We start from the raw sequence: 1,153,433 nt of genomic DNA on the forward strand, positions 1-1,153,433 counted from the left end.
TCTTTGTGATTTTCGTATCACAGGTCAATGTATCTGTGTCTGTGCAGCACCTCAGCGTATCATTATCCAAATTCCAAATTACCCCCAAAACGGAAGTATCCCCTGAATGTTTGTCAGCATTTGTACCAGCCACATTGCTTTCAAAACCGCTCAAGTTAAAACATCCATTTGACACGATTAATTTGGAATGTTCAATAAACGTAAACTGTTCATCAATACTAAAAACACTAGATAAACAATTATCCACATAAAATGACGATTTCAATTTTTGAACAACTTCACTATATTGACGTGGACAGTTTTTTAATAGATGCATTATAGATGCGTTCAACAAGTAAGGGCTCGAAGGAACTCCAAACACAACTCTGCAATGCCTATAAATTAATTGCTCTTCATTGCATGGGAAAAAAATCTGAGAAAATCTCTATGTTTAGATGCGACGGATAACATTAAAAAAGCCTTTTCAATATCGGCACTAATACCAATCGAATACATTCTAAAACGATCTATAATATCAGGTATTAATTCAATAAGATTTATTCCTTTACACAAACATTCGTTCAAAGAGAGTATCCCTTTCTCAGATGCAGAAGTGTCAAAAACAGGGCGAATTTTCGTGGTTTCACTTCCTAATTTGATTACAGGCCTATGCGGCAAATAATGACATTCATTATTCAATTCGTTTTCTGGTACGCGTTCAATAATATTCAACCTTTCCCATTCCTTGAACACATTTTGATAATCATCGAAAAATTTACTACATCTGAGTTTATAGATCATCTTTTAATATCTTTTCCAGGATAATTCTTTATTATCGGTTAAATGTGTCGTATCACATTTCCACGGAAGTTCTACTTCATATCTTCCATCTGGAAGAATTTTCATTTTGTTCTCAAATTCAGATAAATTAAAACTTTCATTCATTTTAACAGTTTCGTTTGGAGCGCATATTCCTAATTTTTCAAGTTCCCATAACTCATTCAGAGGAATTCTCCTGACATGCATTGAAAATGTTTTCAAAATATTATCCTTTTCACCCGAATTTCGTTTTCCAAATACCGTCCACCCAAGTTTCGTTTCGACAGCCGTTACCCCGGACTGTAATTCAATAGAATTTCCCGTCAATAATTTTCCTATAACATCTGCTCCGATTAAAAGGTTAATTTCAATTTCCTTTCGCCATGGATCAGAAAATTCGATTTCTTTTTCTTTTAATTAATTCAAAATCTCTTTATCTTTAACCTTAGGAATAAAACCGCAAATCTTTTTTTCCGATAATGCCTCAAAACTACATGCGAATGTTCCTTTTAAATTGCTGACCTCGACCGAAAGCACTTCACGTTGTTTAGGTTTCGTTTCGTCCTCTCCAAACAGTGCATGTACAACAACCCCAAACAGTCTCCTCCCGAAGTGGAGATGCTTTAAGCTGACTCATCGTATTTTCACTAACGTAGCTACTTTGGCTTCCGCTATCAATTATGCAGCGAATAATTTTCTCGCGACCTTGACACCGAATTCGAACGCAAAGAGTTTGCAAAAATACAGTTTCGCTTCTGCGACAGTTAGAAAGAGAACTCTCTTTTGAAACATTTATCTGATCATTATTTTTTAGCTTTTGATTACACATTACATCAAAATGATTACAACTTTTGCAAATAGAACAACTTAACTTACCTTTCAAAGGACAAAATTTACTAACGTGATTCGCTCTTTTCAGACAAGAAAAACAAGCACCTTTTTTCAACAACAATTGTTGTTTTTCAGCTAAAGTCATTTTTTTTTGCAGAGTAACATTGTTCACTAAAATGTTTCTTTTCACAAAAATTACAGTTCGGAACACTCTTACCTGAATTCTCAAGACTTACTAGAGCTGATGCTGTTACGGGATCATTTTGCTTTACCTGTTCGTGGTTAAAATCTTCCGATGGTTCTGTTGGGAAGCGAAACGAGTTCTTGCGAGGAGGACCATCTCTTCCCCCTTAACTTCCTGTTTTAAGAAATTCATTAAATATTTCAAAGATCTATTCCCTTTAGTTTCAATGGGGTCGTGATTTCTGCTTCTTTCCCATGCCATCAATACTTCTTCTGGTAAGCAACTTTCCACTAAGGGGGTCAAAAAATCCCCATATTTTTCTTGAGTTTGATGTACGTGTGAGTAACACGTGCATAAGAAAATATCCCTAACATTAACTAGGAAAGCCGAAATATTAGTTAAGATAGACATGTTACAATTAATAATCAAATTTAATAAGGAAAAGTAACAGTTGCCGGGTACATTATAACGGCTTAAGAAATTCAGAGCACAGTACAGATGCGAGTACACAAGTTCACATATCTCGGCGAAACAGAGACGCACACATTTGTTGAAGTAGTTCCACTTGACTGCCGGGGAAAATTCTTCTCTCCCCGTCAGCCTGTAGGTTTGCCAAACGGGTTTACTGTTTCGCCAATTGGCGCTTTTCTGTACAGTTTTTAAGTCCGTATCGCCTGTTTGGCGCTGCCGCTGCATACTCCCTCCGCAATGTCAACGAAATGTGACATACCGATGCGGGGGTCGGATTAATCGTCCAGAACGGGTGATACAAATGTCCGAAGTTTTTTTCACACTCTTGGAAGCAACTTGAGAAGAGTCCATGGTTACAAAAGCGGGTTTCAGTCTATCTATGGAGATCGTTTGCTTAGTCCCTTTTATTTCGAGATCAAACGTTTTATCTCGTCTTTCTAGCACCTTAAATGGTCCATCATAAGGAGTTTGAAGTGGTTTTCTAACTCCGTCGTGTCGAACAAACACATATGTGGACTTGTGAAGGCGTGGATGAATGAAACATGTTCGCTGGCCGTGGCTAGAAGTCGTGGTCGGGCGGACACTGGCAAAGTGAGATTTTAAATCCTCCACAAACTGTTTGGGGGACGCATCCGGAGGTGTCGGATTGAAAAATTCTCCTGGGAGACGGATAGTCTTTCCATACACCAGTTCAGAAGTGGTTGCTCCTATGTCCTCTTTGAGAGCGGCGCGGAAACCCATCAGCAGCGTTGGAAGGGCAGCCACCCAGTCACTGGTATCGTGCGCTTTTAAGGCAGCTTTCAAAGGACGGTGGAATTCCTCGATCAGTCCATTCGCCTGTGGGTGGTACGGAGACGTCCTGATCCTCTTGATTCCCAATAATTGGGAAAGGACTCGAAATAAGCCGCTTTCAAACTGTCGCCCTTGGTCGGTAGTAATAACAGTCGGACAACCAAATCGAGTAATCCAGTGGTCATAGAAAGCCTGTGCTACTGTGCGTGCTGTTATGTCTGGTATGGGTACTGCTTCGGGCCATCTAGTAAATCTATCTATCATAGTTAGACAGCAATAATTATTTTGAGAAGGAGGTAGGGGACCAACAAGGTCAAGGTGGACGTGATCAAACCTCTGTGATTGGTCTGGAAACTTCATTAACGGGGTTCTAGTATGCCTGCTTACTTTTGCTTTCTGGCACGGAATGCACTGCCGTGCCCATTTCGCGCAATCTTTGCGGATGGAAGACCAAACAAACCGTGAACATACTAACTTTGTTGATGCGCGAATGCCGGGGTGAGACAAATTGTGCAAGGTGGCAAAAACTTTCTCACGGAATGCCGGAGGAATGTAAGGACGGGCGTTACCTGTTGACACATCGCAATATATCGGTAAGCTACAATTCGGTAAGGTAACTTTTTTGAGATGTAGAACTTTTGACTCTTTAAGCAATGTTTGTAATTCTGGGTCGATTTCTTGCATTTTAGCGATTTCCTCATAGTCGATAGGGTTAGGCATGCTTATTGCTTCTATACGCGAAAGTACGTCGGCAGCGATATTCTCCGAACCTTTTATATGGCGAATTTCAGTGGTGAATTGTGAGATAAAGTCTAACTGCCTAGCCTGACGAGGTGAACACTTATCCAAACGCTGTCGGAATGCATACGTGAGCGGTTTGTGATTGGTGATTAAAGAAAAGTTCCGTGCTTCCAACATATGCTTAAAATGCCTAATAGCCGCATAAGCTGCCAATAGCTCTCGATCATACGCACTATAGTTCCTTTCCGCCTGCGAAAGCTTTCGTGAGAAAAATGCGAGAGGCTGTAAATTTCTATCAACTATTTGTGATAGCGTTCCACCGATCGCGAAGTCTGACGCATCAACCTGTAAAACCAACTGGGCATCTTTCTTCGGGTGTGCCAAAAGAACAGCATTAGCGATTAGCTGTTTGCACTTTTGAAATTCACTCCGCGCTTCTTGAGACAAATTCAGGATTGTCTTATCATTTTTCTTAGCCCCTTTTAAATACGAAGTTAAATGTATTTGATTCTGGGCTACGTTGGGTAAAAATCGACGGTAAAAATTTAAAAATCCTAAAAATCTCTGCAAATCTTTTACCGTTTTAGGAAGTGGGTAGGTAAGTATCGGCTCCACTTTGTTCGTCAGTAAACAAAATATGTGTAAATCTCTAACAAACAGACTGGATCGCAGTTAAAGTAATAAACAGAGGAGCGTTCTTCCACACAACATTTATTCACGAACACCAAAGACGAACTGATACATATACATAATTGACATCACAGTTTCTTTTTACAAACAAACATTACCGCCATCTATTGGCGATCTATGGATACACAATCCTAAACTTAACACTCCCCCCATGCATCCGTAACGGATGCATCAATTTTATTGAACTTCAAGATTATAAAGTCTTTCAATTGATCTTCTAACAACACCCTTATCCAACTGAATCTCACAAGATCTAATTCTATCATCTCTTCCGTGAAATAATTCCTTAATCCTACCTATCTTCCAGTTACAGCGTTTCACATTATCTTCTCGTACAAGTACAACATCATTAATTTTAAACACGGGAGAATTCTTTGGAGTTTTTGAAAACATGACTGATCTTAATTCTAACAAATATTCTTTATAAAACCTTTTCCAAAAATGCTCTAATATTAATTGCCTATGCTTCCATCTTTTAATCAACTGAGATCTTGTAGATTCTAGTTTAGATTCAGGTGAAGGTAAAACAGTCAATCTAGATCCAGTTATAAAATGAGATGGTGAAAGAGGATCAGGTTCATTTGGTTCATTGTATACATACGTTATAGGTCTAGAATTAATAACAGCTTCAACTTCAACTAAAACAGTATACAGTTCTTCATAATATAAAGAAGCTTTACCTAAGATACGTTTTAAACAAGTTTTTACAGATCTTACCAAACGTTCCCACAATCCGCCCCACCAAGGAGCACCTTCTACAATAAATTTCCATTCAAACCCATTTTTACCAAGGAAATTTAGAACCTTTATATCTTTACATAATTTATACAAATATTTTAATTCACGATCAGCAGTCTTAAAGGTTTTAGCATTATCAGAATATATAACTCTACAAATACCCCTACGTGCAAAAAATCTACGTAAGGCTTGAATGAAACACTCTGCACTTAAATTTGATAACAATTCTAAATGGACTCCTCGAGTCACTGCACAGGTAAACAATGAAATATACACTTTTGTACCATCCTTTAAATACAAAGAGCTAGCGAAATCTATGCCACTTACCTCAAATGGTTGAGCTTTCTCCACTCGGTCAGCTGGAAGAGGAGTGATATCTCGTTTCCAGCTTTAGCATTATATTTTTTACAAAATCTACAATCATGTAACACAGATTTTACAAAACGTCTAGCTTTTAAAATCCAAAATTTCCCTCTTACTTGCACTAAAGTTTCATTTACACCACTATGAAGTACCTTTTCATGACAATTCAAAATAATTAAACGAGAAAAATAATTATTTGGTAATATTATAGGCTGAATTTCATCGACATCTAATGATGATTTCACTAATCTACTTCCAACTCTTAAACAACCCTTTTCATCCATTACTGGATTTAACCCAAACAATTTGGAATTATGAGACAATGGTTTTTTAAATATGTTAAGATATGAATTTTAAAAAAAATGTTTTAAATTGTTATGCAAGAAGCAAGTTTCTTAGGGAAGTGAACATGTCTTCCCGATCTGGTGACAGTTTGTGTCTTAGAGAGTTCGTTTGCAGATTTATTCTGCTGAACTGTCTTTAAGTCTTTATTTGTTTTTAGTTCAGGCAAATTAGAGTCCGAAAGCAAATAGGCTGGTTTCACACGGTCTATAGACACAGTTGATGTTAACGGTCTGAAATCTACTGTGTCTATAGACCGTGTGAAACCAGCCTATTTGCTTTCGGACTCTAATTTGCCTGAACTAAAAACAAATAAAGACTTAAAGACAGTTCAGCAGAATAAATCTGCAAACGAACTCTCTAAGACACAAACTGTCACCAGATCGGGAAGACATGTTCACTTCCCTAAGAAACTTGCTTCTTACATAACAATTTAAAACATTTTTTTAAAATTCATATCTTAACATATTTCTTGTTATTTCATGTTTATTATATGTGTCAATACCTTGTTATATATTGAATTGCATTTTGATCTTTTCTAATTTTATATTCTAATTTTGTAATCATGTAAAAAATACCCGACAGCACGAATACTCTGAGATAATTTCATAACCTATGTCGTTCCTTTGAATAGCCATTAAAGGAACTGGGGGGAAACTCTGTGGTGATGGCGATAAGGAGCGCGCCTTGCGCCCTCCGATAAGTGTGGCAACCCTAGAGGAGAAGTTTCTTACGAGTAGCGAGCAGAGCGAAACAGGCAGGCTGTCGGGGAGTATGCGCGAAGTTCCTAAATAAAGCTTAATTTTTATTGTGCACTATGTCTTGTTAATATTATATTAATGCAGTAAGAACATAATCTGTGATATGGAATTCGAGGATTGGTGGTAAAAACATAACCGGAAAATCTCCATACTTGCAATTCTGGTGGGATAATTTCATCCCAATCAACACCTTTCAGCCATAAATCCTGAAACAGAACTTTTGCTTGAATAACATATGGAGCAAGAAACCCAACAGCATCGAAGATATTTGAAGCAGCTTTTAAAACACAACGTTTTCTTTGGTCATTTGACTGGATGAAATCAATAACGTCTTTAGCATTAAAACAGAAGATATCCTTAATTGTATCCCATTGAAGTCCAAGAATCTTTGAGGGGGAATCACAGTCAGGCAATTTAAAGCTAACGAAGTTGTCACTTGATTTATACTGGTTTTTTACAGTATCCGAATTAGACTTCCATTCGGTCAAAGTCATTGATGCCTTTTTCATTATATCATTGGCTTCATGATATATCTGTATAGTTTCCTCCTCCGTATCTGATCCACAAATAAAATCGTCAACATGCATGAAGTTTTCTAACATTTCTACAGTTCTGGGATGGAGGTCTTCAAATTTCTTTCTAAGATGCTTAATGCAAGCGCTCAGCAAAAATGGACTTGATTTTGCTCCAAAAATTACACGACACATCCGATAAACTTGAATTCTCAGATTGCTCAAACTTGAATTCTCATCAATCCACAAAAATCGCATTGAATCCCGATCTTCAGGTGCAGAAATTTGCAAAAACGCTTTCTCAATATCTGACGTAAATGCAATTCGATGAAGTCGAAAATTTATTAAAACTTTCAAACGTTCAGGAAGAAGATTTGGTCCTTGTAGTAAATTATCATTTAGAGATTCATGATTTTTTTCCTTTGAAGAAGCATCATAAACAATGCGAAGTTTCATAGAATTATGATCTTCACGGATGACAACACGGTGAGGTATGTAGTAAGTTCGTCTCCCAGATGGAGTACCAAGATCGACCTTTTCTATGATTTCTTCCTTAAGCTGATAGTCAATCACTTCTTTATAATGCGCATAAAAGTTCAAGTTTGATTTAAATTGTTCGATCAGATTTAAAAATCGTCTTTCAGCATTCTTAAAATTGTCTCTTAAAGTCACATTTTGATCTTTCCATGGAAGTCTAACTTCGTATCTATTACCCTTTTGTGTAATCGAGTTGTTAAATATTTGCATGGCCATTTCATTTTGTTCTTCGTCAGAAATATTTTTAATTCCTATAGATTCAATATCCCAAAACGATTCGACGCTTTTTAGAAGTTTCTCTTCTACACTTACGTTTAAACACGCATCATGGATTTGAAAGTCTGATGAAGGAAATTTGCCTTGTATACACCACCCAAACAAGGTTTTCATAGCTACGGCATTTCTGTTTATCCTTTTTATTTCTTCGCTTGCTATTTTCCACATAATGTCAGCGCCGATTAAAACGGAAATATGATTCATTCCATCGGCGGCGCCGCAGTCTGTCAAAGTGACGCCGAATGCTTGGAGTTTGGATTTGATTTCTACATCTGGTACTCGTATATCGGCATTTGTTATGACTGGTACTTCAATGACTTCGAGATTTATGTATTTTTCAGGGTCATTGATATTTCGGAGCGTAAGTTCAACTTTCTTTCGACGCCAATATTTCCCGTTCTTTTCACCGAAGGTATGCAGATTTAAAACAGTTTCTCCTTTCACTGGTAACTGTAATTTTCTTGATAAATCTTCTCGAATTGCAGAGATTTGGCTACCGCCGTCAAGAAGACATCTCACAATACAATTCTTATTTCTGCCCTCAGCCACAGCATACACCGTTTGAAGCATAATATTAGATCCAGTTTTGGCAGAAGAATTTTGAACAATTTCCGCCGATGTTTCGGTTTCCTTATTTTTTGCACTGGAGACAGCTGATGTGGGATTTACACACACACTTTCATGATGTTTACCGCGGCACTTTTTGCAGGAAAACTGTGTGTTCTTACAGTTGATAGCTAAATGTTTACATCCAAAACACAGAAAACATTTTCTTGTACGTTTCAAAATATTGCGTTTCTCTTCAGAGTTCACCTCAGTACATTTATATTTCGTATGATCTTCTTTGTCACAAAATATACATTTGTATCCAATTGTTGATAAAGCTGAAGCAGTCGGAACTTTCGGTTTATAATTCGGATAAACTTTCGTGCGTTGTTCATTTTGACGAAAGTATGGTTTCTGATTCGTTTTAGCAGAGTTCATTAAACTTGCAGCTTCTCGACAGTTAACTTCCTTTTTTAAGAATTCTATAAGTTCCTTTATATCAAATCCTGCTTCCATATTTCGACTACGATTAAATTCCAAATTTAATTCCTCTGGAAATTTCTGCAAAATGATAGGACAGAGAATATTTCCATAACTTCCAGAAGTAACGTTTAACGATCCTAAACTTCGAATGTTGACTTCGCATTCATCGTACAGCTTACGCAGTGCTTTAACATTTGAAATGTTTCCCACTGGTTCAAGGGATAATAATTTATTCATATGCGAAGTGATAACAACATCTTGTCTTCCAAAACGTTCTTTCAATATTTCTACTGCGGAATCATAATTCAGGTCACTTAAAGCGAAACCGGAAATGGCAGCTAAAGCATTACCTCCAAGTAAGGATTTTAGGTACGCAAATTTTTCAGTTTTTCTCAATCCACTATGATTATGAATTGTATTTTCGAACTGGTTCCAGAAGTCTAACCATTTACACGAATCTCCGTAATAAGTTCCGATTTGCAGACGTGGTAACTTCACTGTTTTTGTTTCAACTGGAAGTGCAACATTAGCCGTTTCGTTCTGATGAACTGTTCTAGAAGATTCCGAATTCTTCTTCAAAAATCGTTGCATTCTTCCTCTCCATATAACAGTTTTATCCTGGTGTTCTTGACTTAAGGTAACTTCATTTTCAATCTCCTCCGAAGTTACTTTCGTTTCTATTTCTGAATCTAAACTTTTCAGTTCATTGATTTTCTCAATTAACTGTTCATATAAATCCTCGATTATCTCATTTTTCTCATTTAGCGGAATATTATTTGCTAAATTCGATTCGACTTTGGTTATCAGTTTCGTAGTTAATTGTCTAACAACCGATCGTTTCTTTTTCAAATTTTCAAGAACGCCCTCCATTTTCGAAATATTCAGTCTGTCGATTTTCTGGTTCGTAATAATCCCGGTTTGCAGGCACCATAAACAAAATATGTGTAAATCTCTAATAAACAGACTGGATCGCAGTTAAAGTAATAAACAGAGGAGCGTTCTTCCACACAACATTTATTCACGAACACCAAAGACGAACTGATACATATACATAATTGACATCACAGTTTCTTTTTACAAATAAACATTACCGCCATCTATTGGCGATCTATGGATACACAATCCTAAATTTAACAGTCAGAGGCTTGGTACCATCTTTATTGATTATATGGCCTAAAGAAGATATTTCCGGAACGCCGAAAACACATTTCGAAGCGTTAATTGTCAATCCATATGAAGTTAATCTTTCAAAAACAGTACGTAGGTGAGATTTATGCTCATCTTCCGTATCACTAAATATCAAAATATCATCTAAGTAGACGTAGGCGAATTTTAGATCTCCAAGAATTTCGTTCATAAACCTTTGAAAGGTTTGAGCTGCTCCGCACAGTCCGAAATTTAAAAACGGAAATTCGAAAAGACCAAATGGGGTGCAAACTGCAGTTTTCGGTATATGATCTGGATGGACTGGTATATGATGATATGCACGAACGATATCAATTTTTGAAAAATTGTCTTTCCGCTAAGCGTATTATTAAAGTCTTGTAAATGCGGGATAGGGTATCTGTCGGCTTCGGTGCACGCGTTTAGTTTTCGGTAGTCTCCTACTGGCCGTACGTCGCCCGAACTTTTAGAAACTACATGAAGCGGTGATGACCATGCTGATTTTGATGGTCTACAAATACCTTGATCTATCATAAATTGAAATTCTTTTTTTACTGCTTCGTATAACTTAGGGCTTAACCTACGCGGTTTACTGTGCAGAGGAGGACCGTTTATTTCGATGTAATGAACCGTACTATGCTTTACTCTACCCGAATCGGATTTTAACTTCAGTACTTCGGAAAGTCTTTCAAGATTCTGTGATATGGTGAATCACCAGATATTAACTTTACCGAAAAATAATTTTTAGAATCGGAAAGAGAACCAATACGAGTTAATTTCGTAGTATTATCGATAAGCCTACCTCGTTTTAAATCGATTAAAAGATCAAAATGCCTTAAAAAGTCGGCTCCTATTATAGGCACGGGTACATCGGCGATTAAAAACTTCCAAGAAAAGTTTCGTCTAAGTCCTAAATTCACAGTTAACAATTTTGTTCCATACGTAGAAATTCTGGAATTATTCGCGGCAAATAATTGAAGCGAATCAGGATGCATTTTCTTAAACTTAGAAGTCGGTGTCACACGTGAAACATCCGAGCCCGAATCAATCAAAAAGTTTAAATTTAATCTGTTATCGTAAACATGTAAACGACATGAATGCGCGACTGCCGATGAATTTCGATCGACAGCCGCTACTACTAGTTTTCCTGGGCCGTAGTGTTCTGAGAAAAGGAACAAGGTGCTCGACATTTTCGTGCATTATTACCGAATCGCGAATGAAAATAACAATAATTGTTCACACGCTCTCGGGAATGCCCACGCGAAAAACTACGTGCTTTGTTATGTTGATCCCGGGGGAAATTATTCCTCGTTTTTCCGCGGGAGAGTCGCTCGACTTGTTTAGTTAGGGCAGAGATTTCACTCCTTAAGGCCTTAAGCTACTCGAGGGGGGCACCAGAATCGTTAGGGTTTCTGGGGGAACTCGCCGAAACTGCCTGGACCGCGAACACGCTGTTGTTCGTTGGCGTGCGCACTTCAGCTATCTTATCAGCCATTTTTGCTAAATTGTCTAAGGATTCCGAACTTATTGATAAAATGGCATGCACCTCGGAAGGTAACCTTTGCAGCCATAATGATTTTAAAAATTCGTCAGTTATACAGTTTCCACCTAATTCTCTCATTTTTCTCAATAAGTGAGATGGTTTGTCGTCCCCTAAATGCAATTCAGAAATAAGTCTGCGTATTTGCTCGCTTTCCGAATCTGAGAATTCTACCATTAACCTAGCTTTAAGGGCATCATATTTAGTCGTCGCTGGGGGATTAAATACAATATCTGATATTGCGGAAAGAGTTTCAGGGTCTATCGAAGAAACCACGTGGTTGTACGAGGGCCATCCAGGAAGTAGATTACGTTTCCGTCTGTGTCCGCTAGGGGCGGGGCTAGCGCGGCCATCTTGGGGTCAGAGCGTTGCGCAGCTCAGTCTGCATCTAGCCGTGCTAGTGAGAGGTTCGTGCTGTGCTCCGTTCAGATACTGTGACGGTTTGAAATGTCTGCGTTAATTGAAAATCCTGCGAGGTGCGCTCAGTAATAAGGTTTCTGACTGCAAAAAACTGTAAACCGATAGAAATCTATCGGCAGCTTCGTGAAGTGTATGGGGACAACATTATCACTGAAGGTGGAGTGCGTCAGTGGGTCATAAGATTTCAAAATGGCCGAACCAATGTTCACGACGAAGATCGAAGTGGGAGACCCAGCATAGTGACCGCCGAACTTCTCGAAAAAGTCGATGCTAAAGTCCGTGAAAATCGAAATTTCACAATAACGGAACTTTCTTTGAGTTTTCCACAAATTTCGCGAAGTTTGTTGCACGAAATCATCAGCGAAAAGCTTGGTTACCACAAGTTTTGTGCAAGATGGATTCCAAAAATCTTGACAGAGGACCACAAAAATCAGCGAATGGCTGCAGCGTTGAACTTTTTGGACGCTTACCATAAGGATGGTGACTCTTTACTCGATCGCATCGTTACTGGTGACGAAACATGGGTGAAACATGTGAACTGTGAAACGAAATTGCAATCAATGCAGTGGGGGCACACAAGTTCTCCCCAAAAACCCAAGAAATGCATGCAAACAATGTCGGCAAGGAAGATGATGGCGACTGTTTTTTGGGACAGAAAAGGTGTAATTTTGGTGGACTTCCTGGAAAGAGGCACTACAATAAACTCTCAAAGGTATTGCCAAACTCTCCAAAAACTCAGAAGAGCAATTCAAAACAAGCGCAGAGGAATGTTGAGCTCTAAGATCTTGTTGATTCACGACAACGCCCGGCCCCACACGGCAAATGTCACTCGTAAAGTTCTTGAATCTTTTAAGTGGGAGTTGTTTCCTCATCCGCCGTACAGTCCCGACCTGGCACCGAGCGACTTCCACCTATTCCCAGCAATGAAGAAGTGGCTGGCTATGCAGCGTTTTGATGACGACGCACAGCTGCAAGAAGAGGTAACGAAGTGGTTGAAGGCGCAGGCGGCCGAATTTTTCGACGAAGGAATTTCCAAGCTCGTACATCGCTACGATAAATGCCTTAATTTGTATGGTGACTATGTAGAAAAGTAGTATTTGAGTGTGGCTTTCATCTGTATATAATAAAATTTGTTTCCTATACTTTGTTTATTTTTTTATTCCAAAACGTAATCTACTTTCTGGATAGCCCTCGTATTTTGTACTATCGCTACTAATCTTCGCTAAAGCAAAGTTACTTTCAACTTGAATAAACCAAAGTTTAACATTCTTTTTCCATAAAGGGGGAATTTTAACTGCCACGTGTGAGATTTGTGGCTCCTGAACCGCCATATTCGATTCCTCGTTGGTTTGGCCTTCCGATCCTGGCATGGTTGCCAATTATAAATATATCGTAAATCGTAAACTTAATGTTTTGCACTATACCTTATCAAAACAGTATCAATTTAGAATAAAATAATGAAGACCTTCAATATCTCAATAAAAGTGTGAGCACAAATATTACCCAAAGATCAATTTTAAACAATCAATAATTAAATTAAAACTATAATTTTAGAGCAAAACATATCACAAAACATAATTAAGACCAATCACAGATAATTAAAAAAATTTGACCACATACCTGTAAATCCTCCTTAAGTGTGATAAACCACGTGTAATCCGTACGATAAAATGAGGAGGAAATAAATAGGGTGGAGCCTTTATCAGTCATAAGGAAGAGCATTGGCATCAAAATAAGGCATATTTTTAGTTTTTTAACAAAGATTGAGACAGATAGTTATTAGGGATCGAAACAGAAGGAGCGAGGGACAGGGTCATCAATGATGTACGTGTGAGTAACACGTGCATACGAAAATATCCCTAACATTAACTAGGAAAGCCGAAATCTTAGTTAAGATAGACATGTTACAATTAATAATCAAATTTAATAAGGAAAAGTAACAGTTGCCGGGTACATTATAACGGCTTAAGAAATTCAGAGCACAGTACAGATGCGAGTACGCAAGTTCACATATCTCGGCGAAACAGAGACGCACACATTTGTTGAAGTAGTTCCACTTGACTGCCGGGGAAAATTCTTCTCTCCCCGTCAGCCTGTAGGTTTGCCAAACGGGTTTACTGTTTCGCCAATTGGCGCTTTTCTGTACAGTTTTTAAGTCCGTATCGCCTGTTTGGCGCTGCCGCTGCAAGTTCTCCCCAAACTTTCCAACGCTCGCAATTTTCCTTCTAGTTCATCATACAGGGAGGGTAGATCCGTTTTTGCTCTTCCGGTTACAGCGTTCTTCATCTCTAGGCTTAACAAGTCTCTCACATAGATTTGCACAAGTAAATCTTCGCGTCCAAAGCGCTCTCTTAGTTGTTCGACGGCTTTAGGATAATTAGCTGCCGTTGCCGGGAAGCTAAGGACTAGGCGTTCTGCTTTCGATTTGGGTTCCATGGCCTGCAATAGATACTGCATTTTATCTTCATCGGCGATACTTTTGTCATCGTGGATTTTCTGGAACTGACTCTAAAAAGTCAGGTAATCTTTAGCTTCACCACTGAATTTTTTAAGCTCAATTTTAGGCAATTTAAATTTCCTAGATTCGGAATTATTTGAAAGAGAGGAGGCTTGTATTTCCGCATCTATTTGAGCACACTGTTTTAGAAACTTATCTCGATAATTCTCCGTTTCTTGAAAATCATCACTAAATAATTTTTCTCCATCTTCAGTCTGCAAAATCTGCTGCGATATAGCACTCTGGCATACGTCAAGTCTCTGGAATTTATCACAAAGTTGACACTTCAAAATCGAAAGTATTTTTAAATCTCTTACTTCTTTAGTTAATTCACTTTCGGTTTTCCTTGAGGTTTGCGAAAACGCAATTCTAAGTCCTTTTCTTTGGGACTTTAAAGCGATCAAATCCATCTTCAAAGTATATTCAAAATCGAAATTCAATATCAAAAGTTCAATCGGAAAATTCTAATTCAAAGCACCCGGTCCCGCCGAGGGTACCACTATGTTACGAAGAACACAGAAAATATATAAATCAAATATGCGTATTTCCAAACCCTACCCCACTTTTCGAATTTTTCACGTCACGGAAATATCGACTAGTTTCACCTGGCAAGACGCCTACCCTACTTTTGACTACTACGGTGCGCTTTCGAAAGAATTGTGCTGCTGAATAGTGAGTTTAGGTGATAATTGTGAGATTTTCGCAATTTAAATTATTATAAGTGGGAATTTACGCAAAATCTTTAGTGAATGGTTATTGTTTATCGCCGTAGTGTATTTGAGGAAAGAGGAGAATAATTCACTGCTGATGTGTACATTAACACTATGAAAAATCTGGAAGGTGATACTCGGCAATAAATGAGCTGCATTTCATCGCAAAATTCAGCGACGCCAGTAAAACGAACGAAAGTGTTCGAAAAACTTATCCAAATCTGAAGCCACTATACAAAAATTGTATGTGTGCCAATACAGCAATTTAAATTAAAAAAAAAAAAAAAAAAATTGCAGAAAACTTCAGATCAAGGAATAAGACTTGCAGTGCCTCTATGTGCTTAAAAACTACGAAGCATTCTGCAGACTTTCGTGCCAAAATCAAGGTTGGCAAATAGATTAATACATTTTATTGTTTCTTTTAGTGTATATATTTCAAAATTATTAAAATAACTTGAACAGTTGTTTAATTGCTTAAAACAGCAATAAAGTTCATTTATAAAGATATACAAGGAACTTCATAATTCATTGCTTTGGTGAACAACTGAAATTTACCAAATTACCTAACTTTATAACATTAAATATCTTCGTAATGCTCTGTTTTATAAAAGCTTAATTACTTCTAAAAGCTAACTACTAACTAAAAGCTTAGCTACTTACTATTCATTTAAAATATTTTCTGATTTATTTACTAAATGCGTAATCAATCATCAGGATTATTAAATGTATTAAGAATTTCATACCTGCTTGTGCAGTGTGAATGCATGTTTGTGTAATGAACTTTGATTTTCATGAACGAAAAAGAAATACAATCTCCGAATAAATACTTTTTTTGTTTTCCAGTTCCTGTGTTTAGCTGTAAAAGTAAATTCACTTCAAGTATGTGTCTGTGTAATTTTGACGATGTAAATGCTGAAATATATGTATAGTAAAAACTCAACAAAAAAAATATCCAGAAAGCTCTTGAAATTTTGGATAGCTGAGCATATAAAAAATGAAATATTGTAATAAGTGAATGGAAGAATAAACTAAATATAGTCTAAAATAGTCTAAAATCATAAAAACAGTTCATCTTATTTGTATCAACTTTATTAACATGATTATCAAAAGCCAATATTTAATATTATGCACGATTTTGAAAAAATGTATGCTGCTGATCTTTGGAATATGATAACAGGTGATTTTTACAATGGTTGTTATGTGGATTAAGATAGGAAGTTGAGACTTTAAATATGAACAATAGTAATCTGAAAATTTGAAGTAGTAATTTTATATCCAACAATCTCTGCCAAATAACTTCCATGTTTTAAGTAATTAAAAAATATAAGGCACATTCTATAATTTAAATTTTATTTACTTTCATCTATTTTTTAATGTTTGCCATTATAAATTTCATACTATGTACTTTTTTAAGATTTCATAGTTATTTTATGTAAGAAAGGGATTTATGTGCAACACATATACAATGAAAATCATTTAACACAAAACTGAGGGGGCTGAAATATTTTTTCGTGTTGAAAAATATTGAAAAGAAAAGAAAATATATATATATATATATATATTCAACAAAATTAAGCTTATTAGAGTACATTTTATTTACATAGATATGTATATATGCATGTATTTAAAAAAACCAATGAAACAAAAACTTCCACAAGAACTTAAACGAATTCAATACAAAATTTTCAAGTTTTTGAAAAACAAAACATTTTTTGAGTTTTGGGAAAATAATCTGATATTTTTCTTTGCATTGTCTTTTTTAGCATTTTCGCCTAGCACAGGTTTCTCCCCTATATCGGGCTCAAGAGGAAAATTTTGTAAAGCCTCTTTTCACGTCATTTCCCTTTTGGTGTAAAAAAAATCCTTCCGAGGATTTGGCGATTTTCGTCGATTCAAGATGGCGGAAAAAATTGCGCCAAGTGCCGGTTATCTGAGTTCTTCCCAACTACTGCAACGAATTCTTCCGATAGTACAGTAAGACAGTTCATTAATACAGAAACTTTTTCAAACATTTCATTAAGTGTCAGCTCAATTTCAATATCCTACTTCTCCATTTCTTTGGGTGGCGAAGAATCTGATACTTTTGAGAATTGTGTGTAATGAAAATAATTTTCATTCATCCTTGGAGTCGCTGAATTCTATGCAGTACAACATATGAGCCAAACTCACTAATTTTTACTGACACTGCCATGTAGTCATCACTGAATTCCAAAGCTAACTAATGAGAGATGAGATGTTTGTGTGACGTTTGTAGACGTGGAAGGCGAAAGTACCGTAGATAAACAAAACTGGCTCGTGTCACAGGCTATTCTGAGGGTATTTCAAAGCCAAATTAGCCTCTTTTCTACGAAACATGCGAAACCTCTTTCATTTCACACCCCGTTTAAATCTTGCCAGCGATACTAGTGTTTTCTGTATTTTGTTCATTTACAGAAAGGATATCTTTTCGTGTTAAGCGATTTTTGTTTCGTGTTAAGAGAAACAAAATGCATGAAAATATATAGTAGTTTGTCGGGACCGTTGCATTATTTTGTGTTCACTGATATTTCGTGTTAAACGTATTCCACTCTATACAGATGTGTTTGGACTATGTATATACAAATAATGTTTTAAAAGGAAAATTTTTTTGCATTATGCTGCTAAAAACTGATCACTAAATATATAAAGAAAGAAATTTAGAACCAATTTTTCAGAAAGAATAAAAATTGAAATTAAAATTAACTTGATAAAATCCTGTTTAGACTAGTAATATCTTTTTAAATTGGAAGATATTTTTAACTTTTGATTTTACTTCCCCCCCATTTTCCTTTGCTACTGCTGTTTGATAAGAGGTTCTAGTAAAGATTTGTGTTAAAATTATTTTGAACTTTCAAAGATTTTCCACTGCAGGATTTTAATTTTTTCTACATTTTAAGGCCATGTTTTCTTCTTTTTTTTTTTTTTTTTTTTTTTTTTTTTTTTTTTTTTGTGAACTATTAAAATAAAAAAATATATTGAAATGGTTCATCAGCTGATTCTGGATACAGAGAAGAAAGGATTTTGTTTTAGAAGGGGAAATGTAATTAAATTCAACATACCTCCTCTTGATGATATTATGTTAAAGTTGGTTGGATTCCTCACCTTTCTTGTTCTTTTTATACTACTTTTTTGGTTTTTCTTGTGATGGTTTATTTTAACATGTTGACTGCCGTGGTGGTCACCGGTGACCTGCACTCGACTTGGCTATACAGCGCCGTGGGTGCCACTGGCAACGCGACCAATAGTAAAATACATAACTAGAATAAATATTGATACTGATAAATTTTTAAATAGTACCATTGTTACTATAATGGTTTGAAGAATAATAAATCATAAAAATTTAAATTATAAATCACAAAAATGGTCTACAGATGTTTGGAGGTCGCTGGTGACCCCCAGCATGAAGCACAATTATATAACATTATTTTCTGTAGATAATATTTCGACATAATATATATCGCAAAAATAAAAATTTCAAGTTGCCATCATGGGCAAATCACGTAAAATGCGCGCGGCAGTCAACGTGTTAATTTTTATATTTTAAAGTATTTTTGTTCTACATTTATAAGATTTTATGAAGATTATTTGAACTTCAATTTTTAAGTCTGTGAAAAGTTGGTTCCAAATTTCTTTATATACTATATATAAGAACTCCTACACTCCTAGAAAAAACTAATTTATAAATTTATTTATCCCACATTTTCATTTTGAAACATTTTAGTACATGCTTTTCCTCAATATTTTAAAAGTTGATTTTTTGTTGAACTGAAATATGTAATATGGAAAAATTCTATTAAAAAACATAACTCAGAATCAAAATAGGAGATAAACAGAGATAATAATAATGTGGGGTATTTGATTCTCTTCCCCTAATAGTCATTTGAAACATTTTAGCGTGTTTTTCCATTCAGCTGAAACAGTAAAAATATAGAAAAATTCCCATAGAAACATAATTCGGCTGAAAAAACAAAACAGGCAAAAAATCGGGTTGGCATCAGGAAACTGATTGGTCTAAAACAGAGCTTCTTAAACGTTTTTTCAGTCGTGAGCCTTTTTTATCATAGATTTTTTCACGACCCCAAAATATTTATGAAAATTTTGTGGGACTCTATGAGCATTGCGAAAATCTGACACACGTGCGAGTGAAACTGTCAATTTTTTCACTTGTATTGTAAGATAGTATTGCAGTTTTAGGTCATATCTTTAATTTCTCATTTTAAGACATAGAACAATGTGAAAATTTTAATTAATTAACAGACGAAATGACAGCGTCACATGCAAAGCAAATAAAGTGAACATTTATATTACAAACAGAATGCGTTGAAACATTTTTGTTTTTCTCTTTGTCTGTATGGTCTTATCTTTATCTTTTTTCAGATACATTGTGTAAAAATATTGGGTAATTGTAAAATTATTATATTAAGTTTAAGAAATACCAAAACTACTGAAATTTTTTGCGACCCCCTGCTGTAGATGGGGGTTGCGATCTACAGTTTAAGAAAGTCTGGTCTAAAATAACGTTACAATATTTGATTTTGTTGGAACATTGGATAACAGAGGCCACATCCAGTGCAGTTATGGCAGGTGTGCAAATTTTGGAATTTACAGAAATATCAAGTAGCAAAATTTTTGGAATTTAGGAGTGGAAAAGTTTTTAGAATTTAAGACCCACAGAGATTGCATAGCACAACAAAATGTATCTGCTGATGCTAGGACTCCAGTGCATGGTTATATTCTTATAAAGAGTGTATGCCTGAATGCAAAGATGCATTTTGAGTCATCATTGCTAGGTCAGCAGCCTACACAGCATTGTGTGATACATCCTTCATGTAAATAAGAAATAAAATTGACAGCACTTTAGTTAAATAACCTAACTTATTCCTTGTAAGTATTATGCAAGAGTATTGTAATTGTTGAATAAGAATACAACACTTGCTTTCTGTTCATCTGAAATGGGATAGATATTCTAGCAGTTATTCCAGCAGAAATTTGCAAGAACGGATCATTCTTTATTTAGTTAGATAATCAAAATACACAAGCTATGAACATAACATATTAAACCGTAATTCACTTTTCACATTAGACAGCCAATGTTTATCAATTTTCAGATAAGTCGTACTTTCCCGTAAATTTGAAAATACTCTATTGTATGCTGTTCTGTTCAAGACAAGCCTGAAATCATTTTTTTTTTTTTTTCAAAATGCAATTGATAACTTGTTTTTTTTTACAAAATTTTAACCTGGGAGTTATGAACAAATTTGTGGGGGGTCACCAAATTCAAAGAAATTTATTTGACAATAAAAGATATACGGAATTTGAAGAGAATTTTGGATGTTTTTTAACATTTGCCAGGAATTTTAAATTAAACATTTCCATATTTTAATTCTGATTTTATTGCTTTTCACTTGATTTATGTGTTATGTTTGATGATTTCCAAACAGCTCGAATCAAATTTCAAAGCAACTGCATACGCGCAGCTAAAATTTAGTTTTTTCGGCTATCTTAGTAATGTTTTGCATGCAATTTGTAATTGTAATACGCATCATTTATAAACTATGTTTCTTATTTCTAATCAAATTTGTTGTCAAGTAAGCGCATAACATTTCCTAAGCATTAGAAAATTCAGTAGTGTCTCAAAGGGTAATAAAAACAATTTTGTTCACGATGGTTGAATGGCCCAAAATCTCTTGTAAGAGAAATGGGATGGATGCACCAACATCAAATAAACTTAGAGAAAAACTATTAATGAAAATGCAAACAAAAATGTAACCATTGGCTCTCTTTCTACTTCTAAAAAAAAAAAAAAAAAAAAAAAAAAATTTAGTAAATATCAAAAAGAGTTTATTTTATACTGTTTTACATGTTGCATTATCAATGGAAAAAGAATATCCATTGTGTGTTAAATGCAGTGAAAACTTGGCACATGGAAAGCATGAAACCTGCGAAATTAAAAATACATTTAGAAACGGTACTTTTCCCGTTTTGCCGCCGCAAACAGTAAAGTTGCCAACAACGGTACTACTGATGCCAAACGGAACATCTCCGCTGCCAACATTTTATGCCTCATTTTCGAAAAGTCGCAGCCATTTCTTATCAGATTGTTTCTTTCAATACTGGCATACAACTACATAGAATTTTTACAAGATAATTAAAATTTATGCCCCAAGACCATTCGTGGTAATTAAGACAATTACACTGGTGTGCAAAAATTAAGGACGAAGTTGAAAAATTAGCATATCAGCTGAACGAAGAGGCAGAGCGGACAGAAAGACCAGTCAGGAGATTAAGTAAGGTGATGTACGGTAGCACATGCGCAGATATGCAGGTAGTCGTAATGGGGGAGTGTCTGAGTAGTATAAAGCATGTTGTCGGTGTAAGATCAGTATTTCTGGCAAAGAGATTGCACGCCGTACAGCAGTTAAAATCACACCGAGTTGCTGCCTCAGAGAGAAATGGCAAATAATCAATCTGTTAGACGACATCTGGATGCTTTTACCCGAGGTCGAATCATTGGGAAGTTGGAGGAAGGCCGCAGTGTGACAAGTGTGGCTGCAGAGTTCGGAATTGCTCATCACAGCATCGTTTCACGACTTTGGAGACAATTTCAAACTACAGGAACAGCTATCCGGGGGGTTTAGTAGTGGTCGTCCACGAGGAACCACACTCGCAGATGACTAGTATATTGCCTTACAGGCCAGAAAAAACAGGCGGCAGACAGCGGGATAAATCGCTAGACACATGACACAGGCAATTGGACGACCGATATCACGTTTTACCGTGGCCAGAAGACTGCACGGTGGTGGTCTGTTTGCACGACGCCCTGTACTGTGTGTACCTCTAACGCCTGCCCATCGGAGAAGGCGTTCTCTGTGGTGCCGGGAACACCGGAATTGGAGAGACAATGAATGGGGACGAGTACTCTTTACAGATGAGAGCAGATTCAGTCTGAGTAGCGATTCTCATCGCATACTCATCTGGAGAGAGCGGGGAAGCCGCAATCATCCCTCGAACATCGTTGAAAGGGACAGGTATGGAGGTAGGGGTGTTCTCGTTTGGGGAGGCATCATGCTTGGTAGTCGTACAGACCTTCACATCTTCGACGCAGGTTCAGTCAACGGTACCCGTTATTGTAACGAGATTCTTCTTCCATATGTGCGTCTTTTTTAGAGGCGCTATGAGTCCGCAGTTCCTTTTCATGGACGACAATGCACCATGTCATCGCACAGTAGCTGCCGAACAGCTCTTAGAGAGTGAGGATATTGAACATATGGATTGGCCGGCACGATCTCAATCCCATCGAGCATGTATGGGATTTTCTAGGCAAACGCTTGGCAGCTCGTACCTTACCACCAGTAACGATTCCGGAGCTTCGATTGGCACTGCAAGATGAATGGGCAGCGATGCGTCAACAACTCATTGACATCCTCATTCTCAGCATGGGCAGACGCTGTGAAACTTGCCAAGCAATCAGGGGAGATCATATCCCCTATTAAAGCCCGGATGTTTCGGCCTTCAGTCGCATTGCGCTCCATGCTACTTTTTCAATAAAGCTTTTTATCCCTCTGATTTCTCTTTTAGTAAGTGTTGCTTACATTACTCATGTCCTTACGTATTGGGGATATTACGGTATTAAATGTGTTGATTTGGAAAGCTTTTGTACAAAGTCTCGTCCTTAATTTTTGCACACCGGTGTAGACTGCAATCACACCACTCACCCAAAGGCAAAAATCAAGGGTTAAATTCATCAATTCTAATGAGGATGCAGTAGCGAAGTAAAGCACTGCGGTTTTTACATAATTTCTGAGTAAGCTATTTGTACGAATTGAAATAATTCTTGCATTTAAACTTGTATTCCAAATTAAGATTTAACTTGAAAATAATGTAGATAATTACTGAGAGAATTAGATTTTTGTAGCGTAGTTTACGTGCGATGAGATCACGTGCTGTTACGTGATACGAACCGGCAAATCAGGATGTTGAACCATGAAAACATAGTAAATTCTTGATGTCTTTTTACAAATTTATTATCTTTGTTTATTGGTTTTTTACAAAATTTTAAAAGATATTAAAATGTTTGTGCCTTTAAAATAAAAAATTCATAGAACTAACAGTTGTTAACATTTTTTATGTGTATATTGTATGTTGTCGTCAACAAAGTCTGCTTGGCAATATTTGCACCAGTGAAACAGAAAAGTACCTTAGAAACTAAACATAAAGTTTAAATAAATAAATCTGAAGAATTTTTTTAAGGAATGAGCTGAGAGCATGAAGAATTAAAATGTGTTTTTGAAAAAATATACAACAGTTCCTGAGAAGGATTTACAGGCATCCTTAAAAGTTTCGTACTTAATTGCAAAAAATTTTAAACCTCATACAATTGGAGAATCACTCATTCTTCCTTCAGCAATTAAAATGACATCATTTATGCATGCAGAAAAATATAGTAACGATTTAAAAACAACAGCATTAAAAAAGATACTGTTTCTCACCAAATTTTTGTCATATCAAACACTATAGAATACAAAATTCAGTCTTTACTATAAACTTGAAACTACCGACATTACTAAAATGTTTCAATTTATCGTTTATGTGAGATATGTTTTTGAAAACAATGCAGTAGAATATTTTTTATGTTGTAATATTTGGGAAGGAAAAGCAACTGGAAAGAAAATATTTGAAATTATTAACAGACATTTTGAAACAATGTTACCTAGACACACTGTGTCGCAGTTTGTACTAATGTAAGCTTTTAAAACTAAGACAATACTTTGGCAAGGAGAATTGAAAAAAAAAAAAAAAAAAAAAAAAAACAGAAACATGCTTTTTACAATTTACTGAAGAAAATAATACAGATTTCTTGTTTAAAACGACATATGATAAAATTGACAGAAAGTTTTTTGAAAAATTTCCAAATAAGGAATTAGGTTGGATCTGTGACCCATTTTGCCTTTGGTGATTTCAATTCCAATGTATCTCTAAATGAAAAAGAACAATTAATTGATATTTTAAGTGACAGAATACTGTGTGTTAAGTCTCTAACTTGCCAAAAATTTTAGTTGATTGGAAACTAATATGCCGATTTAAAAGGAATGAAAGTAAATTATTACGTTTCTTACGTAAAATTGTACAATAAACCTTTAGCTTCTATTTAAAACTTCTAAAATGCTTATGTTACATTTTTATGTTATATAAGCATTGAAAGTGGATTTCTCACTGAAATAGAAATAATTTTGCTATTGAATTAACATGGATAACTTTTTTATTGAGATATTTTTTCTCTGTGACATTAGTTGCATCTACTACAAAATAAAGATTAAAGAACTGTTTTTAAAACATTTTGAATTCGTTGTCATATTGATCTATGAAGCACTAGATTAGTGAGTTTTTATTACATTATTGACAAATATAGTTTTTAAACAATCAAAAAATTTAAAGCGGAGATAATTATTTGTCAAATATGAATGTGTTTTCAAAGAGGGAATAAATAATAAGTGATAAGAAGAAAATTCAGAACATTCACATCTCTAACAAAGTAATTTGCTTTGATATAATCTTTATAATACAATTTATTTTAAAATGATAAGGCAAAATCCAATGTGAAAGGTTATGCAAAGATTACGATAGTACCTAGAGTATTCAGCATTTCGTATAATCCTATAACCAGATAATAATAATAATAAAATTAATTTTATCTGAATGAAGTTTTCTTATTACAGAAACAGTAAAATTATGCAATTACATAAACGAATACACTTTCGGACAATACACTTAATATTGTTTACAAGCGCAAGCCAAAGTTCTGTTTATGTTACATCTCGCCCTTCAGCACATGCTCAAGAATTACCATCCAGGCGAAACTAGTCGATTTGACCATGACGTCAAAAATTCGAAAAGTGGGGTAGGGTTTGGAAATACGCTCCCGGGAGGTCTCATTCTAATCCAATTACACCTCTTTTCTATGAGTTGTTGTCGTACGGGCGTAGCCAGTACCTCCTACGTAGGAGGTACTGGTACTACTCACACGTGCCTAGCAAATCGATGAGATGTCTGAAGCTCACATTCAAGTTGTTGTCGCTCTCTGCCGAAAAGCAAACCCATCCATGTCTGAAGATGAGAAAGTGGCCATCTGGGATAAAAGTATTACTGAAAACTTGTACCAGGTCCTGTCGTCCCAGGACTATGACAGCTTCGAAACTATACCTTCGTGAAACGCTGCCGTCACATAGAAAGTCTTCGACGAACACGTATCGCCCGATCACGATTCCAGAGGCTGCCTAATGTCTCCGCGGTGTCGGCCGATGAGGACGCCGGTGAACTAAGGTCTATAGTGCGTGTCATCGTCAGGGAAGAGATTCAGAAGATCCTGCCGCAAGTTCAGGGCTACACGGAAATAGAACCTATAGAACCGAATGACATAGCATCTGTGGACCGGAAAGAGGTTATAGGGGCGCTGGCAACACTCACAGGAGCAGGGAGAAGTAAAAACACTACCCAACGTTCACTTCCAGTTAGGGCGAAGACAAGACGGGAAGCCAGCCAAAGAACTGCTCCACAACGTAGAACAGATCTGTGGAGGACTGACAATAATGTGCCTCTCATTTTTCATTGGGGACGCTCTGGACATGTTCTGAGGTACTGTAGGGAGAGATGCCAGATATTTGAAAATGCAAGAGCCACAAAAGACGTCCAACCCTCGACGGGACAGAGATACTGAATCTACATACAGATTCGACGACAAATATGCACAACCTACTTCTTCCCGAATGAGGAGCAGTTCACTTTATCCGTGATGCTTTCTCAACCGCCGACAATTGCAGTCACCGATGCGCCGCTTCCCACGGCGAATCAATAAGGAAAACAATCTGAAGCGACCTGTGCAGGAGGTGAGGCCGCAGTTGAAGAAAATCCTCCGACGTATACCGCAACCAAGTTGAAAAGGAATAACACTTTTATCACCGTGAACGGACAGTGTGTGAAAGCCCTTGTTGATTCGGGTGCCGATTATTCTGTCATATCCGAAGATTTACGTCGCCAGCTAAATGCTCCTATGTTTGCTGAGAATGGACCTGTATTGAGAACTGCCTGTGGTAAACCTGTAGCCGCCTCGGGACGCGGTGCATTAAACATTGTTGATTTGAATGGGAATAAGAAGCCGTTTGAATTCCTTGTGTTTCCTGAATGTAGTCATCTAAATTCTTAATACTGCTTTATATATTCTGTAAAGTTTCGTTTTTCTGCTCTTGACTATGCGTTGCAAAGTAATTATTTTAAACATTCGTATAAGTTTTCGGCTTTTAATCATATAGCCAGAGATTAGCTCCTGATTGCATAAGCTACTAAAAACAAAAATAAAATAAATAAATAAAAAGGAAAACGACACGTTCTTGACAGTTTATTTCTTGGTAGAAAACAGCACCAACACTCTAATTGCTTGTATCCGTGTCAAGCATGATTGGTTTATCTGTTTCTTTAACCGTTACCTTTCACTTCCTTGTACTATGTAAAAAAAATATTGTAATCGCCAAAATCTGAGGATATCATATTTAAACGTAAACATCCATTTTGACCGTTTCGGAATCAATTTGCACGAATAATTTGCGTGACATCTGTACATTAACGTGCGGACAGATTAAACTATTTTTTTTTCCTAAATGGATTTAAAATCGATTCAAAAGCTTTTTTCTTTTTCGTAACATCTGTACGTACACACATTTCCATATACACGTACGTTTCAAAAGCGATCAGCCGTAGAACATTGAAAATTTATGTCCCGGATTGCTGTAACTTTCATTTCCACCTTCCTTTTCATCCAGGAATCTGACTGTTGGCATGGGTTTTATATGAAATTAATAAAATGAAGAGGAGTTACTTTCCTAAAAACTTATGCCTTGGGTTCTTCGTTGAAGCAGACAGCCCATCCACTAAATGAACTTTCTTAACGTCACCTTCCTAGCGTCAGCTATTTTATTTGTATCCAATGTAAGAATTTTAAGCACACATTTGAAAACCATAATGATGAAAATAATAGCAACTGATAAGTATAATGTTTCATTTCCTGGACATCTCAATTTAGGCACCAATACATAGTTATATATCTATATTATTATATCTATGTATCTGTCTCTCTATATATGAAACTATAGAATCTTGGTACTTAAAGCCTTAAAAAGCATGTAACCTTTTAATTTTCACAATTTCTTTTCGTGGGAGATAATCCCCAAACTGCATATATATATCATGTTTTAGTGCGTAGATGAAGGAATGCGGTACTTTAATTTCTAGCCTCTGAAAACACTTTATTGCGTAGTTGAAAATATGAATGCATAAATCAAAAATTTCCAGATATGGCCGTAATTTTATTACAGGATAATTCACATTAGATCATCTTTTTGTAGACAAGATATTTTTCAATCATAGTTGAATGCAACAATTTCCATGTACACGGGTTTTAGCGTCTTCCCAGAAGCAACGCTGAAGCGATAGAGGACGCCGCAATTCAAAAGAAAGTGAGGGAGCAAAATGTTTCAGTTCGAGTTAGAAATGTTTTGGTTTGCAATTATTTTGATTGAACAAGAGGTATGTGCATTAAGCATTACTTAACATGGAAAGACCTCGAATTTGGGAGAATTGATGAATGTAGGGGAAGAGCATAAAATCTAGAATCGTCAATTTATCCCCAATTATTTTTAGAGTAGCTATCGTATTTTGTTATGTCTTACACACTCACATACCCATATATATATATATATATAGAGAGAGAGAGAGATATGTAAGTGCGAAATCATTCACATAATATATATTCAATTCAACTTAAAAAAATTCTGTAAATTTATTTCAGCGATTGTAACACTAATCATAACTATTGCTGTATCATCCATAATAACACTCCTGTCATTAATGCCATTCAAAAAATTATCATACAAAACATTAACTGCTATGACTTTGAAAATTTATATACCTCACTTCCTCTAGAAGAAATCTATACTAGTCTACTAGATCTACCTAAACTATTTCCTGATATGCTCACAATTATAAATCTTAACAAATGGAAAACCTACCTAAAATGCACACTTTTTCATAACTACATCAAATTTCAAAATCAACTTTTTAAACAATTCAGAGGTCTGCCAATGGGCTCACATTTCAGTACCTCGCTCTGTAATATCTTTTTATTTATCAAAGAATTTAACTTTGATAAATAAAAAGATATTACATTTTGATAAAACAAAAAATCTACAACCACAAGTGTTAAATTACTACAAGCACACCTACATCTATATTGATGACCTTATTACGATTAATAATTTTAATAAAATTGAATACTCAGAGATTTATCCAAATTGTCTTACACTTAATAAAACTAATAATTCACAAAATAGCATAGACTATCTAGATCTTCAAATCATTAATTACAAAAAAATTTTACTTTTTGACAAAACAAGAAACTTCAATTTCAATACCAAAAAATTAATAAATTGGAATTCCAACATATCTAAAAAAGTAATTAACAATACAATAATAAATAAAATACAACGAATTAAAAATATCTGCACAGATACGATAGATCTACAATGCAAAATTATGCTCCTTATTAAAATTCTCAAAAATAATCCAATACCCAATCAATTTATTAACCATTGCCTTAAAAGAAGCATGCGTTAAATACTCACTCTAAATCATTTAACTGATAAGGATATGATAATTTGTTCCTAAACCTGAGAAGGCGGTATAAGTTGGATGACTATCAGTTGAAGGATTTGTACATAGTGTAATTACTAAGCTGTATATAATGTAAAAAGCTAATTGTCTTCAGACTTATGCTGTTACTAAAAAAATGAGCCTATTTCATAATCTTTAGTCTGTCAAATAGCTCTTTGACAGTGAAAATTCCTTTTTTCCTTTCTTAAATTCTTCTCGTTACGACACAACAATTAGCCAGAAATTAATTGATTTCCATTCACTAGTACTTTCAAAAAAATTTTAACAGACGGTTTCACTCAAATAAGAGCTCCACAGCATACATCCCTCAAGAATTCTTAGTCCCTCACACACCATAAATTACTTCACACAAGTCTTACCGACTGATATAATTCAAAGCTCCCACTGCCGCTAAAGAATTTTCTGAACACAACCCTTGTGAGTCAGACGTGAAGAGAACACTTTGCCCACTCCCAACTAGAAAGAACGTAAGTTAATTAATGCTTTTTCTGGCAAAAATACATAAAAGCTCAAAATATATGTATTAAAAATTACAAAGTAAAACTTAAACACTTATTTCCTAGAAAAAATTCCAGAAAGGGTTAAGCAGGATTTAATTCGTAATAATAAATGAAAGCGTTATCTTTGTTGTTGCGAAGCTAAGTTTCTTTAGATTGGCAAAAAATCCACTATTCTGCTGTTTCAAACGTAAACAAGCAATGGCCGCCATGAAAAAAATTATTAGGCTTAGCGGCACTTAAACAACTTTACAATTTATCGATAATTCTAAAATTATTGCATACAGATTTACTAAAGGTATAAAAACCTTAACCGGAAGATAAGAACGATATATTTCAATCATTTTTAAAGCAAAAAATGTACAATTTACAAACATATAAGAGTAAAGAAACTGAGACCACTGAGCCGGGTAACAGAGTGGATATATATATAAATATATTTAAATATGTTTGGTGCGGCCGATTGCAACCAAAATACGAGGTGCACATCTACATGTTATAGCAGTCCTATATACAAAATTTCAACATTCTGAGGCTACTCGTTTTTGAGTTATGTGAGATACGTACGTACATACGTTCGTACAGACGCCACGAAAAATTATCTTCAGAATTAATTTTAAAGCAGTTTTATAATTTTTTTTGAGGAAACGAGTCTTTTATTCTGTCCTTATGTACAGATATCACGCAAAAACATCGTTAAATTGCATTCGATAGTGGTCAAAATGGATATTTTCGTTGAAATATGCTGCCTGAAACTTATTGCGATTAGAATACTTCCTTTTTACTTCATACAAGGAAGTAAAAAGAGATATTAATAAATATATATCAAACTCAATTAACACTGAGGAGCTAGAAATTTCAGAGCTAATTTTTGAAAAACTAATTGTGCGATTTTTACAAAACTTGCGTAATTTGAGTCGTAGAATTTAAGTATGAAAAAAAATTGGCACGTCATTTTAGAAAAAGTCCCACTTTATGTCAAAATACCTATATTAGAACAATACTATATATGAATTTAATACATATCCTAAATCGCGCTTTCGAGGCATGGTGTGGTGGTGTATTTAATTATGGTAAAGTACACTAGGGCTATCTGCGTATGGGGAGGGATGCCTTCGTAGAGGACTTTCTAAGGAAAACTGGCTCGTATACACGTTACACATGCGGAAAACCATGAAAACACCCATACAACCAGCCCGTTCGCGGGATTTGAACCTCGGACCGAACTACCAGTGTTCAGACTTTACCGCTCGGCTGCTGGTGGGCACTTTTGAGGCATGAAAAAACGCAAGTTGAATTTTGTCAACCGGCCCAACAGAATGGGAGATATAGAACTGTCCCCCCACCTTTTTTTTTTTTTTTTTTTTTGTGTGTGTGTGCAGTGTACATAGCATTTTGTGAATAAACTAATCAATGTGCCACATACTGAAGTAAACAAAATTACATACAAATATTAATTGATTAAACAATGCTTGAATCTTCATACAAAAATCCACAAATGTCCACTCTGCCTAAATGAAGACACTAAGACAATTCAGATCAAATGAAATTTAATATGAGCAATTTAAAAAGATTATGATCAATAAAATAGTACAAGAGTTCAGATAAAATAAAATTTAAGAAAAATTATTCTGAAAATCATTAAGGATAGGGGAAAAGAATTTGGCCAATTTAAATTTCATATGTTGCTAGGAAATCTTTTCCTTAGTAAAGGCTAAAAATTAAAAACTGAGAGATTTGGTGATGGAACTGGATAAAAAACTGTTGACCCAATGATCAGCTACATGTAATAAGGACAAGACTCTAAGGAAGTCATAATTAATGAAGATAAAATTTAATGTTACAAGAACAAAAATGATATAAATATAGCCATTTTAAATATGAATCTGCATCTCATTTAGGACTATAGGTGGTAATAATTGCTATTATAAGGTCTGGGCTGGAATGGATGAGAAGCTGGATAAGCATTTGGATTAAGTCAATCCATATCAGGGATGGCTTTCTGCTGGGAAAATAATATTTGACTTGCTGATAGCATAAATCAGTTAGAATAACCAGAAATGGCAATTACTAATAAAAGTATTTAAAAATGTTTTATTAATCAGTATTCATTAATTTAGTAAATAAATTTTAGTACATAAAAATAATATATACACTAATTATCATATAGTATTAGAAACAAAAATAATGAATTATTGGTTTATTCAAATAATTTTATTAAAGGACAAAAAGAGTAAGTATATTCAGTTTTGTAACCCTGAGGCTAACCAAGCTTTTTGCAATAATGAGTGTTTTTGGAATTCTACTGTATTTAAAATGAGCTATTAAAAATGGTAAAGCCAAATGATAGGGAAAAAATGCAATTATTTCATCATAAATTAAATCCATATGAAGACTTGTGCACTTATTTAATAATGAAAAGATTAGGAACTTTTCCGTTTCGCCGGCGCAAATCTCGCCAAGCACACTTTATTGGCGACAACATACTGTATACACATAAAAAATGTTAGTTCTTAAGAGTTTTTTATTTTGAAGGCATAAACATTTTAATATCGTTTAAGATTTTGTAAAAAGGCCAATAAATAAAGACAATAAATTTGTAAAAAGATATTAATTTAAGAATTTACTGTGTTTTTATGGTTCAACATCCTGATTCGCCGGTTCATATCATGTGACCCCACCCCCAAGTGATCTCATCTCACGTAAACTACGCTACAAAAATCTAATTCTCTCAGTAATTAGCTACATTAATTTCAAGTTAAATCTTAATTTTGAATACAAGTTTAAATGAAAGAATTATTTCAATTCGTACAAATAGCTTACTCAGAAATTATGTAACACTGCAGTGCTTTACTTCGCTAGTGCATTTTCATTAGAACTGATGAATTTAAGCCTTGATTTGCCATTTCTATATTTTTGCCTTCGGGTGAGCGGTGTGATGGCATCCTATTTGACTTGATTACCGCGAATGGCCTTAGGGCATAAAATTGAACTACCTGGTAAAAATTCTATGTAATTGTATGCCAGTATAGAAAAAAACAATGAATCTGATAAGAAATGGCTGTGACTTGTTTTGCAAATGAGGCGTAAAAGGTTGCCAGTGAGGATATTATGTTTGGCATCAATTGTTGGCGAATTTATTGCCTGTGCCGGCAAAACGAAAAAGTAGACAAGATTAATTATGCATTTATATCACTCGATTGCTTAAGCTGCAACAAATATTTTCCTCAGGCAGAAGTCTGCACATTAAACACATTTTAACCCTCTGACTGGCCAGGGCTTTCAGTAAGAAAGCACAAATTTCCTAACACTACTATGAGAACACATTATGTTTTTGATTTTAATGTAAAAACTCTCCTGGTATTTCATACCTGAATTTGTGTACTTTTGATATATTACCTTAACTTCTTTGACATATTTTACTATACACATATATATACACGTTCTTACAAATGTAACAAAAATATTCTTGCCACTTAGAGGATTAAAAAAAAAAAAAAAAAAAAAAAAAAAAAAAGAGATACAGTCACCTCATCATTATTGAGCAAAACTTAATCAAAATTTCATCATAAGGCTATTATAAATTTTGGAGAAGACTGGATTAGAATTGAAATCATTAACACAATTCGACAAATTTTGCTGAATGTTAAAAGTTTCACGAAAACTGAATTTAAGATTTTTTTAAAAAATTTTTCAGTGAAATTAAAAGAAACTAATAATAATTATTTGTGAAAAATTTATTTATGTTGCTTTTCCTGATGAAAGATAAGTTCTTTAAACTGAAACTAATCCTTAGTTTGGCTGATGTGATTAAGTCCTTGCCCACCAAAAAGCTATTCATTAAAGAGAACAATATTGCTGTTAATACTAAATAAGAGAATTGTTACTTTAATAGAGAATGGTATTTAACACGTTCAGGACCAGCGTCACGTATATGCGACGCAACGATTCTACTACCTGCCCAGCATGGCGAATATGTGACGCAACGATTCTGCTCCTACCAGCCTAGCCTCACGTATACGTAACATTAAAACGGAAAGATTTATTTGAATTTTTAAAAGCCAGCAGTAGTAACTGTTTTCACCTGGGTTGATTTATATGGCATTTGACCTTCATGTAGTGGCATTAGTTTCTGTTTTGTGCTTCTGGTTTTGATAGATTTATTGAAATAAACAAAGTGCGCCTGTGAATTAAAGGAGCACAGGCATTTTTGTTTATTTAATTAGGATTTTTTTTTTCCTATTTATTTTGAAACTTAACATAAGCTTTCTTGGTTAATTAAAAAGTAACATTTACAACATTATTACAGAAGGGGAAAGACTCAGCTTTCTCGATGTGTAATGTGTCTTACTTGCTCACATTTCTCAGGAAAGAGACAGCATATTTTTTTTTCCTTACTTGGTTTAATAGGTCATTATATATAATGTATTTACTTTACATGTAATGCAATTATACATAATGTATATATAGACGTGATCAGTAACGGATATCCCACCAGTGAGGGTCTTTCCTTGATCACTTTCCGGTCTGTTAGAGTCCGGTAGCTGGCCAGGAGAGGGCGCAGCGTTTTTCACTTTTAGCTTGTTATATTTTTCTTACCGCATTGCGGATTTTTGAGATAGATGTAGTGGCAACCAAAAAAAAAAACATGAGGAATGTTCTAATGTAAGCATACAATTCTTGTACATAGCTGTAAATAAAGCTTCTGTGTGATAAAAATGAAAAGGAATTCCAAGCGTTCCTGTGGATATTTATTAAGAAAGGTAAGCAAAATTTCACTTATCGATGTTGTTAAAATATAAATAATAAGAATAAGAAAAAAGATCATAAGTTGCAACATGGTGCCGAAAACCAGGATAACAGTGATCTTTAGATATATTGTGATTTAAGTATTTATTATTGTTCGATTAGTGATTGAATATTGATTATTAAGATGGATAAGTTAAAAGCACTTAAAAAGAAGCGAGGAATGTTAAGAGCATCAGTAACAAGACTGATAGCTAAAATGGAAAAGGAAATAGAATCGGATAATATTAAATTTGATTTATTAGAAGATGATTTATCCATCTTAAATGAAAATGGAAACGATATACTAATATTGAACTCTGAAATCGAATCTATCCTAACAGATGAAAAAGAGTACGAAACTGAAATACAGGATAGCTTGGAATATAAAAATAAAATTACCTTGTGTAAATCGAAGATCAGTAGAATATTTAGAAATAGAAAATGTGTTAAATTAAATGAGTTGCCATCTAATTCTGCTACTATAGATACGATAGAGAACACAAATACAAATGGCGTTGTACTTCCGAAACTAACCATAAATAAATTTAAAGGCGAAATATGTGAATTTCAAAGTTTTTGGGCTCAATACGAATCTGCTATACATAATAACTCTGCTTTAAAGGATGTAGACAAATTTAATTACCTCACATCTTTACTAACGGACACAGCTTTAATGTCAATAAAGGGATTACCGTTAGTTGCTGAAAATTATGCTAAGGCAATAAATATTCTGAAAGAAAGGTTTGGGAAAGGCTTATTAGATCTATCAAGTCATGTTTGAAGAAAATACTCATGAAGGCTTCACTTAAATTTGAAGAGCTGGAAACAGTTTTAATTGAAATTGAGGCGATATTGAATTCGCGTCCACTGACGTATGTTTATCGTGAAGTTGGAGAACCAGAACCGCTGACGCTAGCTCATTTTCTAGTTGGACGAAGACTGACATCCTTACCATCTGGCAAAATTCTTGAACCTGATTCAACTAAAGAAAATTTAACAAGGCGATATAAATACAGGCTAAGGTTATTAGAAGAGTTTTGGAAAAGAGAATACTTACTTGAAATTAGAAATGTAAAACAAATTCAGAGAAGCAATGCCGTAACAGATCTTTTGAAAGCTCTGTAGTTCTAGTACATGAAGAAAAATTACCAAGATTATTATGTAAGATGGGAGTTGTACAGGAGTGTCATCCAGGACGAGATGGGAAAATAAGAGCTTGCACTGTCCGTTTAGCTAATGGAACTCATCTTCATCGTCCTGTGCAGTTATTGTACCCATTAGAAATGACTTGAACTCTTTGAACTGAATACAATGAACTTAAATTGCGAACACTGCATCTATGAACATTTAAACTTGTAGAACATTAAAAACATTTAGTGTTTAAGATAACTTCAGAATCCAATCCTTTGATGAACCAAGAGTTCATCGAGGGGGAGGATGTTACAGTTTATGTAGCTGGCCACGAGAGGGCGCAGCATTTTTCACTTTTAGCTTGTTATATTTTTCTTACCGCATTGCGGATTTTTGAGATAGATGTAGTGGCAACCAAAAAAACATGAGGAATGTTCTAATGTAAACATACAATTCTTGTACATAGCTGTAAATAAAGCTTCTGTGTGATAAAAATGAAAAGGAATTCCAAGCATTCCTGTGGATATTTATTAAGAAAGGTAAGCAAAATTTCACTTATTGATGTTGTTAAAATATAAATAATAAGAATAAGAAAAAAGATCACAAGTTGCAACACGGTCATTGTGGACACTGTTTTAGATTTAAATAAACAGGAAGTTTTCTAATATAAACCTGATGTCACTCAGGGTTTGAGGATGAAATATTTCTGAGTGTCTTTTGAAGAAGTTTAGGGACATGGTGTTGGGGTTATATTCAGTTTCATTTTGTTAGCCATAGCTAAGAGGCCTTACTTAAGAATTAAAAAAAAATTGTCCAAAATCACCGGACACTCGATCTTTTAGTCTAACTGGAAGACAGTTTCCGAAAATTTACGTTGACAGAAAGGGTAATAAAGGTAGGAGAAGATGCATTGTGTGCGCTAAAACCAAGGAAAAGCGAAAGCAAACAACGTATTTTGAGTGCAAATTATTTCACACACTGCAGAATTTTTCAATTGGAATTTAATTACCTACAGATAATTCTTGTTTAATTGTTTTTTTTTAAATTTCGTATTTGTAATTTTTTTCACGTTTATAGTATTTATTTCTGTGTGTATAATTATGATTTTAGTATTTTGCCTGTTTAATTTATTTCTATTAATACACATTAAAAACAAGTACATTAAATACGCAACTTCAAAAATTGAAGCCATAATATCAAAATGCTTATTTTATATGATTTTTTTTCTTAAAAATTAGGCTGAACTGCTGAAAATGCGTGGGCCGGTGGCGACGATCTATTTCAGCAGGTCCAGTTTCGTGACTGTGCTTCGTTCTCCCTGGGCTGCTCCTTAAGGGGTTAAAATTATGAAGAGTCGGAAAAATTTCATAATAGCAGAAGAGAAAAACAGCATGGAAACAAGATTATAGTGATTGTTTATAAAGAAAGTTTTACAGCAAAATTGCTAAAGGAAACGTTTTTAAAGGCCTTTAGCAATAATAGATGCAGAAAAAATTCCGTCAATAGCAAGAGCTTTCAAAGTAAATTCATGCAGAACAAATCTTTAATAAGGTACATAAAATAACTGTCAAAAGATGATTTTGTATTTATGAAAACAATAAAATTTGGCAGGGAAAGTAAAACAAAAGGAGGGATCAGGGAATCCTCATAAATTCTATTGTTAAAACTAAACTTATCATGCATTATTACCTCAAGGAAAGGAAGAGATGACAACAAAATTTCAGAGAAGGATTGATGGATTAAATTTCAAGTGAAATCTGAATAACAGAATTAAATATAGGTTTTAGCAAGAAATAATTCTCATTCAAAACATTTTTATTGTTCAATATATTTAACAAAAATTTTCTTTTTTGAAGTATTCATGCGCTTTGTTTCACACAATCCAACAATATTCTTCAACTGCAATAAATCATGTTTACTTACAATAACTGTGCAACTCTTCTCTTCATATTTCTTTCGAGGATTACAGTCTATGATGGCATTGCACAATTCTCGAAAAAACACTGGATAAGTGGGCAATTGATAAAATATAATGTGTTGAATCCCTTTTATATGATATCTGGAATAAAAATGAGCCCTCTCTGTATACAACATGAAATGCCTATATCCTTTGAAAAAGACATCTCTTGCTTGGGCAATCTTTCCTTTCTTTGAATATTCACAAATCATCACACTGCTTAATTCAGATTCACGAAAATAATTTCTTAGGCGTACAAAATCAAAGTATGATGGAATGTAGATCATAGTTTGGGCCATTGCAGGATCTTTAAAATCTGATAACACTTTTGTAATAAAAAAGTTGAATCGATCTTCAATTTCACTTTCAGGGGAATCTGTATCAAACCATCTGAAGCACTACAAAATAGATAATAACAAAATCACTCATCTGAAGACAAAAAATAATAATACTTTTAAAATTAAGTTACTTAAGAACTTTTAAAATTCTTGATTTATAAAAAGATATGATGGAAAACATTTAAAAATGCAGAATTCATAGTTTTCAAAATCAATGCTGAGAGGCACAGCTTAGCGCAGACACTCAAGAAGTGTTAAATTTAAAATAACATTTATTACCTTGATTACAATAAGCTTGATATTGTAACCTGCAGATCAAACTTGATCATTACATAAATAAATAAATAAATAAATAAATATATGTAAGAAAAATAAAGGATTACAGGGTTCATAGCCACATTTTAGTTAAAAAAATAAGCACTTATAAGCACTTTTCAAGCACATTTTAAGGAAAAAAATAAGCACCTGTCTAATTACATTATACACAACTACATAACCTTAAAAGAAAAATTAGACTTGCAATTTAAAATATGAGCAAGGCAATATTTATTAAGAGAATGAGCATTACCTCAACCATGGAAAACAACTAACTTTTTTTTTTTTTTAAATTTTAAATGACAGTTCAATTTACAGAATTAGTTTACAATGAGAGAAAAAAAAAAAAACTATGCAGAACTAAACTATATTACAAGACTTAATGATGAAATTTCAGTTCAAAATATAGAAAATAAATAATAATAAGCCATATTAATTGTATTCGCTTGGCACCTAATAATAAATACAATTTTTTTTTCCACTTATATTAATATTTAAATAATTTAACTTAAATCAAAATTCTGAACATTTTCTAAATTTTCCTTCCATAACAGTTTTCCTTTAACATATATTCCAAGCAAAGTAATTTAAGTAAAAAAGAGGAACATTTCTGAAATCAGGAGACGGGAAATTGCTTCATGCAGTCATCCTTTAACAGTAAAAGCTTAACTAACCCGCATACTCGGAAATTGCCGAATATTCCGTATAGTCGAGCGTAAAGGCCCGTTTCCACTGCTGCGTATGCGTTTCTCCAATCAGTGAGCGAATTCACTTTGATCGACATCTGCAATCCGGTCGGTGTGCGGTGACGGATGACATACGGATGGAGTTCAACAATGTTCAACTTCTATCCATATGTCTGCGGATGCGTTGGGGTCACGTGGTAAAAAAGGAGCAATCAGGTGTAGTCACTAAAAATTAATGGCGGCAGAAGTAGCGATGAACGCTCGCTAATAGGGAAAGAATGTTTTGCTAAAAAATACTTATTTCTGAATTAACATTATAGCGAGAAATATGCGTGCTGAAAAAGACAGCATTCAGCTGAATTTAGTTAAAAAAAATAAGAAAAATAAGATAGCTGCAACTACAGTACTTGTTCGCAGATAAAATCAGGCATTCAAGAAATTCAGTTCAAGAAAATCAGCGGCAAAAATTATAATTCCAAGTCCATGAAATAGCAAAATTTGTCCTGACAGTTATTTCCTGGTTCTGCATATTCATTTACCTTTAATGAAAATGAATGTCTGACTATATCAAACTGCTATAGCAAATTAGATATGATTAAAAGATTTGTTATTTTTTTCTTTTGAAATAGGTAAAAACTAAAAAGTTAATTATAAATTAAATTTGATAGCCTTTTAAATATTCCACTGCATTAAAGAGTATGTTAAATTTGTATTTCCCTTTATAAATATATCTTTTTGGCTAACATATATTTGTAAGCACATGAAATATATTTTTAACAGCCTGTTTAACTTCAATCGAAACGCCACTTTAAAAGATAATGTTTTTTGTAAAAAATGTACTAGAAGCTGAAGAACAAACTCTGGTGATTTTTTCAGACGATATCACACTAAAATAAGACCAAAAAAATTAGTTTTAAGAATTTATTTACTTGATGATGTATATAAGCCAAAATATGCATCCAACTCCTGTGTGCTGCTAGCTTAGTGGTAAAGCTGACAGTAATAATGTTTACCTTTGGGGGGTCGTGAGTTCGAATCCCATACGCTTTTTGCACCCTGTCTGCAACTTTCTCAGCTTTTTGTTCCAATTTGATCTATATTCGTGTTTTATAATTTATTTCTATTATTATATGTGTTAAATATATTGTTTTATTTATGCTCTTATTTATTTAAATTTCCCCCCAGCAAAAAAGTTTGAAAATTATATAATACTAATTTAAAGCACACCCTGTATATATATATTTGAATTCAACAAACATTCTCTATTCGCAAAAAGCAAATTTAAAGTTAATTAAATATAGATGAAATAAATGATTAATTATTGCTGCGAACTAATCTACAATATCATTTAAATTCTGAGAGCATATGTAAATTAAGTGCAAGTATCAAAATCCATGAATAAATATATAATTCCAAAAATTTATTAATCCTAAAAAATTTATAAAAATGCATAAGTAAATAATGGGATAGATTATTAATCCTAAAAAATTTATAAAAATCCATAAATGAATAATAGGATAGATTTAATCCTAAATAAAAATGCATAAATGAATAATAGGATAAATAAATTTTTGGAATTATATATTTATTTATGGATTTTGATACTTGCACTTGATTTACATATGCTCTCAGAATTTAAATGATATTGTATATTAGTTCGCAGCAATAATTAATCCTTTATTTGTTTGCATTAAATTTCATTTAAATTTAATTAACTTTTAATTTGCTTTTTACGAATAGAAAATGTTTGTTAAATTCAAATTTCATTCCTTGCAGCAATGGTGCAAGAGAATTATTTAAATTTAATTTATTTTGAAACCCTGCAGATATATATATATATTTTCGTTTCACTTTTATGTGAATGTATATACATGTGCTCAGACTTTGGGATGTTTGCGACTCTAAACTTTCATTCCAATTAACATGAGACAGTATTAATGCCCTAAACATTTTTTTAACAAAAAATTACTATAATAATTGCTTTTAAATTCAGTCCTCTCCAGCAGAAGCGCAGGAATTAATTAATTAAATATTTCCATTTTCTTTACCTAATGTGTGTATATATAAAGAGAAAAATCTTATTTTTATAACTTCTATAAAAAGAGATATGAATTAAAAATGTTTAAATTAAAAATAATATTTTATGGATTATACATAAAATATAACTGCCCATAGTGCATTTTAAAACAAACGAGATTTCTAATAAATTATCCAGCTATGACCCTGAAGTCAGCGGTATACAAGCAGAGCAAATTTTGCGTAAATAATGTGAACCTTTCTTTACAGTTGCTCTGTACTTTTAAAGTACCAACTATTTTTTAATCCCTTTAACTTTTTTATTTTATTTATTTATTTGTTTACTTTTTCACTAACAGTACATTTTAGTTTTAATAATATATATATTATTTCATAATATTTAAGGCTTCTACAAACACAATTTTTTTTTTTTTTAAATTTACTTAAGCTTCTATGGAATTAGTGATGTTCATAATATGCATTATAACCTTACTTATGTAAAAATTGCTAGAGTACTTTACTTTCGCAGTTCATAAGCAGAAATAAAAATTTTCAATAACATGGAAATTTAGTAAACAAAACTTTTCTGCGTTTTACGTCAGGATCCATATCAAATCCAAAACAAACAATACTCGCTTAAGCGGGAAAAATTCAGATGTTCAGCGTCGTAACTCGCGAACTGCTTGTTTGGCGCCAAAATATTACAGTGACACCTAGCGGCGGAAAATGAAAATATTTTACGGATACGCAGCAGTGGAAACGTTTGTACGGATGCCGTAGGCGTGTCTTCAATTGACGCAACGCGTTCGTACGCAGTAGTGGAAACGAGCCTTAACTGGAAAAAGAGGAGGCGGGGGAGATTGTAGCCTTCTTTAGATTTCTCGGCTAAATAAATGATTTTGACATTTCGATATGTGCATCATATAAAAATAGACCAACAGAACTGAGAAATATTCTGCTTAGAAAGAACAGTAAAACTCTTTTAAGTGTGCATAAATAAATCTCAGACTGAACATCAAAATTAATTATCTCTGCAAAATAAATACCACAAACGTTATTGCACAATACGTGCGGCGTAATTCTTCCATACATGATATTACGCAATCGGAATCAACAGCTGCCGGTATTCGGAGAATAAAATAGGAAAAGAAAAATAAAGGAAAAGAAAGAAACTTACTAATCCGGGGTGTTTTTGATTCTAATTTTTGAACAGACCCTTAAATTTCCAAAATAGAATCATTCTTCGCTTGGGTTGGGTAGACCGCAAAACTTTTAGTCCTATTCAATCCAGATTGGACAGTGACAAAAAAAAAAAAAAAAAAAAAAAAGTCCGCTGCTTCAATATTACAGATTTTGCGGAGAAAGGGAAGAACCTCCCAACCTCCGTACTGTATAATGTATTGGCAAAAAAGAAAAGAAATTATTCTGACTATTCGATTACTTTCCTTTTATTTAAGCCATTCCGAATATTATTCCTTAGAAAGCTAATCTGTGTAAAAATAAACCCATTTTTGGAAGTTTATCTACATTTCAGCAGCTACTGCAACTATATTATTATAAATATTCATACATATGCTCATAATATAAGCATAACGATCATAATAAACACGAATATGAACTGACCACGCAGAACGAGAATGCAAATTATTAAAATCTTGATATAAATTCAAACGTGTGTAGTATTTGGGTGGGAGGAAAAAGAATACTGAATGTACCGGAATTTTCTACGGTTTTCTCAATTCTTTGACCAATAGAACGACATGCACCTGTCTGTACTCTCGCACGCACCATAGGTTACGTTACTGCAGAGATAGGGGAAAAAGCTATTTCCGGGAGTATGATTCACCATCTGACATTTCATATAAGGAAGAAAAGCTGTTTATTTAATTTCGGGGGGGGGGGATGCGCGTTCATTAAAAAAATCACTAAAAGCAAAAAATAAGCGCTAAAAACAAAAATATAAGGACTTTAAAGAAAAAGTAAGCACCTATAAGGGCCTTTATATTTTATTTTCAAATATAAGGACTTATAAGCACTTGTAAGGACTGCTACGAACCCTGGAATATGTAAAAGATTGAATTAGCATCGTAAATTTCTCTTCTCAATTCTAAAAATAGCAACCTCTCTACACTGCGTCATTTCTATATTAATTCATGTCATACGACTCTTACATAATTCTGGTGATATAAATGGAACTGAAACTCAAGCAGCCAATAGTAATTTTACAGCAATATTAACTATTCAATCAAAATGCATTGAGAACCAAAATTAACTCAATTTGAATTAAGATATCACCCTGAACATAACGCACTTGCTTTCAAAGCTTAAGCCTACATGGACTGCTGTCTGTTTGCTCCTTCTATCTTACTGCAAATTTATCTAAAATAAAAACCTTTTGGAATCAGTGTAATTAATGTGCCAACTTGTGGCCGCACATGTTTTCTGAAATAAAAAATGAAGATTTAATCTTTTTTACTTTGTCATAAATAAGAAGATTCTAAATAATATGATAAAAAACCTTGTGTATAGGATATGCAAGGCAGAGAAATATGTGAGTAAATATGGCAATTATGCATACCTGTACAGATTAAGAGAACATGGTACTAGAATAACAGATGTAAAAAATATATCTATATGCAATCTCATAAAAGCAATCTAAACATTATATAATTAAAATGTTAAGGTGAAGCAAATTTAGATTAGATTTCTTTTATCGAACAGCATATGCAAAACAATTTTTTGTAAAAAAATAAATGAGCCAATTTTTTCAAACAGACTATATTGTAGAGTTGAACATATTTCATTTAATCCTTATACAGTCAAAAGTTGTTAATCCGGACTCGTCGGGACTTCAGCGATTCCGGATTATCGATTTTTCCAGATTATAGATCATCAGTTTAAATCTCGTAAGATGGCATGCAGAAATTCTAAAATTAAAAATATGAAACCGTAATTTATGAAATAAAGAACAATTATGATCTAAAGGGTATCAAAATTTACAAAAAAAAAAAAAAAAAAAAAAGCTTAATATTTATTTGTTTACTTTATTAAACATTTTTTTCAATGTAAGTTGTTTAAGTTGCTTCGTTTTATGTGATAATACATTCTCTTTAATTCTATAAACAGACATAATTTCTTGTTCAGTTACAAAGTTCCACTGTTCAAGTCCCGTAATTGCTGTGCCGAGAATACCGACTAACTTGCCAATCGAAATTTTTTCGTTTTCACTAACCTCCCTGTCACCTTCTTCATGTCTTTATCCATTTTTTTGCAGCAATTCCACTTTTTATTTGATGGATATCTTTTATAAAATTGCTCTTACAGTCTGCAAAAAATAATAAGCCGGATCCAATTCGAAGATTAAGGAACAATGCAATCATCAACATTAACTGAAATAGATAATTAGATAATTTTAGCTTATACCGTCCGTTATACATTAAACGTGCACGCGAAAACATATTCTGCGCTTGCGCACACGCATATGCGCAGTCGTAAAGGTCTTACGTGCACGCATAAACGCCTATGCGCATGTGTCAACGCGGCGCATGCGCAGAAAGTTTTTAGCTTTGAGGTCCGGATTATGGGTGTCCGAATTAACGACTTTTGACTGTACATATATATGAATTCACGAAAAGATGCCAGAATTACGGCAAAAACCCATTTGCACATATAATAGCTAACAATTGCCTGTTAGTTACCTTTAATCTTAGATCTTATAATATCACCATCTTACAGCACTGTCCTTGTTTTCAAAACAAGCACAGTACAAAGTCTTTAATCTGGACGTCCATAATCCGTAATGATTTTTAATCCGGACCTCCAAGCTACAAACTTTATCCGCATGCGTAAATGTATAATGCGTTTATGCATGTGCATAATATTAAACGTTTATCACATATGTGCATAAATATTAAGCATTTAATGTATAACAGAAGTTTAATGTACAACAGACGTTTAATGTATAACAGATGGTATAAGAAAAGCTAAAATTATCTAAGGCACTTCAGTTAAAGAGCCAGATTGCGCTGTTCCTTAATCTATTTGGATACGGTTTATTATTTTTTGCAGACTGTGAGAGCAATTTTATAAAAAGTAAGCTTGAACTTTCGATTATGTCAAAAAGAGTTTCAAATTCTGGAGCTGCCAAGGGATCTACAAAGCAAAAGCATGTTTCGATGTTCATCAAACAAAAAGTGGAATTGCTGCAAAAAATGGATAAAGGCATATCCGTCTCAAAATTATGCGAGGAGTATAACATTGGAAAGTCAACTGCATATGACAATAAGCAAAAAGAAAGAGGAACTTTTTGAATATTTTGTGGATTCCGACACCCCACTTGCAATGACTAACAGAAAAAGGGTTCGTTATGCTAAAAGTGACGATTATGACAAAGTGATGAATGTTTAATAAAATAAACAAATAAATATTAAGTTTTTTTTTTGTAAATTTTGATACCCTTTAGATCATAATTGCTCTTTATTTCATAAATTATGGTTTCATATTTTTAATTGTATAATTTCTGCATGCCATCTTACCAGATTTAAATTGATGATCTATAATCTGGAAAAACCCCTAATCCGGAATCATCAAAGTCCTGACGAGTCAGGGTTACAAACTTTGCCCTGTACTGCCAACAAAATTGTGTTATTCTGAACCTTTATTGTAATAACTAACCTAAGAAATATTAGAAAGTTTAGAAAATTTATACCATCATGCTGTCTTATAACAAAATATCCCAATTTGCAAACAATGATTCTTTCTTAGAAAAGGTTTTAATTTGTGAATCTGCAATTGTTTTTATGCATCAAGAGATAATTCAATCAGTTTCTATGGTTTAAAACAGATTGTTAACAATTCTATAAATCTTAGTCAAATAGCAAACTCATTATTTTTAGCAGATCAAATCAATTGAGAAAGAAAATTTATCAGTCATAGCTGTGAAGTCAAAGACTTCACAGCTTATTTGGTGTGCTAAGTCTGGCTTAAGAAAAAAATAGTAAACAGTTTCATTATCGATAATGTTAAAAGATTTTGAGAAAATTGTTTGCTAAAAACCTAGTTAAAATAAATTAAACTACTTCAACAGAAAGAATTTTTTGGCAATACATAAGTATTGCCACAAGATTGCTGCACTAAAAAAAATATCACATTTCCATTTTATTTATAATGTATTCATATATTTATGAACATAAAATACATACCATTTTCATAGGGACCAAAATATTTCCAATTACAGGACTTTTGACTTCAGATACTGAGCTTAAATATCCACGATAATTAAAGCACAAATTTTGAAAAATTAAAGCTTCAAACCACATATGTTCAACTGAACTTAAGAGTATTGTCTGACGATAAAATTTAGCCATTCCACTTAAGGCATACAATCGTACACGGAAAAAATTGCACCCATGAGATTCTTTTGGCAAAATATTCACATGCTTTAATATGTGGATTAGGTGAAGTGGATTCTGAAGGAGAAGTACATCAGCTCTATCTATGATTAATATTTCAATGGATGACAAAAAATCATAATCTCTTTCTTTGTCACCTTCAGCCCCTACAATCTGACGTAATCCAAGTGGTGAGGCTATAATTAAATCTGAAGAATAAAATTCTGAATATAATGTTATACTTTTATTTTTTATTCTCAGACCAATTTTAAAATCCTCATCAATATTCCCCTCAAATGTCTGTTCAAAATCTGGTGGTTTTTGTTTAATTCTCTGAGTTGGTGGTGGTGGTCCATATTCATTTTCAAAGCGTTTTTTATTCATCACAACACATTCTGGAAGCAAACGAGACAATAAAGACACTATGCAATAGCAATCATGTCGAAATGGAACTAATATAAGCACAGATGTCCGAGTGAATCCTTGATCTCTATACTCTTCCTCTGAATTTTTTGATAACTTAGAGTTGTGATGAATTATTTTTGCTCGTGATTTCAGAATATGATTTAAGGCATGTAATGAATACAACATCCTTAAATTTTTACTTTTTTCATGGGTTTGTTTCATATACATGATGTCTGTATAACCTGATATCAAATTAAGAAGTCCTAATTCATAATTACTGAAGCACTTTATAAAAGTTCTCAGAGTTTCAACTAAATTTTTTTTCCAATGAAAGTCAAACAATTCATACTTTTTTGCACATGGTTCTTTGATCTCTAAATTTTGTATCAATGGTTTTGAAAAAATAAATTTCCCAATTTCAGGAAATTCATATTTCTTGTATTCATGCTCACATTTTTGACTTGCAAGTTCTTCAGGTAATTCCTGCTCAAAGTGCTTTGTATATGGATCTGATTTGGAGGGTTCCTCTTCATCCTATAAAGTATACCTAGTTATATACAGTCTTACATACACAGTTTACCATAGAAGCACACAAAACAAAATATTAAAAACACAAAAACAAAATATTAAAAAAGCATAGATAAAATTTTCATGGTGACCAGTTCCTGTAAGTAACCACTACTGTAAGTAATCATTATATCTTATAGCAAATAAAATGCAGATACTGAACATCATTAAAAAAAATTGATCATAACCACAGACCAAAATCACCTGTTATAATTATCTTTCCAGACCCAGGGAAGTTTCACTCTATACTCACAAATATATACAGTGAAACCTTTTATAACCATTTAACTTTATTTAGATAGTTGCCTTACAGAATATGACTATAATGATCTGTTATTTAACTACATTTTCAGAAATAAAAATCACTTTTACTGGTGGTCACTGTGAGAAGTTTCATTATTTACATTAAAATAATTTCGTATCTCACACAATATTAAATAGTATGTATGACTTTTATTATATGTGGTTGTCAGTTTACCATAGCAGTGAATGAACAGGTTTATCCCATAGATATTTGTGCAATACTGTGTAATTTGGTAGACCTCTAAGAAATTAAACTAACTCGTTAGATTGGCAAATATCAATAAATGCCTTTGTTTTAAATTGAAAACGAGTTGTTTTCATGACTGCCACTGAACATCACTATTCTATAACCATAGACAAATATGTGTTACAGCAAATATGTTGACAATAGACTGCATTGATAATCAGTGATGGATTATGAAACATCTAATAGAGCAGGGCTTCTTAAACTTTTTTCAATTGTGTGTGGTTTTATTTATTTTATCATTAAGATTTTTTCGTGCCCCAAATATTAAGTATAAAATGAAAATATAAAAATAAATATCCTCCAAATAATTTATTTCTTTGGTAAACAATATACATATAAAATGATGTAGCTTTAGGGTTTAATTCAAGCAAACAAAAATTAAAGAAAATTCTAATGAGATAGTGCTTGTTTTCTGCTGCACAACAAACTAAATGCTGATGCAATATTTGACACTACTGGACATAAAGCATCTTCAGTATGTTTCAACGTTTAACGACATTTGGTTTTAATTAGCATTTAAAGCTGAAAAAGCAGTTTCATAAAAATATGTGGTGCTGAACAAGAGAACATTTAATGCCATTTCAGAAATAGTGAGAAGTCTAGTTCTAACTCCAATTCAGAATTCATCAAGGACTTTCGTGAAAACTCCTGTTTTAAGTCTGAATTGCTAGATAGATTTAGAAGTTCATTTTGCACTTTTATATAACAGGTAATTAATTTCATTAATATCAGTTCATGCAATGTCTTTAAAAGTCTAATCTCATTAATGTCAATTAATGCAGTTTCTATAAAGTCTTTTGAATGCAGATTCTTTAAATTCAACAATCGAATTGAATTTTCGCGACACCAAAATTTCGATTTGCGACCCGTCGCAACCCACAGTTTAAAATACTCTATTTTATGATAGAATAGCATAAAATATAGTTTATTGAAAGTTTTAAATTTCCTAGAATCTCTTTATTAAACTATTCAGAGCTATGAAGAAAAATACTAATTTTTTGTGTACTAAAATCTGCTTTGTTAGGCTCATCACAGTTTCTACTATCACAAATAAATATTTCTTATTTTCTATTTTTCTTTCAACAATATATCGTAAAATTACTGTATTGTTTATAAAAATAATTTACATGGTCTTAGATGTTACACAAGCAAAAAAACTAGATGCTACTTAGAGTATGAGAATAGTTCTTAGTTTATGCAAGAGGATGGGAATAGGTTATAGGCAAAAAGCACATAAAATTTTTTTTAAAGGTCTTGAATATGCGCAGTTTTTTTAAATTAATGCAGAAACTTAGTTACTATCCATAGATACCACTATATTAGAACATATATTGCTGCTGATTATATATTGTTTCTTAAAGGCAAAATGTCATTTAGAGAACTTAATAATTGTAATCTAGAAGATTTCATATCAACAGTAAATGCCAGTATAATAACCACACACACTTTTCATGAAAATCACTATTATTGAATGTTATTACCTTTCTCAAAAGAAAATTAGCACTTTAGGGACATTCAAATTAAAACAAATGCATGAATTTAGATTAAAAAGCCTATTGCATGCGATATTTTAAAAATATTCTATTGTCAGGAGCAAAATTTTGCATTTCAAAACTTTTTGTGTTTAGAATATTAACTGCATGATTCTGATTTTAAAAATTTGTGAATTAAATACTTTTTAAGCAATCAACAGTTTTTATATTTTTAGTTTCATATTCTTCTTTGCTTCAGCAAAGAATTTAATTCCTGATTAGAGCAATTATCTAAAATTATGATATCATATGCATCGAAGAAACCATTACAGATTACAATCTGCAAATTGGGTTGTAAGATAATGGCAATTAACAAGTGAACAAAGTTCTTATCATAATACTCATGAGCAAATCAGTGTTAAATGCTGTCAGTCTAGCAAAGATGCAACAAATCATGCTAAGTAAATAGTGAATACTTTGCTGAGAAGAGAAGTGACATTTTCCTAATGTTAGTTATTGATAGTTTGTTTCTGGAATGTAAGTTTTGGGCTAGTTTCCATCTGCAAGCAATTATGCAGAAATCAAGTATAATTGTGTGTATCATAGCAAAATCAAGTTAAATTTGATATCCCACCTGTATATGCCAGCAGTTTTGAACCATCTACTTATGGTAATAATTCAATCATTTTACATTTGAACGAATATGTTCACCTTTTCAACTCTTATGTTTATTATGAATGCATCCGCATATAGAGAAATCACATTTAAAAGAATCACTCTCAGCAGGAATATGCAAAGTGTATTTCTGGAGGTTGGCAAGCAGTAAAGAGCAGGGAATGAAATTTTCTAGTACATAATACAATGCTTAAATATTTATTTATTATCCAGGTTATTTTGACATTTTAAATATGTACATAGCAAAAATATTACTTAAAAAAATCTTTGGATGGATATTTTGATGATATTTCTTTTACACCATATATACTGATTTTATATTATGTATCAGTTTATATGATATCATATCATTGATAAATAATATAAAATGATGTTGATATGATCACACATATGTGGGGGAAAAACATCTTAAATCACTGTTCATATACATGAATATTGCATTCTGAAACTGTCAGGCAATATTGTGATAAATGCTAAAATAAATAAATAAAATTTTGAGCAGTAAAAGTTTTTGCTGCTAAAGATATTCAAAATAGCATCAAAATACCTTTAAAATACTGTTTATTTCCAATCTATTAGTCATAATACTTTACTAGACCTCTTGCACCACATGTGTTTTGTTACATCTTTCGATTTACTAATAACCATAATTAACATAGCATTTTCTGCATATATTATCATTGTTATGTTATCCATTCTGTTGTTTTTAAGCAATTTTATTCTTAAAATACTTTATAATATATAAATTAAAATATAATAAAATGAATAAAAAATTACAATGCCTTTCTAATTAAAATGTAATAAATGACAATGAAGATTTTTTCCCTTCATATAATAAGAATATTGTCTAACACAAAAATTACATCACAAAAAATGGCTGTAATGACTATTTTTGTAAAATAGTTCAAAAATTGCATATTAAAAACCCATACATTTTATTATTTAATATTATTCTATACAATAATGTGTTATTAAAAGCCAATATGATAAACACACATGCATGCAGAAACTTCAACAAGAATGAGACAGGTACAGTATTGCCAAATTTGATAACATAATACAGTCAAAAGTCGTTAATTCGGACACCCATAATCCAGAATGATCTATAATCCAGACCTCAAAGCTACAAACTTTCTGCGCATTGCGGTCGAATATGCTGCGACGCGGCATATTCGTAGCCGTAATACCTTTACGGCTGCGAATATGCGTGTGCGCGTGCGCAAAATACGTTTACAAATGCGCGTCTAATGTATAATGGATGGTATAAGCTAAGCTAAAATTATCTAATTCAGTTAATGTTGCAGATTGCGTTGTTCCTTAATCTTCGAATTGGATTCGGCTTATTATTTTTTGCAGACTGTTAGAGCAATTTTATAAAAGTAAGCTTGAACTTTTGATTATGTCAAATAGAATTTCTGATATATACTATTTACTAATATGTAAAGGATCTAGAAAGCGAAAGTATGTTTCGAAGTCCATTAAACAAAAAGTGGAATTGCTGCAAAAAATGGATAAAGGCATATCCTTTGTTTATCTAAACTTTGTTTATCTTTAACGCCACAGCGCGCAATGAATTGGAAGTTGATCTGTCAGCACTATCCTTATCTTCAGGGCAGATGTTTTTATTTTATTTGGCTTATAATTCCTTACTAAATGTAGTATTTCATCTCGAAGTACTCCGTCTTTGATATGATTTAAATCAAATTCCTCATCACTATAATTCGCTTACGATAGTGAAGAAAGTGACACAGAGTTTATTGAAAACAAAAAAATTTCGATTGACAAATTAGTCGGTATTCTCGGTGCAGTAATTATAGAACTTGTTTAGCGGAACTTTGTAACTGAAGAAGAAATTATGTCTGTTTATAGAATTAAAGAGAAAGTATTATCACATAAAACGAAGCAACTTAAACGACTTACATTGAAAGAAATGTTTAATAAAGTAAACAAATAAATATTAAGCTTTTTTTGTAAATTTTTATACCCTTTAGATCATAATTGTTCTTTATTTCATAAATTACGGTTTCATATTTTTAATTTTATAATTTCTGCATACTGTCTTACCAGATTTAAACTGATGATCTATAATCCGGAATCGCCAAAGTCCTGACGAGTCTGGATTAATGACTTTTGACTGTACTGTATTAAGCAACTACCTTCAAAGTACTGTCCATATACTGTCATTTATATCTGCCAACACATAACTGTTCAAAATATTCAAAATAATTCTGGAATTCTTTGTTGGCAGCCTGTTTCACAACATCCACTGAAATAATTATTTCATAGTAATTCTTACAGAAACCTTGCCACTATAACACTGTCTTTACTTCAGGCAGAACTGCTCAGAGTTTTTGGTAATGATAACACATGTTTTTTAACACAAGAGGAAATGCTCATTACTTATTTTTTCCAAAAGGGGCTACAACCAACAAGGAGCAAGATAGGCAAGTGTTGTAGGATGAATGCAGTTTGAATAAAATGCCTAGAATCCTGGACTGCTAAGGTCTGAATCCCATTTCATGACAGTCACTTACTTTTAGTTCAAAGATAAATGAGTAGCACAGCAGTGCTTCTGAAATCTTCATACTGTACCCTTTATTATTGCCAAAGATGAAAGTATTATTAAAGGAAACCTTTTTTTATGAAGATGCAATTAAAGTAGCTTTCAATGATAATGGAAAGAAATATACAAATTTGACTGAGCGCATAATTAAGGCAGCTTCATCCTTTGATGTTGTGTGTGTTTAAATCATCACCAAATATGGCATTACAAATTATGGCAGTTTGGGAAGTTTTATAAGCACTTGTGTACCGGCCAAGGATGTCAATTATAGATGACTCACTTCTTTTAGGAATTTCACAGTAATGGCTGGCTACCATTCCCAAAATCTCCACCAATGGTTAATGGGATGATACGCAAGTACCATTTTGCATTCTACTATTTATTTAAAAATATACCCCACCAAAGACTTGCCATAATTTTATGGTTGTTCCAGTTTGAATTATTGGCTTGGCTTCTTGTTTTTCAATAATTGTTATGATTTAAAAAGTGTCTTTTTTATGAAAAAGATTATTATCAAATTTTTGCTATTTCAAGTGATGAAACTTTATAGGTTCGTACCTACCAAAAATTTTAAAGATGATGTTACACTAATAAAGTAGTAAAAAATAAGTTCAAAGGTAAGAAATATTTCAATCTCCCCAAGAATACAAGCTGATTGTAATAAAAAAAATGCAAAATAAAATATCTATTGATGCAAAATAAAATTTTGGGTACTACAGTCAAAAATCGTTAATCCGGACTCGTCAGGACTTCGGCGATTCCGGATTATCGATTTTTCCGGATTATAGATCATCAGTTTAAATCTGGTAAGATGGCATGCAGAAATTATAAAATTAAAAATATGAAACCGTAATTTATGAAATAAAGAACAATTATGATCTAAAGGGTATCAAAATTTACAAAAAGAAAAAGCTTAATATTTATTTGTTTACTTTATTAAACATTTCCTTCAATGTAAGTTGCTTCGTTTCATGTGATAATACTTTCTCTTTAATTCTATTAAACAGACATAATTTCTTGTTTAGTTACAAAGCTCCGCTGTTCAAGTCCTATAATTGCTGTGTTGAGAATACCGACTAATTTGTCAATCGAAATGTTTTCGTTTTCAATAACCTCTGGGTCACTTTCTTCACTATCGAAAGCGAATTATAATGACGAGGAACTTGATTTAAATCATATCAAAGACGCGAGATGAAATACTACACTTAGTACGGAATTATAAACCAAATAAAATAAAAACATCTGCTCTGAAGATAAGGATAGTGCTGACAGATCAACTTCCAATCCGCAGCGTGAAATTGATAAACAGATTTCGGATTTCAAAACATACTTTCGCTTTGTAGATACAAATTACATATTAGTAAATATATATTGGAAATTCTATTTGACATAATCTTTCTAATCTATCATAATCTAATAATGACGTTTCTGCCCCCCCCCATCTGCCGCAGAGCAGCGTGAAATTGATAAACAGATTTCGGGTTTCAAAACATACTTTCGCTTTGTAGTAAATATATATCGGAAATTCTATTTGACATAATCGAAAGTTCAGGCTTACTTTTATAAAATTGCTCTAACAGTCTGCAAAAAATAATAAGCCGGATCCAATTCGAAGATTAAGGAACGACGCAATCTGCAACATTAACTGAATTAGATAACTTTAGCTTAGCGTATAACTCCGTTACACATTAAACGCGCATGCGCACAAACATATTCGCAGCTGTAAGGGTCTTATGCGCTCTCGTAAACGCCTGTGCGCATGCGTGAATGCGACGCATGCGCAGAAAGTTTGTAGCTTTGAGGTCCGGATTATAGATCATTCCGGATTATGGGTGTTCGAATTAACGACTTTTGACTGTATTCGGTTTCTGTGGCCGTAAAAAATCGCCAAACTATTGTTGATGCCACTGCTGCCAAAAATAATTGCGGCAAGAAAGGAAGTATAATAGTAAATAACTATCTAAGGTTGATGTTTTAATTTTTTATTATTATAATTTATATGAAAAAGGCTAAACATGACTGAATGGAAGCATAATAGTAAATAACTATTTCAGATCAGTATTATAATTTATATAAAAATTGCTAAACATAATTGAATGGATGCCTGCATCGCTATTTCGCTACCGACTTATCGCTAAAGCATAATTTCATCTCGTTGGTTGGTCAAACGTAATTTTTTATAATGAATGATGCCTTTTCTTTGAAAATATTCTCGGTAAAGTGCAGAATCGTTCACTTATTTGTTTGCCGCTTTTTACAAGGGTAAAATCAATTGGATTTTTGTCAATTTTCTTTTACTTGTTAAGTGAAAATAGGTCGATATGTACACTGCTCAAAAAAAAAAAAAAAAAAAAAAGGGACAGTGCTATATCTCCCGTTCTACTGGGCCGATTGACAAAGTTCAAATTGCGTTTTTCATGTCTCAAAAGCGCGACTTAGGATATATATTAGATTTATATATAGCACTATTCTAACATAGGTATTTTGACAGATAATCGGACTTTTTCTGATATAACATACCAATTTTTTTACATATTTCGATTCTACAACTCAAATTACGCCTAAATATGAAATTTCGTAAAATTTGGAGCGAAATTTACGGAGAAATTCACAAATTTATGTTGGCACTTTTTTTTTCAGTTTGCGCCAAGAATAGTTCACTTGGCGAACTTCTTAATATATGGCAACCTAGTTTCCTTTCCCGTGAGAGGAAAAAAAGTTACCATCGTTCCTTTTTTCCAAATAATATTCTTTATATTGTATTTTTAATTATAACTTATTATTTTAAGTAATTTTTTCTTTTTCGAATTTCATTTTAATTGTTTAAGTTGCATGTTTTTTTTTCGAATAACTGTTTTAAAAATTTCTATTTACCTATTCGAACTGCATAAAGGTGCAGCGTTTATTTTATTTTTTTTTTTCAAATAGTTTTCTTTATATATATATTTTGTCATAATTATTATTTTACATAATTTTTTAATTTTTAGACTTTTATTTTAATTGTTTGTGTTTCATTGTCATTTCAGATAATTTTTTTAAAATTTTCTATTTATTCCTTTGAACTGAGCATTTTAAATATATTTATTAATATAAATTTCCAGAATTTGATTTTATTTATTTGAATTGCATTTCTTTCGGAAGAATACTTTGTAACCCAGAGTACGATGTGTTTGAAAACTGCATATATTAAAAGAGAAAATACAGTGAAGCACAGTTAACACACCTTTCAATGTTCCGTTCAGAAATGTTATATATAAATAAGAGAGATGTATAACCAACATTTTAACTTAGGATGACTTGCATACACTGCTTTAAACAGTTTTATCATTCTGCCCATTGCTTTACACAATTTTATCCTACATTTGGTTTCTTAAAATGTTATTCATATTTTAGTCAATATTTTATTTTTGAAATCGCAAGAATCAAATATCATAAGATTAAATGTTTTAAATTAAAAAAAAAAAAATACTAATACTAAATTTTACGCAGAAATTTATTTTTTCTTCTCTTTTTCTTCAGGCATTCTACTTTATTCTTGCTCTTTTTCTTTAGGCATTCTGCAAGTATATTAAAAAGCATCCAACTTTTCGAAATAATCTTAATATTTCTGACAATCATTTTAAATAAAGTTATCGCCTTCCATTTCATAAAGGTCCACAAACGGCCGAGCGGTAAAGACGCTGAACACTGGTAGTTTGGTCCGAGGTTTGAATCCCGCGAACAGGCTGGCTGCATGGGTGTTTTCGTGGTTTTCCCCATGTGTAACGTGTATACCAGCCAGTTTTGCTTTGAAAGTCCTCCACGAAGGCATCCCTCCCTTTAGGCAGATAGCCCTCGTGCTCGTGTGCTTTGCCATAATTAAATAATCCAATCCAATCCAATCCTTAATTAAATATAATTGATTTGTAACTTCTACTAGAACTGACGGAAAGAATTGAAGTGCAAATAAATAATATCATGTGCAATCTTGATTAATATAAAATTAAAAATATTTGCATTCAGACAGAAAGATTTTGAAATATCTGCAGTTACTTTATAAGAAGGATTTATTAATAACCGTAATAATTACTTATTATATTACTGATGATTAGGATTCAGTTCTTGACAATTACATTCTAAATTAGAATTTTAAGGATATAATGAAAATACGCTACGCATAAAAATACATTTTAGTATAAAAAATGAGTTTATTTTTTATGTTTAAAAAACTTCTTCCACTTCAAAAGCAACAGTTTGTTTAGAAATAAATTATGCAGTTAATGTCATAAAATTCAAATAAACATCTAACGAAATTCTCAGTTTTAGACAATTCGATTTAAGCGAAGTAAAGTAGCAGACGATAAAACGCCGAAGGTAAAAATTTACTCTTATTTAAAAAAAAAAAAAAAAAAAAAAAAGATAGAGAGAAATTAAAAAAAAAATAGTTAAAAATTTGAATAATATCATCTATAATTAAAAAAAAAAAAAAGCTTTTCATATAGTATTAATAAATATTTATTACGCATCACTGAGGGAAAAAATGTTATATAATTAATTCTCCGTAAAATTTTACTTGAAATTTAAGGTTAAAAATAGCTGTGGCAATTCACCGTAACAAAAATCCATAGACCACATTTGGCGTTATTATCGCTCAGAAAAAAGATGCCAAATTTCAAAACGCGAAAATATGTAAATTCGTGTATATCTTAGAAAATTTTGAATAAAAAAGTCTAATTTTTTGCAGATATGCTTAAAAATACACCTACTTTAAGATGATGGTAAAAATTTTATAGGTTATAATTCAAATATTTTTTCGAAAAATGTATAAAAATTATTTAAAAATAGAAATTAAAAAAATAAAACACAAAAATGGGTAAATTTTATTTGGAATGAACCTAAATTTCGAAATGTGAGAGAAAAAATCAAAAAAGTTTAATAAAAAAAAAAGAGATATTAATAAATATTTGTCAAATTCAATTAACATTGAGGAGCTAAAATTTTGAAAGCTAATATTTTAAAAACTACTCGTACGATTTTTACAAAACTTGGTATTCTGGCATAATTTGAGTCGTAGAATCGAAATATGTAAAAAAATTGGTATGTTATTTCAGAAAAAGTCCGGTTTTGTGTCAAAATACCTATGTTAGAATAGTGCTATATATAAATCTAATATATATCCTAAGTCGCGCTTTGGAGACATGAAAAACGCAGTTTGAATTTTGTCAATCGGCCCAATAGAACGGGAGAAATAACACTGTCCCATTTTTTTTTTTTTGAGCAGTGTACATAGATAAAGTCAAGGGTGTGCGCAGTGCAATTTTTGTGCAATTCTAGGATTTTTTTTTTTAAAGTGAAAATAGGTCGATGTGAACATGGATACCGAGTATGTGCAATTCTTAAAAAGGCATCAAAGAATGGGTGATTCTGCACTTTACCCAAAATTCTATTGCTGACTTTTTGTCATGGGCAATTCCCAAATTGTTAAATCCATAGGATATCAAAAAAGGATTTAAAAATTAAACTAGTATTTCAATGGCGTCTTAAGAAATATAGAACTATATAAACTTACACAATTTGAAATCAGTGCATACGCTAGATGTGGCACGCTGTTAAATGGGCGCTTTTGCTAGATTTGGCGATTTTGCGCATACATTTTCGCTGCAATTTTTATGGTCCTCAAAACGGAAAAGTACCAAAATTTGAAAATTAAAATTTTCATACTTACATCAGAACATTTTCCGACAAGATCATCCACATTACAGTCTTCGGCTACAGTCTCAAAAGAATCATTTAAAATTTCAGAAATTTCAGCTGAACTCTTATATGGTTTTGGCTTTTGGCATTTCTCACTTGAATCTACACTAATTTCTTTGGTGACAGAAGCAACAGAATTACTTGAAACTTCAATTAAACGCTTTTTTGGTTTTGGCTCTTGATATTCTTCATCTGAAATATACAAATTCACTTGTCATTTAAAAATGCAACAGAGTATGGCTAATAAAGCTGAAGAGAGAAATGCAAGACCATTAACAAGAAATAGTTTTAAAATTCAGCTGAATTCACTTGAAACTTACGAGCTACTGAAACTGAAAATTATCATAAGCTTTAGGGGAATTATTTAAGCTCAAAGGATTCATAGGAACTGAGTGAATAAAAGAAACAAATTTTTTTAATCAATTGCTTTGAAGCATAACATCACATTATCACCTACTTTCAGATTGCTAATCCTGGATCTATATGTTATAAAAATATACAAAGAATATTTTTCACCACGCAAAAACAACTCGATAAAAAATATCAATTTCTTTGTTGAATTCATCTGGATAACAAATATATTTTCAGTTACATAATTTTTTCAAGTAAAATTTTGGAAGTTAAATGTAAGTGAAATTGCAAAACTGAAGAAGTCTACAATTAATATTGTTGTGAAATATCCAGCCGCAATAAGATAGCTTCCCCGCAAAGCAGGTTTAGGGCTGCAAGGGAACGCAGGGTTGCCACATTTGGCGAGAAATCGTCCATTTGGTGACATGCCATAGACAGATGGAGAACCTTCTGGAACGAATTCTTACTGGTTTAGCACAGAATGTTCTCGAACACAAGCCTAAAGCTATATATACCCTGCTGGTACGTGGAGTACGAGTTGATAGTTAGTGTCTCGTCTAGCGAGTACCTTGTCAAGTCAGTCAACGAATGCCGAGTTGGTCATCGAATGCATCAAGAAAGTCTCTTAGTGTATCACGAGTTAGTGCATCATCGAGCTTCATCTTAGAATGTATTGAGTTCCGAAAGCGATCGAACTGAGCCGGGAGCTGTACTCTAGCGTAACGTTGAGTGCATCGCAAGTTGTAGCATGGGGTCTCAAGAGTACGTAGAGCTCCGAGATTGACTGAGCAGAATCAAGAGCTGTATTCTAGTGCTTTGCCGTGAAGCTGTCTGCACCGTTTATAGTAGTTCTTCGACGACTGTAAACATGATTTTGGAGGTGTTTTGAATAATAGCGGCTAATAAATTGAGTTTTGATACTTCATCAAGTGTCGTCGTTATTCACTTCAAATTTATGAACCATAAGAAAAACATAACAACTGGTGTCAGAAGTGGAATTTGAGGGTGAATGTTAGTGATAAGTGCGATGGAAGAACAATTAAGACAGCTTATGACAGCCTTCACTTCATTCCAAGAAAAGATGGAATGTGCCATCAACTCACTTAAAGATGAGATAAAAGCTGGATATGAACAGATGATGGCTGAGATAAAAGCTGGATATGAACAGATGACAGCTGATATGAAAAACGGACTGGAAGAGATGAAGGACGGACAACAAGAGATGAAACCCGGACGAGAAAAAGTGCAAGAGCAATCCCAACAGGTAAAACTGGAGCCATGTGGACAAGATATTAGTGGCATTTGAAGAATCAGAAAATCAAGAAATGAAATATGAAACATCTAACGAGATTAAAGAGAGAGATCGAAAAGATGAAGAAATGAAAGATGGGAAAGAAGTTCCTGATTCTCATGGGCCTGAAGTAGAAATGGAAGAATATGAAAATGTGACTGTTATGTTGGTAGAATTTGATAGTGAAGTTATGAAGTCACAGGCAGGAAGTGTTGAACCATCTGAAAGTGCATGTGATGCAGAGACAGGAGAAGCTGATATGCAGCTTAAGCAGGGTTCAAGAAAATATTGCAAGAAAATCCACCCACTCCACAAACTGTGTGTCTCCTAAATACAGATTGTGCAAATACAAACTTGATTTTAAGGCAGGATACTTGTATTTGGAAAGAATCGGATTCCTTTCATGACCCTGGTGCAAACCTCGGAACTGGTTCTCAGGGAACGGGGGAAAAATGAGCATGTAGCCGCTGCTGAATATATGATGAACTGTATACATGATGCGAATAAACTATAGAGTGGTGAACAAACTGTTTGAGATCTTCCTGTGGATTAAAATTCTGAAAGGACTGAATCTTCAGACTCTGATATGAAAAACATCTGAGAACTGCAGTGAAAAAGTGTTTGACTCGGGTATAACTTAATGAAAAACCTGAGACTGAAATTCATTCTGAACTTTAATTTATAAAAATTTAAAATTGTTATGCAGTTAATTTGTGTATATGACTTGTAAATAGTGTAAATATTTGTTTCTTTAGTTATGTTATGTGTTTGTTTTATTACCTTTTATTTGCATCGAATTATGCTTCTGCATTAATCTTCGAATTATAATACTTGGCGATTTTTTGGTGACCAACCCTGCTACAGCAACCTGCTAGTTTTTTTTGGACGCCATTATTTTGTTTTTACGAAGTAAAGGCATGTTTTTTTTTAACTCAACATATTTTTCAAACAATCTGCTAGTCGAATTACGCTTATGCTAGAACTTTTATGGAACAAAAGTGCTTAATCATGACGAAGATTAGGTGCAAAATTGGGAGAAAGTGCAGAATTGCCCACTGCTTGCCGTGTTTTTAAGAACTGCACATACACGGTATCCATGTACACATCGACCTATTTTAACTTAAAAAAAATCCCATAATTGCACAAAAATGGCATTGCGCACAATCTTGACTTTATCCATGTACATTACTAAGTCCTAGCTATCAACCTTTATTGCCTTACCAAAATGTCACCAAACTACCTGTTACCATATTCCAAAGATTAGCCTACTTCTCATCAAGGATTGTACTGCCCGGGACGTGCAGTACTTGGGAGGGGGCAGTGTTACGAAATGTTCAGCCGTGGTAAGATAGCTTCCCCGCAAAGCAGGTTTAGGGTTGCCAGAAAATGGTAAGGGAAGGCAGGGTTGCCACATTTAAAATTGGTGATATGCCATAGACAGAGGGAGAACTTGTAACAATGTCCCTACTTCAATTGAACTGACAACATAATCATATTTTGGGCTAAAGTGCAGAATCACCCACTTATTTTTTTCACGTTCGTTTGGCGCTTTTTACAAAAGTAAGAAGAATTGGATTTTTGTCAATTTTCTTTGACCTTTTTAAGTGAAAATAGGTCGATGCGTACATGGATAAAGTCAAGAGTGTGCACAATGCCATTTTTGTGCAATTCTGGGATTTTTTTAAAGTGAAAATAGGTTGACATGTACATGGATACCGAGTATGTGCAATTCTTAAAAACATGCCAAGCAGTGGGTGATTCTGCACTTTCCTCATACAGTCAAAAGTCTTTAATCCGGACCTCAAAGTTACAAACTTTCTACGCATGTGCATAATACGTTTATGCATGCGCGTTTAATGTATAACGGATGGTATAAGCTAAGTTAAAATTATCTAATTATCTATTTCAGTTAATGTTGCAGATTGCATTGTTCCTTAATCTTCGAATTGGATCCAGCTTATTTTTTGCAGACTGTTAGAGTAATTTTATAAAAGTAAGCATGAACTTTTGATTATGTCAAAAAGAATTTCCGATTCTGGAGCTGCCAAAGGATCTACAAAGAGAAAGCATGTTTCGATGTCCATCAAACAAAAAGTGGAATTGCTGCAAAAAATGGATAAAGGCATATCCTTTGTTTCTCTAATCATTCCGAAATCTGTTTATCAATTTCACATTGCTCTGCGGGGAAGGGGGGAACGTCGCGGCACGCAGTGAACTGGAAGTTAATCTGTCAACACTATCCTCATCTTCAGGGCAGATGTTTTTATTTTATTCGGCTTATAATGTAGTATTTCATCACGATGTACTCCGTCTTTGATATGATTTAAATCAAATTCCTCGTCATTATTTTTATGTCGAGAATTTCAATTATTAATATGTGTTTTAAGTTATTATTATTCTAATATTTTTATTCGTATTCATGTGTATTTTAATCTGGAAAAGAGTATTCTTATGCTCTTAAGGTGTTGTTTAACTTGTTGTTCTTGAGTAGGAATTGTAACTAAGGCGGGAAACGATTGCGGGAGCCATCTGGTTTATGGCTTTTTCACTAACAATGTTGCCCTTTTAGCTAATGTGTGTGAAACGGAAGTTGTTTTCCTGTCGCTTTGTTTAAAGTTTGCAATTTTCTTATTCAAGACAGTGGGAGGTGTACTAAGTTAGATAATTGGATGCTCGTAAAAGCTAGTTTCGCTTGTTAGTTGGGGGGTCTACTTCTTTTTCTCACGTTATGTGTGCAGATGTTTTTCGGATTTCATTGTCAGATTTTCTGGTGTTTGATTCGTCATGGGTATGTCATTTTCTCAATTTAGATAACATAAAATTCCGGGATTGGTAAGATTTAATTTTATGATTTTTTTGAAAGCCTATGAATTCACAGAGACGGAGAAACCGAGATTTCCTGGGTGCTTGCACCAGGCTAGAGATCATTTCTGTTTCCTGATTCTTTCATGCTAAGAGTAAGAAGAGGAGTGGGGGCTTGACCCCTTGCGGGTCTTGCTCTCGCGGGCGCCGGCTATTGCGTCAGATTTGGAGACATTTGAGTTGCGAAGATGTAAGGCAGTAAAAGAAAAAGTTCGGTGCGGCTTTACTTCCTGCGGGGGGCTTGCGACTCGGTCTGGCTTTCCCGCTGATGAGAATTTGTTCGCACGGAGAAAGTGCTCTACGCACAATTTCATTTTACCGTTTCATAGTGTATTTTGTGATCTTTTAATTGTCATGTTAGAGGCTTTCCAGTTAGAATTGTTCGTCATAGATAGGAGAGATTGGTTACAACTAAGAAGTTTGTGCCAAAACTGCTCTACCCAAAATTTAGTTTTGCTGCTTCATCGTGTATTTTGGAGAACTTGAATAGTCATGTTTGAGACCTTCCAGTTGAAGAAATTTGTCATGAGATACAGATTTGTTCCAGAAGGAGGTATCATGCTTCCCTTGTTCCTGAGATCAATGGACGCTTCTGAAAGTGTTTTGACAGAAAAAAGATTGGACACTAAAGATCTTTTCTTTCGGAAATTGTCTCTCACTTAATGGACATATTTAAGGCAGTTCCTGAATCAATGGATGCTTCTGAAAGTGTTTTGAAAAAAAAAAGAAAAAAATTGTTTTAGCTCATTTCCAAGTGGATTGGACACTAAAGATTCTTCAATCCAGAAAAACTGTCTTCCATTTGTGAGTGATTTTTAAATTTGTCTACCTATCTATCTTTTCAAATTACTTAAACGGAAATTATTTATTTTATATATGTAAACTACTAAATGATTAGAATATTTTGAATAATGACTAATTAATTTAAAGTCTGTAAAGGAAGGTTTAAAGATTTGTTTAACCGGCTTAATTAGTGAGCTATTGAACGTCAAAAATAATAAACTTACAAATTAATATGAGTATGTTAATTTTGGAATGAGATATGTGTTATTTTCCATCTTAAGGTATATTAATTTTTGTAAGCTGTAAATGCGTGTGACATTATGTGTTACTTTTCAGAGTAAAAATATGTTGTAGGATACTGATCAGTTATCCATTATTTAATTATAATATATTCAAGAATTTAATAAATGTGTGTTTAAAATTTAATTGCATTTGTGTATTTATGTAGCGTATAATTCACTGTGGTCTGTCATGTCCCTCCATTTGTTTGAGCCAGGAGGCTTTTAAGAAACATGGAGTTTAATTGAATTTGGAGTTATTGATATTTCCTTTTACATAAGTTACTCACAACGCAAACCTTAAACATTAAATTGTACTACCACTATACGATTGATTGATAGATATGATATACGAGTGTTTATAAGAATGTCGAAATGATATATGAATATTATGAATTAGATTTTGAATGTGAATTATTTGATATTTGATGTTTTTTTTTGTTGTTAATTTATCCGGCACCACAGTCAGTCAGTTAAGTTATAAAGTTTAAGGTATTAAAACAACAACCAAAAAAAATTTTTTTTTACTACGTAACATTATAAATATCACGAATACAAATCAAATAGTTTTCTGGTTGCAATTTTCTAAATTCGACTATGCATATGTATACTTTACGCATGCGCGCGTTGAAAGAAATGTTTAATAAAGTAAACAAATAAATATTAAGCTTTTTTTTTTGTAAATTTTGATACCCTTTAGATCATAATTGCTCTTTATTTCATAAATTACGGTTCAAAATATGAAACCATGAATTTCTGCATGCCATCTTACCAGATTTAAATTGATGATCTATAATTCGGAATCGCCGAAGTCCCAACGAGTCCGGATTAAAGACTTTTGACTATATTTTGTTTGATCAGCAGTACTTGAAGAATTGTGCTTTGATCTGAAGAAACCAAAAAGGATGAATTTTTAGACTGACCCTGGCTATTAATGGGATCACTAATTTATAGGTTCGCTGATTAAGGACAAATGTATTAACATACTGTAGAGAAGAAACTTCATTAAATATATTTATTAACTGGAGAACAAGCATAAAACAAATGATAACGATTTTCTTTTTTGAAAACAAATTCTTATGTTTATTTTTCATTCTGAACTCTTCGTACTACTGCCACTTAAGCAAAAATAGTCGCAACGTGAAGAGTTGGATAGATGGCTTTTCAGTATTGCAAAAGATGTCGCCACATAGTATTAAATAGTCTTCATGATTACTGTGCCTTTAATTTTTTCCGCTCATTATTTACTTCATCATGATTTTATATACAAGTCACAAATATTGGCTCTGCGTAATTTAAACCATGTTAATCAAATTTCTGTTTTGTCTGCATACAAAGAAAATAAAAGCGAAAACAATCACTTGTCAAATCAATAAACAGAACAGTATTTAGAAAAAAGGAATATTGATAACAGTTTACCTTTATTGTCTGAAAACAGGGCTTAATCCTAGTATACGGTGCACATGAGAGTTGGCGAAATTTGGGTTTAAGAGACTAATAAGCGCGCCAATTGTGGTAACCAAGCCGATTTTGAATGCTCTGGAGGAGAGTGCATTTGGGAGCATTTTCGCGCACTCATTAAATATATTAAATTGAGAAGTTTTGATTGGTGCAGTTGGAAGAGAAGAATTATTTCAAACCATTGTTTGAAGTTCCGTTAATCCTCTGTCTTCGGCTGAACTGAATGAGAAAGGATAACATATGTTCAGGTAAAATTTATTTATCTCTTATTTTTTGTATTTTTTAAAATAACAGTAGTGGTTCCGCCGAGTTTGTGATTGGTTAATATTTTTTAATTAATCGATTTTTGGTCAGATACTGAATATGATTTTAGTTTGATATCGTCTTTTATTCTACAGTTCTCTTTGCTAACGTATTTTGTTCTACAGTTGGATAACGTTACTTTTCGATTATGATGTGCAGTGCTATGAATTGCGAATATTTAAACACGAAATTTTTTTGGAAGTTAGAACTGGAAGGAAAGCTTGCTGTAATTCAATGGGCAGTAGATGCCGGATTGCTGCCGAATTTTAAAAATCGCGCCATGGCCGCACCGTATACTAGGATTTGGAAGGAACGTGGAGTGCTATTAAGCGTGGGATGAAGGGGACGAAAAAGGTAAGCGAAGAGTTTGACTTTTATTTGGTAGAATATATGTGGCGGCGCCTCAAAAATAATAAATCGTCATCCGAAATAATTAAAGACTTTATATTTGCAATAAAAGCAATATTGACGCAATAAAAGCAATATATCCGCCACCCGAGTTTGAGGGCCATGGCATTTGAGTTATGATATAGACCCTAAAACATATGAGACACTGAGCCATGATATTTAATTTATTATATTTGATATGTGAATGTTTTGTATTTGTTGCGATGCATGTTGAAAATTATATTTTTATTGTTATAAAGGTCTGTTAAAAATTATTTTCAATTTCTAAATGCTTGCTTTTTTTCTTGTGTCTCACCGTATGCTTAGGATTTATTATCGGTTGATCTTTACAATATGGTAACTGGTAGTTTGGCGACATTTTGGAGGCGATAAAGGTTACTACCTGGGACTTTGGTAATAATGTGAGCAGTACTCAGTTCCGATTTACGCATTATTTTGCGTGAGGGAAATGAGAGATCATGGGATATGTCATGTGATATTAATGGACGAATTACGGTTCTTTAATCGGAAAAGGGGGGGAAATCAGGGAAAAAATCTGGAAATTTTGTATTTAGCTTTATTCTGTGTTGTGTGAAACAGTGTTGGTTAATTTTTGGATCCCATGGCCCTAACTAAAGTGAATTCGAAATAGATATTTAGGCATTGTGATAAAGAGAAGTTTGCTTTTTATTTAGCGGAGGAAGTATGGAGGAAAAATTCGCAGAAAAAATCTTTCAATAATTTTATTGAATGAATTAGAAAAGTGTATCCGCCACGTAATCAAGATTCTGAAGAAGATTAGGTAAGTTAGTATTTTGAATTATTTGAGGATATTATTTTTATGCATTGTTCTAAATGTAAGGTGGAAAGGAATTTGGTATTATTGGGAAAATTGTTATTAGCAATGATTTAGTTTAAAGTAATTAGGATTGTAAGGTAATTTTAATTAATTTAATGTATGTGCTCATTTATATTTTAAGTAGTGTTTTTGAATTTAATTATATTTTAATGAAATGATAGTTATTTTGTGAATTTTATGTTTGTAGGAATTTGGTATACGTTTTAGTTGAAGTAAACGTGCATGGAAATAATTTAAATACCTGACACTAAGTATTTGTAATGGTTGCGGTATGAATTCGTTGGTGACGTTTATAATATAATAGATGATTTAGAGGTAAAAGTTTTTGGATATTTTATTTATTTTATATGTGGAAATGTTCATATTTGGAAAGGGTAAATACTTTTTCGCGATCCGGTAATTTCATATATGTTCTTTTTACCGGGTTTAAAGATTGAGAAAATTGTCATGTATTTTCATGAAATTTTTCTAATTTATGAGAAAAAAGCAGTGTACATGGATATAGTGAAGAGTGCGCGCAATGCCATTTTTGTGCAATTCTGGGATGTTTTTTTAAGTAAAAATAAGTCGACGTGTACATGGTTTAGTGATATTTTAATTAAATGATAGTTATTTTGTGAATTTTATGTTTGTAGGAATTTGGTATACGTTTAAGTTGAAGTAAACGTGCATGGAAATAATTTAAATATTTGACACTAAGTATTTGTAATGCTTGTGGTATGAATTCGTTGGTGACGTGTATAATGTAATAGATGATTTAGAGGTAAAAGTTTTTGGATATTTTATTTATTTTATATGTGGAAATGTTCATATTTGTAAAGGGTAAATACTTTTTCGCGATCAGGTAATTTCATATATGTTCTTTTTACCGGGTTTAAAGATTGAGAAAATTGTCACGTATTTTCCTGGAATTTTTCTAATTTATGAGAAAAAAGCAGTGTACATGGATATAGTGAAGAGTGTGCGCAATGCCATTTTTGTGCAATTCTGGGATGTTTTTTTAAGTAAAAATAAGTCGGCGTGTACATGGTTTATGTGTATGTGTTATTTTGAAAAACGCGTAAGGAGTATGGTATTGTGCACTTTTTCCGAATTTTGCAGTGAATATTTGTCATGATTAAGCAGTTTTGTTTGATAAAATTTCTAGCATAAGTGTAATTCGGCTAGTAGATTGTTGGAAGAAGTGTTCAGTAGATAAAAAGAAAAGAAACATGTCTTTACTTCGTGAAGACAAAATGGCGGCGGCGAAAAAAAAAATAGAGGTTGCTGTAGGAGAGTTGGTTGCCAAATTTTCGCCAAAAAATCGCCAAGTTACCATAATGTAAAGATCTACCTTATTATCTTATGATTATCATTTTGTTTACTTTTTTTGCCAACTCAAACTTGTGGTGACGCTTTACTTTGAGATTGCCAAAAATTTGGCAACAAACGTAAACGCATCATTTTGGTGTTGGCGACAATTTTAAAAATCGCGCCAAGGCCGCACCGTATACTAGGATTTTACCGTACTCTGCGTAATTAAAACCATGTTAATCAAATTTCTGTTTTGTCTGCATACAAAGAAAATAAAAGCGAAAACAATCACTTGTCAAATCAATAAACAGAACAGTATTTAGAAAAAAGGAATATTGATAACAGTTTACCTTTATCGTCTGAATACATTATGAATACTGGACCGGTATTTCTCTTCAAAATTTATAAACACGTACAAACATTCTACAAACTTAAAACATGTTCTAATGCACCTTATTGTTAGGTCTTTTAGCTTAGTTGACGCGTGTATTTAACACTTGTTACTTTTCAGTTCGAAAGATATCCACAGATCATATTAACATCTTATAATTATAAAATTAAATATATTTAAAAATTTGTCAGTTTTTTATTTAAATCTTTATAAATTCCATATTAATAAGTTAACTGTTGGATCAGGGACTAAACAGTAAGTTCAATGCGGTCTGTCTGTCCAAGTAGTAAATACTTCAGTTTTCATTATTTGGCCACAGTTTGTGTTGCATGTTGTTTGTTTACAATTAAGATTCCAATGAAGTAGAAGACTGTATAAGTTTATATAATTGGATATTGGTATAAAGAATAAAACAATGCATAATGCAATTGAGGTTTGGAAGCAATGTATCCATTGTAATATTCTTGTCAGTTTTCAAGACTTTGGCATCCATCAACAAATTTGCGGTGGTGCCACTAACTCAAATAGCACTTCACATCTGCCACACGGATATATTTGGAAAGGAGTATTTTATGCAACCACACATGAACTAGATGGTTATTATGCACTTGATAATTTTCTAATTGCAAAATTTAAAAATGTATAAAGCAATAAACGCAGGATAGAACTAGAAAGTGTGGAGACTTGTGTATGAAATACTAAATTATATAATTTTTGTGCGGCATACCTTAAGTAAATTCAGGGATGTACTATCTGTTTTATAGAATTTTTCTTTATTCATGTAATTGGGAAATTTTTTTCACAGCTGTCTTCGTGATTATTAGGGCTGATTTGCTGTCTAGTGGATAAAACTGCAGAGTCTTAGTGGTTCAAGCTAATCTTTGGAATATGGTAACAGGTAGTTTGGCGACATTTTGGTAAGGCGATAAAGGTTACTAGCTAGGACTTTAGCAGTGTACATGGATAAAGTCAAGCGTGTGCGCAATGCCATTTTTGTGCAATTCTGGGATTTTTTTTAAGTGAAAATAGGTCGACGTCTACATGGATACCGTGTATGTGCAATTCTTGAAAACGGGGCAAGCAGTGGGCGATTCAGCACTTTCTCCCAGTTTCGCACCTAATCTTCGTCATGATTAAGCACTTTTGTTCCATAAAAGTTCTAGCATAAGCGTAATTCGGCTAGTAGATTGTTGGAAAAAAATGTTTAAAAAAAAGAAAACATGCCTTACCATAATCCGAAGATTAACCCAGAATTGCACAAAAATGGCATTGCGCACACACTTGACTTTATCCATGTACACTGCTAAAGTCCTAGCTAGTAACCTTTATCGCCTTACCAAAATGTCGCTAAACTACCTGTTACTATATTCCAAAGATTAGCTGATGTATGTTATAAATATACAAACTTAATGTCTTCATCTTTTAGAAGATTATCCAGATTACTAATGAATGTTTGCTTGTATTTGTTTTATAATTTATCACATCCTTTTTATAATATGAACTGTAAGAACAGTAAGTTGTCATGCCAGAGTATATTTAATTTTATTAATGCTTGAATTGTTCAAATTAGGTGTAAGCTTGCTGATGTATACATTAATCTTTGGATTATGGTAACTTGGCAATTTTTTGGCGACCAACCCTGCTACAGTAACCTGCTAGATTTTGTTTGGACGTCATTTTGTTTCCACGAAGTAAAGCCATTTTTTTTTTTGTACTTGACATTTTTTTCCAACGGCTGATCTTTGGAATATGGTAACTGGTAGTCATGGCAGAGTATATTTAACTTTATTAATGCTTGAATTGTTCAAATTAGGTGTAAGCTTGCTGATTTATACATTAATCTCTGGATTATGGTAACTTGGCAATTTTTTGGCGACCAACCCTGCTACAGCAACCTGCTAGATTTTGTTTGGACGTCATTTTGTTTCCACGAAGTAAAGCCATTTTTTTTTTGTACTCGACATTTTTTTCCAACTATCTGCTAGCCGAATTACGCTTATGCTAGAACGGCTGATCTTTGGAATATGGTAACTGGTAGTTTGGCGACATTTTGGAGGCGATAAAGGTTACTACCTAGGACTTTGGTAATAATGTGAGAAGTACTCAGTTCCGATTACGCATTAATTTGTGTGAGGGAAATGAGAGATCATGAGATATGTCATGTGACATTAATGGACGAAATACAGTTCTTTAATCGGAAAAGGAGGGGGGGAATTTGGAAAACTGTAGTACTATATTATTTTGTATTAAGCTTCATTGTGTGTTGTGTGAAATAGTGGAAGTGTGCGTGGCACGTAATGAAGATTCTGAAGATTAGTTAAGTTAGTATTTTTAATCATTTGAGGATATTATTTTTATGCATTGTTCTAAATGTAAGGAGTAAATAAATTAATATGATATTATTGGAAAATTGTTATTAGCAATGATTTAGTTTAAAGTAATTAGGATTGTAATCTAATTTTTATTAATTTAATGTATGTGCTTATTTATATTTTAAGTAGTGTTTTTAATTTAATTATATTTTAATTTAATGATCATGATTTTGTGAGTTATATGTTTGTAGTATTTTGGAATACGTTTGAGTAGAATACGTTGAGTATTTTAAAGCATTTTCGTGAAATTTTTCTAATTTATGAGAGAAAAGCAGTGTACATGGATATAGTGAGGAGTGTGCGCAATGCCATTTTTGTGCAGTTCTGGGATGTTTTTTTGGTACTTAAGTATTATCGCAACCAGGTTGGCGCGATTTGTAAGTTTGAGTAAAAAAGTATGAATAGAAAGAAAATGTACATTTATTAATTACAGATAATTTTTAATACAGTTTTTTATATTATTTTGTTTTTAAAAAAAATAGCAATTAAACCCTTACGGTTTCGAATTTGAATAAGTTGCAGAATTATTTTTTTGGCGGAAATCTTTTGGCTATTGCTTTTAGCACTGATTGAAACCGCCGTCACAAATGAAATTCGGCTACCTTCAAACCAATTTCCGGTTCTCACACCCAAATGTTGATTGCACTCTTCGACGTTACATTTCCAGAAGATTTGCTTTCCAAAATAGTGTTTCATTTTATGAGAATTTTTACCAAGTACATTCGTTCGGTATATTTCCATAACCAGTAAGAAAAATAATTTCTTTACGAAAAACTACGTAGAACACGTAGGGTTGTCGTAAGTAGGGTCGCCAAATTTGGCCTGGTTGCGTTAATACGTAAGTACCGTTTTTTTTAAGTAAAAATAAGTCGACGTGTACATGGTTTTGTGATATTTTAATTAAATGATAGTTATTTTGTGAATTTTATGTTTGTAGGAATTTGGTATACGTTTCAGTTGAAGTAAATGTGCATGGAAGTAATTTAAATATTTGACACTAAGTATTTGTAAACATTTGTAATGTTTGCGGTATGAATTCGTTGGTGACGTTTATAAGATAATAGATAATTTAGAGGTAAAAGTTTTCGGATATTTTATTTATTTTATACGTGGAAATGTTCATCTTTGGAAAGGGTATATACTTTTTGCGATCAGGTAATTTCATATATGTTCTTTTTACCGGATTTAAAGATTCAGAAAATTTTCATGCATTTTCGTGAAATTTTTCTAATTTATGAGAAAAAAGCAGTGTACATGGATATAGTGAAAAGTGTGCGCAATGCTACTTTTGTGCAATTCTGGCATGTTTTTTTAAGTAAAAATAAGTCGACATGTACATGGTTTAGTGATATTTTAATTAAATGATAGTTATTTTGTGAATTTTATGTTTGTAGGAATTTGGTATACGTTTCAGTTGAAGTAAACATGTATGGAAATAATTTAAATATTTGACACTAAGTATGTGTAACCATTTGTAATGTTTGCGGTATGAATTCGTTGGTGACGTTTATAATATAATAGATAATTTAGAGGTAAAAGTTTTTGGATATTTTATTTATTTTATACGTGGAAATGTTCATCCTTGGAAAGGGTATATACTTTTTCACGATCAGGTAATTTCATATATGTGCTTTTTACCGAGTTTAAAGATTCACAGAATTTTTTTGCATTTTCATGCAAATTTTTGTAATTTATGAGAAAATAGCAGTGTAGATGGATAAAGTTAAGAGTGTGTGCAATGCCATTTTTGTGCAATTCTGGGATGTTTTTTTAAGTAAAAATAAGTCGACGTGTAAATGGTTTATGTGTATGCGGTATTCTGAAAAACGCGCAAGGCGTTTGCGATTGTGCACTTTTTCCCAATTTTGCAGTTAATATTTGTCATGATTAAGCAGTTTTGTTGCATAAAATTTCTAGCATAAGTGTAATTCGGCTAGTAGATTGTTGGAAAAAGTGTTCAGTAAATAAAAAGAAAAGAAACATGTCTTTACTTCGTGAAGACAAAATGGCAGCGAAAAAAAAATAGAGGGTTGCTGTAGCAGAGTTGGTTGCCAAATTTTCACCAGAAAATCGCCAAGTTACCATAATCCAAAGCTCAATCGCTAGAACTTTTATGGAATAAAAGTGCTTAATCACAACAAAGATTAGGTGCAAAATTGGGAGAAAGTGCAGAATCGCAAACTGCTTGCTGCGGTTTTAAGAATTGCACATACACGGTATCCATGTACACGTCGACCTATTTTCACTTAAAAAAAATCCCAGAATTACACAAAAATGGCATTGCGTACACACTTGACTTTATCCATGTACACTGCTAAACTCCTAGCTAGTAACCTTTATCGCCTTACCAAAATATCACCAAACTACCTGTTACCATATTCCAAAGATTAGCCAATTTATATTTTTAAGTACTGACTATTTTTCTTAAATATAAAAGCAGAAGTTACTTTTATATATGTGTTTCAAAATCTTTAGGCTGCTATGCTAAATTTTTAAACAAAATTATGATTGGTTAATATGTATAGTCCTGTGTAAAGTTTATAGAAAATTCAAAATTTAACTTACCGTGTGCTGGCTCCTGTCACCTATGAAGTGACTATCTCCATAATATTCAGTGTTTCTTATATTTTAGCAGATCTTGGAAACAGCTAACAAATGCCTTGTTTTAAGGCAGTAAGCTCCCTCGTTGTTGAATAGTCTCAATATTCTTATGTTGTTATTCTTTAGATTTTTTGCTCTGAAACAGATCAGAGTACTTTATGTATGAGTGTAGGAGGGAGGATGATGGGAAAACACAATCATTCTATTTATGGAGAAAATAATGACACTGAAGATTATGTGTGGTCTTATATTGTCATGCAGGAGAGTTCATCCTGCAGGTCCTGACAACTAATACAAATTTTCATGTTTCTGCATGCTGCTACATAGTGGATATCATTATTTACATAATAAAGAATTGAGTCTTAGAATGTTGAATTGCCCTCACATAGCTGTTGGAAAGGTGTAATAAATATTTGAGTTATGCAGTTATTTTTGGAACATTAAGGATAAGGGCTGTATTTATAAATGCAACCCTTTTCCCAAAATTATTTACATTACGACCAACTTGTATGTTAAGTCAGTCCACCTTCTAAAACATTCGTAATAAAGATTAATATTTTCAAAATTTGAAAAAACAATAATTTTTTTTGCTGTTATTAGACATCCTCTTTTAAGAGCAAGCAATAGAAATGCAACAATTAATTTAAAGTAAATCAGTTAACTGTAATAATCTGAATATATATTCATGATTCATGATTTCTATTTCATCTTATCGTCTTACTAAGAAGTGGATTTATATGATTGTCATTTACATGTACTGAAAGTAAAGCTCTGATTTTAAGCTAATTAATCATGGCTCCTTTTTAAATTTCCTTTTGTAGGTGAGTTTAAGTAATTAAATTTCTAATTTAAAATGTTTTCTATTATACATAATTTCAAATATGAAAGTATAACAATTCCATTTGTAACAATATTTAAGAGGGGTATGCTATAAATATACAAACTTAAACTGTCTTCATCTTTTAGAAAGGCTCAAGTTATAAAGAAAGACTATATCTGATGATGAATGTGAAATAGTTGCCGAGTTTGCAAAAGCTAATCTACTTCCCTGTGTATCAGCTTTTTTGACACCAAATCGGCACCAGGAAGGCAGAATTTCAAGATGGCCGCTACACAAAACCAAAATAAAAAGTCAAAGAATTGCACAAACTCTGTGTCCGTGTACACATCGATCTATTTTCACTTAAAATAATACCAGAATTGCACAAACTAGGCATTGCGCACTGCCTTAAATTTGTCCATGTACACATCAATCTATTTTCATTTATAAAAAACCAGGAAGCTAAAACAAAGTTAAAACTATCAAGGTAACCAGAAATGAGGTTTCATCGCCAAAATTTTAAAAAACTTTATCGTTAATCGAAGGGGCACCCAATTCTACACTAGAGCCGATTCTGCTACTGACAAGTGCATTTTAAAATGATACAACAAACAACTCCAAATGAGCGCCTTTGATGCATTAATTTCAATCAGTTGCTGTGTGAGTTATGTTTGAAGTACCAATGCAATGCGCTTTTATACTTTTGGTCAGTGTCCAGACTCCCATCCTAACCACTTCATCGCCAGGTTTAGCGACTATTTTTATGTTGGGGTTCACTCTATCAATGTCATATCAGAAACAGCAAGAACTTTTTTTTGTTACCTTGTGGAAATTGAATAATGTCTTACCTCTTCTTGTTCTCCTCCCATCACTTTTTGGAAGGATGTCCAAGGAGTTCAGATTATTATACTTTTAAAAATGACCGTTCAGATCTTTAATGCTTCTATGATTTTTCTTTTGTGTTAAGTTGTAATTTTAGGAATGGCCATCCAGATATGGAAATTTGAAAGAAAGTGATTTATTGTAACAAGTTTTAGTGGTGATTTCAATGGGCTTCTATGATTTTAAGGCATTTTTCATACATAGGGTTATCGATACAATTTTTGTTTGAGAATTTGTGTATATCCATTTTGTGCACTGTAATTGGTACTGTTAACTTTGGAGTTGTTGCACCTATACACTATATATTATTTTCTATTATTTTACCGTGGATGGAAATAATAATTCCAGGTATAATTGTTTTCTTTACCGTTCCCAGTTTATACTCAACACTGGGATATATCTTTGACAAACAGCCTTGTATATACTTGATAAAGCTGAGTGCATATAAGCAGTCAGCTTTATCACTTTTGAAATATTATTAGTGTGTTTCAGTATTAGATTATTAACTACCTGACTTATTAACTCAATAGTTTGGAATTTTTTTAGTGATTTGTTGTTAAAACAGACATTGCATAAGTGTTTGCCAATATTTGAAATTTGTATGACAGATTGGGTGGTTAAAATTGTCAGTGTTAACAATTAAGCATTATTTAATTTATTTATGGAAATTTTAACATAAAGTTTCATTATCTCGACTAAAATTATAAGAACTGCTGTTCTAAATCAGATAATTTCAACAAAATAAGACAATGATATGGAAAAAGATTTTGGACATATAGTTTTGCTGAATATTTTTATTAAATTTTGATGCCTCATTCTTTTTCACTAACAAATAAGTATTTAATTTTATTAAAGTTTAAGCATTATTATTAAGTTAAACTCTTCTTCATTTAATTTATATTTTCTTTCAGAAAATGAAAATATATTACTCCCAAGCTTCAGAAACACCTTGCTGCTAATGCATCCTTCGACAATGAAGATTATGAATTTCATCAAAGGAGATTCTGTACTGTTGTGTACCAAAAATGGTCAGATTATTTTGAAATGTTGGCCCTGTGTAGAAGTTCAAGCATCTTCTGTGTTCATTCCAGCTGCCTTTCTTTTCCATTGTTCTGTAAAGAGTCATTTTGCAATTATACCATATACAGATTATATAAATGTAGCAGTAAATGTTACTTGTAGTCTTCATAATCCTCAAGCATATTTGAAATCTCAAAAAGTGAAAGATTTCATTAAAAAGGAGCTGGGTAAGACCATTAAATTTATTATTATTATTTATTTGAATTTTAAAATCCAAACTTATATGAGTTGTTATCATAATAAAACTATGCAGTCAACTCTTTTTCTACTAATGCATCTATGTAAAAGAAAATATTAACTTAAACATGTATGTTCTGAGATTTAACAGGGTTCGTACGGTCCTTAAGGGTCCTTAAAAGTCCTTAATTTTGGCCAAAATCAGCAGAAGGTCCTTAATTTTAATCATCCGCAATTTCTGTCTCTTCTTACAATTGCCATTTTGAGTGTGAATTAGCATTTTGGAGGAATATTTTCGGCAGTTCTCTGGCATATATGGTTATCTTTTGAATGGGTTATAATTTGTTTCTATTTCTAATATAATTGATGGGATACTCAAGTTTCTAAGCAAGAAGTGAGATATAAGCGTTTCGAAATTAATTTTTTCTAATAAAGAGTTCTTAAACAACTTTTCGCTTTTGGAGATGTGAATTCTTTTATTAAACAATTCTAAATTTGGCGTCTTATCAACATTTTGGTGATTTTAAGATCAGTTTCTATAGAAAACTTTTAATTCCGAGATCTGCGAATTTTTGGACGATTTTTTTTTAAAACATCCTAACATTGATAAATTTCATTAAAAATAATGGTAATACAGTCAAAAGTCTTTAATCCGGACTCGTCCGCGCTTCGGTTATTCCGGATTATCGATTTTTCTGGATTATAGATCATCAGTTTAAATCTGGTAAGATGTCATGCAGAAATTATAAAATTAAAAATATGAAACCGTAATTTATGAAATAAAGAGCAATTATGATCTAAAGGGTATCAAAATTTACAAAAAAAAAAAGCTTAATATTTATTTGTTTGTTTTATTAAACATTTCTTTCAATGCGTGCAAGCGTAAAGCATACATAACGCATAGTCGAAATTAGAAAATTGCAACCAGAAAACTATTTGATTTGTATTCGTGGTATTTATAATGACAAGAATTTGATTTAAATCTTATCAAAGACGGAGTACATCGAGATGAAATACTACATTATAAGCCGAGTAAAATAAAAACATCTGCCCTGAAGATAAGGATAGTTCTGACAGATCAACTTCCAGTTCATTGCGCGCCTTGACCCCCCCTTCCCGCACAGAGCAGCGTGAAATTGATAAACAGATTTCGGAATGGTTAGAGAAACAAAGAGCCTTTATCCATTTTTTGCAGTAATTCCACTTTTTTTTGATGGACATCGAAACATGCTTTCCCTTTGTAGATCCAGCATCAGAAATTCTATTTGACATAATCGAAAGTTCCAACTTACTTTTATAAAATTGCTCTAACAGTCTGCAAAAAATAATAAGCCGGTTCCAGTTCAAAGATTAAGGAACAACGCAATCTGCAACATTAACTGAAATAGATAATTAGATAATTTTAGCTTAGCCTATACCGTCCGTTATACATTAAACGCGCATGTGTAAAGGTATTAGGCATTCGCAGAAAGTTTGTAGCTTTGAGGTCCGGATTAACGACTTTTGACTGTATATTGAAATTATATTTAAAAAATAACATTAAAATAAAACATTTTTAATTTTCGCTGTCATATTATAAAATTTTATTTTGGCAACTTATTATACAATATTTTGACTCTGAAAAATAAAGAAGGTATAATGCTATAAAGCACAATTTACGAAATGGCACTTAGCAAAAGCAAAATTAGCTATGTAATTAGTTAAAAATATCTTCTTTTTAATTTTTTGACAGTAAAAGTTTTTCCCATGTAATTGTCTTGGAATATTCAAAATTTTCAGAATATGTATCAGTTTTCTGTATAAAATAAATGTCTAATCTTTGGAATATGGTAACAGGTAGTTTGGCGACATTTTGGTAAGGCGATAAAAGTTACTAGCTAGGACTTTAGTAGTGTACATGGATAAAGTCAAGAGTGTGCGCAATGCCATTTTTGAGCAATTCTAGGATTTTTTTTAAGTGAAAATAGGTCGACGTGTACATGGATGATACCGTGTATGTGCAATTCTTAAAAACGCGGCAAGTAGTTTGCGATTCTGCACTTTCTCCCAATTTCGCACCTAATCTTCGTCATGATTAAGCATTTTTGTTCCATAAAAGTTCTAGTATAAGCGTAATTCGGTTAGCAGATTGTTGGAAAAAATGTTAAAAAAAAAAAAAAAAAAGCCTTTACTTCGTGAAAACAAAATGGCGTCCAAAACAAAACTAGCAGGTTGCTGTAGCAGGGTTTGTTGCCAAATTTTTGCCAAAAAATCGCCAAGTTACCATTATCCAAAGATTAACAAAATAAATTTTACACTTTTTCCCTCCTTTTTTTTTCCAAAATATTTCTGGCTTTTTGCTGTTACTGAATTGGTAGGGATAATTTTTCTTTAGTATTTTAGCCATTGCAGCTTGGAAAGTTTAGAAGGATTTGAAGGCAAGATTTATAGACCCACGATACTAGAAGTTTCGAGAAATATGTGACGAAATTAAAAATGTCTTCATGGTATCAACATGTAATGGATGTATTTTACTGAAAGTTTGCGATGTATTTCTTATTTTTTGGACAACGTCTGGAAGAACAATGAAAACATAATATTTGAATGTTTTACTACTGATACTAGAATCATTTCCTTAACATGTTTATCTTCCCTTTATTTTCTCTCCTTTTTACTAGACACAAGCATAGAAAGTATCAAAAATGCTTCTAATCTTGTCACTTGGGCAGGCGTTATAGAAAGGAATTTTTTTATTAATAAAGAAATTGAAAACTTACAATTTAAGATTCATCTAATATGTTTTAATGCATCATACACAGAGCTGGCACTAGGCATTTTCCCACCTGATGCAATCTCTGTGGAGCCTAAATTCTGCTTCCAATGCCTGCTCTAAATTCTAAAAGTTTTGCCATTTCCAGATTTTGTTGTTTGTTGTGTCACTAAATTCTAAAAATTCTGCCACGGTGGCTCTGTAACCGGCCTTTACCATATATATTTCTTCTGAATATTTATATTACTAAAGAAATAAAATTAGCCATTTTTTATGCATTCTAAATGCATTTCATGTTTTTTTAGAATAACAGAAATCTTTAATTAAATCCAAAAATTCTAAAATGAAAAGGAAACGTGTTGAAGAAAGAAAATAATAGATAAAATTATTCTTCAAAGAAAATGTGCAGTTATTATTATGTAAATTACTCAATTGTTTATGATTTCAGCCTTTACTATAATTTCCCATTTCTATTTCCTCATATGATAGAGTTACAGAGCCAGATTAAATTAAAATTAAATTGTATGATCTTTGACCAATAGTCCACACTTTTAGTTTGAATTTGACTGTTCTTGTTTAATTACGTCACCGTGAGCTGTAAATGATTTTGTTAACATCAGAACATGCTTTTGTATTCTAAGTTCTTTTCATATAAGAGGCTTATTTAAACTTTTGTTTGATATTTTAGTTATTTTCAGACATAGCGATAGTTTGCTTCACATCAGCTGGGTTTTCGACTATTTAATTTTTGCCAGATCAAGTAAACCCTCATAGGTACATTGTGGAGAGGTTGACAAGTTAGGAGATAAAGCAGTTAGGTTGATGCAGAAACTAGCAAGAGCATTGGTTTGCATTTTGAGACAAATCTCTAACTGTTAGAAAAGATGCTTAAAGAGAAGGAAATCGATATAAACTAGCCAAAATGTTTGGGAAGGCTTCAAATTAAAATAACACATAAATATTTTGTTGAGTGTTGTTACAAAACATAAAGGTTTTGTAGCTTTTAATGTGTAATTATCCTAATATCATTTAAGAATCAATGTTATGAATTACATATGAAATTTGATTAGATTTTGATTTTAATAGGGCTTTTTTAACAAATAGTGTTAAAAAAAATTTAATTGTGGCCATGTAAATCCATAATGACTAAGGTTATTTAATTACCTAATTTAATTATTTATAACTAACTGCTTACCCTTAAAAATTATCTCTATGTATTAAAGCGAGTTATTGCCTTTCATTAATACTCACTGTGGTCACAAGATAAAACACAAAAACGTAAAAATTCAAGTAAAACTTATTCTTTGCATCTAGTGAGACTTAAAATAATACAAAACTACTTATCACCTCTGGTTCTTTAATGGCTTATTGGAACCTTAAAGTATATTAACTGGGTTACAACCCCTGAAATGCTACACAAAGTTATGACACTCACTGCATCAAACAGAGCCCGACTAACTTTCAACACTTGCGAACCTACATCAGGCCTTTCAGGTTTGTTCTAATGAGCAGGTCTCTCTCTAGACAAGCAGCAGCAGTAACAGCATTCAGTCTTTTGTTCTGAATCATACTGATTATGATCTTATTTCTCATTTTAACCTATGCTGTTTGACATAAAATCTACCTGCTATTTACTCAACCTCTAGACTGACCAAGTACGTGGCAAAATGAGAAATTTAAAAAAATCAACATAAAGCTAACTGTGAGTAAAACGTAAATGTCACTGATCTTCTTTCAAATATGTCCATCTGTTGTAAGTGTAAAATATTTAATGCTACTTGATAAATTGCATAAAGTTTATTTTATTCTCAAACTGATTAATAATTATGTTAATTCATGTTTAGTAATATTGCAGACTACTTAGAGATGTATTTTATTTTTAGGATGGTATCACAAAAGTGAAATTCAGGCATAGATAATATTTTTAATTGAATTTATTCAGTTCCCATTTTCTCATAGGTCCTTAATTTTTTCATTAATGGTCCTTAAAAGTCCTTAAAAGTACTTAATTTTCGTGTGCAGAAATGTGTACGAACCCCGATTTAATTGTATTACACAATATGTAGAAAAGTGTTTTAAAGGTATTTGCAATTTGGGTGTACATACTAAGTTTTGCATAACATGATTTAACATTGTAGTAAATTTATAGTGGATTTTTTTCTGTTCTTTGATGTTTTGTGTAGGTCGATGACTATGCAGTTGTTATATAAATGTCATGATTTTAAAATGCTTAGATGAAAACATTAGAAGTTTTCACAGCTTTTGATATTTAGCATGACTGAGAAGACCGTAGTGGCTGACAGGAGGGCTGAGTGGAAAAGCATGATGTCACATTTAGCACAACTGAGCTTGAAGAATCACTATCTTTATTTTTTATGCATAGCAAATCATTCTTTTTCAGACAAGATATTTCTTAACTATAGTTGAATACAATAAGTTCCATTTTGAAGTACTATGCCCTCTTAGGCAAATAAGCAGCAGCATGGAACAGCAGCATCTTGCCAGCAGGGAAGTGTAAGCTGTTGAGAATTGAGTATTTTAATTGATATTATGTGCAGTTTCAGTGGCATCATTGTTTTGTTGTTTTATTATGTTTTATGCATCTGGCATCACTATTATTTTCATCATTCTAAAAGTTGTCATGTAAACAATAAGATGTACATAAGTTCTCTTTACTTTTTTTTTGTTAATAAAGTCCAAAAATTCAATTAGCCATCACTTTGTTTGTTAATTTTATAACAGGTTATGGGTTTTAGCAGCGTTTAACTGCACAAAATAAAGTAACGATGGCTATGTTGACGTATTTGAATCACGGATTTTTTTTACTTTCGTTTTTCATTTCAACACTTCCACCTGAACAGTGTGTAGGTAGATGCTACAATGTACTGATAGCCTTTTTTTTTTTTTTTGGCTGCATATTTCCTGGTTAATGGTGACATAATATAGAAGCTGAAAATTTTGTTCAGTGTACCAAATTTGAAGGTTTATCCAACTGGACTGATTGGAAATTTGAAATAAACTCTTTGTGCTCAATGATTGTGCAGGCATCTTCGATAATTCCCTTGTCAAGCCAAAAGCTCCAGCAGAAAGCGTGAATGAAAAAACAATACGCAAGTACAACAAAGCCGCAAAAGCATATACAAAGACGAATGTGAAAGCTGCTGTGATCATTCGCACAAATGTATTACTGATTGTTTTAAATTTGATCAGTATGCATGGTAATTCTTCACTAGCAATATGGAATGAGTTATTAAGTAATTTTGAGAAGGTGTCAAGTGTGAAATTGGACATTCTTCTGCAACAGTTTTTCACTTTTTGGATCGAGAAAGACGAAAGTGTAATGCAATCACTTGCACGTTTATGTATTCTTGTGGGTAGATCTTCAACGTAAGCAAGAGTTGAGTGGTGAAGGAAAGTTGCTGCAGAATTTGCTAGCACCACGAATCTTATTTATTCTTCCTGATTGCGAATATCTCGAGTTCAAATCAGTGAAACTTAATGCCAAAAACGGAAAAGTCACCTGAAAAACTGATCGAACAGATCAACATGCGGCTGCAAAGAAGAAATCAAGAGCTTAGAAGCGAAAGTATGATAACATTTTTGGCAAATGCTATTTATAGCACAAAACACAGTGGAAAGAAATGGAAGAAGGGTGGTAAAAAACCTCGGATGGTCAGCCAATCCCAACCCTTGACAACAAATAATGCCGAAACGATGAACAGACTTAGTAAGACCAGTGATGGTGTGAAAGGTTTCAATAGCATCTGTTTCCAATGTAATAAACCCGGGCACATTGGTAAATTTTGCCCAGTTTTCCCTGACATGCCAACCACGACAAATGGCAAAACAGAGACCTTCTTTGCAAATACTCAATGTAGTGCGTTTGCTTGTCAAGAAGATGATTGTGACCAAAATGTGTGGCTTAAAGACGAGGGAGCTACAGCACACATTACAAATTCAGCCGAGTATTTCAAGACGTCACTTTTACAAACTTTTTACTTCAGTCACTTTTACAAACAAGCAGAAATCACAATCGATAACCAACAGACAATATCAACGTATGGCTGTGGGGACATTGACATGTGCACGACGGTTGGAAACATACAAAAATCTATTGATCTCACTATTGTACTGTACTCACCAGAAATTGACAGAAATCTGTTATCAGCCTCAAAGGCAATGAAGCGATGAATCTCGAACTTTGGTGATTCAGACGATATGATTTGTTGTTTCTTTCGCAAGAAGACCCCAGATAATATACTTTTAGAAGCCCCATGTTCATCAGATAGAGTCTTTGAACTATGTGCAAAACCAGTCAACCCACAAGGGGGTTCTCCTGCTGCAGCGTAATTGGTTGACAAAAATGACAACTCCTTTTCCCAAGACAGCAATGAAGACGACGACAAAATTGCCATTATCACTTTGGCATCGATGACTTGGGCATCAAGGAATATAGTATGTGAAACAGTACCTGCGCCAAAATGGTATAGATTTTATCGACAATGGACTATTTTGTGAGCCATGTTCATATGATAAACAAAGTCGATGAACATTTAAACCAAAACGGTTCAAAACACAAAACTCTGGTGAGATAATACATGCAGACTTACTCAAATCGCCAGTCTTATCAAGAGGTGGAAAGAAGTATATTTAGTGATTAAGGACGATTACTCTAAGTTTCAACATGTAGAATTTCTGAGACATAAAGACGAGGCTGTGGATAAAATCAAGCAGTTTCTTGTTCGAACCAACAAAGAGGGTATAAATGTAAAAGAACAGGTCACAGACAGTGGTCGTGAATTTGACAGTGATAAATTGGTGAAAATGACTGATGATGCAGGAATCAAGCTGTGAATCACAATGCCATATAACACCAGAACAAAATGGATTGGTTGAAAGAGAGAATCGTACAATAATGAATGCAGTTCGCATTATGATCAAGGATTCAGGCCTACCACAGTCCCTATGGGCATAAGCAACATCTACAGCTGTCTACGTTCTCAATCGAACTGGACCAAGTAAGACTACGGGAAAATCTCCATTTGAGGAATGGTTTGGACGCAAGCCTGCAATCAGCAGAATTTGAGTTTTTGGATCAGCTGCATTTGTACATTTACCAAATGTCAGCAGAGGTAAATTAGATGACAAGGCTATAAAGGGCTATTTGGTTGGTTATTGTGATTACGATGGGTATCACATTTTCATACCATAAAGAATGATACGATAAAAAGTGCAAAGTAGTGTTCAATAAACAGCAAATCGATCCTACTTCCCAACCTTCAAAATTAGCATCTAACACCGGTCTATCAAGCGGTATGAAGTTTATTTTGGAAGATGCATGCAATGATGCAGACACACAGGGGGCTGGTGATCTGTGCACTGATGAAGATGAATCAACCCAGATGACTGAGCGTACATTGCGAAACTGTTCAACTATCCATCAGCCTCTCAGATTTAATGACTACGACATGTATAACAGCATTCTGAAGTTGGAAGAGCCTAAAACATATGATGAAGCAATAAAGTCTCCTGAATACGCCGACTGGAAACATGGAACATGGCAACTTGTTGAGCCACCTAACGGACATAAAATTCTCGACAATCGCTGGATTTACAGAGTGAAGACAAATCCAGATGGCTCAATCGAGAGATTCAAGGCCAGTGTAGTAGCAAAAGGGTACACCCAGATGGTGAATATGGACTACAAAGGCACATTAAGCCCGGTGTGTTGCTATGACACTACTGCAACGGCAGCCAAAAAGAATCTCAGCTTATATCAAATTGACATGGAGACGGCATTCCTTTACGGTGACTTAACTGAGGAGATCTACATGCATAAACCTGAAGGCTATAATGACGGAAGTAAGCGTGTATGCAAGATGCTTCAACCTTTATACGGCTTGAAACAAGCTGGACGATGTTGGAATGCCAAGTTTACTGATGTGCTGAAGAAACATGGCATGATACAAAGTAAATCTGACAACTGCCTGTTCATACGAAATGACTATGGACATAAGATGCTGATGGCGCTTTATGTTGATGATGGCATTGTCGCCATCATCAACATAAAGCACCATCAGCAAAGTGTCTTCAAATTCTTTACCTAATTTTTATCAAATTGAGTATTTTTTTTTTCGATTCAAATATACGAAACTACATTATAAGTAAATCATAAAATTTTTAAATGATTAACTTTCACCTTAAAATGATTTAAGCAAAATATTACCATCAATAAATCATAAAACAATGCAATTACTTACAAATGCAAAATTACTTTAAAACATAACTTACTCAATTAAAAACTTTGATTTTGTAACTTAATACCATTTCAACATCTTTGATGAGTTTTGATAATATTCCGTTCTTTGAATAAGAACACTGAAAAATGCTAGAGTGCAAAACATTATTTTGTTCATATTTTCACATTTCACTGATAAGTGTTCTAGCACTCTAGATGTTTCAAAGCACTCTAGATGTTTAATTTTCTTTTATGCGATGATTGGAAATGCATAAACATTGTGAATATTCGAAGCAAGCAAGATTCATTAAGCATATTTCACTATGTTGTGACACTGACCTTGATTCGAAGCACTTTTTCTTCTCTTTTAGATTTTGAATTTACAGATACTCGATGACTTTCAAAGCATATTTGAGAATGCCGGAAACAAATTTGATGATTCACTGGAAATTTGAGGCAGCAGAGTTCGAAGACCATTCGAGAAACTTTCACCAGGTTTATCCTGTCTTGACTTTTAAAATTGTAATGATTTTAAAATGCATAGATGAAAACATTAGATTTTTTAACAGCTTTCGATATACATCATGACTGAGAAGACTGTAGCTGAGTGGAAAATCATGATGACACATTTAGCACAACTGAGCTTGAAGAATCAGAATCTTTATTTTTTATGAATATCAAATCATTCTTTTCCAGATAAGATATTTCTTAATTATGGTTTGTAACCGTTCCTGTGTGCTCTGTTAATAAATCCTTTTAAAGCTAGCCGGCATTAGTGTCTATTGAGGAACGGCTACATCACATTGGCCCCACGTTGGGCGCCAATGTGATGTAGCCATTCCTCAATAGACACTAATGCCGGCTAGCTTTAAAAGGATTTATTAACAGAGCACACAGGAACAGTTACAAACAAAAGAAATATACATAAAAAATGAAACATATACCAAATGGAACATCAAACATTGAGAATAACATAACATAGTAAGCTATCATCATGGCGGCTGGAGGTCGACTGACTTTTTTTCATATCGCCACGAGATGGCGTTTTAAATAAAATAGTTCGGTTACAGTTCATGAGTTCATGGCGTGAATAAAATAGTTCAATTACACTTAAATAGGTCTGTTACAAGTTGAATATAAGTTCCACTTTGAAGTACGATATCATCTTAGGCAAATAAGCAGCAGCATGGAACAGCAGCATGGAACAGCAGCATCTTGCCAGCAGGAAAGTGTGAGTGAAAGAGAATGCTGCAACACAGAGGAAGAAGGGAGACAGTCAATAGTTACAGTTTGAGTTAGAGAAAGTTTTGGTTTCAAGTGATTTGATTGGACAAGAGGTATTTGCATTGAAACATTATGTAACGTAGAAAGATCTCAAATCCAGGAGAACAGATGAATTTAGGGGCTGAGCACCAAATCTACGAGGGCCATCCAGGAAGTAGATTACGTTTCCGTCTGTGTCCGCTAGGGGCGGGGCTAGCGCGGCCATCTTGGGGTCAGAGCGTTGCGCAGCTCAGTCTGCATCTAGCCGTGCTAGTGAGAGGTTCGTGCTGTGCTCCGTTCAGATACTGTGACGGTTTGAAATGTCTGCGTTAATTGAAAATCCCGCGAGCTGCGAGGTGCGCTCAGTAATAAGGTTTCTGACTGCAAAAAACTGTAAACCGATAGAAATCTATCGGCAGCTTCGTGAAGTGTATGGGGACAACATTATCACTGAAGGTGGAGTGCGTCAGTGGGTCATAAGATTTCAAAATGGCCGAACCAATGTTCACGACGAAGATCGAAGTGGGAGACCCAGCATAGTGACCGCCGAACTTCTCGAAAAAGTCGATGCTAAAGTCCGTGAAAATCGAAATTTCACAATAACGGAACTTTCTTTGAGTTTTCCACAAATTTCGCGAAGTTTGTTGCACGAAATCATCAGCGAAAAGCTTGGTTACCACAAGTTTTGTGCAAGATGGAAGGCAAGAAGAGGTAACGAAGTGGTTGAAGGCGCAGGCGGCCGAATTTTTCGACGAAGGAATTTCCAAGCTCGTACATCGCTACGATAAATGCCTTAATTTGTATGGTGACTATGTAGAAAAGTAGTATTTGAGTGTGGCTCATCTGTATATAATAAAATTTGTTTCCTATACTTTGTTTATTTTTTTATTCCAAAACGTAATCTACTTTCTGGATAGCCCTCGTAGAATGTTAATTTTGAAGTCGCCAATTATTTTTTTTAAAACAGCTATCATATTTTGTTTCATCTTACATATATAAAATTGCATAATAATAATTTACTTATTTTTCAAACTAACTGATTGACCTATTCAGCTTAACTACACTTGACTTTCACTGGTGCCATAAAAATAAAGCATCTAGGTAGCCAACTAAAATTATAAATTGAAAACTCTGAACTCAGTGTTGGAGGAACTGTTTGATTGATCTAAACCCAAATGAAACCTAAACATATCCTTAAAATCAGTTAATTCAATCAAAAGTCAAATTCACACCTATTTGACATTAAAGAGAAATAAATTGTCGTCGCTAGTGCTTGGGTAATTAGAATGCTATCTCTTAAAAAAAAAAAAAAAAAAATACTTCAAAACACATAAACTAAATAATCAATCAATTTTGTAAATCTCTAGAGCTATATTACAAATTACTTTCCATGAATTCAAACTCTCAAAAACCAGCAAAGAAATATTCATACATATCAGTCAATCAGTTCCCCATAAATAATAAAATGAGTTTAAATAATTTCTTGGCACCTTCAAATAACCAAATAATTCACAGTAATCATTCTTCGATAATGACAAATATAAAAGAAGTGGTGAGTATATGTATAACATAAATTGTGTTATGTAATTTTTAACTTATAAAAATAGTTAATGATACCCTAGTTAGTCTCCAGTGTTTTTTAAAAGCCATAGACTCAACCAAATAGAGTGACTGGACAGACCATCAAGTAAAATAACTCAAATAACACATACAGTATTAAGTCAGTAACACATTTAATTATTTTCTAGATTAAATAAACATTTGATTAATTTATCAGCTCCCTGCAGTATTTTTCTTAAGATGCATTTAAATACATAACTTTCAAATCGCTAAATAAAACACTTTCATCATTCATATTAATCTTATCGGAATATTACTTTTGCATTCCATAGTTCACAAATTTTCTAATCATTCATTTACATACGCATTAAAATAACTGGTTGTTACTTAAAATTTCTTAATTATTTTGTTTACTTATGTACATTAAAACATCTGAGCATTACTTATTTGACTGTGGTTTGAAATTTTCTACTAATGTTGTTAACTCTGGGGCAGGGCATGAAACTCTTCCCAAATTTGGTAGATGCAGTATGTAAAAGATGTATCATTCACACATTAAAAGCATAAAAAATATAATTACCTTAATGTCACTGAACCTTAAAATATTATCTAAGCACTCTTTAAAGGAGAGAAAATCATGCTTATTCGTACTCATCATGCTTCATGATATTTTACAGAGATTTATATGCCATTATTTTCACTTGAATTTTGCATTTGTGTAAAAGTGGATATTTTGTCATATATTATATTAACATAAAAATTATATGATTAAATTTATTTATAATAATGGCTCATAATTTTATATCTATGTTAATTTTTTTATAGCTTACATATATATTACAGAGGGAATGAATTTGAATTTTCGTTTCTTGGGCTATCCATTTTCCATTACTATTGATGCAATAGAAAGTTCTGCCATAAGCTCTGAAAATATGAAAGCTCCTGAAAGAAAGAAATCTAAAAAGACTTTAGATGATATTTGTATGAGGTTAAAATATCTGAATTTGAATGAAAGCAATAGTTCCAGTGTAGAAGATTCTATCAATGAAAGTCACAGTACTAGCTTTTCAGCACTTTCCAGGAAGTCTTTTCAGTGCTCAACGCCAAAATCTTCAAAGCCTGGAGTATTAAACAAATCATCTGTTGCTGAACATTTTCGATCAGTTTCAAATGTGGATAAATGTTCTGTTCTTGTGTCACAGTATTTTTCAATTAATAAGCATACAAATTTTCATGTTGATTTAAAAAAATGTAATGAATATGAAACTTTCTCAAGTAGCACTAAATTTGAAAATTTGCATGGTTTAGAAAAGCAAATTTCTGAGATCAAGGTCTGCATCAACTCAATTATACATGCAAGTAAGTTTTAATATATTATGTTTTTTCATGTGTTTATTATTAGATAGGAAGTTATTTATGTGTTATTGTTGTGGCTATTTTAAATAATACTTACATGGAGGAAATGAAAGTTTCTGAAACTTCTTTCTAGCACTAGGCTCGTTAAAATCTGTATCAGAATTAATTTACAAAAGCTTTGAATTTTATTTGCTGCAGTGGATAAAAAATGAAAAAAAAAATCATAAAATATAAAGTAAGTGAGATACAAAAAAAAAAAAAAAAAAAAAAAAAAAAAAAAAAAAAAAAATGCATATAAATTTATTTGATTATTGATTGCTTAAAAATGTTTTTTTTTTTTAACACATTATGAGCAGGAGCAGGTATTTGTACTCGTTTTGCAGATTGCCACTTATAAGCAGGATGGGTACTAGTACCTGTTTCTCGGATTACCATTTAAAAGTGAGGCAGGTATTAGTACCCATTTAAAATCAGCACTTTTAAGTGACACAAGGGAAAAAAATAGTGTTTCATATAATGTATGGATTGGTATATTTTTATTAGAACAGATTTTTAACTTAGTCAACTTATTTGTAATCAACTTGTATAAATATCTCTTATGTGGTGAGACATCTACATATCCTTCAACACATTAGTTGATAACACTGCATTTCTGAAGTTTTCATATTACATCGTATGTTACTATTATTCATATTACCGCTAAGCAACATAGTTGCATATGATAGATAGACCATACAAAATGCGTTAATTATAAAATCAGTGGAGATGAATAAATAGAGCATAAAAGCTTAAATGAAATTTTTTGAAAGTTATTTAATTAAAAAATACATTCAGTAAGCACCCTTTTAACCAGCTACCTTGAAACTGGACTTTTGATTGAGTAATGAAATGATTGGTTGAATCAAATGATGTGAAAACATCACTTGAGCAGGGAAGGGAGGAAATTATAAAAGCGGTAGCTCACACAAATTTATTACATCTCTGTGTTTTTAAATTGAATAATCATAGCATACATTTTTAAAAATGTATGTTTAAAGAAAGAAATACTGCATTCAAAGAGAAATCAATAGTTCTTTCTTGGGGTAGGTTGTAGCATAGCCTTTTTTAAAAGTGAAATTGCCAATTCCTTTACTGCTTTTGCTTTGACATCATTTACATTTTCTTCTTTTCGTTTTTGGATTTGTCATCTTTTTCATTGGCTTTGCCAATAAATACTTGAATATTTCATCATTGTTTAAGAATTAATTGTTTTTAAACTAGTCATCAGAAGTTGTAACACCTGGAGTGGTATCCATCTAATTATGTGTTGTCAACTGCCATAATTTAAGGTACTTGTTCGGAGCATTAAATTATCACCAATTTTGTGTAGTGGCAATTTTTGCGCCAAATATTGCTGCTACCCAAAGCCAAAGAATTGGACAAACTCGGTATCCATGTACATATCGACCTATTTTTCACTTGAAAAACAATCGGAGAATAGCACAAACTAAGCATTGCCCACTCCCTTGACTTTGTCCATGTACACATCAATCTATATTCACTTAAAAAGTCAAAGCAGCCAACAAAAAATATATAATCTCAATAAACTACTTTTTAAATCAAACAATGAATTAACATAAAAAAGGAAATTCGTCTTCGCACTACACAAAGGAAATATCCACTTACCTTATTTAGTTCCATGTCTTCAGTCAAACAAAATTCCTTAACAACATCCAAAAATTTCCTAATTATCTGAACTACAATCTGTATATTGGCATACATAAATTCACAAAAAATAATAAATAGTAAAAAATATCCTTCGACGTTTGACCACACGCATTTCCTTCTCTAACCCAAAAGGCTCCTTAAGAAGAGTCGTATAAATTAGATTCAATGCTCGAAAAAATGTTTTTTTCTTTCTCTACGTCTGCCCCTGTACCATTGCGATGGGGGCAATTGTGTTAATGCAATTGAATTTGTATGGGGTGAAATAAAGCAATCTGTAGGGAGCTGCAGCATGCTGGAGACATGGCAATGGATAAGTTATTAAAAATTACAGAAGAAGCTCTTGAAAGTGTAACGACAGAAAACTGGAAGAAGTACTGCACCCATGTAGAAAACGTACAGAATGACTACTGGAAAAAAGAGGGTTTAATGGAAGATTTATGTGAATCTTTAATTATTTCTTTTGATGAAGAGGATGACACCTTGGATATGCATAGTGACTATGACACAGAATAATAAGAAGTATAGAGGTAAGAAATTTTTCTTTTTACCTCCCCTCCTCCCCAGTGCATCTAATACCCAGTTAAAATCAAAGCGATATAATATTTATTTTATTATAGTCATTATAATTATTTAAGTAACTATAACAATTATTTATCACTGTATAATCATTATAATGAATTAATAAGGATTTTTTATTTTAGTTTGTAAAAATACGCATAGATTTTAGAGAAAAAGGGTAAAATAATTATCAATTGTAATATAATTATAATAATGAAAAGCATACAGTAAAATATAATAACTGAATAATTATAATTACAATTATAATAAAATTTAGTTATTACATTTTATTATAAAATAAAACTAATTTGGATAACACTTGTATTTTTACGAATATATAAATAAATAAATGCACATTAATGCGATGTAATAATAAATGATGATCAGCATATCAGCTAAGGTTACCTAAAAGTACTCTTATGTTTGTGCCCTTTGAATGCTGTTAAAATAAACTGAGGGAAAATAATAAAGGAAAAAAAAATCTCTATGAAATGATTCTACCCTGATTTCATCCACCCTATTTTAAGACTAAATCGGTCCAAATGGCACATGCATGTTTGTGCTCATGTTCGCAGTTAAGGTGGTCAAACTATACTTTTCTATTTGCTGGGTACAAGCTCTAAATTGCCAAATATAGCACTTTTTGTTTCCTTAGTAAATATTTCTCAAGTTTATGAAAAAATAAATTTTAAATGGAATGACCTATTCATTTCTTAAAAATGAGTTGTGTTTTGCTTTTGTCTACATTGCTGGTTGTTTGCGTCATCGTCAAAATGCAAATCTCATGTTGGCAAAATGGTTGCCTGACTTATAAAAATTGGCCATGTGCTACCCTTTTGCATTTTGGCATCTCCACTATTTTTTTTCTTTACTGTCAAACTTATCTTTTAGTTAGGAGAAATGTCATGCAGCCATACTATTGTTAGAAATTTCAGCAAACTTGATCATCTGTAATGTGAAATTTCCCATATAAGAGTTTCTCTTCCCACTAATCCTTCAGACAAAAACAAAAGTGCACAGATACCACAGATCATATGCAAGGTTGCAAATGGATGGGGAAAATGTGCTAGCTTCAGATAGGATTACCAAAGTTAAAATATTTCTTACAGAATTAGACAAAAACAAAAGGGTACAGATACCACAGATCATATGTAAGGTTACAAATGGATGGAGAAAATGTGCTAGCTTCAGATAGGGTTACCAGAGTTAAAATATCAACATTGGTATTTGCTGTTTTACTTTACAGTGATTTCAGTGGATAATATTCCATCCCTGTTACCTGCTTGGCAATATTTTCGCCCACATCATGACATGTTTGAATACTACAGGATTATTATTATTATTCTTATTATTATTTTTTCATTTCAGTTTATGTACAGTTTTTGAATTTGGCTAAATTTTTGAAGAAAAATGCTCTTTTGACTGATGGACTGGCTAATATTCAGAAATATGATATTTTACGTGAATAATTTCAGTATGCAAGAAATTTACAGCTGATTGATTTGTTCTGTACTCAGTAGTGTACTCAGTAGTGAGTCTCATTCAACGTATTTCTTGTGAGTTGGCATAAGAGCTATCATGTGAATGAAATTTTATGCTCTACACTGCAATTGTAACTGTTCCTTTCTAAGCTTATCATTTATTGTGTAAACACCAACATGAGATTTTTCCAAGAAGTCTTTTGAAGCATTTGTGCCATGCTTTGACTCGATTTTGTGTTTTTGGAATAGAGTATCAAAATTTACTTGTTGAATACAGACCAGAACTCTCAAGAAAATAGAGGAGGCCTTCAAATAATCCTTCCATTTTTTGTATTCCACACAATTTTACCATATACATAATTATCCTGAAACCACTGTACTTGTTGAGAATCATATTATTATTTCACTGCAAATTGTAATGCTTAACTCTTAGGATTTGGCAACTAGTTTTTAAGGTATATATTCAAAAGGAAAATGTTTGTAAGCCAAATTTAAGTAATTCAAAACGTATCTTAATTTTACTCCTGTATGTAAACTTCTGTAAATAAATATATTTAAGTTATTGGATTATATTAACTTTGTATGTCGATAGTCAACATTATGTGGCATCTGCAAGAAAAGTGTTTATCTATTATGAATTAAGTAATTAGAACTTTCTGCGATATTGAAATTTCATTGTTGATACATTTGAGCATATGTAACTGAAATTAAAAATGAATGAAATGAAGAAGAATGATAATGTAGATAATGTTATGGATAATTTGAAGAAAGAAAGAACAAATTTATGTTGCCAATTTACGACTGCTTGTAACCAGTTCGATGAGTTGACAGCTGATACCAAGATTGAAAGTGAGCATATTTCAGTCATATTTAATAAAATTTTGGATAAGTCATAGCATTTATTTAAGATTGATTCTGAACTTCATGATCATATAGAATATAATGATGACAATCAAATTGAGTCATATAGGAGTCATTTCATATAGGGTTCAAAATTATATTTGAAAAGTATGTACAATTGCCTGACAATGAAATCTCTTGTTCTAGTTCAGTTTCTGGCTTGAATTTAAAGCTTTTTAAGCTAAATTTAAAAGAATATGATTAAGCTCCTAGAACATGGGTTGCATTTTGGGGACAACATGGGTTGAATTTCTCTTGCATCCATGTTAATGATAACATATGAAAAGATAAATCATCATCCGCCATCATGGGGTAACATGCAAAAGAAAAACCAAAAAAATATCAATTTCTTTAGATTTGATGTGATGCAGTCATTGATCACTTGACCATGTCTTCAAATGGTCAGCTGAAATGGCTGTCTTATTAGGTACATCTTGGCATCCTATTTTCTCAATATCATATCTATGATCCAGTTTGATAGCTGTAACTTTGTAAGGTCCATGAAGTTTAGGTCTTAATTTCAATCCTGTCCACTACCGATTTCTCAGCATGTCTACTAAATCACCTATCTTATATAGTCTGGGTTTCTTGCTTGTTGAATTATTTACTAATCTCTTCTTGTAACTTCAAAATATTTATTTATTTATTTATTTATTTATTTTTTTTTTTTGCATTCTACCTCATTTCATCACATTCTTGCATTAATTGATTTAAATATTCTTCATTCAGTTTATCACTAATCCTGAAATTTTCTTTTTTCTTCATTTTCATACTTACAAACAGTTCAAACGGAGAATACTTTGTGCTTCTTTTGGTTGTACTGTTGATTATTCTTGACACATCTGGAACATACTTAAAACATTTCTTAGAATCTTCATGTGACAACTTTGACGAAACAGGAATTAAAATCCTATGGATCTGCTCAGTTTGTCCATTTCCTCTAGGTATACCAGTAGTAGTAATTTTGATTTGCTCTTCCTTCTTTGGTGCAATAAGTTTCAAATGACACTATTATAAATGGCACTATTAATACCTCTGTCAGAAATGATTCTGTTATGATTTCCAAGTACAGTGTTGTAGCCTCAATTTTGCTATGACTTCCTGCATAAATGAAGATTTCACTGGATAAAAACCTGGTGAACTTTATGAAAATGTTGACCACAGTGAAAATGTTTTGGTATCTCTTATTCATTAAAGAGGTCCAACAAAATCAACATAATGTGCCTTATGGAAGGTTTTCATTCACTGTAGGGTTTAGAATCCCCTCTGCTTTTCCTTGGCTCTTGTTGTATAGTGTGTACTATACACAATTTGCAGTTACCCAGGTCATGAAGGGGTTTGGCTATCTTAGCATAAAGTGGAATAGATTTATGAAAATATCCTGTTAGTCCTAAAAAGCTTTGTAGATTTTTTGGCTGAGTAAAATTTTGAAAAGCAATAGTTTTGAAAAGTGATGGTCAGTTCTGTTTCCAATGACATGTCCCCAAATTTTATTTTTTGTTTTAAAAATTGACATTTTCTGAAAGTTATTTGTAATCTGTACTCTGAAGCAAATTTTTTTCTAATTTCTATAAAAAATTGATATTCATTCTTAGTTGATAAGATTATATCATCCGTATAGATAATTATATCATCCATATCATTTAGCAATTCTGTAAACATTGAATAAGTATACCTTTGGAAAACATTCAGACTGATACACAGTCCAAAAGGAGCTTTAAGAAATTCATAAATACCATTATGTGTTATGAATGCAGTGTATTTTCTGCATTTTTCATTGATGTCTATGTGGAAAAAGCCATTTTTTTAAATCTAGTGCGCTGAAGACCTTTGCCTGTTCTAAGCGATCAAGGATTTCTGGAATTAAAGACGGGGAATTTGTCTTTAGTGTTTATTCTTGTTTAAGTTTTTATAATCAATTTGTAATAGATATGAGTTATCTTTCTTTTACTCAAAACTATAGGTGCTGGATAATTTGAACTACTAGGCTTTATTACATCATCATTCAACCACTCTTGAATTTGCTCATCAGTAATATTTTTGCTCCGTGAATGATTGTATCTTTGATTTTGACAAACCAGAGTTTCATGGTGTAAATTTATTTGCATCTTGAAATTGGATTGTGTGTTTTACAGGCTGATATGAATTCATAATTTATATAATTTAATTTATATAATATTTCTCTTTGTTCAACATTCAAGATGTGAGTTAAATCAGTCTCATTAACAGAAATTGCATCACTATGTGGGTAAGGCGATTCAATTCTAAGTGACTTCCGCTTTCATGAATAAAAGAACTATCATTGTTTGCATTGAGAGACGATATCCGATTCCAACAACCTATAAATACTACTCACTGATACAGTGATGTTTTTAGGTTACGCATTACCCAACAAGTTACTATGTGGTTATGCTCTTATCAAATTCACATTAATTTTATTCTGTTGACAGCTTATTTGAAGATGATTCTTAGTGATGGATATGTTTAATCGATTTACATCCAAACATAACACAATTTGATTGCATAATGACTTAACGACATAAACTTTTTGTATGAATTGAAAAACCATCGATTCAAATTTGAGAAGTAAAAAAGCCTATGGGAGAAATTTCCTTCAATTCAATGGCCATTAATATTGCATTTCTAGGATTTAATTTGGGGATCCAGTTTCTTTATGTAACTCTACTCTGCATATTGTGACATCTGAAGCAGTGCCAACCAAACTGTTAATTAAATGATAATTTCTACAGTTTTCATAATTCTACCATTATCCATAATTTTCTGAATCAAAGATATTTCCTTCTCAAGAATTTCATTTTGAATAGAAGTACAGCCTGTTGATTTATGTCCCAACTTCTTACATTTTATTCCTTTTGTTTTGTTTTTATACTCAGTTGATTTGTGACCCAGTGAAGTTAAAACACTTCACTTTATTTACATTAGATTGATTTTGATTTGATGATGGGGGCTTTCTTTTATCTTAAGTTTGTGCTTTTGCTTTTAGTTTCTAAACTTATCTGCTCACATTTTCTTATAAAGTTTTAGCTTCTGCTTAAATTCAGATATATTTCACAACCGTAAAATATGTTTTTTTTTGTATTACAGGATCTGGTATGCCATCGATAACATATTTAAGTAATAAAACATCTTCAATGCTATCTTGCGAATACATTTCCTTCATCTTAAAAATATAATACTCTAAAGATTCATTAGGCATTAATTTACATTTAGACAACATTTTGTGCAATTCAGCTGAATTAAAAGCTCGACCAAATTGAGATTTCAAATGATTTTTTTAGCTTACAGTTTTGGGTTCACTTTGAACAAGTAATTTTGCTTTACCTTTCAGTGACTTTTTAGTGAAAACTAGCTTATGCAAATCACTAAATTTTGAAGAATATATAACATCTTCAAACTCATCAATCCATTTATCAAAATTTTTATATGCGTTTCCAGAAAAAGGAATAACAATATTTTCAGTATTGGAAAAATTGATGGGAGGTTTAAAATATTCTTGAATTGAAAGATGCACACTTTTATTTACTTGAGACTCATCAAAACCAGGATTGACTGTTTGATTATCATCAAGCATTTCTTTGGAAATTCTATTGGGCTTAATAGTTTCATTTTCATTATTACTATTTTCTTCATGCAAAACATTTTGACAATAATACAGATAAATAGCATAGCAAAGCGACAATTCATGTTACTATTTCTGTTTTTGAACTCTAAATTTATGCATAGTACCTAAAAAACTTTAATTAACTCATATAAAGTAAAATTATTCTGTACAGTATCTACTTTCTTGTTAAATTCTTCATAATTTGGTTAAAATATAAAGCCAGAAAACTCACTTAATCTTTTCCTTTTATTTCTGTCACCCTTAAAATTAAAAGTAAGTTTATACAAAGTTCTGATTTCAGAAGTTTTACCATTCTTAAAAACTGCTTCCAATTCTGGAATTTCAGCTAACTTCATATTAAAAAGAAGGTTTCACTACTCACCCAAAAGATAGATTGTCATGAAGTTGTAATCCACAGTTCGCTAGAACTCACAATCAAAACACTTACAGTCAAACAGTCACAGTTCGCATGCTGCTATTGGCTTGAGTGCTATCGATTTCAATTTTCAGGATCAGTTCAGGAAATTCCTTGATTCACTCTCTATAGTCGGGGGCCAGTTTTCTTGTGGAGTGTAAACAGAGAGCACAATAGAAAATTTAAAATGTGCTACTTTATTAACTTTTTATTAACTAAACTATTGTGATTAAATAAATAAAAGTGGCTAGCTAGGATTTGGTACAAAGTTGCTGGACAACCCCACAAGACTATGATAGTCCGTACACGTTCACAGTCACATAACCCATTTCACTGGATATCCCTTGCATGTATCGTACTCTATCGTCTCTTGCACAAAGTTCAAATATGCTCAAATGCTGGCTGAACACTATTATCTGGAAGGCCATCTACTTCCAAAACTTTTGTAAGGCTCATCTGTCTCATGTCTTCTGTTCTGACCGTCTTGCTCTCATCCACACCCACTGCTCATCTGATAATGTGCTGGTAGCAACCTTGAGTGATGTCACTTCCAGATCTCCCAGCTGTGTGTAAATTCTTACATGTATTAGAAATTATTCATCACCAATAGTTCCAATTTCTAATGGAATATCAATATTTTTCAAACTAATTGGTAGTGAATGCAAAACTTGTTTATGAGCTCTTTTTCTTTATAACTTGGTGTAGAGCTTGGCAGCTAGTCATTGCAGGATGATTTTGCCTTTCTCTTGAATAATTTGTGCTGCTGTTTTGTAAGCTTGGTGAGTGTTTCATTCAATATTATCTATTACTACAGCAAAATCCTTTTCTTTCTGTCTTTATTATTATTTTTTTTTAAATTTTTTTTTTTAGTATCAGGTCCATGACTGTTCCCTTTGGATCTAAAGGTGGTGTTGTCCAGTTGCAGGTACAGTGTTTGTGTATCCTCCACAATTCAAAGTTATGTGCTTCTCATAATATCAGTACTGCTATTTTTTGTCTTTCTACATCAAATAATCATCAATTAAAAGGACCCCTTTTTGAAGATACAGCTTTGCACATTTGAGCCACTTTTCAAAAGTACGAGTAATATGTGTAACCCGTAATGCACCCACCTAATATGTTTTAAGGTATGAAACAGGAGAGATAGTAAGAGACTAGATGAATGAGACACAATTTAATGTTTTAATTTTATCTATAGTATTTCAGCAATAATGCTTCACCAATAAGCATTACTTTTTGCATTCTTTCTTTGGGTTCTGTGCACAGAATTTGGGAGACAAAGTTACTCCCTCTCCCCCTGCACTCAGTTAGTGACTGGAAGCACTAACAATACATCTCTAGAAGATTCCAGGCAAACGAACCTATTGGGCACTTGAGTTGTCGGGTGAGCAGATTACCTGATGCATTACTGAGAAGGATGTCCAGCTCAAGATGAAGTTTAAGCTTGTGTTAAGAAAAGTTGGAACTTTGTGTTTTTTTGGCTGATATTATCTGCTATCACTGCTGTTGTCCTGCACATTTTCATTTATCCTTTTTGTGCCTGTAGTTACCAAGCAGATAAAACAGCTGACACTGGTAATTTGGCTTGTGTTCAAATCATGGAGAATAAACTTGCTGCATGGGTGTAATCTCAGAATTTGTTAGTAAAGGCTGTGTAGTCTAAAAGTTGTCAATAAAGCTCTTTAAACAAATGATTAATAAGATATATTTTAATAATGTTTAATTTTTTTCTGTTAATAAGCAGGAGAGGAAGTGGGAGTTTTTATGGTTTTTAAATACATAGTTCTTATTGCTTTTAAATTTAGATATATAGAAACTAATTCCTGCTGATTTTAAACTTGAATGAAAGACGGTGATTTATGTCATGTTTTGTAATTTCAGTCTTGTGCTACCACTTTATTTTATTTATAATTATATCCTTTTTAACTGAGATAAGGTTTCACTGATTTCTTATAAATCTACTTTTCACAGTTACAAAAGGGAGGAGTTTATATTTTAGAATACATAAAATTCATGTTTCTAAGAAAAGAAAAACTTGTATCAGCTATTAGGTCAATATTATATATTCTTTTAAAATTATTTGCTATCATTATTTGCAATTAATCATTTGTGTATATTGCATATTATATTTATTTCTATGCCACAGTTACATTATAAATTGAAACAACATAATATTTTAAATTTTAGATCCTGAAGAGCATGTAAGAGGTTTATTGCTACTAGGCCCAAGTGGTACTGGGAAAAGCTCTGTTGCAGAAGCTATTCAAATGGAATATAAGATACCTATTTTTGTCATAAAACATAGGTATTTAAGCAATTACTTTTGAATTAATTTCAATACATAAATAGCAGAATATGATAACATGTGTTCAGTGAAAGAAATTAACTATATTTTGAATCTATTTTAAAATATCATGCAAATATAAACATTTTGTGCATTATTATTATGTGTATATTTCGAAGTAATACATCTTAAAAAGATTGGACTGAAATCCAAGCTAGGGCTAGGTTTGAAATCCTAATATGGGCTGGCTGCTTAGGATTCTTCATAATTTAACTATAATCGAAATATGAATCAGTTTCCCATAAAAGTCCTCCACAAAAGCATTTCTCCTCTAGGAGCCATTGAATTTGAAACTTTAAACCTCAATTAGGAAATATAATTGTTCAAGAAAGAACATAAAGAACATATATTATGAGATAATTTATTTGAAATAATATGGGGCAGCAAAACTTTATGAAATAGTAAGAATATCAAAAACAAATCCAGATTTTAGCCATTAACCAAGGAGCTCAACTTGCAGCAATGAGCATAAATGAACACAGATCATAATACATATTTATGACTTACAGATATCGTGCACATTTAGGACTTAAGAATTGCTTAATCTTGCAACTGCCAAAGGGTTAAAGTGGGTAATGTGTTCTTTACTAACTCCTGCACATATATTGTAATGGGGATTTGTATATTCAATAAGTTGGTTAATTAGAGATTTGTTGAGTAAGTTTTACTTCTCTGCAAATATGGTCTTGTTATCTCTGACAGCAATCTCATGCAGCAAAAGTTCCAAATGGGATTCAGAGCAAGAGATTTGATTGGCCAGTTTATTCACTAAATGACTTTGATTTAAAACAAATTTTCAAGCAAGTTTGCTGAATGTAGATATTAATTATCACCCATGAATAGACAAATTGAATCCATATGCATCACTAAAGGATCTTACATAGCATTACAGGACTTCATCTTGACTTCCTTGGTTGAATATGTGCAGAGGAGTCTCTCTCTCCTCGATTTTATACCTCTCTGTTTGATCAAATTTGTATTCTTATAATATTCAAATTTGTTAATGCTTCCCAACAGCATAGTGTACCACTGTAACATTGCAAACATATTACACTGTGATATTTGCAATGTCACATCCAAGTCATAATGCCACAGTGACATTGCAGGTGTGTCCTTATGTCTGCTTGTTGTGATACCATACGATGGATTCCCAGACGAAAGCCCACTGGACGAAAGTGCACGCGACAAAAGCCTACTATGATAATTGCCCACGCGACAAATACCCACATCGATGAAAGCACACATTGATGAAAGCCCACACTGATAAAAGCTCACGTTGATAAAAGCTCACATAGATATAAGCCCATACTGATAAAAGCGCACATAATCAAAAGAGATTTATGCTTTTTTAATTCTTTTTATATATTTATAATTTTAATTATAATAAATGGAGTATTCGGATCTAAATTTTAATGTCTCAAATATGTCTGTTTGTATATTTTATCACTACTTTATTTGTTTAGTTTATTAGGTTGAAAGCAAACTTTCTACTCTCACTACTCAGCAAATTCTTACATGCTGAAGAAGATTTTATGATGCTACCTTACTTTAATTAATGCCTTACTTTGCCACCTATGTCATTCTTTCGCCCGCAGGGGCGGTGCTTACACATCTCTTTATTTATAAATAAACGTTATTGGCCGAGGCCGAAGAAATATTGGTTTATACTCTATGTAGTAGACACCAAAAGTTAGAACGGATGACTTGACTTGACTTCTGATTAAGTGATTAGCTATAACGTTTCGATGATAAATCTGAAATTGCATTTTATTATTTATTTACTTATTTAACTTTGGTATTTGTTTGTGAAAATGAAAAATATTATGGAGTTTCTCACATGCTATTTTTAAGGTAATATGGCTGAGATTAAGTATAATTATGTTTCATTATTAAAACTATTAACTTTTTAATTAAAAGCACTTGAATTTTATTTTATTTTATTTATTTATTTATTTATTTTTTTTTTTTTTTTAGTTTTTCCTTTAGTTCCTTTTTAGTTTTTCCTTTAGTTCCTTTTTAGTTTTTCCTTTAGTTCCTTTTTAGTTTAGGAATATTAAAACAGTTAAGCACAATGAAAACTTGGCTAAGAGATATTTTATTCTTTACTTTAGACTGAGCTTATTATCAAAGTTTAAACATATTTCTCATTGAAAGCTGCTTTGAATGTAACAATTATTTGATTCACAGTTTTAAAGGATTTTGGTTGTAGATATGGTGATCTTAGAAATGTGATATTCGCTGGCAATTTTCGTTTATGTTCACAAAAAATGCAGGTCTCTTTCAAAAGGTGACCTCTTAGAAATGTCCCCAATAGATATAATTTACTATAATTATTTTCTAATGGATAATGGAATTAATTTAATCTAATGTTGATTAGAAAACTGCTATTTACAATAGGAAGACTTAAACCACTATAACTGTAATTAAAAGCACTGTAATTTTTCTTTCACAATCAGCTTTTATATAAGATTTGCTGCTTTCTGTGTATTTTCCATGTTATATAACTGATATCCATACATCTTGAACAAATATACAGCAAATGCAAGATAAATTATTAAAAAATTACAATTTGAAACATTAATACTAATTTTCTATTACTATACATAATTCCATTAATGAATGATGAATTTATATAATATGTATACGTAGAATCTAAAAATGATGAACTTTGGACCTGATGACTATAAATATATATTTATGTAGCTACAAAATTTTATTAGATGTTATTATTTTTCTCTGCCATCTTCACAATCTCTAATAAAATGCTACATATTTATTACTATAGTTTGAGGTGATTGTACTTAAATTTGTAGATATGTTGACTTCTAAGAGTTGTTCCATCCCCCCCCCCAAAAAATAAATAAATAAAATGAAAATTTAAAACACTATTCCAAATTGTTGTAGTTGAAAGATTAAAAGGTTACATTTGGAATTCATTTTCTGACAGGGTGTCAGCTGACAGTTTTAATTTATTCAGAAATCTAAAAAAAAAATATCTCTAGAAAATTGCCAAATTAAAATTGTTACATTCAAAACAGCTTTCAATGAGAAATATGTTTAAACTTTGAAAGTTTGATAATAAGCTCAGTCTAAAGTAAAGAATAAAATATCCCTTATTAAAGTTTTCATTGTGCTTTTATATTCTTTAATAGTAATTTTAATTCTCTTTTAATATTCCTAAACTATTTTAATATTCCTAAACTAAAAAGGAACTAAAGGAAAAACTAAAAAGAAATAAAATAAAATTCAAGTGTTTTTAATTTTAAAATTAATAGTTTTAATAATGAAACATAATTATACTTAATCTCAGCCATATTACCTTAAAAATAGCATGTGAGAAACTCCACAATGATATTTTTCATTTTCACATACACATACTAAAGTTAAATAAGGAAATAAATAATAAAATGCAATTTCAGATTTATCATCGAAACGTTATAGCTAATCACTTAATCAGAGAGCAGAAAGTTTGCTTTCAACCTAATAAATTAAACAAACAAAGTTGTGATAAAATAACAAACAGACATTTTTGAGACATTAGAATTCAGATCTGAATACTCCATTTATTATAATTAAAATTATAAATATATAAAAATAATTAAAAAAGCATAAATCTCTTTTGATTATGTGCGCTTTTATCAGTATGGGCTTATATCTATGTGAGCTTTTATCAACGTGAGCTTTTATCAGTGTGGGCTTTCATCAATGTGTGCTTTCATCGATGTGGGTATTTGTCGCGTGGGCAATTATCTCAGTGGGGTCTTTTTTGTGGGCTTTTGTCACGTGCACTTTCGTTCAGTGGGCTTTTGTCTGGTCACCCATACGATGATATTTATTCAGTGTTGTATTGTGACATCATGTTGTGACATTAATGTGAAGTCTCGCTGCAACATTAATGTGAAGTCATGCTGGAACGTTAATGTGAAGTCACACTGCAGTATTGTTGTAATGGTCTACTATGACATTTTGTAGTCACACTGCAATATTGATTTAATGTCATGCTGCGACTTATATGTAACAATGATGTATAAAGTATAACATACCTGCAAATGCAGATTGTATTACACATCATCCAAAACTGATCATCTGTCATTTTCTTAGCATATTCCATTGCATGTATTTTTTAATATTCCCTCTTCAGGTGCAATATAATTTTGCTCTCATACTTTAGGACTCTATTTTAGAACTTAATATTTAAAGACACTTATATTTTTCAATTAAAATTTATGAATTATATTAAAAGTTTGAGTTATTATTAGCTTAATGAAAAGGTAATTTCATTTTTTGATTTAACACCAATGTTTAGTTTCCCAAAAATTGAAATAATTTTTTAAAAATAATTTTTTATTTGGTTGGAATATTTTTTTTAACAAATGTTTTAACAATTTGGCTTTTAATATCTTTTTTTTTTTTCTTTTCTATTTTTCCCTCTTGTAAAAGCTTTTTTTCCCCCCAGAAAATATGCAGCATTAGTAGATTTTAGATTTGAAAATTAGATTAAAAGAATCTATTCTTATACTATATATGGAATATTTACCTATTTGAACATTTTTCCTGTATTAACAAAGCATGAAACATTTCTGAATAAACACATTTTGCAAATCAACGTAATTCAATTTGTAATCAACATCTTTCACTAAATTTTATTTTAATTTTCAGTTTAGTAATTTGTTGTTTAGTGTGCAGTAGTGAACAAATATTTCTGGGTAAAAAAAAAAATTGTTTGAAAACGTGGCTCTAGAAGATACGTCACAAATTTATATTTAGTTATTAAAATATGCATTTTCTTTCACAATTATTTCTTCACTGACAAATTAGTTTAATCGAATTTTTAAACTATAAATTAAAAATAACTCTTACATAGTAGAGCTTCAACATATTTAAATAATTATATTAAATAAAAATTCCATGTAATTAATTTCTTTAGCTAATTAGTTTAAATCCTATAATTTAAATATTTGTGCATTTATTTAAGGCATTTTACTAACCTCAACAGTAAAATTTAAATTTAATACAGTTTTATCCAGTTTATTATGTAAAAACAAAATAAATTTTTACAAATTAATAATCCCAGTTCATAAAACAATTATTATTGCCAAAGATCGGTTACAGGAAATCTGCATTACTTATTCCCGAGAATATAAACTGTACCGTAACCTTCATAGCAAAGCTTAAATAAAGTTATTAGCTCCTAAGGTGAACTGAATGAAACTCAGCTGTTTATTTGAAAAATTTCATAACTTTTAATCAACACATATGACAAGGTAAGTGCACTGTTTATTGTATTCTGAAGTGAATGATATCAGTAATGATAAATATGTAATAGTTAAAGCAAAATTAAAAAAAAATATTATTGAGAATTATTAACATCAGAAAAATATCAGTGGGGTTTTTTTACTATTCCTAAGTTTCTGCATAATGGAATCTGAACTGTTTTTAAACTTGTGCATTTGGAATTATTTTAATATGATTTTTATTGAGCAAAGGTGAAGATTCAGAAATATATTTTGGGATAAAAATGGGTACATGAGATATGCTTTTTCATACAGTTTTTCACGCTTAACATAAATATGAAAACAAGTTCGAGTTAACCAAAAAAATCTGATAACTAATGTTCTAGTTTTTTAGATTATTAATTATTTCTATGTTATCCAAAATTAATCTTGTTTTTTAATAGATTCCAATTTTTGCTTTGATTCGGATAATATGAAAAGATGTTTTATAATGCATACTTTTAAAAAGCTGTTAATTTAATCTAGATGAATCTGTACAGCACAGAGTCATATCATTTCTTGCTGATTCATGCACTTGCTAGTAATGGGGTACAAATACTGCAGAAATAAGGATTTGAAAGGTAATAAAAATGTTTAGTAGAAACAGTGCTGAAATTTATGACAAGTATTAAAATCTGATGGCATGGCTCTGATGCTGGACAAGTGGACCTTCATTTCTTTATTAAAATCATAAATAGTGTCATACTCTATTGATTTGCTTTTTACTGTAAATTGCCAAAAAATTATTAATATTTATTTTAGTATTAATTTTATTTTATTACTTGATACAAATTGAACAAACCTTTTTTTAGTGTAATTGAATTGAGGAGAAATAATTGTATGATTTGTTTAGAAAAGAAAATAATCTTTTATTTACTAGTAAATATAAAAACAGTAATTTTTTACAGTAAATATAAAAACAAGAACATTTCTTTCATTTCAGAATCAACACAATTAAAACTCAATTTCATTTATCTAGTATAGTTCAAATAGAAATGAGTGTTTATGAAAATAAAAAGTAATCCCACTGCTTAATTTTATATGAAAAAGACATATTTTATATTGTTTCACGTCCAACAATTATTTCATGTTTCAGCTACATCAATTTGAAATTTCTGTTAAAATAAGAAAAGACTAATGAAAATGTAAAATTTCTTTGATTAACAGTAGTTACGAAGTCTGTAAATTATTTTCTGATGGCACAAAGACTGTATTTTAAAGCTGTCTTGCCATTTTCATAATCGTCTTTTGCTTTAGAATGGCCAGCATCTCTCCACTTCTAAATTGGGCATTAATAACTTCATCATATTTTAACAAACTAGTTTTTCTCTTGATTAACACTGAAAGCAATTCCTTCAACGCTTCTATGTTTGGATTTTCGTTTTCAGTTTCCTTATTAATTTTGTTACACTGGTTCAGACCGAAGCTCTAATTTTTCTATTTCTCTCTAAGGTTTCTTCCAAACTCATTTTAATTTCCAAAAATAAACTTTATGCAGATAAATCAAATTACTCACCTCCCTTACGGCCAGATGTCACCACAAATCTTGTGAAATAAACTTACTTATATTCCATATTCACATCGGTGGATCTTGATGTCGTATTGTGTTAAATAAAACCACTTCATTTCTTCTAACTACTTTATGAATCAAATATATTTACAAGTATATTACAGACTGGTTTGAGTTACATAATAACTGTTTAATAAAACACCTCTGTATATGACCATACTCAACCACTCTCTCAGAAAAAACTCTTAATTAGCTAAATATACAGGTGGCACAGCGCCCTCTATCTCTTTTTTCTACAGCTTTAAATGCATTAATGATATTTTATTTGTTCAGTCCTATGTATTGCTTTACCTTCAGATGCTTTTTATTAATTATAGATTTTCTGTTGCTAACTTTTTATGTAATTTATTATTATTATTATTATTTTAGCAGTGAAGGGGGATTTAAAAGTAAATTGAGAAAGATATTTAGTCAAGCTGCAAAAGAGTAAGTTTTTTAATAATTATGATGGCATGTTCAGAATGGTAATTTTTATGTGTGTTTTTATTATGCTATTTGCTTTTTCAGATGTCCATGTCTGTTATTTATAGATGATATTGATTCTTTGCTTTTTGACCAATCTGTGTTATCCCAAAATGAAGATGTTGCTTATAATGAGCTTTGTGCTATGCTCAGTAATTTTCTGGTAATATTTATTATTTGATTTACTTTTATAATGTGCTATGTATGAACATTTGCTAATACATTGACGGTATTTGAAGGTTTTAGCAATTGCACATAACCTTCAAATTAATTAACTTTGAAGCATGGGTAAATGAATGTTTCTGCCCTTGTTACATACATCTGAAGGAGTTTTTTTTTTTTTTTTAAATTTAATGTACATGTAGGATATGTACATTTTAACATGATTTAAGAACACATAAATTCATATATGTACATTCAGTTTAAAAGGAGGGGAGCCAGTTTTTTTATCTTATATCTAGTTGACCGATTGATGAAATTCAACTTGCATTTTTCATGTCACAAATATGAGGCTTAGGATATATATTACATTTTTGTCCAGCTTTGTTCTGATGGATGTATTTCGATATAAAGCCAGACTTTTTCTGTCATGGCATGCAAATTTTTCTCCATTTTCCAATTCTGTGCCTCAAATTATGGTGAACTGCCAAGTTTTATAATAATCACAGCAGCACTGTTTTTAAAATTAGCACTCAAACTTTTAACCCTGCAGTGTTAATTTAATTTGTCATATATTTAATTGTATTCCTTTTTAAATTTAACTTATTTGATTTCATCTTTTGCAGTTCAAAATTTAGGTTTAATCTAAATAATATTCATACAGTTTTCCAATTTATTTTGAATTAACTTTTAAAAATTTTTGGAAAACATTTGAATTATTACCTGTAGAATTGTTACTGTCATTTTAAAATAAATGTACTTTTAGACTTACTTGCAAAATTTAGAGATCTTTATTCAAAGTTACTGATATATAAGAATTTATATCAGTAACTTTGAATAAAGATCTTTTTTTTTATATATAAAAATTTATATATCAGCATGTTTTGAAATGTGGTATACCTGTTACAAATGATATTATTCATGGCTTTCGAGAACAAGGCCTTACAGCTCAGTGACGTAGAGCGTGTGATGTCAATACAGAGAGTGCACCTTTCTTTGGGTTTGAGGGCAGCATTGGCTCAAAAGTTATTGTTAGTCGCCATTGCTACGAGAGAGTTGATTGAACTGCAATTATTGACTTAAAATCTTGGTATATACTGTGCTTTTTTCGTGGTCGGGCACTTTAAATTTGATTTTTTTTTTCAATTTGTGGGTTGTTCCAGAAACAATATGATGTTTTACATGTGTGCAGTGCTGCGATGTAACTGAAATTACAATACGTATTTTCGCTTTTCCTGTTGATGCAGATGTGAAAGTGGATACGTGTAATAAAACTTCATTCCGACTAAAAACAGCAAGGTGAGGTTTCATTACTATGATTTTATTTATATTTAAAGAGAACTAGATTAAATATTTGGTACATTTAATATGTCTGTTTTTAAAGCCAAAATGATTTCCACTGAAAAACTAGTGTAAAATATTAACCCCTTCGAGCTGGGTAGCGAAAACGTGCGCTTATCGCAGAAGCCGGCAGTATCTTACGCGAGCGTCTCTCCAGGGCCGGGAGCATTTTTGCTACTAAGCCTAAATCCATGAAATTTCCAAAGTATCAACGCATTGTTTAATAATCAGGGTTGCCACGCTACCTGGAAAACCGGGAGAACCGGGAAAAGTCGGAATTCGAAAATTGACCAAAAAATTCAGGGAAAAGTCAGGGAATTTAAGTATTTTTGTCAAAATCTGGAAAAGTCGGGGAAGTTCATACAATGATCCCGCCAAAAAAAGCGATTTTTGCGCCGACGTCGGAAGAGATAACTTTTTTGGCGAATTGCGTATCACGTGAGTGTCATTCGGGCAGCTGGCATAGAGCCAATTTTCGAAGCTCCAATTTGATTGTCTTTTAGAAAGGCAAAGCAAGTTTCCCGCAACTTTTGGTTTCCAGTATTCTCGAGAATCGCATGTGCAGTGCATGAACTAAAGAAAGTACCTGTTCTCGTATAAAACAAAATGGGTTTAATCTTAGTATACTGTACCATGGAGGTGAGAATCAAAGAATATGTATTGTAAAGAAGGAAAACCTCTCTGCAAGAGACGTGGCTCCGTTCCATCATAGAGGGAAACAACTGTGCATGCGTGATATATCTGCTGCCAAAGCTCGAAACCGGTGTTGAAGTTCGAAGGTCACGTTATCAAGAGTTCATTAAATGAATATCCTTTAAAATTTCTTTAACCACTTGCGCTAAAAAGACGTGCCACGCACGTCGAGATGTTTTTGTCTCAAACTGCGAGCGACGTGAACACCACGTTGATAAGCATTTATCGCAAAAATGAAAATAACATGGTGCACACGTCGCCTAACAGCGAGATCACACGTCGCCTAACAACTGGCCGCCAGGTTCCGTCGCCAAATCCCTTGGCATATTTTCCCTCCGCATTCTAGCGGCGTAATAGCATTTAACTTGTATGGAGCCTTTTCTTCTTTACATAGACCAAAGAATTAGAGATTCTTTGCATAGACGTTCTTTGGTTAGAATAATCTCCATGTATGGTACAATGGGATTTGGCGACATGATGATGCGCAGTAAACGGGTCATTTTGGTCTTGGCGACAATTTTCAAAATCGTGCCAAAGCTTTACCGTATACTAGAATTTTACCGCAAAATCTTTTTAAACTTTTTTTTTTTCTTTTTAATAAATACCTTGCCATTTTGCAGTAAAATAAAAAAATAGTAATCTGTCATCTAGGCTAACCATGTAATATAACTATATTCGCTAAAATATCGTTGATTATTCTAACTCAATTTTTAAGTAATTATCTATATTTTTATGTTATTCGTATAATTTAATGATGCTTCTTCCCTCTAAATTTATTTATTATTAGTAAATAATGTTTCCAAATTTCAGGAAATTTTCTCTGGCATAATCTTGAAATTAATTCTAGCAGTATGATGACATACCATCACGAAATTTAATGCACATATTTTTTCCTTATGTATGCTGCGAAATAAATATAAAATACCTCAATTTTATTAAAATAAATTTCTTTCTTTCGTTTAGCTGCAGAATGTCTGCAAAAATAGCCTTATTTTATTCCAGATTGGGAAGATTCTAATCTCAATCTTCAATGGAGAAAACAACAACTATTATAATTATATTTGTGTTTTCAAGTGTTAAGGTGCTTTTTAAGAACATACCTCACACAAATTAAATTTACCTAAAATCTAACCTAACTATTTAGCATTGTGTTGTGATTTATAAGGACCAGATTAGCCTCGTGTTGAACTGGTGTTGATCATGAGTAATAATTAAATAAAACATACATTTGTTATCCAATTTATATATCTTAAATTTTATTAAGTTTCTTTAAGTGCAAAAGTAAACAAAATTATCAAACAAAGTATACCAAGAATAATTAAGAATAAATGTCCTCTGGGATTTATTGAATAATTAAGTGAATTTGCTATACAATACAAGTAATACCATAATTAATTTACCTCTTAGCGTAGCCAAAGTACATTACGTGGATAGACTGGAATTTTCTTGAAACACACCTGGAAAACCTGGAAAAGTCAGGGAATTTCATTCTCCTGTTTGAGTGGCAACCCTGAATAATGCTCTATAGAGTATTTAAACGGCTTATGCTTTATAGATCTGTTATATATATACTTTAATTACCTTATTTCTTGTTTAAATGCATATTTTACACATTTTATTTTAATTACTCACCATTTTATGACTTTTAACATTATACATCTGAAAACTAAATATAGTACTTAAAATTCTCTTTTCGTATGAAAAATTTGAAAACAGGGATCTACACACAGTCCTACATTACATTCCTTGGACTAGTAATAACTCATTTGCCGTTTTGGAGGATTTTTCCGGGAATGTGAACAAACGAAGCATCGTCGTCTCATTTTCTTATCAGTCTCTTCTGAACAAAGTTTTGGAAAATGTCTTTCAGTTAATCTTTCAGAATCAATATCAGAATTTCAGAATCAATATCTGAAATATTTTGCATCATTTCTGCTATTTCATGCTCTGTTAAACATTTTTGACGCTTCGACATTGCAACGGTAAAAACAGAAAGAATTCACGTCTAACAAGATCTAATTATTTTCTAAAAACTGAACTGCAAACCGAAATACTCAACGCTTTAGTGAATATAAAACTTCTACTTACAATAAACAACTACCACGTGCGAATAAAGTGCGATTTAAAGAGACGTAATAAATCACGCCATTCGGAAACATTTAGTTCCCCGTTTGTTTATATAATCAAAAATACGTGTATGTGAGTCATGCTTCTCTCATTTCGAGTAGAAGGTCTAATGTACATGTACCTGAAACCATATGGACATACAGTGCCATCTTGTGGCAGAAATTATAGTTTGAAGAACGTTCCAGGACACTGACACAAATATGTGACAGTCGGTAGTAAACAGGAAAATGCTCTGTCACGCCTGAGTGTCGGCCGGGAGGTGAGTGTGTTCGTTGCTGGCACATAGACGTGACAGTCGGCACAAAGGTGTTAAAAGTAAACAATAAATTAATTAAGTCCATATTACTACAGGATTATCTAATGTATAGTAAATTTTGTTTCATTTATTGCTGAAACGCTGTGCATTATGATTATAAATTGAGCATATAGCATTGAATGATTTGCAATATCTAATTTATTTCAGTTTCATTTTTAATGTACTTGTCATTATAGTTTTAAAGATTTAAAAGTAATAATGTTTTTTATTTAAAAATTCAAATTTGTGTTTTTCACATTACCCTTTTTTAAAACTTTTTTTCTCATATTTTCAAAATCATTAAGAAAATTGTAATTAATGTTATATTTTTAAAAACATATATAAACAAAACTTGAAAACAATATTGTTACACCAGTTGCTTATAGCTTAGAATTTTTTTCCCTAAAATTTTGCCGTTACATTTTTAAAATTAAACTTCATACATAAGCAAAATGCTAAATTTTTGAAAAGCTATAGAGTATATGATGTTTTAAATGGATACAGTAGAATAAACAATTAAAAAAGATTATATATATTGGGAGAATGAAGTGCTTTTGCAAGAGACGTCCGGTATCCTATACTATCATTGCACTTTCCTGATATGATATAGGCACTACCACATGTGATTCGGTAACAAGATGTGGGAACCTCGGCTAACTACCTTGCATATTTTAAAATTTAAAACATAATTCTGCAGTGTGTTTCTTTCAAAATGTTGTCTGTTAAATTTTCAGAGAATTATTATTTCTTCCCCTTTACAATTCCTTAAGGATACACATAATTGATCCAAAGAATCAAAACTCATGCATAGTTACAGGCACAACTTCCGATGTAGAGAGCTATGAAATTAACTATTATGATCATAAACTCTAATGTGGACATATCAAGCTTTTGCTAAAGAGTAATACAGTCAAAAGTTGTTAATCCGAACTCGTCAGGACTTCGGTGATTCAGGATTATTGGTTTTTCCGGATTGTAGATCATCAATTTAAATCTGGTAAGATGGCATGCAGAAATTATAAAATTAAAAATATGAAACCATAATTTATGAAATAAAGAGCAATTATGATCTAAAGGGTATCAAAATTTACAAAAAAAGCTTATTATTTATTAGTTTACTTTATTAAACATTTCTTTCAACGCACGCATGCGTAAAGCATACATTACGCATAGTCGAAATTAGAAAATTGCAACCAGAAAACTATTTGATGTGTATTCCTGATATTTATTATGATGAGGAATTTGATTTAAATCATATCAAAGATGGAGTACATCGAGATGGAATACTACATTTAGTAAGGAATTATATGCCGAAGAAAATAAAAACATCTGCCCTGAATGTAAGGATAGTGCTGACAGATCAACTTCCAGTTAATTGTGCGCCGCGACGCCCCCCCCAGAGCAGCGTGAAATCGATAAACAAATTTCGGAATGGTTAGAGAATCAAAGGATATGCCTTTATCCATTTTTCGCAGCAATTTTTTTTTTTTTTTTTAATGGACATTGAAACATGCTTTTGCCTTGTAGATCCTTTAGCAGCTCAAGAGTCGGAAATTCTTTTTGACATAATCGAAAGTTCAAGCTTACTTTTATAAAATTACTCTAACAGTTTGCAAAAAATTATAAGCCGGATTCAATTAGAAGATTAAGGCACAACGCAATCTGCAACATTAACTGAAATAGATAATTAGATAATTTTAGCTTAGCTTATACCGTCCATTATACATTAAACGCGCATGTGTAAACGTATTATGACGCATGCGCAGAAAGTTTGTAACTTTGAGGTCCAGATTATAGATCATTCTGGATTATGGATGTCCGAATTAAAGACTTTTGACTGTATAGAATAGAACTCATATCGCAATTAAAGAAGTGTTTAATAAAGACAGTTGGCAAATTAAAGTAAAATGATTTTCTATGACAGTTTAAAAATAGATCTTTGGTTTTTATTCTGTAAAAATCTATATCACTGCAAGTTTAATAATTATTCTAATAATTACAATAACATCATTTGACAGTTTAAAACAATGTTGACATTAAAAAATAAATTTTAATGTATTTATATCGGTAAATAACTGATGAAATATTCCTTTTTAATATTTAGTTTGTTATAAAAGATCTTCTACACTAAAATTTGTTTAAAAGATAAGTGTAATAATCGAAAATGCTAGTTCGTTTTATCGATATACTGAAGAAAATTATATATTTAAAAAAGTCTAAGAAAAAGTTGGTTCTTGTAAAATGCTCTTTTTATTCATAATTTTCACGTTTACATATGGATGAAAAATAGTATGCAATGTTTTGTTTGCAGTTCGAAAGCGTAACTTTTTCGCATTATGAAGTGTTGGAAAGTTTATCCAAACTATGGAAAATAAAATGAGACTAATGTAAATAATTATTAGTCATCCAGGTGAAAATTTTTGTCAAGCATTAAGAAAAATAAGCTCAGATATCCGAAGTCTTAAAGCATGATATACAATAAATGTTATGATTGTATCATTTATTTAATAATCTCCTATTTACTTTACATCGGAATAACATAAAATTAGCTTTCACTGATAAATTAGCATGCTGTGGGTTCACTCGCTTCGAATGCAGGAGAGAGATTTCTTCACATTCCTCATCGTGACGTCACGAGAGAGCTGGATGACCTTGTTTCTCGAAGGTCACGTATTAATGCCAAATGCAGTTTTAATGCTTTGTTACAATCCTGAATGATCTACAGTTATAGATCTCTACAGTTACTTTTTTATTCTTGAATTTTTACCTAAACTTTAACTGAGGATTATTTATATGGAATTTATTTATTCCCATTCTCATTAATGATGCATATTAAGTTATTATTAATAATAAATCTAAAATTATTTTTAATTCATACAAAATATTAATAAACAAGTTTAAAGGTTCCCCCCCTTTTTTTTAAAGGGTAAATTTTTAACCTTGCCGCTTTATTGTCTGCAGTTTTATTGAACTTCATTTTTTTGGAATGAAATTGATTTGTAGATTTGAAAATGGTATCAGATATGTATTTAATACTTCTGAATGCTTCAAATGATAAAGCAAAAATGCCATTTTGCGTATCATTATATTTAATCTCATTTTCATTAACCCTTTGCGGCACAGTGTGTCTGGTCTGAACGCACCTAAAAATTTCCTTCTATACGCACAGAAAAATTGAATGAAAAAGGATTTATAGGTTACTCTGAACTTTCTTTATTTATAGCAGATGGCAGCTCAACACAAACCAGTCCATGTATTTTAACCATGTTTAGTTTTTTAAGACCCCCATTTTTCAAAGAAACTTTCAGATTTTTTAGGGTATAAAAGGAATTGTTTGAAAAGAAATTTCTATGTTATTTTTTTGGCTGTATGCTAATCTCCTTATTGTATATTAGTTTTAAATATTTAGCTTGAAATGTTGCGTAAAATCAAATGGCAAACCCTAGGTGTGCCCAGACCGGGCTCACCGATAATCTAGGACAACTGAGAGTCTGTATTCTTTGTTTCCCCACATCTCATCGGTCAGTTCATTGACAACAATGCTCATTTCAGCACTCTTTTCGAAGCTCTATTCAATCAGTGTGCCACTTTGGGCACACCCACAGAATTAAAACGATAAGTGCTATCTTCACAAAAAAAATTTTACTTGTGTACTCCTCTAGGGCCAACTAGATTGCCTAACTTTTTTTTAATCAAAACTCCAACTTTAAAAGGTAGCATGCCGGAAAGGGGTAATGATGCATATAATTCTAACCAGAACATATTTTCTACCGAGATCTTGAATAGCAGCAATAATTAATTGAACATAAGACTTTCCTGTTACTTTTTATGTGTAGCATATGCATCAAATAAAAATTATTCTGAAGCTGTTTTATGTCCTATGATATTTTGAAGCCTTTTAACTGAATGTATTTTTAAACAAACTAGTGTTTATATTTGAAAGAGTTGCTGATGGTTTGTCACCATTGCCGCCCCTTTTTTACTTCCTTGCACGAAGTAAAAAGGAAGTATTGTAAACGCGAAAAGTTTCAGGCAGCATATTTCAACGAAAATATCCATTTTGACCACTACGCGAATGCAATTTAACGATGTTTTTGCGTGATATCTGTACGTAAGGACAGAATAAAAGACTTGGTTCCTCCAAAAAATTTATAAAACTGCTTTAAAATTAATTTTGCCGAGAATTTTTCGTGGCATCTGTACGTACGTACATACATTAAAAAAAAAAAAAAAATCAAACTTAAAATGCATTTCCCATGTAGCATATTTTCATTATGCACTTAAAATTCTAATTTAGAATGTCTTTGTCAAGACCTAACAATTTATAGTATAATGAATGATTACTACTGTTAGATTTATTTTCAAATTACAGTACAAAGTCCAAAATCCGGAGTCATTGGAACTTCAGTGATTCCGGAATTGGGATTTTTTCGGATAATAGATCATCACTTTAAATCTAGTAAGATGGCATGTAGAAATTATAAAATTAAAAATATGAAATCGTAATTTATGAAATAATAAAGTACTTATGATCTAAAGGGTATCAAAATTTACAAAAACAAATAACATACTACTTAACGATTTATTTGTTTCTTTTATTAAACATTTCTTTCAATGTAAGTTGTTTTAAGTTGCTTCATTTTTTGTACTATTACTTTCTCTTTACTGTACTATTACTTTGTACTATTATTTCTCTTTAATTCTGTAGACAGACATAATTTCTTGTTGAGTTACAAAGTTCCAATGTTCAAGTCCTATAATTGCTGTGTCGAGAATACCGACTAATTTGTCAATCGAAATTTTTTCGTTTTCAATAACCTCTGTGTCACTTTCTTCACTATCAGAAGCGAATTATAATGACGAGGAATTTGATTTAAATCATATCAGAGTACATCGAGATGAAATACTACATTTAGTAAGGAATTATAAGCCAAATAAAATAAAAACATGTGCCCTGAAGATAAGGATAGTGCTGACAGATCCAACTTCCAATTCAATGCTGCAGAGCAGCGTGATATTGATAAACAGATTTCGAAATGGTTAGAGAAACGAAGGATATGCCTTTGTCCATTTTTTGCAGCAATACCACATTTTGTTTGATGGACATCAAAACATACTTTCGCTTTGTAGATCCTTTGGGAGCTCCAGCATCGGAAATTCTATTTGACATAATCGAAAGTTCAAGCTTACTTTTATAAAATTGCTCCAACAGTCTGCAAAAAAATAATAAGCCAGATCCAATTCGAAGATTAAGGAACAGCGCAATCTGCAACATTAACTGAAATAGATAATTAGATAATTTTAGCTTATACCGTCTGTTATACATTAAACGCGCATGCGTAAACGTATTATGTGCATGCGCACACGCATTAGCGCAGCCGTAAAGGTCTTATGCGCATGCGTCAAAGCGTCAAAGAGACGCATGTGCAGAAAGCTTGTAGCTTTGAGGTCTGGATTATGGGTGTCCAAATTAACGACTTTTGACTGTAGTATCAATCTTGGTAAAGAAGCCAACTTTTATGAAGCAACTGTGATTAGTTTTTTTCCCCACTTAGTATTCTTGGAATCTAAGCTAAAGACATTATGATTATCTCCCTGCATTATTCATCCTGTGAGAAGATTAAATAGGTGTTTATAATAAGGGACAATAAGTTTATCTTTCAAGCTTAGGTTTCAAAACAGTTCTGCAGTTTTAAATGTTTGACTGAGAAGTTGACTTTTAATTGTCTGAGAATTAAGTGTACAGTTACTTAATCTTAAGTTATTTAGTTGGAAATGGTTGTTCCAAATGCATTGTATTGCGGCTAATGCATCTTCTCACTCTGCTAAATGGTCAATAGCTACACTGCAGTAAAGCTCCATCCCGAAAGTATGTAGTCAACCCACATGTTCTCCAGATTTGTCTCCTTACGTTTATTTTTGCTACTCAAAAACTCTTATCTCAAAGGAAAGTTTTTTTTTTCCTTCCATGGAAGGGGTAACTAATTTGTTAACTGCTGGTACCACAAATTCTGATAGGCATACAACCAAGCCCAACCCAACTGAGAACCTCCATATGTAGGCGAGAGGTCCATGAGGCAAATTTCACCTCTAACAAGAGCATAAAAAAATTAACTCTGCTGCCACCTGCCCCACACTATAGGTGACAGTATAAGAATTATCTAACCCATGGCTGAACTGCTCAACTGGGGTCTCCACTCCCAGCGACCAGAGACCACCATAAAAAAATTGAAACCTTAAGTTATAGCAAAGATCAGCTCTATTAGTCTGAAGATTTGACTGCTTGTCAAAGTGACTCTGCCAGTACTATGCGGGCAGCCCCGTATTGAAGGGATTAGACAAAATACAGTGGTTACAATGGACTGGCCGTTACACCGCTACTGACACCTAAATGGAATTACATGGAATTCAGGTCAAATGGCAGGCTGTGCCGTCTACCAATACCACCAGATTGTGGACTTACTGCTAGTCCGTTCTTTGGTCCAACTGTATTGAATGATCTTCGCTTAGTGTTCTGGAACTGCCAGGCTCGTGTTTTTCCCTTGATGCCAAGGCTGTTAAGGTACAGATACAAGCCAGTATGATAAATGTTTGGCGGTGGATGGAAGATTTAAAAGGAATGACATGCTACCCAAAAAGCAATAACAAAAACATTCTACAAGCCTTCTGTTTATTACCTGTCATATTTGTATTAAGGCAGAAAGTTGCATCAGTGTAAAAAGGTGTCTATTATTTTGATACACTTTGATTATTTATTTTTCTTACTGTGAATGTACACTAAAACTTGAAATTTAGATTAAAATTAGTTTATGGATGGGTTATTTGAACTAGAAATTTGATGTAATGTAAGTCAAAGTTAATATACAAACATACTACTTAACTAATACTATTTCAATGTACTTAATAGCAAAACTTCACATATTCTTTGTCATAATCTTCTTCACTCTGCATTGGTGAAAGTTTTCTGTGTGAAAAATTCATCTATAGGCCAAGCTATAAACATTAACATTCTTTACTGAAGATGAGCATTATTCAAAAGTTACAGAATTGGATATAACTATATTGATATCTGCCAGAAATACATTTTATCCAAATATACAGTTATTGTGGAAAAATCAATACAATATTATAGTTTCCGCCTATAAAAAAAATTTGGATATGAAGGAAAAGTTGAGAAAGGCTGAGTATAAAGATATTAATGAAGCATTGCTCATTAATGACTTCACTATTCAAAGAAATTAATCTGCCAATATTTGGATAAATGCATCAGATAAATATTAGATAAAGGCCAATAAGTTTGCCAAATGCTGTGGAAAGACCGCTTGTTTGTAGTCAAATTGCTTGGATAGGTTCAAGAAGCTGAGTAACATTTCTTGATGAGAAACTGTCAGAGAATTGCAAAGCATTTCAAAATTAGATATCAAGAAAAGGTGAAAAGAGTTAGACATCATGTCTCTCATCAGTACAAAGAAATAAAAAATATTTCTAATGCTGCTGAAACAGGTTGCTGTACAAGATGATGCTAATCAAATATTAAATTTTAAATACCAAAGATGCTTCAGCAGAAAATTGTCAAAAGTATGAATCATTGTTCTTGTGTGTGTGGCTAATATAAATGCACTAAGTGTCATAAGTAAATCAAAAATCTCAAAAGCCAAAACGTGTAAAAAAAGGGTGAAATTGCTTGTGTCTTTTTAAGCTAAGCGTAAGGTATGGATGTCATTTGAACTACACTCATGTCCATAAATTAAGGATAATTCGGAGTCACGCGGAAATTGAACTCTAAAATAAATATATCACCTATAAAATCACTGCACACACCTTCAAGAATCATATGCAAATTTCAGGAAGTAACTAGATGACACCAATGGTACATCACAATGACGAGAGTGTAAGAGAGTGATACATAAGGAATACAGGCAAAGAAGTAAAATTGTTCGCAGGTGCTTTATAAGCATTTCAGTGCAATAACCGAATAGTTATGACACAAAGGACGCACTTGGATGAATTTGTACGTGGTAGAATTATCGACCATCTGGAATGTGGGCGTACCCAACTGGAAGTGTCAGACGAACTTGGAATTGCCCAGAGTGTCATTTCCAGGCTTTGGCAACGATTCCAAGATGATGGCAATGTCAGTAGACGTTACAGCAGAAGTCGACCCAGAGTTACAACGCCCAATGAGGACCGCTATTTGGCAGTTACTGCCAAAAGAAACAGGCGGAGCACAGCCTCAGACCTGTCTCGTCAGCTCTCTTCAGCTACTGGTAGGATAATTTCAAGGCAGACCATGTGCAGATGCTTAGGGCAGATTGGTTTATATGCTCGTAGACCTGTCAGATGCGTTCCACTTACTGCAACTCACTGTCGCCTGCGGTTAGCCTGGAGTAGAGAGCATGCATTTTGGACACCGCAACAGTGGGCTTGTGTCATGTTTTCCGACGAGTCCAGGTTTAGCTTGCAGTCTGATTCTCGCCAGACTTTCATATGGAGAGCTCCAGGTACCCGTTACCACCAAGAAAACATCATTGAACGACACCGTTGCGGTGGTGCATGAGTGCTTGTTTGGGCTGGAATTATTCTGGGTTCCAGAACTGACCTGCATCTTCAAATTGGAACCGTGACAAGCCAAATCTATCAGGACGTCATTCTGGAACAACATGTACGTTTGTTTCAGGGCGCCATGGGCGCACAATTTGTGTTTATAGATGACATTGCCCGTCCTTCCCGTGCAAACATCGTAAGCAAATGCCTTCAATCAGAGGATATCACCCGTATGGACTGGCCAGCATTCTCACCGGACTTGAATCCAGTAGAACACATGTGGGACATGCTTGGCCGACGAGTTGCAGCCTGTCAACCTCCTCCTACATGTCTACCGGAACTTCGGAGAGCATTGCTTTTGGAGTGGTGTAATATCCTCCAAAATGAGATCGATAATTTGATACTCAGCATGCCTAGGCGTTATACAGACTGTATTGCATCGTCTGGGAGACATACAATGTATTAACAATCATACCAACCATGTAATATTGGTTTTTTGTACATAGGTTTTTTTGTAATTTGCTCCAGGGAGAAAAAATCGCTAATTTTTTAATAATATCAAACATATAGCATCTTTTTTTTTTGCTCTTTACCTTTTGTTTAATAAATAAGCTTTACAAATAAGTCAAATTTGTTTTGCTTCTAACTTTTCCTTTGCCTGATTTTGCATTATCCTTAATTTATGGACATGAGTGTATATGAAATGTACAAAAGTGGGATAAAAAACTGTTGGCTAAAAAGCAAAAGATTCTGCTGGTGATTTACAATTGCACTCCACACACAGATGTCAAAATTATAAAATGAATTGTTTAGTTGCCTTTACATGTGATTTCAATCTTACAGGTAACAATCCTACAGCCACACCAAGGTATGATAAGGACCTTGAGTTTCTGGAGAGCATGTATTGTTTTAAGTGTGTGGAAGAAGTATGATAATCAAGTATATTATAATGTTATATTTTGTAGGATTCTGCTATGTCTCTAAACTTGTGTTAATGTCCTGCAGAATTGACTAAACTGGAAGTGAGTTGTTGCTTTAGTCTGCAGCAATGACAAGTCTTAAGAAATGCTAAAATAACCTTTTTATTTAAATCTTAAAGGAACAAAAGGCACTACTTGTGCAACAAACAAACCTCTGCAATCTGCAGGTACTTAAATTAACATAAGCTTTAATTAAAATGTAGGTAATATAGTTTAAGACTACGCACACAGTAGACTACTTAAGCTGTCTTAAGATGGTGATATGTATTTTAAGCATCGGCTGCTAAAGGTGTAAAATGCTAAAGCCAAAATATCTTTGGGAGAGCTGGTGGCAAGACAAAGCTTTAAATATTCAAACCCTTGCCTTAAATAACCAAACAATTAATTTGTATTTTGGTGAGGACTGCAGAAAGAATAAAGACTGCTCTCAAATCATAATAACTGGTTAATTAACATAAAATCTTACATCTTTATGCAGAAAACAATCTTAATTACTCTGCCTGGTAAAAAGTCCCTGCATCATTCCATTTTCATCATAATAACTGGTTAATTAACATAAATCTCTCAAATCTTAATAACTGGTTAATTAACATAAAATCCTACATCTTTATGCAGAAAACAATCTTAATTACTCTGCCTGGTAAAAAGTCCCTGCATCATTCCATTTTCATATTCTTGAGTGTCTGGATTACATAGTAGTAATTATGTAATCCAGACATTCCAGACTTGAATTATGTGCCTGTCTAAGCACATATGCAGAAAAAGATAATGTTAACAAAGAGAATTTAAGTACAGTAAGACCCCGCTTAACGCGGGGGATCCGTTCCATCAAAGTAGAGCGTAATGCGAAACAGCGCTAAACGAGGCTATCTTAACATGTAAATAATGGAGTTAGGGGAAGATGGATAGAAAATTGGTTAGGTATTAAATTTAATAATGTTTTTTTTTAATAAAAATAAAACCAAACATTTATTTCTTACAAAAATAAAAGCAATATAAACAAATATATTTATAAAAAAAAATAAAATTCTAAGCCAGTCAGATCATTCAGTCTATTCTGTGTTTCCAATTTTCTGCATTTTTTTTTCAAGAAGGCATTATGATAGATTGGCTTAATGGTGTATTGCGTTCTATTTCGTTGTCAATCCATACAGACAATCGTTTTTCCATTTCCTCTATAATGTTACTTCTAGAACGGGTAATTTTAGTTGCAGAGCTTGACGTAGTTGCAGTTGCCGATGACAGTATTTTTTCTTTATTCTTAAGAATTGTCCTTATTGTTGAAGTTACCAAATTCAATGCAGCACTAATTTGAGATTGACGTTCACCAGAATCTAATCTTCTAATCACTTGCATTTTAGTTTCCAGTGAAATGCTTTTTCTGGTTGCTTTTTTTTCTTGTTTTTTATTATCACCCATGATAAAAACTAAAGATCATAATATTTGTCACTGTATTAATCGTTATAGTATTATGTAAATTTATACTTACAATAATGTCAACAAATGTTTCAAATGATAAAAATGCTTCCATACAGCACCTCACCGCACCAAACAAGAAACAAAACTACAAAGTTTCGGATATGTTATTTGGAAACCTACTGCTGCGCACAATTTCGAGGAATCCCCGTAGTTCATGCTGCGAGCAATTTCGGGGAATCCCGAAGTTGAAATAAAAGAGCGCTAAACCGAAACAGCGCTAAACGAAACAGCATTAAGCGGGGTCTTACTGTACTATAAAAGAGACCAAACAGCAGAAGGGGGCTGATGCCATCTCTCTGAACTTGTTACAGTTTGGAAGGATGAAGTTGTGTCATATATATATGTTTCTTTACCATGCTAATATATTTTGGCGTTTAATTAGTATTTATTGAAGAAAGATGTTACTTCGAGAATCTATGACACCTGCTCATAAGTTCTTGTAGTCATCTGTTTGATCTACTGTCTGTCAGGATTCAAATTATATCTGGCAAAATTGTTTATGAAACTAATGATATGGAAGAGGACAAAACAAGGAAACTGACTAATTTGCAACAAAATCAAAAATCTAAAAGTGTTTTTAGTATTCTGGTCTTGCAAATGGTGTTGAGGAGAAAGATAATGAGTATGGGAATTTGCCACTAAGTGGTTAGAAAAAAGTCATTTAAGTTTTTTTCAGAATAATACTTTTCTAAGCATGTGATGATGAAGATGATTTTACATGCAGAGATCCAAGTGATGAAGATATTGTGGCAGAAATTAAAAGAAAAAATATTGAGATCAAAAAGTAAGTTATGTTGTTGATGAAAAATTGAAGAAGCACAACACATGGGAAATGAACTTTCTACCATAGCAGATGCCAGTGCTATAATGGATGTCATTCATAATTTTTTATTTACAAAGTGTGGAACTGAAAGCAGCCAATGGAGTCTATTAAACTTTTGTTTGGGCAAAAATGTGTATAAAATTTTCTTGCTTTCTGCATCATATTAGCAGAAAATTAGATTATTTTTATACTCAGATATTAAATAAAAGTTAGTTAACTCTCTTAGTGGGATGGCTTTTTGTATCTGTTCATGAAGGCCTGTATTTAAACTGCTTCTGTAAGCTAAATTTTTACAGTTACTTATTTTAGTCTAGTTTTCATAACTTTCATTCATTGAGATAATATTTACTTCATATGGAAAGTAAAAATGCAAAATATTTTAAATTATAATCTAATACTAGTAGCTTCGCTGCCAGCCTTCGTCTGGCTTTTAAATGTACCGGAAAAATGGCTGAAGGGAACACCAAATGTGAAATTTAAAAACTGCATAGAATTTTACTCTGCAGAAAAACTTCATAAAAAAAAGTTATTACGTATAACAAAATTACAATGAAATAAGCAATATCCCTTAATACAAATATTAATTATCCTAATAAATAAATTAACCAACTTCCCTTTGCAAAATCTTAAGAACTCAAATATTATAAAGGAGGTTAAGAACTTTGTTTCCTTAAAAAAATCACTCAAAACTTTTCAATATCTTAAAAACAGCGAAATGAATAATAAATAACATAAAAGAATACAAAAAACAAAAAATTCTGAAAAGCAAAGTATAATTAATAATATTTTATCTTATATTTTCAAGAGAAAAAAAATTAGGTGCTACTTTGGTAGACGGTTGCACAGATTTTTGGCGATTTACATTGGCGCGGTTTTTATAGGCATCAGCCATCTTGAAAAATGCTGTTTTTACGTATTTTAGGCATATAGTAAAGTATTAGAAACTTTAAAATAATAAATATCGTTAAAAATAATGGATTAATTTTGGTTGAAAACGTTGTTTTTTAAGATGGCTGGCAAATGTAAGTAAATACATTTACTAAAAGTATAAAATACTAAAGTAAGGTTAAATTATTACTTTCATATAATAGAATAAAAATACCGCTATAAAAACATTGCACCAACATTTAATTGGATTAAAATGTTACTTAAATTGAATATCGAATTAAAAATATCATACCAACGTTTAAATGAATTAAAATATTACTTAAATACTTTAAAATAAGTTTTATAGGAAATTATTTAACATTAAAACATATGTGGCAATAAATATCTCAGGAATTTTTGAAAACATTGTATTAATTTTTTAATAAAAGTTAAAGTATACAATTATAAAGTAAAAGAAAATTATGTACTTACATTTTTTTATTCCATTTGAAATCTGAGGAATTCGAAGAGATGAATAATAAAATTTTAAAATGCGGCGGTAATGCACAAATATTCAGTGACCAATCATTACATCACGCATAGAATTAAAATTATTTAAATAATCATTTATAATAAAATCATTTTTAAAACAAATGCAGGATTAAATTGATTTTTAACATTTAGAAACCATAGATAATATTTAAAACACGGAATTTATGCATAATAAAACGCATTATTTTAGAAATAAAAAGACAACAAAGTATCGGTTACCATAAATAATTTATCCAGCAATGGGTTTACCATAAGTCCTATTACTCGCCAAAAGAAAAATCCCCAAAATCCGTGCAACCGTCTACCAAAGTAGCACCAAAACTTACAATGAAATAAGCTATATCCCTTAACACAAATATTAATAAATATTAATTATCCTAATAAAAAATTAACCAACTTTCCGTTGAAGAAAAAAATCATGCAAAACTTTTCAATATCTTACAAACAGTGAAATAAGCAAAAATTAACATGAAAGAAACTCAAAAAACAAAAAATTCGACTCACAATTTTACTCTGCAGAACAACTTTATAAAAAACATCAATAAAAATGTATTATATATATAAAAAAATGACAATGAAATATGCCAATCTCTTAAAAATAGTGACATAAGAAATGCGATGAAAAATTGTTGCCAAACCCATATTTCTAAAAGAATGAAACTATTCAAAATGATGAGATTTCATCAAAAATCTATCAACAACAATAAGAAAGGAAAATTGTTGCCAAAATCACATTTTTAAAGATGTGAGATGTGAGAAGTGTACTCGGAAGCTTCATTTAAATTTTTTTTTAAAAATACAAAATATTATCATTTTCCCAAAATTTTTTTTGTAAAAGCAGTCGCAAGGATAAAAGTTTAACGTGTCCAAAAATCAAAGAAAAATAAACTGTACATTTTTAGAATAAAACTTTTTTAGAATAAATCCCGTTGAAAAGGTGTTAAGCTCACTTTGTTAAATAAATTCGTATTTAATTGATTTATTGAAACGCGAATTTATTTTAAGTTCGTAAAATAGCTAAGTGCCTACATTTCATGACGATGTAAAAATGGAGTGCGTAGAGTAAAATCTCGCTTTCCTATAGCCCATTATGTCTCAAAATAATGTGATTTCGTCACAAAACATAAAATAAAAAAATTCTAATTCAAATTTCGAAAAAATCGCTTCGAGGTGCTCTTGCTCTTATCCAGATGCACCTATGTACCAAATTTTGTAGCTGTGGGTCTATTAACTTACGCGCAGTGCGAACGAAAGACACACACACAGACAGAGTCTTTGTTTTATTATATGTAGAGATTAGCAGGTGACAAAAAAATCTCATGGCCATGTAACGGCAGTCATGCTTCTCAGGGAATTAATTAATATTTTTAAAATTCAGTTTTATTATTTATGTGTTTTTATGGATAAAATAATTCTTTGTAATAATAAATGTGTGTGTGAGCTATATAAATTCAGACTTTCAACCATGACTTTCAACCCTGACTTTTATGTTATATAATTTATCATGTAGTGAAACTAGAAAATAATGAAAAACAAATTTAGTGATTGCACATAATAATAATTTTGATTGGACTTTAATGTAATTTAAGTTAGATTTATTATTAACTTCCTTTTGTAGTTTTGATGATGTTTAAGTTTTTTAGTGGGAAGGGAGAGTCATGCATTATGCAGCTTTTGCATTTTTCTCCTCTCTTTATTGAAGTAAAATGTAGCAAAACCTACTTTCAATCTCTTGGAAATCAGTGCTGTTCTGCAATTTCATTAGTATTTCACCAAACAATGTATAGTGAAAACCAGTCTGACATTGAGGCAGGTATGTCAGAATGTTTAATGAAAGTATTCATTTTACAGTGCAAGGAGTGATTTGAAACTGATGCTTATAAAGAACAAGTTACTTATTATTTGAATAATTTTGGAAAGTTGTACATCTGTTTTTAGAAATAATTTATTATTCACATTTTTATTTTATATTTAGTTATAATTTTGTGTCATTTTTTAAATTTTAGTAATGTTTATTATGTGATGTAGAACTCTGTCAGAAATGTTTTGGTGATAGCCACTGCGTGTAAGTGTTCTGCTTTATGTAGCGCTTTAAAGAAGCATGGAGTGATAGAAAAAGAAGTTTTATTTAATGTTCCTACACCTACTGACCGTGAAAAGGTTTGTTTTAGTGAATTTTGTCATTAGATATTAAATAAGTTTTGTTATTTATTACTAAATAAAGGTACTTAATCACTATTCATTTTTTAAAGATACTTATTGATATAATTGGAAGATCTAAACATGACTTGAGCCCAGAAGAGATTTTAAAATTATCGCATTTGACTCGTGGTTTCACTGGTCAAGATCTGAAACGATTATATAGTGAAGGTAATGATTTTTTAGCTTAATTGTGTTTCTGAATGTTGTAAATAACGTTAAACCCATGATCAGTGTTGGTGGGTTTTGTTAGTGATTACACAATGAACACTGCATTTTATCTTTTATATTATTTAAGGATGCATAATGTACTATTTATAAAGTATGCATAAATTTCTATAGTTACATTCACACTTTCTTAAACTATATCTATGCCTCTCTACTTTATCCCAGCTGAAACCTACTTTATCCCAGCTGAACACCCTACTTTATCCCAGCTGAAACTTGAAACATTTTTCATTCATTTTATAAGAGTGGCATATCGCCATCCACTGGAATCTGCATTTCTGCAGCAAGTGATTCTTGCAAAAGCTGGATTTCTATTTTACAGTTAATCATTGATTTTCTGTATTAATTTGTAATAGTGTTTCATGCTAAACCTCAAATTTTTCTGTTTTGCTGAACTGACTCTTTAAGACTAATTTTAATTTCCAATGATAAATGTTATGTAAATATGAAAATTATGTCACTCATTTTGTTTGAATTGAATCTAAAGTAAAGTTAATCTAAGGTTTCTTACTCACCTTATGATTATTGATGTTTTAACAACTCCTAAATTTTTGTAAACATTCTTAGACTAACGTGCAAAAAAAAAAGTAAATACTTCAAACCTACAATCAGTATCAATGGTTAATCTTGAATTACACAGTGAGACATTTATTTTATCTTTTATACTGTTTTATGAAGTATAATATTATCCTTCAGAAAACAGTATAAAGTATATTTACAAAGTATGTACAATATCTATATTATCCACATTCACTCTTTATTAAGCTTTTTGTGCAGCTCTCAAACCACATTGTACTTTATCAGAACCAAAGGTGAAGCATTTTTAACTGCATTTCATGAAAGTGACATAAGGTCCTCTTTGCAAATGTCAAACATATTGTACATTTTCTGCTTTCAAATTGTTATGAATTTCCAGTAAAATGCATTATTTAATTCTTTCAGTTCAAGAATTTGCATGGGAGAGAAGAAATATCACAAGTTCGATTGTGCCTTCTTTAAACTTTATGGATTTTAAGGAAAGTTTAAAACATATAAAGCCTATTTCTGTTGCAGAATTTAATTTTGAAATACCAGATGTAAGTTTCTATTTTCCCTCATCTTCTGATATTTTGCTTTGTGTTTTGCTTTTTTAGTTACTATGATTAGATTTTAGAGCTTTTTGACATTTTCTTTTTAAGGCTGTTTTAATGTCTTTTTTTATTTAGTTATTTTTAATTATAAGGGATTTAAATGATTTTCATAGGAAATCCCCATAGTAATTTCTATTTGAAACCTTTTAATAAATTATCATTAACCCTCTGACTGCTCTATTTGTGGACCGAAATCACTTCAAAAATTGTGTAATTTTTTTTTTTTCTTTTTTCTTTTTTTTTTTTTTTTTTTTTCAAATTTTAAATCTATATATATTGGAGAATTGAAAAATGCATTTTTTCTTTCTAGAAAATATTTTTTATATAGATTTTTATCATGAGAAACTAAGTTGCCAGAAATACCAATTTTTAAATGTTATCACCCCAAAAAAAATTTTTTAAGTAAATTTCAGTCGAATTACAGTTAATTTCTATTTATTGCATAATATAAAAGGTAGAATTATAAAATTTAAGAAAATACAAAGCACTGAGGAAAAAATACATTAAAAATGCAGTTTAGTATGATAGAGTTCAAAATGGGGTTCAAGACAAAGTTCAACTTCACAGTTTTTGCACGAGATTCAATAAATCTAATTAATAATCAATTTAATTATTAATCTAATCAAAAATCTAATTAATAATTCAATAATTTAATTAAATAATTAAGATAATCGCTGAATGTTTTCGAGTGGCCATTTCTGTAAGAAAAAAGCGGCAAAATGTTGTGTTTGAGCGGTAATACCACGTGCCTTCAAACGTCCCAATTTAGCGGACAACTAATGATATTTGTTGTCCAAAACATAAACTAAACGTCTAATACTGTATGTAATGTATTTCAGTGGTCAAATGGGGAAAAAACAGGATGCGCTCATCAATAAAGGAAGAAAAACACATGCCCGCGGAAATCGCGGGATGAGCAGATTTTGCTACATTTGAGTTGCCCATGGAAATCACGGGATAAGCAGCCAGAGGGTTAATGACATTGTTTATATTGTGAACTATTTCACATCTCAAGCATCACTCACAATATAGTCATGAATGCATGTGGTTTGTCAAATGTCTATATGCCCTGCCAAATGTCACTAATTGGCAGTGAAACATTTAGAAATTTTATTAATTTTCTGTGATCAACTATTACAGTATTTTATTTTAAAACTGTGTTTTAAAGGAGAAGGAAAAATATAGTTGCGGAACAAAATATATATAATCATGAACAATTTGCTCATGTTTTTATATTTAACTGGCCATTTTATATTTAACTGCTCATGATTTTATATTTAACTGCCAGTTATATAATCATTTGGCATCAGCACTCTTTGTGTTTTGATGCAAAAAATTCATAGCATTCTGGTTCCATTTCCTCAAAGGGGGTGGGATTGCTTTTCAGATATTCACAGTATAAATTCAAATTTCATAGCTCAGCTATATGGCTCTATTTCAAAGTAGATTGGTTACTTACTTAAAATTCTGCTAGTAAAAAAAACTTTTGTTTGAATCATTAGGTTCTCTTGATTTTCTATGATTTAACTAGCTTTGGATTGATTTGAACTAGCTTTGGACCATGTTCTCTGATGTTGGCTTCCGTCCCTTTATTTGATGAATTTTGGTAGTAGATTCAACTGCTTCCAGATCCAATTTAAAATAAGTGATAGTATATAAAACAATATATAAAGAAGCACCACCACTTTACTTTTAGTTTGCAATTTTGTACTTTTTTTAGGGGGGGGATGAAGGCAGAGCCAACTAGAGAGCCAGTCACAACAGGCAAAAGAATTCAGGTATGGAATCATTTTTAGAATTTACAAGAGCATTGAGCAGCAACGTTTTTAGAATTTAGGAGAGGTATTGTGTGGCAGAGTTTAGAGGGAAGAACATTTTCAGAACATAGGCTGGCACTAGCAGCAAAGTTTATAACCTGCAAAGATTACACTGGGCAACAAAATGCCTAGCATTGCCCCTGGAGGGAGAACTTTTTTTTTTTCTGAGCAGAAAATAATTTTCTAGGAAATTTCTGGAGTTTTGAAAGAATTGATTTTGAAACTTATCCTTAAGGTGATACAGTACAAAGTCCAAGATCCAGTCTCGCCGAGACTTCAGCGATTCTAGATTTGGGATTTTTCTGCATATTAGATCCTCAGTTTAAATCTATTAAGATTACATTCACTAATTGTAAAATTAAAAATATAAAATAGTGATTTATGAAATAATGAAGCATTTATGATTTTAAGCAAATCAAATTTTATCAAAAAAAAAAAAAAAAAAAAAAAAAAGAAGGCTCAGTATTTATTTGTTTGCTTTATTAAACATTTCTTTCAGTGCAAGTTGCTTTGTTTCTTGTTCTAATACTTTCTCTTTAATTCTGTAGATAGAAATAATTTCTGGTTCAGTTACAAAGTTCCATTATGCAAGTCCTGTAACTTATTTCAAGAATTTCTACTAATTTATCAGTCAAAAATTTTTCATTCTCAACAACCTCTCTTTTCATTTTCTTTCCTATTGGAAGCATTATTTTCTGGATTTAGAACCATACTGCAGATGTTGCCCTTCATTAGTTGACTGATGGTTGGGACTTTATCATCTGAATGAAAATCTTCTGTTTTATGATCTTCATTTATTACCACTTCTTTGCACTTCTTTCACAATTTCCATTAATTGGAAAAGTTCACTTTTGCTTTGTGATATCAGAGAATGTTCAAATTTGTGGCCATCATCATAATGCTTAGGTAGCATTCACTATAAACGCTTCTGGCAATGTATTATAAGAATGGTGATTAAAGACAGGCTGTTCCACTAAATTTTGTCTTGCTTCTATTGCACGCTGACGAAGTTTATGATAGTTTTGTTAATTATTATACTTACACCTATTTTCCACACATGTTTAAGACTTGTCTGAGTTCAGAATAAGTAAATTACCACATATGCGTGAGGCTTATCCAGGGCCAGTGCTAGACATTTTGCAGCTCAGTGCAATCTCTGCGGGTCCAAAATTCTGCCGTTGAATGCCTCCCTATATTCTAAAAATTTCGCCACCACTAATTTTTGTATTCCAGTGCCTTCCCTAAATTCTAAAGATTTTGAAGTCCCTTATTTTTTTTTTTTTTTTTTTTTTTTTTGCTTGGTGCTTTTCTAAATTCTGAACATTTTATGTTGCTCAAATTCTGCTGTCCGATGCAACCGCATCAGCTCTGGCACCAGTCCTGGGTATATCTGAATAACAAACCAGTTATTCTCAATTCCAATTGCAAAAATGTATTAATTAATGTAAAAATTTATGTTTTTATAAAAAATATTATGTCTAATTTTTTACCCATTTCCCTGCTCCCTATACTAAGGGAAATGTTATACTCATCTCTACTCTTAAATAATAAAGAATCTGAGTGTTTGCATACATGTTTGTATGCTCCTTGCTTTGTGGAAAAATGACAACATGCAGAGTCACTTTAACACATGTGCTTCTCCACTCGAACATGTGCATCTTGAAGCTTGAATTTTTATTTTTTGTTTCTTTCTTATTTTGTGCAAATGCCTTGCAGAGGCTCCTTAAGAATAGACTGCATTATGAGATGCTTAGAATGGGTTTAGCTTGTTACACTTTTTAATGACTTTAGCATCTCATTTCAGAGTTCATACAGTCCTTAAAAGTCCTTAGGTTTTTTTTTTTTTTTCTTCCCCCAATCGATTTTTGGTCCTTAAAAGGCCTTAATTTTAGCCAAAAGCTGCAGAGGTCCTTAATTTTTATCTTCTAAAATTTTTTGCTGTTTTTACGATTGCCATTTTTGAGCATGAATTAGCATTTTGGAGGAATATTTTTGGCGATTCACTGACAAATATATATTTTTGTTATTGTTTGAATTTGTTCCTATTTCTAATATAAACGGTGTGATACTCGAGTTTCTGGGCAAGAAGTGAAACATTAGCATTTTGAAATTATTTACTTTTTCTTCTCTTAAATAAGTTTTCTGCTCAAAACTGCTTTAAATTTGGTGAGTTATCAACATTTTGGCTATTTTAAGATAAATTTCTATACAAATTTTTTTTATTTGTAGATTTGTGAATTTTTCGATGATTTTTTTAAAACATAACATTGATAAATTTCATTAAAATAATGGTAATGTATTAAAATTATGCTTAAGAAAACATTAAAATAAAATACTTTTATTTTTCACTGTCATATTTTAAAGTGACATTACTTTCCATTTTGGCGACTTATTATTACAATATTTTGAATCTGAAAAATAGGTAAAGTAATAAATGCTATAAAGTACAATTTATGAAACAATTCTTAGCAAGAGGCAAGAGCAAAATAGCTGTATAATTATTTTTAAATAACTTCTTTTTTTATTTTTTCATCGTAAATTTTTCCCCATGGAATTTTCTCAGAATATTCAGAATTCCTAGGAAATGCATCAGTTTTCTCTATTAAATTCATTTCACATTTTTTTCTCTGAATTTTTTAAAAAATACTTGTGGCTTTTTGCTGTTACAGAATTGGTAGGGGTAATTTTTCTTTCCGATTTTAAACATTGCACCGTGGGAAGTTTAGAAGGATTTGAAGGCAAGATTTATAGAAGATTCTGGAAGATCCCAGAAAAGTGTGACAAAATGAAAAATGTCTTCATGATACTAACACATAATAGATGTGTTGTACAAGAAATTTGTGACGAATTTCTCACTTTTTGGAGAATTTATGGAAAAACAATGAAAATGTAATATTTTAATGTTTTATTTCTGATCCTAGGAGTCTTTTGCTTAACATGTTTATTTTCCATTTATTTTTATTCTTTTCACTAGGTTGAAGCATAGGAAATATATAAAATTCTAATCTTGTTACATGGACAGACATCTATAGAAAGGAATTTTCGTATTAACCCTTTGACTTGCGGTGGTCGCGCCTTGAAACCACCAATTTTCGAATTTTTTTCTCCTCCTCTTTCCGAAATTTTTGAGTGAAAATCAATTGATTATTGAGCTTTTACCTCTAAATAAAACAAAATGACTACAGATTCATACATGTTTTAGGTCTTAGTACTTCAAATCGGATGTCTTTTAAAATTCGTTTTCAATGAGACAAAATAACTTCCTTTTATTAATATAAACAACTTTAAATTTCAAAAGTTATTCATCGTACATCATGATTTCTATCATAAACAATAAAAAATAGCAATAATTAAACTGCATGTATAAAAAAAAACCCCTCTATATGTATGGCATTTGCTTTGTGGTTTCAGGGCGCAAGCACTGTGCCATTAGAGCATTGTGTCTAATGCTCACAATGCTCTAGAGGCTCGGTGGTCGCACCTTGAAACCACTGCTCTTCACAATGGCATTTGCTTGCTTCTCAAATACGAATGTTTATTTTAACCCTGATATAGATAAGGGGTTTTTAAATCACAGAGTTATTTTATTACTAAACAATACATGCACCTGCCCAGTAAAAAGGTCTTTCTTTTCCAGAGACTTTTCTCTGACCTCAACACACTTGCTCCTCAAGCTAGTATTGTGATTTTATAAATGATTTCCTGTGGCTTAAGTTTAATGTAAATATACTTTGCTATAATTTAAAATAAAAATCGCATAAAGTTTTATTAAAATTAAAAATATTTTGGATGAAATAAATAAAATAAGTAGGAATGGGAAACGAACAATCCATACCAAAGCCCCTCCCATTAACATAAAAAACTACAAATTTCATGTGCTAGATCAAAGAAACTAAATAACGCTGGACATATACAAGTGAAATTTAGATCCAGGCAGTGTGCATTTTGTAGCACAAGGAAGAACGTCATAGAAAAAACATGTGCGAAATGTGCGATTGGGTCTATGCATGCACCAAAAAGACAAAACATGCTTTGAACAGCGTCACAAAAAATTTTGTTTTTTGAAGTTAAAAAAAAAACACTTAGTCTTTTTCTTATTCTCATTTTCCTGAGTTTTTTTATCCATTTAGCCAAACGTCATTATTATGCAGGTATTTATATTTTCACTGCTATAGAAAAATTACATAAATGTTTATTTTTTAATTTTTTCTGATGATTTACTTTGTAAAATAATATAAAAAAATTATATATAATACAATTCTTACCTACATTTTTTTAAAATTCGTAAATTTTGCCATTTATTTGAAACGCGCACTGAGAAAGGTAAGTTTTTTTTCCCTATTACCTCAGTAGTAAGTTTCAAAGTCCTAGATGCACGGAGGTTTACAGTGCGACCACCACCCACAGAACAATGGGCAAAAGTAGATTTTTTTAATTCATATATTATTTGTCTCTAGGATCATAATATTCAATTTCTAGAGTTTTTAGTAAAAAAAAAATTATAAAAATAATATTTCGTGCATCAAAGGGTTAATAAAGAAATTGAAAACTGACAATTTACAAGATTCATCTTATGTGTCTCAATGCATCATACACAAGGCTAGCACTAGGCATTTTCCCACTTGATATGATCTTTGTGGGTCTTAAATTCTGCTGCCTAGTGCCTTCCTAAGTTCTGCTTCTAGTGCCTGTCCTAAATTTTAAAAGTTTGCCATTTCTAGATTTTGTTGCTTGTGTGCATCACTAAATTCTAAACATTCTGCCTCACCGTCTTGGTAACCAACCCTGATCATCATTTCATATTTATTCTCAATGTTCATATTGCTAAAGAAATAAAATTAGCAGCTTCTTCTATACGTTATTAATATGTATACTTTATAGAATAACAGAAATATTTTATTCAATCCAAAAATTCTAAAATGAAGAGGAAATTTATTGAGGAAGGAAACTGAATACATAAAGAGAAAGAAAATTCTTCAAAGACATGTTACAGTTATTATTATGTAAATTAACTAGTTCTTCATAATTTCAGCCTTTATCATAACGTCTTCTTTCTGTTTCCTGACCAGAATGCAAAATTGATTGGATAGTATTTAAACTGAGGTTTTTGTATTGTAAGACAGAGTGTATTTCTGGCCTCTGCTTTATGCTGCATTAGTTCCTGTAATTCCTAATTATTTAGCTTTGCCTTATCGTTGCCGACATTTGAGTTTATTACTATGATAGAGTTACTGAGCCAGCTTATAAAATGAGTAGTCTGTGACGTCTAGTTCACATTTTAAATTTGAATTTGCCTTTTCCTGTTAAGTTACTTCACTACGAGCTGTGGTTGATTTTGTTAGCATAAGAACGTGCATTTATATTTTCTGTTCTGTTTAAATAAATATGATTTATTCTCAGCAATCACATAAAATAAAGATGTTTATTTAAACCTTTATTATACTTTGCATATTATTTTATCATACTTTGGATATTATTATACTCATTTTATCTAAATTTTCTAATTTCAGACATGGCAATAATTTGCTTCATGTCAAGTGCAATTATGTTCCAAGTTCTGTTTAAATAAAGAGGTTTATTTAAACCTTTATCCTACTTTGTAGTTAATTTCAAACATGGCAATAACTTACTTCATGTATGTCAGGGGTTTTGGACTATAACTTTTACCAGATCAAGTAAAAACCCTCATAGGTTTATTGTTGAGACATTGACAAGCTAGAATATAAAACAAAAATTAGTGGGAACATTGGTTTGCGTAATTAGAACAAATTTATTATTGTTATAAAGGATGCTTAAAGGGAAGCAAATTGATATGAATTAGTTAAAAAATACTTATGAATATTTTGTAGTGTGTTTTGTCTACAAAGCATTTATGTTTTGCAGCTTTTAATGTATAATTATCCTAATATAGTTTAAGAATCAATGTCATAAATCATGTGTGTTTTAAACTGTAAAATGTTATTAGTTTGTGATTTTAATAGTGCTTTTTAACAAATATTTTTTAAGAAAGTAAATAAAGTTTAATGGTGATCATATAAATCTATAATGACTAAGAGTATCTAACTACCTACCTTAATTATTTGTAATTGCTCACCCTTAAAAGTTATCTTTGCATGTTAAGTTAGTGCCTTTCATTAATTCTTACTGTGGTCACAAGATACAGTACAAAAATGTAAAAAGTAATGTAAAACATATTCCTTACAGCTAGCGAGACTTCAAAGAATAATAGGAAACAACTTATCACCTCTGATGCTTCAGTGGCTTATTGGAACCTTAAAGTATATTAATTGGGTTACAACTCTAGGATCTCTATACGAAGCTAAGACAGTAACTTTGCCAGAGAGGTAAAGCATAAGTAACTTTCAAAACTTATCAACCATGCCAGCATCAGGCATTCAGGTCTTCTGATCAGCAGGTCTCTCTCTAGGCGTGCAGCAGTAATGGCAACAGCCTATCTTCTGTTACAGATCATGCTGATTATGATTTTACTTCTAATTTAACCTATGCCGTTTGGCATAAAATCTGCCTGCTGAATAAGTGCATGATAAAATTAAACATAAAAGAAAAAAAATCAACATAAAGCTGATGGTTTGTAAAATGTAAATAAAATGTCACTAATCTTCTTTAAAATATGTTCAACTATTATAAGTGTAAAACATTTAATGTTATTTGATAACTTTTACAAAATTGACATTATTGTCAAACATTTTTGTGATAAATTTATTAAATTATGTTTAATATAATGCATCCTAATTATGGAACTGTTTTATTCTTCGGGTGGTATTACAAAAGTGAAGTTCAGGCATAGATAATATCTATAACTGAATTATTCAGGTTCATTAGCTGATAGGTCCTTAATTTTATTCATTAATGGTCCTTAAAAGTGCTTAATTTTCATGTGCAAAAATGTGTATGAATTCTGCATTGGCTAAAATATCCAGTGATTAAATCAACACATGGAAACTGCAAATTGTTTGGTCCTGCAGCTTGTCTATAGCAAATTATATCTTATGGTCATATTAAAAAAACTGTAATATCTATAACTTTCATATGCATAAAGAGTAGTCTATGCATGTCATACATATATCTTGTGATGGTATTATGAGAATGCAGAAGTATGCAGAAGTCATACATATATCTTGTGATGGTATTATGAGAATATACACAAATTTTACCTGACTAAAATCAGGAATGATGTGGCACACAAAGAGTAACAAATTACTGATGCTTAATTTTCTTAAAAATAAGAGCAGTTTAATGCTTTCTGTATATTAGTAAAAGCTATTAAAATATATTTCATGATACCATTTTCATGGTTATCATTGGTAATAAAATTATTAATCGTACAACCTCCTGAATAGTGTAGCTCAGTGATGGCAAACCTATGGCACACATGCCACAGTTGGTATGCAGAGCCTCATCAGCTGGCATGTGACTAAAATATTACTCCCTTAATCAATAATCACAATAAGATGATACTACGCATAATGCAACTGGCATAAGGCCTAAGCCTAGATATAAAATTTTCATATATCGCCGAGAAATGATGTATGTATTTATTTGACACAATTTATGATGTTTCAATTGCTTGGACCAATCATATAACTTGTTACATGGCAAAGAGTACGCGAAAGTTGAAGCAGCTAATGTTTGTTAAATGAATTCAAATTTATTACAGACTGCCATTGAATTTTAATACTTTCATTGTTAAATAGATTTTCTATACTCCAGGTCTTGAACCCTCACAAATAACTCCAAGAAAAAAGACAAAATTAAACATTCATAGTGGAAGATCATTTAAGAGCCTTGGATAGAATCATTTGGAGTTATTGAACACAGTAGGAAACAATCATGCATTCTGTGCGGAGAAAGTGTTGTGTGTCGCACATCTAGTGTCAGACGGCACTTTAACACAAACCACAAGATTGCTGCCAAATTTGATGAAGCTCAAAGGAAGGTATTTATTGAAGGGAAACTGAGGAATTATAATTACTAGAAAGTTTATTTTTGAAATTATCTTTCTGAAACAAAGCATCTAACAATGGCCAGCTTTCAGATTTAACTGTGCCCGGCAAAACATGGTAAATCGCTCTCCAATGAGGAATTAATCAAAGAGGTTTTGGGCATGCTTTCCCCCCCAAAAAAAATGTTTTGGGTAGGCACCTCCAAAAAGGTTCACCAACATTGGAATAGCTTCTTCATTGTTTGATATTTTGAAAATGATTTAAATTAAGGTATTGTTAAATTTCCAGGTCAAGTGGACTGACATTGGTGGTATGCATGATGTTAAAAATGCTGTTACTGAAATGATAGACTGGCCTCTCCGCTTTGCAGAACAGTTTAAGCAATTCAAAATTGTTCCATGCAGAGGTATACTGATGTATGGTCCACCTGGCTGTTCCAAAACTATGATTGCAAAAGCATTAGCATCAGAGGGACACCTTAATTTCATTCCAATTAAGGTAAGAATTTTGTTTCTTTAAAAGATATGAATGAGTTCAGATTTTAAACATGAACAAACTATTATTATTTGTATATTAGTTGAATGTTTGAGATGTTTCTCCATGATTTTCTTTCAAATGCAAATGGAATAAAGCAGAAGTTTTATAATATAAATATGTCAAATGATTATTTTAAGACTGCTTCTTTTATTTAGAACCTCAATGGATATATATATATATATATGTATTTAAAATATTTTTTCTCTTTGAAAAACAGATTGAGGAAATACATTGTGTTTTTTCATTCAGAAATCTGTCAGTATTTTCTCAAAACTGGAATTTCAAAGGTTTAATCATGAGACAATAAATGAATTTCTATTTTTCTTTTGTTAAAATGAAGTCTGTTCAGACTGGAGTCTTCTGCTGCAGAAAACAACTCTCATATTTACAACTCAGTTACTTAATTGTAAAAAACATCTTCTTCAAATTCTTTAATAAATCTAGTGTTCTTTTATATCATTCGTAGTAAATTTTTTCAGAAAGGAAAGAAACATCTATTCACATTTTCTCTATTAAGTCAAGATTTTTGAAAAACTTTCCATATAATAATGAATCATGAAAGATTTGACATTGCCCTGGAATCTTGCCATGTTACTTCAAATCTCTCAACCTTATATGTAATATTTAGATGGGCAAGAAATCTAGCCTGTCTAGCCTTCATTCATCCTTCATAAAATCTATGAATAATATGACAGCTGTGATCATGAAGGAAAACTAAAATTGAACCTCAGTCAATGCATGTAAGAGAACAAAGCATTGTTTTGGAGGCAGACAGTCATCTAACATGGATGTGGACAGCAAAACTTTTGTACTTAATCTTTCGCATAATCATGTAAATAATGTAGAATTTATTGCTTTCGGTTTCATGAAATGATGTATCTTTCCTTTTTTTTTAGAATACTATTTTCAAACCATTTGGCCATTTCCTGGATACAACAACCTCTTTATGAAATGTGCTGTTATGAAATTCCTTCTTAATCTTAATCTTAATTCTGGGGGTGAACTTCATTGCCAGTACCACATAAACATGTAGGTTCTGATTCTGTAATGATGTAAGAAAATCCCAAAGAGAAGCATTCTAAAATATGCTTTCTTGGATTATGCTGCTATATCTGCTAATGAGGAGTACTAAAGAGGGAGATTAAGTAGACATTTTTACAAATGTTTTTAATATTATCACCTTCATAAAGTAGTAACTTTATTTCTAGACTCATCTTTTGTCTTCAATAAACCTGGTTTGTTCATTTGATCACTTAAACATCTTGACCAATATGAGAAAACACATTTTATATTGGGAAGATGTATAGAAATTCAAGCTCTAACATTAGAGGGGCAAAACGAAATTTCAAAACAAATTCTAGGTAAGCTTACAACTCTGCTTTCAACAACATGTGTAAGTAATGCCAACAAGTAATTACAGTCATTAATGACAAGTAAGTAATTACAGTAATGACATAAATTCAAAGAGTAATAAAAAATGAATTGCTTGGAATTAAAAAACCTCCACTATGCTGAGGTATTGCACTGTTGCCATGTGTAGTGCTATGATTATTGTAACTAATCTTTAATCAGAAGTCTTTATTTATATTTATTATTTATCATTGTATTGTCATTTCTAAATATTTAATTGAGAAATTTTCTATTAGTATGTCACTTTGAAAGGATTTGTGATCCTTAGTTCCATTAACTATTTAATGTAAATTTTAAAAGATTTACATCTGAGTTATCTTACCACATATATCTAATACACATATCACATATATGTAAAATGTTTTTCATTATTGGCAGAGTAGGTGAAGAATAGTTATTAGATATGCATTATAATGATTATGCTGATATAAATAATGCTAGCATTATATACCATGGTATTAATAATTTTTGTTGATAAATCTCAGAAATGAAGAATTATACTGTGTGATGAAATGGGCATCTTATCACATGCAGAATATTCTATTGGTACGGAAGTAGTGGGAAAAAAATTTTTTTCCCGCAGTAACAAACAAACAAAAGCAAACACACACACATAAATAAAAATAAAAAAAACAAATAAATGAATTGCAACAACACATTCTTCTTGTTGCAAATGAGGAGAAGAGGTAAAAGTTGCTTTTCAACTTAGATCAGCTTAAAAACTTCAGAATGATGAACTGCAATTTTAAATGTTGGAATGATATTGAAGTGCTGCTTAAAAGTTTCTCAAAATAAGATTTTTAGGCTAAATAATATTACATGCAATAGGAAAAATAGGAGAAAGGAAGGGAAGGCGAAGAGTAATTAAAGATTCAAGCATGAAACCAGAATTGCTGAAACAATGTTTTTTGCAACAATTTATGTAATGACTACTGTATATTCAAATTAACTGTATTCAACAAGCATAACTGAATTGAATGTCATACATTATGATGCTATAAAAGTAATGAATCCTAAAATTTTAAGTGTCAAATATTTAGAAGTATAGTTTTGGAATAACATTCTGACGTGATATTTTTTTTCATTGTATTTTTGAAAAGAAGTAAGCTTTAAAATCTTAAATTTTCAATCATATATAAAGTTTTCCATATTTGTAATTCTTTAGTCAGTCATTCAAGCCTTCGAGTAAACCTTGTAATGAAGTTTTTAAAAAAATCTTACCATTTTGATTGAACACCCAACTTTATTACTCAGACATAAAGAAAAAAAAAAAAACCCTTAAAAACATTTTAAGCGCATGCATGTTCAAGCGCAGGTATTTTATGCACGAGGTTTCTTTACATTTCTTACTGGGTATTATGTTGGTAACATAGCAACACGAAGATGTTACAGTTTTGAACTCCTTCCCTCATGGGCAACTTTTTGAAAAAAAAGTTTTTCCTATGAAACTTTTAAGACAATATTTTCAGTTTAAGTACATTAAAATTGTTTACAAAATAAACGTGCCCAAGCAAACCTGTAGCCAGTACAATTAAATATCAGACCAAATGAACACAAGTGCTTTTCAAATAAGCATTTTAAATAAACATACAAAATTTAATATTCTGATATTAAAAAAAAATTAAACAATGAAATTGTTAACTTTCTTGAATATGTGTTTTTAGTTGTGAGATGTCTGGATAAAATTACTTAAAGTGTCAACATTTTGATGGTGTTTACCCTTTCTATGCACACCTTGTAAGATCAAAGCCCATCATAATAGTCTAAGATTATTCACAGTGTTTTTATCCAATCAAACTAAAAGATTATCAGTCTGAATGATGAACTTGAGGTCTATCTAGGCAGAATTTTAACTTTTATAGTGCAAAGACAATGGCAACACACTCCCTTTGGATTGTACTGTACTGCTGTTCCATAGGTGAAAACCTTTTGCTAAGAAATATTATTGGATGTTCTTCACCTCTACCATTTATTTGTGATAATACAATACCAATATTTGAAGCTTCTCACTGAACGATAAATGGCTGAGAAAAGTTCGGACTGTACAAGACTGGATTTTCTGTTAACCATTTCTTAAGTTCATCAGAATTGTTTTGGCACTCATCAGTCCAGTTAATAGTTTACAACATTTTCCTTTCAGCAAATCTGCCAGTGGTCCAGAAATCACAGAAAATTCAGAAATGCACCTTCGATAATATCCCGAAAGTCCTAAAAATGACTGAACCTGTGTTTTTGTTGGTAGGTGTAGGGAAGTCCTTTATGGCTTGGAGTTTTATTTGTCCTCATCTTCTTTGATCTTATCCTACTACATTACCTAGATATTTCCTGGTCGTATGAGTAAATTGATATTTCAAATGCTTAATATGCAGTTTAGCAATTTTTCATCTTCTCCAAAATAATTTCTAGGTGCTTCAAATGATCTTTCCAGGTTTGCTAGAATACTGGGGCATCCTCAATATAGGGTACAGGAAATTCTTCACAGTTTCTTAATAATCCTGCTATCAAACGGCTAAACTCGTGTGGTGTATTTTTTAGCTCGAAAGGTAACCTTAAGCATTTAAATGTTCCAAAACGTGTCACAAAAGCAGTGTAACGCTGGGCTCTTTTTATTAGTGGGATCTGCAGTAACCTGAAGTAAGATCTAGAACAGTTATATATCTGGAAGATGACACTTTTCCACTAAATGTTCAATATTTGACAAGGGAAAATATTGTGTCTTAGTTGCCTTGTTCAAGCGACTGTAATCAATGCATGGTCTTGCCTCTTTTCCAGGAACTTTAACCAGTATGAGTGAAGAGGTAAAATCTGAATCACATGGTTCTATTACTTTGAGTTTTATCATCTTTCCTACTTCAGTTTTTTAAATCTCGGTTTGGTAGACATCCGGTAAGCTTGTACACATATCGGTCTTTCTGCTTCTAGTTCTATATAGTGTTCAGTAAGGTCAGTACATCCTGGTTCATTAGAGATAATACAGGAATACTTGTATATCAACTGCTTTAAATCTTTTCATTGGTCTTCAGATGATAGTGAATTTAACTGGATGCCTTGCAAATTTCAGACACTACAGTATCTGAGCTATAATATAGAATCAATATTTCATCTTCATAGTTGTTCATCCTGTCTTCTAAACACAGCAAGTTTATATTTTCTTCTCATTGAAAGTACAGTTTCAACATATTAATGTGGTACACCTGAGTTTTATTTTTCTCAGGGAACTTAACTACATAATTAGTCTGTGATAGTTGTTGAATTATTTTTCCAGGACTTACCTCTTAAATGATAATTTGTTTGGCTTCGAAGGAACCACAACTAGAACTAAGTCTCCTTCTTGAAATTTACAGTCTAGGTCTTGTGATCATAACAGAGTTTTTGCCTTTCTTTGACTTCTTTTGTATGCTGGACAGCAAGTTCTTGACATCTCCTCTTTCAATTCATTAGTTCACACATATAGTCTGCTACACTATTTTCTTCCTTTTCTTTACCATATTAATTTTGATAAAATAGCATAATTGGTGTTCTTAAGTTTCTGCTGTGAAATAATTCTGCTGGTGAGAAACTTATAAACATGCACTGTTGTGAATAGTTTTTCAAAGAGCAAGTAAAGACTGGGATAAAATTTTATCCCAGTCTAGACATAGGAATATTTTATCCCAGTCTAGACCAGATTCTAGACATAGGAATAAAAGAATTCCTTTTAAAGTTCTATGCATTCTCTGCAGGATTGCCCTGCCAAACTTCAAACAACTTTAATTCTAAATTTTTCTAGGAAATTCGATGTTGGCGCACTCATAAAAGATGTGACTTGGTTGGTCTGCATCTCTTTTGAAAATTCCATTCAAGTAAAAATTTGAAGGAAAACCTCAACAATTGTGGTTGAACAAAGATTTGTGACAGGAACTGCATCTAGATATTTTGAAGATATGCAGATTGCAGTTATAAGATATTAAGTCCTGAATGTGTCATGGGCAAAGGCATACGAGTATCAACATTTATTTTTGAAAATATTTCCGTGATAACAGAGACAATTTTCAAACGAGCTTTCTTTTTATCTTGCGGCTTTCCAATTCTTTGACATTTGTCAAAAGTTTTAACAAAATTCTGGACATTTTTGCAACAATTTGACCAATAAAAAGTTTTGACTCATGCTTCTTTTGCCTTTATTGCACCAAGGTGGGCTGCTGTTTCTTCGTGACAAATAGTCGTCAACTGTTTCCGACATATCCTAGGAACAACTGTCAATAGTTTTTGTGTTCCATCATGATCTTCCTTTTTGAAAAAGAGCATTTGACCTTTTAACATATACCTTGTACCTTTGCAAGATTTAATTTTAGCTTAATTATAAATTGGCTTCAATTCAATACTCTCCTTCTGTTCTTGTATTAATATTTCTTTAGAGGCCTTTATTAGGTCTAATTCAGATCGTTCATATTTCACAGGAGGCAAACTTTTTATTTTCAGTCAATGTGCCTTTGTTGCCAAGTTCAATTTCAGAATTTAACTCGTCTGTTGAGACTAGATTTTCCATTTCTTTTAGACATCGCTGTTGAGCACGAGCTTGTATGGCGTTTATCATATGAATCTGAACTTCTTCATTGCATTTTGCTTCTTTAAACAATGCAGCTGTTTTGTTACCTAAAAATACCTTGCTTGATCTAATGAATCTCCTAATACTAAAATTGCACCAGTATTGGTCATTTTACAGCCATTCACTTTGCCTAGTCTGGTATATGAAGCCATAATATCCTTAAAACTATTTTTTTTGGAAAATTAATTTGAGGGTACAGTTTCATATGTTGCTACAGTTTCAAATTCTTCTTGAGTTTATCACACTGAGGTAGAAGATGTGAATAGGATCCGCATTCATAGCAATGAGACTGTATCTGTTTCTCAAATTCCCTTTCAGGAATTTTATTAGGACATTGTCTTAATTATATAGGTTTAGTTTTAAAAGCTTTCGAAATTTCTTCTGGATTATATCTATTATGATAACTACCTTATATGCTGTTTCCATTTTGATGACTTCCTTGAAGTTTTAAACCTTTTTTTCTAGAATTTTCCTTCTTAAAGCTTTGTTTAATACTCTGATACTGGTCTAATTTTTCTACTAGCTCATGTAGAATTTTAATTTCATTCACTGGTCTAGAAAATGATCCTTTACTTCCATCAGAACCCTATATTTAATTTGCATGGTAACTAATAAATCTTTCAAATTCTTAAATATCTTAATTTCTAAATCTGCAATCCACTCAAAATATCTGTAAAGTTCATGAGCATAATTTCTCCAAGACTTTTCAGGAATCTTTTGATGTCGATAAAAGCACTGTCTCATCTTTTCATTATTAAGTTTATATCTTTTTAAGATTGTATTTTTCTGGTATTCATACTTAATTGCATCTTTAGATGGTTCTCTGGCTAACATATAGGAGATTTCGGCATGTAAAATATCCAAAAAATAAGCCACCCAATCTTTCTTAGGCCATTTCAGCTTTACTCTAAAAATTTATCGAACATAAATCCATTTCATCCTTTTTTTCCATCAAACCTTGTAGTAATTTGTGACAACTGGATTTTATTGCCCAATTCTACTATATTTGTTGTTTATTTTCTAGCTCGTATTTCTTGATTTTTCAATTAATGCTATTTTATTTCTAATTCATATGCTCTTTCTTCCCAAACCGTGTGTTCTTCTTGATCAGCAGTTACTTGAATTAGAATTTATTTAACTTCATCTTCATTGGAAAATTGACTTTCAGTGATTATTTTTTTAATTTTCGGGACCTAACTAGTGAGCGGCACTTCCTCACCTAATTCTTTGGCTGCCTCTATTAAATCTTGTTTCCTACCCTTGGCAAGAAATGACATTTTTTGGAACAGAAAACTTTTGGATAGCATATCAAAATTAATTTTAAAAGGCTTTTAGCCAATATTCAGCAATTCAAATCCACTTGCTCAATCTAGTTATTTTTTTTTTTTAAATTAAAAAAATTCAAATATGACACAAAGTATTCTTTTAAAAAAAAACATTCAATACAATAAAAAAAGTATTGCATTCTATTCAATAAAAATCTGCTCTTAATAAAAAAATTACTAAAGCAAATAAAAGAAATTCAAGCCTTTAATTTGATTCACACAACAAAATCCTTGATTTGGGACTCTAATACAAGATCTCAAATTTCAAACGGAAATCTTCTAATATTACATAATAAATATGCCACTCTAATACAAGATCTCAAATTTATTCACACAACAAAATATTTTTGTGATTTGGGATTCTTATACAAGAGCTCAAATTTCAAATGGAAGGACTTCTAATATTGCATAATAAGTCTGCCACTCTAATATAAAAGCTCAAGTTTCATAATAGAAATATTCTAATAGTAGCATAATAAATTTGCCATCCTAATACAAGAGCTCAAATTTTAAAATAGAAATGTTCTAATGTCATTGTGATATATTTGTCATTCTAATACAAGATCTCAAATTTTTAAATAGAAATATTCTAATATTAACATAATGAATTTGCCATTCTAATAAAAGATCTTTCATTTTAAAAGAACATCCTAAACAGGCTAATTATTTTGATGCCTTTAATCCAAAAGCTCAAATTTAGAATACTATTGTACTATTAGTTGAATTCAATAATAAGGGGAAACATTTTTATATAAAATGGCATTAAATTCATAAAAACCTGATACTCACGCATCCTGTATCCCTTTTAAGTAAATACTGGTTTCACTTTTTGATTCCAGTGACTACCACCAAATATGTATTTTTTTATATGTCTGTAATGAAGTTTTTTAAAAAATCTCGCCATTTTGGTCGTCCAATAAACATTGTTAGTCAAACTTACAGAAAAAATAAATAAATAAATAAATAAATAAGCACATGCATTTTCAAGTGTGGATATTTTATGTGGGAGATTTTTTACTGGGTGTTATGTTGGTCACACAACAGTGCAAAGATATTACAACCTAAAAGCTTATAAAAATATCCTATGTATGTAGTATATTCAAAAAGGATCAAGTTTCATTGAAAAATGTACAGCTTTGAGTAAAAATTTTTAACATAAATTGTACATCTTAAGAAAATAACTTAAAAAAAAAAAAAAAATAAAAGGAGGATAGAAGAATTTTATGTTTAATCTTATGTCTCAAATTATACAGTATATAGTTCATTATCTTTAAAATAAATACAATAAAATTATTGTTAAACAGCTTAAATATAAGACAACCAGAATTTAAATTATGAATTTTGTAGTAGACTTGTGAAAACTCTTGATAAAATACATTATTTCAAATTCCCTAAATAGTGTCCTAAAATTTTGGGGCAGTTATATTCTAAAATATATTTATTCTCACTCTTAATACTGTATTAATTAATTGGAAGAAATTCTATTTTTGTAGAAAGACATGCCACTTATTTGTGATGATTTAGTAAAAGAAGTTAATTTTCTTTTTAGTTTTCTTATGTATTTGTTTATTATTTTTTAATCTTTTTAACTGTAGGGTCCACAGATTTTCAACAAATATGTTGGAGAATCTGAAAAGTGTGTCTCAGAATTATTTAAGAAAGCTCGATCTGCTGCACCTTGTGTTATATTTTTTGATGAAATTGATTCAATTTCATCTGTTAGAGGCAGGTAAACACGAATTCCTTTTCGTTTCTACTCTTCTTATTTTTATTAATATTTCTGACTTAATTCTATAGTGTTTATTAACTTTTATCTGCATTTTTAGTAATGCATTAAATATTGTGTATGGTAAATTCCGTAATTTTGTTATAACCAATAAAATAAATTAAATTATTTTAATATATTTGCATATTTTTGTAGTACTTCAGGCAGTTCCAATGTGGCTGACAGAGTATTAATTCAGTTGCTGATTGAAATTGATGGCATTGATGTACTTCAAGGCGTTAGCATAATTGCTGCTACTAACAGGCCAGATATTATTGATCCTGTAAGTTTCTATAGTAAAATGATTTGTTATTAGCAAAATGTTTTTCATTTCGTTTTTGATTAAATATTTTATGTCCTTTTCCATTTGTATCATAATTTTTTAGTTTATCACATTAAAAATAAAATAATTTTTATTTACTTCATGAGATATTTTCTCCCTTCTTTCCATATGCCATCATGGTGTAATCAGAAGCATACTTGACACATATTCAAGAGGTCCTAGGTTCAAGTCTCAGTGAGGGCATTGCATATTTTTCATGTCTCTTGCTTAAAATAACCTAATGATTCCACAGTGGCACCCAAACTAAAAGGTGGTTCTACGATAATTCATTACCAGCAGGATTTGGCAATTGGTTCCCCTGATCCATATTCATCATTTAAAATAGGTAATATATAAGGTATTTTCCTCCCTTCAACATGAATTTGTGGTGTAACTGGAAGCATACTCAAAATGAATTCAAGTAGTCCTGGATACAAGTCCCAGTGCGAACATTGCACATTTTTTATGTCTCCTGCTTAAAACAACCTAATGACTATATAACTTATTTTGGGAAAATAAATTTAATAACTGAACTATATTAATCCTTTTGATAACAATTCTGTGCGAAAACTGTAATATAAATTTAAATGATTTAAATGTTTATACTGGTTCAAAATCCACACACTTTGGAACTAAATATTATGAGGATTAGTGAATTTTGTGGATTATATAGTCAAAAGTCTTTAATCCGGACTCATCGGAACTTCGGCGATTCTGGGTTATCGGTTTTTCCGGATTATAGATAATCAGTTTAAACCTGGTAAGGTGGCATGCAGATATTATAAAATTAAAAATATGAAACCGTAATTTATGAAATAAAGAGCAATTATGATCTAAAGAGTATCAAAATTTATATAAAAAAAAAGCTTAATATTTATTTGTTGACTTTATTAAATATTTCTTTCAACGCGTGCATGCGTAAAGCATACATTACGCATAGTCAAAATTAGAAAATTGCAACCAGAAAACTATTTGATGTGTATTCGTGATATTTATAATGATGAGGAATTTGATTTAAATCATATCAAAGACGGAGTACATCGAGATGAAATACTACATTTAGTAAGTATTTGTTTTTGTAAAAAATGAGACATTCCATTAATGAAAATTATTCTAATTGTGTGCATATTTTTAGCGTTATTTTGAATACAAAACATATTTTCCGAAAAAATATTAAATCATTACATATTCATTTTATATCATGGTGTTGCATGGTAACATTCTGCATCTTGTGTACAAATTCATTTTTAGTTGAATCTCAAATAATGCAGGTTTTTGTTGGTAGGTTCGCTGGGATAGATGATGACTATCAAAAGAGGTAACGCATAGCGGACTGTCCTAACTTGGGATTATAGGGACAGGCATGGTAGCAGGTGAATCTACTCGTTTGGTGGCAAATATAAACTGCAATGAATTGTTTAGCCCAATAAAATTATTCTTCTGTTTATAAATTCAAATTAAAGCAAGTAGTTAAACCTCGTACAGACTAGTTTTTAACTGCATCTGTAAACTAAAATTTTGTTTGTTAAAAAAAAAAAAAATATTATTACTTATTACTGCACAGCACTAAACATCATTCATTACTAATATAAGAGTGTAACAGATCAAAAAGTGTTTTTTTTCTTTTGAAGTTTCAAAGTATAGTTATTTCTATGCTAAGAACTATCGATGAATTTAATAGAATGCTTTTATAACTTGATATTTCTGATTAGTGCCTCAGAGACGGGTAAGTTATTAGTGACTGATTGCCGTACAGAAGGGCTCAAGTTCGAATGCCAGATAAGGCATGGATGTACATCATGACCATCTGTTCATAGGATAAATGTCTTCGTAAAAGATTTTCTGATTTAACCTGTAATGTAAATAATATTTGTGTTCAAAGATATTAGAAAAGTATCTAAAATAATGTTTACAAAATATATTATGTAGCAATTAGAATTTAATCGTAAACACACTTTTAATATGAAACTCAAAACGGCTGAAAACGCGTGCCAATAATTTGTAAGAAAGTACTCTGATCACTAGGCACTGTGAAACAACAACAAAAATTTGAAAATATTATTACTTAATACTTACAGCCAACATATACAAGACAAATCCCAGTGTAAGCATAACAATTAAATTTTCATATGCAGAATAGATAATCCATAGAGTAAGATTTCAATTCTTATAATATGACTTGCGTGTGGTACAAGGTTACTTTACTTTAATATTTTCAGATATGAACTTCCATAAAAAGTAAGTACTGAAGATATCTCAGAAACAACATCCTCAGGAGATCTTCATATATCCCGGGACATTACGACTTGAATAAGACATCCTTAAGATTTTGATTTACGAAGTCCTCAGGATATCTGAAAATCAACATCCTGAGGAGATCTTCATATATCCCGGGACATTGAGACTTGAATAGGATATCCTCAGGATGTTGACTTAAGAAGTCCTCAGAATATCTGAGAATCAACATCCTCAGGATATCCTAACTGCTTCCCGGGACATTGCGACTTAAATAGGATATCCTGAGGATGTCTTGTGTTATGGGGGTACTACATTCTTATTTTTTAATACTATATATTCTTATGTCTAGAGAAGTCTGATGAACACAATAAGTTTAATTTATTGTCTGTTTTCATCTGATTATTTTTCAACTTTCTATTATTAATGATTTTTCAACTTTTGGACTAGGTTTAGCTAGCTTGATCATTTGACACATTTGACGAGATATTTAAATTTGCATATCCAGCTGAGCTATTTTCTGATTTTTTCAGCTGAAAATAAATGATCTATTCTGTAATAAATCCTGTAATTAACAGAATTATGTCAATATAGAAATTAAAATTTTTACATGTTACATTATAGTTTACATTGTTATTGCACATAAAATGTCATACAGTCAAAAGTCGTTAATTCGGACACCCATAATCCGGAATGATCTATAATCTGGACCTCAAAGCTAAAAACTTTCTGCGCATGCGCCGCGTTGACACATGTGCATAGGCGTTTACGTGTGCGCGTAAGACCTTTACGACTGCGCATATGCGTGTGCGCAAGTGCAGAATACGTTTTCGCTTGCGTGTTTGATGTATAACGGATGGTATAAGCTAAAATTATCTAATTATCTATTTCAGTTAATGTTGATGATTGCGTTGCTCCTTAAATCTTCGAACTGGATCTGGCTTATTACTTTTTTCAGACTGTAAGAGCAATTTTATAAAAGTAAACTTGAACTTTCGATTATGTCAAAAAGAATTTCCGATGCTGGAGCTCCCGAAGGATCTACAAAACGAAAGTATGTTTCGATGTCCATCAAACAAAAAGAGCAATTGCTGCAAAAAATGGATAAAGATATGAAGAAGGTGACAGAGAGGTTAGTGAAAACGAAAAAATTTCGATTGACAAGTTAGTCGGTATTCTCAGCACTGCAATTACGGGACTTGAACAGTGGAACTTTGTAACTGAACAAGAAATTATGTCAGTTTATAGAATCAAAGAGAAAGTATTATCACATAAAACGAAACAACTTACATTGAAAGAAATGTTTAATAAAGTAAACAAATAAATATTAAGCTTTTTTTTTTGTAAATTTTGATACCCTTTAGATCATAATTGCTCTTTATTTCATAAATTACGGTTTCATATTTTTAATTGTAGAATTTCTGCATGCCATTTTACGAGATTTAAACTGATGATCTATAATCCGGAAAAATCGATAATCCGGAATAGCCGAAGTCCCGACGAGTCCGGATTAACGACTTTTGACTGTAATTTACATAATTTTATAATTAAACATGAAATTTTATATCAGTTATTTACATAATAATTTTTTGTTAATTATATAAATATAATTATTAATTTTTATGATATTTATAAAGTAATATTTTGTTTTCCTTTTCCGTTAACTTAAAATGATACTTAAAATGATTATGTATCCATTTATCAACAATGTCTATAGCATTTTTGCTATGTATAAGGTAACAAATTTATGTTCTTTTATGTAAATGATTAATTATACAAATATGAATCTGCTTCATTAATTCTATTTATTTATTTATTGAATTTACAATTTATATTTTTGTTTTGTTTTTATTGGCATTTTTAATCACTGGTGCTTTCTCTGTGTGATTAAACTTTCTGCTTATTATTACTATTATTATTTCAACTTAGTAAAAAAAAATTCAACCTGAAAAATAAGAGCATTCAAAACTTTGCAAATTATTATGCTTGTTGTGAGATGGATAGATGTATGCAGGTCAATTGGACACAAATCACGTCATCTGCTTTGACTGTTCAGGAAAATTTGAATTTTAGGTTGTTGAATTAGGTTATTTTAGAAATTTGAATTTGAATTTGGAAAATTAAATTTCAGATAGATTTCCATTGTTTTCCTTAGGTAGAAGTAACATTCAAGCCTAAAATTTCTTTGTTAGTTGGATATTATCTGGGGCATTAAGTGTTTTGGTATGCTTCATCATTCTGACACATGTTCAGCAAACATGCATAAATAGTTGAAATCAAAGCTTGTCATAGGAAATTTATCAAGAATTTATAATTGTTGCATGGGAAGTTGTTGCCATTGAATTGAAATTTACTAGTGTCTGTACTTAGTTATGATGGTATTTTTTCTCCAGTATATAAAAAATTCTTTGTGTAATATATATTAAATTTTGTTATATATTTTTATATAGAGTTTGCTGAGGCGTTTTGATCAACTTTATGTTCCTCTTCCTGATGATGCCACTAGGAAGGAAATTATTGATGCAAAACTCAAGAAAATGCCACTTTCATCAGATGTTGATATATCGTACTTGGTCAAAGCAACTGAAAACTACTCTGGAGCTGAAGTAAACATTTATTTTATTAGCTCTTATTTTGGTGTAGTTTTTCAGATCATTAATTAAGAACTTCCTGGCAATAGGAATTTCATGACGTATGTTGTTTTTCCATTCTATAGTTAAATTTTTTCATGCTGTAATTTTCATACATAGTACAGTACGCGGCCCATATTATAATTACTTCATAAGAACATATTTGAGATTATTAGGAGAGTGTGTTTAATTCCTGTTGATTTATATATTACAAACCATGGTATCAGCTTCATACATTTCAAGGAAAATAATGAGAAACAAGTAATTCATTAATTAGTCCCAAAAATATTTTAATTCTAAAATTAAACTACTTACATGGTTTTTAAACTAAAAATATTTTCAAAATTTATGTTCTGGATGCAATTATATATGTAATAAAAACAAAGTCCGAAGTAACTGAAGAGCGGAAATTTTGATTGCGTAGTGTTGATCCATAATGACTAGGAAAATTGAAGGCGAATGCAGATTAAATTTTCAGTTTTATTTTTGGTAGCATGTTGCGGCTACACACAAGTCGGCACATTAACCACTTACCAGTTTTGCCCAAACGCCGCTTGGGTGCAGCGAAAGGGGACTTTTCCGCTCGGGCAGCATGTTTTTTTACGCCGATCCACTGATTTGCCCGGCTTTTTCTCATTTTTTTAGTTTCCATTGCTTCTAATAGATGGCTCTAGTTGTCCAGTAAAGACTGGCTTTCAAAATAAGTGTAAACCGGTTTCATCTGGTTTTACTGCTTTACGCGGGAAAAAGTGCAAATTTAGTTTACTGTATCACGCGTTGCGAATACTTTCTTTCCTCATTTTGTGTTACAATGAGTGATAGTGAGCGGCTTATTACAGAATATAATTCTGATATTGGATCAGACAGTGAATCGGAAATTTCGCTAAATGATTCAGGCAGTTGTGAAAGTTCGTTATCGGACTTCTCTAGTGACGAAGAAACGGAAAGTTCGGATAACCTAACTCAGGTTCGGAACTTTTGCGAAATTGATATCAATAATCCTCCTCCACCACCACCAAGATTTCCTTTCACAGCGAATCCTGCTATCCATTTGAATATTGATGTAAATGACGGAACTTTACAGTTTCTTGATATTTTCTTCGGTGATAACCTACTTGAAGTGATAGTTTCGGAAACCAACAAATATGCAGATCGAAGTATTCGAAACTGTAATCTTCGAAGAAATAGTAGAGCAAAAAAGTGGGAACCAACATCAAAAAACGAAATTCAAGTGTTTTTTGCATTGAATATTTTACAAGGGATTGTAAAAAAACCTGCTATTGAACTATATTGGAGTAAGCGACATTCAACTTCAACGCCATTTTTCTCAAAAATTATGTCTTACCGTCGTTTTCACCTAATTCATCGATATTTACATTTTTCCGATGATGCGAAATTTGATGCTAAAACACATGAGTGTCCGAAATTACAAAAACTGTGGTTTGTAATAAAAGACTTGAATGCACGTTATCAAGAAATCATGACACCTGAAAGAGATGTAACAATAGATGAGAGCTTGATGCTCTTCAAAGGACGACTGCACTGGAAGCAATATATACCACTAAAGAGATCACGATTCGGTATAAAAAGTTTTATGTTATGCGAGTCAAAGTCTGGTTATGTATATCAGCTTATTATATACACTGGAAAAGACACACTTTTCGATAATAATTACCAATATTTGTGCAAGTCATCTCAAGTTGTGATGACACTTATGCAGCCACTATTGAATAAAGGATATTGCCTAACGACAGATAATTATTACACATCTCCAGAACTGGCAGATATCCTTCTTAGCAAACAAACAGATATGTATGGAACACTCAAACTCAACAGGAAAGACGTTCCAAAGGAACTGCAATCAAAAAAACTAAAAAAAGGTGAAGTCCGTGCTTTCCAAAGAGGAAAAGTGTGTATCATCAAATGGATGGATAAGAAGGTTGTAAGTCTTTTATCTACAATACATAATCCCAAAATGATCGAAGTGCCATCTCACAATGATGAGGTCAGAAAAAAACCACAAGTAGTAATGGAATATAACAATACAATGGGAGGTGTAGACTGACTAGATCAACATCTTACCAATTATCCCATCATAAAGAAGAGAGGAAAAAAATACTACAAAAAAATATTCTTCCACCTTTTTGATATATCACTGTGGAATGCTTTTGTTTTGTACCAGAAGCACGGTGGAAAATACTCCCATTTGAATTTTAGACTAGATTTAGTTGATCGCTTGATTGAAAGGCATGGAACAGTAAATGAAAGAATAGGACGACCAGGACTTTTGCCCAATCCTTTACAATTGACGGAAAGACACTTTTTAGAAGTGATTCCTGCCACCGAAAAGAAATGGAGACCGACGAGGCAATGCTTTGTGTGTTGCTCAAAACGGAACGAGAGCGGAAAACGGATCAGAAGAGAAACAAGATATTTTTGTCCTGATTGTGATGTTGGACTTTGTTTATCTCCATGCTTTAAAATTTACCATACAAAAGCTGATTTTTGAAATAAAATGTAAGTATTAAAATATTGCATGCTCTTTCTCTCGCTTCCATTCCTGTAAAATGTTCTTTACAGTTCAGTTAGTTGTTCTTAAAAAACCCACTTTAAGTAAAAATGCCATTTTTTCGCTTAATTAAAAATTTAAAATAAATTAATAAATGCAATACTTGTAACAATTTTGACTGTGGATTTGAGTTTATACAATCGATTTTAATACAAAATTGTTTATAAAAAATGTGCTTATTTTTGGACATAATATGGCAGAAAAACGAAACTGTTAAGTGGTTAAATGTGCCTGTTCCAAACGCACATTTAATTTACATTTTCGATAATTTTGTAGCAAGAAAGAAGCAGCAGACAGACTGCAGTCCAACTATAAGGCTTTGGATCTTGTATCATTTCTAAAGCGTGGAAAGCAAGTGCATATTGTTCAGGATGAAATCTCACGTCAAACTGAGTTAGTTTTGGTTTTCAAAGTATTTTGATTGGAAAGTTAATATTGCTGTAAAATTATTATTGGCTGCTTGAGTTTTAGTTCAATTTACATCACCGGAATTACATAAGAGTCATATAACATAGATTTTTCTCAAAATGACGCAGTGCAGAATGGGGTTACTATTTTTAAAATAGAAAAGGGAAATTTAGGTTGCTAATTTAATCTTTTACGTATTCTTTTTCTTACATATCCCCCCCTTCAAGAAGAAAAAGGTGTAGCGACAGAGAAAGCCTTTTTAAAGAGAAAGCGTTAAAGCACTAGCAAATGAAAAAAAAAAAAAATAAATCATAAAATTTTGATCCTGTAAAGTATAATTTATAAATATCAATTTTTTAATGTATGAAATTCTTAATTTTTAGGGTCCTATTGAATTTTTCAGCATTTCAGTCCAAAAGTCTTTTTGTTTGACAGTTCACATAATCATAATTCTTCAGGGAAGGTTCTTGTTATCACAGAATATCACATATATATGTCTTGCAAACAACTGCACTGTATCTGTTTCATATTGTTCTGCAACAGCTTTTTAGTGTATTCTCAATTTCATATAACTGTGAACAGCTTTTTTGATCAGCACTATCTAGTTCAAGAATTTTTTCTTAGAATTTGTAGATCTTTTCTGGATTAAATTGATGATGGCATATCATCATTTCTTTCGAATCATTTTTGCTGTTAATTTCTGCTTTTAACCTCTCGAAGCCGGCTGGTACAGCAGTTGTACCAGGAGAACTTTTTCTCAGACGCCGGCATTGGTACAACTGTCGTACCGTCCGTGCCCTCCCCATTTTAGAGAATCGCCTATCTGTAGATCTTTGGGTGGTCCATTGTCGCTGCTCAGAGTAGCCGCTGGCTACGCATTATTTCCCTCTTCTTATCAGTTTGGCTACATTTTGGCAAAAACCGCAGGTTTCGTCTTGCGCCAATATACTTGAAAATTAAATAGAGGCCATCTCTTTCTCAATCTGTCTCATAATTTTAATGCTAATTTTTTTAGTACTGATTTTTGCTATGATTAAAACGTCAGCGATTTTGCACGCTCTTTAAGCTTACCATATTTAATGTTTTTTAATCATAACAAATAAGAATAGATTAATATTTTAGATTTAATGCCCTAGAAAATAGGTGAAACCGCTATTATCGTTTACTTCCTTGTCATACTTATGAATAATAAGATTTTATTTTGACATTTTTTTGTGGAGTGCATAAAACCCATAAGAACTGTTAACTCTTTCAAAGTGCTTCTATTATGCAGGCAATTTTGTCTGATTTATCAGGAAATAAATAAGAGACAATTGTATGCATAATAGTTTTTGTGATTTTCATTCATTCAGTGATTGCTTTCAATGATTTTCATTGATTGTAAATTAAATAAAATCAATTTATCTTTAGACCCTCTTTTAGGATGAGATCTGCCAAAAAGTATTTAAATATCAGTAAAGCTCACGTTACTTCTAAATTGAATGAAAACATCAGTTACGTTTTATAAAATTTCGGCCAGTTTTATTTGCTGAAATTCTTATACTCCTCAAGAGATAAAGGGAATTTAGACAAGTTGATAAAAAAATATCTTTAAAAAAGGTTGTTATTTTGTCTGTAATAAGGTGTATGTCAACTTACTATTAAATGTATGAAAATTAGGATTGGATTATGGAAAAGCACGCGAACGCTATCTGCTTAAGGGGATGGATGCTTTCGTGTAAACCTTTTTAAGAGAAAATTGCTCGCATTTACGTTTCTGGTGGAAAACTCCACATGTAATCAACCCGTTCTTCGGTATTGATTGGATTAATTTTGTTCGCTTACTGAATTACATCAAAGCACACAACAATTACCTGTATAAGGGGAGTTATGCCTTCGCGGAGGACTTTCTAAGAGAAGCTGGCTTGCATTTACGTAACACAAAAACCGTGAATCCAACTATTTATCCGGGATTCAAACCCAAGCGAGCTACAAGTGTTCAGCCACCTTTACCGCTCTACTGAAGAGTGCGTAAAAATATTGATAAAGGAAAAGTATTGAAATAACCGGTTTAATTTACTAACCTACATTTCTCAATCGACAGTACATAAATTACGCATATGAGGGGGATTATTTGTGAATAAATAAACTGTATTGCACTTTTCTCCACTATTTCATATTATGATGGAATTATTGCATTTCAAAGTTATTTCTCATGAATTAATTTTGCTCTTCATGATTTTTGTTATTTTCAAAGAGAAAATTCCACACTTTAAATAAAAAAAATACACGAGAAGATACTTTATGCAAAATTTGGCGTAAACGGTTTTCTTAATTTTGCTTTGAAAATATTCCAGGGTAATCGTTTTCATTACTGAAAGAAATATGAAAAACAGATTTACTACATTGCGTCAACACCCAATATTTCCTTATTCTTTTGAAAACATGAAAGATTACTCTTTCTAAAATAAATTAGAAAATATATTATGTGCAAATAGAATATTCGTTGAAAATGAAATAGACTTCAACTTTTGGATACAACGATGGTTTTAGACGAAATTTCTACCTATGAAAAGAAATTGACGTATAATTAATTCTTCATGAACATTTAAAACTGTTCTCAAAATTCTTTTGATGATTGCACGTATAAGTCACGGATTTTTTTCTCTGCTAACATAAACAAAAGCCAATTTTACAAAGAAAAATTCTCGTTAAAGATATACCTTCTTTGCCTGATTATCCAATGTAATATTTGTTAAAGTTACATGATTAAACGCAATCAATGTATCTCGGATTTTGATTTTTATATTATAATAACAAAATTATCGAAAGAAGCAGGTTTAAATCTCTGTTATTGTTATGTAAAGCTTTATTATTGCTGTAAGTTCATCTCAAAATCTAATTGTATTGAATCTCATTCTAATCATCTAATGGTAATAAATATTATTATTATTATTTCATTAAATTAGTCATTACCATTATTTTATTAATGAAAATATGTTATTAAAAATTGCATTCCAGCCTGCAGACTTACAAATCTAGTCCATATTTACTATATTTTGTTAAATTTTGTTCTCACTTTCTAATTTCTAATACGAAAATACGCGAATATAAATGAAGAGTGAAAACAAAGTTAAAAAATTCACAAATTATTTACGAGATTGATTAGAAATAGTGAGTGAAATATTGCACTATTTATTTAGAACTTCATTTAAATGAAAGCAAAATAATCATTGAAAAAATTGCAAATCTAGCAACCCCTCTACTATGGGACGTAAGCGTCCGACAAACATGTAAATTTTACTTCATCCATGGAGGGGACTAACGACTTTTCTCATTAGGAAAATGTCAAAGAGGGGGCAAAACTGCTTCGGATCGCGCCGGTCTGAAGGCTATATTGTGAGAATTTCGGCCCGGTTTTAGAAAGTTAATACTTTCATTGTCAGGTTTTATGTTCATTATCTCGAAATTGTTGTGAAGACACAACTTATTCTAAAAATGAATCTTTGTAACTTCTGTTACTGATATCTGAAACATAAGCTACAATTTTACAGTTCCTGTGAGGTTTTTTTTTTTTACATAAAAGCCACATTTTCAAAAAAAATTTTTAAGTAATTTTAAGTAACTGTAATTTGTGTGGCCTCTAGTGGAGATATCAACTTACTTGTTCTTTGAAATGCTTGCATTTTCACAAAATTCAATTCTATTCATTATTTAGTGAACATTATTCTGTAATAACACTCGGAAGTTTTTATAATACCCTACAATTAGAGGTTAAATGTTTTGTAGGAATAGACAGTAATATTTTTCAGAGAGACATCAGAGGTGTGTGTGTTTCACAGTTATCTCACTATTGAAGTTCTTTTTCTGTTACATTTAAAAAGTAAATCAATAAAAGTACTATTTTTCATCTGTGAGTTTTTAATGCCATGGTAAATTAGAAGTAAACTTGTGACTCCTTTCAAACACTGAGGTTTTCTGCTTTTGTGAATAATAAGTGTTTCATTTTTAATCTGTGTATAGATACACGCAATATGAATACAGAACTGGATTGAGTTTTGTAACTCAATCCAGTTTTGTCTGTATTCATACGGCATGTATTTATTTAGCAGTCTAATTTAATCTGCTAAAATTAATTTTATCTGCTTATCCACTACATGATGATCCCTATCTTTCATCATGCAGTTTTTGGTGAAACATTTTCGATTTCTCTTTCTCCAGCTTGTGAGATATAATCTCAGTTAATATAAAGTTCTTTTCTAGCCTTTAGCGAATTAGTGAAGGAAGCTGTAGAAATAGAAGTAATTTTTAGCTTTATAGCTTGAAACCATTATAGAAAACAAATTTTAATGTCTGTTGACTTTCTTTTTGGTACTTCGTTGAGACATTCACATTACATACATTTTATTATTAATTCTTCATTGAGGCATATTTTTATTAGTTCTTCATTACTTATAAATTCTTATTTAGGTAAATTACACAATCCTGTTTGGGAAATTCCTGTTCAAGTGTAGTTTTTCTCTTTTTGCGATTACGAAGAACGCTAAAATCTTTTTAAAAATTATCCTATATGTTCAGATTAAAATTGCGTGGCATTTTGAAGTATTGCAATTTAATCACCAAAAAATTTAAAAAAGAAAAAGTGCTTCTTCCAATGATTTATTCAAATTTCAAAATTTACTTTTCTACCCAGCAGAAAGATTACCCTTTGTCTGTTTAGTTGATCTACCTTTTCATGATTACAGACATGACCAATGCTTTCCTTGCTTTTTCTTCAGTTTGTATTTATCACTTTCTTTCCATTCAAAGATCGTTAATGTACAGTAATGATGAGAAGCATTTCATGAACTATATAAATAACTCTGTGTGAATTAAATGTGTCTATCTCAAAATGAAGATTTTGAATGTGGAAACCTGAAAAGATGGGAATACAGAAGTTGTATTTCTATCAGCTAGTATTCAAGAAGGAAACCTCACTCATTTACAGTGTCTCTAGAGGATTGTTTTTTGTTAACCTTAGGATAAATTCTACCTGCCTTAACCCATTCAGGACCAGCGTCGCGTATACGCGATACAACGATTCCATTCCTACCAGCCCAGCGTCCCGTATACGCGATGCAACGATTCTGCTCCTACTTGCCCAGCATACGCGACATTAAAACGGAATGATTTATTTGAATTTTTAAAAGCCAGTAAAATGAGCTAAGTGGTAATTGTTTTCACATAGGTTGATTCATACGACATTTGACCTTCATGTACTGGCATTAGTTTCTATTTTGAGAGATTTATTGAAATAAACAAACTGAAAATCACGGCTCTTTAGAAGTACGCCTGTGAATTAATGGGGCACAGGCGTTTTTGTTTATTTCGTTAGGATTTTTTTTTTGTTTTGTTTTTCTATTTATTTTGAAATTCAACATAAGCTTTCTTGGTTAATTAAAAAGTAACATTACAGCATTATTACAGAAGGGGAAAGACAATCAGCTTTCTCGATGCGTAATGTGTCTTGCTCACATTTCTCAGGAAAGAGCCAGCGTTTTTGTTTTTCTGACTCGGCATGAATGGTCATTATATATAATGACACAGGCATTATATTTGGGATATAATGTATTTACTTTACATATAATGTATAGATTGACATGATCAGTAATGGATATCCCGTCAGTGAGGGTCTTTCCTTGATCACTTTCCGGTCATTGTGGACTCTGTTTTCGATTTAGAGAATAGGAAGTTTTCTAACATAAACCTGATGTCACACAGGGTTTGAGGATGAAATATTTGTGATTGTCTTTTGAAGAAGTTTCAGGACATGTGTTGGGGTTATACTCAGTTTCATTCTGTTAGCCATGCCTAAGAGACCTTACTTAAAAACTTAAAAATTTGTTCAAAATCACCGGACACTCCATCTTTCCGTCTAACTGGAAGACAGTTTCTGAAAATTTACGTTGACGAAAAAGGTAATAAAAGTAGGAGAAGATGAGTTATGTGCGCTAAAATGAAGGAAAACCGAAAGCAAACTACGTATTTTGAGTGCGAAATATGCAATATAGGGACTGTGTGTTGATCCTTGTTTTGAATTATTTCACTCGTGGCAGAATTTTTAAATTGGAATTTAATTACCTACAAGCAATTCTTGTTTAGTTTTCTTTTTTTAAATTTCTTCTCTGTAATTGTTTTCATGTTTATACTACTTATTTCTGTGTGCATAGTAATGATTTTAGTATTTTGCCTGTTTAGTTTAGTTCTATTAATGTGATATTCTTTATATTAATACACATTAAAATTTATTAATGTGATATTTTTTATATTAATACACATTAAAAACAAGTACATTAAATACGCAACTTCAAAAATTGAAGTCATAATATCAAAATGCTGATTTTATACGGTTTTTTTTTTTTATTTTATTTATTTATTTATTTTTTTTTTTGTAAAATTAGCCTTAACTGCTGAAAATGCGCGGGCCGGTGGCGGCGATCCATTTCAGTGGGTCCGGTCCCGTGACTGCGCTTCGTTCTCCCGATGCTGGTCCTTAAGGGGTTAAATCAAGTGCTGACAAAGACTATTGAAAACATTTTCTCACAGGTACAGGGACTGGGGATAGGAAATTTTCAAACTCATTGTATTGAAATATTATGTACCTGGATGATAAAGCCACGCTCCACAATACAGTTGAATGAATGAACTTTGGAAAATTTCAATAGGTACAAATAACATATTCTGGCATTAAAGAATTAGTCTTTAGCCAGTTTGAGTTTTAGTGTCAGAAACGAATTTAATAAATGGAGGTTTTTCTGTTAATTAGTATGTACAGTAAGTACCCACTGATTGTTAAAATCACTTCTGTTCCAAACAGGTTTGAGTCTATTAAGCGGCTGAGTTAAATAAATGGTGATTTGCAAACCATGATAACAGTTTTGAACTTTTATAGTAAAGTAATAACTAATCCATTAATTAAAATCCTAAAATAATTATTAAAAATTAATACTAAAATTAAATTATTTATACAGTTTTCAAATTTATTTTTTTATTTTTTATAAAAGCATTTTAATAATTACATTCTTGATCAAAGTTTATTTCTTACAAACAACTATGTTATCTATTTATTTTACATTGTTCAACAGCAGTTTTTCTACTATATTCTCAATTTCATAAAACTACTAATAACGTTTTTGATCAGCACTTTCAGTTTTTAATTCAGTTCAGGTGTTATTTACATTGTCTCGATAGTGTTGTGAATTGACGCATATTCTGAAAATGAACTCTCATAACTTCCCCCACTGATGTCTGAAACATTAGCTATAGTTTGCAATTCAAGTGAGGGTTCTCCTGCATAAAAGCCACATTTGTAAAACAGTTTTAACTGATTTTAAAGGATTAACCCCTCTCCTTGACCATAATATGCATGGCCTTTAGCAGAATGAACTTATTTATCTTCTTTGAAGTGCACAAAATTTTCACAAAATTGAATATTGTTCATCATTTACTGAATATTGTTTCTAGAATGAAAGTTAGAACTTTTTATAACACCCTAAAATTAATCTTTCATAGTCAGAAGTTGTATTTGCAGGAAGATATAAAGGGTTTTCAAATGAAAAGGTATGAAACGTTGTAACAGCTAAACCAGTTGAAATTTTAATGTGCTGCTTTGGCATAACATAGTGAGATATCTAAGGGTGTGAATGCAATATCTAACATGGTTGTGCACATGTGTGAGTGCCCGCACATGATGCCGGAGGGAAGTAGGCAGTTATGTGCTCTGTCTAACTGATGTGACAGTGTATGTGATGGTATCTTTGCATTCACAATGCAAAATTTGACAATTGAGGAACAGTGGGATGTTATCAGATTTCTGACCATGGAAGGGGTTAAACCGGTCGATATTCATTGCTAGATGATCACCGTATATGGAGCAGACTGTGTGTCCAACAAGTCAGTGAGAAGAGTGGAGTGCCAGTTCCCCTCCTCATACAGCCACCATCCACAACTGCCTGCTTCACTCCAGCGTCATATGCCAGCACTTGTGCATTCGCACAACCATGTTGGATACTATGTCTTTAGATGTCTCACTACATTATGGCAAAGAGGCATATTCAAATTTCAACCGGTTTGGTTGTTATGACGTTTCATACCTTTTCATTTAAAACCCCTTATATTTATGTTTTTACAAAAGAGTTGGGGAATGTGTGTTCTTCACAGTTATCTAAATAGTAATGCTGTTTTTTCATTTTTATTTCACTGTCGCATTTCAAAAGAAAAGAAATAAAAATACAGGGTATCCACAAAGTCCCTAAAAAACTGTAACTGTTTTTTGTTTGGTAATGGAACAACCCAAACCCAAAAGTTTAAACCTTTGGTATTAGTCACTGTTTCATAAGCAAGGATCAAAGCTTTTGTGAGAAGTGTCATACATAAGTTATGCAACCTAGGTATGTGACAACATGATTTCTGGTCTACAGTTCTCCAACTGTAGGCAAATTTAATTAATCAATTTGTCAAGGTAAAATGTTATTGTTTATTCACTGAACAAAACTGGTCTTAAAATCTGGTGGTGTGGTCATGCAGCATACCGTATCAAACATTTACTTTCAGGCTGTCTTGCTTCAGCTTCCCGACATGAGGTTTTGGGAATACCCAAATCCCCATGCTAAGTGTATATTGAACCAAAACAAATTGTTGGGAAAAAACTTTGATGTATGTGTAAAAATACCTCAGAAATTTACATCACTACTACTTACAGGATGCTTACAATAATAGGCTTAATTTGTTGTGTGGCTTTGAGGACATCCTGTACTATTTGTCATCAATGAGATCTTGTTGATATGCCAAGTTAGATGTAAATTCTGGGCTCCTTTCAAACATCGAGGTTTTCTGCTTTTGTCCATAACCACTGTTGTCTTCTCAATTCTTAGGTCCATATTACTTGTTAGTAACATATTAAGTTATTCCTTCAATTTCTTTAATCAACTGCTGTTTTACTTTTAAATATTTTCTGGCAGTGTTCTGCAATGCAGTCCCGTTTCATCTGTATTATAAATTTTGTGTGGTTTATGCTCACTTAGAAGTCCATGTAAAAAGGTTTAGTCAACAACTCTATCAACTTTGAGGGCAAACAGGTAGTACAGGTACCTCTTAATCAGATGCAAAGAAATCTGATTCTTTGCTCCTGATGAAGAGGCACCTGTACCTGTTTGGCCTTGAAACTGATATAGTTCTTGGCTAAATGTTCTCTCTATCCAATCAATCTTCCACTTCATGGTCACAAGCATAACCAATGCCTTCCTTGCTTTTTTTTTTTTTTTTTTTTTACTTTTAAATACTGTTAACATATGATGATTCTTAGAAGCATTTCCTGAAATTTTTTTTTTTCTCTATTCCTATATTTATATTCCTATATTTATAGCTCTTTTCCTATAATTCTTTTTAGTTCTCGACATCTTTATAGAAAAAGTTTTATGAAACCACCTAATAGAGTACAATTTTTTCATTTAATGTAATTTAACCCCCCCCCCCCGGCAAAAAAAAAAAAAAAAAAAAAAAGGCCTAATTTTATTTTTATGGCTTCAGTTATCACATGTTGTGTAAAATAAAAGTTTACACATAAATGAAAGTCTTATCTTATTTCTTCTCCTCCCCAGTACCCGGAAAACATGAGATAACAAGAAGAATGTGTAGAATTATTCTGATGTTATTACAAGCCTTAATAAATAAAAATTATACAAATATGATAAAAATATCCAGTTAGATTAATGATCAAGTATATGTCCAAGCCAAAATAATTAAGAAATACTCACATTTAAATAAAATTTTAAATTTCAAAATGGGTGTCGAACAATAAAAAAAATTAGCTTGCAAGTTACCATTAGTTCTAAATTGAGGCTTCACTAAATGATTTCATTTACTAGTAAAAATGCTTATAAAATCAAATAGTGAAACAATTATTTAAAAATTTTACATACATTAAATATTGTAGAAGTTTATAAATCTGTAAGCAGTCCTAAAATTGGAGATGCAGAGTACATTCATTCTTTGCTTTTGCATAAATCAAGCTGTGGGTCTGGGAAATATGAGCAATTGAAATTCAGTTTATTAATAAAAATATTCACTTATCATCATTTGTAGTGTCAACACTTATTTACAATGTTAAATAAATGTTATTTTTCGTCTTATACAAGCTTTATGTGCAAGTTATATTTTTTATATGAATTTTATTATTTGGTTCATTAGGATTAGGAACTTTGTACATGTTTACAGGGTGTCTTATAAACTTGTGAGAGAGGTGGGATGCATCCAGGCAACTCAATTACATAGCAGTGCAAAGTAAAAAATGCATTTCTGATGTGGCAGATGGCATTGATTTAGGCATTCTGTCAGGGTAACTTCATTTCACACATAGATGCAAAAATATTAGGATGTGTGATTATTCAAATGCAGAGTTAGTCGATATACATCCAGTAAATGGCCACTTAAATGTTATATTTGGCTAAAATTTTGTTAACTGTGGCCTGTTTGATTTATCCTGCCCTATTTGTCTTTTGAAGACATATGAAAATAATGGGGTATGACATTCATTCCCATTGACAGTGTCAAGAAACTGGTCCCATGCATTGCAGTAGCTGCTGGGAAATATGAGACATACTCAGAATTATCCAGAATATTTGGAATTCTGGGCACTTGAGATGTAAGATCTGCATTGCAGCTCATAGAAGGTAACCTCTACTAACCACCTTCTTTGACCTCTGTTACTTTTGTGAATGGAAAAAATTCATATAATGTGGAATCCTTCCATTTCTGGTATTTTCTGTGTATACTATTGATTGTGCATCATTTACGACCATACGCTGCTGTGTGATGCTGAGTCATCTGTGTGCAGTCTAACAAGTTTGTTATTCTAGATGTATAGAATGTGTACTTGTATATATGTGTGGATTATAGTTTATAAAAAAATTATTACTTTCTATAAGGAATTTTCTTGAAATTTTGAAAGAAATTTTATTTAAATTTTCTTTTCTATGTGTTTGTGTGCTCACATACATAATTTGTTTAAATATTGTTATATTTTGTGGTGCTTTCCTGTTACTAATCCTAACTTTTATTCATATGCCTAGATTCCAGTCTTTAAATTACTTCTTATATTTAATTTTCAGCTTTAAAAGAATTATTGAAATCATGCATAAATGTTAAGGAATGCAAATTTTAGCATATTACACATATTTTTTATTTTGAGAGATCTTTGTAAGTGGCTATGATTTGCAATAGTAATAATGTTTTCTGTGGAATTTAACAGTCTTTCCATTTAATCTCATATTAGATTTTTTTTTAGATATTCACCATTTAATGAATTTCCAAGTTTTAGGGGCTCAAATGAGGCATTTTTTTTTTTTTTTTCCGCTTCCTTACAGATTGTGGAATTATGTCACGAAGCTGGTATGTCTCTACTTAAGGAGGATATAACTTCTTCAACTTCACAAGTTACTATGAAGCATTTTCATGAAGCTCTGAACTGTGTTTTACCAAAGACAACTAAAGAAATGATTGAATTTTATGAAAATTATAAAAATAAAGCTTATGTATAATATAGATTATAGCAATAAATATTTTTATAATATGCAGAAACTTTTTTTGTGTATTTTTTAAATTTTGATTTCTTTCAACAGAATAATATTTATTTCAGAGCATCAAGCATAAAAAATTTGCTACCTTTTCATAGGGATTTGATCTCTGGGTTATCCAAATGCTAGCAGAATATGCTATATGAGTTGCAGCAAGTGAGCATGCAATGCAGAAGGTGAAATTCTTTATAATGTGTTGCTGAAAGTTCTGGATTTTTACTGTATGACTATTGCTTATTTCTGAGTGATGGCCTTTTGGAAATCCAAGAATCCTGGAGACTTCCCAGTTAAAAATGTTTGTGGTTAGATAAAATCCAGTCCATAAATCTTCTATTTATACGTTTACTTCATTTAACTGTGAAGTTTTATATACTACATTATTATATTTGTTTAGATAAATGCTACTCTCTCTCTGTATATATATATATATATATAACGGGTGGCCATAATTAAACTGACAGTGCTCACAGTGTTCTGTAGCACGATCTATTTGCGAGAATGACGCCACATTTCGAAGGAAGATTAAACAAGACAGGGGACGAAGGATTCCGCGAAAAAAAATAGTTCCAAAAGTCACCGCTAGGGGAATATTTGGCGCTGTGTAATAGAAAATAGAGTGTTAACAAATGCAAATCAATAGGGAAATTACCTTTTATTTTGCATTCAAATGAGGTTCAATGTGGCACCTGTTGTTGTCGACCACATATTGCATTCTGTGCACAATAGCAGAAAGTAACGTGTCTGCAGGAATCTCCCATACAGTCCGTGATATGTTATCCTTCAACGTAGCCAAGTCCTGGACCACTCTTTGATAGACCTTGGACCTAAGGTAACCCCATAGCCAGAAGTCGCATGGGTTAAGATCAGGCGACCGAGGTGGCCATGCAGTTGGAGAGTAGCAGCTAATGACTCTTTCTGTTGTGAATTTCTGTCGTAGCATCTGTTGCACCCGTACAGCAACGTGTGGAGGGGCTCCATCTTGCATGAAAATGATTTCCCCCAGGCATTATCTTTGCTGAAGTGCAGGAATGACAAAGCTGTTCGACATGTGGCAATGTTTCTCTCCGGTAACAGAACAGGTTTCCGATTCTGTCGGGGTAATGTTCTCATAGAAGAATGGACCTATGGCAAATTCCGCTGTGAAACCACACCAAACAGTTACCTTTGGTGAATGTAAGGGAATTGTTGTGACTGCATGTGATGATTTGTCATCCCAAATTCGGCAGTTCTGGGTATTCACAGTTCCATTCAGGTAAAAGTGGGCCTCGTCTCCCCATAAGATCATCCATCACGGCCAAGCATCATCCACCTCCGTTCTGGCAAGAAAGGTGAGAGCAAAAGTCAATCGCTTATCATAATCGGGGTACAGTAACTCCTGTACACGGCTGATCTTGTACGATAGAAGTTGATAATCTTTTATAAGATTTTCCATACCGTACTGTAAGGCATATCCATATTCCATAAGGCATATCCATAATAAAAGCTAATTTTATTCTGTATTAATTTGCACTTGTTAACACTCTATTTTCTACTACACAGCGTCAAATATTCCCCTAGCAGTGACTTTTGGAACTAATTTTTTTTTTCCGCGGAATCCTTCATCCCCCGTCTTGTTTAATCTTCCTACAAAATGTAGCGTCATTCTCGCAAATAGATCGTGCTGCAGAACACTGTGAGCACTGTCAGTTTAATTATGGCCACCCGGTATATGTATGTTACTGTAAAAGCCCGAATTCTGGTAAATCCTAGGTTTTACCAAAGTGGCTTGGTAAAAGTCCAAAGTATGCTTTAATATGATTCCATTTCATCCTTTTACCAAGCCTTTGTGGGAAAGCCTTGGGGTTACCAGCGCCTTCTGGTAAAATTCTGAAACAAGGGATTTAAATTTTTCTTAAATAAGCCTGTGTGCACAAATTCTGTCATGATACTTTTGTCTTCCTTCTACACCTTATTTGGGCCATTTGCAGTCTAGCTTCGAGCAAATTCAAACAAGTGTAAGTGGCTATGATTTAAAATAGAAGCAGTGTGTGTTTCCATTTTAACAAATTTTGCATTTTTTAATGGGAATGAGTGATGTTATGCGGAAAAAGCTTTATTACATTTTGTCCAGATCTGTAAAAAAAAAGCACGGTAACAGCTTTTATTTATCGAGAGATACAGTACTTTAACAAATGAAGAGAAAAAAAGCAAAATGTGTGCAGGAAAAATAAACAGTTTATTACATAAGGTTGGTAGAAACGCTATAATATCCTAAATATTGGAGGAGAGGACTACTATCAAGTTATTGCACCACTATCTGCAAAAAAAGTAGATATTGTGTATTACAATAGATAAAGTCTTCAGCATGTATGAGTGTAGCGTCATACACTACACTCATATTGCAGTTGGCCATAGTGGTATCCATATGAGTAAGGAACTGAATTGCAAGTACAAGAATTTAACAGTAGATTCTATCTTCTATTGTCACATATGTGAGACTTTGTAAACCATGTGTGAAAAAAAAAAAAGAAAAAACTGTGAAAAAGTGTATTGTGATCAAACCAATTGTGCATGGTGAAATGAATTCTTGATGCGAAGTCGACCTAATCAGTCCAATCCTGATCGTGGTATGAAATTCATTTAGTGGATTAAGATCATCCTATAAAATTTGTCCTACTTGGAAGTTTACGTAGTAAAAGAGCTGATGAAGTAGCATCATTTTCTGGATATTTTCACAACTATTGGAGCCCAGAACATTTTTCATTCGGACAATGGGAAGGAATTTTGCAACCAAATCATAAACAGTTTATGTGAAATGTGGAGTGATATAAAAATAATTCATGGAAAGCGAAGACACTGTCAGCCGCAAGGTTCTGTCGAACAGGCGAACCAAGATGTTGAGAACATGCTGCCAACATGGATGGAAACAAATAAGGCAGAAAATTCCTCGGAGGTACTGTAAATTTACGAGGGCCATCCAGGAAGTAGATTACGTTTCCGTCTGTGTCCGCTAGGGGCGGGGCTAGCGCGGCCATCTTGGGGTCAGAGCGTTGCGCAGCTCAGTCTGCATCTAGCCGTGCTAGTGAGAGGTTCGTGCTGTGCTCCGTTCAGATACTGTGACGGTTTGAAATGTCTGCGTTAATTGAAAATCCCGCGAGCTGCGAGGTGCGCTCAGTAATAAGGTTTCTGACTGCAAAAAACTGTAAACCGATAGAAATCTATCGGCAGCTTCGTGAAGTGTATGGGGACAACATTATCACTGAAGGTGGAGTGCGTCAGTGGGTCATAAGATTTCAAAATGGCCGAACCAATGTTCACGACGAAGATCGAAGTGGGAGACCCAGCATAGTGACCGCCGAACTTCTCGAAAAAGTCGATGCTAAAGTCCGTGAAAATCGAAATTTCACAATAACGGAACTTTCTTTGAGTTTTCCACAAATTTCGCGAAGTTTGTTGCACGAAATCATCAGCGAAAAGCTTGGTTACCACAAGTTTTGTGCAAGATGGATTCCAAAAATCTTGACAGAGGACCACAAAAATCAGCGAATGGCTGCAGCGTTGAACTTTTTGGACGCTTACCATAAGGATGGTGACTCTTTACTCGATCGCATCGTTACTGGTGACGAAACATGGGTGAAACATGTGAACTGTGAAACGAAATTGCAATCAATGCAGTGGGGGCACACAAGTTCTCCCCAAAAACCCAAGAAATGCATGCAAACAATGTCGGCAAGGAAGATGATGGCGACTGTTTTTTGGGACAGAAAAGGTGTTTGGTGGACTTCCTGGAAAGAGGCACTACAATAAACTCTCAAAGGTATTGCCAAACTCTCCAAAAACTCAGAAGAGCAATTCAAAACAAGCGCAGAGGAATGTTGAGCTCTAAGATCTTGTTGATTCACGACAACGCCCGGCCCCACACGGCAAATGTCACTCGTAAAGTTCTTGAATCTTTTAAGTGGGAGTTGTTTCCTCATCCGCCGTACAGTCCCGACCTGGCACCGAGCGACTTCCACCTATTCCCAGCAATGAAGAAGTGGCTGGCTATGCAGCGTTTTGATGACGACGCACAGCTGCAAGAAGAGGTAACGAAGTGGTGGCCGAATTTTTCGACGAAGGAATTTCCAAGCTCGTACATCGCTACGATAAATGCCTTAATTTGTATGGTGACTATGTAGAAAAGTAGTATTTGAGTGTGGCTTTCATCTGTATATAATAAAATTTGTTTCCTATACTTTGTTTATTTTTTTATTCCAAAACGTAATCTACTTTCTGGATAGCCCTCGTAAAATCCTTCAGCCAGATAGAAGTTCTAATTTCGATTCTTTATTTGGTGTATGTACCGAAGAAAATATTGAGACTCATATAAAAGAGAAATAAGAGGCTGATGATATAGTCTTAAATGTGAAAGTTGAAATTAAACCATAAATTAGCCAGATTTGCTCAGGAAAATAAATCGGAGCAGTCTGGTTGTACAAATGCTGAAAACCATGTTAAATCACTAAGACATATCTTTTAAGAGTGGGCAAAGTGGGGTGAGTCATTCCACAATTAAACTAGTACCCGTAAATGTCTTTATTGATAACATGGGACTTGGGCGAACATGCCCACTAATAGTAAACATCGTTTAACTATTCTTTTGGAGCATTAGCTGAGGCTTTTGATGGTAGGGATTAGTAGCTGTGAGACTGCCTAACCAAAATTTGTTAAAACGAAATGTTTGAGACAGCTGCCTATTTCCTGTAGAATGATGTTTGTATATCTATATTACAGTCAAAAGTCGTTAATCCGGACACCCATAATCCGGAATGATCTATAATCCGGACCTCAAAGCTAAAAACTTTCTGCGCATGCGCCGCGTTGACACATGCGCATAGGCGTTTACGTGTGCGCGTAAGATCTTTACGACTGCGCATATGCGTGTGCGCAAGTGCAGAATACGTTTTCGCTTGCGCGTTTGATGTATAACGGACGGTATAAGCTAAAATTATCTAATTATCTATTTTAGTTAATGTTGATGATTGCGTTGCTCCTTAAATCTTCGAACTGGATCCGGCTTATTACTTTTTTCAGACTGTAAGAGCAATTTTATAAAAGTAAACTTGAACTTTCGATTATGTCAAAAAGAATTTCCGATGCTGGAGCTCCCAAAGGATCTACAAAACGAAAGTATGTTTCGATGTCCATCAAACAAAAAGAGGAATTGCTGCAAAAAATGGATAAAGATATGAAGAAGGTGACAGAGAGGTTAGTGAAAACGAAAAAATTTCGATTGACAAGTTAGTCGGTATTCTCGGCACTGCAATTACGGGACTTGAACAGTGGAACTTTGTAACTGAACAAGAAATTATGTCAGTTTATAGAATTAAAGAGAAAGTATTATCACATAAAACGAAACAACTTACATTGAAAGAAATGTTTAATAAAGTAAACAAATAAATATTAAGCTTTTTTTTTTGTAAATTTTGATACCCTTTAGATCATAATTGTTCTTTATTTCATAAATTACGGTTTCATATTTTTAATTTTAGAATTTCTGCATGCCATTTTACGAGATTTAAACTGATGATCTATAATCCGGAAAAATCGATAATCCGGAATAGCCGATGTCCCGACGAGTCCGGATTAACGACTTTTGACTGTATTAACACTTACTTGTTGTTAAATTATGAGTAGTTGTTGACAGGCAACTGCAGAAAATCTGTGTTGTAATGACTTAAGTTTGTTATTCAGTGTTATAATTTGTTTTATTCGTATTTATTGCTGTCATATTTATATTTTAATTGTAAGCATCATTGATTTATCTGTGAAAAACTGCTGAATGGAACTATCAGTGTTCTACCGCTCGGCCGCTGGTGAGCCTTATATATCGTTTGAGTTTTATGTTATATGCAACGAGTGTGCGGTAATAATTTTATAACTAATTATGTGATATATATTCTTATGTATTCTAATATACGTATTGAGAATAGCAGCTGAATGTTTCTATAGAGGAAATAAACATGAAATAAAATTCAAAGAGTGATTATATTTATTCTGTGATCTATTTATGAGTGTATTTATCGACGGGGTTGAATTTGATTGAAATTACACCAACTGACATTGTTTTTGTTTTTCGTGAAATTTTGGCCAATAATCGATAAATACGGCCCTTTACTGAACTAAATGTGTGAACTCTTAAAACTACCGTTTCACGGCCACCATTTTGAGTTTATTGATGCAAAAAAAGAAGTTTCGCTGGTAGTATTTAAAGTATTTCAAGAAAATGAGTTTAAAACGTACTGTTTTGGGGATCACAAAAAGGTTGGTGGAGGGGATTTATGTAATAAATATTGATCAATATATCAAAATCTTTTGTTTCATGGAATCGTTTTCGATATTTTTTTATTACTTTAACGTGTGATAATTCATTTCATAGGTAACGGTGACTCTTGAAAAAATTTTTTTACATGGAACGTAAGGAAAATGAAGTTTTTAAGAGCAAAAACTATACTTATTTAATGAAGCAAATTTGTTCTAAGAATATAATAGATACATTGCGGAATATGGAAATTTTGAAAAATTTAACCTGATTTTTTTACTGTTATACATTCAACTATATAATTCAATATGTTATACATCCAAATATATAATTCAATAAACTGCTTCATAATGTTTCCAATAGATGGCGACATCTATCTAGTAGCACATTGAATCGAATTATGCTCTGGAGTAATATCAGTAGCTGTTGATTCACCAGTCACGTCCAAATCTTGTCATCAATTTTTAAATTATTTCCTGAAAAGCTATCGAGTTTTAGTTTGGATACTCCTTGTTTGTGGAGAAGCTGTGTTTTCAAAATTCGATTCAGATTTTTTAAACTTAATGTTAAAATGATTTTTTGCACGTCTTCGTTTAACGAATAAACTAAAAAATCTCAGAAATTTTCCCTTCATACCATCGAATAGAGCTGAAAAAATTCTTAACAGAAATTGTTATGAAATTCTTAACACAGTTTCCGATTTCTTGGCATTTCGAAAATTGCTCGCTTTTTTTGACAATTTGACGTCCATTGTTTTAAAATTTCAACATTTAAAATATTTTATTTCTCCTTTTAGTTCAATAATTCTTTTATGAGTTGTAAATAACAAATGTGTAATTTTTTTTTGTATTTTCTTTAATTTATGAATGTAAAGACCTAAATCTTTTCATTCAGCTCTCAGGAATTAGCACGTATACTTGTCATAAGTGTATTTGCATGATTTTATCGTGTTATATATTTGCATAATCTTTATACCGCTAACATATGTGAGAAAAAATCTGAAATATCTTCTAAATTTGCGATTGTTTAGTTAAATAGCTTCATTAAAATCGCGTACAACTTATTTTGTATGTATCGTACAATAGATTAACATTTCCATTTGAAGCTATATGTTTTAGGTAATCAAATATTAAGGCAAAATAAATGCAAAAGTGTTATTCGCTTACAATTCAAATAATAGTTGAAATAATTTTTATTTATCTACTTTAAAAACGAAACACGAGGCATAGGAGTATTAATTAATCGATGAGATAATCGTACAAATATATCAAATAATATAGACAAAATTCTTTCTGTAGCTGTTAAGACTGGCTAAATTCGTTTGATCTGTCATCTAAAAGCATAAGCAAATAGGAGTTGAGAAAATGAGCAGCTTCACATAAGCTTCAGAGAGATAAAATATGTGCTGTTTCATTAATTAAAAATTACTCACTGACATTCAGGTGAAATAATGCAACTTTAACAGCGACAGAAAATGCACTGATAGCAAGTTTTAGCACCAATAACAAGTTTTATTGAACCGATAGCAGAAGTAGTAAGTAATAATGTTCTAATACTAATTCAGAAGTCAAACAACAAAAATCAGCGTTATATTTACAAAATTTTCACAGGACTAGTTTCGATGGTTTTACCGAACCACGATCCTCAGCTGCAAAACCGCAAATGAACAAGATAGGAAATAATGATTAGATAAGATAAGAAAGCCTGGACAAGAATAAGCAAGTGGCGCCATCTGTGTGTGAAACCAGAACTAAAACATAATTTCTTTAAAGGCCGAAGGCAAAGTTGGATTGGAATTAGGATCGTTAACTAGAACAGAAATATTTTTATGAATGTGAAATGCCTCTAGAAAATCCAGTTCTCCAATGGAAGATGTTTTTTGAATAATTTTGGCAGCAGAAAAATTGAAAGTGTGATTTTCGAACCAACAATGTTGAGCAACAGAAGACTTCTGTGTTTCCTTTTTTCTAACATAAGCCTCATGTTCCTTGACGCCAAATGTTAAGGCTCTCTTAGTTTGGCCAATGTAAATTAAACCACATTGGCTAGGAATCCTATAAATACCCAGGAATTCATATCCGGAATGGGGTCCTTGAGTATGGAACTCGGAATTTTATTGATGGGAGAATAAATATTGTGTCTTAATTAATAATGTTCTATTAACTAAAATTTGCTCATCGTTTCCATGGAGCCATGAACGCATCTGTAAAGCATCAGCTGTTGAGTTAAATGAGTATTTTTGGTTTGCCATCGAATTCTTAGTCATAATGAGTCGATGAATGTTTTCTGGGATGTACGTAATTATCAGCGAATATATTAGAACTTTCAGTCTAGTTCTATAATATTAGAACTTTCAGTTCTTTCAGTTCTACACTCATGTCCATAACTTAAGGATAATTCGGAGTCAAGCGAAATCGAACTCTAAAATAAATATATCACCTGTAAAATCACTACACACATCTTCAAGAATCATATGCAAATTTCAGGAAGTAACCAGATGACAACGATGATACGTCACAATGATGAGAGTGTAAGAGAGTGATATATAAGGAATACAGGCAAAGAAGTAAAATTGTGATATTAGAACTCTTCTTTTATTATACCGGATCAGAGTGCATGCCGCTGTAACAGTAGGTCGGCATTGCAATAGACTCTGGTTGCTTTCTCCGCTGCTTCATTTTCTGCCATCCGCTCCACCATGGATCGAATGATTGATTTTATTGCCTCTGAGATTACCAACTTAGAATGCATCAAAGAAGCTGATGGATCTCTCTCATCTAAGGACGCACGAGACCTTAAATTCCTTCGACGCCTCAAACTTTTCATTGACAGAGAACTGAACGCTGATCGTTCTTCTACTTCTCTTCCCAAACCATACATCCCTGCTCCTAAGGTTAATGACAGTGATTCTTCAATAACTGGAATCAACAAAACTAATGTCAGACGAGCCAGCAGCCCTGCGCGCTCAGATGAAGAGCAGTCGAAAAAACATAAAGCACTGAATGAAGACAGCTCCGACACGGACTCAGGTCCTAAAGGAGATTTTACTAGAAGACTAAGAAAACCCTCTCGAAAGTCTACTCTGACGGATTCCTCTGTTTTGTCAGAAGTTTCGACAGCTGAGCCGACCACGGAAATAACTTATGATAATATGGATACAGCCCCAGACGTGGATAATATGGATAAAGCCCACGCTAATGTGGCGCCATCTAGTGAGATCCCCGAAAAGCCGGCTGCGAGTACGTCTCAGACGGAAAGCATGGTGCGGCCTATCGGTGCTGCAGATGAGGTCACGTGCCCGGCTGGGCTAATAGGTGATGCTCATGATCATGAAACTGGTACCAATTCTGCCGAAAATAATGAGCAGGATGTGGATAAATTCATACATCCAAATAAAGTGAGCAATAAAGCTCCCCCGATTATTATACAGGATGGTAAATACTCCTGGTCAAAATATAAGGAAATGTTTAAAGATGCAGGAATTAAGCTAAAATCAGGTATAATGAAAGCTCAAGACCACTATGAGCTAAAAGTTGACAGTATAGAAACTCATAAGAGTTTAACTGCATTACTTAATGCCAAAGGAGTGAAATATCACTCATCTATTTTACCCGAAAACAAGAAGGTTAAAGTTGTTATACGCAGCTTACCGATCGACACGCCAACCTCAGAGATATCTGATGAACTGATAGATAGAGGTTTCCGAATTGAACGAGTCTCGCAATTAGTAAGACGCAGAAATGGAGAAATATTTAATCTGCCCCTGTTTCTAGTTATTTTGAAGAGGAATGAAAAAGCGAGAGGGATACATAATATAACTAAATTATGTTTGCTGAATGTTAAAGTAGAAGCTTACAAAGGAAGGAAAGGGCCGGTACAATGCTTTCGGTGTCAAGCATTTCATCATGCCCAGGCAGGATGTATGCATGACCCGAAATGCATGAAATGCGCTGGCGATCATTATTCAAAAGACTGCCCCAAGCCAAGAGAAGATAAACCTAAGTGTATAAATTGCCAATTAGATCATACAAGCAACTACAGGAGTTGCCCGAATTTTCCCAAAATAAATACTCAAAATCCGCCTTTGAAGAATTTCAGTGATAGAGTAATTATCAATAAATCTTATGCCGCCGCTGTTGGCGGGCAAACAATGAATACTCTAGATGAAGCTAGAAGTATTTTTGAAGGGCTTAAGAACCTTGTTGAGGCTATTAAGGCTTCCGGCATTCTACAAGTAAATTTAGCTCCTAGCGCCAATGCTAGTAGTTTCAACGCGGTCAATAATGAACCCAATCATGGATAGGAAAGATAATAATTTTAGGCCAATCAAGATGTTAGTGTGGAATGCTAACAACATAAGAGGAAAGAAAGATGAGTTGGAGGACTTTATGTATGAGAACGACATTGATATTTGCCTGATCTCCGAGACGCACATCACCCCAGGAGACAGAGTTAGCATCAAAAATTATAGAACCTACCGATGTGATAGGTTACATCACAGAGGAGGAGCACTCATCTACGTTCATTGTAAATATTCATCTTGTTTAATTTCGACTGAAAGAGACAAGGGCTATGAAATTGTGATTGCCTCTATTAGCTTGCCTAAGATTGGAGATACCTTATTTGCGGCAATCTACAACCCCCCTACTAATAGGCTAACTGAGGAAATGTTACAAAATATTATTCCGGATTCTTCAATAATGATTGTTGGTGGCGACCTCAATAGTAAGCATAAAGATTGGGGCTGCCGTAGCACCAATCACAATGGTAAAGTACTGAGAGAGTATATCAGTAACCACCCAGTTGGTATATTTGCGCCTGACGTACCGACGTTCAGGCCCAGCAACATCAGGTACACTCCTGATATTCTAGATATCATCTTGACTAATACAGGAATTAATATGGTGCTGGAGGTTCGAGACGACTTAAGCTCTGATCATACTCCTGTGATTGCTACACTAGGGGTCACCAGTAGTAATTATACGAATGTTAAGACCCATACCGACTGGAGTATGTACCACAATGTTGTGAAAGTGAGGCTCCCTAAATTAGGTGCTATGAAAAGCCCTTCTGATATTGACAAGGAGATTGATAAGTTTACTACATGTCTTAATGACTCTTACTATGAGGCCACCAAGGTTACTCAAAGGTCTTGTAAAATCGCTAAGATTCCAAGGTACGTCAAATCTCTCATAGCCGAAAGAAACAGGCTGCTAAGGAGGTATAATATCACCTGGGACCCAATTATTAAAACGGAGTTAAATAGGATCAGTAAGCATATTAAGCTTGAAATGCATAAATTAAAGTGTGAGGCTTGGAATGTTAAAATGGAGGAGTTAAACTTAGACAGTGATGCCTTCTGGCAGTTTACAAAAATGTTAAAGAGGACGCATCAGTGTGATAGGCCAATTATTGACAACGGCGTCACTGCTTATTCAGATACTGACAAATGTCAGATTTTTGCTTCACATCTTGAAAAGCAGTTTTCTCCCAATCAGACACCTCGTAATATTCACTTTGAGACCCAAGTCAGAATGAAAGTAGAAGAATGGCTAGGTGCTCCCACGGCTCTAAATGCCGATGGTTTAACTAATCCAAGAGAAGTTACGGATATTATCTCCAAATTGAACCCCAAGAAAGCCCCAGGTATTGATGGAGTTACAAATTTAATGATCAGGAACCTCCCGCGCGGTGGAATCACAAGACTTTCCAGCATTTTTAATATATGCATTACGTTATGCTACTTCCCGGACTGCTGGAAGTACGCAAAAGTTTTCCTACTACCGAAGCCTGCAAAAGACATCACTAAGGCGGAAAATCACAGGCCCATAAGCTTGCTCTCTAATATAGGCAAGATCTTTGAACGAATAATTTTAAGGAAATTCCAGCCTTATTTACAGGTACTTCCGGAAGATCAGTACGGATTTAGGAGCGAACTTTGCACATCTAAACAACTGATTAGGCTTGTGGAATTTATCGGCTCTGCTCTGCATCATAAGAGTTGTACTGCAGTGCTCATGCTGGACGTGGCCAAAGCATTTGACCGTGTCTGGCATGAGGGCTTAATATATAAATTGATAATGATGAATTTGCCTAGAGAACTGATCTTACTCACCAGATCTTATATTGCAAATCGTTACTTTACAGTTAGCTGCAAGCAAAGTCATTCTGGATACAAAACTATCGCTGCAGGCGTCCCCCAGGGGTCCTGTCTTGGCCCAGTACTCTATCTTTTCTATGCGGCTGATTTCCCGCGGGATAAACTCAACAGAAATACATTGCTGGCCTGCTATGCGGATGACACCGCTGTAGCGGTCAGATCTATTCAGCCTAACAGGGCAATTTCTGTTATGCAGGATATAATTATGGACATTGAGGAGTGGTGCTCCAGGTGGAAGATTTCCATCAATGCGACTAAATCACAGCTACTTCTTGTTAGAAGGAAGAAAATACTGGTCTCAGTTCAGCCACTTTACCTATTCGGCCAACGTGTCCCGATGGTAAACAAGGCCAAGTATTTAGGTGTTTACTTGAATCGAAGACTCACGTGGAGTACGCATGTCAATTACATTGCAAACAAGACCAGAGGAATTGCTCAACAATTACAAGTACTGCTAGGGCGCAGCTCGCAGTTAGATCTGAGAAGGAAAAGACAGATTTATATTTCCATTTTAAGACCAATTATGTGTTATGCGTCCCCTGTCTGGGCGATTGCTACGAGCTCAGATATCAACAAATTGCAGGTGACTCAAAACACAATCTTACGCACCATGACAGGAGCGCATTTTTACATCCGTAACAAACTCCTGCACGATGATTTACAAGTTGAATATATTGACAAATATCTGCAAAAACTTAACAGCAAGTTCTTTGACAAAGGCTTGAATTGCAGTAAAGGAAACTTTAATGCTGTACTGAACTATGTCTGCATTCCTGAGGACTACAATATCAGGCCTTTTACGGCTCGCAGAATGAGGGATCACAATTTTGTCACTTAGCCCACTCGTTTTCAAATATGTAAATAACACATTTTTATGCGTACATTACTTCACTTTCATTTGTTTATTACATGTTCAACACTGTATCCTATGCACATTTCATGTATTTTCATTTCTTTTGCATCTTCATAGCTCCATACACGTGATTATTACTCTTGTCTCAGGGGTAAGAGTTAAGTTACTTTGATGATTGGACTTTGTCACTATGGCCGATGGGCCCTCTTTTCCTTACCCGCTCCGATTTCCTGGCTGGGAACTAGCTGATAGTTGACATTCTGATTGTCCTTAGGGGATTAGATCAATATAGCTTATTAAAGCCCAACTGGGCTAATATAAGCATAAGCAATTAGCATTTAAGCATTTAAGTAAAATTGTTCGCAGTCGCTTTATAAGCATTTCAATGCAATAACCGAATAGTTATGACACAAAGGACGCATTTGGATAATTTTTTACGTGGTAGAATTATCGGCCGCCTGGAATGTGGGCGTACCCAACTGGAAGTATCAGATGAACTTGGAATTACCCAGAGTTTCATCTCCAGGCTTTGGCAACGATTCCAAGATGATGGTAATGTGAATAGACGTTACAAAGTTAGGTCGCCCCAAAGTTACAACGCCGAATGAGGACCGGTATTTGGCAGTTACTGCCAAAAGAAACAGGCGGAGCACAGCCTCAGACCTGTCTCGTCAGCTCTCTTCAGCCACTGATACGACAATTTCAAGGCAGACCGTGTACAGACGCTTAGGGCAGATTGGTCTATATGCTCGTAGACCTGTCAGATGCGTTCCACTTACTGCAAATCACTGTCGCCTGCCGTTAGCCTGGAAAAGCGAGCATGCATTGTGGACACAGCAATAGTGGACTTGTGTGATGTTTTCCGACGAGTCCAGGTTTAGCTTGCCGTCTGATTCTCGCCGGACTTTCATATGGAGAGCTCCAGGTACCCGTTACCACCAAGAAAACATCATTGTACGACACCGTTACGGTGGTGCAGGAGTGCTCGTTTGGGGTGGAATTATTTTGGGTTCCAGAACTGACCTGCATGTTCAAATTGGAACAATGGCAAGCCAAATCTATCGGGACGTCATTCTGGAACAACATGTACGTTTGTTTCGCGGTGCCATGGGCGCACAGTTTGTGTTTATGTATGACAACGCCCGTCCTCACTGTGCAAACATCGTAAGCGAATGCCTTCAATCGGAGGATATCACCCGTATGGACTGGCCAGCATTCTCACCGGACTTGAATCCAGTAGAGCACGTGTGGGTCATGCATGGCCGACGAGTTGCAGCCCGTCAACCTCCTCCTACATGTATACCGGAACTTCGGAGAGCATTGCTTTTTGAGTGGTGTAATATCCCCCAAGATCAGATCGATAATTTGATAGTCAGCATGCCTAGGCGTTGTACGGACTGTATTGCATCGTCTGGGAGACATACAATGTATTAACAATCATAACAACCATGTAATATTGGTTTTTTGTAAGTAGGTTTTTTTTTTGTAATTTGCTCCAGGGAGAAAAAATCGCTAATTTTTTAATAATATCAAACATATAGCATCTTTTTTTTTGCTTTTTACCTTTTGTTTAATAAATAAGCTTTACAAATAAGTCCAATTTGTTTTGCTTCTAACTCTTCTTTTGCCTGATTTTGCATTATCCTTAATTTATGGACATGAGTGTAAAAGCATAGTTTGAGAAATGTTATTTAAGACTAACTACGTAATCAATTAACATTTTATGAAAGTAAAAGTGTCTGCAAATTCGAAACTATTAAAATTTATAAACCTGCTTCTCTATAAACATACATCTATTCAAATAAGGAAAGTGAAGGTAAATAAATTATGATAAGATATTGATGTATATATGCTAAATTTTACAACAGTTCTAAGAATGTTGTTGATACGAGAAGCGCTACAGCAAATTGTAACCTTGGTTGATCATTTAAATCCCAATCCTTCATCTCGACGCACAGTTTTGGTCATTTCATGAAAACTGGAATTTTATTAATCTTTCAATGACAGTTTTTGACGCCCTCAACATTCATGAAACATCGTCTTTTATTACCAGTTTAAGTTTGAGAAACAGAAAGAAGTTGGTGACAGCTTAAGTCCGAGGAGCAGGAAGATAGTTAATCTTGGAAGTCCTGTTCTTGGCTACGTAACGACACAATCCCTTAGGTACTAGTAAGTAGACAATCTTCATTATTTTCTAAAAATTTTAAACTTTACATTAATAAAGAAAAAATAAAAAATATTTCTTTTGCAGATCAACATCATACACAGCTTTCATATCACAGTTTCTTAAATTCTTAAATCACGTCATATTCTATAGTCCTACTAGAATTCTATACATTCTACAAATAATAAAAAAAATCTAATTTTTCACAATGAAAGAAAATAAACACTACAAATTTGGAACACTAAAAAGTGCTTCACTCACACGCACACACACATATTATCAATGAACTCATATAATCAAGTGGAATTGCAATAACAAATACTACGTATTAAAATAAAAAAAAGTATAAGTTATTTATAGGGTGAAAAGTTAACAGTTTTGCTACTATTGAGTAGATCATCGGATTATCGATATTTTTCGGAAACCAAACAATTAAAAATACAATTAAAAAAGATGTCTAAAGTATAACTTGCAATTAAAGCAACAAAGCAAATTTAAAATACACAAACGACACATTAAACATTGCATATAAAATACGTTACATTACAGCTCGGTATAACATACAGCCCCGCTTTGTCCATGTGCACAACGATCTGTATTCGCGTGAAAAACTTCAAAGAATTGCAAAAACTTGGTGTCGATGCAGACATCCATCTATTTTCAATAAAAAAAAAAAATTAGAGAATTGCACAAACTCGGCATCACGCACAACCTCGGCATTGCGCACTGCATTGGCTTTGCCCATGTACATATCGATTTATTTTCACTACAAGAAATTTTTTTCACTTACCTTTTTCAGAAAAAATGTAAAGTCTTTTTGAGGTGTTATATATATATATATATATATTCATTATATATATATGTATTTTATATATATATATATTCAATACACACACACATATATACACTGTGTGTGTGTTGAATTTATCTGAGGGGGAAACCCTTTTGGACCCCCCTCTTCTTTAAATAAACTTACTAACGGTTTATACGCCGTTTCCGTAATATATGCAGAAAAATGGCAAAAACTCACAGGAGGGGGGGGGGAAAGGACTCGATCAAAAAAGAACCACCACATCAGAATATTCAAATTGCAACAGAATTAACTGCTCAAATTAACAAGTAAAGATTGTACTGTGTTGCCGTTGCTCGCTTTGAAATCTTTGAGTTTGTTAATCAAAAATTATACAAATTTACAAAATATGAATAAGATAATAAAAAAAATTCAAAATTCCAAGTTTGGGCTACCAGATGACCATATTAGGTTGGAAACGTACGTTATTCAAAATTTGATGGCTCTAGGTACCGTTGTTTTATCACAATGCCAGAAACATTTATGCAGATTTTTCAATATTTAATTTCTTTAAATATAACACAGGGCGATAGCATTTAGTGGCAACAGAATAACAACACAGTTTCAAACAAGGAGGTTAGAACTCATGGAGATGCCCTTCACGCCGTCCAAGTGAAGCCAAAAAAGGGGGAAAGCATGCTCTTAGTAGTCGTGGCTTAGAAAGATTGACGTGCTCTAACCACACCCAATTTTGTTCCTGGTAGTCGTAAAGGATCGCTGATTCTTCACGTCCTCTTTCCTTTACTTTTTCGCCATTTCATTTGATTTCTACATTATGTAATTGCAATAATTTCTACATTATGTAATTGCATCCTGTAATTAATGAATGCTAGCATTAAAAGTATTGTGAACACAGAACAGTAACTATGTACTCAAACTATTATTTGATTATAATTTATTCTAAGTATATATAATTCTCCAATTTTTCATGTTATAAATATTACTTATGTTGCGAAAAAACTTAATTTGAATAAACAATGATGGAAATATGTAAACTTTACGTTGTTACTTTAAAACTCACACAACAAATGTGACTAAAAATCAAATCCAGTTATTATATATTTACTTGAGCACAAAATAAAATGTAGTTAAACACATAAAAGGTAAGACCTGTAATGTAATTATGATGATACATTAAAGTAAACTGTTTTCTTTTCCATGGAGAGCTAGTCACTCCCCCTCCCCTTGTTTACTTATCGTTTTGCTATCACATATAAGTTAATTACGAATATCACTTTTATTATTATTATGAAAAGGTATATCTGAGAACTATATATGTTTCTTCGTGTACTTTACACAAAGAAAATACTCAAACTCTTTATTGAAGGCCATTGAAACACACGTTTCGATTATTCTACTTGTTTATGCACGTTCTAAAACATTCTTTTACATGGACACGAAGTCGGAAATGTAGACATTATTTCGCTGTAACAATTCAGTGCCTTTTAGGCCTTTCACATCTATGCATACAAAATCAGAAAACACACTGAGAACTTGAAACCAGCTGGTTTTTTTACCTCACTTCGCTTAGTAAGGTAATCGTTTTCTCGCCTTCACGTGGCGTGGCTTATTTCCTTCCCCCTGGCTTCACTTTCTTCGTACTGCAATAGCAGAGACGCCATCTCCATGTATTCTAATCTCCTTGGTTTCAAAATATCGGGTTAGCCATGTTGGCGCGTTTATTGACCATTCAAAAAAAAAAAATCTCCAAGCAGTTGGCTAAACCGCAGTTCAGCCATTTATCATTGTGAAACATTGTAGCTTAACAAGTAGAATTTTTATTTGAATTAATTGACAGTGATAATGTGAACTGTATTGTGTATACTTTAAAATATAGGCATATACTGAATCTTTTCATATTCTGAATTAATTTGATTTCATAGCATTCTTAGTAATTTATATATATACTTTAAAATATGTCCGAAGCTCAATCATATGACTTATTAAAAAAGAAACCTAAATCACTGAAAACAGCGATTATGAAGGCAGTTAATGATTTAGAAGCGGAATTATCAAACATAAATTGAAATACTGGAAAGATAGATGAACTAATAGAAATTCTTTCTATTAAATTTGAACCTCTAGCTTTAGTTGATCAGCAACTTGAACCACTTTTGAAGCCTGAGGAGTTTGATACAGAATTCGAAATTACCCAAGAATACAGAGAATTTAGTTTCCTGTTTGGCAGTTTCGTGCGGAAAAGAAAATCGAAGAATTTGAGAAATCTCAAATCGTGACAACCTTTGAGCCTCCAAGAACTCTTCGATTAGAACAAATTTCGAATTCTGATAACCTTCATATTATTAAAGTCCCCAAATACCATATTGCCCGATTCTATGGAGATGACTGCTCAAAATGGCTTACCTTTTGGAATAATTTTGAAACAGCTTTGCATAATAATAAGTCCCTAAGCAATATAGATAAATTTAATTATTTAAAGGTTCATTTGGGGGAAGGTTCTGCTTTGAAAACTGTGGAGGGTTTTCGTATTTCGGCAGAAGCCTATGACAAAGCTGTACAATTATTAACCCATTAGCCGCTGGTGTTGCGTTAACGCATCGGTCAAAATAAATGCGTATATAAATATAACTACCTAAGATATTTTATACCAGCAGATGATTTTGTGTAGGGAATATTATGAAGATTATTTCTGTAAAAATTATTTGCCTTCAATAATCATTTTGTTTATAATAATTAATCTGGTTGTTTAAAAATGTCTAGAACGAGGTATCTTACACTAGAAGAAGCCCTTCAAAAATTTTTTGATGAAGAAACAAATGATGATAATGTTAATAATGACCAGAATGAAATTGATATTCTTGTTGTTTCCCCAGAAATTGCAGAGGCTACTGACGAAGAAGAAAGGAATGGCAATGTTTTAAATAATGATAATGATATTTTACCAAATGATACTGCTGGGGAAGTTGAAATTCACGTAAAAAGTAAGTTTCAGTCTTCTAAAAGCAGTTATAGTCATACTAAAAAGTTTAAAAAGCAGAAGACTGAAATCTTGAAGTGGATAAAAAAGGAACTGTTAGTTATGTCTCAGGAAGAACATGAAGAAAGAGATAGAAGAGAAATTATAAAAGACAAAACGCAAGGTAAAACCAGTGCACATATTTTCGATTTTCTTTTTGGTTTAGACATTTACTCTCTTCTCGTTGAACAGACAAATATATACGCTCAGGAAAAAAAAAAAAAAAAAAAAAAAAAAAAAAAAAAAAAAAAATGCGCAGAATTTATTGCATCTGAAGCCTATATGAGAAAATTTATTGGAATATTATTGTTTACAGGATATCATTCTTTACCTCAAGAAAAATGTATTGGTCTTTTGATAAGGACATTTCTGTTCCTGTTGTATGAGAATTGATATCGCGTTTGCAGTACAGGAATATGAAGTAGAATTTGCATTTGAGAATAGTCATATTGACAATACTGATAAATTATATGAGGTGAGACCGTATCTAAACTTACTAAATATCACCACTTTTTACTACAGGAAATATAAAGTCTGTTTTAGATTTCAGACGCGAGAATGCATTATTTCTTTTGTAAACTCCGATTGAGAGTGTAGAATTAGCCAGTAATACGATATCAGCAACAGGAAAACCTAGTAAATTCAGCATTCAAAAACCATTGCGTGGAGATGGTAGACATTTTATCGTAAAGTCCGTTGATAACAAAAGACTTTGTTGTAAAGATTACCATAGCCAGACTGTTTATAGATGCAAAGTATGTAATGTAGCTTTACATCATGATTGTAATCAAGCTTTTCATGCTTGAATCTTTCAAATGAAATAATGTGCATTTGCAAAAGAAGTACAATATATATTTTAATATTAAATTAATTACAAGTAAAGTTATTTGTAGATTTATAAAACGTTATATAGCTAAAAAGTAATCCTGCGCTACACTCAAAAGAAACGTCACACGAGTACAATCCTACTCACTCAACATCCGTAGTCTTATTCCGCTGACGTTGTGCGAACGCAACACTCGCTTTTTCCACAGGTAAGAGACTTTTTTTTTTATTTTCAATGTAAATTTATATTATAAAAGCTTAATTTAATATTTGTTATTATTTTCATGAGGAAAGAAACATTCCTTGTAGTTTTGGCGGTTAATGGGTTAAAGGATAGATTTGCTAACACCGAAATATTGATTCAATCACTCTGTGCAATTAAGAAGTTTTTAATCATTAAATGTGTCTCCCAAACATTATGTCAGTATTTTATGTCCTATACTATTGAAACTTATTATGGCTGATTTAACGTATAATAATACGTATAATAACGTATAATAATACGTATAACGTATAATAATTATAGGAAAACTTGTCTTGAACATTTAACGTTTACTTTCGTTTCGTACTCTTGCTTTGACAGCGCATGAACAGATGCATTCTAAAAACAAGTCGTCATTCGAATTAAGCAATCGAAAGCAAGACTCCAGACATAATTTTTCGCGAAATAAAAATTTGAACATAAAACAAAATTTAAAGGATGTTGCAACAGCGAATGAATTATTGACGGCTTCGACGGCAGTCGGGAGTAATACAGAGAAAAAGAAAACAACTTATGTATTTTGTGATTCCATGACTCATACTTCTGACTGTTGCAATGTGATGATGAATGTTACTTTGTAAGAAGGAAAAATATCTTATTGCGTAAAGGAGCCTGCTTTAACTGTTTACAAAAAGCAAAGCATTTATAGCGGAACAGTCCCATTAAGAAAACTAAATGTCAATTCTGTTCTGGATTACACCACAATCTTTTGCTTTGAGCAACAGAAAAAGGAAAGAATAAATAATATGGATTCAGAGTCTACCGATCTAACTAATCAAAGCAAGGGAGAGGTTTTTTGCAAACGTTAACTGTTTACATTGAAAATGAAAATTTAAGGCAACTGAAGAGGACAGCTGGCAATGAGAAGGCGGTCTTACGTCTGACAGAAGACAATCCAAGTACGAGTACTCAAGCGATAGCCCAACAAGTTGGTTTATGCCAATCCATTGTCTAGAGGATACCCGCAGCAAACCAAATGAGCGCATACCATCTTCATCGCATTCAGGTATTAGAGCTTGAGGATTATCCACTCCGGAGGACGTTTGCTACATATTTCCTGCAATCATATAGCAAACATCTAGAAACAGCGCACTTTCTTCGTCCGTACTGTTCACGGATGAAGCATATTTCACACGTAAGGGACCTTCAATCAGCATAACGCAATCAGCATAATGGGGTTTTGGAGAACCCCCATTTTACGCAACCACGTGCAGTGCAGCTCAAGAGCGTTTCTCGGACAGTGTTTGGGCCGATATTCTTGGAGACTATCTCACTGGACCGTATCTTTTTCTCAGCGCTTTGGACGGTAGAGCATACCTGATCTTCTTGCAACAAGGCCTGCCCGAACTTCTTAACGCAGCACATGTTGCGCCGCTCCATGTGGCACCAACATGACGGGCTTCTCCCCATTACACGATTGATGTCCGGCGACATCTTGATATAACCTTTGAACAGCGGTGGATAAGTCGGGGTGGCCGGTTCATTGGCCTGCTAGATCACCTGACCTATCACGCATGGACTTCTTCTTCTGGGGTCACATGAAGAGTTTGGTGTACGAGACGCCCGTTCCTTCAATTGAAGACCTTGTACCTCGAATATCTGTAGCTGCCGGGAGGATTGACATGCCAGGAATTTTCCAGAGAGCAAGGAATTCCATGCAGCGTTGCTGTCAGTCCTACTAGACGACTTCTAGTCATAATTTCGAACACCTGTTGTACTATAACCTTTCAATAAAATGTTTTCTGTCCCATTAATGAGTTGCTGTTTCTGTTCTTTTTCTCTGCTTCTTTGCACCATAGCTCACAACTACTGCATTTGCGACCCTGCATTCCTATGTGATTCCAAGTCTTCTCTTTAACCCTAACCCCCCGAAAGTTTGTCGGTGTGGTAGCGAATCACCCTGTATGGAAAGTTTACAAAATGCTTTCAGAATATCTTAAACAGATCACCTGATTACTATCAAAACAACACTGTTGTGTACTGTTTTGATGCAGGCTGCTTCAATGTCGATTGTCGATGGTGTTGATTAAGCGATTGCAAAATATTTGGGTGCTCTTCACACATTACCTCTGACTAAGACGTTACGTAGCTCCTGTTTCAAAGGGTAAATATTTACAACTTATATTATGGCGTTATATGTGTATCCAACTTGCATTCTTACGTTATATATATTTGTTCTGACATAAATTATTTTACAATGATAATCATACGCTGTTAGTACTCAAAGAGTTCTACCTTCTGTGAATTTTGGGAAAAAATGTCTGTATTCTCGTTAATATTGAAAATATTTTTCAGTAAATATTATGAAAATTATCCAGTTTTAAACTGTTTTTAAAAATATCAGAAACTGTAATACTATGCATTGCTTCAAAATGTCTATCAATATAACTTTGTCACTTTTATCATTATCACCACTGTAATATCACTGTGAGATACTGTATGATGATTTTATTATTGCAAATCTTCATTATGCATCGCATATTATTTTATATAAGAGCTTCACTTTGATTCACGCATTTGTATTTTATATCAGTGTTATGCATTGTGTATCTTATGATAATTATGCATCATGTCATACTCTTCTCAAATTTTCTAATTTAAAATAAATAACCTTTAAGCTCGATTGTTTTTTGGCACTATATCCTGTCAGGAGATTTGTAGATATTGTTCCATTAACTCAATGTAAAGCTAAAAGGCGCATCATAAGGGTTACAGTACAGTCAATGATGCCAGAAGTGCTAAAGACAACGGGATTTGTTGAATTCACAACAAATATGAGTCCTGCTCGTCCGTAATTGGAATACAAAACGAACTGCTATCATGTGAATGAAACGTAATACAAAATGTAAAGGAAACTTTACAAAAATTGAATAAGATGACATAATATTCACAATAATTGTCAAGTTTAAAAAATTTTTCTGGTTTTATATAGTAAAACTATTTGCATTTTCTGATGTGAGTCTTAAAACGAAGATTTCATTGAACTCAAAGACTGTGTTTCCGAAATTGGATTGGAGATCAGATGTATTTTTACATTTATCATCCAAAAGTAGATATATCAAGGTTATTATACTGTAAACGGAGTTACTGTGTTTGATAAATATTCGAGTTAAAAACACGTTAGTTGAACACATTTTTTTGGCTTATCATGGGAAAAATTGCAACATTAAGACTGTACATTTGTTCCTCTTAATGATAATTTAAGCTTTGAATGATTTTAGCAGATATCTCCTTAAGAAAGTTTGTTTTTTAAAACTAAAACAATACAATGACGATGCACGAGGTACAAGAGTAAATAGTTATTTATTTGTAAACACAATTTATCGCTATAAAATAATAACTACGAAATAAAAGCTCTGAAGGTATACCTATACGTAATCATTATTGATATAATAATAATCAATGCATATTATAGCAATGATCTATACCAGAGGTCGGCAACCTGTTTGTCCTTAAGAGCGCAATACTAAATTTGAAAATAACCGAGGGCGCATATTTTACAGATAATCAACAGGTATAAATAGGCATTAAAAAAAAACAGATTTTTTATAACTTTATTTTGTTGGTGTCATACATAATGATACATATAATTCAGTGTGAAACTTGGGTGTCCATATTTTCAGCTAATTTCTTATAATTGGGGATATATTTAGAGTTCCCGGTCCTTAAACAATTATCTAAATGTGAGTCATTAAGCTTTGTTTGGTATTTTGATTTCAAATATTTCATATTTGAGAACAAAGACTCGCAATTGTATGTTGTTGCAAAATATGAATAAATTTTTAGCGCACATTTCCTTAAAATAGGATACTTATTTTCATCGACTAAGTTCCAAAACATTTTTTCATTACCATGCGCTTTTAAAATAATATCACTTTGCAAGTTTATTATTTCTAATTCTAGGTCTTCGATATTATAAAGCTCGAAATACACTGAAACTATTTCAAGGACATCATCTTCAGTAACATTGAATGGATTTATGAAAAATCTTAGAACGGTTTCTAATGCTGCAAAATCTTCAAATCTAGAAGAAAACTCTTCTATTAGCTTATCTATAATTTCTAAATATGATGTAGCAGTAAAATTTTTATTATTCAAATTTAAACTCTCAACAGTATATTTTATATTTGGGAAATGTGAGAATGATTTTTTCAATAGATTGGATTTCAACAACACTAACTTGCATTTGAATGCATTTACTGCACTAATCATGTCAGCGATATGCTGATTTTTCCCTCGTATTTTTAAATTTAATTCATTCAACTTTGCCGTTATATCTGTCAGAAATCCGAGGTCGATTAGCCAATCCTTATTTTCTAATTGCTCGTAAAATTCGCCTCTTGATGCAATAAATTCCTTTATTTTGTGGCAAAAGCATGATAAACCGCTCAAGTATTTTACCTCTGCTCAGCACCTCACTTCAGTATGTAAAAGAAGATCTGTGAACTGATCTGTGAATCTTCTAAAAGTAATTTAAACAATCTGTGTTGCATAGCTCCCGATCTTATGGAATTAATAATTTTTGTTACTATGGTAAATACGTGTTGAAAACGATTGTTTTTGCGCATAACATTTCCTGATGTATGAGGAAATGATAAGAAATAAATTTCGGGAATAAGGAATCCTGTCTACATAAGGCAATAAATCCTTTTTTCTTACCAGTAATCGCTGGTGCCCCGTCTGTTGTAATTGACGATAACTTTTGTACAGGTAATTTTACATCTGTTATATACTTTTTAAAAGTAGAAAAGATATCTTCTCCTCTGGTGCTTCCTCTGGCAGAACTTTAAGGAATTTTTCTTTTGTTGTAAAATCAGAAAATACCATCTTCACGCAAATTGCTGATTGTGATATATTTGTCACGTCTGCCGATTCATCCATCTGTAGCGAAAAGAAAATACAATTTTCCATATCACTTGCTAATTCTGCCTCCAAATTCTCCGCAATTACTTCATTTCTTCTAGTAACAGTTCGTGCTGATAATTGCAACGTGTTTATAGCTGAAACGATTTCCTTTTTATTTTGAAATTCTTCAAAAAGTGAATCAGTAGCTTCTAACATGGCTTCTTTCACTAATTCTCCATCTGTAAATGGTTTTTTATTCTTAGCTAGCAAATGCGATATTTTATATGACGCGATAGCTGCTGATTTATGTTGTTGCAGTGGTTTAGTAAAAAAACTTTGCTGGTTAGTTATTGAAGATTTTAAAGAAATTTTTTTTTTCTTCTAATTTCAGAGTTCATTGGATAGTCACTATCAAAATTGGTATGAACGGTCTTAAAATGTCGTTCAATATTACTTTTCTTGGGAAACGCAACACTATTATTACACAACAAACAAATACACTTCCCTTTGTAATCAACGAAACAATATAGATGTTCCCATTCATCGTTAAAATAATATGTTCTTTTTCTTTTACATTTATCCATGAAGGGTTTTGAAATTAAAGAATTATTTCGGATTACTTGGTAGTTTTAAATGCACGGTGTACGCGTGGTCTATTCGAAATACGATCACACACTAACAAAAAATACGTGCGTGTTATTAGATACGCTCAAGGTTAGCAAACTGCTAATCTACGCACAATCCTAAACTCAACTGACTACTGTCTAACCACGCTAGCGAGAGCAGTTTGGCTGAGGACCAAGATGGGTCAGTTTATTTGTAGGGGTGTGTGGGCGAAAAGTGCGGGTATTTTTCCCTCTCGAAGGTCGAAGGGGTGTGTGGGAAATCGAAGGTCAGAAGACATTTAGTGTCTACCGGGCTACTGCACTCACCCCTTCATAACTGATAGATGTGCCCACTTCCGCCCCAAACCGTATGTTTACATAGATCTGGAATACGTGGTCAGACAGTACTTGCTGTATATCGCCGTTTGACAAGAGTAAGTAAATCGCTCTGGCTATCATACATTTACATTAGTCCAGCGAGGGCGCATTAAAAATCGATCGGGGGCGCCATGGGGGCGTTGCCTACCCCTGGTCTATACTTTGGAAAGACAAATTAAAGGCTGCGAACGCATCAAATTATCTAGAAGTACTATGAAACAAGGCGCCAGATCAAACTTTTATAACGAAAGAAAGTAACCGATTCGGCCCAAAGGATTCCTCTCGCCCACTCCAAAGTCTTATCATTTTACAAAATTGACGGCACGCAACAAAGGCTTAAACAATCAGTATTTGCTATGTGAAAAGATCTTTGAAAGCTGTCTACTACCCTGTTTCAATCCTCATCATAAAATTTAGTAAAATTTTCATTTATTCTTAATTTGATAAATTAAAATAACTGATTCTGAAATTTGCTCTGTGGGCCCAGGTAGGCCTGTGAAAGCTTGAGTAATATTCATAGATTGAAATGTATATTTTAAATCTATATGAATCTATTTACTAATTAAAGATTTACTGTAATAAATCTAAACCTCTTTTCTTTTTCTTTTATAGTAAAACTATTTGCATTTTCTGATGTGAGTCTTAAAACGAGAATTTCATTGAATTCAAAGAATGCGTTTCCGAAATTGGATTGGAGATCAGAACGGAAAACAAGCACCTCAGAAATGAAAGAAGTATAAAACAGATAAAATGAAACTTTACAAAATAATAAAAGAAATCTTTATTCATTAAGTGAATTACTGCAGCAGGTTTTTTGACTCAAATTGGCGTCATTTCTTCAGCATGATTTGAGTGAATTGATAGAATGAAGTTGGAATGAGGAAGGGGTTGTCGGTTTATTGATTAATGCAGATTAAAGGAAGATTAATAATACATTTATAGCAGTGAACTCTCACCTTTTACTAATGGTTATGGCTAATATTTATGACTGTAATGATGATTATGACTCTAATTTTACTAACTGTTGAAGATGGGGTCGAAATTCGTTCACTGGTATATTCATAAGCTCATTTATTAATAATAAGTTTCAGAAAGGTGGCCATAAAATGCTATCTTTATGTAACATTTAGAATGGAACACAAATTGCTGAAATGCTATGTTCGAAATTTATTATCGTTTTTTTTTCCTCCTTATTTCTATGGAAAATATGCGTATTTCAAGGGTGAATAGTTAAGAAGATTGGTTAACTGATTACAATAACCCCACTAGGCCTGTCTGCTTTAGAAGAGATGTTTTTGTGAAGGACTTTTAAGTAGAAATATCTCAGATTCAAGTTTCATACGTAACCGTTACAAAGCGAGCGCGCGAATATAGGCAGCCACGTTCGCCAGAAATCGAACCCGAGAATGAACTACTATTATTAAGAGATTTCATCCACTTGGCCACTGACGTGTTAGAATCTTAGGACGGAATAACATTGCAATTAGCTAATTAAAATGGGAAAATATAAATTTTCTTTAGAAAGCCTTCAGAGCCAACACCCTGAAGAAGATGGGTCTTGAATGTTTAGTAGTTACTGATGCCAAGGATTGCTGTTGCAAGGATCGTGAAACTTCTTCTCAGGTAATGAAGTATTTGTAAGCGTTATGCAGGCAAAACCACCAAAACCTGTATGCTGACAAGTTTATAATTTTTTAGTGTTCAGTCCCCTTTAATTATTATATAAACATTTATTATTATAATGATTATAGCAATTAATGTGACTTTTATTTAGTTGAATGTAAAAGCGAAAGAGGTGGAGAAGGGTAATGGTCAGAGATATTCAGCCAGTTAGCTGAAAAATATTATTGCCAGCGCACGCTCAAATTACAATTATCTCATTTTAATTTAATTCAGATGCATTCAAAGATTTATTATTTTGACACCTGACATAGAAAGAAAGACTGATAAAGGTATCGGCAGTAACGAAAGGGCAAAATGGTTTCCCATTCATTTATTGAAGAAATCACATAAATGGAAAAGAATTTAATGAACTATAAGTGGTAATGATAGGATAAACGGGGTTAATTCCCATTAAGAAAACGTAAACACAAATATCTCCTTTTAATCGGAAAAATATCGAGAACGTATGAAATATTAAGTGAAGCTAATCGCAAGAGGATATGATTTATAACCACATTCTAACTCTTTACCCACCGATCGCCTATTACTCGGCTTTTTATCGCCAACGCCTACCGGCCGATTGTCTATTAATCGGTCATTTTTTAGCCAACGCCTACCGACCAATAGCCTATTACTCGCTTGTTTTCTTGGGGCTACCTAAAAATAGCCTATCAATCGGTAGCCATGGCGATAAACAATTGCCATTTGCTATATCATCTACATTTTATTAGTAGTATTGAGGTACATTGCTCACTTGCGTTAAGTGCGTTGCTTCGTTAACTCCCACATTTCCACCGTTTTTTAAAAAATTACCGTTCACGATGAGCGAAAAAAATGGTACTGGAGAGTTTTATTTAGACTGTCCTGACAGTTATTCAGGAAGTGATAGTGGTGACGAAAGTGATGGCAGCGAGAATCTGCGACTGAGCGGCTGGTCGGAAGTGCGTATGCTGTTGAACCGCTAGCAGTCGGTAAAGTTCTAGTATGCTAAGGAAATCTTGATGCTAATCCCCATATGAATAGAAGTTCCGAAGTCTCTATAAAATTTTTTATGTGATCGCCAAACACCGTGAATTGCGTGATTTTGTTAACAATCGAACATTATTCGTGCATTTTAGTTTGTTTTTTAATTGTAATACAGAAGTAGTTCTTTCAGATGATAGATAGTAATAGCCATTCAGGTAACTGATTTGTTAAATTTGACGGTTTTCATAGTTTAGATTTCTAGGTATCTAGGTATTATCCCTTCAACTGTGAAAATTGACTACCTTCGAACCATGAAAGTTAATGGAGATCCTGCCAAAGTTGCGCCATTCGTTTCTTCGGAATTCTGAATGAACGCACGTTTCTTTACTTCATGAACAGTAAGCATTCGAGCCGCTTCGTTTCTACGCTTCGTAAAAAGGATTTCGTCTGTTTCTATTATTTTATTTGGACTTCTGAGTTTACCGGGACCTCTATTTAGAAAGCTATGAGTATAAACTTCCCGCATGTTCCAATCTATTAGTGTTTTGTTAGCTTTATTCAGGTAACCACATAGTTACTATAGCTACACAATTTTTGGTCAAGGTCTCATATCTTTGGAAATAATTCGTTGCTTATTATTCTGTAGAGGGTAGGTCTTCCATATTTTAATTTTTTTACCTAAGCACAAGAACGAAAACACAACAGTAACAGTTAATTTATATCCTTGTTTGTAAAATCAAAACGTGGGTTGTCAAGAATCATTCAGAACTTATGAATGTGTTATTCGTCGTGCTTATCCACAACTGGCTCTAAATCATGTTGCTTCGCGACAGTTTCAAGGCTGCCGAGATAATACGTAATACGATTGACGGGATAATAAGTACCAATTTAATACATTATATCTATCAATCTGTCTACATAAATATAGATATAATTTTTCTAAAATTGAAACTGACTGATGGGTGAATCATAATTATGTTTTGTTTTCAATATTTTATTTTTCAGAATATGAGACTTCTTCTTGAGAAAACATGTAACTTCCCTTCTGTGACATTTGTCAAATTTTGGTGGCACTATTGCTTTAAATATCAAAACCTATGCTCTAAATTAAAATTTACTAGCTATTTATAAGAATATAAGATGTTACCAGGTATTCATTTGCGATTAAAATACGATTAAATTCTTTTTTTTTGAAGTATTACAGGCCTTGTACAGAAGTTGATCTATAATTACAACCATCCATGTGCTGTTTGGATTATATTTATGTCTGAAAGGCCTAATGAAAATTTATTTAATCAGCAATATTATATGCAATTCATAATTAAGGTGGAACATGCTCAGAAAAGAACTGCTGTATATCACAAACACTAATTTTGGACTCATGAAGAAAAGCCGATAAACCATAGTGGAGGAAACAGATATATACAGTAAGTAGGCGCGTGCATTTCGCTTCAAATGGAAATCTGAAAACGTAAAATATCATATGATACAGCTCTCGCAGAAAACAGGCCATGTACACGCAGAACGTGTTTATGAAAGCAAAACTTAGAACATAATTCTCAATACTGTTAGGTACGACTCCTGAATATAAATGAATTTGCCTCTGCTCGAAGTACATGATTTTCAGGGAGACAATGCATTTTTAACATATTCAGTGTGGCCAGAATTTTCATGCCCTTATTCACACAAGGTTTTCAGTGTAATAACTGTGTTTATTATTGCATAGTCCAGGAGCCATTTTATGTTAGTCTCTAAAAACTGATTTTGGTTAATTAAAAAATTGGGTTAATCTTCAATTAATGGTATGATGTTCATAAATTTTGACGAATTATTTGTTTTGCAAAAGTTATAAAGGCGACAACTAGAAAGAAAAAGTTAGTCTCAGTATTCAGTGTATTCAAACCAATAGCAGTACTATTATTAATGATATTTCAATAACAGTTAATAAATATCATTAGTTGTGAACTGTGGCGTCTATGAATAGCATTAAGGTACAGCTCAACACAGAACTGTCATTGCATGCCAGTATGACACGATTCCTTCTAAAACCACTGCACCCTGTTCTGAACATTCAATACAGCACATCATGAATCTTTGATGAACAAAATCAAAACAGCACACTTCCGAATATAGATTGAAATGTAAATGGGGAATGTTTTGTCTCAGATAAGCGTCGAGAGCTACATGCATTAGGAAACGCTATTAGCGAGAATATTTTACTTTGCTGATTTGTCTTTTGACATTACATAGAATGCCAAGGAAATGTGTGAAATATGAATGCTCAAAATTGGTTCTTAATGCTTAGCCATAAGTATGACAGCACTGTATCAGCGTCCGCTACACGTTGAAATCTTAGATGGGATCTATAAAAGTTGCAGAATAGTGTCAGAAAGTCATAAAGTTATTAAAGTTATCTTGTACCAGCAAAATTTCAGCGTCGTGAAATGAAATGGAATTAAAAGCCATTCAATGATTTTTGAGCCTTATATTAATTCAGAAGCAGTCTTTAAAGATTTGACAAGATACGCCGAATCAAAAGTAAAAAAATAGCTGGAGACGAAAATTTTCTTAAATAGAGCATTAAGATAAACAAACTAGTTATACGTCAATGAAAAATTTGATTCAAGAACTATTTTACTTTTAAAACCTCGAGTGTCGAAACTTTTGGTTGGAGAAAAATGTAAAAATTCTATATTTATTTATCCAACTTTGACATAAAAATGGTAAGAAGATGGAAATAAAAACTTCCAGAACTGGTTTTAATTAGTGGACGATTTTCCAAAAAGGAGTATTCACGATGATAACCCGTTGGATTTCAATATAACGGAAAAATATGAAGGGGATTTAGGATAAGTTTTTATAAAGAATATAAATTAATTTTTAATCTTGCCTATAATGCAAATATATTATGTAAAGTATTTTATCATTACTTTCATTTATTGTTCAGAGGCGATCGAATACGTGTTTTATATCGTGATAAGGTCTTGAGCCGATAATGCTCAATTGAGATATCAGGAGTTAGGAATTATACTAGAAATTTTTATATTGATTCGACTTTTATGGTATGACCTAAGTGATATTAGCCCTCTTGTAGCTAATAATTTCACCAGATACGTTCAAGCGTTCGGGACGTTTCCCTGAGTATTATTCGATTCATTTCCTTTAATAACTTCTTCAAAATTGAAGTACGAAAATAAACTCGAAAACAGATTTTCCTAATTGAAATTTTTAATCTTAGTTATAAAGTTAAAAAAAAAACATGAATTTCAAAATTTTTTTCGAGGGGTGTAAAAACGTGAGCTTGCATGGCTTGAAATTGCGATCTTATGCCTCCATACCGAGTAAAGTTTCAAATGAGGTCCTCCTACAAATTTAGACAGTTACAGAATTTATTTTTTAGGTACGCCATGGCAACAAAATTGTTCATAATAAATTATGAGAAAGTCAATATAAATCTAAATGCATGATAGCCGTCTGAAAACACATTGCTCGAAAACTGCGTGTCCTTTGAGATAACACCATTAAAATTTAAAAAACACTGCATTGAAAGCATAATGTCTTCTGAAAGAAAATTTTTAAAAAAGTTAGTTCTTTTGTAATAATTTCTTAAATACCTTTCTGATTTTATTTAGACATGTTAAGCATTATAATTCTTATAAGGTCGTAGCCATTATCTCTCCTTTTCCAATTTTATTTTTTCTCCAAAAAAGAAACAGATTGACATACGAAATCTCTGGTTTAATGCAGTATACGAAGAATAATTAAGTAAAATATTTTGTGAAACTGAACCTTTCGAGAATTTTCTAAGAAGAGTAAATAAAAAAGTTTATTCATAGAAAAAAGTAGTTAATCTGTAATTTATTATTCAAACAAAACTTAATACTAATTTAATTTTCTGTTATTATTTGTTTATTTTCATACTTAATTTTTTTTTGCGTAAAAAAAAAAAAAAAAAAAAAAAAAAAAAACGGAAAATCTGAAACGGGGGGGGGGAATGCAAGAAAATTCGAGAAATATAAGTGCTCTTCACGAAATTAAATTTTAGGTGTCGTTTGGAAGCTTTAACTTCCATTTTCTTTTAACTTCCATTTTCTTCCATTTGTTGTAAAACTCAAAGCGTTACTACCAAATTATATCAAAAAAAGAGTAATTTTTACGTGCACTTCCCTGAAAAGTTGTTTTATTAATACTAATCAATTTAAAATTCGTAGTTTTATCTAAATTCATTACTTAACACATTTTTGGCTTAGCAACAATATTTTGCTACTGAATAGGTAGAAAATATATTTTTCGCTTCAAAACGTTTGTTTCCCTTATGTTACAGATTTTAAAAAATTTATCTAAATAAATTTATTTACATTTTATTTTTTTATTTCATATTTTGCCATCAAATGTTTATTTATTATTTTTCATATGGCGGATTATTTCTGTTTTACATGTTTTTTTTGGACTTGATTCAAATTGGAAATTATTATTGTTATTATTAGATTTTCAAGTTTTTTACTTGTTTATGAATTTGATGCTATAATTTAATAAAAATTTTCCCTCGGCCTGTATTTTTTAAAAATCTACATTTGTTTTTATTTTTTCAAACGTTGGATTGCTTATGTTTGCAAGTTTTGTTTTTTGGACTAATTCTACTCAAAATAATATATTTATGATTTTTAAATTTGTTTCTTTTTGATGCTCTAAATTTAGAAGTTTTTACGCTACTTATTCGACACATAGTGGTTAGACTAATAAAGAAATTGCTTACTTTGACTGTTTTCTGAGAATATATTTAGTTTTAAACTTTAACTGTATGGAAAAACAGGGTAATTTATTCCCTTCTTTCTTTTCACCAATTACCTGATGACGATGCAGCGAAAGATGTTATTTTTTTTTCCATTTTCGGTTTTGGAATGTTTAGCCCCATTTCTTTCAGTTTGACACTGTGCTTCTAGCTTTTGGTATTTTCCTATGGTTTGTTTCATATTGAATATACGATGAATTTTAAACGTATTTTTTATTCATTTAAATTTTTTGCATTATGTTTATATGTATATATACATAGGGAGAGAAAGAGAGAGCAAACAATACCTCGCATTCTCCGGTTGATCAATTTCGCCTATAATCCTGAACTATTTGAAGACGGACTAATCGAAGAACTAAGTACATACAAAAAATGATCATGGTCTCAAAAAAATTCTCCCTTTTTTCAGTAAATAAAACGCGACTGATAAATGCAAATGTCTCTAAGCAAAATAATTTTTCAAAATGCATGCCTTTTGTACTTCAATTTTTATTCCCTAAAAATTGAAATATCGATTGTCTGAATATTTTTCCTCTTTGGTCTTTTTCTCTTCACCCGTTTCTTTTTCTGTGGAAACGAATTTCATTGTTTATCGTTCGGCAAACTATAAATATGCGTTTAACGTTGAGATTGACTTCTGTAATATAATCTGACAAGAAATTCATCTTTTTCTAATAGATTTTGCTAATTCTCCTGTAGGCACTTCAACATAGTCGTCGTTACATAGTTACCATTCAGTGTCATCTATACTAATAAGTTATCTAGTTAATTATCTAGCTATAGAAAATTTATTCTAAGTATAATAATCTATTCTATATTAATAAGTTACCTAGTTATAATTTATCTAGTTCAGAAGTGCCTGATTTGATGCAGTCAGTTACATTCATGGAATCTAACTCCTTGAAATAAAATTACCACTTAATTTTGTCTTAGTGAGCAAAATGAGTTTCAAAAACCTATAAAATCATATGCACAATATGATTTGTTTCTTTACCGCCCTTATATTACTTACCATTAATTCAAGCTATGCTTCGCTCATATTTTTGATAAGGTTTCCCATCTTTTAGCTCTTTTCAAATTCCATTAAAAATAGAAGCCTTTTTCTCCTCCAACAGTAGTTGTCAGAGCTTAAAATGGAATTGTTCGAGCATAGGTATATATATACATAAACAGGGTGAACCACCGCTGCGTGCACTGACTTCTAGGAGGGTTAAGTTACTAAAAGGCAAATCGAGATCAGACAGTAATGCAAAGCGGGAAGAAAAATCAAACGTAATAGTGGGAGTTGCTAAGGTCCGGTAAATTGTCCGCGCAGGAAAGCCGTCATTCGATAATTGTCCCCAGAATTTTTTTTCCCCTCAATGGCAGGCTTTAGCCGTTTATAAGCGTTGGACACTAATAAGACTGGGAGCGATGGTCTCATTATTTTGGAGGCACCTAATAGGTAGGCCACTGTAGCCTTTTATGAAGAAACAGACAAATTACATCCATGCCTTCTCCAGGGTTCGAACCCGGGGCCTTTAGTACGGTAGTCAAGGTCACTAATCACTTTCCCGTATGAGCGGCTTGTCCCCATATGTAGTAGGGTGGAAAAGTTTGAAAAAAAGAAAAGTAAGCAAATGGATCAATGAAATCAAAAAGTGGTGCTTCATCATGCAGAAGACACTCCTCTTCATAGCACAAGAGCAATCGCTACTCGCTTCGATCTTCAAACCACCATATGAAGGATCCTGAACTCTAAATTCATCCCTACCATAACCAACGCGTACTGCTGTCGCCTGATGATTATTCATAGAAGTTTGCTTTTGCTTAATGCTGTCTGCATGAATGTGAAAAATCATCCTTTTAGGCTTCCGTTTTACTCACAGACATTACATACTTCAGCTTCATCAGAGAAGGTATCTAAAATGCACATAACACGCACGTACAGGTGATGAAAAACCTTCATGCTACATCAAATATGTTGCACAACAGTGGTTTGCTGTCAGTGTTTGGTCTGAAATTTTGAGGTATCACTGATATTATTTGCGCATATTTCTAGCCTCTTCATTTAGATAGACGGTGTTATAAAATTTGATGGAGGAAATTTTCTGAAATTGTTGAATAAACTACAGATCCAGCTGTCGATGCGCCATGATACGTGATTCCATGCATGACATCGCCCAGCCTGTTTCAGCCTGACATTCGAGAATTCTTAAATGAAATATTTGTCATCAGTGAATCGAGCACAGTGGCCTCATTCATTGGTCTACACAATTGCTGAATCTAGACTTCCTAGATTTTATTTATCTGTGGTCACAGGAAAGTGTGGTGTACGATACACCGTTGACAATGAAGATTTTGTCGTATGCAGCTACATCTTCAAGATTTCATGCGGGGCCTATGTCAGGTTTGTGTGTCAGCTGCTTCCTAGAACTTCGAAAGCTTTCTGTGATCTCTCTCAATATCGAAATTTTTACATTTTTGATACATTATTCGTTGCTGTTTTATTTCTGGTGTTCTCTGGACGCTTGCCCATGATAATGCGTTTCGGACCCTGCATTACTATCTGATCCCGATTCGTTTTTGAGTAACCCGCTGCTCTCAGATATTTGTACACGTACTATTAAATCACACTGCGTAATAAGAAACACCAGGATAGATTATATATCATATCACATTTTGTTAAAACCACATAAAAATAATCCGCATAAAAAAATCGGCATAAAAACCGTACTATGTAAAGGAAAAAACCCGATTATTTTGGCACTAAAAATAGTTCTGCATACTAATTTTTTAATTAATTCTTTTATGAAATACAATGCAGTTTGTTTTGAATTCCTCTCGGTCTATAATTAAACCGTATTGATAGAAGTTTTGTAATCCAGAATATTGCTGTATGTTTAAAAATCATACTAATGGTTTATAATGTTACTGTAATGTTGGGTTATAATGTTACAATTAAAGATTTTGTATTTAGATGTAGATTTAAAGTTTCCTATGATTATTTTAACAAATATCTAGATTTTTTTACATAGACGTAGAGATAAAACTGAATTTCAAAGTTTATTCATATTCTTAGAAATACTGGTCACATTCACAGTTGGTGCTTTACAAGAGGTTGTCTTTATGAGTTATTTCAGCGTATTTTAAAAATAAGAAATGCACATCACATATAAATTATAGTGATGCTATTCTAAAATGTGTAATGTGTTTATGTACTTTTAACAGATTTTATTTAAATGCAAAATTTAATTGAAATTAGCAGACTTTATGATTCCAGTAACTATTTATACTGAAATAAAGTTTTGTCTGCAAGCAAAACTATAAACAAAATAATTAAATATCAGGAACAGCACGTAATTGATATGTATGTTCAAATTTAATTTTTGTAGATAAAACCTTGTCTATAACATTTGCATTTTAGCATGTAGATAATTGAAATAGACATTTACATGGAGATAAAATGTAACTTACATGTGCAAGAATATGCAAAACCATGAAACGTAGCAAAATTCGGAGATATTTCTTTACCCTCTTTTATTACTCTCAGATTTACTTGCGAGAGTGATAAAAATATTATTTAAAACAGCTTTTATAGCAAATCTTCTGATTCAGAGGATTATACATCAATGTATGACATTTAAAACTTCCAAAATGATAAAAGAGGGTTCATCAAGTAAATATTCGAAAATTTAATGCCCGTAATGATGAATGCGAAAAAATAGATAAATGAAAAGTGGTCAAAATGGAACATCAATATGAGTCAGCATTTTTAATGGTCAGCAAGGTTATGTACGTAAACTGCTACTGTTGCACATTTCGGATGTATTGTGGCTATGAATCACCAAAATTTTTGTGTATGTTATGAAGTTCATAGTCATTATGAAGTTATCGTTAATACTTTGATGTATAAAAATAACATGAATGCTATTCTTGAAGTAAGGCGAGTTATTTCAACTATTTTGTGATTAGAAGTATTACGCAAATTACAGACTAGTCCTGATTTCGGAGCACATAGGCATGTGAAAAATAACACAGAGTGCTTGATATGTTGCGTTCTTTCCTGAGTTACAATTTACAAACAAATTACGCATGAGCATGTCAAGAGCTGTGCCACATGCTAGAATTTTAAGCATATAAAGTTTGCTCCTTACATTCTGAATGAGATTCTATTTATACAATTGTTAGGACTTTACCCTACACGTCAGGTTAATAAATCACGTTTTCTATCAGTATTTGTAGATGACTTTCCATGAGAGTCTTAATTAATGACGCTTTGAAAATTAGGTCAGGCATCGCCAAAGCCATTCGCTAATACTATTTAAAAAAAAGGTATATATTAAAATGTGGGGGTTCCATTAAGTCGGATAACAGACTACTTTTTTATAATAATACATAATAAAATCTTTAAGAAGTTGTGCAGCGACCTAAAATAAAACATTTGAAAATGATACGTCAATCGAATATTGCTAGGAATATATTGCATATGATTCGTTGCTATGTAGAAACACAATTGCAAAGCTGGGCTAGACATACTGAAGGGCTGACATATATGCTCTGCGGTCAGCAAAACGTGAGACTACACATGATACGTTCTTTTTAGGTAGGAAAGTCATGTCTTCTCTTATGTGCAGGAAAGGGAAGCAGAATTTAAGCAAAATGGTGTTCAAATGTTAATTGATGAGACACTGAAAACTTGGACAAAATCCAGGAAAAGCGAAAGTTTATTATAATAAAAGTTGCAGAGATGCCGATTTGACAGTCGAAGGAAAAGATTTTAAAAGTGAAATATGTTGTTTCGTATGCAGATAAGTAATAAATATGTAAATTTAGCCATAAGTTTGAAGAGATGTATGAGCTGATGAATATAAAGGAAAATATGTTGGTATACGGTGCAAGATGGGGTAGACGGTTTTAAAAAATATGGACTAGTCGAAGAAATTTTAAGATAGATGTAATAAGTATCTTTGTAAGGGAATGGAAATTCAGGCTCAAGTATGCTCGAGACTCCAGGCTCTGAGAAAGGCCTGTTAAGAAATACGAGGAAGGGTGGTTGTGCTGTTATTGTAAATATGGAATGTGAGCAGAAAATTCATGACGTTTCATGACAAAAAAGGATCAACTGTACTCAGTGACAAAACTATGACAGAAAGTAGTTTTGGTCGATCAGATTCGATATTGGTGTATTCAGTGGGTAGCTCGCGGCAGTGATAAGATGACATGAAGTCAGCAGTGATAAAGCTTGGTTTATGTTATAAAGGCAAAGCCTCAAGGAAGGACTATCTGCCTGAGGTCCTTGGGGATCTAATCTAAGGGGACTCAAGGACTATCTGCTAAGGGAAGCAAGGCATTCGTGAAGAAAGTTCTAAGAGAAACTGGCTCGTATACGCGTTACGTACAAGAAAAGCGCGAAAACGCACATTCAGCCAGCCCGTTCGCGGTATTCGAATCTCAGACCGAACTACAAGTGTTCAGCGACTTTACCGCTCGGCCGCCGATGGATCCGGCAGTGATAAGACTTGGAAAAAAAGAAACTAGGAATGAGGGTAAATGGGAGACGTGTAAGGCCTGAAAGTGTCGCAGGGAAAAACGGAAAATAGTGGCAGGAGGATAATTTACAGTTAAAATTGCGAGTGAATATGAAAATAGGCCGATAAAGAGATCTATGCTAAGGACTTTGGAGGATCAAATACAGTTCAAAACGGTGCTGGAGGAGAAAGTGAATGAAATGACTCATGAAGAGAGCAGACATGCTAAAAATTAAGTCGAATTTTTCTTGATATTTATTGCGAAGTGGAATTTCAAAATGAAGGTATGAGTAACACATCTGCTTTAAACAATCGTGGATACTCGTAAATATTCAGTAAAGATTCAGTGTAAATTTTTAATGTCACAGACCTGTAATTCTGCAAACATAATACTGAAAGTTTAATGTTTCTAGGAGATGTACTAAGCGCTGTGATGAAACATTAGTCGATCTTATACATACTATTGATTTCTGTAATGGGAGTTTGAAACGTTAGAGTATGCAAGAGGAAAATTAAGTTCTTGTACTTAAGGGGACTCATACACCTTAAAACCCATAAGATGTTCGAATAGGTGACTGTTGCAAGAATTAGGATAACATATTTATTTTAAAAGCAATTACTACCAACTTTTTACAGATGACTACATAATATAGCTGCTTTCTGAAATAGTAATCAGAAAGTTTGTGTTGCCACAAATATTTTTATAATTTAATCCGCTTTGTGACAACATTTTTCGTCATGTTTCCAACTTGCGCGCACAGTTTAAAACATTCTGTTTCATAATTTAATTCCATATTTAATATATAGCTTTTATAACGTCTGGAAACTACTGTGAACCTAAAATTATAAAAAATTCATGTTAAAATTTTATTTTATTTCGAGTTGAGATTATAAAATGTATTTCATGAAAAACATTTGTAATGTTTTCGTCCATAAAATTTTTCAATAGTAAAATATTCATCAGATTGTTGGTTCAGTTAGAAATTAGTGCCCATATAAAGAATTCCGTCCAATTTCAAGTATGTACCATTAGCCATTTTTAAAATATCATGCGCGCAAGGTGGAAATATGGCGAAATATTTTGTCACAAAGAGGATTAAATTACAAAAATATTTGTGGCAACACAAACTTCTGGTTACTAGTTTCCAAAGCAGCTATATCATGAAGTCAGGTGTAAGAAGTTGGAAGTAATTGCTTTTAAAATAAATAAAATATCCCAATTCTTGCAATAGTCACATATTCGAAGATCATGAGGGGTTTAAGGTGTATGAATCCCCTTAAGACATCGCCGTTTTTCCGGTACATGGGTAGCTTGCAGTGCTGGGGTATACTCGAGTTTAATCGCTCAATACTTTTCGCAGAGATAATGAATGAAACCGTTTCAAAAATGATATCTACACCCAGTCCGCAATGAATCGACTGCGATAAGTGACCTCTGACAATAAACTTTAAGAACTTCACTTCTATAATAGCACACTGCTTCAGGTACATCAAATGCAAGATGCTGGAAGGCAAGAGTGAGGCGGTACACAAAACTGCAACACGAGGTGATTTTTTTCCCTCGAGTTCCATCTTTACGGCTGTAGACAAGGAAAATGGAAATTGTTAAAGGTAACGATGTAAATGGATGTAATTAGGGGGTTTCGAATGTACTACAGTTCTCTTGTCAAAGCTATGCTACTTAGCCCAATAAGTAGACAAAATCATGATTTAATATGAAATATATTTTCTTCTGTTTGCTTACAAGCGATCCTAAATGGTATAGAAATTTAGAGAAACGTTACGTGTTTATGTTTTTCATTAATATTCCACATTATAAAATACATATTTAGAAAATTTAAGCTTTCTGTATCATATTTGTTTATACATGTAGATTATAACTGTTCTAGAGCAGAAATGGCCAACAAGCCGATCGCGAAGTACTTATTAGTCGATCAAAGACGACAAAAGATATTATCAACTCTCGAACGCAGCTTTAATTATCCACAAATTAGTGACTTGAGAAAAATATTTAATTAGAAATTTTAATACTCAAATAAGAGCTCAACAAAGCGTTTTAAAAAGACCTAAGTTGAAATCACGTGCGGTGCTTACTGTATCATTCAAAGTAAAGCCAAATGTTAGTATATATATATATATATATATATGTAATATCTTGGCAGTCGGGCACATGAATGAAGCTTGGAAGAAATGGTGACACAGAAGAAGTTAACTTTATAATCTCCATCTCTTTGTTCAATTGAAAGGCATTTTATCACGCTTTACTAAATAAAATTAAGTTTAAATTCACTTCGTCATAATTCGAACAAAGAAAGGGAGAAGGGTATCAGCACAGATCTTAGTAGCAATGGGTGAAGGTGATCTCTCTGACGCAAAATGGCGCGAGTTCTCTTTTTATAAAATTAAAAATTTTATCATCACACACGCACACACATACGTATATATATATATACGATTTTAGAACGGAAGTTTAAAAAATAAATTTTCTTGAAAATGTAAAATTCTCTTTTTAAAGTAGTTAATAACAAGATCGAAATTATTATTACAAATAAAGATTTACAACTGTATCGAAATACTGTCATGCGGCAAATCCAGTGAAAATACAAGAGGATATTTACATAACGTCATTAACAGATGTTCTCGTTTCCCCCTTGAATTTCATAAAACGACATAGCCTTAGTTTTATTCGTATGATTTTTAAACATTATTATCATCTACAGAAGTGTTGCTGGGTATGATTTATTTGAAAGAAAGAATTAGACATGCATATATATTCGTCTGTGTTTAACGCTTCTTCTCTAATTTGAAGCTACCATTTTTTATAGTTTCAATAACAAGAGATGCAATGATAGGCCTCTTAAATTGGTTTACAATTCTATACAAAAATGCTGACGAATTATTAATTGTTTTGAGCTATCACTGCATAATTCACCAACAAGTACTAGTTAGCAAATGATTAAATACAAAAAATAATAGACATATTAAACAAGAACAAGAATCTGCAATTTTAAATGATGAACCTTGTTTCGATGGTTATTACAGACTGTGCATCATCAAAATTAAGTGACTTAAATAAAATATAGAATTGGAAAGAAAAAATATAAGACAAAATTTTAAACGAAAAGTAGCATTAATGCGTACAAAACTAAATCTATTTTGATAATTGATGGCAAAACATGTAATAGCAAAACCATTTTCAAGTATGTTTAGTCACCTTCAAAACCGTCAAAATTGTAATTATAATATTGAAAAATAAGTTGAGAAACTGAAAAGTGGATTGAAGAATATGAGACCATATTTTGAGATTTTGAAAAAAAAAAAGTTTTTTTAAGATTTTTTTTCAAAAGGATTTAAACACAAAAACGAATTAGAAATTGAAATTATAAATCTACAAACCAATCTGTCCATATAAGTCACAGAAGGTTTTGGGGAATAGTAGTAGGTAGATCCTGATGTATTTTGAGAAAAAGGTCGATCCTATGTACACAGAAATTGGCCACTTTTTTTCTATAGCACAAATTAAAAATAGATATTATATTTTTCTTTTGTTAAAACTCTTGGCTGACTGTTATTATTAAGGATTATTTGCTCATCTGCAATCAGTTTATTTAATATCAGTTTATATAATATATTTAATATTAATATTCATATAAAATCTGTTCTTACAAAGACAAAAAAATATCGCTCAGCTTCAGGCTAACGCAATAGTTATTACAATATATTATTACTTCGTAATCAGAAATTAGTGTTTAGACATTTATTTGTTTGTTTTATTATGATAAGAAACGTAACATTTAGTTGCACTTAACATAATGTCTTCATTTATTATTACAATGGGTATTTTAAATGCTTTCATTCCAGTGGGTAATCTCATATTTTTGCATAAGTGAAGATTGGAAGTGTTATCTGTACTTGTGTCTGGTGAATAAAAAATAAGCAGTTTGTCTATTAGATTAATGGTTTTAATCATGATCATTTAATTTATAGTTGTCAGCCAAGAATTTCAGTGGTCAGGATTTTCAAAGTGTCTTCTGAAGTTCTAGATTTAAAAATTCAGAATTTATTTTAATATTTTAAGTCACCATATTGAAAGTACCACTTTCAATTTAAAATACTGAACATTATCATTGATCACCCTTTGTTTCTTTTCTGGTTTCATACCTGTGTGTTGTATGAGTCTTTTATAATTAGTCTCTACTTACTTTCCTTCTCTTAATTCACTTGTACGTTATCACATATTTTATGATATTCTGAAAATACATTATCCCTGTTGACTTCACGTTTATTCAACTGACTTGATAACTTCATATAAATTCAGAAAATATTTAGAAACACTATTAACATTCACATTAATACTCAACTAAAGGTATTACTCAACAACGTTAATTAGAAATTATACCAAGAAATCACATTATTTTTATTAAGACGATAAAAGGATTACAAAAATAATACAATTATTATAGATTAACATTGCAGTTTAATGTTTTTCAACTTAATTTCTATAAACATGTATAGGTGATTTATTTAATTTCATAATCGACAACACATGAATATATCTACGTTAATAAGGAATTCTGGATTACTTCAAAATACGATTTCATTTTTCAGATAACAAATAAAAATTCTATAACTAGTAGTTTATATTTGGAAACAGCAGCTTAAGATCAGGATGCTTCTTAACGTTTCGCCGAATTGAATTCGCTATTATTCACGCAGACATCCTGTAAAAAACATTTAAAAGAAATATTTACACATTATAATTTACTAATTACTTGTTATATATTTTATGAAAACTCATATTTAAAGTGAAAAGATTAACTTTTCTGGAAAGTAAATAATGGGTCATGCAAAAAAAAAAAAAAAAAAAAAAAAAAAAAAAAAAAAAATACAAATAACCTCGACATCTTTTTCCATAAAAGATGATTAAAATGATGTGATAGATCTCTTTCTACCAATAAGCTCTGCCTTTTGGCTATACAACTTTGAACGAAGGAAAGAAGTTCGAAATCCAGGCTTTCGGTGAATGCTTTCCTGGTTTACATTCTTTAAACATTTACTTTCCAAGTTTGTATATTCGTTAGTGCAAAACTAAGATGAAATCCGACGATTGCACCAGGGTTGCACTGCAGGTACCATCTAGTGTAGTAGCTGTAGTGCATCTCCCCCAATTTTTTAAAATTATGTCTATGATCGTTGTTGCTAATCTAATATTTTTAATAACTTAGAAATTATGTCAGTTATATAAGTAGAGCTTATGTGTCTAAAAGTTGTGTTTTGTCTGGTTTCTTGTAAATAACATCGTAAACCGTAGTTCCTGCAATTATTTTCGCATCCTTATTTTAGGACCATATTTCTGTGATAAAATAATACCCATGTATTTTTTGCTTAGAAAATACAAAGGCAAACCTATCGTGTGAATAAAGATTATTTTACAAAAGGGGCGAATGGATATGGTTGTGATTCGCATAAGATTAAAAGCAATCTTAAAGCCATTTAATATATCATCTGATGAAACTTTAACAGATGGAATTCAAAAGTTTCAAAGAGTTAAAGGGAAATTCATCAGACGAGGGAAATTACGAATTTATAATTATTTGGAACAAAGAAGCTAGTAATCCGCTTTGAATTGTTTTTGTTCCATTTTTATAGGTATTATTAGTAAATTGCTAATTCGATCTTTTAAAGGAAACTTCACTAGAGTAAAGGGATAATACGCTTTTATTTGCTGATAAGTTTCTCTAAGCTTTTTCTAATATGTTAAATTTCAAAACATTAAATCTGCCTGAAAAGACCTTTTTTCTATTATTGAATATTACTAATAGGAAACAACACTAGTTTCGAACAAATTCTTCTATTTTTCTCACTTCCATTTTCTCTCAGCAAAACATGACATGCGAGAGAAAAGTATGAGAGAAAATATCGTATGCATCAATATTTTGGAGGAAAATCAAATGCTTTTCTGATATATTATAGCTTTATGTATTTATATCTGTTGAAGTTAATGTTTCAAGAAACTTTTAAAGCGGGAAATATCAGTCAAATCTAATCTTTTCATTTATTTGAACAACGTTATACTATCAAACCGTGATCTAATGGTTTCCTTGTCGTTTTTACAGAAAACATCTATGTGACACTGAAAATTAAGAGTCATGACAAATTTATTTATTCTAGAAGCTCACGATATTTGATTTATTTTTCATTTTATAATAATGCATTATGTATTAGTAGCAAATAAAGTACATATCACGGAGTAATCACGGCTACTATTTTGTAAACATGATTCTTAACGTGCTTTTTAATTAAAGAGGTATATAACTTCTTATAGTATTAAGTTCTTTTACTGCAGAATTTCTTAATATGATTTCTTAAAATATTATGAAGGAATTATTCATGGGTATTTTATCGTCTAGTATGCTGAATAATGTTTTCAAAAAGCGTATTTAGTACAGATGGGCAAAGTAAGGCATTTTTGAACTAAAATTAAATTTACATATTTGAAATGTACTCAGATAATGATTTCAAAATGTATTTTAATCAAAAGCATTTATTCACACTTTCTTTTGAGTCAGGTTTTAGAATGCATATTCCCGATATAGCAGCATAAGTAATCATACAAGAAATCAAAGCGAAGGCATCATATGATGTCTTCGCTCACATACAGTGCATCCGCAAAGTCATGATGATATTTGATCCGTCACAGGAAGGCAACAAAACAAGATAGAAATGTGAAATCTTCGCCAAACAAAAGGAAAACTCTCCAAGTTTCCGTAGTATGATGTGGAAGCATGTGCACACACAGGTAATAACGCAACACCGGGTACTGCGAAGCAGCAGATCAGCCAATCCACGCACACGCCAGTCGAGATGGGGACCGCACAGAGGAAAGTTCAGGGTGTTCTCTTGCTTGTGTGGTGATGGCGATAAGGAGCGCGCCTTGCGCCCTCCGATAAGTGTGGCAACCCTAGAGGAGAAGTTTCTTACGAGTAGCGAGCAGAGCGAAACAGGCAGGCTGTCGGGGAGTATGCGCGATGTTCCTAAATAAAGCTTAATTTTTATTGTGCACTATGTCTTGTTAATATTTATATTAATGCAGTAAGAACATAATCTGTGATATGGAATTCGAGGATTGGTGGTAAAAACATAACCGGAAATCTCCATAATGGTAACCCGGACTGTGTTAAATCGTATGAACAGTTCTCAAGCACTTTCGGTTTTGACTACAAGCCATCACTCAAGATCTCCAAACCAGAAGTAATGGATTACATCGGTTTTCGTCCTCCGGATCACAGATGAGTAGTAGTTATAGATCATTTTATAATTCTGTTTACTACTTATCATTTAATTTCATTTTCTTTAGTAAAATTTTTGCTTTTATTTTGGCTTAAAAACCTTGCACAATGTCTGATGTTCATGCCGTCCAAATTCCGGTTTATAACCGATCAGACCCATCTTTATGGTTTATTATGTGTGAAAGTACCTTTGCTCTTGCCACCCCCAAACCTATCACAGAATCCATTACTAAATATAATTATGTAGTTGCTCATCTTCCTCCAGATATTGCTTCAATAGTACGGGATTTACTTATGAAACCAGACCCTATTGATCCATATGCAAAGCTTAAAACTGAGTTAATAAATCGTTCAGGAGAATCTTCTCAGCAAGAAATTCGCCAATTATTATCTGGAGAAGAATTAGGTTCTCGAAAACCTTCCGATTTGCTTAGAAATATGAAACGTCGAGCAGAATCTTTAAATGTTCCTGATAACTTAATGTTAGAATTATTCCTTCAACGTTTGCCTTCGACTGTTCAGTCTATTTTGGCAGCGGTGTCCAATTTAACTGTAGATAAAGCTGCAGAAATTGCCGACAGAATTTTAGAAGTAAATCCAACCCCAGGGACTTGTGCCGTTTCTCGCACAGTCGATCAGTCTCTTGAGGATAAATTATTTAAACAAATAGAAAAATTAAACAAACGTATTGATCGCATTTCTCTTTCTCGTGGTCGCTCGCCAAATCGCGGAGATCGCAATAAGGAAAGAAGCAATTCCAAAAGGAGAGATTATTCTGTTTGCTGGTATCATAGACGTTTTGGGAAAAAGTGTAGAGATGACAAATGTACAAAACCTTGTTCATGGCAGGGAAACGAAACCAGCAAAGAATAGAGGCGACTTATTCTTTGCCTCAAGTTTCACGTCGCCTGTTCGTTCGTGACCGTAGAACAAACCTTTCATTCTTGGTCGATACCGGCTCTGACGTGTCCTTACTTCCAGCAAATAATTCTCAAAAACGGAATTCGTCCCAACAAACACTTTTCGCTGCTAATTCTTCTACTATTCATGTTTATGGTCAAAAACACTTTCTTTGGATTTCAAATTAAGACGACAGTTTACATGGACTTTTCTTATAGCAAATGTTAGTACACCCATTCTTGGAGCAGATTTTCTCCATTTCTTTGAATTGGTGCCTGATCTCAGAAACAAATGTCTCAAAGATTTAAAAACGCATTTTAAAACCGTCGGTTGCGTGAAAAATGCAAGCATTTATTCAGTAAAAACTGTATTTAGTGATACACCATATCACAAAATTTTAAAAGAATTTCCTTCAGTTACTAGATTACCAGATCCTAACCAACCTGTTAAACACAACACCGTTCATTATATCATAACCAAAGGTACACCTGTGGTTGCAAAACCTCGTCGGTTAGCTCCAGATCGCTTAAAAATAACAAAACAAGAATTTCAAACTATGATGCAATTGGGGCATTTGAGACCTTCGAGCAGCAATTATGCATCCCCACTTCACATGGTTCCAAAAAAGGGAAGTCTGGAATGGAGACCTGTAGGAGATTATCGAGCATTGAACGCTCAAACAATAAAAGACAAATACCCTATTCCATGTTTAGCCGATTTTACTGCTGCATTGCACGGTACTAAAATTTTTAGTCATGTCGACCTGATTAAGGCATACCATCAAATACCAATTAACCCAGCCGACATCCACAAAACCGCCATATGCACACCATTCGGTTTATTCGAAAGTATCCGTATGCAATTCGGCTTATGCAATGCATCTGCGACTTTTCAACGTTTTATAGATGAAGTCACGCGGGATTTAGAAGGCGTTTACGCTTTCGTCGATGACTTGCTCATAGCCTCTAAAGATTCTGAGGAACATTGCAGGCATTTGAAAGCTTTATTTTCCAAACTTCAGGAATATGGACTTTGCATAAATGTTTCAAAATGCACCTTTGGTCAAACGTCTATTGATTTCTTAGGTTTTCACCTTAGTGAAAACGGAATTGAACCTCTTCCTGACAAAGTCAAATGTATTTTAGAATTTCCTCAACCTACCACTCTCACTCAGCTTCGCCGATTTTTAGGCATGTTTAACTTTTACAGATGTTTCATACCTAAAGCAGCACATATTCTTTCTCCTTTAATAAAATTGTTAGAAGGCTATATTAATAAAAAGAAACCTCGTTCTCGTGTTCAGGATTCATCCCCACAATTAAATTGGAACGAGAATGCTGAACAAGCCTTTATTGCTGCCAAAAATGCCATTGCTCAGGCTACCCTTTTGAGACACCCTATTCCCGGAGCCCAGCTAAGCATCTGGGTAGATGCCTCAGACGTCGCAATAGGCGGCACACTTATGCAGTTGTCTCAACAAACATGGGAACCTATAGCATTTTTCTCTATGAAACTCAGTAAAAGTCAACAGAAATGGTCCGCGTACGATAGGGAATTATTTTCTATTTATTCTGCAATTAAGAAATTCCGACACATGTTAGAGGGCAGAAATTTTATAATTTATACGGATCAAAAACCGTTAATATACGCTTTTAAACAGAACCCTCATAAATGTTCACCTCGACAATTGCGCCATTTAGATTTTATTTCTCAGTACTCTACTGATATTAGGCATGTGCAAGGTTCAAAAAACGTCGTTGCTGACGCTCTTTCAAGAATCGAAATTGATTCCATAACAAAATCTCCATTTTTGGATTTTAAAAAATTTTCGGAAGCTCAACGGCATGATCCGGAGGTACAAGACCTTCTCAAAAACAACACATCATCTTTGAAACTGGAATTTAAACCGTGCCAATATTCTGATGGTAATATTCTGTGTGACATATCAACAGACATTCCTCGTCCATTTGTTCCGAATTCCTTTCGTAGACTCATCTTTAATCATCTGCATAATCTGTCACATCCAGGAATTGCAGCTACTACGAAGCTTATTTGTTCTCGTTATGTATGGCCCGATATGAAACGTCATATCAAAAATTGGGTGAAATCCTGTGAATCTTGCCAAAAATCGAAAATTACTAGGCATACTAAAGCACCACTGGGCACATTCTCTCTTCCTGATGCACGTTTTTCAGAAATCCATATGGATATCGTTGGACCGTTACCTCCATCAGAAGGCAACGTGTACCTTTTGACTCTAATAGATAGATTCTCCAGATGGCCTGAAGCCATTCCCATCCCGGATATGAAAACGGAAACCATTTGCAGAGCCATCTTCAACTGTTGGATATCTCGTTTTGGCTGCCCATCGATCATAACAACAGACCAAGGTTCTCAAATGAGATCCGCACTTTTTGCAGAATTCACGCGCATTTTGGGTACGAACAGAATCACAACAACAGCCTATCATCCAATGTCCAACGGCATTGTTGAACGATTTCATCGACATTTAAAATCTTCTCTCAAGGCTCACGAGACCAATAACTGGACTGAAACACTACCAGTTGTTATGCTTGGTATTCGGACAGCCGTAAAGGAGGATCTACAGTCATCTTGTGCTGAACTGGTGTATGGCACAACTCTCAAGCTGCCTAGTGATATGATAACGTCATCTAAGATATCTCCGTATGACACACAATTTATCACGAATCTTCGGCATAGAATGCAACAATTGAATCCAATAGCAACATCTGCACATTGCCAAGAAAAATGTTACGTAAGTGCTACCTTAAAGTCGTGTACGCATGTATACTTACGTGTCGATCGAGTAAAGCCACCTCTGTGCCAACCATATACAGGTCCGCATAAAGTCCTTTCTAGAACGGACAAAACTTTCACAATTGATATTAACGGTCTGAAATCTACTGTGTCTATAGACCGTGTGAAACCAGCCTATTTGCTTTCGGACTCTAATTTGCCTGAACTGAAAACAAATAAAGACTTAAAGACAGTTCAGCAGAATAAATCTGCAAACGAACTCTCTAAGACACAAACTGTCACCAGATCGGGAAGACATGTTCACTTCCCTAAGAAACTTGCTTCTTACATAACAATTTAAAACATTTTTTTAAATTCATATCTTAACATATTTCTTGTTATTTCATGTTTATTATATGTGTCAATACCTTGTTATATATTGAATTTCATTTTGATCTTTTCTAATTTTATATTTTAATTTTGTAATCATAAAAAAAAGTACCCGACAGCACGGATACTCTGAAATAATTTCATAACCTATGTCGTTCCTTTGAATAGCCATTAAAGGAACTGGGGGAAACTCTGTGGTGATGGCGATAAGGAGCGCGCCTTGCGCCCTCCGATAAGTGTGGCAACCCTAGAGGAGAAGTTTCTTACGAGTAGCGAGCAGAGCGAAACAGGCAGGCTGTCGGGGAGTATGCGCGATGTTCCTAAATAAAGCTTAATTTTTATTGTGCACTATGTCTTGTTAATATTTATATTAATGCAGTAAGAACATAATCTGTGATATGGAATTCGAGGATTGGTGGTAAAAACATAATCGGAAATTTCCATACTTGACAAATTCGAATCGGTGACCAAAGTGCAACGTGAATATCGTCGCGTGTATAGCGAACCGCCACCACATAGGAATAACATTAATCGGTGGGATAAGTAGTTGAAGGATACCGGCATTTTGTTGGACAAACCCCGTTTTGGCAGGCCATGATTGGCATGGAATGAAGTACCAATATTTGGATAGATCGTGGATCCAAGTCCGTTTGGGTTTGATACCGAGCAGGATTACAACCGTTATTTTGGCCAGAGATGCAGCTCTGTATAGTTAATTCTCCACCCTTTTTACCCCAAATTATTTATAAATTCAATCATGTCTTTCTACCGTTATATAGTATATGTACAATAAATAAAATTCTGCTACTTGCTTTTATTTCTGGTAAAGCAATTTTAATGGCCAACAGCGTAGCTTATTTTTCGCACCGTTTCTCTCAAGCCGCCAGATAATTCAGACTTTTGACAGATGCTGTTTGAGTAACTATTACCTTACGTGATGTAGAACAATTGTTCTTAAACGTATACAGAGTGCTCAATAAAAGGGGAATTACTTTTAAGCATATATAACACTTACATACTTTAATTAATTTTAAAGTGCTCTAGAAAAGAATGAATGCATTTTTTGCAAGATTGTTTTAATGCTGGAAACATGAAAACAGTTCTGAAACGTTTGATGTAGATTGTTATTCATGAAAAATATTTTCCTGCACCTCATCGTAACTTTTGCCCCTTATCCTTTGGTTTTCTAGCCAATAAATTGATTTTTGAAGCTTCCTTTATTCCTGAAGAAAAGAAAATGTTGCACTGAGCAAAAAGAAGATATGGCTAGTAGCATCATTAATCAACCATTACCGTGTTTGTTCTTTCAAAAGAACTGCAGGATGGACAGAAGTTTTTCAGAAATCTGGTGAATGGACTTTTGTTGATCTTCATTAAAATGCTGTCGTACTTTCACAATATTTTTCTCATTTATGCACAGACTTCATCTGACATGTTGCCATTTTCGAATTCAGGACATTCGTACACTTGCGATTTACTCAAACCATTGCCTTTAAAATTTGCCGAAGCATAACAGTGGTATCAGTTGAAGGTTTTCTTAAAAACGCTACATGTCAAAGACATTTCTTTGCGGTCGCATAACAAGAACTGACAGAGCGTTGCAAGCAGAAACGTACAAGAATCAGCACAAATGATAGAGTTCCCCTCAGATCAATGCCACTTTACAAATACGCGTAGGAAATTGTAAGCAAACAAGGACAATTTTAAGATACGAAACGTAATCATGAAATGCTTGATTGCGGTATGGTCAATACGATTAATTTGAGTATCCCTACGTAATGTTTCGAATCTTAATAGTAAGTACACTTTTCGATTAACGAATCATTAACTTGCATGGTGCTTATATGAGTTTTTTATAATTAAAGGAAAAAAAGATTTCTGAAAAGTTTCAGAGACGATCATAATACCCTCCTGGCTTGTTACACCGATGATACGGCTGTTGCTATTAAATCTAAATCGCGCTCGTCAAAATATAGGAAAAGATCCCCGTCATGGGTTGTAAATGTAAGGCTCTTCGGTACCCTGGTTCCCAGAGTGGACAGCGGCAGTTATCTCGGGTTACCTTTAATAGGTCATTCACCTGGTCCACTCGCATAGTCAAAGTGTGTGTAAAGGCATAGGGAATAATGTTCAAACTTTTCTCACTGCTTAAATATGATCAGCTGTCTATTAATTTGAAAGAAAGAATCTATATCACATCTATTACGCCTATTATTAAGTATGTGTGTCTAGCCTGGAGTACTGTCAGCGAAAAAGGCTACAAAGAACTTCAGTTGTTGCAAAAATAGAGCCCTTAGAATTATCACAGGTGCCCCGTATTTTATACGAAATAGAAGCTTGCACTCCGATTTAAAAATAGATTCAATCAAAGATTTCACCACACGGTGAATGGAAGATTTTATGAGCGAACTTTAAGAAATAACGCAGTAAATTTCGCAAAAACACGACATTCTAGAGGAAGATAGATTTTTTAGGCACTACGGTGCTTATTTGCTGCGTATTACACTGAACAATCAGGAGGAATAATGAGAAAGAATTCCATAGTGCTTTTACTACTTAGTTTGATATTGCGTCTTTACAAATGTATGAATTCTGGGAGAACACCAGCATCGACACCGATCAATCTCCAGACCCTTACCCAGTCTTCATATTTTTGAAGCAAGGAGCTTCAATCTTTTTCTCCTCGTTAGGTACTTATCTCCTTTGGAGAATATTCTTTACGGTTGTATAACAAGTGAGGCCCTAATGGGAGTCTTTCAATAACTGGCAAGAGTAGGGATAACTATCACCTGCTGCAGGCCAGTATAACCGACCAAGCATCAAAGTATCATTTAGCCTATGACGAATCTTCCATAAGGAATAAACTTCTCTGAAAATGCAAAATGAACGTTACAAAAATTTATCTAATTGCAGCCACTTAAACTTCAATGACTTCGATGTCCGATTCATTTTGCGCACTTATAAAAGTCTTAAACAACTGAGTTACGATGTTTGTGCGAGTTTAAACATTTTAACGATATGGGTAGATAAGACTTATTTTTCCAAATTATCAACATTTTTTGTGTGTTGCAAGAGCAATCTCAAACGCCCTTTATAAAATAAAAGTAGGTTTCGGGTAATATATGACATATTAATTCTTCGTAAGCTATCTTAAAATATAAACGGGAATCGGATCAATCCACATAGGGCAGGACAAAATGAAAGAGACTGATAAATGGAAATGAGCCAGAATGCGTACAAATGAAGCCGATAATGAGGTTGTTATGACTTATCTCACTTGTTTAACACTAATATCAGAATACGTCCTCAAGCTTCGTCTTGGCAAGGAACACATAGCTGCATATGTTGTCAACGTTCGGGACTTTGTACGTGATGGTACTGCTTTGGACACCGCCATCTCAATTTTTAAGAATCTGGGGGGGGGAGATCGAAGCACCTCCCACCCCTCTTTCCTTATCTCCAAATCCCTCGAGAGGATTTGTGCATCGCCATGCATTTTATTTACAAACATCCAAGCCTTTTAGGGATTTCAACCCGAAGTCAACTAAATGCCACTCAGCATCATTAATTTCGCTAAATTTATGTACAGTATCGATTATATCTGGAGCCGTTAATTTCAGAAAAGGAAATTTCACAGTTTTAGGCATAACCAACAAAAGGAAAGGTGCAGCAAGTTTTAGATATACTTTTAATTTGCTCACTACTTTGTTTATCATAAAATAAAACCTGGTATTCACAAATGTGATCAGAAAAAAATAAATTTATCATGACGTAAAATAGTTACCGTATTTTTCGCCGTATAAGACGCACCCAATTTTAAAGGAGGCAAATCTAGAAAAAAATGATTATGAACCAAATTCTGTAGTAAAATATTTTATATCAACTGTATAAAGTTAACAGCAGTTTAAGAAAAATTTTATGTCAACCATGTAACATACTAAGAGCTATCTTTACTCTCATAAACAGTCAGCAAACAGTGAAAGTAACAAAAATAAGGCTGTCATGTTTTTATTCTAACCCCAAGAATTCCTCTTCTTCGTTGCTATCAGAAATGAGGAAGGACAGATCCACGCAGTCATTGTCATCACTTTCTTCCTCACTGGTGTCAAATAAGACGTCGTCTTCTGTTCCATCCAAGGCATTACTAATGCCACACTTCTTGAATGATTTTACAACAATGTCTTTCTTTACGGAGTCCCATGACCTTTTAACCCATTCACACACTTGTGTGATAGTATTCCTTTGGCATTATTTGTGCAATTTTGGTTTTGGTGCGCATAGAAAGGCCAGATCTCTTCATAAATCTATAGCACCACGATGGTGATCCGGTGAAATCCTGAATGCCTTTCTCCACAGCAATGCGTTTGGCCTCATAGATTATCATTTTTGTTGAGACAGAAAGTCCATTTTGCCGGTGACGTGTGATCCACTCCTTTACTTCTACCTCTAACTCTGGCCACTTTGCAGTTGGTCCACGCAAGGTGTGCTTGCTTTTATCCAACTTTTGGAGCTGATCCTCCTGTTTCCTCCACTCTCTTATCATTTTCTCAGTTGGAGGTGGGCCAAAGTGTTTCTCCGCTGCTCTGTTTCCATGCTCCTTAGCAAATTTTATTACTTTCAGCTTGAAAGCAACTTTATATGCCAGTCTCTTCTGCTTCGACATCTTGATGGGGTGGTATGAAATATGATATATTTCATTCAGATATACCATACTACATATATCACAGCTCACAGCTATCCGCGCCTCCGCTTGCTCCCGCACTGCGATTGGCTGAGGGGAGACGCGTGCCTTCACCCGCTCCCGCGCTGGCTTACGAGACTAAAAAGTGCACAAAGCCAGCGCGGGAGCGAGCGAAGGCACGCGCCTCTTCGCTCAGCCAATCGCGGCGCGAGGCAGAGACCGTCTAAATACAGTGCGAGGCAGAGCGGGGCTTCCTGGTCTCAGACGGCGCCAAGAGGTGGAAGGGAACGGAGTGGCCGAGTATTCCTGCGGTAAGGTATGTATGCAGAGGTGGAGGGGCAGCGGAGGGCCATGGTGGGCTTTTGTATTTGCCGTATAAGACGCAGGCACTTTCCCCCCCTGATTTTGGGGAGAAAAAGTGCGTCTTATACGGCGAAAAATACGGTACACAATTTTTAATTGGTTTGCAATATTTACTGTTTTATTAATCAGCAAGTAAACAAACATCAAACAGAAAGCAATTATATCTTTCTTACCGCTTCCTTTTCCTTTAGCTCTTTACAACGATAACCCGGTATACAATAGCATGTGCCACTTTGGGGTGAATTTGAACCATTACTCACTGTGCAAAGATGACCTAAGAAAAGAAAGAAAACTTAAGCGTTGCTTTTAGAAATGTATTTTTGTTACTGTATAAGATATAAATATTTTTAAAGGATTCCGGCATTATCAATATCATTAAGGAAAAATCCTCACCTTCCTGAAATAGTAATATACATTCATTTCGTGGCCAATTGCATTATTCTGCTGTTAATAGAAATATCGGTATAATCAGAAATTTCGCGAAGGTATTATGCCAGTAATGGGACAATTAATAAATTGTAGCTTTTATTACTTGAAAACAAAACTTTATATGTCATTATTACTAACATTTACTAACATTTGTTTCTCACCAGCAATAGGACTCCCTAGCAATTAAGCTGTAAAGTTGCTCAACACTGGCAGTTCGGTCGGAGGTTCGAATCCCATGAACGGGATGGCTGCATGGTCGTTTTCGGGATTTTCCTCACGTGTAACGTGTATGGGAGTTAGTTTCCCTTAGAAATTCCTTCGGCATCTCTTCCCTTAGACAAACCAAAATAGAAGAAATTAAAGATGGGATAAAACTTTAAATTTTGCTGAGCCGAATCCAAAAATACTCTTGAATCACCGGAATCTTGAAATTCTCGAATTTTTCGTGCAAGAATTAGAAGAAAATTCCAGTTTTGCGATTAATAGAGAAAGGATTAAAGACTACATATTTAGAAATACATATTTAGACTACATATTTAGAAATACAAATTTAATTAGATGACAGAAATTAAATGTAGCGAAGGAAGCACATATATAAAATTCTGAATATTTATTTCTGCTTTGTGAATATAATTTGTGAAAAAAATATTTTAATAACGACTTGCATATTTTTTATTTTTGCTGAATCCATTTAAATTCAAAGCAAACAGAGGCCAAGAAATTATTTCAAATGTCATTTGCTGAATAATAAATATAAAATGTTATATTCCCTCTAGAAATGCATCTTTCTTGCTGTATTGTATTTCTTGCTGTATTGCACTGAGGGCAGCCTTCAGATGATATTAGTGAAATTGATAACGTGAGTTTAGTTGACCAAATATAATAATAAGATGTTTTAAATATTAAACCTGTAATCTATTCAGTTATTTTAAGCTAATGAATCTCAGATATGAAATGTTTGTTTGCTGATTCAGATTATCATCTTACCAGGTTTTGTCAAATCTGAACATTCCTTCTTCCCATCCTTTTCCAGGCAGCATTGTCCTTTGGGGCAGTTGTTATTGACTCGACAGGACTTACTCGATACCATCTGAAATCAAAAGTTAATATAAACATATGTAATTGACTATCTAAAATGTTTCGAGATGCTATTTAGGAAGTGTGATGAAATTTTACTATAAAACGAACCAAACTTTGTTAACGTTGCAGCTAAACGTCTGCGCTGTTAGAAGCGAACCTTCTATTATCTGTATCTATTACTATCACACCTGCATCTCTAAAAGATTAAAAAAAATAGTTTTTAGGATGATTTACATTGTTATACTACAATTTACTATTTTCTCCGAGAACACAAAAAGCTGCATTTTGTGTTCACAAAGTCATTAACGTTTTGGATTATGCATACTTAATTTAATATTTAAAGCTTAATAGAGGTTCCTATAGTTGAATATATAAAATGTTTAAAGCTTCGTATACTAGCCCTAAGATTAACTAATTGAAATAAATTAGCACTGTATTAAAATCTTTAATTCAATATAACTGTCATGTTTAAAGCTTCGTATACTAGCCCTAAGATTAACTAATTGAAATAAATTAGCACTGTATTAAAATCTTTAATTCAATATAACTGTCATTTAGCGAAGTATCGTACTGAATTTGTTCATTTAGCGCACTTCCTATCATAAGAATATGGATAATTTACTCAGTGTTGATTTCATATTAAATTTGCGTTGCAAAAAGTTTTGCGTTGCAGCAATGATGCATTTTGAGTTGATAGACGACAATCGAAGTTCAAAATCCAACAAGAATATTGTAATATTGGGTAATGAGCTTACAATGTTGTTACCGTTGTAGTCGTTACAAATCTATTGAAAGAAAGTAAAAAAATTCCTCAAGTGTGTTTTTATTTAGTTTCTACGGTTCATATTTTATGAGAAATGATCAGTGATATCTATTAATATACAATAATTGTAATACAATACAAGGAAACAAAGTAATAATAATGCAATATATTGAATTAATACTAGTTCTTAAGGAATTAATACAAAAAAATAACATATTTTGGAGTTTTATTGGCTTGTAAGTGAGTGTTACGAATCTAAATTTCATCTGCATTTACACGTATGTGGAACATGACGTCCTTATTTGAAATATAATCGCAAGCCAGGCTACTTGTAAGAGTCATCAAAACCCGAGGCTTATCACGGTGATATTCCCTGCTTCCTTGCTTCAATGTGTCAGGAGACTTGCAGTGTAGCATACCTTCAACGTTTCCATGATGTATTTGATTATAAAGTTCCAGAGGTATGGATGGTGTTACAAAGGTCTTACGATTAGTAAAGTATATCACTGTGTGTTTGTTCTTTGGATCATTTTGGAAAAACGTGATATGGTTGAGGAATTTTCGAAAGTACAGGAAAAGATACTCATGAATTTACGAGAAATGGGAAGTTCTAGTTCTCGATTGGCAGCCCATACCTCTTCAACATTTCCATATTGTTACTCATATGGCATCCATTATCAAGGCCAAAGTGGCAGCTACGCGTTTCGAACCAGCTATCTCTGATTGAATGGCACTTCAGTGTATCATTTTTACACAGATAAGTTAAAATTAATAAATTGTTATCGTTTATGGGTTATTTCTATATTTTACGTTAAAAGGAAACTTATTTCATTTATAAAATTATCTCCAGTTACATTTCTTAGACCACCGATTCTCAACCGGTGGTACGCATACCACTGTTGGTACACAAGAGAAAAATAGGTGGTATGCAAAGAAACAAAGTATTTTTAACTATTAAGTTCAAAAATCTCGTGAAGAGAAAAAAAAAAAAAAAAAAAAAAAAACAGTTGATAGAAATTTCCTGTGATAGAACTCGAGCTGAAGATTAAAAAATAACACACTGGTTAACTTTTGATTGAACGGAGAAAAGGATTTAAAAGTATCTCAAAAAAAGCTGTTAAATTTTTATTGCCTTTTTGCACAATGCATTTGCGTGAACAAGGATTTTCTTCTATGTTATATCTGAAGAATAAATATGGAACAAAACTAAAAGTGTGTCCTAATTTACGGTTAAAGCTAAGTAAAATAAGGCCAGACATAATAAAATTGATCTATCGTAAACAGAGGGAAATTTCACACCAAATGTTAGAATTTAAATATTAGAACTTACATTTTGATAATTAAAATTGTAACCAATTTTTAATCTAAGATTTTTATGTGTGCATATTTTACGCAAATAGCCAATACGTTGTGTAAATGACAAAATATTTCTATTGAGAATTTGAAAAATAGTCATTGTAAAATGTAGTGGTGGTACTAAAGTTTTTCAATTTTTGTTTAGATGGTACGCGTTAGTCAAAAGGTTGAAAACCGCTGTCTTAGACCATTTACTTTTCTTTTCAATAAAAATTTTTCTAAATATCAAGCTTGTACACACAAGATAGTGTTATACTAGAAGAGTTTCTTTTCTGGTGAAATAAGTCGAAAATATCAGGTTTATTTTACAACGAAGGCGTATTATAATGCAGTTAATTCGGTATTATATAATATTTTCTAGCAGTAATAACGAAATGAATTATGTCGGTTTTAAGTTCTCGGTTAAGTTTATATCTCAAATCTGAAGCTCAGCAATTAACATGGCAGTTGCAAGTTCACAGACTATAGGTGATATGATTTTTCTTCATCTGCTATCATAAATGTCTAATTTGCCTGTTCGTGTTGTGAAGGAAGGTTTCGGAAGTAGAGAACTAAACGAAAAGTTAAAAAAGTAGCTGATAAAATATTTAAAAAAAGTAATTTAAACGTTGCAAATGATGACCCAAATATCAGTCTTTTAAAACGTAATGTTTGAAAATGCGTATTAGAAAATGCAGAACTACAACTTAGTATGAAAGTAATCTTTTGGAGCCGAGCTTACTATATTGTCTATACATGGGAAATAGTTTATTATGTCATCTTGAGAAAAAGATGGAATAATCACATGTTTTCACATTAATAAAAATATTAATAATATTTATAACTGAAACCGTCAGTTTTCTTCTTTAAAATCTAACTCTGCGCGTTTAATTCAATTTGCTATTGACAAGAAATAAAAATAAGTTAATCCCAAGGGTTGTGTGCATGTTATTATCAAATTTATAGTTTGTCCTTCTTTGATAGCATAAACTTATATAAAACCCTTACAGACATTAAGAGAATTACTGCTGTACCTGAAGTAACGACATAATCTTGAACAGATATAGGGATAACAGGTTTTTTTTTAATGCTGGGGACGTGAAAAATGTGTGATGCCCTCGCCGAGATTTAACTCCGATCCTCCTGAAGACGTGTCGAGCGTGGTTATTTGATGCATGGTATAACACCATGAAAGCATGCTAAAAGGCGGGAGAAAATGCCACATAAAAATTTTAAACAACCTTTTTATTAAAGCAGAACTTGATCATAAATGCACATTTCATGCTTAACAAAACAACCAACACTTGTGACGATTAAATTAAAGTCGGATTCTAATTTAAAATTAAGCTTTTTAGTCAAAATCTACACAGTTGATTTAAATTCTAAATTAGCTCAAAACTTCTCACCGGCTTAACAATTAAATATTGGCGGCAAAAACGCAAAGCCGAAGAATTACAATCTGATCAGAAATGCCAAAACCGAGTAGCATAGCTTCGAGATACAGGAACACGCTCTATCTTAAAATCCGAAGCCCTCAACTTATACTCTCTAACTTATTTGCATTTCTGATAAGGAAACGGAAAAGAGAAGTTACAGTAGAGGTCTAAACCATAACTGGTTAATTAAAACAATAATAACCTTATAAAATAACTTCAACGTTACAGTTTTAACACAGATTCAAGTAAGAAATATGTTAAAGTAATCATTCACGCAATGTTATTTGCTGTAAGGTATTGAATTTTGCTGTAAGACTTTGAATAAATATCGTACGAAAAGTGAAAATACAATAACATTTCATTTGATACTTCGTGAAGCCTTTCCTGCTTAGCCCAAAACCATTTATGATAACTGGATTTTAACTTTCTTTTTGAACTCCCGTTCAATTTTGTAGTTGTGTGCACATCAAATAAAATAAGCTAGAGTTTGGTACTACTTTATTAAGCCACTTAACAGCACTACGACAGACAATCATTCTTATAGAACTGAAGAATTTGTGAGTAAGCATTCAAACCTTTGCATCCTTACTCGATTTCGAATTTAGACAAATTGTCATATTATTTACATTAGTTGATTCACTCTGTAGTTATTGCCTACAACTATAGGGTCAAGAGCGATTAATTTTAGAGGTCCTGCATATCCTTTTTGTAATTTTTAATAATTATATTTCTCTTATTAAAATAGAGTAAAACTAGCTTTAAAGGTCCTTGAAAGAAAGCTTCGGCTGGAGCTAAGATTGATAAAATAGTTCTTTGTGGTTAAAACTCTATAGACATGCCTAGAATACACAATTTTAACTTAATAAGTTGCGAAGGAAATATAATAGCACTACATAGCAGTTACGAAAGCTACATGCAAAATTCAAACAGACAATCGTAAGGGTAGTCTGTTATGTTCCTTTAATTCATCAAAAAATGCAACACAAGCATCGCCTCTAAAGTGTATTAGACTTTAATCAGGAAACGTGATACTCCGCCAGTTTCGAACTCCGGCCCTTCTTATTACTCGCAGGATGTGTTACGAGTTAGACTTTGAAGACATGCAGTGAGATAAGAGAAAATATCTGAAAGGTATCACTGTCTACTCGTTCGAGAAACCGGTGATGCACATGCAACCCTGTTTTTACCTTTAAAGCTGTAAAAGAATAATTATAGACATTTCCATTTCGTTTAAACAAGTTCCCATCAAAAACATTCTAACAATTCTTTCTGCTTTTTTCATTTACAGCTAGCTGCAAATAATCATAGCAATTTTTTATTAAAGGACGAAACTCGGATGAATTATAAATGATTTTGGTAGATTTAGAGAAATGAAATACTAGATTCTGTATTTAAATATCATAGAAATCTCATTCATCTCAAATATAAAAAGCGTGGAAAAAGCTAGTTTGCTGTATTTGTATAGCTACGTACTCAGAAATTTAAACGTCCCTTACCTGCAACAGAACAAATACAATCGTGAAAGACAGCAACAAATGGGATTTCATCATTCTGTTTCTTCTCGTTCTGCTGTGCTTAGAAAGTTTTCAAAAGCAATGCTTTTTTGCGCGCTATATAGGAGAATTTCTGAATAAAATTTTGCATAAATCTTATGTCAATGAATGACGCTTACAAACTAGTTCAAAGAGAAAACTGCAAACCAATGTCTTCAATATTCATATATTCATCAAAAAGCAAATTTTAGGTCTTATCTCAATATCACGAATAAGGATAAAGGCAATTTAAAGTAAATAAATGACTAAAGATAAATATAGCACAGTCAGAGAGAAAATGGCATTTTTCACCTTCTCAATGTTACCGTCATATACTTTCACTTGCGAGATCTTCATTCTCGTGATTCACTTTGCATTATTTTACCAGTAAGTTGTATTAGATGAATTGCGACTGCACTTTCCCTCATGAAATATATCCACTTTCTTCTCTTTTCTCAAATATCTTTGTTCTCTCAAAACTTTATGACATGTACAGATTACGTATTTTAACTGTAAGAAGAATTTTTGTATGTTAGAACTTGCCAGATGTAAGATTTTAAAGAAATGGAAATGCAGTTTTAAGAAAATTAATTATCTGATAGAAATATTCTTGGAAAAAGAAATTATGTTTTGTAAAATAATTATACCTTTTCCCTGAGCTAACGAAATGAAATAAGAAAATAGTTACATATTTAAAAAATTGTAGAATCATCAGATATTTGTATTGCATGTAGCATGAAAAATCCTCGATACTCTTACTGGGATTCAGTTTTTGGATGCTCTTGCTGACATCCGTAACGTGCTACCAGATGCATCACAAACAGCAGGGGTAAAGGAAGGAGAAATTTCGTTATACTTTTTCCCACTTAAAGGGCTAATGGAGAGAAGGGTTTCCAGATCCTAGTGGTATCGTCCATCTCGTTGTAGTTCGAGGAACGTTTAGGCGTAAGAAAGGAAGAAAAAAACATTTACAGAGTTACTGAACATTGTTAGACCCCAAACACTAAAAAACAAAACCCAAAGGAGAAAAACAGGTAAGTGAGTTATTCAACTTACCTGTTTTTCTCCTAACGTACTAAACATTTTCAACTAATTTAGGCCTGGAAATTCTGAATAAAAGTATTAATGATATAGAATTGCAGTTAAAGTAAAGAAGCGATGTATATTTGTTATTTAGATTGTGTATGAGGTAGCACTAGGACCCCTGGCAAAGTTTGGATTTTTATATCTTCGAAAATACTTTAGCTTTTTTGGAGAATTACACAAATGTTTTATATGTTGAATACCGTAGCTGTCAAATTTACTATCCTAACAGTGCGCTGTTGCATTCATGTAAAACTAGCTCATTGAACCAAAATGAAATTCGTAACAGAAAAAGAAAATAGAAAGTGTACATAAAATATCTTTCCAAATGTCTGCAAGAGCGATGCTGTATGAAAATATGCTGTTTATACTTTTTCCCACTTAAAGGGCTAATGGAGAGAAGGGTTTCCAGATCCTAGTGGTATCGTCCATCTCGTTGTAGTTCGAGGAACGTTTAGGCGTAAGAAAGGAAGAAAAAAACATTTACAGAGTTACTGAACATTGTTAGACCCCAAACACTAAAAAACAAAACCCAAAGGAGAAAAACAGGTAAGTGAGTTATTCAACTTACCTGTTTTTCTCCTAACGTACTAAACATTTTCAATTAATTTAGGACTGGAAATTCTGAATAAAAGTATTAATGATATAGAATTGCAGTTAAAGTAAAGAAGCGATGTATATTTGTTATTTAGATTGTGTATGAGGTAGCACTAGGACCCCTGGCAAAGTTTGGATTTTTATATCTTCGAAAATACTTTAGCTTTTTTGGAGAATTCCACAAATGTTTTATATGTTGAATACCGTAGCTGTCAAATTTACTATCCTAACAGTGCGCTGTTGCATTCATGTAAAACTAGCTCATTGAACCAAAATGAAATTCGTAACAGAAAAAGAAAATAGAAAGTGTACATAAAATATCTTTCCAAATGTCTGCAAGAGCGATGCTGTATGAAAATATGCTGTAAATCTTACTTTTCACGAGGGCAAATAATTCTAAGATGGCTCTTTCTTGTTTTAGCGAAGACCTGTAGAAGAAACGTTTATTTTACTGGTACGTAATAATTGCTTAAACGATACATGTAAATTGATGTTTCTAATTTTAAAAAAATGAATTTCATCCAGGGAAAAATAATCGGACGTATCACGGAATTAACAGATACATTTAACAGATTTCCAAATACAGAAAGAAGTATTACCACTAATAATTTCACTGCTTTGCTAACATAGAGTAGCCCAAGAGAAAGCGAACCCAAAGTAAATGAAGAACACTTTTGGTAATGAACTCCAAGGAGATATTATAAACACATAGAAGAAAAAGGCTTATGTAGTTAGATAGGTTCGTGTCTCTATACCTAGTGCTGTAAATGTTGATCTTCATAATCCAAATGCAGTTTATAAATGACGTTCAGTGTGACTTTCCGGAACCGTCCCATAGGATATTTATAATGGCGTCGCGTACATTGTATTTAATAGGCAAAAGTTAGTGATAAAACTTGCCTCCAGTCTGCGTTTGCACGACAGTTGACAGGTGAAAGCGGGTCCGGAGACCCGGGCGGTTTACATAGACTAATAGGGTATTGTCAGGAATTCGTAACTTTTTAGTGCAACACCCCCAGCGCCCCACAAGGAATGCATGGAGAGTTTATTAAGATGCTACATATACATAGACACATTGCTACTCAGATACTAAATAACTAAAATATAGATACTAAGTAAATAGAATTTCTTCATTTCACAGATAATTACGAATGCTGAAACAGATATTAAATACTAATGCAGACATTATACATATACAGAGATCCTAAATATACTATTTCATACTGCACAGATATTAAAAATGAATGCTTACAGAGCTTCGAAATACGTTACACAAATCCATAAATATTACATACACTAATACATACTACACAAATGCTAGATACTAATATAGATACTCAGATACTATATATTATACTGATAGATACTATATACATTATTATTTACTACACAGATATTAAATACGGATGCACACACAGATTCTAAATACTAATGCAAGACATTAATCAGATGTACAGATATATGGATACTAGCGCAGATATAAAGATACGAAAGAACGCAAATATACAGATACTAAATACACTATTACACAAATATTAAGTACGAAATACACTAATGCAAATGTATACACAAATACAGAGATACTAAATACACTAATCCATACTACGCAGATACTAAATACTGATACAGATATACAGCTATTTAAATATACTGATAAAAAATACTACATACACTATTCTTTACTACACGATATTAAATGCGAATGCAGACACAGATTCTAAATACTAATGCAAGACATTACAGATATTTTGATACTAGATACGAAAGAACGCAGATATACAGATACTAAATATATTATTACACAGATATTAAATACGAATACACTAATGCAAGTCTTTACACAAATCCACAGATACTAAATACACTACGCCATACTACACTGACACAGATACACAGATAATAAATTATATTAATAAACAACTACTATATACACTATTATTTACTTCCCAGATATTAAATGCGAATCCAGACACAAATTCCAAATATTTATACAAGATATTACGCTAATATACAGATTTTAACGCAGATATATAGATAAGATGAATGACGAAAGAACGCAGATATACAGATACTAATTACAATATTACACAGATATTAAATACGAATACACAAATATTGAACTGCGCTATATAAACAGATATTAAATATACTACTTAGATATTTAATACGAATGCAGACACAGATACTAAATACCAATATAAGACAGTACGCAAATACATAAGGTCTAAGTCCATTACCACATACCACACAGATAAAAAGTATTGAGTATGCTTTACATTATGCAGGCGTTATACAGATATACAGATACTGCGTAATAAACAGATATATAGATATACAGATACTGTGTAATAAACAGATATATATATATACAGATACTGCATGACAGTATACAAATACATAATCAATAAACTGGTGCATACTAATCTGCATGACATAGATCCTGCCCCTAATGCCACTATTTTTTCCATTATACTTCTTAATTTCTTAAGGAACGCCGGCTGCTTGATGAAGCATCGCTTAAATGGGTCATCAGTGTCTGGCAACCGTATGTGCCATGCCTCTGTGCGTGGACACCTTGTTATGTAATAGTCTGGGGATCCAGCCTCTTCCCGCAAACAGAGGTTAGAGGAAACAAACCCCCTTTTCCAGAAATATTCCGGAAAAGAACCTTGGCCTGTGACAAAACGGGTTATGCATGGTGTTGATATTAGGCGGTCGGTGGAAGCTTTGCTGTAAAAAAATCGGCTTTTCTACCCTGGGGAATTCCGTCCTATCCATCCTGCCCATGTTGCTATAGTGTAGTGGTCAGAATTCTTCTCTTGAGATAGGATTATTTTGAGCAGGATGAGCACAATATGGCATCTATATTGCATGCGGCCTCCTTCGATAGCTCATCCACTTCTTCATTTCCCTTTTATCCAGCGTGGGCCTATATACAAGAAATGTAAGTTGGCTTGGGGCTCTTGTTTTCAAGAGCATGGATTGTATATCTTGTATGAGTGGAGCAGGATGAAAAGGATTTCGGATTACATGAATTATTTGAGAGGCTATTTGAAAAAAATTTCCTTCTACGTTTGCTCGTAAGTTTTAATTTAAAATATCAAAAATTCAACCCGATTGTGAAGTGCTTATTAAGGCCAGCATTTTGAATTGTTCATGTGTTTATTCACAGAGGTATTTGACAATCACCTAAATAATTTTATCTATTTTAAAATTCTGAAAATATTCTAGGAATCAGTTTTATTTTTATTATTTTACTGTATAGTCAATGGTTTAATTATTATTAGAAAGAAAGTTCACATTTTTAAATGCAATAAAAGTTTTTCTATGTATGTCAAAATGATCGCTATCGCGATTCTAGGTTAAAAAAATTATATATTTCTAATGTTAATAATTCTGAACATATACATGAATATTAATTGAAAGAAAGCTCACCAGTAGACGTTAACATTTATTTAACGGCAGTTATTCATTCAGTATCTACAAGTCATTAACTTACTTTGACAATTCATATCATTGTGCATGCATGTAATAAAGCACGTCAATGTAAAAAATTGTAAATATAAAATTTAGCAGTTAAATGAATTAAAAGTAAGCAAATGTTTTACAGAAAAAGAGTTTAACCTACTTAACATCGTTCAGTTATTCTATCAAAATAGGAAAAACTCTGCTTTAGCGGACACTCCCCACCTATATAAAATTTCTGAATTTCCGCATCCTCCAAAATAGAGAGGTATCTTCTATTCTTTAGCAAAAACTCCATGATAACTTAAGATTCTCGGTCCCAAGAGTGCTTATTAGATGGTAGGTTCGGCTGTAAAAAATTGATGCGAGTAGCTGATGATGTTTCGAACGTGAAATGAATCGTGAAATGTCTTTCTGCATGAATATTTTCTATATCTGATGCTTTCACGATCTTGCTTCTTCAAAGTATTAAGATAATGAGGATAGTAAAAAGGAAATTGTTTAAATCAGGTTTGTTTGAAAAGGAAAGAAAAGGAACACAAAATTATATAAAATTATAGTTAAAAATTTAAATATTGCAATGTTGTCATTATTCATGATTATTTAAGATAGCATTATTTAAAAGTATATTTAGACTTATTCTGTAAAACGGTATAACTATTAATTTCAAGAAAAAGAAAATTACTTTATTTTGCTACCGCTCAGTTAGGAAGAATCAAAATGCTATGCATGTAAAAATGTTTTTATTTTTTTGATAACCTTTTAAGCTCTTAAAAATATTCAGATTGTTTCTCTCTATCTTTTTTTTGTGTGTGTTTCCTATTAGAAAATTACACTTGTAAAGAATTAATTACATAACTCATTCTCCCTATAAATGTGTAAGTTGCTATCACATTTTAACTCGCAATTGAAATTATGCTTAGGTCAGAATTGAATTTTGTTTCCTTGGTCTGAAAAGCATAACGCTGGTATCACATAGGTGAACAAGAAAGCAACAGGCAAATATTTTTCTTTGAAATGCATTTTACAAAACTAGTTTCAATGGAAGGTTTCCTCCACCATTTTCGATGCATGTGTATAAAGGAGAGAGTGTGTTCCAAGATGTGATTCTCAAGGTTAATGAATTGAAAGGTAGGAAAGATCCTGGAAGTTAGTTATGTGACAACCATGTAATTACATTCTTAAAAAATATTTTTCAGCGTTTTGCTTGCGACGGGTTGTAGGAATTTGTTTTTCGAGATAATGAGATTTTAAAAGTCTAAAAGCAAAAAGTCTTAGGAATAACAGGTGACGAAAACTAGCATACTATGCATGTTTTTCAGCCTTCTCATATAGAACGGTTGGTTGCCCTGGATGCATGTTTTTAAGCCTTTTCATATAGAACTCTGCAATTGCCTATTAACAACATATTTCTTTGGAAGCAGTTACCTGCTCGATATGATTTCAAGGCGTGAATTGTCAGTTTTTGAATAGTATATGACAGTCTGTTGATATATATTCAGATTCAAAGACATATCGAGTATCGGAGATCAGGTAATACTCGATTTTTCTATGTCTGTGGTTTCAAGAACTTATAGTAATTACAATGTAGTTCTCAAAGGAAGTAGCTCTGAGTTTAATACGAAAAATATTTGTAAAAAAAAAAAGAAGAAAAATAAAACCAGCTATCGCAAAATAATTATTTATGTTTATTACGAAATAAGTATATTTTCTACAATATTTCCCTTTCATTTTCAAACTTTTGAGATAGAGAAAATTATTTCCGTTAATAAAAAGATGCATTATATATTCCAAATGTTTTTCAGAGACATGCATATTGCCTACGATTTAAATTAGTACAATAATTTATATTGTTTAAACAGCATTTGAAATAGGTATAAAAATGAATTTTCTTCCGAATGAAAAGCTGTCTTTCGCCCTGCTATACAGAATTTTATATTTTTAATTAAAATAAAATATTTTATATTATTTTTATTTTTTTTTAAATTATTAAAACATATGACCTTCAGAAAAAAAGTACTTTTAAGATGCTAAATAAAACAAATATTTTTGAGATGGTAATTCAAAAAGTATTTTTAAGATGCTTCTCTGTTTTGGAGGGTTCAGAAATACAGAAATTTTATTTAGATGAGGAGCGTCTTCTAAAGCAGAGTTTTTCCTACTTTGATAAAATAACTGATAAGGTTATTATAAAATTTGCTCTGCCTTCATTATAAATAATAGTGTTTCTTCCTTGTATTTTTGCAATTAATTAAAAATTTTAACAAATTTGAGAAGATTTTGAAATGTTTATTAAAGCCGCAATTTTGGTTTGTTTTTCATATATCTAAAATTCAACGAAATTATTTTTAAAACCTGAAAATACTCTATAAAGCAGTTTTGTTGTTTAACAATTTTTTCTGTTAGCTCAATCATTTAATTATTATTAAAAAGAATTTTCTCATTTTTATATTCATATGTAGGTTAAAATGACCGCTATTGCGATTCTCGGTATAAAAGTATGTGGCTCTAATGTTAGTCAATCTGAATGCATGCTGAGTATCAGTTGAAAAAAAAAAACTCTCCAGTAAACGCTAAAATGTTTTTCAGAAAAATCTTTCATTCTGTATATCTGCAAGTCATTATCTGACTTTCATAATTCATATTGTACATATGCAATGAAACATGTAAATATAAAAAATGACAAACATAAAATTCAGTATTTAAATGAATTAAAATAAGCAAAATTATTACAGGAAAAACAGCAGAAAATACTTGTCTTGTTCACAGCTATTCAAAATATTAGAAAATCCGTTAACGTGCATTCCACTACTTGAACAGTCACTTCTCATTAACAGAAAATTTCTGACTTTCTGGGATCCTAGGTAATGGAGAGGAAGGTTCTCTCCTGACATCTTTCATAAGCTCCCGAATCGGAGCTCTTATTGCCCCTGGGAAGTGTTGCTCTGGATAGGAGAAGACGGGGAATATATACCCTGTTTATCTGTGGCTGCAGGCCATATTAGGTCATCCGTCACCGGTCATCAGCTGACAATTTCCTTGTTAATAGAAAAATCATTGTTAAATTAAATGGTAATATTTCGAACGTCATACGTTATATACTTTCTTACATGAAATATTTTCTACATCTGAGTCCTCCACAATAGTGTCTTACACAATCATTACAGTAAACAAATATTTTTAAATCCAGATAAATTTGAGGAAAAAAGATTACATGCCTTTATAATAATGCATTTGATTTATCGTAATCAGTTTAAAATGTTAAATTTTACAGTATTTTCCTTATTAATGGTTATTTAACATTTAATTTATTTAGAAATGTTAACTTTTCTACCTATTAATTAAGTTTATTTTGCTATAGCTCAGTTTGGAAGAACCAAAATGCTAAACATGAAAATAACGAAAAATGTTTAATTTTTTCGGTATCCTTCATGCTCTTAAAAATATTCAGATTACTTTTTTTTGTCCCATCAGGAAGTTTTATTTGCAAGCAATTATCACGCATCTCATTCCCTTTATTGTTCGCTGTTTAGTCTAAGTTGGTATTACATTTTATCTATCAAGTAAAATATGCTTTATTCAAATTCTTATGAGGGCAGAACTGAATTTTTCTGCAACAAGCTTTAAGACTGGCATCCCATCGCCGAAAGAAACAAAGAATATTTATTACCTTTGAAATGCATTTTACCAAAACTAGTTTTAATGGAAGGTTCCCATCCATTATTTTTGACTTGTGCGTGTGAGGGAGGGACTGCGTTCAATTCTCTTTTTCCGAAGTTAAATTAATTCCTTAAAGTCATGTTTAGGCTTATTTTAGTAAAATTTTGTACTGTTAATTTCTAGAAAAAAAATAAACCACTTTATTTTTCTAGCACTCAATATGGAACAGCCGAAATGCTCAATACAAAAATATGAAAAGATATTTTTATTTTTTCAATATTCTCCCAGATTTAAAAAATATGCAGATTGCTTTATTTATTTATTTATTTTGTTCTAACAATAAATATCACTTGTAGGGCATTATCGCTCCTTCCCACACTGTGTAGGCTTGTGATGAAGTTGTTATTACATTTTATCCAGCAATCGTAGTATGTCTTGTGACAGTCGCAGTATTCTTGTGAGGGTAGAATCGAAATTTTGCTCTGAAAAGCTTAACCCTGGTTATACATCGGGAAACAAGAAAGCAACAGGGAGTATAATATATATATATATATATATATATATATATATATATAAATGTAGTAAGCTCGCCTAAAAGTTATCAAGAGCTGCTGCTCCAAAAAGTTCAACACGTTTTAAAAAATTAATACATATGAAAATCAAACCATTAAACATGTAAAATATTAAAAAAACAGAATCAGATAAAAAAGGTAAGTGGAAAATGGTAAATTAGCCCAACTCGACTTCCAAACTGGCTTTTCAAGGGAAATTTCATTTATTTGAACGTCGAATCAAGCTAACCCCATTACGCGTTTCGCCGAAACAGACAATTGAAACTTTTTCGCTACAAAAAATTTTTTAAAATTTAGACAAAGTGTCTTGGAAATTTTAATAGTCTTAATTCTCTGTTCCAATTTCCCGACGCGTCCGCACAGAATGACACATTAAGGTGTTAAAATATGTTAAACAATACCTAAACATCTTAAATCTAGACTAAAATCAAAATTAAAATCAAAAATAAAATCAAAATAAAAACGAAAATAAATAGCGGTCAGCTATTAGTCCTAAATATACAAAAACATACGGGCTGGGCCTGCAAGCTTAAAGATTAACAATTTAATTTTTATATTTTAGAAATCTGTAATGAAAAACTGCAATGAAAATAAAAGAAAAGAAAAGAAAATTAAAATGAGAACAAACTAAGTGGGTCTTGCTAAGACCAAGAAAAAGTTGTAACAAAAGAAACAAAAAACTGACCTGTGGCGATGCAAAGCTCTCCCTCTTAAAACTAGTTGAAAAGTGGTTGCAATTCCTTTCTGTGTACTTCATCCGAATGACGTATGTAGAGGGGAGCGAAGTTCATGTGGCATTTAGCCAATACGAAGAGATTTTCGTTATCTGCAACTCGTCTCCTATTATCGAAGGGGGCCGGAAACCTCGGAAAAACGTGAAAAAATCTCAAAAATGGCGCCTGGCATGTAGTTGGATGGAAAAAATTTTTTCTCGAAGTGAAAATGGCTATTTCAGCTAAAATTACAAAAACTTGGCCATTAAAGCAAGAGTAAAAGGAAAAAACAGTCATTTGTTAAAAAAGTCGTAATTCTTCAAGCTAGCGGGCGATCAAGGCTAAGATATATATTCGGTCTTTGAAAGGTATTATGTCATGAGATAAGTTGAAAGAAAATCTTTTATCTGATTTGGTTTTAAAATATATAGTGCACAGCTTCATAATTTGTTACAAGAACTTTTAAAACCTGGTGAATCCCTTTCTGAGTATTTAATTGCAATGTGAGAAATATTCATTCGTGGTTCTATTGACTATTCCTCCACTCTTGATTATGTAATTAACGAATACCTAATCGAAGTAGCAACAAAATTATTTTGTACGGGTGCAAAAGTACTTCTGAAATTAAAGAGAAATTCAAAATTTATGAGAAAGTTTGCGCTTCAGAATACGCCTAAGGGTTATTCAAGTACTAACACACAAAATAAAGTACGTTGTTATAGCTAGTAACAGTAAAGAAACAAAATGTTACAATTGTGGAAGTGTAGATTATAAATTGAACTCATGTAACAATAAGAGTAAATAATTGAAATGCTCTTGTAATTAAATCTAGCTTATTTGGACACAAGGCCATGGATTCCTCCAGAAGGTCTCCTAAAATTAACCATGATGCCAAAACTGTAACTCCTAGGTAATCAAGTAACGTTAATCCGAGAATATGTACGTAAGAAGATAGGCTCCCTTGAAATTAAGCCTGTAAGTCTACAGTTAACGGGATTTGGCAGTGGGAAAATTAAACCTGTAGGAAGATTTGAAGGGGAATTCGAAATTGATGGTTAGTCATTTACATTAAATAGTATTTGTGTTATCGCAAAAAGCGAAATGGTTTTGCAAATTACAATAGTTACACTCAAATCTTCGAAAAATAGACATTTTGGTAACATCTTGACAGGCATACTATACAGCAAGTTCTGAAATCTTATTCACAATAAAACTGTTTTACTGAGGCAGAAGGTGGCAACCTAGCTCTGTTAAGCGTCATATTGCGATTAACTTTATCGATCGAAAAGAGTCATTTATATACACTCATGTCCATAAATTAAGGATAATTCGGAGTCACGCGGAAATCGAACTTTAAAATAAATATATCACCTGTAAAATCACTACACACATCTTCAATAATCATATGCAAATTTCAGGAAGTAACCAGATGACACCGATGGTACGTCACAATGACGAGAGTGTAAGAGAGTGATATATAAGGAATACAGGCAAAGAAGTAAAATTGTTCGCAGGCGCTTTATAAGCATCTCAGTGCAATAACCGAATAGTTATGACGCAAAGGACGCATTTGGATGATTTTTTACGTGGTAGAATTATCGGCCGTCTGGAATGTGGGCGTACCCAACTGGAAGTATCAGACGAACTTGGAATTGCCCAGAGTGTCATCTCCAGGCTTTGGCAACGATTCCAAGATGATGGCAATGTCAGTAGACATTACAGCAGAGGTCGCCCCAGAGTTTCAACGCCGAATGAGGGCCGGTATTTCGCAGTTACTGCCAAAAGAAACACACAGAGCATGGCCTCAGACCTGTCTCGTCAACTCTCTTCAGCCACTGGTACGACAATTTTAAGGCAGACCGTGTACAGACGCTTAGGGCAGATTGGTCTATATGCTCGTAGACCTGTCAGATGCGTTCCACTTACTGCAAATCACTGTCGCCTGCCGTTAGCCTGGAGAAGCGAGCATGCATTGTGGACACCGCAACAGTGGACTTGTGTGATGTTTTTCGACGAGTCCAGGTTTAGCTTGCCGTCTGATTCTCGCCGGACATTCACATGGAGAGCTCCAGGTACCTGTTACAACCAAGAAAACATCATTGAACGACACAGTTACGGTGGTGCAGGAGTGCTCGTTTGGGGTGGAATTATTTTGGGTTCCAGAACTGACCTGCATGTTTAAATTGGAACAGTGACAAGCCAAATTTATCGGGACGTCATTCTGGAACAACATGTACGTTTGTTTCGGGGCGCCATGGGCGCACAATTTGTGTTTATGGATGACAACGCCCGTCCTCACCGTGCAAACATCGTAAGCGAATGCCTTCAGTCGGAGGATATCACCCGTATGGACCGGCCAGCATTCTCACCGGACTTGAATCCAGTAGAGCACGTGTGGGATATGCTTGGCCGACGAGTTGCAGCCCGTCAACCTCCTCCTACATGTCTACCGGAACTTCGGAGAGCATTGCTTTTTGAGTGGTGTAATAGCCCCCAAGATCAGATCGATAATTTGATACTCAGCCTGCCTAGGCGTTGTACGGACTGTATTGCATCGTCTGGGAGATATACAATGTATTAATCATACCAACCATGTAATATTGGTTTCTTGTAAATAGGTATTTTTTTTGTAATTTGCTCCAGGGAGAAAAAATCGCTAATTTTTTTAATAATATCAAACATATAGCATCCTTTTTGCTCTTTACCTTTTGTTTAATAAATAAGCTTTACAAATAAGTCCAATTTGTTTTGCTTCTAACTGTTCCTTTGCCTGATTTTGCATTATCCTTAATTTATGGACATGAGTGTATTTGAAAAAAGGATGCCTTAGGAAGCTGAAACAAATACTGAAAAGAACAGTAGAAGAAATAAACCTAAGTTTTAAATTTAGCAATTAACTACACTTTCAAATGACATACTATTCATAACTAGATGTCTAACACAATATTTTTAAATCAAAATAATTTTGTTTTTACATAAAACAGCTTTGTTTAACGATGGTCATATTAAAGATCAGTTCATGATTTCTTCGTTATTTTTGTTTATCTTTATGATGAGTAAGAATGAAATTCACCTTCACGCTCAGCAGTTATCAAAACTCATATTTGAGATGAAATTGCTATTTCCTAGTGGCGCATCTCATTCTCTTCTTAAACATCATTTCAGCTTTCGACATCAAAATTCAGAAATGTTAAATATAATAGAGTAGACGATTAGATTGCATTTTTTGCAAAAAATGCAACTTGTTCGTTCTGCTGAAGAAACATTTTTTCAGGTTCAGAGTGTCAGCTTTAGGTTTCCCTTTTGTAGAATTTTCCTTTCTTTCTGAAATTTCTTTTCATCTCAAATTTCTCTTCACTGATAAAACGTATCTTTTTCTTGTTAGTTTTATAACCTTTCATCCTCACAATTTGGTATCGTAATCTTCGCATAAGACAAATATAATAGACTCCATTACGACAACTTCTTCTCTCAGAAATGTTCTTTATTATTTGAGGCAAGTCATAACACCCAGTATTTAAGACAGAGAATGATAAATAGACTTTCTTTTTATTTCAGTGCGGCTTTATAGCTGTTAAACAATTATTAATTGTTTAACAGCTATAAATTGAAGGGCGTGTAGAATAATTTTTAATTCGATTTCAATTTATTAAAATATAATATTTATTATCACTTCATTTGAATAAACAATTGCGAGGATACAAACGCGTGCAGTCAGCCTTGATCATGGCTGAGTTCTTTACTAAAATATTTTCTAAAAATATAACTCTTTAAATTTACTCACACAAATATTAGATTAAAAGATAGTTTTGACAAATTTTTATTTATTCATTACTGCTGCATATTAGATATTTTTATGCGTTCAAACTGATTCCTATGTCAGGAAGTAATTAGCTTTCCACTTGAAAAACAACATCAAATTAAAGAACTACACTTTTTTTTAAGGATTCTTGTGCAATGTTTTTACAAAGGAAATATTGTTTTCGCAACCGTTGGTTGTAGTCATATAGGACTGTTTTAAATGAAAAAAATATTCAACATTTGGAAATGTCAAACTTAATAAAACTTCATTTTCGACAAAAAAAAAAAAAAAAAAAAAAAAAAAAAAAAAACGAAATCTAACTACATATATAATAAGAGTTTATGTATGTAGTTAGTGTAACAATGAATATCTAACAATATTTAATATAATTTATTATTGTTCTAAAAATAATAGTTAAGAGGCCGTACAAGGAAGTCATGTGGTATCTACGTCAGATTTTTTCTCCCAAAATTCATTTTTTAAGTAGATATTAAAAAACCGTATAGTGACAGATATTAAGTAATTGATTGCCTCTTGAATACAGTTTTTATGGATTTTTTCATAAAATATCCTCACTCCAGCTGATACTTCAAATTTGGCTTGTTATCCAAACGGTTTATTTCGTTAAACCGTTTTATGATTTTAAGCTCATCTTGAGAAGAAAAATAGGTTCTGATAAATTTTTTCATTAAAGAAATGCCCGTTGGATTCGATTATTCAACCATGAAGAATATTAGTACATGAAATTGATTTGATCAAAGAAAATCATTATATAAGCTGAGAGTAATTTATTCTGATGAAATATAAAATTGTGGAATGGCGTGTGTGTGTGTGAGACTTATCTCAGTTGTCTGACAGTAACATCAGAACAAGCCCACGAAATTCATCGTGGCAAGGAATGCAAGTTTGTCCCTGTCGTTGGCAAGGGCCTTCAGCACCATGCAGGTGATAGTACGACTTCGATAGTACAGTTCCGCCCAGAATTTGTTGGAGAGCATCCCGGCGGATGGGTCCGAGGGTCCCTTTTTCACTATAACCAACCTCTCGAGAGGACTTTCGGCTCGCCGCATATTTGGAGTGCCCCAATGGCGCACTAAACATCCATGCCTTCTCCGGAATTCGAACTTGGGCCCTTCGGTACGGCAGTCAGCGTCAATAACCACTGTTCCGGTTGGGCCTGTCTGGGGCAATTAGACAGTTCGCAAATGATGTTCTAATATGTGAAGTTGTAGTTAAGGTCCAACTGATAACTTCTGGGATGAACTGAGATACCGTATTCTATTAAGTTTCAAGCATGCTCGATCAGGAAGAAGTTGGGAAACTGAGTGAGTCTAAAATAATGCCTATATTACTAAATCAGTCCTGGAAGAAGGATCCTTTGTTATTTGACAAAAATGATCTGGAGATTCTGTAATAAGAATCATAGTACGAATTTTGGTTATTGTCAGAAACTACTCTCAAGAGTCTTTGTATATTCCTTTAAGCATGCATGTCTCCAGGCATTTATGCACTGGAAGACGTAATTTAGTGTGAATAGTGATTCATCACTGAAAATATTACGAATTCACTATTCCAACTGATAAGATCAGACACCTTAGAAATTGGTGCAAGCGATGTCTTTTGGTACGTAGTTCTTTCTAAAAAAGACAGTAACGTTCAGAAGGATATTTCTGTTATCTCTTAGTGCAATTATATAACCACGGCTAATGGAAAAAGGTGTGATCGATGCTATTTAAGTATAGTATATCGTAAAAATGACCATTCTAGCGGTCTATTGTTTTCCTCGGCTGTCTAATATGTTTGCGCCGATGAATCGTGCTTCTTAGGATTAACATTAGAGGAATACTTTATTATTCAGAATCAGCGCTATAGCAATGAAATAGCTGGGTCAGTCCTTGTATTTCATTTACGTATGCAGTGGCCATGAACTTAGCCCAGCAACCTGTGTTAGCTAATAGAAGTTGTCTCTTTATAGTCTTTAATGGAGTATTTTCTTAACCGCAGGGTAATCTTAAAACTGCCATTTTGGGGCAAAAATTTTCGTTTTATGTATGTCTTTCTTTGCTCAGTTTCTTACGTTGCTGTTGACTATTATTTGAGCAATGACTAGGGTTCATAAATTTTAAGCACTCTTGTGTTCAGAACCTAATTGCAAAATGCTTGTAGATCAGTTTTAATTGTAAACGCGTATTACTCAGTCTCTCTCAAAGTAACTTTTGGTATTCGATTACTAAGATTTAAATAGTTGGTTTCAGCTTAGCTGCGTGAATTATTTTGGTTGATATGGGTTGATAGTTTGATAGTCAAGTGTTTTAAATTCTCGTGTTCCAAAAAGTGCACCAAGAGGCTTACACAAGTAAGTTATACCTCTAACAAAATAAAGAAATGTGCAGCAGCCCTGCGAAGGCGTAAAATTGTTAAAAAACAATAAATAAATTAAAATAATAAAGAAAGAAAATAAGTAAAAGAAAAAACAACAACATAGAAAGTAATAAAATTCAAGGCTGTATTATTAATATTATTAGGGAAATGCCTCGTTTTGATTCCAATTTAGTTTTAACTATCCTTCAACAACATTCATTAGAACACATAGACTTACTCCCGTTTTATTGTTATTATCTTTTAAGTATTGGCAAAATACTTTTTTTGCTTTTTCTTTGCGTTCAGCTTAAATTGTCCGTTGCATAGATGTTTTTTTTAGCCCAGAGGAGCGTCAGCGCAGAAAAGCTATAAAAGTCTCTAAACGGCAATTTGCGTCGAATCACTGCAAACGGCCGCATCAGTTTTCAGATGGTTGCTACCAAATATTACCGCCTTGTATTATATTTAAAGAACTTAAATAATGAAGAATCTGCATAAATGTGTGTATGTTTCTCACATTGTGAAAAAATAAAGATATCTAGAGCTATCAAATTTTTAATAACGTACTGTACCCGAATATGGGCACCTGGAAACCCGAATCTTGAATTTCGAATTTGCTTTATTACCTATGTCATATTTTTTAATATTTAACGAATTTAAACTCAACATTTTCAAAGCGAGCAGTAGCACACTGTACGGAATACACACTGTACACTGTACGGAGCAGCACATTGTACGGAATAAAATATTTTTACATCCAGCACGCGAGACTATATATTGGAAATTCTAAGGCTGTGCTGTTTTTAAATATTTTTTGCCCAAAGGTGCGTTAGCCCAAATACTCTGGAAACGTGTATGTGTGTGTAAATGGAGAAAACGCTCTGAGGTCTTAGAGCTCTAAATCTAAAACAATTAAACCCTCGGATTAAATACATAAAAAGTCATTTACGTTCTGGTGAGGACTACGACTTAAAAATGAAGTTAAAATTCAAATCATAAAACGAGTTAATTAATATAAATTCTATAATGTTTACCACATTTTAACGCCTTGCTAACATAAAATAGTCAGAATAAGAAAGTAAGATATCTTGCAAAAGTATTGACTGTGGCATGACTGGTAAGTGTTTCCTTACTATAAACTTCTTAACTAACATAGTCACATGACTGGGAATTTCATTATCCAGTATTCCAATTCTCTTACGTGTTTCTTCTGTTTGCGCCTAGTATGTAGCACAGACTGTGTTAACGCAAATGCTTAGTGCACTGCGAGCTTGAATTTAAATTTGATTGCTCGTGATTGTTTTCGATTTATAGTCGGTGTTTCTCATGTTGAGACATCACCTCCAAAGAAATGGAAAGTACTCCGTCTGCAATGCAACAAGCCCTATGCTTTTCTGGATTACGTCATTTCATACATTTCTCCTACACAGATTACCTTTATGCACCATCAAAGTTATAAAGTCAAATGTTAGAAGTTTCATATATCGGGTATGACTTTTGTTTAACATTTTGCATGCCGAGTTGTAGACATAGGGTTCTTAAATGATTTGTTTGAATTCCTGATTTTAGTGCTTTGAATGTTTATTTGTATTTTTTGGCGAATATGAAGTGAGAGACATAATGTAAAAGAAAAGGAAAAACTGCAACTGCATATTCGAATAGGGATTCAGATGTTTGTGTGCTAAACTCTAAAACGAATAATTTCACCTAAATATCGTGAAACCTGTATCATTATTGTAAATTTCTTCTTTATTGGGTGTTTTGATGGAAATAAAATGTAAAACTTTATTTCACGCTATCGTAAAAAAGGGATATTCTTGGCTTCGGTTATCGCATTTACATGAGACTAATGCATGGCAAGCCAAGTTTCGTTCTTTCCATCGTTATGTGTTCAAGATTCATTAGTTAATACCATAAAAGTATGAAAAGTAAAAATTAAAGCTATTCATGCGCATATTTTTGAACACTGGTTTTATTTTTACTAAAAAAATGTACAAAAAAACTTAATTACTTTTATTACTTTATTCTTTCATGACTAAGGCTTATGTAAAATTAATATTCTTATTTTTGACTTTACCCCATAATGATTCTGAAATTTGAATGAATCTCAGCATCAGCACTTTTTTACCGTCTTTCTTGCAATCGGCCTTGAAAGTAGATGAAGCTTACTTTTTAAATGTTTACAAACATGACAGGATACTTTTCTCTTTTTATTTGTGCACATAAAGCAATTTTTTATTTAAATGAAAGAACACACACTATAAGTGGTTTTTCAATGCTATCTGAAACTGAAGTACGCATTTTACAATGCTATGTATTATATTCGCTACGCATTGCAATAGAGTAAACCTTAAACAATTGAAGCAAACATTGTTAGTTAACGTGAGAAATGTCCCAGTTTGGGAACCGTATTCAAAATACGTGTAATATTGGCAAAATAGTTTTTAAAAAATGTCCTGAATGTGAAATGGTACTGAATTCTGTTTCTAAAGAAGAGATACAGGTTCAAAGCTCGGAATGAATTCGTCATATGAGCGTTTTCGTAGTTTTCTGTCTATGCAACGTGAATACAAGCTAGTTATGGCCCCCACAAATGCATCCTTTTTCTTCGCAAGATAGTCTTCGTGTCTTTTATTATAATAAAAATAATCAGAAGCCTATCTACTAGTTACTTCATTTCAGGTTTTTATCAATTAGAAGTTATTTAAAGATTTTTAAAATTCAAAAGTTCCTTAATTCTTCAGTCAGAAAAATCTCACATCCTAAAACGTAATAAAAATTGTTTCATAACTCTTTGAAATAAATGCATATACCTACATCTTGAAATCTGAGCAAGGCACTAAGGCAGAATATTAGAATCAAATGAATTCATATGAAAAGCAGCAGGGACATGTTGTAGTTATAATCAACAAATCAGCAGTTGCTCATAGTATTTTGGAAAACTTTGGATAAATATTTATCCTGGCTTCGATAAGTTAGCTTGAAAAACTCCCAACAATGGCTTAAGCGACTGTAAGAAAACTAAATTCTTACGTACTTTTTACATGATTTTCTTATTGAACATTCTATCATTTCTAATATTTGGAAAATATTCAGAACGTTAAATATTCTTTGGATGAATATAAGGATACATTAGGTTTATGTGCATTGACTTATTCACTTAACACAATCGTCGAACGGCAGACTAATTCCTCGAACGAATGTTACCAAAGATGTAGAAAGATCGATATCCACCAACATTGCGAGAAGAATGAATGCTGGTAAAAAAAACGTTGTCTATGATAATAAGTACTAAACGTCCCTTTATGTCCCTTTAAAAGTGTCCTCAAAACACATTTCACAAAAGAACGATTCAAAAACTCTTCAGTAAGCGGACTGCAGTCAGCTACAATTTGTTTCACTGAGGAATCAAGACATGATTAAAGATTAAGAGGAAGCACTTAATGATTTATTACATAAAAGGAGAAATGACTTCGCATAGGACTTGCTGAAAGAACCTGTCTCGAATTTACGGAGAAAAAGGAAAACTTGATGCACCCAGACTTTGCTAGGATTTACAAAATAAAGAAAAGAAAAGTAAAAGAAAATATACATTTTGTCTATTATTTTAATGAAAATTATAATTCCATAGTTGAAGTTTGTGATCCACTTTATTACATTAGTTTATTGTTTTATTTAAAAAAAGAACTGGATCATAATTTATGAACTTTTCGGAGTTTTGGAAGCATACTTTAGAAATAATATATAATTTAGACATTTCAATGGAACAATAATTCATATATATGTTGATAATAATGACAGAACGAGCGCCAGGTAATTGTTTATCCTAATTACTATTCAATGCAACTTTAAAGAGGTTATCATTAATTAATAGTGAAATAATAGCACTTTCCGATTTAAAAACCGCCGTTACAATTCAGTAGATTTTTAGATTAAATTAGACACGTTTAAAATGGAATCAACCAAAATCCAATCTCAAAGTAGGACAACTAGTTTTGCTAAAGGATAAAAAGACTTCCATGAAGTGACATTAGCCATATTGAGGAGATATTTTCGAATGGACTAGTACGAGTCACGGACTCCAAAACATCAGATGGAATCTTTCGTCGAGCCGTCTTACAATATCAGTCCATTCGCATTTTCAAATGATGTTTGGACAGCCGTCCAACGGGAACAGGATGTATCGCAGAGAGTGTACGCCATATTAAACTTATTACATAGCATTTGCAATATTTTCGGTATACATTCCTCCATTTCTTATTACATTGCACTGTTACTTGTTGACTGTTATGCAGAAATGTAAACGAAGACTGTAAGATAATCGTACATTCATTTCTGTAATTTTAAAATAATATTTTATGGTAATTTAGGAAAAACATATAGCTGGATAATTTAGAAAATTGCATGCGTGGAAAACATTTTTCATTCAGTCGCCAGATATAGTGCCGTGCATGTAAAGCATACGTTTAGGCAATCAACTTAATTAGAGAGTTCAGGGTATTAAATCTCCTCACTTTCCATCAGAAATTCAGTTTACTATCGCAGAGGCAGAATATTTTTAGAAATGCTATGGATAAAAAGAGTTAGATACGTGTGTATATAAAGGACACAGAGTAGGTCTTTTTCTTAAATTACCTAACAGACTTTGAAACTCAAAGATCAATTACACACAATTTTAGGAACACATAACTTTGTAAGAGGAAGGCAATATCCTCAACTATTAATTTTCTTACTCTCATGAAAATTAGGTCATTTTGAAACTCAGTCAGAAATACGTTTTAAAAAAGTTTTTAGGAGGCCAGGATTATAAATTAAAAGCATTATAAATTGATAAAATATTTATTGTTATAAGCATCCTAAGTTTGCAAGCTCACACAGTTATAAACTTCTGTTTATATAATATAATACTGTACTCCATCCTATAGTGTATATTGTCTTCTTTTCTCTAATTTGTGTCATTTCCATTTAAAGCTATATCTAGTAGTATAGTATAAAATATGATTGAAATAACATTGCTCTCTAGACCTTATAAGCTTACATTTAACCTCATTTTTCTTTCTGTAAGAATATTTCATACTTTGTAAATTATTTCTATTATTTAAAAAAAAAAAAAAAACTTTTGACATGAAATAGAAAATATAAAATTATTTATTATTATTATCATTAAAATTATTTATTATTAATAAAATTATTATTTTTATTGTTTAAGAACAATTACGTAAAATGAAAGTATTAGTGAATCAAAACTGTGTCAGCATATGCATAACGATTAAATTTATTGAACTAATTAACTCCGAAGAGCCCAAACATATGCTAAATTTGAAAAGCTGTATGAAATCTCGCAAAACACTTAAGAAGTGCAGAAACACTTTCTTTAGCTCATGTCAAATTCAGCAGTTTACTGCAGATGTTAGCTAGCCCAAGATTTATACTCGACAGTTAAAAAATAGGAAAAAGTTGGAAAAAGCCATAAAACATATCTGCCCCAAAATACTTTTAATAATCTCCTAGAACTTGTTGTCATTGATTTATGTTACAGTTACGACCCAAAAACATTTTCGATAAATTATGTGACTTCGTCATTATAATTATTTTATGATGAGAATGTCACTATAATAGCAGAATAAATGGCATTAATCCGCTGAATAAGGCAAAGACAGAATAAATGATATGAGAAATAAAAACTATAGTTAAGTTAGTAGAACAAAATTGTATGTTCCTCCATTTAAAATAATGGCAGAAAAATCCTCAGAAACAAGTAATTATTGAGAATATGAATCCAGCACCATTTCATGAATCAGTTTCTTTCGGTTCAGGAAAATGGTATTATAGTCTGTAAATATTATATACTGTATATTCTTTCAACTAAATTCTATCGATAAAACGTTCACGCGTTTAATAAATCTTTAAAAGGGAGATTGTTTTATGATACAATTATAGCATAGTAATACATCAAAGATAGCTGAATCTTCATATGCAAATTTCTTAACCGAGCAGTCTGTAGTGAAATAGGTTCATTACATGAGAAACAGCAAATGAGCACAGATTAAATAAAGCATCAAATGACGAAAATTTGTGAAATTTTACAAAACTTTATCTGTTTATAGAACACATTTCAGATTTAGTCATATTTTGAGCTTGATGAAGCATGAAGATTATACTACGCGTAAATATGTATTTTAGGTGCACTTTAATTAAGAACACATCCTGCTCCAAGAACACCTTCCATTGTAAAGTAAAAATCAGACACGTTAAGCATATAGGAAAATTATACGAGTTTGTGTCGATGAAGATGGTAGCATTTTCCACTCTTCTTTCGCATGAAATTTTGTGCCACTTTATTAAATTTTATCATGTTTAATTGTAATTTTAATTTAAAATTTCTTATTTTTTAATTTTTAATTAGAAGAACATTTTTATAACTGTTTACATACTGTGTTTAATACAGTTTTTTATAGCTGTGGCTATAAAGCTATAAAAAGCTTTTTACAGCTATAAAAACTGTATACATTACAGTTTTTTATAGCTGTGGTTTTAAAGACAAATAATAATAATGTTAATCGCTTAGTATTCAAACAATCAAACAGCAATGTTTGATTTTTATGGAAAATATCAAAGAACGGGCTAGAAGTTTGGGTGACTGATTTTAAGTTGTATATACGTTTTTTGCAATTTTGAGATGTTATCTAAATAGACTTTCATCTAATGAATGCAGAAACTTTGAAAAACAGGAATGCTGAAGAAAAATTCCCTTTTCCGTGAGAAAGAAACCATCAAGTGGGAAACATTCATTTGTGCTTACAGCGATGAGACTTGACAATGAATAAATTCCCCAGAGCGCGTGGCTGAAGAAGAGAATGAGAGAGTACATTGACAACAAAGGACATGTAGCGACTGACGCTCAAAGCCAAGAGCTGGTATTGAACCTCTGTCAAACCGAACCCAATGCGACTAGCTTCATTCACCGAGAACTGCATATTTATGTGCTGCTAGAAGAATAAAGGAACCTCTCAGTTTCCTTCTATACAAAGCTGAATGCTATTGATTAGAGCAGTGTTAATCATTTGCGGTTCCAGTATTAATCTTAAGGAGTTGTTAATGAAGCCGTCTAAAGCTTGCTGCATGAGGGTTGCTTCAGCTCGGCGTCAATCATTTTGAAAGAATTGATCCTTTCATCGATAACAGTGTGGGGATTTATTTAATTTACTTAACAGTTATTTTATATGGAAGTAGATTTCCTATTTCTCTTGCTTTCAGCTCACACTCTGTTGAAGAAATGCGAATGGACTAGTGTCCGTGTGCTCAAAGGAGGTAGACAGAAATTAGTATTTAAGAGTAGGTTTTTTGAAGGTGAAATCACAAGCGCGTTCTGCCTGCCTGCTTGAAGGCCACATGTTATCTGATTATTGATTAGTATTACTCAAAGCTTACTGTAATTTTTGATTGTTATTAATAAAAGATTATTGTGAAAACAAATGCCATTATATGCCTACATTTTGAAAAAGAAAATCACATATTCTTTGCAGTTCGATTTTCAATTAATAAACGGCAAAAAAGTAAAAGAAATGTGCTTGGAAATGCAGCATTATAAGAATAACAGATGGTGTAAAAGCACCGTTTTCTCAGCAGGCGAGGGTAAGTAAAAGAGAGAAACATTTAAGAAAATCTGTAAAAGCTTATGAAATAAAATAATTAATGAAAAATATTCAGAAATTTAGATAAAATGTAAAATATTCAAAGGAATCAAAGTTGGTATTTTTGAAACACAAACTAAACAACTATAAAGGAAGAATAAAAGAGATTACCATAGAAACGTCATTTCAATCTACAGTCATGTTACGTTAATCAGGAAGTTCCCCCAAAAGAACGTTAATTAGAAAACATGTACCAAAGAACTCACTCACACATTGCATTATTAATGCTTAAAATAATCAAATCCATATTTTGTAAATTATTAGCTTATCTTGTCAATAAATATACAACAAGAAGTAACCAGATTCTAATATTATTTATATTTTGAGAATCACTAAATATAAAAGCACAGATCTTCATATTGAGTGCTAAATTAACACTTATATTTCTATTTTAAACACATATATGAAAAAAAATTCTAAAACTTCATTAAACTCATAAAAATAATCCTCAGTTTCAGTTGAAGATGAGTAGTTATATAAAATGATTCGTTATATTCGAAACACACAATTTCAGAATCTTAAATTGCTCTGTGATCAAGAACCACATTTCTACGGCTTGCTATTCTATGTAATATTAAAAAATTATAATTTCTTCTTTATTTGTGAGATTCAATCTGAAAGCACCATGCGATAATAATGGGAACCGATGATTTGAAACAAGAGTTCATTTTATGCGACTTGCGAATATAGTTTAACTATGCATTTGTTTCAAATCCAGTGCTTATAGTTTTAGAGGGATGCAGATCATATACGCGATTGCTACTGATATTATGAATATGGAGTTTTGTCTGTTTGTGTTTTGGGACAAGTCAAAGAAATTCTTTGGCCAGGCATCGTGCCTAGGGTAAAGTATTTTCCTGGTTAGGTAGTAAATTTTCCGTGTTTGTACAATCTTTTTTGTTTTGTTTTTAATAATGTTTACTATTATGATTAATCCAGCACTCATTTAATGTATTTTATGATTTTTAATGTATTTGTTGAAATTCTTCATCTTTATATCTGTACCTGTGGTTACGCTGTCCTTATTATCTTTGTATGCCTAACATGTACCATAATAGTGAAAGGTTTTCCCCTTTGTCTCAAAGTTCCCACCATGCATTTTCATTTCATATTCTGGTCTTCCCTTCAGTACTCTTCAATTAACATTGTCAGTTCCCGAAGGACTAGGCTTAAATGTAATTAGTCCCCGAAGGACCCAGTACTAACCTTTTTAAGGCGAGATACAGCAGGCTGAAAAGCACATAACCTATTAGGCCAGCTCTTCTGTCGAAGGCCAAAAAGAAAGGAAAAAAACTTCCTTTTTTTCTTATTTAGTGATGCTTCAGTACTCTGGTGTTTCCGGTTTTCTAGCTTAAGTTAACAGTAATTAATTTTGAAGATTAATCAACATACTGAAATTACCAGAAATAAATGTCAGTTTAACATTTAATATTTAAATCTGAATTACAAAGTTACAACCAACAGGAATTTCTTGCAGGTACCAAACTTTAGAGTTCAGGTAGAAAATATAAAAATTTTAACATTTTCCTTTGCGTTATTACTACGAGGGCTATTTTTTTTCAACCTCCGATGGGCTATAAAGAAAAGACGGGTGAATATCCAAAAAGGATTTTATTACCAAAAGTAATGTACAATACAGGTTATTTCTCTACATAATCACCTTGATGATTGAGGCATTTGTCATATTTGTGAACAAGCTTTGCAATACCCTCTTCATAAAATGTCCCCGTCTATGATTGGAAGTGAGTTGTGACGGTTTCTTTCAGCTCCCCGTCATTTTGGAAGCGCTTCCCACCAATCCACTGCTTCAGTTCAGGGAACAGATGAAAGTCACTCGGCGCTAGGTCGGGACTCTATGGCGGATGTTCGAAAATGTCCCATTGAAATTGCTGAAGGAGCCGTTGGGTTACGCGAGCGCTGTGAGGACGGGCATTGTCGTGGATCAGAAAAATTCCAGAAGTCAGCATGCCTCTTCATTTGTTTTGAATAGTTCTCCGTAATTCCCGAAGCAACACACCTTTTTGATCTCAAAAAACAGTTGCCATAACGGCCTTACGGTTGTTAAAGGTTCGCTTGAATTTTGTGGGTCTCTTCGGAGAATTTGTGTGCATCCATAGTTGTGATTGTCGTTTCGTTTTGGGCGTGTTATATTGAACCCATGTCTCATCACCTGTCACAATGGATTTCAAAAAGTCTTCTCCGTCAGTATTGTAACGGTCAAGAAACTCAAACGCTGCAACCACTCGGCGAGTTTTGTGGTCGTCAGTCAACATCTGTAGGACCCAGCGAGCGCAAACTTTTCTGTAGCGCAACTGTTCCGTAACGATAGAGTACAGGGAAGATCTTGAAATTTCCGGAAATTTCATCAATAATTCACTTATGGTGAACGTTCGATTTTGCTTAACCGCTTGGTCAACTCGGTGAACAATGTCGTCTATAGCGACAGGCTTCCGTCCTCAACCCCCTTCATCATGCACATCAGTTCGGCTATCTTTAAACTTTCGACACCATTCACGAACAACGCCATCACTCATAAAGCTGTTTCCATACACTCGACTCATTCTTCGATGAATTTCTGCCTGCAAGAAACGAGTAACAGCTCGCAATTCACACTTGGCGGGAGAGTCAATAGCGACAGCCATGTTTACGTGACTGCAACTCAACAGAAAATGGCGTGTTGAATACGCCAATGACAGAGCGTGTTGACGGAGAGATGCGCAGTCGCCTACTACGCACAGCAATCACCTGCCACATACCTGGCCATCATACAGTGCGATCGGAGGTTGAAAAAAAAAAAAAAACAACCTACGTATAATTGTCTATGTACATTTTGATGATATTTGGTAAATGAAATTATTTTTTATTTCTAAGACTATTTTTAAATCTCGTTAAAAATTCTGTGATCCGTTAGCTGCTTTTGGGATCGTGGATTCGCCCTCATGCGGTTAGAATTTTAGACCACTGACTTGGGGTATTTCATTAATAGTTCGTTTTAGGAAAGCCCCCCAAAATAAATGATTTTTAGTAGCAAAAAGGGAAATGAAAATAAAAGTAATAAGAGGGAAAAAATCTGAAAGTTAATTTTTGAATTTGCACACAGATATGTACTATGTGTATTTTATAAATACATGCTATCAGTACATTTCATAAATGTGGAAAAGTATCCGTTAACTGATGTACGAAAAGCAATTTGTATCTAGAAAAAATTTTATATACAGCTGCTGTTTCATAGCTCTTAGCTTTTGAGGAAATCTGTGTAAATAATGAAAGTGGAAAATATAATTAAGAGGAGGGAAGAGAGATTTAAAACGTACTGCCCACCTATTTAGATTAGGAAAACTTCGAGTGGTAAAACATGTCGATAGCGAAGTTCAGACAAATTATTAGCTCAATTATGCTTTTCTAACAACTCGCAAAGAAAATAAGTCTACTAGGAATGTACGTCGATAACCTTGAAGGCTATTCAAATGCTGATTCATGTTTGTGTTGTTATACGCTTATATAAAATCATACCTTTAATTTTTTTTTCCGCATTCATTATTACTGATGCTTTCTGATATCTGCTTATTCATGGCGTATAATGAAACATGATTTGTTTATAGGGTTTCCGATCTTTTTAGAAATGTCATTCTTTGATTCAAGATCAGATACCTTTTTAGAAACCCTTTATAATAAAACCTTGCATAATACATTTATTATTTCCTTGTACGAAGTAAAGGAAGTATTGTAATCACGGAAAATTCTTCAAAGAAAAAATATCATTAAAATATCCATTTTAACCACAATCTAATGCAATTTAAAGATGTTTATGCGTGATATCTGTAGGTAAGAACAGAATAAAGGACTCTCTTTATCCAAACGAATCATAAAACTGATTTAAAATGGATTCAGAAGATACTTTTTCATGGCGTCTGTACATACGTATGCATGTATGTATGTATCTTGTTTAACTCAAAAACGAATAGCCTCAGAACGTTGAAATTTTGTATGTATACTCCCACTTTGTTACTCGGTTCAGTGAGATCAGTCTTTTTATTCTTATATGGTGGAAAATTGTGCATTTTTTGCTTTACAAATGATTGAATTAGGTTGTTCTTATCTTCCGGTTAAGGTTTTTATGCCTTTACTTAATAATCTGCATGCAATAGTTGTAGAATTATAAACAATTTAAAAGTTGTTTAAGTGATGCTAAGTCTAATTTGTTTACCATAGCAACCATATTTATGTACATTTAGAACTGAGCAGAATAGTGAATTAAGTCTTTCTGCACCTTCAGTGTCTTTTTGCCAAGTGAGACAAAAACGAAACTTGGTTTTGTTCACCGAAAAATCTGCTTTCTTGCCTGCTATCCGAATTGCTTATTTTGCGTAGAAACTGGACAGTAAATTCTAAATTTTTTAAATTGTTTTAACTGTATTTGGTGTTTTATGTTTTTCTATATCTTTCAGTTTTTAATGAAGATATTTTGAATTTTTATGTATTTTTGTCTTGTCGCGAAGACCGAACTGAATTAATAGAATGAAAAATATAAATGAAATGCAGGAAAAAATGCGCATAATTTAATATTCCGTACAAAGAAGTCATTTGATGTATACATCTGATTTTTTTTTTCATCAGCCTTGCAGACGAATCTGACGAAGCAAAAATAACATAATCAAGAAATTTCGCTTTTTATTGAGTTTCAATGATTTCATATATTCTCCTGCTGGCAAGTTATACGTTTTAATATCTGTTTATTTTAGGTAAACTATTAAAACTGCGTTGAAAATCAGCGTGGGAAATGTAGACAAAATGTTTAGTTAATTCTTTTGTACATATTAACTGCTTAGCTTGTTGAAGCTCATGCTAAAGCTTTTAACTTTCGCTTTTAACATTTTTATCACTAAATAAAATACATAAATTTCTCATCTGGTGAGCATCAGCTTTAATAAGAATTTAAAAGTAAATATAATTCTTAACGTTGCTTACTTTCGATTTGTTAAAGCCCGAAGTAATGGTAAACTTTTGTATTCTTCAGGGTTTAGCCACATTAGCGGGCTGATCATTGGGTGAAGTGGCCAGACTTTGGGCTTTAACCCATAACATTATATATTGATTCCAAGACTAGTATGTGGAGTTTGGGCTTTCAACTAAAAAGGTTAGGTAGAAGTTTGCATAGCTGTCAATGCAAGTTAAATTATGCATATATTAAGTTATGATAATAAAAGTTCTTATGTTGCCTTTTACTTTGCAAACGTTTGTCAACTTACATTTAGGAAATTTATCTTTCATTATTTAATTTTTTTCAATTTATATGGCACGCATAGTTTATAATTTTTTTTTCAATTATATAACTTATTTTACAGATAGTATAATTATTTTACTATGCTGTTCGTTAATCTTCTGCAACCATTTATTTTATGAAACTCAGAAATCGTATTAAATTAGTAGTTAGAAAAATTACACCAAGAAAACTGTGAAATTCTTTATTAAGACATTGAAATACATTTAAAAATAACTAGATTTCCAAATTATTGCATAATTATTTGTATTTATTTTTTACCGACATTTACAACTGATTTATTTACTTCCATAACCAGAAATACATGCAAGTATCTGTAAGTGCAAAAAAATTCTTGATTATTTCAAAATAAGATTTCAGTTTCCCACGTAACGAATAATTCTATAAATAATGCTTCATCACTGGAAACAGCAGCTTATTGGCAGGATACTTCTTAACTTCTGAAATCGTTAGAATTCACACAGAACATCTAGGGAAAAAAGCAATATGAAGAAATATTTAAGTCTCAATTCATTTGAAAATTGTTTGTAACACTAATTATGAAAGTCCTTATTTAAGAAACGAATCCTCACTTTACTGAGTAGTCCTTGTCGTAACAGTGGGAAAAATACCATTTGCATAGAATTTTATGTGAAAAATTCTCACATGATGATCGCCTCCGCCTTACGTTCTGTTTTCTGACTATTACTTTTTACTATTACTTATTATAGGTTACGCAAAAACGTTTGAAGAGAGTCTTTCTGTCAAGATTTCAACGGTTTGCATTATTTAAAATAAGTTATTTTCTATATCGATATTTTCAGCAGGGATAGCTAGAAAAGACATCTAAATAATTTTAATGTGCCAAGGTTGTATTCAGGATAAGTTATCTAACTTTAATTGCTTTATAAATTAATCAAGACTTACGTAATGGTACGTAATATATAAAGTACGTCTTCTCTACTGCATAGAAAAAAAAAAACTATGAAATTAGTTGCTGCATTTGCAGTTCTGTTGAATCTGAGGCTCCATGGTAATTTTGAAACATCTTTTTTTCTAAATTCCATACTTCACGTTTCCTTAGTTTAAAAAATATGCATACCAATATGTAATTCATATAAGACAAAATGATGCAGAAACGGAACTGAGTTATTGTTTTCCATATGCCTCCAGGATTTTACTTAAATTATTTATCCTTGATCTTTGTTGGTTATCTAATGTGTTTTTCACATTTATCGGGCCGTATTGCTTATACATGTAGAATTCATGCGGGCGGCAGTGGGGCTTCTTGATTTAGAAAGATATTTTAAAGAACATAATGCACACCAAATACACATACGGCACGCAGGAAAATACAAAATGTAAGATACTAATAGAAAACTGCTGATGTCTTACATTTAGCTTTTGAATTTTATTCTTGTTGTCAACTCTAAGAAGGCATTCCCAATAACGCTAATCAAACTATATATTTCTCTGATTTATTGTTAAGCCGATTATTTAATTTTTGGTCAATTCCTACATTCGGCCATCCTGATGATTCTTTCTCTCCGGATGTTTTGGCTTAAACTGGATAGCAAACTCACGCAACAGGACCAGGTAACTCATCGCCGTCTTCTTCCATAATAAGCGCTTTCCTGTCATCAGTATCCATACTGTTTTCATCCTGATGAGTATTCGAACAACATTATCGTCGTTCTTCTTTCATATACTATTAATCTCCTCGTCATTATCGTTCATACAATCTCCATCTCATCGTCATTAACATCACATAATTTTCCTCTCATCGTCGTTATCATTCACATAATCTTCATCTCATCGTCATTATCATTCGTATAATCTCCATATCGTCGTCATTATCATTCATATAATTCCCATCTCATCATCATTATCGTTATCATCTATACTTTAACTCGAATGGGATATATTTAGTACCTAAGAAATTTCAAGTGCTTAAATTTCAGAACCATTTTAAGTTATTGTATTTCAGAACAATCTACGTTTTTATGCTTCATAGCACCTTTACAGTACTTCAGAATCATTTACATCCATATGCTTTGCAGTTTCAACGTTATCTTTACACGTCTTTAGAATTTTCTATATTAACCAAATCCACTAAAACTATGTAATTTGCTTCCTAATGTTATGATCACCATCTTCGAATATTGCATGGTATAGTGTTTTTATAGAATATACACATAACTAATTTTTCACAATCAGAATGCCTTCTGTTTTAGCAGACTCTACAAATTACATGAAACGTCAAAAATGAAGAAAGTCTGATTAAGGGGACGTTACCATAACCGATAAACATCTCGGACATAGTACATCAGACTTCAGACAAATATTCTGTTACAATTATCGCTTACTCTCATTCAGTATAATTTTAAAAATTTCAAAAACTTTATTTGTATTGGTAGACCAGATTCATTATGATAAATATGTTCTGAATTATAGTCTGATAAATCTCTATTTCCCTGTTTTGGGGCCGTAAAAATTAAACTAAATTTCTCAGTTTTATGAATAACCAGTAAAAGGAATGGTGCAACAACTTTTAAACTGCCGAGTTCTTTATCATAAACTAATACGTTACTATCACAAATATGGCAAACAAATAAGCGTATTAATAAGGAAAATAGTTATAAAATTCATGAAGCTAACTGCCATATTCATTCTTATATTAATCATTAAGAAAAACAAATATCATACACAGAGCAATTACGTGACTTCTTACCTTATCTTTTTCTTTTAACTCTTTACACCAAAAACCAGGCTTACAAAAACATTTACCTGTTTGATAATGACTTGAACCAGTAGTAACTGTGCAAAGGCGACCTAAAAACGAGAATTTATAATACAAAAGAGTCCTTTCTTTTATTAATTTTTGACATGCATAAAATATAAATATTTCTCCCTGAATATGATGTGAGAAGCCTCACTAAAGAGAAACTTAGAACTCTCAAAAATAATAGAAACGAATTCATTTTATTAATTCCATTACCTTACTGTTACTAAACTCAGCAAGCAAATATTTCATTTGCATTATCGTAAATTAAACTAAAGTTTGTTTAGTTCCCGATTATATAAGATTTCATTTGTTTCCAATTGAAATTTCGAAACGGAAATTCTGTGAGGTTATTAAATCAGTTAGAACATTTAAGATTTGTGCTAGTTATCATTTGAAAAAGTGCACACTAATATACTATTATAACCACTGACATTTCAATCAGAACTTCAAGAAAGGAAACAAAAGCGGGACAACCTTTATTTTCCCGAATCTAATTCTCGAATCTTTCTTAAAGGAACATGTTTAGAAAAACAGTTTTTAAAAATATACCTATATCTATTCAGAAGAAACAAATGAAATTTTAACTTCATCAGTTCAAATTCTCAATATAATTTCACGAAAGCGTTTGGAGTAACTGTTCACACTTTTAACATTTCCCCCCAATCACTTTTAAATTCAAGCAAATGTAGCAGTCGGAGTGTTATTTAAAGTGTTAACTGATAATCGGAAAATGGAATTTAAAATTCTCTATAGAAAATTAAGAGCGTAGTTTTATAAGACATTACAGCTGGTAACACTGCCGATCATGACCTACTGAACTGTAACAAATACTTTATTTTTTATGAATGTTTTCACAGCAGCCAAGAAAAATTTTTCGAAAATCATTAATGAAAATATTTATATTTAAAATTATATTTCATTATGTTTAAGAATAGAGAGAAGAAGAATGAGCGAATTTTTTAATTCTGGAATTTATGTGTTGGTGAGATTGGTAGGATTTGAAGACTTAAATGTCCCATTCTTGAAATAATTAATAAAGGAAAATTAAAATTTGAGTTATATATATTTGCTTACGCTTAATTTTAATCTCACAATAATTAATTAATCTCACAATTTAATTAATCTCACAACAGAATCAATCATCGATTGAAATCAAGTGCAAAGTGTTAGTTTTAAGTTTTGGCTGTGGAACTATAAATTCAAGGAAAGAACATGAAAACTATAGAAGTTAAACCATTTTTTTAAAAACAAATCATTATTGTAAATTGAAATAAAGATTAAACTATGTTTAAGTTTTGTAAAATTCTTAAATTTATTCAAATGAAATGGAAAGTACTGCTTTTCAATGAACTCTCCTTCAGATATAAAAACTGTTTAAAATACCTTCTATACAAATGTGTTTAATAATACAATATCGAATATTTATTACCCATTTTCAATGTATTAATTGAAATTCGACTTCAGGAAGCTGAGTTTTTACCTTAAGACAACTCATATACAAGATAAGGGAGGCAATGTTTTCAGTCCCAAAAATTCAAGAGTGTATTTGTAGGAAATAATATCAATTGGGGCTCCACAATATGTGTTTAATATTTCAATAATGATTTCTGTCTGTAGGTATGTATGTGTGTGACGATGTTTCGTACACGATAATTCATCAGTGAAGTTTCCAAAACCTTCCGTTTTCCGTATTTACGTCTTCTGCATTTATATAAAGAGCTGATTAGATTTTGGTTGAAATTAGGCAAACGTACTAAGTGGTTCTTTACTTGTAGTCCGTAAAATATAATCGAAAACTTTTCAGTTTCAATATTTAAGGCATATTAGATTTTGGCTAAAACTGATATACCGGAGAAGATATTTTTCGTGAAGCTCTGAACAGATTTTCATGAAAAATTGTATTCTGATATAATCCCGAACTTCTCAGGTTGTGTATTTAAAACTCGTATATGCATATAAGATGCATACACAATTACGACTGAGAACATAGCATGTTAGATTTTGACTATATGACAAACCGAAAATGGTACATAACTTCGAATGCTTTAGAAATTTTGCACCCTTAGGCTAAAAAACAAGTGCGCATGTATATAAGTGTATTTATAGTATATACATATATATATATATATATACTAAATATACAAATGTAACACTATATATAGAGATATGTGTCGGAAAGAAAAGCGTTTAAAATTCACCACATATTTCTATTCAGAATAAATGACATAAGCAAACTGCGAGAAATGGGGGGGGGGAATATGCGAAAACCAAAAATAAAATATGAAATTTACATCTTTCGCTTCGTCATCAACGGGCTGGCGCAATGAAACAAGTGAATAAAGCAACTTGTTTGTGAACCAGCAAACATAAATTAGTTTAAAATTTAAAAATAGTCTTACAAAAACATAAAAAACGTAATCTGGGTCTTTACGAATCCAAACGGTACAAGCCGAAGTGACCAGTGCAAAAATTGCAAAATTCTAGCACCCAAAATAGCAAATTAAAAAAGATTGCGAAATTATAGAAAAAATTATAAAATTATTTTGAACAGATCGAGTCAAGAAACAAAATTTTCAAAAACAATAATCCAGTACTTGAAAATAAAACCAGATGCAAATTTCTAAATCCAGTATTTGAAAAACAAAACTGCAAGCTGGGTTAAAAATAGCATAAAAGATACAGAAAATAATGCTTAAATATGTAATGAAAGTTTTCGCAGTTTTAATGGACTGATCCCCAAAACATGCAAAGTTGAAGTAATCCAACGCATGAAAAAATAAATGAAAATTTGATCTGAAAATGAAAACAAGAAGAGTGAATTCTTAAAACAGTTTGTTGCTCTCTAACACAGAGCAACAAAAGTTTTGAAACGAAAAAATATATTCGCCTGTATAGTAGCAAAGTTCAAATGTGCTAAGTATTTCATTTTGAAAAGTCTACGATTTTTAAATTGATAAAACTTAATAAGAATAATTTTTAAAAGCAGAGATTGCACATAAAAAAATTTAGTCGAAAAATATGTGGTACACAATTTTTTTTCGATTCCTAATCCAGGCAATGTGATGTTTTTTTCCTTTTCAAGGTATTCATTTTTCTAAATTATCTAAATTATCATCTATTGCAGTCATAGCTGTGTCGATGGATCTAGGATTCCTTTTGATGTATTTTCTGTTGCAAAAACCAGAACATGCAACGGATTTTTGTTTTCTCTGATGTAAGTTGTAGCGCGCTGCGCAGATTCGTTTGTTAATCTTCCGTCTGTTCAGGCATTATTCTGGAAACTCCACAGATCTTAACTTTTGGATAACTTTTCTAGTACTTTATTAAAAATAAAATATTATCACTTGAAAAGTATTATTATTTGTGATGATTTAATTACTTCAGAAATTCCTTGCTCAGATCTCTAAGGCAATTCCATCTCTGCTCCCAATTTTTAAACTTTTGAATGCTCTGGTTTCAAATAGCACATTATGAGATCATGGGCTCGTGAATTACTTGCGAAACTATTTCTCGATAACTAAAAAATGCATTTTAAAGAATGTTGCATGTTGTAAATCCTTTTTTTACTTTACTCTCACCAGAGCTAAGGGCATTAAAATTTGAATTATTATCTTTTGCAATATGAACGAGTCTTAAGGTGATACTCAGTTCATCCGTCTTAGATATACCTTGAATAAATAGATCTTGAATATCTTATGCCTAATAATAAAGAACAAAAGGGATATGCATTCATTTGGCTCACTAAAATTTGTTCTAAAGTATGACCAGCATTTAAAAAGCGTTCATGATCTTTTTATTAATTCATAATTTCTCTGTCTACCATAAATAAGCTTACCAATATATCAAATGAGTTATGAGTGTTATAAATTTAAAACAGAGTGAATAATTTAAATATAACACAAAAAATTAATTTGAAACAAAGACTTCTTGCTACATAACACAAAATAAGTTCTTTTGATAGCCTTTTGTAATTTCCAGGAATCAAAAGCTTTCTTAAGTTACTGAGGAATAGAAGGCAAACACAATTTACCAAGCTTTGATCTCAAGAATTAAATGCTAACACAAACTCTCTTTGGCAGCAAGAAAACTAATTCTATTTTTATTTACTGATAAATAATTAGAAAATCTATTTCAACTTATTGTTATTAATATAAACTGCTGATAATTATAAGGTAGAAGTCATAAAAATAGTTTATTTATCAGTCTTATTAATTAACTTTTATCCCAGGTACAACAGTGCTGCGCCTTCTCACTTCCGTATACAAAGGAATTATTGTAATCGTGTAAATATCGGTATCATTTTTCAACGGAAATATCCATTTTAACCGCTCTTGAATGAATTCGAACGGTGTTTTGCCTGACGTCTATACGCCCGGGCAGAATAAAGGATTGTAACCTTTTCCGAAACGGATTGTAAAATGGATTCAGAAGTTACTTTTTCCTGATGTCTGTACGTACATGCGTACGTATGTATCTCGCATAAGTCAAAAACGAGTAGCCGCAGAATGCTGAAATTTTGTATATGGGACTGCTATAACATGTAGTTGTGCACCTGTTTTTTCGTCGCAATCGGCCCAACCTATATAAATATATATGTATATATCCACACGGAAGAGCCAAAATATTATAACCACCTACTAAATAACGCGTTGCGCGACCTTTGGCCTGCAAGATAGCTGCAACTCGCCTTGGTATGGTTACCACAAGTTCTTGGTAAGATGACTGGAGATAGGTTATACCAAATGTCTAAGAAGCGGACACGCGAAGTCGAGATATTCCGACACGGTGGTGTTTGAGCTCTGAGCTGTCGCTCTACGACATCTCAAATGTGAGTTATCGGGTTAATATCCGGCGAGGTAGGTGGCCAGAACACTAATTGGAATTACTTCATCCTCATGCATTTCGAACCATTCGAACACAATTCGAATCGTTTGACTTCGGGCGTTGTTTTTATGGAAGATTCCATTTCCATTTGGGAAGACAAACACCATGTAGGCATGCAACTGATCCGCAATTATGTTCAGATAGTCCGCAGCTTTCATGGTCTGTTCTACTACAAATAAGGGTCCCAGAGCTGCCCACGAGAACGTCCCCCAAAAGCATAATACCGCTACCACCAACTTGTGTAGTACTTGCTGTACAGGAGGGAGCAACAGTTCGCCTGAAAGGCAGGGAACCCTGACACGACCACCGACGAGATGCATGCGAAATCGTGATTCATCTGACTACGAAACTGTCTTCTATTTATCCATGGTCAGTCTCGATGTTTCCGGCTGCACTATGGGAGTAGTTGACAATGACGCTTAGTCAACAGAGGCACACAAGTAGGACGTCTGCTGCGGAGTGCTGTATCCAAAAGTGTCCGCCGATCTTTGTGTTTCTAAACATTTGTATTTGGACATGAATTGTACTGGACTGCCAGCTGAGCCATTGTCTGGAGCCGATTTTGCTGTACTGAGTTGAGCAACTTTGCATAAACATTGTCAGCGAAGCCACTTTGAATAAATACTGACAACGGCAGATCGTGAACAAACTATCTGTTGTGCAATTTCGGAGATACTCGTTCCGAGTCTTCCGGCCTGCCATGTAGAGATGCAACTGATTCAAGTTCTCTTAGATCAGCAGCCTATACCTTCACTCGTAAGTGCAAGAATGATTCTTTACCTTGTCCAATAGCAACTAAATATTATTGCCTTTCAATCATATGCCCTCCACGTCATTTAGACAAGTCCATTGAAAAATGTGGGGATGTTCATTATGTTTTGGTTCCTTAGTGTATATACAGACATATATATATATATATATATATATTGCCATTCTGTTACCCGCGTCGGTGAGCTCAGTTTTCGTTTCCTTATATGATGGTTAAAAAAAACTAAACGCAGTGGCGCAACAGCCCTAATGGACCATGCCCAAAAATCTGCTTTCTTGACCGTGGGCCTCGGGGTGCGTAAGCATATGCCCTGAACAAGTGGTCAGCTTGTCGCAGGACCCAAAGTATTTAGTCACCAAGCGGACTTGGCACTCATTTTATCCACCCAAGTGATGGAAATCAAGGGATGAAAGGCTGAGTGAACCTTGCCCAGTTCTGGAATCGAACTCCGGACCTGTGGCTGTGCTGCGCAATGCGCTAGCCACTGCGCCCCCGGACCTTTTATATGATGGTAAGTGAAGCATTTTTTGCTTTAAAAGTGATTGAATTATGTTATTCTTATGCTCCGGTTAAGGTTTTTTATGCGAGGCAGTTTTTATGCGCCTAACGAGGCGGCCATTTGTTTATATTCAAAACTCGTATAGAATACCGAATTAAGTCAGTTTGTGCACCAATTTCAATGCCTCTTTTCCGGGTCCGACACGTGCCAAAAGCTGAAACTCGTTATCTCAGCCCAGAAATCTACGGCCATGGTCATACCGCGTCCAGGTACAAACCCCACGAGACGACCTTGTATTAAGCTAATGGGCAGAAACTTGAAAATGACCAAAACGTTGAAATACCTTGGAGTCACGTGGGACCAAGGCTTGGCCTGGCTACCACATCTACAAGAAGTCAAAGTCAGAACAGCCAACATTGCAAAGAAAGCCAGGCAGTTTCGGGGACAAAACTGGGGGCAGAACCCTTACATTCAAAAACTGCTCTACTTGACGGTTGCAGAAAGGATTGTACTCTATGCCTCAGCTATTTGGGCACTACCAATGGGCAGCCGTAAAATAAAAGCCCTGTCAACAATACAAAGACCTTTTGCTCTCAACATTAGCAAGGCATATAGAACAACCGCGACAAATGCAGCACTTGTGCTTACCGGGCTCACACCCCTTCACATCAGGGCGAAGTTAGAAGCAATATATGAGCGGGTAATAAGATTAAAGGAGAATGCTGCACTCGGCACCACAGTCTTCAGCACGCTGCAGTACGAAACACCAGGCAGCACACAGCACGTGCACCCAGCACATAAAAACTCGGGCATACACGTCAAAATAGCAAAGAGATCTAAGCCGCGAATAGAGGATGTACCAGTCACCTCGCAATTCTACACAGATGGCTCCAAACATGATAACGGAGTGGGTTGTGCTTATGCTTATTATGAGCATGGTACACTTCACAGTCAATGGAAAGGTCATCTTGCAGCTCACAATAGTATCTTCCAGGCGGAGGCCATAGCAATTGAAGCGGCAATACAGTACGCACATGACATACAACTTGCACGAACAGAAATCTGCACAGACAGCATGTCAGTGCTGCAGGCATTAAAGAATCATCATCACACATCTCCCATAATCCTGCAAATCCAACAGACATTGCATAGCAACCAGCAATCTAACATCAAGCTAAAATGGGTAAGAGGCCACTCTGGGATCGCAGGCAATGAGATGGCAGATCAACTGGCCAATGAGGTAGCAATCAACAATAATGCACAGGCTGTTTCAGCACTAATCCCGCCGTCATTTTTAAAAAGACAACTAAGAGACATAGGGAATAAACAATGGCAACACGAATGGGAGAATGGAGATACCGGCAGAAGGACTTTCGAATTCTACCCTGTAATAGATAAAGAACGCTTACAGGCCATACCCCCTTTAGTAAACTATATCACGGGGCATGGCCCTTTTTCCACCTTCTTTTATAAGCGTGCTATCTCCATGACAGAAGCGTGTGTGTGTGTGGAAATTGGCTCCCCCGACCACTACGTGTTCAACTGTAGCCTCACGACGAGCCATCACCTACCATATCCCACTACGGATATAGTACATTACAAGAGGTTCATCATCAAACACGCACCTGCGATAAGAAATATATGTAAAATTATACAGCAGCTGAGCGCCCTAGGGCAGGATGTCTGCCAACCAACATAGGAATAATAGCATACACAGCGCAATAATTCTATGTCTCTATTGTAACTTAGCAGGTGTTATGTCTAAAATTGTAAATATGTAAGTGTATAAGTAACTGTGTAATGTAAGTAATGTAAGTAATAGTGTAATGTAAGTAATTTAATCAATGAGTGTAATACGTCGTACTATGTGTACTTTTAACATAACGTAATCGGTAATGTAGTCATTAGCGCGTGTAACGCGTGCCCCATGTGTATTATTTTAAGTAACGCATATATGATTATAAGGCAAAGTTTGTGTGCCTATCTTGTTATATAGCATAATGTCAGTTAAGAAGTAATAGCAATAATGTAAACTATAAGTAATCCAGTTATAAAGTAACTTAGCAAGTTCGCAATACAATTAACGCAATACAGTCAGGTTATAACTCTAATAAGTGTAGATTAATGTCATGCATTATGTATGTGTAGTCTAATGTCATGTGAAGTGTAAAGTATGTATGTACTAATTCATGCAAGTATTATGTATAAGTTTAATGTCATGTCATATATCATGTATGTAATGTTATGTTTCATGTATGCATTATGGCCTATGAACACCCAGGTCAACCATTAACATAAGAATCTGTACAGAACCAATGTCAAAACTGGAATAGCCCCTGTATGGCCATGTAAAGATTTTCATGAAGGCTCAGTAACTCTCGGTGCGCCCTTGTGGGACCCCAGGGAGTTCTTGTATCTATATAGGGGAGGGCGTGGGACATATGCCTGTTTACCTCCGTTAAACACCAGGCGTCGCCGTCCTCCGTCACCTGTCACCTGCCGGGTGGGACCCAAAATGAATTTTCTTGGGAATCTCGTTAGCACATTACTTACTTAAAATTAATAAATATATAGATAGATATGCTAATAAGTTGAATCTTATGTTATGTATAACAATACATTTGAATAAAATTGTATATAAAAGCGTTTTATATATTATTCAAAAGGTTTCAAGATGAGGTGCATTTAATTATGGCAAAGCACTCTAGGGCTATCTGCCTAAGGGGAGGGATGCCTTCGTGGAGGACTTTCTAAGGGAAACTGGCTCGTATACACGTTACACATGTGGAAAACCGCAAAAACACCCATGCAGCCAGCCCGTTCGCGGGATTCGAACCTCGGACCGAACTACCAGTGTTCAACGACTTTACCGCTCGGCCGCTGGTGGGCTTCAAGACGAGGAATTTGCAGAAATATAAATGTTAACAAACCATCTGATTCTTTAAGGCAAAAGTTTAGAAACATATTTTATAATAACTTTGGTTATAGAGCAAATTTTCGCAAGCGATTGTTTTTAAAATACCTGCAAGAAATCGAATGTTAATATAAAATTTAAAATAATATTCAATATTTTTAATAACATGAAGACAATACTCCTTAAATTTTATCTTAAAATTTGGTTGATTTCTTTTAAAATCTCAAAATACTTTCCTTTTTTATTATGAATGTTACATTATATTATGCTCAATTTCACTATTATACCTTATTTCATTACTATATATTATATTTGTAATTATATTTTATATCTTAATTTTGAATGCTTTTAGTTTCTGATTTGAATTTATATCATTAAGAAATTTATTATTTTAGTATATTTTTATTATTCTAGAAGCCGTGTTTAAAAGCAAAAGCTTTTTTCTTTCAAAATTTAAGACAGAGGTATATAATACTCGTATGTAAACAAAATAGATATAATATGGGAACATAAAGAAAAATACGTATTGATGACGAATCGGCTCGAAGGCGAAATGGCATAGCGGCGACATCGAAACGGCGGCGGTGAATAGTCCCATTTCCCTGCATAGAAATCTCGATGCAAAATACCCCGCGACTGTTTGCTGTTGACGATTTGACTTATGCAGCTATTGAAAACTAACAAACTTTATTCGCTAACTGCTGTCATAATAAAATGGAAATAATCAAAATGACAAGGATATGTTCATTTTATACTACATATTTATTCTACGTTTAAGTCAAAATTGCAACGAATAAATTTCCGCACTATATATTTGTTCATGAATTCCGATTATATATCTTACCAGGCTCTATTAAATTTCGACATTGCATTTTCCCATTCAGTTTCAGGCAACATTCTTGTTCATCAAGACAGTTGCCATTTTTCCTGCAAGATTTACTCCACACCACCTGAAATAAAAATAAGAATCACACATTTTTAATTAATCATTTATCTAAACATTTTAAGAATTTGTATCGGTTTAAAAATTCCACTGATAAAATTTTACTACAAAAAGAAATCCAACTTTTGTCCTTTCCGATCTTAGAAGCAAATATTCTATTCATGGAACCTACTTATATTCCACTGAATCTTTGAAAGGACTTTTAAAAGGATTGGAGAGTTCCTGGGAATATTTCTGCTGTTATATTTATTAAATGATTAGATTCCGATTGCGTTATACTATAGTCTAACTGTTTAATTAACTCGGCTATTACAAAATAATGCATTTCTGTGTTCAGGAAAACTCAGAAATCGGAAATTTAAGGTTTATATCCTTTAATGCATGTAATTTAAGATTCAGAGCTGAGTTTAATTTGAATGTAGAATATTAAAGTTTAATATTTAAGTGAGAGCGAGATGAGTGTTGCATTCCTCACATCTGTGATCTGATATTTAGCTTTAATTCATGCATTTGGCCTTCAATTGATGATAATATAATGGCAACATTTTACTACTTTAAGATACAATGGTAGAGTAGATGACCTGGATTGCATTATTAGTAATCGATGTCTCACAAGTCTGTTGCATTAAAGGATGAAGTACATAAGTGCATATAGTATACGTTTTAGACTGCAGTATATAAATGATTATTCTTATATTGTTTACTTATAGTTCTGATTACTAATTGCACAGTCCAAGTGTTCTACACACGTGCCTTTGTTTTACCACTAAGCCTTGCAATAGCTTTACACAGAAACTTAGTTCAGCATGACTCTGTCTGTATTCTTAAGGGTAGACTCCTGGTGTCCTGAAATGAAAGTTAAATTTTGATTGATAAGCACCAACACTTTGGGTCATAATCAAATGACACTTTCTTCTTATAAATGGAACCCACTTACACGAAGTTGTCTTTTCAGAAATCAATTGGCGAGCTAAAAATGTTCAGAAATTACGTACATGGCGCTAAATTAAGGCTATATGAAAGGCACTTTAGTAGTGATCGAAAAAGGTCTAATTCTCTAATTCGTTAAAATTCCCTACTTCCCTCTGTGCGGTGATGAGGAGACATGTTATGATGGCAAGGGAGAGAAGAGATGCTTCAGCCTGAAGTGCCTGTTTTAAAGTAACGGACTATATTAATGACATAGTGGCAATATTTTATTCTTCAAGCGAAAGCAATTTTTTCGTGAGCATTTCGTAGCTCTTCAAAATTGGTTTTCAAGACGACTACATAATATTCACGATTCACATCGAAAATGCAGAAGTATTTGGTTGTTTCCACCGCATATATGTGCCATAACATTTCAAGTGTTTATTTACCGCTTTTTAACACAAAATTCAGTTATGCATATGTTTTTTTCCTTATTCGTTAGGAGAAAATGCCCTAAGTGCATAGATCAAGCACTAGATGATCAAATAAATACCTAAGGCGGTAGCTCTTTTTAACTTAAGTTTCAGCTCCGTCGATGACAAAGCATGAAACAGAATTGACATATATAGCATAGGGAAAGACAAATTAAAAGCAGTCTTTAAACATTTCAATCAGTCTTTGGGATATACTTGTGCAGCCTTTCTTATAACATTTTCAAGCAGAAATATAGACAATCACAGCAGAAATCCTAACAAATAATCAAACAACGCTTTTTTAATTTTTTAAATGTCAGTTCATTTCTTGCTACGTTTAATGAGATTAGAATCAAGAACACGCTATATTCATAAAATCTGATGTACGTGTGAGTAACACGTGCATACGAAAATATCCCTAACATTAACTAGGAAAGCCGAAATCTTAGTTAAGATAGACATGTTACAATTAATAATCAAATTTAATAAAGAAAAGTAACAGTTGCCGGGTACATTATAACGGCTTAAGAAATTCAGAGCACAGTACAGATGCGAGTACACAAGTTCACATATCTCGGCGAAACAGAGACGCACACATTTGTTGAAGTAGTTCCACTTGACTGCCGGGGAAAATTCTTCTCTCTCCGTCAGCCTGTAGGTTTGCCAAACGGGTTTACTGTTTCGCCAATTGGCGCTTTTCTGTAAAGTTTTTAAGTCCGTATCGCCTGTTTGGCGCTGCCGCTGCATACTCCCTCAGCAGTGTCAACGAAATGTGACATACCGATGCGGGGGTCGGATTAATCGTCCAGAACGGGTGATACAAATGTCCGAAGTTTTTTTCACACTCTTGGAAGCAACTTGAGAAGAGTCCATGGTTACAAAAGCGGGTTTCAGTCTATCTATGGAGATCGTTTGCTTAGTCCCTTTTATTTCGAGATCAAACGTTTTATCTCGTCTTTCTAGCACCTTAAATGGTCCATCATAAGGAGTTTGAAGTGGTTTTCTAACTCCGTCGTGCCGAACAAACACATATGTGGACTTGTGAAGGCGTGGATGAATGAAACATGTTCGCTGGCCGTGGCTAGAAGTCGTGGTCGGGCGGACACTGGCAAAGTGAGATTTTAAATCCTCCACAAACTGTTTGGGGGACGCATCCGGAGGTGTCGGATTGAAAAATTTTCCTGGGAGACGGATAGTCTTTCCATACACCAGTTCAGAAGTGGTTGCTCCTATGTCCTCTTTGAGAGCGGCGCGGAAACCTATCAGCAGCGTTGGAAGGGCAGCCACCCAGTCACTGGTATCGTGCGCTTTTAAGGCAGCTTTCAAAGGACGGTGGAATTCCTCGATCAGTCCATTCGCCTGTGGGTGGTACGGAGACGTCCTGATCCTCTTGATTCCCAATAATTGGGAAAGGACTCGAAATAAGCCGCTTTCAAACTGTCGCCCTTGGTCGGTAGTAATAACAGTCGGACAACCAAATCGAGTAATTCAGTGGTCATAGAAAGCCTGTGCTACTGTGCGTGCTGTTATGTCTGGTATGGGTACTGCTTCGGGCCATCTAGTAAATCTATCTATCATAGTTAGACAGCAATAATTATTTTGAGAAGGAGGTAGGGGACCAACAAGGTCAAGGTGGACGTGATCAAACCTCTGTGATTGGTCTGGAAACTTCATTAACGGGGTTCTAGTATGCCTGCTTACTTTTGCTTTCTGGCACGGAATGCACTGCCGTGCCCATTTCGCGCAATCTTTGCGGATGGAAGACCAAACAAACCGTGAACATACTAACTTTGTTGATGCGCGAATGCCGGGGTGAGACAAATTGTGCAAGGTGGCAAAAACTTTCTCACGGAATGCCGGAGGAATGTAAGGACGGGCGTTACCTGTTGACACATCGCAATATATCGGTAAGCTACAATTCGGTAAGGTAACTTTTTTGAGATGTAGAACTTTTGACTCTTTAAGCAATGTTTGTAATTCTGGGTCGATTTCTTGCATTTTAGCGATTTCCTCATAGTCGATAGGGTTAGGCATGCTTATTGCTTCTATACGCGAAAGTACGTCGGCAGCGATATTCTCCGAACCTTTTATATGGCGAATTTCAGTGGTGAATTGTGAGATAAAGTCTAACTGCCTAGCCTGACGAGGTGAACACTTATCCAAACGCTGTCGGAATGCATACGTGAGCGGTTTGTGATTGGTGATTAAAGAAAAGTTCCGTGCTTCCAACATATGCTTAAAATGCCTAATAGCCGCATAAGCTGCCAATAGCTCTCGATCATACGCACTATAGTTCCTTTCCGCCTGCGAAAGCTTTCGTGAGAAAAATGCGAGAGGCTGTAAATTTCTATCAACTATTTGTGATAGCGTTCCACCGATCGCGAAGTCTGACGCATCAACCTGTAAAACCAACTGGGCATCTTTCTTCGGGTGTGCCAAAAGAACAGCATTAGCGATTAGCTGTTTGCACTTTTGAAATTCACTCCGCGCTTCCTCAGAGAAATTCAGGATTGTCTTATCATTTTTCTTAGCCCCTTTTAAATACGAAGTTAAATATATTTGATTCTGGGCTACGTTGGGTAAAAATCGACGGTAAAAATTTAAAAATCCTAAAAAATCTCTGCAAATCTTTTACCGTTTTAGGAAGTGGGTAGTTAAGTATCGGTTCCACTTTGTTCGTCAGAGGCTTGGTACCATCTTTATTGATTATATGGCCTAAAGAAGATATTTCCGGAACGCCGAAAACACATTTCGAAGCGTTAATTGTCAATCCATATGAAGTTAATCTTTCAAAAACAGTACGTAGGTGAGATTTATGCTCATCTTCCGTATCACTAAATATCAAAATATCATCTAAGTAGACGTAGGCGAATTTTAGATCTCCAAGAATTTCGTTCATAAACCTTTGAAAGGTTTGAGCTGCTCCGCACAGTCCGAAATTTAAAAACGGAAATTCGAAAAGACCAAATGGGGTACAAACTGCAGTTTTCGGTATATGATCCGGATGGACTGGTATAGTATGATATGCAACGAACGATATCAATTTTTGAAAAAATTGTCTTTCCGCTAAGCGTATTATTAAAGTCTTGTAAATGCGGGATAGGGTATCTGTCGGCTTCGGTGCACGCGTTTAGTTTTCGGTAGTCTCCTACTGGCCGTATGTCGCCCGAACTTTTAGAAACTACATGAAGAGGTGATGACCATGCTGATTTTGATGGTCTACAAATACCTTGATCTATCATAAATTGAAATTCTTTTTTTACTGCTTCGTATAACTTAGGGCTTAACCTACGCGGTTTACTGTGCACAGGAGGACCGTTTGTTTCGATGTAATGAACCGTACTATGCTTTACTCTACCCGAATCGGATTTTAACTTGAGTACTTCCGGAAAGTGTTTCAAGATTCTGTGATATGGTGAATCACCAGATATTAACTTTACCGAAAAATAATTTTTAGAATCGGAAAGAGAACCAATACGAGTTAATTTCGTAGTATTATCGATAAGCCTACCTCGTTTTAAATCGATTAAAAGATCAAAATGCCTTAAAAAGTCGGCTCCTATTATAGGCACTGGTACATCGGCGATTAAAAACTTCCAAGAAAAGTTTCGTCTAAGTCCTAAATTCACAGTTAACAATTTTGTTCCATACGTAGAAATTCTGGAATTATTCGCGGCAAATAATTGAAGCGAATCAGGATGCATTTTCTTAAACTTAGAAGTCGGTGTCACACATGAAACATCCGAGCCCGAACCAATCAAAAAGTTTAAATTTAATCTGTTATCGTAAACATGTAAACGACATGAATGCGCGACTGCCGATGAATTTCGATCGACAGCCGCTACTACTAGTTTTCCTGGGCCGTATTGTTCTGAGAAAAGGAACAAGGTGCTCGACATTTTCGTACATTATTACCGAATCGCGAATGAAAATAACAATAATTGTTCACACGCTCTCGGGAATGCCCACGCGAAAAACTACGTGCTTTGTTATGTTGATCCCGGGGGAAATTATTCCTCGTTTTTCCGCGGGAGAGTCGCTCGACTTGTTTACTTAGGGCAGAGATTTCACTCCTTAAGGCCTTAAGCTCCTCGAGAGGGGCACCAGAATCGTTAGGGTTTCTGGGGGAACTCGCCGAAGCTGCCTGGACCGCGAACACGCTGTTGTTCGTTGGCGTGCGCACTTCAGCTATCTTATCAGCCATTTTTGCTAAATTGTCTAAGGATTCCGAACTTATTGATAAAATGGCATGCACCTCGGAAGGTAACCTTTGCAGCCATAATGATTTTAAAAATTCGTCAGTTATACAGTTTCCACCTAATTCTCTCATTTTTCTCAATAAGTGAGATGGTTTGTCGTCCCCTAAACGCAATTCAGAAATAAGTCTGCGTATTTGCTCATTTCCGAATCTGAGAATTCTACTATTAACCTAGCTTTAAGGGCATCATATTTAGCCGTCGCTGGGGGATTAAATAAAATATCTGATACTGCGGAAAGAGTTTCAGGGTCTATCGAAGAAACCACGTGGTTGTATTTTGTACTATCGCTACTAATCTTCGCTAAAGCAAAGTTACTTTCAACTTGAATAAACCAAAGTTTAACATTCTTTTTCCATAAAGGGGGAATTTTAACTGCCACGTGTGAGATTTGTGGCTCCTGAACCGCCATATTCGATTCCTCGTTGGTTTGGCCTTCCGATCCTGGCATGGTTACCAATTATAAATATATCGTAAATCGTAAACTTAATGTTTTGCACTATACCTTATCAAAACAGTATCAATTTAGAATAAAATAATGAAGACATTCAATATCTCAATAAAAGTGTGAGCACAAATATTACCCAAAGATCGATTTTAAACAATCAATAATTAAATTAAAACTATAATTTTAGAGCAAAACATATCACAAAAACATAATTAAGACCAATCACAGATAATTAAAAAAATTTGGCCACATACCTGTAAATCCTCCTTAAGTGTGATAAACCACGTGTAATCCGTACGATAAAATGAGGAGGAAATAAATAGGGTGGAGCCTTTATCAGTCATAAGGAAGAGCATTGGCATCAAAATAAGGCATATTTTTAGTTTTTTAACAAAGATTGAGACAGATAGTCATTAGGGATCGAAATAGAAGGAGCGAGGGACAGGGTCACCAATGATGTACGTGTGAGTAACACGTGCATACGAAAATATCTTTAACATTAACTAGGAAAGCCGAAATCTTAGTTAAGATAGACATGTTACAATTAATAATCAAATTTAATAAAGAAAAGTAACAGTTGCCGGGTACATTATAACGGCTTAAGAAATTCAGAGCACAGTACAGATGCGAGTACACAAGTTCACATATCTCGGCGAAACAGAGACGCACACATTTGTTGAAGTAGTTCCACTTGACTGCCGGGGAAAATTCTTCTCTCTCCGTCAGCCTGTAGGTTTGCCAAACGGGTTTACTGTTTCGCCAATTGGCGCTTTTCTGTACAGTTTTTAAGTCCGTATCGCCTGTTTGGCTGCCGCTGCAAATCTATCTGTTTATTTCAAACTGGGACATCAATAATTTTACTCGAATCTGTTAAGCCTTTAACTGAAAAATTAATAATTCCATTTGATACAAAGTAGCATTTTATTGAATAATACTTTTATTAGCTGTTCGTACTTTTAAAATTTTTTCTGAGTTGTAAATATTTTTACAAAGCACATTCTTTATTTAGGGTTGAAAGGGAAAGGAAGTAATATTTCAGCGATAAGATGGGCATTTTTATAAATTAAAATAATGCTAAATGCTAATTTGGAATTCAAGCTTCGATTTAACTATCTGAAAATTTAACATATCTAATTTTATTTAAATACTCGTACAAATAAGGAAAGCAAACCAAATTTGCTTTACCATAAAGAGACCTTATTAGGTAAAATATTCTACCTGTAAAACAATAAGCAAAATCATGAGATCCAATAAACCACGGAGTGTCTTCATTCTGCTTCCGTCTAGTTCTCAGATTGGCTTAAAAGACTATTGAAAATATTCCACTTTGAGTGTTCTATATGAGCAGATGTATATGGAAAAACGGGATCTCTCCACTAATGTCTCTCACAAGATTGCTGAAATTAAATATAAATAACGTTTTATTATAAACCGTGAATAAGCAGATATTTGGAAATTGTGGTCAAATAATGATGATTAATTGAAATATTTAAATAAAAATAGAATCTCGGTTATTACCTAATAATTTTTGCTACGTCAAAACATTATTGCATGGTTTCAAACAAGGTCCTAATACAAGTATTTGAACATTATTTGCCATATTAAATATAAAAACCCAAAACTGATACGACATCATACTCAATTCTACGTTTTTAAATGATTGTAGGAAGACAGGAACACTTATGGATGGAAAACTACCAAAAGGAGCTATAAATAAAGCTGTTACCTTTGCTTTCTGGTAGCGACAAGGTAAGGTTTCTTTCAGAAATGGATTTACAAAAAGATTTTTAAAGAGCTTTCAAGTATACCTGCAAAACAAATTTTAAATCTTAATATCGCTAGCTGATATTTATATAGAGTATATTTGTACATAATTAAAATAAGTAAATTATGTATATACACTGTCCTCCAAAAGTTAAGGAACAGCATGTTTTTCAAAGCTCACCATTACAAAAATGTCAGTAACGTTTAAATTCACAGTTCATATGCATGACAGTAACTACGTTTAAGAAAATCTATGCAAAAACAATAGCTATAATTTTTATTTTATAGAAATGAATACTTATATAGGAGTTGGAAAAAAATGCAAAAACTGTAATTTTTGTACATGAGTGATGATATTCAGTTGTTATTACAGTTTCGTGACCAATATCCAGGAGAGTCTAGGAGAAGTCCTTTGTCCGATTCGTTGATTGAGCGATCGAGTGGATTGAAATGGGGATGTCACAATGCTACTAGCCGTCTCAATGTGTCTCGTAGTGTGGTCCACCGACTATGGAATCAGTTTGAATCTGAGGATTCTGTCTCTAGAAGACATATTCAGGCAAACCTAGAGTTACAACACCTACGGGAGGGTTACAGCCGAAAACATCGCGGCAAAAACAACGCGGACGAAAATGTCGCGGAGAAAACAACGCAAGGCGAAAACGTCGTGCTACAAAACATCGTGGGAGAAAACATCGCAAACAGGAAGCATCGTACTTCTAAAACATCGTAATACAAAATATCCTCGTCGAAAATAAAGCGATTCAAAAACTTCTCAGTTTAAAAACATCGTCGTCGAAAATATCGTGGTAAAAAATAAAGTATCTATCGCATGACGATAACATAGCAGACACGCTTTTCAGGCTTTAATACCTGTAAATCGATATTTCCATAATGATTTGTGAGCTCAAGATAGAAAGAAGAATAATTTTACTTTCATATTTTTATCAACTAATAAATTTTTGTTGATAAAGTAAGAAGGAAACTTTAAAAAAATTTAATGCAACTTATAGCACTTAATGGAATTTTAAACCGGCATAGTTAACTAACAAAGGCCAGTAACAAATCGTTTTTTATAAAGTTTTTACTGCTAACTTTTCATGAAAAGTACAATCTAAAAAAGATTAGAAAAAAGAAGGCAAGTAACTACATGACCTTATCTATAAAAAAATTGCTTCTGTAAAAAATAAAAAAACTTTATAAGAAAAAATTTATTAGTTAATAATAAATATGAAACCAAAAATTATCCTTCTTTCCATCTTGCGCTCACAAATCATTATGGACATATCCATTTACAATTATTAAAGCCTGAAAAAAGCCACTTGTCTGCGATGTTATCGTCATGCGATGATTTGTAGATATTTTATATATTTTATATTTTACCACGATATTTTCGACGACGATGTTTTAAACTGCGAAGTTATTGAACCGCTTTATTTTCGACGACGATATTTTGTACCACGATGTTTTAGAAGTGCGATGTTTTCTCTTTTCGATGTTTTCTCCCACGATGATTTGTAGCACGACATTTTCGCTTTGCGTTGTTTTCTCCGCGACGTTTCCGTCCGCGATGTTTTTGCCGCGATGTTATCGGCGGACACCTGCGGGAGACCGTTATTTAGATCTTTCGGCCCGAACTAGGAATAACATTACTATGTCTCAGCTCATGGCAGGTCATTTAGTGGCAACAGGAACAAGAATCTCAGCTACTACAATGCGAAGACGCCTGTAAAATACAGTTCTGTATGCAAGATTGTAAGGATCTTAAGTTTTACTAACGTTTTTTTATTTTAAATCTTTACTATCACTTCTTATTTTCTACTTCCGGCCAGAATTAAAAGCTTTAACTTATTTATGCAAATTTGTCTTGCGAACGCTAAGCACTTAAGTTGTGGCTTTTTGCCAAGCAAAAGAGAGGAAGGAGTGATTAGGAACGGGCCGCTTGCCATTGCAGTTTTACTCGGTTGCTGGTTGCTTTCAAGGCCAGAGGTTTAATCCTCTTGATAATTTTAAACGTATCGTAGTGTTAACAGTTCTCTGTACTACATACAGCCAATCTTCAAGTAGACACTTGTTTATTAATCCAAAGTTAGTTTAGTTAGAATTTAGTTAATATTTTTATATTCTTACGTTCAGACCACAAGTGGTTGGTCTCTGTATTCCGAAGTCCGGAAATCATTGTAAAGAGGGAAAAATAAAGGGTTTCGTATACCCTTCCTGTGTATCTTGTCTACTTCCCACATTTATTGAACATAGCTTTAGTAAGCTCCCTGTTCCGAGTCAGGTCATTTAATGTAATTCAGAATGAAGAAGGGAGAAGTACGACGAATGCAAAGAGAGCCAGGAGAAATAACGGCAACTATAACCCGGCTCCCAAACGGAAGATCTACCCATCGGACAGGAGTCTACGCAGCAAATGTCGACGAATTGCGGAAGGAACACCAGCTGCGGAGGCAAAGAAACAAGGAAAATTTGAACAGCCAGCAACGAGATCCAAGCAGGAACGAGAGAGAAGTGTCCCGGTTCCGCCAAGACCAGCTGCCATCAAACGGCCAAAAGGCCACAGGCAGAGGCGAAAAAGAAGGTCTTCAAGGGTGACCGAACTGGAAGGAAAAGAAAGCTCTTAAAGGAAGGAACTGAAGGGCGAACCCGCACAAGAAGGAAGATAAACCAAACGCTAAACTCCGCTACCTTCCAGGACTGGGCAGAAAAAAGAATGTCCGAATATCACAAAGGTAAGTAAAACTTTATGTTACTTTGCAACCTTAAGTTAATCTTTCATTCTTACTGCAAGTGGCAGAATTCAAGACACCTGTACATAAACACATTCGTGTTTGGTGTTTTCTTTTACAACACATGTCGGAGAGCACGGGGAGAGATAATTAAATAAAGTCATGAATGAAATAAGAATGTTAAGAGAAATATAAATATTCATGTTACTTGCCATTTAATTGTGTAACATTTCATTAAACTAGTTTTCCTTCCAGATCTCTGGAAGGAAACAGATTTCAACTAAAAGCTCCTGTTTAGATGCAGTACAGATGGAAAGTAATTGTCCATGGAATTGATAATGTAAAAACGAATTTTTTTTAAAATTTCTAGTTTCTAGTGAGAAATGTTTGTAAAAGATTGCCCTCGCGTTAGATTCTAGAGCTAAAAGTTTTCAACAAGGTCGTTTTAGACCTCAGTTTCAAACTAATTAACTCTGGCGGGAAGTATCTAAGAATCTTAAGTTTTACTAACGTTTATTTTATTTTAAATCTTTACTATCACTTCTTATTTTCTACTTCCGGCCAGAATTAAAAGCTTTAACTTATTTATGCAAATTTGTCTTGCGAACGCCAAGTACTTAAGTTGTGGCTTTTTGCCAAGCAAGAGAGAGGAAGGAGTGATTAGGAGCGGGCCGCTTGCCATTGCAGTTTTACTCGGTTGCTGGTTGCCTTCAAGGCCAGAGGTTTAATCCTCTTGATAATTTTAAACATATCGTAGTGTTAACAGTTCTCTGTACTACAAACGGCCAATCTTCAAGTAGACACTTGTTTATTAATCCAAAGTTAGTTTAGTTAGAATTTAGTTAATATTTTTATATTCTTACGTTCAGACCACAAGTGGTTGGTCTCTGTATTCCGAAGTCCGGAAATCATTGTAAAGAGAGAAAAATAAAGGGTTTCGTATACCCTTCCTGTGTATCTTGTCTACTTCCCACATTTATTGAACATAGCTTTAGTAAGCTCCCTGTTCCGAGTCAGGTCATTTAATGTTCGCCAAGCAAGTAAGGAGGAACACTGAACCTGATAGTGGCGCCCGACGAAGAAGAATAAACATGGCCGAGTTTCAAGAAGAACCTGTGCTGCCTGCAGAAGCGGCTCAGAATCCAGAAATGCCAGCCGCCGCCCTGGAAGGATTTGGTTACATCGTCCAGACCATGCGCGCATCGATGAAACCAGAAGCAACATTTAATGGAAACTCACCGGTAACCAGTTTTTTGGAAAAATTGGAGGACCACTTCATGATGTATCCCGTGCATGAGTTCCAGAAAGTCACCTTAGCTACCAGCGCTTTGAGAGGCCAAGCGCTTAAATGGTTCAAATGTATAGGCAGAAGTCTCTTGGGTCAAGCAGGAAGTCCCACCTATACTTACGAAAATTTCAAGACTGCCCTAGTAAAAGCCTTCCCTGTCTAAAGGGATCGTGCGAAATTAGAAACGGAACTTTTCAGCATATACCAGAAACGAATTGAAAGTCTCTCAAGCTTTATTTTAAGAAACATTCACGTCTTCAAACTCTTGTATGGAAACCGTCCCGATCCTGAGATAATTCAAGTGATTTTGCCGAGGTTACTTCCCCAAGTACAAGAACAAGGAAAATTTGAACAGCCAGCAACGAGATCCAAGCAGGAACGAGAGAGAAGTGTCCCGGTTCCGCCAAGACCAGCTGCCATCAAACGGCCAAAAGGCCACAGGCAGAGGCGAAAAAGAAGGTCTTCAAGGGTGACCGAACTGGAAGGTAAAGAAAGCTCTTAGAGGAAGGAACTGAAGGGCGAACCCGCACAAGAAGGAAGATAAACCAAACGCTAAACTCCGCTACCTTCCAGGACTGGGCAGAAAAAAGAATGTCCGAATATCACAAAGGTAAGTAAAACTTTATGTTACTTTGCAACCTTAAGTTAATCTTTCATTCTTACTGCAAGTGGCAGAATTCAAGACACCTGTACATAAACACATTCGTGTTTGGTGTTTTCTTTTACAACACATGTCGGAGAGCACGGGGAGAGATAATTAAATAAAGTCATGAATGAAATAAGAATGTTAAGAGAAATATAAATATTCATGTTACTTGCCATTTAATTGTGTAACATTTCATTAAACTAGTTTTCCTTCCAGATCTCTGGAAGGAACCAGATTTCAACTAAAAGCTCTGAATTAAGGAATCCAACTACACAGGAAAAGTTATTTGAGCTAGCAATCCAGTTTAAAAGTAGAAGAACGGCGGACATTGAAAGAAGACGCCAGTATGAACAATGAAACCAATTTGGTGCGCCAAGACCACAGCAAAGTCAAGAACACGGCTACGGAAGCAAAGCGAATCAGTGGGCAAGGAAACCCGAGTATCCAAAAACAACCGGCGAACGCCGACAGTTCAATAGTAATCCAGGAAAAAAGTCTGAAGGCCAGTGGAAAAAGAAGGAAAGCACGGAAAGGAAAAAACAAGATTTAAACTAAAACGGATTTCTGCTGACGGGAGGGTGCGGAAATCCGAAGGCCAAGAAAACCCCTCTTCCTTCAAGTTAAATACAGTGATGGTGAAAAATTTGACTCTTCCAAAGATTGAAGTGTTGGTGAATAACATCCCAGCCACCGCAATCCTGGATACAGTCGCGCAGTGTTCCTGTGTGGCAGAAGATTTTTTTAGGAAGTATTTTCGGAAATACCGCATATATAATTCGGATAATACGACAGTGTTAGCTGCGCAGGGAGAAAGGTGCAAGTGCATAGGTAAATTACCGCTATACGTTCGTATCACGGACGAACAAGTAAAGATCATGTTTTTTATAGAAAAGAATCTGCAAGCATATATCACCTTAGGGATAGATTTTCTTTCAGAGGCAGAAGCAACACTGGATTTTAACGAAGCGTCCCTTAAGCTGACGATGAAACCAGTTCGAAAAGGGAAAACAGAACCACCAATGTTATACCTTGACCACCTGCCTAAGGAAGAGCAACAAAAAATCCGACAAGTGGTAAGTGAATTTTTTTCGTTATTTAGTGATATTCCAGGATTTACTCAAGTTACTAACCATAGTATCGACACCGGAGATTCACTGCCAGTTCGCCACAAACCATACCGGTATGATAAGAATAAAGAAAAAAATATAGAGTGGCACATTAGAGATATGTTACGTAAAAAGATCATAACGCCCATCTCATGTAGTTATGCTAGCCCGGTTGTTTTATGTAAGAAAAACAATGACTATCCAGTAACACATCCAAAAAGGTGGCGTTTTGCGATTGACTATCGTAAATTAAACTCCATGACTAAATATCCGGTATATCCGTTACCTATTATTGAAGAAATTCTAAGGAACATAACTTCTACCAAATACATGACGACTTTAGACTTAACGACTGGTTATTTTCAAATAGGGGTTAGACCGGAAGATGTGCCTAAGACTGCTTTTATAACCAAGTCTGGCACTTATGCATTCCTGCGTATGCCGTTTGGCCTTTCAGGGGCACCGGCAACATTTCAGCGATGTATGGACATTGTGCTAAGGCCTGTTCTTGGAAAGTCCACATTTATCTATTTAGACGATATCATTATTACTAGTGATAATCTGGACCAACATGTACAGGATTTAAGACAGGTGTCTTCATTATTAAATGAGGCCGGTCTAAAAGTTAATGTCGAAAAGTGCAAATTTGCAGCCCCTGAATTAAAATACTTAGGTTACAAAACATCTCAGAAAGGAATCGAGACAGACGAATCAAAAATAATCGCTGTGCAAAAGTATCCGCCACCAAATACGACGAAGAAGCTCTCTTCTTTTCTAGGACATTGTTCATATTATAAGTCCTTTATAAAAGATTTTGCATCTATTGCTGAACCATTGTTAAAATTAAAAAGGAAAAAGGCAAGATTCTCGTGGACGGCCGAAGCCAATAGTGCTTTCGAAAAATTAAAGCAAGCATTAACGCAAGCCCCTGTTTTGAAATTTCTTGAAAATGATGAGAATTTAGAAATTTCAGCGGATGCTTCGGATTATGCGGTAGCAGCGGTACTTTCGCAAAATCAGCAGCGCGTGGCATTTTTTAGTCGAACTTTAAATCAAACACAAAGAAATTATTCCGCGACCGAGAGAGAGGCACTTGCAGTTCTGTTAGCAGTGAAAAAGTTCCGATTCTATTTTGGAACGGCGCCAATAACAGTGTATTCTGATCATGAGGCGGTAACTAGATTGTACTCAGGGAAAACCTTATCCCCAACGTTAATAAGATGGGCACTCATGTTACAAGAGTATAATCTGGTAATCAAGCACACCCCCGGAAAAGAAAATATCGTAGCAAATGCCCTATCCAGAATAAAAATAGATGAAGAAGGTAATACTGTAAAGGTGGCAATGCTCACAGCATGTACAATAAATTCCCGAGAAACTGTAATAACCGAACTGAGTAAGGATCCTGAATTTAGAAACATTTATGAGTACTTAAAGGATCCTGAAAATTTTAGCCACCAAGATATTGTGGCGATAAGAAATAGGGCGGCCCATTACGAACTAATAGATGGTCTATTATTTTATACAAAATCTACAAATTCCAACAACGAATTTCGACCTGTTATCCCAGCTAGTCTTAGATTAAATATCCTGAAGGAGTTACACGACTGCCCTTTAGCTTCTCATGCTGGTATTCGAAAAACTATCCAACGCGTACGCGAAGCAGTCTATTTTCCTGAACTGCAAAAGTTAACGAGGGCGTATGTCCAGTCCTGCCCAACATGTGAAGCAGTTAATTATATTAATTTCCCCCGGCCGGGTTTCTAAATAGCATTAAATCCGAATTTCCAAATGAAATAATTGGCATCGATTTATTGGGCCCTTTCCCAAAAAGTCAGTTAAATAAAAGTCGGTATCTCCTTGTTATGGTTGATCATTTTAGTAAGTGGACCGAAATTTTTCCCTTAAAACGAGCCTCCGCGAAATTAGTTACTGATTCTATTTTAAATAAATATATTTTAAAATACGGGGCGCCCCTAAAAGTTATATCGGATAATGGTCCTCAATTTGTAAGTAATATATTTGAAGACATGTGCCAAAAACTGGGCATACGTCATTTAAAAATGGTCCCGTATCGGCCGCAATCAAATATAGCGGAACGGGTCAATAGAAATATAGTGAAAATTATCCGTAGTTATGTTAAAAATTTTCATAAAAGCTGGGATAATTATGTCAATGAATTAGCTTTCGCCCTTAGGACCGCAAAACATGATACAACGGGAAAAACTCCTGCTGAGTTATTTTTAGGCAGAAATATTATAACGCCGTTAGATAAATTATTTTATGTTCAACAAAGAGCCCCAGAATTTAAAATGGGTGATATAGAAAAATTAATTAAAGAAGCAAAAAAGAACACTGATATAGCACAGAGAAAACTGAAACTGTATTACGATATGAAACGACGGGGAATAACTTATAAAGTAGGAGATGAAGTATTAAAAATTAAGCATTCACTTTCTTCAGCACCAGAAGATAAAACCGCCAAATTGTTTCCACGATTTGAAGGACCATATATCATAGAAAAAATAACTCAGGCTGTAGTGGTGTTAAAAGCCAGGAATGGTGAAACATGCTCCGCAAACATTGACCAGATAAAACCGTTCTATGACCGTAATAAAATGCAAATATTTAAAGATCTTTTGCAGGATCCGGCACGGCAGGCACAGCAGGCACTGCAGGCACAAGCTCCAGAGGTGGAACAACGACAATCACAAGCGCAAGCCATTAGGAGGCAGGAGCAATTGAAAAGAAAGTTTCCCCGTGGGAAAATTGAAGGTTACAAGAAAAAGAAGCCGTTCCACCGACCAGAAAAGAGAGCGCACGACCACCCCCATAATGAAGAAGGGAGAAGTACGACGAATGCAAAGAGAGCCAGGAGAAATAACGGCAACTATAACCCGGCTCCCAAACGGAAGATCTACCCATCGGACAGGAGTCTACGCAGCAAATGTCGACAAATTGCGGAAGGAACACCAGCTGCGGAGGCAAAGAAACAAGGAAAATTTGAACAGCCAGCAACGAGATCCAAGCAAGAACGAGAGAGAAGTGTCCCGGTTCCGCCAAGACCAGCTGCCATCAAACGGCCAAAAGGCCACAGGCAGAGGCGAAAAAGAAGGTCTTCAAGGGTGACCGAACTGGAAGGAAAAGAAAGCTCTTAGAGGAAGGAACTGAAGGGCGAACCCGCACAAGAAGGAAGATAAACCAAACGCTAAACTCCGCTACCTTCCAGGACTGGGCAGAAAAAAGAATGTCCGAATATCACAAAGATAAGTAAAACTTTATGTTACTTTGCAACCTTAAGTTAATCTCTCATTCTTACTGCAAGTGGCAGAATTCAAGACACCTGTACATAAACACATTCGTGTTTGGTGTTTTCTTTTACAACACATGTCGGAGAGCACGGGGAGAGATAATTAAATAAAGTCATGAATGAAATAAGAATGTTAAGAGAAATATAAATATTCATGTTACTTGCCATTTAATTGTGTAACATTTCATTAAACTAGTTTTCCTTCCAGATCTCTGGAAGGAACCAGATTTCAACTAAAAGCTCCTGTTTAGATGCAGTACAGATGAAAAGTAATTGTCCATGGAATTGATAATGTAAAAACGAATTTTTTTTAAAATTTCTAGTTTCTAGTGAGAAATGTTTGTAAAAGATTGCCCTCGCGTTAGATTCTAGAGCTAAAAGTTTTCAACAAGGTCGTTTTAGACCTCAGTTTCAAACTAATTAACTCTGGCGGGAAGTATGTAAGGATCTTAAGTTTTACTAACGTTTATTTTATTTTAAATCTTTACTATCACTTCTTATTTTCTACTTCCGGCCAGAATTAAAAGCTTTAACTTTTTTTTGCAAATTTGTCTTGCGAACGCCAAGTACTTAAGTTGTGGCTTTTTGCCAAGCAAGAGAGAGGAAGGAGTGATTAGGAGCGGGCCGCTTGCCATTGCAGTTTTACTCGGTTGCTGGTTGCCTTCAAGGCCAGAAGTTTAATCCTCTTGATAATTTTAAACATATCGTAGTGTTAACAGTTCTCTGTACTACAAACGGCCAATCTTCAAGTAGACACTTGTTTATTAATCCAAAGTTAGTTTAGTTAGAATTTAGTTAATATTTTTATATTCTTACGTTCAGACCACAAGTGGTTGGTCACTGTATTCCGAAGTCCGGAAATCATTGTAAAGAGAGAAAAATAAAGGGTTTCGTATACCCTTCCTGTGTATCTTGTCTACTTCCCACATTTATTGAACATAGCTTTAGTAAGCTCCCTGTTCTGAGTCAGGTCATTTAATGTTCCCCAAGCAAGTAAGGAGGAACACTGAACCTGATAAGATGACCAGTTGTTTGTGTCCGCTTGAACCGAGGACACAGAGGTGCCCGTATATGTTGGGCTAGAAAACACGTCTCCTGGGCCAGTCAACAATATGAGACTGTCCTTTTCAGAGGCGAGTCCACTTTGGAGATTGATTCAGGTCGTCAGCTGATCTGGAAGGAGCAACGCACCAGATACAACCAATTCCACATTGTAGAAAGGTACAGTTACAGAGGTGGTGGAATGGTAGTTTGTGCTGGAATCACTCTCGGTAGTCACATTGACCTGTATGTGATGGAGCGGATGGAATGGCCTGCTCAATCCCCAAACTTCAATCCGATACAGCATCTTTGGAGCTACCTTGGGAGACAGTTTGATGCTTTAAATCCTTTTCCAAGGAGCTTGAAAAAGGATCGTTCAAGCTCCTTGGTCCAAGTATCTGGCCGCTGCTTCCCATTTCACTGACCGATAACTTAATTGATAGCATGGAACGTCGCTGCCACCAATGTATTGCAGCTAGGGATGAAGTCGTATTAGAACACATTTTTGTAATGTTACCACCCCATCGTTCCTAAACAACTGCGATATACTGTTTCTCCAAGACTGGATTTCTCTGTCAAGCGTGTACATTTTTCTTGTAATTCATGTTTACGTTGAACTTTAGAAACATTCTACGTCGAATTTATTAAAGAACTGTTAGTGAACATGTCCTCTGAATTTTTTGTTTCGATGTTGCTTCATTCTCAAATTAGACACAAAAAAACATGCTGTTCCTTAACATTTGGAGGCCAGTGTATTGTTGTGTGTTGGCCGAAATCGCTATGCAAACCCTGGGTTGTGACACAGGGTTGGTATGAACTTCTATAAATCAAGTTTTAACAAGAATATGAATTTTAATAAGATGAAAACCTTAACAGTTGCATATTTTTACAGTATGGGACTTGGATATATTTAGTCCAGTAATTTCAGGATTTTGTTACAGGAAAATTCTCTATCGCATTATAGGCGAGGAATGATCGTTTTTAGGAGGCAAACATGCCTACAGCTCTAAACAGGAAAGTTTTTCTCTCTTCTCAGGAAACCACCATATATATCTCCCTGTGTTTACTTGCGCTGAACTCCCAGGGGGTAAGATTATTTCACTCATACATAACAAAGTGTCCATCTCCTGACCCTGATGAAAAGACTTCTTTTACCTCTGTCCACTGGAGTGTCCCTCGAGGCTGCAACCGGAATCGTGAACAAAAGCTCAGGATTTCACAGATCACCACAGATATGAAACTATTGCACTCTGAAATCACTTACTCTCGACAAAGAACTTTTATGCCACTTTATCACAACTCCTTCCCTCATAGAAGAATTTTTCTACACTATGGAAGGGAAAATTCGAAGTACTTTTCACAACTTTCAGAACAAAAGTGGTAACCATTTAAGTGATAATAGAGAAGCCAGTTACTTTAACCTGCTTTTATTTCTAGATAACATCACCTTGAGACGGATAAACATAAAAGCAAACATACAAAAAAATTTTAAACTTCTCCTATTGTCCGCCTTACAAAAGTATATTTCTCAACTTTTACAAAATACCAATACTTAAGATAAAACATTTAATTCTAATCATTTTGATACAGAAACACAGGATGCAAACAATTTTGAATTAAAAAGTGGTTCCATAACACTACAAAACTTATTTTCAACAACATCATTAATTTTCAGTACACAAGGAAACATGCTCTCTTTTTTTTCCAGTGACATTGTATGACACTAGTGACATTCAATCACTAGACTAAGGCACGATTTGATCCCATCATTTTGTTTTAAAAAATCAGCGGATTATGAATCGTCTGGATCTTGAATTTTTGTCCATCTAAATAATGATTGAGTTTCTTTAATCCATAAATAATGGCCACTAGCTCTCTTTCAATGGTGCTATAATTTCCCTCCGCTTTTAAAAACCTTTTGCTAAGATACAGTATAGGGTGTTTCTCCCCATCTTGAATTTGAGATAACACAATACCTGCACCATATATGCTGGTATCTGTCTGCACAATAAATTATTCAGAATAATCTGGTGCAAATAAAACCGGATTTTTTACCAATTTGGCCTTAAGTTCGTTGAAAGCCACGTCACACTCTTTTGTTCAAATCACTTTTTTATTCTTTCCCTTTAAAGCGTCTATCAGAGGTACCGCAATACGTGCGTAGTCTTTTATGTACCTTGCGTAGTAGCATACAATACCAAGGTAGCTACGTATCTGTGTTTTAGTAGTAGGTGTCGGAAAATCTCGGATTGCTTTAATTTTGGTCTCACTAGGCGACCTTTTCCCAGACCCTACTTCATGACCCAGAAATTTCACATTGTCTTGGGTAAATTTACATTTCGAGGGCTTAACAGTCAATTTAGCCTCCTGAAAGCGACCTAAAACCACATCCAAATCCTTCATATGCCTGACCCAAGTCGGCGAATAGACTGCAATGTCGTCAATATACGGTAGAACAAAATTGTCCAAACCTCCTAAAACTTGAGCGATCAATTACAAAAATAGAAAGGCGTATTTAAAAGCCCAAACATCGTTTTCTTCGGGATGAAAGAACCAAAAGGCGTCACAAGTGCGGCATACCTCTGTGCACGTTCTGTGAGTGGTATCTGGAAGTATCCTTTGATTAGATACATGACTGTGATAAATGGAGCTGCGCTGAACATTTTTACAACATCTTAAATATTGGAAAGAGGGGAAAATTCTGTCATAGTTTTTGAATTTAATTTTCTGTAGTCTATACAAGGACGAGGATCTTTTCCTGGGACCTCTACTAAGATCAAAGGAGATGCATAATCAAGCTGTCGGACTTCTATGACTCCTAACTCAAGCAACCGCCTAATTTCCTCCTTTAAGATGTCGGTTTGTCTCGCCGATATTGGGTAAGGCCTGACTCTAACCGGAGTCTCATCCAACAATTCAATGTCCATTTCGACCAAAGACGTACAACCGGGGTCGGACGAAAACACCGCTCCATACTTCCCTATAACTTCCTGGAATTTTCCTATTTCCTCTGTCGAAGCACTTTCTTCTAGCTTACTATCTCCAACTGTTTTCCAAAAGCCTACCCGAGTTGGATCAGCCAAGGGTTGGTGTTGGTGTATTTAACTATGGCAAAGCACACTAGGAACAGCCAAGGGATAAAGAATATTCACTTCTCCCTCGATATCTTCCATGACCTCCTCCATCACCAGATTCACAAACTCGGAACGCTGATGATAAGGTTTCATCAAATTGACATGATAAATAGCGTCACTGTTACGCTTACCCGGAATCTCTACCGTATAATTGGTTTCAGAAATCACACTAGTTACTTTACCTGGCCCTATCCAGTTTACAACCATTTTGTGTGATTTACACGTGGCTAAAACAAGCACGAGATCTCTGACCTTAAACCTTCTCGTAACAGCGTTGCGATCATACCAGAGTTTCCTTTTACTCTGACACTCTTTCATCCTCTCTACAGTCAGCTCTTGACACTTCTTTAATTTGTTTACCAAGTCCTGAACACACTCGACCACAGTGGGGTCTGAACTTTCTTCCTCTAGACAGTTTTCATACACGATCGTATGGGGAGTTCTCAAATTTTTTCTATCTACTAACTCGCAGGGGCTAAAACCTGTCCTCTCATGGCTAACAGTACTGAGGGCGAACAAAGCACATGGCAAACATTCTTCCCAGTCCTTTCCGCTTTCCAAGCACAAAGCCTTCAATACCCTTTTCAAGGTGGAATGCAACCTTTCAACAGAATTGCTTTGAGGGTGACACACAGAAGAATGATACAACTTAATTTCGAATTTGCTAAAAAACTCAGATGTAAGTTCACTGGTAAACGATCTACCCAAATCACATTGAATTTCCTTAGGGTAACCTGATCTAGAAAAGATTTCTGTCAAGGCTTAAATCAAACTTTTGGAGCTTAAATTCTGTACAGGAACGGCATCTGGATATTTGGAAGCAACACAAATAGACGTAATTAAGTTTTATTTTCATGTGAACTAGGGATCAGACGTCCTACTGCATCAGTGTTTAATCTGCTATACACTTCTGATATAACGGGCACAATCTTCATTGGGGCTTTCTTTTTATCCCTATTGTGACCTACATGCTGACAAATATCGCACCTGCTCACAAATTCTTCAATTTCCTGGTAACAACTTGGTCAGAAATAGTGTGTCAAAACTCTATCCTTTGATTTTGTTACCCCTAAATGACCAGAGATTTCCTCGTGGCATAACTTCAAGATCCCTTTCCTAAAAGCCAGAGGCACACACAGCTGAAGCTTATCTTCCCCTTTTTTAGAACCTGCCACTCTGAATAGTCTCTCCTTTACAATTTATAGACTCTTTTTCATTTTCATTTCCCCTTTCTTCCAGAGGGCCAATAAACTAGAGCATGTTTTTTGTGCTTCCAAGAATTCTGCTGGCGAAACATCCTCAAGGATGTTTATTGTGTCTGAATATTGAGAGTGCCCACAGTTCTCACAGTTCTTGCCATATTTTATTTCCCAATTCTTCAATTTTGTCCTTTAAGGAAGATTTTGGCCATGAGATCTTGATAATTTTCTTTGCTGGGATAGTAATTGAAACTTTAGCAAGAGAAATCTGCTGTTTCATTTCTTGCTTCTGAACTGATGACTGGAGTTTCAATGGCCTCCTCCGTATTACTTGTTAACTTCCCTTCTTCTCAAAGCTCATTATTCACAACACTTTCACTTTCTATCTCTTCCTCCTCTTCCGATCTGGAATGTAAGTCTTCCTGTCTACGAGTTTCCACAGCATTCAAAAGAACCTGCTGTTTCCTAATTTCCTCTATCAACTGTACAGTTTTATTTCCTAAGAAATAGTACTCTTTATCTAATTCTACAGGAGTAACATCTGCCTTTGTGGTGAGAACCCCGCTCTCTGTTCTAACCCCTCCTCGTATCTCTCATCAAAGCCTCATACCTGTCGCATTTGTCTGATAAAATAGAAGCTGTTTTAAATTCTTCCCAATTGTATAAGTAATGCTCTCTTATTTCTAGAGGAACTCGCCGCTTAATTTGCTCGGTGAGCATAAGTTCCTTAAGACTTTCAAAATCCTGAACTTGATCTATACCAAAGCAATTCTCTAAATACACTCTCAATTCATACACTAAATCCACACATAACATCCCGTTCTTTCTAGAATGTTCTTCAAATTTTGTTTTTAGAGCCAAAGAACTGAGCTTGAATCTATGCATGAGTAATTTCTTAACATGCTGATGATCATCCCCTTTATCTGCTGGTTCTTTTACTATTAGCTGAGCTACATCATGCGGTAATAAAGGAATTAATTGCGATAAACCCAGTTGATCTCATTAATGTTCTACTTTTGAGCCTGTTTCTCAAATGGCATAAAGAATAATGAAATATCTATACTACTCGGTTCAAAACGCGGTACTAGATCTTTCAAATTAACCCTTTTCTCTCTAGGTTAATCAAATGTCGAAACCGTGGAAGCTAAACTATTAGTCTCAACAAAATTCATCAGTTTTAACTTCTCTAAGTCAAAAACTCGCTCCCGTTCTCGTTCTGCTCTCTCTTGTTCACGTTCTGCTCTCTGTTGTTTCCGCTCCCGCTCTGCTCTCTCTTGTTCACGTTCCCGCTCTGCTTTCTCGTGTTCATATTCCGCTCTACTCTCTCTTTTTCGGTTATTTCTTCTGCTTTTTTCTGCTGAGCCATAGCCCAAATTCTCCCAGCGTATTCTTTCGCCGCTTTTTCTTCATAGACCTTGGCATTAAGAATAGTCTGCCTAATTTCTCCAACTTTATTTGCCTGAGACACATTTGTATCAAACTCCTCCGCTAACTCCAATAGCAGAGCTTTAGTAAATTTCCTCATAAACTCTCCCATTATGGAAAACTAAAGCAAAATAACCTACCCCAATATGCAAAAACAACAACAGGTCTATTTCTCCAAAACTGAGGAATATCCTAATAATTCTAAACACTAATTGCCTTATAACACTTAATTATCTCTAACTAATTCACCTATGCATACATACAAAACATAAATCACAAAAGCTAAATAAGATGCAAATTTTCCTGCAATATCTCAACTATACAAATATTGTCTTCTAACACCGAAATGATTTGAAAACTAAATTTTCCGTTACAATACTTCATACAATTTAAACAGTTACTAGAGCGATAGAATAACCAGTTAAATTTCAATAGCAAAGGTAACCACAAGAATAACTTTCAATAGTCACAAGAAAATTTTGATCCAGAATAACAGAGCTATATCCAAAATCAATTTAGTCTCGAGTAACTGGCATAACGTCTCCAAAATCACAAAAATTGTACTCCCCAATTTGAAGACGCCTTAGATGACTCTCCTAGCACTAACCTGGATCCACTAACTCTTCCGAGAAATTTCACTATTTTGCGGCACTAGATCACGCTTCCTCTGGCGTTCCTTTCTGACACACAGTCACTTTCTGAAGAGGGTGACCACGCGAACTGTCCTTGCACGCAAAATTAGATCGCTCTTGTGCAGAGAAGAAAGTCTTGACTTCTCACATAAAGTCCTTTAGATTACTGTCTTTTCTGGAACTTCCATTCAGCGATCCGGAACACTCACACGACCAGATGCACGGAAATCAACGCATGATGTTAACTGAAGTTTACAGGCGAAAAGTCTGTTCCTAAATTTACTCTCAGGAACAATCCTAACCGCTTTAACCATCAATTTTAATATTACTGCTATGGTGTAGTAGCCGAAACCGCTGCGTAAACCCTGGGATCGGAGCGAACTTCTAACTCAAGTTTTAACAAGAACATGAATTTTAATAAGATGAAAACCTTAACAGTTGCATATCTTTACAGTATGGGACTTGGATATATTTAGTCCAGTAATTTCAATTTTAATAATTGTATTAATTGTTACAGGAAAGATACTCTATCGCATTATACACGAGGAATGATCGTTTTTAGCAGGCCAACATGCCCATAGCTCTAAACAGGAAAGTTTTTCTCTCTTCTCAGGAAACCACCATATATATCTCCTTGTGTTTACTTGCGCTGAACTCCCAGGGGGTAAGATTATTTCACTCATACATAACAAAATGTCCGTCTCCTGACCCTGATGAAAAGACTTCTTTTACCTCTTTGTCCACTGGAGTGACCCTCGAGGCTGCAACCGAAATGTTAGCAAAGGTACAGGATTTCACCACAGGTATGAAACTATTGCATTCTGAAATCCCTCATCCTCGACAAAGAACTTTTATGTCACCTTATCGCAGTATATATACAGGGTGATTATAATTAAAGTTTAAGTTTCAAAACGCTATAAAAAAAGAACCACTCATGGAAATGACGTCAAATTTGAAAGGAATGTTATTGAAGAAGGCGGAAAGCGTATGGCAGAAGAAAAAATTTAGTTTCAAAAGTTAGCAACAGATGGCACTGCAAGCGGAAGAAGACATAAATTAAAATTTTAGTTAAATTTCAGTGTTATAAAGCCGCCAGGTACCAGGCTGTTCCTCATTTCGCGTCTCAGACGTTCGCCATGGGTGTTTCACTGAAGGATCGCGTCTGCTGGTAAAGCTGTATTACAAGAATGATGATTGTGCAAGAGTAGCTCTGCAAAAATTCAGGACACTGAAGGGTATAAAAGAAGGCGTTGGTCCAATGAGTGTCGTAGGTATAAAGAAAATGATGCAAAAATTCGAAACGACAGGTTCGTTTGATGTGCAATCTGGTAGAGGGAGAAAACGAGTGCATTCGACGGTAGTTGAAGAAGTGGCCACAGCATTACAAGAGGGGTCGGCCGGTGGTGTGCAACCGTGCAGTGCACGAGAAATTGCCTGAACATTGGACAGGCCTACGAGCGCGGTGCTGAAAATTGTACGAAACATCCTGCAATGCTATCCGTACAAAATTGGCCATGTGCAGGAGTTGCTTCCGTCTGACTTGACAGCTAGGGAGACGTTTGCGTTAGAATTCCTGGCTCGCATGGAAGTGGATAATGAATGGCCGTGGAAAATTGTGTGGACAGATGAAGCCCATTTCCATCTGATAGGATACGTGAATACCCAGAATTGTCGAATATGGGCAACAGAAAATCCACTGGCAACGCACCCCGTACCACTTCATCCTGAAAAGGTCACGGTATGGTGTGGCTTTACGGCATCATTCATCCTACAACCATATTTTCTCGAGCAGACGGGTGCTTCCGGTCCTGTTATCGCAACCGTCACTGGTCAGAGGTATGCATCGATTTTGCGCAACCACGTGATTCCAGCTCTGCAACAGCGTAGACGTGTGGATGAAATCATTTTATGCAAGATGGCGCTCCTCCGCACATTGCACATCCCGTGAAGCAGCTGCTGAGGCGCCATTTCGGAAATGCTCGAATTATCAGCCGTCATTTCCCTACAGCCTGGCCGTCCCGATCGCCTGATCTTACTCCGTGTGATTTCTGGCTGAGGGGATATCTGAAGGATGTTGTGTTCCGTGCTCCAACTGCAAATTTAGCGGAATTAAAGGCACGCATTTCGCAACACATTCTGAACATCACCCCGGAGACACTGCGATCCGTTGTGGAACATGCTGTTTGTCGCTTTCAACTTGTTGCACACAACGGTGGACACCATATTGAACATGTTTTGCGCCAGTCTCGCGACACTTCCGAACTGCTTTGATGAATGGTTCTTATGCGGTATGTCGCCGCAAAACTCTTGAAACCGATTTGTTCCTTTCGATGTGATATGTACAGTCATGCAAATAAAATTATTCAACAATTCTAATTTGTCAATGCGTTTTAATGTGTAACTTCCACCTTAGCCGTTGTTTTACGAATCATTTCTCGTTTCTCGTCGTGATTTTCCCGCTTACAGCGCCATCTGTTGCTAACTTTTGAAACTAAATTTTTTCTTCTGCCATACGCTTTCCGCCTTCTTCAATAACATTCCTTTCAAATTTCACATCATTTTCATCAGTGGTTCTTTTTTTATAGCGTTTTGAAACTTAAACTTTAATTATAATCACCCTGTATATATATATATATATATAGTTACAAATGCAGATAATCTGATATTGTTATTTGCGGATGTGAAGTAAAGATTTTAGAAAATTAGGAAAAGATATTTTAGAGAAGGACAGAACTGGATAATTTGGTTCTGATATCAGTTGGATTTGAACAAAATATCTAAAGTAATGACTTTCTCAAAAGAAAATAATGGAACAAGTGAATAATAAACGACAGCACAGAACACTATAACGGTAAGCGAACAATTATAGATAGAAGCAAATGAGAACAATTTGCTGTTGAAGAAATTTATCGTTTGGTTACCTCAATTCCCTCGTAACTGCAATAGAAACTAAACTACTGAACTATTATAGATAGATGCAAATGAAGATGCCCAAACGTCTTCTTTTGAAAATATGTGTCGATCAGGCACATTCATTACCCAGCTAGCTACAATAGAACTACGTTACATTAGAATAGCTATATCAGAACGATACCTAAAATAGAAACGAACTAGAGTAGTAAGTAGAGGTACTCAGGAGCTCAAAGGATGCCGCCGTTACATAATAGAACAATGGGTGACGCAACGGGGGCGTGGCCTCCGCCATCTTGGATTTCTCTGGAAGGGATGACACCGGCGGAGTCTAGCGCTGTACCGCTCGGCTAAGCCCTTCATGTTATCAAACCTGATATTTTTCCGTTTGGAGCGAAAATCCCCATGACGTCAAAAGGCTGGAGGAAAAGGCAAACGTCATCTCTTTTACGTTGCAACATGCCGAACCCGATTCACGCTTTCTACATCTGCCCTGGCGAACGTATACAATCTTAACAACCAATCAGCATTTCGCTAATAATATCTATCTTATTTCAGCCAATGTTTTCATTTTTCATTTTATTCTTACTATTTTTTTAAGTTATTAGTTAATTTATTAATTTTTTATTTCATTTTTTTCCCTTTCCCAAACATAAATTTTATTTTTAAATTTCGCAAATTGACGTTTACTTCCACAAAAGTGAATTTAAATTTTCTTTTTACTTTTTATCTTGCAAAGTTTATTTTTTTATATTTAATTTTTTTTTTGGTTTTACAAAAGTAATATTTATTTTTACGAATTGAATTTTCCTTTTCACTTTTTTATTTTGCAAAAGTTTTTTTTTCCAAAATTTTTTTCCTTTTGTATTTTTACTTTACTTTATTTAAATTTTTTGTTTAACTTTCTTTTTGGTTTTACAAAAATAACATTTTTATTTACGAATTGAATTTTTCCTTTTCACTTTTTTTATTTTGCAAAAGTTTTTTTTTTTTTTTTTTTTTCAAAAATTTATTCCTTTTCGTATTTTTACTTTACTTTATTTTAATTTTTTGTTTAAACTTTTCTTTGGTTTTAGAAAAGTAATATTTATTTTTACAAATTTAATTTTCCTTTCAGCTTTTTATTTAAAAAAAATGTGTTACTACATTTTTAACTTAATTTTTTTACAAAAGTAATATTTAGTTTCATAATTTTAATTTTTTTGAGTTTTTTGTTTATACAAAAGCAGTTTTTTGTTTTTTCCCTTATGCATTTTACTTCCTAAAATAAATTTCATTTTTCCCCCTTTCCTTTAAAAATGTTTTTTGTTACATTTTTATTTTACCCTTAACTTTTTCCTCTTGTTTTAAATACAATACGATGTTACATTTCCATTTCTCCAAAAGTAAACTTACCTACATTTCTCTGTCTTTGAAATTTTAAGCTGGAATTTACACGCATATAACTTCACTAGATAATATTTTCTGTAACATTAAGCCAATATACACAATGCTCTTTCTATATAGTTTAACTGGAATACTACATTTCTTTCGTTTTTACTACTAAGTTGGAGATACTCAGAACTATTCCTTCTAATGCATTGTACTAACTATTAACTGTATTAACGTTTTGGCCAACTATACAAAACTTTGTTGATTCCCTTTTACACGTCTTACTTTTATTCAAAGGATTCACCAAACTATGTCTGACAAATGTAATTTTTACACTTTCCATTTACACATTTACCCATATATTTAACTTATAAAACATATTCATGCTGTATTTCTGATTCCTTTTTCACATAATAAATACAGACTTACACATGTTTCTTTATTGTAAGACCTACTGACTTTAAGCAAATCTTATAAGGAGCAATAAATTTTCATGGTATGAAGCCCACTCAAACCAATGCATGGAGCATTTCTACCCAGTTAAGTTTAGATACGTACCTATAGTACTTCATTTCTTCTTATTTTACTCTACAGACATTTATACATATATATTCAGAATACTCCCTTTTATTCAGTAAAATTCATTGATACTACTGTAAGGATCTTAAGTTTTACTAACGTTTATTTTATTTTAAATCTTTACTATCACTTCTTATTTTCTACTTCCGGCCAGAATTATAAGCGTGAAGGTATTTATGCAAAGTTTGTCTGGCGAACGCCAAGTATTTAAGTTGTGGCTTTTTGCCAAGCAAGAGAGAGGAAGCAGTGAGTGGAAGCAGGCCGCTTACCTTAGAAGTTACGCAGTTGCTTGTTGCCTTATAGGCCAGAGGTTTTAATCCTTTTGATAAAATTTAAACGTATTGTAGTGTTCACAGTTCTCTGTACTACATACGCTTCCTGTTAATATAAGGCCAATCTTCCACGTTTATTAGTTTAAAGTTAAATGAGAGTTTAGTTCTATTTTTATATTTTACGTTAGACCCCAAGTAGCGGGTCAGTGTATTCCGAAGTACGGAAGTTATTGTATATAGAGAAAAATAAAGGGTTTTGTATACCCTTCGTATGTATCCTGTCTACTTACCACAATTAGTGAACATAGCTTTAGTAAGCTCTCTGTTCCGAGTCAGGTCCTTGTATGTTCCCGAAGTAGGTAAGAAGGAACATTGACCCTGATAGTGGCGCCTAACGAAGAAGAATAACCATGGCCGAGTTTCAAGAAGAACCTGTGCTACCTGCAGAAACGGCTCAGAATCCAGAAATGCCAGCTGCCGCTCTGGAAGGATTTGGTTACATCGTCCAGACCATGCGCGCTTCGATGAAACCAGAAGCAACATTTAATGGAAACTCACCGGTAACCAGTTTTTTGGAAAAATTGGATGACCACTTCATGCTCTACCCATTGCACGAGTTTCAAAAAGTTATCTTAGCTACCAGCGCTTTGAGGGGCCAAGCACTTAACTGGTTCAAGTGTATAGGCAGAAGTCTCTTGGGTCAAGCAGGAAGTCCCACCTATACTTACGAGAATTTCAAGACTGCCCTACGAAAAGGCTTCCCTGTTCTAAGGGATCGTGCGAAATTAGAAATGGAACTTTTCAGTATATATCAGCAAAGAATCGATAATCTCTGAAGCTTTATTTTAAAAAAAAATTCACGTGTTCAAGCTCTTGTATGGAAACCGTCCGGATCCTGAAATAATTCAAGTGATTTTGCCGAGGTTACTGCCCCAAGTGCAAGACTTTATTGAATTAGGAAATCCGACTACACTGGAAAAGTTATTTGAGCTAGCAATCCAGTTTGAATGTAGAAGAACGGCGGACGTCGAAAGAAGACGCCAATATCAACAGCGAAACCAATTTGGTACGCCAAGACTACAGCAAACTCAAGCACACGGCTACGGAGGCAAAGCGAATCAGTGGGCAAGGAAACCCGAGCACTCAAAAACAGCCGGCGAACGTCAACAGTTCAATAGCAATCCAGGAAAAAAGTCTCAAGGCCAATGGAAAAAGAAGGAAAGCACAGAAACGAAAAAGGATTTAAACTAAAACGGATTTCTGCTGACGGGAGGGTGCGGAAATCCGAAGGTCACGAAAACCCCTCTTCCTACAAGTTAAATACAGTAATGGTGAAAAATCTGACTCTTCCGATGATTGAAGTCTTGGTGAATAATATCCCAGCCACTGCACTCCTGGATACAGGCGCGCAGTGTTCCTGTGTGGCAGAAGATTTTTTTAGGAAGTATTTTCGGAAATACCGCATATATAATTCGGATAATACGACAGTGTTAGCGGCGCAAGGAGAACTATGTAAGCGTATAGGTAAAGTACCGCTATATATCCGTATCAAGGACGAACAAGTAAAGGTGATGTTTTTTATAGTAAAGAATCTGCAAGCACATGTAATTTTAGGAATAGATTTTCTTTCAGAAGCACAAGCAACGCTAGAATTTAATGAAGCGTCCCTTAAGCTGACAATGAAACCAGTTCGTGCAGAAAAGGCTGAACCGCCGATGTTGAAACTTGACCAACTCCCTAATGACGAGCAAGGAAAAATCCGACAAGTGGTAAGTGAATTTGCTTCGTTATTTAGTGATATTCCAGGATTTACTCAAGTTACTAAGCATAGTATTGACACCGGAGATGCAATGCCAGTTCGTCAAAAACCATACCGGTATGATAAGAATAAGGAAAAAATTATAGAATGGCATATTACCGATATGCTACGTAAAAAGATCATAACGCCCATCTCAAGTAGTTATGCTAGCCCGGTGGTTTTATGTAAGAAAAATAATGACTATCATTTGGAACATCCAAAAAGGTGGAGATTCGCTATTGATTACCGTAAATTAAACTCCATAACTAAATATCCGGTATATCCGTTACCGATCATTGAAGAAATTTTAAGGAACATAAAATCAACCAAATTTATGACGACTTTAGACTTAACGACTGGTTATTTTCAAATAGGGGTTAGGCCTGAGGACGTGCCTAAGACTGCTTTCATAACCAAGTCTGGCACTTACGCATTTTTGCGTATGCCGTTTGGCCTTTCAGGGGCCCCGGCAACATTTCAGCGATGCATGGACATTGTCTTAAGACCTGTTCTTGGAAAGTCCACATTTATCTATTTAGACGATATCATTATTACTAGTGATAATCTCGACCAACATGTACAGGATTTAAGACAGGTGTTTTCTTTATTAAATGAAGTCGGTCTAAAAGTTAATGTCGAAACGTGCAAATTTGCAGCCCCTGAATTAAAATATTTAGGTTACAAAATATCTCAAAAAGGGATCGAGACAGATGAATCAAAAATAATCGCTGTACAAAAGTATCCGACTCCAAACACGGCAAAGAAGCTCTCTTCTTTTCTACGACTTTGTTCATATTATAGGTCCTTTATAAAAGATTTTGCAGCTATCGCCGAGCCATTGTTAAAATTAAAAAGGAAAAAGGCAAGATTCTCGTGGACGGCCGAAGCCAATAGTGCTTTCGAAAAATTAAAACAAGCATTAACGCAAGCCCCTGTGTTGAAATTTCATGAAAAGGATGAGAATTTAGAAATTTCAGCGGATGCTTCGGATTATGCGGTAGGAGCGGTACTTTCGCAAAATCAGCAGCCCATGGCATTTTTTAGCCGAACTTTAAATCAAACACAAAGAAACTATTCCGCGACCGAGAGAGAGGCACTTGCAGTTCTGTTAGCAGTGCAAAAGTTGCGAGTCTATTTTGGACAGGCGCCAATAACAGTGTACTCTGATCATGCGGCGGTAACTAGATTGTACTCAGGGAAAAATTTATCCCCAAGGTTAATAAGATGGGCACTCAAGCTGCAAGAATATAATCTGGTAATCAAGCATACCCCCGGAAAGGAAAATATCGTAGCAGATGCCCTATCCAGAATTAAAATAGATGAAGAAGGTAATACCGTAAAGGTGGCAATGCTCACAGCATGTACAATAAATTCCCGAGAAACTAATAACCGAACTGGGTAAGGATCCTGAGTTTGGAAGCATTTATGAGTATTTGAAGGATCCTGAAAATTTTAGCCACCAAGATATTGTGGCGATAAGAAATAGGGCGGCCCATTACGAGCTAATAGATGGTCTATTATTTTATACAAAAACTACGAATTCCAACAACGAATTTCGACCTGTTATCCCAGATAGTCTTAGATTAAATATCCTGCAGGAGCTCCATGACAGCCCTTTAGCTTCATGCTGGTATTCGAAAAACTATCCAACGCGTACGCGAGGCAGTCTACTTTCCTGAACTGCAAAAGTTAACAAGGGCGTATGTCCAGTCCTGCCCAACATGTCAAGCAGTTAATTATATTAATTTCCGCCCGGCCGGGTTTCTAAATAGTATTAAATCCGAATTTCCAAATGAAATAATTGGCATCGATTTATTGGGCCCTTTCCCAAAAAATCAGTTAAATAAAAGTCGCTATCTCCTTGTTATGGTTGATCATTTTAGTAAATGGACCGAAATTGTTCCCTTAAAACGAGCCTCCGCGAAATTAGTTACTGATTCTATTTTAAATAAATATATTTTAAAATACGGGGCGCCCCTAAAAGTTATATCGTAATGGTCCTCAATTTGTAAGTAATATATTTGAAGACATGTGCCAAAAACTGGGCATACGTCATTTAATAATGGTCCTTTTTCGGCCGCAATCAAATATAGCGGAACGGGTCAATAGAAATATAGTGAAAATTATCCGTAGTTATGTTAAAAATTTTCATAAAAGCTGGGATAACTATGTCAATGAATTTGCTTTCGCCCTTAGGACCGCCAAACATGATACTACGGACAAAACTCCTGCTGAGTTATTTTTAGGTAGAAAGATTATAACGCCGTTAGATAAATTATTTTATGTTCAACAAAGAGCCCCAGAATTTAAAATGGGTGATATAGAAAAACTAATAAAGAAGCAAAAAGAATATGGAAGTAGCACAAAGAAGCTCTATTATGATTTGAAACGACGGGGAGTAACTTATAAAGTAGGGGATGAAGTTTTAAAAATTAAGCATTCACTTTCTTCAGCACCAGAAGATAAAACTGCCAAATTTTTCCACGATTTGAAGGACCATATGTTATAGAAAAAATAACTCACGCTGTAGTAGTGTTGAAAGCCAGAAATGGTGAAACCTGCTCCGCAAACATTGATCAAATTAAACCCTACTTTGATCGTAATAAAATGCAAATATTTTCAGATCTTTTCCAGGATCCGGCACGGCAGACACCACAGGCACAAGCTCCAGAGGTAGAAAAACGACAAGTACAAGGGCAAGCCATTAAGAGGCAGGAGCAAGTGAAAAGAAAATTGCCCCGCGGAAAAATTGAAGGTAGCAAGAAAAAGAAGGCGTTCCACCGTCCAGAAAAGAGAGTTCACGAACACCCCCAGAATGAAGAATGGAGAAGTACGACGTATGTGAAGAGAACCAGGAGAGATGACGGCAACTATAACCCGGCTCTAAAACGGAAGATCTACTCATCCGACAGGACTCTCCGCAGCAAAAGTGGCCGAACTGCGGAAGGGCCATCAGCGGCGCAGGAAAAAGTACAAGGAAAATTGGAACGGCCAGCAACGAGGTCCAAGCAAGAACACGAAAGAAGTTTCCCGGGTCCGCCAAGACCAGCTGCCATCAAACGGCCAAGACCACAAGCAGAGGAGAAAAAGAAGGTATTCAAGGGTGGCCGAACTGGTGAAAAAAGGAAGCTTCCAGAGGAAGGCACTGAAGGGCGAGTCCGTACAAGAAGGAGGATAAATCAAACAACTGTCTGCAATACCTTTAAGGACTGGGCCCAGAAAAGGATGTCCGAATATCACAAAGATAAGTAAAATTTTATGTTACTTTGCAAACCTAAGTTAATCTTACATTCTTACTGCAAGTGGCAGATTTCAAGAAGTTTTACCTCATGCGAGGTCTACCTTTATCGCCAAAAGGGCGAAAAATGAGTTGTTACCGATTTTGGTATTATGTTTTTCAATTACTCGCGCGTAAAACTAAAGTTGATGTATAATAGCGTTGTGTAAAGACTTAAATATTGTAAAAAGTTATTGTATAAATTTTATTTAAATCATTCTAGCAAGAAAGAAGTTTAGTCTGAAAGACTTTTTGAAATGTATTATTTCAATGTAGAAAGAATTGGCACTTGCTTTGAAAAGAATAGAAGTTAACAATGTACTACTAATGTATGTTCTCAAATGTGTAAAATTAACGGCATGTTGATATGTTCTTATATACATGTGAACTGTTATTTTAAATGTTAAGAAATACCGTGATATGGTAAAAGGGAAAGTAATGTTAAAAATTTGTTATTCGTGTGACTGTAGAAAGACTAAATCATGGTGAATATGTGTTAAAGGTTGAATGATGTAGTTAGGCTCTCTGACGCTACACTTCAGAGTTAGCCACTTTTAGAATAGTACCTCAGGGTTTAGAGTTGAAATTAGGGTGTGTTAAGAGGTCTTGGTATGTTGAATTTTAACACGTTAGTGTTTTGATTGTAGGAGGAAGTGTGGAACACGTAGACAGAAACACATTCGTGTTTGGTGTTCTTTTACAACACATGTCAGAGAGCACGGGGAGAGATAATTAAAATAGTCTTGAATGAAATAAGAATGTTAAGTGAAATATAATTATACATATTACTTGCCATTTCATTGTTTAACATTTCATTAAACTAGTTTTCCTTCCAGATCTCTGGAAGGAACCAGATTTGAATAAGAGCTCCTGTTTGGATGCAGTACAGATGAAAAAAAAAATGTGTATCCTGGGAGCTGCTGTTGTAAAAAACATATTTCTTTCTTTTAAATTTCTAGTTTCTAGCGAAGTATGTTTGTAAAAGATTGGCCTCGCGTTAGATTCTAGAGCTAAAAGTTTTCAACAAGGTCGTTTTAGACCTCAGTTTCAAACTAATTAACTCTGGCGGGAAGTATGTAAGGATCTTAAGTTTTACTAACGTTTATTTTATTTTAAATCTTTACTATCACTTCTTATTTTCTACTTCCGGCCAGAATTATAAGCGTGAAGGTATTTATGCAAAGTTTGTCTGGCGAACGCCAAGTATTTAAGTTGTGGCTTTTTGCCAAGCGAGAGAGAGGAAGCAGTGAGTTGAAGCAGGCCGCTTACCTTAGAAGTTACGGAGTTGCTTGTTGCCTTCCAGGCCAGAGGTTTTAATCCTCTTGATAAAATTTAAACGTATTGTAGTGTTCACAGTTCTCTGTACTACATACGCTTCCTGTTAATATAAGGCCAATCTTCCACGTTTATTAGTTTAAAGTTAAATTAGAGTTTAGTTCTATTTTTATATTTTACGTTAGACCCCAAGTAGCGGGTCAGTGTATTCCGAAGTACGGAAGTTATTGTATATAGAGAAAAATAAAGAGTTTTGTATACCCTTCGTGTGTATCCTGTCTACTTACCACAATTAGTGAAAATAGCTTTAGTAAGCTCTCTGTTCCGAGTCAGGTCCTTGTATGTTCCCGAAGAAGGTAAGAAGGAACATTGACCCTGACTACTAACACAAATTTTGCTAACTCTTTGAAATATTTTACAAAAATATCTCGTATTTTCTTGCACACATCCTACTTAAATCACCAAACATACACTGAACCTTGATTTTTCCTTCATGTGAAAACGTCACTCGGATTCTTAATGATTCCACCATTTACCGCAGACCTTTATAAACACTACTTTATTTGAACTTATCACAGCCTAACTCTCATAAGAAGGTACAGAAGATTGAATTATATTTTAACTAACGAGAAGAATATCCACATTGTAACGTATTATTTTAAACTTGAATTATAGTCACATTTTGTGAAGGAGAATTTAAAGTCTATAATACACATGGAACTAATATTCAGCCATGGAAAATGAAACTTTATCGCCTTTCTCCCAATTTGGAATATAAAAATGTGTTAACTTGGAATATTTTTAACGTATTCATTGTAACTTAACTGAAAAATACTCATATTTCACATTGTCAATAATTTATTTAGCATTGAACTCTTACAGCCCTTTGAGAACGAAATTTAATTTATCATACCTGATAAATGACTCCTACATAGTTATGATACATTACACGAAATATTGAGTAGAGTTCCAAATAAAGATCTAACATAGTAATTAACATAAAAGACCTAACACAAATAATTTTAAGATAGAAATTTGAAACTGACATTGCTTAATAATGAACTTTTACAGCTTTTTTGACATTTAACTTCTCATAGATAATAAATAAAATTCCACACAAATAATTATACAAAATAGGTAATAATGACAGAAAGTCCATATAATGATCTACTATAGTCACCAACTTTAAAAATTTTAACGCATTTTGAATATGTCATAAGAAGGACCACACTTTTTTGAAAAGCATTATTTTAATTAAACATTGGAACCACGCAGTCCAGAGCACATGTATAACATTTTTATTTATCATGAGCATGACAAATAATAAGTAAATAAAATTTTCACAAAGTACGAAACACATTTCGCTTTTAACTGAACTGTACTCTTAAGAAAAATGCGGTATGGAATGCTTAGAACACTCAGTGCCACAGTTCCTCACTTCCCCACGCATTGACCAAAATATACATGTACTTTAAAATTAGTTAAACAAATTCAAATGTTAGTATTCAAAGAGGTATACTTCACAAATTAAACAAAAGAGAGGTACACAATGAACTTGAGTGATAAATACAGAAAATCACGTAAGGACCGAGAAAAAGATGTATTCGTGGAGAACTTTTTAAGATAAACTTGCTCTATTTTTGCACATGGGTTACATTTTGCATTTCAGATTAAGGAAACATTCAAGATAATTCCTGTATAACTAGGGATTTTCACATGTTAGTAATGTAATTTATTAGAACAGTGACAGACATATAGGACAACTATGCCATTTCCACGGAAAACAAATTTCCCAAGCCAGACTTTAACAGTGAAATATAAAATGGAATGAGAAAATGTTCTATTTTCCAACAAAATTAGTATTTGAGTATGCAAAAACATGAACAAGAACCGAATATTTTTTCTGAAAATGTTCCGAATGGGATAAGTCAGGACTAGTTTCATGAACAGAGTATGAAAAATAATGAAGAATTTTTAATTTTATTTTGTCTGTAGTACATTTACTTATACTAAATCTTCCACTTGGTTGACTGTACTTTACATTTAGACGCAAGTTGATAAATCAGACTGATTTTGTGTTTTAAAGCTTCAGATTCAGAAATAATACAACTGAAAAGCAAAAAGATTAAAACGACAAGAGAATATACTGTAAACAAGCGAATGTGATAAATGACTTTTTCAGGCTGATTTTCATGAATTCATAGATCGATAGCAAAATTTTAATGCATTGTATATGAACTACTTTTTCAAATGTATTAAGATCACTGTTTTCCAACTTTACATAGACTTTAAGTACACATTTAATATAAATTTATCATTTTTCCTGAGATTTATCTACGCATTTACTTAATTTTTGCATTTTGTTTCCAATTATTATACCAAAAGGATATAAGAGAACATTTGTTCCTTGAAAACGTCCATATTTTTACCCAACTGTTATTTCTTTCATATCTTTGAAGTAATCTACTAAATACATAGTTATCTTGTATTGCCCAGACAACCGTTGGTCTTGCCAATGTCTGAGTCACAAAGCTAGAGAATTTAAGTGATATTTTATCATCGCGGAGAACTTCTTACTGCGTTTTTAATGAAAATTGACCGAATTTAGTAGTTCATTAGTGATCTAGGAGCCTTTAACTATTTCTATTAAAAAAACACACTCAGAAATTATCATCAATGCCAGATAATTAAATGTTTGTTATTTTTCCCACATCCGAATGCTCATTACATATTATTTAACAAAACTGCAAACAAGTTAAATGCATAATTCCTGAAATACGGAACATTTCATTTCGGAAAGTTTGCATGAGTATTATCATTTTGAATCGCTTAATATTTCTTTTCCTGCATCCCAAGTAAATTTTGAACATAAAATTTTCAGTTTTGACGAAAGTTAATTGCGGATGGCTGTGATGTTATCGTGTTTTCATAAACAGTTTTTTTGTGGAGTACCTTTTCGATAACTTTTTGAACACTTTGAAGGTTACCACTTTTACATTACTGCCACTGCAAATCATTGAGTTTTCAAATATTTTCTTATTTATGGTTTACAACGCTTCGTAAAGACTTGGGAAAAAAGTTTAACTAAATAGTTATATTATTTGATTTAATAATTGTGTTACGCATTTAGAAGATTTAACAACACTACTACGCGGAACCAGATTTTAAGAAAAGAAATGGAATTTTTATCTTAGTATACTATAGGGATAGATTAATTTTCTCTGACTTAGATGTATTCGAATGTAAATAATGGAGGCTTTTAACTCAGCTCATACAGACTTTGAATATTTTCTGGAAGTCACCACGATCACTAATTTGCATTGTCTTAGATTTTTCTCGTAAAGACTATTTCTTAAAAGAATTTTATATACCTATTTCATTAGAAACATGTCTAAAAATATCTCACTTCTTAAGAAACATCAATGCTTTGATTTAAATTACTAGGAAAACAAGAACCATTGTTTTGTAAACATGGTTTCTCTCTGACTCAAAAAGTTTCTGCTTTGTCATATTCGAAATAAACAATTAACCGTACACTGCTCAAAAAAAAAAAAAAAAAAAAAAAAAAATGGGACAGTGCTATATCTCCCGTTCTACTGGGGCGATTCACGAAATTCAAATTGCGTTCTTCATGTTTCGAAAGCGCGACTTAGGATATATATTAGATTTATATATAGCACTATTCTAACATAGGTATTTTGGCACAAAATCGGACTTTTTCTGAAATAACATACCAATCTTTTTACATATTTCGATTCTACGACTCAAATTATGCCAGAATACCAAGTTTTGTAAAAATCGTACGAGTAGTTTTTGAAATATTAGCTCTCAACATTTTAGCTCCCCAATGTTAATTGAATTTGGCAAATATTTATTTATATCTCTTTTTTTATTAAACGTTTTTGATTTTTTCTCTCACATTTCGAATTTTAGGTTCATTCCAAATAAAATTTACCCATTTTTTGTGTTTTATTTTTTAAATTTCTATTTTTAAATAATTTTTATAAATTTTTCGAAAAAAATTTTGAATTATAACCTATAACATTTTTACCATGATCTTAAAGTAGGTATATTTTTAAGCATATCTGCAAAAAATTAGACTTTTTTATTCGAAATTTTCTAAGATATACACGAATTTACATATTTTCGCGTTTTGAAATTTGGCATCTTTTTTTTGAGCGATAATAACGCCAAATGTGGTCTGTGGATTTTTGTTACACTGTATTGCCACAGCTATTTTTAACCTTAAATTTCAAGTAGAATTTTACGGAGAATTAATTATATGACATTTTTTCCCTCAATGATGCGTAATAAATATTTATTAATACTATATGAAAAGCTATTTTTTTAAATAAATTTTTTAATATTTTTTTTTAATTTCTCTCTATCTCTTTTTTTTTTTTTTTTTTTTTTTTTTTTTTTTTTTTTTTAATAAGAGTAAATTTTTGTAAGAGTAAATTTTTACCTTCGGCGTTTTATCGTCTGCTACTTTACTTCGTTTAAATCGAATTGTCTAAAACTGAGAATTTTCGTTTGATGTTTATTTGAATTTTATGACATTAACTGCACAATTTATTTCTAAACAAAATGATGCTTTTGAAGTGGCTGAAAGAGCGGCTGGTACTATCATCCATATTTTTAAAGCACAGTATATTTTTATAGAAACATAAGATTTAGAATAATCATTTTTATAAAAGTCAAATTATGATATAAATATACAACCCTCTAGAGACTGAATTAATGGAAATTCAATGGTTATGTAGAAATGATCTGCAGCTACTTAATCGCTGGATAAGTCAGCATATTCCGTGGACAAGTAAGAATAATTATATAAACGACACCCAACATTCTGAATTCAATTAACAACGAGGATACGATGTTTATTAAATGAATTCAAGAAGTTTTAAAACATAAAAAATCAACTCATTTTTTATCCTAAAATGTATTTTTGTGCGTAGCGTATTTTCATTATTCTAATTTAAAATTCTAATTATTCTTAAAATTCTAATTTAGAATGTAATATTCAAGAACTGATTCCTAATCATCAGTAATATAATAAGTAATTATTACGGTTATTAATAAATCCTTCTTATAAAGTAATTGCAAATATTTCAAAAAACTTTGTCTGAATGCATATATTTTTCTGTGCAAATATTTTTAATTTTATATTAATCAAGATTGCACACGATATTATTTATTTGCACTTCAATTCTTAACGTCAGTTCTAGTAGAAGTTACAAATCAATTATATTTAATTAAGGATTGGATTGGATTGGATTGGATTATTTAATTATGGCAAAGCACACTAGGGCTATCTGCCTAAAGGGAGGGATGCCTTCGTGGAGGACTTTCTAAGGGAAACTGGCTCGTATACACGTTACACATCGGGAAAACCACGAAAACACCCGTGCAACCAGCCTGTTCTCGGGATTCGAACCTCGGACCGAACTACCTGTGATCAGCGTCTTTACCGCTCAGCCGTTTGTGGGCCTTTATGAAATGGAAGGCGATAACTTTATTTAAAATGATTGTCAGAAATACCAAAATGTTTCGAAAAGTTGGATACTTTTTAATATACTTTCAGAATGCTTAAAGAAAAAGAGAAGAAAAATAAATTTTTTCGTAAAATTTAGTATTTGTATTTTTTTAATTTAAAACTTTTCAATGTTATGATATTTGATTCTTGCGATTTCAAAAATGAAATATTTGACTAAAATATGAATAACATTTTAAGAAACCAAATGTAGGATAAAATTGTGTAAAGCAATGGGCACAATGATAAAACTGTTTAAAGCAGTGTATGCAAGTCATCCTAAGTTAAAATGTCGGTTATACATCTCTCTTATTTATATATATCTTTTCTGAACGGAACATTGAAAGGCGTGTAAAACTGTGCTTTACTGTATTTTCTCTTTTAATATAGTATGCAGTTTTCAAACTTATCGTAGTCTGGGTTACAAAGTATTCTTCCGAAAGAAACGCAGTTCAAATAAATAAAATCAAATTCTGGAAAATTGATATTAATAAATATATTTAAAATTCTCAGTTCGAAGGAATAAATAGAAAATTTTAAAACAATTATCTAAAGAAACAATGCAAAACAAACAATTAAAATAAAAGTATAAAAATTTAAAAATTACCTAAAATAATAACTATGACGAAAAATATATATAAAGAAAACTATTTGAAAAAAAATAAACGCTGCACCTTTTTTTACGCAGTTCGAATAGGTAAATAGAAATTTTTAAAACAGTTATTCGAAAAAAAAAAAAAAAAAAAAAAAAAAAAAAAAAAAAAAAAAAAACGTGCAACTTAAACAATTAAAATGAAATTCGAAAAAGAAAAAAATACTTAAAATAATAAGTTATAATTAAAAATATAATATAAAGAATATTATTTGGAAAAAAGGAACGATGGTGACTTTTTTTCCTCTCACGGGAAAGGAAACTAGGTTGCCATATATTAAGAATTTCGCCAAGTGAAGTATTCTTGGCGCAAACTAACAAAAAATTGCCAACATAAATTTGTGAATTTCTCCGTAAATTTCGCTCCAAATTTTACAAAATTTCATATTTAGGCGTAATTTGAGTCGTAGAATCGAAATATGTAAAAAAATTGGTATGTTATTTCAGAAAAAGTCCGATTTTGTGTCAAAATACCTATGTTAGAATAGTGCTATATATAAATCTAATATATATTCTAAGTCGCGCTTTCGAGACATGAAGAACGCAATTTGAATTTTGTCAATCGGCCCAGTAGATCGGGAGATATAGGACTGTCCCATTTTTTTTTTTTTTTTTTTTTTTTTTTTTTTTTTTTGAGCAGTGTACATACCTAATATATTGCATTAATGAGTTATATTTTAACTTACTGCATTACATTTCAAGTGAATGTGTTTATTGCATCTTTTAATAAAATCGTAAATGCTGAAATGAGTGTTTCATTACCAAATTTGTACTTTCTAACTTCATTCTACTCAAACGAAAACATTCATAACTTATTGCGAAGAAAAATGTTTACGTGTTATACTTTTTGATTAATTTTCATACCACAGTATCATCTTTGAAAATTTGTTTCCTAGTCCACTGCTAATATATTATTAATTTTCGCTATTTCAATACATTTCGTACGTGACAAAAAACCTCAATTTGAAATTTTTTTTTTATTTAACAACTTGTATTTCATTGCTGAACCGGAGCCATGCTTTCATTTTTATTACATATCATTTATTTAAAAAAAGGGATTTTTTCCCTTCTGTTAGCACAATTTTGACCAGCATTTTACTATTACAGAGACTTCTTTAGTAAAATCTCAAGGGTTAAATTGAACGTTTCATTACTTTTTTTGAAGATTCTGGATATATCCTACTTAAAAGTTCATAACCGATTAGCAAAATAATTTATAAATGTACTTCGTTGTGGTCTTGGTTAATTTTTAAATCGTTGTTCATTTATAACACTTGATTTCTAGAGAAGTATCGAAATGATTATTTACTTTCCGCTTTTTCCAAAGAATTTCGTAGACACATATGTTCAGTATAGAAAATGTTCCTAACTTAAAAGTATTATTACCCAAATAGAAAACATGCAAAATCTTCCTAAAAATTTATATATTTGTTTTTTACAAACATGTACACGAATACCCACATTTACTTACTTAATATGTATTTTCCTATATCAGAACTAAAATTTCGAACGACAATTTTTAAATAATGTCATGTTCCATAAAATTTATGTCTTTGTGAGATCATTGTCTTTTCGCAAACTTTTTGAGAGTGTGCTCTAGGTTGTCGTTTAGACATTTCGAAACTGTTTTCTCTTTGCTATTGGAAACTATTTTATCTTTGCTGCTTTATCTCTTTGAACATATGCCAATGAATTCCCGATACTCTTTTGGTTTATCTTCAGCTTATGAAATATTTAATTACTTAAAAATATATTTGTACATTGTTTATGTTGACACTTGTGAAAGATTTTCTGGATGTTTGTTTTTGAGAATGTATTTATTCACTTGAATGAAGTTCATGTTTTCTTAAAATTTTTATTATTCAGAGTATTAGTCAATTATGACAGAATGCTGGATTTATTCAACATTCATATGAACTTCAGTATTCCAAATCTCTCATGTAAATGTAATTTTTCCTATCAGTAATAGGAAGACGAATGGAATAAATGCAGGTTATACAGACATAAGGTAAAAATCTGGAAGTAAAAGAAATTCTTCAGATCTAGGCAATTCAGTTGAATGTGCTAATATTCATCCTATTCGAAGCTTATTTTTGGAATTATATAGCATATAAAGTGTAAATTTGATAAAAACAGATATAATGAAGATCAAGTACTCTGCAAAATCTGGATGGTAATTATACAAAATAAGTTATAAGGCAGTTTTTCATAAAAAGCGGTTCCTGCGGAGGAAACACTCCAGCAGTCTCCTAAAACTTTACGTGAGCACCTGATCTTTGTTCTTACAAAAGCTAAGTAGAATTGTAAATTCTACGTAAGAGCGAAGATCAAATGCCCACTTAGAGTTTCAGGAAATTGTTGGCATGTCTCCCTCGTTGGAACCGCTTTTTAGGAAAACCTGCTTTATGACACATTTTGTGTAATTACCATCCAGATTTTGCAGAGTACTTGATCTTGAACAGAATCTTGATAACAGAAGATACTTATCTTGATAACATACTTGATCTTGATAACAGAAGGGAAAAATCCCTTTTTTAAAATAAATGATATGTAATAAAACTGAAAGCATGGCTCCGGTTCAGCAATAAAATACAAGTTGTTAAATAAAAAAAAATTCTAAACTGAGTTTTCTTGTCACGTACGAAATGTATTGAAATAGCGAAAATTAGTAATATATTAGCAGTGGACTAGGAAACAAATTTTCAAAGATGATACTGTGGTATGAAAATTAATTAAAAAGTATAACACGTAAACATTTTTCTTCGCAATAAGTTATGAATGTTTTCGTTTCAGTAGAATGAAGTTAGAAAATACAAATTTGGTAATGAAACACACATTTCAGCATTTACGATTTTATTAAAAGATGCAATAAACACATTCACTTGAAATGCAATGCAGTAAGTTAAAATATAAGTCATCAATGCAATATATTAGGTATGTACGGTTAATTGTTTATTTCGAATATGACAAAGCAGAAACTTTTTGAGTCAGAGAGAAACCATGTTTACAAAACAATGGTTCTTGTTTTCCTAGTAATTTAAATCAAAGCGTTGATGTTTCTTAAGAAGATGAGATATTTTTTAGACATGTTTCTAATGAAATTAGTATATAAAATTCTTTTAAGAAATAGTCTTTACGAGAAAAATCTAAGACAATGCAATTCAGTTGTCGTGGTGACTTCAAGAAAATATTCAAAGTCTGTATGAGCTGAGTTAAAAGTCTCCATTATCTACATTCGAATACATCTAAGTCAGAGAAAATTAATCTATCCCTAAATTATACTAAGATAAAAATTCCACTTCTTTTCTTAATTTCTGGTTCAGTGTGGTAGTGTTGTTAAATCTTCTAAATGTGTAACACAATTATTAAATCAATAATATAACTATTTACTAAAACTTTGTTCCCAAGTCTTTACGAAGCGTTGTAAACGATAAACAGGAAAATATTTGAAAACTAAATGATTTGCAGTGGCAGTAATGTAAAAGTGGTAACCTTCAAATTGTTCAAAAATTTATCGAAAAGGTACTCCACAAAAAAACTGTTTATGAAAACACGATAACATCACAGCCATCCGCAATTAACTTTCGTCAAAACTGAAAATTTTATGTTCAAAATTTACTTGGGATGCAGGAAAAGAAATATTAAACGATTCAAAATGAAAATACTCATGCAAACTTTCCAAAATGAAATGTTCCGTATTTCAGGAAATATTCATTTAACTTGCTTGCAGTTTTGTTAAATAATATGTAATGAGCATTCGGATGCGGGAAAAATAACAAACATTTAATTATCTGGCATTGATGATAATTTCTGAGTGTGTTTTTTTTAATAGAAATAGATAAAGTCTCCTAGATCACTAATGAACTACTAAATTCGGTCAATTTTTATCAAAAACGCAGTAAGAAGTTCTCCGCGATGATAAAATATCACTTAAATTCTCTAGCTTTGTGACTCAGACATTGGCAAGACTAACGGTTGTCTGGGCAATACAAGATGACTATGTATTTAGTAGGTTACTTCAAAGATATGAAAGAAATAACAGTTGGGTAAAAATATGGACGTTTTCAAGAAACAAATGTTTTCTTATATCCTTTTGGTATAATAATTGGAAACAAAATGCAAAAATTAAGTAAATGCGTAGATAAATCTCAGGAAAAATGATAAATTTATATTAAATGTGTACTTAAAGTCTATGTAAAGTTGGAAAACAGTGATATTAATACATTTGAAAAAGTAGTTCATATACAGTGCATTAAAATTTTGCTATCGATCTGTGAATTCATGAAAATCAGCAAGAAAAAGTTATTTATCACGTTCGCTTGTTTACAGTATATTCTCTTGTCGTTTTAATCTTTTTGCTTTTCAGTTGTATTATTTCTGAATTTGAAGCCTTAAAACACAAAATCAGTCTGATTTATCAACTTGCGTCTAAATGTAAAGTACAGTCAACCAAGTGGAAGATTTTATTATAAGTAAATGTACTACAGACAAAATAAAATTAAAAATTCTTCATTATTTTTCATACTCTGTTCATGAAACTAGTCCTGACTTATCCCATTCAGAACATTTTCAGAAAAAATATTCGTTTCTTGTTCATGTTTTTGCATACTCAAATACTCATTTTGTTGGAAAATAGAACATTTTCTTATTCCATTTTATATTTCACTGTTAAAGTCTGTCTTGGGAAATTTGTTTTCCGTGGAAATGGCATAGTTGTCCTATATGTCTGTCACTGTTCTAATAAATTACATTACTAACATGTGAAAATCCCTAGTTATACAGGAATTATCTTGAATGTTTCCTTAATCTGAAATGCAAAATGTAACCCATGTGCAAAAATAGAGCAAGTTTATCTTAAAACGTTCTCCACGAATACATCTTTTTCTCGGTCCTTACATGATTTCCTGTATTTATCACTCAAGTTCATTGTGTACCTCTCTTTTGTTTAATTTGTGAAGTATTCCTCTTTGAATACTAACATTTGAATTTGTTTAACTGATTTTAAAGTACATGCATATTTTGGTCAATGCGTGGGGAAATGAGGAACTGTGGCACTGAGTGTTCTAAGCATTCCATACCGCATTTTTCTTAAGAGTACAGTTCAGTTAAAAGCGAAATGTGTTTCGTACTTTGTGAAAATTTTATTTACTTATTATTTGTCATGCTCATGATAAATAAAAATGTTATACATGTGCGCTGGACTGCGTGGTTCCAATGTTTAATTAAAATAATGCTTTTCAAGAAAGTGTGGTCCTTCTTATGACATATTCAAAATGCGTTAAAATTTTTAAAGTTGGTGACTATAGTAGATCATTATATGGACTTTCTGTCATTATTACCTATTTTGTATAATTATTTGTGTGGAATTTTATTTATTATCTATGAGAAGTTAAATGTCAAAAAAGCTGTAAAAGTTCATTAGTAAGCAATGTCAATTTGAAATTTCTATCTTAAAATTATTTGTGTTAGGTCTTTATGTTAATTACTATGTTAGATCCTTATTTATAATTCTACTCAATATTTCGTGTAATGTATCATAACTATGTAGGAGTCATTTATCAGGTATGATAAATTAAATTTCATTCTCAAAAGGCTGTAAGAGTTCAGTGCTAAATAAATTATTGACAATGTGAAGTATGGGTATTTTTCAGTTACGTTACAATGAATACATTAAAAATATTCCAAGTTAACACATGTTTATATTCCAAATTAGGAGAAAGGCGGTAGAGTTTCATTTTCCATGGCGGAATATTAATTCCATGTGTATTATAGACTTTAAATTCTCCTTCACAAAATGTGACTATAATTCAAGTTTAAAATAATACGTTACAATGTGGATATTCTTCTCGTTAGTTAAAATATAATTCAATCTTCTGTACCTTCTTAAGGGAGTTAGGCTGTGATAAGTTTAAATAAAGTAGTCTTTATAAAGGTCTGCGGTAAATGGTGGAATCATTAAGAATCCGAGTGATGTTTTCCCATGAAGGAAAAATCAAGGTTCAGTGTATGTTTGGTGATTTAAGTAGGATGTGTGCACGAAAATACAAGATATTTTTGTAAAATATTTCAAAGAGTTAGCAAAATTTGTGTTAGTAGTATCAATGAATTTTACTGAATAAAAAGGAGTGTTCTGAATATATATGTATAAATGTCTGTAGAGTAAAATAAAAAGAAATGAAGTACTATTGGCACGTATCTAAACTTAACAATGTAGAAATGCTTCATGCATTGGTTTGAGTGGGCTTCATACCATGAAAATTTATTGCTCCTTATAAGATTTGTTTAAAGTCAGTAGGTCTTACAATAAAGAAACATGTGTAAGTCTGTATTTATTATGTGAAAAAGGAATCAGAAATACAGCATGAATATGTTTTATAAGTTAAATATAAGGGTAAATGTGTAAATGGAAAGTGTAAAAATTACATTTGTCAGACATAGTTTGGTGAATCCTTTGAATAAAAGTACGACGTGTAAAAGGGAATCAACAAAGTTTTGTATAGTTGGCCAAAACGTTAATACAGTCATTAATAGTTAGTACAATGCATTAGAAGGAAAAGCTCTGAGTATCTCCAACTTAGTAGTAAAAACGTAAGAAATGTAGTATTCCAGTTAAACTATATAGAAAGGGCATTGTGTATATTGGCTTAATGTTACAGAAAATATTATCTAGTGAAGTTATATGCATGTAAATTCCAGCTTAAAATTTCAAAGACAGAGAAATGTAGGTAAGTTTACTTTTGTAGAAATGGAAATGTAACATCGTATTGTATTTAAAACAAGGGGAAAAAGTTAAGGGTAAAATAAAAATGTAACAACAAAAAAAAAAAAAAAAAAAAAAAATTAAAGGGAAGGGGGAAAAATGAAATTTATTTTAGGAAGTAAAATGCATAAGGGAAAAAACAAAAAACTGCTTTTGTGTAAACAAAAAACTCAAAAAAATTAAAATTATGAAACTAAATATTACTTTTGTAAAAAAATTAAGTTAAAAATGTAGTAACATATTTTTTTAAAATAAAAAGCGGAAAGGAAATTTAAATTTGTAAAAATAAATATTACTTTCGTAAAACCAAAAAAAAGTTTAAACAAAAAATTAAAATAAAGTAAAGTAAAAATACGAAAAGGAATAAATTTTGGAAAAAAAAAAAAAAACCTTTGCAAAATAAAAAAAGTGAAAAGGAAAAATTCAATTCGTAAATAAAAATATTACTTTTGTAAAACCAAAAAGAAAGTTAAACAAAAATTTAAATATAAGTCACGATATAAGTATTTCTCCCACTTCCCTAGCGTGCCTTCGTGGTGTAATGGTAGCACGCTGGCCAGAGGTCCGTGGTTCGATTCCCGGCGAAGGCGGTTGCTAATTTTTCATCTCTCTGGCTTCCAAAAAATCTTAATGACTCTACAACGAAAGGCTAGAAATCATCCATTGCTTCGCCAGGAATTGAACTTTAGACCTCTCGATGATAACCAGCTTATATAAAGAGGGAGTAAATACTTTCAGCATTTATTTAGAACGCAGTGATTTATCTCATACTGTCGAAATGTTATCGCCCTGTATAAAGTAAGAGTTACACATATAACAGAGTAATACTAAAAAAAATTTTTTGTGCGATTATTTGTGAAGTTAAAGAAAAAATTCACAACTTAAGGCAAACTGCCTCTAAATGCGTCCTCCCTAGCATGTAAAAACTTACAAAAGTTATCTTCTTTCAGTCTTTCTAAATTTAGAGAGAACATGATTGGATGATTCGATGTACCATGTCTTGGTACTATAATTTAACTTTGAGGAGTTTATCAGTGTATCCGTACATTATATATTAATATTTTTATAAATTAATAAGTAAATGAAAATGAACAGGAACAGGAATAAAACAAATAAATGCATGGGGTATAGTGTACTTGGGTTGTATATCTTTCTAAAAGCCCTGAGCTATATAATTCTAACCAACTTAAAAATATCCAGATTCCTTTTTATTTTGCAAACATGATATGTATAATACGAAAAGCTCTCTTCCTGTTGTTTTCTGTTTCAAAATACCTGTCATAAATACTACTTCTGTTAAGTAGAATGGAACTGTTTCTAACCTAAAAACTAAATGTGCAAAGCAGAATAAACGTGTTTTGGACTATTATTGAGATTTTTCTGAAGTTTATTACAAATATGGTATCCACTCTAAGACGCTTTTGGCGCAAGTAAAACATGTATACCAATATCAAAATCAATATTGAGTAATAGCTGATTTATCGCCAGATTTCTGTTGAAATACAACCTTTATCGGCGCTTGATTATGATGATGTCGTAGCGTGGTTAAGATCCTTGAAAACGAGAGATTTTCAGCGTAATAAAAAGGAGGTAACTGTTTTTGTTACCACGAAAAAACATTCTGCAGCTATGTTGCAATGTTGAGCCATAGATCGTAGTTCGTCTATCTAAAAGAAGTCTTCAGCTGCATTTGAGCCTTTACTTTTATAAATATCTTTTCCTGACCTCTCGATCACAATCACAATTCGAAAGGCAATCACAATTCGAAACGTAAAATTTGGACAGGACGGAAGGACATGAAGCTTGAAGCAGGAGTCTCAGAAGAGAAGTCGCGAATTGTACAGTCGTCATTTTCGTAGAGAGAACAAGTAGAAAACTCTAAATAGAAATATGAACAATTAAATCTCATTTCATTGAGTATTTGCAGCACAAAATCTGGTAGTAACACGTAACAGATGAGTAAAATAAAATAAATATAAGTCCCAATAAGTTTGAAGTTTACAATGGGAGAAAACGTAATTTTTGAAGTCAGTAAAATTGAGAATTCTCATAGAAAAAACATCCAGACACTGCAATTTTGAATAGAAGAATAAAGTAAAACATAAATGAAAATCAAAATATATTTACAAGGTCCTAGAAAAGTTTTCACTGAGTTTGTTTGGTATCGAACTCGCAGCCTCATTACTAGTCAGTGACGAATGTTGAGCCGACAGTCGGTTATGACTAAATGTCCTTGCATGAAAGTGAGGAATTGCAGGCCACATGACACAGCGCGCAAATGACAAGGTGGCTCGAAGTAAGTCTCGTAATTGGGTACAGGTTGATCTTCCTGCAGTCTTATCAGTGAAAATAATAAACTGAATATGAGAGCCAATAATTATGTTTTGCTGGAGGAGCTTAGCGGTTCATTTTTGCTGGTTATGTGATGGGATTTTTCGTAATTAGCTTGAAGTTGAATTTAAACAGAGAAATGCAGAAACAGAAATAATAGAGTGGAAATAAATATAATGCAAAATGATTTTTAAATATACACACTATTTAAATTTATAACTGCATTCGAAACTCTAAAATGTTCATTCGCACTTCAGAGATGTGACTGAAATTATGTGATGCCGCCATCTAAGAATGGAGGTGTGAATGAATTAACTGCATACGAAAATATAAGTTGAAAATACGCAAGAGAAAATCTTTTAATTGTTGATTCTGCTTAAAGTGTCCTCAATTATTAACAAAAAATCTCGAGTGGCTCTGCAAATGTTTAAACAAATTCAACTAAGATTGCTTCCAATGCCTAAACTCTCAGTCTTGCTGTAGGTACGGACAGTCTTGTTGTCCAGTGAAATCGAAAGCTGTGGATTTAATTCATTTTTTTTTGTAACAGTAAGATTAAGAAAATCTTGCGTAGACACTAACGTCTTGAAATTATTCAACTTTTGCATTATAGATTTCGCGTAGTTTGATTTTTGCATTTATCCCTTCAATGAAAGACGTTTCTTTAGAATTTTTATTTGGCAAGTATGGATGCCAAATACAATTTGTCTCTATTCTGTCTCAGAAATTATTGTATTTAAGTAAAGCTGACAAGCTAGAATAAATAAGTACTTAAAAAGCAGGTGATAACAATTGCCAATAAACACTTTAAGAGCATGTTATTGCTCATGTTATTCTCTGGAGTAATAATTAAAAGCTACTACTTGTTTATTTGTTCTTATATGTTAATGTTTAGGAAATATGTTCAGCTTTAAAAAATGCTTGGCAAGCGAAAAAGAGTTTTTAAAGTCACGAAAATTTATATCACTATTAACAAGCTACTTGGGGCATTGGTATAGCAAATATTTCAAATTTAGTATACAACGTCGCTAACAAGACACGTTTTATTTATTCGCGGCACCTTTATCTGAAGCTTGTTCAGAGGATAGTTTATTTTTATCTAAGTAAAAATCTGCTGAAGCGATCACTTTAGAAGCAGTATTTAAGGTAGCACTTTTTAAAGAAACATGAAGTTATTTTAATTTCTGAAAGGATATTTTTACCTCTCTTCTTTAAGAATTAACATCACTTAATTATTTCACTATAAGATTAATTTTTTAAAAAATGTTGTGAGATATTTTGACCTAGCTTTAATATTCAATAAATCACTGCCACTTCATTTTATGCATATATGTATTTTTCAGTTAGAGCTATGAGAAATGTCAGAACTTTCTAATTAAAAAAAATGGTTCTTGTAATTTTTTCTGCTAGAAAGTCAACAGAGTGTTGTCATGAAATGTATACAGTTAATGCATATCATGTTGATACAGTACAAAATTGAGCAAACACATCACATTTCACTTTTTGAATGTTTTGTGCAGTAAATTACACCGTGTCTCAAAAGACTGTCACTTTCATGAGATAATGGCCAAAAAATTTCAAATATGTCATGAGTTAAATGTATCTAAAATAAAAATGAAAAAAAAAATCGCAAAAAGTTAAATCATGAAGTTAAAGCAATTGTTAAACCACTGTATTACTTTAAAATATAAACGGAAACAACAATTGCAGAAAAACATAAGCCCCAAATCAGTCCCAGAAACATCGCGAACCTAGCAAATTATTCCAAGATTCGACACTATCAAGCAAATGTCAAACACCTAATGTCGAGCATTATATAGTAACAACAAGCCGAATAAACAAATAAATAACACTGAGTAACAAGTAGTAACAAGCATCAGCAACTCGTTAAGGTAATTCATGATTCAAGAAGGCCCCATTCACTTGGATAAACAGCAAAATAAAATAAAAAAATAATAATAATAATGACCACATAATAAACAAAATTTAAAAAAAAAATAAAAATCTGAAAGGTTTTAGATTTTAAATTACGTCCAAAGGGACGTTTTTTTAATATTTTGTCAGTTTCCATTGCTCGCTTTGAAATCCTTCAGTTTGTTAATCAAAAATTCGTTAAAGGTTTACAAAATATGAAATCGATAATAAAACAAATTCCAAATTTCAAACTTGGGCTTCCACATGCCCATATTCGCAGTAGGATTACGTCATTCAAATTTCGATGGCTCTATGTACGTTGTTTTATCACAATGCGAGAACTATGCATACATTTAATAATAAAATTTATTCTTACATACATTTATGAAAATTTTTCATTATTTAATTTCTTCAAATATAATGCAGAACTATAACATTTGGGGGCAACAGTTTGAAAAGTGAAACAGACATTTATAGTGAACCAGCGCAAAATCGCAAAACGAAAGCAATAGTCCTTCAGCCTGTAATGTATTTTGCAGTAATTTATAAAACAGACAATCTTCTTAGTAGAACATAAATTTTATTTCTAGTTCTCGGTGATAGACAAATTTTATACAATTCTTAAGTGGCAAAATTTTAATACTACTCCTAGCTGTTAAAATCTTCATAAATACAAAATCTTTTTAAAACAATATCTCTAGTTGCTGAATAACGGTTTGATACAAATATGGCGTTGCCACTTCAACAATAATTATATTTATTTATTAAATAACAAGATATTACAACCTCTCCCCCCCTCCAGATAAACTTTAATTTATATTTTTATAAATTAAAGTTTACAGTTTTTAAAACAATAATATCAGCACAACACAGAATTAAAATACAAGCATTTAAAGGAGAATTAAACAAGAAATAACATAATAACATACACTGAAGAAGAGAGGAAACAACAAAATATTTTTTTTTAATCTATATACAGAAACAAATTATTTAATCAGGCCAGGGAGTACGACTTAATGCGTCTACATTTTTATGGTTTTTACCACTTCGATGAACGATCGTGTAATTGTAGGGTTGTAGTACCAGTGCCCATCTCATAAGTCGTGGATTTAGACACATTATTTTTGAGCCAAACTAAGGGATTATGATCGGTCATGATGAGGAATTTAGTATGCCCGTCTAAATAACATTGAAGTTTCTTTACAGCAAATATTATAGCGGCGCATTCCTTTTATGTGGTACAGTACTTTTTTTCAGTTTCTGTAAACTTCTTACTGAGGTATAATACTGGATGTTCATTGTCTCGTTTATCTTTTTGAGCTAAAATGACACCCAGAGTTTGACGCATCACTTTGCAAAATAAACTCCTTATTGAAATCAGGTGCATGTAGTATAGGCCTTTGAGACAGTTTCTCCTTTAGCTCTTCAAATGCTTTTGTGCACTCTTCTGTCCAATTTATTTTCCCTTTCTTTAAGTTTCCTTTCAAAGTTTCTGTTAAAGGTGCTGCGATAGATGAGAACATGGGAATGTAATGATTATAATATCCCGCTAATCCTAAAAATGCTCTGACTTGACGTTTTGTGGATGGCACTGGAAAATCAAGAATAGCTTTTACTTTCACTTCACTTGGCATTCTTATACCACGACCTACAATTTGTCCTAGATATTTTACTCTATCTTGAGCAAATTTACATTTTATTGGTTTAATAGTTAAACCAGCGTCCTTTATTTTGGACAAAACGGCTTTCAGGTGACTTAGATGTTCTTCCCAGGTGTTTGAAAAGATTGCCACGTCATCTAAATATGGAACAGCAAAATTTTCACAATCGTGAAGGATTTCGGCCATCATTTTACTAAATGAAAATGGTGCATTTTTAAGTCCGAAAGGCATCCGTAGAGGTCTAAATGTGCCAAAACTTGTAACAAAAGTGGCTAATCTTTGAGCATTAGGTGTTAAAGGTATTTGCCAGTATCCCTTTGTTAAATCCAAAAGAGTTATATATTTTGCGCCTGCTACCGTTTCTACTCGTTGTTCGATGTTAGACAAGGGGAAGAATTGTGTTTTAGTCAATTTATTCAATTTTCTATAGTCGATACAAGGTCTTGGATCCCTCCCTGCTACTTCTACTAAAATCATAGGAAAAGTGTAATCTGAATCTCCTATTTCAATTATTTTATGCTGAAGCATTTTATCGATTTCTGTTTTTAATATATCCGTTTGTCTAGGAGACATTCTGTATGGTTTACAGTGGATTGGGGTGTTTTCTGTCAATTGAATATCATGCGTTATTAAATGAGTTTTTCCAGATTTATTAGAAAAGATTTTTGAAAACTTCAGCAGCATATCATGCAATTCTTGAATCTGTTGTTCATTTAGCTTATCACTTAAGGAGCTGTTTTCTTTGATGTCCTCAAAATCGAACAATGTTGGTTCAATGTTGGTTGTTGGGCAATTTTCCTCCATATCATCAATTTCAGATTGATCTTCTGTAATCATAAGGTTAACCGATTCTGATCGTCTATGATAGGGTTTAGCATGTTAACATGGTAGACTTGGTTAAAGTCATTTTTTTCTTCGAAACTCACAACATAATTAGTTTCGGATAATTTCTTCTCAACCTTCCCAGGACCTTTCCATTCAACTGCTAGTCTGTTTGGTTTATTCGTTGATACAACTAATACTAAATCCCCTTCAGAGAATTCTCTTTTTATAGCTTTACGATCGTACCACACCTTTCTATTGGTTTGCATTTCCAGCATTTTATCTGTAGCCAGCTCTTTGCATCTTTTTAACCGATTTATCAATTGAAAAACGTATTCAACAACATTATTTCCTTCGTCTTCAGGATTCATCCATTGTTCATATAATAATGTTACAGGTGTTCTAAGATTTCGACCATATACTAATTCTGCAGGTGTAAATCCCGTACTCTCGTGCGTTATTGTTCTTAAAGCAAATAGAGCTGCGGGAACTTGCTTCTCCCACTCAGGGGCTGCTTCGATACATAAAACTTTTAAAATTCGTTTGATTGTTCGGTGAAATCTTTCAACAGGGTTGCTCTGCGGATGGTGTACTGAGCTTCTAGTTACTTTTATTCCAAATTTTTCTACAAATTCTATGGCTAGATTGCTCATAAAGGAGGTACCTTGATCAGTTTGTATTTCTTTCGGGAAACCCTTTCTACTAAATATTTGTAACATGGCTTCAATTACTGACGTTGTGCCAATATTAGGAACAGGTACAGCATCAGGATATTTTGAAGCTAAACAAATAGCTGTAATTAAATATCTATTGCCATTCGGTGTTATTGGTAAAGGACCGCATGCGTCAAAGTTAATTTTCGAAAATACTTCTGCAATAATTGGTACTAAAGTCAAAGGTGCTTTGGCTTTATCATTAGATTTTCCCACTCTTTGACATGGATCGCAAGTTTTAACATACTCTTCTATTTCTTTATAGCAATTAGGCCAGTAAAAGTATCTTGTTAATCTATCCTTAGTTTTGACGACGCCTAAATGTCCAGATGTGCTATCATGACATAATGACTTTATTTGATCCCTATATTTTTCAGGAATAACAATTAATTCCCTTTCATTTCCATTTTTATCTATTTTCCTTTTCACCAACAATCCATTTTCTTTTACTTTGAAATCATTTGTCTTGCTGGAATTTTCATTTTTAGCTTCGTTAAGCAATGACGCTAGATCTCTGTTTTGATGCTGAGATTCAATTAATTCCTTTGAATTAACATTAATCACTTTCTTAAGTTCCTTGTCTTCCTCATCAGCTTGAGGTAAAATATCTTCGACAGTTTCAATAAACTTCAGTTCTTCTAGTTTCTCCATTTCAATTTCTCTGCTTCGATCATCTTCATGAGATCTTTTTACTTGAGATCGTGTCAAAACTGCATTTATTTTTTCTAAATTTAAGAATGATTTACTTTTGAACAATTGGGCAGTTTTGTTACCCAATACATATCTGCCAGGATCATTTGTAACAACAGCTGCCTTTGTCTTTATATGACCAAGTTCGCAATTAATTTCAACTTCCGCTAACGGTAGACACACTAAATGGTCATTTAAAAGATATTGTACCCAGACATGTTCTCCAGTCATTTTTGCGTTATCTATGTATTTCCGAGAAATAACATCAACAGGGGCTCCTGTGTCTCGAAGAATAGGCATTTCACGCCCATTAACTAAACCGTTAATTGTATATGTCTCTAACAAATCATCATTCGAAGATACGCAATTTATCTTTTCATTTGGTTTTAAGCGAGGACACTGAGGCTTAAAATGATGGTTGTCCATTGATCCATAAAATGTTCTTTGAAATCAGGAGAGGTACGCTTTTTTATTTGATCAACCAGCATGAGATCTTTTAGCTGTTCAAAAGTTTTAATGTTTAATCCGTTAAGCCATCCTTCTAAATAATTCTTTAATTCATAGTAGAAATCATACCAAGTACTTTCAGTAGATTTTTGGTGTTTATTAAATAGTTGTCGAAATTTTTCCGCACTTAATTTAAATCTTTGTAACAGTAAAGTTTTTACATATTCATACTTTTTCGCGTCCTCTTCTGGTTCTCTAGCAATAAGCTGAACAATGTCGGGAGGCAGCAATGAAATAAGTTGAGTCACTTGATTTTCAGAAGGTATATTCATTATTTTAGCTGGACGCTCAAATAACACCAGAAATAAACTTATTTCATCTTCTTTAGGGCTGAAACGTGGCATGACATCGTGAATTCTGATTTTTAAAGGCTGCTCAGGTAACTGCGTAGTTTCTACCGGCTGTGCTGTGGCAGCCATTGCTTCCAGCTGAAGTTTCTGTAGCTCAAAGGCTCTAATTCGCTCTTCTCTTTCACGCTCTTCTTTTCTTTCTCTTTCTTCTCTTTCGCGTTCCTTTTCTCTTTCTTCTCTTTCTCGTTCCTTTTCTTTCGCGTTCCTTTTCTCTTTCTTCTCTTTCGCGTTCCCTTTCTCTTTCTTCTCTTTCGCGTTCCCTTTCTCTTTCTTCTCTTTCGAGTTCTTTTTCTCTTCCTTCTCTTTCGCATTCTTCCTTTCTTTCCCTTTCTTCTCTAATTGCAGCCAGTAGTTCTCGAGTAAACTCCTCATCATAACCGGGACTTTCAGTAATCAGTTTATGCAACTGAGCAATCTTAAATTCAGGTTTCACGGTTAAACCTAACTCTTCTGCTAGTACTTTTAAATCCTGTTTTTTACTCCTAGCTAAGAATGACATGTTGACACAAGTTACCTTTATTAGGCTTCCTTTTGAAATACAATCTAAAAGCTCGTATTAAAAATATATAATTTTTGGACAGACTTAATTTCTCAAATACGAAATTCACACCAACCAATTGGAGAGATTTATTTAAACAACTTTGCCAGGTTGGCACAAAATACTATAATTCTACGTCGGGTTGACTTTTTAACTCAATATTCACAAGCCTCGTGAGCTATAACTATATAAACACCTTTGCCAGTTAGGCAATCACCCACGTCAGTTTGACGATTTTACTATCTATCTCCACGCCTCGTTGGCGATAACAAAACAATTTTTGCCACTTTGGCAATTCAACTTTTAGAATATACAATCTGTAATACGTCGGGATGACGTTACTATCTACCACACGCCTGGATGGCGAGAACTAAGAAAAAACGTTTTTCCAAATCTGCAGTATAATCAAATCACACTACGTCAGTTTAACGTTGCTAGTTATTTTCCACGCGCCTGCTTGGCAACAAATTCAAAATTCAGCTAGCAGTTCTTTTTTTTTTTTCCTTTTTTTTTCTTATAAACGCCGGGATGGCTTACACATATCAATTACCAACATAAAAATTCAATACAACAAAAGTAAAGCATAAATAATAATTTTAAAATACTTCTTTACCACAAATATCAATTATAAATTTAAGCTGAATATTTTTAGTGTCAGTTATTTTAAACAAAATCTTACACTATAAATTATAATTCTGAAACAATTTATTAAAATTCAATAAAAGCTTTTTTAAGAAACCAAAAGATATTCTTATCTTCAGAGATCAGCAGTATCCTGTTTTGGCAGATTTTTTGCTCGGACGCAAGTTATAGAAGCACAGAAGATAACCTTTGAATGATCTGCTTCAAATTTGGCTTTAAAACGGCAGACTTCTTACATCCATTTCTCCTTGAAATAAGCAAACTCGGCAATTGGTATTAGCAAACTTGTTCTAAAAAATTCAGCAAATTTCTGGGATTCGGAGACCAGCACCATCAAAATTGATAATTGCACTCCTAATTTCCAGGATCTCGGTGGAACCTCCAATTTATTAAGACTGTAATGTATTTTGCAGTAATTTACAAAACAGACAATCTTCTTAGTAGAATATGAATTTCATTTCTAGTTCTCGGTGATAGACAAATTTTATACAATTCTTAAGTGGCAAAATTTTAATACTACTCCTAGCTGTTAAAATCTTCAGAAATACAAAATCTTTTTAAAACAATATCTCTCGTTGCTGAGTAACGGTTTGATACAAATATGGCGTTGCCACTTCAACAATAATTATATTTATTTATTAAATAACAAGATATTACAAGCCTCTTTGGAATAATAAACACAGCAACATATAATAAACAGAACAAGTAACACATAATAACCTTAACAGCTTATAATAACACAAAAGAACACACTATATAACAAATAATAAACACAGCAATACAATAAAGAAACTACATAAACACAACAACAAATAACACATAATAAACTCAACAACAAATAAAACGTAATTAACACACCAAAAAAACACACTGCAACACAATAAATAAATAAAAAACACTGCAAAAATAAATAAAAAAATCTGATGTGTACACCACATGACTTTCTTGTACGGAATAATAAATTATACGCATTTTTTCCTGCATTTCATTTAAACTTATTAGATTTAATTAAACCTACTTCGCCGACAGCGCATAAACCACAATGGAATAAATGCATTCTTTAAAATTCACTTTGTTTACCATAGCCACACTCTGGCGCTAGGTTTACTTAACAGTATTTTATTTCGTTCATATTATAACTCAGAATGTACAAAATTTATATCATTTAAAGAATTATCTAATCGTTGCCACATGTTCTATTCAAATACTATAACAAAGCTAGATCGATGTATAAAAGAAATTAAGCAAACAAAACAAAAAAGAAACAGTTTTTTACAGACGATTGAGTATTTCTCATTCAATTAATTCAGTTTTCACTTCGCGACAAGGCAAAAATACATAAAAACTCAAAATATCGCCATTAAAAATTACGAAGTAAATCTTAAACGCTTATTTCCTGGAAAAAATTCCAGAAAGGATTAAGCATGATTTAAATAATAAATGAAGGCTTTGTTGTTGCGAAGCTAAGTTTCTCTAGATTGGCAACAAATCCGCTATCCTGCTGTTTCAAATGTAAAAAGAGCAATGGCCGCCATCAAAAACATTATTAGGCTTAGCGGCACTTAAACAATTTTAAAATTGTTGATAATTCTAAAAATATTGCATACAGATTTACTAAAGGCATAAAAACCTTAAACGGAAGATAAGAACAACAGAATTCAATTATTTATAAAGCAAAAAATATACAATTTACAAACATATAAGAGCAAAGAAACTGAGATCACTGAGCAGGGTAACAGAGTGGATATATATATAACTATATTTATATACGTTTGGTGCGGCCGATTGCAACCAAAATACGAGGTGCACATCTACATGTTATAGCAACGTTCCTATATACAAAACAACCTATATACAAAAGTATATAGTATAAAAGTATATAAAGTATAAAAAATTTATACTTTATAAGTATATAAAGTAGTACAAAAGTATATAAAGTATAAAAAATTTTGTATATACAACCTATATACAAAATTTCAAAGTTCTGAGACTACTCGTTTTGGAGTTATGAGAGATACGTACATACTTTCGTACAGACGCCACGAGAAATTCTCTTCAGAATTCATTTTAAAGCAGTTTTATATTTTTTTTTTTGGAGGAAAAGAGTGTTTTATTCTGCTCTACATACAGATATCACGGAAATACATCGTATACCTTTATTTTCGATGTTCAAACTTCCCTCCGCCAGCTAAAATGCACATGTGAACCCTTGGTAGAACTTCATGCGCTTTGATGCATAGCAAATGATACGTTTGCACACGCATCTGTAATACGGGTTGCATACACCTGCTGTTTGAGGTATCCCCACAGGAAAAAGTCCATTGAAGTCAGGTCGGGTGAACGTGGAGGCCACTTTTTGAAACCACCATACCCGATTACTCTTTCTCCGAATTCCTCCATCAGGCACTGCTTCACTTCTGCGCAGGCGCGCCGTCATGTTGGAACCATTTATTTCGGAGTTGTAGCAACGGCAGGTTCTCAACAAAATCGGGTATTACGTCTTGCAGAAGTTATAAATATCGCGCGGTCATCAATGTACCCTGGTAAAATATTGGGCCAATTAGCCTGTTGTATAAATTCCACACCAAACATTAATCGAAAAACGCATTTGATGTCGAACATCGGCCGCACTAAATCTGCCAAGAATGTTGGATGGACCTCTATCTCGTTCATGACGTCCAATTATGCCTGATTAGGTGTTGGCAGGTATGGATGAATACCTAATGCATTTAGGATTTTTCAAACGCGACATTTTTTGGGGCCACAATTTTCAATTACAACCTGTAGGATGGTTCTGTATGAAGGATGCGGCCCTGCAGGGAAAACGATACAACCGCTCTGCCGATTGTGCCCTGCGCCCGCATTCACCGTAAAGCAGAACAATCTCGCAGTAATAATTTTTTAAAATCGCTCCATGACCACGAATTTCAACATACAACCCCGAGGAGATATTTCTTTTATAGCACTCTCGGGTGAACAGGTGTGACGTTTCATGCACTATTTGCGTAATGCACAAATTCGCACACCAAACTGAAGTTGCGTTGAGTTGATGCGTTTTGCGACACGATTGTGCACGATCTGCATATTATCTATTATGTTTGAAAGACAATCAGTACAAGGATGCACCCCTTGGAGTTTGAACCACAATCCTCTTAACTGTGAATTACAAGCGATACCACTGTGCAAAGATGCGGACTCGTTTTTCGTCCGAAATATAATCTTTTCTCCTTTCGTTCAAGTTTTGTGACGTCACAGTTTCGGAAATGGCGAAGAAACGAATGTGCGTTTTCAGCGATCTGTTTTTAGCATTCATATCCAAAAGTCTATTCGTACTTAATTGACGATTTCTATGACTTTGTAACTAACTTTGCTTTTCTATCTCGTACCGTTTGCGAGACAGGGACGCTAATTCCGCCGTTTTTCACCAGATGGCGCTGCAAGCTATCTAATCTAGTAGGTACCTAAACACCACGCATAGCCACTTTACTATACCTAAACACCGCTTTTAGGATTATTAGCTGCAGCCGTTCGCCAGTTAAACGGATGGCACCGGACTTTAGTGAGTACCCTGCATAAATTTATAACTATATAAATTTGATCAATGCTTACGCTTACAGACTGTTAAGTGGGTTTGAGATCATTGGCCTGCATAAAATGTGAAAAACTCAACACACCCTTTTAAATTGTAGAGCGTTATCTTTGACTAAGTTCGTTTTTAAACAAATTCTTGAAATTGCATACTTCTTTTGTAACAATATTATATGTTTATATTGCCAAGCCAAAATAGTTACCTACTTATTTTTTCGAATAGAAAAAATAGCAAATTTAAAATCCTCGCAGTTTTAATTGTAGGACCTGGAAGTTAATTAATTTATCTGTTTTCGATACCTCAAATTTCTGTTCTCTTTTGAAACGAATATTTTGTGCTCAAAAGTAGAAAATTATGTTCGCAAATTCCTTTTACGACGTGTTCCTCGCAAACAAAATTTTTTCCAATTTCGGTTTCAAAGTTAAGATTTTCATAATTAGTTATAAGCCCATTTTTTAAAATTGTTTTCTAGTATTTATATGTGTCATTATGCTCTATGTGTGGGAGTAACTGAATTCAGATATCTGCAGTTAATCCAAATTCTACATTTATGTATTTTCTTACTCTGTACAAATACCTTCACTTGTTTCTCGTTTTTAGATCTCCAGCAATATGTAATTATGACTGCAAGCAATATGTTACTCCTTTCAAGTATCCTAACTGCATTGAATGCTGCTTAGATTTGAGTTTCCAAGCTCCGTTTCCCAAACCTAGCTTCAAGTAGATACTTTTTCTAATGGGATGTTTTAATTGTAACCTTACTTCTTAGGGCTATTCCCCTACAAGGGGTTTTCTATGTGAAAACTGAGAGGAAGCTTAGCAGATAACTTTCATCTGCTCTGAACTAATCTTTGACAATTAAAAATATGACGAATTTAAATATTTCAATGGATAAAATATGACTATATTTGTTCCAGTACAGTTTTCTGATTTGGGGTTTTAGAATTTTGATTTTCTGAGATAGAAATATTTCTACTGGAAGAATTGGAATTAGGCGCAATTAAATTATTTTAATCAACAAATGTATATGTTGCTAAAATATAAATAATTTGAATTCTAGTTATTTTAAATAATTTAAAAACGCCATTTCAGAAATATATTACGAGTCCAAGCATTTAATTTATGCTATTCGTGATATTAGTAGCTATAAAACAGCTTTATATACCTCAATTTATTTAATCTGTGAACATTGGCCATGAAAGTTTTCGCCAAAAGTTTTAACTCTAATTTGATAATGGTCGAAAGCAAAGTGAATTAGAAGGAATATCGTGTTTATTTAATGGGTAACTCTCCAATGCAATACTTAACGCTGGCGAATGAAAGTTAAAACTTTGTAGGTCGTTAGCGAGTAACTTTATTAGCTGGCAAATGCGAAATTTTGTCAGTTTTATGAATCCTTGCAAAATTTCATCGTCTCTATTTGCGGGTTTCGGAGTTGTTTATTTCTGGAAATACTTTCCTTCTAACTTTTAGTGCAGGGAAATCCTTAAAAACAAGCGGTTTGTTAAAAATAAAGTGTTCAAAATACGGAATTCGAAAAATTTTTCAGGAAAAGTTATTTTAGGAAGTGAGCTTACTTGAATGGATTACATTGAAGTTAAATTATATATTTAGCTTCAGGTTTCCCCTTTCAAAAATCATCAGGCTTCAAAATGTATTAAATTCGCATTTCATCGCATTTATTACATTTTTAAAGTCTTAGTAGATTGAATGAATTGAAAGAGTAGCTTACAATCAGCAGATTTCAGTTCATTAGCGGGATCTATCAAATTGTAATAACAAATAAGTCAATGATAGTTAAATATATAAGGAATAATATTAGCATGTCTTGATTATTATCACTAAAACGCTTTAAAAAATTTCAACAAATTTTATTAATTATTTAATGCTAATCTTTTAAAATTCTCAAGAAGTATATCAAATGTGTACTAATTCGTAGTCTTAAAAGGAAATATTTTATAAGAGATTCGAAAAGAACATGAAAGTTCTCACATCTAGATAGATAGATAGAGAAATATAGTGATACGTATAGATATATACGTAGATAGATTCAAAGATATAACTATGTATCATTTGGCAATTTATTAATTATTTCATATGGAAGTGGACAGCGGATACAAGATGCAATCATTGACTAAAACTCAACTTACCAATACATCAGCAAACTAGTCTCTCTAATTACACTGCCAGGTCAATTTTCTGTGAGTCGCATGCCCAGGAGTGCTTCCCGATCATTTTACGGAAAGTTTAGATAGTTTGTACCTGAACATAATTTGTAATCTGCCTTATTAGATTTCTTCGCATTCTTCTCCTCGAAAATAGTATTTTTCGAAATTGTAATAGTTTCTAAATTAATTGTTTCATAGTAACTTTCCAAAAGTAATTTTAAGGCACGTGTTATAATGAAAAATAAAGTAATTGATTCTGTTGATAAATCCCATAATCTACTGCATTTTTTACAAACATGAACTTATTGAACTTAGGATTTTTGAAGGCGTCAAACGTTTTGACTTGAAACATTTCTGCACAATAACTGATAATTCGTCAAGCGCTGCATTCAGCAGGTAATATAAAAGACTTGATATTGAGAATCTCGGTTGGCAACCATACGAGCATAGAGCGGTCTTTGACACTTCAACTATAAATAAATTGCTATTCAGTTCTAAATGAATCCTATTGTTCTTCAACTGAAAAACTGAACAGCTGTTTCATTACCATTCATCTTCATTCATCAGTCATATTCTGACTTGGATACCGTGTCCGATGATTGTTACAAAGGCAGTTTTATTTACAGTTTCCGTTCTCCTATGAAGCCTATCAACAACAAATCAGAGTTAATCTTATATCTTGTAACGTTGTTTGTGACAAATTTACGGATTAAATAATGTGTGCGCTATAAATTAAATTACATTTAACTTCGCAGCCTCAAAAGAAAATTTATTTAATATAATGGCAGTGTTTTCATGTTTAAGTGTATTTAGGATACGGAGCACCTTAAACGTGTATATGCAATGCAAGTGAAAATTTTCGCCTTTTAATTTCATTAAAGAAACAGAAAATGCGGGGAGAAAACTCATTCTAGCACTTACTATTGCTATTATAACACTGATTTTCTTGTGACACCCTATCAGGTTCAGTGTTCCGCCTTACTTGCTTTGGGAACATTCAAGAACCTGACTCGGAACAGGGAGCTTACTAAAGCTATGTTCAATAAATGTGGGAAGTAGACAAGATACACAGGAAGGGTATATGAAACCCTTTATTTTTCACTCTTTACAATGGTTTCCGGACTTCGGAATACAGAGACCAACCACTTGTGGTCTGAACGTAAGAATATAAAAATATTAACTAAACTCTAACTTAACGTTGGAATAATAAACAAGGGCGTATATTAACAGGAAGCCGTATGTAGTACAGAGAACTGTTAACACTACAATACGTTTAAAATTATTAAGAGGATTAAACCTCTGGACTTGAAGGCAACCAGCAACCGAATAAAAACTGCTAAGGCAAGCGGCCTGCTTCTACTAACTCCTTCCTCTCGCTTGCTTGGCAAAAAGCCACAACTTAAGTACTTGGCGTTCGCCAGACAAATTTGCACAAATAAGTTAAAGCTTTTAATTCTGGCCGGAAGTAGAAAATAAGAAGTGATAGTAAAGATTTAAAATAAAATAAACGTTAGTAAAACTTAAGATCCTTACAACCTAATTTCCGACTTTGTCTATTACAATTAACGGACTAGAGCAAAAAATGTCCAATGGGTTTAATATTTGACCTGGTCTATTACACCTAACGAACTAGAACAACAATTGTCAAATGGTTTAATATATTATAACTTATTTGCATATATTACATAGCCTGTCATAGCATTTCTAAATATATGTCATGACTCTGTTTTTACAGATGGCAAGGTAGACGTTGATTGCTAATCATTATCTACAAGAGAAAATACAGAACTTCTTCTGATTCAGGATCTGCTGGAGATCCATTTTTCGTAATTGTTCTGTTTGCCTACTACAAAGCAGAAGATTTAAGTATTAATGTACACGATTTGAATTTAGCATGTTACATGCAAAAACGATACATTTCTAATAGTGCTTTGCTTCGGTTTTATTGCAAATAAAAATAAACTAATTCGTAACCTTAAAAGAAAACTTTTCGTATGAGATTCGAGAAGATATGATAAATAAAGATAAATAAAATCAGAAGAAATATTTTGAAGCATGGAACAGAAAATTAGCTGTATTGGTTCAACCAGAAAGCTCTGAAGTTTTTCATGATAAATACAAATGAAGCAGTTCACAAATAAAAAAAATAAAAAAGATATAGGATCACATAAGCACCATTTTGTTATATGACGTTTTTCAACTCTCCAGCAGCTGGAAAATTCTTTTTCCAAACAGGTCATCAGATTTAGTCATAAAACGTTATTGAGATATTGCTTGACAATCTCCAAAGAAATGAATTCCAGACCATTCAAAGAATTTTGAAGTGATCCACAGAGAGAGAGATTAAAATCCAAGAGGGCAAGTTCTAGTAAATATGAGGGGTGACACAATCCCAGCCATATTCTTTAAGACTTTTTCTGACAACATCGAAATGTGGTGTCAAACATTTTTATAATGGCAGAAAGAATCTCGACAATTTGGCAGTTCTGGGAGTTTTGCTGCAATTTCTGCTTTTAAAACTGCCATTGGAAACAGTATTTTTCCGAATTTATCGTATAATTGGTGACAAGAGTTCATAGAACACAAGTCCTCCGCAGCCTGGCCTTACAAAAGCTCGTTCTCGATGTTGCTGCCATTTGGAAACAGTATTTTTTGGAATATATAGTCTAATTTGGTGACAACAATTCATAGCATACAATTCCATCCAAAAACTCGCTCTCGATGTTACTAAAGGAGGTTCTTTTAGCTTACCCCGGGGGTACTAAAGGAGGTTATTTTTCTTGCAACTTTACTGCACAATATCCATTTCTCATCTCCAGTAATGATCGTTTTCTAAAAAGGAACTTTACCTTTCTTTTTTCGTTTTTCAGGAAATAATTGCATGCCGAAAGACGAGTAAGCACATTCTGCTCTTTTAAAATATGTGGTACCGTACTTCAAAGTAGCTTATGTATCAAGTCTTCTTCAAATGGTCATATACATATTTTTAAAATTATTTAGTCTACCCGATATTTCATGAGATGTATAGATTTGACTTTCAGCTGAAGGTTCTTTTAATAGGTCCTTGTTTACATAGGATAGTTGTCCCGAGCGGGCGTCATTTTAAAGGCCAAAACTTTAATGTTTTAACTTCTCAACTATCTTTGAACTACGTTACGGGAAACAGCACATTGTTCATGTAGAGGACAAATTTTACAAGCTGTTTGGATAGACATTTTTTTTACTTTATTAAAAAAAATAAAGGAGTATAATTTAACTTCTGGAAAAATTAAGATCTCGGTTCTTCATTCTTAGCAGTGCATTGAAAAACAAATTACCCTACAATTCATACCAAAGTAACAAAACGTGAGGAGAAAATACCTTATTTAAACATTTACTTCAATCAAGCTCATTTCTTATCAGCAATAACAAAATAAGAACATGCAGTTCGATTTGAAAAACTGCAGAACTTCCCAGATGACCAAACAGAACGAAAACGGAGAATAAAATTAAATAAATGACCTAATTTCAAGCATTTTATGTTCATGTGAGTAAAGATCCTTTCCTGATTTCAATATAATGGATATTGAATCTTGTAGGAAGAACAAAACTAAAATTTTCAGAATGACCAAAATACTTTTATTTAAATTTTAAAACATAACCCCCAAAAAAAATAAATAAATATTGCAGCTTTTAACTATCAAAATTTTAAACTCTTAACTACTGCAGTTAAAACTCTTACAACTATTAAAATATTCAAAATCCTAAACTCTCTAAAACAAAATATATAAAAATCTTTCGAATCCTCTTCTTGTTGCCACACCGTAAAATGCAAGTTCTTGTCCTATTATTTATATTTCACGTTCTCTTTAAGTCACGATCTTCACAAGTCATGATCTTTACAAGTCACGATCTTTACAAGTCCCCCCACAAGAAGCACATTCGTCACCGTAGAGACAATGTTGCTCAGAGTTCATTGAGAGAGGAAGAGTTAACAGCTAATTTTGACAAAGCATCAGCATTCTCATGTGAACTTCCTTTGCGGTATGTCACAGTCATGTTATACCGTTGTAACGCTAAGGCCCAACGAGACAGTTTAGCACCATGAGGGGCGCTTTGGGTCAAGTAGGTGAGGGGATTGTGATCAGACACAATCTGCACTTTGGCACCGAAAATCCATGTGTCAAATTTTTTCAAGGCTTCGATGACACAAAATTCTTCTCGTTCGATGGTTGACCATCGTTGTTGACAGGGCGTTAATTTCTTGCTGAAAAATGCTATGGGCATTTCTTTGCCATGTTCGTCGTTTTGAGCTAAACACGCTCCAATTGCGAAAGCAGATGCATCCGTATAGAGTTGAAAGGGCTTGCTGATGTCCGAAGTATGCAGAGATGGCATTTTAATCAACTCTTCTTTAAGTTTGTTGAAAGCTGCTTCTTTTTCAGAGTCCCATGGAATATTATTTGGAACACTCTTCTTTGTAAGGTTTGTTAGAGGTAAAACAATCTCAGAAAAATTTGGGATATAATCCCTATAGTAGCTTGCTAGCCCTAAAAGACTTCTGACTTCTTTTTTAGTGGTAGGCTTAGACAGATTTCTGATGACTTCAACCTTCTCAGGATCTGGAGAGTGAGTGCCAGAACCTATTACATGTCCTAGAAACTTCACGTGACTCTTTCCGAAATCACACTTTTCTAGATTTGCGGTTAGACCTGCGTTTCTCAGTGTCTGAAACACTTGGTCGATGTGATAGAGGTGGCCATCCCAAGTTTCAGAAAATATTGCCACATCATCAATATATGAACGGCAGTAGTTCTTATGGTTTGCAAGCACCTTATCCATCGATTTTTGGAAGGTACTTCCAGCATTTTTCAAACCAAAAGGGAGAACTTTCCATTGGTAATGGCCGGAATGAGTGATAAATGCTGTGTAGGGTTTAGCTTCTTCTTTCATAGGAATTTGCCAATATCCCTTGGTTAAATCGAGAACTGTTATGAATTTAGCTTTCCCTATTTCGAATAGTAAATCTTTAGCAATCTTCATCGGATAGGTGTCCGGAATTGTGAAGCTATTTAAAAGCCTGAAGTCTATGCACAGTCTAACGCCGCCATTCGTTTTTGCAAAACATACTATAGGATGTGCCCAGTTACTGTCACTGGGTTCTATAAGATCCCATTCTAACAGTTCTTTAACTTGACGATTGACTTCCTCTTGAAGTGAAACAGGAACACGGTAGGGCCTCAATCTTTTCGGATTACATCCTTCTGTAACCTTGATGTCATGACCATCAACATTGGCTTGACCAGGTTTGCTACTGAAAACATCTACATAAGATTTTAGTACTTTAAATAGTCCTTCCCGTTGGTAATATTTTAAGTCGCCTTTCAAATTTTGTAAATGGGTCCAGATATCATCAGCAGATTTATTCATAAGATCTGCTGGTGCATAGTGGATATCTCCAAACTCTTCATCTTGGTCAAAAATGATACCAACGTGATCTACACGAGCAACATATGGCCTTAACTTATTTATATGGAGTTCTCTAATACTTCCGTTTTCCATTTCGATTTTGGCAGAGTGTGGCCTGGTAAGTTTGATCACGGTAGCTGGTCCTTGCCACATGTTGAGCAATTTATGTCATGATGATGGCATTAACACGAGGACTTTGTCCCCAACATTGAAAGTCTTTTCTTGAGAACGTAAATTGTATCTTGAAGTGTACTCTTCTTGAGATATTTTGGAATTTGCTGATGCAATGTCATGAGCTTTTCTTAATTTTTCTAAAAGATCCTGTAGATAATTTTCAATTGAACGGGAAGCTGTAACTGGAATGCTACGTTCACCTGTCCATATCTCTTTCAGCAAAGATAATGGTCCTGGTGGTATTCTTCCATATACCATCTGGAAGGGAGACAAACCAGTGGTGCTATGTGGCACTTCTCTGTAGGTAAACAGGAGATAGGGAAAATTCAAATCCCAGTTTCTGCCATGTTCTTGGATATTTTTGTTCATCATCTCTTTTAAGGTTCTATTCCAACGCTCGACGGCACCCATACTCTCGGGGTGTCCTGGAGTGGAGAATCGTGGAGACACACCAAGTAAGTTCTCAAAGGCTCGGGTGAGTTTGGCTGTGAAATTAGTTCCCTGGTCGGAACAAATCACTTTTGGAAATCCAGTTTGAGTAAAAAACCTCATCAAAACGTTGCATGTTGTTTTCGCACTTATGTCTTTGACGGGGTTGGCTTCTGCCCATCTGGTGCATAGGTCAACTGCACATATCACAAACCGATGACCCTTCCTGGATGGAGGTTCTAATAGCCCGATACAATCCACGCTCCATACTTCAAAGGGTGTTTCCGGTCTAACAATAGGTTGAATTGGAATTCGATCTTTGTACGTAACTGTTCTCCTCAATTGGCATTCTTTACAACTTTCACAGAATTTTTTAACATCTTGCTTAATAGTAGGCCAAAAGAATGAGTACTTGATTCGTTGAATTGTCTTTTTCTCACCGAGGTGGCCGGCAAGAGGGATTTCGTGTGCCATTCTTAGGACTTCCCTTCTTTTTTCTAAAGGTAACACAACTTGCTTAATGTTTTCACCACAGATATATTCGGAATGAAGTAATATGCCATCATCGAAAGTATATGAATTTTGATTTTTATTTGCCCATTCAAAGCATTTTTTCAGAGTTTCGTCTTGTTCTTGATGTGTCTTGAATTCTAGTCTTACTCTATTCGTTGTTTTCCCAGACTCTATGTTTTCTTGGGAAAGCTGATTAACAACAGCCAAATTTGTAGTATTTTCTTCAACTGGTAACGGTTTATCATCTGTCTCTTTGTACTCTAAGGGGGATGCATCCCAATAACAATCACAGTTAAACAGTTCGATATTCCCACAGAGTGTTTCATAAGCTGAAGAACTCAATAGCAAATCGGTAACTAGCTTTTTTGAAACAGCACACGTAATGGACACTCTACCGTGAAAATCATCGTCAATTTTCATCTGGAAAATCTTTAGTGGAGTAATTTCGTTTTCACCAAAAGCAGAAGATATCTCTATTTTACTTTCTCCTTCAAAAGGTATGTTGTCAACCAATTTCTCACGGACTACTGAGATTTGTGCTCCCGTGTCTACGATTCCATTTAAAATAATATCTCCACATTTAACTTTGACAAGTTTTAATTCATCTATGTTTCTAGACACGTCCACTGATTTTGAGACAGGAATAGAGATCTTGGCAGTTAGCACTTCTGGTTTTTCTTTTTCTGTAAGGGGTGCTTGTGTTTGTATTAAGTTGTTTTGTGCTGTTGCAGAAGCACTTTTTGGTATCCGATTTTTGGTACATAACTTAGATGTATGACCTTCTTTTCCACAATTATAGCAAATTAGTTTGAAACTAGGCTTTTGTGGTTCGTCACTCTTACGGGATGGGTACACTCTTGGCGTGTTTTCAGCGGACAGCGATTTATTTCTGAAAGCTCTTTCTGGAAGTGGAGAATGAGGTTGCCATTTTTTATTAGTTCTGTCTGCTGATGGATTACCACCAGTCCGTTTTGAGATATTACGAACACTGTCATATTCGTCAAGTTTATCAGCTAATTTGGTTGGAGAAACGAACTTCGCCCAGTCGTCAAGAAGATGGTCTCTTACTTCATAGGGCACTCTTTTCTTAATTTGGTCAGTAATAATCAAGTCTTTTAACGCGGCAAAATTTGTGATTTCAAGACCATTGATCCATTCTTCAAAATAACTTGTAATTTCGTAGCAAAAATCTCTCCATGATTTTTCAGCGCTCTTTTGGTGCATCACAAATTTTTTTCTAAAGCTTTCAGGATTTAATTTAAATCTCTTCAATAAAATGGCCTTAACGTACTCATAATCTTCAAAATTTTCTTCAGATTCCCTACCAATTAATTGAACGATTTCAGATGGCATTAAAGTCAATAAACATGAAACCCAATCTTTAGGATCAATCTTTGTCCTTTTAGCTTGTCTTTCAAATAAGGATAAATAAATCACAATATCATCGTGTCTTAAATTGAATTTGGGAATAAGCTTAATTAAATCAAAATTATGATGTCCATTTTCATTTGTTGGTGGAGTTTGTGTTAGTCGAACACGAGATTCAATTTCGAGTTTCCTCCAATTCAAACTCCATTTGCTCTCTTTTCTGCTGTGCTTCTAATTCTTCTTTCCTTCGTTGTTCCTCAATCTCTTCTTTCCTTCGTTGTTCCTCAATCTCTTCTTTCCTTCGCCTTTCCTCAAGCTCTTCTTTCTCCTTTCTTCGCTGTTCCTCAATTTCTTCTTTCCTTCGCCTTTCTTCAAGCTCTTCTTTCTCCTTTCTTCGCTGTTCCTCAATCTCTTTTTTCCTTCGCCTTTCCTCAAGCTCTTCTTTCTCCTTTCTTCGCTGTTCCTCAATCTCTTCTTTTTCCTTTCTTCGCTGTTCCTCAATCTCTTCTTTCTCCTTTCTTCGCTGTTCCTCTTCTTTTCTTTTCCTCTCTTCAATAATCGTTAAAAACGCTTCTTTAGCAAATGCTTCATCATATGTATCACTTTGAATTATTTCATTTTTTATCGGCACGATTTTCATACTTGGATCTACCTGAATTTCTAATTCAGCAGCTAAAGCCAGCAAATCCTCTTTTTTCCCACGTTCCATAAAAGCCATGTTTCGATTTTATTTAGCCAATAGACTCTTAGTTTTATAAAAAAACAATTTTTTTTCTCTTTTCTTTTTGTATTTAAATATAATTCACAATGAATTTAATTTTATTCGGCACGAAAATCAATCAGTGGAATCAATACTTAATGTGTTGTTGACCTACTCTGGCGAGTCAAACGAAATTACATTTGAACACTGGCGTATTCATTACTTTGACAAGTAAATAAACTAAGATTCCATGACAGAAATAATAATTACCTTTTCATAATCTTAATTAATTATTTTACGTTTACAAGGTAAATTGAGCTCTCACCTGAGTTATTTTGGTTCGTAATTATATGCGGGAAAACCCCGATCCTGTCGACTGCGCCAGTAAAGATCTTTTCCTTATTTCAATATAATGGATATTGAATCTTGTAGGAAGAACAAAACTAAAATTTTCAGAATGACCAAAATACTTTTATTTAAATTTTAAAACATAACCAAAAAAATAAATAAATACTGCAGTTAAAACTCTTACAACTATTAAAATATTCAAAATCCTAAACTCTCTAAAACAAAATATATAAAAATCTTTCGAATCCTCTTCTTGTTGCCACACCGTAAAATGCAAGTTCTTGTCCTATTATTTATATTTCACGTTCTCTTTAAGTCACGATCTTCACAAGTCATGATCTTTACAAGTCACGATCTTTACAATGTGAAAATGCAATTAAATTTAAGAGACTTTACATCGACTACTTTAGATTTTAGTATTTTTATCTGTTCTAAACTTTTCTTAATTTGTTTGGGTAGGGCAGAATAACACATTTAACACAAAATACTCCATTTTTATTAATTTCAATATTTTTGATTTAAGTTACTGTGACACACACAGTTTTACTAATTTTCATAGCAATATTTTAATAATTAATTTAACTCAGCATAGTTTTAATAATTTTGAAATACGTTTTCAGTTTCAAGATTAATTCATGCTCAGCTAAGGCAAGAAATGTGAAATTTATAATAAATATTAAGTTATTTTCAAGAGAGTATTAAAACAAACGCTGTTCTAAAAGATTGAAACGTGATGAAGATTTAAAACAATAGCATACTTGACCCATAGCTCAAATCAGCAGTTTACTTTGCAGAGTGCAATTGAGATTGCCAAGGGTAGCGTGAAATTCTTTACCAAGTCTCAAGACGCGTAATTTCTTTTTGCTTAGTGAATTTATTATCCTGGACATTTTCTGTTTTAACTCTAGGTTAAAACGGTGATCAGTCACGTTGTCGTTGGACGCTTTCTAATCGCCAGTAGAGATGAAAATTTATGTTTCAAGTTTTTAAAATGAAGGAAACTTTCCCATTAAACTCAGACGCTTTTAATTTCTGAAGATAAATTTTGTATACATAATTATGAAGGTAGAAATGTATTTAATGGAAACAGTTTCAAGATGTAATAAGTTTTAATAAAATTACAAGTTGCTGTCATTATGGTTACCTTCATGCAGCCGTTAATGCAAATAATTGTTGAACATATCTTGATCGGACGGAATACTGATGAATTTTAATAAGAGATTAAATTATTTACCTTTTCCCATTGTTTAATTAGTAAATATTGAAATATGATATTATTTTCATATAATTTTGCTGAAACATTCATTAACTCAAAACGAATTACTAAATATTCTTGAAATTCATAAATACATAAGTCTTGAGGAATTATGCACGCCTGATAAATGAAACTATTTTAAATTTTAGGAACAATAAACCAAGGTGATGTAGAAATATGTCAAATTTTAAGAAAGCTCTAGCTGACAAAGAGATCTGGATTTCAATTGATGCAGAAAATCGATATTTAACATTATTCAGCTTAAAAACATTCTGTATCTCATCATAATGTTTACATTATGAACAGAACTGTTAATAGTCTATTATAAAAAAATAATAAAGAAGCTACTTCTGCCAAATAAATTTCCGTATAAGATACAAAGCATGAAAAACTACAGTCTGGGACAAACACATTTTATATTTTAAATATAGAATATGATATGCAGCCTTTTATCATGAATACCTGTCATCACGAACACATCGGTTCATGAACAAATTATCTGGTAGAAAAGAACCCACATCGGAGACTTAATTTATGAACACTCATGTAGGCAACAAATGATCTTCATGTGTTTTGAGGTATTCTTTGTTGCTAACTTTCCAATTAGGGACTTCTAGAATCGTCATTTTAATTCTTTTTTGTTCAACTATTTATTATTGACAAAACCTGGCCAAAAGTGATTTACAGGCCGATGAATTCGACCTGTAAGGCACTTGTTGCCACTTGAAGAAAATTATGACCAGACTGCTTTGCAGGCAGAGGTGTTGAGGGCTTTGAAAATAAGAAGTTATTATATATCATATTGTGTTTCTAGGGAAAACCACGTGCTTGAAAATGCGAGCTCTACAAGAAAGAACTAAACAGCTTCAGAATCAACTAGAAAACTGAATGTGGAAGAAATATTTTCAGAGAAAGAGAAACAAGGAACTGTGAAATGTGAGCAAAACTGAATAAGGTGAAAAGAGTGATGCCATCCTTATAAAGCAACAGCGAGCTACAGTGTATAATATTTTTATAACATGCCATTATTTACTTTAGAAGTTCACTTAGAAACATTTTAGACCTTAAGTAACAATAAATCACATCGTCAAACTTTTGAGTGAAAGTGAGGCACAGTGAGTGAGGAACAGTCAAGTGTCACTAAAGAACAAAGAAATAGTAACAGAAAGTTCGTTAAGGAAGACATTTACCGGCTATTTAGAAGAAAGAGTTCTCGTGTTAGCTAAACAATATTAGCTTAAAAACAACCTTTTTTTCCTACCTCATCAATTTCCTTTTATGCCGTCCACACTGTTTCATACCGGTATGTAATATTAAACTAAACTTCCGCCTATATTTTTCTTAATTTTTGTCTTAAATTTAGTATATTCCAATGGTTTCATGTTAAAACTTTGTACATAAGACATTGAAATAGCAAATTTTAAATAAGCGTCTATCTGTAGACCAAGAACTGGCTCATTCAATTTGTATTAATTCCTTTGATTAAAACTGCTTCCATTTAATAATATTTCGGATTACGACCGTCGTTTTCGAGAGAATTAAACTCACGAACCAAAGTTTTTTTGCACGTGCTTCCGTTTCCTATATTATGGGAAGAAAATGTTCTTCTCATTAATATGAGAAACAATCATGCAGTGTTTCTTGAAATTTGAAGGCAATTTGATGCAAGATACTTGCAAAGCTGTCACGAATTTTGTATATATGTAAGCAATTTGAATGAAATTATATGTGATATTGCAGTATGTTTGTACATGATATGCTTGAAAGACACGAAGTTCTGTCGCGAAATAAGAATATAGGGCATATGTACTTAACATTGAGTGAAAGGCTGTCTCGCCAAATACGGCAAGAAATCCCCATAAGTCACGAAACATGGCAACTACTACATGGCAGCATTTTGGTCCGGTCCATGCATGATTTTAACTGATTCCTCTATGCAAGTATCCGGCCCTCATACGCCTTCCAATAATTTTGAGAAATAGAAGGTACTAGAGATTTCTCGGCGGCCAGGGTAAAACAACCGCAGAAAGCATCAGCTTCTCGTTTTAGAGTCAACTACAGAGCATTAAAATATCTCTGTGTGAGCTTCTCTCTATAAATGCACGGTGCATTGCATTGTGTTTAACATTCTTAGTAGTTTGAAGTGTAACCACTGGTTGTACTTCATGATACTGAGAAGAGTTGTACGAGTATTTTGTGGAACGTTCCTGCACTCTAAAGTGTGCCCTTTGGTAAAGTCAATTTTATCAAGCTCTCATCGGTCTATGTGCATGGAATGTATTACGAACCCGTACGCCTGCAACAATTTTTGATGTCAGAAGTGGCATTGAATGCTAGCGACAAGAGCTATGTGAGAAACTAAAAAACTATGGACACCTTTTCTGTATTTAAAGACGAGATGGAAGCGGATGAAGAATCCATTAAGGAATATATAAAAATGTTCAAGGAAAAATGAAAGATGCTGAAAAATATCTGTTAAAGAAAAGGTAAAACTATTCAAGGAAAGATTGAAGAATGTCAGAGGAAATGGAAAGAGAAATTAATGCCATAATAGAAAACAAGTTAGAGGCTATAGAAGGGACAATATACACTGTTGAAAACAAAGTTAGAGAAACTGAAGAAAGAGTTTCTGCTGCTGAACAAGAGATTGAAGAAACAATTTCTTTTGTAGAACAACAATTCGAAGAAAAGGTTTCCGTTATCTAACAACAAAGTGAGGAAAGGTTTCTGTTGTCTAACAACAAAGTGAGGAAAGAGTTTCTATTTTCGAACAACAAATCCACTACAGAGTTTCTGCTTAAGTCGCCAAGGAGGCTGACAACTTTAAGAAACCCATAAAGAGAAAATTCATAAATCCATAGCAACAAGAAATCCATAGCAGAAAACAATTGTGGCGCTTTCAGATTCCTAGCCGTATCTTCTCATCTCTCTCTAAAGCTATCTAAATATGATGGGAGGACCTTCTGGAAAGCGTGTAAGACTCAAGTTTATATAGCGACGGACGAAAATTCCCAAGCTAAGGCCTACCACCTCGCCTCGTTTCTGAGAACATACTCAGCGAATATCCTCCAAACTCCACCCTAAAACCAGAGGCTATATTTCGAAGCCCTATTCGACGCGTAAAAACTGTGCTTTGGCGAAAAGTATTTAAAAACCAGCAGACTTCAGTTAACGTCTGGCCAACAGAAGCCTACGCAAGCACTCCAGGACCTCGCGACGCATATTTAACAGCTGTCTCATTTCGCTTTTCGGACTGCCCATTAAAAACAAGGGAAATCCTGTCCCTGCAATACTTCATCAAGGGCATTCGAGATCCTGTGATACAGAAAGCCCTGAGAATGGTGGCTGTCAAGGATTTAAAAAGCGCTTTAGTGCACAGCATGAAATTAAAGGCAGTTAGCAAGCAAACCGTAGAGGTCGCAACCCTATCGCAGCTGCTAATGTCCAGAAGCCTGTGGTTCAACTGACTGCTCGTGTAGACCATTTAGCGGTCAACAGTGGCAAATGAATGCCTTGAGGTGAAATAAATGTGACAAAAAAACAATCCTAAGGTGCTGGAACTGCGGAGGAGAAGATCACATGCGAAGGAACTGCAGAACACTCCAAGGCACAGAAAATAAGACCTTTCCCCAGCAAGGACACAGGAAACGAATTAGTGGTTATCTCTAGAAGCGGAGTTTGCCAGATATTGAGAAACAAGATTGTAAATCATTTCAGATTCTGTAACGAGTGTCGGCAATAGTGGACATTTCATCGTGGAACGTATCAACGGACATCCTTGCAATATGGCCATCAATACGAGAGCCAATGTTGTCATCTTCCGAAGAGATTTGGCTTAATAATTGAAAGATAAACTAATCTGAAAACCGCCCTGCGTTACACTCCATATTGTGTCCTATAATAAAACTGACATCGACGAAACGTTAAACTTTAACATCACATGTCATAATATCGCCTACCATACACACGGCATGTGATAGATATTACGGATACTTATATATACGGATTAGAGTTTGTAAGAAATTACAGTTTTTCCTTTTACTTTTAAAATGATCAACTGCAGTCTGCCTCTGAGAATAAAACCCTGTTAAGAATTAAGGAGTTAAATCGGGCCACCCAAATACTACTTCAAGACGAGGTAGCAGTACTGGCAAGAACAGTTACTACCCGGATCCATTTCTAAAAACAGAAATTTCAGGGATGGTACAATAGAATATCCCAAGAACTGTAACAGCCTGCGAGGAATACTAGTAGCCACGGCACTAGTATCGAGGGCCGTCATTCCGGTGAGAGTTGGTGTTTCGGCTGCCTTTGGGAATTTAGCTCCTTCGTCAATTGCTAGTTGTTTGAGTACGCGAGTAGCCAGGTATGAAACTGAAGTAGTGCCTTACGTAACTGTGCACAATCTGTAAGTTTTAATCGGCTTCAATGGATCATCTCTCCAAAATATTTTTTGGAAATCACGATCTTCATCATGAATTTGAACTTGTCGATACATTTTCAATAAGTCGCTAGTAATGGCTATGGGACAGCATCTAAACCTCAAAAGAATAGTAAATAAGTCGTCTTGTACCTTGGGACCATTCATTAGCGTGTCATTAAGTGATATCCCTGATGTAGTTTTGGCACTAGCATTGAAAACGACGCGTAGTTTTGTGGTAAGACTGGATTCTTTTAGCACGTGATGATGAGGTATATAATAATGAAAATTTACTTTATCTACATTATCATCGGATAATTCTTCCATGTGTCCAAGTGATAAATATTCGGACATGAAGTCTTTATACTGTTGATATACTTCAGGAGTTTTTATTAGTTTTTGTTCTAGACTAAGAACGTTGCGAAAGGCTGATGGTCTGGAATTACCTAACTCATTTCTTTTAGGCTTGAATGGCAGTTTTACTGAGTAACGACGATTTTCACTACGCACGTGATTTTCCACAAAATGATTTTCACACAATCTTTCCTTTTTAGTTAAAGGTTTTGATGTGGGAATTTGTTCCAAATCCCAAAATGATTTATCCAGTTCGCCGTTAGGAAAATCGCAAACATTTCGTGTCATTTTTCGCATCCAAAGGTAAACTTTTTGTGTCTAAAACTGGGCTCAGAGTATTTCTTTCCCCCTTTCACAACCTGTGAAAGCCTATTTAGAAGTTCTGTTCAAATCAGATTGAACAGCGTAGCTGTCACACTGAAGGAATTTGAATAACTACCACCTAAGGGGCAACATAAAACACAAAGACTGGTGTAGTCCTTAGAGCAGATATTTTTCCCTTTGCACTCAACCCCACTTCACTTCCTGCACCCAACCCCAAATCTATTGCAATCTATTACAATGTAAATGTAATTCTTAATTGTCCAGAAAAAGCTTTATATAAATAAGGGCATTAGCTAGTATTTGAAATGTTCTTGAATTTTGTTTTATTATTTTGATGGCCTGTAACAAAAGAGAAGATTTGAATCGTTAAGAATTGAAAAGATAGCATTCAAATCCCTTTGTTCGTTAATAGAAAGGGAGAAAGCTGTTGTGGATCTCATAAGATATGTTCATGGAAGTAGGACTTCCTACCTCCATGGATATGTTGAGGGGGTAGCTATTCGAAGAAAGTGTCCCCATCCTTTACTTTCCTGAAACAGCCCCGCTGTGATCCTAATACGACACCGCTGAGAAGATAAGTAACCCATCAATCACCCCTTTTGATTTTCGACTCATTCTGTGGGGGTTTGAAAAAGGTCGCTGCGTCGTATGTGTCTCGGGGGTTACGGTTCAGCCCAAATTTCAGCCCGACGAGAGTCTGCCGACGCTAACGGATGACGATGCCTTTCCTGTGAACGAATATCTCTCGGGGCAAACGGTGAACTGGTTAACTAATTCCTCCGTGTTTACGTTTAGCGTATTGACTGAAACCTGCTTACGGTTTGGGAATTCAAAATGTGTAGTTCCAGAAATTACCCATCCTAACTTAGAACAACATGCAAATGGAAAATTTTTTCCCCTTTTAATTACCTCGCCATTGATTAAATAAAGGAATACATTAACTCAAAGTAAAATATCAATTTCTCCCGATTCATGAAATGTAGGATCTGCTAAAGTTAAATCTTTGAAACTTTCATATAAATTCAAAGGTAATGTTACACTTGGAATGTTTCCTGTAATTTTGTCTATTATGTAAGCGGAAATTGAAATTTTGTAATTAGTATTAAAATGAGGTGTAAACAACAACTCAACTTCTCCGGTAGTAGTTGTATTGAAAGTACCTAAGTATGACACTAATATCTTCGAATCCTTTATGCTTAATCCTAAATTGATAGCTGTTTTCCGACGAATGAATGATTTTTCACTACCTGAATCTAGTAAACATCTACAATTTATGAATTCATTTTTTGAGTTTTGAACCTTAATTAAACAGTACACAAAAGTACATGACTACGTTTACCATTAGCATGAGCTCCAAAATGTTTATTTTCATAGTTGTTTGCACAAACAGTTGGAGAAACCTCACTTGAGTTGTTTTCTGGTTTAATTTGCGATTTCGGAACAAACATTTGTGCTTCCGGTGAAGGGAATCTAGATGCATTTTCTGGTTTGAAATTATTTTCTAAATGCAAAATGCTATGATGATGCTTAAAACATTGTTTGCAGGTATTTGCACTCTTACACATTTTAACTTTATGGACATTAGACAAGCAATTAAAACAAAGTTTATTAGTCTTAACAAACTCTATTCGTTTTTGCACTGGTAAATTTAAAAAATTAGAACACTTGTGTAAAAAATGATCTTCTTTACAAAATAAGCAAGTAGAATTAGTAATCAAAGAAGTAACCCTATTATACACATGTTTAATCTGATTTATGCGTTTTACTAATTAAAGGCTTACTGTTCTGTAATGTTCTAGCGTAATTCTTCAAAAATTCTATCAAGTCATTCAACTTACAATTTCGTCTTTTTTTAATTGACGCTCCCACCGCAACTTTGTCGAAACATCACGTTTTTGAAAAAAAATATACATCAACAAAGTATCACTAAAATTATCTATCTTCTGATCTAATATTTCCAATGAGAGAGCTATTTCGCTTACATTATCTACTAAATTTTATATCGAGGATAGAAATTCTGTTTGTATTTGTGAAACGTTAAGAATTATTTTAATAAAAGCAAATATCTGTTCTCTTTTATTAGAAAATCTCTCTTCTAGTAAATTCCAAGCAATACTGAAATTTTGATCAGCTATGGGAATTGACTGAATAATGCGATAAGCATCATTTTTCAAAGAACTCTTTAAATATTGTAATTTTTGAGCTCCAGAAAGATTTGGATTGTTGCGAACACTAGCGTTAAATAAATCTTTAAATGTTATCCATTCAGTTAAATTTCCGCTAAATGTGGGTAAAGATAATTTCGGTAACTTTAAACTTTCGGAGATTGATTCAGGTACGACAGGTTTATCGCCATTTGCATTTATGACTTTGTAAATCTTTAACTTACGAATAATTTTTAAGTGAACCTCCTCAATTTTCTCTAAAATCGATTGTTCTTCCTCAACGAAAGTGTCTATTGTATCATCATCACAATTTGAATAAATTTCTCTAAATAGAGATTTAAAATCTTCCTTAAAGATTTTACATTTTTCTAAGATTAATTCAGCTACAGCATTATCTAAGTTATCATAATCTATTCTCTCGATAAATTTCGTTAACTGTGTTTTCAAAATTCTCTTTCGCTTTTTTTCTATATCTGACATTTTGAAAATATTCTAAATTCTCGATTTTACTAAAAAATAGTAGCAATAACGAAATCTCAAATTCAATTAAAATGCGTTAACTATTTCACTCACCTCGTACACTGTATGCATTGCGTAACTCTTGAGAATTCTAAACCGAAATTGCATTATCAACTCCATTAAGGACACGTAGAATTCTTATTCACAAGCTCGGGTTTTTCTCGAAGCTCCGGCGTAGGACGACCAAATAATGTAACGAAGCGGTATCTTAACTTTAAATTAATAAACCTAAGAATACATAATTGCGAGTGGACTGTAAATTAACCTTTATTCGTCAGTTTGAACTTTCGAACACAACACAGCACAAAGTAAAAACGACAGAGTTACAATTAGCGGTTTTAAGAATGCAAAAACAAAATGCGAGCTGCGCATACAATCTGCGCATTGCGAAATAATATCTCACAGACAGGCAGAGAGCTGTGGTGGCCGAAACAGTTGGCAATGTCGAAGATAAAGCGAAAATCATTAGGAAAGGCAGTGTGGTTGCAGCATGGAATCCAATTACCTGTGTTAAACAAACCAACAGTCGCCAATCTCTGTGTCTTCGGAAAGCCTAGCAAGAGAGTTATAGCAGAATGCAAAACTAAGTAATGAAAAGAGGAGTGCTGGGGAACGTTACATTAAAGAATTTCATGATGTTTTATTCACCGACGTAAGTCGAATCAGTTTCGCCCAGAATAGAATTGATACGGAAAGCCATCATTGTATTGGTGAATCAAGCAATATGTCAGACGTATACCGATTGCTACACAGGAGGAGGTAATAAACCTTCTAAAGCACATTCAAAGAAAGCGATATTATGGAGCTTTCAGCATGTCCTTGGGCTGTCCATCGTCCTTGTACAAAAGAAAGATGGTGTAACTAGATTTTACATTGACTTTCATCAGCTGAACGAAGTTTTGAAGAAAGACAGCTACCTTCTTTGTAGAATTGACGATATTTAAACACTGTTTATGGAAACAGATGGTTTTCTGCAAGCTATGGCCCACTCATGGTTTGAAGGGTGGATACTGGCACACAGAGATACACCGTGATGCCCAAGAAAATACGGTATTTACTACAAGGCAACGTTTTTGGCAACTCAAGACGATGTCGCTTGGATTATGTAATGTGTTGGCAATGTTCGAACGCCTTATGGAGGTCGTACTGAGAGGCCATTCCTAAGAAGCCTGTCTGATACGCCTGGATGTAATGAACATCGCCAGGAAAACTTCTGAAGAATATTTAGAAAATATTATAAAGATGCTTCAGAAAGTAAATGAAACTAATCAAGTTAATTAATGCCAAATGTAAACTGTTCTGACTGGAAGTGATTTACGTCAGATATATTATCTGTGCCGAACGTTTGTACACGGATCCAGAAAATGTGTCGGCAGTTAATGACTGGAAACGCCCCGAAAAGGTCAATCAGCTGCGACGTTTTCTGGCGTTTTGCGTCTAATATAAGAGATTTGTGGAGTACGTTTCGTCCATAAGACTTCTTCAGAAAATGACAGAGAGCAAACAAATATTCTTATGGGCAAAAGAATTTGAGGATGCATTTAACAAACTGAAGAAGGCCCTAACACCTATGACAATCCAGACAGCTCGATATACCATATATTGTTGTGTAGATAATTGTCTGATCGAGTTATAAAAACTAGGTGAATTATTTTCTGATTTAAGAAAATCTTAATTTTATTTGATTCTGAATTATTTATTTTAATGCTTTAATTTTGGGGAAAAACAGATGCTTCTGGGAATATTATTTAGTTTCAAAGAATATTATTTATTTTCATTTTATTTGCAATTTTTGTCCAAGCTTTGATTCATTGTGAAAAGAAGCAGGGAAAGGTGGCAATTTTGCTAAGTCATGATTTGCGCGTTTTGTCCTTTAGAATGTTCTCGAAGAAATTTCTTTGTGCAATTGACCTTTAGGACAGGAAGTACATGACAGGAGGGTCAGAGTTTGCCACTTAATTTTCGATGTAAGTCATTCTGGTTTTGGTGATCGGGGGTCCGGTTGTTGGCTAAGTGAAGAGGGGCGCGCATGCGCGATCCCCCTTATTTCTTCTTTCAGGGGTTGAAAGGCAAATTTTGTCCAAATTAAGGGGGCGATAAATGAAGCCATTGTGGAAACCCGTTTTTGTGAAGGAGACTAAGAAAATTCAAGTTTGAATCACTTTTGGACGTTACTTTTGGGACTGACGTTTGGCTAAGACTTGGACTTCGAACTTGTTCTTGGGTTGAGCGATAGAAAGGAGGAGATTTAATTTCGTCGTGAGATTGTGCTTCCGGCAGAGAACGGCAGTTATGCTATCCGGCCGCCGACTTGCTCTATATCCTCGTCGGAAAAACCAAGAACGATGTCTTTCGGTCTTGTATTAGGGAAAAATTACCTCGCTTCATAGTCTACGATTTCCTGGGGAAGCTGTGAGTCCATGCGGGCAGCCGTGCGGGGCAGCAGTTCTCTTGCCTTCCAGAGCGAAAATTCTTTGTCGTTAGAAAAACCAGTTACCCGGCCGTGTGTTTCGCCAATAGTGCCAGGACAGGACGATGTCCTCTGAAACTTCGATTTGTAACCGAGGGGCAGTGCCTTTCGTCGAAAGCCTGGAATTAGGATACGAGTTCTCCACTTCAAGATATCTACCTAAGGTAAGTCCTTTTCTGTATTTCATGTATTTTCTATGAACTTTAAGTAAAGTTCCAGAAACTTCCTTGGAATTTTAAAACCAACATTGAATCTTTAAATTAATTCTAAAGGACTAAAATTGCCTCTCTTTTTCCCCTTCTTAATTTACCGAGACAAACTGGAAAGACTTAATAAGGTAGAGAAAATGTAAAAAATATAATTTGGTTGTGTAATCATCCTTAGAATAGATGTTGAATTTCAGATAATGTGTTTCTTTTAACATCTTTAGAAATTACTGCAGTAGTTCAAGTTAAATTAAATGAGTCATATAGTAGATTTGCAAATCACTGATTTAAATGTAAAAAAAAAAATATGTAAAAAAAATGATAAATTGAAGAATTCACTTGTGTCTAAAATAAGAAAATTTAACTGTAACTAAAATAAGAAACCTGTAACTAAAATAAGAAAATTGAGTCTCTGATTAGGATAAGATTTAATTTTAATTAATGAGGAATTTGAATAAACTTGTATTTTAATCTGGAAACCTATTACTTATGTTTTCTTTATATCTTTTATGTGTTTTCTTATATATATATTGATTTTACATCTTGTTTATACGATACTCTCACGGCACGGTCCCGGATGCATTTACACAACGCAATGCACAAAAATTTCACTTATACGATCACTAAAAGTGTGGTAATTAGCTAACTCTTAAGAGTTTAGTTCTCAGTTGATATTTAGTTAGTTACGGTTTCACCTGTCTGTTTCTGCATTAGTTTCCTCCCTAAGAGGAAGTAGTAAAACAACATTGGTGCCGTGACTCTCGCGGCACGATCCAGAAACAGAACAATATTCTCGACATGGATGCGAGCAATGAAGTGTCGGTGCTGTTTCGACCCAAGAAATAAACTGTCAAGAACATGTCCTGGTCTATTGGAGCGTGTGCCTGTCTAAACCAGAGAGGAATAATTGTGTCAACAGGAAAGAGTTTCTTTCCATAGTTACAGTAGTAGAACCATTTCCATCATTATCTCTACTGCAGAAAATCCCCCTTCCGCATGTATCATGGCATCGTTGACCTGGCTTTTAAATTTCAAGAATCTTGAAGGTCAAATAGCCAGGTGGATACAGAGACTTCAGGTATATGACATGATCACTTGGGATCTTCACTTCACTTCGGAGGATGGATCTGATGGTCCATCATCCGAAGGGATCATCAGATGGAAATGCGGAAGTCCTGTCTAGAAGAAACCCTGTCTAGCTGGGTAGAAAGCTGCCGATAATATTTCAGGGTCAAAGGAAAATGAGAGCTGATAAATCCAGTTGTACGTAAAATTACGAATACAACATCGTCTGACCCAGATACATGGGGTTATGAAGAAGTCAGGGACACGTTGTATGAAAGCGACATTGAACCCATAACCTGATTTAGTGGAGTCTTAGTACTGGAAAACTACCTGGCAAGATATTTCGATCTATACTCTGCGACGAAAAATATTTTATGCTCTCTGAGACTAACTCAGTATTTGAAACAGGGTGCAAGACCCCGTTTCAAATCCGAAATGCATTACAGAAAAGCATTCCGATGGCAGCTGATACTTCCAAGGTTCTCCATCTCGAATATCCATTTTCAAAATAATGAAGACTTTGCATTGAGATAGAGAGCTCTTACACTAATGAAATGCAAGGGATGATGCGCAAAAGTGGTGCTAATCTTGCGATGATTGTGCGGCTCGGAAAGGACCGTAGAAACGCAGACGATGGAAGCTACAATGTTACAATTTAAGAGCGAGTTTTGTATGGATAGTCTTTGACATAATGAGACATCTGCCACAAACTACATATGACAACAAATATATCCTCGTTGTCATGGTTTATTTCATCACGTGGCCTAGAACATATCCTATTCCTGATGAAGAGGCTATCACGGCAGCAGAAGTAATGATACATCATTGGATTTTCAGGGTAGGAGTGCCTAATGAATTATATTATGATGAAGAATGGAATTTTATCTCAGCCGTAATAAAAGAACTCTGCAAGCTTCTTGCTACCGACAAAACTCAAATGACACCTTCAAAATCGGCAATCAGATTCAATGGTAGATTTAATCAAACCATTCTTAATAAACTCTCGCTGATGGTTTCTATAAATCATCAAGATTGGGGGCAGAAGTTCCTTCTGTTTACACTAGCCTATCGCAGTGACGTCCACGAGAACCTTCTATTCATCATACCAGATGCTATTGAATAGTGACCTTCTTTTGCCTTATGATTCCTTGTTTGGTTGTCTGCCAGATGCACCTTCGAACCCTCAAGAGTGCATTCAAGATCTCCATGCACGGTTTGAAGTGATGCACAAATTTACACGAGGGTGAGGTAACTTCATTGTGGAGAAGGTGAAGACCGATTGTGAACGCAAGTATTCACATCGATTTTTAATCGTAATCGAAGCCATTCAACGAGTTTGACACAGAAGAAAACACATTACCGACATCCCACTAGAAAGAACGTAAATTAATTAATGCATTTTCTGGCCTTTTATACCTTCATGTACATTTCACATTTTACTTTCTTATTATATACATTTCAATTTTTTAATTTTTATTTGATTTGTTTTTGCAAAGATAGCATTGTTATGTTTCTTAATTTTCTCATGTTTATTTTAATTACTTTGAGTTCTCTTTCATAGTTCCAATTACAATAACTACTGTTTATTGTTTATTTTTATACAAATAGTCTTGAATTAACATGCATAAAAGCGGAGGTGTCGAGGGACCTTTACTCAAGTATTTTGCAAATTTTACTACATAAATTGCTTTTCACTCAAAATTTATTAGGAATCTTGTATTATCGAAAATGCTTCATTCAGAATGAGTTCTTTGGTACTCTACTTTGGTTATAAATCCCATCACTTCACAGAACTACAATTTTGGTCTAACTTAATTTGCCAGTTTGGCATCATCATTCTTATTTGAGTAAGAGACGAAACACCTTCGCATTTATTAATTATTGTTCATTGAACGGGAGTTGGTTTGTTCCCCTTGAAAACTTCCGATCAATAGCGATTTTTACTTGTTATTAATTTTTAATTTCTTTTCAAAGTTTAAAATTTTGTTATTCATGATTTAAATTCAAGTCCCCATAAAACTTTTTTTTTTCATAATTTGCATTCAAGTTACTTTAAAACACAATTTTCGGAATTAAACTTCCTATATATGAATTCCCTCTTTTTTGATACTTCTACTAAATTTATATTAGGAGATCATATTCAATATTTCTTTAGTATATATATATATATATGTGTGTGTGTGTGTGTGTGTGTATAGATGAAGACTTAGATATAACTAGAATCATTGGTTCTTTCAGCAATTTATCTATATTTAATTATGGTAATAGATATGATGATTGATAATTAGTACTAGAACGTGACAGGATATATGTTGGTCTGTTAATGTTATACATAATGTATTGAAACATACATTATTTAATGATGTTGAACGACTGTTCTAATTAATTACTATAGCAAAAAATGTATTATTCCATGTCGTATTGATTGACAAATGAATGTATCAGAGGTAGATGTAGTCTAGATACGTCAAATATGTTAATATTCCTAGTGTATGACAATGCCATTTTATTGAACATATATACATATAGTGTATATATGTTCAATAATATGTTCTAAATAAATAGTTTCGTGTTAAAAGGCAAAAATCATAGTTTCAAATCAATGCCTAATCAAAAAACTAAAATCAGCAACACTTATGGTAACTTCGGTAGCATTTGCTTTGCTATATTTAGTGGAGAAATTTCTGAAAATATTAATTTATTTATAGACCAAATAAATGTTGATGCTAAATTAGAAAAATGGGGAAATGGAAAGAAAATAATAATACTAAAAATAAATTGCTGGGAAAAAACTCTTGAATTTTTAATTAACGATCCTAGAGCAACAAAAGAAGATCACTTTAAAAATTTAGAAAACTTACTTAAGAATTAGTATGGGAAAGTTAAATCTTTTCAAGCAATACAACAAAAATTCTCGTGTATATTCACAAATTGTAATCAGTCCGTTAGGGATTAGCTGAGGTCCGTTAGGGGAAAACTGAGCTTGTTTCTTGCATGATAAGGATAAAGAACACTGAAGACTCTATATTCCTTACAAGTCTGCAGCAGCCAAAAATATATCAATGAAGATATTGTTAAGAATCGTAGCTTGCACAGACTTTAAGAAAATGTGAAATTCACAAAATTTGAGCCTCTCAGAGTTCACATTAGAATTGAAGTAAAAACTTAGTTCTATCTTCGTTTGATAATGCTGTAGAATTGGCACAAAATATAGAAAATGCATTAAGTGATCAAACAATATACTTTAACAGTTAAAACTGAAAACAAAATTTAGAAATTAATAAAGAAAATATTAAACGCGATTAAAATTATTCAAGAACTAAAGAATAAAGTAAATAAACTTTCCCCAAAATTTCCGATAAGTATTCTTGATATAAAAATCAATCATAATGCTTCTACATATCATAACAGTGATAGATCTGAGACGCTATTGTGTCACATATGCAATAAAAATCACTTAACCCTTTCGTGACGGGAAGCGCAAACATGCGCTTATCGCTGAGGCCGGCAATCTCTTTCACGAGTGTCTGTTCATGCTCCGGAGGGTTTTTTGTATCAAGCCTAAGTTCATGAAGAAGCAAGAAACGCACTAATTTACCCGCCGGCAAGCTGACGTGCCAGAGCCGTTTCTCGTGATATATATATATATCGTGATATAGCACAGCAACGTCGTAACGACGTTGCAAACTCGTCGCGGATGTCGTTGCAAAATGTCGTCTTTAAGACGTCCAGATGTCTGCGAAACTCCCCTGTTTTGAAGCCGTTGCAAAAACATCTTTATTGCGTCTTTGCAGATGAGGCTTTTGTCGCATAGACGTCGTTATTGCGTCTTTCGCAGGTGATATTTTAGTTGTGAAAGTATCGCATCACGACGTCTTAACGACGCCTAAATGTTCGCAAAATTCCCCCTTTTTGCAGCAGTTGTAAAAATGTCGTTATTATGTCCTTATATTACATATTGATTTATGCAGAAAAATAAGCTTAATAATTAATGTATTTTTCTTCTTTTTTAAAATTTTTATTCCTTGTATTTATCTAAAGTTTAAATATTTTATCATTTTCTGAAAACCAGAAGATAATACAATTTTTTCTCTTTAGATAAATATGCATAATTAATAATAGCCTTAATTATTTTCATTACTTTAAACTATATTTTTTAAATAAGTTGAATTCTAAATTACGATTATTTAAGATTTCATTAATTTTTTCTCTTAAGTGAGAATAATTATGAAAGTGGTTATTAGAAATATATAACATTAATAGTAGGTTTTAAGTAAATAAATCAGACATAAATAAAAGTAAAGATATATATCTGGATAAAAAAAAGAGCGTTTCTGATAGCAACATTATCACATTTATTTCTGTTAAATCTCAGAGACATTGAAAATTGCCCCTATCATGATAAATTAGGAAGCGGTTCTTAAGGTAACTTAATCAGTATTTTACCTGAATTCAAGTATAACTTTATTCGTGTTTCATAGCAAAAATATAACGATTACCTTCTGCATCTCCAAGATATGCAAATGTAAGACTGTATAAAGCAGTTAATAAATGTGATAAAAATATTTCATACAAAAATATACCTAAATCTAATAACCTAAAAAATGTTTCCCATATTCATATCTAAAATGAAATAATAACCTAATGATAAATTAGCCAATTAGTGATATGAATGAGAGTAATGATTCATTTCTTAAAGAGTTAGAAAGCGGTATTTCTTGTGATTCTCATATGGATATTTTGTCAGAGACTGAGCTTACTGAATGTCTATCTTCCATTTCACATGAAAGATTTTACTTTTTGTTAATAGACTTTCTTGTATTTTTTTATTAATTTAAAAGTTTATTAATGTATTTTATCAATTAAAACTTTGGAATAATTTGATAGCGCTTCCGAAAATTATTTCTCAAAGTGAGGAATTGTTTTGGTATATTTTCAAGTAAAGTAAAGGAAAACGATATTTAAACGCTAATGTCAAAATGTATGATAGCTTAAAGAGCCATCATAAAGCATGCCATTCGGAAGTATTCCTTTCTCCTTATGTTTAAATAATCAAAAAACATGTATATGTGAGTTATGCTACTCTCATTTTGAGTAGTGGTCAAATCTACATGTATCTAACACCGTATGGACATACAATGCCACAATGTCATCTTGTGCCAACAGTTATAGTTTTTGAAACGTTCCAGGACACTGGCACAAATATGTGATGGCCGGCGGTGAACGAGAAAACGCTCTGTCACGCCAGCGGTCGGCCGGGAAACAGTGCGTTTCTTGCTGGCACGTATACGTGACAGTCGGCGCGAACGTGTTATAGACAAATTGTTGGTATTTTCCTAAACAAGATAAGTATGAGCCTTCCCAAAGATCATGTATAGGATAAAATTATGCTTCTAGCACTAGTAGTAGAAACTATCATCCTCACAGAGGTAATAATCAACATAGAAAACATTATAACAATCATAATAAACTAGCAAAGGGTTCTTGATAGACTTATAACAAGAATTTTAGATCCCTTGCAATAAAGTTTGGTGGCATAAAAAATAACATAACTGTCAAAACTCAGAAAATTTTCAAAAATATAACAATCAGAGTGCACATAAATCAGCAAAAAGCAAGGATAATGAAAATGTAGTCATTTCAAAATTGCTAATAATTAACGATAAATTGTTTACAATTTTTGAATGATTAATAATAAATGGGTGCAAAAACTTACGAAGCTCTTCTTGACACTAGTGCAAATTTATCTTTTTGCAATCAGATATTGATTCAGAAATGACAATTCGCTAAAATTGAATTTTTTTTTTGGTATGATAAAAATAAACATCAGTGATGACTCATCTACTCCTTACTTGTCTGCAGTAAATTTAAATTCAAAATTCAAAATAAATGGTTCACTAATTTAGTTTACGTTACCCGGAATAATTCGAATTCTTCTCACCAGATAATTCTAAGTTATATGTTCATTCAGAGCAATAAAATTTAACTGAAGTTAGTAAATGACAGACTAAAAGTTCACAATACTTATTAAGATTTTGAGGAAAGTTCTCTCAATCGAAAAGTATCTAATTCAGCTAATAAAATAAATAGGATTAACTTCAGTTTAAACAAAATCGGAATTGTTTCAATTATTGCTACTATTAAGTTTTCAAACATTTTTGCTTTGCACAAAAATATCAAACAAAATTTGACATTGATGAATCTTTGCATACGTTTCGTCGCTATAATCATATTCAGACCATCGTTGGAAATACTGCTAATTAGAAAGTAATCTTAAGAAAACATTCTGTGATTGGAACTGTTGCGCCATTGCATGTTGAGGATATTATCAACCCAAAATATCAACATGCTTTACAAATTAAGACATTGAATTTAGAAGAAGTAATTAAACCCAGAGGAATTTAATATGTCAGATTCTAGACTAGATAATTTAAATGTATAAGAAAAAAGTGAAATGATTAAATTATTAATAAATAACTATGCTAAATTTTTAAAGTCCTATAACACTTTAGGGCCAACTGATAAAGTTGTTCCAGAATTTAAACTTCTGCGAAAACTAGACCTTATCCCATTCCTAAAAATTGCCAAACAGTATTCTCAACAGGATATTGTAAAATTACTAGAAGCAGGTATGATGAAATTACCTTCTTCCATTTATAGTTTTCCTGTGACATTTGTCAGAAAAAAAGAATTTGTCTGGTCAGAATAATTACCTAATTTAACGCTTTTGCCTATTCAGCATTGGCCACTGCTAAGGCCAGAAGTAGTGGCGATTTTATTGTAGAGGCACCTAATATTCGGAAACCGTTGCCTCCTATGAAAGGATAGATAGTTACAACCATGCCTTCTCCGGGATTGGAGCCCGTGCCCTTGGATGCCCCAGACTAGTCTACCCTAACTACTATACCATCTGGACGGCCTCTTGAGAATAATAATAAGCCAACATTTCTCATGGTTGTTGATTAGCATTCCTTGAATAGCATCACTGAATCTTACAAAATTTGCTAAAACATTTCTTAGAATTTAGACAACAATGCTAGTAGAAAACAGTATTGTATACCCGACATAAAATCAGCATTCTTTCAAATTAAATTACAAGATTCTAATAAAGAAAATTTGGCATTTTGCAGTGAGCTTAGGAATTTTCATCCTAATAGACTTTCTTTTGGGTATCGTAATAGTACTTCTTATTTCCACACGTAAATTTCAAAATGTCTAAATGGCATTAAAGATAGAAATGTCCGATTCTTTCTTCATGACATTATTGTCGCTGCTGATAGTTTAAGCGAGTTGAAGATGATTCTCCAAAAAGTATTTGATAGATTGAAGTCTTTTAAGTTAAATTTGTATCCAGGTAAACTGCAACTTTGCAAATCTAAAAACTTATGTGGGTTTTAATATCTCCAAAGAAGATTCTGCTCTTTAGAAAATAACGCAAAGTTTTCTAAATTTCCTATTCCTAAGGATGTGTGCCACCGTTACACTACGAAAGAATCCATTTTTAAAGGGCGACTGGAGCTAGGGAACCCAATCGCCAAATTCTGATGGTGAAGAATCATTATTCACTACCTTTTTAGTTCGGGCGCCACTGTAAGAGCGTTAGTTTTTTTTTTTTTTTTTTTTTTTTTTTAAAGCAGAAGATTTGAAAAATATGCCTCTCGAATACTCGCAGAGTGTGCTACCGTTACACCACGAAGACATGCAGAAATGAGAGAGAAAATATTTTATAGACTTGCATTCTGTTTTATTTTATTATACATAAAAGGAACGAAACTTTATTTTTATTGCTGAAATTGCGATGTCGTATTTTGTTTGAAACTGGAATGAATGTTATTCAGTTGTCACTTCTCTCTTTCTCGAATATTTAGTTTATTTTTCTATTTCGAAATGCAGCCCATTCTTCCTAAAACGACCATCTACGATACAGCTTCATGTTTATGTGCTAAGAATCACAGGTCCATCAATGAGGTAGTTCTGATTGGGAGAGAGCCACGCCCGTATCGTAAGTCACTAGAGCTTTCTGCTACTAAATAAATACTTAATAATTTTTTTAAAAAAGTGTTTTTCTCTACTCCTCAGCTTAGTAATTGAGGAAGGAGCTCCGGATTTGACAAATGACAAAGATTATATGAAAAGATGACGCTGATAGAAGTTAATAGAAAAACAAATGTAACAACAGTTTCGATAAATATATCAATTCTATAGATAGTAGATAATTATTTAATTTAGAAATCTCGTCGCAAAAGGGCAAAATGTATTCAAAACCACATATGTCACAAGAAAAATATACAGAGTCTAGAGTTTATTTTTCCTGCATATTTGTTTTCTTACTTGAAACTATCATTTTGTGCATATTTTAGCCAGTACACGGTTGGGTATTTGCTGTGTTAACAGATAGATAAGCTAGAAAAAAGCTTGCACTGAAATAGATCAGTACAGTATGACTCCCATTCTACTCCTATTTCTTTTTAAATTGACCTCTGACACGTAGAAAAATCCTTATAATTGCTTCTTAAAAGTATATTACCCATGACTGTTACTGGCAGTAATCCCACACGAGCATGAATGATTTCCAGAAGGTCGCAGCTCATTTTGTCATTTGCGATATGGAGGTGGTGGGGGCGGAAAAATAAAGGAAAATCCATCTTTCCAATCTTTTTAAAAAGCAGCGAACTGGCTGGTGTCGACAGGTGGCTGGAACCGCAGTGTACATGTAGTGGCATCACGTGAATGCCACCAGGTAGCGCTGTCACTGTCCACCTTCTCACGGTCATGTCGGATCCCGCCGCTTGGCAGAGTTGCTCCCCGAGTTAACGAGGAGCGTATCTATGTCTCCGGACAGTGGGTTCCGTTAACGCTGCTGCCCTGGCGGGTTCCGGTGGCCTCAGGTCAGTCAGTCTACTTTCTTTCTCGCGTTGCGCGTGCTGTCTCTAAATGGCACAAACAAGCGCTTTCCAATGGATATTTTCATGTCTTAAAGTACCACTTAGATAAAAATCAGTCTATGGAATAATAATCATGTTCGGATGCAAAAGAGATGCGAGTTGATTTATTTTGAAAACGTAAAAAATAACTGAAATGGTTGTTATGTACACTGGAGAGAAATATTAATACTTGCGTGAATACTTTTGTGTTGTTAAATATTATCGAAATACAATAGGTTTCATAAAAGTATTAAACAATACATTCTTACGTCTGTATCATAAATTATTTATTAACGTCAATTTTAATAAGCACTTAAGAACAGAAACGTTAAAAGAATTGATAAATAGTAAATAAGCGATATAAAGAAAAAACGCACTTTTATAATTTTTAATTTCGATGATTTTAGTCTAAAAGTATATTAAATAGTGACGATGGGTTAATAGTATAACATTTTCCACGCTGATCTAATGAATGATCCTTAAATAACTTTCCATACTTCAAAACATTTATAAATTTATTAAAATTTTTCCTAAAACAAAATACAAAACTTTGCAGAGTAAGAACAGTAATCTATCAAACAAACAATAACCGTGAAGAAAATATGCATTTATATTTCGGTGCAAAAAAAACTATAAATCTCCGACCTATCTTAATGGTAAATTGAGCTTAAATGAATACATTTTAAGCAAACAATCTACTATTTTAATAACAGATGTCAAAAGAATTTGTGTCAGTTTAAGTATTTTGTGAATTTCGTGTTAAATGGTAAACTCTATCAAAATGAATTATATACGCTTTGAATGACCTCTGAAAATAGAAAAATGATTTTTATGTAATTATTACGTAGTTTAATAATACACATGTTCTTTATTTATCATATGATCGCTTTGATCACATGTTTTTTATTTATTAAAAGTTTGCAATGAAATTAGTTCAACATTTTAATTTTCAATAAAATGATTATAATAAACTTGAACTGTGCAAAATTTGAAATGAGCATAGTTATAATAAATGTTTGTATATACATCTGAAAGTTATTTATGTTATGAGAAATTATCCATGATTTAAAAATTTTGTGCTTATGCACTTTATTATGCGTCGAGGAAAGAAAGCGTTGTTTAGAATAATTTATCTTTTGAGTTTTAATATTAATACACATAGTTTTCATTTTTAAAATTTCAGTTGCAGATTAGCCTAAGCCAGGAAGGATAAAACACAATTTAATGATCCAAAATATTTTAGCATCCGAATTTTCTTACTCAGTTATTGGCAGACATATACAATCCTTCTTTTACTAAATGGAAAATAAATCTTTCAGTTTTAAAAGTAATGCTTAAAAAATTATTTCCCGGAAGAAAAGCTTTATTTTTGCTTACTTGACAAACAAACGATTGAATATTTATGTTACCTAGCGACTTTTACACACAGCATTCTGCAGTGAAGCGTAAATATAGGCGACACAATCCAAAATTCATTGGGAGATGGCAAATTGCCAGTACAACAACGGCAAACTTCTTTTCATTTGTATGGTAAAAAAGGAACTATTTTCGCATTCTTTAACATATGGTCGCTTATTTATTTAAAGTTACGAAATTCTAATGCGTGCAAAAATATTTTAAATATTATTAATTAATTTTTTAGAGAACATGTTTTAAGAAATGATCCAAAGGAGGATACTTTTATTCACTTTATATTTGTAGGTCACCTTTTGAGCTGATGTTTATATCTAAAATTGTTTCTTGTAGTTACACATACGGCACACAGCCACTGACCTAGTTAATAATCGTAATTTCATCTCAGGGTCAGTTTCGTTAGTTAGTGAGCATGTATAAATTTTGCTTTCATACCGCTTGAGTATTTGTCTGAAAGAATTATCATTCAAAGTGTAGCAGATTCTTTCCTTAAATTATTAAAAGTCTATAACGAATTAATTAACGTGTAAGGCGCAAACAACTGCGAAAATTATGTTTAATATGAGAAAAACAGATGTGAGAAACATCCCCATTAGATCAGTTAAAGGAGACTAATATGTTTGCTTAAGATACACCGAATTCAAGGGAAAATACACAAATATTTATATTACATATAAATTAATTCTTTATAAAAAGAGTTATTTTCTTCCTTTTTAACATATGTTTTCCTTAACAAACTTTGAGATCCTGTAATATATAGCGAGAAAATAGCATAGATAGACGCAGATAATGACATTCTGTAGCATTGCCTAAATTGACACCTTTTTTAAATGCTGAAACCATGAAATGTCTTTAAATGGTGACAGGTAATAAGATATTTATGATGAACACTACAGTTAAATAACATTCTGTAGCTCCCAATCTTAACCATCATGATCGACTGAACACACGAAGGTTTCATGCACTGTTTCAAGAGGTATTTCTTAGTAAATTTCTTGAAATCCATTCCGTTATTCCCGGGGGTAAACTAGACCGACGAGAGCAGCAGTTACTCAGTTGTTCAGTTCAGCTTAAGTCCGGTGTACTGAGATAGCACCATGTTAGCTTCGCTATTTAGATGCGCTTTGCACTGCGTTGTGTTTAACATTCGTAGTAGTTTGAAGTGTAACTATTGTGTGATTCTGTGAAGAGCTGTAAAAGTATATTTGTGGAAAGTTCCAGTATTGTGAAATGTTTCTTTTGCTAAAATAAATTGTATCCATCTATCATCACTTCTGTGCGCATTTAATCTGTTACGAACCTGTACGCTCGCAACAATATAAATATAAGTAGAAAGGTTGGTAATGTAAGACATTATATAAAAATGTGTAAGGTGTGAACATGTAAGTATTGCTATGTCATTAATTATACGTTCATGAATGTCCTCTCACGGAGGGAATGCACATTCCGTTCCCGCAGACGAACAGAAAGGCATTCAACAGATTTATGGTCAAGCAGCGACACCAGACCAACAAAATTACTCATATACTTGATAAGCTAATGGACATGGGTCCAGACTTATGCCATGTGTAAATATAACTGGTCAGTATGTCAGCAAATTTCAATGTAAATCAGTATCATTCAAGCATAAATAATCTAGGTATATCTGCGATGTGTGTATATAGTGTGGGCAAGCGTGTCCTAATGTATGTTATTATTATTATTATTATTATTATTATTATTATTATTATTTTATTTTTATTTTTATTTTTATTGTGCTAAGTGTATATACTAGCTCTGTCTTATTATTCCAAAGCAAATTAAGGTAATGTCATGTAGGTATTTAGAAAGTATATGTATGTAACAGTACTGGATTGCATGTCAGCAAATATGTATTAACAGAAGCATGTAAATAACTACTAATGTATATCTGCTCTTGTTTAGCCATGTACAATGCTATTCTTGAAGATTCAAAATCACTGGACCCGGGCACTTTGGACGGGTGTCTACCCCATGGAGGTAGGAAAGGGAGGAGGGGCCATTTCGCACTAGAAGTGAAGCACTGCTTTGAAGCTTGGGTCACCAGACGGGGTGTTTTTTGTTTACATTCAGAAGCTCGCTTGACAAAATTCTGATAGAATTTCGACACACGACAATTCCATAGAAATCGAAAAAGGGACACTCTCGCATGAAAGAAACATTCATAGTGTGATGGATAATAGCAATTTGTATAGTTTACTGACATTTACGCAAAAATCACATCTTGGTTATTTTTCGATAATTAACAACAGCGGTTTTGATTATGAATTTGTTTTATAAAATTCTAAGCTGTTGCACTACAAAAATATAGATTTTAAGAAAATTGCTAAAAGAGATCTGCCAAAATTTATTTTCTAGAAGATTTGAAAAGTTTGAAACTTGATGGCTAAATGTAAATATAAAATTATGTATGTTAAAATATTCGTAATTAGGCACATAGGTCAGATTAAGTTTTTATTAAATAGAGTAACGCATGCAAGGGCTATTTACCTAAAGAGAGAGATGCCATCGTGGGGGAATTTTGAAGAAAAACTGACCTTTGAGTGGGTATTAAAAATAATACTTATAATTTTCATTCAAATTATATTCATATATATTTTTTATGTAAAACTTTCGGGTGTATGCTAAATTAGTGTAAATTACTTTACACGAAAAATATAGTGAATGCACAGAAATTAAAGATTTGCACATGCCGGAAATGATAAATAGGAAATATGTATGGGTATTTATGCATGTCCTTGCAAAAAGCATGTATCTGCCTTTGACAAAATACTTAAATATTCATTAAATTATTTATAAATGTATTTGAAATGAAGAATTTATTCACTTATAAACAACTGTGATAGTACTGTGAAGAAATCTAATGATTAAATGTATCTAATTTATAATGATTATAAATGTTATCTAAATATATAATAACCTTAATATTGAATTGTAAACATAAATTGAAATCCTGTTGACAAATACGTTATAAAACTATTTAAGCAAGAATTGTTCGTATTGGAAAGCAATCTGTTAAAAGGTATTGTAAAGCAAATGCTATGAGATGCGCACTTAAGAACGTAATAAAGAGTTTTGGAATATGTATTGTTGAAATGAAGGGTAAAAAAAAATCTGATAAGTATAATTAAAAGAATTATTCCCTTTACATTTTATAATAACTCAGTTACAAGTTTTAAATAATACTTAGAAAAAAAAATTATTTTATTCCCTTTCAGAAATGTTCAGAGAAAGTCAAATACTATTTTCCTAATAATTCTCTAATTTAAAATGAACCGAATAGATCATTAATTATAAATTGACTTACATTTTTCGATTTAAAAGAAGCCAAAAAATCATGTCATATTTAAGAAAGTATTTTAGGAAGAAGCTCTATAAATAGAAAAGAAATAATGCATAATTTTAATATTAATAATACAATAAACTTTGATCTTAATTTTTGTACCTTAACCGAATAAAATCGAATTACCTTAATTTTTTTTTCTAATGTAATTAACGAAAACTTGTGAAAATATTTCATTCAAATTAAACCATTCTGAGAAAACTGTCCTGTGAAAAGTATAGCATTTAATTCCGTTCAGAATGAAATGTTGTTTAAAAATATGTTGTTTTCACATACTTAGGACTCTGAAGTGTTGTAGAAGAAGAAAATATATACATTTATATGTATATTTGCGACGTAATTACAAAATATTTACACCCGAACGCGTCAAATCCCATAGAACTCAATGGTAAATGACCCAATGTTTTGGTCACCACGTAGGGATCGCCGGTGCTTCAGAGCAGGGTACGGAGAAACTTGTTTAGGGCGACTCCTTCTTACTTCCTACCTCCATGGTCTACCCGGTGGCATTTGGTTCGCGGAACTGCCAACCGGATGGTCGAGGCGTTGGGTTTGGGCGCCTTGTGCAAGCCTCCCATGTGGCCTCTCTGGCTTTACTCTGTATAAGGGCGGACGTGGCCCTATATGCTAATTAACTTAATAGTAAAGGGGTGGTGGCCACGTCCTCCGTCACTATCACTATCACTATGTCATTAATTATATGTCACAGGCTTTTGAGGGGTATTTGTGCAGCAGTTATACCATATTCGCTTACAGTGCTTCTTTACTTGTACGAATAGATTTTAGAGCGGAATGTGTCAAATATTTTTTTTTCGCCAAACACATGTTAGCGGCTTAACAGCTGAATATTTTCCGATTTACTACCACTGTAATTTTAATGCGTAAGTGAACACAAAAACTGTTAATCCCATTAATTTATAGAAACATTACGCAGAGATTTTGGACATTTTCTCCCTATGGTGATAGCAAATTAACCTCTAAAACATTTTCTCTCTTGTAGGCTATATCTATATTCTTTAAATTTTTTTTAAAGAAATACACAGGTTTGCAGTAAATTAATGGCACTGTCGTAGTGTCTCCATAGGGTGAGTAAAACCTTTGAATAAGTGATTGCGATGTTAATCTTTTCAGCTTTACTGACTCTATAATAAACAGTATTTCGGTACACTGAAAACACTTTTCATAGCCCATCTTCGTCAGTGTTATCCTGTTATCTTTCATATATTATAATTCTGATTGCGAGAAATTCCTATAATATACATGCAATTGATATCTTTAAAATATATCTAAATATTTGTCAATTACTTTAAAATATATCTAAATTTTGACAACTATAGTTAAATAATTTATCTTGCCACCAAACAAAGGGAGAAATTACTGAAAATGAATTTGAAAAGTATTCAGAAATAAATATAAAAATGAAACGTAGATTCTTCGATGGTAAAAAGTATTTGCGTGGCAAATGAAATCTTCTTGACAAATTTAATATTAATGAAGAAACAATAGAATCCTAGTTCAGCCTATATAAACTGAGGGTTCGCAGTATCTGTGTTTAAATAACTGTGATAATAGTAATTATTGAAAATGTCCCTCTTTAAATGGCGCATCTGTGAGAAGTATAAGTATACTACTTGCATATTGATCATTTAAAACGTAAAACAAAAAGCGAATAAACATACACATTTAATTACAATTGGCTGTGATAGACTGTGGAAGCATTCAGCCATTGGAAATTGGTTTGTTTCTATATTTAATGTATTCAAGTAGTGATAGTTTCCGTCAGAAACTCATCCATAAGGGTATTTTATCCAGTGTATCCTATATTCTTGTATGCTTCCAAAATTTTATTAAAAAGATAATCAGCCAAAGCATTTGAAATTTTTAAAGTAAAGAAATATAGATTTAAGTGATGTGAGTAATATATTGTTTAAGTCCTCGTTAGTTAAATTTTGAAGAGTAGGTTTCTTTCGCATTATCCGAAGACTATGCTAAATGCTCAAAATACAGCTTCGTGTATAAATATTTGTAGTACGGTATTTTCACATAATGATATTCAGTAAAGATTTTTTTTCTAAACAAAAATATAAATATAAATATTAATTCAATTGGAAACTTAACAATAATCGAATTTTATGCACAATATATGTAATATATAACATTCATAAAGCGACAAACTGATAATTCTTGAGCAAATCGAAAAGTAACAATCATAATCCGCTTATAATGACATATAAGAGAAGCATAATAATTACTCTTCTTCTGTATAAATTATCTTCTTAATGTTTAAAATTTAAAAATTTGTGATAGCATCACAGAATTCATTTGATTTGCTTTAAGATATAAATGTATTACGTCATGTATGAGATCGCCACATAATAATTCAAAATGTACATTACTGTTACTGCGGTTTTTATATCTGGGGTATCCTTTTTCATATTTTTGCATACAATTTAAAGGCTGGAATTTACAGGTTCACCAGCTGCCGAGCAGTAAAGGCGCTAAACACTAGTAGCTCTTTTGAGGTTTAAGTCCCGCGAATGGGTTGGCAGCATGGATGTTTTCGTGGTTTTCCGTGTGTAACGTGTATACGAGCCATTTTCCCTTAGAAAGCTCTGCACGAAGGCATCCCTCCTCTTAGGCAGTTAGCCCTTTCTGGAAAGCGTTTTCTTGAGTGCTTTTCCATAATCTCAATTAAAGCTAACCAACCTGAAATTACTCTGTATATTTTAAACTTAATCGTTAGAGGCTTTCTTATCCTAATCATATGAAGTTCAGATCAGTGTCAATGTAATGAAAAGCATGCTTTAAATATTCAACCAGTATATGTCTTGGATATTGAGAAAATAATAATGTAATGAACAGCTATGTTCTTTGTAGTAGCAAACATAATTCATAAATTTAATCATGACAAACATACAGCAATATGTATTAATGCTATAGGACTACGGATGACTGTTTCCGAGGGAGATTTTTCAAAGATATTTGAATAATATTTATGCTGAAATGCAAGAGTAAACACATAAGAATGATGGCATGTAGTTTACTCTTTCTGTAAGTGAGTCTTTTAGAATGCAATGGCTAATATTCTGTGATTTTGTTCACATAGCCATGAGAAATTGATAAGAAACTGCTGTCTATCATATCATTATTGAATTGCAACTTATTTCTAAGTATGAAATTAAATTTTCAAACTATTTAACAGGGCATGAAAACTAGGAAGAAACTATTATTTTTATTCTTCCTTCTTGGAAAAAGGGAGCTTAAAATAATGAACTTACCTAAGGAAATTTTGAAGCTTGTGTGATATACTCACAAGAAAACGCTTTCCGGAAATTATAGTCATGTGTAGCTCATTTTAAGGATAAAAAGAAAATCAATTGGTGAATTTAAAACAACAAAAGTAAATTAATATTACAAAAGGAAATGACTCGAGGGATACTTATTAGAATCTTCTGAAGGACTGGTTCGGTTGATCAATAACAGTATATTGCAAAGTAAGCAGAGGTTTCTTGTTTAGGAGGGGTAATGAATTCACAAACATAACAGCTCAATTTTCGAAAAAGAATTTTGTATTTTTCGACTTTCAGAGAGGTGTTACAGATAGCTTGCTAAAAACGAATGGTACTCACTGAAACCTCACATAGCATTTCTTTTCGCGTGAAACAGAGTTTAAGACGAACTACCAGTCTTCGGTTCCGCCAGTGGTACATCGTAAGAAAACTGACTACTATTTACATAGGAAAAATAAAATGAAAAATTATATAATTTTGTTATTTTTAAATATTGTTGTTGATATCCGTGCCTAGTTCAATCTATTGGGGATTTTTGAAGTAAATTATGCACTGACACATGCATAAACAACTGAATAAAGTTTATGAAGGAAACGAATATTCTGATACGAAAGAAAATCGAGTTTATAAATTCAGTATATACTGCTTCGATGTTTCGGAGGTTTAGAAAATTTAGCAAATAAATATGATACGTTTCATACTCACTCTGAATGACTATTTTTATGTAATCCTAATTTTGGCGTTCCCTCTGATGTACGATTAAATCAGAAGTTTTTTTTTTTTTTTTTCATTTAAAATTAAGTCATTTAGAAAGACGTCATAACGTAGGATGTTTCAATTGCCATGACAGCAGGTCTGTAGCATTTGAAAAATGTCTTCTGCCTAGTAGTACTTAAGTCAGGTGATACTTGCTCAATAGCTAAAAAGTGTCATTCGTCTTAAATCTCAGTAATAATTAAGAGTATATTAAGCAGGAAAAGGCAATTTAGTACGATGCAAACTAAGAATAGAATTAGAGCATTTTGACAGGACAATGTTTGGAACTGAACTTACTTTATGTTATAACACTTAGTTTTGTTTTAATCAATAACGTAAATAGCGTTTCAGAAACATCCCAATAATAGATGGCTTTTATTGGTGGAATGGTGGTCTATGATCTGAGTTTAAAAAATGCTTCAAGTAAGGTAAGTTTTCAGACTAATATAATAATAAAAATTAAACGAAAGTCCGGATGTCTCTAATAATTCAGAATCCAATCTTATTCGACCTTTTTGTGCGGCCTTTCTGTTTATACATTTCGGCTAGAGTAATCTGGAAGCATGCTTTGAAATATCAGTTTTAGAATATTTTTTAGCCTTTCAAAATGTGGTTAAGATCAGTAATTCTAGGATTAAAGTATATGTCAGGAACAGTGGAAGCATTAAGTCTCCATAGAAACGAAAGATTTTGTCCTTTTTGGAGACTGTGTGGAGAGGACTAGCCTATGGAGATGCAGACTTCCTTATTATCTTATTTTTGAACATACTGAAATTCTTGTTTTGAGATGTGCAATGTTTATCTCTGTTGCTGTCTTGATTTGGCATACACTGGTTGGCTTTCAATTAAAATGTGGTGCTTAATACTGTGTTTAGTATTTGTTAAAGATTACGTTTTGTAATATTCGGATAATAAATCTTGATAATTTATTATGTACTAAAATTACATCATTCATTTTGGAGAGGAATTTAATGTCACATTGAGTAGTAAGGCTAGTTACACCATTGATTAATCTTTCGTTGTTTAAATCGATTAACTAATATGAAACAGTCTAAAAAATCTGCTCTGGCTGTATATTTATTGATTATAGTAAGAATGAATGACCATCCAAAATTTCGGTGGAAGTAGAAATTATCTTTATTCCATAAGTAGAAATTACAGTGCCGTTGGTAGACTATAACCTTTAGACACCTGGAAGTTTATCTTTTTTTTGTAGCAGGTAATAAACAAGCAACAACGCCGTAATGAATGCGAAAATGCAAGCTGATGCGTTTATCAGTCACACATATTCTGTGTTCGCGGCAATCCTGAACATAATCTGCAGCAAAGTCAGCCGATAATTCCGTTGCTAGTCTACGTTTTACGAATTACTTGGGCCTAGATTGGTATTTTTCAGGAATACCTTTTCAGCCATAGATGTAGTGGCAATTACAATACTTTATGCTGGGATTAAATCTTAGATCTTTGGGCCGTGCATAATTGGTATGAGTCTGGATAAAACTGAGGATATCAGCCACATTTGTCCGACTCGGCGCATAAAATAATATAGATCGAGAATACACGAAGACCTAGAATTCCTGGCCTTAATTGTTAAATCCCAGATTGACAGAAAAAAAATTAAGAGCTGGTGCAATAATATGTCTAGGTACTAGATCTAACACTCTAAGCGCATTTAGAAGCATATTTATATGACTTTCAGGATATTTCAAATGTTAATAGTACTTCATAATTCAAATTGTTAAGATAATAACTAAACGAAAGCTGTAACTATTCTTCTATAAACACAAATACCAGCTAGCTCTAAAAAGATTTATTAACAGATTACAGGGAAGAGTTACAAGCAAAATGCACATCAGAACAGAACATACATTAAAGCGAAACACCTAACAATTAGGATAAACATTTAAAACTAAAATTAGAAATTACGGACGCCATAAATAATGAAGAAACTATCCTCAACATACCTGTAGGTCGATTGACTCTAGTTCGCTCTCTTAGCCACTAGATGGCGTTCGATAAAACAGTTCGGAAATATCTTATGATTGAGCGAATTTCAAAATAGGCTGAGCCTGTTTTAAAAAACGCAATAACTATATCACTAAGTAACGCAAGCAGTAATAAGAAAAACATATTATATAAATAATTACCATCTAATTAAGGATTTACTTTCTTTACTCTTCCGATGCTTTTATTTGAAGTTTGAGAAATTAATGTGATCTTAGATAAAATTGGCATGCATTAACTTTTTTTTAACTGTCAGGGCATTTCCACGATTATTATCTAGCTGGTAAGAAACCCAATGCCCACATATAGAGCGAGATGTTACTTAATTTTTCTAACAGGAAGGTTGTCTTCTTGGTGGAGTTGTAGAAGGAAACTGGCTCATAGTCATATAACCTGAGGGGGAAAAACACCAAAATGCGCAATCAAACAGCCCATTTATTTGAATTAAGACATGTTTTAAACTGTTAGTACCTTATCCAGTGGGTCACAAGCGGCCCATTGATAAGACTTTATTTCATTAAAAAAAAAAAAAAAAAAAAAAAAAAAAAAAAAAAAAATCTGAAATGTTTTAGATTTTAAATTACATCCAAAGGGGCGTTTTTTAACATTTTGTGTGTTACCTTTCTTTATTAAATATCATGTTCCTCGCACTTAAACCATAAGATCCAGTGCAACAGCAATATCGCAAAATAGTTTTAAAACGAGCATATCTTTAGAATTTCCGATACAGAGACTCACGCGCTGGAGATAAAAATGTTTTTTCTGCACAACGTTGCCATTGCTCGCTTTGAAATCCTTGAGTTTGTTAATCAAAAATTCGTCAAAGTTTTAAAAAATAGGAAATCGATCATAAAACAAATTTCAAATTTCAAATTTGGTCTTCCACATGCTCATATTCGTTGGAGGATTACGTTATTCAAAATTCAATGACTCTATGTACCGTTGTTTTATCACAATACGAGAAATATACATACATTTATGCAGATTTTTCATTATTTAATTTCTTCAAATATAATGCAGGACTCTAACATTTTGTGGCAAGAGTTTGAAAAGTGAACCGACATTTATGAGTCCGATGCAAAATGCCAAAACGAAACTAATAGTCCTTCGGGATTCAAATCCCTTTGGACTTAAAAAAAAAAAAAAAAAAAAAAAAAAAAAAAAAACTGTAATTTAGTCCTTTGAAAATGAGTTTTTTCACAGTCAGTTTCCAAATTTTCATTCTTATTTCAATAGTCTGAGCTGATGTACTTAACCAAAATTATATGACTAAAGTTTATCTGGTAACATAAGCATACCAACTACACAACAACTGTATGACATGATAGAAAAGTCATACATTTGTTGTGTTGCCGAAATGACACGATAGCACTATAAATGAATGATCCCGATCATCAAGTAGAGATATATGTAATGTATTGCATCCTATTTTATTATAAGATTACATTTAATGATCAAATTGATGTGAATTTGTGATTAATTAGAAGAAAAAAGCAATGTGTCCACAAACATAGATTGCCAAAATAATTTTTAATTTGCATTCGCATATTAGAAACTGAATGTTTCACATATCTAAGCTAAAGACATTTGGGCTTCTGGAAATGGGCATTCAGTTGTTTACTAAAATGGTTTCTGAAAACTGCGAATTAATACAATAAATATATTTTACATGTATATAAAGCGTACGTAATATGGAAGTTACTATGTATGACCCGGTAATATATTCCAAGATTTGGCTTGATTGTTGAAATCACAAATACACTGCTTGGCATAGAAAATGACACAATATGAAGATTCGGTCCTATTAGTATGCAGGTTAGGGGGAATAAGTAGCAAAACAAGTCATGCAAATGATGTGAGATGCTAATTGCTCACATAATTATAACGCGAGATAAAAGGGAAAGAAATGGCAGATGAACCGAACCATTCGAACCAACAGTAATTTAGATACTCTTGAATTATCACTTAAAATTTGCGTAAGCATATGGTTATTGGCATTTTAAAATTCCTACTGTTAATAGAAGGTAGATGAGCTTTCTTACATGCTTCGCAGAGATTCTAACTGAATGGCATGTCTGAAATAAGCTATATAAACTTTAATGTATATTTGATTGATAAGGTTTATCTTGAATTAACAAGGTGCCCAGCTAATTACTGATCCTAGACGGTCGATTGCGCTTCATTAAATTAAATTATCCTAGCATTCAATTCATAGCTATTACACGGGTTGATGCAAAATGTTTCTTTGAACTGTACTGCGATTATGCGTATAAAATAATCATATACCATAATGTACTGCCCAGTGTAGGTCAGTGAAAAGGCCATAGATGAGCCGTACGTTTAGAAAGTTATGCGTTACACCCAAAAATATGCGTCATTATATGCGACCTCACATATAATGATTGCTGCTACTAAATCAGAATAGAATTTCTTAGTACATTTTTCACAAACATTGTAAAATATATTATTATAATGCCGTTGGACGTTGGATTAAACGCGTCATTATAAATGTAAATCTAACAGCTAATTTTAGCCAATTGGAAAGCATATTACTATTGCAATGATATCATTTTAAATTACCGTTATAATTTTGTAAAATAATTTTGTAATGAATTTATGTATAATATACGGAATAAATTTAAAAACAAATATTCTGCATATACATCACATTTTAAGGGAAAAAGATTATATATTACCAGAAAAGCTGATACTTTTTTCCGTGTTATAATATCTGCTTCGTCCCCGTTAAAAAAGAACGCAGGAGTAGAATACATAAATGGAGGCGATTAGCCGCAAATTGAAACCGCCATTAAATATGGTGGAGCAATTCTTCCAAGCGAATAGTTCTTAACCCCTTCCCATCGTTACACTTATTCATTACATATAATTTGAACCATTATTTATACATAGTTCCAAACCCTGTCGTAAACCAATGACGTTACCGGACCTCATGTTTAATTTATTTCGGCGAGGAATTACGTATGGGTGATACGAGTACTAAAGCGATTTTCTAAATGATACTTTGACATGCTCTTACGACATGGTTTGGTTTTTGCTATTAATTCTTATCTCTGTACGTACTATGCCTTACACTTGTAAATTTGAGAGATAACATATTGCAAATTGGAACAAAATAGCATAAAATGCATCGAAAACAATGTGGTCTGACGCTCATATATGTACGAAGGTTTATCCTCAAGTTTTCATAGCAACTGGAACGTTAGAATGAATAAGTATGTTTTCCATACTATTAAAATAATTGCCATAAATAAATATTTTTATCATATTGCAAGGAATGACTGCATTTTCTCATGTATGCTTTCGCAATATAAGTGATTAGACTATCTAATTAGCTGTTGAAAAACTAGTGATTCGAATACCAGTGAAGCCATGGTTGATTTTTCGTGTTTCCTGCTTTAAGTAAATAAGTTAAAAACGTTTTTCATGCATCTGAAATATTGCATGCTTTTTGAATTTATTTTAAGCCATACATTTCCATATTATCTTAATCTCTATATAAATACCTTTGTTTATGGCCGATGTGTTTCAGTTTCCTAGATTTATTGAGAAATTGTTCTACCATTTACAAACCACTTCTTAGTAACTTTGATCCACTAATTGTTCACAGTGGTTAAGACCGCTGAATACTGGTGATTCAAAATGGCGAACGGGCAGGCTGCATAATCGGCATTCCCAGTTTTCCCCATAAGTAAAGTGAACATGGGCCAATTTATCCTGGAACGTCCTTCACGATGGATGGCATCCCTTCCCTTGGGCAGATAGCTGCTTTGCCGTATTCAAATAATCTAACCTAATCTATCTTAGTGGGACTAAGAATATGTTGCTACTCATATTGGGAACAATTACTAAAGAAACATTATATACAAAAATATTTGTCTATTTAGCATTTAGGAGGGAAAGTGTATACTTATAAAAATGCAAATTTTTCTGCATCTAAGACAAAGCGAAATTCAAATTAAGCTTAAACTTGGTTCAAGTAGCAACTGCTTCTTTATTATTTGCTTGGTTGTTTATGAATTATTTTGTCTGATTAACTAACTAACCAGTATTAGTTTAATACTGATCTTTCCCCGACTTGTGTTTTAAACCTACTTTGATTTTTCTTATATTTATTTACATTTTGTAATAAAAGTGAACTAAATCTGATCATGTAGCAGACCAATAGTTTCTGTCAGGTTTGAATTCTCGTTAAAGTTCTTCATTGCCAGGCAGTGTTACTAAAAAATACTTAAAGAAGGACTGCTAAATTTGATTTTGGTTTAGGCTACAACATATACAGATAATAAGTAGTAAACGAAAGCCATTTTCTGGAATTTTTAATGATATAAAAGAAATTTCATAGCTTAAAACTAAAAGGAGTGGGGAAAACTGCGATTTCCACTTGCCTATTAATCAAATGATATTTGTTTTCGGTTTCTTGGCATACAGTGACGAATAATTAGTGCCTTTATAAAGGTGTAAGAATTATGTTCATTTTATTAATAGTTACATTTTGAGTTAAACTTAGCTTTAGTTAAACTTAAACTTTCCTATCGATTCATAATTTCAGCTTACTACTTCCGGCCAGAACGTAGTTTTTAGAATCACGTCTGAATGTTAATGAGAAAGAGCGGTATATAACCTCGAAGTTTTACAGTCTTTGTCAGAGAGATATCAGATATTCTGGCTGCACGCGTCCGCTTTTTTAAGCGACTCTCTCGTAAGCTATTATTACGCTCGGCCGTACTTTAGGCCCTTGATAGATTCGCAGTCAATTAGCGTTAAGCGGCCAACTCTGTTAGAATTTGAATAGCTTCGGCTATATCTCTTTAGTTAAGATTAGTTTAGTTTCATTCTTAGTCTCGTAAGTTCAAGCCCAAGTTTCGGCTTTATTGTACAACTTCAGTGGAGTTTTGTTAAACTTTAGTTGGAATAATAAAGGGTTATTTCATCCTTCTCACTTGTTGTTACCTGTACACGAACCCAAGCGATTTTTCGCTTACTAGTTCTTAAGGTTCTTTACTTTCAACTGTCACTTAGAAATACACAGTGGAGAATCCTACAAAGGGAAATAAATTAAAGAAAGAATAACAGAATTAGGGAATGAAATCTGTAAATGCTTTGAGAAGGGAGAAGGTTGCCTTTAAATAATAGATTATGGTAAAAGCGAAAAGATGTGAAGATGTAACTATACGAAACGTTCTTTTGAAATATATGCCAAATATTTACATATTGAAATTTCCCAATTATTTACGTTTAAGCGTGTATTCATAAATGTCTTGCTTAAATCCAGTTGCACATCGGCTCGTGTTCCGGAGAAAGCAGAGATGTATGTGTATTTTTCCGTCCTTCCTTGCGGGTGTAATATCGTTCAGCCCAGTGTTACGCCGTAAGGAATATTCTTAGTGATAAGACGGTTAATTAACCAACGATACAGCCATTTACGTGTAATGCTCACTTACAAAAAGTCTTTCCCCCGTTTTTTTTTTCCTTATCGCCTACAAAAGGGCAGTCGATCCAATGGCGCCTTAACATATCGACCGGAAAGCCCCACCGACGAAATTGTCTGTAACACAACGACTAGGATGCTAGGATGCATATACTTTGAACAGAGTCTTTCCCGAACACATACATTCTTCAACTGTCGAAGTTCCAATAGGCATTTATAACAATTAATGGTAGAAAAGAGCGGAGGAGAAAATACAATATAAATACACAATTAGATGCATGAATGAATAAAAGATAGGCGAAATAAAAGGTTAACTAATAATTCAGTTACATAAAATGAGTGAGTGAATACATACAGCAATGCAGAGACGTAAGTACACAACCATGAGATTCTATCATATTGGTAGTAATTAAATAAGATGCAGTTAAAAAACAGAGGATCACTGAATAAGGCAAAATAGAGATTATATAATAAAAATGGCAGATGATTCACAGTGATTACATTTAAAATAGCTTAAATTACTGAATATTAATTTTTTTTACATAGTTAATTCCTATTTTAATAAAATGTCTTAAATTTAAATTTAAGTAAGAAATATTCATGACAAATTCTTTAAGATGGAAACTTTTAGGTATAAAAATTATTCTGAAATACACATTGGAGTATGTATTAATGCAGAAATACTAATGTCAAACGAGACTGACTCATCATCATTGACTAAAAAGTGTCCGTCCGCTTCTTTCCAAAATAATATTACAATTATTGAACCTAAAATTGGTAAAACACTTATCGGACCAATAATGCTTAGGTTCGCTTATTAAGGTCCTTCTATTCCTAAGGAGCGATTTGGGTATTTAGCTTCCTTCGCTTAATTAAGTTCCATTTGAGCTCTTATTCACACTTCAGGTCATTAGGGGTAAAATGAAATCAATCCTTTTTGAATTGTGTTTCTGTTTTTATCAAATGTTAAAGTTCATCGGCTTACTGCAATAAGAAAACGTAGGGATCTTATTGAACCGTTAGAGATAATTAAAAATCAATTTCCCTTTAATATGAGCACAAAATGAATGTAGTAATTTCTTTGCCAATTTTCACGGAGGGAAAAAAGATAATAATTAAAAATGAAAAATTAACCATTATGCTATCATTATAATATCAAAAGCAAAAGTATATAGCGTTATACGTGTACAATACTTTCAAGATAAAATCAAATTAATATTTAAAATATACTCATGTTTATAAATTAAGGATAATGCAAAATCAGGCAAAGGAAGAGTTAGAAGCAAAAAAAAATTTGACTTATTTGTAAAGCTTAGTTATTAAACGAAAGTTAAAGAGCAAAAAAAAGATGCTGTATGTTTGATATTATTAAAAAAATTAGCGATTTTTTCTCCCTGGAGTAAATTACAAAAAAAAAAAAAAAACCTATTTACAAAAAACCAATATTACATGGTTGGTATGATTGTTAATATCAGTTCGACGCCAATGTTTCGACGCCAATGGTTCAACGCTAGCGTTTCGACGAGTGGTCAATTCGACACGAGATCGTTTCGACGCGGGGTCAGTTCGACGCCATACTTTTTTTGTTTTTATTTACTTTTAGAATAAGTTTGCATCATCATTCATATAAATGCGATATGTCTGAGATTTTTTGAGAAAGACACAGAATTCATTTTCCCTGCTAAAACATTCTCCAGAATTGGAAATGTGCTTGACAATATTGCATGCCTAGCTTGTAAGTCAACATTTGTCATCTTAAGTATATAATCCCTCACTCTGAGTATGAAGCTATTGTTAACTGCTCCTTCCCGTGGACCAACTCGAATGTGTCAGAGTACTGATACCTTTACTATGTGTCAGATTAGGGGGAGGTTATGAAATCGCTTCAGGTTTGTAGTTATCTATTGCCGATTACCAACTTATGCGCATTTCTTATCTTCTCTAAAGAGCCCGTAATCTATTTGGACGCCAGTCGACATTTCTTAATTCAATGTTAGCACTTGCAGCCGTAGAAATGTCTGGAAGCGGAAAATATATGACTAGGAGAGGTAAAAAAAATATGAGCACGATGGATATTTATACTGTTTCGATAAATATATAGAAAATAGAGCAAAAAAAATCATGGCGTTGTGAAGTTGAATTTTCCAAAAAACAATAAATGTAAAGGAAGAATTTACATTGATGCAGTTACGGGTGAATTTTTAAACTTTGTTCGCAATCATGCTCATGAAGGAAATGCAGCACGCATGGAAGTTGTCCGCACTTTAACATCAATAAAGCGAAAGGCTGTTGAAACACAAGAAACTCCCTCAGTAATTCGCATTGAAGAAACGCAAGAGCTGTCTGTTGGAGCACTAGGACAGTTTCCAAGTAGAGAAGCTGTAAGATTAGTTATTAAACAACGTAGAAAAGACATAAATGCAGCCCCGTCGAAACCAATTGACAGGGCTTTCATTGAACTGCCAGAAAATTACAAATATGACGGAAAAAATAACGAAAATTTTGTTATCGGCGATTCGGGATCGGGTGATCAAGACCGAATTTTAGTTTTCGCAAAAGACAGTGTGAGCGATTGGATTCACCGCGTAACAAAAATTTACGTTGATGGAACTTTTATCTTTTTTCCCAGGTTTTTGTTATTATGGCCGAATATGAAGGTTTCGTACTGCTAATCATTTATGCCCTCTTACCCGACAAGGCGGAAAAAATATATACACGCATGATTGAAATGATTTAAGACAACTGGCCACTTTTTAAACCGAAAATAATTTCTTTAGAATTTGAAATTGCCTTAATTAACACCTTTTCAAGCAAATTTCCAAACGCAAAAATTCAAGGGTGCTTGTTCCACCTTGGAAAAATATGAAGCGCAAATTAGCAGAATTCCATTTAATGCAACGATATAATACCGATGCTGATTTTGCTCTCTATGCACGTATGATTCCTGCGTTAAGTTTTGTGCCTTCTAAAGAACTTGAAAATGATCTTAGAAGTTTGAGTGAGAATTTACCTAAAGAGTTAACCCCAATTTTATATTACTTTGAAGATTATTACGTTGGAAGGATTCAGAGAAATAATCGGCGTAGTCCTACTTTTAAACCAGAAATGTGGTCATGTTATGCCAAAACATTAAATAACGAAGGACGCACCAATAATTTCGCGGAAGTAGCGGACGGGCGTCTACAGTCTAAATTTGGTGTTTCCCACCCCCACATTATGAGAATTCATAGATGGTGTCAGGCGTGTTCAAAAATCAATTGATCAATGTTATGAACAATTTGTACGTGGAGATGAACCGCCGCACAAGCGGAATAGGTATCTGCGAGCTGATATGAGAATTAAAGTAATAGTTGAAGATTTTGAAAATCAAGAAATAATTGAATACCTGAAAGGTGTGGCGCATTATTTGGCAATGGATTAGTATAATAACAGTTCTGTGATGTAATCTTATTTATGTGTAATCTTATTTATCTCTAATCTTATTTATCTGTAATTATATTTGTCTGCAATATAACTTTTTTGTAACCATATGTTTAATTACAATTTCTGTATTTTGCCTTTTTGATGCTGATTTGTGAAATAAATAAATAAAAAAAAAACCTTCCTCATGTCCCGGGGCCTTGAATTTGGCGAGGGGGCTTCTCACTAATCTGGGACACAAACAAAAATCTAGAACACTTTCACACATATACACACATATATTTATTTCAAATATGCATGCAAACAATCGCTAATTCAATAAATAAAAATCAGTCATATTACTTATTTATATTACTCATATTTACACTAAAAAGAAATAAAAATAAGAAAAAATTATGGCGTCGAACTGCCCCCGCGTCCAAACGTACGGCGTCGAACTGCTCCGGTGTCGAAACGTTGGCGTCGAACCGTCGGCGTCGAAACGACCTGCTTCGGTTAATACATTGTATGTCTCCCAGACGATGCAATACAGTCCGTACAAAGCCTAGGCATGCTGAGTATCAAATTATCGATCTGATCTTGGGGGATATTACACCACTCAAAAAGCAATGCTCTCCGAAGTTCCGGTAGACATGTAGGAGGAGGTTGACGGGCTGCAACTCGTCGGCCAAGGATGTCCCACACGTGCTATACTGGATTCAAGTCCGGTGAGAATGATGGCCAGTCCATACGGGTACGGGTGATATCCTCCGATAGAAGGCATTCGCTTACGATGTTTGCACGGTGAGGACGGGCGTTGTCATCCATAAACACAAATTGTGCGCCCGTCGCGCCCCGAAACAAACTTACATGTTGTTCCAGAATGACGTCCCGATAGATTTGGCTTGTCATGGTTCCAATTTGAACATACAGGTCAGTTCTGGAACCCATAATAATTCCAACCCAAACGAGCACTCCTGCATCACCGTAACGGTATCGTTCAATGATGTTTTCTTGGTGGTAACGGGTACCTGGAGCTCTCCAGATGAACGTCCGGCGAGAATCAGACTGCAAGCTAAACCTGGACTCGTCAGAAAACATCACACAATCCCACTGTTGCGGTGTCCACAATGCATGCTCTCTACTCCAGGCTAACCACAGGCGACAGTGAGTTGCAGTAAGTGGCACGCATCTTAGAGGTCTACGAACATATAGACCAATCTGCCCTAAGCGTCTGTACAGGTCTGCCTTGAAATTGTCGTACCAGTGGCTGAAGAGAGCTGACGAGACAGGTCTGAGGCTGTGCTCCGCCTGTTTCTTTTGGCAGTAACTGCCAAATACCGGTCCTCATTCGGCGTTGTAACTCTGGGTCGACCTCTGCTGTAATGTCTACTGACATTGCCATCATCTTGGAATCGTTGCCAAAGCCTGGAAATGACACTCTGGGCAATTCCAAGTTCGTCTGATACTTCCAGTTGGGTACGCCCACATTCCAGATGGTCGATAATTCTACCACGTACAAATTCATCCAAGTGCGTCCTTTGTGTCATAACTATTCGGTTATTGCACTGAAATGCTTATAAAGCGCCTGCGAACAATTTTACTTCTTTGTCTGTATTCCTTATATATCACTCTCTTACACTCTCGTCATTGTGACGTACCATCGGTGTCATCTGGTTACTTCCTGAAATTTGCATATGATTCTTGAAGATGTGTGTAGTGATTTTACAGGTGATATATTTATTTTAGAGTTCGATTTTCGGGTGACTTCGAATTATCCTTAATTTATGGACATGAGTGTATTTAGAACTAGTATAATGGAAAGAATATATTCATTTTGGATTAAAAACTAGTATAATGGAAAGAGATAATCTGGTTTACAAGACAGCGTACAAGGCAGGCTGAGTTTCTGTGCCAGCATAATTAAGTTATCAGGGAGATATTTAAGTTGCAAATATGTGCAATTTCCAGTAACTTAAAAGAAGCAAATCCTTAAAACTGTCCAAGAATACTTCTCGTAAACAGCTGTTTTATAAAACCTACGCTACCTTCTTTCGACCGCATTTGGTTCAAAATGTAAATTTTTATGTAATAATGCATAATGCCTGTGATATAAACATTACTTCGAAAGTTATACTAGGCTGAAAGGGTTGAGAAGCATTGATTTATTCTCTTAATATTTTCTTAATTTCTCTTAATATTTCAAAATCTCTAAAATACTTTCAAGACCATAAATTATACACCTATCAACAGAAGAATCGTGGGTGAGTTATTCTCTATTTTGTTAGCAGTACATTAATATACAATTGTACATTTTTGTAAATAGTTAAATTTTTATGACTGCATTGTTATTTTTATGTATAGTTGTAATGTTGTGTATTGTCTTTCACTTCTGAGTCCAACAATATTTTAATATTAAAGATAACTCACACAGAACGCGAGATATGAGCATAAACATTCCTGATCGAGCTTAGCGAAAATTTTTGATGCGAAGTTGGCGACATTTGGAGACTTCCTGCCAGTCTGACAGTTTTCTAGAAGTTTTGGAAAAACGCATTTTTGAAGCACTTCTATCGACTTTTCCCGAAGCTACAGGACACCATATAAATACGGATCCAAGAACTACATATCGTAGCTTTTGGATCTATTATTATCAATCTATTATGAATCAATTCTGAAACTGCAGTTTACAGAGAGTGAACTGAATTGCGTTTAAAAATTTGGTCTGTGAGAAGATTTTATGAATTTATGATGTTTTTATGCAATATAGAGGAATTGCTTAATATACCTGCTTTTGCCTTGAGCTATTTACAGTTACTTATTCTAGTGTCTGTCTTATTTATAATAAATTGTCATTTTCTTTCTTCTCATTAAGAAATTGTAGTGCCCAATAATATATATTATTTTAAATGCTAGTTGATGCCATACCTTAAAAAACCTTCAAAGGAGCCTTGATAAAAATCTTCTGCTAAGTTTTCAGAATCTAAAGTTTAGAGAGCTTACTGACATATACAGGGTGTTTCATAGTTCATAGGACAACCTTGGAGGGGTAGTGGAGCGTACTAAAACATGAACTTCTTGTATAGGAATGTAGGTTCTAAAGTGACGGATTAAGGCAAGAACACACAAAAAAAAAAAAAAAAAAAAAAAAAAAAAAAAAAAAAAAAACGACACGAGAGGAAAATGTGTTTATGTACAAAATCAACGCAAAGTGCTTCTTTGCAGCAATAGAGTATTCACAATAAATGTTCAAAAAAGGAAACAGTAATAGGAATTACAGCTGTGATTGGCTGGCAATGCAGCGGTAGAGGGCGGTAGTGAGCCGGACAAACAACGATCCGATACATCAGAGGATCATTCGCAACTCTGATGTCGAGCGTGATGGGTGAGTTTACGCACAGGGAAAAAGCTGACATGCATCCCATTAGCAGCACCATACACCCTGTATGGTGCTGCTAATGGGAACGGCAGAGCAGCGCTACGGTTGTACTAGGAACGGTTTCCGAACAGGCATATGCCGAAGCACACAATGCTCGAGAGGTTGCATCGGTCTCTGTGTGAAAATGAGCCATTTGAAGCTACCTCTGACACTAGGAATGGAAGAAGTGCACGATAATTTCGCATTGAAGAATCCATCTTGAACATTGTGCATGAATCACCTCAGACAAGCACAAGAGCTATTGCACGTCGTATGCAGCTGATTCATTTCACCGTTTGGAGAGTATTGCATGAAAATGGTTTGCACCTATACCATTTGCAGAGAGTCCAAGCCTTGCAAGAGACAGATTAACCTCTTCTAGTTCATTTCTGTAATTGGTTTTTGTAACAGTGTGAGGCGCAGGCGAATTTCCTATCGGATGTGCTATTCACGGACGAGGCAACTTTCTCACAGGCGGCATCTTCAATAACCACAACATGCACATGTGAGCAACTCATAACCCGCACGGCACACGTCCACATGCATTCCAGACTCGCTTCTCCGTGAATGTGTAGGCGGGTATTGTTAACGATTACCTCATAGGCCCATACCTCTTACCTGCACGTACAAATGGCTTATGTTATCATATTTTTCTGCAAGATGTGCTACCGGAATTGCTGCAGGATGTTCCGGCTGTCGTTCGTCGTGCGGGTCCGCAATTACTTGGATGGGACATTTCCGAGCCGATGGATTGGCCGTGGTGGACCCGTTCGATGGCCACCTCGTTCGTCAGATTCATCCAGCTTGGATTTTTTATGAGGTCATCTGAAGAGCATCATTTACGAGACTCCCGTTGACTCACTGGAGGACCTCGTTGTACGATTATCCATTGCGCCTGCAAGCGTGCGCGAAATGCCTGTCGTTTTTCAAAATGTTCGTCAATCCCTTCTGCAACGTTACCATGCATGTATTACTGCTGGTAGTCGCAATTTTGAACATTTATTGTGCATACTGTATTGTTACAAAGAAGCACTTTGCGTTGATTTTGTACATAACCACATTTTCCTCTCGTGTCGGTTTTTTGCCTTAACCCGTCCTGCCTTAACCCGTCATTTTAGACCCTACATTCCTATAAAAATGCATGTTTTAGTACGCTCCACTACCCCTCCAAGTTTGTCCCATGATATATGCAAAACCATGTATATTTCGGTAGTAAACGTTATTTTGAGTTCGTTTTATGTAAGCATACTACATTAACTTTTTCACCATCCTACAAAACTCAAATATTTCTTTCTTTTTTCCTCCCTATCAAGTTAAATACTTTTGGTCTGAATGTGGCTTTAGAAATATTTCAAATTTTCCCTTTCCCCAACTCTCAAAACCTATTTTAAAATCCGCTAACTCGTTTCTCAACGCAGAGTTTTGTGTGTGTCCTTAACTATTTTATTCGATAATTAACAAAGACGATCTCCTAAAACCATGCTTTCAAATGAGCATTCGTTCCATTTTAATACCAATTGAAAAGGGCCGGAACCGCATTAGTATTTCCTGTCTTTGTAGATGAACTTCGCTTTGCGAATGTCTTTGTAGATGAACTTCGCTTCGCTTCGCTTTGTAGATGAACTCCGCTATTCATTTAGCGTAACGAATTAAGCCATCAGTCACCTCTTTCCATTCTCTCTGCATTCGGGATTGGAAAACATGAAACAATTAATGTCTGTCGGGTATAACGAAATAGGATACATTTAACCTCAACGTGTGTGTGACGACACTTGATGAGAATTTTCAAATCGGCGAATCTGACTCGCTGACGGTGAAATGGTTAAAAGTTATAAGAATAACAGAAAATCTAATACATAGTGAATTACACTTTATTTGATAGTTATTTTGCACACAATATCGTTTGTTTAATTAATTACGCAGGAAAAATGGACAATTTGAAATAATGTAGAAAATGCGCTTGAATAAGACTGACAGAAAATTTCAAATTTGAAGGAAATGAAAGTTCCTGAAATTTAGTTAAGAATTACATTGTGGGGCGTGCTATTTTTGTGCAGAGTTCTCGAGACAATCAGTACCAGGTATTTTGTAATTTAAAATGTGATATAAACACATTGGCTCTTAAACAGGAGAAAGTTCACGAGTATATTTTAAATTTGTAAATTACTAAGCGCGTAACTAAAATAGTGTAAAAATTTTAATTATATTGATTTTCAAATACAGGACTACATTATTTAAGTATGAAATATGTTAGGAAGACTATCAAAATAAAAACAAAAAAATTAAAATAGACATATAAAATGAATATACTATGTTTATCCCCGTAGATAACATAAATTATGTAAGATGACTAGATATTATTTCTATGTAATTTAAAAGTGAGCTTCTGGAGGTCGAGAAATAAATGCTGAAGCGAATGGACGAATTATTTGCTGGCAACTTCTTGGGATACAATTAGTTTGACTAAGTTGTTTAATTCTCTTGGCTCAATGGCGCAATCAAACGGAATGGTGTTCGATACATACAGATTAAAGTGGTCTTTGAACCTTTATTAGCAGTTTCAGGTTAATTGGTATATTAATTGCATATTCCAAATGGGAGGACTGATTTGCATTATCATCAAGATAAGCATTAATTCAAAAATTTATTATGGAAGAAATTGCCAGATGAAATGAACATTGTAAATCCCCAATAGGAAACACGGTGACTGGTATCCTTTGAACTTTTATCTAAATAAATCTTACGAAGACTTAACATACAAAATCAACTTTCGGATGAGATGGTTCAAAAGTATAAAATAGAGCATGAGCTCGAACTCTATCAGGCCAATGATATTAGTCGAGATTAAGTTTTGGAAATTAATGGTTCTACTATTGTTAGATTAAAAATAAGCTTTATTTCTTTTATTCGTAAACTTTCTTAGGCTCTTTTCCGAATAGATGTAAACGTTTGAACACGTATCGATTGACGAAAACTTATTTTTCGTAAATTAAATATAAAACACACTAAAATGCTGACTTTATATGCCCGTTTCCATAGTTAGTTGAGATGATGAATAGACAATAAAAATATTATAACTTCTTAATTATAAAAATATTAATATAGTAAAACCCACTTACGTAAAATTTCATGAGTTCGTTATTAATTTTCTCCCACATTATCAACATCTGTCGTTTTAGTGGCAGTTTAAATATTATATCAGTTCTTAAAATGTACAGACATTAGGTTATTTTGAAGCAAGAGACATGAAAAATGAGCAATACCTTCGCCGGGACACGAACCACGGACCTTTTGAATACGCACTGAGCGTGCTGACCACTACACCACGAAGGCATGCTAAGAAGGCGGGAGAAATACTTATATACTTCCCCTTTAAAAGGGCGACTGAAACCCAATCACCAAATCCTGGTGATGAAGAACCATCATTCACCATCTTTCTAATTCGGCGGCCACTGTAGCGACATAAGTTTATTTCGAAGCAGGAGCTTGAACAAATGTGCAGTGCCCTCGTTGGAACTAGAACCTCAAACCTCTCGAATATGCGCTGAGCGAGCTGACTATTACACTACGAAGGCATGCTAAGAAGGTGGGAGGAATACCTTATAAAAAAAGGTTATATACTTGTCACAGAAAGGATGTTAATGTTAATAGAATTTTCGTATTTTTCTTTCGATTGTCTACAAAGGAACTATTAAAAAATTTCCAAGAGTAATAAAATTTAGGTGCGCTTCAAAACGTTTATCCACTTATTTCTAAATTAACATTAACTTCGCCAAATATTAGAAATAACTTTCACTAACTTCGGCAAATATTAGAATCAAATATTTTCAGGTTCACCAGGTTTCAAAACTTCATTTCTTAATTTGCCAGATAGATAAGCAATATGTATTACCTACGACACAAATACTGATACAAAATAAAACAGTATGAACAGCTTACAATTTTATAGTAATGCATGCATGGAAAACAAATGCTAGCTATTCTGCAACTACGCATAATAAATATATAAAAATATATAAAAATAAAAATAATAAAAGCCGAAAGAAGAAAAAATGTGTACAGTACATAGAGCATTCAGTTTAAACTATTTTAATATGCTGAAAAGTGAGAGCAATGCAGAAACAGAACCATTTCTAATGGTTTAAATTGCGACAAATAATTCTAAAGCTGCATTTTCATCAATTTATAAAACTTTATCGAGATCTTCATTCAAAACTGAGGAATGCAATAATAAAAAATGAAAATGTATGGCATTTAAGTCTTTGATATGCAGTCTGACCTACATAATTATTGATTACTTTAATTTGCTTGTATTTGTACAAAGAGACAAACCGTTTTGTTGCGTTCTGTGGTAGAACATTTGGCAAAAATCTCTTTTTAATAGCTCGTAACTGAAGTTTATTAAATGGAAGCTTCCTGTTAGCATTAGAAATGTATTTCTAGTAATTGATTTCCCAACCAGCATAACAGCTACAAAACAACAGTTAGAATGCATCTGTTAGGGCATGTAACCTCAATCAGAAATCTCTCTGTCTTGATATATATATATATATACACTCCTGTTTGTGAAATTGCAGTATCATGAAGGAATTCTGCAAATAAACTGAAAGTTACACAAAATTCAAGGCAGGACAATATATGCAAAACCAATTACACAATTTATGGGTAATTACAATTTACGGGTAATAGTGCATTCATGGTGCAATTTCCTCTGAACTGATATGTTGTTTGTATAAGTAGGCGGCCAGTGGAACGTTAAAATATGCCTTGTTATCTGCCAGCTGTGATCGTTGCATGAGAAGTTACTATACTTCATCGGTGACAAAAGAGTGCAGCATTAACAAGTTACATCTTTCGAACGGCTTCAGTGATCAACCTGCCCGAAAGAGAACTTTCCTATCGTGAAATCTCAACTCGTATGGGGCATAATACTCGTACTTCTCACTGACGCGTAAGTAGTGGCGTCATGAGAACCAGACAAATTGCAAATCTGCTGCTGGAACATAAAATATTACGTCAGAACGGTATAAGAGAAACCTCATTCGCATGATTGCGGTAGACCATCCAGTTTCACCTTGACAGTTGCACAAAATGGCGCACTGATACAGATTTTCAATTTTTCGCGTGCTTTTTTTATGCAGGATCATTATGACGGTGATCAATTCACGCTTGTGACTGCAATAGGCATTTTAAGGCAAGTCATTGTCAAGAAGAATGTCATCATCTTATCGTTTCGTATAAAGCCTGCTTCGATTTGGTGTACAGCGATATCATGCTTCAGATATTTACGAGTGAACACAGTACAATATCTAGTATCATAACGGATGATTGCCAAGCATGAAGATTTTGGGCAATATTGTGTAGGATGGGCGAACTCGTTGGCTACGACTTGAAGATACACTCACCAGCAACGTCTACAACAGAAGAAAATTGTAAAGCCCGAAGTCCCCCTTCATTTAATGCTTTCCTGAATATGCATTTCAACAACACAATGTTCGTATATATGCTGTTAAAATGTTCAAGACTTGTTCTCCGTATGTCATACACCGCTTCATCCTTGGCCTGTGTATTGAAAAAGCCTGCGATTTCTTGGGCCACAACTCGTTCATTAATGCTCGGTCGAAGATGATATTGCAACCTAGTAGAAGCAGCTTAAAACTGGTGTGCTTCTGACACCGCGCAACACCAAATATTTGTTTCGACGGATACGTTTCGACTTTTTTCGATCCAAATTGGAATTTCTTGCTGACAGAAATATTTCTTTCGATACCTGTATTGATGAAATTCAATCAAAATTTCCACGACATTACGAGAACAGAACAAGTTTGATTCTGTACGTTTATGTCATCCCGAAGTTTTCACACATTGATAAAGCACGATTATGTTCACAAGTACGTGCACGTAAAAGATCATTATGGTCTTATGAAACCTTGAGACCTCTGGAAACTCATGCACAATTATTACTTAATTCAGCTTCCGCTCGAACATTGATGGATGGTCGATCTTTAAAATCGAAGCTAGTGTAATGAAAAGAGGGACAATAGTTCTTTTAAGGCATTTAACATGATATGGTATTAAAGAAACAAATAGGCTCATTTGAACCTGATGAACATGTATATAAGGTTATAAGGTGTTCCTACCGCCTGCTTGGTGTAGTGGTCCGCATGTATTCCAGAGGTCCGCGGTTCTATTCCCGGCGAAGGCGTTACTCATTTTTCAAGTCTCTTACTTCCAAATAACCTAATCTACAGTGGTGCCCGAATTAAAAGGGTCGTGGATGATGATTCTCCACATCCAGGATTTGAAGATTGGGTCCCCTAAAACCCCCAGTCGCCCTTTAAAAGGGGAGTATATAAGGTATTTCTCCCTCCTTCCTAGCATGCCTTCGTGGTGTGGTGCACGCTGGGCGCGTATTCCAGTGGTCCGTGGTTCGATTCCCGGCGAAGGCGTTGCTCATTTTTCGCTTCTCCTGCTTGCAAAAAAATGCCTAATATCTCTACAAGGTAATAGCGCAGACTACGGTTTCATATTTGTAATGGGAGATATGGTGAAGTTTAATCAGAAGAAGCTTTCATATTTTTTGTATCCCATTACAGCAAAAGCTTCAACGAAATCCTAAAAAAAAGATTTTCTTTCTTTACCTAAAATGTCTAGTTTGTTTATAATAATAATTCCATACTCTAAATATTTTCGTGAAATAAGATGTGAATGTGAAAAATATAAAATATAATAAAAAATAAATAGTTGGACAAATAATGGTATAAACATAATTTTGATTTGAACATAATAAAATAGTATGAAGATTTATGATATGAAATTTATAACTAAGCCTATTTTCATCTCTTATGTATAGTGATATAAATTTTAATATGGTTTCAGTCTCAATTGAATGAAAGATACAAGTGTAAAAAGTAATCTCAAAATTGGCTATTTTCTTTTTTGGTCTTTTTTTAAAGTTTGCTCTAACCAGGTGTAATGAATAAAAATCTGCTATTGCTACTTTTGCATTCGTAAATGTAGATTATCTTAGACTAAAATTGCTGAGGGTTACGCAACTAACGTTTCCTCTTCAGTTAATAGGTTTTAAGAACTGTATTATCCGAAATATAATTATTGAACTATACCTTAATAAACTAAGCGACTTATCAACATGGTAGAACCATTTGGCATCTTTCCAATGCACGTTCAAGGAGTATTCGTAAAGATTCAGAACTTAAAATAGTTTCGACTTAAAATCTTGGTCAACGCTATCACTAAGGTTAGACAGAATAAATTTAAAATATTTTCTTCACGAGGTTTATTGGTTTTAAAAATAGTCTCTTGGGTTAAATTTGTTTAAATTGCTTGCCTTTTGTAAATCGGAAAGAGAAAAGAAAATTCGAGAGTAGCATGGAGTTAGAAGTTCTTACTTGATGAACAAATTCACGTCTTGGGTGATAAATAAAGATGCTTCATTCAGACAGAAGCAGGAAGGAAGTGGTAGGGCAACATTACTTTGGAACAACCAATATCTTTCACTTACGTTGACGGTGATGCTTAGAGAAACGATTTGCACCAACAAATAGGTTAAAGGTGGAATCTGGCGAAAGCCATTTATTTTTCTACACCGAAACAATTCCGTTCCCATAACGGAAAATAATTTACTGAAATTAAAACACATTTTACTCGGGTGCAAAATTAATCTAGCTTAATCCTTCGGCGTAATTTTGTTAATTTAAATTATTGGGATTATTAATTAAATATTGTTGTTAATAGTGAATTAATTAAACATTACTCTTTTCGTGCAAAGTTAAATATTACAGCTTTCATGCTAGATTTGCTGTAATATAACAATTATTAGTATTAATTTTTTGTCTACATGATTATTTTATAAAATTATATGTCATTATATATGCAATCTCCATGTTTATTTTACTTAGTCTTACTTACTTATGTTTATTACGCAAATTTCTCCTGGGTCTTTCAGATGACAGAGGTTAGCAAAGTCGGCAGCTATTTCGATAGGCTTAGTTTGGAATCCAGAAAAGGCATAGGTGTTTGGGATTAATGTCACTTTTATTAAATGTTCACATCTAAATCTGTCGGTCCGTGGTTCTGTCCATCTAGAGGATAACTGCATGTATATAAAGGCAATAGAATCGTTGGATGTTCCGGAGGCTTTGAGTTTAAAATGAATATAACTAGGCATGGCGCTGCACTCTTACAAGACGATGGCCTTTACCCTATCGTAATTATTTACGAGTTATTATAAATATTGGTAACGATAATAGTTATAAACGATTTTAACTTGAAAACGATCAATTATATTAAAAATTAAGGACAAAATGAAATGTAATATTAGAATAATTTTACTACATTAGTGTTGCTATAATTTTATGAAAGCAGTTATATGATATTCTCATTGCAATGCTTTATTATTGTGAAAAGCGCAAGGATATCTGCCGCACGTAAACCGAATATATGTAGAATGCTATAAGGAAAACTTTCTCGTAATTTCACAATCATGCAGTTAATTCCGTGACCTCCATTATTCTGATGCAAGACAATTTTTTTATTAAATTATTTGCTATACAGATTGCTTGAAAATAAATGGTGTAACTTCGTGCTGTTTTTAATAGTTCATGCATTTAGAGCTTCTGGAACTATTAGATTTACGTGAAACCAAGAAAATAAATATTCCAATCGTATGATTTATCATGTTTCTCCAAGGTTGTGGAATACTGCGTTTGTCGCTTACAGCCAAATGACAATATCCTACATTGCATTTAAGGATGTGTTAACCACCTCTGCCAAGAACAGTAAACTGGATGTTTTCATACCTTGGCCTGTATGATGCTCAGATATTAACTCATGAGATTTTTATCTTTGTGTGTCATATGAATACATACTTATAAGGAAAGATTTACAGTCTCTATTTTGAGGAAAGAAATATTGCATCCGTTGCAAGTTTTAATTCCGGATGGTCTGGCCCGAATGCAGATATTTCGATGTGTTTCACGTGTTAATGTTTTAAATATTGTAACACTGCAACTCATATAAGAATCTATGTTGGATAGTATCTATCTAAATTTTTTAAACAGATTTAATTACTAGGTAAACTAATTCGAAGTATACTAATGGTTATGGACTGAGATCAGTTAAGATTTAAATTCTAGATAATTCGTTCTGCAATATTTGTGAACGTGAACCTTTTATTTATTAATTTTTTGTGTGTGTCTGTAAGATTTAATTGACTTATTAAAACGTTATTAGTTATAACCTCCTCAAACCTTGTTAATTTTTGCCTTTGTTATCTTTACGTACATAATATTTTAAATTCAGAATCTTATCCCTTTCAATAATGTTGTAGAATATAACATAAATGTTGAACAATAAATGAAGAAACGAAATCTGGAAATGTCTCTGTAGCCTGAGATATTGAATCCTATAAAAGGTAGGGCACTCTTCAGATATCTGATAGGTTTTACACAGTTATCGATTTATCGAGCGATGATGATAGGAAAAAGGAAGATTTGATAGGATTTCGTGGTGCATGTCGAAGGGTATTTCCACTAATGTCAGCGAAGCTTGAATTTCAGTTTTGTGTTCCCTAAATCACTTCCCCTTAATGCACACTGGAAAGACGTTTCATCTCCACTGCCATTTCTTCTCGGAAAACGAAAAGGGAATAGCGATTACGTTCTTTCTTCAACTGAGTTAACGATTCGTTAAGAAATCGGTACGTTCTGTTAAGGTAAGTTATTTGTTATCTGAAGAAACAAACTGAGATTTAGTTTTGTTCTGATGACTCAGTTTGGTAAGAGCGACTTTTTAACTGCTGCTACAAACTTGAAAGTTTAAATGATCGTTTAAAGTGTGAGTGTAAATAGACAACATTTAGATGCAAATGGAACAAGCACTCCAATTTTTCTAGAATCTTTACTAATTTGCGGTGATAAGTTATGTTGCCTTTATATCGCAGTTAAATTCGAGAATTCAAAATAATATTGTTGTAAATTTATGTAAATAGGAGAATTCATTTGTTTAGAGTTTAGTTTTTATATATTTTTTTGTACCGTTATCTATTTATTTCTGTAAATTGGCTTATTTCATTAATCGTGCATTTTATATAGTATAATTTTATGCTTATTTGTTGTGTATTTTATTCTATTTTTGAATGTGTTAAAATTTATTGTGTTTTCATGTATTATGCTGTAGAGCTTTTAATTCTGAATCAATTGACGTTTGAATTCTAAACAAAACCTCATGTTAAACTAGATATATGAACCATTTATAGAGCATGTTTCTGTATTGGTTACATTTGACATTTTTTTTTTACAACTTGAAGATATTCTGTAAATTTACAAAAACGTATTTTCACAAAATTGTATGTGTGATTTTAAGCTTTTCGCAGTTCTCACTGGGAAAGGGCTAGGATTTAGTTTTGTAAGAGCTATTGCTTTGCTCAACAAAGTTCCAGGACTTTCTGCTCATTGGTATAATTATTTAAATAAATCTCTACAAGCTTGTAGAACACATCACTATCAAGTTTTATATGGGCATTAACAATGGAAATTGCAGGTCTTGATAAAAGGCTGAGCATGGAACCTATACACTTTTTCTTTCAAATCATAAATTATGCTCTAAGAATATAAAAGATGTAAAATAGAGAAAAGATATCAGAGATATGTCTTTAAAAACTTTATACAAAATTTGGTCCCGCAGTAAATCTAAAACAATTGTAAGAAAGTGTGAGTTCGTCAAAGACTTTCATATGCTTATGCTCCAGACAGCTATTTTAATTCTAATCATCAGTCCCCAATGGCGAAGAATGTTTATAAACTGTGATATTAAATATCTAGTCAATCGCTTTTTTTTATTTCAAGACTGCGCCTACATATATCCTCAGGATTTTCTTTTGTTTAGGATTTGTGTCACTTACTCTCGTTTTCCTATTATAACTCAATAGATAACGTTATATGCCTATAAGAGCTGAAGCATATCATTGAAAATGTTTATGCAATATAACTTATTTCTGATGAAGGAGAGCAGAGCCAGTTTTTTCTAGGAATATATTTTGCCTTCTATCCCCAAATCAACGGCAAATTTGTACTTTTTCCATTTCATAAAATCTGCTGTTATCTTTCATCAAAGGTAAAAATAAAACAGAACAGAAGATAATATTTAATGTATAAAGAGAATAAATGATAAATTCTCTGAATTCGTAACAGCCTAATGAATTGTTATATTAAATGAAAGCGTGAATACTGTACAGCTGTAATTTTTATATGCAATACATTTCTCGAGTTGAAATGATGCTATCTAAATTGTCATGTATCATGGACAACACATGACTTCCTTATAAGACCTATTAAAGTAATATACACATTTGTTGCTGCACTTTTTCAAATTTTATTGGAGATATCATTCTAATTCAATCAAATCAATTCTCACTTTACGGCATGGCAAAAATACGTAAAAACCCCATGTTCATTAAAATTGTAAAATACAGAAAAACCTAAAACATCAATAACTGCTAAAAAAAACAGGTTTTTTTACGATTAAAATTAGAGTTTCTATGCACAAATAAGCAAATCGGCCATATATATATGTGTGTGTGTGTGTGTAAGAAAAATAAAAATATGTTAAAGATTAAATTAGCAAAGCAAATTTCTCTTCTCTATTCTAAAAATAGTAACCCCTCTCTCTCAGCAATGGTTCATTTCGAGACTATTCTATGTCATATGATTCTTACGTAATTATGATGATGCAAACTGAACTAAAACTCAAGCAGCCAATAATAATTTTACAGTTATATTAACTATCCAATCAAAATGCTTTGAGAACCAAAACTTACTCAGTTTGACTTAAGATTTCATCCTGAACATTACGCACTTGCTTTCTATGCTTTGGCCTGGCCGCACTGCAGTTTGTATACTCTTTCTTTCTTATTGCAAATTTATCTAAAATGCAAAATATCTTGGAATACGCACAATTAATGTGCTAACTTGATTGTCGCCGCAACATGTTTGCTAAAATAAAAAATGAAGATTTAAATTTTCCTTCGCCTCCAATTTCGAAGTCATCATGGATCAACACTTCTACGCAATCAAAATTCCTGCTCCTGAATTTATTACAACTGGGCTTGAATTGCTTCTAAGTTTGCTACTGGTCCTGAATTTATTACATATATATACAGAGTTTTCACAAAAGTTCATGTGCAAATGGCACATATGGTTGTTTCAGGTCATGAAGAATTAGAATTACATAGGAACAAAGGGTTGGAAAGGCGATCGTGACAGTGAAATTGCATCTGCATCGTGACGTTCACGCAAGGAAAAGATAACAAACGTTGTAAAAAACTTTATTTTACAATAAGAAAGTACCAAATACAACTGAAAAATTTTATAACACATATTAGGTGCTCAAAATTGGTCCCATTGTAAGGATCTTAAGTTTTACTAACGTTTATTTTATTTTAAATCTTTACTATCACTTCTTATTTTCTACTTCCGGCCAGAATTATAAGCGTTAAAGTATTTATGCAAAGTTTGTCTGGCGAGCGCCAAGTATTTAAGTTGTGGCTTTTTGCCAAGCGAAAGAGAGGAAGCAGTTAGTCGAAGCAGGCCGCTTACCTTAGAAGTTTTACTCAGTTGCTGGTTGCCTTCCAGGCCAGAGGTTTAATCCTCTTGATAATTTTTAAACGTATTGTAGTGTTCACAGTTCTCTGTACTACATACGGCTTCCTGTTAATATAAGGCCAATCTTCCACGGTTATTATTTTAAAGTTAAATTAGAGTTTAGTTTTATTTTTATATTTTTACGTTTAGATCACAAGTAGTGGGTCTTTGTATTCCGAAGTACGTAAGTTATTGTAAATAGAGAAAAATAAAGGGTTTTGTATACCCTTCTTGTGTATCCAGTCTACTTCCCACAGTTATTGAACATAGCTTTAGTAAGCTCTCTGTTCCGAGTCAGGTCCTTGCATGTTCCCGAAGAAAGTAAGACGGAACATTGAACCTGATAGTGGCGCCCAACGAAGAAGAATAACCATGGCCGAGTCTCAAGAAGAACCTGTGCTGCCTGCAGAAGCGGCTCAGAATCCAGAAACGCCAGCTACCGCCCTGGAAGGATTTGGTTACATCTTCCAGACCATGCGCGCTTCGATGAAACCAGAAGCAACATTTAATGGAAACTCACCGGTAACCAGTTTTTTGGAAAAATTGGATGACCACTTCATGCTCTACCCCGTGCACGAATTTCAAAAAGTTACCTTAGCCACCAGCGCTTTGAGGGGCCAAAAGCTTAATTGGTTCAAATGTATAGGCAGAAGTCTCTTGGGTCAAGCAGGAAGTCCCACCTATACTTACGAAAATTTCAAGACTGCCCTAGTAAACGCCTTCCCTGTTGTAAGGGATCGTGCGAAATTAGAAACGGAACTTTTCAGTATATATCAGCAAACAATCGAAAACCTCTCAAGCTTTATTTTAAGAAAAATTCACGTCTTCAAACTCTTGTATGGAAACCGTCCGGATCCTGAGATAATTCAAGTGATTTTGCCGAGGTTACTGTCCCAAGTACAAGACTTTATTGAATTAAGAAATCCGACTACACTGGAAAAGTTATTTGAGCTAACAATCCAGTTTGAAAGTAGAAGAACGGCGGACATTGAAAGAAGACGCCAATATCAACAGCGAAACCAATTTGGTGCGCCAAGACTACAGAAAACTCAAGCACACGGCTACGGAAGCAAAGCGAATCAGTGGGCAAGGAAACCCGAGCATTCAAAAACAGCCGGAGAACGTCGACAGTTCAATAGCAATCCAGGAAAAAAGTCTCAAGGCCAGTGGAAAAAGAAGGAAAGCACGGAAATGAAAAATACTTTAAACTAAAACGGATTTCTGCTGACGGGAGGGTGCGGAAATCCGAAGGCCAAGAAAACCCCTCTTCCTTCAAGTTAAATACAGTGATGGTGAAAAATTTGACTCTTCCAAAGATTGAAGTGTTGGTGAATCTCCAAACACGACGAAGAAGCTCTCTTCTTTTCTAGGACATTGTTCATATTATAGGTCCTTTATAAAAGATTTTGCAGATATTGCCGAGCCATTGTTAAAATTAAAAAGGAAAAAGGCAAGATTCTCGTAGACGGCCGAAGCCAATAGTGCTTTCGAAAAATTAAAACAAGCATTAACGCAAGCCCCTGTGCTGAAATTTGCTGAAAAGGATGAGAATTTAGAAATTTCAGCGGATGCTTCGGATTATGCGGTAGGAGCGGTACTTTCGCAAAATCAGCAGCCCGTGGCATTTTTTAGCCGAACTCTAAATCAAACACAAAGAAACTATTCCGCGACCGAGAGAGAGGCACTTGCAGTTCTGTTAGCAGGGCAAAAAGTCCGAGTCTATTTTGGAAAGGCGCCAATAACAGTGTACTCTGATCATGCGGCTGTAACTAGATTGTACTCAGGGAAAAACTTATCCCCAAGGTTAATAAGATGGGCACTCAAGCTACAAGAATATAATCTGGTAATCAAGCATACCCCCGGAAAGGAAAATATCGTAGCAGATGCCCTATCCAGAATTAAAATAGATGAAGAAGGTAATACAGTAAAGGTGGCAATGCTCACAGCATGTACAATAAATTCCCGAGAAACTGTAATAACCGAACTGGGTAAGGATCCTGAGTTTGGAAGCATTTATGAGTATTTAAAGGATCCTGAAAATTTTAGCCACCAAGATATTGTGGCGATAAGAAATAGGGCGGCTCATTAGGAACTAATAGATGGTCTATTATTCTATACAAAAACTACGAATTCCAACAACGAATTTCGACCTGTTTTCCCAGCTAGTCTTAGATTAAATATCCTGCAGGAGCTCCATGACAGCCCTTTAGCTTCTCATGCTGGTATTTGAAAAACTATCCAACGCGTACGCGAGGCAGTCTATTTTCCTGAACTGCAAAAGTTAACAAGGGCGTATGTCCAGTCCTGCCCAACATGTCAAGCAGTTAATTATAATAATTTCCACCCGGCCGGGTTTCTAAATAGTATTAAATCCGAATTTCCAAATGAAATAATTGGCATCGATTTATTGGGCCCTTTCCCAAAAAGTCAGTTAAATAAAAGTCGCTATCTCCTTGTTATGGTTGATCATTTTAGTAAGTGGACCGAAATTGTTCCCTTAAAACGAGCCTCCACGAAATTAGTTACTGATTCTATTTTAAATAAATATATTTTAAAATACGGGGCGCCCCTAAAAGTTATATCGGATAATGGTCCTCAATTTGTAAGTAATGTATTTGAAGACATGTGCCAAAAACTGGGCAGACGTCATTTAAAAATGGTCCCGTATCGGCCGCAGACAAATATAGCGGAACGGGTCAATAGAAATATAGTGAAAATTATCCGTAGTTATGTTAAAAATTTTCATAAAAGCTGGGATAACTATGTCAATGAATTTGCTTTCGCCCTTAGGACCGCAAAACATGATACAACGGGCAAAACTCCTGCTGAGTTATTTTTAGGCAGAAAGATTATAACGCCGTTAGATAAATTATTTTATGTGCAACAAAGAGCCCCAGAATTTAAAATGGGTGATATAGAAAAACTAATTAAAGAAGCAAAAAAGAATACTGAAGTAGCACAGAGAAAACAAAAGCTATATTATGAATTGAAATGACGGGGAGTAACTTATAAAGTAGGGGATAAAGTATTAAAAATTAAGCATTCACTTTCTTCAGCACCAGAAGATAAAACTGCCGAATTTTTTCCACGATTTGAAGGACCATATGTCATAGAAAAAATAACTCACGCTGTAGTGGTGTTAAAAGATAGAAATGGTGAAACCTGCTCCGCAAACATTGATCAAATCAAACCTTACTATGATCGTAATAAAATGCAAATATTTACAGATCTTTTGCAGGATCCGGCACGGCAGACACCGCAGGCACAAGCTCCAGAGGTGGAACAACGACAAGTACAAGGCCAAGCCATTAAGAGGCAGGAGCAAGTGAAAAGAGAGTTTCCCCGCGGGAAAATTGAAGGTAACAAGAAAAAGAAGGCGTTCCACCGTCCAGAAAATAGAGCTCACGAACACCCCCACAATGAAGAAGGGAGAAGGACGACGTATGCAAAGAGAGCCAGGAGAAATGAGGGCAACTATAACCCGGCTCTAAAACGGAAGATCTACTCATCCGACAGGACTCTCCGCAGCAAATGTCGCCGAACTGCGGAAGGGCCACCAGCGGCGGAGGAAAAGTTACAAGGAAAATTTGAACGGCCAGCAACGAGGTCCAAGCAGGAACACGAAAGAAGTTTCCCGGTTCCGCCAAGACCAGCTGCCATCAAACGGCCAAGACCACAGGCAGAGGCGAAAAAGAAGGTATTCAAGGGTGACCGAAGTGGAAAAAAAAGAAAGCTTCTAGAGGAAGGCACTGAAGGGCGAGCTCGCACACGAAGGAGGATAAATCAAACAACAATCTACGCTACTTTCCAGGACTGGGCTCAGAAAAGAATGTCCGAATATGATAAAGATAAGTAAAATTTTATGTTACTTTGCAAACTTAAGTTAATCTTTCATTCTTACTGCAAGTGGCAGATTTCAAGAAGTTTTACCTCATGCGAGGTCTACCTTTATCGCCAAAAGGGCGAGAAATGAGTTGTTACCGATTTTGGTATTATGTTTTTAAATTACTCGCGTGTAAAACTAAAGTTGATGTATAATAGCGATGTGTAAAGACTTAAAGATTGTAAAAGTTATTGTATAAATTTTATTTAAAACTTTCTGGCAAGAAAGAAATTTTAGTCTGAAAGACTTTTTGAAATGTAGTATTTCAATGTAGAAAAATTGGCACTTGCTTTGAAAAGAATAGAAGTTAACAATGTACTACTAATGTATGTTGTCAAATGCGTAAAATTAGCGGCATGTTAATATGTTCTTATATACAATGTGAACTGTTATTTCAAATGTTAAGAAATACCGTGATATGGTAAAAGTGAAAGTAATGTTAAAATTTTTTCTTTTTATTCGTGTGACTGTAAAAAAGACTAAATCATGGTGAATATGTGTTAAAGGTTGAATGAATGTAGTTAGGCTCTCTGACGCTACACTTCAGAGTTAGCCACTTTCAGAATAGTACCTCAGGGTTTAGAGTTGAAGTTAGGGTGTGTTACAAGGTCTTGGTATGTGGAATTTTTAACACGTTAGTGCTTTGATTGTAGGAGGAAGTGTTGAACATATAGACATAAACACATTCGTGTTTGGTGTTCTTTTACAACACATGTCAGAGAGCACGGGGAGAGATAATTAAAATAGTCATGAATGAAATAAGAATGTTAAGAGAAATATAATTATACATGTTACTTGCCATTTCATTGTGTAACATTTCATTAAACTAGTTTTCCTTCCAGAGATCTGGAAGGAACCAGATTTGAATAAAAGCTCTTGTTTAGATGCAGTACAGATGAAAAAATTGCGTATCCTGGGAGATGCTATTGTAAAAACAAATTTCTTTTTTTTAAATTTCTAGTTTCTATCGAAAAATGTTTGTAAAAGATTGGCCTCGCGTTAGATTCTAGAGCTAAAAGTTTTCAACAAGTTCGTTTTAGACCTCAGTTTCAAACTAATTAACTCTGGCGGGAAGTATGTAAGGATCTTAAGATTTACTAACGTTTATTTTATTTTAAATTTTTACTATCACTTCTTATTTTCTACTTCCGGCCAGAATTATAAGCGTTAAAGTATTTATGCAAAGTTTGTCTGGCGAGCGCCAAGTATTTAAGTTGTGGCTTTTTGCCAAGCGAAAGAGAGGAAGCAGTTAGTCGAAGCAGGCCGCTTACCTTAGAAGTTTTACTCAGTTGTTGGTTGCCTTCCAGGCCAGAGGTTTAATCCTCTTGATAATTTTTAAACGTATTGTAGTGTTCACAGTTCTCTGTACTACATACGGCTTCCTGTTAATATAAGGCCAATCTTTCACGTTTATTATTTTAAAGTTAAATTAGAGTTTAGTTTTATTTTTATATTTTTACGTTTAGATCACAAGTAGTGGGTCTTTGTATTCCGAAGTACGGAAGTTATTGTAAATAGAGAAAAATAAAGGGTTTTGTATACCCTTCTTGTGTACCCTGTCTACTTCCCACAGTTATTGAACATAGCTTTAGTAAGCTCTCTGTTCCGAGTCAGGTCCTTGCATGTTCCCGAAGAAAGTAAGACGGAACATTGAACCTGATACCATCAGCTGCTATTCATGCTTCACATCGGCGCCGCATGGATTCGGGAACTCGTTTGAATTGGCCAGGAGTCTCCAGCACACTTGCGGCCGCTTCAACGATGCGTCCATGAGGTCCATATCAGATGGAACGGGTGTCTCGTAGACCAGACATTTAAGGTATCTCCAGACGAAGAAATCCAGGGAATTAAGTCCGAGGATCGCGGTGGGCACTTTACCTCTGCAATCCCAGTTATCTGGGTCCTTCAAGTCCAGGAACTGATGTATATTCCTTTGGAAGTACGAGAGAGCCCCATCAACCCAACGCTTTCCTGACTCGCAAAAGTCAAGAAAAGAAAGGCCATGAACTGGATGAAAGAACGTGTTTATTATTCGGAGTACAACAAAACAAAGCAAAAACAGCATAAAGAGACAATGATCATCATCAAGGAAGGTGTTCTAAATTACGACCCGTACCGTGATGCAGGAACAGTGCGTCAGGCATCTTCCATGCGATCTTCTATTCGTGATGCAGATCTTCCGTGCGCCAGAGAAATGTGGCCTGCATCACGGTTCGGGGTTGTAATTTTGAACACCTTCTTTAATGACAATCGTTGTTTGTTTTTGTTCTTATTTGTAGGTTTCTGCTGTACTAAACATAATAAAACATGTTTTGTCTCATTGGTTTCTTTTTCGTTTTGTTTCATCACTACCGCGGCAGAAAAGCGTTTGCGACCGTGCATTGCTATGTGATTTCCCATCGTCTAGGTGGTGTACTCCATCTCACCTAAAAGTTTGTCACCGCTGTACTGGTACACTCTGTGTTTGTTTGGTGTGGTCGACTGCAATGAAAAAGGGAGGTGCACTACTACATGCTATAGTAGTCGCATATACAAAAGTTCAATGTTCCTACGGCTAACACGTTTTTGAGCTATGCGAGACACATACTTACGTACGTATTCGTACAGACGTCACGAAAAAATGTGTTCTAAACCCATTTTACAATTTGTTTTAGTAGAAAAGAGTCCTTTGTTATTTTCATATGTACAAATGTCGCGAAAAACACCATTCAAATGGATTTGAGAGCGGTCAGAATTGATATTTTCGTTGAAATATGCCACCCGAATTTTTTCACTATTACAATAATTCATTTTGTACAAGGAAGTGAACAAACTAAATTTCAAATGATTTTTTTTTCAATTATATTTCCAGTCTTAGGCAACATATTCTGCTTAAAGCTTGAACAATATGAGGAGTTTTATTGTTCTGATTCTGAATGAACATCGTTTAAGAATAAGGTTAATAAGATTCGCAACTGTGGCCCTTAATTTTGTTTTTCGTAACCATTTCTAAAACACCTGTGTTTCACTAGTCCCCGGAAAATACCTTTCTTTGGAAGTATATCCTAATTTTTTAAAATATCTGGCCTTAGGATTCATTCTCAAAGTGAGCTGAAACCTATTTATTTCATCTTTTTAGGGTATGAGGTAATTATTTTGGTATTTGTTTAATTTCACTGAATATTTATTCTGTCAGAACTGTTGCCTCTGTCGTATAAGATGCTCTGCTTGCAGTCTTATGCCACTGCAAAGCTGTGATGGTTTCATATTTTGAAGCAGCATTATCGGGATACAAAATTGTAACCTCAATTCACCACAGACCTCGAAGACTGGAGGTAAATAAAGGTAGTTGTGTGCTTTTATGCGCCTCTACTGTTGCACCAACTAACTTTGAATGTTAAGTATTTGGAGGTATTTTTTTGTGAAACTGATTTATTGATTTCCTCAGGGATCTTATTTTTTATTTTATTTTATTTTTCTGTTTGCTGTTACAATGAGACCTTGTGGGAATTTCTTTTCTTTTCGCAAGAAACTTTAAACTTTCATACTCTTATAATGTGATAGATGTTTTAGGCTCAGCTTATTTCATTATCAAAGTGTTCGCGGGGTAAACGTGAATAATGTTAAGAAAGCTGTCAACAGTTTTAAATAAATTTTGTTAAAAATTTCAGAGTTTTGATTCCCTCATAAATGAACTCGAATCTGAGTGATTAGTCGAAATTTCTCAACAATCTAAACCACTTCAGCATTTTTATACTCAACTTTACAATATATCTTCTACTAGTGGAGTTTACTTGAAATCACTAGTAAAGGCGAATTCTACCAATCAATCTTTCGTCTTGACATTCTCATCCCTTTAAAGCAGTAGGTACTGGCAACCGGTTATATGATAATCATGCTGTATAGTTCATTAATATCAAACTACTATTCCTGGTAGGTGCAAAACTTTAGCAATAAAGTATTTTCCCTTATTCAGCATAGATAACTTTGTTTCATAGAAATATTTAACGAACGTAAGGGAACTGAGGTAATGTCTGAACTGTATATTTATCGAATCGACACGTGATAGAAGAGATTGTGAATTCTTGTCTTTTGACTGATAATCAAAGCTTTATACATCGACTGTGTAATTTGAGCTGAAACATATGGATTATACATAATTATAACACAAGTCGGTATCAATACGCCTAATTTCCCTCTGCTGAAAATATCAGCGTATCTATCGCTACGCACGCTTAACGTTCTCGTTTGATTCCCAGTCGTATATTCGGTGACAAAAACATTTTATTTATCCCGAATAAAATATAGCGCTTTTTCATTCCAAAAATCTTAATGGTAATGACTCTGTGTGTCTTTAAGTTATGTAAGGTATTAAATAATCCCTAAACATGAAAAATAAGAAAAATCGTAACTCGTTGTGTAAATCGAATAATCTTTTTTTCCCCCTTTTTGCCATGGATATCGCAGAGGTAGTTGAAAACAAAAGAGTACCTCGAGAAAGAAAAATTCAAAGTACAGAGGAGACATTAATCACTTTGAAAGCACTTTTTTTGTCAGATAGGAATATCAGACAGCTTTCTAAGTAATGGTTTAGTATGGCATTTGCTTGAAGAATGACTACTTACGATGTATGGGCGTGGGTTTGGGATGAAAATTTAAGATTTTACGCCTTCATTTTCGAGAATCTCATTTCTATTTGTACGCATGGAGTCGTGAGAAGCTTCCTGTTGGTAAAAGAGAGACATTTCAAGCCCATTGTCACTTTCTGATACTAGTAAAAGGAAAATTTCAGTTTCAAAAATCGATTACAGTGGCTAACATTTCAGTTTCAAAAATCGATTACAGTGGCCTTTGTCCAGTTTTTAAATGTAATAAAAAGTTAGAGGCTATTAAAATTCCTGGATGCTGTAAATATGAAAAATGAACTATACCTTTGCTAGATTCGAAACACAGATTTTCCAGTTGTTAGCTGGGTGTGCTAACTGCTTACACTGGAAAAGTACGTATGGGAATGAAATAATTCTTTTACTCTCCCACTTAAAGGACGACTGGAAAAGGCATGATACTATACCAAATCCAGGTGGAGACGATTATCGGCCACTAAGTTTTAATTTCGGGTCCACTGTAGACATTATTAGGTTTTTCTGGGTGCAGTAACTGACAAAAATCAGCTTTACTTTCGGCAGCACTCGAACTACGATAGTTTGGTTTTCCAGCTAGATACGTTAATCCCTCATCCTTTTTTATTTGCAACAATACAAATTTCCATATTTTCATATTAAAATGTATTAAATACGAAAACTTCTCACATCTGTCATAATTCTCATTTCTTACGTGAAACTGAAACTTTTCAAAGATTACGTGAACGTTCTTATTTAGAATGTCTCCATTACACTGATTAAATTAAGCAAATGAATTTCACTAAGAAGCAGAAAGTAGAATTGGCGATGTTTACATCCGTCCTAAAAAAAAATTAAAGTGCATCCAATCTCTGAAGCTGTTTCTTTAGAAGAATTCTCCTAGTAAGACTTCCAATTTCCCAGTGCCATTTACAACCGACCTTCCGATAGTGGCTCCTGAGCGTTTCTGAGCCGCGGCCCTCTGGTTTTGAGAATTAAAACTATAGGTCTCTTGTGCATAGTATTTAAAATACAGCATGTGACTTTTAGATTATGCTCTTGGGTGATAATAATAAAATTGTACTTTCATTTAGTTAGATTGGTTTCGTTTGGTTTACTTGATTGAACCGAAACATGCGAGGGCTTTGTGCTTGTAAAATTATGAAATAAAATTATATGAATTTATGTACTATGTTCTTTATTTGATGTTTGTGTGATGTATGCATATACCTGTACACTACTGCAAAATTAAACTGTTACTAATTTTATAACTGTTATTGCTATTCTCAAGTTATATTATTTTGAACATATAAAACGATCTATGTAATTTGACATGCAGTAAGGATGAGAAGTAGAGTCTCGATGGTAAGTAAGGGTCGTGAATGAGATCAAAATATTTATATCTCTATTATATAATGAAACGCATTTCTTTCTGCTAATTTTTCCAAAACTTGTCCCAGCCGCTGTTCAAAAAATTCTTATTCATGGATGAAACTGAGCTTTCTTGCATTATTGTTTCTTCACAATATTAAATAAAAGTTTAAAATTATTTATAAATAATTTTTATGTCAAATCAGATTTTTTTAAAAAAAAAGGTTCATCTTTAAAAAATATACTTTTTTAATTTAATCTATATCATAATAAAACTTTATATTATTTTAATTTTATTGGGAAATTAATTTTATTTTCTAAAACAAAAAGATGCAAGAAAAAGGTAAAAAAAATAACTTTATTTTTTTTTATTTTACTTCTTATTCGTATTCAAACTGTAGCGCATTTCTCAAACAATAATGCTCAAATGTTTTTGTAGATCAAATATTAATTTCTGCTTTTTTAAATTGCCGGCTGAGATTTTCTTGATTAGTAAAAATTTAATTTAAAAATCGAATCTAAAGTCGAAACTTGTGTAGTTAGTGCTTTTAGGTAAACATCGCAACCTGTGTAGCTATGCACCTAATTTGTGCAGTTTGTCTTATGCAGTACTCTGTAAAATTTTCAGACGGTCAGATCTGCAAGATATCCTTGCTTAAGATGCCATATCTTTAATTTGTTTGTTTTAATATTAATTTTAAATAATCGAGAAATAATTTTATTTACGCTCTTTTAAAACATAATAACAATTTTTCATTTTTGGCGACTGTCTTTACGTAGATTCGTTCCCTTGGAATAAATGCCACTTCCTTCGATGAAAACGTAAAGGATATCATACTTTCAGATCAGTATTTAAATACAATAAGAAATTCTTTAAAAATGCTGTAATGTTTTCTAACTCTGTGCTGAAATTTAGGCTATTTCTTCACACTCATGTAGACTACGATTTACCTCTCAGACTAATTTATGTTTTCGCTCAAAAGGCCCGAATTTTCAAAACCTATCATGAGAAAGAGATGTTTTCTTGGTTTAAATGATAAAATGCCTTTGCTTCTTTATTTTTGGATTTATGTACGTTTAATACTCCCCTTCATTTCTTGGATATATTTGAAGACATATGTGTACATATTTTGTTAAAGATGTCTCAAGTAATATAGGCAGGTTTAGCTAGTTTCTTGGCAAACAGAAGGTCGGAAAATGGGCAATCACCTTTAAGTAGAATAACAATTCCAGCTATAACGGGAATTATAAAAGCACGATGAATGAAAATTCTCTAAAATGAAAGAAACGGATTGAGTAAAAAAAAAAAAGAAGTTTTGGGGCATTCACTCGATAAAATTCTTGGTTATACCTAAAGACATCCTGTTGAAGTTTTCTGTTAATGATTTATTAGTAAGTTATTTACACAGATCTGAATATCATCCTAATCTTAAATATGCAATATGTATTTCCGAAACTAAGCAAACTGTTCTTTTTAGCGTGAAAATATTTTTGAAAGATACTGGCGTACTAAGGAGAGAGACGACTGAAGACTTTGGGATTGCTTTGCCATTTTGAATTCCTTAAGAGTTTAATTGAAGGCTTTTAGTGGAATGCTTTGCGTTCTTCGCAGTACGTTTTAAACCTTTGTGCTTTTAAATTTCCTTTTAGATGTTTTTAAAAATCTTCTGCGTTCGTGCAGTATGTTTCTGTACAGGGTACCAGGTTCTATGTCAAAATGTTTTAGGAAGTTCTTCACCTTACTCTGTGTCACACTTTTATTTCGCCTGCAACTGTTAGAGGCTTCATAGTACTTTTTCTAATCTGTGAATTCTTGTCTATTAATCATTTCGCACAGAACCGTCGGAAGAAAATATCTATCAGAAGAAGACTTAATAAACCTTTTACAAGAATAGTATCCAGTAAGAAATAAAATAAATTCCAAAAATAAGACAACAAATGCCTGGAACAGGCTATTTTCCAATAAGAAAGCAAAAGTAAATTAGATGTTTTGAAAATGAACAAAAAATAAGTCAAACGCAGAAGAAATAGCAAATGATCTAACACTGTGGAGAAAGAAAATTATTGCAGAAAATTCACTTGACTTTTTGAAGACCTTTAGAAGAAGCAAGCGGTCCAGCTACTTTTGCTAAAGGAGGAGTAATAGATAGGAATACAAGTAGCACATGGAGACTAATCAATGAAAAAAATATTGCATCATATACATTTATCCAGTATACATTGGTGTAGAAGCCGAAACTCTAGTTAATACTATTTGGAGATATTAACTAGAACCTAACGAGGAACAATGTCTAGAGACAGATTCTTGGAAATAATGAAATATTTGCGCGATGCCTTGAAGTCAACTACATCGCAAAGATTACAAATTGATCCATTTGGTCTCGATTCATGGATATGAAATGCCTGTAGTACTTGATTTTCATGGACCCCCGACATAAACCGCCAAATAATGTAAGGAACAATACTTTTACGAATATGACAAATAGCGTGATATCATAATAGTTTTTCTTTTCAATTTGAGCATTGTAAAAAGTTTTTGACAATTTTAAATTTACCAAGGAGTGAATAAGATGCCGTATCGTGTTCTCAAGAGAAAGATATATTACCTCGCAATCGAATATGCATACATTGAAATCGAAACGAAACTACATGTAAGCGTAAAAAGGCTGGCTACAATCACTTACCTGTGAATCACACATATAATTTTATTGACTCAATAACTGGTGTTCACGGCCCAAATGTGGAAAGCTTGTGGGGCTCTCTTAAATGACGAAATAAAAAGGAAAGGTGTACGGCTTTACCATCACCTAAATCGTATCTTTCCAAATTCATGTGACGGAAATCCTTTAAGAAAGCTAAGCCTTTTCATGCCATATTAAAAATAATTACGAAGATATGGAAGCAAAAACTATATGCGAACTTGGCGATAATCTTGGCGCCGTTTTGACTATGTTGGTCGTAAAACTCAAATAGTACCGAAATACCTTTATTTTTATTATTTTTTGAATTATTTCTTTTGTTACAAACCGGGTGAAAATATAATTGATGAACAATTGATTCCTACAAGAGGCAATATGCCGATTTATACAGTATATGCCACAAAACACGATAAATTCGGCATAAAAGCTTCTAGTTTAATTCCTTATTTTAAAAAACCGTTGAGGAAATAATTGGAGCATTTTTGTAATACTGGAAGAAAATGTTACTAAGGACAACTTAACTTCTTTGAATTTAGTAAATTCTGAAATTTTCTTAACTTAGTAACTTCTTTTTTAACTGAATTAGTAAACATTTAGGTAATAAAGGAGTTAATTATGTTGACAATATCAATCCTTCAAAAAATTTTGTTTTGAGTGTAAGATTAATATTATAAAACGGAAATGCGTGTCCTGTACTTCTAAACTAATAAATAAATAAAAAATATTTTTTGCATAATTTTAACCCTGTAATAATAACCAATTTAATAAAATAAAATAGACATATTTTATTAAAACGAATATTTAAAATGCCGAATCTTTCCCATTAACTAAGTTGCAGTTTTAGACGCTATGCACAGTCAGTTCATGAAATAATTTAAATTAAATGATGACTACAGAATGGATTATTCATGTTTTAATTCACAACGATAAAGAAAACGTTTAGAGTTACAAGTATCGACGCAAGAACTTTATTTTATGTTCTATTTGCCATTCTAGAGAAACTAAATTTCGTGACAACAAAGATAATATTATACGTAGAGACAGTTGCTTCGCCCCTCCTTTCTCAGTAAAAACATAGTTACGATACATTCTACAACTGCAATAAATATAACAAAATTTTCAGTGTACTTACAATGTGAGCAAATGTGAAAGGGAAATATGTATGTAATAAACACAAATTCCCAAGTACTGATATAGGAACACTGAGACGTAGAAACGCAAAAATACTGATGGTGCAGCACCTAGATAGCATAGAACGTAGATCCATATTGGAAAGGAAGAATCCTGATAGCGTAGAATACTAAAAGGCTGAATACGTTTAGGAAACTTAGCAGTCGAGGAGGATTAAATTTCATTTTTATTTCAATTGACATTTGTAACCACAATTTACTTAGCAAATAATCGTGCCTATTCAAGAATATTTATATTTTTGATACTGTTGCGATAGGAAGAGAACACAGGAAAATAGCGTCTTTGAGAGAGGTCGAAACTAAGTGCGCAGTTATCCAGTATGGAAGCTCACCAAGAGGTGCCGGTTTAAGTTAGAAATATTTCACTTCTCAAAATTTTGAGTTCAAGTTACAAATTAACTACGTCATGAGCATAACGGAAGTGACATAAATTGATCTAGGAATGACGAATTATTATTATCTTTAGAATGCAGCAAGGAAATACCCAAATTAAAAATTAGGAATTAAGAGGCTGTTGCTAAATTAAATTATAAAGCTGATTTACATATTTTTAATATGAATTATTTTTAATCTCTCTCTCTCTCTATATATATATATATGTATGAAATTAATATGAAATAACAATAATGAATAGTATGTAATTAATCTTTGTAACACCCTGGAAACCTCAGATATCTACCAGAGAGTGTAGTTGTTTTCTGAAAATATTTTTCCAGCAAATCTGATGGTTGGTTTTCAATTTCTTGATGTGCAGTCAGAATTTCGTTTTTTTGTACTATCTGACTTATTGTGATGAGGAGCGTTCACCTCAGTTAACAGCAAATGCGCTGGTTTAAATATGTCTAGAGATATATTGATATCTATCTCTTTTAGTGATTGCCACAGTAAAACATTTATTGTGTATTTTTACAACTGCATAAGGTCTGTTATCATAAGGAGATTCTAATAGTTTTCGAACTCTATCAACAGCTATGAAGACATGTTTACAGTTATGCAAGTTTTATGGACAAAAACGTTTTGAGAAAGATTTCAACGAATTTGCAGTGGTTTTAACAGTTTCATGTTTCTCTATAGTACTTTACAAAACGTCTCTGTACCCAAGATTCTAAAAATTCTCCTGGTTACCTGATAGGTTGTTCATAAACCATTTGTGAAATGATGCAATTTGTATCACCATGCAAAGTATATCTTAGTCCCAACAAAACTCTTGATAAGGTTTGAATCCATGTAAGAGTCCATGATTATTATCTTTAAAAGTCGATGGATCCTTTTAAATGTTCCCATTATATTGTGGGTAATATGCCGTTATTATGCGTACTTTAAATCCATAATAACAACAATATTTTTAAAACGTTCGGATCTAAACTGATTACCCTGGTCAGTGATTAACCGGAACGCCACTCCAAAGCGTAAAATCCGGGGATAAAGAAATTCTCGAGCTACTGTTTCAGCCGTCACAGTTGCTAAAAGAAAAAACTTCTCTCCAATAAGTAAATCTGTCGATGCTGGTAAAGGCAGTAGGTTTTTCTTTCACAAGTAAGAAATGGGCCACTGATATCAACATGAATAATACTAAATATATCAGCTACTTCTTCATAAGTGGCAATTTTTGTAAATTTTGTTCTTTTGAAAATAGATAGAAGATTTTGCAAATTGGGTGATATCCTTTTAAATGTTTGTCCAAAAAAATCTGGAAGCTGCAGCTGCTGGTTTAACTGTAGACATCTCTCCACAGTGAGCTAAGTTGTGAATTTTTTAAATATGTACGTCCGAAAATCTTGAGTTATAAATGGACGGATTTTTGTTATAAATGGACGAATTTGAAATATCACACACCAAAGTAGTTTACCAGAGTCCAAAGGATATTGCCTAAAATCCAGAGAGGGTTTCGAGTGTAGATTGTTAATATTTTTATTGGCGATTTGTGCATACGTAATTTTATCATAATCAATTTCAGAGACAGATTATATCCTGTATAAGGAATTTGCAACGATATTTGTTTCCACCAATGTGATGAATATCTGTTGAAAACTCTGATATACATATTGTAAATGGCGGAGCTGTCTAGGTGAAATTTATAAAATTCATAGAAAGACCTTTATTTTTTTTATATTCTTGTCGCCATTCTACAGAAACTAAACTACGCGACAACAAAGACAGTATTATACGCAAAGAGAGTTACTACACGACCAAAGTGTTAAGCAATAAAATATTAAGGGTTTAAAAAAAATAAAATGCGTTGCGAAGTTAATCAAGGAAAATCAATGCTATTCAAGCTGAAAAAACTTTTAAATAAATTCTTAGACTAAGAAAATAATTGATGCGTTAATTAACCGAGTACTGACTGAATCTTAATCTGAATTTCAATTATGTAGAAATAAATCATTTTGTTATAAAAGAGCAAAACGAAACGAATTTCGTCTTTTTTCTATATCACCTTTACTCTATTTTCGTATTCTATAACAATTACTAATTCATTCAATTTACAATCAATTTCATGCAATTGCGAATGTGCAGATACAAATATATATATATATATATAAAGAAGCTTACATGGTTATAATTAAATGTCTTAGAACTTTAAAAAAGTCAGCTGTAATAATATTCTTAGTAATACGTAACTAAAAATTTGGAACTGCTACCAATGGCGGATTTAAAATGAAAATTTGAAAGAGATATTAAAGTTAAGATAACTTTATTGTTTCTTGAAAGTAACAGCTTAATACATTTCATACATATGCATCACCAAAAGTATTATAAGAGAAACTTTGTTTTTACATTTTATGACATTAAACTAAAACTGCGTAAATTATTTTACAAATCTTATTATAAAAGTTTTACTGAATGCAGAAAATTATGAAGATCGTAAATCTCCTTCGCTAAATGTTGAAATATTTTATTTCTTCTGATCACAGCAACAAGCATGTGTGATATTATCACCCCTCTCTTTCCTCACCTTCAATATTTCTCGATTTACCTGATTACTTTATATTTCATTTATTTAAAAATTTTTGTTTGTTTTAAAAATTAGATCTTATCATCACTTAACATAATAGGGCTGATAACAATGAAGAATACTTCAATTTAAAAATGCTTTATTGTTAGCAATCTGCTAAAAATATCCTGATAATTTTTCAGAAATTGCCAAAATTTGGTAAACTATGCTACAATCGGTATATTTGCGCCGGCCAACCGGTATAGTAGTTAGAATCGCTGACTGGAGTTCGAAGGGCTCGGTTTCGAATTGCGGAGAAGGCATGGATGTATAGAGTCCGTGCTGTATGGGGGACATTCTAAATATGCGGCGAGCCGAAAGTCCTCTCGAGGGGTTGACGGTAGGGAAAGATGGGGTTGGGAGACCCTCAGACTCATCCTCGCGCATTACTTAAGTAGTGCTCCATCAAAATCGAGGGCGGAACTGAGCTAAATCGCACTGTCACCTGTAAGGCTATTGCCAACAACAGGCGTTGGTTGCCACGAGGAATTTCGTGGGCTTGGGCTGACTATAGATCAGACAAGTGAGAATTAGTTAAAAACAAATTCTGAATACCCTTTTATGGGATATTAGCTTCGAACTAGCAATGGTATAAAGATATAAATTTTGCTACGATGATTAGTTTGACAGTTTAAAAAGGATATAGAAAAATGTTAACAGTAAACATAAACAAAATTTATACTGAATTACAAATCCTGTGGAATATTGTATCTTTATCGTAAATACAAAAAAATTGAGGAAAATTAAATATGTAGAAAGGGATCAAATATTAATTTTAAGATTTGATCCAAACAAGCAAAAGGAAAAACAAGTTAAATAAAGCTACATAATAGCATGCTTGCTTAAGGGCGCTTGCATCTTAGCTAAGGGCTTAAGAGCGCTACATGCTTGCTAAGGGCGGCAGATGAAAACTGTTTCCTATTACCTTTTCTCTTACATGGCAGTATTGCTAATTTAATATAGCTTATTTTGTTTCGTTAGACCTTATAACTAAATCTATTAATATGAAGAAAATAAAACAGAAATATGGCAATGTACATGAAGAAAAGCAAAACCCATTTCTATCCGAGTCGATGACGTCATTAGATAACACATACGGAAAGTCTAGCTTGTGGCGACCATCTGTTGCTGACAGGAATTGTCCCCCAGCACCATGTTCGCCTTCTGTCGCGGTTAAATACGTAACGCCTACTTACGGCATTAATCCTGAGCTTTCATCCACTAAATATAAATATTTCACGGGTGTATTTCTTTAGTAAGGTGATACATTTTTGTATTATTGCCTGCCCCCACCAAAAAAAATTTGGTGCTTAGGTGATTTAAATGTTTAGGAGGTGTTTCAGAAATTTTAAAAGTGTAAATATTGTTGTTAGAGGAAAAAGAAGGGTTAGATTTTTCTTTTAGATATTTAAATAATTTTATTCGGAAAAATTTGCGTCAGTAATCTTCATACGGTTTAAAATTTTGATTTTAATATTTGTGTGGTTAAAATATTTGAGACATTTTTATCAAACTTTCATATTTAAACCATTACTGTGCTACAAAAAGGAAGAATCGATTTTTTTGCTTTACTATTATTACTAGTTTAATTAATTCTGATGAAGGAAATTTATAACAATCATCTGAACCTGTTATAATAGTTACTTTTAAACTATCTGTACTATTGCAGGAAGAAGCTTTTGTTGTCTCAAGATAAATATATTATTAAATATAGATTCAGACTGAACTAAATGTTTTGTAACTGTAAAGAATGGATGAACGAAAGCATTGAGGGCTTCTGGAGACTGGGTTCGTCTCATGGTGAGATAAGATGCGTTATATCAGTGATGGACATCCGTTGGTTGCATTTTCATTAAAGCATTTTTTTTAGTTTTTGATCGAATTTTCGTGTTTGTATATATTCTTATACATCTAATTACCTCTGAATTATCTTCACGTGAAGATTATTTTAAATTTATATCAAAAGAATCTTCAAAATAGCCCTTATTTATTATTCCATATCATTAAATATCTTATTTAACATTTTATATATTATTATTAAACTATTATTTTAATTCTTAAATATTTACTAAACACATATATACCACACATATAATACTAATATGTTACACAGTCCGCTCCACAAACTTGAAGTGTTGTAATAATGCACTTAACGTTCAGACTGTCGTGCTGTTTCCGCCAAATTCTTCCATGTCATCTGCTTAATATATCCGGAAACGGGATTCATCGGCTCAGGCAAACTCGATGAGTTGATCGCTAGTCGGGTCCCCGCGTTATGACGCTATCCCGGCGTAATTCTTCCGATTTTCTAATATGTGAGGTTGCTAATATTTGCTGGTAACAAACGAAAACATGTGGGAAGTTTAGAACCATGGAAAGCTGGGGGAGTACGATGGACGAGTCCGACAGATAGTACCCCTGTAAATGCAGGCCTTGACGGAGGTAGTACGTATGGCAATGGCTTGTAGGATAGTGATAAAAAGAAATTGCCTAATCTCACTGAGTCTTTAGAGTCCATTTGTGTGACCAGGTTACATATTGCACATTAAGTATACATAATGGGAAATAATAAAATATATGCAATAAAATAAATACAGTATATACAATAATCAGGAAAACAGCACCAAAACAAATACAGAAAAGCAAAGGAGAGTGTACAAGAGTATTATACTATTGAGAGATACACTATGGCAGATATCTTAGGACCGCAAGCGGTCGTTTGCTATGTGTTACAGTGTTATAATCATAATGCAGAACTGGTATAGTAATATTATTTACATTAGGAATATTCTTAAAAATTTTTTCTGCCAGCAGAGCAAAATAGGTGGAGATGGTGGGGATTTCTAACTCCTCGTGAACTGCCCTGTTTCTAATGAACCAGCGACAGTTCGTCATTTGTCTGAGTGTTACATTTTGTAGGACTTGGATTTTCTTCATGTTAGTAAGGCTGGTATATCCCCAAACAGGTCAGTCGTAAGAAAGTATGGGACGCAAAAGGGTTTTGTAAATGAGCAATTTGTTATCTATAGAGAGAACGGAGTTCCGGACAATTAAGAGGACACTTTAACTACAGCTGCTCTTTGAACATTTCACATATTCAGCGGTTTCTCTGATACTTCATGCGCCAAACTCCTACAACCATCTTCCATTCGACGTCCGGAAAATCACGTTTCTTCCCCATATGTTCACAAACAGCTCATCTATACTACTGTTTCAAAAACTAATCTATCCTTTTTTTTATAGTAGTCTAGCTCTCTTGCTGCAACAGTGTGACGCCACAACTAATTTGCTTAGAACAATCAGGTAAAGTGCCCACTCAGTGTATAAAATGATTAAATATTTGAAACGTGGAACACATATACCAAATATATAGCGCATATATATGAGGTATATATTTAAAAAAGCATAGGAAACCAGCAGCTATGTTTCTTCAAGATAGATGAATAATATAAATTTTTAATCCCTGTCTCTCTCTACGTTATTTCCAAATGCTATTCATTGACTTTTATACTAAATATGAGCCACAGTTTTGTTAGAAAGTATACCATGAAGGAATCTGAACTTTTTGGTTCATAAGCCCCATATGAGTGGCTACGGTAAACTATAAAGCAGCCATTACTATTCAGTCATATTATTCTAAATGCTTTTCAATCAAATATTATAAGCAAATATCATCTTTTTCTTTCATCAGTTATTTTGAGTATTCGCGAAAAAAATAAATAATATCGTGATAAAAGATATCTCAAAAATAAAAGACTTTTAGAGTATTGTTCATGTGGGAAATTTTAGGCGTAGAATTCTGGAAAAATCGTGAAATGAAAGAAAAACTAAAACTTTGCTCATGAATGATTAGTGTAAGAACAAACACGTACTTTTACGCACCAAAATATTTAAGAAGTGGGTGTATCATTTTATTGACTATTTAAATACGGAAGTCAGTCGGATTCGAAAGGATGATTGCCACGGAAATGGAGCTACTAAAACAAATAAGCCAAATAATACATTCCTGGGACTAATGAATGTTTTGCTGGTTTATTTAGATACGAAAATCTGATTTCACTTGGAGTTTAGCGTCTTTGGAAAGAAAATTATTTTCAAACTGAAAATATTTAGGAACGGTAATTACGAACATCATTAATTTGAAGATTTTCGAGCTTCGCTCTTTTCTTAAAAGAAACTGTTTTATAATTATTTTAAGATTTAATAGGATGTACTGCAAAGTATTCGCTCATTTATTTTTCAGCAAATATTTATTTAATTTAAATTTATCTTGATTTTAGCAAACTATAATCAAGTTCCATTTAAACACTTTTTAAAGTTAAGTAAGAGAGGTGAAATTAATTACGATTTACTTCCCGTAGAAGCCATATATAATATTAATAATTAGCTAAATAATGACTTTAACATTTGGAGAAACCAGAGATGTTACTTAATTGCATACAAATTATATTTATAAACATATTTTGTTTAAGTAACAGAAGTAAAATTAATTGTGATTTACTTCCCACAAAAGCCAAATATAATATTAATTAATAACTAAATAATGAGTATAACATTTAGAGAAAACGGAAATGTTACATAATTGAAGTGCAGACAAATTATATTTATAAATGCATTTTGTTAAAGTTAAGCAAAAGAAGTGAAATTAATTGTGATTTACTTCGCACAGAAGCCATATATACTGTATTAATGAAAAGCTAAGTAATGAGTTACATTTGAAAAAAACCAGAGATGTTACTTAATTGAAGTGCACACAGATTATATTTAGGAATGCGTTTTGTTTAAATATAAGTAAGAGAAGTGAAATTAATTGTGATTAATTTCCCTCAGAAGCCATATATAATATTAATAAATAGTAACGAAGCAATTACTATAACATTTGGAAAAACCAGAGAGGTTACTTAATTGAAGTGCAGACAAGTTATATTTATAAATGCATTTTGTTCAATTTATATTCTTTCGATTTATTATTTTTGGGTCAAATTTATTCTGTTATTATAGAATTTTGTGTCTTTATGCTGGAAACGGGCATATTGAAAAAGAAAAATGCAGTTGCAGATGTTTTAGAAGGGTAATTTACGTAAATTACAAAGTAAATTTACTTTGTAATTTACGTAGATTCATCTGTATTACAAGAATAAAATAACAGATTAAAACGTTTCACTTTTTTTCTTCTTTCGAATGATGTCAAAAGATGGGATCTGATGTATTGATGACAAGAAGTGTTGAGGATTTCAAAGAAAATGCCGAGTTAAACTTCTTTTTAAAGCAGATATTTTCAGAGCTTATATACATTCAGTGACAGGCAATGTTATCATGACATATCACTCTGTGATTCACACGTATGGCATGCGATAATGATGCCTGTATGTAACTTTGTTGCAGAAGTAATACCCATGTTTGACTTTAGGACACTATATTTGCGCTACGTTGTGGTCTAATCATTTATCATGCATCATGTTAAATAATTTTATACTTAAAATATAACAATATTATATCACGATATATAACAGCATTTATCCAATGCCGTATACAATAAATAACGTTATGTCATACATCACACGATCAATGTGTCACTCATCATACCATTTGAGGCCAGAAATTTTTTATTTAATGAATATTGGTGCATATTTAATTTAATCAATAATTAAATTAATCAATTAAATTTAATCAATAATTTTATCGCTGCAAAATGGAACTCAAGGTGTTCTTCTTTCGAAAATTATCTTTTGAATAATATTTCCAAGAATGTTGCAGTCTGCACTCTGCTATTCGATGCTTATCCACATGGACTTTAGAACTCTTTTTATCATACTGCACATTACTGCTGCTACAAACTTCATTCAAGAATAACGCTACCGAGTACTGGTAGTTCGACCCGGGGTCAAACTTTTGGATTGGAGATTTAGTTATTTTAATCATGCGCAACAAATGCAAGCCAATTTTCCTCAAAAAGTTTTTCATAAAACTTTCGACTTAAGCAGATAGCGTTCGCGTAACTTGTATATTCCAAGTAATCTAATTCTACAGAAAAAAAAAAAAAAAAAAGGAAAAAATTGGTTAGGTGTATTTGATTATGACAAAGCTCGCGAGGGCTATTTGCATAACGGAAGGCATGACTTCGTAGGGAACTTTCTAATGAAAAACGTCTGGTCTCCACTACACATAGGAAAACCACAAAAATGTCCATGCAGCCAGATGCCCGCCTAGAATCTAAACCGCTAACTAATCAAAATTTGATTAAAAATGAAGTTAGTTTTATTTTTCACTTCTGTAACTGTGTAAAATGAATTTTTAATACAACTAGATAGATTTTAAATATATTTGAAATTTGAGCAAGTATATAATCTTTGTTTTCAGTAGTACTTGTCTGTTTAATGATTCATAATCAGATGATTATGAATTATTTTGGTTGACGTAACGCTAGAATTTCATAAAAGATTATTTTTATATGCCTCCTTTTTCTTTAAGTGTCGTGTATCCGTCTTTAATTAGATTCTAGATTTTTTTCATGAACGTGACGTGATGTGGGTATTTTCATATAGCATATATTAAGTCGAACACTATTATAACGAGAACAAAAACAAATATAGTTTACACAAAGTTAGTTACATAATATTCCGCTGGCATACGGCGTGCAACATTCATTATCGTAACATTGTCTTCTTGTTCTATGATCTAGACTCTCTTTCACGTAATAAAGGCGAAAAACGTGCGCCTAAAAGTGCGTATGCGTTGTGTTCATCAAATCATCAACTCAGCTTATCATGTTACAAAACATGCTCTGTTCAGATAAAGTGCGCATGCGTGGTGTTCATCAAATCATCTCGAACAGCTTATCTCCTTACAATAAATAATGCACACAATGCGCTTCTTAACATAAAGGTGGTAATTATATATTTTTTCCTAAATTGTTGTTAAGAAATTTCTTCAGGTGACAATATTTATTAATAAAATTGCTCTTAATTTTTTAATTTCACATTATACGTAATATTTTACTTATTTCAATTACCGTGCATATTATTTTATAGGCAAATGTTCAGTCTCTATAATATACTTTTCTTTAATATTTTGAAACAACAATCACAGGAGTTAAACGGGAGTTAAATCACAGGAGTTAAGTTAACATTTAAAATATTCTTTTGCTAGATGCTCAACAATATCATAGAGGATAAATTTATGAATCCGGATCTAAAATGCTTTCATTAAAGTAAATATGAACTAGGATAAGATGTTTCCATGTGATAGTATGCGAAAAGAGAAGGGGTGAAATTATATTAACTCTGCCTTTCATAATGAGCTTTCCTATAAATTAGTGAAATTCTATTATAACTAAATTCATCTAGAAAGCGTCAAGCAACAAGTGTTCGAAAGGTTAACTTCACTGTTAAATCGATCCAGATTCCACACAAAGACTGGCTAGATGGGTCTTTATTGATTTCCACCTACCTAACAACAAACAGCAGCCATTTTCCCTTGAAAATGCCTTCTAAAAGGCATTCCTTCTCTTAGGCATCTACCAGTGGGTGAATGAATAAGATCGTTCGACACTGGCAGTTCGATTCGGACTCGAAACCAGGCGACAGGCTGACTGGATGGGCGTTTTCTTTTATGTGTCATGTGGATGTGAGCCAGTTTCCGGTAGAAAGGTCACCTCGAAGGCATACTTAACCTTAGGGAGATAATCCTGGTGAGCTTTAGATCAATAAATCTCCCTCCCTTTAAGGTCGTAGCTTTGGTGTTTTCTGTGAAACCCATTTCAACCATGATCCCATAACTGATGCATAATTTTATGTTAAATTGTAAACTGACGATATTTCTAAACATTTTAGCATATTTTCAATAAACTTTACTGTAGCAGAACGCCAGTAATCCACTTCAAATTTCCTTGGCTTTTGCTAAGGTATGATTAGGAGAGAGCTTTCGAAATATTTAACCAGGAATTCGCAATGGGTTTCCAGTAATGTTAGCAAATGAAAATTTCAGTTAATGGCCAACAAATCAACAGCGTCAAGAGATGAAAGATTTACCGCTTTCGGTTGCTATATTCGCGTGTTCTCTAATGTAGAATTTCGAGACGTTATTAGTTTGATAAAAGTTGAATTATACATAATATGTAATTGCAAGGAATGCTATAATTCACGAGGATTTGGGAGAAGTTTGCTGTAAACTTTCTTAGCATTAAAACTCTTGAGTAAGGATGTTAGCATTCCTGTACTCGTACTTTGTCTGATATATTATATGGCTGATTTTGTCAAACAAAATACGTTAATGAACATATACGTGCAAAACTTGCTCACAAAAGTTTAAATTACGAGATTAAACAAAAGTAAAAGTATCTAATGTTTTAAACAGTAATCTGTAAAAACGAGAAAAGAAATTTTACCAGCTTATATCAAATGAAGCAATAGTAAATTAAAATTTTAAACTAAATTAAACGGATTTTAGTCATAAAACCAAAAATATATCACAAATTTATACAAGCTCCCCAAAATATTACGCATGAGCACTTATTCTCTGTACATAAAATTTTGTGAATTTAGTGCCATTAAAAGTTTACCGTAGTATTTTAATAACGATCTAAACCAGCGATTCTCAACCTTTTGACTAATGCGTATCATCTAAACAAAAACTGAAAAATTGTAGAATCACAATTACATTTGGCAATGATTATTTTTCCGTTTCTCAACAGAAATATTAAAAAAAAAATTTCCCAATTGCACAACCTATTGGCATGTGTATTAAATATGCACACATAAATATATTAGATTAAAAATTGGTTACCAGATTAATTATCAAAATTTAAGTTATAATACTTTAATTCTAAAATTTAGTGTCAGAATTGAGCTTGTTTTAGAGAGGTGATTTTTTTTTATTTCTGGTCTTATTTCACTTAGTTTAAAGCGCAAATTAGGAACCATTTTTAATTTTGTCTGTATTTATTTTTCAAATATAACAGGGAACAAAACCCTTGTTCGCACAAATAGATTGTGTAAAATTTCAATAAAAATTTAATAGTTTTATTTGAAACTAGCAGCTCGTCTGGCTTTTAAATGTACCGGAAAAATGGCTGAAGGGAACACCAAACGTTAAATTTAAAAACTGCGTAATATTTTACTCTGCAGAACAACTTCATAAAAAAGTTATTACGCATAACAAAATACAATGAAATAAGCACTATCCCTTAATACAAATATTAATTATCCTAATAAATAAATTAACCAACTTCCTTTAGCACAATCTGAAGAACTCAAATGGGGTAAAGGAGGTTAAGAACTTTGTTTCCTAAAAAAATCACTCAAAACTTTTCAATATCTTAAAGACAGTGAAATGAGCAATAAATATCATAAAAGAATACAAAAAGCAAAAAATTCTAAAAAGCAAAGTATAATTAATGATATTTTATCTTATATTTTCAAGAGAAAAAAGTGAAAATGAAATAAGCTATGTCATTTAATACAAATATTAATTATCTTAATAAAAAATTAACCAACTTTCCGTTGAAAAAAAAAGTCATGCAAAACTTTTCAATATCTTACATATAGTAAACTAAGCAAAAAATAACATGAAAGAAACTCAAAAAACAAAACATTCCGCGCAGAATTTTTCTCTGCAGAATAACTTTATAAAAAAAATCAATAAAAATGTTTTATATACATATATAAAAAATGACAATGAAATATGCCAATCTCTTAAAAACAGTGACATAAGAAATGCGATGAAAAATTGTTGCCAAACCCATATTTCTAAAAGAATGAAACGATTGTAAATGATGCGATTTTATCAAAAAATCTATCAACAACAATAAGAAAGGAAAATTGTTGCCAAAATCACATTTTGAAAGGTGTGAGATGTGAGAAGTTTACTCGGAATATTCATTTAAAATTTTTTTTTAAAAATACAAAATATTATCATTTTTCCAAAATTCTTTTTGTAAAAGCAGTCGCAAGGATTTAAGTTTAACGTGTCCAAAAATGAAAGAAAAATAAACTGTACCTTTTTAAAAATAAACCTTTTCAGAAGAAATCCCGTTAAAAAAGTGTTAAGTCCCTTTGTTAAATAAATTCGTGTTTAATCGATTTATTGAAACACGAAATTTATTTTAAGTTCGTAAAATAGCTAAGTGCCTACGTTTCATGACGATCTGAAAATGGAGTGTGTAGAGTAAAATCTCGCTTTCCTATAGCCCATTATGTTTCAAAATGACGCGATTTCGTCATAAAACATAAAATAATAATAATAATAATAAAAAAAAAAAAAAAAAAAAAAAAAAAAATTCGAATTCGAATTTCGAAAACATCTCTTCGACTGGCTGTTGTCTAGATGCACTTATGTACCAAATTTCGTAGCCGTGGGTATATTAGCTTACGCGCGACGCGAACAAAAGACACACACACTGATACACATATAGAGACTCTTTTATTATATGTAGAGATGCTTTTAAATTCTTTTTTTCTCGGTTCAGCCAAATGTTAACAAGTGTGTTATTTTGGAAATCTTTAGTTAGAGTTCGATCACAGGCAATTGCTATCAGTTCTTCTTCACAAGATGAAACGTGTGTACGTTTGAACAAAATGGATTTCTAATCAAATTTTCTTTTTCATATCCTCGGAAAAACACCTGTTGAAATTATTTATCAATGAAAAACAATGATTTTTAATGTCGGATGCTAATCCTTCTTTTCTTTTTAAATTATTTTCAGTTATATAAAACTTTATAAAAGTGGTAAAATGCTTAAAATAACATTATCCAATTCTTTTATTATTAGCTCGAGATTTTTATCATTGCATTTATTTTATCTCTAAAGATAAACAAATTTTAACACTTTGTCCTTTTAATCCTAAATTTAATTCATTTAACTTTCCAAAATTATCAGCTAAATATGCTAAACGAGCCATTGATAATCACTAAATAAACAATGTTGCAATTGAAATTTTCAATCACAGAGGAAAATTTTAATTTTTGATCGAAGTTCAAAAAGATAATTTAAAACTTTCAATAGCCACGTTATTTCGAAATATAACAAAATTTCATGTTCACTGCCCATCTCTTGGCATAAAACCGTAAATATTCTTGAATTTAAATCTCGACTTTTAATAAAATGTGCAATTTTCACAGCTTGATTCAAAACTATTTTCAGGTTTTCGAGGATTGTTTTGAGTAAATTTAGTTTCATGTGCGACTTTCTTTATTTGAGAATTAATACCGGAATGTTTTTCTGTTAAAACTTAATCTCCGTCACTGCATACAGCACCGCACTTATTCCAAGGAACATGATTCTCAGAGATAAAATTGTAAATTACTTTTAAAATTTCATTTGCAGTTGCTCTATCATGAAGAGATTCACAAAGCACATAAGTACTAATTATTAAAGTCGCAATAACAACCTTGCATTTAGTGTATACGCTGAATACAATTATTATTGCGATTTTTTTAATGGTCACATTGGCGTGTTTCTCTTCTGTTCCGCATAAGTACTACTCGGCAATTCGTTTATCTTCTTCGAAACATATGTAAACTAATAATTGAGCAAAGTTCATTATATCAGCACTTTCATTCAACTGCAATGAGAAATACTCACTGTGCTTTATTTTTTGAATAAGTGCCTCTTTTATAGAATTTGCACTTTCATGAATATTTGACTTACTGTATCATTTGATAACGAAATAATATTAAGTTCATTAGCCGTTTTTTCTTTGAATAATGTTAAAACGATATCTTTAGCTGCTGGTAATATAAGGTTTTCTTTTACAATGTGAGCCTGCTCAGTCTTGACAATTCTTAGGCTTACTAGGTAACTAGCTCCTAAAGCTTCTTCACTTGAAATAACAAAACCTTTCATTGCTTGTTTAATATTTTTATACTACGATAATTTCCTAGTAAAGGTTTCTTCATATTCAAGATGTATTTTGAGAAACAATGGTTTCGTACTCTGATTGAAAAATAGTTCACCGCAAACATTTGATCTCAATTCCAAGTAAACCCAAATCATAAACAACTTTAATTATATTTTCTATAAGTAATTTTTCTTTTTAATATTCTTAATGCTAGTAGATTGCCTTGGATTCATCAACTGTGAATCAACACCTTTCCGCTTAATCATTCCTAGCCATTTTTCCATTTTCAAAAATTTAGGTTTGTTTTATTATTTTTTCTTAAATATTTAAATGCACAATATATTAAGAGTTCTTCAAAAACAAATAACGATATTCTCAAATTGCGTAGAAAACTAAGGAATACAAAGCAACAAGAAGACAAACTACCTGCTGTTAGAAACAGCAAACCGACGTAAAAGAGTGATTCTAATTGGAAAAGAGTAGCCCAGAAATGGTGGGACATCAGGTGTATACATGCTAATAAATCAATTAATTCTAAAAGAATTAATGTGATACTACTATCTTTATATAGAAACTTATTTTTGTTTCCTATTAAATGCAACATCCATTTCTATTACTCCTTTTAAAAACATCATTTATGAGAAATTTTGTTATGTGAAAGAATATTTGCGAACAAAAAGAGATAATTTTTCTAAAGTCTATGAGTGGCTATTGACCTGGAACAAAACTCAGATCGCATAAATTTACGTGTGTCTAATTTCACAATCAAGCAACATTAAAACAAGAAATTTACAGAACATGCTCACTAAACAGTTCTTTAATGAACGTGACATAGAATGTTTCTAAAGTTTAACACAAACATGAATTACAAGAAAAAGTTGCACTCTTGGCAGAGAAATCCAGTCTTGAAGAAACAGTATATCATATATATCTGATATGTATATCCGAGGGAAAATGGGATGGTGACGTTACAAAAATGAGTTCTGATACTGAATGCGTCCACCCCTAGCTACTACACATTGGCGGCTGCGATATTCTGTGCTATCAATTAAATTGTTGGTCAGTGAAATGGGAAGCAACGACCAGACACGGAGTCATGCTTGTTCAAACTCACCTAAAGACTTCGGAGGACAACATAAAGCAGCAGCCTATCTCCTAAGGTAGTCCCAATAATGCTGTATCGGATTCAGATCTGGAGATTGAGTTGGCCATTCCAACCGCTGCACATCTTAATCCACAAGATATTGTTTAGCAACCCGTGCATTGTAGTCTGTCAGAAGAAATCCAGGATCAATAACAGCGATATATGGGCGGACATATTGATCAAGGATCTCGTCTCGATGTCTCACACCGGTCAAAGTTGCTCCATAGAACATATGCAGGTCAGTGTGACTGAAACCGATTGCAGCCGAAACCATTATTCCACCAACTCTGTAACTGTGTCTTTTCAAAAAGTAAAATTTTTTGTATCTGGTACATTGTCCCCTACGGATCGGCTGACGACCTAAATCACTCTGCAGTATGAACCTGAACTCATATGTGAAGCAAACAGACGGCCATTATTGACTGGTCCAAGTGACGTGTTCTCTTATCCAACATAAACGGGCACCTCTGTGTCCTCGGATCAAGCGAATGCAAACGACTAGTAGTCTTGCATACTGAACTGTAATGTACAGGCGTCTGCTGAGTTTCGTGTTCCTGTTGCCACTAAATGACCTGATATGAGCTGAGAAACAGTAATGTTGCTCCGCCTTCGGGCCGAAAGAGCTACATAATGATCTTCGGCAGGTGTTTTAACTCTTAGTCTGCCTCGAACACATCTTCTAGACGCAGAATCGTCGGATTCATACAGATTCCGTAGACGGTGGATCCCACTACGAAAGATAGAGACGTTTAAGAGCATCAGCTTGTGACATTACCATTTCTATCATCCGTTCTCTCGCCACTTCAACGAATCGGGGTCTCCTGGACATTGATAGACTCTTTAACTATTATCAGCAATCTCGTGAAGGAAATTGCTGATAACTGTTAAAGATCAACACTCATGAATAAAACTTGCAATTTTTGCATTTTATCTCAAACTCACATATAAGCTGTAAGGATCTTAAGTTTTACTAACGTTTATTTTATTTTAAATCTTTACTATCACTTCTTATTTTCTACTTCCGGACAGAATTATAAGCGTTAACGTATTTATGTAAAGTTTGTCTGGCGAACGCCAAGTATTTTAGTTGTGGCTTTTTGCCAAGCGAGAGAGAGGAAGCAGTTAGTCGAAGCAGGCCGCTTACCTTAGAAGTTTTACTCAGTTGCTGGTTGCCTTCCAGGCCAGAGGTTTAATCCTCTTGATAACTTTAAACGCATTGTAGTGTTCACAGTTATCTGTACTACATACGGCTTCCTGTTAATATAAGGCCAATCTTTCACGTTTATTATTTTAAAGTTAAATTAGAGTTTAGTTTTATTTTTATATTTTTACGTTTAGACCACAAGTAGTGGGTCTTTGTATTCCAAAGTACGGAAGTTATTGTAAATAGAGAAAAATAAAGGGTTTTGTATACCCTTCTTGTGTATCCTGTCTACTTCCTTAGCTTTAGTAAGCTCTCTGTTCCGAGTCAGGTCCTTGCATGTTCCCGAAGAAAGTAAGACGGAACATTGAACCTGATAAAGCATTCATTTCTATAAAAAAAGTGGTATTGCCTTTGGATATATTTTCTTAATATTCATTACTATAGTGCATATAAACTGTGAATTTAAATGTTGCTGACATTTTTCTAAGGATGATATTTGAAAAACATGCTGTTCCTTTACTTTTGGAGGCCAGTGTAGATATACCAACGAAAATAATTCTCATAAAAGTGTAATGCCCTTTCCATAATATCCCTTAAGTCTGAATAATAACTCTAAGGAAATTTGTGTAGAATTTAATGTCCGCAGTAGAAATAAAACTTCAGAATAATTCACTTTATTGCGTTTATTTTCCATAGTAGTTAAACATGACATTTCATAATGCACGTAAATGTGCGCTGAGAAAGAAACGCTACAAGGAACCTGGTGAAAGAAATTGTGCTTTTACTGTAACAAATAATTCTTTACCCAATTCGGAATAGCGTAAAGTAATTATTAAGAAATTAAAGAATAAATAAAACGAAACAAATTAAAATTGTTCTGGTAAGGAATCAAATCTATTCGGAGACAACAAGAAGAAGCACGTTATAAGAACTTTCTTTTCTGGTTGAGGTAATCGAGTACATTCCTGAAACTGCTGGTTTAAATTCAATATAAGATGCCTTAAAGCTCCTGGTTCTTGAAACAAAAGAGTAGAAAGAGAAATAATTTCGTTTGTCAAAGCGAGCGTTTTCTAAAGCTGTTCCTTGACAAGCTTCTCGTGTCACTTTGTCTTTATAAAGATAATGTAAATTTCACAATATCTCAAATAAATAAATGATTTCTTTGTGCTTAGTTCCAAGATAGAGGTCAATATTTTCAGATCACATATATAGAAACTGACAAGTGTGTATTCTGTATGAATTTTTTAAAAATTATTTGAACACTTTTCAAAGGACACTTTGCACGAATATTTTATAAATATTAGTTTGAATTTTAGAGAGAAAAATTAGATCTTTAGAGCTTTTAGTAAAAGTTTAAATAAAAGAAAGATCTGTGCATTGAAGAAAATGCATAGCTTAACAGGATTGGACTGGATATAAGGTACCGGGTGATCAAAAAGTTAGTATAAATTTGAAAACTTAATAAATCACGGAATAATGTAGATAGAGAGATAAAAATTGACACACATACTTAGAATGAAATGGGGTTTTATTAGAACCAAAAAAAAAAAAAAAAAAAATTCAAAAATGTCCGACAGATGGCTCTGTATGGGCCTTTTTTTTTCGAGGAAATGCGTGATTCTGGTTTTGTAACGGCTACCGTGACGGGTAAGAGGTACGCCGATATGTTACAGAATCGCATCGTCCCCAGCCTAGCTGATAAACACCTGCTGGAACGTACGATTTTTATGTAGGATGGCGCTCCACCCCATATTACTAGATGCGTGAAAGATCTCTTACGCGCGTCGTTTGATGATGATCGTGGGCTCAGCCGCCACTTCCATCATGCTTGGCCTCCCAGGTCCCCAGACCTCAGTCCGTGCGATTATTGGCTTTGGGGTTACCTGAAGTCGCAAGTGTATCGTGATCGACCGACATCTCTAGGGATGCTGAAAGACAATATCCGACGCCAATGCCTCACCATAACTCCGGACATGCTTTACAGTGCTGTTCACAACATTATTCCTCGACTACAGCTATTGTTGAGGAATGATGGTGAACATATTGAGCATTTTCTGTAAAGAACATCATCTTTGCTTTGTCTTAATTTGTTATGCTAATTATTGCATTTCTGATCAGATTATTGCTTTTCTAATAAAACCCCATGTCATTCTAAGTATGTGTGTCAATTTTTACCTCTCTATCTATATTATTCCGGGATTTATTAAGTTTTCAAATTTATACTGACTTTTTGATCACCCGGTATTTTCTCCCTCCTTTCTGCATGTCTTCGTGGTGTAACGGTAGCACACTCAGCGCGTATTCGAGAGGTCCAGGTTAGAGTTCCAGAGAGGGCATTGCACATTTTTCAAACCTTATGCTTCTAAAAATCAACTTTGCGTTCCTACAGTGGCGCCCGAACTAAAAGGAAGTGGATGACGATTCTTTACCACCAGTATTTGGCGATTGTGTCCCCTAACTCCAGTGGCCATTTTCTCTCTCCCTTCTGCATGCCTTCGTAGTGTAACGGTAGTATACTCGGCGCGTATTCGAGAGGCCTAGGTTCGAGTCTTTATGAGGACATTGCTCATTTTTCATGTCTCCTGCTTCAAAATAACCTAATGTTTGTATATGGATTATTCAGATTATGGAAAGTGCCCGAGAGTTCTATCTTCCCTGACGGGAGGAACGCCTTCGTGGAGGACTTCTTTAGCCAAACTAGTTCTTATTTATGTTACCTACAGAGAAACCCCAATACCTCATTGCCCTCCATCCGATTGTTCGAATTCGAACTCTGACTGATCTAAAATATTCAGCTGTTTCCGCACTCATCTGCTGGTGAACTCGCATTGTTTGAATTACTACATAACAGAAATATAAGGTGCTTATAAAATAGCCAACAAACATGTGCCTAAATGAACACTCTTTGCAATGGATTAAGTGTGTGGAAATAGGGCGTTGAGATGGTTGTCAGCGCTGTTAAAATGGTCGTTGAAAGCTGCTCACTGATGTAAATCGTCATTTCCCACGCAGATTATGAGTGCAACATATTGCTAGATGAATGTGGGTTACGCCGACATCTATGGGGTTGCATGCAAAAATTAAAATATTTCTGCATGCCACTAAGGAGCCGAAACCCGAGTTATACGATAATAAACATGTGACTGAAAATTTCCCTATGAATTACCAAAATCAAAATTGATGATGACTGACAGTTCATGGATAACGCTGAAGATAAGTAAATTTTAATGTTTGATTATTTCTAGATAAGTAAATCCTGAACTAAAGGGAAAGTTAAAAAAATTCTGGTCGCCTTGACCTCATATAATTTTCACTCATCATCAGGATCAAGTAAACATAAGAATTCTGGTCACACTGACATAATTTCATTTTCGCTGATCATCCCAATGTGTTATACTTTCTGTTGCATTTGAACTCTTCTATATGCAGTAGGATTACTCTGATCATGTAATATGACTTTCTGTATGTAATATGACTTGCATAGCAGTTCCTTTATTACCGAAAGATAAATGTTGCTAAAATTTAAGTTCGAAATTATTTGGTAGCACCCGCTACTTTCACAATTTTTTAAAATAATATTTTAATGAATATTCCGTAGGAATATACAGTCTTAATTTGATATATTTTGCGCTAATGCAAATTATACTGAAAATATTCTATAAAAGTTTAAAGTCTAAGAACGAAGTTTTATATGCTATTTCAAAAAATCAATAAGAAGTGATGTAAAACGAGTTGTTATTTTGATTTATATTTTGTTTTGATTATCTATGTTTGATGTGTACTAAATCTATATAAAATATTTAAAACCTTACACATATTGGCATACTAAAAGTTTTAGGCGTACATTTTGAGCAAATTTATTAACTTTCACTTAAGCATTGCTTATTTTTAACAAAAGGAAGAAACAGGATTAAATTGAATTAGCGGAGACACTAAATGAAGTTATAGAGGAACATTTTAGAATTCTTGAAATAAGTACTGCTATAATCACTAGTCCCATGTATGATGCGGAATATACGAAAGAATGTATGAACCACATCATAAATGACAGGAAAGAATTGGAAATAGAACAGCGTGCTGAGGGAAAAAAATGAGCGGTTGTTTAAATTGGAGAAATTAAAATTACGATCTATTATTATTGGTAGCAGAGCGGAATCTACAGGGAATTATGTGGAGACGCAGAAATCTTGCAGAATCTTGTGAAGACGCAGAAACTAGTTCCTAATTTGTTCAGTTCCAACTCAAATATTTCCTAAAACAGCCCTAAAACAATCCACACGAGTTCATCTCTAAGATTTGTTTGATTAGACTCGTTAAATTAACTCCTCTAAAGGTATATGTTTAAAAACGGATAGTCTGTCTTGATGGTTTGATGCCAAATGATGTTGCAAAAATAATTGCAAAAGAATCTTTTGATGATGCTCAGGATTATCAGAAAATTAAACAAAGTCCCTTAAAGTACTTCAAATTGAGTGTTGAGAAATTTCAACAACTATTTACCTAATATAGGAAAATTTCGAAAACACCTGGAGAGACTTACTTACAGAGCTATACTGCTCAAACAATTAAGGTAAGCTGTGAGTTGAGTGTGAAATTACCAGATAATTGAAAACTTTATCTAACAAAATTGAAATAGAAGAGGTTAGAAAGGAAAAATTGAAATGTTTACAAGGTTGAAAATATGCAAATTTTGTCTGTGATTCGAAAACTACACGTTTTAGATAAAGAGTGAAAAACGACCTGTAGCATTCCCTCTGTAGGAAGAGATTAAAACAATCGACACCCGTTGAATGCTTTGTAACAGCAAATATGCTGTCTCAGTACGGTGGCTTATTTGAATCAGTAGCCTGGAAGGCCATTGGTCATTTAGAGACGATTCAAACGCAATCAGTTGTAGCGGAAGCGTTAGTAGTTTCTCAAAGTGTCATTTTCAGGTTATTAAATCGGTTTCCGAAAACTACAAATGTTTGCCGAAAGTTGGGAGAAGGTCTTATGCCTGAAAACAAAATGAAGTTTGGTATTTAATACCAACGGCCAAAAGAAACCGCAATATGAACCAACGTTCTTGCAAGGGCACTTTGAGAGGCTACTGATACCACAGTTTCGACTCAACCTGTTCCAAAGCAACTCATTCATGTGGGTTTGTACGCTCGCCGACCTATGTTTTGTGTTTCGTTGGCATAGAACCATCGTGCTGCTCACAGAAGGTGGGACCAGGAGCATCTCAGATGGGGACGAGATTCTGGAAGGAACATGATTCCATTGCTTGTAAGTGTGCTACATTGCTTTCAGTAAGGGGAAACCGTATCACTTATTGAAATTCATTTGTAGCCGATAAATCACATTTTTTGTTTGTCTGTGTAATATGCACAAATTGCGCACTTTTTTAAACGGCAAATATCTTCAATAAAATTAAATTATTTCTTCTTCTTTGGTTCTTTATCCTTTCTCATATCTTGTAACACCTATATATATCATAAATCAGTCATCAAAACATTTACTTGCGCGCAGTTTAGGACCAAAATCATAATACACCTAACTGTTTTGAGCAGCGTATTTTAAAAGGATGGCTTAAAGAATCACGGCATGTTTGAACAGTTAAAGAATTTTATATTGGTAGACCAGATAACGAAAGCCCTTACAAATTATAAAGAACACTTTTGGAGAACTGAAGTGAGTGGAACAAACCACTTCAGCTTGCAGAGAAATTAGATCTTTATAAAGAAGTTAAACATATACGAAATGAAAAACGTTAGTAAGGAAATCTCATAAGTTTCAACAGCGAGACGGTCCCAAAAATTATAGAGATAATCCTCATCATAGTAAAAACGGCTCATCAAGAGGAAAGCAAAAAAGGAAGATCGACCACCTATTAGTTGCTATGTATGTTGGAAGTCAGGCTTTATTAAAGCTAAATGCCCCTCCTACTCCCCTCCTGTCAAGAAAGTAGAAGATAATTTCAGAGCTATGCATCTTCGGATATTCTCTATCTAGAAACGCCAGACGATTCTTTTGAGAGCATAATTAAACAGATTAACCAGAACTATATGTGCTGACACCGAAGCCAGCCACACTATAGCGAAAGAAAAGTTATGTCGCCTTTTGAGAGGAAAAGGAATACTATTTGGAAAAAAGATGACAGAAAGCTTTTAGAGGCTGATATTTTGAACTTTCTGGTTCGTTCGAATACCTTTTGGATTGGAAACGTCTCCGCCTACTTTTCAGAGATTAATTGATAAATTATGAAGCGGCTTGAAAGATATGCTTGTTCTGTGTTATTTAGATTATATTATAATACTATTCGAAACTTTCGAAAGACATATAGCTTATATAGAAGCAGAAACTTGAAACCAGGGCAGTCTTTTTTGCAGAGCTCTTCCTGGTATAGAAGATTCATGCCGAAATTTTCAGAAATAGTTAGAGCTCTAAGTAATCTAATTAAAAAGAACGTAAAACGAACATGGAACCAAAAGAAGAAAACTTTTATCGGACATTAAAACGATTCTCCTTAGGCCTCTCATCTGAAAGCTAAATGATGCGTTGCATTATTTATCTCATCTGAAAGCTAAATGATGTCGTTTTGCTTGAAGCCTTACATTATTCTAACGGATGTTAGTAACTATGCTTTGGATGTGCAAGATTCAAAGGAACATCCAATAGGAAAGGTCAAAGAACATTCAAAGGAAGAGGTTCAAAGGAACATCCAATAGAATATACTAGCCATTTATTGTCAGCCGCCAAAAAAAAAAAAAAAATACTGTTAAACTGAACGAGAAGCCTTTGCTGTTATATGGGCCTTAAATAAATTCTGTGGAAATACTGATGATTAAGGGATTACTGTGGGATCTGATCGCCAACCGTTGAAATGGATTTTAAGCTAAAAGTCACCTGAGGGTAGATGCCCGTGGTAGGTGGATAATACACAGTTACAGTTTTACAATTTGAAGATGGAATGCATCCCCGGAAGAGCTAATTTTGTTTACGATATGTTGTCATGTCTTGTGTGTAACCATAAATGAGAATTATATGACATTTATGCGATAACCATTGAAATTCCCACTAGAAGTGAAGCAGAAATTCGTGGAGAATAACAGAAGAATACAGGTCTTAAAAAAATCATAGATTTTGTTGAAAGTGAAGTCAACGAAGAAAAGTTTAACTGGACCTGATGAGGTTATATAATAAATCAAGGAATTTTGTACTGCTATCCCCTAGACTCTGAATCCGAGGAAGCTGAACTGGTAATAACAATGTAGGAACGATAAAGAATTCTTAAGCAGTCTTATGATGTTCTTAAAGCATGGCATTATAGTGCTGAAGAGACATACCACATAAATTCCTAAAGGTATTATTTCACAGGAATGTGCAAATTTACTGCAGATTACATAGAAAACTACGATGAGTGTAAGTGTTGCAAATTTGACATCCCAGGAAACACACTTCTGGCTTCTTTTTGGGACTACGTTGGAGCCAGAGGGGAGTCTATAACGGATCAAAAACTGCAATTTATTTTTCTTCCCTCCTTCTGAACTCCCTGAAGGGATTCTCCTCCCCCCCTAATTAGATTAAGATTTTAACTCGGATTGCGCCGCTGTTGCCGGTCAACAGAGAAGACGATTCCATAGTTATCCTCGAAGGCGCAATTGTATATTATAGAGGCTCTTCGCCCATTTTTTAGACGACCTTCATTGTAATTACAGAAATATTTTATCTAAAATTTTTATGTTTTAAATATTCTGTTTGATAACCCTTATTCTTGGCTATCTTTATACACAGTAATTTTCAAAGGAATAAAGCCATTGTCCCATTGTTCTCGGACAGCTTTCCAAAGTCTATTAATATTAGTCAGTTAATACTCGTATTTAAAGATAAACTTGCGATATTTGTTAATTATTTTTGCATAATGATAAATCATACTTTCCCCTTAAACTCGTGATACTTTGGCGTGTTAATGTGTTTGCTTCTCTTGTCATCTTCATATTTATGCTTGGAATGATAAAGGCATTGTTCCAAACATGAGAGCTTTTAGAGTCATTTAAATAGGTGAATATCCAAGCCTAAAAACGGGAGTAATTGTCGACCTGCGTGATAAAATGCAATATTTATTGCATGAGTTGACAATTAATATCAAAACTTCTGATAGTTTGTTACTCTTTAGATTACGTTTATGAACTCATAAAAGTGAATGACGAAGTAATGATTTAGTGATGTAGACCACTATAGGGTAAGGACATTTCAGTCAACCTGAGGAAAACAGGATTTTTTAAATGAAAATGCCACATACTAATTCAAGATCATTCTGAAGAAGGGCGGGAAGCTAACTGCTTTAAATAATAGCTTGATAGCAGTATCTTCAACAAAAAATACATGCAGATATTCAAGGATCCCATCTTCCACCCACATGTAATGGAAATTTAAAAATACCGCAGATTAAACTGGACTGAGAAACCGAGACTGTGTACATATACGGAGCTAGTAAATATACTATTTTGTAACTAATACGTAGCTAAATCAGCAGCATTTCAAACGTTCGTAAAAATTTCAATTCTCTTTGAAACCAATTTACAGTGTTTCACTATTTCGGATCGCTCTTTGAAATGCATTAATGTTATTTCCATAGTAATGTATTGGAAATGACATCCGCGTCTTGTAACAGATTGCTTACATTATGCAACGCACCATTGTATAATAGTAGCAAGTACAGTTTTCGCATAATTTATTGAACCTAAAGCAGCATCACATCACATTTCTAAGTGATAATGGTAAGAGCCGTGTTGTTTTTCACTGTTTGCTTACTTCCGGTTTGCATTGTTGAAAGGGAGTATTCTTTTCTAACTCTATACGTTACTCCAAATGCATTGATCTGCCCGCCATAACGTAACAATATTATTTTCGTCGTACCTGTTAGTTTTGACGAATCTAATTAATCCGAAAATAGGAACTGAAGATTCCTTTTCTCTGACTGTCCATTTTCTTATTGCATACCGTCATAAATTTCCAATGCCTGCTGCGTACTGGTAGTTAATTACTTATAAAGAATGGAAACTCTTCACTCTATATTGATCGATAAAAGCAAATCGATATCCGTTCTGGTCGGATAATTCGAAAAACTTCCCCACAAAAGGCGGAAATTATTTGCCAATTGAATGGATGCTTTTTCAGCTATAACTAACTAAAGTAATAATCTAATTCTGTCCGAGTCACAAAGGGTGGGAAGAGATAATCTTAATTGAATATTCACCTGTTATTGCGTTTTACGAATCAATAAATTACCATTAAGAACAGGGTTTGAGAATGGAATGACTTTGTTATCTCTCAAGAAATAATCACATTGAATTAAAAGCGTTCGTTGAAAAGCTGATCCAGCTCTTAGTTTCTTAAAGAAAAATGCCCTTAATGCAATAAACACAGATGAAGAGTGACTGTGCAATTAATTGCATATAATTTGAGAAAGGTAAATTAAGGTTATTAAAAGGTTATATTTATTTAATTGCTTATTATATATATATATATACTTCATACTTTAGGTCTCGATATTGTAGCTTAATAAAACTTCTCTAAAATTACTGAAAACATATGGATCTATACAAAGATCCATGTGTACATACATGGGTCTATACCCACTACTATACAAAATAGTGTTTATCTAAATCTTAAATAAAATCTAAAATGTATAATTTAAGTGCTAAATTTATCTAAAATTTTCTAAAGTTTCAAATGTTAAATCTAAATATAATACTTGTATTATCAAGTTATACATTATATCTAAATATAATATTATCAAGTTACACTGCACAGATAGAACAGTTTTTGAAAAAAAAAATGAAACAGTTATTTTTAATATTCAGCATCAATAGCATTTGATTAAAACCCAATTTTTTTTAGTCTTGTACTATATGTCTCCAGTAATAAAGCAAAAATATGCCGACAAGAACAAGTGTTCGTGTCAGCTAAATATCATTACAATGTGTTTTTGCTTATGTTTATGTCGTATATTTTTCTTTTTTTTCCGTGCATACTGAGGAATGAAAGATTAAATATAATTCAAGTAAATAATTTTGATTAAGTGCAGTACTACCTCTAAAATTCAGAAATTATTCGGTTAGAAGGACTTACGCAGAAATCAAATCCCCAGGTAAGTAAAATATTTATTTAAACGGAACAAACAAAACTAGGACTGGCAACACTTTATCACTTTAAAACAAAGACCGCATGATCTTCAGTGGGGATATATTACTGCATCACTAACCAGAGGAAAACCCTTCTATTTTAATGAGTAGCTACATAATGGTCTTCTGTTTTATCTGATCTTCTCTACACAGCGTCTTGCCATTGAATGCCTTTCTAAAGAATCAAACCGCATGATAAAGTTATGCTACAAAGTTCAGAATATTCTAGTTCAGAAAGCGCGAAATAAACTTTTTGTGTTGTTCACACAGCTCTGATGGAGATAATATTGGAAAAACATGCTGAAAATAAACGAATAGCAATGTAGGATAAAACTGAGTCTGATCCAAAATTCAGTTTGCTTTGAAACAGATGAAATAGGATTCATTGTTGATCCGATGGACATTTACTTGCTGTAATTACGGTTTAAAATTACATTTTCACTACACATTAAATGTGAAATCAATGCTTCTCAAAGATATGCCTATGAAAGTTTGGATTATATTATTTAATTATGAGAAAATTTAGTAAAGGTATTTTAGAATATCAGTTAAAAAAGAGTACCCAATTTCATGAAAAAATAGTAAATGCAATATGCTAAACTTTTACACCATATATTAAAGTTTGTGTAGAACAAAGCACTATATTTGTCTAGAGTGACGAATTGTTTTATCGACAAAATACAATATATTTTATGACGGAAATATTCGCATGTTGACAAAAAATTCTATGGTTAGTACTGTTTTGGGTGCGAGATATATTTCGCTTGATACTGTTACAGAAAGCAGGTGAAAATAAATTTTTACAAGTGCAAATTTGAAACTGATTTGGGTGTGGAATAAATGTCTGATAAGGTGTTTTTTAATTTATAGAATATGCTTTTAATATAGTTTTTGAGTAAAGAAAAAGTAACACAATTTCCATTGCCTACATATATAACTGTTTATTTTTCTGAAACATAAATATATATATATTACTTTAGGCTTGAAATGAGATTATAGTATGCACTTTTTAAAGTAAAATGTATAGTTTTTAATCCAGCTTTTAACCAAAAGCTAAAATAATATACACATTGATCCATTCACTATATTTAAAATGTTTGTTTTTATTTCTTTTTCACAAACATGACAATAGAAATTGCTTTGGCCTTAAAATAAGATTTCCATTAAGTTTCCTTTTAAGAAATAGCGTGTGGTTTTGTGTTTCAGCATTTAGAACTTATTTTTATAAGCATTCTACGCTCTATTTCTTCTCTGACTTGTCACAAATTCTCTTAAGGTGTTTACAGATTACGAAAGGGTCCATGTATCCATATTAAAATAACCATTATGTATGACATCATAAGCGTTATTTATTTTCTATAATGTGACATCTAATTACACATTTTCCTTTTATAAACATGAAAAATCTAATTGGTGTTAATTGCTGTATGTTTTTCGGTACTTAATGCTCTTTTTTACAGTCACGGTATAGTCCTTAACTTCTAAATGATATTATCTTGAAGTCACGAGATCTTTCACTTTCAGTTCACTAGAGTATTTTTGACCTAGATCGCAAAAATTTAATCTAATTTCTTTATGTTCCATTTCCTTCTCTCTCTTTATCCATGTGCATGTGCAGGAATGACCGAACAGTTGATGCCCTCCTTAATATTTTATTGAAGTCCAGGGAAAGGCATAAACGACTAAAGAGGGTTTATATAACCCATAAAATGGGCGAACGAAAATAATCTGGTCTCCAGAGATCTGAGCTAATATACAAGTTTCTACGACCACTACTTCTGGAGCGAAATTAATGTTATTGAACTGCTTGGTGCAGTTATAAATCGGAGTAGTCAGTTGTCTTTCAAATACTGTGTATTCAGTTATCGATGCTCAATCAAAAATGTTATTTTTTATCGGCATAATTTTATATAATGATTCGTACTCAAAAAGGCACACTTGGAAATTGCAATAATTAAACAGAAACAGAATAAAGGAAATATTTCAGTCTGAAGATTTCAGATTATAGTCTGCACCTGAAAAAAAAGTTTACCTTTAAAAATTTTAACATGTTAAGAATATTAGTAAAATATAATTCAGATTTTAACGCTGCACGTTGCTAAAGTATTTTAACGTTGTCAAGGTTTTTCATGCATCGCAGGTTGCCATTCTGCTTATTTAAGTCAATTAATTTTTAGTTTATTATTAAGAATTACAAACGAATTAAAACAAACTTTGAAGTGAAAACCTTTTAAATTAATTATTTCTGGTAACGCCTTTTTATACTAACCATTTTGTTTTCTTTCTTTAAAGCCAGAAATTCAAACGAATATAGTAATAATCTTTTGTCACAAAATATTTATGTCATAATAAATATGCTAAATTATATTGTAAACACTGAGTTCCTTAACGTTAATGAACATTCTACCCCTTTGCAGATTTTTAAAATTGGAACATCTTCGCTGTTCGGATGTTCGGCTTTTATTTGCCGCCCAGTTCTACTGGTTATAGGTCTGTTTAGTATAGAAGACTCAGTAGATGGTTCAGCTATCCTTGAAACATCAGTCTGAAGGCGCGGAGATGATTACAATGGGAAGGATCTATCAGGGTCTGCGGCTTGATCTGGATATAGTACCGTTTGGAATTTGAAATGTGGAGGTTCTGTGTTCTAGATGGAGCAGTGAATGCTCAGAACTGTCATATATGGGGTACTGCAAGTTGCAATGCTGTGCATGGACAACCTGTGCATTATGAATACGTAAATGTATGGTACTGACTTGATTGTATGGTTCTTTGTTGCTGGCTTCATTCTAGACCTTTTTTCCCTTTGCGGAGAGTATTCATCAAAGGCAAAGTATTCACGAATGCTTAAAAGGTGTATCGTAACGCTACCCTGCAAAGTTCTCTAGCAGCTAGTCAATCTTGCCTTACAAGAATAAGAATGCTTCAAGCAAGGTTGTGAAACACACCTTAATGGCCTACAAGGAACTTCATGGTGCTCACTTTGGAAATGATCGGGTAATCCTGAATTTTTTTCCGAATGTCTGATCTCCTCATTTTCCGTACTTGAATTTCCTGCGACTTCTAGCTGTGGAGATTTGTGAAAGGTCCTTTATATGGAGGAAGCTTACAGACTCTGCCTGAATTGAACACAAAAGTAATATGTTATGTTACTGCAATTCCTGAGGAAATCTTTTGCGATACTGTCATTCTTTGCGCTTACGTTTGCAGCAAATGGAATGCACATTAAAAATGATTAAAATAGGTTTTGTTGATCACCGAAATTTTAACTAATTGCTGATTGTAATGTTCTTTTCCCAAACGTGTATACAAACTTTCAACGAAATACGTCAAACAGAACGTGTTAGCCCATATTTAGCCTAGAGAAATCGTTTTAAAACTTGTATTAAAAATTTACCATGTGTACGAAACATAATATTTACATGCTGTAATCAGTTTAGACTAGAAAATTTAGAAAGGGAAGATCACTTCTGTTTTCAATGCACAGGAAAATTTCGAAGGCATCCCATAACCAAATGTTTCCATCTGGAATCCAACACAAGGTGAAATTATTCGTATTCAGTGCTTTTGTATAAATCATTTACTGGAGAAGAGTCTTACCAGCTTGAACTACTAGAGTAAAGATGGGTTGTGGGCAGGAAAAGTATTTTTCAATAAATTTAAACAGCTGAGCAGCTAGCTGTTTTATTTCAACAAGCACAATCATTAATTTACTTATCAATCAATACGGAAGGACTAAGCTATTCAGGTAGTGTGTGATATACATTATCAGTAAAATTAGAGGATATTCCTAATGCAAGCATTTATCGATAATGTCTTTTTGCTTTAATGAAGAAATTCGCCAGACAACCTACAATTATTGCGGTACTCTAGATATCCAGAACAATCTAGTCCTTTCCGGGAAACTTAAAGGTCGCTTTGAATTAATGGATTACTTAAGAAGTAATGAGCCGCTTTAATCGAATATTTCTCCAGTGTATCTAATATGTGTCTACAATGTTTAAGAAGTAAACTTGTTTCGAATGTTTGTCTCGAAAGTTCTTTCATTTTGAATGAATTAAGAAAAGAGTATATTTTGTTGTCGACGTTCGCCTTTTCACTCACGGCTATACATTTTATTCGATATTATATAAAAGTAGATTTTAGATACAGTAGAGAGTTTAACAAACCTTTTTTTATGTTAAAATTAGTAGCTCGAAACAAGCTTGATTACTATTTAATGTTTGTAGAGAACGGAATATATTGGTTGCTAATGTTAAATTGTCTTTACGTCAAAAATGAAATAACGCTACAACATTCCATCACTATTTAACATGAATCAAAAATGCCGTTATACACAGAGTATCAAAAGAGCTGGATATGAGAGATGTTATTTTTACTAGAAGAGAAATTGTGAGATATTCTACATTTCTTTACCATTTTTCGCTTAATTTCGAAAGGCGGGAAAAAATTTGTGCTTTGATACCCTCCAAAAAACTCAGTTCACATAAAACATTCTTTTGTACAAGTTTTAAAGGTAACACTTCAGAATATATACATAAAAAAAGTGTTTTCATAATAATCCAGAAATAACCACCAATTAATCGAAATTTTAACTAATTGCTGATTTTAATGTTCTTTTCCCAAACGTGTATACAAACTTTCAACGAAATAAGTCAAACATAACGTGTTAGCCCGTGTTATCCCCTAGAGAAATCGTTTTAAAACTTGTATTAAAAATTTACCATGTGTACGAAACATAACATTTACATGCTGTAATCAGTTTAGTGTAGACAATTGAGAAAGGGAAGATCACTTCTGTTCACAAGGACACAATATAATTTGCAAATCTGTAAACTACTGTTTGCCGCAATATTTCACTAAATAACCGCCGCAAAGAGTTTATAAAGTAGCACTGATACTATATTAGTGGTATATAGTTTTGATACAAGAAAGTATGAATTTTATGAGCAATACATTTTTAAGAAGGAACAAATTGTGTTAAGATCTTTACGAACATTAAATTATAGATAAATAAATAACAAATTATTTTTAATGTACAGAACGTATGTTTAATATACAGAACGTATTTTTAATATACAGAAATTTGTTTTTGTTTAGTATATCGTAGTCAGCTAAATACGCTTATAACATCTACTTTTTAAATTCAATGTTGATTAATTGGCAAACCTTTGCGTACACACTTTTCTATTCTGATTTCAATCAGAAATGGCGCAACGAGTTCTAAATGAATCTGAAGGAAAACATTCTGAACTTTACTTTGAAACGGGAGTCAAAACTAAACAGAACATGAATTTTTCTAAGAGTAACACACACCCAGTTTTAACGTAGCAGCAATTTATTTTATTTTTTGAGTTACAAAACCAAAGCATAATTGGGATAAACAACTGGAAACTTCCTGAAATTCTAACAGCAGAAAATATAACTTTGGTTAAATTTTCTTTAATAAAATTAGAGCTTTTTACTTAACATTAATATCCTTGATTTTAATGGCTATTTATGGACACAGAAGAACAAAATTTGTAGTTTTATATATAAAGGTGAATGTACACACATTTAACTATTATTACAGTTAGAAAAATAGTATATTTTTAACTATATTATTAATTTTTGACTACAGTATAACTTTATAGCTATAGTATTAGTTACAGTACGTTCATATATCTTTTAACTACATTTTAATTAAATTATTTTCTTAGAAGCAAGACAGAAGTATTTTGCTTTAAAGATTTGTTTTTGTCAGTAGAGCGGCAGTGCAAACAATATACATCGCATTATGGTCAATACTTAGCTTTCTTGAAAAATATTAAAAAAATATGTACGATATATTTTTAATTCGATACAAGTAATGCTTCACTGAAATAGTATTTACGTGAAGTCTGACAAATGAAAACAGTACTACAAGCAAGTGATCCACTGCAATTAACCTTTGCTGTAGTTAGAGAAATGCACATCTCCACTTCTTATTTCTGATCCTGGAAAAGTTATTAATATAAATGATAAACATGTTACTCGTTTTCATAATTTGCCTTTATGCAATGCAAATCTGAGGGCTGTATTTTTATTCCTGTGAACCGTTTTCGAAAGTTCTCCACGAAGATAATGCTTTTTAGTTCGAGAGTTTTCATATGCTTTGTACAATTCTTTGCCACTTTACTTGATTGACTACACTGTAGATTATTCACTTTGAATCAAATATCCATTCTCCATCGAAAGCGATAATGTATAGTATCCAATACCTGATCTCATTATCTTTGTGATCCGCGTTAATTAGTCCGACACAGGATCTTGAAGCGTAATATATTGGAATGAGAACTGTCAGTCTCGGTTTGTGTTTCAAGGATGATATTCTACGCTCAATTTGGTTAGTAATTACGTTCCACACGAGAGCTGGTATAGTGCTTGTCTGTAGACAAATCGTCTTAAAAAGCAGATCAAAAAACATAACAAGCAGCATTCAAGAATTTTAATTACTTTGCCTTGAGTATATCAATATATATATAAATTAATTAATATTATTAATTTCCTAACACCAATCAGATAATTAGTTTCTGAAGCACATTTGAGATGCAAAAACTAGTCAATAAAACTTTTTGTAATGTCTTCGGGTGATAGGCGTCATTATAGTATTAAATACAGTAATAATCATTCAGTTTTCAGAACCAGATATAATTATGTTTTCCTATTTTCTACATAGACAAGAATACTTCTATGTTGCTTTTGATTTCAGGAATTACATGAAGTAATTTATAATCAGGCTATGCAATATTCATTGTTTTAAGAAGGCAGAGGATTGGGCTTGACTAGAAAGAGGTCTCTGACTTTTCTTACTAATAATGGCTGTTTAGTAATTCATAAATGAGAAACTTTTTCTACTTAGTTTCTTTTTTAGTTTCAAGACACCATTTGCTCATTCGAAAGTTAAAATTTCTTGTTTGGCAATTTCGATTGTAAACATTTTGAATTAGAATTCAAGAACATCAAACTGTAAAATATTAACATAAATCAAGTAGCTTTCTTTGATTGCAATTTAGCAAATCATTATGAAAAAATAAAAGTAGATATGATTTTTTAAAATTTTGGAACATAAAATCTAGATTTTTGCAGATATAATTGCAAATCCGAATGCATATATCTGAACATTTAAGTTCTTGCATCTGATTAAATTCATGTATTCGGGAATTGGTTTGATTTATATATTAACACATTTCTTAAGCGTACCAGTAAAAAGTATGAAAACTAATTATCTTTCTTTTAATTTAATGTATTTTTTCGTTACTTTACTCACAAAGATAAATTCTATTTGGTGGAGAACAATACACAGGTACTAGGACTACATGCATGGGTAAATCTAGAATGAACCCTGCAATTAATTATAAATTGTAATACTCTATAAATAAATGTATTACTCATATGCTGAATAAATTGAAATTGCGCATAATCCTAAAGCCACTTGTTCTGTCGAGATTTGAAACCCGCAGTTATATCATTTCTTCTTTTTTCTTCCTTTAATAAAGAGAAAGTCTCAGTTTGGTATTTTTATATGCTGTATACACTGATTGACGAGACTGAACGATCAAAATTGCTTGAAATGACACATGCTTACCTATCATCATATTTCTGTACACTTTCAGGCATCTCCCCATATGTTATCCTATTGCTAGATGCATGTGGTTGGAGTATATTATATTCTGCGCAAGATCTGACGATAATTCCCAACGCATCATTTAAGTCCTTGTCAATGTTCTAGTTAAAAGAACCAGCCTGCAAATATACGTCTGATTTCGTATTTCCATTCACTATTATTTTTAATACATTCTGAATACGTTTATGTCACTCACATACACTTCTAATTCAAGAGTATGAAATATTAACATCGAACGATTTATATTTCTTGGATTATTTAATTTACTTTAAAAGTCGCTAATTGGAATAATATATAATGAAACATCTAATAATTTAAGGCATTGTTTATCTAATGCAGCATTATAATTATATTGGGATTTCAGTGATCTGAAGTGATTCTTAATTTATGATTTTGTTTCCTTTATGCAATATGTCTATTGCATTGAAATAAAAATTGCTTCTAATTAAATAGCATCCAATTGGAATTAGAATAAAGATAGGAGTTAAATAAAATGCTCCTGTATTAACCTAGCCGAAACCAACAGTCTGTTTTAATGAAAACAGCATAAAGTATTTGAATATTACTTTTAAAAAGGGAATAAGTTAAATAAATTGAATTTTGCGATGGTATGTTGCTGTTGTATCAAAAAAATAGCGACATTGTAAAACCGTTTTTCCAAATGTTAACTAAACACACACACACACACACACACACAAAAAAAAAAAAAAAAAAAAAAAAAAAAAAAAAAAAAACTGAAAGGTTTTAGATTTTAAATTACGTCCAAAGGGGCGTTTTTTTAACATTTTGTGTGTTACATTCATTTATTACATATCACAATATCACGTTCTTCGCACTTAAACCATAAAATACAGTTCAACGGCAATATCGCAAAATAGTTTTAAAATTAGCTAGAATTTTCGATGCAGAGACTCACGCGCTGGACATAAAAATATTTTTTCTGTACACAGGTGCTATTTCTCGCTTTGAAATCCTTGAGTTTGTTAATAAAAATTCGTTAAAGTTTTACAAAATATGAAATCGATAATAAAACAAATTTACATTTGTCCACATGCCACATGCCACATGTGTGGAAACCTACATTTCCACATGCCCATAACATGTGGAAGCACAGAAGGATTACGTCATTCAAAATTCGATGGCTCTATGTACTGTTGTTTCATCCCAGTGCGAGAAATATACATACATTTATGCAGATTTTTCATTATTTAATTTCATCAAATATAATGCAAGACTCTAACATTTGGTGGCAACAGTTTGAAAAGTGAAACTGACATTTATTGTGACCCAACGCAAAATCTCAAAACGAAAACAATAGTCCTTCAGGTACAAAGCCCATTTGCACTAAAAAGAAATTCTATCTTATTATTTTGAAACCTGTGATACTGTATATCAAATCGCACGGGGATATGTACATATTTTCGAAAACATATCACTTGAATTGTTTCACTTTACAATTCTTACATATTTTCGTGCAAGCATACATACATAGACATGCATATAAATTGGGATTTGCGTATGATATAGTTTCCGATAGGTCTTATTTGGGAGGAGCTTTTATAATACAGATTACTAAAACCATATTTGAATGAATTCAAAATGATAAATCATGAAAGCTCATTGGTTAGAAATCTAGTATAACAAATTAACGAAGGAGAATTTCAGCTGTTGTACGCTGAGTTACTGATAAGGGTTGATATATTTAAGTTTGTAATATAAAGGCGTTTGTCTTTTAATAATTTACATTACTTATATTGTTCGTAATTTTAATAACATTTTAATGAAACATATGGATTATACTAATTCTTCTGAATCTGCTGCAATCGCTTTTTTTATGCTAATCAAATAAATTTTGAAAAATAACTCTTTAATATTTCAAGAATATATTTTGCTAAATTGCAGAAAAATCGCTTGACAAATAATTTTATGCTTTGAACAGAAATGTATATCTTATTTTATAATTCAGTAATTTCAGAAAAGGTGTACTTTCGTTAATTAGAAGCGACACATTGAAATTTCAGTTTTTCGGAGCTCCTTTGACTCTTGGAAACAATACTATGACTAAATTGATTAGTTTTCTAATTTGTCATTTATGTCACAATGTAGATAATCAGCATTAATTTACATAATTATGTATTTTTCATGCAAATATAACTCAACAATTAAATTGTAGATCTCTTTAATAAAACTTAATTTTGTAGCATTCCATATCTTACAAACTAACACGTCCATGAATAATCATGGGCTGAGAAAGAAGTGTGGAAAGTTCAGAAGGCACAATACTAGGATTCAACAATTCCTAGAAAAGATACTTAGTGGAACTCATAAAATATTCTGTCATATGAAATTTTGAAAGGTATTCAGAAATAAGGATTAGACAGCCTGAATTAAATATCGAATGTAAATCTCAGTTCAAAAACCTCGCCTTCAGCGTAGTAAGAAATAATAAAAAATTGCGTTAAATTCATTGGCAAACATTGAATATTCTTTACTTGAAAGCTGCAACATGTAAAATAACATCTACAGCATGTAATTCATCTACCCTCTACTGCTGTAGGAAGGAAGGGGAGGAAATACAGCTTTGTTTCTGTCAGCTGTCTGAATGAGTTACAATCTTTACTGTGCACATTCCCACCAGTTTGTAGAGTGGTTAATGACGCTGACTATCGTACCGATAGGTCCAGGTTTAAATCCCGGAGAAGGCATGGATTCTTGCATACGTATAGTGTCTGAGTGTCAGGGGACACTCAAAATGCGTGATGGGCCGAAAATCGTCTCCACGGAAACGTCTGTCAAAACTGGAGCGAAAGAGCACATTTAGTGAGGAGACTATACCTGTACGATCAATGGTGAAATTATGGTATTGCGCCTACTTCTACCTGTACCTATCTTCCTACCACGAGTAACGGAAATAGAGAAGACGGGTATAGCAGCACATATTTCGTTTCGCATTTCTGGCTAAAATTGATGATTTAGTGCATCACTACAGATTGTACGCAAGCAGTAAGGCTTTATTTTACGAGCGATTTAAAAAACAATTTTTGTTTCAGATTTAAATACTTGGGTAGATGGTGCACACGCTCGGACGACATCCTTAGTTTCAACATAAATGAGAATACCACTATTAATAATGAAGCATATTTTTTAAAACAAGAAATGTGTAAGGTAAAAAGGTTTAAATATATAAGTTTTAGTTATTCATTTTTGTAAAATATAATTTACTTTTTGACATTCCTGCTTTAATGAAACAGATGCAGATTGATAAATTTGGGCTATATATGTAGCTAACTAGAGTTGCATAGCGTAAGAATCAATCACTAAAAATCTGTTCTTGCGTATAGTTATAATACGAATAAATTTGATAAAAAATAGTCAGTATTACAAGAACAATGCTGTAATGAAACATATTTTGAAATTAATTGATAAGTTTGTCCATTTATTACATACTTTTATTATCGTACAATTAAACAATACTTAGCATAACTAGAGTTGCATAGCGTGAAAATCAATCGCTAAAAATATGTTCTTGCGTATAGTTATAATACGAATAAATTTATTATAAAATAATCGGTATTACAAGAATAATACTGTAGTGAAACATATTTCAAAATTAATTGATAAAATTGTTCAGATATTATATACTTTTATTACCGTACAATTAAACAATATCTGAAGTTATTACAAGAACATTTAGTGAAGACAAATCCGTTCTAAAACAGAAAAATCTTAAGCTTTTGCTTAGATTTGAGGACTATATTCATATTTGCACTATGTTGGTAATTGAAATGAAATTTTATAAACGAAACGATCATCAATAAAATGACTAGCGCAACATCAAAATGAGCTTTCTGATCATTTTGAAACCTTCTTTCATCATCCATAACTATTCAATAAGCTGACAGCCTTGCCACACTTAATAAAATTTTTCCTGTTTGGCGGCTGCAGGATTCCATAATGATATGTGCCGTTGCAAATTATCTATTGCCGCGCATTAATGTGATGGAAATTTATGGCAACGAGAAAGCATTTATAAGAAGCCGCAATAAACGGTGTCACAAATTGTCGATGACTCCTGTAAATCTATTCATCAGCTGGCAGCTGGGAAATAATTTAGAATGATGGTTAATGTCCGTTTTCAAAATCTCCTTCGAAACAGAAATGGGTCTGGAAGTGAATACTTTAAAAAGCAATAATGTACTTTTATGACTTGTACTTTTAATGTAACGAAACTGGAAAGTGATTTTTGTCACTGGTTGGATTTATAAACAGGATAGAGTGGAAAATCACTTTCATGATAATTTATATAGATTTTATTTCCTTACATATGGCAGCTTCCCTAATACCATTTTTTGGTACCCAGATAAATTTTTGTTCGTAGTGAGTTTTTATGTTCGTTAAGTACCATTTTATCTCGATTCTGCATTAAGAGGTTCCATTCAGTAATGATTGTTGGACGAAAATAGAAATTGTTTGAATTACATTTCTATTTTCGAATAAATTGAAATAATGACATTCGAATAAATTGAAATAAAATATGCCCCAAAACATATTTTTCTATACATTGAAAGATCAGTGACAAAATGGTGTAAATCGCAGCCTTTCATTTCGGCTTTTCATTTACAATCTTGAAAGAGTTTAATTTTTTAAAAATCTTTAATGAAATAGATGAAGCAAAATGTTACGATTTTCATATATATATCTGCGTGTTTGGAGACTTTTTATTAAATTTATTATTCTGTGAAACAGGAAAATTTTAATTTGTTGATTTGCCCAATATCGGTTAGTACGATTGAAGAATTCTTTTACGACTTCCCGGGTTTGTTGCTTTTGCAAAAAAATATATAACCACTGACACTAATTCAAATCTTGTCCCTATTTTCATGTTTTAACGCCCTGCCATAATTTTAAAGTATAAAACAAAGTTAAAATTTGAAGTGTCAACAAAATATATATAACTTTGCACAACTGTAGTTATACGCATAAATAAAAAGGCAAAACTTATGTTCTAATATGCATATTTACTACGTTCAATAATGAAACTTCAAAGAATTGCTGTTGGTATTGGCACGTTCAAGCGACCCATATTTACGATGACTGTTAAGAGACGATAAAAACCATTCTACATGCTTGAACAAAATTGACTCCCTTAACTCAGAAACCACCAAAAACATTCCTAGCAAAGGCAACAAAAATTCTTACTTTGACATTTACAACTCTTTTGCACTGATCAATTAATGTTAAAAAACATTAAATCTATCATTTTTTTTTACAAAACGTTTTTTGTTGCATGAAGAAATTAAAAACGTAATTTTCTTTATGATATTAAACACATATTTTTATGATATATAAAATAATCATTATTTATCATATTGCTTATCTTACGAAAACAGATTTAATGGGTAAGTAGGAATTTTTTATTATAGTTAACCATTATGTGCTTTCGCACGTTTAAGATTCAATCAATATTGCCTTATTGATCATCGATCATAAAAATTAATGGCTTAACTGTCGAAAAACTTCGGAATATCCAGTAATCGTTACTTTTAATTATACTGCCTATTTTCGAATGCGTAATTTGTTACGATCTTCCCAAATGACTAATTGATGTAAGTATGCGTATAAAAAAAAGAAAATAGTAACAACAAGGCATTACTATTTTAGCTTGCTTATGATAATATATATATATGATGGCGTAAGTCGTGCGTTAATGTTTATAGTATTAACGGAAGCAAAGTGAAAACAGATCGATAAAATCATAGAAAAAATATGGAAATCCATATCACATTATTAAAAATAAATTAAAGGCATTAACTCACAATTTAAATGTAATTAAGCGTTTAAAGCTTTTGATTAAAGTTTCCAGACCTCTTAATAGTATGATATATTTCAGTTGTACAACATTTCATATTAATTATTTCTAATAAGCTGACTTCATAAATATTATATCGTGTCATAAATTTGCGTTAGTGGACATATAACTCTTAAGAATAACCGAATGGGCGTAATTAACATTGCGTTTGCGTTATGCACATTTGTATGCCTGCAGTCAATGATCAGCATGTGTAAACGCCTTATTTGACGTAACTAGATGGAAGCTATTTCACGTAGTATTTACTTTCCCCAATTTGAAAACAAGAAAGAATATCACTACTTTTATCTGAGACAATGCTTTAGAGGATGTCATTTAGTACGAGAATCGCCGAAACAATAATTGTGGTAAGCTACGTGTGTTGTGCAGTAGGTAGTACCAATAATGTAGAATTTTGAACTCATGGGACACATCGAGCCAAAAAAACGCCGAGACTATCCATTTCTGATTCCTGAAACAGTACTATTCTATTTCCGGGGGAACATATAAAAACATATTGTGTCTTAAAATTGTGTCTTTAAGACACAACGACACGCCGAACAAATACTGATTCAGAAGTCAATAAAATTCTGAGTTCCATAATCAAAGACCCCATTCCGGATATGAATTCATGGGGTATTTATAGGATTCCTTGCCAGTGTGATTTCATTTACATTGGCCAAACTAAGAGAGCCTTAAAATTTCGCGTCAAGGAACATAAGACATATGTTATAAAAGAGGAAACACAGAAGTCTTCTGTTGCCCAACATTGTTGGTCTGAAAATCATAATTTCAATTTTTCTGCTGCCAAAATTATTCAAAAAACATCTTCCATTGGAGAACTGGATTTTCTAGAGGCATTTCACATTCAAAAAAATCTTTCTGTTCTAGTTAACGATCCTAATTCCAATCCAAATTTGCCTTCGGCCTTTAAAGAAATTATGTTTTAGTTCTGGTTTCACCAACAGATGGCGCCACTTGCTTATTCTCGTCCAGGCTTTCTTATCTTATCTAATCATTATTTCCTATCTGGTTCATTTGCGGTTTTGCAGCTGAAGATGGTGGTTCGGTAAAACCATCGAAACTAGTCCTGTGAAAATTTTGTAAATATAAGCTGATTTTTGTTGTTTGACTTCTGAATTAGTATGTATTCGGCGTGTTATTGTGTCTTAATAATGCGATTGTTGATTGGAACAATTACATGCGGGAGAATTACACAGCAAACTTTAATAGACCAACCAACAGTGGAAATCGGCGGACGCGATAAGATTGTCCAAATAACACAAAAGACTTTTCACTAGGAGAAACACAAAGTTTTTTGTGGTTTTTGTGGGTTTCTCTACAAAAGTGGGTTTTCGGCGGATCGTGCAGAGAATCCTATGAATGCTTTTTAGTTGCAGTTCCTGATCGATCCGCGAAAATTTTATTGGAAAATGTTACGAAAGCAACAACTATTTACACGGATTCTTGGAAGGTGTATAAAAAATGATGAACTGCAAGACACCGGCTTGGAACATTTCACTGTCAACCACAAATTTCCCTTTTTTGATCTAGAAACTGTATGTCACACCCAAACGGTACAGCATCTTTGAGAAAACGCAAAACGACGCAAAAAATGGCGTCGAGACACGGCTCGACAACACCTCGAATCGTACATGTCTGAGTTTATGTGATGAAAGAACCTTTCATCACATAAACTCAGACATGTACGATTCGAGGTGTCTTTCATCACATAAACATAAATAAACATTTTCTCTTCGATGTTGGAAGCTGTAAACAATTTTATGCCTCCTTAATAAATCAATAATTCAAGATTATGATTACATCACGAAAGTGTCAGATCAAAATTCCACACAAGTGTCATTTTGCTTGCAGAGAGATCTCGCATATTTTGTATGCTACGTATAATTGAAAGTAAACCAACAAGCCAACTCTTGCGCACTGGAGAGCTATCCATTCAAGATTACATAATTTCATCTGGAAATAAGCATGACTTTTCTTTGCTATTGGGAAAGTTCTTTTAATTAATTTTATTATTAAGAAAGTTACAATGAACCAAACTGTTCTTATAAACGTTTAATATTCTGTTCATAAGAGATTTATATTGACCGCTGACTTTGTTCTAAGCACATATCTGTAAAATCTATTCAAAAACATGTTTGGTTTGCTTTGGTTTGGTTTAAATTACGGCAAAGCACTCGAAGGCTATCTGCCTAAATGGAGGGATGCCTTCATAAAGTGCTTTTTAAGGGAAACTGGCTCACATACACGTTACACACGGTGAAAACCAAGAGAACGTCTATGCAGCCAACTGGTTGTGATATTCGAACCTCGGACCGAACTACCAGTGTTCAGCGACTTTAACTCTTGGCTTTTGGTAGTCGCTAAAACATGTAGAGAAATACTAATAATTTAAAAAAAGCGGCTACTTACTAGTCGGTCGCTGGTGGGCACTAATGTAGAGCAGTACTAAGGATATAAATAGAGCGTGTGAGACTGAGTAAAAGGTAATCTAATAACCAATTTAACCTAATTTGACGTGCTTTTTAAATCACATGTTTTATACTAAATCACACGTCTGTAAAAATCGTTTTATAATTTCAGATGCCAAAAAGCGCTTTCAAAGGTCTTTCCTAAAATTAAAGTTCTTAAAAACGAATTTCAAAAGCCAACTTAACAATTGCCAGATTTATATGTACATTGCAGTTTTCACAACTTAATTCACACAATCTATCATATCACTAATACCTGCAGAAGATGGAAATAGGAAATAGACATTTTTCCCCTCTCTGTTGATCCCATTCAGCAGCTAATGTATTGAAATTTTAGTGACATTCATGTATGGTATATACAACTGAAAATTTGGATTCTATTCCCTTCAGATAGTAGTCTGAATTTAAAGATAAAATAAAAATTTGTTCAGAAAAATTATTAACTGTATTAATCGTCTGAAATTTTCTTTTCATTCTCTTTCAAAACAAATTATTGTAAAACTTTAATGTTTTTAATTTCATTTAGTTTGAGAAATTATTAGTATTTAAAATTTAATTTTTGTTTGTTATACATTTCAAAAAAGCATATAATCAGCGGTTGATCTGTATAGTTATCGATACTAGATTCAAAAATATTAATTCTTGCCGAACTAAAATTATCTGAGTTACATTGTTTAATGCATTTCCTTTGCAAATTCATACTTTATAATGGTTCATAGTAAATATCAATAAATACATGTATTGATATGTATATTATATTAATATATATATATATATATATTATATGCGTCTATACGGTGATGATTTAGATATTGAACACACAGCGGAAACATCTGATGAAGTAATAAACCTTGGCGCATAAAGAAAATAATTCGGAATGTTAAAGACAGACATTGATGGTACAAAGAAGAATTTTGAAATTATATTGTGGACAATTTGATATATCTTTCTATTCTCGATGACAAGCATTTTTAGCCAATATGGGTAATGTGGCGCTGTAAGAGTTTGTTTTTGAAGGTATCTTTCGCAGATAGACTGCTGTAGCAGGCTGGAAGAAGAAATTCTTGGTAGAGAACGATTTTCCTGTTTTTAGACTGGTTGTTTTGTGTTTCTGCCTGCAAAATTATCCTGATCATAATCATTATATAAGAATCATGCAGCAAGATATTTGGAAATGATGCGAATTAGTAATTTAGTCGAAGCAATTGGTATTTTTAGCACAGAAAGAGAAAATGCTCAATTAAAATGAAGAGTTAAAGGCCTGTTACAAATTCAATTTAAAATTTTACCTGCATATATTTTATCTTGGTACATATAATTTTAAATTAGAAAATCTCGTTGCACATATCTAATCAGATTTTATCATATTATGCCTGAAGCATAATTTAAAGATAACATAAGATAACAACTAAAGATTAAATAACAACTAGTATATTCTAAGATTAAAACAAATATGCTGTTACTACACGGTTCTGTTAAAACTTATAATAAAGTAAATAATGAGAAACGAACGCATACAAAAATGTGCGTGTCTCTATGATTTAAACGCGATTCAGAAAGCCTTGATGTAAAAAAAAAAATATGCTTATTTTTTTTTCTTGGAAACTCTTTGCATTTTAGTTAGCAATAACATTTACATTTATTCGTGTAAATTTTACAGAACATTCATGGAATGCATAATATCACGAAAAGAATTTCGCTTGCCCTATAAAAGTTTTTTTCCCCAATGGCGGGCACTTGCCTATAACGGCATTGGCCATTCCTAAGGCCAGAAGTGGTGGCCATGTTATTCTGGAGGCGCCTAATAGGCGGTCAATGTTACCTGTGAAGGAACACAAAATTTTCCACCCATGCCTTCTTCCGAGATTCGAACCCGGGTCCTTTGGTAACGAAGTCAGGTTCCCCTAACCACTATACCGTCTGGGCGCTGCTCGCCCTATATAAGTTTCTCTGTTTTTCTGTACACGTACATCTCCTTTGTTTCTGCATGCTTTCCTGTACACGAAGTCAAATTCATCATTCAGGATGGTTTTCAAATGAAAAAATATGAAAAGAATAGAAATGACGTAGCATCATATAAAAAATTCTTAGGTTTAAAATTAATACTCATTATTCTAACAAGTAATCAATTAAATTCAATTCCTGTCTAGGTTTCGTTATTGGGCTTATAAAGAAACTCTGTGCATTTCAAAAGACACTTGCACAGAATTCATTTTCTTCAAGAAGTAAGGGATCTTTTCAAACCTATACATTTAAAGTTATGCAAAATACAACTTAGACTAAAATTATTTGAATAATTTTCCTATGAAACCAGTATCAAACTAAATTGGAATTTTGATTTATCTCATATTTGCGTATAATTGTTAATATTGACACTTTTTTAAGCTGAGAAACGAGAAATATGATCCTTGTGTTACCATAAAAAATTTAAAATATAAAATTTTGAAATTTATTTGATTTTGTATTTTGTATTATTCTGTATTTTGTTTCTTATTTAAGTGATGCTCATTTCAGTTTCTTTTCCCCCTTAATTTCAATGAAGCATTTCAAATCAATAACTCATTAACTAAATGTATGTCAAAATACGCTATACGGAATTCCTGATTAATAATTTGTTCACGTGTGTTATTCCAAATGAGAGACTTCTGTATTTTTCCCCTTAAAAACATAAGAAGCAAGCATTATCCATTTACGCTTAGCTAATTGTTTACTTGATAAGAAGCCAGGCAAAGATCTTTTAAGACAAATACTATAAATGAAGAAAAGTGGTGTTGGTGTTGTGGTGTATTTAATTATGGCAAAGCACACTAGGGCTATCTGCCTAAGAGGAGGGATGCCTTTCGTGGAGGACTTTCTAAGGGAAACTGGCTCGTATACACGTTACACATGGGGAAAACCACGAAAACACCCATGCAGCCAGCCCGTTCGCGGGATTCGAACCTCGGACCGAACTACCAGTGTTCAGCGACTTTACCGCTCGGCCGCTGGTGGGCTTAAATGAAGAAAAGAGAAATAATAAAATGGCAGAACAATCCCGTTTCTTCACTCAAGTCGAGGTTGAGCTACGCTGCGTGTGTCATAACGTTGTATGGTTCAGGTTATTCTTTGTTATTTCTATAACAAAGAATTACCTGAATATATTTGTTAACTGCCACAACAACCGTTTTTAGTGGTAGAGGATTGAGTCACACTGTGAAAGATTTCGATTTCGTACACGAGTTTGGGTTAATATCCGTAATTATGTCTTTCGTTCTTCTCTTTAGAATAATATTCAAGTTAATAATTATTCTACCAAGCAATCAGCTGAAAAAGTCCTTTGCTCAGTTTCGACTGTAGAGTACCTCTAAAAGTTATTTAATTCATTACTTGTTATGAATATCTTGATTAAATTAATCAAATTTTTCTCTCTTGTAAAATGATGGTCCTCTGTGTTTTTAAAACCTATCCTAATCAGTATAATGGTTAGCGGCGCTGTATGCTGTATCACTTAGGCCTGGGTTCGAATCCTGCAGAAGACATGAGTGATCAGTATATTGTGATTGTGCGGCATGAGAACATGAGCCAAACGTCCTGTTGACAGGTTGGTGTTAGTAAAAGGAGACCCCCGAATCCGTTCTTTATGGAGTTCCCTAGCAGAACTGAGGTGAAACTGCATAGTTAATTAATGTGGGAGTATACTTGTATTACTAATGGTGAAATTCTGGTGTTCTGCCCATTTTTACCCGTACCTGTGTTCTTGAAATAATACAAAAATATTAATATTTTCTATAAAAATGACTTTTGAATAAAGATTGCTGTCATATAAATATAGTGAAGACTGCAAGAACTGTTTGATTTGATTTACTGTCTGTCTATAGATCAAAACTGTAAGGTATGTAAAGAACTCATTTAAAAGAATGAGAAGAAAAGAAAAGATTCTTACAAAAGTAAAAAAAAAAAAAGAAGTTTCAGGATGAATTGGTATTATTATATTAGTTTTGTTTTATAGATTCTTTGTTAGATAATGATGCTAGTCATGTATACAGTTTGATAGTACAGAAAACTGTACTGTTTCGGTAAATTATGATAATTATATTTCAAATCGGACATCTCATTAGTTAAATACGCTTTAACATAAATCTCTCAAATTAAAAAGTAGACAAAATATTTTTAAGAACTGCCTTTATAGCTTTTCGATCGCTTGATTTACTTCACATTAACAGAAAGATTAATTTTGAAAGTTAAATATCTTACGCATTACTGAGCTTTATTTTACGCTTTCCCCGAATTTGTGTATTTAACTTAAAAGACAAATATATTACATTTTGCTGAATGGCAACAGTTTGGTTAGCTAAAGATAAAAATTCCCTGTTTGGAATAGTGTTGCAACTGCTCGCTTTCAAATCTCTGAGTTTGTTAAACAAACATTCGTTATATTTGTATAAAATATGAAATAAGTCATAAACAAATTGGAAATTCAGGCTTTGAGTTTCCGATATTCAGGTGAAGAACTAAGTGTATTGAAAATTTGGTAGTTTTATTTTCCGCTGTTTTTTCACAAAGCGAAGAACATACATACAGATTCTTGATTATTTATTTTTTTAAATAATACATCTCGATAAAACTTGGCGGAAACAGTTTGAAAGGTGATTAGTATACAAAAGTGATACGGATAGAAAGTGAGCCTCTAAGATTAATAGCACTCTGGTGCTAAAGAGGGGGGAAAAAGTATTTCCTTTATAATATAATCCTTATAGAGAATAACTAGTAATCCGTATTGAATAAATTAGCTATCCATAGAAAGTGCTAGCGAGCCAAAATGTATTATGTATTAAACAAGTGGAAAGCGAAATTCAGGACATATGGTGATCCGAGAGGAAGCAAAGCGCATATTAATTTTTTATTAGATGTTATATCTTGTGGCAAATGAATTAAGAACGATGCAGACATTCTTAAGATACATTAAGTACTCTTAAAATGCATAACATTTAGAAATAAATATAATTAAAAAATACATTATAAAATTTCTACTCATCTTATTTACGTAGTAAATCGTAGCGAATATCATTGTGAAAAATTCTGGTTTATGTAGTGAATAATCCTTGTCAATGTTACATTAAAAGTACACTTATGGTATAAGAGTTATATCAATATTTTAGTAAATAAAATATTATTATCTTACTTTACAGCTATTGCGCAAGTATTAGAATAACCTGTCTTCGAATTCAATGATTTTTAGATCATTAAATATATATATTTAAAAAAAATCTTTTTGAAAAGAAAGTTGAAATAATTTAAAGCGGTTTAGAGTCTCAGGGAATTCAGTGGAACGAAACACGTTTTCGTCACCTATTAAATCAACCTGGTGTAAGGCTTCGAATCACTTTTTCCTTGACAAGTTCTGTTTAAAGCGTTAAACAAAAGAAATTAAACTTTATTATTTTTTTTATGGTTTTATTTTATACACATTTCCAGTTTTTTTACATAATTTTTCTCCTTGACATGAACATTTTTTTATTACAATTTCGTAATTTTCTTTAATTTGTGTTTTACCAGTTTATGATGTAACACGGAGAAATTAGTATAAACCTTCAAAATATTTAATATGGAATTTTATTTCTTTTGTTCCGATATATTTAAATTTTTGATATATATATATATATATAAATATATGTATCAAATATATAGTGCATATATATATATGGAAGATATGAATGTCAAAACGGACTTCTAACTTTAATTTGGCAATATCCCCTTTTATACATGATTTTTAATTTTGCTACATCCCCTTCTTGTCCTAAAACTACTAACTATTCATAATATATCAATCTAAAACGAGGCATTTCAAAATTAATGCCCATCATGCCATCTTATGTAACATAAAAATGTCAACTAAGGACAGAATCTATATATCTCGCTCTACTGAATGCGTACTTACTTTCAGACCACCGTTGCTCTGCTAGCACTTGTCTCTGTGTCGGCCATTGTCTTAAACATGAGATAAACTGCACAAGAATGTAAAGTGCATATCTCGCCCATGATGATGTGTGAAGAAGAATATAAGTACCCAGAATTTGTCCAGCAATTAATTATGCCTGGGCTTCTGCTACTTCTGTTCGTGGCATCTTTGCATCTACGCGGATCAAATTCTTACTAAGTCAAATTCTTACTAAGCCTCCAGCTCCAATTCACTGCAATACCGCCCAATCATCAAGATTTTTACAAAATTTATTATATATGCAGGGTGGTTCAAAACTATATGTCAAAAATGTAAAGGCATGTAGAGGGGACCAAAATAAGCAAATTTCGTATAGGAATGTGTGTGCAGTAATGCCGCCTTGAGCCGATAGAGAGCGCTGAAATATGCGGCGTATAAAGCGTTGCGTTAGCAAGATTCTTCATTTCCCGCACGAATCTCGAGCAGAATGCATCGTTACACCAATACGGAGTCTCTTGACATGCATTTCATGTATGGGGCTGCACAAGAAAATGGATTAGCTGCTCAAAAGATGTAGAGGGAGTGACTCTCGGATAGGAAAAAGCCGGAGCGTAGAACATTCGATCGTCTTCATCGGGAGTTAAGCATGAATGGATCGTTTTATGCTTCCAGGTATGATATCATTGAAAGATATCACAAAATTCTTGCAGTGGAAGAAAGAATACTAAATACAGTAGGGGAAAATTCTTCGTCAAGGGCTCGAGAGCTGCAAGTGTGTTGGGTATGAGCCATGCAACAGTTTTGAGGATTTTACATGAAGACGCAATGCATCCGTATTATTTACCGAGAGTTCAGGCAATGACCCCTGACGATTATCTTCCACGTCTCATTACTACTTACAGCAGATTGCATGTAATCACACTTTCCCTGCAGATGTTTTTTTCACTGATAAGGCTAATTCACGGGGTTGGGTATGTTTAACATCCATAATTCTCACCTGTGGGATCATGATAATCCACATGGCATAATAACACACGCCTACCAAGAAAGGCAAAGTTACTTTCCTGCCTTTCCTTAATTTCAGCTTACAACTTCTGGTCAGAACGTATTTTCAGAATTTCGGTTGAATGCAAATGAGGAGAAGAAGTATTTAACTGTGAAGTTCTACTGATTTCCTTATAGATCCTGAGATTCTGATCAGTGCCCGTTAGCCTTTTGGCGATACTCTCTCAGAAGCTATTATTACGCTCGGCCGTACTTTAGGCCCTTGATAGCTCCGCCGTTAGTTAGCGTTAAGGGGCCAACTCTGTTAGAATTTTGATAGCTTCGGCTATATCTTTTTAGTTAAGATTAGTTAAGTTTTATTTCTTAGTTTCCTGAGTTCAAGCCCGAGTGGAGGCTATATTGTAAACTCCAAGAAAGGAGTCATCTGTTAAACGTTATTTGGAATAATAAAGGGTATTCAACCCTTCGTTAGTCTTCACTTCTATCGTTTTGAACTAAAGCGATTTTTCGCTTAACAGTTCTCAATGTTCCAGGCACATTGCAGTGATATCCAAGAACTGAACGTTTGGTCGATGTTCCTCCAGCTGCCCGCAGATGAATGTGGTTCCAGAACGATCGAACCCCAGCTCACTTCAGCCGAGACGTCAGGAATCACCCGGACTCTGTCAACGGCCAGCATTGGATAAGACAGAGCGCACCAGTTCCAGATTTAACCGACTTGGATTTCTTCTTTTGGGGTCATATTAAAAGCTACGTGTACGAGAGTCCAGTCACATCTGCAGAAGATTTTTTTCCTGCTTGTCTGTTGCTGCTGAACATGCCTGACGTCTTTTCTTATATACGCCGATCCATGCGCCGCCGTTGTGAAACTTAAATCGCTGCTGTGGCCGCTCTTTCGAGTACCTATTGTAAACTGTTAATATTTTTTCTTTTGTCTTTACATGTCTTTTTAGTTTCCCGTGATTCATATTGATTTACATGCTAGCGCTTTAATGCGGCATTACCGCACACATATTTCCATACGAAATCTGATTATTCAGGTCCCTCTACGTGCCTTTACATATTTGACATATAGTTTTAAGCCACCCTGTATACATAAGAAAGCAGAAACACAATTTTTATGTGAAATTCTAAGGGGAAAATTATGATATATCTGAATGCTTATAAGGAATTTTAGCTACAATTATTTACGTATGTAAAATTCGTGTTCTTATTAAAGTGTAATATTAATTTGTCGTGGGTACATAGTTCTCAAAGTCTGTAAAATATTAATTCGCCTAACTTGCAGATTCTTTTTATATGTTTAGTTTTATCTTGCAACCCTAGAATAAGTAAAACAAGAATCCTTCTGATAGTTTTACGGTCAATTTATGTACGAAAGGGAAAACTAAGGCTAACGTCCTTTTACTGATAAAATTCTGTACGCATTAATTAACTTTCCCAGTCGTTTTTAAACTCATGAACAAAATTTTAGTTTTTACGAGCATTTTATTGCTTTCTTCTCGTGTACCTTTCTAATAATTCAAATTTTATCACCCTCGTTTAGGCGACAAATTGAAAAGATAAATTGAGTTACAGGAGGCGGCACTTTTTTAATGTGAGGAAAATACACCTTTCATAAAACATATCACATGGTACATTTTATGAGCTGTATTTTATCAGTACGACATATATTGTATAAAAATTGCTATTATATATACGAATGCAGTCATTTCGTTTCTTCAATAAACCATATTTGCGAGTTTATGTTTACCTTAAAAACTAATATAAAAGCGCATTTGTTATTACCGTATTTAAATAATAAAATATTAACACAGAAAATTATTCTTTTCTTAAGTTTTGATTTCATTACAATGATATTTTATTTCCTAAGAATTACTATAATGAAAAAGTGCAACAGTTATTTTACATGCGGATAATTCATGAAACAAATTACCTGACGTGGACACCACATGACTTCCTTGTACGGCCTATTAAATTATATGCACTTTTTGTTGCACTTTGTTAGAACTATTTACTCGAATTTCGTTACAGATATATTTCTCATTCAATCAGTTCAGTTCTTGTCAATTTACTTCGCGAGAAGCAAAAATACATACAAACCCAAAACGTCTCTTTTCTGCTACAATCCGTTTTTCTGTATTTTACAATTACAAATTGTGAAATACAGAAAATACTAAAGCAACAAAATACAGTTAAAAAGACGGTTTTCACAATTTAAGTTTCTACTCCAAAAGAAGCGATTCGGCCAACAGGCAAGAGGACCAAATTTTTGGGTAGGACCAAATTTAATTAATAATAATTATAATAATAATATAATTAATAATAATTAATTTAATTAAGTTTAATTTGATCCCATTGAATAAAAAGACGCTGAAGCTGGTGCACCAACTGTCTTATTTCACTATTCCACTACGAGTTTCAAATGTAAACAAATGGCGGCCTTTTTAGGCTAGCCACTAAACTTTTAAACTGTTGATAATTCTATAACTACTTCATACAGATTATCTAAAGGCATAAAAAATTTACCAGAACATAACAACATAATTCAACCAATTTTAAAGCAAAAAATACACCATTTATCAATACATAAAAATCAAAATACTAAACTAACCGAACTGGGTAACAGGATGGGAATATATATATATGTGATGTACCAGCTTTAGTCGTAGCTTAAATTATCAGACGATAAGTTTAAAAAAACTGGATCCATTTATTATTATACAGGAGAAATAGCAGTTACAAAATCAGATATCCAGAGTAAATAAAAAGAATTACTAATAACTTTTTGTATGAAGTTTACTGCATCGTGACATTTAAGAAAAAGCCCCGATATTCTTTTGCGAGTCTTTTTATAGCCTCTGGAAAGGAGGAGCTTCCAAGAAATGACGTCAGCCTCGTCAGCCAATCCAGTTCGCTTTAAATATTTCCAGAACATTCTATAACTGTACGTGTAGAAAAGGCGGGAAAAACAACTTGACTACAGGGCTGTGGATTTAATTCCACGTACTTTCAAATAAGAGACCGTCACCATTAAAAATGAAAAGAACATACAGTTAGAATTTTAAGTGTATCCTTGACTATAGAATTTTATTATTACAAAATATATATAAATAATAATTTTGTTGAGTAGTCGTGATGGCTGAATGGACAGATAACGACGACACAAATGAATTTTGAAGAAGACCCAATCTTCATTTCACGCATACAAAAACCATCTTAGTAGATATTTATCTAATCATAATGACATACAGTAAATCCTATGTTCACTCATTTTAAAGAAGTGACGTAGGCATCTGAGTAGTGAAGCGGCGCGGCGATGATAGAGCTGCATTTAGGAAAATGAATGGAATGACGTAGTTTGCGTAGTTTATTGTAGTATGATGTAATTGTAGAGACAAGCTATGATTGGTTAATTTGAGGTTGTTATATAACATAGGAGAATCTCTAATTTGAGAGAGGAGATGTATTTAGGGGAGAACACCAAATCTAGAATTGTTAATTTTGAGGTCGCCAACTACAGCAGTCCCAGATACAAAATTTCAATGTTCTGCGGCTATTCGTTTTTGAGTTATACCAGATACTTACATATAAGAATCTCTTCTGAATCCATTTTACAATCTGTTTCGGAAAAACGAGTCCTGTATTATGTCCGTACGTACAGATGTCACGCAAAAGCATCGTTCAGATGGATTCAAGAGCAGTCAAAATGGATATTTCATTGAAATATGATACCCGAAATTTTTCCCGATAGCAATACTTCCTTTGCTTCTATAAAGAAGAAAAAGTATAGGGTGTAATAATCAAAAGTACTCCGGTCACCATTTTTTTATTTCACTGGTTTTCTTAATTTTACTCTTTTTCAGTAATCTGGCGTTGTTTTCTGTAAATTTATAATATATGACTCTAGCATGACAGAGTGGTGGAGTTCCCCCCAGAATAAATAGTAATGAACAACAAATATTTTTATAAGCATAGCTACAGATAGTATAAAAGCATAAAAAATCTCAAACATTTGGGTGCTGAGAATGTTGTCCACTACTTTAAATTTTTGAACCTAACTTTCATACTGCAGGAAATTAACAGGAGGAACAGAATTCATAGTAATTTTAAGAATTTCAGTTATTCAGTTCATAGTTAATTAAAATTTTTTGATAATGCAAGGGGCAAGAAGAGTATTAAAATGATTAAATCAAGTAAACTTTATTGGGTAGAGAAGAGATGTTGAATCGTTTTACGTATGAAAACTTGTTACATTAGCAGTATTAAGAAAGTAGCATGTGTTAACCACTAATCCCATTCATTACGAGGGTTTTCAGGGTTTGTTATACAAACAGGAAACATTTTGGCAGTCGGCCAAGATTGAACTCTACTCTTGTCTATACTTTAAAGCGTGCTGGCAGTCAGCCAAGATTGAACTCTACTCTTGTCTATACTTTAAAGCGTGCTACTCTATACAGGATAATTGGTTGTAATGCCCCTTTAGACCTCAGCTTAACTCTGTTGACTGTCGTTTTGTTCTGGTAGATTCTTTTCCGAATTTTCCTTTAAATCAGAATACAAAAAGTTAAAATCAGTATACAAAAATGTGCGAATTCATGTTGCAAAGCATTTTATATACCATAATAGTACTTATGAAGCCTCTATTTTGACAACCATTGATCATAAATATACACTTCTATTTAGGAAATATTTTCAAACGAAGTAAATATTAATATTCTGACACTTTTAAATTTATAACCTCAGTTTTTGGAAAATTGCGAAATCTCATTTTGTTACGTGGGCTCTGTAATTATATTTAATAAAAATTTAAACTAAGAAATAAAGCATAAATCTACTGACTTCTGTAGGACAGAAATTGATCAAGATATATGTCATTTCAAAATTTTGAATTTTCACCTTCTTTTTTAGTTTGTGTTGAAAGGTCGGTGTAAAATAAATTCAAATAATTTGACGCTGAACTTTTTCCTTTAATGTCATTCAGTGTTTCTCCCTCCTTTCCGCATGCTTTTGTGGTGTAACTGGAAAGCACCCCAACGCGTATTCGGGAGGTCCGGAGCTCAAATTCCGGCTAGGGCATTCGAATTTGTTCGATTTTCTGCTTTCAAAAAGTTCTAACGACTTTAAAAGTAATATTCTTTATAACTTACTTAAGCATAGCATTATTTTATTTGTAACTTTGTTACATAAGATATACTTGTACAGTAAATATTGGTACAAACTTTAAGGGCAGGTAGGGCAGGTCAAAAGGATTGAGAATAGCATAGCAACCCATGACCACACACCGCTGGAGGGGAAATTTCTGATTTTTCATTGTTCGAGCAGTAGTCGTCTTAAGAGGAGCATGTGTACTTTATACGAATAGGGACTCGGTAGACATGCATTCAGTCTATGGATTGGCTAATGGCAACACTCAAGCAGCTCAATGACTGTATCGAGAAGGGTTCCAACACCGAGATATACAGACCTCTGATTGTTTTCGAATGAGTATCACAATTTCTGTTTAACAGGTAGGAGACATAGTGAGGGCAGGCCGCAGTTGACACGTTTGCTTTCCATGGAATATAGTATGTCGTATGCCATATAAAGAAATCCTGTTGTGTTGCAAATTAATGTAATTAATCTAATCATCGCTATCAAAATTTAATGTATTAGTTATTCTAAATTTTATGTTACGCAACATGTATTTGTTCAATTAATTATTGGTATGGTTTAGTCAATTATTATCTGAACTTGCACACAAATTTTTTAGCTAGCGTCGTTCATTCTTGCTTGCTTTCGCGATTTCTCACACAATGGATCTTGGTAAATTTTTGCGTAATAAACTAGGACATGACTTAAGTTTAGTTATGACTTAAATTAAGTCTAACTTAATTTCATGACTTAAATTAAGTTAGATCCTTAGAATATAATAACAATAGATGCAGAAAAATTCGCACTTTAATTTGAGACTACTTTCATAATCCTAGCTTTAATCAATTTTAAGTTATAGCCTTTTAATTAACGAAAACTTCCTAAGTATTTTCTCTAACAAAAGGGGGAAAGAAGCGTTAGAAAAGTTCATTTTCAACGAAAAAATGTGCGTTCTTTGGGATTTGAAAAGCCATTTCCTGTGAGGTTTGCCATTCTGGGTCTCTGCACCTACACAGGCGTGGCCTTGGTTTGGCGCGAACTTGGCGTGATAATTAAGTTCTGATAATTAAGTTAGTTCAAGTTGCGGAAAAAGTAGAAATTTTGCATTACTTAAGGCGGGAGTTTTCGGCAACTGTTTTTTCCACCTTTTCGGGCAGGGGTTTAGCCAAGGTGGCTGTCCCGTCGTATCTAAAAGGGGTTGTTTTCGCGGGAATCGGCTTTCTTGCCCCTGGACACCATCTCCTGGAGTTTTGGCTTTTGCCTTCGGTGGACGTTTACACAGTCTTTCTTCACGAGACAGTCCCTCTCCTTTCTCGGAGCCTTTGGGCCCGAGATTTGCCAGCACATATCCTCGTATAAAATTGTAACACTACAGTAGTATTTACCCTTGGACACTATCCATAGTTTGCTAAAAATGACATCTTAAAAATACTTCTCTAAAGGGAAATTGACTTCGAGGTGCTACCAGCTTATTCACTATGATGCCTTCAACTGTTTCAATGGATCCTGTTTTTTTTTTTTCAACTTCCTGAACAATGATTCACTCTTCCGTCCGGAATTATGATGAAATAATGGACATTTCCAGTTTTCAACTTCCTGAATGATGATCCACTCTTCCGTCTGGAATCCTGGTGAAATAATGAACCGTCTATAGCTTCCACTTTCCTGAATTGCTGAACCACACTTCCTTCCGGAGACCTCGGTGATGGAGCTTCAGTAATCTGAATGATTTGTCGCAGCTAAGTTGTGATTTTATTCAACTTAATTTTCCTTGCTATTTCATTAAATTCAGAAAATTTCTTAACTCTTAAGGTCTTAGAGATTTCACTGAGTTTATTTTAGGTGTGGGTTACGTTAATTGTTAGCTAAAAATTTGTTTTCCCAAGTAAATTAGATAAAAATAAGTTACACATAGAAATGAATTTTTCTTAAGAGTTTCGGTTTATTTTATGGTAATAATATCTTTGAAGTTTCCTAAAGATAAGGCTTAGAAATATTAATTTGGTTCGTTATTATTATTATTATTATTATTATTAGAGCAGTCGGGTAGAATATTTCAAGTTCTAAATGCTAATTCTTAAGGAAATTTATTTATTTATTATTATTATTATTATTATTCTTATCTCAAGAACCGTTAGAGTAAACTTAAATATTCAGTTAAAGTTAATTGTTAGTTAAGATTCAGAAAGTTGAAAAAATCTCTTGTAGTACCGCAGTAAAGAAATGTTCACTGAAAATTAAATTACTGCAAATATTGGTACATTAAGTCATTATCTCTGGTATAAATTCTGTGGAATGTAAATTCTTCCTGGAAATTTTGTTAAAGTTGTTCTTCCTTTGGATAACTGATTTTTTCTGTGCAATAAGGGTGTAAATTTAATTGTTGTACTAGAAAATAGAAATTATCCTATTGAAAACCATTATGAGATTGGCTAGTGGAAAAAACAGAGTCTAAGAAATATATTAAACTTAATAGAATTAAATTTATGTGCAATATGGAAAAATAAGTCTATATAAAATGTTAAACCTATTTGTATTAAAGGTGAAATTTACAAATTTAGATATAATCCTATGTTGAATTTTTTACCGGGAAAATCGTTTTTTCTACTTGATTTTATCACATGATTATTTGAATTAATAGATGTTTTGTTTCTAAATAAACCTACATATTTTCATTGAAATATTTAAGAGCATGTTTTATTTAATTTGTTCATGTTCTCACCAGTTCACCTTAAATTTGAATTAGGAGTTGTTCGGTCAGATTTACACAACACAATGTTTTAGGTTAGTCGGTTAGGAAAATTTGTCTTTCTGTGTCTTTCTTAAAAAGGCACGAAACAATCCGAGTACCAGCATACATGCAATCGCTGCTGTCATAGGAGTATTGCTGAATAACGTATATCATGCTTTACAAGCTGAATATCATCTCTAGAGATTGCAGTTGCTGTTCTCTAGAGATCATCCTGTCCTTTTGTATAAGACCGCAGATGTATCTAGACTAATGTGTCTGAGATACTTATTTTATCGGCTGATGAGACTCAACACATTGCGCATTTATGGGCTCACGTTAACCCCCACAGTGTGAGACATCATCGCATCTCATTGAATGCTTGTTCTGTTTTTGTGGGCAACTACCTCTCCTTTCAGATTTATCTGAGTTACCTCGGAATAAGAAAATCAGCACGCAGTGATTCACCCGTGCATACTCGATGTTCTCAGACGCGTAACATGTGGTTAGCCTGAACGCTAGAAATAAATGACTCTTTGTTTTTATTCTGTAAAGCATATTTTCCTTACCCCCATAAAAGCGACTGCTAGTAGTCAGCGCTACAAAAGAAAAAACCTTTCAGGGAGTTTTTACTGAAGAAACAAACTGCCCATATCTTCTTCGCATGGCGGTAGGAGTAAAAGAAGACAGCATTCTCGCCCTACGGCTGATGCAGTGCTGCCGAGCTTTGATAGCCGAAGGATGCTTTTACATCCAGAGCATTTGGTACAGCCATTTGGTAGTACTTCACACGACATTTCTGTACAAGCCGAAAAGCGGGGACGCATCCGCATAAAAGGAACATTCATTTCTGGATGGGTAATAATAATTTCTACTATTTAGTAGCACTCGCGTACAAATCATATCTTTGCATTCGATACATCACAAATCACATTCGATAACTTGTAACAGAAATTTTGATTATGAATTCGAAAAACAAAAAAATGCACAAAAATTAACATGACGAATATAAAATATATTAAATATCTATGAGTATCCTTGTAAAAAGCGTGCATTTACCTTTAAAAAATACGTAAATATTTATAAAATGTTTTGTAACCACATTTTTAAATGAAAAATTTATTCATTCATAAACTCATGTGAATCTTACTGTGAAGAAATCTAGTTATTAAATATATCTAAATTTGTAATGATTATAAATATTATCTAGATATGTAATGACTAACATTAACATTTAATATTAAATATAAACTGAAATTCTTTTGACAAATGTTTGACAAGAATTATTCGTACTGGAAAACAATCTATTAAACGTTTTGTAGAGCACAGTCTGTGAGATGCGTACTTAAGGAAGCAGTAAAGTAGACATTTTAAAATGTGTGTTTGTAAAATTAAGGGTAGAAAATAATTTTTAAAAAGTATTAAAACAATTATTTATTTACTCTTAGTTCAGTTAGAAGTTTTAAATAATATTAAAAAAATCTCTCTTTTTTATTCCTTTCAGAAATACTAATAGAAAGCTAAGTTGGGAAAACAGAAATCAGTTTAATATATTTTACTGTTAAAATAAAAGGTTCTCTAATTTGAAATGAAGCAAGCAAATCATTAATTATAGATTGACTGTGATTTTTGATTTAAAAGATGCTTCAGAAGCTGAAAATCATCTCGTTTCAGAAAGAAGTTCTGCAAACAGAAAAGAAATAATGTGTGATTTTAAAATTAAGAATATAATAAACTTTGATTTTAGTTTTTATAATCGTTAACCGAATAAAATCGAATTGTCTTAAAATTTCTTTCTAATGTAATTAGCGAAAAGTTTCAAAAGAATTCAGGTAATTCTTCATTCAGGTAAATACTGTTTCGAGCAAACTGTTGCGTGAAAAGTATACCATTTAATTTGATTCAAATTGAAATAACGCTTCAAAATGTATTTCTTCACATACGTAGGACTCTGAAATATTGCTGAAAAAGAAAATATATACATTTATACTTATATTTACGATGTAATTACAAAATAACCTTCAATCGTGTCAAAACCTATCGATCCTAATGCTGCCACTGAATGCTTTGGTTACCAAAAAGGGTACGTGTGTTTCTGCTTCGAGAGAATCTATATTAGGATAACGACAGGCCTATTAATTGTTTCCTTTCACCATGCTTGCTGGGATTCTTGCGATCACACTCCAAACTTGCGACGTTTTGGATGTTATTTGGATGTCGACACCGCAGGGTCGCGTTCTAATACAATAGACTTCCTATTTTGCAGAGAGGTGAAATGCAGTGTCAGGCAGGGGAAGTAAATATATTTGAAATGATTGAAAATATTTATATAAAAAATGCTACTGTGACTGCTTACCACTGAAGGACGAAATTCATTTCGTTGACATACCATTTAAGAGGTTGTTACCTATGATTATCTCACTTTTTTGGCACAAGTTCTACCAGGTTTATTTTACACTGTTCTACAGAATGTGAGATGCAGTATGTTGTGATAATATGATGAGGCGCCTCCCATTTATGGAAGATGTGTTCAGAGATATTTGAGTGTGTTATCTGGCCAACGATGGATTGGGCGTAGTGGTCCCGATGCTCTCTGGATTTGAGCAGCCTTAATTTTTTTCTTTGGGAAGCCCTTAAAAGTGTTGTTATGAACCACTTGTCAAGTCTGAAATGGATATGATTGTAAGAATCGTATGCGCTACTGAAGATATCCGATCAAATCCAGGTATTTTTGATCATGCTGTCCAATCCATGGTCCGTCGGAGTGACACATGCGTCGCTTTGTAATGGTGAAAATTTATAACTCCTTTTTTAACACTTGGAAATGGTATTACGTGCTACAGAATATGTAATATTTACCAGCACTTATACTTAATTATACTTGTATTTCCACTGACGTTTCCGGTCATGGGTTGCTATGCAGTTCTCAATCGTTTGAATGCGCCCTATCTCCCCTAAAAGTCTGTACCGATATTTATGGAGCACCCTGCATATAAACAGGGTATTTCAGAAATGGGCATGAAGGGCCGGAACACGATTACTATGGATAATCGTTCATTAGGTCACGTGCGCAAACTCAACATAGTGCATGCCCACAAAGCTACAGAGAAAAGAACGCAAGACAGGTCACAAATAATGTGTATTTATTAGAAAAAGAAGGGTACTGTTTGAAATGAAATTGTTAAAGTAAATATTGTAAATTTAGGCCTGCAGATGCCATACCCGCCTTAAAAAAAGAAATCAATAGATAGAAGACTGGTCTGGGGATCAACGTGACCACGGAATGAGCCAGCGCGACTACTCCATCGCCGTACATTCGAGTAGCAATTCATACTTCCACACGCTCATACAACAAATACAGTTTTCTGTAGCTTCATCCTTTCCAGACTTAATCCCGACATTCAACGCCCTATTGCGCATTGGAATTGCGCATACAACCTTATGTCCGTATATGTGTATTGCCTTTTATCGTGTTTCGGAACTTAAAGCACACTTCTGAAATGCACTATGTATACAAGCGTTCATAAACTGTTAACTGTTAAATTTAACCGAAATTAAACGCATTCCTGTGTTAATTCCAACTGCACTGTCATCTTGTTTTTCAGTCACGGATAGGAGATAATGAAATTAAATTCCGAATGGGCTGTCAGGCTGATATCAAATAACAGTAAAGCCAACCATTAACAGCGAAGACAAGCACTGTGTTCTCACTTAGTAACTTAAAGTTTGTAAGTTCGTACAGTGCCTGTGTGGTGTAAGAGCACTTAAAATACTGGTGAGTTGAAATCTTCTCGAGAGGTTTGTAAAACGTGCTAGAACCTCGGATTCATTCTCAGAGTGTACTTCATCAAAACGGGGATAGAGCTTCCTCTTTCTCGCGAGTATTGTTTTATGGCCTCCTGTAGTGCATTCTGGGCAACATTATCGGGAATGAAGGACGACTACCGGCCATTTCAACAAACGCATTAAAGTGTAAATATTTGTCTATTTAAAGAAAAGCAGCAGCATTTAGTAAAATGTAGAAGATGTAACTTACGATGTATATTTATAACAAAAATTGTTTACTTTGATTTAACGTTAAAAAAGCAGATACTTCAGAAATAAGTTATTGAAGTCAATATATGTTATTAAAATGATTGCCAATTAAATAGCAACTTCGACGAAAATAAGACAGTTCTATTTTTTTTAATATTATTCCTTTTTATTCTCTCAATATCCAAATCTCTGCTAACGCTCATAAAGTGTATAAATAAGTTAACGACAACAATGAAATCATCACACGGCAAAGAATTTCCACTTCAAATAGAGCAAAGAAAATGTATGATAACATCAGCTTTCCTGTCCATATTGTCTTATCGCTGATTGGCTAATGGAGTCTGGTTGTTCAGGAGGTAATGGATACTTACATCTGTTCAGGCTATAAAATGAAAGAGCTCTGATTTCCCACTGGGATAGCTTATCTTCCGTTAGATGATAAAGAAACGTGTTCGGAAGAAGGTTTTTCTCATGTGATTTGTCTGAATTATTAGTTATGATTTGTATAACATATATAGAAATTAATTATTTAGTATTTAAAGAGCCATGTAGCAGAACGAGTTTTCGAAAACGAATATGTGATATTATGTGAGCTTTTAATTTCAAAGTAATTTCTTGTTCTTTGCCAGGTGTACACTTTCAATTGTGAAAAAATTTATTCTTTATTTAATCTTCTTCTTTCTTATTTATTTTATTTATTTTTACCCCTATCTCTCTTTTGTGGAAAATTCAGACTAGGCATGAGTCTCATTTTGTCTTTATTTATATACCTGTTATTGTATTAAACCTGAAAATTTTGCAACAGTACACTTTGACGGGAAACACATTTCATAGAATTCTTTTCTAAATACCGAAATTTCATTACAGTTTTGAATAATCAAAAATATAATCTGTTAATATAAATGCTTGTTTCAACGTTGTTGGAGACAATTTATAGACTCATTTACCATGCCTGCTCATAAGGACGAAAGGGATATTTCTGGAGAAAATCTTGTTAGAACTTTTGGTTCAGTTATCTCTGTACCATAACATTGATTTCGACATGATGAGGATGCTGACCATTTCACTGATTATACAGCCTAACGTTTGAACATGACATTTGAATAGCAGTGTATCGTGTGTGACCTGAGCGATACGGACCTATCATTTGCTTGATTACTTTTCCGTGGTTACCTGAAAAGTCTGAAATACGGCATACACATTGACAAAATCTAACGCAAAATGCTCAAAATCGCTACGCACGATTTTCGTAGCTGCCGCCAAGACATGCCTTAAGTCTCCTAGAATGTTCATAATTCTGCTCTCTGAGGTTTTGCGGGCATGTGATATTGTTCGTGACACCAACTTCGAATAAATACTGTTCGCAAATGTACACTGCGCAAAAAAAAAAAAAAAAAAAAAAAAAAAAAAAAAAAAAAAAAAAACTCCCATTTTACTGGGCCGATTGACGAAATTCAAATTGCGTTTTTCATGTCTCGAGAGCGCGACTTAACATATATATATATATTAGATTTATATATAACTCTATTCTAACATGGGTATTTTGACACAAAATCGTACTTTTTCTGAAATAACATATCAATTTGTTTCCATATTTCGACTCTACGACTCAAATTATGCTTAAACTTGAAATTCTGTAACATTTGGTGCGAAATTTACGGATTGACAAATTTATGTTGGCGCTTTTTCTTCAGTTGCGCCAAGAATAGTTTACTTGGCGAACTTCTTAATACATGGCAACATATTTTCCTTTCCCTTTTTACATCGTGCGTGAGCGGAAATAAAGTCATATATCGTTTTTTTTTTTCAAATAACTTTATATTATATTAACATTGACAATGCTATATTATTTTAACATTGACAATGTTTCAAATAACTTTATATTATATTAACATTGACATAAAAATATTTAACTTTATATTATATTTTTAATTATAATTATTATTTTAAGTAATTTTTTTCTTTTTCGAATTTCATTTTAATTGTTTAAGTTGCATGATTTCTTTCGAATAACTGTTTTAAAAATTTCTATTTACCTATTGTAACTGCGTAGTTTAAATAAAAGATGCGTCGTTTAAATTTTCTTCAAATAGTTTTCTTTATCATTTTTTGTCATAGTTATTATTTTAGGTAAATTTTAAATTTTTAGACTATTAATTTAATTGTTTGTGTTGCATTGTCATTTCAGATAATTGTTTTAAAATTTTCTATTTATTCATTCGAACAGAGTATTTATATATTTATTAATATAACTTTTCTAGAATTTGATTTTCTTTATTTGAATTGCGTTTCTTTCGGAAGAATACTTCGTGACCCAGATTACGATGCATTTGAAAACTGAATATATTAAAAGAGGAAATACAGTAAAGTACAGTTAACAGGTCTGTCAATGTTCCGTTCAGAAAAGATAAATAAATAAGAGAGATGTATAACCGACATTTTAACTTAGGATGACTTGCATACATTGCTTTAAACAGCTTTAACATTTGTGCTCGTTGCTTTACACAATTTTATCATCCTACATTTAGTTTCTTAAAATGTTATTCTTATTTTAATCAATGTTTTAGTTTTTAAATAGCAAGAATCAAATATCATAAGATTAAAAATTTTAAAATAAAAAAAATACTAAATAATATGGCAATTTTTTTTCTTCTTAATGACTAGTTCTTTTTCTTCAGGCATTCTGCAAGTATATTAAAAAACATCCAACTTTTCGAAACATCTTGGTATTTCTGACATTCATTTTAAATAACGTTATTGCCTTGCAATTCATAAAGGCCCACAAAAGGCCGAGCGGTAAAGTCGCTGAACACTGGTACTTCGCTCTGGGTTTCGAATCCCGTCGAACGGGCTGTTTGCATGGGCATTTTTGTGTTTTTTCTCATGTCTAACGTGTGTGACAGCTGGTTTCCCTTGGAAAGTTCTTCATGAAACATCTTTCCTTTTAGGCAGATAGCCCTGCTTTCCCGTAACTTAATAATCTAAATCAATCCATTTCAGCAGTATTTGGTCAGAGCCTTTATCAGTCTTTAGAGGCTAAGCATTTTGAAGTCATGAGATGAAAGGAAAGACTGGTTTCATCAAGAGGAAAAACGTCATTAGGTGACAACGGTATACATCACTGGATAAATTCCTGATTCTTCAAATAAATCGACTGAGAAATCATGAGTTTCTCCGTTTCTGATGATATGATGTTCTATAACGTAATTTAAATTTATACAACCATATAGTCGAAAACCAGTCGCTCTTCACTTTAATCTGCAATGATATCGTTTTTGTCTTTTCCGTTAGCCACACGCTCAATTGATGGCATTTGCCGGTGTACACGTCCAAGTTTTTTCTCTTGGAACATCCAAATTCCTTGAAGTATCCTGAAAGTTATATTCAAAAGCATCCAACTTTTTGAAACACCTTGGTATTTCTGACAGTCAAATTCCCCTTCAAATATTTCTTACTTTTGTCCCTGATTTTCTTATTTCCTTCTATTTCTTTTTATTTTCAGTGCTCACACAAGAAAATTAAGATTTTTTCATTGTTACAGTTCCAGGAGCTGTCGACAGCTTTGCATTTTCTAGTCATTTCAACTATAAATAAAACTTAAAGCAAAGTCCAAAGCATAAATATTTTAATTAAAAGATTTTTTGCTAAATGACAAAGAAATAAAACAGTCCAGCACTGTTTATTCTGTAACACCAAGTAACCCGATTATTATATCGGCTGCATAAAATCATTTTAAAGGTCATGTTTTTTATATAATCTATAACACGAGAGAAAATTAGCTATTTAAATCGTTCTTTCTAAGAGAATTAATATAAAAATTTATATTTATACATATATTTTTTAAAGCTGGGACGTGATCCAAACCCTCAACGTCCTGTTTGCTTAAAAACATTTTACAAATAAACATCAAACGAATTTTCTCAGTTTTAGACAATTCAGTTTAAATGCAGTCAGAGTAAAGTAGCAGACAATACCAAGGCCAAGGTAAAAATTTACTTTTACAAATATTAAAAAAACAAAAAAGTAAGAAATAAAGAAATTTTAAAAAGTTAAAAATTTGAATAATACCATCCATAACTTAAAAAAATAGCTGTGGCAATTCACTGTAACAAAAATCCATAAACCACATTTGCAGTGATTATCGCCCAAAAAAAAGATGCCAAATTTCAAAGCGCCAAAATATGTAAATTCGTGTATATGTTAGGAAATTTTGAATAATAAACTCTAATTTTTTGCAGGTATGCTAAGATATACACCTGCTTTAAGATGATGGTAAGAATTTTATAGGTTATAATTCAATTTTTTTTTCGAAAAATTTATAAAAATTATTTAAAAATAGAAATTTTAAAAATAAATCATAAAAAATAGGTAAATTTTATTTGAATGAACCTAAATTTCAAAATGTGAAAGGAAGAATAGGAAAAGTTTAATAAAAAAATACCAAATTCAATTAACATTGAAGAGCTAAAATTTTGAGAACTAACATTTTAAAAACTACTCATACGAATTTTACAAATCTTGACAGCCTGGCATAATTTGAGTCGTAGAATCGAAATATGTAAAAAAATTGGTATGTTATTTCAGAAAAAGTCCGATTTTGTGTCAAAATATCTATGTTAGAATATTGTTACATACAAATCTAATATATATCCTAAGTCGCGCCTTCGAGACATGGAAAACGTAATTTGAATTTTGTCAATCGGCCCAGTAGAACGGGAGATATAGAAATGCCCCATTTTTTCTTGAGCAGTGTGCCTGTTATTATAAATATTCAGTTTTGTGCTGCTGTTACATTTCTCGCGTTATTTACACACTAGTATATGACCATGGCGTTTCCCACCCGGTATATCTATAAAAGACATCCGTTTGCCTTTGAACAACTTAGCCCTCCTAGATATTTGTGTATGCTGTACTCTAATGTTGCACTGTAATGTTGTACTCTAGGTTATGCTGTTGTACCCTGCATTGCCCTCATTAAGGCATAGGTTGACTTGTGATCAGGTGCTTGAGCTACTCCCCAAAAGCAAACAAACATATGCAAATATATGAAAGTGCAATATGAAATAAATATACACATAAAATGGCCATGATTATAAGGTTAGGTTAGGTTATTTAATTACGGCAAATCCTCGAGGGCTATCTAAGGGGAGGGATGCCTTCGTGGAGGACATTCTAAGGGAAACTGGCTTGTATACACGTTACACATGGAAACAACCACGAAAATACCCATGCAGCCAGCCCGTTCACGGGATTCGAACCTCAGATCGAACTACCAGTGTTCAGCGATTTTACCGCCCGTCCACTGGTGGGCCCCATAATTATAAAATGTGTGAAATTTTAAAATTACCGTATATTCCGAAGTATAACTCGCATCTATAATTTCAAGTTACATTTATTAAGTTTTAGGTATATTCGTCATATAACTCACACCTTTTCCTAAACGAAGAAACCTGAAAGATACATGTGCGAAAGACACATCTTTTGAAGTCTTTTAATCGAAGTTTTTTCTCACGCGTTCAAACAATGGTTTACTGAATTGAAGAGCGATAAGGGGAACAATACGTGTGGTGGGGAAATGTTTGAGGGAGTAAATTATTCTGTAAAGGGCGTGGGTTATATTCAATGCAGTCGTGCACAAGAATGTTATCTTAGGCTTTTGAGGAAAGGGGCACAGAATTCGGGGTAAGAATGCCTTTCCGATGCGAATCGCGGAATTAAGGGCTATGTGTTTTCTCTTTCTGTAGTCATTTGAAGCCGTGATTTTTCAGTAAACATCGAAAGATTAAGTAAATCCAATTTTCTTTAGTTGAAATACAGTTGATTTAGAGTTTCTTTTAGTAGTAAATATGGCTCCTACAAATGTAACAACAGAGTGTTGCTTTCAAATGCAAAGTCACTCAGTTTGCGAAAGAAAATGAAACTACTGGGTACTGAAGCAAGGATATTTGGTGTTAGTCAAAGATGAAACGGATTATGATTATTTATTTGTGGACTGAATAACAATGATGATGAAGATAAAACTGAATTCTATGATCTGCTTGAAGATATAATAGAAGATGAACGTGACGAACTTTTCATGCTATCTGATAACGACAAGTTTTAATTTCATATGGTGTGTCATTTCTCTTCAATAAACAGCATTTATATACATGTAAAAATCTAATTTTTCCTATGCTGAACTTTCTTTAATTTTAAAATCTCATTTTTATATTCGGCGTAAAATGTGCATTCTTAAATTTCGACCTTCATTTTTGTATTAAAAGTTCGCGTAATACGCGGGAATATATGGTACTTATAGCACAAAATAGTAAAATGTGAAGTTTGCTAAGTAAAATTATTATTAATGTGGTGAGTTACGTGAGTCATTACGACAGAGTCACGTTAATAATTATCTCGCGGTTGAGCCTAACGTTTTCATGGGGAGAAATTGGGTAACTAAAATTTTCTCATAATTAATTTCTCAAATTCTCATAATGATCCGTATCAGAAAATTCTATAAAACATATACGAATTTAGAGTGAAATACACCCAGAAATGTTCTTGGTAATTTAAGATTTATTCATCATAAAATTTTCAAATGTCGTTGACTTGGCAAGTTTACAAGTAGCAGTTTGGAGTTAAATGCTGTAGGCAAGCGTGACAGATTCCAATAAGTGACATTTCTTATTTTAAGCCATTTACAATTTTCAAAGTTTCATAGCAGCCAATACATAATTTGAAAGAGAAAAAAATAGTGAATGTTGCATAAAATAGTGAATTTACAAGAGTCCAAAAATAAAACGAAATGCACAGGCCAATAATGCACATCAAAAATAGGGCTAATACTATAAATGATTCATTGTATTTGAGAATATTTTATTTTTTTAGAAAGTATTACAAAAAGTTATACACAAAATGAAGCATAAACTCGCTTTCTCGGACAATCTGCCCCGTTGGTCACATGATACGCATCCAGGCGGTAGTCGAGTTAGCATTACTTTTTCAATAGCATCACAACAGGAAAATGCCTTCTTTGAAGCTACCATTGCGCCTTCTTTGAGCGTTACCATTGTTGCCAGTAGTAGGGTATGTAAAAAATGCATTTCTAAACGTGTTCTCAAAGACAGAACTCATATAGCATTAAATCAGAAGACTTCGGAGACTATGCTGCTCAAAGTCTGGATCGAACTTGACTACGGCTTTTATCTGTATCAGGTAATCAACTGGTCACTTAGTTTGAGTATCAGGAAAACGTGACGAGTTTCCTGCTTTTTTAATATCAATAGTTATTGTCGATGCTATACTTTTAGCGATACAGCACTTTGAAATCCAATCAATTATTTGCTGTAACCTTGTAAAAAAGTTATATATAATGTCACAAACTGTATTTTTTCATTTTAAGTTACATATTTTCCAGTATTAAACACAATCAGAAAATATTTTCTCTGATTCATAATTTTACATTATCTATCATTAATAAAACGGGGCAGAACTAATATTTCTTCAATTTTCCCGACTCTTTGCCTTTTATTTCAAAAACTTTTAAATTTTAATGCCTGTCTTGTTTTGGAAAATATCCGTGTAACATGTTTAAAGGACTTAGAATTATTATTTATTCTATAAGAGAAATAAATTTACCTTTTAATCCGATCAAAAGATAACTTGAATAGGAAATCCTTATTTTCCAAAGCATTAAAATGGTTTCTAAGCCTCAGTTGAATGGTCTTATGTAAGTTAAATAAAATTTTAATACTTCGGTTTGCAAGTAAATGCTAACAAGATTTAAAAGAAACTTTAAAGTAAAATAGGAATAACTTTGTTCTTGTGCATTAACAAACGGAAATAACGGGATAACAAAAATCTCTCGAATTTAAATCAAATAACGTTAAGAAAATATAAATACCCACTCCCTCCGTCCTTAGTTTCTATCGTCTTTTTCGACCATTTGATAGTTGGAAATCTGTGTTTGATATATACTGTAAAATAATAATATACTGTAAAATAATAAAATAAGATAACGGAACAATGGTTTCTGCATTAGAATTAGAATTAATTCTACATGAATTTTGCTGCAATAATGTTGAATGAATATTAATGCATTTTAAATTTAGAAACGTTGCGAATAACAAAAAAGTATTAATGTTAAGAAAATGCTAAATAAATGAGGAATTATCTTTTAGTCTTAACAGGAAAAACAGTCAGAAGAAGGGTGTGAAACACCCTTCATTCACTCAATATAATTTCGCAGATAGCCCCACTTGGGCGTACACAAATCCAATACTTGTAGCTTAACTCAAAGCAGGTAACGATAAACTTAAAATAAAATGTATGTTTAGCCTAACGGCTCACAGGATAATTTAATGCGTCGGAAGGCTCTTACTCGCAAATGGCACTGTAAACAAGCTTAATGGCTCAACGCCACAGAAATCGAATCGCTGGTAATTCAAAATAGTAACGTGGTCTTCAAGAAGCCATAACTCGCTCTAGAATCATCTTCCAAAACCTTTCCTTAAAAGTGCTTCTTCCTACCTCATTTGAATACATGTGCGCTAAATTATTAACAATCTGGCAAGAAAACGTGAGTAGAAATGAGAATTAAAGGAAAGTTGTATTAAAATAAGCTGTTAACTAAATTAAATTAATCTCCAGAGATTTAATATAAATAACTTAAGAAAGTAATTCTTTCGAATGAAAATTTTATATTCTGTGTAATTATTTATATTTCTCTTCTGAAAAGTGTAAAAGTGATTTTTGTAGGTAAATTATTTATCTCTCGTTTGATAAGTATGGTAATGATGTTAAAAAAGAGAGGGAGAAAATCTGAAGGTATTCAGATTCAGAAAGATTCAGACTAGAGGGTGAAAAACAAATCATTAGGATCCCTATCCAATAAACACAACGTTCAGTTGGTCCTTTCTCTTTAAAATATATTATATCGTTGTATATGCGTAATTTACATTTGCTTTATAAGGTGGATCAACCTTCACTAACATTCCATTCCATAGGGCATTTATACGCGGTTCCCTTCTCCTAACTATATTGCCTAATGTTCGCCTGCCAATAACACTATGAACCAAAACATTTTCTTGTTTGCATTCATTCCACTGCAAAGAAACGTCATCTACATCCGTCTTTTCAACAGAGAGTCTTTTTAACATATTTTTTAATGCTATAGCTCTAGCTTAGCATCGTAGGTTACCAATCTGCTTTCGGACTCGCTCTACTATCACACTTTTCCCCTCTTTTAGCTTTATTATTGAATATCGCTTCTTTCGCACTTAAACTACATAATCACAAAAACAACAATACAAAAATCACAAATTTTTAAATGCAGGATAGCAGCATATATTTAGAATTCCCGACACAATGCTAAATGTTGGCATTCATTTTTCAATTTTTTTTTAGTCTTTTCTCAGGTCATCATATCAAAATTCAGTTTTCTTAGTAAGATGATTTACAAAACATTTCTGTATTTTTATTATTAGCTTTTTGTTTCTTTAATGTTGTTTATTTAATATCACGTTCTTCGCATGTACACTGCGAAAAATTCAACAGCAAAAAAATTTAAAAAACTGCGTACGTTTAGAATTCCCGACGGAGAGTTAAGTTTGGCCGTATATATATATTTTTTAAATATTCGCTACATCATTTTTTTAACACTCCGTTGGGCGCGTCTCGAAACTTGCGGCATCGGGCACGCTGTATCTGTCAGATGCATCTCTATTTTACGTGCTTTCTGGTGATCTGTATTACTTTAAATCTTCTATTTTTATTCTTTTTACGTCCAGGCTTTTACACCCAGACCTTTCTTTCTTCTTTTTTATTTTTTTAATATTTTTATTTATTATTTACAATCACTATAACACAGGTTAAAATGCCGTTTAAAAACACACACAATGAAACATGTTAACACAGTTGAAAAAAAATTTTAAAATATGGCAGTTGTTCACAAATAATTAATATCGCATAAAAATACATAATATAAAATGACAAAATAAATGAGTTTTGCTTTAATTCGATTCTAAATTTAAGTTTGGTTTTCATTTGAACATTTCTGACACATCATTACTGCATGTTCCAAACAAAAATATTCAGCACATTTTATGCAGAAATATTGGGTCAATCTACTTTTCTTATTTGTTTGACATTTAGAGCACCTTTTGAGTTTATTTTGGTTACTGGCAACCTTTGCTTTCTTCCTTCTTCAGCATTGTATCATTATAAAATGTGATTATATCTGGCTTTTTTTCATCTCTCCAGTGACTGCATCTATAGCATCATCAAAGTGCATACTTGATACAAGCAAAACATTTTTGCCTTTTTTCGGTACGTATGAAACTAAAGTGCAGTTTTTAGAAAAACCAAATAAGCTTGAATGTACTTCTTTTCCTTTAGATTTCACAGAACAGGGAGGTATTTCTTTTTTATTCTTTCTTATTGTTTCAACGTAAGAAAGTTTTTTATCTTTTAGGGCTCTTACAACATCAAGAGGTAAACCAATTATCTGCGGTCATATTGCGACCGCTGTTGAAAATTGGTTCCGATAATCGCAGAACAAAATCTAGTGGGGAATTACTGACACTAAATGGACCTTCGAGGGTTGCTTTCCGGCCTATATTTCTAAATTCAAAAATTCAATGTATAAAGCGTTTTAGCATGAATTTTAATTTTTAATTAATTTTAATTAATTTTAATTTTAGCTGCAAAAATTTTAATGCAATATTTATTTGGTTTTGATGGAATGTACTGGCGAAATGGGTATCTTCCTCGTCTCTTTATCATCCAATCTACAACATCTTAGAAGAAATTTAAATCACTTCAGACTCATTACCGTCTCAATGCCCATTCCATCAGTAGACCACAGTTCTTCCAAAATTTGTCGATTACTTCGCAAAATGCCAGCTAATAAAAGTAAAATTATAAATGCTTTTATTTCAATTATATCTGTTAGTCTTGCATATCTTTCTCTACTAAATAGATAAGAAATTGTAGAAATGTATTTTTAGTGTATTTCACAATTATTTCCAATATTTCATCAGAAAAAAAAACAGTTCCAAGAGTCGTATATAGTTTTGATACCTTTCGCATTTCCGATTATTCCAGGTAATTTTGTGGTAATATTCTGCGATCTAACTTTGACATTTTTTTTCCGGGCGATTTTGTTCATTTAGTGCTTTTGTCTTTTCCTCCAATAAAATCACCATTATTAGTATCATCGTCAAGTTCTGAGTCATTATAATCACTTTCAATACTTTCAGAATGAAGTTAACAGTGCTATTAAAAATCTCAAGAAGAACAAATCACCTGGGGTTGACTCTCTTTCTAATGAAATTGTACAGCACTTTCATGCGGTGGATAGCACATTTCTACACAGACTTTTCAACCTTTGTTTACAATTAGCAGTTTTTCCAGCACAATGGAAGAGAGCTCGGGTTGTTTTGATTCCTAAAACTTTAGATACAAGAACCCCTTATCTTGATAATATTAGTCTTTTGCCTACTTTGGGAAAATGTCTTGAAACTCTCTTCATTAGCAGAATAAATTGGTATTTGAGACAAAAATGCTTTTATAATGATTCTCAGTTCGGATTTACTCCTCGGAAGTCCGCTGAAGACGCCCTTATTCGCCTTTGTAATATCTTGCAGTATGCAAAGAAAATGAAGTATGCTACATTTCTTATTTTCCTGGATTTCAAAGGAGCTTTTGATAATGCTGGGTGGCCATCTATCTGAAAATTTTTAAAAGATGCTGGTATACCATATAATATTTATCCTCAAGGCTCTGTATCCGGACCTACTCTTTGGAACATAATCATAAATGATCTTTTAAGTCATCTCGACGGTTGTTTAAAAATTGCGTTTGCAGAAGACTTACTATTAATTTTCCAAGGAAGGATTTTGAATAACATTCTTTTGAGAGCACAAGAAGCTCTAGATTTTGTCTCCAGTTGGGCGATTTCTCATAAACTCACTTTCAATCCTTCAAAAAGTAAAGCTATGCTTGTTCCCAGTACGTTTGATGAACAAAATATTGCTTCTTTGATGCTCGATAATTCTCCTTTGGAATTTGTAGAAAATGTTAAATCATTCTTGACCAAAAATTAACATGGAAAAAGCACATTGAATTCCTTTCTGCTAAATGTGAAAAAAATTATTAATGACTTTCACCGAATTGCCAAAAATACTTTTGGGGGTAAGCTACGATGTTAAGAAACTCCTGTATAAGCAGTGTATTGTACCTTTCATTTCGTACGGCTGTCGTGCTTGGGATGTTCTTGCCAAGAAGGTTAACAAAAGAAATTTAAGAAAGATTCAACGGAGAATTCTTCTTCGTATTATTAGTGGTTATAGAACCTTAAGCTATGAGGCTACTTTTGTTCTTGCAGGAGTTCTGCCTATTGATTTTGAAATTGCATATAAGAATAATATTTTTGAGTCATTGGCAACTCGTGCTTCGGAAGACTGTATTAATGGAATTGCCCCTTCACTGATCTTCCTCATCCCGCTTCTTTAGAACCCATAAATTTCTGCGATTATAAAGAGACTGCTGAAATAAGTTTTCATATGGTTTTCTTTACAGATGGCAGCAAGATGAACAACAAGGTTGGCCTTGAATTTGTTCTTTTTGAAGGCCATTCCGAGATTTGTTTTCTTAGACACTGTATACGGAATGAATGTACAGTTTTTCAAGCAAAACTTCTGTGCATTTATCTTGCCGTCAAATGGATCCAGGATCATGGGACAACATCCTCAAAGTACCTTATTTGTTCTGATTCTCTTTCTTCTCTTCAACTTTTGAACAATATTACCAGCTGCGATAAATTAGTTATCGAAACCCTAGTAACTGTTAGTTCACTTAGAATTAGAGATATTGATATCTGCTTTGCTTATGTGCGTGCTCATCATGGTTTCTACGGAAATGAAAGAGCTGATTTCTTAGCTAAAGATGCCTTAAATTTACCCATTGGTATCAACATTAGCATTCCAAAGAGTTATTGGAAGTCCTTTCATTATAAAAAGCTTTTAGCTGTATGGAATGAGGAATACATTTCATCTTGTAATGCTGAAGTCACCAAAAGTTCCTTCCTTCTATTTACCATAGACTGAATTCCGAGTCTTTCCTCTCGTTAAATTTTAAAGTGTCTCAGTTTTTATCTGGTCACGGTAAATTTGCAAGTTATCTGTTTCGTTTTAATCTACGATCAAACAATTTATGTGAATGTTCAAGAAGAGTTCCTCAGGATGTGGAACATTTGATTTTCTCGTGCCCTACATTTGATGGCCCTAGATTATGCTTACAGAACGATTTGAAAATGTGCGGAGTGACTTGGCCAGTGAACTTATCTGTTTTCGTGAAGTCCAGACTGATGTTCTCTGCTTTTGTTCGCTTTATTTATGCATGTAATTTTTAATGTTTATTTATACATGTAACCTTTAATGTTCTAGTTAACTTACTTCTGTAAGCCCCGTGTTGTACATATGTGGTGCACGGGGAGTCTGTATGTTCTCAAAGGAAAAAAAATACTTTCAGAATCCACTTCAAATGTTTCTAAAATATCCAATTTTTCATCATCACTTTCATCAAATTCTTCAGCATTTAATTCCTCATTTCCATCACTAAACAGAATATTATGGACTAGTTCAAGTTCAAGGCCTTTTTGATTATTCAAATCTAAAAAGCTTTTAGCACTCATCATGGGAAAAATAAATAAAAAATCTATAAGAAGTCTCGATACTTCCATAAAGCTTCAGGAGACAAACGTTATCGGGCGCGTGTATCTGACAGATACAAATTTTCAAATAAGCTTAAAAACAGGAAATACTGCTACACTGAACTGGTCGTTACTGCATTCCAAAGGAGGGGGTGACCAGATGGACAGATACTGATAAGGTCAAGGTCGTGAGTTTAAGGGGACAAAAACAGAGATTTTGACATGCCTGTATCTGTCCGATCAACGCACCCGATGAAGTGTTAACAACTAACAGTTAGTTTTTCCAGCCACCTAAAATAGTTTTGCAGAAAAGAAAATATATAAAGAATTTAATGTATCCAGCTAGTGTAATTTCATAAATATACTTAATATTTCTGATTAGATAGTTCATGATTTTAAAGCAGTTTTTTAAAATCACCTTTATCAAAAATATTCTTAATATTACAAAACATATTCTTAAGAACTGTGTTTATTTCTTTTAAATCGCTTAGTTTGTTACTCATTATCCTTTTAAATTAAGTCTGAAAGTTAATTATCTTAGGCCTCACTGAATAGCAACACATTGGGGCGTAGAAAATAAAAGAATATCTTACATTTTGCCGAATGACAACAATCTGGCGCTCTAGAGATAAAAAAATTTTACTTCGAACAGCATCTCCCCTTCTCGCTTTCAAATCGTTGTGTTTACTAATCAAAAGTCACTAAATTTGTACAAAATATGAATAAATCTTAAAGAAATTTTAAGTTCAAAATTCTGGCTTCGAAGTGCCCATGTTCAGGCCTAGGATTATATCTGTTCTAAACTTTGTGATTCTCGGGGCCATCGTTTTTTCCACAGTGTGAGGAACGTATACACATACATGTATATAGGTTCTTCATTATTTATTCTTTTTCATATAAAACATGGTAATAACATTGGTTGCAACAATTTTAAAAGCAATTCGAACACAAATGTGATACGGTTAAAATGTGAGTTTCGAAACTGGCCTCATCTCCGATGCTAAAAGAAGTGAGAGAGGGAATGACCAATATCCTTTCAAGAACCAGATGGCAACATATTCGAATAGTATTCAGTGACATAAAATTTAATCATAAAAAGTGGTTATTTAGACACGTTCATGATAAATATCATAAACTTTCATGATGATTTGTGGGAATTAACTTGCAAAGTTGTTGTCCTTTCAGCACTTAAGAAATTCATAATTTTTTTCAGATTTATTTCTTGAATATTTGTTTTTTATGGACATGAAAAACTATAGTGTTTTGGTTCCCCTCTTTCTTCTTTTACGCAAGTATCTGTAGATGATATATTCTTTGCATAGAAATACGTGGGAAAGCGGTCATTGCCAATGATGAACTTCATCGATGATTTGTTTCACAGTTGGTGGAAGAAAAGAGTCTATTTTTGGTAATAGATTGTATGCTCTTCTTCATGTGTCGATGGTATCCCAGCTTTTTGTCATAGATGTCTACTAGCAATTCATAATTTGGGTTTAGGTGTGAAGTTGACCAAGGATTATAAATTTTTGTAGCAGATAAACCTCGGGCTACTTCTTTGGCGAAATGATAAGTTTCCTGTTTGTCTTTGTGTTCAGTATGAGCTTTTATCCATATTATGTAAAAATGTTGACTTTAGGCGTTGGAAAACTTATCTAGAATTTTTTGAATAAGTAATTATTTATTGTTGGTATTAACTATGGCGTGCATTGCAGCTAAGCAGTCAGTACAGCTATACGTATTTGAGAAATGTTTGGTTATGCTTTGCTCGATTACTTGAAGAATTGCTTAGATTTTCGATTGAAAAACATTGTTAAGTTGAAAAATCTTGTGATTCTAGATCATTGCATTGCGTTTTAATTATGCATTCGTATCCATTATTCATGCCAGAGCCACTTTTGTACGTTTTCGGAAAAATGTTTTCAAATTTAGCATATTTTATGTATAATGTAATGTTATTTTTACTTGCTGAATATCTTGTGTAAGGATCTGATGGGAAAGAATAGGAATTGACAGTTATTATTTCATTATTGAAGTTACAAATTTTTATTTGTAGGATAAACGTATCATTTTATCGGCAATTAAGAGAAATAAAACGACGAAAGACAGAAAAAAATAAGCTGGATAACGATTGCATACTGTAAACAAGCAGTGCATAGTAAATACGTAACTTTTAATATTGTCAAGACGAAAATTATCTAATTAAAAATTTACTTTTCAACTATGAAATCCTTCTCCCTTTGCTTCTTGAATGAAATTTGCCTCAAATGAAAGTAAGAATATTTTATCCATATAAAAGCTTTCAGATCCATGTCAGTTCCACTTCATGCATTGAAAAATGCTTGAAAAATTATTTAAATGTTCGTAAATCTTGGGGAAGATTTTATTGCTCGCCATACTCTTCTCTCTCTTCCACATTAGTATGTAAGACAGAAATGGAAACTAGCTCTTAGCTACACGATGGAAGTTTAAGCGGACTTAAAGCGGTACTACCCACACGCGTTTTAACGTTTCTGAGCTGATACCCATCAAACCGACTGTAAAGCAACATTGAAACTCCTCTAATACTGCTAACAATCACCATACATTGTTTTAATTTACTCAATTAAAAAGTAACGAAATACCTTGGTGGCCTTCTGAAAAAAGCTAACTTATCTCTTCCATATTCACCAATCTGATGACGTCGGAACTTACCACTCAGATAGTGACGTACCTTTCTGTGCCAATGAAAGCTATCCTGATCGGTACAGTGGTTCACGATGCCGGTTGTCGTATCATTTAGGATTCAAAGTTCAAGCTGTAGTCATATCCAGAAAAGTGGCATAGCAGTCAAGTGCCATCCTAAAGAAGACATAAGGAAGCTACACTCTTAATAGCGAAAACGACAAGTCTCTATTTAATACCAAAACTCCAACAGTCTGGCTCTCGAGAATAGCGATGCACATCGTCCCACCAGTACTTCAACAACAAGGTCTCGAACGTGCTCTAGAATCCGAGCACAGCATGAGTAAGAACTCCCCGAAGGTTTTTATATCGGCTGAAAGATCGCGGCAACAATATCAAATGGATCGAAGAGTGCAAATCAACAGCCTTTGAAACATAATGTAGTCCGCACATCTCTATATCGGAAGGCATATAGAATCACCCAGCACTATAATATTAAACGCTGTTATCGGTGTCAAAAATTTAGCCACACACAGCAGCAGTGAAAAAACAATACATATGTTCCGTCAAATGCAACACCATATACTACCATTGCACTGTATGGGATGACTAATTCTCTTTGTCCTCCCATACATTACTTATTTTCACCATATCCGAGAAATAGAAATTTATACAGACGGCTCCGGGTTGCAGCAGGTGTTAGGCTCGGCGTTTATTGTCTTGGCATCGAGATTTATCTTCGAATCGAGTTATGTCTAATCGAGTTATTTCTTGAATTGAACAAGTCTGCTCACCGCTCTCTTTGCCACTTTTTAAGGTGAATCCATTCTCAACCCCAAGGCAAAGGATCTCGGGAACTACATTGCCTGTCTCAATCTATACATTCATAACGCCATAGAAGTTTTCCCCATTTTACGACTACATCTATGACAAGAACTAATCAGATCTCACCCTTATTATTAGCAATGTGATTTCTTGAATTGAGAACTTGGAGGTAACAGACGAAGAATGCTGCTGTGACCAAGAGCCTCTCAACGTTCAACGCAGTTACTTCAACTACCACCATAAAGCGCTACATACTACCTGGAATCAAACTACACATTCTTAAAAGACTTCTCTCTGAAGCTCTCACCACTGAAGAATCATACCTGCAAAGTTGCTGCAGCCAAACGCAACATGAAACTTTCATACAGAATCTTATAAAAGATTTACAACGCTGCTGCAACATTACAATTCCAAGCAGAATGGTCAAAATACTCCAAGACATATCATGGTGGTTAAGAGATTTACGCCAGCAGAGGCAAAAATATCGAACACTGAAGAGACTGAACAACTGAACACTGAACATATCGAGCACTGAACTGCTAAAGGAAGATTCCTAAAAAGCCCATATTCTTTCTGTTTAGGAAGAAACGTTTCTGTTAGAAAGGGCTGATTATAACCGCAACATCCTTACCGACAAGACAACTATCTGAAGGAAATTCTGGCTGCAAATACGAATCCTTTTGGGATCCTTCATAATCTGTCCACTAATAAAGTACTCAAACCCAACCAACTCTTTGTACGGGGGCTGGGATTCCGGGTGGCTAACAGAGGTAAGCAGGTGTACGTCCTACGTGATCTTCTGAATAGAAGCAATAAACTCCCTGGAAGGAAGATCACACGACGCACTATACTAGCTGTGCTTCGAACACGGCAACATTTATTCTAAACACAGTATTTCGAACAGGTGACTAAGCTAATTAAGCAATGACCCAGCTATGCAAGAAGCTGTCAGAAAAAGCATCTCTGCTCCTTTGACACCAAATGACTAATCAGAGTTGCCAATGACTCTTTACTAAAGAAGAGATTGATCACGTTTTCTGCAAGTTATCTAAGAAGAAAGTACCTGGTCTTGATGGCCTGGATTATAATATTCCCAAACATTAGTTAGAACATCTAGTTCTCGCCAATCATTCTTCATGTAGTATTTTAACCAGATTTAACTCTTACCAAAATCTTTCATAACAGATCAAGCGGTTTTCTTCCTTAAAACACAAAAACCCACAGAACTCATAATGATCGTGCGTTTAAAAACATTGATGAGCCCAAAGTCCTGTCGAGGTGTTTCGTAGTAGGCTGAAAGACTCTCGAAGTCATTCCTCTGTGGCTCTCAGGCAAAATTTGAGATGAGCTGTGCATTTAGTGCTTTATAACCAATGATGGATTTCTGGGGTTCTACTTACTTTTTCCTTTTCTGCACCGTGCCAATGAAATGAAATCTCATCTTCTTGGAGTATGAAATTTTACCAATCACTTTTCATTTGAGAAAGTATTGGATTTTCGGCATATCAGAGTAGAATGTATCCTTTACAGTATTCTCGAAGAAAAAGGTTCATACGCTCTCGTCTGCTAAATGGCCCGAAAGATATAGTACGGTGTGTACAAAAGATATAGTACAAATAGTACGGTTGCAAATGGTGTGTTCGTTTGCTAGTTCCTGGCATGAGAGATTTGTTCATCTTTTGTGAGTTAGTGGCTAAATTCTCTCTAGTTTTCTCCACTGTTTCGTTAGAGATACTTGACTGTCCGGGACCTTGGCTTTACAGGCAAACATTATTCTTTAAGTATTGGTCGTTATCTTGCACTTGCATTTGAAATAGCTGCACATCGTAATCAATCATACTGTTAATTTTATGGTAATGTTTCTTTGCGTCGTGTTTGAAAATGTTGATATTTTAATAAGATCGTTCATAACTTGTGATTGAGAAGTAAATTTCCAGTTTAATATTCGTTGAAAATATAAATGTATACTCATTTCAAAATTATTGTATGGACAGTGTTAAAAAGTTCTATTAGCATTTACACGAAATAAATTCCAACAAGAAAAAAGATTAAAAAATATTATTTTACATTTGTCATAAATCTAATTTGTGAGAAAGGTTTTGCAATGGTATTTCTGTGCAGGAACACAGAAAATGTGGAGGAAAAAAAAAGATATTTTGGAATATATTTTCTATGGGAACTAAATAGTACATAGTCCTAGTATTAATACTCTGTAAGTAAGATTAGATACAGTTTATTTCTTTTCTCATAGGAGCTGCCTCAGGTCTTTTTTTCTGGCACTATTCCAAACTTCATTAATCATACTTTTTTCCTCAGGATCTAAATGTAAATTGTAAATTTACGTTGAAATTACTTAAAATTTATTTTTTATCTAAAGAGATTTGAATAAAATGTAAATGGCTGAATTCGACATTTCCATTTTCTATTGAAGTAGCTATTCGATATGCAATTAGCGATTAGTGTGATATCTTTCTAGGAATTTTGGTTTAAAACAATTTTCTATATGCTTTGGTGAGCTGTATACAATTTTTACTTATTGCATTTATAACCAAATGTTATTATGAGGTTGTTTGCAAAGATTAGTATTCTGATTTGCAATTTCTCGATATTTGACTTTCACTGATCCATTTGCATATAAGAAAGATTTCGATGAAGACTAAAATAAATCGAAATCACTGATATAGCTTTTTGTTTTAATTTGTCTTCTTTGATTTTTATAATGCATCAATGCAACATTGAAATAATCTTGGCACGGTAAGTAAAGTAAACGAATAAAAAAAAAATATAAAACCTGAAAGATTTCAGATTTCATATTACGCCGAAAAGGAGTGTTCTTTTTAACATTTTGTCTGCCGCCTTTATTTATTAAATATCATGTTCTTCGCACTTAAACCATAAAATTCAATTCAACAGCAATATCGCAAAATAATTTTAAAGAGCATATCTTTAGAATTTCCGATACACTTCCGCGCGCTGGAGATAAAAAGGTTCTTCCCCCTCCCCTGGTAGAGTGTTGCCATTGCTCGCTTTTAAATCGTTGAGTTTGTTAATCAAAAATTCTTTAAAGTTTCACAAAATATGAAATAGATAATAAAATAAATTCCAAATTCGTGCTTTCAGATGCCCATATTCGGGTGGAAACGTACGTTATTCGAAATTTGATGGCTCTAGGTACCGTTGTTTTATCACATTGCGAGAAACATACATACATTTATGCAGATTCTTCATTATTAAATTTCTTTAAATATAAGACAGGCCTCTAATATTTGGTGGCATTTATCTGAAATGTGAACCGACATTTATAGTGAACCAACGCAAAATGCCGAAACGAAATTAATAGCCTTTCTGAGCTAACGCCCTTTGGGCTAATAAATTTAGTTTGATTCCAGTTTTGCCTTTTATTAATTATGAAACTAAAAGGCTTCTTCATACACGTAATATCTAGATTATTTACTCCTCCATAAACAAAAATATCATAGATTAGGATAAAATTATTAGTGAAGATAAGTTAATAATTTCCTTGTGATATAATTATGTATCTATCAATCTAAGCGTTTTGTATTCGACAGAGCAAAAACAGGTGGCAGTACCTTGTGTTCAAGACAGTTCTTTCTAGTTTCATTGTACTAAAAGCTTGCAGAAAGTGTTGTCAAATGCGGCTAGAACTTCTTAGAGACTCTATTCATACATAATATAGTAATTAATTATTGATTTTCATTTTAAACTTCACTTTCTAAGGTACTTTGCATAGTTTCTTCCTCACATTCTTTTGCTATTTCTCTTCTTTTTACTTTTTTCACCCCTCTGACTGATTTTGTTTCAAAAGCTAACTCGTATACAAATTACAAGCAACGAGCATTATGAAAAGCCATCAAGAAAGTAAACAAAATTAAAGAATTGACATAAGAAGTAACGGATAATAGCATTAAATAAAATTTTAAAAATAATTAAATGTAATAAATTAAATTAATTTTTGATTGTCAAATAACGGATTAAAATACCGTTAAGTTATCTTATTTGCTGCATCGGCTGTGTCCTTACGTTAAACCGAATGTTCTGAAGTGATGCACGACTTTCTGTCTTTAACTGCGGTATTCCAATTATATTCTTGACTCATAAGTGGTGGTCCAGAACGAATTGGGAAGTTATAGTGGTATGCGTGATATCTTTCATTCTGTTCTTTCTGTGCACCTAATGTATAAAAAAATTGCATATACGTTCACAAACTTCTCTGTTATACATTACAAACTATACTTAATAGGTATATCATGAAATTAAAATTTCATTGTTATATGTTAGCGGATACATATCTTTTGCGAAAGTACATTTATAAGGTATTTCTTCCGCTTTCCTAGTGTACTTTCGTGGTATAGTGGTCTGCACGGTATTCCAGAGACCCGCGGTTCGATTCCCGGCGTAGGTGTTTGCTCATTTTTCATCTTGCCTGCTGTCAAAAATATCTTAATATCTCTACAGTGGCTCTCGAACTAAAAGGGTGTTGATGGACTAATAGGGTTTTGGATGAGGATTCTCCACACCCAGGATTTGGCGATTGGGCCCCCTAAAAAACACCAGTCGCCCTTTAAAAAGAGGAGTATATACGGTATTTCTCCCGCTTTCCTAGCGTGCGTTCATGGTATAGTGGTCTGCACACTGGGCTTGTATTCCAGAGGTCCGCGGTTCGATTCCCGGCGAAGGTGTTTGGTCATTTTTCCTCTTGCCTGCTTCCAAAAATATCCTAATGTCTCTACAACATAAATAAAGGGTGTTCGAAACATAACGTATTAGTTAAAATAAATTGGTAAATGTTTATAAAAGTATGAAATTACTGTATTATAAATTATGTAAATTAGATCTATTGCATTATCAAGTGAAAGTATTAGTAAAAAATAAACGTTGAAATTATTAAGAAACACATGTCTCATTTTTAACTCGTTCAGTTATATAAGCAAGGCATAGCTTGAACTTGAAAGATCAACTACCGATACTATATCGCATAGCCAACTGTCTTTCTGTTGTTGTATGACACTAGCAGTTTAAATGAAATGTGTGTTTTCCACATTTGAGTAAATTTGTGTTGAATTTGTTTATAACTGCCTACGTTTGCCATAATGACATATTAGATGACCTCTGAATGCGGTCTGTTGACACTGATTCAAAATCTATAGATAAAAATTAGATATTTGTTGAACTTGCACTGCTTTAAATTTAATTAAAACTCATAGTACAATGGAGTGACACACTGATAATGAATAAAAACTTCTTGATGCACAAATACTAAACTAGCAAATATGCTTTAATTTCTGCCATAACTCGTGTCGTAGTATATTAAAACAAAACAAGAAAATAAGCCTTCATGCAGTACGGATAAACTCATTTGAAAGCGCAAATGACATGACTTGCTATGATTCTTGTAAACACGCATAATTGTAACATTTGTAAATTAAGTGAATGTTTAATATTTTCCTTGGAGGGTTTTTAAAAGCAACTATATTTTTCATGCATGTTCTTACTACCCACTTCCTTCTTAATGCCGTCGTATTACATCTCGGATTTACATTTCCATTCTTCAGGGGTTTTGGAACCCCAAAATCTTCAAAAAATTCTGATTTCGGATTTTTGCATTTTCAAATTCTCTACACTTTTATCTTTCTAAAAATACCATTCTTTAATCTCTATGAAAATTAGAACTGTAAAAAAATCTAGTTTTAATTTATCATCTACTGCTTTGATCAATGAGGATTTTTACATAAATACGCGTTTTTCTCCAAACGTGATTTTTTTTATACTCGATGTACCTTTTCTCAGGAACTACTGCTCACAGGTATCTAAACTTTTTATGGCTTATTTATTAGGTTCCCTAATATTTACTGAAATGAGCTTTTTGTAATAAACTTAGAAAAAAATATTTTTTAAAACCTTTTTTGTGTGAGAAAAGTGCTAAATTTTACTATGCCTAACAAAATATTCTGTAATTTACTCTAAAATTCAAAATGTTTCAAAAGCTCATTTCAGTTTAATCAGAGATAGGTATACTTTAATTACAGAAAAAATTTCCAGCTTGTATCTACAGCAGAGTTTGAGAAAAGGTACATCGAAAATGGCCAATTTAACATTGTCGGTATAGGGGTTTCTGATACCCCTTCAGCGCTCACGCCCATTCTTGGCAACTATGGTTTACGCAAAAAGTTCCCAGTAGGCAAACAAGATTTGGCTAAGATACTTAAACTTCATGTTTCCCCTGAATTTTATTGTAAGAATTCTAAAGAGAGGAGGAAATTCAAGGTATCGTTGTGTTTACTTTGCACCAATGTGTAAATGAAAACGCGGAAAATTGTTCAAAACTTTGTACCAATGATTTTGGAAACATATGTATTTCAGACCCTTTTTACCATTGTTTGAAGTATTGGTAAGATCGTGTCTCCTATAAACCTTTCGAAGGGATTTTTGATTGTACGATTTTGTGTGCACCAGTTTGAAAGGTATAATATATTAGTTACAAATATATATAATCACAGAGGTAGGATTAGAATTCCTCCTGCTTCTTTGGTCCATAACGTATTCGTGACTCGAATCTGAATAGACCTGAATGGCAATATAAATTGCCTTTCTCTAAACACCATGCATTGGGAGCGGCTTGTACAAGGCTACAAAATTCGCAGCAACAGACCCCCTCTAAAATCTGATAATTTCCTCTTCTATTTGCCCAGTTTTAGCCTATTGGCTTTTGCCGACTTTGGTTGTTAGCAACTGTCTCCTCCTGCCTAATCCGGAGTGAGATAACGGAGTGGTTAGAAACGTGGATTCCAATCGTTACACTTTAACAATCGTTTTGTAACAATTAGAATAGTTACAAAACACCGCAGTTGCTTCCAGTAGCAGGAGCGGTTATAAGAGCTTGTTGTTGTTGTTCCTCTTCTATTGAGCGCAATAAATATAGCTGTGCATTTGGTACTTGTTAAAAATCAAACTAATCCAATCTGAAATTCTGTGAACATAGGAAGAACCGTTTTGTGACATTAATGAGTTGTTTAATGTGATATATCCAAGTTAAGATAATAGCAAACTCATATCAAGACAACCCATCCGACGGCAATAATATGTTACAAGAAATGAAACTGATGCCCTAAATAAAGATTAATTGCTAGGAATACAATTTTACATATTAGGGAAGTTAATTTATTGCCACATAAAACGTATTAGATCTTATCTGGCAGTAAATTAACTTCCTAATAAGCAAAGTTGTGCACTGAGAAAGACAGTAATTTTGAAGCGTTTTAATCTTATAAGTTTAATATAACAAAATAGACTAATAATAAGAATGCATTAGATGAAATATAGGAAACTGAGAAACATGAAACTTAAATGTTAATAGCAAGAAAACATTAATTTCATTCAAATTACTGCAGCTAATTAGGAAACGAAGTGTGAACGATTCAGAGGTGACGGATACTGACTGTCTGACCTTTTGTCTTTTCAGTGGCGCTGGTGGGGTGATGCTGGCGTCGGTGCTGGGGTCTCTGGCGGCCCTAGCGTCGATGGCCGTGACCTTGGCGCTGTGTTACCTCTTCTTCCGCAAGAGGCCCGCCGCCAAGGAGGCTAAAGATGAGCTAGAGCCCCTGCAGATAGGGGGACAGACCCCTTCTCAAGGGACACCGAACAAAGGAGCACAACAAACGAAGAAAGGCGCCAACAACAAGAGTGTTGTCGAACTGACCAGACACAACGTCGAGGATAGGCTCTATCAAGGTACTGCCGCTGCCTCGTCGCTATCTCTGGACAGGTGAGATATTATGCATATATCTTTAGCTACAGTTAAGAGTTTGAAATTCTTATGCATATATCTTTAGCTACAGTTAAGAGTTTGAAATTCTTATGCATATATCTTTAGCTACAGTTAAGAGTTTGAAATTCTTATGCATATATCTTTAGCTACATTTAAGAGTTTGAAATTCTTATCGATCAAAATGTTACACAGTACCGCTAACTTTTAATTAAATTGCTTTTGCCTTTAAGAATATTTAAGTGCGTGATCCTAAGACTCGTACAGGTGGTTAATTCACTTCGAGATCTGTCGACTAAAATCCACTTAATTAAAAAGCAGTAATCACAGTTGCATATTTTAAGGTGACCAATGAGTAAAACTTACAGTTGAATAATAAATGGAGTAAAGTAAATTTTTTCCTAAAACGAAAAAGCAATACACCGAAAACAAAATTACTCGTTTCAACATTGATTTCATTCAGCTCTGACTTCTTCTTCTGGATATTTCTGAAGGATATTGTTCATGAAACGAATGTGAATACCTCATTGAGCTCAAAACCATAACTGCTGCTTTGTAGCAGAGTAAAAAATGCAAATATATTATTATTTTAATCTAATGAACCGATGACATAATAATTGGGCAGAATAGCTGATAATAAAATGATTGTTGTGAAAGTTTTATAAAAAAGTTAATTATTATTTGTCATAAATTTAATGAAGATACCAGAAGTTGTCTTTGCTTATAATATTCTAAATTATCTACGCACAAAAGAATTTTACAAACCTAATATTGACAGCAGTCGTCTTAAAAACGTTACATGTTATTACTAGTTGAGAAAAAGCAAATTCAGTAAAGCATAAACCTAATGGAGTTATGGTGATTAATTTGAAATATTTTCTAAAAGTACTATGAGATACGTAAAAATAAGAATAATTGATTTGTCAAAAGAAAAACCGTTATGAAGATTAAACGCAATGAAAAAAAAAATGTCCACTCCTAGGTGACATTTCAAAATTGCGAATCGTTTTGGAGGGTAGAAAGAAATTGAAGTATCTTCGGGGGAATTTCTTAGAATAACGAAACCCCATATATTTTTAATGGTTGCTTCTTTTTTAAAATTCACCATAAAAATATTTATATCTTTTCAATATCAACACATTGTTGCTAAAATTTTGGAGTAAAAGAAAGGAACGAAATATTGTTCATTTTGAATGAACATTGATGAAATCGAATACAAAACCAAAACAAAAGGATTATGCTTTACAGGAAAAACTACAAATGAATAGAGGTGCTAGTACCCTGTTAGGCTGCATGAACACACAATACGACACGGGTGAGCATTTTGCCTTTGAGGTCCCGTGTTATGTTCTGAATTATCTCATTCCACGCTTGGTGTAAGCGTATCTCTGGTTCGACCAAACTGCTAGGCTGCCTTATTGGCTATCTGAAAGGATTTAGAAATAAACGGTGAAGAATCTAGGCATCAGGCAGAGAAAGGAAGTGCTTGCTGTATGAAAGAACCTTATGGGAGCCCTTTTATGAGTGGTAACACATGTGGCTGATGGAAATCACGAACGTATAACTGAAGTGTCATGATGCCGCAGATCATATTACAGGTTACCGGCTGTCGTATGTGATGGCACTCCATATCAATACACCAGCCTGTGGGAGCGGCGAATCGCTGTAAAACGGAGGTATCACGGGGCCTTCACATGCCTACATTTCTGTCATCACTATGTAAACTGAATCTCGATTTGTAACTGAAGACGACCTAGTTTCATTCATTTACTGAATCGTATCCAAAGGCAAGACAACTGGATGTCATTGGCAGCACACATAATAGGCTCTACGTAGTAGGCGCAGTAGGCACGTAGTAAGCACGTAATAGGCGCTGTAGGCTTCTTAATAGTTGCACACATAATAGGCTCACGTAAAAGCATTGCCTGTGCCTGGATACCAGACCAGTATTCCGAACAAGTATCAAAGTATGGCAGACAAAGAAGCAGTTTGTTCTGTGTGTGCGTGTAGCATGATGTAAATGTCTTTTCAGCTGTTGATCTGCGTAAGTTGTACTGAGCCTGGCTTCCATGTATGCGAATCATTTCTAGGTCACCTGTCCCAACACTTCTTCACAATAAACTTAGAGCAACCTGGATAGCAAGATTTTCGCCCAGTTAACCACAAAACTTCCATACTCCCCGAGGCTTCTTCCACTTTCGAACTCTAACAGCTGATCATATTATCTTTGATGGCGGTATAACGGCATCAGTCTGTAACAGGTGAAACACAGGCAAAATTCGAATATGTTATTAGATGGGTAAGCCAATGGCCGCAATGTCTCCATGCAGTGATGACTTCGAGAAGTAGTTTTAGGTGTAATATTTCAAAACCTGTGTTCTAATCAAACATGTTCTAAATATTACAAATTACATGTTAAAACATGGAAAAGAATAGAAATATTTATAAACCTACACAATAAACTGCCAAATAGGAAACAAATTTATGGTCTTCTAATCGGTGGGCAGCAAATAGTCTAATAAACCTATCATCTTTCAGTACTGCATAGTTGATTATCGAAGAGTATTTATAGTGCAGCTGTTAAGCAACGAATGTTTCGTTGGTATTTCTAAGGTATTCCCTAATCAAGTAGAAGAATTGATATCGATTAAATAAACCGAAAATATGTATTTATATTTTTTTTACAAATTTACCGACTTCTCGTAAATAGCCCCAGTTGAATAAGATCAAGTTTTGATTAAAATAGGTTTTCTCTATTATTCTTCATTGTTTAACATTTCCATATTTCGTGAATTGTAGGAACAGAAAGGAACGTATCGTTGTAAGATACAGGGAAGTGAAGTAACGTTAATGAATATTTACCTTCGGAATTAAATTCCTTTGGGTCCTTAGAGTTAGAAGATTAAAAATAATTTTTTACGTAAGAATTCTAATTAAATATGATTAAAATTACATAACAATCATGATAAAAATATCCCTACTTTGTGCTTTATTGCCCAAGAGGAAGTAGTTAAAATGTATTTTACATGAAACCTTTATTTTAATCTTTTAATCTCTTCAGTTTATAATTGAGCTTTAAAGGTAGGCATAAATCTCTACAATACAGGAAGATTCTCATGACGAATTATTTGTCGGAAATATGTTGAGACTCAAAGTAGCTGAAGTCTAAAATAGATTTTTTAGATAAAAGTTTTGTAAAATAAAACTTTGTCAGTAAAATATAAAACGACAGAGACATTTTTACAAACTTTTACGATCGGCTAGAGCTTAATGCATCACAATACACAAGCAATGAAAAAAGCCAATGGAAAATGCAAATATCTCCCAATATATTTTTCAGAAGTTTGGCCTCACGAGATAAGGTTACAAAGTAGCCACGTTTTTGAACTACATAGTGAACAGTTCAATATCGGCAACAATTCTGTCAATATTAAAATTTTCATTGCCTAGTTCAGAAATGCGGCAACATATGAATTCCTGAGAAACTTTCAGAATTTTATCTTTCTCAGGAGTTCATTTATTTGAAATCGGTTGCCAATGACAGATAATTTTACTTAGTTATTAATAAAATTAATAAAAAATGTTTCTGTTGCAGTCAAAAAAGACATTTCATTATCAGAAATACTCATAACAACCAGATGAACGGTCATCTCTCCATCAGTTACGAAACTACTCGGATTCTTCAAGTTCAGTTTTCAGGCAGAACTTCTCACCAATCAACAGAATTCATTGTTCACTCCTTAAACATCCCATACCTAATTTTGAATCTTGCAAAATTTGTAGCACATCTTGTCACTGTCATTTGGATATGCCGAGCAAACTAAAACTATGATAAAATTTCATATGAATAAATACGAATCCTATGTTCTAAAGAGGAAGAAAAATGTGCAGTACTCTAGCTGGAATTCGAACTCCGCACCTTCCGATTACGCATCGGATGCGCTATCCAGTTACACTACGAAGGCATGCAGAAAGGAGAGAGAAAATACCTTATATTTAATAAAAGTCTTTGATATGTAATCATAATTTGGCCCACCAACGGCCGCGCGTTAAAATCCCTGAATACCGGTAGTTCGGCAGCGTCTCAAACCTGGCGAATATGGTGTCTGGATGGGCGTCGCTTTTCTTCACGTCGATATGAACCAGTTTCCTTTAGATAATTCTTCTTGAAGGCATTTCTTCATTTATGCAGATAGTTCAAGTATACTTTGTCATAATAAAATCCAAATCCCAGTAATCATAGTTTGGGCCTTTAACAACAATTTCGATTTTTGGTTCTGTGAATGTTATTCATTAAGCTGTTTCAGTTGATTAAGGAACTGACAGAAAAATATATATTTTTTGGTTTACGACATTAGTTCCTATCCAAAGCTTCCCGACGCTTTCGAAATTCTAATAACCTTTCAAATACAGTTTCGTTTCATAAGATAATGCTACATTAATTTTCACTTTGCTCCGCCTATTGATATCTATAATAATTTTAAATCATTTCATTAAACAAAAGTGATGACCTTAAATCTGATACCCTCGAAATCGACAGCTTTTCGTTTAAAATTTTCGGCAATGTAAGGACGTTTGCTCTTGCTCAGTTTCATGTTTACAAGATTTGTAAATTTATGCAATAGATCTGATTTTAATTTAGCTTATTTAAGAAATCATATTTATAAATTTAGTTCTGCATAGCCATATATTTCTCCTTTTAAGAATTAAATTTTATGTTGAATCACGTAGGCCTTAAAAATTCGTTAAGCCCTTTGCAAGTTCTTTACTTATAAAAGAGCGAATGATAAAAGTTGCATTTAAAAATAAGTCAAATTCCAAAGATTTTAAATACTTCTTAGTACGTAATCCAAAACATAGTCTAAACACTATTTTTATCCTTCAACTTTTATTGAAATTCTTAAGACGAAAGTTATTCTAAACCTTTAGAGACTGAGAAAGCGGATTATTTTTGAAAGGATTTTAATTCCGAAAGAAAATATTGGTTAATACATTATCCCCCATTCACCACTTCAGTTTCTTTTGATCATACGCCGGCATTTTTCACTCTATTCTTCAAAAGTACGAAGTAGGAAAATTCTCGGAGAAGAAAGGATCTTAATTGACTTAAACGGGATGGATAATTTCCCATGGGCTTCCTGTTGCAGTCCATGAAAACCTTTTAGATGGAATTAAGTGCATATATATCTCAAAAGAATGCGATATGAATATACATGTGAATTTTTCCGTCTTCGACTTGCTTTTGTCGGTAATTCTAATTAGAAAATGTCCAAGTTCAAAGTCACAAAGATTAGCAAGGTATGGGTTTGAAAGGCATTTATTTAAAATTAAAATACAAAAGTAATATAAAAATCTGGCTTTGAACTTATGATATAAGTTAATACGTTAAAATTATTTTAGCAGTTAGAAGCAACCATAATACCAGAAGAAGCCAAAATTAATTTAACAAAAGAATAATCTAATAACTACTCTATGTTAATAGCTCACAGAAATGTTTCGTTAATTTTCTGACATTGGCTGCATCTTTTAGGCATAAAATTTACGTAGGCGTACGCACATGAGGATTTACTTAAATTTTCTTTCCGGATTAAAATGGATGTATTTCTTCGATATAACACAATCACTTTTCGTAGTAAATTTAGATGGCACTTAACAAGTCTTAGGTTTTTATGATTATTTTTTAATTCTTTAAGTGTTCTGTGAAACTTTCATGTTAATATAATGTTTCATGTTACACCTTTAAACTCTTCATTTGTTCTTAATTTTGTTAAAATTTTACCCGCTTATCAAATATATTAGCCTCTTAGGATAAGAAACTGTAATTCTAAAATACTGACTATATACATTAGCCTTAATTTTAAAGTGAATTATTGGCAACAGAGGAGTAGGATTTTTGACTGTCTCCTGTGTAGTTAGCGAATGCTCAGTTAATAGAAACAGGGGGTCAGTGCGTCACTCATTGATTATGCTTTGAACAGTTCAGCTTGTTCATAAAGTTTCGAGAAAGTGAGAACATTTCAACTAATCTTATACTTATTCATTCCGGAAAAAATGTTTTCCAAGATAAGTTTATATTATTCACTAATAGTTAAATTGTGAGATTTTTTTGAAGCTCTGAACTTTTAACTACACTGTAAATAAACTTTCACACTGAAGTTGTTGCGTGAACAGATCTTAAAATGTATCAAAGTCTGCTTTTTGGAAAAGGAGGGTGAAATATGCACTAATTGAACTTCTTTACCAGTTTTCTTATAATCTTTTCAAGCAGTTATAGCTTTTTATTTTATTACTCAAGAATTATAATAATTAAACATTTCTTAGTTTTCAACTAGTTATGCTAAACATTTCTGGAAAAACATCTAAAGGGCATTCTCCGGGCAGTGGGCTTTTACAGAGGACTTTTTATAAAAGTGATTTGTGTTCATAGAAAACGTAATCTGTAAGATCAGCCTGTTCTGCCACTGAGAACCTAATGTAATAAGAAACTACGGTTGTATACCGTAGATTCAGCTTCTCAGTTGCAGATGGATTATTATTTTCACCTAAAGATCTTCATGTAATGCATTTTTTCATAAGAAAATCAGTCCACCAGTGGCCGAGCGGTAAAACCACTGAACACTGGTAGATCGGTACGGCTTCTAATCCCGTCGAAAGGGTTAACTGTTTGGGCATTTTTGTGGTTTTTTCTATGTGTAACGTTTATACAAGACAGTTGTCCCTAGAAAATCCTCCACGAAGCCATCCCTCCCCGTAGGCAGATAGCTCTCGAGCAGTTTGCCGTAATCAGATAAACCAAACCAATTTATGACAATCTTATTATTTCAGTTGGCAAGGAAATCGCGAGTTCTGCAAAACATAGAATTGAATGATATCCTTTGCAGAGAGTGAAACCTAATGCATGTGCGTCGAGTAAAACACACATTAATTTTTCAGGTGGCTTTGTTTAGGGTTCATGGAGCACAAAATGGCTCAAATTTTATATTTTTGAATTTTAATCTAAAAGTGGCTTAACCTCAGGTGATTCTAAAATTGTGATGCTTGTATAGGTTTTTGAAACCTAGAAGATAACCTAGCATTTAAAATGGAAACAAATTCTGCTACTTGCCTTTATCTGTGAAGGTATGCTTTGATCAAAATTTATTTTCACTGACAGAACTGTCAGTATTATAGTTGTTTATTTCGGAGATTTTAAGATGACAGTTTTCTGCACATAATTGCTGATAAAGTGGTTTCAGTGATAAGATTTTTAATGGAAAATTAATATCTGGACTTTGGCTTGACTGATGTTGAAATTATACGAATTTTGACCTATAAAGTTTAATAATTGTTCGTAATATCAGCGCGCGCGCGCGCACACACACACACACACACACACACACACACAAAAAAAAAAAAAAAAAAAAAAAAAAAAAAAAATGATATTTCTGAGCGCAAATAGCCAATTTATTTTCATAAACTGTTGCTAGATAGCAATCTGCAATATGAGTATGCTCTAAGGACTCTGAATCGAAACGTGGTCAATAAATGGCTATAGTAGCAATCTTATAATCGATAAAACTCTTAGGTGCAAACACTTATAGCTGTATTTACAGCTATGAAACCACTGGCTCGTTCTCTATCAGACAGAAAACTTTTAGTGAAATATGTTCATGGTCCAACACGAATCTGAAATGAAAATTTTAAATAGCTTCTATGGGCTTTTGTAGAGTTAAGAATAAATTTCTTTGTCACCATATTTACTCAAGTTAGGTGTATTAGATATTTTAATAAGAAATGTTTCTAGTATTCTTTAAAGATCGTGCTCAATCTCGTACTAAAATATTAGAATATTTAGAAACTAAGCTGGGATATTTTACAAGACTTTCATTCGGAATCGTAGTTTGTGTCAGAGTTAGAGATGCCGCTTTAAATTATCAAAAACATGTCTGAAACACTGAGAATAAAAAAAAAGAGTGCAAAAACTGAACAGGAGTGTTGTAGAAATTATGAAAGAAGATAATAAAGAATCAAGGGAATAATAAGTGAAATTTCAATGCGCCTGAAAATCTTATATCCTCTTAAATATTCCGTTAACTCTGAAATTTCAGATAATTTACTTTCGTTATACGATAAGATTTTTTATTGTTCAAATTTTTAACTTGTCGTCCTGCAAGGTGTAACTACGCGACTGGATTCTCTTGAGAGAAGCTAATTTACTATGCTCTGAGGAGAAACGTTTTAATATTTCTTGTACCTGTACATAAAGTTAAAAGCTGATAAAATGATAGTTTAAAGTACAAAAGTCATTAAGAAAGGAAGAGGTTAGTTTAAACTTCGAATTTTTTATAAACCCTTAGAATCCGTAGTTCTTTAATTACTCCCGGTTTTAAGCGGGTACAATAATATATATAATCCAGTAACTCATAAATTGCTGAAAGCAGTAACTGAAACTGGTCTACTGCATAAATGGCTAGGAAATCTTCATTTGGAAAATACAAATTCTTTCCTTTTGTTTTAGCTATGAACGTTTTAATAGAAACAAAGGTTTGTAGATGTATAATATATACTTCTTGCGCAATGTGTCGATACCTACAGTAGAAACAAACGATTTCGGATAAAATAAAAAAAATTCTTCTTTTCAGGTTAGAGATGTTACCGAAATCACAACTGCTAAATTTTTCTTTCAGCCTCAAAAGGCTAAATGAAAAAAACTATAATTTGTTTCAACATAAAGCCTTGTGTTCTACGTAAAAAATAATGAAAAAAAATAGTCATAGCGTTAATGCTTTGTGAGGTTTGAGCTTCTGTCGTTTTAGAAGAATAAAAATTAGTTTTGGAATTATAGCTGAAAAACAAGTACTTTGTATAGCTTTGAAACTTTAAAGGACATGTTATTTGCCAGACAGATAAAACTAAGAATATTTTTTATTCTGCTTTTCATGCTTATTATACATGGTCATAATTAGCATGAGACTTAATGGCATAATTAACAATTTTTCAAGAAACATTCCTCACTCCAAAAGCTTACACATTACCGTACATGTCAATATACAAGCTACGAATTTTAAGCAAATATTTTATGATTAAGACACAATAACACGTCGAATAAATACTAATTCAGAAGTCAAACAACAAAAATCAGCGTTATATTTACCAAATTTTCACAGGACTAGTTTCGATGGTTTTACCGAACCAGCATCTTCAGCTGCAAAACCGCAAATGAACCAGATAGGAAAAAATGATTACATAAGATAAGAAAGCCTGGACAAGAATAAGCAAGTGGCGCCATCTGTTGGTGAAACCAGAACTAAAACATAATTTCTTTAAAGGCCGAAGGCAAATTTGGATTGGAATTAGGATCGTTAACTAGAACAGAAAGATTTTTATGAATGTGAAATGCCTCTAGAAAATCCAGTTCTCCAATGGAAGATGTTTTTTGAATAATTTTGGCAGCAGAAAAATTGAAAGTGTGGTTTTCGGACCAACAATGTTGAGCAACAGAAGACTTCTGTGTTTCCTTTTTTCTAACATATGCCTCATGTTCCTTGACGCGAAATTTTAAGGCTCTCTTAGTTTGGCCAATGTAAATTAAACTACACTGGCAAGGAATCCTATAAATACCCCAGGAATTCATATCCGGAATGGGGTCCTTGAGTATGGAACTCGGAATTTTATTGATGGGAGAATAAACAACCCAATTAAATTTCTGCAAAATATGTGCAACTTTATAGCTAATTGATGGAAAGAAGGGAATGACAACAGAATTTTTATAATCTCCTAAAACAAGAGTGTGCCTTTTAGTGTGTTGAGATGAGAATTTTTTAACTGCTTGATTAATAATGTTGGGTGGAAAGCCCCTGTCAATAGCTATTGCTTTTAAATAATTGAGTTCTTCATCAAGGGCTAGTTTGGAGGAGCAAACTTGAAGAGCACGGAAAACATAGGAATAAAATGAAGCTAACTTTTGTTTAGTCGGATGACATGATTTAAAGTGTGGTGGAAGGCAAACCGATGAAGGTTTACGGTAAACCGTAGTACTGAAGTTGGATGTGTTACGTGTGACCAGAATGTCGAGAAACGGAAGAGAATTGCAAGTCTCAAGTTCAAAAGTGAACTGAATAGCAGGATCAATAGAATTCATTGTTGAAAGTACTTTATTTAAATCATTTTTATTACCTTCAAACAGAGTAAAAGTATCGTCTACGTAGCGGAACCATGCCGGGAAGTTTAAAGTTTCAAACAATTTTGATTCATAATAATGCATGTAGATATCAGCCAGGATGTCTAGAAACCAGAATTCGCGAATTTCATTTCTCTTGCATCGAAATTGATGAGCTAATTTCTCTCACTCAACTCTGTTTGAAACAAACACATTTTGTTTTCCAAAATAAATATTACAAGCAAACTGAGGGATTAGCCATGGGAAGCCCCCTCAGTCCCATCCTGGCTGATATCTACATGCATTATTATGAATCAAAATTGTTTGAAACTTTAAACTTCCCGGCATGGTTCCGCTACGTAGACGATACTTTTACTCTGTTTGAAGGTAATAAAAATGATTTAAATAAAGTTCTTTCAACAATGAATTCTATTAATCCTGCTATTCAGTTCACTTTTGAACTTGAGACTTGCAATTCTCTTCCGTTTCTCGACATTCTGGTCACACGTAACACATCCAACTTCAGTACTACGGTTTACCGTAAACCTTCATCGGTTTGCCTTCCACCACACTTTAAATCATGTCATCCGACTAAACAAAAGTTAGCTTCATTTTATTCCTATGTTTTCCGTGCTCTTCAAGTTTGCTCCTCCAAACTAGCCCTTGATGAAGAACTAAATTATTTAAAAGCAATAGCTATTGACAGGGGCTTTCCACCCAACATTATTAATCAAGCAGTTAAAAAATTCTCATCTCAACACACTAAAAGGCACACTCTTGTTTTAGGAGATTATAAAAATTCTGTTGTCATTCCCTTCTTTCCATCAATTAGCTATAAAGTTGCACATATTTTGCAGAAATTTAACTTTCGGGTTGTTTATTCTCCCATCAATAAAATTCCGAGTTCCATACTCAAGGACCCCATTCCGGATATGAATTCCTGGGGTATTTATAGGATTCCTTGCCAGTGTGGTTTAATTTACATTGGCCAAACTAAGAGAGCCTTAAAATTTCGCGTCAAGGAACATGAGGCATATGTTAGAAAAAAGGAAACACAGAAGTCTTCTGTTGCTCAACATTGTTGGTCCGAAAACCACACTTTCAGTTTTTCTGCTGCCAAAATTATTCAAAAAACATCTTCCATTGGAGAACTGGATTTTCTAGAGGCATTTCACATTCATAAAAATCTTTCTGTTCTAGTTAACGATCCTAATTCCAATCCAAATTTGCCTTCGGCCTTTAAAGAAATTATGTTTTAGTTCTGGTTTCACCAACAGATGGCGCCACTTTCTTATTCTTGTCCAGGCTTTCTTATCTTATCTAATCATTATTTCCTATCTGGTTCATTTGCGATTTTGCAGCTGAAGATGCTGGTTCGGTAAAACCATCGAAACTAGTCCTGTGAAAATTTGGTAAATATAACGCTGATTTTTGTTGTTTGACTTCTGAATTAGTATTTATTCGGCGTGTTATTGTGTCTTAATTATAGAAGCCCCAAACAGGCTTATTTTTTGCTTTCTTTTTGCACGTGGTGTGGCCGCCATTTTGTGATTGCATGAGTTTCGGTAAGTACTTTTTTGCAATTTTCATGTTATGTTTATATTTTGTATATTTGGATATTGTGCTTTGCTTGTCTGATTTCAATGCATTTTGCTTACAAACGTTTTGTTTTCTATTAATTTCAGTGAGGGATTTTTCTGCTGTTTTGTGTGTGCTTTATTATTGTTTAGTTAATTTAGCTTGATTTTCTGTATTGTTTATCATGCCTTCATCCGTTAATCGTTTCATTAAATTACGCCTGAAACGGCAAAAATTCCTCAATCATCTTGACTTTTTACTTAAATGTAAATGTAAAAAATTGATCCCAAATTTTATTCAAATCAAATCTAATCAAAAACTTTCGAGTCGCGTTTCAAGAATTCTGTTAAATTGCAAGCTTGCCTTACTTCGGTCCGTCATAAGGGATACACGTCAACAATTGTCCAAAATTGAACGTGAACTCTATAAGCTTCATCTGGAACTCGCTAAATCATATCCAAAATTCACTGCCCTTGAACAAAAGTCTTGGTCTAGAACGGAGAATGCAGTTAACCGTCATAAAAACACCCTTGCAGTTAAATTCGAAAAACTTCTTTTACAATCTTCCAGTTCAAGTAGTTCAAAAAATCTTCCCATTGTAAACATCAAGCCAATAGTTAATATTTCTAATGTTAGTCTTTCAGAAGAACAAGAGAGAATTCTAAAATATAATTTTAACTTCTCACAAACCTGTAAACCCTCGATTCCAAAGATTTTGGCTCCTATCGAAAAAGCTTTCAAGTTCAGTAAAGTTTCAGATTCACAGAAAGAAATGATTAGGCATCTTATCGCTCATAATGTGAAATTCAATAATAAACCTTTGAAACCAAATCTAACTGCGAGAGAAAGAGTTAACGATCCTAATTCCAATCCAAATTTGCCTTCGGCCTTTAAAGAAATTATGTTTTAGTTCTGGTTTCACCAACAGATGGCGCCACTTGCTTATTCTTGTCCAGGCTTTCTTATCTTATCTAATCATTATTTCCTATCTGGTTCATTTGCGGTTTTGCAGCTGAAGATGCTGGTTCGGTAAAACCATCGAAACTAGTCCTGTGAAAATTTGGTAAATATAACGTTGATTTTTGTTGTTTGACTTCTGAATTAAATATTTTATGATTTGGAAATAATCTGACCCAAAAAGATATTGCAGGTTAAATAAATAAAAACAAAGTACTGTTCTTTTTTATTGCATATCAGTGCATATTATTCGAATTTCTTAATATCAGTGTCCCACTCGAAATTTTATAGCAGTTTTTATAGTATTTCGTATTAATTTCTAGCAATTAGCATTTGTTTGTAGCAAAGAGTTCAGTTGAATATCATTGTCCTTTCAATTATTTCACCATAAACGATTTTGAACATCCACCTCTTAGGTATATCCTCTTCAGTTTCATCCGTAGTATTGCTCCGCAAAAGTAATAATTTTTATTTCAAAACTAGCAGAATATGCAGTTATTTTTTGTATCGGCATTGTTCATTACATGGGAGAAAGAAAGAATGACATTTTATTCGCAAAACCTTCAGCACATAAGAAGAGAAAGAAATCTAGTGAGTGGTTACTATGAATGAAAGCAAAACATATATAGTGAGATAAATTTACCAGACAGATATTGCGAGAGGGCAAAATAATGCCCAGATATTGATAGACTTTATAAAAAAAACTACTGGTGCCAAATTTTCCATCTTTTTACAGTGATTTCAACCCCACATATTTGAAAGTTAGCTGAAGAAGAAAAGACAGTTACAACTTATCTGATAAGTTATCTTATCTTAACTAATTATTCTCACTCTTGACAATATAGATAGCTAGACCCATTTAAAGCGAGTATAACTTCAGCTTCATATCCGGGGTTTCAATTTATTCAACCCAAATAACGCGATACACGTGATCATGAGCTCTGATTTGATGTGCCCTAATCAGTATGGCTATCCACGTTAATCTGCATAGCGGTTAGAACTGTTATAAGACTGTCTTATGTATCAATTACTCACCCTCCATCCATCCTAGTTGACGAAGTAATCACACTGCTTTAAGCGTCCGTTGAGGCAAACACATCAAGATAGCCGAAAAACAACATGCATTTAGCATGTTAATCGCGGCGACTAGCGGAACCTGGAAGTCGTTTCAATATTTGCTTTGAAAAAATGAATTCTGTTTGATACATTATCCAGAAGATTCTTAAAACATTTTAACTGTATTTTCCCATTAAATGAAGAAAGCTAAACTGAAAATAATGTCATCTAAAAGAAAAATGCGATGAACTAGTAACAAATTAAAATCCGTAATTTTGCTGTTTTGAGATAATGATATTGTCTTCATGTTTAATATGTATTCTACTATATCTGAAGTAGTTTTTTAAAAATTTCCAAAATTTACTTTAAACTTTTATTAAAATAATATTTTTAACAGATTTCTGAAGTTATACTCTAAGTACAATAAATCTAAATAATGCGTAATCTTGCTAGTATGCCGGACAAATTTTTGCCCTTTATATAACTCCCAATATCAGTCGTAAAATAGCAACCAAATATTAGTACCTCAGGCTTGAAATATCGTTATAGTTGCTTTATTACGACTGCTATAATACACTTAAATCCCGCTCCTTACGACCTGAAAATGAAATAGTAGTTTAATTACTTAACAAATCAAATGCTAATGAATTAGAAGCTAGCTGCTACTCTATCGCCCCTTCTCACGTACAACAATTCAGCATTCCAGGCCTAAGTTGCCAAAGCTAGATAATGCTAAACTTTAATACTATGATACTTTGATACTGTTGTTAATATACTGGCATGCAGCAAGGAATTCCTATCCCTTCTCTTTCCAGACTCCTGAGTGAATCCTGAATTCGGCCTGACGTCTGAGAATGTCCGTATGAGCTATAAGCCTAGGCTGTAGGAACTTTGAAGCCCTTTGCTTCCTGCGAGAAAATGCCAAATCTGGATACAATAAAAGAAGGGTCTGTGGTCAGGCACCGTTGAACTGGTCATGTGGCCTAAAGCAGTAAATCCAGTGTCATGAGGGTCGTGGCTTGCCAACTACTGCATTAATTGAAGAGATATATATACATAATAGAAAATAAATACTTGAAATATATAGAAATTGTTGTGTACAATATTTATCTGGTGAATAAATGCTCTTTAAAGAACAGCTATGAAATGGCTGTGACTTTTCAGGCTACTGGGGGGGCGGAGATTGTCTGGCTGAGCGGTGGCTTTGTAAAGTTCAATATGTCAAAAATCACAATAAGCGAATAAACAGTCTTAAAATTGTATGATTTGTGCGAAGTCGAGAGAATGACCCTTCAAATGTTCGTAAAATTACACACAGTTCATCTTAAACACTTAGGTTGTTAGTTGCGGTGCATTAATTAACGAAAAATAGAGTTAATTAAATCAGGCATCCGTAAGAGGCTATCTGCGCTCTCATTGCTGGCCTGACTTGTTTGTAGTAGATGCGCGGTCAATGGACGCAAAAAATTGTCTTCGCTCAGGATTTCGTAGGAAAGTACATCAGCGTAAGTTCACTGGGTTGTTTATCAAAGTTATTGCGAAGAAATTTTCATTACTCTTGTTAATGAAATCCTGAATTGGTTCAAGTTTAAGGTCGTAACTTTTATTTCGAACGTAATATGGGACACCAGTGATTGTGCGAAGAAATTTATTTTGCACACCCCGAATTTTCTTGATATCCTTATATGTGGCATTCGCTCAGGCAGGCGAGGTATAGGTCAGAATCGGTCGGATGACCGAAAGTCTTTATTTCAGTTTTAGTGGTGAATTACTGCTCTTTAAAAGCGGAAAGAGATTGAACATGATCGTGTAGACTTTCCCGCAGGCCTGGGTCACGTGATCTTTCCAGGTGAAATTTTGATTTAACGTGACTCCTAACTAGTTGGTTTCTTGACAAGAGGACTGGAGATCCAAATAAAGTAACTTTTGTTTTGAGAATATCACGTCTTCGGTGTTTCCTGATGTCCAACATTTTCGATTTATCGGCTGGATACAGGTTTTCCAGCTGCTGCACCATTCTTCAATGGTCAGGATTGTTTCCTGCAGTTTAGTCAACGCATGGTCAGGACGACATGATTTTACTGCGATTAAGGCATCATCGGCGTAGCTTGCCAGGAGAACGTTGACATCATCTTGGGAACTGGGAAGGTGGTGTACATACAGAATATAAAATACTGGGCCAAGGATATCTAAGCGTGTATTCTCCAAGGCCACCTTGGAGAATACACGCCTAGATTATTTTACACTTGCAATCGCCTTTCTATGCTTGATCTTAAAAGTCCGTTCACTCAGGAAATAATTTATCATGAGGATGAGGTCGAGCGGGAGGTCGATCTTGTTGAGTTTGAATAAAAGTCTTGGATGCCAGACGCAATCAAACGCTTTTGCCACGTCTAGCATCAGTATGAGAACACTCATTTTATTATGCATGGCTGAACCGATGAATTAAGTCAGGCGAACAAGCTGGGTGGTGTTGGAAAGTTTCTTCTGAAACCATGCTGGTGATCTGCTAAACACCTGAGGTTATCAATTAGTTTGTGGTAGATAAGGCTTCCGATAATTTTACTGATTGAAGACAAAAGGCTGATGGGCCCGTAGTTCTCTGTATTATTGTGTGATTTGCCCGGCTTAGGAATCAGAAAAATGTTCACACGTTTCCAGGCATGCGAAAAGTAATTTAGGTGCATGCAGTCGTTGAAGATGCTTGTCAGTTTGCAGGTAATTTTAAATGGAAGCTTTTTCAGCCTTCGATTATTGATGTTATCAATGCCTGGAGCTTTTTTGATCTCAGCGCCCGAATGATTTCGTTTACTTCATGAGGCTTTGCAAAATTCCTGATATTCGAAGCATTGGGTGCGTTTAACCAGGAATTTACAAATTCCATGACTTCCTTGTCATCTGTGTAAGCAAAACCGCTCCCGTTACAGATTTGTTAATTACATGAGCTGGAGCTTTGCAAATTTTTCACAAATTTCTCAGATGATGTTACTGTTGAGGTTTAGGTCTTCGATTTTGTAATTCCAGACTGCAGTTCTGTGCTCTTGAATTTCTTGTTTGATGAGGCGATATATTTGCGTCTTTACTGTCGGATCCCATGTACGATTAAAAATGTTCCGGAGCCTGTTGCGGGAAGCTTGTGTGATGAATCTGATGCTTTCTGAGAGCTGATGTTCAAATTTATCGCGGTTGATCTCTTTCGTGGCGCTTGTTTTTGCACGGCTTAGAAAGTCATTGAGTTTATTCATAGCACAGTCAATATCATCAGGATTTTTTAAACTTCCAGTTTTAAAATTTGATGTCATGAGAATATTGTAGAATAAGTCCAAGTCTGTAACTTAGAGAAAGGGCGACTTTTTGGATCTACTCACACCGAGATAGGCCAGCACGTGATCCGATGGCATGTCGTTTTTCTAAACTTAAATAATTATTCCTTATTTAAATCTAACTAATATGCATTTGTGGTGGGGTAGACGAAAATTCAGAGGTGCAGGAAAGACTCAAGAAATAATGTGCTGGTTAAAACAAACCTTACATACTGCCTTCTGCGGCTTGTGTGAAGGCGGCCTTAAAACCAGTGTAAAGGTTAAAACCTACCAACGATAAGACTTATGTCATTCATTATGCAAGTTACTTGAATTATTTCGAAAATGTTATTATTTTGAAGGCTAATTATAATTAAGACACAATAACACGCCGAATAAATACTAATTCAGAAGACAAACAACAAAAATCAGCGTTATATTTACAAAATTTCCACAGGACTAGTTTCGAAAGTAAAGGCACACTCTTGTTTTAGGAGATTATAAAAATTCTGTTGTCATTCCCTTCTTTCCATCAATTAGCTATAAAGTTGCACATATTTTGCAGAAATTTAACTTTCGGGTCGTTTATTCTCCCATCAATAAAATTCCGAGTTCCATACTTAAGGACCCAATTCCGGATATGAATTCCTGGGGTATTTATAGGATTCCTTGCCAGTGTGGTTTAATTTACATTGGCCAAACTAAGAGAGCCTTAAAATTTCGCGTCAAGGAACATGAGGCATATGTTAGAAAAAAGGAAACACAGAAGTCTTCTGTTGCGCAACATTGTTGTTCCGAAAATCACACTTTCAATTTTTCTGCTGCCAAAATTATTCAAAAAACATCTTCCATTGGAGAACTGGATTTTCTAGAGGCATTTCACATTCATAAAAATCTTTCTGTTCTAGTTAACGATCCTAATTCCAATCCAAATTTGCCTTCGGCCTTTAAAGAAATTATGTTTTAGTTCTGGTTTCACCAACAGATGGCGCCACTTGCTTATTCTTGTCCAGGCTTTCTTATCTTATGTAATCATTTTTTCCTATCTTGTTCATTTGCGGTTTTGCAGCTGAGGATGGTGGTTCGGTAAAACCATCGAAACTAGTTCTGTGGAAATTTTGTAAATATAACGCTGATTTTTGTTGTTTGTCTTCTGAATTAGACTAATTATAGTTGACTGAAGGGCTCATTTTGCATTTCAGTCAACTACAATTAGTCTTTTTCGCAATATATTAAAGTTTGTTTATTTTATTCAGCAAAAAATAGTATATACAATGACATTTTTATTGCTTTACTTCAATTTCTAATAATTTGAGCTTAAGCACAAAATTAAATAAATGTATGTTTTCCAGATAAAAGGAAGTAATTGTAGAACTAGGCCACAAGAAAGTGTAGACGTTTTACTGATACTTTGATATTATATTGCCCGACCTCATTTCGTATCCTAACGGGGAAATGCTTCATTCCATATACCTTAAACTTTATTCTTTTCGAACGATAAGCGAAATCAGAAGTGTGAGTTGAATTTAAATCGCTGTTTCCTTTTCTGAAAGTACTGAAATTCGGTTTCACTTCTAGAAAGCTTGGCATTTAGTTGCTAAGATATTTATTTGAAAGGTTTTTAAGTATTTCAGCTTTACGCTAATAAATTCTGTAATTTAAAGTTGTTTTTCCGACCATTTAAAGACAAAAGCTGTATGCATAATTAAAGTTCCTACACTAGGCGTTTGCAAAAGAAGGTTATAGGCAGTCTTTCGTAACACATTGATATCATAACTGTGCTTGCAGTTACAAAGTATCTTAACGTAAGTAAATAATGTTATGAAAACGTATTCACTACAATAAGTAAACTGATTGACAACTTATTCATGAAGCTAAGTTAGAAAGTAGATGTAGCTTTTCCGAAATTCACCGAATTCACCGACTCTCAAATTAACATAATTATCGAGCCATGTTCAAATTCAATATCGAGTGATGCATTATTTAAGATGAAATCATACATAATACAACATATTTTAAAACATAATTTTTATTTTGTACTTGCTCCCTATTTCCAGGGTTTTTCATAAATAATTAAGTTACTTAAAAGCATAGAAAATTTAAGTAAATCAGCTAATTCTTTACAAACCATTTCTGATAATTTGCATATGTAAGCGAATGAAACGTTTTGCCGTTTAGTTCGTTAACTTTAGTGAATAATTCACTGTTTTAAAATTGTGGTCTCTAGAGAAATATACAAACTGAAATTTAGTTTTATATTGAAACCTCTTGTACTAAGTGCTGAATATGTTTTCACAAAACTACTTAGAATTTTCATCAAGTTTGGGACAGTTATGGAGGCCGCTTTCTTTTTAAAAAATAAGTTTGTTTTGGTTTTTGTGATTACGGCAAACCTCTATGGCTGTTTGCCTAAGGGAAGGCTTGCCTTCGTGAAGGCTTTCCTAGGGTCCCTGTCTCATATTCATGTTACGCATGGAGAAAACCACGAAAACGCCCATGCAGCCAGCCCGTTCGTAAGATTCGAACCTCGGACTAAACTACCACTGTTCAGCGACTTTATCGATCAACCTTTGATGGGTCTAAAAAATAAGAAAAGAAATTATGAAAAGCATTTAACATTACTTGCAAAACGAGCATCGCTTTTAAGTGTTATACGCAGAAAACGAGCATCGATTTTAAGAGTTATACGCAGAAAACGAGCATTGATTTTAAGAGTTATACGCAGATGTCTGGCTTATGTATACGCAGCTATACGCAGATGTAATTAAAAATAAATTATTAATTAGTTATAAATAGTTATTTACCCCCCCCTATATCAGGTAATCCATTCGTCAAAGTCTATTCCTAGGCATCGAGGCTCCATGGCTCTTAAATGATTCGACTTATTATCATCTGTTTTGCGACAAGGAGCTAAACGGAAAGTAGTTTTTTTTTTTCCAGTTGATACTATTTAAACTTTCTTGAAGTTAGATTTTTGTATAACAAAATGATTTTGTTTAAATGTAATGCATTACTGCAAAATAGCGTAAATCAAACAAAGAGTTTTTTTTTATATTCCTGTTTATACTATTCTATTTAAATTGAATATTACTAAAAATTTCAAATGTATTATATGATTTACATTACTCGAGTAGACGTAAAGATATTCTACAGAAAATAAAGTGTAAAGTATAAAATAAATTTTAATTCATTTTTCTTTTACGTGTCGTTTAAAAATGGTATGTCAGGAATAAAAATAAGAGTGAGTGAGAAAACTTAAAGTAGGCACTTCATCTCTCAAACATTGCGCAAATATAAATAGCGATTTTGTTAGGATCACAGTAAGTTAATCTATTATCATTTTTGTGACATCTTTCGGAGGCTTTCATTTTGAGTAATAGTTTCAGAGAATTTTCTGTTATCGAGATAAATATCACTTGATCTAGTTCACTATGCCAAGGAAAAATAATAAAATTAAGTGAACAAAAAATATTTCAGTGTTTTTAATCGACCTAATCAGTTTTAACGGGAAAAGAGAAAAAAAGTTATTTTTTTCAAACAGGAAGTAATTAGCTACAAAAAGCTTATCAGTATGTTCTCTTCCTTTTTGAAGTCAAAAGGGGAAAGAAGTGTGTTTCATACATTTTATACTTTTACAGCCACTTTGTCGCTTCCCCTTCCCCCAGTCTTAGGCATTAGTTTAGTTTGCTTAATAAATAAATTTTCTTGGCTATGTTCCCAGTTTCTTTCTTTGTTTAAAAAATGACTAATTTATCTTTTTATAGTAAAATTTTGTTTCAGGCAAATGCTATTTTTTCAAAAAAATTCTCTCCTCGTTTTCTATTGTAGTTCCCATCATTAGATAAAGAATAGCAAACCTCTGGCGCGCTTACTACTAGGTGGCACGCGACAGTTATTTTTGGGGCACCTCACAGGTACATTTTAAATTACTTTATTCACTTACATTCACTAAAAACAGCATTAAAAAAAGTCTGCAAGACTAGCGGCCATCAAAAAACGAATTCAAATACCAGCACGAGCATGGGCGTCATCAATGACATTTTCCAAGACGGAAAGGGGATTAGTGTCTTCCCTATGGAAGTCCTTGGTAGAGGACAGTGACTTTTTCTTGAGGAAGTACGTGATTGAGATTAGTTGAGGAAATAATCCAAATTAAATTGCAAATTAAGACATAATTTCGTTCTGTTATATTTGAATATGAAGGTAGTATGCATAAAACCTGATGTTTCGAGATACAGCGCAATGATTTTTTGCTATCGGGAGCACCTACATATGCTATCGTCTCCTTTATTGATTCAGACAATCTGATTTTAAGTACAATAATCCGACAAGTGACAAGGTAAAAGGCTTCTAAATCATACAAAAACTGACTTTCTAAATAAATGTCGCATTATTTTAAAATAAATGTCGCATTATTTTAAAATAAATGTCACCTTTATATCAGAGTACTGGTTCTCGCATTGTTCCAAGGTGACAAAGAAAAGCTTTGAAAATTAAACATTTTTATGAGGATTCGATGCTCCACGTCACTGTGGAGAAAGAGTGCGAAGGTTTGAAACTTCTGGTTCTTTACCGGATTACTGAAATCAAATTATTGATGAAATCATTAAACTAAGACTGAATTCGGCGGAACAAACAGCCCATAGAGAAACATGGCCGGCAGTGCCCTGATATCTGCTTTCTAAACCGTTGGCTCCGGGGAGCTTGTTCATCTTAGGCTGAACAAGTGGTCAGCTTGTCGCAAGACCCTCCCCCTCTCCCAGAGTTTACTGCCCAAGCGAAATGAAATCATTACTGGTTATTAAAATCAAAGCAGGGATTTAACAATGATTTTTAAAAAGAAATATAATAAGTAACTCTCAGGACACTTGAAAATAATAAATCATGATTTAATTGGCAGACTAATCGAGAAAAAGGCCCATCCTTGATCTAGATCTTAATTGTATCTCCGGTTATAAAAACAAGTTTCAAGAAATGCGTTCTTTGAATTAAAAAAAAGTGCGTTTAAGAAATGCGTTCTTTGAATTAAAAAATATCTGTTACAAAACTGAAAAATGTAGACAATTTCTTTAAGCCATTCAAGAAAAGCGTTTTTTTAAACATTTTTGCTAAGGCCTCTGGAAGCTTTTCTTTAAACCGTTCAAAAACAATTTTGAATCGCAGATTTTAGCTCCTTAAATAAAGATTTAGAGACTTCAGCATTCCTGTCTTGAGGCTATTAATTCCTATGTATAAAACTGACATGTATCAAATCAGAAGCAAACTTGCAGCTCTCTGGAGAGAGAAGAAAGTAATTTCTCTTCAGAGCAAAAGCATTATTGTTCGTCGATTTTTATTCCGTGGAAACAGTGTTATTAACTGCTATTTTTTAAAAAATATTTTTCCATTTAGATTTACTTATAGTTTAGATTTAGTTTGTGGATTTTTTTACAAAGGTTTATATTTAATTTAAATAAATTATTTTAAATGCAAATAAATTATTTTAAATGCAAATAAATTATTATTAAATGCAAATAAATTATTATTAAATTAAATGCAAACGCGATGCAAGCAATTAATTATAAGTATACTTGGGTTTGCATTTGTTTAATATAGATATACCACAGTGCTTATATAAAAATATTCTTTATAATACGAAATTGGTGCTGCAAATATTGCTCAAAAAAGGAGAAAATCCAAAACATAGAAAACGACGATAAAAAATGATGATATCCTATCGAAACGCGTTGCCAAGAATATTCGGAAATAGATTTAACACAGTAGACTTTCTTGGGACAGAGTGTACCTTTTTACAAAGACTGACAAGACTGAATACTTTATCAAATTTCGAATTTATCGAAAAATTATAAACATTTTATTTAACGGTAATTAAAACAATCTGAGTTTTAGTTATTCTTTATTTTATCTGAGTTAAATTATCTGGGTTATTTATCTTGGGTTATTTATCTGGGTTATTTTATCCTGTAATTTCTTGTCAACATATTATCCGTATGAAAAATGAGAAGTAGCAAAATGGATACTCTTTGTTGTTTAGAGGTCTTGACTACCAGTACGACATTTTTTAACAATATCAATCCAGTTCCGACCAAAATCACTTAGATTAGGCTTGTAATTAACTGAATTTCTCGCTTTTCCGTTGTTTATGAGCAACTTTATGAGTTGTCTTTTGCATTGATGGCTGTTTGTACAAATAGTCTTTGTATAAGTGTTTATGCGTTCTTCCTCAAATGGTGATCTAGACCTAGAGCATCGGTGCGAGAACTACTATCATTGTTTCGCCCACGGGTACATAATGGAATAGGTATAAATTTGTAGTAGTTTTTAACTCTCCTCCAAAATTCATATTAACTGGTGATAGACCTAAGTTCTGAAATATACTAGATAACTACCCTTACTTTCACTGTGCTTTCGGTTATACTTACGAGTAATTAAAATATTTTGTTTAAAATGTAGATTCTGAACTAGAAGTGTTTGAATAGTTAACTAATTAAAAGTTATTTAACGTTTGAACATTAAAACATAAAAGGTAAATATCACATTTCTGAAATCAAAAAATCTTTTAATTCAAAATGTACCATAGCCAAAGAAATGGCTCAAAAAAATCTGAAGGATTATGCTAGGAAACTTAAAAATGAAACTGATTAAAAGATGTAGTTATAATAAGTTGAATTAGATTAAAGAAAAAAGAAAGTCCTTTAAACAAGCAACTGTGTTTACCTTTATTATATAAGGTATTTCTCCCTCCTTTGTGGCATGCCTTCGTGGTGTAGTGTTCTGCATGCTGGGTGCGTATTCCAGAGGTCCGCAATTCGATTCCCGGCAAAGACATTGACAATTTTAATCTCTCCGGCTTTTCCAATTAACCTAATGTCTCTACAGTGGCGCTCGAACAAAAGAAGTGGTGAATGATGATTCTCCACACCCAGGACCCACACACAGACCCAGGACTCACACCCACACCCAGGCGACTGAGGTCCCCTAAAAACCCCAGTCGCCCTTTAAAAGGGGGAGTATATAAGGCATTTCTCTTGCCTTCTTTGCATGCCTTCGTGGTGTGGTGGTCTGCAAGCTGGGCGCGTATTCCAGAAGTCCATGGTTCGATTCCCGACGAAGGCGCTGTAATTTTTCATTCTCCCTTGCTTTCAAAAAATTACTAATGTCTCTACAGTGACACCTGAACAAAAAAGGGTGGTGGAAAAGGGGAAGCATATAAGTTATTTCTTTCTCCGTCTTGCCATGCCTTCGTGGTGTGGTGGTTTGCACGCTGGGCGCGTATTCCAGAGGTTTTTCCTCTCTCCGGCTTTTCCAATTAACCTAATGTCTTTACAATTACTATATTAAATTCATTTTGTTAATTGTGAATTGCAGTACAGACTGAATTGCATTATAGTGTAGTATATATATTTCTGATTTGCAGAAACGATTTGCCACTAGATCTGTAATTTTTACTTTAAATTTGGTCTCACATAGTTTTAATACCTGAATCAGTACTCTAAATAAGCACATATATTTAATTTTATTACTGGCTGAAATTCTTTTATGAATTCCACATTACAAAGGAACAATAAAATATGTGGTAACATAGCTATAAATTTTCAAACAGTTTTACGAAAATTGCTTTGGATAGTGACAATCATTGTGGAAAATTCATCGTCAGGTTAATTCTGATCTCTGTACAAATAACAATGCTTTACATTAATTTCTCTTTTAAGCTTCTTTTTTGACAGAATGGAGAAGCCGAATCTCATTAGGGTAATTAGGAATTGTACATTTTTAATCTTTTATCAGTTTCTATACTTAGTAATTTTCTCTTTCTTGATTGAAATGACCGTAGGGGATTATTTATTCGATTGCTTTTGACGTTAATCCAAGATATTCTTTGTTAACTGAGATATAAAGCTCGAGTTTAAGGACGCACAAACAATTTTACATATCGATGTATACTTTCATGTGAAGTAAGTAAAATTGTTAAAATAGATGGGAAAATTTACGTCTTTTTCTCAAAACGCTGTGCTTTACATTTATATAACTTCAAAGAAATTACAATGTATATGGCAAGAAATGTTAAAAGACAGCATTATGAGCAATTCTGCGAGTCTGACTTACTACCAAGCCTTTCATAATAGCACTTTGTGTTATTTATGCGGCTATCTGCCTAATGAGAAGGTTGCTTTTATGCAGAAGTTAGGAAAACGTTTAGAAGTCTTGACGAAGGACTAAGGAAAGCTAGCTCTTAATCATGTTGCACATGGGAAACTGCAAAAAACAAATGTACCAGCCCATTCAAACCTGAGTTCAAACCTGAGTCGAACTATCAGTACTTCCAGTAATTAGTGGTCCATACAAATAGCACTATAAGTAATCCATCATATGAAGTGTTCAAACTGACTTTAGAATATTGCATTTTTGAGAAAGTTTATAAAATACAAAAAGTTCTGCTTCAAAGCTGTTCTTTTTCTCCATTTATACTTTAATGACAATTAACAGTTGGATAAATGAGTCTGTTCTAACGCAGTGATGTTCAATCTGTATTCTGCGAATTCCGGGGTTTCATGCGTCTCATTTGAAGGTTCTATAAATCAAAATTAAACTTTGAAATTAATTTCAGTATTACATAAAACTCAAAGTTTAATATCAAAAGTGATTAATTAAATATAATTTTCCATTCCTATTCTATTTGTAAATTATTATGTTATTTAATAAGTCAATAACTACTCTTAAGAAGCTCGTATCTAAATTGTTCAAAAAAATTACAGTGTATTAAGGATTGTCTAATCTTTACCCATGAAACGTTGATATAATTTCAATGCTCCTCAAAGGAATAAATATTTGGAAGGAATAAGCAAACAAAAAAAAAAAAAAAAAAAAAAAAAAAAAAAAAAAAAAAACACTTATACAAAAGTAATCGAATTTTATGTGTTCGAAAAATAGGAAGGCCATTGTCCTAAGATACATTTTTGTTCTGGGTAAATTCACAAAATTGAGCGAATGTTTGTTGTTTCTCTCATGTGCAATGCAACAGAATGAATGTTCATTGGTGTTGAATGTGGGCAGCTGAAAGCTTATTTACAAGCCGCGGTGTCCTAGGTTGAGTCTTCTAGGAAACTTCAAGAATAAATTTCCAAAACAGCGATTCCATATACTTTAGGGTATAGATATCAGCACATCCAGGTAGCAAATTAGAAAATTCAGGTTCTATTCTTTGCAAAAGCACAGCTGATTTTCAGGGAACTTTGCTTCAAATAGCTATAAATTCGAGTTCGAAATAAAAGAGGTAGGTGATAATTCATCTTCAAATTAATTTGATTAATAGCATTTCGCCTGCCCCATATTAAGCGTCGGAAAATGTAAATATTTAAAATAGTTACGTTTCTCTGTTTTTGTTCCGTAGTGCCCATCAAGCTACGCTTAGAAAGGGAAAAATTGAAATGTAAAGATATTTTGCTAAAATTGAGATAAAAAAATAAAGGTTTTACATTTCAAACATTACAATTTTAAGTAATTATAATGGCTGTGTTGAATGTTTTAGAGAATTTAAAAAAAAACACGGACGGTCGTATTCTTTTGTTTGGCAACTTACTCAGATTCTTCTTTTGCGGTAAAGATTAGATTCTAAGTCATGTGGAGGCGTTCTTTTTAAAATGGATCTAGTTGTTACAGTTTCCGTGTTATGTAGATCACAATTATCTCAAAGCGTCTTAAAATATTTAGGTTTTAGTGCTTTGACGAAATCTTAAAATAACAACTGAAATAAAGTTAATGATTTTTCTTATTTTTCTGGAGAGTATTTAGTGCATCGGGTTAAATTTTTATATATGCTTGCTCCTAAAACGTGTTCTCTCCCTTCTGGCACATGCTCTGATATAAAGAGATTATGAAATACCGTACTAAAACTAATTTGTGTTTCATTATACCCTGGTGGTCAAGTGTTAAGAACGGATGACGATAGCAAAGAAAGTAACCACAAAGCGAAAAGCAGAAAAATGTGGAAATTAGAATTAGTTCGGGATACAGTAAACCATTTCTTGTGTATGCAAATTTTGGATTGCCGAAGTTGTTCGCCACGTCATAGCGCTGAGAAGAGATGTAAATTATTTGACGCGTATTGACAGTTGTTGTTCAAGAGTAAAACGTAACGGGAAAAATCACTTGACGAATTAGCAACTTTCGGTATGTCTTCCCGACATCGCTTAGATGATTTTATCCGATGTCTTATGATCAGCAAGACTTAAGAAGTACGAAAAATAACAGATAATGCTAGGGAATTCCACGCTAGCCCCGTGTTGTTTCAAGGCTTTGGAAATCATTTCAAACAAATGGAATATATAGCAAATGTCGGCGGCTTTCATTTGTCCCCTGTACGACGCCTGCAGAAGGTAGGTACATAGTGCTATTGGTAAAAAGGAACCGGCTATTGATGTAGCAATCAGTTATTTGCTGCTACTGGCAAGAGAATCAATCTACTGAAAAACTGCAGCCAGACGTTTTCATCAAGGAGGAATATACGCCCATATTCGTGTTATGTGCATTCCATTGTATAGACGTCACCCTCTGCCAGTTTGCAATGATGCCGTCAGCGTCACAATTGGAGAGAAGACGACTGGGCTTGAGTACTATTATAAGATGAAAGTAGGTCCAGTCTTCCCGTTTGATTGTAGACTACAAGTGATGTGGTGTGAGAGTGGTACTGCATATAGTCCGGCAAACACACAGGAAAGGGACCAATATCTTAAATGTCATGTCACGGTATGGACTGGGAACATGATTAACGGTCCTACGTCACTCTGTGTGCTTCCAACTGGGTTTATGACTGGCCAGCGGTACATTAATGATATTCTATTGCCTCATGTTTGCATGTTCAGTGGTACTGTCGGTGATAAATTTGTTTCCGTGGAGGACATCTCAACTTATCATCGAAAAATCGCTGTCCAGGAATGTTTAGAGAGCGAGACTATTCTAACCCTCATATGAGCAGCACGTTCTCCGGATTTGAATCCCATTCAAAATATGTGGGATGCTTTGGGCGTCATACTGGTCGGCAGTATTCTCCAATAAACAAAGACATCCTCATCTTTGCACTGACAGATGGATGGGATAAATTACTCCAATAACTGCTGGATAATGTTGTACAAAGCGTGACATGGTGTGTGGAATCCACCACGGTGGCCATATCCCGTACTGATATCTTATGTCAGAATGCCTGCGGACAGTAACTATATCTGTTTTTGACTCACGATACATATTCCGCACAAAATGACCATTTTGTCTCTTGAACATTTTTCAAAGGCTTCTGAATTTCAGCGTACAAAAATTTATCTTTCATGTTATGTCCTAGCATTCTGGCATTATTTTATTTCACTCGGGATCCAACCACACTTACTTTTACCGTGCTATTTAGCCGTTTATGATCCGTCTGTGTATGTATATATTCCCAATTATGTTGAAAAAATTACCTTCAAGATTCTAAAATTTTAATTATATACTTCTTTCACCAAATCTAATTTGAACACTCGTGTTCTTAATTTGAACATTCGTGTATATATATATATATATATATATATATATATTCGTGTATATATATATATATATATACATACATTTTAAGAACATATATATATATATATATATATGTATATTTAAAAAATCGTAACTGATTTTCTAAGTTTGATTTAACAGCATTTAATAATGACAAAATTTTCTTTCTTCTTCCTGCTATTTACATGTAAATAATTAGATAGTTTCAGAAAACTTTTAGAATTCGGATCTTAGGAGGGCGAAAGGATACGTATTCTGCCTGCATATAAAAATGTTAAATTAGATTTTAATCAAATTCTTGCATTCATTATAATAATAGATTGTGATAATCGAAAAATTCAGTAACTAGAAACATATATTTAATCATGTGTATTTCTTAACTAGTGTATCTGAACTTTTGTAAATAGCAGATAATGCTACTTGCAATTTAAAATTTCATCCTTCATTTTGAAATTAAGGAAAATGTAATTACTTAAAGACTCAAACCATTTTTCAAAATTTTAGTATCATTTTCTGCTTACAATCACATCCTTGTGTTCCCTGCTGATTTTGTCTTACTTCCTGGTAAATAATAATCGACTCAAAATAGCTAACTCCACAGGGAATCATTCCTGGCAAGCTTCTGCGTTCTTGTTTCCAAAATCTAAGGAGAGCCTTGTTGATTCATGGTTGGCTAGTTCTAGGCTTTATCGGGATTACGCTAGAATTTATCGGCTGCTCCAGGGCCCTGTTAGAATTCTCCAGGCCTCTCTGTGTGGCCTGTATGAAAAGATATCGATTCCCTCTCCATAGGTTGAGTTTCTACCAGGTGAATTCCTGCAACAGGAATTTCTTAGAAACGCCTGTTTTATTTTAGTATATCGAGCTCGTTTAGATGTTTTAAAGTGTAGATCAAGATAATTTTACTTTTATTAGCTGCGGTATGTTTATAAAATAAAAACGTTTGCAATAAAACTTTAGAGTGAGTGTAAAGTCTCATAAATCTATGAACCTTTTTCCATCACTTTTGATGATTATATATTACCTTAACTACTTTATTTCTGGCTTTTCCTACATAGTTATATACATTTGTTTCTTAAAACGGTATTATACATTTTTTCCAAACAAAGAAAGGAAAACTGTCTCAGGATAAATTACGTTGACGTTTCTTTATAGATCTGAATCTGTTGTTTTAATATTTATCACTTAAAATTTTACCTCAGAGTTCTTTTTTCTGAGAAAATGACGCAGCTAAAGATATCATGCAACAACTCCCTAGATTCTCAAGTTTTTAACTGTAAGAAATTGTTAAGAAAGTGGTTTATTTTAATGTAAACATAATTCTGAAATGCCGATTTCTCTTATTTTAAGGCTCATTTTTATATTTTCCTGAAATAAACGATAATCTTTGTGATAGCACAAAAGAAGTAAACAAGCATAGAATACATGGCTTTATAAGAATATTTTGTACCCTAAGTAGAGGTGCAAATATAACGTAAATTTGAATCCGCAAAACATCTTTTATTTTCTAAGGAATTAGCTGCTTGTAATATATTTTGACATCAGTATGAGGCAGAAATTCAGACTATGAATAAAACGAAATTTGTATTCACTGAATGGTGATGCAATAAATATTTTTGTTTAGTAAATCTCTAAATTCAGTTCTTAAAAATAGATCTAATTTTTCAAACTTTATAAATAGTTATAGTCTATATGACCTAGCAAATGTCCTGTCCTAGGCACACAGTCGTGATGATTAGCCTGACATATATTGTCGGCAATCCCACGATTTTGTTTTATAAAGCGTCTTCAAGTATCTACATTACTAAAGCACTGACGTAGGTGAGTAGCGTTGGTGAAAGGGCATTAATAGACCTAGTGGTCTGGAAAGCTTTCTGCTCCGCAGACATATGTTGCACTTTCAAAAATGCCAGAGCGATGGAAATAAAAAAGAAACGCTCCATAGTCTGAGACAAAGCTGGCTGTTTGTGGGACAGACATGTGTCTTAGAAGGCTGACTTTCGAGAAGAAATAGTGTGTACGTCTTCTGGTATCACCTAAATCTCACTTGTTTTGCTATTTCTGGGTTGCGTTGTCACGTAAGAGGAAGGTGCCGGGATATTGATTTTCTTTGCATTTATGTTGCTGCTTGCCTCTTTTGCAGGTTTTTCAGCTATTTCATTGTCTGTAAGGCCTGTGTGTGCTCTAACCATTCCAGTTGTATGTGTTTATGGGTATTGCTTTGCGGAAGATGTTATATGTTGACAGTGAGTGGAAAAGAGTAGTTATGATTTAAGATTCCTAGAGGAGTGAACATGCTGACTGAGTTAATAGTGATGGAAGGAAAGGGCAAAGCCATAACGTATTCTATAGTTGCTGTTATGGCTAGCGCTTTTGCTTACCATAATTTTACGAAAACGCATTTTCATCAACCCAGGCGCATTTCTGGTATTTTTGTCCCTTTCCTTCATTTTCATAAGCTGTAGAAATCTCAAAAAAAAAAAAAAAAATCTTAATGATAATCATTCTCTCTGGTTGTAGGTTTTTGTTCGAAAACATTAACAATTGTTTCAGATTACTTATTCGTATTTCTACGATTTTCGTTTCGACGCCTACGGAATTTTTTCAGAAATAAGTTAGTCATTGTGAAGGTTTTTATTGTTACTCTTAATACTTAGGAGTATTATTTCTTAAGATTTTTTCTAGGCGATTACTAGATCTTATATACATTCACCGTGTATTGAGGCCTCATAAGACGGTCATTTAATAATGTAAAAAAAATTGTTTATTCGCGGATTGAGGAATAAAATGAACTGAAATATGAACATCATGTACTTCAGTTTTCATTTAATTATTATAAGTACAACATCATTCATTTTGTTCAAAGGTACTCAATATAATCATTGAATTCCATCATTAGACTTACTAATTATTACAAATTGTGATCGTCTTAGAGAGGTTATTATTGTGGGAAGTTTTATTTCATTTTAGTTACATGCAGGTTTTATCACTGGCTATATAAAATTAATACATCTTTATTATATGAATTTATGAAACAAAGAATAACACTTATTAATAAACAAGGTGTATTTAAAGCAGCAACCTTTCTCTGTTTGCAGTATTAGTTACTAGTACAGTATAATTAATGGATCTTATTTTATTACTGTTTAGTTGTTAAAACTTCCGAGTACCTAAATTAACAAATATCTGTTACATTTGCAGTTTGTATCAAAATCTAAACTAGATAAGAATTTCAGTTTTACAAATTTGTTAAATTAATTAATGAATTGAAATGAAACTCGAATTTTTCATATTTTCTAGAAGTAAAATTTTTCTTCAACTCTTTTGCGTGTCAAATATAAAAAACATTATTCGGTTTAAAACATCATAGTATTAAAATTTTTCTTCGCTGCTATATTAATTAACAAGAGCTAAGTTATGAAATTTATTAATATCTATAACAGCTGAATATTAAAATGATATAAAATAGTATTGTTCGAGTAGTTTAAAACCATATAATATTGTTTCACTCGTATAGTAAAATGTTTTTATAGAATTGATTTTAATTGTTACATGTGAGCACAGGCTTGTTTTTTTCATTTTCATTCCCGCAACTGAAGAAGGTTCTGTAGTCAAACCTTCGAAACTTGCATTTATGTTTCTATCAAACTAGATAGCTATAGATATTCCCATAGAGGAATACATATATTTACAGATCGCTAAATGATTTAAAATTTATCTTACAGATTTGATGCAGTGATATGACAGTAAGTTATATCGATATATAAATTCTGTCGGCTTTATTTTAGTATATGAATATCTATGCTTGAACACAATACTATAACGTTCGTGCTTTATCAGATGTATATGAAAAATGATAAAGTTATTGCTGTAGTAATCAAGACAATATATTTCTGCGCAACATTCATACATACATGTATGAAGTAGTTAGGTACATATACAAAGTTTGTTCCCGAAATTGTTTGTTTGAATGTTCGTAATATTTTTATCGTACTGCAGAGTGCACAAGAGACTTTTCTTTCTTATTTACTTTCAAACAATAAAGTGATGGATTTTATATATGCCTAGAATAATGATAACATGTCCAAAAAATTTCTTCCGAAGAAAAACACTTGAAATGTCTTAAGTCACTAAATAAGCAAAGGTCGACGAACAATATTTTTTCTTCTGAAGAATCCATCGCATTCGAGAGCAAGAGATAACTAATAACAAGCTAGTAAAGCATTAGAAAAGGGTTCAGTTTTGTTAGGCTAGAGCGTCCCATTTCTGCATTATTACTATGAAAATAAGTTTTAGAAACTGAAAGAATAATGTACTTTCAAAGTTTAGGATAAAAGTGTGTCCATATCTGAAACAAAGTCTTTCGAAAGTTTATTTAGAGTTATCCAAACACAAAAGAAAATGAGTTCTGTCTGTCGTTAATATGTATATTTTTTGTGTATGCATTTTATTCGTTTTTTCTAAGAAATAAATTACTAAGAGATAAAATTGTATATTTTTAGGCATTGCAAAGGAATCATTTAGTATTTAAGAGAAAGGAATAAGACTTGATGATTTTATGGGGAAATCAAATAACAATTTACATTGGTTGTAATAATAAAATGTAAATTTGTGAACAAGATTAAAAGAATCACCCACATGCACAAAATGATCTTTTAATACCTTCATAGCGTTAACATCATTCTTTTTATTCCTTTAGCAGATCAGTAGTTTAGGGTTTAGAAAAATATAGTCATATCTATATTTCTAGATATATATGATTCGGACAACACAATGAAATTTTTATTATAAAGTTATAGCAATAAATAAATAATTTGACCAAATTGTCTAATAAGTATACGAAAAATGAATTATCAACACTACAGAAAGCTTAAAAACCGAAGGTAAATTGGTAAGTATGTTTTGGTGTCAAATAACATGAAACAGAAGAGTAACATCTGGTTGATATAACTTAAATTTTAATGCTTTCTAAAAATCTCTAGCCTTCTCTTAAGAATTTACATTTTAATTCCTAGAATGGTAAATAATAAGTGGTGTAAGATGGGCTAAAGAGCAGCAACTGGGAGCACGATCAAGTGTTAAATTAGGTTTTGAGTTAGTTGAGATATGACCGTAAATGGAGAAAGGAATGTGGTGAAAACTTGAGTACAAAAAACACATAAATTGAACTCTTTATGCTCACTCTTGTTTCTCGGCTGCCATGTTCTATATTGCTAGCAGCACAACCAGCTGTTATATCTTTAGCCTGAGCTTAAATCCCAGAGAAGGTACAGATTCCCTGTGTCTTCACGGCATAACACTGGAAAATCAAGCCGAAAGGAAAAGAAAGGTAGGAGATCCTTAGATTCCGCCCCCCCCAGGGTGTTGTTGATCAAAATTTGGATGCAGCTGGGATTTAGTTCAAGTAGGTGAGTAACAATAACAACAAAACTAAGTCAGTGAAACACATTCAAGCTCCATCAAAACCTTTTTTTTTGTATTACATTTAATTTTTTAACTAATCTTGGCATGTTATTTTGAAGAGGTTTAGTTGCGACCGCAAATTTAATATACACGTCGCATCGTATTTAAGACAATTGTCATGTAAGAAATTTTTCTTGTTCTCGAAAGTCCAGGAAGTTTTCCAAGGTATTGTTCATAAAATTGTGCTCTTTAATATGGGATTTTTCATAAACTTCAAGGGAGTTTTCGCAGTTGTGACCACATTGTAAGTGAAAAGATCATAAATGAAACATCAATAGTCACAATAAAATTACAATGAGTTTAGGCCGAGTTACAGCAAAATTGTGTTAACATCAGATTTTTTTATATAGCTTTACATTAATTTTAATTTTTAAATCAAAAGGCCTGTTAGTCTCGAAACGGCACTTTGCTTCGAATCATTATAAACGGCTGCATCACTTTTCAAAGTGTTGCCACCAAAATTATCGTCTTGTAATTTGTTTAGAGAAATTAAATAATAAAGAATCTGCAGGAATGTATGTTCTCGCACTGTGTAAAATCAACGATACGTAGAAAATAAATAACGTAGATAAATAAAAGATAAATTTTGAATAACGTAATCCTCCACCCGAACATTGGTATTTGGAAGCCCTAATCTTGAATTTCGAATTTGTTTCATTATCTATTTAATATTTTTTTGTAACTTTAACGGATTTTGAGTAAGAAACTCAACGATTTCAAAGCAAGCTGTGGCAGCACACTGTACCGGAAGAAAATATTTTTATCTAATGCGCGCGAGACTGTCTATTGCAAATTCTAAAGATTATCTTTTTTTAAATATTTTTAGGAGGGGCCGTTAGCCCAAATGTTGTGGAAATATATGCGTATGTGTAAATGAAAAAAACAGCTGTTTTGGTGTAATATAAAATCTGGAAACTTTCAGATTTTTTTTATTCTTTTACTCTTGCCTTTTTACTTCCTTGTACGAAGTAAAAATGAAGTATTGTAATCGCGAAAAGCTTCAGGCAGCATATTTCAACGAAAATATAAATTTTGACCGCTTTCGAATGCAATTTAACGATGTTTTTTGCGCGATATCTGTACGTAAGGACAGAATAAAAGACACTTTTCCTCTAAAAAAATTAAAAAACTGCTTTAAAATGAATTGTGAAGAAAATTTTTCGTGGCGTCTGTACGAACGTACTTACGTATCTCGCATAGCTCAAAAACGAGTAGCCTCAGAACGTTGAAATTTTGTATATAGGACTACTATACATGTGCACCTCGTATTTTCACCTCGTACACCTCGTACACATCAGATAACATGTAGATGTTCACCTCGTATTTTGGTTTCAATCGGCCGCGCCAAACGTATATAAATATATTTATAAATATATCCACTCTGTTACCCGGCTCAGTGATCTCAGTTTCTTTACTCTTATATGTTTGTAAATTGTACATTTTTTGCTGTAAAAATGATTGAATTATGTTGTTCTTATCTTCTGGTTAAGGTTTTTATGCCTTTAGTAAATCTGTATGCAATATTTTTAGAATTATCAACAATTTAAAAGTTGTTTAAGTACCGCTAAGCCTAATAATGTTTTTGATGGCGGCCATTGCTTGCTTCCATTTGAAACAGCAGAGTAGTGGATTTGTTGCCAATCTAGAGAAACGTAGCTTCGTAGCAACAAAGATAAACGCCTTCATTTATTATTGTGATTTAAATCCTGCTTAATCCTTTCTGGAATTTTTTTGAGGAAATAAATATTTAAGATTTCCTTAATTTTTAATAATTAGTAATTTAATTTTTAATAATTAGTAATTTTTAATACAAATATTTTGAGGTTTTATGTATTTTTGCCTTGTCGCGAAGTGAGAACTGAATTAATTGAATGAGAAATACTCAATCGTCTGTGAAAAACTGTTTCTTTCTTGTTTTGTTTGCTTAATTTCTTTTATACATCGTTCTAGCTTTATTATAGTATTTGGAAAAAAAAACATGTGGCAACGATTAGATAATTCTTTAAATGATACAAATTTTGTGCATTTTGAGTTATAATATGAACGAAATATAATACTGTTAAGTGAACCTAGCGCCAGAGTGTCGCTATTGTACACAAACAGAGTGAATTTTTAAGAATGCATTTATTCTATTGTGGCTTATACGCTGTCGGTGAAGTAGATTTAATTAAATCCAATAAGTTTAAACGAAATGAAAGAAAAAATGCGTATAATTTAATATTACGTGCAAGGAAGTCATGTGGTGTACACATCAGATTTTTTAATCTAAAACTCTTAATCTTTTAATATATCTGCGTACTATCGACGAGTTTGTCACTCCTAAGTGTTTAAATTTCCTTCTTCATAAACTTAACTATTATAACATTAGAACATTCTGTTCAATATTAAATATTCTTCACTATGTAAATTCCGTAAAACACATTTTTTTAAAATTTCCATAGTCTAGAGAATCATTTTATGCAAGGCAAATAAAAGATAATATAAATTTTATGGATTTAACACTTGCAGCTTTTTTTTACACTTGTACGATGCTGAAAACGGAAGCAATATAATATATTAATTGCTTTCCTGTGAATTGTTGGACATACACTTTCAACGGAAATCCAGAATCTGTCCGAAACCATGCCATTAAATTTCATTTTCAATAAACCATTCGATTTAAGTCACAAAGTTCTTTTTACTCGTATTAAAAGATGAACTGAAGTGCTAGAGAATGGATTCTCCTCTCTTTTGTATAATTCTATTGACAGGGATGGGAAACAAAAGTCAGTTTTCTTCAACAGTTTCTCTAGGTGACATACAATAATACTTGAAATTTGTTGGTATCCAGCTTCAATTTTTAGCACCGACAGTAATTCAAACATTGCTCCCTCTTACAGCATGATCTTTTCATAAATTTAATTTTTTTTAGTCCAAGAATCTTTTTTAATTAAAGTTAGCATATTTTCGCCGCCGCCTAACGTATTCAATTGATTCAAGCAATGAAAAATGTCTGCTAAATCAGCTAGCATCTCCTCAAACATTTGATCCTCAGAGCACTTAGTGAAATCTTGTTAGTCGTTTTGTTGAAAATGTGTATGCATGACACATTTCAACCAGGATTTCAGTGTTTAACAACAGATTTATGTGCTTTATATCCACGTTTTCGCAAAGCTTTTTAAAATCCTAAATGAAGTGGTTTTCGTTCAATGAAATTTACCATTTTTATAACATCATCAAATACCTTTCTGTAGAAAATTTTCGAAAATTGCTAAAGAATAAATTAATCTCTTCCCATTTTAAAAATATTATTTTTTCTTACAGTTGAACTGATAATGCAAATAAAAAACATTCATACAAGTGTTGATGACGTCTGACAATTCTAACTGAGCATTGCGGAACAGCCAAAGGCAATTTTCAATTGTCAGCGGGTTGACTCTTGTCACAGTCACATTCGCTTCCCCAGCCGAAGTTAACCGAGAACAATACCGAATCAGGAAAAAACATGTTGAATAACATGGTTCAATTATGCCGTCAGCTAACCAAATTTGCATTTGGTTTTCTACAGTTTCACTTTTCACAGAAGGTAATAGTCTAGACCTGTGAAAAATAGCTTTTTATCTTTCATTTGAATAGTCAGTTCAATATTTATAGTTTTGGTTTTAAAAGATTTGTAATCGGAGACAAGTTTTTCAGTAATCGTGTAGAGATATTAGGTATACTTTTGGAAGCAGGAGAGATGAAAAATTAGCAGCTCCTTCGTCGGGAATCGAACCACGGACATCTGGAATACGCACCCAGCGTGCAGACCACCACATCACGAAGGCATGCTGGGAAGGCAGAAGAAATACCTTATATAATTCCCCTTTTAAAGGGTGACTGGGTTTTTTTTAGGGGACTCAATCGTCAAATCCTGGGTGTGGAGAAACATCATCCATCACCCTTTCCATTCCGGCGCCACTGTAGAGACATTACGATTTTTTGAGAAGCAGGAAAGATGAAAAATATGTAACGCCTTTGCCGGGAATCAAACCACGGACCTCTGGAATACGCGCCCAGGGTGCAGACCACCACACCACGAAGGCATGCTAAGAAGGCGGGAGAAATACCTTATAATCGTAACTTGTTCTCTTGTTGCAGTCAAACCTATTTTTAATAGAAATGTTTGATTATTCCTTAAAATATTTTAGAAAATGAAACCAACGTTTTTAATATAAGAAACAACATCATTTTACTTAATCTATTATTTCGTCTCTTAAGAACCAATGGATGAGATTACTGAACATCATTCCGGGTTCAAACCGTAGCTTCACATTTTTTCAGCGATTTCTCTGCGTAGGCGTCAATATGGCTTTTTGCATGTGCAGTGTATATAGAATCCCGTGTTCGTTTGATAACCAAAGCTTTTAAAACAATCTAATCTAATTATATGGATAAAAACAACAATGCTAATCTGTAAATAAGTTGCTATGCGCGCAACTTAATACTTAGTTAAAACATTCTAAATACAATTGGAGTTTGAATAAACGTGTTATTTGATCAATAAGATATATGAGATTGTTAAGTCGAATAAAACTGCAAAGACTTATATCAAAACGTTCTTACTTTACACCTGACTGCCACTGGCTCTGACATAACAATGAATATTCTACGTCTAAAATTTTAAACACCATTCCAGAATTTTGATAAATGTATTTAATAGAAATCTAATCATATATTTGCAAATTATATACTGTAAACACAATAACTAAAATTGAACTTATCTGCACAACGAGAATAAGCCCAGCATAATTTTCTGAACTCCAGACAACTTTAAGAGGTTAACTACCGCAAACTCATACATAAGAATTTTATCCTTTCAGAACTCAGCTAATTGTAAAAGGATATTTTACAAATATACGCAGCCGGCAGCGGATTCCATTTCATTTCCACACGAACTCAATTTTAAAACTCAATCGTCTCTCCTCGACAAAATTGGCACCATTCCAAAAACATGTCTAGAATGTTATTCGCTGTTGCCATTCAAGCGCTGCAGAATTTTCTACCTGCAGTTCTTGCCAGACGTATTCTCGCTGCATGTGAGAGGTACAACAACTACCACGGTGAGAGTAGTTTTAGAGACTAAGACGAAGATTCGGACAAAAAATCTGATGTATACACCACATGACTTCCTTGTAGGGAATATTAAATTATACGCATCTTTTCTTGCATTTCATTTAAACTTATTAGATTGAATTAAACCTACTTCGCCGGCAGCGCATAAACCACAATAGAATAAATGCATTCTTTAAAATTCACTTTGTTTACCATAGCGACACTCTGGCGCTAGGTTTACTTAACAGTATTATATTTCGTTCATATTATAACTCAGAATGCACAAAATTTATATTATTTAAAGAATTATCTAATCGTTGCCACATGTTTTATTCAAATACTATAATAAAGCTAGAATTATGTATAAAAGAAATTAAGCAAACAACACAAAAAAGAAACAGTTTTTCACAGACGATTGAGTATTTCTCATTCAGTTAATTCAGTTTTCACTTCGCGATAAGGCAAAAATACATAAAAACTCAAAATATCTATATTAAAAATTACGAAGTAAATCTTAAACGCTTATTTCCTGGAAAAAATTCCAGAAAGGATTAAGCATGATTTAAATAATAAATAAAGGCATTATCTTTGTTGTTGCGAAGCTAAGTTTCTCTAGATTGGCAACAAATGCGCTACCAGCTGTTTCAAATGTAAACAAGAGCAATGGCCACGATCAAATTAGGCTTAGCGGCTTTTAAACAATTTTAAAATTGTTGATAATTCTAAAAATATTGCATACAGATTTACTAAAGGCAAAAACCCTTAACTGGAAGATAAAAACAACATAATTCAATAATTTTTAAAGCAAAAAATATACAATTTACAAACATATAACAGTAAAGAAACTGAGATCACTGAGCCGGGTAACAGAGTGGATATATTTATAAATATATTTATATACGTGTTATAGTAGTCTTATATACAAAATTTCAACGTTCTGAGGTCTGAGGCTGCTCGTTTTTGAGTTATGCGAGATACGTACGTACGCACGTACGTACTTACGTACATACGTGCGTACAGACGCCACGAAAAATTCTCTTCAGAATTCATTTTAAAGCAGTTTTTTAGTTTTTTGGAGGAAAAGAGTCTTTTATTCTGTCCTAATGTATAGATATCACGCAAAAACATCGTTAAATTGCATTCGAAAGGGGTCAAAGTGGATATTTTCGTTGAAATATGTTGCCTGAAGCTTTTCGCGAATACAATACTCCCTTTTTACTTCGTACAAGGAAGTAAAAAAAAGGTTAAATGTGTTAGCTAGATGTTTCGTTGATGTGCTTCAAATTCTGCTCTAAGATTATGTATGGGTTAACTCGCAGTGGAGAAAACAAAATGCATCTTTTAATCCAGTTTTTATTTAATAAAGAATTAACTGATGTAAAAGTGGTACTGATGTTTTGATTTCCATTAACTGTATGTGGAAAAAAAGTAAGTTAACAATTTCCATTTAAGTAGTTGCCACATTCGAAGTGCAGTTTCTCTGAGCTACCTAAAACTTAATCCATTGTTTTTCTTCACAGTTCGGCGCAATGACTTGGTGTTGAAAAAATTTATCTAAAATTATTTTTCAAATGACTTAACCAGTACATTTTCTTTCATTTTCAGGGTACTCTTTTTAAAATCACTTGACAGTTATAATCAAAAATGGAAAAAAGCTGAGGATCACAAGAAAGTGCTTGGCTCTCCATCTAGAAAAACAGAGTTCAGGGCATCGTACATAAAACTTAAAATTTACATATCTAAAAAAAAATCTTTCCCTGAATTTACAGTAAGAAAGAGCATGATTTATCCATTATTTATGTTTACGAAATGCATTTAAAAAAATAAATATTTTTTTGCTTTACTTCATACATACTTTTCTATTCAAAAACTGATTTAAAAATTATATAAATATATATTTGCGGCTCTTTGAAAATATTTTTCTTTCGCCTGAAATGTTCCGAATTTTAAGGTGCTGTTCCTAGTGACAAAAAGTTTGACCACCCATTCTAAATGCTTTACAGAGAATTACAATTTAATTAATTTCAGTAAGTCCCTGATTCCTCAACGAATCAGATAGGCAGACGCATAATATTTGCTACGATATGAATTGCAGTGTAATGCGAATGGGAAAATTTAGATGTACAAAATAAATTCAACTTTTTTAAGTTATATGTACATTTTGAGATTTAGCGTTACGATGAGAAAAAATTAAATAATAAATAAATAATATTACACAAAGATTTAACGAAATTTTCTGAATGCAAACTTCTGAGCAGAAAACTCGCCTTATTGTAATTAATATGCAATAATAAATTGCGACACAAAGACTGCTAAACAGCAAATACTCGTGTTTTCCTGCTGCAGGCGATAGAAAGATTGCAGATACACAGGGAAAACTACTTCCACGCTTTTACGTTGCGGAACGAAAATCGAAATGAAACCTGTTAGACCTTAATCAGCTTCTGACGACGTATATTCTGTGCTATCATAAAATTGTCACGACACTGAAAATAGTTTGTTGAATTATCACCAAGCCCTTTAAAGTGCTACAAAGTCTGAAGAAGGGATAACTCAAATATTATTTATTATAACATTCTATTGACATTATGTAAGGAAGTGCAGTATAATCATCTAAAATAAAAATAAAATAAAAAAAAATGATTACTTTATTTTTTTCCTGTTTAGAGATATTAAATTTGATATTTTGACATACATTCTTTTATTAAAGACGTTATATGTTAACCCCTTGTCCAGCTGAAAACAAGATTTTGATATATTTATTTAAAGTAAACATCTTTTTATTCTACAAATAGAATGCAGTAAGTTTCAGTTTTTGTTGTATACCGTTTTACTATTATATCTTCATTAAATGTTACTGTAGATTTTAAAATCGTTTCAGTTAATCAGAGAAATTATGACATCAGACATTGTTTAACATATTTTGGAAGAGGTAGAAGTAAATTTTAAAGGTTTGTTTTATTTTTTTTTAATATTATGCGAGGTGAACAAAATCTGAACATAAGTTATTAATCAGCCATGCAACAGTTATACCAATCGTTTTAAATCTGTTTATAATCGACCACCTTGAACTGAAAACAAATTAGAGCTTGAGCATCAAAGGTCTCTTATGTTATAAATTTCTTACGTGTGTATGAATTTCTTACCAACATTTCATTGATCATATAACGGGAGTTAAGCTTGGTTGTTAGCAAGCTATTCAGTATTTGACCTCTTCTGACCGTAATCTTTCGAGAGCTTTGAGTTGTAACGCTTTAGACTATATCGACATATTACTTTACTTTTCTGGGAAATTACTTTTGCCATAAAAATATTTTTGATCGATAGAAATAACCAAGTATTTCTTAAGATCATTTTATCGTAATGAAACGGTATGGCATCTGGAGGTTTTCGTTTTTTCTCCTCCCAACGTTGGTCACCTTTTTCATTTCTCCTGTTTCTCATATCATATACGGAACTAATAGCTGAAAGAGAAATAGTAGAATTAACTGACACTTTGATATATGGATTGCCATCTGGTCTCTTGAACGACAATTAGATTGTTGTTGCAGGTCTTTAGTTCAGAAAGTGACGTTCTTTAACCATACTTTCTCTTTTGGACAAAAGAATTATTTGAGTTGGATCGGAAGCTCAGAGAGTACATTTCCAAACGCGAGGGTTTCATCATTAACATACTGCGCATACGGAAAATCGCTTTCCTCAAAGTTTGCTTTCTATGGGAAAAAATTGCTTAGGTATAGTACAGATTAAGAAAGTATGTATAATTTATAGAAACCTTAACATTATTCTGCGTAATAAGTAAATACAGGATATAATTACTTTTCTAAACAGCTGGTGATTTTTGTTTGGGATACTTTACCTAACACATCAAACAATTCGCGGTAAGGAGTGCAAAACCTTTAAATAGCGCTCATAAAGTATCCTCCTTTTTTTTCATTTCCGGTCAATTTTCGTTACAAAATCGGGCAGTTCCTGTACCTTTTTAAAAAAATTCGTTTAACTTCTTGCACATTAAAGACTGCATCGTTGGTTTGCATCACTATCGTTGGTTTCATTGTGTGCTAGTGTTATAAGATCAGCCATTTCTTTATTTGTCATTTCACAGTCGCTATTCTCGATTAATTCTTTAAGTTCTCCTTCTTCCATATCTGAAAAATCCTTCACCGGTTGTTTTGCAGTTTGTACGATTTCTTTGGCTTCAGTTTCGGTCGAAAGAAATCCTTTAAAATTGTTGACAACTTCTGGTCACAGCTGATGGCAGCAAGTATTCGCTGTTGATTATTTCACTAGTCCCCATGCTAACTGAATAATTTCTATGCAGTATCTTACGTTGAACCGGTTTCAAAATAGCTTGAGCGCATCGTGCTTACCTTGTAACGCAATATTGTGAGGGCTTCAGCACCATGGGATGGAGCATTATCGAGAATTAGGTGAACGAGAATTAGGTGCTGCTCTAAGCAATGCTTGACTTCCGTAATGAATAAATTTTCAAACCACAATGAATGAATTTCAGTCATTAAAGAGAAATAGCTTAACACTGTTGAAGCTATGGAATGTACCAAATATATCTGAAATGTTCGCTGACAAATTAAAATGAAACAAGATAACGCGTATATGCAAAATTGTGTTCCACATGCAGGCACTTAGTAAGGGTTTTGTATATACACCTACGACATTCCTACTGAAAAAATTATTTTCAATAAATCATACTGATGTCCACATGCTATTTTTAGCTGTCCTTTAAATAGGACAATGTAATAAAATGGGTTAAAAGGATTCAGCCTTCAAAAATATTGGTTGTCAACGACTCATAGGCTGAAACGTAGGACAGTATAGCAAATTCAGATGAATTTTAAAATTAAAATTAAATCAAGAGGCAATAGTGTCCTTCAGTATTGTTGGTCGACGATACTCGTTAATGCTTCTGGTCATCGGTATGTTAGCCAGTGCGATAATTGTAGAGTTATTTTGAAATTAACCAAGGTCATTTAGGTGTTTTTTAAATCTGTTGCTCATCCGTGACCTACAGGTTGAAGATACGGACAGAGTCCGTCCATAAGTCCCTACTATGGGGCAATGCAGTAAACTTATATAGACAATAAAATTAAGATTAATTCAAAACACGTCAATTTTCACTAGGGCTGTTGATCACTAGTGTCCATCAATGCTACTAAAGATGTTAACCAAATTGATTGAAAGTTATTTAGGACTTTCACTTACTGTAATAACCGATGTAAGGTGAAGCAGTATGTTTAGATAAAATATTTCAATTTAAATTACATCGAAGTACATTTGTGGATCTTAAGCGTGTTAGTAGTTGGGGACTTACACTTTCAAGTTTATTTCAGATCAGTTCATAAATTACTACATGAGTTATATATATATTTAGAATTACAGTGTGCCCGTAAATGTTGCGACAAACTTCTGGAGCAGGTAAGACATATCATAAGAATTACAAAATGCATAGGAACCCATGCTAGGAAATGCCAGAAGTAAGTGGTAGCAGAGGTAGAAGATTGGAAAGAAACAAGAGAGTGATTAATTTGAAACCTTTATTGGACATGAATACAAATGGTGTACGATAGCTTAAGTTTTGCAACACATGTTCGAATTTTGCACCATCAGACACCAAATATGCCTGACACCGACGGACCGTTGATTGTCGGACATCTTCAAACACACAGGGAGTTTCTTTGATTGCAGTAGCTGCACAGGCGAGTCTTGCCACGTGATACATTTCAGACACAACAGGATCGTGATACATGACATTTTTATGGCTCCCTACAAAAAGAAATCAAGGCTGGATAAATCCGGTGAGCATGGGGGGCCAGGGAATCTGCCCACGCCCAATTCATCGATGCGAGAATGATCCATTCAAATGGCTACGAAAATCCAGTCCAAAATGAGCAGGCGCCCACAAACCGTAGGGGTTTTCTTGAGATCGCAGATGATGATTGTGGTGATAGAATACGCCATCCCTATTGAATATGGCCTCATCTGTGAACAGCACATAAGCTGGGAAGTTAACATCTCCAGAAATCACTGTGCGAAACGCACACGTTCAGGATGGCCATCCGGGAGCAGTAACTGAACCCTTTAGAGACGAAAGGCGTGGAAGGACTCGACGTTCAAGACTGGTACGAGACAATCTTAATTGAGAGGCAATAGCACATATGCTAGTCATTGGATTACTCTCTACCGTATCCAACACACTTTCTTTCCTGACGATCTAGAGAGTCGATCGTGGCCTGCCCTCACTTGTCCTGCCATTTCTTAATGACCCGTAGTCATGCAAATTTTGATGCAGAGGTGCAAAGAAACTGTGGTGTGTTTGATATTTGTCGGAGAAACGTTCTCGATAAATGCGTGCAGCGGCTGGTCCATTACCCTCAGCTATGCAATACACTAAGTGCATATCTGCAAGCTCTACGTTCGTATAGCGTTCCATGCTCTGCGTATGGTGCCTACTGCTCGAATGAGGCAATCCTCATTTTCCACTCCCCTGTACAACAGGCCCTGGTGGCGTACAGTGACGTTACTATGCGAGTTCCTATGCAATTCTTAATCCTTATGATGCGCCTACCTCTTCCAAAATATTGTCGCAACATTTACGGGACATTTAAGTTAATCAAAGCACATCGATCATCATTGAACCTGTTGGTCGCCATCGTCAGTAATGCTCATGAGGGCCACTTGTGATCTACAAGAGACGTTTTGGAATTCATCAGTGGGTCAGATATGTGTAGCGGTAAACAAAATTTAGGTAGAGTTCAGTGCTACCCGAGAGAGATAATGGGACTCGGCGATATATTGGTTGATATTCACTATCTAGTGTCCTAAAAGTTGATGATCATCACACCATGGTAGTTGCCACTGGATCGTTAGTGTGGGACAGTGCAAAAAAGTAGATATACTGTTTTAAAATGAAATACAAATTGAAACATTATTAGTATCTGTGATGCTGTTGGTGTCCCGTGAATTAAAAATTGACGGTCCGTAGGAGTAAAATTAGAAGTCAAGAGCTTGCAGCCATACGATAAATTAAAAAAAAAAAAATCAAAGTTGTTAGTGAAATGAGTTCTAATACACTAAGTGTATTTAGTTTAATTAACCCAATATCCTACTCCTTAATACTTTAACAATCATTTTACTATCGGTTAGCTCTTATCAGCTTATAAATGAGATCAGTTTATAGAAACATAATCCTCGAAAATTAAAATATATAGCTGTGCTAGCGACCTTGCCCGTTGTATTTCTTCGCCCAGTTCTAATAACAAAGTTTTCCAACGTTTGAGTTTCGCTTACCGAGTTACTTTCGCAATTAATTAGAATTTAAGACAATGCTTGTTAGCCTGTGGATATGAAAATCTGTCGACGACGGTTTAATTTAAAATTAAAGGTTTACGTTACCTCGAAATCTCACAATAAGCAGAATTTTATATGTAACACAAGCCGTGCATTCTTAAGTAAGAGATTTGTTGAAACCTTCTTATGTGCCTACAGTTGTTTTTATAAAAAAGTCGATAAATCGCTTGGTAGTCACTTTCTTTCTTTTCACCATCGACGGAACAGCTGGCCCACTGGGTTAGGTGCATTTCAGCCTGTGGATCCCGTCGATGGAATTAAAAATAAATACATGAATAAACATAAGTAAAGAGCTTAGTACTGTGTCCTTTAGGGATTGGCCATGAAACGAGGAACATTGATTAAGAACCAGAACATGGAAAGAAGGTGCATGGTGGGGACTGCTGAGACTAAGCGGAACACTTTTCACTATTATCATACATGTTAGGCATACAGTTATATTAAGGATGTGCTATAAAAATCAGGTACAGATGTAAAGACGACCAAATACATTACAAATTGTGGAATACATTAAGGGGACTCATACACCTTAAACCCCTCATGATCTTCGAATTTGTGACTGTTACAAGAATTGGGATATTTTATTTATTTTAAAAGCAATTACTTCCAACTTTTTACAGCTGACTACATAATATAGCTGCTTTGGAAACTAGTAACCAGAAATTTTGTATTGCCACAAATATTTTTGTAATTTAATCCTCTTTGCGACAAAATATTTGGACATGTTTCCACCTTGCGCGCACGATATTTTAAAAATGGCTAATGGTACATACCTTAAATTTGATGGAATTCTTTATATGGGCACTATTTTCTAACTGAACCAACAATCTGATGAATATTTTAATATTAAAAAATTTTATAGACGGAAACATTACAAATTTTGTTAATAAAATACATTTCATAAACTCAACTCAAAATAAAATAAAAATTTAACATGAAATTTTTAGAATTTTAGGTTCACAGTAGTTTCCAAATGTTCTAAAAGCTATATATTAAATATGGAATTAAATTATGAAACAGAATGTTTTAAACTGTGCGCGCAAGTTGGAAACATGACGAAAAATGTTGTCACAAAGCGGATTATTATAAAAATAATTGTGGCAACACAAACTTTCTGATGACTTTTTTAGAAAGCAGCTATATTATGTAGTCAGCTGTAAAAATTGGTAGTTTTTAAAATAAATAAGTTATCCCAATTCTTGCAACAGTCACCTATTCGAACATCTTATGGGTTTTAAGGTGTACGAGTCCCCTTAAATGAGTTACCTGGTAGTCACTGTAGGGACAAATTCAAGTTAATTATTGACTAGAATAGTACAGACTTAATATTATTTTTTATCACTGTGTGAGGTCATTGATGTGAGCCAGTGTAGTATATCTAGACACATTCGTAAAATTAATTGAAACTGAAGAACACTGCTAACTGCCAGAGTGATGGTCACTATTGACCGTCGAAGGCGTTAATCAATGTGATTTATGGGTATTTAGTCATTATTGTATGTAGTTAAATGTTAATGCAGTGGCAACGTTTGATAAAGTTGTGGATGCCAGCAGAGCCGAGTTTACGTATTTTTTCATCTGAGGTAAATGTGAGCCCCTGTATAGAATGCAAGATTATTTATTTACCTATTTGTGAGGTGGAGGAAGAATAACTACATATTGCTAAATGATTTCTGAAAACATAACATTATACAAACGCGCTCGGAAAATATGTATATATATATATATATATATATATATATATATATGCGTTAGAACAGATTAACTATATTTATATATATATTATGATCATTAAAAGTAACTATTTCAGGTGAAAACACAATAACTCTTAGAGTAATATTTAATTATAACTTTGTATATTCCAAAAATGAAACATATGTAATAATTAACAATTTTGAAATGGAAAAATTAAAAATATGCTTTTTGAAAAATGGCAAATAATATTAAGTAGTATAAATAAGACATCTACGTCATAAAATTTTCAAGCATGTTTATAATTTAATTTTTCTTGCTTTTAAAGAGGCAAAATCGTCAATAATTTTTTTTAAATCTATTTGATAACTTAACTAATGTTCTATAGATAGAATGGCCATGTTTGAAAGTTCTTCTTGGCCTAGTGAAGATCTCATATAGTTCTTTTATTATTTTAAGTTTGCTAAAACTTCTTTCGCCACTAGCTACAGTAACTGGCAATGTTAACAAAATTCTTAACGCTGCTTCCAAATTCGGATGGGACTGAACTGAATTATAATCGTGAATTATTTTTAAACGTTCTAAGCTCGTAGCTGTTTTTGTGTTTGGAATTAATGAAATAACATGGTTTGTAAAATTAGATATTTCTGACTGATTTCCTTCAGCGTTCATATCATTCGAATATTTAAGTGCTAAGTTATAAGCTGCTGCCTTTAAATTACTTAAATCTAATGACATTAATTGTTCACCAATTAGAAATTGAAAATCGGAAGTTAACTTTTCGTATCGCCATTTCAATTGTGAAATTAAAATGTCGAACACTTCTTTAATTTCTATAACAATATATTTTTCTGAAAAACTACTATTTATATCTATTGATCCTCACAATCTGATTTATTAACTTTTCCGTTTTTTCTTCAAATTCTGATGATATATTCATCTCTAAAACTGAAGTTTTACATTTGTCAAAAATGCATTGAGAAATATTTTCTCTCATTTCCTGTAATGGAAGACACAGTCCCTCTATTTCCTCTCTATTATCTCGCCTTTATAGACAGTTATAGTTTTTGACTGCAAGGCTTTTTCGATTTTACTTTTTCGATTTCTTCCAGTATTAAAAATCCACGCAGATAACAAACATAAAAATTTAAAATTAATTTATTTCAAAATGCTGTTATTTTCAGCCCATTTCAAAGATTTGTGATTTAGTGCTATATCTTTCAATAATCTATGTACTGTTATTTGTAGATCTAAATTCTTTAACAGCATTTGCTCTTGATGGCCATCGTGTATCCGTATGACCTTTTAAAGTTGTTTTAAAAACAGTCATAAGTGCATCCCATCTACTCGTTGAAGATACAAAAAAAATTATAAATCCTCTGTACAGTGTCAAAAATATTAACATACTCTAATTTGTTGAAACGGCATTTTTGCATGCTAAATTTAAAGTATGAGCCGAACAAGGAATATATGTAGCTTGATCATTTTCTTTGTCAAATAATATCTTGCACTCCTTTGTTATATTGGCCCAGTTGTCATATCCTCTTCCTCGAATATTTTGAATGTCGAGGCCATCCTTTTTCAGCTTATAAACAATTTCATTTTCTAAACCACTACCAGTTTTCTCTTTTGTTTCTATGAAATCTATAAAGATTTTTCAATAAATATGGATTCGTCTTTTATGTGCACGTATCTAATAATCTGATATGATATCTCATGATGCGAAACATTTGGTGCCCAATCAAATATCAAAGAAAAATATTTCGCTTTTTTGATCTTAGAACGAATTTCAGATCGAACATAATTACCTAAGAGTAATGTAAATTCATCTTGTACTTTATTAGGCAGATAAGAAACAGATCCCTTTCTGTAATTAGCTATATGATAGGCAATATTTCTATCATAATGATTTATTAATTCAATTCAATTAAAGAACATTTCTGCACTTGAACTGCCAATACTTTCATGCGTACCTCTAAGTGGTAAATTGTGTTTTGCACAAAACAAAATGATATCTGATATAACGCGTAAGATATGTCGCCACTTCTCTTTTTCTGATTCTACTGCTTTATGCAGGGAATCATCTATGAAACCACCACCTTTAGATTTTTTCAAAGAATTTCCATTGAAGATAAGCATCACGATTGAAACATAGAATTTTCGTGATCAGAAATTCGGCTTACGTTTTTCCAATCTTTGAAATCTCTTTTTGGATTGGATTTAGTAGAATCTGTCTTATTTTAGTAAAAAGAATGCATGGAAAACAGCATATCGACTGAGATATTTTTGACTAAATAAGCCAGCTGCAATGTATTACCTCCCCATTAGAATACTTCATAGAAAACCATTTCTGAAAAATTTTCTGCCATCTTATGAAATAGATTCTTTGAAAGCAGCATCTTGTCCTTGATTTGGCCCATGTTGTATTATGAATTTTTTTTTTTTCTGAAATTGTTGTCCATGTTGGAAGATCATTAAAGATAATCAGTTTAAAGGTTACTTTATCCTCCTTGTTTCTAGAAATTTCAATTCTTTGTTTTCTTTTATTTGAATCAAAGTTGCTATATTCTCCAACTTCAACCACATTTTCTTCTTTGTTTTATTTTATTTATCTGTTACTACTTTGTTTGATGAATTACTTATTTCATTGAATTTCGCATTTCGCCAGCCAGCCTTGTGACTGTAAAGCGCAGGTTTGATGAACGTAATTTTTAATTTTTTCCTTCTTTTGTATTCAGCATTACTGGGATTTTCAATGTCATCTGTGAAAAATTCGATTTTTGAATGATTTTTTTTTTTGAGAAATTATTTGAATTTTACTTTTTGTCATAAGAACGTAAATAAAAATTCATTGTTGAATGAAATTTAAATAATGTTAAAATTGGAAAACCATAAAACAAAAAGTATTAAGAAAATATTTAAAAATATTAGCTCGCCATAAACTTCTTTCAACGAGCATTTGATATTTCTCTTTGAATAAGATTCTCTTTTGAAATGCATTTATAAAAGCTTTATTTAGCTAACTGTAGTGTTCCATTTTCCTTCCTCGCAGATTTCCATTATAACAGATGATGCGCGATACAATGTTCTCCAGAAAGTTATATTTGCCAACTTAATATTTTCAGTGAGAAAAACATAGTTTCATAATCAGTTCATTTCAACCGAGAGACAGCAAAGAACAACTAATGTCGGCAGTATAATATTTTCTATAAATGTTTAGTCTATACAATACGTTTCACAAAGCGTAATTAGTTCATTAAAGCTACTTTTAATAAAAAATTTTAATGTTAGAAAATATTATATACACTACTGTGAAATCTCACATCTTTTGAAAATAAATTGATGCTATAAGTTTTTTTAAGCTGTATTGTTTATAACACAAAATTCTTTTATATTCACTGATATATTCCGATATTTAAATAATCGATATTTAAATAAGTTAAAAATCATAAGTTTTAGAAATAAATTTCTGAATTTTTGATCGAATAGCTAATTTAACGCCCCTTCTATTTCTTCACTTGAGGCAAGTGCCTCACCCTCGTCCCGGCCCTGGATGATAGTACTTGGTAGCTTAACGTAACGTAAAGCTCATATTTGATAGTTTAATGCAATGCAACGTTTTTCCAATGCTTTTGGGAAGATACACCTTAAGTCATTTTAATGTTATGAAAATTAAGTTTTAAAATCTTTTGGCTGTATATATAGTTTTTGAATAGCTGATTTTGTAGGCAGATACAGATTTATTACATCGGAAAGAAATATTAAAGATCTTGCATTATTTTGCGTAATGGCAGTACTCAAAGTGTTTGTTGGTTTAGAAGCGCGGGGAAAATAAATGCTTTTGTTTCGCACAGTGGCATTACTTCGTAGGTCAAGCAAATTTAAATAGTTAACAACGTAACATAAAATAATATGAAAAATGCAACATACTGCACTAAAACTAAAATTTTGGAAAGAGTACTTAAGACATTTTGAATATTAGTATGATTTTTGTTTGTCGACAGAGCCCACAAATGACAAATAAAAAAACTCCATATCAGCGTATCACTCAAGAAGAAATAAGCGTTTTTCCTGACTCATAACATGTAAGGGACATCGAAGGAGAAGCAAATGTGGCATGAGATAAAATATAAGTATAATGGAAATTCGATGTTATGAAAGAATGTAAAGAATTCCTTTGCCCTACACGGTATGGAATCTAATAAAGCTAACTGCGCAACTATTCAGGATAAATAAAGCAAAGTAAAAAGAAACATCAAGATAATTACTCCATTAAATGTATAACAGAAAGTCATTTATTCATTTGCATTACTGGGTTATGAAATTAATGGAAACGTCGTTCTTAGGAAATATTAAGTTATGCATTTTGCTGCGCTTAATTGAGATAATGCAGTCATTGCTGATGTGGTTGTTTTGTTTTATTTCGTTAAAATAATAGCTTTTCATTTGGATCATTAATTAAATTGGATGGCAGTAAAACTTTCTCACAGAAATTTTGAACTGTTTTCTAATTTGGTATCAATCAACAGCACGCTACAATACCTCAATAAAACATGCGTTGGAAATAATATTACTAAAGTGAATCCTTAACTATATACAAATGCTTATTTAAAGTGTACAACAACAGTACTTGTGGGCAAGTTTATAAAACAAAACTAACAGAAATTATTAATATATTTATGAAAAAATTAAAATTCTATTAAGCACATAAAAATAGACGAAAACTTAATTAATTTTACCGTACTTGTATAATGGAGACAGCGTAAGTGGAAAATGATGAAACTGTTATCGCTTGGATGCGAAATTTCCTTCCATAGTAAAATCAGGTAATTAGCTATATTTGAGTGACATCTTCTCTTCTCGCTTTGTCTCTAAGCGCCACTCACAGGCCTTACTGGGCCTCAAAATTTGCCCAGTGTGATTTGCTGTTGTCTACATTTTAAAATGCTTCTAAAGTGAGGCATATCATAGTCAATGAAAATGTTTTAGGTTGCTACTGATTTATCAAGGTAATATTGCTAAGTGGAAATTTTGCATTTTGCACAAATTTTGCGGATTACGGAAATAGGGTCAATTTTATTTCTTCTTATGAAGACATTTCTCACACAATCCTCTTTTGTTACCGCTTCTGAATTGAAAAACAAATTATTGCGTTCATTTTTAGGTTGTTTTATTTATTTTTTCAAAGCACGCTAGGGCTATCTTTTTAAAGAGAGACATACCTTCGTGGATGACTTGCTAAGGGAATTGTATTCGTAACCATGTTCAAAATAATTACAAAATGCTCATGAAGCCAGACCGTTCGCCTAGAATCGAACCCTGGTTGAACTTCTTCCGAATTTTAATGGATTTGAAATATCGAAATATGTAATGTACTATACTTGATAATGTGCAATAGATCTCGTATAACAATAAAATTAGCTACTTAAAATGTTTTGATAAAATTACATGGGTACTAAAATAAAAACTGAAAATTAGATCAGACTATTCATGAAATATTTTTTTTGTAATTTGTATTCTTCCAAATGCGTGAGAAAGTTATTCTTTAAGACTATTTCCCAGTAATACGTGGGTCTAATTTCAAAAAATAAAATGTAGACACATGGAATAATTTTTGAAATTATACTTCAGTCGAAGAATTTTTCAATCTAATCTTTTCATCGTCTCAAAATTGTACATTAGTAAGCCTTCGTTGCTGGAAATAAAATTCCTTATTCAAAAATTATTTCTTAATAATTCTGAAAAACTTAACTATAATCTTAATCACACCAAAGCGAAAACCTCTGATGACATGACCACGAAGTCTGTGTTTTAACCTAAAAGTTAAATACTAATTTCCTCGACTGTATTCGTTCTTAGGGAATAAACATACTGCTTCTGAATAATCTCTCCTATTCATTAAGTTGAATAAATTGTCTACCGCGAGGGAAAAATTATTCAGGAAGCTCCTACATTCTAAGCTTCTAGTGCAAACTAAATTCGTTGTCATGACAACGAATTATGTCCCTGCCTGGTATATTTAATTAAGTTGGAAAATTAAAGACTTCCTATCAAATTAAATGACATATAATTGACCTTTCAATTTTATTTACCATATTTGGCGTAGTAATAAGACTCACCTATATTCTTCATATTAAATTTTAAGAAAAAATTCCTTTTTATGATTAAAAATATAAAGTTATATGATTAAGAAACAAATGAAAATTAATTTAAAAGCGCAGGAAGATTAAAATCTTCATAACTGAAAGCCAAGAACACATCTTTAGAGGGATTATTTTAAATCTTTGTTACATCAAAATGCTGAATCTTCGAACAACAAACCATCTTCTGTGTTATCAAAGGGAATATTAATACCGCTTTTTTACTGATTAAAAAAGTTATCTTAATTTCCACGTAATGCTATAAGAACGTTTCCCTATTCATAAACTTGCGACATGTTAGGCCTTTTTCTTCTTCCTTGTGGTGTCAGCTTATAATCTGGAGACTGCCTTCAACTGTTCCATTTCTGTTTCATGAATTCTCTAAATGGCTTATTAGTACTATTGCTTGCTGAAGCTGGCTAGTTACACCTCCTGAAAATATTAATAACTGAATTTTCTATTCATTCAGTTTATGTTTATTATCTTCTGTTCCTTGATGTTGAAACTAGTCCCAAACTAACATTACGAATTAACAGCCCGCCAGGGCGTCTAAACCAACTTTATAATACCGTACTTTTATTCTTTTTCCTCCATCGAAGCATTTTTATTAAAGTGTATACGAACTGTCCGTTTGACAATCTTTTCTTGGATGCTAAAATAATTTTTCACAAATCAACAATGGCGGTAATTTTATTCCGTTACGCAGCATGAAAAAAGTATTGTTAAATGAAAAGTTCATGTCTTGGGTTCATATCCCCGATTTATCCCAGATGGAACTTCCGTTAGTTTCTTAAATCCAGGATGAAGCGATAATTCGAGTATTTTGCTTTCGTATTCATTTGGCATTTTCTGTGAAATCTTTAAATCTGCATACATAACTGATTTCTTTCTGAAACCTTGTATACCATGTGAAAAAATTAGTAAAACTGCTGCTTTCGTTTTTGGTTGTAACAGGATTTCTTTCTTGGATAATCATTTTCATACAGTCTGATATTACAGAGTTTCTAAGCTCCAAATTCGAACTTATGATTCAGTTCGTATTAGTCATGAGCTGAAGATTCAGTTTGAATTTCAATTTGGACTTATGCCCATTTTGCAATTCCACTTCATTAATTATTACTGTTTTACCTTACACTTTACCATACATTTTTGTGCGTGTGTATGGAATTTTCTTCTATTTTGTATAACTTTTGAACTTTTTCTGTAGGTGGTGATCGAAGTGCTGGTTGGTTTGCATAATTCAGCTGGCGCTTGCGCACCAACTGAATTATATAAACGCTGAGCGATAAAAGCTTCATTTACGAAATCGCAGATGCCGTACCGAAAGACTCTGGTTCGATTCCCGGAGAAAGCATGGATGTAATCTGTCCGTCCCTTAATAATATAGGAGGAGTACGGTGTCCCACTTATTTGGTGCCTCCGTAGCAAAGTGACTACCCTTACATCCTGAGTAGTGGCAAACGCCTATAAAACGATTAAGCCCACCGTTACGGGAAAAATAAATCACTGAACCTATGCGTAGCTGAAATGCTGTCATGTACCCTAATGAAACACGCGAAGCGCAAAGCCAGGGAATTTTACAGAAAATCTCAGATAATTATAATTTCTCTATCAGTGCATAAACACACCCCGAGTACGGGTAGAATTTGGAAGAAAACTAGTGCCGGATACAGGTGAATTTAGCAGAAACTCTGGCAAATATAGCAATCATTTACACACATACCCTGAATTTTTTATGTTAAAAATATATACAACTTATTTTTTTCATTTTCTGTGACGCGTAAGTTTTGTTAAGTATACTCAGGAAGGTTATTTTTCAAGTTGTCGGGAAATGTTTCCGTTTCATAAAGGCTATCCTTTTTAATTTATCATTCATGTAATACCCCAGACTCCGATTCATAGAGGTACTGTAATAAAACATAAGAAACAATCTGTAATTCACTTGAAATTTGTTGATTTAATTTCGCTTTTTTTTTTTCTCCAAAGTTTCGGAAACACCTTGCCTTCGGTTCTGACTTTATAAGTAATGATTGGAAATGTGTTTACTGATATTGCGTAATGTTACGATTCTAAAATAATTCGATCTCCACTGCACTAATGGCGCTGTTTACTATCAGGGACAGGAATAATGCCATTGAGATTTATTTGAAATGAGAACTGTTTTTGCCGCTGTGTTCTAAAATTAGGTATAAATAACTATGTTACAAATTCATTATGTATTTGACTCATTGAAATACAAGCCTAAAATAACAGCTGCTGTGTGTTCAAAAATTCTAATTAATATTTAAAATTCATTCATCTTTGGTATATTATGGTTTCGGGCAAGTGTTCAGAGATAAAATTGATAAAAATGTCTCGAAATATAACTCATATTTATGGCAAAATTACACTAATGTAAATGTATGTTTTCTATTATAGCATAAACTTATGTATTTTGTACAAGCAAAGAGCCTTCATTGAGTATTTCCAGAGCCTGCATTTTCAATTGAATTAAGGTCAGGAAGAGTGCTTATATTTAAAACCTTAATTAATGAGTTTTGCGTATGTTGTGAGAAATCTATAATTAATAAAATATTATAAAAGTTTAACAAATTAGGTAACTTATTGCTCTATAATACTGAAATCTGAACATTGAATATCCAAAAAATGTAACTCTAAAATCAGGTACCCTGAACTACATGTAGAACTACGTATAGAACTACATGTAGGTATGTGAAGGGTTATTGTATTGCTTATATATGTTCTGTCGTAGTGTTAGTTGTTAGAGCCTCCGTTTAGCAGTTCAAAGATCCATTATTCAAATCCCTGCAAAACCAGAGATTTTTTGTTTTCTTAATAAAAAATCCTAATAGACTCTAAAGATACTTTTTCGAATCGCCTACTAAAAAAATAAGCATATTGATATAATATATGTTGGTAAAAATCATGAAAACGTCATTACATTCAATAAATTTTGACCTGCAGTCCAGTTTCCTTTGCGCACAGCAATCTTGAATTAAATTTTTGATCATGCGTTGATTATTTAATCATAGTGGAATTTTATGTCCTAATACAAAAATGATCTTAAGAATAGAATGTAACAATCAAAAATTTCTCAAAGAATATTAGTTAAATAAAACGCTAATGAGCTGAAGTCTTCTACCAATTATTCCCATGTCGCAACATCATTCATCGCCTTTCTCGTTTTATTGGTTCATTAATTCCAGCATTTTTTTTTCTGTTTCTGTTGCTAGTAAATGACAAAAGCGTACGTGCTCAAACAAGCTTGTGCTTAGCACCACACGCTCTAGAATTTTTTCTCTCCGTCTAGTATTTCGGAAAACCTAATTATCTTAACAAGGTCTTCCTCTTCAAGTGATTCGAAAGCCTAATGAAATTATGCGTTTTGCCATTTTACTTTGCTCTGTCCTTTCATACCTTTCGATATTCACGAGATGCGGATATATCCATTGAAAGTTAGAAGCAATGAGTCATGAATAAATTCCTCTGTATATAGAATGAACGCCCCTGTATAAATTTGGCATTATTGACCTGTTGCATTTATTTATTCGTAAAAAATCTGTCGTGGTGAACATCTGATAGTGAATTATCTAAAATGCATGCTTAATGCTTTCTGTATTGGCTCAAATATCGATGGGTAATTACTGAAGCCTAGAAATTAGGTAATTTAATTTTAAAAGGAAGCAATAAGAAATATTCTTCAAAAACTACTTATGAAAATGTATTAACAAAACTTTTTGATAGTAGTTAGTTTTTTCTGACTTACGAAGTGCATTTCAGGTGATACTGCTTTCGGCAAAAACAAAAGTGCTATTTTCCGAAATATAACGGGTATTTTAGAAGCTTATCGCTTTCCATCTTTAGACAGAGTGTACCATTTTCGGCATGCCGTTGTCAAAAGCATAACACGTTACTTTGAGAAGGACACTATTTACGGAGGCATTGCAGACATGGAGTATTCGAAATTAATTGAAATGAAGGGTAACAAACTAGTTTTATTTTTCTGAAAAGGCAAGAAACAAATAGCAAGAACGGGTTTTTATATGTAGTTTTTGGAGATAAATACCAAATACTATTATTTCTAAAAAGGCCTGACCTATGGCTACTAAGATTAATTATTATTTTATTTCATGTTCTCCTTACTTGCGTTTTTGCAAGCAAAAATTTTTATTTTAACAAAAGTTGGTTTTTACAATCCGCAAAAACAAAATTCTGTGAATTCTTAGTAAGATGACAATCTAGTGCTCAAGAAAGGTCTGGTGTGCTGGTCGACTATGAGAAGATGACTTCCAGAGAGAACAGTTATTGACTTACAGAATTAATTTGCGTCATTGTAGCATTATCCAATCTGTTAAGAAAATTTACTGAAATGGAAGTACGGTGTTTAAGTTCAGGGAAAATGTTGTTAGAAAAAAAAAATTGCGTTATAATTGATTTTTTAAACACCTATACAGCAAAATCTTATGTGGACTCTACATGGTTTCCTTGTGCGGCCTATTAAATTGTACATATTTTTGCTGCATTTCATTCATTTCCTCAAATTTCATTAGATATATATTTCTCAATCAATTAATTCAGTTCTCACCTCGAGGCAAAACAAAAGTACATAAAAATTCAAAATGTTTTCATTAAAAATTGTGAAATACAGAAAACATACAGCACCAAATATAGTTAAAAATATTTTTAAAATTAAAACTAGTATTTCAACGCAAAAGTAAGCTATGCAGCCAGCGGGTAGGAAGACAGCTTTTTCGGTGCATGAAATCGGAAGTTTATTTTTGGTTCCACTCGGAAAACAGTGAAATTGGTGCACAAACTAACTTAATACACTGTTTTACTAAGAGTTTCAAATGTAAACAAAAGGCGGCCTCGTTAGGCTTAGCACCACTTTTATTTTTTTTATAATTCTCTAACGATTTCAGGCGGATAAATCAAAGGCAAAAAACTCTTAAATGGAGCAAAAGAACAACATAATTCAATCACTTTTGAAGCAAAACATGCATAAATTTACCAATATATGTTTCCTCGATGGCAGACTGTAGCCATTTATAGACGTTATCTACTACTAAGGCTGAAATTCCTCCTATGAAGGGACGAACAAATTACATCCATTCCTTCTGCGAGATTCGAACCCGAGTCCGTCAGTACGGCAGTCAGAGTCACTAGCCACTTTCCGTCTGGGCGGCAAATTTACCAACATGTAAGATTAAAAATTGTAGAGCAGCAAGGTGATAGATAGTGTATATATACACTTTAACGTGTGCTTAAGAGATACTTTTTCGTTTTAATTCCCTTCTTCACTTCTTCATGTTATTTTTATTTATTTATTTATTTTATTTTTGCACTTTTTGTAATTGATGCTTAAATTGCTTTGCTGATTGGAATTGATGTTGACTTTGTATTGAAATTCCTAGTTTTGGCTAAATTTTCACCTTTGAGAGAGAGAGAAGCTTTTCCATTTCATGAATTTCATTATAGTATATATATATATATATATATATATATGTATCCGTATATATATTTACTTGTTTGGCCCTGCCGATAAAAAAGGGAGGTGCACAGCTACACATTATACCAGTCCTATATATAAAATTCCATCGTTCTAAGGGTATTCGTTTCTGAATTATATTTGATACATATACACGTATATACGTTTAGATATAAAAAAAAAAAATTACAATATATTTTGGAAAAAAGAGTCCTTTACTATGTCCGTAAATACAGATGTCACGCAAATATGTCGTTCGAATGAATTCTAGAGCAGTCAAAATGGGTTTTTCGGCTGAAATATAATATAATAACTAATAATAAATTAATATAATAACTTTAAAAAAATTAATAAATTTAATAAAAATTGATATAATTAATATTCTTGCTTTTCGAACTGAAAGCATCTTAATCCCAGTTTAGCAAAACATTTTAATATAAAGTAATGCATCAAATAACATTTAAAATAAAATCTACACACATATGTACACTGAGTTATCTATTTCAAAATAAGTGAGACTGAATATACTAATAAAAAATCTGATGTGTTCACCACATGACTTCCTTGTATTGGAATATTAAATTATACGCATTTTTTCTTGCATTTCATTTAAACTTATTGGATTGAATCAAATCTACTTCACCGACAGCGCATAAACCACAATAGAATAAATGCATTCTTTAAAATACTCTCTAGTATTTGTTTACCATAGCGACACTCTGGCGCTAGATTCACTTAACAGTTTTAATAATTATATAACAGTTAACTTATAAAATAATTATATAACGGAAACTAAGTTAACTGTTATATAATCCAATAATTATATAACAGTTAACTTATATATTTCGTTCATATTATAACTCATAATGCACAAAATTTATATCATTTAAAGAATAGAATTATCTAATCGTTGCCACATGTTCTATTCAAATACTATAATAAAGCTAGAAAGCTATAAAAATAAAGCTATAAAAGAAATTAAACAAACAAAACAAAAAAGAAACAGTTTTTCACAGACGATTGAGTATTTCTCATTTAATTAATTCAGTTCTCACTTCGGGAGAAGGCAAAAATACATAAAAACTCAAAATATTTATATTAAAAATTACGAAGTAAATCTCAAACACTTATTTCCTAGAAAAAGTTCCAGAAAGAATTGAGCATGATTTAATTGGCAATAATAAATAAATGCGTTATCTTTGTTGTTGCGAAGCTAAGTTTCTCTAGAATGGCAACGAATCCACTAGTCTCCTGTTTCAAATGTAAACATCAATGGCCGCCATTAAAAAAAGGCTTAGCGGCAATTAAACAACTTTAAAATTGCTGATAATTCTAAAAATATTGCACACAGAATTACTAAAGGCATAAAATCCTTAACAGGAAGATAAAAACAACATAATTCAATCATTTTTAAAGCAAAAAATGTACAATTTACAAACATATAAGAGTAAAGAAACTGAGATCACTGACCCGGGTAACAGAGTGGATATATATATATATATATATATATATATATATACGTTTGGTGCGGCCGATTGCAACCAAAATACGAGGTGCACATCTACATGTTATAGCAGTCCTATATACAAAATTTCAACGTTCTGAGGCTACTCGTTTTTGAGTTGTATGTTCGTACAGATGCCATGAAAAATTCTCTTCAGAATTCATTTTAAAGCAGTTTTATAATTTTTTTGAAGGAAAAGAGTATTTTATTCTGTTCTTACGTACAGATATCACGCAAAAACATCGTTAAATTGCATTCGATAGCGGTCAAAATGGATATTTTCTTTGAAATATGTTGCCTGAAACTTTTCGCGATTACAATACTTCCTTTTTACTTCGTACAAGGAAGTAAAAAAGAGAAAAAAAAACTGTCTCGGCGCTATTTGAACATTTAATTTATAATATACTACCAGCTGCATGCACAGGAAATAAGAAAAATCGGTATAACGGGCTTATAAATTTAATGAATCGTTTAAAAGCTGTATAATAAACAGCAAATGAAGCGTTTGTAGTTTGTTGCCCCATGATTTGGCAGAACATAATTAATGATTCAGAAATTATTAAATATGTTTTGTATAAACCTAGTTTTGCAGTTACTTTAAGAGTTGGAAATTTAATTAAGGCTGTCTTAATTATATAAAATATTTTATTTTCGTAACAAAATTTAACATTTTGATGGTCGAACAAATACGCATTTAATAATCTCGATCGGATTAGGAAATCATCTTTTTTCAGAAAAGCACTGTAATTAGGAACAAGAGGGCTTATTTATCTTCTTGAAATACTATTCACTTTGGTGTTACGAAGATAGTGGCCTTGAGGTCGTTCTTCATACTTGAATTTGCCCTGTTTTAAACGCCATGAGCGACGACTTGGATGTTTGTTAAACTGCTTGGTATCCTCAATTTAATTGAGACTTACTGTCCGTCACTTTAATTGCTTAAGATTAGGAACAGCCTTCTATGAAAAGACTATTAAAGAGCTTCCATCATAGTGCGTGAAGAGAGTTTTAGTTTGCAGATAACTAATTAATCTAGATAAAATAAGATGCACCGCTCTTTATCTCTTAGTTTATCCATTGTTTTAAAGTTTTATATCCATAACTTTTCATTACTTAATGGTACAGCATTTTATTTAATCTGCTAACAATGTTTCCATATTTTATATCCTACCATCGTAAATTAATTTCTCTTGTCTTCTTATCAGAGAATTAAGATAGACACGAGTTACACTTTGCATGTTTAAATATATTTGTGATTTTGAACCTGACATTAAAATTAAAAATGCCAAATAATTACTGCCAGGATTAAAATATTATTTAGATTTTTACTTCCTTGTACGAAGTAAAAAGGAAGTATTGTGATCGCGAAAAGTTTCAGACAGCATATTTCAACGAAAATATCCATTTTGACCGCTTTCGAATGCAATTTAACGATGTATTTGCGTGATATCTGTACGTAAGGACAGAATAAAAGACTCTTTGTCTCCAAAAAAATTATAAACTGCATTAAAATGAATTCTGAAGAGAATTTTTCGTGGCGTCTGTACGAACGTATGTACGTACGCATCTCGCATAACTCAAAAACGAGTAGCCTCAGAACGTTGAAATTTTGTATATAGGACTACTATAACATGTAGATGTGCACCTCGTATTTCGGTTGCAGTCGGTCACACTAAACGTATATAAATATATTTATATATATATCCACTCTGTTACCCGGCTCAGCGATCTCAGTTTCTTTACTCTTATATGTTTGTAAATTGTACATTTTTTGCTTTAAAAATGATTGAATTATGTTGTTTTTATCTTCCTGTTAAGGATTTTATGCCTTTAGTAATTCTGTGTGCAATATTTTTAGAATTATCAGCAATTTTAAAGTTGTTTAATTGCCGCTAAGCCTTTTTTTAATGGCGGCCATTGATGTTTACATTTGAAACAGGAGACTAGTGGATTCGTTGCCATTCTAGAGAAACTTAGCTTCGCAACAACAAAGATAACGCATTTATTTATTATTGCCAATTAAATCATGCTCAATTCTTTCTGGAACTTTTTCGAGGAAATAAGTGTTTGAGATTTACTTCGTAATTTTAATTTAGATATTTTGAGTTTTTATGTATTTTTGCCTTCTCTCGAAGTGAGAACTGAATTAATTGAATGAGAAATACTGAATCGTCTGTGAAAAACTGTTCCTTTTTTGTTTTGTTTGCTTAATTTCTTTTATACATCGTTCTAACTTTATTATAGTATTTTAATAGAACATGTGGCAACGATTAGATAATTCTTTAAATGATATAAATTTTGTGAATTCTGAGTTAAAATATGAACGAAATATTATACAGTTAAGTGAATCTAGCGCCAGAGTGTGGCTATGGTATAAAGTGAATTTTAATGAATGCATTTATTCTATTGTGGTTTATGCGCTGTCGGCGAAGTACGTTTAATCTAATCCAATAAGTTTAAACGAAATGCAAGAAAAAATGTGTATAATTTAATATTCCGTACAAGGAAGTCATGTGGTGTCCACATCAGATTTTTTATTTTAAAATGCCGAACATATTTCAAATGAAAAACTATCAGGCTTATAGACTGTTTGATTTCAAATAATAATAGAAGACATTGCATGTCTTGCATTGCATTGCATGACATTGCGTCAAACAGTCTATAAGCCTGATAGTTTTTCATTTGAAAAAATTTTTAACTTTTACGTTTATAATATGTAATAATAGAAGATAGACTGTTTGATTTCAAATAATAATAGAAGACATACAATCTGAAAAGTTAAGTACAGTCTAACACTTCTAGAAGAAAGCTCCAAGAATAGAAAAAGATAAAAATGTACAACAATATGAAAAAAGAATGTCATCTATATAGTTAAAAAATTAAACTATATAGATGTAGAGCAGAAAACCGTACATTTTAATGTTATAGTTTAAATGATAAAATCAAATGCTGTGAAAATAATTTCTATGATATTATTTCATTGTAAACTAACGCCGCATGAATTGTACACTAATTTAATAAACGGAAAAAAGTTACATTTTTTAAGACATAGCTTTCTTCATTTTTTCCCACTGAATCGCTTATGTTTGAAGCTTAAAAACATTTAGCTCAAATGGCAATACACTGTATTTTGCCAGGATTTGAAACCTGCGCACTGAAAATAATAAACACCTCTTCAAGGTGCTTTGTAAATATGCGCCAAAATAAACAGAAATTCCCCTCGGAAGACTCATGACTAAAAAAATTAAACAAAGCATTATGTTGAAACCAGATATCCATTCAATGTTTTAGACGACTTTTACCTTTCGAAGTGGCCATTTTGAAAGAGATGTCTATCGATGGCGGCGATTATCACTTTTCATAATACATTTAGAATATTGAAAGCTACTGGTATCTGTTAAAAATACTGAGGTAGAAATCCAGTAAGCAGCATTACTGAGATCATTATTTTAATAAAATTATGCATTACTCACGGATACAAGGAACGGATATTTTAACCCTGCCGTAAGGATCCTAAATCTAGAATTTTCATTTAAGGTTCCTGCAAAGTTGGTTACAAATGTAATTATCAGAGTGTTTGCACGATAAGTTGTTCGGCTTTATGCAAGAAATTATTTCCGTACTGAAGCATTTTATAATGCAATTCCACATAAAATGGTACTTAATCTTCTGAGATACTGCAAGTGGATAATAATTTAAAATATGGAGGAAACCCCTTACGTGCTTCGGAGAGAAAGCCCGTAAATACATTGTTCAGTACTTTAAAAATATTTACTGCTTATTACACTATTCCTTAGATTGCGTCTACCGATTTTTAGGTACCGTCAGCATCGTCTTAAATAAATAGCTTTTAAAAACATATCTAAATTTAATATTTTTATTTTTCGTCTCGTCTCGCAGGTGTATTCATCCAGGTTAAATCACTTAATATGGAAGAAATTTCAAACATAATGCCTGTTATTTAGGTATCTTGAACTTCGAGAAAGATTCGATTGCTTGCAATTACATCAAAATAATAATAATAAAAAAAAGGACAGCAATAGCTCTTCCAGAACATGGATTTTTGTACGCTACTAGCTATGCAGATAGAATATGAAAAGTAAAATTACATAGCAAGTTTAGGAATAAGATGAAGTAATAGAAAACTGTTTTAGAATCCAGAGAAAGCGCATGTAATAAATTATACAGTGATAAATCGGTGATTATCTACTGTTATGCCCCCTAAAAGTTTTGATGTTATAATTAGAACTGGAAATATTATACGTGGATTTATTTAGAGTGTAATGAAATATTTTAATCAAAATTGGTCGGTTTAAGAAAAGATCATATTGCAGAATATTGTTATATTTATCGATATCAGTGATTATTTATATTCTCAGAAATACTCAGCACTTTCAAAAGTAGTAGAAATATGATCTTCGCAAAGGGTTCACTGTATTTTTCGTGATACAATCTAGGGTTTTAGCTTATTTTGCAACTATTTCTCAAATAAATTCTATTATTAGGAGATAATTCACTATCGTTCATAAAACTCTGTATTGAAAAAGGTTTACATGCAATAGGTTTTTCACGTTTATCACATGCAAAATATTGTTTGTAAACGTATTATTTTTAGTGCACCTAAAAACATTATATTTAATGCATTTACAGGATTTTTAAAGCTCTTTAGAAAATTGCGAAAATCAGCTTCCAGCGAGGGGCACAAGTATGTTAATTCAAGCCTTGAAAAAATTCGCACGCGATTCAACTAGGTTGTCGACCCTCTCATATTGACGTTGATTCATGCTTTCGTGATGTTCCACGTACCTAGTTTTTATTTTAAAGCTGAGCGTAGTCGAAATCAATTCCTTTCCGCTATTTATGTAATTTATATTTTTTATTGCAATTTGAATCATAATTGTACGTTTCTTTCAATGATCTTTAGCCCTTGCTTTTAGTCGGACATGTTAAATGTCATTCTTTATGACAAATCATGTAACTTTATCACAGCTTGTTTTGTTTCGTCATGGAACCACCACCTTTCAGTGATCCGAAAAGGAAAGAGAAGCGCATTTTTGTAAGATTTACTGATAAATCCTCCTAAAATATTTGAATTTTTTTAAGCAGCCATTTTACTATATTTATTGCAGGTAATAAGAAACAAGGTTGTAAGATTCCCACTGTAAAATTCTAAGGAACAGTTCAAAGTGAAGAATCTTAAGAACTAGTAAGCGAATAATCGCTTGAGGTCGTGTACAGGAAAGAACAAGTAAGAAGGGTGAAATAACTCTTTATTATTCCAAATAAAGTTTAACAAATCTCCGTCTTGGAAATTAACAATAAAGACCACACTTGGGTTTGAACTTAAGAGACTAAGAATTAAACTAAATCTTAACTAAAGAGATATAGCCAAAGTTATCAAGATTATAACAGAGTTGGCCCCTTAATGTTAATTGACTGCCAAGTTATCAAAGGCCTAAAGTACGGCCGAGCTTAATAATAACTTACGAGAAAGTAGCCTAAAACGGCCGACGCATGTAGCCAGAATATCTGTTATTACTCTCTCTAAGACTGTAGAACATCGCGGTTATATACCGCTCTTCCTCATTAGCATTCAGACGTAATTCTAAAACTACGTTCTGGCCGGAAGTGGTAAGCTGAAATTAAGAATCGATAGGAAAGGAAATTTAACTCAAAATTTGACTGTTAATAAAATTAACACAAGGCAAAACGATGTTATGTTGTATTTACAGTAAAACATTGCTTTCTACGTTGTCATATTCCGAAGTATCTTATACATTTCTATATCCGGAATAATAAAATATAGACGAGATAATTAAGCAAATTTCAAGAAATTGTTTCTTAAATAGCTCTCTTGCTTTCTGTCTAAGGTGACATAAAATTGTAAGGAAAAAGATTCGATCTGATTAAATTCAAGATGTGAGCGTTAATTTCGTTGTCTTTCTATCACTTATTATCGCTATTAAAATCTTCATGAAAGTATATAATAATCCCATTTATTTACTTTGATAAATGAAGTAGGTGATGTTTAAAGTTCTCGAGATCTGCATAAGTATATTATGTAATTCTTAGATATTGATAAAGATAGATCGGACGTTTCTCTGTATACCGCTATTAAAATATTCTCCCTTTGTTAGATAGGCTGTTCGCTTGAAATGATTTGAAGCGTTCATATCTTCTTCATTATGTTATGCTTTATGAACTATAACGCGAAGTTTATCCCTGCAAAAACAGAAAGAAAGGAACATCTTAAGAATAAAGAAAGGCAATTAGGTATTTTATTTATAGAAAAGACACCGAAGGTTCATCTTACCGAAACAGACAGACCTTCGTGAAGGATTTAACGAGCAAGTTACTCATACTTCCCAAAATTTAGATTTTGGTGATTTCAATCAAATAACCATTTTTAAGTATTAAATTTCCCATCTTTTTCTATTTTACTTCAGCTACATAAATATTCTATTTTTTTACTAAAATATGACTTGGTATCATTTTGCAAAAAAAGCAAAGAAATGCATGAAAAGGGAGGAATAATTCTAAAATGATAACGACTTACATATTTATGGCAAAAATATTAGGATTATGTTGTCGTGGCAAGATCATTTTTAGAGCGTTTTCCGATGAAATGTACTCTGCATTTCCATTACATCTTCAAAAATCTAGAAAAATCATATACAGGCACTCTTTCTACAGCGGAATTCGAAGATATTATTATTGCTCAGAGACATTAATTACTTGAGTGACACTAAATCTAATCTATATTAAAGAAAAAAAATTATTGCAGTAACTAGATATAAATGTTAAATAGCAGACTTACGCACTAATGATTGTGCCCGTTTTTTTAGCAACACGTCATGAAAATATAATGATGATTTACCATAATTTGTAAACCGAGTTACTCTAAAGATAAAATGTACAGAAGGTGTTCACACATTTTTGTAACAATTTTGATTTTCTCCGTGAATTTCAATATTAATTTTAAAATACAAGCGTGGCTGGCATCAAATTGGAATCAAGTTTAATTATCGTTTGCAGCATTTAAAATAGTTTGTTTCTTTTAAATGTTTCTGAAAAATAAACAATGGATCGAAGGCTCTATTTTTGCTCTGCCCGAGGAGAAATACTCTTATTCAGTTACTAAAAAAATTGTGTGAAAAGCGTGGTTTTAATATTTATACATGCAAAGTAAGTGGCATAATTAATATGAAATTAAAGAAATGTGAAAGTTTAACATCTGACTGGGAAAAAGGCAAAAAATGCATACCCAACGAAGGTACATACAGCTCTTATTAAATTTAACATCGCATCTCATGTTTTAAATGAAAGTCCAACCTCCCAAAAGTTTTTGTAAAATCTTTAAATATCTTTGTAGGAACTGTGAACAAAATTATGAAATCTAATTTAAAGTTAATCAAAACAAAAAACATGATGTTCCTTGCCTAACGCCGAAGCATGTTTCTCAGCTTAAGACTTTCTGTATGAAAATTATTTGGCAGGTGAAGAATGGAAATATATAGTTACAATTGATGAGGTTGGATATACCTACCTAACTGCAATAGAGAACGATCGATTTACTACCGAGGTATAGGAGAAAAAGACTTATTATTTTGGTTCAGAGAAAACAAGGAAAGGTTCTCTAAAAGTTTTGTGGTTGTTACTGTATTCTGTTACAAGGAAAAACTTAAAATAAGGAAAGTAGAAAAGATGTCAAAATTAATTTTAATTAATATCAGAGTTATGTTTTAACACATACTTTTAAAGAAGAAAGTCCATATCTTTATCCAAACAATCTTCACTGTGTTAAATTCCATCAGGGTAAGTCTCCGGGCCATACCTCTAAAACTACTGCTCTATTTTCCGAAAAAATTGAGCAATGAAAGAGGAATTGAAAGCTATTCTCCTTAAATACATCCCACCCAAGTCCCCTGAGATGTGTCTCGTATGGATTACTGTGCATTTGGACTTTTAAAACAAGCTTTTAATAAGCGGTATCCCAAAATATTGGATGGAACCTGAAAGATTGTGAAGGAGAAGTAGAATAAAATCAACATTGATGTTGTAAGACAAGGACTTTTATCTTGGGAATTAAGATGTAATATGACAGTTCAACAAAAGGACTATAAGACTGAACATATTAAAAAATAAAATTCTAAGTTTTTTTTATATAGAAATCTTTGCGTAATCGTTACAAAAATGTGTGAACACTCTCTGTAGGATGTGTTATAAAGGTGTTCGTTTTTAATTTCATAGAAACATATAACGTAATTTTTCCCTTCTAGCATGCCTTTGTGGTGTAGCAGTTAGCACACTCAGCGCGTATGTGAGAGGTCCACGTTCGAGTCCCAGCAAGGGCATTGCTCATTTTTCATGTATCCTGCTTCCAAATAACCTAATTTCTCTACAGTGGCGCCTGAACTAAAAAATGGTGAACAATGATGCTTGGCGACTGGGCCCCCATTAGTCCCAAGGTTTTAGTACCGGTGATGGCATTGCTAAATTTTCCTCTTTTCTGCTTTAAAAAAATCCCAATGACTCTACAAACACTTTGTAAGGATTATGTTAATTTTATTAACAGTTAAATTTTAAGTTAAAGTTCATTTTCTGTCAAATTCTTAACTTCATCTTACCACTTCCGGCTAGAACATAGTTTTGGAATCTTGCTGAATATTTAATGAGGAGGAGCGGTATTTAAACCACGAAGTTACTTACATCAACGTTACAGATGCAGAGAGAATCTGAGTTTCTGATTTACTCGCGTCTGCCGTTTTGGCCACTCTCTCTCTCAAAGCTGTTATTACGCTCGGCCGTACTCAGGCCCTTGCTAAGCTTCGTAGTCAAATAAGTTAAGGGGCCAACTCGATTTGAACCTTGATAGCTTCGGCTATATTTCTTTAGTTAATCGTAGTTTTAGTTTAATTCTCAAGTCTTTTAAGTTCAAGCCCAAGTGCGGGCTTTGTTAGTACACTCCCAGGCGGAGTTTTGTTAAATCTTATTGAAATAATAAAGGGTTAGTTACCATTCTATCTTGTTGTTTCTTGTCACCGAACTTAATCGATTATTCGCTTATCAGTTCTTAGATTCTTCACTTCCAAGATAGAATTACAAAGTGAGGAACTCTACAACTTAAAATATAATAATCTCGATTTCATTATGTTAGAAGCAGAACAATACTTTACGAACACTTTCTTCTTTTAATACCGTGCTCGGATAGTAGACTCATATAATAATTTCCAAAATGCTTTAAAATGTTACTTAAGTCGCTACATTTAATCCTTATTAATTTTGCCGATTTAGACATTATTCTAGATTTGTAGTTTTCTTAATGAACGAGATATATCTAAATGGAAGTGGAAAATGAAAAGATTTCACTATCTTAACTTACAGCACTTACATGCTGTAAATTTAGATAGAAAGAGAATCAGTTTTCTCCATTGTATAATTTTTGAAGTTGGAAAAGTTACGCAACGGTTTCTTGAAATGTCAACGAAAGCAACATCGTGGTATCAGCATATTGAAATTAAAAATGTCTTTTAGAATTGTGAATGTTAAAGTTAGAGATTCTGTAGACATTTTGTTAATTAACAGCTTAAATTATAGCAACACAGTAAATAATTCATGATATTCTTGCATACGAAAGCAAATAATGAGTAAAAATAACTTTGTTTTAGAAGATATCTTTCTAAAGACTGGAGAAATAAATAACGCGGAAAAAAAGCATTGAAAATATTTTATCATGCTATACAAAAACATGATTTCTTATTTTTCCTTCTTTCGTGTGAACATTCTAGCATTTTAACGTGATTGTGGAAATGGCGGTGAATTGTTTCTACGTAGTTAAGTAGGGTGGAGTCTGTAGAAATCGCATATCTTTATGTAATAATTGTATTGGCAACAGACGAGAGAAAGAGGAATAGGACTTCAACTTTTCCTCTATTTTTTAGCAACTACCAGAGAAAAATTTCATATCGAAAATGGATATGTAGTTAATTTTCCAGCTTTCTCCTTTGATATAAATAGATATGCAGATTGATAACTGGGTATATAAGGGAGGGATTTCAAAAATGATTATTAAACACAACGATATATATATGATAAAATCAAACTCAGAAGTAATGACCAGCAGGAATTTTGATGCCGTAAAATGCCAAAACGCCGATCCACAAGCAATAAGAAATTTGGCCGTCAAGGTATATTTACCACGTCAGCACACGCCGCTAAGGTAAAATCCTTCCCACGTGTAGTCGTTTCTGAGAAAATAAGGGAAGGTCGTACGTGACGTTTCTAGTACTTCATGTACCTTTCAAGATCAAGTTTAGGTAAGAGTCGTCCAAAGGTTTTTTTTCCTGTGTTCTTGGGATTTTGTGTTTTCGGGGAAGGAATGTGCAATGGGATTGTAGCTATCCCGTGCGTGTACTAACGTTTCACATCTAGAGAGGCATTCATTGAGATAAGTGCGTACGAGCGAGAACAGTAACGACTGCGGGTTCTTCTCGCTAGTGTTAAAACTGATAGCGAAATTGAAGATTCCAATTCTGATTGCGATAATATTTCTGAAACTGCTGGTTTCGGTTTTAGACATTTGTAATGTCCTTTAAATAACAAACATACTCGGAAAGGTGACTCATGGAGTCAATAAAGAATAATATGCCTATTTACACTATTTCATTTACTTTCTTCTAAGCTTTCAAACTGCATATTTGCTGGTATTATAGTTCAATTTGCTTACTCCTTACTTTACAATTTCATTTACTTACTTTACAATAATTACGTAATTACAATTAATTACGTTAGACTAAAAAATTTAAAAAAAAATATATATGCTTATCTTTTTTATTTGATTATATTTTTTTATATTCTTTAAATGAACAAAATTGTTACAGAGACATGTAAAAAAGCTAACAGCATTTTAAATTAAATTTGGCTTAAAATACATAGAAACGATCTGAATAGCTGGAATTTAGAATATCTGGATTTCGGGTAGTTGGAATTATACTTTATGGTGGAAACAGCCATACAGATGTGTTGCAAAATATCTAGAGGGACAACATTCCGTACCAATGTTTGTTTACGTTTAAAGATTTAATTGCTTTTAATGGAGATCTTTAAACGAAAAGGTCCTTAATGAAAGGTTTACTATGAAATGCAACTCTCGACAAAATTAAAGATTTGAATCCAAAGATGCATGTTTTTGTGGTTAATGGGTTTTATTCTATTAGTTATTGTTGGTTATCCGTTTTGCAACGATACTTTTGTTAAAAGGTAGCTGCAGCTATGAACTTTACTCTCCAAGGTTCCTTTATTTTAAGTTTGCTCTTGTGTTAGTGAACTGAATCACTAATTTTGCTTATTCACATGTACAGGCTATAAAAAAAATTTTTGTAATAGGGTGTGGCTACTTTCGTCTCGACGTAATTATCGCTTTGGCGACATGAGCAGTAGCGCATTATTTTTAACCACCTGTGTCGCTGGAAATTATTTAAATTCTATGTTTCTTGTAATTATAATGGCTGTTGCAATGCACGCAAATCTGCGCATTCTTCATGAAGTCGAATCATGTTGACAACGTTGCATAATGAGATAGATAAATTAAGTGCTAAAATAATTTTACTCACGACATCACGTGTTGTTATATGGTCATAATCATGCTCTTAAGCCGAACTTTAAAAAAAAGTTGTAATAACCCATCAATTGAGCAATTAAACTATTTGCCCTTTAGAAACTGGTTATAGAAAGAAAGCCTACTGTAACCTTATAAATTGCTTTCTATACAGAAATTACAGTTGGGATATAGAATCTTATTTTTTATTGAATACTTTTGACCGAGCATATAAGCAAGAAATGAAAGAAAGGAAAGCAACATTTGCCTCTCTATCGTGTCCATTACTTAAAGTAATAGCTTTTGAAATCTAATATAAAGTAGTGTTTTAAACTCTCAGTAAAATTATTAAATGCTTGGTACATATTGTGTTCCCAGGCAAGAAAACTTTTAATTGATAAATTAAATGAAAATACTCAGGAATCTATTTCTAAGCTGTTAAATGACCGTCAGTAATATATTGGTTAACATACAAAATTATAACGTATTGCCATGCAAGCTTATGTATTAGTTTGCTCGCTCAAATTTTGTAAATGATCAGATGATTAGCATGCGAATTACAGACATTTAAAGACCGATGGATACCATCAGTTTCACCGACGTCACGGGTATAATAAGAGAGATTAACAGCTGTTTCGAAATCTGGTGAAAGAATAACGGCTTTAAGATATCATTGTGTTCAAGAAATGGATGAATTCACGAGGCGCTAGGTTTTAGATATCTGTACTATTGGTTTATCTTTCCAATGCTACTTGCATTTGCAGCGTATGGCGTACTAAAAGCAAACTGATGCCATACCATCGATCGCATTTTTCGACAAAGAATCCACAAAAAGTATGCTGTAGGGACTGAAACAAGGAGATGGGTAGCAGAACGCACAAATCGTCTCATAGACATCACTCCGTATATCACCCACAGCTATTTTTCGAAGCTTATAGGATGTTCCGTCTAGCCTTTCTTTATGAGCGATTAGATTTCAAAGATTTATTTTCATTTCGTTTCATCCTGAACCTTAGAATGGTGTCGCAGCAGAGTTGCGCAGAGTGTCAAAGCAGGCAGAGTAATCTTCAGCTACTCTTCTGCGTCGCAAATGATGACAGGTATAGTCTCGATTTTCCGAGCTAACGCAGGGAATGCGAATCACAAATTATTGAAAAACACGAATAATCCAAACTATCAGTTTTCATGCATACTGTCTGCGTTTGTTTCTAAAGAAGTCGGTATTTTTTATCATTGTATTCCAGTCGTCTTTGGTCGACGAAGTCCAACAGTTTCCATAGAAATCATTGCTATCTCGGAACTAATGTAATTGTCATGAAGTTGTGCTAGGCACTTAGCCACCTTCTACCGATATCAAGAAACATAAAGCTCTGTCAACTTGCAATGGTATTTTAATACCCCATCTTTTAGGGTGCCATTTATGTAGAAGGCTCTTAGCACTAACAGCACCTCAATAATAGCACTTAGCATTCATAGTTCTAGTGTCGTACATATTTCAGGCGTATAAACGGGGTTCCATTATATTGATGACATTCTGCAGCCCCGTCTTTATCTAAATATTCAGAGTATATAAAAATTCATTGTTCAATAAGATAATGACCAGAGATTTATCGCTTAGCTCATCCTGAATGCTTTGCAGTGTATGCAGACGGTCAGCAAGCGTTTCCCAAACTTCTGATTATTATGGAATTCTTATGACAATGTTCGAGCTCTAGGCAACACCAGTGTCTGTATAACAATATTTTTTTACCATTATTATTGGAAATAAAAAATAACTTCCATTTTAGTCGTTTATTCGAAAAAAATGCAAATACATGCAATTGTTATAATTCTTAGTACAGTTAGGCATATAAATAAATAATAAACTTCTTTAGTGTAACGCTTATAACAAATATTTATGTGAAATCTGCGCCTGGTTTTTTGGAAAATAAATTGTGAATTCGAGCTCTGATTTTCGATATACATACGCGGATTTCATCTACCACAGAAAGGAGAGGATTTATAGCCTTACTCTTAATACTTGCTAAACAAGAGAAAGCTTATTTATACGTCTACAATGTTCGAAACTGCAGCAATATATTAATTGCTTTCTTATGAATTGTTGGACATAACACTTTCAATGGAGACTCAAAATCGCTCCAAAACATATCGTTAAATCTCAAGTTTCTATGAACTATTCGATTGCAAGTCACGAAGTTCTTGTTTTAAATGATGGGCAGAAGTGCGAGAGAAGGAATTTATTACCCAATTGAATTAACAGGGATGGAAAATTATAATCAGTTTCCTTCGCCAGTTTTTTTAGCTGGGTCACAATAAAACTTGAAATTTCGTGGTATCCAACTTCACTTTTTAGTCCCGCTAGTAATTCAGACATATAAAGATTTCCTTTTACAACATATTTCCATAAGTTTAATTTACCTTTAAATTTAAGAACCTTGTCACTTGAAAGTTAGTACATTTTCTTCGCCGCCTTGCAGTAACTTTTTAGTTGATCAGCTCGCATTTGTATCCATTTCATCTTCAAATCATTTAGTATAATCTTGTTTCTAGTTTGGTTGAAAATGTGCATGCATAGCACAAACACGCTATTAAAAAAACTCCTCTACTTAATCACTTGATTACAGAGTATAATAACACATTTGTGCGCTCGTTATCAACTTTTAAAAATTCTGGAGTTAAGTGGCTTTCATCTAATGAAGTTTATACCATTTTTATAACCTCGCCAAGTATCTTTTGTAGTTTGTTACCAAGAGATTTTGACATCAAACATTTTTCAGAATAAAACAGTGTATGGAAACAAGGTAGGCGTTTTTTCCTTCGCAATAGTGTCAAAGCGTTTTATGGAGCCAACCATGGAGACAGAACCATCCATACGAACATCAAAACAATCCTTCTAAGAAAGATCTTTTATTACAAAAATGGAGATCAAATATTAAATATATATACATGTAATGTTTTCAGTTATTCCAACACATCGTGGGCGAATGGTGAGGCTATTCCATTACACGTTCTGACAGATGGTTGACGAAGCTGGGATGATTGAAGCACGGAGAAAAATGACGACTCAGGACTTTTCACTTTTAACAGCAAACATATCTTTATTTTAATTTAGAACAGATGACTTTTTCCAGATGGAGTTAATCAAATAACTTATTCAGTAATTGAACTATTAGATGCGATTGACTTTAAACTTTCATACGTCATAACGTTATAACAAAGAAAGAGGAGCATAGCGGAAGTGTTAGCAGGACGAAGGCGAGAAGGCATCTGTGTAGGAGAACTTATGACGCAGCATTAATATGAGGAGGTTATGTAATAGGTAGTAACTGCTAATTTGGCAAATCTTTTGGCCACTGGTGAAGAATATTAAACACCAGTTTGCTCAAGTGATAAACCAATATGATGGAAGTGTTAGCAGGACGAAGGCGAGAAGGCATTTGTGTAGGAGAACTTATGACGCAGCATTTATATGAGGAGGTTATGTAATAGGTGCGAATGTTCTAGAAGGTACTGGGTTAGGGGACGATCCTGAATTGCAGAAAATTAATTAAAGATTGCTGGTTCGCAAAGAGCAAAACCATCGTATTTTTTTTATATTTTACATACATATATACTCCTTTGCTTATCTCAGTAAATTTTACAACAGGGGAACTGAATTTATCTCTAATTAACAAGTCGTACAAATGCTAGAACATAACATTAAAGTTGATGACTCGTCCACTCGAATCGAAAAATTGCCGTTTTTCAGTTTATCACACAGAACCCCTTCAACATCGTGTGACATGTCATTGATCCGTCGATTAGTTGTATTATTCGAAAGCGGAATGTTTTCAATTTCTCTTACTGCATCTTCTCCCAATATTTTACCCACTATAATTTTATATGCGGGCATTTTCAGATTCTTACCAACTGTGTGAACCAACTGTGTTTTTTCTTTTTTATACAATAAGCTTTGCTGCCAAATAAATTTCTTACTGAGCCTTTTTTGCTAATTGTGAATGAGTTTGCAAAGCTGTAGTCTGTTTATTTTGAGATTTTTAAAATAATCAAAAGTTTTATTTTTTATATTAGTTTGATTTGTTGTCAAACGTCTGTTCAATTTTGTTTCGAAAGTTTTTTACCGCAAACAAGACACAATGGAAGAGGACATTTTAGGTCACCAATTCATACAAAACCCTTAATAAATAACTTTCATTGTAACGACCAACCTTTTTTACATTTCTGTGTCAATCTATTGAAAGTTTGTATGAGATTCTAAATCTTTAGTTCTTTCAGAATTATCTGGATTGTTTGTCTTCAAGTATTACCACATTCTAATTGTTAAAATCTATACAGGAATTAAAAAATAAGAAACACAACTGAATAAAGTACTAATAAAAATATGTTCGCAATCAAATAATGCACACACCCGTGGCAATTAAAAGGCTGCCTTTGGCTATTCGGTTGTGTTTGGTTATATTCGTATTGTATGCTTAGTCTTGCAATGCTAGTGTATGTACAGTGCAACGAAAATTGATAAGGGTTAAGTTAATCACTTTTCATTAAAAAACTATAATTTTTCTTTTTTTACAACTGAATTGGTAAGGCAAGCAGCAAAGAAATTCCTGCAACTGGTTGACGACGTCTGACGAGTCTAACCGAGCATAGCCGAACAGACAAAAGCAGCTTTTCGTTTATCATCGGCTAGAATCTTGTCACAGTCACATGAGCTTTTCCCGCCGGTGTTACTCGAGTACAATACCGAATCGGAGAGGAAAAAGTATTCGCTTTTATGACGTACGTGTTATTTCTCTATTTATCGCAGAACCCTTAATAATGCTTCACGGAAACCTTAATAATGCTTCACGGAACCCTTAATAATGCTTCACGGAACCCTGTTTGGAAACGCTGCATTAGGCAGTCCGATCTCCTTATCTATCGCTAATCGAACATTTGTAGAGCATGACTGGATGTCGATTGAATACCTTCTCTTCCCCACGGAAGGAAGATTTATGGGCTCACATTAATAACATGTAGTGTTAACATAGACATGATTTGCACATTCACTGAGTCGATCAAAGGCGAAATGGAGTCGTCATATCTTATTGATTCGCTGTATATTTAAGTGTTTATTGTTGTGTATCGTTGTTGCGCTTTGAAAATAAAATCTTTTGTTAAATGGTTAATTATCTATTTGACTGCAGTATACCGCGAAATATTTTGAAAATAGTGTTTGAAGATCCATTGTGTATTTTGTAGTAAAAGTAGGGTACAAAAATGTTAAAAATTTTATTCAATTATTGATTTTTCTATGTGACAGAGAAACATATTAATTTAAACACATAGCAGATAAATAATTAATTAATAGATTAAAATAGGGAAAAATATGATAAATAGAAATAGAAAATTTGCAATAGTGTATATTCTACATAAACTCTATATATTTCGAATGAAATTTTAAAAAGTTCCTTTTTCTCTCTGGGAGTGAAACAGTTTTGTAGTGGAAGTGGAATGCACAGCCAAATATAAAAGTGGCACCACCAAGGGTTGAACATATTGTTATTTCGACCCGTATTCGAAATCAATGGTATGGCCTTGCTGCATATTTGTTTTTCTTCTTCTTCCCCCCATGTGTATCGAAAATATAAGGTTGTTTATATATAGTCTGATAGCCGTGCGGAATAAATGACGACATGATGCTAATATTATCTATTAAGAACAGCAAATCAAGAGAAATGTAATCGGAACCAATCTATTTGAATATCGAAATCGTTTCAGAAATTGTTTTGGAATTAAAGTCATTAACTGAAACGGGTAATATCTATTGACAGTATTGTGTGTCACATACTAGCATTCTTCATATCGAGTTTTTCATAATAAAGGAACTCATTATTTTTAGAAATATATGTAATAACTTATTGATTGGAAGAAAATTTGCATAAAATTTTTTATTTTAAATATTTTCATCAACCATCCATTCAAGAGAAATTTTACTGAAAATTGTTTGAAACATGCTGTATGATGCGGCAATTTATAACTTAAACTTAAATAACTCATTTTGCCATTCTTGTTTTAAAATAATTTGATTATGAAATGGATCAAAATGACGCGAAGTAGTTCGACTTCAAGAATTTACTGTACACAAAACTTTGAGAATCTTACACGTCTGGTGTGAAAGTTTAAAGCTATGGCAAAGACGTTATTTAGAATCATGTAGAAAAATATATAATACTCATAAGAGAAAAAACAGTTTTGTAAACTCTTTTTTTGTATGCAATTTGTTGCTTTGTCATTAATAATAGATTTACTCTTTTAGAATTTTCCAGACTAATCAGATAACCATAACAACACTTGAATTTTTATTGTTGAAATATAAAGTTAATCGTTACTGCGATAACAAATTCATATTTTTTTTTTCTTTTTCAGGGCGAGTAAAGCGAAAAACGACAAAGTAACGAAAGATAACAAACCTGGCTCTAGTTCGTCCACCTCTATTTTACAAGCCCTCGTTGGAAATGAGGTACATTATTTTTTTATGTTTTACACTGTTTTTAGTTTATTTGTCAGTTTCCATCAGAAGTAGTCAGGTTGTTAATATTGCTATTAGTTAACTATACATATATACATAGCATGCATTTTGCTGAAAATTCCAAGCGAATGCTATTGTTGACATTAGAAATTTCAGTACGAATAAACAGGAAGAGCTTTAGCTTTATTTAGTTGTACGTTTTGGCTGTTTTTTATTTGTTTTAATAACTCAAATTAACTGTTTTGTCTAAGAAAAATACTTTTGCACAAGAACTAATTATTTGTACTCTTATATAATAAGAAAAGAGAGAAAAATATAGTAAAGTATTAATTAACAGCTTTTTTAGCTTACAAACGCAAAATCTGAAAAAATAGAGGGTTAAAATAATTACTGTTTACAAATTATTATAAAAGGTCTAAGTTTTTTCAGATGACTTTAAATACCTTTAATGATAGCTCTTCTTGAGTTTAAAACACTCATTGTTATCTATTTAAAAAAAATTACTGTATTTTACAGAGCTGGATGCATGTTCAGAATAATGCTTTCTCAAATTCATCCTTTCAAATCATGTGAAATACAGCAATTTCCTGTAGATGCCTAGAAAGCTTTTTTAGGTCTGACTAAAGATAGTTTCTATACATAACAACAAATATGTGTTTTTTAAACGCAGTAAGAAATGTTTCTAGAAATGAGTATCCGAAAGTAAGAGTTAAATTATCTCAGACGTCAGCGACCTCTTTTGGCTAGGGGTCAAATCAATCATATTGTCTGAATTAAGATGTTTTGGGTCATTGGTATTTCTATTTTAAAATAATCTTTCACAGTGAAAATTAAGCATAATTTTATTGAAAAAATAATTGCATTACTTTTAAACTTAGAGACATAAAAAAGAAATAAAAAACATAAAAATTAATATTTTAATTTTAATTACTATAAAAACAAACGTAACTAAACAAACTTTTTTTCAGAAATTATGGAATCACAAAAACATAGTTATTAATAATATATATCAAATATATTTTTTCTCAGACACCTGGTCAGAAACTGGTAAACTGCTAACTGGGTAAAGTTTAAAATGTTTTGGTCACCGGTAGCATACAGAGAAAGGCGATAATGTAGTCTTAACTTAGGGATATAATTGGTTTATGTACATGTAGTCAGAACAGAAATGTCGGCAATACATTCTTATCTGAAATCATTTTTCGTAAAACGATCTCAGGCAATCATTCTGTAGCCGTAACTGGAAATACGCTATGAAACTATTTTATGAACTTCCCAACTGAAAGAGAAGGAAGTGACGGAGTAATTTTTTTCCCTGATAAAGCGATTTTCTAGAATTCTGCTTTCAGAGAATCTTGGTCCAATCACCAACTGCAGACCGTTAGAGCAAGACGCTTGTCGATAGCCCATCTTTTCATTCAATTGGCGAAATTTTTTAACCTTTTTCATGGTATTTTTGTTGCATTATGGCAATAGTTGCGATAACTTCGGTTATGACAGTGCCGTAAAATGGCAGAAAGAATAAAATACATGAGTACGAAGAGAATGAAAGATAAGAGGAAAATCCTGATTTTTATGACTTGAGCAGAATATGGGAAATGATGTGGTACAAATGGGCATGAAAGTTGAGACAGCCGATAATGTAAGCTTCCTGACATTAAGACGATAAATTTGCTTTTCCGGCTCCAAGCAGTCAGCCATTTGTTGGAAAAGCAATGACTTGTTTTGATATTTCAAGAATGGTTATTGTTGCTGAGTGTTTAAACAGAGAATCTTTAAAAATGTGGTATCATGTATTTTAAATGTCTGAGTTTAAATATAATATATAACTGGCAATCACGTAATTTGAAATTTAATACAGTTTGTAAATTTGAAAACAAAAATTTAATGTTATGATATATTTTACCATTGGATGTACTGCAAATGATATATTGTACCATTGATATATTTTCATTTTATTTATGCCATTGCATATCTCATTCATTTACATCATTGCATTGTTGAAAATTTTGTTATGGGAAAAATCATTTAGAATCTGTCCTTCAAAAATTTGTATAGATTTAAATTTATATTCACAGTGTGTAAGTAAGCCGTCATTCATTATGTAATAAGTATCTTAACATAAAAACAATTGTGCAATTTTGATATGAAACTAGAAAGGAGAAATATGCTCGATCGCATAAAGCATGCAATTCGTGAAACGTTTCTACGTGAATTTTGAATTCCAACTTTAGAATGAAGGCGAAATTAATTTAATAGGGAACTGAAAAATTTAAAAGAAATTATTTATCTCACCATAAAGATATTTACAAGCTTTCGTTAGATTCTAAAAATATTTTAGTGCTACAGGTGATCAGAAAAACCACAGAGAAAATAATTATGGTTTTAGCTGTTATAATATTTTTATTTGCATAAATAAAATGAAAATATATCAATTTAATATTGAAAAGTATCCGATGTGTTAGAAAAATAACACCACCTATAACATTTATACTTAAAAAATAACTTATATATATACTATTTATACGTAACTTACGTGCACATGTAAAGTTACATATACTCTCTAAGTGATACACTTACATTACGTAATGCGTTTATTCACATTACTAATAATGGTGTCATGGCATTCAACTGACATTTTTGCACTGAATATTCTGCAGTTGCGTATCTGGTATTAGCTCACATAAATGAGTATCACAACAGTTACCATGCGGAAAATTGCACAATCAATATAGATTGTTATTTTTATTTATATTTAGGTGCTTAAAAATATTATGACTCAGTTTCTTTAATTGTGTTAAAATTGCTATGGCAAAATCATGAAACAATTTTCTTCTACCTAAAGAAATTGATCAAAATTGCATTAACTAAACTTGTGCAGTCTCTTTCTAATGAAAGCATAGTGCAAAGTTTTCAATGGGCGGTTGAAGAAGGCAAACCACTTGAGATGGCAAAATAAATTTAGGGCCCTTAATGAACATTTCTGTAACTTTTACTGATAGAGGACAACACATATTTCATATTTTAATGTCACTATAATACTGCAACTAATTCTAAGATTGAGTAGATAAAATATAGCCTGAAAATTCTCGATACTCAACCGATATTTTGGGTGAATCTTTTTACATTATGGTAACTTGGCGACTTTTTGGCGAACATTTGGCGACCAACCCTGCTACAGCAACCTGCTAGTTTTGTTTTGAACGCCATTTTGTTTTCACAAAGTAAAGAATTTTTTTTTTTTTTTTTTTTAGTCAATATTTTTTCCAACAATCTGCTAGCGGAATTACGCTTACACTAGAACTTTTATGGAACAAAAATGCTTAGTCATGACGAAGATTAGGTGCGAAATTGGGAGAAAGTGCACAATCGCAAACTGCTTGCCGCGTTTATAAGAATTGCACATACAAGGTATCCATGTACACGTCGACCTATTTTCACTTAAAAAAACATCCCAGAATTCCACAAAAATGGCATTGCGCACACTTTATCTATGTACACATCTGGACTTTATCTATGTACTTATCTATGTATCTGGACTTTATCTATGTACACATCGACCTATTTTCACTTAAAAAGTCAAAAAAAATTGAGAAAAATCCAATTCTTACTCTTGTAAAAAGCGCCCAACAAATAAGTGGGCGATTCTGCACTTAGCAGCGAAATTGTTTCTAAATGCTTATTAGCTAAAATCACGATCGGAATTTTCCGGAAAATATGTCTCATGATCTCTCATTTCTCTGAGACAAAATAATCTGTGATTCGAACTCTGTACTTCTCAGATTATTGCTAAAATCCTAGCTAGTAACCTTTATCGTCTTACGAAAATGTCGCCAAAATACCTGTTACCATATTTTAAAGATTAGCCATATTTTGTTGTATAATCGAATATCAGAGCTATAAATCTAATCTAGCGTATTGCGTAACATTATTTATTGAATTCAAGACATGTTTTGTACTGTAAAAAAATTACTTTTTATATCCAGTGGAGATCTAACATTGTCCAGGTGGATAAGTGCGCGAATTATTTGGTTGTTATATTTCAGGCTATTTACTTCGGCTTGCTGCATGATATTTCCCAATGTTATATAAGTGCTAGTTAATCTGTCTAAAAACGTCTATCACAAAATTATCCGAATCCCTTTAAGAAGCTAGTCCTAATATAACTTAAGTAGGTGATCTTTTACTCTTGCATTAGTTTTTTTTTTTTTTTTTTTTTTTTTTTTTTTTTTTTTTTTAATATTTGTTAAATTCTTTCTGTTGTTCTTAATTTGTTCAAAATACACAACTTCCTTTAAATATCCATCCTGGAAGGGAGTGTAAATAATGGATTTAGCTTGTTTTATAGTGTTGTGGGGAATTCAACGACCAGTGTTGAATAATCTCTATTGTGAAATTGTCAATATTGATAATGATCCTCTTTTCGTGCCCACAGTGCTGTTGGCAGTACTTAATGCTTCTCTATTTTGAAATGTCTTCTGAAATATTAGGCCCACCAGCGGCCGAGCGGTAAAGTCGCTAAACACTGGTAGTTCAGTCCGAGGTTCGAATCCCGCGAACGGGCTGGCTGCATGGGCGTTTTCGTGGTTTTCCCCATGTGTAACGTGTATGCGAGCCAGTTTCCCTTAGAAAGTCCTCCACGAAGGCATCCCTTTCCTTAGGCAGATAGCCCTCGAGGCTTTGCCATAATCACACACACACACTTCTGAAATATTAAGGAGGGGCGGTCACTACAGTAACTGTCCCTCGTGCTCGAACAGGGAAGAATTTAGTAGAACATTTAGTTTGCTTTTCGTAAGTAATGGCTGCTGAAGCAGGGAGTTTGGAAATCGTTTTTCAGTTTTGTAAACTTGTTTGTCCCTTAATCTACGTTTAGTTCCATGTGTTCTGTTATTATATTATTCTTATCTAATTTCGTAAATTACTTTAACATTTTGGGGTTTTTTTATTTTTAAATTAAATTTTGATAGATATATTATTTTTAATGCTTCTGTGAAAATTTATTGTAACGCAACCAAATATGCTTTCTATAATTAAATCATTCATTCCTTCATTCCTTTTCGATTCAATAAAAATGGCTAAAGGCATTTAAAAAATAATATGAGATTAATCATAAATGATGATTAAGTTTCCTCAGTGTCAGTTTTTTTTTTAAATGTAGGTTTCTACGTTGGTCTTTTCTGGAGAATCTGAGCATTAGTCAGGCTCTGGATCAATGTATTTAAGTATTCTCCAATGCGTGAAACATACATCGTGAATTTGGGTTTTGTCCCAAAATATAAATGTATTTCTGCTTTTTAAAATTACGTACATAAGAATGAAATGGATACTGATACAGGTTTGAAAGTTAAATCTTGTCTACTTGTTATTTCTTCGAATAATACCATTAAAGTTAAGTACTGAGACCAGAGAACATGTTTGCTACTTCTCAGTTTCATTACGAGTAGATTGAATTTCATTTCAGCTGTGTCACATCTCCACTGTCAAATCTTTTCTTCTTGAAAGAAACTTACCTCACTCAGGAACAAAGAGGTCTGTCATTCGGTTTTCTGAACTTTACTGTCGTTACCATAGTGACGGAGTGAAATTCTCTCTGGTTAGTGACAGGTTTGCTTGAAATGATGATTGATCGTCAAAAAGGTATTTTGTGATAAAATGTATCTCACAGCATTTCAGTGGTACAATCTCACAAGTAAAGCTATCGTACAAAAGGGAATAATATATAAAATCTGATTTGAACACGATATCGATTATTTTGGCTCAAATGCATTAATTTTTCTGAACAAATGATATGTTTTAAATATTTTGGAAATATCTTTCGTGAATTAAAAGAAGACATAAGTATTGATTGCACTAACAATTGACCCATATTTTGACAAGGAAATTAGCTTTTCTGATATAAATCGACTTTCACAAATTAATATTTTTTAAATTCGCTTATGGTTCTTTGAATGTTTCTTTAAAACGTACTTTAGGATTGATTTAATTTTAGTCTGTGATAATTTTAAAGTTTCCTATATAATTTTACAATATATCGAATGAGAAATCTTTTGTAATGTTTTCTTTAAATGTAACATGACTGTTGCAAACGGAAATAAATTGCATTTCGAATAAATAAATAAGTATATAACGTTATGGGCTATCTTCATTCATCTGCAACGGTTTCATTTCTATCCAAAATAAGGCTTCACTATTTTCTGCATTGCAAGTGGAAATATTCGAGAAGTACAGATAATTTGAATACAAATAGCTTTAATGTGCTGTTGAAACACAAGATATTTTGTTCAAAGTTCTTTTTCTCAATGAGAAGTATCAAAATAAGATGTAAAGCATTTTCTATTCTGTCATGCTGATAAAGAAGGTACTGTTATAGCTTGAAAAATGTATCAAAAATGTTTCAAATTTGAGAATAATTCCTCAATTATTCCTCCGCCATCGTTCTTATTGTTTTTCTTTGGTACACGACGGGAAAATATTAGTACAAAACATTAGTTTCAAAATTTTAACATATTATGGTTGAGGTATATATGATTTTCAGAGAACTTATCAAGATGACGGTGATTTTGTTTCATATTGAGGAAACTAGAATAGTCTCTGTCAATTGAAGTATCCATTTCTATTGTTCAGATAAATTAAGCTTAATTAAATTGAAAATAAATGCATTGAACTAAAATCCTAATAATATTCACTACTGTTAAATTTATTGCTTACACTTGTAACTAGCTTTCATAAAAACCTGAATCAAAATCCTTCGCTACTAACTGCAGGATCTTTCAAATCTCTTTTGTTGACAACTACTTCTATTGAATCATATCTTTAATAGTTAGAATATGAATCCAACATCCATATTGTACAAATATCTAGAATTTAATTTTAAATAATTGTCAAGAGATATTATAATTTATGTTATCAATAAGTCAACAGGCAGCTCTAGAATTTAAAAAATATTTTCTTTGTAATTCTCATTAACGTAAAATTTAATAATTAAGTTAACAAAATAGTCATTAGAAAATTAATGTTTCAGTTAATAATATGTGACATACCTAATCAAGTTTTAAATTATTAAGTCTCATTTTATTAGGTGTTATTTTAAAACATCCCAGGGCATGACACAAACTAAATTCTAAATTCAAATATGAATTTCGTCTTCCAGCATCAGGTTTTTAAATCTATAAATATAAAATTGAGAGTAAAAAAGACGAGAGATAATGTTAGCGTAGTTTGTCCTCGTATTTACGTGAATTTTTGCGTAAAGCTTCAGCAGTTCATTGCAAAACTCTACTGGAATAAATAAAAGTAGCTTTGCCTTTACTACAGTAATCATTAAGTTGCTATTAAAAACGTTGCGAATTTCGGAAACTGGATACATTTAAATGGCAATTTTACTTTTAATTTTGTATTTAAAATTCTATTTAGTACCTTCATTGGAGGCTTTAGAACATATGCTTTTATTACTAATGCTTACTTCGCCATGTTACAAGAAATACTTTAAGTGTGCAAACGTAAAGAAATGGCTGTTTCAGTTTTATAGTCCGTAACTATTAAAAGTACTCTAGAATAAACGAACATATCTGTATCACGTATTTGTTTAGATCCAGATGTTTCTTTATATTGGTCGTTTACTTAGAGTTTCTCGCTTGCATTCTGATATCTTAAAACTATAAAAATTTTTAGTAGTTGTAATTAGTACTAAAATCTATTTGGTATTAATTATAACTACTAGGTTTAGTAGTTTAAACTATGTGCTTTATAAATTAATTCGATGCAAGGTGTATAGATATAAGGTTGTATGCGAAATTCAACTGTTGAATATTATTGTTAATAAATTTGTTATATTTTTAGACTAGGATGATATTCAGATGTAAACAGTGTCATACTGATCAATCTAAATTTAATAATAATAAGGAAGCAATGCACCAGGCTCGTACAACAATTTGAGTTTTAATGGTAAAGAAATCGATTCTTGACGCCTAAGAAATTTGAATAAAAATAGGCATATTTCTAACTGAAAATTGAATTAACGAAATAATACATATATTCCCTTTAGACAAAAGATGATTTCAAAATATTTTCTGAGAATATCATTTCATGTTGTATTAAACGTAATTCAAAGAAAATCAAAAGCAAATAATTCAGATACCTGCTTTCATTTAAGAGGTTAAACTATTTATTATAATAAAGCACTCGACGGCTAATTTTCGTTTGAAGGTGGCCTTCTTGAGGGAATGTTCTAAAAGCATTTATTCACATTTCACTCTTGACTAAAGAAGACATAAGAGAAAAAAAATAATGTAAAAATTTATGCAAACCTCTCATTTTTAGTCACCAGGAACTGAAATCAAGACAACGCGTATAGTTCAGACATTCACTGAGTCACAGGTAAATTATTCTAATACTAAGGGACTAAGGGAATACTAAGAGAATCTATCGATTAAATACCTGTTTTTAGATTTCACATAAATAAAAATAAGCATGTGCTATAAACAAAGGATATTATTTAAATATTATTGTAAACAAACTAAGACAAAAAAATCTGATGTGTACATCACATGACTTCCTTGTACGGAATATTAAATTATGCGAATTTTTTCTTGCACTTCATTTGAACTTATTGGATTGAATTAATTCTACTTCGTCGATAGTGCATAAACCGCAATAGAACAACTGCCCTCTTTAAAATTCACTATATTTGTTTACCATAGAGACACTCTGGTGCTATCTAATCTCTGGCTAAAAATTATATCATCCGAAGAATTATCTAATCGTTGCCACATGTTCTATTCAAATACTATAATAAATTTAAAACCATGCATTAAGGAAATTAACTCACTTCGCGACAAGGCGAAAATACATAAAAACTCAAAATATCTATATTACAAATTCCGAAGTAAATCTGAAACACTTGTTTCCTCCAATTAATTCCAGAATGGATTAAGCATGATTTAATTCGTAATAATTAAAGAAGGCGTTATGAATTTTAGTTTCTCTAGATTGGCAACAAATTCATTATTCTGTTAAGTTTCAAATGTAAAGAAATTGGGCTACTAGGGTAAAAAATAATTAGGCTTAGCCGCACTTAAATAATTTTCAAAGTGTTGATAGTTCTACAAATATTGCATGCAGATTTACTAAAGGCTTAAAACCCTTAACTGGAACATAAGAACAACATAATTCAATCATTTTTAAAGGGAAAAATGCACAGTTTACAAACATATAAGAATATGGAAACTGAGATCACTGAGCCGGGTAACAGAGTGGATATTTATGTACGTTTCGTTCGTCCGATTGCAACCAAAATAGGAGATGCACATCTACATGTTATAGCAGTTCTATATACAAAATTTCAACGTTCTGAGGATACTGGTAGTTACGCGAGATACATACATACATACATACGCACGCACGCACAGACGCTAGGAAAAATTCTCTTCAGAATTAATTTTAAATCAGTTTTATAATTTTTTTAGGGGAAAAGATTCCTTTATTCTGTCCTTACGTACATATGTCACGCAAAAACATCGTTACATTGCATTCGATAACGTCAAAATGGATATTTCCTTTGAAATATGATATCTGAAATTTTTTTGCGATAGCAATACTTCCTTTTTACTTCGTATAAGGAAGTAAAACTGAAAATATTTTCATGAGTCATCGCAAAAGTGAAAATACCTAATATAGATTTTTCACTCATTGTGTGCTGTTAAAGATATATCTGCATTATGTGCTTTTTTGTCACCACGTCTCATTCTCAGTGTTTCTAAAATACGCTCATCTACAATATACTCGTCACTCTCTGTCATAGACACATTTTATATATTATATAATTACATATAAAAATATACTTATTAATTTAATATTGTGCGGGTATAGATTTTAGAAATTATTATTATAAGAAACTCTTTATTTTGTTTAAAATGTGTACGTGTGTGTACATCTGGATGAATAATGTATATAATTCAATTTTCGTTTTAAATATATTGCTTTTGCATTAGCAGCACTAAAGAAAGAGTTTCCCTGAGTCCTTTTTGATTCATAGGTCCTGTTTGTTTTTGTGATGTAATGAAAATGTACCTAGATTTGCTTCTATTTCGTTCACCATTTAATTTCAAGTTCAACAACAGTTGTGCTATACCCAAATATTCCTGTACAGTATTTATTTTTCGATCAATTGTTTGACTATTTAATTTTCTACACAACTTTTAACAACATTTCTAACGATTATACAAATGTTTTATAACATGCTGAATTGACATATTTATTACATTTCTTACTTCATTCGCTCTTTTGCTTTTAAACCACTTCGTGTAATATTATGTGTTATTATATTAAACATGTATATTAAATAATAATTTTATTATCGAAATACCTTATTATGACATACAAATTAATTCAGTATAACAATCCATAACTTAGGCGAGTCTTCTCAGTGTTCTTTTAATAATCGTAGTGATTTGAATTCAGCAAGGAATTTAATATAGCGAGTTCCATTATTTATTGTCCAGGAGATCTATGCCAATAAAATTTCTTTCATATACGATATCCGGAAGCCAATTTTAGCAAGTTATTTTCTCCAGTAGGTTTTGGTTTCTGTGTCTTACCCTTATGACTCGCTTATTGAGAATTACCAGGTGGCTTGGGTTACTCTGTTGCATAGGACACATTGTATCATGCTTCTGCGTTATAAATAATTGTTCCTTCTTGAGGCACGATAAATAGTGTTATCAGCTTGAAGTTCTACGGTAAATTAAAATCATTACTTTAAGTATCAAGGCACATATACCATTAAATTGACTTATCTAAGAGGTGTCGCTTATAATTTTGGAAACTGGGCGAAATTAGTATCGTGTGCTAAAAACTCAAAAGCATGAAAAAAACCAGATTACAGTTTGATGGAAAGATGTTTTGCGAAATTCATTACATACTTCCTGCATTAGACTATGTTTAATAATAAAATATTAAACAGATAAATCATTAGTTAGATGACACTTACAAGGTGTACCGTTAAATGATCCATCAGTCATTCTCATATTTTAAAAGCCTAACGAAATTTTAAATAGTTTATATCAGGTTGTCTATTAAACAAGTTAGGAAAAGTGTTCTTTTACATATTTGCTTAACTGTAACTTTTATTATAGTTTTCTTATATATCCTTACTTATTGCAGAACACTGTAGTTTTAAATTTATTATAACTATTGATTAATTAATAAATAGATTTTAAGTTTAGGTTTTAGTTGTTAAAAGAAAATAATCAGAATATTCAGACTGCATAGTTTCTAAAGACGTAGTAATTCTACATGTTACAAATACGCTCAGTTTTGTCATATATAATAACATCATAACTGAAAAAAATTCTCGATTTATTATTTCTGCAAAGCAAAATGCAATGTATACTTAATTTTCGTAATTAGTTAAAATATTAATATTACATTTTTGTTCTTTCTCTATGCGAGAAAATTTAAAGTAATTAGAGGTTTATTTTAAAATTCTTGCTATTTTATTATAAGCGATAATATAAGCCTTAATGTTTTAATCGCTTATATTTAAATCGAATGAAAAGGAGTGGTCTCAGTAGTATATTCCACTTATTTCAAAGGACTATTTTTAATTCACAGATTTCGAATAGCGCACTTAAAAGTGAATAAAACTGTCACAAATAAAACTGCAGTTTTATTTGTGACTTATATTTCATCAGTTACATGAATCACAAAATAACATTATAATATAAAATCGTACTTCTGGCTATAATATACAAGTAAATAATACTACTATAATATAAAATTCTACTTCTAAAGCTGGCTAATCACCCAGCAATTTGCAATTAAGCACGCGGAAAGTTAATAGGCTCTTACAAAGATAATAGCTTGAGTTTAGTTTTTCCCCAACGTTAATTGAGATGATTAATTTAAATTTCACATACCGAATACTTTGGCCACATCTGTAATCAAACATTCAGTTCTGACTCCCGTGGTTAACAGACGTTGTCGCGCAAATGATTAAGGCTGTAACAGTCATCAACTATGCGTTAGAGGAGAGGTGGGAAAATTACAGTCTACTGCCAGTTTTAATTCGGTCGCGACCTCCAAAATTTTTTGAAAAAAATTTCATAAATCAAATTACACATTGTAACGAAATGAGAAGTTGCTTACTCCTGTATGAGACGCACGTGGTCGGTGTTCTATGATATTTTTCCATCTTAACTTTGTTTATTACCCACCATTGCCACGTCCTCCTCAAGGGCAGATAAGAAAAGAAAAGTGGACTTCGATTGTCGTGCTTTGAAAGCAAGCACGCGAAACACGCAAGATGAATGATTGCTAAAATTAGAATGTAAAAACTTTCATCACAGTACAATTTATTAATAAAAATAACACTAAATCAGTGACTAAGTTCATCTTAAGAATGGCATTTAGTAGTTAAGAAAGGGAAACCAATTACTTATGGTGAATTAATTAAAATGCGTTTGCTTGTGGTAACCAAAGATATGTGCCCACAGGAAACGGATTTGTTTCGATCTGTCAGTTCGTTTGGCGAGAACGACTGTTAAAAGAGTTAAGGTTATCGAGAGCCTAATCAAGAGTCAATTAAAATAAATGAATTTCTTGATTTTTAAAACAAGAACAAAATTTCTTGTTTTCATTGGCTGTTGATAAGACGACAGACATTACAAATACCATCCAATTGTTTTGTTGATTCAAAGTATCAGTACTGAGTTTGAATGGATTGAAAATTTTGCATCTATGAATATTTTACATTTAACAACTAAAGACGAAGATATCTTCAAGGTAGTCGAAGAAACGCTAAAACAGTGAAGTTTGCGATGGGATCAGTTAAAATTTGTCACAACTGGTGGTGGTAAAAATATGTGTGGATTGGGGAAAAGATCAGTTTGACAAATTTTTAAGCTTTGTGAATATGCTAAATGCTCAAAACTTCTAGTAATTAATTGCATTATTGCCCAGCAGAGTCTCTGCAAGAAATATCTCAATCTGTAATGTGCTACTGATCCAGCTGCGACAGTGGTTACTTTTATTCGTCCTTGTAGACTTAACTAGTCAGATTCGAAACTTTGTATTAGAAATCGAAGCCGAAAATCGGGACTTACGATAGAGCAATTCGATGGGTGAGTAATGGGAAAGCTATAAGATTTTTGAACTCAGAGAAATGCTAGGAATTTTTCAAAATGCTAAAGAATGCCCACAGCCACTATTATCGAATAAGGAATGGCTATGGAAATTAGCATTTGTTTCAGACATCGTGAGGTATCGTAACGAATTTAAATTAAAATTACGGAGAAAAACAGTGCTTTTGTGTAAAATGTGTTCTACGTAAAGTCTAGTCGCCGAAAATTTATATTGTTTGGAACACAAATTGCTGTAAAATATTTCAAATATTAGAGAAATCTGCATTGCTAAAGATATTGGCAGCAGATGTATTTTCTGAATTTAAAATAAAGTTAAAATTGTTTATCCTAGCTTGATGCAAATGCCAAAGGCATTTCCATGTTTCAAAATCCAGTTGATTATAAAGTTGAGGAGCTTTCGTCAGACCATTTAGGTGAAAGTGATTGACCTGCAAAATGAAGATATACTAAAAAGATGTTTAACAAAATTATCTAACAGAATTCTGAAGATATTTTTCGGAAGATAAATATGGTCAATTAAAATTATAATGTGTTTATCTCTGGATTTAGAAGAACTTACCAATGTGAAAGGACATTTTCGAAAATGAAGCACATGAAGTCGCTATACAAATTATTATTAGCAGGTTATGATTTTGTAACAAATTGATAGAAAGTACTAATTTTGAATTCCTGTATGATGAAATATTATTTGTGAAAAAATATTTACATTCAGCTCATTAGTACCAACTTCAACTTTTGTTATGTAATACATTTATCAATAAATGAAATATTTTTAATTGTCTAATATTTTATTTCTTTATTTTACGTCAGAAAAATATGTATAGATATTGTGCAAATACAGGAATCTGATTACATAGAAAAATGTTATACTTTTTGGAAGAGGGGCGTTCCCTGAAGAGCCTAAAAATTTTTCACTATCTGCCCCTTTCCAAAAAACGCTTGCCCAGTCCCGAGTTAGACCATGCCTTCCGTTTTTTCCCCTTCCGCATACCCGTTCATAAGACTTTGTAATTACTGCTTATCCTAACCTCTTCCTTTAGAACCTATAATCCTCTCACGCTTCTTCGTTTTCTGATATCGTATCTTCCTATGGTATTCATTAATACCATAAAATAAATAAATTTCCTGGTATTAAATGAAGAAGTCCATTAGAAGATACAATCATTAATATAATTAGTAACTTGTTCTTTTTTTCAAAGTGTGAGAATTTTGAGGCTGCATCAAAGAAATCTTCATTGAATAAATTGAAAGCCATTTGTACTTTTCACTTGGTTTTGGAGAGTGATGTTTGAAAAATTTTGGAGACATTCTAAGAGGATTATTATGTTCTTTTTCACTTCATAAAGCGAAGCTCATTTCCTGATAAAAAGTTGCAAACAGTGATATATTTTGCAATATATTATTTTTCCCCAAATCTAATTTTTTGTTCATGTAGCTAATTTTGTGAGATGCCTTTAAAGCAGTTTCGCAACTTTTATAACACAGTTAGTTCATTTTAAAAATGTCGGATAGCTATGTAAATACTTGAAACCATATATCATTATGAAATTTGATGCTTAACTGAAATATGTGGGCACCCAAATTATCCATGGCACAGACTTTAATTAAGAGCTATTATTGACAGATAGTTTTAGTTCCATGCAATGTTTCACTTTTATCTGCTTATGCCTTTTTGAACAATACTTTACACTTAGTATTTTAAAAAAGAACGCAAATTAATTTAAACGAAACCTCCCCAATTAGATTTATTTAAATATCATATCTGCAAACAAAGAGATTTTAACAAGTGCGGGCGCGGTTAGTTACAACTAATTGCATCGTCCGGGCACATTACGGTCTGTAACGGTCATAACGGAAATCCTACATTTACTTTCCAATGATTATTTTTCTGAGTACCTCTGAAAAAATTATCATATATCGTATGTTATTAATGTTAATCGTATGTTAATTTTTTATACTGTCTCGATTTGAATATTTTTAGAATAAGTGGTTCGTAGAAAACTGACATGAAAGACAAAAGTAACTTAAAAAATCTACCTAGTTATTCCTAGTTTTCGTGATTATCGATCATGAAATTGTATTCTCTTTTATGCATTTTTCAAAATAAGAAATATTTTTTAATGTAAACAATTTCAAAACCGAAATTAAATGAGATCTGTAAATATTAAATCTAGTACTTTATATGCTATCCATAAAGCAAATGTGCGATTAGTAAAATGATTTTCGTCGTATATTAAATAGTGTTAAAAATTTCAAATTTTTCCATTAAGTATTTACGAAAAAGTCATTGATTAACAATTGTCGTGGACCCAGGAAGAAAATTATAAATAAATGCCGTTTTACCTAACACGAGATCGTTAAATACTAGAACGAACAGCTTTATTTCGTATTTTCTAACTCTATTGAATACTTAAACTGGCATAGTTTCTTTGGCATAATAACATGCTTTATTTAGTGACCTGTTTATTACGCGAGCAGTTTTAAAGTAAGAGTTTTACAATACTCAATAAAGAGCATAGTAATGCGCAAACGTGTGATAAGGAATCAGTGCACAGAAAATGCAGGAAATTTTAAAAGCAAACTAGTTTTTAAACAACTTAACTATATTTAAGCTTTATGGTCGGAGAAATTGTACCGCATTATTTTTGATAACAGGAATCACGTACGCTTCTGCAAAGCCGTTTTTGAAATGAATGTAGAAAGCAAAATAGTTGTTATTTAAAGCTATTGCAATTAGTCTTGACTTAATAACGAGGAAACTTACGACACAACATGTTATTCTAGCAGTTCGATAGTCAGTCCCTAAATCCTATTAAATGCTCTCTGGTACTTTAAAAAAGATTTGCAGATAAGTGTTATAAATATATTTCATTTATGTTTTAGATCAAAGCGTTACTTAATATTACTAAATTATGTTTCTCTCTCTTATTTAAACATTTTTAAAGTAAGAATGCATGCAGAAAAGTGTTGTTAGTACTTGTTTTAATAAAATTATACTTCTGATTATAAATATGGGTTACAGTAATAAGAAAACTTTATCAACAAAATTTTAAATGATTCTAATATTTTAGATCAGAAAATACTTTAAAAACGACTATCTCCCACATGGCAGAAGGTTGTTGTGAAGGAATTTCAAACGAAAAAAAAGTATATCTTTTATTTAGAATATATATCTTACTCACGCACCCACCTGAACATACCCACGCATCTCCTTAATGAGAAAAAAAATTGTAAATTGTGACTGAAATTGTCTCTGCGTAATATTGTTTTCCACTGATGAGATTTAGAGAAGAGATGAAACCAACATGTGATTAAAAAATCATTGCTTCTTTTAAATATGAAAAAGTGAAATATTTTAAACTTTAAGGCATTATCTTGAGCAGTTTGTCACCTATACATCTTATGTTTTTAAAGACTGTATTTTATTATTTAAAAATGTAATGTTTATTCTAAAAAATGCTGGAAACTTCAAAAGATACCTGGTATTAACAGTGATGCTATTATAAAATAAATCCAAATAGGAATACGTTTTTTACGCATTCAAATTTCCTTTCTTTAACTGAGAGAAAGAAAAATGTAACTTTATAATTAAACAAGCTAAACCCCAAATTCTAATATTTTAAATTTTTTATCTGTTCACAAGATTAAAGAAATTAGAGAATCAGAAAAATAAAATTACTTTCAATGCTAATAAAGTGATTTGTTTATCCTGTATTTTATTTTTAGAGATTTACCTTCTGAATTTTCTGTTTTATTTGTATTCAAGCCAAGATCTAAGTAAACCAAGTATGATTCTTGAATGAAGAAAATTGAATCATATTTCGTTTATAATAACAAATCTAAATATTGTATCAGTTTCTGATTATTAATTTGTCTGTATTTTTGTCTTGTCTTCTTACGTATGGCCATTTTAACATATTATTTTTGCTAGGTTTCCGATTTTAACTACTGTGTTAAGCTCCAGATTTAGTGATATTGTTCCTCTCTGTTAAAAGTAATTGTTTCAGGTTTGAAATGTTGATATATGAAACTCTTCCGTGTTGTACTAACTGACTGGTTACCTGTCACTTTATCTTTTTACTTTTATTTTAATTACACTCTGATACATTTATATATTATTGTACTGTAAAATCAGTTTTAGGGAAAGTGAATAAATTATTATTTTATTGTTTTCTGTGATAAAATCAGGTGAGTTTAGTATGATACTGTGTTGTCTTAAGAAGCAATGAGTATTGCTCTGTATGGAATATTTGAGACTTTTAGTTGACATGGTCGGTTTGTGCTCGAAAGGATACCCTTATGATGCTGAGAAATTTCTTGTTTGAAATTGATAAACATAATATGAAACGGCAATTTGAACAACTAAATTTTATTATCAAGTCCTGCTATAACTAAATAAATGCCTTTTCGTCAAGTGATCATAGAGCTAAAATGTTGTTTTGCGGATTCTATTGACTCATAATTGCTTAGGAAACCAAGGCGTCTATTCAGAAATTGCTATATTACAGCCCTGGTATTTCCTCACCTGTTTATCTATTAAACATAGAAATTAACCCTGTTTAATGAAAGTAGAATATGAAATATCAGCGCAAAGTACATTGAGACAAGCAAAATATTTTTATGATCAGCAATATAAACTTATTATTTCTACTCAATAACCGTATGTATTTATTTTCTTAAAGTGCGAATAAATATGATCATTACAAATGCATATAAGTCCTTTTCAACGCAAAAATATAAAATCCTAAACTATTTTGTGTCGTATACTCATAAAATATGTACTTATATATCTACCAATAAACGCTCAGATCACGTACTTTCACCACTTTCAATGGCCCTCGTAGTGTGAGCAAGATGCAATCATCGAGTGATTTACGAATAAGGCTGAATACAAGGAAAAGCCTCATTACTACATCTTGTAAGAAAAAGCGTAAAAACATGCTATCTATTGACAAAACAGAACGTGACACGAATAATCGGTGAATAACCCGAAAAAAAAAATTCTATGCAAGACTGCAGAATGTACTTCATTTGATGAACTTTATTCTTAAAACTGGTCTGAGAAGATCATTTGCAATTTTGTTTTTTTCCTAACATCAATATAAATAACCCTAAAGTTTATGAAGAATTACAAAATGTTTAAAGAACTAGTCATACTGGGATATAGCTAGAACAATGAATTCACATATTATATGCAATTGTAAACTCTTTTAAAAGAACTTAAAATTCTTTAAAAATTACTGTCTTGAATCCTCTTTGGCTTAATTATATGAATAATGTATACGAATCTTAACTTTAGAAAAATGACGAGATGAGTTTCAGAAATTATCTTGTCGGGTCCAGTTCTTTGAGAACACACTATTAGCAATAAAAGCATCCGAAGAAAGGGTAATAGTTGAAAGACACGATTTTTAGCGCTAAAACGGAATTTTTTATTTTTGCATAGTGTAGTTTTTGACTAAAGTAAAACACCTAATTTCGGAACGCATCTGTGAGTAGAAAAGGAAAAACGTATCTAGATAGATTTTATGCATTTGACTTCCTTTAATTAGAATAAGGTGTAAAATGTATATAATTAAAAAGAAATATCATGGCATTTATAACCAGAATTAAAGTCAAATTTAATTTCCTATAAGTAGTGAAATGCTTGACATTATTAGAAGACATTTTCCAAAACTGGTGTGAGACTTTTCTCTAAATTTCTTGAATAGTTTTCTTTTGTAACTAAATATTAGTGTGAAATTTGTTGAAGTATCTTTAAATACTATAACCAATTAAATATTACAATAATTCCTTCCTAGATTAATGTAATTTTTAATATACTTTGTACAATTTAAGATAACGTTTCACAGGGACTCTGGATCACCATAATTACTTTAGTAAGGACTGAGATAATCTTTCACGGAAATATGCTTTTAAACATCGTATGTTCATAGATATCTTTGCTGAAATTCACTGTTAATAGAACTCACCCAGTAAATGTGATGTTTGAGAGTGAATGATTAACAGAAGAAATTAATTATGCAGAAAGGTAGTCCCTTAAATATCTTGCTGTTTATGGTATCATTCGTAATACCAAAGTCTTGTTTTAGGTCAGTGATGTTTCCATTTTCTTTATTTAAACATATCATAACGTAAAAGTTTCAATTTTAGTTAAATACCTAGATTGCAGAAATGACCAGTTGACTATTACATTTCACAAACTGCGTAATAAACTATTCACGCGCACCGCACATTTGCTCTTAAGCTTCAAAGTCATCTGTTTGCATTTTCATGTAAGAAACACGCTGTCTGCAAAGGCGCTTAAGTCTGGTGGGGGAAAAAAGAAATCGTTTTCCCCCTCTATAGTTTTGCTTATCGTTCCCTACGGTAAGATGTATTTCCCTTTAGATTATTTATATTCCCGTGGGTGATATTGTGATATTATGACACAGTAGCATAGTAGCTTTAAAAATAAACTTACAGTATTTTAATTCCTTACTATTACTCTCAGGTGAAATAACGTTACGAGATATTTAATATGTATGATAGAGAGTAAAACGCTTTTACGTCGATTACTTTCTCGCAAGTTTTTATATAAATATAAGAAGTATGAGGAAAAAATTTTAAAAATAATGAGAATTTCATAAAGCATTCTGAAACTGTCACTCAAACTGCATGCAATCCAACTTTGATTGAATGTGTGTTTATTAGTTCAAGGTTCAAGGAAAGTTTTGTCAGAGAATATTATTAAACCTGGTCTTAAAGAACTGGCTTAATAATATTCTCTGACAAAAATTTAGCTGCAGTATGCGTTGAAATGGATAAAACATAACATAGGAGCACTAGCTGAAAAATGCATTTACTTGCCGTCACGAAAGGAATGCATTATCCAAATGTTTTGATATATTCTAATTTATCACATATACATTTAGATAAGTGTGCTCTAGTAGTTATATTAGCTAAATGAATGAGAGATGGAAATCTTTGGTACGTCATTTGTCTACTATAAAAACGAAAGCTTTTCGGTGCAGCACACGTGTGTTGATCGATATGCATATCTAAGTAAGAGAAAGTTAAAAATTCTACAACAAACACGTATGTATTTATTATACATCGTGGAACTGAAAATTGGTCAGTAAAAATAACTAATGTTCAGGTACACTGTGAAAAAAAAAGGGGGGACAGTTCTATATATCTCGTTCTACTGGGCCGAATGACAAAATTCAAATTGCGTTTTTCATGTCTCGAAGGCTTACGATATATATTAGATTTATATATTGTTCTAACATAAGTAATTTGACACAAAATCGGATTTTTTCTGAATTAACATAGCAATCATTTTTCCATACTTCGGTACTACGACTCAAATTATACCTAGATATTAAATTTTGTAAAATTTGATGCGAAATTTATGGAGAAATTCAAAAATTTATCTTGGCGCAATTTTTGTAGTTTGCGCCAAGAATAATTCACTTGGCTAACTTCTTAATATATGGCAACCAATTTTACTTTCCCTTCCATTATGCTGGAGCGAAAAAAAAATGCACCTCGTTCCTGCCTTTTACATTGTGCATTAGCAAAAAAAAAAAAAAAAAAAAAAGGGGGACATCGTTCTTACTTTCAAATAATTTTAGCAAAGTATCTAAACCAAATTTGATGTTTATCGCTTTCAACAAAAAAGCCGAATTTCAAAACGCGCCATTATATAAATTCACAAATAATCTTCGAAAATTTTGAACAAAAAAGTGAAATTGTTTGCAGGTATGCTTAGACAATACGTCTACTTTAAGATGATGGTAAACATTTTATAGATTATAATTCGATTTTTTTTTTTTGAAAAATTTATAAAAAATTATTTAAAAATACAAATTTAAAAAATAAATCATAAAAAATAGGTGAATTTTATTTGGAACCTGAATTTTGAAATGTAAAAGGAATAATCAGATAAGTTTTATAAGAAAGGAGAAACTAATGAATATATACCAAACTCAATTAACATCGAGGAGCTAAAATTTGGAGAGCTAATTTTTTAAAAACTACTCATGCGATTTTACACAACTTGGTAGTTTGGTGTGAGTCGTAGAATTGAAATATGGAAAATTTTGTATTATATTTCAGAAAAAGTCCGATTTTGTGTCAAAATACCTATATTAGAACAATGATATATATAAATCTAATACATATCCCAAGTCGCGCTTTTGGAACATGAAAAACGCAAGTTGAATTTCGTCAATTGGCCCAGTAAAACGGTCGATATAGAACTGTACCTTTTTTTTGCGCAGTGTACATATACAAATGTAATTTTAAACGAAGTATTGGTAACGAAGAATTAAACTGTTATTTATGAAATAAAATTAGCATTGAATTTTTTAAGAAAATGCATATTCCGTATAGAATTGACTAAAAAATTCTTATATTTACACGGAATTCATTCTAGAAAATAAAGATGATTCTGACAAAAAAACCAAAATTTAGTCTCTCGTTTGGTCTTAATAATGAAGATAAAATAGCTACGGACTTTAAGCTATGATGGCTGTCGGTTATATTGCTTTAAACACTGGTTTCGGACATAGATGGCCATTTGCAAAAATTCTGAAAGTAGGTTTAAAGTTTCAAAATGCAAGCAATTATGAAAACTATTTGTTGTGATTGTTCTAATTTTCTAATAGTTATTTTTAATTTTGAAACCATTTTCTTTAAATTCTTGTTTTCCACCTACAACTCCCTGCCAGAACGAGATTTCGGTACAGCGTTTTATGTAAATAAAGTAGAACCAGTATTTAAGGGGGGCCCACCAGCGGCCGAGCGGTAAAGTCGCTGAACACTGGTAGTTCGGTCCGAGGTTCGAATCCCGCGAACGGGCTGGCTGCATGGGTGTTTTCGTGGTTTTCCCCATGTGTAACGTGTATACGAGCCAGTTTCCCTTAGAAAGTCCTCCACGAAGGCATCCCTCCCCTTAGGCAGATAGCCCTAGTGAGCTTTGCCATAATTAAATACACACACACACTTAGTATTTAAGGGGGAGTTATGCCATTTCCGTAGAAGAGTTCAGAAGTTCTCAGTAGAGCGTGTTCTGCCTTCGGGCCATGCCATTGCTTTAAGCCTATCTTAATACGTTCGGCCGTAGTCTTACGTGCCAGTTAGTATTCGCTGGTTTAATTTCGGGCGAACTCGGTTATAAAGTTTAGCTAGTTAGAATTAGTAGAGTTCCTTGTTTTCTATCTTAAGTTAAAGCCCAAGTGAACGCTTAAGCCCGAGAGGGGAAGTCTATAATTATTCGTTGAGTAAATAAAAGGGTATTTTAACCTTCTTTTGGACTTAGCTTTCGTAGTTGTAAGAAGGCCAGCGAATAGTCACTAGATTCTTCACTAAGGTACTTATAGACAGGGACACGTAAATAAACTAGAACATTATAAATTGTAACACTGGAACTAGAGGTGAAGCTCAGATTTCTCGGAAAATTTTTGCAAAGACCACAGAGGAAGAAAGGAAACAGTCGTATGTTGGCTGGGAGGCTTGGAAACAATTCACTCAGTTTTTTATGTCTCCAGAAGTTTTTTTAAATTGAAAAGCCAGTCTTAAATAACCGATAGGTTTGCAGATTACATTGTTAGCTCTTCGCTATAAATACCAAACCAATGATACTTTCATCTGTTTAGCTTGAACAATCAAGAATGCAAACATATCTATGACAAACTTTCAGAGTACTTTTTGTAGGAGACATTCACTGAAAATGCAAAATATTTAAATCATTTGACGGTACTAGCCATCTGTTCTATTTTTAGTTTTTGTACTGCCGGTTTAAAAAGGAAATTTATAATAGAAAACAGTAAGCTTTCATTTTTACTTTAAATTTCACTGTTCTTACAGAAAGCCATGAGCATCCACAGAAATTAAAAAAAGGTTAAACTATATAAATCAATGGAATTATGAAGAATCTTGCAAAATATTTAATATTATATAAAATTTATATTTCATTTGATATAATCTTCAAGTCTTTGGATCTAGAGCTGTATGGTAAATTTGAAAACGCATAATTAATTTTTTCAAATTTTAACAGAAATTTTTAAGTGTGCAATATTATTTTAAGGCTTCATCAGTTCCCGTATAGAAGAACTCTGAGTATTGTATCTAAACTTTACAAGCATTAGCTGGTTTTTCTTTGCTTTGCTCACTACAACCATCCTACTGAATACAGTTTTAAATAATTTTAAATGTAACAACCCTATTTGTATGTGCAACAAAGTAATAGGAAAAAAAAAGTCATTTATCTTCAATCTCAGTTTAAGATGAATTCATATATTTCTATTTTCTTTATTAAGTTATTGAGAGGATAATTTGAGTGAGAGGATTAATGGATTTGTAACATGGATATATATATATACGATATACATATGTTTATAGCTCTTCATTTTAAACTAGATGATCGTAATTTTTTACATTGCAAAAATAACATAAGATACAAAGGGGTAAATTTAGCATTGAAAATTTTTTGTATCTATAAACTAAGAAAAAGGTGTAACTATTAGTTATTACGCTTAAAATTACGGTAAGTCTAGAGCTGTTCATTTAGCGAAATGCAGTTAAATAACTAGTAACCATTGTTTTCTAGCGCTATTTACAAAAGTGCATGTTTTAAGACCTTGAAGAGCCCTTCAACATGGCATTTATCAGATACAAAATTCTTAACTACACTGACTCTGCATTGTCTAGACTTAATTCTAAACTAGTGACGAAAAAAAATTTTGCTTTAAATTCAATTAAATTCATTTTGTAAAAGAAATATGGTGAGGATTTTTTAACTTAGGCTGCCTTTGATATTTTGGAGTACAAATTAATCATTTTAATTAATGAAAGGAAGCACGTAAATTTAATTACAGCGCTTTAGAGGAAAATTAATTTGTCAAGTATTTGTTTTTATTAAATTAAAAAAGCGTAGAAAGCGAATATAAAAATAATTATCTATACGCCCAAGTCAATATAGGTTTAGTCGCAAAAAGTTGTTTAATTTCTAGTTGTTAAATAATAAATGATGCATTAAGTGTTGAAAGCGAAATTTAAGTGAATTTGTAACAAGATGTATTGATGTAAGTATATAAAATAAGCAGAGAATGTAGTTTAAAAGTATAATTTATGTGATCAAATTAATTTGCAGATTGTAAAAAAAATAACGTTTACACAGCACACAAAAAATTGGTGATATTTGAAGAAATATGCTTTAAGCCTACATATGGTAAAAGTAATTAATTCAATCAACAATGCTTTCGAAATACTAAGAATGATTTAGAATTATATTATAGATTTTGTTTAAATTAGAAATATTCTGGGATTTTTAAGTCATCTGTGCATAAATGGAAGCTGTTAGAACCCAGCTTCATTTGTTATTTTCTTTTCATAGTTTGTCACTGCCAGAGTGGCAACCATCTGATCTTTGTTGTAGTTTGTTGCAGTTCTATGGATTTTGAAAATAAATATGACGCTGTAGAATTTTATATGTAAAGTTATTTTATTTTAAGTTTATTAGGAGAAAGGAGAACGGTTAGTTCTTGCAAATCTCGAACAATTTTGGTGACGACGGAAGTGATCGGTAAAACAAGTCAAGGTAATTTTGTTGGTTTTATCGAATTTAATTCTATTTGACTTTATTTAATTTATTTTTATTGAAATGGAATCGTTAATTGAGAAACGAAAACCTGTCAGAGCGTCTTTTACGAGAACAATTAATGCAAATTTGCAAGAATTAGAAAAGGAAATTCCTGATGCAAAATCTGTAAAAACGAAACTTGTTACTTTAGAACGTTTATCTGTTGAACTTAATGCATTTGATACTCAAATATTAAATTCGGAATTTTCTTCAAATGATCAGTTTGAAAGTGAATGGGCGAAAATTGAAGAATACAAAGAAAAATTAGATTTAATACGAGTAGAAACGAAATTATTCTTCAATCGCCAAACGACACTATCCATAGGCAGTGTTCCGCCGAGTTCGAACAAACGGAAACTGAAATTACCTAAAATTGAGTTAAAACAATTCGGTGGCGAAATTAAAGATTGGTTACCGTTTTGGGGGCAATTTCGGCGAATACATGAAGATAAAGAAATTCAAAACGAGGATAAGATGCATTATCTCGTTCAAGCGACCGTACTCGGTACGAGACCACGGGATACTGTAAACAGCTTCCCTGCAACTGCCGAAAATTATGAAAAATTTATAGAAAGCTTAAAAAATAGGTTCGGCAGGGAAGAATTGTTGGTAGAATTCTATATTCGGGAATTATTAGGTTTGATTATTAAAAATGTCACTGATCAAAAGGGAAAATGCAGTATATCAGAATTGTATGACAAGTTAGAGTCGTATTTACGTTCGTTGGAGTCAATAGGAATGAAAAGCGATAAATACGCTGCAATGCTGTTTCCGCTCGTGGAATCTTGCATTCCCGGGGAAATTTTACGAGTTTGGCTTAGAAATTATGCATCAATAATTACAGCAGAAAATTCTCACTCTGATAAATTGAAACAATTATTATTGTTTTTAAGGAATGAAGTGGAAGGAGAGCAGAGAATTTCTTTGGCAAAAGCTGGATTTAAATTAATTGATTCTGGTGCCAAGAGAGAAGGTAGAAGAGATAAAAGGTACCAGAGTGAACATTTCGTGCCTACAGCAAATGATTTATTCTCAGGCCAAAATAAAGCAACGAATTATAGTGAGAAGAATTCTTGCATATTTTGTGAAAAATTTCAAGAAAGTCGAGATTGCTTTGTTGCTCAGAAGATGCCTCTGAGTCAAAAGAATGATGAAATTAAGAAAAAGAAGGGGTGCTTCTTCTGCCTCAAAATTGGGCACAGGGCCAAGCAATGCAAGACAAATGTACGATGTTTGATATGCTCGAAAAGACATTGGGGTGTCATGTGTCCGGATTTGCCCACCAATCAAAAGAGCAATGATGTTGAAAAGAATAAAGAAGAGGAAACACAAAATGTATCACTTGTGAGCACTAATTTCCTAGATGAAGTGTTTTTCAAACACTATTAATTAATATAGACGCAAACAAAAAGCAGAAGACAGTAAGGGCACTTATTGATACAGGATCGCAACGTTCATACATATTAAAGAAGACTGCTGTAGACATAGGATGACACGCAATTGGATCTGAATCTTTAATCCATGCACTTTTTGGAGGAGTAACAACAAAGAGAGAAATTCACAAACGCTATGAAGAGAACGTTAGAAGCCTAAGAGGTGATTTTTCTAGACGACTAATCTTGTTAGAACAGTCGAAGATTTGTGGACCAGTAGTCAGTTTATAGCCTGGACCATGGATAGAAGAACTAAGACAGAAGAATATCCATGCATCTGATGTAGGAAAAAAGGATTTGAAAATAGAAGTTCTTATTGGAGCTGACGTCGCAGGTGTTCTGTTAACCGGAAGAATTCAGAAATTAGAAAATGGGCTGACTGCTGTGGAATCACTACTTGGATGGACAATCATGGGAAAGATAAAAGATAACGTTTCAGAAAGAAACTGCTTGCCCATGTCTTCAACCATAATGTCGATGTTGACTCACAGCAGTGACATAGAAAACTTGTGGAAGCTAGAAGCACTGGGAATTACAGATGCCAAAGAAAGTAAAACTGACTCAGAGTTAGAAGAAGCAGTGTGGGATTACTTTCACAAGATTCTGAAGAGTGTGGATGATCGCTATGAAGTGTTATGTCGAGAATTTCAATTATTAATATGTGTTTCAAGTTATTATTATTCTAATATTTTTATTTGTATTCATGTGTATTTTAATCTGGAAAAAAGTATTCTTAGGCTCTTAAGGTGTTGTTTAACTTGTTGTTCTTGAGTAGGAATTGTAACAAAGGCGAGAGACGGTTGCGAGGACACACATCTGGTTTATGGCCTTTTCACTAACAATGTCGCCCTTTTAACTCTTGGCGTGTGAAACGGAAATCGCTTTCTTGTCGCTTTGTTAAAGTTTGCAGTTTTATTACTTCAAGACAGTGGGAGGTGTACTAAGTTAGATAATTGGATGCTCGTAAAAGCTAGTTTCGCTTGTTAGTTGGGGGGTCTACTTCTTTTTCTCGTTATGAGTGCAGATGTTTTTCGGATTTCATTGTCAGATTTTCTGGTGTTTGATTCGTCATGGGTGTGTCATTTTCTCAATTTAGATAACATAAAATTCCGGGATTGGTAAGATTTAATTTTATGATTTTTTTTGAAAGCCTATGATCTCACAGAGGCGGAGAAACCGAGTTTTCCTGGGTGTTTGCACCAGGATAGAGATCATTCTGATTCTGTTTCCTGATTCTTTCAAGCTAAGAGTAAGAAGAAAACGAGTGGCGGGGGCTTGACCCCTTTGCGGATTTTGCTCTCGCGAATGCCGTATACCAGCGGCGGCGGTCTTGAATTGCTGTCGGCTTTCAGCTGATGAGAATTTTGCTCGAGTTGAGACTAAGTGCTTATGCAAAATATAGCTTTGCTGCTGCTTCGTTATATTTTCCCAAGAACTTTAATTTGACATTCTCAAGGTTACCTTAATACAGATTTTGTGGTAGCGTTAGCGTTCCTGATTTAAAAGCAGTTGGACTAGCTGTTGAACTATATAAAACTCCGTATTAATCCGTCGATGATGGCATTCTCGATCTCTTCGAATGGTCAACGAAATGAGTAGGACGATCTGTTGAACTATCTGCACCCCATATTAATCAGTTGATGATGGCATAGGAGTTTAGTGTATGAACTTCACCCTGTGAGTGAATTTTTTTCTGTCTTTTGTATTTAAATTGTAACCGAGTAATGATACTATATTAATATACGGTACAACCGCCTAAATTGTGAGTTATGTAATGTTAAAAAAATTTAGTACTATAAGATTTAAAATGATATATATGTTAATTTACCTCTTAAGGTTAATTTGTAGGGGACTGATCAGTTTACCTAGTTATCATATGTTTGAATATTCTAGAAATTAATAAATGTGTTTGATATGTATTTTATGTTTCATTTGTTTAATTTAATGTAGTTTCTGTGGTCTGTCATGTCCCTCCATTTGTTTGAGTCGGGAGGCTTTTAAGAAACATGGAGTTTAATTGAATTTGGAGTTATTGATATTTCCTTTTACATAGGTTACTCACAACGCAAACCTTAAACGTTAAATTGTACTACCACTATACGATTGATTGATAGATTTGATATACGATTGTTTATTCGATTCATCTATTGATATATTATGAATAAGAATTGTTTTGAATTATTTGATTTTTTTTTTTTTTTTGTTAATTTATTCGGCATTACAGTCAGTCAGCAAGGTTATCAGGTAAGTTTAAGTTATAAAGGAATAAGGTATTAAAACAACAACATAAAAATTTTCAGATATAACAGAAGTCAGTTTACCTTGGAACAACGATAAAGAAGCTTTACCAAGTAACAGAGAAGTTGCTGAAAGGCGATTGATCTCCACGACAAAGAATCTCATGTTGAAAGATAAATTTGAAACATACAATGCAGTGTTCGAAGAATGGCTCGAATCTGGAGTAATAGAAGAAGGAACAGAAGAAGAGGAACGAGTTAACAATCATTATCTTCCTCACAGACAGGTCTTCAAAGATAACTGTACAACAGCAGTAAGGCCTGTATTTGACGCTTCGTGCAAGCAAAAAGATTTCCTGTCACTTAATGACTGTTTAGCAAAAGGTCAAAATTTAATTGAATTAATACCTAGATTGCTTCTTGAATTTAGGCAAAGAAAAATAGGGATTATCTCAGATATTAAAAGAGCTTTTCTTCAAATATCTGTTCAAAGACCTGATCGTGATTTCCTAAGATTCCTATGGTGGAAAAACTCGGAACAAAAGGAAATAAGAAAATTTCACCATTGCAGAGTAGTCTTCGGACTAAAATGCAGTCATTTTCTTTTAGGAGCAGTGATCAACACTCATTTAGACCAATGCGAACCTTCTTTGAAGGAAATGGCTACAAAATTGAAAAATTCCGTCTATGTTGACAACTGTGTCACTTCAGTGAATTCGAATGAAGAATCAGAATACTTTATTGCAAAATCAACTCAGTTAATGGCAAATGCTAACTTTGACTTAAGAGGGTGGGGGCAAACAGAACTGAACAGTGGAAAATCTACAATGAGCGAACCATTGAAAGTACTTGGTCTTCTGTGGGATAAATATGAAGATTCTTTGTTTTACGACATCCCTAATATCAACTTGATTAATCTCTCAGTGACAAGACGAAGCGTTCTATCGATTGTACAGAGAGTTTTTGACCCAATAGGTTTCACGTGCCCTTTTACTCTCCTTCCAAAGTTATACTTGCAAAAAGAGCTGGGAAACTAAATTGAGCTGGGATGCAGAGCTACCTGAAGATATTAAAAGAAAATTCTTGAAGTGGGTCAAAGAATTGCCCTTGTTATCCTCTGTGAAGATTCCCAGACTACTTTCATTGACAGAAGGACAATCTTTTAGTTTGCATACGTTTGCCGATGCTTCACAGGGATCTTATGCAAGTGCAGTATATTTGAGAAGTCAAAATAAAGAAGTCAAAGTGACCCTAGTGCAAGCCAAAGCACGAGTGGCTCCCTTGAAAAAAATTAGTATACCACGACTTGAATTGCTTGCTTGTCTTATTGGGATGCGATTAGCATCTTTTGTCAAGAAGAACCTTAAGGTCGAAATTTCAAAGGAATATTACTGGACCGATTCGTCAACAGCACTGTTCTGGATAAAGAATGTAGAAGTTTGGAGCACTTTTGTGAATAACAGAGTTTCAGAAATTAGAATACTATCGGATCGTGAAAATTGGCATCATGTACCAGGTGCGGAAAACCCAGCCGATATGCCATCAAGAGGATGCTCTGTGAAGAAACTCATTGAATCAAGATGGTGGGAGGGCCCACATTGGTTGGCACTGCCGGAAGACGAATGGCCTCGTTCTATCCCAATCGATAATAAAGAAGAGGTTAATACTGAAAAACGTAAAGCAGTTATAGTTTCGTTAAGCAATGTTAGCGATATGTCTTCACAATTCTTTGGCTATTTTTCAAAGTATAAAAAATACTTAGAATGATTGGGTGGATACACAGATTCATAGGAAATACCCGAAAAAGGAAAGAAAGAGAATCAGGAGAGTTAAAAGTTTATGAATTGATAAGGGCTGAGAAATCTATCGTGAAGATTATTCAACATGATTCTTTTTCATCTGATGGTATTAAGAAGCTGAAGTCAATAAGTGTGTTCAAAGATGACGAAGGCATTTTACGTGTCAGGTCTAGGTTGACTGAAAGGAAAGACCATGAAAATTTTATTTATCCGATGTTACTTCTGAAGAATCATAAGATTGTGGAGAAATTGATAATTGATAAACATCTCTCTATGTCTCATGCAGGAATCCTAGTACTGATGTCAACACTTAGAGAGACGTTTTGGATCCTGAAAAGTAGAGCTACGATTCGAAAAGCTTTATATGCATGTGTCAGGTGTAGGAGACATGGAGGTAAACGATTAGTGTGCCTGCTACTCTACCAGAAAACAGAGTTAGAGAGGCTCGTGTTTTCGAGATTGTCGGCGTTGATTTAGCTGACCCATTAATTTTGAAGGATAAAAGAAAATCTTGGATTTTACTTTTCACATGTGCTGTTTTCAGGGCGGTCCATTTGGAACTGATTTTGTCTCTTTCAACTCAAAGATTTTTACTTGGTCTTAGAAGATTGATTGCCCGTAGAGGGAGGCCATCGATAATTTATAGCGATAAGGGAAGCAATTTTGTCAGATCCAATAATCTCTTGAGATCGTTTAATTGGAATACCATTGAGATAGAAGCCGCCACAAACAAGATCGACTGGAAGTTCAGTCCACCCGCAGCACCATGGTGGGGTGGCTTTTGGGAACGACTTGTTCAAATGATTAAGAAGCTTCTGCGACGAGTCCTAGGCCAGTCATGTCTGAATTATGAAGAATTGATGAGTGTCAAAATCGTAAAAAACAACCTTGTATTTAGCGTAGGTATACTGAAACACTCAATCGATTTCGAGGGCAGCTAAAGGTCCCTCCTCATCAGAAGAAAGAAATACATAGAAAGAAGAAAATAGGAGAAGGAGTCACAGAAACACGTGGTCCTTATCAGCACTGCACGTGGTTATAACTAGATTTTTAATCAGAGTTGCACTGGCCGCCTACTTTTACTGAGCCAGGCTATCTGATCAAGCATAAAGAAATATTAGCGAAGTTAAAATAGGGAGCGAGGGGTAAATGCACCTTACGCTCAAAATCTGAACTGATTGACCAAAGGATACGAAGCAATACCTATGTTGGAAACAATTGGTCGAAAAGGAATACCGGTTTTGTGGACTTTTGGAAGAGCATAAAGTCTAGCGCAATTAGTAATAAATGGAATAAGTGATTTCTTCAACTGAGTTGGCAGAATGTGGGAAGATTTAATAGCACTTTTTACTTTCGTGAGGTCCGAAGTTGAAGGATCTTTAGGGATCGAGCAGTATGGGCCTTCATTTATCAATTTAGAGACTCCAGTAATATATGTGTGTTTGTCCATAACAACGATCTGTGGCCAAATATTTAGTTTCCAGATTTTCTCCTTTACTTGCTAACAATATTCACACTAAAAAATTCTGTTGAAGTCATTGATAAACTTAAAAATATTTCTCCACTTCGTTCCATTATGGTTTCATTTGATGTCAAATCACTGTTTACTAATGATCCGGTCGAAGGAGCACTAAATTGTCTTGAAACTAGGCTTCGGGAATTTCACTTCACACATACTGAAATTAATGAGTTGGTTTGGCTTACTAAAGTTTCTCTGAATCAAACCCACGTTGTTTTCCAAAATGCATATTTTCGTCAAGTTGAAGGATTGGCTATGGGTAATCCTCTCAGTCCGGTACTTGCTGACATTTATATGCACTATTTTGAGATGAAATTATTTGATAAATTATCTTTTCGTCTTTGGATTCGGTATGTTGACGACACTTTCGCACTTTTTGACGGTTATAAAGAGGATTTATCCGAGATTCTATCTATTATGAATTCAATTGATCCAGCCATCCAATTCACTCTTCAAATTGAATTTAACAATTCCCTCCCCTTCCTCGATATTCTTATAATCCGCAATGAAACCGATTTTAGCACCACTGTGTACCGTAAACCCTCTGCAGTTTGTTTGCCACCCCATGCCAAGTCATGCCATCCTGTTAAGCAAAAAATGGCTTCTTTTTACTATTATGTATTCCGCGCGCTTAAAGTTTGTTCCTCCGAATCTTTGCTTACCAATGAACTTAATTATTTGAGAGCAGTTGCGATTGACCGTGGATTTTCTCCCGTGATTATTGATAAAGCCGTTAAAAAATTTTCAGATTTCCATCAAAGAAGACATTCCACTGTTAGAAATAATATTAATGACCTTGTCGTGCTTCCATTTTATCCTTCTGTTAGCTATAAAATTGCACGGATTCTCCAGAAATTCAATTTTCAAGTCGGTTTCTCCCCTATTAATAAAATTCACCCTTCGATTCTAAAAGATTGCGTTTCTGTCTTGAATTCTTGGGGAATTTATAGTATATCGTGTCAGTGTGGTTTAAGATATATTGGCCAAACAAAAAGAGCGTTGAACTTTCGTATCAAGGAACATGAATCTTATGTCAAAAAAGGCGAAATTAACAAGTCTTCAATAGCGTATCATATTTGGACTTTTAACCATAATTTTGATTTTGGGCCTTCAAAAATCATCCAAAAGGCTTCTTCCATAGGTGAATTGGATTTTCTTGAGGCTTTTCACATTCCAAAGATTTAGCAAGTTTAGTTAATGATTTGAAGTCCAATCCAGTCCTTCCTAATGCCTTTAAAATTCTACTATCTTAATTCAGTTATTTTTGCCGATAGATTGCGATACCTTCTCGCATTTGGTACTACCAGAGGGTATAAAAATCCGTTCAGTGGTTGCTTTCCATTATTTGAAGTTCAGATTTTGAGCGTAAGGTGCATTTGTCCCTCGCTACCTATTTTAACTTCGCTAATATTTCTATATGCTTGATCAGATAGCCTGGCTCAGTAAAAGTAGGCGGCCAGTGCAACTCTGATTAAAAATCTAGTTATAACCACGTGCAGTGCTGATAAGGACCACGTGTTTCTGTGACTCCTTCTCCTATTTTCTTCTTTCTATGTATTTCTTTCTCCTGATGAGGAGGGACCTTTAGCTGCCCTCGAAATCGATTGTTTCATTATACCTACGCTAAATACAAGGTTGTCTTTTAGGATTTTAATTGTCACATTAGCGTGTTTCTCTTCTAGTCTAATTGATGAGTGTGCTGTGCGACTGCGAAGCAACTGTGAATGCCAGACCACTCACTTATGTGTCAGAGGACTCTGATGATCTCATCCCTTTGACACCATCCTTGTTTTTAGGTGAAATTCCAGTCTTTGGAGTTCCTGACTTGGATCATCTTGATAAAGTTGATTTCAACAAGAGACTGAGACATTTACAGAATTTGCGAGAGCTCTTGAGAAAGAGATTTAGAAATGAATATCTCGGTCTGCTAGTGCAACGTCCATCTACAGTGCCGATTTCTCAACAGATAAAAGTCGGTGATATAGTTCTTATCGAATGTGATGATAAATGCAAAGTGTTGTGGCCTCTAGCAAAAGTAATTGAACTATATCCCGGAAAAGACGGCTGCATTCGAGTAGTTCGTGTCAAAACCATGTCTGCAGAATTCAGATGAGGCAAATGAAACTGAAACACAGGGTGAAGACAGTTTAGTCTCAAAATTACCAAAGAACAATTCAGCTGCAGGTTTATCTAAGGACATTAAGACTGTCGTGACTACAAGTGGACGACAAATTAAAATTCCGTCTAGATTTCTAACTTGAACACTACTTGAGTTATTTTAGAGTAGAAATTTAAGAACTTAATTTTTTCTTTTGTTTATTATTTAGCCTTAATATTTGTGTGGACAGTATTTTTATTATATTTTGTTTTGATTGATTAAGTATATGTCATCAATCAAAAGGTGGGAGTATTGTTAGAACCCAGCCTCATTTGTTATTTTCTTTTCATAGTTTGTCACTTTTAGAGTGGCAACCATCTGATCTGTTGTAGTTTGTTGCAGTTCTATGGATTTTGAAAATAAATATGACGCTGTAGAATTTTATATGTAAAGTTATTTTATTTTAAGTTTATTAGGAGAAAGGAGAACGGTTAGTTCTTGCAAATCTCGTACAGAAGCAAATATTCAAACGTGCGTTTACAGAAACTGCTATAAAAATAAGAAAATGGACTGAAAAGAAAGGTGTCTCGTAAGCTTTTTATATACCCTAAATATTTTATATAGATAATATCGTTGTTGCTTTTTGTCACAAAAAGAGTAAAAGAAACTTAATGATTATATAGAACAGAAAAATCTTTGGCGAAATTTTATATCATACTTCTATGTTTCTATAAAGAATTTTGAAGGGGACTAGAAATGTAATTTTGAGTTTCAGCAGTATGCAAATCACCGTTGTTTGCAATTACTTCATAAATGACACTTCTACAGCTCATTATGCTTTTCTAAATGATTCTAAAAATAAATTATTAAGAGAATAAAAATATAAATTTGCAAGACTGCGAAGATAATATATGTCAGTTTAAACAATGTGAAAAGCATTATAAAACATACTGCATACTGATTAGTTAAAAATTTGGTTCATCTTAAAAATTTAAACTAATTTATAAAAGCCTACAATTTAAACTGAAAGGGAAAAGAATATATGCACAAGAAAAATTTGAAGTGATTACAAAAGTGAAAGTAAAAGAAACATTTTTGAAAAACTGCTCCAATAATTAAACATAATGTGAAGTACAAATTTTAAATAAAATGCTATAATAATCGTTCTGTTAATATATTTAACCCTTCTATACGGAATTTTACCATAGAAATACTGGGAGATTTGCTGTAAGAGTTAAGCTATGAAAGCAATTTCATACAAGATGAAAATAAATAATTATGGGAGAAATACTAGATATTTCAGAAATTGATTTTAGTAAAAGAGGAATTTTGTAAAAGAAATTGGCAACATTTAATTAAAAAAGTGCTTTGTTTGTTCAACACTTTGAGATTTATAGAAGTTATTTTAAACAACTTTTAAAATATTGAGTTGTGTCACGAAAAAAATCTTGCGTTATTAAAACTTAATTTTTAATTGAAATCAAATATGGTAAAATTCAACCGTATACTTAAAGTATATGAAATCATAAGTTTGTGAAACATTTAAAACATCCGTAGGAGATATGCTAAATAAACATTTCCGTGTTTTGAAAAAAAAAAATTTTTTTAGATTTAAATGTGCCTCATGTATATTTGTATAATTTCCCTTCGAGCGTTATGCGTTTAGTCCTGAAATTTGAAGTTCATCAAAATGTCTTGCATAAATAGTATTTTTTTTATTAAAATCAAAAAAAGACCCTTTCACTTTGTACCTTGATTCCTTTTCTTCCAATAATACAATTACAACCTGTAATCGGTACATTAAATGGTAGCAGAAATTTTGATGTATATTGAGTAAGAAAGCAACCCTTCTATACGAAATTTTACGTTCATAACGCTTAGAGGGTTTTAAAACCTTTTGTAATTGTAAGTGTACTATATCTACGACCAACAGTTGCGAAACTAAAGACGGAAAAAGACTTTTGTGGAAACGTTGTACACTACAGATATTTCAGACTTGAAAAATGCGATATACATCAATCCCTGCAACAATTTAGTGAATATTAAGGTAAGAAAAATATTTCAGTTCAGATTTAGGTCCGTCAAAAAGAAGTTTACTCCAGTGATTCATAATAGTTAGAGTTATTTTGTAGGTACACCAGTTATTTGATGCAAGTAGCAAATAATAAATTATCACGCAACGTAATGCGTAATTACAAGTTTGCTGTTTGCGTGTTCAATTAAATGGAAAGAAACAGTTGTTTAGTAATACAGATAAGTACATTCAAGCCACTGTGAAAATAAAAGAATGTGAAGAAATATTTCTAGAAAAAACATGTTCAGACTTACAATATCGAAGTTGTTTTTAAAACAAAATTTACTTTCTAACAAATCGAATAATTCCTTGAATTAAAATGATCAACCAACTTTCTTGAGTGTTGTCCACAGTTCAGCTCTTATTTTCAGTCTCCAGTGATCTGTCTTGAACAATTTTTTGATGCATTAATTTTGATACTTCTAGTCGAGTGCATGGAAAGAACTAAGATTTTTGTCTGATCAGTGATCTCTCCCAGATTGTTTATGATTACTTTCAAGTTCGAAAACATTACTTGCAAACGTAAACATTGATTAGGTGAGAGCGTGTAGTCGCCAAATAAGGATGACTGAGGAAACAAAATATCATTATTTATGAAACAGTTTTATTAAATTAAATATTTACAATTATTTACACGTTTGAGGACTTAAACGTATTTTAAATCCATTCATCCAACTAGCATTCTGATAAAGAATTTTTTCCCGAAAATTGCCACCATAGCAATCGCTTGAAATAAAAGTTACAATAATTATACTTACGTATAGTTAAATCTTAAAAACTTTTTAAATAGGCGTAAATTTAATATTGTTTTTAATATCACTTCTGGATGAAACTGTCGATATTTAAATATTTTGAGAAATTTTAACACGATTGTACGTAATCCTGCAAGCGTCCACGCCAAACACATTTTTTTTTTCTTCGCCCTTCTTTCATCTTTGCCATTTTTTCCTCTCTAAGCATTTCTGAAGAGTGCTAACCAAGATACTGATATCACTGCTAACGCGAAATAGTAATGAATAATAACTAAAAAAAAAAAAAAAAAAAAAAAAAAAAAAAAACGATAATTTAAAAAAAACCTGAAAGCTTTCAGATTTTATATTACGCCCAAAGAGGTTTTTTTTAACGTTCTGTGGGTTTCCTTTCTTTATTAAATCTCATGTTCCTCGCACTTAAACCACAAAATTCAATTTAACAGCAATATTACAAAATAATTTAAAAAGAGCATGTCTTAGAATTTCCGATACACAGTTTCGCGCGCTGGAGATAAAAATGTTTTTTTTTTGGGGGGTAGGGTTACAGTACTGCGTACTGCCATTGATCGCTTTGAAATCGTTCAGTTTTTTTAAAAAAGTCGCTGAGGTGTTAAAAATATGAAATCGATAATAAAACAAATTTAAATTCCAAATTCGGGCTTCCAGATGCTCATATTCAGTGGAATATTACATTATTCAAAATCTGAAGGCTCTAAGTATCGTTTTTTATCAGAGTGCAAGAAACATACATACATTTACACAGATTCTTTATTATTTAATTTCTTTGAAATGCAGGACTTTAATATTTGGTAGCAACAATTTAAAAAGTGAAACGCCGTCTATAGTAAACCAGCGCAAAATGCCGAAACGAAATTAACAACCCTTCTGGGCAAATTGTCCTTTGGGCTAATAACTAACGTAGGCAACTCGTACTTTAAAAGCTCATTCTTCTCATAATATCTTAAATCTAATATGAAAACAATTTGCATAATCCGTATCATAAAATTAGATCCTAATAATAGGATTACATATTATTGGAAATTTAAAATTCACAATTTTAAATATATAAAATTAACATCGTATCTCTTTTCAAAAGTGAACCTAGGAAACTTAGGATTCCACTTTAAATTGTTTTACAAATTATTGTCATTTTTAGATTTAAAGCAAAGGATAATTTGGTATTTTCCAGTGTTTTCAAATACTGAGTTAGCATTAACATTAGCATTTCTAACAATATAAAAAAATATGAAAATGACAATGAATGCTCAATTTGTAGGCTCTGAATACAGAATCCAATACGAAATAACACTCATTCGCACTTTAAAATGCTCAAACTTTGATAGTAAGTGCATACATGTTAGTCATATATCGCTAAGAGAAATTGTCTCATATCTCCTTTTAACATGAAGCAAAATAGGCAGTTTTCCAGCAGGAAACCATGTTTGGCTTAGAAACTTATATCGTTAAACTTAGAAAGAGTTACAGATATTAAATGCATGCTACTTGATTACCGATTTGGTTGAATAATACGAATTTTAGAAACTTGACTGTATTATCGCTTAAATGCAATGGATACTGCAAATTTTAACTTTAAAGAATGCTTTCGTGGAAAATGTTTTGCAAAGGTTGTCTTGCATTAATATTGTTTAACGGGAAAAGTCTGTTAAAATATGTTGCGTTTAATCATTCACAATCGAATAATGAAGGATGATATTTACCTTTTTCTGGAAATTTTAATCCCTTGTACTCTATTTTAAAAGTTGCGTTAAACCATTTTTTACCTCAAAGTATTTGAAAACTTTCTGGCTTAGGAAGAATATCGCCTTAATGGATGTTCTGAATGACACTGACTTGTAGTCATCTTACATATCGGAGAGACATGAAAACCACTTCCAATCAATCCGTTCATTAGCTGTGAACCGCATTAAACTCTTTATTAACCAACAGGAACTACCTTTTCATATTACGTTATTAACAAATTACACTTGGAATTGAGCAGTTCCTTATTTTTTTTTCCAAGCGGCTTGAGTTTTTTTTTTCTAAAGGAAATTTTCCATCCATTGTTTTCATCTATCTTCCATTCGTTAGTCTTGCACGAATTTGATGCTCTTATCTTAGTTCACGTCCAAAGCATAAAAAGTAAGATTTGGAATTCCCATTTTGTTATTAAATTTAATAATATCCCTTCCGATATTCGTAAAATTTCATCAAAAAATTACTAATGCTTTTCAACTATGCAGCTTCCTTAAACCTATCACAACCTAAAAGTACTCGGAAATTTTTTGCATTCGCAATGAAGAAATTCTTTTGACTTGATTATCTCGTCCTCACTTTACGCAATAAAAAGTAATAAAAACACCGTGTTAGTTAGTGAGCAGGAAAACTAAAAAATACTTTGATTGACATATATTCAACTGTTTTACAAATGCAGATACGTAATATTATTATTTAGAATAATTTTTCATTATTTAAAAAATCTGTTTAAAATATTTTTAAATTCACGAAAATTGTAATCATGGATTGTAAATTATAAAAATTAACATTTTACACATTTAAAATTTGTATCCTTAAAAAATTACGAAGTCTGAAATATATGAGTTTCACTTCCGGTTAGCGTTTACTGAATAGCGAAGAAATGATGAAGGATGATATTTACCTTTAATAATGATACAAATAATTAATAAATTACTATAATAAATTGTTAATACTTAGTGGGCAAGTATATTAATGTTAAAATGGCTTAATCATGCATGTTTGAAACTAAATTTGCACTGCTGATATTGCTTAGGATAGTTATTTGTACAAATCATTATTTTTATTATTCCATTCTTATAATCTAGACAGAAGAAGATATAAGAAATAATTTGATTATCTTTATTAATAATTTACCCACGTATGTTTTCATTTATTAAAAGAATGTGAAACACGACATTAAATTGGGTTTTAAGCTTACACAATAAACAAAGTTTTATTTTCTAATGTATAAGACAGATATAATATAAATGAAAAATTCGTAAAATTATACACCGTGTAAAAAGGCTAGCAAGCAGAAAGTATAAATCATTAGAAATATGACTCCTTTAAAAATTAAACAAAACATTTCCTACAAAAACTAGCGCTTCAGAGAAAAATTACATTTTAAAAGTGTTATTTGCTTTTCGACGATAGCATTCAGGTGATCTCTGCAGTTGATTGCTCTAAATATTATTTTTTGAGTTATATCTAATAATAACTATTAAAATGTTTTACCCATTTGTTCTCTCGCTTTTGGCTCAACATCATATGTAAAGGAAGGAGGAACTTCGATAAGTATTTAGATACTAATAACAATTTAATGGACCGAAGCCTTGCTGTCTTCACCCTAATCCTGGGAGACGGGCATTTCCAACTGCCTGTGACTAGTAATAAGGAAAGGATATTAAAATCCCCTGACTGTCCGCCGTGCTAAATCCATCCAGAAAGATTTTAACTAAAAAGCTGGTTTGTAACGTTCCTCCAGAACCGAAGCGTCGAGCGTACAAATTTCGACGAGCCCAACAAACGATCTCAGAGGGGGTGAAATACAGAATTATAAACATATTTTAAGGTAATGAAATGGGTCAAACTAAAAATCAATTGCATTTTGAGCTAATGGTGAAAACATCCAATGTTACTAAGTATCAATGCAAAAACACGCTTTTTGGAAAAATAGTGTAACATGAACATTTTTCGCAGATGTAGCTAAAGAATATTAAGTTGAAAATCATGCTAATATTATGTAGAGTTTACTACTTAGACTAGTAAATGTAGTAAAGACAGCTTTTGGCGTACTTTGTATATAAAGCTCCTTTCATGTTCTGTAATTTTATTTATTTATTTATTTACTTTCTTTAAAATGTTGTATTTAAGTTTTCTTTATCAGGTAGTGTGATAGATAATAATTATATCATAATAATTCATGCACATTTTTTTAAGTTTTAACAACATTTTTCAACATTAATCTAAACCTCGTTTCCCATTCAAAAACAATTTTTACATGTTTTTATTATTTTATTTCTATTTACTTCTTCTCAGGGTCACATATAAAACATATGTTCTTTATATTCTTGACACATTTCAATTTCGCGAAAAGTTTCATGATGAAGAATAACAGTAAATATTTTTTCAGCAAATGACTGAGGTTTCGCGAAAACAATTTTGTTGGCTCTACATTAAGTTAACATTTGTTTTGACACATTCCTCTCTCTGCACACATTTGTTTTGAAAAACGCTGTATTCATAATTTCCGTGTTCTATATTTGATCGATTTTTGCTTTTTAAAATTTAAATGAATAACCAGTGATAGTTCTGCGATGCACTTTAGCTTATAGAATTAAATAAATTCAGAGTAGGATTAGATAGCTATTGGTCTACTCTAATTTTCGATGAAAGATCAGATAAGATAATTCTCTTGAATGAAGTAAAAATGAAAGATTTCAATAGCATTTATTTGAATAAATGTTCACCAAGACGCAAATTAAAAAGCATATTGTAAATTTAAATCATTTAATTTTTATTTCCTGACTAATTGAAAACTTAAAAAAATATCACTGCCTGCTTTGAGTTGACATGTGTAACAGTGCCCTATTAATATAGTATCAATTGCTGGCTGCCATTGTAGACACTAAAGTGTTTCATCTTTATTTTTTATAGTAAATATGAAAACTTAGAACGAAAAGGGAAAATAAGATAAAACTAATATGAGTGCTCTTCCTTGCATGGAAGACTTGTTTTTGCAAGGGAATGATTTTGATTTGTATTTAGTGCATGAATAGTAAAATTACGGAACAATATCAACACTTGCGCAATACAAATCTAAAACGATGTAATTATTTGCATATCACAAATCTAAAACAATATATACGTAGGCTATTGTCCCATTGAAATTGCTGAGCGCTGTGCGGACGGGCATTGTCGTTGGTCAAAACAATTCAAGAAGTCAGTATGCCTCTTCGTCTGGTTTGAATAGCTCTCCGTAAGCGTCGCAAAATTTCAAAATATGAATCTTCATTAATTGTTGTTCCAAGCTGAATAAACACACACAAGCAACACACCTTTTTGGTCCCCAAAACCAGCTGCCATAACCTTGCGGTTGTTGGATGCAGCAATTCGGCAAGCTTTGCGGTCGTCAGTCAACAACTGTGGGACTGAAAACTTTTTTGTAGAGCAACTGTGCAGTAACGATAGAATACAGGGAAGATCCTGAAACTTCTGGAAATTTCATCGGTAATTCACTTATGCTGAACCTTCGATTTTCCTTAACCGCTTGCTCAACTCGTCGAACAATGTCGTCTGTAGGGACAGACTTGCGTCCTTGATCCCCTTCATCGTGCACATCAGTTCTGCCATCTTTAAACTTTCGACACCATTCACGAACAACGCCATCACTCATAAAGCTGTCTCCATACACTCATTCTTCGAAGAATTTCCGCGGCACTGCAAGAAACGAATAACAGTTCGCAATTCACATTTGGCCGGGAGAAACAATAGTGACAGTCGTGTTTACGTGACTGCAACCTCAACAGGAAATGCCGGGTTGAATTCGCCAGTGACAGAGCATGTGGAGTGGTGTGGAGGGGGAGATGCTCAGTCGCCTACTAGGCACACCAACCATCTGCGACATACCTAGCCATCATACTGTGCGAGCGCCACATACTGTGCGAGGTTGGAAAAAACAACTCTCATAAATAACACGGATAAATCTGTACACTTAAATAATATTTGGCGCCCATACGGTAGAGTGGTTAGGGGAGCATCTACTGCGATACCAAAGGGCCCGGGTCCAAACCCCGAGAAGATATCAATATAAATTGCCTGTCCTTTTATAAGAGGAAACAGTGGCCGTCTACTAGATTGCCTCCATAGTAAAATTACCACCACTTTCGGCCTTTGGTAGTGACGAAAGCATAAAAATGGCTAGCATCCGCCGTAAAAAAAGTAATAATTTTAAAAATATTCAAGATAATGAATTGCGTTTTTTATCCATTTTCACAACTAAATGCTTAAAATACTTTTGTATTTTTAATTATGCCAATAAATTTTAATAAAATTCCATTTACTTAATTTTATGTCGATGCATCTTATATTAACAATCAAAAGAGTACGTATCATCTACTTTTTAAAGTATTTTATGCTTGACAGATGATTAAGAGTTTCTAATTTATAGCAGGAATGTAATAAATATTTTTCTCAAGTTTTTATAATGCACCAAAATGAAATTTAATGTGAGCAGCTTGTTTAACGTTCTATAGACCCACGCCCTGTATTCTTGCATGGTTTGCGTCTGTGTATTTAATTCGTGCATGATAACTCGAATGAAATGCATCTAAAGAATGTCCAAAGAAGCTTTTTTTCAATCTGCTCATAATGATTACGGCCGAAAACAAACTCGACCTTCTTAGTGTGCTCGACTTTCTTAGAGTCAATGGTCTTCTGGACCTTGTCTGACTTCGTTAGAAACTCGAAGAAAAGCAATAACAACGGCTTAAATGACTACATTTGGAATAATCCACTAAAAATATTAGAATATTATTGGATATTGGGAAATTTGGTTTGATGTTTTTGAATGTATTTCTGTTTTAATATGTGTTCTAATGTTTCGTTTTAATCTTTTAACTGTTTTGCTTGTCTATGTTGGGTGCGCTGCGTTAACCATGAGGACAATTATTATCGGCCAGGAGGGGTATATTGCCTTACATCACATCTAGAATAAAGGTATGAGAAACATAGCTCATGATAGCTACTATTATTCATTGTCGCATTTAACCAGCTGCCAGTGCAGAAAAATAATTTCATCCCTCAAAGATATGCTTCCATTATTCCTACTTTTAACTCCAACGTTTTCTAACAATACAGGACTTTACTTTAACCATATTTAAAGAAAATTTAATATTTTCCGGAATGATAGGCCGTCTGTTTATGGATGTTTCACAATCTCTATATTGTTAAATGCATATTTTTAAATATTGTTCACGCAATAATTTTGTAGAGTCATTAGGTTATTTTGAAGTGGGTGATGTGAAAAATGTGCAATGCTCTCCTCGGGCCTCGAACCATAGACCTCTCGAACAGAGCCCGAGCGTGCTACCGTTACACCACGCTGGAAGGAGGGAGAAAGTACCTTATATACACTCCCTTTTATAGGGCTTCTGGGGATGAGGGGACCCAATCGCCAAATCCTGGTGGTGATGAATTATATTCCAACACTCTTTTAGTTCGGGCGCCACTTGTAGAGTCATCAGGTTATTTTGAAGCAGGAATGCCCTCGCCGGGACTCGAACCCTGGACCTCTCGAATACGCTTCGAGTGTGCTACCGTTACACCACGAAGAAGGGGAGAAATGAGGAAAATAGAAGAAAGCAAAAATATCTTATAATCTGTAATAACGAATTTCCCTTAATGCTAGGCACTTAATTAAAAAATCGCACTAGAAACATGCTTCAAGTTTTTATTTGTCACATAATGACGATGGGTTAAATATTTTGAATTGGTTATTACGTATGTTTAATTGCATTTGCAAATATCTCTCTTAAAATGCGAAATATAATCATAATAATTAGGTGGCAACATATATATATATTTAAAAATAAAATTATAATTTTTTAGCTTTATGAGCAATAATAATTAAGTAAGTATTTATTATCCATAAAACTACCATGTGTTTTATCTATATAGCCGTTTCAGCCGTGTAAAGTCAATCATATGTTTGATGTAGATGCAATCAATGAAATGTGCAAGCAGATAGATAAATGGAAATCGTCTTATACTTCAAACGCTTTATTTTTTAATGAAAATTAAAAAGAAAAATAATAAAATATAATTTTTTATAATATTTAAATACCGGAAAATCCCAGCTAACAATCCTGAAAATTTTTATATCCGAATCTTACCGGCAACTTATCATACTCGGAAACACGCTGAGTTATTCGAAGGAATAAAGCTCTGACTATTCTTGAGTTCCCCATCTATTTCTTTTTCTGGACATTTATTCATAGGATATTTTGATTTTTCTTTTTTTAACAAATTCGAAAGACTCACATGCTCCTTAAAGCTTTTTCTTGGAAACAGAACAAAAATTTTTTATAATGTTCTACTTTATTTTGTGTTCTTTTCTCTTGTTAGAAAATTCCTAGACTGAGCTTTTAACAGTGTAGCAACTGTACACGTTTTGAATTTACACGTTTGAATCATACTTTAGAGAACAACTATATAAATATGTATATATTGTTTCAGGTCCACATTTACAGTTTCACTGAGAAGACATAGTTGCTATATGTACACTGCTCAAAAAAAAAAAAAAAAAAAAAAATTGGGACAGTCCTATATCTCCCGATCTACTGGGCCGATTGACAAAATTCAAATTGCGTTCTTCATGTCTCGAAAGCGCGACTTAGGATATATATTAGATTTATATATAGCACTATTCTAACATAGGCATTTTGACACAAAATCGGACTTTTTCTGAAATAACATACCAAATTCTTTACATATTTCGATTCTACGACTCAAATTACGCCTAAATATGAAATTTTGTAAAATTTGGAGCGAAATTTACGGAGAAATTCACAAATTTATGTTGGCACTTTTTTGTCAGTTTGCGCCAAGTATACTTCACTTGGCGAACTTCTTAATATATGGCAACCTAGTTTCCTTTCCCGTGAGAGGAAAAAAAGTCACCATCGTTCCTTTTTTCCAAATAATATTCTTTATATTATATTTTTAATTATAACTTATTATTTTAAGTAATTTTTTCTTTTCGAATTTCATTTTAATTGTTTAAGTCGCACGTTTTTTTTTTTTTTTTTTTTTTTTCGAATAACTGTTTTAAAAATTTCTATTTACTTATTCGAACTGCGTAAATAAAGGTGCAGCTTTTATTTTTTATTTTTTATTTTTTTTTTCAAATAGTTTTCTTTATATATATTTTTCGTCATAGTTATTATTTTAGGTAATTTTTAAATTTTTATACTTTTATTTTAATTGTTTGTGTCGCATTGTCTCTTCAGATAATTGTTTTAAAATTTTCTATTTATTCCTTCGAACTGAGCATTTTAAATATATTTATTAATATCAATTTTCCAGAATTTGATTTTATTTATTTGAACTGCGTTTCTTTCGGAAGAATACTTTGTAACTCAGACTACGGTGAGTTTGAAAACTGCATACTATATTAAAAGAGAATATACACTAAAGCACAGTTTTACACGTCTTTCAATGTTCCGTTCAGAAAAGATATATATAAATAAGAGAGATGTATAACCGACATTTTAACTTAGGATGACTTGCATACACTGCTTTAAACAGTTTTATCATTGTGCCCATTGCTTTACACAATTTTATCCTACATTTGGTTTCTTAAAATGTTATTCATATTTTAGTCAAATATTTTATTTTTGAAATCGCAAGAATCAAATATCATAACACTGAAAAGTTTTAAATTAAAAAAATACAAATACTAAATTTTACGAAAAAAATTATTTTTCTTCTCTTTTTCTTTAAGCATTCTGAAAGTATATTAAAAAGTATCCAACTTTTCGAAAAATTTTGGTATTTCTGACAATCATTTTAAATAAAGTTATCGCCTTCCATTTCATAAAGGCCCACAAAAGGCCGAGCGGTAAAGACGCTGATCACTGGTAGTTCGGTCCGAGGTTCGAATCCCGCGAACAGGCATGGTTGCATGGGTGTTATCGTGGTTTTCCCGATGTGTAACGTTTATACGAGCCAGTTTCCCTTAGAAAGTCCTCCACGAAGGCATCCCTCCTTTTAGGCAGATAGCCCTCGTGTGCTTTGCCATAATTAAATAATCCAATCCAATCCATCCAATCCTTAATTAAATATAATTGATTTGTAACTTCTACTAGAACTGACGTTAAGAATTGAAGTGCAAATAAATAATATCGTGTGCAATCTTGATTAATATAAAATTAAAAATATTTGCACGGAAAAATATTTGCATTCAGACAGAAAGTTTTTTGAAATATTTGCAATTACTTTATAAGAAGTATTTATTAATAACCGTAATAATTACTTATTATTTTACTGATGATTAGGAATCAGTTCTTGACAATTATATTCTAAATTAGAATTTTAAGAATTATTAGAATTTTAAATTAGAATAATGAAAATACGCTACTCACAAAAATACATTTTAGGATAAAAAATGAGTTGATTTTTTATGTTTTAAAACTTCTTGAATTCATTTAATAAACATCGTATCCTCGTTATTAATTGAATTCAGAATGTTGGGTGTCGATTATATAATTATTCTTACTTGTCCACGGAATCTGCTGACTTATCCAGCGATTACGTAGCTGCAGATCATTTCTACATAACCATTGAACTTCCATTAATTCAGTCTCTAGAGGGTTGTATATTTATATCATAATTTGACTTTTATAAAAAATGATTATTCTAAATATTATGTTTCTATAAAAATATATTGTGCTTTAAAAATATGGATGATAGTATCAGCCGCTCTTTCAGCCACTTCAAAAGCAACAGTTTGTTTAGAAATAAATTGTGCAGTTAATGTCATAAAATTCAAATAAACATTAAACGAAAATTCTCAGTTTTAGACAATTCGATTTAAACGAAGTAAAGTAGCAGACGATAAAACGCCGAAGGTAAAAATTTACTCTTACAAAATATTTACGCTTATTAAAAAAAAAAAAAAATCTGAAATGTTTCAGATTTTAAATTACGTCCAAAGGGGCGTTTTTTAACATTTTGTGTGTTACCTTTCTTTATTAAATATCATGTTCCTCGTACTTAAACCATAAGATCCAGTGCAACAGCAATATCGCAAAATAGTTTTAAAACGAGCATATCTTTAGAATTTCCGATACAGAGACTCACGCGCTGGAGATAAAAATGTTTTTTCTGCACAACGTTGCCATTGCTCGCTTTGAAATCCTTGAGTTTGTTAATCAAAAATTCGTCAAAGTTTTAAAAAATAGGAAATCGATCATAAAACAAATTTCAAATTTCAAATTTGGTCTTCCACATGCTCATATTCGTTGGAGGATTACGTTATTCAAAATTCGATGACTCTATGTACCGTTGTTTTATCACAATACGAGAAATATACATACATTTATGCAGATTTTTCATTATTTAATTTCTTCAAATATAATGCAGGACTCTAACATTTTGTGGCAACAGTTTGAAAAGTAAACCGACATTTATGAGTCCGATGCAAAATGCCAAAACGAAACTAATAGTCCTTCGGGATTCAAATCCCTTTGGACTAAAAAAATAAATAAAAAATTTTAAAAAATAGAGAGAAATTTAAAAAATATTAAAAAATTTATTTAAAAAAATAGCTTTTCATATAGTATTAATAAATATTTATTACGCATCATTGAGGGAAAAAATGTCGTATAATTAATTCTCCGTAAAATTTTACTTGAAATTTAAGGTTAAAAATAGCTGTGGCAATACAGTGTAACAAAAATCCATAGACCACATTTGGCGTTATTATCGCTCAAAAAAAAAGATGCCAAATTTCAAAACGCGAAAATATATAAATTCGTGTATATCTTAGAAAATTTTGAATAAGAAAGCCTAATTTTTTGCAGATATGCTTAAAAATATACCTACTTTAAGATGATGGTAAAAATGTTATAGGTTATAATTCGAAATCTTTTTCGAAAAATTTATAAAAATTATTTAAAAATAGAAATTTAAAAAATAAAACACAAAAAATGGGTAAATTTTATTTGGAATGAACCTAAATTTCGAAATGTGGGAGAAAAAAAAAGTTTAATAAAAAAAGAGATATAAATAAATATTTGGCAAATTCAATTAACATTGAGGAGCTAAAATTTTGAGAGCTAATATTTCAAAAACTACTCGTACGATTTTTACAAAACTTGGTATTCTGGCATAATTTGAGTCGTAGAATCGAAATATGTAAAAAAATTGGTATGTTATTTCAGAAAAATACCTATGTTAGAATAGTGCTATATATAAATCTAATATATATCCTAAGTCGCGCTTTCGAGACATGAAGAACGCAATTTGAATTTCGTGAATCGTCCCAGTAGAACGGGAGATATAGCACTGTCCCATATTTTATTTTGAGGTGTACATGATATTTAGACAGAGAGAGATTTTACAGGAATGTTGAGAAAACTGTTTCTGGTTTTAGAGTTTTCAAAATGACATGAAATCATATTATTATGAATGGAAAATAGCACGAATAATTCACATCTAGACACTTTTCATCCAAAAGCCGAAAAAGCCAAAAGCACGTAAGCTGAGTATTAATCTTAGATCTGTATTTACGTTTTAGCTATTTAACTAAGTTTTCTGCTGATTTCTGCTTTATTTAGAGGTTTTGCTTGCTGAAATAAAATATATATGAAGAAATAAGTAGGCAAAATAATAATATTGCTTATTTATTTCAAGTATCTAATATCTAAAGTCCAGTGACAAGGTGCCCCAGCTCTGCGTTTTAGACTGAGCGCCGTCTGAGATAACCTCTGACTTGGCTTTGTTGTAAAAGTCTTACAGTGTTAATCTAAGATAATCAAAGTAAAGCTGTAATTCAGTTACACTTTGACTGGATTTCCTATGTCATTTTTAACTGCTTTAACAAGTACATACAAAATGGTAATAGTAATAAGCTTACATTACAATAGTTTTTGCTCTTGCAGTCCTGTTACTATTCTACGGGGTGAGAAATTTTACAGTGTTATTTTCAGTTGTTGTAGTACTATCTGGCTTAACCTGGGTAGGGAGTTACGTGACTGAGTTTTCTGGTACCTCAGCTGAATTGCTTGGAAAAGAGGTAACTGTTATTAAAGTTGTAGTATCTATCAAGGGAGTATCTTTATTATTGTTCAGTTACTTGGATTATTACTGCAAGAGAAAAGTACACTAATCTAGTGCTCTGGGATCTGCGAGTTATCAGCTCAATGTACTACACTAATATAAGGCCTCTCGCTACCACTTTGATTTGTTACTGGAATTATGCTGCGAAGATACAGTTCTAAAGGGGGGGAGAAATTCTTAGTACCTTGCTGAGCATAGCCTGATCCCCTCCTCTATCGATTTTTCCCCTGTTTGTTGCCGCAGGTATTCTTCGCCCATTGCAGCCAGTATTCACGGCTTGGTATTGTAAGTATTCATGATTAAATGAAATAGAATATGGGGATTAAATATTAAAATTAAACTTGTCAAAACAAATAAATTCTTTTCCGAAAGTGACCATGAGACGTTTATTATTTATTATGAAGAGCTAAATTTTAAATCATTATTTTATAGACCTGATAATTTTTAGCTAAAAATATCCAATTTGTATTCAATTTTGTCCTATTGTGGTCATCTGAAATTATAACCAAAGACATCAAATACTGGGGGAAAACAATTTTTAGAAAGAGAAACCCTTCTTAAAATTTTGCACTGAACTATAATTCATTCATGATGTGTTAACGAGCATAAGATTTAAAGATACGGTAAAAGGTAGAAAAATTTCCATATCACGTAAAATAATATTTGCCTTGAATTTTTAGGTATAAATATTAATGTGTCGAAAAATCTTTAGTATGAAATACAATGTTTTTCAGAAATGAAAATTTTGTATCTACATGCTTTTATTAATATACACAGCAAAATAGTTTGAGCAGGAACTTAAAATCCGTTAAAAATAGCGCTTTCAATCTGACTTAAAACATGTCTTTTTAGGAAACCCATCCAAATGGTAATAAATTTTAAATTAGAAAATTCCATGAAATTAAAAATAACGAGTGAAATAAATTTTGAAAGGAAAGTATTAATTAATTTAAAACATGCTCATCGAATTCTACTCTGTATTATGCAGGTACCGTTTAGATACCTGAATGACAGTCGAAAGTAAGATATTATTAGGCTTGAGAGCTTTTAACATCTAAGAAATTTAAGATTTTTTCCCTAAAATTTAATTTGCATTTTCTTTCTTTTTGTTTTCACCTTGCTCAACAAAGAACAGGAAACATCATCCAATTGCTAAGAGGGTTAATTTTGAGGAGCGCTTCCGAGGGGTGTTCCATGTGCTACACATGACGGTGAACGTATCGATAAGATTGAATGTTTGCTGCTACTTAGATGTCAGGGTGAAATAAAATTGTTAATAAATAATTCGTTACAATTATTTATTCCAACTTATGGAATAATAATATTCTATATCTGTCAAAGTTTCTGTCTCTTTAATACTGCAAAACTTTAATATACGGCATATTGATTCTTTGGCTAGAATAAAAACTCATTCGTTCATAAACATCTTGAAAAATTACACTTCGGCAATTTGCTAGGAGACTGCTTCCACATGTCGAGCACTTCTGAAAGTCAAGGATTTATGAGATCATAAATAATGGTACTGAAGTTTCACCTGTAAAAATTTTCTTTAAATAGACCATTCCATTAAACAGCGAAACATATTTAAGACCATGATTGGTCAAATTTAGCAGTCAAATGGAAATTTTCGTTGTAATTTCGTTGTTGTGAATTAGTATTACATTTCAAGGTCTTACTGTTTTTAAATGCATTAGCTCTATGTTTCCAATCTTCATCTAAAAATGTAAACTAAGAATGTATTCATTTAAGTAGTTTTTATATATTAATATATTTGATATAGTCAGATATTTGAAAGTAATTCATGTCAGTATATTAAACTAGGTTCTAATAAACGCGATAGGAATGAAAGAATGAAAAAAATTTAAAAACATTTTTCAGACATTTAATTGATAATATTTTAGATACGTGATATAAACATATGTAAAAGACTCTGTTTCACAGATGAAAGATCCGCGCAGTTTTGCTGCGTGAAAGGGAAATTTGTTGTCTACAAACATCCAAGCATCGAATTATAACTTCTGCGTGAAAATTATATAATTTTTTAAACAAAATTAAAGCATATAAAAAAATTCTGATTTTGTTCCTTTGGTTTTAGAGACAGGCAATTTTTTTAATGAAAATTCTATAATAAATTTCGGTTCTGTGTTAAAAATGTAAAACTCATAGTACGTTCAGTGTCCACATGTTGTGTTGCTTTTCTTCTGCGCAGTTTAGGATTGCGCAAGTTGTTATTGAAATTGTTTTTTTTTTCTTTAAGAAGCAAGTGGTTTTACATAATTAAGATAATGGGATTTTTACCATGGTATTAGACTTTCAAATAAAGTTACTTTGAAGGAATTGAGGTTAAAATTTACATCGTTAAAATTATGCTAACTACTTATTAGCTAGTCTATAACTAATCATGCTAGTCTTCATCCATGTTAAAAATAAAAACCTATGTTAAGAGGCAGTAGTTGCATGCGTGTTTCAAAATAAGGATAATAAAGGACAAAATCTCAATACACACTTTTCCCTCTAACATTAAATTAATTATGTCACGTTGCATAAATTTATAACTACATCGTAATTAAAAAAGAAATATTAATCCATACATTTCGAAAGAGAAATTAATTTACGGAACGGCGAGGAAAGGTAAGTAAGTACCGTCTTAGATATAAAAAAGCTTAAACCTTAATCTTTTTATGTTCTTTCATTAGATTGTGATTTTCTTAACAGGATAAATCAAACAGATTTTTTTAGTTGTAAATCTTTATAATTCTCCTACGAAGTTTTCTGCACTGCAGTATCATCAAATTCTTCTTCTTTTCTACGATAGAAAACACACGAATTTCTCGACTTACTTAAAATATTGTTTATCGTATAGTAAAGTAGTATTTTTTGTGTTAATTTACTAATGCAGAAATACTCAATTTTCTTATTATGTCAAGCAACTAAGAACACTCTTTAAGAAAAAGACTAGCTCTGGGAAAGACTATTTACAGAATGTTGTCTACGTTATGTAACGAGGAAAAGAGTTGAGAAAACACGGAAGCGCGTATCATTTCAGTGTGCAATAATGAATCCATGGCAAAATTACTAGTGTTTGGGTAAATGATCTACATTTATATATGCTCACTTGAGAACTGATTGATATTTTTATATGGGGTAAGTCAAGAAAATAATTAAGTCGAGGAATATGTAGCTTCTTTGGGTAGTTTCGTCTTTGTTGTCGACAATCTAAAGCAGTTTTGCTTACAAGAGTTAAAAGTGTTCTAAAATCCGATATTACTTCCTACATAACATTTGGATGCTCCAATATAGATGTTTAAAGCTTGAGATTATCATTACAATATTCGTTATTCTAACATATTTTATCAATATTTGTCTTAAGTCTTACTAAAACTACTTCTAGTAATACTTTTAAATGTACGAGGTGCTTAAGAAGGCAGGTAGAAGACACAAAACATAGAACTATAAATGACACGTAAAAGTTTAAATGTTTAAATTAACTCTGTACTATATGGTATTGCTGCTTATCAAGAAAAACGTAACACCTGTAAATACACATCGGTCAATTTGAACGATGGACATTTTTACAATCTGATTTTGGGAACACTGGTTGAGCAAAGGAATTGAGGGAGTTTGTGAACTTTACATTACAACAATATATAATATGTCAATATTTGGCAAGAACAAGTTTTCCGCTCTTGTAAAAGTTTCAAAATTGTAATACACTAATTATCATTCATGTTTAATAATTTATATTTTTTAATTTAATGTTCTTTAATTTATTATTTCTTACGATGTCTTTTAAATAGTAAAATAGGTGAAAAAAATACTAAAAATGCATACGCGGTCAGAATGACCGCATGTGTACCTTTGCGATATAATGAACATGTGTTTCTTATAGGTTTTTAAATTACTTCTAATAGACACCTATAATATTTCAATAGAAAATATCATGGATCTAATGAACGTTCAAATATTTCCATAGCTTTTAGTTCTTTATAATGTTCATAGATTTCACGATAAATTTAATTTGTGTAGAAATGTAAATGATGGTGTCATAGCGAGTGTTTCCAAATTATGTGCATTATATTTGCAATATATTTCAGAACGTATATGATTTCTACCTTTTAAAAATTATTTTATTACAATATACCCGTTAGAAGTGATAAGGATAGTTTAGATAAATAATATATATATGTGTGTATATTATATATGCAGAATAATAAAATGGGTAGTGAGATGTTTATAGCATGGAAAGGGATGGTCGGTTCGTGACAATGAGTGATGAAATAATGTCTTTAATACACTGGCTTCCAAATATTAAGTATGGCACAGTAAAATTTAAAAAGAAAAGGAAAATCAAAGCCATTAACACCAAATTGCAGATGAAAAAAAGCAAATGTACTTGTAATATTCTAGCTAATTTACTAATCCTTGAAATCTAGAATCCTTGTGCACTGTGTGACGAAGTATCGCAGAGTTGGTATACATAAATAGAGGGTTAAATTACCCTTTATTACAACCCAAGAAGATTCACAGATGGCCCCCTTTTCGGGCATATAATAAGCCTCTACTTCGGCATTAACTTAAGATAGAAAATATGGAACTAAACCCAGACTACTGCTCAGGTTTCCATGACAGACTCATAGCTACTGAGGAGGGCTTGAGTTTTTGTGTTAATGAGGTGTTAATTATGACATCTGGAATCTGAAAGATTGCCGAAGTTCTATTCAGTACCTGGCTGAAAGGTGGAAACATGGTCACAGTACGACTGTTAATATTGTTCAACAATTGGCCGGTTGAGTACCCATAATAAGATTTTCTACACGTGGGTACCATCACACATAGATATTTATGGTAACGAGATTGCAGATCGACTGGTCAGGAGGGGCAGTCTTAAGAGTTCTACTGATGTGGCTGTCTTTCTTTCTTAAAAAAAAAATTAAAGTTAACCTTGGCTTTACTGTGAAAAAACGCTGCATTTCGTGCACCAACTGACTTAATTCGCTGTACTAATAAAAGTTCAAATGTAAAAAAATAAGCACCACTTACACTTTTTCTTGAACATTACATATATATATATATATATTGGTTTGGTGCGGCCAATTACAACAAAAAAGGGAAGTGCACAACTAGATGTTATAACAATCCTAAATACAAAATTCCATCGTTCTATATCTAATCGTTTTTCAATTATGCGAAGTACGTAAGTACGATGTCCCCAAAAAAAAATCCTTCTGAATCCATTTTAAACACGACTCTTTTCTCTGCTCATACATGCAGATGTCACGCAAAAAAGTGGTTCAAATGCAGCAGTTACTTTCTATGTTCGTCAATAGCTCTTTGTAAGCAAGTTAAGCATATTTGGGAAAATAAATAAGAATATATTGCCAAGACTCTAAGAATTAAAACCGATATGTTCTATCTACTGACGATTATGTCTAAGTTATTATTGACCAAAATGCACTTTATAAGTTTAAAAATAATTTTTAACGAAAACGACGGTGGTTTACAAATCAGGTACCTGGAAATCATCAAATCGTAAATAAAGCGAATATTTAAATCTTCGCAGTGGGAGGACGGATGAGAAAATCTTTATTGGAAAACTAGCGCTAATAGGAAACAATAATTTCCTCGTGATCTTCCCCTACTAGCTGTCTTCTTTTATTTACGGTGGATCCCGGAAATTGAACCGTTTTATCCATGTTAAACATAGAAGTAGGAAGTAAAAATAAATATTTTCTTGGATCGGCATTATTATCTGAGATAGTTTCATTTCCGCATTCAAGATCGTTTTTTTTTAACTACATTTTCTTTTGTGATGTTCCGTCTACGATAGAAAAGGACGTAAATGAAAGAAAATAAAAAGAATTGGTGCAAACAAGCGTGAACTAAATTGCAGTATAACAGAAACAGCCGAAGTGTACGTTTCTCCGAGACCAACTTTAGAGTAAAAGGGAAAAAGATTTCCACAGCTTAGAGGAAAGCGGGAAGGTGACTGGGAGAGTAGATATTGTCGTAGTCAGGCGCCGGACCACGTGGCCTTTTGCCAAGTAGATAGCCGATTAGATCTCACAATTCGTTTTTAATGTCATTGACAAGGTGACCGGTCAGGGCTTACACTCCCATGCTATCCCGTTACAGAATGAGGTCGATTAGCCAGTGTTTTATGGTATCCCGCAAAGAAAGTTTTTTTTTTTCCGATATTTGAGACGTATGCGAGAAAATGGACTTTTAATCACTTTTAGAAAGAGTTCTTCTTAAGTCGCAAAAAAAAAAGCGCTTCTTAGAAGGCACTCTGCTAAATAGATTTAAAATTAATTTGGAAAATTTGTAAAGAAAGTGTCACTATTTAGTACCAACTAAAGAACATTCGAAGGCATTCTTTATTATAGTTTATTATTTTCTTATTTGTATTAATGCAGAAAATCCACACGAATCTTTATTTTATTATTAGTATTAAAAATATGAAGCAAGATAATATATGCATTTATTTATACAAGTCTGAAATATTTTCATATTATCCGGTTCAGAAGTAAATAATAAAACAAAATCTTTTATTATAGCGATTGAAAAGAGTCGTGGGACAGTAGTACAAAGTTTAACTTCAGATTTAAGTTAGATTTTAACTAGAAAATGAAACATTTCAAATACCCTTTCTAATCTTCTTTTAAATTCATAAATTTTTCTTTTAAATTTACATCAATCTAAGCTTCTTAGTTTTAAATTCCAGACTAAAATAATTACCTTTATTATTTATCATTTTACAGTTCTAGGAATGTTTTTTATTTCAAATTTAATGAAACCCAACGTCATCTGAATAGCTTAAAAAATGTTGCACATTCACATACGTATACAAAATACGTATACAATTCACATACGTATACTCAAATGTTGGCAATCATTACATGTAATTAATCAAAATATTCCACTAAGCAGAAAAGAAACCACACTTTAGTCTGATTTATGTCAGTTTTTAATGCTGTCGTTATTCATGTAAAATGCATACACATGTTAAATTATCGCAAGATATGCACCTCTAGAAAGAAGTACTCTATATGCATTATGTCAAAGAAGCATAAATTATTTAAAATAAATGTATGTCTATGTTTTGATGTATATGCAGCGCATTGTTTACAAGCCAATTAAAAATTTCCCTTCTAAGTAAAACCGTACATTTTAATACTGAAAATTTCAAAATTCCATGTCGGTCTTTTGCAAAATATGCAATGGTCTGTTGAAAGATTAGACGCAATATTGTCATGTAGATTTTTATCATAATAATGCAGTTTCTGATGTGGAACACTCGTTAAATGCAGTGTTATGTCAGGAATTGTTATTTTAAGACGATAATTAGATTTTAGAAATCAAACCCATATACGTAACAATGTGAAGCAAAGTTCAGAATTATGTTAAGACAGATATATAATGCTGATATTGAAGATAGGTCATAAGCTAAAACTCCGGAACTTATGTAATTTTGTACAAAGTCCGATTCTCTGCAGAATGGATATATTTCTTGTATCAATTTTCGGGAACTGTAACGCGTCACAAAGCTTTTCCAGCGTTTCGTTTCTTATACTATAATAAATGTATTGAATCTTGAAAATGAGCGATTGTTAAACGTAATTCTTGTTTTAAAGTATAATCAGAGAACGTTTCGCATTTATTTGTTTTTACATCATTTTGAATATTGACATAATCTTCAGAAAACATAGTATAAAAGCATTTGATTAATATTGAATATGTGTACAATGTCAAAAACTAAACACAGAGCATCAATTGTGCAAAGGTATTTCAAAAATTTTATGCAGCGCACTGTTTACAAGCCATGGCTTGTAAACAGTGCGCTGCATCTTGAGAATTAAGTTAAGAAATATTATTTTAAATGCACTGCTGTTATAAAATGATGTCTAGTATTATAGAAGACGTCCTATAAAAATACCGATATGTATATATAGAAATACCGATATGTATATATAGAAATACCGATATGTATATATAGAAATACCGATGTTCTATTTAAAATGGTCCAATAAAATATTTCTAAAAATAGCGTCGCTAAGAAAAGGTCAATGAACGAATCATTGCATAATTCATTTAACGATAGTTAGCAAATGAATTTGTAAGTCAACATATTATTTTCTGCGACTGAGGTCAAGAACATATATCTATGTACATATTATTTCATGAAGCAATTATCATCATAACTCACCCAAAATTGATTTCGTTCTTGGCAAATGAGTATTATTTTACACAAACATGATCCGTGTATTTTTATACAGCGATCAATAAACGTAACTGTTTCAACTTCCGAATGCATCAGATGCTTATCAATTGTGTAGAAAATAAACATTGTTATTTTATATTATGTAATAAATAAAATTTAAAAATCACCAATATCCTATGCAATTAATGTTATTGTATCCGAATACAGCGAATTCCATGTATATGAAAATCACATAAGCAACTACATGGATATGTAAGATTTCACTTTTTTTATAATCGTGTTTTTAGAATTTCAATAAGTGTTCAGCTGAAAAATTACTAATCTTTAAAATTACTGATGGTTTAGAATTCCATCCATGTTAGAAGATCGGAAAACTCGTATCTTTTCTTTTTATTTTCATCCCCCACATTTCTATGTTCTAATAAAGTCTATGCAATGCAGCTGTAACACCTAATTCTTAAAGAAGTAGAACACAAGATAAGCATGTCTTTGGATATCATCTGATAACCGTAAAATACTGAACTTAAGATTTTAAATGTGGTTTCTAATTCCATTCATTTTCTTTGATTGGGTTGTCAGATGAAACTCTAATGCTATGATGGAAATTTTGCTGTTCAGGAAAAAAAAAAAAAAGTAGTGAACAGATTTTCATTATCCTGAGCTTAAGTCTGTGCTGAAGATTCGTCTTTCAAAGAGTAATTTGTTTATCGCTATCGAGTTGTTCCAGTAAAACAGCTGCCGAAGTTCTTTAGTCGAGATAGGTAGGGTTGCAACCTTTAAGTTTTTGCAAGATTTGGGTTATTCTTTAAAACAGCTATTGCACTCCTGCTTTTGATACATTTCTTAGTGAAAATTAATGTATTCTCACTGGACGTTGGCTACGTCAGATAAGTGATGAAATTCTCTTCGTTTTTCATATTTTCTAAAGAACGAAAATTCATATATTCTTTCACTTATCTTCGTTAAAATTTTGTGGTGCCGAGGAAATTTTCGGTATTCAAATTCATCCGTAAGCAGTTTTGTAATGAAGGTGAGTTAATTTTCAAAATATAAGAATAAATGTAACCAAATGATACATGCGATGAACATAGCTTACGCAAATCTGCATTTGATACCATATGTAAAAATTAAGACAAGATCTTTTTCTAATAAATAAATAATATTTCGATAGGAAAGAAAAATTTAACTGGTTTACTGTTCAACGAAATAGTATCCTGCGATTATCTGGACTATTGCTAATAAAAATATGTAGTGTAGATGGAGATGTGTAACTGAAGGAAGAAGTCTAAACGATAACTCTTAAGCTAATTTTTTGAACTGTTAAGCTAAGATGATTTTTTTATCGTACGACGAAACTAAAATATGATGAAAAATAAATTTAGTACTTGCCTAGTAATATTTAGAATTAAATTTTAATATTGTTCGTGAAAATTAGGGTTATTATTCATTTCTTTTTTTGAGATGTGACAAAAATGATTTTTTTTTCTTGTGATTCATTAATCAATTTGCACACGCTTTTCCGTGGGAAGAGCATTTTTTTCTTATCAGATCAGAAACAGATAGCTATACCTCTCTTTCTTACCTGTTAAAGTATTTGTCACTTAAACGATTATTGATTAAATAAATTTACAAAGTAGAATGAGAAATTATTAGCGGAGAGCTATTCAGAGTGTACGAAAAAAGGCAATTCACTTACAACAATAATTTCATTAGACTAGAATAGAAGAGAAACACGCTAATGTGACAATCAAAATCGTAAAAACAACCTTGTATTTAGCGTAAGTATATTGAAACACTCAATCGATTTCGAGGGCAGCTAAAGGTCCCTCCTCATCAGGAGAAAGAAATACCTAGAAAGAAGAAAAATAAAGGGGAAGGAGTCTCAGAAACACGTGGTCCTTATCAGCACTGCACGTGGTTATAACCGGATTTTTAATCAGAGTTACACTGGCCGCCTACTTTTACTGAGCCAGGCTATCTGATCAAACATGTAACACAAAGAACAAGAAAATTGGTGAAGTTAAAAATAGGGAGCGAGGGGCAACTGAACCTTCAAGCTCAAAATCTGAACTTCAAATAATGATTTCTTTGTCTGTAATCGAAAAATAAACTAACGTATTTTCTGTTTGTTTCTTTTCAGGACGATTACGATGAGGTGGATACCTCGGAGCCTCTTGAGCCTGCAGGCCAGATTCAGTTTAGCCTTGAATATGACTTTTATGCCTCGACCTTAGTGCTGAGGATTATCCAGGGAAGAGATCTACCAGCCAAAGACATAATCGGTAAAATTATGTTGTATAAATAATATGTTTATTTAATTAAGACACAATAACACGCCGAATAAATACTAATTCAGAAGTCAAACAACAAAAATCAGCGTTAATTTACAAAATTTTCACAGTGAAAATTTTGTAAATTAACGCTGATTTTTGTTGTTTGACTTCTGAATTAATATGTTTATTTGTTTCAAAGTGACCATTCTAATGCAAGAGAATCTTCTCGGTAATTCAAGCGCCGATTAAACGAGGTTTTGCAATTCTGAATGAACATAAAAGTTAATTATGCAACGTATTTACTTCCTTGAACGAAGTATTGTAATCACGAAAAATTCCGGATACCATATATCAAAGAAGATATCCATTTAGACCGCTATCGAATGCAATTGAACGGTATTTTTTCCATGACATCTGTACGTATGAGCAGAATAAAAGACTCCTTTACCCTAAAAAAATTATAAAACTGATTTAAAATGGGTTCTGAAGAGATTTCTTTCGTGGCGTCCGTCCGCCCGTACGTATGTATGTATGTATCTCGCATAATTCAAAAACGAACAGAACGTACTCCACTATTTAGTGGCAATCGACCCCACCAAAAGCGAATAAATAAATATATATATATATATATATGTGTGTGTGTACCCACTCTGTTACTCGGCTCCGTGACCTCAGTTTATTTATTCTTATATGGTCGTAAATTGTGAGTTTTTTGCTTCAAAAATGTATGATCTATGTTGTTCTTATCTTCCGATTAAGCTTTTTATGCCTTTAATTGGCCTGCATGTAATATTTGTAGAATTATCAACAATTTAAAAGTTGTTTAAGTGTGGCTAAGCCTAATTTTTGTTTACCAATACAGCCATATTTGCCTACATTTGAAACTTAGATGAATAGTGGATTTGTTGCCAATCTAAAGAAACTATGCTTCGCAACAACAACGATAACGTCTTCTTTTATTATTACGAATTAACTCATGCTTAATCCATTCTGGAATTAACATTTAAGTTATTAAATTATCTCACATATTAACTTAGCGTCCAAAACAAATTAAGTCAGTTTCTACTTTATCAGTGTCTTTTTGCCTAGTGAGACCAAAAGTAAACTTTCAGTTTTGTGCGGCGAAAATTCTACCTTCTTGTCCGCTGGCCGAATTGTTTGTTTTTGCGTAGAAACTCTAATTTTAATTGTCAAAGTTGTTAAATTGTTTGTTCGTTTAGTTTTATATTCTATATTTTTCAATTTAAATAAAACTATTTTGAGGTTTCTTGCATTTTTGCCTTATCGCGAAATTAGAACTGATTTAATTGAATGAGAAATATATATCTAATGAAATTCGAGAAAATAAAATTAAATGAATTACAGGAAATAATTCGTATAATTTAATATTACGTACACGTCATGTGGCCCACACATCAGATTTGTTATGTATAAATATTGTCTCGCATTAATATTCTACGACGAGCGCAAAAGGTTCTCTCATAGTGTTTTATACAGATGATCACTGAGACTTATTTTACAGATCGATCAGTTTATTGAACCTTACTTGCAAATCATCAGTTGATATTTTGGTTTTGAAGATACTGCTCAAAATTGCGGTATAGAAGCAACAAGCGTCTACAAACAAGAAAATTGTAAAGGAATCAAATCGAAATAAAAACATTTTTATAAATTTGCAGCACTAATTTCTGTAAACAAACCTTCGAAACTAGTACTCCAAACTGATAACCGCTGAATTATGTTGCCTGAACTTTCTAATAAATTCAAATAAAATCAGGAAAACATAACCATCAATGAAGTACAACTGGGACAAAAAGGATTTTCATTCTATTCGGATTATTTTTTTTTTCGGTCTTTTTTTCTGTAATGCATTTATGCCCTGTACAAACAGCAATGTAGCCGTTCGAAAAGCCTCATTCGCGCAGACCGATAATTTGTTAGCACCTGAACTCTGTAGTTTCCTTATACGGTGATATTTGACGAATGGTGACACTGATATAGGTGACAGGTGAGAGCAGGTCCGGACACCCGGACGTCTTACATAGACTAGTCGGGTATCGTCCGTATCCCGCAACTATCTGAAGCTACACTCCGAAAACAATACAAGGGCAAAATACATGGCCATACAAGGGCAAAATATAGATTTTTCTGCATGCGAAATTAAACATTTTCCTGGCTACATCGCATGTTAACACATTGCTACACATACTCGCTACAATATACATTTCATAATATGCATTGCGTTGATCATTGCACTGTACTAAGGCACATTTACAACTCAATGCTACACTTAATACACTATATATTCTTTGCAACATATTACGCTGAACATTATTCCTGACAATTCAACATAGATTCTGAACAATGTAATTGTTTAAATAAGACATAACTGGATTATATAACACATAACTTCGTTATATAAGACAGACTTAAATAAATAACTTGATACAACAGATAAATAAATTAGGAGCTCTTAAATAAAGAGCAAAATTGCACATTACAAACAAATTACACATTTTGCACACAGAAATCCTCTTTGTTTACTTTGTGCTGTACTTATTATATACTAAATACAGATTTAAGGACACAGTACAGCCCATATTACTTTTGATTAAATAACATGTTAAAAGTTAACTCTGGCATAAATTTTGCTGTATTCTTAAAACATACCAAAAAATAACTTTGTAATTAAACATTCTACTGGTTACTTTGCACCTTAACATACTGCTATATATGAAACACTCAATACACTAAAATTTTTATAATACATATTACATTGAACACTGCACTATATTTAGGACACCTTACAAAACTCATTTCTACACTTAATGCACTGTGTGTATTGGCTGCATATTACATTGAACATTACTCTTGATTAAATAATATAGGCAGCGGTAGTAACTCTTTGTTATATACAACATAATTCTTAATACAAAAAGCTTATAAAAACACTGTTAGAAATACACATCGAGGGAAAAATTACAGGATTAAATTAATTGCAGTTAAAAAATTACATGTGCTAGATACATTAAATACCGTATTTACCATGCACTATACATTTCGTAATATGCACGTTAACACACTGCTATATATAAATCACTCATTAGACTAAAATTTACAGAATGCAATAATATTTACATACATATAACTACTATAATAATTACTACTATAATATTTACATTCTGTGCTCTTGAATGCATTAAGTTGTAGTACTACAGTTATAGTTACTATGCTTCCTGCGGCTCAAAGCATAGCTCTGCATGCTACGAGTACTTACACATTTTACCAAGGTACTATACACAGTGTGCTATACAATACATTATTCACAATACGCTGCACAATATTCTATTTATAAAATGCACATGCTTACAATATTGCACCCATGCATTAATACGCTCATTTCAAATATACATAATTAAACTATTTATATTTGGATAATATTAAATCATATTTTTTAAACACTGATATATGGTAGTTTTCAGAGCTTTACCGATTATAAAATTCTTATCTGACTTACCATTGTTACCCATAACACTTTACCAGCACTCTGCCGCAGGCGGTGACTCTGCACCGTGAAGAGGAAACCGTTTAGGTCTAGTAATGACTTGGCAATTACATCATCTGACATGTGGAACAAAAGGGGTTCTGGAAAAATAAGGAAGAACCGAGGCAAAAGCAGTCGAACTATCAGGGATTAAACTGAAGCCCGAGAGATTTAGATAAATTAATCAGTTGCTAATTGTTTAATATCACATTATATGAGACCTCTGAGCAGGTGTTTTGTATAATAACTTAATTGAAAATTTTAGAAGTATCGAGAATCTCTTTGAAATTTAACTTATCATATGTTTTTATATTCTGACAGAACAGTTTCTTGATTCCATACAGATAATTTGTAGGCATTACCAATTTTAAACATATGTGCAATAAAAGATTTATTTACAGAGAAAGAAGAACGCCCATAATTGTCCTTGGAATCTGATCTGTAGCACTTACAGAGGATTCAGTTCTTTGTCACGAAACGAAGTTCAAGTTGTGGGTGCATCGCTGATTATGTGGGAAACCACAAGTTTAAAAAAAAAAGCTGCTTGTGTTCTAGATAATATTGAACTTTTAATCTAGCAATGGTTTTAGCTTGATGGTTATAGCACGGGTCTTCAGCTTAATTGCTTTATACGAAAACATTCATTTTCCGGAATAAAGAAACCAGCATTATTATTCTTTTCAGTGTTCATCTTGAAGAGCTCATAAAAATAGAGATTCAAGTGAAACATAAAAACGTTTAATAAAAAAAAATTGCTAATTAAATGAAAGTTTAAACCTGTGCACGGTTTAATATTAAATGATCGGCAAAATTACTAAATATGTTGAGATTATAAGAAGTAGTATCAGGTTCAATGTTTCTTCTAACCTTCTTCGGAAACATACAATGACCTGACTAGAACAGAGAGCTTACTAAAGCTATGTTCATTAATTGTAGTAAGTAGACAGGATACAGACGAAGGGTATACAAAACCCTTTATTTTTTTCTTTATATACAATGACTTCCGTACTTCGGAATACAATGACCCTCCACTCGGGGTCTAACTTAAAAGATATCAAAATAAAACTAAACTCTAATTTAACTTTAGAATAAGATTGGCCTTATAATAACAGAAAGCGTATGTAGCACAGAGACTGTGAACACTACAATACGTTTAATTTATCAAGAGGATTAAAACCTCTGGCCTGGAAGGCAAAGTAGCAACTGCGTAACTTCTAAGGTAAGCGGCCTGCTTCGAACTCACGGCTTCCTCTCTTCTGCTTGGCAAAAAGGCCACACTTAAATACTTGGCGTTCGCCAGACAACTTTGCATAAACTCCTTCACGCTTATAATTCTGGCCGGAAGTAGAAAATAAGAAGTGATAGTAAAGATTTAAAATAAAATAAACGTTAGTAAAACTTAAGATCCTTACATACTTCCCGCCATAGTTAATTAGTTTGAAACTGAGGTCTAAAACGACCTTGTTGAAAACTTTTAGCTCTAGAAACTAACGCGAGGCCAAACTTTTACAATCATAACTTAGCTAGAAACTAGAAAATTTTAAAAGAAAGAAATTTGTTACAATAGCAGCTCCCGGAATATACAACAATCTTTTTTCTTTTTCATCTGTACTGCATCAAAACAGGAGCTTTATTCAATTCTGGTTCCTTCCAGAGATCTGGAAGGAAAACTAGTTTAATGAAATGTTACAGAATGACATTGCAAATAACATATAGAATATACTTTTCTTAACATTCTTATTTCATTCATGACTATTTTAATTATCTCTCCCCGTGCTCTCTGACATGTGTTGTAAAAACACCAAACACGAATGTGTTTCTGTCTATGTGTTCAACACTTCCTCCTACAATCAAAACACTAACGTGTTAAAATTCAACATACGAGACCTCTTAACACACCCTAATTTCAACTCTAGACCCTGAGGTACTATTCTGAAAGTGGCTAACTCTAAAGTGTAGCGTCAGAGAGCCTAACTACATCATTCAACCTTTAACACATATTCACCATGATTTAATCTTTACAGTCACACGAATAACAAATTTTTTAACATTACTTTCACTTTTACCATATCACGTTATTTCTAAACATTCAAAATAACAGTTCACATGTATACAAGAACATATCAAGATGCCGTTAATTTTACACATTTGAAAACATACATTAGTAGTACATTGTTAACTTCTATTCTTTTCAAAGCAAGTGCCAATTCTTTCTACATTGAAATAATACTACATTTCAAAAAGTCTTTCAGACTAAAACTTCTTTCTTGTTAGAATGTTTTAAATAAAATTTATACAATAACTTTTTACAATATTTAAGTCTTTATACAACGCTATTATACATCAACTTTAGTTTTACGCGCGAGTAATTGAAAAACATAATAAGAAAATCGGTCACAACTCATTTCTCGCCCTTTTGGCGATAAAGGTAGACCTCGCATGAGGTAAAACTTCTTGAAATCTGCCACTTGCAGTAAGAATGAAAGATTAACTTAAGTTTGTAAAGTAACATAAAATTTTACTTATCTTTGTAATATTCAGACATCCTTTTCTGGGCCCAGTCTTTAAAGGTGCTGCAGACCGTAGCTTGGTTGATCCTCCTTCTTGTACGGGCTCGCCCTTCAGTGCTTTCCTCTGGAAGCTTCCGTTTTTCACCACTACGGCCACCCTTGAACATCTTCCTTCTGTCCTCTGCTTGTGGTCTTGGCCGTTTGAAGGCAGCTGGTCTTGGTGGAACCGGGAAACTTCTGTCGTGATTCTGCTTGGACCTCGTTGTTGGCCGTTCAAATTTTTCTTGTACTTTTTCCTCCGCCGCTGATGGCCCTTCCGCAGTTCGGCGACTTTTGCTGCGGAGAGTTCTGTCGGATGAGTCAATCTTCCGTTTCACAGCCGGGTTATAGTTGCCGTCCTTTCTCCCGGTCTTTTCCACATACGTCGTCCTTCTCCCTTCTTCATTCTGGGGGTGTTCGTGAACTCTGTTTTTTGGACGGTGGAACGGCTTCTTTTTCTTTGTACCTTCAATTTTTCCGCGGGGCAATTTTCTTTTCACTTGCTTCTGCCTCTCATTGGCTTGCCCTTGTACTTGTCGTTTTCCCACCTCTGGAACTTGTACCTGCGGTGTCTGCCGTACCGGATCCTGCAAAAGATCTGAAAAGATTTGCATTTTATTACGGTCATAGAATGGTTTTATCTGGTCAATGTTTGCGGAACAGGTTTCACCATTTCTTGCCTTTAACACTACAACAGCGTGAGTTATTCTTTCTATAACATATGGTCCTTCAAAGCGTGGAAAAAATTTGGCAGTTTTATCTTCTGGTGCTGAAGAAAGTGAATGCTTAATTTTTAGTACTTCATCCCCTACTTTATAAGTTACTCCCCGTCGTTTCAAGTCATAATACAATTTTTGTTTTCTTTGTGCTACTTCCGTATTCTTTTTTGCTTCTTTTATTACTTTTTCTATATCACCCATTTTAAATTCTGGGGCTCTTTGTTGCACATAAAATAGTTTATCTAACGGTGTTATAACCTTTCTGCCTAGAAATAACTCAGCAGGAGTTTTGCCCGTTGTATCATGTTTTGCGGTCCTAAGGGCGAAAGCAAATTCATTGACATAGTTATCCCAGCTTTTATGAAAATTTTTAACATAACTACGGATAATTTTCACTATATTTCTGTTGACCCGTTCCGCTATATTTGATTGCGGCCGATACGGGACCATTTTTAAATGACGTATGCCCAGTTTTTGGCACATGTCTTCAAATATATTACTTACAAATTGAGGACCATTATCCGATATAACTTTTAGGGGCGCCCCGTATTTTAAAATATATTTATTTAAAATAGAATCGGTAACTAATTTCGCGGAGGCTCGTTTTAAGGGAACAATTTCGATCCATTTACTAAAATGATCAACTATAACAAGGAGATAGCGACTTTTGTTTAACTGACTTTTTGGGAAAGGGCCCAATAAATCGATGCCGATTATTTCATTTGGAAATTCGGATTTAATACTATTTAGAAACCCGGCCGGGCGGAAATTAATATAATTAACGGCTTGACATGTTGGGCAGGACTGGACATACGCCCTTGTTAACTTTTGCAGTTCAGGAAAGTAGACTGCCTCGCGTACGCGTTGAGTAGTTTTTCGAATACCAGCATGAGAAGCTAAAGGGCTGTCATGGAGCTCTTGCAGGATATTTAATCTAAGACTAGCTGGGATAACAGGTCGAAATTCGTTGTTGGAATTCGTAGTTTTTGTATAAAATAATAGACCATCTATTAGTTCGTAATGGGCCGCCCTATTTCTTATCGCCACAATATCTTGGTGGCTAAAATTTTCAGGATCCTTCAAATACTCATAAATACTTCCAAACTCAGGATCCTTACCCAGTTCGGTTATTACAGTTTCTCGGGAATTTATTGTACACGCTGTCAGCATTGCAACTTTTACGGTATTACCCTGTTCGTCTAATTTAATTCGTGACAGGGCATCTGCTACGATATTTTCCTTTCCGGGGGTATGCTTGATTACCAGATTATATTCTTGCAGCTTGAGTGCCCATCTTATTAACCTTGGGGATAAATTTTTTCCAGAGTACAATCTAGTTACCGCCGCATGATCAGAATATACTGTTATCGGCGCCTTTCCAAAATAGACTCGGAACTTTTGCACTGCTAACAGGACTGCAAGTGCCTCTCTCTCGGTCGCGGAATAGTTTCTTTGTGTTTGATTTAAAGTTCGGCTAAAAAATGCTACTGGCTGCTGATTTTGCGAAAGTACCGCTCCTACCGCATAATCCGAAGCATCCGCTGAAATTTCTAAATTTTCATCCTTTTCAGGAAATTTCAACACAGGGGCTTGCGTTAATGCTTGTTTTAATTTTTCGAAAGCACTATTGGCTTCGGCCGTCTACGAGAATCTTGCCTTTTTCCTTTTTAATTTTAACAATGGCTCAGCGATAGCCGCAAAATCTTTTATAAAGGGCCTATAATATGAACAAAGTCCTAGAAAAGAAGAGAGCTTCTTTGCCGTGTTTGGAGTCGGATACTTTTGTACAGCGATTATTTTTGATTCATCTGTCTCGATCCCTTTTTGCGATATTTTGTAACCTAAATATTTTAATTCAGGGGCTGCAAATTTGCATTTTTCGACATTAACTTTTAGACCGGCCTCATTTAATAAAGAAAACACCTGTCTTAAATCCTGTACATGTTGGTCTAGATTATCACTAGTAATAATGATATCGTCTAAATAGATAAATGTGGATTTTCCGAGAACAGGTCTTAACACAATGTCCATGCATCGCTGAAATGTTGCTGGGGCGCCTGAAAGGCCAAACGGCATTCGCAAAAATGCATAAGTGCCAGACTTGGTTATAAAAGCAGTCTTAGGCACGTCCTCAGGCCGGATCCCTATTTGAAAATAACCATTCGTTAAGTCTAAAGTTGTCATAAATTTGGTTGATTTTATGTTCCTTAAAATTTCTTCTATAATCGGTAACGGATATACCGGATATTTCGTTATGGAATTTAATTTACGGTAATCAATAGCGAATCTCCACCTTTTTGGATGCTCCAAAGGATAATCATTATTTTTCTTACATAAAACCACCGGACTAGCATAACTACTTGAGATAGGCGTTACGATCTTTTTACGTAGCATATCGGTAATATGCCATTCTATAATTTTTTCTTTATTCTTATCATACCGGTATGGTTTTTGACGAACCGGCAATGCATCTCCGGTGTCAATACTATGGTTAGTAACCTGGATAAATCCTGGAATATCACTAAATAAGGAAGCAAATTCACTTACCACTTGTCGGATTCTATCTTGCTCGTCATTAGGCAGGTGGTCGAGATTTAACCTTGGCGGTTCAACCTTTTCTACACGCACTGGTTTCATCGTCAGCTTAAGAGACGCTTCATTAAAATCCAGTGTAGGCTTGTGCGTCTGAAAGAAAGTCTATTCCTAGTATTAAGTGTGCTTGCAAATTCTTTACTATAAAAAACATCACCTTTACTTGTTCGTCCTTGATACGGATGTACAAAGGTACTTTACCTACGCACTTACATTGTTCTCCTTGCGCCGCTAATACTGTTGTATTATCCGCATTATATATGCGGTATTTGCGAAAATACTTTCTAAAAAAGACTTCTGCCACACAGGAACACTGCGCGCCGGTATCCAGGAGTGCGGTGGCCGGGATATTATTTACCAAGACTTCAATCTTCGGAAGAGTTAAATTTTTCACCATTACTGTATTTAACTTGTAGGAAGAGGGGTTTTCGTGGCCTTCGGATTTCCGCACCCTCTCGTCAGCAGAAATCCGTTTTAGTTTAAATTATTTTTCCTTTCGGTGCTTTCCTTCTTTCTCCACTGGCCTTGAGACTTTTTTCCTGGGTTGCTATTGCACTGTCGACGTTCGCCGGCTGTTTTTGAATGCTCGGGTTTCCTTGCCCACTGATTCGCTTTTTCTCCGTAGCCATGTGCTTGAGTTTGCTGTAGTCTTGGCGTACCAAATTGGTTTCGCTGTTGATATTGGCGTCTTCTTTCGACGTCCGCCGTTCTTCTACTTTCAAACTGGATTGCTAGCTCAAATAATTTTTCCAGTGTAGTCGGATTTCTCAATTCAATAAAGTCTTGCACTTGGGGTAGTAACCTCGGCAAAATCACTTGAATTATTTCAGGATCCGGACGGTTTCCATACAAGAGCTTGAAAACGTGAATTTTTCTTAAAATAAAACTCGAGATGTTTTCCATTCTTTGTTGATATATACTGAAAAGTTCTGTTTCTAATTTCGCACGATCCCTTACAACAGGGAAGGCTTTTAGTAGGGCAGTCTTGAAATTTTCGTAGGTATAGGTGGGACTTCCTGCTTGACCCAAGAGACTTCTGCCGATACATTTGAACCAGTTAAGCGCTTGGCCCCTCAAAGCGCTGGTAGCTAAGGTAACTTTTTGAAACTCGTGCACGGGGTAGAGCATGAAGTGGTCATCCAATTTTTCCAAAAAACTGGTTACCTGTGAGTTTCTATTAAACGTTGCTTCTGGTTTCATCGAAGCGCGCATGGTCTGGACAATATACCCAAATCCTTCCAGGGCGGCAGCTGGCATTTCTGGATTCTGAGCTGTTTCTGCAGGCAGCACAGGTTCTTCTTGAAACTCGGCCATGGTTATTCTTCGTCGGGCGCCACTATCAGGTTCAATGTTTCTTCTAACCTTCTTCGGAAACATACAATGACCTGACTAGAACAGAGAGCTTACTAAAGCTATGTTCACTAATTGTAGTAAGTAGACAGGATACAGACGAAGGGTATACAAAACCCTTTATTTTTTTCTTTATATACAATGACTTCCGTACTTCGGAATACAATGACCCTCCACTCGGGGTCTAACTTAAAAGATATCAAAATAAAACTAAACTCTAATTTAACTTTAGAATAAGATTGGCCTTATAATAACAGAAAGCGTATGTAGCACAGAGACTGTGAACACTACAATACGTTTAATTTATCAAGAGGATTAAAACCTCTGGCCTGGAAGGCAAAGTAGCAACTGCGTAACTTCTAAGGTAAGCGGCCTGCTTCGAACTCACGGCTTCCTCTCTTCTGCTTGGCAAAAAGGCCACACTTAAATACTTGGCGTTCGCCAGACAACTTTGCATAAACTCCTTCACGCTTATAATTCTGGCCGGAAGTAGAAAATAAGAAGTGATAGTAAAGATTTAAAATAAAATAAACGTTAGTAAAACTTAAGATCCTTACAGAAGTTTAATACACTTTTAGCTATTTTAAACTTAGGTTTAATGTTATACATTCATTAATAATACATCTGTATTTATATGTTCTAGGTATATATTCTTAAACTTTCAACGAACAGTTCTAACGTGATTTAGAATAACATCCTTAAGAAGAGGAGTAATTTCAAAATTTAGCATATTTCGGAGCCAAAGTTTAATTCTGGGTTACATGAAAAAAAAAATACGTAAAACACGAGTTTAGTCAAAATATTAATGATATTAACTCAAGTTTAATTTCTAATGATACGTACTTGCACAATTTAGAGGTAGGAAGTACAGCATCATTGATCACCATACTGAAATTGTGAACTACTACTATTATGCCGTGTCATATCTTGTCAAACAGATGGAATAGTAGAGTATCATTAGTCAATAGCTATGCATTTTAGGGACAACTTTGTTTGAATATGTTAATAAAGAAAAATGGGATGTTTCGTACTTTCTGTATGCAGATTATTAGTTGTTTCTCGGGTTATTCCGCCTTTTTGACATACACAGGTTTTATTCAGTAATCTCCGAGATTTTTCCTCGTTTTAGGCGTATAATCTTCGATTATGTAATTGAGCCTTCACTTGATATTTCTCAATGCTATAATTCAGCGCTGTCCAACTTATCATAGTCCACGAGCCATATTTCCTTCAACAAATATTTCGGGGGCGAAAAAGGTTGATAAATGAAAAGCCAGTTTATGTTAATTAAAAAAATATTTCATTTATACTAAAAAGAAAACTTTAAAATATTCGTAATATATTAATAAGAACATATATCTTCAAGAGTGGAATCTTTCAAACTGTTTCTATATTGTATTGCGAATTTATATATTTCATATCGGAGTATGCACGCTCACAGATATATGTACTTCCGAACAATTGATACAATTTGAAGTTCAAAATCTCTCACTTTTGGATATTTCTATTTTTCTAGAAATTTGAATATTTCTATTCCAGTTACTCCACGAGATGTAAAAAAATGGGTCAGCCTGCAGGTCGCATAATTCTATTTGATATTTAAGATCAACGGAGTTGATATCAATATTAATTGGATTGCAAAATAAATTAATAAACGGTTTAAGATCATCAAATTGAGAAAAATCTTTCATTGAAATCTGTAATTATATCCAATTTTGGTCGAAATATTTTAAAATTCGCTTCTATATTACATTCCTTCATTTCGTTATAAATCTCTTTGCAAGATTCAAGATGAAATAAATTATTTTGCTCCAAATTAAACCTTAACAATTTTAATTTGTTTCTAAATCAAGTAACATATTTATAAAGGCAACACACATTTTGATCTTGTCCTTGCAAGGATTTGTTCAAACTACTTAAAGAATTTGTAATGTCGGTTAGGAAAGCAAGTGATTAAATAAAATTTTTATGAACTAAATTTGCTGTTAAATTTTCATCGACGGCAATTTCTGTGAGAAAAAGATGAACTTCTTTTCGAAGTGTAAAGAATCTCCTCAAGCACTTTCCAGCACTTAACCAACGAACGTTACTATGTAAAAGCAGATCTCCATACTCAGTTTCCAATTCATCCAAAAATGTTTTAAATTTCAGTGTTTAAGAAAACAATTTCCGCCGCGAATTAAATTAGTAATTTTACAAACCTTGTTCATTACGTCTTTTAGTTGTAGGGATAAACCACATAATGCCTCTTGATGGATAATACAGTGTAACATATCTATTATTCCTTCCTTTTGAAAAAGTCCCGCGAGCCCAATATTATTTTTACCCGTCATAGCTCTAGCACAGTCGGTTACACTATCAGTGCACTTGTCAAATCCGCAATACTGATCTACTGAACATTTTAATTGCTTATAAATATCTTCACCTTTTGTTGTTCCGTGTAATGATTGTAATTTTAAAAGTTCTTCTGAATAATTATAGTTTTCATTTACAGTTCTTATAAAGATAAGCTTTTGACTTGCATTGAAAATGTCTGTGCTTTCATCCAATGCTACCGAAAAATAGCAGCAACTATTGATTATGTTTTCTAATTTATTAGTCACATGCATGATAATCTCGTTTACACGTCGACTTACAGTCTGGTGAGAAAGTGATACTGTTTGAAATTCTCTTACCATTTCGTTGTCATTAAATGCTTGAGCCACTTTCATGGCACATTTTTTAATGAATTCTCCATCCAAAAATGGCTTCTTTGCCTTTGCTATTTCTAAACAAATTTCAAACGATGCAGCTACAGATGCTTCTTGAAATTTTGGTTCTTGATTAAAATAAATCGTTTGATGATCCAGCTGCTTTTTCATTTTTTTCACTAGTGGTATTTTCATGTCGCGCGTGTACGAATGATACTTTTTATTTCATGCATGGAAAGATAATGGCACTTCAAGTTGTATTATTTACACACAGCTATGATATGTAAACATTCCAAACACTGTGGGTTTCCATTCTTGTTCAGAATAAATAAATAATCTATCTCTCATCGATCTTAAAATTCTCGATTTTCGAAGTCTACTTTTCTTTGATTAGTAGCACTCATATTAAATAATTATTTTAATTAATAAATAAATATGGAATTAACTTAATAATATTATAACACAGTCACCCCTAAACAAATTCTAGACAAGACTGCACTCGCACGATCGCATGAATCAACTAAATAGCGCAGGGTAGTATGCGCATCACGTGCGCCAAACATAGATAAAATACAACCAACCACAAATATAATATGTGCCACCAACGTTGAGCCAACCATCATCAGTCTTTAAACGGATTGCTGCTGTATTCAGCCAGGTTAAGTGAAGTTACGCAAACTAAATAGTACCTATTTTAAATTCAAATTAGATTTAAATTTTCACATAGTAAAAAAAATTTAATATTAATAATAATAATTTAGTAACATAAATTTATTTATAGTAAAATGTACTCGCGGGCAGTAAAAATTGTTTGGCGGGCCGTATAAAGACCGCGGGCCACCAGTTGGACAGCCCTGCTATAATTGATGATGTGTTGAAAATCGTACTGGGTTTCTGCACTTAAAAGGGAGAATTCTGAATAGCAAGCTGATCAGTATACGCTAATTCTGAGATCTAACACAAGTTCATGAGTATTTAGACCTCCAAACATTTGTATACATTCACTGCATTCATATGAAGGGAAATCATCGTTAAGATTCTAGGATGACGTCGTTTACTATGTTTTTGTTTATTAAGAATTAGTCAGATAAATACATATATTTATCGGTAAAACTTTACATTTACAGAGACTTTGGGTATAACGGTGTTTAAGACCCAGGGTGTCTGGGCTTCACGCCCTACATCTTTATAAGTTAAAAAATTCGAAATAGTGTAAAAAATAATTAAAAAGAAATTAATAATGATTTTAATATGATTAAAAAGAGTTTAATTTTAGGAAAACGTAATTTATACAATAGTGAGTTCTGAATACGAAGAACAAGCACGGAAGGTGGAAAGCCATCAAGACTGGTACGAACAAATACAAATTAGGTCAGTAAGAAATACTGGGGTGCTGGAAGCAGAGTATTACATTAAATACAGTAATAAACTGATAGAAATAACATCATGTTGACATTAAGGAAAAAAACGGAAAGGAAAAGCTCCTTCGTGGAATCTCAAAATAAATATTATTACAGAATTCTGTACCTTATTATAGAAAGAAATTACTATTTATTAAACTCAAATTTTCGTTTCTTTCTTTTAAACAAGCCTTAATGTTTTCCCTCATAAATTTAAAGACGAGAAATTAGATAGCCTATAAGGTATTTCTCCCGCCTTCTTAACGAGCCTTCGTGGTGTAGTGGTCTGCACGCTCAGCGCGGAATTGAGAGGTCCGCGATTCGATTCCCAGCGATGACGTTGCTAATTTTTCATAATGCCTGCTTCCAAAAATACCTAATGTCTCTACATGCCAAGCTTAAATTAAATTCTTCAATGTTGTATACAGTCATTACATCTACTCAAATGACATTTCAATTTAGGATCTTTCTTCTCGTTCGTTTCTCCAGGTTCTATTTATTACATTTCGTAGAAAATTAATTAATCAAATGCAACCAAAGCACTCATTTTCTATGATCACATTGATGCGAAGAAAATTACAATTTAATATTTACCAATGAATGGGAAGAAACGAAATTTAAAAGTGGAAAGAGCAATATTTAGAATTTAATTATTCTAAACCCATTTATATCAAAATAACCATACAGCCAGGCATATATAAAACTACTTTAGTAAATAGGTTGCCTAAATTCATTCATTCTTAGGGGGGACTCAGATGGGCGCAATAAAAAGAAGAAAAGACAGTGTTATTCTTTTATTTTTGTCTGTCCATTTTTTTAAAAACTTAGTATTGAAATAAAATTTAATTTTTCAGAGAAGAACAGTTCGGAATTCTCCCAACAAGTTATAAATTTATTCCAGAAAGCATAGTTTGGATCATATTTACTATGAGAGTTATAAGAATAAGTAACTTTCTTCCATCAAAACTCGTTGCCTTTCCATCTCTGCTATCTCTGAAATTATTTTCTCATAGAATTTAAATTGTCTTCTCACACTGAATAGCAAGCTTCCACCTTTTCATTCTTTTGTCTACCCAATTTATCTCTAAAAATCCTTTCTAAAACTGAATCTTATCCCAACGCTAACTATAATATAATACTTGATGCAGCCATCAGCGGCTGACTAGGTAAGACTTCTTACCAGCCGTAGTTTCGCCCAGGTTTAAATCTCCGCAAAGTGATTGCCTGGGGATTTATATATATAGATAGTATTTTATTTACTAATGGATTATTGTGTATATTATCTCCGAGTATAATTATATGTTGCTTCATTCAACTAAAATTCTACTACCTTCTTCAAAGGAGGTAATATACTTAGTAATTCCATTAGTAAATAAATTATTATTTTATTACTTTCCAGCTTTTGGGTAAGGATTAGGTAATTTATTACGATTAATTATTTCAATCTCTCATATTACGATTATTATCATTCTTACGATATTTATTTCAATCTTTCATATGTATTATTTTATATATATATTGCATTATTATACGCACACACATACATATTCAAGTGTCATGTAAATGCGAGAAAGTTAACGTAAAAATGTCTTACGAGAATTTATTCTTCTCTTGAAATGGTAGCCCTCACGTGCTTTTTTATAAACTAATTGCTATAAAATCCAATAATCTAACTAGAAACATAATTAATTAATAATAATCTTTCTCCAGCTTAAATCAGCTCAAGTCATCAGAATATTACAGAAAACAATTGATATGATTGAAAATTGCTAGGTATCTGATTGTGAAAAAATATTTATAACTCTTTCCATCAACAGTTTCAAAGAACAAGTAAATTTCAATTTAATTTTTATAAGCGTATCTTGTATAGTATATTTTAAATGATACTTAACTAGGGAAATCGCTAATTAAGCACACGCGGTGAAACATGATCATAAAGCTGGAAATTAATTTTACGCTATGAATTTTTGCATCGTAAACTGTATTATCGTAACATCAGCAAAAGCTTTACTGTTTAATTGGTTAAAAAATGTATTTCATTTGCTGCTAACAACAAATTTTAGTAACAGCAAAATAAAGACCATTGATAGTCTTTTCTGATGACATTTTTATTAGCTTTACTGTACAAACACTGTATGTGCAGTGTAACTAGGTTTATAGGCATGAAGTAAGTAAAGACCATTAGTAATGTTTTCAGACATTTTTTATTAGCTTTACTGTATATACACTATGTGTGCACCGAAACTAGTTTTACAGGTATGAAGTATGAAGACAAGTTTACAGAAGGTCTTTAACTTACTTTAAAATGTAAAATTACCACAGTAATATGTGTGGCAATTATGTGATGCTGATTGACACGTAAAGCGCTGAGGCGTGAAAAGATTACTCCAGTCTAACTAAATTGCTTCTTAATTATATAAAAAATTTGGACATTGTTAAACAGTTGCTAGAATAATTCGTTTTGATGTCCAACAGTGATGCCATATGGGGATAATTTTTGCAATCTAATTTAATTTGAATAAAATTAGATTAAAATTAGCGAAACTATTAATATTTGCTATTAAAATAAAACACGTTCGTTCCTTACAAATTTGAACTGAGTGGTAAATGCATTATTGAAATCAGAGTTCGTTGTTCCTTTTAATTTGATTTGTAAACATGTGAGAGAGGGAAGTTAATTTCGGTTCACAATAGAATCATAGTTTAAGAATATCCTTATTTCTTCATAATCAGAATGAGCTATCAACCTGAAAATATTATGTGATATGGTTAGAATATATTTACGAAAATATTCCACTTTTCAAAAGTTGAACGTTTCTTATTTGTCTGAAAATATTGTTTTGATGAACTTGCAAGACTTTTCAGGTATATATTATAACGCAAACATACTTTTAATATGCAGCGGAGAACACTGATTTTATCAACTTTATTTAATTTATGTCACGTGTAATTATGTTAGATATTGCGCAAACTCTGGTTATAAATGGCTCATTTTGCTTAGTATTTGTTCTGAGTTTTATATACCTCCTAGAAAACTGAAAATTTCAGCTAAACAGAATTTATTTAAAGGCAGTAAAACTATGAAACTGTTATACTTAATTGGCATGTTCAATTCCTAACTTGGTAATTACGCTTCTCATTAAAATATAAGCCACCGGCAGTCAATATATAAGCGGAATTAGTTCTTGAAAGGGCCAGTGGAATGCATTACTAGGACATAAATGTACTAATCACGTGCTGGTTTCGAATTCGAGCAGAATAATATATCATGAATGATTCAAACTTCACAAGCAACCCTCTCAACTATTCAAATTCTCCGTTATTATGAATTAAGCTTTATTCATATTCGAGTGCTTTCAAATACAGAATTATAAACGATAATTCTAAAATGCATTATTCAATTAACTTAGGTAATAATTAAAATGTTTCGTTAAGCTTGACATTCCGGATTTATTAGGATAAGTGCTTCATCAAGCATAACATAAATCTTAACTAGATATTACTCTTCATAAATATCCATAGTATAGTATGTTAAATTTTATCCATTATATTATCTGCATCACCTATTCCAAAATTTTACATTTAATACGGAACGATTATTGCCCTTAAGTGAACTGGAATTCCTTTTTATTCAGAGGTTTCTATTCCGTCGAAAAATAATAATCTCCCGCATATAAATTTTCAGCACCCTTTTTGCGTTGGCAAACATTAATGGTAAAGGATTTTAGCCACTTTTGCACTTTCAATAGAGACACGTTTCTGGTTTCTTCTTCCTATGTACATTTCAACAGAAAAAAAACCTTCTTACGCCGAGAAAAGCACTTGAGTGCATAAAAGAAGTAGCATTCTTTTATATTTTTAAATATTTTTCTTCCTGAACTTTTGTTGACAGTGTGCGGTTATAGGAACAGCTTCGACGATTTTGTTTTCTAAATTTCGTTTTCAAAGCAAATAAAAATTTATGTTTTCACTCAAAGAAATGTTCACAGAATATATTGTAATGATACCCAAAACCTAACAGGAATGTTTTCTTTTTCTCGAGAATAAATGCGATTGTAAAGCAGAGTACGTCCATTTTAGAGTATATTCTGATTTAAGGATGTAAGTTCGAATGAGTCCAATATGGATATTGTAATGGAGTAATTTATTAGAGTTACTCCATTACAATATCCGTTATAGGAGTAATTTATCGGAGATCCAAATGTAGCTCTTAAAAATGAAGTATTAGTGTATTGTTTTTTGTTAAACCTTCGTAGTTCATATACGTATCTAATCAGACAGAATAGTTCGCATATTCATAATCATAATTGAAAGTCAATACAAATATGATTCCTTGCGCATGTGCTTGTAAACAGCTGCAAATTTTTATGTTTGTAAGTTTCGTTAGTTATAAATTTCAGTGAAGTGCGAAACTACAAAAAATAAATTTAAAACTTTTGAAACTGAATGTAACAGAGTTTGCTTTGCAGATGAAATTTATAGAAAGGCATATTTAAAACCAATTATGGAATCTGTCCTTTCGCTATTCACGAAAGATTTAATTATAACTTTCCAAGTATTTCTATACATCGAGAAGTAGTAGATTGTAATTTTTGGATCTCAAATAACGCTTCCACATCTGTATTAGCATTACATTAGCTTGATCGTTAACGTTTAGGTATTGCAACAATTATTTAGATTTCCTTTCAAACTAGAAGACAGACTCTTCAAATTAAAATTGGAAACTAAGCAAACAATGGACCACAGTAAGGGGTAGATTTTGAATAAAACTCTATTCATTTCAGGAATGCCTATATATATATATAGAGAGAGAGAGAGAGAGAGAGTGTGTCACTATATATATTTATATATATTTCTTTCGTCTTTGGGAGCTTTTCAGTGTGATTTTCACTCCTCCCATCTTTCCAAACATTGTTTTGACCTTGAAAAAGTGGAGCTTGAGTGTGATCGAACTCAACAGATAGAGTTTTATTCAAAATCTACATCCAATTGGGTAGATGCTCACAGGGTTTATTTGGGAACTCACAGGTTTCTATGCTTTGCAGAAGATATGCATAAATTAACATTATAAGAGGCAGCATAATTCATGATAATGTGTAAACGGAGTTTAAGCATGTTTCATGATTTGGTCCGATGTCTCATTTTGAGTAAACGGAACTTGAGCAAAGTCGTTTAGTAATTTGGAAACTTTTTTAGCTGGAAAGGAATGCCTATAATGATACATGTACTTCATTTGTCAGATCCTTTCTCTCTCCAGCTCCGCTGTTCTGTCATATCAACGGATTAAATATTTTCACACAACTCAAGCTATCCAAAAAGATGTGCCCATTTTTCTACGAAGATTACCAAAACGAGCATTGTCGCAGTGATTTCAGGGATAACAAATAATAACGCAGATTTGTTTCAAGGGACGGTGTGATGAATGCTTCTTAGAAGTTATCTACTTAGATGTGTTTAAACAATTTAAAAAGCCTTAGAAAATATTTTTTTAGAACCTCTAAATAAGGAATATCTTTTATTGCTATTTTATCCTTAGCAAATTTAGATTATATATCAAGTGCTGTTTTTTTGCGATAAAAATATAAACTCTGGTGCATATCAATGAACGTAATAGGTAAAATTTAATATCTCACTGTTTTTTGTAACTTTTTCCAGATTTATCTATTTGTCGTAAAACTAAATTTAAATACTTAACACATATTTTGATGTTTCGACCTCACGAAAGTATGTATACATTTTAATGTCATTTTAATAGCTTAATACTCCATAAGCCATTGCTTTCCTAAAAAAAAAAAGCAAAAAGTACCTAAGATTAGTTTATAATTCTTAGAATTAAATCTTATCCTTTCGCTTTAATAGGTTTTTAAACCTTCTAACGCGTGCGTGATAAATTTTAAATAACTAACTCTTTTAAACCACAAAACCAGTTAATTTCTTAAAGAAGTTCAGTTAGTAGAACTAAATCGTTTTTCAATCTCAATTCCCAACGCAAACCTAAAATTGTATGAAACTCCAATTCATGAAGATTTAATGAAAAGATTATAGTGAGGATGTTTCTTTACCAGAGAATATTTTAAGAGAATATAAGAAATTATCATCATAATTATGGACTAAAGTGATTTCGGATTCCTTAAGTAGCACTTAGTATGCAGTAAATTCTGAACTACTAAGAAACTGGATTCATTTCTTAATAGCAAAAGTTTAACTGCTGTTAATGAACTCAGTTGCAGCTGAATAATGCGGTAAAGGCGAAAGCTTATTTTATATAATCTTAGCTGTATTTTGTCTTAATAAAGCTTTATTCAAAAATTTTCGCTATATTTGAATTCTTCATACAGGATATCGAGCAATAAAGTCGTGAATCGTCGGCAGTGCATTATATAGCCTAAGAAAAATAATAAGTAATCTATGATCATGTAATAATAAACATATAACTACAATTTATGAGATGTTAAAATGGGTGATAAGACTGCAGCTGGTAAGACAAGCGGGGGATATTACTGGTTGCTCTCCCTGTCAGAATTTTGGAGATTCAATGGACAACGTTATTAGTATAATAATGCTGAAATTCGTGAGGGAAATAAAAGAAAATTTCACATTTAGGAATTGTCAGTATTCGTCACTCAGTGACTAGAAGATGTGCAGTATTCTCTTATTACTGCTCTTCGGTGTTCTGTAATCGACGTGTTTTTTGTAATATGTTAATTGGAAAACTTCGTTTCTATTCTACAATATAATGTTTCGAGAATGTGAAAATTTTGTTGTGGAAAGCTTTATATATGAATTATGATTTAAACGATAGTTTACGTTGTAGAGAAATTTAGTTTTTTTTTTGGAAACAGGAGAGATGAAAAATAAGCAACGGCTTCACCGGGACTCGAACCACGGGCCTCTCAAATATGTGCCGAGCGTGCTGACTACTAGACTACAAAGGCATGCTAAGAGGGTGGGGGAAATACCTTATAATGTCATAAAAATCATAAATTTAGATTCAGCAGTTTCTAAACTGTTTGTCAACATGAATAAAATTACTAATCGTTTATGTAGTGCATCAAATGAAATGATGCTTCATATATATGTGGAATTCTCTTTTTTAAATCAGAGCAGGAGGGCAGCATCGTACGATTTTAAATATGCTTTATTTAAAGATAAGAAATAAAATAATAATAAAGATAAATTAAGTAAAGATTAAAGGTTGAATTATTCATGTAATGATGCTCAATCACAGACAGTCCTTTTACACAAACATTCGTGCGTAGCTTTAAATAGTATGATCATCTAGAGTCACCACAGCTAAAGGCGAAACATCAAAGAAGAATCAAAACTCCCAAAATAAGATCTAAGACCGTCTGTCTTCTTCAACTCTTGAAGGCATACGAGCCGTCTGCTCGTATCTCCTCTCACGCGCACGTCTGGACGCTATCTGACTCTGTCTGGGATGATTCGCGCTGAGCTATACTGGTGACGTCAGCTGGTACTTCGCTAAGTTGGCATCGGGCGTTGATGACTCCTGCATATATGCATTTTCTTTTTACTAGATGTTAAAATTATTTATAACTATTAAATGTAGCAGCTGACAAAATGAATATTATATATAACAATATTTCGAACAGAACCATTGCGTACTTTGCCATTAAGCCCATCTGTTAAAAAAGTTACAAATAGATTGTTGATAGTACTGATAAACGAGAATAATGCAACGTTTAAAGAAAATGGTGCATAATATACTCATTTTGCTTTTTCTGAAAATTAAAGGTACTCACTGGAACTAGAAGTAGCAAGTGACAACAAAATATGCAATCGGCTAAGTATTTCGATCGATTTTAAAGATTAATTTTCCGTAACATTTATCCATAAAGAAAACACAGATCTTAAAATAAGATGTCGACACAGGAAAGAAATGGTTTCACACATCTTAAGAAAAGATTTTAGAAAGTATATTAAAATATCTTAATATACCTTAAAAGTATGTGGCTTCAGTTTAAAAAGGTGGAGTGTTTAATAATATTTTCGAATAATGAAACAATATAAGAATACAATATTGGAATGGCAAATTTTAACGGAATTCCTACAAAACTATTACATTTCCGAACCTTGAAATGCCGACAACCAGCCTAGCGGTGAAGTCGCTAAGAACTGGCAGTTCGATCTAAATTCCATTCCAAGCGAATGAACTCTTTGCATGTGAGTTTTGGTTCCATGTGTAATGTGAATGAGAGCCAGGTTCCCTTATAAAATCCTCTTTGAATGTATTCCTTATTTTAGGCAGATCCTTTCCATCGCATGCTTTACTATTAACAAATAAACTAAACCAAAACAAACCCTGAAATTTTTGGTAGATAATACCTAAATATTTTTATGTCTGATATTCACCATTATTAGTACGCTCGTGGAGCTTTACCTAAATGATTTGAAATGACTGCTATTCTGTTGCTCATGAGAAACTGTTAGATATGTTGAAATGAAGGCAATGTAATGTAGTCTGTCTAAATAGGTTTATTAATAACATTTTAAGGTATGCTTCCTCTTTAACGTATGCCTTCACAGTGTAATTGGAAAATACATCTGGCTAGTAATGGGAAGATCCGGAATTCCCAACAAGTGCACTGCTGGTTTCTTACGTTCCTCGACTTTGAAAGACTCTACAAAATCTGAAAATGGAATTTTTAATAACGCAACGTATGAATCATCTTTAAAAAATTTGTCACCTTCGGCAGCATTATTCAATTATGTGAAATAAATTTTAATCCGTTTAATGGAAATGTGTCTTCTGATATGACCGTAAGAAGCAAAATATTTCACTAAAATTTGATTGATTCCACGAATATTCTCCTTCTCTAAGACTTCCCAGCACTCAGTCATAATTCTGCGAAAAGAATGTGAGATTAGGAATCTTCTGAATTCTTTCCCTTGGAATAATGGCCCGCAAGAATGAATGCTTGATAGCTAAGTCTTATTTTCTGTTCGAACCAGTGATGGTTTAGCGTTATTGAACGCATGAAAACTTGGCGTTCTGATTGTGGTTTAAATACATAAATTTTAATTTCACAGATGTAGGTGATTTTATGTGGTTGCTTTCCTGAGTGTTACCCGAGTCATCCTTTCATATATAAGAAAAGAAAAAAAATCACGCTCAGAATGTGTGAATTATTTTGTGGATCAGAAATACATCATTTCCTAATTTCTTTCGCAAATATAGCTAGATATGGAATGATTTGTCTCAATAAGAAGACAGCGACATGAAATTTTAAATGTTAAAAAAGAGTTATACGAGTTTTATTTATCCTTAGTTAAGTGAAACTAAACTAACTTTAGTTAAGTGAAACTTAACTAAAGTTTCACTTTCTGATAGAAACATTGTACCATATTGTACTATAAAATAAAATTTTATTGTACTTTTACTCTAACATTTTGATGATAAAATTGTAGAATAAGCGGAATGCCTTAAATAATCATGGTATATAGAATAACTACACTCTTTAAGTGTTAAATAAAGCTACATAGATAATTACCGTATGAATACACGCAACTAATTATACTCGGCTGGCCATTAAAATTGCAACACCATGAAGGAAAGTTAATAAAAAATTTACATACTCAAAGAACGACTTTTTTTTGCGTAAACAGTATGGCATGAAGACAAAAAAATTAAATTTGTAAGCAGTTTTGAGGTTTACAAAGGTGTGAAAAACGTAGAAACAGCTACCACCCCTGGTACCTGAAACATGCCTTACCCGGTTAGGCAGAGTCGAACTGGGCTTCGATGACAGAAATGGGCAACTCATTTCACGCTGCTTCATGTCTATGCCACACTTCATGAACCGTATTAGCTGGAAAGGGATGACAGGCCAGATTTTTAGCAACCCATGACCAGATGTTTTCAATGGGTGACAGATCTGAAGACCATGCAGACCAGGGCAGCAACCGAATATCCTGTGTATCGAGGAAGGTCACAACACGACGTGCCACATGTGATCTTGCATTTTCTTGTTGGAAGATGGCGTTTGGCAGGCCTCGAAGATAGGGCACAACTACTGGACGTAAGATTTCAGAAATGTACCGATCTGCGTTCAAATTACCATCGATTTGAACTACAGATATGCGTGTCGTGTACCCAATGACTGCCCAAACTATTACACCAGGTGTAGGGTCCCTATGCCGATATCGAGTGCAAGCAGGGGACTTTCAGTCTTCTCGGAGCCCCAAGACATGTATACGTCCATGAGAATATTGGAGAACCCGTACTCGCCTGAAAAGACGACATTGAGCCTTTTCTGTATCCAGCTTTGTCCAGCCTGTATCCACATGGCTGAAATTAAGTAAACGTAAGCGCTCCCCCTGACGTTTTCTATATTTTCTTTGTATACTATTGAAAATCCCGAATTTACTTAGGTAACTTAAGTTTCATCTGAGTCACTATCAATTTATACTCTTATAAATTATTCACCCACATTTTTATTGCTTCAAATGTATCTTAAAATATATGGACGGTCTTTTACTAAAATAGGTTATATGTTTAAATGAAAAATCATATCAAATTTACATTTTAATACACATTAAATTTTCGCATAATGCATATTATTAATTTTCTTATTTATCCCATGCTCTTAAGTATTATTTGCTCATAGTTTTTAAATTACTATTTTTTAATTTTACCTGAATTATGGTTTTTAATGGTGTTTATCGAGTGCATAGAAATATTACATATTACTTATATACTTTATTCCGTGTTTATAATTGTCACTCTATATATTCCAGTCATACTATAAGGTTCTAGTTAATTTACGTATCCTTGGCTACTAGAATTTTAGTGGAGTGTCTACCGACTATTCGCTGGTCTTCTTGCAATTATAAAATATAAGTCGAAAGAAGGGTTAAAATACCCTTTTATTCACTCAAAGAAATACTACAGACAGCCCCCCTCGTGCTTACATGAAAGTCTCCATTTGGGCTTTAATATAGAAAATAAGGAACTATACTAATTCTAGCTAGCGAAACTTTAGCCGAAGCTATACAAAGATAACTAACCGAGTTGGCCCGTAATGGAACCCCACCGGCAAATAATAACAGGCACGTAAGACTACGCCCGTACGTAGTAGGATAGGCCTTAAAGCAACGACGTGGTTCGAAGGCAAAACACGCTGTACTGAGAAATTATGAGTTCTTCTTCGGAATTGACTCATATTCCCAATAAATATTGGTTTTGCTTCATTCACATAAAACGTGTACTGAAATCTCATTATGGCAGGGGAGGTAGCAAATAAGAATGTAAAGAAAAGGGTTTCGAAACTAAAAATAAGTATTAGAAAATTAAAATAATCCCTACATCAATTTTAGTTTTATATATTTATTGATGCTAGCTGATTAAGGTTTATTTAGGTTCTCTGTATACTTTTTTTTACATCTGAAGATAAATCAGTTTCTTTTTTCAGACGAACAATACCATTGGCGGGGATCTCGTGATCGAAAACTGGGAAAATTAAATAAATTTATCACTAATTTATTACAATTGTAGTATATTACCGTATTCGTGTTTGGAATCCATTTTATTCGTGCATTCGCTTACTATCTTACCTTTTCCCTTTAAAATTTTGTAGAAAATTAATGTAAGTTTCCTCACTGTGTAAATTTAGAAAATCTTTGCTTGTAGGATACTTTCGTATCATTTACATATGCAGTGTTTTGAAAAAACGCATAAATTAAGACATATGTTTGGAGAGAAACACGCCAAAGTAAAATATAAAATCAGACAAAGTAACAACCTTAGCAAGACTCTATCGATTTCGAAGGCGAACAAGTACAGATCCGTTTTTTTTATCCGTTTTTTATCCGTTACAAAGAAATCTGCAACAATGGTTTACTTTAGTTTTACTATGGCAAAACTAAGAATATTTGCCTAAGAGAAGGGATACCTTCGTGCTGGACTCTGCAGGAGAAACTGGCTCGTATACACGTTTTCGTGGAGGAAAACCACGAAAACTCCTATGCAACTTAGCCCGTTCGCCTGCATTCGAACCCAAGTTGTTTGCACAGTGTTCAGAGATTTTATCACTCGGCCGCTGGTGGGCCCCTGCAGCAAAGTTGAAAGAAACGATAGTATTTAAACCTAAAAGGATTAAAGGAAAAGAGAAAGTAGCGCAATCTGTCAGCAGAAATAGTAACGAAAACTGAAACATTAAATTAATAGAATTTTAGCTTTAGAAAGGACCAAATTGGAATTACAGTCATTAACTAAATAAAATAAATCTTTGTGACTCTGAAAAAGTTCAAGAAAATCCAATTCAGAAATGCAATAAGTGTTTAAGATAATATTTGCAGACCCAAAGACAAAATTTTAATTATATTTTCAACTATGATTAGATATCGAAGACTTGTTAATTTCTCCTTTTAGTTTTCTATAGATAGCTTCGATAGACAGAGTCATCTACTAGGTAATCATAGTTAGACATTTAATCATAGTTTTGACTTAATAATTATCCACAAATTTTCTTCGTCTGGTGAATCGGGTTTTCTTGTTTGTTTCCTTCCTAACTCTTTTAAAATTATATTAACTTAATTTTTCATATTTATTATTTTTGCCGATAAATGGCACTACCTTCCTGTTCGCAATACTCCCTTTGGGTATAAGTACAGCTGTGGAAGATTTCTTTGTTTCTGTTGAAAACGGACCTTTACCTGTTTGCCCTCAAAATCGATAGAGTCTTGACAATAATCTATGTCCAACGCAAAGTTGCTGCTTTGCCTAATGTTTTGTTAAAACAACTATATTATTCGTGTGTATGCAAATGAATAGAATCGCAAAAATATATGATAAGCGTAATAAGCAAAACAAATATACACACAAACACAAGCATATGGTGCCTTATTAATAGCGATCGGACGCTAATGACTCTATCATAACGATCATTTAGTTAATGATTACAAGAATGAACAACTTTCTGTTTTTTAATTTGACATCTAAATATGTTAAAACTCGCATATTTGATTAAAAATTCGTCGCATGTTTGATTAAAATGTATTCAAATTTGACATCTAATTATGTTAGAACTCGCATGTTTGATTAAAATGTATGTGTTGAATATATTTATCGTACATGCTTTTGTGAGAATTCATTTTGAATTTAATAATTAATATATATATATATATATTAATTATTAAATTCAAAATGAATTCTCACAAAAGCATGTACGATAAAAATATATATATATATGAATTTATTAAAATTATTGGATGCGTACATCTCTATTAGACAAAACAAATCTAAAGTTTTTTCGAGTGAAATGTTTTTGGATAATATTACTTTTTCCATATGGCAGGACAAAGCTTTTTTACTTTTGCTAAATTAATTCTGATACTGCCCTGTATTTATAATTTCAATTGTCTCGTTTAGATAAATATTTTAGAATTTTTCATTTAATTTCTTTCAAAATATATTAGTTTTGCATTTGAAGACTAAACATTTGAATACTTTAAAATAATAAAACTCTACTCATAATCAAACAATACATAGCACTGGGCTTAGAAGCATTTACGATTGCAAAATTTGAATTCTTTTTAGTTTAATATTTTGTACTCACGATTTCAGGTTAATTTTTTAAATATCAGAATATTTCGAATGATTCACTCATTATATACTATCCATAAACTAAGGATTATAACTCCACGGCCTATGTACGATACCGAAGCACAATTCCTCCTCTACCATCTATTATTACAGTTAAATTCTATGTTTAAAATTGCATATTTAAAATTTCTCTTAAGTGTATTTTCTTTAGTGCTATAAATAGATCATATTAATCAAATATATTAAATTAGTTTTTGACATCGTATTCTAGTATTCAGAAAAATATTTTTTCTATTAGATCGTGAGAAAAAGGTTTGACTTTGTTGTGTTTTTCAATACTGTAGAACTGTTTCCTTTCAGCGTCAGACAGTTGCATTCAGCACATTGTAAAACTATTTTAACAACTATTTTATTATCAGTTGTTGTTGTGTTTTTGTCTTGTTCATAATATACTGTAGAAGGGTTAATAGGGCAAAAAGTATCTGAAACTGTCTTAACAAAGTTCGATGATCGTCGAAGAATATAGGAGACGGCATTTCGGGGAGGGGGGAAATCAATTCTGAAGAGCCTGGCCAGATGTGTACTGGAGAAAATTGTACACCAGGACAGTGAGGGCAGCAGTTATAACTTCGCTGACCATAAGGGGATATTTTCATTCCTTTAAAGTGATTCGTTCTCAGTCTGGCTATGGTAGATGAGATAATTCGGCTGCAGTTTAACTCGGGAATATAATTTTTCTTGAAACTTAATTGGAGATGAGTCTTCGTCTGGCTTTTCCATCTGCATGGCCGGAAAGTTGAGTACCATTTCGGGCTTATTTGACGGGGTAAATGGCCTACTGATTGCCAGAAATATCAACGTGCCCCTGGAATCCACTGTTGGGTACAGGCTTGCGGAATACCTATTAATGTGTTTATGAGCACAACAAAGTCATGGAAACGTTGAGGGTTTCTCGTCTGAATCGCCTGCAGCGCGGATTTAGAAAAATATCCAATGTACTCTTGACAGCAACTAGTTTGCGGGTATAATAAGGAAATTTCGCCAAAGCAAAAGCCTCCTTTATTGAGGTCTATGTCAGAGGAACTATTTGTGTAGGCAATAACTAGGCTGTGAGCTGAGTTTGTAAGATCATTTATGGTGTGGTGCCTATCTCTTTAAGTAGTGCTATCAACAGCTTCATGTTCTGGAATTTCTCTCCAAATTTCATGACCCAGTTGTAAAATTATCAATTGCTTCCTATGATTCACAAATTTCTTTTGAAATTTCTGAAGTATTTGTCTTCGTTTATTTAATTGCAGTTATTTAATTAGTGAGTTGTGCTTTGTATGACTGCTGTGATCAATTCTCAAAATTCATTTTATTGTTCACCCGTAATGAAAATGTTTATTAGGTCTTAAATATAAAATGTAATAAATATACATGCAAAATTTAACAAAATATGATAGCGCTTTAAGAATAATTGGCGACCTTAAAATTAACGATTCTAGATTTTTTGCTCTCCTCGTAAATTCATCTGTTCTCACAAATTAAAGATCTTTCCATGTTATATAACACTGCTTGAAAAAAGCTAACTAAAACTAAAATTAACCAGTTATATCGTAGAGTACTTTCTGCATGTTCTCGGTATAAATACCGCTTACAAATAACTACGTCATTCTTCCCTTCCTTGCCAACAGCACGCAGCTTTACTTTGCTTAAATGCTTACGTCTTGCTTTCAAAATCGGTGCACATAAAACTTATCATATTTCATTATGATTGGATGAATCCTTCTCAGATGGTTTTATACGCGTGAAAATAAAGATTGTGATACTTCGAGTTAAGTCGTGTTAACTGCGTCTTCATGGCTTTTACCTTTAGCCACTTCTGTCTTCTCAGCCATGACGAATATCGAAAGCTGTTAAAGTTTAGGATTCCTCCTACGCATTAAATTATGACATAGCATTATTATAAATGATGTATTCAATGAAATGAATTAAATATTTCAACAGAAGCATTAATAGATTTTTTTTCTAATCAAATGTCAAAAAAATACATATGCTCTCCTAAAGCATTAACATTAGAAAAGAAAAAAAAAGATGTTTAAATGACCCAGACACTGAAACATTTCATTAAAGTATTCAAATAAGACAATTGTTTCGTTATTACTTATTGCGTTTATAAGGTATTTCTCCCACTTCCCTAACGTGCCTTCGTGGCGTAACGGTTGCACGCTGGGCCGGTAATCCAGAGGTCCGTGGTTCGATTCCCGGCGAAGGCGATTGCATATTTTTCATCTTTTTTGCTTCCAATTAACCTAATGACTCTACACACTGATGTAAAATTGTTTCGAAGCAAACAAAATTGTTAGCATTAAATGTATATTACTACTTTAAAAACAAAACTTATATGCTATATGTAAATAAACTTTATATATAAGATACAGTAATATATAAAGCATTACAGCTTGTATAACATAAAGTTATGTATGTAAGATTTACTATCAAAGGCAATTGTAATATGATTTCCTCTTTACAATGGTAATGCATTAAGTCCAAAACTTTACTTTCGAAAAATATATTTAAAAGTATAAAAGGAAGAACTAAATAAATGAATACTTCAAAGAAAGCCATATTTTATAGTTTCACTTTAATACATGTAGATGCATTGACATTTTTTCTGGAACCTGAGAATTTCCTGAAACATATTAAACTGTGTTAGGATTTGCAAAAGTGCGCTTCTGTAATAGTGAGTCTTTCGTTAGAGGCCTCATTATACGACCTTCGTGATGATCTCTAATGGCACCTTTTTTTTACAGTGAAGCAGTTGAAATCCTTTGCAACTAAAACAAAATCTTATCTTTAGAATAGCTAAGAAAAATCTTTTGTTTTAAGGACAATTAACTTAAAAGGAAGGAAAAGAAATCCTCTTAATTTAATTTACCTCTCTAATAAATTTTCCAATAAAGCTTCTGGTCTACAAGAAACATTTGTTCTTCACTTCCCATTTTAAGTTCCATCTTATTATAATGGTAGGCGAAACATGTTTAAATTTCGCAAAATCACTACATGCTCACTACATCAATATGGCTAACACTTTCATTCTATTTTGAGTTCAAAATGGTTTCCTTAGTTCTGACTGCAGCCATTGTACTCAAAGTAAACTTTTTGTCACCTAGCTTTTGAAGTTAGAACACAAACATCGCAGTTGTGCATTTTTGGTATGCTTTAAACTTATAAAAAAAGAAAGATTTCATTTAATGCAAAATGTTTTGTTTACCTTTTAGAGATTCACAATTTAAGTCAAAAGAAAAATTTATAACTGCACTGCATTTTCATTTCTATTTTGAAACATTCGTAATTTAAAACAAAGAAATAATTTAAAGTTTCAACTGTTATGCAAAGGAATTTAGAATTTAAATTAGTCTTTGTGCATGCAGACTACTTATATCTATGAAATTAACTATATCAACAATTTCTCTGATAGCTTTTTTTCGGAGGAAATTTTTGAATTGTTCATCATGAGCTATTTCTTGGTGCTAACATAATAAAAAATCTTTCAAATAACACAGATGCAAAGAAAAATAATAGAAGAAATCAAAGTATCATTCCTTCAAAGCATTTCCAAATATAAACAGTGTCACGAACATAAACGTTTAATTTTTTCCACCCGATTTTGAACCCAATAATAATTAATAGAGGGATACACTACTCTAAAATTAGAAGTATGGGGACATATTCTTCTAATTTAGAATTGAATATTTAAAATCAATCAATTTCCTCTTGTCCACTGATTAAAAAAATCTCTGATTACTCTCCTCTTACACAATTTCATTCTGTTTGTAAGGATTATTATTTAGCTAACCATCTTGGGGTCATATGAGTTTCATACAACTGGGAAGCTCCTGGTTTGAAGTGGCAATCGAAGCAGGGAGCAAAGCTATCTTTTCTGCGGATCGTACAGTTACACGTGTGCTAATGAACCTAGTAAATATTTTGCTATAATTTCTAATTATTATTATGGAGCTTTACATGATTTTAATATTGAACATTTTCTAATTTTACGATTCGTTGTTTTTTCAAATATAAAATTACCTCTTACGTTGGATGAAATTTTATGTTGTGTAAAACTATAAAGGTTATTTACTCACTTTCCAAAAAAATATTAAAATTTATCTCTTCTGTAATTTCTTTAGAATTCTTTCTCTTTTAGAAGAGGGAACAAAACTAAAATGAAATATAATTTGTATTCGAAAAATTGGCAGAAAATTATTTTTCTAAGATTATTTTAGAAAGAATTAGAATATTTTAGAAAAGTGTTTCATTTCGTTAATAGTTTTAGTTAACTGTTTGAATTTCAGTTCCTATTTCCTATCATTCTAAAATAATATATAAATAAATCCTGATTTATTTCAGGTTTTTTTTACTTCCATGTACAAAATAATAAGTCATATAATCGCGAAAATTTCGGATATCGTATTTCGATATAAACACCAATTTTGACCGTTTTTGCGTGATGTCTCTACGTGCGCTACAATAATAATTGCGATATTTTAAAACCAGATTGTAAAATGGATTCAAAACTGATTTTTTGTGACGTCTGTACGTACGTATGTAGGTGTCTCACATAACGCAAAAAACGATTAGCCTTAGGACGTTGTAATTTTGTATATAGGACTGCTACAAGAGCTCTTGAAATCCGCAGTGACAAACATATATAGATATAAAATTAAAATATAAATTCTAGAGGTCTTTTATCGTTTGTTCTTTCTACTACTTTAAATTATACATTTATATATACACACACTCATCCTTACCAGACGTAAATGCCCTTACTCGGTATTTATTTTTCAACCATTTGTCGTAATTATATACTTCCTAATACAGAAATGTTTTAAATGATGAGCATACTCATGTTTTAGACAAGGAAACATATGGATGTCCTTACAAAGAAGTCATATAGATACACCGCACGATATTTTAATTGCTGCAATTTTAAATGAAAAAAACATTGCGCACAATTAATTATTTATTTACAACTAATGTAAGCCAGGTTGAGCTCTACTATATATAAGTAAACTAATTTTTATTGTTAGGTTATTAGGTTATTAGGTTTATAAGGTTTTATTACGTTTTCGCGAATTCAATATTCAGTAGTGTTGGAAATTTTCCAAGAGGAATTAAAATGAAAAATTTCAAATTTTAGCTGGGCGAATAAAAGTTTTGTTTAATTCTGTATAAGATTTGAGATGAACATAATAATAGAACAGGCTTTTCTGAGAGTTTTTACTTTTATTTTTATTTTATATTTAAATGAATATTTCAATAAGAATGAGAGAAAAAAAGTAATTTTTCTAAGCAGGGCAAGGGCTTGAAGAAATAATGATATTTTAAATTTCTGTAAATATATTATTCCTTTTGAATTGCCATTTTAGTGTATTGTTTTATTAATTTATTTGTTTAATTTACGCAATTATACATACTACTACGTTTAGGGTTGTTTCATATGAGAGTATTTTTTCCTTGTATGGAGTTGTAAGATCTTTCAATTCTGAATCTAGTGAAAAATAGTTGAACACCCATGGTCACAATTTTATCACCAAGTTGATGATATTTCGTATATTCTCGTCTATTCGTCGTTTTTATTTTATTTTATTTATTTATTTATATACTTTTAATTTCGAGAAAACACATTTTCGAAACTCAAAGATCGATTTTACTCTGTAGCTTCAGAATCCTGTATAATACTATCAGTGCGTTTAGGTATCAATGATCCAGGAGGTGTGAGTTTTTAAAGAAGTGAGTTGTTTGAGTATACTCAAGACAAGGAAGCTGGAGCTCAAAGAGATATAGTAGCTTTAGAGTTTATTCTGGCAGGCATATCCTAATTTGTATTACTTTTGGTGTGTTAAGGAGGATTTGCTTGCATTCTTCTTGTGCTATTTACAGCTATTAATTTTTGCTTTTCTATAAACTGTCAATTTATTCCTACTCATCTAGAATTATTATTTAAAGAAATAACAAGAACCCATATCTCTAAAAAATTCGGCTGGTCTACAAGACCTACAAAGTTTTATTCTGGGAAGTAATGAAGGTTAAATAAAATGTGGCATTTTCTGAAAATAATGGTTTTAATATATTCAATGACCTTCGAATTTCCTCAGGTAATTTAGCATTTAGCAGTCAACAAAAACAATATTAATGTGCGAATCCAAAAAAAAAAAAAAAAAAAAAAAAAAAAAAAACGCATTCATGTTCTTAAACTTGACAACATTCTGCGGAAATTGTAATATATGTCAAGTGAGCCAGTTGCGCAATTTGCAAGCCTTTTCTGTTGTAATAGACTTTTTTTTAATCGTCACTTATCTTATAGCTAAATTGTTAGATATTTTATAATGTGAATTGAGTAACAAATGTCTATTTTATCTTATTTTTAACTTCTTGCTTTGATGCTGTGAAAACACAGTTACCTCAGCAAGATACATTTACTTTTTCCCATTTATGACGTCTTCTTTCAGATGGCCTTTTCCTGGCGAAACGCCAGGATTATTTTTGCTTTGCGGTTGACTGATGCCTTTTGTCCGAAGAAGACCCTCGTATCAAACAAAACAAGAAACGCTCTGAGTCGTTAATGAGGATAGCCATTCTTAGGTATCCCAACAATAGTAGCAATGTTCACCAATATAAGGGCTCTGGTTTCTTTCTTTCTGTCGCTGATGATTGGGTGAAAGTGATCTTCTTGTAGTGTTATTTTAGTTACATAGTTTTATGAAAGCTTCAATAATAAACTGAATTACATTTTATCACGTTTTTACATCATAAAATACATTTATACGAGCCAAGGCTGCTGTCGGTTACTTTAGACTAAAGATACTCATTAAATCAGATAAATGAGATGGCTCGCTTGAAATTGATAGACAAGAAGTTTCTTTTTAGGCATAAACATTTTATTTCAATTATTTGCAACAAACCGCTTCATTACAAACTCATTTCTTTCAAAAACTTTTAAAACTACTGTTCTAATCACAATCTCGCGATAAACCGAGACTTTGTTACTCTTTTTCAAACAAAGTATTAACTGAGGCAATTTATTTACCATAAGTGGAGCAACAGCTGCTTTAGTAAGAGTTATGTGGCAAAAAAATGCTGAAATGTATATGTAAACAAGACCAGTTGCTTTTATTCATATGTCTCGTTATTCAAAGTGCGTGACGATAAGAAACGTTTCGAACTATGAGCCCTTGGTTGCCTATCCGCTCAAGTAATCGAAATGAAATTTCAAATATCGCTATTTGAAAGTATACTTTTGATAATGTGATTATTTAAAACGATGCAATACGCTTACAGTAAAAAATACCGAAATTTTCGACCGAAAACCTGCAGTTCTTTTAATGCGAAAATTGATTGACTCATTGAAAAAACCATAAATAGCGTTGGGAAGACAGACAGACGACAAAAATTGGCGGCGTAAAACATTCGCAAAGTAGAGCATTGGAAAGAACCAATGACAACATAAAATAGAAAACGAGGAAACAATTCTAGTGAAATTACAAGATTTCAACGTGCTCGCCTTCGCAGATGATAACGCATTGCATGCGAGAAATTTTTTACAACAAGCAGGAGAAATCTGTATAATTTCATGGTTTATGTCATCTTTCAACTCTAAGAATTTCATGGATTTTATGTGTACACCTTAGATTTCAGATAACCCCAGAATGAGAAATCAATCGGAATGAGTTCGAGAAATCGTCGTGATTGGGAGATGATTATCTCCAAACAGCTGTTGCAGCACTTGCCGAATACCTATGGGGACGTGTGGATAAGCACTATCTTGCATCCATACAATGTCATTAACGACATTTCGCTGCTGCGGTTTTAGAATTACATAATTCTGCAACATTCTGTGTTCCAAGCACTTGTGATGAAGCACGTTTTCGTACCTGTGGACATGGCCTCCTGGAATATGTACAAACTGGTAACAAAAGTGGTTACGAATCCGCGCCATACAGGCATTTTAGTAACATCGTGAGGATTTTCGGCAGCATATTGAATACATTTTTTGGAATTAACGGTGCCAGATAAGGACATATTCACCTCATCTATCCATAATATCCTCAGCTGCACCTGTTAACTTCAACATATTTTACTGAGGAAAAATATAGCAAAGTCAACATGCTGTTGCTCGTCTACAGGTTACAATGTGTGGACTCACATGAAACGGTAAAGAAACATGTGCAGAAAAGAGCGCTGAAACTTAAGGACTGTGGGCGTTTATATATCCAAACTTCGTGCAGAACTTCTTGCAGTGCGCAGTAATCGTATTAAGTAATTCGTGCAACAACTTCAACAGTTGCTGCATGACTTCAACAGTTGTTGCATGAAGTTCCTGTTGACAGAACGCATGGCCGGATCGCGGTCACATGTGCATTCAGTTTCGTTATTTTTTCTTTTTTTTTTTTTTTTGTACCAAATAACTTACAGATTTTACGGAACATTGGCCTCGCTTTGGCTTATGATTTCGCTGATAAACTGCTTCGTCATGTTTTACGCCTTTTACATAAAACAGTGTTGTCAATTCACCTTGTTATTTCTCTGTAAATGTCATCTTCTTAGCACGTTCGAACACCTGGTTCAGGAAACAATCTTCCCATTCTGCTTATTAAAGATTTCCCAGAAGCAATGCTTTGCATGGTGTTTTGTGATTGACTCTGTTTGTCCATATGATTTATACAAAGTGCGTCAATGCACCTCTTCTCTGTGCTGTCACTGATCTTTCACAATGCTCTTTTTACAAATTTTATGCGCCGGCAACTTTTGTCATACGTGTACGAGTGCAATGCCATTTATGATTTCTCAATAAGATGATCAATTTGGGCAGGAAAAAAGAGGATGCTACCACAAAATGTTTTTACTGTAACCCTAACTATGAGAACTATATTTTTTAATCATCACCATCCTGAGCGCTTATCTTCAAATAATAATTTCTGTAATTTTATTCCTAACTAAAAATGCCTCATACAGACCCACAAAAATTATACGGTTCTTTTGGCAAACCTCCGTAAAAATCAGTAGACAAAAACCTTTAACCTATACCAGTACCCGTAGGCCAAACCTCTTTATAAACTAGTTGAAGAAGGCCTTGGTAGACCAAATCCCCTAAACCACAACTAGATGCAAATCCGTATTGAGACATGTTTGGGTCCCCTTGGCCAAACTGTAGATAAATCCCCGTAAAAAGAACCAATATAGGTGTCCATAATTCAGAATTCTTATAAAAAGCTATACACAAAATTCCAATAAAACTGCAGAACGAATTTCCATAAAACTAGTAATTAACAATAAAACAACATAAACAACAGAAGTACAGGATTAGCACAAATGAAATGCACAGAACTACACTGACGGAAGAAAAAGTCCTAAGAACAGAAAACAATTAATGAAGAGTAATGAAATTTCGGCAAGACATTTGTCTAGATAACATATTAAATCGATTGAATTTTTCAAATTTGCGAAATGCAGGGCTTCTGGCTCGGAGCTTTCCTTCAAATAAACAATTTATAGCAGTTCGTTCTGTTACTATGGTGCCAACTGCAGTTCGAATTTCTGTTGCAGACGCAGTACGATCCGCAACAGCCGTACGCCGAATACGAAGGTCTTCTCTAGTGCAAAGTAGCCGCCCGGAACTCGGAATTTTTGAGTCAGTACCTTCCCTTATCACTACTGCCAACAATCATTCTCATTGAATATATTCCTTCCAAATCTTTTTGAAATATCGCGTCCACCTTCTGAACGACATATTACACGACATCATTCAAACATATTGAGCTGGAGCTGTTGATAATGGCTTTTTTTTTTTTTTTTGTGTCTTCTTAAAGGCATTCATGACCTATATCAACTCACTACGACAAAGCCCAACGATAAATAACGATCACGATCTTTACAGCGCATATTTAAAGTAAACCAAATTTGCGTGCTGATAACGATGCTACTAGCGCCACACTTATGCGCCTAGCGCGAAATTCGAACAGATACCATTTTTCAAATGCATAAACACGCCTAACAAATTTTATTTATATAGCACAACTCTTTCTTGGTGCTGCGATTTTCTTCCGTCAGTGTATATTGGAGAGGGGGGCAAACATGTAGAATAATTTTAAATAAAATTCAGTGAAACTAAAATTAATTAGAATTTAAATACTTGGATGCCTAGAAACATATGCCGTTCTCTATGCATGTTGGTACAAACGTATTATAAAATATTTATATAAATTACGTTTACAAAATTTTAAACTCCCCTTCTATTATTTTGGAAATAAAATTAGCAGAAATGTTATAATTAAAGTTATCATTTATAACCATAAGATGGTATGTAATATTATATTTCATTGAATATATTTAATAACACTCTGTATTTCAGTGCTTCCCAAACGTTTTACCATTACAGGCAATGGTGAGCTATGGAAACTTTAACAAAGGACTCACAGTTTATCTTATAAAAACATGCCAAAATCAATTTAAATATTTCTCTTAAAAAAGGAAACTGCAAATATAAACTATTGTGAAAAACATTTGCAAATTTTTAAACAATTTCAAATAAAAAAATACCAAATATTGGAAAAACATACACCGTATAATGGGGGTGCTTTTAAAGTGAGATTCAATAACCTCAATGCAAATGTTCAAATTTGTTAGTAATAATTTATTTACTGACATCTTTTATTGGAAAATTAAAAAATGAGGTTTTATCGCGTCAACTTGCTGTTTAAAAATTTATAATTAACAAGAAATTTATTGCCAAAGGATGGTATTTTCTAACATCTGTTTAAATTTTAAGTTATGTTCAATGTACTAAATTAAATTTAAATGAAACTAAGCGAAACTCTGATTTTTAGGGAGAGAAAGACTATCGTAAGTTAAAATATGAAATAAACAAGCCCCAAATAAAAGTGAACAAGGAACCTACAAATTAGAAATTTGACAAATAATTCAAATATAATATAGTTCCAAGCTTGTTAAAGCTTACCTCTGGTAGCAACATGCTTACATACTGCAACTTACAAATTTTATACACACACATAAATATTCTTTATGGAATAATATTACAATATGATGTAAGAAAAAACAATGGCCAAATACTGTGAAGATCACCTCTATACAGTGACCGTCTCTGAAGGTTTTTTGTATTTCTTAGAATATTAACAAGCATCAAGATAATGTAAGAAACTTAATAATAATAATTATGCAAAATATAATAATATTGTAATGAAAGAAACTTTCAATAATTCACGTGACTCAACAATCTCCGATTCTCAATCCACAATTCGGGAATTATTGAAATATAATATAGCATTTATATATTATCTGGTTCTGTATCTCACATTTAGTGCTATATAATCTTCCACATAGTTTATGTAAATAAAATCTAGAACATAATAACTATTTATACAATATGTTGGTCTCGATGTTAGAACTTAATTATAAAAATTTGATGTAAAAGAGCTTAATTAATAACCTAAAAATTCCATGTATATGAATAAGTACGAAATAAATCACTTTCATGTACACGCAATTATAAATATCTACTTATTAAATACCTAATTTAAGAAACTTAAATTTGAATGGAAAAAATAAACAACCGTTCAATACCATTCAAAAAAATTCTGAAATTGCTGAGCATTTCTTGTGTTTACGCCACCAAATGAAATGTTTATAATGCAGTATTTAGCAGTATAAATAATTCTTCTACATATCTTCTCTTAAAATTTCTCTCATTCCAATTAATCAAATATAGCACATAGTTAGCTTTATTTACAAACAGTTTTATCTACTTTAATAATATCTATACAAACAGATATATTTAGTACACAAAATTGTTACTGCTATTCCTGTAGCATTATTAATTTGTAACTAATGTTAGAAGATAATGTTTAAATATTACTTGAACTATATTTGAAATTAGTGCTAAAATAGTGCCCTTACAAAACTCATGATTTGAAAAGCTAAAGCATTAATTGTCTTATAAAAACATTCAACTATTTTCGCAAATTCACACGCATGCAAAAAATACTACATCCAAATCACCTAATTATGCAGTGAAACTTTCTTAAAACAATTAACCACTATTCCATATAATGCCAATATTTTTGGTCGTCTCACAGAAGTGATTTTAAGTACTGTTATTAAATTACATTTCTAACAAAAGTTTTACTGTCGGTGGTCATCTTAAGTTTTATCTTCCCATCTTAAGAAAAAACCTCTATATGTTTCACTTCACTTGATTTTTTTAAGTCCATTATTCTTATTTTTATCTTATACTCCCAAGATTAGCACACTTAATATTACTTAAGCTCTATTAATTAATCACAACTCTTAAAAAAATATGAAAACAAACATTCGAAGTTTCATTCACCAAACTTTGATAATAACGGAAATAAAATGTTCAATTAAATATGTTTTAATAAAACAGCACAATATATTTAATGTGGCAGTATGACACAGTGCCATACTTATACAGAAAATTGGGCCAAAGTGGAAAAGCAATATATGCAGTATAAGCTATTATATGATGATCTAAATTTTCACAGAATACTTTGAGTAATGCAAAGAAATTCCTTGATTTACATATCTTGCTTACCTCATTCAATAACTAATGCACATATTAGTTATTTAAATGTTCACTTAATTAAAAAAACTTACCCTTTTGTTTGGCGAAATATAATTAGAATTTTTTTAAGTCATAGTAAAATATTCTTTCTCTCCAACTACATCAGATTGCAACTAATCAAAAAATTCATAATTGAATTATGCAAGAACTTTTGCAATTTTAAGTAAGGTCTACTCAAATGTATTAGTAAATAATATCCAAATGATAAAATGTGTACATCAAGAAAGCTTTAAAAAGAACATTAAATTATAATTAGGAAAAATGTTTGTAGAGGCATTAGGTATTTTTTGAAAGCAGATGTCATGAAAAATGAGCAACGCCTTCGCCGGGACTCGAACCACGAGCATCTCGAATACGCGCCGAGCGTGTTGACCACTACATAACGAAGGGATGCTAAGAAGGCAGGAGAAATACGTTATACGTTTTCAAAAATACTGAATTGAGCAAAGTCGTACTGTCACCTGTATGGTACCTGTTGTTAACCACAGCTGCAATCTTGCACTCCTTGTCACGATAATTTCATGGACTTGTTCTGATGTTACTGTCAAACAAGTGAGATAAGTTCAGAACAAAACAACAGCGCACATATGCAAATGTAGATATTAATTTATAAAAAATACTTTAAAATGGTATGATTAAACTTGTATTAATCTATGATATCTATGGGCTTCTGCATAACTATGAGACAAATGAATTATGAATAAAATATGCTACGATATGCATAAGATAGCTGTATGTTGCAATATGAATCACAGCGCTATAGGCTGTGCCTAAGGATGATATTAATTAAATATTCTGTGCATTCCAAGGAATACATGAGATTTTTCCTCTTTAGCTGAAAAGTGAAATAATACATGTCAAACATTGACAGTTACATTAGATTTAATAATTGGCAGTATTCAGTCATTGATTTGCTTTCATTTACAGCTGAGTAATCATATTACGCTCAATGTAGGTTTCAGGAGGTGCATAGGAAATTTAGCTCTTGTAAAAAAAAATGTAGTTACCTGCTTTTCAATATAATGCTAAACGTAGTTTAAAACAAACGCCAAAGAATAACTAAATTTCTCATAAGTATACTTTGATACACATTTATCATCAAACATATTTAAATGTGTCTCATGAAGAAATTTCTTCTGTTAAATTTATTCCTGAAATACGCAAAAATGATTTTAATCATTAAGAAGAAGTAAAAAATTAACGATGCTAGAAAATGTTACTCTGGCATAAGTAATAACACTTTAATTAACCTTAGCATTTATCTTATCTGAACTAGAATTTTATCAGTGTTACCAGAGACAAATATTTGTACGTTAAATTCATCCAGAAGCCTTTACATAAAGGTGTGTCTTCCCACAAGTTTGTAGTACCTGTTAGGTTTATTTTGGAGCAGGTAGTAGGAAACATCAGTAATTACCTCGCCAGTATTCGTGGTTCCGACATCCCAAGTTTCAGCCGGACGTGCTTCTAATTACACCGCGAAGACACGCAATAAGCAAGGAAATAATTCCTTACAAAAATTATAATGTTTTATGAATTGTAACCTTTATTTACTTTGGGTAGTTTCTTGTTAAATTGCGCATACGTTACATATACAATAAATCATAAAATCCGCAATACCTTATTGTGAATATCATTTTCTTTCCAAACTAGGTACCAGTGATCCATATGTTAAAGTCACCCTTCTCCCGGACAAGAAGAGGAAATTAGAGACCAAAGTGAAACATCGGACCCTTAATCCTCGATGGAATGAAACTTTTTATTTTGAAGGTAGGTACTGCACATTTGTTGCCAGTAATTCTTATTTGAGCTTTCAAACTAATGCTACCTGTCACAATTTATCACAAAAAATGTATTGTAGATTTTATAAAGTTTATACGAATAATCCAAACATCAGAAAAAGGATTCTGGTATTTGCATTCAGAATCAAGTTTGATGCATGATTATAAAATGGGCTGGCTATGAGGTTTTTTCGTGGTTCTTTGGATGCGTAATGCAAAAATTTATCGATGCTGTTAGAACGTCTTACCAAAATATGATTTGCTATAATCAGGTTCCTGCTTGCAGGCCATTTTAATATAGATAATTAGCTGTAAATGTCTGTAATAATGTAACTAAGAAGTGCTTTAGTGTTTCTCAGAAATACCTTTTTTGAAATTTAATTATTCTTAACAAGAATTCATAATACGAAAATTTAGGAAACAAAATAGTTTTATCAATTACACTTACCGCTTGCAATGATTTGTTAACAGAAGCTCATTTTGTACTAAATGTTGAAATGTCAACCCTTTTGGTGACCGCAGATAACCACTTTTGAAAGTAATTAATATTCCTGATAACATGAAGAAACATCGGCAGAAATATTTATAACGGTATTCTCGAAAAGATCACTCTTTAACCCGAACGAATCCATCAAATATATTTATTCGTGATAATCAGCAACATTTTAATTTCAATATAAATCGCAAATATTTCTAATTGTTACACAAATTTTCGTTTTAGTGTGTACTATTTCGTAACTATAGGTGCATCAGAAACCTTAATTTTATGAAAATTGTTTCTAGAGATAACTGAAGCATAACTTTTATCCTACCTTATAGGCTCGTTTGCGTGTTTCTTTGTATTCCTGAACTGTTTATGTAAACGTTTCGGTATTCTAACTGTGCAGACTGATATTACTGGTACTTTAGAGTTACTATACTTAAGATAGTATGATTTCAAGCGGACTGAGAATGAGAAATGGTTGGGCTTCTGTATCGCTAAATCAGTGATTTTCAACCTGTTTTGCTTCATGCACCCCTTCATCTTTGTTAGAAATCTTCTTCTTCCTTTCCTTCAGTGTGTTCATGTGGGAAGCGGAATGGTATTGCACATCCTAGCTGGCGGAAGTGCACAATCCTGGACTTCGGAAGTAAATTTTTATGAACTCAAAATTCTATAGAACAAGCTTAAATAACAATATGTAAGGCAACTTTTCCCTTTTCTTAAGGGATTACGTTGATGTAGAGAAAAATTTCCAACTTTTCTCTACATCAAAGTAATCCCTCCTTTCCGCATGCCTTCGTGGTATAACTAAAAATCGCTCGATGCGTATTTGGAAGGTCTGGAGTTCGAATAACGGCGAGAGAATTGAAGATTTCTTCAGTTTCCTGAGATTGAAAAAATTCTAAAAGACTCCGTAAGTACAGCTCGAACAAAAAGATACAGGGCGATGATTCGTCACTACCAAGATTTAACGACTAAGTCTCGTAATCTGCAGTTGTCCTTAAAACGGGGGAAGTATACAAGGTGTTTTGTCCTTCTCTTTCGCACGCATTTGTGATGTAATTGGAAGCACGCTCGACTAGTAATCCGGAGGTCAGGAGTTACAATCCCGACGAGGAGGAGTCAGGAGTTACGATCCGGCACATTTTTTCACATTCCTACATCAAAGTAATCTAATGACTGCACAGGTCGTAATTTAAGATATAATGAAGTGATAGATTTATTTAGGAATTTCGAGTTGTATTACATTACAAATCGAAACTATAGTAAAGATCTTGTAAAAAAGTATGACAATTCTTTCTGAAATTACTAATCAAAATTTATAAAATAATAATCTTTTACAAAAGGGAGAAATTACATACTGAAGTTTTACCTTCCATACTTTAAAATGATTAATCACTTTCGGAATTTGAGAAAATTAACTACGAAATAAGGTTCTGCGAAACTATCCATTGTGATTAATTCATAGTTTTATTAATGTAACTTTACTAATGTAAGATATCTCAATTTTACTTCACTTTTCTCTTTAACAGACTCAAGTGATCTCATTTGAATGATTACATTATGCAAGTTGATTATCATAATCATTTACAAGACGATCACCTCAAATAAAGACCGAAATCATCTGAAACTTTGTGTCCTCTGCTGTTAATAATACGGTTCTTAAAGAGTGTCCACTAAAGTCAGGTATCACCCGTTTAACTGCCGAACAGCTGCAGTTATAGTCTAAAAGTGATGCCTAAGTACAGTAAAGTGGCTGTGCGCTGATAGATAAGACCGCATACAGTGGCATCATTCATGGTATAATTGGTAGTTAGTGGAAAACGCGGAGTTAGCTATCTAATCTCGAAAACGATGCGCGATAGAAGGAAAATGGGAATTAGAAAATTGCACAGCATTCATCGATTTAGCACGAAAAGACACCTCATAGACATTACAGACTAACAAACAAACAAAAAAATCCATGTGATGGGAACAAAAAGAAATTAGATTTGCTTATTTATTTTTGAAACTCATGTCTAGGTGAGCTGAAAGAAGCCTCCAATTCTTATAATTCTTATAACCTCATAGACATTAATGTTAAGAACAGAACTATTTTAAAGCGCATCTGTGTGTTCGCGATTTCTTATACTGTGACGTGATGAAACGATCTTAGAAATAAAGAAACAACTAGTTAACACAAGATACATTTAATTTCGAGCTTAAAACGTCTCTCCGTCAACTGAAATGCACATCTAAATACTCGTTGGAGCTCCATTTTGCACACTTTGTATGTAGCATAGCAGGTGACACGTTTGCACAAGCATGTGCAATACGTTGTTAATGACACTGCAATGATTGCGGAAGGGTGGCATAATTATGCTATTTGAGGTATCCCAACAGGAAATAATTAAGTGGAGTGAGTTCAGATGAACGTGGAGGCCATTCTTCAAAATCACTTTACTCGGTTATCCGTTCTCCTAGTTCCTCCAACAGGTATGGCTTCACTGGTGATGTCTTGTGCGCAGTCACATCTTCGTGTTCGAAGCTTCTTTTCCGGAGATGAAGTAGCGGCAGTTTCTCAACAAAATTGGATATTAAGTCTTGCAGAATTTCTAAATATTGTGCGGCTGCTAAAGTATCTTGGAAAAATAAGGGGCTGATTAGCCTGTCACTGTGAATTCCACATCAAATATTAATCAAAAACCGTATTTGATGTCGAATGTCGGCAGAACATGATTCATTTTTCCGTACCCATTAATGGGTGTTACGGTTCAGAATTCCATCCTTAGCTTTAAGTTAATTAGCACGAATCGATCAACTTGAACCCAAGAAACGTGTATGAGCTTGACGGCTTCGCTAAAGGAAAAAAAGAGCACTCACTAGTATTATATATTTTATTTTGTTTAATAAATGTTATATTTGTTTATTGCTATTGTGCCGCAATAACCCGTAATATGCTTGGAAAGGACTGAGGGTAAGATGTGTGAACTAGGAAATAAAAAATAAAATTCAACTTATCCCAAAATGACAACATTGACTCGTTGAAACAATTCACAATTTATTAGTTAACCAGACTGTAAAGATATATATAAAAAAATATCACATTGCCAGAAATAAAACTCTTAATACAAGGCGCACATGAAGCTGCTCGTGAGTAACAGACAAAGTCCAGAGGAATCCTAATTCATCTGCGAAAGTACTGTCCTTACGTGAATAGCATATTTCAGTAGAGTTAGCTACATTAAAGTTGCTTACGTTTTTGATGAAATTAATTCAAATGCAATTACAGTTCGGAAACTTATACCTCAGGAATTAGCACGTGGCTGTGTGACTTCTTGGGACGAACAAGAGTTCGATGAAAATCTGCGCGAAATATTTTCCGTAATAAAACATTATCAGAGGATGGTTCTTGCAACGGTACCTTTCAGGCAATTAACCAAAAGAGTTTCCATTTAATTCGATGGGACTCCAAAGATGAAAAATGGCTAACTCACGCAGCCAGGAAAATAATTAATTTAGATTATTTACAAAGGCAAACATTTCGGGAGCTATCTATTTTGTGAAAGATGGAGGAATATTTAGTGAAAAACAATATACAAGGTGATCAAAAAGTCAGTATAAATTTGAAAACTTAATAAATCACGGAATAATGTAGATAGAGAGGTAAAAATTGACACACATATACTTAGAATGACATGGGGTTTTATTAGAAAAGCAATAATTAGAAAAGCAATGATCTGATCAGAAAAGCAATAATTAGCATTACAGATTAAGACAAAACAAAGATGATGTTCTTTACAGGAAATGCTCAATATGTTCACCATCATTCCTCAACAATATCTGTAGTCGAGGAATAATGTTGTGAACAGCACTGTAAAGCATGTCCGGAGTTATGGTGAGGCATTGGCGTCGGATGTTGTCTTTCAGCATCCCTAGAGATGTCGGTCGATCACGATACACTTGCGACTTCAGGTAACCCCAAAGCCAATAATCGCACGGACTGAGGTCTGGGGACCTGGGAGGCCAAGCATGACGAAAGTGGCGGCTGAGCACACGATCATCACCAAACGACGCGCACAAGAGATCTTTCAAGCGTCTAGCAATACGGGGTGGAGCGCCATCCTGCATAAAAATCGCACGTTCCAGCAGGTGTTTATCACCCAGGCTGGGGACGATGCGATTCTGTAACATATCGGCGTACCTCTCACCCGTCACGGTAGCAGTTACAAAACCAGAATCACGCATTTCCTCGAAGAAAGAAGGCCCGATAACAGTACCTTTGAACTTTTTTTTTTTTTTTTGGTTCTAATAAAACCCCATGTCATTCTAAGTATGTGTGTCAATTTTTACCTCTCTATCTACATTATTCCGTGATTTATTAAGCTTTCAAATTTATACTGACTTTTTGATCACCCAGTATACTACAACATTATATATGTGGCTACATTAAAAACATAGAATTTATCCATTCTTTCATCGTACATCAAATATTTCATGGACTGAGTTATTGGTCACTGAGAAGTTTCGTACTGAAAGAGGAATTGTTTATGACCATGATATCTATGTTATGAAGTAAGCCAAAACACACATAGTTAGCCTTTCCATTATTATTTAAAAAGGAGAAACTAAAAACGTTAAACTGTTTTGCCTACTCGTAGATCGCAGGTTATTTCAAGTGTAATGTTTTGCATTTGTGACAGAAATAAAGCCACCTAAGCGACGATAATAAGTTCTTAATTACAGGGTTAAAATATGAAATTATTCCATATGAATACATTATCGAAACCAGCGTTTATAAACTGTGAGGAAATCAGCTTTTGGAGAAGGAGATCAAAGATCATATTAACAATAGTTTCTTACTGAAATATATTGTAAGCATGGTATTGCATAATGAAAAGGACTTTGAAAATTTCAGCCGTGTTATGTATTCATATAAATGGAAAGCGTAAGATATGCAGAAACTTAAAATCCGTCAGCCTATTTACCTAAACAATATCTAGTGGCGAAGAGTTTTTCATTAAAATACGAAGCTGAAGAATCTTATGTAAAAGAAGATTTCTAAAATGTTTTTTCCCCAGCGAAGCACAGAGTCAGAGAAAAAAACGCACCTACAAGTATAAAACTTATCTTAAGCTTCCAATGGTTAAAAAATTAATATCAAATGCAATAACACTTCAGAATGGAAGTATCTTTCGTGCTACGCATGTTTTCTTAAACCAAAAGCCATATGTCTTACTTTCGTGAAAAAAAGACCATTGAAATTCATAGATTTTTATATTGCCATTATGATAAATAGCATCGTAAAGAGAAATCTTACGAAACTAAAGAGAAAACATAGAAATGCGAATTAAACTTTACAATGGTAGAATACGAATGTTATCGCATGTGGTCTTGGGGATTTAACCGCTATTTTTTCATGCATGCTGAAAAAATATTCTCAACTTTATTTGTTTTTTATTTTTTCCCATTTCAAATACTTTTATGCATTCATAAAATGATTCAGTTTAATAACTTTTCAGATACTTCTCATTCGCTGACAATTCTATACTTGAAAAGCGTAAATTTACAACCTTATTTCGAAGCCCATTTTTATTCGCAAAAAGTTGAAGTTTTACGATTAAGCTAAGGAAAATCTTGCCACAATTTTTGGATAATTTACAATCCTTCCATATTTCATATATCGAATTTTCTTTAAGTGAAATGATAAAGACATTTATTTTATGCATTGCTTAAAACATCTTAATCATAGCTACTGATAATATCTATCCCATGAATTCTGTGATAAATATTATTAATTTTGTTTATATTGCATACGCTGCGTCCTTAAAACTAATTGGATTTTCTTCTCTTGGTATTGCCTTAAGAACTTTTCTGAGTGAGAAGTAAATTCATTTAGAAGTAATATTCATTTAACTGTTGTAAATGCGCTAACTAAAGAAGACAAGAAATGATACGTTAGCCCAAGTAGGTCGATGTAAACACTTTATAATTAGAAACTAGGTAACAGGGCTCAAAATATTTACGAGATTTAAAACAAAATTAATTAACTCAGAAGAAAACACGCCTTAAGAAGAATAAATCATGCACTAATTGCTTTTCTGTTCTATTCCTATTTACTCATCAAGGTAGAATATATTGCAGTATTAAAAAGACAATATTTAATTTGCACCTTTAAATAAACAGTTGTCTGAGCAGGTTCTGAAGTATTAGATGTTTTGGGCGTCCCCTTGAAGGAAGCCACTAGAGTTACACGACCTGAAGTCTGAAACAGATTACGTGATATGATTTCAAGATTGAAACATGATATTTGCCGAGAATTTTGTTTGCTTCATTGGGATAGGCAGTATCGAAAGTTGTTGGAGATCTTGCAGTCACTATCACATAGTGACCGTCTCGCGTAGTCATACATTCAAAAGTGTTGTTTAGTTGGTCTTTGCTGAATGGGTGGAAACTAACCCATATTTTTATCTCCAGACTAAATTTCGGAGTTTCTTGTCGTTTTATTTATCGCTTCTGTTTTTCTTGGTGTAACGCTTTCTCGTACTTGTGGTACAGTTCTCGCATGGAGAAATTTCTGGAAAAAATTATTGTTCTCAATTACGGATTTGATATCATTAAATAAGTTAAATAAGTTATCTAAGGTTCGTAACTGTCGTACAAATCGGAGAAGTGCAGCAGATTGTCAGTTGAGTCATGTTTGGCTGTGTTTAAAGCAAACCTTATTAAGGCAGTTTATCCTTCCATACTTGACGGTCATTACCAACCTTTCAACTGGGTTTGATCTGGGGGAGGTGATAGATAGGAATAAGAATTTGATCAATGTTCAAGATATATATAGTTGTTGCATAACAGAAGTCGAAAACCGAGCACTATTATCATTTATTTTTCTGGTAACCCAAATCAAAGGGCTTTATTTTTTCTTCCAAAAGATTTGTGCCACATTCCCTGGCCATTGCTTCCTTTAAAGCAAATAGTTCTGTCCACCTCGCGGCATAGTCTTACGCAATAAAAGTACATTTTTTACCAAATGTCTTTCAGGAAGGGAACCGAAAGGGTCAGTTGACAGGTCTCAAAATGTTAAGCATAGGAAGGAGTTGGAAACTCCTGCATTTCTATCTCTGTGGTTAAATAAAGACAAAAAAGATGAAAATTTCTATGCATATTCTTGAATGACAGCAGTATTAAATTACACAATTTTAAATCCCTTAATGTATTTATTATTCCAGAAAACGTTTGCATAAGCTAACACCTCCTTATTTACTTATAGAAAAATTAAATTTTGTAGATCTAAATTAACAGATTATGCATCTGATAAATATTTAGTTTAATTCCTTTTCCTCTGTAAAAAAAATTAAATAAGTTACCCGTAAATTTCGATAGAATTTCCACAGTTGAATCGAAAATATCGAAAATGGATATTTAACGTAGAAATATCAAAGCAGTTTAAAGACTTTGAAAGATCAAAGGAACTTATTTATAATTCATAACTTGCAGAGAATATATCGACATGTTTGTAACTGTGGTAAACTAAAATCGATTTATACACTATCAATTAAATAAAAATTTTCCATTGTGTCATTTAATATTTATCGAAAGTTTCCAAAATATTTTAGCATCTTAATTTGTTTTCATATTGAAACCTAAATCTATATCCTCAATAATTTTATCTTCTTGATAAAATTAATAGTTAGATGCAATATTATTGGAGTTCGAAATTCTTGAATATCAGCTCTTGGAGAGGTAACAATCTATAATTCTGTTACGAAAGACTATAACAAAGTTTCGTTGAAATAGAAACTTTCGATTTGTTTTATATTCCATGGCTTTCGTCAGAAGATGTAAAACCAATCAAATCAAATGAAGTATGAGGCATTTTGCAAATATTTCTTGTTTCAGTAGAAAAAACCGATAGAATACATAGGAATTACGTAAACTTTATTTACATTCTTTAAAATATTTAGTTTATTAATTTTTTTAATCATTGTCAGAAATTTTATTTAACATTTTTTACTCTCCGCTTGGGAATAATGTAACCCACTTGAATATAATATTGCTTATTTTCTTTATTAATTTCTTAAATATTTATATTTTTATTTGAATTTCTAATTTGTGTTCCAATTACTATACAGGATGAATCTGAACAAGTGGGAAAAACTTTACGGGGTGATAGAAGGCAGCTATACGAACAATATTTGTCTTAGAATGTATGGTCGGAACGCAAACGGCATAAAAGAGTAAGTCCTCGCACCTAATGCATTTTCTATCGAGTATTGCCGAGATGATTGCTGGTTATACGAACCACGAAATTTCCGAGGCGATGGATTGGAGGAAGTGGTTCCATAGCTTAGCCACCAAGATCACCGTATCTCTGGTAAATGAACATTTTCTGTAGGGCCATATAAAAAGCCTAATCTACGAGTGTCCTGTTGAAATCGATATGGATCTAGACGTCAGGATTGCCGTTGTCGACGGGGATATTCGGGAAATGCCTGTTGTCTTCCCAAATGTGCGTCAATCCCTATCCCGCAGGTGTGAAGCCTGCATTATAGCTGGCGGAAGGTCTTTTTGAGGCCTGGCGAAAGCGTATAGCTGGCGGAAGACCTTTTGACCCTGTACATCAATTACATTCCTGTTAATAAATTTTTTCCTGAAGTATCTCCTATCGCTTTTGTGTTAATTTTTTTTAATGCGACAATGGAAAATTGGCCTTTAACTTCTTATTGCTTGCGTTCCGGGCATACATTCTATGACGAATACTGCCCATATAGCTGCCTTCTATCACCGCCCCCCCCCACGTTTTGCCATTTGTTTAGATTCATCCTGTATATTAGTAGCCTATTTCCATATTATTAACTTAAATTATAAGTATTCTTTTATTAATGTTTCAAATTTAAATTCCCATTTCATTTTCACTTTATTTTAAAATTTTTCATTTTAACTTATTTTGAAGTGGTTATTTATTGTAATTATGTAATATTTTTCTGCTCTCGCTTGATTTCAGTTTACTGATATATATATATATATATATATATATATATATATACATAATAACGGTAATTACTTAATTTATTGATTACATTTTCATTTTAATTATACCTTTCCAAAGTTTCCATTTTCAATTTATTCTTGGTTTATATTTTAATTTTCTATTCAGAAAAATTTTCAAGACTCATTTTTTAAACCTATGAATTTAACTTTTGTTTGTTTTTGGTCCCTTAACTTTGCCTTTTGAATGTTACTTACTTCCAAGAATTCTAACTACTTTTTTCAAAGGAGATAACATACTAAATAATCCATTAGTAAACAAATTATTATCTTATTACTTTTCAGCTCTTGCACAAGTATTAGGAAATTCATTACTTTTAATTAAAAAATATACGATATATTTCAGATACATAGATTTTTCAGGCGTTATTTATTTACTTTTATGAAAATTTTATTCTTCATTTGGCTGCTAATTGACGTCTTTTTAATTTTCACGTGATTTGTCTTTAATTATGTATATAGATGAGGGTTTATTAAGGATAAATGAAATGGCTTAAGAATTAAGTTTTGTCTAGTAAGAGAATAAATTCATTGTTAATTGTTATTATGTACAGAATTATTATGTACAGAATTAGCAGATTTGTATGCAATATCAGCGTAAACTATTCGAAGTCGAAACGGGATACATAAATGTTTCGTGTAATATAATTATCAGAACCGGAAGAAAACTACAGCTAAGCAAACAATTGCTAGAACATAAAGAGGAAAGAAAATCTAATTATTTTCTAAATTTTGGAAAAAAAAACTATTAAAAGTGGTATTTATTAAATATAGAAAGAAAATTTAAATTGAATGCGAAATCATAACTCGTTTACAAATATATAAACTAGGAATCATGTTTGAAATATTGGAAGTAATCCAAAAACTGTCAAACATAAAACAGTAAAATGTATTTAACAGACTAATTAGGTAATTTAGAAATAGTCTTAATATATTTATATTTTACATCTTTTTAATTTCTAATATTCAGATACATATTTAATTATTCCTATCAAGTATTTTCAGTACACATCAAACAAATATCAATCAAGGTCCGTTAAGCGTCTGGTATAACTCGCGGAAATTCATATGTACATTAGAAGCGACAAATATTCAACGATATAATTTCTAGGTTTGTCCTCATAAATCATCATATTACATCTATCTCTTTTAATCCTCGCAGTTGAATAAATTCTCTCTTCGCATTTAATTGAAAATGGATATGATGATGTACGGCTGGCAGAACTGGGTAATTTCTCATTTAGTACTTTAGTATGAAAACCGGATTAGGAATTTCAGACATTCATGAAATTTTACTGAGGCAAGACTTGGATAATTCATTACCGAACACTTAGTCACCGCATTCTTACGCATACAATGTCATGGAAAATACTCTGTAGTTGACATAAACTACTATCAGTTAAGATATATTTGGTCTGATCCAATTTTACATCTCAGCACGGCTGAACATTTTTAGAAAACTCTTTTAAGACTGCAAAAATGGGAAAAAAGTCATGAAGTTTTTAATTATGTGAGCATTAAAAAATTTTAGCTGAAAAGCGAATTGGAAAACTTAAAGGATTAATGATTTTAGAATGCTTCAATACAGTATCCGATATGACTTATGAATGCTATTTGCTGTGCATGCCAGTTTGACTAACACCTGGTGAAAAAGCTAGATTCTGATATATTTTGCTTCACATTATCCGAATGCTCATTGTGTTGTGATAATAAAATATAGTTTTTTTATATATAAGTTACTTTTAGCTACTAAAATGTGTTATGTTTATTTAAAGTTTTCCTGATTTTCAAACAATCTGTTAATAGAGAAAATGTAATCTTAGATTTATTCGAATTTTTATTCCCTGATATATCTCCTGTGTCAGTCGTCATCTCTTAATACTTATTGTAAATTTATAATTCAAATATACAGTTTTGCGGTAATTCACGTTTTCGTTATTTTAAAATTTTAACTAATTGAATAAAAAAATTGGATTCTTGAAACAAGATTTGTAAAATTAATAAATGTATTGACTTGAATTGCCTGTTTATTCATCTTTCTCATTAATACTAATGACGTTTTTTATTATCACAGTACTAATTATAGTACATTAGTCTTAAATAGCATTTGTCTTACTTTAAATACCATCCGTAATGCTATCAAAGATATTTACTCTTAAAAGTTCAGCATGACCATAATTTTCACACCGCAGTATTTAAAAAATGTAATTTAAATTCAGTATTTCATGATTTATGCTTCTCATTTTAAAGTTCTTTTCGTTTTTACTATTCTAACACTTTCTCTAAAAAAGGCTTGCGGGTCGCTTGCCCTTTTTCTCTTAGAAAGGAGGATACGTAAGATTAAAAGTATGTAAATCAAAATTCTAACTTTAATTTACGACAGTCGCTTAACTTTGTTTTTTTTTATTAATTTTTCAATCTGTTTTATAAAGAGTAACTGTTTATAATAAACAGATATAAACTGCGCCATTTCAAAATCAATTCGTGTAATCCGATTCTTGCGTAATGCTAATGACGTAGACACTTACAATATACTCTAGCCGATAGTAATTTCAAATTTGGTAACAGAAATTTATAAGTAACCAATAGAAACAAAGCTTTTCTGAAATTAGACCATTCTGAACCCAAATTTCATCTTGAACGCTTCGAATTCTTTCTTTTATTCCCTGTCTAGTTACTGCTTTTCGTACCACAACATCTTAAAAAGGTGAGAGTCATTAAAAGGCCCGTGCTTAGCGCCAATTTATCAGTGATGCATAAAAATTGTTGACACCGAAAATAAAGAAAAATCAGATCTGCATGAGTACAACTACATTTTTTTATCTCAGTCTTCAACATGTAAATTATTTCATATATCTATGTATATGTGTTATATAGTATATACTCGTATATTGAACACGTGCAATCTCCCCGTACACCACAGATGTACAACGCGGGGCTTACAAAGTTAACTAAAACATTACATGCATAAATAAAACTAACAAAAACAGAGAACAGCAGTCTGAACTTCACGAAAACAGATAAGTTTACTGGCGAAGTAACGCTGAACTTTTACAAATCTTCCTGCACACATAATCTAGGGCCATCAAAAGTAGGGCATGAAAAAATTAAATATTCCACATCTTGAGGTACTTTTTTAACACTCATAAATTATTTGATCTTGGACATGCATATATACATACCTTTTTATGTTTATAAATAGATAAATATGTTTTATTTCAGAAATTCCTTTTCCTTATTTGGTATTGTTTCTGTGCTGCGTGAAATTAAAGTAAAGTAAATATTCATGGTAATGGTTAACACAAAGAGTTACCTTAACATGATGGTAAAACTTGATTGTATTTCATTAATAAATGACCTTAATAGCTCTTACACTTTCCCAAATCAAGTTTAAATGTGAATGAAGTTCATTGAACTACTCCTGGTGGTTAACTATTGAAAGCTACCCACAAATTCAAACGATGATTTTCCGTATGAAACTGTTACAAAGATAAAGGCTGCTTGCTGTATAACTGAAGTCTATGTGTCCTTTCCAAACTATTTTTGTCCCCCGCCCGGAAAAAAATGTTTAATTTAAATTTCTAGTCTGCACTGTAAGTAAACTAGAAATCACTTACCAAAAGCATGGCTATTTTTAACTACACTTGACCGTCCATGGATTCAGCAGAAACTAGTTCTCAGTAAGGAAACGGCTGTGAGATGCTGTCTCCAATAAGAATCACCTCATTCCGTATTGCATTTTAAACTGTGCTGCATGCTTTTTTTTATTTGCATCACTTCCTGGTCAGAAAGAAAATTGTGGTATGAGCTCAGATAGAGATTATGACTTAACAGAGTAGATCTCAGATTATGATTTAACTCAAAGCTTATATTTTATTGAAACCTGAGATTAATTGTCACAGTTAATCTCAACTCATTTTTTAAATTTAAGAGCAAGACATTTATACGACCCTACAATATAGGAATTGTATCTTTATTCATAGTAATTTTTATGATTATTTTAGGGGAATTCTCATTTAAGACCTTTCGATTTTATGAATTATGTTTTTAGAGAAAGGGACTTTATGAACTCTTGAAATTGAGAGTCTACTGTTCTATCAAATCGACAGAACTAGTTTGACTGAAAATGCTGTCAGTGACTTTTGGATGGCTTTGCTGCTTACCTCAGCAATGTCAAAAACTCGTTTCTTTTGTTAGTTTGTGTTTTTGATGCATGCTGTACTTCTTAATAAATATAAGGTAGCATATAAAGCAAAAGTCTGATAATCTGGCACAATCGGAATTTTACAGATGTCAGATTATTAAACATGTCGAATTATCGGACTAAAATCGCATTATAATAGAAAATGGTTTCTTTTCGAATGCCCTGAGGAAGGAAAGTGATTGTATATAGTTACTCAAAAATGCATTTAATTAGTAAAATGTATTAATAAGTAATTGTTTTATAGATAGGTTTCATTTAATGAGATATCTGAACTTACCATTCTTGTTATTTATTGCATGAAGTCTCGAAATAAAATGCGAATGCTTCATATAGTCTATTCTTTATTCAAAATAAATAATTAAGGTCATTCCTTGAAAGAGTATGAATATTCATTATTAGTGATTTATATATATACACACAAATAATTTAACAAATACTTGTAGGATTCCCCACTGTGTAATTCTAAGTTACAGTTGAAAGTGAAGAAGCTTAAGAACTAGTAAACAAAACATTTCTTGGGTTCGTGTACAGGAAACAAGTGAAAAGGGTGAAATAACTCTTTATTATTCCAATAAAAGTTTAACAAAAGTGCGTCTTAGAGTTGTACAATAAAGCCGACACTTGGGCTTGAACGTAAGATACAAAGAATTGAACCACACTAATCTTAACTAAAGAGATATAGTCTAAGCTATGAAAATTCTAACAGAGTTGGTCCCTTAACGCTAATTGACTGAGAAGCTATCAAGGGCCTAAAGTACGGCCGAGCGTAATAATAGCTTACGAGAGAGTAACCTAAAAAGGCGGATGCGTGCAGCCAGAATATCTGGTATCTCTTTAAGACTGTAGAACTTCGCGATTATATACCGCTCTTCCTCATTAACATTCAGACGTGATTCTAAAACTACGTTCTGGCCGGAAGTGGAAAGTTGAAATTAAAAATCGATAGGAAAAGAAGTTTAACTCAAAATTTAACTGTTAATAAAATTAACGTAATCCTTACATACTTTTAATTTTTAATGCCTTTAGTGTTTAATGTTAAATGCTCACCAGCCTGTTGCCAAGTGACCGAAGTTGAATCCTTTTCGTTACAATACATGTTTTGGCTATTTTCAGATTAAATACAGTTTGCATTTCAGATTAAATACAGTCGTCATTTAACAATTCGAGTGAACAGTTTATAGCCTGTAATGTTGTGCTGTTTACATATACCCAACCAACAGTAGTCATGAAAATTGCATCTTTTTGTTCTGTTTGCATTTTTGTTTTGAAGTGTAGTTGGAAATCCTTGATGCCTCAATCAGATTTTAATAAGAGTTGTATGAAGAAAAAGTTGGGTTTAAAAGTTTTTGCTCTACCTATTTCAGCACAATAATTGGAGAAGGTGCACAATAATTAAGAGAGACAAAAATATCCCATTATGACTATAAAAATAATTTAGTCTGCTCTTTCAGAAATAAAATCTCTCGGATTTTAATATTGAAACATTATGTATAATTAGTCTTAGCCTTTGAAAATAGCTTTCGACGAACTTCATAGTGATATTTTTTGTTTTCATACTCACACAATAAATAAAATGAAAATAAAAAATAGTAAATCAGTCAGTAAATAAAATTTTCAGATGTAGCTCTTAAGGTACTTCACAATGGTATATTTCTTTTCATACACACACGCACAATAAATAAAATTAAAATAAGGTGAAATAAATAAAAAATAATAAATCAATCAACAAATAAAATTTAAAGATTTATCATTGGAAGATCATAGCTGATCACTTAACGAGAAATCATAAAAGCTTATCCATTAAACCACAAAGCAGAAGAGCTTATTTTCGACTTAATAATGTATACAAATAAAATAGTTATGAAATATATAAACAATCGGACATCAAAAATCAAATGCTGCATTTATTATAATCACAATACATTTGATATTGATAAAATCCATGCACCTTTTTATACATGTGGGCTTTAATCAGCATGGGTTTATATTAGCAGTATTTATACTACATAGGTGCATATGAACAGCTAAGCTGCGATTGGTTAATTTTAGGGTTTAGCAATAGCTTTTTCAAGCAACATTATGCACTTGAAAGGAGCTCGAATTTGGGAGAAAAGATGAACGTCGGAGAAGACCATAAAACATACGTAGAATAGTATATCTTAAGATCGCCAATCATTTTCTTACTTACACATCGTATTTTATTATATATTGCACACACATACACACACACATATATATACATATATATATATATACATATATATAAATAATAAGAAAATACGATAGCTGCTCTAGGAATAATTGGCGAGCTCAAAATTAACATTCTAGATTTAATGCTATCCCCGTAAATTCATCTGTTTTCCCAAATTCGAGATCCTTCTGTGTTATATAACAACTTCAAATTAACAAATCAGAACTTGTCTCTACAATTGCATCTACTTTGGTATAAATACCGCAGGCGAATTAATTACATTATTCCTTTTCTTAGCCTCCGCCAACATCCACGCTGCTTTGCTTCCCCATCTTTAATGTCTACGTCTTATTTTAAAAATCGGTGTATGTAGGATTTACTGTAATTTATCATGATAGGATAAATATGTACTAAGATGATTTTATAAGCGTGACAACAATGATTGGGACTTCTTCAAAATTAATTTTGTGTCGACGTCATCTTCCTTTTTTGCTACTCTGCCATCACGACTACGCATCAAAATTATTACATATATATATGTGATATAACACATATATAAATAACGCACATATATATATATCTCCCCCCTCTCTCTCTCTCTCTATGTATATATATATATATGTAAGTGTGTTTATGTATCTGTGTAGCGTATTGCATTGAAAATGTCCATTTTATGCCCACTGGTACAAGGTTTGCATGATCTTCATTGTTGAGTATACTCATACAGCCAGAGTAAGTACCATTTTATGAGGTGAATTATTTTATTTTATTTTCTCCGATTTTGAATCTTGGAAGTCTTGTTTTGAGAGTTTGGGGATAGTTAAGGTTTGGGACTTTTCATGAGACTTTTTAAATTCTGCTGTTTGCGTTGAAAATTTCTAACATAATGTTCAAATTTCTTTGTAACTCGTCTCTGGAGTCACCACTCACGAAAAACGCCTCATTATCCGTTAAAGCGATACATTTAGAGTTGGTGGGCCATTTATCCTTTAGGAATATGTCAAACGCCAGGTTCCAAAAGGTCTTCCTTAATTTTGAACACTGAAGAGAACATTGACTTTTTCAGATGTACGGTTGTTAGTTGCAATTATGCTGCGCCTGTTGGTGAAGTAATCTTGAAATATTTTATGCATGCGTTTTGTACAGTTTATATCTTTCAGTGTGCCTAGAAACTCCGGCCCCCAGAGGGAATCTGAATCCTATTGGAAGTCTAGGCACAACATAGATGAGTGCTGATTCTGTTCTGTATCTCATTTTCTCTGCATGCATGTAGAGTCTTATTCAGGGAAAAACCCGAATTCGTACTTACTTGATGTATTGAACTTTCTTGTATGAAGCCTGAAGTGGTTCGCCAGGGCTCTTTCCAGCTCCTTTTCTGTTGCAGGAAGAGAGTTTTAGAGGCGCATGTTTATAATTTTTGCCTTGTTTTATTTAGTTTATATAATCAATAACATTACCGAAGATCATTTTTGCTTCGTTTATCAGAAATATGGTTCATATACATTTTAATTTATAGTTTATTACTGATTATATGTAAATTTCTGAATTTTGAGCAACAATATCGTTCAACGGAACAAAATGATGATAATACTAACTAGTGTATGATAAATATTTAAATATCTATCTATCACTTCTAATAGCATGAGCAGTGGCAAAAAATTTCTTTGGAGCGTAATTTTTAGTTTAAATTCTCACACAAAACTCATTTGACAGAAATAATTCCAGCGATATTTTAATGATTGTAAATAACGTCTTGCATTTATCCCAGATTTAATTTTCGTAATTTAATTAGTTATGTCTCATAATTATTTATTCCTTGCAGGCTGCGATTCAGTCATTCGCGCTAACGACAACTAACATCGTTTAAATGAGGCCCATAAATAAGACCGGCTTTGAAATTAACTAATTTATCTTAAACGCAAATATTGAAAGGCAAGTGCATAAAAGGCAACTCCTTCTCATAACGTCTCAATCATTGAGATATATTTGCCAATAGGGATAAAAACAAATAGGTTTCTAACAATAGGGCTTTCTACAGAGTTTGTGGGAAATTTTTGATCGGATTTGGCAATGTATCAAAACCTATAATCTACGCATTTTCTCATGAATGAAAGCCATGGAATGAATCCTATTGTATTTTAGCGTTCAAAATTTTCAATATCTGTTGCAGCTATGAGAATTCAGATGAATATAACACGTCGCATAAAGCAAAAAGAAATTTAGTCAAAGTTTGTGAAAGAAATTTTCAACTACGGCTAGCAACAGGATAATGAACTTTCAATCCTAGGTGAAGATTAAGTACCTAAAAGTCCTTAGTCTTGTAATTTTTGTCGTTCACTTTAATAATTCATGCGCATGAATCGTAAAATTGTAAAAGAAGGCCATTTAAATTAGAAAGTATCCGTTATTTAAAATTAATTGCCGTAGCAAATAAAGATGTGGTGTGGTGGTGTATTTAATTATGGCAAAGCACACTAGGGCTATCTGCCTAAGAGGAGGGATGCCTTCGTGGAAGACTTTCTAAGGGAAACTGGCTCGTATACACGTTACACATGGGGAAAACCACGAAAACACCCATGCAGCCAGCCCGTTCGCGGGATTCGAACCTCGGACCGAACTACCAGTGTTCAGCGACTTTACCGCTCGGCCGCAGGTGGGCCGAGCAAATAAAGGAAATTTAATGATAGATATATTTTATTCAACATCTGTTGGGACTTCTTCGAATTTCAAGTAACGTTAGGAAGTCCATTTAAGTATTTATTCGTATTGAATTAACTTGAAGATTTAGCGAATCTATGTTTCAATAGACTCTGTATCTGCGCTTTTTTCTTTTACCATATTAAGAGTAGCCCTTATACGTAATTGTAGAGCTTCTTTTTGTGAGAAATTGAGTTTTTTAAGTTCAGAATATTTTTTTCTGAATTTTATTTCACATACTAAAATTAACTTTCATTACTTTACTTTTTTGGAGGTTTATCTTACCTTAGCTGAGGATTTTGCATTACCTTTGGAATAATTGGCTAAAGATGCAACTGATTTTCTACAGTACTTCAGCTTTACTTTATTCTGCTTCACGGACAAAACAGTTTGTCCGTTTGGCAAGGTACTTCTCATCCTGTTTCAGCCCTGCAAAAAAATTCTAAATTGATTCACACATCCAAAGACATGCTTCCTCTGTGGAAAAGGCCCTTTTGTAGAAAAATGCAAAGGGTGTCAGCCATGTGGCTAAAGTAATCTATTCTTTTCGCTCTGGTATTAATCTGAAAGAGGTAAAAAGGAGAAAATGCAAATGGTATTATTTTGATTAAAAGGATGCTATCTTCTCCAGGTTTCTCTGTAATTTCACAACGTTTCGGCGCACATACGTATGCAGTACATCGTTACAAAATCGCTGATGTATACCATATGAAAATAGATATGCATGGTAAATAATGTACATACATAGTCACAAAATTGTTGATACAATATAATACAATTTAGCAAATAAATTATGTTAGAAATGCTTATACGAGTGTCTATAATGTAATAATCGTACTTTTTGGAAGAAGATGGAAACAATTAACTTTTAGTCATGGCCGGAAAAACTGCTGCGTAGATGGTTGGTCATAATGGCGTAGTAGATGATCGGATGAAATTTGTAGAAGCACGACCAGCTTGATAGTTAAACATAATTTATTCTTGAATGACGAATTTCTTAATACGTAACAGTAGAAGACTAGGGGTGTTAAACGCGCCCCATAATTTTAGATATGCAATTACATTTTATATAATGACAAATAGCTGGCAGAGACTGAGCGACAAGCTGACAGCACGTATGCGAAGAGGCGAAAGAGAGAGAAACTAGGCAATTATTAACTATTTATAGCAGATAGGTGCACAAAGTACAGCTAAACTGTGATTGGTTAAATTTTGAGTTTTAGTTCCATTTACATCATCAGAATTAGATTTTTCTGGAAGTGACGCAGAGCAAAGAGAGGTTACTAGTTTTAGAATTGAGAAAGGAAATTTACGTTCCTAATTTAATCTTTTACATATTATTTATTTTTCTTACATATCGCCCCCTTCAAAAGAAAGGTTGGGACAGAAGGGTGGAAGAAAAAGTATCAAAGAGAAAGTGGCAAAATATTAGCACACATAAAGAGAAAAAATTTTAAAAAACACAAATTTTGAATTTTGAGGAAAATAATTCCAGAATTGCATAATATAAACTTTGATAAGTTTTTAGAATCCTTTAAAAATTTTCAGTCTTAAAGTCCAGTTTCTTTCCACAATGAATTCCATTGATCCTGCTATTTAGTTCACTTTTGAACTTGAGACTTGCAATTTTCTTCCATTTCTCGACATTCTTCCATTTCTCGACATTCACACGTAACACATCCAACTTCAGTACTACGGTTTACCGTAAACCTTCATCGGTTTGCCTTCCATCACACTTCAGATCATGTCATCTCACTCAACAAAAGTTAGCTTCATTTTATTCCTATGTTTTCCGTGCTCTTCAAGTTTGCTCCTCCAAACTATGAACTAAATTATTTAAAAGCAATAGCTATTGACAGGGGCTTTGTTACGTAGAAAAAAAGTCATTAAAATTACTTTGTACTTTTAACTTTCAAGATGACTAACTTCTCGGTGCCGCGACAAAAAAAAAATAAATAAAAATAAAAAAATAAAAAATAAAGAATAATAAAAAAAAAAAAAAAAAACTAACTAAACTCATATTCAAAATCTTACCACTTTAAGGGGTATCAGAAACCCCTATACCGACAATGTTAAATTGGCCATTTTCGATGTACCTTTTCTCAAACTTTGCTGTAGATACAAGCTTGAATTTTTTTCTGTAATTAAAGTATACCTATCTGATTATGCTGAAATGAGCTTTTGAAACATTTTGAATTTTAGAGTAAATTACAGAATATATTGTTAGGCATAGTAACATTTAGCACTTTTCTCACACAAAAAAAAAAATTTAAATTTTTTTTTCTAAGTTTATTACAAAAAGTTCATTTCAGTAAATATTAGGGAACCTAATAAATAAGCTATAAAAAGTTTAGATACCTGTGAGCAGTAGTTCTTGAGAAAAGGTACATCGAGTATGAAAAAATCACGTTTGGAGAAAAACGCGCTTTTATGTAAAAATCCTCATTGATCAAAGCAGTAGATGACAAATTAAAACTAGATTTTTTTACAGTTTTAATTTTCATAGAGATTAAAGAATGGTATTTTTAGAAAGATAAAAGTGTAGAGAATTTGGAAATGCAAAACTCCGAAATCACAATTTTTTGAAGATTTTGGGGTTCCAACACCCCTTAAAATCAAAGAACTAAAAAAAAAATCCTCTCTGGTGTTTTGTTAGATTTAAAGATGATTTATCAAAACCAAAATGCTAAAAGGCATATCCGCAACGAAATCATTAACACGCTATCTCTCACAAAAACAAAGCTAATTTAGATCTCCAACCTGAAAACACATAAAATTCAATACAAATCTAGAGACAGACTTTAAAATACAACACAGAACTCTTGAAAACACCAAGGAAAAATAAATCGCACCAAAGAAGACTACTTATCAATTCCAAATAAATTAAGCAAGCCGATCGTATAGTCACAACACTTAAAACTGATTTTCTACTACCCAGGTTCGAATTGAAATAAAACCATGTTTCCGTAAAGAACACATGGGTGACCTACAGTACTAGACCACAATTAAAACTCAAAAGAAACATACAATAATTAAATCAATAAACACATTTATTAAATATTCCAAATATTATAATTTAAGATAGCTGGCCAGACTGCCCCTATAAAATCTTTTTAAAAGTTAATAATAGTTTTTTTTCATATCAATCTCATTTTTAACGTTATTCAATTCATACAAAAATAGTGAAACACCTCACAGTTATTAATCTTTTTACTTCCTTGTACGAAAGTAAAAAGGAAGTATTGTAATCGCAAAAAGTTTCAGGCAGCATATTTCAACGAAAATATCCATTTTGATCGCTATCGAATGCAATTTAACTGTGTTTTTGCGTGATATATGTACGTAAGAACAGAATAAAAGACTCTTTTCCCCAAAAAAAGTTATAAAACTGCTTTAAAATGAAACCTGAAGAGACGTTTTCGTGGCGACTGTATGAACGTATGTACGTACGTACGTATCTCGCATAACTCAAAAACGAGTAGCCTCAGAACGTTGAAATTTTGTATATAGGACTGCTATAACATGTAAATATGTACCTCGTATTTTGGTTGCAATCGGCCGCACCAAACGTATATAAATATATTTATACCATTTATATCCATTCTGCTACCCGGCTCCGTGATCTCAGTTTTTTTTACTCTTATATATGTTTGTAAATTGTACATTTCTTGCTTTAAAAATGATTGAATTATGTTGTTCTTATAATCTGGTTAAGGATTTTATGCCTTTAGTAAAGCTGTATGCAATATTTTTAGAATTATCAATAATTTTAAAGTTGTTTAAGTGCCGCTAAGCCTAATACGTAATTGTTTTGATGGCGGCCATTGCTTGTTTACATTTGAAACAGCAGAATAGTGGATTTGTTGCCAATCTAGAGAAATGTAGCTTCGCAACAACAAAGATAACGCCTTCATTTATTATTGCGAATTAAATCATGCTTAATCCTTTCTGGAATTTTTTCGAGGAAATAAGTGTTTAAGATTTACTTCGTAATTTTTAATACAGATATTTTGAGTTTTTATCTATTTTTGCCATGTCACGAAGTGAGAACTGAATTAATTGAATGAGAAATACTCAATCATCTGTGAAAAACTGTTTCTTTTTTGTTTTGTTTGCTTAATTTCTATTTATACATATTTCTAGCTTTATTATAGTATTTGAATAGAACATGTGGCAACGATTAGATAATTCTTTAAATGATACAAATTGTGTGCATTCTGAGTTATAATATGAACGAAATATAATACTGTTAAGTGAGTGGTGTTCACATCCGATTTTTTAAACAGGTAACTCAAGAAATTTAAACTCACGTATAAAGCTAATTTATAATAAATCTTATTTCTTTCAAGTGTGACACATCAGTATATTTATCTTCGGTCATATTGAAATGAAATGAACAAGCAATTAAACATTAAAACACAAATTCACACCCTCAAATTAGTTCAATTATAACTTCTGACAATTAAACATTAATAAAAATAAAAACCACTTTCTCAGCTATAAATTGAGAAACAAAAAAATATTCAAATTTTTTCCTACGTAACATGACAGCTCAAGCTTTATAATTTAACATTTCCCAAAATCCTAAAGACTAATTATTAAAGGAAACGCAAAAATGAAAATAATATAACTCACAGTTTTGGAAACCCAAGGGTCCATTAAAGAATCTTGCCCTTTTAGGTCCACACATAATGGTCCTCGAAACGATCGCTGTTGACTGACTTCCAGAATTCGAAGATCGCCCTTACAAATATGATTACTGCAGGCAACTAGACAAAGGGAGGTGACCATCTGGATCTTCAAGACGAGGAATTCGGAATTAAATTGTGATGCAATCAAATCCAATCTGCGGCTGGGCAAGGGTATAGCGGGACCTACCTCCAAATCATAAGCCAACTTCGCCGACTCTCTCACAACGGGAGCCCGGACGAGCTCGGACAAGTTTCCGTAACCAGATTCTCAGAGATAATCAGCTTTAACCGAAACCGCGGTCGCCCCCCCCCCAACGGATCGCCGGACTAAGCTCTTCTCAAAAGTAGAAGAAAACTGGGCCAATTCTCACAAAAAACTCCGAGATAAGGCAATAAAGGGAGTAACGGGAAATTACTCGCCGGACAGTAACACGCCACAACCTGCATTACACGCCGTACGGTCCGCAGCAGCAAACCACGGGAACTGGTCATCACTGACCACGGCCGACCCCAAGGGGGGCCACCGTCAAAGAAGCAAACCCGCTGAAGCTCTGAAAATCTGCTAAACAAAATCTGCCAAAATATTGCTAAAAATATTGCTAAAAAATAAATAAAAAAATTGCCATGCTCTCGTGCAACGACTTAAGAAAACTTGTTTGAAACTCACAAAGAAACGCCTCTAATTCACCATTGGCTCAAATAATACTAAAAATTAGCCAATCTTAAGCAAAACGTGGACCTCTTCTAGCCACTAGAACAAAGGCAATAAATAGCTTCAAGAATTCGAGGAAATTCAGAACTCCTTACAAGATGACAGACCCTTTCTTTCCCGCGCAACGGAAGGAATGTTTCCAATCGTAATTCAGTTAAACTTGCGACATCCTTAAGTAATAAATACGTCATCCAGTTCTCTACTTCAGAAAGGCCGAAATACTTTATCTCCTTCACGCCCTAAAACATGTGGTCCACCTCGAGAAAAGAAGAAAATGCAGCTGAGCAGTCAGTCCGACCTCCTGACCCCCACGAGAAGCTGACTCGTGAGAAACAGAAACACACCCGCGCCCTCTTAACTGTAACACATCTTCAGTCAAACTCAAAAGAGCTTTACCGTAATTGAAGGAAAAGTTTAAACAATACTAAATATTATACCTTAGTTCTTAAATACGAACATTACAAATTCATTATTCACGATAAAATAAAGCGTAATAATTGTACACAACAAAATAATATATAACAATTTTCCGTAACACTTTTCACCCAGCATTATTAATCAAGCAGTTAAAAAATTGTCATCTGAACACACCAAAAGACACACTCTTGTTTTAGATTAATAAAATTCTGTTGTCATTCCCTTCTTTCCATCAATTAGCCATAAAATTGCACGTATTTTGCAGAAATTTAACTTTCGGGTCGTTTATTCTCCCATCAATAAAATTCCGAGTTCCATACTCAAGGACCCCATTCTGGATATGAATTCCTGGGGTATTTATAGGATTCCTTGCCAGTATGGTTTAATTTACATTGGCCAAACTAAGAGATCATTAAAATTTCGCGTTAAGGAACTTGAGGCATATGTTAGAAAAAAGGAAACACAGAAGTCTTCTGTTGCCCGACATTGTTGGTCCGAAAATCACACTTTCAATTTTTCTGCTGGCAAAATTATTCAATAAACATTTTCCATTGGTGAACTGGATTTTCTAGAGGCATTTCACATTCAAAAAATCTTTTTGCTCTAGTTAACGACCTTAATTCCAATGCATCTTTGCCTTCAGCCTTTCGAGAAATTATGTTTAATTCTGGTTTCTTCAACAGCTTATATTCTGTCTCGACTTTCTTATCTTATCTAATCATTATATCTTATCTCGTTCATTTGCGCTTTTGCAGCTGAGGATGATTGTTCGGTTAAAAGCATCGAAACTAGTTCTGTGAAAATAAAACGCTGATTTTTGTTGTTTGACTTCTAAATTTATATTTTTTCGGCGTGTTATTGTATCTTAATTAATAATTGGCTTAAAATTCATAAAGAAAGAATATTTGCCAATTTATAATATGCTAAACATCCATGTACTTTTTTCTAGTGTTTTACTGTTCCGTTATTATGCTTAATTGGTAAAGGGAAGAGACACATTTAAATTAAAACTGCCTTTGAACATTCTCCGTTTCATTTCAGTAATTTCACATTTTAGATCCCAAATGTGTGTTACGTACTCAAACAATTGGACACGTATAATTCATGTATACTTGTACGTATCAGTTTTCTTAATATTATTATTTTTGTTTTGTTGTGACTGTGGGAAAATTTTCCCATTATATGTTCGATAATTATAGTAACTCATATTTAATGCTCAAATAATATTCTTCTATGTTTGGTTGTCATCAATAAACATGACTATATTTTGACAAATAAAGCTTGAACTGAAACTCGAGACCAAGCACAAAAAACAAAAATCTTAACCACTTCACTAAGAAGAGACCATTGTTCTCATATTTAAAACCAACTTCTACTACAAAAGAAACATAAAAGACACTATTGGGATATTAAAATACATTAACAGATACATAAGACTAGATCTATTTTAAACTTTATATATTTTTGTACTTATATATTACTTTTACTTAAACGTTCGAATATAAGACAGCCTATTATGTAACGTATCTCGTATTTTGAATAAATTTTACAATTAAATATATATACATATTAAACTTATTCAATTAATGTGGTAAGGTAATATGCACAAAATATAATTGAATCATTCGGATACCATATTGTGAGATAAAGTAAAATGAATACATTCTTTGTCAAAGAAAAATAAAAGTATACATGATAAATGGCAAGAGTTGACAAATGTGACGTACGAATATGAATATTGCGAGACATTCAGGGAAATAATCATTTTATCGTTTTATTTTTAGATATTATGTAAGTTTGATTTAAACGTTAAAAATCAGTAAAACTTAGTTTTGCTGATATTTCTAAAAATACCCTTGATTGATACGCTTCAGCCTTTTACCGAATCTTTGACCTGAGAAAAATAAATTTTTCAATACCCAAGGAACTCATGATCACCCATAACTAATTTTACCTTATAACTGCGCAAAGTTAATAAGCCAGCCATTAAACTTTTTTATTACTTATTTTATTTTTAATTTTCGAAAGCAGTTATTAAGTTACTCATTTTGCTTGACACTTTAACAGCATTGGAAAAGCAAAATAAGTTTATACTTTTAATAAATTCAAGCAAAAATTAAAGCTAAGTGCTGTTTCCTCAAAATTAACTTTCCTCTCTAGATTTTGCGGTTACGTAACTGCTTTCAGAAAGCAAAATATTTTTATTGAATGCTTTAATAACTCTGAATATTTCTGCACAATATTGAATATTTAATCGTTTCTTTATTACCAAGTTGGCTTTGGCTATTGAAATTGCATCTATGCTAGTGATCATCGATACACTTTAAAACTAAAAAGTATGTTTTTTTGAAATTCAGAAAAATGCTTATTTAATAAAATTATATGTATTTAACCAGATCTAGAATCTATTATGAAACAGGTCAAGAACATGAATCGGTTTTGGAACTCTGATCATGTTTTGCATGTATGAGAATCTCTTTCACGCCTTACAGAGACTGCCAGTAGGCATGGTCAGTATTTGTAGACCCCTACAAGTATTATTAGATTCTTTCAGCATGGGAATATTCTCGTTGTATCGTTAAGTCAACATTTATTCAACAGAGGCAGAAACTGGTTGAATATTTATTTAAATTGCTTAATTAATCTTTTTAATAAAATACTGTATAAAAATTTTGCATAACTTTATTAAATACTTTTAGAGAGTATGATAATTTCTAAAGTATGATCCAATGAAAATATTTTTATTAATTAATAGTTAAATAGCAGTTCTCATTATTCAATATAATGAGAAATATATTCAGTACTTAAAAATTACACTCAATGTTATATTTATTAAATTGTATGCACATAATTTTATGCATATATCTTAAAACGTAATGCAAGAAGCAATTTATCACACGTAAAATCTTGCATTATTCTTTGCATGTGCTTTCATTAAATTTTTTTCTTCTTACGATTTAGTGCTAAATCCATTTGTCAGCGATTTGGTTTGCTATTATTGTTTTATAAATACAGAAATATGATACAGTGCACTCGAATATAAGAACAATCACGATTTGATATGATTTTGAAATTCTGTGATGGCATTCTTAATAGACGGCATTATTCAATACCTAAATTTATTTATATTGTCAAAAAAGAGGTTTTCGTCTGTGAAATGTATCGCCACTACATATTTCACAATTTAATTTTTAGCTTAAATTTGAATACAGACGTGTCTACATAAATTTCGATACGAAACTTGCGTCGATTCTTTAGTATATTAATACATTTTTAACAAAATACTTTTTCCTACTGAAGAAAAAGACACTGCTTTTTCTTAAAATATGTACAGGTAATTTTTAGATAGAAATAAAAATCATAACTATACTAAGCAGTAGTATGTTAGAGTTAAGTGAACATTTTACATTATTGTAGAATCGGTATTTACTGTCTAGGAATATGATGTTTGTAAACTTACTTCCGATGTGGCTGTCTAGGGGCTAATTAACTAGTCTGATTTATGTAAAACTTGAATATTTAATGAAACATGAATAGTTGCTACAAACTACAAAGTAATTACATACGTAGAAGGAAACAGATGAGATTATTTACAGATGAAGAGAAGGAATCGTATTTTATAAGCAAACATCTTTGAATCGTGTCATCGTCTTAATGGCGGAATCGTCTGACTTCTATCATCGGAAAAGTAAAAGATTTATTCTCACAGCTTGTCGCGTCATCCGATTATAATGAACGATGCCATCCCACAACTGCTCGTCCATCCTGATGAAATGCGGCCTCGCATTCTCGTAGCACCACATCTCATCTAGAGATCTGAAAAATAAAATTTAAAAAAACAAAAAAACAAAAAAAAAAAAAAAAAAAAAAAAGATTTTTAGTTACTATTGAGGGAAAAGTCGTCTTAAATGGTTTATTTCAGCCATCTTTTCTCATCATCTTAACATCTTCAGAAATAACGGCGTTAGCTCTTCTTAAATGCTCTTTCAGTGTTCGTTCATCTTGAACAGTCTATCTGAATACATGTATTTCACAAAGACGTCTTTCTTTGATGTTGTCTGGTACAATTCGTCTGGATTCGTCTTTACATACGTCTTAATATCGTCTGAATGCGTCTTCTTAGATACCGTCTGGATACGTCTTCTGAATGCGTGTAAGATATCTTCAAGATCCGTCATTCGAATGCGTCTTCTTAAAATCGTCTTCTTTAAGCCGTCTTCCTTCATACATTTCATCCTTAGACATCGTCTTCAGTCTTCTTAAATTAGTTCACGTCTTTAAAATAATAGTCCTTTAGTCAAATCGGGAGAAATTTGTCAACATGGGAAAAAGTCTATAATCAGAAATCATCAAAATCGGTATTTCATTGTTAAAGCCTTTCGGGTTTCTTCCTATATCTTCTGAATCTGCTTTTTCGCTTCTTTTTTCTCACCTTCTTTAGTTTCTTTTGTTCCGTCTTTGCTTTCTGTATCAACGTCGTTGTCGTCAGGTTTTCTGATCGACTTCTCCTTTTCAATCTTCTCCTCTTCGTTGGTCTCTGTAGATTCTTCGTCTCCAGCGACTTCTTTTCCTTCTTTATTGTAAGGTATTTCACTGAAATTGTTCTAGTAGAATTCGCATTTGATTCATCATCTTTAGCAACTGACTCTTCTTCGGGAAAATGTTTCTCTTCGGAATCTCCTTCTGCAGTGTCGTTTCTCCTCGTTGGCTTCGAAACTAATTGTATTGTGCTTGAGTTTCGTTTTTGTTTTTGTTTTTTTTATTTATCGTTTTCGTTTTTGCACTAATTCAAATTCATCTTTAATAGCATCATTTTCACTTATATCAGAATCTGCATCACTCGGGACGTCGTCAGAATTCACAATCAGGAAATCATTGCCACCTGCTTTGATTGTGGATGAGGTATCCAGTTTGATCACATTCTGTACTGTAACAGGAACTATACTAAAAGGATCAGTTTCTGGTTTTGGAAGTCAAAAACCATAATTAACAACTTTTTCAAATCCTTCTTCAGAACCATTTCATTGCAATAAGCATTCTTTTGCTTTTCAGAATCATTCTCAGATTTCTTGTTTTCTGCGATGGCACACATATTTGATCGAAATGAAGAACCATCGGTTTGGAATTCACCTTCAAATCTCTCTATAGGTTTGGTGCCAAATTCCGTTAACTGTAGATCTGCCGACTTAAGTTCAGGAGAACCTATCTTCTTATGTATATCTTCTCGGATTAGCGTTACTTGACTACCAGTATCTATTAAAGCATCAATCTGCAAATTACCCAAATTAACAGTTTTATACATTTCTTTCTGACAAGTCTGAGTTCTTGGAGTAACAGCTTTGGCATCTTGTATATTTTTAGATGATGTTTTCGAACAATCTACGGCTTTGTGTCCAAACAAATCGCATTTAAAACACTTAAATCCTTTACTCTTATTGTTACAAAAATTAGATTTATGACCTAAACTTCCACAATTAGAGGTATAGAGAGGTATAGAGTATTAGGTACAGAGCGTGCTTTATTTTGTGTGTTATTACTTGAATAACCCTTATTCTTCGTATCTGGAACGCGAATTTTCTCATAAATTTTTAATTTCTCTTTGAATTCAGAAATAGCTTTACAATCGTAAAAAACAATTTTGTTACTACTCTGATCTGGTATCCCATTCCTTACATAATCAAGAATTGATGAATCATCCACAGAACCGCGACTGGCTATTTCACGCATGGCAATTAAATATTCGGAAAGTGATTCACCAGGTTTTAAGAGTCGTTTCTGTAACAAATTATGAAGTTGTGCACTGTTTATTTTAGAACCAAATTCAGATAAAAGATTTTCTTTTAATTTGTCCCATGATATTATACCTTTCAAAGACCGAATAAATACTTTAGCAGAACCAGTAAGCAATTATTTAGCAAACACAATTTTCTGTAATTCCGATAATTTAAATAATTTAAAAGATTCTTCTAAATCACCAATGAAGAATTCAACTGGATATGTATCAGTGCCATTAAATTCAGAAACAGTTTCTAAGATATCACGAAAATGCAGGGAAGTATTGCTAGGCATTATAATGTTTTCATCCACTGAGTTATTTACGGGAGGTGATTCTGACCGAACAGAATTAATATCATCATTTTTATCAGAATCATAAACACTTTCGTTTTCCGATAACTCATCATCGTCATCACTTTCGGATTTTAAAAGCTCAAAATCACAAAGACTATTCAATATTAAATCACAGTTTTTATCAGGATTTGAATCATAATTAAGATGTAACAAATTACACACAGAAATAAAATCATTTGCATTAAGAGTTTTAAGTAATTTTTGTTTTGTTTCTTCAATATTAAAATCAGATGGAAAACCATAAAAGTTACGCAATCTAGCTCTCTATTTTTTCGATCACCCAAAGTTCCAAACACAGTTTGATGTAAAAGTTTAATTGACTTAGTAGGCCCAGTCTTTAAAGAATTTGAAATTCTAGGAATAGAATTTAAGGTAGTCATCTTAATTCACAGTATCATAGAACACTATTCTTAGAAGTAACAATGTGGAAATAATAGAAACAAAACTTACTTCTCTTATTTTCTACTATTCATAATGCTTCTTCCTAGGCTCATCGCGTCCCGAGCGCCCAAATCTGTAGAATCGGTATTTACTGTCTAGGAATATGATGTTTGTAAACTTACTTCCGATGTGGCTGTCTAGGGGCTAAAAAACTAGTCCGATTTATGTAAAACTTGAATATTTAATAAAACGTGAATAGTTGCTACAAACTACAAAGTAATTACATACGTAGAAGGAAACAGATGAGATTATTTACAGATGAAGAGAAGGAATCGTATTTTATAAGCAAACATCTTTGAATCGTGTCATCGTGTTAATGGCGGAATCGTCTGTCTTCTATCATCGGAAAAGTAAAAGATTTTTTCTCACAGCTTGTCGCGTCATCCGATTATAATGAACGATGCCATCCCACATTATTAAATCTAACATCAGTTTAAATTGAGTTCCCTGTAGCAATAACAAAATATCACCTTTTTTTATTAAATGAATGTTTCATTTGAATCCCCTTTTCTATAAACTTCGCGAAGTAAATGTCCTAGATTAACCATTTTAAATAAACGCACCTTTCGAAGCCTCATCGAGTTTATTTCCAAGTTAAGACACAGTTTAGTTGTAATACACGAAGTTATAAAAATTTCTGAATAAGCTGTAATTGAATGTTACAATACTAATTTTTCATTATTTTCTTATAGGATTTCCTCTACACAAATTGCAAAAATCCATTCTTCATTTAAATGTATACGATTGGGATAGATTCAGCCGGGATGACCCAATTGGGGATGTATATCTTCCTCTGGCGCAAGTGGATTTAACTCAAAAACCTACGTTTTGGAAGTCGCTCAAACCAGCAGAAACTTGTAAGGTATGTTTTAAATGCCTTGCTTTATTTTCCTGTTTCTGATACAAAATCAAAAGTATGCATCAGATGCTGAAACGAAGTATGCATTAGTTGCAATCGTTTGAAAGATATTGATGAAAGTGATCTGCATTTAATCTTTGGAGAAAATAAGTGCTACCGAGAAACAGCATTACTTTTGTCCTCCTGAATGTGTGATTTGTAGAAAAAATATAATTCCCATTTTACTTTATGACATATTTAGTAGTCTTGCAAGGAGCATCTTGAATTAGTAAAACTGCCGTAATCTAGGAAAAAATTAATACTATTTCAACAATATAACTTAGGTCTCTTCCACTACAATGAATACATATAAGCAGCTTTAACACTAAAATGTTTTACTTCGCAAAGGTTTTATCAATTAACAAATTGCATTAATTAGATAAATAGCTGAAGAATTGCCGATCCAACAAATTATAGACAGAATTTTATCGATAAAATGTAATTCAGAAATAATTCAAAAACTTTAGTCGATAATACAACAATACGATCCGAAACATATATTATAATTCTAAATTTTTATTGAAAAGAAAACGATATAAGTAACACGATCTCAATGAAGGTTTGTGAAATTGGGATTGTAAAGTTGCATGACGACTGAATGCGCTTGCTGAGCGTCTAGGTTTTACATAAATGAGCTTAAAAGACAAATAATAACAATAAATAATATGATAAGTAAATTATCCGAGATACAATGCGAGTTTTTGCTGAAAATGTTCTTTATTTATGACATAAAGTAACGGAACAACAGTATATATGATTTGTTTGAAGTATTTGTATAAACTTTCATTTCTAAGTTCATTTACATCTAAATTACAATATTTTATTACAATATAATTTAATTATTGTAATATGCATGTTAATATTGATGCTGTATATTTACATTAGATCTGCAAATGTAATGTATGCAGATCATCTATTTTATGCAGTAAAAAGAACGCAATCTCCGTTTATCGTTTAAACGTCTTTAGAATTCCCTTCTTGAAACCTAAAAGTATTTCCTACTTTTATACGCAAGAGCTTCTGTCAAAAACAGAAACGTTGATCGTAAAAAATGCAATGTGTATTCTGAAGCATAGAAAAAATCTATTTAAAATGCTTTAAATAAAATATAAAATCTCCAAAAAAATTAGAATAAAGAAGAATTATACCGAAGTCCATAAAATTATAGAAAAAGAAACATCCCTACCATTTACTTACATGTCAATAAAATGCTTAGTTAAGCGCATATTTAAAAATATATCAGATAAAATGTTACTTTTTGTATTTTTATTGTGTAGAAAAGAATACTTTTCAGGAGAAAATCTTCTTCCGCTTGGAAAAGTTTGGATCTCGTTTATTTTCTAGACAGATGAAATCCACTTTTTATGACAATTTCACGCTTTTCTGATTATCATTTACTGTTTGCTTCAAAATTTCAATTACACATCAGGTCAAAAATATTAAATAAAAATCGAAGAGAAATAAAGTGATGCTTTGTTTTTTTAATTCTACTAAAAAAGTGTATTCTCTCAAAATTTTAATTAGCGAAAATGGAAGATTCTTTTATATTTCAACAACATAATAACATTTTATTTATTTTTTTTACTTTCATTTTTGTTGTCTTTTAAAGTTTTCAAATATTATGCACATATATTTGCTTTCAGGTAATTATACAAGATGCTAATTACAAATGAGCTGAAATATATACTGTTGCGCTTCTCTTTTCTGACCCCTGTTTTTACATTATTCTTTTCCTTCACGTTCGTACGGGTTTCGTGTGGATTTAGAGTGAATAACGACGACACTTGATGAAGTATCGAAACACACTTTATTTGCCGGTATTAATCAGTACAGCTCCAAAACACGTTTTACAGTCGTTGATGAACTACTATAAACACGCTGACACGATCAGCGACACAGCCTTCAGGTTATCAGGCTATCACGGTGGAGACAGCTTCACTGCAAAGCACAAGAGTACAGCTCTCGACTCTGCTCGGTCGTTCTCGGAACTCTGCGTACTCTCGAGGCTCTCCACGCTACAATTTGCGATGCACTCGATGACACACAGAGCACGGCTCCCGACTCTTCGATTCAGTCGTTCCCGGAGCTCAACACGCTCTCTCGACGATGCACTAACCGCGATACACTAAGAGACTGCTTCGGTGAACTCGACGACCCACTCGGCACTCGCTGCTCCATCAAGTCCGCAGGGATTGACTCGCTAGACGAGACACCAACTCTATACTGACTATCTTGCACTTCAGACGAGACAGTCTGACTCGCCCTCTCGACGAGGCACACACTCTGAGACACACTTCACACTGACTGCGGACCAGCAGGGTTTATATAGCATTAGACTTGTGTTCGAGAACATTCTGGGCTGAACTGGTCAGAATTCGTTCCAGAAGGTTCTCCATCCGTCTATGGTATAACACCAATTTTGTCGCCACATGTGGCCAAATGGGCGATTCTTCGCCAAATGTGGCAACCCTGCCAACCTAAAACTGCTTTGCGGGGAAGCCATCTTACCACGCCTGTACATTTCGTAATAATACATTTTCATACAATGTGACGCTTCAAAAGGGAGTTGAAGTCAATGCTAAATACAAGGGAAAAGAAATAACCATATGCCATAAAATCTGAGAATGATAATTATATTTGAGAACGAAAATCATGAAAGTTGTAGAGAGTCAACTAAGGCAGCCTCTGTAGCTTCGTAATACGCAGGCTGATTAAAAAGACCTAAAAGACTTTAGTGGTAGGCGAAACTGGCTGCCGTGTCATTGAGCCCGGATTCGAATCCCGGAGGAGGCACAGATGTTTTCAAGTGTCTGTATGGCACAATGGTGCTGAAATACTGACAAGCCGGAAGAACTTTCGAATTTTTTCGAGTAGGAGAAAAGGAGTGGAAGACCATCGGATCCGTCCCCCGAGTGCTTTTCATTCAAAACTGGGGAAGTTTCACAGTTAGTTCGGTGGAACAATGTTAAAATTCGGATGTCCTATTTTCTTCTACATCTATCTATAAGCCATAAAGATTCATATCCGCATTATATGTGTGAGTAGAAAACGCTATATCATGAGGGTCTGAGCGTCATCGACACCAATTGAATACTATTGAAAATTTTTAAATAAGGAAGAGGGCGTATGATTTACGAATTTATTCTATAGTGTCCTCAAAAACAGAAAGAACCATTAGTTCCTTTGTCCTTAATCGTTCAGAAGGTAATTTGAAATGGATATAGACTCTTGAAAAATCTTTTTTTTTTTTTTTTTTTTTTTCATTTCATGCCATTCAACATGATCACGGACGATTCAGGAACGAATTATGACTATATTTAAGAGAACCATAGAAAACTCATATTATTAAAAAAGGATATTAGAAATGAGATTTCATGGCAATAGTATCAATATTATTTACAGCACTGCAAGTCAAATTGCTAGCATTACATGATGGAAGCAGTAGGGGTCAGAAAACTACAACTAACGCGGATATATGTATAAGGTTCAACATACAGAAAAATTTTGTCAAATAACGCTTTTAATTTGCAGTATAGTCAAAATGATAGTGTGGAGCTTCTTTTATTTTATTTATTTATTATTTACTTTTTTGCTCAAAAGACCGATTTCATTTTGACCCTGGACAATGGGTGCCAAACTGGATCGCATGAAGGATGCAATAATAGGCTCGTAGCGATGGATCGAATTGAAACCCATTTAAAAGTTTCGAGCTCGTTGAAGAGACTGTCTTTATAAAGTAATTATGATATTCAACTTACCCAATAGATGGTACTTTGTTGTTCCTCATTTGCACTCAAGATTTCTGTTTAATGCCTGAAATATTTTGGACTATAGAAATATGCTTTCCGGTTTTAGAGTCAACATGTCTATGCAAGAAACTGCAATCAAGGAACATCACTAAGTAGTTACAGCTATTATAGCTTATATAGGGTTATGGATTGTACAGAACAAATAATTTATGAGATGAAAATTGCTTGTTTGTTTAGTTCATGATAATGTTAACTATTTTGTACATGAAAGAGCAAAAAGAAAATCCTATAATTCTTATAAAAATAAAATCTAATTTCTGTTCAGATGACTATGTAACTTTAGAAAATCTTCGCACTGATACCTTTATATAAACATACAACTGAATTGATTAATTGTTATTTAAGAGTATAGATCCCTTCATTATTCAACATATTCGCCTTTCCTTTCTCTTCAGTTCTTTTCTTGGAGGTCAACAAATTATATTTAAGGAATGAAATGCATAAATATATCTATTAATTGTTTACAATCTTACGTGTGTTCTTTTATTTAAAGTTAGTGCAATATGTTGAGGTAATTCATTTCAAAACATCATCACATTGCATTTGTGATGCAAAAATGTAAAAAAAAAAAAATTGAAAAATTGTTTCAGAATTATTCCCAGAACTTATAGTTTATTATGGTAAAAAATATGAACTTAAGAAAGAGAATTGAAATTACAGTTATAAAATAGGAACTGATTAAATTTATTTAGGGAGTAATGACGTGACAGATACAAACTAATATTAGATAAAGCTATAAACAAATTCATTCGAGAATATCAGTCCGTTTCTTAGTTTTGTACCTTTTTTAAAAAATCAGTACTATAAGAGGACATTTTGCTGCAATTTATGCATGAAAATTTAATCTTTTCTGATTCTTATCTATTCAAATTTATTCTTAGGATTTCAAATGAAATAGAAGCCTGATTTCGAACTAAAACCTGTATTTGTCATAAAGTTTACCAGTAAAAAAATAATTTTAAAGAACTTTCATTATGAAAGAGAAATTATATCCGGTTTGTTAAAACTTTTATTTATTTTCTTTCTCTTTTGTCGTTAAGTTGGTTAGAGGATACGACTTTGTTAAGCACTTAAACTTTCTCTCCTCAAAACTCTTCTGGAGAAGTTCGTGATAGGAGAAAGGTAAAAGATCCTCGGTTTCTGTTACTAGGATGCTCCCTTTTGATCAAAATTGAATTGGACGTGCTATCAAAATTAAGTTCCCAGTCCCTTCGTCAATGGCAGATTTTTCTTACGAACCACCATGATGACAATTCATGAAGTTGCTCTTACGTCCAGTCGTGAAGTTAAGGGGTAAATGAAAACTGGTTTATACCTATAAAGTCCATACTAGCTCAGAATATAAGTAACTAGAGAACAACTGCTGCAAGAGCGGAATGTTTTTTGACGAACTACTTACTACATTGGTTCCTTTTCAAGTTTCGAAATATATTCAAAGATAGATGGAACAGCAGGTGTTAGAAAGTTGGCAGCAGTGAAACGAGAGAAAGAATGCTACCAATTCAGCTTAGGGAGTTTAGTTGCTATTTATATTTGTTCTCATTATTTAAATTTAAGTTTTGGTTCCCAAATATAGAATTATTATTGACTGAAACTGCTTCTTTAATGTTATGTAAGAATCATATGACAGTAATTAATTTTAAAATGAAGCAGTTTTTAGAGATTTATTGAAGGCAATTATTATTTTAGGATATAAAATGAAAACGCCAAATTGAAGTTAAATGTGATATATATATGTAATATGAAAAGTGCTTAAATCAAATTTCCGCTTTTAATTTGCAATACTATCTTAACTGCTCTCTTTAATTTGGTTATATCCCTTTTTTGTCATAAAACTAGAAACTTCTCATAATAAACCTCTCTAAAATACGCAGGCCTTTTTGGTTCTTTTATAGCCAAGGTTGAGCTTTAGTTTAATGTTGAGTACTGCGAATTTAGATATATTTTTTATAGTGATAAGAATTTTCCAGGCCGATTTATGAGGCTGTAAGGTTTATCCTAAGTTGTTTACAGTTACGTTTTTAGTCAAGGCTAATATCCGTCGCTTCTAATTTCAGTTTACAAATTTTCTGCCAGAATATGTTTTCAGAATCTCGGTTAAATGCAAATGAAGGAAGAGCAGTACTTAAAGGTGAAGTTCTACTGACTTCGTTAGAGAGCCAGAGATTCTGACTAACACGCATCCGTCTTTTGGCTACACTCTATTTAGCTATTATTACGCTCGGCCGTATTTTAGCCCTTGATAGCTTCTCCATTTAGTTAGCGTTTAAGGGGCAACTTCTGTAGAATTTTGATAGCTTCGGTTACATCTTTTTAGTTAAACATTAGATAAGTTTTAGTCCTTAGTATTCTTGAGTTGAAGCCCAAGTGGAGGCTTTTATGTACACCCTGAGAAAGGGCCATCTGTGAACTTTATTTTGAGTAATAAAGGGTAATTAAACCCTTCTCAAGTTTACGTGTCTGTCTACTGAACTAAAACGATTATTCGCTTAGCAGTTCGCTAGGTTCGACAGATTTAGCTGTAAACTCTAGGTTGGAACAATACACAAAGCAAATAAGATCTCGGGTAGTATGGTCTTTGAGTACTACGTCATTAATAGTTAAAAAAGGGACAAATAGTAGTACACTCTGCCTAGGAACAGTATATGTATTAAATTTCCCTATTGCATTATTATATACATTATTTTTATTTTTGTATTGAAAAGAGCTTGAAATAATTAATGAAATAATTTTCGAGGAAAAGGAAATCCCATTTTGCGGTTAGTTTATATATTTTGAACAGATATTAATATATGGTATTTTTCTGGGAGACCTGTTGTTAAACTTTTAATAATAATTTTATCATCTGTTTGCCGAAATGTGATTATCATTATCGTTAAAGTTGCATGCTTGTTGCATGCCGTATGCTTTGCATTCTGTATGAGTGGATGTTGTATGCATCATTAAAGTTGTATGTTGACTGAAAAAAGAGTTAAATTAAATATTTTCGGAGCTAGAGAAATATGTGAGGTACATTTCTTCTTCTTTATTAAGATTCTAATCTTCTTTATTAAGATATTCGTGAATATATATCGATAAGGCTTCGCCTTTTAAAGATTTTGTTAATATAATCTTTCTATTTTTCAGAAATGTTTGTAAAACAACGGTTCACACAGATATTTATCAATAGGTTAATTTTTAGTGGAATCAAAAACAGAGCATTAAATTTTCCTTTACGCAAAGAAACAATTTCGGATTTGTCTTCTTATACTTTAAAGGTGATCTAGTAATAATTTATAACTATACAATATTTATAATTTATCGGAAATAAAACTTTATAATGTTATCATAAACAATGCAAAATGAAATTATAACTGAATTAGTCACCCTAAACTGTATTAAAAATTTCAACATCAATCTATATGTACTAGAGAAAAAAATTACAAAAATTATCTCAAAGTTTGCGAAATATTTTTTTCTTTTGAAATTTTTCTTTTCAAAAAAGCTAAATGTTTCTAATGTTGACTTGCGAACACGCAATAATATCGTCAAGAAAATGGAACAGCTCGGTTGTAGATTTTTTTCCCTTTGTACGTCAATGTACGCATGTATAAAGACACTTGAACTAATCACTTTAGTTCGAACAGCTGGAAATATAATTCCGTAAACAAATTTTGTTTTGAGAAACGAAGTGTAAAAATATCTTGTTTGACGTGAAAGCACAGTACAGGCCCATATATCCTGTTCGACTGATAAAATATAACAATTTAGAAGTCTGAAATATTTGTTGCCATAACCAATACTTTTTTTTATTTTCGTTGACAGAAATTTTATATGCCAGCACAGATAAACTGACGCAGTAAGTCATCCTGTTTTTGGAGAAATAATTCGATATACCTTAGAGAGTTTTGAAATACTGTACTCTTAGCAAAGTTTTGCTGCAAGCGTTTGCAGTTGGCAGGAACAAAGCGAAAGAGAGAATGTTTCGTATAAAATATGAAAGTTTTATTCATATTGATTTAGATTCTCTTCAGATTTTCTCCTATCGGCTGAATTTGTGTTCAGGTTCCCAAATCTGAAACTATTATCGGAAGTACTTGCCCCTTTAGTATTACGTAACAATTATATAGTAATTAATTCGAATGACGCAGTTTATATATATTTATTATGAGCACTCACTATTTTAGGACAGAAAGGAGAGACAACGATATTAAATAGTTGAGAATATATTGCACCTTATAATTAGAATTTTGATTTGCATATTTTATTGTCTTAGGTATTTGTGCGTGCGTGCGCTCTTAAGTTAATAGGGGCAAAAGAAAGAAAATATTAATCACTACCAATTCCAATACACATACAATATTATAGACTTCTTCCTAAAGATTGCAACATCACCGACTGAAGGCAAGTTATGTAACTCTTCGTTAATCTTTTGAACACAATTTTGTATTTGCATCTGAACTTCCCTTAACGTTCCTGGTATATGCTATAAAACTGTCTTCTTTCGATCCTTTGTACTTTGTCTTATGTACGTTAGGAATATTCCCACGTAATCGAACACGGCTTGCTATCCGAAACGGTGCTACTTTGGTAGACGGTTGCACGGATTTTTGGCGATTTACCTTGGCGCAATTGTTGACGCGGTTTTATAATCGTCAGCCATCTTGAAAAACGCCGTTTTTGCATTATTTTGTACTAGTAAAGTATTCGAAACTTAAAAAAAAAATAAATATCGCTAAAAAAATAAATATCAATTAATTTTTTGTTGAAAACGTTGTTTTTTAGAGGTAGCAGGCAAATGTAAATGAATACATTTACTATGAGTATAAAATACTAAAGAAAGGTTAAAGTGTATTTAATTATAGCAAAGCACACTAGGGCTATCTGCCTAGGAGGAGGGATGCCTTCGTGGAGGACTTTCTAAGGGAAACTGGCTCGTATACACGTTACACATGAGGAAAACCACGAAAACGCCAATGCAGCCAGCCCGTTTGCGGGATTCGAAACTCGAACCGAGCTACCAGTGTTCAGCGACTTTACCGCTGGGCCGCTGGTGGGCCTAAAGAAAGGTTGAATTATTACTTTCATATAGCACAGAAATAGAATAAAAATACCACTATAAAAACATTGCGCCAACGTTTAATTGGATAAAAATATTACGTAAATTCAATATCGAATTAAAAAACATCATACCAACGTTTAAAAGAATTAAAATATTACTTAAATAGTTCAAAATAAGTAAATAAGTACGCTTCGTATACTAGAGCTAAAATGGCAGATATTAGTTTATTGTAGGTAAAAAAGGAGGAATGTGTAATATTTTTCTTACCGTTACAGCGGTTATTTCTTCCAACATGACCACAATATCATATACGGCCGTCCTCAGAATCGGCTCTTCTAACGATCTTCATCTGTGATCTACATTTTTGCACTTCACTGAAGAAGCAATTAGCAAGGTTTCCTTCAAAACATTAAAATAAATTTCTTCTGACCCTTATAACAATTTATAAATAAATCTTTGATTAGGAAAGCCAGGCTGGCCAAAATTAGGTCTCAAAAGACAATTTTTTTATTCCGATACCAATAATTCTTGGTACTTACCAATAAGAACATTCATCTTTCAAAGAGACATTTTTGAAAGAATTCGAAGATATGAATTAAATTTTAAAATGGCGCGGTAATGCACAAATTTTCAGTAACCAATCAGGGAGCTGATTACAGCTCGTTAATGCACAAATATTCTATAGCCAATCAGAGAGCTGATTACATCACGCCTAGAATTAAAATTCTTTAAATAATCATACATAATAACGTCATTTAAAAAAATGCAAAATTAAACTGTATTTTAATATTTAACAGCCATAAATAATGTTTAAAACATTAGATTAAATTTATAGATATTAAAACCAATTACTTTTAAAGTAAGGTGACGTCATTGATTGCATCATCCACAACATAAAACTTCATAAAATATCATAAACAATAAAAGTTTTATTTAAAATAAAAATACAAAATTAAATTGTTTTTTAATATTTAGAAGCCATAAATAATATTTAAAACACGGAATTTATGCATAATAAAACGCGTTATTTTTAAAATAAAATGACAACAAAGTATCGGATACCATAAATAACTTATCCAGCAAAGGGTTTACCATAAGTCGTATTACTCGCCAAAAGAAAAATCGCCAGAATCCGTGCAACCGTCTACCAAAGTAGCACCTCCGAAACTGTTAAAGAGAGAGGAAAATGACTTTAACGGGTGGGTTAAAAATTGTAAAAAAGAGTATTATTTTAACATAAGCAGTTTGCTGACATATTAGGGAACGAATATGCTGATTATGAAATTTACCTCCTTATAAACCAGTTCCGTTAAACAATCCAAAATAAGCTGCAGAACAAAAAATTTTCGTTTTGACATTTGTTATTTCCTTTTCGTGTAAAACAGCTTTCAGCATAATATCTGCGACTGTCTTCGTTATAATTTCTAAAAATGTCTATTAATCGTGTTTTGAAATATGTAAAATCATTTATAACTATAGCCATTTCGTTTTTTTTTCAGATTTAACTGTAATAATTAATGAAAAAAATTTCAAAATTACTTTAACTATGGGTGCATGATCATCTATCATACTCCAGATAAAACATTCAATAATTTACATACTTATTTTACGATTTGAGGATGGCCTAAACGAAAAAAAAAAATATACGCATTTCATTTTATTTCACAAATAATAATCATGGAGCAGAATAAAATAAATTACTGACGGGAAATGTCACGTAAACAGATTGCGAATTTTTACAAGCTTAGAGTAATCGAACAATGAAATTTATACGTAAATTTTAATTTTTTATACAAATTAAAAAATAAGGCAACGAGGCAGATCTAACAGAGTTATTCAATTAAAAATAAAAACCTCGTTTTACCTGAAGTGAATTATTTTCATATTTAATGCTTAAGAAGATATTATGGAAATTAGAGAAATTATACAGAAATTTAAAAAATACAAATAAAATATGAACAAAAATGTTAAGAATGAAATATTCAAGTAAAAGGACATCTAATAAATTTAATATTTCATATCTCGTTATTAAAAAAGTCACCTAAAAATTCCTTGTTAATGGTAATTGAATTCAGAATTAAAAGAAGCTTAAAAAAAGTGAAATACGGCACCTTCCTTCCTTAGTTTCTTCTAAAACCATGCAAGGAAATTAATGTAATAAAGTTATTTTTTTTTCAGCATTGTGAGTTTTGCCTTAATTATTGAATGCGCAATGTAAAACTTTGTGTTAATTATTTAATTCAAATAATAAGATATTTTTACTGAATGAACTAAAACATTTAAAGATTACATGTAAAATATATAGGCATAAATTATTTTGAAAAACTAAACACTTTCTTCAAGTATTAAAACTTTCTAAAATATATTTTCTATATATATTTAATGGAGAATAAAATGGTTTTCGTTATGAGAGCTTACAAGTTTTTATCTACCCTCTTCTTTTCTTTTTAACTTGATTTGGTTATTTTTCCGATTTTATTCAGTGATATTTCATAAATATATTCTAGAATACCAAAAACGAAATTGATTCAAAGTATAAAAAATTATTATCTAGGCAAAGCTAAAAATCAAATTGTCACTGGAAAGTACCACAATAAGGGCACACAATTATTTTAATGGTAGATTTTTTTAAACAGTAACTTCGTAAATTATATATTTTTTATGGATGGGTGACAACAAATTTCGGAAATAAATGGAAGATCTACTGCAAATGGCGTGTTAACAACTTCCTGTGGCACCACAATGCGAACCTTACACTTAGTAGCGGATAGTAAGTTTTAAAGTAGTGAAAGCTGATAATTGATAGTTGGGAGTAAGCGAGGGCACGAGTACTTCACCTTGGGGTTAACAAGTGCTGCTCTTCGACTACAACTTTCCGCGAGTTAAACAATCAGTATTTCTACAGCAGCAGTTCTTGAAGAGATTCGTGAGAATATATTTGTGTATTTGTGTAATAATACCTGTTTTCAAGTATTAAAAATGTGGATATTTTCCATCAAATATTTAATTGGAACAAAATACCTTTACATCAACGTTCGCAGAAGATCCATGCTATGTGTGCGAAACTTGAAATGTTCGATTTTGGCTGATAGATGGCGTTAGTATTATGTTTTGAATAAATAATATATGAAAATATATCATCCATAGTACCTTAGTTCGTGTTATGGTGCAAACGGAGGTATGACATCTGTTGACAATTCAACGCGATATTTCACTTTGAGTAATTGGCATGGAGAAAGAATCTCTCTTTTTATTAGAAGTATAGCGCAATGAGGCTTCAACCATCGCATTAGGTGGATTTCGTATCTTTTAAATTCAGCTGTTCTTTCGTATCAAAATATTATGGTAACACAGGCAATTTAACTTAACCAAAGTTACACGGTAGCTTATCTATGAAACATAAAGAATAGGCATTCCATCAATGATTCTAATAGAAGTGTTTGCGTTCAGATGGTTCTTATTTTGATCAAATAGAACTGCTTTACAAGCACTTTCAGCGAAATATTTGAACATAGGACATTGTGTGAGTACCCAAGTAGCACAGCAACGTCGTAATGGCGTTGCAAACTCGTCGCGGATGTCGTTGCAAAAACGTTGCAATATGTCGTCTTTAAGACGCCCAGATGTCCGCGAACATCGACTGTTTTGCAACGGTTGCAAAGACGTCTTTACTACGTCTTTGCAGATGAGGTTTTTGTCGCATAGACGTGGTTTTGCATTTTGGTTGTGAAAGCATCGTATCACGACGTCTTAAAGACACCTAAATGTTCGCCAAATTCCACCTTTTTGCAACAGTTATGAAAATGTCATTGTTATGTCATTGTTATGTCCTTGTGTTACATATTAATTTATGCAGAAAAATAAGCTTAATGATTAATATAGTTCTCTTCTTTTTAAAATTTTGTATTCCTCGTATTTATCTAAACTTTAAATATTTTATCATTTCCTGAAAACCAGAAGATAATACAATTTTTTCCTCTGTAGACTAATATGCATAATTAATAATAGCTTTAATTATTTTCAGTACTTTAAACTATAGTTTCTAACTGTCTCTTTAGAATAAATATGTATAATTAATAATAGCCTTAATTATTTTCAGTACTTTAAACTATATTTTTAAAATAACTTAAATTCTAAGTTACGATTATTTAAGATTTCATAATTTTCCTTGAGTGACAGTAATTATGAAAATGGTTAATTATAAATATATAACATTAATAGTAGATTTTTAAGTAAATAAAACTCAATTAGACATAAATAAAAGTAAAGTTACATATGTGGGTAAAAAAAGAGAGTTTCTGATAACAGCATTATCACATTTATTTCTGTTAAATCTCAGAGGCATTGAAAATTGCCCCTGTCATGATAAATTAGTCAGTGGTTCTTAAGGTAACATAATCAGTATACTACCTGAAGTCTAAATTTATTCGCGTTTCACAATAAAAATTATAACCATTAACTTTTATATCTCCAAGATATGCAAATGAAGGACAGTATAAAGTTGTTAATAAATGTGATAAACATATTTCATACAAAAATATACCTAAATTTAATAACTTCTCATATTCATATCTAAAATTCAATAATAAGCTAACAAACAATATACATGACGGCACTATTTAAGAAAAACATGAAACAGTAGTGTTTGAAAGTATAAATAGCAGTAGGAAGGTAACAGAACTAAAATTTCCAATTAATAAAAAAGAATATATTTGTGTTTTTAAGCAGTAAGTAATTAAAAGTGCAATAATTCTGGATTGCAGTATTTCCTAGTAATGCTGATGTTTCTTAATACCATTTCTTTCGATCATATGTAAATGTATTTATCTGTTTTTAGTTTCTACATTTTCGAATAGTGCTAGATTACGATGACCATTTCAGGCACTTTTTATGATCAATAACTTTCCTTTTAATACTGTACACAAGTAATTTAAATAATATAGTATATGATAGTAAGCTAAGTACGTTAAAGTAAGCTCGTCGTTAAATAGCACATGATGAAACATTTTGTTTCTATTTATTATGAATTTCTTTGTTATCACAAGCACATAAAATGTAAGCAAAGAATATACTTAAATTATGAATATACTATACTTAAATGACTTACTTAATATACTTATTTAAGTATAATGAATATACTTAAATTTAATAAAGAACAAAACCTAATTTCCAACATTCATTTATTGAGATAATGTAATAGACATACGTAACGGAAACATTTGAAAAAACGCTAATTACACAGTGTTTAGAAGAATAGACACTAAACGACAAGTAATAAAACTGCAATTTGCAATCAATAAAAAATATTTAGTGTTTTTCAATATTACACCATTAAGTATGGCATTACTATGAAATATTAGATTACAATATTTCATGGTAATGCTAATGTTTCCTTAACACTATTTTTTCGATTATATGCGCAAAGTCTGAGCACTAACCTGTATCATGAACATAATAATCAATTCATATGAGTGATATACGCTATAGCACTTAGGATGTTATACCCGAATCCGTGTATCCAAATATGGTACCGCTGGAGCCACTGAAGATTGGAAAACCACGATATAATTTTAATCAACGGAAAGTCATAAAACACCAAAACAGAATGCTATTTAAATGTATAGACGATGTTAGCACGTGGCAAGCAGATATGCACAAACAAAATAAGCAGAAATTCGCCATTACAACGAATATTTCTCCTCAATTCGAAATAAATTGCCATCATTATACTTTTGTACGTCGTTCTCTTTCTGTATTGAAGCTCTTCAGTATTTAAATCCGACGGTGAATTGCAAAACCGTGAAGAAAATATTTCTGAAAATAAAATAGAGTTTGAAATTATTGCGCCGTTAATTGACTTGTTCGAATTTGGTAGCTAGCCAAACCACGCAAGCCTCGACCTCAGATGTTCGTTTATAAAATCATCCAGTAAATATGTACATGGAATGTCAATCTCTTGAACAGCAGTTCAGTCTAAATTTTTCATCGGTTTATACGATGGCATTAAACCTTTCGACGGTTCTTCTGATAATTTTCTAGAACAAATGGCATAGAAGAATTATTTCAACTAAATAGAATTACGAACAATGTTCACAAGATTATATTTACAAAAAATATTTATCGAGCTCGCTAAAACATTTGTAATGTCAATATCGCCAAATCCCGAGTGTACCATAATACTAGGATTAAACCAAGCATTTTTAAATGCATAAGGATGGACAAAAACGTAACAAACAGTTCATCAGAACTTTTACAGGTAATGAATTTTGTATTTTTGTTCACAGTTTCTCTAATATTGATGACAACATTTATTAGTAATTTATCAAATCCATTAATTTTCCATGCGTGGATATACGGTAAATCTCCGAATTATGGTAACTTGGCGATTTTTTGGCGACCAACCCTGCTACAGCAACTTGCTATTTTTTTTTTTTTTTTTTTTTTTAACTCAACATTTTTTCCAACAATCTGCTAGCCGAATTACGCTTATGCTAGAATTTTTATGGAACGATAGTGCTTAATCATGACGAAGATTAGGAGCGAAATTGGGAGAAAGTGTAGAATCGTCCACTGCTTGCCGCGTTTTTAAGAATTGCATATACACGGTATCCATGAACCCGTCGACCTATTTTCAGTTAAAAAAATATCCCAGAATTGCACAAAAACGGCATTGCGCACAGTCTTGACTTTATTCATGTACACATCGACCTATTTTTACTTAAAAAGTCAAAGAAAATTGATAAAGTCCAATTCTTCTTATTCTTGTAAAAAGCGCCAAACAAATAAGTGGGCGATTCTACACTTTAGCAGCGAAATTGTTTCTAAATGCTTATTAACTAAAATCCCGATTGGAATTTTCCGGAAAATGTCACATTACATGTCTCATGTCTCTCATTTCTCTGAGACAAAATAATCTGTGATTCGAACTGTGTACTTCTCAGATTATTGCTAAAGTCCTAGCTAGTAACCTTTACCGCCTTACCAAAATGTCGCCAAACTACCTGTTACCATATTCCAAAGATTAGACGGATATGCAACTTTCTTTTAACATTGGACGTTTTCTCGGAATTCTTAAAATCGTCCCATTTGTAGTCATGAATACATCTTCACGCACAGTCATATCTTACCGAAAATTGTAGTTTTTGCTCTGAATGCTGTAAAAATGTTTCATATTATTTCAACATATTAATTCAAATAAATTCGTCCTTTTAAAATAATAAATAAAGTCTTATTTCAGCAGTAAAATAATTGCTAACACGTGATTTTCATTGATTTCGGAAATATGTTTTTATAAAATATATAAAATGCATAACTTAATATCTTACTTTATAGATTAATTTCATTTTTAAATATTTTGCTATAATATTTATAAAAAATATTTTAAGTATTAATAATTTTAACAATAATTTAGCACGTCATTTTTGTACTAATTAAATTTAATAATTCAAATATTTATATTAAATTTATATTTCATTAAATGAATCTACCTTAAATTAATATATTTAGATGAAATAAAGTAATGAAACATTGCAAAATAAATCTTATAATGTATTTCTCCCACTTCCCTAGCGTGCCTTCGTGGTGTAACGGTAGCACGCTGGGCCGGTGTTCCAGAGGCCGTGGTTCGATTCCCGGCGAAGGTGGTTGCATATTTTTCATCTCTTCTGCTTCCAATTAACCTAATGATTTTACAAGTGGCATCCGAACTAAAAAACGGTTGTGGATGATGATTCTTCGCACCCAGGATTTGGCGACAAGGTCCCCTAAAACCCTAGTCGTCTTTTAAAAAGGGGAGTATACAAGGTATTTCTCCCACTTCTCTAGCGTGCCTTCGTGGTGTAACGGTAGCACGCTGGGCCGGTATTCCAGAGGTCCGTGGTTCGGTTCCCGGCGAAGGCGGTTGCATATTTTTCATCTTTTCTGCTTCCAATTAACCTAATGACTCTACAATCTTATGCGGACTTCAGATTCTTGAAATAACAGATTTAGTCTGTTTTCGTTCTAAAAGTAACGCTGATGAACTATGAAAAAGGTACTAAAACGACAACGTCTAAAAGCGGTCATATCATGTCGTTTCAGCGACGTCGTCAAATTGGCAAGATGCAACGGCAAATATTTTACGTCTTCGCAACGTTGTAAAGACGTCGTAAAAGTTATCACCACCACTTTGCAACATCTCGGACCAGTTTGCAACGTTGTAAAGACGTCGTAAAAGTTATCACCACCACTTTGCAACATCTCGGACCAGTTTGCAACGTCGTTACAACGTTGCCGTGCTACTTGGGTGACTATTATTAATACATTATCGTAAAATAAAATTTAAGGCGTATTGCATCATATTTATCAAAGTAAATAATTCCATTCTAAATCTAATTTTTAATCTCAGGAGTAGGAGATGTACGGAACTTCCTGTGCTTTTTATTGTGTTGTATATATTCTACAAACGTATCTCTTCTAAAGTAGTATTATCATTATTCCGTATTTTAAATTAACAGTAACAATAATTACCGTGTTTGACTGCATCTTTTTTCCTAAATTTGGTTTCAAAAAAGTTACCTGCGTCTTGCACGTGAAGGACACAGTCTTATACGTGAAGGTAATTGCATTCAATAATTGTTTATTTGGCTTTTACGAAACGTGAGAACTAAAAGGAACCACTCTATTGAAACATTTTTTCCTTGTGTGTGGCCATCTAAATAAGGGTGCGTCTTATATGCCAGTGCGTCTTATATGCCGTCAAATACGGTAATCTAATCGTTTTATCGCTGCAACATTTTTACCCTTTTAATTACAATCGTTACTATGAGAAGACTTCGAATATAATTTATTTCTTTTGGTCTTAGTATTTAGCATATAGAGCGTTTAAACTGATTTTCTTATATTTTCTTGCAGTGTGTGGTGTGGACGTTGATCGCCAACGACTGATCGTTGTTAATTAATGCTTAGCAATGTTTAACAGTGTTTTTACCCGAAACATAGCGTACAGTGAAGTTTTTGATTAATTTCGTGAGTGATTTCGTTTTGTTAACTTTGTTGCTCATTATTGCTTAAAGTTGAGTTATATTGTAAAATAACTGAATCATCTTCGTTTAATCTTTATTTAATATCATGTATTTATTATTTAATATTCATTTAATCTTATCGCCACATCTCAAAATGTATATACATGTTTAAAGTTGGATTTATTCTATCTACTCTTCAATTCTTTCATCCTCATTCACTTGAAATTCATATCGCAGCAAGCTTCACCCGTTCGCTTATTCGGTTCGTTAGAGAACTGAAGATTTCAATCTCTTATAAATGTTTAAACGAATAATTATAGCTTGAAATTTACTAATATTATGAAGAATTATTTCTTTTTCCTGAACTCAGATGCTCCAATGACTGAAGAACTACACGGCTATTTATAAAATCGATGAAATTTTGCTAACATTTCTTTCTTGTATCCAAAACTGACAAAGCATTTGCTGATCCAATAAATCAATAGTTGTTACCATTATCCGTGTCGCAAACATTATCATTCGGATAATAGTACTTTGAATAATTGAGTCTGCAGTTAACTTTTCTGAAAAAGTTTCTCTTTTATTTTGAACGATAGGAGTAAAACGCAGCTAATTTTGCTATGAGTGAGGAAAAGGAATAGAAAAAAAATCGATATCAAATAACTTCCAATTTCTAGTAATTTAAAAGTGAATGGGGCGCGGAAGGAAATAAAATCTTTCTTTATTTTAATATTAAAATCTGTATAATTTCTAATTTTAAATTGTATTTAGTTTTCTGAGATTTGACTGTTGAAGAAATTAATCTGAAAATGTAATGATACATCATATTCAAAGACATGCGCATGGGTAACTTAAATCAGAAATATATAATTTATTTATTTGTGAGAGTGACAAAGATTCCATAAAAATGAAAAATAATAATAATAAATGTAGTTTATTTCAGCAGACCTTTAGCTTTAATAACAATAATAATTCAAATGCTCACCATCTGAGTGGTGGAGTCTCTGAAATTTAAATAGTTATTTTCTGTAGACAGTACACTGCGAGGAAGGGGCATCCAGACCTGGCTACCTCGAGGTGCCTTAACACAGTTAAATGCTCCAACCTCTAGAGGCAATTCAAGGAGGCATAAACCTCTGGCCAACTTAGGGGGACAATTCTTGTACCATTAATTCTGGGAAAGTAAGTCACAAAGTCAATGATGGACGGCTGCGCATCCACCGAGAAAGCATAGAACACAGTTCGACATCAACCGTTTCCCAGTGCTGAACAAGGGGAGCCAACCTCCCAAGGACAACCTTCGAAATTCGAACCATGTAACGTCCCCATAACTAGGGGGCAGACAAGACAGCATCAAATGGTCCTTGCCGAGCCTAAACCTAGCACCGAATAAAAGATGGTTCTAGTCACTGTGAAGATTTAACTTTTCTCCAGAAGTCGAGTTTGCCTAGATATTGATCTAGCCAGAATGCTGGTATTGCTCTCAGTCGACTGCAAAAATGTCGTACAGAAATTATCATCTTCGTCACATACTTGTTATTAATGATACAGGGCTTTAAAAAATCTATGAAATAATTTAAAATTTTATAAAACTAATAAACTACGCAACTGATAACAACTTATGTCGCACTAAGGTATAAATAAATTGTATAATACTCAGTCAATGAAAAGCAAAAACTGCTGTGCTTTATTACTTCTTTTATTTAACACCACTTATTTCTCTGGATGGAGAGCCAAAGGAAGTCAGAGTAACTGCCGAGATATTCCCTAACATTCTAATTTATTTTAACTACATAAACCTAATTCTTTAATTACAGTTTAAATTAAGTTATGTAAAACGTTTTTGTATATTTCATCTACTGAATTATTTAGATTTCACAAAATGAATTTAGCTTTCCCAAAGCTTCTTAGCTTCAAAAGTACTGCCAGCGATAAGGTAATTTGGAATTCAAAACTGATACGAAATATATAACTCATAAAAATCTGACTTATTTCAAACACGTAGATTGAAATGTGTTCTTATTCAGAAACACATTGAGTATTTTCATACCAAACATACGACTGTAATCAAGAAGTGTTACTAATTTATTCAATCAATGAGAAAATCGTCCTTTCCATATCTTATCGTCGTTTCTTGTATGTGAAAGTCGTCATTTCACTGTTCATTGATCTGAAAAATTTCACTGGTCCTGATTTTTAAATCAAGGGTCAATCCAATATAATCTTGTTAAAGATACGTGTGATATTTTACATATCATTCAATATTTCAAAGGCACATTTTACCTCAATATTATGTTAACAATTATAAAGTTGTCGTTTTGAAAATATTAATGATTTAGGGGAGAAAATATGTAAAAAATTAACTTTATTCTAAAAAGCAAAGTTCTTCAAGAACGGAAATCGATCTCTTGGGATTTAGTTTTATAAGCATTTAGAAAGGCATTAATGGATAATTAATCTTTCATTTCTTATAGAAATAATATATTAAATTCATTGCAAGATTTGTAACGTGTATCATGAAGTAATAGATATTGCTCTAGAATTCTCATTAAAAACTTATAGTCTCACGTTCTTTGGTAGCATAAACTAGTGAGCTCTTAAAAGAATACAGAGAAATAATCTTCATGAACTGCAGACATAATAAACTGTAGAAAGACAAAGTCAGAAGAAGGGTGTAAATAGCCCTTTTATTTTAACACGTAGAAATAACAATGACCCAACCTGGGTTTACACAAGCCAACACTCCTAGCTTAACTTAAATACGCAATGCAGAACTAATTATAATCTACTAGATTAGCCTATAGGCTTACAGGATAATTTAAACGCTCAGGAAAGGCTCTGGTTTGTAGAAAACCGGCGAGACAAATCCGATTAGCTAGAAACACTCAACGCCAAGGAATCAAATCGCTAGTAAGTCGCGGCACAACGTGGCCTGAAATAGGCAGAATACGCTCTAAAAAATAACTTGCGTAACCTTCGCTTAAATAGTACTTCTTTCTCTCTTAATCTGAATAAACGTTCGCTATCTCATTTACATTCTGGCATGAAAAGTGTGAGTGAAAAGAGAGTCATAGGAAAACACTAAAAACTCAGATAAAAATAAATAGATAAAACCTCACTGATTCCTTTTCTTTGTTTAAGTTGCCTTTTCTTATGAGTACTTACTGTAGCTAAATTTTACTAACATCCAAATATTCATAGCACCAAACTTTCCAATACGTTTTAAAAGGGTAACTAATTTAATTATCCGGTATAGTTTAATAATGAAGATAACTGAACCACCTTTCTGATTTACATACTAACCGAAAAGTCTGGTGGCGAAACCTCTCCAAGAAGATCACCTCGAAAGTGACCATCTGAAAACATGTTCTGTAACAGTACTAAGCATCGCCCATATTCAGTAAAACGGATCCTTTCGAAAATATAGAGCAAATATGTATATATATATATATATATGAAAATTATCTGAAACAATAAATGGTATATATATGAAAATTATCTGAAACAATAAATGGTGAGTCGTCTTAAGAAGGTTTACTGCATGTGGGAAAAAATTAAGTTTAACTAATTAAAATGGAGATAATCGAATCTTAATTACCAGATTTTTTTAAATGAAAATGTGCAACATTATTTAGCGTTTACAGTACGCGTATATAAACTGCACAATGCATGTATCACTTGTACAAATACAGATGAGAGTGCGAAATCACCAAAGACCTACATTTCCGGCCATATACAGCTGAAAATACCCATGTATGGCTGAAACAACTCCAAAGGAATTAGCTTTTACGAAAAAAACAAACTTAAAACTCTCATAGACTACCTGGTAATAAACTGCGAAAATCTAAAAGCAATCTTTTTTTCTATTTTTTTAAAGGAAACCAAAAAAAAAAAAAAAAAAGCTTTCAGCACAGAACCTAGCGCTTGAGTTATGGTATTTGGATGTTAGTGAACTTAATATTTTCTAGTGTTCTATACCAGTAACCGGTACAAAATGCCAAGCAGATACAAAATGGTGCTCTGTGTGTAAGTGAATCGCACATGTTTTTCAATGAACACATAAATTTCCAACTCTACACACTGATTTGTATTTCTCAGCGTCACATTCAGTTATCAGGCAGACTATATATAAGTGAATTGTAAGCGACCCGTAATAAATGAATAACTCAAGTGACTACTATGTAACAAGCAAATATTACACAGGAACTCTGCAAATATGTGAATAGTACATATGATGTACATTAATATACCCAGTTGATATTGTTCAGTATAATGCATCAGAATAACTTCTTATATCTAAATTACCACTAACTTAGAGTAAACATTCTTTGTAAACTCAGAATCACAATGCATAATACATTGCTAAAATCCTCATTCAGCACAGTCAAATTCTTGACAGGGTCTCTTTAATAACCACAGGTCACAAATACCCTTCTTCTGAAGTAACCTTTTAAATTCCGCTACAAATTTTAATATTATATAGAGATTTTTGGCTAGGCCTAGCGATAATAGAATGTTGTACCAACTGAGTACAAATGCTGATAGTCATATTACAGGCGGTACAGCAACTCAGCTGATGGTAAGTAAGTAATATCAATTATAACCGATATGTGCATCTTACTCGAAAACAATGCTATAAACATGTATTATTAATGCTATTATTATTATTATTATTATTATTATTATTATTATTATTATTATTATTATTTACGGAGACCTTTTTTTTTCTAATGAATCCTCTAAAATTCCTTTAAGTCTGATGTTAACACATACATGTATGCTTCAACTGTAACCTCTAATCGTATCTTTTATTACTCAAGACAGCAGAACCTTTGGTTTTCTTCACAGATACGAAATACTTCAGTAATCTATCTCATAAATATATTCGCAACTTCTCTGAAAATCTTCATATTTTTACAGCAGCAATATATCATCCTCTTTTCGTCTGTTTCCCATTCTTTGTTCTGCAGGATGTATTACTTCCTTGAAACTGACGGATGAGATTGTGTTATTAGATGGGTCGAAATCAGCCTGGATATCATGCTTAGTACGGTTGTGCCGTCATTTATTTACATGTAGTTTTTTTTTCCTCTGAATTATTTTGCCTTAATATTGTCTTTAACTAAGCATAATTTGTTCATGCTTATTTAAATTGATTCACATTTAAATATGTGCCTGCAATATCAAATTTAGGTGATTATGATTTATTTCCATGTTGGGTTCTATTGTATCCAAAAGCTTGTGTCAGAGTCCTGTAGATCTTACAGGACTGATAGCGATTTATCGCTTAGTCCGAAAAAAATTCACAAATTTGGAAAAAGGTTAAACTAACCTTTTCTTTTAAGTCTTAAACTGACATAAATGCATAATTTGTGCAAACGGCAACTTCCGCGACTTGCGGATGTTTAAATTAATGCCAGGTAATGTTACATTCAAGCAGGTAACGTGTCCGAAATTTTACAATACAGAATAATCTACTTAAGTTGTCTCAGTTAAAATTTATCGTAAATCGTCGGCTAACAAAATAAATGCAGAGAAATTTAGGCAGGGCTCTTGATATACGACTTAGGCAGAGCTGGCGATATTAAAAAACAGCAGGACCTGGCTACCAGAAGCTGTACTAAACATTTAAAACTCTCAACTTCAATGCATAAAACAACTAATTTGCACTCTGGTGAGGACGACTACGGAAAGGAAATGTTAAAGCAAAAGTTTAAATCATATTAACTGTTAAATTAACATATAAAATAACTAAAAAATATTATTTTTACATGTATTGCTTTTAAACTTTTAGTTATGACACAGCAGCATTTGTCCTTCTCTATTTTAGTGTACATATGCCCTTAAATTGTAAAGGAAATAGAATAATAAATTTGCAATAGAGCAAATCAAAGATGCAATATTTGTGGCTTGTCGTTTATATACTGATACTCCAAACGCTGCTGAAAGCGCTATAAAAACGTATATATCAACGAGTATACTTTTATTTGATAGGCCTGTATTATAATTTGGATGGCTCAGAAGAATGTATAGCATTTTCTGTTTCTTTTTTCGGCCGGCAAACAGAGTCCGTCCACTTAGGAAGACTGCTCATCAGTTTAAATCTTGTGTTTCTGCTTAACTTTTGTGGATGATTATAATTTTACTTATTACCTTTGACCATTTCACCCAGGTAATATCTTTGTGAGATCTTGGACATACGAAAATATAAAGACTTAGCTATTAAACTGCGACACATTGTATTCAGAGGGGAGCGAAAGCAGAGGGGAGCTAGTAGCTAACTGTGGAATTTATGGATATTATATTATTCTAATACTACTACTAATACCTTAAATATGTAGTACAAACCAGTTAGTCATCATTTGCTGAATACTCTTCTGTTATCGACTTTCTGTCACAGACACTACATACATGCACATATTCAATACATGGAAGACGAAAATCAAAATTATGCTAAATCAAAATTATAAATTAAATTAGCAATAGTCCCTTTATTTTTCATTTTAATATTGGTATTTCCCCTCCTCTGTTCTAAAACTAACAATTGCTTAGTAATTTTTTCTGGCTTCTAGGCTAATCCATTTCATATTACTTTTAAATTACGATTATGACGCAACTAATTCGGAACTTAACATTTTGACAACCTATATGTATACAGATGATAATGCGAAAATTGTTAATCTACGAACAAGCGTCGATGTGTTTGTCTTTGCAAATCTACAGATTTGTTCCCCATCTTGGTGAACTTTGGCACAATTGACATTCAAAATTAGAGCAAGGTCGCTCATTGTTAACGTAAGTTTTCTCAAAAACCACTCCATGAGGTTTTTACTTCTTATGCATATGTATTTTATGTTAATTTAAGGAACGTTCGGTTAAAAACTTGGCAGTTTGAAAGTTTTGTGTTGCCATTCTCCAAAGGGTAATATTTAAGTTTCAAATTTAATCAGAAAACTTGCTAATAGAAAAGAATCATGTTGCCACTCAACAAAACGCAGCATATTTATCTTCCGAATTTAATAAGTAAACGCAGATATTTAAAAAAAAAGCGTTGGAAATGCCTAAATTAAAATATTTTTAGTGTGTTATTGTTCAGCATAATATTTAATTTTGCAGAAATTACACATTTATTCATTTATTAATTAAAAATCTAAACAAATCAAAAGCAATAAAGGCAGAATTCATTTTAGTTATTAATTACTAGTTAGAAGCATGGAATTACACTAGCTAAATTAATTAAAATCACCTGTATATATATATATATATATAATAAAGATTGTCAGGTTTTTTTTTTTTTTTTTTTTTTTTTTTGTGGCTACATGTATTTCATGCAAAGTGACGGTACCCATGTTACTTTCACGTCGTCCTTGTTGTGATTTCGCTATCAGTGAAAATCATACATACAAGCAAGAAATTAATATTTTTAACAAAAATAAATATTAATATTTCTGCATAGTTTCAATTTTAAAATTAGTTAACTATTAAACAACAATTTTAAACATCACAATTTTGAAATTATGTCACCCTTCTTAGTTTTCCGTAGCCGTTGGGCCTTTCCCGTTATCAGTTCTTACGAAATCCATTAGACGCCTCAATATTCGTTAAAAGTGTAAAACGTTCCAGAAGAATGTGCGACCCTTAAAACAGAATTTAAGTGCACTATCTATCAATTATTTCGCGAATATTTTGAAAACTGTGAAGAAATCGGCCAAAGTAGATGGCGATTTTCCGAAAAAAGACATAACCAATAAAAATGAAAGATTCAGTTCTTGATAAAACCGTTAAATGGCTCTATGCTATGACCTCTTTATTGGAACGTTCCAGAACAGTGTAGAATTTTTCGATGAGCATTTAAATGCGCTCTCTACTAGCTTTTTGAGAATACTTTGAAAGCAGGATTTCGAAAATTGCCAGGTACTTTAGCTAGTATACAAACAAACAAAAAAAACAAAAAAAAAAAAAAAACAAAAAAAAAAAAAAAAAAAAAAACCTAATGTAATGAGAGGGACTTATAGTATGAACAAACTGATAAGACAGGAAATATGTACAATCTTCGTATATGTGAATTTTTAAATTTATATTTGTATTTATATACAGGACGACCAAGCATTGCATGAAGCTACTGCTTTGTGGAACCTTCATTTAGCTATTCAAAAATGCTAACAATCAAGAATGAAATATTATATATATAGATATAATTTAATATATATATATATATATATATAATTAAAAATATTATATATATAATATACCTTCCTTAATGCGCTCAACAGCGCATAGATTATTATAAGTATTTTTAGCCTATACGTGGCGATTTTTATTAGTTGATGTTCGAAGGTGAAATCTAAGTATTCCGCTGATTTAAGTTAGGAATTTAAGCACTCTTTGGCGGCCTTCATGTGCAAGAATGAAAGCTGTATGAATACTTTGAATGAGTTATATTTTAGTGTCCGAAGCTGCCGGTTTTGCTGTTTCGTCGACCCTTCCATTACCGAGAACTCCAGCATGTCACACACCCATTGGAGTTTCGATCTCATGTCCTCAGACAAGTAAAGCAGTTTCTCAGTAACTTTCACTTTTCGACCAGGTCTTAATTAACCACCTCGTGAGCAGGTGACCAGGTCCTTTCGCACGTTACAAAAAAATTCGCTACCTAATCCCTGCTCCCTGTAGAGCCATCTGTAAACAAAGCATGAAATTATAGGTACAGCCGGTGGTTTAAGCTCAGGTCTGATGTTGAGTTTTCTCGTGTTGTAGGGAATTAAGTCTTAAACAGAGTTAGTTCCATGCTGTTGTGAGTTCTGTTATATTTTGTGTATCTGAACCGCTACATATTAGATGAAACAGGACCAGTCCAGCCAGCACATTCAGAGTAGTAGCCCTGCGGTTTCCTTGCACATTCTCAGTAAAAAGGGTTATTGTATTGATTGGTTTACCATATTCGCAGTTATATGGGAAGCCCACGTGAAAACCCCATGCAGTACTATTACTACTGTCTGCTGTCTATAACAAAATGCGCGCAATGATTCTTAGGTTTAAAACATTCGCACTATTGTTTTAATACTTCTGGCCACATACATTCTGCTAAGTTACGTGAGCCGCAAAATGTCATTATTTAATTACATAAAAATTAAACTTAATAAACTTGAAATTTTATCTAAAATTAAGACGGATTTTTGACACTGGGTATTTTCGACGAATCAGATTTATAGTGCTAGATACCAATCTTAATATATCATCGAGGTATGAATCAACACATCGATTTATACATATGCAGCCTGCATATTTCGTTTTACTAGAGGACGGTTTACGATGGTATTCTTGTTGCGAAAATCCTGAGCAAACCTTGTATACACGTTTTTAATTCGGCATGTTTTAAGCCCTAGCTTCCGAAATTCAGCATACATTTCTTCTTCACTCTTTTTTAAAAAAAAAACAAATTATCCAAATTCATTTTTTTTAACTTGATGAATTCGTCCAATATGGTTGAATATTTCTATCGCAGTGCAGGTAGTTTTCTAATAACTACTATTTCTGCATTCCAGGCATTTTCGACAACTAATAGACAACTCTTAATATTTCCTTAAATCCTAAAATATATACTTAAATTACTTAGGTAAGACAGCCAAATAATTCGAAAGTATTAATATAGTTTTCTGGACGTATTTGAATACTGTCTTTTTTTTAAATCTGCTACGGTTGAAGAATTATTTTGTATTTACTTTTGCATTTCCGCCTAATAAACGTTTTCTTCTCTTCGAAAGCATATATTTTAAGGAATAAAAGGAAAATAGTTCATCAGATAATGTAAATTACTTAGACGACGAAAACCGGCAGTGACAGATTTTGATAAATGTGATTTTTTATAAAATCCGATTCACGAGTTTCAGAAAATTTTGAGGTAAATTTAGCTGAAGGAATATCGAAAGAAAGAGCAAGGAGACTATATGGATTAATGATAGAAGCTTTATACATTTTTCTTTTCAAGTATAAGTTTTGTATTCCTTAACGAAAATGTTCAGACCCTTCACATTTTAGGAAAAATATTACCAATTGCACATTAGTACTTCTTGATAGATAGCCTGGTGAAACTAATTTGTTTTTGAAATATATCAGTCAATACCGGGATGAGAAAGAAAACTGTTTCTATTACACCTAATGATTGAACTGTGGCTCCAGTTTCTAAAATAGCGAACCCAATCCTTCAAATTAATTCTTTAAAATAGCTCATAATTTCTGAATTATTGCATCATCTAATTCGTAGCGCTAAGAAATGAAAACAATTTAATTGCAAAGTGATAAAATGACTTTCTCAGGTAACATTAAAGGCTCTTGGTGAAATTTGCAAGCCATTTCATGATAAATTTAATGACAGGCTTCATAAAAAATAATATTTATTTAATAACTATGGGTTACATTGAAAATATTCAGTGACTGAGAATGTGTAGGTAAAATTATTCAACATTACATCATTTTATCAGGAGGAAGTCCCATGTGGATCAGAAAAAACGTAAAAAAAAAATAAATAAATAAATAAATAAATGCAAATTTAAAGTGGAATTACGATACTATTTGAATTTGGAATATTTAACACTGCAAGACTTAATTGTTCATCTGCTGTTCTTGATTACTGTTGCTGTTGAAATGTTGTTTGCCTAAATTCGAATATAATTTCGTATTATGTTACTGAAGATGCAAAGTGATATTTCAAAGTTTCAGCTTCTGAAACTGTATTATTTGTGTAATCTATGAACATAAATAAATATAAATATTAACCAGTCATCGTTGACTATTAAACTAAAACTATTAACGTTTACCTAATCTGCATTCAAGAGGCTCCGAGATCGAATGGGTGACTTAATTACTAATAGTCAATGATTTGTTTTACTGATATCTTGATTGCGCAGTTTAAAAATCAAAGAGCACGCAATACTGCAAATAAACAATAAATTACAAATATATGAGAAATATATCAAAATCGTTTGTTATGAGGCACACATGTTCGATATGGATAGCCTGACTGCACAGTGACTGACGAATGGTCCTAGTTGTATTCATATCACAAAGCATCGCTGTATTCCCGACCTGCGTAAAATCAACTCTGATTTAAGATCTCGTTGATAAGCTTGGAAAATAATGTTTATCTAATATTCAAAAGCAGACTGCACAAGTTTTTTCTTCCCGTCTGCATCGTTAATGAAGTAAAGGTTAACATAGCGTAAAGTTTCCTTTGGAATAATTAATTATCTATCAAAGCAGCAGGTTGTGCACCAGTTAGAGCTTCACTGTGGGATAGCCTCTATTTTCAGGAATTATGATTCATTGGTTAACCTGCCATCCTCGCGGTATATGGTCATCCATCATACCGCTTGTGGTCACCCGCATAATTCATGTCTTTTGAACCAATTTTGCCTGCCATCCATCCTTTCAAACTCTTATTACTGAGGAAATAGAATATGAGATGGCGGATTTTCTATAAATTTTGTTTCTGCATAATCTACCATGTTTATATAAAAAATTCAAATAACTGGATTACCTGCATACTCACAAATTTTAACATGCTATTATTTCAGAAGAAAATTATGGTTACAAGAAGGTGATGCAAAAGTTGATCTTTGGCTCCTTAACAAACTCTTGATGTGGGGATGTACGCATTTGTATACGTAAAATGCAATACTGCATTATATTTAAGTGAGAAAAACTGCATGCTAAATAGTGTGCCGAATAAATAAACTGTGTGCCAAATAAAGATTATTATTTGGTCTCTCATATATATATATATATATCAACACCGAACGATGTAAGATAATGAAATTTTAGTTTTATAAAAACTTTAATAGTGATCGGTAATAGCATTTTCCCAATTTCCCCATTTCAATTGCTGAGGGAGGTACGATAATGATCTGCGGAATATCGGATTGGCCAAATAGCGCCAGTAGTATTAGCTAGAATCTTTTCAGTTCCGATGGAACTTTTGTGAGAATTTGAAACCTTTCAAAAAATTTGGAGGCACCGACGAGATTAAAGGAATTTTGATTTCGCTTTCGTCAGCACTACAATTCTGCATTCGGTATAGTATTGGCTACTACTGGATACTTTTAGCTTCCAACTTCATTTAAAGAGCCAGCAAGATAAGTATTTTTTTTTCCTTTTTTACAAGTTTGACTTTGGTTTTCCTCATTGCACCATTACGTCGTGATGGAAGACGGTTAAAATTGCAAAAGGTAGAGCGAAAGCTGCTCTTACCAGAATTTCAAATTTCATTAATGATGATAAGCAGTTATACACGATTTAATGAATAAACTTCAAACAATTGAAAGCATTTATTCTGATTTTGACAAGGCAGACGCAGAACTTCCGCCGGAAAGTTCTGAAATGGAAGAATTTGAAAAAAAATATTATGAAACCAAAGCCAAACTACAACAAGAACTTGAGAAATTAAATGTTACTGTTAATATGCACGTGACTAATGTTAATGGACGTCAAATACCAGGTTATAGTACTACAAATACTGCTAATCATTTTAAATTACCGAAAATAAATATGCAATCCTTCAATGATAATTACAGAAACTGGATATCTTTCAAGGACTTATATGTATCATTAGTGCATAACAATGAAAATTTAAGCAATATTCAAAAATTTCAATATCTAAAGGGTTTATTAACCTTTCCAAAAATAGTTGAATGTTGCCTTTGAAATTCTAAAGCGACTCCAACCTGTTGGCTTTGACTCATTTACATGCCTCCATGAAATAAAGTCTGTAATACGTTAATAGTTAATACTATCAAATGCTGTGAACACGGAAAAGAAAGCTATGTGCGATTGTTCTTTTATTTTGAAAATTAAATAAAACTGCTAGGTTGATAGCTATTGACTACCTTTTAAACCTTCCATCCTAATAAACCAACAATCATTTCTAATTTCAATTGAGGAATACTTTTTATTTCCTTGTACGAAGTTATACAATTAGCTAGACGTTTGCTGAAATACTTTTTCAGTGCTTCAGCTAAGTACACTTGTACTAAAAATAAGCAGCAAACACTAAAACAAAAGTTATGAATATTAAAAAGGAGCATTAAAACATACAATTTACATATGAGGTAGAGGTTGCATCATCATATGAAAATAGGCGACCAAGGTGCAAGACAATCCGCTGCTGGGAGAGAGCTGAATGTGCATCGTGGTGTAATCAACAGGCTGTGAATGGACACCGGAGGATTACCACAATAGCAGAAGATCGCATCATGTTGCTATGTGCAAGACGCCGTATATAACTAACAAACACAGTTAGAATGTGTCGCTTCGACAGCATGAAGGTGAAATGTGACGCCGTACGACCAGTGGTTTGCGTTTCTTTGTACACATAGTATGTCAGAGCGCAATCCTTAACATTGGGCCCTTAAAAATCGCAGTTTCGACATCAAAACAGACCTGTTCTCTTTAGGGATGAGTCTCGATTTAACATCCAGCGGCAATGAGGGCAGTAATACGGTAAGAGCCAGAGGCACGCTAATTGGCGTCAATCATCGTCGAAAGAGATCATTATAGAGGAGGAGGCTTACTTATAAGGGCTGAAAAAGCAATGAACGGCCGCACCGATTTCTACGTGAATCCTAGTGGTTCCGTCGGTTACAGCCGAAAACATCGCGGCAAAAATATCGCGGACGAAAACGTCGCGGCGAAAAGTGAAACCGTCAAAGTACAAACACATCGAGAGAGAAAAGAAAGCAAAGAGAAAACATCGCAGTTGTAAAAAACAACGTGGTACAAAATATTGTCATCGAAAATAAAGCGGTTCTAAAACCTCTCAGTTTAAAAACATTGCCGTCGAAAATATGGTAAAAAATAAAGCACCTACAAAGCATCGCATGACGATAAAATTCGCACACATGCGCTTTTGAGAATTTACAAGTTGTAAATGCACATTCGCATAAAGATTTGGAAACGATAGAAATGTTTACGACACTTTAAGAATAAACACACAAACAAAACAAAATATAAATTTCACCGAAATAACATAGATTAAAAAACGTGAAAGAAAGTAAATTGATAATTAACTAAGCAATTTTTACAGAGGTAACCTTATGCAGATATTTATCTTCATTTTTCTAATAATTTTTAGGCTGTATTTTTCATCAAAAATTCTAGGTAAATATTTTTGAAGAAGATTAATTTAATGACCTTTGTCAATTAACTATATAAATGTAAAATTCTATTAAGTGCTATAAGTTACATTACTTTTCTACTCATTTTCAATTTTTAATGCTTTTCTTGTTACTTTTTCAACAAGAAATTATTAGTTCATTCAAAAATAAGAAATATAAAGTTTAAAATTTCCTTCTTGCGTTCCCAAATCATTATGCGAAAATGCATTTACAGCTTTTAAAACCTTAAAAACTATGCGTGCGACGTTATGATCCTGCGATGATTTCTAGGTAATTTATTTTTTACCACGATATTTTCGACGACGATGTTTTTAAAATAACAAGTTTCTGAGCCGCTTTATTTTCAACGACTATATTTTGTACCACGATGTTTCAGAACTGTGATGTTTTCTCTTTGCTTTCTTTCCTCCCATGATGTTTTGTGCCACGACGTTTCGCCTTGCGTTGTTTTCTCTGTCATGTTTTGGCGGACACCGGTTCCGTCGCAGCCGCCCGATATCGCGACGAAATTCTGCACTCTGTCCTGTTTCCTTTTACAGCTGTAGTGGGTAACGACGCGATATATACGCACGATAACGCCAGACCGCATGGAGCTGAAGTAATGCTGAGTCATTTGGAGAGTAATATCTGCTGTGGCCTGCCAAATCACTGGACCTGAATCCCATAAAATATGCGAGGGATATGCTGGGCTATGGACAGCAGAGCGCAGTGTGACGCCAGACACCCTCACGAGCTACGATATGCATTACTGCAGGAATTGGCGATCATCTATACTATTGCAAGCTTGCTTTGCCATTATCAAGCATACATTTGAGCTAGAGAGTATCATACTCGTTATTTAAGTGATGTTTCCATTTCACATTCTTCCGTCCCATCTGGTCTTTCGCGATGTAACATTCGTAATACAAGTGTTTTTTTTATGTCTTTTATTGTTTGCTATGCGCTATAGTAATGCCACACCAACCTCTGGGATCAATTTCACTCCTATCTATTAAATCAATTTGGTTTATACCTTGTTTTGCTTCTGTTGTTTATTTTTTAAGCATGAGTGTATTATTCTCTAGTAATTTCTGTACTGAAATTTGATCAGGAAATTCTTAGCGTATTCACTGCTAATATTTACCTTAATGTGATATATCGCTATTTTGAAAAGGCCATAAATTAGTATATACAGTCAATCGAATGAAAACCGCAAACTTGAGATCTCCATAACGGTATATGAGGTCAAAGTTTTCCGCATTGCTTATGCTTATTGAACTGTAATATTTAACATTATAAATCAAAAACAGTACGTTCACTTTTCAGTTCCTTTTGAAAGTTGCACTTCCTGATACGGAAGTTTAGTACTGGCAGTCCCCTAATAGCATCTTGCAATACCTGGAATTTCTTAATAACTTATAAGCGGCAGAAGCTGAAGACGTACAACTAAGAGTAAATTTAATGGGAAATATAGTAAACTAATAAAGGAAATTCGTGTAATCATATCTTGTATTCTCCAAGATTAAGAAATTTTTCGATAAGGTGTCTGAGTCTTTTTAGCAGAAATTTATATTTTTTTTTTCTCTACAGCATTTCGAATAATATCTTTGCCCGAAAGGATTGTTGTTAAGGTGGCACGAAAATCTACTTAATTTTACGAAAATCTACTTAATTTAGTACTTAGTACACTTTTTAGAAAATCTTAAAAATAACATATATTGCTTATTTCTACCTTATATTTCTAGTTCAGGAAGCTTAAAACTGATAGTTATAAACATTACGTTTGTACTACTGTAACAAAGAAACAACAAAAGATGTTTTTGATTTAATAGTTGGACAAAAATCTATCATCAGTAACTTTAATTTGTCAGAGTTAGTTTTCTAATCTAAGTAACCTTATTTGCCTTGGTATTGGGATGAAAAGTACTGAAGAAACTATCCGCACAGGAGTGTATTTGGAACTTTTTTCCAATGATAAAAGAAATTTGAAATTTAAAGATTATATGTGGTTCATAAAATTTGTTTTATCTCTTTCCTCTTTTTTAATGTTTCTTTCTCATTAAGCATTCTTAATGACAGTTCCTCACGATAGTATTCTTTACGATGGCAAACCAGTATCTTTACTACTTAGTTTATTGTATAAAGCGCAATTAGATCCCAAATTAATATCTTTTTATGAGAAAGAAATATGTGGTAAAAACTATTTTTTCTGCTAACTTAGGTAGTATTCTGTCTCCATTTTATATTCGGATATGTTTTCCTTAATTATTTAAGTATCGATGCTTATAGACATTAATTTAAACTACCCCATCACATTTTCATGTATTTCGCATTCATATCTTTCATTATGAAAAAAAGGCGGAATTAGAAGAAACTTTCCGAAGGTGTTTTTAAAGTATTCCACATGTTTGTTTTTTCCTTTAATAAGCCGTAAATTTCTTTTATGTTATTGAAAGCATAAAACTGTCTCAGAAAATAGTCCTTTGTACTTAAAAGGAAATGATTTAGAGAATGTATCTTCTCCCTCGTTTGCCCATTAATTTTGTTTTATGTAGCATGAGACTTCTTCATACGCGATAAATTCACGTAACGTAACTTTTGTAAAGGTTCCGAGTAAGAATTCAAAAGACCACTTTGTTTATTGTAAAATGAATATACTTATCAAATTATAATTATTTCTTTTTGAAGTAATGATGTCTAATAAAATGTAAAAAGTACATTTGTCATTGAAGATAGATATATAAATCCTATATTCGGTTAAATTACATACCGAAAAAATAAGATAAAGGTGGGCTAAAGCTCTTAAAATTTAGTCGAATTTCATTAGTTCAATGCATAGTGTTATGGAAATAAAATACCATGCATTCAAATCCGAGCAAGAGTCTAGGTTTTCAGTAAAAATGTACTATTTCACATTTCCAACACTTATTACCTCTTAAAGTTTCAAACAACAGTTAGTTTTACGATCCTGTGGTAACAATATTTCTTCTGCTATTATATTTGTGATTTAAATTTCAAAGCGGAATTTTTCAGAGATGTAATGTTTTCTTCTTAAGCGCATCTAAATAAGAATCATGCAAATATGAGAAAGAAACATTAAAAAAGAGGAAAGAGATAAAACAAATTTTATGAACCACATAAAATCTTTAAATTTCAAATTTTTTTTTATCATTGGAAAAAAGTTCCAAATACACTCCTGTGCCGATAGTTTCTTCAGTACTTTTCATCCCAATACCAAGGCAAATAAGGTTACTTAGATTAGAAAACTAACTCTGACAAATTAAAGTTACTGATGATAGATTTTTGTCCAACTATTAAGTCAAAAACATCTTTTGTTGTTTCTTTGTTACAGTAGTACAAACGTAATGTTTATAACTATCAGTTTTAAGCTTCCTGAACTAGAAATATAAGGTAGATATAAGCAATATATATTATTTTTCATTCTGAGAAAAAGAAAACTATTCAAACTAAAAAAGAAGTTTTCAGGTTAATTAATGATGCTTTTAAGCAAATAATGGAATGGTATCAAGCACTTATATTAAAACTATGCTAATGGTGATTAAAAAATTACTAATGCAAAGGATAACTAATGATTAAGATTACTAATGCATGCATAAATAAGATATATTATGCAGGATACCTGGAAATAAAAACGTATATATATATATATATATATATATATTATTCAGGTTGCCTGGAAGCAAATACGTATATATATATATATATTGCTTTTAAGGAAAAGATTCAGTATGGCAGTGTTTAATGAGAGTTTCAGAAAACTATCTAACATTTACCATAAAAATGAACTTTTAGTCCGAAAAAATGTGTGAAAATATTTTGCGCAATAAATATATGCTTTGCTAAAAATATACGCCTGTATATATTTCGTAAATGTACATTATACTTCGAAGAGCAAATAGTGAGGAAACATATAACAGAGAATCATAAATGTTGTAAGATTCTGTACTGCATACTTTTAAGTTACAGTTGAATTCGAAGAATCTTAAGAACTTTTAAGCGAATAATCGCTTAAGTTCGTGATATAGAAAACAACAAGTAAGAAGGGTGAAATAACCATTTATTATTCAAACAAAGTTTTTTGAAGTTGTACCATAAAGCCGACACTCGGGCTTGAACTTAAGAAACTAAGAACTAAACTAAACTAATCTTAACTAAAAAAATATAGCCGAAGCTATCAAACTTCTAACAGAGTTTGCCCTTTAACGCTAATTAACTGTGACGCTATAAAGGGCCTAAAGTGCGACCGAGAGTAATAATAGCCTTAAAAGGCCTAAAAAGAGTAGCCTAAAAGAGAGAGAGGCTTCTAAAAAGGCGGACGTGTTCTAACCAGAACCACTGGTTCTCTCTAAGACAGTAGAACTTCGTGGTTAAATACTTCTCCTCAAATTTGCATTCAAACGTGATTCTAAAAATACGTTCTGGCCGGAAGTTTTAAGTTGAAATTAAGAAGCGATAGGAAAGGAAATTTAACTCAAAATTTAACTGTTAGAAAAATTAACATAATCCTTACAATGTAATGACATGCTATTGTTTATTCACATGAAAAATTACGAAATTACTTTAGCTTCATTACTAACTTTCTCCAAAAACAACTCCTACGAAGTTACTGTAACTTCATAAGCAGTTTTTCTGGCTGATAAACTATGTCCCTAGACGCTCATCAAGGCTTCCGAAAAATATTATGCTGCAATTAAGTGCAAATGTGTTAAAATATATATCACTAAAAGTAGCACTTTCATAGCTTACGAGAAGAAAAGTGTAGAAAAAAAACAAAAAGGAATATGCAAAATTCATAAATACACGTTCATAAACTAATGTCTCAGTATTCTTGAGGATGTTTTAGTATTCTTGAGTGGACGAAGTCTGGAAGATGGAGAATTCGACATGCATAAAGCCCAGGTTCTGTTCTTAAATCTCACCTAATTAATTAATAATATACTTACTTTTGTAATCAAGGTAGTTAATGTATCACAAGTTGTAGCGTCATAACTTTATTTTACCCAGTTTCATGTGTCATTACACATGTTTCTGTTTATTTTTTAAACTCTTAAACGCATTTAATTATTTACTTCTGTATATGAGGTATTTTCTGTAATTTTAATATAAATGTCTCTGGTACACACTCATAAATATATGCGTTTGTGTACATGTATACATTAGTTTCTGTGCGCATATACGCATATGCATAATTAGCTACCTAAACAACTAATCTTAACAAAAAAACAAACAAACAAAAAAGCACGCAAACAAATACCACTGAATATAATTATATACTACAAGAGCAAAAATAAATTTCTCAAGTGCGCTAAATGTTGTAAGAGATTGAGAAAATTTAATTGCTATTATGATAAATAAATTCCTATTACTCATTAACGATAGCAAATGCCTAATAACTATAGAGTGTTTTCACAATACATATGTGAAATATTTATGTGTGCCATATGTTTTATAGAATAATTTGAGAAAAATATCAATATAGTATCATAAAAAGGTTTATATAAATGCTTTATTATGCTAGTAACATTACAAATTCGCTCTGATTTAAATTCTATGTGATGTATCATAATTCATACCTCTAAATCTTTACTTGGCACGCTGTACTTTGAATACCTCACATTGCAGTGCCATAATTATCAGCTTTTATATTATTAAATTTTAATCAAGAGAGATTACATTGTTAGCATTACTGATCATCTTTGGAGTCTTAACGTTATGACAGAAAAAGATAAAATGATTTTCTGTTCTTAGTTCTGTTTTACTCTTTTGTTCTTCTCATTGATCAGTAACACAATGGCATTGGAACACTCAGGGGACAGAGATCTTCGAATAGTTTTCTCTTAACACCCCCCCCTTCTACGTTTCCGAACCAAAAGGGGGCCCATCTCGGAATTCTTAATCGATGGCCTCTCTCTGGCTGGTCTCCGTGACGCCCTGAAGCATTCGTCAAAGACCTAGCCAAAAGGACGACCTTGCTTACCCCCTTCCGCGATCTTCCTTTTCTGAAATGATATATGAGGTACTTTTCTATGGAGGATTCTATCTATCCTCTTCAAGTCGAACGGCTGTTCTGGAATCCGCGAGTTTTCTTTTTTTATTTCCTTCGCTTGTATGCTGAAAGAGATTGGAAAGGTTCATGAAGTGACGATAAACTCACTGTAACGTGCTTGAATTATCGTTTGAACTTGTTGCGGATAATAGAAACTGATGGAACTTCTAAGGGTAAAAGAATGATTGTGGAGAAAGTGGTATTATAAGGTCAGTTAATTTATTGATTTTCACTTAACTGATCTGTATAGAGTCGTTTAACAATGTCTAAGAGTTTCTTTCTTTTATTTTTACTCACGCTTCCATTCATTTACTTGTTTGCTGTTTGTGATGGACAGAGTATGCAATTAAATTTAGAAATACTGTTTAATCTTGCTCACTTAGATATTTTTTCTTTTATACTTACTAACTTATTTTTGATTGTTTTGCGCTTATTTCATAAAATCTTGCAATACATTTTCATTAATTTGTACCTAATTATATTTGTTTTAACCACTGTAATAGGTTTCACTTTCAGATCCTCCAGTCATGGTCTTTTCAGAAGACATGACTTTAAATAACAACTTTAATAATGTTTAACCAAACTGCATGGCTTCGAAAACATACATTTTCGAGCAAAAACAAACGTTTGTATACCTACAAATATAAGCATACTTTTGGACTTGTATGCTTGCGGAATTAATTCAATCTTGCATATAGTGATAATTCTTGAAACAAAACAACTATGCCTATCGATGAAATTATTTTGTCCAGTATATAAGCAGCTGTTTCATTCATTGTTTCGATTTTTGATAATTACTAATATGTCGGAAGAAATGAATAATTAGTAACGCTATTAATAATAATTCTGCATTTTTTTTTCATCTCTAAATTTCTGTTTATGCAAATAAATAAGATTATTTATTAACTGTATAATTAATTACTTTAGAATAAAGGAGATTATTTTGATTATGAGAATCTGTGTGACGTTTCTATAATACAAATTAATGCAACTAAAGTTTGGTGTAAATAATAGATTTCTTTAGGTATAGGTATTCAATTTACGCTAAATTTACATTAATCTTTTAGAAATGCTCATATTATAAAACTCATCTCATCTAAATATCTCTCCTCCTGTTTGCGAACGCTTATTTTATAAATAATTTCCAACTGTTAATAAAACTGTTTTATTTGATAATCTTATATGTTATTTGATATGTGTGTGTGTGTGTGTGTGTGTGTGTGTGTGTACGACTTGTGGAAAATGAAGAAATAATCCAGGAATAAATCTGATCGAGGTGCGAAGTGTAGCCCGAATAGATATGTTAAAGGGTTTTCGGTAATTGGACCCAATCGAATTTTTCTAGATTTCGCAACCGGCTGTTTTTGGTTCGTTTTCACCTGCATAAACATCACTAAAAGGCATACAACGGCATAAACTCAAACTGAGTAGTAAAAATACTAATAAATTCAATACTAAGTAAAGAAGTAATAATTTACCTGTTTCATACTTCAAAAGTAATTATTTACTGTACCTTATTTGAATTGCACTAAATAATAAAATGAAGCAGTGTAACATATATTAAATTAGTATTAAAGTCTTTAAAGCTCATACAAACAAATTGTAATCGATAATAATTTAAAACATTCTGATCGATACGGTATAACTAAGTATCTACTTAACTCTAGGAAATTCAATGGAGGGAAAAATATTAATTTCTGAAATTTAACTACTTCAATTCTGGTTGGTAACTGAATGCATACCTACATTTCATGTGAAACTTAACAAACTAACTATTCAATTTCGTTGATGAGCTCTGAAAATATTATTTAAATGTTGACCTTTTAAAAACTGAAGTAATCATATATCTGGTTGTAGTGTGGTTCCTGGTATGCTGAGTGTTTGAGTCATTGGCGATAAAGTTTAAATCCATTAATTTTACTTTGCTTATTTAAATACCTCAAGACAGTAGTATAATTTCGTTCTTCGCTTCAGCGCAAGTCCATTTCCAAAGTACCTGAAAAAATTTTTCGAGCATTGCATTCTCATTCAGCATGGTCTGTGTCTCTTCCAAGAACAACAGTGTACACAGGGCTATTTATCTTTCTTTTGTTCTGATGACGGACAAAGTCGAATTTAATATTTTATTTGGTGCCATTAAGTCTTAGCCTCGCAGAGATTTGAACCCATGTCTTCTTTCTAAGGTCATATTTTCTAATCAAATAGTTCTATCTGTTGTCGTTCCCGGAAAATTCTTTCTTAGGAAACAAATGTCTTTGCGGGAGATTAAGAGAAAGTGGTTCGTGTTCTTTTGGTTACTACAGTGATTTCCTAGTTCTTGTTCTTTTCTTTAAATCCAAGCGATGAAATACTATATTTTTTCGCATGTAGTTTTCGAAGATAAAATTATTGTAATATTTACAGACATCATATATTTTAATTACATATCAAGAAATTGTTTACATACAAATAAAATTATTCTGTATTTAACTTTAGATTATCTGCTCTCTTACATAATATATGTAATCGTCATATAATTATGAACGAAACAAATGGCATTTATGGTTTTCTTACGTGAAACTTTTAAAGATAATTTATTCTAAAGACATATTAACGAAATTTTTTTATTTATTCGTAGAGCATTTGGTTTTTGGAAAAATCCACGATTTTTATTACTTTATTTTGTAGGTCTTACACCACGACAAAACGCAATTTTTAAACTGAAAATATCAAAGATTTAAATGTATACTGTCTTTTTAAACGTAAATGTATTATATAAATAATTACATCCTTTATATCACTTCTTCTTTCAAATAAACGATAATAAGAATATCTTAACTTGTAGTTAAGGCAATCTACCTTAACTACAAGTTAAGATATTCTTGTTAACGATTAAAAATTTTGGAAAAAACTTTGCAAACTTAATGAATTTCAGGAATAATTAAAACTTTATAAAGTATTTTCTACCTAATTCTGCATGCCATCGTGGTGTAACAGTAGCATACTCAACATTTCCAGGGTTCCAGTCCCGGCCAGGGCACTGGATATTTTTTATTTTCCTATTTCCAAAACAACAACAACCCAAAATAAGACCTAATGACTCTATAGTGGTGCCCGAAGTAAAAGGTGTGGATTGTAATTCGTCAGCGCCAGAATTTGGCGATTCGGTTCCCTAATCCCCAGTCACCCTTTAAAAGGGAGAGTATATAATGTATTTTCCCCTCCTTTCAGCATGCCTTCGTGGTGTAATTGGAAGCATACTTGACCCGTATTCGGGATGCCCAGTTTCGATGCCCAGCGAGGGCACTGGACATTTTTCATGTCCCCAGCATAGAAAAAAATCTAATAACTCTACAATTTATTATAATAACTTATTTAACAAGAACGGAACGGAAATTTAAGGTACTATAGGCGAAGGAGCTGCATTTTACGATCTTTAGTAATGAAATCATTTTAATTTTAAATAATGATAATAATCTGAAGATGTTTCTCATAGTAATAATATTAATTTTATCTTTTCCTGTGCCAACAAAGGCAGAAAAGTATTCCTCTTGTGTACGAATTGGTTACCTAAAGAGTTTGTTTTAATGTTTTGATATTTGATTTAATGTAATATTTTTAAAAATAAAAACCTGACATTTTAAATTGCATAAAAAAGTATAATTAGCATCTGAGAAAAAGTAATTTAGGAGTTGAGCTTTGGTATTTTAGAAAGGAAGGAAGTTCTGTGATTTGACTACATTCTTGAATTACGTTGTTCTTCCAGAAAATTTGGTTTAATTCTCCGAATATTGAGATAAGTAGATATTCCCAGGAATATTTCAATACCAGATAACAGTTTAATAGATTTAATCAAAAGTAAGTATTCTAAATGAAATAGGATATTTTAATCCGCGTAAAATTTAAATCATAATTCCCGAATAAAATTTTTAAAATATCAATGAGCTTATTAAAAGTTTAATGAAATTATTATAATACCTCATAAAAAAACTTTTAAGTACACTTATATTAAATTTTGGAGTGTGTACTATTTTCAAATGTCAATCAGTGGCACAGAGTACAAATTTGTTAGGATAGATTATTATTATACTTTTTAGTGCATTATCAAAAAAAAGTTACCTGATAATGCATGATTAATTTTTCTGCAAAAACGGAAACATAACTTTTTGTGACATTACCACACTGTCTCTGAGGACCTAAGAACAAAAGTTGCACATCTATTTTATATTAGCAAAGTATAGAAAGTGCTTCCTTAGGGAGTGTGTGACAAGCCATTAAGGCAGTTTGGATACAGGAGTTGTTTGCTCTGCCTTTTTATGCACTGAAATCTTCTTCTGATTCAGAATCTTACTCCTTTTGGAAGCAATTCATAATTTATATATATAGATTCCAAGAGTTGTTACGTATCCTCTGCTTAATATTTTATGTACAGAGTTTTATTTCTTTGTGGCTCTATTTTCTTGTGCAGATTTACAGAGAGAGATAAAAATAACTTTGAATGAACGACATTTCTATTTCTAGGTGGAAAATGTTACTTTCGGAACTTTGAGAAAACTTGAGAGCTTGAAACGTGAAGAATAAGTGCAATAGTTGTTTATTTGTGTACTTTACACTAAGCTGTGTTGCCAATACTTTTTTGATACTTTTTGACCAAATCGTTGACTACATAAAACTAGCATATTTGATAACACTTATAACTATCAATATTGTCCACCATATCCACAATAAACAGTTTCACAGTGGACCACCGATTCACATAAATTAAAAGGATTCACACATTATTAAAAAAAGATTAGATGCTGATGCAAATCAATGATGCAGAGATCCATTGAAACTTTAGAAAGAGCTCAGTGTCGGCCAAAAGGAGACTCTTCCTACGTTACATTTGACCTTATAACACCTATTGCATTAGGTTACTAAAACATGTAACTTTTTTTCTATTACGTGGCCATTTGTTATCATTATGTAAATTATTTTGTATTTGCTAAGATTGTAATACCGTAAGCTGTTTTCAGAAGCCGGAGATGTTATATTAACACGCTGTGCGTTTGTCGAAATTGCTTCCCTAATTTAACTTTGGAATTAGGAATAGTTAAGATTATGAAAATTTTTATAATTTGTGCAAACACTAAATATTATAATAATTAAAATGGAAAAATAAAACAAATATTAATAAAGATTTTTGCTGCTGCTTTAATAATTAAGTACATGATAGAAATATTTTTAAATAGCTGGTGATTTTTTGCTTTTGACAATGTTTGACGCAACTCATTTAGTATTTTCGGTAAGATTGTAGATACTTTAGAAATTTTTGGAAGCAGGCAAGATGAAAAATGAGCAACTCTTTCGCCGGGGATCGAACCACGGACCTCTGGAATACGCGCCCAGCGTGCAGACCACCACACCACGAAGGCATGCTAAGAAGTCGGGAGAAGTACCTTATAAGATGTTGTAATGTTTACATTGTCTATGTAAAGTTTGTCTATGTAAAGTTGATGATGTAAAGTTTTACATTGTCTCTCATAAAGTGTTCTATACTTACTTCATTTGAGTTAATCTCCATTACAAAATCAAACAGTTTTTGTGGCTTGTTTAAAAATGTGTTTCATTTATTTGTAAGTTAAAAACTTCTTCATCTTCTTCACTATCGCTGCTTTTACCATCGATTTGTATTAAAATCTTCCAACTCTTCATTTGCCATTTCATGGTCGTCATTTTCGAGCAATTCTTCGATTTCAACTTCCATATCTGAAAATTCTTCGCCGCCTAATGCTTTTACAATTCTTATCCCTTGGCTTCATTTTCAGCCTATGGAAATCCTTTAAAATTTTTGCCAGCGCTGATGTTAGCAAGCAGTCATTGTTCATGAATACAGTTTTCCCGTGCGCGTTTAGCGATTTCTGTCTTATGTCGAACTGCTTTCGAAATGCCGTTAGTCAGTCGTGCTTTCTTTCATCTAGTGCTAGATGCAGAGATGTAAACATGCCTTATATAATAGACTTAGAATCTTTTCATGATACCTTCCACTGGTGAGATTAAGGAAGTGGTAGTCTGAGCAAGCAATGAAAGTTCTACATTTGGATTCAATGTTGTGAGGGCTTCAGTAGCGTTAAACAAATAAAAGAAGAGAAGATAACGCATATACGGAAATTCGCGTTCCTCAAATCCATGTTTGGCAAGGTTTTCCTGTACCACAAAACGACTAGGTGTTTTCCATTTTTATTCAGCATCTAAATTTCTAAAATGTAAAATTGCTAATTATAGCTAAGTATTACAGTTCACAAACGTGTCACGGAAAAGTGCATATATTCTGTGCTCATTTTATCAAAGATTTTTTTTTTACTTCTAAATGAATTATTTTTATGCTATAAGCTATTATATTATTTACATAAAATATTTATCCTGTTTAAGTAAAACTTATTGCATTGAATAAAATTCTATAGAAATTATTATCTGTTAAATCCTTTCAAACTTTATTTCATTTAGCTACATTTTTACATATGTTTTATTTTATACTTTTAATCCACAAAAGTAGAATAACAATAATAATAAAGGGAGAATTACTAATTTCGACTTTAGAGAAATTATTTTCTCAAATCAGTATACAAACCAAGAGCAAGACGTCATTTTATAAAGAGCACATAGTGTAAAATTGCATTGAATTTAGACTTTTGTCAAGAGTTTCGTTTTATAACGCCCTGTTTAATAGCAGATCTATGACCATGTTAGATGCCATGCTTGCTAACAGTTTCCAGTAAAAAATGAGCAAAAATCAGTAACTTGTGTCTGAAATTCCGAATAAATTTCCTTTTGGAATATTTTCAGTATATCCGATGGTCTAATAGTGCACAGGTTGAAATTTTCAACAATAATTAATTTCATATTTAAGCACAGTATAGTTTTAAAATCTCGAAACAATCACTTCAATATTAAACAAAATTCTATGTCGGAGTTTTGAAAACATTCGCTGTGAAATATTATGTCGATAAGAACATCATCTCATTAAAAGTAGATAAATAACTGATTTTATTTCACCTAAAAGAGTTATAGAAACATCCTAATTGAACAGTGTAAAAATAAAACCATGCGCAAAACGTGCATGTATATTAATAGACCTAAGTTAGGCGATGCTTGGAAAGAAAATGAGAATATGCTAATTTTCTCCGAATAATCTGAACTTTTTTTTACTCGCACAATTTAATTTAATTTAATTTTATATGTTTTAGTATAAGATGCACCGAATATTATTAGCAAATTAACTTACTGTGTGGCTTCGTAGAGTTTCAAATTTTGAATGTTAAACATGCCGTTTATGGAGTAAAGTTTAAATATTGATAACTAGTTTTATTACATGTAAATTTTGTTGCAATAAGTGAGATACCACAATACATAAAATGCATATTGATATTAAAATCTAAAAGATTAATTCTTCTATTAATCGATTTTTGCCATTTTTTGTTCCATTAAAATAACTTTTCCTTCGGCTAATGTTTTATCATTATGGCGCAGAAAACTATATAACGTAAACTAGGATCCTGCTAATTACTGAAACAATATATTACAAAGATTAATATTACTTATTGTTCAATGCAAGATACAGCGCTTTAGATTTAATTTTCATGCATTGTTTTAGAAGTATAAAATACATTTAATTCGGCTTTTATGAATTGTGAATCAAATAGTAACTAACATCAAACTGAGATTTTAGTATAAAACTGAGAGTCTTTATTTTATTGTCTTGTGGATTATTTATTTTTCTAGTTGTTTACCTTGCTATAATAAACACCTGATAAATTATTCACTTGCTTGTGTGCCGTTATAGACTTTCATGCCGGAAAGGATATCAAGTAAAAAATTTAATCTTATATTTTTTTATTCCATTCATTGAAATAATGGAATTATTATTGAAGATTCTAAAGGAAATATATATTATACAATCTAAGCAGTCTCAAGCGTTTATACTTTCTTCAGCAAAATGTGCTTGTGAAACCCGAAAATCTTATGCGAGCTAGAAAATGCATGTCTTATATATATATATATATATATATACACATTTCAAAAGTGGTTTAAAGAAAGTCTTATTTTATTACCGAATCACTACCCACTGGCTTGGTAAGATTATATTTGCGGATGTGCATTAAATATGGAAAAGCTTCTGGAAGATTTCGTAGCATTTTACTTGGAAAAGGGGAATATAGTGGAATATATGTATCAGAAATAAAAAAAAAATATCATTGTTAAAAATAAACTTTCGCTTATATTTTAAGTCCCAAGGGTTTCGAAATTCTTCTTAAACGAGAAATATAGTAAAATCGTGTTACTTCAATTTTGGTAGTATGGATTGCCATGTTCTCCCACTAGATCAGTGCACATCAAGAGTAAATCCCTTGATGTGTACTAACCTCTTTCTCAATAATGTATTTAATATTTTTTTCTACACAACTAAGACTTTTAAGAAATATATCTACTAAAATTACCTAATCATGTCTTCATGAAAATAGAATTATTTTAATAAAAGTTTTAGATGATATGCTTAGAAATATAGCCAACGTTAAACAAAATTTAATCAGCTCAAAAAATTATTTACAGCAGCTGGATTTTTTTTTATGAAACACTGCATTTTTAAGATTATATGTGATCTTAATGACATGTTTATAAAATTGCAAACGAAATTCATACTTGCTAGTACCTAGTACATTTAGCTACATGAAATAAATAAATAAGCAAACACATTTTCATTCCAAATTGTGTCTTTAAACTGAAGTAAAAAGTATTATAACAAGATAATTGATTAGCATTCAAAATTTAAATGTGGTAGTTCTGATTTGACATTGATACTACAAACTTCTATCGCAGGCTTTAAAATTAATGAGATGCGCTTACTTTGCCTTAACAATAACCAACTACCCAGCTTCTGAAATTGAGGAAGAGCATTTATTTCTAGAGTATTTGATATTTTAAGCACTTGCAGACTTAGTGATTCGAAATGATACTCAACATTAAATAATATATTAAAAAAATCAGTTTTAGATAAATGTTAAATTCACACAGTGACTCACACAAATAAGCGTAGATTATTTTATACTGATTTTTTTTTTTTTTTTTTTTTTGTCACCGGAGAACGAAACGGTTTAAAAAAATATTTTAAGAGTTTTACTCGTTTATAATAATTAGTGACAGATTGTAACTTTCTTTTGAAAACATATGGATTGTAATTTGCATATTTTGAAGTATCTTTAGTAGAATATTTCAAGATTTTGCATTGCATTAGTACATGTTAAACGAATATCACTGCTTCCAATATAGCAATGTTATTAATATCAAGCAGTAAAAATTCCGATTTTTGTACAGCCTACTGAATAGTTCTGCATTTAGCTGCACTTTTAGCATTTATAGGTATAATTTAAGGTCCAATATTTATTCCTGAAGCATATTTGTTAGTTAAAGCTAAGTAAACTATTTTGAGATGTGTAAAATTGTATTCACGGGTAAAGAGTTTTAGTTTTAAAATCTTTGTAATGAAATGCATTATTAGTTAAGATAGCAAATCAATCCAATATACCTCTCATTCTCCGTTTTATTGCAATAAATTATTCTTTTGTCAGAAAATGGAATATGTATAACAATAGATTTTCTTCTTATTTAGTAAATTTTAAATATAAATTATATACAGTAGAATAAATAGCAATGCAATAAAGTAAGTAATAAAAACAATAGAATAAATAATAATTAAAATAAAAAACAATAGAATAAAAATCTAAAAATAGTAAGCTACCTAACAAAAAATAAGTATAACTGAAATACAAGATAAAGCATAAAACTGTATACCAATTCTAAAGAAGAGGCAAGTGAAAATAAATCAATAATATAATTGTTAATTCTGTTGTTTTTATGAGGGAGCAGCAAGCAAAATTGTCAACACAACATGTTTCTGAATTATGTGTGGATGAAATAAAAAAAGGATAGGAATCAAGCGATATGCGTGAGTGTGTAGTAATCAAAATACTAAATTTAATTTTCAATAGTCGCTTAATCGTCCATTTTATTTGGTTTATTCTCCTATACATTCTATCCGCTGGTGGCGCATACAATTAGGAACTAAAACTCAGAAATGTAAACTAAAGCTCGTATCCATTTTTTTTTGTTTTTTTAACTGTGATTTTTTAATTTATTACGACGCACTTGTTTTCAGCTTCGTTTGTATCAAACTGCTAAAGCCGCTGCTTTCTGTTTTCAAAATTATGTATTGCAAATGCAACGGTAATTTAGTTCTTCAAAAACAGACGCTATTGCTTTAATTTTATTTATGTTGGCATGTTAAATTGTTTGACTGAAAAAAATAAAAAGGAAATGTTAAACTGGGCCACATTATCATGTTAATTGTTCTGTTATGCTTTAACATTTTACAAATCGTCACATAGACTGTGAAGACTGACGACAGTGAAGCAGTATAGATGGTCTGTGTGTGTGCATATATATATATATATATATATATATATATATATATATATATGTTGTATGATCTTAAATTCATTAAGTGCGAAAACAAGTTACTACTACTTGCGCAATTGCTGCAAAGTTAGTTAATAATAATTTATTTCCTAAACAATATTGATTAATTGATTATATTATCTCCTAAGTTTAATTAAAGTAGAAGTATTTTAAAAGAGTGAATCCATATTGCTAAGTTATATTTTGAAAGATGTATTGAAGTAATTTGAAAGCAAAATGTTAATAATGTTTTAACGGAGACTGGAGTTAAATCATCATGAAGAATAAAATTTCAATTGTAAAAGGAAAAATTAAAAAAATGTAATCATTGTCATTGATCGGAAATTAGTTGACTTTTCAAGGGGAACAAACCAACTCCCGTTCAATGAACAATAATTGATAAAAATACGTAAATACGAAGATGTTTCGTCTTTACTCGAGTTATAAGTTAAAGCCAAACCGGCAATTCTAGTCAGCCAAATATTTCCGCGAATAGAAGGGATTATGAACCAATGCTGATACTCAAAAAACTTATTCTTATGAAGCATTTTAGTCAATTCAATTTGGAGTAAAAAGCAATTTCTGTAGAAAAATCCGAAATAACCCGAGTAACCGTCCCCGACACCTTCATGTTTATGCATTTGAGTTCTATATTATTTGTAAAAATTAACCATTGGAAATTGTCATTATGAAATCGAAGTAAAGTTGAAATAAACATAGAAGATTACAAAATAAGATAAATAATGCAAACTTTGTAAAAACAAATCAAAGACAATATAAAAATAATATAAAAAATAATATAAAAAATAATATATAACAGTGAATGTGAACAGTGAATGTGCATGAAGATATAAGGGCCAGAAAAGGTATTAAGTAACTTACATTCTTTCTAGTGGGGGAGTTGGCAAAGTGTTCTTCTTCGTGTCTGACTCATAAGTGTAGGGTGTCCGAAAATTCTTAGCTGCAGTGGGGGCTTTGAATAATATCAGTCGGTAAGACTTGGGTGAAGTAATTTATGGTAGTGGGTGGGACTCGGAATTCTTGAGGGATGTATTATGTGGAGTTCTTATTTGAGTGAGACTGTCTGTTAAGATTTTTTTTTAAATACTAGTGAATGGAAATTAATTAATTTCTGGCTAATTGTCGTGTCGCAATGATTAAGAGTTTAAGAAAGGAGAAAAAGGAATTTTCACTGTCCAAGGGCTATTAGACAGACTAAAGTCATGAAATAGGCCCATTTTTTTGTTAACAGCATATTAACAGCATAAGTCTGAAGACAAATAGCTTTTACAATATATACAATTGAGTAATTACACTATATACAAATCCTTCAACTAATAGTCATCCAACTTTATATATATGTAAGAGAGTACATATGTATGCATATAGGCAAGATAGTACATATGTATATATATGTGTAAGATAATATACAGATATGTAATACACGGCATATATGTATAAATATATGTAATAAATGTAACATATGTATACATATATGTAGACGTTGATATTGTAAAGTAGATGCGCAAAGCCATTAGTTGCAGTTATGTTCGACATTATTAGCTCTTTATTTTCGTCGAGAATCATTTTCAAGCTAAGACAAATAACCTGGTGCAATAAGCGTCTGTTCTTGAAGAATTGTTTACATTTTTTAAGTTTCTGCGGTAAGAAAATTAGCGGATCTAACTAACAAGAGATAATGAATTTTTGGTTTAACTTTATTTTTATTATGATTATGTATTTTAATTATGAATTCCTAAGATTATTATTGGCGAAGCCGTATGTGACTCTTTGCTGGTCTCTGTGTATATATATATATATATACTATGTATATGTAATGTTGTTGTTTTGGCGGAAGATGAAAACAATTTTTTAGTTATGGTCAAAAGATATGCTCTGTAGATGACTAGAATTTGCGACATTCTGGATGACAGGAGGGACTTTCGGATGAAGAACGACCAGCTTGGTAGTTAAACATCATTTTCGTTTGGATGATGAATTTTTTAGCACGTATTCCTTTGGCAAAAGAGGATGCGTAGTTAGTTCCAGTACTGTTTATAACGTAAGAAATTCTTTACTTTAGTTCTGGATAACGACTGGCTAAAAGTTTACAGCAATGCTGATACTACGAGGAAAGACTGACGACAGTGAAGCAGTATAGATGGTTTGAAGAAATGTTGCATTTTAATTGATAATTAGAAGTTTAAATGTCTATTTCCAATTAAGTGTCTTTCAAATTATAATATGTTATGCATACACACAGAAACACCCATGCATATATTGCTGTAATTAAAATATTTACTCATTTAAGAACAGCAGATCTGTTGCCGTTTACACAGCTCCACAACAACTACACTATATTGCTTTTAGTTTCTGTAATCTGGCATGATAAGGAATTAAATATTACGGCTCGTTGGTTTCCATTTATTCAAGAAGTCCATTTGCGAGTGGATCGATTAGCGTGCTATTTCTTTTGCACCAATAGTAAGGCTTTTCTCTATCCAAAGCGATGCTCTTTATACGCTACGCGTTTGGAAGAGGAGCAGAACTTAATCTCTGAATCTACAATCTAATAAAATTAGTTACGGAAGTATTTAACGGTTTACAAAACTCACTGTTATACTATATGCCGGCTGCACCTTAATAAGTCTACTTAAAAAGGCCATTCTAATTGCAACAAAGTTAATCTAAAACGATGGCAAAGGTACTATTGGTGTATATATATTTATCAAATAATATATTCCTCAATATATTTTAGCAGAGATATTTCAGTCGCTAAAAGTCAATAAAAGAACAGTTTACAGATGTGAAAAATATCTAAATTTTAAATTTAAGCGTTTTCATACACTACTTTCTTACCATACTTCAACGTCAGATCAGAATCCAGCAATGAACTTGCTTCAATTTCGGTTTAATGACTGATTCATTGCAATAATTCTATAATGAAGAATTATGTTATTATGATTGGATTTTTGTTACAAAGTTAAATATTAATCTTTGGCAATTTTTGCAAGATATTTCTGCCATTAGCAAGCGCAAAATTCGTTCTAATTCGTTCGTAATCTTAAACATATGCTTAACTTAAGATCTAGCGTGCCATATTTTCGACTACATGTAGATACTCATAAAGCGTAAAACAAAGAGACCTGAAGTTTTACATTAAGTGAATAAGACAGTATAATAAATACATAGCAAATTAGGAGAAATTAAAAAGAAGTATCAGAAGGAGAAACCAATACCACATAGCATTTAACACAAACAATGCATATATTTTAATCGAGTTTAAAATCCAAAGATAAAAGCACTATGGAAATGAAAAAAAAAAGAAAACATGTTTATAATCAAATAAAGTTTATAACCGCCCAGACGGTAAAGTCGCTAGTGATTTTGAATGCCGTACCGAAGGGCCAGGGTTCGAAACCCAGAGAAGGCAGGGATTTAATTTGTTCGTCCATTGATAGTAGGCAATGATGGCCCCTTGTTAGGTACCTCCATAATAAACAGATCACCGTTTCCAGTCCTAGAAGTGGCCAACAACTATAACGGTTAGAGCCTGCCATTGGAAATAAATTATGATCAGTGGGGAACGAAATTATACAAATTTCTTATCAGGGAGCTTAGCAGTTCGATTGGCTGCGATTTCTTATCAGATTTCTGACTACTCATGAAAATTATTTTCTGACATTTTAAGCGAGATAAAGTATGGAAGCGATTAAAGGTAAAAGACCAAAAGCTAGTGAGTTGCCTATGCTATTCCGCATCGTTCCGAACAAAAGTAAATAAATAGTTAATAAAGTATGGAAAAATCCGGTGACCATACAATTCAAAAATGGAAAAAAATTCGAAGTATTAATGGACAGACTCTTATGAATGAAGCAAAAATATCTCTTAAACTAAATTCCATCCTTGTTAAATTTTGCACCTAACACTCATTGTTACACTTAAGTTAAATTTAAGCTCATGAAATTTAAGTTTTAAAAATATCTTTACAGTTGTCTTACATCGTAAAATTTGGTTTCAATGGAAATGGAATTCAAGCTTGTGTTGAGTACACACTGGAATATTAATGCTTACAAACAAAGGTATAAGAAGTCAACCCAACTTTGTGTAAGAGCTGCTGGATGTATTTGAAGCTGGACACTGTCTTACAGGACCTAATACCAATAATAATAATAGCGAAAACTATTTCTCCTGTTTGAACTATAAGGTATTTCCTCTCTCTTTCCAGAATGCCTTCATGGTGTAACGGCAGCACTCTGGGAGAGTATTAGTCGCGACGAAGGCTTTGCACATATCCACAGCTCTTGCTTAAGAAAAAAAAAATAAAAAAATAACGACTCTATAGAACATTTTTAGCAATTTGCCGTAATGTGCATCCTTACACATATGCCAAAAAAATAGGAACATTAAGTATCTTATGTTAAAAAAATCTTAAATGCACAAACTTCTACTGTGGTTCAATAATTGTTCATATACATGTAGTAGATAAACTTGTATGATAAATAAACATCTTAAGGGCTGAAAAATAGATTCTATAATACATCTATGTTGGACTGACGGTCTATGAAAAATCATTCTCGAAAGATTTTCATAAAATGAGACTTTTCTTGTTCGAAAGCTAATACCCCTGAAGGTAAAACGATCTTACGTTTTCTAGAAGAAAACCTGAGAAGCAGAATGATCACCTTCGTATCTCCTTCCCTCCTCTGCTTCCGGCAATTTGTAAGGTTATACCGGTGAAGAGGAAAAAGCGGGTAGATTATTCTTGAATAATTTCCGCGTTAGGATAAAGTTCTTTTCACACATCAAAAACTGAAATTTTTTTTGGAATTTTATAGAAGTGTCTTTTCAATAAGGTGAGCCAAGAGTGTTGAATGCGAAGAGGAAATTCATGTTTTCAATCAAAGAATATCTACATCATTTTTCTCAGAGGTGAATGATGTTATGGGTACTATAAAAAACTTAGACAAAATAGAAAAAATGCAGTTTTTATTGTTATTTGTAATATTAAACTTCCTACATGTTTAAAAGCATAAACGAATTGCGTACTTATTCATTCTGTTGTAGTTAGTAATATTCTTTAATTTATATTATTTATTACCATTAATTCATATTATATCCAATCATTTTAAAAATGATATTAGATTTTAACCCAACATTAATAAACGGGTGATTACTTAAGTAAATCTCGCACACATCAATCAATCACTAGCCAGTAAAAACTTAAGGTTTTCCCTTATCTAAAATTTCAGTTTAAGCTAATTTGAGAAAATGAAATGTTAAATCTGGTAAGTACCGAATTGCAAATCCAAGCATCATTACTCTCTGACTTTAGATTAGCTCAGGATATAACAACAGATATTCAAATTTATGGTCAAGATGCGATTTTAATATAGTTAATAAACAACCTTGTAAGATTAGCTTCAAACACGTTTATGTTAGATACGTTAGTAGGGTGCAATCGCAAACATTATTTCCCACTTTTTTTCACCATTTCCTAATGAGAAGTCGTTTTCAAACAGTTTCCCTTTAAAAACGTCCTTCGCGAATGCTCCTTCCTTTAAAATGATAACCTTCACTTGGTTTGACACTTTCCAAATAATCCTACTGCTAAAGAGAGATAAAATTAAAATTATATTACATTAAGATACATTTTGATTATTCCCACCTGCATGAAAAGGCACCAGTTCACTGGCGAATTTGGTGAATAGAGATTGTCAATTAGCACAAGACGTTTCTTTTGCGCTAATAATGATCTGCGAAATGACGGTTCAATGTAAATCTATGGATACGCGTTTTAGCATTCACATACGTAGGTTGGCTATCGGAAACACGGCAATTACACTGAATGTTGAAACTGCGGGTGCGAATAATCATGAAGTACCAAAAATTTCTACTTAAAGACAGATGATAAAGAAGTGTACGTACACATAAAGAAGTAACTAAAATTCCTAAAGTAAGTAAACTAAACTGCGACACTAAATTTATTTTAAGATAATGATTTTTAATTAATGCGCTTCTGGAAATGTAATTTGAAGAACACGAAAATGAAACTTCAAAAATCTCTAAATTAAATGGGATTTCTGAAATAGAAGAGAGATAACGAAGTAGTAAAAGCAATAATGAGACAGAAGGTTAGTATCAGTAAAAGGAAGAAATATGAAGACAAAAGTGCTATAAAAGAAGACAAATGGTCGAAGTAACTTGCTTTTCCACGAGAAGGAATGTGAAAGAGCCTGGGCAGAAAATTGCCTTTCTTGTAAAGATTTATATTTTTAACTATAAATGCATCGTGAATGGTTGCGCGCAGAGATTTATTATAAGGGAGTCGACACGTTGGGGCGATTGTTGACAATAAAACTTTTCGTTATAAACTCTGATAATTATACACAGTAAGTGACTTCTTGCCTCTTTTCCTGCAAAAGACTCGCTTCGTTACAAATATAGGCAAATACCTATATTTTGTAAACTAAATCATAATATGGAGCCGATATCATTTTTAATTTAAATTTTGATTTACAATTGAACACTTTATTAAAAGGTAACATAAAATACATATATTGGAAATAATAATAAATATAGTACATGTATTGAAAAGCACATTTCCTATAGATATTTTGTTATATAATTTCTAACCATAAATAAATAAAATAAATCATAAATCAAAAGTTCCTAGAAAAAAGAACTTGGAACTAATATTTTTTTCGTCAAAAATTATCATTGCAACAAGTATAATTTTTTGTATGCTTACTTTAAATGAGCTTTTGAGTGTTATTACTGAATGGACTGTTTATTACTGGATAAATATTTTTACATAAAATATGTAATAATTTTATCAAGAAAATTGCTCCTGAGCTTTTCTTACTATTATCACATACACTTCATTAAGCCGAAGATGTTATATTTAGCAAATGAAAATTAATTATGTGTTATACCCAGCAAAATTAACAGGCAGTCCCCGCCCCCTAATTCCGTAAATTGTTATGCAGAATGCAGATATATATATATATATAAAGTTTCGAAAATAGGCGCTAAATGGGAAATCCAAGGCTACTTACCTTAAAAGAAGGACATACTTAGTTTGAAGTAACTTATAATTCTTTCGTCATAAAAAACGAAAGTAATATAAGAGAGTAGTGTTACTGTTCTTTGGATTTTAAAATTTGCGAAGCAAGAGCAAAAAAACTCTCATGAACTTACCTTAAGTAGACATCGTGTCTACAAAAGACCTTCCCCGGCATTTATTTACAGCCTTCGGGCATATATAATTTCAATTAATTGAAAAAATGTTTTAAATAATGTAGAGATTCATAATTTCGTATTCTAAATTTTTTTATAAAATACCCAACCTAACTTTATATATTTTAATCGGTTCCTATTTTTGCTTTTTGGAAACTTTTGTGGTCGTTTTAAACACTAAAACATAAAACGTTTGACTTCCGGATGAGAAACAGTGACTGAGATATTTGGTATTAAAATCGCGTAACTTATTTAGAGCCCGTAAATAAATTGAAGAGCGAAATGTTTGCATGTGAATAACTAAACGAAAATTAAATATCAGGTTCGAAAATTATTTCTGAAGTTTAGCGATTAAGTGCTGAGCATTCCTATATAGCTTGTTGTGAAAAGTACTAATCCGCATATATTCAACAGAGAGATCTTCACAGAACTTTATAGGATTCATGTACTGGAAAACACTGGCAGCCTTCGGTATTGATTCGTAGCCAACACGTAATATCACTATTTGAGTTAATTAAAAATTTAAAGTACTTGTAATTTAATTAATTTTTTAAACGTTTACCAGATTATGATTATAAAGTGATAAAATTTCTCGAGACTATTAATAACTTATAAATTAAAGTTTCTAAACTTATAAATTAAAGTTATAAATTACTTGTACTTATAAAATTATAAATTAGTTGTACGAATACTTACGTAATAAAATTAGACGTTAAAGTCACTAGGAAATCACAATGTAAAATATTAAAGTATCTGCAAATCACTGAATGGCATTTAAGGAAAATAAAATATCTCGTTCATTTTTTGTAAGAGAAATAAGTGTTTTTGTGTTTCATTTTTACAACGAGTGCATTATTTTCTCAAATGTAAGCACTGGTGCCGAAGGAACGTATAAAAATAATATTTGTAATTGTAATGAAATTTATTTCTTTCCTTTAAAAATGCCAAACTATGAATCTGTATGTTATTTAAAACATTTCTGTGATTGAAAATATGTGTTCACGATCACTAGTTGCGAAAGTAAGGACTTTTGTGGACAAGGTGCATAATATATTCAATAAAATGTTAAAAGTGTTTCAAAAACTTGCATCAAATTTAACTTACTGCCAAAAGTATTACCTCTTATAAGCTGCAAGGAAATTTTACTACTGTCGAAAGTAGCAGTATGAATACTGAAATACACATGCAAGATAGTGTATAGAGTGTCACATTCTTTGGAAACATAAACTAACAAGAATCAACCAGGTCGACTAGGATCCATAATGAGGGTCGTTGTTTGGTAATGTCAACACGGCTGCACTGGACTACTACAGATTAACAGCTCTCATATGAGCTGTATGCTGCAACTGGATCAAAGACAACATTCCTCTTGGACCAGACTTCAGCTAAGCACAGTGCGTTTTATCAGATGAGCGAGATCCAATCTGGACACTAATTCTCGGCGTATCTGTCTCGAAAACGATACCGTTCCTCTCTAATCAGGAAAAAAGATTGTTGTGAGGGTGGAGTTGTAATGGTTTAGGCAGGTATTATGTTAGGCAGCATAACACCCTATATGAGTGTGACAAAGGTTCTATGACTGCTGTGAAATACACAGACAAGATCTTACAGCCCTTTGTTGCACTCTGCAGGGGCGAAGTTGGTCCTGCTTTCCTGTTAATTAGCGATAACGCTCGTGCGCATAAGACTCAAATTGTCAACTAATACTTGGAAAGTGAGGTCATTTGCTGCATGGATTGGACATCCAGGTTTCCTGACCTTAACCCTATAGACCATGTCTGGGACTCTGTTGGGAGAACATTCATTTCACCATTCTATTCGAGAACCATCCCACAGTTGAGAACTGTCTTGCTGTAGAAGTGGGATTAACTGCCCAGGGACATTTCATCTGCCTACTATCCAATATGCCGTCACGCTTCGCGACTTCCCTGGCTGTGAGAGAGGAGCATACCTCATATTACCCTGAAACCTCTCTATTGATAACTGTTGATTAACCATATTAAATTTTCAAACAGCTTTTTGGATAACTATTAAAATCTAAAACTTTCAGTTTTTTTTATTTATGTTTATTTTTGCTTCATGTTTTAGGATTATTTGTATTCAGAAACAGTGCATATAGCTAGCAAAATATTATCCATACTTTCTTATTTGTTTTAAATACATTCTTAGAAAACAAGAGAATTTATAAAACAAATAGAACACAAACTGATATGCATACAGGTTTCTGCGGAAAATGCAAAATTTTACATATTTGCTGCCAATAATGAACGGTTGTCGCTACAGCGCATCTGATCTGCGCAACTGGCAGTATATTTAAGAGGAGAAATTACGATTCCAGGTCATAAATTCTTCACGAATTTCATTCCGTGTACTCTGGTAGACAGTAACTATGCCTCGCATACAGGTGCGCGAACGATATACGCAGATGCCAGAATTTGAGAGATGTCGTGTAGTTGGACTCAAAGAAACCGGTTGGTCTTATCGGCGAATAGCTCGAGATTTGAGTAGGAGTGATGCCACTATTAGACAATGTTGGCAGGAATGGGTGAACCATGGTCGCACACAGCGTCAAAAATGAAGCAGTAGGCCTAGAGAAACGACAGAACGTGAAGACCGAACAATCGTTAGAGCAGCACTCACAGCCCCAGATGCATCATTATCATCGACTGTACGTGGAACTAGTGCTTCAGTGACTGCAAGGACCATTCATAAACGGCTCACAGAAAGGAGGCTGAGGTCACGGCGTCCCTTGCGACGACTACCATTGACCTCTGTACAACCTCAAGCCCGTTTGCAGTGGTGTCGGGCTCATTTGCACTGGAATGTGACTGACTGGAGTGGAATAATCTTCAGTGATGTGTCCCGCTTTGAACTGAACACCAAAGACCAGCGAAGGCGAGTCTGGAGACGCCCCGTACACCGGAGTGGTACCAACTTGACTGTCTTCCGGCAGACAGGCCGACAACCAGGAGGGATGGTCTGAAGTGCCATTTCATTTCATAGTAAGACCCCTTTGGTTGTCATCCGTTGCAACTTTACAGCACAGCGGTATGTCGACGAAGTTCTAAGGCCCGTTGTGTTGCCCTTCATGCCACGCCACCCTGGGCTTACGTTTCAGCAAGATAATGCCTGCCCCCACATTGCACATGTTTCCACTGCGTGCCTTAGTGCTTGCAGAACATTACCTTAGCCAGCAAGGTCGCCGGATCTCTCTCTCCTATTGAGCACGTTTGCAACGTTATGGGTAGGGTCCTGCACTCAGCTCGGGTTGTTAATGATCTAACGCGCCAGGTGGACAGAATTTGGCACAATATACCTCAGGAGGAGAACCGCAACCTCTATCAATTGATGCAAAGCCGAATAACTGCTTGCATAAGGGCCAGAGGTGGACAAACGCGTTACTGACTTTTTCACTTTGTAAAGCTCTATTACTTCAATAAATTATCCATTTTTTCTCAAACTGTAATCATTTGTTTTTCTGTACATGTACATCACTTCCACCGATTTTCGCCCCATTCGGATAACTCTTTCTCGGTGCGTCGTTTTTTTGTCTAAGAGTGTATATATGTTTTTTAGCTTTATATATACAGAGACTGTTCGCACATTTTTAGACGATTTTGGTAAGCGGCAATAAAAAATCGTTTGCTGCAAAAGAAGTAATTGCAACTGTACTATGTTTTTAAAAGTCAAAATTATCGTCTGTGGCTTGAAAGTTTTGTTTTTATTCAAAATGGCGAATTTAACAAAGCAGTGGTTTGAAGGCTACATTTACGCTCTTTCCGAAGAGAAATATGCATACTCTTATCCAAAAACGATGTGAGAGTCATGGTTTTGTGATATCTAAAGCGTCGATAGGTAATATCATCAACAAGAAAGGAAAAAAACGTCAAACTGGAGCCTCAAGTGGGACAAAAATTCCAAACAAGTATCCAAGGAAAAAACGGGCATCTTCGACTATTGCAAAGGTGCGTTGTTTAATGTTAAAAGAAATTCCCCCTAGTCAAAGGACAGTTGCAAAATCATTAAAATGCTCGGTGTCCACAGTAAACAAAATGATAAACATCGATTTAAATCTTAAGAAAGCGAAAAACGCAATGTGTATCGTCTTCTTCCAAAGCATATCGCTCGACGCAGGACACGCTGCAGAATTCTATATGAGAAACATTTATCCAAAGAAAAATGGAAAACAATTGTCACAATAGATGAAGCATGGGTGTATTTAAATGACTGTAACAAAACAGAGTCATTTATTTTCATGAAAGGGGATGGTTCAAAGAATCGAAAGAAAGTTTTTCTAAGGGATTCATGATTGTTGCTGGTTTTTCTTATAATGGCAAGTTAAAAATAAAGAGAGTGCAAAAAAATGTCAAGATTAACTCCAAATACTATCAGGAACATATTTTATCGCCAATTTTTCTGAATGAAATACCATTGCTTTACCCACAGTGCCATCAATCTGTGGAGACCTCCATCAGGACAAAGCTAGCAGTCACACATCAAAATCCACTGTAAATTTTCTAAAAGAAATGAAAAAAAAACTGGTATCAGGGCCATACCCTTCACTTATATCCCTACTAAATCTCCCGATGTGCACCTAAGGATTTTTGTGCTTTCGGACTTTTAAAAACTTCATTATCCAAACGTTGTCCCAAAACCCTAACAGGACTCTGGAAAGCTGTTCGGGAGGAATGGGATAGAATATCTCTTCTGCCACTTCGAAAGGCATTATTATCCTGGAAACTGCGGGGTCGAAAGATAATTCAGAATAAGGGATGTCAAACAGAACATTTAAAACACAAAAATTTTATGTAATTTAGTTTTGCGAATACAATATACATCGTCTAAAAAATGTGTGAACAGCCTCTGTAGTTATACAGCTTTTCAGTCGTGTTATACTCTTCATAAATGTTCTTTTGCTCAGCTTTTCTCTTTAACTGTTGGGCATGATAGTAATTTAACTTTGTGCTTCATATCTACTAGAGTCGTTTCAACCGCTGGGTTTTTATATAAAGGCCTTAAACTAGATATTTTGTTTCAAATCTGAAGTACTTTTTTTTTAAATGTGTTCATTAGTGCCATCATTGAATAGATAATTTTGAGGAATCTGGAGACCTCAAACGAGCGAACAGAGAGAAAATAGTATAAACATAGAAATAAAACAGTATACTAGAAAAGTAAGATAGTACCCTATGTTTTGCTACTTACGCCATTGCTAACGCTTTGCAGTTGAAAGAAAAGTCAGTTTTCTTTTTTGAATTCCGCCTCTATTCATATAGAGAAGAAAAAGCTTTATGAGTTTCAAGGGAATACAAGTGCCTTCAACAAATCTGACTTTTAAGCAAAGTGCTATTTATTTAAATTTGCATTCCTTACATTTGGGGTATTCCTTAATAAATCTTCCTTAGACAAAGTCCTTTAAATCATATTACTAATTCAACTGGAATATTACTGTAAAGACTACATAAATTTCAGTACACCTATTTTTCTTATTTTGGCGAAAGTCTTATTTTCCTCTTTATACCTAAAATACTAAATGATTTATTGTTTAAAAGTTTAATCCTACGATAAAGTGGGAGAAATGTATTAGACATGAAAAATGAATGAAAATCCACTCTTGAGATAAGTGACAGAATTTTGCTCTCCCGAGTGCAGACTAATTCATAAAAATATTAGGTTAGGTAATCGAACCTACTAGCCTAATTGTACATACATTTATTTACACCCGAGGCAAATTCAAATATCAAAAATTACATGTATGTAAATTTCTATTAAAGTAACGTTCATTTACTAAGTTATACATATGTTTGTGCTACAATAACCGTCTCATCAACATTTATTAAATATCTGTAAATGAAAGTCATTGGTGCTTTACCAACAGCAGAGGCAAACGAAGATAGAATTAAGTCTCGAAATGCTGTAAGATGTTATTTGATCTGTCTTTCTGCCATCTGCGTTATTCAAATCTCAACCATATCACCATCAAACAATAACAAGTTTTCTTCAAATGTTAGATGAAATTGTATAATAAATGTTTGTAATAGAGACAACTCCTAATTAACCGAGGTGATACGGGAGATGACATCGAAGGTAACCCACTATAATTGTTAATTCGTTGGCAGTTAAAAATGCAGAAAACAGGAATTAACAGTCAGCACCTATTTCAAGTAATTTAATCCGGAGAGTAAGTTCATTTGGTTTTAAGAGTTAAATCAGTATTCAAATCAAAGTAATTTTGGCATACATCTGTACGTAAGGACAGAATAAAGGACTCTTTTTCGTCAAGAAAATTCTAAAAATGATTTAAAATAGATTCAGAAGAGATTTTTTTTCGTGGCTTATTTTCGTGGCGTAAGTATGTATGTATCTCGCATAACTCAAAACTGAGTAGCCTCAGAACGTTAAAATTTCGTATATGGGACTGCTATAATCTGTAGTTGTGCTCCTGCATTTTTGGTCGTTATCGGCAGCACCAAAAGTATATAAATACATATATATATATATATAATTTGCATACGTACATATAAATATATATGAAATAGTTGCCGAGTAGGACCAAAAGGGAACTTTTAATTTTCTGGCACCTAAAAACCTGCCCTCTTGCTTGCTGGCCGAATTTCTTGTTTTTGCGTAGAAACTCTTAATTTTAATTTTTTCAATTGTTTTAACTGTATTTAACGTTTTATGTTTTTCTATACTTTCAATTTTTAATGAGGATATTTTGAGGTTTTTATGTATTTTTTGCCTTGACGCGAAATAAAAACTGAATTAATTGAATGATAAATGTATCTCTAATGTAATGCCAGGAACTATGTTTTAATGAAATGCAGCAAAAAATGTGTATAATTTAATATTCCGTACAAGGAAGTCATATGGTGTCCGCATCAGATTTTTTTTATGTTAGCCTTGTATTTCGGAGTAAATCTAAAGCAGAAGATTAAAGCAATTGCTTTTTCACAAATGATTAAAACAGTGTTTTTATATCCTGGATTACGTATGATTAAACTGCGTGCAACTGTGGATCAATACAATCCAACTTCTACTAACTTTTATCACCGTTTGTCCACGCAAGTACGTTTTTTTTTCTGTATTTCCGATAGAGAGTTCTGTTTTCCTTTGTTGATTTATTGTAATTTTACCTTCGTTTCTCAGTAGAGAAACTTAAGTGTTTTAAACAGAACTTGTTTAATCGGGAAACGGCAGTATATGCAACTACTAATGGCTTTTGTAATTTATATTGGAAGCATATATCAAAGAATTTAAATTTGAAGCATTTTGAATGAAGAATAACTTGTATACAGTATTCCTCTGTAATGGGCTCAAATGTGTACGATTTCAAAGACTCTATTTCTCTGCAGAGCTTCGAAAGGGAATTCAACCAAAAACAAAAAAACAAAAAACAAAAAAAAGTTTGGTCAGAACGAGAAGCGGAACTGAACTGAAAAACAAATATCGGAATACTTTGGTTCGATATACCTTCAATTATTTTGTTTTAGTGTAACCAACTTATCAATATTTTCTAATTTAACGTCAATCATATAATTATCATCATTACATGTACATTGCTTCTTCATTTCGTGTTTTGATGTTCACTAGTACTTTTCTGTTTCAGTTTCGGATGAAACTACTTGTAGAAGGCAGACTGAATTCAGTTGAATGAACCAGAAGTATAGATGATTTTTCAAGGAAAATATCAGTCTAAGTTACATTTTTCGCATCTCAGCATTAGATCATTGATCGATGTTTGTATAGACTGTTTATATAGAAAAAAAAAGCTGCTCAGAAGGAAGTATGCAGTGCGGCGCCTCCTTAAGAAATAAAGGGATTGTGATGTACGCGTAATAATACGTGTCTCTGCATAATTGGTCAGGAGACGTAAAAAGGCTAGTGACAATCGGTATTAATTCATGGAGAGTAAGTACAATGGTCAACTAGAAATAAATAGTCAAGTAAAAAAAAGAACACACAAAAAATTACGTTAACTCTCAACCGGTTCTCTATTCTTTTGTTTATGTATTATTATGTTATGTATTAGATTAATATATAGCATTGTTCTAATACTGTTTTTTTCCCGAAATAACATGCTAATGGTTTTCCTTATTTCCATTCTATGACTCAAATTATGCCGAACTGCCCGGTTTTGCAAAATTCGCACGAGTGATTTTTAAAAAAGTAGCCCTCAAAATTTTAGATCTTCAATATTAATTCAATTTGGTATGTATTTATTAATATCTCTTTTTTATTATACTTACTTGATTCCTTCTTTTCAAAGTTCGAAATTTACGTTCATTCCAAATTAAATTCACTCATATTTTATTATTTACTTTTAAAATTTGTATATTTAAATAATTTTTATAAATTTTTGGAGAAAAATTTTAATTATAACATATAACATTTTTACCATCATTTTAAAGTAGATGTAGTTCTAAGCATACCTGCAAAAATTAGAGCTTTTTTATTGAAAAGTTCCGAAGACATAGGTGAATTTATATATTGGCACGGTTTAAAGTTTGGCATATTTGTTGAAAGAGATAATAACATATAATATGGTTTACGCATTTTGTTAATATTAAAATAATCTGCTCTTGCACAATGGAAGGGAAAGGAAAATAGGTTGCCATATATTAAGAAGTTCGCTGAGTGAATTATTCTCGGCGCAAATTGAAAAAATGCGGCAAGCTATATTTTTCAATTTCTCCGTAAATTTCGCACCAAATGTTACAAAATTTAATATTTAGGCATAATTTGAGTCGTAGAATCAAAATATGGAAACAAATTGGTATGTTATTTCAGAAAAAGACGCTTTTTTGTCAAAATACCTATGTTAGAACAATGCTATATTTAAATCTAATATATATCCTAAGTCGCGCTTTTGAGACATGAAAACCGCAATTTGAATTTCGTCAATCGGCCGAGTAGAACGGTAGATACAGAACTGTCTTTTTTTTTTTCCGCAGTTTACCTAAATTGATAAATCGGAGAAAATAGGATTTTACCTTGGTCTCATTTTTTCTGGACAATTTTATATTTGTTGTTTCAAATATATGCTATCATTATCAGTTATATAAATTTCAGTGGGGTTGACCCACATTTTTCAATAAAATATTTATTAATAAAACTGCCATAATTCTCGGAAGAAAGGCCGCATCAATAAACGTTGGACACGAAGGAAATGGCGCAAAAAATACCAAAATTACACAGAAAAGGCGTAAATACCGTACTACCACGTGGCATCATTCTAAACGTCAACAGTCGCAAAACTTTGACCTAATCAAGTGCTGGTCGGGGTCTAGTGGGTACGGCGCTACTCTTAGATATCACGATTCACCGTAGAGCTCTAAACCAAAGTAAACCAATAACAAGTACTATGCCAAAGAATATGCAACTTACAGAATGCCGCAGTTTAAAGTGGCGTAAATGCGATAAAAGAATGTGATTGTTCCGCGATCTCAATTTAGAATGAATAAAGCATTAGTGGTTTCCTTTTAATTGCACGTAAGCGCCGCATCTGTAAAAGCGTTGCACCTGCTGAAAATTTAAACATGTAAACGCCACGCTGTATCTTCCGGAAGTTATAATAGATGACCATATATTTTGGCTTTCTGAAATATCCTTTCAAAACGCTGATATTAATTCTTAAAGTTGATGGTGTTATTTTATATAAAATTAATGAGTTCTTTGACTTTGCACTATGAAATTGCTGCAATCATTCATCCTATCACAGAATAATAAACTGATTGTCAACCTTTCACCTAATTACTAACCTTTTGTCAAGCATATAAATAATATACTACGTACTATACAAAGCAATATAATAGAGTATTACTAGAGCCGCACCGAGCACTCGGTATACACTCGGCACTCGGCCAAAACTTGACCTTGGTATTGACCGAGTACCAAGTAGTTGTAAGGATAATTTAGATTATTATTTCAAAGACAGTAACCGGGTGAAATTAAAATTAACTGTTGATACCCTTCAACCCCTAACGGATGCAAATTTGAAACTACAAAATGAAGAATTAACTTTAAGCAATTTTTAGGGAATTTGGATCCATTGCAAAATAAAGTTACGAAATTTTCAAATTTCTTTCCAGAAACTTCATATAATCAGTTATCTAACAGGGATGCATTGTTAATAGAAAGTGATATTTTAGTAGGAGCAGTTTATTTGGACCCGCTTTTAACACATTTTGCTTTGCACGTCACAAAAAGTACAGGCTGTACAACATTTAAAGAATATTTGGAACAAATTACAATTTTTAGAAACATCCAATTCAATCGTAAACAAAGAAATACCATCTTTTACTGAAAGCAATGAAAATCAAGACGATTTGGAGACTTTTAAAAAAGTACAGAATTGGTAATAAAAACATATATATCCTCTATTTCTACCGAGATTGACATAGAATTCCTTTTAAATAATTTTTTCAATGTGCGAAGACTCGATATAAAACATAATATTTTAGATTTATGTGAAGAGAATAAAATTACCTCTCCGCACTTGTATATAATTGCAATTTGGCAGCTCCAGCTATACAAGTGATTGTTGAAAGGGCGTTTTCAGGTTTGAATTTTTTTCTCCGAGATAACAGAAGTAATCTCAGTGAAAATACGTTAAAAGTTATATTAATAATTAGAGGCAATTTTCATATGTTAAATTAATAAATAAACATATCTTTTACATAATTATTGCAAGACTAAGTGGGCGATGTGAGCGGCAAGCTTCAGGCGACCAGAGTAGACATAATCTACATAATCATAAACCTAGTTGTGAAATGCGATTTTTGATAATGGATAACAATGTCAATACTCACCCTTCTCTGCTCACCTCTGATATTGTTTATGCTGGTTAATTGTATCAATTCACATAGTGTACCGATTAAAGAAAAGAACAAAATGTTCTAAATTTTGAATTACATTTTTGTTTATGATAGAATTATGTTTTTAGTACAAATAAAAATATACATAAAATAAAATTATTCATTCAGAAGTGAACTGAAAACCGTTATTTTTAGTGAAACGAAAAACGAAACTGATCCGATTTTTTTTTTAGTTGAACCGGAAAGGAAAAATTACGGTTCGAAGCACTAGTTCTCTGCATCATACAATTGTTATCTATTCGTTTATCTTGAAAACGTTAAACAGGAATGATATACAGCTAAACGTTTTTCAGTTATTTGTTTCACATCAAAGTAAAGTATATTGCTTTAAAGGTAACTCGAGATGCCTTAGGTAATATTAAAGAGATGTCTTAATGGTGTTTGCTTTTCTGGCGTCTGGTAGCATTTGGATAACTGAAATTCGAGATGTTTTTTTTAAAGTTAGGACTCTTTAAAATGTTCTCGGATGTACTATATATCATCAAGATATGTCCTGCAAGACTGAAAAATATCTGCTTCTTCATGGAAATCATGTTTTGTTTACGAAAGGATCCCCATACACCTTTCTTATCGATCTCCTGACTTCAGCCCTGCGGCTTTTCTTTCATTTTTCTTTAGCGAATGCTCACTCTTATTTAATTAATCTTCTATCAACGATGATATGAAGGTAATTTCATTTATTTCCAAAGGTAATTCGTAACCAAACACCTTGGTCCTTGGTCCCATACACCTCACGCATTAGAAATACTCGTTTCATTCTCTAATGTGCAGTTTGAATCTGTTTTCTTTAAAATTTTCTAAATTTCAGTCAATGAAAAATCATGAAACTCTCTTGTCATTCTACTTTTTTTCTTATACATACGCCATTTTAAACCTATCAATAATCAATATCAATAATATTTTAAACTTATCAATAAGCAAATAATGCCTATCAACCTAGGCATTATTTGCTTTGACCTACTATGAAGAGCAAGGGGTTATCGCATCTAGTGACAGTCCCTGCTAGACGGTACTTTTCTGAGAAACGAGAATCTGGTAGCATTGTTTTAAACGGGAGGATTCCTAGAAGAAAAGGCTCCCCTGGAAGTGATGTCCCGCCTAACTACGGAAACCATGTCCCGGTTACGGGGAATATTTTGAAACTACGCCGGAAATATACCGTCTGCAGCTCTGTCCCGCGTAGAGATCAATCAATCACACGAACGTTCTGATTCTGATAGATGAAGTGATACCAATCTGAGCGATAATCGATTACTGTTTGGTGTTCAAGTCTTTGTAGCAAGTGAAAATGGTAACTTAGCTACGTGGGTTTCCTTGAAATGTGAAGGTTCTGTGATAGGGACTTAAAGAGTCCTGTAAAGGCCTGTCTGCGCGTGAACATAAAGCTGTTCAGCACCACAATAAAATCTCCGTGGCAGACATGTCGCCGTGCAACATTTCGTCTAAACAGAAAGATTTTGTTACGCTTAATTCCTAAAACAGGTATGACATCTACTTACCCTTAAAGTGAGTCAAAATACACATTTCCGCGAATTTGGACGAAAACCAGCTCTTTGGGAAAAGCTACGACTTACAATGCTTTAAAGGAAACACTTTCATCTTGACTGAGATCTCTCAATAAACATTGGCTGAACCATCTGTTCCAGTAAGACATGTTTAGTCAATTAAACCTCTAAAGGTAAGAAGAAGAAAGAGAAGCTTATTTCTGAGAAAAAAAATCTTTTAGAATCACGCGTAGTTAGATGTGATAACACCATAACCCAATCAAAGACGTCAAAGATAACGATGTGATACGCATCCATTAGGATACCTCCACCAATCTCACAGAAAACATAATAATATGCAAAATTTTATTTTTCAAAGGCATTGAATTCAAAGGCAATTTTTTTTATTTAAGAAAATAAGTAATAGGGATAATAAACAGGGAAATTTGGTAATAATTTAATTTACAATAAAGCATAAGTACGTGAAAGAGGAAACAGAGATTTTATCCCTTTAATTCCTCTATAAGTGATATAAGGATTTAATTATTGTCTGTTTTTATAATTAGTGTAAAATTATTATGTAAATAATTAGTTAATATAAAAATATTATATTTTACGTATAATTAAAAAATAACCCAAAATCGTTCTATGATAAATGAAAAAATCTTAATAATTTTCATATTAATAAAATTCTGTTACAGAAACCCAAAACACATTCAATGGAATAAATCAGAAAAATAGTTCAGATGGATTCGTACTCACAAACTGAAAGTGAAGCAAAAACGCAACACGTCGGAAAATGCGCCAAATATTCCTGGCAATAAAATATCAGAAATATGATTTTCAGGCATTTTGGAACATGAGAATACAGTAATCCCCTTAAAACAGGAAAACGTTCTGGCAGATTTTATTAATGCTAACAAATGAGGTAAAATGAATACATTGCTCTGTAGCTTATAATAACAAACTTCTTGTATCGGGGTGAAGAAATTTCTATCATTTATAACTATATCAATCAGAAATTATGATCCGAAAGAAAATTGTGTGTATTCAATTTAGAATAGCAGTAATTTCGTTATATGAACTTTTAAACTACATCTAATTTTCTCTCAGAAGCAACTTATCGTTATACTAATTTGTTTATTATTGGCGTGGTTCTTCTTCTCGATATGGCGTCTGCCATTTATGACGTAGTATGTGCCACGTACATTTCCGGTAACATTATAGTATCCTGATATTTTTGGATTGCAACGTTAAAAATTTATTACGCTAAGCATAAATCGTAGCAGGAAATGGGTATTCAAGCAGCAACTAATCTATTAATACATTTGTCGTCATTGAATAGCATCAAATTATAATTAGATAGTATATTGCTTATAAATGGTGAAGAAACGAACATTACATATCCCCCCTTGGATCCAAATCCTAAAAAGTCCTCGAAAATTTTTCTTATAATAATTAGAAGGAAGAGGCGAAGAAAATTTAGTTAGTACTAACAATTTTCAGAATCAAGTAAGAATGGTTAATCAATATTATTAGGATAGTTATCAAGAAAGAATGGTTAGTAAAATAGCTATAAGGTATTTTCTCCCTTCATTCGGTATCCCTTCGTGTGTAATGGTAGCACACTCGGCACGTATTCGAGAGATCCAGGTTCGAGTCCCGGCGAGGGTACGGCTCATTTCTTTCGTTCCATGACATCGAAAAAAACTTAATGTCTTTATAGTGGTGCCCGAACTAAAATTGGCGATGGATGATGATTCTTCACCACCAGGATTTGGCGATTGGGTTCCCTTATCCCCAGTAGCTCTGGGGTATTTTCTCCCTTCTTCCAGCATGCCTTCATAGTGTAGCGGTTACCACACTCGGTACGTAACGAGAGGTCCAGTTTAGAGTCCCGGCGAGCTCATTTTTCATATACATCTGCTTCAAAAATCCTAATGTCTCTACAAAACTAAAGAGAAAAAACAAAAGTTAGCAAGTGAGTCAAAAAGCAGGTTCATAACCTTAGATGCTCTACCAAAAACAAATCCTCTAGTGCAAAGTTAAATCCGAATGCTTTAAGATTTTATTTTTATTAATTTATTTACTTATTTTTACGTTTCAGTGGCTTTAGCAAAAACCGTGTAATTTGAAATGTTCCTTTCTAGACATTTTATTTATGAGGCTGAGGTTGAAAAATGCAGATGTATACAATTCAAAATGATACAGACTTTAGTTCTAGGTGTTACAGAAGTTCTAGGTGTTATAGAAAAATTCAAAACGTGGAATAAAAGCAGTAATCCCTCTTTTTATCCTCCTATAACTTTTTTACCACTTCTTCTAGATATTTAACTCCTTCTACTATCTTTTAATGAAGACTTGTAAAAATTTTATATATATACGTTTTTGAAAAATAGTTTCTGAGCTATGTATTTTTATAAATTATGTTTAGAATACGTATTTTATACATAAGTGATATTTAGCCCAAAGGGCTAATTATTTGCTTTGACCTACTATGAAGAGCTATTAATATCGTTTTGGCATTTTGCGTTGATTCACTTTTCAAACTGTTGCCTCCAAATATTATCACCATGTATTATATTTAAAGAAACTAAATAATGAAGAATATACCTGAATGCATGAATGTTTATTGTGATAATATGCTAAAACAACGGTACCTAGAACCATCAAATTTTGAATAACGTAATCTTCCACCGAATATGGATATCTGGCATCCCTAGTTTGGAATTTTAGTATCAATTTCGTATTTTGTAACACTTTAACGAATTATTGATTATTAAACTGAAGGATTTCGTGCAATGTCAACACTGTATGGAAAAAAAATCATCTACAGCGCGCGAGATTGTGTATTTTAAATTCTAAAGATATGCTTATTTTAATATTATTTTGCGATATTGCTGTTGGATGGAATTTTGTGGTTTAAGCGCAAAGAACATGATATTTAATAAATAAAGATATCGCACAAAACGTTGAAAAAACTTTTTTTTTTGGAGCTTAATGTAAAATCTGAAAGCTTTCATAACTTTTTATTAATATTATTTTTATTATTATTTGCTTGGTTACGTTTTTGTACGAGATACAAATCGATGAATTAATGCATTAGAAGTAATGTCTTTAGCTAAGTTAACTGAACCTTCCTAACACGATTTTGTTACCTCAAGAGATTTTCTGTTTTATTACTATTTGATTCCGGGTACCACGGGTATCTATGGCAACGGCATTGCTTAGCTATTAACCAAGTGGTATTGCTTCGCACGCCGTCGCGTGATTTTGCTATTCCCTAGCAGTGGGACAGTCTAAATTTTTCAAATAAAATCGTAACGTCTTGATTAACATCATATTATCAGGCTTCACTTCATTAGTTCTTCGACATAGAATTGTATAAATGTGCGCAACTCTATGGTCACCTGAAAGTATTTTATTTGTAACCCGCTTCTTTAATTTCCTTTTTTTTTAATATTATTCTTAATTTACCATTAGCAAACAAATTTTCTCAGTGTGCATTCATTATAATATAAGGCATATTTATCTGAACTACTAAGATATTTATATCCTTGTACCCAAGGAAATATAATGAATTCATAGTATAATAAAATTTCTGCATAACTTTAAGGAGCTGTGAACAAGAGTGGCAGGCATTATTTTATTATGCAATTCGCTCAGAACAGCGCACCTGCTAGTTCCTGTATCTGCGGTCGTATAATGTGTAAAGTATATAGGAAAAACTGAATTGATACAGAATAAGTTTAAAATATTAAAGTAAAAGTGAGATAGGTAATATTTTTCCAGTTATAGATCCCGTTTACTACTACAAAATAAATGAAGCGTTTTATATTATGCAGTAAATAATGTGAATGGCCAAATAGCTTTGCTCCACATTACAAACTCTCTGAGACGGCGAATGGCGTCGAAATCAATAATGGTACTTCAGTTTTAAATTCTAAGTTCTCCGCTTTCCTGTTGTCAAATATAATATATAATATATTTCGTAGCAGCCTTTGATGAACCAAAGGAAAGAAATTATTTCCATTTCTATCGGACGTTTTCCAGTGTAAGCGATCTCCAAAAAAATCTTTCAGTTGAGATTAAGGATAAGTAAAGAAAATCAGCAGATAAAATTCAGCAAGGATTGTTGTTATGATATAGGGGTTTTGAGTGAAAATCGTCAAGCATATATCAGAATTTGCTTTGGAGTTGGTATTCAAAAGCCTAGGTCGCTCTTACGTTGGAATGATCGAAAAAGGTTTTAGAATTTCTGTAATTCTGAATAAAGTCAAAATAAATATACAAAAATCAAATGTTTTTGGTTAATCAACTGATGCATAGACGTGTTTTTAAAATAAACAGCTTATTTGAGTACACACGTTTTTAATGATCTGATTATAAAATATAAATGAATAATGCTATTCACATGCTTTTATATCGAAAGTATTTTTGTTTCCTTTAATGCAGTAGAGGAAGTATTATAATCACAAAAAATTTCGGGTATTATATTTCAATGGAAATTTTTGACCGTTTCACAATCCATTTGGACGAATATTTGCATGTCATCTGTTCGTATGAAGAAAATAAAGATCCTTTTTACAAAACGGATTGTAAAATGGATTCAAAAGTGATTTTTTTCGTGACATCTGTATGCACGTATGAATGAGTTTATTTCGCATAACTCAAAAATGATTAGCCGTAAAACGTTAAAATTTTGTAAATGGCACTATTATAGCACTTAATTAAATCCTCTCTTTTTTATTGCAATCGGCATCAACAAACGTGTATATGTATATATATGTTATATTTAGGAGTAAGAATTTTGATGGCGTAGAAGTGTTGATCCATAATGACTAGGAAATTGGAGGCGAAGTCAGATTAAATCTTCAGTTTTATTTTAAGCAACATCTTGCGACTACTCACAAGTCGGCAAATTAAATATGCCTTTTCCAAAGAGCTTAAATTTTTGATAGGTTTGCACCAAAAAAGGAGAAGCAGACAGACTGCAATCCAGCTAAGGCAAAGCGCAGAAAGTGCGCAGTGTTCAGGATGAAAAAGTCAAATTGAGTTAGTTTTAGTTCTTAAAGCATTTTGATTGGATAGTTAATATTGCTGTAAAATTATTATTGGCTGCTTGAGTTTTAGTTTAATTTACATCACCAGAATTACGTAAGAGTCAGATGACATAGGTTTTTCTCGAAATGACGCTGTGCAAATAAAGGTTATTATTTTTAGAATAGTGAAGGGAAATTAATATACGCTGCTAATTTAATTTTTTACATATTTTTCATTTTTCTTTCATATATACATGTGTATGTATATGCTCAACCTACCCTCTACCCAGCTTAAGAATCCTTACTCGTAGGATAATAATAACTCGTAGGCTTAAGAATCCTTACTCGTAATTATCACTTCGTTTCTTTTTCCAATCGCTGGGGGTAATGATATACTCCTTATGAAAAAATAAAATTATTAGAAGTTGGCTTTGATACAACAAGGATCGACTGAGATATTTAATTTCAAAATTTGCAATTTTTAGGTCATTTTTAACTTGGTTTGAGGTATGGCTTAATTAAGTTAGAATAGTTCGAGGAAATAAGTTTAAATGAAGTGCAGCAGAAAATGTGTATAAGTTAACAGGCTGCACAGGAAAACGTCCATGTTGTTAAATATCTGAAAAGTAAGTGTTTTTAAACTTTTATGACTAACTTTGACTGATCTTGACACATGGTGCCGGACACACCTAACAACAAAAAATATATATATAATCATATGAACATTCTTATGAACAATCGAACAATCGTATAGTGGTAGTACAAATTAAATTTTAGGTTCGCGTTGTGAGTAATCTATGCAAAAAGAAAATAGGAGTGTGATATATGAACTTCACCCTGTGAGTGATTTTTTTTTTGTCTTTTCTATTTAAACTGTAACCGTGTAATGATAGTTATATTAATATACGTGTAAACGAACTGAATAGAAGAATTAAATAATGAGTAGTTTTAGTAATGTAATTGTAAACGAAAGTATTTCAAGATTTAAGTAATGACAATTTATTTTAATATACCTGGAAAATTCTACCCCAAATTCAATTAAACTCCATGTTTCTTAAGAAACCTCTCGGCTCAAACAAATGGAGGGACATGACAGACCACCAATAAATAAATAAATACACAAGATAAACAAATGCAAGAAAATTATAACACAAACACATTTATTAATGTTCTTAAATATTCAAGCATATGATAACTAGGTAAACTGATCAGTCCCCTACCAATTAATCTTAAGATGTAAATTAACATGTATATCATTTTAAACATTACGCTCATATTAAGAATAGGTGTACTAATTTTTTTAAACAATCCATAACTCACAATTTAGGTTGTTGTACCAATTTTCTAATCATTCGTTTACAGGTATATTAAAATAACTTATCATTACATAAATCTTCAAATCATTTCGTTCACAAGTATATTAATATAACTACTCATTATTTAATTCTTCTATTCACTTCGTTTACACGTATATTAACATAACTATCATTACTCGGTTACAGTTTAAATAGAAAAGACCAAAAAAAAAAATCACTCACAGGGTGAAGTTCATACATCCCACTCTTATTTTCTCGCATGTGCCATCATCGACGGATAAATACGGAGTTTTAGATATATCAACAGATCATCCAGCTCATTTCGTTGACCCTTCGAAGAAAGGGAATGCCATCATCGACTGAGTAATACGGAGTTTTTTGATAGTTCAACAGATAGTCCAGCTTTCTTTTAAAACAGGAAAATTCTTAATCAGGAACGCTTAAATAAAATCAAGACCCAACAGGTGTCGGGATGCTTTTTTTAAATCAGGAACAATCTTTATCAAGAACGCTTCAATAAAATCAAGAGCCAAGAAAAACACAGGCATGCTTCTTTTAAATCAGAGACGCTTCAATAAAATCAAAACCCAAGAAAAACACAGGTATTGGGATGCTTCTTTTAAATCAGGAAAAAAAAAAGTCTTGAAAGGACCCAAATGGGAAAAGCACTAGGCACGATAAACAAGAAACCCACTGGTATCTGCATCACCTTGAGAATACCTATTTACAATTCTCGCAAAATTATAATGGAGAAACGACGATGCTATAAATTTTTGTAATGGGCCCTTTTTTTCAATGTAGTTTCTCATCTGCTCGATGTTGGGAATCCATAGCCGCAACCCGCTGGTACACGCCGCTCGCGAGAGCAAGACCCGCAAGGGTCAAGCCCCCACTTTGTTTTCCCTTCTTCTTCAAAAATCAGAATCCGAAAGACTCTAACAAGGTGCAAACCTCCCAGGAAATGTCGGTTTCTCAGCCTCTGTAATTTCATAGGCCTACAAAAAATCATCAAATTAAATCTTACAAATCCCAGAATTTTACTTTATCTAAACTGAGAAAATTACACCCCCATGACCAATCAAACACCAGAAAATCTGACAATGAAGTCCAGAAAACATCTGTACACACACAACGTCGGTACTAAAGTGGATCCCCCCCAACTAACAAGCGGAAAATAAGCTTTACGAGAATCCAATTACCTAAGCTCATAACAACCCCCACTGCCTTGAAGTAAACAAAAATGCAACTATAACAAAGCGAAAGCAAGAAGAATTTCGTTTCAAACGCCATTAGTAAAAGGCGACAATACAACACCCTACTGTCCCCGTTGTTAGTAAAAAGGGAAGTAAACCAATAAACCAGGTGGCTCTTGCAACCGTTTCCTGTCTTTGTTACAATTTCTACTCAAGAATAACGAGTTAAATAAAGCCTTAACAACTTGAGAATACTTTTTTCCAGATTAAAATACACATGAATACAAGCAACGACAACAACTAAAAAAAAAAAAAACTAGAATAATAACTTAACACATATTAATAATTAAAATTCGCGACATGACACTGTCAGATTTTTATTGTTGATGACGCAGTTATAGACAGTACTATTTAACACTGCGCGCAGACTGAAATGTGGGTTAATGTTATATGTAAGAATGTAAGAATTCGGACATTATGTTTCTGTACAGTTTGGCTGCTGACTAGATTTACTGAGTGCGAATTTTTTATGCGCATCAAAATGCCGAAATATTAGTGTGTGAACTAAAATGTGTCTCAAAACTCAGCATTTTAGCCTACATTTAATATAATAAATTATGCATTGCTTTTAATATAGTGCCAGATGTATTTTTTTTTTTTTTTCAATTTAGCTTCATTTAATTATTCACTTATCTCAACCAATGGAGTTAGTTTTTGTTACTTAAATACTGCATCTACGTATTTTAAAACCCTTGTTATTTACTGTAAAAATCCTGAAATCTTGTTTAATTGGAAGCTGAAGGATTTAGATTCGGATTTGAATTCTTTAGAGTATAGAAAACCATGTGCAGTTTGTAAGCTTAAGGTAGGGTTGCACAAAAGTACCTGATTCAAATACTAAACGTCATACTTTTGAGAGTTACCCAAGTATATTTATAGATATATATCTTCTCCACACAACTGTAAGTTATAATGTTTTCGATTGCAGTCCATAAGGCAAGAAACAGGAGGGAAATACTGTACTCTTTAGGGAATTCCAAATCTTGTGCACTGAATCACAAATAATTTACGAAAACCAGAATTTAAAACTAGAATCATGCAATTCCCGAGTGCTACGAACTTTTGTTCAATGCAAGGTTTAGCACCTCTACGTGACCTGAATCCTAATGGTATTTTTCTCTTTTACCACCGAAAACTCAAAGTCCTCTAGGAAATTTTTCTCCTCGAAAGGGAAATAAACCTCTATTGCAACGATAAACGCACACGCACCGTGATCCTCATTAGAGCGTTTCCTTTTCCGCAGGCAAACATCGATCGGTCAAAGATGGCTCTGAACTAAATTAGTCAGACCAGGCTTTTAATCCCACCAATGCATTCCCGTTGATGAGAAATGGTCGAATTCTTTCACACTGGTGCCCTAGATGTTGAAAAAGTGAGGATTATGGAAGTCGGATAATGAGTGGTAAAGAAATATTGATAGGATTTGGGAACTTTTCCCTCCATGCCACCACAGCCTTCTTTACACAGAAATAAATAAGAGAGAAAGCATATGTTGTGCGGCGGCTTAGAGATGTTAGGGAGGGTTTTATTTCTAGAAGGATAAAGCCATTTAATTTTATTTTCGATGGCAAAACATCAACTTTTTTCTTATTAACTCTGAGCATCAAATAACTACTTTTACCTTGTTTTAATGACAGATAGTAGCTATTTTAGTACTATATATTATCGCAAGATATTTTACATTAAGTTATGGTTTCTATTCTATTTCTTTCTTGAAAAAAGAATTATTTGGGTAAGAGAGTCCCAGTTATCGTACACATCAATCAGTTATTCGCTATTTTGTTTATTAAACAGTAAATTTACGAAAACAATTTTTTTAAACAATGAAACTGCTTCATACTTACTCTTTAAAGAGACGACAGTCGTTAGTCGCTAATATTGTCAAACTTATCGCTTGATCTGTAATGTGCAAATTTCAAACATTGCCAAAGGCTTTTACTTGGAAACTCTAATTCAAAAGTACTAATTTCTTATAATACACTTAAGAACTTCTGAAACGCCAAGAAAGTTTGATTCCTATCCACTCAGATAAACGCAGTGAAGATATTATATTTGCTTTGAAAGTCTGTTTTGTGTTTGACAGTATGCATAAATATTTACCTACCTGGTACCTATAAAATAGATATATTATTAATTTTTTGATATAATAAAGCAGTTAAAAATTCTTTGATTATTTCGCATTGTATGTAGATTGAATAGGAAATTAATGCTAAAAATAATATGTGTGTATGCTTAACAAAGAGTATTATTTACTTGATGTTTAGCAAATATGTGTCTGAATTTTATTACAGAAAAAGATTTAAAATATTTCCATCACAAATGGATGGTTGAAAATGAAGAAGAGAATTAACCTGATAATGCTGGAGTGAACACGATTTACTTTTCAGCTATTTGTAACTCTCAGCCTCTTCCCATTAGTAAGATCTGAAAGGTTTACCTTTTTTCTCGAATCGCTAAAAGATTATAAATAGATTTTAGGAGGGACATATAACATTTAATCTTAAGTAAATGAGTACATGCTTCGATAAATTACTCTGCAATACCCACTGGCGTACGAAACAGCTGCTACGCTTTCCTGAAATGTTTCCTAAATAAATGTGTTATTCATAAAAAAGTTGTTTTTCAAAATATTTATTATACGCCTCGAAAACCATGGCTAGGAATGCAGAAAATGTGTGAAAGCAAGAATAACCGGAATTGTGTGTCATTAGCTTTTTCTCTTACACACAGAGCGTATCTTTTTTTTTATGCCCACAGCTTACACTTCAAGTAACTCATAACTATTCCTGATGTAAGTAACAAAGGATACATTTACTGAGTCTTCTATTTAATAATACTTAATAATACTTCTATTTAATAACATTAGTTAAGTTCGGTTTATTGACAAAGCAAGCGATAGCTGTCTTACTTAAGGAGGTCTTAGTGGTAGATTTTCTTTGAGAAATTGGCTCGTATCCACTTTACTGATGAAGTAAATCACAAAAACGCCCGTGCAACCAGCCCGTTCACCAGGAATCGAACTTAGTTCAAAGTATTTCAATGTTCAGCGAATTTACCGTTTGGCCGTTAGCGGATCCTGTTTAGTGATACTACACCAATTCGTTGCAGTGATGTTTCGTCTCATAAAAGCGAGTGCCCTACAATCTAAGAAAAATAGCGATTTTTCTTAATTTTATATTAAGATTGATGCACGTGCGTCAAAAATTACAAAGGGTGTCTATAATGTCTCTGAATACATGTAACAGCTTGTTGTTTGCGAATGGAGCAACTTTTGCCTTTGGTACTTGTTAGACTCTCTCAAGAAATGTTTAAAGTTTTCGTTAAAGTTAGTAATAGAAATTACACAACCTCGACATGCCACCGTTAGTGGCGTGCAAATTATCAAGCCCATATTCTGGCTCTGTTTTTGTACGGTGAAATATGGCACGATCAGTAGGCATTGGTGTCTGGTTTTCAGGTCCGTAGAGTTTGACACTTTCGAACGGTAAACATAATCTTTAACATAGCCCCACAGAAAGAAATCAGTACTGGTTATGGCAAGGGAAAGTGCTTCTTGATTCGTCTGCTGGGAAAAGTTCTATCGAGAAAACAGTGAACACAAAATGCCTAGTGTGGAGACGCGCTGCTGAAATATGTCCTCTAGTTGACGATCCTCCAACTGTGAGCAAATGTAATTCATCAATAGATTGAGGCTGTTACTGTGTGTTCATAGAAGAACAATGTTCTTAAAATCTATGCATGCAACATTTCGCACTAGACATTTACTTTCGGGATTTCCCACTTAAACTACCTTGTGACATGAGGATTTCTTGGGCCCCAAATTCTAACATTATGTGTATATTAAAACAAAACGAATTTCTGTGAAACAAACTTTGATATACGTTTCACCCATAAAATTTACAACACGACCTCTTACAAAGTTTTTACAATAATAAAATCTTCAGTAATTTTGTGGACCACTTATATTTCTGGCATTCATATCGCTAGGCCTTAACGATGTGGAAGTTTCGAAGAACAAACAGATTTGCAATTTTAGTTTGTTAGTAAAAGTATATGTTTTCAGCAGCGTTAATAGTATTACCTGATGTACTGTGCATAAAAATGTTTAAAATGAATGTCCATTAGAAATTCTAAATTATTTTATGTACGTAACAAAAGAAACGTAAGATATAGGTCTTCAGGTCTCCACGCGGAGCGTGTTTTTTGATATTTCTTTAAACTTTTTTATCCAATACAAATCAAAATAATTTTACATCTTTCTGTTTAACGATAAATTTAAAAATACTTTTATACTTCTCAAGTGAGTAGTTTGCTTAAACAAAACTACCTGTTCAGAATCTAAATGGATAAATTATTTGAAATTTATTATAATTTTATTGGGCAATATTTCAGGTGTAAATACTTACATTTTCATAAAATGTAAATATAACTTTGTGTTTGAAACTTAATTTCAAAATTATAGCTTTATTATAGTAAAAATTAAAATTATAGTAAAAATTAAAATTATAGTAAAAAACGGACTACAAGTTTATTAAAATAATTGACAGAAACCGTTTTAATATTTATTCTCAGTTTGTTGCAATAACTGTAATTTATCAATCATACAATATTAAGTTTTGAAAGAAAGGAAAATAAAGCTAACGCTAGAGCATTATCGCGTTATAATCTGCTATAATTTTAAAGTGGTGCTACAACAATAAGAATAACCTGAACGCCTACAATTAGCACATGAAAATGTACCTCCATCTAATGTTATTCGTATGATTTCCAGAATTTCGTAGAGGTCTAAGTTCTTTCATGAATTAAGAAAATACTGGAAGTGTTTTGTCAACAACGAGCCCAAAAAATGTATCAATTACACGAAAAATATTAATCAATAAAATTCGTTGTAGCTACCAAATGATACAAAAGATACTAGATGTTCAGCTATACATAAAATGATACATGAAAAACTGCATATGAAAATTTTAATTTCCCGTCGAGTCCCCCCCCATAAATTGAGAGAACACGAAAAGTCACAGTGGGTCAGAATCGACAAAGAAATCATGAAATTACTTAATTATGGCAGACACTGTATTATTTTTAATATCATAGAGGGTAATAAAACTTGCAAACAATTTTTGACATCCCACCACATCAAGAAAGTAAAGCATGCGACCTCTAAACAACAATGTTGAAAAGACAACGAACAAAGAAAATAATATATGCCATTTTCCTTCACAGCTCTGATCAAATCAATCATGTTAGAGGGGCGGAAGATAGTTACGGGTACATCACTAAGTGTCATCCATAAATTCTTCCAGAAGTGAATATTAATGCAGTTTTGCTTCACCATGGTAGTGCTAACAGTCGAATTGCTTTAATAAAAACACCTAAAAGTGATAGAATGCCTAACCTGTTTTCCTCATCTTAACATGTGTCATTTTCGGCTATTTTTTATCTTTGGCGATCTTTGGCTACTTTTCACCTAATATAAAATTTACCTCACTATCGTTTTCATTCCGAAGAAAAGACTTAAAACTACAAAAGCATACTTATCGAAGATTCCGAAAATAATAATGTATGAACCATTTAATTTTTGGAAATTTCTCCAACAAAAGGCGTAGATATTGGAGGAAACTACTTTAAACAGACCTAAGATTTGGTAAGGTTAACTTATATAATTTCTCTGTATCTTAAAAATTTCAGAATGACGCTCTAATAATCTAAAAATAAAATGTATACATATCTGTGTTAGTTTTAAACGACTAACTCATTATTTACGGATTTTAGGAGGTAAAAGAAATTTCTCAGTCACTTATCGATATTTTTATCATTTCAAAAATTTAGAAATGTCTGTGTAACATTTTGTGAGACTAGGTCTGATTGAAAAAGGGTAAAATTTAACTACAGGTATTGAAGTAATAAAAATACAGTATGAACTACTAGTTTCGAAGGCCAATCCATTCGAAGGCCTAATTCTTCAGCTGCGAATATGAAAAATGAGAAGAAAAGAATATCATCTGATATTCGTACCTGGTACCTGAATTAGAATATACCGTTATGATATTTGAAGCTATGAGATTACAAATTTTACGCGCATTACACTAATTCTTGTTGCTAAACTTGCTCTTTGCTGATTACGTTTAATTGAAAGGCATTTATAATAACTGGATCTGATACTTAAATTTCTCGATAGGCTATACTCGTAATTTAAATTGTATATTGTCAAAAATGCATATTTTCCCTCTACTGCGGACTCTAAGTACGCAGTGATCTTGAATAAGATATTTCTTTATGCGATTTATCACGTATCAAATAATATGCTTTTATATATTCCTTATTTTCAAGCCTTTCAAATAGTCTTCCATATCTGTTAAATGATTTATATATCACATCATAATCAGCATGCTTAATTTTTTATTTCAATATCCATATAATGGCTTGGCTACTTATTTCTTTAATCAGTTATTGTGTTCTTAGCCAATTGCCAATTTTCGCTACAAACACATCTTCACAGAAACAAAGCAATTAAAATAAATATATAATATTTTTAACAACTGTAGTTAATATTTTAGTTTGTCTGCGAAATTTAAATGCAATACGATTGGATTACTTGAATTACGGAACAGCAAGCAAGGACTGTTTGTCGGAAGGGGGCGGATGCCTTCGTGGAGGATTTTCCAAAGGAAACTGGCAGTTGGAAACCTCGAGAAATCACATGCAATCAGCCAGTTCACTGAAATTTGATTTCGTTTCTAACTACCAGGAAATGGAACAGATAATCACTGAATCTTTACAGATGTAGATGATCACATGATCATCTCTTGGATAAGAATCGATAAAGCTTAATGGAGAGAGCAAATTAAACCGTGACATGGTATTTTGTGTTAGTATTTAAAGTTATGCAGATAAAATTGAAAGAACTGTGGTATTTTATTTCAAATGACAATTCATATGTAATACTTCGTTGATTCTGTATATTTATTTACTTTAAAATGGATTTTCCTAAAAAGTTTGATTTAGGGAAATAACATATGCATACTTGGTTGAAGAATACACTTTAAAACACTTATGCAAAATTCGAATTTAGAATAATGTTGTATTTATAGAATCATTCTTTGGATGATGAAATTAGATGTCCTGCCGAACTCACGAAATTGCTTGCAAATTTTGAGAGAAGCAAACAATTATTTTAAAATAACTCTAAAACGTTTGTATAATTTCAAAGATAGATAGTCCTTTATCTTTTGAATAAATTCATTTTTGATGAAAGACATAATAATTTTCTATGATTTTTATATTATTTCCTCTTCATGAAAGTTGCCAATATAGGAATACTTAGCTCGCGTAAACGCATTTAACAGTTTGCCATTAGTTTGGCTTTGGAAAAGTTCGATTTATAACTTCTAATTATAACATTTACTGCATAAGTGTGCAAGAATATGCATCGCTTTCTTTCAGTATAATATAAATTATTCAAAATGATAAGACGTGCAAAGAATGTAAATGAGTAAAAACAGCAAGAAACGTTGATTGGAAGTTCTGACGTTGAGATGGTAAGTGTTAGATTTTTAAAAACATTTGGTGTCTTCCATCTGGAAAATTAATGCAAATGGTAAGGTATTTCTTAGCTGCTAAGTGTTCTTTTGTTTTTAAAAGACGTGTTTTATTTTATATTTTTTGTCGTTGAGTTTAGATTGGTAACTATGATTTTAGTTTTTAGTTTTCACATATATAAATAAGAAGAACATTACAACCAGACATCCTCCCTGGAAATTTTGGTATGAAGAATGCAGTTCTCATTCCTATTGGGAATTACATTTTCACATTATATTCTAAAGAGACTCAAAGGAAGAATAATTGTTGCCCATGAAAGCAAATAAATAAACGCAAAATAAACTTAGTGTAATGAACAATCCCCAAATGTAAGTTAGTAGCAGGAATGATAGTTTATTTTAATACTGGAATTGTAAATAACCGTGGGCATATAATGATGAAAACTTGAGAAAGATTTCAGATTGTTTCGAAAAAGGCATATTCGTATGTAATTACGATCTTTGTCTTAGGGTTAGACTTAAGACTTCACTTTCCAACTTTTATTGTATTTTTCTTCATTTTAGCCGCTTCTGTTTTGAATCAATTATACTTACTTTTCCCAACTCTTAACGCTTGTTTTCCTAATCTATAAACAAAGTTCTGACTACATTTCGCACTTTTTTCGGCTCTAGCTGATAAAATTTGAAGTCTGTTGATTCAAGTAAAAGTTTCTGCTTTATTGGATCAACTCATTGTTTTACCTAAAGATTATTTTAATGAGTTTGAAATTAGGTCACATCTTTTCATGCAGTCAAATACGCAAATAGCAACACAAAGAATTCCCTAAATGAACTTTCAATTACTCATTTATTATTTTAAGACTTGTAATTTAATTTAAAATTTGCGTCTCTTTCTGGCCTCCAGCTGAAACACAGCAGATAAAAGTAGCTTCGTAAAAATTTAATTTCTGGAAGCATATTGTTCCCAGTTGACTATAATGCTCTCTAAGTTAAATTTGCCACATGTAGATCTCTTATCAAAATGCATTAAAACGTTTATTTAGAATCATATCCATATTGCATTCTAATTTCGTTTATTTTATAAACTAGTTATTATGTTCTTATTAAAGAAGTTCCTTAACACATTTTTTTCTTTCAGTTGTCTTTCTCACATTGGGCATGTACGATTGTGTATGCTGATCTTTTAAAATGAATTTCTTGACTACTACTACACTTAATACCACTTTTAATGTTTTAAATGAATGTGACAGTCAGAGTATTCATTGAATATATGTTTGGTCAGATAAAAAAAAAATAAAATAAAAGCTCAAGAAAAATAATTTTATGTAACATTTTAGGTAATCGTATTATATGTATCTCCTTTAATGATAATTTTTATTAAGAAAGTTTTCTGTATTCTTTAAAATCTTTGCATTTTAATAATTAATTCTGAGTATCGAAAAGTTTTTGAATGTTCCATTTTTCGCATCTTAATGTCTTCAGTAGATGATGTAGGGTACCATTTTCTCTAAATATTGTATTTGGAAACAAATATTTAATTCATTGCTGTTCGTAGCAGAAAAATTAATAAGTTAATGAAATTGTCATGGAGCCGGTCTGCGGGAAAACGTGTCTAGGATGTTGATTCCCATGTTGCATCGAAGAACTGTAAATTAATAAAGGGTATAGGGGAAATTCAGGACTTTCTGATGCTAATTGAATAGAAATTTAAAATTATACTTTCGAAAGAAAGGCTTTAAAATTATTTATGCAATTACATACAAATATCTTGCAAAATACCGCCTGAAGGATGCTGCAAATTATCTTAAAAGTCTGTAAAGAATTGCTGTAAGCGGAGAAAGAGAAAAACGTCTAATATCTATGTTATCAAATTTAACGTTCGTAACAGTCTGAATCAAAAATACATATATAAATTCTAAACGTTTTCTGTTTAGTGTATGTTAATGGGTTATTATGATGTATGTTAATTCATGATGATGCTGCATTTTATTGAGATAATGCGTTTGACTAATTGCTATAATGTGGTATGTGGTTATAATTCTTCAAGTTACAAAAGAATCTCATTGTAGTCAAATTTCAAAATGAACATGTCTTACGAGGAGGTGAGGTAATATGCAGATGGAAATGATTTGCATTACATTAGACAGTAATTGTCATTCTTTATTGTGCTTTCAAACCCAAGTGTGAAGATCTATTTTATTTTGATATATATTTGCATGATTCCGTTTTCCTAAGCCACGGTTTTATGTATGTATTAGCTAGATTTAATTGATTCGAAATTCGAATTAGACACTTCTTACAGCATTAAATCTTAGAAACAAAAATTTTCAGATGATTTCGTAAGAGGACGGATTATTATCCTTTTGCTTTGTTTATTCGGTGAAGATTGTTTTTCGAAGTATTAAGAGCCTGTGGCGCCACTTCAAAGCGCTATTTTAGGCTTGGAGTTTTCAACGATGTCAAATTCGGCGTTTTTTTTTTTTTTTTTTTTTTTTTTTTTTTTTTTTTTTTTTCTTCAAAAAAAATGATTAATTATGTCTCGTAGTAAACAGCGATCATCATTTGATCAAGTATCCGAGTTCGACAGAGGAAGGATAGTGTCCTACAGAGAGTGTGGATTATCTTTCAGGAAAATCGGTAGTCGTGTTGGACGAAACTAAATCACAGTAATGCGGATATGTGACCGTTGGATGCAGAAGGGTACGATGGACCGACGTGTTTGATCGCATTCAACTCAGTGCACCACTACACGTAATGACATGAACATTGTGGGCATGGCAGTGACGGATCGCTCAGTCACATCACGAACCATAGCACAGCACATTCAGTCTGTAGCGCATCATCCAGTGTCTGCGAGTACCATTCGACGTCGTTTACAGCAGAGTGGTCTGTCCGCAAGACATCCATTGCTTCGCCAACCTTGATGCAGAACCACAGACATCTCCGCCACCAATGGTGCGATGAAAGAAGGATGTGGACGGCAGAATGGAATGAAATTGTCTTTACTGACGAGTCACGCTTCTTTCTGCAACCCCACAATGGTCGGATTCGAGTATGGAGACACCGTGGAGAGAGGATGCTGAATAGCTGCGTTATGCACTGCCACACTGGTCCTGCATCGAGTAATATGGTACGGGACGGTATTGGATATCACTCTCGCACTCCTGTAATACGCATTGCCGGTACTTTAAACAGCCAGCGCTACATCTCCGAGGTGTTGGAGCCAGCTGTCCTTCCTTACCTTCAGGGCTTGCCCACAGCCATATTTCAACAGGAGAATGCGCGACCACACGTGGCACGCAGTGTCCAAGGGTTCTTCGTCAATCGCTAGATTGAATTGCTTCCCTGGCCGGCTCGCTGTCCGGATCTTTTGCCAATAGAAAACATGTGGTTCATGTTTGCTGAACGATTGACACAGATTACATCCCAAGCTGCCACACCAGATCAACTCTGGCAATTTGTGGAAGCTGCTATGTCTGCTGTACCCCAAGAACACATCCAAAGTCTCTTTGAGTCAATGCCGAAGTGTGTGGCAGCGGTGATCTCCAACAATGGCGGCTACTCTGGCTACTGACTTTGGAAGGAACCACACTTCACAGAAGTCTATAAATTTAATCATTTGATACTTGGTCAACGCCTTATCTACTAAATAAATTTTGTTGTGATGTCTCTTGTCTTTTTTTGGTGTTGCAATTTGGGTGACCAGCAGCGTAAGTTAACGCACGAAACGTTAATAATGAAAAGACAAAAAAAGTTATGGGAAGCCACCTTAGTAAGAATATTGAACCTTGATATGAACTGAGAAAAGATTGAAAAATAACAGAAAAATATATGCCAATACTTAACGTTGCAACGGGAATTCTAACGTATACAGCTACGTCGTTTTTAAATTTTTTGCAATTTTCTGTTGAAATGTATATGGCCTAAGTGTGAAGAAAATTGTGCTTAATAATAAAGCTACAAAGACAAAAGAAATGGGTTAGAGGGAGTGAACATAACAGAAAACTAGTAGGCTGCGAGCTTAGCGAGACCGCAAACTACTTTAACAAACCTTTTTGGGCGACCGTTCAAACTGGAACCTTTCATATTTTTTTAGCGTTTCAGTAACCACCACAATGATTTCTTCCCTGATTCGATTGGCTTGCGGGTAATAGATATATGCTATCTTTTTCTTAATAATTATTTTAATCTAGTCATCACAATGTAACAATTATTAACCTTTATATTTTAAAAGCGTAAAGACTATTTTAAAGAATAACCAATTTAGGTACTTGCGAAAAATCTAATGGTAAAATCTAAACTGATGATGCATCTAGAACGTAAGAGCTTATTTCTTCTTTTAACATTCACATTGCTTAGCATAATTCTTATTAAACACACGAACAGTGTTAGAAAATTTAAGTTTCAGGGAGAAAATTTCCAATTTGGTTAAAAAATATAATTTAATGCATTGAGTTTTATATTTTCGTATATGCTGCAGACAAAGCTTTTGACTGTTTCATTTACAACCACCTTAACCATTTTTATTTTCACGAATGATTACCTAAGAACGATAATAACGAACTGACCAATGAAAATCTTCCAGCAAACTATTTGTTCATACAAGGAATATTATTGCTTTTTGGAAAAGACCCTTTGGCGAAGCGAGAACAACGGATTAGGTAGGTGATAAAAGATTCCAAATAACGAAAGAAAGAAGTGTACTAAAAAGAAATACAATAATTTCCGTTTAGAAGAAATTCTGTGCTATTCTGTAATCGGAAGCCGGCTTCTATAGAAACTAGAGAAAATTTATTTGCCCCGAAACTGCTAAGGGGCATAATTAAAGGAATTGAACTCACGGAAAACTCAAGCGACGCTTTCAGTAAAAGTAAATATAACAACCAGGGTCTTTTTATGAAAATATATATATAATAAATTTTTTGGAAAGTTTTAAAAGTACAGTAACTTAGCGACTTTAAGATATGTTTCAATTTTAATGACTAAGGTTGTACAAATTCCACGGCTTATTTTTGGAAATGACACTTAGGCGGAACATCATTAGCACTTATCAAACCTGTCATTTCAGGAAAATTAAATAGTGACTTTTTTCTAGCTACCAACAGATAACAAGTTATTCACATAGTTCAGACTATGTCCTTTTAATAGACACTGTCTAGCAGATATCTGCTTCTTAGTTATGTTTAACGAGTCGATATGCAATTAAGATCATGGACATAATGCATCTTAATTTTTGATATCTTTCGCTGCAGGGAAAATAGGTTACAATGCACTATTGTATAGCCATTTGTCTGTATATTAATGGACAGTAAATTCTCAAATGCAATACTGCAGTTAAAATTGGCTATGTTATCTTACCGAGTATAAAAAGGAGCTTTCTGAGAGAGGATTTACTTTGAGAACCAATAAGCTGATTCTCCTGCAATTTTACCTGCTCCTGATATATTATTATTTGCAATAATAGTTTGTCAAATGCTGTTAATTATTATTAACTGTATATTAACCATTCGTCATATTATGAGTCATAATTATTATTAACTATTAGTTATAATTATTACTAACTCTAGTTATAATCGCAGCCGGAACAAGGGTGAGGGTGAACGAAACGAAGGAGGCCAAATTAGCTATGAAAATTTCGAAATTCATTTTAAAAAAGAAATTATTATTGATCATTAACTAAAGTACACCATGAAGTATCAAAATAATTCTGCGTGATAAATAATCCATATGAATTAAGAGAAAAGTTAATGACATTAATTTCTTTTCAACAGTTTTGAGCTTTTACAGTGCTGTATATGCTGTTTTCTAATATTAAAATTTATAGTCGGAAATAACCCTTGAAATTAATTTAGGCTTGTTTGCAATAATATATTGAGCTGCATGGACTAAAACATGTCTAGAAAGTTTAGAATGTCCTACTGTCGACATTTTTAAGTCTTACCGTATCTGTTTAGTTCAAATATAACTTTTACTGTTTTTCTTTACCATAATAAGATTCCTAAAGGTATACTTAGTAAAAATGGATGGTGATGTAACTATATTTACAATTTATACAACCAGACCTAATGAATAAAGTCCTATTGAAACAGTATGAGGAGTTTAAACAATGATGTTTGAAAATGAAATGTACGGTATTATCAGTATTTTGTGTCATTTTTTTCGTAGAATTTGCCATTGAAGGAGATAATGCTCCTTCAATGGCAAATGGCTACTTCAATGGCCAAGGAGATGGAATAGTTGAAGTTTTGTCTTCTTACGTATTTCATTTAAGCGGGATCTGTAGAGCTAATTTCATTTATGATTTTTCTGAGTTAATTGCGTATATTTCTGGACAGATGAAATGAATTGGTATATTAGTTTGACTGACACTTTATAAAGTCCGGAATATAAGCATATAGGTAAGATACGACTTCTGTTTATTTTTAAATTGTTCTACTGTTTATAATAAAACGATAAAATCAATTGCTTAAAATCAAAATATGTAAAAAAAAGTTTAAAAATTTTTAATTTTTAAGACGAACAATTCTGGTTAATATTAGTATGACAGATATTGATAAAAAAGAACATGTTTTATACAGTGTAGCATTTTCATTGACTTTAAGATAGCTCATTATTGATAAAGAAATAGTTTCGGAAAGAGTGAAACAGATAGAAAGTACAAATGAGAGGGACGTGGGCACTGTGCCTCTACCATACTGGCTAATCAGTACAGCACCACGTCCACCATTAACTAGAACTACAACAGATAGAAAGTGAAATAAATGAACGTTATAAAACTATGGGTTTAAAAAAGAAAACAAAGTGAAATAAAAACATCAAATGTAATCAGAGTAGGTGTGGCAAACCAGTTTATTTCTGCAAATAAAAATAATGCGTAATATATAAAATTCTGCTCAAGCTCAGGTAAACTTTCCTTCCAATAAAAATTCAGATGACTGATTAAAGATGGACGAATGTTAAATGCTGTAAGCTGGTTTATTGTTTCATTCCGTTATGAACATGAGACTGTCTGCTTTAAGAGTGGTGTTTCTGTGAAGTGTATTGTAAGTGAACATTTCGTTTTCAAATTACACATGGAAAAAGTCCAAAATTTGTACCCAATCAACCTATTCGCTATGAGCCGTATGATGATTAGCAGCCGGTTTCTCTCACTTTGCTATTTGTGCACACAAATATATTAACGGAATATATTATCTGTAACTTATTTCGTAGTAGCTAAGCAGCATTTCCTGAGTCAGGAGCATGTCGTATATGAAATCCACAAATTTCGCTGCATCATATTGAAAGAGATTATTTGTTTATTTAAATTAAGAATGAAAATATGAGAAATGAAGGAAATGTAAAATTCATTGCACTTACCAGAATTCGAACCAGCGGTGGAAACATGCTTGTATAATTTTAAGACAGCCATACGATTTCAACATGAAAATCATGTTCAGGCTCCCTTCAGTACTACAATGTATTACATAGGTCATGCCGCCGTCACTAAGTTTCAAAACACGCTTCAAAACTTTCTATGGTGGAACTCAAAACTAGAGAGGAACTTTCCCTCTTTTATAGACACACTCACCAAGTTTATCAGAGAATGCAATACTTCGACAACGTCTACAACCAACTGATAACATGCTATAATATAGCATGTCGACAAACATTTCGAATAAAAACGACTCACACACGTACTGGTATTTCTTGGTAATATGCCACCTTATCTACGTATCGCAGAAATTTACGAAAGTTCAGAAGACAGCACAAGCAACAACTGACCCTGCTATTCGTCATGACCTATTTGTTAACTATAAAAAAATCACAAGCCGCTTTTAAACGAAACTTCGCAACTGCCAGGCAAGATTTCTGGCTCCAATTCTGCACAAAAATAGTTGATATCTACGGGACAGTTTTCAAAATTGCCAAAAGATCTTCAGGTCCAGAGTTCTTCCAGCAGAAATACTCTCAATGGCTGAATTACTAACAGATACAATAAAATTCGTTCTTTCTTCCCTTTTCAAGAATGATCCACCAGCCGATGACACAGCAATCAAAACTGAGAGCCAAATATAATAACTAACATCGGCAGTTTTTTAACCTCCTCCAAATAAATCTGAAAGGACAAAAATAATAAAATATCTTAAACCCAAAAGGTCCCAGGGCCCGATAGCATAGATAATGCTGTCATCTAAATGATCTCTAAAATTGCTACGGACCTCATCATATTATTTATAAATACTTTTGGAGGATTCCAATTCTTTCCTTTATATACAAAAAGAGCAGAAATGGTACTATTTCACAAGAAAAGCAAAAGATCCTGCCCAAATATCTTCTTATCATCCAATCTGTCTTCTCCCAGCTTTCGGGAAACTCCTAGAACGCATTATCCTGGGTAGATTACAATACCCCTCACGATTTGGCTTTCGTAGTGGCAAATCAACACAGCGGGAAATTTCGAATCTTCCAGTTATTCCCACCAACAGAGAAATGAATCCTCACTCTTTGATTATCAGCTTAGATATTCAAGGAATCTTTGACTGCCTGTGGTAGCCAGATATCCTTGATGCCTTAACCACTATGGAGTGTTCAGGTGATCTCGTAGACCTCTCAGGAAACACCGCTCCATTCAAGTTACTTTAGACTCTGGAATTGTTACACAAGAATTGCTTCAAGGATGCCCTCAGGGCTCATGTGTCTTATGGACAGTGGTCGCAAATTCATTACTCCAAGAGTTCAGAAATACACCTAATTGTTTATCATATCACATGCGCATGGCTTTATTCTTATTGTAAATTGGAAATCAAAAGTAGAATCAACAGCACAACATTGCCTTGATAAGTTCAGCAATTGGGCTAGAGATAACAAAATTACTATTTCAGTCTCTAGGACTCAAGCTATGGTAATAAGATCTGTATCCACTTTTAAACGAAAGCCCACAATTAAATTGTATAGCACCTCTATTAAGATAGATAGTTCAACAAGTCAAGTATCTAGGCCTCACAATTGACTTAAAACTTTCTTGGCTGCCGCACCTGAAAAATATCAAAAATCGAATTGGAATATTAAATAACAACATGATACGAAGTACGGCCGAAAACTGGGGTGTCTCTTCTTCGTCACTAAACATTTGGTATCAGGCAGTCACAGAAAGAACCATTTGTATTGTGCTGGTATCTGGGCAACTTATTTAACTTAAGAGGAACGCCATCAACTTCTCTCCATATAAAGAGTGTCCATTCTCCAAATCAGTAGGAGGTTCCGCACGACTTCGACAGTAACTCCATTGGTACTACCTGGTGTTCCTCCTCTCGACGTAACTGCGGAGCGAGAAGTAATACATACCTGTGTATTACGACTGAACAAACATATCACTCTATGGAACGTTCTCTTTTCAGCATAGGACTACAAGGCAAAAAATTCATATTATCTTTGCCATCCCTCCTGTAGTGAACTCGATTCTTATATTTGCTCTAGATCACTTCAGTTGCCAATTCGGGGGAATACCATTTACACAGATGGTTCGCGCACTGAGGCAGGTACAGGCTGTGGTCTGCAACTACAGGAAGATGGATGTTTCGTTTATGTTTTCACTAAGTTGCTTACATTTTCCTCTGCATTGACAACTTTTCTTTAAGGCCATGTACCTTTCATAACATATCTTCATCGATTTGGTATTACAGACCTGTATTTGTGAGTGTGGCCAGCAAGGAACTCCGGATCATTATGCCTTTATCTGTTGTCTTACGAAACCTTTTCACTTCTCAAGCCACCTGATCAATACTGGGAACAATGGACTTCACACCTATTAAAAACTAAGGGAGCTCTTACTAAACTAACTGAAATATTGCAGTCCTGGTGAAGAAAGATATTCATAATTATCAACTAGCTACGTACTCATTCGATGGTGATATTCATACTCATCAACTAGCTAAGAAATCGTTGTATATGCCTTTTTTATATTTTATATATTCCTTTATTTATTTATTATTTATATTTACATTTATCAATTTAGATAAATTTATGCATTTTATTTATATTATTTCTTTCTTCATTTATTTTATTTTTGTTTTTATTTTTTATTATATTAAGTATTATATTAAAATTTAATTAGCAACTTTGCTTTTATTACATTAAGCACCAACTTATAACTCTGAATTATATGTAGCATATGAATGCAAGTTGTCTTTGTTTATTAAATACTGCTACTCTGTGTACTCTCTGATTTTGTTTAAAAAGAGTATAGTTAGATCTGTCATCCCTACCCTAGTGGTGGTAGCTGCTGGATTGTGCTTGACCTCCCGCTGAGCAGGCACTATTCTGTTTGGTATACACCTTAGATCAGAAGCCTGGTGAGTGGTCATAAATAAATTAATTAAATTAAAAAAATATTACATAGGATTATTAGTGTAAATTAAGAACTGTCATGGATTTGAGGATTTTAATGAATTAATAGTGGCATAAAATTATTATAAAAATCACGTAATGAAACTGTAGCTTTTGTTAAAAATATTTTCCGTTATGGAACGACACACACTAAATAGTTTTTTAAAAAATACATCTTTCTTAAGGCTTAGTTAAAGGAAATGTGTTTATGTATTTCACGCATCACTTGTACTGATACATGTGTGAAACGAAGTCTGAAAATTCTGAATTTTGAAATGCATTAAACATACTTTTTTTAAGTGCAGCAGAATGAGTCAAAATATCAAAACAGAAATAATAGAAGGAAATTTTAAATTATAGACTGTTCATACTCTATAACAGTTAAAATGCATATAAAAGGACAAGTTGAACTCTATATAATGCATTTCATCTGAATGGGGATTACAAGAACATTCACCAATCATTACAAAATCTCATTTAAAAAGGAACTTTAGTTGCGTTTCGGTATTCCCTGTAGCAGATTTATTAAAAGTCAAAAAGACCAAAAGAGATTATATGACAGAAGAGAAGCTGCGTAATAACTGATTTGATTTGGTTTATGTGTTTATGAGAAAGCACTGAGGGCTATATTTACAAAGGGGGGCTACCTTCGTGGAGGACTTTCGAACAGAAACTGGCTCCCATACACGTTACACATGGGGAAAACCTTGACTCCCCACCACCCGTTCGCGGGATTCTAACCTCGGACCCAACTACCATTGTTCAGCGAGTTTACCATTCGGCCGCTGGTGGGCGCTGGGTAATGAAAAGATCGACAAGTGAAATGTTAAGAACTGACAAGAAAAAAAAAAAACGCAAAGCATATGTCAAGTTTGGGATATCATATTCCTTTTTCGTAACACAAGCTGTACACGAACAACCAACGTTCAAATGCGATCTCGAATTGCGAAACGCCTTGTGCAACCTTCTCGTTCATATGCAATAAAGAGGAGTGAAAGGTCTTCTCATTCACATGCAATGTACTCATGCCTGCTTTGTGCGCATGCGCTGGAGTGCTAATCGTTCGCATACCTCACCATGTAGTATATTTTATGCAAGTTTAACGTTTGTTGCTTGCTGCCTTCATGGTATATCAATTTTAATGGCAGTAGTGTGCTCATGAATTGAATGCAACTATTTTCCACATCTTCTGGGTAGTGATAAACAATCGTAATATTGTTAAGTAGAAGAGCTGTAGATGACTTTTGCCAATAGAAAAATGCCTTTATTTTCTGTCTGAGAATTTGTGCTTAATCATTGCGCCAATTTTAAGTGCAACGCATGTTAAGCGCGCGCATTTACTAAATGTAACTCATATTTGCTGTAAATAATTAAAGTAAATTTTGATGCAAGCGGTTTGTATATACAGGTAATATTTCGAATAAAAATAAATACGTGCAAATGTGTTAAGTAAAACATGAGTGAACTCTTTTTTACGTAAATGTAGGGATCCAAGCAAAGATAACCAAACATCCATACTGTTTCCTAAGATGCGAAATCCAATCGAAATATCACTATTCAACGAAATGTCCTACCTACTCAGCCGCTGTCGAGCCGAATAGCTTTTGCTACTAAGTACAATTACAGCTGCATTAACAACTTCATTGCAGTTACAACAGCATTAATAACAATTTTTACTACAAAATAATTACAATGTAATTACCAACTTTGTTCAATCAATATCATATTGCTTATATTTCAAAGTTAAATTAAAAGCCGTATTCTGTGTGGAGTGGCAATATTTTATATGTTGTTCTCTCGAAAGTTGCAATTATAGTGTGAAAAATAAATCAATTATAAATTCATAAATTGTAATCATAAATTGTGAAACTACAGTTGCATTTTAGTTGAATTCATTATAATGGCGATGAAACAGAAAATGAATTATTTGTAACTGAAATTAACATTGGAATTATAATTACATTATAAATAAATTATTAGTACATTTTAGTGGTATATTATGACTGAAATTACATTGCAGTTGTAGATCAAATTAGAATGTAGTTGAAATACTTATGATTGCAATAGCATTGCTATTCAATTATTAATCAACTACATTGTAACTGGTTGATGTCCAATTCTAAATGCTTAATACAAGGTGATCCAAAATTCGGCCATATCAGAGTTTCCAAAATTGTGTAAATTCCAAAATAGGTATTAATTACTTATTAAATCACCTTAGACTGTTACAAATAAAATATCACTTGGAATTTCAGTGCAATTTATGCTGTTAGCTTTAAAAATAATTTATTTGATGCAAGATGGAGATGAGGTTTTCTTAAGCAAAACGAAATTTTATGTTCGAGCATTACTTCGCAGCCCTTTCTTACGGAAGTGTTTAAAAGAAACCTTCTCAAATGCTTGTAATTATAAAAAGATAATGATTTTTTGGTTGGTAACATGATTTCAAGAAAATGGAAATATTCACCTTAAGAAGCAATAGAACCGCCTGTCTCTTCTGAGTTCAGGCGGAATGGACGAAGTTAGGAACGAAATGTTGCATTTTCCAACAACGAGTAAGATATATTTTAATTATAATTATTACATCGCAATCTAATTTATTTTTGCGAATTAATGTTCAATCCTAAAAATCCGTTTTTCTTTGCAGAATTCGTCTCCATCTTGTAGCAATCAAACGGCTCTTAAAGGTAACGGCATAAACTGCAACGGAAATTTCAAGTGATATATATTACAATACATGCTACAGTCTATCGATAGATTTTGCATTTTATCCATTTAAGAATTGTCACAAGTTTTGGAAGTGTAATATTTGGATCATCTGGAATGTTTTATACAAACACACTCCCTTATTAGGATCTTTGCTTTACGTCTTTCTGCTTTGTTATTTTAGTTACTACTCCTTCGACATTTCAGATGGGTAAATGGTTATTATTTCCGTTGTTTCAGCAATTTTGTTAATATTAGATTGAAGTGGTAGATAGATATCGGTAAACAGGAAATGACAAGTTTTAGAAGCCATTTAAGGTAACTGTAGTGATTGTTTTCACTAATCATACGCAATACAGATTTCAGTCGTATTCCTATTTTACAATTTCATGATATTTCTATTATCACTGCACACTTTATGGAATTCATTTTGTTAGGTACTATACTTCAGAACCCACTTTGAAGTGCAAGCGGAATTACGCTCCTGTTGTTCAAACATAATTACGATTATCTTATGTAAGGTGTAATTATAAGTATATAATGTGAAATTCGTCATAATTTAGGCAAGCAACTAGGGAATCAAAATTAGTGTTATTATTCGTATTACTGTTTTGTAAACATAATGCATTGAAAGATGTGTAAAAATATGCAGAAGAAAATACTCCAGCAAATGAGGAAACAGAGGTTGCATTTCCTACAAAACGCTTAAATTGTTGATTTCCATTGTAAAAACGCATGCTTGACAACTACTGGGAAAAAAAAAAATGCTGATTCTTTCAGAAATATAAACATAAAAAGTGATGGTTATATTTCTATATTACATGTAAATTTTATAACTCTCAATTCATATTTTATTGCAATTACACAAATGTTAAAGTGCCAACTATGCCCCCTCCCGAAAAAAAAAAAAAAAAAAAAAAAAAACTTTTGAAGACATTTTGCTCTAAATCAGGGGTAGTCAACCTTTTTTATACCTACCTCCCACTTTGCAGGCAACATAATTTCTGTACCACCCACCCGTTCACAATGACTTAATATAGCGCAACTGCAAAGACGATTTTAAGTGAAGGTATGGTAAAAATATGGCATTTAATTTATGCCTTTATTTATACTGTAATATACAATATTAATCTTTAAATAGACTGAAAATTCGTTAACAAACAGCTAAGCCCTGTAAATATATGGAAACCGAAGAAAGGGGAAAGGTCAAGTAGAGGACTAAACTTTAAGGGGTGTGTATACTTTATCAACAACGTCCATGCATATTTCAATTTTCCTTGATAATTATCGGACAAAATCATTCACCGCCCACCGTCAAAGTTTAAATCGCCCGCTGTTGAATATCCCTGCTGTAAACTGAAGAGCAAAATTATTTAGTCGAAAAGGCGGTAACGATTTTACCAACCTCGCAAAAACCTTCGGAAATTTACCTAAGAGAAAAAAATAAACCCAAATATTATTGTTTTGAGTATTTATTATAATAATGCATATCTATTAAATCGTATTACTTACTTACCAAAACGTCTCAAATTCCAACTCATTTTCTTTAGTTAATACCTTCTTATTTAATTTATATTAATGTAGGATGAAATATTTTGTTATACAATTCATTTCTGAGCAACGGAATCCACTTCCATAATTAATTTCCAACTAACGATGCTTACCACAAATAGAAAATTATTTATTTATTCTTCTTTGATTAAATGCGAGGTACAAAAATCTAATTGTTCTATTTTTATTTCATATTAAGCGTTCCGAAATGAGTTGTTTCAACTCAATTCTGGTTACAACATTTACGTAATGAAATCAACGTGAGATTGAATTTTGGATTAATCAGGTTTAACCTTTGACATTTTAAGCGAAATATAAATTGTTTCATGCTGATGTAACCTTTAGAAGTTGTATTCGCATAATTGTCCAATTTAATATAAACTATAAAAACACTAATTCTGCAGTAAAATGTTTCCTAATAATAATCTGTATTGCAATAGATTTTATTTTTCGTTTGACCTTCAAGAGTCATGGGCATGCTTTTCAAAATAAGTAATATTTTCTTGAGCATAGTCCTAATAATCATAAATCTGACGTTATATCTTGACTCCTTTTGTTCCCAGTATGCTTCCAACCAGATATAAAATAGATCAGGAGCGAGCAGAATTTTCATGTGTAAAGGGATAGGAAAAGCTATCCTTCTATGCGGAATGTCCCTTCTGTAACTCTTGGAGGGTTTTTACAGAAATAATACAATCATAAGATGATATCTTTACAAAAAATTACATTCTAAAGCTCAATGATTACACAAAATCGCTGCATATCTAAATTTGAAAAATGTAATGCGATTTAAAAAGCGGGTTACTTTTTAAGTAAAATCCTCTTTGCAATAAAAACAAAACAAGTAAAGATTTAAAAAAAATATAAACGCATTTGTTTTAAAAAACACATTTATTTTCTAAATTTGCATATCAACTCTTCTGCATATCCTTCTGATTGGTTTAAACATTTTTTGCAATTAACAACGGTTTTTGGGTACTATCCTCACAGATCTCTGCCGCCTATAATGAGAGCCAATTATTTTCTAGGTCATTTGTACATCTCTATCAGTTTCTTGACCAGTTTCATCTATTATCTTACTTTGCGTTCCCCATATCCATTGTCCTTGTGTACCTCACATGTCTGGTGATGAATATCTGCAGTTAACATGTTTCTTGCTGTTAAGAACCAAATGACTGACGTATTTCATAGTCAGAAAAGCGCTCGAGTTTTTCTTAAAAACTTTTAACCTGATTTTACGAAGCTCGCAGGCAGAAGCTGTGAATAAGAGTAGCTTAGGTATCTACTCAAAGAATGCCTTGAGCCAGTGTGCACACTCATTCTAATGTATGCACCAAATTTCAAACAGTATACATAAATGGACTTGAAGATACAAAAGTATCTTGCAAGATCTTTTTAATTTATTCGTAACATGCACGTAAAATTAGGTATGTTTCTTCTTACTCATCTTGCAATTCTCCGTAATTTAATCGCAACATATATCTAAAATTCAGTATTTATCAGAATTAAGAGGCTGAGTTCCAGTTTTTCATACAGAATGCCCATTACAGATTTCAAAACACAAGGTTACGCTCATTTCATGTTTTAATTCTAAAATTTGGATTTTATGGTTTCTTCTTTCAAGGGGAGAAATGTTTACTAATAAACTGGAATTTTCTGTTTTTATTTTCTCAGGCCTTTGTAAATAAATACTCAAATTTCCCTCAGAAGAAATCATTAAATATATTTAATTTTCTTGCAAATGAGCGAGTATTACAATATACGATTTTATGATCTAAATCAAAAACAATACGAAGATTAAAATTTCGTCCAATCTCTTAAACTGGTACACGTGTGGATGTCAGCATCATTTTCGCAATGGACAAATCAGAATAAGATATTACTAGTTGATTATTATGAATTTTTTTTTTGAAAACGATAAAGCATGTAACTAGGCATTATGTTTTCTAAAAATTAAGTACATGACAGTTAATTCCACATAACTGGATAAGTCATGTTTTCATTGACTTAAACATTTATTTCAAAGTATTCAATTCGACTCCTTAGAACTTCATGGACCACTACATATATAATTTTATATCTTGTGGACCACTAATAGGAATTTAAAAAAAAAAACTTTAAATCAGACTTTAAAAACAACTTATTAATACACAAAAACAATATTCGACTGTCCAATACATGTAATTTTACTCTTCATTTGTTATTATAATTTTCGAAATATTTGGTGGTTCAGCAGCATGCCTTTATGAAAATTCAGGATACGCCTCTGATTATGAGTAGCAATTAAAATACTATTAACATCTCACTGATACACATATTTCTTCACATTGAAAAATTATATGAAAAGTACAAAAATCTTGACCTTCTTGTATAAAAAGCTTTACATTTCCATATCACTGAAGAGGTACTTCACGAAAAGCAAGAACAAAACAGCAAATGCAAAGCAATATCAATAAACGGAAAGCGTTATGCCGCCAATTTTTTATTATTGGAAACATAATAATCATCGCTTACTCAGCAATAGCGCCATCGATCAACAGTTAGAAAAAACAAAAACGGAAACTTCCAGTGATGCAATTATAAACAAGAATGCAGATGGGTCTCATACAAATCCATTAAGTTGCCTATTGACACGGAGCCTGTATTATTAACGACTACAATAGCATATTTTTGTAATTCAAAAGGAAAGAGAATTCCAGTTAGCGCTATTATTGATAACAGCGGCATATCCATGGATGGCAACTCTCACTTTCAAGTGTCGCTAGATACACCTGCAAAAGTAGCTAAATTCAAAGGGAATTTCGCTAAAAGTAGTAGCAAAAATAAAAAGTATAATCCTCATTCCATAAATAGGTTTTGTTATTCGTCATTTTTAAAACTGAATCTTCATAAAAATATAAATAATGCCCAATTTTTTCTGCGAACCATGAAAAAGTTTTCACGGACCACCGGTTGGCGACCGCTTCTTCTTCTTCTTCACCACTAATTGTCATTTGTCTAGAAAAACAATTTCTAGCCTTGAGAACTGTTTGCATGAGCAAAGGTAGTAAGTTGAAATTCCTTTATTGTATTTAGGTGGGGATTTCCATACAAGCAGTGCCTTCTATGAGGAGGTACTCGTCTGCCATGTTAACCTTTTTTTGATTGTTATTCTCCATAGGATAAAAATTCTGGACCAGCTACTCCAACGTACAATTTCACAGTCGTAATAAAGAACTGCCGTTCCATCTTCGCTGGATTATTAAATCAGTAAAGTGGATTGAATCTTGGAATCGATTTCGGAACGGATGGTGCATCTCTAATCTGGAAGCTGATATGAGTTTCTATTTGTTAAGCACAGAATACGCCTTGCGAAAAGTCTTTGAACATTCCAAGGACATGCCAAGCAAAAATCGCATATCCATTATTAAAAATTATTATAATCATACCATATATGATTCTAATAATTTTTAATAATAGCATTTTAAAATTTTTTAACTGTATCACTGACTCTGATTAAGTATGTCGTTAGTCGCAAAATTTTAGGAATCATTATTTTTATCTTATACAAAAATACTTAACCCCATTTATTAAGTGAAGGCGCAAAAATAATCGAAAAAGAACAATTAGGCATAATCGAACAGGTCAGTCAATTTCATAATTTTACTTATTAGACATTTCTTCTTTATTTATGCAAACTCCTGTATTTTACATAACTATTTATATGTAATAAACATTACTGATAGCGTTATACAATTAGAATCAACTTTGGGAACCGGTAAAAATCATCAAGACGGAAGGTATAGAAAAGAAGTCTTGATGAATAAATGTACAGTGTCTTTCAAATGGACTCAAAATTATTTCCTTGTATGCTTATTAAATTATACACACTTTTTGCTTCCTTCATTTGAAATTTTTCCGCCAAATTATTCTAAATTAATCGATACCTCTAGGCAAAATTTGCAATGAGAAAAAATCAAATTATTGCAAATATTGAAATTAAATACCCCGGTCAATTATTGCTCGCACAGGAATACAGTCCTTATCATTTTATTTTTTAAGGAATGTAAAACGTTCCCAGATGTAAGTATAGGAACCATGAGACCGCATTAAAATTTCTATTTTGTTTATTTTTTTAAATTATTTTTTTGAAATTTGACATTGCCAAAACATGAATATTTTCGCCATTTAAAACACTTCTATAATTTTAAATATATGACTACGACCAACGATTGGGCAAATAAAAGACAGGAAAAGCTGAGTAAAGGGGGGCTAGTATATAGATACGTTTGGTACTGCCGACTGCAATAAGAAAGGGAGATGCAGGACTAGATGTCATACCAGTCCCATATACAAAATTTCAACGTTCTACGGCTAATCGTGATGCGAAATACACATGTACGTACGTACAGATCTCAAGAAGAAATGCATTTTGTAGCCATTTTAAATCCATTTTACAACCCGTTTGGGGAAAAAGAGTGCTTAATTTTGTACGTACCTACAGACGTCACGCAAAAGAATTGCTATAATGGGTATTTCCTTTCAAATATGATACCCGAAATTATTTGTGTTTACAACACTTTCTTTATTTTGTACAAGGAAATAAAAAAGAGAGAAATTTTAAAGAAACGTAATGATTTAAGTGTTTAAAATGACATCATATCCTTTTGTATGTTAAATACTTTTAAGGCGGTACCCATAATTATTGATTAATACTTATCGGCCAGTTGTTCGTATAGTAGCAAAGTGTAAATAAGAAAACGTATTGTACGTATTCAAGGTTTATTATCCTGCCACCAGTGTGTTTCTTAATCCCTAGGCCATTGCGGACAGAAAAGCCAAACCAAAATATTTCTATTATCCTCTTTTCAGATTAAGTCGCTACCCGCGTCAATCTTTTCCGGCTATGTCGTGCATTCAAACACTAAGTGAAAAAGCACAAGAAATGTCAATGTAGATCAGTATAGTAATTTGTCTCCTTTTTTTCGCAGCTGGGCGATCTTCTGGTCAGTCTGATGTACGTGCCCCGCACGAGCGAGTTGACCATCGGTTTCATCAAGGCCAGGAAACTAAAAGCAAAAGACATCACAGGAGCCTCCGGTAAGTATAATCCTGCCGCGAAGTAATAAGTTATTGTTAAGGATGCCTCATGTCTCCGTCACTGGCAAAGTCTTTTTTCTTGTGGATAATAGTCTCTTTTTCCTTGTTATTATTATTATTGTTTATGTATGTTTTAATAAATGTAAGGCAAATGAAAATGAAAATTATTTTGTTTTATTTATTTAATTTTTATGTTGTTTTATTAAAAATGTTTTTAATTTTGTAAAAAAAAAAGAAAGGTTTACAAGGCCCGTCGGTTGCTTTCAGATCTAGTAATCGGCAAGCATGCATTTTTCTGTTTGAGACCATTGATCTAAAATTTAATTATGTGCGATTTCTTACAAAACCACGGATTCTGTGATTATTAACTACTTCTAGAGTGATGTCTAATAATTTATAATAAGTCATAAATGATCCATAATTTATATTTCCAGGGGGTTTATGTAAACAAAATTTCAAAGCTTACGTTTTCGAATGGGAATTTCTGAAAGATACACTTCACATCAGAAAACGTTTAAAACATGGGTTCATCAAACATAAAATTCAAAATTTCATACTTGACAAAATTAAGTTTCTATAATGCTCCTAAAATATTTTGTGGATAAATTTTACCCATAGAAGACGTTAAATTGTATAAAAACAATTCTTCATAGAGAGATTGTATAAGAATTTATATTATCCGTGCCTTTTCCGGAAAAGGCCTCTTGATGCGAATTATGATAACCGAAGATTACATTACTTCATTCTTTTCTTTAACTCGAAATATAGCTTTGGGACAAACCATTCAAGAGGTATTTAGAACAACCAAACCAAATCCGCAAACAAATATATACTAGATCTGTCAATCTAATAATTACAAAAAAGTTCTCTCTTGTCATATGAATCCTTTTTTCTAATTTTGGGCATAAAAGATCCAGATATTAACCATTTCGTTAGGAGAAACGTTAAAAACATTTCTCCTACAAATTTATCCGTGGTTTCTTTTGATGTAAAATCATTATTCACTAATGTTCCAGTGGAGAGTGAATTAAGATGTCTAGAAACCAGACTTCGCGAATTTCATTTCTCTTGCATCGAAATTGATGAGCTAATTTCTCTCACTCAACTCTGTTTGAAACAAACATATTTTGTTTTCCAAAATAAATTTTACAATCAAACTGAGGAATTAGCCATCGGAAGCCCCCTCAGTCCCATCCTGGCTGATATCTACATGCATTATTATGAAAATCAAAATTGTTTGAAACTTTAAACCTCCCGGTATGGTTCCGCTACGTAGACGATAAATTTACCCTGTTTGAAGGTATTTTGACTTCTGAATTAGCCTTACCTATTTAAAAAGCGTCAGGTAGACTGCTTCTCAATCTAAAATATAAATAACAATAGAAACAAGATTGATATTGCACAAACAGAGAAAACACGATTTGTCGCTTAGCATGAAGACAAAGTTCATTTTGAAACTGTACAACACTGACAAATCTGTTAAGGTACTCTTTTCAGGAAATTACCCTTGTATTTCAGGAAGTTACAGGACGCTACATGTTATTTAACGTTTGAGTTTCTGTACGCAACTGTGAACGAAAACATACAGGCAACATCTTTTTAAAGCAAAGTGAGACTGCGTGTTCTAATTGTGATCTCTGTACTCTCGTTATGTAATTCTGCATTGATTTAATCTCGACCGATCAAGTTACAGGATTCTGACACTAACAAAAACATATCTAAAGGAGGGCATTAAAAATAATTTCTAGTATTCGACTGGACTGGGAGCAAAGTGCACTCATATTCTAAATGTCTGGATAATTATTTGGTTCCCCGTCTTGTTATACGCTGACTTCCATAAAAGACCTTATGCGGCCTTTATTTTCACAACCATTGGTCTTTGACCTACATTTCGAATTACACCAAAACGAAAGCTTTTTAAATTTTATGGTCATGGTAATAATAACGAAATATAACTTTTTGCATGTTATTTAGTCCCTGATCTTTAGTCCCTAATGAAGATCCAACTTTAGTTCTGGCACGTAGCTAATTCGGAACATTATTTGTGTCAATTAAAAATGAGAAAACATGACTATTTTACTAACTTCTTTTGTAAGATTATGATTTTAAAGTAATAAAGTGCATGAGAATATTAATATATTTTTAGAAATTCAAAATTAATATATTGTGCGATTCTTTCGGAATGTCATACGTAACAACGTTATACAAAAATGAACGCCCCACATAAAAAAATCACGAATGAATATCACTGAATGGCGCTGAAGAGAGGAAAATCATCCTCGATATATTCCTGTTTTTTTTTTTAATATTTCCTCAAAGAAAGTATCCAAAGTAAAATTTCGTAATTTGAATATTTAAAACAATTATTTAGAAATGCAAAAGCATGAACCTTGATTCTCAAGAGATTAACAAAAAATATTCATTAAATGGACAACATGCATTTATTCATAGGTGAAATACATATTTGTATAATCAGTTTTCTAAACTTTCTATCTTTTCAGCGTCCATACTATAAAAATACCACATTTATAAAAGACTTTGTGACTATCTGCTTTCTTTCATGTTTGAAGACAGTACTGTTCATTATCTTGTCAACACTTTCACATTTAAAACATTTCCATTTTCTTTCAAATGACATCGTGTATTTTTCGTACATTGTAAAACTGTTTGTTTTAGTGGACCTCAACCTCATCATGCCTTCTGTTTTGGAAATGGAGAGTTCTGAAGAAGTCACTTTCTGATCATTATAAATGCTTTTAATACTTTAATATTTGGAAATTTCTTCCTGTGAATCTCAGTTCACATATTGGTGGAGCTCAAATTTTTGCAGCAGCACCATGCATAATGTTAAAGTAACAACTTCTATATTAATACCTTGTCCTTATGTGTCGTCCATTTCCTGGCAAATAATCATGCACTTACTTAGCAAACGCAATATTTTCTGTATGCTAATGTTATTCAAACATCTGAAAAGAAGACTAAGATCTATCATTTGGTTTGCAAGCGCTATTTTTCTAGCTCAAATACCTAGAACAGCAGGGAATCTTTGTTTCAAAGCACTTTGTTTCTTTCTCTAGAGATAAAAATATTTTTAGAAAAAAGGTAAAAGAACAATCTTAGCCCAAATAATGTCTTTATTCAAGCATGATATGAGTGCTGGATGTAGGTTTAGAATATAATACACTCGGCCCCAATGAGATTATATTAAATTCAATTTCGTTTTACTGCCTGATCACCACATTGTGCTTTTTATTTAGAGCGCGAGATATAGTTGTAATAAACGTCGACGCACCGGTTTTACTAGGAAACACGTTACTAAATAGGAGACGTTTATATATTCCCCCGTTGCAATATTTAAAATCGGACGAGTACGAAAACAAATGCTCGTTAAATTGAGTTATTCATCGTTATGCTGAGTTTGACTGTAATTATTATTTAGATTTTAAGGTGATTATTCAATTTTTCCAATTAAATATTCATTATAAATATTAAGCATCATATCTGAAATAATTCCCAATCCATCATTTGGTTTACATTTTTTCTTTATACAGATTCGCCAGTTTAATCTTTTGGATCTTATAAACAATTCTTCAGTTTCTGGTTTTTACTATCTGCAGTCAGTTTTTGATACTATTTATTTTTCACTATGATAATTTATTTTAAATTCACTGTTTCATTTACAAAATATTTCTGCATTCGTTCTGTTTGGTGTGCAGTGTCCTCGTCAGGATTCGAATCCCGGACTACCCGATTGCCAGCTGGACGTGCTATTCTCTTATCCCATGAAGGCTTTGGGAAAGGAGGGAGAAAATACCTTACACACTCCCCCCTTTTAAAGCGAAAGTGGGGATAAGAGAATCCAGTCGCCAAATCCTGGTGGTGACGAATTATTGTCCATTACGTTTTGATTCGAGCGCCATTTCTAGAGTCATTTATATTTTTTGAGATAGGATGATGTGATTAATTCCGCGCTCTTTCCTCGCTGGTATTCTAATATTGGAGCATCCGATTTCCAGCCGGACTTGATATCCAATTAAAGCACAAAGACATGCGGAGAGGAGGGAGAAAATATTTTATATATTTCATATATCAATATGCTATGCTTTGGCTTTTCTATATGTTAATCAAAGAAGAAGTCTTATCACAAGACTTGTACTAATTACCATGCCTAATACTGACTGATCAATTTTAAAATGAAGTGTCGTTTTATTAATTTTTTTTTTTTGTTTACCATTATCAATACTGCAAAAACATTATTTTATGTTATTATCTAATATAATTTACTCTTGTTATCTAATGCAATATAATATGTATAATGCTTTATGTGTTTCTTACTATTCTTAATCGTATAGTGCCTTTACTATTTAATTACATACTCTCTTCATATTTTACATGTTGATGCTTTAAAATTTCAAATAATATGGATTCACAGTTAGCAAAGCGTCATATGAAACCCTGTCATGCATTATAGAATTATGTTTTATTCTAACGTAAATTTTTCCTTAAGATCTTTTACTGAGTGAATAAAATACACAATGCGAGAAGAGTTGTTAATAAAAAATCTTTTCTGAGTTCCACAAAATTCATTGCACTCTTATCGATAATGGAATACTTCTCTCTGTTACAGAAACGCTCTTTCGAAAATATCAGAAAGGAAATGCATTAATGAATTATTAATTAACATTTGATGAGAATCTCTTTTTTTCTTCCACGTTTATCAGCATATGCCTTCAAATGGACACATTAAAAGGTTTGTACATTACTTTCACCTAAAATATATGCTTTTTTAATATCTAGGCAGCAGGTATAAAGTTTTATACTTTATATCTCGGGGAAATATGTTAATTTTTCACTCTCTTTTTTTAGAAAGTATTGCATTTGCAAAAAATTAAAAGCTTTCAAAGATATCGAATCAACATGTGAAAAATCGCAGTTTTGTTTGCTGTGGAATATTAAATTTCCTTTTTTAATCCAAGCACGCACTAGAGGAATTTTGCAAGGTCTATTTGAAAAAATAATATAGTACATATCTTACTCACTGGAAGAAGTTTAAATATGAAAGTAAGAGAAACAGAAATCGCAAAAGTAAATTAAATTTGAATTAATTAAAATATATGTCACTATCATCATTATTACATGGCATGAAATACATTGCCAAAATGTTTTCATTAAATCACTAATTGTGAAAGAAATCATGATTTTAAATTAAATGAGCTATTAAATGCATTGTCAAAAATTTTAAATTAAATCGCAAAGTATTGTTTTTAACTATACATAAATATTTACCCTGTCAATAAAAAAATGAAAAGTTATAGATCCCGATCTTATTACGAAGAATCACCAATGACAGTAATTTGTTTAATCATTCGTTCAGGAATTTGATTCAATGTAGGTTTTCCCGATACTTTACCTCGTATGAAAAAATAGTAGATATTTATGTGCTTTCTTTATACGTCGAATGGAAATGTAGGTTTTAAGCAGGTTTGACTGTACAACTGGATTTACTAGATTTTTATGTAAATTGATAACATAAAAAAGTAGTCATTTTGATCAACATATTCTCCTGAACGCACATTAGCTGCAGTTATTGCGGTTCAGCTGAAGAAGATGCAACCATTGATTGTTTCTGGCCATTTCTTAGCTTAGCTTTAGTACCTTAAATATTAGCATTGTTCTCTATTCCTGGATATCTTCTAAAATTTTCGCCACTGTAGCTTCCCAACACTCCCGTTTTGTGTATGTTTTTGCTCGTAATATTTTATCAAAGCAACTTCTGAAGAATGATTGTTATCTGTATGTTCGCTTCAGCTGTCGAAGTTGAAGTATTGACTGTCTTTGGCTAAACCACAATAACAGCGCAATTAACGGTACCACAATGTCATTTGTATATTTCCCTTTTACTATTAAAGTTAAATATTAAAAGTTGCTTTGTACATTTTCCTTTTACTTTGTTTTCGAAATCGTTGTCAAGTATAGCCCTTCATTCTTTTCATCAATTTCGTGGCTTGTACTACTTTCTTCTTTTTTTCGATTGGAATCACCTTCAGCGTAAAAATTATACTGGCTTCCAGTTTTCAACTACAAGAATTTTGAATTAATTTCTCTTCATAAGACGCTACAAGGTACAGATCCGGGACAAGGGTGAGACAGGTGAGGCACTTGCCTTAGGTGAATCAGTAGAAGTGGCGCCGGATTCGAAAATCAATTATGTTTTTTAATTTGTCAGTCATTATTAGGGAAAAAAGCTTCGGCAAACTTAAATTAATAAAACTATAGTAAGAATTGCAAGAAAATTTTATTATTTCAATCAAATTAATATCAAAAAGAATTTTTTAACATTTTCATTCGAAAGTTATAAATAATTAAAATAATTAGCTATATTATTTTTCTCAATTTATACTTTATACAAAATTTTATTATAATTTATACAAAAATACTTTAAGAATTATGTTAATTATTCTGTAAGAATTGTGATATTTTGATTCAATACATTTACTTTTGTTTAATACATATATAGCTATTTATATATAGGGGCGCGCATTCACCTTTTCGCTTCAGGTGAAAAATTATCTTGGCACGGCTCTGACAAGGTATTTTTTCCTCCTTTCCGCATCCCTTTATGGTGTAAGTCGGAGTATGCTCTACGCGTATCCGAAAGGTTTGGAGTTCGAAACTCGTCGAGGGCATTGCGGATTGTTTCAGTTTCCCGACTTCGAAAAATTCTAAAAAAAGACTTTATAAGTGGCGTAGGAGGTAAAGAATTCGCGCAACAATTTATTACCACCAGAATTTGGCGATTGCATCCCCTAAACCCAGTCGCCCTTTAAAACGGGGAACATATAAACTATTTTCTCTCTCCATTTCGCATGCCTTCGTGATTAACAGGAAGCACTCTCGACGCGTATTTTGGAGGTTCGAAGTTCCGAATCCCGGCGAGGACATTGAGAATTTTTTCAGTTTCATGAAAAATTCTAAAGACTACAATGTAGTTGCTTGTTATCTTCCTTTCTTCAATATGACGAATTCCTGGTTAAAAAAGAGTGTGTTACTGATTTCGCTATTATTCTGAAGTTTGTCTTTAAAGTTTTGAAGAATATTTCATATGTAGCGCCCCAATCCTTCATAAACTTATAAAAGTACAGTTAGATTCCTCTTCCTTTGTTCAAGGCTGGGTCAGAGTCACTTGAATTAAAATCATGTTCTGTTACAAAATATCCAAATCCCTATTTGAGTGGCATAATGCTTTTTAAGCTGTGTTTCGATTTGCAGATTTATTCGAAATAATCACTGTAACCTGAGTTAACTGCATACTTTCTTTGCACTAATGATCTTATTTAATACGATACTGTGTAAACAGATTATGGTTTTTTTTTTTTTTTTTTTTTTTTTTTTTTTTTTTTGATCTGAGATATTTCGTACCCCACTTATAAGAAATGTAATCTCATTTCTATTTTGTAAGCTGTCACATGATAATGCATATTATAATATAAACGCTGGAAATGGATCTGCAGATTCGTGGGCAACTGTTCAAGAAATATTGAACCCAATTACCCTTTCGAAACAACCTTTAGAAAGACTAATAGATAAAATAGATAGCTATTGAGTAACGTTTTGAACACATTATAGCATTAAGATATATCATGCAATCATTAATAACAGTTTGCATAAACGAATTTAAAAAGCGTAGAACTTAATTTAAAAAGCAGTTTAATGATTTTTCAAATATGCATGTCATGATGTTAGACATCATAAAGGTAATTTTTATGCCTTATCATATCTGACTCGACATATCAGCTTTTATTGCCTCATTTGATTTACTTTATTAGAAACCATTATTTCTTCAAGTAATATCTGAAATGTAATTCGCTTCGAAGAAAAAGTATGTATTGTAATGATCCGTTGAAATATGATTCTTGAAATCGTAGTTTTTGAGCTTTTATTAGTCACTGATTTTTATTTGAGTATACCATTTAATTGGCTCTTTCACCTTAATGCGCTTTAGTTAATGATTTCTTGCCATCCTTTTTCCTTGACTGAATAATACATTCGAGACTCTAGAATGATCCGAATTTATTCATAAACGGGGATTAACATATGAGCACTATCATGTAAGCGAGTAGGAAAAAATTCAATTAATATGAAACCTGATTTTCAAATTAATAACATATAACGTTTTATTTTTTGCTGCGCAATATGTTTTATCAAATCGTGGTTTGATATGAATCGTTCGGAGATGTCACAGAGAATGAACAGGAGATCATTTATTTTCCTTTATTTAAAATACACAGCTTTTTTTTACATAACTTTTATTGTTAAATTTTATCGCTGCTTGTAGTTGTATTTTTATGTATGGTAAACTTCATATCTCAGATTTCGTTTTACACAATTTCCTTTTCATTTGTATCTGCAAAGTCAGATAATCGCATCCAATTTGTGAAAATTAGTATTCCTCTTTTGAATTTTGTATCAGTTTATAGTTCATTGTAACTGCTCTGTAGCGCAATAGTTTTCGTTGAAAATACAACTACGGCTTTGTCGGCGAAGGCAGTGTGCATGATTAATCAAAAATAACGGTTTTAGAGTTTAGCAACGGATTTAGAAAAACACTTAAAATTAATAATAAAAATTATAATTAGCCGAAAAATATCACTAAAAATTTACCTAAATTTTAAAACAGTTTACACAAATCATACATTTTAATTACGCAAATTTTATAAGCATTCAGGAAGAGATAGAGGAAAATCTCTAAGTAACCCTTTACTTTATGTTTTTAATGATGCTTTATATTTGTATTTACTTTTATTGTATTTACTGTGATTTTTTATGTTTCTATCCTACTTCCTGAGCGTCTGATGCTTGGTTTTGTTTAGATTACTCTTGTACTCGTAGTTCCTTCTTAGGGCAAACAAAAAGAAAGAAAACACTCCCCAAAGAGAAATATTCCATTTTAAAATTAGAATGAAAATCTTAGTAGTTTAATATAGGGAATTAGTTTACGTTTAATGATTTTAAAATAATTATACTATATTCTGGATTACTTACAGTAAAGTACGCCCTGTACTGTATGAAAATACTTCACATATTATAATATCATCTACAATCACTATTGCTATCCCATCTACTTATTTACTTCTTTTCCTACTTTTTGTAGGCAATTTTGTTTTAAGTTGATGGTTAACGATAGTAATTTTTCCATCTTCCCACAGTAGACTTAACTTGTTTCACACAAATCTTGGTTAATCCAATTCATCTTAATCATAAGTATCATAAAGGTTCTGTGCTTACAAATATGTAGCCTTTAATCGCATTACATAATATCATTTAAAATGATTTTCTAGAGGAGAATTTTAACCCGTCGTTAAACGAGTATGGTCCAATGAGGAAAAATACGGCTGGCTGCATTTGAGGAACGAAAATTCACTTCTTCAGATTGTGTAGTCAGTTTCCCTTAGAAAGTCCTCCACGAAGGCATCCCTCCCCTTAGGCAGATAGCCCTAGTGTGCTTTGCCATAATTAAATACACACACACTCTTCAGATTGCATTAGTGTAAAAATGATATTTTTGAAAAAACTTAATTTGTGAATGACTTCCCAAAGCACTTACAAAATATTTGCTTTTTTCTAAAAGATCAAGTACTCTAAATACATTGATTTCAAATGAACACTGTAAACTCTAGCTATTTTTTGTTTTACTTTACAAAACTATCAGCATTTATGATATGATGACGAACAAATATAAAAGACTTTGCATGTAAGATTTTCTTAAAACGTTTTTCATATATTCTGGTCACTATACTTTCGAATGTTCACAGGAATGTAAATTGCGTAAAAGAGTAATATGAATATATCAACCTTATAAACTTCAAAAATCAAATATGAGCATCTGGAAGCTCTAATTTGCAATTTGTTTTAAAAATTTGTTTTCATAATTTGTCAGACATTAAAGAATTTTTTATTAACAAACTCAACGATTTTAAAGCCAGCAATGGAAACACTGTAGGAAAAAAAATATTTTTATCTCCAGCGCGCGAGACTGTATCGGAAATTCTAAAGATATGCTCATTTTAAACTTATTTGACGATATTGCTGTTGAATTGAATTTTATGGTTTAATAGCGAAGAACGTGACATTTAATAAATAAAGGTAACATACTAAATGTTCAGAAAACGCGTCTTTGGGCATAATGTAAAATCTGAAAGCTTTTAGAATTTTTTTAGTGATTTTTTTTTTTTTTTTTTTTTTTTTTTTGTATAAATTACTTGTAAGTTCAAACATTCGCTAGAAAGATACAATGTAAAATAATTTTACGGTATATATTCTTTATATCTGTAAGCATATAATAAGACTAAAAATAGACCAACAGTCTGTCACATGCTTTTTAATTGCACGTTTTATTTTAAAGAAATCTAAATTTTCGCGCTTTTTTATGTCACCCTCAGAGCGCCATCCATCGGTGAAAACATTACCTAACGTGCATCGTATGCAAAAACAGGCAGAGGAATTTATTCTACTTGTTGTTATGATTGCAGTTTATAGATTTTTCAAAATTGAGAAGAAAAGTGTTTAAAGTCGCCTGAGTCAGATTCAATATCATATATCACAAAGGGAAGTGATCTTAAGTTCAGTGTCCAACATCGATTTTCAAAATTTACGTTAAATCTCGTATTAATTCCAGCATCTTTCTTAAAACAAGAATAAATCTAGAAGCTTCACAAAAGCACAGCGATGAAGATTTGACATCCCAAACTCAGTGGATATTTTAATATACTTGATGTACCCAAAATTGTTTATCTACAATGGAAGCGTCAACTGAAAAAAAGCTATCGCAATACGTACAAGTAAGAATTTACAAAGTCTGGTCATTTAAAAATATTTATATTATGCGATTATCTCAAAAAAACTTATAATGTATTACTAATGCTTCTATAATGATTCACATCAAGAATTTGAAAGGTTTACCGATAATCAACTCTGTTTATTTTGAATTACTTAAAAGAGTATTTTAATTAGAGAACTTACTCATATGAGTATATACGAATCACTCTTCAAGCAGATCGTATGTATAATGTCTTATTGTTAAGTATATGCATTAAATATCGTTTCAAATAACGCAACAAACACATAACTTAGCTTGCATACATCAGTGTAACGACGTCACCATGATCAAGCGAACTCATTTTCACCCTTATCGTCCAAGTCGTAAAAGAAATGTTCCAGCTATTAAGGGTTGATAGTTATACATCTACGGTCATAACCAACGGTACCAAACGGGTTGTATTTAGGAAGATATCCTGAATGATTCGAACAGCTAGCTTGGCACGGTGAAATGAAATCCTTAACTCCTCTTCCCGTTCCTTAAGCTTTATTTCCGGCTCTGCAACGCTGCACAAAAGAGTAATTTCGTTACATGGTCGATGATCTTGGATCACGCAACGCCAAGAAAAGTTTCTAAAAATAATTTCTCCTTTCCGTTATGGATGTTTGACTATTCTACCGAATCGGTTATCTGAAAAGAATTTTATATTAAAACTTATGAAAATCTCGTATTATATACATAAGGCAATGTTTAATTCAGCCTTGATTGAAAAGAAGCAAAGTGTAGTTTACGTAGTGAAAACATTGCAGACGTTTCAAGTCAGATTTAGACATAAAACACTAAGGATGTATATAGCAATAACATACAATAATAATGATTACGAAGAACATAAAGAAATATTAAAAATGTAATAATAATGGACACTTCATATTCTCACATTTGATACTCAAGTTACTCCTACCTGTTTTCAAAGACAGATATAGTTTATGCGATTTTTGAGTGCTTTTACAGCCTACGATACTTATACAACTAATAACTTAATGCAATCCCGTGTTGGTCAAAGCCTTAGCTCAAAATAGCTGGACGTGTATTTTTATCCCTCTGCCATTTGTAAATAGCGGAATTATCTTCGATTTTGAATCAATCTCAATTCTTTCAATCAATAATATAACTGTGATACTACTTAAATCTCGGTGAAACTTTCTGAAAGCAGTTAAAGTAACAAATAGGGATTCGCTGATCCGTAACTCGTTTCTATTACACAATCATGCAGTTCTATAAATTCGTTTCTATTACACATCATTTGCGATTTGTTTGATAATCTTAAATGTGTTATGAAATAGGAATTCCGAAATTCTAAAACAAATCGTTAGTTAATTGGATAATGTACTATTTTACTTGTGTCGAATTTTTTGAATAGGAAGTCTCTTCCTTTCCTTTCTTAATTTCAACAGCGTCAATTTTTTAATTATTAACTAATAAAAATGGTAGATCCAATTATCATAACAAATACATAAAAGCACATTAAGCGCAAAAATGGATAGAAAATATTTTATTTCAACTAAATCGCATTTGGTAAAAACAAAGATAGGTAGTCACTGTCCTCAACAGAGCTTCCATCATTCTCACAGAGAGCAATGTGTTATATTGCAGATAAAAATCAAGGATTAACTTATGCTTATTTTATAGTGGAGTATATCCACTATAAAATAAGCATAAGTTAATTAATTACATTACTTTGTAAATCTGTTTAATTTAGACACGTCTTTAAGATTTTTATTTTAGTCAACATGTATATCCGAATTATCATAGCGATTCTGGTTTTTATTTAATGTTTTCCTTTCTCATAGATCCTTATGTAAAGGTATGGCTGATGCGAGGTGAAAAACGGTTGGAGAAACGAAAGACTCCCGTTTTCAAGGCGACCCTCAATCCAGTTTTCAACGAGGCGTTCACTTTCATTGTGTCTTGGGAGCACATCCGAGAAACATCGTTAGCTGTGACGGTGATGGACTGGGACCACGTCGGCAGGAATGAAGCCATCGGAGGAATCGTGCTTGGTCCGAGATGTGGACCGACTGAGGCTAAACACTGGGGTGAAATGCTGACAAAGCCTCGGACCCCCGTTATCCAATGGCACAAGCTGAAACCTCTCTGAAGAACTCACACAGTTAAAAAAGACTGTTAACCTCTCTGTCGCTCTCACTTTATAGGTGTGTCACCCCAACGCGCGGGAATCTGAGCAACGACCGCCCCGGTGCTTCTTGAAAACATCGAACTGCGCCGCTTCTCTCGTGCAACGAACGACTCTCTCACTCTTTCTCTTAAAAAGAAAAAAAAGACTGTAATCTGTTTGTATCTTTTTCTTCCCTCTGTAGACTCCGTTCTTTGTCTTCGTCGTAATCGCAACGCACAAGGCGGGCCATTTCGCTACCGAGGAACGGCGCTTCCGCTTATTTTTGGGGCCAAAATAAAGGAAAAAAGAAATATTATTATTGTTTTTGCCGAAAATCCTGCTATGCTGCACCCTTTGCGCCTCTGCCTTCTTCCTCTATGCAAAAACGAGTGGGCTGTCCCTCCGCGATGGGAAAACCTTCCCACCAAACAGGCACACTGCCTCGATCAGAACAACGAACGGGCTATGGAGGTGTGCTTGCTACAAGTGGCACTCCTGCATTTAGCCCGCGGGCCGCAGCTTCGCGCTAAGCTTTACGTTTTCGAAGCACTCCCGGGGCCTAGGTGTTCAATGAGTTGCCTATTCTTTGAATTTTTTATGACGACAATGATCTGATTAAAGATATTGTGGTAGCATTGCTTGGAAAAATATTTCAGAACATGAAATGAAAACATCCTGGATAAAATGCATCACAGCAGGTTCAGTTTATGCAAATTTCTTACTCATTGCTATGATATCCGAAACTATTTAGCATGGCAGGAAAACAAAAAGTATTGGAAACTCTTTTTCGTATAGATAGATATTCATAGCAAGCTAAAAGAGAATTTGTAATTGCAAACTATTATTTGCTTTTAAATGCATCACATGTTATAAGTTTCGTTGCAAACAAGTGGAACTACGTAGGTTAACACCATGCAAACCAGACGTCTAGCACACGGTTTATCTCATTAAGGTATTTAACCTAATAACTGAGGTAGCGAGTACAAGAAATTTTGCGTATTTTGAATGGCAATATGAGATTTTTTTTATTTTTTTTAATTTGTATTTATTTATTTATTTATTGCTATTAGCAATTTTGTTTTCTTTGCGCGTCAGAATATTAAAGATAAAAGTGAATGCGCATGCATTCTTGCTATCAATTGTTTTGATATTCACTGTTTTCAGTCATTAGAAGTTAATGTACTCTAAAGCATTTTATAGCATTAAAGCGCAGCGATTTAATGAAATGAAATTTAATTTTAAAATAAGATCTTAAACAAAATATGATTTTTGGTAAATAAATCATATCAGTATATATTTTTTGAAAAATAAATTTAATCTTTTTGCTAAAATTATAAAGCTAAATATAAATCCTGAATTATTATGTCTTTAGAATTAGGAAGGAATTTTAGGAATAAATTTGGCTTTTTCGCGAGATTTTGAGTGTAATATTCTGCTTTCTCTGCATGTTTAAGACTTTTTATTATATGGACGGATCTGATTTAGGAATGTTTTAAGATCTGATTAAAATTTACTGAATAGGAACAGTAAATTGCATTGAAATGGAAAATTTGAACATCGTTGCGAATTTATTACATATTAAAAGATATCTATTTCATGAAAATGTAAAAACCTATTGCTCTTTTGAACTGCAGAGTTTCCAAACTATGTATCCGAAACCAATGAGCAGTTATAGCATTTTCCGTGCTCATAGATATAAGGCTGGAATATTTAAGATTATCTACCGCATTTCTCTTTTAGTATCGACAACAGAATATTTCTTGAGAGTTAACTGAAGCAGAGTATTTCATGTGAGATAATTAAAAGACTGTGTTTATATAATGCAATGTAAGCATATGCACTGTCGTTCCCTCCCGCTGGTGTAAATATATGCTCAGCTACTTTACAATTAATAGGCATTATTAATTGTTTACATATCCACACATGCATGATTTAGCTGTTTACACAGTTATATATGTGCTTATTCTTTTAGTTCTCTTAGTCTCTCACTTGTCTTTCATTGCATCCCTACTCAGATTAATTCAAACTCCTCTTTTCGAAGGATAATATTTCCCATTTTGACAACCATTGAAAATTTATACTAATTGTTTGCTATGGAATATGGTTTATTTTAGTAATTTCATAAATATGCATTAAAGCTTCCTCACACCGTTCAAAATATAACAGAGACCACGAAATATGACATTATATTCTCGTGACATATCTAAATGCGGCTTAAAAAGTATATTGTATCTTACATTGTATTTATCTGCGTACTTTCTTTTCCTTTCTCAGTCTATATGAAGAAAAGCGGTTTTGATGTTTAGCTGGTGGGACGCGATTGTTTTATCCAAACGCTAGTTATTTCGTATCAAAATCGTACATTTGCTTCTATAACGTAGTTTTGCTTCTGACTAAATAAATTAACTGCAAAACAAATATTTTAATGAAAAGTTCTGTGAAAATGAAATCGAATTTACATTAAAGGAAACTCAGAAATAGCCTTATAATTGTATTGAAAATCGTAGCACAATAATACTTTTGATAGTGAATTCTGCAAATCTTATTCACAAATAAAGCGTGCATTAAATATTCCAGAAATATAATTATAGGTATAAGCTTAGTATCATTTACATTAAGAAAGAGCTTCCTAACATAGCACAGAAATTTGCATAATATCAAGTAGAATCGTATATAACGTAAACTGTGAAAGCTATAAACACTGATCTGTGGATATAATATTCACTTGCATGTGGTTATGTCCTTATGACATGATAAATTAAAATTTTCTACGTATTTTAGACTTTAAAAATGTTTTGTTCTTTGTTTCAGAATAAAATGCGTTGTTATACTAATTTTATCTGCTATATATGTATTTTTAAAAATCTAATTGTTAATATGCAGGTTAAATATAGGATGATGCACGTATTGATATAAATGCCGGATATAGCATGATAATCACGTACCTCACTCAGAAGAGTAAAATATTCATAACTGATTAGAACATCCATTCACCTGTTTCTTGAAAAACAAACAAGTATTACAGTATCATTTCCGTACATCGCATTCATTATAGATGAAGTTTTATATCTTACAACATTACAGGATGGCCATAAATTTCCTAAAACTCTGTATTCAAAATTTTATAATAGCGTTGTACCTGAATATAGATTTTGTGTACAACTTTCATAGATTCATATAACATTTATGGTAAAGTTAATAAAATTTTTAAAATCATTATATATATATATATATATATATGTGTGTGTGTGTGTGTGTGTGTGTGTGTGTGTGTATGTATATATATATATGTTTATTGATCTCTACATTTTAATTATTTTCATACTCATCTCAACATAGCTGAGTGGATGTTGTTCTAAGAACAAGTGATGTTATTTTCAAAACATGTTGGTTGGAAAATGTAATTATATAAACACTGTCTTTTAAACATTTTACAAAAGATACTGTCTATGCAAATGATGTTGTGACTGATAACACCATAGTTTCTCTTTATTAAATCTATGCTACTTTCTCGTCAATGTGATAATTCTTAAGTAACTATATTTCAAAGGCAAAATGGAAACCATTTATTCAACCTAATTATTCCGCTTTACATGAACGCATCATATGACCTTAGTTCATAATTTTTAGTATAAAATTTCTTTATGTCAGACTCTTGAATAGGTTTTATTTTTTTTTATATAAATTTAACAAGCTCTTTAATCAGTTCATGAAATTTTCTTGTAAATTTGACATAGTTTTGATCTCATAAAACTTTCTTAAAAACTGTAAAAAAAAAGGTTTGCATGGCCTTACATTACAGTTTCATTCATGAACTGTATGTTTGGCTTTATTTATGACGTTAATGAAGCTACTTAACGATGTACGCAATTTATTGCGATTGTTAAAGGAAATATTAGAACAGATATGTAAGAATACCGAGAAAAATTATCGATGTAATGTAAATATTTGCATTTGGTATGTTTCAAATAATAATTGTGTAAACATTAGCAATTTAACCAACGTGAAGCAAAAAAATACTCTGTAGAAGGGAAGAGTTTTCTCTAGAGAGTAGGCAACTCTTTTCTGCGCCTTGGCATCGCTTAATGTCTTCCATTAAATTTTTTCTCTGTGTAATGTAGCTTTGCTCGTTCGTCAGTTCGCGGAGGCCCCTTCGCGGGCGTTCCTCGGCGGCGATTCCAACCCCCGAACACGACCTCCCCCATAATATTCGCAAAATATGTGTATACCCCTTACGTCTAAATCCCTATGTCGCATCATGAATGGATAAATGATTCACTTTGAATTAGAGGACATCTTCGATGTTTTGTGGATGCTATTTGTGTGATAATTCCATTGTCATTCTTCGACAAAAATAGACAGTTGTGATAATTATATTGATGTTTTCTAATAAGAATGGATGTTTTTCGCTAATGTGAGTCTTTTATAGTTATAATATTAAGAGATTATTGATCCCTACATTGTTTTCTAGAACACAGCCCATTATTACTGGAGGTTTCATTCATAGGAGGCCAAAGTTACTCTTTGCTACAGACATGATGTAAAAAGTGGGCAGATATAACTGCAGCTGTACATAACTTCAGCAACTTACATATAGGTGTACAACTTACACAATATAAGAGATAACCGTCTTTCTTCTGAAAGCGTCTGTAACCCAGCTGCTCATGTCTGAATGATATATGTGTGGAAGATATCGAAAACTGTAACGAGGGTACTATATTTCAGCTGCTGCATTTTGCATGTTCTGAGATTTGTTGATGTTGGTTGCATTAGAGTTCTGGAAATAACGTGTTTTTTAGGATCTTGGTTACAATAGGCATATGCCTTTTGGAAGTACAATTACAACAGTCATATACCTTTTGGATTGTAAGATTGCCTTATAATTTGTGGAGTTATCGAGCTATTATTCTGTATTAATATAATATATAAATATATCTCTAATGCAATAACGTTTTATCTCAGAAGGAGTAAAGCCATTTAAATTTTAAGCCACTTAGATTTCATACCGGGGAGAATGTTGGAAGAGAAAGCTATATATTAATAAAAACTGCAAAAACTGAAGAAGCAAGATCACTAATATAATTAAATAAATCTCCTGTTTTTAGCATATTAAGTCATTTCGGAATCATGAGGTGTCGAGTTAGCGGACGTTTTCAGGCTGAAAACATCCACTGCCGATTTTCCTTTGTGATATAATATACTACGCTTTTTTCAGTAATTGTAATATACTAATTTCGAGTTTATTTACCTACCTTTTATATTATTTCTACAGTAAATGATGATCGGAAGCCTGCATCAGATGGAAAACTTTTACATAAATACACGTGAACATTTCAACGACTGCAATAAAACATTTTAGAATGAAATTTAAATACTCGAATAGTTATGGATAGTGCTTGCGGTAAAATGCAAAGAACAATCTTTTTTCATGGGGGATAAAAAGGTACGAAACGTTTCTTAAATAATTTTTTTCTATCTTGAAGATAAAGACCTTACGATTCCTCATAAATCACATTGCAATGTAAAATTTTATATTTTTGCTATCCAGTATCAATGTGAGAGTAAAAAAAAAAAAAAAAAAAAAAAAAAAAAAAAAAAACAATAATTTGTAAGAACAGCTAACTGTTATTTTAAAGAAAACTAAACTATAAATCGAGCTGTTAATAAATAGAAAAGCGCTGAGGAAAACCGATTTCAGATTCATTCATAATTCCTGAACTTCATATTAAATAAAACTGTAGCTAAAATGTATTTATAATTCTTGGACTTCATATTCGAAAATGAAATTTTGCAAATAAAAAATTAACTGATTTATTACTTGAAAACAGGCAGTTTTTACGCTTATTCAGTAACATACATGCGCGTGGTACTATGTTATTTTTCCTTGATATTAATAAGCATGAGAGAATGTAATATTTACATCATAAAGAACTAGCTGTGATTATAGTTTAAGCACTGCCTTGTTTTATCTTAGATTTGTCGCAATACCACTGTACAACGAAATATTTCACAAATGGATCCTAGCCATAAACGTGATAAACATTGTATTTCCTTTCTGCATCTTATCAACGAAAAACAACATCTTTCTGCTTAACATGTCAGCATCGAATTATATAGTTCCTTTTCTTTAAATATGATTGAGTTAATCTAATATAAAAAATTAAATTATGCGTACCCCGTTCGTAAGCCTTACAAAAGGATTTGAATGTTAAAATAAAAATGAATAGTAGTGCCCTAGATTAAAAAAAATATACTAGGAACTACTCTGATATGCGCCCTCAAGTCGCCAAATTTCTCGTCAAATATTTTTGGCGAGAAACTCCACGCTGCCATATTGCTATGTAAATTTTTTGTCTACTTTTCGAACTTTAAGCCTAAAATGTCTCCAAAAACACGTTTTGAAGACACAATTTAGCTAAAAATCCGAAACACACACACACACACACACACACACAAAAAAAAAAAAAAAAAAAAAAAAAAAAAAAAAAATTAGATATCAAAACCGTGAAGTTTCTAACCAAAGTTATTTGATAAGAGTCCATGTACACAGCGATATGTTTTAACTTAAAAAAACATCTACGAATGGCGCAATCTAGGCAACGAACAAATCTACGAACTACGCGCACCTCGCTTTAATAAATTAACATAACAACAATAAATTTCAAAGAATACCATGTACACAGCATCCTGTTTAAACTTAAAAAAACATCTACGAATTGCACAATTTAGGCAACAAACGAATCTACGATCTACGCACAACTCACTTTAATAAATTAACATAACAACAATAAATTTCAAAGAATACCATGTACACAGCGATCTGTTTCAACATTAAAAAACATCTACGAATTGCACAATTTAGACGGTACGCACTAATCAACAAAATAACTAAAATAAATTTCAAGCAATTCAAAAAAACAACAATAACGACAGAAATTCATACTAAAAAAACAATGAACATAACATTCTACAAAATAAGAAGAATAAAATAAAATGCACTTACCATTAATGCTTTTTCGAACAGCAGAATTACCAATTTCATACCGCATTTAATATGCCTCCAAGTAATCACTATCGTATTTATATATGACAGCCAGACACACTATCCAGAAAATTCATACTATGGTTCACAAATAAATAAAATAACAAATAATCACAAATCCCTACTTCTACCATGCACAGCCACTAAAAATAATCTCCCAGAACCTCTTTCCACACCTCCAAATACCCACTGCCCCTTAACAGGATGGCCACGACGATATTTCCTTTTGCCGAACTTCAATTCAACAACTTCCACCATTTTAGCTTCTCAGATACAGAATATGACGCGAACCAACGAACTCCAGCGAAAGATTTTTCAATGTCAACAGGCTGCCATACAACACGCAATCGCGCCCAAAACCAGCGCAGAACACATATCGCCACATTTGGTGAAGTTAGGGCGTATATCAGAGTTGTACCATGTAGGATATTTTTCGAAATATGGACTGACATAAATCCGTATAGTTGATAAAGTAGTTACAATTTAGTTACTATTTACATTATTAATTTAAATCGATAGGTTAGAGTTGAAATACTTATTAAATGTTTAAAATAATTTTAAGATTTAAATTTAGGCATTTAATTAAAGTTTAAATATTTTTAGTCAATTACTCTTTATAAATTTTGTTGTTTTGTCTTTTGATCATTTATAATAATAATTTAATATTTTTACATTTGTAAATTAATCATTTTATTGACATATTTGAGTGACTTAGGTATTTCGCCCTTTCGGTGAGTCCCTACAGTTTCAAACGTTCGTGGTTGTAATTTAGTATTGTTTCTTTAAAAATTGATATAAAATTCAATACAATGTAATTGTAGAAGCATAATAACGATCATTAATTTTTATGCATAAAGTAGCTAGACAATTTAATTGAAATAAGCGTTCTTAAAGGTTATTCATATGAACACTGTGCACTCTTAAATCTTCTGAGACTTGAATTTTTAACCTGTGATAAAAAAAAATGAATACATTTTTGCTGTAATAGTTTAATTTTATATTTTTATTTTTGAAGAATATTTAGCATTTACATTCTTGCATACAGTTTTAAGTTTTAAGAATCATTTATGTTTCTTAAAGAATTTTCTCATTTATATGTATCACTAAATAAAATTCGTGCTAGTTACTAAATATCACTAAATAAAATCAGTATATATATCTAGTATCACTAAATAAAATAGTTAGTTCTAGGTAAAATATTTCGCAAAATCAATTGAGTCCGTAAAAACTCAAATAAACTTAATGATCCCAGTAATATAAATAAAAATTCTTATTTTTTAGTAAAAGAATTCACCAGTATTGTCATGTTAAACTCTTTCAACGAAGAATGTATACTATCATTAAACTAATTAACTCTGGTCTGAACAGAAAAATAACATATATATATACAGCATATTTCGCAGTATACTAAACTTTAAACATTTAGTTAAGTAAGTTAAACTTAAATGTTTGAAAAAATACATTTATGCAAGGCGACAGAAAGTTTTCAATACTTAAAACAAAGTTATTCGACTGTTAAAAATTTTTTAATAATATCAACATTTTCATTGAATTCAAAGGCTATTGTTTGCACTTTGAAAAATGATTTTTTACGCAGTATCATAGAAATATGATTCTAGGAAAAGCACTATTATAACGGTAGAAAGCACTAAAGGTCTAAAGTATTTTGTAATGGTTTTTATAGACTTCAGAAAATTTATATAACAAACCCAGGACTTCGAAAATTTTTATACATCTAGTTCTCTCTGAAGTCCAGCTTCATTCAATGGAAACAAAAATGGGATTCCTTCATATTTTCATTACACAAAATTAGAAGTTCTCATAATCATGTCATCTAGGTGTATGAGAATATTTGTAGAGATAATGCAGGTACAGTAGCTAGCGCACTGCATACAGCTAGCTTAGAAGATGAAATTCTTGCTAACATGTCGTCTGTGTCGCTTATTATAACCACAGAGTGTTAACATCCCTTTTCTTATGAGGAGTGTCCGGGGGGGAGGTCGTCCACATGGAGGGACCTTAGGTCGGAACGGACCCGCATCTAGGTGTACAGAGAGTATACCACACACCAGTACCCTACCCTGTAGATTAGGAAAGAGCGGGGGCCCGTAGGGGGCCTGGGTCGATTAGATAGGCCTAGGGACCGGGTCCCATCGCTCCCACATTCCCTGTCAAAAACATATGTTTGTACGACGGAATTGGAAGAAATATCTATTTATGTATCTGGCCAACAGTGTAAATAAAAATCTATAAAATGTGTTTGTATTGCTCCTTTTTCTTTATTTCGTTTGACTCACTCCACTGGAAAAATTACCAAACAGAATGAATCTTATGCTGATTCCTGTTGCTTTAACACCTCTAATAATCATTATTCGACCTTTTATTCTAACCTAGACTTTACTTACTAATTGATGAGTCAGTTAAATGATTTGGGGGAGGGACATAATTCTTATAAATTATTATATATCCTTAGAAAAGCTGTCTTCATGAAAGATTATCTAACAGAAGTGTTGAATTCCTTTACACATGCAGAAAGCCATTAAAACTCCATACTGCCAACGTTTTTAATGGAACTGTAGAACTATTCGGATATAAGTTGTTGCTAGCCTTATGAATGGAAGTACGCATAAAATTACTATCAAAAATAGTTGCAAATTCTTTGCAAAGAATAAATATCAGCTTTTTGATTTTTTTCCAAATATCAAATTTTTAATCAACTGTTTGAAAATATATTTATAAGAAACTGAATAACTAGCTATATAGCTACACCTTTCAGCTTCAAAAATCTGGAACTACCCTTACACACGCCCTTGGTTGACGACAACTTTCTCGACAAATTTGGCGATAAACACTACGGCGCTATATTACTATTTAAATATTTTGTCTATATATTGAACTTTAAGCCTAAAATGTCTGCAAAAACGCGGTTTTCGGACGTGCAAAAACCACGTTTTTAATACACAATGTATATCAAAAATCCGAAACAAAAAGACAAAATTCGGATAGTAAAAACGGTAAAGTTTCTAACCAAAAATATTTGACAAGAATACATGTACACAGCGATCTGTTTTAACTTAAAAAAAAAAAATCAGATAATTGCACAATCTATGCAGCGTAAGAATCTAGGAATTACGCACACCTCGCTAAAATAAACTAACATAACAACAATAAATCTGAAACAATACCTTGTTTACAGCGTTCTGTTTTTTAACTTAAAAAACATCAGCGAATTGCGCAATCTAGACATCGCGTACAAATCTGCAAAATAAACTAAACTATATTACAAACAATTCAAAAAACAATAATAGCGACAGAAATTCAAAGCACAAAAAACATAACATTCTACAAAATAGGAACATCAAAATAAATATGCACTTACTATTGTGAATGCTTCTGTTAAGCAGCAGAAATATGAATTTCAAACATTAGTAAAACTCATCAATTTCCACCACTTTATCCTTCCTCCTTTTTTCTGAGACCCAGAGCATACAAAGTCCAGCATACATTCCAGAATAAAACTTCGCCTGTATCTTTTAATACTAAATTTGCCTTGCACACAATTCAAAATACGCGACTGGAATTTTGCCACCACGTCCTTCAATGCAACATAAGCCATTTCAAAACGCCTACGAAACTAACCAACCAGCAAATAAAAAAACTACTCCAGCAAAATCAAATTTCAACGTCAAAAGGTTTGTCATACAAACAACATCGCACCAAAAACCATCGCAGAATACACAATCGCACCAAAAATCAGCGCATAAGACATATTGCCTCATTTCGCAACGCTATAGATCTCAAGGCGTATATAAGAGTGGTACCGAAAAGCTAAGTAAACAAGGTAATTCGTAATAAAGTGCCTAATACTTACGCTAAAGCTGCAAAGTAATAAAATAATAATTTATTTTCTAGTAGATTATTTTATATAGTATCTTCTGTCTATCAGTTATTTAAATACTTAAATAAAATTTTTATGATTTGCTTTGTATCAGAGTTAACAAGTTATAAAATTTTCTAAAAACACATTAGTATACGTAAAGCATAAGTTAACAGTTTGCAATATTTAAAATTTTCTTTTATATGAGAGAAATGTTGCAAATATGGAATTTTCTAGCTACATATGAAGTGTTTCCCTTTTTAAAGACTGAAATGCATTCTGATTTACTTTGCATACGCGTTTGCCTTGCATTATGCATTCTTAAAATGCACTAGTTATAGGATTATGTCAAACTGTCGCCGGAATTCGAAGTTGTCCAAATTTCAGTCGTTTGAGAAACAAATTTCTTCAAAGATGTGTAAAATGAAAAATGCGTTTTATCATACTCTTTGTAAGCATATTCATTTCAGCGAATACAATTTTAATTACTCGGTAATTTTTACACACGCATAAAATATAAATATTAAATTTAATTTGTTTAAGTATGAATTTGATATTTAATTGATACCAGTTTAGGCTTACTTTCAGAGTTAACGTACCACCAGATAAGTTGCTGTGCCTCCTATTGTATGACTATCAGCATTTGTACTCGATTGGTGGAGCATTCTATATTGTCGCTAGACCTAGTCAAAAATCTCAGTAGAATATTAAAATCTGTAGATGAATTTATAAAGTTACTTCTTAAGATGGGTATTTGCGGCCTGAGGTTATTAAAGAGACCCTCTCAAGACTGTGCTAAATGAGGATTGAGGATTTTAGCAATATTTTATGCATTGCGATTCTGAGTTTACAGAGACTCTTTACTCTAGAAATCAGTGGTAACATGGATATAAGAAGTTATTCTGATTATATTGAACAATATCAAATGGGTTTGTTAACGTACAGACTGTGAGTAGTAACTGTCGCCAAAATTTCCGCCAATGGTCGTACTTCTTTTAAATTATCTAAATCAATGTAATTAGGAATATGTATTTCATTAACTTAAATTTTATAAATGAAATTTTTTGGGGTACTCACGTACTATCGCAACGATCTTGCCGCAATTTGAGGATTTTTATGGATGACAAAGTAAAAGTTACTTAACATGTACAAGTTGGTGGTTTTCGAGCGTCCTATTTTTAGAAAGATTCCTAAACTATCGATACTTCTAGTAAATTTCGTTAAGAATAACAACATAGGAAAAAAATAGGCTTTAGCAATTTAAAATACAAATTTCAGTTATTAAATAACTATTATGCAAATTTGACGAATTATTGAACACATGCTTTTACAAGAATGCATTACTGAAAGGCTTTGTATTAGAAATTTATTACTAAAAATCTATAAATTCTTTAAATTTATTTCATTTATAAATGCTTCAAAAATCCACATGATTTAAACATGAAAATATTAATGTTTATATATTTCTTCATTTAGCATGAATGAATGCTTCACATGAATAAAAACATTTATACATTTATGTTCGTTCTACAGATATAATAGCTTCTCAGTACAGACTTATTTTTAAAGTTTTTCATGCCATTTTATAAAAATAAAAGACTTACATTCTTCTTCTAATCTTTCTGTCTCTTTTTTTGGCGTTATTCTTCTCCCGAAGTACACAGCGTTCTATTTTCATGTAAAAAACTTCGGAGAGTTGTGGAGCCTCTGGCTTCGTGCAATCTTCGGTAACCGCAGCTATCTAGAAAACGCATTTCCTCGTTGCTCCCTTCAGAAAATTTTAAGCAGAATACAGCCAAAATGTTACAATAGTTCCTTTCATTGCTGGCAGATTTCATAAGCTATTGTTATAAAACTAACTATAAAGCAAAAAATATCACCATTTGTGTATTAATCAAAAACCTTTGGGACTTGGAATGCACAATATAGAACGCATATGCTTGACTGAAACGATTGTTATGAGCATGGTTGCCAGAAGAATGGTTATCTGCATGGTGGCCAGAGTTCGGAACTGAAAATTCGACTACTTCAACTAAGATTGTTGCGAAAGTACGTAAGTACCTTTTTTTATTAGATATACAATGGAAATTAACGATTTTGCATTTAAATTTAATATAATACATTATAACTTTCACATTTAATATTAATTTTATTCTGCTTTGCTTTTGTGTAATTTACGAAATCGATAGCAGTGGTATACATTGTATCTGTCGTGTCCTCTTATTGCACTGCAGCCATACAGATATTGCTAGTTCAGCTGAACATGGCAAATAAAATGGCATGAAAAACTTTAAAAAAATCTGTTCTGAGAAGCTATTATATCTGTAGAATGAACATAAATGTATAAATGTTTTTATTCATGTGAAGCATTCATGCATGCTAAATGAAGAAATATATAAACATTAATAGTTGCATGTTTAAATCGTGTGGATTTTTGAAGTATTTACAAATGAACTAAATTTAAATAATTTATAAATTTTCGCATAGAAAGTCTTTCAGTAATGCATTCTTGTAAAAGCATGTGTTCAATAATTCGTCAATTTAACCAAATTATCTGCAGATTTGTGTTTTGTTTGGCCTGAAATTTTAACTTATAACAATATACATATATCGTGAAAAATTCAAAGAAAGATAAATAAAAAAACAATGTCTTTCAGTCAAACAATTATTACAGGATAAATATTTTAAATTCATAATTGCGTCAGTTAATGTAACAATGCATATGAGCCCACAAATGCAGTAGATTATGAAAGATTGAGATATATCCATGAAGTATGTTATTATTTTTACTTTCATTGCGAATAATTAGCTCAACTTCTACAGTTGTGCTAAAATATGCAATACTTTATGAAGATGATTTTGCAAATTAAACTCTTGGAATAAATTGTCTCGAGAAGAGGTTATTAGCCAGATATAATGTTCTGACTAAAAGTTAAATTGGAATATCAAATTGGATGACAGGCACTAAAGCAAATTATTTTTCTGCAAGATTATTATAACATGTATTTGATTACTTTTGCCTGGTAGACCTAAAGTACAATAGCCAGAGTGGCATTTTTAAATAAGAATGTAAAAATCGCAAGACGACTAAAGGTCATTGAAATGATAATTGTGTACTAAGCTAGAAAATGGCGATTTAATACTTGCGAACTAGTCGAAGAAAAATAAAAGGCAAGACATTCTGTTAATCTTTCTATCAACGCTTTTCACGCTTGATATTTCTACGTCTATAAATATTTTTTCTCTGATGTTTCTATCTAATAGAGAAAAGGCAGCTAAATTCAACACTTGTACAGTTGAACACAATTTTCATTCAGTCAATCAGCATGAATGAATGCTTCACATGAATAAAAACATTTATACATTTATGTTCGTTCTACAGATATAATAGCTTCTCAGTACAGACTTCTTTTTTAGTTTTTCATGCCATTTAAAAAAAATAAAAACTTACATTCTTCTTCGAATCTTTCTCTACTTTTCCTCTTTTTTGGCATTATTCTTCTCCCGAAGTACACAGCGTTCTATTTTCACTTCAAAAACTTCGAAGAGTTGCGGAGCCTCTGGCTTCGTGCAATCTTCGGTAACCGCGGCTACCTAGAAAACGCATTTCCTCGTTGCTCCCTTCAGAAAATTTTAAGCAGAATACTGCCAAGATTTTACAGTAGATTCTTCCATTGCTGGCAGGTTTCATAAGCTCATGTTATAAAACTAAGTATAAAGCAAAACATATCACCATTTGTGTATAAAAAAAATAAAAAAAAATTTAACTGGAACTTAGAATGCACAATATAGAACGCATATGAAAATGAACCCTTTGGACCAGTCCACCAACATTTACGAACTAACAAATCATTCGCATAAAGTCCCCGTGACACACAATCGTCTCTTTGAATGTGATTCTAATTTTCAGCTGGAACAGTAGCCCAAATGTCTGACACTCTGTGTTCTAGAAACGTTTTCCATCGGATAGGTTCAGACATTAGCTGAGATGATACAATACTTGAAACACTTCAATCAACTTCTAATGACCTGTATTAAGTTCGTTAACAATACATCGGCACAAGGTTCCAAACGTTGAATCGAAATTGGTTTAATGGGAGCAAATCGAGTTTTTGCTATAAAGCGTTTTACACAATCAGTTGAGTGATTAAATGACCTAACATAAATAACTGCACCATAACGTTTCATCTCATTCATCACAGAAAGCCAGCGGTTGAATTTTCGAATGTTCATATAACAGAACATTTCTAGGATTGCGAACTGAATTAAATTCTGGATTTCTTCACGTATAGTCCTCTAGGTTTTCCCAGTCTCTTCCAAAATTGTATCATTCCAGGCAAGTTTAAACTTTCAAAGTAATGTAAAAATAATTTTTTACGGAATGTGAAATCCAACCCCAAGGATCGAATATACTGCAATACTGCAGTATTATTCTTGGGCTCTACTGACTACGCAGTACTTCTCTTGGATAGTGAAAAGAGAAGAATGGAACAATTTTGCTATCATGAATAATATAGTTTGTTTTATAGGCTCATTTTAACTACCAGCCAGGAACCTTCTTAAACGTTATTAGCAACCGTCAGTGTGTTACCAACATAAAAACCCTTTAGCACTACGTTGGCGGTTTTGAGATATTTCTTACTTTCATCAGCTGCTAATTGTTTCAATGTTCTTGTCGCTAAGCATGGCGTAGAAGCAGTTCCATATGTTACCGTATTTCAACCGAAAAACTTTTATAAGCTGCTTCGAATTATCTCTCCAATATATTCGAGTATAAATGTAGATACAAAGTTAGCATAAAAATGGGCACTTATTTGCATGTGAAGTATAATATATTTAGCAGTGAACTGAAAGAAATATTTGATACATAAAGTTTGCGGAAAATGATATTGAAAAGGACGTTGAGGAGCAGTTAAGCATTCAGAATCTATTATAATGTGCTCGCGAAACTATATTCTTTAAAAGTGACGCTTTCTGGAGGATGTTCTGATAGAACTCTCTGATATAATAATAATCATTACAATAAAGTGTTTGAAGAAATTTTCTATGTTACCCCTCTGCCACTTCTACACGAACACTAATGGAAAGACCAGGAATGTAGTAATTATTACTTAGCAGTTCTTAAGAAGACCTTTCGGAGATCACAAATATCTCTTTCAGTTCTTAAAATGAAAGTCGCAATTTTACTTCAAATATCGAAGAGGATTATTTATGGTTTTGCGTTAAAGGTTAAAAAAAAATGAAAGAACTATAAAATTCATTGCGCATAAGAGAATTTCAACCAATGACGGAAACATGCTCGTATAATAGCTATACTCAGGTTTCATTAGTATAGCAATGTACAGAAGATGAATAAATTAAATTAAGAATTGTAATGGATTTTGGTACATTAATAACATAACTGTGGTAAAACAACATTGCAAACTTTATACAACGAACCAATAGCTCGTATTAATGTATGTGATATTTTTCCTTTCATAACTACCCGAACATAACTATTTTCTACAGAGCTAGCGTTGCCTAATAATCATAGTTAAAGTTTTATCTCGTATGACTATACTATTACAGTAAGACCCCGCTTAACGCTGTTTCGTTTAGCGCTGTTTCGGTTTAGCGCTCTTTTATTTCAACCCGGGGATTCCACGAAATCGCTCGCAGCATACAGGGATTCCCCGAAGTATTATGCAGAGATAGGTTTCAAATACATATTCGAAAGAGTGTACTTGTATTTCTTGTTTGGTGCGGTATTGTACAGACATATTTTGAAGGGGTAAATGTGGAACATGTCGAAGAAATAATTCAAGAAGCAGCGGCTAGTCTTTCTAACGATGAGCTCAAGGAATTAAGTGAACAAGAAGAAAACAAAAATGTTGACAGCAGTGATTCAGAAGAAGAGCAAAAAGAACTTTCGATGGCGTTTGTAAAAAGGAGTTTGTCTACCATAACTGAAATAATGGATCAATTCATTGAAAATGATCCAAATTTTGACAGGAGCTCAAAAGTAAGGCGTGGTGTTAGAGATGCTCTATCCGTTTATGAAGAACTTTTAAGAGAATAACACAAAAGAAAAGGGCAAACAACATTAGATGCTTTTGTCACAAAAAGGCAGAACACTGAAAACGCGGAAGGCTAACTAAATATGACTGACTGAGAATTTTATTTGTTTTTTTTAAGAATATTCGTTTTGTTATTTATATTTTGTTTTTATTTTTGCAAGAAATAATAATGTGGTATTAATTTGGGCTTTAAGAAATAAATGTTTGGTTTTATTTTTATTAAAAAACATAATTTTAAAATTTAATACCTAACCAATTTCCTAGCCAACTTCCCCTAACCCCAATATTTACATGTAAAGATAGCCTCGTTTAGCGCTGTTTCGCATTACGCTCTACTTTGATGGAACGTATCCCCCGCGTTAAGCGGGGTCTTACTGTATTTTCAAAGTAACTATTCTGAATAATTTTTTAAAGTATGACAATCCGTTGTTCTCCGTTTACTGAGACCATTAACCCTAAAGACTAATTATTCTGCGGTTGAAATGAACTTATTATGAAAGTATGTTTTTCGCTCTGGAAATATTAATTTAACAAATATAACTTTTTGGAAAAAATTGTTTGGCGCATCTTCTCTTATAACGGAAAAAATCCACAATCTGCTAGGAAGGAAAATAGAACGCTATAATTAGCTATATAAAGCGTTTATAATTTCGTTTCAAAAGAGAATCTTATTCATAGTCAAACAGAATTATCAAATGCTACGTCGAAAGAAGTTTATGGCATGATAATAGTTTTTAAATATTTTATAAATACTTTTTGATTTATATTTTTCCAATTTTAATATTTTTCATTCAAAAATAAATTTTATTAACTTTCTTATGACAAAACTTAAAAATTCAGATAATTTCGTAATCAAAATCATTCAAAAATCGGATTTTTCACAGATGGCACCGAAAAAACGAAGTGGTGCTGAATACAAACAAAGGAAAACATTAAATTAAGTTTATCAATGCTGCGCTTTAGAGTTACAAGGCTGGCTGGCAAAATTCGGAAATTCAAATGAAATAAATAATTCATCAAAAACAAAAATAATAACAGGTAGCTCAGAAGAAAATACGGTTGAAGTTGGAGAATATGTCAACTTTGATTCATATAAAAGCAAACAAGTAATTGAAATTTCTGGAAACGATGTGAAAATTCAAATGAAATAAATAACGCATCAAAAAATAATATCAGATACCTCAGAAGCAAATATAATTGGAGAATAGATAAACTTTGATTCAAATAAAAGCAAACAAGTAATTGAAATTTCTGGAAACGAGGAGGATAAAATAACTATTAAACTCATTAACTTCCTCCAACATTTCAGATTTTTCAGAAGATTTTTCAGAAAATGGTTTTTTATAACGTGTTGTAATGGGGAGGTAATACATTACAGCTGGCTTATTTATTCTAAAATATCTCTGTCGGTATGCTGTTTTCCATGCATTCTTTTTACTAAAAATAAGACAGGTTCTATTATTTGCAATCAAAACAGAAGTCTCAAAGATTGGAAAAACTTAAACCGAATTTCTGATCAGGAATATTCTATGTTTCATCGTGATGCTTATCTTGAATGGAAATGCTTTGAAAAAAAATAAAGGAGGTGGTTTTATAGATGATTCCGTGCATAAAGCAGTAGAATCAGAAAGAGGGAAGTGGCGACATATCTTACGCGTTATATTAGACATCATTGCGTTTTGTGCAAAACACAATTTACCTCTTAGAAGTAAATTGAGAGGTACGCATGAAATAATTGGAAGTTCAAGTACAGGGATTTTCTTAAATTTAATTGAAATAATAAGTCATTATGATAGAAATAAATCCTACCATATAGCTAACCGCAGAAAGGGATCCGTTTCTTATCTTTCTAATCAAGTACAAGATGAATTTACATTACTCTTAGGTAATCATGTTCGATTTGAAATTCGTTCTAGGGATAAAAAAGCGAAATATTTTTCTTTGAAGTTTGATTGTACACCATATGTATCGCATCATAAGCAACTGTGTCAGATTATTAGATACGTATACATAAAAAGACGAATTCATATTTATTGAAGAAAGCTTCATAGACTGTATAGAAACAAAAGAGAAAACTGGTAGTGATTTAGCAAATAAAATTATTTCTAAGTTAGAAAAGGATGGCCTCGACATTTAGAATATTAGAGGACAAGGTTATGATAACGAGGCCAATATGTCTGGATTTTACAAAGGTGTGCAAGCCATTATTTGTCTAAGAAATGATCAAGATACATATATTCCTTGTTGGGCTCATAGTTTAAATTTAGTATGCAAAAATGCCGCTTCAACAAATTTAAATATTTTTTGACACTGTACAGAGGATTTACAATTTTTTTGTATCTTCAACGAATAGATGGGATGCACTGATGTCTGTTTTGAAAACAACATTAAAAGGTCATACGGATACACGATGGTCATCAAGAGCAAATGCTACTAAAGAATTAGATATATAAATAACAGAAGTATATAAATGATTGAAAGATATGGGACTAAATCGCAAATGTTTGCAATGGGCTGAAAGTAACAGCATTTGGAAGCAAATAAATTTTAAATTTTTATGTTTGGTATCTGCGTGATTAATCCTGCAAGAAATCGAAAACGAATATAAAGCCTTGCATTCAAAAACTATAATTGTCTGTATAAACGCACGTTTAGCAGAGGACATCTTTTATTACAGGAAATGAGAGAAAATATTTCTCAATGCATTTTAGAAAAACGTGAAACTTCAGTTTTAGAGATGAATATATCATCAGAATTTGAAGAGAAACGAAAACGAAACGTTAATAAATCAAATTCCGATGTATCGATATAAATTATAATTTTTCAGAAATATATATTTCTATAGAAATTGAAGAAGTGTTCGACGTTTTAATTTCACAATTGAAATGACGATAAGAAAAGTTAAATGAAATTTCTTCCGATTTTTTATTTCTAACTGGTGAACAATTAATGTCGTTAGATTTAAGTAATATAAAGGCAGCAGCTTGTAACTTAGCACTTAAATTTCCGAATGATATGAACGCTGAAGAAATCCAGTGAGAAATACCTAGCTCTAAAATCCATACTATTTCATTAATTCCGGACAGAAAAGCAATTACAAGCTTAAAATTTTAAAAATAATTTCCGATTATAATTTAGTTCAGTTCTTAACATGAGTTATGTAATCAAATATATTTTGAAAAAAATATTGATGATTTTGTCCTTTAAAAGCAAGAAAAATTAAATTATAAATGTCGTTTATGCCATAAAATTTTGAGCAGATACTTTATTTACAGTACTTAATACTATTTGACATTTTTTAAAAAGCAGAATTTTGATGTTTTCCATTTCAAAATTGTTAACCATTATATATGCTTCACTTTTTGGAATATACAAAGTTATAATTAAATATTACTGTAAGACGCATTGTATTTTCACTTGAAATAGTTACTTTTAATGTGCATAAAATATATATAAATATAGTTAATTTGTTTTACATGTATGATTATATATATGCTATAATGTATATATATATATATATATATATTGCGCGTGTTTGGGTAATGTTTTCAAACATAATGAAGAATAAAATGACGTCTTCTATGTACATAACAAACATTTATTTAAACTACGAAGACGTTGAACAGCAGAGTAGAAACATGATATTACACAGCGCTTAGCCCTTCTCGCTTACATGCATTACTCACCATTGACTTTGGCTAACTACCTACTAAGTATAAGTATTACGCAGCAGAGAACTTGCTTATCATGCGCATGCGCTAAGGGAATCGACGTCGGTTGCCAACATACCCCCTTTCGACGTCGATTCTTTTCGCAGCATGCCAATGTTCTTTTCCAGGATTGTTGTTAAATTGACTTAAGAAATTCACGGCGTATGTGATATCTGGCCTAGTAGCTACTGAAAGGTACATTAATGATCCGATCAGATTTCTAAATGGAACATTTTTCATGTCAGCGATTTCATTTTCGCTTTTAGGACTCATTTCTTTTGATAATTTTTTGCTGTTATCTATAGGTGAAGACACAGATTTAGCATTTTGCATGTTATACCGATTTAAAATATCATCAACGTATTTCTTTTGAGAAATTTTAATTGAATTCTCATTTTGGTAAAATTCTATTCCTAAGCAATAATGTAATTTTCCCAAGTCTTTCATTTTGAAAGCAGAAGCTAAACTATCGCGAATTGTTTCATACGTTTGCTGAGAATCGGTAAAAACGATAAGATCGTCTACATAAACGATTATAATAGTTTCACTGTTAGGCGTCTTTTTAATATAAACACAATTATCTGAATTAAGAGATTTAAATTTCATAGATTTCAATTTTTCATCCAACTTTTTGTACCACTGACGTCCTGACTGTTTAAGACCGTATAATGATCTCTTTAAAAGACAATTTATCTGAATTAGTTTCATCGCGAAAACCTTCGGGAATTTCCACGTAGATTTCTTCATCTAAATTTCCATTTACATAGGCCATTACAAAATCTAATTGGTAACCTTTGAGATTGTGTTCTACTGCGTAGGCTAAAACTGTTCTTATGGAACTTAATCTAGCAACAGGGGAAAAGTTTTCAGTGAAATCGAGACCAGGGATTTGAGCGCACCCCTTAGCAACTAGCCTAGCTTTGTATTTTTCGATAGTGCCGTCATGATTATATTTTAATTTAAGAACCCATTTGCTACCAATAACTTTCTTGTTTTCAGGTCTTTTTACTAATTCCCAAGCCTTTTCTTGAACAAGCGAGTTATATTCTAACAGCATGGCATTATGCCAATTTTCAGCATATGGTCCATTTAATGCTTCTTGCACCGTAGGATTAATGCTTTCCTCAACAACATTTTGAGTTTGTTCATTTTTATTTACAACTGTATAATGATATTCCTTTTTAGGCCTTCCTGGCAAACCTGTTTTTATTTTCTTGGGTCGACCAGGCCTCCTTTTAATCAGGATAGGAAGCATTGATTCGCTATCTAAATCACTTCCGCTTTCCTTTTCAGCTTCAGAGTGAAGTGGCGACTCGCTACCGTCCAGAGGTGATGATTCATCACAACATGTTTTATTTATAATTTTTTCCTCCGGAGCGAAAGGCAGATTTATTTCTTGCTCTGAGTCATAACTACAGCAGTTTTCAAACTCATTAATAAATTTTACATCTCTGCTTATTATCACTTTACATGCCTCGGGATCCCAAAGTCTATAACGCTTTTGATTCATCAGAATAGCCAATAAAAATACATTCTTTAGATCGAATATCAAATTTGCCTATTCCTGGCCTTTTATTTAGCGAAAATGCTTTTTGGCCAAAGGTTCTGAAGTGAGAGACAGCAGGTACTCTGCCAAACATCACTTCGTAAGGTGTTTTTATTTCGTGTTTTAAACCTCGCGTTGGGCAGCAATTTCGAATGTAAGCAGCCGTATTGACGGCTTCGGCCCAGAATTTCTGAGGCAAATTTGATTGCAATAACAAACATCGCGCCATTGAAACTAAAGTGCGATTTAATCTTTCGGCGACGCCATTCTGGGCTGGCGTGTAAGGAGTGCTCATTTCGTGTTTTATTCCCGCATCATTGAGAAATTTATTAAAGTCTTTCCCTAAATATTCTAGCCCGTTATCGGTTCGCAGGATTCTGATTTTAGAATTAAGTTTATTTTCAAAAGATGCTTTAAAATTTTTGAAAGCTTCTTTAACCTCATCCTTAGATTTTAGAAAATAAACACGAACATATCGAGATTTATCATCGATAAATGTTGCGAAATAAAATGATCCACCGATTGATTCAGTTCTCATGGGACCACACAAATCAGAATGAATTAGATTCAACAATTCAGTACTTCTATATTCAGATTCTTTGGTAAGAGGGGTTGCGGTTTGTTTACCCTGAATGCATACCTTACAAGTAGAAAGAGAGTCATTTTGAGAAAAAGAAAGACCTCTAACCATGTTATTTATTTGAAGTTTTTTAAGATCATTTTCATTTAAATGGCCAAATCTTATATGCCACTGATCTATTTCTTTAGCTATTGATACAGATTCAAATATTGGCATGACAAAATAAAGATCATTTTCGCGTTTAGCCAAAATTACTATTTCGTTATTAGAATTAATTATTTGAGCACATTTTTCTTTGAAAATTACTGAAAGATTATTTTCAGTTACTTTAGACACTGAGATTAAATTATTTTTCAAATCAGGTACACACAATACATTTTTGAGTTTGATATTTTCAGTTTTAGAACCTATGCGAACTTTAAATTTAACAGTTCCTTTTCCAATAGCTTTAACAGTTTTATCAGCAGCTAATTTAACATAAGTATCACCTACCTCGTGAATTTCTTGAAACAGTTCCTTGTTGTTACACATATGCGATGTTGCACCACTATCCAGACAAAAAATGGCTTTAGAATTAGTATTAGTGCATGCTACGGCTTTTTCTTGCTCCAGGGAATTCTGATATTCTGCAGACATCGGAGTTTCACTGAGGCGTTTGCTTTTAGTTTCTTTATTTTTCTTCATACATTCCGATGCTCTATGCCCATAGATATGGCAGAAGTTGCATTTGTAGTTAACTGGATACTGTCTTCGGTTTGCAGACTTATCTGGTTTCGGTTTAGGAACCGATCGTTGAGTATACTTCCGATCTTTCGAATAGCACGCATGTTGTGGTTCAGAAAACGTTGAATCTTTATTTTTGCGAGCGTTAGCTTCTTCCAACAGTTTAATTTTCAGCATTTCTGGAGAAGGCAGTTCATCACGAGATTCGATTGCTATTCGAAAGCTTTCATAAGAGTCCGGTATGCTATATAAAAGCAATATTGTAAGCAAATCATCGCAATGTTTATTTCCATTTCTTTAAGTTTGTCCACAAGCATGAAAAAATCATTTAGATGAACAGTCATTTGTTTAGAATCACTCATTTTTGTAAAAAGCAATTTTTTTAGAATTGTGGCCTTTCTAGCTGGTCCCTTCGATTCGTAAATAGAATGCAATTTACGCCACAGTTCGTGAGATGTTACACAATTCTTTACTTGTGGAAGTTCACTGGATAAGATGGATAGGATTATATCCGCCCGTGCCTTTTGGTCAGTAGTTTTCCATTTAGCAAATTCTTCATCACCAGGTTCTGGTTTCGGAAATTTCCCAGTTACATAGTCCCAATGATCATTTTTAATCAGTATTGCTTCCATTTGCAACTTCCACGTGTCAAAGTTGTCCTTGTTTAACTTTTCAATTGACACTGTATTAGTCGTCGCCATTTTCATTTCAGTCGACGCAGCTTGGCTTGCCGAAAGAATTTAACAATGGTAGTTGCTCTGCACAGTTAAGCGGTTAAGCGCTATCTGGGCCCATAACCTATGAAGGATAAAATGACGTCTTCTATGTACATAACAAACATTTATTTAAACTACGAAGACGTTGAACAGCAGAGTAGAAACATGATATTACACAGCGCTTAGCCCTTCTCGCTTACATGCATTACTCACCATTGACTTTGGCTAACTACCTACTAAGTATAAGTATTACGCAGCAGAGAACTTGCTTATCATGCGCATGCGCTAGGGGAATCGACGTCGGTTGCCAACACATCATTTAGTATTATTATTTATTTATTCTTCCCCATACATATAGGTAAATAAATAATCTTATATATAGGTAAATAAATAATCTTGCGTTTTGTACAGCGGCTCTCATTTACCGCTTTGCCTCAGGTGAAAACATAGGTAGGCACGGCTCTGACCTTGACGCAATTTAGCGATTTGTTACGAATGAAAAGGTAATAGTTACTTGTCGCCTGAAACTCGGTGGTTTTGGCTTCTTTTTTACATAAAGATTTCGGTAAACATAATCATCATATGAAAAGAAAATATACCTTAGCAATTTAAAATGCAAATTTAAATTATTAAATAAAGATTATGTAAGACATCAAAACACAAGACACATTCTTCTTCAAATTGTTCTGTAATTTTTTTTTTTTTTCTGCTTTTCTCCTTAAGCACCTGTCAATCTGCTTTATACTTAAAAGAACACTAGATAATTGCGGTGACTTTTTTTTTAGTGCTTAGTGCTTAGTGCTTAGTGCACTAAGCACTAAAAAAGTGCAACACTTGGCAACAACAGCTATCAAGGAAACGCACATACGCTTATCTGGAGTGCGCAAGAGAGAAAATATAGAAAGCATTTTTAAGGAAGATTTTAAAAGGAACCATTTAAAAGATTTTGCAGAGACAATAATGAAGATTATAAATACAAGCAAAGATGGAATTCTGCCCTGAGACTCAGATTTTGGACGTATGTCTTTTTCTTTTTACTTCTTTCTTTCCTTCTCCGGGGTTCGAACCTGTAGCTTTCGGTACCGCTGTAGGCTACTCTAACCACTATACCGTTTGGGTGGCATGCCGTGTTATAGGTTACATAATAAAGCAAACTGAAGTGTTTGCAACCTTAAATTTCTATAGTTTCTGCTGTTGTGTTTATTTAGCTATTTTAGTTTCTGAAATAACAACCCTACAATTTCCCATTTTCTCATGGGAAACTTTTATTCGGTATGTGGAATAATGTGAACGTTAGTTCCATTACATACATTTTGAGCAACCATGTTATTCATAACTTTAGAGAAATTTTAAATGTTAAATACGATTTTAAGATTGTTATGGAAAATTAGTTGTTGTTTTTTAAACGAGAAATTTTGGGATTTAGAATATCTATAATATATAGAAGAAATTTTGAAAGATTTAAGTAAAACTGTTTCCTGAAAAGAAAAATTTGTGTATTTTGAAAATATCGCGCATAAGCTGCATTTGTCAAATATTCATAAGTCAATACCATTCCATTCACATGAGAAAACAATTTCATGCGGACATCACGATTTATTTGTACTGCCTATTAAATTATACGCAGTTTTTGCTGAATTTTATTTAAATTTATATCCTCGAATTTTATTACAATTCTCATTCAGTTAACTCAGTTCTCACTTCGCGGCAAGCGCAAAATACATAAAACCTCAAAATACCTTCATTAAATTTTGAAAAAAATATAGAAAACATAAAACACCAAATGCAGTTAAGAAAATTAAAAAACAATAATTAAAATAAAAACTTCTACGCAAAAACAAGCAGTGCGGCCAGCTGAGAAAAAGATTCTGCTAAGTTTCAAATGTAAACAAATATGGCTGTTAAGTTACCCTTTAGCGGCACTTAAAAAAACTTTTAAATTATTTATAATTCTACAACTATTCCACGCAGATTAATTAAAGGCATAAAAGCCGTAACCAGCACATAAAAACAACATAATTCAATTATTTTTAAAGCAAAAAATTGATAATTTACCAATATATAAGAGTAAACAAAATGAGTTCATTGAGACAAAAAAACGCAACCAAAAGTGGAGGTGCACAACTAGCAGTTATATATACAAAATCTCAACTGTCTGATGCTACTCGTTTTTGAGTTATGCGAGATAAATACATACGTACTTTCAGATGTCAAGAAAAAATCTTCTCGTATGAATACATTTTGCAATCCGTTTCGGGAAAAAGAGTTCTTTATTCTGTCCTCACGCACAGATTTCACGGAAAAAAATTATTAAAATTCCATTCGATAGTCGTCAAAATGGATATTTCCGTTGAAATATAATACCCCAAAATTTTTCGCGATTTCAATACTTCTTTTAGTCCGCACAAGGAAGTAAAATATTGCTGAAAGTATTTAAAATAAGTATTTTGCTTCATGAATATAAACCAAAACGTAAAAGATAATTTTGTAAATACTTTGCAATGTAGTAACTTAAGTATTTAATTTTTTAGCCCTTATATTCAACTTTCTGCTTGTTGTTTTAAGTGCGATAACAATTTTTATTTCTTTTATTAAAATATATATATCTTATAACATTTATATTAATGTTTATAACTCCAGAAAAGAACATAATAAAATTGCATAAGGCCAGACATTATTTCTAAGCAACTTTACTATTTATTGTAATTTCCTGAATCGCATAATTTTTAAAAACACCGGTAACGGAGAATTAATGTTTCACGTAAGACAAATGGAATTTTCTGCCAGTAAATGTTCAACCATTCATTTGGCAATACATCATTTTCTGAAACTGAGAGTACGTGTTTTGGACAACGATCTGAAATTTAAAAATCAATACTTGGTAGAAATAAATTTTGCTGAAGGTTAATGTTCTATTCAGATTACCTTCATTTTAAATTTCACAGCTAATGAATGAGAATTATCTAATTCTCCGCTCTCTTTTACTTTCTTATACGAAGTATCGTAATTGCGAAAAATTTCGGGTATGATATTTCAACGGAAATTTGTATTTTGACCGCTCTCGTATTCATTTGAGAGATTCTTTTGCATGATGTCTATACCTACAGACAGATTAAAGTGCACTCTTTCCCAAAATTGATTTTAAATGAATTGAGAACAGATTTTTTTGTGACGTCTCTGCGTATAACTCAAAAAGGAGTATCCGCAAAAAGTTGGAATTTTGTATATGGGATTGCTGTAAAATTTAGCTGTTTCCTTCCCTATTTTGATGCTGTTGGCCGCACTAAACATATATGTTCCCACCCTGTTACCCAGTTAGCCGAATTCAGTATTTTTATTCTTATATATTGGTAAATTGGGCATTTTTTGCTTTAAAAAGGTTGAATTTTGTACTTCTTATGTTTAAGGTTCTTATGCTTTAAATTAATGTACACTGCTCAAAAAAAAAAAAAAAAAAAAAAAAATGGGACAGTGATATATCTCCCATTCTACTGGGCCGATTGACAAAATTCAAATTGCGTTTTTCATGTCTCGAAAGCGCCACTTAGGATATATATTAGATTTATATATAGCATTATTCTAACATAGGTATTTTTACACAAAATCGGACTTTTTCTGAAATAACATACCAATTTGTTTTCCATATTTCGATTCTACGTCTCAAATTATGCCAGAATACCAAGTTTTGTAAAAATCGTACGAGTAGTTTTTAAAATATTAGTTCTCAAAATTTTAGCTCCTCAATGTTAATTGAATTTGGCAAATATTTATTAATATCTTTCTTTTTATTAAACTTTTTTGATTTTTTCTCTCACATTTCGAAATTTAGGTTCATTCCAAATAAAATTTATCCATTTTTTATGTTTTATTTTTTAAATTTCTATTTTTAAATAATTTTTATAAATTTTTCGAAAAAAATTTTGAATTATAACCTATAAAATTTTTACCATCATCTTAAAGTAGGTGTTTTTTAAGCATATCTGCAAAAAATTAGACTTTTTTATTCAAAATTTTCTAAGATATACACGAATTTACATATTTTAGAGTTTTGAAATTTGGCATCTTTTCTTTGAGCGATAATAACGCCAAATGTGGTCTATGGATTTTTGTTACAGTGAAATTGCCACAGCTATTTTTAACCTTAAATTTCAAGTAAGATTTTACGGAGAATTAATTATATAACATTTTTCCCTCAATGAATCGTAATAAATATTTATTAATACTATATGAAAAGCTATTTTTTAAATTATAGATGATATTATTCAAATTTTTAACTATTTTTTTTTAAATTTCTCTCTATCTTCCTTTTTTAAAAAATATAAGAGTAAATTTTTACCTTCGGCGTTTTATCGTCTGCTACTTTACTTCGTTTAAATCGAATTGTCTAAAACTGAGAATTTTCGTTTGATATTTATTTGAATTTTATGACATTAACTGCATAATTTATTTCTAAACAAACTGTTGCTTTTGAAGTGGCTGAAAGAGCGGCTGATACTATCATCCACATTTTTAAAGCACAGTATATTTTTATAGAAACATAATATTTAGAATAATCATTTTTATAAAAGTCAAATTATGATATAAACATACAGCCTTCTAGAGACTGAATTAATGGAAGTTCAATGTTTATGTAGAAATGATCTGCAGCTACTTAATGGCTGGATAAGCCAGCAGATTCTGTGGACAAGTAAGAATAATTCTATAAACACCACCCAACATTCAGGATTCAATTAACAACGAGGATACGATATTTATTAAATGAATTTAAGAAATATTAAAACATAAAAAACCAACTCAATTTTATCCTAAAATGTATTTTTGTGCGTAGCGTATTTTCATTTACTCCTTAAAATTCTAATTTAGAATGTAATTGTCAAGAACTGAATCCTAATCATCAGTAATATAATAAGTAATTATTACGGTTATTAATAAATCCTTCTTATAAAGTAATTGCAAATATTTCAAAAAACGTTCTGTCTGAATGCAAATATTTTTCTATGAAAATATTTTAAATTTTATATTAATCAAGATTGCACACGATATTATTTATTTGCACTTCAATTCTTACCGTCACTTCCAGTAGAAGTTACAAATCAATTATATTTAATTAAAGATTGGATTGGATTATTTAATTATGGCAAAGCACACGAGGGCTATCTGCCTAAAGGGAGGGATGCCTTCGTGGAGGACTTTCTAAGGTAAACTGGCTCGTATACACGTTATACATAGGGAAAACCACGAAAACGCCGATGAGGCCACCCCTTTCGCGAGATTCGATCCTCGGACCGAACTACCAATGATCAGCGTCTTTACCGCTCGGCCGCTTAATTAAGGAATTAAGGAATGACCATCTAATTTAATTAAGGAATGACCATCTAAGTTTAGAAACAGCGTACCGTAACAGCAATTCAATTATTGGCGCCGTATCTTTCATGTTACTCCCGATTGGCAAGCTACATAATTTTTAATGAGTATTCGGGTTTTGGTAGTAACTTCCCTTGGAAATCGCGCTTAAACTAGGTTAGTTGGTTATTTGAACATAGAAAGAACATGGGAGCTATTTGATTAAGATGCTTTCGTAGAGAACCTTTGTAAAGAGAACCTAGAAATCTACGAAAACCAACCATGCAGCCTGGGTTAGACTTCGCAACAAACAATTAGTATTTAACAATCTTCAAATGCTAGGCAACTGGTGAGGCTTCAATTAAATCTCCAATTTAATATTTTATTTGTAAATATTTAAAATACTGTTGTATTCTTAGACACAAAAAGCAGAATTTAAGTTTTGTTAACTCGTTAGTAAACTACCAAGCCGTAGTGCAAATGAACATTCAATTTCTTTTGCAATAATTGTATTCACTTAACATTCTTGGAATATGAGCTAAAGAAGAAACGTTTTCGGAAGATTAAAGAAGTGTTTAAATCCAGTGATATTACGTTTGTCTTACCAGCTTAAGATCAAAACGATTGTGAAATTGCCCGAGTAGTTGACGTGTAAATGGCTGTGAATTAAGCAGATAACTTTTAATCTTACGTTTTCAGTCAGAAAACGTATTCCAAATGTTTTGTATTGCATGACAATGCATCTTTCATTATTCAATAACCAATCGGAGAAACGCTTGTGCTCCGAAAATAAGTATGTGTACTCAATTGTCCTGCATGTTCTTCAAATTTGTCTTCTTATGATTTTTTCCTCCCCCAAACTAAAGGCTTCTCAAAGGAAAGTTTTTTCACATTGAAGAGACAAAAGGAGTATGACATCTACTTTTAGAGGCATGTCAAAAACAGATCTGTACAAGCCTTCTCTTCCATTACATGTTGTACATTCAAACAAATAGTTGCATCAGCGTGAATTCTATAATCTATTTTTTGTTACACTCTTATTACTTTATTAACATACAGTGAATATATACTAAACTTTTACTTCAGCTTCAGTAATTCGGAATTTTTGACAGAATTGTTGTCGGAACTAGGACTTAGAAGATAAGTCAAATTGAATATTTCGATAATTCAATAAATTCATGGTCGAAGCTTCAATATTTTATTTTCGGAGGGAGGGGAAATTTTTTCAGCTTTGGTCTAATATCCTAAGTATATTTACTTCGATTCTTTATTTTTTTCCATAAAAGCGAAAATCTTACGCATGGTATACATATAACGCATAGCTTCAAATTAAAATTTAATAATATACAGGGTGGTTATAATTAAAATTTCACTTTGAAACGGTCATAAAAGGAAAACTATTGGATCAAGTGTTATCAAACTTTGTAACCGTGTAAAGGATGTCATGGGAATTTATTTTCCGCGAAAAAAAGAAAGTTGGAAACTTCACCACCAGGGCAAAATGGCGCTGTATGCAATATTGTTAAACGAAATATGGGTCGGAATCTAGCTTAACCTTTTGTTATACGGGTTTAATATGTTGTATACCCTTAAGAAACTTTGAAGTAGGCAAATTACCATTTAAAAGCGTTAAATTCGAGAAAAGTCGAGTGCGCCATCCGTGTAAGTGAGAAATTCGTCCGTGAAAACCACGAATTAACGATTAGAAAATGTGAGATCGCAAATCACTCGCACAAGTGCGTACAATCTGGAAATCGTTTTCTTACAGATCGCTAATTAGTAATTTTTGAAGTCTGAATTCGGCTCTAAAATATGAAGATACTGATTCAAAACGCTTTTAATCGATTTGGGCCAAAGAAATCTCTGATGTTATCTATCTAGTTCCATTGCATTCTCCTACTGCATTCGATTACATAGCAGTCATTACACACCGTTTAGTGTTGAACGACAGCTAGTATTATAACTGAACCATTTTTCTCTGAAGAGCAGTCGACAGCTGGACCGCTGTGATTGCAGCTCACTTAGAGTCAATGTTAAAAATGTTTCGTGATACATGAACTGCAGTAACGTGGCATTTTAGATACTACGATTTTTATGCACGGCTGGCCCCACCTCACGTGTGTCGCACAGTTACTTAGGCAACATTTCACGAATGAAAGTCTTATAGGCCAACACTTCCCCTCTTCCCACCAGACCTCAACCTCTGTGACTCTTGGCTATGGGGTTATCTCAAAAGCACTGTTTATGGTGATAATCTAAACAATTTGGCAGAAATGAAAAATGTGATACACTGACATGTCCGTAACATTCCTCCTGATATGCTAAGAGCTGCTGTCGAGAATGAAGTAACAGGATTTAACTTACTTTCGGAAAATGCTGGACGCTACATTGAACCTGCTTTGTAGCACGTTTCGGAAAATATTAAACGCATTTTAAACAGATGTTTTCGTGTCTTATTTCATTTAACAATATTTTATACAGCGCCATTTTCCCCCTGGTGGTGAGTTTTTGAACTCTTTTTTTTTCCGCGGAAAATAAATTCTCATGACCTCCTTTACACGATTCCCAAGTTTGATAACATTTGGTCCGGTAGTTTTCCTTTTATGACCATTTCAAATTGGAACTTTAATTATAACCACCATGTAAATTAAACTTTAAAAGTTTGACAGTTTGGTTCAAGTCCCAGCTCTAAAAATATATATATAAATATAATCTTTTATATTAATCTTCTTAGAAAAAATGTTTTAAGAAGCTAATTTCTCCCTCGCGTTACGGATTGTATAAAAAAACATGATCTTTAATATGATTTAGATTGTTTCAGCCGATATAAGAATCGGGTTACTCGGTGGTGAAGAATAAACACTGCTGGACTGTTTTATTTCTTTGTCATTTAGCAAAAAATCTTTTAATTAAAATATTTATCCTTTGGACTTTGCTCTATACTTTGTTTATAGTTAAAATGCCTAGAAAATGAAAAGCTGTCTTCAGCTGAAACATAGTTGATGCAATTGATATTTTAAAAAATTGACAAGAATGCAAAATTTATGAAAATCTAGCAATCGAAAAATCTTAATTTTCTTGTGTGAGCACTTAAAATAACTGTAGAAGGAAAGACGAAAATTAGGGAGAAAAGCAAGCAAAAATTTGCAGGGAAAATTTGGCTCTTAGACATAGCAAGATGTTTCAAAAAGTTGGACGCTTTTGAATATTCTTTCAGGTTACTTCAAAGAATTTAGGCGTTCAAAGAGAAAACACTTGGGCGTGTACACCAGCAAATACCATCAATTGAGCTTGTGTTATCAGAAAAGACAAAAACGATATCATTGCAGATTAAAGTGAAGAGCGACTGTTTTTAGACTATATGTTTGTATAAATTTAAATTACGTTATAGAACATCATATCGTACCATAAATGGAGAATCCCATGATTTTCTCAGTCGAATTATTTGAAGATTCAGGAGTTTATCCAGTATTGTATGTGAATGTCACCTAAAGGCGCTTTTTCCCCTCCTGATGAAACAGCGGCCGAGCGGTAAAGTCGCCGAACTCTGGTAGTTCGGTCCGAGGTTCAAATCGAGCGAACGGGCTGTCTGCATGGGCGTTTTCGTGTTTTCGTGGTTTCCCCATGTGTAACGTATATGCGAGCCAGTTTTCCTTAGAAAGTCCTCCACGAAGGCATCCCTCCCCTTAGGCAGATAGCCCTAGTGTGCTTTGTCATAATTAAATAAACCAAAACCTCTTGATGAAACCACTCTTTTCTTTCATCTCATACCTTCAAAATGTTTAGCCTCTAAAGACTGATAAAGGCTCTGACCAAATATTGATGAAATGGATTGAATTGGATTATTAAGTTACGTCAAAGCGGGGTTATCTGCCTAAAAGGAAAGATGCCTTTGTGAAGAACTTTCAAAGGAAAACCAGCTGGCATACACGGCACACATGAGAAAATCAACGAAAACACCCATGCAACCAGCCCGGTTACCGGGATTTGAACCCCGGAGTGAACTACCAGTGTTCAGCGACTTTACCGCTCGGCCGTTTGTGGGCCTTTATGAAATGGAAGGCGATAACTTTATTTAAAATGATTGTCAGAAATATCAAGATATTTCGAAAAGTTGGATGCTTTTTAATATACTTGCGGAATGCCTAAAGAAAAAGAGCAGGAATAAAGTAGAATGCCTGAAGAAAAAGAGAAGAAAAAATAAATTTTTGGGTAAAATTTAGTATTTGTATTTTTTTTTTTAATTTAAAACTTTTTAATCTTATGATATTTGATTCTTACGATTTCAAAAATAAAATATTTGACTAAAATATGAATAACATTTAAGAAACCAAATGTAGGATAAAATTGTGTAAAGCAATGGGCACAATGATAAAACTGTTTAAAGCAGTGTATGCAAGTCATCCTAAGTTAAAATGTCGGTTATACATCTCTCTTATTTATATACATCTTTTCTCAAAGGAACATTGAAAGGCGTGTTAACTATGCTTTACTGTATTTGCTCTTTTAATATATGCAGTTTTCAAACGCATCGTAATCTGGGTTACAAAGTATTCCTCCGAAAGAAACTCAATTTAAATAAATAAAATCAAGTTCTGGAAAATTTATTTAAAATGCTCAGTTCGAATGAATAAATAGAAAATTTTAAAACAATCATCTGAAGATACAATGCAACACAAACAATTAAAATAAAAGTATAAGAATTTAAAAATTACCTAAAATAATAAATAATAACTATGACAATATATATAAAGAAAACTATTTGAAAAAAAAATAAAAGCTGCACCTTTATTTACGCAGTTCGAATAGGTAAATAGAAATTTTTAGAACAGTTATTCGAAAAAAAACCATGCAACTTAAACAATTAAAATGAAATTCGAAAAGAAAAAAATTACTTAAAATAATAAGTTATAATTAAAAATACAATATAAAGAATATTATTTGGAAAAAAAGAACGATGGTGACTTTTTTTCCTCTCACAGGAAAGGAAACTAGGTTGCCATATATTAAGAAGTTCGCCAAGTGAACTATTCTTGGCGCAAACTGACAAAATAGTGCCAACATAAATTTGTGAATTTCTCCGTAAATTTTGCTCCAAATTTTACAAAATTTCATATTTAGGCGTAATTTGAGTCGTAGAATCGAAATATGTAAAAAAATTGGTATGTTATTTCAGAAAAAGTCCGATTTTGTGTCAAAATACCTATGTTAGAATAGTGCTATATATAAATCTAATATATATCCTAAGTCGCGCTTTCGAGACATGAAGAACGCAGTTTGAATTTTGTCAATCGGCCTAGTAGATCGGGAGATATAGGACTGTTCCTTTTTTTTTTTTTTTTTTTTGAGCAGTGTACATTACATGCAATCAGCGTAGAATTATCAACAATTTAGACGTTCACTGTTTCAGTTGGTGCACTAACTTCAGTGTCTTTTAGCCCAGTGGTACCAAAAGTTAATGTTCAGTTTTGTGCTGTATTTCAGTTAGTAGTGCTATAGATTAAGTTACTATAGCTCATATTGCTTGTTTGACTATTTGTAATTTATATTGTAGTTATGGATTTATGCATAATAAGGCCAATATTTTATTTCAGCAATATTATTTTTTCTACTCAAAAGGGGCATTAAATTTCAGTTTAAGCTTAAAAAAATTCTGTTAAATGTTACCAAAGCTATTTTTTTCTCAAAAATTGAAATAGGGAAATTTTCATGCCAGTTTTGGTTGGAGCAAAATTTAAATTATGCAGAATAGTTACTAATTACGCGCCCATATTAGATTAAATGTGCAGCGGATATGTATATAAAGTATGTCTTTGGTTTTAGATACCTATATTGATATTGGCACCATTTCCGAAATGCACCATATCAACAGTTGAAAAGACATTTATTGATTATACATAATGCTACCATAAGAAAACTAAACGGAAGCAATGCAAAATTGATTTTTCTAAGGTGTAGTAAACTGATGGTAATTTTATTCAACGATTACATATATTATAATTTTAATGGATAGCATTTGTATTCATACCAGCATTTTGAACATAAAGGGCTACATCATGGGTTTTATTCTTTACCTTTGCTTTTAAGTCGATATGTGCCGAATATCCTTATCTTGAACTCTGCAAAGCATAAAATAAGAGTATTATATTTATTTTTGCTAGTTCGTTTAAAGAAATTCAAAGTATATTTTCGTATGAGAGAATATGACATTAGCTGCAGGTTACAGGACTATTAAATTTCTTATCACTGAGGAAGTTACGTTCCGATGTATTTTGCACAAAAATAATTTCTTTCATCATAGCGGAGCTGAAAGCACTATACGTATCCAGCGTTAAACAAGAAATTTGAGAACTTAAAATATCGATCATCGAGGTGAAATCAAAAATCCAAAAATAGGATACATTTCAGTTTACTTTCTGAAATTACCAAGAAATAAAAAGGTGAAATAATAATTGTTTGTAATCAAGTTTATATTGCACTTTAAGACTGGAATTATAACATTCAGGTATGAAAGGCTTTCGTTATTTATTTTAGAATAAATTTAATCAAGTTATTCCAGTAACATGCGCTCAGACGTACTTGCTTCTGATGCTGAGAGACGACATTGTACTCGTCGACTTATAATGGGCTGTCTAAATATGAATAGCTGATCATAGATGTAGTTTTTTCAATTATGAAACCTTTCGAAATTTTATTATGAATTAATAATATTTTTTTCAGGATTAAACTGTATAAATGTTAAATTAAAAAATTATGACTAAGGACTCTATTTAATAATTACAATACTGAACAATATAAAAGTAAATAACAAAATGTAAAAATAATTGCGCTGAGATATGAAAGTATCTGAATATACATAAAGTTTACCTCCAGTGAGCAACTTGAAAATTATGAAAGTATGAGTATATTTATTTTCAATTTGATTTTGCCTTGCTTAATGCATAACGTTTCGGGTTTTCTCATGTTTGTTCTGCTTGGATTAATTACCAGTAAGCTTACATTTCATTTGTATTCATACCAGCGTTTTGAACATAAAGGGCTACATCATGGGTTTTATTTTTTACCCTTGCTTTTAAGTCGATATGTGCCGAATATCGTTATCTTGAACTGTGCAGAGCATAAAAATAAAAGTATTACATTTATTTTTCATTAAAAACTAAATTACGGAGGAAAACCAAGTTAGTTCTACTCCTTCTTGAATATGGTGTAAAACGACATAGTAGAAACACGATCTTTGGCTTTAAAAACTCTGTCTATCTGCCTATCAGTTTCTAAATTGCACCACGATCTCTTAGAAACTCCCAACTAACGCGCGGCAGAAATTTGCATCTGCTACGGAAAGGACTTTGATTTTTCTCAGTGCAACTACAATTATTTCGTAAAATTATTAGAAGACTTCAAATACATATTATGTATTTTACTTGAAGTAAATCCTAAAAAAGCAATAATAAATGTAATTTAAGAAAACTTGCAGTTTGAAAGATATCTCAAGGTAGTGCTATTATTTTCAGTTTAAAGTTTTACAAAAAAATACATATTTACCTTTAAAGCTAAAACATAACTTACATTATAATTGTTTGCTTTAATGAAATGACCTTACACAATGAACATGACCTAACAAGGAATGAATCCATTAACAAACTAAATGCAAATACTACTGAGCGTTAGTTAAAGGAATCTGAATGCCATTCTCGTCTGCAAAACTGTTCGGTTATAGGAATCTTTCACAATTATCCTTATCTGCACTTCAGAAACTCAGAACGTGATAATGAATGCAAGACTACTCCTCTGAAATCTATTCATCATATGTATAGATCGCAGCGCTTTAATTTTCCTACAGCTCTGAGCCATTAGATTACCGTTTACCAGTGTCTGGTGTCATTACCTTCTATACCAGCGTGCGCTTTCACCCATTGTAGGTTTACATATGCATATAAACCATACAATGGATGAAAGCACACGCAGGAATAAAAGGTAATGAAACAGCAGACAAACTAGCAAGAGAAAAAGCTGCTAATAAAAAGCCTTTGTACTTATTTATCCATCTCCTCACACTTTAACAAAAGCAATAATAAAACGCTCTCTTGGAAAAGCAGTCAAAAACGGCAAAATTAATGGATCAGATTGCAGCAGGAAAACAAACGTATGACATGGCCCATTTCCTGCGTACTTCAATAGGTTTAGAATCTCAGAAACAAATGTCTGCGTCTGTGGAATCGAAGCATCCTCAAAACATTACATCTTTGCTTTTTGACAGACTGAAATGATCTACGCTTACTAACCAACACAGCATACAAAAAATTTGTAACAATTACAACACAGCATACAAAAAATTTATAACAAAACCTCTTGGGGCAATAATTGATATCTGTACAAGTATCAATGTAATAACAGAGATGGGGCAAGATATTTGTCAGCCAAGCTAAATTTAAGTTTTGCCTAAGTCATCATTTCAAATCTACTGAACGTTCTCAGCATTGACAATGCTTACATCAGCTGGACATGACTAATGAATTTATGGCCAGTTCGTTTTGAAACTGTTAACTTTAAATCATGAAATAACAGCAGTTCAATATGGATTAACACTGCCGTTATGACAAAGAAGCAATAAGCACTACTTTTTGTTTAATTCTTTTTTCTCTATGCATTTACTTTTATGTTTTGCGTTATATGTGTGTACTGTATGTCCATATTGTATGTGTATATTGTAAATTATGTATAGTTTATGGTGTATGTGCAAATGCTATGTTTATAATTATATGTTAATGCCAGGGATGTTACTCTGTACTATAAACGCTACTTTAACCAATAGCTATGCAAGATCTTGTGCTTAATATACTCCCGGGGCGGCTCTCTTGTTGTCCCTGGGAGCTGTTGCTCTGGATTGGAGAGGGCATATGACATATACCTGTTTTCCTATGTTAGATGTCAGGTGACCCCGACCTCTGTCACCGCCACCACCAGTGTATGGTGTCGTTAAAATGATGAAGTTTTTTTCTTATGCTCGGCTCCTTGCGGTTGAACTAACTGGCTGCATAGAATATTTCTTGATATATACTGTGGCAGATAACCTTAGTCAGTTTCACTGTAATCTAACAAACCCTTTCTCCCATATAACATAAATACAGGCTCAATATCTCTAATAATAGTCTCTACGAAATAATGAAAATGCCCGTACAGCCAGCCCATTCACCTGCAATCGAAAAAATTCGGAACTACCAGAGTTCAGCGACTTTACCTCTCGACCACGGTTGGGTCTCAAACCTCGCTCAGGATTATTTGCTACAGCAGGCAGAATTAAGAGTGATCTATAATAATTAAAGGGTCGATGTAATTAGTCATCACTTTTCTAATTTAAAGAAAATGCCATTTTTTTTGCTTCATCTATTTCAAGTACAGAGAACTTTCATAGGTAGATTAGCTTTATTAATTTAAGATAATTATTTTAAGGGCATTTTCTTTATGATTAAAATTTTTTAATGCTGACTTGATTATTCTTTACAGATTTATAAATATCACAGAAGAATGAAAGCTGCGAATTACAAAATGTAATCTATTTGTAGGAGTTACCTCGATTCTCTGCACATAAGTTTTTTTTGGCCAAGAATTATGCATTGCAGTATAAAAGATCGAAGGTGTAATTTCTATATGCTAATTGGGATATCCGTAAGTGAAATTTTGTTTCAATGAATTAGTTATTCATTATTATGCGCACTTTCATTTTTAACAGCACTGCTAAAGTATCAATAAAATCTAGAAAAATTATTCTAATATCCTACAGGAATCGAGCCACTTTGAAATACATTTCTCTAATAATTTAAATATTCATAATTTCACAAATGATGGAATTACAAGAGAAATGCGTGGATACTCCGCTTAAATGATTTAATAACTTTCTCAAATATTGGCCTTACACTGCAGTTGTCCTTGACTGCATATCAGAATTTGAACTAAGGCAAATATTCATGATGAGAACCGCCTAAGACTAATGCACTCATAAATTTTAAATTTCGCTATGTAATGCACAAACAAGAATGAATCATGCATATGAAAATTGAAAATATATTGTAGTATGATTGCAATAGGTGTAATTTACCATATGGTACGTAATGTAATGTACACTGCTCAAAAAAAAAAAAAAAAAAAAAAAGGACAGTTCTATATCTCCCGTTCTACTGGGCTGATTGACAAAATTCAAACTGCGTTTTTTCAAAAGCGCGACTTAGGATATATATTAGATTTATATATATCACTATTCTAACATAGGTATTTTGACACAAAATCGGACTTTTTCTAAAATAACATACCGATCTTTTTACATATTTCGATTCTACGTCTCAAATTATCCTAGAATACCAAGTTTTGTAACAATCGTACGAGTAGTTTTTTAAATATTAACTCTCAAAATTTTAGCTCCTCAATGTTAATTGAATTTGGTAAATATTTATTAATATCTCTTTTCTGTTAAACTTTTATAATTTTTCCTTTCACATTTCCAAATTTAGGTTCATTCCGAATAAAATTTACCCATATTTTTGTTTTATTTTTTAAATTTCTATTTTAAAATAATTTTTATAAATTTTTCGAAAAACATTTTGAATTATAACCTATAAAAGTTTTACCATCATCTTAAAGAAGTGTATTTTTAAGCATATCTGCAAAAAATTAGTTTTTTATTCAAAATTTTCTAAGATATACACGAATTTACATATTTTCGCGTTTTAAAATTTCGAACTTTTTTTTGGGAGATAATAACGCCAAATGTGGTTTATGGATTTTTGTTATAGTGTATTTTTAACCTTAAATTTCAAGTAAAATTTTACGGAGAAGTAATTATATGAAATTTTTTCCCTCAATGATGCGTAATAAATATTTATTAATACTATATGAAAAACTATTTTTTTAAATTGTAGATGATATTATTTAAATTTTAACTATTTTTTTAATTTCTCTCATTCTTCCTTTTTTTAAAAAAAAATAAGAGTAAATTTTTACCTTCGGCGTTTTATCGTCTGCTACTTTACTTCGTTTAAATCGAATTTTCTAAAAACTGAGAATTTTCGTTTGATGTTTATTTGAATTTTATGAAAATATTTTGTGACATTAACTGCATAATTTATTTCTAAACAAACTGTTGCTTATGAAGTGGCTGAAAGAGCGGCTGATACTATCATCCATATTTTTAAAGCACAGTATATTTTTATAGAAACATAAGATTTAGAATAATCATTTTTATAATTCATTCAAGTCATATAATTTCAGTTTTATAAGTCAGTTTTATAATTCATTCATTCAAGTAATTTAATTCATTCAAGTCAAATTTTGATATAAACATATACACCACTCTGGAGACCGAATTAATGGAAGTTCAGTGGTTATGTAGAAATGATCTGCAGCTACGTAATGGCTGGATAATTCAGTAGATTCTGTAGACAAGTAAGAATAATTATATAAACGACACCCAACATTCTGGATTCAATTAACAACGAGGATACGATGTTTATTAAATGGATTTAAGAAGTTTTAAAGCATAAAAAAATCAACTAATTTTTTATCCTGAAATGTATTTCTGTGCGTAGCGTATTTTCATTATATCCTTAAAATTCTAATTTAGAATGCAATTGTCAAGAACTGAATCCTAATCATCAGTAATATAATAAGTAATTATTACGGTAATTAATAAATCCTTCTTATGAAGTAATTGCAAATATTTCAAAAAACTTTCTGTCTGAATGTAAATATTTTTAATTTTATATTAATCAAGACTGCACACGATATTAATAATTTACACTTCAATTCTTATCGTCAGCTCTAGTAGAAGTTAGAAAGCAATTATATTTAATTAAGGAATGACCATCTAAGTTTAGAAACAGCGTACCGTAACAGCAATTCAATTATTGGCGCCGTATCTTTCATGTTACTCCCGATTGGCAAGCTACATAATTTTTAATGAGTATTCGGGTTTTGCTAGTAACTTCACTCAGAAATCGCGCTTAAAATAGGTTAGTTGGTTATTTGAACATAGAAAGAACATGGGAGCTATTTGATTAAGATGCTTTCATAGAGAAGCATTGTAAAGAGAACCTAGAAAACTACGAAAACCAACCATGCAAGCCTGGGTTAAACTTCACAACAAACAATCAGTATTTAACAATCTTCAAGTGCTAGGCAACTGGTGAGGCTCCAATTTAATATTTTATTTGTAAATATATAAAATATTGTTGTATTCTTAGATACAAAACGAAAATTTAAGTTTTGTTAACTCGTTAGTAAACTACCAAGCCGTAGTGCAAATGAACATTCAATTTCTTTTGCAATAATTGTATTCACTTAATATTCTTGGAATATGAGCTAAAGAATGAATGTTCTCGGAAGATTACAGAAGTGTTTAAATCCAGTAAAATTAGGTTTGTCTTACAAGCTCAGGATCAAAACGATTGTGAAATTGCCGGAGTAGTTGACTTGCAAATGGCTGTGAATTAATCAGATCACTTTTAATCTTACGTTTTCAATCAGAAAACGTATTCCAAATGTTTTGTATTGCATGACAATGTATCTTTTCATTATTCAATAACCAGTCGTAGAACCGCTTGTGTTCCGAAAATAAGTATGTGTACTCAATCGTCCTGCATGTTCTTCAAATGTGTCTTCTTATAATTTTTTTTCTTATCCAAAAACTAAAGTTGCCTCTCAAAGTAAAGTTTTTTGACATTGAAGAGACAAAAAGAGTATGACATCTACTTTTAGAGGCATGTCAAAAACAGATCTCTACAAGCTTTCTCTTCTATTACATGTTGTGCAGTCAGACAAAAAGTTGCATCAGCGTAAATTCTATAATCAATTTTTATTACACTCTGATTACTTAATTAACATACATTGAATATATACTAAACCTTTTACTTCAGCTTAAGTAATTTGGAATTTTTGACGGAATTGTTGTCGGAACTAGGATTTAGAAGATAAGTCAAATTAAATATTTCGATAACTCAATAAATTCAAGGTCGAAGTTTCATTATTTTATTTTAGGAGGGAGGGGAAATTTTTTCAGTTTTGCTCCATTATCCTAAGTATATTTGCTTCGATTCTTTATTTTTCCATAAGAGCGAAACTTTTATGCATGGTATACATATAACGCATAGCTTCAAATTTAAATTTAATAATATACAGAGTGGTTATAATTAATGTTCCACATTGAAACGGTCATAAAAGAAAAACTACTGGATCAAATGTTATCAAAATTGGTAATCGTGTAAAGGAGATCATGGGAATTTATTTTCCGAAAAAAAAAAAAAAAATTCGAAATCTCATCACAAGGGAGGAAATGGCGCTGTATGCAATATTGTTAAACGAAGTATGGGTCGGAATCTAACTTAACCTTTTGTTACACGGGTTTAATATGTTGTATACCATTAAGAAACTTTGAAGTAAGCAAATTACGATTTAAAGGCGTTAAATTCGATAAAAGTCGAGTGCGCCATCCGTGTAAGTTAGAAATTCGTCTGTGAAAACCACGAATTAGCGATTAGAAAATGTGATATCGCAAATCACTCACAGAAGGGCGTACAATCTGGAAATCGTTTTCTTAAGATCGCTAATTTGTAATTTTTGAAGCCTGAATTCGGCCCTAAAACATGAAGATACTGATTCAAAACGCTTTTAATCGATTTGGGCAGACGAAATCCCTCATGTTATCTATCTAGTTCCATTGCATTCTCCTACTGCATTCGATTGCATAGCAGTCATTCCACACCGTTTGGTGTATAATGACAGCTAGTTTTACAACTGAACCATTTTTCTCTGAAGAGCAGTCGACAGCTGGACCACTGTGATTACAGCTCACTTAGATTCAATGTTAAAATGTTTCGTGATACATGAACTGCAGTAACGTGGCATTTTAGATACTACGATTTTTATCCAAGGCTGCGCCCCAGCTCACGTGTGTCGCACAGTTACTTGTGTCGCACAGATATTTGATTCTTGCGATTTCAAAAGTAAAATATTTGACTAAAATATGAATAACATTTTAAGAAACCAAATGTAGGATAAAATTGTGTAAAGCAATGGGCACAATGATAAAACTGTTTAAAGCTGTGTATGCAAGTCATCCTAAGGTGCTTTACTGTATTTTCTCTTTTAATATATGCAGTTTTCAAACGCTTCCTAGTCTGGGTTGCAAAGTATTCTTCCGAAAGAAACGCAATTCAAATAAATAAAATCAAATTCTAAAAATTTATATTAATAATTATATTTAAAATGCTCAGTTTGATGGAATAAATAGAAAATTTTAAAACAATTATCTGAAGAGACAATGCGACACAAACAATTAAAATAAAAGTATAAAAATTTAAAAATTACCTAAAATAATAACTATGACAAAATATATATATAAAGAAAACTATTTGAAAAAAATAAACAATGCATATTTATTTACACAGTTCGAATAAGTAAACAGAAATTTTTAAAACAGTTATTCGAAAACAACCATGCAACTTAAACAATTAAAATGAAATTCGAAAATGAAAAAAATTACTTAAAATAATAACTGTTATATTATTAAAAATATTATATAAAGAATATTATTTGGAAAAAAGGAACGATTGTGACTTGTTTTCCTCTCACGGGAAAGGAGACTAGGTTGCCATATATTAAGAAGTTCGCCAAGTGAACTATTCTTGGCGCAAACTGAAAAAAAAAAGGCCAACATAAATTTGTGAATTTCTCCGTAAATTTCGCTCCAAATTTTACAAAATTTCATATTTAGGCGTAATTTGAGTTGTAGAATCGAAATATGTAAAACAATTGGTATGATATTTCAGAAAAAGTCCGATTTTATGTCAAAATGCCTATGTTAGAATAGTGCTATATATAAATCTAATATATATCCTAAGTCGCGCTTTCGAGACATGAAGAACACAATTTGAATTTTGTCAATCGGCCCAGTAGAACGGGAGATATGGAACTGTCCTATTTTTTTATCAGTGTACATATTTAATTCCTAATATCTGTATAACGTATAATGTTATAATCATTTAAAAACTAAGAAGCTCGAAAAGACATGCTGGCAACATAAAACGTGCTGTTCTAACATTCGAAACTTGTCTACCAAAGTCTTTCCAAACGTTTTTGTCTATTTAACCTAAAATTTTATCATTCATGTCATCTGGCAAGCATCGCATTGCATTGCATTGCATCTACGTTTTGAAATTCAATCAATTTTCACTGCTTGCTAACAGAAATTTTGCGTCTATAGACGAGTTTTGAGCTGTAGATACAGAATTTTCTTCTGCCAACAGATTATCAATTTGTAAGCATTCATTCAAGATCTTATACTTTTCTTCATTCGAGTAATCGTATTAATTTATGTGGTATTTTATTGTCGCTGCTAAGAAAGGGTTAAACGTCATTCCAAATGTAACTCTCGTGATTCGGTTAATGTTCAGTTCCTGAGATGCCAACTCACCAATCCATAGAAATATCTGATGATACCGATCGGCTTCAGGTCGGGATATTTGTAAGAAAATCTTTTGGATATCAGACATTAAAACAATGTTACTTTTTCTGAAATTTAGAAAGAGTGCTAAAACGCTAGGATACAAATTTTGTCCCTTAATAGATTCAGAGTAATTCAATGAATTATGTTAAAACTGAGATTCAACACCCATCAATTTGCCCTATTGTCGAAAACTCTTCATTTCTTTACTTATTCGAATTACATTTTCTTCATGGATTTCATTTTGATCTACAACTAACATTGATAACAACTTTTAAACAATGCATTTCCAACTTTAGCCTGCTTCTTTTTTCCGCTAGCGAAAAAACTTCGCATTAAAATATATTGTAGTTCGCGTCACCGAAAACACAGTTAAATTTTGCATTGATTGAAAATGCACTTGTGAATAGCACGCTTAATCTGTTTTTTTTTTTTTTTCATTTGTTCATACTTAAAATAATTGCTAGCAACCGCCATATTTTTAGATTGCTTCGAATTGTGTAATAAGCTGGAAGTTTCGCGATATTCCTTTTCAGATTTTAAGAATTCGACTAATTTTAAAACATTAGATTATGTGGTCGATTTTCTTTTCTTATTTTAGTCTAAAGTTATCGTTTGCAATATCAGTTTCATTATTTATAATTGGACACAATAAATGTTCATAACTTCTCGTAAATAATTTAGTTTCCAGGGATCGAATATTAATTACCGCTTCATTGTGTAATTTCTGAAAAGCTACTATATCACATGCGGGCTCCTCTGGATCTAGACTTAGTATCTTCGTCATACGACTTTTTATCACGATGTCATATCTTCCGAAACGTTTTTTAGCAAAGTGATGCTTTTATTGTAAGTTTCGCTTGTTAGAGCAAATGCTTTAATTACATTAAACGCAATTCCCCTAATAAACTTTTCAGGTATGAAAAGTTTTCAACATCAGATAAATTTTCATTTTCGTGAATGGGACATTTAAACTGACTCTAAAAATCAACCCACGTGTTAGCCGCCAAATACCGAAATATGATCCAAAATTTTGTTTATTATATGTTTCAGCTACTCAACGATATTTCTTATTTCTTGCACTGATAGCGATTGATCCGTTAATCTCATAAAGATTCGAACTCGTAATAGAATCGGAATTTAGTAAAAGCTCTTTTAATCGCTTGGAAGCCCTGCATTTCCATATTATCATCTTATCTTGATAATCCTATGAAGCTTCAATTTATATTCAAGTTCATGTTCATTTAACAGTTTTTCAATATTATTATCCATGATTATAACTGAATAAATCTCGTTTAACTAATGATTTTTCAATGAATTCATCTAACGATTCGAAAACATTAAAGGATCTTGTACAGCATTTGAAAACGAACGCAGTCTTACTGTTTTCTACCTGAATTGTCTCGCCATTATATCTAAAACTAGTTGGTGGTAGTCGCTATAGCAACAAGGCTATATATTTTAAGTGGGTGTGAAACAAGTGAATGCTTTATTGTTACTTTTTCCTTTTAGCGAATGTGGGTCACAGGAAAGAGAACGTCAAGGGAAATTAAATCGTTTTTAAGTGCGCCAAGACTTCAAACTGAAAAACAGTTCTTTAAGACTCCTCCACGAAAATTAGACAGGGCTCTTTTGTATGGCAATAAACAGCTGCCGATTATCTGTAGATAGCTGTTCTTAAGATAGACAAACAATATTACGACGTTGTCGTTCTTCTAAAAATACAACAATCTCTGCAGAATTTTATACAACTTCACTTGTTAGAAACCAAACGTTTTCGCAAAAATTTTGTCAATGATATAAATGGTATTAATTATAAATGATTTAATGCGTTTAAATTATTATGATATTATTTTTATGTAATTAAGTTATTATGATATTAATTTCAAATGATTACAGTTTTTTCATCCAGTTTGCAACCCTAATGTTATTTTTCGCAAACATATGTAGGGGGGGCGACCCATAGATTGAATACTACTGACCTAGTGTGTAGCTCAGACAATGAAACAATGCGGCGGCGATATTAGTCTTTCTGTGGAACAAGGAGAGTTTTTTTTTAAATAGGACAATCCTCAAGATAATATTTCTTTATCTATTTCTAGCATTCTTATAAAATGTTAGAGAAATTTTAAATTAGAGCATAACAAAAATAGGAACACCTTGTGTAATTTATCTTACGGCTTTGGTTTTACGGAATCAGATTACGTTAAAAAGCATTTTCCTGCTTTCGTGCTCAACTCATATAAGCATTTTGAACATGCAATGAAGTATGTTATGATTTAAAGCTTTATTTTAAAGCTCTGAAATTTCAGAAAAGAGATAATTTGCTATTTTGAGGCCAACCAACAGGAATTCAATGTAATTCTAATCTGTACTTTATGTATTTTTATAAATGATTCGTTATTTTGTAAATTATGAACAGCATGGTTCAAAGTTGTATTCATTTCGACATCTTGTATTAATAAGACACTTTTTGTAGCATAGCTTAAATATTTTACTAAAGTGAGAACAAATAAGGGATTAAGTTTTAAGGGAGCAAAACGCTCTTTTTTCCAAAAATAAGTTTATGAAAAACCGAAAAATGTTTCTAAAATAAGAATTAAACCTTAAAAATAATAGAAAAAAACGTAATGGTAACAGACATGACTAGCATTAGAGGAATTTTTTTTATATTGATTAATTTAAAAAGCTACATTAGGGTCACTCATAGTCTATGAATCATTTTAAGGAACATAGTTTTCGAACAGCTCTTAACGGTAGGCGTTATAATTAAAACAATGAATATAGACATTTCACATATTTCATCAGCATTATTAAATAGATTAAAAAAAAACTGAAATCGAGATTTTAATATGAAAACACACTTTTTTATGGAGGACAGTAGCCATTGGCCACTTCTAAGGTCAGAAGTAACGGTCATTTTACTATGGAGGCACCTATTAGACTGCTATCGTTACACTCTATGACGGGACTGCTAATTTATATCCATGCTCTCAACGGGATTCGAACTTGCGCCCTTATGTACGCAAGTCGGAGTCACTAACCACTTTCCCGTCTGGCGGCTCGTAAAAGTGCCTTTTTTTCACTATTGAGATAATCGTAACTAGCGTAAATAATAACACTGAAAATGATCGTTCCACTTAAAAGATTATTTTAAAAGCTTTGAAAGTTTTCGACTTCGCAAAAAAGAATCATATTATAGATTTTCTAATTATGCAGTAGAGCAAACAATTTTATTTTATAAGCGGCAAGAAACTCGTAAGATTATTCGTTCGCAAATATTTAATATGATAACTTTCGTCCAAAGTATAAACGACATTACGGTAGGAATGGTATCTTATCCTCCAACTTTAATGATAATAAAGAAGGCTTATCATAAGTAAAATGGGTTGATCTTTAAAATATGGTAACTGGTAGTTTGGCGACATTTTGGAGGCGATAAAGGTTACTACCTGGGACTTTGGTAATAATGTGAGCAGTACTCAGTTCCGATTACGCATTATTTTGCGTGAGGGAAATGAGAGATCATGGGATATGTCATGTGATATTAATGGACGAATTACGGTTCTTTAATCGGAAAAGGGGGAAAATCGGGAAAAAATGTGGAAATTTTGTATTTAGCTTTATTCTGTGTTGTGTGAAACAGTGTTGTTTAATTTTTGGATCCCATGGCCCTAACTAAAGTGAATTCGAAATGGGTATTTAGGCATTGTGATAAAGAGAAGTTTGCTTTTTATTTAGCGAAGGAAGTATGGAGGAAAAATTCGCAGAAAAAATCTTTCAATAATTTTATTGAATGAATTAGAAAAGTGTATCCGCCACGTAATCAAGATTCTGAAGGAGATTAGATAAGCTAGTATTTTGAATTATTTGAGGATATTATTTTTATGCATTGTTCTAAATGTAAGGTGGAAAGAAATTTGGTATTATTGGGAAAATTGTTATTAGCAATGATTTAGTTTAAAGTAATTAGGATTGTAAGGTAATTTTTATTAATTTAATGTATGTGCTCATTTATATTTTAAGTAGTGTTTTTGAATTTAATTATATTTTAATGAAATGATACTTATTTTGTGAATTTTATGTTTGTAGGAATTTGGTATACGTTTAAGTTGAAATAAACGTGCATGGAAATAATTTAAATATTTGATACTAAGTATTTGTAATGCTTGCAGTATGAATTCGTTGGTGACGTGTATAATGTAATAGATGATTTAGAGGTAAAAGTTTTTGGATATTTTATTTATTTTATATGTGGAAATGTTCATATTTGTAAAGGGTAAATACTTTTTCGCGATCAGGTAATTTCATATATGTTCTTTTTACCGGGTTTAAAGATTGAGAAAATTGTCATGTATTTTCGTGAAATTTTTCTAATTTATGAGAAAAAAAGCAGTGTACATGGATATAGTGAAGAGTGTGCGCAATGCCATTTTTGTGCAATTCTGGGATGTTTCTTTAAGTAAAAATAAGTCGGCGTGTACATGGTTTATGTGTATGTGTTATTTTGAAAAACGCGTAAGGAGTATGGTATTGTGCACTTTTTCCCAATTTTGCAGTGAATATTTGTCATGATTAAGCAGTTTTGTTTGATAAAATTTCTAGCATAAGTGTAATTCGGCTAGTAGATTGTTGGAAGAAGTGTTCAATAGATAAAAAGAAAAGAAACATGTCTTTACTTCGTGAAGACAAAATGGCGGCGGGGAAAAAGAAATAGAGGGTTGCTGTAGGAGAGTTGGTTGCCAAATTTTCGCCAAAAAATCGCCAAGTTACCATAATGTAAAGATCAGCCGTAAAATGATATACTCTGTAGCAAGCCAATTCATTTCTTTATCATTCTATCTTATAATAAAAGACATATTATTACTTACTTTATAATAAACGAACGGTATAATATTATGCTTTTTACGACCACTCAGAGATAATAAAGGATGAAAAAGGATAATATATTTAGCGCACTCTGTATTTTGCAAGTAAGAGTTATAAAGCTACTGACTGGTATAGTTAATATTTCTTTACTTCCAAAACCAGGATAAATCTTTTGATTTCTGGATTATTATAAATTTATTAAAACCATCATCTACAATATTGCTTACGCAAACTGTGTAAAAAGTATGTCGTGACCCTACAGTATTATGCTGAAGCCCTGTTGTACAAGTTTAGTGCTTCACAAACTAACAAATGAAATCTGCCAGAGTTGAATTCTAAACTGATTTGATGAAAAACAAAAGTGCAGTTGGTTCTGTATATCCAAAAAAAGTCTAAATTACAGTTAATATCTAGAGATCTATATCTAGAGCTAAATATCTAGAGATGTTGCAGAGAAAATAATTAAACGTGAAATTTTGATCGTAAAAGCAGACACCGAAAGAAATTTTGGCTGCTTTTAAAATATCGGAAAGTCGCAAACAGTACTGCATCGCCAAATATAACTGCATTCATATGTTTTAACCATAAATGTAAATTGGCTTGGAACTAATTGTTCTAACACTGCGAACTGCCATATTTCAACGCGCTTTTTTACATTAATACAGTCATTTTACTACGTATTATTATTTACTGGATTTAACTTATTTTTCATATTCATCCTTGTTCTGGAAGTTTTACATATATATATTTTGTCATTTCTACTTTTCTTTGGAACTATAATTTAACTTCTAAAATTCCTGATTGTTCCATAGTACTAATTTTATCAAACATTTTGTGTATTCCATAGAACTAATTTTGTGCTAGAATACATCCAATGTATTGCCAATTTCAACTAAAAAGCTATGTATAAATAAAAATGAAAACAGAACTTTCCATCATCTCAAGATAAAAGGATAAATATGCGGCAAGTATAAATTGTCGCTGAAGTGGAAAAGTTCGAGAAACTTGTCAGAGAAGGAGTTATTTCAAAAATATATAACCGTGACAAACAGTAAATAGCTTACGTGTGGAGACAACAAATAGCTTAGCTTTAAGTAACTCAGAAATGAAAATAGGCAGATAAGCAAAATATTTGTTGCCTGTATGATAAACTTTGATTTCATATGCTGTTTTCGATTTTTCACTCTCAAGATTCAATAAACGTCGCTTTTTATAAAAGTGATGCAATATTCTGTATTCGCATGTGCTGACATTACATAAATGTCTAAAATTTTCTATATATCTAGCATTAAAGTTGAAATCTTAAACATGTTCGGAGCAAAAAGAATAGAAAATATTCTTGTTTCATTTTTCTCATATTCTAAAAGGCGTGTGGTTCAGTTTTTTTTTTCTAAAGACGTGACGTTTTACTGAAAGTTATTTTTTCGGAAATTATTATTCACTGGCCTGCGTATTCCTATGTTACTGAACAATTTAGAAAACGAATATGTTGTAGGATTGAGAATGTTTACATTATATTGATCAATATATTTGAAATAATTTACGACTCATTTACATTCTGTGGAAACTAATGATTTTTTCTGATCTGGGTAAAAATGTTTCACTTCACTGAATGGCGAAACTAGAAAGTGAAAAAATAGCGCATTTGATTTAAATAAAAATGTGTCCTCTGAGCGGCCAAGGTTTTCGCTAAGAAAGCACAAATTTTTCAAAACTACTATGAGAACAAATTATTTTTTTGATTTTAATGTAAAATCTCTCCTGGTATTTCATACCTGGATTTGTGTACTGTTGATATATTTTAATATGGACGCATACGTACGTTCTTACAGATATCACAAAAATATTCTAGGCCGTATATATACAGCCTTGCCGCTTAGAGGGTTAAAACCCAAGTTAGAGAGCGAAGAACTATTCTTTTAATTTATATTTTAGAGGTAGACTGAATGCTAGATATTTGATTTTCTGGAATAGATGGTTTGTGATACTTGCAATAAATTATTTTTTAACTATATTGTGCATCCATTTATATAGACTACCGCTGAAAAATTTTTTGTAGAGTTAAATGCCGTCAATCTCATTAAATTTTGATTTATTTTAAAATTCTGCTACATTCGTCATTTTTATACAATCATATTTAGATTGTGCAAAATTAAATTTGTACTTAGATTTTTACATTTCTTTCAAGAAATTGACTTGTTCAATGCCTTTCACTTAATTACCTTTTATCCTTCAATGAAGAGATATTATCAGAGCTAATACAAGTATTGGTAATTTGTGACTGTGTATCAATCCTTTAAAGGCCAAAACGCTCGAGACAGCCTTTCATTCAAACGACCACAACCGCCTGAAACGGCCGAGATTACGACGTTGTTTCCTCTTTTACCCCTTTTCTTACGGTATGCAGTAGCAGGTGCATTTAGCCCTTTTCTTACGGTATGCAGTAGCAGGTACCCGAATTCATTATATCAGTTTATCGCGGACAGCTTGCAGTGTTCCAAGGTATGTCGCCGCACTGCTAACGTTGTTGTTCAGAATAAAATGACAACCTTAGTTGCACATTCATGTTTTAACCTGCTATTAAATAGTTTGCTGAGTTTAAAATCATGTTTGCAAGTCACTTGACTGACAATCTAACTTTTTTATAAAAGTATGTGGTCAGATGACGTGTCCGTAAGTCAGTAACTCGGCCAGAGCTGAAAATGAACTTGTAATAAAAATTAAGCTTATAAGGAAGCATGTTTCAAAAAACCTTTTTAATAGGTAATAATGTCCTTTCGTCACAAACTTAAAATAAAAATGCCTCGTTTCTATGCTTCTTTAATTAAATAATATTTAGTAAGGCTAAATTCACCTATACACAATTCGCTGAATTAATTCTTTTATGCATCGTGAATTATTTAGGTTCATCAGAATGATAATATGGAAGCTAATCCGAAGTGGAAATGAGTAATGCGAAATAAACCTCAATGTTTACACGTAAAATAAGTGCAAGAAAGAAGCTTTAAACGTTTTATTTATTTCAAAACAATTAAACTTATAGTCTTTGGTAACTTAGTACATCGTAAAAATGAAGCTCCTTCTGTCATTGGTTAGAGCAGTTGGTAGTATTACTGGACAGGTTACCTTTAAAATTGTCTTTTGTTACAAGAAAACAATTCAAATTTCCTTTTGTTTTTCTAATATGTACTAGTAAACTAATTAAATGTTAAAATCCTAAATTCAGTTGAAAGTCATCACTAAGAAAATCCACTATACAAATATAGAGGAGGAGTGCGCGTTATTCCATAATTAGAAAACTTTTATACTTTTATTATATTTTATTTTATTCTTCCTGAAAAGAACTTTACTTCTTCTCTGATAATGATCATAAATTTCAATGTTTTAATTGAATAAATGAACTTACAGTAATGCATAGTACAGAAGAAAAACTAAATAAATAATAAACAAATCAAAAATCGCAAATCTGCGGCATATTTTAGAAATAACATCCAAAACTAAAAGCATTGCATTGCACCTTTTATGTAAAACGTCCGTAATATAATGAAGAAAATATCAATTTTTCACAAATATTTAGAAAATATATTCATTTTATATTCTAATTAGATTCTGTATTTAGTATTATAAAATTGTTTAAATAATAATTTTTCGCAATCAGGGGAAGCAATTTTGTTCAAAGTGAACAATGAAATAGAACCTTGTTGTGATATAAATTATATGCTGTATGAAATAAGGATTATTAAATTGAGATGAAAAGAACATTTTGATGCTGCGTTAATTCAATAAATAAAGCTCTTCATCAATTCCAAGGTGAGTGCCTTTCATTAAAGAATTTAATATTAAAACTAAGTGGAAAGGTTGCTCATCATTTTAGAAATTATAATTGCTGCAATTCGTGGCTCCTTGAGCTATAAATAAGTAAAATTAAACTTACCAGTTAATGCGAAAAAGCTAAATAATTTCTTTCGCTTGTGATTATTTAAGAAATAAAAGTATTAATGAAATTCGAGAGACAATGTTTCATTAGAAAAATCACAGAAGGTGCACACAGAAAAACAAACATTTGCTAAACAAACTTTAACGAAAATCAGTGTTTCTGTTAGTCTAGGGAAGATAGGAATTTCATTTGGAAAGTTAATTTCAATAGCTTCTTCTAGGAAATGGAACGAATTTCCTAATACGTTTAAAAACAAAGTTTCTCGTGGGTCTATAATGTAAGTACTGTCATTAGGGTTTCTTCACTTGTAAGTATAGTAAGTATAGTGTACTTGTAAGTATAGTGTTTTCATTCAGTTCTACTTATAGAAACATTATGTAAAAAATCATTACATGCTCTAAATGAGAGTTCATGTGATCAATAAATATCGGTATTTCGAGGAAAAAAGTCCGAAACTTCCTTTCAGTAGCAGCCTTTGCTTTTCATTTCCTTGTTATCTTTCGTCATATTTTCGATTAACACTTTAATAAAGCTAATCGGATAGCCTTCTTGTGCTTTGCATAAATTAATTTATCAAATCCAATTCATTTTAGTTTAAGACCATGAATAAAGCGTCTTTGAAATAATATTTCCTTAACAATTACAAGTTATTTACTTTCGGAGCAGTAAATTTAAATTACTGGAAAATTCCGCAGTTTACAACAAGTAGTTATATTTGAGAATAAAATCAGAAAGTAATCATTATCCTAGAAATGGAACTTCCTTCATAAATTACATTTTACTATCATAAAACTTCACATACAAGTATTTCCTTCTGAAATTCATTAAATATGACCAATCTCATTATACGTCCTGAGGAAGGGATATCCAGGAGCAATTACCCGAACATGTCACATCGCTTGGTAGGAGATGTGTTCCGCAGATTGCGTCGCTTCTACGATCAATTTAGATCTGATAAGCAAACTGAGCTTAATCATGTAGTTAAGACAAGCTGTAGGTCTCTTCGCAATATAATGTTCTGAAGTATATGATATTCGACAACATTATTGGTCATCGAGAGCTACGGTAGCCGACAGGAAATAGTATATTTGAAATAAGTTTCCGTATTTTCATTCAGATATGGCTGATAGACAATAAACCTAGAAAGTTTTGCCGTCATAAATTATTTGTCCATGCAGAGTATGAGAGCTTTACTCTAAATGAATACTGTAAGTGATTTCTCGTAAAATTTTGCGATGAAAGAGTGTAATTCAGGATGTTGTAATGCATTTGCTTTTTGTTTCAAAATAATGTAATATCTTGGTTTTATTTATATTTAACTACTAATAAAGAACATTTAACTGAAAATAATTAACAAGGGAAAATCACTTGAACCAATAAAGCAGCACAAAATCCTAAAACTTCCCGCGTACAGTCATTTTGCAAGAATATTATTTAGGTATAAACATATAGTATTCTTTAAACCCAAATCAACCTTCATTGATATATTTGCATGCTTTATTTAAAAGAAAATTTTTCAGTATCTCACTTTTGATTTAGCGTTAAATTAACAGTATTTCTTCAGGACGAATTATATGCTTTAAGGAAATTTAACTTGGAATTTACTCATGCCATGTGAAAGTGAAATATAATTTTTTAATGGTGCGCACTAGCCATTTTTAGGCTTTCGCCACTAGAAAGGCCCAGAACTGTTGGACATCTTGTTATGGAGGCACCTAATAGGCGACACCGCTACCTCCCATGAGGGGACAGATAATTTACATCCATGCCGCCTTCGGGATTCAAACCCGGCCCTTCGGTATCGCACTCCGCTCCCCTAACTACTTGGCAGCTAGTGGTTGAGTTGGTAACCAATTCTGTATGGATATATCTATACCTGGGTCAGAAGCCAACGCGGTTTACTCCCCTAACTGCTACACTATCTGCGCGGCTGTGAAAGTAAATAAAATTAATTAACGTCTGTTGCACATTGCAAGAAACTGAATCTTGATGCTTCTGAAAATATTCATTTGTCTGGCAGAGTTAATGAATAGTTGAAGAAATATATTAAAATTTTATTTTAATCGCATATCAATCGACAACTGCCTGTTAGCGAAAGCGATGGAAGATCACTGATTTTCCAGACATGATTTCTTTACAGGTACGAAGACTTCTAAAATATTAAGTAGCTGATAAAAACAACCTGTAGAAAACTATCAGTATTTCGCACATTTTAGTAGGTCTGCACGCTGAGCGGTTTTATAGCTTAAGTTCAGAGTCTAACGTTTGTCTCTTTAGTAAATTTTTAGTAATAATTATAATTACGTTATGATTCAACAAAATAAATTTAGGTATTTCCTTATTATTATCCATATTTTTCAAACTGCGACAAGCTTGTCAATAAATCGCCAACTCAAACCGTCATCAGATGGCCTGAAGTTTTAACTGTTATCAGTTATAATTTAGATAGAAATCATCTCGCCCAGTAAACCACGTATTCGTTTTCTTTATCCCTTAGATAAATGTAAACAATTAATGATACCTCGTAATTCTCTCGACACGAGAAAACATCTACGTTTGTGTGAAGACACAAACATGTGCGTCTGTGAAACTGAAGTTTCTCCAGAACATTACATCTTCCCTCTACCCATTGCCAGACTGTGAGCAAAAACAATTCACACCTTTTTCAAATAATTCTCGAACTAATGAAGTTTAAACCTGCTGGTGTCAAAGAAAAATGTTTAGCTTCGGAAAGTTTGCAAACTGCAAAATTGTACCTACATTACAGTTATCTGATGAGATAGTTTTCACAATTTTAAACATAATCCTCCTAATAGTTACGATGCATATACTAATACGAAGTACACAGCCTCAGAAAAGGAAGAAAGTATACCAATGTAAATATGTTTAGTGTTAATAGCGAAATAATTAGTTTCAGTGAGATACATTAATCTTTTAAAGAATCTAAATACAGGCATAATTTCTCAACTTCAAATAATACCTGAATAATACTGTTTTTTTCATTTGTAGAGCAATATATATTCACATTTTAGAAACGTTTTTGATAGAATTTGAATTCAAGGGTATTCTAAACCTTAAAAGTTAGCTTTTCAGTTCCAAAACCTCATTTACATTCATTTTTACTGTACGAAATAAAAGTATTTTAATTTCTGAGTAACAAAAAGCGCCGAAAATTGGTTGCAAAAACAGAAATCAAACGAATGGTGATTATGAATCTTAAAAATGTAACTATTTAGTAAAACCAAAAATAAGAACGTCAGAACGCGAACATCACATTAGTATTCATTAACAAGTTAAATTCCGAGTTTCTGGATGTTAAAGCTCAAAAATGCGAACTGAAGCAATGTAAATTCAATGTATGCTCAATATGCATTTTGCATAAATATGCTTATAAGGGCAGAATGATTTTATTTTGTAGGATTGGTGAAAAAGTTTCTAATGTTTTAAGTGTTTGGGTTCAAAGCAGACATGTTTGAAATGTTAATTTAATACCAAATTTTGAGGGGGAAAAAATCCTAAATCTTAAGATATATCTATTATTTTAAACAATGCATACTCGTGCTTTTAATTATCTAAGTTATAAATATTCATTTCTATTCTTAATTTTCGAAATGGAAAACTTGAAACAAAAAGTCATTAAACTATGGATCATCTGAAAAAAGTGCTATTAGAAGTATCTCCGTTCAAACTAAATTAGAAACCATTAAGTTCTTCTGCGTATACAAAAAACATAAAAGAACTTAGTAAGAGAAAATGTATTAAAAAAGTTAACAGAAATAGCTTACTAACATACTAAAAAATGATATTTCTCATTTAATTATTTAAACATATTAAAAGAATGCAAAATTTCAATTAATTAAAAAGAAACTGTTTATATCATATGTTTAAGAAATCTTTCTACAAAATAATTCTCGAAAACGTATCTGCTATAAATCATTATAAAGCTATTGTGCTATTGTGAAACTGATAGAAAGACTTCGCAAATAGCAAATGACATTAAACAGAGCAAATCCAAATATCCCATTCAAAATATTGTGATTTGTGTTATATAGCGCGAGACACCAAATACGCATAGTTACCGAAAAATCTCATTATCATTTGCTATTTATAGCTAATGATCAAAGTCAGTTCTAACATACGAGAGAAATCAAAGGACAAAATTGGCATTAGTAAGGAAATTACGAAGTTTTCGTCAGTGTGGATGGAAGTCATTGCTTACCGGCATTAAATCGGATGCTACGAAGATTTAGGTAGCTATCTCTTCCTCTAAAATTGTGCTTAAAGGGTCTGGTAATTTGAAATTCACTGCATTCTCTCGAACATCCTTTCCAAACATCGACACGGAAAATGGCGCATTTCAAAGAAGACATCCATTGGGAAAGACAGTCTCCAGTTCCCAGCGGGAATCTTGGGCCTCTATTCATCACGCAGAAGCTAAGACCAAAGCGACAGATGTGAAACCTCACGAGGATTGATTGTTAGAAATTTTCACTCAATCAAAAATTGAGTGGATCGGAAACCTACATTTGTTGACTTGAAATAGAAATTAGTTTCGTTATTTCTAGTAATCCCAGCAATTTGTAACTTTAAATTTATAGCGATTAAATAAATGCCACTCGATTTACAAATTACAAGTAAGATTTTCAACATTACCAGTGATAACAAAATCGCGATGTTTATTATTAGAGATAACTCAGAACCCCGAATTACATTTAGAAGAATTTTACGATAATACTATAGAAAAAGCAGGGCTTTAAAATTCTTAGCAACATATCTTTATGCTAAAGCTGAATGTACTTCAGTAACTGTAAGAAAATGGTTCATATTAAAATTTCAAGGGGTAATTAATAACTAGAAGGTAGCGTATATTATTATATTGAGTTATATTTTGTACCAATCTCTGAGATTTGAAAGGCGAATTCTAAACTCTGAGATTTGAAAGGTCTGACAAGCTCAGAAATGTTTTTATTTTTTATCGTGAAATGAAATTTAAGCTGATTTTGAGTATGTGCTATAGCTCACAGAAATGGCAGAAGAAATCAAAAGAAAATCAGCAGATATGCTTTGCCTTGAATGTTGCATTTACGAATACTTTATTTAAGATTAAAACACAATCAGTCGATAACAGTTCTTTGACTGACGTAAGAAGTTATAATTGCATAAAGTGGATAATTAAAATTTCTCAAACCCTAACTAAGTATGAGATTAGTCTTTATAGATATTAAATCTAATGATATCAGCATAAAAATTCAGATATTCATGAAAATTCGCTTTTCTGGATTATTCAAAATTCGAGATCTTTTATTATAAGATAATCAAAGCGAGCCAGGAAAGGAAATCTTTGAGAGACTTGACGCCTCAAATACTTGGGAATAATAAGATAACTATTATTAATTTGTTAACTCAGATTGTTTCGACTGATTTTAGTTATGATAGAGCAACCATGTATACATCATGGTGTTTATCATACCTTAAAAACAAACAAAAAGTCTGAATACGTAAGATAGCTCTCGTCATATTGCTCTTCAGCAAAGCTTTGCGTCATGAGATCCTGCAAAGATCTCTTTCTTAGGCAAACATAAGTATGTTTCGTAAGGTTTTAAATTTGTATTGTAATCTTTATTGTATCTAAAGTTGTATTCTTTAAAGAATTATTCCATCACGTTACATATAAAATTATTAATACGAATTTGCTAACAATAACTGCATTCATTTTGTTTTATAATTTAATAAAAGAGTTATACGCAATAGAATAGAATCGTTTCATTTGCTAAACCTAAAATTTAGCAATTAAGATATAAAATTTAGAAATTAAGATATATTTATTTTGCAATAATACTTATGAGTGCTAAAATAGAAAATATTATGAGTTTTACAATTATTTTTAAATTCTAACTGCATTTGTTAAATAAAAGCATTTAAATAGAACTTCTTTCTTAGACATACTAGAACATTCAAGTGCAAAGATGAACAAAATGCTGCTTACTTATGCATTTCTAGCGTATATCACTTTGCTTCACTTTCTTAGTCATACATAGAAACATGGTACGAAAGTGTTTGAAGTAGAGTTAAAAAACATTCTTAAAAAATAATCGGAATTTAATAAGAAAACGTGTTTGGGGAAACTTTGTCCTCACCTTAATGAATACAATCATGAAAATTCATAAACTAAAATTCTCAGAGTTCATATAAATTAAGCAAACAAATATTTTTCATAATAAATTTATGAATCGTATTTCGGTTCAAAACGTAATCTAAATGTAAACCAAGTTTCGGCATTTATTAATATCTTTCTACTAAGAAATAGGAGAGGAAAACAAACTCGTATCTTCATAAATCATAAATCGTTAACCAAGTGATGTGTAATTTGTTATTTTTCGCATTCGTCATGGTCTCATTGCTGTAATCGATAAGCAGGGAGCAAAGAAGTCAAAATCATTCTAGTTATGGCGCCAAATTCAATCTTTTTCAAATTTTGAGAGACAATTCATCGATCAAACCTTTCCTTTTTTAACGAGGATCCAGTTGAATTCTTTGTTAAACAACTGTCTTGGGACATCATACTTATAGTTTTATCGATTTCATATATTTCATTTTCTTTCAAAAAAAGAATCCATCTCATAAAGTTAAGCACATTTCCTTCCTTTTACGCTAAAGCATAGCCACGCTTTTTCAGAATGTATTTTGCATCTTTGGACAAATGTGTTGGCAAGAATTTCGTTTGAATTTCAACTTCTATAGTCTTTCAGTTAGTTTCAAGGTTCAGTATTTCATCCTTAGGATGATCTGTTTCAAGAATATCTGTTAAAAGCGTCACTTCTCAAGTAGGATGTTGAAATACCTCCACAGAGTCACCATAAATACTATGGGACATGACGTGCCATTAAATAAGGGTTACTATGCGAAACAGACATACGTCACTATGTCTCAAAACTAGCATCTAAACATTGTCAGTTGTAGTTTTTAGTGTAAGACTCTTTCGAAAATAAGTAGGTTTGCTGAGAAGAGAGTCAACTCTCGATTAAACAGGGACAGATGGACCAGGTTTGAAATAAATCGGCCCTTCACTAAAAATGCTTTAAATTTGTTTATTGGGAAACAATGGAAAATCATTATCAAATACCACCAATGAGGATTTTATTAAAGAACATATTAAGCATCGCAAGAATTAGGAAAAAAAAATTTCTTCAAGAAATGCAAAAGAGATAAGGAAATATGTGAGTAACAATACTGATACACATATAATATCAAAATATTTAGGAATTGCTTTTAATCACAACGGTAAACAATCAGTTTTACATAATCTAAAATAACGAATACTGTTCATTCATATATTAAATATAAATTTTTTAATTGCAAAAAATAAATTAAGGGTATAGCTAATAATCTTCAGTTTCCCTTCAACCCCTATCGACATATAAGAATGACGTAAGCAAAAACACTTTTTCTCTCTGATTTCTAGGTTTGGTTTGGTTTGGTTTGGTTTATTTAATTACGGAAAGGCCATGAGAGCTATCTGACTTATGGGAGGCATACCTTCGTGGAGGACTATTTAAGGGAAACTGGCTCTATACATGTTACACAAATTTTCAAAGTTCAAAACACAGAATATTTTAAATAAAGTTGAACTCCAGAACTCAAATAATGAAACTTGACGAATGTGTAACAGTCGCTCTAATGCCTCAAATTATCTTCAAGAATAAACATATCTTGAAAATTTGATAATAAAACCATTAATTAAATTTGATAATAACACCATTAATGATAATAAAACCATAAATTTGATAATAAAACCATTAATTAAATTTGATAATAAGACCATTAATGATAATAAAACCATAAATTTGATAATAAAACCATAATATAATTATATAATAAAACCATTAATTCATTCTGATGTTTATACACATATTTTTAGTTTGGTTTTAATGCTGTACAGCATTGAAAAGAAATAATTTACAGTAGTGTTCTAGAAACTTTTAAGCCACGGGTTTTATTTTAAAATAAGAAAGGAATAGTGAATGAACTATCTACAATAAATAAACTATCGATGAAAGCGTAATACTCTATTTCTTTTCAAAACATTTCTTATTAAGAAATTTATTTTCGGATATAAGGAATAATATTCGAAAATTAATTTCTTAATTTATTTAAATTCTTAAGCTTTTCTGTCATTTCAAGCCAAGAGGAAACAATTTAAAGAAATATAACGAAAACGGATTTTCCCAACGAAAGAGAATAAATTAAAAAAATAATAATAGCTGTACTTTTCTCATTTTACACCTACCATTACAGTTACAGTTTCCATACACCGTATAAATTTATAAACACAAAATGTATATTAACCCCAACGCAGCAAGATACTATTATTATGAGAAAAAGAAGAATAGATATTTTAATAACTGTATACATTTTAGTTTCTACATAGAAGAATATATATTTCAGTTTAAAATCCTAATATTCTTTTTATCAAAAATAAGATTTATTTTAGTCTAAACCTTTATTTTAGCTGTATACCGTATTTCTTTAAGTATTTTTTTCCTTATTTTTATAATATTATCATCCGAAAATCCAGGGGAGGAAATTATGTGAGTACTTTAATTTCAGATGGAAGAGGTATGAACACAACAGTCATGGGTAAACTACAGGTAACTATAGCAATATTATTTCTTTAAATGACTGCTAAATTGCAATAATGCATATTAATATTAACATTATAATATCTAATAAAATAGCTTCATTTCTGTGTTTCTCTACAAAGGCGTTAATAGTTAGAAGGGAAATATTCGGCGCAGATAGTTCACAGCTTTGCCTTTGTTAATAAGATGAAAACAATCACTGTTTGGACGAATTCGTTTTAAAATTTGGGACTCTCAACTAAAACTCTAAACTGGATTAAAACTCATTCTATAAACGCATTGTATAAAAAGAAAATACGCGAATATTTTAAAACTTTCAGAATCTGGAGCTAGAAAGGCAGGAAGAAAATGCACAAGGAAATATGATATATACAAATAATAAGCTAATAAACCCATCCAAAATTCCTTTTACTTAGTACGTACGTTATTATTTTCCATTCGCTCCTTACTTCATGCATGAGACGTATAGGTTTTTCTATGTACATAGGTAAATCTTTAATTTATATAATGTCATGGGCCGGTAACATGAGGTAGCAAATTTTTGAAGAAAAGGACTGATCTGAGTTGTAATGAACCGTGGAATCCGAAATGCAAATCCATTGATCCAATTTAACGAAAACGCCAAAACGAGATTAATAGTCCTTCAGAGTAAATTGTCCCTCTGGACTAAAAAGGAAAAGAAATAAAAATACCCTACGCTATTTCTGAGGCTTACGTTGAGAAGCATATGTAGTTGGTGTGTAGTCCGTCTCCTTCAGCTGGCATTTAGTTGCTTTTTGTAAGAAACGCACATACCCAAGAACTAAATGCTGAAGTAACTAATAATGTGGTTGTTGTTTCAAATAGCTGGACACTTGCCATTTAATGAATTCGTCCCTAATGTCCAATATCCATCAATTATTTAGTAACCAATAATAAGCAACATGAATCAATGAAAGGGAAAAAAATTCGCATGTTAGCAATTTCGAAAGTTAAATAGAACCTTCAAAACTATAGTCGTGTGAATTTTATGTTCAAAACTATAGTCTACTGTTACTTATTATTAATAGCTCAGCCGCCTAACTGGGACAGTAGTTAGTAACACCGACTGCCGTATTTTAAGGTCCGGGTTCGAATCTCGAGAAAGGCATAATGTTTGCAAATGTATACTATCTGTGCAGCATGGGCGCACCCAAAATATGTGGCAAAGCGTAAGGCCTCTCAAAAAGCTGGTGGTAGGACCCTTGAACCCGTTCACCCCCGCAGCGCTGTCCTTCAAAATTGAGAGCGGAACTGAGTAAAGTCCTACTATCACCTGTATGGCGCCCAAGACTGTTGCTAACGACAGGCGCAATCTTGCCTCCTTGCCACGATGTATTTTGTGGACTCGTTCTGATATCAGAGAAACCAGATTATTCACAATAACAACAATTAGCTGGAATCACCTTGTTATATATAATTCACCTAAAGCAATTTTAGAGTCCTGTACGATGGTTTTTTCAGCAAGGAAACCATGCACTAGCTGTTGATTTATTCCTTATTATTATTAATTCGAAATAGTAATTTTTATGCATTCAGTTCTTTTTAATATCCTGTCATCGGCTGCATTACGGCTCATAATGTTTCACTTTATATATTTCATTTACTGTAGCTACAGAGCATCAGAAACTCCAAGTAATGTTAAAATAATTAAAAAAAAATTCTAATTTCACAGTCTCTTAAAACATTTTTCCAAAATCAAAAGCCATTCATATTTCGAATAAACTACGGCACATATTACAGAACTTAATAAAAATAGATTTAATACTGAGCAATTTATAACTTTATATGTTTTATTCACCTTTTGCAAATATTTAACCTGAAACTATATATATCAACTAGTTTAAATAAATATTTTAATTTAGTTGCAAAACGCATTAAAAGAATTTATGTGCTCAGAACACAAACTTCAGCATTTCATAAAACAGCTTAATTACTGTTCACCTTGAAATGCAACCATTTTAACTGATTACTCTACATGATTGCCAAGTTTACCGTAACAAAACAAAAATTTTCCCATTAATAAAATGCAACTTGTTTCTCAAAACGTAAACATTTTCCGAATTCACGTGAGATATACTTTTTGAAGTTGAACCCTAAAATAAGAAAGCCTAGATCGCAAGAAATGTAATTATTCTCCTAGAATAATTATGCTCTTAAAAGAAGTATAGCATCCTTAATGCATACCATAAAGGAAAAGAAACATTATTTAGACCTCCTCCCGTTGTTCCTCGCAGCAGAATTGCAAGACTATAAAAATAATGCTTTTCATAACACAATTATTCTTTCTCCCCCTTTTTCTTTATTGCTTTTTCCCTTCATTGAGTTCATAAAAGGATACTTAACTGCAAAGAGTTTTCTTGCTGCCTATATTTATGAGAAGAATATTTGTAAAAGTATTTTGAAAGTGCAGAGATTTGAATAGTTATTTGAACTGTGACTGGTAGTTTGACACAGAGGTTTGGCAAATGCGCTAGCTCAACGCACCATCAACAAATATCCCCCTCATATATATGAACGGGATACAAATTTCTTACGTATTTTATTGTACTAAAGGTCCATGTTTTATTCAAACGTATTACTTTTGTATTATTGTGCTTAAAAATAAGCGACATATCAGCCCCTTCATAACTCTTTTTTTTTATCTGATCTAAATTTGGAATCACAGCTTCACCAGTCTTTACTCTTAAAGCTGTTTCCCTGATCCTTTCGATTAAAACTGGAGCGTTCGTATTTATTACAAAATTGCCCCACTTTTCCTTCTAGTGCACAAGAAAATGAATACTTAATTTTTAAAACCTTACCTTTCACCTTAAAATTGGCCTCACACTTTTTCTTATCGCAATTTAAGTTTTGATTTTTACGGACCATAGCTGAATTGTACTTTGCCTCATCCATTGAATTTTGAATGCCTGTCAACTTAAATACTTCGCTAAGGGATAATTTTAAAATGCTTTATGTCAAGTCCCCTAAACATTTCCTTAAAAACATACCTTACGAACTGCAGGCCGTTATCCGAAATCCGTTTTATTGGAGTTCAGTATTTTGATGTAAATTACTTTAAAAAAGAATCTGCAGCATTTTCGCGAATTTATACCCCCTTCGAAAAATAATCCATAATCACGATCAAGCACCTACTTTTATATTTTCACTATGTCTTTAAGGACTTTATAGATAATTTCCTACGATTTCGTCAGGGAATGTGACTTTTATGTAATTTAGTATCCTGTCGTTAATATCGTTAGTTGATTAGAAAGTGTTTCAGGGCTTGACATATTCAGTTGCAAATCTTTAAGCTGTGGAAATTAACAGCTTCGCTCTTACTACGTCCATTACTTTTATGATTCATAAATGATCTGACAACGGCAAGTCATGCATTACATGTAGGATACATGTTCTTTAAACACGCTGGGATAACCGGTCTTACTTCACTCTTCGGATACATTCCTTTCGAATAGAATAGAAGGTTATCAGTGACTTCATATTTGGCAGTCTTATTCCTAATTCTCGTAATGCCATGGCATCCAAAGTAATCAGGATCTTTTGAATAACCGTATATATTTTTAAATTCTGTGTCTACTTAAAGTTTGTTGTGAATCTAAAACTGTCATCTAAATTTCTATCATAAACTAATACAATTTTTAAAATCAACATGCCATATTTCTATTCTTGTAATTGAATCATTGATAGATCATCCGCCAGATCAGTTTCTTTTCCTGGTGCGTGTTTCATTTTTAAATTGTATTCTCACAATTCAAGAGCCCATGTTATGAGTCTGAGCGACAAAGTTTTAACAGAATACATATGTACCAATTGTGACATGGTCCGTTTGTATTTGTGATGGCAAGCCTTCCCTTTTTTCAGCCAGAGTTCCAGTTCGTCTTTGACAACGGAAGCGGTTGCACTCACTCTTACGCTCTGTTACCTTTCATCTGTCGGGGCGTCGTTTTCCTCACGGATTCGGCACAGCATTTTTGACTAGTTAAGTTTTCATGCTTCTTAAGTAATTATTTCTTTTCTTAACCTATGAGCATCTTTAATATTTGTTCACCAAGATGATTGTTTTTCGTCGTCGAGCACCTTACTAAGATGAATAATATTTCGTAAATTCAGGATTGACTGCATATGCAAGTTCGCTGCACCACTTCTACTTCGAGACACAAGATTGATCAAGCTGCATGTTTTTCATCCTACTAAGTCATGTAATATTCTGAAAGCAATTCGTCTAAAAATAGTCTGTGAATCTGGTAATGTTATAAGACATATCTTTCTTCCGATCCCTGCTCTTCTAGGCCGAACTCTCGAGTGAGAATGTTACGTTCTTTTTGGCGCTATTACGCCAAAATGATACGCTTTATTTTCTAATCTACTTCAGGGTTATTATCCACGGCAGACAGTATCTTAGTCATTTTTTGTTGTTGCTTCAGAACGCGTTGCACAGTCATGGAAATTGTATTTCAGTACAGGTCAATAATAATTTCGTAGTATTTTGATTATGCTGGCACACAACTTTTAATACAATACAACAGCAGGTTCCTTACTAAAATAAACACGAAATGTTTGAATGGCTAATAGTACTGCTACTGTTTTTCTCTCAGAGCGGTATAATTTCGTGGAGCTGGATTCAGAGTTCTGCTAAAATATACTACCTCCAATTCTTCTTGCATAACTACTTTTCTTACCGTGAAATCGGATGCATCTGGGGCAAGTTATATCTTGCCGTTTCTTTCAAAAAACTTAAGACGTGTGCTTGGATTAATGCCCTTTTAAATTTTTCAAAGACTGTGTTTGTTTCGGCCGACCAAGGTTATATAACATTTTTTTCCATTTGAAATTCAACAAAGGTTCGACTCTCTGGGAAAAAATTGAATGAATGTTTTAAAATAGTAGTACAGGCTGAATGTTTTAAAATAGTAGTACAGGTTCAATGTTTTATAATAGTAGCACAAGTTCCTTCACCGTGTTAGATGGCAGATAATTTTTTATAGCCACAATTTTTTAATCTTCCATTTCTGCTTCGTGTTTAGATACCTTACATCTCAGGTATTGATGTTTTTTTTGTTTGTTTTGTTTTGTTTTGCCACAAATTTCCATTTTGCTATTCATGTTTAAACCTTTGAATCTTAAGGAACACCATGTTCCTTTAGAACCGAAAACCATCATGCAAATGCTTAATATGCTCATCAGTTATGTTACTTGTGAATATTATATCATCTAAGTGTATAAATGTTGATTTAACAAGTACAGGCTTTAAGATTATGTCAATTGTTCTTTGAAACGTTATGGGAGCCCCTACAAACGGCATCTTAAGGAAGACATAAACCCATCATTTTGATAAATACAACTTTTGGACCGTCCTCCGGTTTCCCACATATCTGAGAATATGCAGACTCTAGGTTTAACTTGGCCATATATTTTATAGATCTAATTTTCCGTATTATTTCTTCAATTATTCGTAAGGAATAAACTGGGTATTTTGTTATACTTTCTGTAACTGATAAAAAATCGCCAGTGTCTTAAAATAAATGGTTAGAAGATTATTATTTTTTTGCATAGTAATACAATAGCTCAGGGACTATTTGTGAGGTTTAAAATTTTGATTCTCAACATCTCCGAAATACGCCTTTCTATTTTTAAATTAACTTTATCATAGCGGTAGGATTTTATATTATATGGAGGTTTTACTCTCTGTTTCAATCTTGTGACTATTTAATAATGCATTTTAGCCCTGTTTTATGCTATGGATACTTTTTGCACTTCTCCGATCGTGTATAATAACAAACGCGTTTCTAAGCTTTCTAAAAGTCAGGACAAAACATGTATTGTCGAAACTACTAGAAGGTTTCACTGATGCCTACTTAGTATCTATAACAGATCCGAATTCTCCTATAAGAGTTATTGGTGCTGTAGGAACTTAGAGTCTCGGGGGAGCATGCTTAAGACTGTGTTATCTTGCGATATGTTTCGTATTGGAGTTGGGTGCCAGATTTAAGATTCTGATAAGTCTAAAAATTTACCTCACTGTTCTTCAGACCTTACTAGACCGAAAATCGATTTATCGCTTTGTTTGAAGCAAATGACCGAGTGGTAATAAAATTTAAATAACCTTTATATTAAACTCTTTAAATGAACAGGAGGTACTACTTGTCTACAGATGTCCCTCCGCTGCTTACGGATATTTAAAATAACATACGATGAAGCTGAATTAAAACTTAGGTAGCAGAGTCTGAGCTTACACACAAAATAGACTACTTAAGCTAGTTCAAGATAATTAAGTGAATTTTTAACTTCGTCTACAAAGATACCAAAGCCAGAATAACTCTGGCATAACTGGCGATAGTACGTAACTGTAGCGCAAGGCTACCAATAGCTCTCGCTCTAAAATATTCAAATCCTCGACTTCAAACTTTCAATCTTTCCGATTAAGTACACAATAATTAATTTGCAACTTGGTGAAAGCTATGGAAAGAAGAAATTAAAGGTTCAGATCACAATAACTCGTTCATTATCCTATATTTTATTATTACTCGCTCTATAATTTTTAAGCTAAAATGTCAGAATACCTTACTTTCATGAAGATACAAAAATATAACACGCATAAATAAAGTAGATAATCTGCTTATAGCAAAGCACATTTTGACAATTTATCTAGAGAGGATACCTTTATGATGTTCTTTCTAAAGGAAATTAACTCTCATTTATATTACATGACGGAGAAAACCGCGAAAACGCGCATGCAGCTTGCTGATGACCGAGATTCGAAGCCGGAATATTTTACTTGGATTAATCTGTGAATTACACCTTCTGCATTTACGCATGTTTTATGAATACTGCATCAAGCACAGCATTTATTGTCATCCGTAGTATTATAGATATATATAAATGATTTCGGGAAGTATTTTTAGCGGATCCGAGAGCAGTATTGTATGCTGAAAACGTGAGAAACAACGCATTAACCCATTTTTTAGTATCGAATACTTATTTAATGAGTTTATTGATAGTTTTCTGAAACACTTCCTCCCACTATATGCAAACACAGGGATATAAAAAAATATATTAATTGATGATGGTGCGAGAATTTAAATTTTGGTAACTAAACCCTTATAAACGCATAGCAGTAAAAAGTGTATAAAATCTGCTATTAAAACATTTTTAACGTACATCTTATAAACTGTCAAAAGAATATTTTATATACAATATGAAGCCTTTTATAACATAATCATTTTTAACATCGTATCATTACAAACATGTCTGCAAATTATATAAATACCATGCTAAATGTTATAGAAAATTTCTCTGTTTTTAGAATATTTATATAACTTCCTATGTTGTCTCTAAGGGTGCAAGTTATATGGACTGGCATTTGAGAGTAACTGTTTGTGTAATCTGAAGATATATATTATGATAAAAACGCACCCTTTTTACAATTTATTTAAATAACTCTAAATTAGCTGTTTGCAGTTAGGTTTACGGACTGAATTACACACACGCAGAAAAAAAGCACTTCCATTTCTTTTCCAGAAATTTCTTGGAAAAAAAACAGAAACTTTCAGATTATATATACAGAACTTAAAATTCAGCTGTATTAGGCAAACAGCTGCAGTGAGCTTCTAAAATGTTATTATACCTAAATTACAGATGGGGGAAAACAGACAAATTGTTTCCTGTTTGTTTAGGAAAACATTAAAACCATTTTAAACGTCACTTTATTAATATCAAAATTATTTATGAAAGGAAATTAAAATTTTTTACTGCTTAAATTAAGGGTGTTCCCTTGTTTATGCATGCTGTTAACCAAGAATGTTTTTGACAATGCTGGGTAAAAAAAAAAAAATAAATAAAAATAAAAAAAAATAAAATAAGAAATAAGCTTAAAACTCGCGCTAAATTGCTCACATTTTCTGCTAAAAACTCTAGCTTCTTGGAAATAAATGCAAGTTTTTATGTTTCTGTTTCTTTCTAATAATTTATTTTATTACTTCCACTCTATCATGTAATAGTTTCATTTACACTAGAACTAAAAAGAGCTGTAAAATATTACACTAGAATTTACAATGTAATTTTCCTTTGCCTTTATTTACTCAATTTATTTTTGAGCCCTTTACTTTAACTCTGAAACTTTAAAAAATATCTTAAATGTTATTAAAGGAATATATATTTAAGTTTAATGCAAGCAAACAAAATATACAGTTTTAAAAGCCGCATTTGAAATTAAAACTGTTTTCTCTAGTTGATCTTGTCTCAAATGTGATTTAAATCAATTTAAATATAATTAAAATTTAATAAGTTAAATTTTAATCATAGCTTTAATAAGTTTTTCATTGTTCAAAGTAAGTTGCTTAAGAGTCATATTTTTAAATTTAATGCAAATTGTACTTTTTTAAAAGACAGATTTCAAATAAAAACCATTTACTCTAGGTGATCTGTACTTAGGTGTGATTAAAAACCATCATTGCAATAAAAGCGTATGATATCCTAATTAACAGTTTGCAAAGTGATAACTGTATCATTTATTAACAATTTTCCAAAGGCTCAGATTTTATGAGGCAGCTGAAAAGTTTTTAAGTTTGAAAATTAAAGTGCTAATAAACTCTTATTCTGATTTAAAAAAAAAAAATATTATTCTTCTTTGTAAAAAAATTAAAAATACTGTTTCTTAACAGAGTTATGCAGTACTTTAATTTTTGAATCCGATTTGATTTAATATGATTATGATTTTAGGACTATTTTTAAACACGTTAGTATGATCTTTCACTGATTAATCTGCTGAACACTGTGAGTTTAACATGGGTTAAAACATCTACGAACTTGCTCACGGAATGAGTGACCTGCCGTGTTTCCCGAGTTGCTATGTTTAGTGCATATAGAAGCCAAAGAGAACTGCCTTAAAAATGTTTCATGGAAGCATTCATAAGCAAAACATATATGTGTGATTACTCGTATTATGGTAAACAAAGAAACAAATGCTGGACGTGGTGGTAAAAGGCATTATCGAACGCAATAAGAATTACAATACATAACTATAATGCAATAAATTATGTATATATATATACGTATATATTTGTTCAATCATCGTAACGTTCAAATCATGAATGAAGATTTTAGTCTTTCCATTGTGGCAATGTATGAGGACAAGATTAATACGTTTAAAAATTCCCCCTTGTAATAACACATTTTATTTTCATAACAAAGATAAATATGTAAGAGCTTATTCTTTTTTTTAGTTCTAAACATTTTACTCTCAATGCATCCTGCTAAATTATGACGTTATGAAAACTTACTAATTACATTTCTAATGAAGAAAACATAATTTAAATTAAAATGCATTTAAAATTATTTTTTCAAAATTGTACTTTACTTCTTTGTAAAGCAAACAATTTTGGAATTTATGAATTGCCTGAAACTAATTAAATACATATATGAATATATACGTGTGCATGTATAAATGCTTTATGACATCAAGTGTGGCACTGTTACTTTTATTTGAAAAATATCATTTCGAAATACACATAGGAGTCAAAAATAAATTTGTTAAAGAAAATCTGCTACTTTCGCTCATTTTACCCTTTTGAAGATATTGGAACTATGTAATTTTACAAAATCCTTTAAGTTACGTATTATCAAATGTTCAAAAATTTAATGTTTCAATGTTTAAGAAATTAAATACTTCTTAAACATTGAAACATTAAAAAATATTCTATCACTGAGTTAATTGACTTGACGGAGAACATGGGACCATTTCATCAGTGAAAGAGAACTTTAATTAAATATCATTCCATTTACATTATTCATGAATCGTTCAGATAGTTCTATTTACATAAGAAATTAGTGTATAACTAAGATAAAAGAAGAATGTGTTATATTCAGACTTTAAATTAATTTAAATAATTGTTATATTTAGACCATTTTGTTTATTGATCTGCTCATCATCGCTGAAAATCCAAAACTAGTACTGACATGAGCATTCTGACCCAACATGTTTACCTTATAAACATTTCCCTAAAAATATTACGAAATCAAATTTTATTTAACTTGAAATTCCGTTTCATCCTCGTGCCCCTTGGTCACTGCTTGGATCTAATGAAACATGCCATCAACATAACGTCCGCAAAATTTGCAATGATTTTCGTCCACTTATCTATCAATTTAGATGTGAATTGGACTAGTTATTACGGTTATGTAACATTGTTCGGCAGAGAAAATTGCGAAGCATTTCAAATTTTCTCACTGACTAGGGGCGAAATGGCTGACGAAATAAGATTTGGGGCATCAACTTCGTGAACCAGTAGTGAACACATCTTGCGCAATGTGTTGTGTAATTGTCTCCTTAGTTGGCATGTTGGTGATAAGACCCTTTAGACGTAGAAAGTTCATATGAGACACGAGTCTTTCAGGAGGGGCCATAGATTTCAGACTTCTAACTTTTGAAGTAGTTCATTGCCAGTCGCCAAAATACATCATAAAATATTTCATCTCCGAACTGTAATGATATATGAATATAGTCCAGATTATTTGCCTTTATGATTATTTTTATTATTTGTGAGCATCCTGGTGACACAACAATGTGCATCATCGAAATATACAATAAAGTGTGATTTGTCTGACCAAACGACACGCCATCAGCCATCTAAGTCTAATGTTAATAAGCGTTAGCTAGTTGAAGTCTATTCTGTTTTTGAACTCCTTTGATTCTAGAACCTCGCCAAGATATAAGGCTGAATAAAACCATTCGATACAGCTTTCAGCGCTATATCGAATGGGTTTCTGCGCTCGGAAATAGATAAAGCTGTTCACCATTAATGTACGACAATAATTAGTTTTTGCTTTGAAGCCAAACAGAGCGAGCAATGCATTTCACATACCAACGGTTCCTGGGGAATAATGTGGCTTTCTTAACAACAATGCAACTCTTGGAATTCTGTGTTCCGAATACACGATATTCTTCTGCCTTCTATTTACAGTAGATGCTATCGCACACAAGAATTCTGTAATTTCTGCAAAAAATTCCAGCTTTATACAAATTAATAATATACACTATCAAGGTTTTGCTACACATTCGGGATTATTGTATACCTTTCTTCTTTTTTTCGGTTCACATGCGAAAGCATGGTAGAAAATTCCCGTTAAACTGCTGACTTGCATTAAATGCTGATTTCATACTATTTTGTCCGCTGTGTGTACGTCACATCTCTTTACACTTCGACACTGAAAAAACATTATGCTAAAAACAAGGTCTTACATTGGTTGATGTATTTAATTATGGAAAAGCACACAAGGGCTATCTGCCTAAAGGGAGGGATGTCTTCGTGGAAGATTTGCTAAGGGAAACAGCCTTACTTCACACAAAAATTAAAAATGATGCCATTCTCAAAATGAGTGATTTCATTTCACACTCGACAACAATAATAACAAGAAACAAAAAAAAACTGATTTGGTTGAGCGCCAAAGAGCGCTCATGACAGCGTCTGCAATATTGATTGCAGATGATCTTTGAATGCTTAGAAGATGCGTCAGTTTTGTAGTTTGCAATGGCAGTAGAATGCCGTTGGATGCTGAAGAGGTCATGATTTTTTTCTGCAACTGTTGTGTACAGGATTTTTTGCAGCTGTGAATCAAACCTCAGTTGCATTTTTGCAACAGCTGAAATTTGTATGCCGTTCTTAGCATCCGATTCTTCGGGTGCATTATATGTGGTATTCAAATAAGACTGGATCCCATGTCAGTACGACGTATTTAATGGTATTTTAACTTATGTCCCTTCTTTCCTAATCTGGGCTTACTTGTGAGTTTGGTGCCTTTGTTAAATATTTTGAGAACAGTGGATTTTGTTTCGGGTATATGAAGCTTGATTTGTCTGCAACGATTATAGAAGAGCTCCCATATTTCATCGCAATAATTGTTTAACTTTGTCTCTTGTTCTCTTTCTTATTATGAAAGATGTATCATCAGTGTGGGCAATAACTGACGCGTAACTACTAACTGAGGCAATTTTTCTGCATTAATGATGTTGTTGAATATCAAGCTCCGTAGACGCCTTGTGGATCGATTTACTTTTGATATAAATATCTAGTACCATTTATACTTCACGCGCGACACCCATTATCTGTGTGTTGATCCGAAGTGTTCTTTAAACCTGTACCCTCAATTAATGACCAATAATTTTGCCGGTCATTTTCAATTTCATTTTTTATATAACTGATGTAATTTTAAACGCATATAATTTATAATATATTCGATTAATAGGTAACTTTCATTAACGTTTGACTGCTAAGCAAATCTTGCAAGAACACACGAAAACTGCGAGACATATTTTGACTTGATGTGGTCTATTGACTTATATTTTATTATAATTATAATTATATTTTGACTTGATGACAGAGCAACAAAGACACACGTCGGCGCGGTTTTCGAGAGAAATGAAAGCAGGCGGTATTGCGCTGCGTAGCAGTCAAACGGTTAAAATATGCAGGCGTACTTTAAAGCACGTTTCTAACGTAATATATTCTGCGCCTGTTAAATCGTCTGGGTTAAATGCTCCTACAATCATACTGACTTTTTATATACCTTTTGCAGTTACTTAATTCTAAGTCATTTAAATATATGTTATCGCCGTAATTGTTATGCTTTTTAAAATTTCATCAAAACAGAATATTCAAGACTAATTTTTTTGCATTAATGATATACTACTGACACAATATACAGACTGAAAAAATATACTACTAAATATACATATCTAAATGACTCGAAATTACTGAAAAAAATCCAATCTTCGAAATAATTTAAACCTTGAATTTTAATAATTGGATTTTGACGTAAAATTTCTGGAAATATATAAATTTTTTTAATCTTTATCAGAAAACAAAACTTCAAGAAAGCACACACCAAACGAGCACGTACAATCTAATCCTTCCTATTAAAAATAGCTGAACCCGAATCGGGTTAATCTTAATAGTTCTTTTACACAACTTTTAAATATAAGTAATAAAAGAATCCTTAAACAAAAGTATAATATTAAATATATTAATTAAGTTATTTTCCCTTTCTTCATCACGTTTTTATGCTGTAAATGGAAGCACATCCGAAGCGTAATCGGGAGGTCTGAAGTTCCGGTTGAGGGCACTCCATATTTTTCATGTTACTCTCTTAAAACAAATCCTAATTACACCACAAAATTTAATGCTATAAAATATAATTAAAAGGGGCGCTTTATAATTGGCTTCAGTGAAACCTGCCAATGCTCGTCCAAGTAGCTAATTAAATGCTGGAATTCGTAAATCTAATTAAGTTCTTCAATGGATTAGCAAATTATATTCATAAAATTCAGTTTTCAGTATCAGTGAAAGAATTATTGAATACTTATATGGAATTAGAACAAACAAATTGACTACTACAACATAATTTAGATGTAAAAAGGAAAATTTAGAAGGGGCAGCAAAAAAATGCTATCTTTTTCAACGATAAGTAACACTTTTTTTTTAGATGAATTGTATCTCCAAAGTGCATTAATTGTACAAACAATTAATATATCGAACATTATTTATTGTATAAACTTTATAGACTAGCTCCTTCCCCTAAAAGGACTTCATGCTTTTTCTTGAAAATACTCTGTAATGCAATTTCTTGAAAGAGACATTCGTGAGAAAGGCTGCCGTGTTTAGCCCAAAAGGGACGTTAGTCACGAATGGGATATTAGTCTCGAAACGGCATTTGCGTCGAAACATAGATGCGTTATGCCATTTTTCAAATTACTGCCACAAACTTTTATCGCCCTATAATATATTTAAAGAAATAAAATAATGAAAAATCTGCTTGAATCTATGTATATTTCTAGCATAATGAAAACACAACGGTCCTTACAGCTATCAGATTCTCAATAACGTAGTTCTCCAGCGGATAACGGGCACCTGGAAGCCAGAATTTTCGATTTCGAATTAGTTTTATTACCTATTTCATATTTTGTAAAATTTTAACGCATTTTTTATTAACAAAGTCAGCGATTTCAAAGCGCGCAGTAGCAACACTGTAGAGAATGAAGCATTTTTATCCACAGCTCGCGAAACAGTCTATTGCAAATTCTAAAGATATGCTGTTTTTTTAATACTTTTGGGATTTTGCTGTTGAATCGAATTGTATATGGGTAAGCCTCAAAAATATGATATTTAATTAATAAAGTGAACAAACAAAACGCTAATAATAAAGAGACAAAAAATGTTTTGTAAAGCCATCTTAATAAGAAAACTGAATATTAGTATGATAAACGAAGAAAAAAAAACTAGAGGGGGGGGGAAGAAAAAAAGTGTTATGCCGTTTATCGCTGCATTGGGAATTCGGAAGGGCTTGTAGGAGTGAGTGTAATAGCGGACTGGTAGACTGCGAACTCAGCGAGAGCGTAAAATAACTTTGCAAAGCCTTTTCGGAGCCCGTTCAAATCTGAAACCTTTCAAATTAATTTTAATTTAATTAATTTTCTTAATTTTGTCAGCCTCAAATTTTGCTGAAAAACTGACATTCTATTGAAAGTCATGTGAGTATCCAAGTCATCTCTACAGGTTGCATTCTTGCCCTTCTTATAAATCTTTAGAAAAACACAGACGAAAACACCCGAAACAGAAATATTTTATTCTTTCGTCGCATTCTTGACTAGGCTTCATGTACCAAACTAACAAAATGAAATTCCTTCATAGATGTCCCTCTAAGGGCACCCTTGAATTGGAAGCCAGCATCCTACGGAACGAACAAGATTTCCGATTGGTCGATTCGACCATTTCCGGGATCGAGAATTGTTTTTATGCTGCTCTCTCCCTGGCACTTACTTTCTCCCAGCTGGAAACTGGTTGCGAATGATGGTGGCGGAGAGTGTTTTTTAGCTAGTTATCGATTTGTCATGTCTTTTACAAGCTGAACCTTTTTTTGGTACGTCTAGAATTTATAGCATAGGAGGAGCCCAGAAGCATAAGCTTCTTGTTGGAAGAATTGTAGGATGTAAAACTATATAGAATTTGTTAGCGAAAGGCTTAAAAGAAACGTTTTAAAAGAGTTCGATATTTTGAAGTATCCGAGTACCTTTTTGCTGACTGGAATTTTGGTAACGTACAGAATCTGAAGATCCTTCATACCTTTCAGATGAAATGTTTTCTTTCGAGAAGAATAATATATGTTTTAGTGCATTTATCTCTTTCTAGAATAAAATAAAAGAAAATTAATACATCTAAACAACTAAGATTTGCATTTTTTGTGAAGCTGCATAGATATGCTTTCTTGTGTACAGACATTTATTAACATTTATTATGACATTTAATAAAATAAAATGTATGAAGACTCAGATTGGAAGACAATGTATCACGTCTAGAGACATAAAGGTAATTACATCGTACAAAATGCTCTAAATGAGATCTCAAAACGTTTGCTGTCAAATAGAAGTAATTTGTGCTGAGAATATTATGTAACATAATTAATACCGTAATTGCTCACATAGTTCTCCCCTTCTCGTATAGTATCCCTTAGTTTATTTCTGCAAAATATGATATATATACTTCTTATTTAAGATATCAATGTAAACTGTATATACAGTTAAAAAAACATTTTATGTAAGTATAAAGAATATTATTGAAACTGATAAGTACTTTTAACTGGATAATTAAATAATACTAAAGAGTGTCTTTATTTTCCCTATTTAATGTGCTATGTTTATCATTTTTTAGTCTCTTCAAAAACTGCATAACCTGCATATGTTTCCTCTCCCGGTTTTTAAGCGGTAAAGCTAGTTGGGAAAGGGGGAATATGCTGATAAATACGGTATTAACTTTCAGTATCTTTTGCAAATAATTCATTCAGATTATATATTTGGGATATCCGTAAAATGTCACGAATTTTTGTAGCATTTTTGGACTTAGCTATTATTAAAAAAAAAAAAGACTGTCAGATTCAAACTTCGAAGAGTGTTGTCTTGGGATCATTTTTAATACATATGTAAAATAAAAAATGTAAAAATAAACTAATAATATTAATTTTTGGCAATAGTCCCTGTCATTTATAATTTTAATTTGGCTACTTCGCCTCCTATCCTAATTAATCTAATGTGCGTCATCTCGAAATTATTCTGTTATGCCACCTTATGTCATTCTTCAGTGCGACAACTGTTATCCAATCGTAGATCATTTAAAGACATATATATACATTCTTAACGATTATTATAAAATAATTAGAACGTATACATATAAGCTCTCCCATCAACTCAGTGTATAAAGACCAGAAAAAAACCCGAAAACAGAAATACCTTAAAATACATAAAAAAGAAGATCTAAAATACATAAACCTTAAAATACATAAACGCGGATCTAATTCGAAAATGTCAGTACACTCGAAAAAAATGTGAGCGTAAAATGTTTGCACGTGCATAATAAAGAGGGTGAGTGGGCAATAAGCTCCAAGATGCGTTCTGTTCTGAAGACTAGTTGTAAAGAAGATTTTATTGTAATGCAGTTTGCATTACAATAAAAATTTGATGTGATTTACTGTGATGTTCTAAAATTTTGCCAATTATTATTTCAAATAAATGGAATGGTTAAAGAACGTTTTTTCCATTTGTGTAAATGCACAAAAATATTGTTTAAAAATAACTACAACAATATATTAAGTAGCCTACGACACGCATGATGAAGGTTTTCGTTAAAACGATTACTGTAAATATCGTTAATATTACTGAAGAAATGCAATAATAAAATGTGCTAATACTTCTCTTTCATTTTTAAATGGATTCGACTTTTAAAATTACTCCGGAAGCTTACGATTAGAGTTTATCGTCACGATAAAGAGTTTTATTAAGACCATGAAAAATTTAAAATATAAATTTTTAAAATTGAAAAGTCATAAAATATTTCATATCTCTTCTTAAAAGTGTATCCTGTCATAAATTCCCTATTTAAATTTGGATGAAATTAAATCTCAATGCGTTAAGACTGATTATCTTAATGCCGTATACGGTAACACCCATAAATGCACGAACGTATTCATCTTCTATTTGCAACAGCGTGCATTGGACGTTGTTGCAAATAGAAGGTACGATGAAAGGTGGTGACACTAGACATCGAACTTGAAAACAACAGAACCGTGTTGACGTGTTCACAATATTAAAATCGCTAACTTAATTTTGAGCAGTGAAATAGATAGTTCTTATATTGTCTTCTACTCATTTCAAGGAACGAACATGCCTTTTTTTCAGACTTTTTTTCCTTCCTTTTAAGATAACTTTTTTTAACTAAAAAAATACTTTAGAGGAAACGTTAAAATTTGACGCTTAAGACTCATTTCTCCAAAAAAATAGTTCTTTTGCTTCTTTTTTTTTAAAGAAAATAACATTACAATGTGGGAAGAAAAAATGAAGCAATCCATACTTGAACTACTAGGTTTGTCTTCGTTTTATTGCGTGTACTATGATGGCATTTTCAAGTGCACGGATACGTTAGTGACCAAACTTTAGAGGAAAAAGAAAACTTTATTCCACTCAATAAAATTCTGAACCTATCTTTTAAAAAAGAAAAAGCTGTATAAGACCTAATCTCTTTTTTGTTCCACAGATAAGATTCCCATTCAAGAACAAAAGAAACCCTTCACCAAGCAGGAAAAAACTTTGCAAGAGTTCCTTTTTTTAGCTCTCTTGTTTCGCTGTTATAACAAAATCTATATAACCTGTTTCTCAATCAAAAATTTTAATAATTTACATCTTAATGTTTGTTCTTAATACAACAGTGATACAACAGTTCTTAATACAACAGAACAACATAAAGTAATTCTGTTTTTTTTTTTTTTTTGCATGTGATTGGCTTCAAAAAACGTTTTCGTACCTTTAATAAAATCAAATCAATTATGTGATTTATTTTATGTGTTTTGACCATCAAATAGCTCTTCTTTAACGCAGAACATTTACAAGCAAAGCAATAGTTTTACATAAATAATGGGGATAATTTGTGGAGTTCAGAAACTGTTATTGACTAAAGACGGCAATTAACTTGTTTTCCTTTCTAAAATCATGCTTTTGGCGTAAGATATATTCGAATCTTCATAATAATTATTTTCCTTCATGTATCTAACACTAGAATTATGAAAGCGATATTTTGACTCCAAAAGAAATTAAACTGCTCGTATTCTTTAATTTTTTAAAAAAAATATTTTGACTTTACTTTTCTAAATACCTACCAGATGACAAAATAATTTATTTGGCCTGTTTCAAATAAATGATTATTTTTTTATATATGCGCGGTTACTGTAGTAACGTCTATACAACATTTGTTTGGATGTTTGTTTATTTTCATACCAAATATTATACGATGACTGGGACGGAAGGTGAGCTGGCCGTTGCTAAAGTTTTAAATGTAAATGGGTTCCTTTTTTTGTTGGGGGTTGAATATTTTGCGAGTTCTTTGGCTTATTCTGTGTCACACGGCGCTCTTCAGTTGCAATTACTCAAGGCTTCTGACAACATTTTATAATATGTTTTCTTTATTAATCATGCTATGTAGAAATTTTAGAAGAAAATATCTATCCGAAGAATGACTGATAAATATTTTACAAGAATTATCTAATGACAATTTTGATTCATATATTAATTCTTATGAAGACTCTAGTACAACAATTAACTCATTCATCTGATGAAGACTGGATAATTCCAATTTAAGCAAGTGAAAAGGAAAACTGGGAATCTTCATAAAGGTAAACTGTCTATCATCTGTATACATCCAAGAAAGAACAAAACGTTCCTTCATCATTTCAATATCATATCGAATCGAGAAATAAAATTTCGATGAAATGAAGATGCTGAGGTCAAGTCTTTTGAGCTGAACGAGAATTTAGCCGAGGACGAAGAAGTAGTCGTGGTCCCAATAATAACAAAGACGTGAAACAAGTCCAATCAAAAAAAGTCGAAACATTAGATACTTTAAAAAATAAAAGTTAACCTAAAGAGAAGGAAATAGCAAAACATGGTACAATCTAAAAAAGTGAAATTAATAAAATAAATTAACTTGGAGGATTTCTTCAAAATTTTGTGTACGAAGCAGGTGTGCCGCCTTCCTTTGCTTAGAAGAAAGTAACTGATGGGAACACAAGTAATGCATGGAGACTTTTTTATGAGTGAAAAAATATTTTTGCCATGCACATTAATGCACAAAACTGAGCCACGCCGAATGTTGTGAAATACAAATTGAAGCTTGTCACTTGATGAGCTAACTGCTTTTATTGTTCTATCATACGCTTGTGGCGCACTGGATGCCAAAGAACTTTCTATTGCGAGTTTATGGCCCGAATTTTACTCTTATCAAATTCTCTTACATTTAGTATCTGTCAGGCAGACTGCTTTTCATTTTTAGATATTTTATCTGCAAACTTATCTTAAAATAAAATTCTCAGGACAAATAATTGAGTTAAAATGTGCTTATTTTGATAATGTGCTCACTTTGATAAAGACATAAAGCATCTCCCAAACATATTTGGTCTACAGAATTCAGCGTTTATTCTGTCTCAGCTAGTAATGTGATTTTCATATCGGATGCAAATCGTATAAATCAGGTACTTTTGCCAATTTTTAATTATTGCGCAATACAACACATCTGAGATAATGACCCGACTGAATTACGAAAGATTTAAGAAAATAATTGCTTAATTGTCAGATACTTAAGTCGGCCAAATATTTAAAATTGCACCATTGTTTTGATATCTCAGTTTGTAAGATAAACCTAATGTCAGTTAACTTAAATTAAATACCTGCTTAACCTTCCCAAGATAAATAACGCAGGGAGATAATCGCTCCGTCTTTAGCTTATATTTTAAGAACACCAAGTGAACACAATAACAGCAAATATAATTGAACATTGATTTGAACTACGGCTTGGTAGTTAAAAACCTAACGCGTCAAACGTTATGCCTGAGAATATAATAATGATTTAAATATTTGAAAATCAAATACTAAATTAGAATCTAAGAACATGACTCCTAATTTAAGCTGAATCAACTCGCGGCCGAGCGAGACCTCTAAATGTTGGTTGTTTGTCCAGGAATCCAATCAAGGCAAAGGAACAGATCCATGATTTTTATCATGTGCAATATGAATACGAGCCATGTTTCCTTAGAAATGTTCCCCATGAAGGCATTCCTCCTCTTAACCACACAGCCTCTATGTGCTTTACCATATTTACCTGCTGAAATACGTACAAGACTGACACTTTGGCCTAATTTGAGCTTTAGAATCGTAATAGGGAACGAATTGGTCTGTCACTTCTGAAATTGTCTGATTTTGTGCCAAAATACACTGCTCGACATTGAAAATGCAACACCAAGAAGGAGTGGTCAGAAATTTATGCAAATTTTAGAGTAGACGCACGTCACTGAGTTATGCGAATGATGTGAAATGCACAGCTCTCCGACGCACGTGAAGTAAGATATAACGGAAGGAACGTGCAGAATGGGCAATATTCGTGTCTTTATTTCTGCCAGACGAATTATTGCAGAAAGCTAGTTTTTGTCCCGGAGGATACGTCTAATAGGAGAGAATGCCGGGCCACAATCAACGAAGGCACTTCCAGTAGATAGACGATTTTACAACGGGTATGGTGATCGGACTGAGAAGGGCGAGTTGGTCCTTACGTCAAATCGCAGCTGATATTCACATGGATGCGAGCACGGTGCATCGGCTATGACGAACATGGTTTGAACAAGGAAATGTGGGAAGAAGGAGGGGTGCAGGTGCAGCGAGAGTGACGTCAGCACGCATGGATCGACGCAACCGCCGAGAAGCTACGGCGGTCCCTCAAGTCACTTGTACCGCGATTCTGCAGCATGTGCAAAATACCCTGGATGTTCCTGTATCGACCAGAACCACTTCCCGTCGATTGGTTGAACGTGGCCTTTATTCACGGCGTCCGTTAAGAAGACTGCTATTGACCCCACAGCATAGACGCCAACATTTAGAATGGTGCCGGACTGGAGCGATGTGGATGACAGAATGGCGAAGCGTCGTGTCCTCAGATGAGTCACGCTTCTGTTTATCCAGTCACAGTCGCCGCATACGTGTGTGGCGTCGACGTGGAGACAGATCTAATCCGGCAGTAACTGTGGAACGCCCCACCGCGCGACAACGTGGCATAATGGTTTGGGGCGCTATTGCCTACGATTCCAGGTCACCTCTAGTTCGTATTCAGGGAACTATGAAGGCCCAACGATACTTGGATAATGAACTGCGGCTGGTGGCAATCCCCTACCTTCAGGGGCTGCCTAATGCAATTTTTCAGCAGGATAACTCCCGACCATACAGTGCTCGCATCTGCCAACATGCTCTGCAAGGTATACAGATGCTTCCCTGGCCACCATTCTCTCCTGATCTGTCACCAATCAAACATGTGTGGCATGTGATTGGACGCCGTTTGCAGACTCTGCTCCTGCCTCGTTCAGAAGACGAACTGTGGCAAATGGTTGAAAGGGAATGGAGAGCGATCCCTCAAGACACTATGCGCACTCTTATTGACTCTATGTCTAGACGTGTTTCTTCGTGCATCGCTGTTCGCGGGGTCAGGTGGCATTATATATTTTGAAGGGGTGTTATAGATAGTACAAGTAAAGGTGATATAGACAGTACAATAGTACAAGTAATGTAACAGTAGAACATTCATCTGTGATATTTTAATTCGCAATATTTTGAGTCTCTGTAACGTATTATTTTGAGGATTATTTACCGACATGTGCAAAATCATTCCCATTTAATCAGTAATAATATTCAGTTTTATATCAATGAATCAGTACTGTAGCAGTATTAATCAGTGTTAATATCAGTTTATCAGTTCTGCATCTGTCATATTTGCATCAGTAATGTACCAGTAATGTATCTTGAATATTAATTCGTAACTCTGTAACATGTTACTTTGTATGTCTTGTCGTGTACGTTGAATACCTTTCAGGTGGCATTATGTATTTTGAAAGGGTGCTATAGATAGTGGTGGACGTGGTGCTATCTTAATTAACCGTTTGATAAGGGGATAGTGCCCACGCCCTCCGTTCTCTCTCTCTCTCTCTCTCTATCCTACTGAGCCGACGCCGTTCTCGCTCTGAATTCTTACTATCATTTTCAAATAAAGATCACTTATTGCTGTTTGATGTCTCTGTCGTTTTTCCAAATTTCATCACTTTCTGACCACTCCTTCTTGGTCCTTCTTGGTATTGCATTTTCAACGTCGAGCAGTGTGCGTATGTTAGATAAAAATCTAATACATATCCTAAGTCGCGGTTTTGAAAAATGAAAAACGCAAGCTCAATTTCGTCAATCGTCCGAATAGAAAGAGAGATTATAGAGCCGTAATTTTTTTTTTGTTATTATTTTCGTGTCAGAGTATCTTTTATCTATCGAACATGAATCCTTATAATGATCTTTTACTTGTAAATGTTCAGGGGATAATAAAAGCTAGAGATAAATAAGGTGATATATTTCCTGAATAGCTTTAAGACAGATATGAAATCAGTTTACCTGCTTTTGTTAATTTCAATACAGCTTTCAAAATTCAAAGTGTAATTATAACTACAAGAAATCTGGAAGGAAGCGATGAATTAAATATTATTCAAAGTATTGTGAAGGAAACTATTATTAAATGATTTGATGGATGAGGGACCATAAACGAGAACAATTCGAATATGCGAACGTTAAATGTTTACGTATACCAAAGAATAGGGTGAAGAATATGCAGAGGTTCAGACATGTCGCTGTATTTAAGCATAATTACTACAGATGATACTATTTCAAAATCATGGAATGGAATTTAATCTTTTGATACTGCATGCAATACATGACTGCACAGTGCAAATACTGCTTCTCATGGTATTCTTCGTGAAATTCAGACCAGTGTCCTATGCACCCCTTTCAGCATTCCTAAAAAAATCATTCAGCCTTCTTCCTATCCTTTCCAAAATTTGAAAAATACATATATACATTTATTTAAATTTAGATTATTTTCTAACATGTTTTATAAATCAAACAACAAAAAATATAGAAAATGTTAGTAAATACCAAAACGTGAATAACGTTAGTAAAATATTGATCGTATTCACCCCCCCCTTAAACTACAAAAATCCATTCTAGGGGGATTTTCGCCTGGTTGAGAACCCCCGGTGTTTACAGACGACCAACTGAAACATGCATTTGCGGAATCTTGCCTTGTCTCTCCTGAAATTCTGAAAGTAATCTCAAAGACCTGATAGATATAACACGATAAAATAAGAATGGTGTTTAGAACCTCACTAGTAAATTCTTTTCATAAAATCAAATTAAAATATTGTGTGGCAGAGTTATAAGCACTATACGGATGCGCTGTTCAGGCATACTTATATTCTGAAATGCCATCGCATTCAATAAGTGTTTATATTTTATATCGCATCAGGAATTTAAAGATTAGTAGCTTTGAAATAATATTACTTTTTATGTTGTAGTGTTTTCATATTTATAAAGCCTTTTAAATGCATAAGTATTTTAAGACCTAAAGACAAAATATCGCCTTTTTAATCAACATCCATCCAACATAATCAACATAAATAAGTATATCTTATTTTACTGTATATTAACAGTGAAATAAGATATACTTATTTTACTGTTAATACACAGCTAACATGTTAGCTCAGTAGAAAGAAAAAAAGCACAGAATGTGTAATATGTTACTTGAAATTCTTTCTATTTAAATGGAACTACTTTCCGCATGAATACACGTTTCTTTAAAATTACCACAGCTTGGAAAACGTTTCTCTATATTTTGTTCGAAGAATTGTTCTCAAGCTTCCGATAACTTTTGAGTTGTAATTTTAAGCTCGTAATGATATAATATAATGATGTAATGATGTAATGATATAATGTAATGATATAATCATAATGATATCGGAATGATATCATCTCCTCGAAAATTTGTTTTAAAACTTAAACGTATGAAAATCACCAGTTCTGGAATAAAAGTGTTTTCCATCTTCCATTGGACTTCCTATAGGAGGTCGTGTTTGAGGCAGGTGCAGGAGTTCATTTTGCGACTACCAGGCACAAATTTGCTTTATCATTATTTGCACTTTATTTGAAAGATAAATATAGAATTTCACAAATATGAATACATATAACTATTGTAATCCACAGTTGTGTAGTGTAATTCATTCATACCTGAGGTTAAAATATCTTCCCAACGTGAGAACTTGATTCCAGTAGTACACAGGTGGGAAAAACTAAAACAAGAATTTTTAAAGCTCAAGTAACTCAAAAGATTCTGCATTCAAAGCTTGTAACCTGTAGAAAGATTTTTATCTTGCCATACCTGATATGCCTTCAAAATTCAGAATAGCCTTTTCTGGAAAAAATAAAGTCAAATAAGAGCATAAGAAATGTGATATAAAGTGATAGATAAAAAGTTTAATCTACTAGTACTTTCTAGAGGTATGGTAAAATATAAATAAAATATGTGATCAAATTTGACCAAAATGCAAGCTTTAATATTATTTTCCATGCTACTAGACTGTCCAAGAGTTCCTCCGGTAACATAATGTATTCACAAAAAAAGCTCCTGTAGAGTACTAGGTGGGGGCTGCAGTGTTGCAAGTTGGTGTTCTAACGAATCAACTTTTCTCTATCCCACTTTATATTCTCTTTCTTATGTTCTTATTCGAGATTATGTTTTACAGAAAAAGGTTATTTCACTTTGATAATTTTACAAAACATATCAGGCATGACAAAATAAAACTCTTATGCAAGTTCCACGTTTTTACGGTAGAAATTTCCTGTTACATGGTGTTTCATATTTATTGCTTTAATTTCCCCCACCTGTGTCATTTGGTGCAAAGAGCGCATGTTGAGAGGATTTTTCAACCGCAACTTAAGAATGAATCGCTGCACAACTGTGCATTAAAATAATTGCATATGCCTATATTTGCGATGTTTATGTAAAACGATGTAGAACGTGAACGCAATATGACAAATCGCGTGAAATATTCATCACTGTTGAGATCTGTAATTTATGGATCGTATTGACTCAATGCTTTCGTAGAAAATATGAGCAGTGCTCTTAATTGCGATCATGAAACCATACCTTGCCTATAAAATCTTCTAAATAAGTGAAACTTATATTTTGAATTAACTACGAATTATTAAATGACACATGCAGTTAAGCAATCGCTTATATAACAAAACAAAAAAAAAAAAAAAAAGAATGCTTTTTTTACCTTCATGGGATAATCTTTTTATTTTCATAAAAGGCGTAACTGAGAATTTTAATATGATTCTGCCAAAAAATAGATTCTCTCAAATTCATTTGATGGTGATAATTCCAGAGATGTATTTACATGCTTTTAACAAAATAAATGATAATTTATATTAAAAAATTTGAATAAAATTCCAATTTCATACACTAACTCGGAAGTATGGTGGATTGAGAATCAGTTTATAAGTTTTGAAATTCTAGAGCCATCACTAAAATTTTCTTCAACCTGATTAAATTACGTTTCTAAGATACATCACTTGTAATTAAATTATTTTACTTTTCCCCCGTGATCAATTGCAAATATCTTCAAGGGCAGAATTACTTTCAAGCTGATTTTTGGCAAGCTATAATCTTTTAAAATTAAATTGCTGGTCGACAATTAAATTTATACGAAATATTAAATTGCTGGTCGACAATTACAATTTACCCCAAAACCAGAGAAGCTTTTTAATCTTCGATTATAAAATTCTCGATTTGTTTCATTCGAATTTTGTGTCTCCTAAGCTACTTTACGACATGGAACACCTTTCAAGAATAGCATATGTTAATATATTATAACATTCTTTAATTTAAGTGTTCCAAACCTATTTTATATGAAATTAATATTTGCAACACTAGGATATTTCTTTTTCAGTGGTTTTTCAGCATTTCTTGTAATGAATCAAATAATCTATGTGAATGCTTTTTACAAAAACGTTAGAAGATTCACTTTAAATATAACCAGCAATGATCCTAAGCTACATCATGCCATATAAAACATTGCTAGCATACATTAGGAGTTTATTACAATTTTGTTTTTAAACGTTCGAAAGCTACTTTATGAGAAACATTTATTTCTAATATTAAGATATTTCCTGCAATAAGTTTTAGTTATTGGTAAAATATTCTACAAAAATGCTATTTCCAAGCCAAGTGTGATCCAATAGAAAATTATTACAGGAATATTAGTAGCTCATTCTGTGTAGAGTTTTCTTCTTAGCTGGATAAATTGGCTGCGAGCGGGTAAACATTGACTCCTTGTGTAGCGCTTCTTTTGCCTAAATCAAGTATTACAAACGAGTTTTACTTAAACTCTATCACAAAGCGAAGTACTTCTTAATTTGTTGTAACATAACAAAAACTTAATTTCTAACTTAAAGTCTTGAACAGTTTATAGATATTAAAATCTAACCACTCCAAAATGAGGGTGGAAATAAACCGCTTGTAGGCAAAATTTACATCACTGACTGAACACTTTCAGACATATTGAAGCTTAAACAGTTTTGTTAACGTTACAAAAAATATTTACGATCCTGTGGAACACCAAAAATGAATAATAAAGGCAAAGCAGCTATACTGTATGAATAAAATAATGAAGAAAAGGTTTGTATGCAGATATTTCCTCTGGTATGCTACAAGTTAATTTACCGAATTCACCACTTTTCAACAAAAATCATGATATTGATTATAAAATGAGATATTATAATAATGTCTAAGAGTTTTAAAACGATAATAAAGATTTAGAGGCGTATCAGCTACTTGTGCCGAAGTAGCAGAATTGACGAAATGTATTAAAACGCATTAAATTACCTTATTTTGGTCGCTATCATAATACAGTTTACGATGCAGTAGAAATAATCTAACAATTTGTTCCATATTTAGATACTTTGCTTCCAAAACAAGTATTTTCAAATCTAATTTATAATGTAGATAAGGGATAAAAAGGAAGAGCTTAAAAAGTAAAAAATTATTTTCTAAATATTTTAAGAAATCAACTATAATAGTGTATTGCATAATTAAAAGCATTGTTTTATGAAGATTTATATGCTTTAAAAGTAACTTATAATAATAACTTTGATAATAATTTTTCAATTATTTGGCTATATATTCTAAATACATAATTCAATTAGATAATTTATGTGTTTTGCTGCAGCAATATATTTATTTTCTTAATTTCAGTTTCCGAAAGGAATTTAGACATTTTCTAAGGTTTAAAGATTTGTCCTCACGAAAGAATAAATTATTTACACTACTGCATGTTTGTTCGCATCGTATGGTGACAGTATTGTGGTTAAGCGTATTGAGATATGGAAATTTGTCTTCAAACCGAAGAACAAAACATATTCATACCAATAAACTCTGACAATTGTTTCATTGCATGGGCAACCAGCAAATACTTCTAGTCCTTCCAGCATGTGTAACGGTTTTATATAACAGCGTAAATGTGATTTGTGTCAGTGATTAAGAAGAATCGCATTTTACCATTGAAAACTATGCTTCTCATTTTTGTTTAAATTCTTAAATTTTACATTGAAGGTATCGAGGATTAAGTTCACATGCAAATCTCCATTTATATTTTGTATGAATACCACCTATGTTGTTTATTAAGTAGGAAAATGCGTTTACCAAAGTTTCAAAGGAGAAATATTTCGCTCATGAATAAAGCTGGTTTTTGGTAATTGATAAATGTTTTGAAAGAGAGGAAAAGCTAAATATATATATTTATATGTATTATATATGGGCTTAAAAACAACGTCTTCAAAAGCAGCAAAGCAGGAAATTTCGTTTCTCAAATTTATTTAAAAGACCGTTGGAGAATTGACTGCAAAACTAGAAACTTTCATCGACAATAGGAGTAATACAAAATCCATTTCACTAGGGGTTTAAATCTTTCTGCACGCATTGGAATTTCATTGTCTTTGCAGTAGTATTTATGGAATTGTGAGAGAACTTGAAGAACTACGAAAGGAAAAATATGTTTTTGTAGCTAGCATTAAGAAATTGAATTAAATAAAAGGTTGTAACGCGCATAGAATAGGGAGCGCTTTTCCTTTGGGAATAAAAATGCTTTCATATTTTCAAGATCGCACAAAGTAATGCTGTCATTTTTAAATCTGATATGAAACTATGTACTTCTTTAAAATAAAAACGGAGTGACTAGTTTTGAAACTGGTCTTTAGTAACACAAATGACATTTTAATAAAATGAATAAACAATTTTTGATTTTAGTTTGTGTTGGGTAGAGGCGAGCGAACTTTTTTTCTTATGTGCATGCGTATTAATTATGATGGCGCAGCTGTCTCTTCTACCGACACATCCGTCATTCGAGCTTCGAGCGTATGGATATGGTGAGATGTTATTTGCTGTGTGATGGTCAGTATGATTTCCTGTGTGATCCTTTTATTCATTATTCGTGCAAATAAAGTGTGTTGTCTTACGATGGCTTCTTTACTCTAAATATTGGCCTCTGAACAACAAATGGTAGCGGCTTCGTGGTTTTGTCAAGAAGAATTGGATACCAAGTCGAAACCAAAACTGTCTTAGTGGAAGCCAAAAATGGAGAAGTTTAACGTTCCCGAATTAACTGGAGAGAACTATTTTATTTGGGCATTGAAAATTATCACTGAAATTTTCAATGCCCAAGTTTTCAATCCCCAAAATTTTCAATGCTGCCTTATCACTGAAAAGACTTGACTCGGTAATTTCGACAGTGAAACCAGAAAGCTTAGACGAGAAAGATGAAAGATTGTGGAATGAGAAAAACGCTGACGCCGTAGCATATATAAAACTTTCACTATCGGATCAACAGGCGCTGCATTTCTCCACAGAAGAGAATGCAAAAATTCTTTGGGAAAAATAAAGTCAACATTTACAGGACAAGCCGAAGATCGAAAAATAGATGCTGGTAATGAGTTAATAAAATTTAGAAATTAAGTTGCATGAGTCGGCTAATGATTATATCGCAAGAGCGAGAGGAATAGCAACTAAGTGCCAATCGCTAGGCCTAGATGTATCTCCTCGGGAACTGGTGTTTTACACAGTCCGTGGACTTCGTGGAAAATTTTCTCGAATTAGGCAAATTGTAAAAACTCATCATGAAGAAACAATTGATGAAGTACTCGAAATACTCCATGAGGAAGAGTCCGTTCACAATTCAACGAACGGGAAACGACCTGATGGAAACAACGCAGAGGCGTTCATATCAAGAAGTAATAAAAACTATAAGCCAAGAATTTGTTACATTTGCCGACGGCCTGGTCACATCGCGAAGGACTGCTATTACAGAAACAAGAATCCAAAAAGTGAGTTATCCAAAGGTAACAAGGAAAGAAAACCTACAAGTGTGAACGTTTCATCTCGTTCTGAAAGAGAAAATGATTTTGCTCTTCAACTTACGCGTGGAAAAAATGATGAATGTGATAAAATTTGGTTGCTGGATAGTGGTGCAACCGGACACATGGCAAAAGTCTTCTTTTGGTTTCAGAATACTACACCAGAGGTGAGGGGGAAATTTACCAGGCAGGTAAACATTCAAAAATATTTTCAGAAGGTATTGGTACTGTTAAAGCAAAAACTATAAATACAAAGAATTCTAGTTTTATTAATTTAACTATTAGTAATGTTAGTTATGTTCCTGATTTAAGAAATAACTTATTGTCACTCACTGCCTTAATGGATAAAGGATGTAAAATCGAATCAAGGAATAATTCTTTATTAGTTTTTAGTAGGTGTAACGAATTACTTTTTAAAGCATTTAAAAATAACGGTAGGCTTGAAGTTAATTTAGAACCATATTATAATTCTGAATCTTGCATTGCTAATGGTTGTACTGGTAATAATTATGAACTTTGGCATTGTAGATTGTGCCATTTAAATCCAAAATATATGCTTAAAATGAAAGAATATATTGATATTAATGATGTAAGTGATTTTAAGTGTGAAACTTGTGATATAAGTAAAATAACTAGAAAAAGTCATCCAAATATTGACATTAATCAGAGTTCATAAATTTTAGAATTAATTCATTCGGATCTATGTGGCCCTATTCAAACTGAATCAATTGGTGGGTCTAAATATTTTATGATCTTAGTGGATGATATTTCTGGAATGTATTTTACTTATTTTCGTAAAAGTTAAAGTGAAGTTTTTGACGCATTTTGTAAATTTAAAGCTAAGTATGAAAATTTAACTGGTAAAAGAATTAAACGTTTGAGAACAGACAATGGTTTAGAATTTGCAAATCAGCAATTAGATAATTATCTTATTAACTCAGGTATTTTTCATGAAAAAACAATTCCATATAACATTTAGAGTAATGGGAAAGCTGAACGGGCAAACAGAGTTCTTTTAGAAAGAGCTAGGACATTACATGAGAGTGAGCTTCCGGTAACATTCTGGTCAGAAGCAATTAATTTTAGTACTCAAGTATCAAATTTAACACCCCGGAAAGGAAAAGAAAAAATTCCTTTAGAAATTTGGACTGGTAAAAAACCCAAAATTAAACTATCTAAAAAAGTTTGGATGTGTGGCATACTTTCACATTCCGAAAGTAATGCGAAACACATTTGACATACCAGAGAAAAGAGGGTTAATGTTAGGATATGCTAGAAAGGCATCATTCATTATAGAAAATTATCTTTGAACAACCAACGAGATGAAACTATGCTTTAGCGATATTAGTTTGGAATTTTTTCTTTTCCTTTCCGGGGTGTTAAATTTGATACTCGGTAGCGAAATAGCGATGCACGCATCCATTCAGTTATGTTTAGCAAATTTTATATAAATTATAATAATGATCTGAAATATGTAGTTATTTAATCTTATACTTCCATTCAGTCATGTTTAGCCTTTTTTATATAAATTATAATAATAAAAAAGTATTATATGAAATTAGCCTTTCATCTAAATTAAAACATCAATCTTAGATAGTTATTTACTAGTATTATACTTCCTTTCTTTTCCTTCGTTAGGGTTGCCACAATTATTTTTGGCAGCACTGGCATCAACAATAGTTTGGCGAATTTTTACGGCCCTCAAAACCGAATAGTACCCGTTTTTTTATTATCTGTCCTGTACCGATAATTTTATCGTTTTAATAGTTTGAATTGTCAGGAAAATATTATCCTGAAGAACCACGATTATAATGGAGAAAAATGTCCAAATAAAATGACTAAAGCATGAAAGTGATCTACTTTCGAACCAAATATCTGAGCTTCTTCTATGAAACACCTTTCACTTTAATGAGTCATCACTCCTAATGTTCCAAGAATACTTTCAAATTCGTAGAAGGAACAACGCTGCCAAGGTCCATTTCATTCATTTTTCTGCAGCGAATATGCTTCTGCTTTTAACAGTTATATTCAGGTTTTGCAAGTTTGAAGCGTGTGACAGACATTGTCCAGAAATCTATAATAGTGAACTGAATTACTATCATTTAATAAATTAAACTTTCATTTGCGGATGACTTCTGTTAGCAATTAATTAGTTCCTTTATTAAAAACACATTCCGTCAAACATGACCTTTCAAACATTAATTGTTAGATACTTGCTTTATTCAGAAACATTACCGTCAACATTACTGCTCAAAAGTATTACAGTTCAAATTATTATCGTTCTAAAAAAAACTGTTCTTGCCAATCAGGAAAATACATTTTAAATAAAATTAATACGTTGCGTTTACATTCGGGCATCCTGATTTAGTTACGACCTCGGAATATTAAGAAATTATACTTAAAAAATTAAATCTGTAATATTAATGTTTATAGTTCGAAAGTCTTTAACTGTCATATAGATTCACAGTCGTTTTCCATTCTTTTTCCGTGTCCTAGTTTTAGTAATAATTTCATATTTCTTCCATTCATTTTTTATCTTCTTTATAGAAGCACGCTCTTCGGCATTGGTTTTATACGACTTCATGCAAATAGGCTTACTCCCTTCAATTTCTTTAATATCCATTTTTGTTAAGTTTGTACACCCTAATTCCTCCATATTTAATGCAAAACAATCTCGATACTCATTGATCAAATGTAAAACTTCCTGTTTTCTCTCTGGCATAATATTGTTATTAACTTTAAATTCTTCTAAAGTAATCGGTCTCTTAAACTTCTTAATTTCATTTATTATCAGTATTTCCTTTTGACTTGAATTTTCAGTTTTCTGATCTGAACTTGGTTCAACTAATTCTGCTACTTCCGCTCTATTGATACATCGATTCTCTTTCAAAATTAGTTTTCGATCGCTGTAGTTACTGACTGGTATCACTGTTTCTCCCTGTATTACTTCCAATAATGAGCCCAAATAATCTTCCGATTAAAAAATAACCGTTATTTATTTCATCAGTTTTTAACTTTCACGAAATTAACCGTATTACTTTCGATTTGAGTTTCTTGGGAAGCCTTCAGTTTAATTCGCGGAGTGTTGCTATCATTTTACAACTGTGAAAATGGGCAGTCAATAGCATAGCCTATGTGCAAGGTATTACCTAGCTTAGCATATGCAATATGTGGTAAATCAATCCATGTTCGACCAACTAATAAGTCGCATGGTTGCGTTTCATCTCCTACAATTAGAACTGTAATGTCCTTTCCTTCCACATTATCAATTTTTAAGTTAACAGTTACTTTTACCAATGTTCTAGCTGCTGGTTTACTCTGGTTCCCAAAGCCAAACAATTCCTCCACATCAGGTTTTATAATAAGATTCAGTCTCTTAACCGCAGACTGTTTCAATAAACACGAACTAGAACCCGTATCTATGATTGCAGTAATTTCTTCTCCATTATTGATGCGAGCATACTTTAAATATAAAGCTGGTGAAACACCTGAATTCTGGTCCACGGATAAATTATTTTTAACATTTGTCAAGTCTGGATTCTTAGACGTACACTTTTTAAAAGTATGACACCATTTTCATTACATTTCCTGCAAATAATTTCTTTTTTAGGTTGAGGACAATGCGTCGCTATATGTCCATAATATTACAATTGAAGCACTTCGGCTCACCCTTTTCATTGCGGATGCCAGAATTATATTTCTTTTTCCTTTCGTCTGTTTTATAAAATTTATCTCTCAGATTGTATTTATTATCAAAACTTTTTTTAAAACCCACTTTGAAATTACCATCTGTCTGCGTAGAATCGTTAACATCTCTGTGTCTTGAATACTGATTATAGGATCCTTCATAAAATTTAGAACCAAATTTAGGCTTAGAATTATGCCTAAAAGTTTTATTTTGTACTTGAAGTACTTTTATCCCTGCTCGAATATTTTCATATTCATCTAGTTTTTCAGCCAACTCTTCAGGATTAATGAATTTAGACCAATCATCAATGAAATGGTCTGGGATAGCAGCGGGGACCCGTTTCTTTAATTGATCCGTAATAATAAGTTGTTTTAAAGAGTCAAAATCTGTTACATTTAATCCAGCAAGCCACTCTTCAAAATAATATTTTTAATTCAAACGTGAAGTCCTTCCACGTATTACGCAACGTTTTAATATGATCAGCAAACTTTTGCCGAAACTGTTCAGGGCTTAACTTAAATTTTTTCAGTAGCAGTTGTTTAACGTGCTTATATTCGTTAGATTTTTCTTCTGATTCACGGGCAATTAATTATTTAAGGCAATAGACCAAACAGCTGAGAAACCAGTTTTGTTCTTCTAACCCAATACGTCGTGCCTGTCTCTCAAATAAAACTAAATAAAAACTTATATCACCTTCATTCAAATCATAATTATGCATTATTTTACTCATATCACAAATATTACTTCTACTAACATTAGAAGGAACAGAATCATTTACATTACTACTTCTGATTTCCGCTTCTATTTTCAATTTTTCAAGTTCAAAAGTTCTTTGCTTATCTCTTTCTATAATTTCCATTTCAAATGCTCTTTGCTTATCTTTTTCTTTTTCTAAAATTTCTAACTTTTCCTTGTCTAAACAATCATTTATAATTCTATCTAACATTTGTTTAGTCTTCATTATAATTCTTAGTATTCAAAATCTTATCTCTTAAGCCTACAATTTTAATATCAGAAGGAACATGACTTAACAGAAGTTCCAAAGCAAGTTCTGTTAAGTCACATTTCTTGCCTCTTGCCAAACAAGCCATCTTAGACTTCAATTTTCAAATAATAATACAATAATTACACTTAAGTTCTTTCCGTTTAATACTTAGACATAACGTAAGCAGTTTATAAATTCACGTACCTTTCTATTTTCAGTTTTGGCGAGCTTCCGCATTCAGTATATGCTTAACGTACATTAAGGCAATACGTTGTTAAATCCTAGATAATAATTCTAGTTGATCCCGCTTCTGAAATGTTAGCAATTAATTAGTTCCTTTATTAAAAACACATTCCGTCAAACATTACCGTTCAAACATTAATTGTTAGATACTTGCTTTATTCAGAAACATTACCGTCAACATTACTGCTCAAAAGTATTACTGTTCAAATTATTATCGTTCTAAAAAAACTGTTGTTGCCAATCAGAAAAATACATTTTAAATAAAATTAATACGTTGCGTTTACACTTCATATGAACACAGAAATGCATTTTAATAATCATTTCAATCCTGAACTACAGCTTTCTTAAAGAATTATAAGTACTGTTGCGTGCATACGGGTTCGTAATGGATTGAATGCACACAGCACCGAAGAGAGCTTGATAAAATTTATTTTATGATAAGAAAAACTTTTTAGAGTTCTGGAACTTTCCATAAAAATACTCCTACAGCTCTTCTCAGTACTACAGAGCATAATTAGTAGATTACACTTCAAACTACAAATAACGTTGAACACAACACAATGCAAAGCTCATCTAAAAACGAAGTTCTCATGGATTTCTGAATATTCCGAATTCAGTTCTGAACTTATGACTAAAAACTAATGCTCTTATTGGGTTTATGTAGTTTTCCACCGGCCGCCAACAAATCTCTATTATTTTCCATTTCTCGAAATTACTGGAAGGCATATATACGGCTAAAGTTACAAATAAGGGCCGAATAATATTAAAGTTACATGTAGGGGTCAGTTTACCGAGCCAGTTGCAGTTATACAGGGATTAGATCAAAATATCGCAAAATAATTGCCAAACTTGGCGAACTTTAGTCATTTTGTGCCAAATTTTATAAGAAAATTAGCCACTAAAATCATCGCCCTCTTGACGATATCTCGCCAATTTAGTGAGATAGCCATTTACCTAAATGTTAAATAGACTTGCTTCTGTAATCTTGTTTTTCAGAGTTCGTTGCGTCTCTTCAGAGCATTTCATGTTACATTTACACACGCAAATACACACAATGAAAAAAAAAAAAAAAACTACAATTTTAATAAAATTATCTACATCTATACAAATTCCGTAACTGTAGTATAAAGTTACCAGAAAAATAAAACCATTAAATATGTTACTCATTTTCCAGACCTTTTAATTTTAGTTGAAAAGGTCCCATCGCATATATGCAGCATTAGTCTTAATCTTCAAAATTTCCCTAGAATGTTAATGTAGTATTTTGGTATTTTTGTTCATAGGCATTTTTCATATGGCGAGATTAGATTTTACTCAAAAAATGAAGCGTGTGCTCTAACACGTCATACCCGTACTTTAAACGGGCTCTACTCAAAGGAACGGTTTTAAAATTGTATGATTTCAGCGTAAGTACTGTTGCGTGCGTATGGATTCATAATAGATTTGCATTTTTGTTATATCTAGTGATATTCCGTGATCTTAGGTGTTCAGGTTTATTGATTATACCTCGGTTTTTGACTTCTTAAGGCTTGATACGCTTTTATCATTTTTATAAAATATTGTTGCGTGCGTACGGATTCGTTACTAAATGAATGCACAAGACCGATGAAAAATGAACAAAAATTTATTATTATCACAACAAAAACTTAAATTTTCTCAAATTATCACGCAGTATTACAATATCTCACAGTAGTTTTCTTTTAACTACTCAAATGTCCAATAGAACGTAATTCAAAACAGCTAAAGAACGCTAATCCGCGAATTCGCTACAATCAACAACAGTAGTTTTCTAAACAACAACAAACTAAGCAACTACTACGAACTGAGATGTTTTCCTCCTTTTATAACATTTTAAAATCACGCGCTAGAATTTTCCAGTACTTTCTCGAAATGAAAAAGAGTTATTTATTTATTTAATGCACGCGCTCTTGTATTTTCAATTTTCCGGCTTAGCTTTCTTTTAATATTCGTCACGCGCTGCACTGCGCGAGAAATAAAACCATTTAATTTATAATTGAACTAACATTTGCTTTTTAAATACCAAATTCGTAACACTGCCCCCTTCCCAAGGACTGCACGTCCCGGGCAGTACAATCCCTGGATAGGAAGCTAAACTTACAACTGTGGCATAAATGCAACTGAGGCATAAACATTACATTACAATATCAAACAACATGAACAATAAATGCAATAACTAACTTGAACAAATCAAATGCTATCAAATACTAAATATAAAACAAATACTAAATACAAATCAAATACTAAATACAAATCAAATCAAATACACATTTAAAAACAAAAAGGACCATGGTCTTATACTATTTACAATTATTTACATTATGTACTATGGCCATAGTAATGAGCTAACCTGTCGTAATGAACGACTTTAGGTTTAGAGTTCGAAGACTTACGAATCCGAACCACGACGTCATTCAGCCTGTTTAGGACTGTGTACGGCCCATCCCAAGGTGACTGTAATTTCGGACAAAGTCCTTTCCGTCGAGTCGGATTCCACAACCACACCTTGTCTCCTTCGTGGAATTGATGTTCAGTAGCTCTTGTGTCGTATCGGGTCTTCATCTTCTCCGTCGCCAAGTTGACTCGCTCTCGTGCAAAATTGTGCATCACTTCAAACCGGGCCTGGAGATCTTGAATATATTCCTCAGACGATGAAGGAGCATCCGGAGGGCGGCCAAACAATAGATCTCAAGGCAGACGAAGGTCACGACCGAAGAGCATCTGTGATGGAGAATAGCCGGTAGTCTCGTGGAGAGCACTGCGGTAAGCCAGTAAAAAGAGTGATAATTTCTTGTCCCAGTCCTGTTGGTTTCTGGAAACCACTAATGAGAGGTTATTAAGGATGGTTCGATTGAACCTCTCTACCATGCCGTCCGACTGGGGATGCAATGGCGTCGTTTGAGTTTTGTCAATGCCAAGTAGTTTGCATAGTTCTTTGATTACTGCCGAGGCAAAATTCCTTCCCTGATCGGAATGTAACTGAAGAGGCACTCCGAACCTGGAAATCCAGTGCTGTATCATTACCTCAGCTACTATGACTGCCTCTTGATCAGCAATAGGATAGGCTTCAGGCCACTTGGTGAAGTAATCAATGACAACGAGTATGTATTTGTTGCCATCAGCAGTTCGTGGCAGAGGTCCCAGGATGTCAAAGGCGATACGTTCAAAAGGCGCACCTACGTTGTAACGTTGCAGTCTGCCTCGGCTGCGTTTCCTCGGTCCTTTCCGACCTGCACAGGCATCGCAAGATCGGCACCACTTTTGCACGTCATTCTTTGCATTATTCCAGTAAAAGCGCTCACGAACTCTCTGTAAGGTCTTCATAATTCCAAAGTGACCTCCTGTAGGGCTTTTATGTAGTTCTTTGAGGACATCAGGAATCCGGGATCTTGGAAGTATCAGTTGCCATCGGAACGTCTTCCCATCATCCGACTCGAATTTCCGGTATAAGACGCCGTTTCGAATGTGAAGTGAATCCCAGAGTGCCCAGTATTGTTTTGTTGTAGGACTACAGATAGAAATGTCCTGCCATGTAGGTTTTCTGTTTGATGACTCTATTAAATCAAGTATGGGTTTAATGTCGCGGTCTTCCAGCTGGTCTTTCCTGACTTCATCATCACTCCACGGGTCTCGATCAGCCGATGTTCATGTTGTAATTTGTCTTGCGACCGGAGTCAGCAGCTCGTATTTCGCTTCCACCCTGGAACAATATCCGCAGCTTCCTTGGCAAGGTCTTCTAGACAGGGCGTCGGCGTTTCCGTGTGATGATCCCTTACGATGACGGATAGTGATGTCATATTCTTGGAGTCTCTGTATCCACCTGGCTATTTGACCCTCAGGATTTTTGAAATTTAAAAGCCAGGCCAATGAGGCATGGTCCGTGCGGAGGAGGAATTTTCTCCCGTATAGATAATGATGGAAATGTTCTACAGCTTTGACTATGGCGAGCAACTCTTTCCTTGTGACACAGTAATTCCTCTCCGGTTTAGACAGGCACTTGCTCCAGTAAGCTACTACACGTTCTTGGCCGTCTATTTCTTGGGACAAAACAGCACCGACACTTTCATTGCTCGCGTCGGTGTCGAGAATAAATGGTCTGTCGAGCTGAGGATACGTCAGGATTGGAGCAGATGTTAAAGCTTCCTTTAAGTTGTTAAATGTATCCTCGCATTCCTTTGTCCACAAGAATCTTTACTTGCTCTCTGTCAGCTTGTGAAGTGGTCTTGCGATGGAAGAAAAGTTCTTCACGAATCTCCTATAGTAGGTGCAAAGCCCTAGGAAGCTTCTCAGCTGATGGAAATTTTCGGGACGCGTCCAGGATTTAACCGCTGATACCTTTTCAGGATCCGTGCGCACACCTTCTGCAGAGATGACATGTCCCAGGTAAGTCACTTCCTTTCGAAACAATTTGCATTTAGCGGGAGTCAGCTTCAGATTGGCCTCTTTCAGTTTCTGAAGCACCTTTCTTAGATTTTCTAGATGCTCTTCAAAACTCTTTCCGATGATGATGATATCGTCCAGGCATATCAGACAGGCTTCGTAGGAAAGGCCTTTCAAAACAGTCTCCATAAGACCTTCGAATGTTGCCGGCGCATTACACAGTCCAAACGGCATCACTTTGAACTGCCAAAGTCCTTGTCCCGTAGTAAATGCCGTCTTTTCTCGGTCATCAGGATGGATTTCTACCTGCCAATACCCACTCTTTAAATCAAGTGTTGAGAACCACTTGCTTCCAGAAAGAGTGTCTAGAATGTCATCAATTCTAGGAAGAGGGTAACTCTCTTTCTTCGTAACCTCATTCAACCGGCGATAGTCAACGCAAAATCTTGTTGAGCCGTCTTTCTTTCTGACGAGAACGATGGGAGATGCCCATGGACTCGCTGAAGGCTCGATGACATCGCCTTCTTCCATATCTTTTAACAGTGTTCGCACCTCTTCCTGTTTAGCAAACGGTAAACGTCTTGGATGTTGCTTGATCGGGGGATGATCGCCAGTATCTATTCTATGTTGTGTCAAACTAGTTCGACCCACGTTAGAAGACGAGCGGGAGAAAACAACTTGAAGATCTTTAATGACGCGATCGGCAGCATTTTTCTCTTTATCGTTTAATTGTGCATTCTGCAATAACTCCGATGTAATGCTCTCTGAGGACACGGATTCTGGGATGTTACTCTTTCTTTCAACGCTGGTTACTGGAGTACATGTTGCAACCACTTCACCTTTCTTAATAACTCTCGACTTTTCAGTTACATTGGCGACTCTCACCGGGATAACCGTTCTGGATAGGTCGACGAGTGTTGAGGCTACTAGTACTCCTTTTGGGATATTACAGTTATTGGGATATTCTATGATGCCGTAGCGGAAATTTCTGTTTTCGGCTATGGATCCAGGAAGTAAAATTTCTGTTCTTGCCGGTATTGTGATATTGTCTTGTGCTATGATTTTATGGACAGATTTAACTTCTTCATCATTAACGAGAAATAACGCTATGTCCTCAGATGTAGAATGCAATTCGTTATTTTTAAAATCCAAGGAAAAATTGTATTTCCTTAGAAAGTCCAATCCGAGTATGCAAGAATCAGTGATCTCTGCTACATATGCCGTGTGATGGTAAGCGGCACTTCCAAACGTGATATTAACATTTACTTTTCCGTCGATGTCGATCTTCTCACCGGACACAGTCTGGAGGGTAACGCAGGGCGGCGTCCAGATAAGTTTGTTTCCTAGTTGTTGAGCCAAATCTTTTTGGATGATAGTGACGTTGGCTCCTGTATCTATAGTCATATTGCACGGAACTCCATTAATATGTCCTATTATGAAAAGTCCATTACTGCCGCCTCTCATTGCAGAAATCTGAAGCGCTTTAAACGGGGGCTTTTCATTATCTGGCAACCTCCGCCCCGCGAGATGGCCACTAATTAGTTTCCCTGCTGCTTGTTAGAAGCGGTCTTAACATCAGTACCCTGGGGTGTTTTGCAGTTTCTTCGTATATGTCCTTCAGCACCGCAGTTCCAGCACTTAACGGTCGGTTTCTTCTCACCAATATTCCGTCTCAAGGCGTTCAGTTGTCTAGTTAAATCGTCAAGTCGAGCGGTGACTTGATCCCCTGGCTCCTGGACTTGAGCAGCTCTGACTGGGTGGCGGTCTCGACGAGTGGCTTGCTGGGCTGCCTCAAATTTCATGGCGTACACTAGAGCACTTTTTAAATCTTTTACATCCGCCATTCGTAGAGCTTTCTGTATTTCAGTATCTCGGATGCCGTCGATAAAGTATTGCAAGGACAGGATTTCCCTTGTTTCTGTCGGGCATTCCGAAAAGGCGAGATGGGACAGCCTTTCAACATCCGCGGCGAGCTCCTGAAGTGTTTCGGTAGGCTTCTGTTGACGAGATTTTAATTGGAGCCTGCTGTAGTCTTTTAAACACTTCTCCCCAAAGCGCAACTCCAAGGCGCCGGACAGAGCTTCGAAATCTAACCTTTTGTTTTCGGGAAGAGTCTGAAGGATATCCGCTGCGTCGGCTCTTAGAGAAGCGGCGAGATGACAGGCCTTAGCTTGGGAATCCCATCCATTCGCATCCGCCACGATAGAAAATTGTGTCTTATACACCTGCCAGGAGGTCTTCCCATCATATGTGGATAGCTTCAGAGGTGGACGAGCAGGCATTGGTAAGAATTTAAAATCATCACTCCTGCTCCCTGCCGACGCTACGAATTTCTTTAAAGTATCCATTTCTTTGGCAACTTCAGAAACTCTCTCATCAATTTGTTGTTCGATTTGGTGTTGGACGGCACAAACTCTTCCTTCAATTCGTTCCTCCACAGCAGAAACTCTCCCTTCTATATGTTCTTTTACAGAAGAAACTCTTTCTTCTATTTCTTCTTTCACCGAAGAAACTCTTTCTTCAATTAGTCCAACTTTATTTTCAACTGTGTCAATTCTGCCTTCCATAGCTTCAAATTTATTTTCTATTATGCAGGTAATCTCTCTTTTCATTTCTTCTTGACCTGCTTCAATCTTTTCTTGACCAGCTTGAACGGCTTTCATTTCGTCCTTAACAGAGTTGACGGCCCCTTCCATCTTTCCTTGGCTAGATTTCATCTCTTCTTTCATTTCTTCTTTAAACGAGGCAAAGGCTGTTATCAATTGCCTTAACTGCTCTTCCATCGCTCTTGTTATTGGCATTCAAACCCCACTCCTGACACCAAAAATTGTTGCGTGCGTACGGATTCGTTACTAAATGAATGCACAAGTCCGATGAAAAATGAACAAAAATTTATTATTATCACAACAAAAATGCTTAAATTTTCTCAAATTATCACGCAGTATTACAATATCTCACAGTAGTTTTCTTTTAACTACTCAAATGTCCAATAGAACGTAATTCAAAACAGCTAAAGAACGCTAATCCGCGAATTCGCTACAATCAACAACAGTAGTTTTCTAAACAACAACAAACTAAGCAACTACTACGAACTGAGATGTTTTCCTCCTTTTATAACATTTTAAAATCACGCGCTAGAATTTTCCAGTACTTTCTCGAAATGAAAAAGAGTTATTTATTTATTTAATGCACGCGCTCTTGTATTTTCAATTTTCCGGCTTAGCTTTCTTTTAATATTCGTCACGCGCTGCACTGCGCGAGAAATAAAACCATTTAATTTATAATTGAACTAACATTTGCTTTTTAAATACCAAATTCGTAACACTATTTTTTTTTCCAATGGCTAGGCAAAAAGTTACAATGAACTAAAATCTTTGTAACTTTTGCCTAGGAGCGTTCTTGCCTCCCACTATCTCGATTCCTCTGGAAGACCACGAAGAGCCCCACATCGAAGCAGGTGGTCCCTGTCCATTTCTTATCCAGAATTACAGAGCGGGCAATTGGGATCGCTTGAAACGCCTATGCGGTTCAGGTGGGCGGCAAGGCAATCATGTCCTGTAGACTGATGGAAAGCAGCAACTGCATTGCGTCATGTACTATCGGGAATGAGAGAAGGACTTATCTTTCTCTAACTTTTTAAGGCTGTACGAGTCTGAAGATCTCGTAAGGTATTAGACGTAAATAAATGTTTTTAAAACAGTTTAATCCTCCAATAGGAAATGGATGTTTTAGGACGCTGTAGGAAGCTGGCATTTCTTTTTGCAAGTGAGTCCGCTTGTTCATTGACCCACCGCTTGTCCATCGACCAAAGACCACAATGGTCAGGCATCCATTGCAGAACGATTTGTTTCCCTTTTAAAGTGAGAGTCCTCAAGAATTCTTGGTATTACGAAATTTTAGGTGTTAATGGGTGTTCAACAGAACTAGTTGGTTGAATGACTGCGTGAGAATTAGAAAAAATCACTGCCTTTGCAAACTTGTAATGAATGATTTGCAATCATAACAGATGTACCAACCTGTAAACAATCTACCTGCGAACACCTGTAGCCTAAGCAAAGTAAATATATAGTTCCTTAGGAATTCCAATTTTTACAAGCACTACGATGATTCTTGCTGTTTAACGTCTCCAATAATCGTTATTCGGCGTGTTATTTTAAACTAAATAATTCGTATAGTGCCTTACATATTCTTTTTCAAAGCGATCACTGGATATTTTAAAAGAAAGCTAGTTATCTAAAATGCTTTTCTCACAGAACAGTGAAATGAGCGCACAACAGGATAGCAGTTAGTTACTCTGATTACCGCACCGAAGGGCCTGTGTTCGAATCACGGAGAAGGGGTGGATGTTGTAAATGTGTAATATTTTGTAAATGTTTAGTATAGGGACACCCTAAATACACAGTCAGCCGAATGTCCGTTCGTGTGCGTTAGGGGTAGGAAAAGAGGAGTGAGAGACACTCGGCTGCATTTGGGCAAAATCGTGCCATCACATATACGATGCCTAAGGTTCTTGCCGATGACTGACAAATCTTCCTTGGCACAATCATAATCGTCGGTTTGTTCTGATAAGGTTAGACAAGGGAAATTAGTCACAGTAACAACAACAGTGAAATGAGCTGCTAGTTAAGCGATCATACGAGAAGCTAGTTAAGCGAAGAAATGTAAAATCTGCCAACGATTAAACAGTGTTAAACAATTTAAAATACAATCTCAGTAATTTTTCATTTTCTCCAAAAACTTCCAATTTTCTCGCAAAGAGGCAGACCAAACTAATAAAAAGATTATTCTCTTGAAGAACCGATTTAATACTCTAGACATTAAATATTAAACGTTGCTTAAGGATTTGTTCATCAAATCTTCAATAATGCAGCTTTATTTCCGCAAATGAGGAAACCTGCTTCAGTGCATTCTTTCGATTTGGCAGACGTTGTAACATGGTGATTAAATCACTCAGATAAATTGAAAAGGAAATTTTTTTCCTAGCCTGTAATTAATTTCATAATGTATGTTTATTTCCGCAATTTTGTTATTTGCTTTTTAAGATTTATTTATTGATTTTACTTATTTTCTATTACAAGTTTAATTAGCTTTTACTATCTAAATTTTACGTTTATTAGTAATATATTTTGTTAATTTTTACTATTATTTAAGACATTTTGCTACTGAATTTGCTCATCATGATTTATTTCGCCTAATCCTTCAGCTGAATAGCTTTGTTTTATCTGCAATTCTGGATCGATGATAATTCACATCAAAATTTTGTGCCTTTTTTTTTCTCATTTATCTTTACGATTTTGTCCTTACTGTCACTTGCCTATTCGTGCAGTTTAAATTTTCTCAAAATGTGTTTTGTTTTAAGCAAATTGTTCTATAAATCTAGGAAAACACGTTCGGAATTCACTTATATGTTTTTGCTTTCTTTCTAAAGTATTTCTAGTAGAGTTTAATTGATGCTTGTTAGTTTTCATCAAGGACTGGACAATAAATTCACAGAATCGCCATATACAGAATTAAAAGAACAGAAATATGTTCCTAATTTTTTTTTTAATTTTCCGATCCTTTAACTTCCCGTGAGAAGCTATTAACCTGGTACACTAAACTTAGAGTAAAAATAAAATTTACAATCTTTTCAGTGAATAATTTTAATGAAATTTACCAATAAAAAATTATCAGGTAAGCTATGACGTTTTATTGCCCGACAACCTATGTGTATAAGTGAAATAATTTTTCGGTGCAAAAATTCGATAGAGAATAAACACGAATTAGTGTCACTACATGTTTTTACTACTTTTATTATAATGTCTCTCTGTGTGGTTTTATCTTCATCATGATGTTTTCGTCTACGATAATTCTTATTCGAAACATACAAAAATCTCTACTTTCCGTATTTAAACTGTAGAGACATTAGGTTAATTCGGGGCCGTAGAGATGAACAATTAGCAACGCCTTCGCCGGGAATCGAACCGCGGGCCTCTGGAATACCCGCCCAGCGTGCAGACCACCACACCAGGAAGGCATGCCAAGAAGACTGGAGAAATACCTTATAAAGTTTCTACATTTGTATAAAATGTTGATTAGATTTCGGATGAAAGTGAACAAGAGTAAGTGTTGCTTTATAGGAAGCCCATAACAGATTTTAATGAAAATCTATATTAAAATATAATCCCAAACTTTTTAGTTTTATTATTTACTAATTTTATATTGACGAGAAATACATATTAGATACTTAAGAAGTGATACTTTGCTAGAACTTTGCTATACTTAAGAAGTGATACTTTTCAGAACAGATTTACGTAAAAGAAATATGACATGTGATAACCAAAATCTTCTCAAATGTGGTATTTAAAGTAGGTATGCGATTGAGAGCGACATATTACAAATCTTACGCATTAAATGTGTTCTAGAAATTATGCTAAAAGCAACGGGAATAAGCTCATTATGAAGATGACCTCTTGTTATGAAGCAATTAAATGTATTAGACTCAAGCCCCAATTTAGCATTCGTTTCACCTTTCTATAGAATCACTTTTCAAATAAAAGAATGCTGCCCCCAAATGTTATTGCTATGCATTATTTTTAAAAAAATAATATAGCATATGTTAATAACAAAACGAATATAAAAAACGATATATAGCAACAATTCATACTTCTACTGGGAATTCTAAAGGATGCTGATTTTAAAGATTTCGTGATGTTGTATTTTATATAGTGTAACTGCGAAGAAAATGATGCTTAATAAATAAATCTAAAATGAGAATTAAAAAAGTTAGCCATTTTACTTAAAATATTGAACACTAAAATCATAAACTGAAGACTGGAAAGGAATGTATGGCAATACTTAAACACTCTATTGAGAATTCTAAAGATATGCTGCTTTTAAGCCATTGACTTAAATTGATTGTGTAAAGATCGTGACTTGAAAAGATCGTGACTTGTAAAGATCATGACTTGTAAAGAACGTGAAATATAAATAATAGGACAAGAACTTGCATTTTACGGTGTGGCAACAACAGGAGGATTCGGAAGATTTTTGATATATTTTGTTTAGAGAGTTTAATGTTTTAATATTTTAATAGTTGTAAGAGTTTTAACTGTAGTAGTTAAGAGTTTAAAATTTTGATAGTTAAGAGCTGAAGTATTTATTTATTTATTTATTTATTGGTTCTGTTTTAAAATTCAAATAAAAGTATTTTGTTCATTCTGAAAATTTAGCTTTATTCTTCCTACAAGATTCAATATTCATTATATTGAAATAAGGAAAGGATTTTTACTGGCGCAGTCGACAGGATCGGGGTTTCCCCGCATATAATTACGAACCAAAATAACTCAGGTGAGAGCTCAATTTACCTTGTAAACGTAAAATAATTAATTAAGATTATCAAAAGTTAATTATTGTTTCCGTCGTGGAATCTTAGTTTATTTACTTGTCAAAGTAATGAATACGCCAGTGTTCAAATGTAATTTCGTTTCACTCGCCAGAATAGCTGAACAACACATTAAGTATTGATGCCACTGATTGATTTTCGTGCCGAATAAAATTAAATTCATTGTGAATTATATTTAAATAGAAAAAGAAAAGAGAAAAAATTTGCTTTTTATAAAACTAAGAGTCTATTGACTGAATGAAATCGAGACATGGCTTTTATGGGACGTGGGAAAAAAGAGGTTTTGCTGGTATTAGCTGCTGAATTAGAAATTCAAGTAGATCCAAGTATGAAAATCGTGCCGATAAAAAATGAAATAATTCAAAGTGATACATATGATGAAGCATTTGCTAAAGAAGCGTTTTTAACGATTATTGAAGAGAGGAAAAGAAAAGAAGAGGAACAGCGAAGAAAGGAGAAAGAAGAGATTGAGGAACAGCGAAGAAAGGAAAAAGAAGAGATTGAGGAACAGCGAAGAAAGGAGAAAGAAGAGCTTGAGGAAAGGCGAAGGAAAGAAGAGATTGAGGAACAGCGAAGAAAGGAGAAAGAAGAGCTTGAAGAAAGGCGAAGGAAAGAAGAAATTGAGGAACAGCGAAGAAAGGAGAAAGAAGAGCTTGAGGAAAGGCGAAGGAAAGAAGAGATTGAGGAACAACGAAGGAAAGAAGAGATTGAGGAAAGGCGAAGGAAAGAAGAGCTTAAGGAACAGCGAAGGAAAGAAGAGATTGAGGAACAACGAAGGAAAGAAGAATTAGAAGCACAGCAGAAAAGAGAGCAAATGGAGTTTGAATTGAGAAAACTCGAAATTGAATCTCGTGTTCGACTAACACAAACTCCACCAACAAATGAAAATGGACATCATAATTTTGATTTAATTAAGCTTATTCCCAAATTCAATTTAAGATACGATGATATTGCGATTTATTTATCCTTATTTGAAAGACAAGCTAAAAGTACAAAGATTGATCCTAAAGATTGGGTTTCATGTTTATTGACTTTAATGCCATCTTAAATCATTCAATTAATTGGTAGGGAATCTGAAGAAAATTTTGAAGATTATGAGTACATTAAGGCCATTTTATTGAAGAGATTTAAATTAAATCCTGAAAGCTTTAGAAAAAAAATTGTGATGCACCAAAAGAGCGCTGAAAAATCATGCAGAGATTTTCGCTACGAAATTACAAGTTATTTTGAAGAATGGATCAATGGTCTTGAAATCACAAATTTTGCCGCGTTAAAAGACTTGATTATTACTGAGCAAATTAAGAAAAGAGTACCCTATGAAGTAAGAGACCATCTTTTTGACGACTGGGCGAAGTTCGTTTCTCCAACCAAATTAGCTGATAAACTTGACGAATATGACAGTGTTCGCAATATCTCAAAACGGACTGGTGGTAATCCATCAGCAGACAGAACTAATAAAAAATGGCATCCTCGTTCTCCGCTTCCAGAAAGAGCTTTCAGAAATAAATCACTGTCCGCTGAAAACACGCCAAGAGTGTACCCATCCCGTAAGAGTGACGAACCACAGAAGCCTAGTTTCAAACTAACTTGCTATAATTGTGGAAAAGAATGTCATACATCTAAGTTATGTACCAAAAATCGGATACCAAGAAGTGCTTCTGCAACAGCACAAAACAACTTAATACAAACACAAGCATCCCTTGCAGAAAAAGAAAAACCAGAAGTGCTAACTGCCAAGATCTCTATTCCTGTCTCAAAATCAGTGGACGTGTCTAGAAACATAGATGAATTAAAACTTGTCAAAGTTAAATGTGGAGATATTATTCTAAATGGAATCGTAGACACGGGAGCACAAATTTCAGTAGTCCGTGAGAAATTGGTTGACAACATACCTTGCGAAGGAGAAAGTAAAATAGAGGTATCTTCTGCCTTTGGTGAAAACGAAATTACTCCACTAAAGATTTTCCAGATGAAAATTGACGATGATTTTCACGGTAGAGTGTCCATTACGTGTGCTGTTTCAAAAAAGCTAGTTACCGACTTGCTATTGAGTTCTTCAGCTTATGAAACACTCTGTGAAAATATCGAACTGTGGAACCGTGATCGTCATTGGGATGCATCCTCCTTAGAGTACAAAGAGACAGATGATAAACCTTCACCAGTTGAAGAAAATACTACAAATTTGGCTGTTGTTAATCAGATTTCCCAAGAAAACATAGAGTCTCTGAAAACAACGAACAGAGTAATACTAGAATTCAAGACACATCAAGAACAAGACGAAACTCTGAAAAAATGCTTTGAATGGGCAAATAAAAATCAAAATTCATATACTTTCGGTGATGGCATATTACTTCATTCCGAATATATCTGTGGTGAAAACATTAAGCAAGTTGTGTTACCTTTAGAAAAAAGAAGGGAAGTCCTAAGAATGGCACATGAAATCCCTTGCCGGCCACCTAGGTGAGAAAAAGACAATTCAACGAATCAAGTACTCATTCGTTTGGCCTACTATTAAGCAAGATGTTAAAAAATTCTGTGAAAGTTGTAAAGAATGCCAATTGAGGAGAACAGTTACGTACAAAGATCGAACCCCAATTCAACCTATTGTAGACCGGAAACACCTTTTGAAGTATGGAGCGTGGATTGTATTGGGCCATTAGAACCTCCATCCAGGAGAGGTCATCGGTTTGTGATATGTGCAGTTGACCTATGCACCAGATGGGCAGAAGCCACCCCCGTCAAAGACATAAGTGCGAGAACAACATGCAACGTTTTGATGAGGCTTTTTACTCAAACTGGATTTCCAAAAGTGATTTGTTCCGACCAGGGAACTAATTTCACAGCCAAACTCACTCGAGCCTTTGAGAACATACTTCGTGTGTCTCCACGATTCTCCACTCCAGGACACTCCGAGAGTATGGGTGCTGTCGAGCGTTGGAATAGAACCTTAAAAGAGATGATGAACAAAAATATCCAAGAACATGGCAGAAACTGGGATTTGAATCTTCCCTATCTCCTGTTTGCCTACAGAGAGTGCCACATAGCACCACTAGTTTGTCTCCCTTCCAGATGGTATATGGAAGAATACCACCAGGACCATTATCTTTGCTGAAAGAGATATGGACAGGTGAACGTAGCATTCCAGTTACAGTTTCCCGTTCAATTGAAAATTATCTACAAAACCTTTTAGAAAAATTAAGAAAAGCTCATGACATTGCATCAGCAAATTCCAAAATATCTCAAGAAGAGTACACTTCAAGATACAATTTACGTTCTCAAGAAAAGACTTTCAATGTTGGGGACAAAGTCCTCGTGTTAATGCCATCATCATCACATAAATTGCTCAACACGTGGCAAGGACCAGCTACCGTGATCAAACTTACCAGGCCACACTCTGCCAAAATCGAAATGGAAAACGGAAGTATTAGAGAACTCCATATAAATAAGTTAAAGCCTTATATTGCTCGTGTAGATCACTTTGGTTTCATTTTTGACCAAGATGAAGAGTTTGGAGATGCCCACTATGCACCAACAGATCTTATGAATAAATCTGCTGATGATATCTGGACCCATTTACGAAATTTGAAAGGCGACTGAAAATATTACCAACGGGAAGTACTATTTAAAGTACTAAAATCTTATGTAGATGTTTTCAGTAGCAAACCTGGTCAAGCCAATGTTGATAGTCATGACATCAAGGTTACAGAAGAATGTAATCCAAAACGATTGAGGCCCTACCGTGTTCCTGTTTCACTTCAAGAGGAAGGCGATCGTCAAGTTAAAGAACTGTTAGAATAGGATCTTATAGAACCCAGTGACAGTGACTGGGCACATCCTATAGTATGTGTTGCAAAAAAGAATGGCGGCGTTAGACTGTGCATAGACTTCAGGCTTTTAAATAGCTTCACAGTTCCGGACGCCTATCCGATGAAGATTGCTAAAGATTTACTATTCGAAATAGGGAAAGCCAAATTCATAACACTTCTCGATTTAACCAAGGGATATTGGCAAATTCCTATGAAAGAAGAAGCTAAACCCTACACAGCATTTATCACTCATTCCGGCCATTACCATTGGAAAGTTCTTCCTTTCGGTTTGAAAAATGCTGGAAGTACCTTACAAAAATCGATGGATAAGGTGCTTGCAAACCATAAGAACTACTGCCGTTCATATATTGATGATGTAGCAATATTTTCTGAAGCTTGGGATAGCCACCTCTATCACATCGACCAAGTGTTTCAGACACTGAGAAACGCAGATCTAACCGCAAACCTAGAAAAGTGTGATTTCGGAAAGAGTCACGTGAAGTTTCTAATACATGTAATAGGTTCTGGCACTCACTCTCCAGATCCTGAGAAGGTAGAAGTCATCAGAAATCTGTCTAAGCCTACCACTAAAAAAGAAGTCAGAAATCTTTTAGGGCTAGCAAGCTACTATAAGGATTATATCCCAAATTTTTCTGAGATTGTTTTACCTCTAACAAACCTTACACAGAAGAGTGTTCCAAATAATATTCCATGGGACTCTGAAAAGGAAGCAGCTTTCAACAAACTTAAAGAAGAGTTGATTAAAATGCCATCTCTGCATACCCCGGACATCAGCAAGTCCTTTCAACTCTATACGGGTGCATCTGCTTTCGCAATTGGAGCGTGTTTGGCTCAAAACGACCAGCATGGCAAAGAAATGCCCATAGCACTTTTCAGCAAGAAAATAACGCCCTGTCAACAACGGTGGTCAACCATCGAACGAAAAGCATTTTGTGTCATCGAAGCCTTGAAAAAATTTGACACATGCATTTTCGGTGCCAAAGTGCAGATTGTGTCTGATCACAATCCCCTCACCTACTTGACCCAAAGCGCCCCTCATGGTGCTAAACCGTCTCGTTGGGCCTTAGCGTTACAACAGTATAACATGACTGTGACATACCGCAAAGCATCACATGGGAATGCTGATGCTTTGTCAAAGTTAGCTGTTAACTCTTTCTCTCTCAATGAACTCTGAGCAGCATTGTCTCTACGGTGACGAATGTGCTTCTTGTGGGGGGACTTGTAAAGATCGTGACTTGAAAAGATCATGACTTGTAAAGATCGTGACTTAAAGAGAACGTGAAATATAAATAATAGGACAAGAACTTGCATTTTACGGTGTGGCAACAAGAGGAGGATTCGGAAGATTTTTGATATATTTTGTTTAGAGAGTTTAATATTTTAATATTTTAATAGTTGTAAGAGTTTTAACTGTAGTAGTTAAGAGTTTAAAATTTTGATAGTTTAGAGCTGCAGTATTTATTTATTTATTTATTTATTTATTTTTGGTTCTGTTTTAAAATTCAAATAAAAGTATTTTGTTCATTCTGAAAATTTAGCTTTATTCTTCCTACAAGATTCAATATTCGTTATGTTGAAATAAGGAAAGGATTTTTACTGATTGTTAAGCCATTGACTTGTGAATCCGAAACACCGTTCCTAGAGGATATAATTCGATTGATACAAAAGCTTCAAATCAAAGCATGAGAATAGAAATGTGCATGAATACGTATAGTTATTACTCTCTATTTTATGGGAAAATAGAATAATAAAAAATGAGTATTGTTTACAATTACCACTGAGTCATGAAGTTAATAAACAAATTATATTTTATTTACAAATGATTTACCGGAATTGATCAATTACTTAAAAGTTATTCGTATTTCGTCAATGTCATGTTTTATTGTAATTGACATCAAATTTTTGTAAAAGTCAGAAAGAACATTAAAGGTTGTTCTTTCAATTATTAGAAATAGTCTACGGTAACAGTTTCAATCATACATTCTCTACCAAACGCTGAATAGATTGAAATAAAATGGGCATTTGAAATTAATAGTTTAAAGTTTTTAAATTTGAAATCAATAACTTAATATCGAATTTTAAATTTAAAAGATCCTCGACAAGCTACATAAATGACAAGAATTCCTGCTATTTCTACTGAAATATTTTAATATAAAATAAAATAGAAGTTTATTTTATTATTTTTTTAAAATTTCATTTTATGGCCTTGAATATTTTGTAAGCTTAGATGTACTATTTCTATAACCTGTTTTATTGCTCAAATAACAAGTTCGAAGTAACTATTTCAGATAGTTAAAGTATCGTCTCCGTAGCAAAAGCAGTGTCTTTAGGGCAAAAATAATAGTAATCCATAATGCCACTGCACCTGCATCATATGCAAAACATAAATCAATAAAAATGAAAATAAAAAATAAGTAAATAAAATTTCTGACCAATACTTTTCATTCATTCAATCGGTGACATGAAAAGCATCTTCCTAAGCTACTTATAAAGATATTTTCTCTCTTCTTTCCGCATGTAACGGTGTAACGGTAGCACACTTGGTGCGTATTTGAGAGGTTCAGATTCGTGTCCCGTAGAGGGCATTTCACATTTATCAAGTCTCCATCATCAAATTAACTTAACGTCTATAGTGGTGCCCGAACTAAACTGTGGTGAATCGGTTCGTATTTGAGAGGTCCGCGTTCGAGTCTCTGCGAGGACATTGCGCATTTTTCGCGCTTTCTGCTTCAAAATAGTGTTATGACCGTACAAACTCTACAAACTTCTCTGCACAACTATGTAAACTCAATTTCGCATTTGCTGAATCAGTGCGATCGATTTACAAGAAACTGTTTAGCTGACACATTAGGTAAGCAGACAGTTACTAAGAACAATCTGAAATCACTGAGAACAGTAAGAACCCTTGCTTATTCTTGCTGAATATTAGTTGTGCATCTTTGCTATCAGAAGGTATGGACGAGTAAGAAAATGCAAGTTTCGAAGCATGAAGTATAATATGAAAAATATAATACCGTTTATTAAACTTCGGAGGAAGAATGCGATTGTCATATAAAAAAAAATGCTCGCCAAATAGAATGTTGTCATTAGATAGGGCTTAAGTTTTATCTCTATTTTTAAAGTTTACTCAGTGCCATGTCGATTAACAAATTAAATGATTTTAAACCAATAAACAATCTTATTAATAATTTAAAATTTTCTTTTCGCTTTTCTAATAATATAGTAAATTAACGCTATAAAGTTAGACGGATTTAATTTGTAATATATCTAATTGATAATTTTCATGAATATTAACAGCTTCGCTGCAATTAATAAAAAGTCATACATTTTGTAACTGATACAAAATAATTTGTTGTTTTTAATTTTCATATTATATAATGCTTTAAAATTTTGATTTTAAAAATTTAACAATAAACTTTATTTTTTAAAAACTTTATTAGTGTTAGATTTTAATTTGAAGTTTCCTTACTAACGTGTGTTTAGTCTGACTGTGAATATACTGAATGATGTGCTACAAAATTGAAAGAATAAAACTAAACAAATTAAAGTTTTCCATCCCCATGCAGAGAATTCAGAAGAAAAATACTCCTATTTAATATCAAGAAAGAATTTACTATTTCATCTGGCTTAGTTATATGTGATACAAAACTTTAGTACCCTAAATATCCATTCCCCTCACGAATGTAGCACAAATGAATGATTCGGGCCATGACTGACAATTTTTCTCGTCATTAAATGCAGAAATACAATTACACCCAGCAAAATTTCAATTAGTTTTGACTTGAATGATGTCATTCATTGGACTTGTACAATAATACAATCAATGAAGTTATCGAAAAGGATTGATGGTAAAGGATACATATTAAATATTACCTGTCATCTTATCAAGTACAAACGCTGATGTTTAAACGCGAGTATCATTTTTAAAGTGCGAAAAGAATAAAACACCGACTTCTCTGTTACTTACAGTATTAAACTCTTCTAAACATGACACAGAAATGGCATTACTTTTCACTCGCAATCCTATTATTGACATTCTACAGACATTGCGCATTTTTTTAGAAGCAGGATTCATGAAAAAGGAGCAACGCCTTCGCCAGGAATCGAACCACGGACCTCTGGAATACGCGGCCAGCATGTAGACCACTACAGCCCGAAGACACGCTAAGAAGGCGGCAGAAATACCTTATATACTCCCCCGTTTAAAGGACGACTAGGGTTTTTGAGAACCAAATCGCCAAATCCTGGGTGTGAAGAATCATCATCCACCACCCTTTTCAATTCGTGAGCCACTTTAGAGATATTAGGTATTTTTTAGAAGCAGGAGTCATGAAGCATGAGCAACGCCTTCGCCGGGAATCGAACCACGGGCCTCTCGAAAACGCGCCCAGCATGCAGACCAATGCACCACGAAGGCACGCTAAGAAGGCGGGAGGATTTAAAAGAACAAATTTAATTAATATATTTCAGAAGTTTTCCGTAAATGCTTAACTGTTCAACTGTCATATTTCATTTAAAAGTTCCAGACACACAAAAAGTTAAATGTCTGGTTAGTTGCTGCTCACTGTCTTATCACTGAAATAATTATTGACTGTTAAGAGAAGTATTTAAACTTATGTTCTTTTTCTTGTACCTACTGCAATATATTAGATTAATGTCAACTAATGCTAAATAAATCAACAAACCGCTATAGTCAAATTATTGTTCTGAATTTAAAGCAGATATGATGATTTACTTTAAGTTAAATTTCGTTTTACTCTCAATGCGTCAAGATTAAACGTTCAAGGTATGTATAATGTTAAAGACCTAAATTCTTCCTGCGTTTCTTTGAGTCAACGGAAAATAATGCTAGACCATAAAAGGGCATTTTTAAATGCTGTAAGAAGGTACAAGTGACGCAAATGTTAAATTCTAAGAAAGGATCTTTCATTTTATCTTAGTAATTTTAAAAAATGGCACCTGTAGCTCTCGAATATCTTTTCGATTCCTTTTGAAATCTCTTAAGTTATGATATTTCATTTGTGGTTGTTGCAGCTAACCTTTATCGTGCAGGTGTCGAAGATCATAGACGCATTCATCATACAAAACATCCTCTATTTATTGCTAGAAAATAAGTAAAGATTCAGACAGTACCTATTAAACTAGGTCAAAGGTTATCAGTTAAAATCTATGCTTCTTTGAATTTTAAAGCAGAATCTGGCCGCTTCATTAAATTCAAGAATTTTAATTAATTATTTCTCTTTGATGTCTTTAAAGTCCATCCCCTATAATGTATACTGTTTTCCTATATTTAACGCTTGAGCCTCTTCAATGCTTTTGAACAATTTTGGAGTAATAAAATTTGATAACTCGGATTATCCTTTCCGATTGCTCAGCATGTTAAAGTTTAAACTTTTAACGGTGGTAGCAAAAAGCAAATCCTAATAAAGCAGACGCTGTATTGTACATTAGTACGTAAGGCATATTTAGTATGTTTCCTCTATTTAGCGCAGTTTTAATCAAAGAATCGTAAGTCAAAATGACTACAAAATCTTTATTTAACAAGTATGAGAACTCTGATTAACTTAAGTAGAACAACAATTAAAGTAACAGTCTTCACAGATATTACAAGTATCGAAAAGAATAACTTGCATAGAATCATCGCCAGTCCTAAATATAATCAGACTTACCTATTTAGGATATAAGAAAAGAAACAGGAACATGCTTTGACACAGTACACGAAAGAGAAAGCACTAATTGAGCTAGACCTTTGGCCCAGGTACAAAAAGCTAAAGTGAGAATCGGATGCCCCCAACCTTCGCTTTCTCTCGTCAATATATATCTTGGCGCACGTTCGCATTTTATGCTTTTGAGTTTCATTATGCAAAAATAACTAAATTTATGCTAACAAATGGTGAGTTATGCCTTGGGAGTAATTTCGTGTTAGAAACTTAAATAATTATCTGTTTCCAAAAATGCTTTAAAATATTAAGTAGATATTATTTTTTCCTTACATGCTACGTACCACTCTGAATGCACACTTATTAAGAGTCCATGTAGCCTAGTTACAGGAAGCAATAGATACCAAAACTGGTAATTATATATTAATGCGATTGAACTTAATATAGAGTTGATTTAACAAATTAATTCTGTCTTCGGGTTCAATTATTTCCCCATGTAGCAACGACAATTATGCCATAATTAATTTACATCATTACTATGCTATTTTTTAACAAGTAATTAACCAGGATACGAGAAAGAAAACGCTATTAATTTTTGAAAAATGAAGTAAAGAATAATAGCTTATGGAAGAATATTAAAAGAAAAACTTAATTAAAAAATTTCAGAAAAAGAAACTAAGAATATAGGTTATATGGAACCTAACTTATGAAATTTAACTCGTAATGAATGCAGAATCTAAATATTACGAATCATGCAAAATGGTAGTGTTAGTTAAGTTTTTATTCTAACTCTTCTGAATAAAGAACATGAACTCTGCGACAGATTTAATACATCGTGATAATTACTGTTGTTTCAGTACCACAGACGTATGCTTACAGTTTCTCAGACAATCTGATTTTAGGCCAATTTAATAATTTTATTCTTTCACCTTACAAGAACATTGCAAATCCAAATAGGAAATTCAGACATATAGATAAAAAATACCGTAATGTGGCAAATCCAACTAACACATTTTAATTACAAAACTCTTCGAATATTCGTGTAACTAATTGCTCATGTTTAATTTACTACATTCATTAGAATACGTAAAATAAATATTCTGTTAATTAAGAAACTTACTAACATTTACGTCGACTAAAACTGCTGTAATTGCTCTTGATGTTTTTAACGTTTCCAGCAGCAGATTGCATGTAGGCACATGTGGTTTTAAATTGTTTTGACAGTCTTCGTTTCTGGTGTCATTGCCGTATAATTAAATGTGCCTTGTTAATTTAATTGTTAAGTTAAATATTTGTAACATAATATGACTAATGAAGTTCAAATTGCTTTAAATATACTGCTAGTAAGTTTATGAATTAACTAATAAATGAAGCAGAAATTTATTATTCTCCTACATAGCAATAAATCAGTGAATTATTTCATACGTTTCCAAAATTACCTTTTTGGATATCCATATATAAATTACTGCTTTTTAACTATTGTCTAATATGACTTTATTGCTACACATCTTTAAACGCTTCTTATGTGTCATGTTCGTTAATTAAAACTATTTAAAGGATTAAATTTTTAATCATGACTCATTAGAGCGTATATTAATATACCCCGAAGGTAACTGGAGAAAAATAAAAACAGTTTTCATTGCACATTTTTGTCAGCAGTCTTTTCCTCTCCACCGTTTTATAGTATTATTTTTTCATTGGTGTTTCACGATCTTGAAGGCATATCATTGATCACGAAAGCAAGCGTCAAGGTGAAGATTTTTATGTTTTGCGATTTAATTAGATTATATTTCACTATTCTTGATGGCATAATTAAAGTTTGAAAAATTTTAAAAATGCTAAATAAAACTCTGTAGTTGAAAAGAATCGTGCGAAACATTTTTTTACATCCAACCATGAGCGCTGCATCTTTCTTCCAGACAATCTCGTACAAAATTTCAGAAGGTTGCAATAACTCCTTTACTTATCCGATCGAATAACTATTACAATAACTATTACTAACTATTACTATATTATATTCCATTTAAAAAGCTAACTGACAATAATCTAGCTCATAGTAGAGCAAAAAATATTGGTTTTGAGCATATAACAACAAATAGTAATACAAGAATAGAAAACCAGTTAAACCAAATTATACCAAACTTTGTGGCACATTTAGATCTAGAACTAAATGGTTCATGCCAACTGTCAGCTGAATATTAGCTTGTTAAATATCCCTTATCTCTCAGTCTCTTATATAGCCGTTGAATAGTAAAGCAAATGAACAATAGACTAGAAGAGAAACACGCTAATGTGACAATCAAAACCGTGAAAGTTTAGTTAATGATTTGAAGTCCAATCCAGTCCTTCCTAATGCCTTTAAAATTCTACTGTCTTAATTCAATTATTTTTGCCGATAGATGGCGTTACCTCCTCGTACTTGGTACTACCAGAGGGTATAAAAATCCGTTCAGTGGTTGATTTCCATTATTTGAAGTTCAGATTTTGAGCGTAATGTGCATTTGCCCCTCGCTCCCTATTTTAACTTCGCTAATATTTCTTTATGCTTGATCAGACAGCCTGGCTCAGTAAAAGTAGGCGGCCAGTGCAACTCTGATTAAAAATCTAGTTATAACGACGTGCAGTGCTGATAAGCACCACGTGTTTCTGTGATTCCTATTTTCTTCTTTCTCCTGATGAGGAGGGACCTTTAGCTGCCCTCGAAATCGATTGAGTGTTTCATTATACCTACGCTAAATTTAAGGTTGTTTTTCACGGTTTTGAAATGAACAATAATTGTTTATATTGGCTTATATTCCCAGCGACTAAAATTTTTGATAGACATATCTCTAAGCAGGAGAAATCTACTTTCAAGCGCTGAGCCCGTGGCAACACTTACTCAAACTTTATAACTTTCAGCTACTTAACTCTTCGCATAATAATACATATTAAAATTCTAAAAGAAATATAAATTGTTAAACAATTTTTTAAATTCAAACTGCTTGTCGCTTCTTAAGTTTAAATACTAAAAAGAGCAAAATCATTACAACCGTTTACTCAATAACGCATTACGCGACTTTCGGCCTGCGAAATAGCTGTAACTCGCCTTGGCATGGATGTCCCAAATTCTTGGCAGATGAGTGGAGACAGATTGTATGTCTAAGCAGCGGTCACGCAAAGTCGAGATATTACGAAATGCTGGTACTTGAGCTCTGAGCTGCCGCTCCATGGCCACCTAAATACTCTATATCGGATTACGATCCGGCGACTTAGGTGACCAGGATATTAATTGGAATTAATCTTTATGCTCCTCGAACCACTCCAACACAGTTCGAGCCTTGTCCATTTACAGTTGGGAGGACAGACGCTATGTAAGGGTGCAACTAATCCGCAGTTATGTTCAGAAAGCCCACAGCTTCCATGATTTGTTTTACTCCAACTAAGGGTCCCCAAACTGCCCATGATAACGTCCCCAAAGCATAATACCGCCACTACTCCCCTGTGAATGACTTGCTGTATATGGAGGGAGCAACTGTTCGCCTGGAAGACAGAGTAACCTGACACGCCCATCGACGTGATGAATGAGAAATTGTGATTCATCAGATCAGGCAACTGCTTTCCACTTATTCATTTTACAGTGTAGAAATTACTGCCCTCATTGTAAGCGTAGTTGGCAATGACGATTGGTCAACAGAAGCGCACGACTGGGACGTGTTCTGCACAGTCCCTTATCGAACAGTGTCAACACCTCCTTATAGAAGGAAGCCGGGACACTGAAGCGAGGGGAAGCTCTGACGTCACAGGTAGTCGTCTCTGACTCACCTCGCTCCTTCAAACAAAATCAAAGCCCCGTAGTTGAGCCAAGAGCGACGAACGTGGAGCGGTTATTTGCGTTAGCGACAGAGTTTTTATATTGTCTCGTGCTTTTATAATTTCATACGATGCCTCATAAATGTGCTGTAGCCACATGTCGTGGTAATTATAAAAACGGACCAAAAGTGGCTGTATTCAAGTTTCCAAATGAGACTGAACTCCGGATGAAATGGATAAGGAGTCTACGAAGAAAAGATGGCTTTCAACCTACTAAACATACCAGAGTAAGTTCAATTTTACTGCATTTTTTATGTTTTGTATCTTTACATTTTTTTATTACTTTTATTGATAGGTATGTGATGTTTATGCTTACGATATTAGATTTTGATCTGTGGGTAAGAAGTTTTATGTTTGAAAGATTTTAATCTTGCCTGTTTTAATCATTTCAAAAAAATATTTTCCTTCAAAGTTTTATGAATGAAATAAAGTTCCATATAACAGGAATAATTCTAAATTTAGTAGTTACATAAATGCCAATAATTTGTAAATGCTTTCTAGTATACTGTGCAGGCAGATTCTGTAGTTATTCCAAATTTATCATAATTTATATGACAAGGAACTACTAAGTAATCATAATAGGTTTCATTTTAAAATTTTTGTAATGATATATGAAAGTTTGGTATGATGTATTCAAGGTAATTATTTGTATTTGGTAACCAGTGTTTGTTGTAAACAATTATCTCAAATATATAATTTTCTTTAAATGTAAATAAAGCTGTAATCATTATGATGAGCATTCCAGATTTTACAAATTACTTAAATTATACACGTAATTGAAATGATATTACTGGTTTTTTAATTCGTATTTATGTATCAAATTATGTATTTAAATCATAGGGCTTATTGACTTCTGTTACTAAATATTAACATGCATCTAACTTTTGTACTCACAACAAGTTGATTTTTGAATATTTTCTTTTATAGGTATGTGAATTACATTTTCGATCAGATGAAATAATACGAGAAATCGAAATGTATGATGAGAAATCAGCGAAGTTAATTAAAGCCCCAATTTCTAGGCCACGTTTGAAAAAAGGATGCATACCTTCTCAGTTCCCTGATGGCCCATCCTACATGTCATCAAATTCTGTATCAAGAATGTCACCAGAAAAGAAGAAAGCTCGTTTAGAAGAGAAATACCTGGAGAAAGCGATAGAAGAAAGTTTGAAAATGAAAGAACGGTATGATAATGAACGATCATTTGAAAGTTTAATTGAATTCAATAATTGCCTAGAACATCAGATTTTAGGAACATTTTGGACAACTGTACATACTGAAAATTCAACTATGTTACTTGATATTTTAAGTGACCCAGCTCCAGAAATTCAGAAATCGGTAGTAATAAATGAGGATTTAACAGTATGTGTTTATATTAAAAACATCGCTATAAAATCTATTGGTAATTTTTTTCCCTCTAAAAATTAGTAATGTAAATATGTTTCTAGAAGTACTAAAGGAAGTTGAAAGTCTGTCTCATAACTTACAAAATGAAGAATATATTAAGAATTCTATACAAATTGTGGATGATATGCTTTCAGAATTGAAAAGAGTGTTACCTGAAAAAGAAACTGAACTGAACTTCCTTTCAGAGCAAGTAAATAAACTAAATGTAAAGAAAGAGAAGTATCGATATACTCCAGATTTACTTATTTTTTGCAGTTTGTTAAACTCGATCTCACCGCATGCATACAAGTTTTTACGACATTCAGGTTACATTTCTATTCCCCTTCCACGTACTATTCGTAGAATTTGTTCAATGTTTTCTCTTAATCCTATTATTGAGCAATTTAATGATGACTTTTTAGGATATGTTAAACAAAGATGCAAGGATTTAGAAGAAAATGATAAAACTGTAATTATTATGATGGATGAAGTGCATTTAAATTCATGTTTCGATTTTAAAGGAGGAAATTTGTGTGGCATGGCCTACAACTGTGAAAAAGCTGCTACAAGTGCTTATGTTTTTATGATACGTAGCTTATTATCACCTTTCAAGGATGTGGCACATATATTACCAGTTAAATCATTAAATGCTGAGGATCTGTATCAATATCTTAAGAAAATTATAATTGGTTTAGAAAATATAGGTTATAGAATTGTGGCAGTTGTCTCTGACAATAATTCAATAAATAAAAAAGACATGTCATTATTTTGTATGCCTCCAAAAATTAGTATTGTGTATAAAAACCCTGCAGACTTATCTCGGCCACTATTTTTTGTTATTGACTCAGTGCACATCTTGAAGTGTGTCAGGAACAACTGGATAAATCAAAAAACTTCTGGGCAATGTTTATTTTATCCAAATTTTGAAAATTTTTCCAAGGTCGAAACAGCGGCATTTGCATGCATAAAAAGTCTCCATTCATTAGAGGCAGGCAGAATTGTAAAATATAGTTATGGTTTGACTCTGAAAGCTCTGTATCCAATCAATTTGGAAAGACAAAATGTCAAGCTAGCATTACAAATATTTGACAGTCGTCTTGCAGAGGCAATAATGGTTATTGGTAAAGAAAATAGTATTTTAAATTACGAAACAACAGCTGAATTTATTAAAATTATATCTACATGGTGGTCAATAGTCAATGTCAAAAGTATCTTTAAAGGACACCATAAGATGAATGAGTATCAAAAGCCGTTAACTGTGCAAAATGATGATGTTAGATATATTTATTTAAATAAGTTACTTGAGTGGTTAGATCAGTGGAAACTTTTAGGCTGTTCTAGTGGTGGACTAACTAAGGAAACACATTTTGCATTAACACATACTAGGGTTGTATTTAAATGGCTACCACTTAATGTTTAGTAAGTGGTTATCATTTGGTGTTAACATACTGTAAAATGCTTTCTCATGATAAAAGTTGTGTTTCAGCATGCTTACAAGATGACAAGTTTATGGTAACTGCTGCTTTTATACTGAGAATGGGTCATTATAATTTATATTTTTATATGGGCATGTACTGACTGTTTTACACTTAAAAATATTGAAAAATTCATTTCCTTGTCTTTAATTTGTTGTTGTGTAAAAAAGGGTCTATGTTGTGTCTTTAAGTGGCCATTACTTATATCATTTGAGTATAATTTTCATGTTACCATATGATAAATTACTTTATCAAGATAACAGTTATGTGTTTCAGCATGGCGACAAAATAACAGGTTTGTAATAACTCCTACTATTATTCTGGGAATTGGCTGAATAAAGGGTGTCTCTGATTAGGAGCACTCATTTCACAAACCTGTGATTTTCATGTGCATTTTGAAATTACCGGTGTCCCATAATTAAGACTGGTGGCTTTCTGGACAAATCATTTTGATATATTCTTTGCTTAAATTAAACAAGCCTGATAGCGAGTAACTTAGAAGATCACGATTTTAGCTTGGAAAAATTACAACAAAATTGTGTTGCATGTAGTGACCATTATACTTTCAAATTGGATACTGGTGCATAGGTAAAACATTTTTATTATTTTCTATATTTGAAACATTAACTGATAATCACTTCCTTTACACAACATCAATAGATGTTTTTACATATACTGGTGATGCTGACATCCATTTGCTGTTGAATGTATCTTTATATGCTTCATAAATAATAATAGCCATCGTATAAAATTTAATATCATTTGTGCACCTGAAGTGTTTTAAATGGTAATGGACGGTCTTCTCAAGTGTTTGCCCGATATTTATCCATATTATGGCAGTATCGTAATACATTTTGAAACTATTAATTGGCTGTTGTAAAAAGTTAATAACGGTGTTTGTAATTGCCAGACAAAATGGGTTGAAATTTAACGAATAGAAACTTGAACTTGCAGTATCAAAATTTAAATATTAAGGTCACATAGTCTCATCTTATTGTTTCTGATGAGACCCAATTAATATAGAAGCAGTTTTGAAATTTTCACACCTGTTAATAAATAAGAATTGATGAGATTTCTTAGTATGACAATATGCTTAATGAGATTTCTGCTTCAATTTTTACAAGAAAGTTTGAATAATTTATTGATAAAAAGAGATCAGCTGGTTTTAACTTATTTGTATGTTATAACTTAGGTGTTGTGTTGTTATGCTGACTGCTTGCATAAAATTGTAAATAAAATTTTTTTATTTTTCACTTGTGAATCTTTATTTTCAAGTTCAGCTATATAACTAACATAATACAGTTAAGTACATATACAACTAATATTATTGGTTCTACAGATTTAAGCAATAATTTTAAATTGCACATTGAATTATTTGCTCAGCAAACCTCTGATATACTAATTTATTTAAAACTTGCAAGACACATAGCATATTATAGACAAAATTTAGTGCATTTTTATACCATTTTCTTTTAAAGACAAATTACTGATTGGAAGAAAAATGAAATGATAAGTAATAGTTTGTATGCAGATAATTTGGGTTTTTTTCATAAATATTAGAAAAATATAAAGCAATATTAAATTATGAGGGAAAAGTCAGAAATTCCTTTTTTGAGTTAGTATGGCTGATTTTTAACTTTTTAAATGGTGCTGTGAAACCTACAAGGAAGTATAATTCATTAAAGTCAAGAAATAAGAAACAAAAAATTCTTAAATTTATGTCAAATTTTATTGTGTTAAATTTTGAAGTAATTAAATTATTCATTATATAAAATTGAATCTCTGAATAAAATCCCACCCAAGTATCTATATCAAATAGTGAAATCAACGTTAAGTACGGCACTAGCGCGCAGCCTGTTTTGTTTCGTTGCTCTCTCGGGGTTTCGACATAGACGACTACGCGTGACGTCACAATCCAGTGTGCCGGCTTCCTTCTATAAGGAGGTGTTGACAGTGTCCGCTGAACCTTGTGTTCCGAAACACTTGCACTTAAGACTGCATTGTATTGGGCTGTCAGTTGAGCCACTGCCTGGCATCGCTTTTGCTGTACCAAACGTGACAGTCTCTGACGTCCTTTTTCTCTGCCAACGCGTGGGCGTCCAACACCTTTGGGTTTACTGTTGGTTTCGCTGACATTTATCCATTTTGCATGAATAATAACAACGAAAGATCATAAACAACTTACCATTCGTGCAGTGTCAGAAATACTCGTTCTGAGTCTTCGGGCCATTACAATCCGTCCTCTATCAAATTTGCTTAGATCAGCAGCCTTTCCCATCACTCGCAAAAGTAAGTGCAAGAATGATTCCTTAACTTCTCCAGCAGCAGTTAAATATCATTCCATTTAATCATTTGCCTTTCACGTCATGCAGGCGTATCCAGTGAAAATCGTGGGGATCGTCATAATGCTTTGACTCGTCATTTTTTAAGGATGTAGTTACTCCTTGCATAAAGACAGTTTCAGAAAACTAAACTTTTAAGCTCACAAATGAAACTTAAAACTGAAGCTTAACATACACAGCTCTGTAATTAAACTAATACTATTGAGTAATTAATACATAATTCAATATCATACAGCAACCATTCAGATGCCATTGTATAGCAAATTAGCAGAGGCTCCAAAATGAAATCAGAGTAAACAGACTCTATAAATCTCTCTCGTGCTTGTAAAGACCTAAATTGCTCTCATTAAAATCAAATCTGTTGTGCTTAATGTCTTAATCTGTTGTGCTTAATGTCTTAATCTGTTGTGCTTAATGTCTTAATATGTCTTAATAGGTCTTTCCATGTGACTTAAGAGGAAGTCTGTAGCACTAGATTAAATTGTGTAAGTGATGAAGGGTTTGAAAATTCCCCTTATACGATGCTTATATGTCCATTATATTACGTTTGTCCATAATCTGTGCCTACGCGTACTTCATAGGACCAAATGGGTAGAGCTTACGTAATAAATATTATCTTGAAGATTTTTCTGCGTAATAAAAATTACGAACAGAATTAAATTTTTAAATTATATAAGAACGTTTTAGTCTATAAATACTTTTGGTCAAAAAATTAGCTAACGAATTAACTGGTCGGTACATAAGGTATAAAAATGCTGTTTGTAAAGTATTTCAATATGAAATATTGGCACATCTTACTTACATACATAAATAACAAGAATATTTCGTAATATTTATGCAAATTTCAATGGATTCAGTAGCGCTAAAGACTGCTATTCCATCAAAACATACCAGCTGCCAGCTAGCATTAGCTAGAAGTCTGATAATAGTAAGATGTGTTTCTAGAGCATACCTTATGTACTTTTAAGAAAAATGTATTATGTCTTTCTAAGCAGTTTGGGTATAAAATCCTGCCATCTTAGAGGTTACCTTATATGGATTAAAGAAGAAAAGGAGCGACATGTTTGGCGACTAGACCCCATCAGTTACGTTTTCATTCCCATCCCTTCATTCAGATTGAAATAGAAAACTTTGAAGTGATTAAATGCTGCAGGCACACAGAAATTTTGCAGATTGAAATATCTTCTAAAAATGAGCGAGGAAAAGAGAAGCTAGATATCAAATAATCAATCATATTATTTTAATTACTTTTTGTAACAAGTGCCCTTAACGTAGAGGGCATTAACTGAAGCCTCAAAGAGCTCAGCGAAAGTTCACAGGCCACAGATAATGATTTAATTGGCGCCATTAACTCTTTTACAATCATTTTACTTTTAAAGAAAACTTATTTTTGAAAGATATTTTGAAGGGAACAACAAAAGAGTAATATATTACTGTGAATTTCGATCTACAGGGATACTACCTAGGACAAGATCCATTCAACTTACAATCATCGTACCCGAGTTTAAACACAAAGGAAAGAAAATATGTCTAATAATTTTATAGTTTAAACCGAACTATTTCTCTAAATACAAAATCGAGTTCAGATCTCACTGAAATTAAAGCTGATTGTTAATGCTTCGACTTTCGGAAGAACTTAAACTCTATAGCAGCACCCTACTACTACACTAGTGGCCAAAATTGTGGAAAGCATTTTTTTAAGGTTTGATGGCTCATAACATCATTATGCTTTGGAATAATATCAAAAATTCAAATATCAGTGAAAAAATACTTTAATCAAGAATATAATGCATCAACGCTTGTTAAAGTTCCTTTAATACGTCAATTTTTATAGCAAAATAACCAGAGAAAATAGAAGAACCAGTACTTGCTAAGGTGCACGTGATGTACGTTTTTTGATTTCAATGTAGGCAATAATCAGGGGCATTTAAAAACGTCAATCAGGCATTATCGTGTTTTGAAATTACGCCATTAAACTGTCATCTTCTACTGAAAATACGCCAGTGCGTTTATAATAGAATTGAACTAGTATGTCATGTATTGGAGCTCACAGGGAGACACTATTCTATAAGGCAGGTATGCTATAAGATTCTTATAACGCTATTGGGGGGGGGTACGTGCATGTTTATAAGTCTTAGAGTGTGTGCTCAAATACTTTAATTTATTCAACATTTAAAATGTAATAGAATTAAAGAAATTATGCAAAGAACTGATTATTCACATAGAAAACGATGTAAAATAGTACCATTAAGTAAACAAAGCTACAGTTATGAAGCCATTAAATAGAAAAATGTCAGAATCTTGAACAAAATTTCCATGTCTAAATATTTAAGAGATTGAAGGCCAGTAGGATGCACAGCACCAAGTATTTATAGCAGAATTAAGAGACTGTGGCTAGGCAACAGATGTAAACAATCTTGGTACATGCAGGAAGAAATGGTGCAAATCAATGTGAAGTTAAGTGTAAATGCTAGTCGCCATAGACTGCAAAAATATGACTAGGGCAAAATTATTTTTATTTTCGAAACGAAGGATGAAAAGACAAACTGGACTAAAGATGGATAGCTGACTGGATGGCTCAAAAATAAAGTGTTATTTGGTGTGATAAGACTCTAATCTTGGTAACTGGGGGTGACGCCATAACATACGTAAAGAGAAGAATCGCAGACGTTTTGCATCCTGATGGGCATTTCATCTACCATGGAACACCAAATTAGTATCATGACTTGGGGTCGTACATCAAAAAATGTGAGCAGAATTTGCGTGACAGATGAGAATATGAATGCCCCAAAACACATAAATGAATATTTGACCCCACACTGAGTCTTTCTCACGTTAGCGTTTCCAAGATAATGAGCATTTATATTTCAACAATGGTATTCAGACTCGTATCATATTTTACTGGTGTGCTTCAAGGTAATCATAGTCGTATTCCACTGATGGTATGGTGTCCTAATAGCCCATAAAGTAATCCTACTGAAGGCATTTTTAAAGAAATTTGTTAGGCAGAAACAATTAAGCAATAAAATATAATTAACAAAAGTAAGAATTCAGTCTTGGTTTCGATTTATAATAGCTGTAGAACTAAAAAAGAAATGCGATTCACTTCCGAGGAAGGTGTTTTAAGATCGTGATTATTGCTGATTATACCCAGTTAGGTATTAACTGACTTGGTGAAAACCTTTTGTGTATTTCCTTTCGCTACTTCCCTTTTTTACAATTATTCTTCTAATAAAAATATCTTTCAAAATTATTATTTCATTAAATTCTTGATTAAATTGATTTCCATCGACATATATAATTTTATAACTAAAATTATAAAAAAACTAATATAAAAACTAAGTGATGTCATGAGCTATAAAACTTTAAAAACAAATTTTCTCAAAAAGGTTTCTACAAGTTGTGGCCACTAGTATATGTAATAAATGATAAATAATTCGTCATCTCCTTGCATTTCACCGACTAGGTCTCGTTTCTTTCTCTAAGTAGCCCTTTAAATCGGAAAGGGAGCAAAGAATAACTGCTTTCCCTGCTTGCGTGCTCTTGATATATAACTGGCAGTACGTCCAACTAAGAGCCTGTAGATCCGGAGTTAATAGCCTGGTGAGGGCATAATCAGTTTCCAGGTTCGTAGCTTTGCGAATAAAAATGTATTTCAAAAATAATGACATCATCTGTTATCACATTTTCCTAAGCATTTTTCTTGCAGTTTTTTTCATAAAAAGTTTTTTGTTTTCTTTTCTATTCGCTTACGGTTATTACGGTTGCTTACGGTCGCATACTAATTCTTATACCATGCCGTAAATAAATAAACTTAATTTTCTTTCTTTAAGGCAGTATGCAGTTAATCCGGCGCCTGCTTAGCTAGAGCTGACAATATAAAAAATTTAGAACAATTAATTTTTTTTCATTTTCTATGTTCTAAATTAAAGTATTTATGAACGAATTTATTTACGCCCGATTTCTCCCTAAAATGTTTAAATATACAGTATTGGCATAAGGCAGGGGTTCTCAACCTTTTTGTCCTTAACAGCACATTCTAGAATATCTGTTAGACTGCGGACATCATTTACGCTTTCAAGGTGAATTTTTCGATGGATAGAATTAAGAATATATGCACATAAAAAAAAGAGATCTGCCGCATTTCGCTTTGTGCTCGTATCTGTGTTGGCCGCAATTTATAAAAATGAGAAATTAAAAATGAGAAAACGTTCAAGTAGAATTTTATTGAAAATGAAATCTTTTTTATTGTGATCGCACAGCGTCGGGCACACGTTAAACGAACGGCGGGCGCCATGTTGTCCTCGGGCATAGGGTTGAGAACCCCTGACATAAGGTTCATTAAACAGAGGTAGCTTGCTCAAAATTTTAAATTATTATTCACAGTTTTTTATTAAATATATAAATATAACGATAAAAAATACGAGTATGCTTAATATTATGGTCGATGTACGAGAGAAATGTATCCAAAGTCCTTGTACTTTTTAAGGAAAGTTATTTAAAAAATATTTAAGTAGCTTTAAACCATTATTTATTCATTGTACCCAATGTTAATATTTTATATTTGATTTTAATGTTATTATTTTATATTTTGATAAATACGTTTATTAACCATTTATATATCTCTGTATAAAAACAATAAAATTGGGCAAATAAATAAAAATGTATGTTTTGTACAAATTTTAATTGCGGTTTATTTGCACATTGTCTTTTTAAAAATGGTTCTCAAGAACAAATTACCTTCCAACATAAAATGGTATCATAAAAATTAATGGCTCCTAGAAATTATGGCTTTGAGAAGAATTAGAATAGAAATGAGAATTTTCGTCTACATTATTAGGAAATTCAATTAAGATGAACGTTATTTAAAATTTTAATTTAATTTTCAGAGTGGCGGAATCTATAAAAGAACTTAACCGATAAATGAATCCCAAGCGGTTTATGCTCTCAATCAATCGAAATAAAATTTAAGATATTATTATCTGAAGTTATGCGCTCAAGACTGAAATGATTTAAAACAACAGAGCTCTCACGGTTAGGATTAAAGTGAAAATATTTCGAAAGGCTGTTGTTGTTCGAAAGGCTACTGTTTCCTGGGCCAGTTGATTTGCGTGTTGAAAAGTCGAAAATGGCGTTGGAACGATGCACGTATGACAAAAATTAAAATAAAAAATGTGCAAAGAAGAGATTAAAATTTCTAAACAAATCCATATTCTTTGATAGCGTAACTACTTTCAAATAGATAATTCTTCAATAATCTTGGGCAACACTTAATCGCATTTCGAAATATTAAGAGCGCAATATCAAATTAATAAAACAATATAATTCTTATGTGATATAATTATTCTTATGAAATAATTGTCATTTTACTATAAAGTCTCATATTCTTAAATTTCATTGTTTATGCTGGAGAAGTTAAAAGGAGCCTGTTTTGTTCTGAGTTCATTATATCCTGTTTATCAAGAAAAACTCAGTCAGTCTTAACTTTAACCTATCTATTTCGTTATACCAGTATACAATACAGAATGATCGAACAGTCAGTCATTTGAGAATAAAAAAAAATAATTTCTTTAAAAGTAGCCATAAGGAAAGAGAAAAACCTCTGTTGGATTTTTGTCTTGTGAAAGACACTAACTGAGGAGGCAAGGGAAGGCGATGAAAACACATTTAATGTAAATAAAAGAGGCTGCTCCGCAAGTGAAGAGAGCACATCTTATTGCTACATTAAATAGTTAAACGGAATATTATTACCAAGACCCAGTCCGAAGTCTTCTTACCGTTGTTTTTACCATACATTATCTCTCGCTTTACCATTTGCTTCCTGAAAGGACTTCAAGGGCCCGACAGATTTTAAGAGATCCTAATCTCTATGGAAGAATACTGCCATAAACGGCTATGTTTCATTCATGATTTGGACAAAAGCCAGATATCGTAAAAAATAGTGAGCCAAGGATAAAACTATACGTTACGCTATCCAGACTGTAGTTTAATACTTTTTATTTTCCTTGATTCAAATAAAAAAACTGCAAATTTGTCATTTAAGCAATTCCTTTTTAAATGATTTCTTGAATTATAAGTTATCTGATTTTAACTCTGGTCTGTGTGTTAACTATCAATTATGCATTCATGGATATTTAAGTTAAATATCCGTGAGTGCGTAGTTTGATAGTTAACACTATCTTTTTTCTGTGTGGAATTCCACTTTGGCTCCCCCTCCTTTAGTATTCTTATCTAGTTTAAATGCATGAGCCATGTTGCTAATAGGAAAGAATTCAATATACGTGATTTTTTTTTGTTCCAACTTCTTGTTCGGATTAACTTATCTTTTCATAACTTTATGTAATTAAGCATGTAAATACGCCTGATGTATCCCAGTATTCTTCATTTTTATCCGCGAACATCTGATTACATTATTCACACTCAGAAGTATTTCGATAACTTGTCTACTACACTAATATACTTATATGGCGAGTTATTTCCCTTCACCGAAATGTATACTGCAGTGTAAACGGTATTCTTTCAAATTTAAAAGCACTTTAAATACTTTTATTACATAATTCTTTAAGCATCACTTGCAACATTGCAAAGCACTGTAAACTATAATAAGTTCGACGAATAGTTTTCGCTTCATGTGTCATTTTTCAGCCACAAGAATCATTAACCAAATGTTCGTTGTTAAGTCCAGCCCTACAGATACTTCTCCCCTTGAAGAAAGCAGTATTTCTCCAAGCCCACATAAATATTCAGTGTTCAAATTCAGTGTTCATAAGTGTGCATAAAAATAATCAAAATCCGCGCATCATGGCGGAATTTACTATAAATTACAAATATATTTCACGAGCCAAAGCTAGAGTTTTAACAAAATCTTCGCATTAAATTTTAATCTTTCGAACCTCATTAACGGATAGAAATTAAATGTTATTGATACACACTCAAAAATGTTGCTAATAGTGAAAAAAAGACACCCAAATTTAGAAATGGAAATGTAATTTTCTATTACTGCCTACATTCGTAAAACACAAATTGAACAAAAGGTAGTGTAATTTTCAAGGCTAATCTAAAACAGCACATTTTGTGATTAAATTAACCCAAGCAATGGCTACCTGCTTTTACAGTTCTTATCAACTTGAAGTACGCCTTACGGGTAAGCCAATAAACACGATTTGCATGTTGATACGGATATAAGTGTTTTAATCGCAGTTTGTACGAATACAAATGCAAAGTGCATCGTTATACATAGCGTGCCATAGCGCAGGAGATTAAGTAATTAATACTTAATACTGCTGCTTTTAAATTATGGTCCTACGACTGGCTCTTCGTCGAAGAATTTTCCGCACTTGTATCAGTTACAGCAGAAGCCATTTAATCAACATTGTAGGCCACAGTTATCCAGCATTTCTGTTCTAAAATACATTCCAGATCTAGTCTTTGTAATTCTTTTCAACATGCTCTATAATTATTTCCCATAACTGAGATAATTATGCATTTTTTTCTTTTCTCAATACGATGTTCTCAAACTACAGCTTATCTTAGTAGAGATGTACATTCCCCGGAATCTTGGTACACTCCCGATTAATAGGGCTAATGCTGGGCATGATATCTATATTTAATTTAAAATCATGTTAATCGAACAATAGTTATTAAACACAACACCGATGAAAAACGCATTATTATAATTAACAGAAAAATTCTACCAACGTTTTACGTGTACTTTTAAACAATTTAATTTAGTAAATAAGTCCATTTGTTCGTGTTAAGTAAATCAGCATACAAACAAGAGCAGGAAGGATTGTTCTTGTATTTCGAAAGGAGACTGTAGAAAAAGATTAGTAGCCGTATACTTGATTGATTTTTACGATTAAGAATTTTTTTTGAAATTTAACAACGTTATCTGTTCCGCATTATGTACAATTTAAATTACACATTTTGTGGATAAAAATAATTCCTAGATACTGTGAAATCTGCTGTCATTACTGCTAATCGACACATTTTTTTCTCCGTTTTTTACTTTCCGTAGAAGTCTTGCTTTATTCTAATAAATTAATGATATAAATGCTTCCAATGTTCTGTGAAAGAGACACATTTTTTTAATAAAGACCAGATTATCTCCTCAACCCGTTGCATCCTTCCCCGGTGAATCGCTATTTGAATATAATTTAATCTCCTTTTTCCACAAACCCTGCTACTCAAAATGAAATCGTTTCCTTAAAGTGTGAATATGATATACACGTATATCATATTTTATGAATAAATATTTGTTGGAGCTGAAGTTCCATACAGTCTAATTCTAGCAAACTGATTTTCAGATATAACTATGTTTAGTTTCTGATATTTTATTCCAGAATTTGAACGTAGCTACAAGCAGAAATTTTAACACGGTTACTTTATAACTAACTTAAAAATGCTTTTATTTCTCCAACGTGTCTAATTTTCAATTCATATTACCTAACCAGGAGTACCTAAGTAATTATTTAAAGGAATTTCTTAATCAAATGAGTAACATAAAATTAACTGGCGAAATTCTCAGGCAATATATTTTGTTTCTGTTATATTTTTCACACAAACTTCTAATGTATAAACTTTGCTTTGCATTAGAAATTAATTCTTAAATTCTCTGTCGGTACTCTGAATTGAATATATTTAAACAACAAGCTCCTAGACCATTTCAGTTGCTATGGAGGATTATATCGTGTGCGTCATCCGCTTAACTATCGACTTAATGTGTCTGAACGGATAACAGCAGCTGGCTGAGAAACAGTTGCTATGTGAATGATCGCATCACAGTCCTTTTCTGGATAATCTTGTCTGGATTTTCTCTCACATTCGGTACTGAAGAATTGATTTTCTATCAGAATTTCCTCAACAAAATAAACGACTGTCGTTTCAGCTTAAAGACTCTTTGATACAAGCAGTCTTTGAAAATTCCAGAATCTGTTCTTTCCATCTAAATGCGCATATCTAAGAATTAATTCAAGTTGAAAAATTTGAGATGGATCAGTTTTTTGCTAGTTTAAAATATTTTGAGGATTGTTGTAAGTATTCTGAGAAATAAATTTAACTATTACTCACCAGTGAAAAATGTACTTTCCTTCAGAATACCTCGGTCTTTGATGCAAATTTCTCTAAATAGTCGTGTAAGATAAATTGAGATTATTTTTAAAGGTATCTAAATTGCTTATCCATTTCATTAGCAAATCAACAATTTATAAATACCTGTAATGAGATAAATAGTTATATTAATAATAAGTTCAAAAATCGATAAATTCATCTTTTACGGTGCAACAAAGAAGGAAATCAGATAACCCTAAATTAATTCATTTAAAAATTAATTTGATGTACATAAGAGGTCTCAATACTATTTCCAATATAAAATCAGAAGTTTAACAATTGTAAATGGAGATTACGATGTGTTTAAGTTGCTGATCAGTGGAAGTTCGGTCCGAGGTTCGAATCCCGCTAACGGCTGGCAGCATGAGCGTTTCCGTGTTTTTCCCCATTTGTAATGTATATACTAGCTAGTTTCCCTTAGAACGACCTCCACGAAGGCATCCCTTCCCTTAGATAAATAGCCTTCGAGGCTTTGCCGTAATTACATAAGCCAAAATCAAAACAAACCGTTGGTGCTAACCGTTGGTTTCAACTGAATATCAGTTCACCCTGGCCCGACGATTAAATGTATTGAATTCACGTGGACTGGGGCTTCTCCACAAAAGAGACATGATTTTTCTTCTTTAAAAAATCACTTGCAACTCAAAAAAAAACTTACATGTCCTCAAGAACCATACGCACGTAATTCTGTATTTCCTATTATGCTTCCAAAGTTTCCTGGCGGTTAATGTATTTATCGCCAGCCTTTTCTTATCTACGCAATATACACTTTCAATGCCTTTACAGAGCAAGTGGCAGCGTTGTGAAAAAAAATTATTTGCGCACCTCGATTAATCTCTCTTCAGGATATTTTAACGACTAACTTGAACATCTGCTTAATTGTTGCACTTTGCTTACACATTGGCGTTGACAGGGCAGCGGATCCACCTGGGCAGAAATTTATCAGACATTTTAGTTCAGAAGACGATTTCAGAACTATATAAAGATCAAGAATATCAGGTCAGGTCAGTTATTTCATCTTAAAACCTTCAACAAATAACAGAGAACAAACATAACTAGAGATACCGGACGTATATAAAACACAATGTTGTTGGTATGGTAAAAATTACAGAGTAGGAGAAATTAATCCAGGCTATTAGAAATTCTCATTGCTATGTTTGTGCACTAATTACATGTTTAAGCCTGCAATGATAACTACAAGTATTATTTGCACATGCGTATGAGTTACCTTTCGCATGCTTTCCAAGATTGTGATCTGCTGTCTCTAGGCAGTCAAAGGTCCCACCAGGCATACATTGGAGCGTGAATTACATTCAAGAAACACCTTGTGGATTATAAAAGAGGAATATGAAATAGATTCATAATATGCATGGAACTTCTGTCATTTTTCCTCTTTTTCACTCCACATGGTATCACTTTTGTACCCCACATTATGAAAATGATAGAGGTTAATATCTACTCACAATTTTAATAACTGAAGTTCTTTCAGCTATATTTCATACTTCTGCGTCTTGCATCCACGAGTGCCATGTCAATGATATAGCTGCGCTTAGAGATCATAGATACATCTATTTTTAAACGTATTTTCCACAAATAGTAATCTGCAAAACTTCATTCATATATTCTGCTTTGAGCAGGATTTTTTTTCTGAAGAAGAAAACAGACCTATATCTGCTCCACTTAGAAATCAAGAATTTTGTTTAAATTTACGCCAAAATAACGCTGCTATTGTCAAAATAACGCTTTTAAAATTGGTATGTTTCCATTCATATTTGATATTTTGTAACCTTGTACGCCTCGCTCGGCTGGTAATTCAAATAACAAGAACTAAACTAAAAATTTAAAAGATATTAACAAACAGTAGAATTGCTCTACAACCTAAAAATGACGCTTACACAAAATAAGTATAAAGATGAAATTAATTAATCGTAATGTACAAGGAGTCCCCATTTATAAATTATACATAATTAGAATATAATAGTGCTACATATTGTATAAAAATGTAACAGAGTATTTGTATATTTAATAGCACTGTTCTAAAATTTAAGGGCAAATTTTAAATTTTAAAACAACAGCCGCAAACTATGATTCATAGAATAATAATGCTTTCGAAACATTTAAGCATTAAACGAGTTAAACAAGTTTTCAAACTGAAATAAGGTTTTTGCATGGTGGTATATTTCATAATGCAAATATGCAATTTTCAGTTAATCACTAGCAAGACAAGCATTGCTTTTAAACCAGCAAGTTTTTAATTTCGGTTTAAATTGATGAAATTGTAAAGGCTCTGGGAATTTATAGCACTAGGAAAAGCATCAAGTTTATTCTGTATTCAAGTATTTGTCTTGTAGCTCCAAGAGTATTTTTGGGAAATATTTCATTAAAATCAAAATCTTAAGAATTCCAACAATTGCTTTAGTGTTCTATATTGGAAAATGTTTTATCTCATTTTTTATTAAAAAAGGACGAATCTATTGTTTCCTCACCTGAAATTTGATAATTTCATTTGATTTTATTCCACTGAAAACATAGCTGCAGTTTTATTATGAACATGAATCTGTGGGCTGAATATTTTCGTCAGAGTGACTGTTCTGTAGGAAACTGATATGAAATGTGTAGATTAGCTCATGATTATTGCATGTGCAAAGTTTCTCTTACATTTGTCAATTTCTTCTATCTTTTCGATGGGTCACACTGAGCGAAAGAAAACTTGCCAATGAGATATATTATATAGCTAATATATATATATATATATATATATATATATATATAACTAAAACGTTCAAAACTCTCGAATTAAACTATACTTCATTCTAATTTGAATCCTACCAAAAGCAGAAGTTACAGTAAACTTTATGTTAACTGGTTAATTAACATAAAATAATTTGCAAAGGAATGAGGTACCTTCTCCGCCATTAGTGAGTTCCCGACGTTTTGAATGGAAAACAAACAAAAAAAAATTATATGCAGTTAATTGAAAACTGGTAATTTAAATACAAATTTTAAATTTGAATAATTATTTTTATCTGCAGAAAGGCCAAAGTTTTATTCTTACTATAAACCAGAATTCTACGAATTTTTCCGCCCAAAACAATTGCTTTTGGTTTGGAATTGGTTTTGCGATACAACTCATTTTCGTAATACTGAACTATTAAATTAACACTAGTTACAATCTACGCTCTTCATTTTTTTTTAAGTGTTAAACATAAACGACTCAAAATGAATGAAGAATAATGTTTCATCTCCTTAAACGGTAACGGATATTTCTAGTGGAACATGACATTACACATATTTTACACTTCATATTTTATAGCATTTTCTATTAAATAATAAAGATTGCGCAGTATAATCTTGAGGAATACTGTATTAATATTGTATCACACATTGTTTTTCCATTTTTCTAATTGCCATTCTTTTAGCTAGATAGATTTGATCTGAATACCATAAACATAGCCCTCACCCCCACCCACCACCCCAAAAAACTTTTAAGCTATTCATGTTTATTTCATGTATAAACTTCATTACACATATTGAAGTCGCTTTCCTTCGTGAAATTGAAATAAATTTTGCATTATAACTTGCCTGTAATTGAAGCTAATCTAAGAAGCAGTTCATTTCGTTTAATGTCGTTTTCCTAAAATCTAATTAAAAGCTACGAGGATTTAGAGTAGATATATTTTAAAAGGGTTCTTCTCTTTTTATATTTTTTAATAAATATTTTCAGATTGCTATGAAAATGCATACACAAATGCCTGTATGCGACACGTACATAATAACCTTCATTGATTGCAATTTATATTGCCATTGGCAAAACGTACCAGAAGTGATTATCAAAAATTAAACATTAAGATTTAAAAATATTAGTATTGAAATCCTAAATATTACTGAAACATATTACTTTATGGTGTTGAAGTATTTAGTGTAGCAAAATATGTGTAAAAGTTTGATCAAAAAGACTAAGAAAACAAACTGACACACAAAGAAAAAAGTTGTCCAATCTGGAGAAAATTCAATAAATCGGATGTATGCGTACGAAAACATAAATGACTGAAATTTCAAGGGAATGTCGTATTCAGGGAATACAGCTGCATACAGCATATAAAAAAATGAAACGTTGATCCACATCTAGTCCTGATGCAAACTTTTATTCGGCTGGGCAATGATATGTAAATTTGGAGAACGAACCCCTATGGAATGTGTCGAATTAGCTCGGTGACATCCTGGGATCTCAAAGCCGGCTGTTCATCAGACCATAAACGTGCTCCTTTCTGATGATCTAGTTGGCCATGGAAGTGTTTAACAAGCCCATTGACAATCAATAAAAATGTTTACTACATGCGAACTTTTCTTGCTGACATATAAAGAATATCTCGAAAGGAAGAACACCGCAATAAATGGTAGAATATCCCCAACAAAGCACCTGGATGCAACAGTGTCATGAATGATAACTACTAAAATTCTACTATCAAATGAAATGGCTCACCAGATCTTATCTCCTGTGAAGAGTTTATAAGACGGGCTGTATTCTGATGCTACAACTGCCTTGCACGTCTCCAAAAGCTTCTTTTATGCTCATCGTGATTCTGTTCAAAGCAGGAATCCTAATAAACACAATTCTACTAATTTATTTATATTTTCAGTAAGCGTTTGGAGGTGAGACAGCAGACTAGCGCTTCTGTAAACGAGTTTAACAGTTTGCACAGTTGGAGGATAGTTGGCCTAATGGGTACCGTGACCGTAAACCCCGTTATCTGAATAGTCTCTAATAATTCTTTCTAGCACTTATTTTTCGGTTGCACGTCGGATTGCTGATAATGACGAATCATGTGAACAAGTCATGCGGGAGTTACTTTGACAATCGCTCTATCCTCACGTCATATCTATCTTTTTAAATCGACTGTTGTTTTCTTGACGCTTTACCCTGCTATAATTTAAATGTTTCTGCCAATATATTCGAATGGTGTTTCGCTCTAATCTAGATGCCACACAATCCGTTGATTTGATCACAAAATTTTAGGCCAACTGTCCGTCCCTCTCAAATGGCGACTGTGTGCAAATAAATTTGCGACGTTTTGGGACAATCGAAAGGATCAAACTGAATCAGATTTGAATAAAACAGAAGCTATGTCCTCAGAATCAAATTTCTTTTCCTTTATGCGTGTTTAGTTGTAATGCTCTGTAGCCTTTGTATCTCCAGCTATTCATTGCTCGCTAATATTTAATCAATTACGTATTGGATGGAAAGATATTCCAATATGAAATTACGTAACAAAATCTGATACACTGATCACGAACAAATCAGTTCTTAAGCATATTTTCCAAACGAAAATATAGTATGTTAGATGACGAACAATGTCTTGAGATACGAACATATAAGCAGGGACCAAATGTTATTCAAATTGCATTTAATACAGTGGAAGAGATATCTTGAGAATAAAATTAAAGAGAAGATGTTCCTAGATATTTGACCCGCTTTTTTGGGGTAATGTATGAAGGATAATGGAAATCAGTCACCTTGATAAAGAAATATGGTAGCATAATATTTGCATATTTTCAATAACAATGTCATGTCTCGGTTTAGGAACATTAACGTAAACAGAAATGAATTATTCTGAAAAAAAATTAAGGGAAAGCCTCAGCGGTACTGAAGTTACCGTTGGCAAGGGGGATGAGGAACAGGAAGACAGCAATACAATAATCCAGGGATTAGGTAGTTGTTTCACAGTGAGCTATTAGCGTTTGCTACCAATCCATGAGAAAATAGATTTTATAACAGAGATATACAGATTATTACAGTACATCAACTACAATATCATATTTTACATATGATAAACACATATTAATAATCTTACCACTTCTCTTCCAACTTACAAACTGGTACTTATACACTAAACTTTCTAAACATTTTTTAACCATGTGGAAAGAACAGAGTAGCGAGAAGATACACAAGATACCATTTATGGTGCATTATTAAATTCTTGCTACTAATAATTTATACTTGCTACTAACTTCATATTTAAGAAAATATATTTGCGCATTACAACGCGTTTGTTATGCCCGCTTATTGTGCGTTATTAAATTCTTGCTACTAATTAATTTAATATTTAAGGAAATATAATTTTCATATTACAAAGGTACACGTTTGATCTAATAGGTTAAAATCACAAAATCGCATTTCACAAATTATTAATGTATATTAATATTTTAAAAATTCTTATTCAAATTACATTATCTATAGTGTATTTTAAATTTATGAAAAATATGAAAATTTGAACAGCGAGAAAGATACTTAAGACATTCCTTTTACTGTGCGTGATTAATTTCTTGGTATTTCTTAGTTTCATATTAACGGAATATATATTACATATTACAAAGGTATTTAATACGTCAAACACAAAATTATATGTTACACATTGTAAATACGTATCCATATTTGTGTGCTAATAATTTCTTGCTGCTCTATATGAAAGAAACATTTTCTGCATATAACAAGTATTACATAATAATAGCAGTTGTCATAGTACAGAACTAAAAGTGAAACACAACAGTACGGCAAATATAAAATTCACTAAAATAGATTCATTAAGTTAAATAAATAACGGAATCGCACGTTTCGCAAAATATTATTCTATTCTATTTATGTGCCATTTAAAAGACTATTTTCAAGTTGTTTCTTACAAACTCTCAAATATCTAGCAAATTTTACAAATTTTTAACTAAATCAAAACAGAAATTAGAGAAGTGAAGTAAGGAAAGATTGTGCAAATGAAATAAGTTTAATAATATGTTCTTAAATTATCGCAGTTAGTGTTAAATGGAAGAGAACCTGTATCTTGCAATTAAGCTGTGTTTTTAAATTTGTAAGCTTCAATTAATGCTTGACAGGGCTTTTATGCAGGTTTCTTGAAATGGAAAGGCGTAGTATGCTCACATTCAAATACGTAGTGATCTATAATTCCATATTGCCCACAAATATAGTGATCAATGAAATATTACTCAAATCTGTGATGATGGAAATGATGATTTTGAAGGGTGTTACAATATGCATTCATTTTGTAAATAATTTAATATTTATTACATTTTCAGTCTTTTTAGAATCCTAAATACACGACGAACTCTGTCCAGATGCAAAATATTTAGATCCGTTTGCTTACCTTACAGCTTCCAAGTGTCTAAAAATAATTTTTTAAGGAAAAGCTATTGTTTGAAATGTCTACGTCTATGTCTAATGTCTACTATTCTCTGAAAATTAGAGAAAATGATATCAAATAAGAATTAAAAGATTTTTGATTTTATAACAGTTAAAATTTTTCAAATTTTTATTTCATTCTATTTTTTTAATCCTCCCAGCCCAAGACGATATCGAATCCGGATAATCAATACAGCATGTTTTCTTGCAGTTTAAGCTCAGGTACCAAGTTCTTTCTAAAATCAATACAATCCTCTGTGAACTAGAGGTATCAACTAACGTTTTATTCGGAGAATTCTGCCAGCAACTTATGGCAACTAGCTTCTTTTGTACAATGTCAATAGCAAATCTGATTATCTCTTTACAGCCTGATCTTTCTTGGCTCTAATCTTGTTTAGAAGAAGAATGCTTAAAGAAAAGTAAAGAAATTTTTGATGGATAAACTATTGAAGTGGAAAAAACCTTGGGTACAGAATGAATAGAGAAAAAATATTTTTTCATATTCTGCGTTGGAATTTTGAATAGACTGGTTTCCAAACGCACTTAAGAAAGAACTGAAGCATCACCCCCATCCCCGGCCCCCACAAAAATTGTTTTCGTTCTTAAGAGAAAACTAAATACATATATCAAAAGTGAAGAATTTTCTTTGCTTATTGGGCTTGAAATTTATTTCGAGATAAATGATGTCTTTCAAGTGCGGTTACGTATATTCCCCGAGTTCACAGAATGAAATAAATTATATTATATATTGACCACGAAATATACAGAGACATCTGTAAAAAAGTATTATTTGTTACATAAAAGACATGATATAATTCAGTTTTGTTATGCTTTTCTATGGAGATGACCTTAATTTTTCCGACATTTGATCGAAAAGGCCAAATCAAAAATAACATTTTGCATAGAATTTTTATTGTCTCTCAACTTGCCACAGTATCTTGTAAGAATATTCAATTTATCATTTTGTTTTTATATTGAATTTGAATCTTTCATGAAAAGGCAATTCATTGCCCGCTAATTCCCGCCCCGGAAATTGTATCTTTTTCATAACACTGTATACATTTTCAATTTTTTCTTACTGAATTTGAAACGCATTCCTATATGCATATATTTTGATTGTTATTAATTTTGAATTATTACTCTAGAGTCTAGAGAATATGATATGATGATAAGTTCTGATTTCAAATTTACAATTTACATTAAGTCTCACTTTAATTCGAAAATATGAGACTTCCTCATTTGAAAGCATGATACTTTCTCATAGCTTCATTTGGAAAATAAAATTATTGCATGCAAATTTTTATTTTAAAAATGTGTTCTGAAGATAGGAATATATCAATCCTTTAAAACTCTTTTCAAAACGCGTACCCTTACGGGTTATCTTAAGCGAAGATATGAATAATGATTTAAATGGAGCCATATATAGAGCCCTTATGGCAATATCAGCTTTGAGATAATCAAAATTAATATTGTTTACTAAATCAGTCGCGGTGGAAGTAAGTAAATATCACACATACGTAATCAGCGCTAGTGACATGCTAAGATCAAACGACGCAAAGGAAGCTCTTACACGATTTAATACTATAAATATCTTGATCTAACGATATACACATCCCAATTCGAACTAGACACTACCCATACGTTCCCGACTGCACTCGAATGTACCACCATTTTAAATGATGGTTTATGCCATTGCGAAGATACTTTAATTTTCCGTGGCGCGTGGTCCCCCACTTATATACGTAATACCATCTCTATCAATTTTAAGCACTTAAAAAATCATATTTTTTTAAATACGTTTACGTTTATTAGAAGTAATGGTTTATTTCCTTCCGAAAAAAATTTCACTTCCTTTTAAATTAGAATTCCAGGTTTGAAATGAAATGGTTAAAATAAAACAACGGCAAAGTAACAAAAGTGAGTTTTAGTTTCCTTTAATAATAAATTAGGCAAATAGAAATTCATTCTAAAATTTAAATATTCATGAAGTTTGAAACTGCGTGCATGTATCTCATTAACGTGACTTCATTGGAAATATTTCATCTATTAAATAAAACAAAAATTAACGTAAATTCTTTCAAGTATATTCTAACAGAAAGTCATACATCAGGCTTTAAATCACTTGATAAAAATAATCAGTAAAAAGAGAAGATTAGAATTCGTGTTGATTCATCAGATGTAAATTCCTATAATTTTCAGTGAAATTATAAATTTAAAAAAAAAAAAAAAAAACTGCTTGTCTTCCTGGAATAATACGTAAGATTTAAGTTTAAAATTTCCATTGTAAATTTATTGTAAATTATAAATCGTAAACAGCAAGTGAAAGAAAAAAAAAACGGGCTAAATTAATGTACTAACAAAACAAGGGATGTATAAGAGCAGCCTCCGGTCCTACGGTTGCTCGAATCGTTCAACTTTCACAATCAGCCTCGTTTTCACGAACGCTTTCTTGCCAGAACGCTAATAAGATAGCGCTTGTATATTCTACTTGTATAGTTGGTTAGAGCTTGTATAGTTAGTTAGAGAAAGAGAGTTATGCCTGCTTGAAGACCACTTTACTATTTTGAATTACCTAGCGATTAGATTGCCCTTAGTGTTGAGTGCTTCTAGCTATCAGTCTTGTTTCCAGTGACTTCTACGAGTCAGAGCTTTCCAGCATGTTAAATTATCCTGCGAGCTGTTAAGCTACTGTAGTTTATTTTTAAGTTTATTGTTACGTGTTTTGAGTTAAGTCAGAAGTGTTGGCTTTGTGTAAGCCCAAGTGGGGAAGCCTATGAATTATAGAGACATGAATAAAGGGTTCTTTACACACTTCTTCTGACTTTCTGTTGTAATTAAGACCTGGGGATAATTCTTCGTTCAGTCTTTTAGAGTTCATAGTTTATGCCACCCAAGAATGAGACTCTGTAACGTAATTATAAGGCTAGCCTTTAGTACAAATAGTACAACTTAGTACAATTTTGACAACTTAGGAAATACTTCTAATTCCAAAATAGTATTAAATGCTCTTACGCATATAACCACACAAACATCCCCTCATAAAAAAATAAAAAAATAAAAAAACACTTCAGTTATTTAAAGGTAAATAATCTCTGCTGTTCAGATACATACCTGGAAAGAAGACACTGCCCTATGAAATTACCCTGGATATTAAAAATTTTAATCTGATGATGAGATTAAACAAAGTATGCTGTTATTTATACATAAATTAAAGGCACGTGTCAGCGGAATACCGACAGCTTGTGGTTAAGCACTGTTTCTTCACCTGTAAAACAGTCCACTGATATCATCATTAAAACGTATTGGCATCGAGGCATCTTCTCTAACCTGATTATATGCATTCGGTAACTAATTTGTGTTTCAAAAACTGCTGCAGTTTGGTCGTCATTTGCACTTTACGCCTTTATGTTTCCCTTTCATTACATCTTCAAGTATCATAGTAGTAGCTGTGGACCACACTAATTTTCTCTTTACACATTGCAATAAAAATGAAATTCATTTCACACAAATGCTTTAAGAACCCGCCAAAATAAAGGATAACACACGAGCACCTATGAGAGCCGCTATCAAAGCATGAAGGACTTGCGAAACAGGCTTGTTGATTGTTTCTGATCTCCTATGCGAAAATATCACTTATTATTCCTGATTAGTTACGAACATCCGAAAATTTCATGCACTTCACCTGACAGAAATATCACTTGGTTGGAAATGTCAGGGGCGGAACTGCAGATGATGAAGTCAGTTGATGTAGTCCCGTATGCTTAAATGATTAATAACCAGTTTGCCTTATTTAATAATTTAAAATTAAATTTTCTTGCACCAGCCAATCAATAAATAACAAGGTAACCCAATAGGCAAACATGAAAGATTTTTACTTTAAAATTATTGTTATTAGTTTATAATTAATTGACTGAATCTTTATTGCTCTTATCTGCTGCAGTTTTGCCATCTTACTTTTAGAACTAAGTTAACGTATGATTCCAATATATGTGATTACGGATACTTTTAATGATTCTGAAGGAGATAGTCTTAAATCGATTTTATTTGAATTAAAATTATTATTTTATTTCTCATTTGTGCGAATTTAATTCCATTTCGTTTTTCATTGGACGTGCAATATTTATATACTTATTTTTATGTATTTAATTATTATTCATTATTTACCTTTCCTTTTATTTCTTATTTTTTATACTTTGTTTTGTATTTTGACATGCGCACAATAATTATGTTTTCATGAATATGATTATTTTATGACATTTTGATATAAACAGACCAATGTAGATAAAGATTGCATTTGAGTAAACAGAAGAAGAAGAAGAACCAACTATGTATTTCTTAAAAATCATAATTTTTTTTTAATGTAGAGTAGCTTTTATTTTTGAGAATTACAATGGCGTGATGTGGAAAGATAAAAGCAGAATTTTCGTGTATTTTTGATGCATAATTAAACAGTAATTTATAGTATTGCAGAGCCTGTGTAATGATTTGTGAAATTAAAATATCACAAGTCTTAATAAGAAAATATATTTTGCTTTCAAGGTTAACTTTCATTTCCGATTTGTGAGAAACGAAGTGACTTTTATATACTTAAGACTTGAGGAATACTAAAGTCAAATAAATAATATTTTCATCGATATATAATTTGGCATGAATAAACTACTGAAAAATCGCACTGTAGGAAATAAAAATATTTACGTTGAAAAGAGGCAATTCCCAGTTAATTAATGTACCAAGCATTTTAACGGGAATCTATTCAAACCAGCAACCCACGACACCTGTATTTCAACAAATGGTACGATATTAATTGATCTTCTAAATTAAGCCATTTCTGAATGCTCCGATTTTGAAACAAACCTCACTGCTAACTTTGACACCATTCAGATTTTCTCGAAGCTTATGCTTCTCGAAACAGACACCTTACATTAATCATTCTCCAATAAGGCGCATAATTAGCGTAGTGTGTCAGCTAAAATACTGCTGTAAGATGAGGCAAGCAAATTTTCTTAGCAAATTTAACTCAAGTGGAACAGACTTGCCCTGGTGGCTTATTAACACACCCATTCATTTCGGCTATCTTCTTTCTCATTCAAACGAGGCTCATTACAGATTCTCTCCCCTTCCCCACTGTTAGTGGCACCTGTTCTGGATGGTGTCGTTCTAAAATCAGAGAATGGGTCCCCCTCTTGCTTATATCCTCCCCTTCATCATTGAGTTTTAACGACTACCGCGTATTACGATAGCCTGGCGACGTCATTTGGCAAGATCGATGCAAAGGTACCTGTAGAACGCCGCAGAATTTGTTGCTTGTTTGCTTCTTTGGTTTTACGAATGTTAACAGAAGAATAAGGAAAGTGAAACCATTTTGTTGTATCACGTTCTGCCATACATCATGTTCGGTCAAATGCTGGTGTGTAAAAGTGAACAATAACAAAGTTCTAGAAAAGATGTTTGCTACATATTGTCATACATCAATATAGTTTCTTACAGCTTCCGCAAAATGAAATTCTTGTGCCCTGATTTTTTACAATAATTTTGTAGCCAGTTCGATAGCAAACACCCTCAACAATACAAACAGAAATTATTATTAGTGTTCTACATTAGACGTAAGTTTGTGGGAATTCAAATTATATGTCTGGAAAGCAATTCATTCCTTTGCAACAATAAAGAATCAAAAAATGGATCCCCGAGATATAAGAGATATTAGGAAGCAGTAAATTAAATTTATAATTTATTGATTTACGATTTAAGATTTTAATGGCAATGGCTAATGATGAATGGTTCAGAGCAAATTCTTCCCATTATGGCTTCTTTAGATGTTAAATCACTTATTACTTATATTCCAGCCTGAGCATTGAAATGTCGCCTATTACTAAAGTCCACGATTCGGTTCTTAATGATTCCATTTCTGACTTTAATTCTTGGAGAATACATAGAATATCATGTCAGCGTAGTTTGAAGTACATTGGTCAAACTAAAACAACGTTAAAGTTTCGCATCAGGGAAATCGAATCTTATGTCTAAAAAAGGCGAAACTGACAAGTCTTCGATAGCTAATCTTATTTGGAAATTTAATCATAATTTTGACTTTGGATGTACAAAAATTATCTAAATATCTTCTTCCATTGGTGAATTTGATTTTCTTGAACTTTTCATATTCCTAAAGAGTTATGTTGTTTAGTTAATGAATTTAATTCCAATCTAATCCTTCCTAACGCTTTTAAAATTCCACTAAATTAATTTTTCTGTTTTCCTTATACTTCTGCCGATAGATGTCGCTACTTTCTTGTTCGCTCGTAACCCTATGTTGGGTATCCTTTCATTTTGCACAACTGTGGCTATCTTTTCGTTTCATGCATTCCAAGATTGCACTTTGAAACATTCTCGTTAAAGATTTAGTGCTAGCCGCAGCTGGTGGCTGCAAAATTCTCTTGGTAACGAATCAAGCAGAGTCAAGCGTCTTTAAAGACAGTACTTAAACTGAGCTGATCGCACTTCGCGCTGTAAACCAGGGGATAATTCAATATTGGTTTTGTTATTCCTTTTCGTTTTACATTTATTTGGTACTGATGAAGGGGAGAGCAGTGGCGTTGCTAGGGTGGGACAAGGGGGATATCTGACCCCGGGCGCAGCATTCAGGGGGCTCCAAATTAATGTTACGAAATTTTAGAATGAAATGTTTTCCGTTCTTGGCACAGAGAATGGGGGAGGGCAAAATCTTCAGTTGTCTCCAGGTGCCGAACACCCTAGCTACGCCTCTGGGGGAGACTGTACCTATTTGCTTTCGAAACTGATACAGTCTTGTCTAAAATCTACACCGAGCACAAGGTTGTTGATTTGCTAATTTTATGTTTTACTTTGGAATGTTTCTCTTCTACCTTCAATTGGAAAGTTATCAGCAGCTACGGTAATGATTTTTCTATAAAGGTGTGGTTTTATTTCTTAAATTGAATTCATAATATTATTATCCTTAATTTTATACTAAAAGTACAGAAAACGAGAATGGGTAAATAGTACGCCTTAAGCTATCGATTTTTTATAACATCATTACTTGCTGGGTGTTCAACTTTTTTGTAGCATTTAAGAAAAAGAACAGGTCAGAAAAAAGATATATTAGGAAACAGTAAATAAAACTCCAAACAAGTCAGTAATCACTGTCACACCCTTTTAATGAAGTAAGTGGAACCTGTTGACATCTGTCGTCCACAACAGTATGAGGCAGAGAGGGCCAAGCTTCATGAACACAGGAGCCGCATGGTAGATTTCATAAAAGTTTGAGAGTCCTCGCATCTTCTTAGTCAAAGTCAAATTTAATCATCCTTCTTGTGCTGCTTTTAGAAACTAAAGCAATCACAAAAATATCTGCATTTTATTCTTCTGCTGAAAATAAGCATCTTTGTGTTGGTGTCTGTAAACCTCTTCTGCATTTTATTTTTACAAACAAGACGAAAACCTAAAGTATCTCTCGGGATTCTCGCGAGCAAAAGCGCAGAAATATCTCTTTACGGAGGTTTCCTTTTTACGATTTACGGCTATTTCTTTCCAGAAAAACATAACAGAAGGAACTGAAAAGAGAGTTACATATGGCGCCTATGTGAATTAAAATACCTTTTGTCCCTTCACGTCCGACACTATTTTACCTTACGAAATGTATTGAAGTCTTTCTTAATCTTCGATTTATATCCAGTCTATGGAGGCGAACACAAAGAAATTTATCGCATTTCTCTAGTAATCGAAGAATTCAGAATTGTCGGTTTGTATATTGTGTTTTGCTTTCGGCTTTTGGCAACAGACGCTTGGGAATATTTGACTCGATTTCTTTCTGAAACCAAAAGGAAAAAGAAATATTCGGAAAAGTTTTCTTTTTCTTCTTTGAATTCTGACCTCTTTGGTTAAGTAGCTAAAATTTCCAATTTAATACTTTTGTTAGAATGAAAATGTAATACTCATTTTATTTGTAATTTGAATTTCTTTTTTACACATATTTGTTTATTTTTTAAAAGTAATTAGCCTCTTTGAAACTGAAGAAAATTTCTGTATTTTAGAAAAATTATTTTTACAAGATGAAACATATTTCAATAAAACTAGAAATCTTCTTATTTAACTAAAGTTAAATTGTTTTATATTCTAAAGCGATTAAGAGTATATATCCAATGGAGTATCTAGATTGTGAATTCTATAGAGAAATTAGTTCCTTCTATAAGACACACAAAAGGCGCTTAAGAATGCTTGTATGTACATGTATGTATGAAATAAGTTATGTATGGGATATGCACATATGGGATAAGTTACTAGTGCTTCTATGGTTTGTTTGCTTTCACAATGAGTGGTAGAATGTACCCTCTCTGCTTACAAAATATTTGCTTCGTAGTTTACTTAAACTAATTTTCACTTACATTTTGTATTCTTTGTATATATCTTCAGTAAAACGCAAATAAAATTAGATGTGTTCAACTCATATGTACAAAATATAAATTATATCCTTCTGCAAAGTTTGCATGAAAAAGAGAGAAGATGATAAATGATTGGTCGAATATACTTTCTGTTGAAATCGCCTGTGATATAGGGGAGAGAAACTGCACAAATTAAGAATTAAATTCCTATTAATGTGGACCTTTTCAACACAAACAAATAGAAGGACAATCATTTCAACCCAGTTTCAGTTCTATACATAGTCTAAAACTTTGATACTGCTATTAGACTAGACCAATAAACAAGATAAATACATAATTAAAAATATCGTTTTCAATATATTTTTATATTTTTGCGCAGGTTATGATAATATTGATTATCAAATAAAATTTCTTAGAAAGATATCAAATCCTAAATAAAAGTATTCAGACAAGGAGTGAATTTGCACATAAAAATTGCAAAACGCACCATTTCGCCATGCTTATGATTAGATTCATATCAACAGTAATTTCTTTGTTTAACTAGGAGAAGATTATGTTACTTACATGAGCCAACTTTAGGGGTTCCGAGGAATGCTTAATTTTGTAAAAACTGCAAGAAGTCGTGGAAATATCTCATCCAAACACTCCACCTAAAAAATATTCCAAAGTTCCATCTCGAGAAGAGGGGGGATCTCACCACAGCGTTCTTTCTGGTTGGAACAGAAATGCATTCGCTATCATACGCTATATAACAGTCACTAGACTGTTAAGCATCATTCGAGGGGTCTGCCCATTCTCAAATAACCATCCTCATTCCCCCGAATAAAACTCAACCCATCTACCGCGCTCTGTCAATTATACATTGAATATTAGTCTGGGACACCAACTAAATAACAATTTAATTCAGTTGACCATCCTTCAAAGTGTCAAACCTCTGTCAGCAAATCTTCTTCTTTCTCGTAAAGGAAACATGATCCGTCTATAGCGCTCTAAATCAACCTCTCTCATTCCTAATTTTTTCTTTCCTCTTATCTTTTTTCTCATCAGAAGAAGTAGTTTAGTTCATGGTACTTTTCTTTTCTTCTTCCAGCCCCCATCTGACTTTTGACGCAACTACGCTTCAGGCCATCTTACACTAGTAGAGATGTATGGCGTATCACCTTCTCGAAGACAATTAGAATTACGGGTGGAGAGAATAAAATTATCCTACAGACTTTCTTTCCTTTTTTGTGTGTGCAAAAAGAAGAAGTCTAACTTTTATTCTCACTTCCTCCACGCACGACAGGAGGTCAACAGACTTTGCTAATTCGTAAACTCAGCTTAAAAATGCTTTTTAGGATTAGAACTTTTTATCTTTCAGGTCAAAAACTGAAAAACTTCCTGTCACAAAACGGAGTATTTTATCGTTAGAAATAATGTTCTTCATACCAAATGAATTTTATTACCCAGAATAATTAAAATACACCCTTAATACCTTTTAATAATAGACTGTGCTCAAATAAAATATAAAATACTTTTCACCAGTCTTCCCTTTGTTCATAAAAGATGCGTCAAATTTTATTAACTCTGCAACAGAACAACTTCTCTAAAATGTTTGCATAGTTGCTGTTGCGTGACCGTTAATATCCAGTAGTTCGTTCTAGATGTCAAAGGGTTTTTATTTGTGAAACCCATAACTAATCTGGAGCATATATAGGCTCCTAGTAATAAAAATGTTCATCCTATAGTAATTGTTACTTGAAGCTAATGATTATAACATTATCTGTATTGACTATACGAAGTTGAGTCACATTTATGCATTTTGATATTTTATTTTTCAAACGTTAAGATTGCTATAAAAATTAAATTGATTGCTTCGTTTCTAAAAATTTGGTACCGGATCTGAATTCTTTCGGGAGTTTGTAATATTTCTTACGCAATTTATTTTACATTTATCAGATTTTTTACGAAGTTAATTTGATAATTCTATACTACAGGTGCAGTGAATCAACAGCATCGGGTAGGGCATTACCGGAATGTGAGAGTGAGAGGGAACAATGAATGATCGGCAAGAAATAGTGGTGGGTCGCATTTGAAGAGGATACCTGGAATCGCCAGTATGCCCCGTCACTTTCTGCGTTCAGGTTATGTCTTCACTTACTTTTTAAAATTATAAGTATTTTTGTTATTTGTGTTGTAGTTGTTGGTCATCCCCTCTAAACCAAGACTAAAAAACTTACTTTTGCTATTTTGCTATTTGATGCCAAGTGATTTAAAATATGATTCTGATTTTGCTCTATTGCAGGTTTCTATTCCGCTTGCATTCACAGTGAGTAACAACAAGGCACAAGGGTAATCACTTCGTATGGCAGGTTAACAATATGGAAACTTCATGTTTTTCACGTGGATTCCTAAAGAGTCGAACGCCGGATGGGTAAACGAAAAACATTATGTACCCTCAAGTTTTGCGATGCAAGGTGGAACAAAAATTATTTTTGTTTTCTTTTTCAACCAAATCTACAATTTTATTCGATCTTAATAAAAGTTTGTACAATTCATCTTGAAACAAAATAAAAGGAAAATCACTGGTTATCTAAGATTTTGAAAAACTATCTCCACCCTCTAAATGAAACTTCTTCAATCTGAAAAATGTCTGGATAACGCCGGGTATTTTAGTTGTTATATAAATATAAATCATTGAAAAGTATAGTCCTTAAACCTGGATCTGAGACACCAATAAACGTTTTGTTTTTAAATATGAGGTTCTTCCGGTGGTCTTTATTGGTCTGTATTAGTGCATCATCTCTTGCATAGTACATCTTCGAAGTACTATACTTTATACGCCACACAGTACCACATTTTAATCGATGCATAAAATTTTTGAATTGGTAAATTGAAATATTATGAATCCTTGATTCGTTAAGGAACACGCGTGCTCTTTTTAGACTACCTAATCAACGCCGTTAAGATTAACGTCATTTGTTTCTTAATGAACAATATCTCTTCGTCTTTAAGTGTTTTTAAACTCCTTCTTTCTTTTTTGCTAACATCAGCATAAAGAATAAGTTGTTTGAATATTTCTTTTCATTATTCATGACTCGTAAAGCCACAATTTGATGATTTTACAATCATCTTGAACTATGAAATGAAATGGAGAAAAAATGACTAAAATATAAAATAAATGTGTTTAGTATTACAAAGACGATATTTGACATCTCCAGGTACAAAATCAGCTCATCAGAAGTTTTCGAAAAAAACATTTCACTTAAATATGTATTCTATTGTTACTGAATTTTAAAATTCACATGCTTCCGGAAAATGTCTGCGTTTTGACTAAAATATGTCAGAAGCAAACCCAGATGTGTTAAAATGCATATCGGGTTAAAAAAATGAAGGCTCGAGATGCGATTTCATTTTGTGTATATTCAAGATAGAACTGTCACGTATGCGCATTCACTGAGAAGTGTCTTTTGAAGTAACGGTCTCATAGTAGCTTATTTGAATTTTGATTCCATCATTAGTTTATTTTATACCGCATAAAATGAATGTTTCAGATGTAATTTCATTTTGAGGCATTCGTGATAGGACTGCTACTAAAGAACTGGTTCTATATACGCATTCATTTCAGAGACGCCTTTCAAAATATCAACGACATAACAGATTCTTTCAGGTTTGTTTCTATTGTTAGATTATTTTCTACTACATACAAATTCTTTTAAAGAGACATTAAACAGAAACATAACAGTTAATTTTATTTGACGCATTGAATCGGTGTGTATTTTAGCAATAAACATAAGCTTAAATTTTCTGAAAGCTATATCCTTCTAAAATAAATAGGATAAAAGCAACTGTAGTTATCATTTGCATAACGTATTGTGCATTGTTATTAATACATACTGATTACTAAAAGCTATAATCCTTTTTTCACTAAATACCAGTAAGTAAAACGTTTAAAGTGCTTAAAAAAGAAATAATAATAATAAAAATAAAGAAATCTCAAAAAAAAAAAAAAAATGTTACTGCAAACGATTTTAAATAAAGCGCATATAATTTAACTGTCCTGTAATGGGTAAAGTTCTTTGGGTATATTTCATGAAAAAAAAAAAAAATCTTTCCTCTCTGCATTGTTGTGCAGTCAAAAGGCAGGTTTACACAACAAATAACTTTAAAGATACATTTATTTTCTATTTTTTATTATTTCTATACAACAATCCATTTCCTTTTTAATATTATATTGTGTCATTGAGTACGAGAAGGGTAACATTATTAAAGTCTTTTGTGATGAGGAAAGTAAATAATTGCTGAAATTAATACATTTTGGCATGGAAATTTTGATATTCACTATAGTAAGGATTAAAATTTTGATTTTAAAGATTTTGTCTCATTCTTGCCGCTAGATGGCGGCCATTCTTCCTTTCTTTTCTCTATTTGAGATCTGGGAAGACGACTAGATTCAAACCGCTCGGAGGAGCGTAAAGACGAACTTCTGACTTAGAAAACCGTACTGTTTTACAATAATTTTCAGCTACCATGTACGTAATATAAAGATGTGTGTAAATAAATAGTCATTAAGACTCATCTGAAGTTGTGATTTGAATCGAATATACTCGTAGAAGCCGAAATAGCTCTCCCAAATAGAACCCATGGATGAGACACAACAGATTTTATTGATGATTTGGCGTAATAAATATACTAACTACTTTTAAGTAGCGGTTTGTTAAAAATTAAAATCAATACGCTAAGTAAAAATAAAAACATTTGTCAGAATTATTTTTAAAGTATTGTTTTATATTCCCATCTTTAATACATTTTCCATCTTCATAAAATTCGTTATAAAGCCTTCTAAAGAAATTTCGATTAAGTTTACATTCGTATAGCTGTCTAAATATATGTTGTAATCTGAATTTCTGCATGTTAAAATTCAGAGCAAGTGAAAGCTTGATGCTCGTATACTGTATTAAATGGTCGGGATGCATTTTCTAGAATACTAACGGAAGTACTCGATGCCATTTTAGTTAGATTGAGAGTAATGTATCTAAAAACCGAAGAGAACGATAATGCTGTAATCCTCCTCTAAAAACGATGTAAAAGATACGATTCATAGTCATACACTTTTCAGTCTGATGTGATATGGAACCCGAATAGAAAATTTAGATACTAAAGTAAACTAATTCTCTCTCATTATATCAGCAAAATGGCACGCAGTTTTAATGATTTTTGTCTTTCTAATCAAATATTCGTAAAAGCTTAAGTCCCTTCCAATTTTTCATCTTATTCAATTTTAGTCGATTAAATGTGGCAAACAATTGACCATAATTGATCAGAAATAAATAATTAAAACAAACAAGCACACAAACAGGCATTCCTTTTTGTATATATAAATTTTGTAAATTTAGGTTTCTGATTAAAAAAACTCTACGATTTGAAAGCGAGCAATAGCTACACTTTTCGAAATAAAGCATTTTTATCTCCAACGCGCAAGACCTGTTGCCACATCGAGAAAGAAGAGCTAAAATTAGTGTTTTCATAGTTTTAATTAATATCTCTGTTGATTAAAGTCGTACTAGATGAAAACAGTCGAAATTGCTACCCAGAAATTTTTGGAATCGGGAATAATGTATTTAATGTTTTGGCAATGCTATTTTTATCTCATTGTAAAATTTCAAAATTTTTATTAACAAATCATACGATTTGAAAGCCAGCAGTGGCAACACTTCTCGAAATAAACAGATTTTTATCTTCAGCCTGAGAGACTGTTGCCACTTAGAAAAATGAGGGCGAAAATTAGCATTTTCAAAGTTTTTAATTAATACCTCTGAATTTAATGACGATCTGAATTTAGTGTTTTTTAATGACGTCGACCTTTCCCAGGACTCAAAAAAGGAACTGTAGAAGTATGGTGACGGGTGACGATAGCTATAGAAGTGACTGAGTTAATCGCGAACAAACAAACACATAGATATTCTTATTTACATATATAGATTATTTTCTTCCACCATAACTGCATTGGCAAAAACTGCTGTCATTGTAGCTTCAAATGGCCAGACACATGATGAATTCGTCGGGAATAGCCAATAACCAATGGTCATATAGATATATCGTCACTGAGAACATTGCACAAGGTGCACCTCAGGGGACGGCCGAATTTACACCAGCGAGAATCAAAACATTCCGTCCCAGTTTTGGTGAAGATTTTTAGGGGAGGATCTATGAGTCTCATATTTTATATCCACTTACTTTTTTATTCTCTATAAGGGATATTTGGCTCGCCAGTGTATTAAGTGCAGAGTCAAGATGGAACAACAAAAGAGGCCACTATAATATGTACGTCCGTTTATGTGTCATAGAACTCTTATAATATGACCTTGTACTAGAAATGCAACAGTTTATGTTTTCCTTCAGAGCTTGGAGATGTCTGCGTCTGGAAAGAGAGTTGCATTTTTTCCTACCAAGAATGTCCCGGATATGTGCTATAGGCCTTAGATCTGGTTGTCCATTCATCGAGAAAATACCATTATGTTCCACAGAAACGGTCTATCAGACTAACACTAGGTGAAAAAGCTTTGTCGTCCATAAACATTTTCAGTTGACCAGCTGAACTACGGAAAAGGTGAATATCAGATCCTAAGATGCCGTTTCTTTGAAGACATCTAGCATCTTATCTATTCAAGGAAACCTGCAGTTTCCGTCCCACTTATTTCTGCGCCCAAGAAGGACAGTTAAGCATAGTGTACATGGACTTTAGACAAAGCATCAGTGACTTCTGTTCACAGATGAGTTCCGATTTATATTAACCATAGCTTTTAGACATGGCATCTTCTGGGGAGAATAAGGTACATTAGATCTTCTTCCAACACTCACGAAAGGGACCGATATTACAGCGAATGTCTGATGGTCGTGACAGGCATCATGCGGACGGATGTGCAGACCGTCATGTCTCTCACAGACGCTCAATGACTGCTGCAAGGAACAGGATGAGATTAGAGCTCTGTGCTCGACTCTTCAATGGTGAAGTTGGCCCTCAATTCCTTTTTTAGACAACAATGCTTGTCCACAGAGGGATAATCTGGTACACGATTTTCTGAAGTGAGGATATTAACCGGAGTGATCGGCCTGCCTAGTCTTCAGGATTGAATCTCAAAGAACATATCTGGGACGTTCCGAAAAATCAATTGCAAATCGTCTCCACCCATCCAAAATTGTTCAGGATCTTATAGTAGTGTTCCTTTAGGATTGTGACAGGCTCCCACAGAGATTCATAAGCTGCTAATTTCTAATATTTTATCACCTTTGAGAAATGTATGACTGTTAGAGGGGACTGTATTTCCCCTAGTAGTCTTCTTTTCCAGTCGATCTTGTATCTTCTGTTTTAAACCTTTAGATGAGTCTTAATGCATATGGAACGAAATATTATATTACATTATATCAATCTATACCTATGTCAAATTTCATAAAATCTGTCTGTTAGTCCTAGTGATAATCGACCTAAGGAAAAGAAAATCTCTCTGAATATTGAACACATGTGCAGTTATCTGTTTAGCTGTATAGTAGATAAATTTAGTGCTATTTGTTATTATGTGATAGGCATTATATTTATGTTTAACAATGCTTTTTTCCGAAATATGGCGTACACAGAAATTTTTAATTCATTTGATGAGTTGAATTATTTGGTTAACATTACTCTTCATTATTGCGCAAAGTTATGTTATCAAATATAATCATAAAATAATAACTGATCTTTATTTAATATTCTTTACTATCTTTTATAATTTCGTTTAATCTTCGTTTAAGCTGAAAGCGAAGTCTCAAAACTATATATAACTTTAAATTTGTATTTTATCCTATACATTTTAATTATCTGGATTGAGTTCCAGGTAAAAAACGTATATTACTGTTTAGCTGTACATATGAATTAGCGTAATCAAAAGTTTCATAAATAGCTATTGAATCAGAATTTCTTAGTACCAGTTGAATGTCTTTTTTTATAGTGGTGATGATGAATAATAGTTATCTAAGTGATATCGTAGGAATAGGTTGACGCACATTTATTCTTCAGTCATATCAGGTGCTTGTAGAGTGATTAAGATTTTTGAAGCAGGAGATGTGAAAAATGAGTAATGCCCTGTGCTCGACTCTTTACTCTCCGGGACTCCGGGACACGGACCTCTCAAATTCGCGTCAAGTGTGCTGACCACTACACCACGAAGACATGATAAGAAGGCGGGAGAAATACCTTATGTGCTTACATCATCCATTTATGGAGTTAAGACTGAATTTACATTTAAATGGAGTGTTTTGATGTCACATATAATTTAAACTAGTTAGCTACTATATAACTTATCTAATATAAATTTATGTTTGAAGTTCGTGTAATTTTCATGAATTCACTCCGGAAACAGAGCTTCTGAATATTACTTTGTTTTCTCAATTTAAAACCGGTACCGCACCAGTGGGCGAGTGGTTACGACCGTTGAATACTGGTAGTTTGACCTGCCTTGGATTCAATCACAGGCAAATGGGCTGGATGCATGGTTACATTTCGTGTTTTTCCCCATGTGTAACGTGAATTCAAGCCAGTTTTCCTCTAACGAAATCCAGTCCTCTACGAAGGCAACCCTTTTCTTAGTCAGATAGCCCTCTTGTCATTGCCGTATTCAAATACACTAACTTATCCAATTAAAAACCGTTATTATAGTGGTACTTGAGAACCCGAACAGCAAATATCTCTAGAAATATATCGGTGCACAATTAATTGATTATAATTGAGTTTGTCTTAGATTAATCAAAGTAGGGATTTGGTGGCAAAAATATAACAGCCTCATCTTATTATATTTTGAAATATATTTCTATTCAGAATATCATATGCTTACTGCATTATGCCACATTTGTTCAAAAGGCTTAGAACAGTTCTACCTCTCTATATAAATTTTAATACGAGTCGGTATTTTAATTTGTTTTATTTTAAAATAGGTTTCATAGAAATATTATGAAACTGTTAATATATTATTATTTCAGATCTAAGCTATTTTATTAGTTCCTATACACCTAAAATCACTCGTTATATTTACCTAATTATTGCTGCAGTTCTTTAAATTTTACTCTTTTAGAAAATCTTTTGGGACATTTCGAATAACAAACTAAGTTTGGGGAAAATATCAATGTAAGAAAAAAGATGCAGCTTGCTCTAAAATACATCAGAATGCAAAACGAAAGGGCAAAATAAAATAAACGTTTGTATGAATACGAACTTCTTATATTTTAAATTTAAAATTTTCACTCTGAATAAGAAATAAAATCTGTACAAAATATACTCAAAAATATTTAGGGCTGAAAACAGACTTTTTTGTAAATAGGTGTTTCTGTGCTTAAAATTAAAATTCATCAGATGTTAAAAGTTGGAGCGGCACATTTTTTAAAAACAACGAGGAAGTTATTGAAATAGGCTATAAATTAAAGTTAAAAAGTACAGAGTAGTTATAATTTGTTAAACCATAAAGCTAAATACTTTAATTTTGCAGCACATAATAAGATTTCTTAAAGAAATAAATAATTTCGAGAAAAAATAATCAGCTTCATTTTGGAGAATATTCAGTTTCATTTTAAAGACGATCTTACGTGAATCTCTCTCCTCAAACAGCATTCCGACATCAATCCTTGTTGGCGTTCTATTAAAATTTTCTAAAAATTATCTTCTTGATAAAATCTGTTTTCTGTTACACTGGAATTTCGCTTTTATAAAAATCGATCTAATTAACGAAAAGATACCCTTAATTACCGTAAAAAGTTTTAAATACATCTCTAGATGATGCGCACCTTTCGAGCGTTTCATTTCAGTAGGTGTCGTTGTAGATGTCACCGAAGTTGATTGTGTCACCGAAGATGATACAGTTAAGTAAATTCAGAAATCATGTCATTCAGAGGGAGACTCATGTCATCCCTCTGAATTTCACCAGTCTTTGTAAAAAGTGAACTTAAAATCTTATAATATTTTAAGCAAGGCCTAGTTTTAAAGTTACAAATTAAAAATGCATCAAAGACACTGGATTGCAAAATATACCAGAATTTATTACGAAACATAAGACATAATAAAACAATTGTTAAGTATAAAAATGGTATAATTTTAAAAGCTCCCGTACAGTAGATAATAATGGCGCAGCGTATCTACAAATCTACAACGAAGTTCTGCAGTGAATCTAAATTTCTACATGTGTAGCTCAGCGTTATTTCTATTTAAATCAACATTCACTCTAGTTTAGAAGGGAATTTATTAATATATAAAAATAAATAAATATAATCTGAAATCTATTTATCATCTTATAAGGTATTTCTCCCGCCTTCTTAGCGAGCCTTCGTGGTGCAGTGGTCTCCACACTCAGCGCGTAATTGAGAGGTCCGCGGTCGATACCCGGCGAAAGCGTTGCATAGTTTTTCAGCCTGCTTCCAAAAAAATTCCTTATGTCTCTACAATCTCATCAGCAGCATTTAAGCTGCAAATTGAAAGCAAGTTTTGAAGCTTACACTGTTTCCACTTACCGTTCTCTAAATCAGTTTGTTTCTACTGATTTTCGCGCTGCCCTGCAGAGGCAGAAAAATATGTCTAATCAAACCCGTACAGCTACAAACCTACCAACTAAATCATTTAGAGTTTATAAAGAACATGCTTCATTAAACAAATTCACCCTTGCAAATAAGCGTAAGGATTAAATTTTCCCACTGGATATTTATGTGAAAACTCACGAAGAAGTAAACCTTACGAGCAGTTACGTTACTATGTTTTCCGTGAAACAAAGGGACCATTCTGTATCTTGTTTGAAGTAGAAGATTCTGCATGGAATATTGGGAATAAAAGTTCTTGTTGTGAGTCTCCAGTTTCTTTATTCTGCGTCGCGTTAAAGGGAAAAGTCTCCATTTTATCATTAAATTTTTCTTGAAGTTTTGATTATTATAACTGATCTCTAAAAACATAAATTTTTCCCAATTTTTTATTTAATTATATGCAACAGAGGTAGTTTTATCATTCGATACAACTAATACTATAGAAAGCTTAGAATTTCCGATCGATTTTGTCGCGACGGATTCCTAAGGAATTGTACCGCTATTTTTGCATAAAAATTAAATTAACTCAGTTTTATTTCTGTAAGGTCTCCCGGACCGATATTTTATCTTCTTTGTTATTGGGAAACATATTGATCCGCATTAAATCAATACAATCATTTCTGTATAGTTTAAAAAGTAGCAGACACTAAGTCATATTTCTTCTCGTAATGTCCCTTAAGCAAAATATTTATATTAACATTCTCTTTATAAAATAATTCAAAATCACTTAAAGGTTAAATTTTGTTTCCTTATTGCAAAATCAAATCCATTTCTACATGCGTTATTTTGCTGTTTTTTCTGACTTTTACCTAAATAATGAGTTGAGAAAAATTATTAAATTCGGAAAGATTGTCTTCCCAAATGAATCACTAAAATAGTAACCCTAGAAAGTTTTGAATTAGAAAAAGCTTGTTTTGAAAACATTCACTTCGTATTTTTAGGAAATAAACCATCCTCTGACTGTTTAATACGATGAATTCGAGAGAACAAATCAATTACAGGATATCATCATGTCAAACCTATATTATGATCTAAACAATGAAAGATAGAATTATGAGAAAAGTTATAATTTACTTTGCCTATGAGAGGATAAAACTATTTGGATAAACATAAATCCAAATAGTTATTTACACAGGGCTATGATGTGGGGCAGCATACCTATAAATTTCCCATTTGGATATGTTAAAAATATCCTGAAACTAGAACTGTATTTTGTAAGAATTTATTTTCAGAAAGAAATAATTTATATTATTATCAAGTAAAATACACGATTAAAATTTGAAGACAAGTTAAGCTATTAAAATATTAATTAATATTATTAAGATATTTACAAATGATACACGAACAGAAATCTTACTCTAATGTCATGAAAAAAACCCCAGTTTTACTGAATTTACCCATTATTAAAGTAATTGTTTTCATTCAGCGAAAGCTGTGGATTTTTTATGGAAAATTGCTGTCTTATATTTTGTTTTGTAAATTAATCCAAGTATATATCTTAGCCCTCCTGATAATACAATGTTAAAACAATGGGATTTTGCGGAAATCAACATGTTCAGACTTATTTTGGTACATACGTGGCATTATATTTTTGCATCCTTTTAAGGGGATATAAAATACTTAATTTGAAAAAAACCAGGCAGATTATTCAAAAATGAAATTGTCTAATCTAATAACTATTAAGCGTTACAGCTTGCAGTCAGAGTATGTGGAAAAATTAATTTCAAGCACAAAGCATTTGCTTGCATCTGAAGCTATAGTATTTTGTTGCAGTTTAATTCTATTAATTGTTAATATCTTCAAATTTCAGTTTCGCTATCTGATTTTCAGTTACCGCCCAAGCAGAGGCGAAGTTTGTAGAGTTGAAGCATTGTAAATTTTTAAAAGAGTTATAAGGTATTTCTCCCGCTTTCCTAGCGTGCCTTCGTGGTGTAGTGGTTCTGCACGCTGGGCCGGTATTCCGGAGGTCCGTGGTTCGATTCCCGGCGAAGGCAGTTGCTAATGTTTCGTCTCTTCTACTTTCAAAAATTAAGTCTCTACAGTGGCGCCCGAACTAGTGTTGGATGATGATTCTCCTCACCCAGGATTTGGCGATAGGGCCCCCTAAAAACCCAAGTCCTTTAAAAGGATATATTTATCCTTTAAAAGTAGGATATATAAGTTATTACTCCCCGCCTTCCTAGCGTGCCTTCGTGGTGTAGCGGTTCTGCACGCTGGGTCTTTATTCCAGAGGTCCGTGGTTCGATTCCCGGCGAAGGCGATTGCTCAATTTTCATTTCCTTTGCTTCCAGAAAAATCCTAGCCTAACATGTTCAATAGATATAATTGAAAGAGGGGAGATTTAATCTCATGTGACAATAGACGTTAAAAGAAAGCCAAGCAGTTCTCGGTGCAAGAAGTACTGCAGGCATTCTATGAAAATGCCCTGGTACATGTGGAACTTAGTACATCTGGTCATGCGGGCATCAGAAGCTTCGAGATAGGATAAGGGTAAAAGAAGTGAGACAAAAAATATAGCACGCCTGATTAATCTTGCAGGCTACTCTTTATAGAAAATCCTACAAATTTTGGAATAAATAGCCAAAATAAAAGCGGAAGAGGGAAAGGAGAAATCTAATTTAAAAAAAAAAAATGGGTTAAGAAGACGCTTGCATCTGACTTATGTTTATCATCTATAAATTATCTTATAAATTATCTATGTGTAAATAATTAAAATGGAGAAGTTGGAGTAGAATTAATTAAAAGTAAGGAAAAATGAGCACTATTAAGGTAAGTTAATTAGTGTGATCTACGGCTCCGCAGTCAGCCACTCACTTTCTCCAGTGAAGGTTATTCTTACCTCCATGGTTCTTCCTTATTGCCAGCGAAGATCCAGCAAGAGTGAAGGACAGCCTTTTGAAGTTGGGATTTGTATGCGATACTTCTACAGGCTGTTCGGATCTGAGTTTGAGTTTGGCATGTTGACGGTGTGGCTATTATATACTTTTGAAGGGTATTAAAGCTAACATCTGAGTGGTATATAGTATACATATATAACTTTCAAAATTACTTTGTATTAATCATTGCGTATAGCATTGTACATATCAATAAATTACTTTAAAATGTGATTATTTTGATATGATAACTTTGCCATCCTCCAGCTACAAGAGTGGTCATTAATTTCGTTTAGGATTTTGAGAAAGAACTTCATTTTATCAAGTGGGTCTTCATAATTCCTGAGTTTATGGAAGTAGTTTCAGATGATCTGGTTCGTGATTTCAAATTTTTCTTTCCCGAGAATATTACTGTTAACTTGGATGTGATTAAAGAGTTGCATATATTCAGTTATTTGTGTTTTATAACTGATAGTTTCTGGGATTTATTGCCATTAGCGCTTTCTAGTAAGCTCATATTGCCATGGGAAATTAGTTGAGTCTGCGACTTAAGTGCATGTGAATAACTGATGTCTGATTCAATTAAATTGTTCCTGTCATTTGGCTTATTTTTGGGAAATTGGTAACATCCACTAAACGATGATGGTTGATTTGATAGACAATTACTGCACTTAAAGTGTTTTATCTTTCCTTTGTTGGAGCAATGCATCGTTTTACTGAATAATGAACATTTCACACAACTTGGATTGAAAAAATATTATCAAACGAGCGCGTAGTCTTCTGATATGGCACTTCTGAAACACTTCTGAAAATATGGCACTGAGGGACAGAATTTTTAACAACGTTTTCTTCGATAAATATGGTGAACATCATTAGGTTCCTAATATATATCTATCGGTTTTCCTAGATTTTTTTGTGTTATTTCTTTAGTTATTTTTTGTGTTAAAAATAATAGCATAGGAGTAATTTTATATCGGGTAAATTGAGTATTTGTATGAGAGCTTAGTTAATATTATCATTGTTGACGATGGTAAGAAGGTTTCTCATTATTGCTCTTGTGTTTTGCGCTTATGGGACAGTGGTCAATATTATTTAAAGTCAACTAGTGTACGGTGTCATTTTTTGTGTGAGGTATATGTCAAGTTATCTTCATTAATATTTTAAGTTTTGCGGATACTGAACGAGATTACTCAAACATTCCTCTTATAGCGGAGGCTCAGAGCTACCCATTACTGTGATATCGACGAAAAATTACTTATGGGAGATTGCTTCTCTTCGTACAAGGTCGAGGTTTTCTAAGCAATTGTGCGACTATCAGGAATTTCGAATTTGTTTTTCATGGGAAAATTAGTGTTTTAAGCATTAATTTCAGGGAATTTACAAGTTTTTGGAGCGGTTAAAATCCGTCCTGACTGTAGTTAATAGTTAGTTCCATATAAATAACATTTTTACCTTTTACATTTTTGTGTCTCTATTTTAGGGTTTAACAGCTTTGAGAGGAATTGAGCCTGTATTATTAAGAAAAATCAATTTCTTCCTCACGTGTCTCAAGTGTCACGTTTTCTCCATTATAAGGAGCTGTTTCTGAAAGTCATCAATGATTGGTTAGTCGGTAAAAGATTAAGATTTTTAACTCCTTTACATCCAATCTGCCCAACACGGCCCTATATTGAATGGTCTGACCTTCAGAATAGTTTTATAAAGAACGGGGTCAAAGGCTAATGGAATCTTTGTTAGAAAGTACAAAGGATGTCATTGGAAATCTTTACACCTATTTTCTGCGACGGGGAGGGAAGGAAATTGCTGTGAAACTGGAAAACTCTTTCGGGCGGTCCGGTATTTTGAGGATATGTGTATGTCCTTCGTACGCCTTTGTAAAATCGTAAGTTCATCCAGTTTATTTTTGCAGATCCATTGACCAGACATTCGCCTGTCTGGTCATGATATATGCAGACTAGGTCGGTCGCTCTAATGCGACTTTGCACTTACGAGCACTCAAAAGCAGAAACGAGGAGCTCCTACATTTGAAGGCAGAAAGCGAATGTTTTACAGCAATTTGTGGTATATGAATTTTGTATTTTACGAATTGCGAAATCGTTATAGAAAGACATACTAATTTAGCATCTTTAGTTTTTTCTAAATCACTAAATATGTCTTGCAATAAATATTCTTCGTACTGTATTGATATCTGCCTATAAATTATTGATGCCTGCATTTAATATCTGCCCGAAAATACTACAATATACTTCCGGTGTAAAAATATTTTTCTGGAAAATGCAATAAAATGGATGCATAATTTTATCGAACGTTTAATAAGATTAAGAAACGTGTCCAGCTTGTAATCAAAAGTTTAAATTTGAAACGCTTACTAATAAAAATATTTTGTTTCAAGCGTTATGAAATAGCAATTCGTTCCTTTGCGTTGTTTTTAACAAAGCATACAATTTATTTTGTTGCTTCATATCAGCTTCCTTTCAGCAATTATCATTATTTTGAATCACATCCGAAAGGAAAAAAAAGCTCAGTTGACATTTAAATTTGTAACAGATATGAATTAATAAATGAGTTCCTTCAGATATATACTTGTTGTTGCACAGTATTTTGCAAAAAACTATTCATAAATTATGAATAAAACGTATTGTTAAGTTTTTAATATTAGAAGATGCATAACCACCTTTCTAATATTCCAATTGCACTTAAAAATTAAAATTATTAATTATTTTATAACGTCAGTAGCCGATAAAATTGCATTGTGTTACGAATTATTATCGAGAGTTTATTTTATTTAGTAATTCATGAATAAAGAATACAATTCACTTCTTCGGTTATTAACAAAAATTCATTAGGTGTTTTCATTTCTATAATAAAACATGAAAATAAAATATGCAGTTTCAAAGTAAGTTATTAATTAAAATTTATTTACTTTATTATGTTCCAAGCTTAACAAACCAAAATGAAAGCAAATGCAAAAAGCATTTCTTTTTCTGCAATTTAAGTATTTAATGCATTTTATTTCATTGTTATTAAGTAAGAGATGATTAAGCATAAACTCTTTTCTCTTTTTTGCTACTTATTGCATAATTAATGCATGCAATATGCTTTTCAGCCTACAAATGAGTAATTCTAAAAATTCACAATATCAAATATGAAAACCAAGAAGGAAAAATATCAGTTCGAGTGCAAAACGCTCAATCAGAGGATTTCAGTTTCTGTTGCTTTCTATCAATGGATTTCTATGCTGGTATTTTGACAGTATTATTCTATGTCATTGGTATTTTCTTAGCATTATTCTATATCAATGGTATTTTGATAGTATTATTTTATATCAATGGTATTTTGACAGTAATTTCTATGAAAAAAAAATGCATACGAGCGTAATCCAGAAAGTAATTTCCGTTTAACAACACACACACAAAAAAGGAAACAATCATTATTTAATAAAAGTTAGTTATGATGATTGTTTGCAAAAAAGCAAACAATCATCATAACTAACTTTTATTAAATAATAAACTACTTAACTTTTATTAAATAACTAAATTTTATTAACTAATGTTCAGACTAATTTTTCGGCATAGGTTCCATTATTGCTTAGGCATTTATCGTCAAAGAATAATGTTGCCTGCAATTGAAAACATTGGGTAACAACGGATCTGACATCGGCGTCGTTCCAGAACTGCTTGCCAGGAAGAAAGGATTTCAGTTGTTTGAAAAGATGAAAGTCACTTGGTGAGATATCCGGGTTTGAAGGGAATGGTTAAAAACTTCCTATCTCAACTCCGCCCGGTATTGCTGTGTGTTACATGCACTGCGTGGTTATGCACTATCATGAATGAGAATGAATGAAATTCTATCCCGAAGCAAGCCATGACATTTATTCTCTATTGCGCGAAGCAGTTTTCTAAGGTTCTGGCAATAAAGTGCCGCGTTGACTGTTCATTTGCGTGCCATGAAATCCAAGAGCAAAATGCCAAGTCGATCCCAAAACACTGTACACATGTAGTTTGCGAGAAGTGATTAGTGGCTTGGCTGCCTGTGATGGCGGTGATGGGTGTCTCAATTCCATCGATTACAATTTGGATTTCGGGGTTACATGACACATCCAGATCTCATCACCAGTCACGATCTTGTTTACAAAGGCATCACCCTCTTCTTTGTACCTTATCAGGAAGTCTATAGCTTTCATTCTCTGCTGATCTGTCAGAATGTGAGATACCCACCGAGCACACAGTTTTCGAATTTCAATCACAATTTTCGAACTTCTGCAATCTCGTGCAGAAGTGACCTGGAAATCTGACGAAATTGCAGGGAAAGTGTCATTATGATTAAACGTCTGCTTTTCATAATTTTCGCATTTACTGCTGCAATCAAATCATCATGAATCAGAGATTGGCCCCCACTTTGTTCATTAAAGAATATTTTGACGTCCTTCACTGAACTGCCGCACCCACCTTCTCACAATAGAGACGCTCATCACATTAGGTCCGTACAATTCACAAACTTGTCTCTGAATTTCACAAGCTTTGGTGTTCCTCCCATTGAGAAATCGGATGGCTAACCGCACCTCGCATGCAGCGGGATGTTATATTGTTTAAAGCATCTTAAACTCTTACCAAACAAGGATTGCATATATCAGCGATTTGAAAATGCCTTTCCACGCTTGCCAGTGACTTAGCAGAAAGAGCATACTTGAACTAACGGCTGCGGCTATTCCGCTGAGAAAAATTTGCATGCTTGAATATTTTGTTTAAAAAAGGGGAAAATTATTCCTTTCCGTTGCCTTCTATTTTTAATTCCTTGCCATGATCCAATGATTATTTGGTGATTAAATAATTTATAATTTGCCCTAATCAAGAAAAACCGTATCCAGAAAAACATGATATATATGTATTTCCTATTTCCTCATTCATTTTTTTGACTTAAAATTTTTGTACTATAGCAAATATACAAAGACAAAATTTTATTTTATTTTCCACCCACGCGATGAGACTGCTTTTATAAAATTTACACTTTATTTTCTGAAACATATAATTGAAAGTTCGTGTCTGTTATCAATATTAAAAGAAAATAAAGCTTATGACATCATTTTCGAATATTCTGTATAAACCAAATTCTAAGGAAAAGAATGACCGATATAATGATGTTGGGAAAATGACAAACACATAGCTGACTTGATATTGATTCCTTTAGTTTATTGTTTATGTTGCATTTGTTGTTTTCTCCATCTTTCATCTTCCCTTTCTTCATCCATATATTTGACATCCATGTTTTCTTTTCAAAGTCAAGTGTCTGGTTTTTGCGACAGTTCTATATCTTTCTTAGAAATAGAGCTGCCACGTCTCAACAACCATTAATATTTAATAAATTATTAAATAGAATTTTTTGTGTCACGAATGATATGTATCAAGTACTAACACTTTTATTAAAACTTCCAAATAGAAGGGGACTTTGTTTTAGACTTGATCCATTATAAATATTTCAACTGTTATGAATACTCTGATGTTTTCACTTCCGCCTGAGTTGAATGTTTTATGGATCACGTTAAATTAGTTTTGTTACAAGTATCGTTTATTTACTCCTGTGTCTCTTCTCTAATTGTTTTTACTAAAGTTATCGTACGAAAATTGAGAGGGGAAAGCTATGCGAATAATTTCATTTCCGAAGGACGCGGTTAGAGTAAGACTTTCATACATGAAAAGTATTCATACATGAAAAGTCAGAAACCTACCCTCCAACAAGAATACATGGTAATATTAATATTACAATATTTAATAAGATATCTTCATTTCTACTTCCCTATATCTTGAGTCTTTCCTTCTGTTACTGTTGCTACGGCTACCCCCTTGGCTTCCCATCACTTACTGCTGATGGAACTCTTGTCTGTGTAGTCTCCTGACCTTTGTCGTCCACTTCGTCACCGTTTAGTATATCTTGTCATACGCAGTGATCTTCAGTACTATCAAAGGCATTAGATATCCTCGTTTTTTTGAAACATTTGGCTATTATTACGCCAACAGTTGGAGTATATGCACCTAAAATCCACTGACAAATCCGTTAGTGCGATGAAAACAGCAACTACGTGGAAGAATTCATTTTAAAATTTCGGATACCTTGCTTTCTGAACGCCTTGAAACTTAAACGAATAATTTTTAAAAATTTCAGAACGACTAAAATTACGCAAGGATGAAATATATACGAGTAAATACGTTAATTCAAATGTATTGTATTAACATTCCTATTTCTTTATTATTTTATGTTTAATGGACATAAAGCATTGGCCACACAATTGTTTAATACTTGGTTTTCGCCACACATAGCACATCTCCTTTCATTATCGGCGTTCAAAGCGTATTTGTAAATAATAATAATAAAAATAGCTCAAAAGATTTAGATTTTAAGTGGCAAAAATCATCTGCTGAGACTCTCTGTAGCTATCTTTCTCTCTCTCTCTCTGTCTCTCTCTCTCACACACACACACACATATATATATATATATATATATATATTATACAGATAATCATTTAAGTTAAAAGTTGAAAAAGTTATGAAATTACACATTATCGTCCGAAAAGCAAATATACTACAGCATGATATTTTTACCGTTATATCCGTTATTTGAAACCTGATATACTGGAAAAGTGTTAATCGTAAAAGTGAGAACAAATTACAAGCGGTTTATTTTATCGCCATAAAAGCAAGAATTTGTTCCCAAATTCAGTAGTTGTGAGTATTCACCGTCCAAGTAAAATTGCGCTTCATCTGTCTAGAGGATATTCCAAAGCTATTATTAATCGACCTCCAAACGAGCAAAAAACGGAATCGAAGCTTAAAATTACGGGGATATAACAGTTGCACCAGTTAAAGTTTGCACGGGTAATATATGAGGATTACCCGCAAGATCTTACGGAATAGTTGAACGTTTGAAGCTGTGTCGCTACCACCTGAAGCACAACCTCTTGTACCAATTCTGCAGAAACAGATTTTTCTTCCTCTTCCAGGACGAACAGAAAACAATCCTGTTTCTTCATATTTTGTTATCAGTTTTGAAGTTTTTTAACATTCACTGTACCTCTTCAAATCCCTTTGAAAATTCAAAATTTCTGTGTAATCCAAATTGTTTTATAAAATATTGTTCAAAATTTCCAAAATTTTTTGTAAATCTAAGTTTCTATGAAAAACACCTTTAGCAGCCATTGCGGAATTACTGTTTTAGTAAATTAGTTTTACTTAAAAAACACTATCTCGTAAACGTATAATCATTGTCAGCAGCAAGCACATTGAAAACAAAATCACCGCTAATTTTTATCGGTGTTAGAACAGCTACTGCGTGATGTCGGCAAAGATTTGCATTTTTACTATAGTTTTCCGAAATAAGACGCGCTCTGGTGATGCTAATTGTAACTATCTTTTTTCCTATGAGAATCATTTCCACCCCTTCATTAAGTTCTCCAGATCATTTAATGGTTTTCTGATGAGTGATTTCGCGCGTAGGCTGTTTTGAAACAGGATTCTTTAATTCCGTGCCCCTGGTATATGTTTTTAAACTCAATGCTAGATCAAAAGAAATACATACTTTCAAAATTTTACAGAAAAGTAATTTTAATAGCACGGCGAAAATAGCTTCGCTGTTAGAAAAATACGTCTTGAAGTTTGGATGGCTAAATTGGAAATGTTGTATGCTTGAAGATTTAATAACCTGACAGATATCAAGGCGATTCTTAGGTTTATCCCACGTACATTTCAGCATCTCCATGTCAACAACAGCCTTACTGGCATGCTAGTATAGCGTTTACTACAGCCTTGAACTCAGGTCCGAACATCGAAGATAACATGGATATTTGGAGGTTCATAGTGTATTCGTGGTGCGTCACCATTTAAAATAATATCGATGCCAAAAAGCTTCTCGAAATTGAAAGGGAAAAGAGAAATGACAAAACTTGAAACTTGACCTCTGGTGTTCTCCAACAAAATCGGAATTGAGCTTTCTCATTCTCCTGTAATAAATCTCCGTCCCTCCATGTGGTTCACCATGGGTAATGTTTTCGGTGATAAGAAGGCTAAAGAACCGATTGGTGAGGCCATATCTGACAAATGACTAATTAGTAAAGTGCCTGACCGTAGTAACAGAAAGTATACGGTCGGAGCCATTATTAGTATGCGCTGTTTAAAATCCTGCATACTTATAAGAAAGAGAAGAACAAATCTGGTCGTCTGTGTATCCCGAAAAGAATTTATAATACGATGTTAAATCCAGACTTCTTGGTAGCCAGCATGCGAGAACATGTTTTGATTTTTTGTGCGACTAGTCCGATGCCAAAGCATATTTTCGTCTGTATCGTACTCTGAAACAGATCTGCATTACAATGCGCGTGTCTGCATTACATTTCCTTTTTCACACATAAAAAGACATTTCTTACCGAATTATCAGTCATACTGTCAGAATAACGCCAAAGGCGTTGAAGTGACGCGAAACGAGAGGAAGTAATCGTAACGAACAATAACGAAAACAAACGAGAGCAGGTAATCGTAAATGAAAACTTCCTTTGTAAGATGCTACTAAATACTACCAGGTAATAGCAAATGTTTTTTGTTTTATAAGCATTTAATATATTAATTTAAAATTACTGTGTCTTTGATTTTCTTATTTACTTCCCAAATATATAAATGTGTCATGCAGTTTATTAGAATTTTCTAAACTTTTCATTTTGATTATATCAGTTAATTTAGAATATCAGATGTCTGAGAGTTTCTGCACTTTTCTTCTTGTGGGTAAGGATAAGGTTATCTGCTTATATATTCTCTCTGATATTTGGGCAATAATTTGTATTTTAATCAAGTTGATTTGTCTACCTCTCATAATAAAAAACACGAAGGAATCATTTTTAACGAATTCACTGCATTGTTAGAAATAAATTGTGTATATATATTTCTTTTTTTCCACACACACACACACACACACAAAATTTACCGCAGTGAAACTTGGAAACGTTACTGTGAAACATTGGTTCTCGAATTTAAGTCGTTCTTCGCTATCTGAAAAATTCGTAAACAGAAACAATTTTCCACATAGGAGTCAATGTAAAATCAATTAATTCGTTCCCAGATCAAAATTCATTGCTTAGACAAAAGTCCTTAGTAGGTAAAACTGATGTAATGCATTAAACATGACGCGTACCTATCATATACACAATAACACGTGCCCACCATATACACAATATTTAAATTGATGGCGTACCTAGAAGACAATAGTGCAAAATTTTATTGTTTGAAAGCGAAATCCTGTTCTGTAAAAGACGAGAATGCATTCTGGTATCTTTTTTTTTCTTATTCTTTCCTTTTTTAAAACCGGAAACTATTTCAGAATCGCTGGGCCTTTTTCCCATTAAAAATATGATAATTTCTGTCTACTCTGTTTCTGTCTCCGATATATTCTAAAGAAAAATATGACATTGTTACTGAAAATATTATGGTACTTCTTTAGCAAAGTGATATTGATCTCTACCCTTTGAACCTTACTCCATTTTGCACAAATTTTGCCGGCCAAATAACCAGGAACATCCTCCCTTCCATCTCCTTCGTCTTAAGACATTTCCTTCAGTGCATCTTGGAGTATCATTTGCTGTGAGCTTCGTATCTCAAGAAATCGTTCGTCATCCAAGACATTTTTCGTTTGGAAAATTTGTTTGTGATCTAAGATTCCAGTATATAAATAATTAGTATCTTAACACTTCAACGTCATTACAATCAGTTTTTCTGTATTCAAAGGAGCTTCATTCTTTCTGAAGTTTAAGTACTAACAAATTGTTAAAAGAGTTTTGCCGCTTCTTTTTTGTAAAATTATTCTGGAGGTGGGACATGGCTGTTCTAAACCTCAGATCTCAATCTCACATTTTTTTTAAGATGAGTAGAGTATATTACATACTTTTCTCACTTTTATTTAATTAACATTTTGAGCAAAATTAACCTTCATTTACTGTTATTATTATAATATGCATACGTTCATTAAATAATAAATGCTGCCGACTCAAGAATTTAAATAAATAAAGATATTTAAGAAAGGCATGACTGAAATATTATTAACCGCAAAATTCACACTCATTTTGTTTATTTATAAATAAACTTCCACAAAACAACAGACTGCATACTGAATAATTTATAATATTAAATTTGGCATTTAAAAAAATTAAAATTATTATTTGGGAATAGAAATTATAATAAAAGCAATAAATAAAGAGACTTTGATGGAAATAATTTAATCATTCCGTCTAAATAGCTAGAGAAAAAGCATTCTTTAATTTACATGTTTATTAATTAATTCATGCCTAAAGAACATCGTATATGAAAAATTGTGTTTTCCCATTTTTTAAAAAGACTAATTTCTAACGCCGAAAGTTAAAAATAGTTATATCAGAGATATTATGCAAATTAGGTAACATATCGTGCTTTGAAAACTCTCAAGATAAGCTAATGGTTAATTTCCTTTTTAATTGGAAAAACATAAATATACGTTTGAATTGCCAGAAGCAGAATTTCAGCTCAATTGAAGATTGCCTTCTCAACAAGAATCATCTCTGAAAACTGGCACCTTTAACGAGAAATTCTTAAGCTTCCTCGAAGGTTTCCTAGAAATAACTCCATTTCGACTCAGTCTCAAAATGTCAATGAAACGAAAGTATTATGCTAATTTTTTTTATCTTTTAATTCACAAATAAATGAAATGATAAGTAATTTCTGTGCTTGCAACAAAACACGGAACAATATAAGACTTAAAAGTTTAGACTTAAAAGACTTAAAAGTAATATAAGACTTCAAAGTTTTACTTTTTATACATTTTTCAATCTTAATAAATATTTTCCAAACTTTGATTAATAAGTTTTATACTTTCTAAAATCTTTGTGATTTATATTTTACTGCGCATTAACTGCATACATCTCCTCTTCGGCGCTTCGTATTGCATGTTATATAACGCTTTTCCTGGAGTAACCGCAATGCAGAATCTTTTGTCGGTTTTTGTTCAGGAGTAAAACAAAAACTTTAGAAGCTTATAAATAATACCACAACTAAGTAGGCATCCTCTTTCAATCCATAGCCTCCCTTCAGGCAATTTTTTGCTTTACTAGCTTTTGTACTTTGTGTGAGATGTAATTGAACCTAAAACTGTGGGACGCGTTTAGCACCCCTAGTATTCTACTAATTAAGGAGATAAGTGCTAAGAATTTCTCCATCCAAAAGTAAATGATGTTTAGCTACTAAGGTGTTCGTGCCTCTTATAAAATATACAAGGTGTGTCAGCAAATTGGTTACAAACTTTCAGGGGGGATAGATTACACCTAGATGATGAAAAACCACATAGCAGTGTAAGGTCGGAAACGCTTTCTTGCACGATAGTAAAGAAACAAAACACAAGAAAGGAAGGACACGAACAGGGTGAGAATATTTGTTTATTATGCTTAGTGTAGCGAAAACCGAGAAATAAGAACAAAAACAAACGATTCTTAGAAGCAAATCCAATACATTGCATCAGTGAAAGATAAACGTTGCCTGTGTGCAAAGACACGCACATGTCTCATTTTCAGCAATATTAAAATTTCTTTTATTAAATTCAAATGTTGTACCAGTTATTTAAATTAAGAGTTTTTAATGGAGGGCATAACGTGCACAGTTAGTGAGCAAATGCTTTGACACTTGTTCACTAACTGTAACACTAACTTTGACAAGTGTTAAAATCTACATTTATTAATAACAAAAACCGTGTTAATAGAAGTCAGCAACAGTGCTAAAAATATTTCGCAATGCAATAATCATATAAAAAGCAACTTGTCTGAAATTATCTGCATTTCAATAGAATTTTACTGCTTGTGACAAATTAGTAAAACTCAGTTATACCAGCAAAATATGAGCATGCTATTGCTCATATAACTCGTAAAGTCAGAAATATAATAAGTTTAAATACTTTGCATCCGGATTAAAATTATATTCTTAGTCTACCAAAGTATTTATAGAATCAAAAAGTATAATATGTCTTAATATTTTTGACGTTACGAAGCCCAAAACATTTTCATGAAAGCAAATTATTAGAAATAAATTTGAAATTCTATAGCAGTGGAGGAAAATAATTTGTTTATAAAGAATATAATTTCATGATGACACCATAGTTGTAAGAAACAAAATGGTGTAATTGTGCTAATGTATCCATCTAAATGTTTCATTAGTTTAATTTCATAGCCAGAGTTTACGTTTTTTAAGTTTTACGAAGTTTATGTATTGTTGAACATTTGCATTCCTCCCGTCCGCGACTGCGTTGAGCAGAAATGGTGAACTATATTAATTGCACGGAAGAATCATCTCGACGGAGAGAAAGGGTTGTGTGTCTTCCCGGTTCTAATAGTGCTGAAGACTATTTTTACTGCTTTGCCATGCCTGTACTAAGTGTTTGTCGACGTGGTCAGCAGCCGTAATTCTCTCGAGGGTGATGCAGCAAGGTGATGCATAGAGTAATCGGTCTACATCGTCATGTACCCGCCTGTCATAATGGGCTGTTCCAGTCAAGTACATTCGTACGTTATCCATCATATAATTTCAATAATGTGTCATATTCTGACACGATATGTTCATCTATTTTGTTAAACGGAAAGAAAATAACCGATTAAATCTTATGTTTTCAACGTAGTGTAATTTATTCTTCTGTAGCAGAAAACTTCGGTTTTACACATACCACTGCGTTCCTGTAGCAGATAACCTCGGTTTTACACATACTACTGCGTTCAACTCTCAAGGTTCAATAAAGAACAAAAATTTAAAAAACAATACGTATTGAGTTTTACGCAGTTTTGTAACGTCAAGAATATATAAAGACAATGAAAATATTTGGGAGAAGAGAGAGATAAAAAGCAAACTTCTATAGAATTATTAAAATTTCCCAAACTCAAGATGTAATATACACGTTAAACCACTTTCTCCAATAAGGATTTCACAAATTATTACTAAATATTGCAAACGTATTATACGCTTTTATTAATGAACAATGAATAAAAACGGTAGAATCAGAATCAAAATCAAAATGCCAGATATCTAATTCGGTGAAACTATCTTTATACCCAAAATGTGTTTCAGGCTACAGTTAATTTCAATTGAACAAAAGTTATGCGTAGAAGATTTTAAAATTACAATTGCGTACATGATTCATTCAAATAACATGAGAAAAGTTCTTTTTGTTCAAATTTTCTCATTATATTTTTGTACAGACTTACGCACTTAATAATGTTACCTATATTTTCACTGAAGGTTTTCACTTCTTTTCAAGATGCAAAGAAGATTTATGCTGATATATAATAAATGAGAATTGCGGTTAAATTGCTTAGAATAATCAAACTAGACGTCATTGCTCGATAACTCAGTAATTAAATTGCAGTCATTAGTTATGTAAGATAGATAATGAACATACAGGACAGACTTGCTACAAACAAGCTTTCTGTAGCATAATTAAGACACAATAACACGCCGAATAAATACTAATTCAGAAGTCAAACAACAAAAATCAGCGTTAATTTACAAAATTTTCACAGGACTAGTTTCGATGGTTTTACCGAACCATCATCTTCAGCTGCAAAACCGCAAATGAACAAGATAGGAAATAATGTTTAGATAAGATAAGAAAGCCTGGACAAGAATAAGCAAGTGGCGCCATCTGTTGGCGAAACCAGAACTAAAACATAATTTCTCTAAAAGCCGAAGGCAAATTTGGATTGGAATTAGGATCGTTAACTAGAACAGAAAGATTTTTATGAATGTGAAATGCCTCTAGAAAATTACATGCTACAGAATTTCTGTAGCATGTTATCTTAATAACATACACAGAAATATATCTTTCCATTGCATCGCAAGAGATGATAAAGCGTTGACCTTTATGACATTTTCTGCAGAAAGCACAGGCTTTGTTTATTCAACCTACATCATTTTGGAATGCAGGAACAATGCTGTCAGAAAGAATGTTTATCTCACAGATAGGGAAAGGAAACAAAATATTTTTTCTTGCAAGATTTCCGTTGTGTTGTTTCTAGCCGCTTTTCTTTCCTTTATTTTATGAAGATATCGATTATGATACTCTGAGGTGGTTTTATTCCCCTAGGAAATCCTACCACAAGCCATTTACTCTAATAATGACCGTTTACTTAACTTCAAGTTTTCTATCTTACCTTGGTTGCCCTCAGAATATATTAAATTATATCAAGTGTATAAAATAAATAACAAACTTAAATATAAAAGAATCTCAAAGCTTTCAGATTTTTCAATTACGCCCAAAGGGACTTTTTTTTCTTTTTTTTAACTTTGTGTGTGTTACCTTTATTTATTAAATATAATGTTCTTTGCACTTCAACTTTAAAATCCAATTCAACAGCAATGTCGCAAAATAATTTTAAAATGACATCTTTAGAATTTCTGATACTCAGTCTCGCGCGCTGGAGATAATTTTTTTTCGTACAGCGTTGCCAGTGCTCGCTTGGAAATCTTTCTGTTAAGCAAAAATTCGTTAAAGTGTTACAAAATATGAAATTGATAATGAAACAAATTCTAAATTAGGGCTTCCAGATGCCCATATTCGGTGGAAGATTACGTTACTGAAAATTTGATGGCTCTAGGTACCGTTGCTTTGTCACAGTACAAGAAACATACATACATTTATGCAGATTCCTCATTATTTAATTTCTTTAAATGTAACACAGTTCGATAATATTTGATGGCAACAATTTGAAACGTGAACAGGCATTTAAAAGATATATTTACGCTATTTTTTCTCACGCCTGTATTTTTGTGTTTTTGAGCGTTATATCTGGTACTTTCTTGCAATTTTCTGTCGATATTTTATTTATGAAACTCAAGTTTGTCCCTGCACTAATAAAATCCTAAGTTCTGTAAGATTTAGATATTGTAAAAATAAAAAAATGTCACTATTAAACATCAATACAAATGAGATTTCTTTCTGACAATAGCTGGGAGCATTCATTTATCTAGATACAGTCTCCAATGCGTGAAAATTGAGAACAAATTCCCGTTGAGTAATATCAAGATGCAATATCTAACTAAAGCTTTACTCCTGAGGCTTGCCAGCCTGTCCTATAATCTCGTTAATCATCCAAACTCGTTAATCTCGTCAACAAACATCGATTTTCCACTTGATATCAACACTGCTGGGAAGAGCACTCACTTCCTTACTGACGGTTGTTTCTCCAGCAAAGGCAGACACAAGGCCTGCAAATTTAATTATACGGATGATCGCGAAGAAATGGGGTAGACACATATTTAAGGGTCATGCTCGTAATTATGGGCAAAGGAGAAAAGCAAACTGGAAAGTGATGTCCTCGTGACATCCTTTGTCTTTGAATTCATCTCCTTCAATAACTTATTCTGCAAAGTTTGGATGAGGTAATTGATTCACAGTCGTCGGTTTAATATAGAAAGTGACATCAAAACCTATAAATGTAGTATGTCTTTGAAAATTTGTGAAGTTGACGTCCTTATATAATTCGAATTTTCCAATAAATTCTATGTCTTCTAACTTACTGAAGTATGAACGATCTGCGTTCTGTATTCCCTCTCAATTCCACACAGTGTTTGGTGCTCTTACAACTTATTTCATTATTGTTAGAAGTTCCTGACTTTATAGTTTCTACTGAAAATTTTCAGCTCTTAAGCTTTAATTCTGATAATATGAAACAACTTTCTTGATTTCCACTAATTCGAATTAGAAATGATCCAATGAATATTGAAATATTTCAATTTATTTTCTTTAAAAGTACAATATCTGGATTATTTCGCTATGTAAATGATCAGTTACTCGTTTTTACCAGTTTCTAACTGAGTTTAAATTTCTTATATTGCTTTTTTTGCAGCAGCACTCGAACATATATTAATTGACTAGAGTGCGACAAGCACACATAACGCAAACACATGAAAGAGAAGCAAAAACAGCATGAAAAAGATAAGAATGCAAAATTAAACATGCCAAAAGACAACACATGTCAAACAGACTGGAGATCTTGAAGTCTTTCTCTGGCTTGCCAATACCTGTGATATAAATGTCCCGTCACTTCAGAGCATTCTTTGTGTAAGAATAATGCCTGCACACTCTGCAATGACAAACATCCATAACAGTGTTTTTCCGGCACAATACGCAGTTAGATTACACAGTTAAATCTAAATAAGTCCTCTGCAAGGCAATCATGCTCTATCACAGCTGAAACAGCAATTCGTCCAGGGGCAGCTGGAACTTTTAAAATGGATTCCCTCCAACGGGGTTTTTCCTTAATTTGTTCTGCTTGCTGGATCGAAAATCATTATTCAGGTGTTGGTTTATTGCTCTGACTGTAGTAGAATAAGCGATTTTTCCCGTGTATATTTTGACAGAAATTATTTAATATTTTTCCTTTCTTAACAAGATTAAGATTTTTCAAAAACCAGTTTCAAGCAGAAGCATTAGTTTAATGTCATCAAATTGTCAAATCTAGATCTGGTCTGGTATTTGTCTAGATCTGGAAATCAAATTTAGAGACAAAATATCTTCCAAGTTGCTTTGTTGTTAAACTAATATTCTGATATTCATTTCTTGACGAATTGCTATTTACATAGTTCCATTTCTTCTAACTTTGCTTACTTATTTTTATTTTGCTTTAGGGTTATTTCAAATCGTTAAGCGAAGAACATTTGCAAGGATTCGTAATAATTCTTGCATTTCAGCTGTTCAAATAAGAAACTGGGTGATATAAGGTTTCTTACTTAAAATATGAGAAGTGTATTGTTAGTTACTATTTTATAAAACCATTTTTCTTCTTCCGCTATCGATGGCATAACTGTTTCGGATCAAAATAGTTGCTTTTTCCCTCCAATTTTAAACCACGTATTTTAATGTTTTTTTTTTTTTTAATTTAAAACAATTATTAGGCTTTATTAGGAATTTTAAATAGATATAAATTTAGTCTCCTGCAAAATTTTTATTAGGAAACATCTAACTACGTTTATATGGTTTTGAGTTTCAAAATGTAATATGGCAGAGAAATTTGTAGAAAATTTCCGTAGAAAACATTTAAGAAAGAACAATTCTATAATTACATTCTATAATTTATAGAAAATATTTAAGCGACCGGCAACTATCACTTTAACAGTTTGCAGTTATTTTCAGATCATTTTATACATTTAAATCTATAAGATTTTTTCTGATGCATTTTATAATGTAATGTAATATAATATTTAAAAATGAATAAATTCTTAAGTTTATATATGTTATATTAACTTAAGAATTAACTATTCTGAAGCTTATATATGTTATATTCCTAGCTTATATATGCCGTTTGTGAGGTTCTTGTAATTAATATTCCCTTTAGAAACATATAAACAATGCTAGCAGGAAAGAGGAAGCATAAATTCGTTACTTATTTTGCCATTCATAATGCAATAGTAGCTTTCCCCCGTTTGGGTAAAAGCGATATTTCACCTCACACCCTCTTTGAGCCATGCATACGTGCCACTTCAATTCAGATATAACTATTTCTCACTTTCGCGCTTTTTCTACCAAAGTATGCAATAAAATATATTTCACTGAAAGATAGCTTATAATATACGTTATTATACAGTCGAAGGTTTACGAAATATCTGTCAAAATATTGACTATTCATTGCAATGGATGCAGTTCATAATTCCCAAGAAAAAGTTTATATATATATGTGAAAAAACGTGAAAAATGTCAAAGCAATATTTTACTTTCAAATACGTTAGTTGCGAATATTTTGGTAAAGTGAAACGTTTGGAATCAAAATATTCATGTTGCTTATAGAAACAAATAATATTCAATTTTGAAAGCCGCTTTTCACTTAATCTCGAATTTTGATCAGTGAAATAATAATAGCCGTTAAAATATCGGTTTCTGCCTCTCACGCAAAAGCGTACCTGTATTAAATTAAACAATACTAGAGCCAGGTTTTATATTAGTTGCGAGTTGCTAATTGTTTAATTCGGCGATGCATTGCTTGATTTAAAGTGCAATGTTTCAAGTATGCATAAGCAACAATATTTAATATCACAAATCTCTGCTAAAGTGGTCTTCCTGCAAATTGAAGACACACACGAAATGCCTAAACATGAGAGTGTCATCATTTCAGTTAACACAAAGAACCATTTCTATCATAAAAGCACCTTCTTTCAAGAATTAAGAATATAGCGCAAGGAAATTTTCATGAAAAGCAACAAAGAAACGCTGTGAGTCTTTTATGCTTACAAGATTTGATTTCATTACTTTTGTGAACTCATATGTCAATGATTTAACTTTTTCCTACAAAGAGGCGAAAATACCGGCACTATTCTTAAAACTAATTTCTAATAAATCAGACTCTCTCTCTGTCTTTATATACATACATACACACACGCACACACACACACACATATATATATGTTAAATGATCTAAAAATCACTTAGTTCGAAAACAAGTTTTTCTAACACTTGCGCAATAGCTGCAAAGTAAGACAATAATAATTTATTTACTAAAGAAATATTGATAATATTATCTACGAATATAAATTTAGTAGAAGCATCAAAAAAGAGGGAACCCATATGTAGGAAGTTTAATTCCGAAAATTGTGTTTTAAAGTAACTTGAATGTAAATTATGAAAAAAGCGTTTTACGGGCCTTGAATTTAAATCATGAATAACAAAATTTCAAACTTTGAAAAAGAAATTAAAAATTAAAAACAAGTAATTATCGCTATTGATCGGAAATGAGTTGACTTTACAAGGGGAACAAACCAACTACCGTTCAATGAACAATAATTAATAAATGCGAAGGTGTTTCGTCTTTTATTCGAGTAAGAATGATGATGCCAAGCTGGCAAATTAAGTTAAGCCAAAACGTTTAATTTGTAATTTCTTTTTCAAAGTTTGAAATTTTGTTATTCATGATTTAAATTCAAGTTCCCGTAAAACGTTTTTTTCGTAATTTACATTCAAGTTACCTTAAGAAAAATTTCGGAATTAAACCTCCTACATATGCGTTTCCTCTTTTTTGATAATTCTACTAAATTTATATTAGGAGATAGTATAATCATATATACAGTCTGTAACTTTCTCAAGTCATTTTTCCTCTCCAGATGGCAGAATCGTCAAGTTTGATAAAATAGTAATACCGATCAAGATGCAAATAAAATAATTTGCCATATGTCTTCTCAAACTAAAACGTTCCATTAGCAGCTAAATTGTTTCATTAAAGGGAAAGTAGTAAATGTAAAAATATATTTTCTTATGGTGAAACTCTTTTAATAGGATTAACTAAAAGAAACTAGGTCATGCAACAAAACTTTCTTAACTGAAATTTCTCTTAGCTTAATTCTGAACTAAACAGATAAAATCATAATGCTCAAAAATAGTCTATTTTTGTGTGTGCATATGTGGTGTGTATGGGTGTCTGTGTGTCTGCATTTTCTCTGTAGTGAAACGTAAGTGCATATTTACTGTAAACAAAGGAACAAAAGATTGAGTATATTTGTCTGGAAAAAAAGTAAATGGTTAAATTTCTTATAGAGAGAAACTTATACCTTATTAAAATTTGCTTTAGAGACCAGTAGAATATTTCTTGTATATACTGGTTTTCATTAAATTCTATTAGTGTTTACGTTTTTCTTATTGGTGTCAATTCTAATAATAAACCTATTAATTAGTAATCCTACTGATGTTGGTTGTATGGGTATCAACAGAATCCGATTGGTATCTATACAACTAACATCAATGTCAATAAAACTTTCTTCTGGTTTGTACTGGTTTATATCGGCTATTCATTTACTTTCCCTTTGGCATAAATAGAACCTTATTGGTTTCAGTATAATCGAGATGGATGTCTATTGATTTTAATTGTTTTAAACAGATTTTTATACTAATATAAATAGAACTGCTTATAAACAATGAAACTTAGTTGAAACTAATCATTGGTATTATGCTGTCTGCTAAAATTTTTTAAATTTTTATTTATTTTATTATTTATATTTTATTTCTTCATTTTTTATGCTGATTATGACTATTTCAGTTCTATGACCAACAGGAATTTTTAAGCTTGGAAAACATACAGTGAATGCTCTTCTCAGAACACCTTCCTAAGATAATCACCTGTGGAAATTCGCAGTATCTCTGAGGCCATAAATAAACATCAGCATTGAATACACTTCTCTAAAGTTGATCGAAGTTACCGGAATCCTTAAGTTATGAACATACAGACGGTTGTTCACTGTAAATGTTCATTCTTTCTGCTTCTGTTCTAGTTTTTTGCCCAACAGTAATCGATGCTTACCAAAATAAGTGAGTGCTTTGGTACGTAATTGGATATATATTAGACAGAAACAATACATAAATAACAATATAAAAGTTAAGAATGAAATTCTAAACGAGACCAAAAAAAACTAAAATGAAGGTCTAATGCTGCTAAAGATTTAACTAAACAAAAGATTAAAATTTGTAAATTAGAAGGACAATTTATACCATTCTATAAAAATTCTTTAAACTGAATTTAAAAAACAGAGAATCTATTAAATTTTAGAATTAAGTAATATGCGAATTGAGAGGCAAAAATCTTTTTAAATTTTAGAAAGTATTTTAAAATCTTAAAACGCAAAGTAATTATTAATATTTTAATGTTTCAGATCGACTCGTTAAGGGTAATAATATAAAGCATTAAAACCTGAACAATTAAAGTGTACTGAACTCGCGTTTCGTTCCACTTTTTGAGCAAAATTAATATGAAGGTGAAATTAAAAATAAAATTTAAAATACGAAACAAATTTCTACACAAAAGTCTTTTCACGTCCTCTCTCAAGAGTCAAGTGATTACTCAGACACGAATTCAGCTGACAACAACTAAAGTACAAATCATAAATTACGAAGCAAATTAAACAAATATAAAAACAAAAAATACAAAATACAAATCTAGTTTCCAGTACGTATGTGCGCAATATCAATAGTCAATTTAATCAATTAAAATTTAAACTTACAAAAATGTTTTACATAAAAATATTTTACAATTTTGACTAAGGGACCTAAAAACCATTATTTAATCGAAAAATGTCACACACTTCTAAACTGTTTGGTGATGTTTCCAACTATTTTACACTATAAATGTGTAAAATAGTTGGAAACATTACGAAACATTTGACATTAAAATAAAAGAGTAGTAAAAACTTACTAGAATTTCTGAACGAAATAAATTGACTAAATAAGTGGAAACTAAATGAAAAATGACGCAGCATTTCAGCATTCAAACATGGAGAGGGGAAATGATGGAGCAATTTTGCTATTTTTTGTATAAATGTAGAAACACTCAACCTAGACAATGTACTTCTAAGAAACCTGGAAAGGTTGCTAAAATGTTGTAATTGGGAATTTTGGCAGCAGAATAGCAGATGGAAAAATGATAAAAGAGAAATGTTTGTGCTAGTAGCGAAAATTAGGTTTACCCAAAAAAGTAAGAAGTGATGAGCTATGGAAGGAAACCAATTTGATACTACAAATAGTTAATGCTAACTTTGAACGTTAAATTAAAATTTAAATTCTGGCAAAAGTTACGGAAAATGAAGACAGTAAGTTTAAAGCCAGATATAGCATTTGTTGGTCTTTGAAATTAAATTAGCTTAGTTAACGAAAAGAAAAGAACCCGAGTTATAATACAGAATCTGTGCATGAAAACAGAATTATTTAATTATGAACAAGTCTCTAATTTTAGTAACTATCCTGCATTATTCTCCAATTAGTTTTAAAATAATAGAATCATAATGCAAAATAAAACCAGAGAACACATTATTATAGTTATTGCTTTCTTTTTTCAGTGAAAGTTTAATGTAATATTGTGGAATTTTATTTTCATTAATGAATTAATTTCTTCTTGCAAGTAATTAACGTAATTATAGATTTTCTTAATTCGGTATAGCTGATTGTGAATAATGTTATCTAAAAACGTTTTTTCGAAATATTAAGATTCCTTTTAATTCCAATTAATTCAATTGGGTTAAAATTGAATTTTTTTTTTGTAGTAAAGTTTAATACATTTTAAATACAAAACATGTGAATACAAATAGCTAATTTCTTTTTGAGTAAAATTGGGTTTCCTTAGGAGTAAATTGGACGGGCAATTATTGTGTTCTTCTAGTTTTTTCAAATTTATTTATTGGAATAATATCATGAATATATCTAAAATATTAGTAAAGTAATGTTTGTGAACTTGTTTGAGAGATTTTTGAAAGTGATATTCCTTAGAAAATAAGTAAAGGTTACATAAATGTGTGGAATAGAAAGTTTCCATAGGAATCCCGTTAATTTATTGAAACAATGCTTCTCTAAACTAGACATAGTTATTTAAAAAATGCAAAATTGGAGTGAATTTTCCCATTATCTTCCTATATAACTCTAAGAATTGCAGGAAGAGTTAAAAGAGTTTTAACTCAGTTAGTCAGTTAGTGGAAGAGAAATGTAGAAATTTTAAAATCGTAGCAATTGATTTCTTTTAGTTCCAAACTTTTAAGTGCAGAAACAACTAGAAAAATATTATTAGTAATCCAATTGTAACGATGCTCTTTATTAAGAGATTAAAAAACAATAGTACAATTTTTTTCAAGTTTGACAGCAAAATATTGTCTATTGGATTTCTGCAATTTTTAATACCATTAGCTATAAAACGGAATTTGATAGGATTTTTATTAATTTAGTTAAGGCACAGAGGTTAGAAAATATATTGCTATTAGAAATCAGTGAAATCTTTAGTCTCCGATGACAAGCTCTGAGCATCTTGACAATATAAGAAGCGCTGGATTTAGTTTTATGGTAGCTCATATTCTGCTAAGTTCTTTTTCGATAAGCAGTCATAAAATGTTTTTCAAATTATGCTGAAATTGTTACCCGCTTTGTCAACTTAAGTGATAACAAATTTCTGCTTAAGCTGTAGAACTTTCTTTTGAATTCCTAAGGTTGAAATGTAATTTATGATACTGAGAAAATTTATTTCTGATGCTGCTAAAAATTCAAGATTTCAGTTTCAAAAATATTGTGATGGAAAGTTTAGTTTTATAGTTAGCATAAAAATAAATTCGTATAAGTCTCGTTTAAATCGTTTTAAGACAATTATTAATTTGAGCTTTGTAAGCTGGATTACATTCAGTGCCAAAATTCATTAGCTTTCTAAATCTTTAATAACATCCAAATTTCCTGTGATAATATGTCCATGTAGTTTATGAACGAAAGAAATATTTCCAAGTAAATTGCAGAAACTTGGCTTTAGGATTCAAAACTTGGTGGTTAATGATAATTTTGCTTAAAGTTTTCTTACACTGAAAATAGAGCTTTGATTTGTAATTGAAGGCAGGGAACAGATCTTCAGCAAAATCTTCAGATCTTATCACTGCTGATAAGATCTGATGATTTTGCTGATAAGAATTCGATCGTAAACTGAATGAAGAAAGTTAATTTGCAGAAATATACATTGTTTAAATAAATATAAACATTGTTTTACTGTTTTCAAACTTACATATAGTCATGTTTTATATTCATTTATAACTTGAAATCCTTTATAATTATTTAAGTAGAATTTGTGAATTTGAATAAAAATTCTATTATTAAAAGTGTGTAGTAATTTGAAAATATTTTTAGTGAGAAAGGCGTTGTTTAGTACTTCTTCAAAGTTTTTTAAGCTATGGAGTTTTAATAGTTGGAAGGAATTTAACATTTTTATTTCCCTCTCTTTTTCCTAATACAGTACTGTTGTTAAAATGTTTAAACTGACAATAAGCAGTAAAGTTACGAGAACCTCGTATTAGAACCTGTAGAACCTTGAACATATGTGTTAAGCCCATATGGATAAAGTGTTTTAAATTGTAAAGTATAGAGAAAATCTTTAAGTTAGGAACAATTTCTAGATTAGATAGACAGACTGCACGTACATATAGTATCATATACATCAGTGTCTCTGTATGCAAAAATAAATGCCAGTACTGAAAATCACATTTGTAACACTACCGCTCACACAGAAGACCTAAACCGTTTCCTACTTTACTCTTCTGGTAATGATCTCAGGATCACTGATCCCTTTTAGATTAGATGGGTCTCGAAAGATAATTGTAACAAGAAGGTTCACTATCTGTAACACTGAATGCTTTCTTAGACGGCCACTTTGGATTCAAAACAGCTAGGAGCACTACGGGAGAGGCAATCTTTGACAGATCATTTTCAATGCTCATGTTCATTCGTGTTATCAAGAATTTTTTTTTCAGTGATGCCTGCCGTAAGACTGCTTTATTGCAATTAACAAAATATAAAATAGAGCAGAACGCTTGAAAAACATTTTTTTAAATATATTTTTTGTGACAAAGCATTTTTTCTCATTAATTTTCCTAGCGAAAATGACATTTTCAATGTCTTAGAAATAAACATCTTAGTTTTATTACTGAAATGAGAAACTTGAGTAAGCATTATTCATTCACAAACTTTGTTAGCGCATAAATGCAAAAAATTTCATTTTCCCTATATTTGAGAATATTTGCTGCAGATAAATAATATGGCGGCTTCCCATTACTCATTTTTCCCGTGGAGCGAAGCTTGCATATGTAACTTTCGTGTTCATAGCCTAGATGGATAGCACATAAATCATGCAACAAAGGACACTGTAGAGTCATTAGGCTTTTTTTTTTTTTTTTTTTTTTTTTTTTTAAGAAAGAGACATGGAAAATGAGCAATGACCTCCCCGGGACTTGAACCTAGACCTCTCGAATACGCTTCGAGTGTGCTACCGTTACACCACAAAAACATGCTGGAAGGACGGAGAAAATACCTTATAACATATTTCATAAGTTTTACTTTTGGTTTTAAAAGCAACTAAAAATATCCAGTTGCGGATACATCTTAAACTTCAAGAAAGCCCCTGTCAACAAAGAAGTTACACGTGGGCTGGAAGTTACTAATGCTTCAGTGAACTTGTTATTCAGCTTTTGTATATGTATTTAAAAAAACTGATTAAATTAAGTGCTGAAAGAATAAAAAACAATAAATTGAATCAATATGTTCTTTTATTATTCACAAATTTAAACATACTTTTTCTATTTTATTCAAATTGTGTTTTTGAATACAAGATTTATAATTAGAATTTAGATAGAATTAAAATTTGTTTTTACATTTTTGCTACAGCTGATGAAAATGCTTTATCTTCTTCTTATTATGTACTAAAATTTGAACGTATCTGAAAAAATATGAATTTTCCTGTAATTTTCAAATTTATCACAAGACTCATATTTTTCTGTTAGTACTAATGTGCTGCGGTTGTTTTGTACAACGTGTAGTTTTTATGTGTCAGAAATAAAATGTGCTAATCATAATTGGCAGACCAGAAAGGTGTTTTACTTTTGATGAAATAAGAATAATTGAATTTTTTAATTTTTGCACTAATTCTTGATAATTTTAGACAAGACACAAATGTTAACTGAAGAATACTTTTTGAACATACTACAATTAGATGATTATAATGCATTTGAATATTGTAGTTATTTTCATTATACGTTTCATATTGTTTTCTCTCTTAGACCCATTTTTCTACATATATTACTCTAGTTATATTTTGCATACGTTTAGTAATCTCTCTCGGTAAGTATAATAAGTATCTGTATGTATAACATATGTATATTCAGACATTTTTTAGCAAGTTTTAATGTTCACTATTTTAATAAATTGCTGAGAAAAATTTCTATTTATTTTTTCCTTTAATTTATTTTAATGGAGATTATTGGGTTCTTCGAGATATGGCAGAGCGCACGAGAAAAACACAACGAAATACGCAATGGCTAACTGCTTAAGGAAGGGGATGCCTTTACAAAATATCTTTGTATAGGAAACTATTTCGTATTTATGTTATACTTGGGAAACGAAGGAAACTCCCGTGCACTCAGACAGCATTCGAATAACACGAAATTCATCGAGATTTGAACTACAAGTGTTCTGCGGAAGCATTGCTTATTAAGTCTTACGAATTAATAAGTTACTCAGCTAGAACAATACTCCATACCTTCTGCAGATATATTTGGACTATCTGACAACCTGCTCACCAGGGGCCGAGCGGTAAAGTCGCTGAACACTGGTAGTTCGGTCCGAGGTTCGAATCCCGCGAACGGGCTGACTGCATGGGCGTTTTCGTGGTTTTCCCATGAGTGTCCGCCGATAACATCGCGGCAAAAACATCGCGGATGAAAACGTCGCGGAGAAAACAACGCAAGGCGAAAACATCGTGCTACAAAACATCGTGGGAGAAATCATCGCAAAGAGAAAACATCGCAGTCCTAAAACATCGTGGTACAAAACATCGTCGTCGAAAATAAAGCGGTTCAAAAACTTCGCAGTTTAAAAACATCGCCGTCGAAAATATCGTGGTACAAAATAAAGTATCTACAAATCATCGCATGACGATAACATCGCAGACATGCTTTTTCCATACATGCTTTAATAACTGTAAATGAATATTCCCATAAAGATTTGTGAGCGCAAAATGTAAAGAAGGATAATTTTTAATTTCACATTTTTTATTAAATAATAATTTTTTTTTCTGAAAAAGTAAGAAGGAAACTTAAGCATAGAAAATTAAATGCAACTTATAGATTATACTTTTCACGAAAAATTACCAGTAAAAAACTTTATAAAAAATTATTTATTAATGGCCTTTGTTAGTTAACTATGTCGGTTTAAAATTCTATTAATTGCTATAAGTTGCATTAATTTGCTATGCTTAAGTTTCCTTCTTACTTTTTCAGAAAAAATTTATTAGTTAATAAAAAAATGTGAAAGTACAAATTATCCTTCTTTCAATTTTGTGCTCACAAATCATTATGGGAATATCCATTTACAGTTATTAACGCATGTTTGCGAAAAGTATGTATGAAAAAAGCATGTCTGCGATGTTATCGTCAAGCGATGATTTGTAGACACTTTATTTTTTACCACGATATTTTCGACGACGATGTTTTTAAATTGCGAAGTTTTTGAACCGCTTTATTTTCGACGACGATGTTTTGTACCACGATGTTTTAGAACTGCGATATTTTCTCCCACGATGTTTTGTAGCACGACGTTTTCGCCTTGCGTTGTTTTCTCCGCGACGTTATCGTCCGCGATGTTTTCGGCTGTAACCTTTCCCATGTGTAACGTGTATACCAGCCAGCATGTGTAACGTGTATACGTGTTCTCCATGAAGGCATCCCTCCCCTTAGGCAGATAGCCCTCGAGGCTTTACCATAATCACACACACACACACTACCTGATAACCTTTATTACAACCTGCAGCCAAAGTAGACGCAGACGTGATACGAAAATTGACAGATGGAGTTGCTTTTTAAAATATAAATAAAAGGAAAAAAATGCGATATAAAAATTCTTTGTGCAGTTTCATTAACATATTTGTTGATAATTTTCTGTCGAAGTCAAAAGTTAGTGGTTTATGATCCTTAATGAATAATCTAGATATCCTTAATGAATAATCAACATATTTGTTGATAATTTTCTGCCGAAATTAAAAGTTAGTGGTTTATGATCCTTAATGAATAATCTAGAAGTACTGCGCATGCTCGCGCCATTGCTGTGTGTGTTTTCTTGAGCTCTGATTTTCATCTTTATTTTGTGATAATTAATGTGTGTAAACTATTTATTGTGTATAATTTTATTTGTGCAAGTGATCTGCTTTATATTTGTGCAATTTGTTTCAAGTTAAAAGAAGTATTGTTAACATTATGGCTCTTGCAAGATTTCGGTATAGTTAACCCTAGCTTAACGATTTGTTTACTTCTTTGAGTAGTGCTACGAAGTAAAAGAATGCCAAGATGGACGAAGACGATGATGTGTTTTATAGTGCGCTTAAATGTTGCTATGATAAACTTGAAACGGCTATTGAGTCAAAGTGTAATATGAACCAGAATATTCGTGAAGAGGCAAGGCATGCAATGTGTGAGTTAAAGTGTTTGATTACTAAGAATTTTGAACGTATTAAGTCGTTGGGTTACCGTGAAGCTTGTAGGGAAAGTCTTAAAGACATTTTCGTAAAACCAACGTATGCTAGTGCTGTGCTGCCATCTCCTGTGGAGAATGCAAAACAAAATTCTTTAAGTTGCGGTCTTGTCATTTCTTCGGAAAATCGTTCGTCAGAGGATATTAAGAAGATTCTTAAATTACAAATTAATCCTGTAGAGAAAAAAGTGGGTATTCTCAATCTAAAAAATATTGGAAATGGCAAGGTATTGATAGAATGCCCCTCTGAAAATGATTTAAAAAGGATACAAACTGAAATTCAAGTAAAATCACCGGAATTAACTACCTTTCCTTCCAAACGAAGGAATCCTACGATCTTAATAAAAAATGTCCCTAATGAGATAAGGGATGAGGATGTTCTCGATGTTTTAAAAAATCAAAATCCAGATGTTATCGCCTCTGAAAATAAATGGAGTGAATCTCGAATTCGATTTACGTTAAGGAAATTTCAAAATACGAGACATTTAGTTGTTGAGGTGCATCCAGACATGCGTAGAGGTATTTTACAGGAATGTAGACTAAAAATTTCTTGGAGCATCTGTACGGTGGATGATTTTGTCGTGATTAATCGGTGTTTTAATTGTTTAGGATATAATCACCGTGCTGAACACTGTAAAAATCTACGTGCTTGTTATTTCTGTGCACGTGAACATGAAAGTAAAAATTACCCACATAAGAATTTGAAAGTCTGTATCAATTGCATTAGACGCAATCAAAAAATAAAAGATGAGAAAAAAAAATTAAATGTAAGCCATTTGCCTTTTTCTGAAAGTTGCTCTTGTCATGAATTTATAAGAAGTCAAAATATAGCAAGAACAAATTATGGATAATAGTCATAATTTTATTTTAAAATTTGTTCAAATTAATTTACATAGATGTAAGGCTGCTACTCAGCAACTTGTTTTGAATATGGAGGTAAACAATGTTTCTGTTGCTTTTATTCAAGAACCTTACTCTTATCATGGTCTTATGCCTGGCTTTCCGAGTTCCTTTAGGTTATACTATGATTTTAACTCAGAGGTCATAAAGGCTGCTATTGTTGTTCGAGCCGGATTTCTACCTACTTTTTTGGATTTGAGATTCTTGGATTATAATATGGTGACTCTTGATATTATTTTTAAAGATACTAAATATTTTCTATTTTCATACTACTTTGAGCCCTCCCGATGTATTGAATTTGATTTGCATAAAATAAGTCGGGTCTTCCAGGCTAAGGATCTTGCAAAGCTTATTTGGGGTATGGATTCCAATAGTAAGTCTGAACTGTGGTTTAGTCCCTACAGTGATGCTCGAGGAAACAAGCTTGGAGATTTTGTCAGCTCCTATAACTTATATGTGATCAATGAGGACTGTGGCCCTACCTTTTGTTCGGAACAGGGATCAAGCTATATAGATGTCACAATTATGGGAGCTGATTTGCTAGCAAATGTTACCCGCTGGTGTCTCTCGGACTGTGAATCATTGTCAGATCATGCAATGATTGAATTCGACTTATCTGTTTCTGATGCTTCTTTAATTGCTGTCAGTAGAATTTTGTTTAATACAAAAAAGCAAATTGGGGATATTTTGAAAAATATTGTTCACAGTATATTTCTTTGATCATTAATGGTTTGGATTCTTGCTCGAGCACTGACTCACTTAATGCGATTGTAGATTTTATGACTTCAGTTATTTTTCGGGCATGTATTAAATCTATGCCTATTAGAAGGACTGGTAGGTGAAAAGTACCTTGGTGGTCATTGGAAATTTCCATTATGAGAAAGAGAGTCAACGCGGCTAGACGGAGGTTCCAGAGGACTACTAGCAATGATATAAGGGACTTGTATAAGCGGAAATACCTTGATTTAAGGAAAAAATACAATGAAATGCTTATTGAGGCCAAATTAGAGTCTTGGAGGAAGTTTCTTTCCGATATCAATAATGAGAATGTGTGGAAAAAAATTTACACTTATGGTATTAAAGAAAATTTTATGAGGAAGATTGAGATCTCAGGCCTTCAGCTTTCAAACGGTAACTTTACGTCTTCCTTGGAGGAAACTATCGATGCTATTCTTGATAAAGCTTTTCCTCCTGATTGTGTGAGACTTGATAATGACTTTCATACTCAGTGGCGCTCATCTGCTCGCAATAGTTATGCGTCTCAGATTGATCCTCCTTTTTCGCAGGCCGAGGTTGATGATGTAATTCGTAATTTAGGGCTTGGCAGGTCTCCTGGCCCGGACTCTATTCCCAATGAAACCATAAGATACTTCCATCGTCTTTTTCCTGCAGTTTTTCATAGATTATTTAATATATGTTTGAATCTTGGTGCTTTTCCACGAACTTGGAAGAACGCCCTTGTTATTGTGATACCCAAGAAACAAAGTATCACTGTTCCACATGTGAATAATCTTAGGTGTATCTGTCTTCTTTCTTCTTTAGGTAAATGTTTTGAAAAACTAATTACTAACAGAATTACTTGGCATCTACATAAAGAAAATATTCTTAGTGCTGACCAATATGGTTTCATTGCTCAAAAATGTGCTGAGGATGCACTTCTGCGTCTTAGCAACATTGTACAGAGGGGTAAGATGAGAGGTTTGTACACTATTTTAATTTTTCTTGATATTGAAGGAGCTTTTGATAATGCATGGTGGCCTGCTATTCTCAATTTACTAAAAGAAATGAAGATACCTCAAAATGTGTTTAATGTTGTTTCTGATTTGCTGAAAGACAGGACGGCCGAGCTTACTTTGGGTGGCACCTCAAGTGTTCGCCGACCTCAAAGAGGTTGTCCACAAGGTTCTGTTTCCGGTCCCAAGTTTTGGATTATTATTATGAATGATCTCTTACAGAAACTTTCTGATCTCTTCAGTTGTGAAGTCATTGCCTTTGCAGATGATTTGTTGATTTGTATTCAAGGAAAAGAAATGCAAAAAGCTTTTCGTCTCGCCCAAGATGCTATAGATTTCATTTATCATTGGTCAATAGATTTTAAGTTAAAGTTTAACCATGCAAAATCCAAGGCCATGTTTATTGATAGAAAAAATACTACTTATGAAGGATATAAATTGCTTTTAAATGACAATCCCCTTGAGAGGGTGAATGAAATTAAATATCTAGGTGTTTTTTTGGACTGCAAATTTAACTGGAAAAAGCATATTTCCTACATTTCTAATAAATGTGAGAAACTTCAGCGAGGGCTGAATCGAATTGCTTGTAATAGTTTTGGTGTTAAATCGAATGTTAGCGCAATTATTTATAAACAAGGCATTGTACCCCTTATTTCATATGGATGTAGAGCTTGGGGATTGTCTCTAAAAAAGAAAATTAACTCTAAACGCCTGCTTCGAGTTCAAAGACGAATTTTGCTGCGAGTTATAAGCGGTTACCGAACTATTAGTTACAATGCTGTTTTCTCTCTTGCCGGATTTCCACCACTGCATTTGTTTATTCTGACTTTTATAGATTATAAGAATAGTCTTGCAAATTACTCCAATTCTCACTTTGGTCGTTTATTGCCCTTGTCTGTTCTACCACATCCTTCTGTAAGACAACCAGTACAGATTCTGGATAGTACGGACACTGATGTTAATTCATTCTCATTTGTGCTGTATACGGATGGTAGTAGGATTGATGATAAAGTTGGTTTTGCTTATGTTATTTTTCAAGATGATATTGAAATTGAGTGTCACCAATTTCGCATTAGAAATGAATGTACTGTATATATTTCTGAACTTCTGTGTATTAATTTTGCAATCAAGTGGATAATTAGCCAGAATGGAAGTGGTTCCAGCTATTTAATCTGTACGGATTCACTCTCTTCCCTGGAATCTCTTAAAAATACCTCTTTATGTAATGATATTATTGTCAATATACAGCAGTCTCTCGGAGATCTGGAGAAGAGGGGTATTTCAGTGTTTTTTACATTTGTCCGTGGTCATTCGGGTAATTATGGAAACGAGAGAGCTGATTGGCTTGCTAAGAATGCAACTAAAAATGATATTAACGTTGATGTAAATATTCCAAAATCTTATTTAAAAAAAACATTCAAAGCTAAAATGATTGAGCGGTGGAACTGTGATTATATCTCTTCTGATAAGGGATCTGTTACAAAAGCATTCTTCCCAACTATTTTTGAAAGACTGAAAAGTAAGGACTTGTTGCTCAATTTTAAAGTTACGCAATTTTTGTCTGGACATGGTAAGTTTAATGTTTATCTTGAACGATTTAAGCTGATATCTTCCAATTTGTGTAATTGCAATCTTAGCGTTGAGCAAAGTGTTTTCCACCTGCTTTTTGATTGCCCACTGCTTGATAAAGCAAGAAATCTTTTGAAATGTAGATTGAAATTCATTGGAATTCATTGGCCGCCGAAATGTTGTGATTTTGTATCCTCGATTTCGGCCTACCGAGCTTTCAATGATTTTGTTGACTTTTATTTTAAACACTGTTAATGATTTCTTTATACATTTTTATACTTTTGTATTTACTTGTGTTTTTTTTTCCTTGTTATGATTTCATTGTATTGTTGAAAACTGATGATATTACTTACTATTCTGCCTTTTTCACTTACGATTTGTAAGTCTCGTGCGATACTTTGTGGTGCACGAGGATTTCTTTTTCTTTAAATAAAAAAAAAAAAATAATGAATAATCTAGATGATAATTTTCTTAAACACTGTCCAAGAAGGATATGGATAAGAAACCACATTTTAATGTAAAATGATCTCCAAATTACCACTGGAATCTATTCCATTGTCGAGGGATCACTTCTTGTTCTATTCTACTACTTTATAATCTGAGTACAGCAAGTTAAAATTGAGGCATATGAGGTATAAACTGAAATTTCATGCATGCATCGATTGCACGTAAATGGTAACATGGGTTATAATAATCAAACACAAGATTGAGGAAGAAAGTTTTGAGGACGAGTTTCATAACCATGCAGAATAATGGGGACAATCAAAGCTCTCAAACGCTTAAAAATTGTAGTTCTATAAAAATAATGAGAATAACAGGGCATGCTAATTAATAAATACAAATTATAAAATATAAAACTGTTATAAGAAATTTTCGTATTAAAGGTGAAGATTATTTTACCTAACGCAAATGACAAAATTACCCTTTTGCATCATACACTAATAATGCCAAACATAAATATTAATGCTAAAAAATACGTATAAATTAATATCCACAGCCTTGAATAAAAAGTTTTAAAAATACCTTGTAATATTGATATATTGAGAAGCTGAGAAACGCAGTCACCAACATCTGGTCATTTGCAATAAGACATGCAGGATAATTTATTTTAAAATACTTCTATGACCATTGTATCAGAGTAATTATAATGATTTTAAAAATGAATAATCCCAACCATAAAATTAGTTAACAAAAATAAAAAAACCTTCCTTCCGTGGTCGCAGTGTTTAGTTTAATTTTTTAATCAAATTGTTTATTTTTAGCACAAAAGGGGCTGTTAGTTTCGGAATGGGATTATGCTTCGAGTCACGATAAATGATTCCTTTCACTTTTCATTCGAATTTGATGCCATTCGGGAAAATGTAAGACATTCATACTTCAAACTGAATCTGTCTGTTGTGGATTAACAAACTAAGCTATTTGAAAGCAGTAAGTGCAGTTCTTAATAAATTTGTTTCTTACGTTTGAATCGGATTGATTTAAATAATAAAAATGCATTTAATTCATGATCTATCTAATTCAAACTATTAAATATTGTTACAGACTGACGTTACATATTTTTATTACTTGTTTCATATTTTGTAAGTCTTTAATGAATTTTTGGTAAAAAAACGCCATGATTTGGAAGCAATAGTACAAGGAATAAAAGATTCTTATTTCCAGCGCGCCAGACTGCCTTTAGGAATTCTAAAGATATGCTGTTTTTAAATATCTTGTGATTTAACTCTATAAGTGAGAAGAACTTGATAGTTAATAAATTAAGTTAACACAAGAAACGTTAATAATAAATTGACAAAAAGAAATTTTTTAGCCATGTTACTAAGAAAACTGAACACTGATATGATAAACTGAGAAGACTGAAAAAAGAATAGAAAATTGTACGTCAACACTTAACATACTCGATCTGGAATTCTAAACATATGCTACTATGCTACTTTTAAAATTTCGTGATTTCGCTGTCGAATTATATATGCCTAAGTGCGAAGAAAACGATGCTAATAAGGATTTAAAACAATGAAAGAAAGAATAAGTTTGCGAGATTGATTACCTCGGTAGACTGGTAGACTGCGAGCTCAGGGAGAGTATGAAAAACCTTAACAAACCCTTTTGCGAGACCTTAAGATTTCTTTAAGCATTTTCTAAATCTGAAATCTTTCAGCTTTTGAAAAGTATTTTCTAAATATATTTTTAAATTCACTCAAATTTTGGAAGTAGTGTACATATATGTCAATATATGTACACTACTTCTTCCTCTGTTAAAGATTTTTGTTACTGAATTTCATTTTCTTTAACAACTGAATGTCTTTAAACACATGCATTACAAAATCAATATGTATGCGAAGAGAGCTTTTAGTTGGGCAAGTACAAACTGTAAAAATTTAATTTTTTCTTTGTTGCATACTCTTTGACAAAAACTCTTAAAGCAGAAATTTAATAGATGCTAAGCAGTGCTTTCTTAGGTGCAGTTTTTTTTTTTTTTTTTTTTTTTGTTGTTGTTGTTGTTGTTCATAATCTCTTCACTTTTAGACTACTCCTTGCTTGAAATCTTTTCTTCTAGATAAAGTGCTTTGCAACATTTCTGTCCCGATTTGGAGAGATTTAAAAAACAAAACAAAAAAAAAAAAAAAAAACTCGCAGAATTTTCATCCAGTTTATTTTGGGAGAAGCCCGAAAAAATGAGATTCCAACTGCCAAAAACTCTCGTATTTATAACTCGCGTGGTGCTACTTAAAGTAACGTCAAGAATTTTGAATAAAACCTTGACATTTTAATCCGGAACTCCAATATCTTGCGATCAATATCACTTTGCATTAAAAACATGCATCCATCTTCATGCTTTTATATGTTTTTTAAATAATAGGCACGATAAAATACAAATGGGAATTATCTTCTTCTCCATCGTTCACACTTATATTTTCATTGTTGTTTTAAAACTGACAATTCTTAAAAGAAGTATACAATCAAGACCAATATGTAAAAAAGAATTTAAATTGTCCTTTATACTTAAAGAAACATTGCTGTAAGCTCATTCACTTCATAAACAAATGGTATGCATTGCATATGAGTAACTTAAATATCTGTCTTTTCTTTAATGGTACAGAAAACAAGAAACTATGAAATTTTTTTGAGTAATTTAATAATACTTTTGATGTAATTTAATACTCTTCTTATTCAAAAATCTATTTGTTTACGTATAAATATTTCTGAAAATAAGTGTCTTCAAATAACTGACGGAGCCCTAAACACGTAGTTTATTTCAAATTTACTTACTGATTTCCTGTAATGTTACAAGTCCACCAGAAGTAAGGTTTTTCGTTTATTTTCAGTTATAAAAGTAGACCACCAGTCACTGAGAGCTGAAATCTGGTAGTTCAATCTCAGTTTTAATATACGAAAGTACATAATGTTATTTCTCATGCGTATTGTAAAGATCATCATCCTTGCCCTAGAACGTTCTCTTACAAATGCATCCCCTCCCATTGAGGCAGACAGTCCGCTCGTAGGTTTCCAATTTTTAACAATTAAACTGTTATAAAAGTGCTTTGCCCAACAGCGTAAAAAAATAAATCACTAAAAATTAATCTGAGCTACTTAATAATATTTTGCAGCATTTTGCAGGATTAGAATGATACCGTTAGTATAAAATACATTCGTAACATCATATGTAGCATAACTTACATTCTTGAAAACATGAAATACCATAATTGGGCTCAATTGAATCAAAATTAATGCGAAGGTATTGGCTTTATCAGTAATCTCTCTCGTGTTTTCAGTAATAAACTAGTAAATTTTTAACTCTTCACTTGCATCAGTGAAGTAAATTACGATCTGTCTTTCTGTAATTTTTAAGTAAGATCAAAATAATTATAAGAGCTTGATTTAAGACAGTCATACGGATGCGTAAGCCCACTAAAACTTGAAAGATTATTGTTATACTAATTTATACTGAAAGAATGCATATTTCAGGGTCTTATTTCTAGAAGATGACAAAGAATATCATTATAACAATTTGCTTGGTACCTTTCTTAAACCTCTAATTTTCCCCTCGCATTTCCTCTCCGGAATGAAAATTTAAAACTAGTTGAAAATGAGTATTTAAACGGACAAATCTTGTAGTTCATTCTAGTGTGATTTCGCTAGCCAGCGCAAGTTACTTGTTTGTCCTTGTCTTAACGCTGAGTTGCTGATACGCCATTTTGGCCATTTAATAAGTACATCGCCAGGTAGGTAGTTGAGTCAGCCTACTTAGCCTTAAATTCGTTATTTCAGCACTACTCTTTATCTTTGAATTTATTGTGAAATTATTCTTAGGTTCCACTGCAAGTCGTTGGTATTGCTGCAAGCACGAATTACGTGCATTTGTGTTAAGAGTTTGATGAATAACAAAGGGTTTATTTTACCCTTTTTTGGTGCTGTTATTATTCACGCCTGTGCCATAAGTCGCCAGGTTCCTTAGTGAGATCTACTGATATTTATGATTGCAAAGAGAGTTAGATCCACAACTCAGGAAAAATAAAACATATGAAAGGAAACATTTTACAGTAACTACGTTCGGAATCATTAGCATTCACTAAAGACTATGATTCTTAACTTTCAAATTTATAGTAGTAGGCGAAAGAGTAACAAACTAAACGATTTAGAAGCAGTATGCACAATTATAATTTTTTATTTGATTGATTTAAATAAAAAATGTATTAAAATCATGAGACGACTAGTGAAAAATATTCGAAACTTTTATGAAATTACATTAGTTGGGCTCATTCAAATCATTACATACTTTTTCTTTTTTATGATAACTATTTTATGTGATTTAACTATGGTAGGTGATGTATGGTTATACTGATTATTTGTGATATTTTGGGTGTACTATTTAATTATGATAACCATAAATAGTAATATATAAAAAAACTGTGAAAATCACATAAATAAATAAACATGGAAAATTTGCATTTAGCATGAAATGCGTCTGAAGTATAAGAAGGATAGTGTATGTAAATTAACCGAATTTAGCACATGAAAATGGATCATGTTCATGTTTATACATGAGATGTGTTTGTAGGATATGTTTTTGTTTTATATGCATTTTTATAGATACGTATATAATTTCATAATTCGATTCAAATTTACTCCAGTGAGAATATACGAATTTTTATTTTTGAAAAGACACTTACTTCTAGCAAAGTGCAAACACTATATGATATATTCTGACATGGTATTTTCGTAGTTATACTGTATGATACTATCCCAGTTCGAACTAAATTGAAGAGACATGGTCAGAGAATGTCATTTATGCATTTTCATGAAGCATTCAGGAATTGAATTCATGTATGGAAACAGATGACTTTGTTACTGAATGTTCCTGGAATATGACAAGCTTCAGCTGCTCTAATTCTGTCTCTGTACATAAGGTCTACCTATTTAGCTCTCAAAGTGATAATGCATAATTATTTGCCCTGAACCTACACAATGAAGATTTTACCTTACATTGTGTCATTTTTCATAATTTGGCCAGATTCATTTTGAGAATAGTATTAAAATACAAGTTTTATCTCAAAGAACACTATACTAAATATTTGTCATTAATGCTCGAAAATGAATATAGTAAAATAGTATTTAAATAAATATTATTTTACTACATAATAAACATTGATCATCATTCATTTAGAAGAATCCTGACACTTTTCGTTTCTTTTTCTTCTTTTCTTACTTTAAATATACTCATGAGTAATTTGAAAAGAACACGACACTTCTGTGTTTGTTTCCTTAAATAGTAGTAAAGAATCTTGAATAATAGACCATTACTGTTCATGCAAGTGAGAGGTATCTTTACAAAGACGTTAATTACTGCTGTAGACGTTACTTACCGCGCTGGCCAAGGAAAAGTGTCCAAAATAACAGCAGCACATAAAAGGTAAGAAGCAACGTCTTACCTTTTATGTGCGTGTTACGATTCGATTTGGGACTCTCCTTTTCAAAGTTATATTAAGAATTTATCATTTGGTGATTTTTAAAAACGAGATTTCTTCTTTCATTTATTACACTAATGTTATCGAACTAAAGCATGTTGTATAAAATCATGTTCATCTGAAAGAAAAGGAGCAGCTGTTGTATTTTTAAAATGCACTTTTAAAGTACCTGTGTAAAAACCTGTAGGCAATGTGGTGTGGTGTACTTGATTATGGCAAAGCACACTAAGGCTATCTGCCTAAGGCAAGAGATGCCTTCGTGGAGGACTTTCTAATGGCTATGCAGCCAGCCCGTCCGCGAAAAAAAAAACTGTAGGACTGCTCCTTGAAATGATAGGTGGTGAACTGCGAATAACACATCACTTCAAGTGTGAACACCTTCGTCAGCATAATAAGGTTTATATTACATAATGAGTTAAATATGTTGCCCTAGTAATTACGCACATTTCTTACGCCTTGTTTTTTTCTGTTTTAACAAATGTGTTATTAGCTGCACATACATGGATCTCATACACAGAAATAGTTATGAATTGCATCTTACTATTCGTATGGGAAAAAATTGTAGATACATTAGTTTCTTTTTAGCCCAAAGAGGCATTAGCTCAGATGGGATATTTGTCTTGAAACGGCATTTTGTGTCTGTTCATTATAAATGTCCGTTTCACATTTCAAATTGTTGCCACCAAATATTATCACCCTGCATTAAATTTAAAGAAATTAAATAATGAAAAATCTGCATGCATGTATGCATGTTTCCTCGCCTTCTGAAAACTACGACTGTACCTAGAGCCATCCAATTTTGAATAATTAAGTCCGCCATCCGAATATGAGCACCTGGAAGCCCGAACTTGGAATTTCTTTTATTATCTACTTCATATTTTGTAAAACTTTGACGAATTTTTTATTAGCAAACTTGACGATTTCAAAGCAATACTGTACGGAAAAAATTATTATCTCAGAGCGTGAGACTATCTATCGAAAATTATGAAGGTATGCTGTTTTTAAATATTTTATCTCAATTATTTTATTAGCCCTGTTATTTACTTATCTCAATTATTTATTAATTATATTATTTTTATTAGCCCAAATGCTCTCAAAACGCGTATGTATGTGTAAATAAAAAAATTCCCCTTTGGGTGTAATATAAAATCTGGAACATTTCAGTTTTCTTTTTGTTTTTTCGTAGCAAGAAAACTTAAACATCGACTACGCTCTCGATAGCATTTGAATTACTTATATCCGTAATTCGAATTGCCAGCTAGGAGAGTGCATTTACACCACAAGAGTACTGGATTTGGAAAATCAGAGAGTTCCTGATATAACGGGTGGCCATAATTAAACTAACAGTGCTCACAGTGTTCTGTAACGCGATCTATTAGCGAGAATGACTCCACATTTTGTAGGAAGATTAAACAAGTCGGGGGACGAAGGATTCCGCGAAAAAAGAATTAATTCCAAAAGTCACCGCTAGGGGAATATTTGGCGCTGTGTAATAGAAAATAGAGTGTTAACAAATGCAAATCAATACGGAAATTACCTTTTATTTTGCATTCAAATGAGGTTCAATGTGGCTGCCGTTGTTGTGAACCACATATTGCATTCTGTGCACAGTATGCACAACAGCAGAAAGTAAGATGTCTGCAGTAATCTCCCGTACAGTCCGTGATATGTTATCCTTCAACGTAGCCAGGTTCTGGACCACTCCTTGATAGACCTTGGACTTAAGGTAACCCCATAGCCAGAAGTCGCATGGTGTAAGATCAGGCGACCGAGGTGGCCATGCAGTTGGAATGTATCGGTTAATGACTCTTTCTGTTGTGAATTTCTGTCGTAGCTTCTGTTGCACCCGTACAGCAACGTGTGGAGGGGCTCCATCTTGCATGAAAATGATTTCCCCCAGGCGTTGTCTTTGCTGAAGTGCCGGAATGACAAAGCTGTTCAACATGTGGCGATATTTCTCTCCGGTAACAGAACAAGATTCCGGTCCTCTCGGGGTAATGTTCTCATAGAAGAATGGACCTACGATAAATTCCGCTGGGAACCCACACCAAACAGTTACCTTTGGTGAATGTAAGGGAATTGCTGTGACTGCATGTGGTGATTTGTCATCTCAAATTCGGCAATTCTGGGTATTCACAGTTCCATTCAGGTAAAAGTGGGCCTCGTCTCTCCATAAGATCATCCATCACGGCCAAGCATCATCCACCTCCTTTTTGGCAAGAAAGGTGAGAGCAAAAGTCAATCGCTTATCATGATCGGGGTACAGTAACTCCTGTACACGGCTGATCTTGTACGGATAGAAGTTAATAATCTTTCGTAAGATTTTCCATACCGTACTGTAAGGCATATCCATATTCCATAAGTCATATACATAATAAAAGGTAATTTTATTCCGTATTAATTTGCATTTGTTAACACTCTATTTTCTATTACACAGCGCCAAATATTCCCCTAGCGGTGACTTTTGGAACTATTTTTTTTCGCGGAATCCTTCGTCCTCCGTCTTGTTTAATCTTCCTACAAAATGTGGCGTCATTCTCGCAAATAGATCGCGCTACAGAACACTGTGAGCACTGTCAGTTTAATTATGGCCACCAGGTATTTCTTTAATTATTTCCTTACATTCTTTTACACTTTACATAAGATAAGATTAAGGCCACATGATCCAGTGGACGAAATCCAGATAACGATGAATTAACGCTCACCATATTTCTCATGAGTGACCACTGTAGAAGCATTATATTCAACGGCGTGAGGAAAAGCAAAAATTCAAGTTCGCCCTCTCCAGGTTTCTAATCGCGTATCTTCTGTTTGCCGCCTAGGTCTTGTACCGAAAGAGCACGCACGGGAGGAATACGATAATTCTTTATAAATTTATCTAAAATTCCTTCAAAAACCAATCTTAAAATTTTTCTCTTAACAATGCAAACAAAATTATGAAATGTTGCGATTATCGAGAAATATTCTAGATTTGTTTATTTTATATTATTTGACAATTATTAAAAAAATATATGCTGAAGTAGAAAAGCAAAATAAGAGAGAGGGAAGATAGGAAGACGTTTTAAACATCTCACAATTTTTTATCAAAAGACGACTACAATTAAATTTGATTTGATTACAGCTTATAATCTGTTTGCAGTAGAAGCAAGTAAATATTTCAAACCTTGAATAGAAATTTTGTTTTTTGAAAGGAAGATTAGGAAGAAAGTCACCGATGGGTAAGAAAAAATTATCTAAAAATATCCCATAAGCCTAATTTAAACGTATTTGGTTGAAAAGATAAAATTTATTCAACATAATTTATACGGCATTCTGTAAAAATTCTGCCAGTCATGAATCTTCAAGTGCAAGAAATTAATTAGCAAATAATTTTTAAGTTTTATTTAATTTTGTACGCAATTTATATTGCAGTGCTACTGTAGAGTCATTAGGTTAATTGGAAGCAGAAAAGATGAAAAATTAGCAACCGCCTCCGCCGGTAATCGAACCAGTGACTTCTAAAATACCGGCTCAGTGTGCAGAACCACTACACCACGAAGGCTCGCTAGGGAAGTGGGAGAAATACCTTATACTACTATCTTATCAATCTCTCACTTTTACCACGTACGTTTACTAACTATATATATTGAACAAGGAACATTTTATTTAAAAGAATGTGGAAAGCGTAAAAAGGAGGTAAATCTTATAAGTCAAGATTGAAAACTGATAGAAGCATTTCCTTTGCTTCTGAAATCAATCCTTTGTCATAGTGTTTGAGCGGATAGTTCCTAACAGTTGCAGCCCAAAAGAAATGGAATCATATTTGTGTTTTTTAGAATAATTAGTAAGTACTGAATTTTAAGATCCCTTTAAATTGACTAAGAACATAATAAAGAGATCAAATGTGTTAACTGCTAATAGCTTATCTGCCAAACAAATGTGTTCATTATATGCAGTCATCTTCCCTGCTGTTCATTCTAAGTTATGTGAAGGAAACGTTTAGGTACCTTACACTATTACTTTGTGGAGTTAACTTTAAAGCTAACTATTAACTTATTAGCTAGCACATAATCTGATCATTTTGGGGATTTATTGCCCTTAACAACTACTTATCCGTGAGCACAAAATTTAACTGAAATTATAATGTAAATTAAAATGACTACTCGTTTATTACAAATACAACAAAGATAAAACTGCTTGTTCTGAACCTTAATTTCAAATAGGTACAAAAGTAAGTTCTGATTTCAAAATAAACATCTAGTTGCTTTACACTATACAGTTAACAGCTAGTCCAGATAACTTGTAAAATAGTTACCCGCTACATTTGTTCAGCTAGATAGCGGCGACAAACAATCCAAATGGGAGCAAATAATGTTAACTCTTACTTGAAAACTGTGCCGCATGCTTCGAATTTGCATAACCTTCTAGTCTGAGCGAAAATTGCGAAATGAGCCAATAAAGTTAGGAAAGGATTTGAACTCAAAAGCTGATTGTTAATAAAACTTGAGAATAATTGTTACAACAGAGTCGATTTCGATTTCGTATTTCTTGATACATTGCTTAATTTTCATTTTCGACTGTCGATCAGCCGCCACTCCCAGATGAAAATAGCTTATGCTAGCAAAATACTCCCACAGAAACTCTACAATACCACTCCAAATTGGCGAATATTTTGAAACTAATTTATTTGCTTAAGAGTTATAAAATAGCTGCATAAATTATCAACGAACTAATTATTTAAAAAATTTCTGATTATTAAAATTCTTATCTAAATATGAAGATACCTTAAGCATTAAAATATCATAGATAGTTTGATACACGCTAATGCCCCAGAATAAAAATACAGCTTAGTTAAGTTCTGTGACATGCAATAACAAGCTGTATAATCTTATTTTTGTCATTTTATGTAAATTTAATGATACAAATCCATTAAGTTCAAGTATCTTCTAAGTGAATGTTCAATAAATAAAGCTTACTTGAAGAATTTTGGCGCAGTTTCTTCAGGAAACGAAATAATGCTTAAATTTAGAGGAAAACTTGTTTAAGAAATTAAAATAAGATCCAATTCTGTCATAATACTAAAAATTAAACTTCACTTCACATGTTAGGGAAAGTTAGAATTAAACAATGAAACTACATTTAATAAATATGAAGTGACACTTTTCTGAAAAACCTAATCTTTCATTAAAAAAATGTTATTTATAATTCAACAAAAGGATATGTTTTATGGTACTGTGCACACGTTTCTAGAGTAGGTGTACACATCATTACGTGATTTAATCGATTTTGGAGTGTTTTTATCGATTTATTCCAGCTTCGAAGCATAGATACTAATGATCCACGTGGGAGTGTCAAGGTCTTATAAAAATCGTTTATTTGCACTCTTCATTTTTTATTAAAGCATGAGGATATAGTGTAAATAGGTTTGAAAGTTTGGTTTTAGTTTCAGAAACTATCTTCAACGAGAACAGTTATTTAGTTTCTTCTAGCTAAGAGTTACTTTCATTCAAATCAGTCTTCGCAATTCAACCCGAAAATGAAATCGTATTGGAGTATATTACACTTGCACTGCTCTTCATAAATGTTAAAAATATCTCAGAAGCATAGATATTGCTGGATATCTAATCACGTCATAGAATATTCAACTAGATCTGTAACGTTTCACCGCTGAAGTCACAGCTGTTGTGCAAAATAGGTTCATTACTTCAATATTATATTCAGTATATGCAAATGTCTGCAAAAATCTTCTTACAATCATAGATAAATATTGACGCCTTGATAAATTTTATTTATAATTTCAAGCGTTTAATTGGCTGAGTAATGTAAATTTTGGCAGAAGTGGTGTAACAACTGCAAACTTTTCATGTGAATGCTCTTTCCGAGATGAAAATATCTTATCACTTGTAGCATTATCTTCAAACACAAATTTAAGTTTTATTTAAGAAATCGAGAGCTGAGTCATTTTCATATTAGACAGAACAGTCCAAGACTGTTGGGCAGGATCACTTTTGAGCAAACTCTTGAATAATGACTTTTCCAACTCCTCATTTGAAGGGTTGAACACGTCTTTGCTCCTTTAGAAGGATATATTTGTCATGTGGATTTCTTCTAATTAAAACATGCAAAGAACACTCTACGTGGCGGTAAATCCGGATTCAGATAGGTTAAACAAAATCCCTAGCTATGACAGTGTCCATTTTTAGATTTCTTTTAATCGGAATATGCGAAAATTTCTGTATTAGAAAAATACGGTATCTGCAGCTACTGCAACCTAGAATACCGATAGCAAAATCCAGAATGGATACGCTATACCATTTTAATATTTAATCAGTTTATAATGTCCCTCGCTACTTTTTCTATGATAAAATATTGAGGAACCTAGTGAACTAAGTAGCGACTTATCGCTGAGTTCAGGAAGACAACGTATACTCGACAATGGTTAAAATACCCTTTTATTCTCTCAAATAAATTATAATAGTTGGCCCCTTCTCAGGCTTACAGGAAAAGCCTCCACTCCGGCTTTTAAATCAGGATAAGAAAATTAGAAACTGATATAATACTAACTAAAATAGACTTATCCGAAGCTAGACACAAATATCTAACGCAGTTGGCCCTTAATTTAAACTAGCCAGTGATTATTAACAGGCACGTACGATGAGCAATACGGTGAGCGTAATAGATTCAGGAATGAAATAGCCAGAAGGCAAACACGCGCCACTAAGGACTCCTAAGCACTATCTACCTCGAAGTAAGTTGAACTTCTTTTAAATAATATTTCATTTGCATTCAACGCGATTCTAAAAACTCATCTTGATAGGGAGTTGCAAGTTGGAATTAGGAATTGAAAGGAAAGGGTTTCAAAATTAAAATAACTGTTGCAAAATTAAAATACACCTTGAAATTTTTTAAAAGTTTAGCAGTTTTTTTAAATAAGCATTTTTATAATAAAGTTATCTTTTACAAAGATCTTGCGATTTTGTTTAATATTTCTGAATATTTAAGCTGCTCAAGCATTTACTCTTAAATGGGTTTAGTGTATTTTCAGATTTGCATATGTAAAAACATGTTTAGAAATTATATATAAATATGTTTTGTGTAAAGTAGTTAAATAAATCATCGGATAAAAATAACTTCTTCTTGAACCTTATTTCTTTTTTTTTTTTTTTTTTTTTAACTCTTTGGGCATCTTCTAAGAGCTTTAGGGTAAGATTTCCTTGCAAAGCTTCGCAGTTTTCAGAGACAGGCAGAGTTTCTTCTTCTTTTGTTATCTAATCAGTTGTAAATGCGTTTTTTATATTAAAGATTAACATGCGGTCTCATCTCGGAGCCTTCAAACAAGGAGGTACTTCTCATTGCTTCTATTATATAAAGCTTCAGCGATAACGGAGAGACGATAAGCAATTTCAAAAGAAGGCTGATCATTGAAGCGAATGCATTCACTTAATCATATTCGACGTTAGTTTTTTTCTGCTCCATCCTTTTGCTTCTTGCGATTCTTCGATGCGTGACCTTTCTATCGATCGCAGACAAGAAAATGGCAATAAGTGTTAATGAGTCATTGATTTTGTCTAAAAATGATCATTGGACAACATTACTTGTAAAAGTATTTTCTCTCCTTCTGTAACCTGTCATTGAAGGATAGCAGATTCAATATATGATCGCAGTTTCAATGTTTTTAAATCTGTCTCCAGTATTTAGAGGCATATACTAAGAAAGAAAGACAGTTTAATTTTGATTGCTTTAGATGCTTCAAATTACTATTTGGTTGAACTACAGATATCGATTATTATAATTTGTACTTCAAGTAACTAACAAGTCGAAAAATCTCTTTGTTACAGAATATAAAATTATTAACACAACAATTTCGAGTTTGGCGTAGATTTAAGCTATGATCTCAATCGATTTCGAGGGCAAACAAGAACAGGTTCCTCTTCATCCGGAGGAAAAAAAAATGAATGAGCAAAGATTAATGCTTTCCACTTTCCTCGTAATAACTAACGATTACATTCAATAGGCAAATGAAATGCATGAATTCTTAAGTTATTACTTTTTCTAAACCAGTTTCATTTACCCATATCTTTGTAATTGAATATCTTGAATATCGTGTATGTATCCCTTCTTATTAATCTCCAACATCTTCGTAACTGTGTCATCGCAGCTGTTGCTCTCATGCATAGGACATCATCGAACATGGCATGCGTTTGGAACGAAACAGTTATGACTATTTCAAATATATGCAATGTTTACTTCAGATAGTACCGCGAGGGAGTCTAGAAACTTCTAGGTCTCTGTTAATTGTTGTTACTAGAAATATCCTGAAGATTCTGACATGTTCTAGTTTCGATGATTGGCGGTTACCACAGAAAGTTATTAATTAAATTAACCAGTGATTTAGAGTTTTAACCTTTACTATAACTTCTCATTTCCTTTTATCTCACCTGAATGCAAATGAGATAGCTACAGTATCTAAACTGAGGCTCTGGGTTTTTAAGACAGAACATGATTCTGGCTGCGTGTGCACGCGAAGTTTAATTCTTACCAGCTGTGGATTTGCGTTATATCGCTGCCAACAATGTGATTTTGACTCTCCTGTGGAATTACTGAATCAGCTTCTAATACTATATAATTGTGTAGTCTTGGACTACTGTTCCCTGTTTAACTTAAATTTGACTGTTTCTATTTAGTTGCATCACCCGAGTTATGGCTCATTTTGTTAGCACAAGAGAGTACATTTATATTTTGAATTCTGTTTAAATAAACAGGTTACTTAAGTCTTTTCCCGACTTTGTAGCTACTTCAGACATAGCGACTAATTAACATCTCCAGACCAAGTAAAAGCTGCAAAATATAGCGCTTCGTTGATGAAGCTACAAAGCCGAGTTCTTTATAAACTGAAATTTAATGTATGTGTCAAATGGTTAAATATTACGTAACCATTATGCGACTCTATGAAAGACACAGATTTATATAAATGCATACTTTTCTTTAATGCTAATGTATGCAATAGCTTAAAATAACTGATATCTTAGGATTACAGAACATATATGTTTTCGATTTCTTTGGAAGACTTCATTATAATTGCTTTGGAAACCTATATCACTGTCAATCTTTGAATTTAAAGGGAATAAAGCACTAAATAAAGTAATAGACTTTAGATTTCAACGCATAAGAACAATTAAGAAAGTGCTTTTGAAAAATACGCTTCCATTTAAAACTCATAAAATAATTACTGAATTAAAAGATGTTAAAAATGCCTTCTTCCCGTCTTTTCCAACAATGAGTGTAAGTAATTTATGTAGTCAATAATAATCTCCATTTAATGTATCGTGTTTCTCCATTCTCCAAAAGTAAGTTCTAATCAAAAATAAACTCTAGTATGATTTTTTCAAGTTATCCCTAATATAAGCCCTATATAAGTCCGCTACCAGACGGGCGTCTTGTTGCCGAATGACCAAGTGCAAACGCAATACACATGCAAATTTAAAACAAACGACAAATTAGAATCTTCAGTATTCAATTAGCCGCATAAGCAAGGAACGTTTAGTACCTGATTATGTTTAAAACCTCTAACTCTAAAACCACGAAGAATGTTCGTGCACAAAGAAAACGGATCAGATAAATTACTGCGGCAGAAATGACTGCATATATTAAAATTCTTAATATTGTAATAATAAAATTATAGACTATTTGTGCACTAAAAGCAGTAACTATATTAAAAATAGAATGGAGAGAAATCAACAAGGAAATTTTATGAAGCTATAAGAAATCGTTACTTGGGTGAAGAACGTATGAGTCTGAAGTCTAATATTTCATACTCCTTTTAAATTCCCGTTTCGCGACTGCTTTTTCTTTTGCAAATTTCCTTGAAAAACGGTTTTTTTTTTTTTTTTTTTTTTTTTTTTTTTCGGGAATTATGCTATCCATCTTTCTTGCCCATTCCGTAAGATTTCTAATTACATTTTGAACAAAATGCATCTTACATTGCGCACAACCCACTTAGATGAAATAAGTAAAGGAAGAATGGAATTTCATTTTCAAGTAGAGAGTTCTTTATCTTCAGGTAATGAGTAATTCATCAGCACTAATTTCTAAATTCCCGCGTTTCAAGCTTTTCTAGAACAGCACTTTGTTCTGCTCGTTATAGTACATAAACTAACTGCTGACAGTTCGAAACATTCCCTTTCGAAGGAGAGTAGCCTGTTTTCTAGTCTGAAAATTAAAGCTCTGACAATTTCCCCGTTTCTGTCTAAGCCCAAAAGTCGTTATTCTAAGAATAACTAGGAGAGGAAACAACTTATAACTGAGAATAATCAGCTTTACTAAAATTAGAATTCAGATGTACATATGTATATATATATATATATATGAAAAGCAACATTTTTGTCATTTAGTCTTCGTCTTCAGAATCGTTGAGAGACAAGAGAATCCTTAGAGTAGCATACACTTTTCTGGAACTTTTTTAAATACCTAAGCAAAAAGTAAAAAATAGAAATAATTTACTTGTTTTAATTTTTCTCAAAAGATCGCAAATGTGTTCAAAAACTGTTACATTTTAACACCTGGAATTCATTTTAATCATAATAGCTTTATAGCTTGCAGAAAAATATTTCTGTAACATGCTTTAAACTTTTCTAAGTATCTTAAAAACGTACCTTACTTTATTCGTATCTTAAAATACTTGAGTCTTTAGAGATAAAATGTAAGAATGGGGTACTAAGAAATAAGTGCAATAACCTTCTTGCCTTCATTTTACAGCGCCACGTTCTTCCTATTCAAAGAACAGGGAAGAACTTATTTCGCATATCTGAAAATTAATTTAGCAAACAGAATCCCTTTTGATAGAGGTATTTTTCTGTGCACCTTAATTTTATTATGAAATATTTTTAATGTTTTCGACATATACAATGGTTTATGAGCTTACATTGCTTAAACACCTGCATAAAAATGATGATGCATGTGTGCTGGCCTGTTTAAAATCATAGTTCGTAAATGTTACAGATATGTCACAAGCATATTGCTTTTTTTTTCAGATTTTATTGTTTAGATTTCGTACTCTTCTTTTAGAAAAATGTAGTTCTTTACCTATTTTAGGAGTTTATACATACACCTTGCACTCACACACACACACACGCAAAAAAGGTTTTATATACTCTCGTTCTACTGATCCAATTGACTAAATTTAACTTGCATTTTTCATGTCTCGAAAGTGCGGCTTATGATTCTATATTATGTGGATTCTGATATATATTTAATCCATTTATTCGAACATCGATATTGTGACATAAAATCGGACTTTTTGCGAAATGGCATAACGATTTCTTTCCATACTTCGATTCTGCGACTCAAAATATGCCAAAGTGGCAAGATTTGTAAAATCGCACGCTAACGTTTTAAAAAAATCGTAATTTTAATATTTAATCGCACTTGTAACTTAAAAAAAAATAAAGACGCCAATGAAATTCCTTCAATTGGCCCAGTAGAATGGGAGGTATAGATAACTGCCCCATATTTTTGTTCAGAGTGTACCTTATTAATTAAAGGAAACTAAACATGTCTATCATGTTTAAATCAACAAAGTAAATACAAATATTAATTGCTCAAGAATGACAAGTTCGAGATGCGAATTTAGTCATAACGTTAATATGGCTATAAATATTGTCCAATATATTTTCAAGAGACTTCTAGGGAACGATACTCTACTAAACAAAATACTGATTATGAAATTGTAAAATTATTTTAAAAAATTATTAGCCATTGTAAAATTATTAGAAAAACAGTAGTTGGTGTGTGAGGATAAAAATGTTTGCAGTTACTTTTCATGATAAAACTGTAGCAGGTCTTTGCTTAAATGTTATAGATGAACCTGTTATGTTAAAGTAAGTAATAAATAACAAGGCAAAAGTTGTCACATTACTGTTGAGTAGCATATAAGTGAAACAAAAATGAAAGCAAGGAGCGCATTATTAATCACGTGGATTTCATGTATCTCACATAATATTTTGAAGATTAACATTTAATTTGTTTTACAGACGGGAGCAAGATGACTGATTAAAACTGGCATAGATTTTTTTGTGTACAAATATAAAGAGACTTCAAACGGTACAGATTTAACAATGAAACTCTGAGTTGTCAAGCTTAAACTTCTTATTGAAGTGGGCCCTCAGGGGCTCACTTTTGTGAGTACGGGTGTGGCAATCCCGAGGTACCCTAGCCCTTCAGGGGATCATCTTCTTGGTGAGACGGGTGTCACGATCCTGGAGCCCCAGTGATCTATCCTCTTTTCCGTCTCCTCTCCTCTTTGCTGGAACTTTTCCCCTTCCCTTCTCCCTTGTGGTTTCTCTCTACGGAGTTTGGGGCTCGTCACGAGAAACTGGAACAACCCTTGCGTCCAATTTTCAAATGGCGAGAAAACTGCCCACGTGTTTGCCGTGCGTGGAGACCCGTGTCGCTGGAAAGGAGGATCCTGGTAGTTGAGGGGCGAGGTACTGTCCCCAACACACTGCTTTGGCCTCTGCTTCAGCTAAACGGGAGGCACCTTAGTTGTCCTCACGGGTGTCAATCGGCTGGTCACTAGTCCTTGTGTCAGTGGCTTGGGGTCAAGCTCTCGGGAGTTCCTGCTTTCGGGAAAGCCGACTGTGGGGCTTCAGTTTGCGTATAGGTCCGGCTAGCCCTAACACAGGAATCTGTGTTCCCTTGTTGGGCTCCGTGGTGGGCGGGGCCGTCGGACCCGAATCTTTTCTTATTTCAATATGGCTAATTCCCAAATTTTTCTGATCAAAGACTTCGAAGTCACTCCAGTCTCTCAACCTAGTTCTGAAACGTCTACTACTAAACCAGTCACTCAACCTAGCTCTGAACCACCTACTAATAAACCAATCATTCAACCTAGTTCTGAAAAGTCTACTACTAAACCAGTCACTCAACCTAGTTCTGAAAATTCTGCAAAAAAATTACGGACAGATGCAAATAAAAAAAATCATCACAATAGTCCCCGTTTCCTAGTCATCTCTAGTCCTTCTGGCGAAATGCATAAGATGTCTCCTTTCGTAATAAATAAATACATCCAGTCTTGTATTGGTGAGCCGAGAAACATAAAGCGTCTCCGCTCCGGAGACTTGCTTATTGATACAAACTCAGCCACCCAGTCTGCTTCTTTACTTCAGATTACTAAACTTGGGCAAGCGAATGTCACTGTAACAGCACATAAGACACTGAATTATTGTCGTGGCGTAATATCGGAATTCGACCTTCTGTACGTTCCTGAAGAAGAGATCGCTTCCGAGCTATCCGACCAAAATGTCTGCGGTGCTAGGCGGATCAAGATGCGTAAGGAAGGTAAGTTGATCGATACGAAACACGTGATCCTTACCTTCAACACGCCTGATCTGCCTAAGAATATTAAGGCCGGATATTTAAATTGTCCTGTAAGACCTTATATTCCCAACCCTATGCGATGCTTCCAATGCCAGCGTTTCGGCCATTCTAAGACGTCTTGTCGTGGCAGCCTCACATGCGCCCGATGCTCACAGATTGGCCACGATTCGGAAAATTGTACCGCTGCGCCTTCGTGTATAAATTGCAAGGGTCAGCACCCAGCATTTTCACGCCTCTGCCCAAAATGGAAATCCGAAAAAGAAGTACAGACTCTTAAAGTTACCAGGAACATCTCGTATGCTGAAGCCAGAAAACTAGTTCAAAGCACACAGCTCCAATCAAACAAATCTTATGCCAGTGCAGTTAAAACAACACGTAGCATTGCCACCCAAACATCAATAGGCACGCAGACTAAACAAATAAAATCCAACCAACCACATCCACCAAGAAAACGGAAAATGCAACTCATTTAATACAAAAAAAAGAAACAGTCATTCAAAGTAAACCTAAAATTGAAAGTCACAAAATAATTAATAAAAATAGAAGTCCCAGCAATAGCTCTTTTGACGAAATGATTTCTGAATCTGCGGATTCAGACACTATGGAAGTAGAGGAGGGTCTAGAATTTCCCAGGCATCTACTTCCACGAAAAACCAAACAAGAGCACAGAAAGAACAAAAACCAGACATAATGGCCACCCTAGTCTCATGGAACTGTCGCGGTTTCCACCGAAATTTGCTCGACATCAAAGCCATAATTAATGCTTATCATCCTGTATGCTTCGCAGTACAGGAAACAAATCTAAAACCAGAACAACAGGCAAAACTTCGGAGGTTTTCCTTCGTCAGGAAAGATAACCTTGCAGGTGAGCGTGCCACTGGAGGTGTAGGTCTCCTCACCTCACTGGATTATCCCTCAAATGTGCTTTCTTTGACGACATCCCTCCAAGTTGTCGCTACTCAAACAAATTTTGATTTTGTTGTTACAGTCGTTTCTCTGTATTTGCCTCCAAATGAGCATATTGATCAGCAAGATTTAAATGGTCTTTTAGAGCAGCTGCCTGAGCCTTTCATCATAATAGGAGATTTTAACGGCCATAGTCCGCTCTGGGGTAGTAAGGATACTAATTGCCGAGGAAGACAAATTGAGCAGATGATCGAAGATCATAGCCTTTGTCTCCTCAATAATGGGCAAGATACTTACTTCCATGAGCCTTCAAAAACATTCCATGCTCTCGACCTTGCCATCTGTTCACCATCTCTGTTGCCTTTTTGCACTTTTAATGTGGGTAAAGATCTTTACAACAGTGATCATTATCCCATTCTTGTGTCTCTTGCACGAAGAGGAGCAAACCCCATGTCGAGATCCCCTCGATTCATACTGGACAGGGCAGACTGGGAACTCTTCTCTTCCATTGCAGAGCTCACAGATGAAATGGTAGAAGATGCGCATATCGATGACGCTGTTGAAGCTGTTACTAATACTATTATTCAGGCAGCTATGCTTTCGATTCCTAGAACATCAGGAAAACTACTAAAATATTCAAAACCATGGTGGAATCGCGACTGTCATGAAGCACTGAAAAAACAGAAAAAAGCATGGGGTATTTTTCGTAGATATCCTACTCTGCGAAACCTCATAGCCTTTAAAAGAGCCAAAGCAAATGCACGAAAAGTAAGAAGGCAGAGCCAGAGGGATTCTTGGATTTCATATGTGTCGTCAATAACATCCTCCACGCCTAGCAAGCGGGTTTGGGAAAGAGTTCAAAAAGCATGCGGCATATATAAAGACCACTCACTTTCCTTTTTGGAAAAAGATGGCCGAGTGATTAGCTCCATAGAAGAAATTGCGAATACTATTGGTGAGACATTTGCTTCCGTTTCTTCCAACAGAAACTATACACCTGCATTTCTTTCTATGAAGCAGCACTCTGAAATAAATCCCATCGCATTCAACTCTTCCAAATCTGAGCCTTACAATAGAGACTTTACTATGCTTGAATTAAGGAGTGCTTTATTGCAGACACATAGGTCTTCTCCGGGTCTTGATGGAGTGAATTATGAAATGCTAAAGCATCTGTCCTGTAAGTCACTGAATGCCCTTCTCACACTTTACAATAGAGTGTGGAAGGAGCGTACATTTCCCAGTGCATGGAGGAGAGCTGTTGTCATTCCTATTCCTAAGCCAGGGAAAGATCCAAGGAATCCCTCCAACTATCGGCCAATTGCCCTTACGAGTTGCCTCTGCAAACTGTTTGAAAAGATGGTAAACAGCCGCCTAGTCTACTTCTTGGAAAAGAATGATATTATATCGCCTTATCAGAGTGGTTTTCGAAAGGGAAGAACAACTGTAGATAACATGCTCCTCTTAGAGACATCTATTCGAAAAGCATTTGTAAGAAGAAGCCACCTTGTCTCGATCTTCTTCGACATTGAAAAAGCTTATGATAAGGCATGGAGATACGGTATACTCCGGGATCTTCACGAGAGTGGCTTGCGCGGCAACCTACCAATTTTCATTCAAAATTTCTTGAACACTAGAACTTTTCAAGTAAGAATTGGCTCTGTTTTTTCGGATGTTTTTGAACAGGAAGAGGGTGTGCCTCAAGGCTGTGTGCTCAGTGTAACCCTGTTTAGTTTAAAAATAAATTCTGTACTAAAAGAACTTCCTCCCACCATCTTGGGATCTCTATATGTTGATGATCTGCAGATTAGCTGTCGAGGAGCAGACATGAGATATGTAGAGAGGCAACTGCAGATGGCTCTGATTAAGATCCAAGAATGGTCAGACAAACAGGGATTTACATTTTCGAAACAGAAAACTGTCTGCGTGCACTTTTGTAGGAAGCGAGGTCTCCATCCTGAACCTGAGTTATACTTGAATGGTACAATTATTCCAGTTGCGCCTGAAGTAAAATTTTTAGGAGTGACGTTCGACCGAAAATTGACTTTCCTTTCTCATGTTTTAAACCTGAGAAAGAAGTGTCTAAAAACACTAAATATTTTAAAAGTGTTGGCGAACACCTCCTGGGGTGCAGAGCGTTGCTCCATGCTTCGCATTTACAGAGCGCTTATCCGCTCTAAACTGGACTATGGCTCAGTTGTTTATGGATCCGCTCGGTCATCTGTTTTGTTAAAACTGGATCCTGTTCACCATCAAGGTCTGCGGATTTGTTCAGGAGCTTTCAGGACTTCTCCTGTGCAGAGCCTATATGTTGACTGTAACGAACCATCACTTTATCTGAGGCGTGAGCAATTGTCCCTTTTGCAATATTTTAATACTCTATCTCAACCTGAACATCCCAATAAGCTGTGCTTACTTGATAATGAGTGTAACACATTATTTGAAACACGTCCATCCTGTGTTCCTACTTTCCCTTTAAGAGTTCGCCCTGTCATTGAGGAACTCTCCCTCTCTGATATGCACCCCCAAGCAGTACAGAATTTTGAAATTCCACCTTGGGAAAATTCACGGATCCAGCTTCTTGATGTTTTTAAACATCACGTAAAGGCGAGCACTAACGAGATCGTTTACAGACAAATTTTCGCTGAGCACAGGCACAAATATAGCAGTTATTATCCGATATACACAGATGGATCAAAGTCAAATGATCATGTGGGGATGGCTTTTGTATTTGAAAATTACATAGAGGGCAGATGCCTGCACCATGCTTTCTCTGTCCTAACATCTGAACTAACTGCAATATATTATGCTCTTTTGTACATCTCAAAGCTCTGCCACAAAAAGTTCATAGTTTACACAGACTCGTATAGTGCTCTTAAATCCTTGGAAGCTTTTCCCAACGCTCAGAATCCTGTGGTAGTGGATGTTCTCAAAATTCATAGAAATTTAATGATACGAGGATATGAAATCCTGTACTGCTGGGTTCCCGGGCATACGGGAATAAAGGGAAACGAGCTTGCAGACATCGCGGCAAAATCTGCTGTCGAACTGTCCAGTCGCCTTATCCCTTTTAGAGACATCTGCTGTGTCATCAAGGGAAAGATACGAAAAAAATGGCAGCAAATTTGGGATGTTCAGCATCACAACAAGTTGAGAAACATCAAACCTAGAATTGAGCATTGGGATTTTGCTGGAAATCGTAAAGAGGACGCTCTTTTGACTCGACTCAGAATTGGTCATACCAGAGTTACACATAGCTATCTTCTTAAAGCTGAAAATGAGCCTGTTTGTTTTAATTGTAATGTTTGTTTATCTGTTCGTCATATTTTAATTGAGTGTCCATGTTTTAATAGTCTTCGCCAGAAATATTTTAATAGCTGTGACTTACCTCTCGACCGTTTAATCGGAAGAGAAGTCAATTCTAATTTATTTTATTATTTAAAAGAGATTGGGTTTTATTACCAAATGTAATTTGTTTTGAAGACTGTGTCTTGAATGTTAATATGTGCTTTTAACTTGTTTTTATATGACTTCATCCTCTAGATTTGGTACATTTATCTACTTGTTTTTATTTATTGAATTTTAATGTCATCAATTGTAATCATCTCATCTTTTGTTTGGCGCATCATAATCATCTCTGGTTTTTGCGCCATAATCACTCACTCACTCACTCACTCACTCTTATTGAAGTGGATTCAAAGCTTTTTTACTCGTTTGAACTGCATTTGTGTTTTAATGAGTAAGAATTAAAGAAAATTATTATCTAATAGAAGGTTGTTGTTAAATTTCAGGGAATTATTAAAATTAGCCAATTATAAAGATAGCATAAACATATTTGTAGACATTCTGGAAATTTAGAAACACGAAAGAGGATTCGTTAGTGAAGGTAGCAAAGAATTTTTATATTGATTCTGAAACAAAATATATCTTGCAACATCAAAAGCACGGTGGACAAAAGCATTTTTTCTTGAGGATTTTCGCAGCCCAAAAGCTAATCAATTTCTAATAAATTTTAAATTATAATTTTGTATACATATGACAATTTCAATTATTCTTCAGAAGGTCTGGTTTTGCAACAGGTGCGGGTTACAGCTACCACCGATAAATATGTCAATTATATTTTCTTGTGTGTGTGTGATTATGACAAAGCCTCGAGGGCTATCTGCCTAGATAGCCCTCGAGGCTTTGTCATGTCTCGCATTTACAGAGCGGATAAGCGCTCTGTAAATGCGAAGCATGGAGCAACGCTCTGCACCCCAGGAGGTGTTCGCCAACACTTTTAAAATATTTAGTGTTTTTAGACACTTCTTTCTCAGGTTTAAAACATGAGAAAGGAAAGTCAATTTTCGGTCGAACGTCACTCCTAAAAATTTTACTTCAGGCGCAACTGGAATAATTGTACCATTCAAGTATAACTCAGGTTCAGGATGGAGACCTCGCTTCCTACAAAAGTGCACGCAGACAGTTTTCTGTTTCGAAAATGTAAATCCCTGTTTGTCTGACCATTCTTGGATCTTAATCAGAGCCATCTGCAGTTGCCTCTCTACATATCTCATGTCTGCTCCTCGACAGCTAATCTGCAGATCATCAACATATAGAGATCCCAAGATGGTGGGAGGAAGTTCTTTTAGTACAGAATTTATTTTTAAACTAAACAGGGTTACACTGAGCACACAGCCTTGAGGCACACCCTCTTCCTGTTCAAAAACATCCGAAAAAACAGAGCCAATTCTTACTTGAAAAGTTCTAGTGTTCAAGAAATTTTGAATGAAAATTGGTAGGTTGCCGCGCAAGCCACTCTCGTGAAGATCCCGGAGTATACCGTATCTCCATGCCTTATCATAAGATATCGCCAAGCTTGCGATGCTTTTAACGACTAATTTTTGTCTCCAAATTTGGTAAAAATACCAAAAGTCGCCAAATTGTGACCATTTGGCGACATTTTTGTCCGGTCCCTTTATGACTGTAATTGTTATTGTGATTGAATAAATATAATTGACCCCCATTATGTAACTTTAACCATGTGCATATGCCTCCCATTAATTTCAAAAAGGGAAAGGTAATAAAGACTTCTCGGCGATCGGGGGAAACTGTACAGGATGTATCAGTACAGGGGTCACAAACTTTCAGGAGAGATAGAATACACCTGGACGATAGGAAATCACATAGGAATGCATGGTAAGCCCTATCCTCCGAAGAGAAAACAATAAGGCATAATGGAAGGAAAATGTAACAACTAATAGGAGAGGAAAAGAGTAAAAATCACTTGAGCTGTAGGATCGTGTCCCCTGTCATTTCAAGAGTATAGAAAAAAGAGAATGCAAATTATTTTTCTGCATATGCAGACAACACTAACAGATACGAATTCCGTCACGTTATGTTCAACGATTCAGTTTGTCTGAAGAAGTACATTCTGTAGTGTACATTCTGCGAGTGACTTTTGTTGAACAAAGTGTATCTAAACTGCTGCTACAGTGGAAAAAAATTTTCGAGAATCTAAAGTCTTATATTCAGGCTTATAAGGTATTTTCTTGTTCCTTTCTGCATGCTTTGTAACGGTAGCACACTCAGCGCGTATTCGAGAGTTTCGGGTTCGAATCCCGGCAAGAGCATTGAATATATTTCACACTTCCTGCTTCAAAAATCACCTAATGTCGCTACAGTGGCGCCCGAACTAAAAGATTGCGGATGATGATTCTTTAACACCAGGATTTGGCAACTGTGTCCCCTAACCCCCAGTTCGCTCTTTAAAAGGAGTGTGATATAAGGTTTTCTCTCTCCTCTCTTCTTCGTGGTGTAAAACTCTGCGCGTATTCGAGAGGTCCAGGTTCGTGTTCCGGCGAGGAGATTGTATATATTTCACGTTTTGTGCTTCAAAAATTCTAATGTCTGTACAAGCTAACTAAATTTTAAAATTAATATCGATATTTAGCTTTTTTTTCGTGTGTATCTATCTATAAATGTTTAGAAGGAAAAAATAGTTTAGATTGCATTTTGAATATCCCTTCAATATGTACATTAAAATATTCATTTACTATTAATATGTTTTCCAATAAGGAAGGAAATTTCAGTTTGAAGAAACGCAAGCTAGAAATAATAATAATAAAAAAAAAAAAATGTGTAGCGCTTTGCCCATTTATCTTCTGTCAACCAAGTGTCAAACACTAGGCGAAGTACTTATAAATAGATTAGAAGGCTGTGTTTATAAAAATAAAGGCTAAGTGAAAATCAATATGAGAGGTCAAATCTAGCCAAACCAGCATAGGTATTGATAGAAAAAAAAAGGCGAACATATTCTATAATCAAAAATTACCTTAATAAATAAAAGATTGTTCACAAATCAATAACCTTTAACTGCTTAATAATAGCTTGAAGATACGTGCACATGACAAAGTGCTGGTTTCTGATGGCAGAGACTCTTGCTTCACATGCATGTCTTGAATACTTAAACTTTAACTAAGCTTGAATACGTAAGCAATTATAGTTTAGTTAAAAAATAAAATTAAGTAATCCATTCAAGTAATTTAAAGTTGCTTAAATACGCATTGCTTTAATAAAGTTTCAGGATTTAAGTCATGAAATTATGTGAGTTGAAAGAGAAAACGCTATTATTGTTTATTCTTCTATTACATTCATTTCTTGCATTACTGTATGATTCTGGCGCGTTTATAGAGTTCTTTATGTTGTCATAGAATATCCTTCTGTGCGCACACGCTGCACATCGTTCTCTGTAGCTAATCACTTCAACCCTCTTCCAACAGTATAGCGAGCTGAGCTACCGATTCGTATTTCCAGAACCCGCTATATATCCAGGCTGAAACTTCAAGAACATAAAGTACTTAAGTACTATCGTTTGAAAACAGGCTGTAATGTTTCAGATTTTAATCGGAAAAATAAATGCATCGCTCTTAATGATTAAATGTTCTTTGTTCCCTTTAGCAGTTATGACAAATTAAACGTTAAGATGGACGATCTACTTCTCAACGTTAGGACTATCTTCGCAGAAATATTTCCCAGGAACTTGACCTGCATTCACATTTTGAAGAAAAGCATTAAATCGATCTTTTATGGACAAAAAGCTCAATTTTGATTCCGTCTGGGCGCGTTCTTGAATCAGATGAGCTAAGACTAATATTGCCGACCAGACGATATAGCGGTCAGGGAAGCCTTCTGCGGTACCGAAGGGTACGGGTTCGAATCTCGGAGAAGACATGGATGTTTATAAATGTATAGTATCTTGCAGCATGGGAAGACGGTAAATATATGGCGAACATAATATCCTCTCGTGTGGTTTGGTGGTAGGGAAGAGGGCTGGGACACCCTCGGACCAACCCCCGGCATTATCTGCCTCAACACTGGGGTGGAAGAGGCTCTGGCAACCATTCTTCCATGAATTACATGGACAAGACATCAACGACAACAAGACTAATATTAAACGTAATGTCAGTGTACTGAGCAATGAATAAAACTAATGAACTTTTTGGTACTATAAATATTAATTTGTTAACAATCAGTAATGAAACTATAACGCTACTGAGACGTTCTTCATATGAAATTTTGCATGCTCATAATATTTTTGACATAATATCTTCAGAACATTTCTCCACGAACAAAAGGGTTCGTAGGAAATGTTTTAGAATCTATACACGTTGAGGCCAAAGTTTAGGCAGGAAATTTTTATATATATATGTTATGTTCTCCTAACATTTAAAATCATTTTTATCTGATTACCTTTTCCTTTAAATTAAAAATAGCCGTACATTTTATTTGGAATATTAACTTTTGTGACTTTTATTGAATAAAAGGATTATATTTATTACGGTATGCTTAACAACAACCATCTTTTAGGTTATAGGATTCTCCACTGTGTATTTCTAAGTTACAGTTGAAAGTGAAGAACCTTAACAAGTAAGCGAATAATTGCTTGAGTTCGTGAGATAGAAAGCAACAAGTAAGAAAGGGTGAAATAACCCTTTAATTATTTCAACTAAAGTTTAACATAACTCCGTCTTGAAGTTGTACAATTAAGTATTTTGGGCTTGAACACTTAAGCTTGAACTTAAGAAACTAAGAATTAAACTAAACTAATCTTAAATAAAGAGATATAGCTGAAGCTATCAAAATTCTAACAGGATTAGCTCCTTAACACTAATTGACTGCGAAGCTATCAAAGGCCGAACGTAATAATAGCTTAAGAGAGAGTAGCCTAAAAAGGCTGACGCGTGGAGACAGAATATCTGGTATCTCTCTCACTAACACTGTAGAACTTCGCGGTTATATACCGCTCTTTCTCATTATTATTCAGACGTGATTCTAAAACTACGTTTTGGCCGGAAGTGGTAAGTTGAAGTAAGAATCGATAGGAAAGGAAGTTTAAATCAAAATTTAACTGTTAATAAAATTAGCATAATCCTTACAAGGTATTAGAAATATACTTTTAATACCTTGTTTTTTAAATGTGAGTGTTCTATACTAACGTACAATTAATTAAATCGTAAAAGTAGTTTCAGCTGAATCTTTCAATTTTAGTGTATTGAAATGCATAAATAAATAAAATGCTTTATTACATATTATAAATCCCATAAAAGTATGAAAGAAAAGTATCATTTTTGCTTTATTTGTAATTTTATATAAATTATCTCATAGTCAGGTAAATAATTGTTTATCGTAAATCTTCAAAAAATTGCTTCCATGAAGGTGATTCAAGTGTAACTCGTGTTACGCGCAAAGGACCAGTTGAGCTCTCGTTCACAGAATATTCTTTCCAGAAATGGATGAGACAAGAATGGAATTGTTCAAGTGTGAAGATATTTGTATAAAATACACACGTAAACTATTGATTGATTCTCTGATTTAATTAAGTTGAAGCAGTAAAATGTTACTTGGTGGACTAAGGATACGACTAAGGATATATCTTGGAAAATATTTTAGAGGAAAACTGGCTCATATTCTAGTATGTTAAATACACATGAATTCGTGAAATTCCCTACTGCAAGCACGTTTGTAAGAATTCACACCCGGATCGAAATATCACTGTTCATTTGACTTACACGTTTGGTTACTGGTAAGGTGTCCTCACAAAGCCTTTACTGTATTTTTAACTATTTGTTGGTCAGTTAGTCTCATAAGTAATTTGTAAGACAAAATGAATTATTCAGGTACGTTAAAACCAAATATAAAAAGGATTAATTTTTCAATAGTCCCAGCGAAATTAATTTAAGTTTCATGCTAGAAATGGAACATTGCAGATTACTCAACTTCCTTTTCAAAGAGATAAAAAAGAGTACTAAATGAAAGGGGAAACACGTGAAGGCATCGGAATAAAAATCCAATTAAAATAAATACGATGTTAAAATGAGTATAAAAAGACATTAATCAGAAATGAAATTGAATTTTCTTTCGGGCTTTAAGCCAGAAATTTTCTTATTTAATCATTAATTCCTCATCATCAAAGCAACCATTCAAAACCTATTTTAATATTCAAATAATGTGTATTGAATTGTTATTTTTTTAGTCTGAATTTTACTCTTTTTTTCATTTGAACTAAATTTTTGAGATTTTTTTAAAATTTTTACTTCCACTTGCAGTTTTTACTGATATTTATTGTATGATTTACTTAAATATAAAACTCTTTTTGAATTGGATTTAAATAAAGCAGGCACGTTTTTCGTTCCTGAAATCAGCGTGTCAAATTAAATAAAAAACGAAGGTATCAAAATAGCATGTTATTTAAAGGTTACTAAAGTGACAAACCAAATTATTTATTCAGAAAATTATGCACTGCGATAAAAACAGTTTAATTTCTCATTTTTCCCTTTACAGTCAGTAAATGTATTCTAATCCTTCTCCCATATTATTATTTTAACATTCATATTTTCTTTTTTTTCCCCTTGAACATTTATGTCGAAAAGGAGCTATTAGGCTCGAAATTTGGCTTTGCCTCCGTTCACTCTAAACGATGAATCACTTTTAAAATTGTTGCCACAAAACATTATCGCCCTGTATTATTTTTAAAGAAGTTATATAATGAAGGATCTTCATGCATGTATGCATTTTCCTCGCATTGTGAAACGAAACCTAGAGGCATTCCTCGAATTGTAAACAAAACCTAGATGGTACCTAGAGCCTTCAATTTTGAAAAACGTAGTCCTCCAACTGAACATGTGCATTTTGAAGCCCGAAATTTGAATTTCAAATTTATATTTCATATTTTGTAAACTTCAATGAATTTTAGTTAAGAAACTCAATGGATTGAAGGTGAGCAGCGGCGACACTATACGGAATAAAATACTTTTTATCTTCAGCGCGCGACACTGTCTGTCGGAAATTCAAAAGTTATGCTGTTTTTAAATATTTTGTGATTTTGCTGTTGACTTGAGTTTTATGTGACGGAAATGCGAAGAATGCGGTATTTAATAAATAAACTTAACACGCGAAAGATTAATAATAAAGAGCAAAAAAAATTATAAGCCATCTTACTAAGAAAACTAAACACTGATATGAACTGCGAAAAGACCGAAAAAATAGAAAAAAAAATTGTCCACACTTAACACTGCATGTAGAATTCTAAACATATGCTGCTATGCTGTTTTAATTTTTTTTGTGATTTTGCTGTTGAATTGTATATGGCGTAAGTGAGAAGAAAATGATGTTTAATAATAAAGCAAAAAGGACAACTTCTTTAAAAATAAGTTGGTTAACAGGGATGAATACTACAGCGGTCTAACATACTGCGAACTCAGCGAGAGAATAAACAACATTAACAAACCTTAACTCAGTGCTTCATTAAGAAAAGGAAACACATTTTCCTTAAAATATTAAAAAGCTATTAGAGTCCTACCGTGTTTTACAACTGTCAACATTTACAATGAAAACCAGAATCCTACAGTATGTATATTTTGTGCTCGCTCTGCATTTACAAGTTAGTGATTACAAGTTATATATCTAAACAATCCTATTCTTTGTTTCGAATTTAACGATATGCTTATTATCTATGTAAAAGTTTCTTCAGACAAGTTATCATCGCTCAAAATATGCACTCTATTTATTTGTGTTGATTATTATTCTTTATAAAGTTTCATTTCAAACAATATTTTTTACTATTGTTAAAACCATGAAGCTGATGATGAAACGTTGATGTTTCGGATGTTTATCTCTGTTCATAATTAATCTGATCAGCTATATCTGAATGTATAACAAAGTTTTCAGCTATTCTGTCATGTATACTTGTCACGAAATTTGAACGTGACTTATACTCACACATAGTTCCTGACTCTTTGTTTAATACCTCGATGTTTCAAATGGGAAATATTATTAACAGCCCTTCTTGATGAAAATTAGTGAGTAAGAATTTCTTAGTTCCCACTCATCTAATTTTGCGTTTATTGTTGTGCAACAGAAGCTTGTTGTCGACCATCCCTATAGATGGTAAACTGTAACGGATCATGTTTTAAGTCACAACCTCGGAATTTTTATAGAAATCCTTCAGGCTCTTAAACATCATAATGACCAGCAATAGGAATGAACTCGCTAGTGAGGGTTTCACTGAAAATATCTGTGCAATGGTAATACAGGAAGGTGCATTCCTGAGCAACCAGAAATCCTAGTACAAAAATTCCTTATCATAGCCCTGGAGGGGGTTACAAGGAGATAGATAGAGGAATTAAAGAGAGATACGTATTCCCTTGTGAATATAACTCTATCAACAGCATTTTAACATCCAGTAATCGTTTATCTGCTGCTGACTTACGAGCATCTTTCTTGGTGAGGCTTGAAGAACATTGAAGGTTTTTGCCGTACTCTAAGAACTTTTACTCACCTGCACTGGGGCAAAACTTCAGAAACCTTTATGTCCGATAAATGTACTAAAACTTTGCGAATGTGAACCAATTTGAAAGTAAACTAACATTTTCTTGTGAATTTTTCCTCGCAGTCTAGGAATTTAATAAAATGGAAAAATTACCCGTCTCTTTGTGAATCACTGCAGTATTGCATGTATGTATGTATGTTTTTCGTCGCATGTGTCGAAACTCGTAAGCACCTAGGGCAACCAAATTTTAAAGATAAATAATCCTCCACTCGACCAATTGCACATCGAAGCTCAGATTTTGAACTTTAAAATAGTTATTTATTTATTTATTTTATGTTTGGTGAGAACTCAATTTTCATTTACAAACGCATTTAAAACAATGTATTGCAACTCAGCCAAGCATAAGGTATTTCCTTTCAAGATTTATTAACAAATTCGATGATTTAAAAGAAATGTGTTGACACTGCCTGAAAAAGAAAATAATTTGTATGTCTTACGTATCAGAGCATCGAGAAAGCATAAGGTATTTTATATTTCGTTCAAACTTAATCTGCAAACACAAATGAACAAGCTAAGCTATTTAAAAGAAATAAACGTGTTCAGTGTCTGCATCTATAGCATCATCAAAGTGCATACTTGATACACGCAAAACATTTTTGCCTTTTTTCGGTACGTATGAAACTAAAGTGCAGTTTTTAGAAAAACCAAATAAGATTGAATGCACTTCTTTTCCTTTAGATTTCGCAAAACAGGGAGGTATTTCTTTTTTATTCTTTCTTATTGTTTCAACGTAAGAAAGTTTTTTATCTCTTAGGGCTTTTACAACATCAATAGAGGTAAACCAATTATCTGCGGTGATATTGAAAATTGGTCCAGATAATCGCAGAACAACATCTAGTGGGGAATTACTGACACTAAATGGGCCTTCGGGCTGTTTTCCGGCATATATTTATTTCTAAATTCAATGTATAAAGCGTTTTAGCATCAAATGCAGCAAAAATTTTAATGCCATATTTATTTGGTTTTGATGGAATGTACTGGCGAAAAGGGCATCTTCCTCTAAAACCTTCTAATTTCTTATCTATCGTAACATTTTGCCCCACGCTATAATTACGCTTACATTTTCCCACAAATTTTTCAAAAATTTCTCTAATAGGTGCTAATTTATCTGTTTTCCTTCTCTCGTTCCTCGTCTCTTTATCATCAAATCTCCAGCATCATAGAAGAAATTTAAATCGCTTCATTACTCTTCTAAACATCTCAATACCCATTCCATCAATAGACCACAGTTCTTCCAAAATTTGTCGGTTACTTCGCGAAACACCAGCTAATAAAAGTAAACCTATAAATGCTTTTATTTCAATGCTATATGTTAGTCTTGCATCTCTTTCTCTACTAAATAGATCAGAAATTGTAGAAATGTATTTGTTAATGTATTTCACAATTATTTCCAATAATTGAACAAAACAAACAAACAAAACAAAAAAAAAACAGTTCCAAGAGTCGTATATAGTTTTCATACCTTTCGCATTTCCGATTACTCCAGGTAATTTTTTGATAATATTCTGCGATCTAACTATGACTACATAAAAATCACCATTGTTAGCATCATCATCAAATCCGGAGTCATTATAATCACTTTCAATACTTTCAGAATCCACTTCAAATGTTTCTAAAATATCCACTTCTTTATCATCACTTTGATCAAATTTTTCAGCATTTAATTCCTCATTTCCATTACTAAACAGAATATTATGGACTAGTTCAAGGTCTTTTTGATTATTTAAATCTAAAAAGCGTGTAGCACTCATGGGAAAAATAAATCAAAAATCTATAAGAAATCTCGATACTTCCAAAAATGCTTCAGGAGACAAACGTTAGCGGGGCGTGTATCTGACAGATGCAAGTTTTCAAATAAGCTTAAAAACAGTAAATACTCCTACACTGAACTGGTCTTACTGCATTCCAAAGGAGGGGGTGGCCAGATGGACAGATACTAATAAGGTCAAGGTCTTGAGAAGAAGTACAGCCGTGTCAAAAACAGAGATTTTTGACACGGCTGTATCTGTCAGATCAACGCTCCCGATGGAGTGTTAAGGGATCAGGTACCCTTTGAGGGGAAAAAAAACAAATTTTTTTTATTGTTTCATATTAAAGAGGTAACTAATAGCAATATTTTAAAACAAATTCCCACTAGAATGAAAGATATCGAGGAAGAAACGAAGCCCAATTTTCAAAGGTCTGAATCGAGGCGTTTGTTTACCTTTTTTGACAACTGGATACTACAGCTGCGCTCATGAAGAGTGGTGATAAATTCCGTTTATAAAAGCAATCTAACATTTTTCGAACATTTTTTTTCTTGTAATGGCTTGGAAATAGATTTAATAATTATTTAATTCTCACTGCTTTTTCTAGAAGAAGAAAGCAATATATTAACTTTCACTCATTCATTCAATTTGTTTTGCTTGCAAATTTTACAACGTGTTCTATATTATGTGAGATATTTCTCTATATATTTTCCTTCATTTAATAATATAATTAAATATTTATATTCAAAATTCATTCCTAAGATTAATATAAATAGGATAGAAGGCAGACTGACGCTTAAATGATCATCTGGTAGTAGAAATAAAAAGAGAAAATTTACTGGTAATATCCACACGCGAAAGAATTGCGAGTCGTCTACTGCACAACTGAATGTGAGTTCCTGAACCAATTCTGCAAAGAAAATAAAACTTTCTAATAAGCATTTGGAAAACGAAACTAATGATGATTTTAAAAGTTTTAGGATCTTGGACTTGAGTGTAATGACTTCCTTTTTCGAAATAGAATTGTGCTGCAAAACATGTGGCAGTGATGTCACTATCAAAGAATAAATTGTGTGTGGACTAAGTCCTAAATTTTCTTTAAATTTTGGAAATTGTTTAGAACTGCGTGCATTTAAAAGTTCAAAAATGATTGGTAAGAAGAACAACTGTGCTGACATTAACATGCATTATGCTTATGCCATGCAAACAGCTGAATGGGCTACTCAGCAATGAAACTATTTTGTGGTATCATGGCCCTTCCACACCCAGTATCGAAGAAATAATACAATGATACAGTAAAGAAGTTAATGTCGTGCTCAAGTAATGTGGCACAACGATCCATGAAAAATCCTGCTTGCGAAGAAGTTCAGGAAATGGGTTCTTCAAATGTTGTGGTTAGCGGCGATGGTTCATGGAAAACCAGGGATCATACATCACGAATAAGTGTGTGTAAAAAATGGCTCAGAAAATTGAAACTGAAAGGTATTAAATGTGCAGATAGAAAATCTATTGGAGGAAAAGATCGCTTGACTGATACACAAATTGACTTTTTACTATGGTAATGCGATTCGAGGACACAAAACTTCTTTGGCGGAAATGCGTAATGCTATATGGGCAATCTATTTTCCCACATGGTCAATTGATGTCGAACCGCTGCACACTTTTTGTCCAATAGATCACAATGCTTGATGTAAGTACCAGAAAGCTGTAGCTAATGGAACTGTCACTGAATTCAGACATAAACCAACATTCTTTTTTGTGTTGTGGATGTTATTAAAGCAACATTTAATGAATTATCGCAACCGACACTGTTGCGAAAATTTCTTGGCGGAAAAACACAAAACTGCAACGAATCTTTAAATAATTTGATTTGAAAATTGTGTCCCAAGGTCCTTGGTTCAGGAAGAAGTATTGCTGAAATATCAACGAGTGGGCCACAGTACTCCACAGGGAAGTTTAAAAGTTATGGCGGAACCTGGGTTGTCATTGGTTCGTGTAGTCGAGCATGTCTATGTATTAGACGAGCAACGAGTGAAAACTAGTGAATTACGCCTGCAAAGCACAAAAGAAATGCGTAAGACAAAGAGAAATAAACAAAAGGCTATTGCGGAGAACGCATTGTTACATGAAGGCAAAACATAATCACCTGGTGCATTTTAAATATATACGCTTTACTTTTTTTTTTTTTTTTTTTTTTTTTTTAATAATTTTTACAACCTGCATTGTATAATTTTTGAGAATTTTAGGTAATTTTATTCAAATACCACTCAATATGGAAAAACATAATCTCCAAATGACTTGCCTGAAAAAAAAAATGAATTCGTGTAAAAATTGTAAATTTTCTGGTTAGTGCCTTAAAGTTTTCGTTTCAGATTTTCCCGAGTTGTGTGAACTTATTTTGTTTTTAGATGTTTTTATACTTAAGTATCCATAAATAAATAATTATATCATGTATTTGATTTAATATGAACACTTATTTTCTCAAATAATGCATAACTGTTTGAAAGAAACATACCTTTATTTTTAAAATCAATTTTCTCAAAACTATGATTTTACTCACTCATTTCTCTGAAACGGCTAGTCTAAAGTGCACCAAATTTTACATGGATGTTTATATGCTAGACATGCTTAATATGAAGAACCAAAATGGTTCTTGTATAAAAACGTTTAAAATTGTAGCCTAACAATTTGATAAAAATTTTTATTTTGTTTTTTAAAAAAAATATTTTTGTAGGAAAGGAACATTTAAATAAAATAAATCTTCGTCATTTTAAAGATAAATTATTTTTCTACCATATGAAAAAAATGGGTTCCTCTTATGCTTTATATAAAAGAAATGCCCCTTTGAATAGGGACATTAATGTAATTACTTCTGAATAAGAGACACTGTATTTAACGGACGTTGAAACAAAGCTTTGAAAGTAAGATAGAAGTAGAGAAATAAATACAAAGCTTCAAAAATGATATAGAGTTAATAAAAACAAAAATACTCTTTGTTAGAAATCTTTTGAAGTTTCAAAAGCAAGCTTATGGTAAGTAAAAGATTGCTTCATGACAAGGGAAGAATAAAAGGAAACGTTAATCCCTGTCTTTTGAAAACGATTTATAACAAGGAAGTGATAAAACATACATTGGGGAAAAGAAAGTTGTGGTTCAATCAAAAGGATATTTCACATTCATAGAATTTAAAATCCAGTTATTCGTTTTACGGTTCTTAGCACGAGAGGAAAACAGTGTCAGCAAGTTGTAAGACAATCTAGGACAGATACCAATGGGAAAGAAAGGTGGTGAGATTACTAGACCAACTGCCAAGGCGCAGGTATCTCACACTGAGGATAGGGTAAAACTTTCTATCATTTTTAGTTCTTCTTAGGACTCGGGAAGGAAAGAAGTATAATTTTATATACGTGCATTATGTTTACATACGTTACCTAGCGTGCCTTTAAAAAGAAAAATATTCACATTAAAACAAAAAATTATTTTTGTTTTTTGGCAGAAATTTGGAATAAATAAAAACCAAGTAAGTCATGTGATAAAATAGTACTAATTCAAATGAAAATTTCAAGATTAGAAAAACTGAAGCATGTGCAATTGATTGAGAAGTGTTCAATTGGTTTTGTTCAAAGAGCAAAAAATATGCCTGTAAATGGAGTATTTATTCCAGATTCAGGTTCAGGTTGTAGAGCAGCGACACCCATTGTTTAACATTTGGTAATGTGGGTATTGTTCAACTGCCCTATCTCTATATTTGAACATTATAAATTTTTTTGAAGAAGTTTGACATATTTACATTTTTTACTTTTACATATGATTGCAATATTGTTGTGACATATGGTGACTTTCATACTTGAATAAATAATAATACAGAACATAAAAGCAAATATATAACATAAAGGTAAATATATCACATATTGATACATAATGGCATACTTATAACAATACATTTACGAACATATATATATTGCATGATTATATACACAAATGCAAAAAGTACGTTTTTTTGCCTCTATATGTAAGAGAGTATATAGTATATACTGAGTACATGCAGAAATTATTTTGTATATGAATTATTTTTTTCGGAATATTTTAGACTTTTATTTTGTTGGATGTAAAGAGGTGTTGTATCGTCCTCTAGTTTCTTTGTCAATTCTAGTCTGTACTTTTGTCAATTTTGTCCTTCAATGTTTTGTCAAGTAGGTCGTTTTGTCAATTCTAATTTAAATTTTTGAAAGCTCCAGTGTGTTATTATTTTCTTACCTCGTATTGCACAATTCTTCTCTTCTACTAGCGAGGAATATAACTGAGAGTTCTATTTTTCTTCTTAGTTGCCTGATTTTTAATGCTATTTGCAAGCAATGATATATGTTAGTCTCAGAAAGATTCAAGTGATAGTTTTTTGTTAATGGACATTTGAAAATGTAATTATTGGGGTCGCCTCTTTCCCCACATATACATTGCTCAGAATGAGCTATATTTCGTTCGTAAAACTACTTGGGGAAGGGGCCATGTCCTGCCATAAACCAATTGATTAGATGATTCTTACTGAGTCTCTTCGTATTTATATGAGGTTTGAGTTAAAACAATCTTCTTTCCTTATGGCTATTTTCCATTCTTTTTCCCATACTTGTTCCCGTAAGCATTTAAGTTGGTGTTTTAGCTTGAGATTTGGGCCAAGAGGGAGTTTTAATTCTACGTCAGTGTCAGTAATAGCAGATTTTGCCGCTTCATCTGTTTCTTCATTTCCAAAATTTTTCCAAGAAAAGGTAAAAGAAGTTTCTGAAAGTCTGGGATCACAGAGCGTTAGAGCCATCGAATGGTTGGCTAGGCAAATTTAAGCAAATGCACAGCATTAAGACTATTTGTGGAGAAGAAAAATCATTAGATATGCAAGATGTAACAGATGGGATAAAAAGCTAAATGAAATGTGTGAAGGATATGAGGCTAAAACCACTTATAGTGCAGATAAAATTGGACCCGTTCCAATGTGCTACTTTTCTGTAAAACGGGAAGGTAGTTTCAGCAACTACTTGTAATTGGAAAGACCAAACACCAAAACACAACTTCTTCAAACAAATCAACCCAAAAGTTTAATCAGCCCGTTGGTATCAGACTAAAACGTCTTGAATGTTGTAATGCATGAAATCAGAATGGTTGATTGCTCTTCATGAAACAATGCTCCCTCCTCCAAAAAAATAGGTAGACTATGCTATTTCTTACAATTCGCCGTGCAACTAACAAATGTAAAACTGAAATCATTCAGATAAGTGCTTTTCCCACCTAATGCAACATCAGTATTACAGCTTTGGACAAAAGATTTAGTTAGAAGCTTCAAGGTTCATTATAAAAAACTGTTTTCACAGCATGTCCTTTGCCAAGTTGCTTGTGGAAACAATCATCAGCTTGCAAAATGTGATATATTTAATGTAATTCTGTGGGCAACCATCGATTTTCATTTTATCAGAAGAAAACATTGACGAATTTTAAAAAAATTAAAAAATACTTTTCAATTCGTATAGAAACATTTAAAAGTTCTACTTAAAAGTATTTTCTATCTGAGTCGTATTGATCCCCGAAAATTTCGCTATTTCTCATCCTTTTTTTCTATATACAGGAATAAAATACGAATGTTATTCCTTGAGTGGATATGAGAGATAACCATGGCATAATAATAATTCCGAAAATCACGTGTAACATGTAATCATTTGCGATAATAGCATAATATATTATTAAAATGAATGCAAGTTCTGAGACTAATTGCCTTAGCATTGGACCAGTTTAGGGGTAAATACACAACCGGAATGTGCTTTTCAAATTTTGATCAATTTGCGAACTTATAAAATACGGCAGTAATGGAAGCGAATCGAAACGACATATAATATAACTCTTATATAAAAATAAAGAGGTAGACAATTCCTGTAAGTGTTGAGAAGTTAAAAGTGTATAAGTTATGTATTCATCATACATTAAAATAAAAAAGCCTACGATTCAAAAACAAAGTGTACTGGTCAATAACAACAATAATTATGCTGTTGAAAACTAAGAAACTATACTCTTAAAACTAGATGGAAAATATTTAAATATATCTTTTTTTTTTTTTTTTTTTTTTTTTTTTGCATTTTGCAAAGGAAATGCACAGAAAAGTGATAAAAGAAGGGAAATTTGCAATGCAAGAGTTTTTTCTATTACAGATACGTTTTTAAGAAATTTTATCACTTGAATCAGTTTTAATAAAATACAGGGGACAGTTGGACGATGTACAATATTTTTTATTAAAGATACTGATATCAAATTTTATAATCTGTCTGACTGAATTCGAGCTGTTAAAAGATATTCAAAATATGTGTTTACAAAGTCAAAGATAATAACATTTTATCTATGAATGTGCATTTAATTATATTTTATTATAATTATATTTTATATTAATTATATTTTAAGACCTGATTATCAACGAAGCTCAACAGATCCTATTCCTAGAGTTCCAAATTTTGCTAACATTCTATAATTTATCAAAATCTTATTTCTCTCCACAAAACCAAGACAAGTGAGTGTTGGAGAGATATGAAATGACAGAGGTCCTAGAACCACAAATTTTCTTGATCAGGCCCTGAATATAATCTGAGTTAAGTTGTACTCCAACTATCTAACACCTAGTAACTTCAAGAGCAGAACACGAAAGGCATTCTTTATGCGTGTATTTGACAAGATCGGAACTCAAAATGTTTAACACATGTCAATATGATAACTTTTAACACTCGGAAAAAAAATCAGCATTTATATTTACTTAACATTTGGAAAATCACAATGTACGACGTGTATAATTTTTTTAATTCTGAAATTTAGTTTTTCGACGTTTGAATGTGAATTATTAATTTCAATACTAGCTATCGTGTACTGCAGTAACATCTAGATTAAATTTCCCTCTTTTTTATGAATCTGAAATTTTCTAGAATTCAGAAATTTCTGGAAATTCTTTATATTTTTAGATTTATAATTGCTTTAAGTGTAAATAAATTGTCAGTTCTACTGGATCACAAATAGATTTATAGAAACGACTGCGAGTTAAACAATAATTACCCATGAAATTGCCTTTCTTGGTAATGAATTACAGAGTATAAAATAATAGTACAACTTATGCGTAATATCTCTATGTGTGAAATGCTGATAAAGCTACCCCAGCTGAGTCCTAAGCCAATTGCAACGCTGGATAAGTCGTGGGCCATTATGATTCGCATGGCTTGCAACCAGCTTTCGTCTTCCCCACCACCCACCGCTCCCCAGCATCTTCAATTGAATGCATAATGGATGGTTACGCGCTCTAAACGCAGTATGGGATTAGCAGTGAAGCACTTAATAGCTGTATCTGCAAAACCGGGACGCCCGCGAATTTGACGAAAATCTCTCGCAGAGGGTGAGAGGGAACCAAGGACTTGTAGAGGGGAGTGGAAAGAGGCACTCTGAGTGTAAGAGAGCGTTAGGGTTCCGGGCCACAGGTTCCCGGGCGAGAGAAAATCGATGGCGCCGCCACCACCGCCCCAGGACGGGGGCCGGATTCAAGATCCGGACAGGGGCGGACGGCGACAGAAGAATTTACTGTCCCAGATGTGGAAAGTTTTGTTCTGCACGTTAACTTGTCGAATTCCAGATTAATTTGCTTTATTCATGCTTATTCATGGAATTTGCTTTATTCATGGAATTAAATGCTGTCCTTGAATGCTGAAGAAAAAGATGTTTCAATTACTGTACAGTAGTTTTTATTTTTTTTTCTGCTATGCATTGGAGCATAAATGAAAAACATATGCATCTATTATATGTAGGAGTAGAATGCAGGATGTTAGGCAATGATACGTAAAACTAATTATAACAGTGTAGAAACATCAATATTTGATTCAGCAGGGGCAATGCACAACTAATTTTAGTGCATGCAACTAAAATATTTTTGGATATTAAAATGCGAGGGATTACTTCTTTATTTTTCTTTGTGATACATAACACTTATCACGAACAGCCTGTGGGTAATTTTTGAAAACTTTAACTTCTATTAAATTTTGTTCTTTATCGAAATTACATTTATATTGTTTAAATTAAATATATTCAAATTTTCTTTGGTAATGCATAAAAATTATTTTTGCGGCTTCTGGAATTGGGGTACGGCAGTTTTGTTTTACTTTGGAAATGCATTGAGGCATTTAGAATGTAATAAACTGAGCAAACGTATATTTTTATAAAGACTTAAATCCAAATAAAAGTAGAATTAGTGCTGCATTCATACTCAGCTTCAGCCAATTTTTGTACCAACTAGGTAAGTTACGTCAACCGCAGCAATATCTTTTGCTTAACTATTATTCCTGTAATGGTTAATCCTAAAATCCCTCTGAATTTAAAGGTAGTTAGATAGATACCGAAAACGTTTCGTAACCAGATTCACAAATAGATTAAATTTCTATGTTAAAAGCAAGAACTATATAGGAAAAATTCAAAATGTCATTTTGAATATGTCTTTTATCAGTAATGGTTTTTATTTGCTTAAAATGTAATACAAGCAAATGAGGTTAGGATAAATGAATAAAGGCAAACGCAAGAACTACATGACTAAAGGCCCATTTACACTAGCGGAACTTTGAGCCTAAGAAACGCAGGCGAATTTGAAGACTCGTTTGAGAGCTTTTTAACATCAATTTTTTTTCCTATTGTGACGGAATATTTAACTCTTAAACTCTTGAATAATGTTATAAGTTAGGCTGTTTATTTAAATGTGTAAATATTCAGTTTCAGTTTTAAAAAAAAAAAAGAGTAACATTTTCGCCATTTAGTGAAGCTAGCAACTTCCGCGTGCATTTCTTAGGCTCAAAGTTCCGCTAGTGTAAATGGGCCTTTTGGTTAGGTTAGGTTAGGTTAGATTATTTAATTACGGCAAAGCCTCGAGGGCTATCTGCCTAAGGGGAGGGATGCCTTCGTTGAGGACCTTCTAAGGGAACTGGCTCGTATACACGTTACAGATAGGGAAAACCACCAAAACACCCATGCAGCCAGCCCGTTTGAGGGATTCGAACCTCGGACCGAACTACCAGTGTTCAGCGACTTTACCGCTCGGCCGCTGGTGGGCCCTACCTGACTAAGGACAAAGAGGCCTTCGTGGAGGATTTTTCTAGCTAGATTTCTTCGTATTCAAATTCTAAAAAATGAAAACACTAATTTCATAAAAGACTACTTTTAATGATCTGTTTCATATTTTTAAACTGCTTAGAAGCTCAGATGATCAAAAGTAACGAAAATTATGTTATGGCGGCCCTTTTACCTAAAGTTGGACATTACGTGCCAACCTGACGAAAAACTTTAGGATCTATTTAATAATGCATCATATTATCAAGACTGCATCATAATTTGAAGGACAACATTCACTATTTTAATATTTATATCAAAATTTTTAACATATTTAAATTTTAAATGCAAATTTGATATTTTAGTACGTACTTTATATAGTTTCCCTTAGTTTGAATAACTAATTATTTTTATTTCGGCAATCTTTTCTGAACTTTTTATTTCCCCTCGCATTTTCTAGCTAGGATGTAAATTATGTTAGGTAAAGAGAGTATTTAAACAGGAGGAACGAGAAGGTTAAGCAGAGGGTGATTTTGCCAGTTAGCGACTTTGCTATTTTTTCCTTCAGCTGTTAATCTTAATTCCAAGTATGCATTCTGGCCGTTTATTAAGTCTATTGCCAATGTAGGTTGTTGAGTCAGCCTGTAGCTTTAAGAAATTTGTGTATTCTCGCACTACTCTTTATCTTTTTCGAATTTATTGTTAAATTACTTTAGGTTTTCACCGCAAGTAGTCGATGGTTCGTAAACACTAAATACGTGCATTTTTGTTAAGTAGTTTGCGAATAAAAGAGCAATTTATACCCGTTCTCTGTGTTGTTACTCTTCATGCCTGTGCGAGAAATCGCCAGGCGTACTCCTAAGATCCAGTCGCTTGCATGATAGCAAAGAGAGTGAAATCTCACAATTTAACATTTTGGTACATATGGATATAAAGAGTGAATTTACTTTTATAAAACTGGAAAGACAGCGAACAAAGTTGAAGCCTTCGACTTTGTAGAAGAATGGTGATGTGCATTAAAATTGATTCGCCAAATATTTGGTATTAAGATATACTTAAGATTAAAGTGTAAGAGAGGTAATAACACTATTTATATAAATATTTCACCTTCATTTCCATCATCTGCTACTATTTCGTCTTTATTCAGTGAATGTAAAATATCTTACAAATGTCTTTAGATTTAATGCCGTGCTTTGAAAGATTAGAACCTCAGGAAATACGACACGTTTGGCTGCTTAAATTAAAATATTTTTCTTATAGGATAGTGTAAAGAGAAGATACCCTAACATATTCTTCGTAGTCATTAAAGCGTTATTTTAAATTTCTCGCCAAGTATATTTTGTTTCAAAAATATTTCAGGATAGCATTTTTTAAGGATTGTATAAAAAATGATCAAATATATTTTTATTTTCGGATTTTCATAGAGGCGAAAATGTGGATTTAGAATCAAGTGCAAAAATCAAATTCAACTAATTATGGAAAAGAACTGAAGTTGTTGATAAATAATCACACTTTAGTGTTATCTCCACCAGTTCGAGAATATCGTAATTGTTGTTGTGAAGTACGAAGTTTTGGGTTTTAGGTGTAACATGTAAAACTAAACATGTACTTTACTGTTAGAAAAGTGTTTCAATGCAAGCTCTCCATTCAGTTACTTGGCAGTTAAATCTTGGTGCTACGGGGATGCACGTCTATCTTGGAAAGCACTTGTTTTTCTATTACTACAATATTTCGACTTCCCAGCAACAGTTTAATTCGCAGTATCTCTGTGTATAAGCTTCAGACAACACACATAATGAGGTTTAAAACCATCAGCCTTCCTGCCGCTTCGTAATTGCCTAACGTTAATTTAAATGACCTATAAGACTTCCTTTTAAATATTCTTTTAAGTAATATCTTGGGTCTATGGAAATATTTTTATTCTCTATAAACTTTGAAATTAAAACTAGATCTGCAGAACCTCATTAATAAAGGTATTTCGTTCGAACAGTTAACAACGTTGCCCCATGTCCTTATTTGCATATCAGAAATAAGTTATGCAAATTGTACAGTATAATGGCAATTAGGTTTACTTTATTACTCAATTCATGAAATACTAAAATGGTATATTGTATTGTGAAATATCATTATTTTTATATCGGCAAAAATTTTAGACAAAAACATATATTTTTATTAGCTTGATAATAATGAAGTTCCTTATATATTACGAAAAACGAATAAATATAAGAATAAATGCTGTTGGTGATTAACCTCTGCACTGATCTATATCAATGTGGTTGTGAAATGTATTGAGAAATAAAATTGTAGTCAGAACTGAAAGCAAATGTTAGTTTTTTGAAAATCTCTTACTCTTCGTACTGACCTTAAAGCGCATTCGAACCGACAGAGTTCTCTTCTAGAGAAATCTAATTATTTAACAGTATTGCATTTTCATTTGCATCTTTCCATTCAAAGAAATTTATTACATTTAAAACTTAGCGCAATACTTTACCTATGAATCAAAGTAACAGTGAATATGGCTTTATTATATAACTAAAGAAAACGTCAAGTAAAAAGGGAGAAATAAACGTAGAAACTGTTTTTTGAGCTTTATAAATACTTTACCATTTTCTTCTTTGGTGATGATTTTTACGTTTGAAAAAAATAAACGTACGATCAATAATAAATACTTTAAAACTAAGATACTTCAATACCCTTAGTTTTTCTTTTTCCTCTTAAAGTATGTTTGAGAACTCTGATGAATGATATGAAAACGTTTTATGCCAGATCAATAGAAACTTCTGTTGTCACTCATATCCAGAAAAGCTTCTCGAATACCTCCGGTCCATAAAAAGCGTTTATTTTTGCTTGAATGCACTTCAGTCGGACTGTTGATGTATATCTATCTTATTCAAAATCAATAGGAACAGAAAGAAACACATCAGCCAAAAGATCAGAAGAATTACAAAGGATCTTATTTCTTTCTGAAACTTTACTAGACGACAAACTGAAGCAAATATTTGGGAACATATCCAAAAGGATTATTTTTACGAAGTAGTTGTTTTGTAATCCTTTTGGTCAGCATCTCAATTTTATTATTTCCATGACATCGTGAATGACATCGTGAAAGTCACATATTCTATAGTTTCATGACAGGAGTAACATTTGCTTTCGCTGTCAAACAAACCTTTTAAAGGTGATTGACATCTAGCTTTCTCTCTACTTTGCTTTTCCGGAGTCTGCTGTATATATTTTAAAGCAATGAATTATTTATTTAAAATATATAATGTACTAAAGTTTTAAGAGCATATAATCCTAAAGTGATAAAATACAGTAACTGTGTAAGGTATGGTTTAATTTTATAAGAGTTATTTTAATTTTGAAACCCTTTTCTATCAATTCTTGTTTCCACTTACAACTCCCTACCAGTATGAGTTTTTAGAATAGCGTTGAATTCAAATGAGTTAGAAGAAATATTTAAGGAATGTTCAACTAACTTCCACAGAGAGTGCTAGGAGTCCTTAATGGTGCGTGCTTACCTTCTGGCTTGGTCATTCTTGAAGCTGTTACGCTTGGCCGTATTATATGTGCCTATTCATATTCGCCGGCTAGTTTAATGTAAGGGTCAACTACGCTAGATAATTATGTCTAGTTTTGGCTAAGTCTAGTTTAGTTAATTTTAGTTTAGTTTTTTATTGAGTTAAAGCCCGAGTAGAGGCTTTCCTGTAAGTTCGAGAAAGGACCAACTGATATCCTTATTTGAGTGAATAAAAGGGTATTTTAACCCTTCTCGAGTCTACGTCTCAGTTGTTTGAACTGAGGGATAAGTCGCTATATAGTTCACTAGGTTCCTCGACGTTTCATCTTAGACAAGAAACCTGCAACTGTAAATCTCAAAAGAAGAGAGAAGATGTTTCTTAATTCGCATTTTTGAAAAAAATGTAGAATTGAGAAAATGAAGTTAAATAAGATGCCCTTAAGCATACAACATGAAATAATAACGGCTCAAAAACTTATGAAATTAAAGTTACCGAGGACTGCGAATTTTATGTCTTCGTTAAAGATAATTCATGTTTTTGCTATTAACGTGGCTGCATACGACTTTTTTGACATATTCAGTTAATGGTTTGATTTGTTTTTCCTGTAAAATGCAATTTAGTTACAGTTATAGCACATTATATAATATCATACTGTATATGTAATTCATTATATCGTAAATTCTAGCAAAGCAGAGTTTAAAATACAATTAGAAAGATAGTATTCTTACAATGGAATTTACAGCGTTGGGTCTTCATAGATTTAAATGCATTTTATCTGCCCAAAGTTTTGCATGAATTATATACCAATCTCCAAATTGATGAAATTTGTCCCCCGATGAAACAAAAGTACTTTATAAAAGTTAATACATTTTAAATCCTTACGTAGCGTCCAGATCTTTAAGATGTTATAATTTCCTTAATTTTGAAATTTTTAATTTTTGCTTAGAAAACGTTTATCGAATTTTCTTCCCAAGAAACTATTAAGAGGATTACATAGGACTATTTGATTATAACAATATACTAAGGAACTATCTGTCTAAGGCTATGGGATGGCTAAGAGAAGAGTAGGGAATTTCCTATGGTATTACTGCCTTGTGTCACACGGTGCATAGAAAAAGCGTCGAATTGGACTATGCCACATGCTCGATAACCCATATTCTAACCAATGTGAAAATAACCCTGTTAAGTTATCTTAACCACTTGGCTAAACGTGAACCAGTTCTAACTGCATATTTAAGAAAATTGGTGAGACAGTAGTACAAGTTTAAATGACCTCGCATTCTAGCTGTTACAAATTTCGTGGCATCGAGTTTTTACTTGTAAGAAAACTGTGTTATTTAAGATCGTGCTGAAATTATAGAAAACAGCATGTGCTGCAGTAAAAACACATGACCACTTCGAGAATTCTTATACATCCTGAGTAACTACTTTAAGTGAATAAAAACAAGTTAATCCGCATTATAACTCTTGAGAATTTTTGGCAACGAGTTGTTTATAAGAAAAATGTGTTACTTAAGATCTTGCTGAAATGATAGAAAACAGAATATATTGCAATAAAAATGCATGAACACTTTAATAGAAAACAGGAAACTTTTGCCATAATTAGATGTAAACTCATTAAAGAATCTACCGTATCGAAATTTTATTTGCGATTTCAGCTACATTAGCGAGAAATTGGAACGATATTGATTAATTTTTAACAAACTACGGAATGCATGTTAAGAAAGAGAAATGTGTGAAAACATTACCAATTTCGAGAAAGCTTTTGTTATTTATTCTAATAACTAAGTTTTGTTGTAATGCAATGCCCCGTCATACATTTCCATCCTCTCAGAATTGTTTCTAACAAAGAAATATGTCATAAATCACCACTGCCACCCAAATATTATTTATTTCTCCTTAAGAAATAAGAATGCTTTTCGTTCGATTCTCAATTTTGTACGAATGTAGTCCTAAACTTTTGCAGTTGCAATGCGTACACATATTTCTTCATTAATTTGGACGTTTTAAATAACATTGTGCTGTTCGGTATCGAAACTGTTTTCCAGCACGTGCAGGCAACGAAGAGTGACTTTGAAAAACAATTTTTCTCGTATACGAAAAGGCTAGGCAAACTTAGGATAATTCAGATTTCAGAGTCCTAAATTGGATTTTGCAACAAGATGTCTCTACTCTGTATGTTTTTGGAAAAATTACAAAATAAAGGAAAACGAATCTTTCTGAAATATAAAAATAATCCAACAACAAAATAAATATTCAGAAAAAAAAAAAAAAAATCCGAATTTTGCGACTTTATTTCTCATTAAAAAAAATCTGATAATAGCGAAAATTTAGAAAATCCCTTAAAATTCGCAAACATAATCATAAAAACGTGCCTTGAGATTAAAATGGTGTTCCAATTTAGGTATTTGAGATAAGGGATAAAATATATGCAAGATTCAACAAGGCAATCCTTATTGCGAATAAAAGGTAATGTTGCTATTGAGCTCATTTAGTCAAACATGAAATTCTGGTCCAGTTATCAAAAATGATTGTGTGCAAAAGACATAAATAAATTTGTTACATCGGTAGATTCATTTGGTTCTACGACGTCAGGAAAATGAAAAAAAAAAAAAAAATGCCCTCTGGGATTTGAATTTCGGACCTCCAGATTACGCTTCGAACATACTTCTAGATTACATACACCAGGAAAGCGCGCAGAAAGGAGAAATTAGATTCTACATATAAAACTAATTGTTAAAACATTACATTTTTTGTATTTTGTGTTATTGGTAAATGCTTCATTCAATCCGAGCTCAATCCGAATTCAGTTAAACAAGAACTGTAGCATTTTTGAAGTATTCGGTTCACATTTATTAGCGATTGCGCTACACAGTTTATCGTAGGTAATGAATTCAGTTTATGTAAATTATTCTTTCATTGTTATTTTTAGGTCGACGATCGCAATAAAACAAAATACTAGTATTTAAATACTGCTATTATTCACACATATATCTTCACAACAATAGTATTTAGAGATCCTGAAATATAATCTGTTCAAAGTTAATTTACGCAAGTGACAACCAACCAGATAGGAACTAATTTCATTTAGAAGTTGGGTACTACTAAATAATCGGATTTAGTTTAGATTTCTCAACTAAGTATTGGAAAATAAATGTTTGTTTTGATGCTTAGTTTACAAACCGTGACAATAAGTACATTCTAACTTAATTTTGTTTCGTTAAACTGACCTTCCAGATATCAATTAGACTACGACAAGATAATTCAACTAAAGACGTTAAACGTAGACTCTATTATGTTAAAAGCTCAAAAATTACAATGGATTTTTTTTAATGTATTTTAGAATGAGGATGAAGGCATCAGGCTTCTGCTTTTTATCTATTTATTGAAAAAGAAAAACATTAAAAGATAATCTTTTGAGATGCAAAGGTTTTATAATAACGACAAGAACAGCTTTCATATAAATGTGAAAAACCAAAGATGTCACGTAGAATGATGAGAATAATGCAAATTGTTGTGTACCACCACCCAGATGCTCATATATTTGTCTCACAAATGAAAATCATTATTTTCCAATAAAGTAAAAGCAAAACCACTAGAAAAAAATATACACTATAGTTTCATAATAGTGATACCATAATATTAGTATTAATTCAGTAGAATTAATTAAATTTACAAATTTGTGAATATTGAAGTTTCATAACGAAACATTCAACGAAAACCTATGAACTTCTACTTATATTAGGTTTTTGATATATCTTTGGTTATGTAACTCATATTTTCTTATGCAATAGAAGGAATATACTTTTAGGAAAGCGCCGCTTCACGGACTCGTCCTATCGAAGTGGATGATTCGAGTGTGCTTTATTGTCAATGCGACTTTACATTACCTAAAATACTTGTTTTTTCCACTTAAAACATAATTTTATTAGTTGACATTTATTGCCTTTATTAAATTTCTCTTCGCTATTGTCTGCTTATGTGTCGTATCAGACAGTTGCCAGTTTTTGTATGAATATTATTAATGTAATTATAAATAATTAATAGTAATGAATATTACTATTACTCATATAACAAAGCATACTTCTTCGATAAAACCAAAATCGTGTACAAACTTGAGCGATTATCTTGGTGAAGCTGTAGTATCAATTTCAATGATTAATAATACTGCAGAATATTTGAGTTTTAGAAAATACTAAATATGTACAATATATATTATCTTATATTTTTTTTATTTCCATTTCATGACATATCTCATATCAGGGATGGAGATTCACAAAGGATTCCCCTCCAAATCATGCACCAAACTCTCACAATCAGAAAAAATAGTTTCAGGAAAAAATATATAGATGTTAAATAGCATTGTTTGTACGAAATTCAACGAAAGACTATCCTAGACCTGCATCACTGCAGAAGCTTTGACATTATTGCAAGCCTAAACATCTAGAAAATCACTTCTCACTAAACATCTAGAAAAACCTGTGTTCTAGAAACTTCGAGAATCGCTGCAATTGGTGATTCAGATTATCAATTAGGACTGTTGGTATATAGCGATGAACACAATTAACCGCCTCTAGGGCGATGATTATTCTGTTCTCTTTGTTCTCCAATCCAAGAACTGTAAGCACTCTTCACTTCCTCATGCTGACGTGAAATGACAGCGTAGAAACCTTTGTCACATAATGACTGCTTAAGCATTCTCTTAAAAACCATATTTATCACAAAAATGTGTTCCACGTTAAATATGTGTTAAACAAATCTTTTCATTTACCATTTCAGACCCACCAGCGGCCGAGCGGTAAAGTCGCTGAACACTGGTAGTTCGGTCCGAGGTTCGAGTCCCGCGAACGGGCTGGCTGCATGGGCGTTTTCGTGGTTTTCCCCATGTGTAACGTGTATACGAGTCAGTTTCCCTTAGAAAGTCCTCCACAAAGGCATCCCTCCTCTTAGGCAGATAGCCTTCGGGGCTTTGCCATAATCACACACACACACACACACACACTCATTTACCATTTCATGTGCAATTTCCTTTGGCTTACTATAAAGAAAACTATAGTAATGCACCATGCTGCCGAGAGGACAAGGTAAGAAAATTACTTATATTTTTACTTTATTAATTGTTGTATAAATATTTGCAATACCTACTTTCCTCAAAATATTCGAATTTAAATAGTATAGCCAATTTGATGTCGGTTACTAAGAAACTTCAAATGCAAATTACGGTAATGAGCATTTGGCAGTATGCATCAAAGGAAAGAAGGGAAAAGAGAGGTCTTTGTGGAAATTTCTGGAATAGTTATTTAATAGTTAGAAACATGTAATAACACACTATATTAATTATTTAGGTACTTTTCCGTTTTACCGGCGCAAGCGATAAAGTCGCTAATAATGGTGCAACCGATGCCAAACGGAATATTCTCGCTGGTAACCTTTTACGCCTCATTTTCAAAACAAGTCGCAGCTTTTTCTTATCAGATTGATTGTTTCTTTCAATACTGACATATAATTACATAGAATTTTTATCAGATAGTTCAGTTTTATGTCCAAGGCCATTTTCGGTAATTAAGTCAATTAGGATGCAATCACAGCGCTTACCCGAAGCCGAAAATATAGAAAAGGTAAAGTCAAGAGTTAAATTCATCAATTCTAATGAGAATGCATTAGCGAAGTAAAGTACTGCAGTTTTACATAATTTCTGAGTAAGCTATTCGTACGAATTGAAATATTTTTTGCATTTAAACTTGTGTTCCAAATTAAGATTTAACTTGAAATTAATGTAGATAATTACTGAGAGCATTAGATTTTTGTAGAGAGTAGTTTACGTGAGAAGAGATCGCTTCGGGTCACGTGATATGAACCATGAAAGCGTAGTAAATTCTTAAATTAATGTCTTTTTACAAATTTATTGTCTTTATTTATCGGTTTTTTATAAAATTTTAAGCGATATTAAAATGTTTATGCCTTTAAAAAAAGAATTCTTAAAACTAACATTTTTTTAAATATTTTTTATGTGTATACTGTATGTTGACGCCAATAAAGTCTGCTTGGCGAGATTTGCGCCGGCGAAACGGAAAAGTACCATTATTTCTGTTTCCTTCAGCATATTGCTACTCAGTTAGAATTTGCTCAGAAAGTCGTTAGCCCGTTACGGATACGATTGTTTGTTTCAATTTTCTCGCTAGCATTTTGACATGAAGATTTAGCATTTCCATTATAATCCATCAACCATCCCCCCCGTTAACCGATGTTTTTTTGTTCATTTTGCTTTTTTGCTCATTTTGGTCATTCTTGAAGCTGAAAGACGATCAAAAACTCTTAAAGATTTTAATATTTATTTTTAGACACTCTTATATCTTTTCTATTTTACTTTTGCATTTTGTTTTTGTGCTTGCAGTATCGCCTGAAGGACCAGACGAGCCCAGTACGGCCGAAACACTATGATGCCACCGAACACTGTGTGTCATCGAACGCCAGATGGAGTGGATTGAACCTGGTGAGATGTTTTCTCTGATAAAGTTCAACTTTAAAAGATAAGAGTTGAAAAGAATAAAAGAAGTGAAATTTTTCGTAGAAAAGTTAACGTTAGGATAGAGTAATTTGGAAATAATCAACAATTATCTAATCTCCTGCCAGTAAACGGCAACACTGCATTTTATTAAAGGAATTACTGCTTGAAATTGGCAGCTACGAGAATTCAAAATTCTAAAAAAAATAAATGTAGGACGTCTGCCGTACTCAATTAGAATTTTGTATATTTGTATTTTGTGTGCGTTTTTGTCTAATCAAAAATCTTTCTAAATCAAGAATCTTAGATTTAACTTCTGCCGCCCACATATACACTATATATACGTATATCGTTTGCTCCAAAGTATCAACTAAAGCTGTGTAAAGATGAAAATATGCTTAAAAACTGTTGCATTTGCGAATATTTTGCGAAACTGTAAAAGACAAAAGAATTATCAATTTATTTCTTTAGTATATGTTGTAATTCATATTTGGTTCCAAGATTAATTTAGAGATTTATGCTTCTTAACATTTTTGCCTTTACGTTACCTGTCTAATCATCGTAGAAAATATTTGAAAATTCAAAATTATTCTATTTTATATACAGATTTTTTTAATCTAATAATACGTGTTTTTGGAAGGAAGTAACACGATATAAAAATGGAATATGTAACAGATTTTAAAGCAGCCTCAATTTTTTCTTTTTACATTTAATGCATATTTATTTATAATGCTATATATCTATGTATCTAGTCAAGAGTTCGCATAATTAAACCAAATGATTTACATTTCTGGGCAAAATAATCCAAAGATATGCTTTCTTGTAAACGTCTCTGGTATTTTTTGTAGCTTCATAAAAAACCTATTTTAGTAAAAATTCAACTTACAATGATTGTCCAAGGCGATTTACATTTAGATATGCACGTATTTCAGCAAAATTAAATAATTTTATCAGACCAACTTTGTTTGGCGAAAAGCAGAAATGTAATTTCGAATGCCTACCAAACGCATGTAGCTTTCTGAAAGGCCAGTCTCTTCGCCCAATGTTTAGTTTGTTAATGGTTCTTCTTTAAGTACATTTATTATATCACGCAAGATCACAGCTTGCATTTTCGCATTGCTGTCTAATATAACGGGCAATGAAAGCTAATATTTTAGTCGCGTGATCTTCCATTCACTTTAATAAATTTTCGAATGTCAACATGGTTAACAGAACACGAATACGTGCGAGCAGCGACTAATTTAGATCTTCGAAATTAAGCACGAAGACACATGTTAGATAGTTTTCTTCCGTAGATAAATCTATACTGTTAAAATAGTGGCCTACAAAATTTCTTTCAAGTTACGCTTTAAAATAGAGAAATAAAGCAAGTAAAATATAATAAAGGCAAATTCTGTAATTGTTATATCAAACTGATATTACAGCGAAGCTGCTTCAAGGCGTAGTCTTGTTAATAAAATGTTGATAATATGAAATATTATTATATATTGTTAATAAATTCATCACTCTTATAAATATCATCTTGTTAATAAAATGTAAGAACAATGTCTTGATTACAAAACTAGATGACCGAAAAGCAAGGATGAAAGGGATTATTGAATAGTTTGTTACACACAAAATTTCATGGAAAATTACATAAATTTATGTACTGATGGCGCGGCTGCAATGACTGGAAAGTTCAAAGGCTTGGCGTCCGAAGTACAGTCTTTGTATACCCTGATGTTGCCGAAACATACTGCTTTTTTGTTACAGAAGCTTTCATGTTGGACAGTTTATATTTGTAATTAAAGGTCTACGTCTAGTGACCTTTTAAAAATGGGTAATGTGGTGAGCGGTAGACCACTTTAATCGTGACTGTTTTTATTATATTTTATATGAGGAAATGGGATCAGAACATCGACTATTGTTTATCTTTAAATAAAATCTTTAGATTTGGAGAGGGAAAGTTTCGTCAGTATCTCATAAGTTTAAAATGTATTGACGGCAAGTCTCACTATTTAGCTCAGCTGGAACATAATTACTGGTTGCAAAATTTGGTCTAGATCAGCGGTCGTCAACCCTTAGAACTTCACGGACTGCTACATATATATATGGAGTACCATTAATATGAATTTAAAAAAAACTTAAATCAGACTTTCAAAACAACATATTAATAAGCAAAAACAATATTCAACTACACATGAAATTCTAATTTACATTTGTTAAAATAATTTTCGAAACATGCCTTTATGAAAATTCAGGCTACGCCCCTGATTATGAGTAGCAACTAAAACACTACTAACATCTCACTGATATACATATTTCGTTCACATTGAAACATTACGCGAAAATTACAAAAACCTTACCTTCTTGTACAGAAAGCTTCACATTTGTATATCACTGAAAAAGAACTTCACGAAACGCAAGAACAAACCGGCAAACGCAAAGCAATACCAATAAACTGAAAGTGTTATGCCGCTAATTTTTAATTATTGTAAACATAATAATCATCGCTTACTCAGCAATGGCGCCATCGATCAACAGTTAGACAAAACAAAAACGGAAACTTCCAGTGATGCAATTATAAACAAGAATGCAGATGGTTCTCATAAAAATCCATCAAGTTGTCTATTGACACTGAGAAAAACTGTATTATTAACGACTACAATAGCATATGTTTGTAATTTAAGAGGCAAGAGAATTCCAGTTCGCTCTATTATTGATAACAGCAACATATCCATGAATGCCAAATCTCACTTTCAAATGTCGCTAGATACACCTGCAAAAGTAGCTAAAAAGTCGCTAAATTCAGAAGGAATTTCACTAAAAGTAGTCGCTAAAATTTTAAAAAAGTATAATACATATTCCGTAATAGGTTTGTTACTCGTCATTTTTTACACTGAATCTTCATAAAAACATAAATAATCTCCCAACTTTTTGGTGGACCATCAAAACGTTTTGCCGGGCCACTGGTGGTCCACGGACCACCGATTGGCGACCGCTGGTCTAGATAGCTGATATATTTAAATGAAGTTAATCGAAAAATGCGAGGGTCATTTGAAGTTGCTAACTTGTTACCAAAAGTGCAAATTAACAAAATTTAACGAATACAGAGAAATTCGAATGGGTTAAATCGGTTTGCATTAGAGAACCTTGTATTTGATTTACGTGAAAGAAGTAATTGTTAGTCCTAAAAGTGAAAATAGCCCTTGAAGTTGAATTTAAGAATGTCCCATTATCTCAATTCTAGGCAATATCAAAAACGGAATTTTTTTTTTAAGTTATAAAGATTGTTTTTCCATTTGCTACAATACACATGCGAGAATAAAATTTCTGCTCTGTGCTCAAGTATCAAAAATCAAGAATTTAATGAGATTTCGTTATCACGTATTTAATAAAATCATCATTATAATAACTTGATCAAGATGTTTAGCTCTTTTGACTATACACACGGATAAAAACAATTCTGCTCACAGAGACAAGTATCGCCCAGAAATATACATATATTAATTGTAGCAAAAGAAAATTGAAAATGTTTATATTAATACTTTAAATGTTTTACTTTGTTACTAAGTTATTATTGTTAGCATACTTATGTGCAATCAGTAAATATGGGGCATAATGAATTTAAATTTTTGAATTTAACATCGATAAAAGTGTGTAGACATTAGGTATTTTTTGAAAGCAGGATATGTGAAAAATGAGCAATGCACTCGCCAGGACTCGAACCACGAACGTCTCGAATATGCTCCGAGCGTGCTGACTACTACACCACAAAGGCATGCTAAGAAGGCCGGAGAAATACCTTATATACTTCCCCTTTTAAAAGGCCACTGGGGATTAGGGGAACAAATCGCCAAATCCTGGTGGTGGAGAATCATCATCCACCACCTTTTTTTAGTTCGGTGCAGAGTCATTTTGTTTTTTTAGGCACTCTAGAGTCATTTGGATTTTTTGGAAGCAGGAGTCATGAAAAATAAGCAGTGCCTTCGCCGAGACTCGAACCACGGACCTCTCAAAATACGCGCCGAGCTAGCGAAGACATGCTAAGAAGGAGGGAGAAATACCTTATAAACCTCTCGAATACGGTCTGAGTGTGCTGACCATTACACCACGAAGGCATGCTAAGAAGGTGGGAGAAATACCTTATAAGTGTTCTAAAAATTTAATCACAGTTTCACTCATTCAAATCTGACGACTGGCAAGGTCCGTGTATATATATATATATATACGTATGTATTGTTTAGAAAATCTTTGAGAAAGCGTATATGCCTGCATATGTCTAATAAAGGAAGACAGCATAAATCGAGGTACACAGTACCAGGATTATTTTGGCTTTAAAATAAAAGATGTCACTTTCCCATAGCAGTTTTGGTAAATTTGGGCTTTTTCCTAAAACCCCATTCCGGCCAGAGGTTTAATTCATATTTATCCTGCGATATAAGAACTATGTTAAATATCAGTCACTGAGGAGATGGATTAAGTACTTTCATTTCGCTTGTTCCTTTTACGTCATGCTTGCTTATGGCTGCATAAGAAGACTTATATGATACTAATGTCTAGCTGGCATGTTTACGCATATATAATGTAAAATATATTTGAATGAAAGAGCTTATTAGCTGAATTCCTAGCATGAAAGAGAAGAAATAAATTATTTTAGGAGAAAAATGTTCCTTCATAGTATGGCGTGATATTATTTATGCTTGTTAGGTGAGTCGTAACGCAAAGCAAAGTTAAGAAGCACTGATATATTACACATACATCGGTCATATGTAATGAACAACTGGCATATCCGTGGGCTTTCCAGTGTTCAGGTCTTGTTTTTAAACCCCAATAATGTGTTTCGAATGACTAATTTACTGTTTTAAAATCGATGTTAGCTCGTCGAGAGCACTGGGGAACTAAATTTTTTCACTGCCCGATGTTAATGGTAACTCATTGAGCACACGGCACACACTTGGAATGGGAAATTCTCAGGCTTGTCATTTCAATTAATGGTAATAATATGTTGATATTCCAAATGGGCGGGCAGTTTTCCTTAACTAAAGCCTGAGTGAGGTTTTTCTTTTTTGTACAATAGGTGGCCCTCTACTTTAACCTAAAAAATATAATCTTTCTCATTCATCATCATACCTGCCCTATTTTTTTTTAAATATGCATCTTAAATGTTCTTACCTTGTTTTTTTTCTTTCTTTCTTATAGTTGTCATAAAAGCCACAAAGTTAGCAGGAAAGACATGGGGACTTTGAGAGCAATTTTGCTCTTGCTCCCAGTGCCATTTAAATAAATCTCACTAGGAGTATTTCACTCATATTAACTGTATTGAAAAGCATACCCAGGACTTTACTACTTTTGAAGATTGCGTTATATGTAATGAAGCATCATGAGTATTTTCTATTTCCTAATTGGGTTTCAGTTCAACACACTCTCACCCGCCAGTGAGTCTGCAGAGACAAGGTGTCTCATTTTATTAATCTCAAGTGTTCACATCTTTATGGTAAAACAATTATGAAGAGCCGTTATGTGTGAGGCCTCCAGTGGAATTCCGTGATAAGCTCTGGTAAGAGCAGGATAAATTCCTACTGAACACCAGAATACTCAACTAAAGCATCAAAGCATCACGGAACCTAAATATACTTAGCAAAGTAATGTAAAGCAAATATTATGACTCCGCATAGACAGTCAGGCGACTTATTTTCCCGTGTTAATTTTTGAACTAAATAATTAGGAATTCAGAAGTAGGTACAAAATAAACATTTTCATAAGAATTTCACAACTTACCGACTCGTATAATTACAAAACAAATCATCGTGGCTTGGAGAATATCACAGAAATTAAACTTGAAAAGGAAAGTATGCAAATCAGATGTTAAAATCCTACAATAAGCTTTGAAATCCTGCAAATGTGCACGTAAACACAGCTAGAAAAAGGTTATCCAGTTAATCCAGATAAATCTAAGAGCTAATCCAGGTAAATCTAAGAGCTGGGAGTAGATAGGATGGTAAAGTTAGCAGTCGCTGCCAAAAGCTAACCCTTAACTAAATAACTCTGCTCTTATGAGCCATCTAGTGGCAGCCGACAAAAGTAGAAGTGATAATAAACATAAGAGTGATAAGTAAAGGCGTAGTAAACCTAGAACGTTACAACCGAATGATTTAAAGTCGGCATTTGAGATAAAATTTTAACTGTTTTGACAAACGCTCCATTTTAATATTAAATTGGAAGCAAATTATTATTAAATTATTAACTAGTTTAAAATAAACTTTTATGAAAGAACTTAAATTTTTTCGAAATATGGTATTAATGGATAAATAAAATGATGGCTGATGTGAGTATCCTTACTACATTCATCATTTAATGCTTCCATGGGCCAAAGTTGGCATTCATAAAAATGAATTAAGAACCAACTGCAACATCAACGATGCGAAATGCCATGCGTTAACTCTATAATATCTTCTGTTTAATGCAGTCAAGGAATCTCTGTCAGCACGTAAAGTAATACGCATCTTTTCAACATGATGCTTGCCAAAACTACGACACATCTGCCACCATAGTGTTCTTTTTCATGATGCTAGAGGAACGATATCGGATCCAAATTTCTTTCCAGATGAAGATACGGTGATCAGCGTTAGATCTGAATCTAGACGCATTACTGAAGAGAGGTTGCGTTCATTAAAGTTGGACCCAAGGCTGAAGTTATCGCCACAGCGAACTACAGTGATCTCTTGTGTGATGAACTGAGCTGGATGCAAAAATTGGATCATCTGACAAACCGTTATCTTATGGAAACTTCCGAAAACAATAATCCTTGAAATTAAGATTTCACAGACAGCAGAGATTTAGAACACTGAGAGCAGAGAAAGAAAGAAAGCTATATTATTCCACAGGGACCTAGCTGAAATGCCAAATACTAATCTTTTTGAACAAGGCCTTGCTTAGGCCTTCTGGATATGGATCCAGTCTTCTTAAATATTTTACCCAAACTGCAGACAACACTAGAAGTTAAATTGTGATATTAACTTGAACTTGGGATTGTCTTGCCTCTAAACTACTAGCTATTCTTTAATACATTGCATCCCTGAACTTTAGCGGTTGCCCATTTTACAAAACTGAATATGAAATTAAGCACTATTTTACAGCAATCATTATGATTACTGCTGACATGCACTGAAAAGTAAGAATGTATTAACAAACGACTGTTTTAGGCGTATTGTTCATACATATAGTTGTCACGGCGTCAAATATATGTATGACTGTTTATTCCACACCATAGCTCTTGCATTATTATGTAAGCACATATTTTTGAATTTTTATTTCATATTTTTGCAACATTTAAAAACATTTAATTATTTATATTTAGAAACTGATTTCATAAACTCATGCATTATAATTTTTTTGGATGAGGCTTTCAATACTCTTCCATGCATAAATTGTACTATCAATATTTTGAGAATATTACGAACTTCACAACAATCACTCAAACATATACTTCATAGAATCTGCAGACTCTGATTACATTTTTAGGTTACATAATTTTTAAGTTCCGTAGAGTTACGTGCATCCAGTAGCCCTTTTGATTATGCACGTATTTGCTCACTTTCTATATGAAAGTTTATGCTATCACTTTAGTGTTAACATTGCTCAGCTGTTACAGTTTTATTTCAGTTTTCATAACCTGGATGACTGCATTATAATTTTTTCGGTTTTTGACGTCACTTCAATGATAGCTTTTATCTTTACTGTAGATCACAATTTCGATGGACGGTAAAAAATATGTTATTACAGCTGACATTCTGCTATTCAAACTTAACATTGGTATGACGAACTTTGATTTTTAAATTAAGATGTCTACTTGTTAAATCTTTATTTTCTAGCGTTGGTAAACATCAAATGAATAATCTTGTTTCAATGAAATCAACGGTTATATCAATAATTGCAGTTGAATATTGCATTTATAGCCCCTGAAATAATATTAAGTAATCTGTTAAAATACTTCCTCATAATATATAGCTATTCATGAAAAACTATAATAAACGAAGAATAGAAAGCGCTTTTGTGTAATTTTATTTCATGGATTTCTGAAGTATTGTACTTCGGAAGTTTACATCTTATTATAACATAAAATATTAGATTTTTTCATCTCCCCTTTACCCACTTGATACATTTTTCGCCTGAGTTTGTGCTTTATTTTGGGTCCGTTTGTGGTTTTGGAACTTAGCCATAATCGTCAATCTTTTTTTTTTTTTTTTTTTTTTTTCGTAGCAGGTGGGAGTATTAAAACGTGATAATTCCTAGTTTTTCTGTGAGATAGTTTCCTGGCAGGAGTTCATTTAAGGTACTTATTCACGAAGAAACGAATAACTCATATTTCTTTTAACCTATTTGAATGACTAGTAAATTAGACTTCTTTTCTACATTTAATGATAAAAACAGGAGACTGCTTTAAAAGAATTGTCCTTAAAGCTTATCCCTTCTCTTTTTAATTGTTTTATTGTTTAAAGTTTTGCCTTAGATTTTACGATAAATAATACAATATTATAATTTAATATATAAATAATCAAAATTTCGATTTTGAAATTTAAGTCAATTAGAATATAATTTACATGTATTAATTTTGTATTAGTAATAAATTTTGCTCTGAGGACAAAAGGAAAGGAACTTCTATCAGCTCAAAAAAGCAAAAACAAGAAGGGGAGAAGGGTGCAATGATTAAATGCAAGAATTTGGCATACTCCAAAAACTCTGCGCAAAAAACTACGCTAAGAAATTCGACACACACCGAAAACTATAATTCATTCGTGTGTATAAATCATGTGCTCACAAGAGAAAATTGCAGTTAGATCTTATGCACCCACAGACTGAAATGTATTCCCATTGCCACATGATAAACCAAGCCTGCTTGTCTCATGAAAAGCACCACAACAACAACAAAAAAATGAAATGTCCACCAACTCCTCTTATTATAAGCCTGAACATTTATTCTCCATTTTCATATTCATCTCTTCAATAGTTCTTAATTGCGAAACCTTTCCAAACAAGAGGATACCGAGCAGTATTTTGTATCCTATTCAGCATGCTTTTTTTATCTCCAGCGTTGTTTTGACAGCTTAAAAAACCGTATATGTTCCAGATGGATCAAAAGGGTAGAGAGTAACGTTAACTAAATTTGACATTAATTATCTGTGTTTGATGTGACTTCAAAGGTCATGTCTCCAAGCTAGAGAGAGAACTTCTCAAATAACATAATAAAACAATTATCGGAATTAATTCTTAATTCATATGTGTCGGGAGTTTTAAACTGCATATCTCAGTCCTTTGTGACATCTTTAACATACGTATTTCCGATAATTGGCGTTTTCCTTTAATAAGCGATAAGCGATAAGCGACGGAGGACGTGGGCACTGTCCCTTTACCATTTGGGTTAATCAGTACAGCACCACGTCCACCTTTATCTTACATTTCATATTACATTATATATTACGATACATTATTTACACATTGCATTATATACTACATATCAAATTAATACCTTATCCTAACATTACATTAACTTCACATCAACTTATTACATTAAAATTCTTTTCTAATAAACCCTACATTGGTACATTATAAAAGGGTTATTTTGCACAGGATTCGCATTAGACACAGGATACGCATTATATTATCATCATACACTGGGTACACATTATATACGGGGAAATTAATGATACATAGGAACATTATACGCAATAGGGGGTTATAAGCACGATACGGGTTAGGTTATTCACATGAAATTAGTTATACACAGGTATTGCATTATACAGGATAACTTATTCACATGATAGGCTTCTCGATACACTGCCTACATCGTTATGCATAATACTATTATAAAGTTTGCATTCACATTTCTTCAGTTGGGCTTTGCATTCTGTGTCATGTTGCTCATTAATCAGTACATACTACATTACATATTACATTGCATATTATGATACATATGGCACTGTTACGATTACATTACGTATTACATTATATATTATGATACATTTAACACTATTACGACTACATTACATATTACATTATATATTATGATACATATGACAATATTACGATTACATAACATATTAAATTATATATTATGATACATATGACACTATTACGATTACATTACATATTACATTATATATTATGATACATATGACACTATTACGATTACATTACATATTACATTATTTATTATGATACATATGACACTAATACGATTGTATTACATATTACGATACTTGGCTTACGTATTAGATAATGCACTACATATCAAATTAACAGGATAGTTTATCAGTACATACTACACTACATATTTTATATTGCGATACATGGTTTACACATTACATTATATTCTACACATCAGATTGACAAGACAAAATAACGCCTTACCTTAACATTACATTAACTTCCAAATACTTATTACATTAATTTTCTTTCCTAATATACCGTATACTGGTAACAGATACATTATCATCAGATTGTAATAATGTTGTTTTGCACTGGCTGCGCATTCAACACAAGATGCGCATTAAATTATACACAGGGAAATTAGTGATACGTAGGAAAAACATTATGCACAGAAGGGTGTATATACATGATGCGTGTTAAGTTACACGCAGGGAAATTTGTTATGCACTGGTGAAACATTATGCAGGATAAATTATACTGACTAACTTATACGAAAGTGCATATTACATTACTCCTTATAATTAAGCCGGTAAGCTTTACAATGTTATTCTGTACCGAAGTTCTTTACACTTATAATACATTGCTTAATCATTACATTAATATATTTACCATGTACAAAAACATATAATGGATTACATTAGCATTCCTTAATATACATAGATTACTTTGCATTTACAGTTAGCATATTACTGCAGAATTTTGCATCTGTGCATTTCTCCATTACTTACATTTCGCACCTTAGAATAGGTCGCGGTATATGGATGTGATGGTATTAGTACGCGTAGTACATGAACTGTCCTGCATTGCGTAATTTGCCAGTATTGACACGTTGCTGTTCTGTTGAAGGCAGTTATACGCGCTGCAAAGTGCATAGTTATATGCACGATAACTGACCTCAGTGCGTAATGTTCATTACTGACTCAGTTCATTTGCATCATTTACAGTTTTAGTTTGTGAGCTGCTCGTAGCACATCATGCCGATAGTTATATATACATGGAGTTTGTATGACATGGTTTTTAATTTACACGATACATGGCACATGGTAAATGGCGTTGCACACTCCACCTTGCATTTGCATATCATATCTTAGCACGTTTGCTTTAGATTAGACATAAGTCTGTGCCCACGTTCATGAGTTTATCAACTATCTTGTTGATTTTTCGGACAGTACGTTTGTCTTTAACCATAAATCTGCAGAAAGCCTGCGTGTTTGTAGTTGGAATTGGCAGGTGCAGATCTGCTGTACGCGGGCATTGGGTAACATAATGATCTGGGGTGCCCATCTCACCACATATACAATGTGCATTTTGTGCGATCCCGTGTTTTTCATAGTACACGGGAAAAGGACCGTGTCCGGTAATGTATCGGACCATTTGTGCATGCACTATGAGACGGTTTGAGTCTACCGTAGGGACGTGATAGTGAGCACGGCGTCCTGTCTCACCAGTATCCCATTCCTCCTGCCAAACGGATTTTGCCTTGCATTTGCATATCATGCCGATAGTTTACAGTTGCATTTACAGTTTACAGTTAGCATATTACTTTACTATTACTATTTATTATTACTATCTAGACTTTTCTTTAAATATGAAACTGGCCAAGGGATGGTGATATGTTCCGCATTGACGTTTCTTGCAGCCTCCTTTGCAAGTTGATCTGCTTGCTCGTTCCCCCTGTTGCCGACGTGGGCCTTGGTCCATTCTATCCTGGTGTTGAGATGGCTGTGGTCGCGCAGATGTGTCTGAATCTGCAATCAGTGGGGAGCTGTGCACAGGGTTCACAATTGCATACAGGGAGGAGAGGCTGTCTGTTATAATGAAGCTGTCTCTTTGCCGCTGTTGGATTATCGTAAGTAGAGCTTGTTTGATGGCCATTACTTCACTCTGGAACACGCTCTTGTTTGTGTCCAGGTGACCTTTCCATTGTGCTATTGTGCTTTGCTGTCTGAGGGCAACATAGGCGCAACCTGTATTTTCATCTAGTTTTGACCCGTCGGTATAATAGACTAGATCATCTTCCTTTACATTGGTGTTTTGCTTGATGCTAATCTTTACTCTCTGTCCCTGCGTTGAGGGGTGATCGGCAAGGCGTATCATCTTTTGTTCAAATTCGGCTGGTGAGTATAGCTCGTCTCTGAAGGTGGTTAGATTGCCAAGTTGAGTGATCTCCTGATAGGCTGCTTCCTTTTCTACGCTCAGATGGAGCGGTAGCAATCCCGCTAGTACGCATAACGCATTTGTAGGGGATGTTCGGAAGGCCTTGGTGACATTCAGGAGAAAAGGCCTTTGTATGCTAAGTAGATGCTTGACTTTGCGGCCCTGCATAGGCGCTGACCAAACAGCCGCTCCATAAGTTGTAACTTTCTCGGCTACTGTTGTGTAAAGCGTTTTCTGGATATAGGGATTGAGACCCCATTTATAGCCCTGCATATATCTTAGTTGTTGGGCTAATCTTGCAGTTTTCTTTTTCAGCTCCAGCACATGGGGGATCCAGTTTAATTTGGTGTCGAAGATAATTCCTAGATATTTCAGCACTGGAGTGATGCGGAGGCGATGTCCGTTTAAAGTTATCCTTGGCTGTCTTGCCAGCGATCCGCCTTTTTTTGGGACGAGCAAAATTTGAGATTTGGCCTCTGCTATTTGAAGTTTTAGGGCTGTGCATCTTTCCTGAAAAAGGGAGCAGGATTCGATTGCATTGGCCTGGAGCTTTTCCCTGGTTCTTCCTTTGACGATTAGGGTTGTATCGTCTGCGTAAGCGATGATCCTTGTATGGTCAGGCCATGGGTTGTTGAGGACTCCGTTGAAGGTTATGTTCCATAGGAACGGTCCGGAGCATGAGCCTTGCGGTCATCCCTGTGTCTGATCTTGTTCTATAATTCCGCTGTTATGTGGAAGGATCAGCCGGCGGTCCGCTAAATAGTTTACGATGGTGTTGTAAATATTGCTTGGGCAGTTAGCGGTTCGTAGAGCTTGTTATATTGCTGGCCACCACAGCGTATCAAAAGCGCTCTTGAGATCTATTGAAATGAACGCTGTGTGGTAGCCAGAGGATCTGTTAGCCAGTATTTGGTTTTTGACTTCCATCAGAGCATGTAGTGTTGATTTACCTGGGCTAAAGCCAAATTGAATTGGACTCAGGAACCGGGTTCTGTGCAGATGGTGTCTTAGCCTTGTCATGAGTATCTTTTCGAAAACCTTACCCAGGGTAGAGAGTAAGCAGATCGGTCTGAATGACTCTGGTCTCGTAGGATCTTTGTTCTTCTTCAGGAATAAGACTACATGACCGATTTTGAAACACCTGGAAAATGTCCCGGTACGAAGAAGCTGATTAAATAGCACTTGGAAGATGTTGACATTTGTTCGCACTATTAATTTTATTATCCGGTTGTCGATGCCATCTGGTCCAGGTGCTTTACGCTGCGGAAGCTGGCGCAGGACCTGGAGTATTTCTGCAGTTGTAATATCAGGGTCATCCATGGTATTTATTTCAAGAGGCTGGTTTCGGACGATGGTATGAAAGGCTGTGTCTTCTGTCGGGTTGTCCTTGGTGAAGAATGTCCTTAGGATCTCTGATAACGTAGCCTCCGTGAGATGGTCATTAGTATTTGGCGTTGGCTGGAGGTAGAGAGTTGCCGGCTTGAAGAGTTTGCCAGCTGCGATTTTGTGGTGGATACCAAAGGTGGTCGTAGTTTCTGTGCAGATATTTCTCCAGCTGCTTATCTTAGCTTCCAGAATCATTCGCTTATAGAGTGCTCGCTCCCGTTGGTAAATGAGCAGGGTGGAGGTTTCTAGGTTATGTCTGCGCTCTTGCTTTAGGCGTCGCCGTAGAGCACGACACCGTTGTTGTTGACTTCGAAGCGTGCCATTCCACCAATTCAGCGTTGTGATTCTTTTGGCCGTGCGCAGGGGAAGATTTTCATCACATGCCTTCTTGATTGCGGTTAAGATGTCTTGGGTGAGGTTCTGGAGGGCCTCTTTGCTGTTGGCCTGTCTTATTGCGGTTGCAAAAGGTGCCAGACGGGCTCTAATGATGGCTGTGAATGCTCGAACTTTTCGTCCAGGGAGATTGTACCGTTTAAGAATAGAGGTGGCTGTGCTATTTGCTAGATTAAACCGTATATAATTATGGTCGGAGATACTAAGGTTTTCGACGACTGTCCAGTCTTGCAGTATGGGTGCCATCTGTTGGGTGGTGATGGTAAGGTCTGGCCAGCCGCGCGAGTGTAGTCTATTGAATGTAGGCGGTGCATCCGAACGATTGTGAATTACGAGGTTACTGCTGTGAACAAAGTCCTCGAGTATGCGGCCTTTAGGAGCTGTGATTGCATAGCCCCAGGTGGTGCTGTGTGCGTTAAAATCTCCAGCAAATAGTATGTTAGCTATTCGGTGCGATCTCATCAATCGTTGTATGCGTTCTAATGTGGGGTCTGCTTCTTCTGTTGGTGGAGAGTAGATTGAAACCAGAACCACTGTTAGATTTAGTACCTCTAATAGTATTGCTACAAAGTCCCTTTCGGCTGCTATCATTAATGGTGACCATTTGGGGTTGCAGTTTGCTATAAATGCTCTTGGTGGTTGATCGATATCTTCTTTTTGATAAATGCTCCATTGTAAGGGGAAGCCGACTACTTTACCATTCCTGCAGTATGGTTCTTGACCTAAGATTAGGTCTATTCGTTCCTCTGCAGCGTAGAGAGCTGTCTGCGATGTTGCTGCAGGTGCATGCTGTAGGTTGATCTGCAGGCACCTGGTTTCTGATTGTCGTTCCGACTGCATTATGTTAAGTGCATCCTTTGTCGTTGATGGATCTTTCATCTGCTTACTGTTTTCACATAACGAGGTCGTGCAAGCTGGTCTGTCATTAATAATCCGTATTGCTGCGGATTGCATCGACTGCCCGCTGGTAGACTGGGCATTCGGTAGCATAAGTCGGGTGAAAGAAGTTGTATCTTGTGCCCCATCTACAGTTTGAGTCCCCACAGTTAATACATGAGGGCTGCTCAGCTGTGCAACATCTGGTTGGATGCGGGCCGGAGCAGAAGCCGCAGAAGATCTTCTTTGACCTGCATGCGTCTTGACTGTGCCCGAACTGCTGGCAGCGATAGCATCGCCTGATGCCAATGAATTCAGAGATGCCATGGGATTGCCATGCAGTGAAGATGCGTCGGGCTTTGGTTGCGGCGGCAAATCCTTCTGCTGCGCATTCGATAATCCACTTGACTGTCTTTGGTCGCCTTTCTTTAAGTCGGTATAGCGCCTTGTAGAGCTTAGACGATGTTCCCGTTGTTGTACTAAGCTCGGAGATGATCTCCTCCGGCTTGGTGCTCTCAGGAACGTTGTGTATGGCAATCCTCGGTCGTCGTCGTTGGCGTCTCTTGACGTCGACATCTATGTTGGCTTTTTGTATATGCTGTTGCAGTTGGTCAAGTTCCTCTGCTGTCTGGCAGAATACCTCTAATCCTCCTTGTGGCGTAGGTTGTATCTTTTCCACTGTGACTGGGATCTTTGTAAGGGGAACTTTTGCTTGTAGTTCTTTCCTTAGCTCTCCAGTGGGTTTCTTAGTGATGGGCTTGATTATGATGCTAGGTATTCTGGATTTACGCAATACCTCAGCGAACGTCGGAATGGAGGTATTGGACTGCGAAGTCAGAGCTGGTTCGCTATTGAGCTGTTGCACAGGGTGTGTGGAGGCGTGAACTGCTTGACAGCACACAAAGGTAGAAGTATTAGTGCCTGTGTCTTCAGTTACTGGCTTTGGTGCGTATGCTGGTCCTGCAAGTGCTAATTCTTGTAGGACGTCTAAGGACTTTTCCAATTGCTCCCTTAAATCTTGGGTTAATAGGAATTTATTTCTTCGAAACGTTGCAGAGATCTGCCGAATGTTTCCTGCTAGGACGGCTACACGTTCTTCGTGCGATAAGTCCGATGCCAATAAAGCTTCAGGATCTAAAATGCCTTGCGACTGGGTATTCTCTGTGTCGGTCGGTTGAAACGAGGGACGCGACATGTCAGAGCGGATACATTGATTCTTGAAATGTACTGATTAAAAAGGCCCTTGTTATGTTGGACACTAAGTTATGCAAGGTGGGAGAATGCGTGATGTAAGCACTTAATATCACAGTGTGGCACCACCAGTCATATGCTTAATTTGTGATATCACAGGACATTAAAGTAAGTGAATCGGACAGTGAAGATGCGACATCAAGTGGTGAGGATAGCAAAGTTAGTAAATAAGAAAATGCACTTTGAATGTATGCGGGAATGTAATTTCACAAGTATGATAATAGGTAAATGGGTAATTCAATGCAGAATAACAACAGTATTAATCAATTCAATACAGAAAAGCAGCAGTATATATCTTGACATTCCCAGGAGATACGCCAGAGGCTCGGAAATGAGGGTGGTGAGTACTGATGCGCAAGTCCTACGTTAAGATTGGAAAGTGGGGGAGAATCTACGGAATAATTAGTTAATGTGTTTTAGGGTAAGTCAGGAGGGCGCAGGGGTATAAGAGAAAAGCTGGGTTCTGTTGTGTAGTTTTGAGACTGTTACGAGTGCTGATTAGTGGAAATTAGAAGTGAAAATGAGAGACAAGAGGTTAATTAAACTCATTGAAAAAATATTAATTAGTATAGATATGAGGGGATGGTGGTAGAATGAAGGAGGGAGTTTATGTTGGTAAATAGAAGTGGTACGATGGAGTTACTACTATTAGTTGGGAAGTTGGAAGAGAAATAAAATGCTAATAAGGAGTGATTAAAAACAGGGAGAAAATAAATTTGAAGGGAGGTTCTAAAGTGTAATATTGTTGAAAACCTGAGGCCAAGCTGAGAGAGAGAGACTGAAAGAATTACAAGACTAAGTGTATTAGGAGGGAAGATATAGGAGAAATAAAAAGTAAAAAACGGAAAATAAAAAGGTAAAAATAAAATAAAATAAAATAAAATAAAATAAAAAATAAATATTAAAAATGAGGGGAGGGCTTGTAATTTTGAAACTATTGAGTGATAGGTTTTCAGAAAGAGGAGGAAGAGAGGATTAAGACATTTTAGGTTTGGTTAGTATCTGGGGGTTAGGGGCTGTGAAATAGGAGAAATTAAGTGAAATTAAACGAAATTAAAGCTAATGAAAAGTATTTTTTGAGGGGTAACTAATAGGAGAGATTCAATGAAAGTTATTTATTATTGAAAGGGGAAGACTAGGGGGATCTTTTATTAGAGTTTGGTGTGTCTAGTACTATAATTAAAGAAGGGGGCTTAGGGTAAAAGTTGAGATTTAGGCTTAGGAACCTCTGGTGATAATAATAACAAAAGTTGTCTATTTACTTTGTCCGACTCCGGACTTAGAAATTTTTGTAAATGCTGTTGCACACTATACAATACATGATAGCAGACACAGTATATAAAAGCAAAAATTTCAATGTGAGATCAATGTTAATAGCAATTAAGTGCAATGCAGAATTTGTCCGACTCCGGACTTAGAAATTTTGTAAATGCTGTTGCACACTATACAATACATGATAGCAGACACAGTATATAAAAGCAAAAATTTCAATGAGAGGTCAATGTTAATAGCAATTAAATACAAGGCAGAAGTTATATCCGAACTACATGGACGGACCCTGCGCAGCTACTGCTGAGATTTTGGCAGGGTTGGCAATATGGCCGTCCTGTTGGGGACTTAGAATTTATCTAGATTGTGCACGGCAGTGAATTAAGACATACAACTATTACAGATGCACATAAAAGAAATATATGACTATATATATATACACATAAAAATACAATACTGATTTAAAATCTGTGCAGAAGAAAATTCTAGGATTATTTTAAGCAGAGATATTGGTTTAGGTATTTAGGCAATTTTAGCACTTTGAAAGTATCATACAGTATAACAATAGCATTAGCGTTGCATGTATACTAAATAAATAAAACACAGAATAATGAAAAAGAATTAAAATAAACACATAATCAGATGGAGCATAAAACAAGGTAAAACTTATTTAGATGAGGATTCTACTGTAATTATTAAACAAGATATGAATGTATTAAGAAATACACATTTTAAAGCTGGTAGATTTACCGCTGAATTGAACGAAGAATTCTATGTCATATTATCAAAATTTGAGATTACACAGTTAGAGGCTATTGAAGTATTTAGGAGGTAGATTATAAGAACCCTACCTTAATCTTCTTTAGATGGGATTCCTGCGATGATTATATTCCAAGATATTGATTTTTTAAACTTTTAAGCACTTTGTGGCACTGCTGGAAATCACTAGATTCTTATGCCTACTACGATAACCACGTGGTGGCTCCGCGGCACCCTTCCGTCGCAGTGTCGACTTAGTAGGTTGGCACACTCACCGTAAAATTGCTGCTGCCTGTTTTCCCTTGTTGATGGCGCAAAAACACTAGTAACTCAACTAATTCAAATCGCACACACACATATGAGGTATCCAAATGTACAGGGATACTTCGAGCACTATTTAATGTAAGAATTATATTCGTAGGATTAAAATTGCTGCGAAAAAACTCGCTTTTTCGGGAGCACACCAAAAAGACGTCCTACCTCAATTCCGTTTCCCCTCGCGATTCCGTTTTCCTTTAATGAAATACTTCTCCTGGAATGATATCCCTTGTATTGTAAAGAACAGTGGTTTTACCCAGAAGAGATTTTGCAAGAATGAATAGACGGCCCACCAGCGGCCGAGCGGTAAAGTCGCTGAACACTGGTAGTTCGGTCCGAGGCTCGAATCCCGCGAACGGGCTGGCTGCATGGGCGTTTTCGTGGTTTTCCCCATGTGTAACGTGTATACGAGCCAGTGTCCCTTAGAAAGTCTTCCACGAAGGCATCCCTCCCCTTAGGCAAATAGCCCTAGTGTGCTTTGCCATAATTAAATACACCACACCGCAAGAATGAATAGAAAATTAGAATATTTTGTCGAGATCATATACGAATATCTTAATAAAGTTTTCCTATTTTATGCTTTTTGAACGGAATAGAAAACTATAATCCTTTTTTGAGGCTAAGAATTATAAAAGTAAGACTTTTTTGAGCTTAAAGACAACCATATTATTATGTATTAGAAGTTCACCTAAAACAAACTGTCCAATAAATATGAACGTTTAACTTTTGTTATAACTTTATGAAGTGGTTACCCAAAATGCCGCAAAGCAAAATGGAAATAAAATAAAATTCGTTTAACAATTAAAATGTTAAACAAATAGTCTGAATAAATCAACATTTAACGCTGTTTCAATAATACGAATTAAACAAATCTGATGTGAACGCCATATGACTTCCTTAACCGGTCTATAAAATTATTCATATTTTTGCTGCACTTGATTCAAACTTATTTCCTGGAATTTAATTTATGAACCGATCCCTCAAGGCAAGTTGAAAATAACATAAAAAATTGTAAATTTAGAAATTAAATACCAGGCCAGTTTTTTCATAAGGGAGTCAAACGTCTTATAATTTAATTTTTCATAGAGAGCGTAACACTATCCCAAATATAAGTACAGAAACTGGAACACAGCATTAAAAGTTAGTATTTGTTATTGGTCGAAAATTAAATTTCTTTTTAACTTGACATTGCCAAAACGTGAATATTTTCGTCATTTCAAATATTTCTGTAACTGGAAGTAGTGACTAAGACCAAAGTTTGCGAAAACAAAGGGGCTGGATAAGAACTTGACAAACATTGTAAAGGGGGCAAGGGTATATATGATTTTGGGTACTGAAAATTGCAATAAAAAAGAAAAGTGCTCAACTAGTTATTATAGCAGACCATGTACTAAATCTCAACTTTCTACGGCTAATCGTTTTGAGTTGTGTGAAATGTATACATGCATACGTACATACGTAACATCCCTTTTTAAATCTATTTTAAATCTATTTTGCAATCCGCTTTCTGAAAACTATCCTTTATTCTGTCCATATATGGATTCAGGAACGATGAGAATGAATATTTACGTTGAAATATGATGTCCAAAATGTTTCGCGATTACAATACTTCCTTTACTTCGTGCAATGAAGGTAAAAATAAGAATTATATTAGAAAGACGGACTATCTACATATTCCTCTTATTGAATTTCAACATAACTATTAGAATTCAATTTTAATGGAGACGATACATATGAAATAAAATCAGACATTTCGAAGTCAATCTACTGCAAATTGATAGACCTTTGAATTATTTATGACACTCGTATTATAAAATGACATTTGTTACGAAATATTGCTGTTATTTCGGAAATTGCAAACATTTCAGAAAAAGTTACTTTAAGTAATTAATTTTGCATTCAACAACACAGTTTTATAATACTAAAGATAAATGAAAGATTTTATATATCGTCGATTAGTAGTAATATCTGTTTATAGTGAATGCAATTAATTCGAACTTCTAAACAATAGCATCTCGAAAAGTCTCTTGAAAGGGTTTAAATTTATATTATGCTACGACTTGTATATGAAGTTATACTATATAGTAGTGGACTGTATGTTTCAGATCACAAGTCATTTTTTGATTCTACATATAGTAGAACATTTCCGTTCTGTTCGTTGTTTTGATGTAATGCAGAGGTAGATGCTCGGGAAAAAGCTCATTATATAAATATATTATATCGCCATCCTTTTGTTTATATTCCCACATAAACGCAGGTTTTATTGCTGTTGTTGATTAGATTACGGCTTTATACATATTAATGCATAACTGCAACTTTTCTCATTATGTACGTTCAAAACATAGGTTCATTAGAAAATATTGTTAAAATGTTTACGTTCTTAGGCAGGAAATCATAAAATAACTGCATCTACATCTAATGCCCTTTAGAGAAAGTTCGTACTCTGGTATCCAGAATGTCTAGTGTTCCCTAAAGCTTATAACTTTATTGTTTTATTACCTTTACTTTATTGTTGTTAATAACTTACTTTATTGTTACTTTATTGTTGCTGCTAAGAAATTCTCCACTCATTTTTAAAGTATGGGGTTACAAAGTAGGGCAATTTGCAAAAAACAGGAAAAATGGTTTTAATTAACCTTTTATAATTAAATAACATATGTGCATATTTTAGTCACTGGTCGTAAACTCTGACAACCTCATAAATGCTAAAGATACTTAGTATGCAACTAATGTGTTTTCCTTAGCTACTCAAGACGAGGAAAAATGTCGATAAACCAGAAATTATATTGATCGCACTATTGTTCAGTTTTTGTAAACACATTTTATATCCGAAGCTCAGGGATACCTAAATATTACTGATATCTTACAGAACGAAAAATGTAATTATTTCACCAAAATTGATCCAGGCATTTTAGAGTATTATCGAGGCAGTGTCATATGTAGTCTTATATGTGTAAATGCGTCTCCATAAACGTATGTCTTTTTATAACAAAAGCGTTATAAATAACCAGATTTTTCCACCCCTTATTAACTTTGGTCTTTGAAAACTCAACGCGAAGAGAAACTTAAATCTGGAAGAAAAATCAGGTAACAAATTGTTGAAACGGAATGCAAAATCATCAGTTTCTTTCAATTAGAAATTTTCAAATTAATTATATACACCTGTTCCAATATATCTTATATATATATATATATATATGTATATATATATTGCGAACTGTAAATATTATATATTTATATTACATTTACAGCAAATTTTCGCATCAAGGGACAAAAATCTTTTGTCCGAAAAAGCGAAATTAACAGGTCTCCGTTAGCTAATGTGGTTGAAAATTTAATCGCAATTTTGACTTTGTATCTGCAAAAATTATCTAAAAAGATTCTTCCACTGGTGAATTGGATTTCCTTGCATCTTTTCGCATTTGCAAAAATTTATCCTATTTAGTTAATAAGTTTAATTCGAATGCAGTTCTTCCTAAAGCCTTTAAAATTATATTAATTTAATTTTTCAATTTTGTTACTGTGTTTGCCGACAGATGGGGCTACCTTCTCTTTTTCTTTACTCCTTTTGGGTATAAATACAACCGTGGCTTTCCTTTTGCTGCAGATTCCTTCGTTCCTGATCAAAAGGGGCCTGCTCTTCTTTGCTTTCGAAATCAATAGACTATTTGCTAAAATCTACGGCAAATACAAAGTTATTGTTTTGCTTATTTTTAACATTTATTTGTGCTATGGCTGGATTTTGATCTCAGAACAGTGTTGCGCCTGCTCAGTGAAGTTGCTGTTATCGCCTGTGTTACCACCAAGAGTTAAAAAGTAATAGAATTTATGTGCTTAAAATTAAAAACCCAAAAAAGGTGCTAGACTTCAGATTTTTTCATCTTTAATTCAGTAACTCGCATAGATAGGGAAAACTTATTTAATGAAATGAGTTGAGATTTAAATTCGAGTCTTTTAAACCTAACTTTGTTTTACTTAGATATTTTGAGAATTTCAGACGAAGAATAATGTAATTCAATTAATTCAGTTCTCACTTCGCGGCAAAGCGAAAATGCATAAAAACTCAAAACATGTTCATTAAAAATTCAAAAATATAGAAAAACCTAAAATACCGAATTCAGTTAAAACATTTACAATTTTTTACAATTAAAAGTATAGTTTCTACACAAAAACAAGCAATTCGGCCCTCGGGCAAGAAGGCAGATTTTTCGGTGTTAAAAACTAAAAGTATACTTTTGGTCCTATTCGGTAAAAAGACACTGCAGAAATTTACTTAATTCACTGTTCTGCTGTTTCAAACGTAAACAAACTCTATTAGCTTAGTCGCGCTTAAATAACTTTTAAATTCTTGATAATTCTACAACTATTTCATGCAGATTAACTAAAGGCATAAAACCTTAACCGTAACATAAGAACAGCATAATTCTATCACTTTGATAGCAAAAATGCACAATTTAACAACATATATAAATAAAAAAACCTGAGCTCACCGAGCCGAGAGTCGATATATATATTTATATATTTCTGGTGCGGCAGATTGCAACCAAAAAGGGAGGTGCACAACTACAAGTTATAGGAGTCCCATAAACAAAATTTCAGTGTCCTAAGGGTACTCGCTTTTGAGTTGTGCGAGATGTAGTCTTACGTGTGTGTATACGTACAGACGTCACAAAAATATCTCATCTGAATGCATTTTCTAATAACTTTGGGAAAAAGAGACCTTTATTCTATCTGTACGTACACATGTCACTTAGTCAAAATTGATATTTTCATTGAAATATGATACCCGATATGTTTCGCGATTGCAATACTTCCTTTAATTTGTGGTGAGTGCTCCTCCCTTTTAACTGTTAACTAAATATTGAGAAACCTAGTGAATAGCTAAGCGAATAATCGCTTAAGTTTAGAAATAGAAACATAAACTCACGAAGGGTTAATTACTCTTTATTACTCTAAAAACATACACTCAGCTCCTTTCGCAGGGCATACAGCAAAGCCTCCACTCGGGCTTAAATGTGTAGGAAATAAGAACTTAACTAATAACTAACTAAAGAGATTTAGCCGAAGCTAACACAGTTCTAACTAGTTGGCTCCTAAATATCGAATTAGCTAGCGAAGCTATCAAAGGCACGTAATACGGCCGAGCGTAGTAACAGATTAGAGAGATGTGGCCAAAAGGCAACCGCGCGCTATTCAGAAATTCTGATTCTCTCTCTTCAAGTCAGTGGAACTTGGAGATAAATACTACTCTTTCTCATTTGCATTAAAGGCAATTCTAAAAATACATTCTGGTAAGTAATTGTAAGCTGAAATTAGGTGAGATAGGAAAGGAGCTTTAACTTAAAATTAACTGTTATAAACTTAGGATAAACCTTACATCTTCGAAGAAGGAAGTAAATAAAGGATTATTTATTATTTGATCGAAAAGAATGCATTTAATGTTACTCCGGAAATCTGTAATATGATATTATTACAGATTAATGTAATATGATAATATGATATTTATTACAGTTGTATTAGAAGCATATTTCTAATGCGTATTATTCAAATTAAATTGAAACTTATCTTGTTCAGGGAAATGAAGATACTGCAAATTCTGATTTAAATACACCAGGAATAAAAAAATCTTTGGTAAAGCAGAGAAAAAAAAATACTTTGCAACTGCCTTTTAGTGTCATATCTATTTCATGTTCTAATCTTTAATACCAAGGAGTCTCGTCTTTGAACTACCTTGAGGAAAAATGTCGATGTCGGTTAACAAAGACAGGCCTCAGTTATCCTTTTTACGGATGTTGTATCTTAAATGCAAAAAAGATATTTCTTTCTCGTCTCCTTTGAATTACTTTTTTTTAGGAAGAAAATTGCTTAAAACTACGTCGATATATCTGCTTCATATCTTCTGAGTTGTTCGTCTAGCAGTGTAGAAAAGGGAGTTGGAAAAACACTTAATTCTAGTTTTAATGATCATTATTTTCTTTAACCTAAAGAAACGGATGTACATTTATCTCTGTAAGCTGGTAATGATTTTGAAGTTCAATGAAGATCATAAGGGACAGAAACCTGTTTTCGAAAGTAACAATTAGTTGCTATAAAAGCCATTTTGAGATTACAGAGGAGTATTTCTCTAACATTATTCTCGTAACTCAGATCTGAACTTTTTGCTTCTTTCCTACATTTCTAATATCGTTTTACTTACTTATACGAAGTAAAAAGGAAGTATTAAGGAAGAAAAAAGGAAGTAGTTGCTTCTTTCCTACATTTCTAATATCATTTTACTTCCTTATACGAAGTAAAAAGGAAGTATTGTAATCTCGAAAAATTTCGGGTATCATATTTCAAAGAAAATATCCGTTTTGACCGCTACGAATGTAATTTAACGATGCTTTTGAGTGACATCTGTACGTAAGGACGGAATAAAGGACTGTTTTCCCAAACAAAATTATAAAAGTAATTTAAAATGTTTTCTGAAGAGATTTTTTCGTGGCGTCTGTACGTATGTACGTATCTCACATAACTCAAAATCGAGTAGCCTCAGAGCATTGAAATTTTGTACATAGGACTACTTTAACATGTAGAGGTGCACATTCTATTTTGGTTGCAATCGGCTGCACCGAAAGTATATATATACATCCACTCTGTTACTCGGCTCAGTTAGCACAGTTTCTTTAGTTTTATATATTTGTAAACTGTGCATTTTTTGCTTTAAAAATGATTGAATTATGTTGCTCTGGTCAAGATTTTTAGGTTTTTAGTTAACCTGCATGCACTAATTGTGGAATTATCAACAATTTTAAAGTTTTTTTTTAGTGCGGCAAATTTTTGATTTCCATGGCAGCTATATTTGTTTAGGATTGAAACACAGCAGAACAGTAGATTTGTTGCCAATCTAGAGAAACTAAACTTGGAAACGACAAATTAACGTCTTTATTATTCCGAATTAAATTATGCTTAATTCATTCTGGAATTAAAATTTAAGTTATTAGCTTGTTTTGGCGTAAAAACTTATAATTTTAATTGTAAAATTTTTTTTAATTGTTTTAACTGTATTTGCTGTTTTATGTTTTTCTATAGCTTTCAAATTTTAATGAAAATATTTTGAATTTTTATCTATTTTTGCCTTGCCGCAAAGTGAGAACTACGCATTAGGTAAGCGGCGCTGAATCGTCTGCGAAAAAAATGTTTCTTTTTTATTTGTTTAATTTCTTTTATACATTGTTTTATATTTATTATAGTACTTGAAAAGAACTTGTGGTAATTCTTCAAATGGTTCTTTTTCGCCGGGAATAGAACAGCGGACCTCTGAAATACGCGCTGAGCGTGCAGACCACTACACCACGAAGGCACGTTAAGAAGGCCGGAGAAATACCTTATATACTCCCTCTTTTAAAGGGCAACTGGGGTTTTTAGGGGACCCAATCGCCAACTCCTGGGGGAGGAGAATCATCATCCAACACCCTTTTAGTTCGGGCGCCAATTGTAGAGACACTAGGTTAATTTCGAGGCCGAGATGAAACATTAGCAAAGCCTTCGCCGGGAATCGCACCGTGGACCTCTCAATTACGCGCTGAAGGTGCAGACCACCACACCACGAAGGCTCGTTAAGAGGACGACATGCGACATGCAACGGAGGACCTGGGCACCACCCCTCTACCAATACGGTTAATCGGTATAGCGCCACGTCCGCCTTTATCTAGATAACCATGAAATACCTTATAAATTAAAGAATCGTATTTCAAAGCTGCCTACAAGCGAAAGCATTGATCAGAAAATTGTGAAATTTTGTGGCGCACTTAATGAAGGGATGAGAATTTCTTGCAGCAAAAAAACAAATTAGCTACAAATAGCGTCTCCAGTGGGCATTATGGTAATAAATTATACATTTACAACAGTTTACAATACCACACCTTTGCAATAGTGTTACAACTTTACAAATTTTGTTACGAAAAAACATGTTTCACATGATAGCCATCGTTTTCAGCTACCATCTGAAATCGCAATATGTTCCACAGTTGACCGAAGTGTATGTTGGGAAATGTTCAGCACGTGGCATGAGATACTGGCTTTAAGATGAGGTAAAGTTCTTGGACTGTCACGACTTAAAACATGTTTTAAATGTCATCATATCCAACAATGCCATGCATTGAGGTTTAGGAATCGGGGAGGCCACATTTTACGAAAGTTCCGTCTAATGACACATTCTTCTGTAAAATGACGTTTACGAATACTCATAACACACTGTAATATATATGCAGGTAACTACAACTTGCATAAAGATTGTGTGCACAAGGCACTGATATTCTTGCAGAGATGGAACAATTTTGTTTTCTAACAGCGATGCATATCGCTGCCCGGTTATTGAGTGTGTCACTGGACCTATGGAATTTAACTTCTTGAAAAAGTATAGGCCGAGAATAAATGACGCAGAAAGTCCACACCATACCGTCACTTTTGGTGAATGCAACGGAACCCCTAAGACAGGACGCAGATTTACTGATTCCCAAATTCGGCATTTGTAAGTATTCACTGCAACATCCAAAGGAAAATGCATTTCGATTATCCAGAGGATATTCCGGAGCCGTTCTGAATCGAAGTCAAAGCGAACAAGAAATTGAAGTGAAAACCGAAGTCAATCGTCAAAATCATGTGAAAGCAACCCCTGCACGGAATGAAAGTTCAGAAGTGTAATATTGGAGAACATTTCGCAAGATCCTTATGGGCAGTTGAATGTAGTCTATCCGCAGAACCACTGCTATACGCCGATCATTGGTGATAGCCTGAAAGTTTGAGGCTGTGTCCTCTACGAGCTGAAGCTCAGCCTCCGGTACTGCTTCTGCAGAAACAGATTTTCTTCCTCTTCCAGGACGAACGAAAAACGATCCTGTTCTTTTAAATTTCGTAATAATTTTTTTTCAACATTCATTGGACCTCTTAGAATCCTCTTCAAAGTCTGAAATTTCCATAAAGCAACTACTGCGTAATCACTGTTTGGGCAGAATAATTTTACTAACAAAGCGCGATCTCGTAAACTTATCGTTTGGGTAAACAACATACACTTTGAAAACAAAGTCTCCGCGAATATTTCTAGGTTTTATGACAGCTGCTGCATGACGTTGACAAAGATTTGCATTTTTACTACAGGCTTTCAAAGTATAACACCTTCTGGTGACGCTATTTGTAACTATTTATAGACCAAAGGTCATTAGTCCAGAAGGGCTATTAATATTGTTTTGGCATTTTACGTTGATTCACTTTACAAACTGCGGCCACCAAATATTTACGTTGATTCACTTTTCAAACTGCGGCCACCAAATATTACAGCTTTGAATTATATTTAAAGAAATTAAAGACTGAAGTATCTGAAAAAATGTATGTATGTTACTCGCATAAAATGTTTCTGCATAAATGTATGTGATAAAACAACGGTACCTTGAGCCATTAAATTTTGAATAACGTAATCCTCCAACGAATATGGGCATCTGGAAGCCCTAACTTGGAATTTGGAATTTGTTATATTATCTGTTTCATATTTTGTCAGACATTAAATAATTTTTGTTTAACAAACTAAACGATTTCAAAGTAAGAAATGACAACACTGGGAGGAGGAAAAAAAATTATCTTCAGTGAGCGACACTGTGTATCGCAAATTCTAAAGATGTGCTTATTTTAAAATTATTTTGCGATACCGCTGTTGAATTGAATTTTATGGTTTAAATGCCAAGACCATGATATTTAATAAATAAATGTAACACACAAAACGTTAAGAAATGTCCCGTTAACCGTAATGTAAAATCTGAAAGCCTTCAGATATTTTTTATTTAATTGTTTGCAACTTTTTTTCCCTAAAGGAAATTCTCATCCAAATATATCAAAGGAGGAAAGCTGATGTTGCAGTAAAGAATAACGATTCGTTTTGTCAAATTACAGCCTTAAAATTTCCGTTTTAATTTAAACTTAATCTAGAAAGGAGATCGTTTTACGCTGTACATCTTTCCAGAAACGGAAGGACGTAAACCAGGCTTTTATGACTTTTGTTTCCATAACAAACAAAAGAGATAAGAACCACTTAGTTTTTCAATTTCCTTTCGATATCTGTGGATTGTTACAGGAAGAAAGAGTGTGTGTATGTGTTTTTCTGCGGGGAATCAAATATTTTGCCCGAGGATCGTTATCAATCAGACAAATGGATTGCTTTGGAAACAGGAGCCCTAGCAACGTGATTGTGCATTCTGCATCTCTTGAAATTTAAGATCAGAACGTGAAAGCGATGAAGAACCCAATGCGCCATTCACCACTCAAATAAGATTGCGGAAAGAATTATTTTTTGGAGTTTCTTGAGTTTCTTTCTTACCTTCGTGTGGTTAAATAATGCTTAGTGTCACTTATTGAATTCAATTTTGTTTTATTTTTGATATGAAGGAAAGCAGTTTTGAGTACGAATTGATTTTTCTAAATTTGATCATATTGTGTAAAAGAATCTATGTAACAAATACTTACTTTGTATATACATATATGTAGAGAGAGAAAAAGATCAAAAACCTTTCCATTCCAAATTGTGAGCAAAGGGGAAATTCAAATTTATTCTTATATACGTTGATGATGCAATCATATGCATTTAACACATTCATATTAATTTTGGTATGCCAATATTTTTCAAAAATATTTAAAATTTTCCAAAACAAATACCAATCGTAACGAAGTGGATTATTTTGATATTAAAAATTTTAGTTTTTCTAAACGTAACAGCAAACATAATTGTTGGATGTATATTTAATATTTGCATTTCATTCTTTCTTTTTTATTTATTTTCTCAGTATTTAATTTTATGTTATGATTTACAATAATCGCGTTACTGGCAACATGCTTTATTTTACTATTGAGTTTGTGTGAATGGCAGCAGTTGTTCATGTTTATGTTTCAGTAGAATAGCGTTCTTATAGCGAATAGAGTACATTAAATATTTAAGAGAAAAATTGCCGCACTGCGCTGGAGGCAATTTTTCTATTAAATAGTTCATGTTTTAAAACATCAATAAAGTTTTTATACAAAGCTGATGCTTAGTTCAATTCAACTATTTGGTTCCCCAGGTGAGGCATTTAAGGCTCTTTAATATGTTGTAATTATATGCTTTAGAGCTGTGTTTAACGAACTTTTAAGTACTGGTACTACGAATCGTCTGCATGACGTTAGGAAACTAAGTGGAAATATTTTTTGCTGCGTAAGTATCTTGTTGAAGCTATTTGTGCTTATTAATCATTATTCATGGTAATAATGACAGATTTAAGTGAAGCTGATCTTAAAAGATTAAGAAGACGAACTAAATCTACCCTAACGCGGCTTCACAATAGTTTCAGTAATCAGTTAAGTTTAACGGAATTAAAAGCGCGATTAGAAAGAATTGAACAAATATTTAAGGACTTTAATCAATATGATGCTGCTTTACCCGAAGAAGCTTCTGAAATTGCGGAATTCGAAGCTAAATATTTTGAAACGAAAGTAATGTATCAATCCGCCATTGAATCCGCAACGGCCAGAAATGTTTTGATTTCAAATCCCACTGCAGTTGAAGGCTAGCTTTAAACTTCCTCGTTTAAAAATTCCCTGTTTCCTACACGATATATACCAGCGGATTCCGTGACGTACCTTAGAACCGCAGATATCGTCATTTACATAATTGTCCAAATACTTATTGGTAGTCAGTGTAGTTTCACTCGCTTTCTAAAGCACACCTAGATACAGGCTCGGATTGATGCTCTTCGAAACTTTACGATTTAAATTAACTTTCTTCCACTCCTACGCTCGTCTTAAAAATCTACATGACCATCTGGACAGAACGAATTGCGTAAATATGTAAGTGATAGTAAAGATTGAATTTAAAACCCAACTTGTTAGTTAAAGTGAACTAAGAATGAACAAAGAATAATAATAACGATTGACTGAACAAATACATATTAATAGTACTTTTAGATAAGAAGGCGATGTTGCTATTGAGAACTGGAGACAGACTGAAAAGCAAAGGAATTCGACAACAATGACTGAGCGAAGGTTATTCAAAAGAACCTATCTCACATGGAGCAAAAACCTGAATTCATCTGTACTTAATATTTTACCGCGCTAATATTGGCTCTACATAGTTTTTATTAGCCGGTGTAATGCTGTAAATTAAAGTCAAAATAATTAGCATTTTTTCAGTCTTCTTTACAGGATACTCATTTATATCCCTTGCTTTAAAATGATCCGAAATAAATTTCTTTTCCAATGTACATGTGTGTGCAGAGAAATGCATGTCTTAATAGTCCTATCATTATTTTCGAAGAGGTAATTTTACTGCAAATTAAAAGATAATATGCTACTGTGTGTGTCATTTATTATGAAGTGAATTGTATGGTTGTCATTTATTGCAAAATTATATGCTATCTTCTATTCAATAAATAGCTGGTCTTCGGTAATTTCGTATCAATCCCACATTCTAGGTTAGTTGGGTAGTCATTTATACATGCATTGACATGTATTGACAATTATTGGTACACTACATTTTACAGATGCACTTTCGCTGGAGTACTCTGATACACTTATTACGTGCATTTAAGCCAAACTGATTATACTCGATAAATGTATAATGCTCTAGTGTGCTGCTTTAAAATAGGCACTTCAAGGTCCTTTTGACACTCCCTCATTTACGATCATAACGCGTGTCATCATCACCGCATAGCCCTTATTATTTTCTTCAGATCATTTGAAACTGAAGTTCAAATCAGCATTCATTCGTGCCCTTTTCAAGAACAAACAGCACGCTGAACGGAAATGAATTTAAAAAAATAGGGGGTTCGACCCTCGTCCGCAGTTTTATAACCATGTTACCAGACAAACTGGAAAGGGACCAAATACCTTGAAGTGACTCTTCTAAAGTAACAAAATGTAGTGTTCATTAGAAGTCTTCTTTCTGTTTTTAAGTCAGTGAAGTAGGAGTTATTTTTATTATAAGTTTCCGTCACATAATACGAATTGATTCCTACATTAAATTTCCTTCGTAAATAGAGGAATCCTGAAACTCTCAATTTCGTACTTTTTCTTCTTCTTCTGTTCTCAGAAAAAAATTCATTATGAGATGATATGATCCCTTTAACAGCTGAACCAAAGAGAAATAAATATATCATACAGTTTTTGCAGTACATAACAGACTTCTACCGTAGTCATAACTTTCCTCAGAACACATCCGCCTGTGTTCAACCGCAAATTACTCAAAACAGGTTAAACTAATCGAATATGTATCTATCGAATGAATTCCTTACTACAGTTTAAAATGAAGAAGATGCATTTCAAATCAAGCTATAATTTGTTCTACCATAGCAAGAGAGAATTATGGGTAGTTCTGTCGCCAACTAGATTATTATCTTCTGCTAAATAACTGAATAAAACCAGAGATGAAACCGAACGAACAACCCAATTCAGAGCCATCGCTGACTCAACGTAATTTAATTGCAGCAGTGTCTTCGAAATTTGGCGCAATGGCAACAAACACGCAATTACTGAAACAGTGCTAGCGCTAGCAAGCAGCTACCATAAATTACGTCGATTTTCCGTCATGCTCGCATTTAAAGACTCCAAAATTATACGCTATATATAGCAAGAAATCAGAAATGACAACAAAATAGATAGAGTATTTAATTATGCCAAATTATTTCTGTTCATAAATTCAGAATCCTATTTCCAGCCAAAAATAGGTTTCAGAATTTAAGAACGCTTTATTTAAACAGTTTAAATAACTATGTTTCCCGAGTACTGGAAAGTTCTAATTTTAAATAATGAAATATTTACTTCTTGAATTCTATTAGCCAACCAGTCAAAATGACGGTTTTAGCTAAACATACATATAATACTACAACTCTACCGTTAGATATTTGACTTAACAATAACGCACGCAATGGCTAGTTGGCTTGATTTGAAAAGTACCAGAACTAAGAAGTATACCAGATTTTGACCGTAACTAAAATCTGATGTTTTATGACTTGGTTTCGGTGAATTAAACTGATGATTAAATGCTATCATAAATTAAAATAAAATCTAATTAATAATTAAATGTAAACATTCCTTTCAACCGCTGAATTCAAAACCGCTGAACACTGGTAGTTAAGTCCAACTTTCGAATACCAGTGGAAGGGTAGTCTGCATGGGTATTTTCGTGATTTTACGCATCTGTATCGTGTATGCAGTATCTTTTGGATGCATAAGAGAATAGAGTGGGCGAAGCCCGCGCAAATCCGCTGAACACTGGTAGTTCGATCCAACTTTCGAATTCCGGCGAGCCCTCAGGGGGCTCACTTTTGTGAGTACGGGTGTGGCAATCCCGAGGTACCCTAGCCCTTCAGGGGATCATCTTCTTGGTGAGACGGGTGTCACGATCCTGGAGCCGCAGTGATCTGTCCTCTTTTCCGTCTCCTCTCCTCTTGGCTAGAACCTTTTCCCTTCCCTTCTCCCTTGTGGTTTCTCTCTACGGAGTTTGGGGCTCGTCACGAGAGGCTGGAACAGACCTTGTTTCTAGTTTTCGAGTGGCGAGAAAACTGCCACGTGTTTGCCGTGCGTGGAGACCCGTGTCGCTGGAAAGGAGGGTCCTGGTAGGTGAGGGGCGAGGTACTGTCCCCAACACACTGCTTTGGCCTCTGCTTCAGCTAAACGGGAGGCACCTTAGTAGTCCTCACGGGTGTCAATCGGCTGGTCACTAGTCCTTGTGTCAGTGGCTTGGGGTCAAGGTCTCGGGAGTACCTGCTTTCGGGAAAGCCGACTGTGGGGCTTCAGTTTGCGTATAGGTCCGGCTAGCCCTAACACAGGAATCTGTGTTCCCTTGTTGGGCTCCGTGGTGGGCGGGGCCGTCGGACCCGAATCAATTTTCTTTCAAATATGGCTAATCCTCATATATTTTTAATCAAAGACTTTGAAGTCACTCCTATCACTCCAGCAACCAATTCTGAAAAACCTACTGTTAAAAAAGTACGTACCGATGCAAATGCAAATGATCCTAAAAATTGCCCTCGTTTCGTTGTAGTCTCAAGTCCTTCTGGCGAAATTCAAAAGTTATCTCTGTTTATAATTCAGAAATATATTCATTCCTCCATTGGTCAGCCAAAAAACATAAAGCGTCTCCGATCTGGAGATTTGCTTATCGATACAATTTCGGCTATACAGTCTGCTTCCCTTCTACGATTAACCAAACTAGGACAAATTGATATTACAGTATCTCCACATAAAACACTTAATATTTGTAGAGGCGTAATCTCGGAAGTCGACCTTCTGTTTGTCTCTGAAGAAGAGTTCGTTTCCGAGCTAGCCGACCAAAATGTCAGTGCTGCCAGGCGGATCAAGATGCGTAAGGAAGGTCAGTTGATTGACACGAAACACGTGATCCTGACCTTCAAAACGCCTGATCTGCCTAAGAATATTAAGGCTGGATATCTTAATTGTCCTGTACGTCCATACATTCCAAACCCGATGCGATGCTTCCAGTGCCAGCGTTTTGGCCATTCCAAGATGTCCTGTCGTGGGACCCTGACGTGCGCTTGGTGTTCGTCGGTTGGCCACGACAGCGATAATTGCACTGTTGCAGCACTGTGTATTAATTGCAAGAGCGACCATCCAGCATTTTCCCGTTCCTGTCCAAAATGGAAATTAGGAAAGGAAGTGCAGACCATAAAAGTTTCTAGGAACATTTCGTATGCCGAAGCCAGAAGGCAAGTTCAAATCACACAGCCTCAATCAAACAAATCATATGCCAAAGCCGTGAAATCAACCCGCACAATAGCCACCCAAACTTCCATAAATACACAGACTCCACCAAATAAAAACCAGCAGCCTGCAAGAAAGAAAAAAGAAAATCCAACACATGTCATACAAAATAAAGAAATAGCAATCCCGAGCAAACCCAAAACTGTGCCTCCAAAAATAGAAACCAAAAATAGAAGTTCCAGCAATAGTTCTGCAAATGAAATTATTTCTGAATCTGCAGATTCAGACAGTATGGAAGTGGAAGACGGTCTAGAAGTTCCCGATCATCTGTTTCCGCGCAAAACTAAAAAGGAACACAGGAACAACAAACATCAATCATAATGGCCACCCTCGTCTCATTGAACTGTCGCGGTTTCCACCGTAATTTGCTCGACATCAAAGCCATAATCAATGCTTATCATCCTGTATGCTTCGCAATACAGGAAACAAATCTAAAACCAGAACAACAGGCAAAATTTCGGAGGTTTTCTTTCGTCAGGAAAGATAACATTGCAGGTGAGCGTGCCAGTGGAGGTGTAGGTCTCCTCACCTCACTGGATTATCCCTCAAATGTGCTTTCTTTGACGACATCCCTCCAAGTTATTGCTACTCAAACAAATTTTGATATTGTTGTTACAGTCGTTTCTCTGTATTTGCCTCCAAATGAGCATATTGATCAGCAAGATTTAAATGGTCTTTTAGAGCAGCTGCCTGAGCCTTTCATCATAATAGGAGAGTTTAACGGCCATAGTCCGCTTTGGGGTAGTAAAGATACAAATTGCCGAGGAAGACAAATTGAGCAGATGATCGAAGATAGCCTTTGTCTCCTGAATAATGGGCAGGATACTTACTTCCATGAGCCTTCAAAGACATTCCATGCTCTCGACCTTGCCATCTGTTCACCATCTCTGTTGCCTTTTTGCACTTTTAATGTGGGAAAAGATCTTTACAACAGTGATCATTATCCCATTCTTGTGTCTCTTGCACGAAGAGGAGCAAATCCCATGACGAGACTTCCTCGGTTTATACTGGACAGGGCAGACTGGGAACTCTTCTCTTCCATTGCAGAGCTCACAGATCAAATGGTAGAAGATGGGCATATCGATGACGCTGTTGAAGCTGTTACTAATACTATTATTCAGTCAGCTATGCTCTCCATTCCTAGAACATCAGGAAAACTACTAAAATATTCAAAACCATGGTGGAATCGCGACTGTCATGAAGCACTGAAAAAACAGAAAAAAGCATGGAGTATTTTTCGTAGATATCCGACTCTGCGAAACCTCATAGCCTTTAAAAGAGCCAAAGCAAATGCACGAAAAGTAAGAAGGCAGAGACTGAGGGATTCCTGGATTTCATATGTGTCCTCAATAACATCCTGTACACCTAGTAAGCGGGTTTGGGAAAGAGTTCGAAAAACATGCGGAATGTATAAAGACCACTCACTTTCCTTTCTGGAAAAAGATGGCCGAGTGATTAGCTCCATAGAAGAAATTGCAAATACTATTGGTGAGACATTTGCTGCCGTTTCTTCCAGCCAAAATTACTCACCTGCATTTCTTTCTATCAAGCAACGCTCTGAGAAAAATCCCATCGCTTTCAACTCTTCCAAATTTGAGCCGTACAATAGAGACTTTACTATGGTTGAATTAAGGAGAGCTTTGTTGCAGACACATAGGTCTTGTCCGGGTCTGGATGGCGTGTATTATGAAATGCTTAAGCATCTGTCCTGTAAGTCACTCAGTGCCCTTCTTACACTTTACAATAGAGTGTGGAAGGAGCGTACATTTCCCAGTGCATGGAGGAGAGCTGTAGTAATTCCTATTGGGAAGCCAGGGAAAGACCCGAGGAATCCCTCGAACTATCGGCCAATTGCCATTACTAGTTGTGTTTGCAAACTGTTTGAAAAGATGGTAAACAGCCGCCTAGTCTACTTCTTGGAAAAGAATAATATTATATCGCCTTATCAGAGCGGTTTTCGAAAGGGGAGAACGACCGTAGACAATATGCTTCTATTAGAGACATCTATTCGAAAAGCCTTTGTCAGAAGAAGTCACCTTGTCTCAATATTCTTCGACATTGAGAAAGCTTATGATAAGGCATGGAGATACGGTATACTCCGGGATCTTCACGAGAGTGGCTTGCGCGGCAACCTACCAATTTTCATACAGAATTTCTTGAACGCTAGAACTTTTCAAGTAAGGATTGGCTCTGTTTTTTTGATGTTTTTCAACAGGAAGAGGGTGTGCCTCAAGGCTGTGTGCTTAGTGTAACGCTGTTCAGTTTAAAAATAAATTCTGTATTAAAAGAACTTCCTCATACCATCTTGGGATCACTATATGTAGATGATTTACAGATTAGCTGTCGAGGAGCAGACATGAGATACATAGAGAGGCAATTGCAGATGGCTCTGAATAAGATCCAAGAATGGTCAGACAAACAGGGATTTACTTTTTCGAAACAGAAAACTGTGTGCGTGCACTTTTGTAGGAAGCGAGGTCTCCATCCTGAAACTGAGTTATATCTAAATGGTACAATTATTCCAGTTGCGCCCGAAGTAAAATTTTTAGGAGTGATGTTCGACCAGAAATTGACTTTCCTTTCTCATGTTTTAAACCTGAGAAAGAAGTGTCTCAAAACACTAAATATTTTAAAAGTGTTGGGGAACACCTCCTGGGGTGCAGAGCGTTGCTCCATGCTTCGCATTTACAGAGCGCTTATCCGCTCTAGACTGGACTATGGCTCAGCTGTTTATGGATCCGCTCGCTCATCTGTTTTGTTAAAACTGGATCCTGTTCACCATCAGGGTTTGCGGATTTGTTCAGGAGCTTTCAGGACTTCTCCTGTACACAGCCTATATGTTGACTCTAACGAACCATCACTTTATCTGAAGCGTGAGCAATTGTCCCTTTTACAATATTTTAATATTTTATCCCAACCTGAACATCCCAATAAGCTGTGCTTACTTGATAATGAATGTAACACACTATTTGAAACACGTCCATCCTCTGTTCCTACTTTTCCTTTAAGAGTTCGCCCTGTCATTGAAAAATTTTCCCTCTCTGATATGCACCCCCAAGCAGTACAGGATTTTGAAATTCCACCTTGGGAAAATTCACGGATTCAGCTCCTTGATGTTTTCAAACATCACGTGAAGGCGAGCACTAACGAGATCGTTTACAGAGAACTCTTCGCTGAGCACAGGCACAGATATAGCAGTTATTATCCGATATACACAGACGGATCAAAGTCAAATGATCATGTCGGGATGGCTTTTGTATTTGAAGATTACATTGAGGGCAGATGCCTACACCATGCTTGCTCAGTCCTAACATCTGAACTAACTGCAATATATTATGCTCTTTTGTACATCTCGAAGCTCTGCCACAAGAAGTTCATAGTTTATACAGACTCGTATAGTGCTCTTAAATCTTTGGAAGCTTTTCCCAACACTCAGAATCCTGTGGTAGTAGATGTCTTGAAAATTCATATAAATTTAACAATTTGCGGATATGAAGTCCTGTACTGCTGGGTTCCTGGACATGCTGGAATAAAGGGAAATGAGCTTGCAGATATTGCAGCCAAATCTGCTGATGAACTGACTAGTCGCCTTATCCCTTTTAGAGATATCTGCTGTGTCATCAAGGGAAATGTCCGGAAAAAATGGCAGCAAATTTGGGATGTTCAGCTTCAAAACAAGTTAAGACATGTAAAACCTAGAATTGAGCATTGGGAATCAACCAAAAATCGTAAGGAGGAAGTTCTTTTGACTCGCCTCAGAATTGGTCACACTAGAGTCACACATAACTATCTTCTCAAAGCTGAAAATGCGCCTGTTTGTTTTAATTGTAATGTTTGTTTATCTGTTCGTCATATTTTAATTGAGTGTCCATGTTTTAATAGTCTTCGCCAGAAATATTTTAATAGCTGTGACTTACCTCTCGACCGTTTAATCGGAAGAGAGGTCAATTGTAATTTATTTTATTATTTGAAAGAAACTGGCTTTTATCACCTAATGTAATTTCTCTTAAAGATTGTATCTTGAATTTTAAATGTGTGGTTTTAACTTGTTCTTATATGACTTCATCCTCTGGATTTGATACATTTGTCTACTTGTTTTTATTTATTGTATTTTAATTTCATCAACTGTACTCACCCCATCACGTGTTTGGCGCACTATAATCATCTTTGGTTTTGCGTCATAATCTCTCACTCACACACACACACACACTCGAATTCCGGCGAACGGGATGCCGCCATGTACGTTTTCATGATTTCCTGCATGTGTAACGTGTATGCAGTATCTTTTAGATGTATACGCGAATAAAGCGGGTAAAATCGCTGAACACTGGTAGTTCGGACCAACTTTCGAATAAAGGCCAACGAGCTGGCTCTATGGGTGTTTTCGTGATTTTCCGCATGTGAGTATTTTATGCAGTATATTCTGGATGCATACTTTAAAATAGCGGGCGCAGCCCGCGCAAAACCGCTGGACACTGGTAGTGCGTTTCAGCTTTTGAATCTCGGCCAGCGGGCTGGGTGCAAGGCTGTTTTCGTGATTTTACGCATGTGTAACGTGTATGCAGTAACTTCTGGATGCATACGTGAATAAAGCGTGGAGATTCGCGCAAAACCGCTGAACACTGGTTGTTCGGTCCAACTTTCCAATACCGGCGAAATTGAACATGGGAACTCATGAACATTGAACAATGAATAGCGGGCTTCAGCCCGCTCAGCTGGCCGCCTTGCCCGCTAGCTGAACTGGTAGTTAGGACCAAATTTCGAATCCTGGCGAGCGGGCTCATTGCATGTGTGTTTTCGTGATTTTCCGCATGTGTAACGTGTAGGCAGTATCTTGTGGATGCATACGTCAAAAAAGCGGCAGCAGCCCGGGATAAATATCTGAACACTGGTAGTTCGGTCCAAATTTCGAATAAAGGCCAATAACAGCGGGCTTCAGCCCGCTCAGCTGGCGGGCTTGCCCGCTAGTAGTTCTTAAAATATATTTGGATAAATTTATTTATGGCAAAGCACTCGAACGCTACCTTTCTAAGCGGATGGACCTTCGTGCCTAAGGGAGCTTTCGGACTGCCTAACGGCCTTCGTGTATGACATTGTAAGGGAAACTCAGTCCTATACACGTTATATATGGAGAAAACGACGGAAAGGCCCACCGTTCGCTGGAATTCGAAGTCCAAACCGAACTACCAGCGTTCAGCAACTTTACCACTCGGCCGCTAGTGGGTTCGCTAAATCTTAAGAAAATGTGGTGACTGCAGTTTTCATAAGAGATGACATGATTATGAAAATTACTCTTGCCAATATCTTAATCTTTATCTAACAACAATAGCAGAAATGAAGAAGAGAAAACCCTGTAGAAAATAGGTTAAGTAGTGAAACGTCGGTAATCTTTTCCATCCTCTGCTTTCTATTATAAAACGGGTGTAGCTGTAACTTAGTATTGTTAAGCCTCATTTAGATTGTCCTTCTCAAACGCCTCCGTTCCCTTCGCCAACTATCCCCGGTATACTTTTTACAGTCAAATAATTTACTTGTAATATAAATTCAATATTCTTTAGTTTTGGTTAACAAGATATGAGACTTTCCCCTACTTTCCTGTGTAAATAAAATACTTTAAATAATTATGTAAAATCAATTCTTCGATTATTGAAGGATTTATTGACCGAAGGACTGAAATATTAATTCAAATGTATAAATTGTAACGTCCATAATACTTTTATTTACGTAAATCAAAGATTTATTCAAAATTTAATAAATAACGATATTATCTATAGCCATTCTATTTTCTGTTTACTAATCTATTTAAAATATTATATGGAAATAAAAATAAGCTAACGCACTGGGATATTTACAATTTCCCGATCTGCCAGCACGAGATTTTTTCCGGAAACCCGCCTGGAATTACTTTAAGAATATTGCATTAATAAATTCATTTCAGGACTTTTTTCCTTAGAGGAAAACTGATAGCACTAAATAAATTGCTTATTTCTTCCCTAAAGGTGTTCTCAAGTGACAAATTAGTTTATTGAATGTTTTTGTTTAAGACTTTAATCTTTCCTGAAACATTAACCAGCTGTGTCTCTTGTGACCTCATTTTGTGAGTCATTTATATGAGTTTGTGGTTTTGTGGTTATTACAAGAATTTTTAATCCAAATCGAATGTAGATATATTCAAGATGGATTCAGCTGCAAATTAATTTCTTTCCTTTTAATTCATGCTGATGAATCTAGAAAACAGCTGTTAAAGTATTAAACAACAGATTTACTTTAATTAGTGGGATAGTTTGCATTTCTAAAAATGTCTCTTTTTATACCCAGGTAGCAAATGCCGATGATAAATGTTTGGTTAGTTAACTGATTATGACAAAGCGAGTGAGAGCATTAGAAAAGCTTCAAGATTAATACCTTCGTAAAGAACCTTCAAATGAAAACTCTCTTTTGTTCTGATGTTACATTTAAAGAAAACCAGAAAAACTTCAGGACCTATTTGCCACGAAGTGAACCCAGATAGCATCACTACAATGTAGTGTTGCTGTCTGGTAGTGGCACAGTGCTACAAGCACAAATGAGAAGTGGCTTTGTACAATTTTATTCACCGACAACAGCAATCTCAAATGCCCCTAAACTTCAAACAATTCATGAACAATGATTGCATATACATAGATGAGGATACTTGGAGGACTACATACGATTGACAGACACATAAGATGACTACGCAGAGGTCTTAATTAAAGAAGCTGAGATATATGGTACGCTTTTCTCTCTGTCTCATTATCTTTTAGAAGAGACACAACAATGAAATCAAGAAATTAGAGATCAAAATATTCAATAAAATAAGATAATGAATCACTGCAGTTATATATTTGTATGTGTTTTTTTTTAAATGACGAAAATATATTTTAAAAATTAGATAACATTTAAAAAAAAGAATATAATGTTTATTACAGAAGAATCTTACGCGTCATTACATATGTATTGATAGGTATTAGAGTATCAGAGGCTTTTTGATTAGCTTAAACTCATGTTTCATGTAATTTTCTTTACACTAAAATAACTTATCTACGCATATTCAAATGTATGTTTTAAAAAAAGAAAATATTGTGTTGCAAAAATGCTTTTTGTGGACTTCGTACAATAAATTATTTTACTTCAGATTACTAAAAGCGATCAAACTAATAAAAGCTCTGAAGAGAATAATTACAATTATAATTTCATTAAATTCGAAACTATTATCTTCTAGAAAGCAGAGATATTTATGAGCTTTACAGTAATTAAGTAAACCAATTTTCAAAATGCAATGATGAAAATTTAAATCCCAACACTAAAAAAACTCAGTTTAGAGGAAGGTAGGCAAAGCATTTGTCTATGTAATTTGTAAGCAGTTGTCTAAGTAATCGATTTGATTAATGTTACAAAGTCACAGGTAAGATTATGCGTGAGAGTATATTCCGAATGTGAAATGATGGTTCAATAATAACCGCTGTAATCGTGATGATGCTGATGCAAGCCTGCAAACGCACGTGCTTTGTGTCGTAGAAGTGCTGTGTGGCATTTTGTGGATGGATTTCCGTGAATGTTTTACTTCGCCAATCAAATTTGCAATGGTCTGCGCTGGTTGGGGATGACTGATTTGTCATCCATTTATATCCCATACGTATTCATTCGATAGGTTCGAATACCAAGTGCCAAGATACAAATATATCCCATATGTATTTATTCGATAGGGAAGGCCAAGACACTCTGACGAATCTTTTTAGAGCCTGTTGAGTGATAGCAACGGTATGGAGACAAGAGTTATCCTGTTGGAAAATGCCCCCTTGAATATTGCACCATAACTGGTGCAATCACCAGTCTGACATGCGAATTTGCTATCAAGGTGTGTGGAATAAAAACGAGGTTGCTCCTGCTGTCTTAGGAAATTGCTCCCAAGAACACAGATCCTGATGTATGTGCAATGTGTCTAAGGCGCAGCCAACTTGGTTCCAAACCCTCAGCTAGTAGACTCGTTCTAACAGACAGCTATCACTGGCGCCAAGATACAAATAGCTCTCATTTGAGAAGAAAACAAGTTTACATTCTGTCCTTCATTGAACTCTAGCTTGACAGCACTGAAGTCTAACATGGCGGTGATTTGGAGTTAGTATTATCGCTAATACAGCGTGTCCGGCTGGGAGCTGTCTGTTAAGTAATTGATTTGGTTCCGTTATGTTATGTTATGTAGAAATGAAGGGGCTACTCTAAGTAAGTAGGTATTAGCCCCACACACGAGCTAGAAATCTAACAACATTCTGGCAACATTTCTCGAGTCGTTATGGAAATTGTGACTTCAGCTAACACTACAAGTTATGCCACCGCAGACGGCATCAACGGCATTTCTACCTTTCAGCGTTAAATTAGCTTAAGTAAAATGGATTACATTACATGATATACATTGCAATATATACATAGTTGTACAGGTGCATGTTCAAGATGTTGTCTATTGTAGTGGGTAAAGGCATCATGTTTCAGGACATTATATATTGCAATATCTACAGGCGTGATGTTCCCGTGTTACAAATCATTTTTGCAAACATGATCTGTTTACATCAGCGTTTACAATCATAATTTAGAACTATAAAATTGCTTACAAAGCTTACATTTAAGTATTGTTGTGCTGATACTTTAACAGCTCAATTTTGACGATTCATTATGTGCTGCTACGTATGATTTTGCAACAATTGATTTTCAGAAATTACATTATATCTAGCGGTACATTGTTATTCATATGTAAAGATAAATTAAGACATTATATATTGTGGTGGCTAGAAGCAGCTTATTTCTAGTTTATAGACTATGTTTACAATCATGACTTATTTACGTCATTATTTACAATCAGCACTCCAAAAAAAAAAAAAAAAATCTGAATGTTTTAGATTTTAAATTACGTCCAAAGAAGCGTTTTTTAACATTTTGTGTGTTACCTTTCTTTATTAAATATCATGTTCCTCGCACTTAAACCATAAGATCCAGTGCAACAGCAATATCGCAAAATAGTTTTAAAACGAGCATATCTTTAGAATTTCCGATACAGAGACTCACGCGCTGGAGACAAAAATGTTTTTTCTGCACAACGTTGCCATTGATCGCTTTGAAATCCTTGAGTTTGTTAATCAAAAATTCGTCAAAGTTTTAAAAAATAGGAAATCGATCATAAAACAAATTTAAATTTCAAATTTGGTCTTCCACATGCTCATATTCGTTGGAGGATTACGTTATTCAAAATTCGATGACTCTATGTACCGTTATTTTATGACAATGTGAGAAATATACATACATTTACGCAGATTTTCATTATTTAATTTCTTCAAATATAATGCAGGACTCTAACATTTTATGGCAACAGTTTGAAAAGTGAACCGACATTTATCCGTCCGACGCAAAATGCCAAAACGAAACTAATAGTCCTTCGGGATTCAAATCCCTTTGGACTAAAAAAAAATTTGAAATGTTTCAGATTTTAAATTACGTCCAAAGGGGCGTTTTTTAACATTTTGTGTGTTACCTTTCTTTATTAAATATCATGTTCCTCGCACTTAAACCATAAGATCCAGTGCAACAGCAATATCGCAAAATAGTTTTAAAACGAGCATATCTTTAGAATTTCCGATACAGAGACTCACGCGCTGGAGATAAAAATGTTTTTTCTGCACAACGTTGCCATTGCTCGCTTTGAAATCCTTGAGTTTGTTAATCAAAAATTCGTCAAAGTTTTAAAAAATAGGAAATCGATCATAAAACAAATTTCAAATTTCAAATTTGGTCTTCCACATGCTCATATTCGTTGGAGGATTACGTTATTCAAAATTCGATGACTCTATGTACCGTTGTTTTATCACAATACGAGAAATATGCATACATTTATGCAGATTTTTCATTATTTAATTTCTTCAAATATAATGCAGGACTCTAACATTTTGTGGCAACAGTTTGAAAAGTGAACCGACATTTATGAGTCCGACGCAAAATGCCAAAACGAAACTAATAGTCCTTCGGGATTCAAATCCCTTTGGACTAAAAAAAAAAAAAAAAAAAAAAAAAATAGAAACCTCGGACAGAGTCTCTGCAATACAGTACTCAATACTTTTTTCCTATATTTTCAAGATCTTGAATATAGATACATATTGCATAAGCTATTATATGATCAAAGTATCAGAAAGAAGAAACGAGAGCTCAACACTGCCTGGACATATTTTCACTATAATGCATAGAGCCCAAACTGCAAATCTGAGCCCACAAGATTAAAAACTCTCCTCACTGGAGCACCTCTCCTGACTTAGGAAAAATCTAAGTATCACATTTCTTGAGATTTGTTCCAGAGTTACGATATCTCGGGATCATAAATGACAAAGGTTATACTGGTTCTCGCTTGTAAAGAGACTTAAATATAGAATCCGAACTTCGAATAGTAACATGAAAAGAACAGCTTCAATGAAATCGGGTGTCTTTTCCACACTGCTTAAGCTACAGTACAACACCACCGCAGAAAAAGTAGTAGTAAAGTATAAAGCTGTTGACTGAGGAGAACTCACATCGAACGTACACTGCTCAAAAAAAAAATGGGACAGTGCTATATCTCCCGTTCTACTGGGGCGATTGACAAAATTCAAAATACGTTTTTCATGTCTCGAAAGCGCGACTTAGGATATATATTAGATTTATATATAGTACTATTTTAACATAGGTATTTTGACACAAAATCGGACTTTTTCTGAAATAACATACCAATTTTTTTACATATTTCGATTCTACGACTCAAATTATGCCAGAATACCAAGTTTTGTAAAAATCGTACGATTAGTTTTTAAAATATTAGCTCTCAAAATTTTAGCTCCTCAATGTTAATTGAATTTGGCAAACATTTATTAATATCTCTTTTTTTATTAAACTTTTTTGATTTTTTCTCTCACATTTCGAAATTTTGGTTCATTCCAAATAAAATTTAACCATTTTTTGCGTTTTATTTTTTAAATTTTTATTTTTAAATAATTTCTATAGATTTTTCGAAAAAAATTTTGAATTATAATCTATAAAATTTTTACCATCATCTTAAAGTAGGTGTATTTTTAAGCATATCTGCAAAAAATTAGACTTTTTTACTCAAAATTTTCTAAGATATACACGAATTTACATAATTTCGCGTTTTGAAATTTGGCATCTTTTTTTTGAGCGATAATAATGCCAAATGTGGTCTATGGATTTTTGTTACACTGAATTGCCACAGCTATTTTTAACCTTAAACTTCAAGTAAAATTTTACGGAGAATTAATTATATGACATTTTTTCCCTCAATGATGCGTAATAAATATTTATTAATACTATATGAAAGGCTATTTTTTTAAATTATAGATGATATTATTCAAATTTTTAACTATTTTTTTAAATTTCTCTCGTATCTTTTCTTTTTTTAAAAAATTTAATAGTAAGTTTTTGTAAGAGTAAATTTTTACCTTCGGCGTTTTATCGTCTGCTACTTTACTTCGTTTAAATCGAATTGTCTAAAACTGAGAATTTTCGTTTGATATTTATTTGAATTTTATGACATTAACTGCATAATTTATTTCTAAACAAACTGTTGCTTTTGAAGTGGCTGAAAGAGCGGCTGATACTATTATCCATATTTTTAAAGCACAATATATTTTTATAGAAACATAATATTTAGAATAATCATTTTTTATAAAAGTCAAATTATGTTATAAACATACAACCCTCTAGAGACTGAATTAATGGAAGTTCAATGGTTATGTAGAAATGATCTGCAGCTACGTAATGGCTGGATAAGTCAGCAGATTCTGTGGACAAGTAAGAATAATTATATAAACGACACCAACATTCTGGATTCAATAAACAACGAGGATACGATGTTTACTAAATGAATTAAGAAGTTTTAAAACATAAAAAATCAACTCATTTTTTTCCTAAAATGTATTTTTGTGCGTAGCGTATTTTCATTATATCCTTAAAATTCTAATTTAGAATGTAATTGTCAAAAACTGAATCCTTATCATCAGTAATATAATAAGTAATTATTGCTGTTATTAATAAATCCTTCTTATAAAGTAATCGCAAATATTTCAAAAAGCTTTCTGTCTGAATGCAAACATTTTTCTATGCAAATATTTTAAATTTTATATTAATCAAGATTGCACACCATATTACTTGTTTCCACTTCAATTCTTACCGTCAGTTCTAGTAGAATTTACAAATCAATTATATTTAATTAAGGATTGAATTGGATTATTTAATTATGGCAAAGCACACGAGGGCTATCTGCCTAAAGGGAGGGATGCCTTCGTGGAGGACTTTCTAAGGGAAACTGGCTCGTATACACGTTATACATGGGGAAAACCACGAAACCGCCCATGCGGCGAGCCTGTTCGCGGGATTCGAAACTCGAACCGAACTACTAGTGTTCAGCGTCTTTACCGCTCGGCTGTTGGTGGGCTATTGAATTAAGGAATGACCCTCTAAGTTAAGAAACAGCGTACCGTAACAACATTTCAATTATTGGTTCCGTATCTTTCATGTTACTCCCGATTGGCTAGCTACAGGATTTTTAATGAGTATTCGGATTTTACTAGTAACTTCACTTGGAAATCGCGCTTAAACTAGGTTAGTAGGTTATTTGAACATAGAAAGAATATGAAGCTATTTGATTAAGATGCTTTCATAGAGAATCTTTGTAAAGAGAACCTAAAAAACTACGAAAACCAACCATGCAGCCTGGGTTAGACTGAGCAGCAAACAATTAGTATTTAACAATATTTTCTTTTTCAAATGCTAGGCAACTGATGAGGCTCCAATTAAATCTCCAATTTAATATTTTATTTGTAAATATTTAAAATATTGTTGTATTCTTTGACACAAAAAGCAGAATTTAAGTTTTGTTAACTCGTTAGTAAACTACCAAGCCGTAGTATATATCCTTAGGATACCAGCCTCGCGTTGCAGTTAGATACTATCCTCAGTTCCTGCCAAAGATTAATCCACCTTTAACCATCTTGCTTCCCATCGTTTAAAAATGCGTCGTTAATTACTTGAGACAGTTTAAGTATCTTATTTTGTAAGTAGTTTCAGACTGCGTTACTTGAATTTAAACTTTCAGATTTATGTTATTTTATCATCTTATTTGTTTATCAGATTTATGACCAACCTAGTCTTACTTATGTTGTAAACCACTCGGTCCACATAAGAGATAGTTTATCCTGTAGGGTTAAGCCCTACAGGTATGAGAAGGTTAAAGAGGCAATTATTGAAGAGCATGTTAAGGAAATGTTGAAAAGTAAAATAATTGTGCCTTCTAGTAGTCCGCTCGCAAGCCCAGCCTTATTGTGCCATAAGAAGAACAATTTACCCACTACGAAAAATAAAGCATGGCGTCTTGCTATAGATTATAGGAAATTAAATAATATTACAAAATATCCGGTGTACCCGTTACAGGTAATAGAGGAGATATTTCGACAAATACATTCCACAAGATATATGACAAGCTAGATCTTACCTCTGGCTAGTTTCAAATCAGTATGAAACGGGAAGTTGTGAATAAGACGGCGTTTACGCATTTTTACTTGTGCCATTCGGTTTATGTGGTTCCCCCCGCTACTTTTTATCGAACGATGGACCTAATTCTTCGACCAGTTCTCGGAAAATCTACGTTAATGTATCTAGATGGCATGCATAGTCGTCACTAGTAATACGATAGATGAGCATGTAAAACATTTGACGGACGTCTTGACAATTTTACAAGAGGCTGGTTTAAAAGTGAATCCTGACAAATGCAAATTCGTGGTAAAAGAATTGAAATATTTAGGATACGTAATCTCCGCTAATGGTATCGAAACTGAAGATTCAAGAAGTATCGCCATTAAAAGCTACCCTCCGTCAAATACCGCGAAAAATCAGGGTGAATCTTCGAATTATGGTAACTTGGCGATTTTTTGGCGAAAATATGGCGACCAACCCTGCTACAGCAACCTGCTAGTGTTTTTTTTTTTTTTCCTTTGACGCCATTTTGTTTTTACGAAGTAAAGGCATGTTATTTTTTTCACAACAATCTGCTAGCCGAATTACGCTTATGCTAGAACTTTTATGAAACAAACGTGCTTAATCATGACGAAGATCAGGTGCGAAATTGGGAGAAAGTGCAGAATCGCCCACTGCTTCGCGCGTTTTTAAGAATTGCACATACGCGGTATCCATGTGCACGTCGACCTATTTTCACTTAAAAAAAGTCCCAGAATTGCACAAAAAGGGCATTGCGCACTCTTGACATTATCCATGACAACACATTATCCTTGACACTCTTGACATTATCCTTGACATTATCCATGACATTATCCATGTACACATCGACCTATTTTCACTTAAAAAGTCAAAGAAAATTGACAAAAATCCAATTCTTCTTACTCTTGTAAAAAGCGCCAAACAAATAAATGGGCGATTCTGCACTTTAGCTGCGAAATTGTTTTTAAGTGCTTATTAGCTAAAATCACGATCGGAATTTTCCGGAAAATGTCACATGACATGTCTTATGATCTCATTTCTCTAAGACAAAATAATCTATTATTCGAACTGTGTACTTCTCAGATTATTGCTAAAGTCCTGCCTAGTAACCTTTATCGCCTTACCAAAATGTCGCCAAATTACCTGTTACCATATTCCAAAGATTAGCCAAAACCAGTTTTTGGAATGTGATCATATTACAGATCCTTTATCAAAATATTTGCATATATAGCTGAGCCATTTGGCAGTTTAGTTCCAAGCCTTTTGTATTACACAAACAAACTATTAAATTTCTTTTAGTTGTATTTATTTTTTAATTGTCAGCATGTGCCAGCAAAACAAGTTCATCAGGCTTTGAATGAAACAAATTCAGACTTTTGAAACGGACAGCATATAATTTCAAAAGTTATATTTTATACTGAGAGTATTTAAAATCAAAATAAAGGTTATGTTTAAAATTCTAAAATATAAAGAAGCAACTTGAAAAACCTGACGATGCATTTATTAATCATTCAGCGTCTTCTTTCTGACTCCAGAAAAATGGACCAAAAAAAAAAAAAAGGCTATTCTCAAAATGTGATAAATTGAAAAATTCAGAAACGTATCACATGTACATCACAAATATTGATTTAATGCATTGTTAATTGACTCTCATTGATAAAAATGTCATTTCAAAAGTTCAGTTGACAACATAAAAAAGTATGTTTCATAAATCATTAATGATGCAAGAGTTGTAAATTTATCTTATTAAACCTGAGGCAACAGTTTTTACATATGCCTGTACCCATGTCTGAAATATTTATTTGCCACATTTCATTATATTACATCCCTCTAATATAAATGCAGTGAAGCTTCAGTTAAATGCAGTGAAGCTTCAGTTAAGCGAACTTATTAGTTTCGCTGTCTTAAAAATAATTCAGTTTTTAGCTGTTTGCTCTGCTGGAAAATTCGTGTAACGTAATCGAATATATCTCTTAGCTAGAGAGCTTAAGTAAACAGATTACTCTCATATGTTTTAGATAGAAAACTCATTTATTATGCATATTTTACTTGCTTGTTTTTCTATAATGTAGTGTTTTAAAGTGCAGCTAAGCTATAGCATATAGAATGATATTATTTGAATGGAAAACAGAAGTGACTTTGAAATTGTTTCTTTTACTTTAGTGTAAAAACATACAAAGAAGCGTTAAATTTGTGGAAAAAATAAAAACATTTTCCAGGTCTATTTTCATCGAGAATATATTTAGCAATATACATTTCTAGAAAAGACAAAAAGGCTCATAATTGCATTATTTTATGTTGCTTCTTTTAACCTTAATGCGACTGAAACGTTAGGAAAAAACGAGGCAGAAAAGGTCACTATATTTTTGAAAGGAAAGGGCGAAATAAATGTTCTTAGTAACTATGAAATTAAAAGCAAGAGCTTCTGGAAGTTTTAAAATTAATACTTCAAGCAAACGTTAACTAAAAATTTCCAGATATTCAAAGTATTTATTTTTGCTTTATTGATCTCTAAGCTAAGGGATTTAAATTCGATTAATGGGCTGACTGGATTAGTTGAACTACTGCAAAGCGCACGAGGGTTACCTAGCTAAGCGCAGGGTTTACTTCGTGGAAAACTTTCCACAGAGAGCTGACTCGAATTCACTTAGTTATGTATTAAGTCTCGTACCCCAAGTACCCAAGTTTGCTAGTATCATTGCCATTTCGTTTTAATTCCTTTCAAGAGGGCAGGGAATGGAATCCGAGATCTCGTACCCTTACCTACATTAAGCTTCTTGAAAGAATATTGATTTCGACAGATTTTCAGTGTTCATGTGCAACAAAAACATTGCAATTACAAACGTTGGTGCTTATCTGAGTTGCAAATCCAGATTTAAAAGGGTGGGATTAGGAGTATTTAGATTGTAACAAACTACTCGAGAATTACCTGCCTAAGGGAGGACATTTTAAGAAAAGCTAACTCGCATTCATGTTACATTTGGGAAAAACCACGAAAACTTCCCTGCAGCCAGCTCGTTCGTCGGGATTGGAGCCCGGGTCAAAGTAGCACTTTTCAAAGGTTGTCCAATCGGTGATTAGTCTTCAAAGGCGTAAGAATCCCTCTCTGCATTAAACTCGATATCAGTGGAAGCAGAACGTTATTTTGATGAAGCGGATGAGTTATAATGCATTACCTTTCATCTTGCATAATAACCAAAAGGAAATTTTGGATGAAATATAGTTCCTTTTTATAATCTTGTATTTTCCTTCTTCAAACAGAACACATGATTCTTAAGTCATTGGCAGTAAGGATGTAAATCAATATCTCATGTTAGAGTTAAATACATTATGTACCAAAGTATGGGTAACATTTATGGTATAAAAGAAAGCATTGAAATGATTGAATTATGCATTGGAAGTATGGAAAGGAAAACACATGCCATTTATTATTATTTGATTTTTGAGAGATTGTTAAATGTTGGAGGTGAAGCAGTCAAGGATGTTTGTTACTGTTGAAAATAATACCAGATATCATTTGGTGATACAGTTCTATTCAAGAAAAGAAGTAAAACAGACAATTATCCACGAATAGGAATAGCTTACAGGGTAGCTTACTTTCTATGCCACCGTCAAACAATTGGTTGCCATATTTATACAGCGGGAAGTATTATATGAAGTTAATTTGAAAACTAGACGCAGTGTGGATGATAAAATGTTTGCTAAAATTGAGGAGTAAATGAAGGGAAATAGAGGAAAGATTTTTTTTAATTTTGTTACGCAAATGGTTAGTACAGGTAGTAGGTATAGGTACGGTAGAATATAGGTAGGGTAGAATGGAAGTAAAAAAAATTCTGTACGAAAATTTGGAAATGTCAGAGGCAGAGCCGTGCCTACATATTTTTTCACTTGAGGCACAGCGGTAAATGTGCGCCTCTGTATACAATGCAAGATTATTTATTTATCTATTTGTGGGGGGGAGATTAAATAAATAATACTAAATGATGTTTCAAAACATAACATTATACAAACACGCGTAAGCTATATATGCATTTTTGCATATATACACATATAATCATACATATAGAACAAATTGACTGTATTTATATATATTTTATGCGCATTAAAAGTAACTATTTCAAGTGAAAATACAATAAGTCTTACAGTAATATTTAATAATAACTTTGTATATTACACAAAGTGAAACATATACACTGAAGTTGAATTAGGGATAGACATGGCTATACAAATTTTATAGCGCTGCGTGGCATCTGTACGCACGTACAAATACAAAATACAAATACAAAATACAAAATTTTACATTTTCGCTGCCAATGAATGAACGGTTGTTGCTACAGCGCATATGATCTGCGCAACTGGCAGTATATTAAGAGGAGAAATTACGATTCCAGGTCATAAATTCTTCACGAATTTCATTGCGTGTACTCTGGTAGACAGTAGCCATGCCTCGCATACAGGTGCGCGAAATATATGCGCAGATGTCAGAATTTGAGAGAGGTCGTTTATTTGGGCTCAAAGAAGTCGGTTGGTATTATCGGCGAATAGCTCGACACTTGAGCAGGAGCGATGACACTATTAGACGATGTTAGCAAGAAAAGGTGAACCACGGCCGCACACAGCTTAGAAAAGGAAGCGGTAGGCCTAGAGAAACGACAGAATGTGAAGACCGAGCAATCATCAGAGCGGCACTTACAGCCCCAGATGCATCATTATCATCGATTGTACGTGCAACTTGTGCTTCAGTGACCTCAAAGACCATTCATAGAAGGGCTCACAGAAAGGGAGCTGAGGTCACGGCGCCCCTTGCGAAGACCACCATTGAGCTCTGTACAACGTCAAGCCCGTTTGCAGTGGTGTCGGGCTCATTCGCACTGGTATGTCACTGACTGGAGTAGAAGAGTCTTCAGTGATGAGTCCCGCTTTGAACTGAGCCCCGATGACCAACTAAGGCGAGTCTGGAGATGCTCCGAACAGCGGTGTGATACCAACCTGACTGTCTTCCGGCAGACATGCCGACAACCAAGAGTGATGGCCTGAGGTGCCATTTCATTTCATAGTAGGACCTCTTTGGTTGTCATCCGTCGCAACCTTACAGCACAGCGGTACGTCGACGAAGATCTAAGGCCCGTTCTTTTTCCCTTCATGTCACGCCTCCCTTGGCTTACATTTCAGCAACATAATGCCCGCCCCCACACTGCACATGTTTGCACTGTTTGCCTTAGTGCTTGCCGAACATTACCTCGGCCAGCAAGGTCGCCGGATCTCTCTCCTATTGAACGCGTTTGGAGCATTATGGGCAGGGCCCTCCAACCAGCTCGGGATGTTGATGATCTAACAGTTGGACAGAATATCCCTCAGGAGGGCATCCGCAACCTCTATCAATCGATGCCAAGCCGAATAGCTGTTTGCATAAGGGCCAGAGGTGGACAAACGCGTTAATGACTTTTTCACTTTGTGAAGCTCAGTCACTTCAATAAATCATCCAATTTTTCTCAAACTGTAATCATTTGTTTTTCTGCACATGTACATCACTTCTACGATTTTCGTCCCATTCGGATAACTCCTTCTTGGTACGTCGTTTTTTTCTCTAAGAGTGTAGTAGAATCTGTTTCATTTTTAGTAAACAGAATGACAACAGATAGCGTTCGAATAAATAAGCCAATTGCGATCTATAATTTCCCCATTAGAAAATCATTCTCTGAAAAATCTAAAAAATCATTCTCTGGAAAATCGTCTGCCATCCTATGAAATAGATTCTTTGAAACCAGTATCTTGTGCTTGATCTGGTCCATGTTCTATAAATGAAAAAATTTATTTTGTCTGAAATTGTTGGCCACGATCGAGGATCATTGAAGTTAATCAGTTTAACGGTTAATTTATCCTCCTTGTTTCCAGAAATTTCAATTACTTGTTTGCTTTTATTTGAATCAAAGTTGATATATTCTCCAACTTGCACCATATTTGCTTCTGAGCTATCTGTTATTATTACTTTTTTTTTTTTTATAAATTACTTATTTCATTTGAATTTACGCATTTCGCCAGCCAGCCTTGTAACTGTAAAGCGCAGCTTTCATAAACGCAATTTCTTATTTTTTTATCTTCTTTTGTATTCAGCACCACTGGGTTTTTTTCGATGCCATCTGTAAAAAATTCGATTTTGAATAATTTTGATTAAGAAATTATCTGAATTTTATATTTTGTCGTAAAGTTAATAAAATTTTATTGTTGAATCAAATTTACATAATGTTAAATTTGGAAAAATATAAAACAAAACGTATATAAAATATATTTTCACGCCATAAACTTCTTTCAACGTAGACTTCGACTTCGTTTGACGACGACTTCGTTTATGATATTTCTGTTTGACTACGAATAAGATTCTCTTTTTAAACGCATTTATAAACGCTTTATTTAGTTAATTATAGCGTTCGATTTTCCTTCCACGCAGATTTTGGTTTTGGTTTATTTAATTATGGCAAAGCACACTAGGGCTATCTGCCTAAGGGGAGGGATGCCTTCGTGGAGGACTTTCTACGGGAAATTGGTTGGTATACACGTTACACATGGGGAAAACCACGAAAACGACCATGCAGCCAGCCCGTTCGCGGGATTCGAAACTCGGAGCGAACTACCAGTGTTCAGCGACTTTACCGCTCGGCCGCTGGTGGGTCCCACGCAGATTTTGGATTTTTTCCGTTTAAGAGAAAAGGCGCCAAACAGTTTTCTCCAGAAAGTTATATTTTCCAACTTAATATTTTCAGTGAGGAAAACATACTTTCGTAATCAGTTCATTTCGACCGCAGTAATCTTTAGGGTTAATGGTCTCAGTATACGGAGAACAAAGGATTGCCATACTTAAAAAAAATTATACACAATACTTGATTTGAAAACAAGAATATAGTCATAAGAGATAAGAATTTAACTTTGCTTAATAGGCATCTCTGTAGAAAATTGTGAAGTTCGGATTCTTATGAAACGAAAAATATCACATACTTTAATACGAGTCATGGTTTCGTTATATAAAGTTTGCAATGTTGTTTTCCCGCAGCTAAAGATTTTAATGTATCAAAATGCTTTACAATTCTTAATTTATATGACTAATCCTCTGTATATCGCAATATTAATAAACCAGAGTTTGGTTATTATACTGAAATCATTTCGTATTTCTAAAATTATAGGAACATGTTTCTGTCATTAGTGAAATTCTCTTATGTGCAATGAATTTTATAGTTCTTTCATTTCCTTTTTTTTACCTTTAACGTAGTTTCACAAATAATCCTCTTTGGTATGTGAAGTAAAAATGCGACTTTCAATTTAAGCACTTAAATAGATATTTTTGATCCACGAAAACACCCATGCAGCCAGCCCGTTCGCGGGATTCGAACCTCGGACAGAACTACCAGTGTTCAGCGAATTTACCGCTCGGCCGCTGGTGAGTTCAGAAGTGACAGAGAGTAGCAGTTTATTAAAACAGTGGCATAGACAGTTTGTTAAAACAGTTTATTGTAGTAATCGGATCGACTGCATTTAGTCTTCTGTACTTTGAATATCAGCGAGTTCTATCAGAACATTCTCCACGAAAGTATCACTTCTAAAGTATATAGTGTCGCGAACATCATTATAATAGATTAACCAATGAAATCAGTCTTTAATATTCACAGAATCTTTCATCAGTTTAAACTGTCCATCCTCCCCCCGACGAAAGGTTTACTTGAGCTTGAGTAAAAATTTATATGCCATCTACTTTAAATATGCAAATAGTTTGGCTATCAGACATTTTTTTCCTAACAATCTAATGATATCTCGACAATATAAGTATAATTTTAAAATTAACAAGATTTAATGATACTTCATATTTTATCTTTACTTTTATTACGCGCCATCAATTAACTCAAGAAACTTCTATGTGTTAGATTTCGCGACTATGACTCGCGACTTTTTATCATTAATTTTTATTCACAGCAGCGAGTATTTCTTAAATTTCTTTTAGCAAGAAGTATATATTTTACATATATTTAATATCGATCCCGTTAGAGTCAATGGAACAAAACTGAATTTTTTAAAAGATGTTACTACATTCTGGAAAGGATTGCGTTCAAGGTACCATCTTGTGACGCACCCAGCAACACCCACAAAACTCATCACGATGCTACAAATTTGCATTAAAATAAAAAAATATAATGCCATCAACTTAGCATTTAATCTGTATAAAGTATGTGAAAAATTCTATTCTATTTTAATCCGTCTTCTAATCTGCAAATGTATCCAGTATCCTACCCTCTAATTAAATAAAAATGCAAAAAAATACTTCAAAAGTACCTGGATTAGCACTTCGTAAAATATAGATAGAATGTATTCTTTATATAAAGTGTTTTCTACATAAAAATAAGAAATTTGGCGACAGACTAAAGCATATTCAATCCTGAAGAATACATTTGGAAATTAATGATTTGCTGTGGTTTAAAGGTTTAAATTCTCTTGGAATAAATTTACTATAAGTAAATTTTATCTCATCCATTAGAAATACAAAGCCCCCAATATTTCGCATAAATTGGCCTTCTTGATTCTGCCAGGTTGAATAAAGCGTCTTGAAAGTTCAAAGTGTTTTGTTGAAATCTTTGGAATTTTGCTCTCAAATACATCTACACATGAAGGTAGGAAGTAAAATGGAGTTGCCCTAAACAAGTTTATCCCGTACCCTGCTCTGAAGCACCGGCGATCCCTATGTGGTGACCAAAACATTGGGTCATTTACCATTCAGTTCAATGGGATTTGACGCGTTCGGATGTAAATATTTTGTAATTACGTCGTAAATATACATATAAATGTATATATTTTCTTTTTCTACAACATTTCAGACTCCTAAGTATATGAAAACAACATATTTTTAAACAACATTTCATTCTGAACGGAATTAAATGCTATACTTTTCACAGGACAGTTTTCTCAGAATGGTTTAATTTGAATGACATATTTTCACAAGTTTTCGTTAATTACATTAGAAAAAAAATTAAGGTAATTCGATTTTATTCGGTTAAGGTACAAAAATTAAGATCAAAGTTTATTGTATTATTAATATTAAAATTATGCATTATTTCTTTTCTATTTATAGAGCTTCTTCCTAAAATACTTTCTTTAATATGACATGATTTTTGGCTTCTGAGGCATCTTTTAAATCGAAAAATTTAAGTCAATTTATAATGAATGCTCTATTCGGTTCATTTTAAATTAGAGAATTTTTAGGAATTAGCGAAATACTTTAAATAGTACTTGACTTTCTTTGAACATTTCTGAAAGGGAAGTATAATAAGTTTAAGGGAAGTTAAATAAGTTTTTTTAAGTATTATTTAAAACTTGTAACTGAGTTATTATAAAATGTAAAGGGAATAATTCTTTTAATTATACTTATCAGATTTTTTTTTACCCTTCATTTCAACAATACATATTCCAAAACTCTTTATTACGTTCTTAAGTGCGCATCTCATAGCATTTGCTTTACAATACCTTTTAACAGTTTGCTTTCCAATACGAACAATTCTTGCTTATATAGTTTTATAACGTATTTGTCAACAGGATTTCAATTTATGTTTACAATTCAATATTAAGGTTATTATATATTTAGATAATATTTATAATCATTATAAATTAGATACATTTAATCATTAGATTTCTTCACAGTACTTTCACAGTTGTTTATAAGTGAATAAATTCTTCATTTCAAATACATGTATAAATAATTTAATGAATATTTATATATGTCCTTCTTGAATTTCTTCTGTTCGTCGTATTTTTGTGCCTCCTGTTGGCGTTTCAGTTTCCGGAACGGCGGCCTTGCTGGCACCTGACTCTGTGGCCGTGTGCGCGTTCTCCTTGATGTGTAATTTCTCCTGCCATCTTTTGTAGGTGGTGTTTTCGTCTTTACCACGGTTTCTTTACCCGATTCATCTGTATTTTTGTTTTTCTTAAACGCCGGAGTTTGAAAATCGTTTTTTCTTTTTGATACCGACGTCCGGGTTGTAGAAGTGCTAGGTCTCTCTTCAGTTCTCCGTTTCTTGGGTGGTGGAATAGTTGTTGCAGTCTCTGGCCCTTCTATTTCGTTTAGACTTGAGTCCTGCAAGAAACTTTTAAGGATTTCAAAATCATTTGGATTATAGTATTTTTTCACCTGGTCGGGACTTGCTTTACAGATTTCCTCTCTCTCGTTTTTAAGATATAAGACTACTCCTTTGATTTCCTGAACTACATAGGGGCCTTCAAACTTTGGAGCTAGCTTTGCCATAAAATTGTCTGGGGCACTTGATAAAGAAAATTTCCGTTTCAATACTTTATCCCCAACTTTAAAATCTGCTTCACGGCGTTTTCTATCATAATATAACTTCTGTCTATTTCTTGCCGTATCCGAGGTTTTAAGCGCCTGATCAATCAACTTTTGCACGTCTTGTTGTCTAAATTCCTGCTCTCTTTGTTGCACAAAGAATAATTTATCTAAAGGCGTAATTAACTTTCTGCCTAAAAATAATTCTGCTGGAGTTTTTCCCGTAGGATCATGATGTGCCGTTCTTAAAGCATAAGCTAATTCATTTATGTAGCCATCCCAGCGCTTGTGATGTGTACTAACGTAACTGCGAATTATTTTTACAATGTTTTTATTAACTCTTTCTCCTATGTTAGCCTGTGGTCTATACGGAACCATTTTGATATGGCGTATATCAAGTCCATTGCATATGTTTTCAAATATTTGACTAATGAATTGTTTTCCGTTATCGCTAATGACTTTTATCGGTGCACCGTATTTTAAAATGTATCTGTGTAAGAATGCATCTGCGACTGTTTTGGCTGACGCGCGTTTAAGTGGAACAATTTCTATCCATTTTGAAAAATGATCTACTATTACTAAAAGAAAACGATTTTTATTTAACTCGCTCTGGGGGAAGGGACCAAGGAGATGTATGCCTAAAATTTCATTCGGAAATGTAGCGCGAATGCTATTTAAGTACCCGGCCGGGCTGTAATTAATATCATTTATTAACTGACATTGATTGCAGGACCTGACATACGCCGTTACTATTTTGTATAATTGTGGGAAATATACCGCCTCGCGTACCCTTTTTATAGTCTTCCTGACCCCGAGGTGGCCCGCTGTTTTTTTTTCGTGCAACTCCTTCAAAATGCTTAATCGAAGCGAGGCTGGGATGACTGGCTTATACTCAAGATTTTCGTTTGTTGTTTTCGTATAGAATAATAAATTATCTATTATTTCATAGTTTTTTGCTCTATTTCTTATCGCATCGATATCTGTATGCTCAAAGCTTTCGGGGTCTTTCAAATAAGCATAGATATTTCCAAATTCAGGATCAGCTTTCAGTTCAGTAATAACCGTATCTCTAGAATCTAAAATTTTTGAAGTCAACACAGCGCATTTAAGTTCATTACCTTCATCGTCCAGTTTTATACGAGAAAGTGCGTCAGCTACATTGTTTTCCTTACCCGGTTTATATTTTATTGTGATTTTATATTCTTGGAGTTTTAAAGCCCATCTTATTAACCTGGGCGTTAGGTTTTTTCCCGAGTAAAGTCTACCAACAGCCGCATGATCCGAAAAGACTGTTACTGGCGATTTGCCGAAATAAACTCGAAATTTGTGTACAGCCATTAATACGGCTAATGTTTCTCTTTCTGTAGCTGTATAATTCCTTTGTGTTTGATTCAATGTTTTACTAAAAAATGCCAGCGGATGGTTATTTTGCATAAGAACCGCACCCACCGCATAGTCTGATGCATCTGCCGCAATTTCCAGGTTTTCGTTCCCCTCAGGGAATTTTAAAACAGGGGCATTAATAAGCGCTTCTTTTAATCTTTCAAAAGCTGTGTTAGCTTCAGCTGTCCACGTAAATTTACTCTTTTTTCTTTTGATTACTAAGAGTGGTTCAACAATATTAGCGAAATCTTTTATGAAAGATCGATAATAAGAACATAATCCAAGGAAAGACGAAAGTTTCTTGGCGGTGTTGGGCGGTGGGAAATTCTTAATAGCTTTTATTTTTGAATCTTGCGTTTCTATACCCTTTTGCGAAATTTTATAACCGAGATATTTAAGTTCTTTAGTTGCGAACTTGCATTTTGAGGCGTTAATTGTAAGACCGGCCTCTTTTAATAATTTAAAAACTTGTTCGAGGTCATTAATGTGTTGTTCCAACGTATTACTCGTTATAATTATATCATCTAGATAAATTAAGGTTGATTTTCCTAGGACAGGCTTTAGAACAATGTCCATAGCTCTCTGGAATGTTGATGGGGCCCCACACAACCCAAAAGGCATGCGTAAAAATGCATAAGTGCCCGATTTTGTTATAAACGCGGTTTTATGTATATCTTCGGGTCTCATAGCTATTTGATAGTAGCCAGACGTTAAGTCCAAAGTAGACATATATCTCGTCGATTTGATCTGTCTAATGATCTCGTCTATAACCGGCAAAGGGTAAACTGGAAATTTAGTTATGCTATTTAGTTTTCTATAATCGATAGCAAACCTCCAAGCCCTTTTATCCGAAGGAGGAAACTCGTTCTTTTTCCTACATAGTACGACTGGACTCGCGTACTCACTATTTATGGGCGTTATTATTTTATTCTTTAACATCTCCTGAATATGTTCTTCGATGATTAAGTCTTTTTGTTTATCATAGCGATACGGTTTAGTCCTACAAGGTTTTTCGGCATTTAATTGAATCTTGTGAGTCACGATCTGACAGTTTCCCGGTTTTTCTGAAAACAAATGAGAAAAATTACTCACCACTTGCTGTATTGCTTTACTTTCCTGGTCATTCAAATGGCTAAGGTCCAATTCAGGTGTCTCCACCGGTTCCACCACCCTCTGGTCCATCTCCAGCACCACGGAACTATCTTGAAAATTTAATTTGGCCCTCGCGGCCCTTAAAAAGTCCATACCTAAAATAAGAGAGTGTTGGAGGTCTTTCACCACAAAAACTAATACTTTGAGATTTTCCTCTTTTACCTGTACGTTTAATGATACTTTCCCGATGCAGTGACATGTTTTTCCTTGCGCCGCTATAATTTCCGTATTTCTGGTTTTAAAGAGTCGTATCCTATAAAAATGTTCAGCGAATTTACCGCTCGGCCGCTGGTGAGTTCAGAAGTGACAGAGAGTAGCAGTTTATTAAAACAGTGGCATAGGCAGTTTGTTAAAACAGTTTATTGTAGTAATCGGATCGACTGCATTTAGTCTTCTGTACTTTGAATATCAGCGAGTTCTATCAGAACATTCTCCACGAAAGTATCACTTCTAAAGTATATAGTGTCGCGAACATCATTGTAATAGATAAACCAATGAAATCAGTCTTTAATATTCACAGAATCTTTCATCAGTTTAAACTGTCCATCCTCCCCCCGACGAAAGGTTTACTTGAGCTTGAGTAAAAATTTATATGCCATCTACTTTAAATATGAAAATAGTTTGGCTATCAGACATTTTTTTCCTAACAATCTAATGATATCTCGACAATATAAGTATAATTTTAAAATTAACAAGATTTAATGATACTTCATATTTTATCTTTACTTTTATTACGCGCCATCAATTAACTCAAGAAACTTCTATGTGTTAGATTTCGCGACTATGACTCGCGACTTTTTATCATTAATTTTTATTCACAGCAGCGAGTATTTCTTAAATTTCTTTTAGCAAGAAGTATATATTTTACATATATTTAATATCGATCCCGTTAGAGTCAATGGAACAAAACTGAATTTTTTAAAAGATGTTACTACATTCTGGAAAGGATTGCGTTCAAGGTACCATCTTGTGACGCACCCAGCAACACCCACAAAACTCATCACGATGCTACAAATTTGCATTAAAATAAAAAAATATAATGCCATCAACTTAGCATTTAATCTGTATAAAGTATGTGAAAAATTCTATTCTATTTTAATCCGTCTTCTAATCTGCAAATGTATCCAGTATCCTACCCTCTAATTAAATAAAAATGCAAAAAAATACTTCAAAAGTACCTGGATTAGCACTTCGTAAAATATAGATAGAATGTATTCTTTATATAAAGTGTTTTCTACATAAAAATAAGAAATTTGGCGACAGACTAAAGCATATTCAATCCTGAAGAATACATTTGGAAATTAATGATTTGCTGTGGTTTAAAGGTTTAAATTCTCTTGGAATAAATTTACTATAAGTAAATTTTATCTCATCCATTAGAAATACAAAGCCCCCAATATTTCGCATAAATTGGCCTTCTTGATTCTGCCAGGTTGAATAAAGCGTCTTGAAAGTTCAAAGTGTTTTGTTGAAATCTTTGGAATTTTGCTCTCAAATACATCTACACATGAAGGTAGGAAGTAAAATGGAGTTGCCCTAAACAAGTTTATCCCGTACCCTGCTCTGAAGCACCGGCGATCCCTATGTGGTGACCAAAACATTGGGTCATTTACCATTCAGTTCAATGGGATTTGACGCGTTCGGATGTAAATATTTTGTAATTACGTCGTAAATATACATATAAATGTATATATTTTCTTTTTCTACAACATTTCAGACTCCTAAGTATATGAAAACAACATATTTTTAAACAACATTTCATTCTGAACGGAATTAAATGCTATACTTTTCACAGGACAGTTTTCTCAGAATGGTTTAATTTGAATGACATATTTTCACAAGTTTTCGTTAATTACATTAGAAAAAAAATTAAGGTAATTCGATTTTATTCGGTTAAGGTACAAAAATTAAGATCAAAGTTTATTGTATTATTAATATTAAAATTATGCATTATTTCTTTTCTATTTATAGAGCTTCTTCCTAAAATACTTTCTTTAATATGACATGATTTTTGGCTTCTGAGGCATCTTTTAAATCGAAAAATTTAAGTCAATTTATAATGAATGCTCTATTCGGTTCATTTTAAATTAGAGAATTTTTAGGAATTAGCGAAATACTTTAAATAGTACTTGACTTTCTTTGAACATTTCTGAAAGGGAAGTATAATAAGTTTAAGGGAAGTTAAATAAGTTTTTTTAAGTATTATTTAAAACTTGTAACTGAGTTATTATAAAATGTAAAGGGAATAATTCTTTTAATTATACTTATCAGATTTTTTTTTACCCTTCATTTCAACAATACATATTCCAAAACTCTTTATTACGTTCTTAAGTGCGCATCTCATAGCATTTGCTTTACAATACCTTTTAACAGTTTGCTTTCCAATACGAACAATTCTTGCTTATATAGTTTTATAACGTATTTGTCAACAGGATTTCAATTTATGTTTACAATTCAATATTAAGGTTATTATATATTTAGATAATATTTATAATCATTATAAATTAGATACATTTAATCATTAGATTTCTTCACAGTACTTTCACAGTTGTTTATAAGTGAATAAATTCTTCATTTCAAATACATGTATAAATAATTTAATGAATATTTATGTATTTTGTCAAAGACAGATAGATGGTTTTTGCAATAATATGCAACAATAATATATGGATGTGAAAAAAATTTGTTTTATTTAAAACATTTTGGCGTTTGGAAAATAAAATAAAAGTAGCGAATACTCTATCAAGAGTATCGAAAGACGTATACAATTTTAAATGTACCTTAAGGTATTTTTCATTCTTTAAGCATAACATTTTTCTTAAAATTTATGTTTTTGTAGTTCAACAGCTTAGAATTTTATAAAACAAATTCATAATCAAAATCGCGCTGTTGTTAGTTATCGAAAAATAACCAAGATGTGATTTTTGCGTAAATGTCACTAAACTATACAAATTGCTATTATCCATCACACTATGAATGTTTCTTTCATGCGAAAGTGTCCCTTTTTCGATTTGTATGGAACTGTCGTGTGTCGAAATACTATCAGAACCGTGTCAAGCGAGCTTCTGAATATAAACAAAGAACACCCCATCTGGTGACCCAAGCTTCAAAGTAGGGCTTCACTTCTAGTGCCGACTGGCCCCTCCTTCCTTTCCTACCTCCATGCATCTACCCTGGGGGGGGGGAATTGCGGAAGCTCTGTATCTCCGTTCTGTTGGGCCGATTGACGAAATTCAGATTGCGTTTTTAACATCTCTACCCCCCAAAGTCCTGCTATGCTGCCTCAACGTGGCGGGGGGTGTCACTGGGCGGAACGGGCGAAGTACGTCGGGAGCATAGCTCCTGATAGGGCCACCCTAGGCGTGAAGGCCGTTCCAACATGCCCAGCTAAAGCATAGCAGGTGAAGAACCTTCAGGGGATTGCCATCTTGGTGATCGGGTGTCACACTCCCTAGGCCCCAGTGACCTATCCTCCTCTTTCTTTCCTCTCCTCTTGTCTAGCTCTCTCTCCTATTTCTCTCCCTTGTGGTTTCCTCTACTGGAGGTTGGGGCTCACTGTGAGATGCAGCTACTACTCTGGTTTCTGTTTCACCATGCTGAGAATACCGCCTATGCGTTTGCCGTGCATGGTGACCCGTAGGATAGGAAAGGAGGATCCTGGCAGTTGAGGCATGGAGGTAGGAAAGGGAGGAGGGGCCATTCCGCGCTAGAAGTGAAGCACTGCTTTGAAGCTTGGGTCACCAGATGGGGTGTTCTTTATTTACATTCAGAAGCTCGCTTGACACGGTTCTGATAGTATTTCGACACACGACAGTTCCATAGAAATCGAAAAAGGGACACTCTCGCATGAAAGAAACATTCATAGTGTATAATGTAATTTGTATAGTTTACTGACATTTACGCAAAAATCACATCTTGGTTACTTTTCGATAACTAACAACAGCGATTTTGATTATGAATTTGTTTTATAAAATTCTAAGCTGTTGCACTACAAAAATATAGATTTTAAGAAAATTGCTAAAAGAGATCTGTCAAAATTGGTTTTCTAGAAGATTTGAAAAGTTTGAAACTTGATGTCTAAATGTAAATATAAAATTATGTATGTTAAAATATTTGTAATTAGGCACATAGGTTAGATTAAGGTTTTATTAAATAGAGTAACGCATGCAAGGGCTATCTGCCTAAAGAGAGAGACGCCATGGTGGAGGAATTTTGAAGAAAAACTGACCTTTGAGTGGGTATTAAAAGTAATACTTATAATTTTCATTCAAATTATAATCATATATATTTTTTATGTAAAACTTTCGGATGTATGCTAAATTAGTGTAAATTACTTTACACGAAAAATATAGTGAATGCACAGAAATTAAAGATTTTCACATGCCGGCATATGATAAATAGGAAATATGTATGGGTATTTATGCATGTGCTTGCAAAAAGCATGTATCTGCCTTTGACAAAATACTTAAATATTCATTAAATTATTTATACATGTATTTGAAATGAAGAATTTATTCACTTATAAACAACTGTGAAAGTACTGTGAAGAAATCTAATGATTAAATGTATCTAATTTATAGTGATTATAAATGTTATCTAGATATATAATAACCTTAATATTGAATTGTAAACATAAATTGAAATCCTGTTGACAAATACGTTATAAAACTATATAAGCAAAAATTGTTCGTATTGGAAAGCAATCTGTTAAAAGATATTGTAAAGCAAATGCTATGAGATGCGCACTTAAGAACGTAATAAAGAGTTTTGGAATATGTATTGTTGAAATGAAGGGTAAAAAAAAAAAAAAAAAAAATGATAAGTATAATTAAAAGAATTATTCCCTTTACATTTTATAATAACTCAGTTACAAGTTTTAAATAATACTTAAAAAAAAAAAAACTTATTTTATTCCCTTTCAGAAATGTTCAGAGAAAGTCAAATACTATTTAATACCTATTTAATTATTAGGAATTAGCGAAATACTTATATTAAGTATTTCGCTAATTCCTAATAATTCTCTAATTTAAAATTAACCGAATCGAGCATTAATTATAAATTGACTTACATTTTTCGATTTAAAAGATGCCTGAGAAGCCAAAAAAATTATGACATATTTAAGAAAGTATTTTAGGAAGAAGTATATAAATAGAAAAGAAATAATGCATAATTTTAATATTAATAATACAATAAACTTTGATCTTAATTTTTGTACCTTAACCGAATAAAATCGAATTACCTTAATTTTTTTTTCTAATGTAATTAACGAAAACTTGTGAAAATATTTCATTCAAATTAAACCATTCTGAGAAAACTGTCCTGTGAAACGTATAGCATTTAATTCCGTTCAGAATGAAATGTTGTTTAAAAATATGTTGTTTTCACATACTTAGGACTCTGAAGTGTTGTAGAAAGAGAAAATATATACATTTATATGTATGTTTGCGACGTAATGACAAAATATTTACACCCGAACGCGTCAAATCCCGTAGAACTCAATGGTAAATGGCCCAATGTTTTGGTCACCACGTAGGGATCGCCGGTGCTTCAGAGGCAGGGTACGGAGAAACTTGTTTAGGGCGACTCCATCTTACTTCCTACCTCCATGAGTTGAGGGGCGAGGTACTATCCCTAACACACTGCTTTGGCCTCTGCTTCTACTTAAAACGGGAGGCACTTAGCTGTCCCCGCTAGTGTCAATCGGCTGGTCACTAGTCCTATAGGTCAGTGGCTAGGGGATAAGCTCTCGGAAGTCTCCGCTTTCGGGAATGCCGACTGTGGGGCTTCAGTTTGAGTATAGGCCCGGCTAGCCCTAACACAGGGATCTGTGTTCCCTTGTTGTACTCCATGGTGGGTGGGGCGGTCGGGTCCGAACTTTCTCTCTTTTCAATATGAAAACTTTAACTTCTTCTCCTAACGATATGGATACGAAAAATTCTGGACCTGCTAAAAGAATTTGCACTTCGACCTTAGTTAGCACAAGCAAATGTTCAAAGTTCTTAGTTATTACTGGTCAGCTAGAAAATTTATAACCGTTCTTCATCCATAAGCATATTGTGGCCTCAGTAAGCGAGCCAAAACACATCAAAAAGCTCCGTTCAGGATCTCTGCTCATCGCGACTACATCCCCCATAACACAAGACATCCTCAGGATATCCCATTTAAGTCGCAATATCTCGGGAAGCAGTTAGGATATCCTGAGGATGCTGATTCTCAGATATCCTGAGGACTTCTTAAGTCAACATCCTGAGGATATCCTATTCAAGTCTCAATGTCCCGGGATATATGAAGATCTCCTCAGGATGTTGATTTTCAGATATCCTGAGGACTGCGTAAATCAACATCTTAAGGATAACCTGTTCAAGTCGTAATGTCCCGGGATATATGAAGATCTCCTGAGGATGTTGTTTCTCAGATATCTTCAGTACTTACTTTTTATGGAAGCTCATATCTGAAAATATTAAGGTAAAGTAACCTTGTACCACACGCAAGTCATGTTATAAGAATCGAAATCTTACTCTATGGATTACCTATTCTGCATATGAAAATTTAATTGTTATGCTTACGCACTTATTTTTGTCTTGTATATGTTGGCTGTAAGTATTAAGTAATAATATTTTCAAATATTTGTGTTGTTGTTTCACAATGCCTAGTGATCAGAGTACTTTCTCACAAATTATAGGCACGTGTTTTCAGCCGTTTCGAGTTTCATATTGAAATTGTGTTTACGATTAAATTCTAATTGCTACATAATATATTTTGTAAACATTATTTTAGATACTTTTCTAATATCTTTGAATACAAATATTATTTACGTTACAGGTTAGCTCAGAAAACCTTTCACGAAGACATTTATCCTATGAACAGATGGGCATGATGTACATCCATGCCTTATCTGGCATTCGAATTTGAGCCCTTCTGTACGGCAATTTGTCACTAATCACTTACTCGTCTCTGAGTCTTACGAGGAGGATCCTGACAGTTACATTTTACCTCAGTCGTAAGACTGAGGCAGTAATCAGAAATATGAAGTTATAAAAGTATTCTATTAAATTCATCGATAATTCTTAGCATAGAAATAACTATACTTTGAAACTGCAAAAGAAAAAAAATACTTTTTGATCTGTTACACTATTATATTGTTGCGTTCGTACGGGTTCGTTATGAAATGAATGCACAAGTCCGATGAAAAATGAACAAAAATTTATTATTATCACAACAAAAATGCTTAAATTTTCTCAAATTATCATGCAGTATTACAATATCTCACAGTAGTTATCTTTTAACTACTCAAATGTCCAATAGAACGTAATTCAAAACAGCTAAGGAACGCTAATCCGCGAATTCGCTACAATCAACAACAGTAGTTTTCTAAACAACAACAAACTAAGCAACTCCTACAAACTGAGATGTTTTCCTCCTTTTATAAGATTTTAAAATCACGCGCTAGAATTTTCCAGTACTTTCTCGAAATCAAAAAGAGATATTTATTTATTTAACGCACGCGCTCTTGTATTTTTAATTTTACCGGCTTAGCTTTCTTTTAATATTCGTCACGCG

The 1,153,433-nt window shown here is 33.0% G+C and overlaps 5 protein-coding genes, 2 long non-coding RNA genes and 1 other non-coding gene across 16 annotated transcripts; 5 read left to right on the forward strand and 3 right to left on the reverse strand.

Moving 5' to 3' along the window:
- Positions 1-15,306: 15,306 nt before the first annotated feature.
- LOC146996834 (uncharacterized) lies at positions 15,307-37,176 on the forward strand. Its single transcript, XR_015041715.1, has 2 exons — positions 15,307-15,782; positions 36,788-37,176. It is a non-coding gene; the product is annotated as an uncharacterized LOC146996834 (long non-coding RNA).
- A 170-nt stretch (positions 37,177-37,346) lies between these two features.
- LOC118190862 (U3 small nucleolar RNA-associated protein 25 homolog) lies at positions 37,347-68,580 on the reverse strand. 2 transcript variants are annotated; one of them, XM_035361646.2, is made up of 4 exons: positions 68,435-68,580; positions 58,188-58,408; positions 46,063-47,190; positions 37,347-37,904 (listed from the first exon to the last, which is right to left on the reverse strand). In XM_035361646.2, exons 1-4 carry the CDS (start codon positions 68,451-68,453, stop codon positions 37,365-37,367), a joined length of 1,908 nt encoding a protein of 635 aa, XP_035217537.1. In that variant the 5' UTR covers positions 68,454-68,580; the 3' UTR covers positions 37,347-37,364. The 2 variants fall into 2 exon arrangements, with proteins under 2 accessions (XP_035217537.1, XP_085675015.1); XM_085818889.1 differs by lacking the exons at positions 58,188-58,408; positions 68,435-68,580 and adding an exon at positions 50,917-50,937.
- Positions 68,581-68,785: 205 nt separating this feature from the next.
- LOC118190863 (ATPase family gene 2 protein homolog A) lies at positions 68,786-168,487 on the forward strand. Of its 7 annotated transcripts, none has more exons than XR_015041714.1 (14): positions 68,786-69,071; positions 76,062-76,397; positions 89,043-89,576; positions 100,444-100,561; positions 107,813-107,869; positions 107,951-108,068; positions 127,794-127,925; positions 128,018-128,135; positions 129,135-129,268; positions 139,392-139,601; positions 148,559-148,692; positions 148,885-149,011; positions 149,201-149,396; positions 153,736-153,869. XR_015041714.1 is itself a non-coding variant. In XM_085818885.1 (14 exons), exons 1-14 carry the CDS (start codon positions 68,891-68,893, stop codon positions 168,207-168,209), a joined length of 2,370 nt encoding a protein of 789 aa, XP_085675011.1. In that variant the 5' UTR covers positions 68,788-68,890; the 3' UTR covers positions 168,210-168,356. The 7 variants fall into 7 exon arrangements, 6 of the variants coding, with proteins under 6 accessions (XP_085675011.1, XP_035217539.2, XP_085675010.1 ...); XM_085818885.1 differs by lacking the exon at positions 149,201-149,396 and adding an exon at positions 168,195-168,356 and having other exon boundaries at positions 68,788-69,071; positions 153,736-153,891; XM_085818884.1 differs by lacking the exon at positions 149,201-149,396 and adding an exon at positions 168,274-168,487 and having other exon boundaries at positions 68,790-69,071; positions 153,736-153,891.
- A 41,748-nt stretch (positions 168,488-210,235) lies between these two features.
- On the reverse strand, positions 210,236-230,690 carry LOC118179633 (uncharacterized). The gene is made up of 4 exons (XM_035348798.2): positions 230,532-230,690; positions 225,409-225,511; positions 224,166-224,266; positions 210,236-212,333 (listed from the first exon to the last, which is right to left on the reverse strand). The coding sequence occupies exons 1-4, from the start codon at positions 230,583-230,585 to the stop codon at positions 212,289-212,291; spliced, it is 303 nt and encodes a 100-aa protein (XP_035204689.2). The 5' UTR covers positions 230,586-230,690; the 3' UTR covers positions 210,236-212,288.
- A 29,287-nt stretch (positions 230,691-259,977) lies between these two features.
- Positions 259,978-367,665, reverse strand: LOC146996835 (uncharacterized). 2 transcript variants are annotated; one of them, XR_015041716.1, is made up of 5 exons: positions 367,569-367,665; positions 279,873-280,051; positions 272,470-272,575; positions 262,506-262,606; positions 259,978-260,264 (listed from the first exon to the last, which is right to left on the reverse strand). It is a non-coding gene; the product is annotated as an uncharacterized LOC146996835 (long non-coding RNA). The 2 variants fall into 2 exon arrangements; XR_015041717.1 differs by lacking the exon at positions 367,569-367,665 and adding an exon at positions 280,381-280,487.
- A 117-nt stretch (positions 367,666-367,782) lies between these two features.
- Positions 367,783-843,929, forward strand: Syt7 (Synaptotagmin 7). The gene is made up of 8 exons (XM_035359362.2): positions 367,783-367,929; positions 504,204-504,506; positions 583,799-583,892; positions 643,795-643,936; positions 686,629-686,745; positions 718,442-718,611; positions 821,528-821,636; positions 834,303-843,929. Exons 2-8 carry the CDS (start codon positions 504,220-504,222, stop codon positions 834,608-834,610), a joined length of 1,227 nt encoding a protein of 408 aa, XP_035215253.1. The 5' UTR covers positions 367,783-367,929; positions 504,204-504,219; the 3' UTR covers positions 834,611-843,929.
- A 112,561-nt stretch (positions 843,930-956,490) lies between these two features.
- Positions 956,491-962,233, forward strand: LOC146996836 (uncharacterized). Its single transcript, XM_085819687.1, has 3 exons — positions 956,491-956,788; positions 957,489-957,830; positions 962,201-962,233. The coding sequence occupies exons 1-3, from the start codon at positions 956,633-956,635 to the stop codon at positions 962,231-962,233; spliced, it is 531 nt and encodes a 176-aa protein (XP_085675813.1). The 5' UTR covers positions 956,491-956,632.
- Positions 962,234-999,212: 36,979 nt separating this feature from the next.
- TRNAK-UUU (transfer RNA lysine (anticodon UUU)) lies at positions 999,213-999,286 on the forward strand. Its single transcript has one exon. It is a non-coding gene; the product is annotated as a tRNA-Lys (tRNA).
- Positions 999,287-1,153,433: the final 154,147 nt, after the last annotated feature.

The sequence above is a fragment of the Stegodyphus dumicola genome, chromosome 6 (assembly GCF_044657685.1).
Source record: "Stegodyphus dumicola isolate Sdum_Otavi_A_Nest chromosome 6, ASM4465768v1".
Lineage (NCBI taxonomy): Eukaryota > Metazoa > Arthropoda > Arachnida > Araneae > Eresidae > Stegodyphus > Stegodyphus dumicola.

Excerpts from the sequence above, each read along its gene's own strand:
- LOC118190863 (XM_085818884.1), top strand. The coding sequence starts at position 68,891 with ATGCATAATGCAATTGAGGTTTGGAAGCAATGTATCCATTGTAATATT. Across the intron at positions 76,398-89,042 it reads TTTCATTAAAAAGGAGCTGG|CTTACATATATATTACAGAG; the intron begins GTAAGACCATTA and ends ATTTTTTTATAG. Across the intron at positions 107,870-107,950 it reads TTTAGTCAAGCTGCAAAAGA|ATGTCCATGTCTGTTATTTA; the intron begins GTAAGTTTTTTA and ends TTGCTTTTTCAG.
- Syt7 (XM_035359362.2), top strand. The coding sequence starts at position 504,220 with ATGCTGGCGTCGGTGCTGGGGTCTCTGGCGGCCCTAGCGTCGATGGCC. Across the intron at positions 504,507-583,798 it reads TCGTCGCTATCTCTGGACAG|GGCGAGTAAAGCGAAAAACG; the intron begins GTGAGATATTAT and ends TTTCTTTTTCAG. Across the intron at positions 686,746-718,441 it reads TGAAACTTTTTATTTTGAAG|GATTTCCTCTACACAAATTG; the intron begins GTAGGTACTGCA and ends ATTTTCTTATAG.
- LOC118179633 (XM_035348798.2), bottom strand. The coding sequence starts at position 230,585 with ATGATGAAATCCCATTTGTTGCTGTCTTTCACGATTGTATTTGTTCTG. Across the intron at positions 225,512-230,531 it reads TTGTATTTGTTCTGTTGCAG|ATGGTATCGAGTAAGTCCTG; the intron begins GTAAGGGACGTT and ends TTTTGATTTCAG. Across the intron at positions 212,334-224,165 it reads AGCTAAAGGAAAAGGAAGCG|GATGTCTGCGTGAATAATAG; the intron begins GTAAGAAAGATA and ends TGTTTTTTACAG.
- LOC146996836 (XM_085819687.1), top strand. The coding sequence starts at position 956,633 with ATGCCTCATAAATGTGCTGTAGCCACATGTCGTGGTAATTATAAAAAC. Across the intron at positions 956,789-957,488 it reads AACCTACTAAACATACCAGA|GTATGTGAATTACATTTTCG; the intron begins GTAAGTTCAATT and ends TTTCTTTTATAG. Across the intron at positions 957,831-962,200 it reads TAGGAACATTTTGGACAACT|GTCTTTCCATGTGACTTAAG; the intron begins GTACATACTGAA and ends ATGTCTTAATAG.
- LOC118190862 (XM_035361646.2), bottom strand. Across the intron at positions 47,191-58,187 it reads TTGTCGGAAAATGTTCTGAT|GATGAAGAGGAACCCTCCAA; the intron begins GTAAGTATGAAA and ends TATACTTTATAG. Across the intron at positions 37,905-46,062 it reads TTTTGGTCCCTATGAAAATG|TGCTTCAGATGGTTTGATAC; the intron begins GTATGTATTTTA and ends TCTATTTTGTAG.